The sequence below is a fragment of the Tiliqua scincoides genome, chromosome 2 (assembly GCF_035046505.1).
Source record: "Tiliqua scincoides isolate rTilSci1 chromosome 2, rTilSci1.hap2, whole genome shotgun sequence".
NCBI lineage: Eukaryota > Metazoa > Chordata > Lepidosauria > Squamata > Scincidae > Tiliqua > Tiliqua scincoides.
In genome coordinates, this window is record NC_089822.1 from 228,870,346 (window position 1) to 230,023,778 (window position 1,153,433).

A 1,153,433-nucleotide genomic window follows, 5' to 3' on the forward strand; every position below is an offset into this window, starting at 1 on the left:
CTGAAATCCTGGCTTAGTCACAGGAATAACTGGATGATTTCAGACAAGACACAACCCTGAAGATTAAATTGGGTTGGGGCTGTAAGCTGAGTGGAACAGATCATGCTTGCCATGCAAAAGGCTCTGGGTTCGCTCCTTGGTGTCTCCAAGGAGACTAGGGCCCCAGGGTCCTTTACTGTGGTACAAAACCCAGGCATGGTTGCACACTGCAGGTTTCCTGCTGCAGATGGAAAGAGGTGTGGCATGTTCAGCAGCAGCTCTCAGAGGTTCCACAGGTGCTAGTAAGTTGTGGCAGGGGAAAGGGGGAGGAGAGACTGGGCCAGAGGGGAGGATATTGGCAACAAATGTGCATACTAAATCTTATCCCACTTCCTTTTTGGCCCACCCCACTTTCTTTCTCTCTTATGCCAAGCATGGTTCCAAGGATACCCGTAGGCTGTCAGGAGGATTATTTATTTGGTTGGCAACCTTCAGTCTCAAAAGACTATGGTATAAGCCTACAGCACTCGGTATTCCCAGGTGGTCTCCCATCCAAGTACTAACCAGGCCTGACCCTGCTTAGCTTCCGAGATCAGACAAGATCAGGCATGTGCAGGGTAACGATTTATTTATTTTTATTTATACAGGTATTTCTATACCGCCTTTCTTTGGTCATCAGATTTCTCCTCAGACTTTAATCCAAGGCAGTTTACAAAGGCAGGGTGTTCTAAACCCCCGTAGGGATTTTTACAATTGAATAGTTCTAGGCTTTCATAGAACTCCTCGTTCCAGTCTGGCCTCTCTCTGGCCCTTCGCCTCCCATGCTCTATTTGATGGTAACTCCTCTCTGCCACCAAGGGTCAGCTCATCGGTATATCAGCGTGTCGTCAGTTCTCGGGTACTTCCGGTTGTTTCAAACTGGCAGCCTCAGATCTTCAGGCATACAAGGCAGCAGCTCTACCAACTGAGCCAGACCTCCTGCTTTATGCAGAGATAAGTAAAATATTTTTGCTCCTCCACTTCCTGCGACCCTTTCCTTCACTTTGTTTAAATCCTCCTTCCACTCTCAGCCCTGCCCTCCCCTGAGAATGCCATCAGCGGAGCTGCAGCTGGCATCTCAGGGAATCCCAAACTTGGTGATGACATCATCATCAAGTGTAGCATCAGGCAGCTGCATCTCTAGCTCTTCACAGCCTCAGGAGGTTCTGAAGGGTGCCACAGTTTACCAATGTGGACTTAGAATTGATGTATGGGTTCATCCATGCTTATTGATTCATGTGTCTTTCCTTGCCCTCCCTTTGTTCCTAGCAACACTCAGAAGCAGATGCATGTAGAGAGGCCTTGTTTCTCTGATAAACTGTTGATTAGAAGGCAAATTGTTTAGGGTTGGAGGAGAGAAGTTAGTGGTTCCTGGATGTGTTCTCTAGAATGCTTCCACCGGCCATGCCAGAATAATGCCTCCTGTCTGATATGATATAAAGGCATCTCCCCATATCCATGTGTCTCATATCAGCTGTTTCGCATCTACGGTTCTCAAATCTCCCCAGTCGTGCTTATCATTCACCTCTCTTCATTTTCAAATGTTTTACCAAAGGCGGTATTTTCTTCTTGGTGCTTTAGAACAGGAAGCAAACAGCAAGAACCTACACTCATAGCTGTTAGAGCACTGGTTCCCAACTTGTGGTCTGTGGACCACAGATGGTCTGTGAGACCCTGAGAAGTGGTCTGCAAGGTCTCAGGGGAAAAAAAATCACCTTTGATCACTTCCAGTGTCTCACTGAGCAAGCAATCTCTTATTCACCGCCAAAGAGGGCAGAGAACTGATTGCCCATAGCCACTGAAGTGTCAGTGGGTTGTCCTTTCTCTGTCCTTTTTAATAGTCCATGGGAGGGGGGCACTTGGGAGACAGACCGCCAGAGAGGGTGGAGGCCAGACCACCCACAGCCACATGTGGTCCATGATAATTCCAATTTTTTCCACAGTGGTCCGCAAGCTCCTAAAGATTAGGAACCATTGTGTTAGATGAATGCTACAGCAAGCGATAGTGAGAATGCTAGCAGGAAGTGGATAACAGAGGACTTCCTGTTAGCATTCTCACTATCATCTCCTGTAGCATTCCTGTGGCAGCTACGAGTCTAGGGCTGAGTTCTTTTTTTTAGGAAGGAGGATTGGTGGAAGTGATGTTTCCAGCAGCTACTAGCATGCTCCCAGCGTGGTTAATTTAAAAACGACAAAATGACATCCCCTCATTGAAATTAATTGTATGGAGGTTGCTATGTTGTAATCATACTCTTCGCACACTTTGGAGGTTGCCATGTTCCTGACAGGTTCCTCCATTTGTTTTAATAGAAAATAGGCGGAAGTGATGTCCGCCTGGTGATGGCCATCTTTTCTAGCTCTGAGCTCACCTGGAGAAATTCCAGCATGCCTAGCATGCTAGAACCTAAAAAAGAGCATGATCAGAGTGTGCTGGAAGCTCAAAAAGCAAACAAAAACAGCTCTCTGGAGAGCTTTTAGTGCTTCTAGTGCTAGAAGCTAAAAAAAGAACACAGTCAAGTTTCTCCCTGAAAGGAAGAAAATGCTGCCTTTTGTGAAGCATTTGCAAATGAAGAGAGGTGAGTCATGAGTGTGAATTTGAGTAGCGTGCCTGCTATCCATGGTTTTGGTTATCCACAATAGCAGCAGAAACCTATCCCCCATGGATATGGGGAGATGCCTGTACAGGCTTAACGATTCCTCCATCTTCATGCAAAAGGCTACAGCAGTTCAGTCTGACTCCATTCCATTTTTTGAAACAGCCAAATTAGTTGTTGTTGATTATTAATAGATTCTCTGAAGATGCTTAGGATTCTCATTGTTGTCCTCAACTAGGGGCCCAATCCTATCCAACTTTCCAGCACTGGTGCTGCTGCAATGCTACAGTGACAACCACCCCACCAAAAGATGCAGTGACACCCCATTGGCACTGCTGCACCGGCCCTGGAAAATTGGCTAGAATTGGGCCCTACATCTGTCCTCAATCAGTTTTTCATTTCATATTAAAAGGAGTATTCATATTTTGTTCTTTTTTTTCTCTTATGTGCTGTGGTTATTTCAAAAATTGACTCTGTAAAAATAATTAATTCCAAACGACTGATTACACAATGTTTAATAGCTTTCAATTGCAAATAAAATTACCTCAATTTGGGAAATGTTGTCATTGTATGTTATTAAATCTTCCTGCTTCTGGGTCATCCTCCAAGCACCAGGATGCTGGGAAGTTTCCCTCCATTGATTCAGACAGGTTGCCCAGTTTCTGTTCAATTGGCTATTCCGACGAAGGAGAGAATTACCTTCCTATTGATATAAATCATAAAAATTGCCCATTGAGAATCATTAAATGGAAAATGCATAGTCCTTGTCAAGCATTTTATTTTGCTGGAAGGCAAAAATCTGTACATAATGCTTAGAAATAATAATGGCAATTATTTGCAAGATAATAGCATGACCTCTAGTGTTCACAAAAAAGTAGGCTCACAAAAAAGTAGGGCTACATAAGAATGGAGAGTGCAGACCGTAGCTAGAGCCAAGATACAAACATTTTCTTAGCAGAGCACCATTTCTATAAGATATTGTCCCCACGATTCAGTGGGCTTTTCATTAGGTACATTAACCCGTTTTTGCTCGGCCCACAGGTGTACCCACATTTGGTCCCTGTTAGGAATATGCAGCATTGGGCAGTAATGGCTTAATATGCCACATGACTTGCATCGCCTCCACACAGGCCCATTCTTGCACCAGTGGCTGATTCCCAGGCATCATGCGCTAAGGTAGGTGCCTTTTGCTAAGCTGCATAGAAATAATCCGGGTCCTTGGGGGTGGTGCCATAAGTACTTCAGGTGCTGCAATGTGCTGTGTAAGTGGCCCCCTTCCACTCGTTGTTGGAGCCATTCTGGGCAGTGACAGCAACCCGTGCATGCACATTGCCGTCACTGCCCAGAATGGCTCTGATTTGCGAGTGGGAGGGGCCACTTACACAGCATGTGGTGGCTGCAGTACTTACCTCGCCTGTTACTTTTAATTTAACTCCAGTTTTTAGCAAGAGCTAAACTTGAGACTGGAACAGACTTGTCTCATGCCATGAAATTGCCAAAATAAGTTCTTGAAATGCCTGGTCCCATGACCCTATATCAGATTACAACACAGTAAATGTATAATGTTCTAGTTCTTTAGCATTAGTTAAATTATCCTTATTACAGACATTTAAGTAGGTAGAGTAATGTTTAAATTTAATTAAACAGCTGAGGCTGGGGAGAAGCCAGGGGTTCCATGTCAGATTAAAGCAACCTCCTGTGCAAATGGTTTCTCATAAATCCAAGTCCTCTGTATAAATAGCAACATGTTAATTACTCACAGTTCATATCTTGTGATTTCTCCCCCTTGGGATGCGTATTAGACTCAGTAGGAGGCAGTGAATTTAGGATCATCTTTTAATTTAACAAAATTTCATGTGACTAGTAATCAAACATGCCAGAATTGTTTGCTTTGCTGTCTCTTCGGCAATATTCAATGAACCTTTTTCATATAAAACAAGACGAAGCGTTATCTAAAAGCTGGTGCAAATTCTTGCACATCAAGACAACACTGGATTTGGAAAGGAATGCATTTGCATAATAAATGCCTATTGAGGGCAAGCCAAGCAGCTCTTCTTAGGTTGAGATAATGGATTTATTTCATTGTACTTTGAAAAAATTTTTTTCTTTTTGTTCCATTATGATTTTCTGTATGTTGTTGGAGAGAAAAATAGCATGTGGGCCCACTCTATAGCAAAGAGTCAATAAGCAAAGAGTTCTAGAATTCTTTCTCAGTTCATCAATCCTCACAACATGTTTGTAAAACAGGTTAAACTGAGAGACAGTCATTTGGCTAAGATCATTTGAAGCGCATCATGGATGCAGGACCTTATTAACCCATGGCTTGGCCCCTAGGCTTTCACAGGTATTTTGGGCCCCTCTGATACTTCAATCTTTCATCCCACTACAGCTGACAGCCTGACCCTGGTACAGTAGATGCTAGACCACAGTACGTAGCCCTATATCCATTTTGAGGGTCTATTCCTATTTTGAACTTTATTCACATTAAAAAAAAATAATACTTTTATTATGTGAGCAGAACTCTTCAGGAAAGCACATTTTGGGGGTATAATTGTTCAATATTGTAATATTTTGAAGTGCATAAAATTTTTTATTATTTATTTAAAAATATATTTCATGGACAATTGTTTTAATATAAGAGAAAATTTGCTTCATTACAATAAGGAAGAAGTTAATTATCTTATTAATAGAGGTTATATAAGAGTGCTTCAGCAAAAACAAAAATAAAAAATGGTGGGCCCCTAGTCCCGGGGGGGGGGGAAATGGACCCCTAGGCTTCAGCCTAGTCAACCTTATGAATGGTTGGGTGTGTGCTATGTCAAAATCTATCTCCTGCCATTTTTCTCCACTTGCTCCCTCCACAGTTTTTCATGCTACAACACCTCTGGCAAAAGGAGAGTAGAAAATTCTTGGTTACCTTGGCATTTCAAGTGAAGGACATATCTTTGGAGAAATACGTATATTTCTGTTTTTCTCCCAGCCATTATTGCCATGACCACTGACTGTAGGGAGAGAACAAGTGGAGAGCGCCAGTCAGCCATGCCTCCACACACTGAACCATTCTCTGACTATGACCATGGGGGGCAGTTCCTATCCATGCCTGAGACCCCTGGCCAGGAATGAGTGAGGCACCCCCACCATCTTGGGGGGGCATCCAGGACTGTATTGTCTAAACTGGTTCTTTATACACTGTGCCCTGATACTGAACCTGCATTTCACCCATGTTTCAAATTATGCACTGAACATTAATGAACAAAGGAATATATGAAAAAGCTGAGGCCCGATCCACCACCGGCGCACACTGTCGCAAACATGCCATAAGGCACGTTTGTGGCCGTCAGCACCGGTGGCGCGCTGGAGCTAGCCCAGTGCTGGCCAGTGCTGGGCTAGAATTGGTGGAGCACCAGAGCTCTGCCGCTCAGCGGTTGCGCGGACTGCCAGGCAGTAGAGAGGTAGGCGGGGGCATGGGGGGAGGTGGGGAGGAAGCATGCCTGGGGTGGGAGGGAGGCAGGGCGTGGAGAGCTTTGCTCCACCAGATTCTGAGCCTCCATGTCAGACTGCCTGCCACAGAGGCTGACACAGAGCCTGTCACAGAGGCTCTTTAATCTATGCCAACTTTTGGGTTGCCATAGAATTGAGTAGCCCCACTGTAGTCCCCTTCTTCTGAGGAGGCCCTGGTAGCTGCCTGGGGCGCACTGGATGCAGTGGCAGCCATTTTTGGTGCGGCTGCGTACCAGGCAGCTAGAATTGGGCTGTGAGAAGTTTGTTCTCAGTCCTTCTGAAATTGATGAAGCTCAGTGTAAAAATTTAGAATCAGAAGTGGTGAAATAGAAACTGGTTTTGATAAGAGAAATAAACTTGAATTATGCTGGTATTTTCTAAGATATATTGTTTAGTGAGATAGAAAGCAATAGAAATAAAATAAATGTAGGTTCAAGATTATGACAGTGTGTTATGATGACATACTATTGAGGAGTTCAGTGTTGTCCGACTGTCCAAATTTATTGCATTTCTCCTTCATTGCATTATAGGGTTTTTTTCCCCCTAAGAGTCACCCTAAAAAGGAGTTTCTTAACATTGTAGTCTACATACTTTTTTTTAAGCCCAGCTAATAAAAACTCTCTTTGTTTACTCGCAGAGCCAGCCATAAGACAATCTATCCAGTTTCATTGTATTGGGCTCCACACTTTATAGGGCCCTGCGCTGGGGTGGCAAGCTGATCACCTGCTGCTGGCATTGGGATCTCACTGTTCAAGAGGCCAGTGTGGCAAGTGGAACATCTGTTCCTGTGGGCCTGCCCACCTACTTCTGTCTATTTAGCCCGAAATGGGTCTCCTGGAAGAAATTGGCAGTGACATCATCATGTCATCATGACAAAAATAATGAGGAAAAGGCTCCCCTTTAAACATGATAGATGCAAAGAGAGCTTATCCTTTGAACATGATGACCGGCCTAGACAACAGCCACTGCTGAAAACAGGGTGCTGGTCTTCTTATGCTCTTATGGTTCTGTCCATAAGGTTATGGTTTTGTCTTATGTTCTTAGTCAATCAGAACAATTTCTGGAAAACAACCCCATGTACTTATATATTTGCAGCAACTTTCAAAAGGTACTTTTCTCAGCTGCATCTGCAGATGTCTGGGATCAGAGCTTGATGGATGGGCATCTACTCCATATATGATTTACTACATGCAAATATGTGCTCTGACACAGAGCTACAACCTCATTTCCTATTTAGCCCTGACCTTTCCTTAACCCTTCACAAGTGTGGAAGAAAGATGTAATTTTTAGGGCCAAAAGTGAGTGTGAATGAGACAGCTGAATTATCTAGATGCCCATTATTTATTTTGCCATTGTTTCTCCCCACTGTTCTTGGCTAAGGAAACTCCCAGGGAATGAGAGTGGAAGTAAAACTACAGGGAGGAATTGAACAACCTTCTTTAACTGTCTACCAAATTTGCTCTAAGCAGGTCTTTCTGAGACAGCAAAACTTTTGTACAATTCAGTGGTTAAATGATTTGGCTGATACAGCTGCTACATGGTTCCCAAAGGGCTTCAACCAATTGGAATATTTAAATTTAAAAAAAACCAAAACAGATTGCAAATTGTGATTTAATAAGTGTCAGCTGGCTAATGCCTTTCCTGTAACACATGTTTTTCTATATGGAAAGGGTTACAGAAGTGGTTCTTACTGAGGATACTGAAGATGTCATGAATTTCATTTTAAGGGCCATCTTACAGGGATCACATTAAGGTGATTTACATGCCACTATCCATGTGAAACAAATGTTTTATGCGGTGAAGCATCATGGGCTGAACATTTTTTCGTATTGAACTCCTTGGTTTTGCTGCCTGACCGCTAATAGTTGTGAGCTGCAACAGGTCTTACTAGCTCTTATTTATTTAATATTTCCTAATAATGAATATTATGTTGCTAGAGTAGGAGCCACTAAACTGAGCAGAAGAACAGAGGCGTAGAGCTGATCTATACATTCAGTGAAGATAATGTTGTACAGTCCTCCTCAACAAGGCAAATAACTAATGCCACAGTTTAGTACTTTCCCATGTCAAAAAGTTCTAGATATTAGCATATAAGGGAGAAATGTTCTACCTAGGAATGGGACTTCAAAGCGGTTCTCCTTCCCTGCTGAGAACTTGCATCCGTATTTCTGTAGTTTACGGTTCAATCCTATTTGGGATTGGGCTGGCACACACAGGAGTTTATGACAGTGAAACAATTTCACTGTTGTAAAATGGTTTGTAGCAATCATTTTGAGCAACCGATGCCAGTGCGGGAGACTAGCACTGGACTAGCACTGGACTAGTACATGTAAGGGTGATGGTGGCAAGGGTGGAATGAGGTGGGGAGGGTGAGGAACAGGGGTTGTCCCAGGTGGGATGAAGGATGGGGAGGGAGGCAGACCAGAGATGGTATCAGCAGCATTCATATATGCCAATATCCTATTCCAGTCTGTCTCCCTTACCACCACATTTACACCTTCAGACTTAAGTCTGATAAACAGCAGATGGAGATCTGAGGAGACCCATGGCATCAGCGGAGGCTTTCCCCAGGGTAAGTGGACAAAATTCACTTTCTGAATGCCCCTCTTTCACAGATACAGTGCATGCTCCATTGCTGTAGTGGGGAGATCTGGGTAGTATTGGACTGCTTAGGAGTGTCATTAATCCCTTGCAAAATCTGAGGTAGCTGCAGCTGGCTGAGTTTCATTTACAAATAGGCCGAAGGGCTGCAGCAGGAGAGAAATTGTTCAGATGGAAATATTAGAACATTAAATCCAAAAGATGCATTTTGTGTTGAAATTTACATTTCTTTACTAGCCCCCACTAAATAGTTGCAAAAAAAACACACAACACTGATGAATGTGGAAGCCTTTCAGATGATACATTTCAATGTATGTGTATATGTGCCCTTCCTTTTTTTCCTATTTTGTTCCCCATTCGTGCCTCTAATTGCAACTGCACAGTAAAAATTAGGGAGAAAATGAGTGAAATAAATAAGTACCTTGCAAGATACCCTGATTTAAATTGTTGATTTAAATTGTTGTCAAGCAAACCCATTAGGATACTCAGGCAGGGTTCATCTCCAGAGCAGGAATGATCTATATCAACAACATGGATGTTCACAATCCTCCTGAAAATTCTTACAAGCTTTATGAATCTTTTTTTATTCTCCACAAAATTTCTCTGATATTTTGCTCATACATGAACCTTCACATCTATCTCATTTACGCGAAATTCTATCCCAACTTTAGGAATTGTGAAGCATCACCAGGAAAGGTCACGACTTTTCTCAAAACTCTTTAAGCTTTCTTCAAAATCCCTCTGATAATTCACACGTGTGGGATCCTCCAGTTCATTTGAACAATAAATTCAGTGGCAACTCTCTGTTTCAGGGCATATCTGAACTGTTCTAGGAGGAGGGGGAAGTTATGAATGAATATTATTAGCCAAAATTTCTTTTTAATCGTAAGGAGCTAACAGTGGAGTTGAAAAACAACAACACAAAAACCCCTTACTTTCCATTACAAGATTTTTATTAGTGCAGCAGACTGTGTGCTTGTTACACTTCCCATGAGGACATGGGAAGAAAAATTCTACAGTACAAATGTTTCTTTCTTGGCTCCTCGGATCTATGTATGAAAGGGTAAACCTAATCTCAGACTGTAGCACTGTTCATGAATAACTGATAAGAACATGAAGAAGAAGGCTCAGATATGAAAGAACATGCAAACCAAACATGCTAGTTTGACTTTTTTCGTACAGAAAATAAGTAAATAAAAACCTGTTTATTGGCACACCTTTTGAATGTGGATTAGTTTCATATTTCACAACAATTTTATATCACATGTGAGTCAATTAAATGCCCAAAAGAACAGTCCAAGTGGTTTTATAAAAAGGTATTTGCTTTTTTTTTTTTTTTTTTTTTAACATACCAAGGCAACTCCTTCATTGATGATCAGGTGGCTATATGATCATTGTCAGCAGGGTGCTGTTCATTCAGAAGCAAGAATCCTGATCTGCCTCCCCCTCCGCCCTTTTCTAGTTTTTGTCATGAATAGCCTGCGTTTCATTGAGAGCCGAACGTGTGCCTGTGTAACGTGCAGATGATCATTCTGATGAGGAAGTTAATAATTCAACTAAGAATCAAATAATCATGAGGACAGAGCTGAAAAAGAGTTGCATCAAGATGACAACCCTTTTGAAGTTGCACTTTGCTCAGTGGGAGAGTGTCACTTTTTGATCTCTTTGATAAGTTCAGTCTATTAAACATGAACAAATCCATTCAGCATTGTGAATTCTGCACTCGGTGTCACTTTCCACATCTCAGGAGATAGTCTTTTTTAAAAACATTTTTATTGCACTATATTTGGGGGGGACGGGGACGAGCAATTATTTCTATTAGCTTCTTCACATGCCAACAAATCTTGGATCACAAACCTCTTCGTGAATAGCAAAGACACAGAGTTAGCGCAACTGTCATGAATAAGTAACAAAAGGAAAAAACAATGTATGAATTATTGAATCTTTCTCACTCAAAGCCTTCAAATGAAGACATCTTTTGATTAAGCAATTGTGAATACAAAAACAAAGCTCCAAACCTCCCCCAAATTTGGCTTGGTGGTTTGCTTTGAAATACCACATATTACAAGAATGGGAAATTGTCCCATAACATACTAATTGAACCATGAAACCACAGGACATTTAGGCCTCCTTTCGGTTAGGCATCTAATTAGGGTAGATTTCCTTTATGGATACTGGAAACTGGAAATGGAGAAAAGAGGTTTTTTTCAGATTTGGCTCCAAGTGTCATTCAGAAAATTTGTTACACACCAGGGAAGGAAGGGTTAGCAAGAGTATGAACATTTGTGACAAGTGAGGAGGGATTACTAGAAATGTGATAAATCAGTTACCCTCTCTAGCACAAGCTGTACTCAGGACCAATAGGTACATCACTTGACTGCTCTTTTTCACATCGTCTCCTATTTGACGGAATCTTTGCTGTTGCTGCTCTACTCCATTTCCTCTTTCTCCTGATTGTTTGCTCTGCCTCTTTCTTTTCATCCATTCCACCATCTCCCTCAGCATACCCATCCCAGGCCAAATTTCAGAATGCAGCTTGTTCCGTCTCTTGAGAAGTACCAGCGCTGAACCAAAATTCAAAATGAATGGAATTTTGTGGCGTCTGCAGATTAAAGACATCTTCACAGCGTCATTCATTTTAGGCCTGAATGGCGATAGCAGCTCTGAAAATGAGTAACTGAAGACCTGAGGAATGATGGGTTTGCCATTAAACTTTGCATATTCTGTAGAAGACGTTCTGAACTGCACCGTCAACTGGTGTTCAGTCTATTAAGAATTTACATATAGATATATAAAGATGGATCATTATTCAAAACACTTCCAGGTTGTGCGCTTGCCCTAGCCAAGATCTGTCAGTTCCATCTTAGTCTTCATTTTTCAAATCCAGGAATATTTACTTCTGCCTGCAGGCTGTCAAAACAGAAGAGGGGGAAAAGCAGCCAATGCTACTGGTCTTCGATAATTTCCCTTTATTTTTTTTTTTCTAAAACTCACCTAAGTGTTTGAATGCCAATGAATCATCTTGATGGTATGTCGCCTTGGGACACAAGAGGATGGCTAGACGATGCTTTAGCAGGCAACCAGAGGAGATGGCAGTTTGATGCCACGCTAGACTTTTTTACTATAAAATTCCATTAGGAGAGATGTTGTGACATTTATATTTAATATACGCTCAGTGAACTGTTCTGGCAATGGTGAATGGAGGGTGGTGAAGGAAATTAGCACATTGACAATTGCATGCCAAGGCTTCAGTATAAATGTAAGTCCTTGGAGGAGGGAGGCAGCTTTGTCACACTTTCATCAGATGTAATTGAATGTCTACAGAGGTGGTAATTACAAATACCAGCCAGAAAGCAGAGGCTCATTTGTCTTTGTTTATCATCAGCATGGTGGGTATTGATCATTACGAGAGCATTAAATATCATCAGAGAAGAAGGAGGACGTTGAATTAATAAGGCTTGACAAGTGCTGAGAAAGGCCCCTCACCTCCATGCCAGATGTGGTGATGAAGGAGCAGTAAATGAAAAGATTCTCTGGCTCCCTAATCTTAAAGATTGGTGAAGCAGTAGCAAGTACAAGGAGTGGTTTGTTCTATTTCTGCTGGTTATAGTATAACTGAAGTACATCAATTGTTATCATGGTCTAACAGCTTAATACCAAGGGTTAGGTGTGGCAGTTTCTAGATAACATCATGGGAATAAGAATGTTTCACAGTGGTACATGGATCAGTTGCCCATGCTTTGTGACACTGTGTACATTTCCACGAGCGTGGCATACGGCTTCTGGCAAAATTATTTTTTTTTCTGCATAGTGATGATGCTAGGGCAACATTCTGGAATAACCAGAACCACAGAACAGCTGCAGGCAAAGAGTCAGTTACATAAAAAGACAGATCCAGCCCCTGAGTTCTGGAGTTCCAACAGGGAGACAGCCCTTTCTGAAACCCTGGGGTGCTGCTGCCAGTCAGCTGAAACCATCCTGAGCTACAGAGATAAATGCTCTGTTCAGTTTTCATGTTCTCTGCCACGCTCTTCCAAAGAGCTTCTGCTGCTGCACTTGTAATCAAGCAAGGCTCTTCCTATGAGGCACAGAAGGGACTCAGTCCTGAACTTGTAGCGCCGGCCTTCTGCGGGCACTGAGTGTTGCAAACATGCTGCAAGGTGGGGTGGTGGAGGGAGGGGCAGTGGAGCTCTGCTCCACCAAATCCAGTATCCCACGTCAGGCCTTCTGGCTCGACACAGAGCCTCTTAACTCTGCACCGGCAAAATAGCTGGTGCAGACTTGAGTAGTCCCATTGCAGGGCCTGTGTCTTGCCCTGAGGGAAGGGAATGAATGTCCCCTTCCCCTGAGGAGACTCCAGAGGCTGCCCAAAGCTCATATGATGCTGCAGCAACCATTTTGGTGCAGCTGCTCGTCTGGGCACTGGACAACTCAGGATTGGGCTTCCCTTTAGTTGCATTAATATCATTAGCCCACATGCAGCTGCAAATCACATCTCAGGCTGGTTCTCAAGATGTTATCCATCCTGTCCAGCTGATTCCTTCATATTCCCACATTCCTCCACTCTTGCCAGTGGCTTCTGGTCACCCATTGAAGGCAAGACCCATGCTGATCCTGCTTAGCTTTTCAGGCAAAGTTACAGCTCAACTGCTAGACTATACCTTCTGCCCACAGATATTCAAGAGGCAATTGACTGCCTCTTGCATATCTGTGGGGGTGTGAGGGGTTGGCCAGAGCAGGCAGTGGCCAAGAATTCACACTCATCAAAAGCTTACTTAATTTGACTGGCCTCTGAACCCTCAGAACTGGTGGCTGTGGTAATACCCAGTGTAGTATCAAATAGAGGGGGGCATCATGAAGGTCTTAGCGCATAGTTCTGCCCAACTTGGGGCTGGACATATCTGCTCTCTTTCTGTGCCTAAGCCTGTCATTCCTGGAGGGGGCAAATCACTGAGTTTCTTCAGAAGTCTGGCCACTACCTTACACTGCCTTACAGCGTGTTTGCAACAGTGCGCTCAGGCAAAAAGTCGGAGCACCAAGCTCAGGATCGGACTCTAAATCTACAGGGACAGAATACCCTCTTCCTAAGTCTTTTTGATTAACTAGATTCTTTTGATTAACTGGATTGACCAGATTTATCCATAAGTTTAAAAGGAGTTACTATCGCAGCGGAAGAGACATCACTGTGCATCGTATATTTCATTTAATCTTGTTTAACATTCTGCATTTGTTCTGCAAAAGAAAGAGAAACTTTTTAGTGGATGCTTTCAAAATGCGTAATGTGATAATTGATCAGAGACCATTGTGTTCCTGGGAACTGGAGCAAAATGAGATCTGCAAATAGCTATTCAGAATACTTGGCGGCAGCGTCTCAGAGGCACCTCGAGACGATTTTATGCAGTTGGTGGGGATGATCGTGTCTTTTAGGCTACAAATGACTAATGCTGGCATGAGCATATGCCACCTTCCTCCCTGTCCAGTGCAGGGGCTTCCCCAACCCATGGAGGGCAGTTGCATACCATTTCTGGTTAGGCTAGAAGTTGTTGCAGTGATGCATATGGGTATTGAAGGAGGGCAGTGGGAGTGGGAGAGGCTCATTGAGCAGGCAGAACAGATGGTGGGATTTAAAAGCCCACCACCAGCCGATGATGAAAGTGGGTGAGGGCCTGAGTGACGCCAGAAGCATCAGCAGCCTGGAGGCAGCGCTTCAGGAGGCAGACCAGGCTGGCCAGAAAAAGCACTGAGGGAGTCCTTCTAACCCCCTCCCTTCTCCTGGACTGCAGCCTCCTGGAGGATTTCTGCCTGCCACATAGCACAAGGGATGCCAGCAACCCCCTCTCCCACAGCAGCCTTCAGGCAGCCAGGAGCTCAGGGTTTTCCTTACCCTCTTCTGCCTCTTCCCAGGCATCACATCTTCCCAAATCAAAATTTCATATCATAGAAAAAAGGAGACACTCAGAGATTGCAGATTGACCCAAGGAAGCTGCACTAGTAGTTAGCATGCTCACTCTCTTCCTGCTGCCCTCTTTCCCTGATTGGACATGAAGCTGATTGGGGAAAAGCTGTGGTAGAATGTATCCACTCACCAGTCCAGGCCAGACAGCGGGGGCCATCTGGGCAAAAAATCCCTCCCAGGAAAACACTGAAACTCAAGTGTTCCTATCAAAATCACTCTCACAGTAGTACCTGCAGAGGAAGAAGATGTGACAATCCACTGTATGTACCTGGAACCAGGCAGATCAAGGGTTAATATATGAACAATTTTCTTTAAAATATTAACCAAAAGGATTAAACAAACTTGAAAAGGAACAAGGGAAATTGAGACAATATGGGATGCTAAGGGTTAATGGATAAACTGCTATTGGGTGAAATTATTTCTAATGGTCAGCAGATGGCGCTCCAGCTACCAAGAGGGTGGGATTTCAGCCCAGAGCTATATGTATAGCACTTAAGAATGTTCAAAGTACTACATATACACTATCTTGTAATTCTAACAACAACTCTATAAGGCAGACCAATATTACCCTCATATTACTGAATTAGAAGGTAGGTTGTGACCACCTAAAAAAGTACATGGCAGACAAACACTAACATAATTTTCTACAGGTAAAAACTACTCTTGGGTAGAAAAAAGGCTAGCTAAAAATTCTGTACTATATTCAAATTTTGCATGCTATGCTCAGCATTAATCTTCCACTTCCTTTAACTCTGCCTTTGTCTCTTTTCTTTTTCATAACTTGCTTTAAATAATGAAATGCCACCTGCGTGATTCATAGTTGCCAATTAATTTGCACCAAAGGCGCAATCCTAACCAACTTTCCAGCAATGACACAGCTGTGCCAATATGGCGTGCACTGCATCCTGCAGTGGGAGGCAGTCAAGAGGGCCTCCTCAAGGTAAGGGCATGTTTGTTACCTTAACTTGGGCCTGCATTGTGGCTAGGTCAGTGCTGGAATTGTGGTTGGAATTGCACCCTAAGAAACTATTTTACATTTCAGTCCTGGAGGAGAGGCCAAATTTGACATTATTTATTAACATAATTTGAAGAATTTCTTATTGATTCTGGATCTTGCCTGTGATTTCTACTTCTGGAACAGTTTGTTTTTGTTAACATATCTGGGCACCAGAAAGAAGGTTCTAACTTTCTGTAAACATTTTTTGGCCCAAAAGGTTTACAGAACCTGGCGTAAAATATGTTGTCGCATATAAACTAAATGATATCACCTTATAGCCAAACTGATGGTTTAAATCTGGGCCACTTTACAAACTTGCATGGAGTGGATTGCCAGGTGATTCATGCCAATCTGAATCTCATATTATTATTAATAATAATAATACAGGTATTTATATACCGCCTTTCTTGGTCGTCAGATTTCTCCTCAGGCTTTATTCAAGGCAGTTTACAAAGACAGGCTGTTCTAAATCCCCGTAGGGATTTTTACAATTGAAAGTTTCTATCTTTCAAGAACCACATTTCAGATGGATCTTTCTGATCTGGTATCACATTCTGGCCTCCAGTTTCCTCCCACGCAAGCTGACAAGCAGCTCCTTCATCTCTCACATGGAGGGCAGCCAAGACGCTGCTTCACTCACACCAAAGAGCAGGGGGAATAACTCGGCTCGGCTTGTCAGCTGCTTCAAGGTCTCGCCATTCACCGTGCCGGTGGCCTCGAACTGGCAACCTGTGGATGTTACCTTCAGGCAAACGGAGTCTCTACCCTTTAGACCAGACCTCCTGCAATAATTTAGATAATTTTATATGGGATACATGTGGATGAAGAGAGCAGGATGGCACCATGGGTTAGCCAGGTTGGGTGCTGGTCAAGAGTGGCATTGGAATGGGGCAGATACCAGGGCAGGGAGCAGGTTGTATCAAGACCAGGAAGGGGCAGTATCAGCAGCAGCAGGTCCACCAAGATCCGATTCCCCTGCTCCCCATAGATCCACCTACCTGGGTCCACCAGAAAATTGCTGTTGCAGCTCCAAGTAGACCCATCAAGGCAGCAGAAATGTTTCCTTATCTGGAGGAGGTTTATCAGACTATCTTCCCCATGCAGAATGCAACTCTGATGGAGCGAGGAGATTTGGATAGCATTAAGCTGACACTTTCCCACTGAGGTTTTGCATTGACTAAGTTTGACATCAGTGGGTTATTGCAAACCCAAATGCTGGTGCCCATGAGGGAAGGGCAGTCCCAAGAAATCTACCAGGATTTGAAAATGCATTCAAATGAAAAATGCATGACAGCAGTACTGTATACCACAGCAATACAGGCAACATTAAAAGCTGGTAAGTATATTACATACAACCCAAGGGCCATAGTGCCAAATCTCTTTTAATGCCAATAGATGGGGGGGGGGGAGACTCCTCTCTCTCTCTCTCTCTCTCTCTCTCTCTCTCTCTCTCTCTGTGGTACGCTAAGTTTTCTTCAAAGTTAATATTATCCGCACTGAACATTATCTGCATCTCACTGACTCTGAGTCACTGTGGCATGGGGTGATGGTCTAATGTTACTTCTCTGTACCGAGAAATAACATTTGACAAGAATTAAGCATCAGTCCAAAATAACAAACAGTAACATTTAGAGTTAATGTAGCCACAAGTCATTTTAAACCAAAATGACAGTGACGCACTCGTACAGCCACAACCCACGCTTAAAAGCTTGCAATAGGATGGCAATTTATTTGTGTCACTGCAGAGACTAGGTTAAGATTTGCTAATGGCTTTTTTTGTTGCGGTTGCTTCCACTGTTGTCTGCTAGGGCTGTTTGGGCTGTCTTCTTGATTTAGAGCAGTGGTTTTCAAACTTCCTACCCTCGGGGCACCCTTTCCATATTGAATGGCCTTGCAGAGGAGCTTCAATACATCGGCATGGGAAGAACCCGTCCATGTCACGGAGGCTTCTGCTGCAGTCCATTTGTGCTGGTGCAGATGCCAATCACTTGTTTTGTCTGAACCCTGAGGATGTCCCCTGAGTCATTCATTTTCTGGCTCACCATGATTGAGTTTTGCAGGCAAAACATTGTAATGGCAGGCAAATAATGTTGCAGAGAATGCGAGTCCATCATAAATGCTCTTCTCTCTGGTGGTGTCCTGATAAGTTTCTAATCACACCCTCCTGAGTTTCCCAGAGGTAACTTGTTTTTTGTGAAAACTGGAAATGTCTGTTAAAAGTCTATCACAAGTGACCTCCCCAAGCCTCAGAAAAAAGGTCGGACCATGGAACCTTCATGGAGCCTGAGGACCAACCTTGGGAGTAGACTCACTAAACACAATTGAACTTACTTCTGAGTAGAAATAGACTGGGTCTGATCCAGCAAGCACTGGCATAACTGGGGGGGGCAGGGGGTAAATACCCAGGGGAGCCTCCCAGCTAGGGGCACTGCTGTGACCTTCCTGTCACCTGTTTTGGGGATTTTGATGTTGTTCTTTTTCTTAAGGTTCCTGTATAGAGCCTTAGAGACAGGGCCTCTGAGAGGAATTTTATCAGGGGTACAACATTTCTTTTGAGACCCTTCCCAAAGGGGAAGGGGAGAAGATGAAAAAGAGCAGAGGAGGGTGGTGACAAGGGTGAGGAGCCAAAACAGAGCAGGGGGAGGATGGCAACAGCTGGAAAGATCTTTGGAGCCCAGGTTTACTGGGCTTTGCAATGCAGACCCCAGGTCTACTTGCCCACACAGTATCAGCAGTTAGATACAGTGACATGGAAAACCCAACACACTCCTAAGTCTCTCTAAATTCTTTTAAATATAGAAGATCATTGCAGAAAGTTAGCATCATTGTATTAAGGTTCACACCAGAATGGAAAGTGTCCTGTTTGCACCAAAACATACTTCTGCAGCAGCTGTAGCCCTGCAGCTGTGTCTCTGAGCTCTTATACACTACTTCATGGCAAGCAGATCTACACACCAGAGAGCTATTGTAGCAGACCACTTTCCTCCCAGATTTGACACTGTGTTAAGGAGAGTCTTGTTTGCATTCCTTGGCCCAGCATGTGTGGATTTTGATAGTAGCAGCAGCAGTAGCTGTGCACCCAGCATCCCATGCGAGCAATTGAGATAGGAAAATGTAAGATCCCAAGAAATTTCTGGGGCCCCTTCTTTGTCTCTTGGGCCCCCTTTTTGACTCTGGGCCTGGGTACAAATTACCCCCTTTACCCCACTCTCATATGCCCTTGCTTAGAGGGCCTTCTGAGGCCTCTGGAAAGTCCAAGGTGATAGAGGTGATGTTTTTAGGTCTTCGGGAGGCCTTGGAATGTCTACTGGGGGCTGGGGAGGCTGCGCTCAGCCTCTCTGGCCCTCAGAAGACCTAAAATCCTTCACAGGAGTGATACTTTAAGGCCTTGGGGGGGACAGCATTTTGCAATCTTGGCTCCGGGCAGCACAGGGGCCAGGATTGCAATTGCTAATAAGACTCTTCTTTTGTGTTTCTTTTTACCCTTGTAGCTTATCTTCACAAGCTTAATTAGGTTGAGGCATTTAGGTTTTTGAAAGTTTTGCTATGGATAAGGAAAAAAACAGCAAAGCTGAATACAGAAGTAAAAATATGCAGTTTGAAAGAAGTGAAGATAGTGTGTGCAACACACACACACACACACACACACACACACACACACACACACACACACACACACACATTTTCCAGAAAGGTGGCCTATTTAACATCAGTCAGCAATAAGAGAAGGGCTGACAAAATCTGCAGCAGGTACCATATTTTAATTATAATTCCAGCCCACAGTGGGGTTCAAGTTGCAAATGTACTCCTTCATGAAATAAACATCTGCTTCTGGTCAGCATGTTGGGAGGTTGTTAGTTTTGCTTCTATAATATAAATGTTTAATCAGATGAGATAAAAGGGAAAAATGCTCAAAAGAGGTTGGGGAGGAAGTTAAAATGCCAGAGGCTTCGGGAGAGTTGGGTTAGATTTGACAAACATGAGCGCTATTTATAGAGAGGTAACACAACAGTATAATGGACTTTCAAGGCAAGGAGGCCGTCCAGGTCTTAAGTTGAAAGCTTATGAATATACAGGAGGTTTCGTACAACACATTTTGGTGCTGTGTGCCTGAATGGCTTACAATACATCTGTTGGTTTTTCAGACTTGATCTTCTCCGTTTGAAACACCAGTCTGAAAAACCACGGAGTCTTTGCAGAGATGAATTGGCATATATGTCAGAATCAGAATAAGGCTGAAATCCTATGCACATGTCCTTGGGAGTAATTCCCACTGAATACAATGGGGCTTACTTCAGACTAGATGTGCTTGGGACTGCATTCGCAGTGTATTATTTTAAACATCAGCATTAGAAAAAATAATAAGTGCAAGACCAGTACAGTACCAAATTATTTCAGCCTTCAAATATCTTTAAAACAGTATAACATTCACAGAGAGAGAGAGATACACACAGATACACACATTTGTGCATTTATCTATATCTATATTTAACCTTCCCCCTCAGAGAGAGAGAGCTTTTGTTTTTCTGCAAGTGCAAGAGACAACAGTTTTGTTTACCAACCTCTTGCAAATGCAAACTCTGTATTCTGTACAGTTCAATCATCATTGGCATCCTTCAGTCTCGGGAGACTATGGTATCGCGCTCTGAAAAGTGGTTCTGGAACAGCATCTAGTGTGGCTGAAGAGGCCAATTCAGGAGTGACAATCCCTTCCACACCGGAAGCAAGTGCAGTCTGTCCCTGGTCTGTCTCCCTGGCTATGGGCCTTCCTTCTTTGCCTCTTTGCCTCAGTGTGTTGGGCAAGTGCCTCTTCAAACTGGGAGAGGCCATTCTGCACAGCCTGCCTCCAAGCAGGATGCTCAGAGGCCAAGGTTTCCCACCTGTTGAGGTCCACTCCTAAGGCCTTCAGATCCCTCTTGCAGATGTCCTTGTATCGCAGCTGTAGTCTACCTGTAGGGCGCTTTCCTTGCACGAGTTCTCCATAGAGGAGATCCTTTGGGATCCAGCCATCATCTTTTCTCACAACATGACCGAGCTAATGCAGGCGTCTCTGTTTCAGCAGTGCATACATGCTAGGGATTCCAGCTCGTTCCAGGACTGTGTTGTTTGGGACTTTGTCCTGCCAGGTGATGCCGAGGATGCGTCGGAGGACAGCTGCATCATCGGCAAAGAGGAAGTCAAGCAGACATTTCAGCTGGACTTTGGATTCTGTACAGTTCAATAACAATGAAATTGTGGAGGGACCATTGCTCTTACTTCATTGTCAACTGAGCAGTAGAACAGATATATTCATTCATCCGGATGCAGGTTGGTTTTTGAATTCTTAGGGAAACTGTGTGTGCTTGGGAACCCTTAGTATCATCCTACTTCATTTTTAACCAGTTTGTGGCCTCTCTTCCACCTTATAAAATCAGTGGTTAAGGGAGCCACCACAAAAGATAGGGAGCCTGGTTATCCCTTTTCTAATTCAAACGCTGGTGAACACTGTTCCCTGTAAGCTGCGTGCGGTTACAGTGGTTTCCAACCTTCAGGAGCCCACAGACCACTGGGACAAACATGGGAAATGTCGTGGACCACGTGCAACCCACCCACCCACTCCCAGCTCACAAAAAAATACAATGAAATTTGGTAGTCCTTGGGGGAGTGCTCAGTGAAATGCTGAAAGAGCCAGTTGCAGCAGTGGGCAGTTCATTCTGTGCCTAACGGTCCATTCTTGGTGGTCCATGGCAGGGTGACTAGATACAATGCAGGACAGAGTGCCTTTAACCACTGTTTAGAAGAGGATATTTTGGCAGGTGCAGCTTGACATGGAAGCATTTTAAATAGCTACACCTGCCCAAATCCCCTCTTTTCTATACACTGGTTAAAGGCATAGGCACTTTGTCCTCCATTGTATCTGGTCACCCTGGTCCATGGGGTGTGCTCACCCTGCAAGATATTGGAAGTGATTATAGGTAATCATATCTTTTTCTGAGACCTTGCGGACCACTTCACAGGGTCTTGCGGACCACCTGTGATTCACTGACCACAGGTTGGGAATCACTGCTGTAATAGAAGCCTCACATAGCTGAAAGATGTTTCTGTGCACCTACATGATCCATGATTCATTCTATAATCTCTCTCTTCCCATGGAACCTGCAGGCAGGAAGCCAGGCAGGCAGATTGCTGATATAAGTGATGCTTGGAAGCCAATGGGTGCAGATCACTGACAGAAGCCACTAGAAGCTTCATTTGTATCTCCCCTCCCCTCCCCTGTTGTTGTATCGACCACTGCAATGAAAGCAGGCAGGTGTTCATGCTTGCAGACAGAGGTGATACTATCTGGTGGGGTTCAATCTCCAAAAGGATATTGTTGGAAATAGAACACTGTACCTTGCTTGTACAGAGAAGAACAAGGGTGCAAAGAAAGGCTACCAAAATGATCAGGGGCTTTTTAGTTTGCGGGAAAGAGGGGGACGAGGAAGGTGGAGTGGGGAAGAATATAGAGATTTATGAAGACAGAGGTTTATAGGAATATGTATATCTATAAAATGGCAATTACTAAGAAAGGCTAAGGAAAAGAAAAGCCTTTTCTTAGCCTTTCATTGTACAAAGAAAAGCTGAAGCTGTCACTATTCACAGCTCCAATCCTACTGCTGGCATAAAGCCACAGATATTCTTTTCTCACAGTTGTGGTCTACATGATACTGAAGCACATCTCTTTCCTGCACCACTCAGTAACATGAGAAGTCCTAGCCCATGTTTATAGAGCTTGTGTAAGGAACCCATGGTGTAGTTTCATCCCATCCCAAGTGAAGCAGTGAACAGATGTTGCATGGCTCCTCTCACATGCCTCTATGCATCTCTTGCTACCTTCATAACTTGGGAAGAAGCTGTGCTGCAGCACTTCCCATTTAAGGGTCCTGATGTTGGCACCCCATTCTTGTGAAGGCTCACAGGCTTTAGGAGGAGAAAGTTAGGAAGCATTTAAATGAATGTAGTTAGCAACAATTTTTTAAAAAAACCATATCGTCATCCTGTTCCGAGTATCAAACTGGCCAGGTACAAAGAAATGTTTAGAGAGAGAGCGAGAACAAAGTTCATGGGAGAAAGCTCTGCTTGACATCTACCTGTTATTATTAAGGATCCAGTCAGAGGAGACACTACACAAGCTGCATCTATAGGGACATGCTATAAGGCAACATTTTACCTTGTGCCAGAACACTGGGTTATTTTCTTAAATAAAAAAACAGAGCATCTGTGATTTGTTATTTACAGTTCGGCTTGGTGAAATCAATTACCAAGAAAGAATTTAATTAAGACAGGTTAGCACTTCATCTAAGGCACTAAATCTGTGACATGTAATTTCAGTTTGCTAAGCAGTCTGATGCTAATGACTGTTTGACATCTGTTCAATGAAACTGGGCCGTTAATTCTGGTGCCAGTTTACTAAGTAATTTTTGTTTTCTGGTTCACAAAGGAAAGTACTTCTGTGTACCATAAGGTGAAGAATAACAATGACATAATCTGGCATTTTCTTTCCATCTATGCCAGTTGTTGTGTTTGTTATTCGAGGCGGTGAAAAGGATCTTTAGAAAGGAATATTTAAAATGATCACAAATCCTTCCATGTGTTCAAAAGTATCAGCTGGCTGATTCGTTGTTTGGACCAACAAAATGTGTTGGTTTCTCTCCCCCCCCCCCCCACAACTGAGGAAAAAAAACTGATTATAAATTAACTGCCTGCAATAAAGGAAGATTTGTTTTCCAAAATGACCCTCATGAAGATATTTTGTAATTGTTTTGTATAAAACTAAACACTCTGAAAAGTGTTCCTCTGGTGTGAGAGACTTCACTGCAACCTTTTGCTTATGCAATTCTAAAATTGTTCTTCTTAAATGGTACACTAAACCCCAGCCCCACCCCATCTTACTGATCTTGAAAAAAATCTGTGGATTTCTCTGAATATTCACACAGATATTGCACAACGGTTTTCTTCCAGGAATGCTTTGGGGAAAATCTGACAGAAACAGTGGTGTCACTGATGGGTATGGATGTATGGACTGCACTGGGTGACACATGGGGGGGGGTTGACACCACTACTGACCAAAGTTGTGAAATCATGGAATTTTTGAATAATACCATCATACAGGTTGAGTGTCGGTATCCACGAGGATTCCGTTCCCTGAACCCATGTGGATGCCAAAAATTGCATTAAAGGAAATCCATCTTAAAAACAATGTCCCTTTGCTCAAAATTTTAAACACAGCCTTGCTGACCTTTGTAATGCAGGACAGAGGCATTAACGGACAATCACTCAATCAGCCTCTCTCCAGTCACTTAGAAAGGCTTCACTCCCAAGCAGTGACCTACTTCCCTTTACTGGGAGTGCAGCGCAGGGAAAGAATGCAGAGGAGGTGAAAATCACTTCCACTTTGCATTCTTTAACATACTCAGATGGAAGGGAAGGGTCACTTGTCTCAGAATGAAACTGTTCTAAGTGCCTGGAGAGAGAGAGAGAGAGAGAGAGACTTAGTGATTATCTGCCAGCTGCCCTCTTCCATATTAAAGAGGCAATTAATAATCACCATTTTTCCTGTAATGTAAAGGGTCCTTCTCATCGCATTGAGATAAAACCAAAGGTGAAAAAATGGATAATTGGGTTATACCTGTATATCATTCAGTGCAGAATTTCATGCAGATTGCAATGAACCTGGATTTAAATACAGTGGTACCTCGCATAACGAATGCCTCGCGCACTGAAAAACTCGCAGAATGAAAGCGTTTTGTGAAGTTTGGTAACTCGCACAACGAATTTTTATGACCCGTGCTTCGCAAGACAAATTTTGTTTTGTTTTGTTTTGGTTTGTTTTAAGGGGAGGATCTTCATGTCAGTTTATGATCCCGTCCACCCTAGTAAGGGGAGGATCTTCATGTCAGTTTATGTAAGTAAGTCCCATTGTGCTTGCTCCCAGGAAAGTGTGCACAGGATTACAGCCTTCAAGCTCCCCACTCAGCATCCCCCCCCCTGTTTTTGAAATCCTCAGTACAGTATGTATGCCTTTAAAGAGCACTTAATAAACACTTTGTAAACCAAATTTGACTTTGTTCTGACTTTTCTTGCCCATAGGAACACATTATTTAAATTTCAATGCATTCCTATGGGAAAACGTGCTTCGTAAAACGAAAAACTTGCATAACGAAAGGACTCGCGGAACGAATTAATTTCGTTATGCGAGGCACCACTGTATCTGTATTCTCTCAAAAGTTATGGCCAAATTACCAGAAAAGGAAAACAACTGCCTTACATAAAGTGGATTTTCTTAACTCAAAACTAACCAATGAGACTGATTGTTTTGAGAGCCACTGTTATTCTGACACAGCAGAGGACCACAGCAGTGGTAGTAAGCTCTCATTTCCATGCGTCAGACCAAATATTAATACTCATTTCTGTGTGTCGGAGCTAATTCAATTGTGTGAGTGCCATCAAATTAGCCACTAATTTTTTTGTTGGGTACTGATTGTTGGGTGACCTATACTGTTAAATAAATAAATTAGGGCGCAATCCTAACCCCTTATATCAGTGCTTTCCAGCACTGGCATAGCAGTGCCAATGGGACGTGTGCTGCATCCTGCAATTGGGTGGCACTCATGGAGGCCTGCTCAAAGTAAGGGAATGTTTGTTCCCTTACCTCAGAGCTGCATTGCCAGAGCTGGAAAGCACTGACTTAAGGGGTTAGGATTGTACCCTTAATTAAATAAAGTTAATGGGGGTTATACCAACCCTTGTGATGCTATTGTATTCAAGTTGTTCATATGATATTGTAGTTTATTCTATATGGTCTGGTACAGGAGGAGTCCATCATTGTGGTGATGCAATGAGTTCTCGCACTGGGTGACCTTAGTGATGCCTCTGGGCAGAAACTCTAACATATACCTGTTTGTCACCATCACTTCCTCTCTATTCCACTTTTGTTTCCTTTAGAGCCAATTATGCACTGATCTCGTTTTGACTACTGCATCATTTAAATAATCGAATTGCATGCATATTTTCCTCCCCAACACATGATGAGACTTCTTGAACAGTCATTGACTCCAGGAGCTAAGACTCAGACTACGTAAACTGAATGTGGGATAGGCAATTAGAAGGGGTAGTTACAGGGTAGCCCTAGTCCCAGGTTAAGCCACACTGATGCAAATGTGACTTTTGGAATTTTAGCAGGAATGGGACCTTCTGACACTAAACAAATAGTGAAATTCTATGACCTAGATTGAGACTTCTCACTCTGTCCACTTATTATGTAATTTTAGCCACCAAAATAAAACATAACAAAACTTGAGGTTTTCCACAATGGCTGCTAGCCAGTGAGATCTGCCATTTGGAGAAGTTTTTAATATTATTTTAGGGAAACCATGCTCCGCTGGATCCTGAACTCCGTTTTGGGCCGGAAGACTTGACAAAGAGGCAAAAGAGACAGCGCTGATGTGAGGAGACCCATTACCAGAGCCAGGGCTTTCCTTGGGGGAAGGAAGATGAAGTCCCCTTCTCCCAGGCAGACTCCTGGTGGCTTTCTGGCACCCGCTGGATACAGTAGAAGCCACTTTAGCACAGCTGTTCCAGCGAGCGCCAGGAAGCATGGGATTGGTCTATTAGTCAGACGTACTGAGTTAGGGCATGGCTGTCTGTTTTGGGGGGGGGATACACCTGTGTCCCAGTTCCACTAGGGGGACATATATGCATGTATAACTAGCTTGATGAATGTTGCACACTCATCCTCAACCCCTGTGTGCAGTTCCTTTCTCCTCCAACTCTGGAGGATGCTTGTGCAGAGTCCTGTTACTCCAGCCCCAACAGGGCCCACATACACAGTCAGGTTGGAATCTAGGTTCTTATCTTTCCTTTTAAATAACCTTGTGATTTCCTCTTTTATAGTTATATATTTGTTCCAGTAAAAGAAAGCAACTCTTCTCTTCTTGTTACCTTCTACAGCCAAGTGCTTATTGAATTTTCTTCTTCTTTTTTTTTTGTTGGCCTTCTCAAGTTCATTGCTGTGAAGAGCAAATTAAATCTAGCAACTTCAGTGACTTTCCTCTTGGTTTTTTCCCCCTGAGTTCTGATTACAAAAGGTTTGTGGGAAAAGGAAAAAAAAAAGCTTCAACATTATATAAAAGGATCGATTTGACTTTTGTGTATTATATGACTGTAGACTCAAAAGTTATCTCAAGCTTATGTAAGTATTTAGACTTTGGAGGAAAACCAGAAATGAAACTTCAAGATATTCTGTTTATAGTGCAAGAACTTACCAGTGGCAATTATGTGAAAAGCCCACCTTCCGGGCTGATTTGGAATGTGCATGTTTGTTTACAATTAAGCTCAGATGGAAAGTGTGGCTTGAGGTGCATTTGTCACTAGCTAAAGACTTGTTATGTTTATTAAATCTAAAGAGCTGGTTCATACATGACATCTGTAGAAGTTTTGGAGATACGAAACTAACAAGCCTACCCTACTGAGATCAAAATCTGTGACAAAGTGGTGCTGTAAGTCACCAGAGGTCTCACACTGCAGATGTTGGCAGTGGGAATATATGATTTACTCTCAGCACCGTCCTGGTAGTTGGTGAGAGAAAGGAGCTACCAGCCTGATCTTTATTGTGCTTCCGTCATACTGAGGATGGCTAAAACACTGGAACTGCCAGCTTCTTAGTAACACTAACAACCCAATCCTATTGGGGCCGTTGCCCCGTGGTACAGTGGTGCTAAAATGGCTGCCACTGTAGCCTGCAGGGCCAGAGAAGCAGCTGGAGGACTTCTTGGAGTTACAGAACATCAGTTCCCCTTACCCTGTGTTGGACCCTGGCAGCCCCTATGGGTCTACTCAGAGCTGCACCAGCTATTTAGTTGGCATAGAACCAAGGAGAACCATGTCAGGCTCCAAAGCCAGGGGAGGGGGGAATAGGATTTGGCAGCAGCCAAGGCTGCCGTCCCTGCCCCCTCCCAGGCCTAAACCGCCCCCTGGCCCATCTTCCCCCGTCCAGTTCTGTCCCCTCCCCACCTTTCAGTCACCCTCCCCTGTTCAGGAACACCTCTCTGCTGCATGGTGGGGAATTTTCCACTGATGGGCTTCCAACCACCAACTCAAAGGCCTAGTACCAACTGCTGCTGGCCTCCCCACTTGCCCCTTTCCCCTCCTGGCTGTCACAACATGACTTGTAGCACATATGCTATAGCCATTGCCAGAAAAGTGCGTGAGCTGCCGGCACTGCCCAGCATTAGGATTGGGCTGTAAGGCCCCATAGGATTTCATTTACTCCAATAAACTTTCTGATTATGTGTTCTTGATACTTTCACAGCTACTTTCACCAGGTCTCTTGAGGGTTTGTTCACCAGCTTGCCTCCAGATTGGCAGGCACATGATTTCATCCGAACCAAACCAAGGATGTAGCACCACAAATCCGAAATAGCAATAGAATCAACCAGGTACAGAAATCAGAATGATTTCTGATTCAGCAGTAGCTGGTGCAAGGTAAGACAGGTGTCAAAACCAGTGCATGAGCAGGTGACTGGGTGACTAGCAGGCAGCAGAAGCAGTGGGTGAAGGCAGTAAGCAGACCGGGGGGGGGCACACCAACCTATCCACTGTCTTCCACCAATCTGTCCCCCAGGCAGCCCCTTCACCAAGCCTCACCAGTGGGCAACCCTAGTTACTTCTGCATCTGCAAAACCAGTTCAAAATGTAACATGTGAATTGGCACTGAACTTTAATTTTTCCTCTTCTCCCATAATCTGGGGAAATTTGGCTTTTCCATACATTCTGCATGTATCTATTATGCAGCCCTGTGCATTTATTTCAATGGGACTTACTTCCAAGTAAGTGTGGATTGACTTGCAGCGAGAGGCAATGTATTTATTTTTATTTCAGTATCCATATACCACATTTCTCTGTGGTTTAGACAGCATTCAAAGCAGCTTACAAGGGCAGGCTAGTTTCAACCACCATTTTTCAATGGGGTTTTTACAAATGTATTCTGTGAATCAGTTATCAGTTGCCTTCACAGTGTGGTTATCTCCTCCGGCTATGTGCCATAAAGCTTCAGTAGGCAATAGTAAATCAAGCCTGGACTGGTCCTCAAATTTGTTGTGTTGTGAGCTGTGCGGCTGCATGGCTTAAAGGGAACACTGCTTATGGGTTCAGGAAGACTTTCAAGCTGTGCACCTGTTCCTGCAAAGGGAGTGCAGTCTCATTCAGGATACATCAGCATGCTGATGGGACATCCCACTCCAAATCTGTGGATGACCTTTCTCGGTGGTTTCATGTAGATGTTAAACAGCATGGGGGACATGCAGAGCCTTGCACACTCCACATGTTACCAATCAGAGTGCCAAACCAGGAACCATCCAGCACCACCTTCAGGGATCTGTTGGAACCACTTCAAAATAATGCCTCCAAGCCCCAACTCAGCAAACCAACCCAGAAGGACACCATGAACATAAGAACAGCCCCACTGGATCAGGCCATAGGCCCATCTAGTCCAGCTTCCTGTATCTCACAGCGGCCCACCAAATTCCCCCGGGCGCCCACCAGATAACAAGAGACCTCATCCTGGTGCCCTCCCTTGCATCTGGCATTCTGACATAGCCCATTTCTAAAATCAGGAGGTTGCGCATACACATCATGGCTTGTACCCCATAATGAATTTTTCCTCCAGAAACTTGTCCAATCCCCTTTTAAAGGCATCTAGGCTAGACGCCATCACCACATCCTGTGGCAAGGAGTTCCACAGACCGACCACACGCTGAGTAAAGAAATATTTTCTTTTGTCTGTCCTAACCCGCCCTACACTCAATTTTAGTGGATGTCCCCTGGTTCTGGTATTATGTGAGAGTGTAAAGAGCATCTCCCTATCCACTCTGTCCATCCCCTGCATAATTTTGTATGTCTCAATCATGTCCCCCCTCAGGCGTCTCTTTTCTAGGCTGAAGAGGCCCAGACGCCATAGCCTTTCCTCATAAGGAAGGTGCCCCAGCCCCGTAATCAACTTAGTCGCTTTCTTTTGCACCTTTTCCATTTCCAATGGTCAATGGTGTTGAAGTCACAATGACGTCCAGCAGAACCAACAGGGATGAAGTCCTCATTCTTCATCCCTGGCAGAGGTCATCCACCAAGGCTGCCTCTGTCTCAAAGCCTAGTCTGAAGCTGGACTGAAAGGGATCCAGATAATCGGTGTCCCACAGCACCTCTGGATATAGCCTACATCAAGCAAAACTAGTTTGAAATTTCAATTTGGTTTTGGAATGCAAAATATTGAAAACCACATAGAAACAGAAAGGAGACAATGGCAATCTGAAAATGCTGTTGTCAGTTTATAGCCTGTGTTGGTGTAAGCAGTTCCCCCGGTGGATATACTTAGTTTACTGTGCAATCAAATAATGCTTTAACCATGTGAATTGGACTCCTTAGATTGCTCTTAACTCAGTGTGGCAGACTGTCAAAGTGTAAGCAAGGTCTAAAGATGATTTGGGTATGTGAAACCTCCTCTTGCTCAGTACTAATTCAGGTCATATTTTATCAACAACAACTCCAGTCCCTTACATCTTTAGCAGTATTTTGCAATTGGATGTGGTATAATTTCTTGCTTAAGAAAGGTGATATAAAGGAAGGAGATTTGAAGGAAGAAGATAATAAAATATTTAGATTCTACCAATGTTTATACTAAGCCAAAAGATTCTACACAACTCCTTTCATATATTTTGTGTTCAGAGGATAACAGTTTTAATTCGTTTCTCTTAAGATGTGTTGGCTTCCGTGCGCCTTGACCGCCATCATGGTTACCACTATCTCCACAGTTCTTTTCGTGCCAATCTTCTACCTGTGAGGGTAGAAGCTAGTAAGTGGGTAACTTACTTTACAGCTAGTAAGTGGGTAAAAAAAAAAAGCCTGATCCCCTTTAGCATGTGCTGCTAGCACAGTTGCTAGCAAAATCAGAGGCATGTGGCTAAACAACTACACGTGTATTGGGACTAACACGTACTACAACTACAGCACTTGAGTAACGCATCCAAATAAGTAAAGCAATCCAAATATTTACTTCTTGTTTGAGTAAGGCCCAAATCCTAACCAACTTTCCAGCACTGGCATAGCGGTGCCAATGGGGCGTGTGCTGCATCCTGCAGTTGGGTGGCACTCATGGAGGCCTCCTCAAAGTCAGGGAATGTTTGTTCCCTTATCTTGGAGCTTCATTGCCTTTATGTCTGTTCTGAAAAATGGGTTAGGATTGCACCCTAAGGATCTCCAAACCCCAACCTGGGGGCCACATCCATCCTGAAGAAGGATTTGATCCAGTCCGTGGCACATGATGGAGAAGCTTAACTGAAGCTTAAGTTGGCAGCAGCAATTTGCTTATGGGTCAGGTATGCAGAGATTTGCACCAACAGAATCCCTGCTGGCACAGAGCCTTCTGGGGCTATGTTTGGGGGAAGCCTCTTCAGCAGAAGCATCTCTCTGTGACCTCACTGGTTACACAGCATTTCAGGAGGTTGCTGTGGCTGGAATGCTCTGGCCAGCAGCAATCTGCTGATGGGCCAGGAATGTAGAGCCTTGTGTGGAGAGATGCTCCCGCCAAAGAGGTTTCCCTTGAAGGCTTGTGCCAGCAGGAATTCTCTTGCAAAGAGAGCTCAGCTGTGTGTGTGTGTGTGTGTGTGTGTGTGTGTGTGTGTGAGAGAGAGAGAGAGAGAGAGAGAGAGAGAGAGAGAGAGAGAGAGAGAGGCAAATAGCAAGAGTAACTTCTGCCTCATTCTCAACTCCCCAAATTATAACACACCCTTTGGAAACCTGAGAGAAGGAGTTCCAGATACATTCAATAACCTGAGCAGACTGCTGGCCAATCAGTTCCATCTATCCAACACATACTGAAAGCATGTTTTATCTTTACAAATTAATTTATATCGTATTTCTCCCAACTTTACTCATTACTCAGTTGTTCTCCAACTCTTTATCCCTCCAACTCATTAATTCTCTCCACTCCCTCCAAATAATTTCCGCTATGTTTTTCCAAAAAATATTGATTTTCTACCATATTTCTCTTTTCAAAAATCATTCTCTCCAAATTAATTTCCTTTTCAAAATCCATTCTTCCCTCTTCCTATGCAAATCAGTTTTGCCCTCTGCTTCCCCCAATCCTTTTACAAAATCAATTCCCCCCTCTTTCGTCTCTAATGTATCTATTATTTATTTATTTATTTATTTATTTATTTATTTATTTATTTATTTAAATAAATTTATGTATTTATTTTTTGGTCCTTAGCACCATGTCAGATATATGAAATGGCCTTCGTACCAAAAAGTTTGGAGACCCCTGTGTTTGACCAACTTCTTGGAACACGTATGGATCTTCACAGAACTTGAATGTGAACTTTAAGTTTTAAAAATGTAGTCCTTTTTGCATCAGATACGGTTGACTATAGATCATAACTCAAGTGGCTCACTTGACTTCAACATTCAAGCAACTCAGGCTGTTGCAACTTCGTGAAACAGGCAAGTTTGTCTGCACCTGAATGAAAGTACTGGGTCTGGCTGTGTGTGGCATAGCACAGCTGTCAACATGGTTCTGAAGCACATTTACAAGGTGGGATTCTATTTCCTATCAAATTCACAGGCAATAGATATGGCTGTGTAGAGCTAGAAAGTACAAGAAGGTTTGAACTTGATTGGAATTACTGTAAGCCTCCAATATGTTTGACGTATTTAGAGCATCTCTAGGAATCCTTGTACTAGCACAGGGGTGTCCAAACTTTTTGGCAGGAGGGCCACATCATCTCTCTGACACTGTGTTGGGGGCCGGGGAAAAAAGAATTAATTTACATTTCAAATTTGAATAAATTTACATACATTAATATATTAGAGATGGAACTTCTATGACTGAGTGAAGGTCTTGCAATAGCTCAAGGTCTACAAAAGGCCTTGCACAAATCAAGGCCGGTCTTTCCTTTGCTGCCACTGCTGCATCACAAATGTGGAACAGCAAGTAGTGGAGGAAGCCCTCATCCCTCAGCTCATGTGAAAGGTTGAACAGTCACCCTCATGCTGAGAGCACTTGCGTCGGGCAAGCATGGGCTCCAGAAAGTCTCCAGAGGGCCAGAGTCTCATTGGAGACTGGGGGCTTCCCACGGACTGCATTGGGAGTCCCTGAGGGCCGCAAGTGGCCCCCAGGCCGGGGTTTGGGCACCCCTGTACTAGAACATAAATGTTAACCAATAGAAGAACGTGCGAAAGTTTTAACAACTTCCCTCCACCCTATGCAGGGATTGCACCAGGGGTTGGCCAAGGACCCATGTCCATTAGGAAGCCTACCTTGCCAGGTTCATCCCTGAATCCTTAGACACCTCAGTGGCAACAGTTGTGTTCAATGACCCATCAGACGGTGGGTGAGGATGCTGCAGAATTTCTAATGCAGGGGTATGAACCATGGTCTCCAACCTGACACAGAGACATACCCAGTTCCCACACAACTGAGAACACTTTCTAGAAGGTAGATTATATGGAAAACTGTGGAAGTTACTTTCAGGTAAGGAGGAGGACCAAGGTTTCAGTCCAATCATCTTCCAGAAAGACTATTTCATCATAGAGCCAATGGTACCTATAGCTCATATTTATCCATTTCATAGCACCTAGCTAGCCTGGATTTGTGGATCAGGCCACCAACAAACGAGAAAATTTTGGCATGGCTCTTTTGGAATCTATAATTGTAGCAGTTCCACACTAATCAGGCAGTAAATGAATTTCTCTCAAACAAAAAAGAGAGATTTCAGTACATTCAGAAAACCTGCAAAAGGGATGAGGTTGCCATATTACCTGGATCAGTGAATTTTTCATAGATTTTAAGCATCCCACCTCATGCCTGTTTTGCCTGTTAGCTGGCCCAGGCTGTTAGCTTTCATTAAAAATAAGAAAGAACTGTTTCCAGCTGATCTAGAAGTCGAGATGTTGACAAAAACACGCAGGCATTATTCCGTGCAATCATTCAGTGAGACAAGTCTGCTTCTACCTTACCCATTGTTCTTGCCAGTGAGAGAAGACAAAGCTGGAATTGACATGTAAGGGAAGCAGTGATAATGTGATTTCTTTCCCGCTCACAAATGGTGAGAGCTGGGAAAATTACAGTCACACTTGAGTTGTTTCAGAGTGGAATGTGCTGGTTCCTTTATGAAGCTATTGAGTTTCTCCCCCCTTCTTCCCATGGGGAGACTACGAGAGCTTCCCATGCAATACAGTGAAGAAATCCAGGAGTTTAGCATAGCTGTGATCAGACAGCAGTGTGTCCCGTCACCAAACCCCCTCCCACAAAGCAGCAGCGAAGGCAGGAGTTATGCTCTTTACAATTCTGGTCTTTTTCATTTTTAAAAAAGCAATGATGAAGACGATGATGATTGTCAATTTTTAAACATTTTGAAGTCTAATGAAAAGTCACAAGGTTTCTGCATGCAATTGAGTGTCCTGGGAATAGGAGTGGTCACTTTCAACAGAAACTTAAAACGTGCTCTGTGGGGTTGATTTTTGGTTGGATATTTAAACCAGACTCTGCTCTACTTCTACATATTAACAATGTACCATGTTTCAGGACTGCCATTAGGCCCTCTTTTTTTTTTAGCCACAGCCTTTGCATCCTGTAACATGGGCAAAAGTGGACTATACCGGCCTTGGCTTTGCAGGGTCAATTTTAAAATAGTTAATAACTAGATAAAAACACGTTTTAAATATGTAATAAATAACACCTGACTCAAAAAGAGCATGAGCATCTCCTGTCTTAGAGCCAAATCCTGGGCTCGAAGCGCCGGCTTACTGACAGCACGCACCATTGCAAATGTGCCATAAGGCCTAATGCTGGGCCAGTGCCCATGCTAGCCCAGTGCTGGCCAGCTGTGGGTTATTGCCAGGCGGGTGCCCAACCACCACCGCTTGGTGGTTGCATGGACTGCTGAGCTGCAGTAAAGTATGCAGGAGTGGGGGGCGGCGGCGGTGAGGAGGCATTCCAGGGAGGGGGCAGGCAGGTGGAGGGTGGAGAAAGGGTGGGGGGGGAGGCGTGTTGGGGAGGCGGGAGGTGGGGAGAGAGTGGGAGGGAGGTATGTCAGGGGGAGGGAGCAGGGAGGGAGGGAGGTGGGTCCAGTGGAGCTCTGTCCCACCGGATCCAGAGCATTCGTGTGGGGCTTGGTGCCCTACATGAACACTCTCCCCTCACCACTGACCTTTTGGTTGGCAGTGAATCGAATAGCCCCATTGCAGGGCTACTTCCCTTACCTGGGAGTAGGGGATGAAAGTCCCCTTCTCCCAAGGTGCCACCCACAGCTGCCACGGGCACACTGGATGTGGTAGCAGCCGTTTTCAGTGCTGCTGCAGCTGTGTGCCATGGAGCTCAGGATTGGGCTGTCAGTTGTTACCTTGGACAGGTAGGAAGTTAGAATACTGTTGCCCAATTATAGCTGTTTTGAAGCCTGTACCAGCCCCCTGCCTCTGGGTATACAAGGACCTGCTCCAGCAATATCACTGGCACACGTCTGTATGGACCCAGGTTGGGGGAACCAAGTTCAGGAAGAAGGTTAGGTTTTGACATGCACCACTGCAATTGAAACTTCCCTTTCCTGGTCCCAATTCACCTTCCTTCTTGCTCTTGTCTCAGCCCATTCTGCCTGCTTCCACCTGGTACCCTCCTATGTCTTGTGCGAACTTACCAGTGCTGGTGGCTATCCATTGTCCATTGGCACATGGAGCTGGCAGCTCTCCACATGTGCTCCGGGATGTTGCATTTTACCACAGCTGAAAAGCACCTTACTCCACTCATTCTGGAGATGTTAGGTGCCAATAGGATCAGACCATTAGTAGAGGTGGGTGGAAAATGTAATAATGAAATAAAAGCACATAACACTGCTTTCCGAACTTCTCATTTTTGTAGAAATAAAATAAAAAGTGAAATAAAATCTGCAAAAAAATAAAATTTTATTTTGTTTTTATTTATTATTTGGAGGGTGCATGGGTAATCACTTTGGCTGCATCTGCTGACACTATACCACCTATATAACCTACCTAGTATACTCTTAAAGTGATTATAATTTAAAATGTAAGTTTTGGATAAAAACATATAACACTGCTTTCTGCACTCCTAACTTTGAAAGACACCAAAATCCGCAAAAAAATAAAACTGTTTTCACCCACCCTCTAGCCATTATTTATCCATTGATAATTCAGCTACTTATTCTCGTACACTGCCTTGAAGCTAACGCAAAAGCCAGGGTAGAAATGCCATCAGAAATACATGCAAACAGCACATGTTACACGTAGTGGTGTGCAAGAAAAGTCTAATGGATCATTCCTTTGCTGCAAAGCAGCATTAAATGGGAGCAACAGGAAGTGAAAATGCAACAATGATTCTTAACCCCCATCCCCATCTCAGTTTGCATCACTAGTAAATCATTTGCATCATATGCAAAGTAGACCACCCAGATTTTGTGAACTGGAATATGGCAACTCAAAAAGGGGGCTCGAAAGTGCAAGTGGAATGTGACACTGCCTTGTGTGGTATAATGGTGCTGTGGCACCATGTTACACAATGCCGACATTGACATGCAGCTCATCAGAAGCTGCTGTACAAGTGCCAGGCCTCCTTAGTTATTTTCCAATTGATTTGATTTCCTCAATAGCAGTAAGTGTACGGCGGCCTAACAAGTGGTAATTAATATATTCAAGACACTTGCTTTTGTGACAGACTATGGCGAGAGTGACAGCAAGAGAGGAAGAAACAGAGCAAAATTGGTTGCTGGAAGAAATGATTTCCATTTAAAGTAACTCACAGCTCTTCAGCTCTTGATTTGCACATTAAGTGACGGTGAAGGAGCTATTTTCCGGGGCAGAAATGCAACTGTAACTGGGAGAAAAAATACACTGTAAATCACAAATCATTAATTATATTCAGAAAAATACCAGAGACCTCCACTTGGCTGATTATCAATTTGAGGGAGTAGTATGCTTACATTTGCATTTTGAAGAGGGAAGCTGACATGAAGCACACGCTCTGGGATCAGCACATTCCTTCTCATTTGCAGTGGCCATTCATGTTGAGTCAAATCCATGTATAAAAAAATCCATGCATAAAAAGGTTGGACCTCTCTCTATATAGACAAATTGGGTGCAAATGTCCAAGAATGTCAATGAGCAGGACGCATTTGGTGGGACACAGTTGTCTGGGGCACAAGGGCCCTATCACCAATCTACACAGTATGCTAAATACTTCATCATCTAATTTGGGGGTGTACTTCCTATTTCAAACAGCAGCTGGATGAGGCTCCAGCCTGAATCCATGACCCATGTCATGGAGGGTGTTCCGCTCTATGGCACATTCACACTAAAATACTACCCCTTGCCACCATTATGTAGGTGGGGGTGCCTTTGCCCTGTCCTTCTTCACACAAAGCAGGGTGGGAGAATTACAACACCTGATTGGATGTTACTGTGGCTGGGCGATGGGCTTTGGTCAGCAGGCCGCCCAGCTCACCTCCTTTGGCTTAGTGTGCTTCCAGCCTTTCAATGAACCTGCCCACCCACTCACCCACTGTTTGAAGTAATCTGAAACCAGAGAGTTGCCGTCTGGAGCTGGGTAGGAATATTTTGGCTCTCAAAACATTAATTAATTGGATTATAGTGAGAAGTTTCATTGGACTATGGTGAGAAGTTTCTTCACCTTCCCCAGACTCTTCTCAGGGTATGGTGCAATTCAGCCAGGCCAATCACATCTGGCAGGTATGGTGTGAGACAAGGAGTAGGGGTAGGGATTTGGTGTGCACACTGAGGTAATCAATAATCCAAGGGGAAACCAGAACTTACCTCCAGGGGCTGTCTGGCTCAGGGGTGCTGGCTGGTGAGCCCTCAGTCTTGAGTTGCAAATTCAGTCTCAAACGCTACCTGGCTTGGGATGGACAGTGTAGTTCAGGTGTGTCAATCCCATTGGGTTGGCACAGAGAAGCTGCATGAGGAGAAAGATCTGTAGTTTCAAGTCATGGTAGGAATGCCCAAGAGGGGGAATGAACAGTGGTATGCTCTATTCGCAAGTTAGGTGCCCATACTAAAGGGGAGAAAAGAGTGTATGGAGATAGGACCTGCTGCAGAGTTTGCAGTGATTGGCCGATTGGCATTAATTTCAACAAATATGGTCCAGTTTTAACTCAAAACTTTGTCTTATGTATTGTTTGGGGTGGGTGCATGGGCAAATCACCCCACTCAGCTATGGGTCACTGATGATGTCATCTGCTACTGTAGATTTTTGGGGATCCCAACAGTGGAAGCAGAACAATTTCAGCAGGAAACTAAACTAAATATTAAAATTTAAATGTTTAAACATTTAAATATCCTCTATCTCAGCAGATGGGCCCTTGCGTAGCTAGCATTTGAAAATGAAAGCCGCCACCCCCATAACTAGATGTGTCTTGTTTGGCCTAAGTGGAAATATTAGTATTATACTTTGACAGCTTTTTATTCCTTCACTTAGTATGTTACTGTCAGAGCTGTGTGACTCCTATTACATGAATCGATAGGAAAAGGAACACAGGAGAGAGCATGGCAGATTTTCAATAGATTGTAAGAAAGCAATATTGAAGTCTTCATTTGCACTGTAGCAGTTGTACATCCTACCATGAGAATTGCTGCAACAGCAGGTTAGATTAGCAGTGTTCTGTGCATTGCTCATGTGGCAAGAGCCAAGAGTTTCTGTTTGACCAGCTGTCTCTGGTCAGTGGTGAAGAGATCTAATAAGAGTTTAAAGACCCTGTGTTATTCAGGTGAGGTGGACAAACAGTATTCTGTTTGCACAAGCCCAAGATGTTCAATCAGAACAAAAATCTGAACTCTTCCTCCAATCCTCTTGAAATTTAGCAACACATAATGAGGACATCATCTCCACCACCCCTCCATATATGGTGGAAAACCATGGAGAAATTAGGATATTTGGCAGTTTAAAATCCTACCTGAATCTGGAGGGTTTCCCTCCACCCACACAAATTGTGCCTTTTTTCATCAAGGATAATTCTGTAGCCTTGTGACTTATGTTCCTGAAATTATTTTCAAAAAGATGCTTATTTAAAGGTGTTTATTCTTTTGTTGTTTTGAAGAAAATTCATCAAGTAGGTTTTTTTATTTTTTAGTAAATTATTTTAAATAGCCGGCAGGAGGTATGTAGAAATATTTCTGGTGGCGTATGTCTGTGGAGAGAAGAGGGGTGAGGAGGTCTTAAAGGTGGGGATAGGATCAGGAATGCTCCAGAGCCATCAGATCCATGTCCTCCTCTCTGCCCCAGGTCCTCCCAGAGACACGCCCAATCCTCTCACTGCCTTCCCATTCTTTATACCACCCCACTGTCAACTCAGCTCTCATGGTCCACTAGCAGAACTTAACAGATAGGACTGTGTGTGTGTGTATATACTTAGGTGTACCATGAGCCAATTGCACAAACATAGTTGGCTTCTCTTGTGTATGTGCATACTACACAAGTCCAAGAGCACCCACAGTAACATTTTCAGAAAAAAAAAACGAGGTGGCAACAAAAGGAGGAGCAAAAAGGAACACCAAGCAATGTTAGCATGGCAGGCAGCTACCTCATTTACAAGTAAGCAAAATAACTGGCCTGAAGGTGATATATGGTTTACAAATGTTTTCAAACCCACTCCAAAAGGCCTTTTTTTGTATTGGGAAGCACTAACGCATACCTCCACAGTTACTTAGACCAGGCAATTTTCCTTATGATCTAGTTCTGAATTTGCTATGCAGAAGAATAGAGGGTGTGAAGCATGGAAAGGTTGAAAACTCACAATCTTTACTCCAGGCTGAGGGCCAAGAATGCTCTTTCATTTTCATCCATCTAGGGAGGGGGGAGATAGGTTTGCCAGAGGAGTGATGGCAGCAGGAACTGCTGTTTCTGTAGAATGACTGCTTGGATATTTACTATAGTCATAGGTACTATAGTAATGTAAATGTACCTATAGTACCTATAGTAAATGTACCTATGGTCATAGGTACATTTTAGGGAACTGCTGAGCCTTGTAGAAATGCACCAGGCTGGCATTCATCAGGTGTATCTCTCACAACTGATTGGGAAAGCTTCATTCATTAATTGAATTTCTGTTTGGATGCATCTGCCCTCAACCCAAATTCAAGCTAAAAGACAAAGGCAAACTGTGGGTATATGGAACCTAATTTGGAAAGGAAGCATAATATACAAGATTGCACCAATTCTTTACTGATTAAATGGCCTGAAAATTAACATGACCACCATCATTTCCAATTTTCCTTGCTTTTTGGAGTTTTAGGGGGAAACGTAAACACCTTGACACTGAAAGCAAATCTGTTTTTTTAAAAAAGTGTAAATTACTGAGGTTGTAAAATTATTGATGGAAAATGGTACATTTTGTGGAGTTACTTTGGAAGTTATTGTGGTGTATTGCAAATGTGTCTTAATTACCTTCAGGCTGATTCCTTCCTTCGTGTTTCTTTTCAGTTTGTAGCCTTTTGAAGCTAATAATCTACCAGGACAAAGGCAGCCCATCTTGTATTGTGATCTGCTAGGTGCTTGGCTACTACCCTTTTTTTCAGCCCAGTCAGGCATCAAAAACATGAGGGGCTACCAAAAATGCCTTGTGGGCTATGTTCAACTTGATGGGTCATACATTGTGCTGGCCTGTTGTATGAACAGCTAAAATTATTATTTTTTTTTACTGGAGCTCTTTCTACATTGCTTATGAATGGAAAGGGAGTACTTACTAGTTGATTGCATCTTTGGTTCTCCTTACCTGCAGACGGTTGCCAAATCTGAGCTTGATCACCCTGAAAACATATAATCTACCTTTATTAGCCACACATTTAACTGTGTGAAGGTACAGGTTGATTTTATTTGCATTCATATATGCTTTGACTTCTCAGCTATGATCAGGATGCAGTCTGAGAAATAGGAAGAATAATAGCAACAACAATAGAGTAAGGAGATTCCTGATTTGGGGGCTGGAGAATACATTTCTTGAACTCCAGATCATGAGTTGTGTCATGTCAATTACATGTTTAAAAAAAAAACAACTTTCATTATTCCTGAAAGGTAATGAACATTTTAGATTTTTATCTCGACAACTGTCTGTGTTATTTATAGCATTTATGTAACTATCATTTCAATCTACATTAAATTGCACAGAGGGTTTTGATGGCAGCAGTTGTGATCAAGCTTTTGGATACAATAGTTTTGACTACTTTTTAGTTACAGTGTAAGCTGTTTCTGCTCAAAGTTGCATATACACAACAGAATGTGGGCTGGGCAAAAATGGGTTAAGTGCTAGCCAAATAGATCCTAGTAAGAGAATGTAGTATGCCAACCTATGAAAGTGATTGCATCACTTTGTGCACTTTGTGGACAGATCCAGTGACTGCCAAGGTACATTTGTGCAGCCTGTTGGGCTCTTGTTTAGGAAATGGGTACATCAGAATCAGCTTACCCAAGGACTCCATGACATTCTGTCCTTGGGTGTATTCCAGAGGGAAGCTTTTTGTTTTCATTTAAGCATGCACAAGTGACAAATAATTTCACCATCCGGATGCAATGGCTCCGCTTTGGCTGTAGAATTTTTATTTGTTCATTAGAGGGACAATCGAGGCAGCTTACACAATAAAAACAGGCAGATTATTTTCAAACAAGTCACCTCCACAGCATACAATTTGGATTAATTAAATCCAAAGCAGAAACCAAAGGAAGGCAAAACATTTTTTTTGAAGAGCAGGTTTTTTTTTTTTTAAATAATGAACAGGCAGTGAAAAGAAGAAGTAAAACATACATTAAAACAGCAGATGGAGCAACAAAAAGGGAACAGATATAAAAAGCAATTTAAGGTCAGAGAGAACAAGCTGGGTGCCTAAGGAAAGTATAAAAAGATATCAGGTACATTTGCCTAGATGGGAAATTTCATCATTTGGATGCCGTCACAAACAAAGACTGTAAACTATCTCTGGAAACCATCTGCCTAACCTTGAAAGGAAGACCTTAACTGGCATGCAGGTTCATATGGAATGGAGGTTGCTCATGTTCAAGGACATCAAAGCTGAGCTACTTGGGAGATTTAAAGAATGACATGTAAAGGGACACCATTGGCTCCATTCCCTATTTGTCACTCTTCAAGACCATTGACACCAGAGTAGTATTTTATGCACCCTTCTAGGTCTGGCCTTAGGAGCCCAATTGGAAACATTATTTTGCAGGACCCCAGGTTCACAGCCAAGGTCTGTGAAATCTTATGGCACAATCCTAACCAGGTCTACTCAGAAATAAGTCCTATTTTGTTCAATAGGGCTTCCTCTCAAGAAAGTGTGAACATAAGAACAGCCCCACTGGGTCAGGCCATAGGCCCATCTAGTCCAGCTTCCTGTATCTCACAGCGACCCACCAAATGCCCCAAGGAGCACACCATATAACAAGAGACCTGCATCCTGGTGCCCTCCCTTGCATCTGGCATTCTGACATAACCCATTTCTAAAATCAGGAGGTTGCACATACACATCATGGCTTGTACCCTGTAATGGATTTTTCCTCCAGAAACTTGTCCAATCCCTTTTTAAAGGCGTCCAGACCAGTCGCCATCATCACATCCTGTGGCAAAGAGTTCCACAGACCAACCACACGCTGACTAAAGAAATATTTTCTTTTGTCTGTTCTAACTCTCCCAACACTCAATTTTAGTGGATGTCCCCTGGTTCTGGTGTTATGTGAGAGTGTAAAGAGCATCTCCCTATCCACTCTGTCCATCCCCTGCATAATTTTTGTATGTCTCAATCATGTCCCTCCTCAGGCATCTCTTTTCTAGGCTAAAGAGGCCCAAATGCCGTAGCCTTTCATCATAAGGAAGGTGCCCCAGCCCCGTAATCATCTTAGTCGCTCTCTTTTGCACCTTTTCCATTTCCACTATGTCTTTTTTGAGATGCGGCGACCAGAACTGGACACAATACTCCAGGTGTGGCCTTACCATAGATTTGTACAACGGCATTATAATATTAGCTGTTTTGTTCTCCATACCTTTCCTAATGACCCCAAGCATAGAATTGGCCTTCTTCACTGCCGCCGCACATTGGGCCGACACTTTCATCTACCTGTCCACGACCACCCCAAGATCTCTCTCCTGATCTGTCACAGACAGCTCAGAACCCATCAGCCTATATCTAAAGTTTTGATTTTTTGCCCCAATGTGCATGACTTTACACTTACTGACATTGAAACGCATCTGCCATTTTGTTGCCCATTCTGCCAGTCTGGAGAGATCCTTCTGCAGCTCCTCACAATCACTTCTGGTTAGGATTGCAGCCTCAGAGATATAAATAAAATTTATTATAGACTGTATATCTCTGTGGTAGAATGGAAAGCAATCAAAATTTGTTTGTCAGTTTGTCTTTGAAAAGTAAATAGGTACAAAAACACTTGTTTCAGTGATTGTGAAATGATTTATTAAAAGTATTTTATTTTATTCTTTAGGAAAAAAATTCAAAAGGTAAGTGAACAGCATTGTTGGGAACAAATGATCTTGTTTCTTTCTAAAAATAATTTAACATTTACAAATTATAAATATATCATATTATTATTTCCTTTTATTATAGAAAAGTTGCTTTCCTGCTTTTTTCTCTGCAAAGCCTTTTTAAAATTTTATTTAAATTTAAACTCCTGCTAATTTCAAATTCAACTGACATAATTGCCAAATTGTTCAAAGGCTGCTGAATTGTTAATTAAATTAAAAATTAAAATCATTGCTGTCCTCAATAAAGCCTGCAATGTGGTGTTAGGCGTCCATTGCAATGTGTTGTTGTGTGTATTTGACAAGCCTAGGTTACCCTAGCGTGGGACCCCCTCCAACTAGGAGCAAATTGATCCAATTGGCCTAAAGCTGGCCCTGCACCCTTTCACTGAGTAGCTCTGTCAGATGGATGCTCTGGTTCTGGAGATCATGATCTAGTGCAGAGGTGTCCAAATTTTTTGGCAGGAGAGCCATTTCATCTCTCTGACACTGTGTTGGGGGCTGGGGAAAAAAAGTCAATTTACATTTCAAATTTGAATAAATTTACATAAATGAATACATTAGAGATGGAACTTATATGAATAAATGAAGGTATTGCAATAGCTCATGGCCTATAAAAGCAAGGCCGGCCTTTCCTTTGCTGCCACTACTGCATCACAGATGTGAAACAGCAAGCAGTGGAGGGAGCCCTTGTCCCACAGCTCACCCAAGAGGTCGAACAGTTGGCCATCATGCTGAGAGCAGTTGCATCAGGCCAGCATGGGCTCCAGCAAGTCTCCAGAGGACTAGAGCTCTTTGGAGACTAGGGCTCTCAGCGGGCCAGACTGGGAATCCTCGAGAACCGCAAGTGGCCCTAGGGCCGGGGTTTGGTCACCTCTGATCTAGTGGAAGTGCTTGAGGACCAACCCATTTAGTCCGTCCTCTCTCATGAGAATATTTGTGCTTGAACCAATGAGCTCTTATATCACTATTGCGGCTCAGAGCAATTTCCAAGAGAAGGGACCCTGACATTATATTACAGAACTGGAGAGTGTCGGAGAGCTGTCTGAAATAACCTAAGTAAAAAGTTCTGTTTCCTAAAGTAAAACTGACATCAAGAAATAGAGTGAAACACCATATTAGCACACTCCAATCTTCAATTACCACAGACGTTGTTTCGAACACACTGGCTCCTTGTACCTGTGCATTCCAATTGAGCAGCTTGACACAACCATAATTGCTATGACCTCTCCATTGTTAAAGTGAGGTGCCGACATCTGTACACAGTGAACAGCTGGTGGGTGCATCTGCTTAGCAATTAAATAGCTGGCCCTGCCCAAGGACTAATGCCAAAACTTTGAGTAAGAAGCAGGGTTGATCAAATGTTAATTGCAGTCACACTGCTCCCTGCTCTGTAACTGCCTTGAGTTTTTTAGCTTTTTCAGAAGCTGCTGTTTGATGAGTGACTTAGGGGATATAATTTTTCTGGACAACCAAATTGTGCATTATTCATACACAAGTATCCAACCAAAAAACACATACTGAATGCTACGCTTGATAATGTGTTCCAGACATAATCCAGCCTAGTTACAAGCTTTTAGTAGGGTAGACAATTGAGCCAAAGGTTGTATCATGTGTGCTTACAACACATATGGAATGGGTTTTTTTGGAGGAAAAAAAATTGACAAATATTCTACAAAGAAAGCTGCTTTGAATTATTCCAACTGGTGCCCACGACACACTTTTTATCCATTCATCCATCAGGCCAGCTGCCATGAAGAATAAGCCACAGGCTCTCAGCCTGATGCTTGGTTTCAGAATTTGCTCATCCACAAACTGGGATGCAGTTGGTGCATCCCTTGAATCAACACAAAGACCTTAGCCATGCTTATGCCAGCCTGAACATTGCCAAAACCCAGATTGTTCAGAAGGGACACTAAACCCACAAAGTGTTAAAGGTTGGACAATGTACAGGCGTACCCCAGTATCCGTGGATCTGGCATCCATGGTTTCAGATATCCACAGTTCCACAGATACCAGGGGACCACTTTAAAAACATTGGGGAAGTACAGAAAAAAAAAATGAAAATAGCTTTGCCTATCTGTAGGCAACCTTCAGTCTCGAAAGACTATGGTATCGCACTCTGAAAGGTGGTTCTGGAACATCGTCTAATGTGGCTGAAAAGGCCAATTCGGGAGTGACAATCCCTTCCACAACGGGAGCAAGTGCAGTCTGTCCCTGGTCTGTCTCCCTAGCTATGGGCCTTCCTTCTTTGCCTCTTAGCCTCAGACTATTGGCCAAGTGTCTCTTCAAACTGGGAAAGGCCATGCTGCACAGCCTGCCTCCAAGCGGGCCGCTCAGAGGCCAGGGTTTCCCACCTGTTGAGGTCTACTCCTAAGGCTATCAGTGTGCAGCAAAACCACTATGTTTTGAGTGCTCCAAGCAGTCTTCTGAGCTGCTTGCAGCCTCTTCCTGGTTGCATGGAGGCTCCTCCTTTCATCCAAGGTCACTTGAGAATGCATAGCAATGCATTTCAGCTTCTCTATTTACTTTCCTTACATTTTTAAAATGGTTCTTCAGTATCTACAGATTCACTGTATAGGAGGAGGGTCCTGGAACAGAAACCCCAATGTTACAGGTTTACGCCTGCATTTCATAAATCAATGAAATTTAATCGGCATGTCACATGTCAACTCGCATCACAGCCGAACAGAAGTTTCCATGGTGATTTAAGTACATATAATCAAGTACATATGACTTATAAAAACTGACGCCTCAGTCTATGGGCCACAAGTGAAAATTCCATTTCTGTTTCCTGCATCTTCCTCTTATTTTGACTAAATATATTTGCTAAGATTTGCTTTCCAGAGACATGTTGTGGCTGACAACACCTAGTGATTAATTAGAATGAGTAAAGAACAAGTGATCAGAAAAACTCTGTGGGATGAACCCATGTTACACTACATTCAAATGGGCAGGAGGTCTGGTCTAGAGGGTAGAGCCTCCATTTGCCTGAAGATTAACATCCACAAGGTCGGCAGTTCGAGGCCACCGGCACCGTGCGACCTTGAAGCAGCTGGCAAGCTGCAGCTGAGCTGTTCCATCTGCTCGGAGCGTGGGAGGATGGAGGCCAGAATGTTAAACCAGATCGGAGCGTAACATCTTGAATGTGGTGGTTCTTGAAAGAGAGAACCTTCTTTCAATTTGTAAAAATCCCTGCGTGGATTTAATAAGCCTGCCTGTGTAAACCGCCTTGAATAAAGTCTTGAATAAAGACCAAGAAAGGCGGTATATAAATACTGTATATTATTATTATTATTATTATTATTATTATTATTATTATATTCAAATGGCTGTGTGCATACTAGACCATCAGAATGACTTATATAAGCTGGGAAAAAAATCTGAACTAAAAAGTTTCCTTTCTAAAAAGTATACAGGAAAAGCATTGTGTATTCCTCAGAAGGATATTATATGATTTACAACATTTCACCAGCACTTGAATAGAATCCACAATCATATGTGCTCATGGAGTTCTCATGGATAGTTACGGCAAATATAACTTCAGTGCAGAGAGTGCTTTTCCCAAAACTCAGCATTTGTAATATTTTTTTTCTTGTAAAAATAGAACATTTATTTTAAACATTTGTGGCCACTTTTCCAAGCCTCCAAGTGGCTTATACCTGCAAAAACAACAGCACCAAACAGAAATCAGTGCCAGAAATTAAAATATTGCGATCTAGCCGTACTAGCCTCTACACATACAATTTGATGTGTGGGTGTTTTTATGCAGATGTTATTTAAATGAAAGGATATAAAAGCACTAGCCTTCCAGCACCATCCAATGCATGTGCACTGATGTCCTGAATGCCTGAAAAGGACTATGGTGGATCTCTCTGTGCTGGACTGACAACCTGATCCAAACCTGCAGATGAGACAGTGCAGGCCCTCAGCACCTGTTCACAAGTGTCACAAGTGTGCCATAAGGGTATGTTTACACCGACTTGGGAGTCAGCTGGCACAGAGTCAGCTGGCACAGCGTCAGCTCGCCTGGGCTGGATCCAGCACCTGCACCAGCCAGAGGAGGTACGTTTGTGCCAGCCAGAACAGGGGGGTGGAAGAGGGTGGAAAACATTCAGGGGATTGGAATGGGCTGTTCTGGGCCAGGGGAAGACGGAGTGGGGTTGGGTCAGGCCTGGGAGACAGCTGGATCAGTAGCAGCAGTGCACACTATAGCCTCATCACCAGGCAGCCTTACACAGTCTGGGGCTTGACAAGGGGGTAAGTGGAAAAATCCCCTTACCCCAAGGTGACCTCCAGCAGCTTCCCAACCTGCTTCGATACAGCACAGGCCACTGCACCCTGGCTGTACTGGAAGAGGTTAGGATTGCGCCCTGAGACAGTGGTAGCAGCTCATCCTCCTCTTCACAACAACAGTATATAACATGGCAGCCCTAGTCATGCAGTTTGACAGGCATAATGTTTTAATTCATCTATGAATAAATATGTATTCTTCTCTGGGGAGATATAAAAGGTCAGTTGCACTGTGTCCCTAAATGGATGGTCATGGTGACAGAGGATGTTTGGAAAGCTGAGGGTTGAGAAGCTGTGAGCTGCGGCAGCTGAAGGAAGGAGACAGTGGAGAGTGGCCTGCAAAGTGGGAATGTGAAGAAGAGGAAAGTTCTTGAAAGAGAAATGCAGGGAGATTTGTTGGCTTGAACACTGTATGTGACTAAAGAAAAAGCATCTTGTATGGACATCTGTCATCCTCCAAATTTCAAGGAATAATGCCTTGCAGGCAGGTCTAGAGAAGCCGAACTGTCCCAAATGAGCTGCACATTTGGTGGCCAAAATACACAGTCAGGATTCCCATTCAGAATTCCACATCCCGAATTTCAATGTTTGAATGAGCGCAAAATCATGTTCCATTTTTGAATGAGAACATCCACAGTTGCATTTTGAATTAGCATATGACTTTGATGTCACTGCAGGAGGTGCTGCCCTTTTCCCTGCTGATTTCTTTTGTATTATTTAGGACCCAATCCAAAAGCGCTCTTGGGCCGACTTTTGCGCCAGAAGAAGAGTGTTGCAAAAGTTGTGTAAAGTACTTTCAGACCAGCATAAGAGGAGATAAGCCAGTGCACAGATATGTGCCAGCCTCCCCGCTGGCCCCGGGCAGGGTAAGTTTGTTCTGGCTGAGATTGGCCAGCGTGGGGGACTGGCGTTGCATGGGGATGGCAGGGAGGAGCCAGAAAGAAGGTGTTTTGGGACAGGGGGAGGCCAGGCGGTGGGTGTTCCTGGGGCGGATGGGTGGGGAGTGGTAGGCGGGGCCAGGATCCAGCACTTATGCTGGATCCTAGCCCTATTCCCAAGCAGCCTGGGAGAGTCCCAGGCTGCTCGGATTAGTGCCACTGATTTAGGGGTTGCTGCGGCTGTCCCTGGGGTAAAGGAAAAAGTTTCTCCATGTCTTGGGCCAAGCCTCAGACTGCCCCAAACTTGCGCTTGATATAGTACAGGCCTGCCTGTTCCAGTGCAAGATAGGATTGAACTGCCCATTACTTTTTAGAGCAGTGGTTTTCAACTTTTTTTTCATCTTGTGGCACACTGACAAGGCACTAAAATTGTCAAGGCACACCATCAGGTAATTGACAAGGCACACCATGCTGCCAGTGGGGGGCTCACATCCCCATTGGCCCTACTAATAAATGATCTTCCCCCAAATTGCTGTGGCACACCTGTGGACCACTCACGGCACACTAGTGTGCCACAGCACAGTGGTTGAAAATGGCAGTTTTAGAGCATAGAAAAGACAAGACTACCCAAGATGGAGGCTTACCTTGACTATATTTCTTTCTTAAGTTAGGAACAGCTGCTGAGGAGAAAGTAAATAGAAGTACAGCCTAGAAGCTGAAATGCAGTTTATAGAAGTGGGACAGATGGAGAGATTGTGGGCTTTTTCTTAAGTCAGTGCAGTCATGGGAAATTTGTTGTGTTGATACCAGGTTGTGTTTATATTGGAAAACCTCTGTTCTGCCCATATGAAGGCATTTGCCTTCTAAAGGTTGTTGTAACTGTACCATTTAGATAGAGGCTACAATGCAAGGTGTGCTCATCTGGAAGGAAGCCCCATTAAACAAGTGAGGCTTAATTTGAAGGAAGCATACAGAAGATTGGGCTGTAAATTGGACCTGAAAATGTTTGCTAGGAAATGAGCTGGATGAAGTTTACATCATGGATTACATTAATGGATTTTTCCTCCAGAAACTTGTCCAATCCCCTTTTAAAGGCGACCAGGCTAGACGCCATCACCACATCCTGTGGCAAGGAGTTCCACAGACCAACCACACGCTGACTAAAGAAATATTTTCTTTTGTCTGTCCTAACCCGCCCAACACTCAATTTTAGTGGATGTTCCCTGGTTCTGGTATTATGTGACAGTGTAAAGAGCATCTCCCTATCCACACTGTCCATCCCCTGCATAATTTTGTATGTCTCAATCATGTCCCCCCTCAGGCGTCTCTTTTTTAGGCTGAAGAAGCCCAAACGCCGTAGCCTTTCCTCATAAGGAAGGTGCCCCAGCCCCGTAATCATCTTAGTCGCTCTCTTTTACACCTTTTCCATTTCCACCATGTCTTTTTTGAGATGCGGCGACCAGAACTGGACACAATACTCCAGGTGTGGCCTTACCATAGATTTGTACAACAGCATTATAATACTAGCTGTTTTGTTCTCAGTACCCTTCCTAATGATCCCAAGCATAGAATTGGCCTGTCCACATCATTAGGTGGTTCAAGAACTGAGCCATTGCTGTGTACCTGGTCATGAAACAAAGATTTGTAAAGTGATATCTAAAGCAAACCCTGACAGAAGATGATGAACAGTTTGCTGATTGGTAGCCTGTTAGCAAAAAGGAAATTATGCACAAAAAACAGAGGCCATAAATTTGCTGTAATCACAGAAAGAACAAAAAACAGCCTGGGATAGTACAAAGAGAGAACTATTACAGATGATTTCAGTGTTTCTCAAACTGTGGGTCAGGACCCACTAGGTAGGTAAATTTCAGGTAGGTCCCCTTTTATTTCAATGTGTATTTTATTTTTAATATATTAGACTTGATGCTACCATAGTATGTGACTTACTTTGGGGAAATGTGTCAGATCTGTACTTTTAACAGGTTACTATGTATATGCTTTTAACAATGATAGTCAATGGGGCTTACTCCCAGGTAAGTGTGGATAGAATTGCAGCCTTCGGGATGTTTGAGGATTTTTTTTAAACAAATCAGCAACTGCTGGGAGGGTTAGGAGCATTCTTCTTTATTTTAAACAATTTTTTAAACTTATTCTAAACTATTAATTTACTTAAGGCACAATCCTAACCAGGTCTACTCAGAAGTAAGTCCTATTTTGTTCAATGGGGCTTACTCTCAGGAAAGTGTGGTTAGGATTACAGTCTTACTAACTTAACTAATTAATTAGATTTGATTTTGTTGTATGGGGGGATGTTAAAAATTTTCATCTTTGATGATGCCACTTCCGGCCATGACATCACTTCCAAGTCAATGACATCACCTCTGGTGAGTCCTGACAGATTGTCATTCAAAAAAGTGGTCAAAGTGCTAAAAAGTTTGAGAAGCACTGGCCTATGTACTTGGGACAATCTACTCAGATAGTATAGGTTTTTTTTTCCTTCTAATCCAGACAATCACAAAGTCCAGGTTTGGTGGTTTGAGGTTTATAGAAACATGTCTAGCATAATGGATTATTCACCAGAAGTTTCTAATATAGCAGTTCCTTCCAGAAACTGTCCTATGCCATTTACAGGGTGTGATTTGTGAGTGACCATGATTGCATTCTTTCAGTCTGCATCTGGAAAGAAGAGAATCTGAAATCTTACTCTTGTATTTTTTTTTTCACACAGGCAAGTTGGAACAGGCTTGGGAAAGATTTACCCAGGACTACAGGGATTTGACCACCGCAGCACCATTTGCTTTGCCACAATACCACTTACTTTGCTTTCATAGCCACTTGGAGATGGATGTTGATTCATGGAGATGCCAGGCCAGTCCTGTAGGGCTGGCAACCCAAAGAGTGCAGTCTCTACCATCAGGGTATTCAGACAGGTCCAACAAACCACTCCCCTTTTACCACTCCAGGGCAATGTGTAAAAGGAGAGCAGTCGGATGCTACTCTGTCAGCATCCTGGCAATGCTGAGGAGGGGTGTCCAGCATTTGGAAGAATTCTTCTCTTTGCACCTGTGAATGAACTTTCCTGAAGGAGTCTCTGAAGAAGTCCACTTGCAAGTTGCAAATGACTGGAGAAGGCAGCAGTGGAGTGACAGACTCACCCAGGTGCATCACATGGCACTGCCCCATCCAAGGTGAATGTTGTGGAGCAGTGTTTCTCAAACTGTGGGTTGGGACCCACTAGGTGGGTTCCGAGCCAACTCCAGGTAGGTCCCCATTTATTTTTTAATATATCAGACTTGATACTACCCTTGTACGTGACTGCATTTGGGGAAATGTTACTGATCTGTACTTTTAACAGGCTACTCTGTATATGCTTTTAATAATGATAGTAAATGGGATTTATGCCTGGGTAAGTGTGAGTAGGATTGCAGCCTAGAATTGTTAAACATTTTCCCAGTGTGGTCCATAATTCAGTACAGTCTTACTGCCAGTAGGGTCTTATGGGTTTCAAATGGAGATCTTTCTCAGTTCTACCTAGAGATGGCAGGTATTGAATCTGGGACATTCCTTTGTGCACAGCATGACCCCCTGCCACTGAGAAACTTCCCCTCCCCATATTTACCCTGATATTCTTCCATAAGCAGAGCTGTGGCCCGTGGTGATGATCAACGTATTGATGATGTATTCTTGAACATGAAAGGGCTATTGTAGTGCATTATGTGGGCTTTTCCCCTGGGGGCTGGGGATAAGAATAGGCCCTCAGTTTGGCTGTACTTGTCGTAAGAGGCGACTAAACAGCCACCGGCTAGATGGGACTCGTCAGCCTGGGAAGGCAGCTCATCTGAGAGAAGGAAAACTCTGATCCCAAACCTCCACTGTCTTGTGGTTACAGCCAGTTATGGAAAAGGCTTCAGGAGTCAACCTCGAGGCAAAATCCGAAGCCGGAGTCCCTGAGGCAGTTCGTGGCTGAACACAGTCACGTTCTGGCAACTCCTGCGACGCCGCTGGAACCAACCGTATTGGCTTCTGCCTTTCCATTGGACTATTTCAGCGACGTGGAGAGGGGGGATTTGCTGCATGGGTATCAGCCTATCCTCCATACCTACTTTACCCAGGCTTCGCGCACTGGAGAGGACACTCTGTTCCAGAGCCACCATTCAGAGCGTGACACCATGGTCTTCCGAGACTGAAGGATGCCAACATGTGGGCTTGAAAGCCTAGTAAAGATACAGTAACCAAATTCAGAATCTTTGAGAAATGTAATTCTTTGTTGTGGGAGCTCAGGTAAGAGTTGCCCACAAGGCAGAATTATCTGCCTGCTGTCTTTTCAAACTACAGGTTTTATCAGTAGGAGAAGTGGCCCCTGGTGGAAGCTTTCATTATGTGAATCTATAAAGCTTCAGGAATCCCTTCTGGGGAATGCAGATCATTGCGGCTAAAACCTGCAAATAGTAGAATGTGGATTAATTAGATATCAGTTCCTATGTAGTATGGTATTTTTAAAATGAAAGCAAAAGACACCGAGCTGCAACTTAACAAAGTTAACCATAACCAAGCATCACTGAAATCAATCAGAGAAGTTAGTCATGTCCCATTTATTTAAATAGGATGCACAGGACAAGTTGATTTAAGTCTACTCATAGGTAAGCCCCACTGAGTTCATTGGTGACTTAAGGCCCAATCCTATCCAATTTTCCAGTGTGGTGCAGTTGTGCCAGTTGGATGTGTGCTGCACCCTGTGGTAGAGGGACAGTCACTGGGGCCTTCTCAAGGTATGGGAACATGTGTTCCCTTACCACGGGGCAGCACTATGGCAACACCGGAGCTAGAACATTGAGCTAGAGCCCAATCCTAACCTCTTTAGTGCTGGTGGTACAAGCATACTGCTGGTGCTGGGTGTTGTAAACATGCCGTAAAGCATGGTTAAGACATCCTCTGTGTAGGTACTGCCAGCGAGAGCCCAGTGCCAGGCGGATGCCACCTGGAGCATGGGAAGAGCTCCAAGGCAGTAAGGTTTGTTGGGGTGCGGGGGTGGCATTCTGGGGTGGGAAGAGGGTGGGGAAAGGGCTGGAAGGGGGGAGGAACTGGGGCAGGAGGAGCCCTGCTCCGCTGGATCCAATGTTCCATGTCGGGCTGAAAAGCCTGACTTGGAGCTCCTCCAGTCTGCACTGGAAAATAACTGGTGCAGACTGGAGGAGATCTGTTGTGAGGCTTCCTGCCTTATGAATGTCCCTTTCCCCTGAGGAGACTTTGGCAGCTGCCATGGAACTCATAGGATGCAGCACTAACCATTTTGGTGCTGCTGCTCCTCTGGGCACAAGGTAGCTTAGAATTGGGCTGCCACTCCCAGAGAAGTGTGTATACGGTTGCACCCTTGGTCATGATCAGATTTCTTTGGATACACTCCATTGTTTACTGGCTGACATTCTGACTCTCAGATTTTCCCCCCTTCTATGGCTAATGATTGCTTCAGTAGTCCTTAATTCTTCAAGGCTGTTACCCGGCACTCAATTCTGTGATTTAGACAAACACCAGAATTCTCTTCATCCTCTGCCAAATGCAAGTTTAATTCACCAGTTGAGTTTCCTACAAAGTTATGTCACACCCAAACCAATACAACCTTCCACAGCTAACAAATGCAGTAGCTCTCATGTCAGCTGTCCCTGAGAGACAACAAACCCCAGCTTTCCTATACTGCTCTGGGCCAGGATATCTTAGAGACCGCCTACTCCCGTACAATCCGGCTCGTCCTCTCAGGTCATCAGAGAAGGCCTTTTTGCAAGTGCCGCCACCCAAGGAGGTCCGGGGGGTGGCTGCAAGAAATAGGGCCTTCTCGGTAGTGGCACCAACATTATGGAACTCCCTTCCCCTTGACTTGAGAATGGCTCCCTCTCTTGAGAGTTTTCGGCGAGGCCTGAAAACACTGTTGTTTAAACAAGCCTTCTGATTTCTGGCCTTCTTAACTTTTTTATACATCTTTTAGTTTTACAGGCTTGATTCCTCGGTGATCTGCTCTTTTACTCTTTTAATCTGACTACTGTTTTTATGGCCTCTGTAGTGTGTTTTTAAATGTTTTTATCTGCTTGTATTAATGTTTTTAAAATCTGTTTTTTTAATATGTTGTTAGCCGCCCTGGGTCCCGTTAGGGAGAAGGCAGGATAAAAATAAAGTTTTATTATTATTATTATTTATTATTCCAACCTGAAAGGAATTCTTGCTGAACACATTGCACCCACCTCCAGAGCTTTCCAAGGCACTAGCTTGTTTGCTCAGGGACCTCTCGTAATATCTGCTGTCTGAAGCTGCCGGAGATAGATTGATCTGGATCTCATCCAAAACTGCTGGAACAGTCCTATGTCTCTTCAGTCTGTCCTCTCTCAGGCTGAGCAAGGATATCATATAAGGCATTTCCTGATTTTTACTATCTGGCAAAGAAGTGCATGCACTATCTGCATGCACAGTGGCTTTTAATAATACATTATATCAAGACAAATTAGGGAACAATAATTACATCAGTATTTTTGTAGGTGCCATAGCTTTGAAAGTCTTAAGTGTAGGTAGGCGTGTCTGCTCTTTCCTTCCTTTTAAATCACGCATTTATTATGGGGTTTGGGTTTTTTAAAGAGTGTTTCCTTGGAATCCTGATCGCCCAATTAAAAAGGTGATCGGAGTTTGTTTGGCCTGGCCAGGACACGAGAGTCCCTCCCCAAGGGGGAGGGGAAGGGGGCTGGGTCTGGCAGCTACGGCGGACCTTTTAAAAGGGCACAAGACCTAGCCCTCTTCTTCCTTTGTACGTGGGCACCGTGGGAATACCCACCTGCCCTAGAGGCAATCTGAGTTTAACTGGTCGCCGTTTGGGGCCGGGTAGGAATTTTTTGCTGCCTGCCAAGATTGGCCGAAGGGCAGGCAGTTTTTTCGCCTACCCCAGACTGTTATGGGCCAGGGGGTTACAACCCCCCTCCGTTTGCAAGCTGCCATTGGTCACTTTAAGAGGGCAGGTGGTGCGGGTTAGGAGGCATGAATGGGACTTTGGCATGCACCTTCAGGCGGCATAGGCAGGGCGGAACCCTATTTCAGTCCTCAGGGGCTCGGCGGCATGAGGACATAGACAGGGCCCTGGCCAGGACCACAGGGCACACCTCAGAGGCTCAGCGGCTCAAGGTGGCGCAGTCCGTGGTCTGGCTGCCTTCCCCTTAAGGGATAGACATGGATGAGACGCACCACCCAGCAGCGGGGCGCGACTTGGAGTCGGGTGCATGCCCGCCTGGGGGCATAGGTTTCTGGTACCGCCCAGAGGTCCCTCCCCGCACCACAGGGGCTTTCGCTGCCTCGGATGCTACAGGTCTCAGCCTCTGCTTCTCTTGCTAATGTGAAATAAAGTGGCCCTTTGTCCCATATCTGTTGTCTCGAGTGTTCATTGGACATTGCGGAAACAAATTATTACATATTCCACCAGGGAATAAAACTTTCCCCTTTATAGCCTACTGGCACTTTTTCAAATCAGTTGCATTATCCTAGAGATGTGTTTTTCAGGTAAGGGAATTGTACAATAAGGAACAATATAATACATTATAATGACATTTTCATCAGTGCTAAATATCGACAGGAATTGATGCAATACCTTTTGTAGGCTGCACTTGTGTGACAGTTAAAATTATTCGTAACTGGAGGAACTTCTGTATGGAATTAATTTTTTGGCAATCCCTTCCCAGCCTGTTTTCTTTCAAGTATAATGTCTCTAGACTAATAAATATAATAAGCATTATTTAGCATGCTTTTCCTTTTTGTTTTTGGCTAGTACCATGGCAAACTTAAAATCACTGTGTCGTGTAATGTTAGTTACTCATTATGGAGGAAGGCTGGTTAGATGAGTACCAGATGGTGGCTATATTAAGATACCTCTTGATATTTAAATCTAAATGTGCATTAAAAAGGGCATGTTTTCATGTTCAAGGAGAGCAGCACAGTGAGGGAAACCAGACAGAAATGCTGAATTAGACTGATATACATTGGAAATCAGACATTGGAAATTAGACATTCACCACGTTTGCATTCAGTCATCCCGAAAAAGCCGCACAATAGAGTTTCCATTGGACAAAATTTAGGTATGAAACTTATCTTTGCAGGGCATAGTGATAACAAAGCAGAACTGGGGTGGAGGCTTGGAAAGAATAATCCTAAAGGGATACTTTTCAACAAATGTCATCAGAAACCACTTACAGAGCATTCTCAGCTCAGACTCCCATAAAGATTCCTTTCCTTTCTTGTAGCAACTTGCCATTGCTTAGTGGCAGGTTTGTTTCTAAATGGGCTGTACATTTTATTTGGTACAGGGCACAGGGCTATGATACAATAGCAACTTCCAGAGGATGTGCCAGACTCATGTACACAGCTGACTTTCTTAGCATACTGCATCACTTGGGACTTCAAAAGCAGCGTTCAGAGAAGGCACAATCCCTATAGTCCTATGAAAGAAAAGGATGCTCTTTTTATCCTTCTTCAAAAATATTCAATACTGGGTAACACTGGAAGCAAAACACAAAATTGCATACATTCCTATTCTGGTGGAGGAAGATGGTTGCCCCCTCCATGCCCCAGATTGTTCAATGCGGCACCCTCACTTATCTTCAGTTGGCCATAACTGCAGCATTCTTAACAGCCCTACCCTGAGCTTCCCAGCGCCCTCTGGAGCAGGGGTGCAAAAGCAGCCACTGCTATATCCAGTGGGCACCGAGAAGCAGCCGGAGGTCTCCTCAGGGGAGGTTTTGCCCCCTTTTGTCCAGGGAAAGTCTCAAGCCCTGCAATGGGGCTTCTCAAGTCCCCAAACATTTGTGGTTCTATCATAGGATTACTTGCAGCCCAATCCTAACTAACACCACTACTGATGAAGCTATGTCAATGGAGAACATGCTGCATTCTAAGAGGGAGCAGTCACTGCGGTCTCCTTCTGGTCAGGGAACTTTAGTTTCCTTACTCTGTGGCAAACCTCCACTGCCTGAATGGGTTTCCTCAGATTATACAGAACCAAGGAAAATAAGAGAGAGGGAAGGGAGAGGGCATGAGGATAAGATTCTGGCACATTCCAGTGCCTCTGGGATTCACCCTTTCTTCCCCCATTCTTCCTCCCACCTGCTCCTCTCCCTACTCAGTTTTTTCCACAGCCCACCCTCTGCACCTGCTCACCTGTGCTCCCATGGGTGACAGGTACCCACAGTGAGTCTCCATTGTCTGTGGTGAAAGTTTCAAAATTGACACCAGCAGTGAGAACAATGATCACCTTACTGCTATTTAAAACAGTGGAACAGAGGTTCCACTGTCATAACACTTAGTTTGGATTGGGCCCATAGTGTAACTGGGGAACTTCTGGCCAGTGCTGGCAGCTGTCATTTCCCCCAGGGCAAAATTACATTTCAATTAATTTGTTTCAATTCAATTACATTTCAATTAAATTTCAAACAGGGCAAAATTACATCATCTGTGAGTGAAAGAAACAATGACAACTAGACACCAGGAGGAGCACTCTTCAGAGGTGAGGTAAAATATGCCCAATTCCACCATGAATGTTGCCTCTTCACTCCCAAAAATTGACAGATATTTAACCTCCCTTTTACCCTGCTCCCACAAATTTTGAAACAAAAGTTTTCACCTGAGAACTTTCACCTCAGCCCTAAGGTTGCTTCTAAGATCAGACCTAGGAGATGGCATCTCCTGCTTCTCTCATTCTGCAGTGACCCTCATCCTGGCTTCAAGCATCAGCTCAATGAATTGACCTTTGCTTTTCATTACCTACATGCTAGAAGGATGTGCCAAGAAATGTCCTGTCAGTATCATCAGCCCTTGAGCTGGTGGGACTACAGTGAAAGACTTACAGAATGGTACAGTGGTCTGGGAGTTGGACTTAAACCTTGTTAGATCCAGGTTCAAATCCCTGCTCACTTCCTGAGTGACCTTGGACCAATCATTACCTCTCTGTCTCACCTATCTCAGGGGGTTTGTTGTGAAGACAAAAGGAGGGGAGAAACTATGAACATGAAACTATGAACATAAAAAAATGAAAATAGATAAAAGGGAAATGGTGCTTTCTGCAAACCAGTAGTTTGAGCTTAATATATGCAGTAAACATTTATAAACACATATAATCTCTTATTACAAACCTCTCCCTGCATATAATGAATGGTGGGACTCATGGCCACAGCCTCCAGCTGCCATGTGTTAGGCATTTGTGAGCAAGTGGGCATACCTCCATACACACACCAGTGGTACCCTGATCTGATCATAGAACCACTGAGTGTGTAATCACTGGGCATCCTGTGGGACCAGTGGGTGCATGGGCATCAAGGTTCATGGCAAGTGGACCCTGCTCCCCCTCCTCGCATTCAGTAAATGTGGGGAACATGAGCACATTCTCTTACAGCTGATCAAGAACTCTGCTAGGCCTCTTTACACAAATAACACAAAGTCCCATTTGTTCTAAGACCTTGATGGTCATCCTATGATACAGATTATGTTCATTAAAGCTTTAGGGAAACCAGAAACAGAAGCTTTAAGGAAACCAGAAACCAGAAACAGGTTCAGGTAAGAAAGAAGCAACTTATTACATTTTGCTTCCTCCTAAAGTGCTTTCTAAAAAAGAGTATTGATTCTTGTGCTGAGATCAGCAAGCTAAAAGCATTTGACTTCATCTTCAAACATTTCACTTTTCAACACATCCAAATCTGTTCAAACATTTCAGTTTATTCTCACTATGCTTTTTGTACAGTTTTCAAATGAGATTTCCTGCTTAGTACAGATGAATCAAGTGTCAGTGCCTAACATCAGCTGAACTTCTACAGATGCAAAATGTTGCCCATTTAGTATGGTACGAACTCAAAACTGCTATCAATTGCATCTCCATTTTTGTGTCAGGACAAATGGCAAGAGGAAACTTCCCATGACCCAACCTTCCTCTCCTGTATGGAGTGCTAACTTCTCCCATGGATCTTCCCTGTACTTATGCAGTGGGCTGTGGCTATCCAGTCCACTTGATGGTTTATAAATACTAGGTAGACCAGGTGCATCAACTTGGAATTATGCTTCTTCAGGTAATGAAGAGCCAGAACAGGGGGAGTGGTGAACAGAGATAAGACTGACCAAGTGGCTAAGAAGTGCAAAGGGGGCAAGTAAGGGACTTGATGGTAGCAGAGCACCAGTGGCGTCGCTACTGATGTGCGGGGGGTGCGGGCCGCACCGGGTGACGCACACAGGGGGGTGACGCGCTAAAATCGCAGTGGTTAGTAATAACCCCATCATGTTATATACTGTTGGATGTGGAATTCCTAGTAGAATGCAATGCAAAAAACCAGAGTGAAATATCTCCTTTTTTCTCAAAAGATATTGGCAAAAAAACAGAAAACAAAAAATGCATGGAACCCAATGGAAAGTGAAACTGAGCCATATTGCATGTTTACTTGCAAGTAGGCAAACATACCTTAGTCCATCAGAAAGGGCAGGCTGAGAGGAATCCAACGACACCAGAGTGGTCCTGATCCAGTGAATGCAGTCTCCAAAAAATACCCAAGAAGGAAGTCCCTCCTTCCAAGCTGGTGAATGTATTGAGCCCTATGGAAAGCAAAACTAAGCCACATGGTCATGTTTACTCACAAGTAAGCAAACATGCCTTGGCTCCTGGGCAGGTCAGGCAAAGGGAAATGTTAGGCCACCAGAATGGTCCTGATTTGATGCAACTGGCGCTCAACAAATGCTCCAGAAGGCAGCCCCCCCCCCATAAAAAGAATGAAATAGAGGCTTGACAGGGTAAGGTGAATTTTTTCTGTTTTAGGCTGCAATCCTATCCACACTTTCCTCAGAGTAAGCCCCTATGACTATAATGGGACTTACTTCTGAGTAGACAGGTGTAGGATTGGGCTCTCAGACTTGTAAAGTCATGTGGGTCCTGATAGTGATATGCTTGAAATATAAGAACTTAAATTGAACTGGGTACTAGGTAGGGATGCAAATCTTACTGATTCTTTTTTTTTGGGGGGGGGGTGTTACTGCAGGCAGGCTGTAGAGAAAATTCACTTGGTGGAATAGGACTGGCTTCCCCTTATTTAGTTATTTGTTTTATTTATAATTATTTATTTTAATTTGCTTTATGATGGGTCCTGGACAGATTGTCATTCTGAAAAGTGGGTCCCAGTGCTAAACGTTTGAAAGCTGCTCCAATAAGGTGTTAATAAGTTGACACCCTGGGGGCAGGTGACACCACTAGTGACCAAAATCACTAAAACCACTGTTTGTAAAAATAATACCATCATGTTATATATCAATCAATGTGCAATTTCATGCAGAATGCAATGAAACAAACTGTGATGAAATATATTTATTCTATCAAAAGGTACAGCCAAAAAACCAGTGGGGGCAGGGAGATAGGCAGGGAGATGGGGGCAGGGAGATGGGCAGGGAGATCACCACACCCACCACCTGGAGTATTGCTCTGCCCACTGCATGGGTGTGACGCACTGGTCTCCTGCACCGGGTGACATGAACCCTAGTGCACCATGGCACTGGCGCCATGATATAACTCACCTAGTCAATTAGATAGACAAATGGTCCTACTGTGAGGGCAAGTAAGGTCATAGATTTCATGTGCCATTGAAGACCAGCAAACTGAGAATTGACTCATGAGTCAGAAGTACTTTCTGGTGGCTTTTACTGTGAGGGCAAGGTAGGGTGCAGATTTCCTGTTCTTTAATGGCACATAAAATCTGCAACCTACCTTGTCCTCACAGTAAAAGTCACCAGAAAGTTCTTCTGTGCAAGCCCCATTGAGGAAAAGCAGGAACACTGTCTTCTTGAGCTGTGTCTACACATTTTAATGAGAACTTCCCAGTAGATTGTACCCTGTGGATTGTTCACATTTGATTTGCATTTTTGTCCTCAGGCACCAGTATGTCTTGGGCTAGACCTATAATCACAGTGTGAAAGCTATCATTTCATGGAGTATCTAGTATTAGCATCAAATTACTGCCAAATTTTTGACTGGCTGTTGCTTTTTCACTTGATCATAATGAACGCTGATCCAAATGACTCCCCTCCACATTGTTGTCATCCTATTCACAGGCCTGGCGAGGGCCATCATTTTGATATGAGATGCAACAGGGAAGAACCCCACATCATGGTGTACGAAGGTCGCCCAGAAAGTAATGCACCACATTTTATTTCTTCAACAATTATTTATTGAACACAATGAAACTTACACACAAGAAAGAATGATGTTTCTTCTACACTCCCTATTTTTCCACGTAATCTCCATCCAGTTCTATGGCCTTCCTCCAGTGAGACACAAGGGCATGTATGCCCTGTCAGTACCACTCCTTGTTCTAGTCACGAAGCCATTTCTGCACTGTGCGAATCACCTCTTCGTCATCCTCAAAATGTCTTCCGCGAATGGCATCCTTTAATGGCCCAAACTTGTGGAAGTCTGAGGGAGCTAGGTAGGGTGGATGGGGTAACACAGTCCAACCCTGTCTAGTGATGTGTTCCGAAGTCCTCAAACTTGTGTGAGGCCGAGCTTTATCATGTTGAATCAAACATTCACCTGGGTTGTTATGGCCCCGAAGTCGCTGGAAGCGCTTCTTGAGTTTGGTTAATGTCTTCACATAAGCTTCGGAATTAATGGTGCTGCCTCTTGGCATCACATCAATGAGTATGACGCCCTCACAGTCCCAAAACACAGTGATCATGACCTTACCGGCGGAAGCAGTTGCTTTGAATTTTTTCTTCTGTGGAAATTGAGGATGACGCCATTCCATCAACTGTCGTTTTGTTTCGGGCTCAAAATGGTGAACCCAGGTTTCATCACCTGTCACAATCCTGGACAAGAACGCTTCCCCCTCATCTTCAAAACGTTTCAGCAACTCAGAAGAAATGTTTTTTTCTGAGAGATTTGTGGTCCACCATAAGACAGCACGAAACCCATCGTGCACACACTTTTGAGTAATCAAGAGCACGGATGATTGCATCCACACTTCCTTTGCTGATTGACAGCTTCAGCGCCAACTGCCTAGTCATTATGCGTCAGTCCTCGCGAATGAGCACATCAGCAAGCTGCGTCTTGTCAGGTGTGACAGCCGTGGATGGCCGCCCCAAACACTGCAAATCTTGGAGCTCTGCCGAACCGCCTTCTAATGGCCTCACCCTCTATGCCCAGCAACTAACCATACTTCTGTCGACTGCAGATTCTTCATAAACTGTACACAAACGTTTGTGAATGTTCCCAACAGTTTCTTTCTCCGCAGTGAGAAATTCAGTGACGACACGCTGCTTGTAACGTACATCACTTACAGACGCCATTTCGAAACACTGCTGCAGCTAAGCTATCTGTCTGAAGAAACCAAAAATTTGTGTGCGCACTCCTGAAAATTCAAATAATGTATATCTAAAGTTTCGCATTCATACCATTACTGTAGGCTAAGAAAAAAAATGTGGTGCATTACTTTCTGGGCGACCCTCGTAGCATTGTTTCCCAGTACATTGTAAAGAATACACACGCACAGAAAGAGAGAGACAGTAGTCTTGTTGGGATGTTGCCCAGGTCCTTGGCCAGGTCCCTCAAATAACTGCTGCCACAGAAAATATGAAAACCCAAAGTCTCGCCAATGCAGCAACAAAACAATTTGCAGTAAGGCCTCCACCTCCTGCAAATTCTTTTGAGATTTGCTCCATCCACATTTTGTCCCTGCTTGCCCCTCTAAATTTTCCTGGATTCCTTCCCACAATGACTTGTGGTTTTCTGGAAGTACAGTTTAAGACCGCGGGGAAGCCTCAGAACACTTCCTCAGTTGGTCTCATAGTCGCATGAGGCTCCGTTGGGGTGTGACGGGCGGGTGGCATCATGTGGGAGGGGTGCCATTGCAGGCCTTTGCCTTGGGTGCTGGGTTGGTTGAGTCTGTTACTATTTAATACCCAATATTTAGAAACAATTTTTCTCCAGGTGTCTAAGAAGAGGACCGAGTATCTGTATTAATCTCTCTTTATTTTGTCTTGTATTGGAGAGCAACAACTATCAAAGAAACACGAGACTCGAATGAATGAAAGGCCACAAATTGCAAACATCACTTCTCTATGCTTGATGCCATGTGCATCAACACTAAACTATATATCATGGTTAATCTATTACTTCCTGCCACTGAGTGCCATTAAGCTAAGCAGCCAAGCTCAGCTTCACAGCAGAACGGAGTTATACCGCTGAATTATTTTCTGCTTTAGCAGTCATGCTTTTGCCTCTTTGTTGGACACAAGCAAAAATGAGATGCAGGTACTGGATTTTCTTTTTGAAAATGCTGCAAAGTAATATTCAAAAGCCTAAAGAATTTTAAAATGAGGTTCGCATTCACTGTCACTTTCATTAAACATCAGGAAAGCTTTCACATGAATTCTAAATTGAGCCTTTTTTTTTTTTTTGTGAAACTCAATAAATAAACAGAAATTTGGTAGAAATCATTATGGTGCCCATAAACAACGATCCAGTTGATGTTAAGGGCCCTAATAGGACTTAGGTGCAAGTAATGAATTTAAATGTATTCGTTTTCAATTTCAAATCTTGCATAATGCAGTATTCACTACCATGAAAAAAATTAATAGAGCTGAGAACTTGGCAATATATTTATTGCTAAAGAGGGTAAATATTATGGTGCCCCTATTAACATCTGCATGAACTCATTATTTTCCTGCTCTCAGATAATTAAGGAATGACTGGAGTAAGACGCATACTGAAAATTAGAGAACGTCAGGGAATTAGCAGCCATGGGATGTTTGGATTAGAGATCATGTAAAATATGCAGAATAAGAAATGAGAATTATCTCTATTGAGGAAGCTTTAGGAATGGAAGAAATTATCCTGTTGCAATTCAGTTGCACAGCCAGGCTGACACCGGTGGTCATCCTAACCCTGCCATTGCTGCAATCACATCTTTGCCACGGATGTCTTCAGAAATGTGTCTACGGGAGTTTTTGATGTGATACAAAAATTGCTCCATTATCAACTCATTTCTGTGACTGGGTGGAGAATCAAAGAAAGCTTCTTTGTAAAGAAAATGTATGTGCAGGCTTGGAGATGTGAACTAAATAATGATGTCCTTGAAATGAATTATAAAAACCGCCCTCCTCTCTCTCTCTCTCTCTCTCTCTCTCTCCCTCTCTCTCACTCACCCTGTTTCATTTTCTCAAGATCCTGAAGAATTCACTTACAATGTTATCGATCAGAGACACTGAGAACACTTACTGAACAAAAGCATTTGTACTTTCTTCCTTTCACTTTTTAATTGCCTCTTTTAGTATTTTGAAGTCAGGTTAGGCCAGTAGTTCTCACACATTTAGCACCGGGACCCACTTTTTAGAATGAGAAACTGTCAGGACCCACTGGAAGTGATATCATGACTAGAAGTGACATCATCAAGCAGGAAAAATTTTTAACAATCCTAGGCTGCAATCCTACCCACACTTGCCTAGGAGTAAGTTTCATTTACTTTCATTGTTAAATGAATATACATATGTATTGGCAACCTTCAGTCTCGAAAGACTATGGTATCGCGCTCTGAAAGGTGGTTCTGGCACAGCGTCTAGTGTGGCTGAAAAGGCCAATCCGGGAGTGACAATCCCTTCCACACCGGGAGCAAGTGCAGTCTGTCCCTGGTCTGTCTCCCTGGCTATGGGCCTTCCTTCTTTGCCTCTTAGCCTCAGACTGTTGGCAAAGTGTCTCTTCAAACTGGGAAAGGCCATGCTGCACAGCCTGCCTCCAAGCGGGCCGCTCAGAGGCCAGGGTTTCCCACTTGTTGAGGTCCATCCCTAAGGCCTTCAGATCCCTCTTGCAGATGTCCTTGTATCGCAGCTGTGGTCTACCTGTAGGGCGCTTTCCTTGCACGAGTTCTCCATAGAGGAGATCCTTTGGGATCCGGCCATCATCCATTCTCACGACATGACCAAGCCAACGCAGGCGTCTCTGTTTCAGCAGTGAATACATGCTAGGGATTCCAGCACGTTCCAGGACTGTGTTGTTTGGAACTTTGTCCTGCCAGGTGATGCCGAGGATGCGTCGGAGGCAGCGCATGTGGAAAGCGCTCAGTTTCCTCTCCTGTTGTGGGCGAAGAGTCCATGACTCGCTGCAGTACAGAAGTGTACTCAGGACGCAAGCTCTGTAGACCTGGATCTTGGTATGTTCCGTCAGCTTCTTGTTGGACCAGACTCTCTTTGTGAGTCTGGAAAACGTGGTAGCTGCTTTACCGATGCGCCTGTTTAGCTCGGCATCGAGAGAATGAGTGTCGGAGATCGTTGAGCCAAGGTACACAAAGTCATGGACAACCTCCAGTTCATGCTCAGAGATTGTAATGCAGGGAGGTGAGTCCACATCCTGAACCATGACCTGTGTTTTCTTCAGGCTGATTGTCAGTCCAAAATCTTGGCAGGCCTTGCTAAAACGATCCATGAGCTGCTGGAGATCTTTGGCAGAGTGGGTAGTGACAGCTGCATCGTCGGCAAAGAGGAAGTCACGCAGACATTTCAGCTGGACTTTGGATTTTGCTCTCAGTCTGGAGAGGTTGAAGAGCTTTCCGTCTGATCTGGTCCGGAGATAGATGCCTTCTGTTGCAGTTCCAAAGGCCTGCTTCAGCAGGACAGCGAAGAAAATCCCAAACAAGGTTGGTGCAAGAACACAGCCCTGCTTCACTCCGCTTCGGATGTCAAAAGGGTCTGATGTGGAGCCATCGAAGACAACAGTGCCCTTCATGTCCTTGTGGAAAGATCTGATGATGCTGAGGAGCCTGGGTGGACATCCAATCTTGGGGAGAATCTTGAAGAGGCCGTCTCTGCTGACCAGGTCGAAAGCCTTTGTGAGATCTATGAAGGCTATAAAGAGTGGCTGTCGTTGTTCCCTGCATTTCTCCTGCAGTTGTCTAAGGGAGAATACCATATCAGTGGTGGACCTGTTGGCTCGGAATCCACACTGCGATTCTGGATAGACGCTCTCTGCAAGTACCTGGAGCCTCTTTAGTACAACTCGGGCAAACAGCTTTCCTACAACGCTAAGGAGAGAGATGCCGCAGTAGTTGTTGCAGTCACCCCTGTCACCTTTGTTCTTGTACAGCGTGATGATGTTTGCATCCCTCATGTCTTGAGGTACTCCACCTTCTCTCCAGCAGAGACAGGGGATTTCATGCAGCTCAGTGACGATGATCTCTTTGCAGCATTTTAGGACTTCAGCAGGGATGCTGTCTTTTCCAGGTGCCTTGCCAAAGGCAAGGGAGTCCAGGGCCACGTGAAGTTCTTCTAGGGTTGGTTCACTGTCAAGCTCTTCCAGCACAGGCAGGCACTCAATGTTGTTCAGTGCTTCTTCGGTGACTACATTTTCTCTGGAATATAGCTCAGAGTAGTGCTGCACCCAGCGTTCCATCTGCTGCGCCCGATCCTGGATGACCTCGCCTGTGGCAGACTTCAGAGGGGCAATTTTCTTCTGTGTTGGACCTAGGGCCTGCTTGATACCATCATACATCCCCTTGATGTTGCCCGTGTCAGCTGCTATCTGTATCTTGGAACAGAGCTGGAGCCAGTAGTCGTTAGCACATCTCCTGGCAGTCTGTTGGACTTTGCTGCGAGCAGTTCGGAGGACCTGCAGGTTGCGCTCACTGGGACAGACCTTGTATGCTGCTTGAGCTCTCCTCTTTTCCTCAATGACTGGTGTCAACTCCTCAGAGTGGGCTTCAAACCAGTCTGCCGCCTTGTTGGTCTTCTTGCCGAATATGGACAAGGCGGTGTTGTAAACGGTATTCTTGAAATGTTCCCATCTGTTGGATGCGTTTGCGTCGGCCGGGCCTGGAAGAGATTCCTCAAGCGCTTGTGCAAATTCCTCCACTTTTCTCTGATCCCGGGTCTTGCTGGTATCAATGCGAGGTCTTCCTTCCTTTTTCATGTGATACAGTCGCTTTGTTTGCAGTTTCACTCTGCTGCACACCAGGGAGTGGTCAGTGTCGCAGGCAGCACCATGATAACTGCGTGTGATCTTGATGCTGGGAAGGCTGGAGCGTCTGGTGAGGATCAGGTCGAGCTGGTGCCAGTGCTTTGATCTTGGATGTCTCCAAGAGACTCTATGTTGGGGCTTATGTTGGGGCTATGTTGGAATATACATAGTAGCTTGTTAAAAGTACAGGTCTGTAACATTTCCCCAAATGCAGTCACATGCCATGGTAGCATCAAGCCTAATATATTAAAAATAAAATATTGAAATTGAATGGGGATCCACCCAAAATTGGCTCACGACCCACCTAGTGGGTCCCGACCCACAGTTTGAGAAACACTGGGCTAGGCAATTCAGAACAAACTATGTCAGGCTGCTGGGTGGTGGTGGTTCTGGAGCAAAACTTTACATTGAGTCTCCCATGATGCCCCCTGCCCACCCCTGATGGTGTATTGCAGCAGTTCCCAAACTCACTGCTGTCACAGTGCCCTGAGATCACAGCACCCTGTCTGTGCAGTGGCACCATGCTGAATCGTGCAGGAACTCGCAAGATCTCATGCAATTCTCAGAAGAGTTCAAGAAATTCAAGATAGTGGTGCCCAAGAGAGCCTGTAAGAAGAGGTCACCAGGGACATCCCAGCAGTGACCCTGTGAGTGCGCACATTTTGGGAACCGCCAGCATATTGGATGCTCCCAATTCAGAGGTGGAACTGGCCTGGTGTGCCCTCTGTTGGGTGTCAACTCTCAGCAAGTGTCTAACCTTGCCAATCTCGGATGCTGCCTCTGAAAACTTTGTTAGGGTCTTCAGAATTCAACCTCTATACAACTGCTGTGACAAGAATCTCCCAATAAACAGAAAGATCTTTTTTTGGATTTCAGGTAGGCCTGAGTAAGATGTGGAGCACTTTTAGCGCACCATTTCACATTCTGTTTTCCACAGCAAGTGTATCCTCACTACAAAAGAGCTGGTCTGTAAGTAGGCTGACAGCACAGGGCAACAAATTCTAAGGAAAAAGTCCAGATGCCCTGGAAGCTGCAATGGGCCATGCATTACCTAACAGCCTGTTCCTATCCTCCATCACTCCACAGCATATAGCACCAGTGGGTGGGGGGGAGGCAAACAAATGGCCTGGGAGACATAAGTTAAAAGATTTTTTTTCTTACCTCCCAATAGGCCGCCTGGTTGCTGATGAGTCTCCTTGAACTCACAGCAGCTATTTTGCTGGTGTAAGTTCGAGGAGTGGCAGAGGGCGTGTTGGGCCAGGAAAACGGGGATAGAATCCTGGCAGGCAATGCCACAACTGAGATCAATCACCTCCCAGCCTCAAAATGCCTCCTATTGTAAGTGGCCCATCGGATTGGGCCTTTAGACCTAGAAGATTGCTGAAACAGGAAGTAAAAGTTGGCGAGTATCCACCATAATATCTAATCATGGCCTCAATTCTACCTCATATTTACTGTTCCCATATCAAAGCACTGGGGGATTTGTCAGGCAAATCGACTTTGATGGGCTATCAGCAGAATAAGGAACACCGGATGCTGCGCCAGTGATTTCAATACTTCTCAATGGCAGGCGCAGGCACACCCCATTTAGCCAGCGATTCATATGCCACATTGCTCAGTCCCCAATGGTTCCACCTTTCAAGTACAGCATTGATCTTTTCCACCATCCAGTGACATATACAAACAAGCAGTAAACGACTGCACCTATTATTCTGCAAACTGTAATATGCTTTGTATTTCTTTGGGGGGCTTCCTAATGTTTTGGCATCATAAGAGGATTGCATGTGTCCTCCCCCCGAAAAGTTTGTCATACAAGGCAAGGCAAAATAAAGTTGGGGAAGGGCAGGGAGGGAAAATGAAATTGTAGATAAAATACTTGAAACTAGATTGAGTTTTACAAGGGAAATCTCATCATACAGCCATTTTCGGAGTGCAGGTCTCTTTTATATTGCCTCTTTTATAGCATTGTTTTATGTTTAATCAACATCCCCCTGCCACATGCTGGAGAAATTCAATTCCTTTTTCGGTAGGGAAAATAGACCCTTACTGATTTTCATTACGTTTACACCATTGTGTCCTGAGCATGGACACCTTCTTACTGGTTTCTGTGCTGACAATTGTTGATGGATGGAGAAGCTGTGGTGAGACCGATCACCACCCAGCAGGTTATTACATCTCCCTGTTTCTTTTCTTCTAAAGATGTGACGGTTCACATATTGCTATCCTGACGGGCATTGCCAGAAGCATTTATATGCCAGAAGATGACTGAGCTTTTTCGATTTGTTTTTTTTAAATTAATAACACATTTTGATCATTTTAGAGAAATGGCATGAAAAGCCTCCTTTAATGCTATAATATAGATACTACAAAACCCTTTGATGAGAAGGGGAGACTACCATTTTTCACATATGTGGTAATATAAGGGTTAAGGGAAGTGGCAACCTGGTGGTGATCGCAGCAACAGTGTTTCTCGGTTCGCACTGCTGCCTAAGTAAAAAAAAAAAATGGGTGTGTGTGTGTGTGTGTGTGTGTGTGTGTGTGTGTTGGACTTGCTGCGATGGCTGGAGATGCTGAAAACCCAGGTTCAAGCCACTGCCACAAACAGGTAAGTCTGAAAATCCCTTTTTCTTACTTAGGCAGCATCAGCAGGAACCTGGAAGTGCTGTTGCTGCCATCACTACCAAGTTGCCACCCTAACTGGTAGGCCCCACAACAATATAGTGGTTCCCTTACTTAGGAAAAAATGGTTGGGAGCCACTGGTATAGGTGAATACAGGTCTAGCCTATTTGTACATGATTTTTTATACACGGATTTGACTCAACACGAATGGCCACTGCAAATGAGAAGGAATGTGCTGATCCCTGGAGAAGGGGAAAATGCATCCCTTTAAAATCAGTTTAAAAAACTGAACAGTCCTTTAACAACAGTCTCTTTAATGAGAGAGAGAGAGACAGCAGCTGGCTGACAATCCATCAATCCTTCTCTCTCCAGCGGACCCCTCTCTTCCCCCTGAGTACTTCGCATTGGTGAAGGGAGGGGCTGAGTGAAGTGCTTGGAGGACGACTGATTGATGGATTGTCTTCTTAATGACTCTCATCTTACATCACAAAGGCCATAAGACTGTTTTTAAATCACCGGAGCAAAGAAACTTCATTTTTTAAATTGATTTGCTGTAGTGTGTTTTTTGCCATCCATGTGAGTGCTTGAAATGGAACCCACACAAATAATCAGGCTCAACCTGTATAGTGGGAGCATCCTAAGAAATAGATGTCTGCAATGATTGCACCTAGTTCAGTTCTCAGAGTCATTGTAAATGTGCAGGCGTGCATGGGATACATTCAGCTCTGCAAAATGCTCGTGGGGGCAGTTGTTTGAATGCACCCCAGTGTTAAAAATTGAACTCAGATGGGTGCAGGTCAACCTGTTCACCTAGACATGTCCCTTTTCACTCAGGGTCACTGTTTTAAATTTCAGTGTGGGTGAAGTAAGAGATTTCATGGAAGGCAAGACAAAATTAAATGCACAAACCAATACCAATGGAACATGTGCTGCATAGGGTGGGAAGACAGTCGCAGAGGTATCCTCAGGGTAAGGAAACTTTTGTTCCCTTGCCATGGAGAAAGCCTTTGTCTCTGTCCTGCACCAGCTAATTCACTGGGGCAGAACCAAGCAGTATAATGGTGGCAAAAAGGGAGAGAATCCAGTGAGAGCTCCTGATTCCACCCCCTTCCTACCCTCTTCCACCTTACCCATTGCTCCTCTCCCATGTCCCTCCCACTCCCACCACCTGCCCCCACCACCACTTACCAATGGATGGACCCTTTGCCACAGATCAGTGCATTCAGTTGCAAGTGATGGTGCTTATGGCCTCACTGCACTTGCTGGCGGAAGTGACTTTCTGCTAGCATCCTCCTCCTTCCTTCCATCCACCAGTGGAATGCATGTTCTGCCTGCAGCAGGCAAGATAGAATAGGACTGTAAGTCTCCTTATCCCCTAGAGGGATTTTGTGTTGCTTTTGAAAAGTAAGTTTTGAAAACTAAGGAAATCTTTCAAAGGAATAGAATAATACATCCTATGCCCTAAATCCAGGTCTGTCTGACAAAGAGCACCACACGTTTCATATTCTTTCCACTGCCCTGAATATTGATTTAATTGCCTTTGACAGAGAACTAGCCAGCCCAAGAATAGGGGAACAAACGTGCTATTTTCAAATGATTCAGTGAGTCATTTTTTAAAAAGGTATCAACATCTATGTTACTATAAATTGCATTGTGCTATGACCAGAGACCAATCTATGATATTTGGTGATTAATGGTGAAAGCTGTGATCAATCTAATTTGAAACCGTTCTTCTAGTCAAAAGCTTTGGAAGAGAGGGGTGACATAGGCAGAATACATGGAGGAATTGAGGCACCAAGGGGAAGAAGGGGGGCAGGTTCCTGCAACAGACCTCAGCTCACCAGGGAGGGAGGGAGGGAGGAAGGGGCAAGTTCAGAGGGGTCTGGCAAATCCTTTATAAGGCAGGAGCAGGCCAGGGATGAAAGTCAGCGGTGGCAAAGAGGCTGGCTGGTGAGCAAGCTGACTGGCCTGTGAGCTTGCAAGGAGCCACAGGCAGGGAGAAGGATAAGGATGAAGCAACGTCCTTCCTCCATAACCTGAGACTATTGCTCTGGACCTGCTAAAGGAGAGCCGCCTCTATTGCCTGGCCACAGCGACCTCTGGTAGACCTCATTGAGCCTGACACCCCTGGGACTGGACAGCAGAGGTCAGAATGGGAGGCTTTGGAAGGGAAAGTGGATTTAAATCCCCTTTCCTTTCTGTGATCCTCCCACCCCACAATGGCTCCCCTTGGACCTGCGCTAGCTTTTTTGCTGACACAAGTCCAAAGAAAGAAAAGGGTGTGGATGCTGCTGCCAGAAGGGATAGGAAATGGTGTGTGCCATCACCATTGGATCTGCCCCCTTCCACAGCCTCCCCACCTCATCCCTCCCTCTCCCATCCTTTCACCCCCTTCCCATCTCTGTTCTGCCCTCCCCCACTTTTCCCATCTCCCCCACCTTCCCCACTGGCTTATCTGCTCCAGCAGATGGCTGGTGATTCAGCAACACCGGCAGATAGGTAGGAAGATTCCAGCCTTCCCACCAGTGCACTACTTAGCACATTGCTGAAGCGCACTTTATGGCTGCTTTACAGCACCATATGCGAATGCAAATGTCCACCAGAGGGCGAGTCCAAAGGATTGGGCTGCCCATGCACCAGGCCATGGCTATGAATGATTACAGTTACAGTTTAATACGAGGGCTATTCAGAAAGTAACCTCCAGTTGGCTTTTAAAAAAAAAAAATGAAAGAAAACAATTTTATAGTGGACTAAAGTTATATACCATTCCAGCACTATGTAGCTCATAATCTGCATCTGAATTGAGGCAACTGTATCCTGGGACAAGCTTCTGTATCCCCTCATCAAGAACGTGGATGAACATGCACTTCCTCTTTCCTCTCTCCCACAGAGACTAATGGCAATGGGAGCCAGCCAGGGAATGAAGGGTGGAAGGGGTAGAACCGCTCCTGGTCACCAGCTGCAGTCACCCCCAGCACCTGGGAAGCTGCGGAAAGCAGGATGGGTCACAATGTTAGGGATAGTGCATGTATGTGCACAAGGACCCTAGTTCAGATTTTGCCTCAGGGGCCAACACAACTTTCCCACATCCTCACTTGCATGGGTTGTTCAGCCCCAATACAGAGATTCACAAATGCAGTACTGAAACCTGGGAGGGGAAGGAGAGAGAGTTCTGGATTGGATAGAACAACTGGCAATCATCCGTCACTTGGCTGCAGATCACACAGAAACACATCTGGTAGATAAATGAATGCACCTCAGAGTATGAATAAGCTCTTGTTTTCAAGGCTGTACAAGATTACTGTCACATTACTATTTTTTGTTTCTTTAATGTTCATCATGTTTCAATAAAAATGTCATTTTCAAGAGACAGCTAAGATAACATGGACAAATCAGTTGTCTGCCTACTGGGAAGAATAACAGCAACAGAAAACCAAGGCCATAATGTCAGCATTAGATGTTCCCTTGTACTTCTTCCCTTACCGATTGATAGAAGAAAGGAAACTGCCATTTTCTGAAAAAAAAACTTGTCTATAAGAAAGAGCTTTTTATTAAGAGCTTCAAGAATATTCTGTGATGTGTGCTTCATCAGCGAGTCTCACCCACTGTTACAGCAAACACTTACAAATGTTTTTTCTGCAGAGTGGCACACTGAAGGCCAGTTCACACTTTTACAACACCATCATGTTTGCTATAAAATGGTCATGTTAAACAGATGTGCAGCACTATGCTACTTCAGAGCAGCATAAGAACAGCCCCACTAGATCAGGCCATAGGCCCATCTAGTCCAACTTCCAGCGGCCCACCAATTGCCCTGGGGAGCACACCAGATAACAAGAAACCTGCATCCTGGTGCCCTCCCTTGCATCTGGCATTCTGACATAGCCCATTTCTAAAATCAGGAGGTTGCACATACGCATCATGGCTTGTAAACCGTAATGGATTTTTCCTCCATAAATTTGATTCATGGTTCTGCAGTGATTCCCAACCTTTTTTCACTTGCATACCCCTTGGCAGCCCATTTCCATAAATTGTACTCCTCATATTAGCAAAATGTTTGTAATTAATATGAATAATATAAGCCCTCATTTCCTTTATATGAAAACCCACATTTCATGTATTCATCTCAGAATTTTCTCTTTTTATCCATATGAAGAAGTGAAGACTATGCCTTTTCACTGTTTTGCACCAGAAGTGTCCTGCGAAATTCTTGGTGATTGATCGCTTTCCACATTATGTTTCAGCTTTTTTTACTGTGCAGGTTTTCAATCACTGATTCATACACGAATTGATGACAAAAAACTAGCTATTGGTGGGGCTTTCGCAGCCAACTAGCTACCTCCCTTCATGCCTTGCTGGCCTTGCAAGGCATTCTGGAGCACTACCTGCCTTTTTCTGACATTGTTCAATTCTTTTTCAAGTACCCCTAAAGGTCCTGTCAAGTGCCCCTGGGTGTACATTTACCTCAGGTTGGGAACCACTGTTCTACTGGTATGTTGTTTACAGTGCACTTACTCTGATAGTGTTTACAAAAAGGTAGTGAAGACCAGAGTTTAAAAAGTTAATGAATAAAAATGTATCTTATGAACTTTCACTATAAATGAGTTGACTGCTGACTTTTGTAGATGTCCAGTTGTCTTATTACTGGAAGTTGTGACTTGGATGGATCCAGTGGTCTTGTAAAGTTGCAGAGAAGTACTACTGTTGTTGCACACAGGTCTTTGCTGATTCATAATGAATTAACAAGCCCTCCCCTCCCTCTTTGATTTATAATGAATTCTTGGGTGTCTCAGCTAAGCTGTTGAAGTCCAGGGAGTAGTATTTGCTTTTCCCTGACAAGGCTGGAAATCTGACAGTACAGATAGCAATGGACCATAAACAAAGAATCACGGAAACCTTGAAATGCTGGCAAGCACTTAAGCTCGGCTTGCTGTGTGAATATAAATTGGTAGCTTTGAGACAGCATTATCTCTGCCAATATTTTGATGTTTCATTTCCTAATTAGCCAGCAGGGCTACAGAGGACATTTTGCTGCAATGGACATGAAAAAGAAAAAGGTAAAGGTGGAAAGGTGTTTTCTCATTGTAAGCAATCATGAGGCCAAAAGGCTCTCTTCAGGTACATTCAAAGACTTTTTCTTTCTAATTACTGGTAACAAAAAGGCAACATTATTATGAATAAATAGTGAAAAACACTTCATTATTACTGACTCCTGAAAGACCCATAAAATCAGATTTATTTTGTGTCTCTGGATGGTAGCCTCATTCCCTTTTTTCCTCTGGTCTGTTCTCCTATCATCCCCCAGCTCATTTCTCCTGGTCTCAAGTACATCTTTCATTCCACCCTACTTTTCCCCCTCAGTCCCTCATTGCCTTAAGAAACCATTAGAGGCATTCAGTCTCATTTTTCTCCCTGTGGCAAACAAGAGGGGGTGTGAAGGCTGTGTTGAAGTTATGAGGTGAGAAGACAAAAAGAAGCAACAGAGATCAGGGAGAACGTAGAAAGGATTTTGCAAGGTCCTCCGGTGTGTATGTGAGATAGAAGTCAATGTGCTTTCGTTGGTTCTGTTGCACTTTGGTCTGGAAAGAATGATGAGAATGATATAGCAATCCCTGATCAGTACGCCTGAGATTTGACAAAAGAGCTAACATTCCTTAATGGTCTAGCATGACTCTTTACAGCTGCAGACCTCCACAGCTCCGTGTCCGGAGTAAAGCTCCGCGATAGCGCCCCCCACAGGCTATCACTGTGCCCCCATGCAGAAATCCATCCCCCCTACTCACCAGAGGCTCAGGGAGCCTCACATGACCTTCTCCCACATTGGGGAAACCTCTCTGAGGTTCCCTGACGCTATAAACTGTGGTTCCGGCAAACAGGAAGCACAGTTTCCACCCCCGTTGGGAGCCTCAGAGAGGCTTCCATGGGGTCCTAGTGGCTGGCGCCTGGGGCATTTGCCCCAGGGAAGTCTATGGGAGGTATGCAACTGACTCTTTAATAATGTGATACTTCCCTATAAGAATAGGGGGTTTCATGGGGGCTTTGTAAGACCTTGTGTGTCCTTTCCCTGTGAGGAAGGACTGCAATGAGAGCAAAAAGTGACTAAGGGCCTGACCCTGAACGGTGCACACCAGTTCACTGCTGGTGTGCAATGTCACAGATGTGCTGTAAGGCATGCTTGCAAGCCCTTACCCTGGGCCCAGTGCCAGAGCTAACCCAGTATGAGCTCGCTCCAGTGCTGGGCCCACGTACCACCACCTGGCAGTTGCCTGGACCACCTGGCAGTGGAGAGGAAAGTGCAGGTGTGGGAGAAGGCAGGGAGGAGGTGTTCCGGGGCAGGGGGAGGCAGGGGGAGGCAGGGGAAAGGCAGGTGGTGGGCGAGGAGGAGGCATGGTGGGGGTGGGGGAGGGACCCAATGGAATTCAGCTCCACTGGATCCTGATCTCCATCTTGTGCCACACAGCCCAACATGGGACTCTTGGATTCTGCAGAGGGTCGAAAGCTGCCACAGAATCAAGTAACCCCATTGCAGGGCTACTTTAAGAACATAAGAATAGCCCCGCTGGGTCAGGCCAAGGGCCATCTAGTCCAGCTTCCTGTATCTCACAGCGGCCCACCAAATGCCTCAGGGAGCTCACAAGACAACAGACACAACCTGTGGCCTGGTGCCCTCCCCTGCAACTGGCAAGCAGAGGCAGCCTGCCTCTAAAACCAAGAGTTTGCACATACCGTAACCCGTAATGAACTTCTCCTCCAGAAATTTGTCCAATCCCCTCTTAAAGGCATCCAGGCCAGATGCCATAACTACCTCTTGTGGCAAAGAGTTCCACAAACTAATTACACACTGGGTAAAGAAATATTTTCTTCTGTCTGTTCTAACTCTACCAACACTCAACTTTCATGGATGTCCCTTGGTTCTGGAGTTTTGTGAGAGGGAAAAGAGTGTCTATCTACTCTGCCAATCCCCTGTATGATTTTGTATGTCTCAATCATGTCCCCCCCCCCCCCAGGTGCCTCTTTTCTAGACTGAACAGGCCCAAACGCTGTAGCCTTTCCTCATAGGGAAGGTGCCCCAGCCCAGTAATCATTTTGATTGCTCTCTTCTGCACCTTTTCCATCTCCACTATATCCTTTTTGAGATGTGGCGACCAGAACTGGACACAATACTCCAGATGTGGCCTTACCATTGATTTGTACAACGGCATTACAATATTAGCTGTCTTATTCGCAATGCCTTTCCTAATGATCCCAAGCATGGAATTAGCCCTCTTCACTGCTGCCGCACATTGGGTCGACACTTTCATCTAGCTGACCACAAGGACCCCAAGATCTCTCTCCTGATCTGTCACAGGCAGCTCAGAACCCATTAGCCTACATGTAAAGTTTTGATTTTTTGCCCCAATGTGCATGACTTTTCACTTACTTACACTGAAACATATCTGCCATTTTGCTGCACAGTCACCTAGTTTGGAGAAATCCTTCTGGAGCTCTTCACAATCTCTTCTGGTCTTCACCACTCAGAAAAGTTTGGTGTCATCTGCAGACTTAGCCACCTTGCTGCTTAGCCCTGCCTCCAAGTCATTTATGAACAGGTTGAAAAGCACCGGTCCCAGGACAGATCCTTGGGACACACCTCTTTTCACCACTCTCCATTGTGAAAACTGCCCATTGACACCCAATCTCTGCTTCACTGTTACCCTGCAGATGCCCAATCTCATCTGATCTCGGAAGCTAAGCAGTGTCAGGCGTGGTTAGTACTTGGGTGGGAGACCGCCTGGGAATACCAGGTGCTGTAGGCTTATACCATAGTCTTTTGAGACTGAAAGTTGCCAACCATTCTGCTTCCTGGACCTCAACCAGTTCCTAATCCAGGAGAGGACCTGCCCTCTAATTCCCTGACTGTTGAGCTTTCTCAGCAGCCTTTGGTAAGGGATCATGTCAAACGCCTTCTGAAAGTCCAGATATATAATGTCCACGGGTTCTCCTGCATCCACATGCCTGTTGATTTTTTCAAAGAAAAGGTTTGTGAGGCAAGACTTACCCTTACAGAAGCCATGCTGATTCTCTCTTGGCAAGACTTGTTTGTCTATGTGTTTTGAGATTTTATCTTTGATGAGGCATTCCACCATCTTACTGGAACAGACGTTAGGCTGACTGGCCTATAACTTCCCGGGTCCCCCCTCCTTCCCTTTTTAAAGATCGGCGTGACATTTGCTATCCTCCAGTCTTCTGGCACCGTGACCATTTTGAGGGACAAGTTGCATATTTTAGTCAAGAGATCAGCAACTTCATTCTTCAATTCCTTAATAACTCTTGAGTGGATGCCGTCTGGGCCTGATGACTTATTGATCTTTAATTTGTCAATGAGGTCCGAAACATCTTCTCTTTTCAGACCTCATTGACAAATTAAAAATCAATAAGTCACCGGGCCCTTTCCTTATTCAGAGGAAGCGGATGAAAGTCTCCTTCTCCCCAGGAGAACTTATGAAACATATCTGCCATTGTCAAACATAACTTGTCAAACTTGTCAGTGGCTGCCCAGGGTGTGTTGGATGCCAAAGCCACCATTTTGGTGCTGCGGTTACCCTGCCCTTTGGGCAATTTAGGATTGGGCTGTTATCCTCTCCACTCAGTTTGAGAGAGAATGAGAGACTGAAATGGAAACAGAGTGAGAGATCTAGCAGTATATTTCAGGAGGAAAGAGAGGCTATCTAGAGATCTGTTGTAACCTATTGTTATTTGTAGGAATGATCTGCTACTTACTTTCCTCTACACAACCTGTTCAATTTATATATTATTCAATAAAGCAAGTATTACAATGACACTATAAACCTCCACTGATCTCCCCTCCAAAGGAATCCAGCCAGCACTGCCCTGGAACTTCTCCCTGCTTGGGGAATTGGGTGCAACAACAACTGCATGTCAAAACAGTTAGAAATGAAGTAGCCATCAAAAAGGTGAAAGTCTGTCTTCCAGCCCGATTCTATTGTGGATTAGAATTCCGGGTGAAGGCATTTACGACAGCGGAACAGAATTCCACTGTTGTAAAAAGGCCACCTGCAGTGAAAGGAGCCACTTAGGGAGCAAAATGGGACCAGCACAAGTCCATATTGCCACATGCCAGAAGATCAGGTCCAGGAAGATAGGATACACCCCGTGCTGTCACTGCCAATCCCACCCACCTCACTTCCATTGCCGCCCTCCCCTGTCCCCTTACACCCCTTCCCACCCTTCCACTACCCCTGTGCTGGACTTATCTGCTCCAGTGGAGCCCCTTGCATGCCAGCACCAGCAGCCTTCCCCCCAGAGCTGTTAGTATGCACACTGTTGCAAAGTGCTTTACAGTACTTTGTGACAATAAGCAGCAGTGGAGCAAATGCTTCACCAGTGCAAGTTGAGGATAGAGTCGGACCATAAGTCTTATATATTTTCAGTTAAGCAAAACTCAACCTATTTAGGGCCCAATCGTATGCAGTGCATGGCGGCTCACCGCTGGTGCACACTGTCGCAAACTTGTCATAAGGCATGTATGTGGTTCTCAGCGCTGGTGGAGCACCAGTGCTAGCCCAGCGCTGGCTGGTGCTGGGCTAGCACCAGTGGAGCTCTGCTGCTCAGCGGTTGTGCAGACTGCCAGACAGGGGAGAGATAGATGGGGGCATGGGGGGAGGCGGGGAGGAGGTGTTCTGGGGCAGGGGAGGAGAAGGGAGAGCGGGGAGAGGGCAGGGAGAAAGCATGCCAGGGGAGGGAGCGGGGCAGGAGGGACATGGAGGAGGGACATGCCCGATATGGAGACTCTAAATTCTATGCCCACCCTTGGATCGCTGTAGAATCATTGCGAGGCTACTTGCCTTACCTGGGGGAAGGAGATGAATGTCCCCTTCTCCTGAGGAGGCAGTAGCGGCTGCCTGGGGCACGCTGGATGCAGCAGCAGCCATCTTCGGTGCTGCTGCAGCCCCAAACGCCAGGCAGTTCAGCATTGGGCTGCCCAACAATCTGAATTTTTTTTTTAACGTCCAGCTCTCTGTGATTTAACTGCCACCAGCAGTTACCCCTTTACACCATTTGATTGCCTCTCTTCCCTCGGCAGCTGTCAGAGTTACAAATGCAGCAGAGTTTGATTGTGAGAACAATATGTGCTGAAGGGAAGCAAAGAGCAGAAGAAAGCACCTTGCAATTAAACATTTTAACAGACATTTTCAAAGGTGTTTTTGATGGCATATAAAATTAATGTTACTATCGGAGCACGTTGGAGAGCTCAGATTATACAGTACCTATCACTTTTGCAAGGATAAAAATAATACCCTGTGATGTTTTAAACTAACATCTATTTTAACTTTTCTCTTGCATGGATTTGCATACCCTGTTATTTCTTTATTCAATGTCTACCTTTTTTATTAACTTTCTTTAATGTTTTTTTCTATAAGAGTTGTTTACTCATTCAAGATAAACTCAGCAACGATACTTAAATTCAGCAGTGGAAAGCTTTCCTGAGGACCTGAAGTAGCATAGCTAGAGGGGTGCAAAACTGTAAGTAAGTGCAGGCTCCCAGCCGCAAGTGTAAGCACCCCCTCCCACTTGCCCTCAGAGCCATTCAGGCAGCAACTTGCACTGAGGGCAATGAGGGTGAGTGGATGGGGCTCCAAGGGCGAATGGGAGGGGCTACTTATGGTCAGGAGCCTGCATTTACTTACAGTTTTGCACCCCTCTAGGTAAGCATCTGGGGCCTGTTCACAAACTCCTCAGCTGAATGACCATAGCTTAAGAATTGTCACATCATGGGCAGGGAGAGCCAACACATGTGCTCAGAACCACTCTGTTAACCCATTTTTGCCCAGCCCACAGGTGTACACAATTGATCCCTATTGTGTATAAGCAACGTTGGACAGAATTAAGGTACTGTATGGACAAGGTGTTCCATGTCTGGTTGCACACAGATTTAATAACCACGATCTCTCCCCCCCCCATTTAATGTATTGCACAAATTCATGGGTGTATACATGTAAGAATTTTCTCCGCATTATCTTCACTTATCTCTTTTTAATTTCCCCACATACTTCAGTAACCTATACATCTCCACCTTTCTACAGATGTGATATGGGACCACATATTTGCAAGATGACTCTTTGCAAAAACCATCAATGCAAGTTGTCATGATGAAGCTGACAGCCGCCCAGGAGTTGGAAGAAATGACATTGACAGTGGAGCAAGGGTCTCATGCTTGCTGCCAGCTCTGATCACTATAAGCTGCAATGTTTGACGTAGAAGCCGTCATCTTGCTGCTATGGTATCGATATGCCATTTACATCTTATTTCTGTTGGCTGGTGTAATGCAACCTTGTGGATAGCTGACCTCTTGGGACACAACACAAATCAGGCAGATACGTTTTTGGGCTGGTCAAGGGTGAATCAAGTAAAGAAGAAGTGTGCATGGACAGAGGTTTGTTAAGAACATAAGCATGAGCATGAGCATCTGGTGGGCCACTGTGAGGTACAGGAAGCTGGATAAGATGGGCCATTGGCCTAATCCAGCTGGGTTCTTCTCATGTTCTTAACAAACCTCTGTCCATGCACACTTCTTCTCTACTTGATCCACCTAATCCTGGTGCTCTCCCTTGTACCTGCCATTCTGAACTGGCCTACTACTAAAACCAGGAGATTGCACATACCGATCACGGCTTGTAACCTGTGATGGACTTTTCCTCAATAAATTTTTCCAATTCCCTTTTATAGGCATCTAGTCCAGATGCCATCACTACATCCTGTGGCAAGGAGTTCCACAAACTAATTACACTCTGGGTAAATAAATATTTGCTTTGTCTGTCCTAACTCTCCCAATACTCAATTTTAGTGGCTGTCCCCTGGTTCTGGTGTTGTGTGAGAGGGAAAAGAGCTGTATCCTGTATCCACTCTATCCATCCCCTGCATAATTTTGTTTGACTCAAGATGACAGTGTGGTAATTTGGCTTCCTCTGCTGCAAAACTGCCAACTGTACAACTGCCAAGTCTTTTTGAAGGTTTTTTTTTTTTTTGTTAATTATTTTGAAGCATCTTTATATATTTCAACCAGGATAGTCCACAATGCAGTTTACATAGTCAAATTTACTCTATCTTTCTTGGTCATGTATCACAAGATTGAGTTCATAAGCATGCCAAGAGAGTGATGTTACAATGACCCTGAAAGTATTTGAACAGAATACTTAGAGGAACTCCCAGCACAGGAAGGAGGGCTAGCATGACAGAGGCTGCCATTTTTTAATTTATTATTTTTTTATTTTTAAACACATAAACACACATACAAAAACACATGCATACAAACATTAGGGTTGCAGGATACCATATACCAATTAATTAATAATTCATTCTGCCAGTAATTTCATATATCTACAACTTACACTAATACAAATTTACTACTAAATACTTATCATAAATCTAATTATAAACAAATCTACCAAACCACTCATATATTACATATCCATTACTTTCTAAACTTTACTTTCTACCTTCATATCATTTCCCCATCTATAAATTCCAAAACCATATCAAACAAATTTAAATCTAATTCTTCAAAATTAATTCATCAAAATTCATCTAAATCTAATTCATAAAAATTAACCTACAAAAAACAAATCTTAAACTCTTTTATTAATACAACTTATTCTAATACAGATTACTACTAAATACTTATCATAAATCTAATTATAAACAAAATCTACCAAACCACTCATATATTACATATCCATTACTTTATAAACTTAACTTTCTACCTTCATATCATTTCCCCATTTATAAATTCCAAAACAATATCAAACTAATTTAAACCTAATTCATCAAAATTAACCAAAAAGAATGCCTAAATATATTTTTCTTCTCTCAAATCAAATATTACACCTCTACCAACTCATTTCATAATCTTGAATAGCAATTCAAATCTTGCAAATCTAAGCTGATTTTTTCTCTCTTTTCCATCTTTTTTCCTGATAAACTTCATAAGAATGTCTCTTAAGGGTTGATGCTTTGATGTACATCCTCTTCTTCGTCTTCTTATTCCTGCCAATAAATCCAGATCCTGGCAGGTCATCTCCTTCTCTTGGTCAATCTCTTGGTCAACTATGCTTGTTGGTTGACTTGTATCTTCCCCATTCTGGTCCAATACCTTTTGGGTACTTATCTTCCAGTCTGCCCCATCTTTCAGTATCTCCATTAAATTTGTCATTTCAACTTGTTGATCATTATTCTTCATTGTTGTAGCTTTAACTTCCATTTCATTAAGCTTATTTATCTGTTGGCTTAGGGTTTCCACACTAATTTGGATTTGTAAAATTTGGATCACTTGTTGTCGACTCATATCAAGCAAATATTCCAGCTTTTGTTGTAATAGATTTTCCCAATTTGTTCCTGATGAGTCCATGATTTTTCCCTTACAGTTTTCTTTTAGTCCACTAGATATCCTGGGCAATCTCTTTGCTATGGAATGCAAACATTTTATTTCCCACAAACGCTGACCAAACAATGTTCAACTCACCACTCGGTGATAAGAAATCCTTCCGCGCTCAAATAATCCAGAATCCAACATCCAATAAAATTTATATCTCATACAGGGTTGCAGATTTGTAAACTTGTATTGATAAAGTTATGCTCCATGTAGTGCCAAAAACTCAAATGTCTCTTCTCAGATTTAAAAATCAACGGTGAGGTGGAGGAATCCTCCCCTCTTCTCCTTCCCCCCCCCCCCGAAGTCAGTTGTTTAAAGTCGGGATTTGCATAACACAAACAGCACTTACTTTGTTCTTCCAAGTATCTTCTTTCAATAGATGGTATCTGTTTCAGTAGATGGTATCTCCACAGGGGTTTGCAGTTAGTCATGATTTCACGCTCCCCCACTGCCTTGAGAGGCCAACTCCTGAGAAGCAAGCTCCCAGCTGGGCTCCAACCTACTCAGGTATCACCGTCAGGATGACTAAACTTCTCCTGGCAAAGTCATCGGATCTTCTGGACCTGCAGAATAGAGGTGAGAAACAGGCTGAAATCCGGAGCCCCGGAGATCGGGCCTGTTCAGTTCACTGCATCATCCCGCCCCAGGGGCTGCCATTCTAACCCTCCTGCCATGCCATGATGTACCATTGCTATGCTGTTTCACAGACATTGTGGTGAATTAAAATGGCAGAGATGGCCCTCTTATGGTCATGTCTGACCTCCATGCTTCCCACCGCCTGGGGGAGGGCAGGTGGAGAGCAGAAGGCGGGACTGGGATCTGGCATGAATGTCGGATCCCAACCCCCGTTCCCAGGGAGTTCGGAGCGACTTCAAGCCAGTCTACTCTCCTTGGACTTGTGTCACCTCAGGAGGTGGCACAAGTCCGAGGAGACCCATAGGGACCAGTGGTCCTTGCCTCTGGCTATGGAGGAGGATACCATAGTGGCAAAGTTTTCCCTTGCCTCTGACTGAGCCGCTTTGGGCCCCTATCCTGTGCTGGATACAGCGCAAGCTTCTTGGCTTGCCTGTTCCAGCACAATGAAGGATTATGCCCTTAGTGTACCTAGTTGTAAACTCTAACAGCAGCCATCAGCATTTGGCAAGTGGACAACTAGAAACAATAAATCTAGATTTAATTTTTAAAAAACAGATAAACAGCTCTCCAGGGCTGAACTCTACAAGAAAGGCAAATTGTAATTTGGTGTTTATTGGGTAATTTTCCCATTAGGCATTGCTTCCATACCCCTATTTTATGCATTAAAACAAAATGCTTCAGTATTCAGGATAAATTGCAACACAGAGGCACTCACAATTACAGATCCCATTTTTTTTAAAGAAGAACTGGGGAGAGGCTTCATTTGTACAGAAAATTCACTATCTTAAATACTTTCATTTCCCTTCAAAGGACTTAACTCCATAAAGAAACCATCATTTTTTGGATTCTTGGTCAAATACATTTCAGATCTATTGCTGACTTCATTTTCATTTGGCTTCTATATAGAAATCTATTTTCTTGTCACATGATTCATTCTCACTTTAAGTTGTGCCATCAAAGAGCATTTCAGCCCATATTAGCAAAATAAGCACCAAGCTCTATACTGCTGAAATAGCAAAGATATTTTAATAACTGCACAGGCTCATAGAATTGTAAGGCTGGATAGACAGCATCACTCAGGTCACTTATAGTGCAACCCTACTCATGTCTACACAGCAGTTAGTAGCCATTGCACCCTGTTGGCCTGAAGAGGGGATGCTGCCCATCAGTTGGAGAGTGGAGTGATGGTTGAGTCATGTGCTGTTGCCCACTCCTAGCTGCAGCCAGACCCAGCTGTCAGGTGAGAGTAGGGTGCAGGGATGGTACCAGACCAGCCCCTTAAAGGAGCACAGGGGAAAGGCAAAGACAGGAGATGATAGAGAGGAAGGAAGCTGGAAGAGAAAGAAGAGAGAAGGAGGTGGAACAGCTAGGAGAGACAAAGTTGGAAGTGAGGAGGGAAACGGTACAAGGAGGAGGATGGAGGAGAATAAACTGGTGGGTGGTACCAGGAAGCCCCCAGAGGGACTTGCAAGATCAAGAACCCTTGCCCAGTGTCCCTGGAGACCATATCCTGAGTTGGCCTCAGGCTGGAGGGCCTCCATCAGATGGTCAAGCTGGGGAGAGGAGCAGCCCAATTGTGAGCTGCCCATTACGCCAGGACTGCCACAAACCTGAAACAGTTGCTACGGCATCCTGTGCACAAGAGGGCAGCCACCAGCGGCTCCTCAGGGGAAGGGGACTTTTGTCCCCTTCCACCAGGTAAGGCAAGTAGCCCCACAATGAGGCTGCTCAATTCTACAGCAATCCTTCAGTTGCCATAGAATCAAGAGCCTCTGTGTCAGGCCGGCAGCCTGACACAGTGGCTCTGGATGGGGAGGAGTTCCCGCCTTCCTCCCACCCTGCTCCCTCCCGTAGCACACCTCCTCCCTGCCCTTTCCCCACCCTCCACTCGCCTGCCCTTACGGCATGTTTGTGACACTCAGTACCGGCAGTGGACTGGCACTAAGAGCTCAGGATTGGGCTCTGAGTCAATGGCCTTGAGTCAATCAGAGAGAAGCACTTCAAGGGGGACTGAGAAAGCCTTTTTTGTGACCATAAGAGGCGACATATCTTGACTGTAACAAACCCCTCTGTGTCAGTTCTTCATTTCCCATAGTTTTCCAGAACCCCCAGGCATCAAATTGGCAGGAGGAGGTGGAGGCAACATGACAGTCCTATTCAACTCAGTGGAACTTATTCATAAGTGTGTATAGAATTATAGTTTTAACCAAGGGTATCAGTGCACACGTAGTGTGTTTTAAGTAAGGAAAACCTGAAAGAAAAGTGTGAGTTTGGATATGTCTAACATTAAGTAAAGCATCCCCATTATGAAATAATATTTTGACCACTGCAAAGAAAACATGTAGATCTTGGCCACAATCCAACATAGACCCAGGTCTCCTTATTTTAATGAGCTTCAGAATGCTTAACAGTATGTATGATTGTGGCATTAAAACAGAACACTAAAACTTTCTATCAAGTATTTAAAATATACATTTGAAAGACCAGAGAAATTAAATAGGACCTACCTGATCAAGAAGAAGCCCTCTGGAATAATCTTCAACATGCACACCACCACCGTTGACAAGATCCTCTCTCCAGGAATAGAGGCATTCAGGTCTTTTTTCAAGCAAACCTCAAGTTCCAGAATTCAACCGCTCTGAGTCTGCTGGATCACATGTTGGACCTCAAACATACATGTGTATCTCATTTCATTCACCTGAATGATTGCACTCCAGTCTACACATTCCCAAGTTTCCCCATGAAACTCTCCTCAACCTTGTCTTAATTGGAGGAAACTATAATCCTTTTGGAGTATGAAGGATACATAAGGTTTGGTGCGAGAGGCAGAGAAAAATTTGTTGCATGTATTCAGTAAACATACAACCACCAGGGTAAAAGTGGTGGGAAGTTCATTTGTCCAAAAAGTATGGAGAAAACTATGGCTCACATCTTTCATATTACTGGCAATACACACCTAGTGCTTCTGGATGTCAAACATCAGAGCTAGCACCAAATGGCAGAACCATTGGAACATTTGCAGAGGTCTATAGCTCCTGAAGGGTCCTCTCCAATCTCTTCTAACCCATCATTGCTGCTGTGGGATTTGTGGCAGCCTAGAAGTTGATTTAGGAACATCTAGAACAGAGGTTCTCAAACTGGGGTGTCACAACGCCCCAGCCTGAGGACCTCTGCCTTTGTCCCTTCAAGGGGCAGGGACGGAGGAATGCAGCAACGCGATCACCAGGATCGCACCGCTACAAGGGATTCAAGGGGCTTTGTTTTACTTACAGGATGCTGCAGCAGCCTCCTTGGAAACAGCAACCTTCAGGAAAGCTTCGCAGGGCACCCCAAACCTCGGAGAATGTAAAAATAACAATCACAACCCACTTCTGGTTTCATGATCACAAACCAGAAGTGGGGTCATGATAATTATTTGTACATTCCCTGAGGCTTGAGTAGCCGGAGGCTTCCCGGGAGGATGCTGCTGCATCCTGTAACTAAAACAAAGCCCTTTGTGCCCTTGGCAGCATCATGATCCTGGGGATCCTGTTGCTGCATTCCCCCCCTCCCTGCAAGAACTTACTACAGCTCCCAAACTCCCGGAGACTTTGAAAACCACAGCTCTACATGGTTGGCAACCTTCAGTCTTGAAAGACTATGGTATAAGCTTATAGCACCTGGTATTCCTAGGCGGTCTCCCATCCAAGTACTAACCAGTCCTGACTCTGCTTAGCTTCCAAGATCAGACAAGATCAGGTATGCGCAGGGTAACAGTTGACTCTAAGTTTTCTTAACTCTATGGGCAACTCAGCTATAAGCACATGGTGACCAATAACTAGGCCTTGTTAGTGCACATAGGGGCAAGTCCTGAACAAAACTGTATGTGGAGTTGAATTATGGAGACTTTAAGTGTTCTACTGATACCTACCGATACTAGTGATTCCAGTTACAATACTCTGTTTTGCTAGCATGCTCACGATAATTTATGGGTTGCGCATACAAGAGTTTATGTGAGAATTTGTGGGATTAATTCATAGTGTTTTCCTGTTTCCCCTTGCTTTCATAAACAAACATGAATAATGATACTTCAAAAAAGACCTTAGTGCATACGTGCATGACATAAGTACAATAATTTGATGTAGAATATCATTAGTTATCATATAGATGTCAGTGCAATAAAGTCTTGGAAACAGTGTTCCTAAAATTAGATTATCATTAAATTTTCTATTAACAAAGATCCTCAATATTTATCACATTATGACATTCGTGTTGGTAATTCTCATACTAAATTAGGGATGCGCATGGAGGACACTGAATATTTAATGCTGATTACTGTCATCATACACTGTTATCAATCAACAAAACAAAAGCAAACACAGGATAATTAGCTGTCCATCTAAAATAAGAGCATAGTGCAAGAGTGGTGTAAACGCAGCACTTTCGTTCTTAGGTCTATAGATAAAAAGGTCTGTAGATAAAAGAAAGGAGAATAACAATGACTAAGGATGCAGCTATGGCTCATTCTTCTATAAGATCTTTCCACATGATCATTTTTTAAAAAATTCAATAAATGCACATTTCTTCTGCAGGAAAAGGCTTTTCTCCAAAACTCAGATTATAATTTTTGCCTTGGTTGGGAATGACTAGTGGATCTTACACATGCAAAAATAAAAGGTCTTTGCCCAGACAGCCTCACCGTCAAAATTTAGATTTTAAATCTGTACTCATCTCCTGCTCCATTCTGAGGCAAGAGATCCTCTCTTGAATCCAAAAAGTTCTTTAGACTGCAGTCCTATGCCCTCTTGGTTGAACTTGCTGGAATTCATTTCTGCATACACTTGCTTGGGATCAGGCTGCCAGATTTGTTTTTCTTGAAGGAAAGATCTCTATGGCACATAGCAAACCACCTTTAAAACTGAGAGTGAAAAAAAGACAGCTTTATATTACAGTACGAAACATAGTAGTTCAAACAAAATAAATCAATAATTAAACAGGATGAAAACAAGCATGGTTTTTGGGAGTTCTTTCTATCATAGCTCCTAAAAAATCTCCAGTGAATGCCCATTTAACTTATTTGTCAAAGACCTCCTTGAGTAGGCTCCTTCAGTGATATGATTCATACCATAGAATGATGGTTGCATCATCAATGGTGTGATGATTCATAAACAATGTAATGATGAAAAGTGTGATGCTTTGAATAAGAGGTTCCCAAACCTTTTCGCACTGGCACCCACTTTTGAAATAACACTATCGGGACCCATCAAGCTTTACAAGACTTTATAAAAAATCTAGAAAGAAATAGGTTTATTTATTTATACATAATAATACCCAGAAAAAGATGCTCCAATAATTATCTCCTTTTATTTACAAATGCTTGTAAACTGCAGGAACTGTTTGCTGGATAGTTAGCAGCTATCTGATTTTTGAAAAGCGACAGGGCTTGATACAATTAGTTATCTGATCCTTCCATCACCTGTGTTTTTACCGGAGGCTCTGCTTGGCTGTTATGGGGCCCACCAAAAATCAGGACACGACCCACAGTTTGGGAGCTACTGCTTTGAATCATGGCTCCTATCCAGTATCGCTGACCAATACCCATCCAAACCTTTCCTGAAGACCTCTAAGGAAGGAGATTCTACTGCCTCACTGGGCAAATACTGTATACTATAGCCAATATCTTATGATACAGAAAATATCACTGCTACTGCTTACAATACAGAGGGTTCCCACCCTGCCAATGAGCTATCCAATTAAAATGTTGCTGAGCTAGGGATGTTCTTACAGCAGAGCTGTTAGGAAAAGAAATACATGTGACTCCACTAAAATCATCAGCACCAACTGCAACTATAAAGCATTCAAATGAAATGCCATGCTCTGCATAGTGATGTAATATATGCTGCAGTGGCCATCTGCAAACCTGAGATAACTGGACATGCCTATGCATTTTTCCCCCTTCTCTCTTCCAATTCATTTAGTAATAGATGGCTTAGGGCATCTGGGAGCAGGAAGCACACCTCAATCATTGTGTGCCTGCTAAAGGAACAGGGCACCAAGGAAGGTTCATACTGAATTGCTCCTTCCCAGACACTGGGGCAACAGAATCAAACTAATGGTATAAGCAGGAAATCAAACTTTTTAATAGTGCACTGCTAGCAGTAAACATGGATTTTCGTTGCAAAGGTTTTGTGATTACAATGCAGAGCGTCAATCATGCAGAAACATAGTAGCTTTAAAATTCTGTTATAGCTAGGCAAGGTGCTTGACTGTCCAGCTACTCATGCTTCAACAGATTAGATCTTGCTCAATCTTACTTGTCTACGCTCCCCCCTCCCCACCAATGCAGCTGCTCCAAAACAGCTTCAACTGAATCCTGGGGGGGGGGGGGTCCCAATGGTAAGCCTCTGAGGAAGTAGTGTAGTTAGAGGGGGTGGAAAGCACTAAGTTGTGCAGGAGCCTGGAGGAGCTCCCCTCTCTCTCCCCTTTGGAGCCATTCCCAGTGGTGAGAGCAAAGCAGAGGTGAACAGTGAACAGAGGTGAACGGCCCCTTGCGCTGTGCATTCAGGCACCTGCACAACTTAGTGCTTTCTACTCCCTCTAGCTACACACTGCCTCAGAGGCGTGTGTGGATTTACTCAGATCAGAACCAGCAAAACAGATTCACATGCTGATCCAAGGTTGTGGGATCAGGTCCAGGAAGGGGGGTTGAATCCAGCTGTATCTGCCCCCTTCCCAGACCTAACCTGCTCTACTTCCTGTTCCTGACACCACCTGGTTCTGCCCTCCCCCACCTCTCCTGCCAGGTTACCTGACTCAGTGAGTCAGCAGTAGTTCTGCCAGCAAATTAGCCCATTAGGATTGGGCTGCAAGTTCACTCAAGGGAGAAAAATGTATATTTTGGGCTACCTACCAGCTACATTTTTCAGTGGAAGTTGTACGCCCATAGAAGTTTGCAAATCAACCAGGAAACAAACTCATTTGCAGCCCAGATGGTGCAGATAAGGCTCCCTGTTACAAGGACTTTTGATGGAAAAAAAATGTGCATAGTTACATCTTTATGGTAAAAGACCCATCTAACTTAAAGCATTTATCAAACAGATCCTTCCAAAAAAAAAAAACCTTTTGCTGCTCAAACGAGGCACATTTCATTGTGGATGGTATTATTTTCATTGCAGACATCCTTGTCAAATGTAAGCACAACATGTAAGCCAAAGTTACGACCCGATCCTCCCTAAGTGCTCCTGCGCCAATGCTGGCATGGCTTCTGCTGTATCCTGTGGGAGAATTTAGCAGGCAGAAAGTCTCCACAGGTATAGAGACATTTGTCCCTTTGCACTGGGGAAAGCCCAAGCCACTTCTAGGAGGCCACAAGACTCACCACAAAGAATGCCAGACTGACTGACTTCAAGAATGACCATGTTATATTGACAATGGTGAATGCAAGTCTGATTCTACTGACTAAGATACAACGTCTCTGAATAGGGAGATACAAAGGAAAACCAAAAAAGTAATGTGTGTGTCTGTATTATTCAAATATGACCATGCATTTTGAGTGTGGATAACATTGGCCAACAAGTTGGATGACCTACGCTGGGAAATGAAAGGTGAAGAAAGGATTGGAAGTGCATCTGTGGATTTTTCTGGATTTCTTGGCAACATTTGACACAAGCAACAAATATCTTCCTGGACCAGGACTAGGGACATGTGGTGGCCTGAGTTCTTTCTGGATGCTTTCTGCTGCTTCATGCTATTTCTGTGTTCCAAAACTCCATCTACTTTATGGAGAAGGAGCTTCTCTGTTCCAGAACCTCCGTCTAGTTTAACAACTAACAGCCCAATCTTAACTTGCGTTGGAACAGGCAGGCCAATGGGCCTGTGCTGTATCCAGCACAAGTTTTGGGCTGTCTCTTAGGCAAGGGCAAACCTTTCCCCTTAACCTGGGGAGAGCCGCAGCAGCCCCAAAGGGTCTGCATGGATCTGCACCACCTAAAGAGGTGGCGCAAATCCAAGCAGCCCAGGACTACCCTGGGCCACCCAGGATTGGGGCTACCTCCTGCTCCCCACCCCCAGAAACTCCTGCTGCCCACCCTCCCTCACCCCAAAACACCTCCCGCTCATCTCCTCCCTGCTCTCCCCATGCCCCCCAGACCCCTGCACCAGCCAAACTCTGTCCAGGGCTGATATCGGCGTGGGGCGGTCAGTGCATGATTGTGCACTGGCCTATCTCCCTGAAAAGAGGCACAAAAGTGCTTTACGGCACTTGCACCAGCTGGAGGGGGTTCAGGATTGCACCCTAAATGAAACAACAATAAAAAGGGAATCCAGAAGTTTGGGCTGGGATGTCACTGGTAGGCTGACAACACACAGCTCTATCAATGTCCGGAGAAATCTGTGAAGGTTCTGAATCTGAGTCTGGCATCAGTTTTGTTGATTATGGCAATGCTGGTGCTACATGGCTGGGTACCCTAGGACAAAGCCTTGCACTGGGCTCCACATGACACACCACCCCCTGAGACTTCAGGGGTTACATGGGCAGATGGACGCAACCCTCAGCTGGTGTCCAACCTGCTCCTGCTCTGTGGGCATTGCAATTATTTTTTTTCTGGAGATAAGCTGATAGAAAAAACAGCATTCTGTCCTCTGGGCATCTGATGAACTTGCCATACAAATCTCCAGGAATACAACCTGCAACATGAGGTCTGTCAGGAATCCAGATTACTAGGAAGGAGAGGAAATCAGCCCATCTGCCTCCCTATGAATGGAGAAACAGAAGCAGATGTGGGAGGGCTATTTAAGGAAGAGGAAGGGACAGGAAGGAGTGGAGCTTACCATTAGCCCCAGGAAATATAAACACCTGAGCTAGGCCAATGTGGAAAAGAGTCTCCAACTGGAGGGTATTCAGGCTCCTGTTCTTTGGGAGGCTCCTGAGGCTGGCCCAGTGACAGGAAGAGCAGTCCAGGAGGAGGACACACCAGTTGGAATACAAACCCCTCACCTAGGACAATTGTTGAGGCCTTGAAGGGCAGGATTGGCTTGGAAGAGCAGCGGAAGACAAGGAGCCCTAAAAAGCTCCTGGGGACCTTGACTTACCTGGGGACCCAGGGCCCCCATCAGTGGAACATAAAAGGTTCAGTTTTAATGTTTAAACCATGCATGGTCACCTCCCTGCTTTTCTTTCTAAGGTGACCCAGAAGGTCAGGACTCATGCACCTTTAATATCTGTGAAGGTTTAGCATGGGCATTTTGTTATTCAGTCAGGCATGAGAAAAACTATGCCTACTGAAACTCATTCTTCTACACAACTCTTAAAGGTACAGGATACACAAACAAAAACTAGTGGTGTTGAAGCAACTGCTGTGACCCACCATCAAAGATCAGGTGTCATAAACTGTGAACAGTTGCAGAAACAGACAGCTGAACTAGGTCATTCCCTTTCTGCCCTCCGTCTTCCTTACCTGCTTGGTAAATGCAGTACTGCACATTTAATTCTCTGTAATCCTTCAATGAGCTCCACTTCAACTGCCGGACTTGTCACAAAAGCATCTGTGCCCTGCCAAAGAAATGTTGGCAGCACCAACAATCACAGTCTGGACAACACACAGGAGTTCTGAACACCTGGAATCCGACGGGGCATCTCACCTAAGAAAGGCAAATGGTTTTGCTTCCAAGAGCTTGACTTCATCAGATCAATGGATTTTGTTCCTCTGAATTGAGGATTAGTATTGCTTGCATAGCTCCAGCTCTCATGGAGGGAGAGATTTGCTGAGCAGTTAATCAAATGAACCTGGCAAAGAAACCCTTTCCTACTTTGCATTTTGATCTGCAGGAGCAGTGTAGCTCATGATGTTCCCTTGTCATTCTGGTGAATGGGTCAGATTCATCAAGAAACTCGCTCACTGAAGCCTGTGGGTGCTTTGCCTGCCTCTCCCTTTCCCTCTCCGCCCTCCCCTGGGGTTGTAAATCTCTTTGTGACTGGTGTAGGTCTTTGGAATAAAAAAATGCCAATTAAAACAGAGAGGTGCACAAGTGCTGTTTGCTCCAAGATTTGATTAAAGGGATTCCTACAAAAATGAATCAAAGTTCTGTTTGTTGCTGCTGCTTATTTTTGCTGGCGTTTTTGGTCCTTGAAATACAACTTCTTCCTCAAAGAGCACTTTGGGGAATAGGGATTCTGCTAGCACTCAAGCCTTCTCTTTTAGACACACTTTATTTACACTTTATTTGTATTGGGTTTTCGAGTGCAGTATTGCAAAATATACTAGCGGTAAAATTCCCATTAAAAGAGAAGCGGGCACACCTGATACAGCCTGCGATTGCCAAATTGCATAATTATTATTCATGCTGCCTTTTAAGATGACACTTTATGTTTTTTTAGGGGAACATTCAGAAGAATTAGGACAGAAACAAACTTCAAGTTGACAAATGCAATTGCGTTTCTCCGAATGATTTGTCGCCCCTTCTGATGTCTTTTAGCATCTTCTGGCTTGAACTCCCCCCACCCCCCGTATTTAAAGTAGAATTCTGATCTCACACCTTTGTAACCAGAGAGTTACTTAAATAACTTCTGAAGTGAGCTGTCAAGATAGCTCAATCAGTCATTGTGCATGCTTGTATTAAATCCACACTGGCAGAAAGTGCATGATTTGTTCTGTACAAATCATGTTTTTTTTCTCCCCTATTCTTTTCTTCCAAAGAGAAGTTTTCCTTAGAGCGAATCACATGTTGCTTATTATAAGGTTGTAGAAGAAATTTTCCCCCACCCAGATTTCTCACTAGAGTTACCTGATCCCTTTGGAGTATGATTCATGTACTAGCAATCCACTATTCTGTCATTTTATTATTATTTTTTAATTTGTTAAACAAATTGTGCCTGAGATTGACATTTCACACACAAAGCTGTGTTCAGATGTTAATTTCTACAGATGTTCATGACTAGGAGATGCCTTTTAAGTTTTTAAAGTGAAAAACAAAATGAGTCTGTTCACCAAACCACCTTGCTTTTCCTACTCAAAACAAAGATTGCTTTCCATTATTTGAATCTGCAAGAGCCATAACATGGGCCGAGCTGCTCCATTGTTGGAGGTTAAAGCATGCCATTTAGGTCATTGCCTTGCCTGAAAAGTCTCTGGAACAGCCAGCACCATGGAAAGTGTTGGGAAGTAGACGAGCAAACACTGCAATTCAGGGATTTTCCTGTAATCACACTTGTTGCCCCATTCTAGGTGGTGCTGCCATCCATGGAATCTACTTTACTCGTTTCTGGACTGCCACCGCAGATGCCATGGATGCCCAGCACACAGTGGTGGAGAGGAGAAGGCCCGCTGACCTCAGTAAGTCAGTGGGAACAATGATGAGGGGGGCAGATTGGGATGGAACAAGGGAAGGGCTGGAGCATGTCAGAGGTGGGAGGGAGTGGTACCCTACTTGGGCAACTTGCATCAGATGCTCTTCCCTTCAGAGCAAGCCAACACATCCCCTTTCTCTATATGGACTTGCAGCAGCTAAAGAGCTCTGAAAAGCTGGCACAGCTCTGAAGAGACCCATTGGCGACTGGGTCCCTTTCCGTTCCCTCCCCCATCCTAAACTTCCCAATCCCTCCCACTACAGCATGCAGTACAGCTTGTTTAGGTGTGGCTGCATGCTATGGTGGGGAAAAGCATAGGGTGGGGCCCTTAGTAAGTTAATCAATGCATGTGTAGGGGTGGCTTGCCTGAACCACCCATCCATATGATTACAAGGAAAGCTTCAAACTCTCCCTCTACAAGATAGACCAGAGCCATATGTGCTCTGTCAGCTTGCATGTCATTTAATTCATCGCATCAGTGTTGGACAATAAAATATTCCCAAACTAGGTTTATGTTTATGTTCCTTTATGTTAAGGAAGGGATAGAATCCAGCAAAGTAGAGATTGAAGGTGGGTCCGACTCCACCGTAGAATCTCTGTGGGTTAAATTACCAGGCTTGTGCAGCGATGTAATACTGGGGGCGTGCTATCGTCCTCCAGACCAGAAATCGGATGGGGACCTTGAAATGAGGAAACAGATCAGGGAGGTGACAAGGAGGGACAGGGTTGTAATCATGGGGGACTTCAATTATCCTCATATTGACTGGGTCAATTTGTGTTCTGGTCACGATAAGGAAACCGGATTTCTTGACGTGCTAAATGACTGTAGCTTAGATCAGCTAGTCACGGAGCCCACCAGAGGACAGGTGACTCTGGATTTAATTTTGTGCGGTACGCAGGACCCGGTTAGAGATGTAAACATTACTGAGCCATTGGGGAACAGTGATCATGCTGCGATCCATTTTGACGTGCACGTTGGGGGAAGAATACCAGGCAAATCTCTAACAAAAACCCTTGACTTCCGACGGGCGGACTTCCCTCAAATGAGGAGGCTGGTTAGAAGGAGGTTGAAAGGGAGGGTAAAAAGAGTCCAATCTCTCCAGAGTGCATGGAGGCTGCTTAAAACAACAGTAATAGAGGCCCAGCAGAGGTGTATACCGCAAAGAAAGAAGGGTTCCACTAAATCCAGGAGGGTGCCCGCATGGATAACCAGCCAACTTAGAGAGGCTGTGAAGGGCAAGGAAGCTTCCTTCCATAAATGGAAGTCTTGCCCTAATGAGGAGAATAAAAAGGAACATAAACTGTGGCAAAAGAAATGTAAGAAGGTGATATGGGAGACCAAGCGAGACTATGAGGAACGCATGGCCAGCAGCATTAAGGGGAACAATAAAAGCTTCTTCAAATATGTTAGAAGCAGGAAACCCGCCAGAGAAGCGGTTGGCCCTCTGGATGGTGAGGGAGGGAAAGGGGAGATAAAAGGAGACTTAGAGATGGGAGAGAAATTAAATGAGTTCTTTGCATCTGTCTTCACGGCAGAAGACCTCGGGCAGATACCGCTGCCCGAACGGCCCCTCCTGACCGAGGAGTTAAGTCAGATAGAGGTTAAAAGAGAAGATGTTTCAGACCTCATTGATAAATTAAAGATCAATAAGTCACCGGGCCCTGATGACATCCACCCAAGGGTTATTAAGGAATTGAAGAATGAAGTTGCAGATCTCTTGACTAAGGTATGCAACTTGTCCCTCAAAACGGCCATGGTGCCAGAAGATTGGAGGATAGCAAATGTCACGCCTATTTTTAAAAAGGGAAAGAGGGGGGACCCGGGAAACTATAGGCCGGTCAGCCTAACATCCATACCGGGTAAGATGGTGGAATGCCTCATCAAAGATAGGATCTCAAAACACATAGACAAACAGGCCTTGCTGAGGGAGAGTCAGCATGGCTTCTGTAAGGGTAAGTCTTGCCTCACGAACCTTATAGAATTCTTTGAAAAGGTCAACAGGCATGTGGATGCGGGAGAACCCGTGGACATTATATATCTGGACTTTCAGAAGGCGTTTGACACGGTCCCTCACCAAAGGCTACTGAAAAAACTCCACAGTCAGGGAATTAGAGGACAGGTCCTCTCGTGGATTGAGAACTGGTTGGAGGCCAGGAAGCAGAGAGTGGGTGTCAATGGGCAATTTTCACAATGGAGAGAGGTGAAAAGCGGTGTGCCCCAAGGATCTGTCCTGGGACCGGTGCTTTTCAACCTCTTCATAAATGACCTGGAGACAGGGTTGAGCAGTGAAGTGGCTAAGTTTGCAGACGACACCAAACTTTTCTGAGTGGTAAAGACCAGAAGTGATTGTGAGGAGCTCCAGAAGGATCTCTCCAGACTGGCAGAATGGGCAGCAAAATGGCAGATGCGCTTCAATGTCAGTAAGTGTAAAGTCATGCACATTGGGGCAAAAAATCAAAACTTTAGATATAGGCTGATGGGTTCTGAGCTGTCTGTGACAGATCAGGAGTGAGATCTTGGGGTGGTGGTGGACAGGTCGATGAAAGTGTCGACCCAATGTGCGGCGGCAGTGAAGAAGGCCAATTCTATGCTTGGGATCATTAGGAAGGGTATTGAGAACAAAATGGCTAGTATTATAATGCCGTTGTACAAATCGATGGTAAGGCCACACCTGGAGTATTGTGTCCAGTTCTGGTCGCCGCATCTCAAAAAAGACATAGTGGAAATGGAAAAGGTGCAAAAGAGAGTGACTAAGATGATTACGGGGCTGGGGCACCTTACCTTATGAGGAAAGGCTACGGCGTTTGGGCCTCTTCAGCCTAGAAAAGAGACGCTTGAGGGGGGACATGATTGAGACATACAAAATTATGCAGGGGATGGACAGAATGGATAGGGAGATGCTCTTTACACTCTCACATAATACCAGAACCAGGGGACATCCACTAAAATTGAGTGTTGGGCGGGTTAGGACAGACAAAAGAAAATATTTCTTTACTCAGAGTGTGGTCGGTCTGTGGAACTCCTTGCCACAGGATGTGGTGCTGGCATCTAGCCTAGACGCCTTTAAAAGGGGATTGGATGAGTTTCTGGAGGAAAAATCCATTATGGGGTACAAGCCATGATGAGTATGCGCAACCTCCTGATTTTAGGAATGGGTTAAGTCAGAATGCCAGATGTAGGGGAGGGCACCAGGATGAGGTCTCTTGTTATCTGGTGTGCTCCTTGGGCATTTGGTGGGCCACTGTGAGATACAGGAAGCTGGACTAGATGGGCCTATGGCCTGATCCAGTGGGGCTGTTCTTATGTTCTTATGTTCTTATGTTCTTATGTTCTAGGTCCTTGTCAGTCTGAACTTAGCAGGGATGTGCTGGGTCAAAGTGCTGAGTCTTGAGTCTCTGCCCCTTTTCTCAAGTCACCCATGAGCCATATACAAGCCTTTTCACTTTCAGGGTAAAACCCCCGAGTCCCGAGTCAGTGACCAAATTTCTGACACAAGTGACTTGAGTCTGTACGAGTCGCAAAAAAAATGCTTGTTTTCATGACTGAGTCAACCGAGCTGTGGCTCATCCCTGGAACCCAGGTGCAGTAATTCACATGTTCCATTCATCTAGGTAAAATCTCTGTGCAAGCGTTGTTGATCTGTGAAAACGAACCAAGATACAGTCATACACATAGAAATACATTCCCAGGTATAGACAGCTATACCCAGGTACTGTGACTCTCTGCCTGGGTACAGCATATGTGTGAGCAGCCTTACTATCACATTTAACATGGGAGAATCTCATAAATGTTTTACCATGCAATGCCTGATTTCTGCAAATTTCTCCCACCTTGGTGTACGTTGGACATCCGTATAGAGCACCAGAATCATAAATGGTCATGATCTGACAAGGGAAGATGTAGTGGCCTTGCTTAAGCTAAGCAAGGCTAGATCTTAGCAGTGCCTGGAAGAAAGGCTGCCATGAAATCCTATGGGCACCACATTGAATTGCATTTTAGAAGGAAGGCAGGTCATCAGGGTAATATCTAAACCAAATCATCCATGTAGTGGGCATGTGTGGAGAGGCCTCAACTGTTCCTCCAGCATGTCAAGTCTCTTGCTGGCCTGGGGAAGATGTGAATTTGCTTCTAAAACTGGGTCTCAACTGGATCTAAAATGTGAGGTAGGACTCTGTGTTAAGACAAGAGCTCTGCCCATTCTCTTAAGCAGACATCCTGTTGAAGACAATGGCAAACCTCCCCTGAATTTTAATGGTGATTTATACCCCAAATGTTTTACCATGCATTCATCATCCATTGATCTATACATCAGCATAAAGACAACACAGGAGCAAAGCCTTGTAGCAGAACTCTTTAACTACCAAACTAATGCCCAAAGAATTTATGGAACAGTTAATTACATTCTGTCCAGTGCTCACTCGTTTGAGATCTAAGAAACACCCTCAGTCCGTGACAACATATATATCAACAGTGATTTACCACTACACTACTTTGCACAGAAATAACTGTGTAAGATGGGGTAGCATAAAATGCTGCACTTACAGCCCATGTCCGAGCATCATGACTCTGGCTTTGTCCAAACCTCAAATACTCCTCAGCAATGTTGCTAACACTGCTCCCATACACAGGCACACGTCTTCCAATATATGTGCACACACATAGACAATCTTGGGTCCAAGTTCACCTGACCCAGAATCAAACTCAGTTGGGAAATTTACAGCATACATCAACCATGTATGGCCTTTGGGGGATCATTGATTGGATAGCAGAGCAAACAACTTCAAAATGCCTCTGGTTAGGCTAACAGTAACCAGGAGCCAGTTTTTCAAAAGGAGGTTGATTTGGTTAAGGAATATAAGAGAACATGAAAAAGGCATGTTTGCTTATAAGACCAGTTCCAAAGGGGCTTAAGTGGTTGTGGATGAAAGAATATATGTAAATACATTTCCATTTGAACAGGCATGGCTTCAGTGAAGGAGGGACAGTGAGAGTTAGAGCACAATCCTATGCTTGTCTACACAGAAATAAGTCTCATTTTCTTCAATGAGGCTTACTCTCAGGAAAGTGTGCATAGGATTGCAGCCTCAGACTGTCCTCTTGGCTGAATTTCCTCTACTAGCAGTGACCCAATGCGAGAGAAAAAGAGGATTCGTAGGAGGTTTAAAAACAGGTACTGAGGAATGGAGGGTTTGAGAAGAGATGAGGAGTAGTTATGAGGACTAGTGAAGGGGGGAATAAATGCTCTATGCTCAGTCTGTTGGGGATGACTTTCTGTGAAGCGAGACCAATCTTTATGACTTTGGATTCCAGAGGAAAAAGGAAAAATGCAACCAAAAGGTGCCCTTTGGTGGGCAAGGAATGTCACTTCTCTGGAAATGGGAGTGGATACCAAGACAAGAAGCTATTCTGCAAAGGAAAGACCTTACAAAAAATGGGCAGGGTGGAAGTCTCTATGGAGGGACAGACTAACAAAATGGAAAGTGTGGACATCTTCAGTGGGGAAAAAAATTAATAATAGAATAATAAAATATGTGAGACAAAAAAAAAAAAAAGGGAGAGGCAGCTGTAGAATCCACACCACTCCGCAAAACATTCCCTAATGACCCAATCTCAGCAGGAGACAAGTAAGGTGCATTTCATACAGCATTTAACAGCTTGCATCACTGCAAAGGGGCACACCCGGCTGGGAGGCGGTGGCAGATGGACCTTTCAGAAACAAGGCACCTACTGCAGTGGTCCACCCATCTAGCCACACCCACCCACACTCTATGCCCTTTGCTTCATTTTGGGCAGCAGAGCTATCAATATTCTGCTATCCCCGTCCCTCTGCAACTGTCTGCCTTATGCTATGAAGGCAGAGAAGAGAGGGCTGATGACCACAGATGAGCATCCCCTCCTTGGAGCCAAAGGTGTCACAGAGTGAGGATGCTGCAGACTGTGACAGCAGAGAGGTCCTCCCCCATAGAGCCCTGCCCTGAGGCCAGTTGAGGTAAGGAACAACTAGGATGAAAAGAAGGGATCCCTCTCTGCTGACAGACAATAAGGGTGAGCCAGCCAAAAGTTTTATTGCACCGTATCCATGAGAGAGAGTAGACTCTGAAAGAGAGGCAAACAAGTGGGGTTGTCAACCATCTCCTCCCAGCCAGATCATTGTGCCATTGCAAATTATCCAACAGACAGCCAAGTAACAGATGTCAGTGAGGTCAGTGAGCTGCACCAGTTGATTCACTGACTATCTTGCACATCCACTGGGGCCCAAGTGGAACAAGTAACAGCCCAATCCTATGCATGCCTACTCAGACATAAGTCCCATTGTGTTCAATGGGGCTTTCTCCCATGTAAGTGAGGATAGGATTGCAGCCTAAGGACCCAATCCTATCCAAATTTCCAGCACCGGTGCAACTGAAATGCAGCCCCGAGGTAAGGGAACAAATGTACCCATACCTTGAGGAGGCCTCTGGACCTCCCCACCACAAGATGCAGTGCATGCCCCACTGGAACTCTGTGACTGCCTCCCCACCACAGGATGCAGTACATGCCCCACTGGCATGGCTACACCAGTCCTAGAAAATTGGATAGGATTGGGCAGGCAGGCTGTATGATTCCCCTAAAGCAGTAGTTCTCAAACTTTTTAGGCCAGGACCCTGCATTTGGAAAGTTCTGCACTTTTCACAGGCTACTACCATGTTAAATGCAGGCACGTACCATGTTAGCATCAAATCTAATATACTAAAAATAAAATATTGAAATGAATGGGGACTCACATGAAATTGGCTCGTGACCCACCTAGTGGGTCCCAACCCACAGTTTGATAAACAGTGCCCTAAAGTTCACATGGTGTCTTCACCTGTGATCTTCCATTTTGGTTTGTGTTTCATTAATGAGGAATCATGAACGATTTCACTGGCTACTTTTCTGATTAGAAAAGCTGCATCTTATGACTTTCCTTATCAGGAAGAAGCTGTAGAAGGAATTGTTAGGTATGGTGTTGCAATCACTTGAGACGATATATTCAGAGACGCCTTGGGATGCCCTAGAGCTGAATATAGGGATTTGTTTAGCTGAAAGCCCCTTTGCCCCATCAACACCCAATATTATGACAATCCTATCCACTTCCTATCCAGTTCTAACCAATACTGACCTTTTGCAAAATCGATAGTTGCTGTCAACATTTCTGTGCATCTTGAGGTTACATTCTTTCCTGCTGATTTGCAGGCACAATTGACAGGTTGCTGTCCTCTAGGGAGAAAGAAAATCACTTGAGGCAATAGGATTAAAACCTTACTGAAAAGATAACACTTACAAAATGAAACCCTCTTCTTTGCTAACAGAGTGAAACAAAGATCATAAACAGAAAGAAATTACACGAAAGCAGCAAGAGATATGCAACTGAAAGCAAATATTATGCACTGGCATCGCTAGGGGGGTGCGGGGGGTGCGGGCCGCACTGGGTGATACGCCCTGAGGGGAGGACGCGCTAACTTTGCGGCATTAGGAGCTACCGCATCCTGCCATACACCGTTGCATGTGGAATTCCCAGCGGAGTGCAATGCAAAAACTGGAATTGAAATCGCCCCTTTCATTCAAAAGGTATGGCCAAAAAACCAGAAGGAAAAAATGAATGGATCCCTATGGAAAGTGAAAGTGAGCCATATCGTGTGTTTACTTGTGAGTAGGCATACTTGCCATAGTCCATTGGAACGGGCAGGCAGAGAGGAATCCAACAACACCAGAATGGTCCCGATCCAATGAATGCAGCCCCCAAAAACACCTGAGAAGGAGGTCCCATCCCAGTCTATTGAGCTGGAAATGAAGCCACGTGGCTGTGTTTACTCGTGAGTAGGTGAACTTGCCTTAGTCCATTGGAAAGGGCAGGCAGAGAGGATGTCAGAATGGTCCTGATCCAATGAATGCAGCCCAAAAAAAACCTGAGAAGGAAGTCCCTCCCTCCCTCCTGCAATCTATTGAGCTCTATTGGAAAGCAAACTCAGCCATATGGTCGTGAACTCGTGAGTAGGCAGACGTGCCTTGGCTGGTGGTCAGGCCAGGCAAAGGGGAATGTGAGGACACCAAAATGGTCCCGATCTGATGGAGCTGAAGTGCAACAGAAGGCAGCCTCCCCCCCTCCACTAAAAAGGATAAAAAAGAGGCTTGAGCTGGTAAGGGGAAGTTTTCTATTTTTGCACTTGCAAAGCCAGGAGGGTCTTTGTCTTGATATGCCTGAAATAGAAGAACTTTAAACTGGGCACTGGGGAGGGCTGAAGAGCTCATTGATTCTTTTGGGGGGGCTGTTATTGCAGGCAGACTACAGAGTAAGCTCCATTGACCACTATGGGACTTACTTCAGAGTAGACATGCATAGGATTGGGCTCACAGGCTGCAATCCTACCCACACTTTCCGAGAGTAAGCCCCATTGACCACAATAGGACTTACTTCAGAGTAGATTCACTTGGTGGAACAGGACTGGCTCCCCCTTATTTAATTATTTCTTTTATTTTAATTTAATTATTTATAATTATTTATTTTAATTTGCTTGATGATGTCACTGCTGGCCATGACATCACTTCCAATGGGTCCTGGAGAGATTGTCATTCTAAAAAGTGGGTTCCAGTGCTAAAAGTTTGAAAAGTGCTGCAATAAGGTGTTGGTAAATTGACATGGGTTAGGGGTTTGTGTGTGTGTGTGTGTGTGTGACTCTACAAGTTTTCAAAATCACTAAAATCAGAGTTTGGAGGAAAAATCCCATCATGTTATATATCAATCAATGCGTAATTTCATACAAAATGCTATGAAACAAGCCACATTGAAATATCTGTGTTCTAACAAAAGGTACAGCCAAAAAACCAGTGGGGCGGGGCAATGGCACATAACCACGCCCACCACCTGGGGTGTTGCCCCGCCCACTGCATGGGGTGATGCGCATGCCTCCTGCACCGGGTGATGCGAATCCTAGTAACACCACTGATATAATGCAAGATTTATTTTCTCTTTCTTGTTTGGGATCATTAGAAAAGGTATTGAGAACAGAACGGCTAATATTATAATGCCGTTGTACAAATCAATGGTAAGGCCACACCTGGAGTATTGTGTCCAGTTCTGGTCACCACATCTCAAAAAGGACGTAGTGGAAATGGAAAAAGTGCAAAAGAGAGCGACTAAGATGATTACTGGGCTGGGGCACCTTCCTTATGAGGAAAGGCTACGGCGTTTGGGCCTCTTCAGCCTAGAAAAGAGACGCTAGAGGGGGGACATGATTGAGACATACAAAATTTTGCATGGGAAGGATAAAGTGGATAGAGAGATGCTCTTTACGCTCTCACATAACAGCAGAACCAGGGAACATCCACTAAAATTGAGTGCTGGGACGGTTAGGACAGAGAAAAGAAAATATTTCTTTACTCAGCGTGTGGTCGGTCTGTGGAACTCCTTGCCTCAGGATGTGGTGACAGCATCTGGCCCGGATGCCTTTAAAAGGGGATTGGACAAGTTTCTGGAGGAAAAATCCATTACGGGTTACAAGCCATGATGTGAATGTGCAACCTCCTGATTTTAGAAATGGGCTATGTCAGAATGCCAGATGCAAGGGAGCGCACCAGGATGCAGGTCTCTTGTTATCTGGTGTGCTCCCTGGGGCATTTGGTGGGCAATATGAGATACAGGAAGCTGGACTAGATAGGTCTATGGCCTGATCCAGTGGGGCTGTTCTTATGTTCTTATGAAAATGCAGTTCTTTGCTGGAAAAGCTCTCACACCAAATCAAAGACAGGGCCAGTTTGGTATGGTATGTCTTATTGGTTCCACACACCTTGCTGAGAGTGCACATCACCTCCTAGTGTGCTAGCCCACTGAGTCATAATCATGAGTGATTCTTCCAAATGATTCAGAGGTAAGGAAGTCCAATCACAAAGCAACTCTGTATTTGCCAGTTCTATGTGCTACTGTGATTTTTACAGCAGCTCCTGATGGGCTAGATCCTCAGAGGGCTAGTGTGAGGATGTGGGACACTGGTCTATGCCATCTGGTGCTACCCTTCTGTCTATGCTACAAGTCATGTGTCAGTCTATTACTTGGTGATGTTACAAAAACTCTGAAGTCTGCATAGGAGTGCAGCCTTTCCCCAAAGGAACTGGGGGGGGGGGGAGAGGAAAACTATTACACTCTTTTCCTCTGAGCTTCCCAAAGTTACCTTTTCTGTTCAGCCAGTGAAGCTGTTCAGAAGGAGAAGGTTAACAGACAGATTTACAAATGTGAAACAGGAACATTATCCCTTGGTGTCAATATCTGGATTGTAAGGTCCTAAACCTATTTTCACTTTTCTTTGCAAACTAGCATATAGATGGCAATAAATCAATCACCATCACTATCACCATCACCTACTACTACTACTATAGCAGGGGCCTCCTAACTGGTCTATGGGCCAGATCTGGTGTGCCAGCATAATCAGCTCGGGCATTCTGTGGTGGTGGCAAAGCCTTGCCATTCCACCCCTCAGCCTCCTTTCTTTGTCCCCAATCTTTGCAGAGCCTTGCACCAGGCAGCTGTGACCCCTGGTAATCGAGGTGCAGAGCCTTCTGGGGAGATGTACAGCAGGAGCGGCTCTCCAGCATAAGACCTTGAATCCACGCTGCATGCAAGCTGATTATGCGGGCACACTGCAGGCCACATTTGGAGACCACTGATTTATAGGAACGTTATCTATGAAACCTAAGTTCCATTTTACCCTGTCGAACTTATGCCCCAATCTTATCCCCCACCAGTTTATGCGATGCAATGTAAATAACAACAGGTTTTATCAAGCAAGAGAAGAATGTTTAAAAGCTGCAGTTCCCCAGTACAGTTTGCTCACCTGGAAATGTAATAGGTTTCTTGGAATCCAAAAATTTTCTAACTGTTGCAAAAAAAAAAAAAAAAAAAAAAAAGCAGGGTGGGAGGAAGCTATTTAAACAGCAATCTGGGGGCCATCAGTGCATGACACATTGTTGAAAGAAGGGTGCACACCTGAGAGTATGGTGCCATGCAAATCAGCATCTTGTTAGTAGGTGAAATTCCCCAACAGAAAGATGGCACACTGGAAAAAATGAAAAAATGACAGAAAAATCATTTGAAAGCTTTCCATGCTCTCTGGCACACCTCGTGTCGTGGTAGGTTTTCTTGTTTGCTCATGCACACTTTTGAAGTGAAGCTGTCAAGGCTGTCAAACTGCGAGAGTCGGGTGGTGGGTAAACTTTTTTAATGCTTGGTGGAGCGTACAATTGGAATTAAACAATGTGAATGTATTCTGTTCTGGGGTTGTGTAAACAGACATGCACAGACCATTTTTTTGGAAAAAAAATTAATTCAGTCATTTCCAATAAAATTTGTTTGTAGGCAAGATAATAAAATGTAATGATTATTAAGCACATAAATGATGCTAATCCCCAGGAATCTCTCATAAATATGGAAAGCATATGGAAAGCTTGTAAAGCTATAGACTGTGGCCACAATTAGGCCCCCTTGATCGAGGATGTGAAGGTAGTAATTATTCAAGGGCTAGCATGAGTATTTAGGGTCAACCCTGATTTAAAAGCTGCAAATTAAATTGAACACAGTCGTAGTATTGGCTTAAATTAAAAGGGCATTCTTTGACCCAGCTACTGAGTCCTAGACTATGGTCTTGATCTAGAGGCAGTTATGCACACTTTCATTTATTCATTTATTACAGTATTTGTATACCGACTTTCTCATAGACTTGTAGTGGAGTCTCGTAGGCTCAAGACAGTTTACATTGGCAGGCTGAGCATACATCCTGTTTTTCAAATGGGTTTTTTACAAGTGTTATGCTATGAGAAAAACTCATAGGACCCTCCATTTCTCCAGATGTTTCCCTTTCATGGTTCAATTGTCTTCCTGACTGCACAGCTCTTATATTTACCAAGCTTCTACAGGCAGCTGCAAAACACACCTCAGACTGGTTCTCAAGAAGTCTATCCATTTCTTGCCATTTGACTCCTTCTCACTCCATCTCTTGCTAGCCGCTTCCAACCACCCATCCAAGGTGAGACCCAAGCTGATCCTGCATAGGTTTTTCAGACAAGGCGACAGCTCAACCTCCTACTGAATGCAATGAAGGTTTAGTTTTCACTGGGGTGGCTTACCTGAGTTTGTGCTACATCAGTTCAGATGGCATGTGACATGTGGTGATAACTGTTTGGATAGTGTACACAGAGAAAAATTCCAAACTTTTATACATGTAAAAAAGAATGATAAGAAGGTTAGCTTAGAATTATTCTCCCCTATCTTGTTTTTGTAGGAGAAGCATTTAATCTGCAAAGTGAAGTGGTTCAGCTCAGTGAGCATGTATTCACAACTTCAAGGAGAACAGAACCTTTTTTTCCCCTTTCACCCCTGCACCCACCAAATAAGAGACACCAGGCTGAGGTTTGGGTTGAAAGAGGGCCACTGTATTGAATAAAATACAACAACGCAGCAGACAGAGCAGCTGGACTGCTTAGCCCACAGGACAAACCATGCGGGCCTAGCCAGACCAGTCAATGGGGTTTGCCAGCTTGCCCCATTGAGCTGGTCAGGCATCATGTGAGCAGTTCTGATTAACCCCCTGACCTTGCTTCCCTGGATGGACACCAAATTGCCCTACCTACCCCAGCCCCGCATGCATCACGTTCAACTGACCAATTAACTAGGGGTTCCTAATAAACTCCATCCCAAAATGGCAATCTGGGGTAGACGAAAAAACTGCAAGCCACGGCCAATCAGGGTGGCAGCAAAAAATTCCTAACTGGCCCTGTAATAGCAACCAGCTAATGGTCTGTGCTAAGGGAGGGAAGAAGGGGTTGCTGCAGTTCCCGGACTGAGCCCAAGCAGGTGAATTCATCCATATGAACTCAGTACCCGCCACAGTAGACGACGTGGTCCAGTGGGAGCTCTGCTCCTCCATCTGGCTGCAAAAGGTGGGGCAGCGCAATGTTCTGTTAGCGCACATGGCACTAACAGCATTTTTTTTCTGCTCCTTTTAGTGCAGTCATACCTTATTGGGAGTGCCCAGAGGCCTCTTCCCCAGCAACCCACTCTATTGGCCTTTGTGGGCCTCAGAATCATCTGCAGAAGCAATGGGAAGTGACTTCCAGTTTGCAGACCCAACTTTCAGTTTGAGTGGAAGTCACTTCTGGTTGCTTCTGCAGGCCACTCTGAGGCTCGCAAAGGCCAGTAGAGTGGGTTGTCAGCCCAGCATAACCTGGAAGAGGCCTGTGAGCCTTCCCATCAAGATACGAATACACTAAAAAGAGCATCACATCACAACCCACTGGGGAGGATGAGGTGGTTGTGCACTGAAAAGTTTGGGAACTGCTGGGCTATATGTGTACAGGACCTATGTTTCCATTCTGCTCAATACTCAGAGATTGAGGGCTGGGTCAGCAGATGTACAAATTTGAGGGGCAAGGTTCACCATCATAGTGCTCTGCCGGTGAAACCAGGTTTGCGCTGACAGAGAGTAAGAGATTGCTGTCAATGTTGTTATTCTGTCTTGGACTATGTACTGCTACTACATCATTTTGCAGACTTTACTACCTATGTTGTTCTGCAATGCCCTCCCTTTGATTGATGTTTGGGCTACAACCCCCTTTCATTCCCAGAACACTTTCATCCTTCTGAACACTTTAAAAAATACTTTGTTTTCCTTGTTCTGGGTCAGACTTCATACCCTCATGTAAACTCTGTCCGAGCACTCAGTAAACCAGCAATTTTCTCTCTCAGTTTTGTTTAACTTCTCCCAGATGCATATACCTACAAATGCCCCATCCAGACCCCCTTGTATGTGCAATGCAAGTTACTCATATGGTCAACTGGATGCAAATATCAAATGGCAAAAATATGGCAGCAAAATGTATATAAAGTTTTCTCATTACATTTTGGGATCTGTTCAACTCACCTTTGGCACACCTCCTTCCCTTTGCAATCTTTGACTAGAAGCATTTATTGTGTGTACAATAGAAACTGTAGCATATTATGGCTTCTTATAACATTGTGTTTGCGCTGTCAAAAGAATTAATAGATTTTCTAACAGAGAACACATGTCAGCTGCCTGCAACAACCTCTCTCAGTTCTAAACAGTTACAAGAGAAGGACTGAAAAATGGGGTTACAAATTCTAGAATCTGAGCTGAAACAAATAGGGCTTGTTACATAAAAACGATGTCTCTAAATGAAAATTCACTCCTGTCCAGAATTTGTCCTGCTTTTAATTCACTCTGAGAACTTTGACTTCAGTGAATTGATTTGTTTCAAATACTTAAACTTTGATTAATTCAATGAAAACATAAGTGGAAGTTTGACTTCATTAAAGAGTCAAAGAGCACCACTGAGTCAAGAAGGATCTTTTTAACCTAGTAGCAGTACTGGCACAAATGTCAGATCCAGACCACAGTTTGAGCTAATGGGTGCTTTCTGAGTTCAGCCGCTGAAGTTCATGAATTTATGTAAATAAACTCAAAGAGCTCCAGTTCAATCACAATTCAGAGGTTATTTAATATCTAACAAGACAGTTAAAATGTGCCTGAGGGGGGGACATGATTGAGATTTACAAAATTATGCAGGGGATGGACAGAATGGATAGAGGGATGTTCTTTTCCCTTTACACATAACACCAGACTAAAGGGACATCTAAGGGGACATGATAAGGGGGCATCTATAATTAATTGTCAGGGTTAGAACAGACAAAAGAAAATACGGGTTGAGCCTCATTATTTGCATGGGTTCGTTCCAAACACTCACGTAGATGGCAAAAAACGCACTATAGCAAATCAATTTAAAAAACAAAGTTTCTTTGCTCCAGTGATTTAAAAACAGCCTTGCTGGCCTTTGTGATGTAAGATAAGAGTCATTAAGAAGACAATCCATCAATCAGTCCTCCTCCAAGCACTTAAAAAGGCGCTTCACTCAGCCCCTCCCTTCACCAACGCAAAGTGACTACCTTTCTTTCACGTGCTCAGGGGGAAGGGAGGGGTCACTGAAGAGAGAAGGATTGATGTATTGTCAGCCAGTTGTGCTCTCTCTCTCTCTCTCTCTCTCTCTCTCTCTCATTAAGGAGGCTATTTTTAAAGGACTGTTCTGTTTTTTAAACTGATTTAAAAGGGACGCATTTTTCCCCTGCTCCAGGGATCAGCACATTCCTTCTCATTTGCAGGGGCCATTGGTGTTGAGTCAAATCTGTGTATAAAAAATCCATGTATAACAAGGCTGGACCTGTATTTCTTTACCCAGTGTGTAATTAGTTTGTGGAACATCTTGTCACAGGATGTGGTGATGGTGTCTGGCCTAGGTGCCTTTAAAATCTGTCCAAATTTCTAGAAGACAGGTCCATCACAAGTTACAAACAATGATGGGCAAGTGCAACCATCTGGTGGGCCTCAATGAGATGCAGGAAGTTGGACTAGATGGGCCTTCAGCCTAATCCAGTAGGACTCTTCTTATGTTCTTATGTTAGATCACCTGGTTCTGTTGGTTATTCTGTAAAATAATGTTCCAGTACTGCTTGGTAAACTGGGGCAGAGGGCAGGTTTTTAAATGGCATATTCTGGATAATAGGGCTGATATCATGAGCAGTCCAAAGTAAGCACCGATCTGAGGGCCCATGCCCTCCCCTGCTCTCCCAAGGACCTGGGACTTCTATGTGTCGTCCCCCCCTTTGCAATGGCAACAGTGGTGTGAGCTTGTGCACCATCTGTGAATGCATCTGCACTTGAGTGGGAAGGAGAATAAGGACCTGACATGAGTCACAAATCACATGGCATCTCCTCCTTTTTGTACACTCTCCAGCAACCAATTAGGTTTCTCCCAGGACTTAGCATAGCTATCTAGAAGAACTTTGGTTGGTGGAGTTTTGCAGGTGCTAGATCTTTGTTTCCACTCTGGAAGGGAGGAGTCAGCACTGAAGTTGCTGCAGGCTCCACCAGGAGTGGCAGCAGGTCCTCTCCATTGCTGCCATCTGAGGGTGCAAGGGGAAAAACCAGTGCCACTTTTCAGCCACATCCTGGGGTCATCATGTCACTACTGTTCCTGCGTGCTACACCCGCATCCTGGAATGGCTCCATTTCAGAGCCAAATGGACCCTGGGGAGGGCAGGTGTGCCCAGTTGATGGGAGCAAGCACCTCCCTCCTACAGAGAGTTTGGAAACCACCCAGAGCACCATGGATAAGGGGACGCCACCGCAACTGTTTGTCGCCCCAGTGTATCTGTGCCTGGTGCCCCCTTTAAGTGGCACCCAGGCCCTTCATGCCTATCACTAGATATGCCACTGGCTATCCACTACTAAGGCATAGTAGCATGCTATGATAGATGCCAGCAAGCTAGGACCCCGAACAGTTCTGGACCTCCTATATTTGCCCAGTTGACTTTTCTTATTACTGCGTCTCGTGTTTGAGAGTGAAATCCTGTGACTGAATACAGATTTGTATGTAAGGCTAAGGACGCAATCCTAACCAACTTTCTAGCACTGGCATAGCTGTGCCAGTGGGGCATATGCTGCACCCTGCGGTTGGGGGACAGTCATGGAAGCCTCCTCAAGGTAAGGCAATGTTTGTTCCCTTCCCTTGTAGTTGCATTGCCCTTATGTCAGTGCTGGAAAGTTGGTTAGGATTGCGGCCTAAATCTATTCAAATACTGTGCTATATGCATGAACAAGGAATGCTAGCACATAATGTACCTTAGCTCTAAAGTAGAGAGTTTATGCGGGGTGTGTGTGTGTGTGTGTGTGTGTGTGTGTGTGTGTGTGTGTGTTTTAAAACAACCCTTAAAACAAGCATAGGAAACTATCTTGAAACATTTGGAAGGGTCCTGGGCCCTTTTAAGAAGAGGCAAAGAGGAACTAGTGAAGGTGGTTCTCCTTGAAGGGGTTTCCAAAAGAATAAATCCATGGAGTTAATGGGATTAGCACCTGTACAGCTGAAGGCAAACATGAGTCGTGCTAAGTATAATTTCAGTGGCAACCAAGAACTGGGAAGCAACGCTCAAGAGATAATACCTAGGGAAATGTGAATTAATAAACCTTGCTAGTGAGGTTTAATAAACAGTAAATCCTATTCTGGTAGAGATGTTTTGGAAGGGATGAAATTAGCAAACTCCCTGCACAGGGTTTTTTTCATTTCATTTATGATATGTTGCCTGGTGCCTGCAAAAGTGTATATTTGTGCTGAAGACAAGGCGAATAAAAGATAAAAATGATGGGCTGCTTTGTCTTTGTCTTTGTTTTTTTTTCCTCCCCTGGAAGTTACATCCAAGCAGAAATTTCATTCTCCTCCTCTCTCTTAAGCTGACATGAATGCAGGAAGATAGAATTTTTTAGAAAGGCAAAGATGTGAGGGGCATTTTTTCTCTTTTTTTGAGACTTGTATGCAACTGACAGCCCAATGCTGACTAAATCCTTCTCCCACCAATGTAACTGTGCCAATGGAGCACACACTGTATTCTTTGAGGGTGGGGGAGGGAGTCCAAGAGGCCTTCTCAAGGTAATGGAAAGTTCAACCTTGCCCCCTTTCCTGCCCTGCTCTTCCCCCTTCCTGCCCCATTCTGCTCACTTCCCATCCCCACACCACCAGCACTGGGGCATCCTGTAAGGCTGCTGTCACTGTACAGCAGAAGAAACCATTCTGTTGCCATGACAAGCTAATAAGGGACCACTGGAGTTACAAGGAAGGTGCTGAAGAATTCTTCCTAGAGCCCTATGGGTTATTATAACAGGACTAAACCATTACCCATTATATAGGAGGGAATTTTGGCAGGTGCAGCTCAACACGGAAGGGTTTAAAAAACTGCACCTGCTAAAATTCCTCTTCTATGCAATGGTTAAAGGACTAGGCACTCTGTCCTCCATTGTATCTAGTCACCCTGGCAGTGTCACATCTGCCAAGGCTCTGGGAGGGAGAGATGAAAGAAGGCTTTGGAAGGCAGGGAAAACTATGGAAGAAGGGGCAGGCCAAGAGGGGTAAGAGAAGGAGACACTGCCAAGATGCTGGGAGAGACCAGTTATCATACAGGCCACCCTTTCAGCAGCACTACTTCTGATGAGGCATCACTTCGCAGACCACCTCCACTGCTGAGTTGCAAAGTGATGCTGTGACCATGATCACCATCATAACAAGACACTTCGGATATGGTGCGATCATCAACCATCAGATGAAGAATAAATCCAAAAACACAGACTACAACGGCTTGGCCACGTCTGCAAAATGAACACCAGTCGGCTGCTATAGAAGCTCCTCTGGTGTAAGCGACCTCACTACTGGAGGGTTTAATGGGCAGAACCAAAGAAAACATGGATCAAACACATTGAGGAAGATCTAAGGTACCAGTGATTGACCATTGACAAGGCTAGAAACCTAGCCAACAATTGCAAAGAGTGCAAGCTTGTCACGAATGACACACAGATCCCGGCGTCGCCTATAGCAGCGTATTGGTTGAGAGGACAACCTGTTCCCCAAGCACCAGCCAAAGAAGAAGGAAGGTGCTGCTGAAAGGGCAACCTGTGTGATAATTGGGCTCTCCCATATCTTGAAAATATGATCAAGATTTGCCTATTTTCTCTTCTGTCATTTGCCTTGAACAAGTTTCTATATTTAAAAAAGTGCTTATTCCTGGCCATCATCTACTTAACAACATCACTTCCTGCTTAATGATGTCACTTCTGGTCCTCAGCAGGTACCATAAAAGCTCTTGGGCCTGCTATATGAAATGGTTTAAGGCATCCTCCTATGTTGGGTGTAAGGGCAGGATCCCTGAAGCCACACGGTTTCTAGAGTCATGAGAATGTAGGTTCTCTCTCTCTCTCTCTCTCTCTCTCTCTCTCTCTCTCTCTCTCTCTCTCTCTCTCTCTTGATCTCACTCTTGCTCTCACACTCTTTTAAATCAAACATAGCTTTGTTGTAAAGGACATGACCAGTGTGAAGTTGTGTGTCATCAACATAGATTCTGTGCATATGAGAATGTAGCCCATGTGTTGGGTCGAAATCATGTCAGCAATAGGCTCAGAAACCCTGCCTCTCATTATAGCAGCAGTTCCCTAACTGCAGCTCTGTGGCCCACCAGTGGGCCATGATCCAATTTTTAGTGGGTTTTGAAACTGAAAAGGCAGATTAGACTATGTGCATTAAGGGTTAAACAACCTGCTTCTGGCGTGCGGGGAGAGCACTGCTGCCCAATTACCATTATAGTACCAGAGCAAAGGCTTTAACATCTGATGCAGTGAAACTTTTTTTTAGATGAGTCCGATGCTAAAATGTTTGGGAACCATTGTGCTACAGCCATAGTGGAGCTACCTGAGCACTGAGGCTTCATATCACTGAGGTTCTTGCTGCAATCCAGCTTATGTACCCCCTCAGTTATCTCTGGGAAAAGACGCAAGGCTTGAGATCGCTCTTCGTTTTGCCTTGATTGACACTAATGTTGGCAACTCTTCTCCACGGGTGTTTCCCCCCACAGAATAAACACCAGCCTTATATGAAAAGGAGTTTAGTATTTGAGCACATGTCTCCACTGAGAGAGAGAGAGAGAGAGAGAGAGAGACTATTACTCTTTTAATCAGCTTATTGCCTTAGATTACTTTGTGGTTGCTTCTACTAGGGAAGCACAACCGAAAAGAATCAATTTAATACAGCCAATGAAATGTAAGGTTGAGAGGAGGTTTCTTTCCAGAAGGAGGGAAGTTTTTAATGGAATTCCTTTAAAAAAAATGTGTCAGACGTTTTTAACATACACCAACAGAATTGCTAGAGGAGGTTATTCATAAAGCCAAATGAAACTTAAACTGTGGCAAGAATATCCAGATAATAGGGGGAGCATTCAGAATAAATTTAACTGTCAGGGAAAATGACAAGACTACTTCTATCACAAGGAAGCACAATGTTCAGGTAATTAAGGGCACTTTTACCCAGCCAAAAACAGCTTCTGCAAAAATGCCTGTTTATCGTAAGAACACGTGGTGAGATCCAAAATTACTCCATAGCTGTGCCAACTTCATTGCTTCCATAGATAGACAGTGGGGCAATATACCTATTGAGTTTAGTGAATAGCCAGCAGCCAACTATTCTTTACGGTCATCACTGACTCCCCTTCTCTCCCAGTATTAAGGCAGAGGGACTACTTGCTCCTAGGTTCCCTGCAGCTGGAAAAGCGAAGGGGGAGATTCCTCTGCCTCCACATTGAAGCTTTGGCAGAAGCGGTGGGGAAAGACAGAAAATCCTCTTTTCTTTTGAATTCTCATTGAACTGCAGAGAACTTGGGAGAATCCTTTCCTGCTGGGTTTTTGCAGAACGCAGAAGCAGCTTGTGCTTTCTTCAAAGGCCCAGTGGGCAGACAAAGAACTACCCTTTCCCTCCCCTTATGCCAAAGCAAATAAACATGCCTGACTTCCTTCCTAAAGTTTTCTGCATGTCCTGGAAAACCTGTTTTGGGGGAGGAAGATCCTTACGCTGGATGGATAAGGTCGTGCAGCAGGTTTTGCTAGATGAGTGACTGGGGTTGTCTGGTTGGATGGATCCAATAACATGAGGCTTTTCAGGTGAGGCCTGGTGATGTCACAAGACTGGCAAAACTTGAAAAATGGAGGGGAAAAGAATCTAGTACCAGGAACCAAAGGGGTGGGGGCCCAGTGGTCAAGGGACAGGGCCCCAAAGTGGCCCCCAAATGGTCTGAGATTGCCACCCTAGTGGCTTGGAGATGGGGGCATCTTTGCCCAGTCCTTCCCTAACACAAGTCAAGGCCACATTTATTGTGCATGGACCAGATAGAGATGGGGCTTAATTAGCACATAGGCATCAAAGCCTCCACCTCCAACATTGCATGTCTGGGTGGCATCATGTCCCCAGCCCACCCACCAGTTGGGATGGTCTGAGATTAGCTGGTTATCCGAAGAGACTGGGTAGTAATTTTTTGCCTTGTGCCTGTTTATGGGCAATCACTGTGGATGGGGAGTTTTTCACCTACCTCAGACTGTCCTTAGGGTGTGGTGTTTAGGCAGGGCAGCCATGATTTGTAGTGATGACAGGGATCAGAAACAGGGATTTTGTGCACATTCTGAGGTAAGCAAGAATCAGCAAGAGATATAGAATTGATCTGTAGAGACTTTTTGATTTGGGGATGCAAGCTGGTGACTCCCTCAGCCGAGAATTCTGAAGTCTTTCTCAAAGGCTGTCTGACGTGGGATAGGCAGAGCAATTTGGTTTGTCTCAACCCCCTTTCCACTGGTGGATGTGGAAAAGCTGAGGAAGTGGTGACTCAGTGACTGGCACCTGGATAGAGGTGACAGCTGCCAGGCCTGCACAACCCAGCAAGCTGAGGGCCATCCACCCACTCAGGCTGTGATCTGCCAAGCATCTAATCCCATGTTCTCCTCCCATTTTGTAGTCCTAAACAGGCAGCAAAATGATCAGGGAGGAGTTGTCAGGCAGGCAATTGGCAGGATACAATGCCTGAATGGCAGACTAAATTCAGCTTCATAGCCTCAGAATTGTGCAGGCTTGCTGTGTCCTATATATGCCTGAGATGCGGCCTCCATTCTAGGGTTGGAAATCTTTTGTCCCAAAAACCATCATGCTCACCATGATCCATGGCTACAAATTAAGCCAAGTAATTCTGGATTAATCATAATTAGCAAAAGAAGGGTAATTTTAAGGAGACTTTGCTGCATGAAAGCAGTTCCTTTTTTTTCCTTTTGAAATCATCTCTCTGAGCGCTGTGCGTTGACAATTGATGTGCTGACCATGAATGACCAATGACTTCTTGAAACTTGAAAATAAAAGGCATTTATATTTTATGCCAATCTCTCCGTGCTTTCATAACCTAAGCACACTTGCCAAGAGGCCTGGCGGCAGCAGCAGCCACCCATATAGGCAACCCGCGTTGAGAACAAATGTCACTCTATTAATATAAAGTTCCCAAGTGACAAATGCAAGTGCATCAGCAAAATGTGTAACAAATGCTGTAAAGGATGGGGTCAGTGCTTTTGACACCACCACATAAAAGAGATGGGATGTAACTTTGGCTGTGGTCCTCGACAGCTGCATGCGGAAAGCCAATGCGGAAAGCTGCAAAGGGAAAGCCAATCTTCATTCACAATGCAGTTTGCCAGTTCAGCCATGGAACGTAGCTCCAGTAGAAACTTCAATGAGACCTTCAGTGAAATGTGAAGCTCCCCCCCCCCCACTTGTAAGCACATAGCGGTCTAGATTGAGACCTCAGCTTGTATCCTTGACAAGCTTGTTTACCTAGGATTTAGACTCAGAGTGATACAGGTATAATGCAACAGATAACACATTGGGAGAAAGGAAGAGAGATAACATTTACAGCAGCTACATAAATGTGCAATTTTCATCAGTCACAAGATGCGAGCCTGGCAGTCAACAAAGATGGATGAGAACAAAAGACCAGTACAAGACAACTTGGGTCTCTTTTTTTCCTCATTTGCAACTGGTTTAATCACAGCTTTATTGACTAGTGTCACTTTTTAAGTTTATAAGAATCTTATCTTGATTTTTTTGTGTACTGCATTTAAAACAGGTGATGCCTGGTTTGCGTGTAAACGGGAAAACGTGAAACAAGATCAGCAAATTGTTGAGACCAGGGATGCCTGCCTGCCTGCCTGCCTGCCTTCCTTCCTTCCGGGTGATGGAGACTTCTTTATTCATTTTTAACATCAACTAGAGTCAAGCTCTTCATGGGAAGATTTGGGAATACAGCCAATAAACATAGCCAGGCAAAACTCAGCTTTTAGGCTTTACAAATTCATACTGTTCCACTGACTCAAATCCTTTCCATGACCAGTTCTGCATTGATCACCAAATATAGAACAATTATAAAGAGTCACATGGCAGTTTGAACAACAATTGTGTGAATCCAGGCATAGTGGGAATGAGAGAGGCCTCCTGACTCCCAGTGTCAGTTGAACACAGCAGAACATGGAGCAGCATGGAGTGTGGGAGTGAAAGTCTAATTTTGCCGCTTGCAAATAGCAGAATATTATGACCCTGACTGGACCCCAAATCTGCTGCCACAACTAGGTCAGTGTCTGGGCAAAAGAAGACAATTTTGCTGCTAAAAAAGAAACAGCAAGAACAGGGCTTCCTTTTCTTCACTTAAGAACATAAGAACATAAGAACAGCCCCACTGGATCAGGCCATAGGCCCATCTAGTCCAGCTTCTTATATCTCACAGTGGCCCACCAAATGCCCCAGGGAGCACACCAGATAACAAGAGACCTGCATCCTGGTGCCCTCCCTTGCAACTGGCATTTTGACGTAGCCCATTTCTAAAATCAGGAGGTTGCAAATACCCATTACGACTTGTACCCCGTAATGGATTTTTCCTCCAGAAACTTGTCCAATCCCCTTTTAAAGGGATGCAGGCCAGATGCCATCACCACATGCTGTGGCAAGGAGTTCCACAGACCAATTACATGCTGAGTAAAGAAATATTTTCTCTTGTCTGTCCTAACTCTCCCAACACTCAATTTTAGTGGATGTTCCCTGGTTCTGCTGTTGTGTAAGAGGGTAAAGAGCATCTCTCTATCCACTCCATCCTTCCCATGCATAATTTTGTATGTCTCAATCATGTCCCCCCTCAGGCGCCTCTTTTCTAGGCTGAAGAGGCCCAAACGCTGTAGCCTTTCCTCATAAGGAAGGTGCCCCAGCCCAATAATCATCTTAGGCGCTCTCTTTTGCACCTTTTCCATTTCCACTATGTCCTTTTTGAGATGTGGCAACCAGAACTGGATGCAATACTCCAGGTGTGGCCTTACCATTGATTTGTACAACAGCATTATAATATTAGCAGTTTTGTTCTCAATACCTTTTCTAATGATTGCAAGCATAGAATTGGCCTTCTTTACTGCTGCCGCACATTGGGTCCACCCCCCCCCACCATGATCTCTCTCCTGATCTGTCACATACAGCTCAGAATCCATCAGCCTATATGTGAAGTTTTGATTTTTTGCCCCAATGTGCATGACTTTACACTTACTTACATTGAAATGCACCTGCCATTTTGCTGCCCATTCTGCCAGTTTGGAGAGAACCTTCTGGAGCTCTTCACAATCACTTCTGGTCTTCACCACTTGGAAAAGTTTGGTGTCATCTACAAACTTAGCCACCTCACTGCTCAATCCTGTCTCCAGGTCATTTATGAAGAGGTTGAAAAGCACCGGTCCCAGGACAGATCCTTGGGGCATACCGCTTTCACCTCTCTCCATTGTGAAAATTGCCCATTGACACCCACTCTCTGTTTCCCGGTCTTCAACCAGGTCTCAATCTAGGAGAGGATCTGTCCTCTAATTCCCTGACTGTGGAGTTTTTTCAGTAGCCTTTGGTGAGGGATCATGTTGGATGCCTTCTGAAAGTCCAGATATATAATATCCATGGATTCTCCCACATCCGCATGCCTGTTGACCTTTTCAAAGAATTCTATAAGGTTCTTGAGGCAAGACTTGCCCTTACAGAAGCCATGCTGATTCTCCCTCAGCAAGGCTTGTTCATCTTTTTTTCTGATGACTTTTCTAATGTCAATAGAAAGGAAATGATGAATTAAGAAGATTTCTCTGAACTTCATAGGACATTTTAGTGTAATTTTATCACACCCCTATTATTGGCATTGTCCCCAAAGAGCCTGAAGAAATTGTTTAGAAGCTTTCATATGGAAGAAGCCAGAGGGGCATTCATAGACATGGAGGAACAGTGGGGTAGAAATCTGTTACATAGATAAATACATGCGTATGTACCTAGAGTCAGCAGCATAGCTATACCATCTGGCACTCAGAGGCACAGAGGTTTTAACACCTTCCCTCTTGAAGGCACTTCCAGTTTTTAGCAAAAAACTAGTGGAAGTACCATTCTAAGTCCCCCAGCAGACTTTCTGAAGCCTTCTGAAGGTCGGGAAAGCAGCTCACAGCCTCCCCAGGTCTTAGAAGGCCTCCAAAAGCACCCCCTGACACCCCCCAGGCCTGGCACCCAGGGCAATTGACCTACCACCCTCCTAAGCTATGCCACTGCATAGAGTGGGAAATGTACCATGGACTAATGGCCCAATCCTAACAGGGCTATGCATGGTCTTATGGCAGTTGCAGAAGGGCCTCTGGCAGCGCGCAAAGCTATATGCTGCTGGAGCATCAGCAGGGAGGCCACAGCAGCCTTCCAAGCTGCAGTGGCTCTGGACTGGCCCCCAAATCCATGTAAGTCAGCAGGGGAGGCAGAATGGGGCAGTGATGGAGGATCAGAGCAAGTCCAGTCATATAAAAAAGCCAGAACATACCTTTGTTTCAGAAAAAGAAACTTCTTTTTGAGTAGGTCAGCTTTAATGTAAAGTTTCAGTGAATAAATGCCTAAAGAAAACAGCAAGCGGCAGTTTTTGTAGCTTGGAGTAGGCGGTCGTACTCATACTACTTCTGAACAACTTGGTTTGGATGAGATCCCAGAGATAACTTGGAAAACATTTTAAGCATTTAGGGCCTTTCTTGAAGAAGCAGACCCAGCCTGAGCTAAAATGGTGCCTGAAGTGGCATGCAAATTCTGCCCCCCAAAACATGCACATGCAATAGCGTGTGCCCATCACCAACACTGCCACCAACATGGCCTCCACTCTTGCTCACCACCCTGCCGAGGAAAGCACCAGTTAAGCAAGGAGAGGGAAACCCAGGTCCATGAGGAGGTTGTGCCATGACAAGCTGCCCTGTACCTCCCCTTGCTCTCTCCCTTTCTTGCACACCTTCAGCCCCATAGTGTCCCTTTGTCCCTCCTTCTCCCTCTTGCTGTGTCTCTTCTTCTTGTCCTTTCCCTCCTTGCCCACACTCCATGGACTCCCTCTGCATCCCTTCTTTGCCTACCCCAACCCCTTCTGGTTGCAATCCAATCCACACTTACCTGGGGAAAAGCCTCATTGACTATAATGAGACTTACATCTGAGTAGACATGCATAGGATTGAACTCACTGTCACTCTTCTAGTCTTTGTAATGAGAACTGTAGCTCCAGTTCTTTCCCCCTTGTTTCTGTCTCCATTCTCCCTCCTCACCAATCCAACTCTCTGTGTCTCTCATTCTCACTTGTTCTTTCCACCTCTCCTTACTTCCCTGCCTCTCATGGTCTCTCCTTTTCATCTCTCTCCTCGGGCTTCTGTCTCTCCCTCTTCCCCCCCCCCTGCCTGCCCTGTCCTTAAATCTTCCCACTCCACCAGCTGTTTCCACTCCCTTAGAGTGCCTGCAGCTACCTTGTGGATTATTTCCTGATCTACAGCATCACCCAGCAATGACATCATCACTGGGCATGTGTCCTGCAACCTACATCTGACCCAATCATTGTGCAGCGCCAGTCGCGGCAGGCGGCCACATCACCCCACCTCTTCATCGCTATTCATCTTTGTCACAGTTTATGGTTGCTATCACTGCCTTAACATGGTATAAATGTGTTTTAGTTTGTGTGATATGTGGTAGCAGCTGAATGATGAGATAGAACTACATTAGAAAATAAAGATTAACAAATGGCTGCCTAGAATGTTGATCATCTTTACGGTGCAGGAAAGGCGTTCTTTTATAAATTTGCAACCCAATAGACCAGGGGTGCCCAAACCCCGGCCCGGGGGCCACTTGCGGCCCTCGAGGCCTCTCAATGCGGCCCTCAGGGAGCCCCCAGTCTCCAATGAGCCTCTGGCCCTCTGGAAATTTGTTGAAGCCCGCACTGACCCAACGCAAATTCTCTCAGCGTGAGGGTGACTGTTTGACCTCTTGTGTGAGCTGTGGGATGAGAGCTCCCTCCACTGCTTCTCTTTCACATCTGTGATGCAGCAGTGGCAGCAAAGGAAAGGCCAGCCTTGCTTTGTGCAAGGCCTTTTATAGACCTTGAGCTGTTGCAAGACCTTCATTCATTCATATAAGTTCATCTTTAATATATTCATTTATGTAAACTTATGTAAATTTATACAGATTTTAAATGTAAATTAATTCTTCCCCCCCCCGGCCCCCGACACAGTGTCAGAGAGCTGATGTGGCCCTCCTGCCAAAAACTTTGGACACCCCTGCAATAGACTGTTGGGAAGGCAGTAAAACAATGGTTCTAAATGTGTTATCTTGGTAGATGTCATAAAATATTTTCACTGTGTTTCTTATCTGGGATGTGAAAAATCAAATATTCAGTTGACAAAAAAAAAAAAGCTAACACATTGGCAGAACATCTAGGAGAGAAATATGTGATTTTACTTAATAGCATTTTCTCTCACTATTGCATCTAGGCACCGCCTTTGATGCAGGCTAGCAGAAGCCAACCATTCATGTTAAAGCAGATCATTTAAACAGAGCAATATGTTTGCGCTTAGAACATTTCAAAAGCATTTCACAAACAAGACTTATAAGAAGGCATTTTGGGCTATCAGTTCAAATGTATGTTTGAAAAGCGTTTATGTACTTAGCATGTCCAAAAGCCAGTTAAAATCCATGTCTGCTCAGAAGCAGCCTGTGTCTGCAAGCTGCACGCAGGCAAACTGGCTGTTTTAAGAATGTAGTGAATCAGTTTAAAACAATATGTTTATGCTAAAGGTGTTTATGGCTTAAAGGTTCAATTAAACAAATTATTAGCTTAAAACTTCATATGCTTGGCAGCTATAGAGAGAATAAAATGAATCTCATTTTGTCACTCTGCTTCCAGCAGATCTGCAAATTGCATGCATTCCTTCAGAGGAATGTCTCTCTAGCAGGGTGTCACATTCTTTCTTAGACATTCCTCTGAAGGAATCAGGGAACAAAAATAAATTCCCACTTGCTCTTTTATAGGGACAAAATTAAGGAAAAAGCACCCAAGTAATTTAATCAGTATAAACAAATGGTAATAAACTAAATGCTGTGAGTGTATATAGCTAAATAAGAAATAAGAAAGTTATGCTTAAAGCATTAACCCCCTTTAAAGAAGTCTGAAATTAGCAGTTTCGCTAAGATGGTACAAGAGACCTTCCGAGTCATAAAACAAGTCATAAAACAAATTGACACGCTATTAGATAAAGGGCTTCAAAGGAATTAAAGAGTCTGAAATTACCTGCTATCAGGCTAAGTGCCAAATTGATAGATGCAGCTAGGCTGGACAGAGTGGGTTTTGTTACACTTGCAAAGTAAGATGCCTGCTTTTACAGATAGAGAGAAAGATCTTCTGAACAGAAGATCTGCTGAATTTAAGAATAAGAATAAGAGCAATTTAAGGTCTAAATAAGCTTTCCTTAAAAACCCAAAATGCGCAATCAGAAGGTCTCATGTCAGAAAAAGTTTGTGTAGGCATTCAGCAAAAGTAACAACATATTGTTAAGGAAATGATGCCTGAAGTCTTCAAAGGTGTGAAATAACAAAAGACCCTTAGCAAACCATCAAATGAGAATGAGACTGCTGTTATACCAATTAAGTAAGAATGATAGATTAGGGTAGACAGAACAGAAGCAGAATCTTCTAAAAAAAATATTTTAAGCCTGAATAAAAAGTCAGTGATTAGTAACAGGCTCCCTAGAACCAAGATAAGGACTTAGAGAGCTGTTTTGGAGCTGTTTATGTAAAGGTAGCATGGAAGTGTCAAAGGAATACTATGTTTGCATGCATTCTTTAATATTTTAATAGTTATTGCTTTAGATGTTAGTAGCAATATTAGTAGCATCAGAAGTGAATTCTGGCTGTTAAAATTAGTTGAATTAAAATACAGAAAGGAGAAAGCTATTAAGTTTTACTTAAAAAGCCAACTCTAATTAGCAGGCTGTCTCAACCTGCTTTCCTGAAGACTCCAAGTCTTTCAGAATTTATTGCATCTCACAGATAAGGACTCTGTAGACTCAGATAAACTAAGAAAGTACAAATAAAGATAAGGAGCAACAGACGTTTAACGACTTTCCCTGGCGCCAAGAGTATTTTTAATGAGAGAATAGTCAATTTTGTATGACAGGACAAGATATGAAACTTGGTAGGAGACAAATCAGCTTGACAGGAACCAATTAGCAGGGGCATCTGGACAGTATCAAAGAGGCCCAAATGGACAAACATTCCAGAGAGACACAGTCTGCATTCTAAAATTAACAGAGAAACAAGGATTTAGAAATTACTTAAAAACCTTGTTTTTTAAGCAAAATTTAGACTGTTTGGCATCAAATTAATGCTAACAATCTAAAGAGGACTATGGAGAACCTAAAATTAAGTTGTTTAGAGGCTTAAATTAAGAAATAGAGAATAATTCAAATTTAAGCTTTGAATAAATGGGTCAACAGTGCCACCTACAGGTAGTTGGAAACAGTGTTTTTCTGGAAATATGTACTTTCCATATATGGCACAACCAATCAGATGCTGAAACCTGTGGCCAATCATAAGAGAAGCCTCATTTCTGATGTCACCCACTCTTAGCCAATGGTAGTGAGACTTTTCAGACAAAGAAACCAGGACTATATAAGCTGAAACACACATTGAAAGTTGCTATTCTCTGGAGACACTGAGAGTTACACAGCTCTCTGTGCGCCTCATTTTGAACAACAAGAGAAGCCCATTGCTGGCAATGAATAAAGCTTGCAGATGATTGCCATTCTTGCTTACCGAGTCAGTTTTGAGTTTGTTTTCAACTTTGCTTTTAAAGTTCAATTTGAGTTAGTTTGAAGTTTGCTGCGGACACAACATTACACCTCACAACACCTTTGCTAACGTTATATTTATGGGTTTATCTCTGTAATTTTCATATAAAATGAAGGTGAGCCCTTCTTCCCAATCCAGTTAGGGGCCATATGTAAATGGAAGCATTGCATATATCCCTAACTTGCACAGTCATCTCTGACAGTTCTTACAATGGACCTCAATCAAAGAATGTGTGATAGCCCCCAGCAGTCCTTTTGGGAGGGAAAGGATTTACAGCATGTCCCCTTTCGCTCCTCGGACTTAACATCAACTAAGGAAGTAGCATAGGTCCAAGAAAACCCTTACCCTTGTATAAGTCTTCTGACCCACTATAGGTCTCTTTGGAGCTGCACTAGCAATTTCACTAGTGCTAAGGAGAAGAGAAAGGGAAGGCAACTGCTGAAGGGAATAGGATCTGGTACTGTGTGGAATAGGATCCACACATACACCCCAGTTTCCCCACCCCTATTATGCCCCCTCCCCATCCCCACTGCTCCGGTAGGTGTAGGCAGCTCTGGTGACAGTCTTAGAATGCTATCATTTTGAGTGGCAACACTCCCTAAATGGCCGCTGATGGAATGCTGCATGCTTCAACAGCAGCCATTTTGCATCAGTGCTTGTTACAAAGGGCCCTGCATGCCAGCCCAGTCCTCAATAGGATTGGGCCGTAGGGTTGTCAAATGAACTGGAGAATAAATGGCTGCATGAGTTTGTGTGTCTTGGTTCAAAAAGGTATCACCAAGATTACAGGCAGTAATTTGTGTGAAAGACTTAAAATAGTAGGAGGATAAAGCTCTTGTGAGAATGTGTTGTGATTGTTTCTATGGCACTGCGAAAAGTCAGTGCACTTCCTGGATGAACCTGCAGACTGTGGATTTGAGAACAGAGACTTATGGTCATGTTGATTATTAAGTCTGCCAATAATTTTAGCACAGTGGTCTATTTGAGCAAAATCGCAAATTTCAACTCAACTTCCATTGGACCAATGTTGGCAGGAGTTCAGTTATTTTCTGCCTTATATATATATTTCCGTATGCTTCCCAATATTTTATTTCCACGACCGTTTTATTGCCAAATCACTAGATTTCATGAGATCTTCCCATAATTTGTCATAGTCACTTCTCCGCTTGAGGGTACTGCTGCTTTCTCTTTAAAGCAATAAGGGTAACAGCTGGGGAGGGCTCTCTTCTGCTCTTATAAAAGCCAGAAACATTTTATCTGGATAAGAAAATCCATACTGCAAACAGTTCAGGAGACAGACTTATGGAGATAAGACTTTTTGAGTTGCATTAATTCTTCTGAGAAGGGATTTCAAGAACCACTTTATATTTATCATCTGAGTTATGAACAGATATTCTTATCCAAAGCATCTTCTTATCCAAAGCATCTCAGATGGAACAGATTACACTGACGCGGGACAGCTACTGATAATTTAGCATCCTATGTGTACAAATTGGCAAAAGATAGACAGCTCCATTCCAAACTATGCCTCTCCCCAGAATGTTAACTACCAAAAGCCAAAAAGGTAATAGCATGCCAAACTAAATGAATTTTATTGGGTATGCACTGAGTCATGTCCAGCCTGTGCACATGGGTAGAACCAAACCTTTGAGCAATTGGCACACAGTTGACCACAATGGAGCATTGGTATTTGGCAGAGAGACAGCGATAAAGGTGCAACATAGCGTTACAATTCAGTGCCACTGGACCCCCGATTGGAATACTTAGGCAAGTTGTATCTGAACAGCCTGCAAATCCAAAGACTTTCTTTCTATCCCCCAGGTGTGTTAGTACCAATACCAACCAGTATCTCTTCTCTCTCTCTCTCTCTCCTCACTCCCCTCCACATAGGCCCCAGAAGTACTCAGTGATCTCCCTTTATCAATACCCACAATTGGACTTTTAATGTTGCACCAACAGGTCATTCTCAGACACACCACACTAGGTAGAAGGCAGATGCACAGTTTGAGGGAGGTCCAGACTTGGGTCCAGACATTCTATAAGAACTTTTGCCATAGATTAAAGTAGAGTCTGTTGTGGGATTAGCTCATCCCAGACCATCCTTTTCTTCAGAGATGGTTCTTGATGGAGCCCAGAAGAGGTGGCAATGTCCCGTTGTGTCCCTTTGTGCCCATAGGAAGGGCATGACCGGGTGCTTCTTTATAGCTCAGAAGACTTGTATATTATTATCATTTTGCACTGAATTATTAATGAAGTTGGTGAGGGGGTGCCAGGGACATTTTTTGCAAAAACACCTGGTCCAGTTTATTGCAAGCCTAGGAAGTTTCCAGGATTTTCTGGCATTGTTTCCAAGTCTGAGTAGGATGGCAGAGCAAGGTGCAGCCACTCAGGGAATTTTCCAAAGAGATTTTTCCAGTCAGCAATGAGAAGGGAGGTTACTCCAACAATATCAACCCAAGGGAAAGCAACACACATCTGACCTGGGTCACACTCACCTGGCATGCACCCAGCACCACATACACAGGTATGCCTACATGTTAGGCTTAAAGATATTGGTAATTTCAGGTCTTCTTTGCCCATGTCCCTCAGTCCCAGTCCAGCTTTGTGTCATTGAAGGGATAGGGGTGGCAAATACTCAGAACCGGGAAAGAGATCTGAAACAGAATTCCTCTAATATTCTTTTTCCACATACAGTATACAGGCCCAGCCTTGTTATACATGGATTTTTTATGCATGGATTTGACTCAACAGGAATGGCCCCTGCAAATGAGAAGGAATGTGCTGAACCCTGGAGAAGGGGAAAAATGCACCCCTTTAAAATCAGTTTAAAAAACTGAACAGTCCTTTAACAATAGCCTCCTTAATGAGAGAGGAGGGGGCAGCTGGCTGACAATCCATCAGTCCTTCTCTCTCCAGCAGACCCCTCCCTTCCCCCTGAGCACATGAAAGAAAGGTGATCACTTTGCATTGGTGAAGGGAGGGACTGAGTGAAGCACTTGGAGGATTGTCTTTTTAATAACTCTTATCTTACATCACAAAGGTCAGCAAGCCTGTTTTTAAATCACCTGAGCAAAGAAACTTTGTTTTTCAAATTGAAGTGCATTTTTTTACCATCTACCTGAGAGCTTGGAAGGGAACCCACGAATAATGAGGCTCAACCTGTATAGAAAAAAATACAGGAAGAGAAATGCCTCCTCTTAGAGAGTACCATAGTTGGATTGAGTGTGATTGCATTCCTGCAATGTGCATAATGGCCAGCAGCAGGAATTAATGTAATCAAGCCTTCATGTTATCATGTCATGTTGGCAACCTTCCGTCTCGAGAGACTATGGTATCGCACTCTGAATGGTGGTTCTGGAACAGCGTCTAGTGTGGCTGAAAAGGCCTTGTTTATTAGCAAAATTGAGTTATGCACTCCCCTCTTGTTGTCTTCCTGATTCAAATCACAGTTCCATGAAACCACTATTGGCCCACTGGGGGGAAAAAAAGCACAGGTACCTGTGTGGTGCTCAGTTTTTCCCCAGTGTAACTGATAGCAATGTAAAAAGAATGAAATTTAGATCAGGGAAATGATGTGCATGTGGGGGGTGGGGGTGTTAAGCACTACCTCTCAGCACCACTGGTCCAGTAAAATCAGTTCTTCCTGTACTGGTAAATTTAAAAAGTTGAGAAATTCAATCACAGAGTTCCCACACCACCACTGTTTTGGTCATTATTCACAGATATTTTAGTTGAGTCTGCACTTAAATTTCACAATGTCTCTGAGATTATGCAATGTTCCAGGGCCGCAGGGTAACAATTTCTAGAGCTGAGTTATGTCTCCCAACCACTTAGAGTTTATTCAAACCCTCCAGCACTCTGTGATACAGTTCTCTTATGCTAATGAACTACTTCTTGATGCAGATATGAGATCACTTGTCTGAAGGTGTCTCCACATCTAACTTTTTCTCCATGCAGAAAGCTGGCATATGAGTAAAAACAAAGGCATCTTTGCCCATGTATTAAAGGAAGGGCTGATCATGACTATGTACCCCAGTTTAGAATCTTTTAAATGTGCTTCCAAAATATGCGAGCTAGGTTTTCCAGAGTTGGACCCAGAAGAGAACTTTAGTCTAGTTCTTGCTTTGAAGGAGAGGTGATTATTGTGAGCTCCAGAATTCTTCTCCAACTCAGAAATCTCATTGTGCAAGGCCCTTTATTGCAAAATGGAACACACCATTCAGTGTGGTTGGATTGCCCCTGCAAGTGACGAGCAGCCACAGTCATGCATCAGCAGCCCATTGATGATCCCTAGTGCCAATAAATCAGTGCAAAGAGCCGAACACAGGTGGGTGCGTATGAGGCAGAAAGGACAAGGAACAGGGTGGAGACCAGGGTGGGGAGGGAACTGATTGAAGCTGGGAAGGGACCATATCAGCAGCAGTGGTGCCACCTATCCTATCCTCCTTCCTGGCCTTGAATCACCTTCTCAGGTCTACTCAGACATGTGCCAACTATACAGCTGGTGTAGGTTTAAGTCTACCTAGCTAGACAATGATGGCTGATCCCTGGGCAAGAAAACGTCTGTTCCCTTATAGCAGTGGTTTTCAAACTCGTGGACTGCTTTCACTTTCACAGCTGCCGGGAGCTCTGCAGAAGGTCGTGCCAGGCTCCCTGCACCCCGAGGGGGGGCTGCAGGAGGCTTGGGTCAGCGTAACCAAGCCCCTGCAGCCCCTTGAGCAGTGCGATCCTGGGGATCGTGCCGCTGCCTCCTCCCTGCCTCCAGGCTGTCCCCGCCCCTTAAGGGGGCAGAGGCCAGGGCCCACAGGCTGGGGCATCGCAACGCCCCAGTCTGAAAAACCCTGCCTTATAGGGAAGAGACCTTGAGGACTGTCGCCCACTGAAGGGTGCAGCACACGATCATTATACAGCTCTTTTTCTTTGTGAGGATTTCTTCTTTCTCTTTACTTCTACATAGAACCACTGATGTTTAAGGCCTAGTTGTCTGATTTATTGTTGTATATATTGCCCTTCATTTTATTTTGCATTCCCTTTCCCAGTTATCCTACTCTTATCCCCACAATAAAAGGTATGTACTGTATTGTTGTACCTTCAAGTTTGCCTACCTCCTCATAAGAAGAGCCCCCACTGGATCAGGCCAAAGGTCCATTTAGCCCAGCTCTCTGTATCTCACAGTGGCCCACCAGATGCCTCAGGGAGCACACAAGACAACAAGAGACCTGCATCCTGGTGCCACTCTCTTGCAACTGGCATTCTGAGGTAGCCTAAAACCTACTTTAAAAACCAGGAGATTGCACATACCCACCACAGTTTGTAACCTATGATTTCCTATTCTATAAATCTGTCCAGTGCCCAATTAAAGGCATCTAGGCAAGACACCATCACCACATCCTGTGGCAAGGAGTTCCACAGACTAATTACATGCACAGACTCTTTTTATGCCATTCCATTTGCTGCACCACTAGCCATGGCAGTTGATACTTGGATATACTGTATATTTCCCCCTTGTGCATATGGTACATGATTTTAAAGCATCCCTGCAAACACTAAACAACTTACCAGGGTAAGAACAATGTAATAGTATCCATCCAGTCCAGTGAAAAGCATGGAATAGTGATCATGAAATGTCACTACTGTGTTTTCTGGCACACCCAGTAAAACTATAATCCTTCAGTTCCACCTTCAGGATGAACCAAATATTTCTGAGAAATGAGAGATACTTTGAGCTTTGATCCAGTACACATTCTAGTTACAGGTGAAAACCAAAATGACTCAGGTTTTCTTCTATCTTCTGTCTCTTTTACCCAGCACCCCCCAATAAAGACACAGGCACGGGCATATGGTACAAAGGGCCACTTTATTAACTATTTAATTACACCATAAATTGTAACAGGGCCTAACAACTAGGTCGTGCGGGTTCTACATGGGGGAAACGGAGCTGCCCGTCTACCTCCCCCTATAGCAATTTGGGTGGGCACACCCGACTCTGGGCAGCATCAGTACAATCCTGCCGCCCCCTTCATTCTCACCCCGTAGGGTCAGGGTGGCAGGCTAGCTCAGGCCACCTGAGTGAACCCACGATGCGCCTTTGCCACCAGGCTGAGGTTTGTCCAGCCTGTGACACCCAGCTGGGAATGCCAGCGTGACCAAGCATGGAGTCCACCTGGCCCTTGCCACCCTGTGATGTACACCAAGATGATCCTTACCTACACAAAACCCGCACAATACCTGCCACATGGGGGGTCAGCCTAGCACCTGGCCCCTCCGCCCCACATGGAAAACAGGCCCTGTTGCAAATCAGTATGAAAAAAATCATCATTACCCACCACCGAAAGGTGTACTCCATCACTTCTGAACAACTGTGGTGCATCAAAAGTGATGCCCGTATGAGGGGAAACATTACCGCCCAATTGAAAAACAACCCATCTCAGATAAGAATTTACTGTCTTCCTAGCCAGTTCAATCTTGTTAACATCAATGGCACTAACGCCAGACCCTACAAGGCAGGAGGTCAGACTGTAAGACGACCATCCCACTAAATTTTGAGTAATGTGGAGAATATCACTGCAGGCCAGGAGCCTCAAGGACAAAGTCGTACTCTGGCCCAGGTCATTCTCCCCCAACTGTATAACAATAACATGAGGCGGGGCATGTGCGTACATGAACTCATAAAAGGCAGGGAGAAGCTGATCCCACAGCCTGCCCCTCCCAGCAACCCCGCACACTCTGGTCGCTGAACCAAGTTGCAACTGTGTGCCAAAACTGGAGGCAGCCCTCTTCCGTGCCCAGAAAATGATGGAGTGTCCACAGATAAGAACCCAAACTGTCCCTGCCCAGGAACCTGTGGACAAGGAGAACAAGGAATCACTATTCAACCTGCAATTACTTAAACCGTATGGCAAGTGCCATCTGTAAAGCACCTGGCAACGCCAGTGCAAAGGAGCACCCAACCGCAATCACAGGCCAAGCCCAGAAATTTTTGTGGTATCCATTACACTGCTCGCCCCTACCACCAGGGGAGGGGGGAAATGGCCAATGCCAAATCCTTCACTGCTCATCAGATTCGCTGACATAGTATTTAAACGCGCAAGAGCAAAAACGGTCAATCTTCTTAAAGTCACGGGCCAGCAGGCCGATATCAGCAGCTGCCGATGCAGCCCCAATCATGAATGAATGCAGGCTGTAGTCATCCACCCGGAACTCAAGGTCCACCACTTCCCTAAGGAAAAGAACCCTAAACTCGAAAAATATAACAGGTGAGGCATCAGCATGGCAGAACAAAGCACCGTGAACTTCAAGACGTACAGCCGAACAGGACCAAAGAGTCCTAACAGGGCACAAAGCCAGGGTTTCAGTCTGGCCAACTACACCTTGAAACTCCACCCCCTGCAGATCAGTTTCGAACAGTGGAAGGTGATAATGACCGTTCCAGCCATGATAACTACGTCATGCCATTATAAGGCCCTCCCAGATTCATCACCCGCTGAGGCACATAAAACCTCACTTGGGCGGAAGGCACCAAAACATAATAATGCTGCTGGTTCTGAACATCAAGGACTCATAAAGAGTCGAACACAGCACCTCAAACAATTAACAACCTAACCAAAATCCTGGGGATAATGGGCTTATGCCGGTCAGGCTTGGGGGGGGGGGGCATGCACTTTCCAGACCCTCAATCATCTTGCATACCATAAACTCCGTAATAGCATCAGCAAAACCTGAAGCCTTGGCACCAAATTGCCAATGCCACCAAGTACACTGATAAAGACCTACAAAATAAATTGATCACATGCAGGTAGAAGAGAAACCATATAAGGTATTCTGGCTAAATAGGCCAGACCTGGGGAAAGGCCAGACCTGCCCGAAAGGCCTCCAATTCCCTTGTCTTCCTATGTTAGCACTGCTAGCTGTTAGCACTGCTGTTAGCACTGCTGGGTTGTAGGCACGAGCGCAGACCGAATTACATGTTGCACTCTGCAGCCAAGGGTCCAAAGCCAAAATGGCATTGGGTCAAGGTCCCGCCGTGCCCATGGCGGCAGCTGACAAAATACTCCACCTGAAAATGAGATAGGGCGACGGCTATGCCTTTGTCAAGACCCGGTATGTGCTTAGCCAAAAGAAGGTGTTATTTGTAATACAGTATAACAAAACCCCTGCTAATTGGTTAAGAGGCACTTTTTCAAGTGGGTGCTCCTTTTTTTAGCAGGGGGAGAGTAACTGACCCACCTCACCCCAGCACTGTCTGTTCTAGTGGCTGTCTGCTGGTATTCATTTGCATCTTTTTAGATTGTGAGCCCTTTTGGGACAGGGAGCCATTTAGTTATTTGATTTTTCTCTGTAAACCGCTTTGTGAACTTCTAGTTGAAAAGCGGTATATAAATACTGTTAATAATAATAACCCTGACCAGCCTCATTACCGACGTGGTCTGCTATGTGCGCTGCTAAATACACCGGAAGACGACACCTGAACAATGGGCAACAATGGGAACAGGAAACTCAGCCCCTTAAAATTTGGTTTTGTTTTTTTTTAAATACTGCCAGGGCGAGGTGACCACCTAAAGGCAGAGCCACATCCCCATAAGCCACTCATGGATGCTCACCTGACCCAATCGTGGCTACCTGAGAAAAAGGTATTGGCAGGACATTGGCATAAGGGGCAAGGTCCCAAGGGGCACCAGATACTGGGGAAAACCCCCGTAAATAGAAGAGCAGCCACTACAGATTGCCCTACCTGGGCTGCTGCCACCCCTGGGGATATCCCCGGCTGCTGCCACAAGCCTGGCGAATACGGGAATGGGGGGGGCAGGTGGCACCTGTGAAAAGCCCCAACCTGGCCAATAGGGCATTGGTGCTGAAAGTGCTACAGCTGGGGCACTCACTCCCTCCCTGTCATCCCAAACTCCAGACCAAGCTGAGCTATCTATCTGCCCATTCGCACCCGCTGGAGCTGGAGGCATTGACACTGCCTGGGAAGATGCCACCTGTGGCTGCTGCTGTTCATCAGGGTCCCACGCAGGTGCTTGAACAACCGGCGGTCTGGCTGGAGCCTGTCGCTCCTTAGGCTTCTCCAGTGGTTACTCTGGAAGAGAGGATTTGCATGAGGTTTGCCCCACATCCCTTCCTGGAAGACCTCCCTGGGGAGGGGAGCACCTGACGTACTGCCACCGTCACCCAAACCAGCGTTGCGCATTGCACTCTCCTTCTCAAAAGCTTCTACCTGTGCAACCAGAGCCCGCAGCTCAGCTGTATTATCTCAACAAAAAACCTGGGGTGGTGGTGGTGGCAACTGCGAGCCACCTATCACCCCTCCAATATATTTCTATTAGAAATTATATATATATATATATATAGTATCTTTCAGAGCCCAATCCTATGCATGTCTACTCAGAAGTCAGTCCCATTGTAGAAGTAAGTCCCATTATAGTCAATGGGGCCTACTCCCAGGAAAGTGAGACAGGATTGTAGCCTTATTTATTTATTTATTTGTTTATTATGACCTTCTTATTATTTAACAATCATTAATTAACAACAATTGTAAATTTTTTATTTTTATTAATAGCCAAAGAAGGGGGGAGGGTCAAGCGGGGGGGGGGGGGTTTGCAGTGAGTACTGCTCAACAGTTGCTTCCTAAAGCACTAAGCCCCAGCTGAGTCACCCCAGGCTCCACTCAGGGCACAATTCCAACCAGGTCTACTCAGAAGTAAGCCCCGTTCTATTCAATGGGGTTTACTCCCAGGAAGCGTGGCTAGGACTGCTTCAGTTGGCTCTGCTCCAAACAGCCCCCACCGCTTCAGCCAGCAGCAAACACTGCCTGCCACTGACTCTCCACTAAGGTGGGAGGCGGGAAGAACAAGTGTGGGTTTGCGCAGTCTGAACAAAAAGGGGAGAATGCCCACAGCCACCTTCAGCAGCAGGCAGGAGGACAAGCAGGAGCTGCACACACACGGGCCCCGCAGTCTAACCCAGCCAGCAGGGAGCTCAGGCGGTACACTCCAGCGGCCGCCAACCAAGGCGCAGCCACAAGCAGCAGGCTCACCACTCCAGCCGGTGGCGGAGCCTGGGTCTCACGCCCACACAGCCCCCGCATGCCTTACAGGCAGCACGGTGCCCCGCCGTCACCCTAACCACCCAGCAGGAAGCTCAGCAGGAGGCTCAGCCACCACCCCTCGCCTGGCGCTGCCGGTCACCCGAATTGGCTGGGGGGGAGGGCAGGACACTGCAGGCAGCACCAGCCCAGTTCCGCCAGTAGCCACAGTTAAGCAGCCGCTGAGCCCGCGAGCAAGGCACTCAGTCCCCGCTCACCACCCACTAAGCACACCAACCCCCAACCCAAACAGGTGGCACAGGAGCTCAAGCCACCCGCACACAGCCAAGGGGAGCGCAGAGTCACCCCTGCTTGAAAGCAGGCGGGGGGAACCCCCCAGCCGCACTAAGCAGCCTCCACCGGGCACAACCACCTGATGCTGCTCACTGCCCTCCAGGTGGAACCCCTAAAGGGCAGGTGGATAGGCAAGGCTCCCACGGCTGAGCTCAGAGGCCACCCCACGTGGCCTTCTGTCGGGGAGCAGTGCGCAGAGGTCCTCCCTGGATCGCTGCCTGGTCCCGACTGGGCGGGCTTTCCCATGCAGCCGCATGTGGCCCAAATCCATTGAGCCCCCAGCCAATAGGCTGCAAGGGCTGGCCCCTCCTGTGTCTCGGGGGCAGGGCAAACGCCGGTGGCGTGTTAATTCGCGTGCCACCGGAATTCTCTGCTTTTTTTTTTTCTTTACCTTTCTACAGGCATCTCCCTTTCACAAGAACATCAACAGTCTCTGAGTTATGGAACCTAAGGGAACACACACACACACACACACACACACACACACACACACACACACACACACACACACACAGAGAGAGAGAGAGAGAGAGAGAGAGAGAGAGAGAGAGAACATGTATAGTGACAGAGGCAAGCATGATGTAGTGGGAATAGATAAGCATAGGATTGGACTTTAAAACTTGATTGAAGACAAATTTCATTGGTCCATTTTTCAAAAGAGACCTGCAGCCGCTCAGCTTGTTATTTGTAAATCTTCAACCTTATTGTAAAGATTAAGATGCAGCCTGACATTTTATTTTTGATGTTGTCATTGCATGAATGTTCCTCATGAGACATTTCCAGCTTGTCTACAGAACCAGGATTTGTCTCTGCGTGAGAAATCTTCACTCCCTTTTAAAAAGAGGTGGTTTGCTACTCAGAGACGGTTCACCAAACCCTACGAAAACTTAATTCTATTTTGCCATTCGCTGGACCTCTTCTGCCAGTGTTATTCAACCCTCTGGGATTTCAGTTACTCTTGTGTAGAGAAATTTCCACAGCAGTGTCTGCCAGTTGACCAGAAACTTATGCGCATCATTGACTAGAAGTTTAGGGGAAACTTCCATATGACTTACTACCCGATCAATGGCTATGAATCTGGTTCATCCCGATTGCTTGAATGGTCTTCACATGATGCTTCTAATTATGTGGTCTAGCTCACAGCCATGCAGTCACAGTTGTGAATTGATTTTTCTGAGCAGAAAATGCCCTTGCTTGTTTCTGAAGGTGAAAAAAGCTACTTTTACAGTTCCTCCTTGCTTGATGAGAAGAAAATAGACACGTTTCTGTGGTAACTAGCACTAAAAAAATCCCAAAACACCCAAAAATATTTTTTAGATACTCTGGGTAAGTGGAATTGTAATGTTCCTACTACTCTCTCGCTATATTTTTTCTCCCCCATTTTTCTCCTTTATTATTTTGCATGCATAATTTGTTATGATTTATCATGGTAATATTTTTATTCTTTAATACAGGTTAAAAATGTACATAGTACTGTATGGTCTTCTGAATCAATCTGGAAAGCTTTTGAACGCAAAATAAACTCTATCCTCAATTATATGATTTATGGAGAATGGGGTAGAAAGAGGGCAGCAATGGGGCTGGGGTGGGAAGATCAGACCCAGGAGGGGGCAGGAACAGTGGCACTGGTGTGTGCCTCATCTTATCCCCCCTCCGAGTCCTGGTCCTCAGACACAGGTCAATGTGGACATGGACCAGTGATTTAGCTGGAGTGGCTCTGAGTAGACCTGTTGTGCAGGCTGGAACTCACTCCAGGGAAAGAGGATGAATGTCTTCTTACCTTGAAGAGGCTTTTCACCTGCTAAATTCCCACCACGGGGTGCAGTGCAAGCCGTGCTGGTGCACCGTGGGGGAATTTACACTGGATTGAGCTGTAGGAGAAATTCAAGAATGGGACTTCTACTATATGGACCAAAACCACAAACATCTATGGCTGTTATGTATAGTTGCTAAGAGCATAGGATTATGTGGCTTCCTCTAGCAACTAGGAGCACAGTCCTAACCCCTTATGTCAGTGCTTTCCAGTCCAGTCCATGTCCAATGGGACATGTGCAGCATCCTGCAGTTGGGTGGCACTCACGGAGGCCTCCTCAAAGTAAGGGAATGTTTGTTCCCTTACCTCAGAGCTGCATTGCCCTTATGTCGGTGCTGGAAAGCACCGACATAAGGGGTTAGGATTGCGCACTAGGTTGCACAGATGCTGCCTGAATTTTACATTAGGCTAGGTATTAACTAGGAATGGTCCAGCTCACAGCCAGTGCTCTCTGGCTTAGAATGAACACAAATTGGAAAAAGGCTGTTATTCCCTACTGCATTACTAGATTGTTCAAATTGATCATGTTATACAATTCAAGAATATAGTTCAGCTCTCTTAGAGGATAGAAAAATCACCCATGATTATTTCCCATTTTTCCTGGTCTAGTGTTATCTGCTGCTATTTTTGAGCAATGCTTTCACACTTTTCACTCAAATGACTGCACAGGATAAATGTGTTGCCCACAACATCATTTTTTCAGACTCATCATCTTAATCAAGGGAAAATAAAATACACTAATGATGCCCTGTAAAAGCCAAGAAACTCAAGAACAATTTTGAAATTATTTGATTATTTGACACACTCTTTTGTTAAAATTCCATATGACTTACAAGCTAGTTTTTCAATGAGTTGGCTATGCTGTAAAGGTGATCTTGCTACGTACCATGAAAGCAACTTTCTGTGGCATGCCCATTTTTGGAAAGCATACCTGATTCAGTGCTTTACCATTCTATTGCTGGAGCACACAGTTGTGAAGAGCAAAATTGTATCCCCTCTTTTGTGTACATGGCACTGTCCCAGATCTATGTTTACCAGGCATGCTTTTAAGAAGCGCTTAACACGCACGTGGGGAAACTCAATTGCATGTGCAGGGACTGAGGGCAATGGCCAATGGTGCACCTCAGTGGAATGGCATTAAATGAGAAGGGAGGCAAGGTTAAAAGTGCAACAATAGGCAACTTTGATTGTGGGGATAAAAATACAATAACTGGAAGGAGAGTAAAAAGTAAAATGCAATACAATGCCCATAGCAATCAGTCATATAACTAGGCCCAAAACATCAGTGATGTCTAGGTAGAAGGAAACAGAGAAAGGGAATCCTTATAAGGCAGTGGTTCCCAAACTGTGAGCCATAGTTCCCCGCAGAGCCATAGAAAACAGTCAGGGGAACAGTGGAATCTTTGCAAAAACCTGCCGCTCTATACAAAGTATAGGACTGTAGCCTTAACGGGGAGCCTCAGCCAATGTCTCAGTAGGTCAAGGGAGCTGCCAGTTGAAAACATTTGGGAACTACTGCTTATAAGGGAAAAGGGGATGCATACCAGGGCTGATGAAGGAGGGGAGAAAGGAAAGGAGTAAGATGTAAGGAAATCAGGAGGGTTATCTAAGAGACATAGGGGAAGAAGAACCAGAGGTTCTTGGCAGTAGCATAGCTATGGGGACGGCATGGTAAGTATTGCAGGTGCCGTAACATGCTGCGTAACTAGCCTCAGTGCATTGCCGCCACTGCCCAGCTCAGACAGCAAGTGGGATGGGCTGGTCACATGGTGTGCTATGATGCCTGTGGTGCCAGCATGCTGCCCCCCCCCGTAACTATGCTACTGGTTCTTGAATTGATTTCTCAAAAACCAGTGGGTTGGTCAAGTATTAGGATGTGGAAGAGGGGTTCATAGTGGAAAAATCTGGTGCAGTGGGAGACTTGGACTGGGAAGACCTCCGTTCAAATTCCTGCTCAGCAAATGCTATTCATTTTTTTTTTAATGTATTAGAAGCAAAATGCTTTCATGCTGAATGACAATTTAAAAATACCAATTAAAATGAGGAGACATCTCAGATGTTGGAGACTGTGAAATAGATTTGGGGGGGAGCAAACTTTTCAAAAGTTTTATCTGTTCTTTCCTTATCCTGGGTAATGCACTTGTCACAGCTGGCTGTTCTTTTAACCCTTTCTTGTATATCAAATAATTGCTGTCCAGCAGCTGTAGCAGAGCTCCCCCTCAGCAGCTGTCAACAGGCAATTGTCATTTTTTCTTCCACATAATGCTCTTGATGTGGCATCACTTGAGACATGAGGTAGAAGAAAAATGGAAGCTCTGCACAGCGACTGCTGCCACCCCATGTCAAAAATGACTTTGAAAGAAAAAAAGGTTGACAGAATCACCAGTCACCGCAACTGTGCTACCCAATATGTGAAGACACATCCACATCTTTCCCTACTTTCACTGCTCTCTCAGTTGGCCCAATTTCCCCCCCACCGCTCCCAAATGTCATCTCATTCCGTTTTGAGTGAAAGTTTCATTAGTCCTAATTAAAACAATAAAGCAACAATAGTAAAGATTAAAAAGTAAGGGAATGAAGAGGTGTCACTAGAGTTTGTGTCAAGAGCTCAATGAGTCAAACCCCCCCCCCCCATGATGGACCTCCTCTTGTACCACACCATACAGAATAAATTATAATATCTTATGCATAGCCTTAATGCAGTGGCATCACTAGGATCAGTGTCACCCCCATTAACTTTATTTTAGTATTCATAACAGTACAGGTCACTTTAACAAATCAGTAGCCAACAAGAAACCAGTGGCCAAATTGATGACACTCACACCACTGAATAAAAGTTCTAGTATTCGCTCTGAGACATAGAAATAAGAGCTGACTCATACTAACACCTTATTGGTTGCCAGTAACAGACCTGCCCTCGAGGCGCCCCAGGACAAAGGTTCGCAGTGCTGGCCCCCCACCCCGTGCGATGCTGCCCCCATACTTACCTAGTGCAGTGAGACTTGTGCGACTCCAGAACCAACTGGAGAAACCTGAGGCTTTCCTGTGGTCTTAAACTGTACTTTTGGAAAACCAGAAGTACAGTTTCCAATTGTGTCAGGAGCCTCAGAAGGCTTCCCATATGGTCCTAGAGTCACTTGAGGACATTTGCCCTGTTTGCCCAGCACTAAGTCCACTGCAGTTGGTTCCTGGCTATGTCATAACAACACCTCATTGGCTCTTGGAATAATCAGTTTCATTGATCAGTTTTGAGTTATGAAAATTCACTTTTTGCTACATAATGCAATTGTGATTCCTGTTTCTGGTTATTTGTCTATACTTTTCATAGAATACAGATATTTCAACATGGTTTGTTTCATTGCATTCAGCATTAAATTACTCATCGAATGATATATAACGTGATGGTATTATTCAGAAAACCAAGATTTTACCTTTTTGACCAGTAGTGGTGACACACACACACACACACACACACACACACACACAACCTGAGTCTGTCACCTGGTGTGGTCCACAGCCCCTGCCTTGAGCCAGCCTACAGCCCATGATGCAAGTTATAGGTTCTTTAAAGGATTGGGGGAAAGGCGTATGCCAGGTTCAAAGTTGAAGTGCAGAGATCTTTTTTTTTAAGCATACTAGTTTTAAGCATACTATGGGCACATAGACATAGAAATGTCTGTGTGACTTCCTCTTTGCCGATGATGCAGCTGTCACCACCCACTCTGCCAAAGATCTCCAGCAGCTCATGGATCATTTTAGCAAGGCCTGCCAAGATTTTGGACTGACGATCAGCCTGAAGAAAACACAGGTCATGGTTCAGGATGTGGACTCACCTCCCTGCATTACAATCTCTGCACACGAACTGGAGGTAGTCCATGACTCTGTGTACCTTGGCTCAACGATCTCCGACACTCTTTCTCTCGATACCGAGCTAAACAAGTGCATCGGTAAAGCAGCTACCACGTTTTCCAGACTCACAAAGAGAGTCTGGTCCAACAAGAAGCTGACAGAACATACCAAGATCCAGGTCTACAGAGCTTGCGTCCTGAGTACACTTCTGTACTGCAGCGAGTCATGGACTCTTCGCTCACAACAGGAGAGGAAACTGAACGCTTTCCACATGCGCTGCCTCTGATGCATTCTCGGCATCACCTGGCAGGACAAAGTTCCAAACAACACGGTCCTGGAACGTGCTGAAATCCCTAGCATGTATGCACTGCTGAAACAGAGACGCCTGCGTTGGCTCGGTCATGTCGTGAGAATGGATGATGGCCAGATCCCAAAGGATCTCCTCTATGGAGAACTCTTGCAAGGAAAGCACCCTACAGGTAGACCACAGCTGCGATACAAGGACATCTGCAAGAGGGATCTGAAGGCCTTAGGAGTGGACCTCAACAAGTGGGAAACCCTGGCCTCTGAGCGGCCTGCTTGGAGGCAGGCTGTGCAGCATGGCCTTTCCCAGTTTGAAGAGACACTTGGCCAACAGTCTGAGGCAAAGAGGCAAAGAAGGAAGGTCCATAGCCAGGGAGCCAGACCAGGCACAGACTGCACTTGCTCCCAGTGTGGAAGGGATTGTCACTCCCGAATTGGCCTTTTCAGCCACACTAGACGCTGTTCCAGAACCACCTTTCAGAGTCTTTCAAGACTGAAGGTTGCCAACAGGATAATGGAGAGTGAGCTGCATGCTATGGTGGTGGGGGGCAACCAAAAGGCCAACAAGAGGGTATTACATTTTTTTTTTACTTACCATAGATACTCCACCTATAAAGCAAGAAATTTCTGCCAATAAATCAAGTTTAGATCATCTCCCCTGACTGGGGGGGGGGGGGTCAGGCAAGTTGAGGCAAGTCAAGAGGAAGCAAGAGGACAATGCAGAGATAATTAGAGGGCAATCAATCTCCATGGAGATGAGGCTGCAAGTTGCAGCCAAAGTTAACCTTTTCACTGCTCATGAAAAAAAAAAACAAGCCAGGACAAGGCTTCCATTTAAAACAAGCAAGCCTCATTCTCTTTGGCAGACCTTTCTGCACCCTTGTTCCATTTTGCAAATGTTTGACAGAGGTCTGTTTTTTTAAACACCAGGATGTAGTCCTCCTTTCCATTTGAAACGAAGTCCCAGGCTACAATTCAGTGCACCATTCCTTAAGAATAACACCAATGGAAACCAGTGGGTCTACTTCTAAGTAAATTGGGTTGCAACTATGTGTAGCTGCACTTGATCATGCCCATTCCTTGTTGCTTGTCTCTCTACTGTGAACTGAATTGTACACTCCCAGTTATGTGTTGTATGTTTTATGTTATATGCAGAGTCTCTGGTTTAACACACCAGGCATCTTAAAGAAGGATTTCATTAATGGTTCTACTGGCATGTTGTTTAGAGTGCACTTACTCTGATAGTGTTTACAGAAGAGCAGAATTTAAAAAGTTAATGAATAAAAATGTATCTTATGATCTTTTACTATATTTTTAATAGAAATTGTACAGTTCTTAGGCAACAATTATTGGTAGGTTATTTTTCAGGATCTGGCCTTGGGTAAAATCAGACAAAACTGTAGTCTAACAACCCCCCCCCCCCCCCGCTCAGAACCTGCCCTCGATTTATCTGTGAGATCATGCGTGAGATCTAGGATTTGTCTCAGTAGGCCACCTGCTTGGCAATGGGTCTCCTTAGACCTACATCTGCTGTTTTCCTGAAGAAAGTCCAAGAAAAGGAAGGGGGTAGCTCCAAGTAGAGAAAGGGGGATAGCATCTGGCATACACAACTACTACTAAGCCCTCTCCTCCCAGATAGGCATGTATAGGATTGCAGCCTTCAAGAGATGTTTTGAAAAAGAAATACCCTGATTCACTGAGTCAAATGGGAGGTCCCAAAATGCACATGAAAGTGGTGAGGCCTCCCCTATTCATTTTTGCAAGAGCTTTTCCATTAACTTCAATGACAGGCACAATTAGAGCCATTTAATTTAATGTTATTTGGGTGATTTTGCCCAGTTGGGCTTCAAGCCTTGGGGGTTCTTCACTGTAGTGGGGAACAAGATGTCCACAGCAACAGTTGACACCTCTCATGGAGGTAATCCTCCGTTCAGAGGCCAGTGCAGCAAGCAGAGCTCTCATGGGCCCTCCCATCCACTGCTGTTTCTGATTGCCCCCCTCTGGAAGCAGCTCCGCCCCACTGCTGCTTCTGATTGCCCTGAAATCAGACCAGGCTGGAAGTAGCTCCCACCCGCCACTGCTTCCGAATGGCCCAAAATTGGGCCACTCTGGAAGCAGTAGACACCATGCTCAGACTGCTTGCTGTCACTCATTGCTGGTAAGCCAGAGGGCACAAGGAGCATGCAGAGTTTGGCCCCACACCGCCTAAGTGGTGCGCTGAGCACAATTCCATTGTGCACATGTCCTGAAACTGAAGTGAATGCAGAAACCTACATATGGGAAGGCTGCATGCTTAGCACAGCTTCTACGGATCTTTGCATTGAAACCCATTCTTGCCCAGCCCCTGTGGCACTTGATTATCATGCAGGCCCAACATAAGAGCTCAGCGTCCTGTGTCCAAGTTATTTCCTAAGTTTAGCAACATTGTCCTGGTGTCTGATTTCCACGTGAACGTGATTTGTGTCGTTTCTATGGGACAACAGCCTCCACTCTCAGTTTGAAACTTTACAGCATTCTATCTGCCTTTCACCCAAATAACAAAAGGGGAGGAGTCAAAGTATCTTTGTTAACTCTCTTTTATATCTCTGTCCATGAAACCATAGAAGGTCTTCAACTTCTTCCTTGAGGTTCTTGGAAGTTCTGTGAATGCTTTGTATTGGTTGAGAGGGACAAGGTCTGCACCATCTGTAACCAATGAAGCCAAATACAAGTCTGCTCTCAAGTCCACTCTCTGTTACTATACCAAAGGCTTAACAGTTCCAGCAAACAGCAAAAACAAGATGCTTCTCAAGCCCTGGAAGATTCATACGTGGCTGGTGAACTCCGTCTGGTTCAGCAGGTCAGTTGTACAGTCTTGAGACAGAGAACATGTCTTCTCTTCTTCTAGGAGTTCAACCTGGTTCGTTCCCCATCCAAGCATGATCTGGAGGTGAGATGACTCAAGTGTAACCGACTGACAGTAGAGCAAATCATCCTTGTTGGATTCATCAGGCCTGGAGCAACCACCCCGAATATTTCCAGCAACACAGAGTTAAAAACAGTTGTAATTTGTGGATGTGAGTCAGACTAATGTCTGTGTTTATGGGAAACTGAATTGTTGGATTTTCCAAATGCAGCAATCACAATTAAAGTAACTTTTTTTTCCCCTTGATGCATTCATTTGCTGCAGGCTTTAACCACAAATACCTAAATAAATGCCATGATTAGAGACTATCAGTATTGTACTGTTACAATTGCTGTGTAAGTACCAAATAGATTGCAGAGCGATTACCTTGTGCCTTTTTAATCAAATAAAAAATATCAGGCAGAGAGGTTGGATGATGTGGGATGCAGCAGGAAGCAGGCTGCAGGCAGAGCTCAGGGTTCCCCTTTTGCCACTAGAGGGCATCATGGCCCAGCAAATAATAGAAAGTAGCTTTGCAAGGACCCATCCCTCCCAGTAGCAGAATCTGCAGCTTTGCTTCATTTAAAACAGGGGGAGAAATCCATGTTTTTCAACATTCCACAGATGAAAATAGGAAGACTTTTGACTATGTGCAATGTTCCTGTTCTCAGGTGAGGGATCACTGCCAGGCACTGGCTTGCTATTAACACATCATTAAAGGTTCCTCTTGACTTGTTATATGCTATGTTCAGTCACTTGTATGTAGCCTGTCTGCACAAATTTAGAAGCAAAGAGGCTGCTTGTACTTTTGGTTAAAGATACACTGCAGAAATACTAATGTCATATATAATATATTATCACCCCTTCAAAATAAACCTCCTCAGCTGCAGATGTGAACTGAAAGGGTGAGATGCCATGATGACTATATACAAACTCCAGGTATCTAGGGGCAGTCCACGTATCTAGAGGCAGTCGTAAATAGCATTTATGAAACATGAAATTGAGCTCTTTAAGCAGTAAAACATATCCTGCTAAATAAAGATATAGGCTAACTCTCAATGCCGGATGCAAGGGAGCGGCAACAGGATAAGGGTATCTTGTTGTTTTGAGTGTTCCCTGAAGCATTTGGTGGGCCACTGCGAGATACAGGAAGCTGGACTAGATGGGCCCTTGGCCTGATCCAGCAGGGCTCTTCTTCTTACAGTGCATGCCATATTATATCTTAATGTTCATGTGCATGCATTTAGGGGCAAGTTGCTGCCACACTTGCTTAGTTTGTGTATATGGACTTACACATGTACTGAAATGAGGTAGCATTCCCAGAGGGGGACGTAGCACTAGGTTTAGCAGATGCTTCAACGTAGCATGGAGGTGGCAGCTCCTCCTTGCCTTCAGAGCCATTCTGGGCAGCAAGAGCAATGCAGACTTAACAATACTGACTACGAAGTAAGACCCATTGATTTCATTCAAACTTACTTCTGAGTAACCATTCATAGAACTGAATGGACTGAAAGCGCTATATGAATAGTAAATATTTTCCTGTACTTCTGTCTACCCCCTTGTGTTTCCTGTCCTTTCCAGAGTACATTTTCAGATTATTGTTTCCTGCCTGAGCCTTTTGAAATATGGAACTGTTCAAAACAGGAGTAGTACTATGGCCAGGATACACAACCTTGTGAGCTCCATTTCTAGTAGTCGGTACTGGTAGGTCCATGTACTGATTCATGTCTCCCCTGACCCCTCAGGGTCAGCCCAAGGGTGCAGATCCATATCACATGGCATGGGATAGGACATCATGTCCCCAGCTGTGACTCTTAAGCAGCCCCAAGCACTGGCAGTCCTGGAGGAAGTCAAAGCAATAGGTACCTTCAGGCACCAGGATGCCCATGTAAAGCCTTACCCTTGGCTTCCTATCCATTTGGGAAGGTGAGAGCAAAGTGAAGGAGACACTTCCGCTTTGCTTTTGCAGCCGCAACTGGCTCGGAGGCTGAGGAGGAGGGGGCACTTTACACGGGCATCCTAGCACCTGAAGAAACTTAGTACTTTGTCCCCCTCCAAGAACTTCAGTGGCCTGGTCAATGTGCCCCCCCCCCCCGAAACGCCAGTGATCCCAAGTTATAGTTAACCATCTCATGTTGGACATATATGCATGCATATTTTTAAGAAGTGACTGTTTACCTCCAGTTATCTCTTCCCTATATGTGCACTAAATTCATAAAAATCATACATATAGGGGAGAAATAATTGGAGATAAACATTCACTTCTTAAAAATATGCATGCATATACATGTCCAACATGACAGAATTGTACAATAAATGTCCAACAATTAGATGGTTAAAGGCAATCTATTCCTGTTTGTCTCTTGCTTTTTATATATGTGTCTCAGTTTTCTCCCTCTAATGTATCCCCTCGGTTGGCAAATGGCTTCTGGTGCTCTTAATGGCTCTGTACATGAAAAGTGAGGCACAGTATTACTCATCTACCATTTATACCAAATTTTTATCCCATTTTATTGAGCAACTTGAAGACACAACATCATAAACAGATGGTGATGACGATTTAAAAAAAAAATCTGCAGAGAAGTGCACTCTCTAATTCGTCCAGGGTAAAATAAAATTTTATAATGTTAGCCTATCAGCTATATTTCATGTTTAACTGAAATGCTCACAAATAAATCCGAGGTCATATTTATGGATGTATTTATTTCAGTAATGTCAAAGGCACCAGTCATTGTGGCACCAGACCAAAGAGACAGGCCACATGAAAGAAGCACTGATGTACAATGCATCTCAGAGAAGGGAGAGGAAAAAGGAGATAGGAGATATTATAAGCTTTTCTTTGTTCTCCACGCTCTGACTGACTGTGTAATTTGCAAGTCTCTCTTGGTCAGGAGCTGTTAACCTTGGATATTTTCATGTGGCAAAAATGCAGGACAGCCCTAGAACTAATTTCATGCCACACATATTTTGAAGTCATGCAGAAATACAGTAATCAGGGGATAGATGGGCGAGTGCTATCATTCCATTGTGCCCGGCTCTTGCTTTCGTGGCTATGTGTCTAGATACGTCTCTGCAAAACTTGGATTATGAATTTCAAACTTTAGGTGACAAGTAGACATTGAAAATTTGAATCAATAGGCATAGAACAAGCATTTCTTCAGTTCAATGTAGTCGGGGGTTTTTGGTGCACTTTTGTGGTCGAAGCCCTTATTTTCATAGCCATCACTAATTGTATTTGGTGGCACATCAAAGTGCAAGTAAGTGGAAATAGGATAGGCCTTCAGACTCATTTACTATTTAGAGTACTATTATTCACTATAAGTATTCAGAGCACTCAGTTGGATTGCGCTGCATAGTGAGAGTGGCACAAGGAGGTGAGAATCAGCTGTTAAAGCTCTCCTAAATTTGACAAAGGTGGGCTGTTGAGCTGATGGAAGCTAAACATTCTAGGTTGTCATTTTGAAGGAGGCTGTAATGCATATGCACTTAATATTTTAAAGAGTAAACCTGGGAAAGCTAATGTATTGAAGAGATTTACTCAGCCATTCCCATGGGTTGTATTGGTCATATATTGGGGCAGAACAATTCAATAAGCTTTTATTTCAAATTTTGCAGTTAACAACAAAACAGAAAAACCCCTTTCCTTCTGGAATCAAGGAGCATCGTTTATTATTCATCCTCTGCTTTCAGATATATCTGGAAGCGGAGGATGAACAATTATATATATAGTTCCACTATCTCTTGCCTACTTAGCTGATCCAAAACTGCTGAGTTGTATCCATTGACTTCAATCAAAGCAGGTAAGCTCATCTCTGATGAATACCCTCATCCCCCAGCCCCCATTTTTTGTATGTCTTCTCACCCATTTGCCCCCCCCAGCCCAATGTAACCCTCAAAGCTATGCAGATACATTTCTGAGGCGCACTGTTTAAAGCACTCCAAAAAGACATGTTGGAATATGGATATACTGCCTTCATGCCTGGAACCAACTTCAGACAATTGCTCTTAGTCAGCCCTCCAGCTGGAACTGGAATTCAGCTGTCCATTGGGCACCCTTCATCCATTAAGCAGGTGAGAGACTGCCTAGGGATATCAGGAGATCATAATACCTAGTTATTATTATTATAATCTTTCCAATCAAGTATATCTGTGACAACATCAAATCTAGCTCCCATATACAGCTGGGGAGGTGTGTTTTGCCAAGTCTGCCACTAGAACCCATTAAGCAGAGATGTCACTAGGGTTTGCATCACCCAGTGCAAGGGCTCATTGCATCATCGCAATGATGGACCTCCACCCATACCAAACCATACAGAATAAATTGCAGTATCATACACACAGTCTAAAGGCAGTGGCATCACTAGGGTTAGTGCCACCCCATTAACTTTATTTATTAAAAAAAATTTAAAATATAACTATACAGGTCACCCAACAAATCAGTTACCAACAAAAAAACCAGTGGCCACCTTGATGACACACAACTGAATAAGAGTTCTAGTATTAGCTCTGAGGAATGGAATTGAGAGCTGACTCATGGAACCTTATTGGTTCCATGCTGTGTCATAACAACCTCTTTGGTTCCTGTAAAAATTAGACTCTTTGGTTAGGTTTGCATAAAAGAAATCCACTTTTTGTTACATAAGGCATTTGTGTTTTCCTTTTCTGGTTAATTGGCCATAACCTTTGATAGAATACAAATAATTCAACACTATTTGGTTCATTACATTTGGCATTAAAGTACCTATTGAATGATACATAACATGATGGTAGTATTCATAGATACAAATTTTTCAAAAAGGTTTCCAAAATTTTGGCCACTAGTGGTGTCACCCCCCTGAGAGTGTTACCCAGCAGTCTGCACCCCCACACCCTCCCCCAGTAAATGCAGAAGGTCAGAATTCCAGGAACAAAATAGCTTAGCAGTGGAGACAGTATCTTAGCGAGATGCATAAGAAAATGTTCTGGTGTTTTTGTTTTTTTTTGTAATTGTTGAGCCACTCTGCAAGCCCTTGAGCTTACCTAGCATTGACATTCTGTTGGAATCAGTTTCCATTCCTCTTAATTAGCTACCCAGCTCCACCTGCTAGGTAAGTAAAGAAAAACAGTCACTTTTCTGCTTTTTCTTTCAAGGTCTGCTCTACCACCCTCTACCACCACTACCACCACTCCCATTTGTTGGTTAACCTCTTTTGGTTTTTAATAAACTGTTCATATTTTTATGTTTTTGCCTGCCTAGTCCTTCTGGTCTAACTAATGAGTGCTGCCATCATGCCACGGTGAAAAGATGGATCATAATTTCCAAATTGTCTTATAATTACAAAAGATTTCAGGAAAAAAAGTTTTTAAAAGAATCATTCACAGACCAACCCTAACCTGTGATGGATAACAGGCAGCCCAGCTGGCTGGCCCCATATCCAGCATGGGGGTTAGAGCTGGCTGCAGTGCAAGCTGGGGCAAGGGAAATTGATTCCCCTTACTCTCAGTAATGCAGCAGCAGCCTGATTGAGGCTACTCAGATCTGTGCCACCTAAAAAGGTGACACAGATCCGAGCAGCCCAGCACTGGTCTGGACTTCCAGGAAGGAGGGTTAGGATCCAGCCTAAGTGCCAGATCCTGGCACCACCACGCCTTCCACGCCCAGCCTGCCCATGGAACCATCCCCTGCCCACCTTCCCCCTACCCTGGAATGTCCCACTTCTGCCCTCCCCGCACCCTCCCCAGACCCCTGCGCCAGCCTGACTCAGCCAGCACAGACTCTCTAGTCTGGTTCTTGCTCCAACACAGTGAGACTGGCTTGTGCTGGTCCTTGCACCGTGCTTCCCTGACTCTCAAGGAGGTGCAAACATGTCTTATGCATGTTTGTGACACTCCTGGGCTGGGACAAGGGACTTGCACTGGCCCAAGGGCAACCCAGGATTGCACCCTAAGAAATTTAAAGGTAGAATATATTCTCTATCATCTCTTCAGTACGATCAGATCTTCATGCCCCAAATGTGACTCTTTTAGAACAGGGTCAATAAATATGAACCAGATTTTTGCCGGGGCTGGAACACTTCCCACAAACATTCTTCACTTTTGGGTGCACATGACTCAGCCTGGCAGGAGCAAGATGCCATCTGATCAAGAGTTTGCAGAAGTTTTATCTCAAGGTCTCAACTTGAATAGCATAAGGAATGTTCAACCGCATCCAATCCCATATCCTTGCTGCTACTGCTCTTTCACAGTCTCCAACAGCCCAATCCTAGGCATATCTACTTAGAAGTAAATCCCATTGATTTCAGCTGGGCCTGAAGTCCCGGGAAAGTGTGCATAGGATTGCCGCCTCAATGATCAGAGACTAAGGATGAGAGGCAAGTAGAAATGACTGCTCAACTCACAAACAGACTAAACTATCAGATTGATATCTGAAGCACAGCAAAGATTCACATTCACTAGCAACATGTCAGTACCTTATCCTTGACCATAAGTGCAGCTACCCATATCTTTTGATATAGATGCCCTCTAACAAATAGCATGCATAAAAAGAGAAGCTTTTTCTCTACTATCCATCAGTCCCTACAGGATGTGGGGGGGGGGGGGAGGTGCAGACCACACAAGGTGATACCAGTAGTGGCCAAAATTTTGGAAAACTTTTGGAAAATTTGTATTTATCACATATATAATACCATAAATCGTTGGAAAGGTCATTTCATTCAGAATGTAGTGAAACAAACCATGTTGAATTATCTGTATTCTATCAAACATTATGGTCAATTAACCAGAAAAAGAAAACACAACTGCCTTATGTAACATAATGTAGATTTCTTTAACTCAAAACTGATCAAAGAGACTGATTGTTCCTAGAGCCAATGAGGTGTTATTATGACACAGCAGGAAACCAATAAGATGTTAGTATGAGTCAGCTCTCATTTCCATGTATCTGAGCAAATATGAGATCTTTAATTCAGTTCTGTGAGTGTCATCAAGTTGGCCACTGGTTTTTTGTTGATTACTGGTTGGTTTGGTGACTTGTACTGTTCTATTTTAAAATTAAAAAATAAAATAAAGTTAATGGGGGTGGCACCAACCCTGGTGATGCCACTGCCTTTAGACTGTGTGTATGATATTGTAATTTATTCTGTATGGTCTTCTATGGGAAGAGATCCATCATGGGGGTGATGCAAACCCTAGTTGAACCTCTCAGCAAGAGGCAGAATTGAGGTAAAGGTAGTGGAGGGGTAACTTTGAGTCTGCCTTCTTCTTGCCTTTCTCAGCAAGAAGGAAGCAGGAGCAGTCAGAGTGATCTGGTTTTGATCATGCTCTGTGCAGTTTCTGCTTACAACAGCACTGCCTACACTGATTGCTGGAAGCAGAGTGGCCTGCTGCTGCCCTCATTGTCTTTTCTCTGGGGATAGGACAAGACAGATAGGACAAGATAGGGACTATACCTGTGTACACTAGGCCCAAAGTCATCTGCGCCACAAACCATGACCTGATACTAGCTGTCCCTTCAAAAAGAACATTTGAAGCACGCAAGTTTCTTCTTGTTCATCCAGTCTTCTCGTTGCCTCTCTTTAGGTTATTATCACTTATTATTATGAATGTGTTAATGTGCTCTCCAAGATCTGATGAAAGATGTGTGTGCCCAACGCTCACTATTGGAAGCCAGACCAAGGAAGAACAATGAGACAGAAACGACACACAGAAAAACATGAAAATGGTGAAAGCGGCAAAACCTGATTCACAGACCACAGCCTATAATAATCCAAATTACTGACTGCAAACAGATGGAAGGGTACATTACAGAAGGTTAATAGCAGATATTTCTGGACAATATCTGTAGCAGGGAGGCTCTGTCACATGCTGTAAAGGGAAAAACAACCAATCCCAACTCAGTGCTAGCTCATGGTTTTAAATCCCAGAATTCTCTACTGCAGCGGTTCCCAAATTGTAAGTCCGAGACCCACCAGTGGATTGTGACCCAATTTTTGGTCAGTTGTAAAACTGACAGGGCAGATTGTGCTATGTGCATCAAGGGTTGAACAAGCTACTACTTGGGGGAGCACTGCTGCCCAATCACCACCATAGCCAGACCCCTTGGCATTTATAAATCAGGCATCGGCCTCTAAGGTCTTTAAAAGGTTTGAGGACCACTGCTCTGCTGGGTTTCTGTGCATATGGATAAGGAAACTCCTCCCATTATTAGTTCCATCTTTCTTGGGAAACTTTACTGAAGAACATTGCAAATGTTCCCAGGCCATATGTGGCCGTTAGATCTTTTGCCACATTTCACCTTTCCAAATGGTTTATCATAAAATTAGAATTAAAAATAAAACCAAAAGAGAAAGGGCAAATAATAACAGCAGATAATTGAGCTCTCTAAACCAAAGCCGTCAAATAAAGAGAAACTTAAAGCACAATCCTTTTGAAGGTCTATTCAGAAGAAAGATCAGCTGTGTTGAATGGGGCTGACTCCCAGGAAAGTGCTGCTCCCCAGCAGCCTGAAATACCCAGCAGGCTAAAGGTTTACTGAACTTCAACTTCCTGCTGGAGTGCAGTAGGGAAGGTGTTATCTGAATAGTAATATATGAGGTTGCCTTATACTGAGCCAGACCATTAACACATCTAGTATTGTCAGAGCCAGCTACAGGTTTTTAGAGAGGTTTGGCAAATTGCTCTCCATGTACTTTCTCCTGCTTGGGTGGCATCAGAGATAAGTAGCTCCACCACCACTACATGAAGGCTACAGGGACATAGGTAGTCTCTAGGACAGTGTTCTTCAAACTGTGGGTCATGACCCCAATGGGGTCACAAAACCTCATTTGGGGGGGTTGCAGCAACCTTTCAAAGTCTACTCCAATAATAGTACTGCCTTCTCAAAACTGAGTTCTTGATATAATCCTGCACAGCCACCTCTTGTTGTCTTGCCCTGCTGCATCTAAAGCTGCCCCTGCTCAGGCTACTATCTCACAGGGTTGTTGGGAAGACTCAATAGGTAGGGGAAAACAGGGTGGGAGTGGGTGGTGACAGGAATGGGCAGATTGTGTCCCAGGAAGGGGAAAGGATCCCCATTATCATTATCTAGCTATTTATTTACTGAGGTTGTGGCAAGAAAAAATTGAAGACCACTCCTCTGGGAAAAGTAGTGGACCCTTCTGTGGTCCTTGGCAGCTGCCCAACAGTATCAATTCCCGACACCAGTCCTTAGGATGACTGACAGTGAATGGTGTCAGCTCTTGAAACTTTCAGACCTTTCTCAGCCCTTCCTGGGGATACCAGGGATCAGATTCTGGATACAAAACTGGAACACAACCACAGTCCTTTAACCCATTCTTAGACCTCCTGGAAAAGAAAGTTCCAAAGTCTGGAGAGGCAATGGAGAAGACACTATCACATGTTCCTGTCACCTGAACTTCAGGGGGGTGGCAACAAACACAAAAGGGTCTTCCAAGCAATTTCAGAGTCTAGTTAGGGTTGTGTTGGGGAAAGCAATCCTATAGCAATCTTGATCCTAAGCAGCATGTTAAATTTGGCACAACTCCATTGTCTCTACAGGATGTTCATTTCCTTTCAGTTACCTGAGTTCAAGTATAACCCGGCTGCTTTGCCAAATTCTCATTCCAAGCTTTACCTAGAAAACATCTGCCTATTTTTAACTAATTAGTTCCCCTGGCTTAAATCCGGCTCCCTCTAGCACCCTACAAAATTGTTATTGACCCTTAGCGCTAACAGGAAGGTAACCAGTAGATAGCTTTCCTGAGGGGCTTCAGGGTCCGTCCTCCCATTTCTCAAAGCAACCGTTCTCCTGGGTACAGCAGCGCCCCTTCAGCTAGCCACCACCAGCAGTCTCCAGCCATCTCCATTGAAGCTATCCTCAATCGTCTGTTTGCCCATCCATCCATCAGTCAACCATTCAGTCTGCAGGTCCATTAGTCAGTCCACAGGTTGGTTGGTCAGTTGATTTATCCTCTCTCCTTCCTCCAACCTTTCCTCCTTCTGCTACCCACAAGCTCGCCTTTCTCCAGGTGCTGCTTCTTAACCCTGAAGGCTCTTTTGCCTTCCAGTGGCTGCAGCTGTGCAGCATCCTCACTGCATTCCAAGGCCCTGCTGTTAACCCCATGCTTCCCAGACTGTCTGGGCAAGGGGCCACTGTTGACACCACACTCTACCTCCTTAAGGGATCTTGTGCTTTTCTACTACACTGGCGGTATGTCAGAAATGGGTAGATGTTGTTGCTATTTTGTATCAAACTGAAAAAGTTCAATAAAAATGTTAAAAACTGGGGAAGAAAGTAAATAAGCTGCTGCCTGTGAACTCACAATCTGCATGGAAACATGAAACAAAAAGAAAGGCTATTTAGAGGGAAAGGAAAATAAGTTGCTAGATTAAGTTGAAAAGAACTTTGATGTGAATTAAAGGAGAGGAAAGTCTACAAGAGCTAACTTGAAGGTAAAGAAAGGAAGGAAAAAAAGGATCAAATAGAGCGGCATATGGAAGGAATACAGGTTGGGAGCTTTCCAGCCACGGAACTCTGCAGCCCTGCACCTGGGGCAAAGCTCTGCGATGGCCCCCCCACCGGCTATCGCCGCCCCCCCATGCAGAAATCCACCCTCCCTACTCACCAGAGGCTCACAGAGCCTCACGCGGCCTCCAGCTGCATCGGGAAAACCTCTGTGAGGTTCCCCAATGCTTTCCACGCCCGTCGGGAGCCTCAGAGAGGCTTCCACAGGGTCCTAGCGGCTGACATCTGGGGCTTTTGCCCCAGGGAAGTCTATGGGAGGTACACAACTGGAGTTTTCATGTACAGGTGTTTTGCATAGCCATAACCCATGTGGGCAAGACAGCGCATCAATTTCTATAGCAGTGGTGGTAACAAGAACATGATGTTGAATTTTCACACTGTAGGGAATTTATGTCCACTTGGTTCTTTTCAATGGTTACAAGGTATCTGATGAAATACTACCTCTTGTATCTTTCTGCTGATTACCAGTAATGTTGTTTCATAAGTGATAATAAACCAAGCTGAACCTGACAATCTGAGGTGATTATTATTAATAACTGAAGAACCCAATTACCAGCCAACCTCTCCTGGGGGAAAATTCCTTTTAAATCCATAATATGGCCATCAATTACACCCTGAGCATCCAAGCAAAATCTGGCAGTGGGCTTCATGAGACATATTAGCAGTCCATGCTGTATTCCATTCATAAAATATTGTTTTCTACCATGGCCAGTCACAGGTTCAAACTACATGTTGCATTGAATTCTGGGTTGTTTTCCCCCTAAATGGGGGAAAAAATGAAAAGAAGATACAGTAGGGAGAGAAAGAAGGTTGCATGGCGGGAGGGTAGAGTGCTGTATCTTTTCTCTTTAAGCTGTCTCAAAATCATCTCTGTCAGACCAATCCTAACCTGTGCAGGCAGAGCTAACTGCATGGGCCGTGCTATATACAGCACAGGTTAGGAGGTGTAAGGGGATATTTTCCCAATCAGCCTGTGTTGACCCACAGCCTGCCCTATGGGGCTTTTCAGATTTGTGCCAGCTATATAGCGGGAGCAAATCTGGGAAGCCCAGTGTAACACCAGGAGGGCCAGGAGGGGACAGTAATGATATGGCAGGAAAAGTCTCTGCTGCCCTCCTCCCAGACCTGCCTTCCCATTCTGCCCCTCCATTCTACCTTCCCCCACTCAGAAACACCCTGTCTCCATCACTCTCCCCTCCACCAGTCCATGCAATTTTACCTGCATTGTCCGGCCAAATGCCTGGATGCAGTGTCGATGGGGTGGCGCAGGCCTCTCCACCAGCACAGCCTCCTCTCCGGGTGCCACAAATGTGCTTTACAGCATGTTCACAACACCTTTGGCTGGTGCTGCAGCCACTGGGCCAGCCAAAAACACAGTTAGGATTGTGATCTGAGTTGCTTTTCTCTTCATAGGAAAAAAATTACTGGACCTCTATATTTTCTCCGGAGAGGAGGAAAGCAACTTGGGGACAGCTGATTGCTGGCAGGCAAAGAATGGTTGGCAACCTTCAGTCTTGAAAGACTATGGTATAAGCCTACAGCACCTGGTATTCCCAGGTGGTCTCCCATCCAAGTACTAACCAGGCCTGACGCTGCTTAGCTTGCAAGATCAGACAAGATCAGGCATGTGCAAGATAACAGTTGCTGCAGGCAAAGAATGAAGCACTTTTCCTCACCTGCCTTTCCCCTGCTCATACAGTTTCCAGAGGCTGCTTCAATTTTTTTAAAGCTTTAGAAAGTCATACAGAACTCTGTGAGATGTAAAGTTTGATGGAAAGATGGGGGGCTGCTGGCTTTTCTTAGAAAGCATTGTTTTTTAAAATTCTTTTATTGTAGCAGAGTTACTTTTTCCAAGGACAAATATGGCCCTATTAGGATGGAATGTGCACAAAGCAAATTTTGGTTACCCATCTCAATTTCACTACATCATGTGGAATACACACATACGTACACACATACATATATGCATATATTTTAATTAGATTGTCCATACAATACACTCTGTATTCTTGAATTGAGAGTAGAGAGTCGTTTGGAGAAAAGTATCATGTAATTTGAAGCTTTAAGACAGCTTGAAGGATGCAATCTCCATTTAAAGGTTGAGCACACACAGGTCTGTATTTGCAAGCAATATCCATCTTATGAAGGAGCAATCAGCCACAATTAAAGAGATGTTTAATGCAATAGCTTTCTGTAAGAAGTAAGAAAATCCATGCCAACCATGATCAAAATGATCAGCAGATCATAAAGCACCCCAGCACACATCACAGCCCCTACCTGCTACATAGCACAGACGGAAGGTCTAATGACAGCCTCTTGGATTCCGTTATCTCACGGTGTGAGTTGACAACTGCGATTCCTGGTTAGATACGATAATATGCAATTGGAGATATGATACATATGATAATATGCAAAATTTCATTGAAATCCAAAGATGCCCTTCTCTATAAGCCAAGAAGCCATATTATTAGTGGATCACTGAGTAGAGCCTTTGGATTTGGAATGAAAGGCTGAGGCTCAGGTTAAATTAACCCATTGCTTTAAACTAAGGAAAAGATTTCTTTATCATGCGGACATTGCCAGTTATACCCAGAGATCCACATCTTGAAGACTAACAGCCAACTCCCGTCCCCTTCCACTCCATAGCATGCAGTGCTGCTGATGGAATGCACAGTGCAGAGTAGGGGGGGAGGGGAAGGAACCAACCAGACAGCCTGGGAGAGGTAAGTAAATATATTTTAGACTGACCTCTCTTAGGCCACCTGGCAGTCAATGAGTTTCCACAGACCCATGTTGGCTCTTCTGCTGGTGGAAGCCCAAGGAGGGTGATGGGGCAGTTCCTGACTGGGAAACAAGGATAGGATCTGGCATGCAATGCTACTCTAAAGATCGTCCCTCTCCCACCCCAGAACAGCTCCTGCTTCCTCCCCCGAACTGCCTTGATCTTTCCATGATCCGTCCCCACTGCCACCTTTCCTGCTACTGTGCAGCTTGTGGTTGTCTGGCCATTTGTGCTGGCAGCCTAAGAATCCCAATTGGTGGTGCATCTTTCATGCTGCCATAACTGGACTTACAGCAGCAGATCATGAGATCTGCTACTATAGGTCCATGATAGGACTGGGCCATTTATGACTATAATTATACATGCTTTGGAAGGGCTTTCCAATGAAGGGCTTTTCCAGTGAAAGCCCTCCCTTTGGAAGGGCTTTCCAGTAACATGCTGGCTAGTTTGGCCATGGTATCTTGCTCCCACACACCAGGGTGAAGATGCACGACACACCATGGTTGTGCTCAGCTGAAAGGTGTGACTTGTAATATCACTATAGATTGGATGTGCAGCATGAAGCTCCATGTCCCACTAGCCCCACACCGGCAACCTCATGTTCTCTTCCGATAAGGCTGTATCAGTGTCACAAAACAGCATTTCAGAGAGATTAGATAATGTTTCAAAATGGCACCTGTACAGTGAAGGCTAATTGGGAATAAACTGTGAAGATTAAAACCTGGTTGAACTACACACAGCTTACAACTGGCAAACACCTACTTATTTGCAAAGTCCCCCACTTGTTATTGGCTGAGATTTTGTAGTGAAATGTGTTCAAATATCCTACTGTTCAGGACAAATATGCCAGGGATATAATTTTAAAGAAATCATTGTCCTCTTACATCTCTTTGGGTGGCAGAGCTCATGCTTTGGGGGCTGAAGCAGGTTCATTCTGTCTCATCCCCAAGTAGGGCTGAGAAAAACCTTTGCTGGAGAGTCAGATCCACTTAGCAGACTGAGGGCCCAATCCTATCCAATTTTCCAGTGCTGGTGCAACCATGGCGATGAGGCAAGTGCTGCATCCTGTGGTGGAGATGCAGTCACAAAGGGGTCCCCAAGGTCACTGGGCACTTGTTCCCTTACCTTGGGGCTGCATTGCGGCTACACCGATGCTGAAAAGTCTGAGGCTGCAATCCTAACCACACTTTCAGGAAAGCCCCATTGAACAAAATAGAACTTACTTCTGAGTAGACCTGGTTAGGATTGTGCCCTGAGCTAGACAGACCAACTACCTGAATAAGAGCACAGCAGTTTCCTCTGTTTGGATCACAAATTTGTGCAGGCCATTTAATAACCCTCCAATCTGGTTTTATTATTGCTGCTCAGGGCTGTTCACTTCAATTATACAGAGTGCATCATTTAAATCTGACCTTCTTTATGCACTGACATTTGGACTTTGGGGGGGGGGGAAGTCTTTTCTTTTTTAAAGTCACCTCTGCAAAGGCAAGCACGAAAAACTTAATTTTCAAATCCAAATAAGATAAGGTGCCAAGTTGCCAACACAGTTATCTAATTTGTTGACACAGGGATTGCAGGCAAAATTCTGATTTAGTCTCATACACCAGCCCTTGTTTGCCATCTGATCACAACTTTCTCTACAGCAACCTCAGGAGCAGAGAAAATTGCTTTGTATTCTTCCAAAGGCTGTCCTGATAATTTGGAGTGTTACAGTGCATTGTGTCTTGGATGCCACATGGGCTTCACTTCACGCCTCCATTGCAAGGATGCTATATTTTCCCATTCCTTAGATATATTTTAACCTTGTTTTAAAGAAATGCATGCAGTCTTTCTGGCAGGTCCAAATGAATGGTGTTCAGGAAGACATGGTAATGAAGGAGATATTGAGTGTCTTTCTGGTCTTATTTACACCTTTGAAGAAGCAGCAGAAATTTACTGAAGGAAAAAAAAATCCATTCATTTTCATTACAACAGAAGAGAAAATCTGCCTAGCATGTTTCCCAAGCATGAAACAGAATTATTAAAGTAGCCATCCAGGCATTCTTTCTCCTTGAGCATCCTATGCGTCTTGTGCCGAAAGTTTCTCTAGCGAAGTACCAATTTCTCCATGTTTATGAACTGAAAACAGGGCTCCCTTGTTATTTTCCTAAAATCCCACCCATTTATCAACACCCCTCTCTTTTTAGACACTGGCACCTTAAAAGCATTTCCAAATTAACAGCCCAGTCCTACCTACCTTTAACACTGGCTGAACATGTTTTCGGCTGGTGCTGGCTGCTGCAAAAGTGCCATAAAGTGCTTTCCAGTAGTGCAGGGAGCTAGTATGCTGAGGGAAGCTGATGCTTTCCAGTGCACATTGACAGAGTGATGGAGGCTTGCCAGAGCAGGTAGGCCCTGCGCAGGGACAGAGTGGGGCAGGGGACAGAGTGGGGCAGGGATAGGGCAGGAAGGGGGTCGATCAAGATGGGAAGGGTGGACTGGGAAAAAGATGGGTTAGGGATAGGCAGATTGGGACCTGGAGGGGGCAGGTTCAGTAGCGACAGTGTGTGCCATATCCAAACCCCTTCCCAGGCCTGATTCACCTGCATGCAGCAACTTGCGCCAGCAATGTCATTGGCTCCGGTTTGAACTGCCCCATAGCAGTTGCTGGAGCTTAGCCTGGGGCAAGGGAACAAATGTCCCTTTCCCCCAAGGAGTCCTCCAGGAGCCGAAAATCCTCCACAGGATGTAGTGTTGCCCACAACAGTGCTGCTCCATCACTGCACAGGGATTGAGGGCCCAATCCTGTCCAATTTTCCAGTGCCGGTGCTGCTGTGCCAATGGAGCATGCACTGCTTCCTTTGTTGGGGAAGCAGTCACAGAGGCCTCCTCAAGGTATGGGAACATTTGTTCCCTTACCTCAGAGCAGCATTGTGGCTATACCAGTGCTGGAAAGCTGGATAGGGTTGGACCCTAAGTTAGGATTGGGCTGCCCATGTCAAAGAAAAATTGCTTCAGAGACTATTTGCTCATAAAGTAAGTGGCAGACAGAAATGCATATCCAGAGAAGCACTCCTGAACTGAAAGGTATTAATTTGCGGAAGATGAGTCCAAGTAGTTATTTTCTAGTGTTTTGAAGGAAGCACGTACTGTTTTTTCCTCAGCATTATATTATTTTGACCCTGTGGCAAATTTTTGTATTTCAATAGAATGCATGTTGTATTTTTCTGCTGTGGAGAGAAGATTTGTTGTAATGCATAAATCAAAAAATATAGGTTTGAAAGCATCCGGAAAGCATCTTTCAAATTAAGAAAAGACAGAGAGGGAGTAATAAACCAGAGTCGTGCTGAATGAATGGTTTGGTTGAGAGCACACAGTCAAGTGATTAGGGCAGCCCCAGGGGCCACCTTGATCTGAAGCAGAATGCCTTATACCTGGAGCATCCTACAATCATAATATCAGGACCAACCAAAAAGTCATCTAGCTAGACCTTACCCACCACACCTATGTAGCAGCCAGCAATGGCTCAGCCTAAGATGTCCATGCCAGATCATCATGCCCCCTTCCACAATTAGAGAGTGCCCCTGCTATTAGTAACCAGTCAAAATCATATTCAGATGAGGCTTCCTCTGGGCAGGAGAAGGAAGGTCAGATCCCAGTGGATTCCTCAGCCTTGACAGGAAGTCATAGCCCTGATGAGCCAGATCCAACTCCCCAGCAGAACCAGATACTCAGGGGATCTAGCACTGCCCAGCCAAGCTTGTTCCACATGCAACATCCTTCCATCACCTCCCCCCAGGAGTTACAGGAAAGCCAAACATGAGCTGAGCTCATTTTCAGGTAGGCCTTTGCTGGTGCAACATCTTCCTTTGGGGGTGGACACGGACCTCTGCCACTTCATGCAGCAGTTCTCCCAAAACGGCCACCAATGGAGCACTCCACATGTTTCAGCGGCCATTTTGTGACGGCTAATTTCTGTTCCACTGTCGCAAATGCTTCCATGAGATAGCCCCATCCCGCATAGGATTGTCCTATAACTAGATTTTCTCTACAGTAAATTGGTCATGGCTCCTGTTACTGAATATCTAGCCATATAAAATCTGAATTCATATTTTATTTTTGTCATATCCAAGGAAACCCTTGAAGTAAATAATTTTCATAAGCACAGTAAATTTGTTTGGCTAACCCTAAATACATCATTTTCATGTCTTTTGAAGTTTGTTCAGTAGCATAGGGTACCCTAAGGCACCGTTGCATCAATGAGGAAAAAGTAAGCAAACAGAAATAAGAGATTTCCCTAAATCTAAGTAGTAGCAAGCAAGTTTACACAAACAGAGAAGCAAATACACTTTTCTAAATTGGTAACTAATACATAATGTAGTAGTTTAATTGACCGGTGTTTCATTGACTGATAGCATTGATCTGTATCAAATGTTATCTATTGTAACGAAGGCCACAAATATAGAGAGGACTGGTATGCTGCTAAGTAAGGTTTTGTTGCATTCCAATTTGGCTAAATGAGACAGTTGTTGACTGGTTACATTCCGTTGAAACAACATGGCTTTCATTTGTTTCTCGAGCAATGTGCTTCTCACTTTCCCTTGGAATAATATGACAATTGGAGTCCACAGACAAACAATAAATGTTGCTCGATCTGCAGATAATTATGACTAATTTTGTCATTAATGTGTAATATTTCCTTTTGTGGGTGGGGAATAAAACAGTACGGAGAAGAAGCTTCCCAATTATATATTATTAAGAAAGCAAAAGAAATTATATCAAGATTTAAAGACCCTCTGCAAACACACAAGACACACACGCACAGGCGCAATTTTACCAAAACCACACAGCACTTGCAATTCCTGTAAGTTTTCTTTCCCATTACTCTTGATGAGCTAGATACTTGGGAAGAAAAGGAAGAGCTCTCGTTTATAATTAGCCTGCCTGTCCTGCCTGATTAGTTCATTCAGCTTGAATAGCCCTGCATCTCGATGTCCTGAAAAAGACAATGTGTCAACTAGCAGAGACAAAAACACACTTGAGAAAAGAAAAACTTTACTGGGCCCAAAAACATTGTAGGAAAGCTTCTATATCATACTTGCTGCAGTATCTATATCATAACGTGCTACAAGATGAGGTCATGAAAAGAATTGTCCCCTTGACCCCAAGGTATTATGCATGGTAGCCAGAAGGGGGCGGCGGCACAGTAAGTATTACAGACTCTGCAGCACACTGTGTAAGCAGCCACTCCCCATCAACATTGGAGCCATTGGGATAGCAATGGCAACCTGCAGATGTGGGCTGATTGGTTCGGCGAGCACTGACATACCTAGAAGGGGGCCAATGGGGCAAAGCCCTGAGCACCGACCCTCCAGGGGCACTGCCTCAAGCCTCCCCCTGCACCACCCGCCCACCTACCAGCTATTTCCTTTAAAGGGAGAGAAGCTGGCAGCTCCGCCAGCTTCTGTCCCTTTAAGAAAACCTCCTCCCAATGGAGGAGGGGCATCCAGGAGTGCTCCTGGAGAGGCAGCAAGAAGCTGCCTCTCTGGCAGTGACTTAGTGCTGAACTGGGCTGCGCCCCCACCTCCTCCACATCCAGCTTTATAGGAGGAGAGGGCAGGGGCACCCTAGAGCATCAGTGCAACTCATGTCCCTCTGGCCCGGGCACCTTGCCCTCTCGCTGCCTCAGGAGGCCTCTGGAAACAGCAAGATTGGTGGCCTAGAGCAGGGGTGCCCAAACCCCAGCCCTGGGGCCACTTGTGGCCCTCGAGGACACCCAATCCGGCCCTCTGAGAGTCCCCAGTCTCCAATGAGCTCTGGTCCTCCAGAGACTTGCTGGAGCCTGCGCTGGCCTGACGTAGCTGCTCTCAGTGTGACAGCCAACTGTTTGGCCTCCACTGCTTGCTGTTTCATGCCTGTGATGCAGCAGTGGAAGCAAAGGAAAGGCCAGTCCTGCTTTGTGCAAGGCATTTAACAGACCCTGAGCTATTGCATGACCTTCATTCATTCATATAAGTTCCATCTGTAATGCATTCATTTATGTAAATTTATTCAAATTTGAAATGTAAATTAACTTTTTTCCCTGGCCCCCGACACATTGTCAGAGAGATGATGTGCCCTCCTGCCAAGAAGTTTGGACACCCCTAGCCTAGAGCGTCAGTGCTGATGCTCTGGCCTGGAAGCCTCTCCCTCTCACTGCCTCTGGAGAAGCCTCCGGAGGCAGCAAGAGTGCCTCCTAGAGTGTCAGCGCAACTCCTGTAGCACTGACGCTCTGGGCTTCCCTGGCCCCAACGGAGGCTTCTGCGCCGCTTGTAAGCGGTGCAGGGGTCTCCTTTGGAGCAGCCCCAGACAGGCGGGCTTCCAGCAGCCCCAAAACACTCCAATGGAGAACTCTGTGCCGCTTACATGTATTGGCAACCTTCAGTCTCGAAAGACTATGGTATCGCACTCTGAAAGGTGGTTCTGGCACAGCGTCTAGTGTGGCTGAAAAGGCCAATCCGGGAGTGACAATCCCTTCCACACCGGGAGCAAGTGCAGTCTGTCCCTGGTCTGTCTCCCTGGCTATGGGCCTTCCTTCTTTGCCTCTTAGCCTCAGACTGTTGGCAAAGTGTCTCTTCAAACTGGGAAAGGCCATGCTGCACAGCCTGCCTCCAAGCGGGCCGCTCAGAGGCCAGGGTTTCCCACTTGTTGAGGTCCATCCCTAAGGCCTTCAGATCCCTCTTGCAGATGTCCTTGTATCGCAGCTGTGGTCTACCTGTAGGGCGCTTTCCTTGCACGAGTTCTCCATAGAGGAGATCCTTTGGAATCCGGCCATCATCCATTCTCACGACATGACCAAGCCAACGCAGGCGTCTCTGTTTCAGCAGTGAATACATGCTAGGGATTCCAGCACGTTCCAGGACTGTGTTGTTTGGAACTTTGTCCTGCCAGGTGATGCCGAGGATGCGTCGGAGGCAGCGCATGTGGAAAGCGCTCAGTTTCCTCTCCTGTTGTGAGCGAAGAGTCCATGACTCGCTGCAGTACAGAAGTGTACTCAGGACGCAAGCTCTGTAGACCTGGATCTTGGTATGTTCCGTCAGCTTCTTGTTGGACCAGACTCTCTTTGTGAGTCTGGAAAACGTGGTAGCTGCTTTACCGATGCGCTTGTTTAGCTCGGTATCGAGAGAATGAGTGTCGGAGATCGTTGAGCCAAGGTACACAAAGTCATGGACAACCTCCAGTTCATGCTCAGAGATTGTAATGCAGGGAGGTGAGTCCACATCCTGAACCATGACCTGTGTTTTCTTCAGGCTGATTGTCAGTCCAAAATCTTGGCAGGCCTTGCTAAAATGATCCATGAGCTGCTGGAGATCTTTGGCAGAGTGGGTAGTGACAGCTGCATCGTCGGCAAAGAGGAAGTCACGCAGACATTTCAGCTGGACTTTGGATTTTGCTCTCAGTCTGGAGAGGTTGAAGAGCTTTCCGTCTGATCTGGTCCGGAGATAGATGCCTTCTGTTGCAGTTCCAAAGGCCTGCTTCAGCAGGACAGCAAAGAAAATCCCAAACAAGGTTGGTGCAAGAACACAGCCCTGCTTCACTCCGCTTCGGATGTCAAAAGGGTCAACGCCTGCTAGAGTTTTGCTGTCATCACGATCTCTGTGTCAGCAACACGTTCTTCAACACAAAGCCCCAACATAGAGTCTCTTGGAGACATCCAAGATCAAAGCACTGGCACCAGCTCGACCTGATCCTCACCAGACACTCCAGCCTTCCCAGCATCAAGATCACACGCAGTTATCATGGTGCTGCCTGCGACACTGACCACTCCCTGGTGTGCAGCAGAGTGAAACTGCAAACAAAGCGACTGTATCACACGAAAAAGGAAGGAAGACCTCGCATTGATACCAGCAAGACCCGGGATCAGAGAAAAGTGGAGGAATTTGCACAAGCGCTTGAGGAATCTCTTCCAGGCCCGGCCGACGCAAACGCATCCAACAGATGGGAACCTTTCAAGAATACCGTTTACAACACCGCCTTGTCCATATTCGGCAAGAAGACCAACAAGGCGGCAGACTGGTTTGAAGCCCACTCTGAGGAGTTGACACCAGTCATTGAGGAAAAGAGGAGAGCTCAAGCAGCATACAAGGCCTGTCCCAGTGAGCGCAACCTGCAGGTCCTCCGAACTGCTCGCAGCAAAGTCCAATAGACTGCCAGGAGATGTGCTAACGACTACTGGCTCCAGCTCTGTTCCGAGATACAGATAGCAGCTGACACGGGCAACATCAAGGGGATGTATGATGGTATCAAGCAGGCCGTAGGTCCAACACAGAAGAAAATTGCCCCTCTGAAGTCTGCCACAGGCGAGGTCATCCAGGATCAGGCGCAGCAGATGGAACGCTGGGTGCAGCACTACTCTGAGCTATATTCCAGAGAAAATGTAGTCACTGAAGAAGCACTGAACAACATTGAGTGCCTGCCTGTGCTGGAAGAGCTTGACAGTGAACCAACCCTAGAAGAACTTCACGTGGCCCTGGACTCCCTTGCCTTTGGCAAGGCACCTGGAAAAGACAGCATCCCTGCTGAAGTCCTAAAATGCTGCAAAGAGATCATCGTCACTGAGCTGCATGAAATCCTCTGTCTCTGCTGGAGAGAAGGTGGAGTACCTCAAGACATGAGGGATGCAAACATCATCACGCTGTACAAGAACAAAGGTGACAGGGGTGACTGCAACAACTACCGCGGCATCTCTCTCCTTAGCGTTGTAGGAAAGCTGTCTGCCCGAGTTGTACTAAAGAGGCTCCAGGTACTTGCAGAGAGCGTCTATCCAGAATCGCAGTGTGGATTCCGAGCCAACAGGTCCACCACTGATATGGTATTCTCCCTTAGACAACTGCAGGAGAAATGCAGGGAACAACGACAGCCACTCTTTATAGCCTTCATAGATCTCACAAAGGCTTTCGACCTGGTCAGCAGAGATGGCCTCTTCAAGATTCTCCCCAAGATTGGATGTCCACCCAGGCTCCTCAGCATCATCAGATCTTTCCACAAGGACATGAAGGGCACTGTTGTCTTCGATGGCCGCTTACAAGCGGCGCAGAAAGCTCCATCAGAACCTTGGCTACCTCCTTCATTCCCCCTTTTTTCCAAAGGGGGAACAGAGGAGGTAGCCGCATGAAAGTAATTGCATTGATATGACATCACCGCAATTACTTTCGGATCACAGGTGGGGGGCGGAAACGGGGGGCTGCCCGGGTCATGAGTGGGGGGCAAGGGTTGTGGGGGGGCAGGAACCTGGGGGTTGCCCCGGGCGCTGGGACCCCTAGTTACGCCACTGTCGGCGAGTGCCTGCGCGTTGCCATCACTGCTCCAAATTGCTCTGGTGGTGAGGGGGAGGGGCTGCTTACATGGCACATTACATCTGGTACACTACTGCACACAAGCAATACAGTTAGCTACGGAGGCTACAGCTATGCTGAATGTAGGCATACATAGCAATCCCCTTTGCAAACTCTCCACATGTGTGCTCTAAGCACCATAGACTCTCACTTTTCCTGATTGCTCTGGACTTAAAGGAGGTGGGAGAAGGAATGGACACATGTCCCATTCTATTATTGTTCCGTGGGCTTCCTTTGGGCCACATTCCATTCCACCTATTCTCTGGTTTAATTTAGAGAACTTCTAGAATTGCTTTAAAATCATCATACACAGAACTACTATTCAGTCTCACCCCTTATGCACTCAGTGATTATGTGGGGTGGGAGCTCGCCATTCCTCCCACACTGATGCACTAGCTAGCCATGCCCCCTTGGTGACTGAGTATTCAGGGTCTGGCCTTTGAAGACCAGGTCCAAATGTATGCATGCCCCTTGCATTGTGGCTAACAAGACCATCAGTGGGGGGAGGGGGGTGGAATGTGACTACCAGTTCTCTCCCATTCTGCCCCACAACATGTTCACAGGTAACATCTGAAGAGGAATACATTTTGTCATTTTTTTTTCACTCAGTTTCCTCAGTAGCTGTGTCCTTGACTTGTACAAGACAATGTCCAATTCGTACAGTATGATTTTCAAAGGTATTGGCAGTGAGCACAAACACAGAACCCAGTATAAATCTCACTTCCCACCTGTGGACATCAGGCAGGGCAAGGGGTGAGGTCACCAGGCATAATTCTGCTCAACCACCACCAAAGCTCTTTTTTGACATTTGTTCTAAGTCAGAGGAATGTCCTTTCAACTGAGTTACTCATAGCAATTGAGGCAATCCTGTGAGAGAGTTGCATGGATAGTACTGAAAGCTGGCAAAGTGATGACTTGGTACTCCAGATAGATCTCTTACTGAAGCAACTATTTGCTCATACTGTAGGTGACAGCAGCTATTGATACATGAGCTGGATTCAGTTCCAGAAGTAAAGCTGTAGTGACTAGATCCCTGTATAATCCAGTTTGCCAAGTGAACTCCTGTGGCACTAGGGAAAGGAAAATGTTGGGCCCTATTACACTTGCTGCCATCAAATAGGAAGGAAATAATATTTGAGGTGCAGTGATTTGTCTCCAAACACACAGGGAGTACAGTCTAGGGACAATGGGTTGTGGTGCCTGACAAGAAGTATGAGAAAACTAGTGATAACACACATCCTAAAACCCTACTTCTACATTCAGCTTTTGTTGGGAACCTGAGGCTCAACCCAGGAAACTTTCAGATCTCCTTCCTAGATCTCCTCTCTTAACACTACCCAATTGAAAAAAGGAGTATAACCTGACACACACACACAAGAGCTCAGACATTTCCGGTCCAGAAGGTCATGTGATACCAGAGGGCAAAGCCAGTGTAACTCTCTGATTAAAAAAAAAAGGCTCTCAGATATACTACAGATATGTTCAGACTGAACAATGTATTGTTTGGAGGGGACAGATGGTCTCTCTGTATTGCCAGAGAACTGATTTCCAGCTGGCCTGCCCTTCTATTGTATCTGGGTCTGGCTGCTGCTGTCTCCCTCACTTTGGAACTTGCCAGAACATATGCTCAAGCATTTGACCCTCTTTGTCTAAATTATATAAAGTATTTGCACTTTCCTCAAACAGCAAACAAGAACCCTATAGAACAAGACCAACCACACTACGAGTGTAGCATTTTGGTGCTACTTGAGGAGCAGCTTGAGATGCTGCGTTGGTGTGGCAAAGAAGCCATGGCAAGAATTAGACAACAGACACAGGTTTCAGAGAGGTTGAAAGTGCTGGAAGCAGGAGCAAGAATGAAATCAAGGGAGAAGTGAAGTCTCCCAGCTCCTGACCCAGCTTTATTAAGTCTCAAAACACATGATATAAGGTTACATAATAGGGAAATTTCCATAAGGATGCTAAGATTCAAACTGGCTGCCTACTAGCTAGTTCTAGCTTAACCACAAACACATTCCTAGATATGATTCTCCTTCATAACATTCTGCTGCTCACAGGCACAGAGTTCAGTGACCCAACATATTTTCAAGGTTGGTTGAGCGTGCTCAACTGCGCAGGCGTGCCTGACTGTCCTTGATGCCTAATATGCTAAGACATCTTAAACCTTAGTGCCTGTGCATATAAATACCACATAGGAGCAAGCATGGGGCCAAGCTGCGCCCAATACCGTCCCCTCTCCACCAGACTTCTCCCTGTTTCTCCCCCTTCCAGCCCAGTTCTGCCCTCCCACCCACCTCTGTGCTGACTTTCCTGTAGGGCTCAATGGGAGGTCACAGGTGCACAGACCAAGCCACTAACCACTTACAGCTTTAGCCAGGTGACACTGAATGACGTACCACCTTTTGTGCCAGCCATAAAGCATGCTGAGCCATTGGAACGCCAATTCCAGTAGGATTGGGATGTGTGTGTGTGTACGACTAGTGACAAGCAGTAGTTGCTTAGCCTGAAAGAGTTTTCAGGGCTTCACAGTTATCAGACTATTCCAGATTTACTGATTATGAAAATCAGACTTTGAAATTCTTGAATCATACAAAGATGTTCACCAACAAGCATCTTCTAAGAGTACGAAATTGAGTCTAGCAGTCCTTATGCCAAGCAACCTTGGGAAATTATGATTAGAAGCAAAAACGCTAGAAACAGGAGGGAAAAAAAACATGACAAAGTAAAAAGGAAGAATTTGTACTCATCTCAAGAGATCAGTGAAGGATGTTGAAAGGGCGAAAAAAGTGTGCTAGTAAGAGGTGTTTGAGAACACTGTTAGGGCGCAATCCTAACCTGCCCTGGAGCAGGCAGGCCAGCGGGCCTGGGCTGCATCCAAGGCAGGATTGGGGCTGCAAGTGGCTCAGCCCGGGGCAAGGGGAATCACTTCCCCTTACCCTGGGTAAAGCCGCAGCAGCCCCAATGGGACTACCCAGAGCTGCGCCACCTCAAGAGGAGCCAGATCCTGGCCCCACCTCCCACTCACCACCTGCCCCTGGGAACACCCACCACCCACCCTTCCCCAAAATGCCTCCTCCCTGCCTCCTCCCCACCCTTCCCATGCCCCCCCCCAGACCCCTGCATCGGCCATGCTCAGCCAACCCAACTTACCTGCCTCATGGAGCCCACATCAGGATGGGGAAGCCGGCACATGACTCCACTTAGGTCATCGCAAAAATGCTTTATGGCACTTTCGCGACAGCCTTGGGCCGGCTCAAGGGACATGCGCTTGCCCAAGGCCCGGTTTGGATTGTGCCCTTAGTTATTTTACTCAGAAGTAATCCCATTGTTTTCAGTAAGACTTAAGCTGTAATTCTATCTTATTCACTGGAGACAAGCACATCTAGTGATAGCGGATCAATTTAGATGTTAAGCAGCCTTGCTTACACAAGATAGAATTTTAAAATAAAGATGTGAATCTCAGTATTGCACCTTTTGATTGGGATGGATGTCCACATGTATAGAATAGCAGATAATACTATCCGGGGGGTAGTCAAGGAAGAGGGAAGGTCTAGGATGTTATCAGCAGGAATGGTCAAATGCTGCCTTTGAAACTTTTTTTCAAAAGAAACTTAAGGCCTAATCCTATTTGGATTCTGTACCAGTGCCACATAGTTGCCAACATGGTATACATCATGGCAATGCCACACCAACAGTGCACAGACACAGCAAGGGCCAAACACCTAGCCTGTCCTGGCAAAGCATATTCCTTCCCTGTAACGCCCCCAGCATCCATGGAAACACCACAAAACACCTCAAACCCATCTTATCTGTCTCTCAGCCTGTGGCATGCTTGTGTGTGTGTGTGGTGCACTTGGGGCATCTCCCCAGGGTCAGGGTGGTGCCTGTTTCTGTGATACTCATTCTTAGTGGCTGGCAGGGGGATGTCACTGCACCTGCCCCCATCTCCTGCCAAGTTCACCTTGGCTACGCTTCTGACTGCCAGCGTTTGGGCTGATTGGATGCAATGTTTGGCTCCTTGCATATCACACCAGTGACTCAAGACTGTCAAATGGATAATGTGCCAACTTCATGGTGATGACACATGGAGATCGCACCAATTATGTGTGATGTCATGGTGATGCCCTGCCAAATGTCATGATGTTGTCTTACTGCTAAAAGTAACAACTCCTTGGATAATAGGATGTGTTGGTGTCTCCCAGAGATGGGCAAATCCAACGTGACTTGACTTGAGTCACGTCATGAGTCTCCACCCCCTTTGTCTCGAAAACGAATCCTAATGAGAGGGTCTTCCAAGTTTCTCAGAGCATTTTGGGGACTCTAAAAGACTTGAGTCACGAGTCTTTTCCATTAAAAAATCAGCCGCAGCTCCACAGGAAAAAAAAAACAAACCTGCTGCTGGGGTGTGTGAGTGTGCTGGAATTTTCATTTAATATTTCCCTGATGTTCCCATCCCATCTGTAAACAAAGTGGGAAAGGGTGGGACATCTCATGGGACATCCATGAGGGCGTGGATAGAGGCAGCAAGGGGGAGGAGGGTCACGTGCAGCAGTTGGGAGGCTTATCAGTATGACCAGCTCTACTCAGAAGTAGTCCAATTGCGACTGGTCATTCAATGAGCCTGCTGGAGCCATGCCATGAGTTTCTCCTGGATATCTAGGAACTGCCTCCCCCCTGCCTTCTCTCCTCACTCATCCAGGGGAAAAAACCTTCACCCAATAATCATCAGTTCCTTCAGAGATAGCCCGCTCCTGTTTCCCAACTGCCTCCTGCTTGATGCAAAACCAAAACATTAACATTTCCCTGTCTCCTGGCTGGAATTTCCCTGCTGTTCACCCAGTCTGAATGGTGGCCCTACAAGGTCTTTAACACTGCGAAAAAGTAAGCCACCACACCCAGACAGACTCCAGTCTGTATGAATGGGAATTCAGTGCCAAGTCAGGGGCCTCAGACTTGAGTCAGTGCCAGAGTTGCTGACACACCTGACTTGACTTGAGTGTACACAAGTCAGCAAAAAACACATGTTTTTGCAACTCAGGCTTGAGTCACCTGACTTCCCATCCCTGGTGTCTCCATGGATGCTAGGGGTGTTTCTGGGAAGGGCTGAGCCGGTACTGCTTTGCCAGGACAGGCTTGACATTTAGGCCTGTTGCATCATGTCAGTGCATCATCAGTGTGGCATTGCCAGGAAATGCTTAGGATATGGCAGATACTATGCCAGCATCTGTGCAACTTTGCTGCAGCATCCAAATAGGGCCATCCTATACCTTTCTTAATTAGTTGGATCATTTTTAATCTGATTTTTCCATTTGTATGCATTTGTTTTAAACTGTTGAAACTCTCTCCAAGAGTTTGGGAAGAAATGAGCTAAGGCTTTAAATGAAGTGTAACAAATTTGAAACTAGGAATAAGTAACAGGAGACGAAGTAACCCTTATGAAGAAAATTAAAGTTCATTGCTTTTTTTGGTTGGAGCATATTTTTATTTATTTATTTTTCACATTTTTTATACTACCCTTCCTCCAAGGAGCATAGGGCAAAGTACGTGGCATCTTCAGTCTAGAAAGGAGATGCCTGAGGGGGGACATGATTGAGGCATACAAAATTATGCATGGGAAGGATAAAGTGGATAGAGGGATGCTCTTTACACTCTCACATAACACCAGAACCAGGGGACATCCACTAAAATTGAGTGTTGGGAGGGTTAGGACAGACAAAAAAAAAATTTCTTTACTCGGAGTGTGGTTGGTCTGTGGAACTCTTTGCCACAGGATGTGGTGATGGCATCTGGCCTGGACGCCTTTAAAAGGGGATTGGACAAGTTTCTGGAGAAAAAATCTATGGGTTACAAGCCATGATGTGTATGTGCAGCCTCCTAATTTTAGAAATGGGCTATGTCAGAATGCCAGTGCAAGGGAGGGCACCAGGATGCAGGTCTCTTGTTATCAGGTGTGCTCCCTGGGGCATTTGGTGGGGCCGCTGTGAGATACAGGAAGCTGGACTAGATGGGCCTATGGCCTGATCCAGTGGGGCTGTTCTTATGTTCCCTTAGTAAGTGTGCAAACTCCTCCTCCTCCACTGGCATTCTCAAATAGTGAAGCTTCTCTTCAGAATTCAAAGCCACGTTGGCTTCTTTGAAGATGAACTGCTGAAGGTGAGGAATGATCCTTAGTATATATATTTTTTCCACCCGTTGGTCAAAACTGGTGTAAACGAAGTATAAACTATCAGGGTGTAAACTATCAAGGTATAAACAAGCATGCTACTATCAGCATATCAGGTGATTTGTAAGAGTGACAGACAGGGTGGCCTATGGCTTCTTCTTGATCATAAACAATAACAAACCTGAGAAACCATTCTATAGGTGTTTCTGCACCTTCTACTAGGTGTGTTATTGGATCAGGGCTGCCCTCCATGGTGCCCTTGAGTTTGGGGGGGGGGGGACAACAAGGCTGGAAGTTATTCCTTTGGAAACAGTTCATGGAGTTTGATTGTATTGTATCTTTGTGCATTGCATAAACATAAATAAGTGAAAAAACCCAGTGTGTACAATTGAATAGGCAAATCTATCTGTATACACTGATGATCTAGCAAATTGTAAATTTTGTTTGCGTCAGCCCAATCCTATCCTAGGTCTATGGCAGTGGATCTCGTCTCTATGCCAGTTCATAAGGCATGTTGCCATTGGGTGCTCCAGTGCCACTGGCACAAACAATTGGAGGTTCCATGGGCCTGCCAATGGCTGCCTTCCCCCTCCCCTGCAACAACTTACCTCAGTTCACAAACTCCCTGAGAGTTTGAGAACCACCGCCTTAGAGGAAGGTGACACACTTATGCCTCACAGTGCATCAGTCTTCCCTTCCATTAAATGGTTCTTATTTAATATGATCTTGATAAGAAGGTGCAGTCATGACTCGCCCCTTCGAAGGCAAAGTCCTGGCTGACCCTCTGGAATGTCTGCTAAGGCAACAAGATGGAGTTAGGAGAAACTGTGCATGTTTGGAAAGGGAAGTCATTGGCAACAAAGGGTTAAAGAGAAGGACAAAATAAAAGAAAGAGAACAAGCAGGGAAGCAAACCAACCGCAGCTCAAGACGGTGCCCAAGACTGTGTTGAACCAGGATTACAGGCAAAGAGTGAAACCTTTGGTGGGCCATAAAATGCTGTGTTTTATTGTGGTGGGAGAACATGTCTCTTCTACCACATGGTTTCTCTCAATCAACACTGCAAGTGCTTGAAGGGAGCTCATTTAAATTACCCAGGCGGCCTGGGGCTAGTCTCAATATCTCTCACTGAAGTGGTAAAGCACAGCATGGCAATAAAGATGTTTTGGACTCCAGCTCTCTGTGCTGTGTCTGAGGCAAAACACAATGGCAGCCACCATTAACAGAAGGCAACCCCCATAGGCAACAGCCATTTCTTCTCTATAATATCCCAGGCACCCTGAACCCATTGCGTTGTGGGAAAGTAAAATTGCAGCCAAGAGGAAGAACTGTGCAGAGGACTTCTGCTGCTCACTGGACGAGCATATGCCCCAGCCCCCATATGCTGAATGAGTAATGAAAGGGACTCTAAAAATGAAGCCCATTTTTACCCTTTCCTTGCACATCACTTTGTTTCAGAACAAATGGAAAGCAATCCAAAAGGGTCCCATTCGGTGCATTTTCTACTGATACTCAAAGAGGAATGCAGCCCTCATGGATATCAGCAATCTACTCTGTTGATAGTTTCAATTACCAGTTATATGCTGTGAAGGGTTGTTACTTAGCCCCGTATTTCTGTAAAGTTATTGACAGATGGACAGCTGCAGAAAAATTCAGCAGGAGGAAAAAAGCCGCCCTTTATTTGAGTGGTGCTGACCTTGGTGCTGAAAAAAGGAAGACAGGCAAAACAACTTGCTTTTAAATAGGTTACATTCATCTAACCGTGCTGCATATTTCCGAGTCACTATAGGGAACTTCAAAATTAACATTTTAAGAGATGAATCAGGTCATCGACATAGCCAGAAATCCTTGTCCTTTAGCAAATACTGGAAAATGGTTAAATCAGGGGTAAGTTCATACGTGTGGGCAGGAGGTGTGGACTGATTGTGGAGCTACTGGTACTGCCTGAGCAGTACCAGCTAAGTACCAGTACCAGTAACAGCAGTACCAGTACAGCTAAGCAGGAGAATCTATGGCTGTGTTTTTTGTTGGGAGATAGAATGCCAGGCTGTGACAAGCTGCAGTAGTCATTGTGGTAGAACGGAGTTGCTGTGGAACTGATTAGCCACAGAGAGAGAGAAGCCTGGCAGTGCATGAGAGGGTCAGCCTGCAAAGAACGGAGAAAAATCTTGAGGACCTGACCAGTCTTGATGTATGATTGCCCACTGAAGCTCGATGGCCAGAGGAGATAACCATACTGCGAAGACAACACCTGGTGACTGAGGATTCTGTGATTCACAGAATACATCTGTAAAAAACCCACTGAAAAATGGTGGTTTAGACTAGCCTGCCCATTTAAATGCCTTGAATGCTATCTAAACAACTGAGAAAGGTGGTATATAAATAAATACATACGTACATACAGATTTTGGTTTTGTTCCAGTTTGGTGCTTTGTGAGTAACAAAACAACCACATACTGCCAAAATTATGCATATGCTTTTTTTGACCGTATTTTTTTTTGAAGATGATTTAAACGTAAGCAATTGTTGGCATTTATATGATTTACAATGTCCTATTGTGTACATTCCCTCTGCATTAATTTTCAGCATAAATTCATCACCTAAAATAAATAAAACCCAATTAAAACAATATGAATCATGTTAACGAAAAGCCAGTGACAAGACTGCCTGAAGAAATGTAGTTTACACACACAAATTATTTTTGCAGAAAACCATGGTTGTAATAGCTGGCCCATAAGCACTTGAAATGCTATTGATTTCAGTGGGAGGGACTTAGCCTGTGCTTAGCTTTCCTATTGATCAGTGGAACTTAAAAATACTCAGCTGACATTTGATCATGCTTCATAATTTTTATTTTTCTTTCTAAATTAAAGTTGTATTGCACTTGAAGATTAAACTTTTCAACAATGGTTCCCATCTAAGAATATGTTTTCAACTGGGTTTCAAAGGAGCATACAAGTTAACACAAAGAAGTGAATCTCAGGGACAGTGTCAGAAATGATGTAACAATTGATTAGTAATCAGAGCCCACAACCTAAGCATTCTTGCTCACAAACATTACCTTCATATGTTTCAGATTGGATCTCTTGTTTAATTGTCAGATGTCTGCATCCATCTCAAGCTGTTTGTCAGCCAGGCAGACGTTTCTTAAGAAAATCCACAAATACACAGAAAAAAAATATTAATGAGCTCAAACAAAGAGATGTTTGATTGATAGTGGCATCAACTCCCTCTCAGAAGACAGCATAATCAAGAAATACTTTGAAATAATGTATGTCACTCAACCCTTAGAGTACTGTTGCTTCTTACAAAACTAATTTACTTGGTACATAAGCCACCAAAGTAACATGAAATAGGCCTGGGCTGGTTAGAATTTCCTGATTAATGTGGTTGTTTTTTCTTTCTTAATGAAAGAAATGCTTCCTTGATAGAGTTCTATGGTGGGTTTATTCATTGGCCATTATGCCATCACTCAGAATGGTTGCATGTGGAGGGGTGCTTAGTTTGCTTCTAGTTATAAAGGAAGGCTCAGTTTACAGAAAAAGAAGTTTATTCTCCCTCTATTTTATTTTATTTTTTTCACATTTTTACACCAACCATCTTCCAAGAAGCTCAGGGTGGTGTTCATGGTTCATTTTCTCCTCTGGTTCATGGTTTGTCCCCTTCTCTACAGCACACAGAGGCATCACGGGACACCAAAGTTTGGAAACCGCTGTTTACCAACCACTGTAGAATATAGATATCATTGGGATCTAATAACTCAGTGGGACTTACTTCTGAGTATTCAGGCATAGGATTATGATGTTTGTCTCATTGAACTTAATGGGACCTGAATTAGAACTTAGTCTCATTGATTTCAGCAGAAATTTGTCATGATAACTCAGTAGTTCTCACACATTTAGCACTGGGCCCACTTTTTAGAATGAAAATCTGTCAGGACCCACTGGAAGTGATGTCATGACCGGAAGTGACATCATCAAGCAGGAAAAATTCTAACAATCCTAGGCTGCAATCCTACCTATACTTATCCACACTTACCCAGGAGTAAATCCCATTTACTATCATTGTCAAAAGAATATACATAGTAGCTTGTTAAAAGTACAGGTCTGTAACATTTCCCCAAATGCAGTCCATGCCATGGTAGCATCAAGTCTAATATATTAAAAATAAAATATTGAAATGAATAAGGACCCACCTGAAATTGGCTTGCAACCCACGTAGTGGGTCCCAACCCACAGTTTGAGAAACACTGTGATAGCTGATTTTTTTAAAAAAAATCTATGCTGTTTTATACATTTCAAAAAGACTGAAAAACAAAACTGCAGACATAAACTACAATAAAAGATGTAATCTAAACTGCCTAAAATTTATCAAGCTAGGTACCAAAGACAGCTTTCCAAAATTGGAAAGGTGACTCTGTCCCTGATCACCACTTGAACAGTGGAGGTACCCAAAGAAGAATATATCAAAAAATGAGCAAGCTCATGTGAAACCAAAAGAGTCTTTATAAACCCAACCTGTATAGGATTCTGAAGATTTAAACAGGCATGTTGAATTGTTTTTAGAAACAGAAAGCCTGCTGTCCTATACACACTTACCTGGGAGTAAGTCCTATTGAACTTAATGGGTCTTACTTTAAAGCAATGTGCATAATTTGTGCTGTCAGTGAAGCAGTTGGAAAATAGATGTGATGTATTCTGACCAACCAATCCTGGTCAGTCATCTAACTGTTGTGTTTGAAGGTAGTTCCATGTATGACACAGTCAGAATCCTAACATGCGTGTTAGAAGGTTGTAGTAACCGTGGCTACGTGGCTATGTATTTCTGTCTAACTATATCTGTTGGCTGTTTCTGGACCCTAGATTCTGGTTAGCTTTAGATTCTGGTAAGGTTCTGGCTATAAGTTTAGAAGGCAATTCACGCTTCCTTAATTTAGTAAAGTGCCAAATGAACTGGTCACAGATGAAGTCATTTTGGAGTAAATAAGGAAGTCAGTAATAAAGTTGATTGAGCCCCTCCACACATCTACTATGATTCTAGATGGCACCACTGAAATGTGCCACTGTAAAGAGGGGTGTTTAAGCCCCTTTTAGCCCCCTACCATCTGCCACAATGCCTGCTTGGCCTGGATATCACATACAAAAGTTTCATTTTGACATATTTCTGCCCTTTCCCATTGTTGCACATTTTTGATGATCTGCATTCGGTGAATATTAATGAACTAAATTATCTCTGAACACTTCCAACTGTGCTAAAACTACAGGAACCAAACATGCCTCATTAGACTCCCATTGAGCAGAAACGTTAAAGTGGCTTTTCTTTTAATTTTAATTAAAATAAATTGGATAGACTTTTGTTTTAAAAAAGTCAAAATTGCTTAAAGCTCACATCCTTTGAAGTTAGAAGCTAAGTAACTCTTGTAAATGGGGTGCTCAACGACATATGTAAGGGCGCATACAATGGTACTGAAACATGCATGTTTAAGGGACCTTTGACTATTGGTTCATAGCACATCCCAGTGGAAGTTGGCATTCACAAAAGGGAGTCAAATATAGGCACAAACACAATCTTATTCATTAGGGAAGGGATAACTTTACAATAGAATGGAGAAGTAAAAATAAATTATAAATACACAATTATTCTACAACAATTCAGGTGTAGATAATTAAGCCAATACTGGGTGCAAATGCTATCTGATTCAGCACATCTAGACTTAAGAGGACAGAGGAGGAGGAGATAGAAGTGAGTCAGATTCAACGAACAAAAAGAATGGGAAAAGCTGTGAGACATCGCGTGGGGAGGGAAGAGGGGGGCAGTTAGGATGTTCAGATGTACAGCAGGCTCTAGAGCAGTGGTTCTCCACAATGAGTTGCAACACAATGCTCACTGTCACACCACAAAGCATTACTGGGAGCCATCAGAGGTCACTTCTAGGTCACACCAGGCACATGACCCATTCCGTTAGCTTCTGCAGGCCCCAGAATGCCTTGGGGAAGCAAATCAGAAGTTGCAGGAGCACATCAAAGTTGTGGACTCAAACTGGAAGTTGCTTCTGTTCACTTCCATAAGGCATTCTGGTGTCTGTGAAAGCCAATGGAGTGGGTCACGAGCCCAGCACAACCTGATAATGTTTTGCAGTGCTACAGGAAGCATTGTGTTGTGACCCACCACAAGTAGGATTGCAGCCCACTGATGGGTTGCAACCACAGTTTGAGAAACACAGCTTAATAGAAGAAGTCAAAGCCTAAGTACAGGGGTAGCCAGGACTCAAGCTGAGGCATATGACTTGATTCATGATAATATAGGACCAAATTCTGAGATGGCAGATAAGACCCCTAATGAACCCATCAATGCTTCCCTGAGTATGCTGGGGTTGTCTTCCCCTGCTGTATAGCACACATGACCAGCGTATCCATACCTATGAAGTGGCCCAAAAATTAAAATCAAAGGGCGCTAGTTCTTGATCTTGCTGAATCTGTTAAGGACCCTACACCGGAAATGGTCCTGGAGGAAGGATTCCAGACTTCTGTCGAAATAGGTTGCAAAATAGATTTGAGCAAAAAGTAAAGTTTCTAGGGCAGGGGTTTCCGTAGACTTTACATATAGATTTATGGAGAGGCTAGTCATAGGAAAAACACACAATAATCCATACCACCAATGGGTTGCATATTGGAAAAAGAAGATAAAAAGGGTTTAATACCATTTATGCTGAGCTGGAGTTGGGGTTGTGGAGTCCCATGGAGCTTGGCCAGAGATTTCAGTCAGGAAGCTGAATTTGCATGAGTTCTCAGCTGAAAAGGCAGAGCCATCCAAAGGAACGGGTAAAAAGGTCCAAAAGGGGGGAAACAATAAAGGAAGCCTTGGTAGAGCAGCTGCATGCTGTTCCAAAAAAGTTGGGAAGACTAATACAAAATTTTGTAGATTTCAGTAGACCAATAATACCCTCAAGACAAAGGAATACAAAAAGATGCTGAGGCTGGAAAATCCAGGGTGACCAAGATAAGGGCATTTCAGGCCTGATCAAAAGGTTTGATAGATGGGCGATTTCTTAAAACTACACAGGTTTGACCAAAAAAAAAAAAAAAAAAGTGGTTTCTATTCAGAGGCTTGCCAATAGCTAAAATGTGCTCTCAGACTGCTGGTGCAAAAACACAAGTGATTGAATTAAAGGCCAGGTTCTCTGAGGATTTCCTATGCTTAATTGGATTACAGGTGGAGACACACTTTCAGGGGGGAAAAAACAGGATATTTGCATTGCAGATATGCCCTGTATATTGCATTAACAGATATCCTCCCAGGGTCTCTGTTTTAGGCACTTCTAGCTTCCAGGCTTGACAAAGCTTCAGTTTAAGTGGATTGGATCCATGCCCAGAGGCAATTCACATGTAGAAAAGGGGTTCTGTGCTTAGAGAGGATAATATATCCACAGTTTCCCAAATATGGTTTGGGCTTCCCAAATATGGAACCTCTGTTAGCTAGCTTTTCTGGTTCCTCCTACAGGGGCAGCACCATCACTCTTTCTAGATGACTGAGTTGCCTTTCTTTAATGCCCAGGGCTCCTAAAAGCTGAAAAATCTGGGGATCTAAATAAAATTCCAGTCTCACTCCTGCATCTGGCAAGGGATACATAAGAACTACAGTGTTCAACCTGAAAAAGTTGCACGCTTGCAGAAATTCTATGTGAATATTCGCTAAAAGTTTGACTCTTTTAACAAAGACCTATCTCTTTGTTTTCTTGCAGAAGCTCCAATATGCCCACCCAAAGGTTGAATCTTTACAAGCACTGATCTTGCTGGCATCCTTCAGTCTCGGAAGACTATGGTATCGCACTCTGAATAGTGTTCTGGAACAGAGTGTCCTCTCCAGTGCGCGAAGCCTGGGTAAAGTAGATTTACTGGGATAGACTGTTACCCATGCAGTAAATCCGCCCTCTCCACATCGCTGAAATGGTCCAATGGAAAGGCAGAAGCCAATACAGTTGGTTCCAGCGACGTCACAGGAGTTGCCAGAACGTGACTGTGTTCAGCCATGAACTGCCTCAGGGATTCCGGCTCCGGATTTTGCCTCGAGGTTGACTCCTGAAGCCTTTTCCATAACTGGATGTAGCCACAAGGCAGTGGAGGTTTGGGATCAGAGTTTTCCTTCTCTCAGATGAGCTGCCTTCTCAGGCTGACGAGTCCCATCTACCCGGTGGCTGTTCAGTCACCTCTTACGACAAGTACAGCCAAACTGAGGGCCTATTCTTATCCCCAGCCCTCAGGAGAAGCACTGATCACTCACTAAGGAATGAACCGAAAAGAACTTTGCAAGCCGTCAACTCACCCGCAAAGGCTCAGATTTTCAGTCTTGCACATCTTGCTCATCTTGATTCCGCTCATACACGCTTGAGCAGGGGCGTTCAATATTTCAAGCTCACTGGTTGAATGCTTGCAACATCTTTGCATCAGGTCACCCACTTCCTTCTTCCAATGGCTTTTACTTCTCCAAGAAGAATTCTTTCTCTTCCATGACTGATCATCTGTCTTCTTGTCAAGTTTCACTGGCTTTTCCTTCATGAATTGGTACTAATCCCCTCACTTCTGAAAGCACAGGTTTATTAGGAGCAGAGTGGGGAATGTTTACCAGTCGAGGTAGGAACCACAGGGCAGTCACCCATGTCACAACAGACATAGGACACAACCTAGTCAATGTGAAGCACATTGAAGTATCATTGATTTCATTGAGAGGTGTCCTGAAGTCTTTCCCATTCTGCATGTGCGTCACTCACTTGCATTGATGCCAATGGGACTTGAAAGCTATTCAGTTTGGCTGGATTGCAACCCTTGAATTCTTATTTCAGTACCGCACTGAGATTATGCAGGAAGAGTCATATTTGTATGTTTTAAGAAATAAAATCAGGTTCTGTGGTAATCACCTTATTTTCAGCAACCTTTTCTGATAAATTCCTTTCATATTTTGAATTGTTTCTTTAGGGTTTGTCGAAACCTCACAAGGCACTATGAGAATGAGAGGCAGCTGGGCAAATCATAATGAGAATTGCTTGGAACGTGCTGGCATAATGAGCCAGGTGTGAGCCTAAAGGGCAAACACATAGATAATCATGCATTTTCCATGCAGGCATTTGCAGGGACGTCCTTGCAAAAGTACAAAACCTGGGAATTGGCTCACTACAGCCCTGGAGACAGGCACTGTCATCCAAAGAGGCTATAAAAATGTTTCCATCAGTTCTACTTTTTTTTCTATTGTGTTTGGATGCTTGCAGGTACTACTCTTCAAAATGGATGAGTAGGCAGTGAGAGTCCATGTTGTTTTGCTCCCCCATGTTTGGTTCAATGACGTTTTCTAATAGGGACCTATTTATGTGCATCTGGTTAGGAGTCTGCTTCTTTACAGCAAAAGCACAAAGGTTGTCATGTAGCATGCACCGATTGGGATTGTACAGGTACATCATATCAACAAGCCAAAAACACTTCTGTAGTAAATTCAGATTTGGCCAACAACCAAGGCCACCAGACATCTCGTAATCCAGGAGGAGTAATGCCTGGAGGGCAAGAACACATTCATTTATTTTTTAGATAAAATGGACATGGCGTACTTCAGCCACATGAATCATTTCTCATACAGAGAGTTTAGTTTCCATAGTTCAGCAGAATGCCAGTTTATAACAACTCCAAATGTATTTCGCCCAATGCGATGCGTTCAGTGGTGGGAAGCAATCAGATGGTCAGCAAGAAGCAAGTAAAAATATTTTTTACTTATACTCTGGTGGGCCGCCTGGTCACCAATGGGTCTCCTTGGACATGTGCCAGCTATTTTGCTCGCATAAGTCTGAAGAGAGGAAGAAGGTGCCACTGGGCTGGGAAAGGGAGATAGGATCTAGTATGCATGACTGCCACTGGGATCTAGCCCCTCTTGACCCCACCCCACAGTTCCAACCACTCCCTGCTCCAGTCTTCCCCCAAACCAGCCATGAATCACCCTCTCCACCAATTTACCTGCACCTGTGGAGTATCTGAGTGGTTCTGGAGCAGGCATGCAGCCTCCAGCCTTTTCCAATGGCAGCTCAGTAGTGGTGCAATGGTGGTGCCATCATAAGGTGACATGGCAGTATGGAAATCAGAATTAGGTGTGATTTAAATGTATTGTCTTATGTTATGCTTTATTTTATGCCAATAAAGCTTCCTGAATCTGAATCAGAAATCAGAATTGAGGTCTTCAGCTCAGTTGTCAGCTCATGTACAAATCCACAACTTTGTGCTTTACACACAAGCAGGATGTGATTGTATTCTAAGGAATATTCTCAACCTATATCAAGCTGAATTTGTTATCTCTTTTAAAAGTCTAAGGGCGCAATCCTATCCTGCGCTGGAACAGGCAAGCCAGGAGGCTTGCGCTGTATCCATCGCAGGATAGTGGCCATAAGCAGCTCAGCCAGAGGTAAGGGGAAACATTTCCCCTTACCTCTGTGCAAGGGCTGCTGGCCCCAATGGGTTTCCTTGGACTTGCGCCACCTCCGGAGGTGGCACAAGTCTGAGGAGAGTGGAGCGGCTTGAAGCCGCTCCATTCTCCTCGGGAACCGGGGTTGGGATCCAGCATAATTGCAGGATCCCAGCCCCACCTCCCTCTCCCTACCTGCCTGCCCCCCTGGGCTGCCCACCGCCAGCCCTCCCCCACCCAGGAATGCCTGCCTCCTCCTCCCCGCCTCCCCCACACCTACCTTTCATCCTGGCGTAGGCTCATTTGAGCCGATGCAAGGCACTGGGAGGAAGCCAGTGCAGAGTCTTCCATGAGCCTCCGCAGGCCGGTGCTTTTTGGAGCACCGGCCTGGCTTCCTCCCAAGGAGGTGCAAACATCTGTGACCCTCCTGGGCCAGCCTAATAACCAGTTAGGATTGCGTCCTTAGAGAGCAAACCTAAGAATGCACTTGGCCGGCACAAGTCCCTTACACCAACCTGGGAGGGTCGCAAATGTGCCATAAAATACATTTGTGCCTCATTAGGAGAAAGCCATGGGAGGTGGGGCCATGATCCGGCAGTTATGCTGAATCCTTGCCCCGTTCCCAACAAGTGTGGAGTGGCTCCATGCTGCTCTGTTCTGCTTGGATCTGCACCACCGCTTTAGGGGATGCAGCTCTGAGTAGACACATTGAGTCTGCTATGGCTCTCCTCAATGTAAGGGAAATTTTCCCCCTGCCTCAGGCCAAGCTTCAGCCAGCCCAAAGCTTGCGATGGATATAGTTGCGTTAGCTATCCTTCTGTTGGTGCACTTAAGGATGTTAAAAGGTACCTATGCAAAGTCACTTAACACACTCCAGGGATTTCCTTCCCACAAATAGGTGTTGAATGAGCATAGAAATCTAGGATGATTGTGCTATTGCCAATCACAGCTGTGGCGAATGATCCTTTTTCCTACCTTGTGTACGGGGACAGTAGTGGAAGGCAAACTGCTATTGCTCCCCCCTCCCCCCCCCCGTCCATCATACACTCAGCAGTGAGCCTGCCCTCTACCAACTTATCTTCTTCCTTCACAGTCCCGTTAAGCAAAACAGGAAGTGTGAGGTACCCTGGGATGCATTCCACATTTCCTGATTTGCTTAAAGGGACTGCGAAGAAAGACAAAGATAAGGGTAGAGGAGGCAGGCTTGATGCCTTCTGCTTCATTGTCTAATCGTTTTTAGCATGTGGCAAGTGGATCAGAGTGGATGCATCCACAGTGGGCCACAGGGAGGTGGCTGTGAACTTTGGCTAAAAGCACTTGGTCTTTTTGCCGCTCTTCGCAACTTGCCACTGGATGCAAGCCGCCACATTTGCCTCACCCTTGGACTGCCTCTCCTTCTGTACATTTGAGCTTTGAAAATGTATGTGAGTGACTGTAACCTTTTAGACAACTAAGGACCCAATCCTATCCTAAGCAGCCTCGAGATAAGGGAACAAATGCTCCCTATTATTATATTTAATACTAGTAAATAACAGGACAGGATGGTTACTCCAAGCATATATAGAGTGATGTATAATCCTAACTGGGCCTTATGACAGTTCCACTGTCGTAAATGGACATATGACTGTGCACACAGCACACTGCTGGCAGCCATTCTGGAACTTTCGCTGCAAACAGCCAGCTTCCACTACTAGCTATCAGTGAGACTATGGGTAAGCCAGCATGGTAGGCAGGTGGGTGGATTAACTAGGCAGGAAGAAGGGAACAGGGGATTGCTATGGCAGGTGGGAGACACAGTGTGGGAAGGGGGTGGATCCTGATGTCATCAACGTGCGCCAAGATCCTTCTCCCTGACTTTTGGCTTATGCCAACAAAATGGCTGGCACAGGAGACCCATTAGGGCAGTGAAAGCTTGCCCTGAAGTAAGGAACAAATGTCCTTTTACCTTGAGGAAGACCCTTAGACTGCCTCTCCTGCAGGATGCAGTACACACTCTGTTGATGTGGTTGCCTTGATGGGAGGCTGAGTTAGGACTCTATTTTAATTCTAAAAGAGAAACACAGATGTACAAAGGAGTCCTAGAACACACTGTTCATGCAAATCAAAGAGTGGACAATGTGCTAAAAGGTTACTGTTTTGCATCAGCTTGGTATTGTCCATTTGCCTGTTTTGAAAGCGCTTGCTAAACAGCTTGAAGCCACATTAACATGCCCATTAATCATTTTCATAAGAATTGGACATGTGCCACAACTCTTGTTGCTTAGTAATCAAGCAAGTGGGTTCTCAAGCAAATGGATGGCAGAACAAGGCAAGTATTCTGGGTAGCATTCTGAGTCACACTTCCATTACGAAGAAGGACCTCTTGCATGAGAGGAATGCCCTTCTGTTGTTGGAGGGAGCTTACTTTCATAGAAGGAGCATCCAACAGTGGAAAAGGTAGTTGGGAGGCTACCTGCAAACAGACCAGTCATATTCTTTCCACCCCTGCTGATGCAGTGACACCAAAATGGCTAGCACTGAATCCTGCAAATGCAACTGTCAGTATTTCCTTACCAAGGGGTAAGCCACTACAGCACAGAGGGATTTACTGGAACCTGCACTAGCAAATTTGCTGGTGCAGGTCCATATGGGTCCATGTTGTGGATTGGGTCCGGGAAACGGGCTGGGATTTTGTGGCTGCCACTGCCACCAAACCCGGTCTCTTCCTTTTACTCATTTTTCAGGCAAATGCCTGCTCATGCTGTTGCAAACCATCAAATTTATTACTCATATACAGGGATAACCCAAATGGATTCATTGTTGCTTCATCCTACCACTGGTACCACTCCACTAACCACCCCTCTGCAGAAAACCCAGAACAAAAACAAAATGGTCACTTACCTTGCTCCTTCATGCATTATTCTTTCAACAAAACAAGAATTGCCAGCAGTTCCCACACTTTCTATTTCACTTAAAAGGACTGCAACAAAGGAGCAACATAAGTGCCTGGTTCCCTACACCCTCCCCTCGTTCCTTCTTTGCATGGCCCCTTTAAGAGGAAGGAGTGGTGGTTTTCCACATTACTGACCTTTCTTGTGCAATCCCTTCAAACTTAAATGGACCATGTGAAAAAGAAGCAAGGTGAGGGAAGCACATTGCCACTGCCTGCATGGTTTTTCAGGTGCCAGCAGTGGCAATTCTTTTCTTTACACACTCTCTTTGCTGATAGGAAGCAGATCATCCATCTGTAGCAAGCTAGAGGGAGGCAGTAGCAGAGCAAAAGGGCACTCCAAGTCTGTCACTCCCCTGCCACCCATTGCTCAATGCAAACCACATCAGGCACAATCAGGTTGGCCCTGATTCAAAAAGTTTGAATGTGCCCACAGTGATCCACTCTCTGTGAGCATCAACTGCTTGCAAAGGTTCACAAAGGTTTGAATGAAAAGAGCCTTTGTGAGATGTCCAAATATTCGCTTACAAATGTTCAAACGCTGATGGGCACAGTGGTTCTCATCCTGATTCTGGTTGGAAATGTTTGAGCAAAGGGGTTCAATGTCTTTCATTTCCCTGGTAGGATACTTGCAAAATCTCAATTCCCTGGTACAAGACAAGCACTTTTACTTTAAGTAACCAGGTATGGGTTTGACATATTTTTGTTACTTTCGGAACCCTCTATAGTCTTGCATTGTGGAATGCAAGAGTACATTCATCTTCTGGAAATGCATTTCAGAAACTGATTTCTTCTAATTTCCCTTGAGCAAAAGAATATTTATTATATTCAGTAGCAGAACAATGTCACCTCTTTTGCGAGATCACTACAACTTAAGCCCTGCAGTGCACTAGTAGCATCCAATTGGGTCTACTGCCCATGTAGAGACAGTGACAGGAGATATAATTCATTGTCCACCGGTCCCAGGGAGCAGTTTATTAACTCACCCTCTGAGAGTCTTTAATGGGGTTAATTATTTAGCTTCCTTAATTTACAAAAGATTTCTGTCTTTTGCTTGGGGCAACAGCAGTCTAAAACATCTACTGAAGAGAGCACTGGCGAAAAGTGTGTGAAGTGTTCGTTTAATCAGAAGGTAGCAAGGTTGTTTGCTGTGCTACAGGATTCTGAATGCCAGCCTCCTGCAACCTGTGGATAAGTAATATGAACTACTCATTATATCCTTTTTGAATCAGTCGTCCTTGGACCACTTTAATCCCCACTGTTAGAAGTTGAAATACAAATTCAGATTGATGCTCTCCATTTTGCGGCTTGTCACCACTGCTTTGCGGCCATGACATCAGCACGGTGGTAATTATGGGGCTGTGAGTTGGCTTGCGCCAGATGAAAATGAAACTGAGGCTTGCAGGTATCACTTGGTTCAGGTGCAGGAAGGAGTGGGCAGCTGCAATCAGTAACTGATCGTTGATAAATGGAAATCATTACAAAGAACTGAGGCTGAAATGTCAACCATGAAATGGATGCGAGCTTTTCTTTTCCCCTGGTCTCCATTAATTCAGCCGGGCCATGGAGTAACAAAGAGCAATTGCAGTGTCAGAAAATAAAGTATCATTATCTAGCTTAAGGGTGGAGAGCTGAGCATTAATACTTGCTTACTGGGAGGCAGAGACACTTATCAATGTGGGTGCTTCCTTTTGTTGAGTCACTAAGCTGCAGCTCACAAACGAGCCAGATACTCCTATCCTGAAAATATTTTATCTAAAGTCCTAATCTTATGTTCAGAGTTATCTTTCAAGTCAGTGGAGGACTTCCCCTGCCCTGAGCCCCAGGACAAAGATCTGCGATAGCGCCCCCCACAGGATGCCACCCCCATGCACAAATCTGCCTCCCCACTTACCTGGAACGCACAGAGCCTCCTGGAGCTTCCCCAATGCTTTAACCTGTGCTTCTCGCAAACCAGAAGCACAGTTTCTGACCGCATCAGGATCCTTGGATTGGCTTCTGCGTGGTCCTAGACCTAGAGTCATACAAGAGTCCATGCCTGGGGCATTTGCTCCTTTGATTTAATGGCAGGTCTGCCACTGTTTCAAGTATGCATGATTAGGACCGCAGCATTATTTTAATTTCCAGTTTATGATTCAGTTATAATTTCTACTTGCTGGTAGACTGTGCCCCCCTCTGACAACTGAGCAGTAATAGAACTGAAGATGAAAGGGAAATGCACTCTTAGGTTGCAATCCTATACAACAGTGGTTCCCAAACTTTTTCAACTGATGGCTCCTTTGACCTACTGGGACATTGGCCACAGCTCCTCATTAGGGCTAGAAACCTATACATTGTATCGGGCAGCAGGGTTTTTTTGTGAAGATTCTGTAGCTTCCCTAGCTAGTTTCCACCACAGTTCACAGTTTGGAAACCACTGCTATACATGCTTGCCAGGGAATGAGTTCCATTGAACTCAACAGGACTTGCTTGAGCCTGACCATTGAACTCAATGGGACATGTATAGGACTGTGCTGGCAGTATGTGAAAGTGTCTTTGCCCAAGATCACCACAAAAGGCCATGTGATCTGGGCCATGTTTATGTATAAAAATTGGTCTGTTTACAACTGCAGCAAGTCTTATCTGCACAAACTGCTCCCTTGTTAAGTGCAGGCACCTGAACTGGAGGAGACAACTAACCTGTCTAGATCTTCTTAGGCAACAGTACCCTGGCTCCAACCTGAGATCAACCCCTGGAAACTTGGTTAGAGGAAGGGAAGGTGCCAGAGCATGGTCTTAGAGTACATGGTAGAGCCAACTTTCTACAGCTCAGTAGTTCTAGAACTGATCAATGCTTGGACAGATGACAACCTGGGAACTTCTACCATGGAAGATCAGAGGGATATAACTGTAACAGAGACAGATAAACACATACATGAAAGCCAAGAACAATGAGTCCTGTAGAGACACAATGGCCAGGCTCCTCTGCAGTTGGATAACTTTCCCTTGCCTGTGCAACTGTGCAAATAATTCTAAATTTTAGATGATTCAATCATACCTTAGGCAGAGATGCAGCAGACTTATCTACACCAAGAGGTAGGCTGATCAGGAGAAGACCAAGTCAGAGATATAACTCTGTGGAGAAGAAAAAAAGCCAGAGTAGAGATATAACTGACAACCCTCTTTCTGCTTTGAGAACATAGCATTCATGGGAGTCGTGAATGGCTTCTTTCTCATGGCAGTGTACAGTGGATGCACAGTTTAGGAATTCATTGCCTGATGAGCGCAGTAATGCTACATCATCCCCAGCTATTTTTTTTAAAGCCGTTTGGCTTTGGCACTGCATTTTTATGTTGGATTGCCTTTTGTACCCATTGTACTCTTGATAATTGCACACATATTTTGTTAAACTCCTCATCACCTGGACCTTTTAGCTAGAAAGCATCAGACTCACCTGCAATTAGACTTGAAGATGAAAATCAAGGTTCAGGGGCCATGACAGTTTTGGATGTGGCAAAGTCATCAGTGGATGTTATTGTTAAGGGACAAAAAAAGGGTCCCTGAAGGAGGGTTTTACACCTCCTTTACATTACACAATTATCATAATGAGATGACCACATACTCCCTAGAACTGACAATTTCACTCTCCTAAGCCATAAGCCCCATTTATCCATCTAATGTATCAATCCTAATCTCCATAGTGATTATTCTATACAGCAGCTGTAGAACTCAGCTAAGTAAAGGATTCCCAGTACAAGAACTCTCACTCTAGGAGTCAAACGTAAACATCTAAGTGCTAATACATGCCAGCCCCCTCCCCGTCCTATTTTTTTCCATTCATAAAGTCAGATGTAGTTTCATATAAATGCAGGGGCAACACTTCATGGAGGGCCTTTCAGGGTACAGGGCAATAGCCCACATGTAAGTCCACTGAAGAACCTGCCTGAGATAATTCAGCCCTACAGGCAGGTGCTGCATGAGCGAGAACTAATTAGTTAATGGCCCAATCCTATAAATAGCCTAAGGCATCTCCCAATTTGCTATAAGTTCTCTAATGGCAGCACAACTATCATACCACTGTCTTAGGGCAAGTCTGATTGGCTGAACAAGAGAAGGGGGGAGTGCCCATGTGAATTTAAGAACATAAGAACATATGAACAGCCCCACTGGATCAGGCCATAGGCCCATCTAGTCCAGCTTCCTGTATCTCACAGCGGCCCACCAAATGCCCCAGGGAGCACACCAGATAACAAGAGACCTCATCCTGGTGCCCTCCCTTGCATCTGGCATTCTGACATAACCCATTTATAAAATCAGGAGGTTGCGCATACACATCATGGGTTGTACCCCATAATGGATTTTTCCTCCAGAAACATGTCCAATCCCCTTTTAAAGGCATCTAGGCTAGACGCCAGCACCACATCCTGTGGCAAGGAGTTCCACAGACCGACCACACGCTGAGTAAAGAAATATTTTCTTTCGTCTGTCCTAACCTGCCCAACACTCAATTTTAGTGGATGTCCCCTGGTTCTGGTATTATGTGAGAGTGTAAAGAGCATCTCCCTATCCACTCTGTCCATCCCCTGCATAATTTTGTATGTCTCAATCATGTCCCCCCCTCAGGCGTCTCTTTTCTAGGCTGAAGAGGCCCAAACGCCGTAGCCTTTACTCATAAGGAAGGAGCCCCAGCCCCGTAATCATCTTAGTCGCTCTCTTTTGCACCTTTTCCATTTCCACTACATCTTTTTTGAGATGCGGCAACCAGAACTGGACACAATACTCCAGGTGTGGCCTTACCATAGATTTGTACAACGGCATTATAATACTAGCCGTTTTGTTCTCAATACCCTTCCTAACGATCCCAAGCATAGAATTGGCCTTCTTCACTGCCGCCGCACATTGGGTCGACACTTTCATCGACCTGTCCACCACCACCCCAAGATCTCTCTCCTGATCTGTCACAGACAGCTCAGAACCCATCAGCCTATATCTAAAGTTTTGATTTTTTGCCCCAATGTGCATGACTTTACACTTACTGACATTGAAGCGCATCTGCCATTTTGCTGCCCATTCTGCCAGTCTGGAGAGATCCTTCTGGAGCTCCTCACAATCACTTCTGGTCTTCACCACTCGGAAAAGTTTGGTGTCGTCTGCAAACTTAGCCACTTCACTGCTCAACCCTGTCTCCAGGTCATTTATGAAGAGGTTGAAAAGCACCGGTCCCAGGACAGATCCTTGGGGCACACCGCTTTTCACCTCTCTCCATTGTGAAAATTGCCCATTGACACCCACTCTCTGCTTCCTGGCCTCCAACCAGTTCTCAATCCATGAGAGGACCTGTCCTCTAATTCCCTGACTGTGGAGTTTTTTCAGTAGCCTTTGGTGAGGGACTGTGTCAAACACCTTCTGAAAGTCCAGATATATAATGTCCATGGGTTCTCCCACATCCACATGCCTGTTGACCTTTTCAAAGAATTCTATAAGGTTCGTGAGGCAAGACTTACCCTTACAGAAGCCATGCTGACTCTCCCTCAGCAAGGCCTGTTCATCTGTGTGTTTTGAGATCCTATCTTTGATGAGGCATTCCACCATCTTACCCGGTATGGATGTTAGGCTGACCGGCCTATAGTTTCCCGGGTCCCCCCAATTTCCCTTTTTAAAAATAGGCGTGACATTTGCTATCCTCCAATCTTCTGGCACCGTGGCCGTTTTGAGGGACAAGTTGCATACTTTAGTCAAGAGATCTGCAACTTCATTCTTCAATTCCTTAATAACTCTTGGGTGGATGCCATCAGGGCCTGGTGACTTATTGATCTTTAATTTATCAATGAGGTCTGAAACATCTTCTCTTTTAACCTCTATCTGACTTAACTCCTCGGTCAGGAGGGGCCATTCGGGCAGCGGTATCTGCCCGAGGTCTTCTGCCGTGAAGACAGATGCAAAGAACTTATTTAATTTCTCTGCCATCTCTAAGTCTCCTTTTATCTCCCCTTTCCCTCCCTCACCATCCAGAGGGCCAACCGCTTCTCTGGCGGGTTTCCTGCTTCTAACATATTTGAAGCAGCTTTTATTATTCCCCTTAATGTTGCTGGCCATGCGTTCCTCATAGTCTCGCTTGGCCTCCCGTATCACCTTCTTACATTTCTTTTGCCACAGTTTATGTTCCTTTTTATTCTCCTCATTAGGGCAAGACTTCCATTTATGGAAGGAAGCTTCCTTGCCCTTGACAGCCTCTCTAACTTGGCTGGTTAGCCATGCGGGCACCCTCCTGGATTTATTGACCCAGTCAATATGAGGATAATTGAAGTCCCCCATGATTACAACCCTGTCCCTCCTTGTCACCTCCCTGATCTGTTTCCTCATTTCAAGGTCCCCATCCAATTTCTGGTCTGGAGGACGATAGCATGCCCCCAGTATTACATCGCTGCACAAGCCTGGTAATTTAACCCACAGAGATTCTACGGTGGAGTCGGACCCACCTTCAATCTCTACTTTGCTGGATTCTATCCCTTCCTTAACATAAAGGGCCACCCCACCTCCAACACGCCCCTGCCTGTCCCTCCTGTAGAGTTTATAGCCCAGGATTGCGGTATCCCACTGATTCTCCACATTCCACCAGGTTTCCGTTATGCCCACTATGTCAATATTTTCCCTTGTCACCAGACATTCCAGTTCTCCCACCTTTGCTCGTAGACTTCAGGCATTCGCATAAAAGCATTTGTACACAGAATGCCCTAGGATGGGCTGCTTATTCGCTCCTTTATGTGGAATTTATGTGGCCATTCCTCTTCCATGCTAATGAGGCCAAGAACAAGCCAGGGAAGATGGCAATATTTCCTCCTCTTCCACCCTCTTAGGGGTGGAAGAGAACGGAATTGTCCCAAGGAGACAGGAGCCAACCTGATAAGTCAAGGGTGAGGTGGGAGGCATTTGCATCACTGGGAATCAATGTACAAGGGGCTCTACTCAGAAATAAGTCCCATTATAGTCAATGACACTTACTCCCAGGAGAATGTGAATAGGATTGCAGCCTGGCAGCCCAATCCTGAGATCTTCAGCACCAGCGATACAAGAGCGCTGTCGGGGTTGGGTGCCGTAAAGTGTCCAATGAGAAACTGGTCTAATTCCTTTTGGCTTATATAAAAATGAAGAAACATGATATATGAGATGTGAATTAGCTAGCTAACGCCAACAAGGACTTAGTGTTTTTCTCAAGCCATACAATTGATACAAACCTCAAGAAGAATGTCTCCAAGTACTCAAACACCAACAATGACACTTGACAAAGTGTTCAACAATGGACAATAGAAAGCAAATCCTTCTCTGGCTTTGATGTCATGCTACCTCTCTGTGCAATGCTTTTAACACTAATCATTTTTCATCCATGTTGAGAATCCTTCAGATTTCTAATCCAGATAGAACCATGTTTGCCTTAGTATAATATTGAATTCTCACTTGTCAAAGCAGATGTCAGATGACCTTCTACAGTGATCTCCCATGACACATTTACTCGAACACTTAAGTTTGCACGTACATTCACAAACACACACACACACACACACACACACACACTTTTCTTTCTACAGATAACATAAGACAGAAACATCATTTATTATCTCTAAAATGACATGCTCTTAAATTATTCACACACCAGCGCACAAACCAGGCATCTTGTGCCCATCTATCATTTTTGTTTATATGTGTCTGTCATCAGTATCTTGTTTCTTATGTGACTTATATTTAATAATTTTTTTTAAAAAAATTCCAAATAAGCTAAATTATTAGCAGTGACATGCTTCACAAATCCATGCTTCACAATCCTATTGGGCTGCCTTACTGGTGGAACTAGCATTCCAGCAGCATTAACTGCCTTAACTGGGCTGGGGCACCTTCCTTATGAGGAAAGGCTACTGCGTTTGGGCCTCTTCAGCCTAGAAAAGAGACGCTTGAGGGGGGACATGATTGAGACATTCAAAATTATGCAGGGAATGGACAGAGTGGATAGGGAGATGCTCTTTACACTCTCACATAACACCAGAACCAGGGGACAGCCACTTAAATGGAGTGTTGGGAGAGTCAGGACAGACAAAAGAAAATATTTCTTTACTCAGCGTGTGATCGGTCTGTGGAACTCCTTGCCACAGGATGTGGTGATGGCATCTGGTCTAGATGCCTTTAAAAGGGGATTGGACCAGTTTCTAGAGGAAAAATCCATAACAGATTATAAGCCATGATGTGTATGTGTATGTGTATCCTGATTTTAGAAATGGGCTATGTCAGAATTCCAGATGAGGGGGGGGGGGCACCAGGATGCAGGTCTCTTGTTATCAGGGGGCCACTGAGAGATACAGGACACTAGACTAGATGGGCCTATGGCCTGATCCAGCGGGCCATATGTTCTTATGTCATTCATAGAACACATTCTGGCAGCACACTGAGTTGTGTGCTGCTGGAGTGCTTCCAAGAGGACCAGAGCGCTCCCCAATGTGCCAGTCGAAATGCAAAGGCCCACTGATCAAGGTAAGCCAGCAGGGGAGGCAGGATGAGGCAGGGAAAGGCAGGAGAAGGTTGGACAGGGGCAGGAAGTGGGAGGAATGGTAAGATGATGGGGGGTGGCAACGGGGTGAATCAGGTCCAATAGTGGTGCAGGTTCAGTGGTGGTGGTGGTCCACTGAAACCAAGCCCCCTTCCCAGACTTGATCCCCAACCCATGTCCACATGGACTTGTGCCAGCAAATCTGAGTAGGCCCAACAGAACCTCAGAGGCTTTCCCCTGGGTAAGGGAACAAATGTTCCTGCACCCGCACAACCCACAAGGAAGGTGCAGGAAAAGTTACTGCAGCAGTGAGAAGGAATCAACTGGGGGTGTGGGTTCAAACCCCATGAAGGTGTGGTACCCGGTTATCCCCTTCATGGGGTTTGAACCCCATGTACCACCTGCCCTCCTAAGCTACCCTCCTGATCCTCCTTAGCTACTGAACTATTGTTTGACATGTTTCTGTACACATGTATGTAGTGGTGAGTACATGGCAGGTGAGCATAACCCAAACCAGTTGCATGACATTTTGCATGGGCTGATTGTGTGGAAGCATCAGGTCCACAGGCCTTACAGAAAAAACCAAAGTTTGGTTCATCAGAGCAAGCCCCCTGGCCAGGGATAGATGGAGGAGGGGGAACTGGCTATGTGAGTTTTAAGCAAGCAGTTCATTCTCCCCTATTCCCCCTGCCAATTGGGTTGCTGTTCAGGGAGGCAGAGTGAGCATGCTAATTAGTCAGAGGGTTGCAGGAACTGCCCATATGAAACTGGTCAATCAGGTTTGATTGACCTGCTTGCTCCACCCAGGTAAGCAAGTGGGTGGGAGAAGTGAAGCCACACAGTGAGTGGGGTGGGGTGGGATAGGGAGGAAAGGAAGGAAACCTGCAGTGGGGATGGGTAAGTGTTAGGAGTCCTGTGTACATGCACATTAGGCCTGATAAACAAAGGGCACCATCCTAACCCACTTTCCAGCACCGACATAAGGGCTATGCAACTCTGAGGTAAGGGAACAAACATTCCCTTACTTTGAGGAGGCCTCCATGAGTGCCACCCAACTGCAGGATGCAGCACATGTCCCATTGTCACAGCTATTCCAGTGCTGGAAAGTTGGTTAGGATTTGGGCCAAAGTGTCTGAGGGCCAGTGCAATTTGATGTTAACTCTATGTGATCAAGGTAATTGGTCTGGGCAGGAGGTCTGGTCTAGAGGGTTGAGCCTCCATTTGCCTGAAGATAACATGCAAAGGTCGCCAGTTCGAGGCCACCGGCACCGTGCGACCTTGAAGCAGCCGACAAGCTGAGCCAAGCTGTTCCATCTGCTCTGAGCGTGGGAGGATGGAGGCCAGAATGTGCGGCCAGATCAAGAAAGAAACTCCTGAATGTTGTGGTTTCTTGAAAGATAGAAACCTTCTTTCAAATTGTAAAAATCCCTACGGGGATTTAAAAATTGCCTGCCTATGTAAACCGCCTTGAATAAAGTCTAAGGAGAAATCTGAGGACCAAGAAAGGCGGTATAGAAATACCTGTATTATTATTATTATTATTATTATTATACAAACACCTTTATCCATTATCAGTATTTTTCCACAGGGGATAAGGGTATTTTCTATTGTATCCTGACCTATTTGTCCTAAGGACCTATGGTGTCAGATCCAGAAAGACTCATTACTCAACTAATTTCTGTTCCAAGATCGAGCTTTCTGCTACAGTCACATGATGCTTCAACATTTCTTCTCAGCATAATAATTTGATTTTGAGGACCATCATAACGTTTGGGGCCAGCACTGAAATTAAGACTATGCAATCTCCGTCTTCGAAATTAATCTGGAGGAGAGAACGCAGACCTAGACAAGAATGCATATTGACCATATATATTAATGTAATGAAGTTCTCTGAGGAAGGCTTTTGCTCCTTCGTCTGTCTATAAAAAGGGGTAAAATTATGCAAACGTCATAAATAATTTGGAGATATTCACTGTGTGCTGTGGCAATAATCAGAAGTCACTGCCACTAATATATCTCACAATGTTCTCAGAACCATGAGGATGGAGCTTAACTACACAAATCAGATGCTTCGCAATCCCATTAACATTTTATAGTGCAGATATAAAGTCTTCCCCAGTAGTGAAATGTATATTATCTGTATGTTTTCTTGCAGTTGTCATGGGCAGAGACATGTTGTAACCCTAAAAGATTACTTCATTAACTTATGAGCAATGAGCTCCTTCCTCTAAATAGATTGCTGCCTTCAGCAAGTCTTTTTCTTCCTTTTTCCCAAAGCAAAAGATTGCTTCAAGAGGAAGGCACACTCTTCTAGTTTCCTTAGACCAGTAGTTCCCAAACTTTTTAGAAGAGGCCCCTTCCTGATTTATAAATGCCACGGGGTGTGGCTATAATGGTGATTGGGCTGTAGTGCTCCCCCCCCCAAAGTAGCAGTTTGTTTAAGCCTTGATGTGCATAGTCTAATCTGCCCTGTCAGTTTTGCAAACCACCAGAAATTGGGTCACAACCCACTGTTGGGTCTTGGACCCACAGTTTGGGAACCGTTACCTTAGACCAGGGGTGCTCAATAGGTGGATCGCGATCTACCAGTAGATCGCGAGGCAAAATGAGTAGATCGCAGAGTGCCGACCCCCCCTTCAGGTGCCTCTGGGAGGAAACGCCGGGAGTAAGACCCATTGTACTCAATGGGGCTTACTCCCAGGTAAGTGTGGTAGGATTGCAGCCTCACAGCCTAATCCTAGGCATGTCTACTCAGGAGTAAGTCCTGTTATACTCAGTGGGGCTCAAGGTACACCAACATACATTGTACACATAAATGTTATATGTTATGATGGCGCAAACATTGTAAAAAAAAACTCTGGTAGATCTCCGGGCCTTGCTGGGTTTCAAAGTAGCTCTCGAGCCAAAAAAGTGTGAGCACCCCTGCCTTAGACCATATTCAAAGGGTCAAGCTGGGATCACAATTCAGTCAAATGGTTCTGATACAAAAAAAGATACAGGTTCCTTGTAACTTGTGGGACATTTTGACAAGAACATCAGTTGTAACAGAGATGCATAATCTCATAAGACAGTGTTCTTCAACCTGTGGGTCGGGACTCCAATGGGGTCAAGAAGCCTCATTTTGGTGGTTGCGGCAACCTTTCAAAGCCTGGGCCAGAGAGGGCTTGAATCCAATCCAATAATGGCACTGTCTAATAAAAGCTTAGTTGTTGATGTAATCCTGCACAGCATCTTCTTGCTATCTTTCCCCACAGCTCCTAAGGTTGATGACCACTGCCATAAGAAATCAGCACATAAAATGTACACCAAGTGAAAAGACCAGCTCTGCTCTACGCAATGTAGAAATGTCAAGCCAGCCCTATTCAGGCTGCTATTTCAAGGGTTGTTGTGAAGACACAAGAGATAGGGGAAAATGGGGCAGGTGGGGCAGGGGGATGGGTGGTGATGGGGGTGGCATTGGCAATGAGTCCCCAGTCTCATACTGTATGTATGTATGTATGTATGTATGTATGTATGTATGTATGTATGTATGTATGTATGTATACTCCCTGGGGGCTGGGGGATAAGAATAGGCCCTCGGTTTGGCTGTACTTCTCGTAAGAGGCAACTAAACAGCCACCGGGTAGGTGGGACTCGTCAGCCTGGGAAGGCAGCTCATCTGAGAGAAGGAAAACTCTGATCCCAAACCTTCACTGCCTTGTGGCTACATCCAGTTATGGAAAAGGCTTCAGGAGTCAACCTCGAGGCAAAATCCGGAGCCGGAGTCCCTGAGGCAGTTCATGGCTGAACACAGTCACGTTCTGGCAACTCCTGCGACGCCGCTGGAACCAACCGTATTGGCCTCTGCCTTTCCATTGGACCATTTCAGCGACATGGAGAGGGGGGATTTGCTGCATGGGAAACAGTCTATCCTCCATATCTACTTTACGCAGGCTTCACACACTGGAGAGGACACTCTGTTCCAGAACCACCATTCAGAGCACAATACCATAGTCTTCTGAGACTGAAAGATGCCAACATGTATGTATGTATGTATGTATGTATGTATGTATGTATGTATGTATGTATGTATGTATGCATGCATGCATGCATACATATAATGGGGCTGTGGCCCAAAAAAGTTGAAGACCACTGCCATAATAAACTACCACATAAAATATAGACTCTGTACTAAAATTCATATTTTTTTAAAAAAGAAAACAGAAATATACCAGTGCCAGGTTGCTGGAGTTCCAAGGTAGGGCTCTAAGGTGAAGTTTTGCATGATGTTGTTGCTGTCTTGCTGTCCCCTGTGAGTGCATTAGGTACTACTGCTGACACCAGCTTACTATCCTACTATTCTCCACAATCCTAATATTGCATGTTACCTGGTGAAGTATTTTCTTCCCTGACGCCTTTAAAGACTTTAGTAAGAAAGAAATTAATATATTGTACATACAAAGCTATTCACAACCGATAAAACTATTTGGGCCATTGTGAAGCCATTTGTGGCTTTTCTGAATTGAGCCCAGCTACCGCGTGGCCATTTTGAATCCCGTGGTCACCATTTTGAATATTGTGGTGGCCATTATTAAAGCGATCTGCGGCCTTTCTGATGCTCATAGGCAACCGCAGAATGCCAAGTGCAAGGGAGTGGCAAAAGGAAGCAGGTATCTTGTGTGCCTCCTGGGGCATCTGGTGGGCCACTGTGAGATACAGGAGGCTGGAGTAGATGGGCCTTTGGCCTCATCCAATGGGGCTTTTCTTATGTTCTTATCCAGGCCATTCTGAAGGCATTCTGAAGGCATCCACGGCCATTCTGAACTATCTTCATCATTCTGAAGATATTCGTGCCAATTTGTTTTCCCCCCTAACCCCATTGATTCCTTAGGATCAATGATTTGGTATGTGCAGATTTGATATCTGCTGGGTTTTCCAGGAACCTAACCCTGGCAGATATCGAGAATTGTCTTTATTATTCTATTCTGCAAACACCTACCCCACTTGAGCCTAATTTGGGACTTTCCTATTTTTTTTTTTTAAGAATAAAATATCATAGTAAAGGGTATGAACATCGGCATTTCATGAACTGTGTTTGCTGACCTGGACATAAACCATATTTAACAAACATATCAATCCCAAATATTCAAATATATGCACATCCTAATGTCATAATACTACAAACTTAACAGATTAATTAATTTACATTAAGTGGCTTTGACATTTTTCAGTGGGGAGTGTTTTTTGTTTTTTTTAAACTTGCATATTATCATACTGATTTGCACAGATGTATATCTCCTGCTGAGAACAATGCTACACCTAATTTGTTCCACCAAATTAGACCAATTAAAAATAACTCAACAAAACCGAATCGCTCAACAAAACTGAATCTTCAATTGCATCTGTGTCTAGAAGACGAAGCAGGGTACATGAAGTCATTGCCTTCATTGTTTTGACCTCTAAAGCTCTATTATGGAAGAATTTTCAGCTATAGGTTGCTTCATAAACTATTTATGAGAATGCTGTGTTATTTGTTCATTATATAGCATGACTAGTCTCTTGAATCACATTGTACCTTTTTTGTGTGCCCTCCTATAGGGTGACCTACACTTTGCATTCAGGTGCAATCTGTTATTCTTGTCACACATTGCCCACAGACATTGGACAAATGTTCAAGAAAATGTATAGGTGAATGGAAGAACCAGTTTTATATCTACTACAAGAGCACTTCAAGGACCAGTTTAAAGTCCTACAGGGTCTCACTGCAGGAATATAGCATTGTGGATAGACAGCCTATGCTCCATGAAGAATGTCCTAAATGCAAGATCTCCACATTTAATGAAGATAACAGTTCCTGGCTCATATGACAAGGCATGGCTATCATGGCATATTAAACAGTGACACTTTTCCTGAAGGAAATATATTCCTTCAGAATATTCTGAAGCAAATATATGATAAGGAAATACATTCCTGCACACAGGTAATATAAAATATCAATAAAGATAAATTATGCAGTTCATTGCAATATCTAAGAATAAAGTGATACAATCCATTCATCAAAAATACTTGCATTTTCTATGTAATTAAACCTCTAGAATCCGATCTGCCAATTCTGACTGCTGAATTCATTTCTGCCAATTAAATTAGTAACCCTCATGTCGCTAATTACCAGGATTTTACAGAGAATGAACATTTCTAATTAGTTTTGTATTGCACATGCTACAAATTCACAGTCAAATTCTTTGTGATGAATAGTGAACAGCTGCTACTGATAATATTGAGATATTGATTTTCTTTCTTTTTAATTTCAGCAGGCAATTTCAGCTGGTTGAAAGTGCTAAGATGGAATTATGAGGTCATCACTTGGACAGAAAAACTCCACCAGGGCGTTTTACTTTGCACCAGGAAAAATGTAAAAACAAAAATTCTGGAAGTTCTTTCCTTCACAAAAAGCATTGTGCTCACAAGGAAACCCCTCTGTGATTGCAACTCTCCTTCCGTGAACAGAACAGTTGCTGACCATGGAGCAAAAGATTAAGATGGAAAGTACTGTTACAGAACAAGGGAGTAGGAGTGTGGCTGTAATCCTATCCATACTTTCCTAAGAGTAAGCTCCATTGACTATAATAGGACTTACTTCTGAGTAGACAAGCATAGTGTTGGGCTTGATCAGCACTGTGGTCCCAGCACCAGTGCTGGGTGTCACAAAAGTGCCATAAGACAATTTGTGCCACCCAACAAGTAAGCAGTGCCAGCAGGGAGACCTGCACCACCCTGTCAATGCTGCAAGCAGAGTCCTGGCCACCAATGGAGCTAAGCTAAGTGCTAAACGGCATAGGGACATGGAGAGAGTGGTGGGAGGGTGGGGTGAGGCATTTCCGCGCAGGAGGAGGGCAAAGAGAGGAGGAACGGGGAGAGGGAGAAGCCTAGGATGGAGATAGGACTAGTGGATGTCTCCTTAGCCAAATCCTATTCCCCATGTCAAGCTCATAAGCCCAGCACAGGGTTTCTCAAATCTGCACCAGAGAAATAGCTGGCATAGACTTGAAAAGCCCCATTGAGCCAGCTGGGGCTTTACATGAGATAAGGGGACAAAAGAACATAAGAAGAGCTCTGCTGGATCAGGCCAAAGGTCCATCTAGTCCCGCTTCCTGTATCTCATAGTGGTCCACCAAAAGCTTCAGGGTGCACACAAGCCGCCAAAAGCTGTAGCCTTTCCTCGTAAGGGAGGTGCCTCAGCTCAGTAATCATTTTGGTTGCTCTCTTCTGCACCTTTTCCATTTCCACTATATCCTTTTTGTGATGTGGCAACCAGAACTGGAGACAGTACTCCAGGTATGGCCTTACCATTGATTTGTACAACGACATTATATTAGCTGTCTCAATCGCAATTCCTTTGTCAATAGGAATGTCCCCTTCGTCTGAGGAGACCCCTGACCTGCTTGGATCCAGCACAGGATGCAGCAGTAGCCATTTAGAGCTGCTACACTTCTGCTGGTTAGGATTGGGCTGTAAATTATTGTAAGTTCAGGAGGTATGTACATAAAACATAAATACATATCACATTTTTCAATAACTGTATTTAGACCATGTATTGGAACCGTGGAAGATCTGCTGAGGAGGTAGAATGTGGTGTCTGCAGTGGCCCCTTTAAGAGTTAAGGCCTAGCCTTTCAGCAAAGGGTGTGCTGCACAGCTGCAGCCACTAGAGGCAATGAGATCCTAAGGATATAAGGAGCACCTGAGGCAGGAAGTGGGTGTGGGTTGGAGAAGGAGTGCAGGTTGGAGAGGAGGCTGACTTGGCTTATTGACTTTGATACTCTGACTGATTTGACTGACTTACCTGGAATCTGACCTCGGACTATGACTCGGCTTATTGACTTTGGACTTTGACTTGGATACTCTTCCTTGTGGACTGACCTTCTGGCTAATTGACTAACAGTCTGACTAACAGACTACTCAAACAGGCTGCAGAGAGCTGAGGTGTGCTGCTGTACCTGGAAGGATTGCTGCCTTAGGAACTGGGAGGAGGGGTCCCTGCAGTTTAAACAGGCAAACTACCCTGGTGGTGGAGTCTAACAGTACTGCCGTAGAAAACTGGGGTCAATGCTGGGGAATAAAATGGGAGCTAATTAGCTTAGAGTGGGCATAAGTTCCCTAAGTGAGGCTTGGATTGAGAATCTGGCAGAACAGACCACAACTTAGTGTGGCCCCAAAGTTTGAGCAGGACTTTGGGAACCACTGGAATAGGCTCAACAGAGGCTTATGAGAATTTAATGTGTGTGAGTGCTGCTCGTGGTGTGAAGGAATCATGTGGCAAAATTTCAGTTTGAAGACTATATAGTAGAGTTGAGCAATAAACTATGGGGATATTTGAAAACCCAAATGTAACCTTTCCCCTGGGGGCTGGGGATAAGAATAGGCCCTCAGTTTGGCTGTACTTGTCGTAAGAGGCGACTAAACAGCCACCGGGTAGATGGGACTCGTCAGCCTGGGAAGGCAGCTCATCTGAGAGAAGGAAAACTCTGATCCCAAACCTCCACTGCCTTGTGGCTACATCCAGTTATGGAAAAGGCTTCAGGAGTCAACCTCAAGGCAAAATCCGGAGCCAGAGTCCCTGAGGCAGTTCATGGCTGAACACAGTCACGTTCTGGCAACTCCTGCGATGCCGCTGGAACCAATCGTATTGGCCTCTGCCTTTCCATTGGACAATTTCAGCGACGTGGAGAGGGGGGGATTTGCTGCAGGGGTAATAGCCTATCCTCCATACCTACTTTACCCAGGTTTCGCACACTGGAGAGGCAGCCATTTCCCGTTTCTTTTTCACCTGCGGAAATGGTTATGTTCCGGCTGCTCTGGAGGCGTTTAAGGGAAAGGTTCTTTCCCAGGTTCTTTATGGTTCTCCTGTCTGGTATAAGGTTATTAACCAATCACTAGAACGCATCCAAGCCTCCTTTTTACGGAAGATTTTGGGCTTACCCAGGTGCGTTCCCTACTCGGTCCTGTGTCTCGAGGTGGGGTTAATTCGACTAAGGACTACTGTATGGTTAAGACTTTTGAAATTTTGGTTTAGGATTTTATTTAACCCCACCTCTTCTGATCTAATGCAACAATTATTATCGGATCCAGTTCTGCCTATTGAGATCACTGATCTTCTAACTAAAATTAAGTCAATAGGGCTGGACACTGAAGAGTTAGGTATGATTGGTTGTGATGCAGCTTACAGAATTGTCAAAGGAAGAATTCTAGATATTGAACAACAAGAGCTGTTTAGTGCCGCCAGAACCACATGTTCTCCACTCCATCTTCATATTCCAGTCAGTTTTGGGAAACCGGCCTCCTTCTTTTACCACCTGATATGCCCACAGGCCCGGAGAGCGTTTACACTGGCAAGGTGTAACGCTCTTCCATCAGCCTTGTTAATGGGCAGGTTCAGCGGTATCCCCTACTTAGAGAGGAAATGCAAGTGTGGTAGGGATTGCGTTGAGACTTTAATGCATACCTTTTTTTATTGCCCGCTACATGTTGTGTCATGCAAGAAATTTCTAGGTCCATTGTTAGCTAGGATGCAGGGCTGTGAGGATTCAACTATGCTTCAGTCTCTCCTTTCCACTCCTGATCCTGAGACTCTGGATAATGTTGCTTCCTTTTTATCTGGGGTAATAGCCAGGCAGAGCCCTGGGACTCTGGGCAGTGACTGATGTTTTTGCTTATGTTGTGTTGTCTTTGTACATTCCTGTCTTGTTCTGTTCTTTCTCTGTATTTTATGCCAATAAAGGTCTTACTGAACTGAACACTGGAGAGGACACTCTGTTCCAGAGCCACCATTCAGAGCGTGACACCATGGTCTTCTGAGACTGAAGGATGCCAACAAATGTAACCATTCAGTGTGACCATAAGTCTGAGAATTTCAGACTTGGATGACCCGGGGGGGGGGGGTTGTAACACATTGTACCTGGGCCCAGAGTCAATAAAGGGACCTGGGAGCCAAAAGAGTTGGGTAGATTGGGCCTTGGAGGAATAACAATAGCAATATACAAAAACAACAACCACCAGTATTTATTTACCACCTTTTTTGGTCATTAGCGTCCACAGTCATTAAAGTCCTTTGACTTTAATACAAGGCGGTTCGCATAGGCAGGCTTTCTCTAAACCAGGGGTCTCTAAACTTTTCAGCTGCGTGAAAAGCTGTGTGAAGGGCCTCCCTGTGGGGGGAGGGCCCGCCTGGCCTTTCTGAGGGGGACCCCCTTGTGGAGGCCTCAAAACAGTTCACCAGAAGAAGGGGGGGTTGTGTCACCTGGTTCCCCCTCTTTGGGTTGGCAGCATTTGCCAGTCAGGAGCAGGGGCTGCTAGCAGCAGATCCTCCTGCCTGCTCTTCTGACGCCCCACTGCCTTGTCATCCCTGGCCTCCAGGTTTATGTAGGGCAAACCCCTCCCCTTTGGCCCCTCCCCTTCCCTCACAGGGATGGTACAAAAAGGGCCTGTCTCTGGGCCTGCCCTCCCCTGGGATTACCACAACTCCTCTCCTTCCTCTCCCTGTTTCCCTCCCACCTCCTCTCACCTGGAGCTGCCAGGGTTGTTCCTGAGAGGGCTGGGAAGGCTGCTGCCTCTGCTCTGGTCCCTGCCTTTGGGGGATGGGCTGGCCCTGGGGTCCGGTAGCTCTTCAGACAACGTCAGGAGGCCCAGTTGTGGGCCCCCAATGTCATAGCCAGGTGTCCTGTCTGGCAAGGCAGGTCCCAGCTGGCTGGGCGAGGGAGGGCTCCCCTTTTTCCTTGAGGTGGGGGAGGGGCGGCTGCTCAGCAGCCGAATGCCCTGCGTCCTGTCTCCCCCCTCCCTCCTCCAAGGCAGAGGGAGAAGTGGGGGGTTCATGGTTCAGGGCACCATGTTCCTCTGCTGTACTTTGCTGCCTACAGGAGTGCCCAGGCAGCGTATGGGGAGGTGGCCCCATGCTCCACCGGCTTCCTCCCTGATCCTCTGACCCAGAAGTCCTCTCCCTGGGTAAGTTGGGGACCTGTGGGAGGAGGGGAACCCCGACAGGCTGCATCAAATATCTGGCATAGTGTTGAGGGTTGGAAAAAAAAATTGAATATAAAATTTAAATAAATACATTAGAGATGGAACTTGGAATGAATGAATGAATTCAAATGTCCAGGATTTCTCCAAGCACCAACACAATCCAAGAAATAAAGCATACACTTAAATGGACCCCCATTCCCTCACCCTACAAGCACAACTTTGGTTGTGTTTAGTCAACTGGGTCAGAGGCTCTCATGGGATCAAAGGCTGGCTGTGGGCGGGATAGAGGCTCTCCATGGGCCGCATCTGGCCCCTGGGCCGGGGTTTGGAGACCCTTGCTCTAAATCCCAGAGGGGATTTTTACAATAGCAGAGAAGATCTACTCTTTCCAAAGCAACATTCCAAATGGATCTTTCCCAATCTGGTGTAACTTCTGGCCTGGGCTGCCTCCCACGGAAACAGCTCCTTTTCTACCCCTAAAGGGCAACCTAGACAGCTTCTTTGCTTCACCAAAGAGCAGATGGAACAGCTCAGCTCATCAGTCGTTTCTCAAGATCTCACTGCTCACAGAAGCTTCTGGTGATCTTGAACTCGCAACCATATCTTCAGGCATTAATGGCAGCTCTACCCTCTAAACCGGACCTGCTGCCAAATATCTAAAAGAGACGGGAAAGGGCCCAAAAGTAATTTAGTACCCCTGATAAAATATTTCTCAAGGCTTTGCCTTAAACGCATGATGAAGAAAAATGTTCTGCTAATGACAGGCTACAACTGCAGTTGTCAAAATGCAAGGATGTCACTATGTTTTCTTTGTTTTTGCTGAGCTGAAACATGAATAGCATTGGCAACAATAGTATCACTACCAGACCTAAAAAAAAAAAAAACCCCTAGCAGCCTCCTTTGGACATTTGTCAAGTTTACCTAGGAATCAGAAATGGGTATAACTGTACTGGGTCCACAGAATCAAGCATGAATTCTGGATCCTTCTGAGGTTTACTGACATTGCTGAATGGAGATAAACCTTAAGAAACTGTTCTATGAATAACACAGAAGGGTCAATACCAGTTGCCAGCCATAGCTCAAAGTGACAAATATTGATGAATGATCTGACCATTTTATTTGCTTCTTCAGGTTCTGACAACAACCCTAATATCCTTCGACTACCCCATCTGGTCAGCCTGGTTATCTGCTGGTGGTGAAATGAAATTATCACAACTCACAGCCCAATTCTATCCACACTTTCCTGGGAGTAAGCCCCATTGACTCTAATGGGACTTACTTCTGAGTGGACATGCATAGGTTTGGGCTGTTAGGCTCCAATGCTTATACACACTGCGTGGGATTAATTCCCACAGTGGGACTTCTGAGTAGACATGCCATGGAGTGTGTGTTCAGAAAAGGTTTCTGTTGTGTTGTTGTCTGAGTTTTTAAACACATATTACTTGTATTTGGCACATTTTTACATGACTTGCTTTAAGAATTCTTTGGGTGTGAAATTACAGGGCATAAGCACAAACTGAACAAAAGGAAAATATAGCTTGCTTAGTCACCAGTCATCTAGCTAATGCGTTCATTCCCACAATTCCAGAATGCCTCATGCAATGGAGCCACTGCCAAGATGGTTCAACAGGCTTTCTTAGAACGGGTGCTCTCTGTGCCAGTCAGAAATGCATGGCTGATGGTCCTGACAACCAATCGGGTAACTCCAAAATTCCTCAGTTGTTCTGCCTCATAAGGCTGTCCTGTAATGAAACCTAGAGTACATAATGGATCATGGTGGTCTTTCTTTTCTTTTATCCTGTTTACTCCCAGATCTAAACAGTAAAACCAAAGCCCTAAGGTGATCTGCCCACATTTTCCTTATCATGTTAACCTTGGGAGGGATCAACTGGGGTTTTAATGCTTCGTTTGAAGAGTCTTAGTAGTGTGAAATGGAAAGCCCTAGGGATGGACTCTCCTTATATGCTCTGAGAAGGAGCCTGGAGCTATTGAAATCACCAAAGCCCTTAACCTCCTCTACTTCATTTATAAAATGAAGGTAGTTCTCTGCCTGCCTCAGTCATGCCTGTGAAGTGCTTTATACTTAGAGGATGAAGGTTGCGGGGGAAAAAAATGGACCATTCTATAACTGTTTGTTCAGATCAGCACAATGTGTCATTCTGCCATTTCATTCCGTTCGTACAGTTTGAAAGGACTGAATTAAAAAATAACTGGTAATGCATGCCTGAGTTCCCAGCATAATTTGGATCTCCCTGGATCTTTGAAAGGCAAATCACTCAAAAAAGCAAATGCACTACTCCTCACATTAGCAAAGGTAATTTGAAAGCACAATAGTTCAGTATAGAGAAGAAAGTGAGACAAAATAGAATGTCATTTCCTGTTTGTAGGTATCTAGGTGTTTCCAGGGAGTTCAAAACTTGAGCCAGGAATTTCATGGTTGGCAGCTGAGACATGGGGCACAATCCTAACCCACTTTCCAGCACTGGCATAGCTGTGCCAGTGGGGCATGTGCTGCATCCTGCAGCTGGCCGGCAGTCACAGAGGCCTCATCACAGTAAGTGAATATTTGTTCCCTGACCTTGGAGTTGCATTGTCCTTATGTCAGTGCTGGAAAGTGGGTTAGGATTGCAACCTTGGTGGTTATTTGAGGTTGTGTGTGTATGTCTATCTGCATGTATAGACAATCATGCATGTATGTCTGTAGGTAGGTAGGTAGATATACACACATGTATATGCTTTTAAACCTCAGAGTCCTTTTTGGGAATAGGAAATGCAAAATCCGCCCCTGAGATTGTTGGATAGTAGTGTTCAGATTTACCTCTCAGTCTTCCCTCCCCCATCAAAAAACACCCTACCCAAGAATGCCCTCCTGCCACCCTCTCCTGTCCCCTGTGCCAGCTTGCCTCGGCTGGCACAAACTTACCCTCCCCCGGCCTGGATCCAGTGCAAGGAGGCTGGCACAGATCCTTGTGCCAGCCCAACCTGCTCATAAGGATGTCATGCATTATGGCACATTCATGACACTTCTAGGCCAGTGGAAGAGACTTGCACCGGCCAAAATACAGGTAAGAATTGCACTCTGAGTTTTCTAGTTTGTGGGAGATCATACTACACAACAGATCACGGATCATTCTAGTTCTCACATCCTTTCTCATTTAATACCAGTGATGAGAATCTGCATCGATAGCAGTGGTTCCCAAACTTTCCCTGGTCATACCACCCTTCTTCCATGGTGCCATGTCGTGGCGGCACTGGATCGCAGGAAGACAAGCTGGCTGCCAGCACTGCCCCAAGATTGTGCATGACCTCTCAAGTATCATGTGATCTTGGCTTTGCCAAGATTGCAGTGCCCAGAAGAGTGAGGAAAAAGCCACCAGGGACATCCTACAGTGACCCTGTGAGTTCACTAGCAGCCTGAGGCATCACCACAAACAGTTTGAGAACGATTGATCTATTGTATCATGTAGTATAATATATCATTTGAATATTTTACTTTAAAAAGAAAAAGAAAAACGAAAAGATGTCTGGAATTTATATACTTCCTATTAAAGGAACCTACTTAAGAGAAAAAAAGAGATTTTTAAATAATCTTACTGCCTGGGGAGGGTTTTTGTTTTTTTTTTACCTGTGTACCAGGTTGGAATTAATAAATCATTATAGCTAGTTCATTTTCAATCTTTCCAGCAGATTAGCTGCTTGTCTGAGCTCCTGAAATGGGAATGATGAAACTCTGAAGAGATTAAGCTACTTCCTGATTAGCTCATTTGTTCTGGTTGACCATGATTTAACAAGAACTCACCACTCAGATCAGTGCTGCAGCCTTTCTTTATAGGTAATGTGGCTCTGTATTTTCACACCTGATGTCAGGGAGAATACAACACATATGCTGAGCTGGTGCTCTCTGATTTTGGATGAAACCATTTAAAAAAAACAAAAACTATGATTTTATAGCTTATTAAAACTCAAGTGACAGAAATATCTCTTATGGAAATGGGGACACCAGAGGATTGGTGCAGATAAGTTCTTGTGAAAAAATTTAGAGGTTTTATTTGATCTGGGAGAAATGATTTGTCCAAAAGTCATCACTTTTGAAATCGGGCAGAGGTACTCTAGTCCAAAGTGACTGAATTTCAGCTGGAGAAAAGTGCAACAATGAATGCACACAACCACGGTCACTATAAAGTTACTATTCTGTGTCATATTCCCATGAGGATGTTTTCCCAGATTTTCTTGGATATTTTCCTCCGAGGACAGAATTAGCCTATAGTTGTTTGAACTCACGTATACATGGTTGGAGTATTCCTTTAGAACTGAATGATTCCCCCTTGGTGTTTCCAATAAAAACGACACTGAATAGAATTAAAACTGAATTTTCAAACAATCCAAAATTACCTTTCTGCTGGAAAGGTGCTGTCGCCAATGGCACTCATTCAATTACAGCTGATTGTGTTTAAGGACCATTGAAAGTAATAGGACTATTTTGCTGCAAGTTACAACCAACTTTAGCCCACTTTGATTTCAATGACAAGTAAGCCTTCCCAACAGTTTAACAGCACAAGTGTATGCACGACTACTGAGAAGTAAGCTCCAGTAGGTGCAATGAGGCTTATGAACAGGTGTAGAGAATCTTATGGGAAATGGAAAAGATTTAAGCATATTTTCCACTGAAAACAAATTGTTGTTGTTGATGCTGCTGCCGCTATTTTGCTTAATCTCAGCCCAGCTGATGGTTGCTGGTGTTTTCGAAGTACCAAGTCCTTCCCAAGGACCTAGAATATTTACATTGCAATCCTACCATGCTGTTTAATCAACGTGGCCATTCCTGCACCGGCTCCGAGTGTCACAAACTGTAAATACTTGTGAGCCAGCTTGACCAATGAGGAGGTCTGCACCATCTTAGCAGCACTGGATCCGATCCTCATTCTGGCCAGCAGAGGTCAGGAAGGGGGCATGGGGAGGGTGGCTGGAGAGCAGTTTGGAGGTGGGGAAGGGGAGATGGGGGATGGCAGAACATGGAAGGATTGGGGCCTGGAGGGGCAGGGTTGGCAGAGGCCTGATCGGCCATATCCTAACTCTCCATCCTGGGCAGGGTAGCCCTCAGAGGCTTCCTGGATTTGTCCCTGCTGTATGGCTGGCATGGATCTGAGAAGCCCCATGGGGTGGCTGGGGCTTTACTTAGGGTAAGAGGATATATATCCCCTTACCCCAAGGAGACCTCCAGCTGCCTCCTAAGCTGCATTGATGCAGTGCAGGCCATGCATCCTGGCTGTGCCAGTGAAGATTGGGTTATTTATTTAAAAAAAATTAAAATAATAAAATAAATCTAGTTATTTATTTAAAAAAAAATGCAGTTCCAAGCTGCTTTTTGCAACTCGGTGCTACACAACCCACCAAAAATTGGGTTGCGACGCACAGTTTAGGAGGTGCTGTGCTAATCTTTTTCTTGATCACTGAAAAAGAATGAGAGGACAAACAGGGTAGTGACAACTCGCGTCTTGCTCCGTCACTGTTGCCACAAGCAATTGTGGCAGCAGTGCTGGGGGGGGGGGGACACATACATTTTTGTCTCCTGTGTTGAAATAATATTTGGGGGGAAAAAATGAAACCTTTTTCCTAGCCAGGACATTATTTATGCTATGTAAATTATTTCATATACTTGCCACTTTATTCTATATCCCCCAGTAACAGTTAATGAGGTATACTGACAGTATGTGCCACAGGCAGAAATAGCTTTAAAAAATCTCATATGCTGACAGTAATTAATTTATAGTAAATTGTAACTGGGACTGTGTGAGCGTCTTTGCCTGACAAGTAGCAATTTGGGTCAGAGATATAAAAATGGACCTTCTGGAATGGGAACAATGCTGAAGGCAGCGTTTTTCTTGCTTCACCTGGGAGTCATGTCTTTTTCTTACCCTCTGGGCATCTCTGGTATGGTGAGCCTTGGCCCTGCCTGCTCCCTGACTATGGCAGAAATCCTTGGGCTGTAATTTTATATTCCACAGCTTAGTGTATTTGGAGAAAAAGATTAATCTTTGAATGCAGTCGGTTGAACTAGCTTGTCTCCATATACCTTCCAGTCCTAATGTTCTATAATTCCATTTGTGATCTAAAACAGTAGATGCAAACATATGCTCACAAGGTCCCTAAATTTCCCTCAGTGCTAAGAGGGAGATAACTTGGTGTTTTGCTGAGCAATGTCCTGTTTTGGCCAATCTTGAAAACAAATCTAGTTTTACAAAAACTTGGTTTGATCTATTAGGTAATTTACCACTAATCATTGATTCGTTGGGACTTTAATGCCAAGGTAGAACAAGCTTAATCTGATATGTGTCATTTTGTTTACAGAGAAACTATCGGATTTATAGAAATGAAGACTTTTATACTATTCTGTGACAAGGAATTAAATCTGCTTATCTTGGTTTCACAAACAAGTTCCCAACAGTTCGTTGCATTAAAAAAGAGAGAGAGAGAGAGAGAGAGAGAGAGACATGGGTTCCTTAAGGTGTCACTACTGACACTCTTAACTTATTTAGGCTGGAGGGGCTTTAATTCCTCTTCTCCTGTATCCATGACAGCTGAGGGCCCTGAAATGCCCATGTCTTGACAGCCAGTAGGCTTCCCACTCAAGGCAGCGGCAACAGTAATTGCAGCTGGAACTATCAGGCATTTTATTTTCCTTTGCCTGCTGAATGTGGTTTGTGTACACATATGCCTCTGTCTGTTTGTATTGTGAGCTCAGCACAGACACATGTGCATACACACATTCATGCATGCACACACATGGATGTTGTCAGTTTTCTTTTGCTGAATGCATATTTTGTACATAACAAGCTTTCTCTTGCTTAATGCTTCTTCTGTATACCAATAAATCCTTCATTTACTAACAGGTACAATAGTCAGGCTCTCCTTGAACTTGCAGTCCTGGAAAAGCCAGCTTCTAGAATTCAAAACACAGATGCACACCATTTCATAGCTTATCTGTGATCTGCCCACCTATCTCCTGCACCTTAGCTATTTCAAACTGTGAGCAAGTCTGCTTGTTCAACAGGTCTGTAAGGAAGTAGCTTTGTTGCTTCACAGATACATGATTGCAGCTGTTCCCCCAGGTAAAGAGAAAAGAAGATAACGCTACCGGGTTTGTAACAATTCTCTCAAGACAATTTCTTTTTTTACCTTTTTTTTAAACCTGTGTGCTGCATTTTCTATGGAACTTCAAGGTTGTACTGAATGTAGTGTTCATTTCTTGAAATTTTTAATCTATTGCAGTAGCTGAGTAATGCATCAAAAAGACTGTGGACATCAATATGTTTTCTCTTCTACTGAGAATATTCTAGTTTTACTGTCCTAGCAATAATTAATGTTTGACCACTGGTTTGGCATTGGTGTTCTTAATACTTTAAAAAAAAATAATAATAATGCAATGTATTTTAAAAATTCTTTTTGTGTAATGTACAGAACAAAAACTGGATCACCAAAGGCTTTTATAACTACAGGATTATCTTTTTTCACTTTATTTTGTTTCAACCATTAAATCACCAACCTTCCTTTTCACAGGAGAGATCTTTTGTCTGATTGATGCTTCTTACTTTCTGTTAAAAGAAAGACGCAGCTGACAGTTGCACTTCTTACAACCTTTTGTTATGCTGAGGTGTGAGTGGAAAGGTCTTTCTGTCATGTTTCTGTAATCAGCAGAGGCTACAGGCTTTCTGTCTGTTCCATGGCATTTCACTAAAATTTATGGCTTCACCTATCCAAACCCCTCCTCAGACATGAAGTTCACTGCATGACCATTAGTCTGTTAACAACTTTTAGGCTGTAATCCTATACATAGTATGTACTTACCTGCAAATAAGTCCCATTGCTCAGTTTAACTAGAACCCAGTTCAACTAGAATTGCACTGCTATGCTACATCATAGAGAGCTGTCGTATTCCCTCCATCCACTGTGCACCCAATTTGTCTTAGGGTGCAATCCTAACCCCTTATGTCAGTACTTTCCAGCACTGGCACAGTGGTGCTAGTGGGGCATGTGCTGCATCCTGCAGTTGGGTGTCACTCACGGAGTTCTCCTCAAAGTAAGGGATTGTTTGTTCCCTTACCTCAGAGCTGCATTGCCCTTATGTCAGTGCTTTTTAGCACTGACATAAGGGGTTAGGATTGTGCCCTTAGTCTTCCTGCAGCAACTAATTCCAGTGTGAGTAGTGGTTCCACTGGTACAAATGGGAGCTTTCCATCCAGCGGAAACAGGAGAGGGGGGATACGGATAATTACGACAGCAGGGGAAATAGTTACAACCTGCATTCCCCTATGTCACAATGCAATCCCAATCCAGACTAGCCTCTTCGTGACTGCTAGTTACAGAGGAAAATACTCTGATCCTTAGTCTACCTACTACCTGTTTCCAAACAAGAGCTCTTTTTCTCCCTATTTGTTTTTCCATGGGTATTTTCCATGACTAAACTTGTTATCTGTCTGCAGAATGATCCCAGTGCTCAGGATAAAAGGCCTAGATCTAAGTCAGGGGTTTCCAAACTTTTTGGCCAGAGGGCTGCATCAAATATCTGGCACGGTGTTGAGGGCTGGAAAAAAAAATTATTTTGAATATAAAATTTGAACAAATACACTAGAGATGGAACTTAGATGAATGAATAAATGGATGGGCTTAAATTTCCAGGATTTCTCCAGGCACCAACACACACCACAGAAATAAAGCACATACTCAGATGGACTCCCATTCTGCCATCTCCGAAGCAGCTTACTTAAATATACAGGAGTAAATATCTCAGAACCAGCACATCACAGAACCAATACCTATCTGGAGGATTGGGGAGGCCTCCCTGGCCCTCAGAAAGCCTTCTGAGGCCTTCAGAGGGCACAAAAAGTTACTTCTGATTTTTGAGGAAAACTCAAAATGTTTTTCGGCCTTTAAAAGGTGTTCTGAGGGCCAGAGAAGCTGCGTGTTGTCTCCCTGGTCCTCAGAACACCTTCCAGGAGTTTGGTCAAGTGGGCCAGAGGCCCACAGGGAACCAGAGATTGGCTGCAGGCCTTTTGCGGTGAGACACATCTGGCTCCTGGGCTGGTGTTTGGAGACCTCTGATCTAAATAATCAAGATTAGAAACTGATTTCTATTTGCAAGTATTTATTCATTTAGCTTGCATGTTCTGACTTATTCTAAAAAACCAGTGCAATGCAGATACGTATGTAGTGAGTGCCTGGGCCTGTGGTCTTGAGATACCCTGACAACACATTTCACTGCCAAAAACTTCACACAAGTGAAGCCAAAGCTTCACACAAGTAGATAATATGAGCCATTACTAGATAATGTCCAGTGCTAGATTAGGATAATGCACATGATCTCTATTCATTTCCAAAATGAGGTTATCACTGGATTATTAGGTTGCTAAAAGGCAGAAAACCAAGAGTGCCTTGAATTTATTTCAAATATGTATAGATGCTCAATTATTTAATCATTTTTTTCCAAGTGCAGTTCTCTTGAAGCTGATATTAAATGGGGAAAAAACACTACAGAAAGAAATCAAAGGGTAGATGATGAGAATGAATGATTGTTTCTCACCAGTCCACTCAGAGAGCCAGATTAAAGAGCTGGAAGTTTTATTGTTAGCTACAGTTCCATTGGATCCTATCCAGGTTATTCAAAGAAGGATAGTAGTGTTGTAATACATGGAGATTGGAGATACAGTATGAGAGATAGTAATAAACTTTTCATGATCTTGTAAAAAGGGTTAGTACCTTTTGGGTAGAGGTGAGCAAGCTAGCTGATGTTTACATCAAATCAATCTGGGAATGATTCAAACGTTTTGCAAAAAGTAAGGATGATGGGAATTCTGATCATTTACCAACAGCTCACCTCTAACTAAATTCCCTCTGCCTATGCAAATGTGCCAACTGACCATGCACAGCATCCTGTGGAGCAGTGGCATACAAATGGAGGACCGGGGCTCCCAGACCCCCGGTGCCAAGCTGCAGAGGAGGTGACAGAGTCCGCCTCCCAATAAAATCTTGGTATTTCTGAATAATACCACCATGTTATACATCATTTGATGTGTAATTCCATGCAGAATGCAATGAAACAAACTGCGTTGAAATATCTCTATACTATCTAAAGTTATAGCAAAAAAAAGCAGAAGAGGAAAATGCAACTGCCTTATGTAACAAAAAGTGAATTACATTGGGATTGTCACTGGGAATAAATAGCTTGTTGCAAGCATTTCAGAAAACCAAATATATTCTTCATAAACATACCTATGTTTTGCCTTTCTTCTATATTACAACAAAATTGTGTTTGTATGTATGATAGACCACAAGACCACTGCATATTACCTTGATAGGCATTCCTTCCCTGTTTTGGGTTATAATCTCTAATGTCCACTACATACGTGAAACCTATTATATATATGTTCAATAAAAGAAAATGTTCACTGTCTGTGCTTCTTCTCAGGCCATTATTATTTTTCATTTCATATTATTATTTTATTAATTTATATCCCGCCTTTTTGCCCCATGGGCACATAAGGCGGCCTACAACAATTAAAAATACAAGATAACAATTAAAAACAATAATTAAAACAGTTTTCAAATAATTATCATGACTGTTACTGAAAATAATTTTATCATGGGAAAGGTGCCAAAAGTTTTTGGGCCATGGGTGACATTCGTACACCACAGCTGGGGAGGGGCAGTCCCAGAGATTTCCTCCAGGTAAGGAAACATTTGGTTCCTTGCCCAGGGGTATATCACTGCTGCCCAAATGGGGCTATTCAGTCATAGAACATAAGAACAGCCCCACTGGATCAGGCCATAGGCCCATCTAGTCCAGCTTCCTGTATCTCACAGCGGCCCACCAAATGCCCCAGGGAGCACACCAGGTAACAAGAGACCTCATCCTGGTGCCCTCCCTTGCATCTGGCATTCTGACGTAGCCCATTTCTAAATGGTCATGCACCAGCAATTTTTGTGGCACAAGCCTGAGTGGACCCAGGAAGGCGAATTGTACCCAAGAAGGGGGATAGGATATTGGCAGCACTACTGTTGCCAGTACTGCCTCTTCCCAGCCTTGATTTGCACCCCTTTCTACTCCAGTCTCCACCCCATTCTGACCCCTTCCCACCCCCTCCGACTTCCCATCTGCTCCCTGAGCTACCAGGGCAAGGGCTCCTTGGCAAGCCACTTGCAAATAGCCACACACCACTTTGGGAAGCATTCTATGGCATGTTGCCTTTAGCCAGAAAGTAAACTTCACCCTTGGAACATGAATTCTGGTAGCACAGCAGCCCAATAGGATTCAGCCCCAAGTCAATCTGAAGCTCAGGAAGAGCCTGATTTGTCAGCCAACCCATATGTTGTACAGCACCTTCCCATCAATCCTTACCCCACAACAGGACTTATGTCCTTGCCTTTGATTACCTGGTCCCTAGGGCAACTGTAGGACAGGTAGCAGCAGTGACAATAGAGTGGGGGAGGAGAGTTTTTTCTTAATCCCTCCCCCTCCCTTGTCTCCCTGGTGCCAAAAGAAATCTCTGCAATTCAGAATTCTTTTCTTTATTTTTCCCCCCTTTCCTTTTTTCGGGGGGGGGGGGGGGTCCCAACTCTGCTTTTTTGTTCCAGACATAAAAGAAATCAGCAGTGAAATCAGAAAGGGACTTGCAGACTGTCCAATTGCATTTGCCAGGAAAAAAAGGAAACAAAAGGGAAAAATAGAAAGCAAAACCTCCTCCCTTCTCATGTCATTGATGCCCATTGGTGTCACTAGGGTTCAAGTTACCTGGTGCAGGAGGCCAGTGTATCATCCCATGATGGACCTCCTCCCATGCAGTGGTGATGCCCCATTGCTCTGCCCCCGGGGTTTTTTGGCAATAACTTTTGACAAAATAGAGCTATTTAAACATGGTTTGCTTCGTTGCATTCTGCAAGAAATTACACATCAAATGATATATAACATGCTGGTATTTGAAAATACCAAGATCTTAAAAATATTGGCCAGTAGTGGTGTCACCCTCTTGTATATGTCACCCAGTGTGGCCCACACACACACACACACACACACACACACCCCGTAATCCCTAGCAACACCAATGTTGCTGCTATCCATCCTGCCTCTGTCCCTGGGACAGGGTAGGTTAAGGGAAGGGACGGAAGAATTACAGTAAAACTTCTGCGACTGGAGAAAAATTCCAAAGGGTGAAAGAGCTTGTTTTAACTTTACAGTGGGCATTTCCAACCTCTAAAATTCTTTGAATTTGTGCTGCAGGAAATTTGCTGACATCTTCGCTTTTGGGAACAGACAGCTGAAGTTCACATTATTAATGGAGGTAGAATATCCAACCCTGCTTGTTTAATGTTAGCTATCACAGTAATGTCCCAATGCAAGAGGGATCGCTACAGGAGATCTCACAATTTGCTTCTGCAAGTCCTCTTATGGCATTGCAAAAGCCACAGCGCTGTTGTGCACTACCCAGCCATCAGTGCAAACAGCAAGAGGCTCTGTGAATGGAAGCACCAATGGCTCCCAAATGACCTGCCAGAGCTGGTAAGGTGGCAGAAGAGGAGGTCTGGCGAAGGATTGGGGCAGGGATCAGGCTGAACCAGGGGTAGGAGGTGGCAGGAGGGGGTGAATCTCAGCAGCAGGGCATACTGAGATCCTATCCCCCTTTCCAGACAGTTATGACAGACAAAAGAAAATATTTCTTTACCCAGTGTGTAATGAGTCTGTGAAACTCCTTGCCTCAGGAAGTAGTGATGGCATCTTGCCCCTTTAAGACAGGATTGGACACATTTCTGGAGGAAAAATCCATCATGGATTACAAGTCGTGATGGGTTTGTGCAAGCTCCTGGTTTTAGAGGCAGGCTACCTCAGAGTGCCAGATGCGAAGGAGTGGCATTTACCCCAGAATACCAGATGCAGGGGAGGGCACCAGGACGCAGGTTGTGTCTTGCTGTCTTGTGTGCTCCCTGAAGCATTTGGTGGACCACTGTGTGATACAGGAAGTTGGACTAGATGGGCCTTTGGCCTGATACAGTGTGGCTCTTCTTATGACATGAACTTGCCCCCTACGGTTCTTCAGGCTTATGCCAGCTAAACATCTGGTATGGGTCTGAGGAGATCCATTGGCGATCAGGTGGCCTATCAGAAGGTAAATAAAAGAAAAATATTTTTACTTACTTCTCCTGGGCTGTCTGGTCACTTGCCTGCCTTAGCATGCATTATATGCTCCATCAGCAGTGCTATATGCTATGAGAACTGGTGAGGGACAGGCTAGGGGCAAGTATACCAGATGCCAGATGACTATGCCGTGAAGGATTCCATCTGGAAGAGAAGAGTTCTATGAGCTGCTCAAAGAACAATTATTGTAAAAACTCATTTGTACTCTACCATAGAGCTTTGTAAGCTGCCTGGGACATTTGCTTTGGCATGGGAAAGTCAGGACAAAAATTTCTCAAAATAAATAAAATAAGTTATTCAGAAAAAGAAAAAAAGAATGAATGCCCAGGAGATTTCAGGCAAATGAAAACATATATTGAACTCCTGCAATAGATAGGTGCGAAATACTGTAAATAAAATTGAAAACCAGAAGTGGTTTCCGATCATGTTTTTTACACTTACAGAGGCTTGGGGAGACCTGTGGAGGGTCCAGGAGGCTCCTTGCCTCCCCAGAGGCTGGCACTGAGAAAGGTACGTCAAAAAAAAAAAATATCCCTGACAGCAGCACAATCCTGGGGATCACATTGCTGCCATCCCCCCTTCCCTGCAAAGTTGTTCCCTCCTCCTGAGGAGGACTTTGGTAATCACTGCTGTAGAATACAGGGCTAAAACTTTGAATGTCTCTAAAACTAATGGACTTCCCAATGGGAGGTGCAGAATGCACTACAGTGCAGAGCTGTACAAGGTCCATCCTGCAGGGCAAACATTTATTCCACAGTAAATCTCAGTGTGTTGAGTAAGGCTTTCTCTCAACGCAATGTGCACTGGATCTATGAAAACAGATCACAATGTGGGAATCCAACGCTATGGCCTCAGAATGATGGATTGTTTTCATTCCATCAGTCATCAAAGTTAACAGGACCATTTCCAGATAAATACCAGTCTTGACAAGGTGATCCAAAAGCAGAAATACTATAAAATTGATGATAAAAAAGGAATGATGCCATTTCCATCTGTTTACTGGAAGCAAACAACTGTGTAATCTGAGACAGATTGTTAACTCTCTGGAGAAAAAGACAGACATTTCCATAACAAAGGAAAAAATACAGAAGTTATTCTACAGATGATCACAGATCATTCTACAGATGATCAGTGTGCAAGGACTCAGAAAGCTCCTAATTTTTTTTACTTCATCTCCAAGAACCTCCTGAATATAAAGAACAGTCATCTTCATGTAGTATCATTTACCGTTGTTGACAATCATTTGCAAGGCAGCAAAATCAAATGGCACATGGAACCAAAAGATGGTTAGCAGAACTGAAGTAGACGTTTTTCAGGTGTAGCCTTGAGAGATGGAGAATCGTTGAGTTCTACTACTAAGGCAGAAAGATGCATTTTTAAATTCCAAGGACACTACAGCACTTTGCCAGCATTTGTCTATATGACAAAAATGAGAAAGCAGAGAGGTTGGCATTTGGCATGATTGACAATATCAATAAGTCATTTGAGGGAAGCTGTCAACCCATCTGTCCTGTGGGGTATTTAAAATAATCTGAAGCATCAGCAGAATCGATAGGTTCTTCTAGGTGTGACAAGCTTAGAAAGGTGGGAGAAAGGTGGCCATGCACAAAGTTGCCTGCTAACTGTAGAATTCGAAGTAAATGCACTGATTGAAATTCACCTGAGCAACATATATTGTCCTCAATCTGCGTATGTTCATTAAGAGACCATACAGTCAAATGAATTATCACTGCCATAGAATTTGCTCCACTCTGGCTTTCTGGGATAAACAGCAAGCTGAAGGGAAAGGGACAATGTGAGGGTTTTTACCGCACTAAATAGAATTTCATGTTTTCTTAAAATTTAAATCACACAGGGATTTTTTAATAGTGTTTGGGTTAAGAAGACTGAGGGCCCCATCCTAAGCTTCCTGGCATCCGCTGGAGCAGTGGCACCAAAATGTACTGTTGCATCCAGCAGGTGCCAGGAAGCAGCTGGAGGTCTCCTCAGCCCCACAATGGGACTTCTCAAGTCTGCGCCAGCTATTTTGCCAGCACAGACTTGAGAGACTCCGTATCAGGCCAGAAGGCCTGACACGGAGTTCTGGATCCAACAGAGCAGAGCTCTCCTTCCTAACCCCATTTTAAAGTTGCAATCCTATAAACACTTTCCTGGTAGTAAGTCCTATTGAACAGAATGGAATTTTCTTCTGAGTAGCCATGCATAGGTTTGTGCTGGAAGAATAGGAGAAATAGCCTGATCTTGGTCTTCCTGACTGCAACTCCCGCAACACATCACACCCCACCTAGCAGAAACAGGCTGGAAATTGTGGTGTTGACTTGTCTTCACTCCACAACCCCCCCCCCCATCATTCCTTGTTTTTCTTGTGCACAGTTAAACTGAGCTAAACAAACGCATTGGTAAAGCAGCTACCACATTTTCCAGACTCACAAAGAGAGTCTGGTCCAACAAGAAGCTGAACATACCAAGATCCAGGTCTACAGAGCTTGCGTCCTGAGTACACTTCTGTACTGCAGCGAGTCATGGACTCTTTGCTCACAACAGGAGAGGAAACTGAATGCTTTCCACATGCGCTGCCTCCAACGCATTCTCGGCATCACCTGGCAGGACAAAGTTCCAAACAACACAGTCCTGGAACGTGCTGGAATCCCTAGCATGTATGCACTGCTGAAACAGAGACGCCTGCGTTGGCTCGGTCATGTTGTGAGAATGGATGATGGCCGGATCCCAAAGGATCTCCTCTATGGAGAACTCGTGCAAGGAAAGCGCCCTACAGGTAGACCACAGCTGCGATACAAGGACATCTGCAAGAGGGATCTGAAGGCCTTAGGAGTGGACCTAAACAGGTGGGAAACCCTGGCCTCTGAGCGGCCCGCTTGGAGGCAGGCTGTGCAGCATGGCCTTTCCCAGTTTGAAGAGACACTTGGCCAACAGTCTGAAGCTAAGCGGCAAAGAAGGAAGGCCCATAGCCAGGGAAACAGACCAGGAACAGACTGCACTTGCTCCCAGTGTGGAAGGGATTGTCACTCCTGGATTGGCCTTTTCAGCCACATTAGACGCTGTTCCAGAACCACCTTTCAGAGCGCGATACCATAGTTTTTTGAGACTGAAGGTTGCCAACAAAGAGTTAAACTGAGAATGCGCCTAGTGTATCTACAATTTTCTTGCTTTGTGTGAATGCTGTGCATGTGCATGTGTGTGTGTATGAAGCTGTTTTTACTCATCTGTACAATTGTTTTATTTAGATTCCCCATCCTTGTTACTGCTAAATAATTATCATGATAATAAGCACTGTTACATTATCCCCTCAATCAAAGTTTGTTTGTTGTACTTTTCACCCTCATCCCCATCTCCATTCTGCTGAGTTGTGCCATTGGCCCAGGGCATAACTAAGGTAGAGCCTGAGGGGCACATGCCCCAGGTGCTACCGCAAGAGGGGTACATGACTGCTCCTCAGACACCATCCTCGTTACAGAGAAGGTGCTGGCAGCTTCATGCTCCCATTCCTTCTCCTTCCAAAGGGAGCCTCCACAGGAAAAGAAACGGGAGCATGAAGCCACTGTAGCGAGCACTCCCTCCTCAAAGGAGAACCAGAAAGTGATGTCACAACATCATGTGATCTCATGATGTCACTGCCCTGAGTGCCGGGGTGGAGTGTAACACCTCTGCATTGGCCACTATACAGGGTCCCAGCACACAAGAGAGTTCTCCCCCATGTACGCATGTTAGCACATGTTTACCAGGAAACCTCCTTTAACAATATGTTAAGTTACTGAACAAACAGTACAATTAGGAAAGGAAACAAAGAAAGAAGGCTACAGAATGGAAGTAGATTGCTTAAAAAAGGAAATAATGAAAGGTCAGAGAGAGAGAGAGAAAGTAGAGGAAGGCAGAGATGAACCAGAAAACCAAAACAATATGATCATTAGTCTAAGTCCTTGTGAAACATATGACCCAATTACAGGCATTTAAATTAATCATTAATGTTTAGTAAATGAATCTATCAATTACATTTACATTAATGTGAACACTCATTAAGCCAGCTTTTCCCCAAAGCTTTTAGTGGCTGCACTCTGACTTTCTGACTCAGGGGAAATCTTAGGGAAAAAACAGTCCTGCCTATATGAAAAATTTCCTTTGCTACCATTTCTTCCCTTGTCCATCTCTTTCCCTCCTTCTACCACATATACACATATATACTCACCCACAAACACACATATGCGCTCACATTTTTCATACAGATGACCTGGGACATTGTTGACACATCAGCTTCAAACATCTGCTTGGGACTGTGTGTCTATGGGTGCTGCTAAAAGCCTGAGCACCCGATTGCAGTCCTTTGGTTCAGCATTCACTCTCTCAGTATGCTGAGTGTATGCTGACTATGTGCAGCCTCTGGGTTTCAGAGGCAGAGTGCCAGATGCCAAGAAATGTCAACAGGATAACAGGTATCTTGTTGTCTTCAGTGCTCCCTAAGCCTCAGGCATCTGGTGGGCCACTGTGAGATGCAGGAAGTTGGACTAAATGGGGCTTCAGCCTGAGCCAGCAGGGCTTACGTTCTTAAGAACTGGGAAAACAAGAAGTACAGTATCATCTCAATCTAACTGTTGAATTTGGCAGCTGTCTTTACAAATTTACTGCAATAGTCTTCTGATAATCAGTAAAATACACCTGAGAAGACCAACATCTTCATCTTTTCCATTATTTTTAATGGGTGGGTGGGAGCTACAACCAGGGACATAAGAGTTTATTTATTGAGATGAATTATTGCCTTAGCCCAGTGGTTCTCAAACACTCTGGGAGGGTTTAAGAGCCACTAAGGGCACAATCCTAACCAACTTTCCAGCACTGGCATAGCTGTGCAAGTGGGGCATGTGCTGCATCCTGCAGTTGGGGGGCAGTCATGGAGGTCTCCTCAAGGTAACGCAATGTGTTCCCTTCTCTTGGAGTTGCATCCCCCTTATGTCAGTACTGGAAAGTTGGTTAGGATTGCGGCCTTTGCAGAGGAGTGGGGAAGGCAGCGGGGTTGGGGGGAAGGCCTCCAGAAAGTGAAAGCAGAGCGATCGCATCCTCCTCTGCAAAACCAGAAGTGGAGCGCGATTGCTCCACTTTCACTTTTAGAAGGCTGGGGAGCCCTGCAGATGCTCACGCAGGGCTCCCCACACCCCCAGGACACTGCTGCAGGGACTGGTAAGTTAATGGCACTCCCTGCAGCCCCCTGAGCGATGCGATCCTGGGGATTGCTTTACTGCCTCCTCCTGCCCCCACCCCTTAAGGAGGCAGAGCCCAGGGCACTCAGGCTGGGGCATTATGGTTCCAATAATCCACACAGCTGTAAATAGATAACATTTATTAGAGGACAGAAATAGTGTAAGACAGGCAGACATAAGTTTAGCAATTTAGAGAGAGCATACAATACACACCAATAATTAAAATAATAAAAATTAACTCCTAACACAGGCTATTACTCACCAAAGTCTCACATCAGTAAATTTCAATCCATCAGTCAGCACTGCTGTGGTCAGGGTCCACCCGTCTAGGAACAGAGTGGTCAAAGCTCAGGCCCCACAGACTAGAGAAGAACTAAGACAAGAGATGTTCCTAATAGGTGATTCTTATACTAGGTTGAGCTCAGCAGCCAATCAGAACCAGCCGAACTTTGTAGAGGCAGACGTGCACTCAAGCTACTTGCTTATGGTGATCATCCTGAAACCTGCGGCTGGAACAAATTCCCAATCAATATGTTCTTGGCCAGTCAAACCACTCTGGGAACAGAGATGAGGGGCCACTGCTCCCACATCCTCCTGAGAAGCTAACTCCTGTGGAATGCTCTAATGAGCAACTTTCTCACAGCTACGTCTGGCTAGCATAATTCCAAGCTTGCAACATGGCTTCAGGCAGAGGCCTATACTTTTGCTGTTAACCAGTTTTTGCTTTTCCCATGACATGGATGAGACATGCCTGGTCTCATCTGATCTCGGAAGCTAAGTAGGGCCAGGCCTGGTTAGTACTTGGATGGGAGACTGCCTGGGAATACCGGGTGCTGTAGGCTTATACCATAGTCTTTCGGGACTGAAGGTTGCCAACCATGGATGAGAAAGGGAGAGAGGATCCAGCATGAATGATGGCTACCAAGATGCTCTACTTCCTCCCCACCCCAAACTTTCCCTGAACTGCCCATAACCTGCCGCCACCGCCACTTACTTGCTCTGGCTTTTGCCAAGTTCGGCTGATGTGCTGAGCTGCCAGCCATTTGCACCAATGGCTCCAATGTGCTAGGCAGTGGTGTGCCATTTGTAGCGCCGGTGCAGCCTTCATAACAGCAGATCATGAGATCTGCTATAGGAAATGCCCCATAGGATAGGGTAGATACTGAGGGGGGGGGGAGGAAATAGAAGTGAAAAAATGATGAAAAAGTGGCATTTTCGAGAAGTGGGTGGGACATTTTGGACCTCCTCCCAAGTTCCAGCTTCACATTAAAATGCTCGCTTGAAAACATTCATTATAGTTACTTCTTTTGAAACAAACAATACCAAAGAATATTGTGAATCCCATTAATCTCATCAGCTAACAAAAGGGACATTTTTCCATTTTAGTGGAAGAATAGTCATGGTTATGGATATGAAAGATCATTGAAAAGCACTTGATTAGTGCTAGTGCAAAGGAAAAATGATTATGCAATTCAGTATCACTGGTATTTAACACCTAAAAACATTTTTATAATTTGTAACATGAGCTGTGTTGGAGATTTTTCACATTTTCTGGTCATATACAAGTATTTATGTTTTTGCCTATGAATCAAATGCTGGAAAAGATCTAAGAAATGTCAGGCTATGACATACCATTGAATTTCCAAATAGTACTTTGTGGATCTCTGGAAAACACCGTTTTAGAAAAGGACTTTGAACTTGTTATCTACTTTCTGTACACAGCTAAAATCAATATTGCCTCTCAGTGGAGATGCTTACTGGGGAAAAGTGACTGGTACAAGAACACATTAACAATTGCTTCTTTAATTAAACAGTTTTATTAGAGAATATCAAAAGAAAACCTCCAGAAGGATAATTTTGTTAGAAGCTGGTATTTTTTTTATTTCCCACTGGAATGATAATTTAAGAACAGGATAAAACCATAGGCTTTGTTCTCATTGAGGGTACAATATTGGATTTATATGTGGTTCATTGACCTTGTATAATGCATAATTCTATAGTAATTTTTAAAGTTGCATTCTCTTTTGAAAGCACTTACTTCTATTCTAAACACGTCCATTTCAACAACAAGAACTAAATGTTTGGTGTCATCATATTTCCCTCATAATGCTGATCTGAGTGCAGACAGAATTGGGGAAAACTCTCTGAGGAGGCTTCTATGGTGGTTAAGAAGGTTGAGCTTAACCCCCTCCCCCCCAATCCATTTTTTTTCTTCCCTGCATATGCCCCTTTTCCTGGATGGATTCCAAAACCAGAAGTACACACAACTGTGGAAAAACCATGTCAGGGTGTGGGCATTTACAATAGCAACCCTTCTTCCCACTCACTGGTTTGCATCTTCTCCTTCATTACCACTGCAGAATGTTTCGGGAACACATGTGTGTCAGGCCTGTCACAGTGGATAGTCCAGTCATGGTCCATCAAAGAATGACTTTCTCATAATCTCTTTGTGCTGTCCAGTTTTCAAGAAATGCTGCAGCAAAGGAGGTGGTGGCAGGAATGCGGAAGGGTGTCTGCAGGTTAGCACATCTGGCGGGAAAAAGAAACATGGAGGGTATTGATAGTGGGCTGATTTGGGAAGTGATAAAACTTTGACCAGGCCTGCCATCCCAAGGACCTGCCCAATAACCTTCAGGTTTCACCACCATCTAAGGCAAAGTTGGTGGGACAAGAATCTCTTTGGCTGTGGTCTTCAAGCTCTGGACTGTCTCTCCAGGGAGGCCAGGGCAGCCTGCCAATTTTTAGAATATTTGAATATCATGTGGTTCTAGTGAATCTTTAATGTAGAAAGTTGTCTCTGTAACGGGCTTGTTTTGAAGGCTGATGTTATCCTAGACAATTATATTGTACAGAATTTGCCTCTGCAGGCAAATACTGTATCCATCAGTAGACCCAGTGCTGGTCAAACAGGACAAATGCCCTGTGCACTGAGCCAGTGTGCCTCTAGGACCACATGGGAAGCTTCACAAGGCTTCCCCGGTCGGCTCTGAGGTTGCGCAAGGCTCCGTCATGCTTCAGAGGTGGGGGGATGGCTTTGTGCATAGGGAGGTGTCATCTTTCATGGAGGGGGCAGCTTAGCGGATCTTTGCCCCAGGAGCAGGGCTGAGCGGCCTGCCACTGACTGTATCTGCAGAAAGCAGGTGTAGCTATGGAGCAAATTAGCACTGGGCTGGAAGCAGGACTTCTATACACTTTCCTATTCCATCTGAAACACCAGACACTGTCCACAGTGACAGAGCAACTGATCAGGACATCATTTCAGACATTGTTTGCCCCTGGGATAAAAAATACAATCAGATAAGAAAATAGCTTCTTCTGATTTTCTCCACAAGTGCAGTCTTGCTTTTTCTTTAAAAATCACCACACAAGAATCAGATTATGGATTTCTGGTATCTTTCATTTGTACTTTTAAAAAGATCAGATCCACATGGAATTATTACTTTGAGCTAAACATTTTTTACTCTGAAAACTCTAAGCCTATACTATTACTAGCCGAAAATGTACTCTGCCAGGCCCTCTGCCACTACAAATTCACTTACAGTGCAATCCTACACATGCCTACTCAGAAGTAGGCCTCATTGTGTTTAAGGGAACTGACTTCCACGTAAGCATCAATAGGATTTCAGTCCTAATTAAGTGAAACTCTACTTACTCCAGCATAGCTTTGAAGTTTTTTCCTAACTGAATGTTCCACTTCAACAGCAAACCCACATTTTCTTTTTCTTTTTCATGTTTGCTATCTTGGCTCTTCAATATATGAAAATAAGCATTTACAAATGAATAGTTCTGTATTTCACAGGATAGCACTGGGGACTTTCAAAGCTGAATTTGAAAGTCACTGAACTTATCGGTTAATGGCAATGGGCAGCCCAATCCTGACCTGCCCGGAACCGAAGGACCTGGCGGCTCCACAAAAGGCTCTCGCCAGATCCCAAGCCTCCCGCGCTACCCCGGGAGGCTCCTCGGGGGAAGGGAACAAACGTAAGGGAAGCAGTCAGTAAGGGAAGTTTGGTCAGTAAGGGAAGCAGTCCCGCAATGGGACTACTCACTTTAGCGGCAACTGTTTGGTCGCCGCTAAAGTGAAGACGCTCATGTAGGTTGAGCAGCCCTATCCAAGCGCCCTGGATCCTGCGGAGCTCAGCTCCGCAGACCTGCCCCTTCCCCACTCCCGGAAACGCCCCCGACCACACCTCTCCCCTCCCTGGAACTCCTCCCCCATGCCCCCGGGAACACCCCCATTCCCCGTTCCACAGCCAGGCGGTCATGGAGACCGCCGAGCTGCGGAACTTGGGCACCTGCTGAGCGGTGGCTCAGCGCTGGCCAGGGCTGAGCCACCTCCGGTGGGAGCCCGGCGGTAAGCCCCGCAAACATGCCTTACAGCATGTTTGCAACTGTGGTCCGCGCTGCGGAAGCACGGTGCGGACCATAGGATTGGGCTCTTAATCTCCCCGTTGAAACCTTTCAGGGTTGTAAATAATCACATTAGGTTTACACAGCACATCTCAATGCTTTGCCTTGGTCATGTTCATGTGGAGCTATTTGTCATGAGAAGTGATAATCAGAGGGTTAGGAAGAAAAAATAGCCCTTTTCCCTTTAAGGGGACTTGGTTTGTTAGGGGAATAAGGCACAGCTGGGTTACATTCCTTTAGCTATAAGAGTTTGCTATAAGAATGGGCTCTGTGAGTCAATTGGGTGTCCTTCTCTGCTATGTGGGGTTAACTATCTGTCCTTTGGAAAGGTCTAGAAGAATTATTAAATGTTTTAAGTTATGGGTAGAATTTTTCCCTGTTAAAACTCAATTTATTTGAGCAAAGCTTTTTGTTGTATGAACTTTGGCTATTTAAAAAAATTTACCTTGTTCATAAAACTTCTTGGGTTGGGAAGAGTGCATTGGGGACATCTGAGCTGTGGTTTCTTAGTTGGTCTGTTGATTTATTTTAGTAAGACCAGTGAGAGATGTGTTTAGGCCCTGTCTCTTAGTCTATGTAGACTGGCGTGATGAGCAACTTTTCTGGATCTGCTGCTGTCACTGGGATGCCCAGGGCCAACCTGATAATGAGGCCTGGTGCAGCTGCTTTCTCATGCTGCCCTACCAGGCCTCTGCTGCCATCTCCTTTTGCTGCTGTGCCACTGCTACAGCTTCTCACCTGCTCCTCACCCTAGCACTTCCTGTCTTTTGAAAAGGTGAGACCTGGGATCTGAACAAGGAAGTGTGGAAAAACTGAGTGGCAGGCTACAGTGGAGGCACTCTAGGCCACCACCCTATTCCTCCACAATTCCTTGTTCCTGTCTGGTCTCACTCTCTGCCTTTCTAAAATGTAAGATGCATAGGAGGACCATGAAGCATGGAACTAACAGCAGGGATAATCACCTCCACAAGAGGTGAAGAAGAAGGTGAAGAAGATGAAGATGAAGTGTGAAGAAGAGATGAGAAAGCAATCTGGGATTGGCATGTGAGACTACTGCTTCCAGCATCTCTTCAAGATGGACAGAGGTGGAAAGCGATGTGTTCCAGGGATCTGTCCTGGGAATGATGCTTTTTAACTGGTACATAAATGACCTGGAGACAGGGATAAGTGGTGAGGTGGCCATGTTTGTGGATGACACTAAACTTTTCTGGGAGGTGAACATTCAGCAAAAGCAATTGTGAAGAGGTCCAGAAGGATCTCTCCAAACTGGGAGAATGGGTAGCAAAAGGGAAGATGCGTTTCAGTGTAAGTAAGTGTAAAGTAATGCACATTGGGGCAAAAAATAAAAACTTAACATAAATGCTAATAGGTTCTGAGCTGTCTGTGATGTCTCAGAAGAGACATCTTGGGGTGCTTAATGAAAGTGTCGACCCAATGTATGGTGGCAGTGAAGAAGGCCAATTCCATGCTGAGGATCATTAAAAAGGAGATTGAGAATAAAACAGCCGATATTATAATGCTGTTGTACAAATTGATGGTATGGCTACATGTGGAGTATTGTGTTCAGTTCTGGTGGCCGCATCTCAAAAAGGACATAATGGAACTAGAAAAGGTGCAGAGAAGAGCGACCAAAATGATGACTGGGCTGGGGCATCTCCCTTATGAGGAAAGGCTACAGTGTTTGAGGCTCTTCAGTATAGAAAAGAGATGCTTGAGGGGAGGGACATAAGAACATAAGTACAGCCCCACTGGATCAGGCCATAGGCCCATCTAGTCCAGCTTCCTGTATCTCACAGCGGCCCACCAAATGCCCCAAGGAACACACCAGATAACAAGAGATCTGCATCCTGGTGCCCTCCCTTGTATCTGGACATGTCCCTTGCATCTGGGACATGATTGAGACATACAAAATTATGCAGGGGATGGACAGAGTGGATAGAGAGATGTTCTTTTCCCTCTCACACAACACCAGAACTAGGAGATATTCACAAATGTCTCCTACAACCTCTCTGAGACTTTTGCAAAGTGAAGCAAGAATTAAATATTTTATGTGGGAAAAGCCACACAGTGCAATACAAGTATGCAGCCTCACTAGCCCCTTACTGGTGCTCCTTTCAGTCACCTGTATATTATCTGTTTCAGCCCTACTACACCCTTCCTCTAAATTGCAGACTGTGAGCACAGCCAACTGTTATTGCTCTTTTACGAGTGAACAAAACTCCTGGCAAAGAATAAACAGCCTTCCTATCACTCGCACTTGCCATTTATGGGCATCCAGAACCGACTAATAGAATTCCGGATGGCAGATATATCCTTTCCTTATGTTCGCTCTTGCACGCGCCATCCCTCTTCATTATTGAAGGGTATAGTAAAGCCATCATTTCTTTCATGGCTGTTGTGTTTCAGAGCAAGCGACTTCTGCTCATTAAGCTGAGAACTGAGAGAGCTTTGGGATACGTGTTGTCCAGCCTGCTTAATGGCAAAAGTGCTAACAAGACGGAGAGATACCTCCTGTCAGAGCAATGTAGCTGCAGCTGGCAAATCAATCAGGGGCCCTGTTGCTGTTATTTATAATTTATACAGAGTTGGCAGGGTGCTTGGCAGTTTGCAGGCAAGTCAGAAGGCAAGGTCCTTGACCCAGTGAACATAGGAAATAAATCTAATTTTCCCCCCATGCTCTTTATCACCCAGACGTATTGCTGGTTGTTTCAAAAGGCTTTGGGGTAAGTATAATAACATTTGGAATAATACTATGTACTATTCCCTCTAATATAATACTTGGATCGACAAGTTGCTATTAGGAGGTGAAACAGGGACACCCAAAAATAAGGTAGTGGTGTCTACATGTTGGTTTGTGCTATGCTGGCAGCACCCGTGTTCCACCAGCATAATGCGCCCTTAAGATTGGGCTGTAAGTTGCTTTCAGCATCCATAAAATTTGCAAACCAATAAATCTTATTTATTTAAAAGAATTATACCTCCCCCATCAAGAATGGGGTACCCTTATTCTGTAATTTATTTCTTTTATTTATTAATTTTTTTGTTAATTATACCCTCCTTTCCCTTGCCAAAGCAAACACCCAAGGTGGCTTAGAAAACTTTCATAGAACAACCATAGAACCATAAAAAGACCATGAAACAACTACAACATTCAATATATAAAAGCAATCAGTTTAACAAGTAATATAACAAATAATAGCATCTGTGAAAAAGCAAAAATGAACAGCAAATATTCAATATCATTCTCCCAAATAAATCAACAGGTAATTGTGAGCTTTCCGAACTTATACATGCTGAGTGTCCTCAACCTATGATATCTTGGTGTGGTACGGAAATTGCTCTGCAGGGGACAAAGAAGCTCTGCAGAGAATTATTAAGATCACGCAGCACATCATCAACCTTCATCTACCAGCTCTGGAGGACATCTTTACATCTCGCTGTCTGCAGAAGTCACATAGTATTCTGAGAGACCCCTTCCATCCGGCTCATAAGTTCTTTGAACTGTTGCCTGCGGGTAGACGATATAGAGCTATCAGAGCAGCACCACACGATTCCTGAACAGTTTTTATCCCATAGCCATAATTACATTGAATAAGGCTATATAGTTGTTACCATGCTCCTGGGCATTATGGTCTGTTATACTGTTTTTATATTATGATGCATGTTGTAAAGAATGTGTGGGTGAGTGTGTAGAGTGTGATTGTTGGAATTGTAGTACATATTTATGCTTGTATCTCAAAGGTGCATAAATTTTGTTGTGCTGTAGCACAATGACAATAAAGTTACTACTACTGAGAGCAATTGACAGCCCAATCCTAAGGGTGCGTTATGATGGTGAAACATGTGTTCTGTCTGCATAACACACTTTGTGGCTGTTGCAAGTGCAACACCACCAGAGAGTGTGGCCTGGTCACTGCCAGAAGTGGCAAACAGCCGGGTCCACATAATGACAGACACCAGATGCCTGCTGCACAGGTAAGGCTGCACAGAGGCCAGGAGAGAAGGGGGGAGAGGGTGGAATGGGGTGGTGATGGGATGGGAGGTGGGGAGAAGGGCCTGGAAAGCTAGGGGGTTTGGAAGCAGCATCACCCATGGAATCCTGACCCCCTTCCTGGGCCTGATCCACCTTCACAGATCAATGTGGACTGGAGCCAGCAATATTGCTGGCACAGCCGTGAGGGAGAGGCGAAAGAGAAGGATAAGATTGGGCTGCTAATGTACTTACAATGATATAATGTCCTTATATAATGCAAATCAATGTTACCTTGACGTGCAAACAAGAAGTGATGCATGGTCAAATTCCAAGGAGGAGGAAGCAAAAACTCCTCAAGAAGTGATTATAATGCAGTGTGAGAGAGCGCCTTCTAATTGACAAAGTGCTTAGCTAGTAACTCAGCAGGTGGCAAGAAACTGTTAGAGATGTCAACAAAATACAAATCTTGACAACATCTTATAATCAGTGTCTTACTTCATAAAACTAAAGATGTTGTTCATCCTGAAGTCCCGGCTAAATTCCAGCTGGCTGGATATATTCCACCTGATTAAATTTTCTCAGTAGTTCTATTCTTACATCCCAATTCCATGCAGCACAGCTGCTATGCTTCAGCCCCACTGCTGGTGGTAGGTGTCGTAAAAGTGCCGTGGAGCACTTTACTGCCAGTGGCAATGGCAGCACTGGTGGAAAGGCCAGCCTAGCTGGTGCTGGGCCTCATGGCTGGAAGGTGGAACTGGGTGGAGGGATGGTTGGCCAGCATGTGGATCAGGCCCATGAGGAGGCAGAGCAGTGGTGTAGCTAATAATCATGTAGCCCGGTGCCAAGCTCAAAATATTACCCCGGAAGTGATGTCACACCCAGACTTTTTTAAAAGTGAAAATTTGGAGGAACCCACTTCCTCCCCCCAGTAGCTTGCCACCTACTTGCTCTGCTGCCTCCTCCCAGTCAGTGGCACAGCTAAGATCTGCTATCTGGGGTCAAAGATTTGTAGTCCCCCCCCCCAGACAAAATCAAATTAATTAAGTAAATAAATTACTGTATTATGATACATGGAAATGAAAATTGACTCCCATTAACACGTTATTGGTTTCATGCTGTATCATGATAACATGTCATTGCAACATGTCAATAACATAATAATATATCATTGGCTCTTAGAACAATCAGTCTCATAGGACAGTTTTGAGTTAAAGAAATCCACTTTTTGTTCCATAAGGCAGTTGTGTTTTCATTTTCTGGTTAATTGGTCATAACATTTGATAGAATACAGATATTCCAATGCAGTATTTCTTTGCATTCTGCCAGTGATGTATAACATGGTGGTATTATTCATACATACCAAGATTTTCACAATTTTGGTCACTAGTGTCAAGCTCAGTTTGTTGCCCTCTTATAGCTTGCAACTGTTCGGTGCAACTGCTACCCCCTGCACCCCCTTAGCTACGCCACTGGGGCAGAGACTGCTGCAGAATCCTGTCCCCTCTCCCAAGCTGCCCAAAACAAGCCTCCTCAATTCTGTACCCACTAAATAGGAGATGCATGTTTGACAGCCCCATCCACCTTTCTCCTTAGGAAGACTGATGTTCCCTTACCCTGAGGAGACTCTGGTGGCTGCTTTGATATGGCACAAGATATGGCAGTGGCCATTTCGGCGCTGCTGTACCTCACAGCACTGCCACAGCAGAGGATTGGGCTGCCTATCTCTATAACCAAAAAACAGGGAAAGGGGTAGGAAGGAGATTCGAGCACCTTGTGTGTGAGTTTATGCCCCATGTCTAGCTCAATTATCTGGATTCACATCAATCTGGTTTCCAGCCTGGGTTTGGAATGGAAACAACTTTGGTTGCTCAAGTGGAATTCTATGGTGGGAGCTGGAGTACATCCCTGTTACTTCTGCAAGACCTCTTAGTAGCTTTCAGTACCATTGACTATTGTATTCTTCTGGAATGCTTTGTGGGGATGACAGTTGAAGGACCAGTTCTTTGGTGCACAAGTTCTTTCAGCAGAATACATTCCAACAGGTAGTGCTAGAGGACTCCTGCTCACCCCTTTACCCTTTGGCTTATTCTGTTCTGTCCCTTATGCTTTCTAAAATCTATTTGAAGCCATTGGGGAAGGTAATCTGGGAGCTGCAATGAGTGGAATGTCACCTGTATGCAGATGACACCTGGCTCCACTTCTCTTTTCCATCCTCAACTGAAGAAGCCGGGGAGATTCTGAACTTCTGCCTGGTGACAGTGTTGAACTGGATGAGAACAAACAAGCTGAAATTAAATCTGGACAAGACAGAGATGACATGATTCAGGAGTTCCTGCTGACCCAATCAAGAAATGTCAGCCTGTTCTGACATTGGCACTGCAATCCCCTCAAAGGAAACCGTTCACAGTTTGGCTGTGTACTTGAACCCAGCTCTGCTTCTGAATGGGCAAGTGAGAGCTATAACCAAGAGTGCCTTTATCCAGCTTCAGTTGCTGCACCAGATGTGCTCGGTTCTGGCTTAACCAGACCTAGCAATGGACACATATAGACTGGTGACATCTAGATTGGGTTACTGTAGCACACTGTATGCACGGCTGCCCTTGTAGACCATTCAGAAACTATAATTTGTATACACTAGAGCTGCCAGGCTGCTGGGTGACATCAGGGGTCATGGCCATGTCACATCTCTTTTATTAATGCCTTGCATTGGATTTCTGGACATTTCTGAGCATAATTCAAAATGCTGATTTGTCTTGTAAAGCCCATAGTGGCTTGGGACCCAGAAACTTGGATAGACCCAGATATGAGTCTGTCCATCCTTTGCTGCTGGTCACCTTGGGAGGCCCTGTTGCTAGTGCTGTTGCCCCTGGAGATGCAGTTGGTGGTAATGTGTGACACAATGATTTCTGTTATGTTATTCCTCCCACCTATGGCAAGCAGCCTGAGCACCTTAAACCAGACCCTAACCCTCTTCTGGCCAGCCCAGCATTACACCAGGCTGCTTAGATCTGTGCCTGAGATTTCCAAGTAGCCCTATAGGGGTGCCTCATGCGCAACGGGGTAAGTGGATAAATATTCCCTTACTCTGAGTTGCGTGGCAGCCACATCCTAACCTGTGCAGGTTTGGATTGGGCTGCCCAATAAATATGTTGTTTTATACCAAAAGTAAGCCTCTAATTAAATTTACATGTTCACTCTTCACCCACCCTTCTAAATAATGGAAGTAAGAGTAGGAGGATTTTGATTCGTGATCGGCCAACCTTTTCAATGCCCAATTTAGAACAGATTCAATTGAATCAAATCAAATCCATGGGATATTCCAGAATTAATTTGTTTTAAAGTAGACACTTTCAAAACTGTGGAGGGCTCAAAGTCCTGTCATGCTCCTGATGATATAGTCAGGATTTGGGAATGTAATGGGGTGTTGAGGCTTCCTTATTAAACCAGGCACCACTACTGACAAGGATGTGACTTGGCCTTCAACTTGGGATACTTGGACTAAGGGAACTGTATGCAGGAATTACCATCATAGGAGTTGTAGAGATTGCTTATTAACAAGGCCATGTGTTTAAATATAAAGGTTGTTATATATCCAATCAAGTCCCTTTATCTTTTTGCAACTAAGACTAAATACACAGACATGGAACAATAAATGCATATTTTCCCCCAGTGTCTTTACCCTATTGCAATTAAGCCTAAAGACATGTACATGAAACAATAACTACATATTGTTTAATATAACTACATATGTTGTGGGCATCCTTCAGTCTCGGAAGACTATGGTGTCACGCTCTGAATGGTGGTTCTGGAACAGAGTGTCTTCTCCAGTGCGCGAAGCCTGGGTAAAGTAGGTATGGAGGATAGGCTGTTACCCATGCAGCAAATCCCCCCTCTCCACGTCGCTGAAATGGTCCAATGGAAAGGCAGAGGCCAATATGGTTGGTTCCAGCGGCGTTGCAGGAGTTACCAGAACATGACTGTGTTCAGACATGAACTGCCTCAGGGACTCCGGCTCCGGATTTTGCCTCGAGGTTGACTCCTGAAGCCTTTTCCATAACTGGATGTAGCCACAAGGCAGTGGAGGTTTGGGATCAGAGTTTTCCTTCTCTCAGATGAGCTGCCTTCCCAGGCTGATGAGTCCCATCTACCCAGTGGCTGTTTAGTCACCTCTTACGACAAGTACAGCCAAACTGAGGGCCTATTCTTATCCCCAGCCCCCAGAATATATAACTACATATAATGACATAACTTCCCCTCTTCCTCTGTTGACTCCCTTGTGTCTATTTCTAGCTTGTAAGCGTCTCATAGCTGGAACCTCTTCTCTTATTTTGTAAAGTGCATTCATGGTACTATGTAAATAATGAATAATAATTCAAAGAAAGTTATTCACTGTTAAGCTGAATGACTCAAGTAGCTTTGACTAACTGAAGCCCCATTAATTTCAACCGTTTTAAAAAAATACAACCCATCGTAAATCAGCATATCTGAAGTTGCACATCTTAGATGGCCGAGATCAGTTCTCCTTTTTATCATTTATAGTTCATGAAAGCCTCCTTCACAGGATAAACGTCCTGTAGGAAGATGACAATGTTCCAGAGTCTTCCTTTCTCCTTTGAATCCCTGACACGAAAGAGTAAAAACACAACAGAATGTACACACAGGTAACACAGGACGGAAGTAGCTCCTCTGGCTTCTCACTGACCTTATCCCATTGTTGAGTATCTGTCAAAGATCATAGAAATCTCTTGTTGTCGAACAGCAGCTTGTGTCTGAAAAGCGTCCCCATGGTTTACCTTAGAAAAAGGCCACTTCCCCAGTCCTTCTTAAAGGCTTCACGGGCACTATAAATTGCTACGTATTTGTCAGAATTATGTTTTTCACACCCTTATCAGGCAAACAACTTATGCAAAGATGCTCATATTCAAGAGTCTTTTTTTTCTGAAGATGAAAGAGCATTATTGTAATACAATTTTGAAATAAGGTGGCTAGAGTCAAGGAAAACTAGAATACTAGAATGAAGAGATATAATTAAAGGTAATTATAGATGTTTTGTTTCATGTGAGGAAGATTATTGTGCTTCAGTGGAAAATAAGTCTTTGACCACAGTATGAAAAAAGGATGATTAACATATTTCGAAAGGGTAATGTTTTCATAAAATGAATAATTGTTGAAAGGCTAGTTAAATATTGCTTGTGAGACTTATTGCCATATCTTTTAATAGAGAAATGTGAAGTATTTCTCAGATCCAAGCATTCAAATACTATTTAGAGGGTTATAGATTAACTGGTAAAGAAAATGCATTTTTAAAATAACAAATAAGTCCCTTATAACCTAAAATTATGAGATTTATCGCCCAGTCTTATCCCACTCCAGCCCATAGAATGTGCTCCATCAGCATACTGTGTGCTATGAATTGGGGGGGGAGGGGTGAACCAGATATTCCAGGAGAAGTAATTAAAAATCTTCTGTAAACCACCTGGCCTCTGATGGTTCTCCTCAGACCATTGCCAGTTATTTAGCCGGAGTAAGTTTTAGGAGAGTCAAGGGGTATGTCAGGCTGGAAAAAAGGGGGGTAGGATTTTGGTATGTGCTATATCTGCTGAGATTCTCTCTTTCTCACCTCCAAACCACCGCAATTACACTGACGATGCTGGCCCCTGTGCCACCTGGGGTCAGGACCACAGAATGCCACCCCCCACTTCCTGGGACTACTGAGGACCAGAGGAGGCCGCGCATGCCTTCTGAGGCCTCCAGAAGACCTTTAAAGCTCACGTCCAGTTTTCGCCAAAAACCAGAAGTGAGAGCTGGAGAGAATGTGCACGTCTTCCTCACCCCTTCAAATGGGCAAGGAAGGTGGCGGGGACAAGGAAGGCATCACTGCCCTCTCAGGCATGGCACCTCAGGGCATTTGCCTCCCTGACCCCCTGACGCATGTACTCCCTGACAGCAGTACGTGCGAGCTCTGTGCCAACATTTTGCCATTCACTCATCTTGCTTGGTATGTTTTGATATGAGTCTTACAGTTTGATCCTTGGCTTCCCTGCCCCATTTCTTTTAGTTTGATTTGTTTATTCAGTGTCTGTTGTTTGTATTTTTTCTTGATTACCCTGCCTGGTCTCATCACAGAAGGGAGAAGGTTGGCCACACTTCCCCGATTCCTTAGTTCTTGGTATTGTTCATTTCAGCTTTTGTGTAAGGGGGTATTCCTTGGATTTTAGGAATCTGTTTTCAGTTCAAAGAAGGAAGATTTCCAAGTTGGCTTCTGTGTCTAATTTTCTGGCCTTGATGGTGGTAGCAGTTACCTTCCAAACCCCAAAATACCTCCTGGCCAAGTAGTGGGAGAGGGAAGGGGGAGAGTAAGGAATGAGAGGGCTGTCACCAACTGCTAGGCATTATGCCCTTTTCACTTTCTTGCCCACAATTTCTGTGCATACCTTTTTCCCATGAGTCCTCTGAATACAGATGCTGAAGACAAGGGAAATTTTATACTCTTGGGCTAATTCAGCAAAGGTCAGTCCTTGCTCTCTAAATATTCTATCAAATTCAAGTGCAACCAAAAACGAATCCCAGAATACCACTGTGCAAGCCGAAGATGCTTGGCTTAAAAATACTAGGAGGAGCAAGGAGTAAGTTGAAACCTCACTCCCATTAATTCAGCTCTTTATTCTTTCCAACGTAAGTGAATACTTGCCATTTACTACTCCTGTGAGGAAACATGAATGCCCTTTCACTGTACTTGAGAACTGTGGTGTGATGCAGGGGGGAAGAAAAGTCTGCCCTTTTGCTATAGGAAATGCATTTTCACAAATCAGTGGGGGGACGACGACGACAGGTTCTTGAGAGATGCATAGTTTTTCATAAATGTACATGCTTTATATGATTGTGCCTTCAATGCTGCATGGGAATGAGAGTATTAATATGTCTTTTATGCAAATGACATTTCCCCCCCTCTATGCCTCCGTGTGCTTCTCTAAACAATGTACATATCTTGATGCCCTGAAACGCTATAACAGCCAACATCCTTCCCGACCCCCCACAACCTCATTCCAGATAATTTATCTTGCACTTGTATTTCAGCATCTTGGAATGTTGACAAAAATACAAAGTGCCCAGAGCAAAAAAAGAAAAAAAGAGAGAGAGAGAAAAACCAGAGAGAGAAAAAACTCTAGCTTCTATAAGGCACTTATTTACAAGAAAGCTTCTTTATCTCTTAAAGGAATTTCTTGAAACCTCACAAACAGAGAATTATTTTATTTTTGAAGCGGCCTGTTTTTTGTTTTTTGTTTTTTGCTTCGTGGTTCGACACCTCCCGCAAAAATAGAGAAGCCTCTTAAATAGAAAATACACATTCTGGTCGTCTTGAAATAGGCAGGCTCCTTTGTTTCCCGGCCTATTCTGCAAAAGCTAACATAAACAGTTTTTAACAAAGCAGCCGAAATCAGCTGTAATTGCAGTCATTTTGATTCCATCAAAGGGATGCATCTTTATTATTTTATAGGTAGGTGATGAAACGGTGACAAAGATTAAAGAGTGCATCTCAGCAGGTAGGCCTATTATCCACGCTTTCACTTGCCTGATTACAAATGCATACAAATGACATAAACAGAAGAAATGAGTTTCTTTTATGCTAATGTTGGTCTGGCCACCTGCACATTTACTAATGTTGGATTAATTGCTCAAAGATGGATTATGACAGGCGGCAGAAAGTGAATTTCTGTCATTCTTTTTAGCCTTGATCTAGCTATGTGCTGCAGAGGGAGGTGCCCTGGTGCATCTAGAGGTGCCGTGGTGTATCCCCTGCCCATTTGAACATTTTTTTCCCTCTGTGCAAGAGACAGGTGTTCACACACCTACAACTACCTCTTTAATGGAAGACAGAAGCCCTTTTGGATATTGTTAGAGTGTACAATGAAAGTACTATGAATGCACGTGGGTGGAGGGGATACCATGGTGCAGGCCCACTCCCAACCTACACATGTTCCTGTATGGTCCAAAAGACTTTACAATGCATATATACAAAAAGAATTTTATCTGTGCTCTGGAAAATCAAAGGAAATGACCTCTGAAAGCAAGTTTGAAAACATACCTATTTTTGTGCATATTGCCCACTTTCTTGATTTAACATTCTATCTTGTTGAAAGGAAACCTCTGATGTCCAAAATCAAAATCAAAACCTCCTGCAGTCAACCTTACGAGAAATATAATTTTCATCTCTGAACATTGTATCGGAGAATAAAGAGGATAGGTTGGACATCGTTACTGTACTTTTCATTCCAGTGGTGCATGAATAATATCCTTCCACTTCTGTTATATATGCTCACTGTGGGTAATGGCTAATAATAGCCTGGGTCACTTTCTTGCTTGTAGAAACAACAAAGAATCTTGTAGTGTACAATGTACAAACACACATACACACACACACAGGGGATAGGAACACTGGTTTTCTTCTGGAGTCTAAATGGGTACATATATAGTGATACATAGGATTATAATTACAGCCGTTTATTTGCACTTTAGATTTAACATTTTCATATGTTATCAAAACTGATTTTAAAAATGCCAATTAAAAATGATTCATTGCATATTCAGAGACATTAGAGAAGGGAGTTAGGTTAGGTATAATATAATATTTTTGCCAGTCATAAGTTTCTTCATTATTTGGCCTACACTAAACCTGAAACAAAGTTTTGCACAGACCTGAAATTCAGCACGATTCCAGAATCTGAAATCCTCTTTTCCCTCTTATGAGTATCACTTTTTTGTTTCCGAAATTTAACTTTCAGTATATCTGGTACCCCCTGGGGTAGGCCTTGCCCCCACTTTGTCTCTTCCCCTTTGCACATCAGTCTGCAAGGCACATGCTCCACAGAAATCCTTCCCAAGGAAAACAAGCAACACTCCCACAACTTAGCAGGGAGTGGCTCATACCCAATGCCTCTGCCAGGCTCATGAATCTTTTTCCAGACACACTCCTTGAGCTGGTTCTCTTTCCCTGACTCTGCTGGGTGGCAGTGGGAATGGGCAGATGAAGAGAGAGAGAGAGAGAGAGAGAGAGAGAGAGAGAGAGCGAGCAAACTGGCACCCTCACTAGTACAGGCCATACCTGGAGAGAATGATCTGAAAAAAAGGAAATATATCAAATCTAGGTCATTAACAGCCCAATCCTACTGAAGGCGGAATGTGTGTTCTGTCAGCACAGGATGCCATGGAGCAGCCATACAGTGCTTCCGGCACACGAGGATGTAGAATGAAGAGCTCTCTCAATCGGTCCATCAAGTTCTCCAAAATAAGAATTTTCAGGTTATAATCTCCTTTCAGAGGCCTGGGCTATCAGTTAAGAGTGGCTGTTGAGTGGCAGGAGAGACCAACCCCTCCAGTTATAACTGAATGGGGTGTTTTTATAGCCTTTCGATAGACTCACCCATTGCCTGTAGCCCCTGGTTCATCCAATCATGGGCCAAAGCACTTCACCATGGCTTGAACTGTAGGATCCCTCCTCCCTCCTTTCCTCTAATCCAGTGTTTCTCAAACTGTGGGTCAGCACCCACTAGGTGGGTCGTGAGCCAATTTCAGGTGGTTCCCCATTCATTTCAATGTTTTATTTTTCATAAATTAGATATGATGCTACCATAGTATGTGACTGCATTTGGGGAAATGTTACGGACTTGTACTTTTAACAAGCTACCATGTATAATCTTTTAACAATGATAGTAAATGAAACTTACTCCTGGGTAAGTGTGGGTAGGATTGTAGCCTAGGATTGTGAAAAATTTTCCTGCTTGATGATGTCACTTCCGGCCATGACATCACTTCCGGTGGGTCCTGACAGATTCTCATTCTAAAAAATGGGTCCTGGTGCTAAATACGTGTGAGAACCGCTGCTCTAATTTCCTCCAATTTCCATCCTCATCCCTCCTTCCTGGCAATCCAAAACCTCCACTTCCTTCTCCAGGGTTATTCTGGGAACCCCATCTAATCTTCCTACATCCCTTCTCCCACCACTCCTCCCCATCTTCTTCTTCTTCTTCTTCTTCTTCTTCTTCTTCAATAATTTTCAATCTTTTTCATCTCATGGCACACTGACAAGGCAGTAAAATTGTCAAGGCAAGAATGGGAAAATGGACCACTTTATTAACTAATTTTTACAGATAGGGAGAAGCAGAAATCATGAGACCTACAACTCTTAATGTAGCAAAGCAACTGTAATGTGGAGGCTAGATCATATGAGAGGCACCAGAATACTGTCTGTCCCCACAGGCCTGGCATTACCACTAGACTCCATGCCAGCTTATCCCCTCAACCCCTTGAAGGGGCCAAGGCAGTCAAACTGTGTAGGACCACTCCATGACACTGAACCTTTAAGTCCAGGCCAGGGACAACCCGTCCAATCCCTTGCGCCACTGGGCCACTGAGGAGTGGAAGTGGGTTCAGTTCTGCCTTTGCTGACCTCAAGATGCACACCAATGATCAAGGATGATGCTCATGTCTTCGAACCCACACTGCCTGCAAAATTAAAATGATGAAGAGGTTTTTCAAGGCAGAGAAAAAGAACCCAACACATCAACAGTTGGGGCAGGCCACAAAAAACTGTCTAGCAACAGCCAATTCAGTGAACAGAAAAATTCCTACTTGGCCCTGAAAGGTGACCAGCTAAACTTGAACTGTTCAAAAGGTAGGTGTCAGTAACCTGCATACAGATGAATATGCAAAGAAGAAGGGAGTCCGAGCAGACTTGTTAAATGTGCCCAAGCCCCAGCCCCACTCCAGATTGCCACCAGGGGAGGATCTCACATTCCTGGGTGGGCCAAACAACCCAATCCTGGGCTTACTAGCGCAGTATCAAAGTAAGGAGCTCATTCAAAAGATGCCTCATTTCTGCTTTTTCTTCTCATGCAATGTTTTTCTTATTTTGATCACTTCTCTCTTAGCAACAAATGTGCAAATGTTTTGTTGCACATGAATAATTTTACCTAATTATGTTTGTTTTGTTGCAAGAGCTGCAGGAAGCATTTGGGAATATGAAAGGGAAAAAAATAATAGATTGGATATATATGGATTCTTCTATCAAATTAAGCAATAAATGTTGTTCTAAAGTGATTCAGTATGCTCTAATGGTTAAGTGTGAATGTGAGATTTCTGGGTTCAAATCACCCACACTATTATTTGGGCGTGACACTATCTGAGCTTCTGTCCCCATGTTTAAGACTGGACTATACTGACCTACATAGCCAACTTGCTGTGATTTCAAATCATAGGGAAGGGGTTCTAGAGCACTTGCAAGTCATGCAGAAAAACCCAAGTTCAATCCCTTACATCTTCACTTGATAGTTTAGCATGTAGCTGGGTTGCTCTTTCTGAGGCTTTTGGAGCATCACATTCAGAGTAGACCATACAGGATTGGATGAACTAATGGTTTGGCTTAGGGCACTGGTTCCCAAGTTTACCTGAGTCACAACACTCCCCACAGCATCTTCTTTTCGGCTTTAACAAGCGCTGCCATCTTGAACCTCACAAAATATAGTGAGATCTAAGATGTGACACCCAAATATCACAAGATTTTGTAAGATTCAAGATGGCAACGTCTGGGAGGTAGGATGGGCCACCAGGGACCGGTCAGCCTAACATCCATACCGGGTAAGATGGTGGAATGCCTCATCAAAGATAGGATCTCAAAACACATAGACGAACAAGCCTTGCTGAGGGAGAGTCAGCATGGCTTCTGTAAGGGTAAGTCTTGCCTCACGAACCTTATAGAATTCTTTGAAAAGGTCAACAGGCATGTGGATGCGGGAGAACCCGTGGACATTATATATCTGGACTTTCAGAAGGCATTTGACACGGTCCCTCACCAAAGGCTACTGAAAAAACTCCACAGTCAGGGAATTAGAGGACAGGTCCTCTCGTGGATTGAGAACTGGTTGGAGGCCAGGAAGCAGAGAGTAGGTGTCAATGGGCAATTTTCACAATGGAGAGAAGTGAAAAGCGGTGTGCCCCAAGGATCTGTCCTGGGACCGGTGCTTTTCAACCTCTTCATAAATGACCTGGAGACAGGGGTGAGCAGTGAGGTGGCTAAGTTTGCAGACGACACCAAACTTTTCCAAGTGGTGAAGACCAGAAGTGATTGTGAGGAGCTCCAGAAGGATCTCTCCAGACTGGCAGAATGGGCAGCAAAATGGCAGATGCACTTCAATGTAAGGAAGTGTAAAGTCAGGCACACTGGGGCAAAAAATCAAAACTTCACATATAGGCTGATGGGTTCTGAGCTGTCTGTGACAGATCAGGAGAGAGATCTTGGGGTGGTGGTGGACAGGTCGATGAAAGTGTCGACCCAATGTGCGGCAGCAGTGAAGAAGGCCAATTCTATGCTTGGGATCATTAGGAAGGGTATTGAGAACAAAACGGCTAGTATTATAATGCCGTTGTACAAATCGATGGTAAGGCCACACCTGGAGTATTGTGTCCAGTTCTGGTCGCCGCATCTCAAAAAAGACATAGTGGAAATGGAAAAGGTGCAAAAGAGAGCGACTAAGATGATTACGGGGCTGGGGCACCTTCCTTATGAGGAAAGGCTACGGCGTTTGGGCCTCTTCAGCCTAGAAAAGAGACGCTTGAGGGGGGACATGATTGAGACATACAAAATTATGCAGGGGATGGACAGAGTGGATAGGGAGATGCTCTTTACACTCTCACATAATACCAGAACCAGGGGACATCCACTAAAATTGAGTGTTGGGCGGGTTAGGACAGACAAAAGAAAATATTTCTTTACTCAGCGTGTGGTCGGTCTGTGGAACTCCTTGCCACAGGATGTGGTGCTGGCGTCTAGCCTAGACGCCTTTAAAAGGGGATTGGACAAGTTTCTGTAGGAAAAATCCATTATGGGGTACAAGCCATGATGTGTATGCGCAACCTCCTGATTTTAGACATGGGTTATGTCAGAATGCCAGATGCAAGGGAGGGCACCAGGATGAGGTCTCTTGTTATCTGGTGTGCTCCCTGGGGCATTTGGTGGGCCGCTGTGAGATACAGGAAGCTGGACTAGATGGGCCTATGGCCTGATCCAGTGGGGCTGTTCTTATGTTCTTATGTTTTTATGTCCCCTGTGAGTGTGCTGTGATGCCCTAAATCACTGTGACGCACACCTTGAGAAAACGTGACTTTGGATAAGACAGGAATATGAATTTTATACTAAAAGTATACTATGAAAGTTGCCTAGGGATAAGTGTCCTGTTCATTGCCTTTTGAAAGGACTGTTTGAGATACAGTTTGTAGGTATGTTAAGACCATAATTCTATGCAAATTTAGCTTGGAGTAACTCCCACTGAACACAGTGGAACTTGCTTTGGAGTAAAATGCATAAGCAAGCATCATCCAGGATATGCCATCATCCGGGATGTATCTTACTTTTAATTTTTCAGATTGTTTCAAACTATGGCAACACACTCCAAGAATCTGAGATTTCAGTGAACTATAACAAGCTTCAAAGTATGAATATGCTTCAGGAGAAAGAAATAGTCTAATGAAAACATTTAAAGATGATTTTGGTGATGGAAAATGTAAGTAAAATGTGGCTTGAAGTGCATGGTTTGGGAGAAGTTATAACAAGCTCCTGCACTTCAAAGCTGACCATGACTCCACTGGTATGTAGTTGTGCAATGTGGAAAAGCTGCTTTTCCTACATAGATATGGATGTGTATAACTGGTAAGTCTCACAAGTTGAGTGGTCCAGTCAGACTCTCTCTGTTGCCAGCACTGTTCTCATAGACATGCACACATGTCTGCCAATAAATGCGCAGACACGTATGCTTGGTGGGGGCAGGTTTGCCCAGCCCAGAGAGAGAGAGAGAGAGAGAGAGAGAGAGAGAGAGAGAGAGAGAGAGAGAGAGAGACTGTGCATGTTTGGAAAGTGAAGCCACATAGTCGGGTGGGAAGTAGGACATTGGTGGCTGCCTATAGCAGAGTTTCTGAACCATGTTTAGCTCATGGTCCCATTCTGAGCCTCATTTCATCATACTCCTGGCAAGTAATTTCGAGTGACCCCCCTCCCCAGAAACTTACTGTGGCCTCCTAATGATCTGGTTTTCCTGTGTGGCCCCCTAGAAGTATGGTGTGGGTCCCTGGGCAGACATAAGGCTCATGTTGAGAACCACTAGTCTAGAATATCTGGAAGAAAGTGTCTTCTACAAGGACTTGCAGTGGCTCTTTAGGTTTCAGAAAGATATCTATCCTAACTCTACTTCGAAGTGCCACAGAGTGAATCTGGGACATTTTATATGCACAGCATATGCTCTGTCACTGAGCACCTTCCCTTCCTCTAAAGGGTGCTCTCCAACCAGCAACAGCTTCATAGCTCATTTCATTAAAGACCATTTCCATGTGTGCATATTTGCTAAGATCATCTCCCTCTGTTGAAGGAAAGGGGCAGTTAAATGCATGAGAACATTGTGCTTGCTTTCCAATGCACATTGAAGTCTAGATCGGGGTGCCTGCCTTATGTTGCTAGAACCTAGATGAAGGGGCTGGAAAGAACCAAATAAATAAATAAGCATGCAACTTAGGCACAGATATTTCCGAAGTGCTATGATGAATCTTTATTTTCCACTGCAAAAGGAATGAATTAAATTGCTACAGTTTGTCTTTCTTCAGGCACTTGATGACACTACATTGTTTTGAAAAATTTGAAAATGTTGCATTGCACAACTTTGGTCTGAGCCTTAAAATTAATTATTGAACAGTTAGCATCAGTAGGACCACAATATGTGAACAGCCTGACAGACCAACTCTAAGATGTTAACCTTTTGCAGGAATACAACTTTGATAGAAAACAGCTTCCCATGGCGGTTGTGAGATTTAGTTTGGTGACAGCACTCTTCCCTTAATCGATAGGAAGAAGCAAAAAAAAATCAAATATTAATGAAGGATGGGTAGCCCGGCTTTTCTCAATGTCTGGTAAATGCTCTTTTTTACTTTCCAGCTTGGGATTTGGTATGAGGCAGTAATACAGAACTCAAAGTGGCATTTTTCATATCAATTCTGTCCTGAGGTATCCGTCTTCCCTTTTCTCTCACCCATTTCCAGGGCAGGCAGCAGGTATCATAAAGACATATTCCATCAAAATAGAGTCTGCAACAGGATGAAGAAAAAGCCCGTTGTTCCTAAAACAAGCATATTGCCTTGCCACTGAGCAGTGTATGTGTCGATATGTCCAGAGGTTTGATGGAGAATTACAAAATATTCAAATATATGCTGTTGTTGCTACTACTGCACTTTGAATATCTCTGATTTCACAGAGTCTGTCTCTCTCTCTCTCTCTCTCTCTCTCTCTCTCTCTCTCTCTCTCTCTCTCTCTCTCCTGCCCACAGATTTGTAGACTTGATGGGCGGAAGATGCACATGTGGAGCTACTTTCTCCCCTTCCCCCACCATAGCTAGAAGAAAAGGAAAGGTGGGCTCTATATAGGGCTATTCACACATTACATTGTGTGTTTTTACAAACTGTGTACTGTACAGTATACACAGATTGTTGACCTGTACCATCACACATTATGTTCAATGCATACACAGCAGTATGCTCTACCCTACGTTTGAGAGATACAGTTCCCAGGCACCACATTTAAAGTAAACACTTGTACAGTCATCCACACAAATGAATACATGTATAAAGGTACAAAGTACTATGTCAAGATCCCTTATGTATGTGCACACTGGAACACACATGGGATTTGGACTCAGGAGGCATTATTTTTATTTCTTATAATAATTTTTATTTTTATTTTCATTTTTTTATTCTTTTATTTTTATTCCTTTGATTCCATGTACACATCACAACTTCAATTGTGTTTTACAGTTGCTGCCTGTAGAGGGAGCTGGAGAGAGCGATGTTCGGATCTTTTCCTACAACAGGAGCAATGACATCATCAGTGGAAGCTCCCAGGTTTGCCTTAGAAACCTTTTCAAAAGGACCTTAGCTGAGTTCAGGCTCTGCAGGAAGCAAACTGAGATATATACCTAGGGCATCATAATTAAGTCATTATGTTGTCCAACCTGAGAGACGGTGTAGTGTGTAGCTTGTGTTACATTAAGACTGTAATGATATGCAAATATATGTGGGAGTAAGTCCTATGGAACTTACTTCTGAGTAAACAAGCATAGGCCAGCACTATAATATATCTTGATATTTATTTGGGCTATCTTTTAATCCTGTTTTTCAAATTTTGTATTCTGTTTTAAAACTACTTTAACTCACTTCAGGAAGTTGGGATGAAAGGAGCTAGATCTTTAAATAAGGTATAATAAGCTTTAAAGCAGAAATAAGTAGCAAGATAAATCACTCTGATTAAGAAACTTAAATCTTGATGTTGTTATTTTATTCCCTAAGGCTGCAGCCCTATACACACTTTCCTGGGACTAAGCCCCATTGAACTCAATAGGGCTTACTTCTGAGTAGGCATGCCTAGGTTTGTGCTATTAATGGATGTGGCTATGGAGGGTGCATGGTGTGCCCCTGCACATCAAAATTTATGAATACATTGGTCCCTGCAAATGCTTTTCTTTCCTTGCTTTCCTGCATAAAGAGTATCAAAAAGAAATGACCTTTTGCAGACCTTAGAAATCATGATGAGAGCTGGGGAGCATAAACTGTACATGTCCAATCTATTTAAGATTTGCATGTTCTAGCTATTTTTTTGCATTGTCTCAAATGATATATCTAGTATCTATAGGGCTTCTTGTGATGTGATTGGATGAGAAATAAATTGGACAATAAACAAATGAAAAGCTATAAGAAAAGGGAGATGCCTTTTTATTTCCCTTTCTCTCATTACCTCTTTCCACCAGACCAGGAATAACTGGCGAAAGGCTATATTGTGCCCTTTCTTGAAAGCATACTGTACACAGCACATTGCCATTGTAGAACCTTAAGGACATATTTATTGGTGATACTAAATTACTACTACTTGACCATGTTCAGCTTTAAATCTGAAACAATCAGTTCAAAGAAGGTTATTCCTGAAACAAAAGTTGAATAAAAGCATAAGAAATCATTGGAATATTCTCATGCATTTTTATCTGTTGAGCGTTAACCAAGAACAGCAAAATGATAAAGGATGTCTAAAACATATTGGAAGACCAATGCAAAAGTGCATTTATGCCTGTTGTACTATAGTTTTGGCAACCTTACAAGAAAAGGAATGCAAATATTTCAGGTCAAACTGTTTTTTGAAATACTCCAAGCAACAGAAAGAACATTTTATAGATTATTGGTACAGTAACCTAGAGAGGACATATTTATTGGTGATACAAAATGAAAAATCTGCCCAGGACTTTGTGCTTATTGGAAGCAAGTCTCATGGGCTAGGAAAGAATTTGAAACCTCCTTGTTGAATCAATTTGTTCAGCCTCTGGAGGTGCTTTCTTTATGAGAATTTTTTCGGCAGCTGTGCTTAGTTTTTCAGGGGCAAGTTCAGGCAAGATGCAATGAGACCCAGTTGTGCTCTTTTTCACCTTCTTCATCCTATGTGTTGAAACCTTCCACTTGGCTTTGGAAAAGTACAAATGAATCACTTCTGTTCTGCCCAGGCATGCAAAGGAGCAGCCTTTTCTAGGACTTATACCAGTTATTTCTGCTTCCCCCCTGGAAGTCCAAGAAATAGTCTATTCCTCAGTTTTGCTTGAGGAAACTAGCATTTGCAACTCATTCAATCCAAGTTCAGATAGGAAAAATTAGGGGTTTTTTTAGACATGGATTTTGTGCATTATAAGGAATGGGTCTATTTATACACTTCTCAATACTAATTTACTTGACCAGGATGCCTCATGGGTAATTCAGGCCTACCCAACTTAATTCTCCACTAGGAATTTTTGTTGTAGACCTTTATACCCTGTACTGTCCACACAAACTGCTCTCAGAGCAACTTACAGATCAATAAAACCAATAAAATATCAACACTTGTTTAAAAATGGAAGACCACAACAGAGCTGAGTACTTCTCAATAGTCCATTTTGACTCCAACTTAGCACACATTCCTCTTTCAGTGTGCTGGAAAGTTTCCTCAGAGACCTGATGAGCCTTTTCCTGCTTCAATTTCCTGTTTCTTTTTCTGTTTCTTTTGTTCAAGCATCATTCCCTGTCAACCCTTGTTGAAATTTTGATGCAGGACTCTAGAGGGAAGTGTACCATCCAGACACCCAAGATCCTTTACCTGCACAACGTGATCCTTGCAAGAGGTGTGCAATTGATTAGCAGACTATTTTTTTTTCCTGCCCTTTCCACACACATACACTTCTGTCTCTCCCAGAACATCAGAGAGGAAGGATGCAAACTGACCAAGCTCCATAATGGTGGACAGCATTGCGAGCAGCTCCCACACACTCACACACAAAAGAGGAAATCTGTAGGGTTCTGTGTTTCAAAATAGTAGGAACTTCTGATACTTCAAAAGCTGTATATGCAACTAAGAAATTGTCAGTAAAGTATTTCTTTTGAAACCTTTCTTTGCAAACCCTGGAAAAGACTATAAACTTTCTGAATGCTTGCAAAGATAAATTTAAAAATAACAAGTGGAAAATTAAGGTAAGCAAGAGAGAATTCACCAACCATTCATTTTTATACTACTTATTTGAATTTTATCGCTAATTGGTTGTCAATTGGCTGCTTTGAATGCTTGGTGGCAGAAAAGTGGGATATAACTATTTAAGCATAACTGTTAAAAAAATGAACAAATTGCGATTGTGAAAGCTGGCTAGCAAAATCCTGTTTTGAGTGTTGAAAGTTATGTGGTTACATCTTGGTCACCCAGCATTCCCTTTGAAAATGTGACTGGAGTCCTGTGTGCATTCTGTATAAATGAGTTGTGCCCACCCTCATTTAGAAATTCAATCTGTAGACATCAGGCCCATGTAGGAGACATGATATGAAGCAACAGTCTGAAAAAGGCAGCTCATTCAACAGATTGGCCTGATGTGTGTCTCATGAGTTTGCTCTCCTAACCTTATTAGTGACTAAAATAGAGCCCGTGAGCAAGGCTCCTTTCAGACTTGTTTGTTATTCATATAACTTGGTAATTAGATTATTGACATAAAATCTTTAGAGATGGTTAGAGAGCACATCAACTAAGAACTGAACAAAGAAGCAAAAAGGTCCTTCCAGTTTTAAGCTGTAGCTACAGTGTTGCAAGTCATGCACCAATTCCCTGTTTTGTGACTTGCTCTCAAACTAGGAATCTTTGCTCTAGTGATCAGTATGCACATCTTACTAAGCTCTACATGCGCCATTAAGACCTTCAGCTGGAGACTTCATACTTTGAACCTATTTAAAGAACATAATTGGAGCCACTTGTGGATTGTATTTAAGAGCATGAACTGTGAACTGGAAGTTCCCCAAAACTCAAAGCATAAACTCACTGGAAGATGCCACCGTTGAGTAGCCTAACCCTACAACAGTAGTACTGAGAAAATAATAGTGGAACCATTTTCCAGAGCAGTAGTTCTCAAACTTTTAGCACCAGGACCCACTTTTTAGAATGATAATCTGTCAGGACCCACCAGAAGTGATGTCACGACCAGAAGTGATCAAGCAGGAAAATTTTTAACTATCCTAGGCTACAATCCTACCTACACTTACCCAGGAGTAAGTCCCATTTACTATCACTGTTAAAAGCATATACATAATAGCCTGTTAAAAGTACAGATCTGTAACAATTTCCCAATGCAGTCACATACTGTGGTAACATCAAGTCTAATATATTAAAAATAAAATATTGAAATGAATGGGGACCCACCTGGAATTGCCTCGTAACTCACCTAGTGGGTCCCAACCCACAGTTTGAGAAACACTGCCCTAGGGTAAGGAGACATTAGTCTCCCTGCTTCGGGTAAAGCCCCTGCAGCCACTATGGGGTTATTTGGGCCTGCACCAGCAAAATCACTGGCGCAAATCTGAGCAGACTTGTCAGGATTTTAGGCCCAAGAGGGGTTTTATGATACAGTGGTGGCTGCTGTTTCCACCCCTGTCCTGGGCCCAATTCATTTCCTCCCCACCTTTGTATTTTAAATGTGTGTTTGCTTCATATTATTTTGTAGAAAAGAGGGATATACATTTTAAAAAAATTAATAACTTTTTGCATTGCCAGCTGTATTTATTTTATTTTAAGATGCATACTCTACCTTGGGTACAAGTAGGTCCCCAAAGCAAATAATAAAACACAAAAACCAACCAACCATTAAAATTACAAGATTACAATCAATAAAACAAAGGTATCATGTAACTGGAGGGAATTTGTTAATCTTTTAGTATCCAGGAGTCTAAAACTCAGTAAACTTGGGAGAACAAAAACATTTTCAAAGGATTTGTTAGAATAAGTCTGGCACGTATCTTTTAGGCAGAACTTGCACAGTATGGGGTGATCAGCAAAACAGCTCTATTGCTCACAGAAGATAACCTTGCTACAGAAAGTGGTGGCACCCAACTACATCCACCTGTTTTAATTAGTGGTATGTGAGATTGCTTGGAAATGACAGTTACTCAATGTGCCAGTGGTTATAAGAATATGGCTATAGCTCAGTGGGGTACACACAGGCTTTGTATGCAGAAGGTCCCAGGTTCAACCCCTGGTATCTCAGACAAGGTGAGGAAGTACCTCTGTCTGAATAACCCTGGAGAACTGCGACCAAGCAAAGTAGACAACAGCATGCAAGATGGACCAATAATCTAGGTTGTACAAGGCAGCTTTTCATGTGTGGATCTCTAGGTCATAGAGGGCTTTACTGCTATGGCTGCCTTTTAAAGTTGCTCCTCTATAAACAGGCTTTTAACCTGACCTGATGGCTCTTGTTTCTGAGTTTCCATTCCTCTATTTTACAATATCACGTATGGTTGTAACGTTTCTTGTAAGCAACTTTGAACTGTGAAAAAGTGAGGTAGAAATATTAAAAAAAAAAAATAAATGACAACAGAGATTACTTTCATCACAGTAGGATGTACAAACAGACATACTTAGCATTTCTTTTTAAAAAATTAATTCAGTATATATCACAGAGCTTAATCTGGGAAGCTGGAGTGTATACTTACACGAGGCATGTAAAGTAGTCACATTGGATAACTTAGGTACAGTGAAATAACTGAGGTACAACCTGGCCCAATGGTTCTTGCAACCAACACTACTACCATCATATCCTTATGGCCCAGTCCTATCCTTGCTGGTGAGAATGATACAGGGGTGCTGGTGCACCATCTGTTGCATCCTGTAAACCAATTGGGGATGAGGCTGGTCATGAAAGGTAATGAAAGCGAAACATGATTATGACACTGTCAACAGGACCCTATGGTACTCCTTAGTTCTATGCTAGCCCTTTTGCTGGCATAGCTCAGAAGACCCTACTGGGGACAGATCAAAGTCAGATGGGGGTTCAGGATACAGATGCCGCCTCTGCTGCTGCAATCCACCTTGTCCCATTCTGACCCACCTCCCCTATCTGCCTCAGTCTACCCCCACCACCCCCTGGCTGTCCTTGCACTGGGAGCACTGCGCAGACCTGCAGAGAAGCTGCCATGCTGGTGGACCTTGCAGTAGGCCAGGCTACTGCATGGATAGGATTGGGGGTTAAAGTGACTTTTTAAAAAGCAAATGTAGTAGATAATAACACTTTTCTTCTTATCTTCATTTTAAAATGTAGTTTGGTATATTCAAGAGTTTAATTAAAAATAACAAATTTGCACATTCCCTTGTTCTTTTATTAAGCACATTCAACATTGTTTAGCCCTCTCTTGAGGTTGCCAAAAAAGGTGAACATTTCCTTTTAAGTATTGTCACTTCTGTTGTACTCCTTAAAACAATGGCTTTTAGGAGGAAAATGATTTACAAGAGCTCTTGAAAATGAAGGTGAGGGAATTCTAACTTCTATAAAGATTTTTGGGAAACGGAACCTGCTACTTTAACAATAATATGAGAGGCAGTCTTGGGAAGACCGTCATTAACCTAAGTTTATGATATTCAAATGGTTGGGTGTTTTACTATTCAGAGAAAATGTAGCAAGATGTGTTTCTTTTATTATGTTTGCATAATACAAATTAAGCCAAAAAGAAAAAAAAATGAACTGAAGAGTATCATTCTAAGCAACTGTGGGAGTAAGAACAAAAAAGGAATTCTTACACGAGAGGGGTGCTGAGGTGCACATAGAAACAGCTACGTTTGCAAACAAGCGATTAAATATGGTTTAATTCAGGTATCCGAATACATTTCCAAATACATAAGACATTTGATAGCATTGTGTATATTCATTGCAACTACTAAGTGTTGCTTCAGAAGCGTGCCAGCAGAAGATAATCGCTTGCGTTGTTACCCTTCAGGTCTTATAATCCTATGCAGGGCTTTTTTTCTAATGGAACGCAGGGGAACGGAGTTCCGGCACCTTTTTGCAGGGGCCCCTCCCCTTCGGAGGCATTCAGGAGGGAGAGCAAAACAGAGGTATTCGCTGGGTGGGTGCTGGGGGGTGCAGGGTGGGCGGGTGCCTGGCCCCTGCCTGACCCCTGCCTGACCGCACAACAACCCCCTCCTGCCCCCATCCCCAAGCTCTCACCTGAGCCCAGCCCGCCTCCCCTCCCCCTGCACTCTGCTTCCCTGCGCAGCTTCCAAGCCGGTGGAGGGCGCGGGGGACACGCGCCGACCCGAGGAGGAGGATGGACGGACAGCCAGCCAGCCAGCCAGGGAGACGGGCTGCGGTACCCACGGAACGCCCAGGTACTGGCTTGGTGGAGGAGGAGGGGAAGGAAGCTGGCTGGTGCAGCCCCGTGCCCATCTGCAGCACGAGCCTAGGCGTGTCTACTCAGAAGTATGTCTCATTGTGCTCAATGGGGCTTGCTCCTGGGAAAAGGTGCATAGCCTTGCAGCCTGAGGGCCCAAGCCTATGCATGTCTCCTCAGAAGTCAGTTCCATTGTGTTCAATGGGGCTTACTCCCGGGAAAGTGTCATAGCCTTGCAGCCTGAGTAGACAGGCAGAGGAAGGGCTCTGAGGCTGCAGTCCTCTCCACACCTTCCTGGGAGGAAGCCCCACTGTCTCTAGTGGGACTGACTTCTGAGTAGACAGCCATAGGCTTTGGCTCTGAGGCTGCAGTCCTCTCCACACCTTCCTGGGAGGAAGCCCCACTGCCTCTAGTGGGACTGACTTCTGAGTAGACAGCCATAGGTTTTGGCTCTGAGGCTGCAGTCCTCTCCACACCTTCCTGGGAGGAAGCCCCATTGACTCTAATGGGACTGACTTCTGAGGAGACAGGCACAGGATTGGGCCCTGAGGCTACCATCCTATCCACAGTAAGCCCCATTCACTAAAGTGGACTTCTGAGTAGACATGCATAGGATTGGGCTCTTAGGCTGCAATCCTAGGCACTTTCCTGGGAGTAAGCTCCACTGACTAGAACAAGACTTACTTCAGAGTAGACATACCTAGGATTGGGCTCTTAATCCTGGCAGAGATATATATCTGCACTCATTTTCACTTGCTAAGGGCAGGTGAAAAGGGATTCTATGTGTGTACAACGTGCTGTCCAGCCTTGCCAGAGATCCTCCTCATCCTTCCCCCACAAGCATGCCCTCCACCAGCCAGCGCTTGCAGCTCCTCTCCAGCAATGCACAGCAGCTGCTCAGGGCAGCAGAGAACATACAATTGCATGCCAAGCACCTTTCCAAAGACACAGAGTATTCGGATACCTGAATTAAACCATATTTAATCGCTTGTTTGCAAACGTAGCTGTTTCTATGTGCACCTAAGGACCCATGTCGTGTAAGAATTCCTTTTTTGTTCTTACTCCCACAGTTGCTTAGAGTAATTTTACTACATGGAACTCATGTAAGCCATTTTCTGGAATCCATTTACTGCTTCCTCTCCTTGAAGTAGTGTCACACTACATACTACACGCTACAAGTGCACCTGTACAGTATTTTTCCCCATGTGTAGAAAAAGTAGATAGGGGGAAGGGGATGTGGAGACTGACAGCCTAATTCTATGCATGTCTACTCAGAAGTAAGTTCATCTTTAGGGGGGAAGCACATAAAAAATATTTTATTTCTCCAATAAAAAATGGTTTATAAATAAATAAATAAATAAATAAATAAATAAATAAATAAAACAATCTTTTTTTTTATTTATTTAACAAGTTGTGAGTTCCTGCACCTTTTCTTTTACAAAAAAAGCACTGATCCTATGTAACTACCTACAGATTGGAAAAGCCTAGAAAGCTTTTCCAAGTCCTTAAGGGAGCATCAAGCCATGTAAAAACATTGCTTTAAAGATCACTGCTCATTTTTATGACATCGCCATGAGCCTCAGGAGACAGGTAGAGTTTTATGAAGTTCAAATGGCCTTGCAACATTCACATATGCTCATGCCGTTGTTGCGGTTCTTTCAGATGTTGTGTTTATATGCACACCATCCTGCTTTTTAGTTGCACAAAATCAGCGGTTACATCTGCTAAATAATCTAATCGAACCAGATGGAAGGAACATTTGACACTGAGGTTGTGACAGTTCATTTGGAAGTGAATAGACTCTACTGTGCATGTAGCCTGCTTTGCTGAGTAGTGGGAATGGCCAGTTCTGGTGCTCCCAGACGTGTTGAAGAAAGGTATCATTATCATTTGAGAAAAGGATGTTTTCTAGGTCAATTGGCAAACAGTAATTACACATTTTCTGATCGGGCATGTCAGAAGACTTCTCAGTACTACTGAAAAGGAACTGCCCTTTTGAATAAGGAAGCAGAATATTCTGAAAGAGCTACAAGTGTGCAAGGAGTCAACTGGTTAGCAACAGCTTATCTTAGTAGTTAGCAACAGCAAATCTGCTTATCCTGTGAGATCTTTAGGGTACCCTTTCAGTGGTGAGAGGGACAGGGGACCAAAAGCCCCAGACGCAGTGTCTCTGGGCCTTACAGTGGTTGCACCATCGCACCCGCCACGCCACCTCCATCCATTGTGCCACCTCTGTCTGTCTTCTGGAGCTTTTCCAGGGGCAGGAGAAGCCCCACGCCAGCTATTAGGACCACTCAGAGAGTCTTCTGAGCTTCTCCTGCCCCTGGAATAGCTCCAGAAGGCGGGCAGAGTTGGCGCAATGGGTGGAAGAGGCAGCAGTGGTGGTGTGGCAGGTGTGATGTTGCAACCCCTGCAACGCCCACTTGCACAGCGTCTGAGGCTTCTGACGTGGTCTTAAACAGTACTTACATTTTTCCAGAAGTATTGTTTAAGACCATATTGGAAGCTTCAGAAAGCTTTCTGAGCAGTCCTGAACACCGTGAGAGGCTCCGTTGCACTGGGTAGGTATCCAGGCGGGGGGCAGTGTGATGCGGGAGGCAACATCATGGACCTGTGCCCCAGGGCACAACAGTGAACAGGTCCATAACTGGACCCACTTCCAAGTTTCATCTGCCTGTAAGATGCAGCGAGCACCCTCATTGTTGGGGTTTTGTGACCAGCTTTTGAGTTCTCAAGAGGTTCTCCATCTGTTCGACCAATGGTTTTGTTATAACTGGTATTGCTGTTTTTTTATTGTAATATCTTAATTTTTACTTATGCTGACTCCTTGGAGATAGGGTGCAACATCATTTTCTAAAACAAAACAAAAAACTGCAAGGCTAATTGCAAATAGAGAATAAAAGAGGATGTATCAATTGTTATTAAGGACACACATCTGTGCAAATGAGATTGTAGATGTATTTCCAGAGTGAAACCATCCTCCTTGGATGCCCTGAGAACTATTGTACTGACTGCACACTTGTGAATTTTACTTCAAAATCATTAGAGTAAAAATGTATTTCTTTTAAATGAAAGCTGAGATTCTCACTCATGATACACAGCACACTGTGATGTAGCAAATCCGTAAGCTGTTACTGGCTCACATCCATTCTGAACAACTGAGTTATTTTTTCTCTCGAGTGAAACCTGTTATTTTAACTGTAGTGGCTACTTGAAGAACGCAACTCACAAAAAGAACTTAAAATAGATTTACAGCTCTGTAAATCTGTCACTTCTGGAAAAAAGTATCATTGCACTCCGAGTCTGACTTGACTTTTCATTTAAATATATAACATCAATAAAGTGGACCATTTGGCACATGCCAAACTATTTCATGTATTGTCTATCAGTTCCCACCTGGTCTCATGTTGTACAACCAATGATCAAAGAGTTAAGTATACAAGTTTTAAAAGTTAAGATACATCTATAACAGAAGGGAGGATTGCTGTCTTTCCAAACTATGTATTTTTCTCCAAAAGAAACAAGTAGATCTAGTGGCAGAATCTAGTGACAGAATTATGGTTTTTTTCTTTTTCTTTCCTTTTCTCCCCTCTTTGGAGTAGATATTAACTCTGGTCTTTCAGCAACAGCCCATCAAATGCAATCATGCAATAGGATGATAATGGCTCAGATGTGACTAAAAGGACTCTCTAATACATTCTTAATGTGATTTTTCCCCCCTTTCTGTCGTGGAAGAGGTGTAGTAATAGCTGCCTCTATAGTTTTAAAGCAATTATCGTACTTTATATTTCTTGCCACAGCTTGCAGAAGAACACAATGTGCCTGAGAAAGATGCCTCAATACCAATCTTCGATATTGAAGATGTCCTGTGACTGAATTCAAATCCAGCCTTTGCAGAGTAGAAAGCCATTTGGGAACATCCTTTTCTTGACTAGCAACTGAATCAAGGATGCAACACAGGTGGACTGTTTTCTTGAAACATCTTACTGGAACTTATTAGTGAGTGCTAAAAATGAGCAAAAATGTCATGTTCCATTAAAAGCCATAATTTTTAGTATTTCTAGTAAGCTTGGTAAGCATCCTGAGAGACTGAGAGAAGGGAGTTATCACATAATTCATAGAAACACAGAATCATAGAGTTGGAAGTTACCCACAAGGCCATCTAGTCCAACCCCCCCCCTCCCAAGCAGGAAATCTTCCTAATTGTCTGTCGAAACTTTGCTTGAAGATTTCTAGTGAGGGAGAATCCACTACCTCCCTTATCAATCTGTTTCACTGCCGAACTGCCCTGACCCTCAAGAACTTCTTCCTAATGTGCAAACGGAATCTGCATTGTACCAAGCACATAATATAACCTTCTTTTTTTTGGGGGGGGGGGGGGAGGTCTCTCTAAATTGCAGCAGAGAGGGTACAAAACAGCACAAAATCATGCCATAGGCAGTCAGGAATTGCCTGTTCTTAAATAAATGCTACTGGTTTGTTTGGAAGAGAGGATATTTGTGGAGTATCTTAACAGATGTCTAAATCAAATATTTAGACCTGATCAATTATGTATCTAATATTTGCAGAGCTTTCACTAGTCTTGGTGACTTGCTGTGTAAATGGAACACTGAATTCTTCTTTCATCCTGACTGAGGAAGCAGCATCAAATTTAGGCAGTATTTGATCAGTTGTTTAGACTGATTTAGGTGGGGGGGGGGGTTCTGCCCAGAGAGCCCCTCTGGCTATTCTGATCTCTTGGGCTGGTGGCAGCAGATTCATTCTACAGACAGTTTTCCCTATTAAGCTGCATGCCCAAACAAGGGAGAAGGAAGGGAATGAGCATGCCAACCACTAGGCACTACTGCCCTAGGTCAATATGCATTTACTGGCATGCCCCTAACATATTTATTATCTTGTAGCTCTTGTAGTCCTAAAACTACCTTGTGAGTTCTTTGGCAGAGGTGAGATTGGAACAAGGGAATTCCTGATTTGTAGCTCAGTCACTTGAGATTGTTTATTCTCAGTGTGGAGAAACACTTCATTGTCATTTATGCTCAATGGACCCTAATCCTTGGTTGTGGATTTTGTCATAAATACCATTGCTTTCAAACAGGAGCCATATCTCTCACAAATATTGCTCAATAAGCATTCCTCTTATGAGAAGAACTAGGTCTAATTGCCTTTAACAGCGACTGCTAATTTGCTTTAATGAAGGCACTATGTACTTTAGCAACCTTAGATTACAGTCTTTTTTAATTTATTCCGCTGCATTGTTAGTGATAAGCACAATTATAGGACAGAATGGGTTTGTTTTTTGCTCATTTAAATCTTAGCAGTTTAATGCATCTTTTTTTTCAGTCCAGGCACAAGCAGTTTGTTGCACTGTAATTTGGCAAGGTTTGAGGCTATTATTATGTACAGCAATAACAGGAGCAATATAAGTGGATTGCTATTTTGGAGGTGGCAGTGGAGTGTGGGTAGATATACTAGCATACTGTAGGTATGTGGACTTACACTCTAATTCAGAGCTCTGCGTGATGTACTCCCATGTTCATATATAAGTTCCAGCTCTAATGCAGACAATAGGTACAGCCTTCCATATGCAATGGAGCTACATGTAGAGGTCAGTATCAGTTAAATGGGTGTCTTCAAGCCAAGCAAAAGAATGTCATTTGGATGTTTGCTATAGCGCTGAATTGATTATCCGGGAATCATGTCAATGACATATGTTATGCAGGATCGAAAGAGACCACTGACACCAAGCTAAGTTTAAGGCTTTTATTAGGAGGAATGGAACCTGAATCAATCAATGAAAAGACCTTATTTCAAATTTCCCAATTGAGATAGGACCTGAGGCAGGCAAGCACGAGGCAGGCAGCACGAGGCAGCAGGACTTGAGGCAGGCCAAGGGCTGGAGGCTTGACGAAGGTTTCCCTCTGGTTCTCAGCTCCAGCAAGAGGCTCTCTCCGGGCTCCTTCCAGCAGCTCTGTCCTCAGCTCTCCCTCAGAGCTCAGGTTCCAGCTCCTCTCTGCAGCTTGGTCTCTCCCAGCTCACTCCTCCCAGCTTCTGTTCCCTGGAGGTCTCTGCAGCTTGCTCTTCCAGCTCTTTATCTGCAGGCACTCCCCAAAGCTCCTCACAGCAACTCTTCCCTGGTGGTCTCTGCAACTTGGTCTTCCAGCTCCTTCTGCTGAGCTTCCCTGGTGGTCTCTGAGCTCTCTGCGCTGGTGCAGCCCCTTTTATAGCCTCAGTGGCTTTGCACAAGACAGCCCTCTAGCTTTCCTTCAATGGTACTGCAGCCTTTTTTGCACACACTCAAGTTCTAAAATCTCCTGCCTCAGCCCCTCCCAACTCTTAAGAGCTTGTTACACAGCAAGTGAGCCTATTGGCTCAGACAAAACTTTGTAATTATTGGCTCAGACAAACTCAGACAGACTGTCTATTGGCTTATACAAAGCACAGACTACGATCCCACCAGGCCAAGTTACAGCAGTCAACTGAGCCCAAGTTCTGCACATATCACATGATATAAGATAACCAAACCCCCCAGCCTTGCTCCAGCTTGAATTTGCCATGTATTATATGCAATGAAAGTCTGCCACTTTTTTGTGGAATGGGAAAGCATTCCAAAATATAAACCCATGCCTGGAGTCTGAAGTGCAACAATCCAGAAATCAACCTCTTCAGTGTACCACATCCAGAGATGATGGTGGAGGCAGGAGGAATATTTTTTCACCCACTGTGTTATAGTCTTGTGAAACTCCTTGCCACAGGTTATGGTGATGGCATCTGGCCTAGATGCCTTTAAAAGGGGATTGGACAGATTTCTAGAAGAAATGTTCATTACAGGTTACCAACCATGTGCAACCTCCTGGTTTTAGAAGTAGAATGCCAGGTGCCAGAATGCCAGGTGCAAGAGAGTGGCAACAGGAAGCTACCTGTGGTCTTGTGTGCTCCCTGAGGCATCTGATGGGCCACTGTAAGATACAGGAAGCTGGACTAGAAGGGCCTTTGGCCAGATCCAGCAGGATTCTTCTTATGTTCTTATGGGAAGCTGGTATAAATTACTAGTGCCCAGTAGTCCAGAAGGGTGCCCAGGGCCCAACATATTGCATATACTTGCATATATTTTTGCCTCGTATTGCGTATATTTTTTGCCTTTTTGTTGCATATATTTTTGTCCATTGTAAAGATGTTTAGCTGGTTTGGCCTTGCTGGGGGAGAGGGTGCTGAACAAAATTTCACTGGGGCCGAAATCCACTCTGGGTGGCCTTTATCACATCACCTGACTCTGTAAAAATGTGTAGATTGGGTTGTAGCTGATATGTTCCATGCATTTTGGGAGCTCCATTTTTCTTTTCTAACAAAACTTTGCTTCTTCAGAGTGATCTAGTTCCTGCCAAACTCCCCATGATGAATGCATCACCGCAGTCCATAAAGTAGATGCATCCATCAGTAGAACAAGATACAGCCAACGTCAGAGACACTCCCCACCACCAGTGTACTCAAAGCCGGATGCGTCTTAGATCTGCTGAGGTAATGGCAAAAAGCAGAAACAACTTCATGTTGAAGCCCCTTTCTTCAAATGAGAGGTGAGGTGCGCTCATTGTGTAAGATATTTATTAGACATAATTTAATTGGCTTTTAGCTTTCCTGAATGTTTGTTGAAATACAGGGCAAAAGTCCCTAGTAACTTTTAGTGGGTTACTATGGCAACAGTGAAGACTGAGCTCATTAGAATTTTTCTCATGAGGCTCACACGGGCTTGTAAAACTCAGCTGCTACTTGAGGGAAAACACTAAACAAATGGTAAAGACATATATCCTTGGCGCAAGAGCTGCGCATGTCTCCGTAAACCAAATATTTGATATTTTGGCGACTGGAAATAGATGGGCCCTAGTCTGCCTGGAGATAAAACATCTTGAAAAAACACCCACCCACCCCATTTAACAATGTGTTGTAATTCAGTTGTATTCAGGCACCGTGAATTAACTGTGCCCTGTCCCCATGTGTGCCGCCCAGCCTCCAAATCAGATCCTCTCTCTCTTTCTCTCCCCTTCAACTAGAAGAAAACCTCCTGCAAGTCTCGGTGTTTTGGAGCCTCACTGTTGAGCTAGTTGTTACTGACACTTCAGCTGAGGTCACCAAAACAATGGAAGGGAAATCAAAGGGAAGAAACAGGGAACTTGCAAGGATGGTCCGGGGTAGAACCTCCTCCCCAGAGTTAGCTCCAGCCCCCAGCATTCTGTATCAAGGAAGGCATCGTGCCGGTTCAGTAGCCACATTACAATCTTGACTGCTCAAATGCATCACTACAGCCACTAATTCACTATCCCCTGCAGCATGAGCACCATGAATCAATCATCATGAGTTTACAGAAAGGTACCACAATATTTTGGGACATGATCTGTCATTTGCGAAAGTAAAACGGTAATGACGGTAATGACAAGATGCAAAACGTTTTGTTCCGTTACCATTTTTAGGATCTGATAGGTGGCTTCCACTGCCAAAAATGCACCTATCTCACAGTGGGCCAAAAGTGAAACAAGCACCTGCTGTTACAGGGATGCTGGATCAAGCTCCCTTATGCTCTGTAGGAAAACAGAACACAAGGCTCTAGTTATCTCCCATATATCTATGTGACGCAGGAGCAAATTAGTGGCCTTTGGCCCAAATCCATATAGGGTGAGTTTTCTTGGATCCATAATTGTGAGTTCCACCTGTCTCTTCATTGTGTTACAACTTATTTCATAGGTATGGCATCATGGAGGAAAAACAGCATGTTGGAATTGGCCACTAATCATCATCTTCCTTTTACCTCCCCGTCATCATCCTGGTTTCAAACAGCAATTGCCCTAATATTTCCTGTGGTTCGCTGGTAATTTTCTCTTTATCAAAACATTAAGCCTCTTTTACAAAGAAACAAAAACTTTCCATTCCTGCTCCAAATATTCATAATTTCACTCCTTGAGAAGCATAAAAGCAGTAGTCCGTTCTCAAGGTATAGTTCATTGTTACGCAAAGCAATTAAGCTTAAGGGAATTAATTCATCTTGCAACCAAACTCATATCTTGTGAGATACAGATTGCAGAGTTTTGATCAATGGGTGCGCTGTAATTGAAAATGTGTTTTTATAGTCAAATACGTTGTGTGCTTCTAATTCCCAGGATACTTTAGTAGTTTTGATTGATGTAGAATAAAGAAAGCCAATGAACTACCATCTGCATTTAGCTCTTTGATGTATGGTATTGTTTAATTGCGCTGCCAAACATCTCTCTTTAAAAATTGTTAATTTTTTTAACTCTTTGATATAGATACAGGATGTTGAAAGAGGTAACTCTTGAATAAATGAAGCTGCCTTGTATCACATCAGACTGTTGGTCCGTCTACGTTGCAGGCAGCAGCAGCAGCTCTCTGTAATGTCACAACCACCGTTCTTATCATCCTACCTGCAGTTGCCCAGGACTGACCCTGGGACCCTCTGCATGCAAAGCTTTATCTTATCTCATATCCTAAATATTCTGAAACTGTCAGGATCATTATGCAAGCCAATGGTGTCACTGTTTGTTTTCCACTGTAGCAACTGTAGCTAACGACAGCATGGATGATATTGCCCGCTAATGCTAGTGGGTGCAAGGGAAAGGGGATCTTCTGTTCAGCACCATGATGCTTGTGGGAGGCTGATTTCTATCATCCTTAACAGCAACAGTCATATCATAAGGAAGACTCATAGCCCCATCCTGTGCAACGTCCCCCATGCTGATGCACTGGTGTCAGCATGGGCTCCTGTGCATCCTCTTGGGAACACTGGTGGGTTCCTTGAGGTAAGGGAACATTCATCCCCTTACCCCAGGGTAAGCCCTAGCTGCCTCAATGGGACAACTCATATATGCACCTGCTAGACAGCCGGCAAAGTTCACGTTACCTCGTGTTTGCATATCTGGCCTTAGAAAGAGGATAGAATATGGTGTGTGTGGCTGCTGCTGATCCCACCCCCTCCCCCCGAGCCTGATCCATCCATCTCCACCCTGTTCTGCCCACCCACCCCACCACGTTGCTCAGAGCAGCCCCTACGTGCTCCGGCATGGCATGTGCTTCATCTGGATCTGATACTGTGGCATGCAGCAGGCTTTCCCATCAGTGCCGCTAACTTCTGCGCTGTTGGAACGTGCTTCACAGCATGTTTGTGGCTGTGTGTATGGCACAGAGAGCATTCCACTGGCACAGAGGGAGGTTAGGATTGTACCATGAATCCAAATCTCTTTGCCTCCCTCGTTCCAACAAGTGATTGGCACAATCTTCCCTTTCTTCCCTTTTTCTCTCAGTTCAAAGGCTATGGTCACAGCAGCAAGTGCACAGTAGATCATTCCTTGCCTTTCTGTAGGAGAGGGTGTTTAGGTTTAGAGACTCTGCACCTCTGATTGCCAGTAGTGATGTCACAGCAGCTGGCAGTTACCTTGGCTAAGTTATCATTAGCGAAGTAAGAATTTGGCTAAGGCATCATGCTTGTAAGTCATCCAAATAGAACTAGTGCTTCATAATTTGCGCTGGTCTCCAAAGCATCACAGAGGAAGTGGAAGACTGGGTGGAGATAGGGAAGCATTTGTAGGTCATCCATTGCTTGTAACAGCCCAGGGCAAAAAGACTGTGCCCTTTGGAATTTGTTACAGATATTTTTTTTTTCTTGATTTTTTAAGGAAAAATAGTTCCCCTGATTTGCCCTTTATGGAACTCCTGAGTTTACAGCAGTTGAAATCACTATTTTCGTAATCATAAAGGTTGCATCTAAAATTAGATCCTTTCCCCCTTCTTCTTATATAAACTACCTTTATTTTTAAATTATACTGACAATTTATATTTTTTTTGTGTTATGGCTGTCTGCTTTTGTGATTTCACAGACAGAAGAATTTTTGCTGGACCATAAGTAAATATTGGTGCTTTAGTAGTAGTCGTAGTAGTTTCCTTTGCATGTACAGTCTCCAAATCCACAGTGTTACCTATGTCTGCAGACAATACCATTAAGCAATACCAAATATCAAATCAACATCTGTGGGGATGCATGCAATTTGTCCCTTGTCATTTTGAAATTCAATAATATTGTTTTAACATTTTTTTATCTAGCAGTGCTGATTTAATTACAGCTGAACTGCTTTTATATAACACACGAATTCAACTATCAGTATATCTGATTGGAACATGCTTTTTTGATAAGCATTGAATACTATTAACGGGCTGGCTGTTGTCCAAAAAAACCTCAGGCACTTGAGGGATGTTTTATAAGCGCAATATCAGCGAAAGAAGAGATGTAAGAAAGCATCAAAGCCATAAAGAGAATGCAGAAACTCACAAAGCTACAGGAAATAAAAACCCATTTAAGATGCATTCATTTGGAAGGAATCATAATAGAGAGGGAGTTGTAAAGAACAAGGTTTTAAACAAGACTAGCATTGGGGCCTGTTCATTGAACCGTGTTAAGGCCCAACACTTGTTAAACCTCCAGCTCCTGTTGTTTCTTCTTGCAGTGATCACCAAGTGAAAGAGGCTAATAGCCCAATCCTAATGGGTCTGTCTGTACTGTGATACAGCTGTGCTAAAACGTGTATCCCACATGGTCAGGGAAGCAGACAAAGGTCTTATCTTAACCTGTGTTGAACCCCAGCAACCTCTATATGTCTGCTCTGATCGGGACCAGCTCAATTGCTGGCACAGATCTGAGTAGCCCCATGTAGGGCTTTCAGGCACAGTACAGGGGATGCTGTCATCCCCATTCCCCTTCCAGACTTGAACCGCCACCCTCCCCCCCCCCGTGCCCAGTTTTGCTCCCTTCCCTCCTTCCCTCCACCCTCCCCCCAACCTGGAATGCCACCATTGGCTCCCAGGGCTCCTCCAACTGGCAGAGGCCCAGCGCCTGCCCATGCTAAGGAAGTCTAAAATTCTAGAATGTCCTGATTCTTTAAGACTTATCCTTGTAATTCCTGCTTATTTACAATAATCAAAGCAGAGGATATTGAAAGAAAGCATGCAACAGTCATATTCCCACAGCAACAGTGTGAGTGCCCTGCAGCTTCCTGGTTCCCTAGTCTTTCTAATTTCGTAGCTCTCTAGACACATTTGGATTAAACTGCTTTTCTTCTTTTTTTCCTCCCTCTAACTGAAAACTCAGAAATGCCAAACAACTTGGGGGAGATTTCTAATTGCAAATGGCTCAGTTTTGAAGGTGCATGATGCCACCAGAACAAGCATTCCGGCAGTTAACACAGTCTCTGGCTGGGATGAAAGGTGAAGTGCCAGAGCATGTGGGCTGGCTGCTGCCAGGAGAGGTGAGTGGCAGAGGATTCCAGATGCTCAGATAGGACGGGACGATACAGGGAGTAGGAGGGAGGCAGAAGGATGGAACAGGGCAAGGGTGGGCGGAATGGGAAGGAGACAGGTCAGGGAGGAGTAAGGATTGGGACTGGGAAGGGCTGGTGCCTGTGGCAGTGGCGTCCACTGAATCCAAGTCCCCTTCCCAGGCTCAATCCACCTTCATGGGTTCAAACCAGCAATATAGCTGGTGCAGGTCCAAGAGGACCCAGCACATCTGCAGGGTCCTTCCCTGTGGCAAGGGGAACAAGTGTTTTCTTACCTTGAGAAGAGGCCAAAACTCTCCACAAGATGCAGCAGGCACCGCATTGACATGGGGAGTTATGGAGGATTGGACTGGAGGAAACGTTTTTGCCCAGCAGTGGTCTGGTGATCAGCCCATTGACAAACCACTCCTTTTGGCAAACTCTCACTCCTGCTGGGCAGGGTGCATTCTTTGCCTGGTCCCACCCCCTACATGGAGCAGATGTGACCTGCAAGCACCTGATTGGTACCTGTTTGTCAGAGTGAGGCAAAGCAAGCTGGAAGTGGAATGCCGAACTACTTGCTAGCCATTCTGAAGCTGGACAGTTTCCCTCCCACTCTAGACATTAGCTGGTTGCTGTTTGCAGAACAGGCAGGGATTTTTCGCTCTTCACTTGATTGGCTTTTGGAAGGCAGGTTTGTTTGTTTATTTTGCCTATTCCAGACTGTTTTCAAAGGCAGATTTAGGCAAGTGGTCACACTAGTAGTGTGGGGCAGGGACTAGCAGTAAGTATTTGGTGTGCACCCTAAGCTGTGCAAGAGTTACTGGGGAAATAGTACCAGTCTCAAGAGGCTGTCTGGCTTGGGATGGGAGAGACCAGCCATTTTCAACCACTGTGCCGTGGCACACTGCTGTGCTGCGAGTGGTCCACAGGTGTGCCGCAGGAATTTGAGGGAAGGTCATTTATTAGTAGGACCAGTGGGGGATGTGAGCCTCCACTGGCAGCATGATGTGCCTTGTCAATTGTCAAAAACCTGATGGTGTGCCTTGACAATTTTAGTGCATTGTCAGTGTGCCATGAGATAAAAAAGGTTGAAAATTGCTGAGATAGACAATGCAGCTGTTTCAGTCCCCTTTCCGGGAGTGAGCATGAGGAAGCTGGGGTAGCATTTGGCTGCTCCAGGTCTGAGCAAATGTAATAATGTCCAAGGGGGAATGACAGGCTTCTTGCCTCCTCCAGGGTAGGTGCCCACACTTATGGGGGGGGGAAGAGCCCCTTAGAAAAGAGAAGCCCCTTATAAAGCCCCAGTCCATAGCTGGTTGATGTTTATCAGCAAAGTGGCTCATAGATACCTGGTCTCATGTCATTTGTGGGGAGTACAATATGATGTGCAGCAACTGTAAGATACTGTATGCAGTATTTACAGAATTCTGAGCTTGTCGATAGGAGTGGGCAATAGAAGAGAGCTCTTCACAGACCGATCACACTCCAAACCAGATCCAACAGGGGAACTGGAAGTATTTTCCTAGTCAGTCATTGTCCATTATGCTACAGGTAGCTTAAATTTTTTTTTCCCCTCCATGAATAATACTGGTTTATTTCTTTTCTCTTTTTGTCTCTCTTCAAATGATCCTAGGCAGAAAGCTGGATGCGTATGAGCGCTCTGCTTTTCATTCTTCCTCAAATGAGTTTGCAAGTATCATTTTCCTAAAAGGACTTTTCATTTTCCCTTTGTGTTTGCCTGCTGCTACATCTTTGCCAGTTTCACCCTCTGCTTTTGCATGCAGTAACAAGATTTTCCTTGTCTCATTTGCAAATGTTCCACTCTCGCACCCCCAGCTTTCTTAAGTCCTTTCTACGGCACCTTCCCTTTGTGCCTGTGTGGTGGAGAGTCTTGATATTCCCCACTTTGGCTGGCAATCTCTCTTCCCCAGGTTTGTCCTTTTGTTCATTTATTTTCTTCAGCAAGAGAATACAATATTCCACCTCAATGCCATTATAAAGACAGAGCTGCCTTTCTCTTCCTGCTCGTCTTTCACAGTGCTGTAGCTGGAGGTAATTCAGTAGTAGCAAGGCAGAGAAAGGAGCTTCCCTTGAAAGCTTTCTCATATTTTGTCTGTGTTTTTTTTTTTACTTGTTCCTCACCCCACCTGCAGGTTTTGACCACAGACCCAAAGGTTCAGTGGTGGTACATCCTTTGTTCAAAATTCCTCTGAAGAAGTGGGACTTTTCATGTGTGCATACAATGGGCCCTCCTTATCCATGGGCTGTTCATCTGCAGATTTGAGTATCCGCAGATGCCAAACCTGTGACTGGAGGACCTCAGAGGACCTCTCAGACACAACTGGAAGTGGACAGTGGAAACCGGTAGCGCCTTCCGGTCATGCCCAGGAAGTCTGAGGAGCCATGTGCAACTTCCAGAGGGCCATGCGCACCCCCAGGTAAGTTGTTGTGGCATTGTGTCAGTCTCCCACGCAGATCAATTATTTGCAAAATTTTGTATCTGCAGGAGGTGCTGGAATGGATCACCTCAGATACCGAGGATGGAGAACTCGTGCAAGGAAAGCACCTTACAGGTAGACCACAGCTGCGTTACAAGGACATCTGCAAGAGGGATCTGAAGGTCTTAGGAGTGGACCTCAACAGGTGGGAAACCCTGGCCTCTGAGTGTCCCACTTGGAGGCAGGCTGTGCAGCATGGCCTTTCCCAGTTTGAAGAGACACTTGGCCAACAGACTGAGGCTAAGAGGCAAAGAAGGAAGGCCCATAGCCAGGGAGACAGACCAGGGACAGACTGCACTTGCTCCCGGTGTGGAAGGGATTGTCACTCCCGAATTGGCCTTTTCAGCCACACTAGACACTGTTCCAGAACCACCTTTCAGAGCGCGATACCATAGTCTTCCGAGACTGAAGGTTGGCAACAACAACTATACTTCACTCCACAGTCAGCTTTCCATCATTGTAAGCCAGCCAGTGGTGGTGTAAAGGATCAAGTGCTGGGCTTATATTGGGAAGACTTGGGTTCAAGCTCCTGCTGAGGTCTTGTCTGCCTTCCAGAAATGTTTTTGTCTCCTGAATTAAAATACCCATTAATACCATTGAAGAACCCAGAGCCTTCAGGCAAACCATGTGCTCTACCACTGAGATAAAGCCTTTCCCCTCCACAACTTTCATTTCAGTGCATTAGGAAGATGAATAGAGATGCATCCTGTCCTGAACTTCTTAATTGCAGCCTATCTGGGAACTGTAAGCAATGTTACTTCCTCTGCTCGAGTCCTTTATCTCATGACATGCTTGCATAAAGGGAGTTTTAGAATTGCCCACATTATTATAATATTAGAGTCCATGAACAGCCTGCAGATCTGAGAAGTAAATTATTTAAGTGAAAACAGATGCTTTGTATTCCTCAGTGCATTAACCAGTAGCAAATCTGCAGCGGGAGCCACGATGAACGGAAATGTGCAGAGATGAAGGAACTCTTCAGCGGCGGCCTTGAATTTCTGCCTGTTCCTCGGAATGTTGACAGATTCTGCCTATACATCAGCATTGACATGAGGAGATTTTTACAGGCAGATTGAGGATTACTTTATCTTTGGCTTGTGGCCCAATACTGTGGCCTCAGTATATGGAGCCATGATTTCTTTTATTCATTTTTTTTAAGGTCGCTATGTGCTGCCCTCAGAAAGATTATTGGACTTTGAAGTTTCAGCTCTGGAATGCAAAGTGCTTCATTCATTCGCTGAAGAAGGCATTGCCACCTGCTGCTCCTTTGGGTACTGTGACCACTCCTCTTATCAATGGAATAATTTTGTTTCAGTGGTTTTGTTGGTTTTGCAGTCAGGCAGCTTCTGTTCTGGTCTAAGCAAGTCACAAGGGGCTTAGCGGGTTATCTATAAAATAGTAGGTGGCTTGTTTTTTGCCTAAGTCCCTAGATGCAAGAAAGGCAAATGTCACATTGCTGGAGAGTGGGCCACATCAATTGCATACCTGATACTCTGAAGTATCAGTTGGGGGACCCTGTTCCACTTATACATAATGATAGTGAACATAAGAACATAAGAACAGCCCCACTGGATCAGGCCATAGGCCCATCTAGTCCAGCTTCCTGTATCTCACAGCGGCCCACCAAATGCCCCAGGGAGCACACCAGATAACAAGAGACCTCATCCTGGTGCCCTCCCCTACATCTGGCATTCTGACTTAACCCATTCCTAAAATCAGGAGGTTGCGCATACACATCATGGCTTGTACCCCATAATGGATTTTTCCTCCAGAAACTCGTCCAATCCCCTTTTAAAGGCGTCTAGGCTAGACGCCAGCACCACATCCTGTGGCAAGGAGTTCCACAGACCGACCACACGCTGAGTAAAGAAATATTTTCTTTTGTCTGTCCTAACCCGCCCAACACTCAATTTTAGTGGATGTCCCCTGGTTCTGGTATTATGTGAGAGTGTAAAGAGCATCTCTCTATCCACTCTGTCCATCCCCTGCATAATTTTGTATGTCTCAATCATGTCCCCCCTCAGACGTCTCTTTTCTAGGCTGAAGAGGCCCAAACGCCATGGCCTTTCCTCATAAGGAAGGTGCCCCAGCCCCGTAATCATCTTAGTTGCTCTCTTTTGCACCTTTTCCATTTCCACTATGTCTTTTTTGAGATGCGGCGACCAGAACTGGACACAATACTCCAGGTGTGGCCTTACCATAGATTTGTACAACGGCATTATAATACTAGCCGTTTTGTTCTCAATACCCTTCCTAATGATCCCAAGCATAGTGCAACAGAAAGTCATGGCTGTCAGTATTGTGTATCATCAAGCCACAAACTGGGTGGCATCATAGAAATCCCAACTGTGTCACAAGAAACTGTTGATGAATTATGGTGTTGTAAGAGCTGGACAGGATCAAAAAGTCCTTCAAGTCCATGCCCTCACTAGAAGATATGACTGGCCAACCACAAGCCTGCAAAAGATCAACTACACAATCCTGATCATCAGAGCAGAGACACAGAGTATGTTAGCATATGATTACAGATTCAAGGTTCAAGCAAAGGAACCATTGCCCGTCGTTTGGAAAACAGAGAGCTGTTCCAACTGTACTGAAGCTGGACATTGCTATCTTAATGCAGAAGGTAGTTTGGGACCTACAATATGCAGTATTATGTGAAGCCACTTAGGGGGTCTGGTCAAGATCTACAATGATTCTCATTGCCATAGTCTGCATATCGTGGGGGGTTTCAGGTATGTTTTAGGTCGAAGGTCCCAATTTTCTGAATAGTCTATGTCCCTGCAAAGGGAATTGAGATACCTTAATCTGATTCCCATAGAACGTCCATGTCTTTTAACCTAGTTTCCAAGCACCTGGAAGATTTCCTTTGAAATCTGTATGCATTAAAGATTATGCAGCCCAAGAAAGTGTTAAATGAAGGGGAAAAGCACTGAATAAATGTGCATATTCAGAAATCAACAGATTCAGGACTTAAGGATCCACAGTAGGTGATCTAACAGAGATGTGGAATAATATTAGACTGATTGAGCTCAACACAAAGCAAAGATGCAAAGCAAAACAGGGTGCATTTTTTTGGATATTTTTCGCTTGTGAAACTCTGCTGTCTGCTATTTATTCCTGGATAGATGCACAGCTGAGTCTTGATGTGTGCCAGATATTTTTTTCCCCAATAAGCAGCTTTCTTGGCATGTATATCTCCAACACTATCTGCACTTGATCTTGTGCTCACAAAAATAAAGAGGCAGAAGAGAAGGCATTCTAAAATTACTGTGTTGGAACCTATGTAAGGTGTTGTTGACCTTGGTGTTGTAAAAATAATGTTGTCGGCATAACTCTTGCCAAGATCATTGGCACCACAATGTGCTTAGAAACTGCTATGTGTAGGCATAGCACAATATTTACTTCTGGCTTTACAGCAATGTGTGCTTCAAGACATGCAGAGAGGGTTAAGGCCCAGTTCTATCCTCAAAATACAATGGTGTACTAGCTCAATGACAGCTCTGCTGACAAAATACAATGCAATAAAATATACAATATATATATATACAATATATACAATAATGCAATGCAATGCAATGCAATACAAAATACAATACTGTCCTCAAAATACAATGGATGCTAGCTCAATGACAGCTCTGCTGACAAAATACAATGCTATACAATATATATATACAATAATGCAATACAAAATACAATACAATACTATCCTCAAAATACAATGGGTGCTAGCTCAATGACAGCTCTGCTGGCAGAGAAATGCATCTGGGGCTTCAGAGAAACCGGCACTAAGGATATGGAAGACACTGTGCAGGTGTCTGTATGACTTTGGCACAGTTTCCAGATAGATATGCTAGATGCATAAGAGCTGCTGCAATCTACAATAGCACACTTGTAACAATGGAAGTAGTCGGTGGTTCTGCCAGCCACTGAAGCTGAAATAGACCTCTGTAAATCTAGCGTAACCAAAAGTGACTCCAAACTCCCAGACTGCTGGTGAAAGACAATTGACATGCTGCTCAGAGATAATATCCACTAGACACTGAAAGGTGAGATCCATTGGCCAAAATGTTCCTTGCCTTGAAGCTATTCTGTCTAATTACAGTACACTTTGAAAGCAGTAAAAAAAAAGAAAGAACAATGCATGTTATTAGCTAGATACACAGTAAATATCGTTTCATCCTAACTGTTACCCTGCACATGCCCAATCTTGTCTGATCTTGGAAGCTAAGCAGGGTCAGGCCTGGTTAGTACTTGAATGGGAGACTGCCTGGGAATATTGGGTGCTGTAGGCTTGTACCATAGTCTTTTGAGACTGAAGGTTGCCAACCAAGCAGCCAGATTGAGGTGGTTGGGGCACAGCCATGATCCTTGCAGTCTGATGCTTTTGGTTCTGCTTTGTCATGGCCATAGGAACTGTCTACCAGGTTTAACCTTATATAACTGCTGACGCAATGGGTTGACATTAGTTGATTAGGGCATTGCTCAGCTTGTTTCAGTTGGAGCCTTTGATTCCTATGTAATTGTTACTAGAGAATTATATAAATTTCTAGGAATAGATCCATGATTATTCATCTGTTGTAGCATATCACAGCTTGAGGTCAAGCTGCCATCCTCAAACGATAGCTCTCAAGCATCTTCCACTGAATTTCTTGTGCGCCAACCAGATTTCTGGGCAAATTTCACTACCCAGAATTCTTGGGCAACTTGGAGGTCCCTGCTCAAACAGCATCAGAGGCACTGTGGGAACACAAAAAGAGGTTTGATAAGACTAGAAAAAATTCTCAGAATGCTTTTCAGAGATGTGAGGTGTGGGGGCGGCAGGTGAGGTGGAACTTCCCTGTCACTGTGGTAAAACACCCCAGCTGTCCTGCATTCTTACACCCGAGGAGGCTTTCCTTACACCTGCTTTCTAGGGTGTAAGGAGAGCCTCCTCAGATGTAAGCGGGTGGGACAGCTGTGATGCTTTTCCACAGACCACGATGGGACTGTTCTGCCTCATCTGCTTCTCCCCTTATTGCACGTCCCTGGTACTTTTGCGCTTCTGATTAGTTCTAGTACATATCATGGTTGCATATTTATTGGAACTTATCCCAAGAAATTCCATCTGAAAGTCTTGGGGCTGGGCTATTTTAAAGGCAGAAGTAGAAAATTGCATGTAGGTAGTAAGCAATCCAAATCAACACCCAGCAAACGGATTCAGACCCCAATTCTGCATGCACTTAAACTGCTGGTGGACACAATCCTAACCAGGTCTACTCAGAAGTAAGTTCTATTTTATTCAATGGGGCTTACTCTCAGGAAATTGTGGTTAGGATTGCAGCCTAAATCCCACAAAAACCATGAACTAGCTGTGCCTTGGGTTGTAACCTCAGAAAGATTAAGATTCCACCAATCTGAGGTCAACAATATAAGATTCAGACCCCAGTTCTACCTCCACCACCGGCACCAACTCAGCCGTTCCTGAAAGGTGGACATTACATCCAGTGGTGGTGAGGGGCCCCAAGGGCAAATGGGAGGTAAGTAAAAATTATTTCTGCTTAGCCCCATGTCAGCCCTGGGTCCACATCTTTGGTCTCCTTGAATGTACGCCACCCTTTGCGTGGTGACAGAAAAGTGGCAAGAAGGTTTAAGATGCAGGGGATAAAATTTGGCATGTGCCATTGCCATGGGATCCACCTGCTCCTGCATCCTCTCTGCCCAGTTCCTGCCCTCCCCATCTAGTTACACCCCCCAGTCCTCCCACTCCCTCCAGACAGGCCACTGCTGTGCATTTAGTGCCACTACCCATTTCCAGCAGTGGCCTGGTTGCACGCTATTCAGCCTTTTGCGGCACCTGTGCTGCGAGAACGCTCAATCATAGGATTGAGCTGACAATGATACAGCAGCAATGTAATGGATTAGTTTTTGGTTTTATCATCCAGTAGTATCATTCGCCTTGAGATTCTGACTCTAGGATACAGTTCATTACAATGTGATCCATTGGCCAGTTGATTTGGGAGTATCTAGATTTTTCATGTCCTGGAACTAAAAAGTCTTGTGAATAAAAAGCACTGTAGATTTATGGGTTGAGACCTCATGGTTCATGTTTTTTTCACTTAGCCAGATAGTATAAGTGATGATGACCATTAATGCATAATCCATGCCAAATGTAGAGGTGGTAGCTCTCAATGGCAACATAAATTGATTATGGCCCTTCTTTGGAGGTAATAAAATAAAGCAATTAACATCATTGATTTTTAATTTGGCTTGTTTATTTTCATGTGCTAGGCTCTTTCCAGTGATGTCCTGTGTCACCCAGAGAAGAAACTACCAGCCACATGTGGTTTCGTGCTTAGAATATTGAGAGAGAAAAGCAATCTCATTATGCCTTTGTGTATTTGAATTTTTTTTTTCTATTTAGTGCAGCCACAACCACTAGCCAGCATAATCGTTTCACGGTGGCAAGGAAGAACTGGAAAACACCAATACAGTCTTAGCACTTGAGATCTGAAGACATTCAGAAATACAAAGAACCTGAACTCTTTAATCTTAGGAAACTCTTTAATCTTGTGATCCTCACAACTGTGTTGGACATCTGGGTTATGCTTTTGTATTTATTTTCACAACTTGGAACCGTGATCATGATAATGAACCCATGGAATGTCATAGGAGTGTGAAAGCTGCTTTTTATAGAACCTTGTTTAGGCTACAGTCTACAGGTATGTAGTTATAGCGGCAGCAAGAGTCCAAACTCTGCTCCCTCTGAGGCATTCCATAGTCCCACCCCCTACTGTCTCCAGCTACGCTATACATATGGAAGTAGAAAGAGTTACAGTCCAATCCTAAGCTTCCCTGGTGCCCAGCAGCACAGAGGTGCTGAAATGGCTTGCGTTGTATCCTGTGGGATTAGGGTAGCTGCCAGAGATCTCCTCAGGTTAGGGAACATCAGTTCCCTTACTCTGTGTCCAGCACAGCTGGCCCCAATGGGACTACTTGGATCTGTGCCAGCCCCTGAGCTGGCACAGAGCTAAGGAGACCCATGTTGAGTTCTGTTGCTCCAAAGGGGGGATAGGATCCAGCAGCAGCCTCTATCCTGGCCTTAATGGATCTGTGCCAGCCATTGAAGGAGTCCCTTGAAGGAGAAGCCTAGGAGACCCATTTTGAGTTCCATTGCTGTGGAGGGCATATAGGATCCAGTAAGAGCCTCTATCCTGGCCCTAATTCACCCGCTGGCCCACTCTCCTTCCACCCAGTTCCACTGCTTTTCTGCCCTTCCCTCCCAGCGCCAACTGGTGCTTGCCTCTCCAACAGTGCTGGGTCTCTCACACTAGCATCAGAGTACCTTACAACATTTTACAATGCCCAGCACCAGCGGTGGGGCTGGAGCACCAATGCTGGGCAGCACAGGATTGGGCTACCCATCTGGGTGATATCTCTAGCTATGATATCATGTCCTGCCTGTGAGTATCCTGCAGGTCATTATTAGACAGCCTCGGGGCCCAATACTAACAAACTGTTGCCTGCAAAACGTAGCAGTACCAGCGCAGGCTTTGCGGCAGTTTGGGATCGTGCAGGGACAGAAAGGTAAGTAAAAGATTTTTTTACTTAGCCTATTCTGCCCCTGCATGGCCTCCAATGGGTCTACTCAGACTTACACCAGCATTTTTGCTGGTGCATGTCCAAGGAGGCTCAAGCGGGCATGTTGAGAGCAAAATGGTGTTCAGGATATCAGCAGAGAAGGCTCTACTGATACCTGCCCACCACCTACCCATGACACATTGATCCTTGCCCCATCCACCTCCCTCCCTCCCCATTCTGCCCACCCATCCCCACCATCTCTGGTGGCTTACTAACTCTGGCGCGTGCAGTGGCTTCTAGTGGCAGGACTGGGGCGCTGCTGCCTTTTGCGACAGCACACTCAAAATGGCCACAAATGGAGCACTGTACATATCGTCAGCAGCCGTTTTATGACATTGGAACACTTTTTCACTGTCATAAATGCCTCTACATGCCAGCCTGATTCTAGTTAGGATTGAGCAGCCTGTTTGTCTCCAGCAAGTCAATGCACATGTTCCTAAAAGTATCAAAGTCATTGACTGCCCCACAGCAAGTGACATTAGGTGCAGATTAAACTTCCTATATCTATGTCAAGCTAGCAGCCACTCTTTTGTGTTGCTGGGCTCTCTCTGGGCTATAGCAATACTGTTTTTTTGTCTCATTAGAGAAAAAATAATCTGTTTCTGCAAAAATCCAGTGAATCTTATTTGCAAGAACTGCAAGAGGAGTTCTTATGACTTACTGCATCAGTAGCATATGGCATATGGGGGGGGGGTGTTACACATCTAGGTAAAGGAAGAGAAATTCTGATGCAGCTAAGTAATCCCAAGTGTTTGGCATAATATATTAGATGTAATGAGCAAGTAAAAAGCCCTGCAGAAATTAAAGTAATTCATTACCTTGGTTTAGGCAACGACGCAGGTTGCACTTTAAACGCCAGCAGTGTTTATAAAGGAGACAAGATTGTCTTCAAAGAGGATTAATTCTGCCCTTTTAAGAGGTGTGGGTCTACATATTTTAAGCAGCTGATGAGACTGTTCTGCTGAAAGGGATGCTTTGCTACCACATGGCAGGAACAGACACACATACCATCTGCTCTTGAATCCTAAGAGGCATGAAGTCTTTTTTTTAAAGGGGGTTTGTTACTACTGTTGTTTTTAAGTTAGCTCTTTCCCTGAGGCCAGCCCACTCAAGAGGCAGAGTGACATAATTCTGGCATCAGAAAGTAAGGGGAATGGCTAAATGGTAGTGGGTGCCCCAAACTCAAAGCAACCAGCCACCTCCAGTAGCCTGTCTGGCTAGCTTACTGATCACCCTTACTGATCACTCTGCTACCATATGCAAGAATTGGATCACAGTGACAGTGATATTGTCTCAGTACCATTGCCTCAGCAATCCATTTTCCAGACACTTTCCTTCCCACAAAGGAATGAGGAAGAAGAGGATGATGGTGGCACAGGAGCCAGAAGAGGAGGAGGAAGTGTCCTTTGTCCACACTCTCCCCAACTTCTGCCTGCCCAGCCTGTTTGGAAGAAGGGGGTACAGAGGAAGTGGAGGAGCAAAGGGGGTGAACATGAAACGCACAAGCACTTGTGTGCTTTCAAAAAACAGGGCAACAGCTTATGGCATCACTTCAGGCATGGTCTCAGTTTGGCTCACGGCTGTATTTGCCAAACAGTGGATCTTTCAGTCTGGTTTATCTACTTTGGTCCCATCGGAATAGCTAGTTTTCTCTTTCCCTTCCCAATCAAAACACAACGTATTGACACTCAGCAACATCCGCAGATAGCAAAGCCTTGATGACAGAAAACACTGATAGACACTGGGAATGCCTGTGAGTTGAACATATACAGATACCTGGAAAGTTGTGTGTGAGGAGCTGGAGGGGGATCAATTCATAAAAAGTGGAGGAATGAAGAGCGGAGGAGTTGAGAGGCCTGCGGGACTGGAGGATTCAGGTAAATAAGGCTTTATGATACATAGATACATTCAGGAAAAAAAACACGGCTATGTTCAAACATAAAAAAACCATTTAAAAGGTAGCGCATGTGACTGATAGAAAGCACTGAATGGTTCTCTCAGGAGACATGATCATCATAACTGCATTAGCTTCTACTTCTTCAAGAATGGTGGCACTGAATGCAGAGGGGGGCATGCAAGTTCATCGTAGTCCATTTGAGTACACTGTTTTGATATTCTTTCACATGCAGTGTCCTAAAAGGCATGCTTTTGAATGCTCTTACCATATTTGGGCATCCTAGACATGGAGGGCTGTGCAGAAACCCCTGAGAAATGCTCTATAGAAACCTGCTTGGCTTCTCTTTAAAATTCACAGATGCTTTCCCTTGGGATGAACCCAGATAATTTGCTTCAAATTTTGCTTTTGAAACATTCCAGTGCCAGCCTTAATTAAAACACCTTGATTACAGATTAGGACCAATTCACACAGGCTGTCTCCTCGTACATCACCAGCCATAGTTCTGCACTGGAACGCAGCTGGCACGGGGAAACATGACTGTGCAAAGCACTTTCTTGTATAGTGTCGTCGTCCATCTGGGACCACAACTCTTTGGTCCTGTGCCTGGGCTTCCCTTGGGTTCTCGTTGGAGGGGAATGCTCAAAAGTTGGTTTTGGAGGCATATAAAAAGAAGGGAGCTGTGAATATTCCTCTTAATGTACATGTACTTGAAAATTGGGTTTTTATGCTCGGTGGAATAATGGCTATTGTATCATAAACCACTACAGTATTAGCTAGTAAGAAAGCCTGCATAGTCGCTGCCAGCAATGGTAAAAGCATCATATTGTAGTCAATGTTAGTCCCCGATATTGATGGATGGCAGGCACTTCAAGGAAAGCCCACTTTAGCAAATCTATTGCTTACTTTATGACTCCACCAAGTACAGCCTGAAATTAGACGGATGGAGGGAATGGCCTGGACTGTGTATATTTCTGCATGGAAGTAAGTGTGCTTATTGTTCACTCTGTGCAACCCTGAAAATATGATTTTGCCTTCATTTTATGTTTTGACTATATACTCGGGGATGTAATTGCATTTTTCTTTCTTTACGGCAAGCCAACCAATCAATATGAAAGTAAAAACATCTCGACAAGAAATGCCCAGAGCTGTGTGAGTGGGTTGCCTCTACAGTAAAACACTTGCAGAACCCAGCAGAAAAATCATTCCAGGCTCTCCAGAGGCTTGCCTTGTATTTGGATTGTCAGCCCCATCAGCTTGAAGTGACTGTCTACCCATCATGGGGACAATGCATTTTCGTGCACAATGAGGCGGTGCTCAGCTTTTCGAGAACATAAGAGAGGGACTATGGGCTGCATCAGACTTTCCCACTGCCCCAATCCAGCCCATTGCCTGTTGGAAAGTGAGTGTGCGCTGTACTTCTGTGCTCACCTGGCATGCCGTTCGGACTTCCCCCCATGCAGTGTTTTATACTTAAAGGGACACTGACCCTTTAAATTTAAAGCCCCATGTGAGGACAGAGCATTTCACTACCTCTTCCCTCTCTCTATCCCTGCATGGAATTTAAAGAGATGCATTCCTTTTAAACTTAAAACCCAAAGCGACAGGAGGAGATAGTCAAGAGCTCTACCCTTGCATGGGATTGAAAGTTTAAAGAGACATGTTTTCATTAAACTTTAAACCTAGTGCAAGGACAGAGTGCAGTAAGGAGGTCCAGGGCTTTTTTAGAGGGGGAGTGCACCTTTGCACAAGTGAAGGTGAAGGCAGCAGTGGTGAGTTGGGGCAGCATCAGGCCACAGACCCAATTGGGCCATCCCTGCCGTGGTACCTAGCCATAAGTCAGTTGCTTCACTAGCATGGCTCCTTGATTGAATGTTGGAGTTGGTGAGGACACCTACAGTTGAGGCCCTTCTTTTGTGCTGTTAATTGGCTTTCTTACAGCATCAGGAAGTTCCAAAGGTGTGGCTTTTGTTCACAGGGTCAAATGTGCTGTGCACATGGGGTCTGCCAAGAGTCAGACAAGGCTTCCTCCAAGTCATCCTGATAGAGAGGTGGGGGAGCAGGGGGTGACTGCTCTGATAATAAAAGGCCTAGGCCTTCCTCTAGGCCTGTGGATCTCAGGCCTCTTGCCATCAGTCCACTTCACGCCCTGGCCTGGGTCATATTTGCCTGGCAGGCACCCAGCACCATATGCATTCAACACAACCTGCGCTTCAATAAAAAGAAATAAAAATGCTCGTCAGGCAACATCAACTCTTCAAGACTTGAATAAAAGCCACTGAAATGTGTTTGGTGCTTCCTTGTCTTACCATTAACGGATGAGCAAATGCACTGTAACCAAGGCAGCAAGTTGGGAAAGGAGCATGAAATGAAAAAACTGAGAATTAATCTGCAGAGACAATAGAGATAAAACAGTCCCTAAGGTGATGCTCAGGTTCTGTTTCCTGACTGTGGGCTTGTTGACTGACTCCCAGATGATGCCAGGCACACCTGAGGCTTTTGCCTTCGTATTCATATTCCAAAGCTGCAAAATAGTACTTTCTGCATGGTCCCCATCCGATGAAAGTGGAGCTCAATAAATACTCCAAAAGGCAGCCCCCCCCAGAATAAAACAAAGGCTTGAGCTGGTAAGATGGGCACTGGGGAGGGCTGAAAATCTCACTACTTTATTTGTGTGTGTGGGGGGGGTGTTATTTCAGGCAGCAACCCCCCCCCCACCAAAGAATAAAACAGAGGCTTGAGTTGGTAAGGTGGGCATTGGGGAGGGCTGAAAATCTCACTGCTTTATTTGTGAGTGTGGGGGGGGGGTGTTATTGCGGGTTATAACCCCTCCCCCAAAGAATAAAACAGAGGCTTTTATTTGTATTTAGACTTGCAAAGCTGGGGGAGTCCTGATAGTGACATGTTTGAAACATAAGAATTTAAATTGAACTGGGCAGTGGGGAGGGCTGAAAATCTCACTGATTTTTTTTGTGGGGAGAGGTGTTATTGCAGGCAGGCTACAGAGAAAATTCACTTGGTGAAATAGGGCTGGCTTCCCCTTGTTTAATTATTTGTTTTACTTTAATTTAATTATTTATAATTATTTTATTTTATTTTGCTTGATGATGTCACTTCCAGCTGTGAATTACTTCCAGTGGGTCCCAGACAGACTGTCATTCTAAAAAGTGAGTCCCAGCTAAAGTTTGAGAACCACTGCCTTAACTTAAAACGGGCCAATGAGGCATCCTCGGGGGGGGGGAGTGAGGGGAGGGGACACCCTAGTGACCAAAATTCTGGAAATTGTGGCTTTTCGGAATAATACCATTATGTTATCTACCATTTGATGCAGAATTTCATCCATTGTTTGTGGGGAAATATTCACTGCATTTACTTTCTGGCCATTATTATTATTCATTTCATATCATGACTATTACTAGCTCCCGGTCTCACCTACCTCACAAGGTTGTTGTGAGGACAAAATAAGGGGAAGAACCATGCACACCACCCTGATCTGCTTAGAGGAAGAGTGGTATAAAAATGTGATAAATTAATTAATTATTAATTAATTTATTTATCACATTTGAATACCACTCTTAATTAATTAATTTATTAATAATTAATTAATTATATCAGGGTGACAACAATTTATGGGCCCCGGGTGTCAAGTGACCTGGCTACGCCACTGCCTTGAGCTCCAAAATTCCCTAAACTCTGCATACATTTCCCTTAACCTAGTAGCTGCTGGTACTGCTCCAGCAATGAACAAGATGTGTTGTACATAAACTCTTCTCTATGGATGTACAGATATCTCTTGTTCTGTTCTGTCCAAATGCTGCACAGTTCTTTGATTTTTATTCCATTCTTTTGCACCAAAAATCTCTGGAGATCTTTTTTCCATCACTGGGGAAAAAAAAGATCTATATTTAAATACCTATTTTTCCCACTGTTTTCATGTATTGCTTAACCAAATAGCTGGTGCCATAATTTATTGCAAATACAATTTTAAATACAGTGTATGTAGCTTCCCTAAAAAAATATGGAGTTTGTAGAATCCATGGACATCTCTGTATCTTATAAAATTGGATCACTGGGGAACAGGAGGACTCTGCAACCATGTGTTCAATTACAAATTTGGCAAGAGAAAAATACAGTAACTTCTCTAACCTTCCCTCCCTTTTTTCCCTTCCCCTGTCTCGCCCCTGCCTCCCTGGTGCCTGGTGCAAAGATGAGTGACAGCATCATTCTGAGCAACAGAAAGACAAAGGAAATAAGCTGGGAGAATGAGGGAGGGAGACAGAAACCTCCCCTTTCCTAAAACTGCAGACACCAAAACAGAAGCCAAGTGTGTCAGTAGGGGAGTGGAGTTATTCTCTAGTTCAGATTACAGATAACACAAGGACATGCATAACAGTGTGTCCCATCAACATAGTGTGTCCCATTGGCACCCCAGTTGCTCGTTAGGGGCATTTGTTTGGGAAGAAAACCTGAAGCTAATCTCAAATCTCCATTAAAGCTGTTCAAACGCATGTGCACACACACAGACAGAGCAGGCCTGGGCACACACACACATTTAGGCTTAGAGAGAAGGAAAGTCACAAACACGGGCTGCCCAATCCTGTTCAGCACTGGAGCAGTTTGGCCACAAAGCCCACGTTGTATCCAGTGCTGGAACTGAGCAGGCAGGGAGGGAAAATATGTTCCATTTCCCCGTTGCACTCCAGCCTGCCCAATAGGGCTACTTGGACCTGCCTCAGCAAAACCGCTGGTGCAAGCCCAAGAAGCCCCAGGTAGGGCTTTCCGGCCCCAGAAGGGTTAGTATATGGCAGGGGCCTCCTCTGCCAACCCTGCACCTCCTGGGCCTGAACCACCCCTCTCGCCCTCCCCCACCCAAAACACCCCCTCCCCACCTCCCATCTGCCCTCTCTCCACCCCTGCGCCACTCAGCACTGTACTTACTGTCAGGCTGGGTTCAGTCCTACCAGGATGGTGCAGACCTTCCAAATCATTCCTGTTGTGACTTCCAAATCACTGCAAATGTGCTTTATGCAGATCCAGTCATGTGGGTTGGTCCAACCAGTCTTCAATTTGTCTGACCCCTGATGCCTCCATAAGAACATAAGAAGAGCTCTGCTGGGTCTGGCTCAGGGCCCATCTAGTCCAGCTTCTTGTATCCAGCTTCCTGTATCCAGTGGCCCACCAGATGCCTCAGGGAGCACATAAGACCACAAGATACTTGCATCTCTCTGCCATTGCTTTGCATCTGGCAATCTATTTATGGTCGCACCGCAATAAAGACACCAGACTGCAGCTTGGGTTTAACTGGGCCACTTTATTAAACCCAAGTGGCCAATATTTAAAATATGAAACCTACTGAACACACCATCCCTCTCTCACCAGTCTGGGGTAAGTGAAAAATTGCCATGCACGGCCAGTTTGGATGACAGAAAAAGAAATTCCTACCTGGCTCTCCTGATGAGCAACCAGCTAATCTCAGACTGTACATTCTACATATGCACCGTGGTTTGTTACTTGTGGTGGAGTTTTTGTCCAGAAATCTATCCAATCCCCTTTTAAAGGCATCTAGGCCAGGCACCATCACCACATCCTGCGGCAAGGAGTTCCACAGATTAATTACATGCTAGCTAAAAAAAAAAAAAATTCTTTTGTCTGCTCAAGTTCCCCCCCCCCTCCACTTGATGAACTCTGGCACAAACCACAAGCACCACCCCAAACCCAGATGATCTCAAAGAGAGAGGACCCCTATTCAGATATCTGAACTGAAGAATATCTCTATAAATTGGATATTAGCCCTTACCCAGACAATCAAAATCCAGACTATTCCAAAATCCATACATTTTGGTTCAAGACTTTTTTTTTTTTAAACCTTGTAGTGTGAACATGTGTCTGTGCTCATTCCCATGTGCAGTGCAGGTACAGGCTGTAATTTCTGCTCTGTGGGGTGCATCTATTAACAGAACACTGTTGAAAAATGCCAAAGAGGCCAGCAGACACCTGAATGGGTAACAGTGAAAAGAGCAAGAGGAAGCATTTCTCATTATATTTATGCATTTCTTCCAAAATCCAGACAAATCCTAAATCCACACCCCTTCCCATCCCAAGCAGTTTGGATAAGGGATACTCAGCCTGTAATAACATAAGAACATAAGAACAGCCCCACTGGATCAGGCCATAGGCCCATCTAGTCCAGCTTCCTGTATCTCACAGCAGTTCACCAAATGCCCCAGGAAGTACACAAGATAACAAGAGACCTGCATCCTGGTGCCCTCCCTTGCATCTGGCATTCTGACATAACCCATTTCCAAAATCAGGAGGTTGCGCATACACATCATGGCTTGTATCCTGTAATGGATTTTTCCTCCAGAAACTTGTCCAATCCCCCTTTTAAAGGCGTCCAGGCCAGACGCCATCACCACATCCTGTGGCAAAGAGTTCCACAGACCAACCATACGCTGAGTAAAGAAATATTTTCTTTTGTCTGTTCTAACTCTCCCAACACTCAATTTGAGTGGATGTCCCCTGGTTCTGGTGTTATGTGAGAGTGTAAAGAGCATCTCCCTATCCACTCTGTCCATCCCCTGCATAATTTTGTATGTCTCAATCATGTCCCCCCTCAGGCGTCTCTTTTCTAGGCTGAAGAGGCCCAAACGCCGTAGCCTTTCCTCATAAGGAAGGTGCCCCAGCCCAGTAATCATCTTAGCATTCTGATCATCCAAAAATTGTTTTTATCCAAAATTCTACTTATATGTCAGAGATTGCACTGAAAATGTAAGTAGGCAGAAACAAGTTTTTTTTTTTTCTTTGTAGCGTGTCAACAGACAAATGTAAGTTTTTTGTATATGATGGAAGATTTCAGGACGGGTCAAGGTAAGCCACTAAGGCTGGTGTATCTTTCAAAGCAGCTTAGTAACAGGCAGTTAACATTTGTCACCTGACGTTCCTATTGAGCACAACGGATTTCCATGATAACATTTACCAGTTTCAAATCCCTCTACTGATCTGATTATGGTGTTTGCTTTATCTATATGGAGCTGTGCTTTCATTTTTTTTTCAACTGTTCCTGTGGGGAGGGCTTTGACTAACCAAAGGAATTCTTTGTATGTTTTATCTTTGCAATGGAAGTTTCCGTTTCGGCTCCAATGCAACCAACATGTAACGAATATCATCTTCAAATGATGAATTACAAACGTTGAAAATCCTGCCAAATGTAGTTTAGGGAATTAAGTCATAGTTATACAGAAAATAATTATATTGCTATCATGGATCATACGTAGCTCTGTGAATAATTACAATTATCCAGGCTGTTGCTGTACATCAAAGTCTGTTAGATAACGGGGAAGTTTTAATATGCTGCTGACAAGCACGTATATATTGATCCCTTCCCCCCCCCCAAGCTATCTATGATGTATCTTTCCTTATAACGGAAAAGCCTTATCAAAGTTGTGCATGGCTTGAGTTATTTTGGGGCACAGTTATTATTCATTTAAAAGGTTGAAATAAAAACTACAAGGCAAGTTATTGCAGGCTAACTGAGGCTGCAATCCTAACCACACTTTCCTGGGAGTAAGTCTGATTGCACACACTGCGACTTACTTCTGAGTAGACATGCATAGGTTTGGGCTGTAAACCGAGGAAGCTGTTTTACAGTGCTGCTCAGAATAAAGACTGGTTTGTTCAGCCTACTTCTAAGTCATTCCACTAATTTCCTTGAATGCTATGGAAAAGCTCAAAACTACATTGTCAGCCCAATCCACCATAACTCCACATGGGGCAATGCAGTGGCACCAACATTGCACCTACTGCATCGCCAAGTGTGGGAGCTTTGGCCTCCAGAGGCTTCATTGGGGCAAGGGAACATTTATATTCCTTGCATATGTCTGCATTGACCTGTGAAGGTAGATTGAGCCCAGGAAGGGAATGTGGATTCGACTGACACTTTCCTCCTCCCCACTCCATCACTGCCCCTTTCCACCGACTACCCATCCCACTTCACCCACCTTCACCACCACTTCTACCCCTATGTATACCTACAGCATGCAGCAGTGGTCAGCCCCCACACTCCAACATGTTGCCCTTTGCGATATTCAGAAAGTGAACACTTGTTCCGGTGGTGCTAAGCTGCAATAGGATTGGGGCCTATTTGTAGGTTAAAGTTTTAGGGCTGGAACTCCCACCCATAATTCCTACTGCAGTGCCACCTACTTTGGTTGAGTTTTGTGGCATTGCTGCATCATGAGTTTAATAAGGGTTCTCTCCAAATGGCTACATAGTTCAGTCCATAGTAGAATGGAGACCTGTGTCCATAAATATAACTCCTGAACACCACAAAATCACCATTTTCAGGAAGAGGCACTTTTCATTGGGTGAATAAGGATGACCATTTTAAAAATCACCACTGTGTGTCTGTATTAACCTGGTGAATTGGTCATCTGAACTCCATGAGCACGTTCCCTTGCTTCCCCCAAATTTATGATTGGGTAAGTGTGGGGGAGAAAGGGAAGTGTGGTAAAAAATTTTCCTCATCATTTCAAAGGCAGAGGCAGTCCACCCATTTGTTAAATTTGCTCAGTAGTCAATTTGCACGTTAAATGCTATCTGTGTTTCCCTGCTCTCTCAGTCTTCCACCTCCATCCAGTGATTTGTTGGAAAGGCTTCCTAAGTGTTCCCCATTCGCAGCAATGGAGGAGATAGGTGTGCAACATTTTTCAGTGCTGCTGCCTTTATTAAAGTGAGCAGAATATTCAAAACATGGAGGAACTCCATGTGTCCACCAAAGTAAAAAACAAATGAATATGTGATATAGATTGGGGTATTCAAACGGCGCACTTTTCTCTCTTTAAATTGCAGGCCTTTCTGTTTTCCAGAATGAGTTGACCACAATAGAAAGATGAGGCTTACACTGTCTTCTTAATAAACATGTAGCCTCTCACCTTTCTCTGCATATGAACTGCTAATTTAGAAGTATCCAACCTTGTTGCATTTGCAAACAGCACTTTGTTAATCTGATAGTGGGATCAAATAGACTACAATTTATCGTACTAAGGAACAGTACTGCTTACAGCATTAGGTAATGTTATATCCTCTATATTTTATTTCTGTTGGTCGGAAGGCACTTCCAGTTGCATCCGGGAAATCAGGTGAGGCCCTCCAGCGTGGATTCCGAACCCACACTGAGTCAAATCCGGGAATCCATAAAGCGCACACATGTACTTGATGGTAAGTGGCTACCTGGAGAGCAAAAGACCACAGCAGTAACAAGACTATTAGAAGGACTGCTGGCAAGAGACCAGAGATCCACAGGCTCTGGTGCAGGTTCCTGGCCACGGCAGCTGGCCTCTGATGTTTTTGTGGTTGGCAGCAGAAATGGCCAGCAGCAGCATGCTACATGTGCCACCATAAAGCACCTTTCGATAGCGGAACTCTGTCCTGCTGGTGTTAGGCAGCTCATAGCATTTCGCTGTAGGTTTGAATCTGGCAGAGCTTAAAGGAATATGATTCTTAAAAATATTTTTTTATTATTCTGTCTAGGTGTAGGAAAACCTAAGAAAAGCCCTGCTGGATCAGGCCAAAGCCCCATCTAGTCCAGCATCCTGTCTCCCACAGTGGCCCACTAGCTGCCTCTGGTGGATTAAAAAGCATTTGTTCTTCTTGCATGCTTAACAGGTATTGCTACTGTTTAGTCCCAGGAGTTTAGAAGCTTAACATAACTAGGGAACAAATTGAATCATGGCAGAAATGGCTGTAAAAAGACTTCCTTTGTATTCAAAGTACATCTGAGATCATTTACTTCCTTTATGATGGATTTATAGTCAAGCGATACAAGCAATTTATTTGTAGGAAAAGACTATTTGTATTGAAGGTGGGATTTTAAAAAGCACCCCAAGGCATAAGAATATGCATTTCTTAATTGCCCCTGATAGTGGTATTGGGAAATATACTCTGTGACAGAAATGAATTCCTGAATCAATTTTTGAAATAGTAATTTCCAGATACATCAATGGATCATATGTCTTGCAGGTAGGAACTAGGAAGGCAATAACTGGAACAATGAAAAATGTCTCAGCTTTTTTTATGCTCTTTTGCAAAATTACAGAAAGGGGTGTGCTGTGGCACACTGGAAGGCAAAATAAACCTTTACCATGTTCCTTGCGCAGCTTCCACTTTCATTCTCACAGTCCGTTTAAATAAAACTGGGAGTCCAGCACTTTCAGGTTTCCTGAACAAATTAGCTACCTATCCACAAGGTACCTTGTGGTACAACAGTTAAAAACAACAATGGAAAATGAGTTTACTGACAGCATAATCTTAGGTGCGTCTACTCAGAAGTAAGTTCCATTGTGTTAAGTGGGGCTTACTCCCAGGAAGTCTGTATAGGATTGTAGCCTAACAGCCTGATTGTATCCCCCATCATCTTCTGCCATGATGGTGCACATTCTGCTAGGGTGGGGGGGAGGCAATCAAACAGCCAGTGAGAGGTAAGTAAAACTCTGTTTTATTTCTCCCAGTAGACCACCTAAGGTTCTCCTTGGACCCACACCAGCTATTTTGCTGATGTAAGTTAGAGGAGAGGAAGATGGAGGGCCAAGCTGAAAAATCAGGGATAGGATCCAGCATACAACTTGCTGCTGAGATCCACCATTTCCAGCCTGATCCCTATCCCCAGCCTTCCCCACACCACCCATGAACTGCCACCTTACTTGGGTAGCTGGGTGCCTGGGTAAATCTGGCACATGTGTGGAGTCTCTGGCTGTTTCCACAATGGCTCCATCACACATGATGGTGGTGTGACAATTTCACAGTCACAGGGCTATTTATGACAACAGTTCAATGGGACTGCTGGCATAAAATGCCTATAGGATTGGGCCATGCACATTATTGTCACTCAGTACAAAAGGGTGCATACATTTGAGGCACAGAGGGTATGTTAATGCTTAAACAGCTAATTCATCCTTTTCACACATTTTCTAGTAAAAGTCTTTCCTGCTGTGAAACTGACTAGACATTGACCTCATAGGAAGACACAAAGCAAACACTTGAGTAATGCTTTGTTCTCTCATTCTCTGCAGAGGCATCCTTCTTTGCTTAGAAATGTAGATTTTACCTTTTTTCAAGGTTGACTGCCAGTTTCCTGAACTTTGAGAACATGGATTTGGAGCCATCAGAGATTCTGATAGCACTAATTAGGTCTGATGGCAAACTTTGCTAAGAAGACCTCCTGAGGCTTAGAAATGGATGGCAGCATACTGAAAGAATGCTCTTTCAGAAATCTAACAAGCCCCCCCCCCCCAACTGCCAAAATACATTTTCTTCCTTCTCTGTCTTCCCTCCAACTTCTTCTGGTGTCACCACTACTCCCTTCCCTGTCACAATGCATGCACCTCGTTGCTCATGCCCCACAGCTCAATGGCCATATTCTGGACCAAAGGACTGATATGCTTTCTGTTTTCCCAATCTAGGGTTTTCAATTTAATTACATTTCCAGCTCCACACTTGGGTAGGAACACAACACTCTAGCCTCTGATTCTGGGGAATGTCCAGTACGTTGCTATGCGTTTATATGTGTGCATGAAAGCGAGCAAGTGAAGGAGAAGATCACATTCACACTGCACTTCCATCATGTGTGGCCTTAGTAAATAATGCTAATGTATTACCTTGGACAGACACAACAAATAAGCATGTGAATGTTTTCCTTTCTTCATTCTAAAATGCTTTGGAAGCCTGTTAATATACGTATGACAGGGGTGTCCAAAGTTTTTGGCAGGAGGGCCACATCAACTCTCTGACACTGTGTTGGGGGCCGGGGGGGGGAATTAATTTACATTTAAAATTTGAATAAATTTACATAAGTTTACATAAATTAATATACTAGAGGTGGAACTTATATGAATAAATGAAGGTCTTGCAATAGCTCAAGGCCTATAAAAGGCCTTGCACAAAGCAAGGCTGGCCTTTTCTTTGCTGCCACTACTGCATCACAGACGTGAAACAGCAAGCGGTGGAGGGAGCCCTCATCCCACAGCTAACAAGAGAGGTCAAACAGTTGCCCTCACGCTGAGAGCAGTTGCTTTGGGCCAGTGCAGGCTCCAGCAAGTTTCCCAAGGGCCAGAGGCTCATTGGAGGCTGGGGCCTCCCTGAGGGCCGCATTGGGAGTCCTCAAGGGCTACAAGTGGCCCCAGGGCCAGGGTTTGGGCACCCTTGATATATGATCTTATACAGGTGATATTTGACTAGTATAATCCAGTGAATCACTTTCTGTGTGATCCAGTCTTGTATGAAATAGGGATCGGGCAAGAATGATCAGCCATTCTGTTCGCCTGGCTCTCTCAACTCATAAAAACAGGAAGGGGGGGGAGAGATCCACTGTTCTGCTTCGTGTGCGGATGGTAATGATGAAATCACATTTGGATTGATATTGTACCTGCAGTTTAATGTGTTCATGTGCAGTAATGTTCATGGGAAGAAACAGGCACAGTGGTAATGCAATGTAGAGAGCCTGTCTGCCCAGGCTGGCTATTCAAACATTGCTGCAGATATACAAATGAGGGTCACATCATCAAAGTGCCATAGGATGAGGTCAGGGTCCTTCTGGTGGTTAGGCATCTTTGAAAAAGCACATTGTCTCTTCTCTGCAGTGCTCTGTGCAAGCAAAATCATGAATGAAAATACTGTCAGGAGGAAAAAACAGAAATGAAAGCACACATGACAAAGGTTTCCAGTGGCTGAAATATTTGTCATGGCGAATGTGTGTGTCGTCGTTCTCCCCCGCTCCCCCCCCAACATATGGCTTTTTACTGGAATAAAATGGTATTTTCTTTTTGGTTTATTTCCAAGCTATCAGCCAAGATGTTCCTATGGTAACAGATACAATTTCATTTCCCTGATGTCTTACAGGGAAGAAATGGATTGGATTTCATCTGACATGGAACCCATCAGCCCATATCACTGGTTATTAAGCACATTCACCCAAATGATCCTGTGGCAGCAGCTACATAATTAGCTAGGGAAAACCTACCATTCTGATTTACAGATTATTTGGTGTTTGAGATCATTTCTCTTCAATACAGCACAAAGCCTATTTGGCTGTAGGTAGAGGCAGGAGAAAACAGTTTTATTTTTTCACGGATTTTGGTGTTTTCCAAAAGTTAGGAGTACAGAAAGCGGTATTATGTGTTTTTATTAAAAATTTACATTCTAATTATAAATTGTAATTGCTTTAAAAGTGTACTAGGTAGGTGATATAGGTGGTATAGTGTCAACAGATGAAACCACAGTCATTAACCATGCACCCCCATTAAAAAAATAATAAAAACCAAATAAAGCAGCTTTATTTTTACACAGATTTTGGGTTTTTGGTTTTGTTTTAGAAAAAAAAAATGAGAAGTGCAGATAGCAGTGTTATGTGTTTTTATTTCTTTATCATCATTTTCTCCCACCTCTAGCTGTGGGAAATAGTTGAGAATTTCTCACAGGCTGAAATCTTACAGACACTAACTAATGAGTAAATTCCAATGAGCTCAGAAATTGGTAACCCCTGCACTTATCCTCCTTTCCAGTCTTCTTCCTGTCTTCTTTCCTCTTGTGCACCCAAGGCCACTGTGCCAATGTAAGTTAGACAGCTATCATTGGGCTGCCTTGAACCAAACCCCTTTTTTTTCCTGAGAAAGCAGCTTTGATTCTCTTGCCTGGCTTCCCTCCCTCAAACCAACAGCCCAATTCTGTTGTACCATTATTCTACCAGAACTACCATTCCAGAGGCATAAGACGCTTTCCAGTTGCCACAAAATTTAACATGTTTGCACCACTGATCCCTTGACCTACAAACTCCCACTATCTTTGTTTGTCTCATGTGTGCCTAAATTACCAGCATGCTCATTTTTCAAAAGGTGCCCCAACAGTGCTCCACTCAATGTGCTGCTCAGAGCACTCTGGAAGGCCTGGGCTTTTCCACCTGTGTCTGCAACTGTTGCCCTAATTGCTGGAGCAGATAAACAGATAAAAGAGATGGGAGGAAGTGGAGGAAGGGCAGAACGGAGGTGGAAGGGAAGCAAAATGGGGTGTGGGAAGGCTGGGGAGGGTGGGGTGGGGAGGGGTCCTGTGAGGGGGCAGAACTGGTACCACTGGCACCACCAATATCCTAACCCCTTCCCAGGCCCAGTACCACTGTGCAGAGCAACATGTACTTATGACAGTTATTCACAATAGTTATTTACCTACCAACTTGAAGGTCCGAGTTGACTCACCCGTGCGGCAGAGGCTTACCTCCAGTAAGGTTCTCTTGCCTAGAAGAGAACTCTTGGACTGCCCCACCACCACCATAGGATACAGCAGTTGCCATTTTGGAACCACTGCATCAACAGATACCGGGGGATAGAATTGGGCTGTTAGTGGGTAACCATTACAGTTGAGTCCCAAGTATTTAAGTTTCATTTTCAGTAAGTAAAAAAAAATTCCATCAGTTGATATATCTTTGACTGCTTCCTCAGAAATGTTTATTTTTCCTCTAAGGCAGGGGTCTCCAAACCCCAGATGCAGCCCACAGCATGCAGCCCACAGCAAATGCAGCCCACAGCAAGCCTCTTTCTGGCCCGCGGCCAACCTCTTGTCCCCTGAAAGCCTCTGGCCCACTCAACTGAACATGACCAGAACTGCTGCTGGTGTCTGGAGGGTGTTCTGAGGGCCAGAGAGTTGAATGAATGAGACCATTCATTCATTTATTCACTCATCTAAGTTCTATCTCTAATTTATTTATTTAAATGTTATATTTAAATTTTTTTCCGGCCCTCCACATCACACCAGATATTTGATGTGGCCCTCTGGCCCAAAAGTTTGGAGACCCCTGCTCTAAGGTCTGGCACTGATCATTGGTCAGAGGGAGCTGCGCAAAAGAACCTTGGGAGACATTCACGTTCTTTAGTTGATATGCAGTTGTGACAAGGACAGAGAGAATGCCACAGTCACGCAGAAGCACTACAGAGAGTATTAAGGCAAATATGTAAATATCCCTACCTTCGCTCTCACTCAACTGGAAGCAAGGAATATCTCCGTCAAGAAGATATTTAAAAAGTGATGTCTCCAAGCTGACGTGCTGTAAACAACTAATTAAGGTCTTTAAATTTTAAAATGACTTGTCATTAGATGTTATATTTAGCTGAATCGTTCCCTTGGAAGGATCAAGGTTCAAGGCTAAAGAGAGAAGTGGATTACTTACTTCTACATAACACTAATGCATGTGGTAGACAGTCTCCATAACAACAGATGTCTCTAATTAAAATGCTACATTGTCTCTGATATTTAACCTTATTAAAAGAATGTCTTCAATTCTTTTCCTCCCCCCCCCCCCCGCCACATTTTACACCTAGAAGCAGTAACTGTTAATATTTAGTACGGTGATCATTTGTAATATGCTTACTCTGAACCAAAGCTAAGCACATTGTCTCTGAATCATAGAACCACAATGACTCAATCCAGTTGATCTTCTGCACTGGTGGAATGTGAGTTCCACCAGCACATGCTATCGCAGCACATGCTAAAGCAAAAGCATGAAGGCCAATGGGAAAGCTGGGCCTTTTCCATTGCTGCTGGCTGCCTCGTGGATTCCCATCAGACAAAGTAAGTCCAGCAGAGGGGCAAAGGAAGGATGGAAGGGAGGATGGGCAGGGATGGAACAGAGTGGGGGAGGGCAGCAACAGGCAGGTCGATCAGGCCCAGGAGGGGGTGGGATCAGTGGCACTGGCACACACCATATCCTATCACCCTTCTTGGGCCTGATCCACTGACATTGATCAACTTGAACTTGAGCCAGTAATGTCACTGGGGCAAGTCAAAGTTGACCAATTGTGGCTACAGGGTTTATACCAGGCAGTGGCATCCCTAGGGTTTGCGTCACCTGGTATGGGAGGCTAGGCTAGATCCATGATGGATCTCCTCCCATGCAGTGGGTGGGGCAACACCCTGGACGGTGGGTGTGGTGATGCACCATTGACCCATTCCCGACTAGTTTTTTTGCTATAATGTTTGATAGAATAGAGATATTTCAATGTGGTTTGTTTCAGTGCATTCTGCATGAAATTATGCAGCGAATGATATATAACATGATGGTATTATTCAAAAATACCAAGATTTAAAAAATTATGGCCAGTAGTGCTTCAATCCATCACCCCCACCCCCCGCCAGTGCACGTCGCCTGATAAGGTCTGCACCTCCTGCACCCCTCTAGAGACACCACTGCCCCAGGGTAAGGGGACAAACCTACAGCAGCCAAAAAATAAAATCAAATAGAAACCACAAGATACAGTGTTACCTGTGTCAGCGCTGCAGCATCAATGCACCGGGATTTAGGTAGGTATGGCTGTATATATGGTGACTTGTTCGAGATGAAGTTGGAAGATTCAAACTGGGGAAATTAATTAAAAATAAGTAAAGCTGTCAAACAGTGAACCTGGCCTGACGGCTGTACGGATGAGCGCAGCATTTGCCTGTTACATACACTGAATTTGAAGGAGAATTTTCTGAGAATCTGTCCAGGTTGCAATTATACAGACTAATATAAAGAATATGCAACAGTGTTGCAGGAAGGACATTTGACAGCCCAATCCTACCCACACTTTCCTGGGAGTAAGCCTCATTGACTCTAATAGGATTTACTTCTGAGTAGACATGCATAGGATTGGGCTGCCAGTCTCTTATCTTCACCTGGACTTTGCTCATTTTACTTTCAAGCATAAAAACTGACAATTGATTTAAAAAAAGAAGATAACTTTCTTTATTCCAGAAGGGCTCAATATTTCTCAGCAGGAGAAATATGTCCATTCTGATTGTGGCTTCTTAAAATAACATATGATTATTTTTCATTATCACAACAGCTTGATTCATCTCCTTTGTCAATATTTGTCTCCCTCTTGCTGCTGCTTATCTCCAGGGTGCAGAATCTGCTGTCCTAATCATAGGCAAAATTATGTCCTTATCATGAGACCATAACTGGTTTACAATAGAGGCTTGAGGCTCCCTCCAAGGGTATTAATAAGAATGCATATCTAAGATCTGGGGCGTTTGTACAAGCTACCTAGTGCAAGCTGCCAGTGAAAATCACAGCTTTTGCATCAGCCCTGATTCATCTTTGTGCACCTTTATGAAATGCATCCATTTTTTAAAATTGCCTGCCTGCTGCACTATGCGTTTTGGTGACTCAAGCATGGATAGCCAACTGTCAGCACCTGGCCCCTGCCAGCAATGTTTTCTGACCCAGTGGTGTAGCTAACGGGGTGCAGGGGGTAGCAAAAGCACCAGACAGCAGGCTTAGGGGGTAACAGCACACTGGGGCAACAACGCCCCTGTGTGACTTCCATCAGGCTGCTGAAGCCCTGCCGACACACAGGAGGCTGAGGCAACGGTCGCCCCCACAAAGTCTCCTGCCTGCCGAGCCAAGTGTGCCTGCCCCAGAAAACGTGGGATGGTGAGTGCTGTGGCTGGGTCCTCCCCCTCCTCAGTGGGGTCAAAGCTCAGAGACCTGCCAGTCAGCCAGCCAGGAGCCTCTCTCTGTTTCTTGCACCTCCTGCCCCACAGCAGGCTCCTCTGTCACCCCTCGCACTGCAGCCCAGCAGGTTGCTCAGCATCCCTCTCTCCTGTATGCTCTGTCCCTCACACACACACACACACACACACACACACACACACACACACACACACACCCTCTCTCTCTCACACACACAAACATACGATCTCTTCACCCCCCCCCCCACATACACACACACAGAGCCAGGGTCCTATGTGCCACCAGGACTGTAGCAGTCCAATGGAAGTCGCACGGGGGTTGTTGCACGTTCTTGCCCCTGCACATTTTTGTCCACCCCCAAGCCTTGAGCCTCCATAACCTCTCTCTCTCCCTCTCAAGTCTGGAGCATCAAAACTTCTCTCTCTCTCTCCCCCCCCCCAATCCTGGAGCCTCACAACCTGTCTCCCCCTCTAGCTTCCACAACACAAACTCTCCTCCCCCCCACACAGACACAGGCTGCCCCTTCTCTCTCTCACATACAGATGCTCTATTCCCTCCCCCCACAGACACACACACACTCATATGGTGGAGGGTGCCTTCACTCACCTCATCCAGCAGCTGAATGTAAGGGGAGGGGGGCTACAGAATTTTCTTTGCACCAGGTAGCGACTGGGTTAGCTACGCCACTGTTCTGACCTTCTACATTCCCTTTGAGTCTTCTGAAAGAACCTTTCCTGAAACTGTCTTTTAACCTGCTGGAAGTGGTGCATAAGGCCTAAAAATAGTGGAACCTATGAAGCTACCTTAACCTGAGTCTATCCACTGGTATATCCAGGTTGGTATTGCGTACACTGAGTGGCACCAACTCTCCCGCCCTAGCTGGAGATGCCAGGGATGCATGTGAAGAAGGCGCTGTATTAAGCCACAACGCCTCCCAGTGTTTTCCTGACCGAAAGCAGCCCTTGCATCCTACACTACTTTTCACCTGACCAGCAGCAACTCTCTCTTTTTTTAAAATGGAAGACTCAACCAGATGATGGGGCAATCTTTAGTTTGCCAATGATAAGAACTTCAGGTTCTTCTCCTGAGGGGCCAGGCTTTCTCCAGCCAAACTAATTCCATGGGTAGGAAAGATGGCACCATCAGGAGCTCTAAGTAGGTTTTTTGGGGATGTTTGGAATCTGGCACCCCATGATGAAGAAGAAGCTGACCATTCTTGGACTGAAGGAGAATGCAACACTACAAACTATTTCCAGTGTTTGGATGTAGTACTTACGCATTTAAGCAGGGTGCACCTTTCTCCGTTCTGAAATTTGACCTTGAATGCCTTCTCACTTTTCCTTATTTCAAAACCATTGTTGAAGTAGTGTGGAAATTCTCGTTTCAAAATCATGGCATAACGGAGACTTCAAGATTTAATACTGTAGGATTGGGTCACATTTGCAGTGTTTATGATTAATTTCACTTTAGCTTTTCTGTGTAGTTGCAAGTGCTTGGACGCAATAAGGCAGGCATCCAGTTTTTTCCCCCCCTTGATGCAGACCTGAAATGATACAATGTGAATGGTAGGTTATAACCCTTATGCCCAAGTCTTTTCTCTCCCCCCAAATTCCCTTTTACTGCTGTTTTTCCCATCTCCCAGCTGTCAGTCTTGGAAGGAACATGTCTGATTTATCACTTTCCATCTATGTCCAGACTAGATCTTGCCACCTCTTCCTTTTCATGTCTCCATATGCTCCTCTAATGGTAAAAGCTGTGTTATGACCCTCTTTCATTTAGCTCAGTGGCTCTCAGTCTTTTCCAGTGGCGAGGGTCAGTGCTTGAGAGCACAGCCATTTTCAAGTATTCAGAAAATGCAGTCTACAGTGCCTGGCTAATTGTTCAGACAGCTCAAAAAAATTTTCCCATTGAACAGTAATGCTCTCTTATTTCCTATCGTTTGGCTCTTGGCTTTGAATGGTGTGCACTAATTTCAAAATGATATCTTCTCCTTTGTGGGGAACAACCTGAAGTATAGCACAAGAATCTAAAGAGCTATTTTAAGTGAATGCAAGAGTTTGCACATGCCCAGTAGAATCTTTTAGATTTTTATTTTATTGAATTTTATTTTAATTCTCTCCATTTCTTGTTAGGCTGTGCAACATGGCCTTTCCCAGTTTCAAGAGACACTTGGCCAACAGACTGAGGCAAAGAAGGAAGGCCCATAGCCAGGGAGACAGACCAAAGACAGACTGCACTTGCTCCCAGTGCGGAAGGGATTGTCACTCCCGAATCGGCCTTTTCAGCCACACTAGACGCTGTTCCTGAACCACCATTCAGAGCGCGATACCATAGTCTTTCGAGACTGAAGGTTGCCTACAGTATTTCCACCACATCATCTTCTGAGGTATAATAAAGAAGCTTGCACTGGTGCTGTTACTCTCATTTTATAAAGATTTCTATACATAAGTATAAGAAGTGGATTTACTTTGTTCCAGTCTGTGGGTTCACCCTGACCAGCGTTCTCTATTGCCTGCCTTCCAGGTTACCTGTAATTTCAGAATTAGTATGAATGTGCTGTTTCTCTTGCTTTGAGTCTCAGCTCATGTGTGTTGGTCCTTAGAGGTTACCAATGCTCTCCAGTGCATATGCACACTGATTAGATCACAGTTCGAAAAGACAATTATCTGCTTACAGGATCACTTCAAGATTCTGTTTTGTTCTGTGATTTGTACAATGTACATATGACTACATGTACATTGATTATATCACAGTGCAAAAAAAGTCATCTTGATTCAATAGAGTGATCACATCAGGATTCCTTTCTGTGCTCTCATTTAATCAGTGCTTGTATGCATCAGTGCACATTGTATCTTTTTTCCCCTAAAGGTAACCAAACAGAAAACTTTAGCAAGTACCATGTACACTCTGATCTGAACAAAGTTCAGTGATAGCAATCTGCCACTGTTCCATTTTCTAACAGCTCAATCCTTTCTAATTCTCCCCTCCCCCAACGCTGATGCAGCCACACCATAGGGGCTGTCCCAGAGATCTCCTCTGGGTAAGGGAACATTTATTATCCAAGGATAAACTTCCAGTGCCTGAATGGGTCTCCTTTGACCTGCGCTAGCGATTCTGCTGGCAGAATTACAAGTGGACCTAGGAAAGCAGATCAAGTGTGGGAAGGGGAATAGGATATTGGTGGTGCAGCTGCTGCCCCTTCCCAGCCTCAACACAGACTCTACTCACTCCAGTCTCTGCCCCATTTTCCCCCTTCCCTACCCTGTTCCACCCATTACCCCCTCCTCCACCTCCATGCTGACTACCAGGGCTGGAGCTGTTCCTGGCTCTGCTGGTGAGTGGCTGTAAGCTGTCACCATTTGTGGCGGCAGCCTGACCATACTCTATGGCTACAATGGCCAAACCGTGGTCCATGAGCCACATGCAACTCTTTGACATATAATGATGCAGGAATTGATAGGATAGTCTCAGAGGGCCCAATCTGGTGCTCACCTTTTCTTCTTACTGCTTTGGCTGCTGAAAAACAACACGTCCATAAAGAAAACTGAAAAATGTTAGCTGTGCGCTGTTGCGTGAGAACCACTGGCACTACATGAAAAATGTGGTTGTGGCCGCAATCCTAACCAACTTTCCAGCACTGACATAAGGGTAATGCAACTCCAAGGTAAGGGAACAAACCTTCCCTTACCTTGAGGAGGCCTCCGTGACTGCCCTCCAACTGCAGGGTGCAGCACACTCTCCACTAGCACAGCTATGCCAGTGCTGGAAAGTTGCTTAGGATTGCAGCTTGTGTTAATTCAACACCAATTTTTCCAGATAACTGGGTTGTTCACTTAGCTCTTTCTCCACCTCAGTCGTTCTTTCTGATCTAGAGTAGAAGTGAACTTGCCAGATGCACAATCAAGTAGAGATACTTTGCTGTAGGAAGAATATCGACAGATTGAGGTGGAATAATTTTATGCATGGAAAGCATCACTCCCACCTTAAAGATGGAAATGAAGGGTCGCATTGGAGAATGTTATTATTGCACCGGGGAAGAAAACGACTTTGTTACTCATGGATACATCAGTTACTTTAACCATATGCATGGAGCAAACTACGTGTGATATTTCAGGTGTGTATAATTTGCATGCTAATTCTTCTTGAACTCCTTAGAATCAGACAACGGGGTGTATTTTTTTATGATGCTTTTGACAGTGCAAATCCCCTTCTATTCCACAGACCGCAGCCACAACCAGGCCCACAAAATTGCATATAATGTTTGCAGTGCCTGATGTAACAGGGAGATAATTATAGTACTCCCAGAATGTGACAGGTGTCAGGAACGAAAATGTTCTCTCTCACTTAAATTTATGGGAAGATAACATATGCACTAAAATGCAGGGCATGCGCTGGCAGAGCTAGACCCTCAATTGGTTAAACATTAGTTTCAATTAAATTTTCCTATTCTATCAAATGTCATAATGCGATCAGTCTCCATAACCTCCAGGCACATCAGTGACTATTAGATTTATAGCAAGAACACTGAGAGTTTCTCTCCTACTAACAGACTTCTGTTTTTCTGTTTAGAACCATAAATCTATGTGACATTTTCAGTGGTCCATTTTGTGCCTGTTAAGCCTCCCTAATACAAAACCCTGATCAAGTCAGTGAAGTGCCCTAGACAGAAGTTCCAGCTTGTGCATGTGGTCAGTATACCGTTCCTACCCCACAGTTGTTCAGTCCCAATTATCGATTCCACATATTGTGCTTCTTATAGTTCTTATCTTTTGCTGCATTCCACATCACTATAGCATGTCTCCAACTATCCCTAATTAGCAACTGCACCAACAGCCTTCGGTGATATCAAAAGTCCTTCAGGTAATGAGTGTTCCTCATGGAGCAATGGTGGAATGTTCAGAAGCTGGATATTCTAGTCAAAGACGTTGATGAGGTCAAGCACTGGTAGACAATTAGTCCTGGTACTTGAGTTCAAAAACATCTGATAGGCATTATTGCCTGAACTGTTAGCCCACAATTCACAGTATGTCATACTGCACTCTAGTAGTAACTGGTACACCCCATCCTGAGTACAGATAAGCAAAATAGCTGAGATTTCCCTCTCAAATCATTTTGATCATTCAAAAGTGATCCCCTTTCTTCTTCAAAATTATAACATTCAGCTGCTGCTCGGCTACTTCATTTCCTCAACCCTGTGGGTATAGGGATGTTGGGGCAGTTGTATCTATGGCCCAGACATCCTGGTTTAAAATCTGCTGAGATGTCGAGCCACAGATGCGACTGCCCAGAACATCTCTATGCCTACTTAGCTGAGGAACAAAGAAGCAGAGCAGCACTCACAGGCGAGCCCTGTCCTATAGCAATGATAATGGAATGGAATTGATCGATGCCTGAATGGCAGAATACTGGGGGGCATTATTCACTACGACCTTCCAAAAGAAAGAGTGGCGTAAATAAAAAGCTTTCGGCATATAGAAGCAAATTGTATCTAATCTCCTGTATGTTTAAAAGGTTCATGATGCTAGGGGGGAAAAAGGATCTACTGGGGGGGAAAGGGATGCGGTGGTGCAGTGGCTTAAACCAATGAGCCTGTTGACTGCAAGGTTGGCAGTTCAAATCTGCACGATGGGGTGAGCTCCATTGCTTTTCCCAGCTCCTGCCAACCTAGCAGTTCGAAAGCATGTAAAAATGCAAGTAGATAAAAAGATGCCACCTTGGTGGGAAGGTAATGGCATTCTGTGCGCTTAGGCCTCTAGCCCTGCTGGCCACATGACCTCAGAAACAGTCTATAGACAAACACCGGCTCTTTGGCTTAGAAACAGAGGTGAGCACCATCCCTAGAGTCAGACACAACTAGACTTAACACTGGGGGGAAACCTTTTCCTTTAACTATATGATCTTTAGGAATGGACCTCAACAAGTGGGAAACCCTGGCCTCTGAGCGGCCCGCTTGGAGGCAGGCTGTGCAGCATGGCCTTTCCCAGTTTGAAGAGACACTTGGCCAACAGTCTGAGGCTAAGAGGCAAAGAAGGAAGGCCCATAGCCAGGGAGACAGACCAGGGACAGACTGCACTTGCTCCCAGTGTGGAAGGGATTGTCACTCCCGGATTGGCCTTTTCAGCCACACTAGATGCTGTGCCAGAACCACCATTCAGAGCGCGATACCATAGTCTTTCGAGACTGAAGGTTGCCAACACAACACATATGACCTTTAATTTTTCTTAATGTCCAGAATACCTCTTCAGACGTTCTCATTCCTCGGCATAGTTGATATCAGCAATTGTTCATCAGTTTTACTTACCTTATCCCTCAGAAGCAAGAGCCCTTTTGTGGGTGGATTTATGTTTTATCTCCCTTCTGTCCATCTTGTAGGCACAGCACTCTTTTTGATCTCTCTGATTTTCTGTTCTGATATGGGTGTGTGGAAACACCATCTGTGAAAAACATGACACCTTCAGATCTATTGACTACAAGGTGCTATATGTCTTCTCATGGCTAATATGCAGGACACAGCAGGTGCCAATGGCTGACTGTGTTTCGTATATGATTATCTTTTTGTCTTTCAGTATAGAACCGCCCTTACAGAAAAAATTGAGAATGTCAAATAGCTTGTGAAGAGAGAAAGGTGCTGTTTAGCAGGAGAATGATCTACAGCCTGAAAGCATGCAATTTAAAAATCACAAATCTCAATACAACAAGATTATAAAAATTGTATGTTTTCTAGAATCCGTGGTTTGCTGTAGATTTTGATCACTGTATTAACCACCAAGATTATCAAATGATCGACCCAAGCCTTTTCCCTAGCCTTCAACTTTCACTCCATTCTTTCCTCACACAAATTATTTTTCACAGCCACTCTTTTCTCTCTGGCTTTGCCTAACTTGACCTGACCAACACTTGTAGAAGAATGAGGTGGTAGAATGGACTCTACCACTTCAGTACTCAAGAGCCATTCTTGATGCTCCCCACAGTGTAAGAAATGCTATTCAAATAAAGACTTGGCATATCAGAGATAAAGATTACAGCCCAGCTACTGTTCTGATTTCTCCCTCTACTAGTCTTCTAGTTGAATAAACAAAGTTTTCCAAAGTTAACAGATGGGAGGACTACAAAAGTCCAATTGTTCACCTGCAGCCTGATTGGTACAGTCCTTTCTACCACATTACTAAATTGCAGGTGCAAACCAAGTCCAAAAATCAAAGCAATCCCTTTCCAAACAGTCTCCTTACGTCCTTGAACCTTTTGCTGTCCTAACCATACTCCTCTCATTAAAGCTTCTGCAAGTCCACCCAGGCATTGTCCTTCTCATTCAAGCTCCTGTTTCCAGCACACTCAGGTTGCTATCCAATACATGCTTTCCTGGAAGCAAGCCCCACTGTACACAATGGAGCTGACTTCTGAGTAGATTTGCATAGGCTTGCACTGTCAGACACATGCCCAAGAAGAGTCTTCAAACATATGCATGCGTCAAGATGTGTCTGAAGAGACCTTTAGCTGTGGAAAGGCACATTAAGGGCACAATCTTGACACTTTCTTGGGCCAGTGCAAGTCCCTTGTGCAGACCTAGAGGTGCCACAAAAGTGCTGAAAGGTACTTTTGCACCACCTCAGGAGTCAGGAGGCCGAATCTGGTACCATTTTGTTGGGAGAGTGAGGAGTTAACGCTGGCCAAGTCAGGCCGGCATGGGGGTTTGGGGAGGGTAGGGAGAGGGTGAAACAGGGGCATATCAGGGAAGGGGAAGGTGAGCAGCAGGCTGGCCTGTGGATGGCCTGGAGCCAGGTGGGTGGGTGGAGGACTGGAGCCAGGATCCAGCACTTAAGCTGGATCCTAACCCCACACCCAAGCAACCCAGTGCAGTATCGAGCTGCTTGGATCTGCTCCACCAATATAGGTGGTGCAGATCCGAGTAGTCCCATTGGAGCTGCTACTGCATTACCCAGGGTAATTAATTAATTACCCTTGCCCCAGGCTGAGTCGAGACCAGATCCAACCCAACTTTTGTTTCCTTGCTTGGGAATAAACCTTTGTTGCCCTGCTTGGTCTACTTGAACCAATTTTGCTGGTGCACTTTGAATAGATTTGGAAAGGCGGATTGAGGCTGGTTAGGGGGATAGGACATTGGCGCTGCTGCCAATAACATCCCCTTCCCAACCTCAACACACACACACCTCCCTGTCCCAGTCCCTGTCCCCTTCCTTGCCCTGTTCCGCCCACCCCTGTCCACCTCTCCATGCCAATTTACTGTCACCTTTTGTGATAGTAAAAGCACCCTATACTGCTGGAACACAAGTTGTGGTGGTGCAGCAGGCTCATAGAATTGGGTTCTGATTCACATTCCACAATGCTCCAAGTTAGTGTTGGGAGGGGGAAAAATAGGAACATATACACACTCATACAACACAAACACACTTGCATACAAAAGATCATATTACCTATTATTGTCCACTCAGATGGAACCCTGGCAATGCAATCTGTAGATCAAGAACGAAAGGAAATGTGAATGGAGAAAGAGAAACTCCCTATACAATGTAAATGGAGAGAAACTTTCTGTGCAATAGAAATGCCAAGATGGATTGCTCCCTTTGCTGCCAAATGATCCTTTCAAGGGACTTTTCTTGCGGACTGTAAAAGCACTTTCCTACCTAAGTGAGCTGCAGAGTGTGAGGTCCAGCACTTCCGAGCAGGTTAACTCATTCTTGATAAAGATTAAACCACAGAAAGATGTTCAGCTTGAACTTCATTCAAACTTCACGTGTCCATTCAGAGAAAGTTTCCACACCACTTTGGAGCAGGATCCACCTGTAGTTTTCAGAGAATCCCCATTGTGCTAGTTATAACTGTTCAATCAACAGATGAAAGAAATTCCAAAAATAAATAAATAATAATAATCATCCTTTAATGATTCTGTCATCATTTCTTATCTCGCTCTGGACACAAATTGAACGGAAGGAAAATCAAAGTCACTCAAATTTAATCTAAATACTCAATCTTGCAACCTGCAGCAAGAGACAAATTTCTTCTTGGTTTGCCAGGAGCAGAATGACACAGGGAGGCCGGTCCTTCGCAGAGCAGCACTTCAGGGCCTTCCCCGCGTCAAAACAACCAATTGTTGTTCAGGATGTCCCACACCTAGACCAGTCACACATTTAGGGTAACATCACTTTCACCATATTCGTGAAAGGCAGAGTGATGGTCTTATCTTTCTAGCTGGTAGCAAGAAGACCAACACTATTTTGTTTTTTTAGCTTTTATTGACTTTAACTTTTAACTCGTTAAGACCACGTTGCAAGTTTGCTTTCCAGCTTAAACGCAGATTCCACTGAGGATAAAATATTTACATTTGAGGTGAGAGCTGAGCATCTCCTGTTTTCCTCCTGCCAGGCTATAGAATATGGTAGATTCGTGTAAAACAGTGGGTCTCTAACGTTTTAGCATCAGGACTCACTTTTTAGAATGACAATATGTCAGGACCCACTGGAAGTGAAAAACATTAACCTGGAAGTGATAACATTAACCTGGAAGTGATGTCATGGCTGGAAGTGCCATCATCAATTTAGGTTTCAAACCTAATCCGCAATCAGCCAAAGGTCCAATTACACAGCATGTTTGCACTGTTATTTTGCATAGCTTGGAGTCAGCCGCGGACCCCTGCAGCCCCATGCCCAGGGCAAAGCTCTGCGATGGTGCCCCCCGTGGGCTATCACCACCCCCTACTCACCAGAGGCTCATAGAGCCTCGCGCAACCTCCTCCCACGCCAGGGAAACCTCTATCAGGTTCCCCGGCGCTGTAAACCGTGCTTCTGGCAAACCGGAAGCATAGTTTCTGCCCCCGTTGGCAGTCTCAGAGAGGCTTCCGCAGGGTCATAGTGACCTGTGCCTGGGGCATTTGCCCCAGGGAAGTCTATGGCAGGCACACAACTGCTTGGAATTCAAACATGCTAGCTTGGATGTCAAAGGAGAACACAGTCTTGGATCCTTCTCCAACCATGCAGCCCTTCCCCCTTTGCAGCATCCCATCTTCCAACCTATTCAGGGCAAAGCACCATGCCTCTCTCCCACCAGGAGCTTGTCCTGCCCAGCAGCTCTATAATCTGTTATTTTCAATGGTAGTTGAGCTAGCTGCTACGTGACTCATCTGAAATTGGCTTGTGACCTACCTAGTGGGTCCCGGTCCACAGTTTAAGAAACACTGATGTAAAATATTGTGGTTTCTCTCTCTCTTTGTCTCAGACTGAGGGAATGGTGAGGGATATCATCTCTTTTGGTTTCCCAACATACAATTGTATTAGAAGATGTTGCTTTTTTCTTTATATTCCACTTTCATTCTTAAATTACTGAGGTTTGAACTATCAGTCTATAGAAAACCACATACAGTCTTAACTTGTACTTAAATGTTTGGGATAGTTCCTGGTTCTGGAATTGTTTTTGATTCAGGACATTATGGACATTATCCTTCCAAAGAAGAATCTCCTAGACTTCCTGCACCTCTTTAAGTGGCCACTTTACAGCCTCCTTAAAGATAGGGCCTTGAAAGAACCGGTTGTATGCCATAAAAGACAGCCCAACACTATCCCACATGTCTCCCCAACAAAGGGTCTCTGCAGAAGGGATATGCATTTCCCCATCAGGCAAATGTACTATCACAAGAATAATTTTATTTTTCCCACAGCCAGTCTCTCAGCTATGTTTCTGACAGCACTGCATAATATGATTGCCCAAGCGTTTTAAGCACCTATTGAACAGTGTCCATGACTCATACTTACATATATAGGATACTGAAGGGGAAAAAGGGAAAAGCACTGTCAAATGCAAGAGAAAGTGCTGAAAGCCTTATCATGTGATTGTCACATTTCATCTTGCATTTGACTTTACTATTTTCCTTTTTTTCTTATTTTCCTCCATCATTTCATGCATCTAGTGAAATCTTATAAGGAATAGTTAAAACAGCTTGCTTTGTTTAACCTGGAAAAGAGAAGACTAAGGGGAGATGTGCTAGCCAACTTCAAATGCCATCTTGACTCTCTGTGGCTCCTGAGGGCAGAACCTAAAAGACCAAGTTGAAACTACAGAGGAGCAGATTTAGGCATGAGGAAGAATTTCCTAACAGGGATTTGCAGCATGGGTAACAGCCTATCCTCCATACCTTCTTTACCCAGGCTTCGCGCACTGGAGAAGACACTCCAACTTCGCCATACGGCATCGGCACAACACGGGAAGCAGCAATTACCGGTTATAAGTCTTCACTCGATTGGCGTAAAGCGTGACACCAGGGGCTGCTTTTGACGGTGGGCAAAGAAGGAAGGCCCATAGCCAGGGAGACAGACCAGGGACAGACTGCACTTGCTCCCAGTGTGGAAGGGATTGTCACTCCCAAATTGGCATAAGAACATAAGAACATAACATAAGAACATAAGAACATAAGAACAGCCCCACTGGATCAGGCCATAGGCCCATCTAGTCCAGCTTCCTGTATCTCACAGCGGCCCACCAAATGCCCCAGGGAGCACACCAGATAACAAGAGACCTCATCCTGGTGCCCTCCCCTACATCTGGCATTCTGACTTAACCCATTTCTAAAATCAGGAGGTTGCGCATACATATCATGGCTTGTACCCCATAATGGATTTTTCCTTCAGAAACTTGTCCAATCCCCTTTTAAAGGCGTCTAGGCTAGACGCCAGCACCACATCCTGTGGCAAGGAGTTCCACAGACCAACCACACGCTGAGTAAAGAAATATTTTCTTTTGTCTGTCCTAACCCGCCCAACACTCAATTTTAGTGGATGTCCCCTGGTTCTGGTATTATGTGAGAGTGTAAAGAGCATCTCCCTATCCACTCTGTCCATTCCCTGCATAATTTTGTATGTCTCAATCATGTCCCCCCTCAAGCGTCTCTTTTCTAGGCTGAAGAGGCCCAAACGCCGTAGCCTTTCCTCATAAGGAAGGTGCCCCAGCCCCGTAATCATTTTAGTTGCTCTCTTTTGCACCTTTTCCATTTCCACTATGTCTTTTTTGAGATGCAGCGACCAGAACTGGACACAATACTCCAGGTGTGGCCTTACCATAGATTTGTACAACGGCATTATAATACTAGCCGTTTTGTTCTCAATACCCTTCCTAATGATCCCAAGCATAGAATTGGCCTTCTTTACTGCCGCCGCACATTGGGTCGACACTTTCATCGACCTGTCCACCACCACCCCAAGATCTCTCTCCTGATCTGTCACAGACAGTTCAGAACCCATCAGCCTATATCTAAAGTTTTGAATTTTTGCCCCAATGTGCATGACTTTACACTTACTGACATTGAAGCGCATCTGCCATTTTGCTGCCCATTCTGCCAGTCTGGAGAGATCCTTCTGGAGCTCCTCACAATCACTTCTGGTCTTTACCACTTGGAAAAGTTTGGTGTCGTCTGCAAACTTAGCCACTTCACTGCTCAACCCTGTCTCCAGGTCATTTATGAAGAGGTTGAAAAGCACCGGTCCCAGGACAGATCCTTGGGGCACACCGCTTTTCACCTCTCTCCATTGTGAAAATTGCCCATTGACACCCACTCTCTGCTTCCTGGCCTCCAACCAGTTCTCAATCCACGAGAGGACCTGTCCTCTAATTCCCTGATTGTGGAGTTTTTTCAGTAGCCTTTGGTGAGGGACCGTGTCAAACGCCTTCTGAAAGTCCAGATATATAATGTCCACGGGTTCTCCCGCATCCACATGCCTGTTGACCTTTTCAAAGAATTCTATAAGGTTCGTGAGGCAAGACTTACCCTTACAGAAGCCATGCTGACTCTCCCTCAGCAAGGCCTGTTCGTCTATGTGTTTTGAGATCCTATCTTTGATGAGGCATTCCACCATCTTACCCGGTGTGGCCTTTTCAGCCACACTAGACGCTGTTCCAGAACCACCATCCAGAGCGTGATACCATAGTCTTCCGAGACTGAAGGTTGCCAACAACACAGGAACAGTCTACCTTGTGCAATTGCCGGCTTTCCCTCAGTGGAGGTTTTCAAACAGAGGCTGAACAGTCACTTGTCAATGCACCAGTTGCCTGCACTGATCAAGGGGTTAGACTAGATTACCTCCAAGACCCCTTCCAACTCTAACAGTGTAATCCTATACATGTTTACTCAGAAATAAGGCTCACTGTGTTCACTGGGGCTTACTCTGTGTGTATAAACTTGCAGCTGGAGAGTTTTTTATAATCCCAAAACCTTCACAATCTTAGTGCATGTATTCTGTCTGTTATTTTCTGGAACCAGGGGCACAACAAAGGTGTCTCTACCATGCCTAGACTGGAGCAGCACGTTTGTTATTAAAAAGAACTTCAGATTATTGAGGCATCTAGCAGACAGCAGCAGTGGCTATCTGCCTCATATCTCTAAATACATCTCCACTGATATAGAAGGAGAGCCTGACACCTATAAATTTGTTGCCATTTCTGTCAGACATGCTTTCATAAGTGCTGAACATCACTCAGAAATGTGTAAAGCAAATGTAAGCCTACCAACTAGTGTGTGTGTATTTGTCTCAAGAAAATGTGCACACACTTTATAGTGCCAAGTTTATTATGCTATAATTCATGTGTATTCTGCATATCATATACACAGACACAGTTGCTTGACCAAAAATTGATTGATTAATTAATTCGTGCTCAAAATGCAAGTGCTCAAAATGTTCTCCTTTGGCATCTATACACTGCAGACATCACTATGACTGAGGGATCTGCAGATACTCACTGAGTGTGCTGGGGTGGTTCTGCACATCTCTCCAATTGCTTTCTGAATCATGCCTGGATTGAGGGGTTTAGTCCCATGCATTCTACCTTCTGCATTGCTAGAGCCCACCATTGCAGTGATGACTCTGACTTACAGATATAATGTGGTACTATATGCCATCAATTTCAGTAGATCTGACACTTGTGTCAAACCTTGTGGCCCCTAAAAAATGACTTTTCTATGGTTTGGCCTAACACAGGCCTTGTGACACATCAAGAATCAAGTTGAATTGGCCTGTCATATTTCATTTCCACTGAAGTGGGACTGGTTGGATGGGATAGACAGTGCCGGCATAACAAGAATGGTTTCGCTTGAACCACATGGAAAACTGTTTCAGGGGCAGCTACCACCCCACTTTGGTAATGACTTGGATGGGCTTCCTCTTCACATTACGTGTTTGAAACCAAGATGTGAATAACAGCACTGTTTCTCCCAAGACTTTTCTTCTGGATGTGTTTTTATGTGTTTATTTTACAACGATAGAAAGTTGAAAGTTTTTTCAATGTAACGACCTGAGTCAATTATATCACAGATGCTCTAGCAAAACCTCTAATGCCAAGCTATAAAATAAGACACTTTCCAGTAACAGCAACATCTGTCTACTTAGAGGCTCAGGTAGTTCAGTAGCATGTGCTGCTTGTGCAACTAAGTTGGCTGGTGCTCCGCTACTGCCTCTCCTCCTTCATAGGTCCACATGGACTCGCTGTCATAACGAACTGGCAAAATGCACTATGGTAGGAACCTATGTTATGGAAACCCTGCAGTTGACTTTAGGTCCCCCATGTTGCCTGTGACACTGTAACTTCTCATAAGGTGACTACCTGCTCATCTCATTACTCAAATGTTCTGAATATTCCAAGAAAGGACATCTGGTCACTAAAAAAAAGTATGCTCTCTTATGCTCTTGATATGTACTTACTATTTTTTCCCCAGGAGCTCTTACTTATGCAAGTTGTGCATAGCTGTTGCATAGATAATCAAGGCACAGACATGCCAACAAAGTTTATTACAAAACTTAGGAACTTACAACCTAAATACTATCCTTCCTTCCCTCCTTCCTTTCTTCTTATTGTTTTCACTCTCTTCACATCCTATGCCCAATCCTATGGGGGGCCTCATGGTGGTGGATCTCACAGTCTCCCACCATAAAGCTCAGGACCACATGTGCAAAAGCTGCACCCACATCTTATGCTTCATGGCCACTGGCACAAACAGCCAGAATCCCCTGGTGTGTGACAGCAGTTTGCAGATGCTGCACTGGAGCAGGTAGGTTGGCAGTGGAGGTGGTCTGGGGCAGAGAGCAGGCCAGGCAGGGATAAGGGGGGAGGGGTTCTCAGTGGCAGCAGCGCATGCCAAGATCCTATTGTTCTTTCTTCACCCTGAAATGCCCCCAAGTGTCTTTGGACTTATGCCAGCAAAATAGGTGGCGTAGGTTCAAGGAGACCCATTAAAGGCCAGGTGGCCTATGGAGAAATACATAAGAAAGTTTACTTCTCCAAGGCTATTTGGTGGCTCCTCTATAGCATGCAGCACATACTCTGTCAATGGCACTGCTTGGTCTTGGTGAGCAGGGGATAGGGTCTCCCAGCAAGCTATGTTCCACAAGTGATTGATTACAACCTATCATGCCCCTGGCCCTCAAATATGGCTCTGGCCAGCGTGCCTCACTCCATCACACTGACTACAGTTTTGCACATTACTGTCACATGGAAAACAGGCCTCTGAAGTCTCGAGCCCTCATGTTTACAAAGAAACTATGAAATGATTCTAGCATTCAGGCACACAGGTCTAGACAATTAACTGCAAATAGAATTCAAACCTTTAAACATATAATAAAGATGGGATTCTGTTTTACCTTCAGATATGGTCTTTTGCTAAAAACCCAGTTTTCTACAGTATTAAAATGTTAAGTTTATTCTTTATGAGCAGTTCTTTCAAGTCAAGCTTTCTGAACACGCTATTAGTTGACAAGTGTTTTAGGCTAAGTAAGAATTCCTTCTTTGGTAAAATTAATTACTTCTTGTACATAATTAAGTACTGTTTTGTGCTTCTATCTACAGTATTTGGGTACCCATGCATGTACTAATCAAATGTATTTATTAAGTTCCGTTTTAATTCCTTTTCTTTAATCCTTCCATATCATTATATATATTTTGCTGTTTGAGGCCCTTTATGATAGCAAAATAATTTATGTGTAATTCTAATAGCTAGTCAAGCTGTGCATGAAATAAAAATGGTATTTAAAGAAAAAGATATGAGGGGGTGTTGCTCGGTCTACAAAATTCACAGCAACACTGAAGATGAAAATATTAACATTAATAAATCTATGTATTGGAAACATAATCCTGTCTGAGATGCTGTGCTGGCAGAACGTGTGCAGGGGGAGGGCTGTGGCATTGTGGGTGGATCAGGCCTGAGAGGGGGGGTGGAATCAACTGGTGCACACTCTATCCATCTTCCTGAGACTGATCCACCAGCATGACTTACACCAGTGATTGAGTTCACACATGTCCAATTTACCCCATTGCAGCTGCTGGGGATTACCCCAGGGCAAGGGGACAAACGTCCCCGTACACTGAGAAGACCTCCAGCAAACATAATTCCCGTGCAGAATGCATTGCTGGCTATGCCAACCTCACTGCATTGCTGCGTGGGATTGTACACTGGATTGGGCTGTAAACTTCTCGAGTAGGAGGGAGATTTGAAATGCAGGAGGGGTGAGAAGGGAGAGATGGTAGCATCTGGGGAAATGAGAGAGACTGCCACCCTAGAGAGAACAGGGGGGTCAGAAAAAGGGGTGTGGATGGTGAGTGGAAGAATAGGGAAGAATTTGAAGGAACAAATTGTCCCAGTTGCAGCATGAGACACAACTGAGGGCAGAATTCACTGAACAGCAGCTTTGAGCAAAGAGTGAGCCCCAGACAGGTCATACAGCACTATACGCACTTATGGCTGATCTAGTCTCGCCCACGATCTGAAACAGCACTGCTGTTTCAGCGATGCACTTTTTTACAGAACTCCATCCAAGGCTTTGGAGCAGTTGTGACAGTTAAGAGAATTCACCTGAAAAGAACGCCTCAGGCTAATATATAACTCTCTGACTTAATCTGATGAAAGAAAGACATAAGCAAAGAGCCCTAAATTCATGTGCATACACCAGTGGCTATCCTGGCCCCGGTGCTGCCCAGGGGCCATGACCACTTGCTGCCCCCCCCACCGGTCCCACCCACTGTCTCTCTTCTGGAGGCCTTTGGAGGGCCAGAGAGGCCACATGTAGCCTCCCCGACCCTCCTAAGGCCTTGTAAGGCCCTCAAGGGGCCAAAAGACCTCACTTCCAATTTCTCAGGGAAACTGGAAGTGCCGTTTTTATGCCCTTAGAAGAACGTCTGAGAGCCAGGGAGGCCTCCCCAGAGTCTGCTGCCGCCCCCACATGTGTTCCCTCCCAGATACCAATGGGGTATCCTAGATTGGCCACCTCTACAGACCTCTACACCTCTACAGGAGGTCACTTGGAGTCAAGTTACCTCCTGGACCACTCCCAGTATGCCACTGGCACGCACTCACTTTCTGAAGGAGAGCAAGAAAGAGACATTAACATCCCAATTGTAACTTGTGTTCCGTAAGCTCTTACTGGCACTTGCAAAACACGACATGCCAGAGCTCATGGGCTGGCTAATGCCAGAAGTGGTGATTGGATGGCTGCACGCAGTAGCAGACTCCAGAAACCCAGGTAAGATTGTACAGGAGGTTGGGGGGAGGGAGTAGGGAAATGTGGAATATTAGGCATAATGTTGTTCCATTAAACAAGAGGTTGAACAAAGCCTTACTGTCATGGACAGAAGCAAGTGTTACCTCTATATAGTACTGACAAGTTTGGAGCCACACATGCTCCAAGGGAAACCAAGAAAGCAAGGAGTGCTTGATGGCAAACATCTAGATTACTGTAATGCACTCTACGTGGAGCTGCCTCTGAAGACAGCATGGAAACTGCAACTAGTGCAGAACATGGAAGCCTGTGTGGTTGCCAGGGCTCATAGGTTCGTCTCAGTCAGGCCACTGCTTCAGTGGCTACACTGAATGCCGGTTCGTTTCCGTACTGAATTCAAGGAGCTGGTTTTGACTTTAAAAGCCCTTTATTGTTCAGGACCAGGGTATTTGAGGGGCCGCCTTCGTCCATACAATCCTACCCATCCCCTCAGGTCATCTGAGCGGGCCCTTCTGACTGACCAGAAGAGGAGAGGGGGAGTGGTGGCTGGAAATAGGGCCTTCTCATTCGTGGCACCCTCTTTATGGAACTCCCTTTTCTTGGAATTAGGAACAGCTCCCTCTCTGGAAACCTTTTGCCAGGGCCTCCAGACCTTATTCATGAAGGCTTTTAACTGACACTGGGGGCTGGCATTTTTTAACAGGGATGGGCAAGTCCAGAGTGGCTTGACTCGAGTCGCTGAGTCACCCCCCCCCCACAACTTGACAAGAAAACAAGTCATAATGGGGGCATTTTCTGAGTCGCCGAGTCACCCCTTCACAATTCTAAAGGACACAAGTCAAGTTGCAAGAGGGAGAGGGTCACGTGCAGCAGCTGGGAGGCTTAGCAGTATGACCCAATCCTTTGCAGCCCTACTCAGAAGTAGTCCCACTGTAGCCGATCATTCAGTGAGGTTTCCTCCTCCCCATCAGCCATGATGGAATGCATGATCGCTATGAACTGCCTCCCCCCCCCACTTCCCCACCTCCTTTTTCCCCCTCCAGTCAATCGTAAGGCAAAAACCTCCTTGGGTTTGTTCATCTGTTCTCCCTCAGCCAATGAAAATACCAGACTGCCTATCCTGCGTCCAATGTTCATCTGATGCTTCCTTCCTATCACAGATGACCAATGAGCTTTTGTTCGCCTCCCTCCACCTGCTCAGATGCATTAAGCCTTTCCTGCCTCCTGGCTGGCACTCCCTGCCTCTTGCCCCATCTGAATGCTGGCCCCACAAAGTTTTTCACACCATGAAAACAGTAAGCAACCACCTCCAGACACAGGCAGACTTGAGTCTGCATGCGTGAGGATGAGTCCCGAGTTAGGGGGGCCCTGACTCGAGTCTTTTTCAGAGTCTTCAACACGCGTGGCTCATGAGTTGCTAAGTCACCCAAAATCACGCATTTTCGCAACTCAGCTCCAAGACACTGACTCGAGTTCCCAACCCTGCTTTTTAATGATGTATATTTTGTGATCCTGGGTGTTTGTTTAATTGTTTTAATGTTTTGTTTTTAATATATACTACATTGATTTTATGTTTCACATTATTAGCTGCCTTGAGCCCCCTTTGGTGTGGGGGAAAGGCAAGAAAGACAGACAAACACTAAAGCACTATTTTCAAGCAACCGCTTGCATACCTTATATTATTGCAGAACTTAGGGTTGAAATGCAGAATTTGAAGGGGAAGAGAGAGTCTGCTGCACAGGAGTTTAGAACGTGAAAGAAACTAGGCCAGTCTCAACGTTCTGATTCTTCTTCCATTTTCACACTTCAAACATCTTTGAAAACGGCTACAAGGTCACTGTTCATAAAGGCAACAAGCAGCCACAGCCCTTTGTCAGCAGATCAGAGTTGGGGTCAATCTGGAATCCCAGTTTGTGTGCAATCATTGAACAAGACATAGGTCGCCCTTGTCAGTTCACGGTTTGTACCCGTTTGAAATAGAAGTGGTACAGTGGTAGTGGAGACTGTGACAAGGGCAACACCCCAGGCTGACAGTGTCAGTGCAGAGTGTATGTGTGTGTGTTTGCTTTAAATGTGCATCTGCTTGAAAGGACATTTGAGCACTTAGGCTGCAATCCTAACCACACTTTCCTGAGAGTAAGCACCATTGAACAAAATAGGACTCACTTCTGAGCAGACCTGGTTAGGATTGTGCCCTCAGTCTTTACAACCTCAGCTTATACCTTTAACTGGACTAAGAGTGCAATCCTATACATGTCTACTCAGAAGTAAATCCAACTGAGTTCAGTGGAGCTTACTCCCAAGTAAGTGGGTTTAGGATTGCAGCCTCAATGCTGGTGAAGTAGAATGCAATTTTCAAAGCTTACAATGAATTTACAAAACAATGAAGGACAAAGTCGCTTGGTGTCACAGGTGCACGTATCAAGTGAGATATGCTGGGGAGGGGGTAGGATGGGGCTGTGAGTCTCCAAACATTCAGGGGTTTCTGCAGGTGAGGACCATAAACAGTTCTGAGGAAAATCATGGGGGGAAAACGGAGGAGAGACCACATTCAAGGCAGATATGCAAGTTGTTCCAGCAGAGGTGTGTGGCTAACAGGGTTTATGTAGCTTCTGAAGAGAATATAATCATCTCTTCTCTTGGGATGCATGCTTGTTTTGGTTGATTTCTCAGACACATATGCTTCTATTGGACAAGGGAATCACTCCACTGTACTCCTTGAAGCAGGAGTCCTTCGAATCCAAGGAGAGGGGCAGGGCTGCGTGGCAATGAAATAAGTACTGAAGTCAATTCTTGTACAGGGCTTTCCAAAGAAGAGGTTCACACATCTACATTCAGGGCATCCCAGACCCTGCCTCCTCCTCAGACCCACCCCCTGATGATGGGGGCTCTGTTCCTGAGATTATTACACCTGGTTTGTGTACTAATTGTGATACATACCAATCAAAGTTCCTCATACAGTGGTGAAATGGGACCCCATTAGTGAAGAGGGCCTTGCAAGTGCTTGTCAAGGAAAGAAAGTGTATTGGCCTGAGGCCCACCACGACACACATTATTGTAATACTAAGAGTACAATCCTAACCTAGGTGGGTTGCAAACATGCCTATTTCATGGGCACACAGTCCTGCCCCACTCCTTGATTCGGAGGACTCCTCAGAGGACTACAGGAGTCCTCTGTTTCTAGGAGTACAGCCTCCACTTGTACATCCAGCTGGTGCTAGTCTCAGAGACAGACTATTTACTTGGCCTTAGCGTGCTGACAAGTAGAGATTAGAGGTTTGGAACCTCTGAATGTCATAAAGGCCTCCCCATAGCTGCCCTGATCTACTGCAGATTATCTAGGTTAGTAGAAAGGAGTCAGGGCCATTTGCGTGTGTCTTGTATCCTCTTCCACGATCCCTATGAAGATTACATTCCAGTGTTATGTCCAAGGGTTTAACTTTCCATGTTTTTTATACAGAGCACAAAATGGGTGGGGTGGAGGAAATCAATTAAACTAAGCATTATGGAGTTTTTTCATGCATACATTTTTGACAAACGCTTAACATTTTATTTTGCAATAATGAGCCGTATTTCTGCATCTAAGTACATATGCTTTAATTTTTTTCTTTTTACAGAAGTAGATTTGCTGGTTTTGCAACCATTTATCTCCTCCCAAATATTTACATATAAACTATACTGTAGTTCTGTCTGCATTGTTCGCTGAGTAGAAAACGAAATCCTTTCTAAATGCAAATGATGGTTAGTTTTTGTATTGTGCATACTGATAACATATCAATTGGGGGTCAGGGGAATATTTTGAGTTTGTTTCTTTGTTTGCCTGGAAGTGAAAGCCAGGAAGAAGTGGGGAGCGCTTGGGTTGCAAGTTAGCGGAGTACTCTTTCAGCAGGATCTTTTGTGTAAGAATACTCTCAAGGTTTTTAGATCAGTGAAACTTTTTAGCATGGAAACCCACCTAAAAAAGTTTCACTTTACCAGCTGCTCAAGCTTCTGTGGCTGTAATGGTGATTGGGCAGCAGTGCTCTCTCCTTCCCAAGTAGCATGTTGTTTAACCCTTGAAGAACATAGCCTAATTTTCCCTGTCAATTTCATGAACCACCAAAAATTGGGTTCTGACCCACTGGTGGGCCACAGACCCACAGTTTGAGAACCACTGAGTCTTTAAACAGAAAAACTCTGCATGACTTCAAAGTCAAACCTACCAAATCAAAAGCCGAAATCCGATTAACAGTACAAGTCTAACCAAACAGCCCACCACAATGAAGTGGTGCTGAAATGGTCACTACTCTATCCAGCGCAGTCAGCAAGGCTGCTGGAGGTATTCCTGAAGTAAGGAACCTTTGTCCCCTTACTCCGGAGTAAGACCAGCAGCAGCTATGGAGCTACTTGATACTGCACCAGCACAATCATTAGCTCAGAAACATGCAGCCTTGTATCTGTGGCTTGGGCCCAGAAGGGGGGATAGGGATCTGGTGGGAGCCTCTGCTGCCATCCCTGCCCCTTCCAAGGACCAGTCCACCCACCCCCACCCCAACATCCATCCCATCCCTCTTTTGCTCTTTTTCCACCCTCACCCTGCTCTCGCCTGGCCCTCTACCCACCCCAGAATGCCTCCCACCGCCCGGCGGGGAATGTAGTGCAGCCTGCGCCCAGTGCCTCTCTGATTGGCGCAAAGGTGCAACACCTGCCCACACTGGCCTACTTCTCTGTCACAATGGTGTCTGCACAGGTCAACCAGCAAAGTCTTTCAATCTCTACGTATCTGAGTTCAAAGAGTTGGTGGCTACCTATAGAGCGGTTAAGAGCTTCAGACCCAGATGAGCAACTTTCCATATAGGGATCTTCCCTTCCATGAAGTCATCCAAGGAGAATCTGTTGCAGAGGGAGAAACAGCTGATGGCAACTCGAGACAGGGCCTTCTCTGTTGCAGCACCTAGCCTGTGGAATTCCCTACTGGTTGGTCTCTTCCTCAGGATCACATCTTCCTTATCAGTGTTCAGGAGAAGTGTAAAAATGATTTTGTCCTGATAAGTCTCCTGGTGATTGATTTATAGCCCTATCCTAATAACTCCCTCTGTGCCAATGCAGCCACACAAATGGGGTGCCACTACGTCCCATGGGAGAGTTTCAACCCGCAAAGGCTTCCTCAAGGTAAGGCCACATTTGTTCCTTTGCCCTGGGTTAAGCTTTCACTGCCCCACTGGGTCTAGTTGGAAGTGAACCAACTATATAGCAAACCCTGGAAGGCAGATCGAGGTAGAGAAGGGGGTAGTATATCGATCCTGCCTCCTCCCTGTCCCCATCTCATTTCTATTCCTCCCTCTCCCAGCCCCATTCTGCCTATCAATCAATCAATCAATCAATCAATCAATCAATCAATCAATCAATCAATCAATCAATCAATCAATCAACAGAATTTATATACCGCTTTTCAACTAAAAGTTCACAAAGCGGTTTACAGGGAAAAATCAAATAACTAAATGGCTCCCTGTCCCAAAAGGGCTCACAATCTAAAAAGATGCAAAATGAATACCAGCAGACAGCCACTAGAACAGACACTGCTGGGGGGAGGTGGGCCAGTTACTCTCCCCCTGCTAAAAAAAGGAGCACCCACTTGAAAAAGTGCCTCTTACCCAATTAGCAATTAGCAGGGGTAATTGCTAATTGCTATCCCCCCACCTCTTGTCCACTCTTCAACCCGGGGTTACGTACTTGCAACAAGGCTTGTTGGAGGCCACTGTTGTGTGGATCCGGCACTCACTGCTTGCAGTGGTGGCCAGGTTGGATTGTATGTCATGGTGCATTTTGTGTCCACTGAAAGGAAATTATAACTCTGTAACGCAGAATAATGTAAAGCCCTGTTAGGATTGTGCTGAAAGGCTGCAATCCAAAGCACAGTTACAAGAGAGTTAGGTTCTACTGAACATAGAGTTTTAAGCATAGGATTAGGCATAGTATAATTTCTGGTCTGGTGTTGTTGTATTGGCTTTTCATTGTGGTTTTTGCTCCTTGTCTTGTTTGGCAATTTAGTTGTTTTAATTTAATGTTGTGATGTTTTATTTGCATTGATGTATTATACTTGGTAAGCCATCTTGAGCTTTCTATTTCCTATATTTCTAAAAATATTTTAAAATTCAATTAAAATTGGACAGTGGAACACGTTTTACACTTCCATAGCCAAAGCATCTGGTGTGGCTCCTGTTCACAGTCTGCTCTTTCCTGTTGTTTCACTTCATGCAAATAACTTAACCAGCTAAGGGAGGCTGCTGAATGCATGTGATTCAAGGGGAAAAAAATAATAATGACTCCTTCTGGGGAATGTGTGGGTCGTGTTTACTGAGGCATTACTTTGTGGGTGAGAATTATCTATGGAAATGCATGGATAAATAACTCACGTAGCAGTAGCAGCTTCTTGTATGCACAAAAAGGTTTAGAGCAGAGAATCTTGGGAAAGCATAGAAACTAATATTGGATAATAGATGGCAAAATGGAGAAAATTGGCTGTAAAACATAGTTAAAAATGCAGAGAAAAATGTAAGCTAGGTATATAGTAATGCCAATGTACTCACAGTTTTCGCTTTCTCACTCCACCTTTAGCTCAAATAGTATAGTCAGTCTGTTCAACGGTTCGTGATAATATTAATATTTTATTATTAGTAATAATTTTATTATTATTATGAAATGAATGTCCACTGAATTTGGAAGCCCGTGTGAATGTGAAAATGTAAATTATATGATATTTAAATTTTAATTTTAATACATGTTTAGATAATAAATATCTAGAAAGCATTAGTGAAACACACCCATGTAGCTTAGCTCAGAATATGCACACATTCCAAAGGCACATGTGCAAATGCACAAGGCTTTTGGTGATCAATATGGGCAGCTTTAAAGGTCCTGACCACTACTGTCTCTGCTATTTCTGCCATCACCTTCCTCAAGGTATTCAGTAACTTACCTTAGGGCAAACGTTTTGGGAAGAGCAAGGTATACAGAGTATCATTTCCCTGCTAGGGTCTGATGGGATCTGTAGTCCACCTATAACCCCTGCAGGGAAAAGAAGCTTTGTTGGCACCAGGAGGCTCCTGCCATCAGCCTACTTTTTAACCTGTTCCAAGGTTAGTTACTACATACCTTGGGGTGAACCAAGAGATGTGGGTAACAGCACTGCCTTCCGCCCAATTTTGCTTGCAAGCTTTCAGGTAGGAGTGTTTGGTATTACGTGCATTAACCAAATTTTCAGTGAGAGGCTCTAACCCAGTGTTTCTCAACATTTGTCTACCACCATACCACTTCACATGGTCCACCTACTGGAAGTACCACCAGCAGTAACTGTTGATACTGGGAAGCCAGACATAAGTGAGGGCGCAATCCTATCCTGCCCTTGGAACAGGGAAGTCAGGAGGCTTGTGCTGTATCCATTGCAGGATAGTGGCCAGAAGCAGCTCAGTCAGAGGTAAAGGGAAACATTTCCCCTTACCTCTGAGTAAGGGCTGCTGGCCCTAATGGGTCTCCTCAGACTTGCGCCATCTCTTGAGATGTCACAAGCCTGAGTACAGCGGAAAACTTGAAGCCGCTCCGTTCTCCCTGGGAACAGGGGTTGGGATCCAGCATAACTGCCAGACCCCAGCCCTGCCTCCCTCTCCCTGCCCGCCCTCCCCTGGAGCCACCCTCCCTCCACCCAGGAATACCTCCCTCCCTCCACCCCACCACCAACCTTTTCCACCCAGTGGGGCTGACGCAAGCACCTGAGGGGAAGCCGGCGCAGAGACTTATGTCAGCCTCCGCAGGTTGGTGCTTCTGGAGCGCTGACCTGGCTTCCCATCCAGGAGGTGCAAATGTGCTTTACGACATGTTTGTGACCCTCCAAGGGACTTGGGCCGGCCTAACGACAAGTTAGAATTGCGCCCAAACATAAGTAAGAGCCCTAAACAGCTTTGAGAGACCGCCTTCTTCCATATAATCCAGTCCGTTCTCTAAGGTCATCAGAAGGGGCCCTGTTGGTTGTGCCGTCATTGAGAGTGGTGAAGGGAATGGCGGCCAGAAACAGGGCCTTTTCCTGGCAGGGGTTGCGGGGTCCAAACATCCTCTCAAGTATCACCAATGGTATGAATACCAGTGGTTGAGAATCACTGCTCTACATATAACTGTATATACATATTGCCAATGTTAAGGTACATGGCTAAGATTTGAGCCAAGGAAGGCTGCTGAATATTTTAGATATACATGGAAGGTTACATAGAGAAGACAAAGGCTGTCAAAGTCCCCTAGTGAGGATCTGAGTGCAGGGTGGTAATTATTTATTCATTGATGGTTATTTCTTAACCAGTACTAGGTGGTTTTAAGGCTTGATGCCATCTCTTCTGTCTGCCCAGTTTCACAGCTGTGATTGAGATGTATTAATTTGAAAAATGGGTGTGTGAATGCTTGTGTGTTAAGGAAGGAGTGGGATCACAATGGCAGACCCTTCCCTCTCACAGCATATTAAGTAAATTCTGTAAATGGAGCATACATTTATAGTGACTGTACATATGCATGTCGGAGCTGTGTGCACAGCTGTAAAAGTCAGGTTCCTTGGCTCATGCAAACATGCTTACAAGTAGGGCTTTTTTTCTAATGGAACGGGGGGGGGAAACGGAGTTCCGGCACCTTTTTGCAGGGGCCCCTCCCCTTCAGAGGCATTCCAGGAGGGGGGAGCAAACCAGAGGCATTCGCTGGGTGGGTGCTGGGGGTGCAGGGTGGGCGGGCACCTGGCCCCTGCCTGACCGCACAACAACTCCCTCCTGCCCCATCTCCAAGCTCTCGCCTGAGCCCAGCCTGCCTCCCCTCCCCCCGCGCTCTGCTTCCCCGCACAGCTTCCAAGCCAGTGGAGGACACGGGGGACACACGCCGACACCGAGGAGGAGGACGGACAGCCAGCCAGCCAGCCAGGGAGACGGGCTGTGGCACCCACGGAACGCCCAGGTACTGGCTTGGCGGAGGAGGAAGGGAAGGAAGCTGGCTGGTGCAGCCCCTGTGCCAATCTGCAGCACGAGCCTAGGCGTGTCTACTCAGAAGTATGTCTCATTGTGCTCAATGGAGCTTGTTCCTGGGAAAGGGTCCATAGCCTTGCAGCCTGACAGCCCAAGCCTATGCATGTCTACTCAGAAGTAAGTTCCATTGTGTTCAATGGGGCTTACTCCTGGGAAAGTATCATTGCCTTGCAGCCTGAGAGCCCTAGTCTATGCATGTCTACTCAGAAGTAAGTTCCATTGTGTTCAATGGGGCTTACTCCCGGGAAAGTGTCATAGCCTTGCAGCCTGAGTAGACAGGCAGAGGAGGGGCTCTGAGGCGGCAGTCCTCTCCACAACTTCCTGGGAGGAAGCCCCACTGCCTCTAGTGGGACTGACTTCTGAGTAGACAGGCACAGGAGGGGCTCTGAGGCTGCAGTCCTGTCCACACTTTCCTGGGAGGAAGCCCCACTGCCTCTAATGGGACTGACTGCTGAGGAGACAGTCACAGGATTGGGCCCTGAGGCTGCCATCCTATCCACAGTAAGCCCCATTCACTAAAGTGGACTTCTGAATAGACATGCATAGGATTGGGCTCTTAGGCTGCAATCCTAGGCACTTTCCTGGGAGTAAGCTCCATTGACTAGAACAAGACTTACTTCAGAGTAGACATACCTAGGATTGGGCTCTTAATCTTGGCAGAGATACATATCTGCACCTGTTTTCACATGCTAAGGGCAGGTGAAAAGGGATTCTATGTGTGTACAACGTGCTGTCCAGCCTTGCCAGAGATCCTCCTCATCCTTCCCCCACAAGCATGCCCTCTGCCAGCCAGCGCTTGCAGCTCCTCTCCAGCAATGCAAAGCAGCTGCTCAGGGCAGCAGAGAACATACAATTGCATGCCAAGCGCCTTCCCAAAGACACAGAGTATTCTGATACCTGAATTAAACCATATTTAATCACTTGTTTAAATAGGGCAGGAGGTCTGGTCTAGAGGGTAGAGCCTCCATTTGCCTGAAGATTAACATCCACAAGGTCGCCAGTTCGAGGCCACCGGCACCGTGCGACCTTGAAGCAGCTGGCAAGCTGCAACTGAGCTGTTCCATCTGCTCGGAGCGTGGGAGGATGGAAGCCAGAATGTTAAACCAGATCGGAGTGTAACACCTTGAATGTGGTGGTTCTTGAAAGAGAGAACCTTCTTTCAATTTGTAAAAATCCCTGCGTGGATTTAATAAGCCTGCCTGTGTAAACCGCCTTGAATAAAGTCTTGAATAAAGACCAAGAAAGGTGGTATATAAATACTGTATATTATTATATTATTATTGTTTGCAAACGTAGCTGTTTCTGTGTGCACCTAAGGACCCCTCTCATGTAAGAATTCCTTTGTTTTTACTCCCACCGTTGCTTAAGAGTAATTTTACTACATGGAACTCATGTAAGCCATTTTTTGGATTCCATTTACTGCTTCCTCTCCTCGAAGTAGTGCCACACTACATACTACATGCTACAAGTGCACCTGTACAGTATTTGCAGAAAAAGTAGCTAGGGGGAAGGGGATGTGGAGATTGACAGCCCAATCCTATGCATGTCTACTCAGAAGTAAGTTCAACTTTAGGGGGGAAGCACATAAAAATATTTTATTTCTCCAATAAAAAATGGTTTATAAATAAATAAATAAATAAATAAAAAGATTAACAAGTTGTGAGTTCCTGCACTTTTTTTTTTTTTTTTTTTTTACAAAAAAAGCACTGCCTACAAGTGTAGGTGAAAGCACTCAGTTTGTACACAGACTGAGCTCAGTCTGCAGTCTGCATGTGCAGAGGTGTGCTTGGACCTGCCACTGTGATTCTGTTCCCCACACAGTATGTGTTCACTTATTCAACTTTGATCCTCTACTACAGGCAAATGAAAGGTATGGTCATGTTTTGCTTTTTGAAATATCGTCTGCCCAGTGGTGTAGCTAGAGCTCTGCTTTGTTCCCACCACCAGGAATGGCTCTAAAGGGGAGTAGGAGAGGTTGCTTGCACAGCGCGTTCAGATGCTTGCAAAACTTAGTGCTTTGCACCCCCTCTAGCTACGCCACTGCATATGCCTTACTTTGAATCTGTTTATTTCTAAATGTTCTGCAGATGCGGGAAAGCTTATATCAGAATTTTTTTTTCTTATATTCGCTCTCTGTCTCTCTGTATGTGTGTGTGTATGTTGTGTGTGTGTTTATAAAGAGAAGATTTTTTTTCTTGTGCCCAGTGGATCTTGGAGTTGACAAAATGTAACCTGACTGTCTATACAGACTTCCTTCTCCCATTTTATGAACTTTCTGTAGGCAATGGAATAAGCTGGGCACAATTACACGTTTCGGCTGAGAAACATCTAAACTTTTGTCCTTTATTTTTCCTTCCTAAGGCCCCAGCATTAAGTTCTGTGCGACTCAAAAGTTCAAACAGCAATATGTATTCTTGTGTTCTCAGAATATCTTGCTCTGTGGTGCTAGACTGGGTAGGAAAAAAAATCATTGATCTCTCTACTCCATAATTATTAAATTCTGATTCTGAATTGTTTATATTTCAGTTCTATTCATCACATGATTTACTCCCTTGTTGCATGCACTACCTTCTAACAATGTCACCTATAAAGAATGCAGAAAGTAAGACCACATTTCTGATTGTGCTCTGGGCATCCCTTATATATGAATTGTGAGAATGATTTAATGTTCTTTTGAAGATCACCAACCCTATCTTGCTATCTTTGCAGGTATGGTGGTCTCTATAGAGGTCTGATGCTCACACAAGGTCCTCAATTCATTTCAGCAGAAGTAGCAGTTTTCAGCTTGCATGATGATCTTCCTTCTGTACTGAAGTAAATGGTGAAGCCTGCACAAACAGGTGCCCACGGTGTATGTTACATGTTAAACATAAAACATGCTCAATAAATTCACTCATAGTCAACTTCCTTGCAGTAATGTGTGGTGAGGTCCAGGCCCAGGGAAGCATAGTCACATGAACATTTTCTTTCTTTCTTTCTTTCTCTCCCTCCCTCCCTCCCTCTCTCCCTCAAGTTCAGTCTCAGTAGATCTTACCTTCCTTGAAACACATACTTTCTCTCCTCCCCCCCCCCCCCGAAAATAAATTTTAAAAAACTCACCTTCCCCCACTCAGAGCTGGGGAGAGCTCAGCAACAGGTCCCCAGAGACAGCTCAATAACTGCCTCTGCAGGTGCTTTAGAGCTGGGTCACTTCACAGGTTACCTGCTCTTTTAATGGCTTTCTCTGAACAGAACAGAGGCAGGAAGTCTGGCTGAGTGGTAGAGCTGCCACCTTTGCCTGAAGAACATTTGGCATTGCGAGTTCAAGACAAATGGAAGTATCCAAGAGCTGCAACAAGACTGCTGACAAGCTGAGGCATCCCAGCCAGTGAGTGCCCTCGGAGTTGCTGAAACCGAAGCGCTGAAGGCGAATACAGACAGAAAGATACCAGACTGAGAAGGAATCCATCTGGAATGAAGGCATTCTATGAAATAGTAGAACTTACTGTATTGTAAAAACCCCTACAGAGATCTTAAAAAGCCTGCCTGTTTAAACTGCCTTGAAAGAAAGTTGGAGGAGAAATCTGATGACCAAAGAAAGGTAGTATATAAATACTGGTATTATTCTTAGCAGTTCTGTCTGCTTTCTCCCCAGTGATTGCTGATGCAAGTGCCCTGCCTTTTCAAATTGGAAGCTAGCTACCCTGCCTGTTTTTAAGTTGGAAGCCAGCCATGATTGCAGCTCAACTGACTGAGGCAACTCTGCCTCCCCAGCAATTGCTGACACAGACACCCTGATGGTTTTTCATTGGAAGCCAGACGCGATAGTAGCAATCAGCCACTAGCTGCTTCCCTGGGTATTGTGTGTGTGTGTACACTGTGTGTCCACTGCTTAACTTACTGGCTGTGCTGGAGAAGAAAAAAGCAGCATGAAAAGGCAAGTACTTTTTATTTTTACTTGTTGGGTCTGGTGAGGCTCTGCCTCCCCTGCTTCCTTGTCATACATTCTTTTCTTTTCAGCGTATCACATTCCCAGCATGACATTCCACTGAATCCTGCTTCCACTCAGGTATGGCTTTTGCAAAATGTTCAAGTGCCCTCTCTTCCTCCTCAGTCCTTAAAATAACGGTATCAAGATTCAGTCAAATTTGGCACGCAGAGACTTTCCTGCATAGCTGTCTGTTGTGGGCAAATGCCTCCAGGCTGTCACATTTCCTTTTGAGGCTGATTACCTTCATCAGTATAATTTATCAAGTTGTCTAGATAAAATGGGGCGATAAATACTTTGGAATCTAATCTTCCAATTACGTGCAAAATATTGCTTCATTGCCTGAAGGTAGCATGCAGGTGTTTCTTCATATGGTGGAAGAGGCAATCAAAATGAATTACCTCCCTTGCCCTCTTACTACTTGCCCCATCCTTTTGTTTTGATCCCCTAGGTGATTGTTTGCTTGACCTTGGAAGTGTTTCAAAGCATAATGGATTGAATGAAAGCTTTTTGTCATTCCACCTACACTGCATAGCTTTTCAGGCTGATTGTGAGTTTGACACAGATCTGACCTCTGGCATCTTCACAACACAGAATCTGAAAGTGAAAAGCAAAATCAGAATAAAAGTATATCTTTCAGCCGGACACAGCTAGTTATCTTCTCAAAGCCTTTTCACTGGTCAGCAGGATTGCCAGGAATCATAGGAAAGGGTAAGTCTCTTGACATTATAATCACTTAAACTATGGTGAATAATAAACACCTCATGACACCTTGCAGGGTGCCGATCTGCTGGTCATCAGAGAGAAGATAACCAATTCTCTCACCCAATGAATGCATTTCTTCACTGTTTCACTTATTCAATACAGACCTGTAATTACTACTTAGACCAAATTCCCACAAACTCTGCACAGTGCACACAATTTGTGTTTTGTGTATTTGAAGACAATGCGAGTTTCTCTGTGATGACAGGAACATGGTAAGCCTCAGTTTGCCACATAAATTAATTTTATAGACAACTAGTTTTTTTCTTTTCATATAATGTGGTAGGAAATGACCATACTGTGGGCAGCTATTTTCCAACCCATCTCCACATTCATTATGTAAATAAGATTTTTCAAGTCCCCTTGCCCATGGATAGGTCCCAGTTCAGTAGGCAGCCAATTTGAACCCATTGTTAACACAAGAAGAGGAAGTGCCACAAAGAAATGGTTTGTTGGTTGACATCACAATACAGGTTAATGGGGAGGAACCATAGGTAGGGAATATGCATTGTATGACATCTCCAGGAAAAGCTAGAACATACTACTCTAATTATGCAGAGAGCTCCTGACAGTCAGTGAACCGAACTAGATGGAGCAATGTTCCAACTTCTTATAAAGGCAGTGTGATGGCCGGGGCCAGGCCCAGAACCTGCCCTCCACCTTGTATGGTCTCCCAATCCTGGAGGGCTGCCCGCTTTTTGCTTCACTGTAACAGGCAGCTTCTTACATTCATAAGCTAGTCACCTTGATGGAATTACTATAGAGGTGAGGTGCCCACTAAAAAAGTACCATTACAATAAATAAAGAAAAGTTAACCAAAATGTTTTATTGATACATTCTTGGACAATATCACAGGATTGAGTATGGAAAGAGGGGAGTTCTGCGGCAAAGATTGTTCTCACTAAATTGGCACATAAGCAGCAAGATTAACGAAATTACTTATTACAAACAGTATAAAACATACATGCTTTTTCCCTTAAAAGTCTTTTTTTTTTGTTTTTAAGTCACACTGGTCAGTCAATAGTGGGGCATCAACAAAGAAAAAAAAACCTCTTCAAGACACGTAAAAGCCATTTTCGTTCTTCCAAATACCATAAGAATTATTGAAATTATTGCAAAATAGTTATATACCTTAATGAAAAGAACAAAATAGAAACACAAATACAAATATCCAACATAAATGATTAACATGTACTGTAAAATACATTACTGGCATGCATTCCAAATATCAAGACGACCTCTGTCAAAATTCAGCAATCCTTTCAGCTGTCTCTGTTGCCATCAGAATTATGAAAGGCAGAGAATGGAAGGGTGAGTGGGGGGGGGATAAGGGGGGACACAGAGTGAGGGGCTTGCTGTATCAGCACAGTTTTTGGTCTTAAGTATCTTTTTTCTCCCTTTTGTTTTAATTAAAAAAATAACATATATGAATTGCAGTGGTACAGTAATAAATACACAAGCCATGTACATAAATTCTCTGAAATCTCAGGGACTTGTTTGTTTGTTTGAATGTGCTAATGTTGGAAATAACAGGGCTTGCATGAGATCATGCATTCAAAACCGGTGGTGAAATTCAGAAACAACATGATGGCAAAATGCAAAAATCTCTCACAAACTGTACAGAAAGTTCAAAAACTTGCAGTTTGGAAGTACATATAAAGACAAAATAGCCCCTTGAAAGTCACCATTGCCAACTGCAGTTCACCCAGGAGTAGCTGGGCCTACTCATGGGTCGGAGCTCATAGATCATACCTCCTCTCCAAAGAAAAAGGTCCAATATCACAGCCTAATGGCAGTGCCAGTGACTTAGATTAAGCCAAGAATAATTTAAGGATATTTTCATAGAGCAGCTGTTCAGAATACTTGGATCCTCCATAATAACTGCCTGACCTTTCAAGCCCTCCAGTAGTGCATATGCTGCAGTTTCAGGAACAGGCCTACACGAGGTTAGGTGACTGAATGGATGAAAAATCTCCATCCTCCCATGACTCCGTCTGATGCAGCGGACTAGATCACCAGGTTGTTATAACTGACATACTTCTTTTTTGCAGCAGGGCCTGAAAGAAAGGGTTGAGAGAAAAGCCATCACCAATACAACACGTTCTTGAAAGTTCTGTGGTGGCATCTTTATGGAGTAACAACTGGATCTGGTAACTTCTAATTGCATGGTAAGAGACCATGAGTATTTTCCAGGAGTCGCTATAGCAGTGATAAGCAAACGTCCAACAAAGTTACTAGCCCACAAGCATTTTTACTAGTCCACATGCCCTTATGTTCCTCATGTAGGACATTTGGAACACATCAGCACACACAAACACATACGCACACCCATACTTAGCCAAAATAAGTAGGCAAAGAGCTATTTACAGCCTACTATGGCAACAAGCCCCTTGCAAGACAGATGTTTTTACTGGTATTGCAACTGAACCATTAGCTCAGTCTTGCTTCGAGTTTGGACTCCAAAGTAAAGTGAGTAGCATACATTAGTTCATAATAGCATTTGTGAAATACATACATAATATTAATTTGGATTCTGGGATCAGATCAATGTCTCTTTCACATCTAAGTTTGATGTTGTTATAGTCACAGATAAAATATACCCCATGCAAATAATAATGTATAGAGAGGTCATATTTTATTTTCAAGGTGTCTGATATGCCATTTAGATTTGTTTTCTAATTATGTTTACTGACAGGCAACCCAATTCTATCCCAGGCAGCTCTGCTGGGTGCAGTAGAGCCAAAATGGCTACTGCTGCATCCAGTGGCACCGCCAGACCACCAGAGACCTCCTTGGAGGAGGGGGACTTTCATCCTCTTCCCCAAGGGAAAGTTCCAGTCACCGCAATGGGGCTTCTCAAGTCTGCACCAGCTATTTTGCCAACACAGACTTGAGAGCCTCCATGTCGGGCTTTGCAGCCCGACATGGAGGATAGGATACTGCGGAGCAGAGCTCCGCAAGTCCCACCCCCCTCCAGGACGGGTTTATCAGCCCACTCGCCCTCCCCCTGCCTCCCCCTTGCCCCAAAACTACTCACCATCAGTTGGCGCTGCAGGAGCACCAGCAGGCCCTCCATGTGGTGCTGAGGTTCAGCACCAACTGGCGCTGGCCCATCACCAGTAGCATCTCCTCTCCAGGTGCCACAGACGTGCCTTATGGCATGTTTGCAACACCAAGAGCTGGGGCTGGACCTCAGTGCCAGCGCTCAGGGAGCTCAGGATTGGGCCCTTATATCTAAGTTTCCATTCCCACCCATCTCATGTCCCCAAAAGTAAATGTATAACCATTAAAAATTGTCAAGATTTGCAGCTCTGCATATAGTGCAATGTCAATCATAGACAAATCTATTAGATTTTCGTGATTGACAAGTCATACTACCGCATGCTTTAGACAAAGATTATGAGATATCCCACTGATCAGACACATTCAGCCTGTGCTATAATTCTAGTTATTTTATAACATGGCATAGTAGAGCATATCAGCCACAAAGGCAAAATGTAAGTATTCGTCTTAAAAGAAAATATGCACTTTACAGCCCATTTTTACTGAGAAGCAAATCCCAGTGGCTTCAGTAGGGCCTTGACTCTAGTAAGCCTGTTTAGGATTATAGTGTTCCTGTGTTAAATATAAGGCAAACGTATGTATGGGACTTACATGACCTTGTGAAAACCATGAGGTACTAAGAGATTATATTACAGAATGATTGCCTGAAACTGGTTGACTGAGGCCCAAATACTAACCAACTTTCCCACATTGACACAGCTGTGGCAATGGGGCATGTGCTGCATCTTGCAGTTGGGTGGCAGTCACAGAGGCCTTCTCAAGTTAAGGGAATGTTTGTTCCCTTACCTCAAAGCTGCATTGCCTTTCCTCGCTGCTGGAAAGTTGTTTAGAATTGTGCCCTGGATGCATTGCATGGGCCACGCAGTAGGAAAAAGATCTGTATTTTGACCAGTTAGTTTCATAAAAGCGTAACATAATATGGTATGTGGGTCACACTAAAACTGCAGCAGGGGGTAGAAAAGCTTTCATTCTTTCCCACCACCTTGGTTTCGATCAAACTTGTGCCCATCCCTGTGTGCTATTTCTGGAAGGAAAACAACCTTCTTATTCCTCTTATTATTCCTCTTATCCCTCTTCTTCTTATTCCTCTTATTCTTTGGGGGAAGAATACCGGGCAAATCTCTAACAAAAACCCTTGACTTCCGATGGGCGGACTTCCCTCAAATGAGGAGGCTGGTTAGAAGGAGGTTGAAAGGGAAGGTAAAAAGAGTCCAATCTCTCCAGAGTGCATGGAGACTGCTTAAAACAACAGTAACAGAGGCCCAGCAGAAGCGTAAACTGCAAAAGAAGAAGGGCTTGACTAAGTCCAGGAGGGTGTCCGCATGGCTAACCATCCAAGTTAGAGAGGCCGTAAAGGGCAAGGAAGCTTCCTTCTGTAAATGGAAGTCTTGCCCTAATGAGGAGAATAAAAAGGAACATAAACTGTGCAAAAGAAATGTAAGAAGGTGATATGGGAGGCCAAGCAAGACTATGAGGAATGCATGGCCAGCAACATTAAGGGGAATAATAAAAGCTTCTTCAAATATGTTAGAAGCAGGAAACCCGCCAGAGAAGCAGTTGGCCTGGATGGTGGGGGAGGGAAAGGGGAGATAAAAGGAGACTTAGAGATGGCAGAGAAATTAAATGAGTTCTTTGCATCCGTCTTCACGGCAGAAGACCTCGGGCAGATACTGCTGCCCAAACGGCCCCTCCTGACCAAGGAGTTAAGTCAGATAGAGGTTGAAAGAGCAGATGTTTCAGTCCTCATCGATAAATTAAAGATCAAAAGCCCAATCCTATGCATGTCTACTCAGAAGTAAGTCCCATTACAGTCAATGGGGCTTACTCCCAGGAAAGTGTGGATAGGATTGGGCTGTAATGCTTTGGATACTAGCCAGTAAATGTTTAGAAGTGAAATGGTCCCACCTCTGCTCACACACAGCCACCTTTCCCATCAGACAAAATCAATTTGCATCACCAAGTTGGCCACCTTGGTTTTTGTCATCAGTGGCAAATTGCTCAACAAAACAGCTATTGATTATGTGAGGTATGGAACCGCGTGCACTGCCTTGATGATCACAGCACTTTATGCTCCCCTTCAGAATGTGCCTTTGTTAACTTGTGAATGTGACTCTGTCATTCACAAGGCACCAAGCATACAAACCCCACTCTGCTAGCCTTTGTTAAATCTGTTCCAACAGCGTAAACAGGTTGGATGCAGCTGACTAGAAATGTTTCTTCTGGAGCCACGCTGAAACAAGCGGCTATTATACAAACCCAAAGAGTCTGCTCTTGCCTGAGCTGAACTCATGCCCTGTGCTTTTGCAGAAGCAACTGCCAGTGGATTGTGCCTGGGGGAGGGGGACAGCTGTAACTTCTTAGGCACCTGCTGCAGCAAAATACCATCAATCCAGTCAGATAAGAACACCCCAGTAAACAGGATCAGGGAAGTCATAATAGCAGCAGTTTTGGATGTCATCGGATGTACACACCAAAGGGCCAGAATTTACACCCTGACTTCAGTTTTTGAAGCTTTCCAGTGATTGATATGACTTGAAAGGTAAAGCATATCCACTCCTGTAGCACACCTGTTTTGTTGCAATTCTGCTGAAAAGCTGCAACCCTAAATACTGCTGTGACAAGGAAAGACCTGACATGACATGGGAGTTTCACCAATGGATCACCTAATGCCTTTAGATTAAAAAAAAATGGTGGTGGGGGAAAGGTGTGAATTAGAGTTATGTGTGAAGTGTGTAAATTTCTGCACCTGCTTCTGTAGCTAAAAGCTACTTCAAGAGGTTATCTGGATCAGGGTATGGTGTGGCGGCAACACATTAACCTCATTCTCCCCTGTGCCATGGTCCACATTCAAATTGTGACAGAACTCCCACACCACATTTTGTTTGGGCTTCAATCTCTCATGCTATAGTAAAGCACAGAACATGTTCTCAATAACAATGAATGGCATTTGATAGAACATTTAGTCCACAAATGTAAGAAAACGTTGCAGATCTCAGTGGATGATATATCCCCCCACCCCAACTTCCGTTTACAACACACCTGAAAACCTGGAACTCCACCAAGAAGAACACAGCCCACCAGCTACGTATTGTGGACTACCAGGTGTTTGATAAAATTTCTGAGCCTCTGGCCATCCACAGAAATCAATGGAAAAACCTAGAATTTTAACATTGCTGTGACTGGGCAAAATCTACCCAGGAACTGGATTCCATTACTGTCCTTCCAGGGTCTTTTTGGATCCTTGTCTATGGATCCATTTGGATATCCAAAATAAGGTAGATGCATTTCTCTTCCCACTTGGCTTTTGGAGATGATCCAGGGCAGAATCACCTCTTGCTCTTGCATTGCTGACATCTTTAGTGATACTTCTAGATTAATATAGGGCAGCTTCCAATACCAAAGTTTGACTTTTTATTCACCTTGCTCTGTATTATCTGTGCCAATGGAGATCTCCAGAGTAGCACCAAGAACCACCATGTTCCCCCTCTGGCAAATCTGGTGCTTCTCCCAACTCTGGCATCATGTCAAAAGCACAGGTGCAGTTATTCTTAGATTGCACATATGATCCCACTGCCACCAGAAATGCAGGATAAGGGTCATGTTTCCACCTCTTTACCTAGCTGCCTTCACACAGTCAATCAGATTCTATATCTGAGATCTAGAGGTAAAGTTCCAAAATAAAATAGAAACAGAGTCTAAAGAAGACCTTCACTTCTTTCAGGCATCCACTTACAATGGCAGCAGCCACTGGGCACTAGAGGGAAAGATCTTTCTTGGATGTTAGCCCTTCCTAGCTGGTCAGTATCATATCTTCCATCCTAGCTGGGCTAGCATCTGCAAGGCCCTACTTGCATCTTGTTGGCTCTGGCTTCCATCTGCTCAGATTGAGCTGGAACTGGATTTCAATCTGGATCCAGGTATCTCTAGCACACTGGACAGTTCTGTGTTCAGTAAATGGGTGAATAATCACATCTAGAAAGCGCTATTATCATCAACTTAATTCAGGTCTAGCCTTTAAACACTTTCTTACTGTGTCTGGCACAAAGGCAGAGAAAGAGCAAGAACACCACCATACCACATTTGCTAAAAAAAAAAAAAGGGAAACCTAATGTTTCCTTCATGGGGAACCTAATTTGTGCTACAAGATATAATGCTATACATAGTTGTTGATATGGCTTTAAAAAGAATCATTTACAGCTTGTCTGGAATGGAGGTCAATAGGGAAACAGGAAGCCCTGTTATAGTTGGTGTGATTTGCAGTTAACTTTGGGGTAATATGATTCCTGGTGAATTTGCTTATTTGCCTGTTCTATGGAGAAAGCAAGTAAATTACAACAGTAAGGCTGCCTAATGTAGTGTTATTTATTCATTTTGCTGAGGCAGTTGTAGGACTCTCTTAATCAGATTTTTTTAAAGTGCATATTAAACTTAGAGGGTTTTTTTTATTTTGCAGGCTCCTCCAAGGAACTTCAGACACAACCAAATGTTCACAGCAGCAAAGTGATAAATGTTTTGTTTTTCTGGTTAAATGACCACCAGAACAGAAGCACGTTCAGTGATGATGTTTTATAAAGAACATAGAATTAATCAAATGCAAGCCACAGCACAGCCAAGTGCCCCTGAGGATACTGCTCTTCACAAGGATGCAAATCAAGGATGGGATTTTGAATAATTTTTACAGATATGCTGCTCTGCAGTCCTAAGAGAAAATACAAAGGCCACTATCAAGTCAATATATTCTATTAGTTCATAGAACAGAACATGAAGGATGCGGCTGTCTCTTTGCACAGAAGATGATAGCATTATTCTAAGACAATGTGTGTGTGTGTGTGTGTGTGTGTGTGTGTGTGTGTGTGTGTGTGTGTGTGTGTGTGTGTGTGTGTGTGTGTGAGAGAGAGAGAGAGAGAGCGCCAGTGAATTTGCCAGAAATGGCCATCTGTCTGGTGGATGACAAATTAAAGAGTACTCCCAGAAGCCTATGAAAATGTACTTCTTAAGCAACCCCAATGGTGAAACATGGAGTTGTGCAAGCAACCGGCAGAGCTGAGGGGAATGGCAGCCAGAAATATGGCCTTCTCTGTGATCTTTTTGTGGAATTCCATTCACCTGCAATTAAGAATGGCTCCCTCTCTGGAGACCTTCCAGACCTCGACCTTTTTTATTAGGAAAGATTGATATCATGGGCAGGCATTTTTAATGAGATGCAATTTTAATAGTTTTCTGTGATCCTGGCATTTGTTTTAGTGTTTTTATCATTTTTATGTTTACAGTTTTTAGTATTGTTTTAAATACAATTTGTATTTGTTTTTATTCTGTGAACCGCCTTGAGTGTGGAAGAAAGGTAGAGTATAAATTCTTCAAATAAAATAAAATACTTGAGCAGAAGAAGAGATGCTGGAGAATTTTTCCAGGTTAGGAACTGGAAAATCCCCCCCCCCCCCGCCACCAAGAGGAAAAATATGTTCTGTTCTCCATGCCAACTGTCCACCTCAACCTTACCAATTTTAGCTATTGTGGTGGTGGCAGGGAAAGAGTATGCGCAACCTCCTGATTGTAGAAATGGGTTATGTCAGAATGCCAGATGCAAGGGAGGGCACCAGGATGAGGTCTCTTGTTATCTGGTGTGTTCCCTGGGGCATTTGGTGGGCCGCTGTGAGATACAGGAAGCTGGACTAGATGGGCCTATGGCCTGATCCAGTGGGGCTGTTCTTATCTGGGGAAGATGGAGGGTCTTTTTCCCAGATTGGTTCTTATATTTTTGTTTTTTCAAGACTTTGGATAATTTTTGAGCTGATCTGAGGTGAGCTAAACCAGTTTGTCCATTTCTAATTAACTTTTGGTTTGAAATTTGGAAACTGCGGACTTACCTTTCCTGATGTTGCACCAGCTATTTCAAAGCTGGGGTGGTATTGCTTCCCAGCATCTCTTCCCAGCTGGCAGTCACCCTCTCTCTCCCCCCTCCCCCATGATGTAGCAGTCAAATATTTCCTGCCTTCATTCTGGGAATCATGGTAAAAACATGCTGGACATGAGCTGCCTAGATCCCCCCCACAGCCTGAGGGCGCAATCCTAACCTATTTCCCCACACTGACATAAGGGCAATGCTACTTTGAAGTAAGGGAACAAACATTGCCATATCTTGAAGAGGCCTCCATAACTGCCCTCCAACTGTAGGATGCAGCACATGCCCACTGGTATAGCTATGCCAGTGCTGGAAAGTTGGTTAGGATTGCGCCCTAAATCAGCAGTTCATAAACTGTTCCATAACCTTTTACCCTCTTAGAACGAATCACAGGGAGCCCCATGGGCACATGTACAGTCTCAGGGAGTCCCACAGAATGCATAAAATGGTGCAGCACCAAGCCCAATGCTGGATACTGGCAAAGAGCTGGAACTGGAGGGGAATGGGGGAGCCACAAACAGGGGAGGTGGAAAGAATGGACAGGCAAACCAAGAAGGGGGCATATGGTGGGAACTTATGGTGTGCTTGCAGAGTCCTGAAGGGGTCTCAGGGAGCCCAAGGGATCCTAGGAGTATACTTTGAGAAATGCTGGCCTAAATGATTCCAGTTTTAAAACCTTCAAAAGGGGTGGAAGACCTACTTTTTATCAAATATATAAAGAAAGTCAATACAATTGTTCAGAGTATGCGTGTTTTGTTTTTTTCTTTTGTAACATGTCACTGGAAAGTAGTCCCTAAGAAAAATTTGTGGATCAGTTTGTTTCACCATTTCTCTAGCAAAAGTGTTGAAAAGTCTGTCAAATCACATTTGTGCCTGTTGGATAAAACTGAGCTAATAGCCAAGAAATTAATTATGCCAACTATAAGGTACACACCTGTGTAAAAAGCTTACTCATGTCAAAAGCAGTTGATCTGAGTGCTTTTGGACCAAATTGGTCTGTTTCTTACGTAGTATTTTGGCCCTTTCTCTAGGAAGAGAGAATTCCAAGCTAATAATTAAGATTTGATTCTAGTGTTACGTTGTGTGATGGTTTTTCCTATAAATTATACCAAAGTGTAAGGAACTATGTGCCTCGTAATAGCTATCTAAGGGCCAAACCTGAACCTTCCCTGTGCCAAAAGCACATTTACAGCACCAGAAGAGTAAGGAGTGCTGGTGCAGGGTCCACAGCAGTCAGCCATTGTGTCCAGCACCAGCAGGAGGAAAATGACACCTCCAGGCATAAGTGAAACTGGTGTGGCTTTGGGGGGAGAGGGAAAAGGGTGTGACAGTTAGAGCTCTGCTCCACCATATCCTGAACTCTTTTCAGCCCAACACAGATTCTCTCAAGTCTGCATTGGTAAGATAGCCAGCAAAGACTTGAGAAACCCCATTGCAGGCTTGGGGTTTTCCCTGGAGAGAAAATGCCTGCTGGATATAGCAGTAGCTGTTTTGGCACTTGTTCTGCCAGATTCCCACTGCAAGCCTCACTTAGGGAACTTATGCCCACTCTAAGCTAATTAGCTCCCCTTTCATTCCCCAACAATGACCCCAGTTCTCTACAGCAACACTGCTAGACTCCACCACCAGGGTAGCTTGCCTGTTTAAACTGCAGGGACCCAGTCCCTAAGGCAGCAGTCCTTCCAGGTATAGCAGCACACCTCAGCTCTCTGCAGTCTGTTCCAGTAGTCCATTAGTCAGTCAGAGTATCCAGGGCAAAGTCAATAAGCCAGGTCAGTCAGTCCTAGTCCTCTCCAACCTGCACTCCTTCTACAACCCACACCCCCTTCCTGCCTCAGGTGCTCCTTATATCCCTGAGGGCCCTATTGCCTTCAAGTGGCTGCAGCTGTGCAGCACACTCTGCTGGATGCCCAGGCCTTACCCTTAAAGGGGCCACTGCTGACACCACAGCCTACCTCCTCGCCAGATCTTCTGCGATACCAATACAGCACTGCTGCTCCAGCGGGTGCTGAGAAACATAGGATTGGGCTCTAAATGCTTTTAGAAAGTGTTTGGTAGGAAACTGGTTCAGAAAAATGTTATCCCCTACCAGGATATGCAATGCAATGCAATGCAATAGTGATAGTGGTGGTGGCTGATCAGAAAGCCAGGGAGTGGTAAGTAAGTCTTTTTTTACTTTCCTCTCTGTAGGCCATCTGGTTGCCAATGGGTTTTCTAAGACCTACACCCTTTGGGGACACAGAACCATTTATTATTTCACTATGTAAACTGTTTTGTGAACTATTCTTGTTGAAAGTGGCATATAGATATTCTTATTGATGATGATATTTAGCTGAGGAGATGCAGGAGGTATGCTGGACCAGGAAAAGGCGATAGGATCTTGGACAGCACTGCTGCCACTGTGATCCACCAATGAACTGCCCCCTGCTCATGCCACTCCTCACACCAATCCTTCCCCAACCTGCCTCTACCACCACCCAACCTGCTCTGGCAGGTTTCTGGATGCTGCCATCATGTGCACAGAGCCTCCAGCCATTTGGACCAGTGGTTTTTCAGTACACAAGAGTGTACTTTTACAACACCATACTGGGACTTGCGGCTGTGGACTGCAAGACAAATGGCTATAGGCCCACAATAGGATTGGGCAGAAAGAGACTTTATTTTTATGATAATCTCATAGTGTGCAACCCCAAAATGCAGCACAACATTGGGAGCACATATACATTGAGAGAATAAGAATCTCAGGAAGAAAGGTCAAAATTGCCATTCCTAGTAGGATAAAATAAAAAAATTTCTGGATACCACCTGAAAAAATGGAAAGGAAATAAAACTGCATGAGGGGAGGAAGAGTTTCAGGTTGCTTAGCAACCATTGCCATTCATGGGAGTTAGATGAAGATGCTTTAAATTGTGGAATTGTGAATATCTGCATGCTCTCCTTGTTACTGCACCGCATTTCCCAGTTGCTCTCATTCCTGGAGAGTACCTAGGAAAAAAAAGGATGCCTCCTTTTCCACTGGCCTCCCCCCCCCCCCCCACACACACACACAAACATCTTGCAAGGAGAGAGAAGGGGTGAGGAAATTGCCACAGAGAGTTTCTGCTTCCAGGATCTTCTCAGTCTAGCCCTTTGGCAAAAATAGTAGCTATGTTGGTGGTGGTGAAGGCCAGTGCCATGTGAAAGCATGGTGGCACAGTGGTGGGGGAGCTGATGTACACTGATGCTTTATCAGGTGGTGAATTGACTCAGGCCACCCTGACAACAGGGCTGAAAGATGATGGGAAACTTCAGACAGGATTTAGAGTTTAAAAGGAATGCATTCTCATGGTGAAAATGGAAGAGGCATAGCGAGGAAGATTGCATTTTACAGTACTAATGAAAAGTCACCATCTCAGTCTTTGGCTCTAATTTCAGGAGGGTCATGTAATGACCGAGTTTGCTGAAAAACATTTCACCAAGTTTGGAAATGACCTATTTCATAGAAGTAAGTGGCTCTCCAGGTGGGTTTCTCAGTTCACTGTGATGAGCAGAGCAGCAAATGTGAGGCAGATGTTAGCAGAACAACAAGCTCTGTTCCTCAGAATGATAAGAAATAAAGTTTCACTTATAAAGAGATATTTCCAAGACTTTTTCTTTACAAGACCGACATCTTTCTTTTTCTTGGTGATCTCTGGAAACAATTTGGATTACGGAAAGCAAATGCTGTTTCAGAAAGTTGAACTTTAATATTAAGCTTTGCTTTCCGGCAGCTGGAAAAGCCAGCATTCACTTGGGGGAACTGCATTCTGACCGATGCTGCATCATACCCCTGTGATTCTTTTGGAACATTTATCATTGCCATAGTTGAAGCAGAAGCAAACGGAATGGAAGGAGCATCAACAACCTTTTATGTTGTCTGCTTGTCTTGCATGCTTAAGTACTGGACCTCCTCTTTGATTTGTGACCGTACATCAAGAATCTGGCAGTTTTAGACCCAATGATATGAAATGCTTCTATAGGACATTAAAATCCACTTAATATAGTGAACTGATCTTCACACCTTTTCAAGACTGATCTCTGAGGAAATTTCAAACCCATAAGAGTTTTTCTCCTTGCTCCTTCAGCACCACCTGATTGCTCCTAAAAACACAACACTTGTTTTATACTTCAGAAGACAGCATATTATCCATCCTTCTTTTTAAAAGCCATTACACAACCATTGTGTAATGGCGCACTGGAGAGGACACTCCAACTTCGCCATACGGCGTCGGCACAACACGGGAAGCAGCAGTTTACCGGTTATAAGTCTTTACTCGATTGGCGTAGAGCATGACGCCAGGGGCTGCTTCCGACGGTGGGAGAGATCATTGCATCTCATTGGGCAGCTACCGCCCGCCTTAAGCTGGGCAGTCCCCAGCCAGTAAGGTGTTGCCTCGCCACGGTCCGTTAACCTCATGGGGTGCGTGGGGTTTAGGGTGAAAACCGACAAGCGGATCGACAACTCTGCACCATGCAACAGAAAACAGAAAACTACTGCCCTAAAGCTGGGCACCTGGAACGTTAGGACAATGACACCTGGCTTCTCTGATGACCTGCAAGAAATAGACGACGCACGCAAAACAGCTGTCATCGACATGGAGCTGAGCAGACTGCAGATGGACATCGTCGCTCTTCAAGAGACTAGGCTGCCAGATTCCGGATCTGTCAAGGAGAGAAATTTCTCATTTTTCTGGCAGGGGAAACCACCAAATGAAACCAGGGAACATGGCGTTGGCTTTGCGGTCAGAAATACCCTGCTGAAATCCATCATCCCACCTACTGTGGGAAGTGAAAGAATTTTGTCCCTGCAGCTCCAGTCATCAGCAGGACCTATCACTCTCATCAGTGCTTATGCACCGACTCTGTCGTCTCCAGCAGAAGCCAAAGACAAATTCTATGATGACCTGGCCACCACTGTCAAGAAAATCCCTGTAAAAGAGCCATTGTTCATCCTCGGCGATTTCAATGCTAGAGTTGGTGCTGATAACAGTTCATGGCCCACTTGCTTAGGTCAGTTTGGCACTGGGAGGATGAATGAAAATGGCCAACGCCTGCTAGAGTTTTGCTGTCATCACGGTCTCTGTGTCAGCAACACGTTCTTCAACACAAAGCCCCAACATAGAGTCTCTTGGAGACATCCAAGATCAAAGCACTGGCACCAGCTCGACCTGATCCTCACCAGACGCTCCAGCCTTCCCAGCATCAAGATCACACGCAGTTATCATGGTGCTGCCTGCGACACTGACCACTCCCTGGTGTGCAGCAGAGTGAAACTGCAAACAAAGCGACTGTATCACACAAAAAAGGAAGGAAGACCTCGCATTGATACCAGCAAGACCCGGGATCAGAGAAAAGTGGAGGAATTTGCACGAGCGCTTGAGGAATCTCTTCCAGGCCCGGCCGACGCAAACGCATCCAACAGATGGGAACATTTCAAGAATACCGTTTACAACACCGCCTTGTCCATATTCGGCAAGAAGACCAACAAGGCGGCAGACTGGTTTGAAGCCCACTCTGAGGAGTTGACACCAGTCATTGAGGAAAAGAGGAGAGCTCAAGCAGCATACAAGGCCTGTCCCAGTGAGCGCAACCTGCAGGTCCTCCGAACTGCTCGCAGCAAAGTCCAACAGACTGCCAGGAGATGTGCTAACGACTACTGGCTCCAGCTCTGTTCCGAGATACAGATAGCAGCTGACACGGGCAACATCAAGGGGATGTATGATGGTATCAAGCAGGCCCTAGGTCCAACACAGAAGAAAATTGCCCCTCTGAAGTCTGCCACAGGCGAGGTCATCCAGGATCGGGCGCAGCAGATGGAACGCTGGGTGCAGCACTACTCTGAGCTATATTCCAGAGAAAATGTAGTCACCGAAGAAGCGCTGAACAACATTGAGTGCCTGCCTGTGCTGGAAGAGCTTGACAGTGAACCAACCCTAGAAGAACTTCACGTGGCCCTGGACTCCCTTGCCTTTGGCAAGGCACCTGGAAAAGACAGCATCCCTGCTGAAGTCCTAAAATGCTGCAAAGAGATCATCGCCACTGAGCTGCATGAAATCCTCTGTCTCTGCTGGAGAGAAGGTGGAGTACCTCAAGACATGAGGGATGCAAACATCATCACGCTGTACAAGAACAAAGGTGACAGGGGTGACTGCAACAACTACCGCGGCATCTCTCTCCTTAGCGTTGTAGGAAAGCTGTTTGCCCGAGTTGTACTAAAGAGGCTCCAGGTACTTGCAGAGAGCGTCTATCCAGAATCGCAGTGTGGATTCCGAGCCAACAGGTCCACCACTGATATGGTATTCTCCCTTAGACAACTGCAGGAGAAATGCAGGGAACAACGACAGCCACTCTTTATAGCCTTCATAGATCTCACAAAGGCTTTCGACCTGGTCAGCAGAGACGGCCTCTTCAAGATTCTCCCCAAGATTGGATGTCCACCCAGGCTCCTCAGCATCATCAGATCTTTCCACAAGGACATGAAGGGCACTGTTGTCTTCGATGGCTCCACATCAGACCCTTTTGACATCCGAAGCGGAGTGAAGCAGGGCTGTGTTCTTGCACCAACCTTGTTTGGGATTTTCTTCGCTGTCCTGCTGAAGCAGGCCTTTGGAACTGCAACAGAAGGCATCTATCTCCGGACCAGATCAGACGGAAAGCTCTTCAACCTCTCCAGACTGAGAGCAAAATCCAAAGTCCAGCTGAAATGTCTGCGTGACTTCCTCTTTGCTGACGATGCAGCTGTCACTACCCACTCTGCCAAAGATCTCCAGCAGCTCATGGATCGTTTTAGCAAGGTCTGCCAAGATTTTGGACTGACAATCAGCCTGAAGAAAACACAGGTCATGGTTCAGGATGTGGACTCACCTCCCTGCATTACAATCTCTGCACATGAACTGGAGGTTGTCCATGACTTTGTGTACCTTGGCTCAACAATCTCCGACACTCTTTCTCTCGATACCGAGCTAAACAAGCGCATCGGTAAAGCAGCTACCACGTTTTCCAGACTCACAAAGAGAGTCTGGTCCAACAAGAAGCTGACGGAACATACCAAGATCCAGGTCTACAGAGCTTGCGTCCTGAGTACACTTCTGTACTGCAGCGAGTCATGGACTCTTCGCTCACAACAGGAGAGGAAACTGAGCGCTTTCCACATGCGCTGCCTCCGACGCATCCTCGGCATCACCTGGCAGGACAAAGTTCCAAACAACACAGTCCTGGAACGTGCTGGAATCCCTAGCATGTATTCACTGCTGAAACAGAGACGCCTGCGTTGGCTTGGTCATGTCGTGAGAATGGATGATGGCCGGATCCCAAAGGATCTCCTCTATGGAGAACTCGTGCAAGGAAAGCGCCCTACAGGTAGACCACAGCTGCGATACAAGGACATCTGCAAGAGGGATCTGAAGGCCTTAGGGATGGACCTCAACAAGTGGGAAACCCTGGCCTCTGAGCGGCCCGCTTGGAGGCAGGCTGTGCAGCATGGCCTTTCCCAGTTTGAAGAGACACTTTGCCAACAGTCTGAGGCTAAGAGGCAAAGAAGGAAGGCCCATAGCCAGGGAGACAGACCAGGGACAGACTGCACTTGCTCCCGGTGTGGAAGGGATTGTCAGTCCCGGATTGGCCTTTTCAGCCACACTAGACGCTGTGCCAGAACCACCTTTCAGAGCGCGATACCATAGTCTTTCGAGACTGAAGGTTGCCAATACTATACACAACCATATCTAAGTTTCCCAGGTTTCCCAAGTTTTCCAGTTTCTCTGGAGTGTCCTGAATACAGAAAGTAAAGATGATATGAGGTAGTCTCCTTTTTGGTGGCCTATGCCCTTCCTTTTGGCTGGGGGCTGCCATTTTGTCCTTCCCAGAATTCTGCAGAAAAATGCTACGTCATGACATTGGACAAATCAGTCTAACAGACATTCTGGGGAAAGCGGAAAACATAAAGACTCAGGAGCGGCTTCATCCAATCCCAAAAAAATTATGCCCCACCAAATATGAAAAAGGTGAGGCACTTCATCCCAGAATTCTACTCAAATTTAGTCAAAAGATTTTGGTGGACAACTTTCTGGTTCGGTCCTAATTGAAATGGGTTTCTGAAAAGTTAACATCAAAACAATCAGAATGCTGCATAGCTTTCTGGCCAGTGCTTTCAGATAGAATGGCGTTCAGAAGTAGCATACAGGCCACAGTAGCAAGGCAGTAATTTTTAGGACAAGAATATACAAAAATATAAAAGCAGTTGTTCTGAGCTAACCATTCATTGTTAAAGCAATGCTTCATATATAAAAATAAATCGGATTTGGCAGTGAGCATGGTTCTTCATAGACAGGTACAGAGAATTTCTTGGTTAAATCATGGTTAAATCGTAAACCTGGTTAAATCTTTAACAATGAATGGTTAGCTCATTTTTAATCTGCTGATTTGTCTCAACGCGAATGGGGTGGAGGAACCAAAAGTCACACACACCTTTGCCCTGCGCTGGCATCTCGATCCATTTCTAGGCAACCCAAAACACTGCAAAAAGGCTCTGCCTTGCAAAGGGCAGGGAAATAGCCCTGGAGCCCTGGAAGAGGTTGCCCTTGCAAAGGAACAGTAACACTCCTGGAGCCCCTGAGCCAGCAAAGAGGCTGAAGAGGGGAAGGGGAGGCCGAAAATCTCTGTAGCCAGAACACGTGCAGCAAGGTGGAGCACTCTCATTCACTCAGGGGCAGGTGTGGTAGCAACAGAGGGGATTGCTTTAAAAAACCCAGGGAGTGTTTGCCAAATTCCACCCCCCCCATTGAGATGGTGCAGACAATCACCGACACAAGCAAACCCCCCCCCCCCATGGTTTATACCATAGTCTTTCGAGACTGAAGGTTGCCAACCGGTGCAGACAATCACCGACACAAGCAAGCCTTCCCACCAAGCAGAGCATGAGATATAGCCTACAATCCTCTCCACACTTTCCTGGGAGTAAGTCCCATTGACTGGACTGGGGCTTACTTCTGAGTAGAAATGCATAGGGCTGGACTCTTAAAAGATCAGCATCCAAACTGTGAAAGAAGCCAGGCAGCTGGCAACAGGGAGGGCTGAGTACGGAGCAGAGAGGATTGATAACAGCTGCCTTAGTTTCCTTCCGTCCGGAAGTGCCAGGCTGCAGTGTATTTGCGCAACTCTGGAATTTAGCACAACGCATTTTTTGTTAATAGCACCAAGTCACAGAACAGAATTAATGTGGATAAATAGGCTTCACCTGTGTGTATATCTATCTATCTATAGAGAGAGAGAGAGAGAAAGAGAGAGAAAGAAAGAATTTCCTTATTAAATTTTGCATCCTTTCTGCTTTAACATTAACTGGTTAGCTCAGAACTCTCTCTCTCTCTCTATATATATATATTCAGTATATATATATTCAGAAATATATATGAAATATATATATTTCAGTGTTAAAGCAGAAAGGATGCATGATTTAATCAGGAAATTATCTGTGCCAGTCTATGAAGAACCATGCACCATGCACCCCAGGAACTTGTGTTATATATGACTGCACCCCTGGAACTTGTGTTCTGGCAGCACAGCATCATTTCCGGATGATCGATGGTACTGCCAATATCCTATGCTGCCCACCCAGCCTCACCACTCCTCCTCAGGTCCACTTGGACTTATGCCAGCCAAAGAGGTACAGATCCAAGTGAACCCATAGAGCTACAGGGGACTTGCCCTTAAATAAGGGAACAAAAGTTCCCTTACTTTGAGAGGCCTTATGATCCCGCTCCCCCCACATTGGATGCAGTGTCTCCATGGCACAGCTGCAGTGGCACTGCTGGCAGGGGCTAGGATTGGGGCATCAATTAATCTAAGTTTCTGGGTCTTTAAACAGGGAACGGTATGCAGTAATGCTGGGATTGGAGCTCACAGGCAAATGATAGAGCAAAATAATGAACTGGGGGGAAAAATTCAAGCCTTGAAAGAGCTGCACATCTGCTTTTCAGGATAAATGTCCTGTATATGCAGTGTTGCTTTTTGGTCGAAACATACCTGGCAAGTACAGCAAATGTTTTGCACGTCCCTGTTTCTTAAGATCACTATGACAATTGAGTTTGCCCTGATCTGTTAAAAATGAGTTATTTCAGGTATTTGCCCAAGAAAATTAAACACCAGTCCTTAAATAAAGAAACAAAATCTGATTTCAGAACCTTTACAGAGCCCTTACTTAATGTTGCCCTAAATATAGCAATTCACTTAGAAGCAAATTCATTTACAATCCAATCCTATGCATGTTTGCTCAGAAGCAAGTCCCGCTGCGTTCAAACAGTCATATGCCAGTCATTGGCACATCTATGTGCTTCCTTCTTTAAAATATTTCTTGACTGAGCCATGGCTGAATGTTACTCCTGAGGCTTTTTCATTATTAGCTTTTCTAGAAATGCATATTTACTGTGTCTACTGTTGCAGAATCTCTAAGCAAACTCAGACTGCATAACGGCAGAAGTAAATTATGGAAGAACCGTGTGAGCCTTTTACCTATGGGACTGGTAAAATACTACTGTATAAAAAGTGCCAGAACCATAAGTAACAATTACAGATTTTCAACCTAACACTTTCCTTTAAGTGGCATTGCACGGAAGTTCCCAGGCTATAATATACAGCAGACAAATAACATTGGCTGTTCACCAGAGGATCTGGCATTTGCAGTACAAGTTTCATTTTAAACAAAGCATTATTTTCACAATACACTTCATAGACACAGCTATGATCCTGTTTCCTGTTTATGATCCTGTTACAGTCTGATGATCCTGTTTTCAAAAGTTGACTGTTACAAGAAATACTCTTGCTTAACAATTTCAAGTCAGTAATGTAGGTGTCCTATCAAAATATAGGATAATAAAGTGGTTGCTTTAGAGCTAACAAGACTCTAAAGATGTCAGGAAATAGCACCAAACCACCACCGAGCACCCTAACGAGAGAGACGTGAATGGTTTCATGTCTGCTTATTAGTGCAAGTGAAGTGACAGGTCTGTCTGAGAACAAAATTAGCTGAGAACAAAAAATGCATGCATGCATTCACAGCCCAAGCCTATTGAAATTCCCCCGTGCAAATGCTACGGGACCAGTAGGGCTTGCACTGTATTCCGTGGGGGAATTTTGTAGTCTGGGGGTCTCCTTGAGATACGGGGATATTTGTCCCCTTGTCCTGGGGAAAACCCCAGCCGCAACAACAGGTCTACTTGAATCTGTGCCTGCTAAATGGCTGGCAAAAGTCTGAGTAGATCCATGTCAGTGGATCTGGCCTGGTACAGGGGATACGATATGGCATGCGTAAGCGCTGCTGATCACTCCCTCTCCTGGCACCCGATCTGCCCACCCCCACCTGCTTTGTGACCATTTGTGGTTAAATGAGCATCTACGGCTATGCCACAGCCCACAGGAACATAATTCTAAGTATGGCTTCATCAGCCAGAAGTTGATATTAGAAGTAGAATTAAGGTTATTTGTGTGCCTACACATGCAACTTTCAACAGCAGTCTTTGGTTCAGTTCAAATACATTAATGTGAGTATACTTTATTTTAAAGATGCACTCACCTACTACCATGCCACTAGCATTCCTGAGTTCATCAGGAGGGGGATGGGACAGGCGGAGCACTGCTCAGCTGAATCCTGAACTATGTGTTGGGCCAGAAGGTCCAAAGCGGAATCTCTCAAGTCTGTGCTAGCAAAACAGCTTGGGCTTTCCCTAGGGGAAGGGAACAAAAGTCCCTTCCCCTGGGGAAAGTAGTCGCTTTGGCACCACTGCTCCAGCTCAGAGAAGCTCAGGATTGTGCTGTTAGATGGTGAATGTTGATCAACCACAGCTTCTCTGACAAACTGAATATTGTAGGCCTAAAGGGGAAAAAAAAGAATGCTAATATAAAATGTGAGTCAAGAATGATAACTAAGCACCTCATGGAAGGCCAATTGCCTTGCAGAGCAAGAAGGACTCTTCCAATGGGTATTTCCTGATATGAAAAAACCCATCAAGGGTTATATCCCTCAAAGTCTCTAAACATGGTGTAACTAGGCCTGGGGGAAACCAAGGAGAAAAACAGAAATCCAACACGTTGCCATAGCAACCTGAATTGCAAGAAACAATGCTGAAGCAAACATAATTTAGTCTTTTTAATGCAATTAATGGAAATAAGAGGTGTTGGGTTATACTTTGACAGAGTACAATCAGCAAACATTTCCAGATTTTTTTTTTCAAACTTTTTTTTTAAGTAATAACCACTTGGCTGCTTCTGCCCCTTCCATACTCTAAGTAGATATTGTATCATTTGTAGAAAATATACATTTTACAGTACACCATCTGAAGTATGGTAATATCTGGTTGGCTGTACAGACAGCTAATCAATGCAGTAGTAAGAGTCAGGAGATCAAGCACCCTCCTGATGGTGTCATTAATATAGACAATATATAAAAAATAATTTACAGACCACTTTGAGCTCAGAAGAGCGATCAATTTGTGCCTTGAAAAAATGTATTTCAACCAAAGGACCCATCATCATATTATAGCTGACCCAGATATGTTTGGCTTAGTATTTATAATTAAATAGATTGCTATTAAAATCAAGTAAGTGCTTCTATATTATGTCAAATCATTTTATAACCCACTTACTGTAAACTAAGTCCAAGTGTAACCTCCCCCCACTGTATACATTGAAATTTTTCTAAGGAAACACACAACTCATACATATACAGGTGGAGCCTTTTTATTTGCATGAGTTCTGTTCCCTGATCCACCTTGATTAAGAAAAAAAGTGTTGTGCTAAATGCATAGAGTTATGCAAATATGCTACAGCCTGACACTTGGGGATGGAAGGAAACTAAGGCAGAGGTTCTCAATCACCTCCCCCTCTGCTCCTTCACCTCCTCAACCCTTCCCGTTTGCCAGCTGTCCCCACTTCTTTCAAAGGTGGGATGCTGAGCTTTTAGGAGTCCAGTCCTATGCACTTCTATTCAGAAGTAAGCCCATTGTAGTCAATGGGGCTTACTCCCAGGAAAGTGTGGATCGGATTGTAGCCTAAAAGCCCAATCCTGAGGTCCGCGGCCTTTATTTAAATGCTCCTTTATTTTGTTCATATATACAATTTGGGCTGTAAGATGCAGATGTTTCTTGCTGCATTCCCTTGCCCATGGGGTTAAGATTTTGAGGATGGGGCATAAATACTATTGAATTATGTCAGGGGTAGCCAAACTGCGGTTCGTAAGCCATATGCAGCTCTTTGACATATAAAGTGCAGCTTGCGGAAATATGCTGGCTGAGCCTCTTTTTCTATCACAATTAATATAAAAAGGTAAATAAAAAATTTTCAAACTTCTTCATTATTTACTGGATATAAACTGAGAGTCCACTGGATTAAAACGTAAGTTTAATGTTCATGGTGAGTAAACAGTATGTTTAAGAATTTAAATGTTTCTTGAATGCTGTGGCTCTCAAATATCTCTGTAGAGGCTCTCAAACAGCTGAAGTTTGGCTACCCCTGTAATACGTCACTGCATATTGTTTCAATGTGCAAAATGAAACACCCATTTCAATAAAATGTTGAAGAGAACCTGTTGGATTTTGCTCTTAGTTCTTTGTGTACGACTGTAATCCAACTGCCAGTGCTCAATTCAATAAATAGAGTTTTTTGCAGTCCTAGCTCATTTTGTCTCTCTTGCTCATTTATCTCTTTAACATGTTTAGCTGCTTAAAAACAAGAACAATGCAAATTGGCAGATGTTTTCATTCCAGGAACTTGGCTAAGATATCTTTTTAATGCCTTAGTTCATGCAACACTGGACACGGTAGCAGCCCAGTCATTTATTTACAATGATGAGTAATTTGCATTGTCCCAGAGTACACATGCTTATGTACCTATATCAGACGGAATAAATATTTTTATGGTATTTTGATAGTTCCACTTTCAGTAATGGAAAGCACTTTGAGAAGTTTTTAATATAGTTTTCTGGGTCCTTATGTAACTTGCTTATTTGGGAAAGGTCACGTATCTAAGGTTCTCGGACAATGACATCACTGCAAGTACAACATCAAAGAAACTTTAGAATTGCAAATGCAACCAAGAGAGGTCTGCCACCTCCCCCCTCCTCCATGGAATCTTTAACAGCTGACTTTCAGGCAAAAATTCAACTGATGCAGTTTCTACACTCACTACATCTCTATAGTGTGAGAAGCAGCATGTAATGATTGCCCTCGTGCCCCAATTAAAAAAGAGACAAGTGATTTGGATTAAAATTGTGCCACAGTTCTATTGAACTTGACAAATTCTGCAGTAGGTCCTAGCAGACTTATCCTTACTCACCACTTTCAGTGCAGGCTCCTACCTTGGAAGAGGCAGCTCAAGTGGGTCAGCTTTCCCTACAAAAATGGGCAATGTGAAAGCTCCCACTGTGGATGGAAACAAAAATGCCAAAGTTCTGTTTCCAGATAGAGATAGTTGTAAGGATCTGAACAAAGAGTACAAAGACATTCCTGAGCGCGTAATGGTATCTGGAACATCCTGTGAGTGTGTCCTGAGTGTGCAGCTACGAATTTTCTGGCCTTAATTGAGTGTTCTTCCAAGACGGAACAAAGGCTTAATTGCACCAGGGACAAAAGCTATAACAGGGAGTAGGCAGCACCCATGCTTTGGTCATTGGTGGGAGACACAATCTGGAGAGGAGATTTGAAAAGTCTTTCCAGGTGACCTGGCCACTGAGCAGATAAGTTTAACTTAGTATTCAGAAAGAGTTGTACTTGCAAGTGAGATTATACCAAGGTGGGGAGCCCAAATTTGCTGAATTTGTCACTCTCCTCTGAGTGACAGGACCTCTGAAAGAAATTTTATCAGGGGGTACAAAAGTTTTGGGGTTTCCTTTTTGGGATACAAAGATTCCCTTGGGCCCATTTCCCTTCTCCATTGGATCATAATTTCTACATATCACAATAAATAAAACTATGTGGGCTTACCCAAAATGTGAGTGTTAATCTTCACACAATATATGCAAACATTTTCTGAGATCCCAAGAAATTTCCAGCTCCTCTCCATTGGCTCCCAGGCCTCTTTTTGACCCTGGGTCCAGATACGATCTACCCCCTGCATGCCCTATCATGGGCCCTAGTGAGTCCTATGAAAAACATAAGATTCCAGAAAATGTATTGGTCCCCTCCTTTGGTTCCTGGGCCTCCTTTTCAAATCTTGGTCCAGGTACAAATTATCTCCTGCACCCCACTCTCATGGGCCCTGATTTCTAACTAATGCAAATGCAACTTGTAACTTCTTCTAACCTGTGAGTTGTAAAATGCAACTAATACAAATGCAGCCGCCATCACCCCAATCTAAGTTGCTCTAAGGCCCATTTTGTACACTGCATATCAACAAAAGCAGGGTTACCACAGAGTGTACATTCACTAGGAAGAGAATTTAATGCAGAATGCGATGAAAGAAACTGCATTGGAATATCTGTATTCTATCAAAAGTTATGACCAGTAAACTAAAAAAATGAAAGCACAAATGCCTTATGGAACGAAACATGGATTTTCTTAACTCAGAACTGACCGATGAGCCTGATTGTTCTGAGAGCTAATTAGGTGTTATTATGATACAGCATGGAACCAATAAGGTGTTAATATGAACCAACTCTCATGAGTCAGGAGTGGGTCGTCCCCCCCCCGATTCTCACTTTTTAAAAAGCCTGGCATGACATCACTTTTGGCTGTGACATCACTTCTGGGGCATCATTTTAAGCTTGGCACCGGGCTACACAATCATTAGTTACGCCTCTGCCTGACACTCAGGTGTCCTGAAAAGCTACAGCTTTCCATACCAATAAATGGCCCTGTATTAGCATGAACCTGTTTAGAAGGGAAGCTCTGTCTCATCCCCTTCAGGGCTAATCCTGTGGAACATCTGCTGAGGAACCAAGATGGAGTGAGGGCAGATGGTGCACATTTGGAAGGAAGGTCACTGGCAACAACACAGAGCACAGGCAGAGCACATGGACACAATAACCTTTTTGTTGTTTTTTTTAAAAAGAAAACTCAATCAGCCACTGTTTCTGATTGCAATATGGGGCTGGAGGATGGCTGATTTAGGGCACAATCCTAACCAGGTCTACTCAGAAGTAAGTCCTATTTTTGTTCAGTGTGACTTACTCTCAGGAAAGTGTGGTTAGGATTGCAGCCTCAATGTGTTCCTTACTTGAGTAGGGTCCAGTGCTGCTGCTTTGGCTGTGGTGGGGAAGTACCCAGTGCTTTTATACCTGTGCTGTTGAGTGGCATGTTATGTAGTGTGGCTAGCACTGCAGTCTGCTGACATAATGGATTACAGCAGTGACTGCACCTACTCTGCACAGTGCTAAACAAATAGCCTCTGCATCATCACCTGGTTCTCATTCGCCCAAGAGTGGAGATTTGTATTCTATCTGTTTAAATGCCAAAATGTTTGCAACAATGACGTTTAAATGGTATTGCTGAAGGCCTCCTTTCCAGCATTCTCTTGAAGGTCTGAGTCTGATCTCAGAGGCACGGTGACTTAACCCAAGCCTTTTCATTCCAGATATAAGATAGGCATTATGTTAACTGGCAGTAACTATGGCAACTTTTCATTTGTGTCCTTATTGAGAAGCAAGTGAAATTTGTACATCTAGACACCCAGCTACGGTTATGTTGCATCTTGGATCTCAGAGAGTTTTTTCAGGGGACAATTGCAAGCAGAATTTCTTCCAGGTAATTGACTTGTGCTCCTTTGCCTATTGTATTATTTTCATAGTGGCAGATTTTAAAAATAAAGATGTGGGTTGCACGTAATTCAGTCATTTTTTTTATCTCATCCTCCTACACATTCTTATTATATCCTCAACCCTACCCTCTCCATCTCAGCTACATTCCAGCTAAATTAATGCACCTCACCATTCTGACAGACTTGGGTGCCAATCTTATTCCCCCCTCCCCGCTAATGTAGTGGTAGAGAAATGCTGCAATGGAGGGGGGGGGGTAGATGCAGAGGTGTCCTCCAGGCAAGGGAACAATTTTTCCTTCCCGGGGGGGGGGGGGGTAAGCCTCTGTGATGTGGGGGGTCTACTCAGATCTGCACTAGCTAAACAGCTGGTGCAGATTCGTGTGGAGCTGCATTGCAGGATCGGGTCTGGGAAGACCCTGCCACTACTGTCTCCAAACCCACCCCCTTCCCATACCTGATAAACCATCCCCCACCCTCTTGCCACCTTCTTTTGCCACCCCCCACCCCCTCTCACCTTCCTCCATCTTACTTTGATCAGTGGATGACTCCAGATCCACTGGTGTGGGCAGGAATGCTCCAACCTTCCTGCCATGATCCCTGCAGCACGCTATTCACCATGCTGCCACAGGCCCTTTTATAACTGGTGCTGACTGCTTTAACTATAGATGCCACTGTCACTAATTACATCATCATTATAGTAGTGCCAAACACTGGCATTCCCAGCAGGGAGCCAAGATGCAAGTCTTTTAGGCACCAAAATGCCAGTGTAAAGCGGCCCCTCCCCCTCACCTGCAGAGCTATTTAGAGCAATGAGAGCGAAGCTTTGCTCTGCTTTGCTCTTCCTGCTCCAAATAGCTCTGAAGGTGAGGGGGAGGGCTGCCGTAATCTGTTGTAAGCCGCCTTGAGTTCCTTTGGGGAGAAAGGCGGGGTAAAAATAAAGTTGTTGTTGTTGTTATTATTTACACCGGCATTCAGGCACCTGAAAAACTTTTTCATTTGAAGGAACCATATCACAACATACAGTATTCCTTTAAGATCTAACCTTTAAATGGGATCTTCTACAGTGGAATCACTTCAGCACCACATATGCAGGTATAGATCAACCTCCCAAATATGTACCTGGAACGCTTCTGTGATTTTGGAAAGTTGAACACATTTGGGATGAAGCAGTCCCCAATGTAGTGATAAAATGATACTTCTAGACAAATTGAATTCATAACAAATGCAGTTCTCCACCTCCTTTCCATATCCTTATACAGGCAAACTTGCTGAGAGAGCCTGAGTTCTTATCAGCCAGAATTTCTATACACTTTCCCTTTTTAATATGTTTCCCACTGATACACTACCCCCACCTCCCTAGCCCAACACTTGTAGTTCTGCTACTGCACTATTTAATTTCATACTTTAATTTAAAAAAAAAAATTAATAATAGGTTGCGATGTGTCCATGATTTGAATTATAGCTGTGGTGAGAGAAGGCCCTGAAAAGCATGTTGACCTTTGCAATTTTTCCAAGTGAGGACAGGCTCATCTCTGGGGGCACGTGAGAATTGCTTGGAGGATGTCACAACCCTAGCACTTGATACCAGGCCAATATGAAGTCAAAGGCCATAATATGAGAGATGCTTCGAGTTGTCACATAAACGAATTTTCTCGGCTGTATGTAAACAGAAAATGTTGACAGATTCCTGAAAAAGACCTTCTCATTGAAGCTCCTGTAAACATTTGCTCATCAAAGTATTAGAGCACTACTAACTGTTCATGGAGTGAAACACAGAAATACTTTCTCAATCTATCACCTGTACATAGAAGAAGAATATAGGTACCTGCATGTGCTGGCTACTTGGAAAGAAATAAGAAATATGTAAAGCACAAGAGGACTATAAACCTTTATTGTCAAATAAACGTCCTCTAGAGAAGGCGATACTGATAAAATAAGTCAGATGATGTGGCTCTGTCAAGGATGGCAAAAAATTGTAGGCAAAATTGGCATGAAGCACATACAGAATGAATAGGCTGGACTTTGTTCCAAAACCACATTTATAGTCCAATCCTCCCTCAAGCACCATTCTTCCTGCCTCCACAGGATCCTCAGTCCTCCTGCATTCCACCCTGCTTCACCATTCCCCACCCTATCTTTGTTGGTGGGCTCTCTGTGGCTGCTACACATGGATCTGCTTCAGCTTTGCAGAAGCACAGAGCTCCTCAAGCTTTCAGCGTTTCAGATGGCCATAAAGCACACCCTGCCACTGGAACACTAGTTCTGGCACTGGGAAGAGAGGGGATAGGATTGGGCTGTAGGGCTGCACTCCTATTCAGTGGTTCCCAAACTGTGAGGTGTGGCTCCAAAGGTGTGTCACAGGATGTCACCAGCATTTTCTTCTCGGGCTCTACCATCTTGGATTGTGCGATATCTCACACTATTCTCATGAGATCTTGCAGGAATACATGAGATCTCATAAGAATAGCATGGGATTTTGTACAATCTCATGCTTTTCAAGATTATGGCGACTGGGAAGAAGATGCAGTGGAAGAAGGGTGTCAGGACACTGGTAAGTTTGGAAACTGCTGCTGTACGCACTTACCTGGGAATACGTCCTAGGTACTTTGAATTTAATTAGACAGGCAGCCCAATCCTGAGCTGCCCAGAGCTACCACGGAGGCTCCTTGGGAGAAGGGGACATTTGGAAGGGAGTAAGGGAAGCAGGGAAGCAGGGAAGGGAGTAAGGGAAGCGAGTAAGGGAAGCAGCCCTGTTTGGTCGCCACTAAAGTGAAGGCACTCGTGTAGGGCAAGCAGCCCTGCCCGAGCGCCCTGGATCCTGTGGAGCTCGGCTCCATGGATCCACCTTTCCCCCACCCCCTGACAGGCCTCCCCCTCCTCAGAATGGCTCCCCCACGCCTCCAACTCCCTTTGGAGACCGCCGAGCCGTGGAACCTGGGCGTGCACCGCATGCTCACTCAGCGCCGGCTGGAGCTGAGCCAGCTCCAGTGGGAGTCCGGCGGTAAGTCCCACAAATGTGCCTTATGTCACGTTTGTGACTGTGGTCTGCACCGCGGAGGTGCGCCGCGGACCACAGGATCAGACTCTCACATCTGAGTGGACATGCATAAGATTGCACTATAAGAAAACTACTTCAGAAGAACATAAAAATGCACTGAGAGATCACATGGAGTTCCAGCAGTGTGATGTAGATAGCCTATTGTTTGTCTCCTGCACCTGGTAAAACGATGTATAATTCTTTCACAAGGTTCACATTTGCGAGAGAACCCATATTAACTAAAAGTACCATGTTAATCATTCAATCCAATTGCTTCTAAGTAAGTCCTAACTGACTTATAAAGGCTGAGTTTGAAGTAAGCAGTGTATGGAGAAATCACTTGGAAAGCCTAAGGCCCACAAAATTCTCCAGAAAGCTCTCTGGCATTAAGATCCTTGTGCTAAAACAAATGGTATAATGAATGGAAATCAGGCTTAGAACCTAGAGGGCTGAAATTTTCATTGACAGCTAAATTAATATACTACCTAATGTGAGCAGGATCACAGAGACTGGTCTCTAGGAAATGCCTTACAGATGGTAGGGGCTGATGTTGTAATCAATAATTATGTGAATTGCTAATGTAGGCAATGAGCAGCTTTCTAACAGCCCAGATGGAGAGGCATTCCGCAGCAATGTATTAGGAAATAAAGTTACTGATCCTTTAAATTCCCGGCTGGAACACATTCCATTCACTCTGCTTCAGCAGAACATGGAGGGTCATGAGGCCCAGGTTCAGCCCTTCCAAGACATATGCACCAGGTTAACTTTTTGCTCCGCCATCAGTCTTGTTGAAATCAAGGGGCTTACTTAGTGTACCTAAAATCAAGTCTTCACATTGAGTTTCTAGATACAATACATATGACAAACACACATCCACAAAGACACAATTGGGTTTCACTGAATCGAAGGTGCTCCCCTAATAAAACAGAATATTAGTACATATGTGATTCGAGATATTTTAATTCCTAGAAATGCTTGAAAATGTATAGTTCTATTGCAGAACTTAATATTATCAGCATAATAATATGCTGATACATACAGTGGCATTGCTAGGGCGTGGGTGACACCCATGGGGGTGTTAGCACCACTAACTTGCCAAAACCTTGGTATTTTCAAATAATACCATCATGTTATATATCACTTGATGTGTAATTTCATGCAGAATGCAATGAAACAAACAGTGTTGAAATATCTCTATTTAATCAAAAGTTATAGCCAAAAAACCAGCAGGGGCTGGGGCAATGGTACATCACCACGCCCACCACCTGGGGTACTGCCATGTCCACTGCATGAGAGGAGATCCATCACAGGCTGATGCGCTGGCCTCCCGCACTGGGTAACGCAAACCCTAGTCAACAGATAATTTCACTTTCTCTGAAAGGCCAATTTCCTATGAGTTAGCAACTAGCACCCACCTCCCTGATTCCATCCCTAACCTTGATAAACTGGAAGATGGTAGGGTTGACATCACCCAAAGTTAAGAAGAGCTCAACTTGGGGAAAACAGGCAAGGGACCCCAAAAAATGGGATCTCCCTTAAAACCAGACAATAGCAGAATCCAGGTAGTCCAGGAGACAAAAAAATCTGCTCCCTCTCAAGGGAACTGAGAGTAGGCAGCAAAAATACAAGAAGTTTATTAAAATGATATAAAATACATGAAAGCAATGGAAGGAGGAAATATATGGTAAACAGCATGGCTAAACCAACAAAAGAAGAAATGAGGGCACAGCAAAATTTGGAAAGATTGTTAAAAGGGGAAGCTGAAAATTCAACACACACACAGACACACAGATGTCTTTTCTGAGTTCTTTCCTACCCTATGGAATCAACACTAGTCCTGAATCCTGGTCCTTGCCACAATTCAGGCTAATGGGTATTTGTTCACAAAGCATCAGAAGTTCGAGCTGGATAAATGTGCAGAGGGCAGAGTGCATGACTCTACTTATAACCTAACCCACTTTTACTTATGGGACTGGATAGTCGGAGTCACCTGAACCATTAGCATTTCACCTCTGGTGGATCAGGTGGGCTTCACAGTCCTACGAACAGGCTCACAGACAGGTCTTTCATTTACCCATCATTTGGGGAAAACAAGGAAGGTCAGCAACAAACAACAACAGCACAACATTAATGGCTGTGGCACCTTGAAGAATTCAGCAGCCCATTCAGGATGCTTAACTCCATCATGGAGCCACTTAGGTCCAGAATAAGTGACAGAGTAGCTATAAAAGAAGGGCAAATGGTAGATAGTCACCATATTTGCTGTCCGGTTCTTAACTGTGTTAAAGTCTCATAAAGTTTGCAGTTTAATAATGACACAGCAAGTGTGAAAAGCAAGCATCTAAACCGTAGGAGTAATCAAAATTAAGCGGTGATTGCAGGGAATTAGTTGCAGGGAAAACCTTTTCAAGGTTCAAACTTCTTTGTCCCCAATCAGCAGTCCTGTACTGCATAGCAATGACAACACCCACCACTGGCGTGTAGCTTGCAGCAAACTTAGGTTTTGACTCTGGAAACAATTAAAAAGGAATTGATAAATTGCTGTATTTTCTTTGTTCTGATAAACCAGTCAGATTTGAGGGACTTAAGCTGATATTAATGAGTGGGTTCTGAGATCTAATTTGCATTTGCATTCCAGTCTGTTTAGCCACGGACTTACCAGTCATGGACAACCCCTGATACTTCAATCTCAGCTTCACATACCTGTGCTTAGACAAATCCAATCCAAGACTGGAAAGCAAACAGCTTGTTAAAAATGCTCTGCTGCAGAATCAGTGGTTTTACTTCAATGTCCTTAAAATGAAGAATCCACACCACTAACGCAGATGAAAGGAATTCATAGTATTTTTGTAGGGTTCATGACGGTTCAAGACTATTCTGATTTTTATCAAAAACTGAGAAATCAATGGATTTCTTGCCATTGATTGCATAAACAAATAGCTATGGACCAGTAAAGAGTTACAAGGATTTTAGCAAACATTTCTGCTGAAAAAATTTCAAGTGCCTAAGGACCACAGGGAAAGCAGGGCTGCGAATATCTGTCCTATTTTAAAAGTAGGGCAACCGTGTATGACACATAGGAGAGAGTGAAATAGCTGCTGGCTTGAAACTCGAGAAACTGAAGGCCTTGTGGTGCAACACTTCAGAGATACATGCAGAACTGAAGGTATTTTTATTCCTGTTTCACCTACAATAATGAGAATGCCATCAGTGTTAGACTGGATGCTCACTGCTTTTGTTCACTGCATTTAGATAATCTGGGTTCAGCAGGGAAAAAGAAAATCTCCCATCAGCTTCTCAAACAACAAAATACTGACATCTTCAAATGCCAGCAATTAGTATTAGCACCCCTCTCTCTCCCTTCTCTCTCTTTTAATCTGTATGGTTCTGTATCCACCATTTCTCTTACTGAGCAACAAAACTAGAGGTGCAGTGGTAAATTCTGAAGTGTGGGAGAACACAGTGACATTCCAGTATCCATGTTTCCCAGTATCCATGCCCCTCTAACAGCCCAATCCAACATAAATCCCTGGCGTGGCAATGCAGCAGTGCTGGCACAGACTATGCTGCATCCCACGAGGGATTTTTGGCTGCTGGAGGTCTCCTCAGGGTAAGAGGACATTTGTCTTCACTCTGCGGTAAGCCCCAGTAGCCACAATGGGTCAACTCGGACCTCTGCCAGCAATATGTGTGTTGATCTGTGCAGGTGGATCAGGCCTGAGAAGGGAGTTTTGATATGATGCATGCAGCTCACATGTCCAAGATATGGATTGCTCTGTCTTCATGTCTGAATACAAGACCTCCTTGTCAACCCTCCTGCTGAGATCAACATGTGCCCATTGACTGGGCAGTCAAGCCCTCTGTCTAGGTAAAAGAGTAGGAAGGAGTTGCCAGGTGCTTTCCAAACTAGGCAACCCCATGGTATCATCAAACTTATATAAGTTCCTGCATACAACTGGAGAGATGTGTTTTGCTAGGTCATTATTGGAACTAGCTGGTTCACAGAAGGCACACCTACCTACCCCCAGTAAGGGCTGAAGGCAGTGACATATCTAGGGTGTGGCAAGTGGGGATATCTGCCCTGGGCACCACTTGAAGAGGGGCGCTGGGCGTAGACTTACCCATATTCTACCGATGGTGCATTTCTGCACCACCGCCAATGGTGCATTTTTGCGCCAGTTTCTGGGGACCTCCAAAAAGAAGGTAAATGCCTGCAGAAAAAAATTCAAGTGTTCCCAAATACCTGAAACAGAGGTGTGCAACACTAGCAGGAAAGGGAATAATTTTTTGCTGTACTATCCAGGGTGCTAACTTATAGATCCTTTTCTAAATTATAGTCAGAACTGACTTCACCCATGAAAATCATGAAAACAGAACATGGTTTTACTGAGCACACAAATTCACTTGGTGGGACAGGGCTGGCTTCACACCCCATGATCTCCCCTTCTCTGTTTGGACGGGGGAGCAATTTTAGACCTTGTCATGGGTGGTATTTTCCCTAGATATGCCACTGGTTGAAGGCCAGCATTTCTAGGACAATGTAAGCAGTTCGCAACAGAGACAGTTTTTCCTAGCTAGATACATTTCAGAATTTATTATTATTATTGTTGGCTCTTTCCATTCAAACCCAGTCAACTAAACTTCCCCCACAGCAATACCTTGAAGTCTGTATTCTTTTCTCTACTGGTTCAATTCTATGGGCAGACTCACTGCGGAAATTCACAATCCGGCAGCAGAACATGCATTACAGCATCACAAATGTCATTCTGATGCAGTGTGTTGCCACCCACTTCTGGGCCACTACCAGTGAGCAGCACCTTGTGCGCAGCAGTGGCCAAAAGAGGATCCACTGGTCTGGGTGCTTTGGTACGGGGCATTCTGTGGGCAGGAGGAAGGCATTCCTGGACAGACCAGGGGAAGGGTGGGATGCATGTCAGAGAGAGAAGGGGTGTATCCCACTATGAGCAATGTGCGCTGGGAAGCTATCCCCTCTGGAGCCTCCCAACATGCCCCTTTTCTCTTCTCAAACACACACCCACTATACAGGATAAGGAAGGAATCACTTAAGGATAAGGGAAGATATTTTCCCTTGCCTCTTTCAAGCCTCCCAATTGTTCCCCCCACCATAGCATACAGCACTGGGAGTATAGGACTGGGCCTGCAAACAGCTACCTGGCTTCCCCTGCTGGACATTATTAGTTAACTCATCCAGTTTTGTCAGGCGCTCTCTTTGTAGCAATTCAGTCACATTCAGGACCTTTTTACCACCCTGATTTCTGTATCTCTCTCCACCCCGTTCCCCAATGTGTTTAATTCCTCTTTCTTTATGTTTTTAGTAAAATTTTTATATCCTTATTACTTGCCTGCTTAGTCTATATCTCCCAGTGATTAAATGGCTTGTCATATTTGATCGCTCACGGCTGCTACTATGAGTGGCTTTTCTCAGATGTCCTCCCACCTGTTTTTCCCCATTTAGGATGTTGGCAATGGATATCTACCCATTGTCATCCTCCATTCAGCCACTGCCCCAGTAAATCAATGACACAGAATACCAGAAGGGAGTGCACTGAGACCTAATCCATAGGCACTATTCCCTTTGGTCAGTCTCTGACTACCCTAACAGATGACCACTGTTCCAAACTGAAATGAACTCCACAACTCTGTCCAAATTATGCTTTAAGAAACTGGCAAAAATTCAAAATTATAATTACAATAACAAAGTGCTGAAGAATTAACTCATTGCTAGCAATCACTTAGCACCTTAAGCCATTTCTGCACTAATTAAGAATGATTCACACAACATCCCCTTTGGCTATTTCTACCTTTACTTTTTTCAGCCATTCAGATGTTTCTGATGAATGAGTCAACTAGAACTTTATTCTGCTGTAAAATGTACAAGAATGTAAAGAGATGCTTAATAACATTTTTTAAATACTGCAGCTTTACCATTAGTGTTCCAAGCTTTTCTCTCAAAAATGAAAAATACAGACTGATTAGTCCATAACAAAACCAACCAATACATTTTGACACACAATGCAATCATAATTTTTTTCTAGTAGAAACGACTCCAAAATAATTTTTGACACTATTTTCCAACACAAGCATGTGCATTATCTGCTACAAATAAACATTTGTGAACTACATTGTCAAAACATTTATTTCATTAGTACCAGGGTTACTGACATATAAAGGTGATATTTTTCTTCCAAAACCTTGGCCAACTTCTGGTTGATTACAGGCAATATTTAGAGGTGAGAGAAAACAGTCCGTCCCGTCCCCCCCCCCCCGCATATTTCAGTGTTTTCCAAAGTCAGAAGTGTAGAAAGCAGTGTTATGTATTTTTATTCAAAATTTACATTATATTTCTAAATTATTATCACTTTAAATTGTACTGGGTAAATGACATAGGGACCAATCCTATCCAATTTTCCAGTGCCAGTGTAGCTGTGCCAGTGGGGCAGGCACTACATCCTGTGGTGGGGAGGCAGTGACAGACGCCTCCTCAAGATATGGGAACATTTGTTCCCTTACCTCAGGGCTGCATTATGGTTACACCATTACTCGAAAGTTGGATAGGATTGGGCCCAGAGATGGTACAGTGTCTGCAGATGCAGCATAGTCATTATCAATGCACATCTCTATTAATAATAAATAAAAATGAAATAAAACAAGCTTTTTACAGGTTTGGGGTTTTTTGTTGTTGTTTTACAAAAATAAGAAGTGCAGAAAGTGGTATCATGTGCTTTTATTTTGTTGGCACATTTTTCTCCCACCTCTAGTAATATATCATTTTACTGGAAAACCACATTTTCCATTGCACAATCAAGGACACTGGGTTTTCCTCACCATTGTATTTAGACTTGCTTTAATTATGAGAATGTCAAAGTCCTCTAAAGTCTTAAAGGAGCAGATTAAGGCCTGCTCTCCAATGTATGGTAATCACCCTAAACCCAGGTTCTCTCCTTCGAAACACTTTCTGGCAACCAGCTCACGAATGCATTCAGAAAAATCCCATACCCAAATGTATACGAGATAAAAGATTTGAGACCTGGATACTGGGTAGACAAGGAGGCACAATAATTTGTATGAAGAATCTCCCATTACATAGATCCATGGACTTCTATGTTCTTCCGTGTGTTTACATTTCATTCTAGGCTTCTCATTTGCATAGTAGTTCCTTATTACATGGCACATTGAGTAACAAAGTGGGAACAACTTTTGGTTTCATTACCATCTTACTCCCTTAAAGCCAATGTACCATTTAACATTTAACATTTAACTTGCTATGCTAGATGAATATACATTTATATATATATATTTATTTAAAACGAAGCAGTATAAAGTTAGATCTTTGTCTTACCTTCTAAGAAAGCAGGCAAAAGCTATACTGTAGGTGGAATAGTGTACCAAGTAACAGATTTTTGTACACTCTTTCTTACAGGAGGTATACAGTCTACAGGAAAAGTAAATATATTGGTATGTATAATACAAAAGTTTAAATAGACCATGTTAGTTATTTGACTGAAGAGCTAGTTGTAGTCATAATATAGAGATGGTGGAATATGTCAGTGTTCAAATTATCCTGTGAACTATGGACAAACCAGATCACAAAAGGTTCAGGTACCTCTGAGCAAAGGAGAAGGTGCCCATACATCAGAGGGAGTGCTGAATAAACTCTAGAGAGATCTAGAACTGTTTGTTCTAGGTAAAGAGTCCATCCAGCCTCCTTCATCAATGAGCAATGCCATCAGCCCATGAGTCTTCTTCATTGTTCCATCCCCCCTGCACTTTGTGAGTTTGGCTGACCTTATATGCAGCTCCCCACACAGTCTTAAAAGATGGAGTAGGCAACAACATGCCAATGATGTTAGGAACCAATACAAATGTACAAACAAAAGTTAATAGCACAGCACAGCAGCATTTGTACAGCGGTGTCTACTTCATTGTCTGAAGCAGAATATGGGATGTTATCATTCCATGCATACGTCACTCACAATCCACTGATGCGATTCCACAGCCAATGTAACTGTTAACCCCCACCCTCCACACACCTTAAACAAAGAGTAACAGGGTTTCATTCCTCAGGGTTGGTTATTAGAGAGATCGAGAGATCAAGAGAGATGCACAGCAGATTTCAAATTTTGTTTTCTTTACTCTGCACTACTGATAAGAGTCAGGTTTCTTGGAAATTCATGGTAAAGCAAGAAATAAGGGAAAATTCCAAATGAATCAGGCATCTGATAAGCATGTGAGGCACTACTTTTTTTTCTTTTTACTATTGGAATACCAGCAATGGTTGTCAACGAGGCAACTCCTCAAGATGACAGTAAGAGCCAGGGACTTGTTGACATGAACAAGTGTTCCATTTCACACACTGCATTTCCACCAACATATTGTTTGCTAAGCATGTCAGTCATACATCATACTGTGTGTGTGTATGCCACATGTGTGTGTGTGTGTGTGTGTGAGAGAGAGAGAGAGAGAGAGAGAAAGAAAGAAAGAAAGAAAGAAAGAAAGAAAGAAAGAAAGAAAGAAAGAAAGAAAGAAAGAAAGAACCATTATCAGGCCAATTTTTAAAATTCTCATCCACAGTTTTACTGTGACGTCTCAGATTAGATGCATGCATCCAGGACAGGTCTAATAGTGGTTCCAGTTACAGGGATCATATCCCCCTCTAACTAAACATTAATTCAAATGCAGGCAGCTACAGCATGGGATGGGTTTGGGCATCATTTTCAATGCTTGTGATTTCTATTAGGACATCTAGTTCACCATGCGTAGAAGACAGAATATTGAGCTAAACATGCTGTTGGTGTCATATAGCAGGGCAGTTTTTATATACTACATATGTGAGAAGGTATCTCCGCTGAAAACATATTAAAAATAACAATAATGAGTAGTCCTTGATATGAACTCCGTTTTTTCTCCTGATGATGATAATAGGTACAAATACCTTGTAGTGCTTTGTAGCAGTGAATTTCCTTAAGTGATAGGAAACTGGTTTGGCCCCTGTGAAGTAAAGCATATGTAAAACAAAACAAACTGCCTACCCGGTAATACTCAAATGTATTTGAGGCATGTAGGCAGAACAATCAAAGGAAATGACTATCAAAGGAAGTGTAGGCCTAAGGTTACTTTCATGTTTATAGAGGAAGGACCCCATAAGAACAGAAAAAGATCACAAAAAGCTGCTTCAAAGTTCATTGGTCTGAATAAGCGATATTTGGCTTATACAGTCACCCACATTTCAGAAACTGGGAGGACTAGTACGTCCTAGCTCATTTGTGACTCATACAAACCTGAAATGGGAGAAGCAGGGATGACTTACCTTAGGGTAAATACCTACTGGGATTCACCTGGCACTTAGGAGGGCTTATGATGTTGCACCTCGTATTATTCTGGCATGATAATTTACATGCAAATTGTAAACAAATCTATGACTATGTGATGCTTTAACTGGGATGTCTACTCACCATTTTTTCCACACATGTATGTGCATGCTTTAGAAAGCATGCTGGGAGGCCTATCCATGGCTTATCCAGAGATAAGTCGTAATCCATCGGTGTAAGCTCTAGAACGATGGCGCAAAAGTTGCTCCATCATTCTGTGGGCCATGGCTGTGAGGGTGAACAGCCAGAGACCATGTGTGAGTGACAGCAGCCCATTGAACCTCCTCTGCCTGTGTTGCTACCAGTAAGTCAGCGGAGTGGGGGGGAACATGGGAGAATTGTGGGCTTCTTACTTATGTCTCCCGAACTGTTCGATCCTCCCCCATTCTGCCCCCCACTGACTTACCAGTGGCAGCATAGGATGGGGAAGGTTCGGTTGGCCACTGTGCATGGCCTCTGGCCATTTGCCCTGGCAACTGTGACTCACCAAACAACAGAGAGACTTCCATGCTGTCATTCTGGGACTTACACTGATGGATCGCAAAACCTACCAGTGTAAGCCCTGGATAGGATTGGGCAGTCAAAAAAGCAAACCTCTAACACATAACTACTGTGATTGCTATCTCCTATTGCAACTGCATTTTACAAAGGTGTTTATCTAGTTAAGCAATTAAGGGCGCAAACCAAACCTGCACTGGAGCAGGCAAGCCAGGAAGCTTGTGCTGCATCCAACGCAGGTTTGTTGGCTGCAGCGGCTCAGCAAGAGGCAAAGGGAAGCTCTTCCCCTTACCCCTGGGTAAGGGTTGCTCGCCCCAATGGGTCTCCTCGGACCTGCACCACCTCTGGAGGTGGCACAAGTCCAAGGAAAGCGGAGCAGCTTGAAGCCGCTCAGTTCTCCACAGGGACGGGGGTTGGAATCTGGCATAACTGCCGGGTCCCAGCCCCGCCCCTGGCTCCCCGCGCACCTGTCCCCAGGGCCGCCCATTGCCTGCCCTCCCCCTGCCCAGAAACACCCCCCTCCCACCTCCTCCCTGCCCCCCATGCCTACCGTAGCCACTTGTGTTGGCGCTGGTGCGCTGACACAAGCAGCAGCAAGGAAGCCGCCACGGAGGCTTCTGCCGACCTCTGCGCTTCGGCGCATCTGGATGCGCTGATGCGGCTTCCGCCCACAGAGGCGCAAACGTGCTTTACAGCACGTTTGCGACCCTCCCCAAGGACTTATGACAGCCTATGTGTCGGTTAGGATTGCGCCCTATGGCCACAATCCTAACCAATTTTCCAGCATCGAGGTAAGGGTAATGCAACTCCAAGGTAAGGATACAAACATATACCTTGAGGAGTCCTCTGTGACTGCCCCCTAACTGCAGGATGCAGCACATGCCCCACTGGCACAGCTATGCCAGTGCTTGAAAGTTGGTTAGGATTGCACCCTAAATGTACTGAGTATAATTCTCTAAATTAAGCTATGTATGTTTTGGAATCATTTATTTGGCCCAGTGTTGACACCGGCTTTCAAGCACATCAGAAAGGAGAACAGGCACTTAGTGCTTACTCAGATGAAAACATGATGAGATATTTTGTCAGATACTTTGAAATTCAGCCAGTGAAAAGAAGGAGAGAAGAATGAATAATTTCAAGGAAGAACAAGGCTGTGCCCCCACCAGGTCTCGTCATCATAATGGGCTACTGGAAAATACTTTTTTTTTCTCAGCACAAACACATATGGAAAACACTGTTAATGCAAACATGTAATAGCAAAGCAAAGCTGTTCAATGAGGAAAGCATGCATATATCAAATGCTAACTGCAATGCTGATTAGCAGGATTGTTAACATTGTGAAAAGACTGGAAAACCTTTATTTGAATGCATTCCCATCAGCCTACACTACCTTTGCATTCCTTTGGGTGATGGGCTCCCATGGCTCATGCCATATATCAAGACTTGCTAAACCCATTAGGTATGGGGTGCAGGTAGTGAACATTTTCCACTGTCCTTGCATCAACTGCAACACTTCCACTGTTGAGTTGATTCTACCTTTACCCCATCTCTGTAAGGTGTTCAGCACCAAACAACTTAAATGAATGGAATATTATTATTTAGGGAGCATAACATTCAAGTCAATTTTAAATGGATTAGTTACCCTTTAAACTGATTTGACCTGGTTAATCTACCTCTTTTGGTGCATGTGCACCTCTAGTCTCATTCAGCCATAGCTTATTGCAGCAGTAAAATACTTTATCTCCATACTGGTCAATGCTAAGTCAGAGGATACCCTGAATGAGCAGTTTTAGCAATAGGCCCACTTTCTTTTGAACTGCAAAGCCTATGGAAGGAGGCTCACTTGACAAGGATTTGAGCCCAGATCAGTTGAATTTTTACAAGCCCTGAAATTCAATTTGATGGGCTCACAGGATTGGGCAAGAGGTTAGAACTGGATCTTTTATAATGTTTTCAAAAATTAAAACTATCCATCAGAGCCAGTAGTTCAACTCATCCACCAATTCATCTTTTTTGTCACATCTTTGGCAGAAGGACACTAACATGCCAAGAGGTAGAAGGTGCCTGAGAGGTCCATCTTGCTTGAGATGGAAGAGCAGCCAGAAATCTGCAAGGCTAGAAAACATCACAAAAGGCTCTGTTGTCTAGGCTTAAAAAGATATAGCACATTCAGCAGGTTTCCCCCCTCCTCCCCAGCAGGTTACATAGGCTATCGGGTACAGCTCTAGTTTATGCTCAGTGATGCTAAAGGGAGACAAGGTTGCTAGCTCTCCACTCAGTGGTGCAGCTACACGGGGGGCAGAAAGTACTGCAGGCATCACAACATGCCATGTAAGCGGCCCCTCCCGCTTGCCGTCAGAGCCATTCCGGGCAGCAACAGCAAAACACAGTGTTGCCTTCACTGCCTGGAATGGTTCCAACAGAGGATGGGGGGCCGCTTACACACTATGCCACTGTCTCCACGAGCAACTCACTGACATGGGTTAAAACTACCTCCTCCGCACTAGCATTAGCTCATGCAATTTTCAGTGAAGTTGCCCATTTAATCTCAGTTATTGGTGTATCCCTCTTTCCTACCCATCTACAATCATTCTTTCCTGATGAAGTTACTGCTAGAGTAAGCTACTACTGTTTTTAGATTTTAGGTTTGAATGGCCGACCAAAGATGGATTAGTCCAAAAGAGGATTATCTTGTATATGTTACCTTACAATTACAGATGCTTTATTAGAAGCCCGTAAGCTTCATTAGAAGCTGTGGTTGTTTATCTGTTTTTTAATCAATTGGGAAATCTGCATACAATAACAACATTTTTTATCTTGCGCTCTTGGCAGTACAAGAGCAAAGGCTCTCAGTAACTGACTTCCTTGGTTTTGGTCAAGAAACAGCTCAATGTTTGGAGGTACATGAATCTTCTGCAGGCTGTTCAGAATATATTTCATTACAGAAAATAGTTTCACCATTAAAATTAATCTTAAAATTAAATACTGAAACAAATTGTGAAGCACCATCATCCCACAAAACATCTGACAGTACACCTTTGTAAACCAAATTATGTATCTTAAGGTTTAGTGTTTAAATAAAGGATACAAGTAATCAATCTCTGTTCTCATGTAAGACACACTGAAATGGTCTGGGGCTATGCCAGAACAGTTCTTGGCATTCTCCATCATAGGCCTGTTTCACGGGCTTCAACTAGCTCTAAAGTGACCCTCAATCATAGTGCTGTTTTTTTTAACCATTTGATTCAACATATTGTTTAGCCTTCAAATGGCATGCAGCATTGGGTTTTTAAAACTATCATCTCCATTGGAAATTAAGGTCAAGAAGGATAAAAAGAGAGTGAACCAATCTCCCTGCTTTTGTACTGTGACATCATAATTCAGAATCATGCCATGCACTTACTACTTTTGTTCCACATGAAAATAAGCAAAACACAAATAACCCTTGCTAACAGAGCAGAAGGAAATGTCTGCAGGGAAGGATTTAGAAGTATTATATGCATGCAAGAAAGTTTGCATAGTTATGTAAGATCATTTCCTTTCAACACGGTGTATGAAAAGGTTCATTAACTTTAGCAGTTACAATAGCAATTGTCTACAACAGAGTTGATCAAATTGGCTCTTGGAGATTTTCATCAAGAAAGAGAAGGTGGGGGGAGATGATCTGAAGAATATGTTTAACCTATGGGACAGTAAATAAGAATGTCCTCCTCAGGAAACATGAGAGATAACTCTCAATGCAGTCACAGCAGAAGCAAGGGAAACCATCCTGACTAGGTCTCAGTGACCTGCAGTTGAAAGTTGAACATCTGGTGCAGTTTTCTGATCTTGTTTTTCAGCTTGACCAATTTAGACTAATTCTAAAAACAGGCAATATGTAGCTGCTGATGCAATTGCCAAGAAACTATTACGATCTTTTAATCTGATCTTTTTACCAAATGTAAAAATATATCTAGAAAGGCCATGGTTGGAAAGAAACCATATTATAATGATAGTGTCTATTCAAGTCAAGATGTACACTAAAGAACTTTATAGTTTGATAGCCATATTAACTTGACCTTCAGCCCAATCCTAGCTAACTTTCCAGTGATAATGCAGTCATGCCAGGGGGAAGGCAGAGACACGATCACCAGTAACGTGCCACTGCCAGTGATAAAAGGGAGGCTTTGTACATACTAGAGACAGCTTCCTGGGGGGTGTGCGGAGCCCAAGGATGCCTCCACAGGGCTCCCCAAGCCTCAGACCATCTTAAAATAGCAATCGCAATCCACTTTCGGTTTGCAACCTGAAAATCGGAACAGGTTCACAATTGCTATTTTTAGATATTCTGAGGCTTGTGGATCCCTTCGGAGGTGTCCTCAGGCTACCCACACTCCCCAGGAGGCTGGCACTGCCCCTGGTAAATATAAAAAAGCCCCTTTTGTCCCTGGCAGCAGCACGATCCTCATGATCACATTGCTCCCTTCACCATTTCCTCACCCCTTATGGGGGGGGGAGGAGGGGCAGACACAGGTTTTCCCTGCCTAGGGCTGGATCTGCTGCATCGGCTCTGGAAAGTTGATTAGGATTGGGCTGTTTGTTGTGATCAGTATTGTCATGATTTTGATCATTTTAATTAACACTATATTGGTTTTTGTTATCCTAGTTGGCTGGAAGACTTCACTGACTACAAGACAAAACCCACATGCATTGTTCCCTTCTCAATGGCATTGTCAACAAACAATGGAATACGTGAGAAGGCTGTCAATGGAGTTTAAAGACGCTCCTTTAATAAAGACAATCATGATCATCTACTAAAAAAAAAAATCCTAATACAGTTTGCATCAAATTTGCATTTGTGCATAGCATTTAAGTTAGCAGGAGTCCTCTGGTTTATGATTAGATCTGTCAATCAAAAATTTTAGTCAATCATCTGACTGTTAATCAATTCATATAAATAAATTTGCAATATAACTTCCTTTTTGAGAATATTGAAGGAATAGTATTCTTTCTCTTGAGTACAAGTTATTTTACAATTCAAGAAAGACCTACTGCCACTCATGATAGAACAAAAGGTTCGTAAGATTACTTTTAATGAGCCTGGAATTCTGGAAAATGCAAAATTCCAATCACACACCAGAGCTGGAATGGCTTAAAAAAACAAAACAAAATCAAATCCCATCAATCTTCTGTGGTCACTAATTTCAAGTAACTACTGTCATCTCCCTGCGATTCCACTGTTGGCAGATAGTGAGTTCATCTTGAAACACAAAACACTGGCAATTTTTGGATTTCAGTCAAAAGCAAATATCTTTGGGATTGTCTTTCCACAAATCTGGCAAGGTCTCAGCAGGATTGTGCAGGGCATGCATCCTCAGGTCTTGTTTCACTGATAATCAGGCAGAAAATGTTCAATCTCTGATTAGAGCTCTAGTTGGCTTACATTGCAAACCTATGCATCTACACAAAAGTAAGCCCCACTGAGTTCAGTGGGCCTTACAGTCCAATTCTATCCACACTTTCCTGGGAGTCAGTCCTATTGACTCTAATGGGATTTACTTCTGGGTAGACATGCATAGGATTGGGCTGTCACTCTCTGTTCAGTGTGTATATTATTATTATTAACAGTGTTTATTGTGTATAGGATTGTGTTCTTCATCAATTGATTATATTGACTAAAGCATGCTTCCCTGATATAATAGTTAATTATATAAGTCTCCATTATGAACATCAAGGGTGCGGGTAAGCCAATACAGGAAAGAAAAATGTACGAAGGTTTCAAAATAAGGCTCAGAGACAACCTCCCACCAAGCACTCACAGAGAAAGCCACATTCAGGACTACTTACTGTTTGGGTCTACATTTTCACAAAGTTCTGTTTTTGCTTCCCCATTGGGTCTGTCGCTAGTTTTGTGTGAAAGTCGTGATGACATGGTTGCTGCTGTCACTACTGCCTTGAAGCTACGTTTCCGCTTTTGGACATTTAGCTCAGGATGGAAGATGATGATGTACACTTTCGGCATGTAAAGCATCCCCAGGGCCACTGAAGCACTTAAGTTCATTGATATAGTAAGTGTGGTTGTTTGTACGTAGACCTAGGAAACACAATACAGAAGGACACTATTACAAATAAAATGGTGGAAAAGTATGCAAACCACTAAAAAAAAAAATAAAGTCAGTTATCTTATTTGCTACAAGCTAGATAGGATGTGCTCCCAGCTCTGAATTTTTGCATCTATGTGATAAGTTTTCAGGAAAAAAAATAGCTTGCAAAACTTTTAGGCCAGTCTAAAAGAAGTCCAATACTATGCATGTTTTCTCAGAAATTTCTCTTCTGAGCTCAAGGAGGTAATTGTGCATAGGTTTACTCCTAGCTAAGAATGCATAGGAGTGCAGACTCATGCACAGGAGTTGAATCAATGGTCAACACTATGAATTCTGACAGTGTTTAGCATTTTTGAGACAGGAGGCAGAGATGATGCCTGGATTTGTCTGGTGTTATGTGGTCTCAGGCCAGCAAACGACTTACATCCTTAGTTCAGGTTCTAGAAAACATGATGAATGACTCTTGTTTTGTTTCAGAATTGTCTCAGTTTTCTAGGTGAACATTTGGAAACAATCTGTTTTCAGGATGTTCTCTCCTTGCTGATAGTGCTCTCCTAGTGTTTTTTAGTTTGGTTTTCACTGTTATTATCAAAAGTACAACAATTTTTGTTTAATTGTTAAACAGCTCTCAACATTGCATCTATTTTTTGTTCAAACTCCAAAAATGCCAGGAGGAAATGTCAGGAAGTTTCTCCACCTTGAAAGCAATGGAACTGCACTCTCTGAGATGGGCTTACCAAACTTGTAAGCCAAACTTTAGAGCCATCTTCACTTATTACCCACTAGGTGTTTCTTACATGTGGGGAATGGGTAAGAGTGGTAGAGAACAATTATGCTTGCCAATGACGCATGAGTGAAGTCATGCTCTCCCTGTTCACAGGATTTGTCTGCAATAACAAATGCTGATCACAGGGACACACCTTCCTCTGAATTCTGCTCCTGGAACATTCTAGGCTCTCTTCCGGCAGACAAGCACTGATCACAGCAAGAAGGGTCCTTAATGCACAATCATTGCTGGGTTTATCAGCACAATTGCCTTGCTCCTTCACACCCATCTCCACCCCAGAGGTGACAATGTGTGAAGAGAAACCAGGTAGAATTCCTGTACTGTATATAGTTAACTTTCCAGAGGTATCTGGATGGTCATTATTGCTCCACCAGACAGTTGCAATGGTGCCAATGGTGGGGGATAGGACTGGGTAGTAAGTACTATTCAGTTGAATATTTCTGTGAAGTCCTGCTTAGCATTGTGATGTTAATCAATTCCTACTTTAATTGCAGACGAAAAGTTGCCCCTCAGTTATTCCATGGGGTTGAGAACAAAGGGCATACTACCACCATTCTGCTTGCAAAGATCTATCAGGCAAATAGTATAGCTCAATATTATAAGGAAGAAACATAAAAATTGATTTTCTTGAAATATAAAGCCAAATGTTGGCGGACACTTTGTATTTGATCATGAACTCCGAGTACCTCTACTGAAAGATAATTAGGTTCTTTTACAAAATTATCACAAGTGCTTGGTTTTCCAAATTGAACTATACTGACAGTATTTTATATGCTTTGCTGACATTATGCTGTGGTTTCAGTCCTTTGCCCAAACATTACCATTCTGTGTTGAAGATCATATGTACATATGAAGTTACATTATACAGTTAGTTAGCATCTAGTGTATTTGTATTTGATCATGAACTCCGAGTACCTCTACTGAAAGACGATTAGGTTCTTTTACAAAATTATCACAAGTGCATGGTTTTCCAAATTGAACTATACTGACAGTATTTTATATGCTTTGCTGACATTATTCTGTGGTTTCAGTCCTTTGCCCAAACATTACCATTCTGTGTTGAAGATCATATGTACATATGAAGTTACATTATACAGTTAGTTAGCATCTAGTGTAGTACTGTCTACTACAGTACTCTCCAAAACAGCTAACAGCAACTCTCCAAAATTTCAAACAGAAGTCATTCCCACCACTGCTGCTTCAGATCCTTTTCATTTGAGAAAGGATCTGAGCTATGGCATCCTTTGGTTGGCAAAAATATCAATGACACTCATTTGCATATTATCACATTTGCACATTTGCACTGTGGCTTGCCTGCCTGTTATCATCTGCATTCATCTATTGGCAGTGTTATCAGTACTGCCAATAGCCTCTTAGACATTTTTCTAAAAATACTTCATTATCTATGACCCAACTAGAGTTGAAGGAAATTTGCCCATTGCTATGGAGAATGTGTCATAGCAACTCCAAAATGAATTTGTTTCCAGAGTGGTGGTCCAGTTCTTTCTTTTCCCCAAAACTCTGTTATCCTAAATATGATCATCATGCTTCCCCCATTGCCCTTTGTTTCTTCAAATTGGTTTTTTTTTTGGGGGGGGGGGGGCGTGCATGATTACTATACCTAACTCTTACATCGCCCACTGGAGGGTTTAATAAGATTTTAATTTTTAAAATAATTATCTGTTATATGTACCAAGCAATAACTACAAAATGACTATTATTAAATGTAAACTACAATAGATGGATACTATTTCATAACAAAAGATACCATGTGAAAAATCTACAAATCTAGATTGTAGATGTAAAAAAAAAAATACAACCAAAATACTTCTGTCTCTTTGAGTGCCTTGCTCACATGCATAATGTACTGTGGGATCAATTTCTTAAAACATTTCCAAATCTTAATCTGCTTCACCTTTCAAAAAGTTGTGTCAAACTGAAATCAGGAACGTATCAAACTTTGCTGAAGTACATTAGCAACAATAACACCCTACGGATATCATTCAGATGCAAAGGTACCTAGGTTTGATCGTTTACTTTACATAAAATATTTCAATTTGAATTTCTATGTGTGCCACAATCTCGCCTTCTCCATGCAAATGATAGAAAATTACCTTAAAATGCTGCAAATAGCCTTACAAGTGCAGCTATATTAACTCAAAACTTTGTATAGTACATATGGTACCAAACAGACACTTTTTATGGTGAAGTGTTTGTTATATCATTAAACTAGTCATGGATCAGGTCCTCATGGGTGGCATTATGAAATGCCAAATAGCTGAGATATGTATTCTATTCAAGTAGTCCAACAATTTCACAATGGAAACCAGGACAGGAAATGGAGATCTCATTAACCTGCAGAGTGATAAATACTTTACTGCAGGGTCAAACATGACAATTGTCTCCATCTAAGAATAAATTATTTTATGCGCTAAAAAGTATAATTTAGCAGATTGTTCTTATGACTCTTGTCATCTTGTCTGAGATGTTCTGTGTGTCTCTAATAGCTTGAAATACAGAAATTACACTCTCTTTATGGGGTTTTTGGTACTGCTTTGTATCAGGTTTGTGATATTGTATACAGATTAGGGTTCCAGGGCTTCTCAGGCATATCTGATGCTTTTGCCAACTATACTCAAGGAAGCTTGATTACTAGCAAGCAATACAGAGAACGTTGTGTTCTGTAGGTGTCTGGTCAAGGGCCCAATCCTACGCAGTGCACACTGGCTCACTGATGCTGTGCACTATCGCAAACGTGCAATAGGGCACATTTGCGAAGGTTAGCACTGGCCCAGCACCAGAGCTGGCCCAGTGCTGGTTGAAGGTTGGCAATCCACTGCCAGGTGCTCTGAGAAAAACGCCTGGCAGTAGAGAGGCAAGGGCATTGGGGGAGGTGGGAAGGAGGTGTTCCGGGGTAGGTGGAGGGTGGGAGGAAGGCGTGGTGGAGGGAGGGAGCGAGGCAGGAGGGAGTGGGACCAGAGCTTAGCTCCACTGGATCCAGAGCCTGTGTTGGGCCTCATGGTGCAACATGAGGCATGTTGATTCTGCGCTGGCTCAATACACCCCTGCTGACTGGGAGTCACTTTTCAAGTGGGTGCTCCTCTTTTCGTATTTAGCAGGGGGGAGTAACTGGCGCTCCTCACCCCAGCAGCGTCTTTTCTAGTGACTGTCTGCTGGTGCTCTGTTGCATCTTTTTAGATTGTGAGCCCTTTTGGGACAGGGAGCCAATAGTTATTTGATTTTTCTCTGTAAACCGCTTTGTGAACTTTTGTTGAAAAGTAGTCTATAAATACGAATACTAATAATAAAAATAATAGCCACTGCAGAATTAAGTAGCCCCATTGGGCTACTTCGCCCAATGTCCCCTTCGCCCGAGAAGTTGGCGAGGACTGCCTGGTGCGGTCAAAATGCCGCTGCAGCCCCGCGAGCTGGGCAGCTCAGGACTGGGCTTTTAGTTATCTGACAAATGTCAAGTATATACCAGATTGGAAGATGACTTCTCAGCAGTCTTTGCAACAGCCCCTTTTCACATGTTTATTCTTTTTCATATTTCTAGTTACTGACTTGTTTGCTTTAATATGTTACTATCACCCAACCCCTTTCCCAGTGCAACAGTGCTTGTAAATGACCTAGCATAGATACTCAAGCGGCAGAAAGAGATGGTTAAGTCCTCATGTGGTAGAATGGGATGTACCACTTCAGAGTGCAGATGGAGGTGACATTATTGAATTCTCCCTATTAAAAAAAAAAAAAGTAGTCCCCCTACAAGTAGAAACTAGCACAGCAAGGATTGAACCAGACTAGACTAGAATGTGTAGGTGTTTAACTTGCAGGATGCCTTTTTACACACACACAAAGAGAGAGAGAGAGAAAGAGAGAGAGAGAGAGATGCACACCTCTGAGTATGTTCTCCTGCTCTAAAATCACGCAGATTGCAACTGAATTAACTACACGGTAAGACATTTCTCACCAATTGGGGTAGTACTTTAGTACTTCGTACAGTTGTGCACAATGAAATATGAGTACACGGGTATTTTGAGCTACGCAGCAGTCAGTCCCACTGGAGGCCTAATCCTATCCAACATTTCAGTGTTGATGCAGCCATGTCAATTTTGTTCCATTACCTTATTGCATTGCAGCTGCACTGGTCCTAGAATTGGATAGGATTGGGTCCTAAGCTTACTGACTCCTGATCAAATGAGATAAAACTTAGCAAATAGTAACTTAGTAAAAACTTTCTAAAGTTTTTTTTTGTATAAAAAAGTTTGTAAAGTAAAACTTAGTAAAAACTTTGTAAAATAACTTTACAAAATTAGCAAATAATTTTGAATCGTGAAATATTGTAGAAATTGTAAATTTAAAAATCACAAGGATACCCATTGCAAATATGCTTGTGACTACAACTGCAGTGAGCACTAGCAAGCCATTTGAGATGCTCAATTAACAGCCCAGTCCTACTGGGCTTTAGTGGTGGCAGAATAAGTGTCTTGCCAGCATCAACTACCTTGTGGCAGTTGTGCAAAACACCCCAATAGCTTTTCTGCATGTGCTGAATGATCCTCCCTGACCAGTGGGGGAGGTGGGTTGGGAGAGGCATTACAGGGGTCAGGGGAAGGCAGAATAAGGCAAGGAAGAGTGGGGCAAAGGTGGAACAGGGAGGTGATGGGTGGGGGGGGGTCAACTCTGGGAAAGGGGTAGGTTTGGCAGTGACAGCATCTTATCCTCCTTCCCAGAACCATTGCCACGGCCTAGGTCCATGTGATTTAATTAGCAGAGGTCTGAGCAGACCACTCTATACTGCAGAGGTTTACCCCTGGGTAAGGGACAAATGCACACCAGGGAAAAGGAAAGAAGGTGATTTGCAAGTGCTGTTGGTTCATGATTTCTGAACTTTCCATCATCTGTGAAATGTGAGTAAATTCAATGGAAAGTTCAGAAATAGTGTTGGGAGCGTACGTGATGAACCTGTTGCTAAGATACTAGACTATCACAAGTTTTGTGCAGGGTGGATGCCCAAAAACCTCACAGACAGTCACAAAAGCTGCATATGGGGTCTGCGTTGACATTATTTGACGAAGGCATTCAAAAGCTTGTGCCACGCTATGACAAGTGCCTCAGTTTGGGTGGTGATGATGTAGAGACATAGTGTTGTATAGTATATAACTTTTGTGCCTAACAGAATTGTTTCCTTCATTCTTTTTTTTTTTAAAAAAACACCTACCAGAGGTTACTTTCTGAATAACCCTCATATACACGTGTTTAGGACCAGGACACCCAGCTGAACAACAAAGGAAACATTTTATTAATGATATAAATCAGACATCGTTTCAGCAACGGCTTAGAGCTTTTTCCAGTTTTACTACTTGCATTTCCATGTAGCACAAGGTGCATCCCAAGGGAGCCTGCCATCACTGTCTACATGAAATAGCATAATGTCGTTAGCAAAAACTGTATCATTTCTGTTGCACGTGATTGTGTAGCAACAGATGGAGAATACAGGCTCACCTCCATGCTTAGGCAACCCTGTCATGTTTCATCCATATGTTTTAAAACTGTTTTGAACTTGTTTCATCCTGACACCAGAGGCAATGCAAAGCAGAATGGAAATGGATGCTTAAGAATTGGAAGGGGGGGACACAGACACATTCAAATGATGTGTGGAGCAAAATTCCCATCATCTAGCATGTTCTAATATCAAGCCTCTGCTATTTTGAACTTGTCATCTACCAGCTCTCTAATTATACCCTTGATGAAGAACGGTACACTCCTTCTATCTGGGATAGTCATCCTCTTCCACAGCTTCGGGAGCAGCTTCGCGCAGCTTCAGGAGGAACGCACATGGAGCGGCGAGGGAGGAAGGGGGGGACACCTGCCTAGCCAGCCAGATCAGCCGAATCAACCCTGGCGATCAGATGGGGCAGCCAGATCGCCCTCACATCCAGCTCTCTAATCTATAAAATGCTGTCCACATTTATGACAGCATTCAGACATAGGAATACCTGAATAGTTAAGGGGTGTGTCACCTACATAGGTCAAACACTGATATCAGTGGTTCCAAACTGTGGGTTGGGACCCAATGGTGGGTTGTGACCTGATTTTTGGTGGGTGATGGAAAGAACAGAAAATTAATTTCCATAAGCCTTAAGGCTATTGAAAAATCAGATACTATAGCTGCTAATGACCCTGAAAGAGCTCAGTTCCTGAGGTTCAAGATAACTGCTGACTGCTCTGCAAAGAGCTGAGCTCCGGCAGTTTACAAGCATGTGTAACTATAGGAAGATAAATGTCTGAGGGTCTTTTCTGGTTAATATTACTCATAAATGAATGAATGAATGAATGAATGAATGAATGAATGAATGATCTTCCTTTTTAAAAGTCTGGTAAACCTAGGTGAGTCCTAATAGAGCGTCATTTTTGAAAGGGGGTCCTGGTAGTAAAAGATTTGGGAATCACTGACTTAGGGCCCAATCGTATCCAATTTTCCAGTGCCACTGCAGCCATGCTAATGGGCATGCACTGCATCCTGTGGTGAGGAGGCAATCACAGAGGTCTCCTTAAGAAATGGGAATATTTATTGCCTTACTTTGGGGCTGCATTGCAGCTGCACCAATGCTGGAAAATTGGATATGATTGGGCCCTTACATGGTTAAGAGGAACTGGGTTAAAAGCATGGTACTCAGTGTGTGGTTGGTCTGTGGAACTCCTTGCCACAGGATGTGGTGACGGCATCTGGCCTGGATGCCTTTAAAAGGGGATTGGACAAGTTTCTGGAGGAAAAATCCATTACGGGTTACAAGCCATGATGTGTATGTGCAACCTCCTGATTTTAGAAATGGGCTATGTCAGAAGGCCAGGTGCAAGGGAGGGCACCAGAATGAGGTCTCTTGTTATCTGGTGTGCTCCCTGGGGCATTTGGTGGGCCGCTGTGAGATACAGGAGGTTGGACTAGAAGGGCCTATGGCCTGATCCAGTGGGGCTGTTCTTATGTTCTTATGGTACTTATAATGAGCCTAGAATCCTTAATCTTCATCTATAGTTTTTTTGTTATGAAACTGTTATGGCATCAAGCAAGGAGTTAGCTCCCAACATTTTTAGGCAATCTTTAGAGGTCCTTCTGATTTGTAGTGACAAGATGTTATCTTGCTGCGGAGGCTGCTTTTCTTTCACCTCCTCTGCTACAGCTGGGACCTGATTTTCTTCCCTAGTTCTATGGCCGATTCTTTCAGCTGGCCCAAAGAAATTACCCTTTATGAGATGCCTTATGTCTGCCACTGTATGGGCAAAGCCAATAGTGCAGGCTTCTTGCCACGGAACCATCACCTGTCTGAGAAAAATTTGATGGAAAAGACAAACTTGATTGGACTTGAATGTCTTGTAGCGAGTTTTTAATGTTATAGTAGCATCTTGGGATGAACCCAAAGAAAACAAAAGTGGCTCCTCCGCTGTTGCTGTAAAGTATAAGGAATACTTCAGTAGACAGAATAAGACAGGTCCCAACATCTGGACTGGATGGGTAGAGACTGCCAGTGAGTGCAGAGGTTGTCTGGATGGCGAGGGAGAGACCAGGCAGCTCACGCGCACCACACAAATTGTCCGAAGGGAGCAGGAATGAGAAGGTATAATGGGGAATCTTTATCTATATGGGGAGGGTTGAGAACAGGAAGGGGTGGAAGTCTGAGCCATGGGGATAAAAGCTGGCCAGCCCATGATGAAGGGGCTGGTCCTCCTGTCCTGAAAGTACCAAGGACCGGGAACCTACAGGACCACCAGCCAAGGCCGAGACCCAGAGTCTCAGTGACAAACACAAGGGAGCCCTCTGGAGGAGGAGTGCACATGCTGCAACTTCCTCCCCAGGGAAGCTTCTGAGGCCTTGCCCAACACCCCACAACAGGGTGCAATCTCCAGAGTCCAGGAACAGCAAGGGCAGCCAACCAGCACCCAGGGGAATGGTTCCCTCTTTCCTGAACTGCCTGATTAGGAGGTCCAGGTCCGCCATCTCCCGCTTTGGCTCCTACATCTTACTTTTTGGGGAGTGGGGGGTGGGAATACGTTATAATTGTTGAATTACAAAGTTCTGAACTGAGAATCAGGCAGTGCAACTGATACCATGACACTTATATGGAATCTTAGATTACCTGTTTGCTTGCCTTGTGGTTTTGCACAGCAACAGTTGCCTTTTTGTTTCTTTGGGGCACTAATCTGCAACTAGCATGGATCTCCTTTGCAGTTCCAACCTAAATGCATTCCTGTTGGCCAGTCAGGGTGACAACAGATAACAATTAGCCACATTTGCAGAATTTATTTGTAACACAGAATTTAGTGTTTTCAAGTACAGTTTGGATTTTTCCCACTGCATTTATGCCACACCTCCTTTCTGCCATCTACTGACAGTTTTTTGAAATTGCAATTGAATTGCAAAGTAATGCTATGCTGATTGCTCTGTCTACAATGCAGCTTGCTAGGCTTTCCAGTTACTAATGATGACACCCAGGGGACATTTGATAAAGAATAGGCCCTCAGTTTGGCTGTACTTGTCGTAAGAGGCGACTAAACAGCCTTGGGACTCGTTAGCCTGGGAAGGCAGCTCATCTGAGAGAAGGAAAAGTCTCATCCCAAACCTCCACTGCCTTGGAAAAGGCTTCAGGAGTCAACCTCAAGGCACAATCCAGAGTCAGAGTCCCTGAGGCAGTTCATGGCTGAACACAGTCACGCGCTGGCAACTCCTGAGACGCTGCTGGAACCAACCGTACTGGCTTCTGCCTTTCCATTGGACCATTTCAGCGATGTGGAGAGGGGGAATTTGCTGCATGGGTAACAGTCTATCCTCCATATCTACCTTACCCAGGCTTCGCGCACTGAAGAGATCACTCTGTTCCAGAACCACTATTCAGAGCACGATACCATAGTCTTCCCAGACTGAAGGATGCCAACAACAACAACAGTAGTTATGATGATTGCAGCTATTACTGTACTAAATAACAAGGCATGCAAATAGCCTTTCTGAAGTTTCCATGGGAATGTCAGAGTATCATTTGCACCATCTGATTGTCAATTCAGTGCTTTGTAATTAAACAAAAGGTGATATTCTCCGGAGGGACAAGAAAATGATGGGAAGTTATTTTTCACCACATTAACACTTGGTAATATTGCATGTTGGACGTCAGGCATACTGATTTGCTATTGAGCCAAAGGAAGCCTCATGCAGGGATTGCATTAACAAGCCAAGTTAATACATGATTAAAAAGTATAATAGAGTTGGCTAAGTCAGGACTACATGAAGGGTAAGAAACTACGGATAATTTTCACAGTCTGGTCTTATACAGGCTAAAGAGGATGATTTTTGTCAGAGACGGTTGTACCACTGAGTGATAAGGCAGTACACGAGAACAAAATGTTTTCTGTTGCTATTCAATTTCAAATGATCTTATTCATGTCTATACAAGTTCATGGAAAGGATCTCTATGAAGTCATGAAACTCTTCCATTTTTTTCTTATCTGATTTGTCCATTTCTGTAACATTTCTGTAACAATTACCATAGATACTCGCCTATAAGTTGATCTCACAGATAAGTCAAGGGCAGGTTTTTGAGCCAAGAATCACTGAATTTTCTATGACCCTCAGATAAGTCGGGGATTAAACTTAGGGGGGTGTCTGACTATAGTTTTGTCTGATTTTACCCAAGGCAGATCTTGAAAGATAACCTACCAGTTATTGTTACCTAAGAACTGTACAGTCTCTAATTTATTAAAAATATAGTAAATGATCATAAGATACATTTTATTCATTAACTTTTTAAATTCTTATCTTCACAACTTTTTTTGTAGATGTTGTCAGAGTAAGTGCACTATAAACAACATACCAGTAAAACCGTTAATCAAATTCTTCTTTAAGGTGCCTTGCGTGTTAAGGCAGAGGCTCTACATATAACATACAACTTATAACACATAACTGGGAGTGTGCAATTCAGTTCACAGCAGAGAGACAATCAACAAGGAATGGCTGTGAGCAGTGCAGTTGCACAAAGTTGCAACCCTACTTACTCAAAGTAGATCCATTGCTTTCCACAATGGAAAAGCAAGTGTTATTCTCAAGTAATGGTGCACTGAATTGCTGCCTGGGACTTTGTTTCAGATGGAAATGAGGATTTGTGACTGTGTGTGTGTGTGTGTGTGTGTGTGTGTGTGTGTGTGCTGTGACTTACCAGGAATTGTTTTGAGGAACAGCAAAAAGAAGAAAAAAGGAGGCATTTTACCTTCTTCTCCAAACTGGGAGTTGAAGGAGGCTCTGTGAAGAGTAAGTGCTGCACTTCTAGAGCGGCAACCCTCATACAGACTACAATTCCCATAAGTGCCTTCACTTCTCTTTCTGTTTGGAGAAGAAGCTAAAAGGACTGCCTTGAATACCATAATTATTAGTAAAAATTCTCCTTTTTCCTTCACCTGTGTCCTGTTTCTCAGCCCAGTTCCACCCCCTTCCACTTCAGCAGACAGCCGCTAAGCTTCCAGAAGCTGCTGCCTTATTCACTGTATTGACCCGTGTAAAAGTCAACTTAGATTGTCAGGCTCAATTTTTAGGCATAAATCTTTTGACTTATAGTTGAGTATATAGGTAGTTTCAATGAGGGTGTCACTTCCATGTTTCCTGCATATAACTTTGTTGTTTTCCAACTAACCCCTGTTGAATTTGCAGGCATTTTTCAATTCTGCCAAATTTCAGACACACAACACTACAAAAATCCAATTTATGGGTCATTAAAAAGGAAAGTTGACATCTAAACTAATGTTAAATAAAAATAAAAAAGTGAAATAGTGTGATGTTGGATCCAGGATCGAGCCAAGGTGCTGACAGCCAGGGATCAAATGGTGGGATTCCAGTCTCCTTCAGGATAGGTATCCATATCTTGGGGTGGGGAGGTGGAGCTCCTTAGTTAGAACCTCTGCTTAATAATTGTTGTCAGTTCTTGTTGTCAATTAAATTGTTGTCAATGAAGCAGCCCATTCTTCCAAAGATGCTGGTCTTACAGCATTTGTAGGGTGTATCTAGGCAAAGCTGGTCATTCATAGTAAGTGGTGGCCATTCGCTGCTCAGTCCCTGCCCCTTATGTGAGATCAGGGGTTCATGTCATTACCTAATTGGTGCTTGGAATTCCCAGGGAGGTTCAAGCCCTCCCCCCCCCCTTTTTGGTAGGAATTTTTTGCTCTTGTATAATTGATTGCTGGTGAGGAATTTTCTAATCTCCCCAGTCTGTTTTTGTAGGTGGGTTTGTTAGCGAATTGGTCACTCTGGCAGAAATTAGGATTAGGGGTTTGAGATGAGATGAGCAAAGAGTCACTGGGAAAGCAATGCCAATCTCAAGATGCTGTCAGGCTCTGGGTTGCAGGCTATGGCCTCATGGGCATAAGTTGGGAAGTTGACTCCACTATTCCAAACTGACCCCCCCCCAAAAAAAAAAAAATTCTCCACCCACTGAATGTTAAATATTCTGCTAAAATGATAACAGATCCTCTGAAAGCACAGATTTACAACTCAAGCCTATGCATGTCTACTCAAAAATCCCATTTTGTTCAATGACACATACACCTATTAAAGTGTGTATAGGATTGCAACCTTAGACTCAGGCAGCCCAAACCTAGGCAGCACTGATCTAGTGGAACTACTCCGCCCACGCGGGACCCAGTGCTGGGAAGGACCAGGCTTGCAGTCTCCTCGGGGTAAGAGGACATTTGTCCCTTTACCTCATGTAAAGCCCCATGTTGCTCAATGGGGCTACTCAGATCTGCAACTGGTGCAAGTTTGAGATGCCCCATGTCAGGCTTTCAGGCCCAGGAAGGGGAATAGGTTTTGGTGTCAAACAGAATGAAGTGGGTTCTGCTTATAGAGCTTTAGGATTTGCCCTGACACAAATGCACACCCTGACAATACTGGAGTTTTAACTTCTTCCTACTTGCACTGAGAAAGACTATTCAATGTTTGAATCTACATATTAAGCTAAACCAGTGGTTCCCAAACTGGTGGGTCACAACCCACTAGGGCAACCGGAAGCAGGGCATTTCCCCTTAAGGGTAGTGGCCCTGCTCTGAAGGCAGCAATGGTGCTGTAGCAATTGCAATGCTGCTGCTGCCAAGGGGCTTTTTTACTTACCAAGGGGGCAGACCTGGCTTCCTGCAGGGTCCTGGAGGCTCGCAGCCCTCTCTGATTTCCTCTACGGCTGCTATAAAAAAGCCCTTATCTCCGATCTAAGGGTACTTCTGGTTTTCGGGGGAAACAGGAAGTAGGTTTAGATCAGACTTTTTATAGCAGCTGTTTCCACGGTTGAAAGTGAAATGTTGGGACTAGATCCTATAATGTATCAGTTCTCAAACTTTTTAGAAGTGGGACCCACTTTTTAGAATGACAATCTGTCAGGACCCACTGGAAGTGATGTCATGGCCGGAAGTGCATCAAGCAGGAAAATTTTTAACAAACCTAGGCTGCAATCCTATGCACACTTACCCAGGAGTAAGCCCAGTTGACTATCATTGTTAAAAACATACACATGCCTGTTAAAAGTACAGATCTGTAACATTTCCCCAAATGTAGTCACGTACCATGGTAGCATCAAGTCTAATATATTGAAAATAAAATATTGAAATGAATGGGGACCCACCTGAAATTGGCTCGTGAGCCACCTAGTGGGTCCTGACCCACAGTCTGAGAAACATTGCTTAATGTGTTTTAATCTGTGCCTTAAAGACTCAAGCAACATGTTAAATTATGTTTTAAACTCATTCAGTCATTAAAGCCTTAGTACACTTCAGATTTGTTAGCATCTTGTTATGCTGGGGAGGCCCCCACATTTTTATTAACATTTATGCCCTGTGTGGTTCAGGTAGCTGAAATGCACATTCCCTTGAGCTGCTGACAATTTTAAGGTAGGCTTTCTGGGAAGATTTGTAAGCGCACCATGAAATATGGCCTAAGACAAAAGAAAGATGAGTGTTTGGTGATAGGACCCCCTTCAGGATTTACACAGATTGCTGATTGGTATTGATTTCAATAAATGCAGCTGAGTTTAAATTCAAACCTTGTGTCATGTGCTATTGGGGGGGGGGGTAACATGGGCAAGATTACTTTGAATTTTGCAATTTAGAATCCCTCTCATTATTTTTTTTTCCTGTTGCAGATTGTCTGCAGTTATGGACAGCAAAGCAAAGGGGGCATGCTTTAAACTTGTTCTTTCAAATGAGTTCTTTTGCAGTTGTAGAATATTGCCAGAATAAACCAGCCATGAGATCGGAAGGTGCCCCTGGTCCTGGTATAATCATACCAAGAGGACACTTCGCAATCAATAAACCAAGCTAATACAGACTGCTCTTTTCATCCATTAAAGACTTTAGCATGAAATGTATTAACCATCATATTTGATAAATTTCATTGGGCAATGCAGAAACAGGAGATGCATTTAGGGTTGAGGTAATTAATTAGCTGTCAAATGGACCTAAGCAGGACTAAAAGGTGATGAAGGCAGACAACCATTTTTTCTACACTAAAATTGAAATTCCCTCTCTCATGAATATGAATGAATTTTCTGTCTGGAAAACTGTGTCTATCACAAGACTTCTTATGGAGGATTTTAAAACATCTAACAAGGAGTCATCTAACAATAGCCTAGGGCTATTTCAGCAATTATGCAGAGCAGATACCTGTTTGTCTATTTCTGACAGAATAAAAAGGGTTTGATAAAAGTTTATAAGTGAATTAGTGCTCTATTAATTCATGAACTGATATCTTTGTATCCTATGACTCCCCATGGTGAAACTTCTCTAGTGTGCTACAAAACCTGCAAGGTTTTTCATGCATTGTAAAGGATCTTTAAAAAGGAATCTATGGCTACAATTCGATCCACACTTTCCTGGGAGTAAATCCCATTGAATACAATCAAACTTAGTTCTGAGTAGACAAGCATAAGAACATAAACATAAGAACATAAGAACAGCCCCACTGGATCAGGCCATAGGCCCATCTAGTCCAGCTTCCTGTATCTCACAGCGGCCCACCAAATGCCCCAGGGAGCACACCAGATAACAAGAGACCTCATTCTGGTGCCCTCCCTTGCATCTGGCATTCTGACATAGCACATTTCTAAAATCAGGAGGTTGCACATACACATCATGGCTTGTAACCCGTAATGGATTTTTCCTCCAGAAACTTGTCCAATCCCCTTTTAAAGGCGTCCAGGCCAGACGCCATCACCACACCCCGTAGCAAGGAGTTCCACAGACCAACCACACACTGAGTAAAGAAATATTTTCTTTTGTCTGTTCTAACTCTCCCAACACTCAATTTTAGTGGATGTCCCCTGGTTCTGGTGTTATGTGAGAGTGTAAAGAGCATCTCTCTATCCACTCTGTCCATCCCCTGCATAATTTTGAATGTCTCAATCATGTCCCCCCTCAGACACCTCTTTTCTAGGCTGAAGAGGCCCAAACGCCGTAGCCTTTCCTCATAAGGAAGGTGCCCCAGTCCAGTAATCATCTTAGTCGCTCTCTTTTGCACCTTTTCCATTTCCACTATGTCTTTTTTGAGACGTGGCAACCAGAACTGGACACAATACACCAGGTGTGGCCTTACCATCGATTTGTAAAACGGCATTATAATATTAGCCGTTTTGTTCTCAATACCTTTCCCAGTTTGAAGAGACACTTGGCCAACAGTCTGAGGCAAAGAGGCAAAGAAGGAAGGCCCATAGCCAGGGAGACAGACCAGGGACAGACTGCACTTGCTCCCAGTGTGGAAGGGACTCCCGAATCGGCCTTTTCAGCCACACTAGATGCTGTTCCAGAACCACCTTTCAGAGCGCGATACCATAGTCTTTCGAGACTGAAGGTTGCCAACATGATTTGGTGAGGTCCCACTCCCACTCTATAAGGTGAGACAAGACTTACCCTTACAGAAGCCATGCTAATTCTTTGATGAGGCATTCCACCATCTTATTGGATGGTATTATTATTATCTTACCCGGTATAGATGTTAGGCTGACTGGCCTATAGTTTCCCGGGTCCCCCCTCTTTCCCTTTTTAAAGATAGGCGTGACATTTGCTATCCTCCAATCTTCTGGCACCATGGTCGTTTTGAGGGACAAGTTGCATATTTTTGTTAAGAGATCAGCAACTTCATTCTTCAATTCCTTAATAACTCTTGGGTGGATGCCATCAGGTCCCGGTGACTTATTGATCTTTAATTTATCAATGAGGTCTGAAACATCTTCTCTTTCAACCTCTGTCTGACTTAATTCCTCAGTCAGGAGGGTCCTTTTGGGCAGCAGTATCTGCCCGAGGTCTTCTGCCGTGAAGACAGATGCAAAGAACTCATTTAATTTCTCTACCATCTCTAAGTCTCCTTTTATCTCCCCTTTCCCTCCCTCACCATCCAGAGGGCCAACCGCTTCTCTGGCAGGTTTCCTGCTTCTAACATATTTGAAGAAGCTTTTATTATTCCCCTTAATGTTGCTGGCCATGCGTTCCTCATAGTCTCGCTTGGCCTCCCGTATCACCTTCTTACATTTCTTTTGCCACAGTTTATATTCCTTTTTATTCTCCTCATTAGGGCAAGACTTCCATTTACAGAAGGAAGCTTCCTTGCCCTTTACAGCCTCTCTAACTTGGCTGGTTAGCCATGCGGGCACCCTCCTGGACTTAGTGGAGCCCTTCTTCCTTTGCGGTATACACTTCTGCTGGGCCTCTATTACTGTTGTTTTAAGCAGCCTCCATGCACTCTGGAGAGACTGGACTCTTTTTACCTTCCCTTTCAACCTCCTTCTAACCAGCCTCCTCATTTGAGGGAAGTCCGCCTGTCAGAAGTCAAGGGTTTTTGTGGGAGATTTGCCCAGTATAAAATTGCATAAAATTGTGCTGTAGGTTCTGGCACAGCTGAGCAGTTTTGACATTTCCAAGTATATTTTTGCATAGATGAAGTGAGAACTATGAGATCACTATTATGGCCTGGTTCACATATATGAAGGCTCTCATGTAATCACGGCAGATCTGCCATCAGTATTTCAATGAATGCAGCCTTCTGAAACTGGTTTAAAAAAAAAAAAAGCGACAATTGTAATGGAAACAGGGGACTTAAATATAAACCAAGCAATTATTCATGTGAATTTGTCCTTTCAAAAGGCAAATGAAGGAAGGCATCTGAAAATTTTAATTGAATTTAAACTGAAGTTTAAACAACAGTAATCACAACAGATTTCCACTCAAATTACTGTGTTACATCAAACTATATTTCCTGTCTGACCAAAATAGCAGCAGAAAAAATTGCCCAGGACTGGAAATCTGGCTAATCTTGTCATTTCTTGCGATTTTGTAGGGGATCCAAGAGTTGTATCTAAGAGTTGAAGTGGGAAAATATTCCAAAATCAAACATGATATCAGATTGTATGAAAACATATTTGCTATATGGGATATCAGCTCTAGTTCCACAGGCCAGTCCTAGTCAGTCTGTGGGCCCAATCCTATCCAGTTTTCCAGATCTGATGCAGCTGCAATCCAAGTGTGGAGGCCTCTGAGCTAAGAGAATAACAATTCATTTACCTTTAAGAGGAATCTATGACTGCCCCTCCCCCCCACTGAAGGATGCATACCCTACTGCATCTTCGAAGGAAAGTTGGATAGGATTGGCCCTGTGATACAATCTACATACATTGTAAATGGATAAAAGTTGGCTCATATCGGGTCAGACCATTGGTCTATCTAAAATTCTATTGTCTGCTGTGATTGGCAAAGGTTTTTCAAGGCCTATGACAGGGCTCTCTGCACAGTTTAGGATATCTGCAATCAACTGGAGATGTCAGGGATTGAACTTTGGACTTCACATCAAACATGCTGTAGTCCCTAATCCTATTTTATGATGGCTGCAAGGCGTTTGGGTAATTGTGACTTCTGAGAACTCTTTTTTTACCATTTCAAAACTGGTTTTAATGGACCTATATCCCTTCTATTTCGCTATAATTCCAACAGTTGTATGTACAGTACAAGAAAAAGAATTTACATTCTCTGCAAATCAACAGGAAGATCTCTGTGCCATCTTTGCCACTTCAGGCAACATGAAAGCAGCAAGGTTTGTGGGGAAAGAATTTACCCAATATCCTTTTACACCTGTGAAATTTCCCTTGCCGGAATTGCTGTTTTTATTTCCAGTGAAGACCTTATTCCTGCCTTGGAATCCCCTAGCACCAGACATGCCACAGCACAATAGTCATAAACGTGGGAAGGAAACAATGAGGACTGCAATACTGCCAAAAAGCTCCTCAACTGCCTCTTTCGTGCTTGATATGAATGACTCCTGGTTCAGAGCTTATACTTAGAAGAGCTTAGCAAACCCAAAATATACTCTATTGTTATGTATGTTATGGGTGTTCTGCTGTTTCAATATGCTCTCAACAGCAAGAGACTGGATACCAAAATAGAAAATTGGGGTCATACTGTGAAAGATTGCCACCTGCAGAGGCCAAATGCAAAGAAAGATAGCACTGCAGTAACAGGTCCTCCAGGACTAATTTTCCACTTCCAGCAAGGAAGGAACTACGTATTTATCCAGGTGCGTCAAGCGCTGTAGCCAACCGAAATCTCCCTGTCTTAAATCAGAATATCTGGCAGATGGCTTGGGTGTCTTGGCTCCAAAGCTTTTGTGGGGGGGGGGGGGGGAACTAACTGTAAACACAAAGTACAGACAATATTCTGAAAATAACTGAAGCTAAATATTTACGCAACCTGTTCCATGATAATTAGTGACAAAGAAATTCCCCTAGACTCAATTTGGAAAACAATTGATTTTTTCCTCGGCTTTCAAAGAAAATTCTCTAGTAAAGACTTGGTCTTTCCAATCTTTTTTTTTTTTTTTAACAAGAGCTCAGGAAGCAAAAACACACAAACTACATGCAATCCTCCCTGGCTGTCAAGTTCCACTAAGTAAATGAACCTTATCAGAAGGGTTTACCCAGGGTAGCAGGCTGGCACCTCGTGTCCACCTCTGTCCAATTGCTGCCTCTGCAATTTTTTTTAAAGGAAAAAAGCCCATGCCCCTCAAACACTTTCTTCGGTGCAAAAGGCATAGGACTACTAGGTTTATTTAAAGGTACTTGGAGAATGAAGAAGCTCCTTCATTCCCGCAATCCCTGCAAATAAAATCAAATGTCCCAGATGTTTGCATTTAAAGAAATTGCATGAAGAGCAGGATAAGGAGGTGGAAGACTTATTTTCCACACACTTTTATCTAGCAGAAAGTGGATAATTGCGGCTTGCTTGGGCTGGAGGATGATAGTAGCAGATTCAGGGTAAAAGGTGCCCCAAATCCACAACCACCTTGGCCCACTATAACCCACCACTGATGGGTGGGGAGAGTTTAGCTTGCAGTGGAAGGTAAACTCCATTATGAACCAAGCCTAAATTTAGAAGGATCTCGTTCATGATGTTTACAGCCTGGGGAAAATGTTCAGAACATGAACACCCCCCCCCCATTCTGAATTTGGTTATCGCAAGAAATAGTTTCTTATGGAATTTGTGTTACTAATGGAAAGGTCTTGAACTGTACTAAATGTCAGTGGCACAAGATCAAGATGAGACAAAAGAACCTCATTAGTTAACTAAATTAGTTTCCTCAAAGAGGCTCACGGAGCTACCAGTTCACTTTTTAAAAAAAAGATTCTGGGGTGGTCTGTGAGCTGTTACTTTTTTCTGATCTACAAGCCTGAGCAACTTGGAGGTAAGGCATTGAAAAAATGTCATACGGATAACTTTAGCACTGTATTTTCTAAGCGTTTTTTTCATCTTTTGTTTAAAACATCAGCTTGAGGACTCAATGACAATTAATGTGTTGTTAATATATGGTATGTTTAACCAGAAGGTATGGAAGTGATGGGAAAGGCCATGCACATGAGAGCAGGGAGAAGTAGGGATGTATGTTGTCCAATACTGATCAAGCTTTGCAATGGAATCTGTATTACTTTCAAACCAATTAATGTGGATATTTAAGTAACCTTTGGGTAATTGGAGCATTTACTCTATTTTTATTAGCTTCCAAAACTAAACTTGGCTGTCTTGAGCTGGATATAATTTTGTTATGCTTGCTTTTGTGTCTTCAAGCAGATGACTGCAGGGACGCTTTCCAACATTTGTTTCATTTTTCACATCTACAACTGTGCTATTAAATTGACTGACACACAGTCTTAGCATTTTACGGTATTCAGTGCCAGACTTCAGCTACTGTCATAAATCATATTTCTTCACACCTATTGCATTTCATTCATTCTATCCATAGTCAAAGATTAGAGTTCAAATGAAATAGATTTTTTTCTTTCCCCCAATGCATAGACACATGTTCAAAACCCACTATATTAGCAGTTTTTTTTAAAAGTATGCTGAACAATTCAACAACTACAAATATTTTTAAAAAATATTAAAGTGCAAGTTGACGCTCACTAAAGCTATAGTAATTGCTTTAGTGTACCCGGAATATTTTTAGATCTGTTCCTCAACAGGAACATCCATTGAGGTTAAGCCATAAGAAAATCAACTGCAAAATTATGTTCCCTTCTTTCTCAAAGCAAATAAATTGCTGAGGTTAATAGTCTTACTTCTTCTTGAAATGCTAGTTGTCATGGAAAGAACCTGCTATTTAACATACCACTTTGCCCCTTCTGCGCTCTACAATGGTACTATGTTTTGATGACAACTGATGGATTACATCAAAGTATGCAACCACTGAGCTACCATGTGACCACATTACATTTAAAGCAGCAATCCTAACCACACTTTCCTTGGTTTTGTTCAATGGAGTAAGCTCCATTGAACAAAATAGGACTTACATCTGAGTAGACCTGGTTAGGATTGTGCCCTAAGTAACCTAATCAGCGGTTCCCCAGCTTATCTTTGATGCAACAATGACCACTTCTGGATGAAAAATTGTAGTAAAAGCTGAATGCATTTCAAAAATTACTACTAGTACCCATCAGTCATTAGCTGGAAGGCAGAGGCAGAGGTGATAACCATTTATGAAAACCACATGCACGCAAATGGGATTACATTTTATTTTTCCAATCAGAATTATTACTTCAGAAGCTTCTGTGTATAGCCAAACTGCACAGAGACAATGGTGGTGTCTGCAGCAACTGGCCATAGGCAAATAAGTGGCTTGACAAGAAAAGGCTAAAATCTCTACATCAAAAGAAACAGGCAACCACCACAAAAGAACCTGCAGACAGATTGTGAGATGGTTGGGCTTTTTGGGATTCACTGTCTCACTTGCAGCCTCTATCCCCTCATTACATTTCATCAGTATGGACAAATGAGATAACAGCTCACAACAGGACATGTGTAATGCAGGTGTTTTTTGTCAAGTGGCAGGTCACAACTGACAGCTCAGCTTGACAATCGACAGCAGCTCATAAATTCACACACTGCTGGCATAACAATGAAAAGGCTGAGAATAAAGCAGATATTTACTGCTGCTTCAGATTGTCAGTGCTGAAAAATATTACCCAAATCATTCCATAGCCTAGAAAAACACAACATGTGGGGAAAAACAAGAAGTTTCCCCCTCCCCTTTTTGGCACCCTGATCAATTAGTTGTTCTGCATCTCAGATCTTAATTAGACAGTTGTGGGTACAATTGTAACCCACTTTCCAGCATCGACATAAGGGCAATGTAGCTCCAAGGTAAGGGAACAAACATTCCCAAACTTTGAGGAGGCCTCCATGAGTGCCACCCAACTGCAGGATGCAGCACACGTCCCATTAGCACTGCTATGCCTGTGCTGGAAAGTTGGTTAGGATTTGGTCCTCAGTGGAGAAAGAGGATTTACACTGCTCTATACTGATTACCAATCAGGCATGATTGACTATTTTTAATATATTCTTTTTCATATTCTATTACAGTAACACTTGATAATACATCCCCAGAACCAAAATAGGTTTATCAATGAATACAATTACAGCTCAATCTTATCTGCATAATACACTAGCAGATCTTGCGATCCACCATCACATTGTATGGACCAGCGGTTGGCATAGTAGGTTGGTGGTGGGAGCAGATCAGGGCGGGAATCAGGTTGGGGCAGGTTGAAGGCAGGTTAGGAACGGATACTGGCAGAAGCATTGTCTATGGAATCTGGAACACCCGTCCCAGGCCTAACAGGTTCATGCCAGTAAAAGAGCTGGCATAGATCTGAGGAGGCCCACAGAGGACCAGGTCCACAGAGGGGGAGGTAAATAAACATTTTATTTACTTACTTGCACAATTTTCTCAAACCCTGAATTGTGGGACTTCCAGTTTTATTTACTGACACAGAGCTATTGAAGCGGTTTCTTCCTTCCCATGGTTCCTTTAAATAAAATCAAATGTCCACCACTTCTGGATTTGGGAAAACTGTACAAGGAACATGGTAAGGGCTCTTTTTTTTCCTTTTCTCCAGAGCACTGGTGGTGGTTGGTGGTGGTTGGCAACCTTCAGTCTCAAAAGGCTATGGTCTAAGCCTACAGCACCCAGTATTCCCAGGCAGTCTCCCATCCAAGTACTAACCAGGCCTGACCCTGCTTTGCTTCCGAGATCAGACGAGATCAGGAATGTGCAGGGTAACAGTTGCTGTCTGTGGCAGAGAATACAGTGGCATCAGGCGGCGTGCCAGGTTGTGTCGCCCCTGTTGACAGCCTGTGAAATTTCGCATCACCAATATAAAGTTTATTGGATAGACAACGGAAAATATTTTTTGCTGTAACCTTTTTTGCAATGTGTGTATATTTACAACACATAGAAAAAGTGTGACTACTAATAAATGTAAATGAAAACATACTATAGATTATGTTTTTCATACTTTATATATTCTAAGGAAAGTTGACCACCAAATCATAGAAGGTTTAGGGTCAGTTCTACTTATATAACATGCCTCCACCTGATTTGGAAGATTCACTCCTTTCCTGCATCACATCCCTTCCTGAAGGTTCCCTAAGCTCAACACAGACTTTTGACGAAGATTTATGGAGCTCCTGTTGAGAAGAGGGGGCAGAGAAATTCTACTGCCTGCTCTTTCTTCCACTCACTGCCCAATCCTAGCTAAATCCCCCTTGCCGATGCAGCCACTCAAATGGAGCAAATGCTGTATCCTGCAGGTGGGGCAATCCTGGAGGCCTCTTGAAGCAAGGGAATATTTATTGCCTTACCTCAGGATAAGCCTCCATTTCCCCAGTAGGTCTACTCAGACTTGCGCCAGCTCTTTTGCTGGTGCAGCTCCCAGGCTGGAAAGGGGGATAGGATTTTGGAGGTGATGCTGCCACTGATAATCACCCATTTCAACCCTTGACACATCCCCACTCTACTCCCTTCCTGCCGCTTTTTGCCCACCTGCTGTTTCCAGCAATGGCCCAGTCGCACACTGCTGGAAGGGCTGCTGCGCCTCTGGAATGTGAATTCCGATGACACAGCAGCCTGATAGGATTGGGCCCACAAGCATTTAACTATGGTTTGGATTTGGAAATTAAGCCATAAATCTACATGGATTTGGCCATTAGAATGCAATAGTATTTAAAATAAACTTGTACATAAACACTTCAGTGGCTGTTTAGAATTATATTGTGCTGGTTATGATTAAGAGCCCAATTCTATCCATCTTTCTGGTGCCAATGCACCCTTAATGCAGCTCCAAGGTAAGCGAATAAATGTCCCCTTACCTTGAAAAGGCCTCCACGACTACCCCCTCACCGCACAGCTCAGTGCACACCCTGCTGGCAAAGCTACAATAGCACTTGAGGGTTGGATAGCACTTGGCCCTAAGGCAGCAAAGGAGAAATACTGCGTTCTTCTCTGTGCACGTTCCTAATGTTTTGAAAAAAATATTATTTTAGGAGGTGCACATAGTATTATGAAGAAAAAAAGCAAAAGAGAGAAAATTCTGGCAAAGACGATGAACTAACAGCAAGAATTAGTTCTTGCTGGCAGGTTCTTTGTTGCAGGAAACTTTACTGAAAAGTTAAGAACTTTTAGAATAGGTATGGGTAAAATATGTCTTTTGCTAAAGACATATTTGCTAAATATGTCTTGATAATTGAGATCAGATGAAGATCTGGCTCTTTCCAAGCATAGTAATGAATGCATCACAACAATGAAAGCTAGGAAGTTCCACTGGGTTTTTTTTAATGACAGACTCCTATTTTAAGCTGCTAAAAAATGCCGGTAAGAAAGCAATAGATTCATTAACTGGGACAATTACTGTGGGCCATATATCCTTCTCAAAGACATCCAACACATTTTATTGGCTTGAACCAAGGAACATGTGGGGTTTTTATATCAGTACTGTCATTTCTCATATCTGTGAGTTCTTCAAAACAAATTCTAAGACATTTCCAAAATAGGACATGAAGGGCTCTGGAAGAAATTCTGGGAATATGCAAATCTATTCCGTGGAAAAAAAAATGAAAATATTTTCTCACATGCAAAATAACACCCTTTTTATTTGATGGTTGGCTCCCTCTGGGTGCTAATTCCATCCATTATTCCTTTGGCAGCATTTTAGTCTGAATCTAATTCACTAAATTACTTCAGCCATCCAATTTGTGTTGATACTAATGTATCAAATGAAACTGTGACCATGGAAACCGTTCAATCTCCCATAATTCATAAACTGAAATAGGCCTGCATTTTAGCATATAAAAGTCTTGCCTCTCTTTGACAAGCAGATGGGCACTTATAATGAAACTAAATTGGGATTTGGTAATCTTGAAATACAAGTTGATTTAACTTTGTTAGGAGAAATGGCTCACTATAGATCCTGGCACCCAAATTCAGCCCTTGTATGAGAGTTGGAGGAATACAACATAGAAGTACGGGGAGAAAAGAGTAGTTTATTTTAGTCAGAAATTGTTTTCACAAAGGCACATCAAACTTTCTTCCCTACTACCTGACTCATTGATCATTCATTACAAGACAAGATATGTAGTTTGAAATTTTGAAAATGTGCTCAACTAGATGTTATATACCTTTACCCCATATGATGGTCCTGATCCTGGTCGCACATACCGCTTACAAGAAAAATAACATTCACTGGCTCCAATGAAAGCATTAAAAATAAAGAAATAAACTGCACACAGGGTACAAACAAATTGTGATGACAGCACATATGTTCCAATGAATATTTATGGATGTTTACATGATACACTGTTGAATATTCAAGAGTGGGCACTATGCAGCTTTTCTTTTATCTACTACCAGTGAACAAAAAGAAAAGTACAAGTGGTGCCTCAGTATCTGCGGAGTATCCGTTCTTGGACACCCACAGCTATTGAAAACTGTGGATAAAGAAATCTGTGGTTCCCGCCCCTTTAAACCCTCCAAAAGTGACTGGAGCTCTGCTCCGGTTGCCTCCGAAGGCTTTCTGAAGCCCGCAGAGCTTCAGAATGGCCCTGTAGTGCTAAAACATGCAACTTCATTTCCCTCAGGAAACAGGTTTTAAAGTCTTTTAAGGTATTCTGAGGTTGAGGGAAGCCCTCCTTTGGAAGTTTCAGGATGGGCCAAGTCAGACTCAATGTGGGTCTGGGGGACTAGGGTTGAGCCAGATCTGCAGATATAAAATCTGAGGATAAACAGACTCACCCTGTACTGAGATAATAAACCTTTATCTACATTAGGAAGCATTTTGCACATTTTTATATTTAAGGATAGTTTTGAGGGTAGTTATTCTGGGCTAATATTCCTTAATTCACTTATAATTTATTGAATTTGAACTTATTAAAACTAACTTAAACCAACTTAACTTCAAATTTAACTAACTTAAAACTAACTTCTTAAAACTTCACACTTTCTACCATTAAGGCTCTGTCTGAACTAGACAGAGAAGTAACCAGAAAAGTCCGAGGTAGCATGAGGGATGCACATTTTCCAGAAGGATTTGATTCATAATTTTTATTTTATTTTTTCCAGACGTTTTGTGGAGTGGTGTTCCATTGTTGGAAGCTTACTCTGTGACTGGAGGGAGTATTCCACTTGTGCAGGGGATCCGTCACAAAGGGAGTCCGTCACAAAGAGAGCTTTGTGACAAGAGATCCCTTGCTTTACAGGGATCTGAGCAATGTCTAGAGTTATTTATTTTTACATATTTAGAAAATGAGTGCTCTGAAATGCCGTGATTGTAGAGATGAATGAAGCTAGATTTTCAACCAAGAGTTAACTGGATCTTTCAAGCCTTTTTGGATAATTCTTGGAAAGCCTGAGACTTTTTTCTAAGAATGTTTTCCCTCCAGAAATAGCACTGTGTAGATTAGTAGAGAAGAGTTTCAAGGTCAAAGAATTACCATTTATTCCTTGTTGGTGGAACTGGATAAATTCCTTTATCTAAATACAAAACAAAAGTAGTATGTTGTGTAGTCTATGGGTGGAACTCCTAATACATACAATATTTAAAACACATGCATACCACACACACACACACACACACACACACACACTAAAAATTTGAATTATTGAAACTTCCTGAATGATTCAAAGACAAAAATAAACCAAACACCTTCTCAAATAAAAACTTTCTGAAGGTTTTTAATGTTAAGCAGCTGTTTAATGCAAAGGTGCTTTACTTGAAGGTTGCCTTGCCCACGTCACATTTCATAGCAACTGTGTGTTCAATATCGGCCCTCCATTCTCAGGAGAATATCTAGGCACATGGCCAGGAGACAGATTTATTTTCTTCCAAACAAGTCCAGTTTGCTCACTTTCAAGTCAGATTGAATTTGTTCCTTGTAACTTCTGTTCTAGCCTGCCTCCACTGACAATGCAGCTCACCTCCCAAAGGGGACTGAGTTGAAGCGCAGGCCATTGATTGCAACAAATGAATTTTTAAAGGACTAGGCTTTCTAATTCTTATCCAGAGTCATTATCAGCTTTCATTTTCCACCACTGAAGGAAGCTAATGAATCATATTGATTTAACAAGTACTTGTGTAGCAAAACATTTGATCTTTTCACTTAAAGCTGTCACATTCATACCAGGCCAGGTAATACTAGTGATACATTATTTAAAAGCCTCCAAATCTTTGATATCACACTCCACCCTTTGTATTCTTCTTTCCAAGTCTGCATTCTTATTTCTCTCAGTTCTATTCTGTTACCAAGTGCAGACTCATATCTCCGGCTGAGTTTCCAAAGCCCATCCATCACTACTACTGTAACATGTGGGCAATGTAATATGCATTACATTGACTTTACTTGGATTCACCCAGGGCCACTGAGAGGAATTTTATCAGGGGGCGCAAAGTTTCTTTTGGGCCCCTTTGCAAAGGGGGGAGGGGTGAAACAGAGTGGGGGAGGGTGGTGACGGGAGAGCAGAATGGGGATGGGGGGCAAAACAGGATGGGGGATGTTGGAAACAGCTGGATAAGTCTTTGGAGCCCAGGTCTACCCACCCAGGTGGCATTGGCAGCTAGATACAGTAACATGGAAAACCAGACACACTCCTAAGTCTCTCTAAAATCTTTTAAATATAGAAAATCATGCAGAAAATTAGCATCATCATATTGAGGCTCACACTAGAATGGAAAGTGTCCTTTCCATGCCCCAAAATGTCCTTCTGTAGTCCCACAGGTGTGTTCCTGAACTCCTAGATGCTTCTTCATACTAAGCAGATCACAAACCAAAGAGCTACTGCAGCAGGCCAGTTGCCTCCCAGATTTGACACTGTGTTAAGCAGCATCATGTATGCATTCCCTGACCCAGCATATATGGCTTGCCAGTAGCTGCAGCTGCACGCTTGTGGTAGTGTCCCCAGCATCCCATGCAAGCAAGTCTGAGTAGATAAGAAAAAGTAAGATCCCAGGAAATTTCTGGGCCCCCTCCTTTGGCTCCTGGGCCCCCTTTTTGACCCTGGGCCCGGGTACAAATCACCCCCTTTACCCCCCTCTCCTAGGCCCTGGATTCACCCATTTTGCATGTTATGTTTTGTTTTCTAGTACAAAATAAATTAAGAATTACTATTTTTATTAGCAACATTTATGAAGGTGATTCTTTCCCAGCCACCACTCCCACTTTAGTATGGGAGAACAAGGACAATTTCAATAGGCATGTAGTATTCTCAACAGGTAGTGATGACCAGATTCCCTCCATTCTGCCTGTAATTGTCCCAATTTTTCACTATCCCTTGGGCTGCAATCTGTTTGAATTCTTACAAGAGTTGTGGATTTTGAAATGTTGAAAATAGATAACGAATAATAAATTAAAAAATAATTTAAAAACAAAACCAAAAACACATAGTATTTAATACACTTAAACATAAAAAATAAAACCTCTGCACTATTAATATTAATTAACATTATTTTTTCATTTTTTAGAAAAAAAGAATTAATTTACACTTCAAATTTGAATAAATTTACATAAATGAATATATTAGAGATGGAACATATGAATGAAGGTCTTACAATAGCTCAAGGTCTATAAAAGGTCTTGCACAAAGCAAGGACAGCCTTTCTTTTGCTGCCGCTGCTACAAAGATGTAATGCACATTGCAGATGTGAAACAGCAAGCAATGGAGGGAGCCTTTATCCCACAGCTCACCACGCTGAGAGCAGTTGCGTAGGCCAGCATGGACTCCAGCAAGTCTCCGGAGGGCCAGAGGCTCACTGGAGACGGGGGGCTCCCTGAGGGCCAGATTGGGAGTCCTGGAGGGCCGCAAGTGGCCCCAGGGCCAGGATTTGGGCACCCCTGGCATAGGTAAACAGCGAAGAGTGGGAGAAAGGATCTCAATTTAGTACCTTTCACAAGGATACTATTTTTCTTTCCTCTTTCTCTGAGGATAAAATGTTTGTTTACTTTCTACCAAGCAAACTTTTAATGAGGTGCCTTCAGAACGGGAAGAAAGTGCACTTGCTTGTCAAAACAAAATCCACAAGGATTCTACATGTTTAGCTTCATTTTTCTCCTTATAGTGCTTAGAATTCTTAAGCTATTATGACCATGAGTGGGACCAGGGATGGACTGTTATGGGCTTCCATTCCCATTCACAATCTGTGAACTGGAAGGGAGGAACTGACAAGCTGATAGCTGATAAAGAAAATGTACAGTATTGAGCCCTATGGAAACCACATGTGCATTACTTGTGAGTGAACATGCCTTAGTACACTTCAAAGGGCAGGCCAAGGGGAATGTAACACCACCGCAATAGTCCCAATCCAATAAATGTGGAGCTCAACAAACTCTCCAGAAGGCGGGCCCCCCACCATAGTAAAAAGAATAAAAACAGAGGCTTGACAGTTGCTAAAGTGAAACTCTTCATTCATCTCATAAAACTAGGTGGATCCCAATGGAGTGTAATTATAAAAAGTGGATCCTGGTGCTAAAAAGTTTGGGAACCATTGGTCTAGCCACAATGTTCATATTAAAGGCTTGCGTGCCCTAGGAAAATTATATTTCCCAAGGGCACCCTATGACATCTGCCATAGTTTCATTACTGTTGTGGAGTTCCAGGTGCAAAGCCTCTTTTTATGGAAACTGGGGGTAGGATACAGAAAACTGGGGGTTTGCAATGCTCACATAAATCTAATCATGCTTCAGAGAATGACATCAGAGTATGACTGATTTCATAATTCAGACCTGGGCTCAGAAAAAAAGCTAAGCTGTTTTCCAGTGGTTTGGGGAAATAGTTTGGTTTGCTGTGCCCAATTCCAAATCAATGCTATGGGAGAGTTAGTAAGGGTGCTTAAGTTAGAAGCTTTTTGTCTCTGTCAAGGCAAGCAGCTATTTCTTCCCCTCATCTCCCTTCACTCTTTTTAAGCTCTTCCAGTGTAGCCATGCAAGGACAAACTTTTCCAGGCTGCAAATTGCTTCATATACCTTGGCTGCCTCCTCATAACCCTACAGCACAGCACGTTTCATGGTGAGGAATTAGCTGCTCATTGCACATGGGGTGATGATGGCTGCAGGGCAGGACAAGAAACAATAACAATCTCTTTCCTCAAGATGTGAGCAGCTAAGCATCAGTAAATGGATATGGAACCTGTCCCTTGCTGGAAAGTTCAATAGATCAAGAACACAACATTTACTGCAGATTTTGCAATAAATTTGCAAATGTTAGACTTGTTCAAGGTTGTTTCTGAAGTTCGAGACTGGATATCAGCATGGGAAAAGGATCTGGGTTATGCAGTATAAGTAAAGTAAAACCCTGATAGATCTGGCCACAGGCCCATCCAACAACCAAACACGTGCCTCAGGAAAGCCCATAAGAGAAAGGCATTTCTCCCTCTGCTGCTCCCCTACAACTGGTATTCAGAGTATTCAGACTGCCACTGGATCTGGAGGTAAACCTGGGAGTGTACATGAATCACACATTGTGTCCTATCATGTCCTGTTCCTGGAGCAACTTATTTCAAAAATAGCACCTTAATCAAGCAATTAATTTGCTGTGAGGTGTCAGGCAAGGACTCCAAGTTCAACAGATATGTGGAATTCCTCTCTCAAATAATTCATAGTTCTTTTGATGGTTTATGGGGATTTTCCATCTTCCCCTCAATATCATGGCATGTTTACCATAATTGCCATCCTGGACTTGACATCATCTCTAAGCAACTTGAAGATGGGACATGACAAGAAGCTGTTTTCCTTTATATCATGACAATTGGCAGAGGCAATGTGGTACGTCTACTGTAACTTTCAGACCCTTCAGCTGAAACCGTACATGACGTGCACTTGTGCGTACGTTTTTCCGAACATATTTTGCACATGAAAATCAACCACAGACTTAACCTGCAAATTTTAATTGGAGGCTTGGAGAGGAGGCAGCTTAACCCTTTTCACTGCAGCAGCATTTCTGGCAAAATCATCCCCATCCAAGGTACTTTTGTCTCCATGGTGAAAAGGTCACCAATAGACAAGGTGATAATTTTGAGTGAAATAACAACCGGGAAGGAAGGTTTAAGTAAAATTTAAGACTCTCCCTCCCCCACATTGTTTACCAATCCTTGGTTGAAGATGGCAGCCACCCATGGTTGCTTTCTGTTTAATATAAAATACTGGGGGAGAGAGGAAATGTGTCTTAAGTATATTTGAGCTTGACCCAGTGCATTACAGCCCAGTCCTGAGCTGCCGGGTGCACAGGGCTGCAGCAAAACTGAAAATGCCTGAAGGTCTGCATAGAATTAAGAACCTCCATGTTGGGTGGCCAGCCTGATACAGAGGCTCTGGATCCGGTATAGCAAAACTCCACAGGTCCAGCCTCCCTCCTGCCCCGCTCCCTCCCCCCGGCACGCCTCTGCCTCCTCTACCCCAGAACACCCTCTCTCCGCCTCCCCCACCCCAGAATGCCTCCTCCCCGCCTACCCCCACGCCCCATGTACCTCTCCGCTGCTTGGCGGTCCACGTGACTACTGAGCACTTGAGCCCCGGTGCTAGCCCAGCACCGGCCAGTGCTAGGTACTGCAAATGTACCTTATGGCACATTTATGGTGAGCCAGCACACACTGCGTAGGATTGGGCTCAACATCTTCAATAGGCCTGGTTTGTGTTCAAACATGTCAAAGGCAAGCTTTCCAAATCACACAGAATTGTCCCCCTTAGTCAGTGGAAATGAAAATAAGTATTATTATTAGGCCTATATTCAGCTAATGACAAAACAAACATTCTTTCAAGATAAATGAACAGCAGGGGTAGACAGTATGTCACACATAAGTCACGCTCATAAAGAACCTATTGATTAATTTTAAAGTATAAAGTACACCTTTTCCTTCTCATGCAATTCAGGATGGCTTTCAATAATCAAACGATTACAGAAAGAAGCTTAAACACAGCACAACCAGCGGCAATAGCAACAGCCACTAAAACACTCGTTATAAAGGTTAAGGAAAACAGGAAGAAATAATGAATTAGGAAAGATTGTCCTCCTTTTGGTGGAAAGTGTTACCGCCTTTCTGTGACATCCCGACATTGCATGAGAATGATTGGCAAAATCCCGCTACCATCAGCTTCCATTTCTCCTGCCATTACATCACATGATAAAGTAGAAGAGATTTCCTGGCAATGCAAAGTTCCTCCCCTCAAGGACAGCATAAAACCTGCCTCTTTAATGTGGGTGGCTGTCCAAGAAGCAGAAGCAAATCAAGAGCCCCTGATTAATCATGGCCTCTAATTAATTGTACCCTTGATTCTGAACATTTCAGAAACAAAAGCAAGCAAAAGGAGTTTCTTCCCATTAATGGAAAGTGACTGTGTGTGTGAAACACCACAGTCTTTGGGACCAGCAATATTTTCTATCATTTATATTGTGAACTGAGAAGGACATAGGGAGAAATAGAATACCCTATATCAGATACAAACACACTAAGCTTCTCTCCAAAGCATTAATGTCTTTCCTTAGAGTTTATGTGGATTTTATTTTTATTATTTAGGAATTTGCAAATGTTCCAAGTCACTGTCCAGAGAACGTATAGCATTTCACAGTCATCTTGATGCAATCTTGATGCATTTAAGCAGATCATGTTGTTCCCAGTAGGGGTTTAACAGTGAGAAAAACTTGTCAGTGGAAGGAAATAAAGAGGAGGCCTGGTCTTTTCAAAGACATCTGGTCTTTGAAGAAGGCTGCAACTTCTGAATAGGAATAGCATGCTAGGTATTCGAGAGTTATGCAAAAGAAGTATTTGCACCTCAGCTTGTTGCAGAAACAGCATCTCAATGGCTACCTGACAGTCTCCTGCAGTGCAATCTTATGCATGTGTATTCAGAAGTAAATTCATGGGACTAACTCCCTCATAGCATTTGTAGGTTTGATGTCTTCTCCAACAGTGGCATCTTCTTCAACAATAATTGGAAGGTGTGGCTACTACATTTTTAACTAGTCTCATAAAAGGTCTAATCATACTTTTATGTCCATTATACAACTGTTAAATTTTTATACCCATTTAATTTTGGGACATCATATTTGTAGCCCAGCCTCTTTTTGGCATTCACCGTATTTGTGTTGTGTTTTTGCAGTGTTCTCTCTGAGACCAAATACCCCATAATTAACAAATGTATACTGTTCTAAGACTTTCACTACTATTCTCTGAAAGACTGCTGCTCAGGAAATTCAGATCCAGGTCTACACCAAGTACTACTGATAACATAACGAGGAGTGATAGCCCCAACTTCCAAACACACAATAACATTGGGGATGTCTGGCCTGAGTCTATACTCCTTGACAACATAAATTACATAAGAACATAAAAAGAACCCTGCTGGCTCAGGTCAAGGGTCCATCTAGTCCAGCTTCCTGTATCCCACAGTGGCTTACAGGATGCTTCTGTTAGCATTTAAGACAACAAGATACTTATATCTTGTTGCCACTCCCCTGCATCTGGCATTCAGGCTACCTAGAAAGCCTAGAGGTTGCATACAGTCATCATAATTTGTAATGTGTGATGGAGTTTTCCTCTATAAATCTGTCCAATCCACTTTTAAAACCATCTAGACCAGGTGCAATCACTGCATCCTGTGGCAAGGGGTTCCATGGATTAATTATGCACGGAGTAAAGTGATAAATAAAGCCCTCTTTTGTGTTCCAAAATAAGAATGGTGAGCACGCAGCATCAAGGTCAGCAATTTCATTTCTTCTCTGCTGCTGCCATATGATTTTAACACTTATCTTGGTTTTGCTTTCCCAATATATTTGTCTTCAGAGGCCGAAATAGTGAAGGAACCATTTTTCTTTTTCCTTAAATATTTCTCAAATCAAGCCCTGCTCAAGTGTTCAGTGAGAGACTTGAGGAACAGCTGCATAGCTTTTTTGGAACTGAATAACGTCATTTATGGTTTTCTTTCTGCTCCTGGTTGAGCTTAAAATCAGTAGCTATGCTTTACAAAAAAAAATAATGTTATTACGTATGTTCCAACAACACTCAACGGATTTTGGGTCCAATCCTATACAGTGTGTGCCTGCTCACTGCCGGTGTGCATTATTCCTAGAGCTGGTGGAGCACCGGTGCTAGCCCAGCACTGGAGCTCCGCTGCTTGGCGGTTGCACGGACTGCCAAGCAGCAAAAAAGTAGGTGGAGGTGTGGGGGGAGGCAGGAAAGAGGCATTCCGGAGAGGGGGAAGGTGGGCAGAGGGCAGAGAGGAGGTGTGCCAGGGGAGGGAGAGGCGCGGTAGGAAGGTAGGACCAGTGGAGCGGATCCTGAGCCTCCGTTTTGGGCCGCCGGTCCAACATGGAGGCTCAAAATTCTACGCCAACCCTCGGGTCGACGTAGAATTGTGGGGCTATTCAGCTTACCCAGGGGAAGGGAATGAAAGTTCCCTTCTCCCAAGGAGCTACCAGTGCTGCCTGCAAAGTGCACAGGATGCAGCGGAAGCCATTTTCGGCACCACTGCAGCCCTGGGCACTGGGAGTGGCCTGGGACTGGCTATGATCATCCCATAGTACAAAACGTTGGTTATGTGTTTGTATCATTCAGCTTTCAGTGCTATGCCATGTTCCACAGCGATTCTTTGCAGGACAAAAAGTATTAACTATTTAAAGAAAGGAGCAAAAAGGAAAACCACAATCTCCTAACAGCAATTATCCAAGCAAATATATATTTGTACTCAAATACACATTAATTTTAGATCTTCTGTGAACCAAAAATTACTATGGGGTTTTGGCCTCCAGAGCCCTTGTCGGGGCAAGGGAATATTTGTTTGCTGGTGCAAGTCTGCATGGTCCACAAAGGCAGATCGAGCCTGAGAAGGGGACTTGAATTTGGTGGATGCTGCTGCAACCAACCAACCCCCCTTCCTGATCCCAGTCCACCCTCCTCTTTACCCCCAACGGCTCCTCATTCCACTTCTCTCCCACCCCATGTGTAGTCCTATCTGGGATGGTTAGGATCATACCCACAGTTACTTAATTCCGAGTAAGCATGCATAGGTAAGCACTCAAGTATTTGTTTATATCAAACACTATATATATATATATATATATATATATATATATATATATATATATATAGTGAGAGAGAGAGAGAGAGAGAGAGAGAGAGAGAGAGAGAGAGAGGCTGAAATGGGCGACATGTTTAAACAAAGTATAATAATAAAGTATAATAAGTTTTGTAGTAGAAACAAATGTCAAGAGAAGAAAACATTCTAATGAAGAAATTTACAGTAGGCGTTTTTGTTGTATAGTCTTAGTGGGATATGCCTGATGGGGGTGTCACAATGAACTCCTGCACTTTAAAATTTACCACAACACCACTGGTGTTGTGTGTTCCCCAAATATAGGTTCAAGTTCATTATACTGTTGGTCTTTGCAGACTTGTAAATGCACTCTCTTTGAGGGTTTAACTTTATTTTTAATTCACTTTATTTGTTTATTCATTTTGTTGTACTGACAGGAACGAGCAAGTGGAATAATCACAAAGAGGAAAAAAACATTAAAAAGATTCCTTACTTTCTGTATAAAACATGAAAGCACCAGACTTCAAAAAATTCTTTAGTGACTGCAGACCAACCTCCAGAAGCACAAACTTTAAAAAAGCAATTTCTGAAAAGAAATGAATACTTTAAGATGCAGTTTCACATAAATGTAATATGAATATTGAAACTTCTTTGTGAAGAGATTGCTTTTAATAACTGAAAATTCCACAAAGTGTTCTGTTAATTATGCCTAAACATTTATCTGTATATTTTTAGCAGAGATATAGGAGGTAACAGCAGTATGTACTTGTCATATCGTCCAAATGGAACATGGTGGCGTGTTCTTCATTGAAAATGAACATTCAGCTTCCAAAGTATTTATATGAGGAAGGATTATGGCTTTGGGATCTTTCTGTTCAATATTTTAAATTAGATGCATACCTTAGAAGAACAACATATTTATAAGAACAAATGTTGAGGAGGATTTCAGTGAAACAAATACAATGATGCAGGTCAATGTCAAACATAGATTCTTCTACTGTTTCAGAAATCACAGTCTATTAAATTATGTCCTCCTAAGGAGAAAATAATTAGTTGAATTAGCTCCAGCTTTAACCCAAATATCTCAGCAGTGTGAATCTAAATATGCATGTTAATGTTAATAACATTTATCTGCATTTTCATTTCTAACATGCCAAAATGGACCAAATCACTGACAAAGCTGTCTTTCAGTGCCCCCTCCCCTTTTCAGAAAAGGGCAAAGGCAGGATAAATGGATTAAATAGAGTGATAGACATTTGAAGATTCCTTATAAACAGAACAGATGCACTGATGGTCAACTGGGTGCTTTATGAGTGCTTAACTGTATTACTGTGGAAAGCTAGCAGTTTGAAACTAGCAGTTTGGCTGCAAGAGTATTTTTGGAGTCCCTCCATGCATTACATTTTAGAGGCAGACTTAAGATGATTTACGTTTCCATCTGAAAATGTAAAGCTTGAATATGAGAAATCCACATTTGTCATACAAGTCTTGCATGTCAGGAAGTTGTGATTGGTTGCAGCTCCCAGTTGAGCATTCCCTTGATGGCAAAACCCTTCCTGCTTTGAAATGGTCCTTAAATGTTAGTTCCAACTGATGCAATGTCACACATTGCACAGCAACAGTCTACATTTCGCCACCAAATGTATATTCAGCAGGGAATTGCACTGGAAAGGGGCCATAGCTTAATGGCAGAGCACATGCTTTGCATACAAAAAGTCTCAAGTTTAATCCCTCAGTTGTCTAGGTGGATCTGGGAAAGAACCACAGAAAATGTAGATCACTGCCATAAGCTGAGACAAAACTGAGGTACATGAACTGACAGCCTGATTTGGTATAAGGCAGTGCTTCTCAAACTTTTTAACACTGGGACCCACCAGATAGGAGGTCTGGTCTAGAGGACAGAGCCTCCGTTAGCCCGAAGATAACATCTGAAGGTCACCAGTTTGAGGCCACCGGCAGCTCTGTGAATGGTGAGATCTTGAAGCAGCTGACAAGCTGAGCTGAGTTATTCTACCTGCTCTTTGGTGTGAAAGAAGAAGCGCCTTGGCTGCCCTTCAAGTGAGAAATTTAGGGCCCAATCCTATCCAATTTTCCAGTGCTGGTGGGGTGTGTGCTGCATCTTTTGGTGGGGAATCAGTCACACAGGCCTCCGCAAGGTAAGGGAACATTTGTTCCCTTACATCGGGGTTGCATTTCAGCTGCACCAGTGCTGGAAAGTTGGATAGGATTGGGCCCTCTGTTGCTGCTTGTCAGCCAGTGTGGGAGGCAACTGGGGGCCAGAAGGGATACCAGACCGTGAAAGATCCATCTGAAATGTGTGGTTCTTGAAATACAGAACTTTTCTGTTATTATAAAAATGCCCTCGTGGGTTTATAGATAGCCTGCCTATGTGAACCATCTTGAATGAAGTCAGAGGAGTAATCTGATGACCAGAAAGGCAGTATATAAATACCATTCTTATTCTTATTATTATTCTTATTAATAATAAGAATAATTATTAATTCTTATTAATATATATATATGTATGTATGTATATGTATGTATGTATATATATATATATGTACTATATACACCTATATATATATATATATATATATATATATATATATATATATATGTATGTATGTATACATACATATACATACAGGGATTGTCACTCCCGAATCGGCCTTTTCAGCCACACTAGACGCTGTTCCAGAACCACCTTTCAGAGTGTGATACCATAGTCTTTCGAGACTGAAGGTTGCCAACAACATATATATATTATTGTTATTGTCGTTGTTAATAAGAAGAAGAAGAAGAAGAAGAAGAAGAAGAAGAAAAACAATCTATTGTCATCCACTAAAAAAAGATCTAGGAAGAAAAAAACATTAATAATAATTAATAAATTATTAATGATTGGGGTGTCATGTCCTATTAATGTTTGGGGATGGAGGATGCTAGACGCTTTACTTATAGTATGTGTGGGTAGACATTTGCTAGACCCTCCCTAGGAATGGAATTCAAGAACAGTTCTCCCAAACCTTAACAGTCATGCCAGGGTACCCAGAAGGTTCAACTGGAGAGCAACTTCCAGACAAGACGAAAGGCTGAAACTTGGTTCACATGATTTTCATATGCATGCATGCCAATTACTAGAGAAAATATGAACATTTTAATTTGGGGGTATGAAGATTACTTCCTACCACAAGTGTTAGTATACCAGCTATTGATTTTCTTCTGTAAACCAGGCAAGGATAATTGCAAAGTTTTTTTTTTAATGTTTTAAAAATCAGCTCATGACCCACTGGTGGGTCCCAACCCACAGTTTGGGAAACAATGGTATAAGGCAGCATCTTGAAGAACTGATACACACAATTCTTCCCCCCCCCATTCCAACCTCATTTTCTTAAATGTTTTTTTACTCTACTTCAATGGCAGGTAAAATTATTGATATACATTTTATGCATTTCTTTTCAATCCCATCTTAATATTGACTTTGGGGCTCTTTGTGCACATTGACTTTCTTACCATTTATTTTCTAATGAGCACTAAGTACTATATTATCTAGAAAACATATTTGGAATGAACTCAGAGTTTCAGGGGAATTAAACCGAGGGGGTGGGGAGGACGACACTCTCCTGAACTCTTATTCTAAGATGAAAATTAAAAGTGAATATTTGTAACATATTGAAATATTGAGTTACATTTTTCACCACCATTTCCCCAGCAAGATGAAATGAGGACAACTGGATTTGCTTGAAGGGGAAAAAAAACCTCAAAATATATTCTTTTGATTGTTTGGTAGATGCTGCATCCCAATCCCCCTGAACATGACTAACTCCCATGTTTGAAGTTCAGTACCAGAATGGCTTGTTCACAATTGCATTTCACCCATATGTGCTGGCGCTAGCTATCGCAAACATTCCATAAAGCATGTTTGCGACAAGCTGCGAGTAGGAAGTCCCAGCTGGAAAGCCTGCAATGTCCCGCCAGCACTGAAACTAGCCCAGTGGCCACCAGGGCAGGTAAGTGCTGTGCCGGGTGGCGGCAGGAGGGTGGAATCGAGGCAGGGAAGGGAAATAGAAGGGCAATATATAGGGCAACATGAAACGCCTTTTGATTTTGTGCTTTCATACTGTCAAGCCCAGCTTTAATAAAAAATGTTACACAAATAACAAGCACAGACTACTACCTTCATAGCAACATACTGTTGCTCATAAACAAGTGCTCAGGCACCATTTGGCACATCAAATATTCATTAAACATATTCCACTGTACAAGCACACACCCTTGCTATTTCAAACACTGATGCAGGAGAGACTGCAGTTCACACATGTGTGCTGCATCACTGCCACCCACACGGATGCTGCTGAGGCAGGGAGAGTGGGCAGTGACCGCACAATGTAGCAATTTGGCAGCAGCAACTGCTCTCACACTCACTTCCTTATGTAGCCTCTTCACCCCACACTAGAACACACACAAGCTCAGCCCACTGCATTTGCCACTATCAGCCACAGAATAAAAAGAAAATGCTTGTGATCAGCTTAACTTGCCACTGAAGTTTGCCAAGCTCTACTGCCCTGGCCTTTTGAATGCACCAGAATGTTTGAGATCAGAAGTTGGCAGCATGGTTCCATCCACCTTGGCACTGCTAAACCACTCTGCAGAATGCTTCATTCATAATTCTGTTAGTAGAGCAATACTGAGATACCAGGCAGCCAATGAGTCTGCTCTAAAATGCCTTATAGCCTTCAGTGCTGCCAGTTGTAAGGATTCTTCTCCTTCCTGTGCGGCTCATGACTTAAAGGAAGATCTCCCAGGTGTTGACACAGAAATCACACTCGATAAGCAATCAAACGAATAACACAGAATTCACAGGGATTTATCACAAATTGTCCTATGTAGTGTATTACACACTCTGATAAAATATAGAGAGGAAGTATTGAAAATGTCTGAAAATCTTCCATGATTATTTCATAGTTCACAGTTTTAGAGTTGACATATTCATGAGGATGTTAAATAATAGCTAGAGATATATAATATAATGCATAAACACAAAAGCCTTTAATAATCCCTGGCTTTCATTTAGTTTACTATATTATTCCATTTACACTTGACATATTAAAAAGTGGGGTACAATGATTGAAGCCTTTGGGGATTTACACACACACACTGGCATGGATATGCTTGCAGGAGGAGGCGGCAACAGATCGTTTTGAATGATATATTGTCATTTTGAGTAACAGATCAGCACAGACCACCCCAATAACTCCACAGAATTGTAATAATGCACAGTCAAGAGCCTACCGTTTTGGAGTAAAAGCCTGGATCCAAGAAACTACATGAGTAAGTCCAGTGGAATTACTGACGTCTTCGTTTTGAGTGGCAGTTCCCAAAGAACTATATTCCTCAGCAGTGGAGAAACGAAGCCTCTTAGCATCTGGGGCTGGGCCACACATTGATGTGGCATCGTCACCCCCTGCATAACCATGTGCCTATGCACTACATGTCCCTGCTTCCATTGGAAAGTGAAGGAGGACAGGTGGACCCAACTCACGGCACTTGCCGCCCTTAGTGACAAGCACTGCACCCGCCTGCCTGGCCATGCACTGCTACCCTCCCTAACACCTCCCACAGTCTACCTATGGACCATGGCCCCCAGGCCACTCCATTTGTCCACTTCTGTTGCTTAGTTCCAACAGAGATTTGCCATGCAGCATGAGATGGACAGCTGTTTTTCAAAGCAATACAAGTCCACTCTAGCTTGCATGGACTTTTCATAGAATGTCACACAATTCTTTCAATACAACTCGAACTAAGATCTGACCAGTAATAAGTAAAACCATGACATGTGGCTTCCATTACTAGCAGAGGGAATTAATTATGGGATTCCAAACAGTGGAATGCAGTACTCAGAGAGGTTTCCTCTACATAAGAACTACAAAAAAAAATTGTAGTATACCTTCACATAATCCATTAGGAAAGCAAGGTCCCAAGAAAAGCATTAAGCCTCCACTGGGTTCTTGGCATTTTAGTTCAGCAATGCACACACTGACAAATGTTTCACTGGAAGATTTTGGATACTGATATTTATGAATTTATAACTGCCATTGCAACTTCCATATTCAAGCATTTGTGGGTGGTATGCAGCAATGTCCAAGAGAAACATGAATTACTCTTAAAGAGTCAATCAATACTGACATTACAACAAAAGGCAAATAAGCTCATTCTGCAAAGTACAAAGGAAAGTACACCAGGGTGCAATCCTATACACACTTTCCTAAGAGTAAGTCCCATTCAGTGGCGTAGCAAGTGAGGGGCAGGAGGGCGGTCCGCCCTTTGAACCAGCCTTGGGGGGTGACACCATAAGTGACCAAAATCACTAAAATTGTGTTTTTAGGAATAATACCATCATGTTATATACCATTCAATGCAGAATTTACAGCAGAATGGAAAAAAGAGTGAAATATCTTCATTCTATCAAAAGTTATGGTCAAAAAACCAGAAAACAAAAATACATAGAACCCTGTGGAAAGTGAAACTGTGTCATGCATTTAATCATGAATAGGTGAACTTGCCTCAGTACATCGGGAAGGGCAAGCTGAGAAGAATCCAACGACACCAAAATGGTCCCATTGAACCATCCGATGAACGCAACCCCCAGAAAACACCCAAGAAGGAAGTCCTCTCCCTCCAAGCTGACAAACGTATTGAGCCCTAAGGAAAGTGAAACTAAGCCACATGGACACATTTACTCACACGTAAGCAAACGTGCCTTGGTTCGTGGTCAGGTCAGGCAAAGAGGAATGTGAGGCCACCAGAATGGTCCTGATCTGATTAAAGTGGATGTTAGCAAGTGCTCCAGAAGGCAGCTCCCTACCCACAAAAAGAAGAAAACAAGAGGCTTGAGCTGGTAACGTGAATTTTTTCTGTTTTAGACTTATAAAACTAGGTGGGTCCTGATAGTGATATGGTTTAAATGTAAGAACTTAAATTAAATTGGATACTGGGTAGGGCTGAAAAACGGACCAATGAGACATCCTGGGGGGGGGGGGAGCGACTGACAACCTACTGAACAGAATTGTGGAAATTGTGGCTTTTAAGAATAATACCATCATGTTATACACCATGTGATGCAGAATTTCATCCATTGCTTATGGGGAAATATTCACTGTATTTATTTTCTGGCCATTATTATTCATTTTATGTCATGACTATTACTATCTCTCAGTCTCACCTGGCTTACAGGGCTGTTGTGAGGGCAAAATAAGGGGAGGAACCATGCACACCACCCTGGGCTCCTTAGAGAAAGGATGGCATAATAATGTAAAATTCAATCAATCAATCAATTATGTCATAAGGGGGTGACAAAAATTTATGGGCTCTGGGTGTCAAATGATTTAGCTACACCACCGGGCCCATTGAACACAATAGGGCTTACATCTGAGCAGACATACATAGGACTGTCCTGTCAATGTAGATTGGATGTGCCTGTATATTATAGTGTTTTTGTTGTCATTTTTGTTGTCAACCTGATTTCATGCAATCCAAGATGGCAGCATCTGAGAGAGCCAGGAAGAAGAGGCCACCATGAAAGAAGGGCACTGTGACATGGTACGTTTGGAAACTGCTACCTTGTGTGGTACGTTGTGTACCTTGTGTGGTACGTTTGGGAACTGCTACCTTGTGTGCAGACGCCCTGAGGGCATCCCTCAGGGACGCAGCGGAAGCGGCGCATGCCCCTGAGGGACGTTGGAGGGGACGCGCACCGCTTCCCGGCCCCCATGGAGCCTTCCGCTCAGCTTACAAGCTGCGCGGAGGTTTCCACTGCAGTGGTCTGGGGCTGCTCCCAGTGGGGCCACTGGGAGCAGCCCCAGACCACTCCCATGGAGACCCCCACGGCGCAGAAGGCTCTGTGAGGGCCTCAGCTGCCTCCTCCATTTCCCCTTGTTTTCAAAGGGGGAACGGAGGAGGCAGCTGCGTGGAAGTAATTGCAGTGATGATGACATCACTGCAATTACTTCTGGGTCACATGCACAGGGGGTGGAGAAGGGGGGCAAAACGGGGTGGGGGCGGAATTCTGGGGGTTGCCCCGGGAGCGGGGACCCCCAGGAACGCCACTAATCCTGACTTCTAAAAAAAGTCTTTTTTAAAAAAATGTCTCCAGAACAGAAGGCAGGCAGATTCAGCAACAAATGCATTTAAGGGCTTCACATCTTCAGCTGGTTAGGACACAGGAAATGATAGGACCATAGAGTTGACTCTATAATTGGGACATGAAAGCAAAGTTTTGTCTAGAGACAACTAATTCAGCATCTGCATTCTTTATACCTCTCCCACTGTGAAAGAGTGCTCACAAACAAGATCAATGTTAAGAGCTAACACCTTTCAGATAATAATGATTGCTCATAAACCTTTAGAAATGTTTAAATATATTCTAGGTAGACTTTGTTGCTAGATGCACCGAGATTCTCTTATACTGGATACCAGCAGCCCAATCCACTACAACTCCTAGCGCGGCGATACAGCAGTGTCAACATGGTGTTCGCTGAATCCTGTAAGGGGGTTTTGATCTTGGGAGTCCTCTTCAGGGTAAGTGAAAAATTTTCTCTTGCCCCAGGATAAGCCCCTGTGGTCTCATGGGTCAACTCGGATCTAGACCAACGATATCACTGGTGCACCCATGCCTTGACCCATGAAGGCAGATCAGTCCTGGAAAGGGGATCAAGATTTGACAGGCACTACTGCCACCAAACCCAGTCCCTTCTCGGGAATGATCCTCACCCCCACTCTCTTCCTCACCCCCACCACCACCCTGTTCCACAGAGGCCTCACACAGAGCACTCAAAGAGTGGCTTAACGTTATGTTCACGCTTTGGAATGAGCTTGATCATAGGTTAAAAATAAATACAATCGTACATAATTGAAGGCTGGCCAGACAAGATTTCAGCAGCTCTTGTTACCACTTTTGCATGTCACATAAAATCCAATACTGCTCAATACAATTTCATTATTTCAATAAACAGCCACAAAGGAAGGGATAGCTTGAAATGGATATGCAATAACCAAAGCCCTCCAAAAAGCATCTGTGCTCAACAAAGCACTTGATCTCCCACGCCATGACTACCTCACCACCTAACCATATGATTTTCTGTAATGGATGATGTAAAAATGTATAATTGAAGAAGCAAATCAGCACCAAGGAGAGCCTCTCCTGGTCTCATTGCCCCAGACTGGTGCCCTCCACCAGTTTGCTTGTAAAATTCTATCTTAAAGGAATACTTTCAGGAATAACTTGTCTGCCCAGGGACCCCTGATTCTTGCAGATGATTTGGAAACATTTTCTAGGATCTTGCTCAGTAATGTGACATGATGGGTCTGTCTGTTGAGTCCTCTGACTGACAGCACAGCCTAGAAATACACTCAAACTCTCCGGCATCTCAACATTGTAGGGAAAGATAATGGTAGTGAATAAACTGTCTTTTAGAAGAGCTTCCCTTGATGACTGATCTCACTGCATTGTGTCTTGCAGTGCTTAATACCATAGTCATAGTTCAACTAGTATAGCATTAATTTCCCATGCGTTGCAGATGAGATCTCATATCCTCATCACAGATTACTGTTATACCAAAAACTCTACTTTACAGAGAAGAGCATAAAACATGTATGCAGATGACAAAACAAGACAATTATATTTTAAACTGTTTCTTATACAGACGTACAAGAGAGGGAGTGATTGTGGCTTTACAGCACATGTCTAACCCAATGAAATACAGACATGTGTGATCATCACTCATTTCAGTTAGGCTTATTGATTCAAGCTGTGCTTTGCTTTGCTTGACCTTACAGGAACCGTTCATGCTCTTTTCAAGAGCCAGTTTGTATTGATTCCAGCATAAATCTATAGTGTCTATAATTGGTCTAACACTTTTTGGAGGTTGCTTTGTCTCTGATCAAGGTATCCACAGAGCCAGCAAGAATGCAGAATAGTTTTGTTGTCAGAGCCAATTATACAGCAGCATTACCACCCGCATTTCATTTGTACAGAAGCCGCTGTCCAAATGTTGAGGTTAACAAGCCATGTTTAACAAGCCCTAGTGTGTTAGGGACGTCACGTAGCATGAAATCCTCATGGCAGTAAAGGAATGTTTTGATCACTTGTTGCAACTCACAGGTCAATTGCAACTAGGCCACTCTCAGACGAAGAAAGGCAACATTCTATAGCAGCTCGTGAGTAATGAGAGGAATTCCTTGAAATGAGATGCTGTACTAATTGCTGGTAAATGGTGCCATAAACACAACCATTTTCTTTCAAAAGTGCAGAAACATCAGTGGAATAACTGAGTAAACAGCAGTCAAAAAGACTGCCTGTGTCCAGTTTCCAAAATTTCCATTACAGGTTGACAGCCCAATCCTGAGCTGCCCGGGGCGTGCAGCTTTGGCAGCAACAAAAACAGCTGCCGCCGGATCCAGTGCGCCCCGGGCTACCGCGGGTGGCACCTGGGGAGAAGGGGACTTTTGTCCCCTTCTCCTGGGTAAGGGAAGCAACACTGCAGTGGGGCTACTCATATTACCACCAACCAAAAGGTCAGCTGTAAAGTAAAGGCACTCGTGTAGGACGTGGAGCCCTCCACAAGCACCTTGGATCCTGCAGAGCTGTTCCTCCCTCCCCCTGGCACGCCTCCCGCCCACCCTCTCTCTGCCTCTCTATCATGCCTCCTCCCCATCCTCCGCCTGCCTCCCCCCTCCCTGGAACGCCCCCTCCCCGCCCACCATTCCGCAGCTCGCCAGTCCGTGTGACCATCGAGCAGCGGAGGATGGGCACCCACCCAGTGCTAGCCCAATGCTGGCCAGTGCTGGGCTACCACGGGCGCTGGCCCGGGGGTAAGCCTTGCACATGTGCCTTACGGCATGTTTGCGACAGTGAGCACTGGTGGGAAGCAGGAGCGCTGAGCTCAGGATTAGGCTCTGAGTCTCGTTGTTCGTGAGAGTTTCATTCCCAGAACTCACACAGATGGCAAAAATCGCATTAAAGCAAATACACTTAAAAAACAATGTCCCTTGACTAGATGATTTAAAAACAGCCTTGCTTACCTTTGTGATATAAGACAGAGTCATTAGGCAGACAATCCACCACTCAGTCTCTCTCCATGCCCTTAGAAAGGCTTCACTCCAAGCCAGCGACCCCTCCCTTCACCAACGCAAAGTGATTATCTTTCTTTCACATGCTCAGGGGAAAGGAAGGGGTTGCTTGCCTTGGAGTGAAGCTGTTCTAAGTGCCTGGAGAGAAAATGATTGATGGATTGTTAGCCGGCTGCCCTCTCTTGTATTAATGAAGTTATTTTTAAATGAGTTTTTTCCTTTAATTGAAAGGGCCCTTCTCATCGCATTGAGATAAAACTGCAGGTAAAAAAATCTGGTTATACCTATATTTGCCATCATGTTTTTGTAGCCGCTTGACCCATCTCTGATTTTGATGGATGGATCCACACCAATTCTACTAGATTCTGAGATGCACACTTAGAGGGCCAATTTATGTCATTTTATGAAGTATAAAATGGAATATCACATTTCCCTGAGACACGGTTCCAATGTTTGCAAGTGAAAAATATCTAGTGTCAAAGGCAGGGCCACCACATAATGCAATGCCTCACACTGATAGAATTTTAAAATTGAATTATCTGAAACTTATGCCTCCAAATGACATAATATTTTGAATGAGCAGCAAATGATTGATGACATTTGTAAGTTTGAAATTGGAAAGGGAGTTGCTCTTGCCAGGACTTGTGTCCACACAGGGATAGCTCTATATACAACTTATGTAAAAGGTTAGGGAGATCTAGAATCACAGCAGGACTGTATGCTTTCGTGACCAACAGTTTTAGAACAGGGCAACTCATGTGGCAGCTACAGCCTGCTCCCAGGGTCCCTGGAACAATAGTGAATGTAAGCGCAAGCAATTGGCTCGTACAATGAGGGTGAGGACAAGGATCCCACACATCATGGATCATTGCTTTTGCTTCTGCCCTGGTAGCAAGATGAATGGATACTTCTTCCTCCTCCCAAGCAACTGGTCAATTGCTTGCTCTCCCACCCCTTTGTATTATTGCAGCGGACCCTGGGAGCAAGCCAGGGCAAGGTGGCAGCAGCTCCCAAACTTTGTATCAGGGGCTGAAGGAACGGCAAAGAACAGTTCACTTAAGTTTATATATAGAAGAAATAAATTATTCTAGAACACCTAAAAGCCAGGCTTCCCAAAGTGTGGGCTGCAACCCCATGTCTGGTGGGTTGCGATCAAGGCCCTCCCACCTGCACTTACTTCTGAATGGCTCCAAATCAGAGCCATTCCTGAAGCATTAGGAGGCCCCAGAATTAAAAAAACCAAAAAAAAACAACCATGTGCCTTTAAAAAACCTGAAAACATTAATGGTCACTCATACAGTTTTGGCTCCATTCTGTCCTATTAGACAAGGGAGTTACATTGTTATGAGGTCATACTCTTGAGTTTGCGCTGCTTAATGATGGGGATACATTTGCCAATCCCCGCTGTTATGTGACTAGGTTGCCTTTGTTGTGCAAACAGACATTCCATGCCAGAACGTAGCTGGCTCCACAGGCTACTGGAGATAGATATATGCGGTCTGTTGTTACATGGAAGGTTGTTAAACGGCACACGCCTCCGAATGCTTTATAAGGGCAAAAAATGTCACTTCTGCTTTCCTTCAGGAAACTGGAAGTTGTGTTTTTTTGCACTCCGGGACCATTCTGAAGCCCACAGAGGAGGATGCATAAGCGGATGCATGCGGCCTCTGCGGGTTTCAGAAAGCCCTCTGGAGGTGACTGGAGCGCAGTCTCCCGAGGGCTTAAAGGGGCCAAAACTGTGAATTTCATTATACACACTCGCCATATACTTCCCCCTTCTATGAGTGGGTGTAGTATTCAAGAAGGATTCAGCATGATCCTCCCTCCCAGTAGGTTTTCTCTTTTTTAGTCAGAACAGACAGATCAGACGGAAAGCTCTTCAACCTCTCCAGACTGAGAGCAAAGTCCAAAGTCCAGCTGAAATGTCTGCGTGACTTCCTCTTTGCCAACGATGCAGCTATCACTACCCACTCTGCCAAAGATCTCCAGCAGCTCATGGATCGTTTTAGCAAGGCCTGCCAAGATTTTGGACTGACAATCAGCCTGAAGAAAACACAGGTCATGGTTCAGGATGTGGACTCACCTCCCTGCATTACAATCTCTGCACATGAACTGGAGGTTGTTCATGACTTTGTGTACCTTGGCTCAACGATCTCCGACACTCTTTCTCTCGATATCGAGCTAAACAAACGCATCGGTAAAGCAGCTACCACGTTTTCCAGACTCACAAAGAGAGTCTGGTCCAACAAGAAGCTAACGGAACATACCAAGATCCAGGTCTACAGAGCTTGCATCCTGAGTACACTTCTGTACTGCAGCGAGTCATGGACTCTTCACTCACAACAGGAGAGGAAACTGAATGCTTTCCACATGCGCTGCCTCCGACGTATTCTCGGCATCACCTGGCAGGACAAAGTTCCAAACAACACAGTCCTGGAACGTGCTGGAATCCCTAGCATGTATGCACTACTGAAACAGAGACGCCTGCATTGGCTCGGTCATGTCGTGAGAATGGATGATGGCCGGATCCCAAAGGATCTCCTCTATGGAGAACTCATGCAAGGAAAGCACCCTACAGGTAGACCACAGCTGCGATACAAGGACATCTGCAAGAGGGATCTGAAGGCCTTAGGAGTGGACCTCAACAAGTGGGAAACCCTGGCCTCTGAGCGGCCTGCTTGGAGGCAGGCTGTGCAACATGGCCTTTCCCAGTTTGAAGAGACACTTGGCCAACAGTCTGAGGCTAAGAGGCAAAGAAGGAAGGCCCATAGCCAGGGAGACAGGCCAGGGACAGACTGCACTTGCTCCCAATGTGGAAGGGATTGTCACTCCCTAATCGGCCTTTTCAGTCACACCAGACGCTGTTCCAGAACCACCTTTCAGAGCGCGATACCATAGTCTTTCGAGACTGAAGGTTGCCAACTACTAGTCAGAACAGATTGGCAATCAGAAGTGTTCCACAGGCCATGGCAAGCATCCTGCCCCATACTCTTCAGCTACAGAATTCCTCTGTATTCCCTCTGCAGCAATATTCTCTTTTCTTATTTTGTTCTCAGTGCCTCTATGAGTTTCTGTCACACCAGAGAATACCAAGAAAGTGGGGTAGAGAATGTTGAACAAACTCATAGTGTAATATATTGAATACATTATTTGTAATGAGAATCTAGCAGGGGGGTCCAATCCAGCAGTGGCAGGTGGCCAATCTGGTTCACTCTTTTCAGCAATAACCTGGAGATTTACCACCAGCTATTTATTCAGCCAATTTTGCTACCACGCTGCAAATTTTGTAATGAAACTATTTATTCCAAATTACATGGGTTAAAGTAGAAAACAATATAGTTGGATATCGATGTTTTAATTGATCACAGCAGTCAAGTATTATTGCTGATTTTTATCTGCATCGAATCCAAATCATGCTGGCTCTGAAAAAATAGCTTTAAAAAAAATCATCTGAGTGACACCTTTGTATGGATCAGTATACTGAGCCTTCCTGCTTCCCTGAATCCAGAAATGCTGTATTATATATTTTAAATAACAAAGGCAGCAGTATTTTAAACACTTAACATTTAACACACGCTGTTCACATTAATAGGTTTGAGCTACATTTTGGAGTTTGAGAAATGCCTTTCTGGTATATGCATTGTTCATGCTCAGGAATTCTTGGTTCTCAGCATTTCCTTGATCTCTTTTGCTATGAATTTGAGAAATATGAGCTCGCACACAAAAACTATCTTTGACTGACGCAAAGTTTACACCCTGTAATCAAAATGGTTTAGCTATGAGCTGCCTCTTGTGCTGAAAAATGACAATTTAAGTGATGTTAATTGTGCTGAAAAAGGTACTGCTGCAACACTGAAATTGATGCATCAGTTGATTCTTATTGACTGTTCAGTGCTCTATCAAATACTTGAAGAAAAAACAACATTGTATATTGTTGGACCCGTAAGAAACAGCTATCTAGTACAGCTCAAAGCTGTAATCATGTTATATAAGTGACTTGATTTTCACTTACCTTTTCAGCTGCTTGGGAAGTGCAAAAAAATATTGGAATGAAGGCAAGCCATACTATACAAGTAGTGTACATAGTGAATCCAATGGGTTTGGCTTCATTAAAATTCTCTGGGACACCCCGAGTCTTGATGGCATACACAGTACATGTTACCATTAGGAGAATGCTATAGCCCAAGGAACATATGATTTGTAGATCCGTAATGTCACATTTGAGAACTCCTCTGGCTTGATCTGGTTCCACAGGTTTACGTTCGTCATAATCTACAATACTGTTGGGTGGATCAACTGCAAACCAAATGAAAACCCCAAGAAGCTGTACTGATATCAAACTTGAAGTGATTGCCAGCTGTGACGTTGGGCTAATAAGCCTGGGTGCTGTCACTGATTTTTTGCCCTGTTCAAATATACGGTAGATACGGTTTGTTTTAGTCAACAGAGCAGCATAACTGATGCACATTCCCAGTCCCAGGAAGATACGCCGGAAAGAACACACTGCCACATCAGGCTTGGCAATCATTAAGAAAGTGATGATGTAACACAGAAATATTCCTGTCAATAAAACGTAGCTGAGCTCCCTTCCAGAAGCCCTCACAATGGGCGTGTCGTTGTATCGGATGAATGTTGCCATTACAAAAATGGTGGCAATTATTCCAAGCATGGCCAAGAAGACTGGGATGACAGCCCACGGGGAATGCCATTCAAGCTTCACAATCGGGATCGGGCTGCATCCTGTGCGATTCTCATTGGGCCGCTGATTGTAGGAACAGAGCTGACAGCTCTCTTCATCAAACTGGTACTGGTATCCATCACACAGCTCGCAGTGCCAACAACATTTCATTCCTTTCATAACCTTCTTTCTTTCTCCTGGTTTACAGGGAAGACTGCAGACAGAAGTAGGGATTTTCTTCACTCCTTTGCCCCATTGCATTTCATCTATCTATGAGTAAAAAACAAGTAAAGTAAGTAGGGATAGGTTATCTGAATGCAATGATCAAACCATGCTAGAAGACTTGAGAGTTTATTGATGGAGACAAATGAATATGTGCAGAGCTTGTATCCTGGAAACTGTTTCAGCTAAAATTATGTATGGAGAGAGAAATTTTTTTCTTCCAAGTGTAATTGAGGTTTTTTTTTTTTTAATAAACTGAAGCAGTGATAATCAAAAGAAAAAAGAGAGAACTTGCAGGAAAAAAGCATAACAAAATGTTAAAAGAGATTTAAAAATAGTCTATTTACCTTGTTCTTTTTTTTTTACTATGGAAATAGTTTTATATACCTACTTAAATACATGTGTAGTGCCATTATGCCCAATTTACTGACAGTTAACATGCTGTTTAGCTAGATTAACACATTAAAACTGAGGAACAACAGTACACGCCGAAAGAAATGCAACCATTTTATTCAGTATTATTTTTGTCCAGCAACTGTGGAGAGAATAATATGATACACAGTGATTGTCCACAGATCCCAATGAAAACATGAATCTTTGTTGCTCCTTCCACTGTTACCATACCAGTACAGATACAACAGAGGTCTGCAATATATCCTACACATTAAAAATGTGTAGAATGTGACCCTGGAATGTCATTTATTTGACAAATATTTTATAGATATTAAATTTCCATATTCAAAGGAGTATTTGCTATACCACCAATGTATAACCCATTGAATATCAATGCCATCTGCAAGCAGTTTGCAGCACTACTGGGACAAAATTATGGCATGTTCTTTCTCTCATCTAATTAGAATAGTCTTCATTATAATTGTATCATTTACCTCCAAAAGTTACTGTCTTGTTACTTCCGGCAAGAAAAGTAATTATGAAAAAATGGCCTGTTAGATAAACAATTGAGGGCACAATCCTATCCAACTTTCCAGTGCTGGTGCAACCATACCAATGGGGCATGCGCTGCATCCTGTGGTGGGGAGCCAATCATAGAGGGCTCCTCAAGGTAAGAGAACATTTGTTCCCTTACCTCGAAGCTGCATTCTGGCTGCATCGGAGCTGGAAAGTTGGATAGGATTGGGCCCTGAGTCTGGCAGAGTGAGACTGGGGAATCAGATAGAGACACGGGTACTAAAATAAAGAAAAAAAATTGTTTAAGTCCTTTAAAAAATGTACTTGGTATCATCTTTTAAAATTCTGGAGAAGAGCCAAAGTTCATTGACAGAACATAGCCTAGGATATTCAAAATCCTAGGCTAAGTCCTTATCATATCCATAACCCAATGCTAACCTGCGTTGGAATAAGCAGGCCACAGTGGCGCAGGTTAGGTGTAGGCTGGACGTCACCTCAGAGTAAGGAGATATTTTTCCCTTTACCACTGTCAAGCCCCAGCCACCCCTATGGAGCCACTAAGATCTGTGCCAGCTATTTGGTTGGAAACCTTCAGTCTCGAAAGACTATGGTATAAGCCTACAGCACCCAGGATTCCCAGGCGGTCTCCCATCCAAGTACTAACCAGGCCTGACCTTGCTTAGCTTCTGAGATCAGATGAGATCTGGCATGTGCATTTAGCTAGTGCAAATCTGAGCAGCCCATGTAGGGCTGCTCAGGCCAGGGACAAAGGTTAGGATTTGACCTAACTGCCAATTCCCACCACTATCCCAGGCCTGATCCACCTCTCATTCTACCCTAAAATGCCCCCTCCCCAACCCTGGAACACCCTCCCGCCACACTCTCCCACACACCCCGCACCACCTGTCCCAAAACAACCTACCAGGTCTCTGTGCTGGCCTAGCCAACTCCTGAGTCAGCACAAACTTGCTTTTCGGCATATTTGCAACACTCAGGAGCTATTAAACCGAACATAGGTTCCAGTAGCAAGGCCAGGAAAGTCAGAAAACCCAAACTGCTAACTTTCAAAGAAAATGATATTGGGCTAGACAGACCATTCGACTGACTATAAGACAGTTTCATATGTTAAATATGACAGCTTAAACATATTTCTCTATTTTTGTGTGTCACTGCTGTAATTCCTAAAGTTCCAGTTAATTATGCTAAATATGTATACTAAATGATAAGACATAATTCCTGAACAGCTAACATAGATTTAAGTCAGAAAGAGAGTTCTGTTAACACAGGCAATTTTCGTTTGTCACTTCATATTACTATACAGCTTTTGAAGTAAGGCACACAAATATACCCTGGTTTCTCCTTTCAATGTAAATCCAAATCTCTCTTTTTTAAAAACAAAACAGCAAGATTTATTCATTGTTGATAAGATTCTTTATGACCCAAGTGAAGTGGAGCTGTAAAAGAACAATATGTAGGATTCTACACTGTATGAATTCAGTTGTGATAGTGGTGTAACAATCACATACATGAACACTGATATTTTAATTATTACAGGTCCAACCTTGTTATACACTGATTTTTTTTATACACAGATTTGACTCAACATGAATGTCCACTGCAAATGAGAAGGAATGTGCTGATCCCTGGAGAAGGGGAAAAATGCATCCCTTAAAAATCATAGTTTTAAAAAAACTTTTCTTTTCTTTTGTAGAGAAACAGTCATGCAAACAATTGCAGGTATAACCTAATTATCCAAGGATTTTTCACCAGTGGAAAAATCCACATATTTTTATATCTTAACACAATGAGAAGAGCCCTTTAAATTAAAGGAAAACAATCGTTTAACAATAGCCTTGTTAATGTGAGAGAGGGCAGCCAGCTGAATCCATCAATCATTCTTTAGGCAGAACAGCTTCACTCCGAGCCAGCAACCCTTCCCTTCCCCCTGAGCACATGAAAGAAAGATAATAACTTTGCATTGGTGAAGGGGTTGCTGGCCTTTCTAAGTGCCTGGAGAGACACTGATTGATGGATTGTCTGCCTAATGCCTCGGTCTTACATCACAAAGGTCAGCAAGGCTGTTTTTAAATTGCCCAGCAAAGGGACATCGTTTTTTTAATTTGTGAGGGGTGCCCCATGAAGGGGGTCTCTGGGGGTCGCCTGGCAGGGTGCCAAGGGTTGGCTGGTTGGTCTGTTGGGGTCCCCTGGGCGGGTGAGTCCACCTCTTCTCCCTGCAGGAGAAGCCTCAGACTAAGCCAGGGGAAGGGGGTTCATGACACCCTTGCCCTCCTCCCTAGAGGCAGGACCTGAGGCCCTTGGTCTTCAGGAAGGGGTTCCAGCTCCAGCCTCCTGCCTTCCCTCTCCAGAACTGCCTGTCATCACAGGCTTCCCTGCTTTTATCCTCCCCAGCCACACCCTCTGCTCCTCCTCTTCCTCCATCTCAAGGCTAAAAGGGTCCCTGACCCTAGCCTGCTTCCCTCCTCTCTGGTGATTAATGGTGATCCTGCCCTGCTCACTGCTCCAGTCAGGTGAGCTCTGGGGGGGGATTGTCTTTCCCACTCAGCCGCCCTGCGTCTTGGTTTTGATTGGAAAGAGTCCAATCTCTCCAGAGTGCATGGAGGCTGCTTAAAACAACAGTAATAGAGGCCCAGCAGAGGTGTATACCGCAAAGAAAGAAGGGTTCCACTAAATCCAGGAGAGTGCCCGCATGGCTAACCAGCCAAGTTAGAGAGGCTGTGAAGGGCAAGGAAGCTTCCTTCCGTAAATGGAAGTCTTGCCCTAATGAGGAGAATAAAAAAGGAACATAAACTGTGGCAAAAGAAATGTAAGAAGGTGATAGGGGAGGCCAAGCGAGACTATGAGGAACGCATGGCCAGCAACATTAAGGGGAATAATAAAAGCTTCTTCAAATATGTTAGAAGCAGGAAACCCGCCAGAGAAGCGGTTGGCCCTCTGGATGGTGAGGGAGGGAAAGGGGAGATAAAAGGAGACTTAGAGATGGCAGAGAAATTAAATGAGTTCTTTGCATCTGTCTTCACGGCAGAAGACCTCGGGCAGATACCGCTGCCCGAACGGCCCCTCCTAACCGAGGAGTTAAGTCAGATAGAGGTTAAAAGAGAAGATGTTTCAGACCTCATTGATAAATTAAAGATCAATAAGTCACCGGGCCCTGATGGCATACACCCAAGGGTTATTAAGGAATTGAAGAATGAAGTTGCAGATCTCTTGACTAAGATATGCAACTTGTCCCTCAAAACAGCCACGGTACCAGAAGATTGGAGGATAGCAAATGTCACGCCTATTTTTAAAAAGGGAAAGAGGGGGGACCCGGGAAACTATAGGCCGGTCAGCCTAACATCCATACCGGGTAAGATGGTGGAATGCCTCATCAAAGATAGGATCTCAAAACACATAGACGAACAGGCCTTGCTGAGGGAGAGTCAGCATGGCTTCTGTAAGGGTAAGTCTTGCCTCACGAACCTTATAGAATTCTTTGAAAAGGTCAACAGGCATGTGGATGCGGGAGAACCCGTGGACATTATATATCTGGACTTTCAGAAGGCATTTGACACGGTCCCTCACCAAAGGCTACTGAAAAAACTCCACAGTCAGGGAATTAGAGGACAGGTCCTCTCGTGGATTGAGAACTGGTTGGAGGCCAGGAAGCAGAGAGTGGGTGTCAATGGGCAATTTTCACAATGGAGAGAGGTGAAAAGCGGTGTGCCCCAAGGATCTGTCCTGGGACCGGTGCTTTTCAACCTCTTCATAAATGACCTGGAGACAGGGTTGAGCAGTGAAGTGGCTAAGTTTGCAGACGACACCAAACTTTTCCGAGTGGTAAAGACCAGAAGTGATTGTGAGGAGCTCCAGAAGGATCTCTCCAGACTGGCAGAATGGGCAGCAAAATGGCAGATGCGCTTCAATGTCAGTAAGTGTAAAGTCATGCACATTGGGGCAAAAAATCAAAACTTTAGATATAGGCTGATGGGTTCTGAGCTGTCTGTGACAGATCAGGAGAGAGATCTTGGGGTGGTGGTGGACAGGTCGATGAAAGTGTCGACCCAATGTGCGGCGGCAGTGAAGAAGGCCAATTCTATGCTTGGGATCATTAGGAAGGGTATTGAGAACAAAACGGCTAATATTATAATGCCGTTGTACAAATCGATGGTAAGGCCACACCTGGAGTATTGTGTCCAGTTCTGGTCGCCGCATCTCAAAAAAGACATAGTGGAAATGGAAAAGGTGCAAAAGAGAGCGACTAAGATGATTATGGGGCTGGGGCACCTTCCTTATGAGGAAAGGCTACGGCGTTTGGGCCTCTTCAGCCTAGAAAAGAGACGCTTGAGGGGGGACATGATTGAGACATACAAAATTATGCAGGGGATGGACAGAGTGGATAGGGAGATGCTCTTTACACTCTCACATAATACCAGAACCAGGGGACATCCACTAAAATTGAGTGTTGGGCGGGTTAGGACAGACAAAAGAAAATATTTCTTTACTCAGCGCGTGGTCGGTCTGTGGAACTCCTTGCCACAGGATGTGGTGCTGGCGTCTACCCTAGACGCCTTTAAAAGGGGATTGGACGAGTTTCTGGAGGAAAAATCCATTATGGGGTACAAGCCATGATGTGTATGCGCAACCTCCTGATTTTAGGAATGGGTTAAGTCAGAATGCCAGATGTAGGGGAGAGCACCAGGACGAGGTCTCTTGTTATCTGGTGTGCTCCCTGGGGCATTTGGTGGGCCGCTGTGAGATACAGGAAGCTGGACTAGATGGGCCTATGGCCTGATCCAGTGGGGCTGTTCTTATGTTCTTATGTCTTGCCTGGTCAGCTGGCAAGGCAGCGGTGACTCTGTGGCCAGGTGGTTCTGTCCCTGGCCCACAGCCAGGTAAGGCAGGGGTCAGACAAGGGCTTGACCCCTGACATAAGAACAGCCCCACTGGATCATTGTTTTGCTTTAATGCAATTTTTGCCATCCACATGAGTTCTGGGAACGGAAACTTCATGAATAATAAGACTCAACCTGTATTATTAAAGTGGTGTTAATCCAGAATGAACTCAGCAACCAAACAAATGTCTTGACAAGGTGAAATGCTTCCAAAAATGCATCTGTTTTTGGGAGGAGACACACACACATTTCTATGATGTTACACCAAGGAAGGATTCCTCTAAATAAGACCAAACTGTTAATATTCTAGCAGAATAACATTTACATAACAAAATGCATTAAGGCCCAAGTCCTAACCGACTTTCCAGCACTGTGCCAATGGGGCATGTGTTACATCCTGCAGTTGGGTGGCATTCACAGAGGCCTTCTCAAGGTAAGGGAATGTTTGTTCCCTTACCATGAAGCTGCATTGCCCTTACCCCAGTGCTGGAAAGTTGGTTAGGATTTGGGCCTAAATGCATTTTGTTATGTAAATGTTATCTTGCTAGAGTCATGTTGTGCTATTCTCAATACATTACAAATGGGTGGGGTTACACAAACTAGATCTCAGTGACCTCTTATCAGGGCCTGTGGTGGAACCGCAGTGATCCTCAGGAGAACGAAACCCCTTGCAAAATATAAGATATACCTATGACCATACTGACAATTAGAAATCAAGTGCTGACAAATGGCATTACATGTGACTCCTGTTGTGAAAGAGCATTAAAAAAAAGTCAGCAAAAATCTACCGCTCCCAATATCTCATCTCTAGCTGTAGCAGTCACTGATGTTTTCCTTACATGAAAGCACACTTGCTTTGCCAAAGGAACATTGCTGTAATATCCCTCTTGCTTTATATTCAACAATTCCACGCAATGTTTAATTAAAATAAAAATCACTAAGGAAATAATTACGTGGGGGTTAATTAACACACCATGCCTGAAAATAACCATTTCCCCTTATGTAGCTACAATTGTTCCCTGTAGCTGTTTAATAACAGCTACACCATGATTTCCATGGATATACTGGAAACAAGAGTTGAGGATTGTTCTAAGATTTATTGTTATCTTGCAGATTGGTTCCCAACTCCAGTTACTAAGTCAGCAGTTCAAACAGTTTTGGTATATTTAGCCTCACAGATAGCAATATTTGCATGACATAACTCCTCAGGCTTATCCATTTAAGTCTTGTAATTAGTTTCTAAATCCTGTGCTTCAGAATGATAATGGTTTGAAGCTAAGTATATGTCAATAATATGCAGTCAATACAAACTACAGCAATGTACAAACTCAAATTTGTCAAAGTATGAAAAAAAAAAATTAATTCCCCAGTCAAAGGCTCAACACTGAATTGGCAAGTCCCTGATCTGTAGTGACTATGAATGCAATACAATGACCATGGTATCATCTAATGACATGGAGAGCATTGGGATGGTCATTCTCACAACTAGAAGGACCTCTGTTGATCTGCCAACTTGCTAACAAGTCTCCCGGTGATATTGTTACTACATGAGAAAACATATATGATCCAGTGCTTGATCTTGGATGAGCCACATGGTTTGCATCACTGAGAACAAGGAAGGTAAGATGTTAGCTTGTCCCAGCTGTGTCCACCTGCTGTCAGTTCAGAACCAACATGGTGGTCTATCACAGGGCTCTCCAAACCCTCGCCCATCAGCCAGATCTGGGACTTGGAAAAAGCCCTCCCCCTTGTAAGCAGTGCTTACCGTTATACTGCATTGTCATGTTTCTTTCAAGCTGATCTGGGCAAAGGGATGCTCTGGGAAGTCACATCTGCCCAAATATCCTGATGCACAGCCTTCTGGCACACTGAGCAAGAGATGTGACTATCCAGAGTGTACCTGTGTCCAGATCGGCCTGAAAGAACAGTTAGCACTGATCGGGACAGGGAGGGCTGTTTCAGGACAAACCAGAGACCGCCGGTCTATCATCACCCTGTCTCCCTCTCAGGAGACAAATCCCACTATGTCCTTTAGCAAATGCGATGAATAGAATGGGACACAGTACTCCAGATGTGGCCTTACCGTAAATTATTATTTTTATTATTAACAGTATTTATATACTGCTTTTCAACAAAAAGTTCACAAAGCGGTTTACAGAAAAAAAATCAAATAACTAATGGCTCCTTGTCCCAAAAGGGCTCACAATCTTAAAAAAATGCAACACCAGCAAACAGCCACTAGAAAAGACACTGCTGGGGTGAGGTGGGCCAGTTATTTGTACAATTTTGTACAAATTTGTACAATGGCATAATAACATTGGCCATCTTATTTTCAATTCATACTGTAATGATCCAGAGCACAGAATTTGCCTTCTTCACAGCCACTTCACAGACCACTCCATGCCTGATCTATGTGGTGCCTGATGTGTAACAGGAAGTCATGTGATATTAGCAGCAACAACAAAGCAATACTCCAATAGAATCATGTAAGATGCTACACTATGATTCTGTGCATGACTTGAGGGAAAAAGTAACAGAAGTCAATCAAAACTCAAGTGGATAGTGATGTGTTAAGAAGCAACAATCCTTTGTGACAATATATTGTGAGTGGGCCCTCAATATCCACAAATTCAGAAACTGCTGATTTGATCATCTATGGGTTCCAAATCCATGGATTTTGGCCCACCTGGACCCTCCAAATCTGACTGGAGCTGTACTCCAGTTGGATCCAGAAGGTGATCTGAGGAACAGGGAGACCATGTGCAGCCTTCCTGACCCTCAGAATCTCCATTTTGGGCAAAACCCTGCAACTTCCAGTTTCTCAGGAAACTGGAAGTGACATTTTTATGCCCTTTCAAAGCATTCTGAGGCCTGGGGAAACCGTGCAGGATTCAGAGGGTTTGGGGTTGCCATTTCCATGGATTTGAACATCCACAGATTTTGGTATCCATGGAGGTTCTGGGAACAGAACCGCTGCGGAACCCCCTATATACCTGAAAAGTTGCATTCATTTTTATTTGGTTTTAGTGTTTAGCCCAGGTAAGGGTCTTCCTGTTTAGCTTGGTTTTCTTGCTCTGCCTTGCTTCAAATCAGAAATCTCAATCTGTTTCCCTTTCATATTGCAGTCACAGTGGTAAGCAAGGTGACACTTTAACAAATGTTTCTTGAACCACAGAAATCAGAGATAATACCTGAAATGATCACTGCTGGTTCCCGTTGGAACATGTTTGCTGAGATAAAATGGCTTCTAGAACTCCTTTGGACATCACTATTATATTCTCAAAGGACTATTGATTATACCACTAAAAAGCCTGATCATGAATTCTACAGCTGCCTGCTGGATTTTCTCTCTCAGCAGTTTGTCTATTTTGAATGTTTCTAAAAGAACATTTTATCTCTCCTGAGTTCTTAAGATACTTTAATGCTATAGCTAGTTTTTAAACCTGCACATCTTTCCCTCCTGAGTGGACCAATACATTACACTGACTGTCACTCACTTCTCCTGCACTGCAGATTTAACGAAAACTAATTTTTCTTCCTGTTTCTTGCAAGCCAGTCTGAGAATTCTGTTGCCAACAGTGCTCTCATACACATGCACATGTGTCTAACACCACACATGTAACCATACAGAGTCTTGGACCAGGATTGACCGACTGAGAATTAAACCAAATTGGAAGAATTTATAACAAGAGACCACAGTGCACTGTATGGTTAATTGCAGACTGTGAACTGGATAGCAAAGCAAACCACCTCTGGTTGGCATCCTTCAGTCCCATCTACCCGGTGGCTGTTTAGTTGCCTCTTATGACAAGTACAGCCAAACTGAGGGCCTATACTTATCCCCAGCCCCCAGGGGATAAACCACCTCTAAGTGCCTCTAATTAAGCTAACAGTAACAGTGAGACAGAATTTTCCAAAAGAATATGGATATTTTCCAAAAGAATATAAATTAAGTCTGCAGTCCAAACCGGCAGTTACGTCAGGGCAAGTCTCTTGAGTCGGTCCAGGAGTGTCACAAAAGTGCCATAAAGTCAGACTGGGCTCCATGGCTTTGTATCCTGAGGGAAAGGTAAAAGGCAGCAAAAAAGATATCTCTTCCTGGGCAGGGAAATTAGTTCCTCTGGAGGTGAGGTTGCCTAATGAGGCAAGATACTCTCCAAGTGGAACAATCTCATGACATTGTGGAAGTCTCTACCAGAGAGAGAAACTACCAAAATGGGTAGTGCGGATGCTTTCAGTGAGGAAGAAAATGCCAAAATTCTAGTCCAGGAGCAGGAGAGGCATATAAAGACATTCCTGGGTGAATAATGGGATCTGGAGCATCTCCTGGGTGAGCAGGCAGGAGTGACCTGGGCTTGATTGAGTTATGGTGTGTCCTTCAAGGAAGGCACAAAGACTTAATTGCACCCCAATTGGAGAGGTACCTGAGATAAAAAAGACATGGCAGATTATAGCTGCACCCATGCCTAGGCCACTGGTGGGAGAGCCATCTAGGAGAAGGAGGCTGAAAGTGGCCGGCAAGTGGGTAGCTAAGTTTCATTTATTGTTGGCATCCTTCAGTCTTGGAAGACTATGGTGTCACGCTCTGAATGGTGGTTCTGGAACAGTGTCCTCTCCAGTGTGTGAAGCCTGGGTAAAGCAGGTATGGAGGATAGGCTGTTACCCATGCAACAAATCCCCCCTCTCCACGTCGCTGAAATGGTCCAATGGAAAGGCAGAGGCCAATACGGTTGGTTCCAGCAGCATCTCAGGAGTTGTCAGCGCGTGACTGTGTTCAGCCATGAACTGCCTCAGGGACTCTGGCTCCGGATTTTGCCTCGAGGTTAACTCCTGAAGCCTAAGAACATAAGAACAGTCCCACTGGATCAGGCCATAGGCCCATCTAGTCCAGCTTCCTGTATCTCACAGCGGCCCACCAAATGCCCCAGGGAGCACACCAGATAGCCTTTTCCATAACTGGATGTAGCCACAAGGCAGTGGAGGTTTGGGATCAGAGTTTTCCTTCTCTCAGATGAGCTGCCTTCTCAGGCTGACGAGTCCCATCTACCCGGTGGCTGTTCAGTCACCTCTTACGACAAGTACAGCCAAACTGAGGGCCTATTCTTATCCCCAGCCCCCAGGGGAAAGTTTCATTTATTATAAAGAACATAAGAAGCGCTCTGCTGGATCAGGCCATAGGCCCATCTAGTCCAGCTTCCTGTATCTCACAGCGGCTTACCAAATGCTTCAGGGAGAACACAAGACAACAAGACATAACCTGCGTCTTGGTGGCCTCCCCTGCATCTGGCATTCTGAAGTAGCCCACTTCTAAAATCAGGAGCCTGCAAGTCTTATTTTGGAAGACTTGAGCTTGCAAATAAGATTATGCCAAAGTGGGAAGCCTGAATTTGCACAAATTTATAGGACGGTGACACACAGAAGTCCTATAGCACTACAGCATTCCATTTTGATCAATTGCCCTTTATTAGCATTACCTTGATGAGAGTGAGCTGTGCCTCCTGGGAGAGAAGTTTTCACTGACTCTTAGGAATGTCTTCTTAGGAACCAAGATGTAGTTAGGAGAGACTGCACATTTCGGAAAGTGAGGACATTGGCAGCAACACTCATTATGATGGTGTTATTCAAGACAGTTGCTGCAAGGCAGGCCAGCCAATGTCCTGACCTCCACGGGAACTACCCTGTATCATCCACCTGTTACTTTGTACCTCAGTCCGAACTGCCATATTTCTTTACTGTTGGATTTGCAGGCCAGGGATGGCTAAAATACCTTCGATTATATATGCAAGTCAACTTTAATGACTACAAAAACATTACTGTACATAGAATGAATATTCTGAACCTACTTCCAAGGATTCCCTTCAATAGACTTGAGCAGGGTTTTTCAAACTGGAGTGTTGCGACACCTCAGCCTGTGGGTCCTGGCCTCTGCCCCCTTAAGGGGTGGGGGCAGCCTGGAGGCAGGGAGGAGGCAGCGGCGCAATCCCCAGGATCGCGCTGCTCAGGGGGCTGCAGGGGCTTGGGTGCACTTACCCAAGCCTCCTGCAGCCTCCCAGGGGTACGGGGATCCCAGTGCGATCTTCAGCAGGACTCCCCGCAGCAGTGAAAGTGAAAGCGGAGCAATCGCACTGGGCTCCCCGCACCCCCAGGAGGCTGCAGGATGCTTGGGTAAGCGCACTGCGCACTGCCCCCTGCCGCCGCTGCCTGCCCCCTCCCCCCGCAAGCACTTACAGTGGCTCAAACTCTCCATGAGAGTTTGAAAACCACTGGACTAGAGAATGTAGGGGTATTTCCTGTGTTATCAATTGAAGTATTGCACACAATATAAATCATTTTCTAGGAGATAAAAGAGTAATAAATAGCTGAAATGCATTTGTTTTCCATAGAGTGAATATACATGAAGAAATGCTAACTAGCATTAGAAATGCTAATAAACGAGGAAATGCTTACATGCAAGAACAATTTAAATGGATTGTGTATAGACAACTTAAGGGTCCTTCAGATGAACTGCTCCATATATATATTCAATGCGGTGTCACCTCTCCCTGTCCCGCGATCTGTGTGCAGAGCCAGCCTTAGGAACTGTGGGGCCAATTCAAATTATTGTTTTGCAGGGCCGTGGAGTGCAGACATCACCCCCTCCCTGCTACATGGCCCCTCTACTCATGATGACAAGCACCGTGACACACAGAAATAGATTGTGGTGACACAACAAAGTCATTGCGGCACTGCCAACTGCTTCTGGAGTGCCCTGATTTCTAATCAATCAGACGTGGGGGGGGGGGGCAACAGATGCAGAGCTCTCCTCACAGTGCCAGCTTTGTGATGCCACTGCATGAAGGTGTGCAAACTGAAGTGCAAGTTGCCTGCTGTGGGTGATCCAGTCTCCATCTGCCCTAGCACAGGGCCCAATTGGCCCATTTGGTCTGACCCTGTCTGTGTATACAGCAGCATATCAGCAAAAGTTGTCCATACATGTAGGTACCGTGGCCAATTGTCCACTGAAAATATGGATGTAAGAAGGTGAGGCCAAGAAGGATGACAGAACAACATAACTTCAAGGGTAGCTGGGTTACTGGCAAACAGACTGGCATAAATGCAACAAAAGCATTTCAACATTTATTTCCATTGCATGGAGTTCTGGCACTAAAAAGGGCACTTTTCGTAGCAACCCTAAAAACGGAACATGTAAATCCACACACTTAAAGGTGAATTTCACCGTGCAACTTATTATTATGTCTGCGGAGAGAAGTGCAGGCTCTTTCCTGGATTTTGATTGGGTGAGGGCGGTGGCAATGCTGTTTGTGACAGGAAACTGTATGCTTTTATGTAGCTGCTACTTGCGTGGTTGCCGGTCACTTGTTTTCAACCTAGTCGTTGCATAGAAGGCTACTCACTTCAGGTTCCCTCGGATTTGCATACTGATGAATGTCTTAGAACACTGAACAATACCACTTCAGCCCACCTGGAAAATCCGCCACACACTCATACGGAAGCTCAGTTGATGCATTAGCTGAAAAGCTCTGCTTCCAAGCTGTGTTTGTTTTCCCCAGGAGCTGACCCAGAGGGGCAGAATCAGCTGAAGCCCTGCATGAGGAAAGATATGCATTTTCTCCATAGTTTATTATATTTTGCTTTCTTTTTCATTCTGTTTTGAAACTGACTTGGTTCAAAAATGCCAGCATCTTGTTCAAAGCTAGCAGAATGGAGTGAAGTGAGAGGATGAGATCATGAGTATAAAGGCTATGAGTATATGGAATTCAGAAAAAATAAGAGGGGCTTATAAGGAAAGAGCAGGAAACTATGCTAAACAAATATAAGAGGGCCATTTGCCAGGACTGCCAAATGCCACAGCTTATTACTCTTATTACTTGAGACACAGGGTGGCAAAGGAAAGCAGAGCTGCTGGTTCTTAACATAAATTCCTGCCTTCCATAACTGGCATCCCTTTGCCAGCAGTGGACACTTTCATATACCCATTCATATACAGTAACAACAATGCATGCATTGACATACAATGCACATACTTCACTTCCCAATTCTTCCCTAAATGCCAGCTGCTTGGGACTGCAGATATAAAGCAAAAGTCACTCTCACTTCTGACAATGGCAAGGGGGAACAACAACTGCTAGGTCTAGGAGGTTGCATCTCTCCATCCTTCTTTCCTGGAGAACAAGCAGATGAAGGGAACATGCTGGTGTTCTCTCTGCCAGAAAAAAAACTCCAGGGGTCTTGGGCCTGGAGTAGCCTATGGACCATGCATAGGAATAAGGGTACCAGTTGTTTGAAGTAGTGCGGTTAATGTGTGCTAAGCCACCGTTTAAAAGAGTAGTTGGGTCTAAATCATAAAAGTAAATACAGTGTTCTAGGGAGATCCTTGTACATTTCTTATCCAAGATCTTTTTTTTGTGCTAACAGCATGGTTCAGAATTAGGTCATCGTGGCATATCTTTAGCCAACTGAGGGCGCAATCCTAACCCCTTATGTCAGTGCTTTCCAGCACTGGCGTAGTGGTGCCAATGGGACGTGTGCTGCAACCTGCAGTTGGGTGTCACTCATGGAGTCCTCCTCAAAGAAAGGGAATGTTTGTTCCCTTACCTCAGAGCTTCATAGCCCTTATGCCAGTGCTTTCCAGCACTGACATAATAAGGGCTTAGGATTGCGCCCTGATAAAGATATGCACATTTCCAAGGAACAACTCACAGGGTTAACCACGAGGCTGACTGACATGGCCATTTCAAGCAGTGTATTGGTGGGGGGGGGGGGGGTTGGAAACTAACAAGAGGTGCTGTGTGCCCCATGTGTGCCCACCACCCACTTCAGCCCACTAAATCTTTTCAGTTGGCTTTCTGATTCTTTTCCTGCTCTCTGAGAGCAAGCAGGAAGAGGCTTGGGGCAGCAGCAGCCCACCTTGTCCTCCAGCACTGCTGAATGAAAAGGGGGGGAGGGAAAGCTGCCTCTGTTGCCTCCTCCCTTTAGGAAAGCAGCTGGATAGGCAGAGTAAGTCAATCAGGAGACCACAACCACCCCTGCCCCTTACCTTGAGCTTCAGAGTTTTCTCCTTCCTTTGCACTGCTCTGTTTGAAATAAACAAGATGAGCACAGCATGCTGAGAGCTTCCACCACAGTCTGCTTAGCTTACTTCTTTCAAATAAAATGTAGAGAACAGAGGTGGCTCTGGAGGTCAAGGAAAGGGGGCATCCCAAGCAGCTGGATGGCGGGGGGAGGAGGAGGAGGAAGTACAGCAGCAATCCTGGAGCCTGTCCTCTTGCCTGGAGGGCAGGGAAGCAACAGTGGGGTGCATTTTTGAAGGGGTAGCAAATCTTCTTAAACCTCTTCTGAAATTAATCACCAATTTTGAATACAACAGCAGCTGCTTTGTAGCTTAAACCAGTTATGTCAGACTAAAGTTACGTTTGGGATTGAAAGGCTTACATGGTACCAGTTCTTGCAGAATCAGCATCAGCAACACCACATATACAGCCTCACAACAACATCTCAAAACCCTTCCTGCTCACCACTTGCATACAGAAAAAACTGTGCCCTGAGTTGTCACCCTGAGGAAAACAAATAATTAGGAGCTACAGCTGATCTACTAGCCCTAGTTGAAAAGCCAAATCCAACATTGCTTCTCCTGAAATGTTCACAGTGGAAACAAACACAAATGTTTCAAGTCCAACATGCATAGACCAAATAGTTCTTCCATGCAAATTAAAAGAACTCCAAGACCCTTTCTTGCACTTTGGGGGGGAGAGGGAACAAACAAATCTCAACCATTCATGGACTTTCAGACTAGATTTAGCAACAGAAAACTTTACAGCAGAACAATGACTGAACAGGTCATAATCTCAATTCCATTTTCTGTTAGTGTTTTCTCCCCCCCCCCTTTTCAATCGAAGCAAAGGCTACAGGTCAACATCAAGCTAGTTTTTCCTTACAAGCACAAGGCTACATGTTGCAAAATATCCAGCCTACATTCAGAATCTCACAACCCTCTTTGGAACACATTGCTTTCTTTCATATCCCATGGTAGTAGAGAGGGAAAAATCAAGGATAGACCTGCTTTAAAGACTCACCCAGTGAGCTATCAATGTGGACTTCCAACCTTTGAGAAGGAACACTGAATTTTCATGCTTTTGCTTGTATAACTATGTAACCACAGAGGATACTTGTGCAGTGACCTTGGATAGAGCATACATTTTATCACTATCTATTTATAATTAGGTTCGCCTTGAAAGTATAATTTCTTTCATTAAAGGCCACGCTGCAAGCTTTATGGAAAGAGAAAAAGAGCAACATTTCTCAGCTTTATCTAAATTCAATTTGATTTACATTGTAATCTCTACCTACTTAAGAAAGAAGTGAAAAAACTAATGTGCATTCAATGCTGTTTTGGTAAATGTGATCCAGAACCATCCCATCAAATTAAGCTGGAGATGATTAAAAGCTGGCAGCAAGGAGATGATTAAAAAGGCCAGCCAGGATTTCTCATCCACTCTGGCACTAAGGTAAGACAAAAGGCTGTACCTGGGCCTTTAACAGCATTTCAATAATTAATCCACAATTTTACTGTGCGCATCCATGCAAATTTCCAATAATAAGCCTTTTCTAGGAAATTGAAGAAGCAGCACTTTTCTGACAGCACAGCAGGCTAAAAATGTGCTGGACTTGAATGTAGAATGAATTGCTCTCCGAGCTCATCAGGGACATTATAAGAAGTGCTTGTTGCATTCAGACTGCCCTGAGTGGTTACAGTTGATGGGAACTTAGGGCACATCAGAAAGCAAACAAATGAACAATAGGGAAAGCGGGGGGGGGGGAGAAGGACCCCAGTCCACTCAAATTTATCCTTTCCATCACTGGTGTGACTGTTATTGGCAGTTGTGCATTCAGTTGCATCCATTGCAGCACATGAGTACCGGCTTTTCATCATGTCACTGCTGCTAGCAATGTCTTTAAAAAATAGGCAACCAAGTAGTCAAAAGAACCTTCTCCATCCCTAGTTACCCTCTCCTCCTTCACTAAAATAAGAGTTTTCAATTTGCTTGTTTTGTGAAAGGCCTGGAAGGACCTTGCAGGACAGAGATGAGCGCAAGCTGGACAAGGATTTCTGACTATTCCTGTTTATGCTTGCAGACCACTGAAGAGTCACTGAAAATTTAATAAAAATGCATGCTCAGGCTGAAATCATATGCATACTTACCTGGGAGTAAGTCCCATTGAGCTCAATGTCATTTACTTCTGAGTAGACATGCATAGGATAAGACTCGCAGCTGCTCCTGGATTCCCAGGTGGCGGCTGTGGCTAGGGGGGCCTTCGCTCAGCTTCGGCTGGTGCGCCAGCTGCGGCCGTACTTGGATCGTGCAGACCTGGCCACGGTGATCCATGCCTCAGTGACATCGAGATTAGATTACTGTAACGCACTCTATGTGGGGCTGCCCTTGAAGACGGTTCGGAAACTGCAACTAGTGCAGAATGCGGCGGCCCGTGTGGTTACTGGAGGTAGGCGGTTCGACCCTGTCAGTCCGCTTCTCCAGCGGCTGCACTGGCTGCCCATTTGTTTCCGGGCCCAATTCAAGATGCTGGTACTGACCTTTAAAGCCCTATACTGCTCTGGACCAGGGTATCTTAGAGATCACCTGCTCCCGTACAATCCGGCTCGCCTTCTCAGGTCATCAGAGAAGGCCTTTTTACAAGTGCCGCCGCCTAGGGAGGTACGTGGGGCGGCTGCAAGAAATAGGGCCTTCTCAATAGTGGCACCAACGCTATGGAACTCCCTTCCCCTTGACTTAAGAATGGCTCCCTCTCTTGAGACCTTTCGGCAAGGCCTGAAGACCCTTCTGTTTAAACAGGCCTTCTGAGTTCTTGGCCTTTTAACATCTTTTTAACATCTTTTAATATTTTTTTTTACAGGCCTGATTCTTTTATGACTTGCTGCTGCTCTATGCTCTTTTTACCTATTTTTACTCTGACTGCTGTTTTTAGTATGTGTTAATATGTTTTTATTTGTTTTTAAATTGTTTTTAATATGTTGTAAGCCGCCTTGAGTCCCTTTGGGGAGAAAGGCGGGGTAGAAATAAAGTTGTTATTATTATTATTATTATTATTATTATTATTATTATTATTATTATTATTATTATTATTATTATTATTGTGCTACATGATCATTGTTGAGGCAAGCTGGGGGAGAGGAAGTTGCACAAAACCATCTGGCATGTCATGTGGTGGTCATGCTGCCCTGAGATGCATACAGAGATGGTCTCTACTGTGTTGACTGTGCCATAGTTTCAAACAAATATGGATGGAATCCTGTCTGAATCCTAGGTTCCAGAACACACCTGACATTAAAAACATTATTGGCCACTACAGGCTGAATTTTCTTAGGCCTAAGAAATAAGTAAGTTAACATTAGAGTTTTTTTTTGTTCGTTTTTAAAGTGAAAAACATATTGAGGGTGACAATAAAATGAGTCAAAACCTGGAAAACTGGATAGGATTGGGCCCTTAATTTAAGAAACAGCTTACAGTTTTTTGGTAAGCAGCCAACATAAGGAACTACAGGGAGAAAATCATGGCTTGAGACACCACCACCCCATGTTTCATGGGTTTTTCTTTTTTGGCATGATATAGTTTGACACAGAGTGCTGTGAACCTCAGTGAAATACAGCTGGTGAAATGAAAGCTGGCACCTTTGATGGATGAGAACACACTCCCTAATGAGGAATTCACTCAATCATAATGACAACAGGTCACAGTAGTTGGCTTTTACTGACCACTACACTGCAACTTAAGGATGTGGGGGGAGCTTTCATCTACACAGCATAAATCATTTGTTATTAGAGAGGGACATGGAGAGATTTCGTTTTTTGTCTTCAAAGCTGCCACACATGTCAAGGTACAAAAACAGTCATCACCAGGGCTGATCCCAGTGGAATTCATGCACTCTTGGAAGTAACTAGAAGAACGGTTTTGTGTTTTTCTTACAAACTGCTTATTGGGGCTGCCCAACAATGGTCAGAACTCAACTTGAAAATAAAAAGTACTACAATCTTATGATTACAACTGTATATACACTGATCTTCCAACAAGTTCACAAAGTTGTTTATATAAGAAAACGAATGAATGAATGAATGAATGAATGAATGAATGAATGAATGATGGTTCCCCACCCCCAAAAGGAGTCACCAACTAACAGAGTGGCAGATGGAAATGGTCATGGGAAAGGACCCTCTGCTGGGGTGATCAGGCAGAGTTGCTTTCCCACTGCTAATTATAAAAAGAGCACCACTTTCAAGCATGCCCCTTTGCCCAGTTAGCAAGGGCAAAAGTTTATACACACTGTTTGAATTCATGCACTTGAAATTTAAACTGCCAGGCAAGTGAGTGATCAGAACAGTCTTTGCCACAATTGCTTAAGGCACGTTTGTGACCCTCCTGGGCCGGCGCAAGGGACTTGTGTTGGCCCATGGCCGCTTCAGGATAGCGCCCTTAAGTAGTTAACTAGCAACAAAAGTAGCTTAACGATGTCGCTTGAATTACCTTTCATAAAGAAGTTGTAATTATAATCCATATAACTGAAAAAATTAGTTTATCTAGTAGATTGATTACATAATTACTATCCATCACTCTTCCATCATCATGTAAGAGCAAGGTGAAGGAAAACAATGTAACCAAAGTTCTTAAGAATGGAGTGTAATAAACATAAAAACACAGACATTTTAGCAACAATGTGCATGGCTAATGCAGAAAATATAGTGAGCACTGAAAAATAATAAAATTCCCATCATTATGAAAGGCAGCTGATCTGTGGATGAAAGACATACATATAGAAGCATCTGAGAGGTGGGATAGGATGCCCTCCTCTCATACATCTCATTCTCATACATCTGCCCTGTAAGGTGGTCCAAGCATTACAAATAGTTCAGTAATAAATCCTAGAATACTTTTTTTCTAGGGACTAGGGGACCAGGCAGTGGTGGAGACATAAGTAAAATAGTTTCTTACTTATATCCCCTGCCAATCTATGGTCCACAATGGGCCTACTTAAATCTATGCCAGATGAAAAATCCTAGAATACTTTTATAAGGCAGGTCAATATTAACAGTGTCAGCGGTCATCTTAAAGTCTTTTAAGGAGTGTATAATGTGATGAGACTTGACATGCAGCTCATTTGGCAACTCTGCCCAACCCATTTGCTGTTTAACTTGTAGTAGACAGTGAGCAATATCTAACCTCCCTTAGAGTATCTCAGTGTTACTCTAAAGCATCCCTGTATACTCTTAATTTAAAGTCATGTTGTCCCGTCCATCCCATGATGTCCCTGAAAAACCAAATAAATGGGTTCCAATCAGTGGTGTTCCTTGCAACTGTGGCAATGGAGACACACTTCCAGGGGTGCCCTCCCCACTTGGAGGTGTGGTTCCTGCACCACTGCCTCCCCTGGAGATGTTGTGAGGGCTGGAGAGACCCTAGAGATGTTGTGAGGGCTGGAGAGGCTGCACAACCCTCAGAAGTCCTTCAAAGTCTTCTGGAGCCCAGAAGTGAAAAATTTTGGCTTCCAGAAGTCCTTCTAAGGCCTTCTGGAGGTCAAAAATTGTCACTTCTGGCAGGCCCTCAGAACACCTCCAGGGGGAGGCAGCGGGTGCGGAGGCGCATATGAATGACACCCCTACTCATCTGTCCCTACTGGTTCCAAAGTTCAAATAAAATATAATGTCCACACATTACAAAGGGTAAATTTGACAAGATGACACAGCTAAAACCACAGCTTTTCTTATCCTTGCAGAACTGAATGTGTTCGCATGAGGAAGTCAAGAGCAGGCAATGTTCACGTTACAGTCATCCATCAATCTTCCTTTGACAATGCGAGTTGGCACACAGAAAATTAGGTTTTGCTTATTGAACTTTAATTACATTTTGTTTGGAGACATTCACATTCACACTTCACCCATGTTTTGCAGCTCAAGTACTAAGAGGGGGAGGGAACAGGAGACTCATCATTACAGAACAACACTAAAAACCAATTATACCAACACATTGAATATATTTGCTTTAAGAGTTGCAGTTTCACCTTCAATATGACAATCACAAATATCAGACGTACTTGCTTGTGGCAATTTTAAAATAGGGGGGAAAACATGGTAAGGGTATGCAAGTGTCACTTGACATTGCATTAATAATCAATATATAACAATAATAAGTAAAATAATAGATTTATGCTGGGATCTAGTGCAGATATCAGAATATTGCATGAGATAGCCTGGGCACATCTTCAAATATCCTAGGATTATACAGTGCTACCCAATCCTGATGAGATATTAATATGTGGACAGGAAAATTCATTCTTACAGTGCCTTCACCATGAGGATCAAAGTTCCAGTCTCCCATTATTGTCACATCAGCCACCTTCATTAAATCTGCTTCTCTTTTGATTTTGCCCTTTAGGGCAACTCCATTAGAAGAGAGAAGAAAACCTGGACAAACAATATCACAGTGTCTTTCTCAAAGTTAAATCTTTAGTGACTTATAGTCATGGGAGATTTTCTGTTATTATCCCTGACTGCTCAAATCATTGCATTTCCTCCAATTATTAGGCTTTCTAGGTTTTGAACATAATTTAATATCCTTTTTTAGTTTATACTTTTTTGCTCTAGTCCTCTTTAAATTGCTTTGGATCAATTGCCATGCCTACCAAATGCAGTTTGGTGCTTTAGCGCAAGAGATTTTTAATGCAATGGGGGCAGAGGGAGTCATGTACACCTCTAGGCTTCGTTTCTCCTTTAAAAGCTATCTCAAATCCCTAAACTGTTTTTGCAGGGGAATTCAAACCACCATGGGATGTGGGGGCAGACATGTCACTAGGGTTTGCATCACCTGGTGCCAAGAGCTCATTGCGGTATCCCCATGATGGATCTCCTCCCATACCAGACTATGCAAAATAAATTACGATATCATATACACAACTTAAATGCAGTGGCATCCCTAGGTTTGGTGTCACCCCCGTTAACTTTATTTATGTATATTAGAACAGAACAGGTCACCCCAAAAAATCAGTCACCAACAAAAACCAATGGCTAACTTGATGACACTCACACAACTGAATAAGAGTTCTAGTATTAACTCTGATACATGGAAATGAGAGCCGACTCATACTGACACCTTATTGGTTCCCTGCTTTGTTACAAGAACACCTCATTGGATCTCAGAACAATCAGCCTCACTGGTCAATTTTGAGTCAAAGAAACTCAGTTTTTGTTACTAAAGGCAGTTGTGTTTTCCTTTTCTGGTTATTTGGCCATATGATATAATACAAATAAATATGTGTGGCTTGTTTCATTACATTCTGCATGAAATTCTGTACTGAATGAAATATAACGTGATGGTATTATTCAAAAATACAAACACTTCACAATTTTGGCTATTAGTATAACACACACACCCAGAGTGTACCACCCACCCCCTGCACTTCCCTAGCGATGCCACTGTGTGGAGGAGTGACTGTATGTGGGGTTGCATCTGAGAGTCTGAAATTGGTGTCTGAGAGTCTGAAATTGAAGTCAGCAGACATCTCAATAGTAGCTCCAATCTGGAATTAGAGTTACTATGAGATTGGCAGAGCAGCTCTATGGCTGTCTACTAAGAAGTAAGTCCTATTGAATTAAATGGGACTTGCTTCCAGGAAAGTATGTATAGGATTGCAACCACAGTCAAGCTTTAGAAGGAGACATGGTGACTAGATGTCCTCGTTTTCAGGACATGTCCTCTTTTTCAGTATCATTCCTGGAAAATAACGTAAATGTCCTCCATTTCCCTGTGAGCGGCCGCTGCAGGCAGTGCATAGCCTTCTTGTAATTAATAAATTACATGTAATAAATTATTTGCAATATTTAAATTTAATAATAAGTAATATAGTGTTTCAATTAACCACATGAAATCAATATAAAAGTGTTTTTAGCTTTCATTCTGTCATGTCCTACCTTTTTCTTGGGTGCACTACATTCAGCAGTGCCTTGATCCCTTTTGCAGTTATAAGGATCACCCTGGATGGAAAGGACAATGTTTTCTGATTCAAACTTATTTAAATGAATTTAAATGATGAGCTCTAGCCCAGAGCCAGAGGGGGGAGGGTGAGAAGTTGATCACTTTGAGGTTTTACTTCGGGTGTGAAAGCCTCTAAAACATGCACTATTAATCACACACTCAACTCTTCGAGGAAAAGAAAATAACAGCTGTAATTAAACTGTAATGTTAATCTGATACCGTAAGAGTAAGTGGTATCTTGACCTCATCTTATCCTCATAGGTCTTGGATGTTTTAAGTGCCTTAATGTGGATCACAATCTCCTGTTCAGAAGATTCCTTGTGGCTTCCTACTGTTCAGCCTGTTGCAGCTGACTTTATAATCCTGTCTGCTGAAAGTAACTACAAGCGAAGAGCTTGACTCAGCAACCCTTGGCTATGCATGCCTGGGCAAGAATCATTTCCGATCCCAGTGCTGCATCCTTCACTCTCAGACGGTTCTGCTGACACAGACCTTTTCCATGCCCACCATTGGGGCTCCTACTCAAAGGCAAGCTGGAGGAGTTGCCTGCAAAACAATGTGTAGTCCTGCCTGCTAATTCAATACATATTTGCTTACGTTGGTTCTTAATTTGTGTCTCCAGAGGGATAATGCCACTTTTAATTGAAAAAAGAGGTCTAGTCTACTTACTTTCAGGTAATGGAGGGGAAGAAAATTTTGCTTCTTGCAAGTGTTAAAAATTCAGACCTTGCATTTTCTGGCCCACACACAAAAATGCTCTCCATCTCTAAAGAAGCATCCACAAAGTTCAGAGTGTTGAAGGAAAAATATGAGAGCAGTGTGGGCTCCCTGCTGGCACCATCTCTCTCTGTCAGGCATTGCTTCACAGTCCCCTGCACATGGTGCTCAGGGCATTTCAACAGCATCTCTGCCTTGCTTTAAATGCAAAGGCTCTTTGAATGCTCACATGACACTTAGTCAATTCACACTTTTTACTGCTTGGAGGCGGGGTCATAGACATTTAGGCTGCAATGCTGCACACACTCCTCAGGTAGTTAGTCCTACTGAGGCCAGTGGGACCAACTTCATAGTCAACATGCATAAGATAGCACTTTTAAAGAGACAATACAAGGTGGAGCAAAATTCCGACATTCTGGATTCCTGCAAGGGCCCTTGTGGGTCATATAGCCCAATCCCTCTCCTTGATGGAAGAAATCAGGAACAAACAAATCCCCAACAAACGCCCAGACCTCAGGCTTCCCAGAGTCTGTCCAGACCTCCAGCAGTGCGGGGTGGGGGGGGGAATGCAGCTCATTCCAGGTAATTTAGGGTCCAATCCTAAACAGTAGCAGTGCCGGCACTGAGCTCCAGCACTGTTGCTGGGTGTCACAAATGTGTCGTAAGGCATGCCTGCAGCACCCGGAGAGGAGGAGCTGCTGGCACCGGGCCAGCGCCAGTCAGCGCTGAGCCTCAGCACCGTTAGGAAAGCTGGCCGGCACTCCAGCGGAGCCAGTCAGTGGTAGGTAGTATCAGGGCAGAGAGGAGGCAGGGAGTGGATGGAACGGGATGGGGGAGGGAAGAGTGAAGGGAGGAATCAGGGCAGGATGTGGGTGGGAACAACAGAGCTCTGGTCTGCTGGAACCCAAACTCTGTGTCAGGCTAGGAGGCTCAACAAGGAATCTCTCAAGTCTGCACCGGCAAGATATGAGACTTCTGGCAGCCTTGGTGGTGCCGCTGGATGCAGCGGTAGCCGTTTTGGTGCTGCTGCCCCCACTGGAGCTGCTGGCTTTAGGATTGGGCTGTTATTCCTTTACTTTTCCTTCTGATGTTTAACTAAAATCTACCCTCCTCTCATCTAAATCCATCAGAATTAGTCCTGCCCTCTTGACCAGCAGAGAACAAGTATTTCTTCTCTTCTATGGGGCAGCCTTTCATGTCCCAATCCCCCTCTACCACTTCATCTTTTCTTCTCAGACTACACAAACCCAGTTCCTTCAACCTTTCCTTATAGTACTTGTTTTGCAGAGCTGAATATCTTCATTGGCCTTCTCTGAGAACCTGTTCCAATTTCTCCACATACAATGTAAAGTGTAGTGCTGAGAATTGGTCACAAGACTTTTATAAGTCACTGGACACCATCACCGAAGTATATGTTTTGCATTACCTTATAAAGGGCACAATCCTAAGTTGAGCTGGAACAGGCAAGCCAGGAGGCTTGTGCTGTATCCAGCACAGGATTGTGGCCAGCAGCGGCTTAGCCAGAGGCAAGGGGAACCTTTCCCCCTTACTCCTGGGTAAGGGCTGCTGGTACCTATGGCTCTTCTCAGACTTGCACCACATCTTGAGGTGGCACAAGTCCAAAGAGAGCAGAGTGGCTTGAAACTTCTCCATTCTCCACGGGGACGAAGGTTGGGATCCGGCATAACTGTCAGATCCCAGCCCCGCCTCCTGCTCCCTGTCCACCCCTGGGGCCGCCCATCACCCTCCCTCCCCCAACCCAGGAACGCCTCCCTCCCTCCTCCTCCCCGACCCCCCACGCCTACCTTGGGGGGAGCTGGGGAGCTGTAGGGAAGCTGGTGTGGAGGCTTCCATCAGCCTCCGCAGGCCGGTGCTTCATGAAGTGCCGGCCTGGCTTCCTCCCGAGGAGGCACAAATGCGCTTTATAGCACGTTTGTAACCCTTCCAGGCTGGCCCAAGGGACTTGGGCCGGCATAGGGCGCAGTTAGGATTGCGCCCTTATTTATTTATTACTGTATTTATATACTGCCTTTCGCAAAGACTTTTAGACTTGATTCTCATAGGATGAAGGCAATTCACATAGGGAGGCTGACCATAAATCCCATTTTTTAAATGAGATTTTTACAAGTTTTACTATGAGAAAAACTCATATAATCCTTCATTTCTCCAGGTGTTTCCTTTCATGGTACAGTCATTGCCCTGGTTGCACAGCTCTTGCGCTTCCCAAGCTTCCACAGGCAGCTGCAAAACATACCTCAAGCTGGTTCTCAGGATGTTAACTATCTCTTGCCAATCTACATTCCTTTGCCTCTAGCCAGGAGCTTCCAGTTATCCACCAAGGTGAGACCTGAACTGATCCTGCTGGTTTATAATGTTTTTCTTAACATCCACTTTTTTTTTTTAATAAGCTCCCACATATTTTATTTTTCTAATACTTTCACTGCAAAGCTGCAAGCTTGGGATTGGAAAGATTCCTACCCAGGCATGCCATATAGCAAATATCTTAGTAAAATGTCTTTGAATTTTGTGTTCCTGTTGATGTTTTATAAATCTACATTTAAAGATAAAGGTAGAACAATGTTCAGTTGCCAATAGCTGATTCATTTGTGCTTATGCCATGAGTGCACATTATAATGAAGTTGTACTTCATGATCTAAGAACACAATAACTGTGAAGAATGACTTTTCACATCCTTAGATCTGAAATAGCCTCATAGATCAATGTGTCATGAGACCTGTGGAGTCCAAGCACAGTCTGAGAAGAGCCATGAAACACCCCTTCAGCAGCCAGTTTGAACAAATGGAAAAATAAGCCTAGTGATGACATTAACTTGCTCTGTCCCCAGTGCCAGCTTTTCTGCTCCAAGCATCAGTGTCAGCTACTGATGCTGAAAGTCTGCTTTGCTGTCACCGAGTTTGATATGAACACCACAACTGGGGAGACTTCTGGCCCCAGTGGTCTCAGCAAAGAACAATAATATTTAGCCGATAGAAGTTACAAATCATAGGATTATAAAGCACAATCCTGCAGTGGCACAGTTGCTTCCATGTTGCCTGGCAGGACTTGGCTGTGTTTCTCAAACAGCAGTTCCTATGCATTTGGCAAAGCTTATTAGCTCACCAGCAGACGTTTGCTAAATAAGACTCTCATGGGCTGGTGATCATTTGGAAGTCCATTTATCATGGTCAAAAGAAATAGAAGATTCAGGAACAGAGCCACAAATGATAGAAACAGGAGTTAAGCAATGATCAACCACGAATGAACAGGAGAAAATTGACATGGGCATTCCATCCTTTCAGGTTCTTTTCTCCAAGTTATTTTTTTTTTGGGGGGGGGGGGTATTTTGTGACATGGAAGAGGAATATTAACCCTAGTTCTGCTGCTGGTCCACACTTAGCAGCTCTCTCTAAACTGATCATTAAGTTACTTCTCTGCTCTTTCATTTGCACAAGGGAATCATGAACATGACTGGAGCTCAGGCTCCAGTCAATAAGAGATGACAGTCCTGACCCAATCACTCCAGATTCAGATATGCCAAAATGAGAGGAGCAAAAAAGGAAGTGTGACAGATACATGTACAATTTGAGTGCATTCATGTGACAACAAAAAACACAGTTTGTGCCATCACATGGGAACAATGAAAAAAAAATACTCTGGTTAGTGCTTGCATATTCCCCCTCAGCCCTGACCATCTTATTCAAATTATTATTTTTCAGCCTCATTAATCCTTTGCCATCTTTCAGATTTTTGTTACAGGCCTGCTTAACTAGCTTCATTTCAAATTTGGACTTCCACTCTAACAAGGATCACATCCGTTCAATCTGCACAAAACCATGGAACGTGTTTGCTTGTTTTGCGTATGGGACTCTAGAACACAACTGGAACTGGAACATACTTCCAGTATATCAGTGGTGGTTATACTCAAGAAAAAAAGTGAAAGTACGTTTTGTGAGGATGAGTGAGTGGCAGTCTAGGGAAGGCAGCAAACTGGTGAGGGACACTTTGCACGCAGGTTCATCAGCTCATCTGGTCTACCACATCCTTGTTGCCTTCCCAGCTACTATCCCACGCTCCAAGAAAGGCAATCAAAAGAAGGATGGGGGTGCAATGCACAGCTCTTCCTCCTTCTCTTTCACAAGCAGCAGAGCTGGAAGAAGAAGCCACTGTCATCTCTGAGCTGCTGTCACCTCTGATACTTCCTTTAAATTTATTTATTTAATAAATAAATTATTGGGGAGAATTCTGGGATTGAAGAGCTTCTGCTCCTAGGATCTTTCACACCTAGGTCAGAAAAAAAAATTGCAGGTGCGGGTAGGTGGTGATGGAGCATGTGCCAGACAATAGAATTTGATGCCACTTTGGGTCCTTGATTGGCTTGAACTGAGACTTTTTTATTGTTACATAACAAGTCCCCCAGATATTGTGTAGTTGTGGTGTCACACTCACCTCCCCACCCATGTTAGCTACTTCTGAACTAAGCTGCAGATGGGACCAATTCCATTATACTGAACTCACTGATCCCTGTTTCCCAGCTTCCTCCACAAAGGAAAGAAGGAGGAGAATGAAGTCTGGTGACCATTTCACTTGGGTACAACTGTGTCTATCAGAGACCTTTTACTCAAAACTTGCTACTTCTTAGACTTCTGCTTCTACTTGCTGTTCTCTCTTGTGTGAACCTTTGTTGGAAACTCCTCTCTGAACAGACTTTCTGCTCACACTCTTACTCTTCTGCTTCTTTGGCTTGGTGTTCTTGAGCCTGAGTTTTATACCATTGTCGTAGATAGCCAGCTTTGTTTTCTTCCTGAACCTGAACTCTCACCATACCTCACCCTGCCCAATTTCATCCCTGGCTGTAACCCTTCTAAGAGCCCAAATCAAATGACCCTGTGCCAGCATGCAGTGTTTCAAACGTGCTATAAAGCACACCTCTGGCCGGTCCGACGCTGGCTCAGCAGAAGATGAGGATTGCCTCCTGGAGCTCTGGGCAAGTGCCCAGGTAATGGTAAGCTGGGGTGGGAAGAGGTGTTCCAGAGTAGTGGGCGAGAGGGGGGCAGAGATGGCAACATGCCCTGCCACCATATCCTAATCCCTCTTCCTGCCCCGGTGACCTGACACGGATCTCTTCGAATCTGTGCCCGCTCAACAGATTCCCCAAGTAGCCCCAGTGTTGGATCCTTTCCCCAAGTAGCCCCAGTGTTGCTTCCCACCCCCATAAGATGCAGCAGTAACCATTCTGGTGTCACTGCAGCAGTGGCAAGCACAGGTTTGGGCTGAAAGACTCTGGAACTACCTAGCCTGGGCTGACCCATGATCTGGGGTTACTGAATCCATTGACACATGGCTCGAAACTCCTGCCACAAAATCTTAACCACCCCATCAGCCCCCCTAGATATTTACAAGATACACAATTCTGACTACCTTTGTAATATGTTTTACCATGTAATATTTGTTTATGCCACTAAGTACCTTACAAAATGAATTTTGAAGTAAGAATTTTCGGGGATAGCTGCTGAGCCATAAGCTGTTCAATAAGCTTTTGTTGTGCTCTCAGCAGGATTCATTTTAAAGTGCTACTTTTTGCAATTTAGCACCTTCCCTCTTTCACAACGCACCACGGCATAAATGGTGTTTACTGTATTTGCATTGCTCAGCCACGGAGAAAGCAAAATCTATAATACACCAATTATTTATATAATCATCTCACATTATAGGTTTGGAATTTCCTCTCGTCGGCTAAATCTGCAGCCACCCAATACTGCTTCCTACAGCTTTCTGGAAATGAAAGGTAACAATGAAAGGATTGGGATTAGAAGCCAAGGAACTCTCAGAAATGGCTGATTTATCAGTGTTCCTATAGAACAGGGGTGCTCAAACTTTCAACTTTAGGGATGCTGGACCTTTAACAAGTGTATAGAAGAGAGAATTTCAGCAGGTGCAGCTTGGCATCTGCGGGATGACAAGTTGCACCTGCTGCAATTCTCTCTTCTATACACTTGTTAAAGGTCCAGCATCCCTAAAGTTGAAAGTTTGAGCACCCCTGCTATAGAAAACCAACTCTATGGAAATCCGTGGTAAAACTCTCAGTGGAATGGGCATGTCAACATTTTTTGGCAATGGGGAAGTTGAAATACAAAATGGTTTTATGCTATGCTACTATGTTGTATATCTGTGAAGTATATCAGAAAGATGTTCAGTAATACATCGATCCTAAAATACTGATTGCCAGTGTAGATTGCTACTTTTCATCTCACTTCAAACTGCAACTGCATAGCAAAATTTCCATTCCATTGATCTGAATTCTAGATAAGCATGGAAATTTCCTTTTTTCCACATCCTGATTAATTCCATGGGTTCTCCCCATCTCGAGTTCCATTCTTGCCAGTTTAAAGAGATTACTTAAGATTAATTCTGGAAATTTGCAGCAACAACAGTTTGCTCCAGTTTTCACTTCATGTGCATTGATAAAATACTGGGGGGAGGGGAGAATACTGATAGGAGCTTTCATTATGATTGCCGTGGTGCAGACCTACTGTCTCCTGACACAGCAGAGGCTGGATTTGGCCTCTGCAGGTCAGTGTGCCTCTATGTGCCTGCGCAGGTTACTCCCAGGCAGGCACAAACATGCTTTACAACATATCTGCAACCTCCCGGGCTGGTGCAAGGGATTTGTGCAAGCCCAGGGCACAGTTTGGATTGGGCCCCAAGGGGCCAATCTTATCCAGTTTTCCAGTGCTGGTGCAGCCGTGCCAATGGGGCATGAGCTGCATCCTGTGGTGGGAGGGGCAGTCACAGAGGCCCCCTCAAGGTATGGGACCATTTGTTCTGTTATCTTGGGGTCGCATTGTGGCTGCACCGGTGCTGGAAAGTTGGATACGATTGGGCCCTAAGTTCAACAGATGGGTAAGCTACCATCTTGCAGCTTAATCTACCTCACAGGATTGTTGTACCTTTTTCAATATTAAGATAACTGTATAATTTTCTCTGCTGCTCTTTCTCCTTTTTTCACCAGGTCAGTATATCCCCCAGAGACTTGACAAAATCCACATTGCAGCATCTTTCAGAAATCTTCTAAGATTTCTCGTTTGCAAACTTCCCCCTCCCTACTCCTGGGGCAAAGGTCCGCATAACCGCCCCCCCACAAGATGCCGCCCCCTGTGCATGAAGCCACACATGACAGAACTTTGCACGACCATAGGACTGACTAGAAAAGCATTCTAACACTTCCCTACAATCTTAAACTGCACTTCCGGAAAACTGGAAATGCAGTTTCCAACTGTGTCAGGAGCTTCACTGAGGCTTTCCGTGCAGTTCCAGAGTACTGCGGGCTCAGCGCCCGGGGCATTTGCCCCGTTTGCCAAGTGCTAGGTTCGCTGCTGATATTTCTACTATTTTATGTTTGTAGAGACGTACTCTCTGTGTGTGTGCATGCGTGCAAGCGCATGTGTGTGTGAGAGAGAAAATTTTTAGTCAAACATATCCAGAACACAAGTTTGAAAATAACAAGTGCAGAAATGCATGAGAACTGTACATTTCTGTTTTTGTTTTTTTGGAAAAGCACATCTGTTTCAATTGGGTACACAAGAAATGTCCTCATGCATTCATTACCTTCTCCAGTCTTCCTCAGCTGGATGGAGAAATGTAACAAGTCAAAGCAGAAATCGCAGCACGTGAAACTTCCAGTCAACTGCCCTTTAAAATACACTGCAGACATATGATTCAGTGAAAACTATAGACAAGCAGCTGGGCGTTCTGCATACCAGTAGTCTTAAAAAAATAATAATCTCTTTCATTTAGCTCAGGGAGATTTGGGTTTACAAGGAAAGATGAAGAAAGAAAGAAGACATTCTTCTGGACATGAGAAATGAAGGACTATAACTAGAGCTGAAATGATTAGCATTCACAGTTCTCCTCTGCAAATAATTCATTTACTATTTTCTGTTTGAAACCAGTAGACAGCCACTAAAGCTAATATGGTACCTTTGACAACACATCCCTTTTTTCTTTTTTATCTAAAAAAGAAAGATAGAATACTTTTATCCCCCCAGGGCTCTATCCATATTAATATGCAAATTTAAGCAGATATAAATAATGTTTCAACCAACACTTACAAGACTGACTAAGAAATACTAATAAATCATATGAGTTGTGTTTAATTAATTAATTAAACAAATGCAGACACCACAATTTACAGATAGCTTAGGAATTACATAGATCCAGAAAGTGATGAAATAGGAAACACAAAATCAACAATCACAAAAAAATAGTTATAAAATGCTCAGCAAAATGGTCATCTATTTGTCAAAAATCTGTGAGCAGAAAATTTCACTGAGTACATTTATTGCTTTTAATTATTTGTTAATCCGGCTATTCAGTGCATAGCACCTTCTTTGCACGAAGTTAAACTTAATTATGCTACATAACATTTACGACCAAATCCAGTGGTGGGAACCTCAGTGCGGCACAACTGTTTCCACAAACAAAAGCTTTTGGATTGTGTTCCCTTAAACAGCATGTCCCTCCCATATCACATGGCACACTTTTGAACATAAAGGGACTTCCAAAAGCAGATTGTGACTTGGCAAAGGAAACAAATCTCTTTGTTTAAAGGAGACAAACCCCCAAGTATGCTGAAGCTCTTGGCCTTACCTGAGATAGCTCTTTGGATCCTGCCAGGTAACTTTCATAACACTTACCAACAGATTGGTCTGAGCATAAGCAGATACAGTAGATGTTGGTGCACACATTTGCATAATCACCACAGAGGAGCAGAAACCCATTTTCAATTTCTATTGTGGGATAACTGCAGCATATTCATGGCACACTTTTCATTGTCAGTCACTTAGAAATCAAAAGTATACTTCTGATGCACACAAAAATGAAGACCGTTCACTCTTTTATTCTACTTTCTCAGGGGAAAAACAACAACAAAACCAAAAAAAACATAGACAATCAAACCATCAGTCATGCTAATTTGTTTTGTGATCTGAGGCATCAATGTGTGAGAATCCTGACTACTGAAAAAAAAGTTTATTCCCCTGCCATTGAACAATAAAGTGCAATAAACAGCATAATCTCAAAAGAATGCAGCACCTATTCAAAGCCATGTAATAATACGTTAGACAAAGAACACAATCCAAAGCTGTATATATATGCCAACAGATTGCAGAAAATGTCCTTCCCATGAGATGATCTTACAGAAGTTAAAAACACACTGCAAAAAGAAAATGCAACACACTGAGTGTGAATGGAAAAGGAAATGAGGAAGACATACCACATACACACACCAATTGGCAGTTTCATTCCACAGCCCGCATTCATGCTGAACTGTCAGATTTTTTTTCCTTGATTGGAACAATCTCTTGATTCAGGCAATGATGTATCAACATCTGTAGAAATATTTCCCAACTCATAAATTATGTTCTAATCAAGCTAAATTCTTTACTTCATTAGTTAGGCTGTAAGTACCATTTGGACTGATATTGTGTGATCTTTATGTAGCTGATTTGCTACTGATACTTTGATCAAGCAATTCCCCTATCGTAATTTATTTACTCGTTTTGTGCCCACATCACAAATCAAACACAAACCAGCAGCAGCCACCTCTTCATAAAAGTTCTGTTCTTTTATGAATCGAGCAAGGCCTGTAAAATCCAATCAGCAATAAAACTTTTAACCCTGCATGCACAAGGTCCAATCTGCCCTGTTGGTTTTGTGAACCACCAAAAATTGGGTCAAACTGTTCGGTTTGAGAACTGCTGGCCTACTTCATCAGATGTATCAACAGAATAAAGAAGTTAGAGGGCCTATACATGGAGGTTGATGGGCAGTGGAGGAATAAACACAGTCTGAAACAATATCACATTTGCAAAATGGCTACTCTTCTGGAATTTATCTATTAGGCATGCTTAGAAACCTTACAAATAAAGAAAACAGTTGAAAAGGATTCATTTCACTCTTTCTCAACCTGCTTGGTTATCCTAAAAGAACACAGAAAAAGTGGATCAATAGTGTCATGCCAGGAAGCACCTTTTCCAGGCTTAATATTGAGCTGTAAGAAGTAATTGGATTATAATGGGAATACTATTGCTGCAAAGGAAACAACCTGGGGGAAATGTAAAAATAAAAATGTGAAAAAGAACAGGTTGAAAGTAGAAATGTGAGCACAAACAAACAAAAATCTTAATTATCTTATCTCAGTGGTTCTGACACATTTAGAACCGGGACCCACTTTTTAGAATGAGAATCTGTCAGGACCCGCTGGAAGTGATGTCATGACCAGAAGTGACATCATCAAGCAGGAAAATTTTTTAACAATCTTAGGCTGCAGTCTTACCCAGGATTCAGCCCCATTTACTATCATTGTTAAAAGAATATACAGAGTGGCTTGTTAAAATACAGGTCTGTAACATTTCCCCAAATGCAGTCACATTCCATGGTAGCATCATGTCTAATATATTAAAAATAAAATATTGAAATGAATGGGGACCCATCTGAAATTGGTTCATGACCCACCTAGTGGGTCCCAACCCACAGTTTGAGAAACACTGTCTTATCTAATTAAAACTAAAATTCTACATCTGATATTTCCCAACCATGGATGGCTATGACTATGCACCTATCATGTCATATATATTTTAAAAATCATAAGGCTGTAAGTGGTAGAAATATGAAAACTTTTCCATATCAGAAAATAAGGAAATCAGACTTTATTAGTGGGGGGGGGGGGGAAGGGAAATATCAGACAACTATATTCCAGTAAGGTTTGCCTGGAGACCTCCTCTGTCACCATTATTCACATTTTAATTAACCTAAGCCTAACAAGAATTAAAAAGGGGCAATAGATGTATTGTCAACTGAAAAGCAAGATATTAATATAAAAAGAAGCCCACATTAATGGGGAAGGCAGAAGATGTTGGACTGTCTTATCACAACATAATGAAATAAATAGATCTGCAAACTTGAAGCCAATACAAGATGAACTAAAGCCTTGGATCTGGTCTAACAACATGTGGTACATATCTAGGTTCCAGTAAGGCTAACCAGTTCCTGGAACAGCTCCCAAATGTAACGGAAACTGCACTGATGAAAGTCCAAATTCTACTGAGCACCTAAATAGCACAGCAGCCGTAATGAGCAGCCAAGTCCTTCAAAATCAGCAAGGATTGCAGGAGCCAGTGTGGTAGCTTAGAGCTTGGCATGCTAGTTTCTTTGGATAATTTCAAGCTGCTTACTTTTCAGCTGGAGGCTAATAGGTACTGAGGGTTAGCTTTGGATGCTTGGAGAAGTGCTGAGGCTGTTTATTCTACATTGTCACCGTATAATCTTATATCTATCAGAAGTAAGCTCTGCTGAATTCAATTATTAACAGTATTTATATACCGCTTTTCAACTAAAAGTTCACAAAGTGGTTTACAGAGAAAAATCAAATAACTAAATGGCTCCCTGTCCCAAAAGGGCTCACAATCTAAAAAGATGCAAATGAATACCAGCAGACAGCCACTAGAACAGACAGTGCTGGCGTGAAGTGGGCCAGTTACTCTCCCCCTGCTAAAAAAGGAGCACCCACTAGAAAAAGTGCCTCTTACCCAATTAGCAGGGGTAATTGGACTTACTCCCAGGTAAGTGTGTATAGAACTGTAGCCTTAGTTAAGGAAAGCAAGCTCTAGGTTCAAAGAAAACAATTCAGTGTTAAATTCTGTTCTTCCTGCTGAGTGATCATCTTCAATCTCTGGCCAAGCTGAAGCAAGATCCCACCTTCGTGGCACATCTGCATTAGAATCACTGATCTGAATACTTGAAATCTGGAATCCTTGCAGTACCATAGACTAGTCATCCAAACTTTTGCCTTCTTTATAAGGGAGAAGAAACATATTCATTGTCCATGGATACTGCCATGTTATATATTATAAAGTTGGAAGGATGCCTGCTTTCATGCTTCTCCTTCCCCTATGAAAAGGTGGAAGCTTCTCACGACCCACCAGTTTGTGAACCACTGTTATAAGGAATGAAAAAGAAAGTATTCAAATATGGCCTTTGCTTTCATCAGTGATGGGTCAGTTATCTTTAATTTTGTGGGGGCCATAATAATAAAGCATCCCAACAAAGGATATCAAAAATGTATCATAACAAATGATATTTAAAATATGGTAAAACAATGGTCAAAATTTAAATATAGACAAAGATAAGGTATCAAAAATCAAATTTATTGTGTAATAAATAGACACTGAAAAAATGCCAACAGTACTTCAGAGCTTCCAAAGCAACATTCACTACTTCTAGTTGGTTTTTCTGTCAGTACTAGTAAGCCAAATTTCTGCAGATTTAGAGCCCAATCCTATGCATGTCTACTCAGAAGTAAGTCACATTAGAGTCAATGGAGCTTACTCCCAGTTACATGTGGATAGGATTGTGGCGACTATCAATTGTCTCAATCTCCCAAGAACCGAGAGATAAACTCTGCCTGTGATCTTCAGATATAAGGCAATTAAACAAATAAGGTACCATATCTTCAGTGACATGATCTCTGCAAATAAAATAATGCAAGGGGCAGTATTGCAAGGGGCATTATTATAACAATAAAATGATTGATGACATCTGCCAAGTCCACTGCAAAATAACAGCATTCTTCAAAGAAAATTTGCAAAGGTCAAGAAGGCACAACTCACATAATTGATAAAAATTGGAAATAACACACATCGATGTGTTATTGATAACATATGCCTAAAATAACCATGTAATTGAATTTAAATTCCCTCTAGTAAATATCCGGTCTGGTTTGTAGTGAAACACATAGCCACCAATAATTTGGCCAAGTTTCCTCAGTCCAAAAAGAGAGGGATTTAATTCTTAGGTAAAACAAATCTTCAGTAACTTGTCCCTTATAACAAAATGAACATCAAGTCAGTCATTAAACTCTGAAGTACCTTCCTTGCAATGCACAGAATACTTGATTCATCTCATTCATTTGCACATGTACCAACATTCTCTCCCACATCCATTTGCTCTGTATTCTCACCTCAGCCAAATTCCGCCTGGGATAGCAAGCAGCTCAAGAGAGTCATTTCTCAACATGCGCAGTTCTATATTAAGAAACATGTACATCTCAACACAATGACCTGCCTAGAATTTCAATCTGACAACTAAAGCGACATATTGGCAGAATAATTCTGCAGAACCCTGCCTACTCTAAGACAACGTTCTCTTGCAGACACAGTTAACTGCATAAGAAAAAACAAAACCCAAAACTGGGATGATTTGCTGTCACACATCACCACTATATTCTCTCTTTCTCCCGCCCTCTCAATATTGCCTTACATAACGCTCCAGATTCTTCACAGCATCAGCTCAGTGAAATTCGGATTAAATTTCAGACAATAATATTACTACCTTAAACAGTGTTATCATCTAATTATGTTAGATGTGTGATTTGTACAATTTGGCAATCATGATGTGGTCTGCAAATGAGTAAACAGCTGGAGAGGTTTCTGATACTAGGATTAGTCAGGGAGGCAACAGGGAACAAACCATCTTCAATTTAGCATATGGGATAATCAGAAGGGCTGTAAGAGAGTGTTAAATGATTAGTGTGTATTAGAAAGCAACCCTATGTTGCTTCAAACATATTATGAAGAAAGAAGAAGCAATTTTTCCTTAATCTGAAAGCATCATGCTATCCAGAGGAATGAAAGGACAACATTTCATCATAATATTTTGTAACTAGATACTGATCAATGTATTTCAGATATATCACCAGCTAACAGCCTATTCATACCTAAATTTTAGTGTGGTGATGCAGTGGCACCAGTGCAGCTCCTGCTGTATCCCACAGGGGATTTTTGGCTGCTAGGGTCTCCATGCATTAAGGGAACATTTGTCCCCTTGCCCTGGGGATGAACTCCAGCAACTGCTATGGGTCAACTTGGACCTGTGATATCACTGGCGCAAGCCGGAGTTGAATTGTGGAGGTGAATCAGGCTCAGAAAGGGGTTAGGATATGGCATGCACCAGTGCCACCAATACTCTTCCCCTCCTGGGCCCAATTAATCAATCACCATGCCATAGCACCACACCAGCCAGCACACACCAGCCCGCGAAAGAGCAGGCGGGTGCCCCAAGCGTTGTGCAACTGTTCAGAGTGTACAAAAAGTAATTGCAGTGACATCAGCATGTCACCACAATTATTTCCAGGTCAGGGGGTGGCATTTAAAGGGATGGCCCTGGGGTGGGTGGACACTTAGGAATGGTGCTGTTCCTCCCCCAATAGCCCAATCCTGAACTTCCTGGAGCGTGGGACTGCTGCAGCACCAAAATGGCTACCGCAGCATCCAATGTGCAACTGGGCAGCCCATGGTCACTCCTCTGGGGAAGGGGACTTTCATCCCCTTCCCCTGGGAAATGGAAGTAGCCCTGCAGTGGGGCTAATAGTAATAATAATAATAATAATAATAATAATAATAATAATAATAATAATAGTAATAATAACAACAACAACTTTATTTTTACCCCGCCTTTCTCCCCGAAGGGACTCAAGGCGGCTTACAACATATTAAAAACAATTTAAAAACAAATAAAAACATTAACACATCATAAAAAACAGCAGTCAGAGTAAAAAGAAATAGGTAAAAAGAGCATAGAGCAGCAGCAAGTCATAAAAGAATCAGGCCTGTAAAAAATATTAAAAGATGTTAAAAAGATGTTAAAAGGCCAAGAACTCAGAAGGCCTGTTTAAACAGAAGGGTCTTCAGGCCTTGCCGAAAGGTCTCAAGAGAGGGAGCCATTCTTAAGGCTACTCAATTCTGCAGCAGCTCTTGAGCCAACATAGAATCAGAGAGTCCCGTGTCAGGTCACGCGGACCAACCTAGGGCACAGGATCCAGTGCAGCTCAGCTCCACTGGTCCCACCCTCCTCTCACCCCGCTCACTCCCCCAGCTGCACCTCCTTCTTACCCTCTTCTCACCTCTCCCCACCCCGGAACACCTCCTCCCTGCCTCCCCCACATCCCCACTCAACCCTCCATCACCCGGCAGTCCGAGTGACTGCAGGGCAGCAAACCTCTGGCCTCCCACCAGCACTGTCCCAGCGCAGGTTTGTGCTGGGCCACCTCTGGTGCTAACCCTCGCAAATGTGGTATATGGCATGTTTGCGATGATGCACACCGGTGATAAGCCAGTACACTGAGCTCAGGATTGGGGTCTAAGTCCCATTATCAGTTAGCATCATTTCACTAAACTGTTTTAGAACATAAGAACTGCCCCACTGGATCAGGCTATAGGGCCATCTAGTTCAGCTTCCTGTATCTCACAGTGGCCCACCAAATGTCCCAGGAAGCACTCAATTAAATTAAATTAACATTTAATGCACATGCAGCTTCCAACAGGGATTTTTTATAATTGAGGCCCTTGTCTCCTGACTGACAGGGTACGCTATGCAAAATAAAGAAAAGGAGTTTATAGCAGTAGTACGTATCAGTTCAGCCATAACAGACCTCATTAGCATACAACTGTGAATGCAGCAAAGTACAGAGCAAAATGAACTCACATGGAGCTGCAGATCATCGGTCCACTGGCCAATCAAACGGTAGCCTGGAGTGCTGGTGTTTGTTGATTGGTACTGAAAAATGTCATAACGTCCTGGAGCATCACCATTCTTGTTAAACATCACTGGAGTGCCAGCACTGCCTGAAGGAGAGAGTGAAGCAAAAAGAAAGAGAAGGCCAAAACTTAACGATACTTATTTTGTTAGGGCAGCTAAAGGGTTTTACAATGAGGACTACAAGACCCACCACCAAAGGATTTTAAATGGACACATACACACAAGCATAGCTTTATTCTTTTGTTCTTTTTTCAATTGGAATGGTCGTGCAGTTTCTCCTGACCCCCCAAAGCTTCCTGGCTGAAGGGGAAATTTAAAGAAATCTATAACAATCTTGCTTCCATTCTAGTCTCACACGTGGCAGGATGCATGGATTGCTCCCTTCTGCCACACAAGAGAATTCTTCTGTGAAAACTAGCTCTGTGAATGGAACTTCTAAAGGTTTTTTTTCCCCTCCAGAAAACATTCCATCTGCTTCAGAGTGATACTGCTGTCAATAGTTGGCCCCGGTCTAGTGAGTCTTGACTAGCATACAGAAATAGCTTCCTCCTCCAGAATATGTTCTTATTCCAGTAATCAGTGCAGTTAAAGGATGAAAAACAACATAGAAAACTGGAAGAAACTGTTCCTAATTTGTGGTCTTCTTCCCTTAAACTCTTTAATTCCAATCCCTTCTCTGAAAAGAAGAAAAACAGAAGAATCAAAAGGTCAAACTTGGGGTCCTTTCTTTGTTGGTGGCTAGATGAAATGAATTTTATTTAGCCGCTCCACAGATCTGGCAGGCTATTCATAGATATCTACTATGAGAGCCCTAGAGAACAAGAGACCTTCAGGCATAGTGATTAAAAAGAGCAGTGTGCTTCTCTTGTAGCAACAACTTTACTGGACTACCAATAGAAAATTAGTCATGACTAAGCACCATTGAAATCAATGAGAAGTGTTAGTTCTGACTAATTAATTAATTAAATTAAGCCCATTAATTTCAGTGGGACATATGTCTTACCAATGGGTGGGCCAGCCCAGGTTCCACTGCAAATAGTTTAAGGGGCACAAATTGCATGTTCAGGTGTCTTCCAGATATTTACAAACATGACTGAGACCCAAAGCTGGGCCTACTACAGAACTCTGAAGTGAGGCCTCCCCACTTATCAAAATCATCCTAGTGATTGAGTACTGTGGTATGTTTCCTAGTCTATGTGTAGTGTATGTGAACACAGCTGCGAGCAGGAATAGCAGAATTCGTAAATGCGAAAAACCATAAGGGTTATGTTTCCCAGAATTCTTAGCATCAGTGACTCACAGCAACATACAGTATATTGACACTGGAACCTCCTACAATAGTGCTAAGGTTGAGACCTGTCCGCTGCTCCAGTGACACAAGGAAGCAGACAATGATTGGGAGGGGGGGAGGGAATCACATCAAAGCTCTTGTTGACGGAATAGATTCAATTAGAATGAATTCCAGGCTCCAGAAAAATCTGGGTCAGGTCCAAATTGGAAGAGGAAGGGAGAGTAGGAATCTAGTATCTGATCTTCTCCATTTCATACTCGGTCCCAGCTCTGATTTTATGTCAGCAAATAAGTTGTACAGGTTTTGAAGGCACGAACTTGGCATGCTAAGGTCTGTAACATTTAGTTAAGAGAGGTGCTGTGGAAAGCTTCAACTTTGCTAATTTTTATAACTAAACATACACAGATCAGTGGGGCTGAAAATAATTTCAAATCAATCTCTTACAGTTGCAAACCTGTGCACTTAATACACAGAGGAAACAGCATAATTATACAGCAGTCAGTTCAAAAATACATTCAAACATAAATAAATCTTAACGCAGCGGGCCCCTGGTATCCACCGGGTATTCTGGGACTCCCCGCGGATACAAAAAAAGAGGATGCTCAATTCCCTATAAAATTACATAGAATTTTAAAATGGTGGGCTTAAAGACCCAGAGGTGGCCTTCCTGAGTGATGGGCTGATTGGCTGCTTCTGTGCTGAAGCATTTCTGGGCTAGAGGGAACTTCTGGGTGAAGTGCTGCAAGAGACAGATAGGGAAGCATGGTGAGCCAGAGCCTGCAGTCGCATATAGTGAGCTTCAGAGGGCAGTGCTGGCAGCCAGGAAAAAGGAAGGAGGGAGTGAGAGGAATTTTTAAAATATCTGTGACCTGCAGTTGGTTAAATCCATGGATGCAAAGTCCACGGAGACAGCGAGCCCACGGTATTCAAACATCAAGTAGTCTGTGTTGAACCAATAACCCAGCACTTTTTCCCATCATGGTTAAGTAATTCCAAGGTAATTCACCTGATGATATCAGCTGAATTTAAGTGTGCAGGCAGTTACATAGTGAAGTGGTTGTGAGATTGCTCCATCAATCGCCTATTCCTAACTCATTCATTACATATTCACCTTCTTGCACACCAAAAACTACTTGCATGGTTTACTGCAGTGGTTCTCAAACTTTGAGGGAGCATTTCTCCCTCAGTAAGTTCTTGCAGGGGAGGGGCTAGGGCAGGATCGTGTTGCTAAGGGGGAGCGAGGGGGGTGCTTTGCACTTACCTTTTACAATGCAGGGATTCAGCAGGCTGCAGGAGGTGTGGTGAGCCCTGCGCAGGCCTCCGCAGTGCTCCCCAACACTTGGAACCTGCAATCAAAGCAGGCACATCCTGCAAAATGAAAGTGCTTTGCACTCGCTTTGATTGCAGGTTCCAAGCGTCGGGGAGCGTGCGGAGGCCTGCGCAGGGCTCACCGCACCTCCTGCAGCCTGCTGAAGCCCTGTATTGTAAAAAGTAATTGGAAAGCACCCCCCTCGCCCCCCTTAGTGATGCGATCTTCAGAGCGACCATCTTCAGAGGCAGCCCCCTGTAGAGTGTGTTGCAGTAGTCCAATCTGGATGTCACTAGGGCATGGATCACTGTGGCAAGGTCTGAATGACTCAGGTATGGTCGCAGCTGGTGAATCAGCCGAAGCTGAGCAAAGGCTCCCCTGGTCACAGCTACCACCTGGGAATCCAGGAGCATATTGATGGCACCCTACCCCAAACCTCCGGATGACCTCTCCCAGTGGCTTCATGTAGATGTTAAACAGCATGGGGGACATAATGGAGCCTTGCGGCACCCCACACCTAAGAGGCCAGGATGCCGAACAAGCATCTCCCAGCATCACCTTCTGGGATCTGTCAGCCAGGAAGGAGCGGAACTGCTGCAGGACAGTGCCTGCAAGCCCCAACTCAGCCAACCGACCCAGAAGGACACCATGGTTGATGGCGTTGAAGGCCGCTGAGAGGTCCTGCAGGACTAACTGGAACACACTCCCCGTCTGTTCCCCAGCGCAGGTCATCCACAAAGGCAGTCTTTGTCCCAAACCCCGGCCTGAAGCCAGATACTGGATTATCTGGATACTGAAAAGTATCCAGATAATCAGCTTCATCTAAGACCCTCTGGAGCTGGGATGCCACCGCCCACTCAATCACCTTGCCCAGAAATGGAATATTAGAGACTAGCTGGAAGTTGTTCAAGTTAGTAAGATCCAGGGAGGGCATCTTCAGGAGGGGGTTAACCACCGCCTGCTTCAAGGTCAGTGGCAGTACTCCCTCCCTCAAAGAAGAATTCACCAACCTCCCTGTCCATTCAGCCAGTCCCCGTCCCCCCCCCGGCAGATCTAATTAGCCTTAAAGGACAAGGGTCGAGCAGGCAAAAAGATGGTCTCACACTCCAGAGAATCCTGTCCACATCCTCAGGTTCTAGAAGCTGGAAAGAATCCCACAAGATAGGATAGACAGATGCCCCAGGGACATCACTAGATACTGCTAATGTGGCATCTAAGTCATGCTGGATCTGATCGACTTTGTCTGCGAAGTGCTTAGTGAACTCGTCATAGCGAGCCTCCATGTGCTCCTCCCCATCAGTAGGGGGAGCGAGATGAAGTAGATCACGAACCACACGGAAGAGCTCAGCTGGACGGTTCTCCGTGGATGTGATGGCGGCAGAAAAGTATGATCTTTTAGCTGCTGCTGCCACCCTAGAATAGGCTCTGAGATGGACACTGGCCTCTATGCGGTCAGACTCAGTACAAGTCTTTTGCCACCGCACTCTAGACATCTGCCCTGCCACTTCATTGTTCACAGGTCCTCAGAAAACCAAGGAGCTGTTCTTACTCTGCGGTTGGGCAGAGGCCGTTCAGGAGCGATCTCATCTGGGGCTCTGGTCATCTCCCCTTTCCAGAGATCAACTAGGACGGCAGGCGAGTCGCCAGCTCTGGTAACAGGAAAGTCCCCCAGAGCCCTCAGGAATCCATCTGGATCCATCAACCTCTGGGGGCAGACCAAACAATGCGGCCCCCTGCTGCTGCAAAGGCAAGAGGCTTCAGTAAGTCTAAATTCCACCAGGAAATGAACTGCCAATGACAAAGGAGTGATCTTAATCTTCTCCACAACCATATCACCATCAACCTGCCCAGCAGTAAACACCAGGTCCAGCATGTGCCCCGCATCATGTGTTGGGACAGATATTCTCTGAGACAGACCCATGGTTGCTATGGTGGCCATAAAGTCCTGAGCCTCAGCCATCCTGGGAGCCTCGGCATGGATGTTTAAGTCCCCCAGCACTAATAGGCAAGGGCACTCCAACACCACGCTCGAGATCACTCCAGTCAGCTCAGGCAGGGGGACTGCTGGGCAGCACAGCGAGCAGTACACCAACAGAATCCCTATTCTGTCTCGCCCCTCCCACATGACACGAAGGCACTCAAACCCTGTGGACCACTGGACAGGGTACTTAGTAAGATGGATGGTATCACGATAGACCATCGCAACCCCACCTTCCCATCCCTGTAAGTCGTGGCTGCTGCAGTACCTGGAAACCTGGGGGACAGAGCTGGGATAGGCCTACACCTCCCATCTCATCCCGCCAGGTCTCCAAGGTGCATGCCAGGTCAGCACCCTTAAATCCTGGATGAGGCAGGCCTTGTTATTTACTGACCTGGCATTCAAAAGAAGCAGTTGCAGACTCAGGGGATCATTGCCTAGAGTGCCAAGGGTCCAAGGGATGGAGGAATGACCAGAAAGAGGGACAGACTGTCTATGACTGACCATCGTTCTCCTGGAATGGCCTGACCTTCATTGCCATATCTTCCGTAACCTGCCACTCTATTAATGGTGGCTGCAATCCAACCCCTCAACTCCCTTGAGATGTCAAATACATTACCCTTCAGCAGGATTGACCCATAAACCACACAACCTCGACCACACAGTCCACTCGGCATTCAGTCACTCTCACTTCACTATTAAATTATTACTACATACAACACCCCCTCTCACTGAACTCTCTCGCCCCCTGTCCCCTTTTCACAGAGCCAGAGGTCCCCACCTTCTCCCCTGTCTCCCTCTCACGGAGCCAGAGGTCCCCACCTTCTCCTCTGTCTCCCTCTCACGGAGCCAGAGGTCCCCACCTTCTCCTCGGTCTCCCTCTCACGGAGTTGGAGGTTTCCACCTTCTCCCTGTCCCCCTCTCACCAAGACAGAGGATACCAGCTTCCCCTTGAGTTCCTTAATCCAAGACCAAAGGTTAACACTCCTGAATCACAACCAAAACTCGCTCACATGACACCTCCTCAACCACCCATTCACAATCCTGCATTCAGTCTCACACAAACCCTAATGCTGACACAATGCCTCCTAAGCCCTCCCAGATGTCCAATCATTAAACAGCACAGCACTGCATAAAAGGAGATGGTATAGAGCTGGGATCCAAAAATGATGAGCCGCTCAGCAACAAGGGCCACAGCAAACAGTCGTACAGCCTCCTGATCCACTGTCTTGTTCCATTAGTGAACAGCCACGAGCAAAGAGCCCTTTGGCTGATGTGCCTGAAGACGTGGGGAGGAGGAGGAGGAAGAGGAGAAAAGGCAGTGGAGTCCAGCAGCTGGCCCCACAGGTGTTCCACTCCTTCTCCTTGTCCTTCTGCAGCCTTCCCTTCCAGCTGTTCACTGAGTGGAGGCTGTACCCTCCCCACTCGCTCCTCCCTCCACTGCCCAGGCAATATAAACAACAATAAAATATAAAATAACAATATACAGAAAAAAGATTAAAACTATATATCATTTGCCCAATATCAGGTCACTTCAACAGCATTCCCCCTTGCCAACGTAAGATCTTCCTCCATACATAATGAAGGGTACTGTATACACTGCATTGCATGTGAGGTGGTTTGTTCTTCTCCACATTCACACAAGATATCTTCTATGGGAAAACCCCATTTTCTCAAATTGTTCTTTAATCTTCCTACCCCAGCATGCAATCTGTTTAAAGGTCTCCATACAGGCCACGGTTGTTCTTAGCCAGGCGGTGGGCAGGCATATGTTTGTGCCCATTCACTCGGCAGCTCCTTACTCGTTTTCCATAATTCCAGAGCAGTCTGTGATGACTGGTTGTTGGGGGGGGGGGTGCAGTCCAAAAGAAGCTATTCCTTGACCTTAATCTCAACTGTGGAAGTTGATGGCCATATAGTGGATGTGTTTCTAAGGACGTCACTTTAACCCACTCTTTCTGCACCACACTTTCCTGATTAATTGGGGGGGGGGGAACCTGCTAGAGAATACCTTCCTTTTCCTTTTTTTTTCTGTTGCCTAAAGATAACTAAGAAGACTAAAAAGCTAGAAGCTAGAAGAGGTAGACTAGGAGAATGCTAAGAGGAAGCTTCTTGCAGGCTTCTTGTGTGCTTACCCACTCTGCTAGCCATTGTACAAATATGTACATATATGTACAAATAGTACAAATATGATGTACAAATATGTACAATTGTACAAATATGATGTACAAAAACTGGCCTGCAGCAGGCACCATGAATTCCTATCCAGCCTGCTGTATGAAATGAGTTTGACATCCCTGGTCTAGCTCACAGTTATTGACTTTGGCTAGCAAGAATTCTTCGAGTTCTCAGACAGACTTCGCTTATTTGTTTGTTTTTAAGAGAAAACCTCTGGCAGACTTTCACCTGTAAAGCTCCTATCAATACGAGTACACAAGTTTGTCCACAATGCCTTCTGCTTCACAGAAGGAGGGAAGGGAAGGGGACCAGGGAAACTATAGGCTGGTCAGCCTAACATGTAATCCAGGTAAGATGGTGAAATGCATCATCAAAGATAGAATCTCAAAACACACAGATGAGCAAGCCTTGCTGAGGGAGAATCAGCATGGCTTCTGTAAGGGTAAGTCTTGCCTCACAAACCTTTTAGAATTCTTTGAAAAGGTCAACAGGCATGTGGATGCGGGAGAACCCGTGGACATATCTGGACTTTCAGAAGGCGTTTGACACGGTCCCTCACAAAAGGCTACTGAAAAAACTCCACAGTCAGGGAATTAGAGGGCAGATCCTCTCATGGATTGAGACCTGGTTGAAGACCAGGAAACAGAGAGTGGGTGTCAATGGGCAATTTTCACAATGGAGAGAGGTGAAAAGCGGTGTGCCCAAGGATCTGTTCTGGGACCAGTGCTCTTCAACCTGTTCATAAATGACCTGGAGACAGGGGTGAGCAGTGAGGTGGCTAAGTTTGCAGACAACACCAAACTTTTCCGAGTGGTGAAGACCAGAAGTGATTGTGAGGACCAGAAGGATCTCTCCAAACTGGCAGAATGGGTAGCAAAATGGCAGATGCGTTTCAATGTAAGTAAGTGTAAAGTCATGCACATTGAGGCAAAAAATCAAAACTTCACATATAGGCTAATGGGTTCTGAGCTGTCTGTGACAGATCAGGAGAGGGATCTTGGGTGGAGAGGGTGGTGGTGGACAGCTCAATGAAAGTGTCAGCCAAATGTGCAGCGGCATTAAAGAAGGCCAATTCTATGCTTGGGATAATTAGAGAAGGTTCTGAGAACAAAACAGCTAATATTATAATGCCGTTGTACAAATCGATGGTAAGGCCACACCTGGAGTATTGTGTCCAGTTCTGGTCACCACATCTCAAAAAGGACATAGTGGAAATGGAAAAGGTGCAAAAGAGAGCAACTAAAATGATTACTGGTCTGGGACACCTTCCTTATGAGGAAAGGCTGCAGCATTTGGGCCTCTTCAGCCTGGAAAAGAGACGCCTGAGGGGGGACATGATTGAGACATACAAAATTATGCAGGGGATGGACAGAGTGGATAGAGAGATGCTCTCACACAACACCAGAACCAGGGGATATCCACTAAAATTGAGTGTTGGGAGTGTTAGAACAGACAAAAGAAAATATTTCTTTACTCGGTGTGTAGTTGGTCTGTGGAACTCCTTGCCACAGCATGTGGTGACAGCATCTGGCCTAGATGCCTTTAAAAGGGGATTGGACAAGTTTCTGGAGGAAAAATCCATTACGGGTTACAAGCCATAATGGGTATGTGCAACCTCCTGATTTTAGAAATGGGCTATGTCAGAATGTCAGATGCAAGGGAGGGCACCAGGATGCAGGTCTCTTGTTGTCTTGTGTGTTCCCTGAGGCATTTGGTGGGCTACTGTGAGATACAGCAATCTGGATTACATGGGCCTGATCCAGTGGGCCTGATGGCCTGATCCAGTGGGGCTGTTCTTATGTCAATATTTGTAACAGATTGCCCCAATCCATTTTTCTAAACCAGATTCTGGTCCATAACATCTATAATGTCATAGACTTAAGTCTATGACTGAAAAAACAAAAACAAAACACATGGGACAATGAGAAAATCTGGTTATTTATGACATTTTACCATACTGAGAAGATCCCTGGTAGAAAAAAATCTTTATAGCAACAGGAATATTATGAGAGAAAAATATCCACTGGCTGGTTGTTTCCAGTTACACATCCTATACATTTGTTTCAACAAAGCAGTCCACACTTGTGGAAATCCTAATCACAGTTACTTGGAAGTAAGTTCCCTTCACAACACTAACATCCATTTCTCATAGAAGGTATCTCAAGACTGGAGAAGAGTACGGTAGTTATTGAGATCATTCACTCAAACCAAATCTTGGGGGTGGTCAATGATTATGCACTCACCATTGAAGTTAACGTTACGGATGTACTTCAGCAACTTCTTGCCCCCTGCATGCTCCATCTCGGGACAGACACCAGCATAATCGACACACAGGTCCTTGTTCATTTGATGGAGTGCATGAGCCATGGCATAAACAGCATCAATCACAAACTGCACTTTGCCCTCCTGTTCATACGGGGAGTCTTTCTTAATTCGCTCCTGTCCTGCACATTTAAACAAACATCCACACAAAGACAAGGAAGTTAGTGATGGATAGAATGATGTTTTCACTGCAACAGACTAACAAGGCTACCACTCTGGAAATCCTTTTCAAGGGACACTGATGAAATTGTCAGAGAGAGAGAGAGAAAGTGCACATGCAAAATATTTTGAAGAGGATTGTTTTTGGCTTCAATGTATGAAGCTCCCTTATTGTAAGTCAGAGAATTTCAAGAAGCACTGATGAAATCAACCGGGGGGGGGGGTGGAGTGGATGGAGAAAGAAAATATAATGAAGAGGATTTTTGCTTTCAGCATATAAATGGCCTTATACTGGTCAGACTTTCTAAGAACTAGCTCACCTAGCCAGTACAGATATGCATCACTTAACGACGCATTTAGCCAGCAAAGAAGGAGGTAAGGAAGTGAGTTCAGCGACATCACTGCCATATATGCAGTCGGTCATTGGTCAGAATGTCACTGTGCAGCATATACTTGTACTATCTAACTCTGCTTGACAATGACTATGATACCTGAGAACTTTTTATCTGTAGATTTTGGTACTGAACCTGGCATGTGGTTTACCAAGTTAAGCAATTGCCTGAAGGGCACTAAATTCTACTGTCCACCTTTTCCTTGCATGTGGTGGAGAGGCAGGCAGTATGCATGCTGCTACCACCTACTTCTCTTCCTCCTTTCCTGCAGCAAAACAGGAGAGGATACTGGGAGTGCAACCTCCCTGCTCTTATCATCCGCCCCTCCCCAGGCTGTTTAGAAGAAACAGCAAAGAAGGAAAAGAAGTGGTAGAGGGACTTTTCACGAACATAACTGTGATTGAACACAGAATCACAGCAGTGATCATCTCCTCATCCAGCTCTACAGCTATGATCTTCAGCTGCACTGCTGGAGGAGGAAAGTCACACTCCTATCTTCCACTTGCTTGCTCTCTATGGAAATCTCATGAGAAGAGGGTACAGTGACAGCAAGCGGCCGGCCAGCCGGCCATGGGAGGTTGCAGACAAGAGTGGGACACCCCTGCCAGTTTGTCCTCTTCCCCAGCCAGCTGCTTGAAACAGATGCTTACCTGGCCTCATGAGCGGGCCACCCTTATACCTTTCAAATTACTGACATAGAATTTAGTACACAGGAAATGATATTTGTCTCAATGGGAATAAATTTTTTTAAAAAAATAAATGCACAGTTGCTATTCTGAAGTCTGACAGTGTGCTCGCCTCTCAAATCCCAGACTCTATCTGCAAGACACAGCCAGATTGAACAAGGAAAGAGTAATTTCTGATGCAAAAGTGAAGGGTGCTCCAGAGAATTAAGTTAATCAACCTACTCCAACCCAAGGAAGCATGGTGTGCATGCAATTCAGGAGACATTCCTTTTGTCTCCTCCAGAAGGGATGAAAGAGTTCATCTGAATTCATAGAATGTCACTGAAATGTTGAATTAGCATTGCAGAAAACTTAGTCCGTTTTTCTCAACTTCTACTGCTATAAGAGTTCCTGCTGTTTCCAGCCCCTATGGAGGAAGAAGATGCCAGTTCTTTGTAACAGTTTTGTTGCTTTTAAATCTCATTACTGCATGATAAAATGAAAGAAAGTATAACATACACTCATGCATACAGCTTGTTCCAGTAACTACAGTGTATCGGTTAAGAGTTGGGGAAGGTTAAAAAAAACAACACACAGAACTTATTTTCTCCATGTATTACTATTAACAGTATTTATGTAGTCATATACTTGGCAATATTACCATATGGAAAAAAGGGGGGAATGAAAAAAAAAATGCTAGTTTGAACAGACCAATTACGTGAGAATAACTTCATATTATTCCCCTAATTATGGCTAGCCTTATGCAACGCTGGCATGATCACAGAAATTGATGTGACTAGCTCTGTGAAAGCAGATAAACTTTTTTCTCATGATAGCCCAACTGTATAACCTGGTTAAGAAAATAGGTGCCACTTGTAGTGATCATTAGTGATGTATAAATGGCTTTCATTCAGGTTCAGGGAAAAAAAAATCCCATCTCCAACTCCCTAATTGCATTCCAATACTTTTGTAGATCCTATTGCATCCCACATATTATTGGGGACTCACTGCTTTCCCTCACATATCAGCTTACCCACAAGCGTCTAACCACTTGCAACCCAATCCTATCCAACTTTCCAGCACCAGTACAAGTGCAGTGCAGTCCCAGGGTAAGGTAACAAGTGTTCCCAAACTGTAAGAAGGCCTCTGTGGACTGCACCCCCAACACAGGAAGCAGGGCTTTCCCCCACAGGTACAGCAGCACCGGCACTGGAAAATTGGATAGGATTGGGCTATAAGCCACTAACCTTCCAGCAATGTCAGCCAGGGAATGGAGAGACATCCTTCTGTGTCTTCCCCAATAGCTGTGTGCCAAACAAGAAGTACTGTGAATTACAGGTTTTTTCCAGGGCAACCAAATAGGCCACTAGTGCTGGGATTCGGAAACTACCATGTCCAGCATTCGTTGCACCCAGCACCAACTATTTTAGTATGCCAGGCATTAATTCTCCTGCTGCTGCTGCCCAACCAGAAGGATATCAGAGTGATGTGGGGTAAAAGACTTGAGGGAGGACTTGGAGGTAAGCATTGCATAGTTAGTTGGATGAGGGGGAAGCCAGAACGTAGGGAGAGTTTTATGTTTCTTTCCAGATTGAACTCATGCTGGATATTTGGAGTATAATACCAGTCTGTCATTGTAAGTGAGCATGACTCTATCCACTGGACTGGACTTCCAGGCTGTGTTCAGTAGTATCACCATCTCTTAGATCACTTGAGTTCAGATCCCTGCTTACTGACACTGCTTACTGATCACTGACAGCACAATCTTATACATGTTTAACTCAGAAGTATATCTTTCTAATGGTATTTCTAATGGTATTCACTTACATGCTCACTTACTCTCAAGCAAGAGTGCAAATGTGTAGTCAGAGTGTTCCTAGAAAAGTATATATATGCAACCATCCTTCTGCCCTCCCCCTCAATAAAAAAAATCAAAATGATTTAGGTTGACCGATTCAGCGATTGTCATCGCTGGATCTTAAATTAGGAATTAGATTCAACTGGATTTTGATGCTGATCTCCTTCAATTGTTACTCTCTTAATTGATGGTTGTACAATTTGGTCATATCGCCTTGGGAAAATTCTAGTGGGATACAAATAAGTAAAATAAAATAAATCAAAAAAGAATTGCTTATTAATAAAACAAGAATTGGAAAACTGTTCTAACATAATTAAAAAGAATTTGGGGAAAAATATCTTTCGGGCTACTCTGGGAAGCTTGTTTTGGAGTGTGCTCTGGGACAGAGAAAGCAAGTACCTGAGGCCCAACCCTATCCAATTTTCCAGCTCCAATTTTCCTATCCAATTTTCCTATCCAGTTTTCCACATTGTGGGTGTAGCCACAATGCAGCCCAAAGTAAGGGAACAAATGTTCCCAGACCTTAAGGTATGGTGACTGCCTCTCCACCTCAGATGCAGGGCACACCCCACTGGTACAACTGCACCAGCATTGGGATTTATTTATTTTTATTTAGCTTATGGCATATAATACATGGACTTATATATCAATTAGACTAGATCAAATGTCAATGTCCGGTTTGTCCAGCCATTCAAGGACAGAGTTACCTTCATTGAAAAAGTAATACCATGGGCCAGTATATGCTCTCAGGTTGCAGCCAGACACAATGTGGTATATGGTTTGGCGGGAGAGCCCACAATCACACCGTGGGGTAGATACTAGCCCCCATTTAAACATTGAGTCCTTACTAACACCATGTAGGGTACAGATCCTGTTCAAAGTTTTCCAGTGCTTGTGAGGTAAGTCGAAACCTGGCACCTTAAGTGTAGGATCATCTATATAACTACTCATTTCTGGGCGTCTGACTGCCCATTTAGCTTTCCATTGGGCATTGATGTTAAAATTGTTGTGCAGACGTTGGGCGAGTGCCAGAGAAGGCTTCTTGGATTTGAGCCTACCGATTAATAGATGAGGAAGATCAGCACGTGCTGGTAGAAGTGGATTGTTGGTGATTTTTCTGTATTCTTTCACTAAAGCCTTTTGTCTCCGTAGGGCTGATGGTGCAATGCTGCTCAAAAAGGGGAGCCAACAGACAGGAGTGGGGCTTATACAGTCGCTTATGATCCTCATGGTTTCATTTAATCTGGCATCAATCTTGCTAGTATGACAGCTGTTAAGCCATACTGGAGCGCAGTATTCTGCTGCGGAGTAGATCAATCCTAATGCTGATGTTCTGAGAGTAGTGGCTGAAGCTCCCCATCTTGTTGCTATTAATTTCTGGAGTATGTTGTTCTTGGTATTGATTTTTGCAGACATGTTCTCGAAGTGTGACTTATAAGAGACAGTCTGGTCGAAAGTTACTCCAAGATATTTTGTATGAGGATTGTAAGGGAGTAGGTTGTTATTTAGATAGACCTTCAGGGCTGAATTAGTTAATTTATTGTTAAGGTGGAAGCATGTAGTCACCATTTTGCTGATACTGGGTATTAACCTCCAGTCAGCAAAATATTTTCCCAGGATCTTGAGGTCTTCTGAGAGGAGGCCATCGAGCACTTCCATGTTTTTTCCCTGCACTGCTAGAGCCAAGTCATTGGCATATCCAAATTTACATGCCCTTGTTACTGGCAAGTCTAAGATGTACAGGTTAAATAGTGTGGGTGCCATTACAGAGCCTTGTGGGAGGCCGTTGTTTAGCCTTCTTACCTTACTTACATTGTCCCCCATTATGATCTGGAAAGATCTGTCAGGTAGCAAGAATATTGTTGACTAATCACTGGGAAATTGAATAGGATTGTTGACTAATCACTAGGAAATTGAATAGGATTGGGCCAAATGCATTTTGGTCAGCAAAATGCACACATGATCTCAAAGATGTTGTTGGATGCTGTAGCAGATCTGTAAGGCTGTGATGGACAGACACCCAGTTCTCTCTTCCTCCATCTTGCAAAAGACTGTCATGAATTGGGAAGAATCTGAACTGGTCGAAGAGTAACCTTGCTGCCAACCCCTTAAATAAGCTAACAAAACTTCTAGTGATTTCAAGTGAGCATCCCTGTCTCCCAGTTCTTCTGATGCAATGCTTATTTTATTCCAAAGCTAATGTTAAGCTTGCCAGTCTGGACAGCTACCAACCAGGAAAAATGGCATTATTTTTCTAAGTGATTTTCATAAGTCCAGTGGCGTCACTAAGATTCGCGTCACCTGGTGCGGGAGGCCTGTGCGCCACCTCATGTAGTGGGCGGGGCAACACCCCAGGTGGGCATGGTGATGTACCATCACCCCGCCCCCACCGGTTTTTTGGCTGTATCTTTTGTTATAACACAGATATTTCAATGTGGTTTGTTTCATTGCATTCTGCATTAAAGTATGCATTGATTGATATATGACATGATGGTCTTATTCCTCCAAATTCCGATTTTAATGATTTTGAAAACTTGTAGAGTCACACACACACACACGCACGCACACACACACACACCCATGTCAACTTACTAACACCTTATTGCAGCAGTTCTCAAACTTTTAGCACTGGGACCCACTTTTTAGAATGGCAATCTGTCCAGGACCCATTGGAAGTGATGTCATGACTAGAAGTGACATCATCAAGTAAATTCAAATAAATAATTATAAATAATTAAAATAAAATAATTAAACAAGAGGGAGCCAGTCCTGTTCCACCAAGTGAATCTACTCTGAAGTAAGTCCTATTGTGGTCAATGGGGCTTACTCTCAGGAAAGTGTGGGCAGGATTGCAGCCTGTGAGCCCAAGCCTATGCATGTCTACTCTGAAGTAAATTCCATAGTGGTCAATGGAGCTTACTCTGTAGTCTGCCTGCAATGACAACCCCCCCAAAAAGAATCAGTGAACTCTTCAGCCCTCCCAGTGCCCAGTTTAAAGTTCTTGTATTTCAGGCACATCAAGATAAAGACCCACCTGGCTACACAAGTGCAAAATAGAAAACTTTCCCCTTACCATTCAAGCCTCTTTTTTGTTCTTTTTTTTGGGGGGGAGGCTGCCTTCTGGAGCAGCTCCATTGAATCAGGACCCTTCTGGTGTCCTCACATTCCCCTTTGCCTGACCTCACCACCAGCCAAAGCACGCCTGCCTACTCGTGAGTAAACACAACTGTGAAGCAGCTTTGCTTTCCATAGGGCTCCATAGAGGGAGGCAGCTGGGAGGGAGGAACCTCCTTCTCTGGTGTTTTTGGGGGCTGCACTCATTGGATGAGGACCATTCTGACATCCTTGGAGCCTCTCAGCCTGCCTCTACTAAGGTACTCATGAGTAAATGCAGCCACGTGGCTTCCTTTCGGGCTCAGGCTCGCAGCTGGGAGGGGTGAGCTTCTTGGGTGATTTTGGGGGGCTGCATTCATTCAATTGGAACCATTCTGATGTTGTTGGAATCCTCTCAGCCTGCCCTTTCCAACTGACTAAGGCAAGCACGCCTACTCACGCGATACGGCTCACTTTCACTTTCCATCGGGCTCCATGCATTTTTTCCTTGCCATGCATGGTTTTTTGGCCATAATATTTGAACGGAAGGAGCTATTTTAATTCTGTTTCTTGCATTGCACTCTGCTGGCCATTCCGCATCCAACATTGTATAGCATGACATGGTAGCTCCTAACCCTGCAATGTTAGCGCGTGCTCTTCCAGGGCGCGTCACCCCCTGGCGCGTCACCCAGTGTGGCCTGCACCCCTCTAGTGACGCCAGTGCATAAGTCTACTGATGCTACACAATATAATCGACAAAATCTGAATATCAGCTACCACCCAAATATTTTGCAATTAAACCAGCAATGTCATCATTTATTGAAGAAAACAAAATTGAACTAATATATTCAAGGTAAATATTATGCCAGGTGAATACAACCCCGCAGACAAGTTTAACACCTGATGCATGAGTTAATACATGCTGAAATCCATGATGGGAGCAAGCATATTTAAGTCTCCCTTGCCCTCATACATTCACTCCAATTCTACCTTTTATCTACACATAGGGTTCTGTGCGATATCCTCCAAATGATCCACATTTGCAGACCTCAGTATAGGTGCTCTGATTAAGACATTTCCTGGACTAAAGCTTGATTAGAATTCACAACAGGACTAGGCATGATTAATTCCTCTCAACTAATCCAAGAGGGTGACAAATGGTTTGAGCTTTAATAATTTGCCAACTGTCTTTTTATCATTATCATGCTACTCCACAGTCATTGATTAAAGAGTATATGACATTCTAGGCACTAACATTACAGTAGATTCAAAACTGCCTTCAACTTAAGAGCCAGACCCAAATATATAATTCAAGAGAAAGGCACACCAAGGTCCAGGGAGACAAAGTCTGGAATTTAAAATGAATACAGCAGTTATTAAACAGCATTTATTAATCATATTACATGAGAGCATACATCACAAATGAAAAGAAAGAGGAGCTCTAGTGTCGCACAGCTGTCAGAAAGCTTAATTAAGTCTCCCTAAACGTGCATGCACAGGCATTTGTTAGAACAGGTACATTAGTGGAAAGCATTCAAACTAGAATTATTAAGCATAGAGAAGATCAGAGCTTGGTAAAGAAAAAAAAATATCAGCATTACTTCTAGAAAATTCATAGGTCAGTCCTATGCATTTGCAGTCCCAATGCAGCAGCAGCTATGCTGGCAATAGGTGTTGAAAAAGCCCCATAAAGCGTTTTTTCAGCACCCAGACAGTAAGCAGTGTCAGTGCTGAGTCCTCAACTACAGCTGCCAAGGAAGGTAAGAGCTCTCCCGCAGGGAGAGGCGGGAAATGGTGTAAGAGAGCGGATAAGCCCCGGGAGAGGGTGGGATTGGCAGAAGAGACCTCCACCGTATCCTATTCCCCTCCCAATCCTCTTTCCCTGACATGGGGCTTCTCAGACTGGCATAGATCCAGATAGCCCCATTGGGCAGGCTGGGGTTCCCTTACTCTGAGGAGACCCTTAGTATGCTCCAATCCAGTGCTGGATACAGAATGGACCGTGAGGTCCCACTGTACCAGCACTGGATTGGATTGGGCTGTCATTGACTTTTTTGACTTCTTTGACGATATCAACAAATATATAGATGACTTCGTAGATCTTAGACTTTCCAAAACCTTTTGAGTCTCAAAGATCTGTAAAGGGACAGGGGCTACTTAATATTCATAAGTGGCCTGGGGTTGGGATGAGCTATGAAGTGGTCATATCTGCATATACCAAATTATTCTGGATCCCAAGCCAATCATGAAAAACTCCAAAGATCTCTCCTCATTGAAAGAATGGCTTACAAATAAAAGGCAGATGGTAAGATATTCAAAGTATATAAATACAAACTGATGCACACTATGGCAGCTCAATCTTAAGTTAAAATACATATGGATAAGTTCTGCACTGGGTGCAACTATCTAGGAATCAGATGTTAGTGATAATTCACTGAAACTGTGACCTATGTGCAGCAATGGGGAAAAGTGTAATGGTAACATTTACATTAGAAATTATGTATCTGTTTGGCTGCCATTCCTTGTTGTGTACAAGGGTTTCAGGCTGGGTAATATGGAAAAGGCCCTTACTTTCTGCTGTAATACAGCAATTGACTGTCTCTTTCACTATGCTAACTATGACAGAGTAGTGAAATTCAATCAGTCTAGACATTCTAAATTTCTGCTTCGCAACTACACAATAAAACAATTTATACTTTATTCTTCTGTCCTGTGCATTGTGGGATGCATTTATGAGGGTAATTTTGTCAGTAATGAAATTCAATGGAATATCAGGCAGCTATGAAAGCAAACTATATCAATGCATCTGCCTATATGAAGAACGAACCTGAAAAAAGCCCTTCCACATTGCACCATGTAGAGAGTCTCATGTGAAGCACAGTGCTATCTAGAGGAATCTGCACCATTCAATAGATCAGTGTTTCTCAACCAGTGGTACTCGTACCACTGGTGGTACATGAGGTGGTGATTGGTGGTACTTGTGAGAACTCAGATCCTGACTGCCTGGCAACAAAACCAGCAATGCAGCATAACAAATGGTGGTTCAACAGGCAGAGTTCCAGCATGCACTTTTTGCACATTCAGAAAAAGCCCTCCCATCTGCCCTGAGCTTCTTATTGGCATTTGTCATGTTGCATTTGGTCTCCCAATCTAGAAACAACTGGCGGTGACATCATCACCAGTTACTTCTGGTGATACTTCCAATAGATGGCCGTGTGAAGCGGTACAGTGGGACACAAATGTTGAAAAACGCTGCAATAGATGAATGGCTTAGAAAGTTAGAAGGGGTGGTGCATGGTTCTAGAAAGCCAGCAAGTGACTTGCTGATTGGTTGGAAAGCAGCAAAGTTAGAGGTTGGGGAAGTGGAGTTGGTTCTCCCTATGAATTCACTAGGGAACCAATGAAATAGATTATCTGGGGATGAAATAAACACAATTTTAACAAATTAATACAACAATGACTGAAGCTTCCAGCAACTAAACCAAATAAAATAACAAAAACAAAACAATTTCTACCACATGCCTAAGGGCACAATCCTAACCCACTTTCCAGCACTGACATAAGGGCAGTGCAGCTCAGAGGTAAGGAAACAATTATTCTCTTACTTTGAGGAGGCCTCCATGAGTGCCACCCAATTGCAGGATGCAGCATATATCGCATTGGCACAGCTATGCCAGTGCTGGAATGTTGGTTAGGATTTGGGCCTAAGACGTTCAGAGATAGTGAATTTAGATAAAGGAATTGTAGGTCAGGGAACCAACAGACACTTGGCTGCAGACACTGAGAGACCTGACTGCCTTATTAAGCCACTTCTGCCCAACCTTGCGTATACACAACAGGAACCAAATGTGTACACCTGTGGACGGGGCAAAAATGGCTTATGAACCTCTTCTTTATTGTGCAAACAGACACTTGCTGCACAGGCTACTGGAGACTTGATTGCCTCATTAAGAGCCTTTTGTTATGCTTTGACCACTGTCTTATATGCGATCTGTCAGTAGTCAGAAAGTCATTAAGCGACACACACCTGTATAATTTCATGATATGTTTTACAATACATTTCATATCAGATTTAGCTTCTCTACTATATAATAAGCTCCTTGTTCACATTTATGCATAATCCTGTTGCGCCTCACCACCAGTGGAGCACAAATCTCAGCAAGAAAAGAATTTGGTAACATCTCTAATTTGAACATACAGAACATCCAAATGCCCCTACAGGATGGCGAGGCTTTCTTGGATCCTTGTCTGCTATTTCAACAGATGAGAGCAGAACACAAATCCTGAATGACGAACTGTAAGAAAGTGCCAGGGAGAAAAATGCATCGAAGGGCAGCAGAATGAAATACAGAGCTTTCTGTTCTGCCAGGATGCTCTCCCTGTCTTTTAAATCACAGATCTGCTTTATTTTTTCCCCCTGGTTAAAGGTACAGTTCTAGTCATGTACTGGCATTGTTCCTGTTCTTTTACAGCAGGTCATAGCTCAAGCTTAACCAAAAGTTACAGCTTTAAAAAAAAAAAAAATCTTGTCTCATGATGATTCTCCTAAATGTTTGATGACACTTAGCATTCATGTCCTGTGTTATGACAAAATGGAACCAAAGAGTGCTTTGGAATTCCAGCTAGAATGAGTCAGCTCTTGACAGATGAATGCACTTGATATAGAACTTGAGACATTGTTCAAAACGACCAAGTGTGCTTTGTGCCACCCTATATGGGAACATTTATGTCTTTTTCATGAGAAAATGACGTGATTTCTGCACCTGATCTTAAATTATATTCTTTTTGTTTCTCCTTTTCTAATCTTCTCCTGCTCACTTCTGTCCATTCTGGTTTTACCTTGAATATATTAGTTCAATTTTGTTTTCTTCAATAAATGATGACATTGCTGGTTTAATTGCAAAATATTTGGGTGGTAGCTGATATGCAGATTTTGTCGATTATATTGTGTAGCATCAGTAGACTTATGCACTGGCGTCACTAGAGGGGTGCGGGCCACACTGGGTGACGCGCCAGGGGGTGACGCGCCCTGGAAGAGGATGCGCTAACATCGCAGGGTTAGGAGCTACCATGTCATGCTATACACTGTTGGATGCGGAATGGCCAGCAGAGTGCAATGCAAGAAACAGAGCAACTACCTCTAAGCATAGCTAATGGATTGCCTACAGTTTATAATGAGCTCTTTAATGCTCCCTGTCAACCTGGAGAGAGGTATCAATTGGTGTGCCACAGGGATCTGTTTGGGCCCTGTGCTGTAAAGGGTTTTTAAAAAATGAATAATCTGAATGAGAGGGTAGAGAGAATGCTTAGCAGTAGCAGTTGTAGCAGTTGCCTGAGCAACTGAGCAGAAAATTAGTCTGGGAGTCTGAACCTGCTCCCTTCCTGGTCCCAATCTGCCTTCCTCCTGCCCCACATTGCTGCCCTGTCTTTTTGGTACTTAAAAAAAAAAGGTATCAAATTAAGGGCGCAATCCTACCCTGCGCTGGAACAGGCAAGCCAATAGGCTTGCAGTGTAGCCAGCACAGGATAGAGGCCCAAGGCGGCTCAGCCAGAGAGAAGGGAAAACTTTTCCCCTTACCCCTGGGTAAGGTGCCCTTGCCCCAATGGTTCTCCTCAAACTTGAGCCACCTCCTGAGGTGGCACAAGTCCGAGGAGAATGGAGCAGCTTCAAGTCACTCTGATCTCCCCAGGGGTTGGGATCCGGCATAATGGCCGGATCCCAGCCCCACCTCCTGCTCCCCACCCACCTCCGGGGCTTCCCACTGCTCGCCCTAGCCCCACCCAGGAACACCTCCCTCCCGCCTCCTCCTCGCCCACCCTAGAGGCTTGTGTCAGCCCAGCAAGGGTGATGCAAGCCTTGGCAAGGAAGCCAGTGCGGAGGCTTGTGTCAGCCTTCACAGACCAGTGCTCCTCTGAGCGCCGGCCCAGCTTCCTCCTGAGGAGGCGCAAACATGCCCAAGGGCACTTCAGGGTTGCGCCCTAAATGTAACACTTTCATATGTAAAAGAATCAGTGAGGCCAAGGTAATAAAATTTTTTGATACATTTTAACAGAAGTACACATAGCTACATCACTTTGATTCTAATGCTGGCATAGTAATATGGGAATTTCTCTGAAATGGCAGATTATCATAACCATAAGGGAGGGGGGGTTTAGAGTCAAAATGGATATTTCAAGCATGGTTAAATTTTGGAAGTATCGGCCTTGGCAATATCATCACTGGAGGTTTAGACATATTTTCACAGCTGTTTAACCCTAAAAAGATTTATTTTCCAAAACAAAAATCACACAGATCATTAGTATATTATAGTCAAATGCATTTGGAGAATGACTGTCAAATTCCTTTCTGGCAAGTTCATCTATGGTTGATTGCCATCCCCATTTCTCACACTATTCCAAAATCTTTATAGCAGTATTTTTTGTTACCTGGCACTGCAACTAAATGGAGGCAGGAATGTATACCCATAAAGAGCTCAAGTGAATTTCTACATTAGAATTTCTCCTCTTTCTGTTAGTAGATTTTCATTTGTGCCATGTCCTTTGTTGGCATCCTTTATATACCTACCATATACAGTTCTCTAGCAGGAGTTAATCCAAGATAATTTTGTCTCATTCAATGAGTATGACACTGGATAGAAAAAAAGACCAATGCTGTACCAATACAGTATCTGTAGCATCACTCTGAGATAGCTGTGGAGAATCTAATGGGCGCAGCCCAGAATGAGTTGTCCCCCAACAATATAAATCACCCACCCTGAAGGACTGACAAAATATGACCCCAACCCTAGTATGGGTGATAGTGCTGTGAGGGACTGACTGTGGCATTGTCAGGTCTGTGTTCACACTGTGGTTAGAACTTATGAATAGTTTCAGTAAAACAGGAAATGCTCAGTAAGAAGTGAAAGTAAAAGCTCTGAAATACAGTCTTTGGATTGATAACTCTCTGACTCATTTCAACAGTTATATTGTAACTACTTAAGCCAAAGCTGTCTGTGCCCAGCAAGAAGCTGTGATACTGAAATGTAATGATGATTTCAAACAGCAGTAACCAAATAGGCCATTTACTTCCTCTTCCAGGGACACGGTGAACTCTGGTTTTTTTTTCTCTTTCTAAAGCTGGCCTCCTGTGTACTTTGGAGGTGCGTGTTGAGTTCTTGAACGCAGCGCCTACCCTCAGCGTTCCAATTCCCTGAGAACTCACAGCACAGGAACACTGAAGCCACATTCAATATACACAGCACTACGCTACCTCAACACACACCTGTTGTGATCACACACTCATCTGACTCCTTCATTCAAGAGAAGCTGTCACAGAGAGTCCCAGGACAAATTGCATTGCTTATTGCACAAGCTGTTTGAACAGAAAATAAATGTCAATACTTGAAAAAGTACATCTGAATTTATTTATTTTTTTGCCTTTAGTGATGGAATGAAAATCTGAGGAGAAAAGAATGGAAATCCGAAGAAATAGCATGAAGTTTGAACAGAATGAAAACAGAGAAATTCGTCCCTACTGAGATATGCAAAGTTAAGTACTGTGAGGCGGGCAGGAGGAGGACCCAAGGAGATCTGCTCCGCAGAATCCTTGGTGCTCGTGGAGGCTGCGTGCCTTACATGAGCGTCTTTTCTTTATTGGCGCCCAAAGGACACCACTAAACAGTGTAGCCCCACTGCAGGGCTGCCTCCCTTACCCGGGGGCAGGGGACAAACGTCTGGTAGCGTGGGAGGCACTGGATGCGGGGGTGCCCCGGGCAGCTCAGGATTGGGCTGCCTCTTAGGATTGGGCTGTGAGACTCCAAAATAGGCATTGCTAAACACCTGGCAGTCCACAAATATATGGGGCTGATTTTGGCTTCCTCTGCTACAAATTGGATATCACTTAACCAGCTCTGCACATTTCAGGGCATATCCTTAAACCTTGATCAAATTCCAGAGGGGCATATCCAACTTTCCAGTGCTGATGCAGCTGTAGTGCAGCTGTAAGGTAAGGGAACAAACATTTCCTTACCTTTACAAAGCCTTCATGACTGCCTACCCTCACCAAAGGATGCAGCACACACTGCATTCCATCTGCGCTGGAAAGTTGGATAAGATTGGGCCCTTAGTCTTGTACCAGCAAACATGTAATCTTAAGATGCCACAAGCCTTTGTTGCTTTTACCAAAATTCAAGAAAATGTGCTTGATTTCAGTATGATGATTCTTAAGAGGATGATGATGCTAAGGCAAGAGTATGGATTTAGTAAGAATAACAGCAATTCAACAATGGAATAAATTATCTAGGGCAGTGGTTCCTAAACTGTGGGTTGCGACCCATCATTGAGCGTGTAAACTGGGCCATTCCCCCTTAAGTGGAGTGGCTCAGTAATAGAGTCCCTGCGGTGCTTAAGGGTCCTAGCAATATTTGAGTGTTCCTGGGGGGTTGCTGAAGCGTCCACGAAGGTCCTGGAGGCTCACAGCCCCCCTCGAAGCCCCTTCCACCTGGCTGCACAGAGCTCTGGTTGCCGAATGGATCTCACTCACACAAACTGGAAGTGAGCTCCGTTTGGCAACTGGAGCACTGTGTAGCCACGCAGAGGGAGCTGTGAGGATCCAGGACCCTCGTGGACACTTCAGGAGTCCCCCAGGTACACTCAAATATTGCTGGGAACCTGTGGCACTGCAATCGCTGTGGTGCTATTAGGGCTTCCCCCATTGCTCCTGCCCCACCCCGCCCCACCCCGCCCCTCCAAGTACTTATGAGGTTCCCTGCTCCCTGGTAGGAGTTTGGAAACTTCTGATCTAGGAGGCTATGAGCTGTCTCTTGCTTGAGGTCTTCAAGCCAAAGCTGGACAACCATATTTTGAGATGTTACAGCTCTGGATTTCCTGCATCAAACAGGGAGTGGGGCTCAAATGCCTAGAAGACCCCCTCCAACTCTGTAATTTCAAATCAAAAGGCAAGATACACAGTGTATCAAAGTATTATTTTAAATTAGATGTTTTGTGTGCTGGAATAAACTGTTCATTTTGAAAAGTTTGGAATTGACAATGGATGGCTTGATGGACAAGTAAATAGGGGAAACTCAGCCTCTGGGTGAAAAAAATGTGTATTTATATACAGATGTATTTGTTTAATACTTTAAAGTTCTGCAGGAAAAATAGGAACTTCAATAATTCTGTAAAGTTCTATCCAGAAAATGCTGCCTTTAATGTTGTCATTCAGAGAGCACACACTGGGCCAAAAGCTACCCTCAGGCATGTACATGTAACTCCTACTGTGCTTAACAAGGGTTGTGCATATTTATCAAAGAGAAGCAGTTGACCCTTCGCAACTCTTTCTGCCATTTTCTGTGAAAGACCAACATCTATCAGTTTTGAAGGTTAATGGACTATTCCAAAAATCAGGAAAGCCTCTAGGATTCTCTTCAAATGCTCAAAGTACAGAGAACAACTTATAACGAGTTATAGAAGGTTACTTAGATTCCCCTCCCATAATGTGTGTCTAGTAAGAAAAATGATACACAACGTGCAGTGACCTGTAAAACAAAATAAAATAAAGGGGGGAAAGCAGAAACAGCATATTCAGTGGCTTGAGAGTGAGTTGAGAATGGGAAAGTCTCCAGTTCAGACTTTGCTTCAGTCATGACAACTTAGGGCCCAAGCCTATTCAATTTTCCAGCACCAATGTAGCCGCAATGCCTCCCAAAGGTAAGGGAACAAATGTCCCCATACCTTAAGGAGGCCTCTATGACTGTATCCCCACTACAGGATGCAGTGCATGCCCCATTGACACGGCTGCACTAGCACTGGAAAACTGGATAGGATTGGGCTCTTAGGCAGGTTGTTTTCTCTTGCCATCTGTACCATGGAGTTCATAATATATAGATCAGTGGTTCTCAAATCTTTACCCACTTATTAGAATGAAAATCTGTCTGGGACCCACTGGAAGTGAAGTCATGGCTGGAAGTGGCATCATCAAGCAAACTAAAATAAATAATTATAGATAATTAAAGTAAAACAATTAAATAAGGGGAAGGCAGTCCTGTTCTACCATGTGAATTTTCTCTGTTCCCTGCCTGTAATTTCCCCCCCCCCCCAAAGAAAAATCACTAAGATTTGCAGCCCTATCCAGTGCCCAGTTCAATTTAAGTTCATATACAGTATTTAAACCATATAACTAACAGGACCTACCTAGCTTTACAAGTCTAAAAAGGGAAAAAAAATTCACCTTACCATCTCAAGCCTCTATTTTATCATTGGGGGGGGGGTTGCCTTCTGGAACATTTGTGGAGCTCCACTCATCAGATTGGGACCTGTCTGGTGGCCTTGCATTCCACTTTGCCTTACGTGACTACAAGCCAAGGCATGTTTACTGAATAAACACAAATGTGTAACATAGGCTGCAATCCTAACTATACTTTCCTGAGAGTAAGCCCCATTGAACAAAATAGGACTTACTTCTGAGTAGACCTGGTTAGGATTGTGCCCTTAGTTTCGCTTTCCATAGGGCTCAATACATTCGTCAGCTTGGAGGGACAGTTTTTCTCTGGTGTTTTTGGGGGGCTGCGTTCATCGGATTGGAACCATTCTGGTGTTGTTGGATTCCTCTCAGCCTGCCCTTTCCAATGAACCATGGCAAGTTTGCTACTCGCATGTAAATGTGTGATATGGCTCAGTTTCACTTTTCGCAGGGCTCCATGCTTTTGCCTTCTCAGCTAAGGCTTCACAACCAAGCAGCAATTGCAACCCACCAAGCAGGTCATGACCCACAGTTTGAAACCCTGATATAGACAATCAATTTATAAGATGATTAAAACAGCCTAAAGGTGTACAGTTGGGAGGACCATACCTTTCTGTGCATCCTAAGAGGATCGGTGCATCCTAAGGTCCAGATGATGTCCAGGTCAGGGATCATATACCATTCATTTGCAGAGGTGCCACCATGGGTCAGCTGGGTCAGGCACCAGTGGGAGGCCCATGCTACAACTTAGAAATGGTGGTAGTGGTAGTGTCCACTGTACCACCAGGGGATAGGGTGTCACAAGGGCCCTTAAGCAGGGTGGAAAGGAGGGGTAAAAATCTCTTAAATAAATAAATGAGAGCCCAGTACAAGGTTTTGTCCCAGAGTCCCCAGCAACCCAGAATAACTTTACTGGCAAAAATGTTATATATGAATGCAGTAAATAAAGAAATCCACATTGGGCCTACAGTGGCCCAGTGCAAAACTGTTTGTTCGATTTAAAATTTGTCATTTCCACCGAGCACTCCATGTTGTGCCATTTTAAAGCACCTGGGCGGAGTTGGTCTTCTCGTTTTGCCCTGTCTTCTCTTGCTGCTCCAGTGTCAATCACAGGCATTCCCAAAGAAGCCAAGAGGCTGACTGCAGTGTACACAGGAGAGTTGGGCACTTAATGCCTTATAAGATTTGTATGCTGGACACGTTTCTGCTGAATCTCTACAGAAAACATACAAAACAGTCTTTACAAAACAGTGGCCATTTACACCTTGTCTTCTCCCGAGTAGCTCATTCTATATACCATTATCTAAGTTGCGCCTCCAGGCCAATTACTTGATCAGATAATTAGAAAAGCTCTTGTAGTCACCTACAAACTGACAAGATGACATTTAGGGTTATGTCACCCTGATATCACTTCATTATGTCTTGTTGAGCACAAGGCAGGCAACATTTAAGATTGTATTTAATGAGGTAAAACTGCTATGCTTATAGCCAAATGTTGGATTTTTCTTGTTTTAATAGCCATGCCATACTGCAGAAGCATGCTTCATTAAAGCTAGTTTGTCTGCTGGTACATTCAAAACAGGGAGATGTATTCAGTGTACTTGAAAATGCTGCTTGTGCTTGGATATCTTTGCAAAGGGGATACAGCACAGACAGTATTATGTAAAATAGTAAATATTTTATTTGTTCACTTGTGCACAAAGCGGAAGAATCAGTCCATTGAAAGTTTGCAGAGGAAAGGACTTTTGGATGCTCTTGTTCTATTTTCTCCTTCCGAAAAAAACTGCAAATGGGTGGAAGAGCAGAGAGAAGTTGTGAAAACGGTCCAAGGTGCAAGACATTCTGTTTCTCCTTTCAAATATAGCAATGGGGGCCAAATGAGGTAATGTATGGCCATGTGCATCTTTCCCCACCCTTTCTTAAAAAGATACAAGGCACCAGTAGGTGGGTAAACCAAGGCACAACTATATTGAATAAGAATGTGCATTCTTTCGGGGGTCACTAAAAAAGTGAAGCAATTAAAGCCCTTTTTTTTCCTTCCTTGCTAAAATATGTGCAGCTCTAACAACACAATGCTATGCTTGTATACTCAGAAGGAACCTCTATTATGATCAGTGGGGCTTACAGGTCATGCCTCATTATTCACTGATTTGGTATTCACTGATTTGACTCATCACTGATCCTGGGATTTCCTTGTTTCCTGGTAACAAGGAAAAAAAAGCACCAAAATCCAATTTCCTACCTTCGCGTTGTTCAATAATTATAATTTCATTAGATTCCATTATTCACTCTACATAGTGACTGAATTCAGGGCCTAGGAAAGGGGGGTAAAGGGAGCAATTTGTTCCTGGGCCCAGAAAGGGGGCCCAGGAACCAAAGGAGGGGGCCCAGAAATTTCCTGGGATTTTACATTTTCCAATCTCATCCAGACTCTTCCCATGCAGAATGCTGGGGGCATTACTGTGGGCACACGGCAGAAAAGCAACTGGGAGAAATTATGAATGGAAACACGGATGGAAGGAAAAAGGGTTCAGAACTCCTTCTCCTGCTGCAGCAGCATTTTCACTCAGATTCAACATCCCAAGACTTTTGGTAACAAAACAGATCAGGGAAAAGATACACTCTACTGCGTGGTCTGCCTAGTTTTTGCCTCAGGCAAGTGGAAATGGAGAATAAAGCAATGGCGGCATCAGGGACAGTTGTCTGGAGATGGCGTACAGGGGGTGTGTGTCAGTATGTGAGAGACAAATACATTCATATGACAAAACACTGTCCACATTGATTTGCAGCTATCACAAGCTGTGAAAGACCATCCAGGGATTTTGTTACTGCATTCCAATCTCTGCACTATACCATGGTGGACTCTACGTTCTTTAGTTTTGCTCAGCATGTAAGTCAGGTTCAGACAACTAAAACCCTGTTCGGTTGTTCAATCAGTTTCTATGGGGAGACAAATGCATGAGGGCTCCTCCAGACTGTGCTGATGTGCTGTTGTTTCCTACAGACACATGCCGCTCAGATGGGCAGGGCTAAGAACACACATCATCAGAACACTTGGTGCAAGTTCCCTTGGCTTATCTTCCCATCTGTTAGTGCTCTTCCATCCAGCACTGTGCTTGTACCATCAGACAATATCTCTAGATGGAAGCACTGGTCCACAGAATGTTTTCCCCAATTCCATCAGTTTCTTCTTATATTTCCAACATCATCCAAAACTTTGTCTCTTAAGGTGACTGAGGGCGCAATCCTAACCTGTGCCAGTAGAGCCAAGCCACAGTGGCCTGCACTGTATCCAACATAGGTTGGGAGGCTGCTGGAAGTCATAAGAACATAAGAACAGCCCCACTGGATCAGGCCATAGGCCCATCTAGTCCAGCTTCCTGTATCTCACAGCGGCCCACCAAATGCCCAAGGGAGCACACCAGATAACAAAAGACCTCATCCTGGTGCCCTCCCTTGCATTGGCATTCTGACATAGCCCATTTCTAAAATCAGGAGGTTGGGCATACACATCATGGCTTGTACCCCATAATGGATTTTTCCTCCAGAAACTTGTCCAATCCCCTTTTAAAGGCGTCTAGCCTAGACGCCAGCACCACATCCTGTGGCAAGGAGTTCCACAGACCGACCACGCGCTGAGTAAATAAATATTTTCTTTTGTCTGTCCTAACCCGCCCAACACTCAATTTTAGTGGATGTCCCCTGGTTCTGGTATTATGTGAGAGTGTAAAGAGCATCTCCCTATCCACTCTGTCCATTCCCTGCATAATTTTGTATGTCTCAATCATGTCCCCCCTCAAGCGTCTCTTTTCTAGGTTGAAGAGGCCCAAACGCCGTAGCCTTTCCTCATAAGGAAGGTGCCCCAGCCCCGTAATCATCTTAGTCGCTCTCTTTTGCACCTTTTCCATTTCCACTATGTCTTTTTTGAGATGCGGCGACCAGAACTGGACACAATACTCCAGGTATGGCCTTACCATCGATTTGTACAACGGCATTATAATACTAGCCGTTTTGTTCTCAATACCCTTCCTAATGATCCCAAGCATAGAATTGGCCTTCTTCACTGCCGCCGCACATTGGGTCGACACTTTCATCGACCTGTCCACCACCACCCCAAGATCTCTCTCCTGATCTGTCACAGACAGCTCAGAACCCATCAGCCTATATCTAAAGTTTTGATTTTTTGCCCCAACGTGCATGACTTTACACTTACTGACATTGAAGCGCATCTGCCATTTTGCTGCCCATTCTGCCAGTCTGGAGAGATCCTTCTGGAGCTCCTCACAATCACTTCTGGTCTTTACCACTCGGAAAAGTTTGGTGTCGTCTGCAAACTTAGCCACTTCACTGCTCAACCCTGTCTCCAGGTCATTTATGAAGAGGTTGAAAAGCACTGGTCCCAGGACAGATCCTTGGGGCACACCGCTTTTCACCTCTCTCCATTGTGAAAATTGCCCATTGACACCCACTCTCTGCTTCCTGGCCTCCAACCAGTTCTCAATCCACGAGAGGACCTGTCCTCTAATTCCCTGACTGTGGAGTTTTTTCAGTAGCCTTTGGTGAGGGACCGTGTCAAACGCCTTCTGAAAGTCCAGATATATAACGTCCACGGGTTCTCCCGCATCCACATGCCTGTTGACCTTTTCAAAGAATTCTATAAGGTTCGTGAGGCAAGACTTACCCTTACAGAAGCCATGCTGACTCTCCCTCAGCAAGGCCTGTTCGTCTATGTGTTTTGAGATCCTATCTTTGATGAGGCATTCCACCATCTTACCCGGTATGGATGGTAGGCTGACCGGCCTATAGTTTCCCGGGTCCCCCCTCTTTCCCTTTTTAAAAATAGGCGTGACATTTGCTATCCTCCAATCTTCTGGCACCGTGGCCGTTTTGAGGGACAAGTTGCATACCTTAGTCAAGAGATCTGCAACTTCATTCTTCAATTCCTTAATAACCCTTGAGTGGATGCCATCAGGGCCCGGTGACTTATTGATCTTTAATTTATCAATGAGGTCTGAAACATCTTCTCTTTTAACCTCTATCTGACTTAACTCCTCGGTCAGGAGGGGCCGTTCGGGCAGCGGTATCTGCCCGAGGTCTTCTGCCGTGAAGACAGATGCAAAGAACTCATTTACTTTCTCTGCCATTTCTAAGTCTCCTTTTATCTCCCCTTTCCCTCCCTCACCATCCAGAGGGCCAACCGCTTCTCTGGCGGGTTTCCTGCTTCTAACATATTTGAAGAAGCTTTTATTATTCCCCTTAATGTTGCTGGCCATGCGTTCCTCATAGTCTTTCTTGGCCTCCAGTATCACCTTCTTACATTTCTTTTGCCACAGTTTATGTTCCTTTTTATTCTCTTCATTAGGGCAAGACTTCCATTTACGGAAGGAAGCTTCCTTGCCCTTCACAGCCTCTCTAACTTGGCTGGTTATCCATGCAGGCACCCTCCTGGATTTAGTGGAACCCTTCTTTCTTTGCGGTATACACCTCTGCTGGGCCTCTATTACTGTTGTTTTAAGCAGCCTCCATGCACTCTGGAGAGATTGGACTCTTTTTACCTTCCCTTTCAACCTCCTTCTAACCAGCCTCCTCATTTGAGGGAAGTCCGCCCGTCGGAAGTCAAGGGTTTTTGTTAGAGATTTGCCTGGTATTCTTCCCCCAATGTGCACGTCAAAACGGATCGCAGCATGATCACTGTTCCCCAATGGCTCAGTAACGTTTACATCTCTAACCAGGTCCTGCGTACCGCACAAAATTAAATCCAGAGTCACCTGTCCTCTGGTGGCCTCCGTGACTAGCTGATCTAAGCCACAGTCATTTAGCACGTCAAGAAATCCGGTTTCCTTATCGTGACCAGAACACAAATTGACCCAGTCAATATGAGGATAATTGAAGTCCCCCATGATTACAACCCTGTCCCTCCTTGTCACCTCCCTGATCTGTTTCCTCATTTCAAGGTCCCCATCCAATTTCTGGTCTGGAGGACGATAGCACGCCCCCAGTATTACATCGCTGCACAAGCCTGGTAATTTAACCCACAGAGATTCTACGGTGGAGTCGGACCCACCTTCAATCTCTACTTTGCTGGATTCTATCCCTTCCTTAACATAAAGGGCCACCCCACCTCCAACACGCCCCTGCCTGTCCCTCCTGTAGAGTTTATAGCCCGGGATTGCGGTATCCCACTGATTCTCCGCATTCCACCAGGTTTCTGTTATGCCCACTATGTCAATATTTTCCCTTGTCACCAGACATTCCAGTTCTCCCACCTTTGCTCGTAGACTTCGGGCATTCGCATAAAAGCATTTATACACGGAATGCCCCAGGATGGGCTGCTTATTTGCTCCTTTGTCCCCGCATCCTCTCATTGTGCCAAACCGTCTATCACATCCCATCACCCTACCTTTCCCAATTTCTTCTCCTACCCTGCCTTTGTCTTGTTGTTCTCTAACCTCCCAATCCTCATCCCATAGGGATGAGGAGTCCCGAACCGGATGCCCCTCGGCTCCTGTCGGCCTTCCCCCAGGGATCAGTTTAAAAGCTGCTCTGCCACCTTTTTAATGTTATGCGCCAGCAGTCTGGTTTCATTCTGGTTCAAATGGAGCCCGTCCCTCTTGTACAGGCCCCGCTTGTCCCAAAACGTTCCCCAGTGCCTAACAAATCTAAACCCCTCCTCCCTACACCACCGTCTCATCCACGCATTGAGACCCCTGATCTCTGCCTGCCTAGCTGGCCCTGCGCGTGGAACAGGTAGCACTTCAGAGAACGCTACCTTTGAGGTCCTGGCTTTCAGCTTCCTGCCTAAAAGCCTAAATTTGGCCTCCAGGACCTCCCAGCTACACTTGCCCACGTCGTTGGTGCCGACATGCACCACAGCCACTACCTCTCCCCCAGCACTGTCTACTAGCCTGTCTAGACAAGAAGTGATGTCCGCAACCTTCGCACCAGGCAGGCAAGTCACCATACGGTCCTCACATCCGTCGCAAACCCCCCTCTCTATGTTTCTAATAATCGAATCCCCCACTACAAGAAGCCCCCGACCCCCCTCCCGCCGAGGAGTATCCCGAGTGCGCTCGGATACGGGCCCATCCCGTGGAGAAGGGGTCCCCCCTAGGGGATTGTTTCCCTCCTCTCCAGGATGACATCCTCCAGTCCCGAGACTTCCCACCCGGGCAGCCGAGGAGCTGCACGCCTGAGGTTGGGACGAAGCCTGATCGTCCCCGGAAGTCTCCCCACAGTCCTCCTTGGGGGAAGGGGATATTTTACCCCTTACCCCTATTGAGCCCCGGCCTGCCTATGGGACTACTTGGATCTGCACCAGCAGCCTAGGACATGTAATCATGTGTAATCCAATCCATGTAAACTCATGTAATCCAAGCAGCACACATAAGGATGCCAGGCCAGGGAGCGGGGTTTAGGATCATACAGGTGTACATGGATCAGATTACACAGAATTACATGTCCCTGCTTGGTCTTCTCCAGTCCACCCTCCCCCTGCCCAGAAATGTTGCTCCCCACCCCCTGGAATGCCCTCCTGCCACCCCCTTCTAACCTCTGCACTGTCCAGCACAAAGCTACCTTCTCCAGCTGGTGCAGCTGCAGGATTTGGCCTGAATGAGCTAGCACAGGCCTCCACGCCAGCCCAGCCAACTCCCAAGTCAGTGCAAACATGCTTTATTGCATGTTTGCTACACTCAGGAGCCAGCTTGGGGACCTGCACGCAGTGGTGTCACTAGGATTCATGTCACCCAGTGCGGGAGACCTGCGTGTCAGCCCATGCAGTGGGCGGGGCAAGACCCCAGGTGGTGGGCATGGTGGTGTACCATTGCCCCGCCCCCACTGGTTTTTTGGCAGTACCTTTTGACAGAACACAGATATTTCAATGTGGTTTGTTGCATCGCATTCTGCATGAAATTATGCATTGATTGATATATAACATGATGGTATTATTCCTACAAACTCGGATTTCAGTGATTTTGAAAACTTGTAGATTCACACATACACACCCCGTGTCAACTTACTAACACCTTACTGCAGCAATTCTCAAACTTTTAGCACCGGGACCCACTTTTTAGAATGACAATCTGTCCAGGACCCATTGGAGGTGATGCCATGGCCAGAAGTGACATCAGCAAGCAAATTAAAATAAATAATTATAAATAATTAAATTAAAATAAAAGAAATAATTAAATAAGGGGGAGCCTTATTTCCCCCTAAATAAGAGGGAAAAAACTCCACAATCAGGGAATTAGAGGACAGGTCCTCTTGTGGATTGAGAACTGGTTGGAGGCCAGGAAGCAGAGAGTGGGTGTCAATGGGCAATTTTCACAATGGAGAGAGGTGAAAAGCGGTGTGCCCCAAGGATCTGTCCTGGGACCGGTGCTTTTCAACCTCTTCATAAATGACCTGGAGACAGGGTTGAGCAGTGAAGTGGCTAAGTTTGCAGACGACACCAAACTTTTCCGAGTGGTAAAGACCAGAAGTGAATGTGAGGAGCTCCAGAAGGATCTCTCCAGACTGGCAGAATGGGCAGCAAAATGGCAGATGCGCTTCAATGTCAGTAAGTGTAAAGTCATGCACATTGGGGCAAAAAATCAAAACTTTAGATATAGGCTGATGGGTTCTGAGCTGTCTGTGACAGATCAGGAGAGATCTTGGGGTGGTGGTGGACAGGTCGATGAAAGTGTTGACCCAATGTGCAGCGGCAGTGAAGAAGGCCAATTCTATGCTTGGGATCATTAGGAAGGGTATTGAGAACAAAACGGCTAGTATTATAATGCCGTTGTACAAATCGATGGTAAGGCCACACCTGGAGTATTGTGTCCAGTTCTGGTCGCCGCATCTCAAAAAAGACATAGTGGAAATGGAAAAGGTGCAAAAGAGAGCGACTAAGATGATTACGGGGCTGGGGCACCTTCCTTATGAGGAAAGGCTACGGCGTTTGGGCCTCTTCAGCCTAGAAAAGAGACGCTTGAGGGGGGACATGATTGAGACATACAAAATTATGCAGGGAATGGACAGAGTGGATAGGGAGAAGCTCTTTACACTCTCACATAATACCAGAACCAGGGGACATCCACTAAAATTGAGTGTTGGGCGGGTTAGGACAGACAAAAGAAAATATTTCTTTACTCAGCGTGTGGTCGGTCTGTGGAACTCCTTGCCACAGGATGAGGTGCTGGCGTCTAGCCTAGACGCCTTTAAAAGGGGATTGGACAAGTTTCTGGAGGAAAAATCCATTATGGGGTACAAGCCATGATGTGTATGCGCAACCTCCTGATTTTAGATGCAGCACATGCCCTATTGGCACAGCTCTGCCAGTGCTAGAAAGTTGGTTAGGACTGCACCCATAGTGGTCTACACTGTGGCAAGGTGGGCTTTCACGAGTACATATCACCTATTCTTCTGCACTTGCTTCTATTTCCCATTTTCTTCAAAGCACAATTCAAAGATCATTTGGCTTAATCTGAAGAGCTTCTACCTTACCCCAAGTACAATCTTCTCTTAGCAGGGGTGAACATATCACAGCAGTTGTGATTTGCATTGGTTTCAGATTATCTTCTAGTCATGGTTAAAGATCCTAGTGATTAACTACAGAGATGAAAATAATTCACCATATCTTTCAGAAAGCCATCATCTGCATGAGTTTTATTGTTTATCAACATCACAACACTTCAGAGCAGATTAAAAGTCTTTTAATTATTCCTTTCACGGACCAAGGAGAAATGTGAAAATATGCAAACCCCAATAGCTCACCAACACCTATGGATATGCAAGTCCGCCACAACTTGAATCTAAGCTCTTTTAAAATGTCTTTTGGTGGCCATGTTAAACTTCTAAATAATGTGACAAGATTATGATGAGACTTCTTAAGATGGCTTTCAGCCCAATCCTACTTACTGGTAGCACTGGTGGAATGTGTGTTCCACCGGCACTGGCTGACCCAGAAGCACTGTAAAGCACTTTGCAGCAATGCAAGCAGCCAGCACACCAGCGGGAAGGCCAGAGCCTTCCTGAATGCACCAGTGGTTGTCGGGGGGCCCACTGGAACAGGTAAGCCCAGTGCAGGGAATGGAACAGGATGGAGGGAGGGTGGAACAGGGAGGAGTTAGGGGCAAGGGATGGGTGGATCAAGCATGGCATGTGCCAAATCCAAACACTCTTCCTAGGCCTGATCTGCCCACATGGGTCAAAGCGGAATTGAGACAGTGAACTCATTGGTACAAGTCTAAATTGACCTACAGCAACTCCTGGGGCTTACCCTGAGGCAAGGGGACAAATGTTCTCTTACCCCAAGGATACCTTCAGTGGCCAAAAATACTTTGCCACAAAGATACTTCCAGCAGAAGTTGCAATGGTGTTGTTGCACCGCCGCGTGGGGATTTAGGTTGGATTTGGCTACCCATTTGGATTTTTATTATTATTTAATAATTTGTCATTTTTCAATTGCTTTGCACTTCAATTCCTGGGGTTGTTGTGGGACAGGAATTTAAATCAATTGGTAACACAATTGGTAACAAGATTTTAAAGATATATGATATCTATTGCAACCAGATTGTCTCTGATCCCTTTGGAAATTTGCAGTGAGATAACAGATAACAGATTCAGACCTCAGAGCTGTCAATGGCCCTGTTATCAGTTACAATTTCCACTATACAGCTCGCAGTGACAGGTGCTTTGCTCTCCATATCATGATGAACATCACCCATTAAGGAGCAATCCAGACTTGCCAGCCCAGGAGTGGTGCAAATGTGTTGAGAGGCACATTTGTGCCTCCTTGAGAGTTGGCTGGGCTGGCACAAAGCTCTGGGGGAGCCTCCACGCTGCTCCCAGTGTCTGCATTTGGCATAAGGAGTGAGCCTTGCGTCAACCTCGGGCGATGCAAGGCTCTGGGGAGGGTTGGGAAGAGGTAGGAGGGAGGTGTTCTGGGGCAGGGGGGAGGGCAGTCCTGGGATAAGGTAGGAGGGGAGCAGAAGACTGGGCTGGGATCTGGCTGTTATGCTGGATCCTAGCCCCATACCAGAACAGCGCAGAGCGACTTCAAGTCACTCTGCTTTCCTCAGACTTGTGCCACCTCAGGGGATCCATAGGGGCTGCAGTGGCTTACCCAGGGGTAAGGGGAAGAGTTTCCCTTTACTTTCGGCTGAGCCACTTTGGAGCCCCATCCTGCGCTGGATACAGTGCAAGCCTCCTGGCTTGCCTGTTCCAGGGCAAGATATAACTGCTCTGAAAAACAGTTTACTCATTCGCAGAGTAATAATTCTGGGATTGTTCTACACTTACTTAAGATTCATTCTCTAAAAGAACATTCATATCAATAAACGTGAATGCACAGTGATTTGCAAACAACAAATATCAAAGGGGTGTAGACAATATCCAAATGGGTTTACTTGCCATGTAATTGAATATCTGTAGATTTTAGTTTGCAGCAGGCACCAATCTGCACAAAATGTGTTTATTTTCTGCTTATCTGGGTATAAGCTTAGCACTTTAACTTACTGAAGCTAAACTTCAGCTCAATTGAATGGATTTGGTACTTTATGGGGTTATTCATAAGAACATAAGAACAGCCCCACTGGATCAGGCCATAGGCCCATCTAGTCCAGCTTCCTGTATCTCACAGCGGCCCACCAAATGCCCCAGGGAGCACACCTGATAACAAGAGACCTGCATCCTGGTGCCCTCCCTTGCATCTGGCATTCTGACATAGCCCATTTCTAAAATCAGGAGGTTGCACATACACATCATGGCTTGTAACCCATAATGGATTTTTCTTCCAGAAACTTGTCCAATCCCCTTTTAAAGCCATCCAGGCCAGATGCCGTCACCACATCCTGCAGCAAGGAGTTCCACAGACCAACCACACACTGAGTAAAGAAATATTTTCTTTTGTCTGTTCTAACTCTCCCAACACTCAATTTTAGTGGATGTCCCCTGGTTCTGGTGTTGTGTGAGAGTGTAAAGAGCATCTCTCTATCCATTCTGTCCGTCCCCTGCATAATTTTGTATGTCTCAATCGTGTCCCCCCTCAGGCGCCTCTTTTCTAGGCTGAAGAGGCCCAAACGCTGTAGCCTTTCCTCATAAGGAAGGTGCCCCAGCCCCATAATTATCTTAGTCGCTCTCTTTTGCACCTTTTCCATTTCCACTATGTCCTTTTTGAGATGCGGCGACCAGAACTGGACACAATACTCCAGGTGTGGCCTTACCATCGATTTGTACGACGGTATTATCATATTAGCCGTTTTGTTCTCAATACCTTTTCTAATGACCCCAAGCATAGAACTGGCCTTCTTTACTGCCGCCGCACATTGGGTCGACACTTTCATCGACCTGTCCACCACCACCCCAAGATCTCTCCTGATCTGTCACAGACAGCTCAGAACCCATCAGCCTATATCTAAAGTTTTGATTTTTTGCTCCAATGTGCATGACTTTACACTTACTTACATTGAAACACATCTGCCATTTTGCTGCCCATTCTGCCAGTTTGGAGAGATCCTTCTGGAGCTCCTCACAATCACTTCTGGTCTTCACTACTCAGAGAATTTTGGTGTCGTCTGCAAACTTTGCCACCTCAATTCTCACCCCTGCCTCCAGGTCATTTACAAAGAGGTTGAAAAGCACCGGTCCCAGGACAGATCCTTGGGACACACTGCTTTTCACCTCTCTCCATTGTGAAAATTGCCCATTGACACCCACTCTCTGTTTCCTGGTCTTCAACCAGGTCTCAATCCATGAGAGGACCTGCCCTCTAATTCCCTAACTGTGGAGTTTTTATGAATATAGTAGGGTTTGCCATTTGAGTTCCAAAGCAATAAATGATTTTCTGCTGGAGAATCCTATGCCCAAAATACAAAGTAATGCAGAGATCAGGGATCTAGCTGCAGCAACGTATAGATGCATGCAGCAAAGTACAAACACTTACAAGTTCACATATGCAGCATGTGAAGTGGCTGAGACTATGGCTGCAATCCTATACAACATCTTTGAGAGCAGGCCTCCCTGAATGGAACAGAGCATTCTTCTGGGTCGATGTACATTGGATTGCAACATACAGCATATTCATTTAGGAAATGATAGGCTGTCAACCTTCAGAATGACTAGAGGCAAGTACCAAATCTTCCTGTCTTCATATAACTTTTGCAGATAGCATCACAAATAAAATGTCAAAAAGTACAGTGTCTCCAAAGATAGACATCTATATATGGGTGTGTGTCCCTTAATGACTTTCTGCCTAAGGACAGACTGCATATATGCCAGTGGTCAAAGCACAATAAAGATGCTCTTAATGAGGCAAGCTGTCTGCAGTAACTTGTGTTTACACAACAAAGGCACTAGATTGGGTTGAATGTTTGCTTAATGACCTAACTGCATAACAATGGGGATCCAATAAGTGCCCCCTTCATTAAGAGAGGCACACTTGTGTATAAAAATGAATGCCCTGTCTGATTCATCAACGCCCAGCCTAAACCCCTGGACCCAGAAACATGAAATTTGGGGAATATATTCCTATCATAAGGATTTTTAGAAATTTGACCCCTAAGGGGATGAAAGGAGTAAAATGTGTTTCAGGGATTCCTCAATATTTCTTAGGCCCAATGTAATATCATCTTGGTTTTTGCTTACAAAGGTTACCCATACAAATACCGTATTTTTCGCTCCATAAGACACACTTCCCCCCCCCAAAAGTGGCGGGAAAAGTGTGTGCGTCTTATGGAGCGAATACTATGGCGCGTGGCGCAGCGAGGAGACCAGAGATGGTAGGAAGCCGGGCGGGCGGAGGAGCTGCTGGCCAGGTAGGCGCCTGGGCGCACTTCGGCAGGGACAGAGCCGCGTCCTGGGCACGTCTACTCGGAAGTAAGCCCCGTTCTCGTCAGCGGGGCTTACTCCCGGGTAAGCGCAGCTGGGATCGTGGCCTCCGGGAGAGGAGTGCGCCTCCCTCAGCTGCCACTGGGGAGGAAGCGGCTCCAGGCGGCGCTCAGGGTCCTCTCCAGCGCCCCCAGCTGCAGCCCTGCCCACACTGTCCCAGGAGCACCTTTCTTCCGAGGAGACACGCCAAGGTGCAGACTGGGCTCTCAGTCGGGCAACGGCCGGTCCCCCAGGGGTGGCAGCTCACATGTCTCGGCGGGGACAGAGCCGCGTTCTGGGCACGTTTACTCGGAAGTAAGCCCCGTTCTCGTCAGCGGGGCTTACTCCCGGGTAAGCGCGGCTGGGATCGTGGCCTCCACTGTCGCAGTGGGAGCGGAGTGCGCCTCCCTCAGCTGCCACTGGGGAGGAAGCAGCTCCAGGCTGCGCTCAGGGTCCTCTCCAGTGCCTCCAGCTGCATGCCTGCCCACACTGTCCCGGGAGCACCTTTCGTCCGAGGAGACCCGCCAAGGTGCGGACTGGGCTCTCAGTCGGGCACCAGCCAGTCCTCCGGGGGTGGCGGCTCGCGTGTCTCCGTCCCGACCCCGGCTTGGTGCGCCCAGCCAGGCTCCTGTTTGTTGCTCGCAAGGCGTTGAGCTGCGGGAGCATGAGGAGGCGATGCCGCCTCCATGGCTGCCCCCGTTCCGCTCGCTCGTGCGCTTCTCTGGGCCGGGCTTGTTGCAGAGCGCTAGGGCGGGGCTGTGCTCTGAGGAAGGTGTGCGCCCGCTCGGGTTGCTGCTGTCGGGAAAGCGCTTCCTTCCCTGGGAGCTGCGTGGAGCTGGAGGGCAAGCCGCGATCTTCCTGCCCTGCTCCGGCTGCGGGTGCGGCTGGCGGGGTGGAAAGCCGCTTCCAGAACCAGCCGACCCAGCAGAAGGTCCGCCTCCGCTGGCATCAGAACAGGCAGGCCTCTCGCTGCGCTGCACTCGTTGCCTGCGCGCTTTCTGGTTCAAATTTCCCTTGCTTGCGCCCTCCCACGCGCTCTCCGCACACCCAGTTTGCGACACGTGTGTGGGTGTGTGTGGGGAGGGGTGGATGGCAGCAGCCTCTGGGGGGTTGGCCGCCCCCTCCCCGACTGTCCTGGGATCCCTTGTTCTCCCGTGCAGAGCCCTTCTGGCGCTCGGGGGCCATGGCCTAAAAGCTCGAGCCTGTGCACAGCTACTCAGAAGTAAGTCCCCTTGTGTGAAACAGGACCTACTCCCTGGTGTAGGATTGCAGCCTGACAGCCCAATCCTCAGCAGGTCTACTCAAAAGGAAATCCCATTATGTTCAGTGGGGCTTGCTCCCAGGAAAGTGTGCATGCGAGCAGCTCACTACTCTTTGAGATGAACTTGAAAGAGGTTGGAATCCTATCCACGCTGACCTGGGAGTAAGTCCCATTGACTATAATGGGACTTATGCTTGAGTTGATAGGCATAATATTGGGCTGAATCCGTTAGGTGTTGTGTAGCTGGACCCTAGCAGTGTTGACAGTGACATTCCTAAACTGTGGGGGGGGGGGGATAAACAGTGTGACACTGTTGGGGGGATAAACTAGGTGGGGGGATAAACAGTGTGACACTGCATTTCTTGGTGTGGCATCAAGTCTGTGGATCACACAGACTTTAATAATAATAATAACTGTAGAGCCGGAGATCTGGAGCCTTCTCTGTTGTTCAATGGTCCCGATCCACAGGCCAACCGATGGTGTCATTCTAAGCACAGGAGCTGGTTGGCAAGGCTGCAATCCTGTGCACGCTTTCCTGAGAGTAAACCCCATTGAAGTTGGGCTTCTGACAAGCAGAGGATTGTGCTCAAAGGCTTCAGGGATCTCTGGGGAACTGACTTGCGAGTAGACACTGCTTGGGATCTGACTGAGAGCCGAAGCAGCTGACAGAAGGAAATTGTGAAAAAGCCTACTCGGGAGAAAGGGGGAGAGTCGGTGAAATCAGTGGCAGGTCTTTGTCCAGCCTGTTGTCTGACCTAAGCACTATTACTCCAAAGTAAACCCTCTCCCAAATTCAATAGACTTTACTAGCCCCCCCCCCCTCAAAAGGGTGCATAGGATCACACCCTAATGTTGGATGCCTGAAACACTTACTAGGGAGTAAGCCCCACTGAACACAGTGGAATTTACTCCTGAGTAAACATTCCTATAGGATTGCAACACAGAGTGTGTGATGGCAGCGGTCTTACAGCCCAATCCTACGTATGTCTACTCAGAAGCAGGCCCCACTATAGTCAACAGGAATTACAATAGGTGAGTGTGGCTAGGATTGCAGGATGGCGCAAGACGCGATCCTAAGAATGCTTACTCGGAAGTAAATCTGAAAGACTGGGATAGGACTTCACTGCTAGTAAGTGTACGTGGGAGAGGAGCCTTCGTTGGGAAGCACTTTCCATGGAAGGGGGGGAGACAGACTTACTTCCAAGTATAGGTGTCGAGGGCACAGTTGCCAGATGCTAACTCAGACCTTGCTTGGAACTAAGGCCCTGGTCCTAAACACATTGTCTCGGTTTCTTTGCATGGAATTTACCTCCATGTAAATTTGCTTCCAATGAGGTTTTCTGTTGAAGGAGGAAGCTCTTCAGGCACTACAGCAGCAATCCTCACTTCGTGCAGGATTGGGGACACGTTGTGGAAGCCGCTTCTGAATGTGATCGCCTCATCCCAAACTGGGATAAACCGTGAGACTGTCCAGAACTCAAGGAGGGTGGCTCAGGAGGGGCCTCTGCAGAATCTGAACTCAGATCCCTGTTTTGAAACGGAGCCCTGTCCCTCCTGCAAGAAAGAACCAAGGGGATTATCCTTCTAGTGGCTTGCGGATGCTCTTTCACGGGGCGGGGACAATGTGATATCCCACTTGGCTGAAGTGATCAAGGCTGCGGTCTTGGGGGTCCCGGTGCTTGGGGGCCAGTCCCACGAACCCACTGAGAAGTGGATGTTCCTGAGAGTGTCCTACACACGCAGAAGCCCAGGCACACGTCAGAACAGCACAAGTCTATGCATGTCTACTCAGAAGTAAGCCCCGTTGTGTTTAATGGGCTTTACTCCTAGGAAGGTTGTGTATAGGACTGCAGCAAAAAAGTTAAAGCAAATGTTTAGTGCTCAATGGTAAACATTGAAGAAATGATACTGACAGTTCCTTCATTTCTTGCAGAAAAATACTACAGTACCTCATTCTATCAGTGCAAGGATGATAAAGCAGAAAAGGCTAGCATATAAAATTCCTTTTAAACTAGAGGTAGTAAAATATGTTAAGGAGCATGGAAACAGAGCAGCGGAGAGACATTTTGGGCCTCCTCCAACTGAAAAAATGATTAGAGAGTGGAAGAAACAGGAGGATCAGCTGCAAAAAGCAGATAAAAGTACCAGTAAGCACACTTTCCGTGGGCATGCTGCAAAGTGGCCACAGTTGGAGGTGGACATGAAAGAATGGATCATACGTCACCGGAATAATGGCTTCTCTGTCTCGACAAAAATGATCATATTTGAAGCGAAACGCATTTCTACAGAGAAAGGCACTCAGGATTTTACAGGATCACCATCATGGTGCTACAGATTTATGAGGCGATGTGGTCTTGCTATGCGGACCAAAACTAGAATTGCGCAAAAAATGCCAAAAGAATATGAATCTAAGATTCTGTCCTTTCATAAATTTGTTATTGATGCTAGGAAGAAAAATGGCTTTGAAATTGGCCAGACTGGGAATATGGATGAAGTCCCGCTAACCTTTGATGTGCCATCTAATAGGACTGTAGATCTGAAGGGTGCCAAAACCATCACTGTGAAAACTTCAGGGCATGAGAAGACCCATTACACAGCTAAGTTGTCCTGCTGTGCCGATGGCACCAAATTGCCACCCATGTTGATTTTCAAAAGGAAAACATTTCCAAAAGAAGTGATTCCGCGAGGAGTTGTTGGACATGTACATGAGAAAGGATGGATGGATGAAAATGGAATGAGAATATGGGTTGAAAAGGTGTGGTCCAAACGTCCTGGATGACTTCTGAAAAAACGTGCCTTATTAGTGCTTGACCAGTTTAGAGCACATATTAGCGAACCAACAAAAAAATGCTTCAAAGAAGTGAAGACTCATTTAGCTGTAATTCCTGGAGGTCTTACCAGCCAGTTGCAACCTCTTGATGTTTCCATCAACAAGCCATTTAAGGTCTTAATGAGAGAAGAGTGGAACAAATGGATGGCTGCTGGTAATCATGATCTGACATCTACTGGAGAAATGAAGAGGCCCACCATCACTCAAGTTTGTGAATGGGTGAAAACATCATGGGACTTAGTAAAGGAGGAGATCGTTGTACAGTCATTCAAAAAATGTGGCATTAGCAATGCCTTAGATGGAAGTGAAGACTGTATCTTATATGAAGACAGCGAAGAAAGTGATGTCAGTGATTGTGAGCAAATGAGCTTCATAAATTCTGACTCTAGCCATGATGAGTTCTTGGGGTTTCCAGAAAACTAGAGTACTCAGACCTAGAGTACTCTCTCCATTTGTTAATGACAGTGATAATAGTTCTTAATGCCACTGTTGACTGCTGTTCACTTTACATGGTTCAAATGTTATTCTGTTATAATTTATTAAATATTTATTACACTATTTGGTTCAGAATATTTTTTTCCCTGTTTTCCTCCTCTAAAAACTAGGTGCGTCTTATGGTCAGGTGCGTCTTATGGTGCGAAAAATACGGTAATTAAAAACATAATTCAGGATTTTGTTTCAACAGGAATTCAGGAATAATTCAGGAATCAACACCTAAAGCGGCAAATCTAAATTTGGGGGTGAATTATAGAACCCTTCCTAATACTTAAGCCTGGCTGACCCCCCCCCCCCCCACCCTGTGCTACAGCCTGAGAGAGGCCTGTGGCCTACATGGCAACTGAGGTCAGGCTGGCCCTTTTAACTTAACCCTTTTTAAATCGGTATGGCAAGGGGTAGTAACAATGAAATAACAGAAAAATAGCAGTCATTTTAGTGTTTACTCTGTACAATAAAAAGAAGTGTATTTCTGGGTCAGTGCAAAGTTCTGCTATCCCAAGATTTTGACGAGCCTTTCTCCTGAACACTTGTGCTATCATCAGCCCTTGCTCTGCTTATTATTTTGTTCCAGTGAGAGGAGAGTCAGGCACTGGCTCAAGAGTTGTGTGGCACAGTCTACCTTCCCTCACGGGAGGCATCATTCTGCTTATCTCTGTGTTCCAGTAGCGAAGCACAGGTATCACACTAGTTCTAAAAAAAGGGCCAATCAAAAAGTAGAATGACACGCACCTTAGTATGACTGAGAGAGCAATCCTATCTTCTTCTTCAGTCGGTGCAGCCCTGCTATGCTGGCCAAAGATGTCATGAATGTGCCTTAAGACATATTTGTGACACCTTGGGAGTAAGTAGCACTAACAGAGTGGCCTGTGACACCCAGCCAATGCTGCATCTGGACATGCACCTGCTAGAGCAAGGAGGTGATGATCAGTGTAGGGGCATGGGAAAGGTGACAGAGAAGCAGATTTTCTGGGCAGGGAAAGGGCAGATAAACAGGCAGATCAGTCCTGGGAGGGCGCAGGATCAGTGTTCTCCTTCACTGTGTCCAATCCCCCTTCGTGACTTTATACCAGGCTTCCCAGTTTCACCAGCTATATAGCTGGCATGCATCCAAGAAGCCACCTAGGGCAGGCTGGTGTGTTACTCGGGTACAAAGAAGAAAATCCCCTTAGCTGGAGACTTCTAGTTGCTTCCTAACTTGTGCTGGATACAGTGCAGGCCATGCTGCCTGGCTGTATAGGTGCAGGTTTGGATCGGGCTGTGAAGATCTTGCTACAAGACATGGAAACCAAAACTCATATCAGCAGGAATAGAGCTGTCTGCTATTGTCAAAATATTCTAAATGACCACAGAAGATCTGTTCTAGATAGTCTTTCCCCAGTGACTATTGGTATGTCACTGATACAGCGGCTCCATCTAAACGTTCTACATTGCTTAGTTTCCAGTTGCTTACATTTACAATTGTATAACAGAACTTCTTAAATTAACTTTAGTAGACTTGGTGCATACACAATCTGCTCTTGCTTTAGCTTTCAACTCCTTCACCACCACATAAGCAATGCACACCAGTGACCCTATTCATTGCAACATCAGGTGATTTTCAAGCATGTAATCATATGCACAATCAAATCAATAGCCTGACTGAGGAGTGCTTGTCAGCTCCCATTTCAAGAGCTCTCTGTCCTGCTAGTTCTTATCATGTTCATGTCACCACTGCTATGCATGAGCAACCCTGCCAGAGTTTTAAGTGAGGAGCATGCACAATTAAGCAACTTCTCCATTAGGAACAGTTTTGCATGTGTGTGTGTGTGTGTGTGTGTGTGAACAATACCCTCATATAAACAATGTAATCATGAAAGTGTAATGGGAGTTATGTACAATCCAGAGTCGAAACACAGAGAACAGGCACTCTTTTCCACTGTGGTGGTTTTCTGACATTTTTTTAAAAAGACTACAAGAATAGAAGGAAAACTCCAATTAATCAGATATGTAATTACTGCATAATAGTTTAAGCAGAACTTACATGTTCTAATTCAACAGTGCTACTGTCTTTTTTTTTAAATTCTTACTCCCAAAACGGCTGATATTTAATTTAATATATATGCTGCTTTTTCCACAATTTTTCCAATATTTTCTCCAAACTATTGTTTTAATGTAAATATTTTTGGAGTGGGTGAAGGAAAATGACAAATAGCAAGAGCAACACATACATTAAACTTTTAATTATATTGCGAACGATTCATTATCATTAAAAAAATGTTTTAAGTGTTGTAGACAGAGGAATCAAAGTGGAAAACACAAATAGCAACCGTCTATAGGATTAGAACAGCTAGCCTGTAGTTTAACAGGCAATTACTTAAACCTCTGTGCTGTAACTCCTGACCTGAAGATAGAGGGTCAAAACTAAAAGGGGAAGGTAGAACATAGGTAGAACATCTTAACTCACAGGGAAATGTACTAATCTTCTTAAATCAGCACAAAAGATAAAGGTAGGGTGAAATCACCATCCAGGATTAAATTGCTTAAAAGGTCTGAGGAACCTTGTAAACATTGTAATTCTATCAAGATAGCTGAGACTGATTTAAGACACCTCCCTGACTACCTCTTTGCAACTCTTTGGCATCAGTGGAAGGAGCAGTAGGCTTTAAAATGCTTTCCTAGTTTCGGATGTGGCCATTTCTGCAGAACTACTTGAGAAACATTATTCATTTTCTCTGTTGGAATGTTATTGACTTCTCTTGCATACTACGGAAGTAAACAGAGCTTTCATGAAGGTGAATTCAAGTGCACTAGATATCACACATCCCTGTCAAAGTTACATACAAAGGCTCTCTCGTAAGGTTAAGTATACATTAGAATATTGTAATGCCTTAAATTAAAACCTTTACCCTGGGGACTGGGGGATAAGAATAGGCCCTCAGTTTGGCTGTACTTGTCATAAGAGGCGACTAAACAGCCACCGGGTAGATGGGACTCGTCAGCCTGGGAAGGCAGCTCATCTGACAGAAGGAAAACTCTGATCCCAAACCTCCACTGCTTTGTGGCTACATCCAGTTATGGAAAAGGCTTCAGGAGTCAACCTCGAGGCAAAATCCAGAGCCGGAGTCCCTGAGGCAGTTCATGGCTGAACACAGTCACGTTCTGGCAACTCTTGAGACGCTGCTGGAACCAACCGTACTGGCTTCTGCCTTTCAATTGGACCATTTCAGCGACGTGAAGAGGGGGAATTTGCTGCATGGATAACAGTCTATCTTCCATATCTACCTTACCCAAGCTTTGTGCACTGGAGTGGACACTGTTCCGGAACCACTATTCAGAGTGCGATACCATAGTCTTCTGGGAATGAAGGATGCCAACTAGGTATATTAAAGCCCCACATCAGTATGTCTGATGTGACTTACTGAAATGCTTACATATGTCCTGATCAATGTGAGTGGGATCCACGAATTATAGGAAAGGGCCCAAGTTTCTCTAGACACAAGGGGAGGGACCAAGACTGGATGCGCTCTGTGAATGTGCACAGAAACTAACATGGGGCTCATCTGAAGGATAATAAACCAAACTAGTTCAGGATTCAAGCCTGATGCATGTAAACCAAATCAAAGTTATAATTATTTTTCACAATAGCAATACTCAAGGGCATTGTGAACTTTTAAATCTCAGTGGTCATCAAAAACCATATATTGATATAGTAAACAGAGATCCAAGAAGTGCTATTCACATTGGTTGCAACCACTAATAAAACAACACATGCAATTTTCATTAGCACAAGTCCAAGTAACAAGGTTATGGAAAACCCAATATGTAACTTCAATACTTATTGAAGCTTATTTTATTCTGCTTTATGTCTTGTTGGTGTTTTTAACTTTGATATTGTGGCTTTATCTGACTAGATTCCATTTTGCTGAGAGCTTTAGGAAGCAACTGAACAAATGAACATGTGCTAGTACATATTGTACAGGCACATGCTCCTCAAATTGCGATACTATAAAATCACTACGCAAAGTCTTTCTGACCCACAAATATTTTCATTTTAGGGCTGAAAAAAGCACAACCAGTGCCTAGACCAGCATTTATAAAGACATTCCTCTTCTATATAATAAATAAAATAAAATAAATATATAAAGAAAACATTCAAAATGAGACCTCTCTCTCTCTCTCTCTAGCACAAAATCATTGAAACATGTCAGTTACTTCAGGATGGACAGGCAGAAATAGAGTACTTTTTTTTGCCCATTTCTTTTTTCCGGCAAGATTTATGCCTCTCTGTTTCAATTCTCTAAGCCTATGAAAATTCACGGTCTCAAATGTGAAAATTCTCTTTCTCTCTCTCCCCAATCTGTCTCCAACAGCTTCCTTGCCACCGCTATACAGAAAATTTCAATGTAGGCCACGTATAGCATCATGAGAAGGACAAAGAGAATGAAATTACCAGTGCATTTACGATCTGTGTCTTCCTTTTTTGACCCACTAATCGTTAACTTGCAATTGAAGTTTTCTTCCCAGTACTCTGCAAACCATACATTTCTTCTGTTGTTCTCCAACGTGCGTGAAGCAAAGTAGGTGTCAAATCCTAAAAGAGAGAGAGTTATTTTTTTTAAGTGATTATACAAGATGTATTTTTTTGGATGACCATGGTCTAATGTAAGAGGGGATATAGTGTTCATGTAGATCAGCCCAGTTGTGTGGAGGGAAAGGGTAGTATCAGAATGAAAAGCTATTCAAGACCTCTCACTACAAACTGCCCGTGTTTGGGGAAGGAGCCTAGAAGCCAAGGCAATCACATCTTGGGCGGGGGGGGGGCGGAGATTCCTTGGAGTCGTCAGGAATCAGCTCTCCAAAAGGACACTTACAGCGCAGTCCTATCTTGCACTGTAACAGGCAGGCCAGGAGGCCTGCGCTATATCTAGCGCAAGACAGGGCACAAAGTGGCTCAGCCGGAGGTAAAGGAAAACTCCTCCCTTTACCCCGGGTAAGCCACTGCAGCCCCAATGGGTCTCCTTGGACTTGCGCCACCTCTGGAGGTGGCATAAGTCAGAGGAGAGCAGCGCCGCTTGCAGCCACTCCACGCTACTCAGGAACAGGGGATAGGATCCAGCATATCTGCCAGGTTCCAGCCCCGCCTCCTGCTCCCCACCCGGGACCACCCTCCATCTGCCTTCCCCTGCCTCCCTCTCACCCTCCCCAGAGCCTTGTGTTGGCCGAGCTCTGCCGATGCAACGCTCCCCAGTGATATTGGCACAGAGGCTGGATTCAACCTCCTTGGGCCAGCACACATCCCTACGCCAGCCCAACCAACTCCCAAGGCCAGACCCTCCTGGGCAGGCACAAGGGACATACGCTAGCCCAAGGGTACCTTAGGATTGCGCCCTTAGGAAAATCATGTAAGCTATGGATGAGGCAGGGTTGATTTCATGAGTAGCTAGTGAGAGGGCATGGAGGAAAAGACTGAAGGAAGTTTGCTTGTTGAAGCTAAATCACACAACAGTGCTTGGGCCACAAACAATATATGGGAACTGCAGTGGTGAGGAGCTCCCCTAACAGAGGGAAAAATGGGCCAAGTACAACAGCCATCAGCCGTGCTTCCTTAAAGTTATACCTATAGCAATCATGTAAATTCAAGTTATTTGAAATGTAACTTCTATTGACACCAAAATATAGTAGTTGTATGTTGTGTATTTATCAAACATACTTGACCAGAAAACTACTAAGCCATGCACTGGACTATACAAGTTAAGCATATTGGAAACCCCATTAATTACAGTGGTTAAGAACTATATATACCTGCAGCTATTATATACCAATTGATCCACCAAGGTCAGCACTATCTGATTTAACAATTGTTCTCAAGGTCTTAGGAAGATGTTTTGTTCAGTCCTGCTGCCTTCTGACAGCAGTTGAGACCTGGATCTTATTCAAAGCACGTTTTCTATCACTGAGTATGGCCCTTTACCTTTAAACACAAACCTAATTCTTCCACTGAAGTCAATGGGATTAAAAAAACTCTTCAAGTTGGCATAAATTATGACCAAACTTTGTATTGCAAGTTATGTACTTAAACTAGAGTAAAACACAGTGGATCTTAAAATGCATAACTCTGGCTGGATTGTGGCAGGAAGAAGAAAAGGCGAGGGCAATTGAATATAATTTAAAAAAATTAAAGATAGCCACTTAGAATTTTGCAGGGCTGTCAGCCTGCAAATTAACTTCCAAACTCCAGAAGTGGGAAATTTGAGTACATCTACTGTATATTCCAATGTAGCCTGCAAGTAGCATGCATTGTAGGTTTGAAATCATTGAAATGATTTTCAAATCTAGAATGCCAGCCCCCCATCAATGTCTGTGGACAAGGATGTCCTTTGCATAAAGCAGGGGACAGGCCTGGCACCTGATAGGTGCATGAAGCAGGCAAGGGGCAGGGCCATAGTAGCACAGCTCATGATCAGTCTCCATCCCTGGCATTCTGATGGTAAATGAGCTTTTATAAAGCTGCACTGTGCTCTCTCCAGGCCTACCCCATCTTGCAGTAGCCTGGAATAAGAAATGATGGAGCACAGAACTTTTGAGTTACTAAGGCCCAAATCCTAACCCACTTTCCAGCACTGGTACAGCTGTGCCAATGGGACGTGTGCTGCATTCTGCAGTTGGGGGCACTTATGGAGGCCTCCTCAAGGTAAGGGAAAGTTTGTTTCCTTACCTAGGAGCTGCATTGCCCTTATGTCGGTGCTGGAAAGTGGGTTAGGATTGTGCCCTAAGAAGGCTTCAGCATTTTGAGCCCCCTTTTTAGAAAGCACACTTTTTAGAGTGCTAGCTGAGAAGATAATTCTGGTCTGGTCCTTGCAAAGACAGATGCATTACTCCCAGGAAAGTGTGGATAGGATTCAGCTGCCAGGCAGCTGCCTGTCTGATGAGCACAGGCCTAAGTACAGTCTGGGAGGGTCTCAGTGGTGCAAGTTGGAGTAGATGTGAAATAGCAAGCATGGCAGGAGTCTACAGGAGCCTTCCCTTCTCCCAGGAGAGGAGGCTCAGGTCCCAGAAGGTGACCAGGCTGTGTGGGTGGAAGCAGGAAAGCAGGAGGGATCAGCCAAGGCAAGGAGAATATGAGAGGGCCACGAATGAGAAAGGGCTGGCAACTAGCTGAGAGAGAGACTAGAAGGAAGCTCCAGAACTCTGTGAGACTAAAGAAGGCCCTGAGGCTCAGGAGGAATACAGTGCTGTAAACCCCCTCCCTGCCTCCATTCTGAGGCCAAGGCAGAAGATGACAGCCCTGAGGAGACATGCCATATGGGCATGACCTGGGAGGCCTTACATAGGCTGCTCTGCTTATATGGGTGGGGACCCCTAGTGATGAGCAGAGGCCCAACCTTCCCTTCTTGGTGCACCCAATGCAGAAAAAAAAAAAAATTGTAGCCAAAAACATAAGCAAATAGATTTTATGGGAGGAGTGTCTGAATTTTTTTTTTTTTTGGCAGATTTTGTAATTTGGAAAAAAAAAATGATAAAGGCAGAAAGTGGTGTAATGTGTTTTTATTCTAAGTTCTCAATCAAAGTTCTCATTTTATTAATTTTAATTGCTTTAAAACTATTAGGTAGGTGACATAGTGTGAGTAGATGCAGCCACTATATTATTTCTAGCTGGAAAAGTACAGGTCCAGCCTTGTTATACACTGATTTTTTTATACCCGGATTTGACTCAACACGAATGGCCCCTGCAAATGGCCCCTGCAAATGTGCTGATCCCTGGAGAAGGGGAAAAATGCATCCCTTAAAATCACAGTTTTAAAACATGCTCTTTACTGTTGTAGAGAGACAGTCATGCAAGTGATTACAGGTATAACCCAAGTATCCACAGATTTTTCTATATCAAAGCTGATGAGAAGGGTCCTTTAAATTAAGGAAAACAGTCCTTTAATAATGCCAGAGAGGGCAGCAGGCTGACAATCCACCAATCATTCTCTCTGCAGGCTCCACTCCTCCATTCCCCCTGAGCACATGAAAGAAGGCTAAATGGCAGCGATTATCACCTTCTCCATTATTTCCCCCTTGCTGGGGCTCCTGGTGAAGGGAGGGATTGCTGCCTCCTAGTGAAGCCTAAGCTCCTGAAGAGAGACTGATTGACTCTGTGTGCATTACAAAGGTCATCAAGGCTGTTTTTAAATCAACAGAGCAAAGAAACTTTGTTTCTTAAATTGATTTGCTATAGTGCATTTTATGCCATCCAGGTGAGTTCTTGGAACAGAACCCTCACGAATAATCACACAACCACAATTAACCTTTATTAGGCATAGAACGTAACAGTTGCCTGAGCAGCTTATACAAGATTAAATAAGATTTCCCTCCGTTTTACGTTTGGTTAAAATCTCATATAAAAAATCTGCTATTGGTTTTACTATTTTTTCATTTGTAATATCTGTAGTTTCAATTCATCATGACAGTTGGAAAGATTGGCAAAAAACAGGTCCAAATGCATGGATCTAGACTTCTTGTAAAGCGGGCAATGGAGCACTATGTGGGTCAGAGACTCCCTGTATCCCAACTCACAGGGACATGTCAATCGCAGTTGCGTGGTTTTATTAAATTTCAGATCCAGTTCCCGAGAAAGGAACACATTACATCTGGCAAGCGTGAAAGCATAGCGAAGTAAAGGATTATCTAAATTATATAAAAATCTAGAACACTGGCCAGGAGGGGGGAAAAAATCTGAAAAAAACAAAGGTGAGTGGGTTTTGTTTGCTTCAGCAAGGAGTGCCTGGTATTCAATATCTCTCAATCTAGAAATAATGAACTTTCTAGCCCACATCAAGAAATCATTACCCACCAGGTCCACCGGTGAACCAATCGATCGTAGCTTGCTAAAAAGGCGAATATAGCCCAAGTAAGTCCAAGAATCAGAAAGCAAGTCCTCAATCAGTGAGTTATTCCCCCTGTTAAAACAGATACTTAACCAAAAACTAATAAATCTGCACCAGGCTATACATTCAAGTCTTTGTAGTCCTGCTGCTAAGCAAAGTGCGGTGTAAGGGACACAATGGGGTAAACCAAAAATCTTATAAAGAAAAATTGAGAGTACTCTTACCATTTCCTTATTGAAAGCGGCAATCCAGATTGGTATCCCACAAAATAATTAGGCCACGACTTTGGCTTTGAAGATATGCAGGGCTGCAGGAATATAGGAATTTCCCCTTGCGTAAAAAAAACGTAAGATACCCTGTAGGGATAATCTGGCAGATTTGAGAGCGGCTATGCGCTGTGGAACCCAGGATAGACTATGATGGAAGGTCAGGTCCAAATACTTAAAGGTTTTGACCTGTTGAATAGCCTTGCCGTAGAAGACCCATGAGCGCTGTTTCCATCGCTTTTCAAAGACTAAAATTTTAGATTTCGAGTAGTTTAGCTGTAGAGCATTGTCTGAGAAATATTGCATACATCTAGAGATCAAACACCTTAGCCCAACTCGTGTATGCGAGAGTAACGCCACATCATCAGCATAAAGTAAAAGGAAAATGGGGTGTTGATGAGTCTTGGACAGTGGGATTATGTCTCTGACAAAAAAGGGGCAAGGTCATTAATGAATAGATTAAATAAAGAGGAGGCAAGGACACAGCCTTGCTTAACCCCCTTGTTAGCTGGAAAAGGATCTGTTAGATCACCCTCAGAGTTCACCCTGACCTGGCATGAGGTGTTTGAATAAAGCTTCCTAATTAAGAAGAGTAACCAGGGATCAATGTTTAATTTATCAAGTTTGGACCACAACAAGTCTCTTTTAATGGAATCGAAAGCCGCCTTTAGATCTAAGAAGGCTACGTACAATTTGGAGTGTGCTTTATCCAGATATTTTTCAGCTAAGTGGGCTAGGACTAAACAATGGTCTAACCCAGATTTGCCAGCTCGAAAGCCTGCTTGCTCATCCCCAAGGATGTCATTATCTGTCATTCAAGAGGTCAATCTGGTCAATAAAAGAGAGCCATATAGTTTCCCAGGTAGGGAAAGGAGGCTTATAGGGAGATAATCTGAAGGTAAATTCCTATCCCCTTTTTTGAAAATTGGCACAATCAGTGACTGTGTCCATTCTGATGGCATAAGGCCCATTTTATTGATCCAATTGAATAATTTGACTAAATGACAAGCCCACCACTGAGGTGCTGCTTTGATAATCTCTGATGGAATATAATCAGGCCCAGCGGCTTTACTGCTCTTTAGTTGGCCAATAAGGGCCAACACTTCCTCTTTAGAGTCTGGGGGCCATGGGGGCCCAGCTGGTCTAATAGATGGATCAAAAAACAGGGACCTGTAATGCTCCACCTAGGTAGGAGCCTCTATTGAAGGTCCCACATACCCTGGCCGAGAGTGGCCTGATATGATTTCCTAGAATATCTTAGAATTATTAGAAAGCACTGCTCTCTGCAGGCGGCGCCAGTTAGTTTGCACTGCATTATGGGAGCAGGCTTTAATTTCATTGGCTAATCATTGTTTAATGGAGAAATAAGCTGGGGGCAGTTTGGCAATACCCTTGCTTCTATATTCACAATATATTTCCCGGAGTTGCATTTTGAGCTTTCTACACAAATCAGTAAAAGACCGGGAATGATTATTACCCTTAGCTCCTAGAGAAGAGGGGCAATTTTGTCCAAAAGAAAGCAGCAATGAGTTTACAAGGTCCTCAAACTCAACCACAGGTGAGTCAGAAGTGACCAGTTCATGGTGATTCGAACTCCCAAGGTATTTACTATCCTCAGCCACCTTGGCTTGAAATAAAATTTTAGTCTTGTCCCAAATTATTTTAGTTGAACTGTACGGGACTTTACGTGAACGAGGGTCAAGGTGCAACAAACCTAAGTTAGGATTTAGATTTAAAATGCAATTTAACGGCAGATGATCACTTAGGAAAGGGGGTCCCACATTGAATCCCATAACATTTGGCAGCAAAAGTAGTGATACAAGGATATAATCAATCACACTGGCCCCCTGTGGGGCAAGAAAAGTAAACTCGCCCTTGTTATCCAGGTTGGCCAGTCCATTCAGCCAAGTCAAGCCATAAGTCACACAAAAATTAGCTAAAAGGCATCCAGAGGAATTAATAATCAGATCTTTAGAAACATGTCTAATCAGGCAACTTTCAGGTAAATTTGTTACATCATCAACCTGCTTAAAGATTTCATTACTAGAACCCACGTGAGCATTCCAGTCACCTGCCAATAGGTGCTGAACATCAGGGTGTTTGGTCTCAAATCGCCTAATAATAGTGTTTAAGTAATCCCATTGGCGAGCCCTCAAATCAGCAGAAGGAGTGTGTGGAATATAAATGTTGGCTACACATAAATTTCTAGGGGTGTTCTTAACCCTTACAATTTGAATCATACAAAAGCTATCAGTCATGTAAATAAGGTCGATACAAATGGCTGAAGTATACAAGATTACAAGCCCCCCCCCCCACAGGTCTACCCCTCACGAATAATGAGACTCAACCTGTAATCTGTTTAATTTCTGGAAAATACTTTAAACACCCAAGTGTGGTGTTTTGTGTTTTATTCAGATAACACCAAAATGCGGGTGTTTTATGTGTTTTAACAAAAACAAACTTATGGGTCCCATATTGGTCTCATTTTACAGAACACAAGGAAAGTAAGTGGAAGTTAGCAAGCAACAGTTTTATTCCCACTCAGGCTACAGTGTTTTGAGGGGTGACATGACAAACACTACAGCCTATTACCCTTCCTATCATCCCCTTTATTATCCGATATATTTGTTCATTTATCTGAAGTTGAGGAGTTGAAGAGTATATTAGAGTATTGGCAACCTTCAGTCTCGAAAGACTATGGTATCGCGCTCTGAAAGGTGGTTCTGGCACAGCATCTAGTGTGGCTGAAAAGGCCAATCCGGGAGTGACAATCCCTTCCACACCGGGAGCAAGTGCAGTCTGTCCCTGGTCTGTCTCCCTGGCTATGGGCCTTCCTTCTTTGCCTCTTTGCCTCAGACTGCTGGCAAAGTGTCTCTTCAAACTGGGAAAGGCCATGCTGCACAGCCTGCCTCCAAGCGGGCCGCTCAGAGGCCAGGGTTTCCCACTTGTTGAGGTCCATCCCTAAGAGATCCCTCTTGCAGATGTCCTTGTATTGCAGCTGTGGTCTACCTGTAGGGCGCTTTCCTTGCACGAGTTCTCCATAGAGGAGATTCCTTAGGATCCGGCCATCATCCATTCTCACGACATGACCGAGCCAACGCAGGCATCTCTGTTTCAGCAGTGCATACATGCTAGGGATTCCAGCATGTTCCAGGACTGTGTTGTTAGGAACTTTGTCCTGCCAGGTGATGCCGAAAATGCGCTGGAGGCAGCGCATGTGGAAAGTGTTCAGTTTCCTCTCCTGTCGTGAGGAAGAGTCCATGACTCGCTGCAGTACAGAAGTGTACTCAGGATGCAAGCTCTGTAGACCTGGATCTTGGTATGTTCTGTCAGCTTCTTGTTGGACCAGACTCTCTTTGTGAGTCTGGAAAACATGGTAGCTGCTTTACCGATGCATTTGTTTAGCTCAGTATCAAGAGAAGGAGTTGAAGCAGTATCAGGAAAATACTAAGAGGCCCTTGTAAATAAGAGGAATCGCAAATCAACAGACATATCTAGCTAAATATTAGCCTGATGTCAGAATAGCTGACCTTTATGGCAGCAAAAAATAAAGCTTGCATGAGACCAGGCTACGCAAACAAGAAGGGATCAGGATGTCAGCAATGGGTCAAAGGCCCAGACAGCAGTCTCTGCTCGGGTCATGCTACACTGACAGATACTAATGGGGCTTCAAGCAGCATGAAGAGCAGTGACTACCACTGATCATAGTGCTCTCAACACTAGTCATGCATTACAGCAGCCATTTTCAACCACTGTGCCGTGGCACACTAGTGTGCCTCGAGTGGTCCACAGGTGTGCCACAAGGATTTGGGGGAAGATCATTTATTAGTAGGGCCAATGGGGATGTGAGCCCCCCACTGGCAGTATGGTGTGCCTTGTCGGTTGCCAAAAACCTGATGGTGTGCCTTGACAATTTTAGTGCCTTGTCAGTGTGCCACGAGATGAAAAAGGTTGAAAATCACTGCATTACAGGATTAGACACTTCTTGTCAAACACAGTAATATGGTTTGTTGCAGGTATCATTTTAGCTGGCCTTGAAATGAAACTCTGATCCAGTATTTCTCTTTTCTGCCCTTCCACATACAAAATAATCAGAGGTACTTATGGTAGATTCGTTAAACCCATATTTTGTGCCTAAAATATGTGACTCATGGTAGACCTCAGAGTGCCATCTGGACTGAAAATGGCTCAATGCATGTTTTGCTAGCAAGTCAAATAATTGATCACAAACTGGAAAATTCTATTGTTGATTCTGCAAATTAAGAAAACGCTGAGGATTTCAGGGATACCATTTTAATTTACACTGATAGGAAATGCATCAGAGATGACCTTTCTTTCTGTTAACAAATGGTTTTATTTCATTGGATTGCAGTTTTCTCATGCCACCCTTCAATACTGGATCTTGGGTGACATGCAGATGTACGTAACAACCAGCATATCATGGGAATCAACTAACATGCTTTCTCTGGATCAGCTCTGCAAATTAGCCATCCCTAAATCAAGTAGCATTGCTGATCATCACTGGAAACTGGAGAAATCCAAGGCGACCGCATAAACCACTAAAGCAGCGTTTGCTCTCCCTACGTGTCACATATGTAATTTGTGATATTTCAGGCTTTAGTTTAGTTTAACTAGATAAGGGCTGGAGCAATTGGGTCCACTATCCAATGTTGCCTCTGACTCACCACTGCCACCTTCACCAAGGAAGTCACCCACAACCCCTCCAAAAAAGCTCCTTACCTCTGTATGCATCCTCACATGGATGAGAAAACATCCCTTTCAACTTTAAATGGTGCTCGAGAATGGAACAAGGGTTGGAGGCAGCAAAGTGCTCCTTCTTTGTGCAGGGCTTAAAGTTCAAAGGGACACATTCCCTTTAACTAATAAACCTGTGTAAACACAGAGCACAGGGAGAGAAGCTGATGATCCAGTCCTAGCTCGCTTTGAGTCTCTCCCTGCTTGCCCAATGTGGTTTGAGAGCACTGGAGGCTGAAGGGTGGTGGTGGCAGAAAGGAGAAAGGCACCCCAAATCCACCTGCCTCCCCCTACCATCTGCCATTGACACAAGCCACTTCAGGTAACTTCCTGGCTCAGCTGACCATGGACTAGACCAGAGGTGTCAAACTTGTTTCATACTGAGGGCCAAACAGCATTCATGATGCCTGCTGAGGGCCAGAAGTAATGTCATTAGGCAGGAAGTGATGTCATTAAACAGGTCATAACCAAAAATAAGCACTTTTTCTCACTTAGGAACTCATTAGCTGCAAATGACAGAAGAAAAAATACACACATCTTAATAATATTTCAAGATTTGGGAGAGCCCAATTTTCATGTGGGCTGCCCATACAGCAGTAATACTTCAGCACTGCTCAGCAGCTAAGAGCCTGAGGGCTGGATAAAAAGCTTCCGCATCTGGACCCCCCGGGCCTTATGTTTAATACCCCTGGACTAGACAATAGGTTCTTCCTCAGAACTAAACTGCGGTGAGATTAAATCCCTTTTTCCAGTTGCTCTTTGTTTTCCTACAGCTTGGCTGGTTTTTAGATGGAAATCATTGTTAAATAATGCTGAGGTTATGGTTCGGCTCTGATAGTTACTTCACTTGCCAGACGCATTCTTCTCAAAATTGGAACGTCCTCAAATGTCAGCAGAAGGCTTTTCTCCGTGTATTTGTACTTGGATCCAAAATGATAGCAGAACCATGACAAATGTTCAGCGCATGATATCCCTCAAATTTTTTCAGCACCAATAAATACAAAACATTATAATTAGCATCTCATTACTTGTTTAACTATGCAAACTAGCTATATCATTATGACTCAATTGCTTCCTTCTAGCATTAAGATACATATAATATTAAAATATATATTATTGCTCAGGAAATACTACACCCTTCTGCAAAGCCACAAGTTACATGTGGATGCAAAACATTTTGAATCACAGTCTTGCAAGCATAAGGTAAGTTCACACAAGGACTTCCCTCCGATGAGCAAATGTGGGGAGTGCGATGAGACCTTTAAAACGACAGTATTCCCAGAGCAGTACAATCCTGTGTTTCATTGCTAATGTTAAAATGTTTGAATTTAGAAAGAAGCTTCAGTTCAAGACAAGTTTCCAAGGTGAGTGAAACCCACCTATAGTTTCACTCATCATAATCCCAAATGCACATGTAAAGGGGCTCAGAACAGAAATGGATCAGAAATAGGCTGCTGAACAGAAACATTTGCTGTTCTCTACCTAGGACTCTTTTTCCAATATATTCAGCAATATTTAGGACAGAACCTTTGTGCATAAGGGATAGAAAAAGAGACAGATCATCCTTCTCCTTAGTGGCGTAGCTAAGAGGATGCAGGGGGTAGCAATTGCACCAGGCATAAAGCTTTAGGGGGGCAACAAGCTGAGCTTGACACTAGTGACCAAAATCATGAAAATCTTGGTATGTATGAATACAATCATGTTATATATCATTGGAAAGGTAATTTAATGCAGAGTGCAATGAAACAAACTGCACTGGAATATTTGTATTCTATCGAAAGCTATGACCAATTGACCAGAAAATGAAAACAGGACTGTCTTTTGGAACAAAAAATGGATTTGCTTCACTGCAAACCGACCTATGAGACTGATTGTTCTGAGTGCCAATGAGATGTTATCATGATACATCATGGAACCAATAAAGTTTTATTTATTTACTTAATTAAATTTGATTTTATCATGCAGGGGGACTACAAAATCTTCTTTGACTCCAGGTAGCAGATAGATGCCTTAGCTATGCCACTGACTGGAGGGAGACAGCAGAGCAAGTGGATGGTGAGCTGCTGGGGGAACGAGGTGGGTTCCTCCCAATTTTCATTTTTTAAAAAGCCAGAGTGTGATGTCACTTCCGGTTGTGACAGCACTTCCAGGGCAACATTTTGAGCTTGGCACCGGGCAACACGATCATTATTAACAGTATTTATATATCGCTTTTCAACAAAAGTTCACAAAGCGGTTTACGGAGAAAAATCAAATAAGTAATGGCTCCCTGTCCCAAAAGGGCTCAATCTAAAAGATGCAAAACACCAGGAGACAGCCACTAGAAAAGACACTGCTGGACGTAGGAGGGCCAGTTACTCTCCCCCTGCTAAATAAAAGAGAAGCACCCACTTGAAAACCACCATCATTAGCTACACCACTGCTTCTCCTCATTCTTTTCCAGGCTTCTAACCAACCTATATGGTAGCATTCTTTTGGAAACCCTAGATTACAGTCTTTTCTTTCAGCATAAGGCATGCAAACTAGAAGAAGAGATGACAATATATTTTGTAGAGCAATATCTTCTGGAGAAAGGCTATATGAGCTTTCTAGCTAGGCACTCCTAGTGCTCAGAATGCTCAGAATTTAGCCATTGCATGACTTCAACATTCCTAAAACCACCACTAGAATATAATTTATGCTATTTATGGTACACAGTACCAAAAAAAGCAAGGGTAATGTCAAGATGGATTTCATGCAACAAAGAGCAAGGTGACTTGCTAATGGAGCTGCACCTTGCACAGTATCCAAAATAAAGCATTTTATTTACAATTATTTTCGACACTGTCCCAGGACTTCACCATGGTTGGTAAACACAGTATAGTATCCTCACATGATCTTGTGACTTGCTAAGGTCAACTACTCTGAAACTAGTGAGCAGCTTAGTTTGCCAGTTAATAGAATTAATAATTTTTATATTCTGCTTTACAACAACAACAACAACAACAACAGTTCACAAAGTAGTTCACCCAGCAAAATGATTATGAGTCCTTCTGGGGCAGACAGTCTTACAGCCCATTCCTATGCTGGCTCTGCCAGCAGGACGAACACACTGTACTGTCACAGTGCACAGTCACAAATGTGCTGTAAAGTATGTTGCACCAGTATGGAAGCCTATCTTGCTGGTGGAAAGACCTGTGCCGGACTCCCACTGCTAATTGGGGGCACTGCTCTCAGAGCTGGTAAGCACACCACAGGAGGGCAGGGGGAAGGTGGAACGGGGCAGGAGGGGTAATAACAGGGTGGGGAGGAGGGCGAATCAGGCCCGGGAGGGGGGCAGGGATAGCAGAGGAGGCCTCCGCCAAATCCTATTCCCCCTCCTGAGCCTGAAAGCCTGACACGGGGCTGCTTGGACATGCATCAGCAATTACGCTGGCAGAGATCTGAGGAGCTTCACAGAGGCTGCTGGAGCTTTACCCATGGTAAGGGGATAAAGGTCCCCTTACCTCGAGGAGACCTTCAGCAGCTCACTGAATACAGGGGAGGCTGTACTGGCCCTGCTGCACCATAGTGCAGAAATTTGGCTAGGACTGGACTCTTAAATACACACGCACATGAGAAACAGAGAGAGAGAGAGAGAGAGAGAGAGAGAGAGAGAGAGAGCGCACTGTAGCAAACTCATTGGAAAAGATGCTCTGTGAGGATGAATGGGGGTAGTTGCTCTCCCCCTGTTAAAAGAACTCATCACTGGAAGGTGCTTTTAGCAGGGGTGCCTGCTAACTGTGAAATTTTGGAGATTTATGGCATTGTTGTGATATCTGTTTATCTAAAAATACATTATTCATGGGGACAAGAAGCAGTCAGTTAGATAATGCTAGTCTTTAATCAGGCCTTGAAGTCTTCCAAGCCTCCCTGTTGAGACCAACTGCAAAAAACTCAGTCTGATGGACCTTTTCACTGGCTGCATTTCAATAGCCTGCATGTTTATCTTCAGGCCAAATGCAAGCAGGTTGGGTTTACCATACTACTGTATAGCTAGAAGTTAATGCCCCCAAAAAATTAATATGTGAGATTTCAGAGACAGGACAAAACTTCCTTCACTGAATAAAACAGCAGCATTGATTTAAGCCAAGCACTCTAGCTATCAGTCCAATCAAAGAAGCACCTCTGACTAGGAACTAAACAAAAACCCTGAGATGTCTCTTGCTTCATTCCATCCTGCACAATGCCATTTGTTACAGAATGTTTTTTATCAGGGTGTTTCACAGGTCTTGGAGTGACAAAAGGCTGAGTCATTGCCTCCAGTACTAGGCAATTTGCTTCAAACTGCATTTCACCTAATTTGAATATCTAAGCATTGGGGGGAGAGAATTTCTTATTTATTTGCATTCCATGGGAGCAGATAGTATCAATCCCATAAGTAATTCAGCAGTAAAGTAAAATAATTTTCTCAGCTACAATCATATCAAATAAACCCAAGTTTCTTTCACCTAAGGCAGGGTTTTCAGGTAGACTTTGTAGTCAGAACAGTTTCCCTGTATGTGGGGGAGGGGAGAAAACACCTGGGCATGTGATGAGTGTCAATAAAGTTAATGATGTTGAATGAGAAATGCATCCTAAATGCAATTGATATAAATTAAAGGAAAGTGCATGTTTAAACATTTGGACTTATGTCCCAATCCAATAAGTGTTCTGCTCCAGTAATAAAGCGAGGTCATTTTCTCCTCTGTGGTTGCTGTTGCACAAGTGGAGGAAATCACAGCAACAGCTAAAACAGCTTGTTGCAAGACAAATGAGGCAAAGACAGATAGATCTTCTATATGAAATTCTCAACAGAGGATCAGCCAGCAGAATATTGGCAATCCTTTGCTGAGACAAAGTGGAACCAGCATTAAGAGGGACATCACTGCCAGCACCAATTCCCTCTGCAGCCTCCTTTTCCAGAAAGCTTTACAAGTAGATACTTTCCAACAGGACTGGATACCCAGTGACATCATAAGCAGGGTGCAGGGGGTGTTGGCCACACCAGGTGACGCGCACTGGGTGTGTGTGTGTGTGTGTGACACCACTACTGGCCAAAATTGTAAAAATTGTGATCTTCAGGTATAATACTGTCATGTTATATATTATTCGCTGTGTAATTTCATGCAGGATGCAATGAAACAAGCTGCATTAAAATATCTCTATTCTATCAAAAGTTATAGCCAAAAAACAAGTGGGGGCACGGTGACGATGTGTGCCACACCCACCGCCCGGGGCGTTGCCATGCCCACTGCATGGGAGGACATCTATCATGGGGGCAACGTGCTGGCCTCCTGCACTGGGTGACACAAATCCTGGTGACTCTACTGCGGATACTTGTGTGCTAATGGGCTACTCCAAATAGCTTGTGAAACTTTCTCTTGATTCTGGAAGGAGATATGTTGCCTTGCGCTGGCAGTAGGACACTGTATTTAGTAGCTAAAGCATGGCAGTTTGTATTGTTACTGGAACTAAGGTGAACACTCTTTGAAGAACTTTTCCACTCAAAAGTGGGAGCACCGGGAGGGGGACAGAATTATTTTGTGAGACCACACCCATTTTTCATCACTTCATTTATGGGTCCATGTGCCTATGTTAATGGCTCACCCACGTTTATATGATCACACACACCAAACGGCGATCTGCAAACAAATCTTTCCCATAGTAACCATAGTAGTAAAAGCTGCCTTGAGCTTTTGGGAAGGTGGGGGTACAAATGTTTTAAATAATTACAATAAAAATAGTAAGACCAATAAGGTTACTGTTAATTTAAGTTCCTACATTAGTGCTCAGTGTTCACATGAGGTTACTGCAACCAATTTTACATGAGGTTGCCTTTGAATGTTACTTGGAATCTGAAATTCAACTACTATACTGTCGACCAGAAAACTAGTGGGATGCAATCTCTCTCTCTCTCTCTCTCTCACACACACACACACACACACACACACACACACACATATACACACACAGAGACAGAGAGAGAGAGAGAGAGAGAGAGAGAGAGAGAGAGAGAGAGAGAAACACATACCCTTTGAATATTCTTAATAATTAGCTTCTGATTCATTTTCAAGCAGAAATAAAAAGTTCTGATAACATGACTTAAAGCTTTATGCTGCTTGAGATTCAGGTATCTGCAGTTCCCGCATGAACATGCCCAGTTATTAAAACCATAAACTGAAGGTTGTTGTCCAGTGCTCTTGTTGTCAGAGATTAGGCAAGTGGCTGGGGAAAGGATTTTGTCAGCTGGGGTACAGTGTGTAAGGATGCCAGAGAGGAGCAGAGTTGCATCCAGCCTTAGAATGGAGATGAGGCATCACCCTTCAGCAGTGTCAGCCTGACTGTCAGGTTTTGGGCTGACGAGAGGCAGTGTAGCCACAGTGGTGTAGCTAGTGAGGGGCGGGGGCACTCCGCCCCGGGTACCAGCCTAGGGTGTGTGTGACACAACAAGTGACCGAACATCGCAGAGTTTATGAATAATCCCATCATGCTATATACCGTTGGATGTGGAATTTCCAGCAGAATTCAATGGAAAAATCCGGGGTAAAATATCTCCTTTCCATCAAAAGTTATGGCCAAAAAACTGGAAATAAAAAATGCATTGAGCCCTATGGAAAGTGAAACCGAGCCATATCGCACGTTTACTTGTGAGTAGGCGAACCTGCTTTAGTTTATCAGAAAGGGCAAGCTGAGAAGAATTCATTGACACCAGAATGGTTCCTATCTATTGAAAGCAGACTCCCAAAAAGGTGGTCCCTCCTTCCAAGCAGACGAATGTATTGAGCCCTATGGAAAGCAAAAGTAAGCCACACAGTCGTGTTTACTCACGAGTAAGCAAACGTGTCTTGGCCCCTGGTCAAGTCAGGTATAGGGGAATGCAAGGCTAGCTGCATGGTCCTAATCTGATGAAAGTGGAGCTCCACAAATGCTCAAGGCAGCACCCCCCAAAGAATAAAACAGGCTTCAGCTGGTAAGGTCCATTTTATTTGTTTTTAGACTTGTAAAGCCAGGTGGGTCCTGATAGTGATATGCTTGAAATTTAAGAACTTACACTGAACTGGGCAGGGCTGAAAATCTCACTGATATTTTTGGTGGGGGGCGTGTTCTTGCAGGCCGGCTACAGAGAAAATTCACTTGGTGAAACAGGGCTGACTTCCCTTATTTGCTTTTCTTTAATTTATTTATAATTATTTTATTTTGCTTCATGATGTCACTTCCAGCCATGACATCACTTCCAGTGGGTCCTGGACAGATTGTCATTCTAAAAAGTGGGTCCCAGTGTTAAAAGTTTGAGAACCACAGCCTTAACACAAAACAGGCCAATGAGGCATCCTGGGGAGGGCAGGTGACACCCTAGTGACCAAAATTCTGGAAATCATGGCTTTTAGGAATAATACCATCATGTTATTATGTTATTTAGGAATAATACCATCATGAAGCCATTTGATCCATTGCTTGTGGGGAAATATTCACTGCATTCATTTTCTGTCCATTATTATTCATTTCATGTCATGACTACTACTATCAGTCTCACCTACCTCACAGGGTTGTTGTGAGGACAAAATAAAGGGAGGGACCATGTACATCACCCTGAGCTGCGTACAGGAAGGGTGGTATAAAAATGTGAATGAATGAAAAAATAATTAATATAATTAATTAATTATGACATATGGAGTGACAAAAATTTATGGGCCCCGGATGTCAAATGACCTAGTTACATCACTGTGTAGCCATGCTATTTTTAAACTGGTTTCGTTCCAAACCAATCCTCTTTTTGTCTATCTCAGCATCTGTTGATTTTGTCAGGGGGTACTTTGCAGCCTGGAGAACTAGTAGCTGGGGGGACGATAGAGGGAGAAAGGCACTGCAGCCAATGTGATTGCCGACCTTGAACTTTGTGTGTTTCTAGGGCTCCATGAACGAGGTTCAGCTACCCTAGCACTCTGTGTTTTATACACATTGAGGTGTGGGGTCTTGGGGGCCCAGGGAATATGTTTGGAACTACTGGTCTGCATCAAAGCAGTTGCAGTTAATGGGGTTTGATTTCCCCCTCCAAAATCTTGGTTTTTAGGTTGCTTTGCGTGATTGCTGTCTGACATCATGGCTTATACACATGGCTGTAGGAATAAACTCTTCTGGTTCAGTACCTGGCTTACACTGAATGAATGAATGAATGAATGAATATGAACAAATATTTCCAGGTTTCAGTGGGGATATATCTTTCTGCCTTATCTATTTCTCCATAGCTCCAGTTGGCTGTTGCTATCTTTACCATAATAAAAAATTCAAAATGACTTTCCCTTTATCATGAAGAATATCAATAACACTGGCAGAGAATAAATTAGACCATTTGATATTACCTATGTGTAAAAATATTCATGTAGTGAAATCATCAGGGTATAAGGAGGTCTGGTCTAGAGCAGGGGTGTCCAAAGTTTTTGGCAGGAGGGCCACATCAGCTCTCTGACACTGTGTCGGGGGCTGGGGCAAAAAAAGAATCACTTTACATTTAAAATTTGAATAAATTTACATAAGTTTACATACATGAATATATTAAAGATGAACTTATATGAATAAATGAAGGTCTTGCAATAGCTCAAGGCCTATAAAAGGCCTTGCACAAAGCAAGGCTGGCCTTTCCTTTGCTGCCGCTGCTGCATCACAGATGCGAAACAGCAAGCAGTGGAGGGAGCTCTCATCCCACAGCTCACACGAGAGGTCAAACAGTCGCCCTCACGCTGAGAGAAGTTGCGCTGGGCCAGTGTGGGCCTCAACAAATCTCAGGAGGGCCAGAGGCTCATTGGAGACTGGGGGCTCCCTGAGGGCCGCATTGAGAGGCCTTGAGGGCCGCAAGTGGCCCCCGGGCCGGGGTTTGGGCACCCCTGGTCTAGAGGGAAGAGCCTCTGTTAGCCCGAACATAACATCAGAAGGTCACCAGTTCGAGGACACCGGCAGCTCCCTGAACGGCTGAGAATGGTGAGACCTTGAAGCAGCTCACAAGCCCAGCTGAGTGATTCCACCTGCTCCTGCACCTGCAGATGCGTGTGGCCTCTGGGAACCAAATGCCTCTGGGAACTAAGTGCCAGGTAAACAGAGAGTTCAGCAGCAGGGCGAGGGGACCAGGGCCCCATACATTGCCCTTCCTCTTTCCTTGAGAAGAGGGCTGCTAACCAGTGTAGGGTTTTTAAAAGTACCCCTAAATAAAACAACAACAACAACAACAAAGCTATGCAGTCAGACAGCCAGCAGCAGGGTGGAGGCTATCCAGTGTTCTGCATCGAGTGCCACATGTATGATTATATGCCTCTGGAGCATAAGTCATGGGTGTGTCCTTGGTGCAAGGAGCTCCAGGGTCTCAGGGAACGTGTCTGCTCCCTTGAAGCCTTGGTGGCCGACCTGGAGAAGCGCAGGCAGGCAGAGGAGGACCGTGGGGAGACTTCTGGGGACGATCAGGCTTCGTCCCAACCTCAGGCGTGCAGCTCCTCAGCTGCCCGGGTGGAAAGTCTCGGGGCTGGAGGATGTCATCCTGGAGAGGAGGGAAACAATCCCCTAGGGGGGACCCCTTCTCCAGGGGATGGGCCCGTATCCGAACGCACTCGGGATACTCCTTGGTGGGAGGGGGGTCGGGGGCTTCTTGTAGTGGGGGATTCGATTATTAGAAAGATAGAGAGGGGGGTTTGCGATGGATGTGAGGACCGCATGATGACTTGCCTGCCTGGTGCGAAGGTTGTGGACATCACTTCTTGTCTAGACAGGCTGGTAGACAGTGCTGGGGGAGAGGTAGCGGTTGTGGTGCATGTCGGCACCAATGACGTGGGCAAGTGTAGCTGGGAGGTCCTGGAGGCCAAATTTAGGCTTTTAGGCAGGAAGCTGAAAGCCAGGACCTCAAAGGTAGCATTCTCTGAAGTGCTACCTGTTCCACGCGCAGGACCAGCTAGGCAGGCGGAGATCAGGGGTCTCAATGCATGGATGAGACGGTGGTGTAGGGAGGAGGGGTTTAGATTCGTTAGGCACTGGGGAACGTTTTGGGACAATCGGGGCCTGTACAAGAGGGACGGGCTCCACTTGAACCAGAATGGAACCAGACTGCTGGCGCATAACATTTAAAAGGTGGCAGAGCAGCTTTTAAACTGAACCCTAGGGGAAGGCCAACAGGAGCCGAGGGGCATCCAGTTCGGGACTCCTCATTCCTATGGGATGAGGATGGGGAGGTTAGAGAACAACAAGACAAAGGCAGAGTAGGAGAAGAAATTGGGAAAGGTAGCGTGATGGGATGTGATAGACGGATTGGCACAATGAGAGGATGCGGGGACAAAGGAGCGAATAAGCAGCCCATCCTGGGGCATTCCGTGTACAAATGCTTTTATGCGAATGCCCAAAGTCTACGAGCAAAGGTCGGAGAACTGGAATGTCTGGTGACAAGTGAAAACATTGACATAGTGGGCATAACGGAAACCTGGTGGAATGCGGAGAATCAGTGGGATACCGCAATCCCGGGCTATAAACTCTACAGGAGGGACAGGCAGGGGTGTGTTGGAGGTGGGGTTGCCGTTTATGTTAAGGAAGGGATAGAATCCAGCAAAGTAGAGATTGAAGGTGGGTCCGACTCCACCGTAGAATCTCTGTGGGTTAAATTACCAGGCTTGTGCAGTGATGTAATACTGGGGGTGTGCTATCGTCCTCCAGACCAGAAATCGGATGGGGACCTTGAAATGAGGAAACAGATCAGGGAGGTGACAAGGAGGGACAGGGTTGTAATCATGGGGGACTTCAATTATCCTCATATTGACTGGGTCAATTTGTGTTCTGGTCACGATAAGGAAACCGGATTTCTTGACGTGCTAAATGACTGTGGCTTAGAGCAGCTAGTCACGGAGCACACCAGAGGGCAGGTGACTCTGGATTTAATATTGTGCGGTACGCAGGACCTGGTTAGAGATGTAAATGTTACTGAGCCATTGGGGAACAGTGATCATGCTGTGATCCGTTTTGACATGCACTTGGGGGAAGAATACCAGGCAAATCTCTAACAAAAACCCTTGACTTCCGATGGGCAGACTTCCCTCAAATGAGGAGGCTGGTTAGAAGGAGGTTGAAAGGGAAGGTAAAAAGAGTCCAATCTCTCCAGAGTGCATGGAGGCTGCTTAAAACAACAGTAATAGAGGCCCAGCAGAGGTGTATACCGCAAAGAAAGAAGGGTTCCACTAAATCCAGGAGGGTGTCCACATGGATAACCAGCCAACTTAGAGAGGCTGTGAAGGGCAAGGAAGCTTCCTTCCGTAAATGGAAGTCTTGCCCTAATGAGGAGAATAAAAAGGAACATAAACTGTGGCAAAAGAAATGTAAGAAGGTGATACGGGAGGCCAAGCGAGACTATGAGGAACGCATGGCCAGCAACATTAAGGGGAATAATAAAAGCTTCTTCAAATATGTTAGAAGCAGGAAACCCGCCAGAGAAGCGGTTGGCCCTCTGGATGGTGAGGGAGGGAAAGGGGAGATAAAAGGAGACTTAGAGATGGCAGAGAAATTAAATGAGTTCTTTGCATCTGTCTTCACGGCAGAAGACCTTGGGCAGATACCGCTGCCCGAACGGCCCCTCCTAACCGAGGAGTTAAGTCAGATAGAGGTTAAAAGAGAAGATGTTTCAGACTTCATTGATAAATTAAAGATCAATAAGTCACCGGGCCCTGATGGCATCCACCCAAGAGTTATTAAGGAATTGAAGAATGAAGTTGCAGATCTCTTGACTAAGGTATGCAACTTGTCCATCAAAACGGCCACGGTGCCAGAAGATTGGAGGATAGCAAATGTCACACCTATCTTTAAAAAGGGAAAGAGGGGGGACCCGGGAAACTAGGCCGGTCAGCCTACCATCCATACCGGGTAAGATGGTGGAATGCCTCATCAAAGATAGGATCTCAAAACACATAGACGAACAGGCCTTGCTGAGGGAGAGTCAGCATGGCTTCTGTAAGGGTAAGTCTTGCCTCACAAATCTTTTAGAATTCTTTGAAAAGGTCCACAGGCATGTGGATGTGGGAGAACCCGTGGACATTATATATCTGGACTTTCAGAAGGCGTTTGACATGGTGCCTCACCAAAGGCTACTGAAAAAATACCACAGTCAGGGAATTAGAGGACAGGTCCTCTCATGGATTGAGAACTGGTTGGAGGCCAGGAAGCAGAGAGTGGGTGTCAATGGACAATTTTCACAATGGAGAGAGGTGAAAAGCGGTGTGCCCCAAGGATCTGTCCTGGGACCGGTGCTTTTCAACCTCTTCATAAATGACCTGGAGACAGGGTTGAGCAGTGAGGTGGCAAAGTTTGCAGATGACACCAAACTTTTCCGAGTGGTGAAGACCAGAAGTGATTGTGAGGAGCTCCAGAAAGATCTCTCCAGACTGGCAGAATGGGCAGCAAAATGGCAGATGCACTTCAATGTCAGTAAGTGTAAAGTCATGCACATTGGGGCAAAAAATCAAAACTTCACATATAGGCTGATGGGTTCTGAGCTGTCTGTGACAGATCAGGAGAGAGATCTTGGGGTGGTGGTAGACAGGTTGATGAAAGTGTCAACCCAATGTGCGGCGGCAGTGAAGAAGGCCAATTCTATGCTTGGCATCATTAGGAAGGGTATTGAGAACAAAACGGCTAATATTATAATGCCGTTGTACAAATCTATGGTAAGGCCACACCTGGAGTATTGTGTCCAGTTCTGGTCGCCACATCTCAAAAAAGACATAATGGAAATGGAAAAGGTGCAAAAGAGAGTGACTAAGATGATTACGGGGCTAGGGCACCTTCCTTATGAGGAAAGGCTACAGCGTTTGGGTCTCTTCAGCCTAGAAAAGAGACGCCTGAGGGGAGACATGATTGAGACATACAAAATTATGCAGGGGATGGACAGAGTGGATAGGGAGATGCTCTTTACACTCTCACATAACACCAGAACCAGGGGACATCCACTAAAATTGAGTGTTGGGCAGGTTAGGACAGACAAAAGAAAATATTTCTTTACTCAGCGTGTGTTCGGTCTGTGGAACTCCTTGCCACAGGATGTGGTGCTGGCGTCTAGCCTAGACACCTTTAAAAGGGGATTGGACAAGTTTCTGGAGGAAAAATCCATTACGGGGTACAAGCCATGATGTGTATGCACAACCTCCTGATTTTAGAAATGGGTTATGGGCACCAGGATGAGGTCTCTTGTTATCTGGTGTGCTCCCTGGGGCATTTGGTGGGCCGCTGTGAGATACAGGAAGCTGGACTAGATGGGCCTATGGCCTGATCCAGTGGGACTGTTCTTATGTTCTTATGCTCTTGGTGTGAGCAAGAAGCGTCTTGGCTGCCCTCCATGTGAGAGATGGAGCTGCTTGTCAGCCTGCATGGGAGAACTGGAGGCCAGAAGTGAGACCAAACCAGGAAGATCCATTCTGAAATGTTGTTGGTTCTTGAAAGAGAGAACCTCTATGATTATAAAAATCCCCTTGAGGAATATAGCAACGCCTACCTATGTAAACCGCCTTGAATAAAGTCAGAGGAGTAATCCGATGACCAGAAAGGCGGTATATAAATACCTAGTTATCATTATTATTATTATTATTATTATTATTATTATTATAAATAAATTTGTTTTCATTAGGAGAATGTCAGGATAGCTATTTATATCCTTTCAGAGAGCAGCATAGCTGCACATTGCTGTAATATGCTCTAATCCTCTAATAGATGCTTCAGTAGAATACTAGTATTTAATGTAGTGCATATTCACACAGCCTGGTCTGTACAGCTGTAGGGGGTTTATTATTTATATGATTTTTACCCTGCCTTTCAGTTTTATAAAAGTCTGCAATGACTTGCAATACAATAATTAAAGAGAATTAAAGCAGTCTTAAAAGTACAAAATACGAAAATAGTGGAACAGTTTTAAAATAACAAAATATGCAGATTGTAGCATTTTCAGAGTTAAAAAGTAAAAACAAATAAACAAATAAAAACTAGGTAAATACAAAGGTTTTGCCCAATATCTTAAAAAAAATTACATTTGGTACGGCAGAACAATACACCTACACATGGAAATAAGACTATTGAAATAAGACTAAATATGACTATTTGGACATACTGAGGTCAATGATATTCTAAGGCAGTGGTTGCCAAACTCGCAACTGCTATCCTTCAAAAAAGCAGTTCCCGTTCAGACAGGAGTTTACTGTTTCACCTTCTCACTGCATTCATTCCCAGTAGATCTAGGCACCAGGACGCTCTGGGCAGTTGTGTCTGTTGCCCAGCATCCCAGAAGGCTATGCAATAGGATGTTCAGGCAGACACAACAGCCCAGAGTGCCCTGGTACCCAGATCTACTGGGAACAAATGTGACACAGAAGTGGAACAGTAAGTTCTGCTCACAGAGCAGAGGGCTTTCCCAAAACCCCGAATCTGGCCCCTGGGCCAGGGTTTGGAAAGCCCTGTCCTAAGGCAATGTCACTCCCGAATCGGCCTTTTCAGCCACTCTGGACGCTGTTCCAGAACCACCATTCAGAGCGCGATACCATAGTCTTTCGAGATTGAAGGTTGCCAACACATAACACATTAAGGCAATGTTTATGTTTTGACATGATAAAGTCAAAATCAAGCTGATTTTTTTTCAATAGACATTGGCTTAATCTTGTGAATGCTCCAATGTGACCAGATCATGATTTAGCATATCCTAGGAAAATGGTCAAATGTGGTTGTAATCAGTACTTGGCATGTCACAAAATAATATGCACAAGATCTTAATTTCTTCCCTTAATTAATATTTTTTAAAAATCTATCATTCTGCATTTTTTTAAAGATTTCCAGTGATTGTACCCAAGTGTGTCATGCCTTGTTTGGAACATGACCCTTAAGAAACTTATGTGATTACTTATGAAGTGAAAATTGCAAACCCTGAGTTGTGCTCTAGCTTGGATTTTAATATGATTTTATCCAGTGCTTTTTTTGTGAAAAAAAAGGTGCAGGAACTCACAACTTGTTAATCTTTTATTTATTTATTTATAAACCATTTTATATTGGAGAAATAAAATATTTTTATGTGCTTCCCCCCTAAAGATGAACTTACTTCTGAGTAGATATGCATAGGATTGGGCTGTCAATCTCCACTTCCCCTTCCCCCTAGCTACTTTTTCTACACATGGGGAAGAATACTGTACAGGTGCACTTGTAGCATGTAGTATGTAGTGTGGCACTACTTCGAGGAGAGGAAGCAGTGAATGGATTCCGAAAAATGGCTTACATGAGTTCCATGTAGTAAAATTACTATAAGCAACTGTGGGAGTAAGAACAAAAAAGGAATTCTTACATGAAAGGGGTCCTTAGGTGCACACAGAAACAGCTACTTTTGCAAACAAGCGATTAAATATGGTTTAATTCAGGTATCAGAATACTCAGTGTCTTTGGGAAGGCGCTTGGCATGCAATTGTATGTTCTCTGCTGCCCTGAGCAGCTGCTTTGCATTGCTGGAGAGGAGCTGCAAATGCTGGCTGGAGGGCATGCTTGTGGGGGAAGGATGAGGAAGATCTCTGGCAAGGCTGGACAGCATGTTGTACACACGTAGAATCCCTTTTCACCTGCCCTTAGCATGTGAAAACGGGTGCAGATATATATCTCTGCCAGGATTAAGAGCCCAATCCTAGGTATGTCTACTCTGAAGTAAGTCTCGTTCTAGTCAATGGAGCTTACTCCCAGGAAAGTGCCTAGGATTGCAGCCTAAGAGCCCAATCCTATGCATGTCTGCTCAGAAGTCCACTTTAGTGAATGGGGCTTACTGTGGATAGGATGGCAGCCTTAGAGTCCAATCCTGTGCCTGTCTACTCTGCCTCTGTTTTGCTCCCCCCCCTCTTGGAATGCCTCCGAAGGGGAGGGGCCCCTGCAAAAAGGTGCCGGAATTCCATCCCCCCGCGTTCCATTAGAAAAAATGCCCTGATTTTATCCATTTCTCTTTCTCACCCACCTACCCACCCACTCATTTATGCAGCTGCTACAAGAAAACCTCTCACTATTCCTTGTTCCTTCCCTTGGTGCCTAGAATGCCAATACAGCAGCGGTTCCAGGTGCCAGGAGTCCTACAACACACAGATGGGAACAAAGAAGAAACATGAGATAGGAATGAAAGACCCCTTGACCTCACTTGATCTCTGATGCCATGGGCACAGAAACCACCAGGGCCAAGCAAATTCTCACTGCTGCCATTACTATTGCCACTGCCATGAAACAAAAGCTGCCACAATTACCAAATAATGGGCTTTGGAAGCTTTGAATTGGTAGAATACCAAATTCAATCAATTCAAAAATGTTTGAAGTGTAATCCTAAATGACACATATGCATACCAAAGCATTACAGTAGTCTAGCTACTGTGGTCTGGAGGTTGAGCCATTGTCTTGCCTGAAAAAACTAAGCAGGGATCATCTCAGATTTCACCTTGGATGGGAGACTGGAAGCTGCTAGTGAGAGATGAAGGAATGTGGAGCTGTGCAGTCAGGATGATGATTATCGAGGGCTCTATGAGTTTCTCTCATAGAGTCACACTTGTAAAAACCCCATTAAAAGGGGAGAGGGTTATGGCCAGCCTACCTACGTAGGCTGATTCTGCATGACTTGCTTTGATTCTACATGACTCAAGTCTACAAGCCTTCATGACAGGCAGTATATAAATACTATAATAATTTTATTTTTTAAGGAACAGTTAGAAGGCACCAGAAGGCAACGTATAACCACTCAGGTTTTTCACTCATCCACAATCTCGTGAATCCCCATATGTTGTTCCACTACTTTTATATTCTGGCATCAAAGAAAGTACTCCCACACTCCAGCTGTGCAGACAGAGTGGGAGAGGGAGAATGAAAATCCATATGCATACAGGCCCTCAGGGGGAGCTCTTTGCAGTCTTTTTCTCTGGCAGTGCTTTCTATTTTCACACTTCACTGTCATTCCAATTACTACCAATAGCTCAGATTAGAGATTCACAACTCTTGTCAATTTAGTAGTCAACCGCCCCCTCCACACACACCATCCCCCAGCCACTCCACCCCCAAACACTCTTAGGGCACAATCCTGACTATGCCCTGAGTTGACACAAGTCCCTTGCGCTAGCCTAAGACACTTGTGAAAGTGCCGTAAAATCTTTTCTGTAAAGCACGACATGAGCCCCATTTGGCTGGCCTACAAGCTGAGTCCATGCCAGCTGAGTGCAGGAAGGAGACATTTCGGGGCGGAGGAGGGTAGGGGTAAGTGGGGAGCGGGCCAGTCCAGAATGAGGCCAGGAACCCCATTCCCGGGCAGCCTGGGGCAGCTTGGATCTGCGCCACTTCTTAAGGTGGCACAGATCCAAGTAGCTCTATTGGGGCTGCTGCAGCGTGACACAGGGTAAAGAGAAGTGATTCCCTTTGCCCTGGGCTGCACTGCTTTTGGCCCCTACCCTGCCTTGGATGCGGAGCAGGCCCATCAGCCTGCCTGCTCCAGGGCAGGTTAAGATAGGGCTGTTAATTAAGGTTCCGGTTTTTGCTAATTCACATACTTTTATGGTGGCCAGTGTCATATATTGCTTAAGCTGAACTTCAAGCTAAGAATGCTCATTCATACAGCTCATTGCCGTATCTGCCTCACATGGTGATGGTGAGGATAAAAAGGGGAAACCAGCACTGGAGTAATGAAAAGATGATAGATATATATAAATAAAGAAACAAGTTACAGGATACAGGAAGCTGGACTAGATTGGCCTATATATAGCAAAAGAATTTCATCTTGATTCAGAAAAAAACCAATACACCAAAGTACCAGTTCCCAAGTGTAAAAGTAAATAACGTCAAAAAAGACGTTGATCTCATTTTGAATGCTGATCAAGTAATGGCTAATAATATTTTTCCAAGCAAAATAAATGGATTAGCATTGTCTTGGACTTTGTCATTCCAAAAATGGGTTTATAGACACCACTGAGAGATAATTTTGTTATCGGTTTGTCTTCCTTCCCCAACTTTCATTAGGTTCATCGGTTTTACATGCTGCTATATTCCTAAGTTTATTTAAGTAATTCATGATTGTAAGTAGATCAGCACTTTTCTAGCATTTCCTAATCTCTAATCATGCAGCAAGGAGTGAGTGAATTACAAACAGAGATGATGACCAAATTCTCCTTGGCCAAGCTTGGAAATTAATTTCAGGGTTTTGTTAACGTGTGCCTCCAAAGAGAAGTAAAATTCAAAAGCCCCCTGGTTTCTGGTCAACTCAGATTAAAACTGAGTGGAGAAGAATTACCCATTTCCACCCTCATTTAATGTAAATGATCTCTGTTGCTCCATTACATTATAAAAAGGAACAAATGGGAGGTGCTGGAAAATGTCATATGAGACCAACCCAAGGCTCGTGTGCCACTAGTGGCACTCGGACATTTTCTAAGTGGCATGCGCAAAATGGTTGGCAACCTTCAGTCTCGAAAGACTATGGTATAAGCCTACAGCACCCGGTATTCCCAGGTGGTCTCCCATCCAAGTACTAACCAGGCCTGACCCTGCAGTCACCATATATTTTTGAAAAACATTTAAATTACAAAGAACGCACCACAACAGTTTATAGCTTGCTTAATTTCCTTGCTACTCCTTACCCAGCATGCTCCCAAATTTCTAATGCTGCAAGTTTTAATGCACTGGGGGGGGCACTGCTTAATTTGGAGAACGGGGAGAAAATCAGGAAAATAATGACAGACAGGATAGAAAGTCAGTATGGTGGAAGTTAGTGAGCTGCATTCCGCTAACTGGTAGGTCACTTGCATATCCAAGAAGGTCAGATAGATGGAGCACTGAAAAGGACAGGGATGGGCTGTAGAAGGCATCGGCCAAGTAGGGCAGTGCAAAGATGACTGATGAGATCAGCAAAACTCAGGAGGCCCAGCAGGTGGAGTTATCATCTTTGGGAAAATCATCTGCAAAGAGATCCTGGCTAAGATCATCTTTGAGGACAAGAAGTTTGGAAAGCAGAGGGGGAGATGGACTGTGCAGAATGAACGCACATTATTTGGACCTCAAAACAAGTGAAAGATAATTACCTGAAATTGAATGAAGAAATAAAAAAAGATCTGATAAAATGGAAAGAATGACAACTTTCATTGGTGGAAAGAGTTGCTGCAGTGAAAATGAATGTTTTGTCTAAAATAATTTTTCTTTTTCAAACAATCCCAGTAATTTTGAAGCAGGATATATTTAAAGAAATTAATCAAATTATCTCAAAATTTATATGGCAAGGAAAGAAGCCAAGAATTAAAATGAAGGTTTTGCAAGATGTGAAATTAAGAGGAGGTATGGGACTCCCTGATTGGTTTTATATTACAAGGCAGTGGCACTATCTTGGATTAAAGAGTGGATTACACTAGAGGATCAAAGAATTCTTAAATTGGAAGGACATGATCTTGAATGGGGATGGCATGCATTTGTCTGGTATGGAAAAGCGAATGAATATAAGTGATTTAGTACCCATATATTAAGGAAATCCTTATTATGGATCTGGATTAAAATACAAATACAAATACAATTTGTACAAATACAAATACAAAGTATGGGAAAATCCCCCGATGGGTGGTGCCATTGGAAGCATATACCCGACCAAGTGTATTAGAGACAACAAAAATGATTAGATATGAAAATTTCGTGAAGATGGGAAATTAAAGACAAAAGAAGAATTGTCAAGGCAAGGTGTGGAGATGGACTGGTGGACTCCCCTCCAATTAGATTCAAGATTTGGGAGAGATAAACAAGAAGGTTTCTATATGGAACAGACGCCATTTGATGGACTAATGCTAGAAACAAAAGAAAAATATATCAAAAAATGTATATGTTCTTACTGAACTTTGAGATGCAAGAAGAAACAGTAAAACAATGTATGATAAAATGGGGGCAAAATAAAGGCCATAATATCACAATAGATCAATGGGAACAGATCTGGAAGCATAATATAAAACTTACTAGAGCAACAATTTCAAAGAAAATGTATATAAAATATTTTATAGATGGTACATGACCCCCCAAAAATTGGTAAAAATGAAACAGAATATATCAAATAGTTGTAAATGTGTGGAAGGAACGTTTTATCATATGTGGTGGACATGTAAAAAAAATGCAAATTTATTGGAGGATGGTAAGAAATCTAATACAAGAGATTGTTGGATTTACTATTCCGTTGAAACCTGAATTATTTTTGCTCAATATTATTTTAGATGTTATAGATAAAGAAAACGATCTGTATCTAGTTATTATGATTTTAACTGTGGCAAGGATTTAATATGCTAGATATTGGAAGGACTTTAAAATACCAATGAAAGATGAATTAACAGAGAAAATAATGAATGTGGCAGAAATGGGCAGACTGTTAGAAATTTTGGACCAACAACGAAAACCGACACAAATGGAGCAATGGAAACCCTTTTATGCTTGGTTGAAAATGAAGTTTTAGAAATATATGACAGGGCATTTAGATGATTGCATTATATATATGCATTATATTTGATATGATATGATAGACGAATGACAAATGAAAAATGATATTAAGTAAATTTAGAAGAGGAAATTGATTAGGAGATATGTAATGATTTATTAATTTTAGTGATATATAATAATGAGATATGATTTCCTGCACCCTTTTTTTGTGCAGTGAAGTGTGTTATGTTTTTTGTGTTATGTATGTTTGTTTATATTTGTTTTTGGAAAATAATAAAAAAAATTTGAAAAAAAAAAAAACAAGCCCTGCTGGGCCAGACAAAAGGTCCATGCTGACCATCTTTTTGGCCTCACCAGCAGTCAGCCAGGTGTCTTTGTAAAGCAACAAATAGGCTACGGCACTCCTGTGTTTCTTGCTCTGTACCTTCTGGCACTAGAAGGTATATTGCCCTTGAACTTGGGGGCTCTATTTAGCTCAGTGGTTCCCAACCTTTTGGAGCTCGTGGACCACTCAGGCAAAAATTGGACTGCAGGCGGCTCTGGTTTCCACCCTCTCTGGCAGTCTGTCTCGTAAGCGTTCCTCCACAGACTATCAAAAACAATGAAGAATGAACCAATGCCCTGCCACACCTGACACTTCAGTAACTGTGGGCAGTCCTTTCTCTGCCCTCTTTGCTGGTCTTTAGGAGATTGCTTGCTCAACAAGACACTGAAAGTGGTCAAAGGTGATTTTTTTTTTTCCTGAGACCTCGTGGACCACTTCTAAGGGTCTCGCGGATCACCTGTGGTCCATGGACCACAGGTTGGGAACCAGTGATTTCGCTATTGGTAATCACTAAAAATGTCATTTAGATGGAGTGGCACATTCAAGATTCTTTACATAAAAAGTGGCATGTGGCATGCTATGGGTTGGCCACCCCTGATCCCGGTCAAAAATCCCACATACAACAAGGTTTTTTTTTCTCCCCACTCATCATATTTTAGGGGATTCAGCTCCTTAAACAGCTTGTAGGGACGTAACCTGCAAAAGTTTCTCCTTCAGCTGCTTCTGATGAACATTTTAAGGGATGCCACCTGAAAAAGGTGAGTGAAAATATCTTTCTCCTTCCCCAGTTTTCCGGAGGGGGGGGGGAATCCATGAAAGACAATTTATTTTTTTCATCTTGGATTCATCCAGTTTGGGAGACTATTTCCAATTTGGGCGGAAGAATAACTGTTCCTTTCAAGTGTTTCCAATTAGAGCCAACAACAATTGCTATCTGGTCATTTCCCCAATAATTTGTGTTATAGAAATAGTATAATTCTGGAACAGGGCCCCCCAAAATGTAGATTTTCCCTTGGACTGCCACAGCTCCAAGCAATATTATTGGAACATTGGGAGGTACCTCAATCAGACCAGAACTGGATCATCTAGCTCAGTATTTCTTGATGTTCACTCACAATGATTCCAAGAGAGGAGTTTTTCTTAGTCCTACTTAGAGTTGACAGAGATTGAACCTGGAACCTTCTGCATACAAGCATGTGCTCTTCCACTGAGCTGCAACCATTTTGCTAATTGAACATACAACAGGTCTCAGTTTCTGAGGAGCCAAATACCATGTCATTAACCAGGCAGCCCAACCCTAACCTGTAGGCTGCCCCGCATCCAGAACAGGGTGGTTCAGCCCCGGGCAAGGGGAATTCCTGTGTAACCTATTCTGAATGGGATAGCACAGTCCCTGAAAGACCAAGTTTGCAATCTGGGGGGAGGGGGTGCTGACCTTTCACCTAGATGACCAGATGATGGCTATGACCAGGATTGTCTTTGGAAAGTCCCAAATTGTATCTAGCGTGACCCTTTCTTCAGAGGCCAGACCTGGGCAGCGTTAACACATGACCTAGCCTTTCTGAGGCTACTTCTGAAGAGTGTCTGAAACTTCAGTTGGTATAGGAAGCAATTGCATGATTTGTGGGTAGGGCCCATACTCAGGAGCATATACCATCCACTTTGTACCAGCTACATTGTTTGCCAGGAAGTTTCTAGGCTCAATTCATGGTGTTTGTTATAACCTTTAAAACTCTCAATGGTCTGGAACCAGGATCTCTGAGAGACAGTCTCTTGCCATATAAATCTGCCTTGCCTCTTCACTTAAGTTTGTTGGGGTGGGGGAAGGGGTGAAGCGATATCAACAGGGCCTTTCAGTCATTGTTTCCAGACTGTAGAATTCTCTCCCCCTTGAAGTCCACTTGGACCAAGTTGGGGAGCAGGTAGGGCTTACAGTGCAATGGTGGAGACAATCCTTACTTTCCTCTGCAAGGTTTGGAGGAAGTCTAGGCTTCATTGATCAAACTCCCTTGAGGATAGTAGCTCATGGCAAGGGTGCCAAGCAAAACTGCAACCCTGTAAAGAGAGTTGTTACACAGGGTAACCCAACTAGTGCACCTTTTTGCATGGAGAAGGAACAACTGTATATCTCCCTGCTATATACTATGTACCATGGGTGCTTTGTATGGAAGCCAACGTACTACTCTGATGCAGCATTTCATCAATTTTTTGAGGAAGGGGGAATAGTAAAATGATCTTGGCTTCTGCATTCTATATGAAATCTGCTCATCACATGTAACAGAAGGAGCATCACAGACATATAACTGCTCCTCCATCACCCAAAGAGGTGAGTGTGTGAAGGGCCCTCAGGATGAGACAAATTCTAGATAGGACAAAAATAATGCATCCAATTATAAAATGAAACTGCTGACCTACTTTATTGCACTTCTGCATAGAGGGCTGTATATCTCATTCACAGGCAAGTTGGCTTGTGCCTGTATGTAACAAATTGACCCAATTTCATCTGAAGATTTTTCTACCAGTTGTTTTATTTCACCTCTGCTCTTTTGAGAGTAACTAAAATAGCATTATAGCCACGAACAGTAATCAAAGTAAAAACCTTTCTTATGTGGCTAAGAGTATTGATTTAATAAGCAGCTAGGACTGACCTCTGATTAATTTGATGGAAGGACTCTTAGATCATTTTCCCCTTATTTGTTCAGCACTCAAGCCAAAGCAGATTTATTTCTTGATCTTAAGTCTGAAAGGAAAACATTAATAAAAGGATAACTAAGGAAAATCTATTTTAAAGTATTCTCCCCAGCACATCCCCCCTCAATTTTTATTCTCTTGTCTGAACAGTACACTCCATATTTTTTATAGAACTATTAAGATACGTTACAGAAGCTCTCTAGACCTCCATGGCCAATAAAAGAGAAAATGCTGCTACTGAGTGATTTTAATAACTTACTGGCATGGTGTCATAAAAAATGGTTTAGGGTTGTAAAAAATGGGGATAAAAGGTATTCTCGAGCAGAATGGCAGAAAAATATTCTTGTTGACACTATGCAATGGGCACTTACTTCTGATTTACTCTGGCTGATGTGCTGTAGTAAAGGAAAACAGAGATGTGGAAAGGATGAATCCAGGCTTGCAGAACATCCTTTATGCAAGCAGCTATACATGTTAACCATCGTAACGTGCACTAATATGATCCTGGGATGATATAATCCCAGCCCCAATCTATGCAATATAAATGGTTAAGTGCATTTATAGCAGAATGCATCAGTGTTTAGAATCTGAAGAGGAACACATAATGACATCGACAATTCTGCTGCCCAAGTCCCATCAGTTTTAGATAAACATGCACCCCATTGTAGCTTTCTAAAAACAAGCAACAAGAGGACTATCACAAAAGGTAAGAACTTTGGGGGCCCTCTGTCCCACAAATGCTTGGAGGAAACTACCATGGGTCATCTATGTTGACAACAGTCAAACATTGACAGGTTCCATACCATCATCATACTAACCATGCTGGTCTAACCATGCAATCTTAACTCCAAACTATTTCCAGCCTCTCCTGGCTTTTATTAACCAAACCCTGGTTTCCCGGCCTTCCCACATTCCACTATGGCAGTGCTGAAACGCTCCCATTTGTTGTGATAATATTCAGACTCATCAAGGGACATCTGGCAAGGCAAGGCAAAGCTAAAGATGCTCTTCACACACTGCTTTGTCTCCATCATGAACTGAGGGTGGTTTTAGTTCAGGCATTTTAATAGCTCAATGACGAGCTATTAAATAACAGACCAAGATAAATATTATTTCCCAATATTATTTCTATTGCAAAAAAGTTTGCAAAACTGAACAAAAAAAATAGCATCACTGAAAGCTAGGCAATATAGCAAACCGGGCCCAATGCCTGTTTTAGCAAAGTACCAATCACAGAAATACAGCTCCGAACACTCATGTTCCAGACATGAAGGGTTCAATCCTATCCAACTTTCCAGTGCCAATACAGCTGCACAGCAGCCCCAAGGTAAGAAAACAAATGTTCCTTTATCTTGAGAAGGCCTCTCTGACTGCCCACCACCACCACAAGATGCTGCATATGCCCCATTGGCATGGCCGCATCACTAGAAAGTTGGATAGGATTGGGTCTGAAATGTCAAAGGAATAAGGAAAGACTGTGTTAATCATAGTTTCACAAGAGTTCCCCCCCCCCCCGGGTGATTGAGAATATCACCATACTGGTGACTTCCTGGTTTCAGTTCCTTCTGCAGGGGTATATGCTTTTATAGAGCTTTTTGGTGATAATGGATCATGAATCTTCCCTTGCAGACTTCTTGATTCTTTTTTGGATGTGACTCTGTATATATTTTCATGAAGACAGAACTCCAAGAGATGTGGGTCCGGAAGCTGCACCCCTGCACATCAACTGCTAATTCCAAGAACAAATGGATCAAGAGATGGTTTGCATGTGTGACAGGAGATCAATGCTGCCATGAATTAACATTAAACACAATGCTTTACAATGAAAGAAGTTCTCACATTCAAGACTAGAACCAGAAGAGCCAGTATGGTTGAAGCGTTAGGCTTGAATTGGGAAGGCCTGAGCTCAAATCCCTTCCAGGGAACTCAGTATGTTATATTGGAAGAGCTGCTTTCTTTCAGCTGTTTGTGAGGATACAATGGGAGGAAAATTACCCCCCAAAAAAATTTATGGAGAAAGGGTGGGATCTCAATAAAACAGGCAGACATATACACACCATGGAGATATTGCTGTGGTGAGCACTGTTCTCATTGCAGACATAACATATAGAATTACTTTCCATGTGTATTGTAATCAGGGCCTAGGGGGGGTAAAGGGGGTAATTTGTACCCAGGCCCAGGGTCCAAAGGGGGGCCCAGGAGCCAAAGGAGGGGGCCCAGAAATTTCCTGGGATGTTATGTTTTCCTGTCTACTCAGACTTGTTGCCTGCACGGGATGCTGGGGACACTACTGATGCCACATGGGTTGGTAAACCTGGGCTCCAAAGACTTTTCCAGCTGTCTTTACCCTCTACCTACTCTGTTTTGCCCCTCCCTGCCCCTATTCTGCTTGCCTGTCACCACCCTCCCTGGCTCTGTTCCACCCCTGTTTCACTCCCTCTTTGCAAAGGGGCCCAAACGAAACTTTGTACCCCCTGATAAAATTCCTCTCAGAGGCCCTGATTGTAATCATCATGTAATGAACCTCCATAAAGGCCAAAAACACCCACTGGAAACATGATTGCAGTGATCCAGGTGACTCTGCTGCATGCTACTGACAGGGATAAGATCCTTTGCCAGAGGAAGGCTGATTTTGGTGGCCCTGGCTTATCAAATGATCAGCATATAGGAGTCAGCTATCCTTCTCCCCCTTGCTTTTTTTAGTCAAAGAAAAACAAAAGAAATGGCATACTGAGGGTGTCAAGCCTCACACAATCATGGGCAATTTATGTTGTCTCTTCCAAAGGCTAGTTACAGTAGGGAAATTGACTGATTTTCTTTTTCTTTCTTTCTTTTTGACAAATGGTCATGAAGTGCTTCTGTGGTTATATCACACTAGTCTGAGTTGGGAAGTCAAGAAGACAGCAGGGGGAGAGTAACTGGCCCACCTTACCCCAGCAGTGTCTTTTCTAGTGGCTGCTGGTGTTGCATCTTTTTAGATTGTGAGCCCTTTTGGGACAGGGAGCCTAGTTATTTTATTTTCTCTGTAAACCGCTTTGTGAACTTTTTGTTGAAAAGTGGTATATAAATACTGTTGTTGTTCAGCTTTGAACTTTGATTTGACCACTATTGTAATACAGCTTGTTCAATCAATCAATCAATCAAAACCGTTATTGGCATAAAATAACAACAGCATCAGATCAAAAGGAAATTTCTGTCAAGGTTTAACAGACATAACCATCAGTAAAATTATCAGTTCTCGTACATCTCCACAACAAACTGCAGAAAATTTGCCACCTTCACAAGACCAATCATTAAGGAGGTACTGCACTTTAACAGAATCAGGATATTCTCTCTTATTAGCCTGAATTTGTTTCAGATATTTGGAACTGATAGTGAAATAAATGGGGCAATTAAAAAATTATATGAGAAATGTTTTCCATACACCCCTGATTACACTGACAACACCTGGCTGAATAATGGATCTTACAATATCTCCCAAACAAAATTTTGGATGGCATCACATTAAACCTAGCCAAAGAAAAGGTATGTCATTCCTTTGCATTTTTCAGGAACAGTCTGTTTATTATTGGCAATTCCACTGTTTTACTGCTTTTGACATGCACTGTATTTTATGGATGCCTTTCTATTGTGTTGTTGTGTCGCCTTGGGTGCCATCTGAACAGTAGAAAGGCGGGGTAAAAACATGCTTTAAATCTTAAACAAGTCAAGCCTTCCCTGTGGCATTCTCTCCTTTATTCACTGTATTTACTAATAAGGTTATACTCATTAAGCAAGCAGCAATCTCCAGGTAGTCATAACGCTGAATGCATTTGTGTGAGAACTGAGAATACACTTCCTTTATTGTTGACATGGCAACATTTGAGCTGAATTAAAAAGCAATTTGAAAGAAAATTGTTACCTTAATGCAGCATTTTCCCCCTCCTTTCCACTGGAACAGCAATTAAATAGTACAAACTGAAGATCTGTGCCAGCGGGTATTGTGAATTGCATTCATGTAAAGCTAATACATAAGCGGGAACAATGGTGGCAATTCATGCAGTGACTGTATTGGATTTTATACAATTGGTTGTGGCTGTATGGAAAAGTAATTTCTCTCTCTTTTGGAGGCAGCCACATCTACTTTCAGTCTTATTTTCAACATCTCTGCAGATAATGACCTAAGGAACATTTTCTGAAATCTTGCTTGTTTGTGTGTACTGTATCTCTTTCCGACCAGCCTTTTTCAGTCTGTACACGTTATAATTTATTTTTAAAGTCTCTTTGATGGAAGGATAGAACCCTAGTCCTCCTTCATTAAAAATAAGTACAATATATAATTACAGCTCTTATCTCCACTACATACAGGGCTCAAATTACTGGCTTCGTACTGATGTGAATTCCAGTTATTATGAATCCTGAAATGCAAGAAAAATTGTTGGAAAGTACAAGAAAAAAAGGGGGAACAGTAAAGACTAGGACTAAGGCAAAATGCTCCCTTCAACTTCACCAGCCTCTTCACAATTGGAAAACATCTTGGCAGCGTGATTCCTGCTCTCGCTCTGATTTGGCTTCATGACAGTGTCATGCAGCCAATGAGATGTGGCAACATGTTGTTGTCTGCAGCCCAGAGTGAAAAAGGGAGCAGTGAACTGCCATTTTACAAGTACAAAGCACTGAAGAAAAATGGTCCTGACAGCAGAATGAACTGTGACTGCTAACATTCCCAGGACCACAGAAATAGGTGGAGACAGCAGCTGAAGAAATGGGGATGATGTGATGAAACGTGTGTAGGTGTGGCCTCTGGTTTTGCCTGGCACCAACCTCTTCACAACCCTTTTGCACCTAGTCCTGACTCTTTTGGTGGTCATTTTGCCACAGCAACCACCATTCCTTAGAATTCTTTTGGTGCTCACAAGACTGGGGACTCCTGACCTAGATAATCCTCAAAGTTCATTAAGGGTATCATTCTGCTTGTGTATCATAAGCTGAATTAGTGTCCAATTGAGCCAATCAGCTCTGACTGTCCTAAAAGTAGCCCAATATAAACTCCGGTGCCTCCGTTTGAAATCAGTGCTGGGTTTTATTTCTTAAATAATTTCCTGTCACTAACTACAAATGCATGTAAACAAAATCTTTTGGCTCACTTTACATACCAAAATATTCAATTGTCTTTTTAAATTCCTCTTTTAAAAGGTTGCATAATTACCTTCTGTATAATATGGCTAAGATGTATTCATGAATAACACAGTTTCATGCAAACATTAGTCATCAGGACGTGTGTGTGTGTATAAAAAGAAGACTTATATATTGCAAATACCCTCTAGAGTATATGCATGAAGTGTATAAGGATTTTTGTTGTTTTGTTACTCAGTCCATTGTTACTAAAAGCACAGTTTGGTTCAGCGGTTATTCTTTTTTTTGTTTTGTTTCATTTCATTACTCATAAGAACAGCCCTGCTGGATCAGGCCATAGGCCCATCTAGTCCAGCTTCCTGTATCTCACAGAGGCCCACCAAATGCCCCAGGGAGCACACCAGATAACAAGAGACCTGCATCCTGGTGCCCCCCCTTGCATCTGACTTAACCCATTTCTAAAATCTCATTCATTGGTTTTTAATGTCATGACAACCATTTCATGCACTTTTCTCCATTTCCTTTGCTTTGACTGTTATTGCCTGTGGCTGTAGTGGGTAGCAGACGTCCCAGTACAGCTGCCACCACAAGGCCACCAGTTTATTGTCACAATGCGCTATATGCATTGTCGACATAAAGTTTACTTTTTGGGGAACAAAATAAAGCTGTCCCTCTCACTTTTTTTTTTTTTTAAAAAAAGCTCTCTCTTAAAAAAAAAATACCATGGTTGCTCAGAAAGGGTTTACCCAGTCAAGGTGAAAAGCGAAAAACTGGCTCAATAAGAAAAGATTTCCATTTCATGGAGGGCATACACATGTAAAAAAAAAATAAAGTCACCCTTTATGCTTTACTTTACCTGTGAACCTCTACCTTGTGAACATCTATCTGTTAACTTCACCTGTGCACCTCTCTCTTTCTACTGTTCTATGAGCAGTGTCATGAAGAAAATGGCATCAAATGGGACTTTACCTCAGGATGTATGTCAGAGGCTGCTTTTATCTTTTTGAAAGTGCTGCCACCTTAAGATAAATATGGGAAACTCACCGGAGGGATTCTTTAAACCTTTTTGGGCATCAATAGCCACATATTCAATGGATAAACTAGGAAAGAGAGATGGTATGCTCCACCCCCTTACCCTTCACACACTCACTGAATGCCTAAACAAAGCTCCATCATGTACAGCTGTATTCATAGAGGATTCTGTCTGTCCCTTCATGAACTTGTAAAGTCAAAATTCCAGATTGTGAATATAGCTGTATGTGAGGGGTCCTTGTTGACACCTTCAATGAAAAACAGTTTAGTTTTTTCTTTTTTTAAAAGCCTGCCACTGTGATGACACCACCCCCAAGTGTAGTCATTCAACATGTGGCCATTAATGACCAAAAGGGGTTTGAGGCTATCTTTTTATATGACCTGTACGCTTTCCACATGTAAGGATATTTAGATGTGGGGTATTCACAAACCTTTGTACATTTTTGAGGCAGTACAGTCACATAAAAGATGATTTTAATGCTTCCTTTGCACATCTGAATTCATTCTACAACTGTGATCCTCTAAAATTAAGGCAAGCAGATCAATTTTCCCTTTAGCAGGGAAATCTTGGCTACACAGGAAGTGACAGTACCGCCTGCAGAAGAGTGTTTTCAAGCCAACATTACAACAAAAGCTCAGCAGATACAGTAATGGTCTTGAAAAGAACAAACAATTTCCATTTTCTATTAAATCAATAGGAAGAGCTATATCAGATAAAATGAGGCACTAGTCTGAGTATAATAAATATCAAACACCTGCTGGCAATTTGTACTAAACTGTCTCTGTACAAGTGGCAGTACAAAGAGATTTTAAAGTGGACATGCAGTTTGAACCATTCTTTAAATTTTGTTATGACAGGCAGTTAAAAAATGATCATATTGCAAATAAGTGGCTAGCATTCAATTTCTTACCCTGTGACTACCAAGAAACCCAGGGACTTGGAAGGACAGCATAATGTCCCTTCCTTTGTTGTTTGCTACCAGCATATGCCCATTTGCGGTACATTGTCGCTGAGCACGCTCAAAACATGTGCAATCAAATCTTGCTTCATTATGTGACAAAATAGCTATCACCATGTGACCCAATTTCTTCAATCTGAGCAAAGAATTGGCCTTCCATCAAATCAGAAAAGCAGTTCATTTAGCCCAATGCGGTTATTTCCAAATTACTTTCAGCACTCAGAAATGTCTTCTCCCCTTGTATTCTATAGGGTTTACATGCCGGAAAATGTGTTTAGGATTTCAGCCTTGTGGTTCTGATATTCAAGATATTGGAAATGCCAAGAAAGGAACTGAGGACCTTATGTAGGGATGCATCTGAAATTCTCATCTGAGTTTCTCTCCAGATTGTGGATTCCGAAATGGCCTGGTGATGTTTCTAGTGCACAGGAACCCTTAATTATTCTATTTTTGTTTGTTCATACATTTGTATAAAGTTGGACATGCACAGTTTTTCACAGTTTCTTCCTTCATTTCTTCTCCCTGCCACAACATTTTCAATGCCCATCTCTGTCCATAGACAATTTGAATGTGAAGATTTGTGCTTGTTCCGTGGTGTTTTACTAAGGAGCAGGAGCACATGTGTGCTTCAGTAAAACGCTCCAGGTGACAAAATGAGTGTAACATCTGGTACAAAGCCCAGCAATAATCTTCCATCCATGTGTGCCTGTCAGCGATCTTCTGTGTGTCTCCCAACCTCTGGGAGCTGCCTGCATCCCACTGAGCTGTTCCCATGAGAAGCGAAAAGAAGCTGAACGGAAACCAAGGACCTCAACGGCACCTGCTCAAGGTTACGAGAATGGGGCAATAAGAAGTGTCCACTACCCCCAGGCTGTGTTTATTTTTCATGTGTATTAATTTACCTGCACCCTAAAGATGGGAGCATCATTTGCTGGCATCGGCTGGCCACTGTCCTTGCCCATGTCTTAATAAGATGTCTCCTAATGATCAGAACTCATGCAATAGCCGTATTTACAATAATACATTTATCATTTGCTGTCAATCTATTTCTTGTCAATTAGCACAGATTAACCAATAAATGAGCACCTAGCCTCTGTAATCTCACAATAGTTTAGTTTGTGCATTCTGCTGTGTTGCTCTGCAAGCTCACCTGATAACACTTGTAAATTTTGCTTTGTTCTATATGCCTTGTTCTAGACTTGAGAAAAAAAATAAAGTGCCTTTGCATCCTGACTCTGGACTGAGCATATTTCTTCCTCTGAAACCAAAAAGAACACCCTACCCTGCAGCTAGAGGCGCCCGGTTGAAACAACAGGCAAGAAAACTATTATCAGCTCAACTCCACAGTTGCAAAACCACATAGTTTCAGATTGCCAACTCTTCAGGATTGCCTTTGAGTCTCCTGGAATCAGCATTATCTCCAGGTGACCACTGAAAACAATTCTAATTATTTAAACAGTCTTTTTGGCTTTGTGACATTACATCATGTTGGTGGTGTGGGAATATCCAGGAATACTGTAGCTTCAATCAGAGTTAGCTGATTGAATCAGAGTTAGCTGCCCTATGTAACAGGCAGCTCAATCCTACAGGCATTGCCCATGCTTCACCCAATGCAGCTCAAGAGGCAGCTGGAGATCTCCTTGGGGTAAGGGGATTTATTTTCCCTTAACCCAAGTAAAGCCCCACCATTCCTATGGGGCTTCTTGGATCCATGCCAACTTGGATCCATGCTGGTGCAAATCCAGAAACCCTGATGTAATGCTGGGTGGGCCAGGTGGGGGATTAGGATACATGGCCTGCTCTGCTGACCCCTCCCTCCTCCTGGGCACGATCTGTCCCCTGCTCAACCTTGTCTCACTCAAAACACCCCTCCCTGTCACCAGAATGCCACCCTCTCACCGCCCAATGCAATCTTACCTGTGCCGGTGCTGCTGGCTCACAAGTAGCCACAAATGTGCTTTATGGCACATCTGTGACAGTTGGAACCGGTGCAGAAATGGCTGCGTAGGGATAGCTCAAGCGTCAGTTAGGATTATGCTGTTAACTAATCATTTGCATCTGCACTACCTATTCCACGCAGGGATGTCACTTCTGTCTGGACACTCCAAATTCTAACACGTAGCAAGCCCATCAGTTCTTTCTTGCTCAGACAGTACCAACAATTTGAAATGTTGGCAGCTATCTCTGTTTCCAGATATATCTTCTTCTTCTTTTTTTTTTTTTTTTTTGTCTGTCTGGGAATTAAATTCTAATTCAAATTAAGCAAATGAGTGTTATTTGCCTGCCTTTATCTGCACATCAAGCATGACACCTGTTTCTTTCTAGCCATGCATAGTTTATGTCCTTAATTTGCTGAGACAAATTTCCCAAGAAAGACCTCATTTTCCTCTGGTGGTGAATGTGCTCAACCAGTTTTGTTAAAAAAAATGCACATTCTTTTGACATAGCTTTGTTAACACAACAGGATCAAGGGCTTTCAACATGTATTCCTGCTATTTTCTAAGAAGTTACAACATGGAGAGAACAAGCCCTATGTCCATTTGCTCTTCCATACAGTGCTTCACAAAAACACAGTAAATGTGGATTAATTGAAATAGTACAATTAGAATATCCACCATTTCATACACTACACTACACATACACCAATCCTTCCAATTTTATGTTGTTTTAGCAATTTTGTTTTCCCTCTTGTTTTCCACATGCTGGAAAGTATATGGTTGGAAGCATACGTCATCTCTGACAGATAAAAGAATGACTTACTACCAATGCACAACCCTCTGTGGTTTAAGAGCAGAGAAGTGCTGACTGAGCAAGCTTTGCCCAATTCTTCACATGCTGACATGTTTTAGACAGTGCTGTGGAGCCCCCAAGAATAATGCTTAAGGAGAAGAGAGATTGAAGCACTGATGGCGAACCTATGATATGCATGTCAAAGGAGACACGCCACTAAGTTTTGGGTGACACACCAGCCTTCACCAACACCCAACAATAACCAAGTTTGCTTCACTCATATTACACTGTTGTACTTATTTGACGTTTCCTTATATAATACATACCATCACACATGACTGGATTGTATTTTTTCTTTTAACGATTTTGTAAAGAATTGTTTATCTTTTGTTTGGGAGGGGGAGTGACATGCCAGCAGAGTCAAGGCAAGCATTTTCCAAATTTTAGACACATTGAGCACAAAAGGTTCACCACTACTGGATTAAAGGAGTCCAGGTGCTTTGCTGAAAATGGCAGGGGTCCACATGGATGAAAAAGCACCTCTGAATCTGTAATGCAAAAGTTCCTAAGACTTAAGAAAAATTGGCATGATGCCATATAAGGTCTCGGAACCATTGATGCAGAAATGTGAGAAATATGTGCTTACAGATGTATCAGACATAAGCGCAGGAAGCTGGGATTGGCTATGGCTGCTTAGTGAGTGTGCAATCTGGGTATGTGTCACCCCCTCCATTCCACCTCTCCTGCCAACTTAGGGTCCAATCCTATTCAACTTTCCAACTCCAGTGCAGCAGCAATGCAGTCCCGAGGTAAGGGAACAAATGTGCCCATACCTTGAGGAGGCCTCTGTGACTGCCCCCCTCCCAATGCAGGATGCAGCGCACATCCCATTGGTACAGTAGCACTGGCCCTGGAAAACTGGATAGGATTGGGCCCTTACTTGGGTTGGCAGGCCAGCCTGAGGTGTTGTCATGCAGGGGGCCACTGCAGTCCCCCTGCCAGTGGTCTGGCAGCATGTGACTTTATACACTGCCCTTTTGCAACTGCTGTAAGGCAGTCTGATGGCGGAACACTTGTTCTACCAGGAAATAGGCCTTTTAGAATCAGGCCATAGGTTACTCAATCATAGTAAGCTATTTTCACATATTTTCAGATGCATAAAAGTCCAAGGGAAAAAGTTCAGACTTTGACAGCTGAGATGGTCTTGTTTGTTAACTTTCCAGTCCTGATTCTTTCTTTCTTTCTTTCTTTCTTTCTTTCTTTCTTTCTTTCTTTCTTTCTTTCTTTCTTTCGATCGATACATGGGAAGTATTTAGCGACATAGTCCAATCTCCTGTTCTGAATCACACTGCATTCAAAGTTCTTTTGAAGCAAGGATCACTACATGTTGCTACTCTAAATAGATGCCTGGATTTCTAAAATAACTCACCACGTTTTCGTGGTTCTCCGCTTCCCAGGTGAATATAGCGAACCAACCAACATTTGCAAGAGCTGCCCCCAAGATTCACACATTTAAATTTCACTGTCTTTAATAAGCAAACACCTGCTGCCCCTCACATTTCCCAACAGGTGTGTACTTGATTTAAAAATGTACATTCATTTGTGTAGGGGAAAAAAATCCTGACATTTCAGTGACCCATTCTGGAGTGACTCAGATTTCCGCCTTCTTAAAAATCATCCTCAACAGACCTACATGTATGCTATGAAAGTGAGATGCTGGAAATTCTCTCTCTCTCTCTCCCTCTGTGTGTGTGTTTGTGCGTGTGGGAGGGAGGGAGGGAGGGAGGGAGAGAGAGCGCAGCCTTTGATTTAAACGAGGCCTGGAATTCTCTACCCTTGATTCAAACACTGCACAGGAATATAAAAAATAATTTATCACTTGTGAGGAGGAAAAGCAACTGTAAAATGACGATGGCAAAATGATAAAGAGAACACAAGGAGCAGCTTTTGAATTTCCCGTTTAGAAATCAAATGAAAAAGCTGTTTCTAAATCATGTTTAGCCAGATTGATCAGAGCATGCATTAAGTTTTATAAGGGCTTCTTTCTACCTTTTCATTCAGATTAACATCACTCAGAAATGAGGCAGTGGAGAGTAAAAGGTGCAATTAGCCTCAGGTGAGAGAAAACCATGATGGATAATAAAACCTGCACACAGCATTATAGTAACTCTTAACATTGTATTTGTTATTCAGCCTTACATCCCAAACCATGCAGCAATACCTGTGGTTGCCAGCAAGCATGTATGTGGACTATCTAGGATGGAGGAGTACCTCTCTGACCCCACCCCCACAAAAAGCAGCTTTAGGTGCTGGTAAACCCGAATTTGAGCCACAAGTAGAAGCCCTGACTAGAGTGTGATGTTCCTGATACATTTGGTTTGCCAACCATGCCCTCCTCATTGCGGTACACACATTGTGCGTCCATGCAAAATGCCTTGGCTGACCTACTAACCTGGAACAAAACAGGTAGGCATGGGGTGATCTTAAAGCCTGGCCTCTGCCAAAACCCTTGCAGCTGCATTCTTTTTAACTTTATTATAATAAGGATCTGATCCACATCTAGTTGCTGCAAGTCTTAATCCTATCCCCTCACTGATGCAGCAGTGCTGAAATGGCTACTGCTGCATCCTGCGGAGGGGAGCAGTTGTGGATGTCTGTACCAGTTGAAGTTTCTAAACACAGTAATGAACAAGGCTATTCTTCTATTTCTGTTTATAAGGTATTTAAAAATAGAACAAGGACAGGGAAGGCCGAGATAAGGTGCTGATGGGGCAGAGAGAGGGCAGAATGGGGAGATGATGGGGGTGGGCAGGTTGGACCTGGGAAAGGGGCAGGTTCAACGGCAGTGGTGACCACCAAATTGTATTCTCTTTCCCAGGCCCAATCCCTTGGCACAGGTCCATGCAGATTTGCACCAGCAATTTCACTGGCACAGGTTCAAGTATACCCCACATCCCTGAGTCACAGAGGTTTAACCCTAGGTAAAGGAACAGATGTTGCTTTACGCAGCAGGGAAGACTTCCACAACTGCCCCCCCTCTGCAGGATGCAGCAGTAGCCATTTCAGAACTGCTGCATCAGTGGGGGGATAGGATTGGGTTCTAAGACATGCAGCAACTAGATGTGGATCAGATCCTTATTATAAGAAAGTTTTTTTTAAAAAAGAAAAATCCTCTGCTTGGGAGCACAGATGGATCCAGCTTTGTCTGTGGATGTCGATATGACAGCCATGATCCACAGTGCATTTGCACAGCTGCTGGTGATGCACCAGCCATGCTCATTCCCATCTCAAGCAGGCCAGGCCACAACTACTCATGCTTTAATTACCATTAGGTTAGACTACAGTTATGTGGGACTGCCTCTGAAGGCAGCATAGCAACTCTGAAGGCAGTTGACATGGGGCTGCCTCTGAAGACCATTTAGAAACTTCAGCTGATACAGAATGCATCTGCATAGTTTTGACAAAGGCCAGGCTTTAAGATCATACCATGCCTCTGCTATTCTCCCAGCACTGGTTGCCAGTTTGTTTCCAGACATAATTCAAATGCTAATTATCATCTTTAAAGCCTTATAGACTGATCCTAAGGAGGGCCTGCACTGGAGGAACACATAGCGACAGCGCAAGGTCCAGGCGTTGGATCCTTCTAGCTGGTGCCGTCAGTCAGTGGGAGGCCTGCCAAAGCAGGTAAGTCCAGCATAGGGGCAGGGGAGGGCAGGAAGGACTTGGACAGGATGGGAGAGAGGGAAGAACAGCTCCCCCCAAAAAACCCACGGGATGCAGCATAGCCAGCACTGATGCTGCTGTATTGCCATGCAAGGATTTATATTGGATTGGAGTACCCAATGGCTTAGGAATAGGACACTTTTAAGATTCATCTTCTTTCTCCCCCTGTCCAGCTAAGCAAGTTCTTTTAGAGGCAGTCTTAAGCCTTCTGCAGCCATTTGAAGCTTTGCAAGTGTTGACTTGTGAGGTCTTCTCAGTGGTTTTCCCTGAATTAGGGAAGGTCCTTTCCCCAGAATTAGTCAATCCCTTCCTTATTCATTTACTGCTACCAGTAGAAGGTCTGGTTTTTTCATCAGGCCTTTGTAGATTTGAAAGTTTGAATTAAAACGTTTTGCTTTGTAAAAAAATAATAATAAGTTACATTGTATATATTTCCAAATACAAAACAAGAACCATATATTACATATTTACTTAATTTTTTGTTGAACAAACTGGATTTCTGTGGTTGGTTCTTTAGGAAACAAAGTGTGAGTATATAAAAGACCATAAAAACATGGCATGAAACTGAACCCAGATGCATTAATGAAAATTAACCCTCCAATTAAATTCCAAACCAAATCATACTAAATAATTTCAATTTTATACCTAGCCTATTGGCATAATCTGTAGATTAGACAGCTAGTGCCCCCAGGAATTGTATAACTAAGTAGGAAGAGTATGGCTACGAAGTAACATGAACATTTAGAGTATAATCTCAATGGACTCTTTTGCACTTAAAATGAATAATTCCAAGTTGCTTTTAAGAAGACAAACAAAAGACTGTACATGCAAAACGATATGTTACTTGACAGAGGAAATTTGTTTTGATTACAAAAAATTGTTTGAGCCTCATTCTTAAGAAGAACTGGGGAAAAAAGCCTGTGATCCAAATAAGCTATGGAAATTCAAGTGGTAGAATTGCATGCGAATATTCATTTACATTTTTATTGGAACAGCTTTCATGGCAAAAGAGGCAAGCCACACTTCATTTTTAAAAAGGTTGTAATATACGTAATTTCCTGGGAGTAAGCCCAATTGAATAGAAGGGGACTAACTTCTGAGCAGGCATGCATAGAATTGTACTGTAACACAATGTTTTGGTAGATGGAGAGGGAGAGATTACCATTCCTATTCTGCTGGGTAGAAATAGCATACAATGTCCATTTAAGCAACAATAGGTGGGATGTGCAATTCCAGCTTCCAGGGGCAATGGAATGTAGCAAAAAGGTGTTCTTTTAGCCAGGGAAGGTAGCTTCTTCAAGGGTGAGAGCAGCTACCAAGGTAAGGGGCTTCACAAAAGGCTTTTTGACTGTAGGACAGATTTTGGAAAGTGGAGAGACTTCCCAACCATGAGTCAGTCTGACAAAGCAGGAAGCTTTGATGGAGTCTCAGTATATGGGGAAAAGATCTTCAAAATGTACAGCAGGATGGGCACCTTGGCAGATCACAGGATTAAGAAATCACTCAGCAGTATGGACACCTCCACAAGGAAAAAACCCTAAAATAGAGGAGGTTTCTACTGGAAAGAAATCCTAAAAACATAGCACAAATATCTCCACTGGAAAATATGGTGACATAAAATGGAGGAGGCTTAAGGAGCAAATAAGGTCCCATTCATCTTTCCTGTTTGGAATACCATACTAGAGGAAAATCTGACACTGTTTAAAAATACTTTTAATGTAAAGGACACACTAAACCAAGTGTCACCCACCTCCAAAGCTTCCATCTACCCATACCACTTTCCCCCTTCCCAGGGATCTATGGCATGGTAAAGATTTCCAAAATCCCAAGATGTGGACTTATACAGCACTCCCCTAGTATGTTCTTAGAGAACAAGGTTTGATTTATTCTTACTATATATCAAGACAGATGTCCACCTTTTTCTGAAAGATCTAGCAATTCAGAAATGGAGGTGGTAGGGTCATCTATGAAAATGAATGCATCTTATTCATATACCATAATTAGATGTTATGTTCAATACCTGCAAATTGTACTCTGTTGCTATGTGTTTTCTGCCATAAAACAAAAGTTAATGGTTCAAGGATAAGGTTGAAGAGAAATGAATGGAGCATGAAATCTTTGTCTCATTCCTTGTTGCAAGTGTACAAGGCCAGACAAAATGCTGTTAGAAACCACGAAAGAGATGCATATCTATCTATCTATCTATCTATCTATCTATCTATCTATCATTGCTCTGGATGCCACAGGGAATAAAAAGATTACTTTTTATCAGTAATATAACATCAGACAATATCATATATGTGATATCATGCAATCATACGCAACTGAAACATCACCACTACTCTCTAATAGGCATGTACAGGAATGTGCACCAAGACAACTTTAGTTCCTTATGAGGAAAAAAAGTCCAGTCTCCTACTTGGGTCTGACCATGGGGAGTTTTGGCTAACCTGGACTCTATCTCAGCATCTTGCATGTGCTCCAATTGACTCGGGAAACGAATCCTTTCATACAACTGAATCAAGAGTTGTAACAGCTAAAGGATTCTAAGTAACATGTTAAACATTTTTGAAATGAATTGTTTGGATTTCTGGATACTCAGAACAAAATGAAAAAATAGCACAGTATCAGATGTCACACCTCTTCCCCCCCACAGAGAAATACCAACTACTGTGTGAGGAAGAGGGGAAAAAGCAGCCGGAAACTATTACCTTCCACATTACTTTTGCATTCCACTAATATGTAATCCTGTAAACCATCTTGGGCACGTCCCAATGGGGAAGAGAAAGGTGGAATATACCTATTTTAAATAAATATTGATACTGATCATGGAAACCAGGCGAACAAGTCCATTAAAAAATCCATTGGTACACACCTTTCCACAGGTGACAATGGGGGGAAATCCCAGATGTGCAAATGGAATTCTGAGCCACTGCATTGAAGTTTATATATGGAAAGGATTGGCTTGCCAAGTCTCCCCACCCCACCCTTGCAGCAACACAAAGATAAATCTGGATGTTATAATCTTCTATGACTTTAACTGAGCAAACTGGAAGAGGCTGCAAGCAGAAAAGAAAAGTTGCAATACTTCCAACAAGTTAAAAAGGAAGAAAGAAACTATATTAACTTGATAATGTGATCTTGCTGCAGTAAAATTGCATTTCCTAGGCTCCTGAGAGCTGCATATTAAACAGTAATACTTCCCTTCGGCAAGTGGCTTCCTGAGATTACCGAAATTCTCCCCAAAGCCTTCTTTTTAACTTTATAATTTTAAGCACTGGGTTGCTTCAAAAATGTCATGGTGAGTACAAAACTTGGGAATAGACCCCTGGAAGGTTACAGGATTACCAAACTTCCCCATCTCAAATGACCGTTCCTCACTGTGGCTAACCCAGTATTTGACTGTGCATGGTTCTTTATGATGAACTAACAAACTGGATCAAGATGGGAGGGGGAATGCAAAAGAATACAAACAGTACACAATGCCTGGCACTGAAATCAAAGCTCATTAAAGGAGAGCAGTTTTTTTCAGGCATGTAGATCCACTTTCCATGTGGCTTGCTTTGAACCCGGACACAGACAAATGTAGGGAGCTTACGGCATAATAACAATCTACTAATACCGGCAAGAAGAAACAACACTAAGTGAAGAGGCATCAAAACAGAGCTCAGCTTTTTTACAGGGAGTTTTCAAGATGATGAAGTCATTATATGATTCTGGACAGTTTCAAGACTGTATCAGATGCTCAGGTAACAGCGGCATTAATTTAAAAAAAATAAATTAACTGGTCATACAGTGTAGAGAAAGATGTATTCCTATTGTGTTTGCAAGCCCATCCATTTTAACAGCCTGTTTACTGAGAGAAAGAGAACCCTGCCAATTTTCACCTATATCTGTTCCTCTAAAATACGTGAGATGCCTGCAGGAGACAGAAGCGCAAATCAAAATGTTACCTGAGGTTTTGACATAGACATAAATAGGATTATGTTGTATATGCAGGCGCTCATCAGGTCAACAAGCTGTCAATTCCTAGCAAAGTTAGCCTGAGATATAAAGTGAAAACATCCAACACAGTGTGAAAGCTGCCCTTTCATCTACTAATCTGTACCCTTTCTTCACAGATAGGTGGAGACGCAGACCATTTGTGACAAAGTCAGCTTCTCCCTCCTGGGTCCCCTGGACACATCAGACTGAAGGAAGGGTTAAAAACCATATGATTCCTCCTCCTCCTCCTCCTGGTCAGAAGCACAGCCCATTCCCCATCCAAGTTGTTCCCTCCCTAGCATCCTGCCCCTTCTGCCCTGAACATAGTTCTGCATTCCATACATGTGATGCTCCATGCTCGTCACTTCAGGATCCTGTCCTATGAAGGCTCAAGGCAAGGCAATTAAAATACTGAGTGGCTCTTCCTACAATGATGGATGGATGTGAACTGCATGTCTGCTTCCACTGACCTAGGAACAACCTGACCCACAGAAGGAGGAGGAAGAAGACAATTATTGTAGTTTAAGCCATGTCCTTGCTGTTACAGAAAGAAAGCAAGAAAGAAAGCAAGAAAGAAAGCCCATGCATTTAATAACGCATGCATTTCTACTATCAGTATCTTCTGGCACCTTCTTCTTGCCCTCACTTTGCGATAACTAGGTATCCTTTACAAACACATCATACAGAAGCAAGGACAATGATAAGATAGAAAAGAATAGTAAGAACGAGATTAACTTTGGCTCTTGATGTCAATAGCCTCTGCTGATAAAGACATGGAGAAAATTGTTTTGTAAAGGTCAATCAGAGAATTTCAGGAGAGAAAAGCCAGTGGAAGACAAGTGATCCCTTTACTGCAGCTGTGAAGCTGATCTCTTTTGGAAGTGTGCTATAGTCAGAAGATGAGCATTCACCAGAGGCAAGATTTTCCTATTTCCACAGATACTGTGGCATATTTTCTAGATATAATACTGAACTCTAGATCTGAGCATCCATAGTATGTTGCCAACACAGGAGTACTGGCCAACAAAAATAAATTACCTAAGTATAGATAATCACTCAGATGTTTGCAGAGTTTTTAAAATTCACCAGCAGACCAAACACCAAAAAAGAAAGCATTCCAGCTGACCACAAATGTACATCTCATTTCCTTCCACAAAATGAGAACACTCCATTTGCAGCCTCAGTACCAACTCTTAACAACTCGTAAGACAGAGCAGAGTGCAACAAACAGAGGTCTAATATGAAAACATTAGAAGAACCTTCTATATTTTAACCCTTAACCTCACAAACTACAAGATAAAAAGAAAGAAAGCTTTGTGAAACTTGGAGGAAAGCTGTCAGGTCCAGCAGCTTTTCTGCATTTCCAGGATCAGATTGGACATATGGAGAAAACAACCTCCTTCTGAAAGTGTGGAGACTGGACAAGGCATGAGTTGCCCTTAAACTAAGGGCCTAATCCTATCCAACTTTCCAGTACCAATGCAGCTGCAATGCAGTTCCAAGGAAAGGGAACAAATGTGACTGCCCTACCACAGGATGCAGTGCATACCCCACTGGCACAGCTGCATTGGTGCTGGAAAGTTGGTTAGGATTGGGCCATAAGAGAGATAAAGGGAGCACCTGCAGAGAGAGACCTCAAACTGCACAGACACACTGGAAAGGGGGCAGTCCTCTCAATGCATTACAGAGGTGTCTGAGCTGGCTGTAAGGTCAGAAGATACATGCCACTCCTTGCAAATGTTTTCAAGGGTCATAAGATGTCTCACTAGTGTTCTCTCCAAACTACTACCCAGTCACTCTTTCTGCTCCTCCACAACAGGATGTTGAAGCAAAAACAGCTCTCTCAGCTTTCTCATGAACTGGTCCAGTTCGCTGCAATTTTTACACAGGTAGCAACATCTCTGACGTGCTCATCAAATTACCCTCACACCACAAATAATATGCCAGACATAGGCTTGGAATTGAACTGGGCCACTTGTGCAGCAGGGTGCTAACTAAACCCAAAAGGCCATGCAGGAAGCTATGTTGGGAAACAGTACTGTCTATATCCCCCAGATGTAAATATGCATAGCATCCAACTCCAGGCGAAGCTCAACAAAGACTGAGTGAGCCTATGGTTGAGATAGCTGGATGGCACAGGTCAGCAGGCCAAGTCTTGCATTGGCCTGGAGCACATTCCAATCAAGGAGCTTGCCAGCCAGCCTCAAGCATCATTGGAGCAGACCTGGTTTACCCCTTGCTTATTTCAGATGAACACTGTAAGTTTATGCCTACCTACCTCATCTGCAGGACACCTGCCAACTGACAAAGTAATTAATACAACCCTAAACCATACCCAACTTCAGTCAGGGGTACGTGAAGAAAACCTCAACCTATTCAGCTCAACCTAATCAGGTTGAGAGCAAATAATTCCTACCCAACCTTCAAAGAGTAGCCAGCTGATCTCAGACTAAATGAAGGGCAGGCAGAGGATGCCATCAGGGGTGCAAATGAGCTGGCCAGGATGCATGCATCCTGTCCAGCCCCTTGTTGTCCTGCCACTGGAACTCTAACTGCCCAATTCAGGTTGAAAGTTTGTGCTTGACTCTACAAGGAGGGGACGGGGCAAATTTGTTGGTGCAGGTTTCCCGCATCCAAAAAATATCATCAGCTGAGATGCTCAAGCACTTCCTGACAGGAAGAGGAAAAGCAAGATACTAATTTTTAAATAAATGACATACATGATTTCTGAGTAACCCTTTTCCACAACTTCTGAGATCAGCCAATGAGATCCTGTCAAGAATAACTTTTCATCTGTATCTTACATTATCAGCCATGAGTAGCAGGGTCTTTCCCTTGAAACTCTGAGTTCCCATCTCTGGTACATAAGAACATAAGAACAGCCCCACTGGATCAGGCCATAGGCCCATCTAGTCCAGCTTCCTGTATCTCACAGCAGCCCACCAAATGCCCCAGGGAGCACACCAGATAACAAGAGACCTCATCCTGGTGCCCTCCCTTGCATCTTGCATTCTGACATAACCCATTTCTAAAATCAGGAGGTTGCGCATACACATCATGGCTTGTACCCCATAATGGATTTTTCTTCCAGAAACCTGTCCAATCCCCTTTTAAAGGCATCCAGGCTAGATGCCAGCACCACATCCTGTGGCAAGGAGTTCCACAGACCGACCACACACTGAGTAAAGAAATATTTTCTTTTGTCTGTCCTAACCCAACCAACACTCAATTTTAGTGGATGTCCCCTGGTTCTGGTGTTATGTGAGAGTGTAAAGAGCACCTCTCTATCCACTCTGTCCAACCCCTGCATAATTTTGTATATCTCAATCAAGTCCCTCCTCAGGCGTCTCTTTTCTAGGCTGAAGAGGCCCAAACACCGTAGCCTTTCCTCATAAGGAAGGTGCCCCAGCCCCGTAATCATCTTAGTCGCTCTCTTTTGCACCTTTTCCATTTCCACTATGTCTTTTTTGAGATGCGGTGACCAGAACCGGACAGTTCCTTTCTCTTCTTTCCCTACATTCTTTTGGAAGCAACTGAAGCCATTTTAGTTTTGCTGAATTTTTGGTAACTAAGAGCCCAATCCTGTGGTCCATGCAGCGCCTCTGCGATGCGGACTGCAGTTGCAAACGTGTCATAAGGCTTACTGCCAGGCTCCTGCCTGAGCTGGCATGCAGCAGACGCCCGAGTTCCACGGCTCGGCAGTGACCGCCAGGCGGTGGAACGGGAGATGGGGGTATGTCCAGGGGCATGGGGGAGGAGTGGCCAGGGGTGGGGGAGAGGCGGATCCGCGGAGCTGAGCTCTGCAGGATCCAGGGCGCTCGGGCAGGACTGCTTGCCCTACACGAGCGCCTTCACTTTAGCAGCGACCGAACAGTCACCGCTAAAGTGAGTAGCCCAATTGCGGGGCTGCTTCCTTTACTCAAGGGAAGGGGACAAACAGCGTGGGAGGTACTGGATCCGGCGGGAGCCCTCTGTGGAGCTGCCGGGTTCTGCAGCTCCAGGCAGCTCAGGATTGGGCTACCCGCCATTTTAGAAGTATATTGCATTACTCTTCATGTGTTTGTTTCAATTTGTTTAATTGGTGCAAATTTCTTGACGTTTGCATTTTTTGCTGGATATTTATGATTTTCATGGTTTGAAAGTTCTACTTTATAAATTGCCTTGAAACCCATAGTTATACGTGTGCTTGTGCTTGTATGCAGTAGCATAGATGGGCAAGCAAAACGGTAAGCACTGGAGGCACTGTAATGCGTCATGAGAGCGGCTCCTCCCTCTCGCCATCAGAGCCATTAAGGGCAGCGATGGCAATGTACAGGAGATGCCATTGGGTTCGGCAAGCACCTGCATGTTGCTGTCACTGCCTGGAATGGCTCCAGTGGTGAGTGGGAGGGGCTGCTTACATGGCACATTGCGGTGCTTGCAGTCATTGCCATTTTGCCCCTTCTAGCTGTGCTACTGCTTGTATGTACACATACACATGCACATATACCATAGGCACAACTGTTTAATCCGTTTTTCTCCCTCTTGAGAGAAAGGAACAAGCTTTCCCTAGTACATTTTAAAGCATTCAGAAAATCTGCAGAACTGATTTGAGCAGAGCTTGCAGCAGGGTCGAGGAGGGCAGCAATACTGATGTCGGAACAGCCCCATTACACTTTAAATGTTTCATCTGCCTGCCACCTCAGTTGAAACTCCAGTGTATGCGTACTGACTAAAATCAAACACTGACCTTTTAGAATACCACAGACGTGTCACCCCTTCAGTTCAAACTAGATTTAATAACACTTCAAGCACTGCCATTTTCTTGTCATTGTTGGGATGCCAAAAGATTAGCCTGACTAAGCCATCTTTATGCGTATATAATACATCTTTATATCTACATAGAGGGGGTACCACTCTGACTGGCAAATTAAGGATGACGGCAATAGCGGTCATGACAGTTGTTTAAAGACTTTCTGACAGATAATTTTTCAAGGGTTTTAGTGCCTAAATTTTGTCTGCATATAAGAAAAAGTTGTTACATTGTTCAAGATAAAGGATACATATGATTAGGCAGATGAAGGTATGCATTATCCTTAATGCCACATTCAAGTCCTTATGATAGCTTTTCATATTTTATGTTATTTTGGCATAGTTTCTTTCTTTCCTCCTTCATCAAGTCAGCAGGGATGCAAGGAAAATCTGCAAGAAAGTCCTTTTCACATTAGAGAAGAGCTCAAAGAAAAGTTCATGTCCCAAGGATTTCCCTCAAATTTTTTTCAAAAGTTCTACACCAATGCACTTCCTTGGGGATTAGGTCACATCCCTGCAGAACTGCTTTTCTGACAGGTATTTTAAGTTCCAGAAGAGTACATCATGCTCATAGTTCCAAATCTTGAAGTAAAGCAATTCCAGTTCCAAGAAGTTGTACTTGCATCAGCTGCAGACATTTCATATTCCCTTTCTGGCTTCATTCATTTTGCAAATACTTCTCACAGAATAAGAGAGTTATCAACCTCTATTTGCCTATGTTGGCCCTTCTGATCATTACTAGAAAAATGAGGGTATCTGACTCTAGCTAATTAGCTGAACAATCTTGCTGATACACTGTCTTCCTTCCGAGGAAAACCACAATGTTAGAAAATTTATGGTGCAGAAAAGAAAAAGAAGAGACCATGGGAGTGTTTCACACGTCCATCTGTGTGTATCAGAGACCTTCCCTTCCTTCCTCCACCACCAACAGAAATAGCAGCAGCAAAGTTTTGTAACTGTTTTACAAAGTTTTTGTCTCAAACTCAGGAGTCCAGGGAGTAACCAAGGCTCTGTTCAAATTTGGAATGTTGAACTACAGGGATCAGTTAAGGACCTGGGAAGTGATTACATGGTCTAAGTGACAAGTATGGATTTCCTTGCCTATGGATCGGTGGCCTCTTGCCAGCAGTCCTGTAAATAACCACATTACTGGTCTGGCCCTTTGCTCTCCAGGCAGGTACCTAGTACCAAGTACACATGGTGCAGCTTGTCTCCTGCACATTGTGAATTAAAGAAAAGAAACAGAAATAAAATATTGACCATGTAACAGCCACCCCTGATGGTCTGGTCCAACTGTGGGAAGCAGGAGGTGGCAGAAATATATCTCCCCTCTTTAGTCTTGAGCAGAGATCTGTAAGGTTGTAAGTCCTTGCCTCAAAGGATGCCCATAATGCTAACCTCTTTTGAAAGGCAATAATTGTGATCCTCCCCCCCCAGTTCTTTTCCAATTTGGATTTTAATTTGAGCCAGAGAAGGAGCCAAGTCCTCTACCCACCCAAGAGTCTCCAACCTCCCAGGTGCCTTTCCTTGTCATTGTCTTGTGGGAAGTTCAATTGACTGCAAGTTTAGCGACTGTCTCTGTATTTACTTTGACTGCTGTGTGGTGTGTGAGTGAATGAAAGTTTTTTCTGCTTTCTGTACTATTTGTTGGAGACCTAACATCTGCCCAAATCTATGAGAATAGCCCTTACACCACAAACAGGTGAAGTGCTTTCTAGGCTCACTCCTTGTCTGTAGCCCACAGTTTAGGCTACACTGAGCCACTCCCAGTCACACCCCTTTGCGGTGATCTGAATTGCCTGAACCCATTTCTTCTCTGCCATCCTTCACTTCAATACCCCTTTCCTTCCCCTTTCTGCACCCCTAAACTTTGCCTTTCCTCTTCCAGGTGAAGCCCTCTTCAGTGAAGCCCAGATAACCTGCCTATGTCCCTTCTCCTCCCATGCTTCTTCCCTCTTCACTGTGTTTCTTCCTCTCTCTTCCTGATAACCACTTTCTCAAGGGTTCCATTGCTGTACGACTGTTAAATGTAGATGCTCCCTGTGTAGAGTGTGTATGGATTTCATGCACCTTCACCCTTGTCTTTGTTTTTCTTCCTTTGCTTCCTCTATTATATAGTGGTCCCTTCTTATCTCGTTGGCAACCTTCAGTCTTGAAAGACTATGGTATAAGCCTACAGCACCGGGTATTCACAGGCGGTCTCCCATCCAAGTACTAACCAGGCCTGACCCTGCTTAGCTTCCGAGATCAGCCAAGATCGGGCACGTGCAGGGCAACAGTATGGGCTCAACATCCATGGATTTGAATATCTGTGGATACCAAACCTGAGGCTGGAGGGCCTCAGACGACCTCTGGAACATGACCAAAAGTGGCTTCCGCTCACATCCAGGGGGTGTTTTGAGACGCAATGAGGTTGCATTAGGCCTCCCCATGCCCCAGAAAGCCTCCCGGATGCAACCAGAAGACACTTCCAGCTCACACCAGCTACTCCCAGTTGCATCTGGATGCCTTCTGAAGAGGCTGGGAAGCTGCGCACAACCTCCAGAGGGCCAGGTGTGTCTCCCAGATATGGCATTATGACTTCAAGCCCCCCCCCCATGGATTCAATTGGATTTTGGTACCCTGGGGGGACCTGGAACAATTCCCCCATGGATACCGAGGGCCCACTGCACAGTTGCACCCATTCACCATTATACTGGGAACCTGTACATGATTGTTGTCCTCCCTGTGTATGCATGTAACTTGTGTTTTAAAACACACCACTGTTAACAAAGCCCAGCCAGGTCCATCATCTGATGCTGTCCCTGACTCATTGCAATAGTCCCTTCTGCAACCTGCAAGCACATGCAAACCCCTCCCAAAACAACCTCACAGAACAATTTCCACCACTTTTTTATTTGTCTGAATAAGCCGTGGAACAGCTGTCTGGAGAAAATGCAATCCTGTTTTATTGATTTTTGTTGGTTAAACATGAGTACTTTTATTGCTTATCAATACAAAACAGCTCTGATTAAACACCTCTTAAATGCAACCTTTAATAAAGTGATTATTATATAAGCACACACTCCTTGTCTCTTGCAAATCAGAACTGACTTTATCCTTCACTGTAATTACATCAAACAAGACCAGACTATATTAAGACTGATGTAAGCTGGCAGAATTTAATTCACATAATCTGCAGTCAACCCTTTGGGACAATGGCAAAATATATATTGTCCAAATTTGTTTTTTGGAGACCCAGTTTACATCAATGGTGTTACAGGAGGACAGGGTGGGGAAGGCTCCTTCCATGGGGAGAGAAAAACTACCCCTTCCAAAATTTGGCACTGTACTATTTGCAGACAGATGTGACTGCAATCATAGCTGTTGAATTGCAAACAATCTTGTAAATCTTGTGAACCAAACAAGATTTACAACTATGCACAGTGAATTAATGCATGGAAACGGATCAGGATCATGTCTACTTTCTTTCACCTGTGCACTTGCTGGCTGTTCTGCACAGAGCTTATGTGCACAGAAACTGTAAAACTTGATCTGGAAAATGCAAGGTTCAAATTCTGTATGCAGAATATAGGCTTTGTGTACATAAGAACATAAGCCCTGCTGGATTAGGCCAAAGGCCCATCTAGTCCAGCTTCCTGTATCCCACAGTGGCCCACCAAATACTTCAGGGAGCACACAAGACAACAGACACAACCTGTGTCCTGGTGCCCTTCCCTGCATCGAGCAATCAGAGACAGCCTGCCTCTAAAACCAAAAGCTTGCACGTACTTACTATGACTTGTAACCCATGATGAACTTTTCCTCCAGAAATTTGTCCAATCCCCTCTTAAAGGCATCTAGGCAAGATGCCATCACTATTTCCTGTGACAAAGAGTTCCACAGACTAATTACACGCTGGGTAAAGAAATATTTTCTTGTGTCTGTCCTAACTTTCCCAACACTCAATTTTAGCGGATGTCCCCTGGTTCTGGTGTTATGTGAGAGGGTAAAGAGCATCTCTCTATCCACTCTGTCCATCCCCTGCATAATTTGTATGTCACAATCATGTCCCACCTCAGGTACCTCTTTTCTAGACTGAAAAGCCCCAAAGGCTGTAGAGGAGCTCATCAACATAAAGTAGTTGGGCTAAGGCTAATCGTCACAATCGTCATTGTTCCCCTTGAGCATTTCATTCACCCAACTGCACAGGACCAGAGTTTGCTCCTCGTGCCACCAACATGGAGGTCAGATTGAACAGAGGTCCTGGAAGGTTAAACTGGAAGGCTGCAATTCAGTCAAGCGTCCCGTTTTCCACAGGTATAAAAGGTGATGATGTACTGTGAGTCACAATTTCACCTACTCTGCTACTTCTCTGATCTCATCACCCACCCTAATGCTGTGGAGCATGATGTCCTTCTTGATTCAACAAGTTGGAAGTGTTGGTAACAGAATATGAGAAGAACTAGGACAGAAGAAGATAAGGAGGGAAAGTCAGGAGTGCATTTTCTTTCACAGCTTTTGGGTTGCTGGAAAACCATCTGGCCTCTCTTGAAACCCTTCCAAGCCTACATTGCTCTCTTCATCATCCAACTCTCCAGTAACAGCCCCCCTCCCCAGTACTGCCACTGCTCATGTACTGAGTGCTTCCAACAAGTGGAGCAGAAATAACTCAAGCCCAAGCTGAATGGGTACTACAGCACTTCAATGAATTTTTCCCCCCTCTATGTTTGGCACTAAAAAAGTTCAAAGAGAGGCTTAAAACTAAAGTATTATGCAGAATAGAAGTCTGCTACTCACTATCATTAAGTTCATTTTTTGAGTGATCTTCTGTGCAGGCACACAACCTACCCAAAAATCCCTTCTGTGGGTTCCTGTTCAAATGCTAGATGGTCTGCAATGTTCTTCAAAGAAACTGAAGGAGAGGATCAATCTTCCTGCCCTCAAAAAAGCACTGTTGGGGAGGGGGGCGTCTGATAAGTTTGCTTCGCCCTAAAAGTCTGCCAAACCTGACATACGCCCAACTCACCCTCTCTCCATGTTCCCCGAACACAGGGTGATAACAGCTGAAGAAAACACTATCTTACATATAATGGTTGACAGATTTCCCATTGGAAATAAACTGTTACAAGTAGTTTGATAACTCGCCATAATCTCACTGCCGCCACACATGGGATAGGTACATCACCAAGTATAGCTTTCTAACACCTTTGTAAGAATTTGATGACTTATGAAAAAAAGAGGTACACAAGTGCATTCATCTTAACTGTGATATGGTCTCCTTGGTATTCTAATTTTTCCTTTTATGGTGTCAGCAGAGGAGGTCAAAAATATAACACTTTTAACAATAAAATGTTATTCTCACATTATCAGCAACAGACACCTTCGGAGAAAAAGATTCAAGTTCCCCTCAGTTTTGCTGAAAATCTTCTCTAGGGAGGTTCAACCTATTTTCCTCAAATTTTTACTTCTACTTGACGACACTGACTAGCATTTGGTTTACACCTGGACTAGCATGCGTGACATCTGTGCCTTGTTTATTTTACACTATTCTCAGCTCACAATAGTTAAACAAAACCAGTAAATTAAAAAGAACCTTAATATAGGCCAGCAAATCAAACACTTCAAAACCAGACTATGCTCTAACATCAGATTGCTTGTTTTGCAATGTTCATCATGGGGATGCAGACCTTGGACAACAACCATTGTTCTGAACATGGTCAGGCATGTAATCCATTCAGGAAGGGGTTCTACCTGTAGAAGGGAGGGCAGAAAACATTCCTGCCTGAAACACTGAAGAGCTGCTGTCATTCAGTGTCAACAATACTGAACCAGCTGGACCATTGATCTGACTCAGTATAAGCCGGCTTACGATGGTTACTTCCTATAGCCGAGTAACCAAACTATATTTAAGATGAAGCAGTCATGACAGCTACCTAAGCTTGTTTCCTAAAGTGGCTTTAGGGACATGGTCTCTTGAGGACCATGTGCAGCAGCAAACTTTGCTGAATGTTTTCATATAAGCCTTTCCGCCACTCTTGTCTTTTTAAGGCCCATAAGACAACTTCGGTCCTTTACCTCACTTAAAAAAATTCTCACTGCCAAGAAGATGCTCATGAGGTCATCTGCTGTCCACTTGTGCAACTTCTCCTATACCTAATGCAGCTCATACCTCCTGACTTCAGTTTAGGATCACAGAGCCCAATCCTAACTAAATCCCTCCATACTGATGTAGCCATGTTAATGTGGCACGTTCTGTATCCTGTGGGGAGCCAGTCACCGAGGTCTCCTCAAAGTAACCTTAACACCCCAATGGATGTCCTTGGATCTGCATCAGCTGTCTTGCCACAATTGTGAATACTACAACTGTGCTCAAACAGCAATCTTTTTAGATTAAAAAAAGGAACCCAACAATTTATATTAAAAACCTTCTCATGATTCCTAGTAGATATTTTAGAAAGAGAGTGACTAAGATGATTACGGGGCTGGGGCACCTTCCTTATGAGGAAAGGCTACGGCGTTTGGGCCTCTTCAGCCTAGAAAAGAGACGCCTGAGGGGGGACATGATTGAGACATACAAAATTATGCAGGGGATGGACAGAGTGGATAGGGAGATGCTCTTTACACTCTCACATAACACCAGAACCAGGGGACATCCACTAAAATTGAGTGTTGGGCGGGTTAGGACAGACAAAAGAAAATATTTCTTTACTCAGTGTGTGGTCGGTCTGTGGAACTCCTTGCCACAGGATGTGGTGATGGCGTCTAGCCTGGACGCCTTTAAAAGGGGATTGGACAAGTTTCTGGAGGAAAAATCCATTATGGGGTACAAGCCATGATGTGTATGCGCAACCTCCTGATTTTAGAAATGGGTTATGTCAGAATGCCAGATGCAAGGGAGGGCACCAGGATGAGGTCTCTTGTTATCTGGTGTGCTCCCTGGGACATTTGGTGGGCTGCTGTGAGATACAGGAAGCTGGACTAGATGGGCCTATGGCCTGATCCAGTGGGGCTGTTCTTATGTTCTTATGTTTTTCTCCCAACTTTTTTGTATACACAACTGCACTGTGAGTCCTTTGGGAGCAGTCTATGCTGGGAGACAACAAAGATGACATCAAAATGTCTCTTCTCCTTTCAATTTGATGTATAATCTAATGATAAGGTAGAAAACATGGCAGTCTAGTTTATTAATCTGTAAAGCTTTCGTGATAAGGGGTAAAAGAGAAAAAAGTGGTTAACTGTCTTACCAAACAAACTGCCTTACGTAAATGTGATTGACATCCTCTGATTAACACACTGTGACCCAAGAGCTTATCACAGCACACTGTCAAATAAGAATCCATGGTTGGCCTAGAATAAGGCAGCACAGCAGAACTGATGCTGGATCTTCTCCATTCAAGCAGTTACAAAAGATATGAAGTCTACATGAAAAGGTGAACAAGATTTAGGGGATATTAGCTTCCATACAGAACAAGATTCCAGATTGTCTGTCAGCATTTGTATACACAGGTAGGAACATACAGCCCTCTTCTAGATCAACAAAATCATCTTCTAGAATTATATCCACTGCAAACTACCAACCATGCAATGAAGGTGGACAGAATGACAGCTGAAAATGGACAATTAGCCTGAGTTACATGTGAATGCCAGTCTGACACTGCCAAACTGTATCGGCTCTTTCTGGAAGCATAAACCTCTGAACTGGATCTAGACTTCATGCTGTTCAAGTTACCAAGACTGCAAAGGTTCCTTTGGATAAGGATATGGTTGCTACTTGCCTTCCCTGAGATAAGCCTCTGGGCGCTGTAGATGCAGCTCTTACCAGCTGTAGAGAACTTCAAAGAAGTTTGGCAAAATCTACCTACAGAATGGCTGTGGTCTTCAGAATGCCCCCTTGCTGAGGTATCCCCCACAAAAAGGCATGTGACACTGAAGTTGGAGGGGGAAAAAGTCTCCCCACCCTGGCCACGTGGAAGAGGAGCAAAAAAATCCCTACCCAGCCCCAAACGGCAGCAAGTTACTCTCGGACTGTGGCCTACTGGTTGTGTGGGTGGATTCTGGTGCAGCCAATTGAAAAGAAGCTGCTGGAGGCCTTGGCACGGCAACATACTGCCTGGGCTGGCACTGCCTGGGCTGGCCTCCTTCCAGTCTGCCTGGCATGTCATCCAGGAGGGTGGAAACTCTCGCAGTGGAGCCTCCTCTCACGGAAACATTCTCCCTGAACGTACTCTAAATGTTTTCAAGATTTCCTATTTGATTAAAGCCCTTGTCTTTATTTTATTTGGTATAAGGATGAGTCCAGCAAAAACTTGCTGATGGGCATTGGGGTGGCACTATGGCCTGGTACAGCCTGCTGAATGAAGGGGCAGAAGCAGGAACCCATTCCTATGATTACCTTCTAAATCTGATCACCACCAGCTCATCATTTGGCCAAGCTGGGCCAATGCAAGCCTCACCAAGGAAGCTGGTGCGGAGGCTTGTGTCAGCCTTCGCAGGCCGGAGCACCTCTGCGCCTTACGGCACATTTGCAGCCCTCCTGGGCCGGCGCAAGAGACTTGCGCCGGCCCAAGGGGGCTTCTCAATTGCGCCCTTAGGTTAATTAGCATTATTGCAACACAGACTTAGTAAAAAGGAATGCAAATATGGGATCTTTGCTTGAATGAAGGAAGATGCTGGATTTCATTTTAATGTGTGAAACATGTCTGCCAGAGTCTTTGGAGGCACAGCCTAATATAAAGCCACAAGCAACAGAGTACATTTTCCCTTTATACAACATCTTCTTTACCCAAGAATTTGAATTCCAATCAGCAAACTTTATCATTCTAGAAGAATGTATAAGCATCTTTAAAAATATAAATAAACAATGAAATGTGGCTTAACAATAGAATTTATATGACAACTTCTGTATTTGGCAGAAGATCAAGCCAGGGCCACTCACAGCCCAAAGAGTAAAGGGGCAGGAGGTCTGGTCTAGAGGGTAGAGCCTCCATTTGCCTGAAGATTAACATCCACAAGGTCGCCAGTTCGAGGCCACCGGCACCGTGCGACCTTGAAGCAGCTGACAAGCTGCAGCTGAGCTGTTCCATCTGCTCGGAGCGTGGGAGGATGGAGGCCAGAATGTTAAACCAGATCGGAATGTAACACCTTGAATGTAGTGGTTCTTGAAAGAAAGAACCTTCTTTCAATTTGTAAAAATCCCTGCGTGGATTTAATAAGCCTGCCTATGTAAACCACCTTGAATAAAGTCTTGAATAAAGACCAAGAAAGGCGGTATATAAATACTGTATATTATTATATTTATATTATATATTTTTACAAATATCGTAGAGTTGTACACATTGCCCCAAACCCTATAAAAACAGATCCCTCCAAACAGTGGTGTTGCTAAGAAGGGCCAGGGGGCAATTGCCCTGGGCTCCACACTGCCAAGGGGTGCCATTTAACGCAGATCACCACCCCCCCATCACCCCAAGTTTCAAAGTTCCGGGAGCTCTTCTGAGTCACGGGAAGGCCAAGTGCAGCCTCCCTGTGATTCAGAATGCCTGCCAGAGTCTTTAAGCAGGGACGCCGGTTTTTGCCAAAACCAGAAGTCCCTGTTTCCCCAGCCCAGAGAGGAAGTGGAAACATGAAGGGGAATGCTAAGCTAGAACACTGGGGAGAGGGAGGAGCAGAAGATGACACATTGATAAGAGTACTTGGCATGGAGTCAGGAGGTCTTTGGCCATCCCTGGTCACTGCACTGCTTTCTCCTTGCCCATCTAGTTACTGCTTTAAATAGGCTGGGCCCAGAGTGCTTGGAGACCAAGCTGTATTAAAGAAATGGCTGGGTTGGCAAAGAGAAGGAGACAAAGAAGTGCTAGCATGTGCAGATGTTGGAATGATGATGGTGGCAACAGATCTACTGTCATTTCCGGTGGCAGGCCAACCCTGCATTCATCTTCCAAAGGAGAGGATGTTATCCATACTTTATTGAAAGATCAGAAAATGTAGTCAGCATAAGAAAGAAGATGGAACTGATGGTTTTAAAAATTAGGTGCAGGAACTACAGAGGCTCATCTGTGCTGGTTAACGTACATGGAATATCTAAGCAGCACAGAAACAGGAAAGGAAGAACAAATAAAGCTAGGATGATCAGCAAATTCTTCCTAAGAAAGAATTTGAGTAGATCTCATTTTCTTTTCCTCTTTTAGCAACTGTTTTGGGGCCCAATCCTATCCAATTTTCCAGTGCTGGTACAGCCGTGCCAATGGGCATGCCATGTGTCCTGTGATGGGGAGGCAGTCACAGTGGTCTCCTCAAGGTAAGGGAACATTTGTTCCCTTATCTCAGGGCTGCATTGTGGCTGCACCAGTGCTCAAAAGTTGGATAGGATTGGGCCCTCAGTTACCTGAGCATCTTTTGGCATAAGGCTTATTCTTGCTTTAAAAAAATTAAATCTAAAATTGTCTTTTGTTTCTTAGGATGTGTGTGTGTTTGGGAGTGCATTTAATTTCAAGGCAGCTGCTGGAAACAAGAATTCCCAGGGGCAATAAGGTATTTGTGCATAGAACTGCTAGTATACACATGCTAATAATATAGCCCAGGAGAAAACTTCCAGAAAATAGAAGTATCATTTTCTGAACCCTTGCAGTGCAAATTCCCCTAGTTACAAAGCCAAAGCCAGTGGGTGCTTACCTATCACTAATGAAGAGGATTTAAAGAAAAATATAATCAGATGCAGGCCTGACCATCCCCAAGATAGAATACGTCAAATCTTGGCTATTAGTGAAGATCAGTAACCTTTGAGATGTTCTATGTATTACTCTATATATCCACCGTCCCAGATGTAATTTTCTGTCTTAGGCATCAGCCCTTACGTCAGCCCTGATCAGGAGGAACTATGCTTTTTGTTCCACTCAGTTTCAAATGCTGACAATCCTGACGCAACCCACATCAACTCAGAATTTACACACTGGAATGACAAAATCATTAATGGTTCTCTGCAATGAAAAAATAGGAAATGGAGTAAAATTTTGTGTGTGTGTGTGTGTGTGTGTGTGTGTGTGTGTGTGTGTGTGTGTGTGTGTGTGTACACACAGTCTTCTGCTTACTCAAGTTTTTCAACTAAATAACCAGCATGGGTGTCCTACTTTCAAGACTCCCAGCAGGGTTAAACTCATTTGCATGCTCAGTTCCCAGTGGGGCCCACTCTGGCAACATTCTGGCTCTCTCCCATGTGGGTTGCTTCTAGAGAGCATTTTTACATGCACACTTCCCCAGGGGAGCTGGATATCACTTGCATACTATGTGAATAAGCTGCTGGGAGCACCAGTGTGAGAGGAAGAGTCTAGATTTCCAAACTGGTGGGGAAGCAACTATGCAAACAGCAAACAGCAATAGCCATGTCAGTAAAGCAATAAACAAAGGAGAGTATAGCACAACAAGATGTGCCAAACACAGATGATTGGTTCAGCTTATAGCTTTCTCCTTCCTTTTGCACATTATAATGTTGAGTTTTGAATATTTACTTTTACTTTTATAGTTGTGTTGGTCTGATGAAAAGTCAGGGAATAAATTCTATAAGTAATTCATTACATTAATTAACACACTTTGGGCCCAATCCTGTCCAACTTTCCAGCAGCAGTGCAGCCCGGCATTAAAGGAACAAACGTATTTTGAGAAGGCCTCCGTGACTACCCCTCCACCACAGGATTCAGGGCATGCCCCACTGGCATGGCTGCATTGGCACTGGAAAGTTGGATAGGATTGGGCCCTTTTATATCAAGTTCAATGTGCCTGAAACATCAGAAAGTTTTTGTGTAGTTCATGCTACTTCAGTTTGTTTCTGCCAAATAGAGGTGATTCAGGGTGCTGTCTGCAAGCCTCTAAAGTTCCTCTAAAATGCTGACAAATTTCCAGCTGTGGAAATAACAGGCTTTCATATCAGCAGCAATACACAGCTAGGAAGATGCTTTTGCTCAAAGTGGGTTGCATTGATGTTATGCTTCTGAAACACACAAGATAGGATATATGTTTCCATCAAGTCAAGTTCATTGTTGCTGTGCGCATAAAGCATCAGCAAGGAGGAAGGAAAATTAAATGACACCAAAGAAACAACTTAAGTAAACTCCTTACCTTCTATTGTAGCACGCTTTGGCAAAATGGTAATGGCTCCTTCAGCAACATCTTCATGTTGCAGTATGGGACCCATTTTGGAGCCCCAGGTGTCTGAAGCCACCCACAGAAAATGGTCAACTTGATCAGCCCTCTTTGCTGCTGCAAGGATTTGCCTGTAGAAAGAAATATTTAATTCATACACATATAAAGGGAAAAGGGGAAAAGGGGGGTACTTAGTCACTTGGGAACAATAGCAAGCAGAGAAAGGTTGTTTAATGAGCTGGAACAATGCAACCACATGACTGGAAGTTCAGAGAAGTAAAATCTCTACATCATCAGGATGCTTTCAGACTTGCCTTCCATTGTCTCTTGGCTTTGTAAGTTGGCCTCGAACAATCAGCAGTGCAAATTGGTATAGTTGCAAAGCAGTCATGTCATTTTTTAAAAAATCAACACTGGTTTTGAACTCTTCTCACTGTTCAGCATTGCTGTCACATGGGATGTTTAAAAATACAGTCCTCAATAATTCAAAATCAGCAGTAGCTAAATGCATACTTTGTTACTAATGATTTCTAAGCAGCTATATTGATACTATCTATGATCATTGTTATACTGGGAGCGCAATCCTAAGTCACTTGTGCTGGCCTGGTAGGGTTGCAAACGTGCTGTAAAGCAGGTTTGTGCCTACTCCTGAATCAGCTGGGGTAGCAGCAGACACACACTGGTCCATGAAGGCTGCATTCAGCCTCTGCTGCGCTGCCAGAGCTTAAGTTCGCATCAGCCGAGCTCGGCCGGTGTGGGAGTCTGGGGGGCAAATGGGGAGGGCAGGGCAGGGAGGAGGCGGGAAGGAGGCATTCTGCTGACAGCGGGTGGCGGGCTGGTCCATGAGTGGGTGGAGGGAGGGGCCAGGACCCAGCACTTGTGCCAGGTGCTGATCCCATTCCCGAGCAGTACGGCGCAGCTCCAGGCTGCTTGGATCTGCACCACCTCTTGAGGTGGCACAGATCTGAGTAGACCCATTGGGGCTGCAGCAGCTCTCCCTGAGGTAAGGGGAAGTGTTTCGCCTTGCCCGAGGCTGAGCTGCTTACAACCCAAAACTTGTGCTGGATATGGGGCAGGCCTACCGGCCTCTCTGTTCCAGTATAAGTTAGGATAGCATAGTGGGTCTCCCAACACTGCACTTGGAGTATAGTTTGGAAACTAGGCTAGTACTTACCATATGTCTTCCTACAAACAAAACAAGACTATTTCTGAAGCAATTTACCTTCATTAGACACCAGATTCTCCTCATTCTACCCCCACAGTAATTTCAGTGCTAATCACTTCAATCGAAGATGTAGTATTAGAGACAGACACCACCACAATCTTATTCAAAAACTCGTGAGCAGTTTTTATGATCAGTTTACATTACTTTACTTTACAACCAAATCATGTAACTACACACTCCAATCTCCATTAAGAATAACTTTTTAAAAATTAGGTTTAACTTCACTGCAGGGCCTAGGAGAGGGGGATAAAGGGGGTAATTTGTACCTGGGCCCAGGGTCAAAAGGGGAGCCCAGGAGCCAAAGGAGGGGGCCCAGAAATTTCCTGAGATTAAGATTTTCCTATCTATTTGCTGCCCGCATGAGATGCTGAGGACACTACTGATGCCACATGGGTTAATAGACCAGGGCTCCAAAGACTTTTCCAGCTTCTCCCTTCTCCCTACCTTCTCCCCCACCCTGTTTTGCCCCTCCCTGCCCCTATTCTGCTCACCTGTCACCACCCTCCCCTGCTCTGTTTCACCCCTCCCCCCTTTGCAAAGGGGCCCAAAAGAAACTTTGTACCCCCTGATAAATTCCTCTCAAAGGCCCTGCTTCACTGTTGTCTCCATCAACTATCCATACTTCCCTTCTACAGCATTGCAAAGCTAGACCTTATTAAAATCTCAAGGATTGCTTACTGTGGTCACCTAGAAATTGCTGTACTCCCCAAAGATTCCAGGCCAATCCTGAAGGCATGGCCAGCCCCATCCATGAAGTGAGGTAGTTTGCATTGAGAGGGGGGTTGCGGGGAGCAACTAAACAGAATGCCTTTCACTCTGAGCCTATCCCTGTCTCCCTCCAGCCCGCCACAGATGGAGCCATTTCAGACCATTTTGCTACCCCTTACTTCACTCCTTCCTTCTGCGGTATCTTTTAACCAAACAGGAAGAGCAAGACATACTGGGAGCACTGCCATTGTGTTCCACACTTCCTGATTTGTTTTAAAAGGACTGTGTGAGGAAGGAGCAAAGTAATGGGGTAGATAGCCAGCTCACTGTCTTCCTTGTGGTCCCCCGTCCCCCCAACGGGGCATGCTGAGGCATTTACACTGACTTCAAGTAACACATGGGCTTGGCCCAGGCTTGTCTGGAGGGCTGGAAACTATAGAAGTGAGTCCTTTTTCCCCCCTAGAGTACCCCACCTTTAATCTCAACAGAACAAGATATTTGACTTCCTGCCCTTTTCTGTACCCCACCTAATGCTTGAGATTCTTTGAGTCAGAACTTGTTTCCTCACTTTAACCCAGGCAATGCTTTTGTCATATAATTGTCATTGAAGTTTCATATTTAATTCATAAACCATCCTGTATCTTTCAGACTTTAGCCTTCAAGCAGGGCCAGCTGCCTAGACTACCTGATATCAAATTTATTGGGCAAAGTCATTTGTGCACTGGATTCCACTGCTGTTCTGAGGTGTGTTCTGATCCCTTTCTGTTGCCACTTCTGTTAGCTCTCCTTTCACTTTCATGTCTCTCCCCCTCTAAGAGATTTATCCAGACTGATTCAGTTTTTTCCCCACTTTTCTTTCCCACTCAGCACTGATAGCCTAGAATACCTCTTCTCTCTCCCTTTCTCTAAATTCCTCTTGAGAGAGAAAAAAATCCCTTTTCATTATTTTGCAGTGTAAAGGAACCAGCACACACCACCATGGATCTTAAGAAAGAACTACAGAGTGACCCCAAACATAGAAATTGCTCCTTTTATTAGGTTCCTCCTGCAAGCTAGAAATGGTGAAGAATGAGAATTCTATAATCACTCTACAGAATCAATGCATACAGATTTATGAAGATAGCCGAATCCTACCTTGCACCGGAACAGGCAGGCTGTGTGGCCAGTGCTAGGTAGGTGCCGGCTGGAACACAAGGAATTTTTTTAATCCCTTATCCTGTGTTGCATGCCAGCCACCCCCATGGGGCTACTCAGATATGCACCAGTGAATTTGCTCATGCAAATCTGAGCAGCCTATGTAAAGCCGACTGGGCTGGGAGTGGGGGTTAGGTTAGGGGAGTGCAGACTAAAGTGCCGTAGCTGATCGCGCCCCCCTCCCAGGCCTGATATGCGTCCTGGTCTGCCCATCCAACCCTCTCACCACTCTTCCAACCTTCCATGTAGCCTGCCTTAGCCAGCACTTATTTACCCAAATGGGGCCTGGATTTGGCACAGAGTGGCATGTGTTCTTGTGCTGGCCCACCCTGCTCCAGAGTAGTCACAAATGTGCTTCACAGCATGTTCGCGACACTCCTGGGTTGGCACAAGGGACTTGCACTGGCGAACTGAGCACTCTGTATTGCCCTCTAAATTTCATACCAGGGCAAACATAGCAAAAGAAGCCCTCTGTACTTCTTAGGGCTCAGTCCTATCCAACTTTCCATCACCGATGCAGCTGCAATGCAACCCTGAGGTAAGGGAACAAATATTCCTTTATCTTGAGGAGGCCTCCTTGACTGTCCCCCCACTGCAGGATGCAGTGCACACCTTGTTGGAATGGCTTCATCAGTGCTGGAAAGCTGGACAGGATAGGGCCCTGAGTGATTAGCTAAGTATGGGTAAGGCTGCATTAAAAAAAAAAAAAAAAAACCTCTCAGTTATTAGATAAGCAATGGATATCCATTGTATTGCAATCCATAAGATAAGCAAGGGATTTTAATTTCCTAAATCATACAGATTTAAAAAATCATACAGAAATCAAAAATCACATATTCACAGTATCAGGTAAGCGTTTGTAACAAGAGGTTTCTGAATGAATGATTCGTTGCTCAAGATACTGTGGAATTAACCCATTTTTGCCCAGCGCACAGGCATGCGAATTTGATCCCTGCCTTGTACATGCAACATTGGGCAAAAATGGTTTGAGCTAACTTCTCAGAAGAAGGAAGTACAACAGCCTAGAATGTTGTGTAGTAGGCCAGCACCATAAGCAACAGCAATAAGGAAAAAATAAGATCTCATAAGCAATAGCTAGGCACTTGGTCCAATACCAAATAAGAAAAAAAAAATGGTAAGAGCGTATACACCTATATGGGAAAAGGCTTTCGTAGAATAAATAACAGTAATGTTAAGTCTCATTTCAGTGTCATAAATGGGGAAAATTCTCCATCCTGTTAGGATCTGAAAGAACATGTGAAATATCAATTCAGAAAATCCTACCCTCACAAAAATTATATAGCGACATTTGCATGCTTTCTTCTCGTTCTTTGACTGAACTAGAGCTGTGTTGAGGTCTGAAACCTTAGAAATCCCTCAGGTCTTGTGCACAGGAGAAAAGTTACAGGCACTGTACCTGATGTAGCCTGTTGATGTTTAATTCTGATGTGCTCCATGTATCTAAGTGGCAGGTGATACTAAGTGCAAACCCTGCGCACCTGAGTTTGGGCGTGGCCTTATGTATAAAGTAGGCCTGCAAACAAACGCTCCTGGGGCATAGGGATTGAGGAGCCAGACGTGTGTTGCTGGCTGCTTGACCAGCGTTGCTGTCTGCTTATGTTGCTGTAAATATCTCCTGTAAATATACCTTGGTGGTGGAACCCAGCCTTCTGTTTGGAGTGGTTATTTGCAACTATCGTGCCTCCTGTGGGACAGTCTTGATCATCAGCTTCAAGTTTCTGCTGCGCGGCCGTTTATATTGCTCTGCTGGAAACTCCTACACTTCACAACAAGTTGTTGCTAGATTTTTAAGAATTGCAAATTCTGTGTGAAATTCAGAAGATTGCAAACACAGTGCTCCACATCCACCCACCCACCACCTATTATGAATTCCACAAACTTGCTTGTGATACTTTTGGATTTATTTTATTATTATACATTTAAAACTGTTTAGGGCAGTGGTTCCCAAACTGTGAGCTGGGGTTCCCAGGGTAGCCACACAAACCAGCCAGGGGAGCCTCAGAATCTTTGTGAAAAACTCACCACCCTATATAATGTATAGGATTGTAGCCTGAACAGGGAGCCATGGCCAGTGGCCCAGCAGATCAAAGGAGTCACCAAACATTCCAAAAACGTTTGGAAACCAGTGGTTTAGGGGGAACAAAGTGCAACAAAAAGAAGATGCCAGAGTTTTCCTGATGGGAATAACACAACCTAAGCTGATTGGTAGAAACGGAACAACGCAACAGGAATGCTGAGGTTCTCTTATCAACTATTGTGAAGGACTTAATGCAATTAATCACAAACCTACTTGCATCATTTTCACAGCCTGGCTACAAATGGCATCAATGATAGCTCAATGAGCCAAAACATTGCAAGTAGCCCTGCTGGACTCCTTGTGTTTGTATTATGGCATTCCATCCACTAGTCATTATGATGTAACTACCCTTCATCGATCCATGCACTGACTCATTGCTAAATAGGCACCGCTGACAATATAAAAGGCATACTAGCAGAGTGACAGCCATTCTTTCCCCTTTTGAGTTGCAGTTCTAAAGTGGGAACTCAAGAAACATTTTTTGAAAGAATGGGGGGTGGGGGGACACATGCTGCTTTGAAAACTGAGCTAATATCACTGCTTCAGGCATCCACACCATGTTTACTAGCCTAGCAATGCAGGTGTGCAAAGGTCCAGGCCAAGGAGAACATGGATGCAGTGAACTGAAAAATCTGAATATGCATCAGATGTTGATTCCTGATGAACTCTTCCATGAAGAAATGACCTTGGACTCTGGAGAATGAGGTCAGGGATGTTACCAAAAGTGACTTTATTCTGGAATTATCAGGCCTTCCATTCTTTTCTTTTTTTTAATATCAAACTCTCCTAATGCAATATGCTGACAATACGTAGAAGAGTCGTCATCTCTTGTTTGTACTCTGCATTTCTTCAATCTATTTGGTTCTTTGTTTACTCACTGATCTTGTCTGATCTCAGAAGCTAAGCAGGGTCAGGCCTGGTTAGTACTTGGATGGGAGACCGCCTGGGAATACCGGGTGCTGTAGGCCTATACCATAGTCTTTCGAGACTGAAGGTTGCCAACCATTTATTGGAACAAAGAGAGCATCCTGCGATTATTAGTTATTGCAACAGCATCAAAGAGTACCACAAAGAATAAAACAACGGATAAAATTTACAAGGTAATTTTTGGGTTTTTATGTATAGCTTAAAAATTTATTTCTGTTCTCCACAGAAGTAAGAAAGACTTTGCTGGATCTGGCCAAAAGCCCATCTAGTTCCAAATCCTGTTTCCCACTGTGACCAACCAGATGCCTCTGGGAAGCCCATAAGCAGCACACAGATATACCTCTCTCATTCCCATTGCTCCCTGCAGCTAGGATTAGAAGACACTGCCTCTAGTACATAGCCATCGTGACTAGCTGAACCATAAACACATCAAACAACCTGGACAAACAAAAAACAGGAATCTGGAAAGGTTATACACCCTAGTGTTTACTGTGGCAGTAATTCCTTATCAGAAGACTATTATTACATAGCAAGGGCCTACATCTAAAGCTTTGAACCAATACTTCAAATCAAATATGCATTTCCTCCCCTTTGTGGGTCTTGGTCATAAGTATGCCTCGTATCTGTCCCTTCTCACACCCAGTTTCCTTTCTGCTTAAGAAAGACTGCTTAAGAAAGACTCCTTCCCCTGACCTTCTTCTTCTTCCCACTTCTCTCTAGCTATGCTGACATAATTAAAAAAAAAAAAACATACATAATTTCAATCATTTTTGCACCATCCCAAATCCTGAGAAATTATTCTGTTCTACACTTTCTACACTAATACTCCTGGGTTTTGTCTTGCCAGGCCTTTACTAATCTTGAAATTACTCAGTAAAGCTTTTGAAGCCTTCTAAGTCAGTTTCTTGATCAGCTCTCATCTGGGTTAAAATCAAATTACTGCAGCAGGGTCTCCAAGCAAGATTATATTTATCTATCACATGGTCAAGCTTAACACAAAAGAAGGTATAGGTGTGTTATGTGTAAAACTTGGACTCCGTCTGAGGAGGACCTGAGGGAAAACTGCTGCAGGAGAGGAGGCTGCAGTACCAGTGGAGGGAAGGTAGAGGCTGCTGTGTGCAGAGGCCTATAAAAGGGGCTGCACACATGAGAGCTGGATAGACCACCAGGGAAGAGCTGCAGCGAGAAGCCTTGGAGAGCAAGCTCTGTGAAGGAAGAAAGACCACCAGGGAAGCTCTGCAAAGAAGGAGCTGGAACAGAAAGCTGCAGGGAGACCACCAGGGAAGAACTGCTGAGCTGAGGAGAGAGAGCTGCAGCAAGGAGCCCCTGGGAGAACCTGAGAGAGAGCCAGGGAGGAACCACCCAGCCCCTTTGCCTCAAGTCCTGCTGCTTCCTGCCTGCCCAGTGCCTGCCTCCGGTCCTCACTCAACTGGGGAAGATTTGGAACAAGTTTATTTGGTTTGGTGTGGTTCAGGTTCCATTCCTCATAATAAAAGCCTTTAAACCTGCATTGGTTTCAGTGGTCTCTGACAATCCTGCATAACAGGTGAAATCACAAAACTGAACAAGTGTTGGTGACCAGAGGCTGTTTTCAGTCTGTAATGAAGTTGTCAAATACATATTCTTGCCAACCTATTAAAATTTTAAAAGACTGGAGCTCCTGCCCCAACTTACAAGTACCCACTCTCATCATTGTCCTTGACAGCTCAATTTTATGCTTCCCCCCCACCACCACTGCAGTGACACCAAATTGGCAAACACTGTTTCCATGAGGTGGGGAGTGGGCCAGGAGGCTTCAATGAGGAACATAACCTCATTGAAGCTTACCCCCACATAAGCTTCCTGACCGACAATGGGTATCCTTGAACCTGCACTGGCAAGTTTGAATCTTTTAGAATTCTTTGAAAAGGTCAACAGGCATGTGGATGTGGGAGAACCCGTGGACATTATATATCTGGACTTTCAGAAGGTATTCGACATGGTCCCTCACCAAAGGCTACTGAAAAAACTCCACAGTCAGGGAATTAGAGGGCAGGCCCTATCATGGATTGGGAACTGGGTAAAGACCAGAAAATAGAGAGTGGGTGTCAATGGACAATTTTCACAATGGAGAGAGGTGAAAAGCGGTGTGCCCAAGGATCTGTCCTGGGACCGGTGCTTTTCAACCTCTTCATAAATGACCTGGTTGAGCAGCAAGGTGGCTATGTTTGCAGATGACACCAAACTTTTCCGAGTGGTGAAGACCAGAAGTGATTGTGAGGAGCTCCAGAAGGATCTCTCCAAACTTGCAGAATGGGCAGCAAAGTGGGAGATGCGTTTCAATGTAAGTGTAAAGCAATGCACATTGGGGCAAAAAATCAAAACTTCAAATATAGGCTAAGTCTGAGGAGAGAAGGGTGGGGAGGCTTCCTTTGGATGGGATAAGATCAGTTGTGGGCTGCCTGTGACAAATGTTTTGCTCCTGCAGCCTCCCTGTCGCCTGTAATGTCCCCCTCCCTGCTTCTGTATTGCCCTTTTGCCATGCCTCCCACCTCTCCCTTCATCCTACCTGCTCAAGCAAGCAGGGAGTTCCTGGATGGCAGAGGTAGGATGGCGCAGGCCTTCCTACTGGCACTTCAAGCAGCATGAGGACTTGTGTGCCGTTGCAGCACCTTTCACGACCATCAGAGGAGCCTTGCTGCCATTGGGCAATGAGGGAAAGCCTGGGCCCTCAATCTCTGATCAAAAGAAAACTAAAGGACCACCAGGTGTTTCAATTTCTGCAAACATTCAAGTCATATCAGGGCTGTCTCCAGGTTTGAAAGGGTCCTCAAGAAGTCCCCTCATGAGTTCCAGTCTACATGTTCCAACCCTCCTAAGTTCAGGAGGAGGTTTTCTGGGCAGCAATTCCCCCCTCCCCATAATGTGTCCACTGTAGGAAAAACGGCGGCTGACATTTTCCACAGAATATCTAAGAGTGACATTAGATTGAGTGCATTACTGTGGGGAAAAACAGATGTTGCCCAAGAACCTCTAGGTTGTCCAAGGTTGAGTGCAAGCAGTTAATAGTGAGCCCTGACGACAACGGCAGCCGCCCAAGGGCAATGCATGCTGAAGTCAGGGTTGGATTTTTCCTATGTGAGTATTAACTACAAAACAATTGAGTTGCCTGATATATTACAATGTTTTAAGACACAAAGAAAAATACTTAAAATACAGTTCCTTTGTTTGCTGTTTGAGCCTCATACCTTCTTCAAGGTGTGCTTGCAAGATCTTAAATCTGAATTGTCAAATAGCTCAGATTTAGTAAAGTCTGCTGTGATGAATTTGCAGAGCTTCCAGTTTTGCTGCCTTGATCTTGCACCTCAGGTTTTGCAAGGCTTACTGACTGAACACCGGTGCTGCAAAATGACAGCATTTTGCATTATAGCTCACTCCTTTGCAATGACTTCCAAAGGAACAGAACTTTTTTGCAGAGTGCAAGGAAATTAGCTTACAGAGAAAACAACTTCAGTTATGAAGTGCCAGCAATTTGCCTCAAAATAAGCATTTGTGCAGGGTGTAAATACTATTAATCTTGGAAGCAGCTGATCTGTGATGGAGATTGCACCAACCAACCTATTAAAGAACTATCAGCACAATTCTAACGTGCTGGAACAGGCAGGCCAGCGGGCCTGTGCTTTATCCAGCACAAGTTTGGGGCTGGCTGAGACTCGGCCCGAGGCAAGGGGAAATAATTCTCCTTACACTGGGTAGAATTGCAGCAGCCCCAATGGGTTTACTTGGATCTGCACCACATAAATCAGTGGTGCAAATCAAATAGCTCATAGCTGCCCCGGGCTGCCCGGGAATGGGGCTAGGATCCAGCAGAAGTGCCGGATCATGGCCCTGCCTTCTGCTCCCCACCTGGTTGCCCATAGGCCTGCGTCAGCCCAAGGGTCCTTTGGGACTGCACCCTATAGAGTGCAATTTAAGAGGGATTGCATGATCGTACAGTTTCCTATATGAAATAAAAAATAAAACCATGCTCTGGCAGCTAGATGCTGTGGCGACAAGTTCTCTATTTAGTATCCTCTGAGACGTTGTTTTGTATGTGAAAAGAATTTTTCATGGGAAGAGAATTCAACCATGCAGTTCCTCTCCTACAACATAAAATGGAACAGTCCCAACTTTTCTATGATTTTTGTTTAATCTGAGAAACTAAGCTAGTAGTCTGGGCTACTCATACAGTAGATGATAATGACATGACAGAATTCTGAGGTGAAGGACTGTACAGGTTGAGTATCCCTTATCCCGACTGCTTGGGACGAGGTGGTGTCTGGGTTTCAGATTCGTCTGGATTTCAAAATAACTGCATAAATATAATGAGAAGTATTTGTTCTTGTTTTTTTTCACTGTTCCCCATCTGGGTGTCTACTGCTCTTTGAAATTTTTTTCAACAATGCTTGTACAGGTGCACACCACAGAGTAGAGAACAGAAATTACAGCCTGTACTTGCACTGCAGGTGGGACTTAGCATAAGACCTTCACATGCTCACACTACATTTAAAAAAAAAAAAAAAAAGCCTTGGGCAAAAATGTTTGGATTCTGGAATATTCCAGATTTCAGATATCCAGATAAGGGGTTGTCCAGATGTCCAGAAGGGGTACCTGTACCACTTCCCACACAATTTGAGGGTCACATTTCCGCATGTTCATTTGCATTAAAGAAAACACTAATAAACCTCTACGTACATTCAATACTAGCATGGTAAGTGCTAGCTCAGATATAGTCTTTCCCTCTGGGATGCTAATTCAAGACAACATTAAAAGAAAATAGCACCTGAAAGAAAATAGCATCTGCCACCTACAATATGAAGTGACACAGTCCAGTCTAGCACCTCAGTTTTCCACCCAGTTCTGTTGCACACATACAGCAGGCCTGAGAGTCTGTAAATACACAATACTCAGGTAACACCATTGGATAGAAGCCACCCAAATATGGTTCTGTGACTAGTTACAGTTGTGCATCCCTGTACTATTTAGATATAAGCACTCTTGTATTTTGTAAATGTCTACTTGACCTAATCCATAAAGTCATTACATGAAAATGAATTAATTCCCCCAGTCATCCTTACTTTATATCCTCATCGTTGGCAAAGACAATGATAGCCCTGGCTCTGGGTGTATCTAGAAGCTGCTTGATAATTTTATCAAATTCGTAGGTCCTGTCTTTGCGCTCCTGTGGGATTTTCAATGACTGGGCAATGCAGAGACCACCACCTGTTAATAGAAAGAAAGACAAGATGCTAAAATCTGCAGATTAAAACAAGGAAGAAAACTGGAAAAAATAGTGGTTAGAAGGGAGGACTAGAAGAAAAAGTGAGAAATGAAGGCCTAATTTGCCCAGGGTGGTACAGTGGATTTGGTGTTGGATATGAGTGTGGGATCCAAATCCCCAATCTGCCATGAAGATCTTTGGCTGTTCATGTGTAAATTACAAGTCTACCTCATTACAGGACAACATAGCCTAGCCCTAGCTGATTGCTGTGAAAATTGATGTCAAGCATTTTAGTCTGTCTTGAAAACTGAAAAGTGCAGTTTAAATTTCTAGGCAGGGGCAAACAAATAAAGAGACATTCTGCAAATAAAACTCCATATCTGAATCCAGAATTAGTTTTCTGATCCTCATCCAGTTTCAGCCCTAAACAGGGGGTCTTCTCCAAATCTAAAGCTTCCTCGAGTATGGAAGCCTGTTGGGTGTTTTTTTTTGTTTGTTTTTTTAAATAGATTTATAATAAATGTTGTTTTTAATAAACACAATAATTATCCCATTCTGATAAATGCTTTCATTTAGTTTCAATCTTGCTCCTGCTGAATTAAAACAGTCACTTAAAAGTGTGTTTAAAAATATATTAACATCTGGTTTGTAGGAAAAATTTAAGAAGGGGGACCTAATCAGGCAGCTTGCCCCAGGCCCAATGCCAGCTCTCAGCATCCCTGGTGGCAACTCCTACAAAAAAAGTGTCCCTATATGCCCTTTGGATTATGAGCAGCAATAAATTGTTATTATTATGAATCCCTAACTATGAACTCTCTCTCTCTCTCTCTCTCTCTCTCTCTCTCTCTCTCTCATCTCATCTCACTGTTACAAATCAAGGCTAGGCTTGATCTCAAGACACTGAAGTGAAATTGGATATATGCTTTAAAAAAACAAAAAAAACTTCTGCGATTTCCCCAAGTTTTCCACTGAAAACACAGCTTAACATTTGTTACAGCTCCTTTCCAAAAACCTGTTCCTTCTGTGAGATGATACTATCGGATACCTCTTGCAACTTTCCCCCGTTTTTGTCCTTTTTTATTCAAGGGTGCACAAACCCTGGCCCAGGGGCCATTTGCAGCCCTCAGCGACTCCCAATCCAGCCTGTGGGGAGCCCCCAGTCAGTTGTGGACCTACTATAAGGTCTGTTGGGGCAAAAGCCCCTGGCACAAGGTGCTAAGACCCCGCAGAAGCTTCTCTGAGGCTCCCGATGGGGGCAGAAATTGTGCTTTCGGTTTAAAGCATCGGGGAACCTCACAGAGGTTTCTCCGACGCAGGTGAAGGTTGCGCGAGGCTCCGTGAGCCACAGGTGAGTGGGGGGGGGCAGATTTCTGCACAGGTAGCAGCGGTAGCCCACGGGGGGGACACCATTGCAGACCTTTGCCCCGGGCATGGGGCTGTGGAGGTCCGCTGCTGCCCCCAGTCTCTAATCAGTCTCTGGTACTCCGGAGACTTGCTGGATGCCGCACTGGCCCAACACAACTGCTCTCATTGTGAGGGTGACTGTTTGACCTTTTGCGTGAGCTGCAGGCCAAGGACTCCCTCCACTGCTTGCTTGTCCAAGGCCTCTTAAAGGCCTTGAGCTACTGCAAGATCTTCATTCATTCATTTAACTTCCATCTCTAATATATTCATTTATATAAATTTATTTAAATTTGAAATGTAAATTAAACCTTTTTTCCCCTTGACACAGTGTCAGAGAGATGATGTGGTCCTCCTGCCAAAAAGTTTAGACACCCTTGATCTAGTTCTATATCAGACCCTGATTTAAAGGCATGTCTGGCCATTGCAGACAGCAAACATTTAGGCATCAGCCTCCATTTTATTAATAGCCAAACAAAGATGTGGGACACATCCATGTCTTCCTGGTGAGCCTTTGATCAACAGGGATATTAAAGCATCAGAGTGTTCCATGAAGGAGAAGGGATGAAAACCTATTTCCCCAAACTATATTGTGAAAATTGCCTGACTTTATAGTTACTGCTTTTTCCCTATGGCCCAAGTCTTTCTGGCAGAGAAGACTCAATTGCTTCTGAATAGCCCTAGTCATTTTAATTCCCAGCACTATCTGTCCCAGGCTGTACTCACAGGTAGCACATAACTACTAAAACATTTAGCCTAAAATCTCTCCAGAGAATATGCTGCCAGATCCAACATAACTAGAGTGGGATATTCCTCCCACAATCATTTTGGAACAGGAGAAGATTCTATTGAATGTTGTCAGGGATTCCAAAACCGTGTCAACAGCAGTCATTGCAGAGAGGAAAATGCAGAAATAGCATCTTGTCTGATGAGAAAAATAGAGAAACTTCTATTGCCAATCAAAGTGTTTAACTGGCATTCTATTCATTTTTAAATATGTGTACTTCCAGATAATATGGATAGGATGGGCACCCGTGTTGATCCAAGTTGTAAATATTGGAACCTTTATAAAACATTCCCATCCATAACATGCACGTGGTATAAAGAGCAGCCCTATTGGATATAATGATCAAATCATGGATTCTGTTCTCCACAACGTTCAATCAAGACACCAAGTAGCTCTGAAGTAGGAAATGAAGGAAAGAATCCAGTGTCAGTAATGTTAAGCGTTGCTGTGCTGGACCAACTGAACATCCATCTAATTGAGCACCCAGTTTCTAATCGTGGCCAATCATATTGGTCTGGGAAGCCATAACAAGTCATGAAGAGAAAGAACCACAGCTTCCCTGTGGATGTTTAAGCATTCACCGGTAATCAGAAATATATTGCCTCTGAACATGAAGGTCCCACAGACCTGTCATAACTAATAAGCCAGCAAGAAACCTCTCCAGCATGAATTTGTCTGATCCCCTTTTAAAGTCACCAAAGCTGTTGGCCATAACTATGAAAGGCTGCAGAAACCCAAGCTTCCATTTTGCAGTGACTAGATGTTATGGAGATGTATCTGTCAGGAGTCAAGCCCTTGTCCGACCCCTGCCTTACCTGGCTGCAGACCAAGGGCAGACCTGCCTGGCCACAGAGCCACCACCAGCTGACCAGGTAAGATGCAGGGCAGCTGGCTGGGAGAGACTGCCCCCCCAGAGCTCAGCTGACCAGAACAGTGAGCAGGGCTGGGTCACCATTAACCACCAAAGAGGAGGGAAGCAGGCTAGGGTCAGGGCCCCTTTAAGCCTAGAGAGGCTTAAAGGAAGAGGAAGGGGAAGAGCTGAGGGTGTGGCTGGGGAGGATAAAAGCAGGGAGGCCTGTGATGACAGGCAGTTCTGGAGAGGGAAGGCAGGAGGCTGGAGCTCTTGCCTCAAGACCAAGGGCCTCAGGTCCTGCCTCCAGGGAGGAGGACAAGGGTATCCTGAACCCCTTTCCCTGGCTTGGTCTGAGGCTTCCCCTGCAAGGAACCCCTGGGAAGTGGAAACCCCACCCAGGGGTCCCAAGAGACCATCCAGCTGACCCTCGGCACCCCGCTGGGTGACTCCCAGAGACCCCCCTTTGGGGGCACCCCTCACAGCATCTTTAGATGGGCTTACAGCAAAGCAGAAAATAAAAGTTAATACCTCTCCTTGCACTCTGTGGTAGCAAATCTTACTTGCAAATCTTACAGATCCTTCGCTGGCTGCTACCTAATTTACAGTATAAGTCTTTGAATGTTTACTGAGAAGTACGTTTCACTGTATTCAATGGAGCTTACTCCTAGGAAAAGCATGAGTAAGATTGCAGCAGTCCCGGAAAGGGCCACACTTTGCATTTATCAGAGTAATTTGCCTCTCAGTTTAATCTAGAAAGGCTTCTCTTAATACAGCTGAGATTGGACACTGGAATATTGTCCCACAAACTATCACAAGTAGAATCACCAGCCTGAGTGGAAGTTAAAACATCAACCAACTGCAGTGAGAGTGCTGCATACACTGTAATTTGGAAAAGGATACATGCTCCTTGATGGAAAAATACTATAGTTAAATACACTGCAGATACATGCAGGTAGTTTAAATCTGATAAATAGTTACCGCTGACTAGTTCCAGTGGTAAGCTTGCTTACAACTTGTAGAAAAGGGCAATATAAAGTGTTCCATAGTGTCCAAGGGCCATAGGGAATGAATATTAACTTCTAACTACTGTTAGAACTACCACAACTATTGTGTCTGTTTCAAAGCAGTTACACAGAAGCCAGTTCTATGGAGTTTCAAAATTCATGCTATGGATATGATCTTTTTTGGTTGCCTGATAGCTGCACAGTTGGCCCTTCTCTAACCTTCCTCAACAGTGTCAGTTTCCAGATTGTACGTACAAGGAAACCAATACTGGTGGTTTATCCTCCAGCAGGTGTCACTGTTGCACATGGTTTATCTCATTATCATAAAGTTGAAGATAGCTGGAGATCAGACAAGCGGAAAAAAAGGACAGGCCAATAACTAAGAAGCCCTACTAGAACAGATAGCAATAAAAAAGCACACCAAAAGTGCACACAGAAATGTATCTGTCTCTGTTTTCATGTATGCCAGGGGTGCCCAAACCCTGGCCCTGGGGCCATTTGCGGCCCTCGAGGCCTCTCAATGCGGCCCTCAGGGAGTCCCCAGTCTCCAATGAGACCCTCCAATGAGGGTCTCTGGCCCTCTGGAGATTTGTTGGAGCCCACACTGGCCCGATGCAACTGCTCTCAGCGTGAGTGCGACTGTTTGACCTCTCACATTAGCTATGGGATAAGGGCTCCCTCCACTGCTTGTTGTTTCACGTCTGTGATGCAGTAGCGGCAGCAAAGCAAAGGCCGACCTTGCTTTGTGCAAGGCCTTTTATAGGCCTTGAGCTATTGCAAGACCTTCATTCATTAATATAAGTTCATCTTTAATATATTCATTTATGTAAACTTATTTATTTATTTATTCAAATTTTAAATGTGAATTAATTCTTTTTTCCTCCGGCCCCCGACACAGTGTCAGAGAAATGATGTGGCCCATCTGCCAAAAACTTTGGACATCCCTGATGTATGCAGTCAGCCACAAAAGCACAATGCAAATGAATTCTGAAAATGTCACTGGAGTCTAATTCAAGCATATACCGACTGGGTACATGTGCACTGATCTACTGATTTGATGTCTTGATTTTGAAGAATCCTTCCACTTCTTTCTCAGAGTTTCACCACATGAATCTGATCAGATTTACTGAAGTAGTGGGAAAAGGTCTCTAGTAAATATATTAATAGCTGATTCCAGAATTCAGACAATCCACAAGCAGTTGCTGGTGTCAAGAAGCAGAAAAACAAGTACCTTTGTACTTACTCTCAAGGGTTTCTAACAGCCCAATTTTAGGCATGTCTACTCAGAAGTAAGTTCCATTATAGCAAATAAGGTTTACTCCCAGGTAAGTGGGAGAGGATTGCAGCCTAAGAGAGCTTAAACCAGTGAGTTCCACAATAAATTGCTTTGAAACCTGGAACCTGCATCTCTTAAAGACCTCATGGTCATAGGCTATTCAAGTCAGAAATGGATAAGGTTATGAATTCTGACAAGAGTAACATCCAAGACTGTGAGTTTAACCCACATTAGCATAATATGTTAGCTTAACAGTTACCTGCCAAAAACCAGATTGTAGAACAGGAGAGGCAGGGGGTTTAGCTCACATTAGCATAATATATTATGCTATGTATCATATTACACTGGTCTTCGTGGGACTGGTGTGTGCCAGATCCTAACCCCATTCCCTGCCCCCTTCCCTTTCTCTTACTCACTGTCCCTGACATGCACCAGCAAAATAGACATGCACCAGCACATCAGAGGAGAGTCATTGGGGAAGTGGAGGTTTCCCCTGAGGTAAGGGAATGAAAGTAAGTTCCTTTACCTGAAGGAGGCCTCTGAAGTGCACCCCCTCCCCACAACCAAAGTGCACTCGATTGGCAGAAGCTAAGTTAGGATTAGACTATATCATGACAGTGTCTTCATTTCAGAATTTACACTACACTGTTGAAAACAGGTCAGAGCAAACTCAAGATAAAAAAAAAAGACAGGGAATCTGTTTTATGCTGTTACCCTGCACATCCCTGATCTTGTCTGATCTTGGAAGCTAAGCAGGGTCAGGCCTGGTTAGTACTTGGATGGGAGACCACTTGGGAATACCAGGTGCTGTAGGCTTATACCATAGTCTTTCGAGACTGAAGGTTGCCAACCATGTTTAATCTGCAACAACAGTTATTTATCTCATGAGATTTTTTTTTGTGAAAATGAATAATATAAAGACCTCTAGAATCAGACTCTAAATGAGATTGCATATACATTTTTTTAAAAAAGAAAAAATATGAATACAACATGCATTTGAAATATAATTTATTTTTTGAAGAGAATTTCTATGCGGAATGAGAAGCAACATCTCTTTGAAACGCAGCCCATATGGATTGTTTGTACCAAATTATTTTAAATTGATCTTTTTTTTACCCCCACAGCAAACTTAATCTTAACCAAAATTAAACAGAACCCACAGAGTGTAAATTGGCAGAGAAACTAAAAATGTCTAGCACAGATGAGTTAATTAAGAACTTTATTCTATTAAAGTTGTCACTGTAATTTTTGGTGCATTTTTAATGCAGTTCCCCAGTGCATTTTATCACCTCAAAGACTTGCTTTTATTATGACAGTTAAATCAAGGTTCTTTAATATACCAAAATCAAGGCAGTCACTGGAAGATTAAATCACTTGCTAAGAATGGTATAAAAGATAATTATGGATAGAAAAGATAGAATAGTTTTTTTCCCCCTTGATGGGTTGATTCTGATCTAAAAATAGGGAATTACAAAACCTCAAAACGTTAATTCTGTAGTGCCCCATGGTTATGAATCTCAATAGTTTTTTGTTGTTTTTTTTTGTTTTTTGGGGGGGGCAAGGTTTCTTTTCTTTGTAAAGTTCACAATGGTAAATTATTCTATATGATGGAGTTCTGAACACTTGTTCTAAACAGAAGTATTACTCTCTGAGTTGGAAGGGAATGGAGTTTGAGCCCCATTACAAGATGGCAAAGATGGAGTCATTCTGATCCAGGACCAGCTTTGGAAGTAAATAAAGGCTAGTGGAAGGACGAGGAGGTGATTTTTGCCTCTCCTTGTCTTTGGAATGTGACTCAGAGTCACATTGGGATGTGCTACACCTCATGTTATATCTACATTCCAGAACGGAAAGCTTTAGATCCAGCAAGAGGAGTTAATAACATTCACATCTTTCTGGATCAGAGGGTAGAACAATAATAACTAGAATGGAGCCAGAGGGGCACCTGTCCTGGGAGCGACACTGAGTGGGGACACATGACTGCCCCCAGTTCTAATTACAGAGGAGTTGCTGGCAGCTTCACATGTCCTGTTCCTTCTTCTGTGGAGTCTGGGAGCCTCTACAGGAGAAGGAATGGGGTGCACAAAGCCATTGTAGCATCCACCCCCTCATCCAGTGAGAACCTGGAAGTGATGTCACAATGTCTGCCTGTCCTCCAGTGAGAACCTGGAAGTAATGTCACATGACATTGTGACATCACTGCCCCAACTGCCGGGGCAGTGTGTTACGGCTCTACCAGAGGGAATCACAGAAGCCATTCTGCCTCACACAACTTGAAAACCTGATGTTTTAGAAAGTGAAGTACAATTATTTTCTGCCAAAAGTCAGCAAGGAACCCAGAAGTTGGTAAACAGAAACATGGCTGAGGACAGGCCCCCCTCACTTAGGCTCTCCAAGCCTTGTCCTTTTGCTTTAGATCATTGCACACCCTGCAGTTTTAGTTATGGTTTCTTTCAAAGCTCAAACCAGGGCTACAATTTAGTACCATTCCAAAGATGCGGAACAGTCAATCATTCACATTGCTCCAGCATAAATCCAAGCACTCTAAACTGAGAGCTGCAAAAGCGCAGAGTCGCATGGGGGACACATTAATGGGGGGACTTGTTTGGTAAACTGAGGTTCATGTAATGGTTATTGCCCTGTATAGTAAAGTGTGTCCACAATGAATGCTTTTTCACAAAAAAACTTGAGACATATGTGACTTTTTAATTATATTGCTTTAAATGAAACAGTAATAAAACAGCAATTCTATAGCAAAGAGATCTTTTTATGAAAAGTTAGGTTATCTGCAAAAAGGGGGTGGAAAGAAAGAGAGAGGCCCAGTTGTTTGCCCATCATGTTTGTGTGCATGTAGGCAGTGGGCATCTATATGCTTGCCCATTTCTGATCTGTAGTCATTTGCTTGCTACCTAGAATTACTGGCTGCAACACTGCTCTCAAATGATACTTTCCAACACTGATTTGGCTCCATTGCTCAAAGCAATTTCCTGCAGGCTCCGCATGCCCAGGAGAGTGTTATGCTCTGTGACATTGTTTTATTTTTCTGAACTGCCTCTTGGAATGCCACACTGTAATTTAAGAGGTTGTTCAATGCTGTGCCACTCTCACAAGGATTTCTCTCCAACCCCAGTATGAATGCTACTGCCTCTAGACACTGAAGCATTTTACAAGTTGCAAGCACAAAGTCTTTTGGGGAGAGGGGTGGTTGCAGGAGACTCGCGAGATCGAAGAGCTTTCTTGATTTATTTACTTTTTTCATGGAGAGATGCATAACATTTTACCTTCTTTCAGATGACTGTGCAGCCTTCGTGGCAAGCAAAAGACACTACCAAACAACAAGGAATTTAATGAGCAATAAAGGCATAATGACTAGTACATGGTTAGCCCTTGCAGGTACTGCAGGAAGCCAGCTTGAATATTCTCCTCACTGCAATAGAACAGTGACTTAACAGCACAGCATGGACTTGGATGTAGAAAGCAGCAGATTTCAGTGGGAAGGGGATTGATACATTGACTTATAAAGGTTAAAAAAAAAAGGTAATTTCCTGTCCTCTTATAGCTCCATAGGATGCTGGACTTTAGGACAAGAGTTAATAAACCTATTCTAGGTGCCTTTATATTCTTCCATTATATAGCCAGATCTACCTTTCTAGAACCTCAATGCCTGCCAGTAGTTCTTCCAATTTGGAATCTGAAAGGCACAGCAATTTAGAAAACCTCCTTATTCATTTGAAATCCCACATCTTTATCTTGAAATGCAAATGAGATGTGTTGATAGTTTGACCAGACTTTCAGACACTGCAGGCAAACCCTGAACGTATAGTTTAGTCCAGGGATTCCCAAACTATGGGTCGGGACCCACTGCTGGAGTGCGGTCTGATTTTGGGTGGGTTCCATAGCGGCTGAGCAGAGCCTCCAGTGAAGGTGATGGAAGGATCAGATAACTAATTGCCTCAAACCATGAGGCTTTTCAAAAATCCAGTATCTGCTAATTACCCTGCAAAGAACTCCTAAGGTTTGCAAGCATGTGTAAATAAAGGAAGATAAATGTTGGGGCATCTTCATTATTATGTGTAAATAAATAAAAATATATTTTCTTCTAGATTTTTTGTTTAAGTCTTGTAAACCTTAGGTGGGTCCTGATAGAGTATGAATTTAAGAAGTGGGTCCCAGTGCTAGAAAGTTCAGGAACCCTTGGTTTAGTCACATGTACGGGGATGTTTCTGGTTAAACAATAGCTGTGGCAACTGAGGGGCCAGGTCACAACTGGGACTGCATCACATGTGAGCTTTTCTACTGTGCTGTGGTCCTGAAGAAGATTGAGGCCCCCAAATGCAAGGTTCCACTTGTACCAATGGAAACTTTCCTTCCAGTTCCAAATAGCTTTGGAGACAGAATTTTCATCTGAACTGCAGCTCTAGGAAAAGGATTAAATACCACCTTATCTGCTCAGCATAGCCCTATTTCAGATTGCTGCTCATGGCTGCTATGTAACCCACAAAGTAACCACATACACATTGGAGGTGGAATGGAGATCAGTGGTTCCCAAAGTGGGGGTACCATCCTTGGGGTGTGGTGGCCTGGGGTAAACAAGGAGGCAAGGGAGCTAAGCAAGGGGCATTGAAGATAATGGGCTTATGGCACCATGCTGGCAAATGACACTCCAAGTTTCTGCCTCTACCAAGCACTGGCATCGCTAGCGGGGGTGTGGGAGGTGCGGGCCGCACCAGGTGATGCGCCCTGGGGGAGGACACGCTAACTTCACGGCTTTAGGAGCTACCCCGTCATGCCATACACCATTGGATGCGGAATGTCTAGTGGAGTGCAATGCAACAAACAGAATCGAATTAGCTCCTTTCGTTCAAAAGTTATGGCCAAAACACCGGAAGGAAAAAATGCATGGAGCACTATGGAAAGTGAAAGTGAGCTGTATCGCGCGTTTACTCGCTAGTAGGCGTTCTTGCCATAGTCCATCGGAAAGGGCAGGCTGAGAGGAATCCAATGACACCAAAATGGTCCCAATCCAATGAATGCAGCCCCCAAAAACACAAAAAGGAATAGGTCCCTGCCTCCCTCCCAGCTCCCCCCCCAGCTGCCCAGCAGGAAACAAAGCCACGTGGCTGTGTTTACTCACGAGTAGGCAAACTTGCCCTAGTCCATCAGAAAGGGCAGGTAGAAAGGACTCCAAAGACGTCAGAATGGTCCTGATCCAATGAATGCAGCCCCCAAAAAGCCTGAGAAGGAAGTCCCTCCTTCCCTCCTGCAGACAATTGAGCTCTATGGAAAGCAAACTCAGCCAGCTGGTCGTGTTTACTCACGAATAGGCAGATGTGCCTTGCGTTTTGGTCAGACCAGGCAAAGTGGTATGTGAGGCCACCAGAAGGGTCCTGATCCAATGGAACTGAAGCTCAACATATGTTCCAGAAGGCAGCCCCCCTCCCCAACTAAAAAGTACAGAAAAAGAGGCTTGAATGGTAAGGGGAAAGTTTTCTATTTTGCACTTGCAAAGCCAGGTGGGTCTTTGTCTTGATATGCCTGAAATAGAAGAACTTTAAACTGGGCACTGGGGAAAGCTGGAAATCTCACTGATTCTTTTTGGGGGCTTGTTATCACAGGCAGAATACAGAGTAAGCTCCATTGACCACTATGGGACTTACTTCTGAGTAGACTTCTGTTAATAATAATTAATAATAATTAATAGACATGCATAGGCTTGGGCTCACAGGCTGCAATCCTACCCACACTTTCCTGAAAGTAAGCCCCGTTGACCACTATGGGACTTACTTCAGAGTAGACATGCATAGGCTTGGGCTCACAGGCTGCAATCCTACTACACTTTCCTGAGAGTAAACCCCATTGACCACAATAGGACTTACTTCAGAGTAGATTCACTTGGTGGAACAGGACTGGCTCCCCCTTAATTATTTCTTTTATTTTAATTTAATTATTTGTAATTATTTATTTTAATTTGCTTGATGATGTCACTTCTGGCCATGACATCACTTCCAATGGGTCCTGGACAGATTGTCATTCTAAAAAGTGGGTCCCAGTGCTAAAAGTTTGAGAACCGCTGCAATAAGGTGTTAGTAAGTCGACACAGGGTGTGTGTGTGGCTCTATAAGTTTTCAAAATCACTAAAATCAGAGTATGGAGGAATAATCCCATCATGTTATATCTATCAATCAATGCGTAATTTCATGCAAAATGCAATGAACAAACCACATTGAAATATCTGTGTTCTAACAAAGCCAAAAAAACCAGTGGGGGCAGGGTGATGGTATATCACCACACCCACGAGCTGGAGTGTTGCCCCGCTCACTGCATGGGGTGACGCACAGGCCTCCTGCACCAGGTGACACAAATCCTAGTGATGCCACTGCTACAAAGTGCTGAAATTAAGCACTGTTATTATTCTTCGTAAATATGTCACTATAGTTCTATTCAGAGCAATATATCATGTTGTAACTGCATGTGTTTTTGTCTCTTTGTCATTAAACAGAAAGGGCAGAAGCAGAAAAATCAAAGAAATGTAGACAATATAATTCAGAACATCTGAAGTATGGACTTATACCTGCATCAACAAACCAGCAGGTGCCCATGTGGCTAATATGCAAAAAGGTCTTCTCTAATGAGGCAATGAAGTCTTCCAAACTAATTGGACATTTGAAATATCTGAACAAAGCAACAAGAACTTAACATTTTAAAAGTACAAGGAACTTAGAGACAGCTTTGTGTCGGGACCCGTGAGAGATACAGGATCATCACTGCCCAAGTGCCTTGCATTTGTACATCTCGATGAATCACAGCTGTGTAACAGTGCATGCTTACTCAGAAGTAGGTTGCATTAAGTTCAATGGGACTTACTCCCAGGTAAGTGTGGGTAGGATTGCAGCCTAACAGCCCAATCCTATGCTGCCCAGAGTGCAGGGCTGCTGTGATGCTGAAAATGGCTGCCACAGCATCCTGAGCGCTAACTGGGCACCGCTGGCGGCACCTCGGGAGAAGGGAACTTTTGTCCCCTTCCCCCAGGTAAGGCAAGTAGCACTTATTCATGAGACCAATCAAAATGTCTACTTTGATAGGTGAGGTGGCAAGTTAGCATGCAGTGTTTTGTACCCCACTTCTATCCACCACCTCCCCTGGGCTACCACTTGACTGGCTGCCCGCTCCACCCAGCCATATGTACTTATCTATGAGTGAGCAAAGAGGATGCTGAGGGTTTGGGGTTGGCTTACCTCCACCTCGGAGGGAGTCACCACTGCTGCATCTGCTGCTTCCTTTAAACTGGGCAGATGGGGAGGAGAATGCGCAGAAGCAAAAAGGTTCCATTCCCAGGATTCTCCCTGCTCAGCTTGTTTCAAGGAAGCAAAGATGGCAGAGGAGGCAAAGCAAGGAGATGTGGATGCACTGTGATGGGTGGTACGCAGGTGAATTTCATGCTGCTTCAGGCACTGGATGAGCTCAGGGGGGCTGGCTAAAGTTATAACTACATGATGCCAATCATGAGCTGAACCAAGATAAGAACAAATATTTTCAACAAGTTTTCTTTCATCAGGGTTGCGAGGCTGTTTTATGGGCTAGACCAAATATCCTAGTCATTTCAAAGGCAGGGTGAGCTATCAAGTAGCAGCTGATCCTGAGTCATTCTTCACTTTCTCCATTTTTAAAGGTGATAAACAACCACAGGAGTCTGAAAACTTCATTCACTTGAATGCGTCATCACCATAAAAAATACTTTTTGGTTTTTTTTTTACACATAGTCCATTCAGCATATGAGTAAGAGTCTGATTCCTTTCCTTCTGACCCAGATTCTGCATGTTATTTGGTCCATCTTAAATGATTAATTTTTAAAAACCTGGTGGAGCATTTGAGCATCGTCCCGTGTCCAAGCATTGACAAATCCACTCACCAAACGCATGGTGGTGAGGGCATCCTTAGTCTTCTGGCGAGGTTAATCCCCCTCCCCAGTATCTGCCAAGAGCCAAGTATCAGCACAATAGCTGCCTTCTCCCACTCTTCTACTAGCACCTCTCAGCTGCACAAGCTGCACCTTGAACCCCCACCTCTTTCAGTCTATTTGGACTGGAACAGGCAGGCACACACATGCAATGTAATGGAGCAGCAGTTGGTATGTCCAGAACTTCTCCAGCACCTCCAGACTCTAGGAAGAGGCTCACTTTTCATTCTAAGTAAAAGGATTGGCAAAGGTTGCAGCCATGCAGATAAATAATCAGTTCAGCTTACACGTTTATTTTGAACCAGCATTTATTATCCATGCAAATAAGCAGCAGATCTTATGTCAGGTGAGCATATGTTTGGAAGCAAAAATGTAATGCAACACAAGGAGATGAATCACTGCAAGTGAAGTTGAAAACGCACATCTGTTCTATATCTGAGAGAATATTCTCTAATGATACATAAGTACGGGTTGAAAATGAGACTGCAGTGGACAAATGAGCCTCTTTCGATTTTAAAATCTTGGTTGCATTATTGCATTTAACAGAATTGTAAGAGTGAAGCAAATTGCAGGCAGACGGATAAATTTATCACAACATTGTCAACACTACAAAGAAGAGCATGAAAAATCCAGACCTCCAGGCAACTAAATTACCACCATTTTCCACCATTAAATGGCTATAACAACCTTTGTGATAGTTGGTTTCTTCCTTCTCTTGCTAACAAATATCACAGCAGTTATTCTGTTTGCAACACACACCACAAGCCACCTGTTTACAGGGAAATCAGTCTTCCCTTTCCCTTCTCTGCACACACATGTGAGGCAATTCCTGGCTAGGTGCTTTCATCAGCTTTCCCTCTGCCTGCAGTACAGAACAGGGAGAGATTGGGGCGAGGAGGAGGGCAGATTGGGAATAGGAGGGGGGCTGGTTTAGCACCCAATCAGGAGAGAGAATTTCAGCAGGTGCAGCTTGTCATCTGTGAGATGACAAGCTGCACCTGCTGAAATTCCCCTCTTCTGTACAATTGCTAAAGGTCCAGAATCCCTGAAGTTGAAAGTTTGCCCATCCCTATTTTAGTGGATACACTGCAATGGTGTGGGTGTGCTCTTCCTTAAAGTTTATTTTTAATACCTATTGGTGCTACTACATTCTTGTGCTGGGATTGCTGTCAACATCATTTCTGGTTTGATCCAGCTGCAAATTCACAACACTAAAACCCTGACACTAAGAAATGGATTTGCATAGTGACAAAACTGCTAGCACAAACACCAGATTAATTGCTTCAGTACAGGCTGGTACAGGGGGCAAGAGAAGGGTGTTCTTTTAATCCATCTAACACACATCTGAAACAAAAAGTGCAAAACAAAATTAAAATGGTCGAGAAAGGCTTCTGCAGAAGAGACTCTTCTTCCTTAATTCCACAACATCACGCTGAAGAGAGAACTTTCTTTTAAAAGCTGAAACTCATGAGGTCAGCATGGCTTCAGATAGCTAAATTGCAGTAGGAACAGACAATCATAGATGCTAAACCCCTTTAGGTTCCCATGAGGGAATAAAACTGGATCTGGGAGGTTCATAATTTCCCAAATGAACCACCAAATGAGATATATTACAAAAAGGTCTCTTTGAGCTTAACTTTGCCAAGTTACACCCTGGAAATCATTATCTGCCAACAGTAAGAGTGTGCATGTGTAAGTCTGAAACTGACCTAATGAAGGTATTGGAACAGGCCACACTTGGGCTCTGATCCTGACAAAATGATACCTCTTGGCCCTTGTCCCCCCACCGAGTAAACATACAAGGCAAAGTGTTTGGGTTAAAAGTGAGTCACGTTTATTGGAATTAATGCAAATCTTCCGGGTACTGTAAACTCTGTGGTGGGTCCTTTATCCATATGCTCTCCCCTCCCCTTTCATGTTGGTATTTACATTAGAGACACAGCATGCAGTGTCTGTCCCCCTTTCACTGACACAATTCCCACACTGACTCGAAGCTACAGACCATCTGATGATCTGCAGCTTCTCTATGTCAACCCCAACAGAGCTGAGGAAGCTAAATCACACTCCAAGCCAAATAGCCTTTGAGGTAGACTTTGCAACCCAAGTCTAAATAGTCACCAATCAGCATCCTTGAACCAGATTATCTCTGGAGATTGGTTCTCATTTCTCCTCCAGTTCTTGCTTGCACACCAAAACCCATTCCTACTCTCTGTCCCTCAAAGGGGTGAATCCAGTGTTTATGTTTGGGGGTGGGGGCAAGAACACTAAACTCCAGAGTCCAGGTCAACCAGATGAATAGACCTGGCCTCCCAGTTGAACTTTGACCTATACAGCCAAGGTTTGCTAGCCAGGTAGACCTGGGCTCCCACCTGGACTTGGAGTCCAGATCTATAGACCTCCATGGTCAAGGTTTGCTGAGCAGATAGACCTGGGCTCCCATGTAGACTTGGAGCCCAGATCTGCCAGCCTTTGTGGTCAAGGTTTGATGAGCAGGTAGACCTGGGCTCCCACCTGGACTTGGAGCCCAGATCTACCTGCCAAGTAGACCTGGGCTCCCGGTTATGCTTGAGCTGCTCTTCATAAGAGTTGGTGCTCTTCCCGCTGACATGACAGTTTGGGGGGGGGGCACATACCCAAAGCTCCCCTTGGTCCACCCCTCTTCTCTCACTATACCTGTCAGCTAAGACCAACCTATCACCATACCCTTTGAATGTAATTACACTCCTTGAACCTAAGAAGAGCCCTGCTGTTTCAGGTAAGGCCCATCTATCCAGCTTCCTGTCTCTCACAGTGGCCCACCATATGTCCCTGTGAGACTGTCTGGAGTAGGTGGAAAAAACTTCTCACCAACAGCCAATCAGGCGAGAGGCAAATAATATCTACCCAGCTCCTGCCAGCTGGCCTCAGATTATCCCATTGTGTAGGTGGGGTTGCTGCAAGATTGGAAGCAGACAGAACCCAGAGGGGGATAGCCAGACTGCCTGTTGACCAGGGCTGTCCCTAAACTGTAGCAACACCCAATCAGGTGCTCCAAGCAAGGGATGGCTGAGGCAAAGATACCTCTGCTTCATAATGATGGAAGAGGGTCAGTATTCTGAAAACACACAAAGTAGCATATCTAGAGGGGGAGCAAAATGGTAAGTATTGCAGGTGCCCTAACATGCATGTAAGAGGCCCCTCCCACTCACCATTGGAGCCACTCTGAGCAGCAATGGCACTACCCAGAATGGCTCTAATAGTGGGTGGATGGGACCACGTACATGCACATTACAACACCTGCAATACTTATTGTTTCCCCCCCCCAAGGTACACTACTGAACACACAACTACTCTGCTTTTAGATCTGCTCAGTTTAGGAATTCTCAATGGTGATTTTGAGCATTGTCAGACGCAGAACAAAAAGGCACAGCATTTCACACAACCTGCAGAGGATGATGGGAAGATCCATAGCTCACTTGCTTCCTTTTATATCATTCTAAATTCAGTGCCCCAGCACCTCTAGTTAAAGGATCTTCGGGAGCAAAACCGCTTTAAATGTGGAACCTGCTGTGTAAAAGCTACTGGGAAGGCATTATGAAGTGGAAAAGTGACCCATTACTAGGATAACATGCAGGTAATCAATTTTATCCTCACTGACAACACAGTGAGCAATCCAAACTGTGCAGCAGTCCCTGTGCCAGTGGAAGGTGCAATCAGCAAGCAAGCAGCACTGGCGGAGTGGCTTACACCACCCCACCAGTGCGGCATTCAGAGGCTCAGTGGTTGGCAGAGATAAGTATATCACAGAGCTGTGCAGGGCTGGGAGAGGGTGTTTTGGAAGTGGAGGCATTTCTGGGTGGGGCAGGGTAGAACAGGGGGCAGAGGAGGGGTGGGATTGGTAGAGTCCTCCTCTACTATATCCTAATCCCCCCCCCCCGCTCCTGGCCCAGCTAGTGTTACACTGGGCTGCTTGGTCTTCCACTAGCTATATAACTGGTAGAGACCTGATTACCCTCATAGGGCTGGCTGAGTCCTTACTTGAGGTAAGAGAAAAAATTCCCCTTACCCTGAACAGACCTCCAGCCACCTCCTAACATGTGCTGGATATAGTGCAGGCCATGCAGCCTATGCCAGTGTAGGTTAGGATTCGGTTGACATTAAAATTTGTTCTACGGCCAGAAGTGGAAGGAGTATTCTAATATGTCTAGAAGTGTTTGTTTTTAGTGAGTAAGATAGGATTACAGCATAAGACTCAACACAATGGGCTAAGTAAGGTAAATAACACCATTTTAAAACACCTCTACCCATGTCCCAAACATTGTAGCGTAGGGTTATTTAATAAACTGGAAGAAGCAGAAAGAAATTTTGCCATTTTCTTTTTAATTCCTCCTCCAACTTCCAAGACGGTATTGGTGTTCAATTTTATATTTAAAAAAATTAAAAAAAACAAACACCATAATGGTTTCAGAGATAAGCTCTTTCAAATAGCCTATTACACAATTGTTCTTGCTGTCTCAAGGGAATAAATTGTTCTTGCTGTCTCTAAGATCTCTAAGATCTGTCTCTAAGAGAAAGATTCTTGCTTTCTCTAGGGACTGATCACATATGAAAAGTATCATGTTTGAAATATTAGTAGGTTGACTAAGACAATAAACCAGGATAATCACATCTAGATGAAGATGGTATGTGATTTAAAGGAAATATACGTGTCCTTGAATATTTTGAACTAAATCTCAGGGATACAGAATGAAGGATCAACAATGTAACAAGAAAGCCAACAGTTCCAGGAACAGATGAAAGAGAAATGCCTGTCTCAATCCAGGGTACATCAATAAATATTCCAATTGCCTATTTTTTTTCCTGGAGGGCTCATATGTTTCAATCAAGAGACACAGCTTCAACAATGCTCTGCCAATTGGGTTGAGATGTTCACAGCTTCACATATTTCCATGCTATTTGGATGCAACACACACACACACACACACACCGCACAGAGCAAAAATTGTTGTTACTCATTTCAGCTGCGTAGGGTGTCTCAGCTTTGAAACAGAACACAGGCTTTGTAAGTCAGCTTTTCAAAGCCAGTTCCGTTTCAAAGCCATGATTACAACTGATCACAAAAGAGAATTCTTTCATCGAAATATCTTTCTTGTGTAGGAATCTGGATTCACTGAAACTCAATGATTTCCCGACCACTCCAGTTGTAGCTGGCATACTCATCTATCACCGCTCACCGTACCTTCATAGCCTAAGTATGGCAAATACAAGAGTGGGGGGGGGGGGAGGGAGGGATTGATAGATTTAAGATTGCAACAAAATTTCACAAGCCTGAACTTAAACTCAAAAATATGGTATAAGAACTGAGATTTTCCTACTGCTTTACTTGTCAACAGTTCAACAATTTCGTTGGACTACACTGTTCTTATTTCAAAAAAGAAACAACATTTCTCTTATGGATGTTCAAAAGATGAACATTATTTTTCCCCAGCATAAACTATTACTGTTGCAATTTTGTGAATGGATAAGCCAAGGCTCTTTAGCACCACCAAATTCCAACAGGACAATGTCAAAGTTAAGGAAACAACTAATTTCAAAAGGGCTCAGAGGAGGTCAGGACACAGCTTGCTGCTGTGGAGAAGGAGACACATGATAATGTAATTGAGGACAGAGGCAAGAAAGGACACACTGTAGTAGTGAGTTCAACAGGTTCTGCAGAATCTTACTGGCATTTAATCAGGATATTCAGGTTCTGTAGAGCTGAGTTGCAGAAACATAAAATCTCAGTCTGACCAAATACCCAGAATGTAGTCATTTTATGTGTTGAAGTATTATAGCCTATGACTCAGAATCCCTGCTTTCAAAGAAAAGCAGGACTCGTCCCAAAACCTTGAGGGGCTACCATGTCCTATCTGGGGGCAACAGGAAATTTCTCATGCCTGCCAGATCAAACACCTTCAAGCTTAAGGAAACATGTGTTCCACTGCTGGACATTGCGGAAAAGCGGTCATTACATACCTACTGCAATGCGTTGAGTAACACACCACCAGAATAACAATGGGAAGGCCAGAGCCTTCCCGCCCACATTGTTGGCTCTCCCACTACCTGTAGAACAGGTACACAGGAACAGTGGGGGAGGCAGGAGGGGTGGGGAGAGAGGAATGGGGGCAGGAAGAGGGTCGAACCGGGCTATGCTGTGCTTAGCTAATATGCCCCCAATGGCTCCTGCTTAGAACAGGACATGAAGCAACTCTGCCCAACCATTCCTCACCAGTCCAGCATCTCAGAATCCTTTGCAGCACTTGTCATATTGCAAGAATGATAAAAGAAAAGATCTCCCTGCGGAGATCTAAACACGGTTCTAAACACCAGGCATAACCATGACTATTTTGAAGAAAGATGCAGTGGGGAGTATTTGTGAAGATGAATCCCAGATCACATTGGTTTTATTTTAATGCAGACGTAATTTAAAGCATGGAGATTATTTTCATTTCTAAGGATTAATTCCAAGTAACATTGAAAAAAGGACAGGGCATCTGTACAAAAGACAATAATCTCTAAAGAAAGAGGATTTTAAGTCACAAGTTTTTGTTTCTTTATATGCATGATTTTTGGAAGAAGGGACTACAAAATTGAACACATCATTGGTAAGGCCTATCCCTAGCTATTAGGGATTAGGGTGATGTGGGGAGCAGATTATCCTACAGCTGTTTGCTAAACCATGTATACATTTTGCTCTGAAACATCTGCTGCTGCCAGCCAAGTTCAGAATCATCAATATACTGCACAGAAGTATGGCAGGCACATGTCATGTGAGGCATATTGCTTCCTTGCCCTCTGTCCTAACACAACATGCTGCAACAGTTTCCTAGATCAAACAAGGGTAAGGAATCAAATGTTGGTAATCAACAATTGCAGCAGCAAATGTGTACCAAATTCCATGAGATCCTCAAACAAAGATCGACTAACTTTCTTGTGAATAGTCATAGGGCTGTTCTAAACTGAAATAATGCTGCAAAGCATAGTTTAATCTGCACATGAACCATTGCTTCCAGAAGAGGGGATAGCATTTAGTGGACCCAGAGCCTACTTCTCTGTCCTCAATATAAGGGAGATCTGCAAGACAAGAGAGAACTGTTCTGCCTCCTCTCCATGCCCCTCACACGCTGAGAAGTGACAAGGCCCAGGAGGGCCTATTGGGTTTCCTGCAATAGACTCCCATCCCAAGGACCCTGATCCAATGGGGGGACAGGACAGTAAAGGACTCTTTCTTGCCCAATTCCTGGGCTTCCGTCAGAGCCTTCCAATCCAGCAAGGAAAATATAATACAATGGGTCCTTCTCACCCATGGGTTTGGTACCTGCAGATTTGACATAACACGGGTGCCAACCCTGCATCTGATGGACCTCAAGGACCTTTCAGATGTGACCAGAAGTGCTTTCTAAAGGCCCACAGAGGTTGCTTCTGGTCGTGTCCGGGAGGTCTTTTTAGGGCTTTTTCACAGAATTATCAGCACAAATTGGTATCTGCTGAGGGTCTGGGAATGGATCCTATATGGATACCGAGGGCCGACTGTACACACTTCTCACCAACTTGCACTAAGATCCAAAACTCATATCAATGAAATTTAGGACTGCTAGGTCTTTTTTCCATAGTTCTAAAAAAAATTGCCTCTATTTTACACAACTGATTTTGAACACTGACAAAAATAACACACACACACACCCTTTTAAAATATAATCTTTGGACAGTAAAATAAATACTTCTCAGATATTTACCATTTGCAAGAGGATTTTGTAAATTGTATGCAAAAAAATCAGCATGTAGGCAAGATAACAAATTTTACCCACTTTGAACTTCTCCTTTGCTCACTTTCTCAGCAGAAAATGAGCTTTAAGTAAGAATATTTGATGGATTAAAACAAACTGTTCTGTTATTTTGTCTACCATAAATGCACTTAGTTCGATGCTTCCTGTGTTATTTGACTGGCTATAAAAGCAATATCCATTTCTGGTCATCCTTTTTGTGTAGCAGAGGATACTTCAGTAAAAAGGTGAGAAGCTTTGAGGGCATTTCACCTATATAGTGACTATTCCCCACAGGCTTTATAATGAGCAGAAGAATCGTGTTATATCCAAGGCTTCTTCCTGCCAAGCAAGCATAGGCACAATGTGACATATTCCAGCAAACCCCTTCTCAGCTGAAATTCAAACTAATGCCTTTAAAAATGGGAAAAAATACAGCAAGTTAGTGGGAAGGACAATGTTTCTAGGATTAAACAACACTTTTTCCACAATCTATCCTGCTTTACGGATAGAATGTTCTCGTGAATTTAATGTAGCACACTGTCACCTTGAGAAAGCACAAAAAAGAGAAATGCCTTCTCTCTGTTCATTCACAAATCCTTTCCTTTTAAAAAAAAGTCACTGGATGTTAGAATCTACCGCCTCCCTGGAAACAATATGTAATGGGAATATGCTTCAGAATGTTTATTTCCCTTAAGACAAATTGGGGTTTTTCAAAAATTTGTTTTTAAGACTGTGGTTTACATGATTCACCACAGAGAAATAAAACAGTGTATTAGAGGAAATAATCCTGCAAGGTTTCAGTATCATATTCTTAATGCCACGTGATAAGGCAGACAACATGTTTTTAAAGCCTTGTCAAATCTAACTTTTCAAAGCACATCCCAATATCTTGGTATGAGTTTACTTGAAAATTATGAAGGTTGTGCTTCATGATAGCATTCAAAGTAAGAAGAGCACAAGCTGCTTAAAGTCTCTCTTACAAGTACACTGACAGGGCTGGAAATATACTTTGGAAAGATCAACAGGATCATTGTTCATGCACAATCCCTAATGCTGCTGCCATTTGTGCTGCTTCAATAAGGGTAAGTCGGCAGATCAAATGCAGCCCTCTTTCAAGCCAGCTCTTTCCAACTCAAGCATCCTAATTCCATTTGGACTGAAGGAGGTTACCAAGTTTCAGGGTTACAATTCTGCTGTCAGCGGCAGTGGTATTTATCAGTGATAAAAAGAATTAGTCTCAAGCTGTAGATACTTTTTCAATAAAAAATTTCCAACACGGACAAAATGAGAAGACTTTTTTCCTGGTTTTGTTCCCATTCCAGAATGGCACACAGTGTAGAGTAAAAGAAAGGGAGAGAAGGGACATGCCAGAAAACAGCCATAGGAAGAGGCCATTGGAGCCCAATCCTATGCATGTCTACTCAGAATTCTTATTATAGTCAATGGGGTCTTACTCCCAGGAAAGTGGGGATAGGATTGCAGCCTTCCAGTGGGATGAATTGTTCTTCCACACTAAACATAAGAGAGCCACCATTTTCTTTAAATGCCACTTTAACTGGTTTGCAGCAGTACTTCTGCTACTTGAAGCTAACAGAGTCACAAATTCACTCACTGAAATGTTCATGGTGAGCTCCTGCCTAGGTCTAACAGAGTTCCTAGGTCTGACGAGCACTATAATCTCCTGCCTTTCTCCTAAGCTTGGCGCTGGGGCTCAGGGTGTGCAATTGTCACTGTAGTCATGTGATGCTTAGGGACTGTTCTCCAAAAAAATGTAGCATGACATGGATGGTCTTGCACCAGACTCTCAAGCATGGAACGGCAAGTCAATTGGGGGGTCACTCCTGACTTCATGCCACACTTTGGAGGTGTTCCACCTCCAAAGCTCATAATGATGGCAGCAATAAGACCCTGTCCCTCTGGGGCAGCAGTCTGGCAAGCACACATTTTGATTGGCAATCACTGCTAGCCACTCCGATGGCAAGTGGGAGGGGCTGCTTACACAGTGTGTTGCAGTGCCTACAATACTGACTGTTGTGCTTCCCCTGTAGCAGTGCTACTGGGCTAAACTGAAAAGGCAAGATGGAACAAAGTTTTGCTTAATGACACGGCACCAGATTGCAGAACGAGGAACAGAGAGGTGCCCGAGAACATGGACAGCAATTGTTAGGATAGACAACACTAGTGTGGTATGTAGATTTTCAGACCAATGCAATAGACTCAGTATATATAACACTATAAAGTATTATTTTAGTACACTAACAAGGTGCTAGTTTTGACTTTCAAGGCCCTTTACAGCTTGAATCCTGGGTGTTTGAGGGACCACCTCCCTCCATAGAACCTGACTCATCCTCTGATCTAATCAGAAGGGGCTCATTTAACTATGTCACCATTGATGTAGGTGAGGAGGATGGTAGCAAGAAATAGGGCTTTCTTGGTGGTGGTGCTTGGATCGTAAAACTCCCTCCCCTTGGAGGGGAGCTAAGAACTGCTCCTTCCTTAGAGACTTTTTGGTGGGGCCTTAAGTCCTTTTTGATCAGGATGGCTTTGATGGCTGTCATAATGGACTGGTGTTTTAATTATATGCAATTTTTAGGTGTTTTTATGCAATCCACAGGAATTTTTGTTTTTGTTTTAATTGTTCTAATTGTTTTAATGTTTTATTATTATTATTATATTTTTTTGTTTTTTATTATTATCTTTTTTAAAGCCACCTTGGGTGCCCTTACCAGGAGAAAGACAGGGTAGAAATTCTTTAAATAAGTAAATATTGCCACTCCATCAGCAGAGCAGGCCTCTGCCGATCCCAGCACCTCTTGGGCCTGTTCCAATTCCATTCTGCCCTGTCATACCCCAAAACATCCTCACAACTCTGGAACACTGTCTCACCACCCTCTCCCAGCCCCTGAGCCACTTGGCATCTTACTGCTTGTGCTGGCACCCCAGGGTCTGGATGCAGCATTGGTGGGGCTGTTCAAGACTCCCCGCTGATGTTGCTTACTCACACAGTGTTGTGTATGTGCTTTACGGCATGTCTGTGACCCCTTCAGCCAGCGCAGCAGTCACTGTGCCAGCTGAGGATGAAGATAAGATTGCGCTGTTAGAGGACCAAACCTGTGACCTTCTACATGCAAGACTCTATCGATGAACTACAGCCAACCCGCATATTCCTTGCATGAATGACTTGGATAGATTCAGACTAACAACTGAATTGGTGAAAATAGAACAAGTTCATCTCAAATCAAATTTGGTTGGGGCAGACCCTGGACTGAAATCCGGGAGAATCATCCAACTCAGTTTAAGGCAATTTCTGGATCCTCACACTGTGACTTGATATACATTATTCTTTGTATGCTGGGCAGGGTGCCAATATTTTGAATCTCCCTGCTCTCCAAATGGGAACAGGGCCATTGCGACACTGCTGTTGCTACCGAAACAACATCAACTGCCAACCTCTGAGGGAATGTTTCATTCACTCTTTTTAAGAGGAATGGATGAAAATATTCCAGCATATACAGCCAATCTTGGAAAAGCAGTCCTGCACTTTGTCCTGCTGATGCAATTTCCCTCATGCAATGACGAAAACAGTTTCTTTGCCTTGCAAACAGGAATGTTTTACCATCCTTTCTTGATTCCTACTTTGACACAAACATCTGTCCATTAACGGAATGGCTTTTGCACATCAAACTACTGAAAATGAAGTACTGATGAAATGGACTCGCTCCTAGGAGTTGAGACATCACTTAGGCAGAGCTATGTGTGAAATTCAGTAGACTGGGAAGGATGAGATATGGCACACTAGATAATGCAGAAAACAAAACACAGCATGTATGATGAAGGAAGAAAGGAATCCAATTTGGGGGTGAGGGGGAGGTAATTTTACAGGTCTGAGTCTGTTAGAGGCTCACAATCTCAACACAGTTCATACTCTATAGGAGCAATTTCAAGAATGATGGCTGTTACCCTGATTCACAAAAGTATCTTTGCCTGTGAAGATGTAAACGCTCCAGAAGAATTTTAAATCTTCCTTTATTCTGAGTCTCAGGCTTCATAATCATTTTGTGCTAATCTCAATTTTGTCCTAGCATGCCTATTTTACTCCTAATCATCTTCAGCTCTGTTTTTTTTTTCCCCCAAGTTGAGCTCCTTTCCCTTTCCATGCTACCAAAGCTCCTCCCCTGCAGATGAACTATAGGAAGAGCTGACAGTCCTGGCAATTCTATCAACTGAACAACAAAAGGAAAAACAAATTCTGCCTGACAATAGTTTAGAAAAGAGAGTGAAACTGTGCATACAGCAGTAAATCCTCCAAGAGACATGACTAATAATTATCGCAATCCAGCATAATAAAGACTTTTAAAATGATCATCAGCTCAACCACTATGTGCAAGGAAAGGATTACAAATGTGACAGCATGTTGCCCATTCTGGAAGATGCCAACAAGCAGTAGTGATGTCTTTAATGTTTTAATCATTAGGTTTGTATTTTTTTTCTTAATCAATAGAATTACCCAGTCACCCTCCCATCCCCACCCCGACTAGCTAAATGTGAAATGGACATTTAGATAAACATCTGTGAGTGAAATACAGAAAAGAATTGTTGGTGTGCTGCATTAGTTTGTGCCTCCACGATCCCCCGGCCATGTTTGAAGTGAAGCAAGCCACTGCTGTGTCTCCCTTTATGCATGTGCAACCACTTACCATTGTCACTGCCTCTTCTCCCCATTACTAAGATCATCTTTAAAAGCACAAAGAAGAAAGCAGAAGAAGTGGGTAGGGTTGAGGAGAATGAGTGCTGGAGCATCTCCCATAAATTTTCTCCAATGTTCTTCCTGCTTTGCTTTTCCAAGGAGATCATTCCAGTGTTTATTGAGAACACAACCAGGCATTATGCCCACCATGACAATATGATCAAAAACAGCATCTCTGTGATGATCCCTGCCCTGAAGTACATTCTCCACTTGACAGGATGGTATTATTGTAGTCCCTTGTGTCAGGGGTATCCTTGTGTTTTGCTACACACGATAGTGTCACTGTGTATGCTGGGTAGGGTGCCAATATTTTGAATCTCCTTGCTCTCCAAATGAGAACAGGGCCATCGCTCTACTGCTGTTTTTAAAATATAGAAACCACTTCTTGGCAAGACCTTCAGAGCACGGTAAAATACAACAACACACCAGAAAAAGAGCAGTGTATAGAACAGAGTTAGATAAAAGGCTTCACAGTAGCCGTGTGCGATAGATTGGGCTGAGACAGACTGCTTTGCCCATACACTAAACAGCAGGGAGGTTCATAGCTAATAAAAAAATTTTAAACTGTGCTTCTCATTAAGTCAACTGTCCTGCCTATTGCACCATGTTGCACAAACTGGCAAATAACAGGCATCCCAATCCTGAGCTGCCCGGGATGCCCAGGCTCGGCGGCACTGAGAACAGCTGCTGCTGGATCCTGCACGCCCCGGGCTACCACGGGAGGTGCCTCGGGAGAAGGGGACTTTCATCCCCTTCTCCCAGGTAAGGTAAGCAGGTCCGCAATGGTAAAGGTGGTCGTGTAGGGCGTGGAGCCTTCCACGAGCGCCTTGGGACCCCACTCCCTCCCTCCCCTGGCACGCTTCCAGCCCACCCCCCTCCCCGCGTCACACCTCCACGTCACGCCTCATCCCCGCCCTCTCTCCGCCCCTCGCCGGCCTCCCCCCTCCCTGGAACGCCTCCTCCCCGCCCCTGTCCCCGACCCCACTCACCGTGCTGCGGCTCGGCAGTCTGGGAGACTGCCGAGCCGCAGAGGCTGGGCAACTGCCTGGCACTGGGCTAGCAGGGGCAGGAGCCCGGCAGTGAGGCTCGCAAACGTGCCTTACAGCACATTTGTGACAGTGCTCGGCGGCATGGAGCCATGCCGCCGAGCACAGGACTGGGCTCTTAGGCTGCAATCCCAGCCACATTTTCCTGAGAGTAAGCCCCATTGAACAAAATAGGACTTACTTCTGAGTAGACCTGGTTAGAATTGTGCCCCACTGTATTGGTCATCCAGGCTACATTTGGATTTAATACATGTCCCTTCCTATCATGCACAAAACATTGAAATATCCAAAAAAAACATCCATCTGGCTTGGATTATCAATCTTATGTTTGATTCCTCATGATAAAGGAGTCACACTCTCACTGTATGTGCATGTCCCAGCATCTTTCTCCTGGAAGAGTTTGGGTGTCTTTCAAAATCATGAACCACCACCTCCGGTGTAGTTCTGGAAAGTTTCTTGAACTCTCTATAAAGAGGGGAAGGGCAGGAATGAGTGGGCAGTGACAGGGATGAGAGTGGGTAGATTGGATCCCAGAAGAGGGGTGGGATCGCGCTGGATCCCCAGTCTAATATTTTATTTATTTTGGAAGGGGGGGGGGGGTTATGACATGAAAAAAGTTGAAGTTCACTTCTTTTAAAATTTCTTTTAAGAAATTTATACCCCACCTTTCCCATTCCGAAGCAAATGCCCAAGGCAGTTTACAAAGCTTTACAGTCAAGTACATGGTATCACAAGTAAAAACAAGGCAGTAGAACATTAATTGTAACATTACATGGTGAAAAACAAGTATCAAAACAGAGCAAAGTTTAAGGGAAAAAGAAAAAAGAAACTCACTGAGCCAGTGGGGAACAGATAAGACCTGGGAGACCGTCAAGTCACAGTAGTATGACAGAGGTGCAGAGGACAATTATCCGCTCAGCAGTCAAATGCCAGACAAAACAGGTACGTTTTGAGCCCTCACCAAAAACCCATGAGAGAGAGAGAGCAGTTCTCAGTTCCCCCAGGGGGGTATTCTACAGCTGTGGTGCCACCACAGAGAAGGCTTGCCTCCAAGCTGCCACCCCTCTCACTTGGGATAAAGGTGGAACTTGTAGAAGAGCCCCTTCAGCTGACCGGAGAGGGCATGCTGGAATTTATGGAAGGCGGTGATATTTCAGGTAGCCTGGATCCAGGTCATGAAGGGCCTTAAAGGTTAGTACCAGGGATTTGAAAACCCAGCATGGCTTGACTCGAGTCTAGTCGCTGAGTCACCGCCCCCATGACTTGACAAAGAATCATAATGGGGGCATTTTCTGAGGCTCCGAGTCAATCTTTACTTACACTAAAGAACTTGTGTCAAGTGCCCCCCTTTAAAAAGTAGAAAAAACAGGGCTGCTGCCAGGGAGTCTATGTGTGTGTCAGAGTTCTCTTTACTTCCAGAAACTGCTGCCACCTGATTTTCCAGGGAGAACTGAGAGTCCAGAACTCCCAAGCTGCACATCTGTTTTTGTAAGGAGAGTGCAACCCACATGGAGCTGGCCAAACCTGCCCACCGTGATATAACTGGAGGCAAAAACCAAATATGGTCTTGATGGCATACAAAACAATTAGTGAATTTTTCTGTTGTGCAGAAGAGCTTCTGCCAAAGAGGAGCAAAAAGGAGATTAATTTAGTTTACATATGCAGCCTAATAGCTTTTTTTTCACTCTACCTCATACTCTTCCTTATCCATTTCCTCCAGAAGCACTTTGGATGAAGCAAGGGAATATCTGTAGTACCTCATTTGGAGCTGCCAAATCCAATAAATTCTTTTGCAAGTTGCAGTGGTAAGCTTCTCTCTGAAACCCCAACAGATTCTTCTCTGCAAGTTTGCATAAGTTCCACTGGGAAGACTTCAATGGAACCCGCCCATCCCTGTGTCTGTTACAGTCTAGTCTATCTTCCATAAATCAGAAAGAATGTGAACAAATGCAGCCATGCTAAAGACACTCAGAAATAAGTTTAAACAAGCCATTTCCCTGTGCAGACAGCTTTCTTTTAGCTGCACCTGCACAATACAAGAGCCATCGAGAATAAGCTATCAGTTACATGTTGATTCAGAATGACTCCAGAATACAGCCCCAAAGATGACAATGACAAAACATGTCCAACAAAACAATCACTTAATCTGTGCAAATTGTTGCTAACAGCATGTTATACCAACTTGTTATTAACCTTGATTCTCCCTACGTCTCCTTCCCTGATTCTCAGTGAGTCATACTACCTATGAAAAAGAGAAGGAATAACTTCAGTAAGCTGATGCAGTGAAAATATAATAAGCCTGAATCCTCCCCCCGCCCCCAAGAATCTGACCTTGAAAATGTTGAGTATCTATATTTGATCCTTGTTGCTCACATTACTGCTGTGTTGAAGACTATATGCAACCTTAAAATCTAAAATAAAAAGTTTAAACTAACATTATTAATTGCCTTTTACAGTTGTTTTTTTCTACGTCTAACTTCAGAAATTGTCAGTCCCTCAGCTTTGACAGCCCCATTAGTTCTAAAGCATGGCTAGCAAAGTGAATGTATAATGGATTCTGCAATGGGGCTTCTCAAATCTGTGCTGGATATTTTTGCTGGCGCAGACTTGAGAAACTCTGTGTTGGGCCTTCCAGCCTGACACAGAGCTCAGGATCCGGCAAAACAGAACTTTGCTGATCCTATCCGCTCCCATCCTGGTTCCTTCCACAGCCCTCTTTCCACCCACCCCAACCTCCCAGAGGCCTCACCGCTGCCCAGCAGTCACACTTGCCCCCAGGGGGAGCACATCCTCTTTCTGCTGGCACTGGGCTCTGTGCCTGTGCTCCTTACTCCCTGGGTGCTGTAAATGTGCTTTATGGCTAGAGCTCCGGACTGGTGCTTAGGAAGCTCAGGACTGGGCCCTAAGACAGATACAACACCAGCAGCAGCCACTGGAAATGCTGGTAAGCTGAATGAATAGGGACAGTTGTGCTCACCTTCTTTGCATATAGCAGTGGCAGTATTAAAGGGGCTGTTATCCCAGGCTGTAGGGACGAACAGAGTTTTCAGGTAGGGATGTTGTCATAATAGAAGCAGCCATATACTAGAATACTGATAATTCATTTTAACTTTTGATATGTTACAAATGATCCTCATGCCTTTGATTAAAATGAGGGAACATTTCCCAACCCATATTCCTCAATATGGAAAATTCTGGAGGTCTCACAAAACGAGCACTACAGGAAATCATAACAACAAAACTAAAAAGATAAAAATAAACTGTTTTTGTATCCTGGCCAACGCAATTTCTTTTGTGACTTTCAGTTACCTTTTTTGTACACTGTTAACAGACTTGGCAGAACCCATGCTCTCCACCTTTATTTATCATTTCAAGACAATTTATGAGGTTACAAAAATCTGGCTGTGGTCAGTATATTTGTGCAGCAAGTCAGCATGTAGAAATGTGATCAGCAGAGCTAAACCAGTCTCACCAATCCACATCTCAGACAAAAATTATTAGCTATTCAGGAAGCAATGAGAAATTGTGGAATGGAGGTGGTAAGATTACATGAAATGTCAAGCTACCCCACAAACAAACAAGACATGAAAGCAATTTATTACAAATGTCCCTAAAATTTGTTCAGATGCTTGATATAGTTTAAAACTGAAATATAATTATACCACACTCCAAGAGTTTGATTCATGGGAATAGCAACCCTGTCCATATACTACCCTGATAAACCAGAATCCTGACATCTGGTTCTCAAATTGCGATCACTCCCCTCCTCCCTGCAATTTCCCCTGTTTTCCTTTAGTTTACTGTATTATTATTATTATTATTATTATTATTATTATTATTATTATTTTCCCCTGGGGGCTGGGGATAAGAATAGGCCCTCAGTTTGGCTGTACTTGTCGTAAGAGGCAACTAAACAGCCACCGGGTAGATGGGACTCGTCAGCCTGGGAAGGCAGCTCATCTGAGAGAAGGAAAACTCTGATCCCAAACCTCCACTGCCTTGTGGCTACATCCAGTTATGGAAAAGGCTTCAGGAGTCAACCTCCAGGCAAAATCCGGAGCCGGAGTCCCTGAGGCAGTTCATGGCTGAACACAGTCACGTTCTGGCAACTCCTGGGACGCCACTGGAACCAACCGTATTGGCTTCTGCCTTTCCATTGGACCATTTCAGCGATGTGGAGAGGGGGAATTTGCTGCATGGGTAACAGCCTATCCTCCATACCTACTTTACCCAGGCTTCGCACACTGGAGAGGACACTCTGTTCCAGAACCAGCATTCAGAGCATGATACCATAGTCTTCCGAGACTGAAGGATGCCAACAAGAAAGACTGTATTATTGGACATGTTGGTCTTTTTTTTCTTTCTTTCTTTCTTTTTTTTTTTACTCCCAGCAGGTTCTGTGCCATTCAGCTGTTGGGATATACTTTGCAAGCAGCCTTTGTTCTTTGTCTGAGTGAAACTGTAATACTAGTGAGAAAGAGTGCACATGGCACATGGGGATTATGTCACTGCCTTCCTCACCCCTTAAAGGGTAAGAGGCTGAGGCTCTCTGGCTGGGGTGTTGCTTTGCTCCACCAGATCCAGAGCCTCTGTTTCGGGCTGGCCGCCCGACACGAAGGCTCTTGATTTTATTCTGACCTTTGGGTCGCTGTAGAATTGAGTAGCCCCATCACAGGGCTACTCTTTTTACCCAGGGGAAGGGGACAAAAGTCCCCTTCTCCCAAGGAGCAGCCAACTCCAGACAGCTGTGTGTGTGCTGGATGCAGTGGCGGCCATTTTCGGTGCCGCTGCAGCCCCGCACGCCTGGCAGCTCAGGATTGGGCTGTAAGGCACTTCCAGATATGTGAAATTTGGCATATACAAAATTGAAAAGATATTTATAAACTTCTCCTGAGAAAATTGAAAAAAGCATTATTCTCTAAAATAATTAAGGACATTCAGAAAGCTTACATTTGCAAGCACACAGTCAAACAACATTGATTTGGGAATTAGTTTACACTTAGCTACTCATCCCAGGTTATCAGTGGAACAGGAACATCCACATTCCACCACCAAACAGGTCAATTTGCATATGGAATAGAATATTGAGCTGAGAAGGTTCTGTTGCCACTTGATACACTTCAATCAGATTATGATTTGAAGGGAGAATATTCTCTGAAGCTTTCTAGGAACCTGAAGTTACACTTACAGAATGCATGCTTTATTTACTAGGACAGTGTGTACACAACTGTATATATTACACACATTTAGGTACCAATATCATTTGCTTACTTCAATATATGACCTACAGACCTTAAATCTGGTGTAGAAGTAGTCCCACCATGGAACTAATAAACTTGTGTCTTCTTGACTATACAACCTAAGACTATAGGTGGGGACTTGCATGGTGTGTGTGGCCCTTTAAGCCGAGTATGAAGGAGCATTGAATGGTACAGGTGATTTTCTCCTTCCTACTCGGCTTAAAGGGTTGCTATCTTCTATTTGTTTGGAAATCTTCTTCATTTTACTTTCATTTTTGGAGTTGCTGCTGAGCAGTTTGAAGTGAGGAAGAATTGGCTAAGGCCTGTTTTGGAGAGATTAAAGAGTGGCATTGTTTTGTATGCCCTGAACAGTTTGGCTTGGATGAATTCATGGGAGGTGGAATCCCTAAAAGAGTGCCATTCCCTCAAGGAAGGCAATGGGCATATGTCTTTGGCGTCTCTGTCTTTCTTTTACATCTGTGCCAAGCTAAGGAACTAACAATGGACTTGGACTGAAAGAACAACTGTAGGCATGGGTGAGCATTTCATTAATGAGTTTCACTCTGCTCTGGGTCCCTACAGTGTGAAATCGGGGAGGAAGAAAAGGAAGTTACAATTACTTCTCCGTGCTACTAATTTGCTAGACACAGCAAACAAGATGAAGGGGAGAAGGGTTTTTAAATCATGTGAGCCCATACTTGTAGTGAGAAGCAGGACAGGCAGGTACAAGTGAATCATCTGAGTGATAACTAGGCCCTAGACACCCTCACAACTCCAAAATGGATTCATTTGGAGTTGAAATCATCATCTGAAAATGGGATTTCTAGTTCTAGCAAAATGTTATTATACCTCCTAGTCATAAAATGTACTTGCAACCCTAGCTCCTGTGCCACTGGGGGGAAAATGCTGCCCCCCCCAATGTATTCTTAGGCCTAAAAATGTCACTCCCAGCTTTTGGTAAAAATTGGAAATGACATTTTTAGGCCTACCAAGAGCCAAAGAGGCTGTGTGTGGCCTCACCGGCCCCCAGCAGGCCTTCTGTTGCTTCAGGAAGATCTAAAACCTCACTTCCAGTTTCCAGAAGTGAGATTTTTAGGCTTTACTCCCACAGGTATGCCAGTGATATTTTGATGTAATTTCAAGAATGCCAGGTGCAAGGGAGGGCACCAGGAAACAGGTGTCTTAGAAAGAAACATAAGCTTCTTATGGGCCACTGCGAGATACAGAAAGCTGAACTAGATGGGCCTTTGGCCTGATCCAGCAGGGCTCTTCTTATATTCTTATGCTGAGCAACATCCACTCAGAAAGGGCTGACCTACAAGAGACAGTTGATACACATAGTGCTTCCAGAATAAAAATAAAAAGATTAAGCAAAGCTGCATAGCATCCAGTGAAAGATCTTTTCTACTTAGGACCCAAAAAATAACAGGGTCTTAATTGTTAAGGAGTAATATCTGAAGCAAGGGCTTCATGAAACCGTCATCAGCTTTGGGGTATTAGTCACATTCAAATCCAAGCTACTGAGAATACAGATGCTTTATACTGAGAAAGCTTCTCAGTGTTGACATGAACACTATTTTCTTTTAAACAACAATAAGAAATGAAGACAGATTACAACAGAAGTTTAAGGGAGTGGAGTGGAAACAGTCTTATGGCCTTCATGTGGACGGAAAGACCTCTTTAGCCCTTGTGTACTATCCAGCTGAGCTAATCCTCAATGGAAAGTTTCTGGTTGACTTTGCAAAGATTAAAACTCTGCCCAAAGTCATGTGCTGCTTGACAAAGTGATTTACAATATGAATAACTATGTTACCAGTCTTGAGGCTCCTGGTCCATCAGGAGTAACAGTGACTATAGATGCTTTTCACCAACTCCCTCACTTTTCTGAACAAATTACTGTAAAGCAGTGGAACTCAAGACTTTAGCACGGGGACCCACTTTTTAGAATGATAATCTGTCAGGACCCACCGGAAGTTATGTCCTGACTGGAAGTGACATCAAGTGACATCATCACCAGAAACTGGAAGGGGACCTAGAAATGAGGAAACAGATCAGGGAGGTGACAAGGAGGGACAGAGTTGTAATCACGGGGGACTTCATTTATCCTCACATCGACTGGGTCAATTTGTGTTCTGGTCACGAAAAGGAGACTGGATTCCTTGACATACTAAATGACTGTGCCTTAGAGCAGCTAGTCATGGAGCCCACCAGAGGACAGGTGACTCTGGATTTAATATTGTGCGATACTCAGGACCTGGTTAGAGATGTCAATGTTACTGAGCCATTGGGGAACAGTGACCATGCTGCAATCCATTTCGACATGCACGTTGGGAGAAGAATACCGGGCAAATCTCTCACAAAACCCGTGACTTCCGACAAGTGGACTTCCCTCAGATGAGGAGGCTGGTTAGAAGGAGGTTGAAAGGGAAAGTAAAATTTGTAAACAATTTGGTAAAGCTAGTTTGTAAGTAAAAAGAGTCCAATTTCTACAGAGTGCATGGAGGTTGCTCAAATCAACAGTAATAGAGGCCCAGCGGAAGTGTATACCGCAAAGAAAGAAGGGCTCGACTAAGTCCAGGAGGGTGCCCTCATGGCTAACCAGCCAAGTTAGAGAGGCCATAAAGGGCAAGGAAGCTTCTTTCCATAAATGGTCACTTCTAGGTGCCCAGGCCTTGACTGGGAACACTAGCAAGGCTTAGAAGATGTGCCCAATTAGAGGATATGAATAGGATACAGTGATCTTCAGACGCTTCTAGCAAGCAGCGGAAATATACCCGAGCAGCCTGCTATGGCAGCCTGTTGACACTCAAAGAGGACCGGAGGATCAAAAAGGGCTTGTGGTCACCACTAACTTCTTCAGATGCAATGCTGTTCCATGATTTCCTGTTACAGGATACCATGCCAGGCTAAGCTTGCACATGCACACATTTACCAGAACATTATGGAAGTGCACCATTAGGAAGCCTCCATAAGGCTTTGGCCCACTTACCCCCCTGCAAAGCTGCTTGTTCATTCAGAGACTGTACCTAGGACAGAATGTGGCCCTGTAAGGCTAAACTGGGCTCTTGCAGCAGCATTCATTTCTGTTAATACCTATGTTGCCACTGCAACAGCTCCAAGGCTGAGGATGCAATTAGCCTGCCTCCTGCATTAATACAGTGCCAACAACATAATGGCCAGAAACAATACTGCAGCTCTTTAGTCCAGGCAATCTGAAGAACCTCTGCCTGGCTGGCCCCACACAGCAATCGTTCCAGGCTTTGTTTCTCAGGTCACATCACTCTTTGCAGCAACAGCACAGACTTGCTTTGCCTGGCCTTGCACAGCTTTGCCTCACACAGCCTTTACTGGTCCTTCTTGCTACTGGACTTCTGACTGACCCTGATTGATTCTTCTTTTCTAGCTCTTGTGGTCTGGACCTATGCAAACCAATGCTCAACTGCAACCCTATCTTTGACTATGCCTGATGCTTCTGACCTCTTCATCTGTCTGCTCCACAGTCAGGTGCAGCCCAGCATGCAGAACCTTGTTCCAACATGTGTGGTGCAATGGCGTAGATAAGAAGGTGCAAGGGGTAGAAAATGCACCAGGCAACAAGCTTTGGGGGCTACAACCTGTGCTTGACACTAGTGGCCATAATTGTGAAGACCTTGCTATTTTCAAATAATACCATCACGTTATAGACTTTTCAGTGCGGAATTTAATGCAGAATGCAATTAAACAAATTGTATCAAAAATATCTACTCTGTCAAAAGTATAGCCAAATAACCAGAAAATAAAAGCACAACTGCATTAGGTAAAAAACCCTGGATTTTCTTAACTCAAAACTGACCAGTGAGACTGATTCTTAGAGCCAATTAGGTGGTATTATGATACAGCAGGGAACCAATAAAGTGTTAATATGGGGGTAACCTGGGGGGGTGTGGGACAGAAAGTGATTGCTGGGGGAGGAGACAGATTTTGTCCCATTTTCACTTGTTTTAAATCCTGGGCGTGACGTTGCGTCAGGATTTTGAGCTCAGCACCAGGCTACACGATCATTAGCTACACCACTGGTGCGGTGGGCTGTTGCAAGCAACTTACAGCAGTGCTCTCTGCAATTTTTCTGCCCCAAGAGTGCAATGAGCCCAAGAAACAATTTGGCATGCTAGTTTTTGACCTAACAATTCCCTAAACCAGGGGTAGGCAAACCTCAGCCTTGCGCCATTTCCAGCCCATGGGGCCCCCATCCGGCCCTGGGGTGCCCCCCTCGAAAGGGCAGTCAGCCCAATGGAGTCCCCAGCCCTGCTCTGACCCAACACACCAGCTCTGGGCACAGCCCTCTCCCTGTTCCCTTGAACTTCGCGTTTGCAAAGCTCCACAGGCAGCAGAGGAAAGACTGGTCTTGCATTTGTGCAAGGCCTTTTATACGGTTGAAATAATGTGACGCTTGCAGGTCTCACGTGAGTTCAACCTTATAAAAGGCCTTGCGCCCACGCAAGACCAGCATTTCCATGCTGCTTGCATGTGCAACCACATGCAGCAAAGTCCTGGGAGTTCCCGTCGCTGCCTCACACCCTGTGTATCTGGGTGAACGGAAGCGCACAAACAGCTTGGGTGAGATACCCAACAAGGCCGCCGCCACCGCCTCCGCCTCCTCCACAGCCCGGGCAAGCTCTGCAGCGCTTGGCAAGATTCCAAGCAAGACCTCCTCCTTCTTCACAGCCTGGGCAAGCTCCCTGGCAAGGACGCCACCGCCACCTCCTCATCCATTTTGGCTGCCACCACAGGGTCACCACCTTGCCACCTCCACATTTTCATGGTCTCTGCCTCTCTACAGTTTTGCAGCCTCAGCATCTTCACGGCCTCAGTAAACTCAGCGAGTTTCTGCCTAGAAATTATTTTTGTGCTCTTCTTTGTGGGGTGGCCAGCATGGCTTCATTCTGGGTCTCCCTTTCCTGAATTTTTCCACCCTTGGCAAAAGATGTGTGCATCCCCTCTAGGTTGGTATGTGTTTTGCCTGAATTATAGTTCTCATGTGTATTATAAATAAGTTCAGTAAAATTCATTCATTCCTATAAATTCTGTCACTAATGTATTCATTTATGTAAATTTATTCTAATTTGAAATGTAAATTAATTCTTTTTTCCCCAGCCCCCTACACCTTGACAGAGAGATGATGTGGCCCTCCTGCCAAAATGTTTGCCTGGCCCTGCCCTAAACAATTTGGACACTGTTATGTATGCAAGTTATAAAGGATCGAAATCCTGCATAACCAATTGGCCCAGTCTTATGGTTGGCTAATCAGGTGGTGGATCGAAATCCTACTATCTGATTGGCCCTCTAGATTAGCCTGCCAATCAGGTGGTCTGAGATTGTTTCAATAGCACCAATCATGGGGAATGTGGGCAGAGCTAAGGGGTATCAAGCAAGGGGTGTTTGCCTTGTGTATTCATTGCCAGGGTCTGTTCTGAAGGTGGAATAAATGTGTTGAGCCGTTCTCTCTGGGCCTTCATTTATTCACATGAACCCATTATTCAACAGGCACCTTATGCTCAGTTGGGATTTCTACGAGTGACCAAGAACATCCTTTTAGGAATCCACCTGCATCTCGGTTTCAAAGATCAGAATGCTGTCATAACCAGGGTTTCTTTCTTTTGAGCCACGGCACAATCAGAGCCTGATTAACATAGTAGCAAAAGTACCATAAGCCGCAGGCCCTGCATTTTCAAGGGCCCCACACTAAACGTATCTAGGGAAGCTGTATTTGGTGAAATTGGCATCTCAAGATCTGGGAACCGTTACATGTTGGCAGAGCTGCATGCTGAATTTTACGTAATAATTTCAGATGTCATAAACAATGATAAAAATAATTTCATTCAAATGTAAATTCACTGTAACGGGGAAGGCAGTAATGGCGCCCCTTCATAACATAGCCTACAGGCCCCAGACTAGCTTAATCTGGCCCTGGGCACAATTCCACTGGAGATTCACTGAAGCCAAAGCTGGAATATTTCATACAGCAATACCTTGCACTTTCATCTGTTTAGGGACCAGACTATAGATGAAAGTCAAAAAATGGATGACAGTCAAAACATAGCCTTATTGAGCTTGCAAATTTATTTTGGCTGATGAAAAATGTAAATAACTATATAACACATGCAAATGCTTGCGAAACCTAAATAAACAGAAATAAAAGAAAAACAAATAGAACATCGAATGTCAGGGAAGGTTGGATGAAATTGTACATAAAAGGAAAGCATGTTGATGAAATTTGAAATGCAGTTATAATTGAAAACAGTTGAAAGAGCAAAGTGATGAAAGTCAAGTGGATGAAAGTCAAGTTATTGCTTTATCCTGCCTACCTCCCCACAGTCTTCAGGATAGTGTGGTTTACTAATTCATACCATTGCTCCAGAGGCTAAATTCAGCCTCTGATTCTCCCAGCGAAGCCAGATTCACTGGCAACATTGCTGCCTATGCTACCATAACAGCTCCCAGGTAGAGGAAGATTATGTAGGCATAGTGGTAAGACATATGTTGGCAACCTTCAGTCTCGAAAGACTATGGTATCGCGCTCTGAAAGGTGGTTCTGGGACAGTGTCTAGTGTGGCTGAAAAGGCCAATTCGGGAGTGACAATCCCTTCCACACTGGGAGCAAGTGCAGTCTGTCCCTGGTCTGTCTCCCTGGCTATGGGCCTCCCTTCTTTGCCTCAGACTGTTGGCCAAGTGTCTCTTCAAACTGGGAAAGGCCATGCTGCACAGCCTGCCTCCAAGCGGGCCGCTCAGAGGCCAGGGTTTCCCACTTGTTGAGGTCCACTCCTAAGGCCTTCAGATCCCTCTTGCAGATGTCCTTGTATCGCAATGGAATCGCAATTGTATCGCCTTGTAACGCAATGGTAAGACAATGGAATCAACAAGTGAGACACTTCCCCATCTGAATCGCAATCGCAATCGCCTTGTATCACAATGGTAAGACAATGGAATCAACAAGTGAGACACTTCCCCATCTGGCCACACTGTATCCCAAATGGTCTGAGAAGCCTCTTTCACCATCTGAAACTGCTGCAAACAGGAATGATCCAAGACAGCCTACAATCAGGGGTCTCTTTCATATGAGCTTCCATACCCAACACAACCCTTAGTCAGCCTCTGCTGACTTTCACCTACTCTGCAGGGGTCTGAGCCCGCTGCATTGACTTTCACTTTGTTCCATTTGCCATACATTGAACTGAGTCTAGAATTTTTTGCCCCTGTTTGGCTTCAACTTCTGGGGTGAAGTAGTGACAGACTGCAGATTAGCAATTGGTGCTTGCTCAACATGTGGGAGGCAGTTATGAGCAACAAGTTCTTGAACGGCTGAGCCACCAGCAGGTCAGCAGAGTCTGACTGAAACCACCATGGCTCCCACCTGCACAACATTCATCAGTGTGAGCCTTTATTCTTCCATTATTTATCTGTAAAAGATGAAACACAAGCGCACGCTCTGGTGGCTGGGACTTTTAAGGTTGCTTAGTTCCTTTTATAAAAAGGAGATTCAGTAAAATAGCTGCCAGAAATGAACATCACACAAATGCAAAAATAGTTGCATTTTGGGAAAACAAAATCAAAACTAACTAAACAGACAGCTTTTTGCATGGATCAAAGCCAAAGACTCTCTGCAAACACAAAAAGACATACTTTATTTTTGAAAAGAATTTTATTTGTTTTGTTTATCCTACATGGATGAAGGAAATGGTGTTTTCTTATTTGTTTACAATAAGTATCCAGGGGCTTGGGAACTGATTAAGAAGATCGCTCCCATTACAGCTCTTCACAGAACTGAAATCAAAAACTTGGATTCTCTCAAAGATACTTTTTGAACTAGATGTCAGGGGAAAATCTTCAGTAGTACTTTCCATTATTTAATTCTCTGTGTTGGGGTTTATATTGTGAGAAGAAAAGTAAATTGTGAATATTTTAGTAGTTCCATGCTGCATTTCGTTTTTATTACTTTCTAGGTTTTAAGATTTTGCCTGGAAGCTTTGGTTGTTTTAGGTTTTTTGTTTTTTTTTAAAAAGAAAACCTAGTTTCTTTTCTTTTGTGGGGGGGGGGAAGCTGATTATTTTTCATATCTCCTATAGTACTTATGTACTATACGCTACCATGTACTTATATGTGGTATATATATATAAGTACATACCATATATATATATATATATATATATATATATATATATATATATATATATATATATATATATGGTATGTATATAAAAATATATAAGGTACCATGTAATGGTAATACCATTATACCAGTAATAATACACTACCATGTACTTATCTGCATCACCCTTACCCACTGGTAACATCTCAAGAGGACAGGACTAAACAGTTCAGTTTCCTTTGGATGAGAGACAATGGGAGAATTATGGCATCTTTGAGACACTCACAAGTATGCAAAAGTAGCACAGCCAGAGTTCTAAAGCAGGCAAGACAAGCACTAATCCTGCATCAGATTATAGCATTGCCTCTTGCAGTAATCCTGCATGCTTGTATTTGTTCTTCAAGTATTATTTATGCATTTTTCATATTTATAAATTGTCCTGCAAACAAGAAGCTCAGGGCAGCTTACATAGTTCCTCCTCGTCTTAATCTTACAAACACCTTATGAAATAGAAGGAACAGTGACTGTCCCACTGCCGTCTAGTAGGTTTCACAGTGGAGTGGGAATCTGAATCCAGGGTTTCCTAGTATAAATCTGACACTCTAAACCAGGGGTGTCCAAAGTTTTTAGCAGGAGGGCCACATCATCTCTCTGTGTTGGGGGCCGGGGGGGGGGGAAGAAATAATTTACACTTTTAATTTGAATAAATTTACATATATTTACATAAATGAATATATTAAAGATGAACTTATATGAATGAATGAAGGTCTTGCAATTGCTCAAGGCCTATAAAAGGCCTTGGACAAAGCAAGGCTGGCCTTTCCTTTGCTGCCACTACTGCATCACAGATGTGAAACAGCAAGCAGTGGAGGGAGCCCTCATCCCACAGCTCACGCGAGAGGTCAAACAGTTGCTCTCACACTGAGAGCAGTTGCGTCCGGCCAGTGCGGGCTCCAACAAATCTCCGGAGGGCCAGAGACTCATTGGAGATTGGGGACTCCCTGAGGGCCGCATTGAGAGGCCTCGAGGGCCATAAGTGGCCCGAGGGCCGGGGTTTGGGCACTGCTGCTCTAAACCACTGCACTGAACTGGTTCCTGTGCTATCATGGGTTCACTGTGAATGATACTTTCCCCATCTGACCGGTTCCACACTTTAAGGGTTCAATCCTATTGGCACGCTGCACTAATGGAACTTGAGTTTTGGCAGCCCAGCAAGCTTATGATAAGGTGATGTGCTATTCCGTGCACAATGGCCACGGCCATGTGCCAGAGACACCAGGAAAAGTCAGTCACACAGGTGATTCAGCCCAGGAGGTGGGCAGGGGAGAAGTGTGGGTGGAACAGGGCAGGGAGAGAACATAAGAACAGCCCCAATGGATCAGGCCATAGGCCCATCTAGTCCAGCTTACTGTATCTCACAGCAGCTCCACCAAATGCCCCAGGGAGCACACCTGATAACAAGAGACCTGCATCCTGGTGCCCTCCCTTGAATCTGGCATTCTGATACATAGCCCATTTCTAAAATCAGGAGGCTGTACATGCACATCATGGCTTGTAACCCATAATGATTTTTCCTCCAGAAACTTGTCCAATCCCCTTTTAAAGGCATCCAGGCCAGACACCATCACCACATGCTGTGGCAAGGAGTTCCACAGACCAACCACACGCTGAGTAAAGAAATATTTCCTTTTGTCTGTCCTAATCCTCCCAACACTCAATTTTAGTGGATGTCCCCTGGTTCTGGTGTTATGTGAGAGTGTAAAGAGCATCACTCTATCCACTCTGTCCATCCCCTGCATAATTTTGTATGTCTCAATCATGCCCCCCCTCAGGCATCTCTTTTCTAGGCTGAAGAGACTCAAACGCCTTTCCTCATAAGGAAGGTGCCCCAGCCCCGTAATCATCTTAGTCACTCTCTTTGCACCTTTTCCATTTCCACTATGTCTTTTTTGAGATGCGGTGACCAGAGCTGGACACAATACTCCAGGTGTGGCCTTACCATAGATTTGTACAACAGCATTATAATATTAGCCATTTTGTTCTCAATACCTTTTCTAATGATCCCAAGCATAGAATTGGCCGTTTCACTGCCGCCGCACATTGGGTCGACACTTTCATTGACCTGTCCACCACCACCCCAAGATCTCACCCCTGATCTGTCACAGACAGCTCAGAACCCATCAGCCTATATGTGAAGTTTTGATTTTTTGCCCCAATGTGCATGACTTTACACTTACTTACATTGAAGCACATCTACCATTTTGCTTCCCATCCTGCCAGTTTGGAGAGATCCTTTTGGAGCTCCTCACAATCACTTCTGGTCTTCACCACTCGGAAAAGTTTGGTGTCATCTGCAAACTTAGCCACCTCACTGCTCACCCCTGTCTCCAGGTCATTTATGAAGAGGTTGAAAAGCATCAGTCCCAGGACAGATCCTTGGGGCACACCGCTTTTCACCTCTCTCCATTGTGAAAATTGCCCAATGACACCCACTCTCTGTTTCCTGGTCTTCAACCAGGTCTCAATCCAGGAGAGGACTTGCCCTCTAATTCCCTGACTGTGGAGTTTTTTCAGTAGCCTTTGGTGAGCGACCATGTTGAACACCTTCTGAAAGTCCAGATATATAATGTTCACGGGTTCTCCCGCATCCACATGCCTGTTGACCTTTTCAAAGAATTCTAAAAGATTTGTGAGGCAAGACTTACCCTTACAGAAGCCATGCTGATTCTCCCTCAGCAAGGCTTGTTCGTCTATGTGTTTTGAGATTCTATCTTTGATGAGGCATTCCACCATCTTACCCGGTATTGATGTTAGGCTGACCGGCCTATAGTTTCCTGGGTCCCCCCTCTTTCCCTTTTTAAAGATTGGTATGACATTTGCTATGCTCCAATCCTCTGGCACCGTGGCCGTTTTGAGGGACAAGTTGCATATTTTAGTCAAGAAAATATGAGAGAGGACGACCTGGGACGTCCTGAGTGGGGATGGGGCATCAAGGGCTTCCTGGGTTCACTTCTGCCAGCAAAATTATTGATGCAAGTCTGAGTACATCCATTTGGGAAATTGAGCGTTACTCCAGGCAAGGGAACCAATGTTCTCTTACTCAGAGGAGATGTCCACCCCCACCCCGCAGGATGCAGTGCATGCTCCAGTGGCACAGTTCATCAGCAATGGGGGAGGGGGGTTAGATAGAATTGGCAGACATGCAGAATCATCATCCCCCTCAGTGAGGATCACATGTGAGGGAATGGTTCAGATAGCCATCCTTTTACACTTACAGCAAATAGTACTTTGAATGTTGTATCAGCAGCAACATATAAAGGACAGGTGAACTTCTCCCCATGCAATCAGAGGTGCTCACCTGAAATGAAAAGGAGGAACCGGAATGTGCACATGCCCTAAATGTTTGCATCTTTAAATGTGTGTCATTAGTCAGAGAGTGAAAGTAATGTCTGAATGAGTTCATTGCATATTAAATATCTTGAGGTATTAATTTTTGTTCTGTTTATTCTTCTGTTGGTTGAAATCATCAACCAATGATTGTTGGTCTGAGGATCAGGATGTGTTAATTTAGATAACATTTTTTTAAAATATCCAATGGCATACACATCTCTATACCTGATAAGGGACAAAACTATTTTTACCAGTTGGCAAACTGATAAAGTGATACAGATAAAGAAGCTCTCCTTCTTTCACTGTTGTCTTCTGTGTGGATTCAGTGATAAAGGAGAAGAAGAAAAGATATGCAGTATGAATAGACACGCTGTACTATGTGTTTCCCCTGCAAACAATATGGATGACCTAATGGCTTAATGTGTCAATTGTTCCTTTACAGCTGCAGCCACAGTGTGACCCCTATCAGATAGTGTGACCCCTATCAGAATTTGGGAGGAAGGACAGAAAAAAAAAAGACTAGGAATGGTTTGTTAGAGCTTGAATTTGAGCTCTGTCTGAAGAGACAGATGGAGCCACAAAAAAGCTGAGGTTTCAGTGTAAGTGGAACAGCATGGTGTCCATACTATTATCTTGTATATCAGCCTGATGTCAGCTGTGCTACTTGCTTGAGAAGCCTGCTTGCTTCCAGGGATGGGCTGCGACCGGATGACTCGGACACGAGTCATGAAAACACACGTTTTTCACAACTCTACCAACTTAAGTCATGCACTTCAAAAAGTTTGGCATTGACTTAGGACTCAGGGGTTTTACCCTAAAAATGAAAAGACTTGAATGACTCAAGTCAAGGTTCACTTTTGTGTGTGCTTGCAATTCTGTTTTGTGTGTGCTTGCTTTTTTTCCTGTTGCTTCTGGGGCTTGACTCGCTTTTAAAAAAAACTCAGACTTGAGTCAAAAGGACTAGTTGCGATGTTTGCCATTATGACTCATGGGCAACTCAAGTCACAGGGGTGGAGATTCGGGACTTGACTCCAGTCTCGATGCTGGGCCTCTGGCACATCCCTGCTTGCTTCTATCATGATCTGCATGTATATTTATGAACAAACAGATATGATAAAGACTCTCTCTGTCTCTAGTTCTCTATTATCCAAAGGAAACTCAGTCCTGCAGTATTGCTGCTCCTGAACTTTTCAATATTTCTGGTGACCTCTATGCAAATGAGCAACTGAGATCAAACTGTATTTGCCTATCCTAATTTGAGGGGGAAGCGTATGTTTTCAAAAGCCACAACTGCTTCATTTTGAGGGGGGGAAAAAAGGCAGACCACAGTTTGTTGCAAATGACATGTGGGAAGTGGGAAATATCTTTCCCCTCCCTACAAAAGGGGAGGGTGATTGAGAAAATTGAGCCCAGCACTCATTGCCATTTACCCCTGCACCCTCCAATAAAGACACCTGGCTGAGGTTTGGATTGAACTAGGGCCACTATTTAAAACAAGCAGGCAAAAAACACAGCAGGGCTAGATGGGGAAAAGGGGGCTAGCCCTCCCAATGTGCAAGGTCCTAAAACTTGGGGACCTAGCCATCTACTTCCCCCAGGACTCAAGGGTGAACCAAGTGACTTGGGCTGTTGTAAGTCAAACGCCTGAGTACAGCCTGTCAACAACACCCCCAAAAGGGCAGGGCAGCTGGCCTGCAGGGCAAACCATGTGAGTGTAGCCAGACTAGTCAAGGGGGTTTGCCAGTCTGCCTCTTTAAGCCGGATAGGCATCATTGAGTGGTTCTGACTCACCCCCTGACTTTGCTGCCCTGGATGGACACCAAGTTGCCCTACCTACCCCACCCCATACATATCATGCCAAGTGACCAGTTAAAGGGGCAAACCTAACCAAGCCCTTCCCAAAGACAGCAGTCCAGGGTAGGTGAAAAAACTGCCACCGCGGCCAATCAAGGTAGGAAAAAATTCCTACTCAGCCCTGTAAAAGCGACCAGCTAAGCTCAAACAGAGCCAAGGGAGGGCAGGTGAGGTCGCAGCAGCTCCCGGACTGAGCTCAAGCAAGCAGAATTTGCCCATGCAGGCTCAGTCCCCACCTCAGCAGACAGTGTGGGCAGCATGCCCCTCAGCCTGCCTGCAAGAGGCAGGGCGGGGCAATGAGCTGCTAGCACACAAGGTGCTAGCAGGCTTAATCCTCATTGTGAGAAAACAGGATTGTTGCTGTGGATTGGGCCACTGTGTTGACTGGGTATGAAGGAGTCCAACAAGAGGAGTCAGTTCTTCGTGGAATCTCTCTGGAACACTTCATGGCAGCACAGGAATTTGAATCATCATCAACCAATCTGATCCTCATGATTTTGCTTCAGTTACATTTTTGAAAACATTATCCCCTGATTTAGGGGAGCTCATTATGACATCATTGGAACAGGTCTTTCAAAACCTTTATTCAGTATTTTATTGCCTTCATCAATTAATCTCTTCAATAACACAAACTAGTCTGAAGGGAAAAAAAGCAACAGGCACTTATGTCTTCAGAATCTCACCGACTTCTTTTCATTCTTCCTGGAAGCTTAATAATTGCTATGAAAGCAGTCTCATCTGTCTAGCACTCTGAGAACTCCTGGGAATTTGCTTTATGTTCCAGTGCTTTTAAATCACTGTCTATAAGGAACATGGAAAATGCCTGCAGCTTAGCAGGATTACTTCTAGCACATTAAAGTGTAAAAATGCTGGGCTGATTCTATTGGCAAGAGCACACAGTGCCTACACAGCTATGAACTGGCCAATACTTTCAAGTCATTCCTTCAAAGAGAGGTTATATTCTAAAACCAATGTTATCAAATAGTTTTATATTCTAGTTTGGCTTTACACAGAGTGAATCAATAAAAAGCCCCCCAAAAAACCCAAACCAAATTTACTAATTGGTAAATAATATGGAATGATTTTAGCTTATGTCTTTGGAGATATTACAAATAATCAGTAAAGCACTATTTTGACTCTGGTGAGAGATGTACAGCTCCATAGAAACAAACTACTCACAATCATAAGGACAACTTACAAGCATCAAGAACTTTTCCCAATTGGATTCCAAGTAATGGGTACATTTTAATAACCATAAAACAGAAGAGTGACACAAGAAATAAATGTGTTCAAGTAGGCAGCCAGTTACAAGATCATAGCTCTACACAAAAGGCTGGAAGCCCAACCCTTTCTTTGGTCAAAACCTGGCAACCAGTTAAAAATTCATCTCCCTGTTGAGTGGCCGTTGTCATAAGGTCTAAAGCTGTGACCAGTATCCATTTCTGAATGTGTATTCTAAGAGCAAACATGAGGAACAAAATAAATAAAAATGGCAAGGTAAACAATGTTACAAAATTGTGCAACACTGTTGCTATAAAATCTTGTTCCTTATTTGCTAATTACAAGTTCCAGCTGACTTCCAAGCTAAATGTAGTTTGGCCAGTTCTCATATTCAATCCTACTCATCTAAAAAGCATGGAACAGAAATTCTTATTTTGGCCAAGTGACTAGTACCACCAGAGATGGGATATCATATATCAAAATGCTGTGTATATGACACATTTCAAATTGTTTCATAGCCCTCAGCCCAATGAAGCAGCCAGTCACTAAGGCTAGTTGTCCAAGCACTTGAAATGTTTGACCCAAAACTGTCCTGAAGAATGAAGCATGTGCCCCATTGGTACTGCTGCATCAGCGCGGGGGGGGGGGGGAGAGATAGACAAGGTTGGACTGCCTGTATCTAAAATTATGGGGAAAAGGAATTTGGTTGCATGCAGAAAGACACAAGAACTTCTGCATGAAGTTTGACATGACACAAGAACTTTATTCATGTCTGCTGATGACAGTGCAGCACTGTGGAATATTCTACTAGAGGAAAAAGAGGATTGAGATTATGACAACAGATACCTGAAAAGAAGTCAGAAAAGACACCAATCTCTATACATTTCCAATGATAAATATTTTCCATTTTTATCCCACTTTTCACAGGTAGCCCTAAGGCAGCTTTTTTTTTTAGTTTACAATAAAATGAGATTTTAATATAAAAACAGAAATGGAGGCAGAAGGAAGCAAATGGTGCCATTCTGGACAGGCCTCCAAGGTGACTGCTCCATCCTGCTTTATGCCAGGGCTAGGTTCTGAGTATGAATAGAGGCTGCTCCTTTCTCTGCTGAACAGAAGAGACCTCCTCCTGCTTACAAAGAGCTTTATGTGGCTTCTTCTGCTCACAGACAGCTTTACATGATTACACCAGAATCCTACGGAGCTTTGGAACACATTCTCTGTGCTATTACCACCTTACAGGAAACACGTCTACTGCTTGTCTAAATGGTCATGCTGGAAGACAGGACAAGAGGATGCTTCACCTGTTCTGCTATACCTGGGTGCAGTTGTGCCTCTCTATGAGTTGGGGTTAAGGACCAAAACTACACATTAAAGGGGAATTTCGCCTCCCATAAGAAATAATGTAAATAGGGATTAATGGGGACAAATGTACACCCATGACCAACATTGAAGAAACAATGCAGTAAAGTTGTATAATGAAGCACGCAGTCCTGAAAATGTACAAACCCTGCCCCATATCTATTCACAATAATCCAGCACCAACATCCATTTTGAACCAGTAATTCTCACACTGAAGTTTACATCAACAACAGCATGTTTTAAAAAATGAAATAGATGACCCAAAACAATATTGCTAGTAAGAATGCTAAATCATGGTTTGCTGAAAGGCACTCTGCACATTACACGAGTGCTTCTCACACCTCACTGTTTCAAACAAACTTATTTGAGCTCTACCCTTAATAAGAATCCTTCTCCTACACTTACTACAGTACTGCAAATAAAATCACAAAATTAAAGCCTGGTCCCCAAAGTAACCCTTTTCATCAACATGATTTATTTTCCTGCCCCTTTAACAGCTTGGAGGATGTGGGGAGAAAAATGAATTCAGGAATATCAATGGCTTGGCTTAAGTGTGGGGAATGTTTACATTTGGTTTCTCAAAAAGTTGAGGACTAAAATGTGGGGAAATATTAACAGGAAGACATAATGGGGACTCCTGTGCACATCTCTATGTGAGTAACTGCACTCGGGTTCATTTTCAAAGTCACCCAGTGGCTGGAACCCTTAAAAATCCTGAGGACATAGCATAGATCAGCTACACTTGGAGAGCTTGTACAGGTTGGCCCTTGGTATCCACTCCTGGACCTCCCATGGATACTGAAACCCATGGATAATTGAGTCTGCAGGTGGGCCATTAGAAGACCTCCAGACATGACTGAAAATACCTTCTGGTTGTGTCCAGAGGTGTTCTGAGGCCCAGAGGTAAGGTGGGGCCTTCCAGTGCTAGATCTGACACCCAAGCTGGGTCAAATCTGCGGGTACTGAACTCTATCCATGCCTCTTTGTTGGCCTCAAACTTTTATCCAGTTTTGGGTAACTTTGATTTTTTTCCTTTTCTTTTTTTGCATTTGATGCTGTTAATAATCTCAGTATCTCTTCCCTAATCTCGTTATATTATTCACTGTCTAACATGTTCATTCCTTTCTTCTCACCAACTCACTTAGGCTTTACTGTCCCTGGTACCGCTGTCCCAACTGACAGCAGTCCAGGGGTCACCATGCCCAATTTAGGTTTTTAGTAGGCCAGGTACTTAAGGGGTCTAAATCTCAGTTTAAGTGTCAAGCCTACAGTTCTTGGTTATAGTTCTTCCATCCCTTGAAATCTCAAGGGGGCCCAATGTATCTGAAGATAGCAAGACACAGTTTTTAGCCAATTAAACCAAATTACTGAGTTCCAAATCTTGGTAGGACTGCCACCACCCTGAATAAACCAGTAGCTCAGGGACTCTGAAGCCCTTAGAGTTCCTGGGGCTCCCTCCAACTCAGACCCTGACCTCAAGGCTCTGGACTGTAACTTAAGACTTTTCTTAGTAGCTCAACCAACAAATAGCTCCCAAGCTACCTGTAGGGCCAGGCAGGCACCCATGATGGCAAACTCAGCCTAAGAAACGGGCAGCACCTATGACTCACTGCCCAAGGGAAGCACACCACACACTCTGAGGGTCCTTTTTTATCCTCTTATGTTAATTACACCTTCACCATGATGCAGGATGATCTGAACCAGGTCCAACTAGGGTGCAGGATGGTCCAAAACTTTTAGAAGGGCTGGTTAACAGGCTGCTGTCACTGCTCTTACCCCTCCCAACCAGAACTATACAGCTGCAGGGAATCTTCCTTGATTAATGCATTCTTGAGCTAGCAAGAAGTGCTCCGTTCTGTGATTGGCTACTTGCTTCCCCTGGCCACTAAGAAGCAGATAACAAACACTTCCTTTCTTAAGCTAATTACCTCTTTTCTCATCAGCTGTAAAGAAGCAGTTGCAACTCTCAATATGGATTCAAACTTGGACCTATATTTTACCTGTTCATGATACACACATTTCTCCACTGCTTTACTTCTTCCTTAGAACTGCTCTCTCTCTCTCTCTCCCCTCCCTTTTTCCTAGGGTTTTTTTTCCTTTAAGGTTTACCATCATCCCAATGCATATTCCTCCCCCTTTATTTGGCAAGACCAATACTGCTGTTTCTGTTTTTCTCTTCCATGATACTTAAGAGTCTGACATCTCTCTCAGTCCCCAAGATTACATTCTTCCCCCAGAGTAAATTGTGTGTTTCCAGATACAACTCATGGAGGCTCTGTCAATACTGATTTTTACTCACTGTCTGAACATTTGATCACAGGCTATGAAATGTCAAGAAGGTAATTAGTTCTTACATGTGAAGTTTGAGCTACTCTGGAGTCGTTCTCTTGAGGATGTTCTAAATATGGATCTTCTATATCTGACTGTGTCATTGTCATACATTTTGCCTCCAAATACTTAGGATTCTATCTTTTTTTGATCCATTTTCTTTCCCCCCTCCCATTCTTTCTTCACTGTGACTTTGTTATTTGCATAGCTGAAGTTGTCTGCTGGGCTTTCTACTAGATTAATTCCCTGCTGATGTTCTTGTCTCTAACCCAGCACATAATGAAATTCCACCAATAAGCAATCTCGGAGACAGCTTCGTTAGCTATGATCATTCCTCTTTCAATATATATTTTAAAATGAGGAAATCTTCATGATCAATTTTTTTCTAAGCAGAGGAAAATAAAGTCTGTCCTTTTCTATATGATTATTATTTTATTATGCAAAAGAAAAAGAAAAAGCATATCAGAGAGCTACATCCATTCTGGTACTGCAGCAAAACTATCTGCCAGGCTGCCCTCTCCCCCGAGTCCCAGTCAGAAGAAATTATAAATAGCTGGAAATGCTGTTACTGCTACTACTACTGTTATGATAGAGGTATTCCTTGCTGTAAACCAAACACTACAAATTACTTTCATGATGGTAGGCTTTTGTACTCAGAGGGATATAGCCCAGTTCTTAAATGGAATTCAGAGCAAAACGCAACTTTTTGAGAACCTGAGCTTCATTCTAAGAGGACACATCACTCAGGGCCCATGAGAGGGGGGTAAAGGGGGTAATTTGTACCTGGACCCAGGGTCAAAAAAGGGGCCCAGAAGCCAAAGAAGGGGACCCTGAAATTTCGTGGGATCATATTTTCCTATCTCATTTGCCCACATGGGATGCTGGGTGCATAGCTGCTGTTGCTAACTGAAAGCCATATGCGCTGGGCCTAGGAATGCATACACACCACGCCACAGTGTCATATCTGGGAGTAAAGTGGCCTGCTGCAGTAGCTCTTTAGCATGTAGATCCACTTGCCATGAAGGAGTGTATAGGAGCTCAGGGACACAGCCTCAAGACTACAGCTGCTGCAGAAGCAAGTTTTGGTACGCACAGGACACTTTCCATTCTAGTGTGAGCCTAAATACAATGATACTAATTTCTGCAATGATTTTCTATATTTAAAAGATTTTAGAGAGATTTAGGAGAGCATTTGTTTTTCTGTATTACCGCATCTAGTTGCCAGTGCTGCATGGGCAGGTAGACCTGGGCTCTGCATTGGGAAGCCCAGTAGACCTGGGCTCCAAAGACTTTTCAGATGTCACTGGCCACCTCTGCCCTGTTTTGCCCCCTCCCCACCCCTGTTCTGCCCACCCTTGTCACCACCCTTCCCCGCTCTGTTTGGGAAGGGGTCCAAAAGAAACTGATAAAATTACTCTTGGAGACCCAGACACCACTAACTCCTCCGACTAGCTCAAGATTGTCTCACACATTACACTTTGCAAACCCAGATTTGGCAATTGCATGTCTACTTGTCAAGAAACAACACATCTTTATGACTGGAAATGTATCTTGTTTTTGGTGTACACTAATAACTTTTCTCTTGTGGTTATATTTCCAGAAACAATATGCATTTTGCTTATTCTGCTTACAGGAGGCTTCTGAGTGCCTACGGGTCTGCAACATGCATCACCCCAGTAAGGTAGAAATCCTTATAATCCAAATAATATATTCAGTGACTTCACCTTTTTGTTCTGAAAAGCAGATCATCCTACTAGGAATGTAAGAAAGACACAGCTACACTTGCTTCAAAGCATACAGCCGACATGACATATAACTAACTCCTCACGTAATTTTATAAGCCAAAGTTTACAAGTAGGCTATTCAAGTTGCTGGCTCCACTCATGAAACACAGGTAAGTAAACGGAGTCTAAAAATCAACACTGATCTTTGATTTAAAAAATAATCTGAACATCTTAACCTGCAAGATAATGTTACACAACATGGAAGCTTCAATTCTTTTAAATTAGTTGTTAATAGATCAGTCAACAGCCCGATCCTGTCATGGGTTCAGGGTCACTGAAGTAGAGTCAGCTGCAGCCTGTGGGCCACCTGGGGACCAGGCTGCCTGGGAAAAGTAAGCAACGGAAAAGCTATGCTCTTTTGCTGGCATAGCTTTGAAAAACCTTCTGGGAGTGTATCAGGCCCAGGATAGGGGCATAGGAATCCGTGGGCACAATCCTCTGCAGTTCTGTTCTGAAGTCCTATTGAGTTCAGTGGGACTTACTCCCAGGAAAGTGTGGTTAGGATTGCAGCCAGTGTACACTGCTCTGCCATGATCTGCCTCATTCCTTCCCCAATCCATCCCATCCCAACCAGATGCCCATCCTGATCCACCCCCACTGCCAGCAGTAGCAAGCCCGGAAACTGACCGTGGCAAGCCCCGAAATTGTGCAATTTTGCTTAGATAGGCAGGCTATAAATAAATAATCAAATTAAAACAAATACTTAGAAATAATTAAATTAAAACAAAACAAATAATTAAATAATTAGCCTGGACTGAGATTCAAAGCTTCCCTCTATGTTTAATGCTGTCGCATTAAAACTCCAGAGTGATGAGGAGAGAAAATGAAGCTTCACTGTGGGGAGGGGCAGAGGAATCTGTAAAAGACAACCACCTTTCCAATCAAGCAGTGGTTCCAAACCTGTTAGCACTGGGACCTACTTTTAAAAATTACACACCATCAGGACCCACCTAGCTTTACAAGACGAAAGAAGAAGAAAAGTCTTACCAGCTCAAGCCTCTGTTTACTGTACTATGGTGGGGATGCTGCCTTCTGGAGCACTTGTTGAGCTCCTTGTACATAGCATTGGGACCATTGTGGTAGCCTTACACTTCCCTTAGTCTGATTTTCCACAAAGCCAAGGCATGGCTGCTTACTCTTGAGTAAACATGTGGCTAGTTTCGCTCTCCATAGGGCTCAATACATTTGTCAGCTTGGAGGGAGAGACTTCCTTCTCAGGTATTGTAGGGGGGGCTGTGCTCATTGAATTGAGACCATTCTGGTGGTGTCAGATTTCTCTTGGCCTGCCCACCACAATGGACTAAGCCACTAATGGACTAATGGACTCATGAGTAAACACACAATGTGGCTCAGTTTCACTTTCCATAGGGCTCCATGCATTTTGCTTGTCTGCTATCAGCCTATCAGTTGCAGCTTCATGACCCACCCACAATCAGTCATGACCCACCACATGGGTAGTTACCCATAGTTTGAGAAACCCTGACCCAGTCTGTTCCTCAGGAAAAAAAATCTCATAATGGACTACGTGATTTGTCCTATGCACAAAGACTGTATGCTCCAGTAGTCATAGCACCTGTAACAAGGGCAGCGTTCTAGGTGGGTGGAAAGACGAAGAATGTCCCTATTCCATTCATGCAATGTGTAATACTGGGGGAAAACCAATGCCTGATCCAGCCCAAAGAAAACAGTCACCTTTCTTACATAATTAGAGATATAGTATAGCCTCATTAGTGAATGGTTCAAGCAGCTTCCTCATGAGGAAGCCATGGTGTAGGCTTCCTCATGAGGAAGCTGCTTGATTGAACCATTCACTCAAGAGGCTATGCCGTGTCTCCAAAACTAGACGTGATAAGGCAAAACAGATACCATTTTTGGAATCAGCACCCCGAATATACCCAGGAATTGGTGTAACATTTAAGGAAGCAACAAAATGTGTATTGGCCTGTGTTATCCAAGGGCTGTGATGGGATATTTACTTTGACTACACCTATCTGCTACAAACAGGAAAGTAGAAAAAAAAATATATTCATATTTGAATAAGCTTCTTTGGCTTCATTCTCCCTCTTCTGAAAAAACAGCAAACTTGATTCCTTTGCTCTTTGGAAGCTTTCAGGAGATTTTTTTTACTCTTCTTTTTTTCTTATGAAGAAGCTGAAGAAAAACAGAAAGACCAACAATGTCCTCAGCCTCCACATAGGAAAAGCAAAAGCTCTATCAGCACTGTTCTGCTATAAACCACTGGGCAATGTAGCCCAAAACCAATGTTTTCTACCTCTGGTCTGCTTTTCAGGGACTAGGAGAGGAAAAAAAATACATATCAGATGTCCATAGTCCCCAAGAAGAAAGCAAGGAAAAACACTGTGCGCTATCTATTGTGGAAAGTTGCACACACAAGTTTTCTCCCAATAGCTCACTATATTTTTTCCTTACACTGGAAAAACATACAGCAACTATAACAAGCTAGTTTTTAAAAATCCCACCAAGAATAACTACTGAAGCCTGTGTTTCATTTCTAGTGTATCTGGACCTGTTCAAGTCCTCACAGAGATGGTACAGACCCAATCACCAACAATCTGAGGTTCCGCTGTTGCCTCAGTTCTCTCAGATGGCCTGTCTCACACCATGATTGCAATGACATAATAATGGGACAGATCACTTAAATTAATGATCACCCTGCAAGAACAATTAGCCCTCACTATGGGAATAAATCTGCTAAAGCTGGATCTCAGATATAGTAGCAGGAGATGAAAAGAGTATTTTGTAGTGGTAGAATGGAGTGTACTTTGGTGGGGAATGCGATGGGAGGGATAAGCCTTCCCAGCACGGGGTATCTATTTAGACCTGTGCTGGTGAAATTGCTGGTGCACGTGGACCCATCCCACTGGATCGGGTCCAGGAAGGGGGTTAAGATTCAGCAGCCACCACTGCTGAACTCACCCCCTTCCTATACCAGCCCATCCCCAGCCCCTGTCACGACCCTGTTCCACCCTCCCCCTACCCTATTCCATGCCCCCTGCCACTTTACCTTGGCTGGTGGCTTCTTCTGGCTCCTCCAGAGCATTTGGGAACACTCTGGCCTTCCTGATGGTGCTCCAGCAACACACAAGTTGATATACTGCCAGAACACCTTTCACGGCTGGCGCTGACTACTTTACAGCTGTTAGCAGCAATGGAATGCACATTCCACTGGTGCCTGGCCCCACTAGGATTGGGCCATAAGTGAAAAGTTTCTACAATGAATAGAAACTTTTTTCTATATATAATAATTCACAAGTGGATGCAGTGAAAACAAACTGCTGGATTCAATGTCCTCTTAATGGTATCACTTTATTTGATTGGAGCAAGAAAAGGAAAACAATGCCACATCAAAGAGTTCTTCAGTACAACAGCATTATTTGAAAAAACCTCAAGAGGCACTGAACTAATAAAATTTTTGCAGAGCACTCAGAAGTGTTAATTGCTTTTTAGTGTGCATTATGGAATGCTAGCACAATAGGCTATCACACAGTGAGGAACCCAATAATGACTCCTTTTTAAGTACTTGTTGTGGAGATTTTTTCCTCTCTGAAAGATGTTTGTTTTACCTGGCTTCCTCAATGACAGTTTGAATATTGCCTTCTTTGAGATAGTTTGCCTATTAAGCATTAAACCCCTCAAGTTTTCAAGTAGCAAGGGGTTATTTGATGAAAATCACTCTGGATTTGAGAAGCAGTTGAGCATCACCTTTTCCCCCCTCTATAAGTAAACCTGGGCAAACTAAAAAGCTTGAGGGTTAATCATCAAGTGTTTAATTTCACCTGTAACATTTCATGAAAAACTCCACTAAGCATGTGCAAAAAACCTTTTGGACATTTTTTTCAGCTTCATCTCACAATCTTAAATAGCAAGTGTCCATGGAAAGAAAATCCCACTTCAATTAAATTCCACCAGGTACTAAATGCACATTGGTTTGCTGAATACAATTCACTCTTTGCTAAATAAAAAGGCAGCAACCTTTCTCATGCATGTATGTGTTTCTTACACAGCTATATGGAATCATGGAATGTGTAGTTCTAAACCAGGGGTGCTCACACTTTTTTGGCTCGAGAGCTACTTTGAAACCCAGCAAGGCCCAGAGATCTACCAGGGGGGAAGGAAGCATCTGACAGACACCCCCTTTAATGTATGGAGCCCCTGCTGGAGTCTAGTCAGTTTTGTCGGTTTTGTTGCTGCATGCCTGAAGAGCAGCTAAAATGTCAGTTTCAGTGTCAGTTTAGTGTTAGCTAAATATGTCAGTTTCGTCTAGTCACTAGACGAAACTGACATATTAACAGTTTGGAGAGACAGGGCTCCGCTATCTACTCATTTTGCCTCGCGATCTACCGGTAGATCGCGATCCACCTATTGAGCACCCCTGTTCTAAACAGTATGGGTATCTGTTTTGCTAATGAGAAACACTGTAGCAAGTATTCAGAGGCCAATGGAACAAGGGTAGCATTAACAGGACACCATGCGTTAACAAGGGTAGCATTAACAGGACACCATGATCAGGCAGGTAAGTATGCCAAAACTCTTTATACTAGAAAAGGGTTAAGCTGCATTTCTTTAGTGTCTTTGTAGTTCAAGATTATCCAGCTAGGTCTGGCAAAGAACCCTGGCAATCCATGCCACCAGTCAGAGTAGATAATGTTGACGGCCCAATCCTACAAGTGTGTGGTGCCACCAGAACGAATATATCAGAGGCACAAAATGTGACTTCCGGAAAGTGCAGACTAGCTGCTTTTGGGAGTGGACGCCCACTGCCAAAGGTAAGAGCATGTAAGGGATGGGAGGAAGGCAGGGTGAGTGGAACAGAGTGGGGGGGGGTAGACAGAAAAGGGTAGCAACAAGGTAGGGAGGAGGGTGAATCAGGACTGGGAAAGAGGAAGTGATTCTCCTTGCCTAGGGCTCCACTGCTTTCTGCCCCAACACTGCCTTGGATGCAGGGCAGGCCCTCTGGCCGGCCTGCTCCAGGGCAGGTTAGGATTGGGCTGTCACTCATCTATTCCTTCAGGCAAAATGCTTACCTTTTTCTGGGAGGGGGGAGTGGTCATGCCATTCCAGCCCTGGAACAGATCTTTTTCATCCTACCACTTTTGATCCTACCACGCAATTCAGAGAAGGCTATTATGGCTTTCGGATAATGTGGTTTTACCAAGGGCGACTACACTGTGCAGAATCACAGCAGGGAGATATTGGCTCTCCATTCTTCCCATGGTTTCTGCCATATTCCCTGGCCTGTACAGGTAAATTTCACTTAAATATAAAAAGGAGGGTATTGGATTCTGGGGATAAGGAATAAGTTGGAGGATTGGAGTAGACAAATTTGGATTTGCTTTGGAAATAAGTCAAACTACTTTATGATTTTTCAGGAAAATAGGTCAGCTAATTTCTGAAACAATTCAACACAAGCAGGAACCAGCTCACTGATACCTACTCATTTTGCATTTCTCAATGGGAAAAAAACCACAATTTCTTCAGACTACAGGTGGAGCCTATTTATATGAGTGAGTTCCATTCCGTGACCCAAATTAACAAAAACCGTGTTGTGTTAAATTTCATAGAGTTAAGCAAATAAGCTGCAGCCTGACACTTGGGGCTGAAAGGAAACTAAGGCAGCTGTTATCAATCCCTTCCCCTCTGTTCCTTCGCCTCCCCCTCCTCCTCTCAGTACTCAGCCCTCCCGCTGCCAGCTGTCCCCACTTCTTTCACAGGTAGGATGCTGAGCTTTTAAGAGTCCAGTCCTATGCATTTCTACTCAGAAGTAAGCCCCACTGTAGTCAATGGGCCTTACTCCCAGAAAAGTGTGGAGAGGATTATAGCCTAAATCTCATGCTTTGCTTGCTGGGAAGACTTGCTTGTTGGGCAATTTTGTTTCCAAAGGCTGGAGCGAGAGCCTTCAGCATCTCGGTTTGAAGGGGGGGGGGAATTGGGAAACACTCCCTGGGAAAGCAATCCTCTCAGTTGCTACCGCACGTGTGTGTGTGTGTGTGTGTGTGTGTGTGTGTGTGTGTGTGTGTGTGTGTGTGAGAGAGAGAGAGAGAGAGAGCTCCACCTTGCTGCACGTGCTCTGGCTACAGAGGTTTTCTGCCCCCCTTCCCCTCTTCATCCTCCTTGCTGGCTCAGGGGCTCCAGGAGTGTTACTGTTCCTTCCCAAGGGGAATCTCTTCTATGGCTCCAGGGCTATTTCCCTGCCTGGTTGGGGTGGAGCCTTTTTGCAGTGTTTTAGGCTGCCTTGAAATGGAGCAGACCAGCACAGGGCAAAGGAGGCAAAGTTGTTTGGACTTTCAGTTCCCCCCCCCCCTTTTGCATTGAGTCAAATCCGCAGATAAAAAATCCATGGATAAATAGGTTGCACCTGTATATAGTATTAAGGTTAAAGGGCTGGCATGTGTGACAAATGTACTTACAGTTAGAATTTCCAACCATTGTTCCATGCTCTCCAGACCTTTACATATACTAACGGTACAGGGACTGAATCAATGATAACCATAGAGTGCAAGATTTGGCTGTGGACTTTGTTGCTATTCTGCTTTCCTATCATCATTCACCTATTGCCAATATTGGAAGTTTTGACTATAGGTGTAGGGTTGAGCTGCATGTTTGCTTTGGAATTGTTTGCCTCTAGTTATGAAATATCCAGACCTCATGCAGTGGCATCACTAGGGGGTGGGGGGGGGTGCAGGCCACACCAGGTGATGCACCAACTATGCAGCCAGGCTTCTCCACGCCTCCACAGGGCACTGAGAAGGTGCCTCCCCAGCCCAGGCACAGAGGGACTGGCTGGCTGTTGCCATCCCCTGCTTTTCTGAAGCTCACATCGCCGCCCTGCCAGGCAGGATGGCCCCCTCCACCAGGCACCGTCTGCAAATTCATGCCTCGAAGGAAAATGAGCATCTAACAAGCCAACGCTGCCTAGCAGGGGTCGGAGGCGCAGCAGGGCAAGCCTTTGGTTGGCTGCACCATGCCTCCCCTCCCTCTGCAAACGGGAGAGGCTGGTCCAGTGACGTAGCTAGAGGGGGGCAAAGCACTAGGTTTTGCAGGGAGCCTCCACGTGGCATGCAGGTAGCTCCCTAGAGCCCAATCCTCTGCATGTCTACTCAGGAGTAAGTCACATTACAGTCAATGGGGATAACTCCCAGGAAAGTGTGGAAGGGCTGCTGTCCCTTTAAAAACAAAGCCTGCTTCCTGCACACCCAGTGAGTTGCCTGTTTGGAAAGGAGGGCTCAGTTCTGCCTTTGTCCCCTGTGTTTTTTTTTTTTGGGGGGGGGGGGTTGGAACTACCCATTTTCTGGGTGGCTAGACTGAGCCTGGGTGGCTGGAGGTGCCCCAACTCCAGGCTGCACTGAGAAGCCCAGAGAGAGGACAAAGACAGTGATGATGGGAAGGTGAGGATTTCCTCCCCCCCCCCATCATAGAGGGGTGCAAAAAAGTCTGTTGACCAAAAAAGGCAACCACTAGAAATTTGAAATAACCTCTGCAAAAGTAGGAGGTGCAGATCCCATATGGCTTACCAACTGCACAAAGATGGGAGCAAAGGTCTGAGCTGGTTGTAGCCCTGATGCTCTCTGTGTCTGGGACAGGAGACACAGCCCACAGCAAATTTGCCTCATCCTTGGGCTTCTCCCCTTTCCTCCCTCAGCCTGTATTATTGCCTTCTCCAGCATTTTCTACATTTTAAAACTTCCTTTTCTCTCCCCCCCCCCTTCTTTCCCTCCCCAGACAGACAGAACAAAACAAACAAACAAGGGGGGGATATCTCAAGAGTCAGAAGCTGGAGAAGGGCAGAAGCCTGGTAATGCCTGCCTCTCTGTAATATTGCATCCCAGCAGGATCAGTGTCAGGGCAGTACCACAAGGGTTACAATGCAATTCTATGCATGCTTACTTAGGAGTCAGCCTCAATGTATTCAACTAAACTTACTCCCAAGTAAGGGTGTGTGGGATTGCAGTCTCCTCCTTTGACTGAAACTGAGCACTGGATGTTGTTATACTGTATATCACAGAGCAGCATTTGCACAATTGAATATGCACTATAACGGGACTTACTTCTGAGTAGACAGGCCCAGGATTGGGCTCTCAGACTTGTAAAGCCAGGTGGGTCCTGATAGTGATATGCTTCAAATACAAGAACTTACATTGAACTGGGTACTGGGTAGGGGTGAAAATCTTACTGATTTTTTTTTTTTTTTGGGGGGGGGGGGGAGGTGTTATTGCAGGCAGCCTACAGAGAAAATTCACTTGGCGGAACAGGGCTGGCTTCCCCTTATTTAATTATTTGTTTTACTTTAGTTTAACTATTTATAATTATTTATTTTAATTTGTTTTATGATGGGTCCTGGACAGATTGTCATTCTGAAAAGTGGGTCCCAGTGCTAAAAGTTTAAGAACTGCTCCAATAAGGTGTTAGGAAGTTGACACCCTGGGGGGAGGTGACACCACTAGTGACCAAAATCACTAAAATCACAGTTTGTAAAAACAATACCATTGTGTTATATATGAATCAATGTGTAATTTCATGCGGAATGCAGTGAAACAAACTACGCGGAAATATCTTTATTCTGTCAAAAGGTACAGTCAAAAAATCAGTGGGGGCAGGGCGAGGGTAGATCACCATGCCCACCACCTGCTGTGTTGCCCCACCCACTGCATGGGGGTGATGTGCTGGCCTCCCGCACCAGGTGACGTGAACCCTAGTGACGCCACTGGCCTCACTAGACTCAAGCATCTGATGGTGCAGAATGGGGTGGGACTAATTCTAAGAACATCCGTGATGCATCTGCTTGGATGTAGGGATTGTGCATTGTTGCTCATACATATTCATGGTTTATTTAAAAAAAAATGACTAACAGTCCACATCTTAAACTTACTGGTCATCATCACGACATAAAGTAAGTCTCAAATGATGCTCCGTTAGCATGCAACACAGCACAATTCCGGCAGTGCTGGTGGGAAGGCTTGCGCCTCCATACATCCCCGTCATCACATCTCTTGCCGATCACCAGCGGAGGTACGTCAGCAGGAGAGGCAGAAGGGATGGTGGGAGGGCAAAACAGAGTTGGGGAGGGGTCAGGGGTGGATGGGTTGAGCCTGGGAGGGGGGCAGGATTAGCAGTGGTGGTTCTGCTGCTATCTTAACCCTCTTCCCGGGCCTGATCCTGCAGCATGGGTCAATGCAGACTTGCAACAGCAAAATAGCTGTCACAGGTCTGAATAGACAAGACTGCACTGCATACCCCTGGTTAAAGCAACAATTGTTCCCTTACCTAGAGGAGACCTCCGCAACTGCCCCCACACCATAGGATGCAGCAGTAACAATTTGCATCAACAAACATTAATAATAATAAAATAATAACTTTGTTTTTACCCCGCCTTTCTCCCCGAAGGGACTCAAGGCGGCTTACAACAGGTTAAAACAGATTAAAAACATAATTTAAAAACAAATAAAAGCATATTAACATATATCATAAAAACAGACTATAAAAACATTAGAAAGAATAAGTCTTTTTGTTAGCTATACACCAGGCAAGGTGCTGACATGAGTCATCTCACATTAAATACAATCATGAAGAAATCAGCCACACCCCACCAACAAGTACATGCAGTAAAACAGTAAACATTCAGTAAAACTGGAACTTATTGATCTGCAACATTTGTTTATTTCAACTGAATTCTTAGTGGGAGTTCAGTATGGGATGCTGCCATGGAGGGTCTTGGTTCTTCCACCCTCCATAAAAAGGCAACATAAAATCTAAAAAATGGTGAATAGATTCACAAACAGGAAAAAAGATACTTTCACAACAATCAAATTGAACATCAAAATATGACATGTTAAAAATGAGAAAGCAATTGCTTAGCAACTATCCAAGTAGATGAGAAATGCCAACCAAGTAAATTTAATTAGCTAATAAATGTGTTTAGACACTTTGTCTAGACATTCTGTTTTCTTGATATATAACTGGCTTTAAAGAAACACAATGTGTGCTTTTCAGCTCGGCTTGTCAAGAAGCTCCAGCTTGTAACCAATGTCAGCGTGAATGTGTGTGTGTGTGTGTTTCCCTTCAGAAAGAAAAGTAATCAAAGCTTCATTATTTACTACATAATTAGAACTCAAGAATTCAAGTGCTGAATTGTCATTCCTTGTTACCATCTTGCTTACCTTCAGGGGCATTTGTAAAGGTTCAAATGCACACCAGAAAAGAAAAAAAAGAGTCCTAATCACATTTACTCAGAAGTAAGACCCACTGAGTCCTATGGGATTTCTCAGTCTTGTAAATAGCTCTGACTGCTTGTGACAAACAACAATAATCTTGGAGCAACCAGAAAAAAGTTAGTTTTAATCTCTTAGAAAGCTAGTTCCTAATTAAACTAGCAATACATTCAGGCGATCAGGCTAGATCAGGGCTTCTCAAACTAGGGCATCGCGATGCCCCAGCCTGAGGACCTGGTCTCTGCCCCTTAAGGGGTAAGGAAAGGCAGCAACCTGATCCCCATGATCACGTCACTAAGGGGGCTGCAGGGACTGGCATTTGCTTACCAGTCCCTGCAGCAGCCTCCCGGGGGTGCGGGCAGCCCTGTGCGACTGTTCGCAGGGCGCCCCGAAGCTTAGAAAGTGAAAAAGGAGCAATTGCGCTCCACTTCCAGTTTTGCAGAGGCAGGGCGCAATCACTCCACTTTCACTTTCTAAGCTTTGGGGAGCCCTGCGAACAGTCGCACAGGGCTGCCCGCACCCCCGGGAGGCTGCTGCAGGGATTGGTAAGCAAACACCAGTCCCTGCAGCCCACTTAGCGATATGATCCTGGGGATCACGTCACTGCCATCCCCCCACTGTCTTGCCCGCTCCCAAGCAATAACTTACTGCAGTCCTCAAACTCCCGGAGAGTTTCAGAACCGCAGGGCTAGGTGTGTTTGAAAAGGAGGGAAGATTTTTAATTTCTGAAACGCTTATGGTTAGACTTTGGTGGTGCATGCTTGTCTCACACCAGCCATTCTTGTCCATCCAGTACTCCCATGTCAACTGGGGCAGAAGTGTGAAAATTCTAGCACCTGACTGACTATTTATTGTAAGGGGGTGGGAGTCACCAGGCATTCAGTGTCCTCAGTCTGGTCCTCACTTCAGTCTGGTCCTGGAGTTCTGACTCCTACCCATCCCTTCCTGGGTACAGTCTGAAATTAGCTGGTTGTGCTTTCAGGGAGCCAGGTAGAGCTTTTTGCTGTTAGTCTGGTTGGCTGTTTTTTGACCTACCCCAGACTGACCATTGGTGGCTTGGCTCTTTATTAGTTATTTCAATTCCTACTATTCATAAGAGCAGAAGAAGAGAAGAAGAGATCAGGGCCAAGTTCCATCCAATTCAACTTCCTGTATCTCACAGTGGCCCACCAGATGCCTCAGGGAGCACACAAGGCAATAGGTTATCTGCTTCCTGTTGCCTGTTCCTGTTATCTTGCATCTGGCATTCTGAGGTAGCCAACCTCTAAAACCAGCAGATAATCATTTTAATTCTCTTTTGGTCACTTTAGGCAGGTGTCTTGCAGGCAATAGCAGTGGAAATGTGGAAGATTCCTCCGAGGAGACAGTGTGTGGTGTCAACAGTGGCCCCTTGTGTTGACAGGTCTGGGAAGTAGCACCAGAACTTTTGCTTGCAATGAGTGTGATTTACAGCTGTAACCTATTAGGGATAATGAAGCTTTGAAGGTGTCAGAGAGTGTGGGGGTAGAAGAAAGGGAGAAGCAGGCAGGCCTGCTACAGTGCAGGTACCAGAGATTGTTGGGGACTGTTGTGTGGCTGATGAACTACAAGATGGTGGAGAACCAAGGTGCAGCAGCTGGAGATCCTGCTAACTGAAGGAAGGGAGAGGAAGGAGAACCCCTGAAGCTTGAACAGGCAAGCCAAGCAGTGATTGCCTTCACAGAGGTGACGGGGTTCACCAATAACATATAGTTATTGCTATTTGGGGGATAAGGGAAGCTAAGTAGCCTTAGCTTTTATAAGGTTATAAGGATATAAGGTTTCTAAAGTTTGGAAAGGGAGCTTGATGGGACAGCATGGGAGTTATACATTGGCTGGTTAGAATGCACTCTAAGGTAAGGAAAGTCAGTGGATAAGCCAATACTGACCGTAGGATGTTTTCTGGCTTGGTGAGGCTGGCTGGTGAGCATTCTGGCTTGGATTAGGAAGGGCAATCTCAAGTGCTTTCTAGCTGTGGGAATCTGCACAGTCCAGGTGCCTCAACTCTTTGGGGTTGACTGTGAAAAGCTCAAACCATCCTTAGATAGATCAATGCTTGGAGTGAGAGTAGTTTCACCCATTAATCTGGGGAGTCCATGCTCTCTCACCACTTCCTCCTGGCAGATACTCACATGTGGGGGGGGGGAGAATTTGGTCTTCTCCTGGCTGCAATTGTGTGACTTATTAATGGCCTAGCTTAAATCCATGCCTCTGTCATGCATGATAATTTGTGGTGTGCTCAGGCAAATGACTTTACTCTCAGCTTTCTTCTTTCTCTTTGTCTTCTTCTAAGATTTCATCTTATGTCCCTGTTCACCTGAATTTCCTTGCAGTTATATCCAATGGCTTGTAAGAACATTTTTGCCAATTAACAAAGAAAATGCACAGGGACTTCCAGGCATCCTATTTACTCTAGGAAACTGCATTGTGGTTAGGGAATTGGCAATCACTGCCCTATGTTCCATAGAATAGCCATAATTGGCTCTGCGATGCCCTATGGAACAGATAACGTTTTTTATTTCACTCTAGAAACCCTAATCTCACACAAAGACCTGCAATTTTCCAAACATTTTTAGTTCATGATATTACTGAAGAGTGGAACACTTCTCTTTTCAAAATGTTGAAGCCTTGACTCTCCTCTGTTGAAGGACTTTGGAAAGGTCAGTGATTTGATGTGCTCTCTGAAAGTGGTTCACATCCTAAGCACCCTGCCTGTCTGTATAGCAGAAAGGGACTCTAGTGGCACCAGCACAGAATATTCACACCTATGACAATAACCTGAGGTTCTCCCAAGGGCACAGTTTGTCATTTTTATGAGGCAAAGGAGAAGAAAACAGAAGCAACAGGCCAAGATCAATTATCACCACCTACAGCTGCTGCTGCTCCTTAACTGATTTTTTTTTTTCTTTAAGCTGGGAACAGGACTACTAATATGTAGGAAAAAAATTATTCTAAGCCCAAGATGGGTACAGTACCTCTGATAGGGAAGGAAAAGTTAGGATATAAATATTTTAAGTCAATAAATACATTTCTAGTTTTGCGTTAAGAGTGGTAAATGAGAAGTTGGAGTTTTCTTTGTTCAGACATAAGAAGAGCCCTGCTGGATCAGGCCAAAGGCCCATCTAGTCCAGTTTCCCACCAAATGTCCCAGGGAGCACACAAGACAACAGGGTTGAGAAATATGGCTTACACTGATTCCTGCCAAGACAGCAGGAACCAAACTCATCTCCTGTTCCTGTTCATTCTTGATCATTGTCACTGCTTTGCTTATTTGAACAGTTCCACCCTCACCTGCAGTTTGCTTTGATATTCCATATACTGGACAATACACACAAAAATTATTCTCTCTCTCTCCACTTATCTCAGGAACATGCAATGAAATGCTTGGCCACTGATTCAAGGTCTAGAATATTCTTATTTATATTGCATACTGTCTAACACTTCTGGAACCCCTTGCCACAAGATATGAAGATCACAAGTTTGGATAACTTTACAAAAGGATTGGACGTGTATGTTCATGTCAGTTATCCTTTTAGGTAAAAATAGAACTCCAGCGTTCTGAGGCAGTATCCTGCCATAAGGGATCCCACCATACGGTAGGGATAAAAATATCAGCAAATGGCTTTCACCATGATGTTTTGCTTCCTGAGGAATCTGTCTAGCCATTGCATCTGTTATTTCTGTCTCTCCTCTTGCAACACAGCCTCAAGGTGGTTTACAAGCACTAAAGCAGAAAAAAACAAGCCAATGAGAAAGAGCAGCAAATTAAAAAGCAGCTGATAACACAATAACACCTGTAGTCAAAAGCAAAGGCAGTCAAGTTGCTCAATGTTCATCCCAGATTTGTTCAGAAATTAACCAAGTCATTGCTGCCACCAACTGGAAAAGAATTCTGGTAACTTGCTGAGCCCATCTGAGGTGGTTTGGAGAAATTCTACCCCTCTCATTTGACCAGCTCTACAACTTGCCCTTATCCATCTTGGCATTGGGAAAGTGGAAAAACAGCAGTCATTTGGGGAGGTTTTTTTTTCCCCTATCTCCCTGCCCCGTTGCAGCTCCAGCATGCTCCAGGATGCAAGAAGAGCAGGAGCAGTCATGCCAATTGGGAACTGAAAGCAGCAATGTCTCTTCCCATCCCCTCCTTTCTCTGCTGTTACACTGATGCAGAGCAGCTCACAGTAAAGAAGCAAATAGTGTTTGGGATTTGGTCCCAATAATAAGAATAGTAATAAGAATAAGAGCTATTCCAGAGGAAATTCTAGTGAAAAACCTCCCTCCTCTCCAGACAGACTCTGCTGCAGACAGGTAAGGAGAGGCTAAGTGGTGAGGTCTCTGCGGAGTTGCTGTTGCATGTGGGGCTGCTCTGGCCTCACTGCCAGCATTCTGACTCCACACGCTTTCAGAAGGCCATTTGCAACAGCCAGAAAGCACACTTCACCACTAGTTCTGGCAATGGGGGAGGGGGTAGGATTGGGCCATTAGTCATACTGGAAGAAAACAATCCGTATCTCATTTAGTCATTAGATCCTGACCATGCGTGCAGCCAGTTCCAGTAAGCATTCCTGTCCCCTTTAGTGGTTCATCATTGTCTTCTCTGAAATAGCCGAAGAAAGCAAAAAAAACACGGATATCCTAAAGAAAAGAAACTCTTACCTCTATAAGTCTGATTTGGGGCTGTGGTTGCCTCTTTACTTTCATCATGAGAGATGAAAAATTTAATTGAATGATGGATTATCTTTGCCAGCATGGTGACATAGAGGATCAACATATATCCTTTGTAGCAGCTGGTGTAGAAATTGCCAGTGTCAGTCAAAAGAATTATGAAATGGCTGGTGCTACACATTGTAGACCAGGTATGTACAATTCATTCTGTGAAAGCCAGTCCCAGCGAAGAATGTAGGCAATGTGTAGTACAGTGGGTCCTCCTCCCAGTCACATGTCAAGTACAACTGGCTTCTTTGTTCCACTGAAACATCTATTAACCTAATTGCCTCAATAAAGATCGCAGAAGTGAAACAAGGCCCAGATTATCCCAAAAGGTAGCCATGGAGCAAAATAATAGAAGCGAGTCAGAATTGTCAGCTTAGAGTATATAGGAGGTGTTGATATATTCTAAAAACCAGTTAATTAAAAATGGTATTAAGTATGAAGATTATGGAAATTAGGGGGAAGAACAAAACTCATTTAGGGAATTACGTGTAGAATGAAAACTAAGGAGAATTAAATGTGGAAGGAAGTGGTGTCCTAGTAATGTGTGGAGACAGGCAGCTTCAGTGGCTGATGAGAGCTGCCTGTCAAATAAGAGTAGGTTGTACTGTGGGCATTTGCTTGGCCCTGCTACTCCATAAACAGAGCTTTTAAAAGGGAAGGAAGTGAGTCTTCAGGGAGCCGAGAGGACTAGCACAATATTTTCCACAGAGCTATCCACCCACCTTCTTATCATGGGAGGACAGCTTTTGACAGCTTACACCTGCTGTTTTCAGACTCTCTGGGAGTTTGGAAACTGCAGTACGTCCTTGGAGGGGAGGGAGGCAGTGGGGGGTGGGGAGAAGGCAGCAACGTGATCCCCAGGATCGTATCGCTAAGGGGGGCTGCAGGGACTGGGATGTACTGACCAGCCCCTGCAGCAGTCTTCCTGGGGTGCGGGGAGCCCTGCAGATGCTTCCCCAGCTTCCAGAAAGTGTAAGCGGAGCAATCGCACTCTACTTCCAGTTTTGCGGAGGTGGAGCACTATCGCTCCACTTTCACTTTTGAAGACATGGGGAGCCCTGCAGATGCTCACGAAGGGTTCCCCCAAGGAGGCTGCTGCATGGACTGGTGAGAGCATCCCAGTCCCTGCAGCCCCCTAAGTGATGCAATTCTGGGGATTGCATTACTGCCTTCCCCCTGCCCCTTACAGGGCAGAGGCCGGGGCCTTCAGGCTGGGGCATTGCGACACCCCAATTTGAATACTACTGGCTTACACTATCAGCAAGTACAATTGAATCAGTTAAGCCATTTCTGCCCACTGTTGTATAAACGCAACAGGGATCAAATGTGTACACCTGTGGGCTGGGCAGAAATTGGTTAATTTTAAAAAATGGGCCAAAAATGATCTTAAGTAGTTGATCTGATTTTTTTTTTTACAGTTAAAGTTCAAAGATGGATCTTTTCAAAACTAGCTAGTGTCACTGTCACTGGTTGTGTCCCCTAATAAACAAATAACAAAGAGGTTTCACATGATTTCTTCTCCAAGAAACAATAAGTTCAGGATTCATTCCAGATTTCCATGAGATTGCCATTCAGACTTTTCATGGTTAATAGGTCAGAGTACCAGCAGAGAGCCTCGTGCAACCTCCGCCCACGTCAGGGAAGCCTCTCTGAGGTTCTCCAACGCTATAAACTGTGCTTCTGGGAAACCAGAAGCACAGTTTCTGCCCCCATCGGGAGCCTCAGAAAGGCTTCTGCGGGGTCCTAGCGGCTGGCGCCTAGGGCTTTTGCTCCATACAAGTCTATGGCAGGTATGCAACTACAGAGTACTCCCTCATTCGTTCTTCCATTCCTTCTTCACAGCATGAAAGACAAGATGATCAGAAGACAGTAGAATGCTATCTCTTGGAACACAACTCAAGCGTATATTGCTTGCTTCTGGGATTACTATATAAAGCAAAAAGAAATGACCACAAGTACCAAAACAACATAAACTCCTGAATCTCATACAGAACAGTCTTGGATCCCAGAGGTCCAAAATCCATTTGAGATCCTGAAATTCATGCTGCATGTACCTTCAGTCGCAAATATTTGGAGAAAGAGTAATGTTTACTTTTAAAAAATATTCACCATACATTCTTGTCCTTCCAGGAGAACAGTCTTAACATATGAGACGACTTCTTTCTTGTCATAAGACAATGCAAATCATAAGATAGTGATTTTTTTTTGCCATCAGCAGAAAAAGCTCCCTGCCCTCTAGGCCAGAACTGGTCCTGCATTGAATAAAGAGAAGAGGGCTTATTGAAGCCTTAGCTGCTTAGAGGGACAAAGCTGAATTTGAGTACATCACCAGGCTAGATTGTCAATACAGATTGCCTTAACATAAGGAAAGCGCTGCCTTGGAGGAGGCATTACTGGAGTATACTTGCTTCAAGCCTTCAGTTCACATGCAGAAGTACCAGGAGGTTTCATGCCAGGGGGAGTAGGAAGTAACTTATGTCAGAATCAGGCAAGAACTATTACTTCATATATCAGTCACAGAAGGTACAGAGGCAGAGAGCAAGAAATTCACAGTGCAGTAAGGGCAAGGGCCTGAAGACTAGCAGCCTGGTCAATTGGTCTGTTTTCCAGGCAGAAGCTGGGACTCTCATTCACCCTTTCCCTTCCTAATCCTTACACTAGGGCAGAACTATCGCTGATGCATAACATGAGAGCATAATGGGTCCTAATGTGCCCCTGGTCTGAGGGTCTTAACCATTTTGGTGAAATCCAATTCCCCTGGTACAGTCATGATAGACAAAGTTGTATTTTCCACTATAACTTCTTTACATTCAAATCTACTGAACCCAACTTGATTAATTCAACTATCCAGAAAAATCAAACATTCAAAAAGAAGAAAAAAGGCCCTCCTATGAGAACATTTATAAATAACTCATACAATAATTCCAAAGTAATCAAAGTATTGCAAACTATCTACCCAGCAAATGGATGTGACATAGACTTGCAATTCAATTATTTGTAAGGTTCTGGTGCATAAATACATTGCAACATTTGCAAGAACAGATGCCAGCTCTGCCATCATGAGATCATGCATAAATGTAAGAAAGCTGGCATTTAAATTTCCAAGAATGTTCACAAGTAGATGACAACTTGAAAGCATTTGTTTTACTAGATGGACAACTTATTACTTATTCTTAGTTAAAACTGCAAAAAAAAAAAAAAAAAAAGGATCAGTTTATTGTAGGAAACAGCAGGAATCCCCATTCCATTTTTGCAATCATTCTATCAATTGTCGCTGGTCCAATAACTGCTCCGCCCAATCTTCTGATTTAATTTGGAGAATTTACAAAATAGAATGTCAGTTTTGGTGCTTGTGGAGTTGACTATAGCTTTCACTTTCTATCTTTGTTCCCCATACTGATCACCCAATCACACAAGCACACATGTGCAATGATTACCCATTTCTGCCCAGCCCAAAGGTGTACACATTTGATGCCTGTTACATATATGCAACATTGGGCAGAAATGATTTAGCACAATGAGGAAAATTGACACAACTTTATGAGCATATCAGGAAAAAAGTAAAGATGGCCTGAGCAAACTATCACAAACTGCATATATATAGTGGTGCACGTACGCTGGAAATGCAGAACATCCGTTCTGCTCAGCAAACAAATTCAGCTAAGCTGCAATGCCCCAAAATCTGGGGAGAAATTCAGGAGGAGGGAACTCCATCAACATCCCGTAAAATTGTGATTGATCACAAAGAGTATTTATTAACACATTAATTCTATGGATTGTCAATTGGATGCTAATTGGAAATGTTCTCAATCACACTGAAGCATTGCTACAGAAGACATTGCTGGAAACCAACTGAAAACAGCCACCAAACCTTTTTTGCCAATATTTGCTGCAGAGATTTAGAGTCAGTTGTGAATTTCCTTGGGGACCGGCAATAATCCTGCAGTCCTCTTTCATGGTCATGTGTGTCTACTCAGAGGTAAGTACCATTGTATTCAATTGGGTTTACTCCCAAAAAAGTGAGAGTAACTCTCTTGCCAGATAAACAGAGAAATTATCTTTTTCTTCAATGTATGAATTAGCTCTGATGTTTCCCTCCAGTGGCCTGCGCTTTCTTAAGGGAACAGGTACCTCACTATTAAAACATTATTAAGTGTTAAAAATAGGGTTGAATCTACAGTTTTTGTCCATAAGACATCTCCCAACTTGCTCTTACAAAATGGACATTCCTCCCAAAGAACATCCTAAGTGAGGGTGAAATCATGCTACTATGCTCTGCATGTGTCTGTGCTTTCCTCTCTTAAATTAGCTGCACTAGAGAGATGCACGCAACCCATTTCACTAAGACTGAACTCCCAAATAGAGTGTGGTCTCCATGTTTCAATGGGGTATGCATAATCTCAGTTGCAAGAGCTGGTGATGTGGGGAACACAGCCCATCCTCCTCTCCTCAAGAGAAAGAAGAGATTGATTCAGTTTCCCTGCTTGGATGTCGCCACCCAAAAAATGTCCAAAATCACTGAACTGCTCTAAGGCATATCTTGCTGGCAGTAATTTGACTAGGATTATTTTATAGTTATTAAATATCCCAATATCTCACATTTTCTAAAATACCTTAATAGTTCTTTAATCATTTAATTTATTTTAAAAACAAAGATGTACATGTATTTTAAAATGTTTTTGCAGGCAACTTTACTCAAACACAACAGACCTTATCTTTGTACAGGGTTCAAAACCTTCAGTAAAGACAAATAAATATTTGTCTTTCAATTTTTCATTATTTTTTTTAAAAGGACTGCTTGCCATAGCCAACATTTGGGCACATTTATTTCCCAGCACCACCTGTTTAGTTTGCAATCACAGTTGGCACTTCCGGAAAAGTGACTCCATCAACTGCCCAATATGTGTATTAGGAGGTGGAAGAACATTTTATATCATATTAGAAAGAGAGAAAGGTGGTGCTATATATAAATGTCTAACAATAAGTAATACAATACAAAATGATGGCTTCTGTATGATGCTACAGCCCATCTCTGCTCCTTTTGGTGGCAAATGATTTGGCTCTTAAGGTTTATTGTATTGTCACTGAAGTTTTGTTAAATGTACAGTCACCCACAGCAAGAGAGAATTTGAATATTTCAAGCCACTGCCAGAGAGACATTCCTCCTTGCCTCCCTCCTTGACACTAAGAGAAAGCAGCAAACATGCTCTTGTTCATCTCTGAGAGGCAGACTACTGGCTCTGGATCCCGACCTCTATTGACCCATTAGAGAGACGTAAAGCCAGGAATCACCACGGCCAATATATGCAACATGAACTTGAATGATACTCACTTATAATTGGGTGGCACCAGTTTTTTGGAACAGATCAAGGGGTAGAATAAGCATAAAGCTTATTTTGGTACAACTTTGAGACAATAACACCGTACTTACCACTTCAGGCAACTCTGCATGATTCAGAAGTAATTTGATAGCAGAGAGTTCAACTCTTTGGTCTCTGTTTAAAAAGGTTTTCACGCAATTTCTGTGTCATGTTCTAAGGGCAGTTGATTTTTTCTCCTTTGAGGCATTCCCCCCGAACCTTCCAACATGTATATTTTTTATTCCACCAGCTTCCAATAAGCAAAATGACAGTCAAGCCTCATTCAAACAATGTCACATCACTCAAGTAAGTGGTCAAGACTTGGACTTAACAGAATGGTTTCTTGGTTAACCTTTACATAAAATAACTAGTTCACTGAGTCTGTGGTGAGCCAAGCAATTCAATTCATCCAGACTGGCAATATACCCTCTGTCCTGTGGGAACTACTGTAGACCCAAAGCCAAATGATCCTCTCCCATTTTTAACAGCACAGTCCTATTTTGTACTAACTTGACATGCTAAATAATTGCTACTATTACGATGCTGCAGTTTCAAAAGAAGATGCACATGGGATTTTATCCCCCATCCATTAAATCAACATTCATTAAGGAGGAAAAAAACAACAACTTTAAATTGTTGGGAGAAGTGCAATTGTTGGGAGGAGCAGACCAGGGCAGGAGGTCTGGTCTAGAGGGTAGAGCCTCCGTTAGCCTAAAGATAACATCAGAAGGTCGCCAGTTCAAGGACACCGGCAGCTCCCTGAAGGCTGAGAATGGTGAGACCTTGAAGCAGCTGACAAGCCCAGCTGAGTGATGCCACCTGCTCTTGGTGTGAGCAAGAAACTCTTGCTGCCCTCCATGTGAGAGATGGAGCTGCTTGTCAGCCTGCGTGGGAGAACTGGAGGCCAGAAGTGAGACCAAACCAGGAAGATCCACTCTGAAATGTTGTTGGTTCTTGAAAGAGAGAACCTATATGATTAAAAAAAATCCCCTTGAGGGATTTAGAAATGCCTGCCTATGTAAACCACCTTGAATAAAGTCAGAGGAGTAATCCGATGACCAGAAAGGCGGTATATAAATACCTAGTTATTGTTTGTTATTGTTATTATTTAAATCTTTGCTACTAGGTTCTGATAACCAACAATACACATAGCACACATTGTGGTAAGCTCTACGGTCAGACAAGGGCAGATAAAAACATGCAAATACCACGTTCAAAAACATGCAACCTCATTCACAATTCTCATGACAACATTTCAATGGAGAACACAGAATGATCCAGAAATTACTATTGTTCTTTTAGGTACTGTCAGCACCAGTAACTTTAAAAAATGTAACCCCCCCAAAAAATTATCCATGGTTTACTATACCACCTGAGAAAATGTACAGCCCAATCTGCCTCAATACCGCATGTGCCAATACAGCAGCACGGCACAGCTTCTGCTGCATCCCAAGGGAGATTTCTGGCTGCTGGAGGTGTCCGGTTGGGGTAAGGAGACATTTGTTCCCTTGCCCCAGTGTAAGCTCCAAAAGCTGCAATGGGTCAACTCAGACCTGCAGCAGTAATGTTACTAGTGCAAGCCTGCACTGATCCATGCAAGTGAATTAGGCCTGGGAAGGGGGTCAGGATTCAGCATTTGCCAACACCGCTGAACCCACCCCCTCCCACGCTTGATCTGCCCTTCTCCCTGCCCTATCACTGCCCCATTACGCCCATGCCCACCCTTTTCAACCTTGTCTGAGCCTCCTTCTAACCCCTAGGTGGACTTATCTGCTCTAGTGGCCTCCCAATGCCCACCACCATACATGGCAAGGCTACAGCTTTCCTGCCAGTGTGGCAGCCGGCGCCAGCAGAACACCCTTTCCACTGCCACTTCCTTTGAATAGGATTGGGCCATAAGTCAATGATGTCATTGTATTGTGGAAAGAAAACTTTGGCAATTATATTTTTAGTGAGGGTTTCAACAGTTCTGACTTAATATGCAATTGAAAAAGAATACTGTATTAATTAGAACACTCCTAAGTTAATGTTGCGGTATATAAAAAGCACTAATATAAATGACTACAGTGCTTAATGATTAAAGAGAAAATATATATAATTTGTAACTTGCATATGTAACTGTATGTAAATGATTCCGGTCATTAACATTTGATTCCCCACTACACACTATATTTAACCCAGGAGAGAAATAAGTACAGTTCATTAGAATGTACTCAACCAGGAAAGAATCACTCAATATAGTAAAAAAACAAAAAACTACAGATGTATAAATTATGTCTCTTGTTAGAGGCTTAGCTTTCAGAATACCAAGTTTCAGCCCTCTGGTTTCATTTGTGCTGGTTCTTAGGTTTTAAACACAGTGGCACTCTCTGTGGAGATATTTGTTTTAATTACAGTGGCCAAGGGACCACTTCAATATGTTCACTTTTTTTAACCATATGATTGATAGATGGATGTGGTGTGTTGATGAAGTTGAAAAGAGATAGCAGCCTTCCCCAGTGGTGTAGCTGAGGGAGTGCAAGGGGTAGCAGTTGCACCGGGCAACAAGTTTTAGGGAGGCAACAAGCTGAGCTTGACACTAATGGCAAAATTGTGAAAAAAATTGGTATGTACAAATAAACCATCATATTATATATCATTGGAAAGGTAATTTAATGCGGAATGCAATGAAACAAACGACATTGGAATGTCTATATTATATCAAAAGTTATGGCCAATTAACCAGAAAATGAAAACACAACTGCTTTATGGAACGGAAGGTAGATTTTCTTAACTCAAAACTGACCTATGAGACTGATTGTTCTGAGAGTCAATGAGATGTTATTATAAGGAACCAGTAAGGTGTTAATATGAGTCAGCTCTCATTTCCATGTGTCATAATACAGTTAGCCTGCTAACTGAGTAAAAAGGCACTTTTTCAAGTGGTGCTCTTCTTATAGCAGGGGGAGAATAACTGTCCCTCTTCACCCCAGCAAAGTGTCTCTAACCAATAAGGGGCAAACTTTTTATTTACATAATTAAATTTGACTTTGTCATGGAGGGCCACAAAATCTTCTTTGACCCCAAGTAGCAGATAGATGCCTTAGCTATGCCACTGACTGGAGGGCAGTGGCAGAGCAAGTGGGTGGCAAGCTTCTGGGGAGGGGAGGAGGCAGATTTCCCCCCAATTTTCACTTTTTAAAAAGCCCGGTTGTGACATCACTTCCGGGGCGTCATATTGAGTTCAGCACCGTGCTACACTATCATTAACTACGCCACTGGCCTGTCCTCCCTTTTTGTCCAATCTAAGAGTGCTTGACATTATATTCTGTGTAAATTCGAAAGACCCACCAAATAAAGAAGCAGTACTTAAGACTGTGGACAGTCCGCAAGTATAAGATCATTAGGTGCTATCGCTTAGAAATCTAACAAAAGATGCCTAAAGTAGACACTAATTGAAAGCAACATTAATGAGCTGTTTTTTAATTCATGTTGTGAAAGTGAGTAGAACTAAACTAATATAAAACTCTTCCCACCAGTTTGAGAATCTGAGAGGTCACAACTTTTTCATCTGTACGTTGTTTAATTGCTTTCAGAGGAATATATAGCATTGGGATGAAGTTGAGATAAAAGAATAAGGAATTCTAGATAACTTTGCCAAGGAATTTGCCACAGTCATGGCTGGCCCAGCCACAGAGTGATTGATATGGCCTCAGGATGGATGGCAGAGTCAGGATGTCCTTTACCCAAAATCTGTTGCAGCCTCCCTCCAGACTGCCACAAATTCAGGCCATATTGAGTGCTCCTAAATACGTTTGAGAATCGGATCATCCACTTCCCTACCCATGCTCTATCTTCATTTGGGGGTTAAAGGAAATGCATCCCTTTAAACCTTCAGCACTGCATGAGAAAGCAGTGCTCTGCTACCTACTATCTTTGCTCCAAATGCATACAGTACAGGCATGCACCCATATCTACATGGATTCTGTTCCAGAACATAGTTAAGTGAAACCGCCGATACAGGTGAACGCCCTCCCATCCTCCACTCCCCTCACCTCCAGGGAGTCTTCCGAGTCCAGCAGAGGCCACACACATCCATCTGTGGCCTCTACTGGGCTCAGACTGACTCTCAGAATCAAAAACACATAATTTCTGCTTTTGTCAAAAAACTGGAAGTGGCTTTTTAATGCCTCATAAGAGTCAGTCTGAGCCCGGCAGAGGCTGTGGACAGATGTGTTGTTCTGTTGGGTTCAGAAGAACTTGGGGGGGGGGGGTGGAGACACAATCTGCAGGTAAGTGAATCCACGAATATGGGATCTGCAGATATGGGTCCCCCATATTTAAATTTTAAATAGATTTTTCTTTTAAACCCTGTGAGAAGACAGAGCACAGTGAGGAGGTAAGGAGCTCCCCTAAAAAGGCAACAACATTGGGTAGTTAGCCCATTTGAGCCAGCCCTGGTAGGAAGAAAGAGAAAAGGTCCCAGCAGTTCCAGATCACTTCTCCCTGCCCACCTGGTTCTTGGAAGGCACCAAAGAGAAGCAATTTGTTGCTACAGCAGCTTTTCTCCCCTTTCTTCCCAGTGCGGCTGGAAGGATCACTGTGCTCCAGATTACATTTTTCTGCCAACTTGCGCTTACAAAGAACTAAGTAGGCAGGGACAGGTGGTTTGGAGCCTACCCCCTTTCCTTTAGTTTAACATAGCATGCAGATTCCTGCTCTACACCACTTCTGTTTAGTATGAACAGAAGTGGTGTAGGCTGGGAACCCAGACTGCACCAGTTCCATTCATATTAAAAGAAGCAGTGTGAAGCAGAGATCCTGCACACCACCCCTGCTAAGTAAAGGGAATGGGGATTGGGGCATGCCCAGTCATTTTCAGCCATCCCCCCCCCCCCCGATTCATGGTAATCTGCATGCATATACAAATGTAAATACACAGAGGTGGCATTAGGGGGCATTGAGGTGGTGCATGGACATGTTGCCCCATGTGTCAATAGGAGGTGTCCAGAGGAGGCCACAGTTCTAGTATTCAAATATCCAAATAAAGGATCTGCTCCAAATCAGCATTGTGGGGACAAAGCATTTACCACCAAATATCACAGTCCCAATCCAGTTTTCCTATATGCCTCGGGGTTTAAAGACACACACACACAATTTACATATTTATATAGTGATAGAGATTTTAGAGGGTTAACCTAACTTCAGATGAGAAAAATAACTGAAATAGGAGCCAAGAAAAGACTGGTGTTTCTCTTGAAAACGGGATAGCCATTATGTCAAAGTGACCTGCACAAAGAGAACATGCACGTCATAACTTTCCCAAAAGGAAAATTCCAGGGTCTTGTGTAACAAAGTTGTAGGCTAAGAACTTTGCCTTAGAAGGGTAAAATGACTTTCTAGTTAGGGCTGGAACCATGCACCACTGTCACAGTATGCCAAATAAGGAGATGGAAGTGACATGCAGTGTCACATGGGTGTCTTGTTTGTTTCACAGTTTAAATATGAGGTTCTGGGTGTGGTTCTCTGAGAAACCCAGAAAGAAGCAGGGGGTAAATGTCTGTATCCAAACTGAACATTAAACTGTAAATAGCTGTAAATAAAGCCTCCAAAACGCTTTTAAAGGGTCTGTGACTGTTTGGCATTGCGTCAGTGGCAAGAATCCGAAATCTTTCCATCGATAGTAACCACAGAAATTTTAAACTTGCCAGTCTGACTGCTGAAATGTCCATGTTATTTATAGTCTATACAAGAAGGAAAACACATCACACATTTTAAAAAAACCTCCCTACTTGGTTTAATGAGAAACTATTCTTACTAGTCAAAGGCAACCAAGGTACTATTTACAACTTGATGTCTCTTTCTAAGATTGCCATATTACATACCTACAGGGTGCCCCAACAAATCCACAGATTCAGTACCTGCGGATTTGAAAACCTGTGGGTTCTGAGCCCATGGGGTGGGTGACCTAAAGCCCTCTGAACCTGCCCAGAGCTGTTCTCCTGTCAGGTACAGAGGCCCTTCGGAGAGCTGGGAACTCAGCATGTAGCCTCCCCAACCTTCAGAAGGCTTTGTAAGGCCTCCAGAAGACCAAAAATCACAACTTCTGTGGCCTCAGAAGAACAGCTCCGGTCAGGTTCAGAAGGTTTGAGCCCCCCAAAACACGCTGATTTCATTATCTGTAGTTTCCTTATCTGCGGAGGTTCCTGTAACAGAACCTCCAAGAATAATGACGGCTGCCCTGTATTTACAGTGTATACACCCAATCCAACCAAAGCTAGTCAGGTCTAGTTCTACTGAATGCAATGCAAATTTGCTCATCACAGTTAATGCATTCCACCAGTCTTAACCACAACTTAAACTCAGTTGGGGTAGTCTTACTTCACAGACTCACTCAACTCTTTTTAACCATTGAGCCAGCAATTAAGCTTGGTGCAGCGCAATCCTAACCCCCAGGTCAGGCCAGCACAACTCACCTGTACTGACCCTGGGATGTCACAGGAGCCAGGACTGCGTCAACTCAGGAGCTGGGAAGACCAGCGCAAGAAGTCAGACCCGGCGGGGTATGTTTGCATTGGCAGAGCTCAACTGACACAGGGGTCTGAGGTGGGGCGTGGGGAGGGAGGGAGGGAGGCATTCCGGGGTGGGGGAGGGCAGGCAGCAGGTGGGGAGTGGGAGGCAGGACCAGGATCTGGCAGTTATACCAAATCCTGACCCCATTCCCAAACGGCACGGAGCAGCCTCTGGCTGCTTTGGTCTACTTGGATTTGTGCTACCTCCTGAGGTGGCTCAGATTCCAGTAGACCCATTGGGGCCAGTGCAGTGTGACATGGGGTAAGGGGAGAGTTTCCCTCTTGCCTGGACCCAAAATTGTGCTGGATGCAGTGCAGGCCTGCTGGCCGGCCTGCCTGCTTCAGCGCAAGTTAGGATTGTGCCTTTGGTTGATCATTTAGATATGACATAATCTTTAAGAACTGTATGCCTTATTAAACTCATTCATAATCCCAAATTCTGCTTTCAAGAATTAAAGCATTTCCTAATTTATTAATTCTATGGACTGCACTACGCCATTGAAAATTCTATCTCCTGCCACGTAGGAAGATCTAAACTAACTTGAAGTAGCTATAATAAAAGTCATTTTGTGAAGAATTAAGACTCTGAAAGGACAAGTCAAAGTATTTTGATTCTGGAAACACATCTTGAGAAGTACAGAAAGAATAATGTTCTTCACTTACAGTCACAAGACTTGTGAACTTAGTACTTGGCATTCATTCTGGGAAATTACCTGAAATTCTGGCTAGGTTATTTGGCACAGATTTCAGAGTGAGGATACTAAGCATTTTATCATCTCTGAGAATACTCCCTGAATGCCAACAGAAACCAAGTATTGGAGAGAAATGAGGGACTGTCACCCAGCCAGGAACTCCTCTTTGTTTGGGCAAATTATTTGTGAATTGCACCAGTTCCGAAACAAGAGTCATTTCCCCTGGGTAATAAGTAACATCCCTAATATTGTTAGAGTGCTTGAGAGGTTTTCAAAGCACTTCCCATACACTCAGTAAACCTTACAGCAACTTGTAAGATAATCATTTTCTACATACTGCCAATGGGAGGAGGCAGCACTGAGAGCATGTTTAAGTCTACCTAATGGACCTGTGGCAGAAATGAGATTTGTACTACAAACATTTTAGATCATAGCTTATGCTCTTAGTCACTTTGCTACACTAATCTTAGCTTTAAAAACAAATGAACATGGTAGACACCCACTACGCTGAGTTGTTGAAATGCAAGGACTGACCACAAGGATCATCTTGTCATCACTTTTTTATTTTTTTTTTTTCAACGAAGTTTATTTATTTATTACAGATACAGGTAAGGAAAATAGGTTAGACTTAGGGCTGGGACTACACAGGTTACACATGAGGGTATTGGCTATCGATTACAACATACATTAGTCCAAAAAAAATATTTGATAATGTCTAAAAACAAAATTATTCATCAATACAAAAATTATCATATTTGTTAATCTACTGATTAATAATTTAACTAAACAATCAATATTTTTTTATCTAAAATTATCTATCCAATCATAAAAAGGCTTCAAATTTTACTTATACACTATTCTTGCCACTAAGGTACTATTTAAAATAAAATATTTCTTATCTGATTCTTAATTTCTGATGTTGCATTTAAGAGGAATGTTTCCAGTTTGAATGGCAATACACACTTCAATATCTCTTGTAACAGTTTATATATCATTTTCCAATATTTCTTTGCATTTTTGCATATCCACCACATATAATAAAAAGTTCCCTCAATTCTTTAGTTATCCAACATTTGTTTGATGACCCAGGATACATTTTTACTATTTTCTCTGGAATTAAATACCATCTATAAAACATTTTAAATAATTTCTCTTTTAAAAAATAACCCTTTTAGTTATCTTAATACCACTTTAATTATTGCAATGTTTGTGTTCCAAGTTTGTTTTCATTTACATCTGCTTTGATGTGATATAATTAATGGAATACTCTTCACTTCTAAAGAGAATTCAGTCCATTAATATCTACAAAAAAAAAAAAATTCTGCTTCAGCCACTTTCACATTCTGTCTTCGTACTTTCTTTGTTCTCTGTCTTGTTGGTGTTTTCCTTCTTGCTCCTCCCACTGCTCCTTCCACTTCCTCTTTTTCTTCTTAAATCTCTTGTATTTCTTGATCCCTCTCTTCTTTTTTTCTTCATTCTGTTCTTTTTGGATTTAATCCAAAAATTCTTCCTCTTCTTGAAATGACGTGCTCTCTGAAAGTTCCCTGTTTTTTCTTCCTTAAAATTCTTAATTCTGATAATAACAGTTGCTTTTTCCATCTCCTGTCTCATTTCAAAAATCTCCACTTCTTTAGTTTCATCCGACATTTGATCCATTCTTTTTTCTTGTCTGTTATTTGTAATCTGTTCCTGCATGCTTGTCAGGAAGGAGTTTATTTGCTTCATTTGTTCAGATAATTTTCTGACCTGTTGCTTCATTTCACTTCTGAAATCCCACAACAAATCCATTAATAAGGACTGGCTTTTACTAACATCCTTTAAATTTTTGAATGCCATTCTTATCAATATCAAATCAAGCCAATATACCTCTGGCTGTAAAAAACAGAGATAAAATTGTCCAACTAAAAAAAAAATCAACCAACTCTCATTATCTTGTTTTACCTTCTTGTAAGGCTAATTTCCAATTTTTATATCCAAAAGGGGTAAGTCAATATTCTACTTCCAGTCAATAACAATGTCAAATCAGTCAAACAATTAAAGAGTCATCCAAGTCTTAATATCTTGCATCCCTTCTTGTCCAAGGTAATCCTTAATTTTTAATATCCAAAAGGGGTGGATCAGTAAATCAGGTCAATTTAGTATGCCTTTAAATGACCAGGCCTGAATCAAGCCTTCTTGCTAGGAAAGCGAAAGTAAAAGTTATTTCAGCCATTAAAAGTTAGTTATTTATTTCTTTTCCATGCATACAATTTCAGCAGGGTGATCTTTCAACTTCCCTTATTTCTTGTCTTATCTCTCACCTTTTCTTCCAGTCACCCTTATTACAAAAAAGAAAAAAATACTCCAGCAAGGGTTTCTTTAAATCCAGGTTTGCTCTTTTCCCCTCTGGTTGGCTACCAGCCAACGTAAATAATCCAAGTTATCTTTCCCTCCTTCCAACCTCTTGATTGCAGTTCTTTTTATAGCCTTTTAATGAACTGGTTACTCACAGTTTAAAGCTTTTTTCACTGTCATGTTGTATCTAGGCCGTGGGGGGCGGGGTACCAAGCTATCCGAATCTGTCTTCTCCGAATCTTCTCTGAAGATGACGTCCAGTATACGATGTGATCCAGCATAGAGCAATATCTGGGGGTTTCCTCTGCGACTGTTGTCCCTAGAGATCCCCCGAGTTCAAGCTCTCAGCCTTCATGTCTTCTTCTTAGTCAATGAAGAGTCCCTCATTGCTGAGTTCCTCTGGAAACACATCTATTTAGCAGTTCCCCCCAGAGTCCTCTGAGGTTCCCTGCTACTGCACTAACTCCACACCCCCTCCACCGTCATTGCATATTTTTATCTATGGCAATGATTCTCAAACTGGTGGGTTGCAACCCACCAGTTTGTGTAATGCTTCCCCTATCCCTTTAAAGGGATCCTCAGGATCGTATCCCTAAAGGGGGCAAAGGAGGGTGCTTTCACTTACTTGGAATCAGTGAGGGCTGCTGGAGGTGAGGGGAGCCCAGCACAGCCCTCTGCAGGACTCCCCAAGGAATCTTGAAATCTTGCAACAGAGCGATCACAAAGCACTTCCTGTTTGCAGGAGGTGCATTGCAAATGCTCTGTTTCAAAATTCCAAGCCTTAGGGAGCCCTGTGGAGGGCTGCGCTCGGCTCCCCGCACCTCCTGCAGCCTCACGGAGTCCAAGTAAGTGAAAGCACCCTCCCTTGACCCCCCTTAGGGACACAATCCCCAGGATCACTTCCCTGCCCTTGCTCCTCCCCTGCAAAGACTTACTGAGGGAGTAAAGCTCCTTCAAAGTTTGAGAACCACTGATCTATGGCATTGATTCTCAAAATTTTAAGTCTCTGAAGCAATTTACATTCCTAAAAGGAATTGCAAGGATACCAGCTGGCACATGTGCTGAGTTTCAGGTTGCCCAGAGCACCGGTGCATGAGCAGAGTGACGCAAAGGCAATACCTTTGGGATGAGGATGGGGAGGTTAGAAAACAACAAGACAAAGGCAGAGTAGGAGAAGAAATTGGGAAAGGTAGCGTGATGGGATGTGATAGACGGTTTGGCACAATGAGAGGATGCGGGGACAAAGGAGCGAATAAGCAGCCCGTCCTGGGGCTTTCCGTGTACAAATGCTTTTATGCGAATGCCCGAAGTCTACAAGCAAAGGTGGGAGAACTGGAATGTCTGGTGACAAGGGAAAACATTGACATAGTGGGCATAACGGAAACCTGGTGGAAAGCGGAGAATCAGTGGGATACCGCAATCCCGGGCTATAAACTCTACAGGAGGGACAGGCAGGGGCGTGTTGGAGGTGGGGTGGCCGTTTATGTTAAGGAAGGGATAGAATCCAGCAAAGTAGAGATTGAAGGTGGGTCCGACTCCACCGTAGAATCTCTGTGGGTTAAATTACCAGGCTTGTGCAGCGATGTAATACTGGGGGTGTGCTATTGTCCTCCAGACCAGAAATCGGATGGGGACCTTGAAATGAGGAAACAGATCAGGGAGGTGACAAGGAGGGACAGGGTTGTAATCATGGGGGACTTCAATTATCCTCATATTGACTGGGTCAATTTGTGTTCTGGTCACGATAAGGAGATCGGATTTCTTGATGTGCTAAATGACTGTGGCTTAGAGCAGCTAGTCACGGAGCCCACCAGAGGGCAGGTGACCCTGGATTTAATATTGTGCGGTACGCAGCACCTGGTTAGAGATGTAAATGTTACTGAGCCATTGGGGAACAGTGATCATGCTGTGATCCGTTTTGACATGCACGTTGGGGGAAGAATACCAGGCAAATCTCTAACAAAAACCCTTGACTTCCGGCGAGCAGACTTCCCTCAAATGAGGAGGCTGGTTAGAAGGAGGTTGAAAGGGAGGGTAAAAAGAGTCCAATCACTCCAGAGTGCATGGAGGCTGCTTAAAACAACAGTAATAGAGGCCCAGCAGAGGTGTATACCGCAAAGAAAGAAGGGTTCCACTAAATCCAGGAGGGTGCCCGCATGGATAACCAGCCAAGTTAGAGAGGCTGTGAAGGGCAAGGAAGCTTCCTTCCATAAATGGAAGTCTTGCCCTAATGAGGAGAATAAAAAGGAACATAAACTGTGGCAAAAGAAATGTAAGAAGGTGATACGGGAGGCCAAGCGAGACTATGAGGAACGCATGGCCAGCAACATTAAGGGGAATAATAAAGGCTTCTTCAAATATGTTAGAAGCAGGAAACCCATCAGAGAAGCGGTTGGCCCTCTGGATGGTGAGGGAGGGAAAAGGGAGATAAAAGGAGACTTAGAGATGGCAGAGAAATTAAATGAGTTCTTTGCATCTGTCTTCACGGCAGAAGACCTCGGGCAGATACTGCTGCCTGAACGGCCCCTCCTAACCAAGGAGTTACGTCAGATAGAGGTTAAAAGAGAAGATGTTTCAGACCTCATTGATAAATTAAAGATCAATAAGTTACCGGGCCCTGATGGCATCCACCCAAGAGTTATTAAGGAATTGAAGAATGAAGTTGCAGATCTCTTGACTAAGGTATGCAACTTGTCCCTCAAAATGGCCACGGTGCCAGAAGATTGGAGGATAGCAAATGTCATGCCTATCTTTAAAAAGGGAAAGAGGGGGGACCCGGGAAACTATAGGCCGGTCAGCCTAACATCCATACCGGGTAAGATGGTGGAATGCCTCATCAAAGATAGGATCTCAAAACACATAGACGAACAGGCCTTGCTGAGGGAGAGTCAGCATGGCTTCTGTAAGGGTAAGTCTTGCCTCACAAACCTTATAGAATTCTTTGAAAAGGTCAACAGGCATGTGGATGTGGGAGAACCCGTGGACATTATCTGCCTGGACTTTCAGAAGGCATTCGACACGGTCCCTCACCAAAGGCTATTGAAAAAACTCCACAGTCAGGGAATTAGAGGACAGGTCCTCTCATGGATTGAGAACTGGTTGGAGGCCAGGAAGCAGAGAGTGGGTGTCAATGGGTGTCAATTTTCACAATGGAGAGAGGTGAAAAGCGGTGTGCCCCAAGGATCTGTCCTGGGACCGGTGCTTTTCAACCTCTTCATAAATGACCTGGAGACAGGGTTGAGCAGTGAGATGGCTAAGTTTGCAGACGACACCAAACTTTTCCGAGTGGTGAAGACCAGAAGTGATTGTGAGGAGCTCCAAAAAGATCTCTCCAGACTGGCAGAATGGGCAGCAAAATGGCAGATGCGCTTCAATGTCAGTAAGTGTAAAGTCATGCACATTGGGGCAAAAAATCAAAACTTTAGATATAGGCTGATGGGTTCTGAGCTGTCTGTGACAGATCAGGAGAGAGATCTTGGGGTGGTGGTGGACAGGTCGATGAAAGTGTTGACCCAATGTGCGGCGGCAGTGAAGAAGGCCAATTCTATGCTTGGGATCATTAGGAAGGGTATTGAGAACAAAACGGCTAATATTATAATGCCGTTATACAAATCTATGGTGAGGCCACACCTGGAGTATTGTGTCCAGTTCTGGTCGCCACATCTCAAAAAAGACATAGTGGAAATGGAAAAGGTGCAAAAGAGAGCGACTAAGATGATTACGGGGCTGGGGCACTTTCCTTATGAGGAAAGGCTACGGCGTTTGGGCCTCTTCAGCCTAGAAAAGAGACGCCTGAGGGGGGACATGATTGAGACATACAAAATTATGCAGGGGTTAGACAGAGTGGATAGGGAGATGCTCTTTACACTCTCACATAATACCAGAACCAGGGGACTTCCACTAAAATTGAGTGTTGGGCGGGTTAGGACAGACAAAAGAAAATATTTCTTTACTCAGCGTGTGGTCAGTCTGTGGAACTCCTTGCCACAGGATGTGGTGCTGGTGTCTAGCCTAGACGCCTTTAAAAGGGAATTGGACACATTTCTGGAGGAAAAATCCATTACGGGGTACAAGCCATGATGTGTATGCGTAACCTCCTGATTTTAGAAATGGGTTATGTCAGAATGCCAGATGCAAGGGAGGGCGCCAGGATGCAGGTCTCTTGTTATCTGGTGTGCTCCCTGGGGCATTTGGTGGGCCGCTGTGAGATACAGGAAGCTGGACTAGATGGGCCTATGGCCTGATCCAGTGGGGCTGTTCTTATGTTCTTTTGTTCTTACCTTATATCTGTGAAAAGTCAGAACAGTAGGGGAATGACGAAGGATAACCATGAACAGGGCAGGCTGGAAGGACAGATTAGCAAATCAAGTAGGGTGCAGATGATGACCACGTGGTGTACTCGTGGAGCTCCTTAAGCCCCTAGGAGCACACTTTGAGAAACGGTGCTGTTTGACCTTGCAAATCATCAATGGGAATGTTCTGAAGTAGCATGGAGATTACAAAGTGAGAGTTGAAGATTAATGTTACAATGAGTTACTATATAGACCGGATTTGCCAAAGTAGTTATTCTGCTTCTCAACTCTGTGATTCGGTTTCAGAGCCGAACAAAACTCTGGTCAGTTTTGCTTTCAGAGATAACACAGGTCTACACACATTTTGCTTGCTTAAACGCTACACCAATTCCTGGGTATATTTGGGGTGCTGTTTCCAAAAATGGCATCCGTTTTGCCCTATCGCGTCTAGTTTTGGAGACACGGCATAGCCTCTTTAGTGAATGGTTCAAGCAGCTTCCTCATGAGGAAGCCTACACCTTGGCTTCCTCATGAGGAAGCTGCTTGAACCATTCACTAATTAGGCTATGCGGTTTCTCCAAAACTAGATGTGATAGGGCAAAACGGATACCATTTTTGGAATCGGCACCCCAAATTCATATCAAACCACCATAAATTTTGGGAGGAACTTTTCTGACCCTCAATTTTGTAGGCCTGTGTAAGTAAGGACATCTGTCCTCTTACCTTGGTGCAAGGCTCAGCAGCCACAATGGGTCAGCTCAGGTCAACAATGTGCTGGCGCAAGTCCGCATTGATCCATGCAGGGGATCAGGCCTGGGAATGGGTTTGGGACTCAGTGTGCACTGCCACACCTGCATCCCCCTGATGCAGATCCCTCAGTCAGATCTGTCCTCCTCCCCACCACAATTACTGTCCTGTTCCACCCACCCCTCTTCTGTTTTACCCATCCCTGCCCTGCTCAAACCCCTCCCTCCCCCTGCATGGGCTTACCTGCTCTGGTGGGCCTCCCAATGTCTACCAGCATGCACAGGAAGGTTTCGGCCTTCCTAGAAGCATACCAGCAGCTTGTGCTCCCACAAAGTCCTTTATGGTGCTTTGTCGTAGTCAGCACTGGCAAACACATGATCCACTATGCTTCCTTTCAAGAGGATTGGGCCATTATTCAATAAAACAATTGTTTTTACCTCTGTTTTTAGGTTTCACATTTGAAAATGCACTTGTCCCAAAAGTGATATCCAGAGAGATACTGCACCATTCTCTTTCCATTTCTGATATCTCTGAAGGACCAGACAGAACAAAGTCAGAATAAAAGCTATAATTGAGAAAATGTTCACTTTTAAGGGAATGCAAAATTGGTCAATTGTAGCCAAATTACATCCCAGACACTAGAAAAGAGGACAAAGACTGAAAGTTTGAACCTATGCAGCTATTTTGTGGAGCCCACACTTTTTCAGTTTTTCAGATTATAAGAGTAGTGCAAAGCTAAGTAAAGGATAAATTGGTTGCCTAATTTGAATGGCAGCAGTTGGATCTTTCATGAGAGACTGACTAATGTCCATGCCTAGTAATTACAACAGTGGAAAAACAAACAAACAAGATATTTGAAAGCCATCAATTATGTAGTTAATTCTTACATAGTTTTGTATATAGCCCTTCCTTGCCCAGAATTTTAATATAATATTACAGTTGGAAGGGATCTTGAAGTACATGTAACAGGTAGCATCCTTGACAGGTAGTCATCTAGTATCTGTTTAGAAACCTTCAACAGGGGATTTTTCACAACTGCATGATATAGTTTCAGAGCTGGACAGCTGGTACAGTTAAGAAATTCTTCCTTTCCAACCAAAACTACCTTCCTATACTTTTAACTTATTGGTTCCAAGTCCTGCCCTCAGGAGCCTGACTTTGCATGATGATCCTTCTCCATAGTCCTCTCTTTTCCAAGCTAAGCTTATCAAGGTCATTTAATTGTTCCTCATAGGGTTTCCAGAATCCTCTGGTTCATGTTAGGGTTGGCCTTGGACCAAGGACCCGTGCTCATTAGAGCTCCTATCAGATCAGGCCAACCACCAAAATCTCAGTATTGGTGGTAGTGCTAACTGCTAACTGGGTAAGGGGTACTCTTTCAAGTGGGTGTTCCTCTTTTTAGCAAGGGGAGTGTAACTGGCCCGCTTCACCCCAGCAGTGTCTTTTCTAGTAGCTATCTGCTGGTGTTCTTTTGCATCTTTTTAAGACTGTGAGCCCCTTTGGGACAGGGAGTCATTCGTTATTTGATTTTTCTCTGTAAACCACTTTGTGAACTTTTTTTGTTGAAAAGCGGTATGTAAATACTGTTACTAATAACAACAACAACAACAATGTATCATTATGGGGGTAGGCAGAGGGTGTCATGATGGACATAGTGCAGGCCTTTCCAGCCAAAGCTTCCAGCCATCCGGCACCAGCACAGGTTCATGTTCATAATATTTGTGTAGATTTAGACCAAATCATAATAATACATTAATAGTTCAGAAGCTAACCATAAGAATGACACCATCATCAGCCGGCCCAAGTTTCAGACAACAAAAGTGGTTCAGTCATGCCAATAACTGTATGAGTTGTATAATAGTAGAAGAGATACTTCAGAATAATTATAGCTGCAGCTCCCATACAAAGAGACTTCTTCTTTACAGAGAACCCTGTGTGAGGCCTCCCTTTGGGGGGGGCCGCCTGGCCTTTCTGAGGTGGACCCCCTTGTGGAGGCCTGCGTCCCGTATCCCCCCTCCCTCCTCCAAGGCGGAGGGAGAAACGGGGGGGGTTCGGCAAGCAGTGTTCCTCTGCTGCGCTTTGCCGCCCACAGGAGTGCCCAGGCAGTGTATGGGGAGGTGGCCCCATGTTCCACCGGCTTCCTCCCTGATCTTCTGGCCCAGAAGTCTTCTCCCTGGGTAAGTTGGGGACCTGTGGGAGGAGGGGAACCCCAACACCATGCTCTCAGAATTACTAACTTCCTTGTGTACATCTGACATTGTATCACTCATTCTAACAGTTATTTGCATAAGCAGAGCACATGGGAAATGAAATCCAAACCGTTCTGAGTCATGTTGACATAACAGTCATGAATCCAAAAGATGGATCAGAGTTTGCTTCAGTTGGTGGCCTGGCAGTGATGAGAGTTTTATTCAGTCCTGTGGATGGAAGAAAATGGTTGCTTCGAAGCATGGACAGAAGTTCAGCACTAACATTCTCCAGGGAACATTAACAGCATCTGATGGCTGATGCTTATCTGATGCATGAACAATACATTTCTTTTCCCAATGCTGCCTCTGATGTACTAAACTCTCCACACCTACAATGACATCTTCTGAATTAGCTCTGGCTGGATTATGTTGATCCAACAGTAGGAGGTGTATTCAAAGCAGGAAAAATGCACTTGAGGAGCAGTAGTAGGCAAAGGATTTGGTTTAGTTCCTCAACACCCATGGGACAACTGGTGTGGTACCACACTGGTCCAACACACACATTCACAGGACCTGTGAAAAGGTTCAGGGAAAGTGGAGAATGAGGAGGTTAGAGACCAATGTTAGGCTCCTGCCTAGCAGCTAAAGCTAGATTTTGCAGGGATTTGTGTTTCTTCTGGTTTTTAGAGATATTAACCTATGCTTGTGAATAGCTTCTGAAATTGCTGGTTGGTTGTATAATGAAGTAAATAACCACTATATACATCCAGAGGTGGATGTCAATAACATGGTATTTTCTTCATTTTATTTCAAGTGTTATGAAGTGCTCTGAAGGAGTTTCTTTGTTTTTCCTAAGGTTAAATGCCATCCAAAGATCCTGCTTAACACGTTAGTATGCCATTAACACACCCTTAAGGAATAGGAAGCTGTAAAGGCATTAACAAAGGAAGATGATTACAATGTGAATTTATATTTGTCAGTATACTTATCTTGGTTGCTCCTAAAATAACCTTCATCACCATGTATTCAATACTGCACTTAAAATGTCACTACACCTGACTTCTACAAACCTCTGTCATGTTCCATGTTGGTTCCATACATGGCTAAGCATTATGCTGTTGCTACATAATAGCACAGTCTGATATCTAAAAAGCTATAATTTGTCTTCAATGTGGAGAATATGATTTAAAAAAAAATAAACACCTGTTTTGCAATACGTGATAGTGCAGCCAGCTAGAAGATTCTTTGCATTATAATCCACACTTGCATCTTGTTCTTACTACCATATATTAAAATTCCAAAATGTTTTAGTTAATGCCAAGTAAATCTGCATCTAGACAACCAGGGGAAATGCATGCAAATACCAGTGTCTCTTGAAACGTCAACATCTTAAAATGCTTTTCGCATCTTCCTTCTCAAATACTGTTATTCAAAGCGTAGCATCATCACTGCTGCCATTCTTACATGGATTATGTTGAAGATTCTTTTAATGGCTCAATGACAGTTTTTGGGAATCAGTGATCAGACAGATGCTCTTCGACTTATGGATAATACAGACAGACTGCAAAGACGCAGTGGCTGCTGCCTCCCTTGACTAGTTAAACAATCTGCTAACTCAGAACAAAAACTTCACATGGCTGTTTGAAATAATCACGCATTTTCCCTATGATCTATTTTGGATCAAAATCTAATGAGAAGCTTGGTGGTCCAACCGCATCAAGACAAATGTAGCTGAAAACCATGGAAAATGTTTAAGTGTTGCACATAGTTTAATGCATTTGTTCTGTCTGGTACACTTTGGTGTGAATGAGAATATACATCAATAAAGGAGTATTTTCTTCTCATTTAAAAAATAGCTCAAGGATTCATCCAGCCCAGTGGTGTCTAGTCTTTTAGCACATGTCCCACAAGTCACAACCAAAGTATGCATTAGTACTATTCTAGCGTGAGCTAGATACAACAGCTGTAGTTCTGAACCAACCTCCTGCCGACTTCGAGAAGGAAATTGCAGGAAACCCATTAACAGGGCAATATATGTGCCTGCAATGTTCTCCCTTCTTTCCTAAAATCATCCAAGAAAAACAACAGAGTTTCGTGGCATCTTTAAGTCTGCTATCTGGAGTATATGATGCTTCATTTGATTCATGCAGCATAGAAGACTTTCAAAAATTGGATCACAAAGAAACTACACTACTTTTTTAAAAAGCAAAAACATATACCCCAGGCCTGCAAACTAGCAACATAAATATGTACCCCAGACCTGCAATCTAGCAATTCATGAAACACAGTTAAAGACCATTGACTGTTGTCTCTGTTGAAAAGGTAATTGCCACATAGGAGCTCACAGCAAAATGGGTGAGGGTGAAGAACATATCAGCTTGATTGAGAAGTAAACTGCACATGAAGTTCAAAGCGTTATCAGTCCCAACTGTACATTTACTATTTCTTTAGTTAATAGTTGCTGAATCAGGTCCCTTGTGGATTAACGGTGATTCGATTGCTGTTTACTCCATTAAAAAGTTCTCATTTTATCACTAAGTAAATAGCAGTTGGACTCATAGGTTCGGAACTGCAATAGGGGACAGACTTAAAGTTGCCCTAAGGCCACATTCCCAATCCATGGTCGCTCATCAGATCTAATACTTTAATATCCTAAATGATTGATCACAAAATCATAAAAGCAGCGAAATAGAAATTCTTTAAAATATATGAGAAAGAGGTGTCTGACAGTGTAATCCTATGCATGTCTACATAGAAGTAAGTTCCATTGTGTTCAATTGGGCTCACTCTCAGGAAAGTGCCTATAGGATTCTAGCCTGAATTGGAAGGCTGCCTAACAATTGGCTATCAAAGTTTTGAAGGGAGTGAATTGCAAGAAGTAATCAGAAAAAGTGCTGACAAACTAAACATATTTCTCCATCATATTAGAAGAAGTGTGTTTGAAGAGGTGAGAACAGTGTGTGTGTAGGGGAGGGAGGTGATAATTAGTCAACAGTCTACATTGTACCAAGTCACCTGAACCAGATGGCAGTACCCAAGAGTTATTTTAAAAGTCATAAGTGATATTGTGCAACAAAAAAATGTAACTCTTTAAAATCAGCCTCCACAGCAGATGACTGTAATGTGGCCAACATAAGGGAATGTTTGGGCGGGGGGGGGGGGGGGATTCATGTAAGCCAATTCAAGTGTGAATACCAATATTACAATCCCTTATCTTTTTTGGGAGCCCCATGCCCCTGAACCATGTTCATTTTTCCCCCCAACCTCTTCCTCTTTTCCATTATAGCCATTTTGTCATACTGCGTACATGACTGTGTGCATGTGTGTGTGATATAAAGGTACCAATAAGAGCAATATATTTAAGATCTGTTCATAATTGACTAAAGGTACTGAGTAGCAGGAGATAAATCCTCTCTATCAGGCACATTCCATACCCATTTCCTAAATCTACTAATGGAAGACTAGATTTTTCTTACCTTCTCAAATGTTCTATAATACTGGACAAGCATCTTTAATCTATAATACTGGACATGCATTCAACTGACATAGGTCCCAATCCTATCCCATTTTCCAGTGTTCATGCAGATGTGCCAATGGGGCATGCACTGCATACTGTGGTGGGAAGGCAGTCACAGAGGCCTACTTAAGTTATGGGAACATTTGTTCCCTTACCTCAGATTTGCATTGCAGCTGCACTGGTGCTAGAAAGTTGGATAGGATTGGGCCCATACTCTACTATGGCAATGCAGATTCTGTATATTTATGTCAGTAGTTTTCAAATTGTGTTCCAAGGAACCTTGAGATTTTTTACAAATTTGCTATGAGTTCTGCATTAAGGAGATAACCAATGACAGATAACCAATGACATGTTTATTTGGAAAACACTTTTGCCCACAAATACCAGTCCACTCCTTTAATTTTTTGCGATAGCACCTGTTTTTGGGAGACTTTTTGTTCATGCAAACTATGATGAAAGCTATTTAGATCTGCCTGGACAGCCTAGAATGTCCCTGAATCTTCTGCAAGCACACTAATATTTCATGACCAGTATGTACAGGTTCCTCATTCCACTCATCAATATGGAAATGATTCAAAAGAGATAAAAGTTTGAAAACCCTTATCTCAAATATTAAGATGAGGGCGTATCTTCAAACACATTTGGGTAGCCCTTGAACATTAAGTATCAAAAGCCTGTACATATTTAGGTTCCTAAACACACTGTGTTTAAAAAAAAGATAGGTTCAATCTTGGATTGGTTTGATGACTTCTCACAGCTAATACATTTTGATCCCTCAAAGCTGAGGACAAGAAGATTCTTTCCTCATTGGCCCAACCGATTAAAAAAATCGCTTGAAAGACATAAGAATTTTGTCTCACACAAGCTTGTATCTAAGGAATTGCTAGCTTCAGAAGAAGTTCTGGCTGTGAAGAGATAAGGATTCAATATGTTAAAACTCTGCTTTGTGCCATCTCACTATAGTAGAGGATTTTAACAGTGGGGCACCAAAAGCTTGATACAATTTTACTGTTATATCTTTCTCCAGCAGAGTATTAATGTGAGTCAGCTCAAAGACCCATGAGTGCTTTGTTTCTGAAAACCTCTGGGTAAGTTAAGAAGAGGAGCATGAGGAAGCCATAAAAGAGAAATGATAAAAGTATCAAACAACTTATAAAAATAATTCTTGTTCAGGAAAAAAAATGGCTACCAATTGTGCATTGTACTGTTCCTTACCTACCTGACTCTCTGGAGATTTGCATAAAAGATTCCGCGCCTTTTTCTCCATAATTTCCTTCAGAAGCCAATGTGGAGACATAATTCCACCCCAAAGCTTTCACGATGTCCACCATTGCCTGGGCTTGAAATGAATCTGGAGGAACCACTCGTGAGAAGAAGTCATAGCGCCTGTCGTCACTTAATTCCGGTGCAGTTGAAGCATAACTGATTTGGGGTATCTATAGGGAAAAGAACAGTTACTTGGAGTTATAAATGGATAAACTCGGTGCACACCTGACACACACACACACACACACACACCACAATTAGCTAGAGCTCTAATACAATTAGCCTTCCCAATGCCCATCTGTTACTTTCTATCTCCATCAGTGCCTAAGTGAAAGTCAATGAAGCCATCTTTCAAATGACTTTCATTATGTGAATACTAATTGGCCAATTAAAGTATTAGCAGTACTGCCCCAAAAACTTTCATGAAAGGTAAGTTAACATGCCTGGGATTAATGGCATGCAAGCCCTCAGTAAGTGTACTCCCATGCCAATTTTTTGATGTGCAAATTGTCACCAGCATTAAAGCATTTGTGAGATGTTTAATTACTTGAGATTTGCTACCAGCAATCAGCTCTAGACCCTAACTATTGCACCCTTAATTTTTCCAAGTGTGGAACAACTCTGTTTTGGTTCCAACAAGCCTTGCCTGTTTATCAGTAATTCCAGTTAACAGACCATCATTATATCAAGCCTATGTCAACGTCCCATAGATTGTGGCCATCACTAGTTCAGCTGAACAGGACAAACATGGAACAATGTAGATCACTGAGACCCAAAGCACTGGATGCTCTGGTCAGTCCATTTCTCTGAATAGCACTAGCTACACCTGTTCAAGTTTAGCTCAGTTCATTACAAAATATTATCACACTAACATCCTGTCTGCTTCCATTCAATGATCCCAGAAACCCCAGGTTTATCTTCTTAATTTTATATCAGTTTTTATATGAACAATTTTATATCAGTAATCTTTTCTTAACCATATTATAGTTAACAACTAGTGATTGTGAGAAGAAGAATCTCAATCCCATTGCTACAGGATTATTTAAAATAAAAAAATAAGCTCCAGGGCTGCTTGGATCTGTGCCACTTGTTGAGGTGGGGCAAGTAGCCTATTGGGGCTGCTGCGGGTTTTGCCAGGGTAAGGGGAAGTAATTTCCCTTGCCCCGGGCTGAGCTGCATTTGGCCCCAACCTTGTGTTGGATATGGAGCAGGCCAGCTGGCCTCCCCGTGCCAGTGCAGGTTCGGATTAGGTTGTTAATCTGCTTTTATTAAAAGAGTATTTAAAATATATGAATCTTAAAAGAATTTCTGTAAAATTATGTATCGGGGTAATCATTCCTGCAAGAAAAGAAAACTGTATTCTCTGTCTACTGATTGTAGTTGGACATACCAAACATGCAAAGGTTTTTTCACGTACTTAGTGGAACTGCTCTGAGGTTAAGATATTTTGTAATGCTATTTAGTCACATTGAAGAGATATGCTGGGCTATTATCGACCTTTGCATCCTTCTGTTGTATTGTTAGGATGCATGGATAACTTTGTGAGAAAAGAGCATAAACTACTGCTTTGTAACATATAATCCACAGTGAGAATTTTAACTCACCAAGGCATGGATGCAGCCTCAGCCTCTGTTTTCTTGGCTGTAGCATAACTGATATGCTAGGTTTCCAAAATTACAACATAAAAACAACTTTGGGAAACACAAACCCTATTTCTAGATTGTTTTTCCCCCAAAACTGGATTCAGCTTCTTCATTACTGGAATACAATAATATTGGCTATTCATGCCAGCTGAGATTTAGATGGCAATCATGTGAGGATCTGTGCAAAATAGACAATTTATGTTCTCAGTATGTTTATTGCTTTCTTCTATTTATTTGATATATGTTGTTTATAAAGAAACTGTAAACGACAAATTCATTTTATTTGTCTCTCACTGTATTTCTTTGTATTCTTAATACAAGGCTAATTTAAAAAAACCAGTTTAGCTCTGCAGACATAAAGGATAATCTCTTTCTTTTTAGAAGTATTAAATGTCACAGTTATGTATGGACCTATAGCCCTGAACCTATAGCATGGACCTACAGCCATATTTAATGATGCATAACAACTGCCTATTGCTCATTGAATCTTATTCTGTTTACTAACAGAATTCTATTGTGTTAACTATCTGAGTTAACAAACCTGATCCAGTTATTTTTTTGCCCAGAAGTCCTGAAAGGCCAATGAGGATACCACATCGAAAGAACTTGCTGAGTCCGGTCCCTGATGTAATCTCAATTTAGTGTTGCTGTAAATTATTCACCAAAAATAAATGCTCAAACTTTCAGCCAAGATTACAGAATGAGTTCTACACGCTAAGAGAAATCCACCCCTCATTACCTCTTTCATTCTTTCTTGCATTTTTGCTCAGGCTTGCACTTTTAGAATGTATTGTACAGTTTGACAGGCCCATGTCAAGTCCGTAAGACTCTCAGGCTGGAAACTAAAATACGACAGGGTCTCGCTCTCCAACTACCAAGCTTTGTGTGGAGATCTGAAAAGAGCCATCTTTAACTCAGATTTCTCATTTCAGGTTCTGAATAAAATAGAGATATTCTCAGATATTAAATATCTGAGGATAAATAGAGATATTATCAGTCACTCATTATTTGATCTACATACCTCACACTACAATTGCAAAAACAAACACCAAACACAGGAGTAGGCAAAGCATGCAGTCACCCTACATAAAGTTACTATACTAAATGTCTGCTAGCATAACTTTCTTTTTTCCCTATGCTGCTAGGAAGAAATGGCAAAGTAGACTCCAATTTTTTACACAGACACATGATCCATATATTTTTTTTTAATTTCTATACCGCCTTTCTTGGTCCTCAGTTTTCTCCTTGGACTTTATTCAAGGCGGTTTACATAGGCAGGCAGTTTAAATCCCCTTAGGGATTTTTACAATTTGAAAGACGGTTTCTATCTTTCAAGAAACCACAACATTCAGGTGTTTCTTTCTTGATCTGGTTTCACATTCTGGCCTCCATCCTCCCATGCTCAGAGCAAATGGAATAGCTCAGCTCAGCTTGTCAGCTGCTTCAAGGTCGCATGGTGCCGGTGGCCTCGAACTGGCGACCTTCGGATGTTATCTTCAGGCAATGGAGGCTCAACCCTCTAGACCAGACCTCCTGCCCCTCCTGTATCAATATTCAGATTGATACAAAGCAGAAATGGCTAAAACCACGACCACAGGCCAGTTCCGGTGTGTGGAAAAGCTGTCCGAGTGCAGCATGGCACCTTCCGTTCAACGCAGCAGCCTCCAATCTTTCCAACCATTTTTCTCAGAAAGTTGCACTGGCCAGTTGCTTCTCCTGCCCATTGCCCCAGCAGGCTCTGCACTCCAATTTCCAGGCAGAAGCGGCTGCCCGGAGCAACTTTCAGAGAAGGTCAGCTGAAAAGAAAGGAGGCTGCAGTGTGGAATGGAAAGCACTGCACTGGGATGACTTTTCAAGCATGTAGTGGTTCACGGTTTGGAGACCACTGATATAAAACAACAGTTTAGATATTCCTTTGCTTATGCTGTTTCTGTATAAACTTCAGAAGCGGCATACGGGTTACAACTACATTGGCACTACAACACTTTGAGCACATGAATGAGTCTTCTTTTTTGCTATCAGATGATACAGGACTCTTAGCTGATCATCATTTTGAAAGATACCAGTCCCTGGCAATCTCTTTTAAAGATCCAGTTGTAAAAGCACAGCTTACAACTGTCACTGAGACAAACAGCCCTGGGCCATGCTGAGCTCTACGAACAAAGAGCTGTCCCCTCAAGAAAAATGACCACCAACCAGGTTGACTCGACACAGAACACTACCTTATGCCATCTCAGGTTTGCTGCCTCTGTACTACAAAAAAACCCACACTCTTACAATGCTCCTTGTGCACTGCCGTCAAACCCAGAAGTGTGGGTCTTCCAGTTTTAGTGACAGTGAGAATGCATGTGAATACATGTGTAAAGAGCACCAGAAGTCTTGAAGTTTTGGCTTTAGCAACACTGAACTAAGAGCATGGTAAGGAGGGGAATGATCTGCTTGAGTGGGGAGGAAGCAGATCATTGCAGCTTAACATCAGCAGCTTCATTCATTCATTCCACCTTTATTGGCATAAACAATCCATCAGGTAAACAAAATTAAAACATTCAAGGTTGCAACCAGTCATTGATCAGGCATAGAAATACAGAGGAATTTATACCTTGACAGTACTGCAAATAAATATTTTGCAACATTTGATGAGCAGCACTCATTTCTCCCATCTAGCAAGTACCGGACCAAGTCCATATCCGAACCATGAAAGTTTCCCAGAAATGGGAATAGAAATCAATGGCGTAAATCAATATAGTGGGTACCGTACAATAATACATGGGTCAAGGGACTCTTTTGAGATCAGATCACAAGAACATGACTGGGGACGCTCCGATGGTCTATTAAATCTTGCTCTCAGCACGTTTGTAGGTAAGATATTAAACCTACCCAGCGTAAAGGCTCTACGAATCTGAGGTGAACACATGAACAATAAATAGCTTGAACCCAAATCAGAGGGCCATGATAGACCAAAATACAGAGGCGAACAAGACTTACGGGCTACAGCTTGCAAATTCTGTTTCTCTTTATCGAATTTATCAGGTCCAAATAAGATTGTAAGCAGCAGACATGGATAATCCTCCTATCAGGTCAGGTGATAAACCTATCAACTGGAGTCTTTTGTGAAATAAAGTTAGACCAGGAGAAAAAGAAACAACAGCAAGAATATTGGTAAGCATGATGTTCCGATTTGCCTCAAAGCTCTATCTTTCCTTTCCTCCAGACTCCAGGGTGGCGGTTGAGGGCCTGGAGTGCTGTCTGGAAGCAGTGAGGATCTGGATGGGGGCTAATAAGCTGAAATTAAATCCGGATAAGACAGAGGCTCTCCTGGTTCGGAAATCCTCGATGCAGGTACTGGACTATCGGCTTGCTCTGAATGGGGTTGCACTCCCTCTGAAGGAGCAGGTTCGCAGCTTGGGGGTCCACCTGGATTCGCAGCTGCTCCTGGATTCCCAGGTGGCGGCTGTGGCTAGGGGAGCCTTCGCTCAGCTTCGGCTGGTGCGCCAGCTGCGGCCGTACTTGGATCGTGCAGACCTGGCCACGGTGATCCATGCCACGGTGACATCGAGGTTAGATTATTGTAACGCGCTTTATGTGGGGCTGCCCCTGAAGACGGTTCGGAAACTGCAATTAGTGCAGAATGCGGCGGCCAGTGTGGTCACTGGAGCTAGGCGGTTTGACTCTGTCAGCCCGCTTCTCTGGGGGCTGCGTTGGCTGCCCATTCGTTTCCGGGCCCAATTCAAGGTGCTGGTTTTGACCTTTAAAGCCCTATACTGCTCTGGGCCAGGGTATCTCAGAGATCGCCTTCTTCCGTACAATCCGGCTCGTCCTCTTAAGTCATCAGAGAAGGCCTTTTTACAAGTGCCGCCGCCTAAGGAGGTACGTGGGGCGGCGGCAAGAAATAGGGCCTTCTCAGTAGTGGCACCAACATTATGGAATTCCCTTCCCCTTGACTTGAGAATGGCTCCCTCTCTTAAGACCTTTCGGCGAGGCCTGAAGACATTTTTGTTTAAAGAAGCCTTCTGAGTGCATGGCCTTTTTAAACATCTTTTCTGTATCTTTTTAGTATTTTTACAGGCCTGATTCCTCTGATTTGCTACGTTTTGGTCTTTTTAGCTGACTTTTTATCTGACTATGGTTTTTATGGGTATATGTTAATGTGTTTTTAATATGTTTTTATTTGTGGTTAAATTATGTTTTTAATCTGTTTTTAATATGTTGTGAGCCGCCCTGGGTCCCTTTGGGGAGAAGGGCGGCATATAAATAAAGTTTAATAATAATAAATTAAAAAAAAAGCTGACCCTTAGCCAAAATCTCAAGAATCTCAGCCAGGCCAGTGTTTCAATTTTATGCAGACCAGCTTTGAGGAAAAATGCTGCGTAACGGATGCAATGAGGTATCGCAAAGATCTTATAGAGCAATCTGGATTGAACACGTTCTACTAGAATAGAAATGGCAGGAATCCAGATAGGGGTACCAAACAGCAATCGTGCCAGAACCTTGGACTTAAAGATCTGCACCGCTGCTGGGATATAAGAATTGCCCCAGGTGTAAAAAAAACCACAAACTGGCTTGAACTAATAAATTGCTTGAACTAATAGCAGCCTGACGATGAAGTGACCAAGTATGCCTATACATCAGCAGCTTGTGATGGCAGAGGATTAGAGGGAGGTTGTAGCAGTGACAGCAGCCTCAAGGGTGAACGGCACCATGAATCTGCTGCCCCCTTTGAACCCTCACAATCTTCTGCTGATGCAGCCCACATCAGCTGTTCTCATGGATGGGCTGGCCCTGCGCCCAACCCTGCAGCTCCAGCAACATGCAAATAAAAAAATCCATTCAAATGCACACCACAACCACACGGAGCTTATGAACTGTGCAGCACACTTTCCTTAACTCACAGTGCCACACACCAGGATGACCTTCACTTGGTGGGCAAACCATCTGTACAATTGTGCCCTGCTTTTAGCACACGCTCCGTTGCAAAGAAAGTCATGAGAGCAAAAGTGAACCAGGGTCAGCATGACCCAGGGAGTAAAAAATTGATGTTTTCGGAACAATTTCCATCAGGTCCATTTGATGTGTTGTAAACACATCCAGTTTGATCCTTACTATATTTTTCACATCTAGCATTATAAAATAACCTTGAATTATGACACATACTCAACAATATACACAACTACTTTATAAATTAAAGGAAATCACAAAGAACAAATGGGGACTTGTCTTGAAAGCCCTACTATATTGGGTTATCTTAAAAATATTATATAAAAGTGAGGTTACATATCATATATCAGCTTAAGTTGGCGTAATTAAACTTAACCATATTTATCACCCATTTCCATTCATTGGCATCCTTCAGTCTTGGGAGACTATGGTATCACGCTCTGAAAAGTGGTTCTAGAACAGTGTCTAGTGTGGCTGAAAAGGCCGATTCAGGAGTGACAATCCCTTCCACACTGGGAGCAAATGTAGTCTGTCCCTGGTGTGTCTTCCCTGGCTACGGGTCTTCCTTCTTTGCCTCAGTCTGTTGGGCAAGTGTCTCTTCAAACTGGGAGAGGCCATGCTGCACAGACTGCCTCCAAGCGGGACGCTCAGAGGCCAAGGTTTCCCACCTGTTGAGGTCCACTCTTAAGGCCTTCAGATTCCTCTTGCAGATGTCCTTGTATCGCAGCTGTGGTCTACCTGTAGGGCACTTTCCCTGCACAAGTTCTCCATAGAGGAGATCCTTTAGGATCCGGCCATCGCCCATTCTCACGACATGACCGAGCCAACGCAGGAGTCTCTGTTTCAGCAGTGCATACATGCTAGGGATTCCAGCTCATTCCAGGACTGTGGAACTTTGTCCTGCCTGGTGATACCGAGGATGTGTCGGAGACAGCGCATAGTGGAAAGTGTTCAGTTTCCTCTCCTGTTGTGAGGAGACTTCCACTGAAGTACTTAAATAGATTTTTGCCTCCAGGACACATTCACCTCCTCAAAAGGAAGACCCATTGAACTCATTAGGACTTATTTCTGGTTCTGTTACTAAAATTTCCAGATCTTTCTTAATTTAAAAAAAACAAAACTGGCACCACCCCTAGTACAAAATATGTATAAAAATAAGACCTAGCTCCTTTACAAATAGAGACAAAATACTATTGCCTTAATTGCATAATGGCACACACAGAAACTCTTAACCAGTTTTTATAGCAATGTTAAAATGTCCTGAAATGCCTTTAAAGCAAGTTATTCTTATTAAAAGAATCATCTCAGAAAATACTACTAAAGAATAGAGCCATCTTTCCACTTAATATAAGAATATAAGAAGAGCACCACTGGATCAGGCCAAAGGCCCATATCATCCAACTTCCTATATCTCACAGCGGCCCACCAAATGCCCCAAGGAGCACACAAGACAACTGACACAACCTGGATCCTGGTGCCCTCCCCTGCATCTGACAGAGGCATCCTGCCTCTAAAACCAAGATCTTGCACATACCTACTATGACTCGTAACCCGTAATGAACTTTTCCTCCAGAAATTTGTCCAATCCCCTCTTAAAGGCATCCAGGCAAGATGCCATCACTACTTCTTGTGGCAAAGAGTTTCACAAACTAATCACACGCTGGGTAAAGAAATATTTTCTTCGGTCTGTTCTAACTCTCCCAACACTCAACTTTTGTAGATGTCCCCCAGTTCTGGTGTTATGCAAGAGGGAAAAGAGCATCTCACTATGCACTCTCTGTCCATCCCCTGCATGATTTTGTACGACTCAATCATGTCCTCCCTCAGGCACTTCTTTTCTAGACTGAAAAGGCCCAAACGCTGTTGCCTTTCCTCATAAGGAAGGAGCCCCAGCCCAGTTATAATTTTGGTTGCTCTCTTTTGCACCTTTTCCATCTCCACTATATCCTTTTTGAGATATGGCAACCAGAACTGGATGCAATTCTCCAGGTGTGGCCTTACCTTCGATTTGTACAATGGCATTATAATATTAGCCATTTTGTTCTCAATACCTTTTCTAATGATCCCAAGCATAGAATTGGCCTTCTTTACTGCCACCGCACATTGGGTCAACACTTTCATCGAGCTGTCCACAAGCACCCCAAGATCTCTCTCCTGCTTTGTCACAGACTGCTCAGAACCCATTAGCCTAGTGTTTGCTTCCAAATTGGAATCCTGTGTGTTTTTGTCTGCTAGACTAAAGAGATCTCCATAAAATAGTGACCTCTGAGGCTTTACTGGTTCTGATTTTGTAATCTCTTTTGATTGTTTTGTGTGATGTTTTATGTGACGTTTTGACATTAAGGGTCCAATCCTATGCCCATCTGGCACAGCACAATACAGTGGCACCGAAACAGCCACTGCTGTATCCTGCGGGGCCAGAAAAGTAGCCGGAGGTCTCCTTGGGGTAAGGGAGCATTGGTTCCCTTACCCTGTGTCATGACTAGGCAGACTGTATGGGTCTACTCAGATCTGCACCAGTAAAATCACGGGTGTAGATCTGAGTAGCCCATGTCTGGCTTTCAGATGTGGAGGGGGGATAGGATCCAGCAGCAGCCTCTACTGCTGTCCCCACCCCTTTCCTGACCTGATCCACTTCCCACTCCTCCTGCCCAGTTTTACCCCTCCACAGCTTCTCTCCACCCTCCCCTGCCCCAAAACACCTTCCTGCCGACTGGTGGGGACACTTACCACTGAGCGCTCCTCTTCTGCATTGGCCCAGTGCCTACTAGCGCCGGCCTCCCTGCTGCATCAATCATTGCCCACCAGCAATGAAGTACCTAATGGCACTTTTACAATGTTGCCAGGGCAGTGTGCAGACCACCTCTGCTGCCCCATCAGGCTGCCCGGCTGAAATTCACAAAATCACTAAATTGAGAAGAATTTCCCTGGAGGTCTTTCAAATATTTAAATAATATTTAAATTTCAATCATTTAAAAACTGCAAAAAGTTAGATGCTCTTCAAAACCTTCCTGCCAAATATGGAGAACTTGACCATGTTTCAGCAATACTGACAATTAATGTCCTGCTATTTTAAAATATCTGCATGAAAAATGTGGGGGGTAGGGCTGTTAAAATATTCTTTCCTCTGGGTTTGATCCTGCAGCAAACCCACATTTATAGCATCAGGCCCTGCTGCCATGAGAATGACAGGGATGTCAACAAAAATTCAGCCTTGCCATGGCTTTGCTGCAGGATTAAAGTAGAAAGAGAAGAGAGGCTGACAAGGAGACAGAATTTGATTAAGCAGAGGGGGAAAATGTATCTTAGCTCATTCATATTTTTAAAAAGGACTCAAAAAGCCATAAGCCATAAATCCCTTATATAAGCTGTGTAGGACTGGTATATGTAACAGTGTCACAGCATGAGTGTTCAGTCTTAGAAAAGGTATTCTTCCCAAGCAAGCATTTTCCTCTGGGTCAAAATGTGCTATATTAAAATGTGCAATTTGGCCTTGCGAGGGTGTCTGTTCAAAATTAAATAGCAACAGGGCTAACGACTAGGATTGGGACCATGATACACAGGGAAGAAGTAATTAACTCTGTGCTGCCTTACTAACAAAAATTTCCCTGCCCCAAGCTATTAGACTTAAACCCCAATCCCATGGGCCATTGCTGCAGCGGTACATGAGTACTGCCAGCTTTGGGTGTTGCAAAGGTGCCACAAAGCACATTTTCGGTACCCAGCAAGAAGGGAGAGTTGGTACTGGGCCTCAGCACCAGGTGGATGCTGCGGAGGAGACATTGATGGTAAGTATCACTGCCGGGCAACAATGAGGCTTCCTGGGCAGATGTGGGAAGGTGGGGGGAGGGTGGAACTGGGCATGGGGTGGGCAGGGGAGAGGAAGATCAGGCCAGGGATGGAGGGGCAGAGATGGCAGCAGCCTATGCCACTGAATTCTATTCCCCCCTCCCTGGCCAGGCAGCCTGACATGGGCCTGCTCAAGTCTGCACCCACTCAACAGTTACCTGGGGTAAGGCAGCAAATGTTCCTTTTCCCCAAGGAAACCACCCAGTGGCTGCCCCAGCTGCATGATCTACAGCAGTGGCCATTTTGAAACCCCTGTAGCTTACAGTGCTGGGGCAGAGAGGATTGGGCTGCCCGAAGGCAAGTACCTATTTGGTATGGGGAGGGCAAATTTGGATTTGTTTCAGTTATATGCAGAGCAACTTTCTGGTGTTTTGAAAAATAGCTTGGTGTATTGTCAAGATGATCTAACACTAACTATGGTCAGCTCACCTAACTCTAACAGCCCATTAATTAGCCTGTCAAAGCTCCCTCCTCAGAGATTTTTGAGGGGTGGTCATATGCTTGAAAGGAAACTGTACGCATGAGACACTTCTTTTCGGGATACGATGGGGGGCATGCAACCATGGTGAAACAACTGATATCCAGTTGGAAAGTGAGATGAGGGTGGGTGGGTTAGGCCCAAAGATGGAAGCAGGATTGGCAGTGCTGGCACACCCTGCAGCCTAACCCAGGCCCAATTCGCCTGCACAGATCAACTTGGACTTTCACCAGTGATATCACTGCCACAGGCTTGAGTTGACTCACAGAAACTGCTGGGGCTTAGCATGGAGCAAGGGGAAAACACTGTTGGATCTCCAGCAGCCCAAAATCCCTTGTGAGATACAGTGGTAGCCATGCTTGCATCTCTGCCCCGCCACACGGGGATTTAGGTAAGATTGGTCTGCTAGTTCAAAGCAGAAGCTATCATCAAACTGTCTTGGATATGATAGTGGTGCTCATTAGTCAGCATTCCAAGCTTAGTGCCGCTGCCTAAGGAGGTACGTGGGGCGGCGGCAAGAAATAGGGCCTTCTCAGTAGTGGCACCAACGTTGTGGAACTCCCTTCCCCTTGACGTGAGAATGGCTCCCTCTCTTGAGACCTTTCGGCGAGGCCTGAAGACCTCGTTGTTTAACCAAGCCTTCTGACGTTATGGCCTTTTTAACATCTTTTATATATCTTTTAGTTGCTTTTTTACAGGCCCGATTCCTCTGTTTTATGCTCTTTTATTCTGACTCTTCTGATTACTGTTTTTATGGGTTCTGCTAATGTGTTTTTTAATATGTTTTTATCTGTTTGTGAAATTATGTTTTAATCTGTTTTATACGTTGTTAGCCGCCCTGGGTCCCTCTGGGGAGAAGGGCGGGATAAAAATAAAGTTTTATTATTATTATTATTATTATTATTATTATTATTATTATTATTATTATTATTATTATTATTAATTGCAAATGGAGAAAAAGGTAAGGCTCAAAACTGCCTGCAAAGTGAGTTTCACAGAGATAGAGATGATTATAGTAGGAAGGTAGCCTACTTTGTGAAAGTGAAAGTGTGTTCACTTTCACAAAGTGAAAGGTGTTCACTTTGTTTAACTGACAGATCAAGTTTACTAAAGAAGCAGGACCCTAGCTGCATGTATCATTGCTGAGTTTACCAATGCATTCTTCAAACTTTGAGGACATTGAGCACGAAGTAAACCTCATTTGAAGGAAATGCATCCTTCAGTGATTAATTACAGTCTTTTCATTTTTACATAGCATCGTCATTTATACATTATATTTTTTGTACAGAATTCTGTTCTTCAGATCTGTTAAAAACAACATCAACAACACACACCACCACTTTTTTCCTGCTCTGTTTCTTTTAAAGTCAGGGTTCACAAAACATGAATGACAGAGCGTATTTCATTACAGACACATGAATAACATTCCTGTATTGGGGGGATAAACTTAAGTTAAAAAAAATGAAAAACAGATGTTTTCCATAGTATACTAACAGGAAGATTGATTTGAGGCAGACTCCATACACATTTACCAGAGAGATCTATGCTTGGCGCAGAATTTACAACCTGTCTCAGTACATAGAGAAGAATATTGGGTAAATCTCCTTTCCTCTCCATATTTGGATATAATCAGCTCAAAGTGCAAACAAATTCAACGACTAAGGGCAATATATTTTACTGAGCATCAAATATTGTCTTTGTTATCAAACTCCTCACTCCACACTAAACATGGCTGTAATTCTCTATCCCCCCAGTTGTTGATGCACTTGTTAGTGTGTCTGTCTCTTTCTTTTTTGGGGGGTTGGGTGGGTGGGAAGGATTTGAGTAAGGGAATAAGGCAGTGGTTCTCAAACTGGGGCATCGTAATGGCCCAGCCTGAGCGCCCTGGGCCCTGCGCCCTTAAGGGGTGGGGGAAAGGCAGCGACACGATCCCCAGGATTGCACTGCTGCAGGTGCAGAGAGGGCTTTCCCTAGCACACCTTACCTGCTACCAGGGTCTGGAGGGTCTGGGGAGCCCCGTGGGGGGCTCTGTAGGGCTCTCTGCAGCTTGGAAACATTGAAAAACATGATCACGACCCACTTCCAGATTGTGAACACAAAACTGGAAGTGTGTTACGATCAAACTCAGGGAGAGTTTGAGCCACTGTAAGTCTTGGTGGGGGCGGGGGAAGGCAGCGCGATCCTGGGGATCATGTTGCTGCCTTCCCCCTGAGAGTTTGAGAACTGCTGGAAGAAGGTTTTGACACAAAAATTTTATTTTCCAAACACAAGGTAAGAGATTATAGCTAAAAAGAAAAGATGCCATTAAAAATATACACAGCTATAGAAACAGGACAAGGACAACATAATGTTCCATAGTTAATGCAAAAAGTACTTTTCACACTAAGTGATCGAACAAGTGAGGTCTGCAGGTTGGCAAACAACATTCCAGTTCTTTGAATGAATGTACTAATGAATCACATTAGTATGTTCAAAATATTCACTTATTGAAAAATTTCTATCCTGCCTTTCCTTCCACAAGACACCCAAAGATACCCAAGACATCTGACACAAAGATATAAATACAGTAAAATTATAATTAAAACAATGCAATAACTGTAAAATACAGATGTGTGCACCACTTAATGGGGATATGTTCTCCTATCTGTGTTGTTAGGCGATAGGTTATTAAGTGAACATTCAGTTCACATAATACCTTGTTGTATAAACAGACAATCCCTGCCAGACACTAGCTGGCTGCATAGGCTACTGGAGATAGACTGCCTCTTCTTTGCATTATGAGCCTCTCTGTTGTGCAAACAGACACTCTATTGCAGGCTATGGGAGACGCAATTGCCTTATTAGGAGCATCTGTACTGTGCTTTGACCACCATCATATATGCAGTCTTTCATTAAGTGAATGGTTGTTAAGCAGCGCACGCCTGTAGTACAGTAAAAACAGTGCATACAGAGCAATAAACCACACACCAAAAAAAGAAAATAAAAAAGCAGCATAAATAGTAATAGAAGAGAGTCCAAAGAAAGGAAGGAGAAACCTATAACAGAAAAGCCAAATGGGGGGGAGTTTCCAGACTCCACTGGAAGGCTAACATGCAGGGCCTATACTGCAACTCAAAAGGGAAGGAATTCCATAATTGTGGTGCAACCATAGATAAGGCCAGTAACATTCCCAGAGGTGGGGCACAGTGCTTTTGCAGGTGCCTCAATGTGCTTTGTAAGCAGCCCCTCCCTCATGCCTTCAGAGCCATTCCGGGCACCGAGAGCAAAGCTGAAAGGATACCCCCACTTTGCTCTTACTGCCCGGAATGACTCCCAGGGGGAGAGGCCGCTTACATGGCATGTTGAAGCACCTGCAAAACTTAGCGCTGTGCCTCTCCTCTGGGAACACTACTGGAGAAGATCCCACCCTTGTTGCTGCCAATCTTGCCTCGGTAAAGGCTAGCAGATGTAGGAGGGCCCCCTCACATTACCTCAAGGGGTGAGCTTGTACATACAGAAGGAAAAGGTCCTTCAGATACCTTGGACCCAAAATACAAATATACACATTCCAGTGCACCTGGGCCTTTTGCTGTGAGGAAGAGCTCTGCGGAGCTTTTGTAATGCTATATGCTGGCAGAACACATGTTCAGTCAGTGCAGGCCCTAGTTAGGATTGGGCTGTTAGTGTTGAAAAGTTCAAAATTATATATATTCTTTTTTTGAAAATGGCCCTGCATTGATCAGATCTGAAAATACAAGTTGAAATGCAGATTGGTTTGTTTGTTTGTTTGTTTGTTTGTTTTCTTTAAGCGTTCAGGAATTTAGAGTCGTGGGCACAATATAGAATAAAACCCAGTTGCTCTGTTGTGGGAATTGAAAATATGAGACAGCCTGCAACAGAAAGGAGACAACCAAACTGCTTACTGTGACATCCGTCTTATGGCCTGCTGACCAGTTTTCCTCACCAGAGTAATCTCACTCTAATTACATCTTTCATTGTTCTGTCCTGTTGCTTTTTTTGCTCCCCCACTTCTTCCACTTCTCTTCCTGCGTCTATAGCCGCAGACATTAAGAGTAATATAAATGCAATGTCTAATGCGGTATTACTTCAAAATTGCTAAGTAAACTTTGCTAGTCATCTATTTTGCTACCCAAGCAAAATTTAATAAAAGGAGATCAACCCAAAACTTCTTCCCCAACGACAGTTGTTTGAAAACTTTCTGCAAAATAAAAAAGGCAATTTCTTTAGGGATCATGTGCGATTAAGATAATGCATGAATGTACCTGTTGAGATATTAATGAGCTCCCACTGGGGTATTATTAAGTGCACAGTTTGCTGCAATTTCACTTTCAACCTCCTATTAAGTTTTATTGATATGGGTTCCAGATAAGGGGGGGAATGCCTCAGAATACAGATTCACAACCTTTTGAACCAGAGCTATGTGGAGACACTGAGCTCAGCACCAGCTTCCTCCAACCACAACACACCTCGCATGAAGAATGAGAAGAAGGGAGGCATCTACACTTGGCCACAGAACAACTCAAGGTGACTGATGAATGATTAGCAGCTCGGAATTCGATTAGGTCTTCAGTTGCACTCATGTAGAAACCTTCTGTCAAGGTTTAAAGATGGGTTCTCCCAGCTGTTGCTTCTTCCCCATTTACCTCACTAATTGCATTAACAAAAAGCTCTGTCATTCTGTGAGTGGTAGATAATCATATTCAGGCTTGAATTAAAAACTGTGTGAAGTTTAGAAACTGCTTTGCTCTTTAGGACTGAAGCACATCCCCCCCCCCCATTCATACATCATCTATTAGCAAGAAAAGGGAAGCCAAAATAGTCTCAGATCACTCATGGGATGCAACCAGGCTACCAGCATGTGGTCTCAAACTAAGGGCTCTGGCAGAAGAGCTGGGGAGCTTAATCTCTGTGATGCTGACAGCTCAAAGGCATAGGGCGTGACAGACCTAAGCCTTGCTACTCCACTGCACCTCCCCCTTTACCCCCAACATTAGTCAAAAGAGAACTTGCAGCCAAACAGCCCAGGAAGAATCACATGACACAAGGACCCAATAGACCCTGATCTTCCTGATCAGAACTTGTCTCTGCTGGAAACAATGCCACCTGCAGAACACTAGGATAATGTCCTGGCCCATTGGGCAGATGGTGCAGAAGCTACTTGTCTTAGTCCACTCCTATGCATGTATACTCAGAAGTAAGTCCCATTATAGTCAATGGGACTTACTCCCAGGAAAGTGTGGTTAGGATGGCAGCTTGAGACCTTTAATTTGTCCTGTTTGACCTGTGGGAGTGTGTTTCTACCTGGCTTCCTTCTCTCTCTCTTCTCTCTCTCTAACCCTGCCCGTCATCCAGACCTCTTTCCATGACCTCTGACCAGCTGCATGGAGTCCACCATGCCATAAACTCTCGCACACCTGTGAAAAGGGAATAGCTTTAGGATTCTCTGTTCCAAAGTCCAGGACCTTATATTGATATTATTGACAGAGAGGCATGTGCTTGTAAAATATTTTTCTTTGTGATCTTTTTATGGCCTCTGCTCCTGTTTAGTGTTACCTATAGCAGCAAACTAGCAGGGATTGGTTAGGAACAGTCATAAAAAAAGTAAATTGGAGCTACCCAACAAAAAGAACCCTCTTGTCAGACAACCTCTTAGAGAGAGGACACTTTTTTTCCCCCCAAAAGCGTTAAGCTGTTTACAGTTCACATATTCTCCCCTCACTTTGCCCGCCCATGTTTGCCAATTACTAAAGCTATTTGTGTTCAAACAGGATCCTGTTTGCTCACATCACAGCTCCTCTTCTGTGTTATCTTTGCAGTGAATTTCTAATGACAAATTAGCAGGTTCTCCTGATGGTCCAAGTGGGAAATGTAGAGAGGCTTTATATATATATGGGACAAGTTTGCATATGTAAACAAGAACAAACAATGAGCTGCAGAGTGGTAAGAATCATAAATATTTTCAGCAGCAAACAAAGCTAAGAACATAAGCCAGCCAAATTACTGACAGGAAAGCTGTAAACCAGGCTTGACTTTGTAATTCAAGCCCTGTTCCTTTAAGTAGATAAATAATCTTCATGAGCAAGGTCAGTAGGCGATGGCGCCATTTTTATTCCTGGCCTTAGGCATTTCAACAACACATTCTTCATTTCACAGCTTCATAAAGAGCAACATTATGAACAGTCTCAGGCTTTCAACATCTTCATTACCCCCTCCCCCGACAGAGACCAAAAAGCCAGTTCTCCTGTTCAGCAACACTTTCTCCATGCAAAGTAGCAAGTTGCTCTGTAGTTCATAGGACTTGCATTATGTTAACGTTTTAAAGCCCAGATGACTTACAGTATAATCTCTAGCTGATGGTATGTGTGAATTGTTATACAAGCTTTCAAGATAATAATTTAAAAATCCATCAGAATGATGGATGGAATTATTTATAATGGGATGTATCTGGGGCACACTCTCTCTTTTGCATATATCGAAAGTAGCTTATTGGGTGTTGTGCAGCGCAATCCTATCCTGCACTGGAACAGGCAGGCCAGGATAGGGACCCCAAGAGGGTCCCAAAGTGGCTCAGCTGGAGGCAAGTAGAAACTCTTTCCCTTACCCCCGGGTAAGCCACCACAGCCCCAATGGGTCTCCTCGGACTTGCGCCACCTCCAGAGGTGGCATAAGTTCAAGGAGAGTGGAGCCGCTCCATGCCACTCAGGAGTGGGGACTAGGATCCAGCACATCTGCTGGGTTCCAGCCCCACTTTCCACTCCCTGCACAATCTACAGAACCACTAACAGAAAAATGTGAAGCAGTTTCTAAAGGAACGTTTTCAATCATCAATGTAAGCTATCTTCACTGAAAGAAGTTATTTGAAAAAGGAACATCTTAAGCTATAAGAAGAAAGCAGTGCTTGCCTATATACAGGTGTGCCTTTTTATCTGTAGATTCTTGTTTCACCTCACTTTGGGTCCCAAACCTGCAGATCTACTCTACCTGCTGTCCTCTGACTGTGACCAAAGCAGTCCTCCAGTCACATTTGGAGGTTTTTCTGAGGGCTGGGGAGGCCATATGTTGCCTCCCTAACCCTCAGGAGGTCTCTGAGAGGCCGAAAATTGGCACTTCTGGTTTTGGACCAAAAACAAGAAGTGCCGGTTTTCGGCCTTCTGGAGGCCTCGTGAGGGTTGGGGAGGCTATACACGACCTCTCTGGCACCCAGAAGGACCTCCAAATGTGACTGGAGCACAGCTCCAGTTGCGATCAGAGGGTAGGTGCCACAATCTGTAGATCTGCAGATCCCCTGCAGATGTGAGGCACCACCTATATATTATCTTATAATAGGTTGATTGCATGACCAATTCACTGTGGCTTTGCAGAGAATACACTGGATTAAGGGTGACCTCACAAAATTTGTAGAACATTGCAAAAATGATGACTAGGCAGACACATTTTGTCTGAAAGAAGTCTCATGCAAGGCAAATTGACATATTTGAGAGAAGGGCAGGGAAAAAACTAGAAAAACAGTGGAATGCAACAGCCTGGTAATGATGCCATCAGGGATTCTTGGTAAACAAGTGAATGAGGGATGGAAACTCCCGAGTAAATTGCTACAGCAGAAGACCTCCATGTGTATTCATACCACAGCTGATATTTTAGGTCTTAGGTTCTTCGTCTTAGGTTCAGCCTTCCATTCTCAGCAACATTCTGGCTTCTGGTGGAAATACAGTGGTACGTGCCAAAAAAATAATGAGTTGATACAGTATAACAGCAGCACAAGTGTAGCAGGGGGCATGAAGCCTGCCAGCATAGAATAGGGCTCTCTAAATCCTAGAGGTCACTTAAGTGTTTATGCACAATCTGAACATGTGTCTGCCATCTGACATCGTGTCAACCTGTCAGCATCCTAATGCATCCCTAGGAGCATCTTGGTTGCAAGTTACACTAATCAGGCCACATTTTCAAATAGCTTCATGGTCCTGACATGGATAATGTTCATATGTTTTGTTCTGCACATCAGATGCTCATTATTTGCAGCATTCCATTAAAAGTCATCATCTGCTACCACAGCAGCCTTACGAGCCCCCAAAAAGATCCTGCTATTAAACCTTAACAAGACAGGTTTCATACTGAAGACATCTTGGAATAGATAAATGAGCTATAGAAACCATAAGCATGAATGATTTTGATTTATGAGCCATGTACACGTCCATGATTTAGAATGGAAGAAACTAACAGAGAATAGGCTTCAGTTGTTCTGAATACATGGGACAAAGGTGCAGAGCTGATGTAGCATACAGAAGCTAAAAGGATTGTGCTCTGAATCAGAACTTATTTGGTTTGAATCTCACCACTACTACAAACTCAGTAAGGGCCAAATCCTTCATCCCCTGCCAATGCAGCCACACCAAAAAGGTGTGCATTGTATCCAGTGTGTGTGTGGGAAGGGGGGCTGAATAGGAAGGCTTCAGAGGAGATAGAGGTATTATTTTCCCTTACTCCTTCATAAGACTCTTGGTCATTAGCTGGCACAGGTCTGACAGGGGCAGACAGTCTGGGAAGAGAAAGGATTGGATCAGGTCCTGGTGCTAAAAGTTTGAGAACCACTGCGCTACTTAGGGGTGACTGATCCACTCTTTCTTTCATTGCCATGTACAAGTCTCTCTCCCCCTCCCCCGCCCCAACGCTTCAGGATTTCTCTAATGCAGCCATTTTCAACCAGTGTGCTGCGACACACTAGCGTGCTGTGAACAGTTCACAGGTGTGCCACAGGAATTTGGAAAAGTGTCATTTATTAGTAGGGCAATTGGGGTGTGTGAGTCCCACACCAGCAGCATGGTGTGCCTTGTCAATTGTCAAAAAAACTGATGGTGTGCCTTGAGAATTTCAGTACTATGTCCATGTGCCGTGAGACAAAAAAGGTTAAAAATCACTGTTCTAATGTTTTCAGAGTCCCACTAGATCCATCCATGAAGAAAAGATACATTTTCCCTAGTAAGGGCATCATAGAAAAGAGTATCTTGAATATCTGGTCAATTCTTCTAGGATGGCTTCACTAACACCAACAGCTCTGGTTTTCAATTGTAACACACTTGCAAATGTTCCCAAATTATTCCATAGAACAGCAGATTAACTTTATCCTAGACGTTCCCACAGTGCACAGTGTATTGTAGACCTGGTCTAAAAAACAGACTCACCTAACAAGAAACAGATAATTCATGTGATATTGGGATCCATTTACTTCCATCATTTGAGACTTCCTCAATGTTCTGCATCAGGAAACCACCTCAACTCCCCCATGACACATTCTCATATTTAAAAAGTTGCGCAGCATTTGTACTGTTCAAATCAAATCTCATATAATCCATTGAGGTTCTGTTCTTGGATTCCTTAAATACTGGAGACCAGCTTAGGCTAACGTACCTTGCACTATAGAAAGTACCAGTGTTCAGTGTTAAAATATCAGTCCTTATCTCCTGAATGAGACCCCCTGAATCAGTTCCAAGACTTCTGATGACTTTTTCTGCTTACTGTAAGAACCCTACAGACCAAGGTTGCAAGTTTTCCCAGGAGTAAGCCCCACTGCAGTCAATGGAATTTACTCCCAAGTAATTGTGAACAGGATTGTACTGTAAGTTTGTTTATAAAGTTTGCTTTTTTTACCTTCTCCATATAAAATTGCAATGTGCTTTTCTTTCTCCCTAGCAAATGGAAAAAGGAATAAAACTACGTATTATGAAACCATATTATTTGCAATTTAAAATTGGATCATGAGCTGGCTGGCACTGTAGGTTTTCACAGTGTTTTATCTGAGCTGATTATTGAAGGTTGTAAAATTGTTTTTAGGGAGGTATGTGGCTTGTTGACCCACATGTAGCTTACTTATATATGCAGGGTTGTTTTTTTCCGTAAACACTATCTCTACAAGAATCTTCTGTAAATTGACTGAAATCATTTTTTTTTTAAATTCTCCAATAGGCTATAATTAATGAATATATAAATTGTTCCTCCCATTGTGTCCTAAAATTATCCTACTCTGTAGTTTAAAAAAAACAAAAAACTTGGATTTTGTTCAACAGACACTGCAAACTTATTAAAGCGTAACATCTATTTGCCTGAAAGGTTAATTGAAACAATAAGAAACACACACACATAGAAAATTATCAAATGCCAAAAGAATAGCACTTGTAAGTTAATGAAGGAGTTGAGAAAATGCACACAGAGATCCTAAAAGACAGCTGAAATTAAATCTGAAATTTTAATATCTGGAATATCCTGAATAATTTTTCCTGGTCTCAAAACAAGCACAATTTTGAATGAAGAAATATCATAATACTGAAAAAGTAGTTAAGATTTATATAGTACGTTTTGTGTCTTCAGACTGATTCACAGATATAAATTTTACAGTGCTGTCATCCCCATATTATAGATGGGGGTTGCGACTAAAAGAATAGTGACTTTTTGGAGGCCAGCTATCAAAAACACTGAATCCATTGCTCGGTCTACAGCTCACATTTAACCACTACGCTGTATCCGCTTCTGTTATTCTTTCCTTTCTACTCTGTTAGAAGAAGTCAAATGTTGAACTCCGGCAACAAGAAGAAACAGAAATTGAATTGCCTGACCTGTCAAAGATGATGGCAGATGAGCAGAATATGCTGTAGCTGTAGCTGAATTAATTGAAAGGCTGACTCTAAAAGTTGAATGCAATCAATTAATGACCATAGACCTGACAGCAGAAATACATGGCAGGCTTTGCCCCACCGCACATGCCACACTTTCATATCAGAGATGGCTGATTAATGCAGACAGCATTTCCCAAAATTTATGGAATATAAGGGATCACTCGATGCCACACAAAGCAGAATTGCAAAAACTCTGCTTTCTCCAAGTCCTGCTATTTCATTTCCCTTCAGAGCAATGCAATGGCTGAGGAACATGAAAGCTGGAGGAGAGGCATGCGTTTTTGACACTTGTGTAAAGTTGTCTTATGGCACAATCCAAAGCTCTCAATGGGCTGGCGTAAGTCCCTTATGCCAGCCCAGGAGTGTTGCAAACATGCCACAAGGCACATCTGTGATGACTCAAGAGCCACATAGGCCATGGGAGGACACTTGCCAGCCTCCCAGCACCAGATCCCAGCTGGAACTGGTGAGCTTGTGCTGGACAGCCTAGGGAGGCTGGTGCAGGGGTTTGGGGAGGGTGGAATGGAGGCATTTGTGGGTGCGGGAGGGAGGTAGAACAGTAGGTCCAATCGTCTGGGGCAGGAGGTCTGGTCTAGAGGGTAGAGCCTCCGAGTGCCTGAAGATAACATCCACAAGGTCGCCAGTTCGAGGCCACCGGCACCGTGCGACCTTGAAGCAGCTGACAAGCTGAAGCCGAGCGATTCCATCTGCTCTGAGCGTGGGAGGATGGAGGCCAGAATGTGAAGCCAGATCAGAGTGAAACACCTGGACTGTTGTGGTTCTTGAAAGATAGAACCTCCTTTCAATTGTAAAAATCCCTACGGGGATTTAATCAGCCTGCCTATGTAAACCGCCTTGAATAAAGTCATGAATAAAGACCAAGAAAGGCAGTATATAAATACCTGTTATTATTATTATTATTATTATTATTATTATTATTATTATTATTATTATTATTATTATTATTATTATTAATTGTCTGGAATTCTTGATAGTCCGGCATCAAACGTTTCCAGGAGCATTCCTGGCTCTGGAGCATGAAGAGCACGCCAAACAAAACAGTTGCCTGATGCAGGGGGGGCATGCCCCAACCTCCCCTCACACACACACACACACACACACACACACACACCCCTCAGACAGTCTGAGAGCTCCATCCTAGGCGTGTCTACTCAGAAGTAAGTCCCATGATAGTCAATGGGGCTTACTCCCAGGTAAATGTGGATAGGATTGGGGCCTCAGTCAGTCAGGCACAGCTTCCTCCCACCTGCCTGCCCCAGTCCTTGTCCTCCCCCAGCCACTGTGAGCCAGCGAGCGGGCTGGCTGCTTTTCCACAGCCTCCTCTCCACCCCCCACGAGGAAGCTGCAGGACTCGAGCTCTGCCTCCAAACAAAATGTGGCACATTTTTTATTTCTCACTTTAAGAAAAGTGGGTATGAATTCAAAACCCAGAAGTGACATCACTTTCGGGGCATCGTTTTGTGCTCTGCACCGGGCAACAGGATCGTTAGCTACGCCACTGGGCCCATCTCATATGAGAGAAGGTAGTCCTTCCAGTTAGAGGTGTACCACCCCTGCAGCAAAACACGGTGCATGCACTGGGCGCCATTGGAGGGGATGCCAGAGCATATATTCCAACTGCTTCCCCATCAGGAAGCAGTCGGAGCAGAAGCGCTCTGTCGGCAGCTGGTCAGATTAAATCACCCTGTCAGCTGCTGAGTGTGCGCTCGGGCTCCAACTGTGTGTGCGAGCATGCCAATGACATCATGACACTGTGTGGTGTCATGACGTTAGGCATTGCCCTGGGCACCAGAAGTGCTGGGCATGCCACTGCTTCCAGTATCCTGATCCCAAGTCATAAAAGGCTCTAAAAGGTCAAAACCAACACTCGTAATTGTACCTGGACCAAACATGCAGCCAGTGCATCCACAGGAGCAGTGGTCCAACTCAGGGCCCAACTCTCAGTTAGGCTGGCACAAACACGTTTGCACCTCCTCGTGTGTCAGCTGGGCCAGTGCAGGGACGGGTGCCAGCCCACGGAGGCTGCATCTAGCCTCCGCGCCGACCTGGGGAGGGAAGGTTGCAACCACCGAGATCGACTGATGCAAGGGACTGGGGATGGTGAGAAGGTGGGAGGGAGGCATGCCAGGATGGGGGGAGAGAAGGCAGAGGGCGGGAGATGGGGCCGGGACCCAGCAGTTATGCCAAATCCCAACCCCTGTTCCTGGGGAATTCGGAATGGCTTCAAGCCACTCCACTCTCCCCAGACTTGTGCCACCTCAAGAGGTGGCACAAGTCTGAGGAGACCCATAGATGCAAGGGTGGCTTATCCAGACGTAAGGGGAAAAGTTTCTCCTTACCTCTGGCTGAGCTGCTTTGGGCACCTCTCCTGTGCTAGATACAGCGCAAGCATCTTGGCTTGCCAGTTCCAGTGTGGAATAAGATTGCACCCTACAATACTATTTTGCATTTTTCTTTACTCAATTCCAAAACATCATGATACTGATATTAATTGTATTAAAAGAAGTTCCATTACAAAAAAATAAGTCCCTTTGACTTATTTACTTGCAGGTAAATGTAAATATGTATAGGATTGCAGGTTAAATGTGCTATACAATCAACTCTGTAAACCATCTGGAGTACCTGGATTTTCTCCCAGGTTGTTAAGCATCTAAAGCAGGGGTGTCCAAAGTTTTTGGCAGGAGAGCCAAATCATCTCTCTGACACTGTGTCAGGGGCTGGGGGGGGGGGGAAGAATTAATTTACATTTAAAATATGAATAAATTTACATACATTTACATAAATGAATATATTAAAGATGAACTTATATGAACGAATGAAGGTCTTGCAATAGCTCAATGCCTATAAAAGGCCTTGCACAAAGCAAGGCTGGCCTTTCCTTTGCTGCCGCTGCTGCATCACAGATGTGAAAGAGCAAGCAGTGGAGGGAGCTCTCATCCCACAGCTCACACAAGAGGTCAAACAGTTGCCCTTACGCTGAGAGAGTTGCGTTGGGCCAGTGCAGGCTTCAACAAATCTCCAGAGGGCCAGAGGCTCAGTGGAGACTGGGGGCTCCCTGAGGGCCACATTGAGAGGCCTTGAGGGCCGCAAGTAGCCCCCAGGCCGGGGTTTGGGCACCCCTGATCTAAAGTTTCAACTAATCTCTGTGCTCTCTTTTTCCTGGTTATGAAAGCCCCTTACCATCAATGCCACCTAGTGGAAATTTCAAACAGTTTAACACCACCCACCCACACACCCACACACACACACAATCAACTTCCTAGTAGCTTAAGTAAGCAGCTGTTGTAGGCTATTAAATACTCTCTACATTGATCATTCATTCTTCTCTGGTATACATGTCTACTCAGAAGTATGACCCATGGAATTCAAGATACTTACTCCCAGGTAAGTACGCATAGGATTGATCAAAAATCAGGTCACGATCCATCAGTGGGTCCTAACCCACAGCTTGAGAACCACTGCAAGCAGTTCAACAGGAACTCCTACTATATTCTCAGAAATACAGCAAGCACTGTAACCTTGCCATTTGTTCAGGTTACTGATTTTGCTCCCCCCTCCCACACACGCCCCAAAAGTCATGAAGTGCAGAGCTTCAAGATGTTACATACCTCTATAACAAGCAACCAACAGGAAAATTAGGACTGTGCAATGGCAGTCTCCTTTATATAAACACTATGTGAAGTCTTCTCATCTGCTTTACAGAGTCATTATATGTGTAAACCAGGGAGTGAGTCAAGCTATTTTTTTCTTCTTTCACTCCCACCTCTCTACATTTCCCCTAATTATATTGCTTGGGGTGCAGTATCTTTAGATACTTACACACTGATGTTCGAGGCACAGCAGTGACAGTTCACTGGCAGGTCTACTTAAGTGGCAAGGACATTATTATTAATTATCCAATACAGCTGTCAGTCTGAGGGAGGGAGCTAGGATGTCTGGCAAGTATGATCCATTACCACTGAGCTATAAATAAGAACAATCTGAGCAGCTTTTAAAGAGTTTTCTTTTTTTTTGTTAAAGTGTCACTTTTATTGTACCATGTGGGGGGCCGGGAAGGTGAAGGTCTATCTTAAGACATGAAGGGCAATGTCACAATTGGTCTGAACTTTCTTGATGAGCTACCCAATGAACAGTTTGTCATTTTGGTTATTCTTATTCTACATGTCACTGCAGATGGCTGTCAGCTATTTCTCTCCTGCTTAGGAAAGCCCTTATTTTCATAACAGCTATTTTATAAAAAACAAATATAAAAGGTGGTCTCCTTGCAAATCTGCATAAATATAAAAAGAGGTAAAATCCACTCTCTGTTGACTGCATTTTATCAGTCAAGCTGGTAGCTATTTAACCTGGGTTTCCCCATGCTGGAGAAGGCAACCAAGTGAATCCATGTCTGGTCTATCCCCTGAAAATGATAAGTCTTGGATGTTTCTGTGGAAACCTTTTGATGACATTTAATGAATTGTCCTGCAAACTTAAGAATCCAGTTAAATATCCTTTCTTATTGCATTTCTTGCATGTTGCTTCTCCTGGAGAACATAGTTTATAGGCGCCTTATAGTAAGAATTTAAATTCCAGAAGCACTGATTGTTGCAAATGGGTGGAAATAATTGGCATTTACATTGATGTTTTCCGGCTAATAGTCTTGTGCTACTCTGCATACTCCTCTACTTTTTCTGAGATAGTGGAGAACGATTTCCCCCCCAAAAGAGCACTTTCACTGTCTGGTTAATTTCAATTGCTTTTTCCAACAGAACCTCTGTTTTAAGGGCAGTCTCTTGGATTCTTGGATTAATTATCTCTATAAGTTGCCTTCTGAAAATCTCATTTGCAAAAGTTAGAGAATGCACGTTACGCTCTATTAACTCCATTCATTATTTGATTTTTTCTATAAACCGCTTTGTGAACTTTTCATTGGAAAGCAGCATATAAATACTGTTTATTATTATTATTATTATTATTATTATTATTATTATTATTATTATTATTATTATTATTAACATTTCATGAAACCCAAGTTGTAAACTGGTGTTGAGCAATTGATACAAGTCTCAGCCTAAGACCTAAGTATCAACTAGGTATCTGCGCAGTATGTGTGATGTTCCTAAAAGCGCCATTTTTTGCAGATCTGATGGTGTTATTTCTATAAGCTGCAGTTGTTTTAAGTAGTTCGCAAAACTTTCTGAGATTGTTCCGAGTGCCCTGATGATAACGGGGACCACTTTGAAATGTTTTGTCCACAGTTGCATAACTCAATGGCCAGGTCTCAGTATTTTGTCATTCTTTCTAGCTCTTTTTCATCAACCCCAAATTTCCATGATTCTTTTTTGAAAACCATGGACTGATGGATTTCATGATTTCTCAATTTTCTATGGTTGTCCAAGTTTTGCATTTAGGGTGTTCCATTGGCATTGCAGCAGCCAGTCCTGGTTCCTCAACAGGAACAGGAAATGCACTCTGTGGCCTATTTATCAACAGATGCTCTAGAAATGATGGTACAGGCTGAAACTTCATATTCGAGAGGGTTCCATTCCCAGAACTCATGTGGATGGCAACAATCACATTAAAGCAAATCCATTTAAAAAACGATGACCCTTTGCTAGGCAATTTAAGAACAGCCTTGCTGACCTTTGTGATGCAAGAATGAGTAATTAAGCAGACAATCCATCAATCAGTCTCTCTCCAGGTGCTAAGAAAGGCTTCACTTTGAGCCAGTGACTGCTCCATTCACCCTGATAGCAGAAAAGAATGTAAAGTGATTATCATTCTTTCATGTGCTCAAGGGGAAGGGAAGGGTTGCTTGCCTTGGAGTGAAGCAATTCTAAGTGCCTGGAGAGAGAATGATTGATGGATTGTCAGCCAGCTGCTCCCTCTTGCATTAATGAGGTTATTATTAAATGACTTGTTTAATTTAAAAGATTCTTCTCATTATGTTGAGATAAAACTGCTAGTGAAAAATTCGTGAATAATTAGGTTATACCTGTAGTTTGTTTCAAGTGTTTGCAAACCCGCAAAGTCCAATGACTGATCACCAAATCATTTTATAGTATGCAATGCTAAACATCAGCATGCTGATGTCTTATTTTCAATCTCTTTCTTTAAAGCATTCTCTCCCTTCTCTTTCCCCTCTGTTCTCTCTCTTTCTTTTGGCCCTTTACTTCAAGGACTCTTTAGAGACAAACTTCTGAAAAACCAACTGTAAAAGGATTACCACAACTATCAGCATACAACGTAGGTGAAATGATCAAGACAAATTAGGATACAAATTAGGATTAGGATTACAAATTAGGATACAAAAGTCAGTATTTCTGGTTGCATCTTTAGCTCACGTGATCATCTAATAGTAAAATCAGGATGCCTCAAAAATATGCCAACATTCAATATGAACCTCTCCAGGATCTGTTTTGTGCCTGCCATGTTAATTAGTTTTTAAATATCCTTTTAATCTGAAGAAATTACATTCTGTCCTGTGTTTCCACAAGGGAGCAAAAAAGAACGAAAGGGGAGAAGTGACTGATAAGCAGAATGATATTCTTGTAGGCTACATGAATATTAATGTAGCAATCCAAACTAATTTCACCAATTATTACTGTTACTATACCTCTCTTATGAAATGTAAACTGTGTACAGTTAACTGAGTAATGGTAAGAACATCATTTTTAGGAACTGCTGGTACCAACTATGACCACAGTTCCATAAGCAGTAAGAAAAAGCCATAGTGGACTCTTTGGTGCTAGAGCAAGGATAGCATTTTCTGGGCTAGGAAGCAGATAACAAGATGGGTCAATTTGGGGGCAAGCCACATAAGCATGATTTGAATTACAGTCTGAGCTTTGAGAATTCCTTCCCTTTTCTGCATCACAACCACATGCAAGCTTACGTGGCATAATCATGTGCTGATTATGAAAGAAATAGGGTTTGCCATATATCAGGCAAGTTGGATGTGAGTAATTTGAGCTGAAGTTGCTTTACTCAGATCCCAGTCCTATTCATCATCATCCGTCCTTCCCAACCTGTCCCCCCGCCAATGCAGCAGCACCATAAATGGGAGGCAGTGCAAAGGTATCCTTTGGGTAAGAGAACAATCATTCCCTTACCTGGGCATAAATTTCAATTAAACAGCTAGCAGAGGTCCATGTGGACCTGCAATGTGAGATTGGGTCTGGGAAAGGGGTTAGGATTCTGTGACCAACACTGCTGCCAAACCTGGGGCTTCCTGGATCCAATCCACCCATCCCCTGTCCCTGTTGACGCCCATTCTGCCCTCCCCTGTCACCTTACCCCCATCGTCACTGTCTTTGTAATGACTAGAGCAATATGCCCCACTGCTGATAAGTTTGGGAATGAGGGTTAGGTAGGAAAGACAAAGGAGGGGGGGAAGTGATTGGGAGGAAGAGGGAGAAAAAGCCAGGGAACATGCATAGGAGACTCCAGGACCTGGTGGAGACTCATAAACTAGCCCAATCCTAATCTGTGCTGGAACAGGCAGGCCAACTGGTCAGTGCTGTATCCAGCACAGGTTAGGAGGTCACTGTGGCACAATTCAGAGTAAGAGGATATTTATTCCCTTACCCCATGTCACACGCCAGCCACTACTCAGGCTAGTGTGTATTGGGGCTACTCAGCTCTGTGTCAGCAAAACTGGGCTGGGCTGGGCTGAACCAGGCCAGGCCCGGAAGGGGGTTGGTGCCAGGATCCAGCACTTAGGCTGAATTCTAACCCTGGCAGTCCGACCTAGCATTAGGCTGCTTGGATTTGCCCCACCTCTCTAGGTGGCAGAGATCCGAGTAGCCCTATTTGGGCCACTGCTGTGTGACACAGGTAAGGGGAAGTGATTCCCTGTGCCCCAGGCTGCATCACAGCCAACCCCAACTCTGCGCTGCATACAGCACATGCCAACCTGTTCCAGTGCATGATAGGATTGGACTATAAGTCACATTTCCCTAGAATCTAAATCTCAGTAAATCACAGTACATATGCAGATATTCTTGGGGATAGGGAAAAACTGTTTCAACCTCAAACATTTTTCAAAGATGTTGAGAAATATAAACTATTTATTCATGAACTCAAAAAGCCGTATTAGTTTCTGCTCTAGGTTGTTTTTCTTTTTTCCGAAAAGCATTTGATCTACTAAACATATTTTCACATATGGAGCTACTGATTGATTCGACTTCACGTGCAAAGCCCAAATGGTCTTTCATTATTCATGCAGCAATATGTTTCTGCATTTTCTTTCAGGGTTTTCCCCCTAACAAATGGTGGTTATAAGGTTTGAATTTACGAAAATGAGAGAAATCAAACCGTTTCACAGGAAAAGCTATGAAAACATCCACTGCTTTGCTATCAAAAATACAGCAAGAGAAGGTTGTGAATGATAGTGCCACCCTGACTACAAACTCAGGACAGGGTTTTGAGACCACCCATATACCCATATGATAATTGTAGAAATGAAAAGACCTTTGGTTTAAGAAAAGAGATACTTATGAATTCACTCATGCATCAGAAAGCAGGTTAACTGGCCATTAGGGGAACCTCCTTAACTTCTATGCCATGTAAGCAATAAAAATGTTCTACCCCCTCTCATATTGTGCTTGCTTACTACTTAGCCTCAATGTACCCACGCTTTCCCTTGGTCCCTCAGTGTCAATCTTCCACTGAACACTGGGCAACAACACTATTGCTCAAGACACTACAAGGGTTCTGCCCAACTATCTGCATGCTAACCCATTGCTTTCTCTATAGGGTTTCATTTGGGTTAGGTTAGAGCAGTGTTTCTCAAATTGTGGGTCGGGACCCACTAGGTGGGTCGCGAGCCAAGTTCAGTTGGGTTCCCATTCATTTCAATATTTTATTTTTAATATATCAGACTTGATGCTCCCATGGTATGTGACCACATTTGGGGAAATGTTACAGACCTGTACTTTTAAAAAGCTATTATGTATATTATCTTAATGATAGTAAACGCAACTTATACTACTATGTATATTCTCTTAACAATGATAGTAAACGGAACATACACCTGGGTAAGTGTGGGTAGGATTCCAGCCTAGGATTGTTAAAAATCTTCCTGCTTGATGTTGTCACTTCCAGTCATGACATCATTTCCGGTGGGTTCTGACAGATTCTCATTCTAAAAAGTGGCTCCCGGTGCTAAATGTGTGAGAACCACTGGGTTAGAGAGAACAGCCACTGTGGATTGCATATACAAGGCTGATAGATGAAGAGTGGAGAGACAGGCATTTATCAGGACTTTCTCTCTTTCTCACACACATGAGTGCGCGCACACACACACACACACACAGAGATGAAGAAAGAAGTTGTATTCTTTGCAACAGGTTAACTCCATTTTAAAATGAATTAAAGATATAGGTTCTAGACAGTACCAGCAAAGTAAGCCTGATACTTCTGTTAACAGCCTGAATAATTACTCTGCTAGGACTAGTTTAGATAAGAGAAGCATAACATTTGACTCTGGTGCTGAAGATAAATGCTGCTTGAAATTCACTCTCAGAATTAATAGTACAGGTGGCCCTCATATCTGTGGATCCCATATCTGTGGATTCAGTTATTTGTAGATTGGGGGGCACATGCCCTCCCGTACGCCCATTAACATTGCTAAGAAGCTATCATGCTGACAGCATGAATGCTGGATAAAACTATCTGTAACTCTAAACAGGAAGCAGAAGTTAACTGCTAGTCAGAGCTAGTTTCAGCCATCATTTGAGAGGTGCAGTGGCTCAGAGGTTACTGGACTGTTGGCTGGAAGGTCAGCAGCCCAGGAGTTTGAGATCCTGGTGCTGTGGAACAGGGTGAGTTCCTGTTAGTTGCCTCAGCTCCTGTCCACCTTCCCGAAAGCGGAAGATGTCTTCGGACAATGCTGGCTCCTTCGGCTTGGAAACGGAGATGAGCACCGCCCCGTAGAGTCAGACATGATTGTGCTGGGAAATCTTTAACTTTTTTCATCCATCATTCAGGCTTTTGGCAGCCTGCTTTGTAGCGTTATAAGCTTAATTGCTTATAGCAACCTCTTTAAACAAGAAAACTTTGCCCAGCAAACTCCTTTAACTAGGTTAATGGGTGTGGGGATGCACAGTGAGGTACGGAGGGCTTCTATTTTTACAGCATCCCCCATATCCATGGTTTCCATATCCATGGTGGGCTGTGGAATAGATTCCCCACAAATACGGGGGTACACCTCATTTGCAAATTCATAGAATTTCATCCTGCACCTGCACATACATTATGCAAGAGGTTCATTGTCAAAATTAAGAATACAAAACTTTAAAACCATGCACCTCTAAAATGCCAATACCACCCCATCTTCTCCACTATCAGAAAATGTCACAACTACCCAGCAGGAGGAGCACCTACTGTGAGACATCCCAAACACGTTCAGTAGCAATCTGGTCAGCTCCTCTTTTTTCTCATCACCCAGAGGAAAAGGCGGAGTGACACCGGCCAGCAGGCTGGACACCAAGGAAGAGAAAAAGAAGCAGCAGTAGTGCATGGCCTGGCATCGTTGCTGCTGGTTCTTGAGATAGGATTGGCTCGCGATGGGCATCACCTTGCCATCAAAGAGGGGCAAAGAGGAAGGGCAAATGGGTGAGCGGAGGAACAAGTCATCGCTAACTTTTCATAGTACACACGCTGAGGACATTTAGACTACAAAAAACTGGTCAGCCCCTGTGAGAAATAGAAAGGATATTGAACTACATGGGCCTTTGCTCCTGAATCTACTGCTAATCATTTTCATGGGACAGGTAGTTTTTCCAAAAGTATTTGAAGGTTGCAAGTGAAGTCGCATCCCAGAGGGGTTCCAGGAGACAGTATTGACATTATTCTATTTTTCCCCCCATCAGATAGTAGCTAAAACACCAATTAGGAGATCTCCCTCTTCCTGTATTTGTTCTCTGACATCCCCATCTCCCCCATCCCAGGCATCACTGATAAAGGAGAAGGGCCATTAGAGTCATCACTTGAAAAATTCATGAAACCTTCAGTTCCTGAATTTAATTAGATGGATGGGTTTAAGGAGTATAGATGCACACTTATGATTGTTGATTATGAGTGTTTCAAAATTATGACTCATTGATCACTTAGATTGCTGGCTACAGCTTTCTAGTTTTTGCCAGATTACATATTTATTTAAATCATTTTTCTCTTTATCTGCTCCTCCTTTCAGGCTTCCCATTATTGCAATTACTGCATTTTATGCCTATCACATAGCCTCCATCCAGTAAGCCTTCACATCCATAATTCAGAACAAAGTTCCTTCTTTATTACAAAGTACTAGCAGCCAAGCATTTGTTAGTGCAGAAATAAATGTATCACCAGATAGCCCAGTTTACTTGAAATGGAGCGTTTCCAGTTTTCCTTGTGAATAGTGGAATAAATCTCTCCCCCTTTCCTCTCTTCCGTAGGAAAACAGAGTTGAAAGCTCAGTTTCATTTGCAACTGCCTCCATTTATGCCAAATGAATGGTAAAAAGGACAGAATTACACACAACTCCCAAAAGCTTGAGTGCAAGACTGGGATAGATCACAATTACAGTGATTGGAGCAAATTAGAGTGCATGAAAGGGTCCGGCACAGAAGAGGGTTTCCAGAATCTGCATGATGTGCCTTCATGAATAAGTCAATCTCTGTAGACCACTAAAGCAACTGGTCCCCTACAGGGAGTTATTCAAGTTGATGCACAACGTGGGGATGAAAGATGTGCACGATTCCTTTCATGGGCCAGTGATGGGGTTGTTCATTGCTCAAACCACTACCTTTTATTTAGATTCCTTTAAGAAGAAAGAAAAGAACATACAAGCAAGTTTATGGTATAATCTTCCACAGTGCATGTGCCAATACAGTGCGTGCTGCACCATTGGTAGCCATTGTGAAAGTGCTGCAAAGCACTTTGTGATGGCATAGCAGCTGTAGGTAGAAAAAACAGGATGAGCTGAAGAAGGTAAGATCCACTGCTGAGCAGTGCAAAGGCAGAATGGAGCAGGAGGGGGAGGGATGGAATGGAAGGGTGGCAATGGGGCAGGGGTAGGCAAATTGGGCCCAAGAGTAGGCAGGACTGGTAGTAGCTGTGCACCTTGTATTCTACTCCCCTTCCCAGGCCCGATCTCTCAACACAGTTCTACTCAGATTTGTGCCAGCTGTTTAGCTTACATAGGGCACAATCCTATGCAGGTCTGCTCAGAAATAAATTGTGTTCAATGGGACTTACTCCCAAGAAAGTCTGGTTAGGATTGCAGCCATAGATCTGAGTAAACCTATTGTGCAGGTTGGAGATTACCTTGAATAAAGGGGACAAATGTCCCCTTGCCTCGAGAAGCCCACCAGCCTTCCAACTTCTCCCAACTTCCTCCATAAGATGCAGCATGCCCCGTGCTGGGTAAGCTGCATCGGCACAGGGAGGTGCATAGGATTTTGCCGTTAATGAGAAGAACAAATAGTATACAGTACATGCAATAATATAGGATATTCTGGGAAGATATATTTAAGGATTTCCTCCTGTGTAAATATTTAATGAGAATTAATACTGAGAAATGGCTTCACGAATTTTGCTCTCATATTTTAGAGAGCTTAAAAAAATTTAAATATCTAAGTATAGACAGGAATCCAAAGCTTGTACAAAGATCTATCAAAAAGATGAAGCACAACCAACCCACGTTCCTTCTTTTCCATTTATTTAGACTACAATCTATATTTTTCTTGCTTACATTACTCTGCAAAGCTAGATGCACACTGACGTAATCACATAATTGCTTTACTGCTCCCCCCCCCTCCAGTGGAACATCTATCTAGAGGACTACTAGTAGTATATTGTTATAGCTATATTTAAAGATGTTTGCTTCAGGTAAGATAGGATTACAGCCTAAGCCTTATTGAATACAATGGGCTTACTTGTGAGTGAGGTAACACAATTTTCAAACACCTCTAGCTATATTGCTATTCCTGTTTACATGTATTCCACTTTTTTCCCCACCATGTATTCCATTGTTGAATTTGTGCTCTTAGAACCCAAACAGAAGCCTGTAATCAGATCTCCCAACTTCTTCAAAAAGAGAATTCTTTAAAGCAGCTGCAGGGGTTCTGGTTTTGATCTCTGCAGCTCTGACACAGTTGGGTGCTTCATCCCTCCCACTGTGCATTTTCCTAATGTAAGTTTCACCCTTTGACCTGTTGTCAGGTCTGCAGTGCAAAAAACTACAGGTACCTCTCTCTCTCTCTCTCTCTCACGCACACGCACACGCACACACAGAGGGGAACTGGCAGCAGCTAGGGGTGGGCAAGGAGGTGAAATCTGAGAAAATACATGGGATTTTAACTATACCCAGCACCACAGCTCAGACCAAAATGGAAGCTCCTCACAGCTACTGATTTCTGTGTCTGGGGTGCCTGCACACTGTTTTCACTGCATGGAAAACCTCATGGGGCAAGCATTCTGATGGCAAGCAGCAGGGAGTTCCAGCTGGGAGGCAGGAAAGGGTTAATGCGAGCAGGAGCAGGGAGGCGAGACTGGGCTCTCTTTTCCCATCTCTGATAGAAAGGAAAGAACGAATGATCATTGGACAAAGGATGGGTTTTCCCATATTTCCATAGGCAGAGGGAGGGCAGGAAGAGGAGCAACTCTCATTCAATGAATGGCTAGAGTGGGACTACTTCTGAGTAGAGCTGCAAGGATCAGGTCTTCCTGGTATGCCTTGCAGCTGCTGTTCGTGACCCTCCTCCTTCCTCTTGCAGCTTCTGTCCCAGCTCTCATGCTGTCTCTTCCATCCTTCCTGACCTCTTTACAGATGGGTGGGAATAACAGGGGACTGTTCAAAGAGAACTCCAACACACAGAGAGAGAGAGAGAGAGAGAGAGAGAGAGAGAGAGAGAGAGAGACCCTAGCAACAGCCCCTTTTTTTCCACTTTTTAAAGGAGGGGCGACTAGAGTCACTAAAGGGTGACTTGGTGACTCAGAAAGTGCCCCCAATATGATTCTTTTTCAAGTCAAGTCATGGGGGCCAGTGACTCGGCGACTTGACTCGACACTGCTTCTTATCTATATGTTTGTGTAAGCCCTGAAATGCCTTTCAGAAAAGATTTCAGCTTTATGACAACAATCTTCATTAGCATTAACCATAATTTTGGACAGTTCATATCTTCTGTTCCAAGTTCCGTCTTACTCCCCCCCCCACACACACGATGTGTTTCTGTTCTCTCTTCAATCTGGAGCAAATATCCATCTATTCAGTTTTTACTATTTATTTTTTAAATAAAAATAATGCTTTCCCTGCCACTCTTTGCTAGGCCCAAGGTAGCTATTACAATCCTCCATTTGCATTTGCTTTTCTTTCAAGTTTGCCCATTCCTACTTATTTTGTGCCCTTTTACAAGGACATCTTCCCATGTCGCCTACCCCCTCCCACTTTCAAAATTCACAAATTTAATAAAGTGTTCACGTCTGGCTGTGCACAAATCTGTTTGCCAAGATAGTTTGACTTTTGAAACGGAACAGATTAAGAGCGCAATCCTATTATGGGCCTGGGCTGACACAAGCTGTAAAGCACTTTTGCACCACCAGGAAAGGAGAGGGGCCGATGCAGGACCTGCTCAGCTGGTGAGCCTGCATCGTCGTGGAAGTCTGAAGGGGCATGGGGAGGGTGGGACAGCAATGTTTCAGGGCAGTGGGGCCAGGATCTGGCACTTAGGCTGGATCCTTTCCCCGTTCCAGTGTAGCCCAAATCTATGCCACTTCTTTAGGCGGTGCAGATCCGAATAGACCCTTTTGGGCTGCTGCAACATTACCCAGGATAAGGGGAAGCGATTCCCCTTGCCCCGGGCCAAGCCGCTTTGGGCCCCAACCGGGAGGCTAGGATTGGGTTGCCTGTCATTGTATGTACTAATGCAGTTAAGCCATGTCTGCCCAATGTAGTATAAACACAATACAATACAATAAACACAATAGGGACCAAATGTGTACACCTGCAGCACAGGCAAAAATGGGATAGCATTCAGTCCATAAGATCAGGCTGCCATTTAACAAGAATGTCATTCCTTAATAATGCAAGCCTATGCATGTCTGTTCAGAAGTATATCCCATGGCAGGGTTTCCTGAGGTGATGCCTTAGGGCAATGGTTCTCAAACTTTTTAGCACTGTAACCCACCTTTTAGAATGACAATCTGTTCAGGACCCACCAGAAGCAATGTCATTAATCTGGAAGTGATGTCATGGCAAGAAGTGACACCATCAAGCAGGAAATGGCGTCATTGTGATGCTAGAGCCTGCTGCTTTCCTGAGAATGCAACCGTAAGTTGGGTTATAGCAAAGTGAATCAAAAAGCAAAAGAAATCTATTTACAACCTTGCCACAAGCACAATGACCACACAGCCCTCCCCCTTCCCAGTATCCCATCTTCCCGTATTTTCAATGGCAGCTGCGCTAGGTGCTATGTGATCCACCTGAAATGGGCTTGCAGCCCACCTAGGGGGTCCAGACCCACAAACACTGCCTTAGGAAGTCACAGTGCACTCACAGGGGCACCATGGGATGTCGCTAGTAGCCCCTTCTCAGTGACGTAGCTGCGGGGGGCCAGGGGGGCGGGTACTACCCTTGGGGGGTGTAACACACGGTAGCCCTTGCCCCCAAACTGTAGCCCATATGTACAAGCCTGCACTGCTAAAGCATAGCAACACACAATGGCAAAAGCTGCTTAGCTTTAATAAAGAATCATTTTTGCGAGTCTGACTGAAAGAAGCTGGCTGAAGCTGGGGCTTGGGGCCTCAGCTCAGGGTGTTTACACTTCGAAATGTAGATAGCAGGTACCAGTTTCAGGCAACTGCTGGAGAGATGTGCTCATGTCTCGGCAAAGGTTAAAAGACATTCACTGATAGTATTCACTAGCTTTGTAACTTTTATACTTTTAGAGCAAAAGCACACATATGTAATATGGACACCAAGTGACCCTTGATACCAAACTATACCCAAAGTAAAAGGGTCACAAAAGTTATATAAAATTAAGCCATAGAAACCAAATTGCTTGGTTTTAGTAAAGTTTTTAAAAACCTCAATAATAAAAGGACAAGAAGCCTTAGTTTTGCAAAGAGACCCCACAACTGCTTAGTGACTATACTAGCCCATAGGAAAAGAATGCAGACAAGATAAGCAGATAGTGCCTTCTCTTTTAATGATGTTACCTGTCAAACAATCTGTATAATTGGCTTGAATTATGTTAGTGTTGTTCATCATTGGATAAATGGTATTATAGTGCACGCTGCTGGGATTTAGAAACTTTTGTGCTTTTCTAAATTTTAAGGTGAAACCCCACCTATATGTAAATCATGCCCACCTATTTTCCATCTCTAATGCAAATTGTACCTTATTTGTAACCTATTAGGTGTTTGCCCCATCTCTGATGTAAAATTGCAGCCGATGCAATATCTAGATTTTAAGAAAAAGGACTGGGAAAATTTTTATAAATGTTCAAATCTCCATTAGCAATCACCATGCTTTGAGACAAGAGTCCCATGGACCCATTGCTTGTAATGAAATAAAGAGCCTGCAAACCTTCACTCCTAGTACCGAGTCTTCTTGATTGACCTTGCAGTATAGTATTGGCAACCTTCAGTCTCGAAAGACTATGGTATCGCGCTCTGAAAGGTGGTTCTGGCACAGCGTCTAGTGTGGATGAAAAGGCCAATCCGGGAGTGACAATCCCTTCCACACCGGGAGCAAGTGCAGTCTGTCCCTGGTCTGTCTCCCTGGCTATGGGCCTTCCTTCTTTGCCTCTTAGCCTCAGACTGTTGGCCAAGTGTCTCTTCAAACTGGGAAAGGCCATGCTGCACAGCCTGCCTCCAAGCGGGCCGCTCAGAGGCCAGGGTTTCCCACTTGTTGAGGTCCATCCCTAAGGCCTTCAGATCCCTCTTGCAGATGTCCTTGTATCGCAACTGTGGTCTACCTGTAGGGCGCTTTCCTTGCACGAGTTCTCCATAGAGGAGATCCTTTGGGATCCGGCCATCACCCATTCTCACGACATGACCGAGCCAACGCAGGCGTCTCTGTTTCAGCAGTGAATACATGCTAGGGATTCCAGCACGTTCCAGGACTGTGTTGTTAGGAACTTTGTCCTGCCAGGTGATGCCGAGGATGCGTTGGAGGCAGCGCATGTGGAAAGCGCTCAGTTTCCTCTCCTGTTGTGAGCGAAGAGTCCATGACTCGCTGCAGTACAGAAGTGTACTCAGGATGCAAGCTCTGTAGACCTGGATCTTGGTATGTTCCGTCAGCTTCTTGTTGGACCAGACTCTCTTTGTGAGTCTGGAAAACGTGGTAGCTGCTTTACCAATGCGCTTGTTTAGCTCGGTATCGAGAGAAAGAGTGTCAGAGATCGTTGAGCCAAGGTACACAAAGTCATGGACAACCTCCAGTTCATGCTCAGAGATTGTAATGCAGGGAGGTGAGTCCACATCCTGAACCATGACCTGTGTTTTCTTCAGGCTGATTGTCAGTCCAAAATCTTGGCAGGCCTTGCTAAAACGATCCATGAGCTGCTGGAGATCTTTGGCAGAGTGAGTAGTGACAGCTGCATCGTCAGCAAAGAGGAAGTCACGCAGACATTTCAGCTGGACTTTGGATTTTGCTCTCAGTCTGGAGAGGTTGAAGAGCTTTCCATCTGATCTGGTCCGGAGATAGATGCCTTCTGTTGCAGTTCCAAAGGCCTGCTTCAGCAGGACAGCGAAGAAAATCCCAAACAAGGTTGGTGCAAGAACACAGCCCTGCTTCACTCCGCTTCGGATGTCAAAAGGGTCTGATGTGGAGCCATCGAAGACAACAGTGCCCTTCATGTCCTTGTGGAAAGATCTGATGATGCTGAGGAGCCTGGGTGGACATCCGATCTTGGGGAGAATCTTGAAGAGGCCGTCTCTGCTGACCAGGTCGAAAGCCTTTGTGAGATCTATGAAGGCTATAAAGAGTGGCTGTCGTTGTTCCCTGCATTTCTCCTGCAGTTGTCTAAGGGAGAATACCATATCAGTGGTGGACCTGTTGGCTCGGAATCCACACTGCGATTCTGGATAGATGCTCTTTGCAAGTACCTGGAGCCTCTTTAGTGCAACTCGGGCAAACAGCTTTCCTACAACGCTAAGGAGAGAGATGCCGCGGTAGTTGTTGCAGTCACCCCTGTCGCCTTTGTTCTTGTACAGCGTGATGATGTTTGCATCCCTCATGTCTTGAGGTACTCCACCTTCTCTCCAGCAGAGACAGAGGATTTCATGCAGCTCAGTGACGATGATCTCTTTGCAGCATTTTAGGACTTCAGCAGGGATGCTGTCTTTTCCAGGTGCCTTGCCAAAGGCAAGGGAGTCCAGGGCCACGTGAAGTTCTTCTAGGGTTGGTTCACTGTCAAACTCTTCCAGCACAGGCAGGCACTCAATGTTGTTCAGTGCTTCTTCGGTGACTACATTTTCTCTGGAATATAGCTCAGAGTAGTGCTGCACCCAGCGTTCCATCTGCTGCGTCCGATCCTGGATGACCTCACCTGTGGCAGACTTCAGAGGGGCAATTTTCCTCTGTGTTGGACCTAGGGCCTGCTTGATACCGTCATACATCCCCTTGATGTTGCCCGTGTCAGCTGCTATCTGTATCTCGGAACAGAGCTGGAGCCAGTAGTCGTTAGCACATCTCCTGGCAGTCTGTTGGACTTTGCTGCGAGCAGTTCGGAGGACCTGCAGGTTGTGCTCACTGGGACAGGCCTTGTATGCTGCTTGAGCTCTCCTCTTTTCCTCAATGACTGGTGTCAACTCCTCAGAGTGGGTTTCAAACCAGTCTGCCGCCTTGTTGGTCTTCTTGCCGAATATGGACAAGGTGGTGTTGTAAACGGTATTCTTGAAATGTTCCCATCTGTTGGATGCGTTTGCGTCGGCCGGGCCTGGAAGAGATTCCTCAAGTGCTTGTGCAAATTCCTCCACTTTTCTCTGATCCCGGGTCTTGCTGGTATCAATGCGAGGTCTTCCTTCCTTTTTCGTGTGATACAGTCGCTTTGTTTGCAGTTTCACTCTGCTGCACACCAGGGAGTGGTCAGTGTCGCAAGCAGCACCATGATAACTGTGTGTGATCTTGATGCTGTGAAGGCTGGAGCGTCTGGTGAGGATCAGGTCGAGCTGGTGCCAGTGCTTTGATCTTGGATGTCTCCAAGAGACTCTATGTTGGGGCTTTGTGTTGAAGAACGTGTTGCTGACACAGAGACCGTGATGACAGCAAAACTCTAGCAGGCGTTGGCCATTTTCGTTCATTCTCCCAGTGCCAAACTGACCTAAGCAAGTGGGCCATGAACGGTGGGCCATCAGCACCAACTCTAGCATTGAAATCGCCGAGGATGAACAATGACTCTTTTACAAGGATTTTCTTGACAGTGGTGGCCAGGTCATCATAGAATTTGTCTTTGGCTTCTGCTGGAGACGACAGAGTCGGTGCATAAGCGCTGATGAGAGTGACAGGTCCTGCTGATGACTGGAGCTGCAGGGACAAAATTCTTTCACTTCCCACAGTAGGTGGGATGATGGATTTAAGCAGGGTATTTCTGACCGCAAAGCCAACGCCATGTTCCCTGGTTTTGTTTGGTGGTTTTCCCTGCCAGAAAAATGAGAAATTTCTCTCCTTGACAGATCCGGAATCTGGCAGCCTAGTCTCTTGAAGGGCGACGATGTCCATCTGCAGTCTGCTCAGCTCCATGTCGATGACAGCTGTTTTGCCTGCGTCGTCTATTTCTTGCAGGTCATCAGAGAAGCCAGGTGTCATTGTCCTAACGTTCCAGGTGCCCAGCTTTAGGGCAGTAGTTTTCTGTTTTCTGTTGCATGGTGCAGAGTTGTCGATCTGCTTGTCGGTTTTCACCCTAAACCCCACGCACCCCATGAGGTTAACGGACCGTGGCGAGGCAACACCTTACTGGCTGGGGACTGCCCAGCTTAAGGCGGGCGGTAGCTGCCCAATGAGATGCAATGATCTCTCCCACCGTCGGAAGCAGCCCCTGGCGTCATGCTCTACGCCAATCGAGCAAAGACTTATAACCGGTAAACTGCTGCTTCCCGTGTTGTGCCGACGCCGTATGGCGAAGTTGGAGTGTCCTCTCCAGTGCGCGAAGCCTGGGTAAAGAAGGTATGGAGGATAGGCTGTTACCCACGCAGCAAATCCCCCCTCTCCACGTCGCTGGAATGGTCCAATGGAAAGGCAGAAGCCAATACGGTTGGTTCCAGCGGCGTCGCAGGAGTTGCCAGAATGCGACTGTGTTCAGCCATGAACTGGGGGGGGGGGGAGGCAGTATAGCAAGTGGGTGGTGAGCTGCTGGGGGGAGGAGGTGGGTTCCTCCCAATTTTCACTTTTTAAAAAATCCAGTTGTGACATCACTTCTGGGGCAACATTTTGAGCTTGGCACTGGGTTACACAATCATTAGCTATGCTACTGAGTGAATTAATTAATTAATTAAACAATATAATTAAACAATAATTAATTAATTAAGTCATATGGGGTGACAAAAATTTATGGACCCCGATTGTCAAATGACCTAGCTACACCTCTGCCCCTTCTATCTGTTCCCCGGGTGTCACCATCTTGGATCTCATGATATTTCATGAGATCAAGGATGGTTGCGCCCTTCTGAGCAAGGACCCTGGTAGGTTTGGGAACTTACTGTCTACATGGAGAAAGATGGTGAGGGCTAGGGCTGTGAATCAGCTTAAGTAGTACTGCTGCTTAAGGGACTCGTGGATCAGCCTGTCAGGAAACATTGTCAGGATCAAGTTGTCAGTGGAAACACTGCCAAAAGCTGCCTCAGCTAACTTATTCTGCATTTTATCAGGAACTAGTGGGCTTTTAGTTAACCATCACAACAGAAAAAATAACTTTTTGCTCTTCAGATCATAAGCTGCAAGCAAGCAATCATTTATTCCAGTTAGAAAAAAAAAAAAAATACTAGATTTCATGAGTTCTGCCAAAGGGCATAAAGAGAATCCTATTTCATGGTCAGATCTGATTCATCATAAATTAATTGGTCAAAGGTAGCATCTCCTGTCTGATAGCAAATGTTACCATATTGTGTAGCATTACTAGCACTATCAGCTAGAGGAGCAAATAAGATTAGCAAGGGTGCCTGAAATGGCTTCCAGTTCAGGATTAGAAGTGACAGTGAGATGATAGCATGAATTGTAGTGCTGGCCATGTGAAAACATGGTAGTTAAGAGTTGAATACTGAACATAAATCATGCTATAATCAAATCACAGTCAAATTGACAAGGCCATATCAGTAAAGGTGTATTTAACTTTTTATGTTGTCCTGTAAAATCTATTACCTAGAGGGCTTATGCCCACTGTAGACTAATTAGCCTCCCTTCCTTCCCCAACAATGGCCCTAGAACAGTGGTTCTCAAACTTTTAGCACAAGGACCCACTTTTTAGAATGAGAATCTGTCAGGACCCACCGGAAATGATGTCATGACCAGAGGGGACATCATCACACAGGAAAATTTTTAACAATCCTAGGCTGCAATCCTACCCACATTTACCCAGGAGTTAAGTCCTATTTACTATCATTGTTAAACACATATACAAGTAGCCTGTTAGAAGTACAAATGTGTAACATTTCCCCAAAGGCAGTCACATACCAGGCTAGCATCAAGCCTAATATATTAAAAATAAAATATTGAAATGAATGTGGACCCACCTGAAGTTGGTTCACAACCCAGTTTGAGAAACACTGCCCTAGAAAATACCACTGGACCCCACCACCAGGGTGGCTTGCCTGTTAGAACTGCAGAGGTCCTCCTTCTTCCCTGACCCTGTCAGCAGCTTCTCCAGTCACAGCAGCACCATATCTTTCAGCAGCTCCTGGGCAGGGCAGCCACACACAAATCACTAGCAGCCTCCATTCAGTTTGCCAGTCAGCCACTCTCCCCTCCACACCCTCTGGCAGTGATCTCTCTCCTTTATACTCAAGGCCTTCATTTTCCCTACTTTAATAAAAGGCATAAAAATGTCACTTCCAGTTTCCTGAGGGAAACCAGAAGTAGCATTTTTTCAGCTCTAAGAGCCATTCTGAAGCCTGCAGAAAGCCCTCCAGACGGGACCTGAGCATAGCTCTGGTCCCCTTTGGAGGGCTCAGGCTCAATGCAAATCCAGTGGACCCACATTGAACCAGATCTGTGGATGTAAAATCCGTGGATAAACAGGCTCCACCTGTACTTATAACTCCAACAGCTCTCTTTTTCTTCTTCAGACATCCATTGGCTAGCCACAATTTTTTTCCCTTTGTTCTCTGTGGAACAAAGTTGGGCATTCTTCTTTAATTACTTTAACTTTATCAAATTCTGTTGTTAGAACCATTAATAATAAACAGGTGAATAATCTCAAACTCAAATGATAAAATTTTCATGAGGTTCTGAAATGACAGCTACATTTCATACCTATGTAAAAACTTACATAAACAGTCCTAATTTATCTGTGCATTATCTGAACATTTTGGCTAATCCCGCAGGACTTCTGGATTAAAAAGAAATGTATTAAAGGAATTTTTATTCTTGCTCAGCCTGATGCAAATGTTTCATAAAAGGAACTTCTGGCAAAATTGTACCTCCTGAAGTATGCAGGGCAGACGGGATGAGAAGCCTCTTTCCACTTTAAAATCTATGCAATACGCTAATTCACTGTAAGACGGCATAACTTATACACTCAGGAATCATTTTACAAGACACTGAACTATTCTCAACTACCAAATATAATATATATTCAATGTATTTTTAAGGCCCTTACTGTATGAGTGGAATACTGATGCACTCTTTAAGGCAGTGATTTTCAACTACTGGTATTTGAAGGCAGCAAACTGGTATTTATTTATTCATTTATACAGGTATTTATATATTGCCTTTCTTTGGCTGTCAGATTTCTCCTCAAACTTTAAGCCAAGGCAGATTACACAGAGGCAGGCTGTTCTAAACCCCCGTTGGGATTTTTTACAAATGAATAGTTCAAGTCTTTCATAGAACTCCTCGTTTCAGCTGGATTCTTTCCTGGTCTGGCCTCTCTCTGGCCCTTCGCCTCCCACACTCCACTTGACGGCAACTCCTCTCCGCTACCGAGGGTCAGCTCATCAGTATATCAGCGTGTCGTCAGTTCTCGGGTACTTCCAGTTGTTTCAAACTGGCAGCCTCAGATCTTCAGGCATACAAGGCGGCAGCTCTACCAACTGAGCCAGACCTCCTGTGTGGTCTGCTGTGATGTGATGTGATGCTGTGAATGGTCCACAGGTGTGCTGCGGGAGTATGGGAGAGGCTCATTTATTAGTAGGGCTATTGGGAGATGTAAGCCCCCACTGGCAGTGCAGTGTGCCTTGTCAATTGACAAAAAACAGATGGTGCACCCTGAAAATTTTAGGAACTTGTCAGTGTGCTGTGAATTGAAAAAGGTTGAAAATTGCTGCCTTAAGAAGAGCAAAGTTATTTTACACTGTATAATACTGAACCATTTAAAAATCAGAACTAACTTCACTGTCTCTTCATGGCCCTACACAAGCTTGCCAGGAACACACAGAAGTAAGGTGGTGGGAACTAGAAACACTACTTTCCTCACTCATGTTGCCTTACCTATGGAATATCTTTCCTCTGATTTCCTATCATTTTCCCGCCTACGTTTATTTATTTATTTTATTTATTAGATTTGTAATCCGCCTTTCTCCCCAAAGAGCACTCAAGGCAGCTTGCTTTAGAAAAAAAAAAATCTAAGGAAATTGAGGGTGCAATGCTGAAAAGCCGACCCTTGCGCTGGCTCACCAGTGTCATCAAAGTGCTGTAAAGTACTTTTGTGCCACCAGAAGAGGAGGGAGGCTGGCACAAGCCCCACTGCTATAAAAAGTGTAGCTGGCATAAAAATAACCCTGCGTTGGCCTAGCTTGGCCAGTACGGGGGTCTGGGGGCGTGGGGAGAGTGTGAGGAGGGTGTGTGGCATGCAGGCCCATAGGTGGGTGGCAGCTGAGGGGGCGGGGCCAGGATCAGGCACTTATGCTGGATCCTTTCCCCAGTTCCATCCAGCCCAGGGCAGCTTCAGGCTGCTTGGATCTCCACCACTTCTTTAGGTGGTGTAGATCCAAATAGCCCCACTGGGACTGCTGTAGCTTTGCCCACGGTAAGGGGAAGCGATTCCCTGGCCTGCCTGCTCCAGGGCAGGTTAGGACTGGGCTCCCATCACACTGAATGCTGCCATGGGATTTTGAGAGGCCTCCCTGGAAGAGGCTGTACCATTTAAAAATAGCCTATGACTTTTCATATGCACCAATTATGTGATATCATCCATATATTACTGCTAATAATCAACACATTTATCATGATATTTACATACATATAAAGATATTATGGATGACCAAAAATACATTGGGAACAGCAGATCAATCCAGCAGACGTATCTCATTACCATGGATTATTAAATCACACAATAAAAAGGTTTACAGGTGTTTACATTTCACATATTGGAGACATTGACAGAACCTAGCAGAGCAAATCAAAGTGCAAAGTGAAAGTGAAGAAGCCACAAGAAAGACCGAACAGACCAGAGTGAAAAATAAAACCAGAAGAAGATGACCAAAACCAAAGAAAAACGTATTAAGACCCATCCCTATGGAACTCATGTCTACCAGTGTTTAGGAAGCTTTCATTACTGCTGCACATTGACCACACCTCCCATGATCTTTTATTGCTCTTTATTTTACCTAGATAAACAACCTTTTGCTAGTTCACCCATCATAGTCATCACATTTCAATTTTACAACACAAATAGTGTGTGTTTATTGGGAAGAAAAATGGTTACAACCTATAGCAAATATGTGTGCACTCACAAAAGAAAAAAAGACATAATGTATTGGCAACCTTCAGTCTCAAAAGACTATGGTATCGCGCTCTGAAAGGTGGTTCTGGCACAGCGTCTAGTGTGGCTGAAAAGGCCAATCCAGTAGTGACAATCCCTTCCACACCGGGAGCAAGTGCAGTCTGTCCCTGGTCTGTCTCCCTGGCTATGGGCCTTCCTTCTTTGCCTCTTAGCCTCAGACTGTTGGCAAAGTGTCTCTTCAAACTGGGAAAGGCCATGCTGCACAGCCTGCCTCCAAGCGGGCCGCTCAGAGGCCAGGGTTTCCCACTTGTGAAAAGACTTGTGAAAAGACAGAAAAAAGACAATCCCTTGCTAAAAGCAAAGACTTGGAAGGGTAAGTAACTCTGATGGAAGACTTCAGGAAATGAATGAGAAGAGCCCTCTGCTGGTCTACCACTCAGCACACTTAAGCAACTGTCCTTTTCAAGGACTGCACTATGCACAGGGCAAACTGAATGAGGCCATCTGAATGCTACTTTACAGTTGAAATGCCATATGCTCAATTTGCCACTCCATTCACATGATGCAAAATCAGGGGGGCATTTTGACCATTTTCAGGAGGAGGAAAGTGAGGATGAAAAGGGCGTAAAATGCGAGTGGAGAACTTACAGGAAGAAATGATCCTTTGGATAGCTGGTGGTCGCTATTTTCATTTTCCAAGGTATTCCCTGTCTTTGTGTTTTTTTTCCACCACTCTATTACTAATATGTATAAAGGTCCAAACTTTTTATACACTGATTTTTTTATTCATGGATTAGACTCAACACTGATGGCAACTGCAGATAAGAAGAACCCTGACAAATCCAGTTCTAAAAACCACTTTTCTAGGGAGTCAGACTATTAGAACTGCTATTTTGCAGCTCACTCAGAGAAAAGTGATCCCTTCCTTTCACCCTCCTTTGCTGAACAATGGAATGCAAAAGTAATTAATCATAAGCCAAGGTGAAGGCAGAAGTCACTTTTCTCAGAGCAGGCTGCAAACTAGCAGTTCTGATTGACTGCCTGACTGACTCATGTTTGTTTGGTCTTGTTTCAACTGCTTTAATTTGACACATTTTTGGAATTTGCAGGGAGTCCCAGAACCAAACCCCTATGACAGGCAGACACTATGCCTGCCTATGACCATAGGCAGACACTATGGTCACACCTGTATACTGGTTTTCAACAGAAAAATTAAAAGTGGTTTGCATTAGCAACAAAGTTAGTTCCCTGTCTCAAAAGGGGCTCACAAACTAAAAAAAGCAACAGAATAAATGCCAGCAAATAGGCGCTAGAGAAGATGCCAAAGTTGCCCTCCCCTTGCTAAATAGAGGGGAACATAAAAAATGCTTCTTTTCCCAATTGCTATCAACAGACATGCAGTTAACAATGTCTCTCATATTTGTCAATATGTTTGTACTATCATTGCAACATGAATTTGCCCAATAACAAGATCGAAGGACCCAGTAGGAGTTCATGAGCAGTGCCTTCTAGCCCTGCACCTCTCCAAAATGTTTCTTTGCAGGTCTGCCAAATGTGTTTAAAATTGGCACCATCCTTTTTGCACCTCTAATGGCATGAGCATCTCCATACAGCTTCCGAATCTTATCAGGGGTATTAACGCCAAACTACAAGTTGAAAATATTTTCTTTGGTTCATGTAAAACACTCATGTGTGTTTAGGAAGCCACATCAACACCATTCATTAAATGGTTTGTGCAAGTGGGGGGTGATTTCCATTTATCTCCCCTTAACCCAGCAGCCCTCTATGCTTCATACAGTCCTATTCTAGAAAGTTTCCCAACTGCCAGGATAGACATTGGGGAGGAGTGGGAAGAAAAACAGGGTTGCTGGGCTGAGAATAGGATGGGGAAGTGAGACTGCAATCCTATAACCACTTACCCAGAAACAATGCCCACTGAACTCACTTACTTCTGAGTAGACCCACATAGACTTGTGCTGTTAGCTTCCAATAGCTCCTGTTTTCGTTGTTGTTTTGATGCAACCTATTCTATACCTTGTTGTTCTGTCTTCCAAACTTTTGCTCCAATTCACATTCAACTACCACCCATAGGTCTGCAACTATTAGTAATGCCATCCAAAATATTGTTTTCTACTAAGCAATGCTAATCCTCTGTTTTTAATGCTTCTTTGTGTAATCATGTAAGTAATTCTAGACACACTGTAATTTGCAATGACATTATGAATACTTGTTTGCATCACTGTTATCCGTTTTTTTGTGGAATTTCTGTGTTAAAACTAAAAGATGATCTGAGGCAACCTCTACATTTTGTCTGCCACTATCCTGCCTAAGCATGAAAGTTGCAGCACTGCAACCATTTCTTCTTATCTTGTTGAATCTTCAAGTTCTAGCAATCAAAATTACAGCCTACTAATTCTGCAATTACCTTAGATACTGCAGTGAAAAAAAGAGAACCAGTGGAATTTTGAAAGCAAAATTTCCTTCCTGTATTCTCCTTGAATCAAAACTTTGAACATGAAGAAGGAGATGCAACAATGGTCAAGAAGTCTGCAAAAGCGAAGACCATGAATATAGATGAGCCTTGTGAGAGGCAAAGTATTCCACTGCTGAAGGTTTTCACCAATGGCGATGATAATGGTGGTAATTTGTCCTGTCTTGACATGAAAATGGTACTTCAAAAAATAAAATAATAAAAACTTAAAGCATTGGTTCTTGAAACAAACAGAAAGAAAAAAAACAAAACCTCTTTGAACATATGCCCTGTATTAATAAAATGAGAATGAAAGGAGCCACTTCACTGAATGTGCACAATCAACTTGTAACCGTGAAACAATTTATAGAGTGTGGGGGGGGGGGTATAACTGGAATAAAACAATAGGTGCCATTTCATTAGAAAGAGACTCAAGCACTGCCTTTTTTCCATCGTGAGACATAATTTTGTTTCAAAGGCAGTTTGACTAGACTGCAGCTGTTGGAAAGAAAATCCAATACACTGAACAGCCTAACACCATGACAACGCATCTTATTTTCAGGGTTTTAAAAGGACAGTTGGATTTCTGAAAGATAACACACTAAAGATGCTTAAACATCTAATAAAACTGATATGATTGCCCACCCACACTCAATTCAAACAACTCAAACACCAAATGGGGTCTCGACAACATCACAGGTAGTTGGCTGCTCAAGGCTGCAATCTGAAGCACATCCAAAGGGCCTTGCTTCTGAGTAAAGAAAGGCAGGATTTCCCGGCATATACAGGGAAACAAATGTAGAGAAACCAGGTATGCTTTGGTTTATCTTTTTATGGTGAATTTGCAATACAATCAAAATAAAGGGCTTATTACTTACTAGATTTGCTGCACTAAAACAGATTTAGCATAATTTAATTATACCTAGTAGAACCAATGAGTGAGTTACAAGCCCAGCTACGAGGTGAGTTATCTCTGGTCACAGATAGATACAGGCGACACCCTGTACTCATCAGCCAATCCTGCAGCTGCCTCATCTAGCCTTCATTTCCCCCCTTAACATCTTCTCACTTGTTCTGCTGTTCCATGGCTTGAAAAAGTGGGACCGAAAAAGAAAACTAGAACAGGAACCACCCCACATTTACTTTTCTTGGCTTCCGTCTTCAATTCTGGTCTATGGCATTATTTCAAAACAGAACAAGGAGGAGAAGCTGGTAATCTGGGCAAGGGGGAGGTGAGAAGCAGAGGTGATCCTGAACTGGGAAGAACCCAAGTCAGCCTTGTTCTCTTCCCCTCCTTGCTTGCTCACTCACAGAGATGGCAGGGGCCAACCACTGCTGATTTCTCTTTCTTGCTTATAGAGGAGAAGGAGGAGGTGGTCGTGATGGAGGTGGAAAGGGAGGCAGGTGAGCTATAACACCTGGTGAGCCATACCCATCACATCTTTAGGAACAGGGATGGCAGCATCTGTGAAAGACAGGCAACTTTAAGTGCCATTTCCCCTTGGGCCAGGCCTAGTGATTTATATCATGTTTCATAGTGTAATGCCAGACAAAATGTTCATTGAGTTTGGCTTAATTGCTGAAAGCAGGCCAAATCTGAATGCTGATATGATTGGTCATGTAATGAAAACATCTGTGCACCAGGCTGTTAGCCCAGCCTAGGGGGACCTTTTTTGGGTTGTAACCGCCCCCCCATTGCATAGTTTCTCTAGGATTCTTAAAAAGTCTAACCAACCTATTCATGTTGCTAGACCGGCTTGGACCACACTTCGTTTTGTCCAGAACTGGTTCCTAGTTATCAAAAAATGTGTTTGTGGAACACACATGTTCTGACACTTCCTCATTCCCAGGGGCTGCTGGTGAGTTGGAGTGTAGTCCAAACTGCACCACACATACTTATACATGATGAAGCCAGGGCACACAGGGATACACTGGGCACACATTGCATGTGCCATAAGCACACACATCCGGAATCTTGTAGGGCTGGGCTGGACATATAGTATCATCAACATTAGTCAATTTACATGCTCAACTGCAACGGAACGGAAAACTCAAACAAAGAAAGGCATCATACATTAGAACACAGGAGTACAATAGTAATGACTTTGTACTCCTCTGTAATCAGGTAGATCACTTTGAAAGTTCTTTCAGAGATACCTTTCAGAACGTTTAATTTAAGAATGGATACATATAATTCTGCCTCAGAGAAATGCATAGCACACAGTTCTAGAGCCTTTCTTTCTTATCAAAGGAGCTAAATGGCTTGCTTTTTCTCTGACATTACATTTTTATGTATCACAAGGCACTGATGTGCTTCTTAGAACATAACATCGTTAGTAAATAACCCTTGCCAACAGCAACATTTTTTGGCTGAGGACCAGAGTTGCCACCAACACTTTACCAAAAGCAAGTATTGGTGAATGTGGATGCTGCCTCGGGCAAACATTTGAAGAACTGTAAGAGACATCAAATGTGCTTTGGTAAGACTAATGACATTCCTCAGAGGTCTGCCCATCTAAATAAGAATTGTAAGGGGAAAACCCAAACAACAGCTCAGGATCAAAATCCTGTTCATATAATTACAGTTCAGTTCAGGGTGTTTTGCCTGATAAATTCTGGTCCTTTGTGAGAGGAGAGGTACAAAAATTTATTCTAAAAAGGAGAGCAGGTTTAGTGCTGGCACCATAAGTCACAGAGTTCAGACAGATACCAGACTTATGGTGGCATTTTTAGATTTGTTTTGTACTGTGGACAAAAGATCTTTGAAGTGGGTCAAAAGACCCACATGCACACAGGAGAAGAGAGAGACAGGACAGGATTCTAGTTCCACTGGTCCCCTGTGCACCACAATGATAGCACCTAGGACATGCCCCACCAATTGCTAGAACATTTGGGCCTTCCTGCTGCCACAAAATCCTGCTGCACTAACCAGTCCTGGTAAGTTTGCACATTTTGTCACATATTTGATTTTTTTTTCCAAAGGGCTTTATTTGGAAGGTCACACAAATATGCTGAAGACAGTATGCTCACACAAGTTTGTAAACCAATGGTAATGCAAGGGATCTTCTCTGTCCTGTCCTCCCTGCTGTAGCCCCTGTCCCCAGCAGCAATTCCTGGGTTTTGGAGAGTCCTCCGGTATGAGATGTGGTGTGGCAGACTACAAAGGGAGGCAGGAATCCCTGGAAGGTCCTTAGGATCATACACAAAGGGTACAGTCCTAACCCACTTTCCAACAATGACATAAGGGCAATGCAGCTCCGAGGTAAGAGAGCAAGCATTCCCTTACTTTGAGGAGGCCTCTGCGAGTGATACCCAACTGCAGGATGCAGCACACGTCCCACTGGCACAGCTATGTCAGTACAGGAAAGTGGTTTAGGATTTGGGCCAAAGTCCATTCACCATTGGTCATGCATCACCAGTTCATCCAAGTCATGGACCAATGGTGGTTCATCATTAGTCCATCCAAGTCCATCTGAGTCAGTATCACCAACATAAGAACATAAGAACAGCCCCACTGGATCAGGCCATAGGCCCATCTAGTCCAGCTTCCTGTATCTCACAGCGGCCCACCAACAACAGATGGTTGTTGAAACTGGCAACATTTCCAGAGTTTCAGAAAGGAATTTCTCTCTGCTGTACCTGGAGATGCCAGGGGTTGAACGTGGGACCTTCTGCCAGCACCGCACATGTTCTACCACTGAACCACAGTCCGTCCCCAGGAGTGGGAGCTCTTCTTATGTGAGGTGGTGCCGCCACTCAGGACTGCAGGATTCTTCTCTCACCCTACAGTCCCCTGCAGGACATTCTACACCACTCTCTCAGATCTCTTGGAGTGGCCTCTTGGGGCACATGAGGAAGGGGCAAGACGCAGTGGGGAGGATTGGCAAAGAAGATTCCTGCTGTAGCTTGATTATGCTTGTTCTAGTCTGGGTATAAACTCACTGTGGTGAGAGAATTTCAGGACACTTGGAATGAAATGGCAATGCAGTCCTTGAAAACTCTACAAAAAAGAAAAATAAAAAATTTATGCTTCTCACCTTATACCCCTCACAGCTCTATTTTGCTCTGTTGTATTAGTTGAAGAATAAGAGCTCTAGTCTCTGCTTAAGAGAGAGAGAGAAAGGGAGAGAGAGAGAGAGAGAGAGAGAGAGAGAGAGAGCGCGCTCTCTTGCTCCTGGCTCCATATTAAAAATTAAATTCACATAAATATCTTTCACAGCTAAGAGAGTTAATTAGATTGCATCCATTTAGTTTCCAAATCATTAAATAAATTTTGTGCATTGATTTACAGATTACAGGTTGAGCATTCAGCAACATCCTCTCTTCCTGTGCTCTAGTTTTCACTCCAAAAATGGTTTTCTTCTTGAAAATCAATAACGACTTTTGTAAAGCAAGAAATATTAAGAGTTTCAAAGGCCAAGCTTTAGAACGCTTAAATTTTTAAATACTTGTGGTGAATGCTACTAGAAAACCATAGAGACTGAAGAAGCTGAGATTTTGCTTCTCAGCAATGGCAGAAAAAAAGGAGCAGTACATCAGCTATTCACATTTGTGTATGCTGTCTGCACACCTAGGACTCAGACATAAAATCTATTACATCAAACTAAATCTAGAGGGACAGCGGGATTACGTGGGGGAGTGGTAACAATTCAGTCACTCAAGATCTATCATACTGTGCAGCTGCCAACTAAGAGCAGATTGCAACAAGATTCTGTCACAGGCAAGGTTCTCAGCTGTGCAGGCAGCCTGCAGACCTGGCACCTCCATTTTGAAGTGACCTACAGCCCAATCTTAACTAAAACTCCCCGTTGATGAGACAGTCAAACCAAAGAAGCTGCTTCCTATGCAGGGGCAATTCCAGGGGCCTCCTCGAGGTAAAGGATCTTTCATTCCCCTACCCTGGGGCAAGCCTATACTGCCCCAATGGACCTTCTCAGATCTGTGGCAGCTATTTTGCACACTGATGCTGCCACACTCCCCAGCCATCCCCTGCCCTGCTCAGAAATTCTCCTGTTCCTTTCCCTCCCTGCCCCGTTCCTCCCACTGCCATGTTACCTGTGGCACTGCATGTAACAAGCTGTGGCAGTGGGCCTCTGTCACCACAACTGCTTGCCCATGCTGCTGTATTGTCATTTATGACAGTTTTACCACTGGGACCACTGTTCTGTGGGACCACTGTTCTGCTATTGTAAAGCCCAGTTAGGATTGGACTGTTAGTCTATATCAGGGCTCTCCAAACCCTGGCCTGTTTGGAGTTTGGAAAAAGCCCTCCCCCTGTGAGCGGCACTCACCATTCTTCTGCATCACCACTTCTCTTTCATGCCAATCTGTGCACAGGGACGCTCTGAGCAGTTGCATCTGCCCAGAGATCCTGCTGCACAACCTGCTGGGATGCTTTGCAATAGAAGTAACTGCCCAGAGCATCCCTATGCACAGATTGGCACAGGGAAGAGAGAAGCAGCGACGCGGAAGAATGTTATGCACCACTTGAGATGGGGAGAACTTTTCCGGAAAGTTTGGAGACCACTGGTCTATAGACTAGTTCACATCTGTGTAGCATCTGAACAGCAATGCGTGTCCATCAGAACTGTAGATTGCTGGCACGAAGATTCTATACATAGCTGGGCCACTGCTAAGGCACAGAATAGACCACAGAGGTGCAATCATGGATGAAAGTTTTAATAGGAGACCAATGAATTTGCTGAATCCCTGCTGAAGCATTTATAAAACACTGGGGGCCAATCCTATCCAACTTTCCACTACCAATGCAGCCGCAATGCAGTCTTAAGGTACGGTAATAAATGTTCCCTTACCATGAGGAGGCCTCTGTGATTGTCCTCTCCCACAGCAGGATGCAGCACACATCCTGTTGGCATGGTTGTATTGGTGCTGGAAAATTGGTTAGGATTGGGCCCTGAGTTTCATAAAGGTGAGGAACCTCAAGGTATCAACATGCACCACCACCACCACGTCCTTCACATACCCCCACTGACATGCTTGAATGTATTCTTGAGATAATGACACAGAATTATTGGTTTGATATTAAACTTGATTAAGCAGCTTTATTGAGAACAAAGAAAGAAAGACATTGATTCCCCCCCTTTTTAACAAATCTGGCAAATTCTCAGAAAAAGAGGGATTGTAGCTCTCTGCAGATGAGCCTGGACTCAGAACATGTGGCATTCAAACTGGTAAAGAGAAATTGTAGCTATGTCCTACCTACATGCAGCTCCTCCACCCCTTTTACTGTTGTTTCGAAATCCAATATTAAAGACTTTCCATTGCAGCTACATCAAAGCATCCCAGATCCCACTTCCAGATGGCAACAGAGCTTTTCATGCCATTTGAAGGGGTATTCTAGCCTCAAGTTTCAGTGTGGGTTGCTTGTGCTCAAAATGATTTTGAAGGCTCCCAGGGGTCTCTGAAGTGCCAGTGTTTACTATATAAACTCCTGTAATGGGATTGGAGGAGCCAAGGTTATCTTGAAATAAGAAAGTAAGTAAGAAAGCTTCTTGAAGTAAGAAAGCTGTGGTGAGTTCTTAACTAAAGATAATCAGATTACCTTACAGCTATTCCTCCATTTTTATATGCAATATTAGTTAGGCAATATATAATTTTTATATAATAATAAAATTGGCTTGCATTATGCAGTCATGGAAGTTTGACTGGCCATCATTTACTGGCCAATAGTTTCCAAACTAGTGTTTACGTTGCAAATGGGAAGTTGAGATCCAGTGTGGGAGTTGGACTTAGACCTGGAAGATCCAGGTTCACATCCCTACTCAGTGATGAAGCTTCCTGGGTGAGCTTGGGTCAGTCATTATCTCTCAGTCTCACCAACTCACAGGGTTGTTGTGAGGAGAAAAGAAGGGAAGGAACCATGTACACCAACTGTGCTCCTTAGAGGAAGAGTAGTATTAAAATGTGAAAATAAATAAAATATATAAAGTTTATACACTCTATACAGATGAATTAGCCCCTGCGACTACGCTGTGGTGCCCTGGCATGTTGGGAGAGACAGGTAAGTCATAAAAGTTCATAGAACGCACATCCTAATTGCATGGCAGGGTGACGGAATGACTAACATCCAAGGCAATTTCTAGAAGATGGAGTATTAAAGTAATTGCACAGTAGGAGATTAAGAAATTAACCTCTGCTAATGTTTAATTTGGGGCTTCCTCTGTTAGAAGCTTGAGACTAGCTAGTGTTACTAACAGCAAGATTCCTTCCTTGCTCAGTCAAGACTTACCACCTGCTTTGAACCCACACGCAATGAGAAAGATGTCTTTAGCTCTTTGCTGCACATTCAACAGCAGGAGATCAGACGCCCCTGTTTTGGATCAGATCTACTTTTTCAATGGCATCTAACAGAACATGGGTTTAAATGGAAAGTACTTTTGCTTCAATAAGGCAACATATACTGTCTCTCACTCTAATGAAAGGGAAAGAGCTAATCCTGCTGTTAATAAAGGTTTGAAGTCTAGTGAAGAATGAAATCAGAAGTGATGCCTTTCATTCCTGCACAGTCTTGTGATCAGGCATATATGAATGAAAAGCCTTATACAGACTGTTCACTTAGAACTAAATCAATTTGCTTTCACCTACCCCAAGGCACTAGTTTGTTTGTTTTATAAAGAGTGCCACCTAGCATGAAATCTACATTGCGGAAATACACAGGCTTACAAGGGTTATGTATCTATGACAGCTAGAGCTGATTTTCCTAACTATGCATATTATATAGGCCATGCTATTATTTATGGTCTGGTTGTTCACACATATACATTGAGGTTCTAGCAATGAATCAAAAGATTTAGACACAGAGTCATATGTCTAACTTGGCTTTGTGGGTGTGCTATCACAGATCTGATGCTACTAGAGAATTTTTCTATCAATTCACACACAGTGACTTTCAATGGAGCCACACATGCAGTTGCCAGTTTTCAAGATTTGGACTCAGATCTGGCATGCAGACAGAATTCTCACTTGACCTCAGACACAATGCTTTTCAATGCAACCGCTTGGGTGCCAGCCATTCAAAGGTACAAGTAACCAAGCGCAGAAAAATTGAGCAGTGTATATGCATCAACTAGCCTTGGTGGGATGGGATAAATACGAGCTCCAAGAATTAATGTCTTTCTGATACAGAGTTCAAAGAACCCTCTTGAAAGGGATGCAATGGGCCAATGGGTGAAACATTGTGCATGAACAGAATCCTACACCAATTAGAAGCTCTTTACATGGAAACAATTTAATTCATCAGTTTTAATTTGCATAATCAGCAAAAATCCTTACATGGAATCTCAGCAATAATCAATTCCATATAAAGAACTTAGAATCAAAGAGCAAGGCATTTCTGACAGTTAGATGTTTGGCTATGACCCCTCTGCCTTTTACGAGTCTTCAAAAGCAGATTCTAGAATGGCTCTCTTTTATAGTTCCTATGTGCCAGCAAACATAGATATATTCTCAATGCCTATGCCAACTACTCCTATGAAGCAACGTACATGGATTCATGGAGATACATGGATAAGTCTGACCTCTCTAGGCATTTTCAAATTTTATTTTCCCATGTCTTTTTTTGACATTTTTATGGATAACTGAGATGAGAAGCTTGCATGCATCTACCTAAATTAAAAATTTAAAAAAAGAAGAAAGTATCATTAATATTAGGTTTGTCTCTCTTACAGAATTCATTAGCAAGTGTTCCTTCTAAAATGGTGGACAAAAAAAACTTTTAGGGTCATTTGTAGTCAAAATTGTAAAAAAGAAACTTGAGGAAGAAAATTGAACATTTGTATAGGAAATACAAAGCTGATCCTCAAGCAAGGTTGCCCCCCCCACACACACACACAACTACTTGTGCTGCCTTAAGCCATTCCATTCTACACTAAGATATAGTACGGGCTACACTGCAGGATATATTGGTCAGTGTACTGTTGCAACACACATCTTTTCCATCAGTGCCAACCTTATATGAAAAGAAGATGTCTTTGTATTCTTGTTTATAATTCAGTATCCTGCAAACGGTGCACACAAGACTGCAGAGGTGCTGAGACCACCATCGGCTTGGACAATTGGCACCTATTTGCATAGAGAAAGCTTATTTTCTCTAGTTATTACAAACCGTTAACACCACTTACAAGCCCTGTGTTTATCACTCAGTAATGGGAGACTTTGACATTTCCTTAAAGTATAATTTCCTTTGAGGTTTCTTTTACTCCTCTCCCTTTTATTATGACAGGTATGTCAAGAGTCCAATGTTACTGATGCTGTAGTAGTTTTCTCTTTTCTATAACCCTGAAGTCCTATGTACAGTATATTTAAAGCAGCATCACAAAGCTTGTTGCAGGGAAAGGGGAGGACAGTCAGAGAAAACCATATTATTTTGCAGTAGCGTTTCACAATCTTATTTTTAAACGTATTTGCTCAGTTCAATTTTGAAACATTTCTACTCTGCCTTTTGGACCAGGGAACCCCAAAGCAGCTTACTATCATTAAAAATAGCTATTTCAAAGCAACAGTAACATCCACAAGCAAGATACACTGAAACCATTTTGGATTATAAAGCTGGCTAAAACACATAGGCAAGGAGTGAGGGAGCCATGCAGGTGTTCCATAGTTTGGGTAGCCCAGCCACACAATACTCGTCTACTGTACTTTTGATACAGGGCAGGAGACCTTAGCAGAGAATGCAGGAAATTGACTCCTCTGAGCATTATAGTTAGAACAAAGCTAGAGAACAAATTCGATGAGGAAATGTTGAGGGGACTTCGTATGTTTAGCATGGAGAGAAAGAACGCTGAGAAGATCTTCTCAGCCTTCTAAGAATATAATAGTGGTCTTCAAATACCTCAAGGGCTGTCATATGGAAAAAGAAACAAATTTCTTCTTAACTGCCTCTGAGAGAATAACTAGATTCAATGGGTACACTCTGCAAGAGAAAAGATTCTGATTGGATATCAGGAAGAAGATCTTGACATAAAGGCAGTTCAGCAGTGGGACAGAATGCCAAGGGAGGTGGTAAATTCTCCCTCACTAGAGATCTTCAAGCAGAGGCTCAACAAGCACCTGGTGGAGATGCTCCAGGACACAGGTGGCCAACCTTTCAAATTTAGGGCACAATTTTAACAGTTGTGTAGAGGAGAGAATTTCAGCAGGTGCAGCTTGTGAAATGATAAGTTGCACCTGCTGAAATTTCCCCCACTACACAATTGTTAAAAGTCCAGCAGCCCTAAAATTGAAAGGTTGGCCAGCCCTGCTCTAGGAGGATTTCCTGTACAGGCCAGGGGTAGGGATAGATAAGCGCATAGGCCCCTTCCATGGTTTTAGGATTCTAACAAAAAATGTACCATGTCATAGCAAATTTTAAGCCCCCCTTATAGAAGCTAAATGGCAACAGGATGGATCTGAGCAGTGGAAACAAGAAGAAGGAAGCAGGATATCCTCAGTCAGTTTGTCAGTCTCTACCCAGTTGCTAAAAGCAAACAAGGAAGGAGTGAGGTGAACTCCCTAAAGAATTCAGAGTTCCACAGCTCCAAATTAACCGCACCATATTGACACCCAATATGGTTCAGATACTGGGGGAATGGAGCCCAAATAGTTGCTGTAACACACATTTCAGTGCAGTGGTATTCCCAGGGGTGGGCAAAACGCTATATTTTTCAGGCACTGAACACCCGTGTAAAGCGACGCCTCCTCCTTGCCTTCAGAGCCATTCATAGTTGCGAAAGCAAAGTGGAGGCATCTCCTCTGCTTTGTTTTCTCAGTCATGAATGGCTCTGAAGGTGAGAGGGAGGAGTTGCTTTACACAGGTATTCAGGTGCCTAAAAAACATAGCGTTCTGCCCGTCGCTGGAAAGCCATTGATTCAGCGTTGTATATGCATGTAATATTGAGAGGTAATTTTTTTTTCTAACAAACATACATGTTTAGTAGAGCAGAGGAGAATTAGTCCAGTTATTGTAAATGTGAGGCCAAAAGGCAACAACTTACTTTTCCAGATGGACTAGGAGGTACACAGATACTAGGAGGTACACAGGAGGTATACACTTTAGCACAGGGGTGCCCAAACCCAGGCCCAGGGGCCACTTGCAGCCCTCGGAGACTCCCAATCTGGCCCGTGGGGAGCCCCCAGTCTCCAATGAGCCTCTGGCAACTTGCTGGAGCCCATGCTGGCCTGACGCAACTGCTCTCAGCATGAGGGCAACTGTTTGACATCTTGCATGAGCTGTGGGATGAGGGCTCCCTCCACTGCTTGCTGTTTTACATCTGTGATGCAGCGACTGCAGTGAAGGAAAGGCCAGCCTTGCTTTGTGCAAGGTCTTTTATAGGCCTTGAGCTATTGCAAGACCTTCATTCATTCACAGAAGTTTCATCTCTAATGTATTCATTTATTTAAATTTATTCAAATTTTAAATGTAAATTAATTCTTTTTTCCCCAGCCCTGGACACAGTATTAGAGACATGAGGTGGAGCTCCTCCCAAAACATTTGGATGACCCTGCTTTAGCATATGGACTAGGTGGTACACAAATACTCATGGGTTGAAAGCCAAAACAAAAGATTCCAAAGAAACCACCAGGGCCTAATGCTGTCATCGGAGAAACACTCTCCCAATTTAATATGTGTAATTCTATATTTGTGTACATGTCAATCTCTCCAAACCAAACAATAGAAAGACACTGAATAAATTAAAGAGCCATGCTGCTTGGCATTTTTCTCTTCCAGAGCAAATCAGAATGAAGGCAGGTCAAACCCTACATATCTCCTTTCCCATTTGCAACTAAATTATAGATGGTAGTCAAGGCTGCTATAGGAATATTAATAACTAATTGGATTATTTTGAATTGATTTTGAAATACAGAATATTGTTTTCTTCTGCATTCCAAGAAGGCTGCAAGAATCCAGTTAAATCCAAAATGGTCATAATTCATTTCCACTAAACACACACACACACACACACACACCCCAATTCTCTCCTTGTTAGCTGGCAGTGGTGAATTCCATTACCCTTTCCATTCATTTCATAATTCCATTTCAATTCTGCTACAACTACTTGGCTCATCAGTACTCAGAGCCTTCAAATTTGACAGCAGCACAGCCTAGCTGCCAACACCCATTCTTGCACGTTTGCAAGTTTAAAACCTCAATTGGTCTTCCTGGTAGCTGAAGGCAGAAGCCAATTCATTTAGACAGTTGTCTTTACACAAGGGCAACTCCTTGCTCTGCTTTATAAGCTGCTTTTCAGAATCCACCTGGTACTTTGAGATGAAGAAGTTCTTTTTTCACTTCTTAGAAGAGATAAACATAACATGCAATTGTCTTCCTAAAACAATAATACACCCAATGAATAAATACTTTGAAATGTACTTTCTAAAGCCTTCACTCATGTGAGTTTACAGACACAGACATTGTAAACCCTTTCCCCAAATTATAAACCCAGACAACTGCAATTGATAGCACATTCACTTTCATTCGCTGAGTTAGAATCACCTTTCCTAAATATACATTAAAGAAGTCCAGCTTCTTGCCATTCGGATGTTCCAGACACAGGGAGCTCCAAGTATGCCAAGTTGTTAAATAGTATAATCTGACATTTGAGTCTCAGAGTGCTGCTATCTATAGGTCAATATTTACAACTACAGATGAGTAGTTGTAACTCCACCCCTACCACCCCATGTGGAGAAGGGATAAAGGTTATACAATCAGATCAAAAAGAAAAAAGTGAAATTTCTCTGTAATTATTTAGAGGCCATTTATCCTCATGAATATGCCTCATATGATAGTTAAATGTATGAACCTTGAGAAATGTATGGTTCATGGTCAGTGGTCAATATTTCTTGACATTTCATCTTTGAGATACATTTACACAAATAATTGACCACAGAAAAATAGAAATCAAAGAAAGTACAGTGAAAGTACAGTGAGATGTGAGCCACTACTACGCACACAACCAATCATCCAAACTAGGCAGAAAGGGGAGGGGGAGGAAAGCCTCCATGCAGTGGTGTAACTAGTGAGGGGCAGGGGGGCAGTCCGCCCCAGGTATCAGCCTTGGAGGGGTGACATCACAAATGACCAACATCGCTAACAGCGCAAAGGTTAGGAATCACCCAATCAAGCTATATACCGTTGGATGTGGAATTTCTAGCTGAATGCAATGAAAAAAAACTAGAGTGAAATATCTCCTTACCATCAAAAGTTATGGCCCAAAACCTGGAAAACAAAAAATGCATGGAGCCCTATGGAAAGTGAAACCGAGCCGTATTGTGTGTTTACTCTGGAGTAGGCGAACATGCCTTAGTCCGTCGGAAAGCACAGGTGGAGAGGAATCCCAACAACACCAGAATGGCTCCTATCAAATGAAAGCAGCCCCCCAAAAATACCCAAGAAGGAAGTCCCTCCCTCCAAGTAGACCAATGTATTGAGCCTTATGGAAAGTGAAAGTAAGCGACATGGTCATGTTTACTTGCAAGTAAGCAAACATGGCTTGGCTCCTGGCCATGTTAGGCAAAGGGGAATGCAAGGCTAGCTGCATGGTCCCAATCTGATGAAAGTGGAGCTCAACAAATGCTCTAGAAGGCAGCCCCCCCCCCCCAAAAAAAATAATAAAATAGAGGCTTGAGCTGATAAGGTGAATTTTTACTTGATTTTAGATTTGCAAAGCCACATGGGTCCTGATAGTAATATGCTTGAAGTATAAGAACTTACACTGAACTGGGCACTGGGGAAGGCTGAAAATCTCACTGATATTTTTTGGGGGGAGGTGTTATTGCAGGCAGGCTACAGAGAAAATTCACTTGGTGGAACAGCTTCCCCTTATTTAATTATTTGTTTTTCTTTAATTTAATTTATAATTATTATTTTACTTTGCTTGATGATGTCACTTCCAGCCATGGCATCACTTCCGGTGAGTCCCAGACAGATTGTCATTCTAAAAAGTGGGTCCCAGTGCTAAAAGTTTGAGAATCACTTAACTGAAAACAGGATAATGAGACATCCTCGTGGGGGGGGGGGGTGACACCCTAGTGACCAAAATTGTGGAAATTGTGGCTTTTAGGAATAATACCATCATGTATATACCATTTGATGCAGAATTTCATCCATTGCTTGTGGGGAAATATTCACTGCATTTATTTCCTGGCCATTATTATTCATTTCATGTCATGATTATTACTATCTCTCAGTCTCACCTACCTCACAGGGTTGTTGTGTGGACAAAATAAGGGGAGGAACCACATACACCACCCTGGGACGCTTAGAGGAAGGGTGATATAAAAGTGTGAATTAATTAATTATGTCGTATGGGGTGACAAAAATTTATGGGCCCCAGGTGTCAAATGACCTAGCTACACCAGTTCCTCCATAGTTTTAAAATCAAGCCTAACCCCCCATCCTTAATGTTGTAGTATATGATATAGAAATCCTAGATTATTTCTTCATCCCCAAGTCTTATCGCAATGAGGATTTCAGTCCTGTCATACTAGAGAGTAAACACTGTCCATGAGCTTACTTAATGGATATTCTCACATCTTCTCTAAGGCATTCCCCACCTGTTTTTATTTTGTTTTGGACTCTAGAAATCTGCTGGAAGCTATAAAACAGCAGATTTACAAAATCTTCCAGTATTTCAGATGTCAACATAAAAGGACCAACTTTTTTCTGATATATGCCAGGGGTGTCCAAAGTTTTTGGTAGGAGGGCCACATCAGCTCTCTGACGCTGTGTCGGGGGCCGGGGAAAAATTTACATAAATTTACATAAGTTTACATAAATGAATGTATTAAAGATGAACTTATATGAACGAATGAAGGTCTTGCAATAGCTCAGTGCCTATAAAAGGCCTTGCACAAAGCAAGGCCAGCCTTTCCTTTGCTGCCGCTGCTGCATCACAGATGTGAAAGAGCAAGCAGTGGAGGGAGCTCTCATCCCACAGCTCACACGAGAGGTCAAACAGTCGCCTTCACGCTGAGAGAAGCTGCGTTGGGCCAGTGCAGGCTTCAACAAATCTCTAGAGGGCCAGAGGCTCATTGGAGACTGGGGCTCCCTGAGGACCGCATTGAGAGGCCTTGAGGACTGCAAGTGGTCCTAGGGCCAGGGTTTGGGCACCCCTGATATATGCCATAAAATGTTGTACTTTGTTTAAGCCAGATGTTGAAAGATTATCTGAATAGTTGATTTTTAAAGAAGATGTTGGGTAGCAAGTATGGTAAAAGTAGGAGAGATTTTTTGTCAGCCAAAATAGAAATCCTGATGACAAGACTTGAGTGTGCAGTAGTACTTTGTCCCATGAAAGGTTTCATTTGCTGAATAGAGCTCAGGGGCCGAACACATGCTTTGCATACAGAAAGACCAAGAGTCAATCCTTGACATTTCCAGTAGGGATGGAAAGCACTGCTGCCCGACATCCTGGAAAGTCACTGCTGGTTAGCGGAAATGATACTGAGCTAGTGGAATGACTCAGCATAATGAAGTTTTCACGTCCTGAGACTGAAGACCATCTACAACAGGAATGTCAAACAAAAGGCCTGTGGACCAGATGCAGCCTGTGGAAGCTCTTTATCCAGTCTTCAGGCTCTCCTAGCAACACTGTCGGCTGCTGAGGTGTCACTGCTAAAAGGGCAGCTTGCATGATAATTGGGCTCTCCCATATCTTGCAATTTGATCAAGATTTGCATATTTTTCTTCTTTCACATGCAGCCAATGAGTTCTAGGTGAGAAAAATGTGCTTATTTCTGACCATGACCTACTTAATGATATCACTTCCTGCTTAATGACATCATTTCCAGCCTTCAGCAGGCATCACGAATGCTATTTGGCCCTCTGTATTAAACTAATTTGACTCCCCTGCTCTACATGATCATGTTATCCATATTCCAATCAGCACTATCATGAGTCTGCCTGAAGCCATCACCATATGGTAGAGTTTTCAATCCCATGTGAGCAGCAAAGTCTGTGCCAGAAAGGACGTAATGGAATGAAATAACTGATTTATTTTATACAGGTATTTTATACATTAAAGCCTTTCTTTGGTCATCAGATTTCTCCTCAGACTTTAATCCAAGGCGGTTTACATAGGCAGGCTGTTCTAAACCCCCGTAGGGATTTTTACAATAGTTCTAGTCTTTCATAGAACTCCTCGTTCCAGCTGGATTCCTTCCCGGTCTGGCTTCTCTCTAGCCCTTCGAGGCCATGAATGAACTCTATTGCACAGGAAAACTGAAGATTGTAAACAAGGTTTGAGAAATGACTACTTTTTCCTTTGTCTGTGTCTGCTCCTAGGACCCCGTCATGGACTAACATAAGAAGCCGCCATAGAACATTGGCTCAGCTTTGTTTACACTGTGTTGCAGTGACTCTCCAGGATGTTATACACGGATTTTATACCAGACCATGATAGAATCTGGGACATTTCAAATGAGTGACAACCCTTTTCCGTGTGTATGCATACATCCTTACGTTTTGAAGATTTACCTTTCAGCACGTAAAGACAACCCCCCCCCCAAACAAGATTGCTCTTGACAAAAAAAAAAACCCAAAACAAAAAACCCAAATCAATTAATACCACCACCACCATGGGCAGCCCAATCCTGTCCTGCGCTGGAACAGGCAAGCCAGCTGAAACAGGCAGGCTGGTGGCTCGCCACAGTGCATACTTACCTTCTTCCATCGCTGCTGGGGCTGCATTCAGCCTCTGGAAGCCAGCACAACTCCCCTGCACCTGCCTCCCAACTTGCATGGCAGAGCAGAACTGTCTTACAGCACTTTTGCTACACTGGGACTTGCACTGGCCTTGGGCACTCTTTGGATTGCACCCTAAGACAACCAAGTAAGCAGCATGAATACGTCAAAATGATATGGAGAAACAGAGAGAAAAGGAAAGAAACAAATCCACCCAACTTTAAAATCTAGCAAGTTAACCAAAACAGACAAACACAGAAAAACTAATAGTGAGGGGTCCAAACATGTGAGAAGGAAGAATGAACAAGGTGCAACTTATGATGTTCCCGAGAAACTTTTGCAGAAGGAACTGATGAAACAGGAGCGTATAGTTTTCTGTGTGGGCTGAAGTGTGTGGATTTTGTGGTCCCTGTTGCTATGATATAATACAGTGGCACTCAAAGTCGCGATCACTGTGCACCAGGAATGCGTTCCCCAGAGCTCACAGCTCTTCTTGTCTCCAGATAGGGACAATGCAACACTTTGGCCAGTCATGTCTATGGTAGAATGCCCCAGTAGGTATTGCGACTAGATTTTGGTGAAGACACGACTGGTCAGAGCATTGCATCATTCCAAACTGGGGACAAGATCTGCGGGGCTCCAGAACTGTGAGTGCCAATCACAGGAGGGAAGGATTCGCCAAACTCCAGTTCCGGCCCTTGGGCCAGGGTTCGACCAGGGTGCCTCTGCATCACCGCACAGCAGTGGCATAGCTAATAATCGTGTAACCCAGCGCCAAGCTCAAAATGTTGCCTCGGAAGTGATGTCACAACCAGAAGTGATGTCACACCCAGGCTTTTTAAAAAGTGAAAGTTGGGAGGAACCTACCTCCTCCCCCCAGCAGCTCACCACCCACTTGCTCTGCTGCCTCCCCCCCAGTCAGTGGCATAGCTAAGACATCTATCTGCAACCAAGAAGATTTTGTAGCCCCCCTTGCATGAAAAAAATCTAATTTAATTAAGTAAATAAATTCACATTTCAGGCTACAGTATATTCCATGGTGAAGAGTTAATATATTCGACAGGGAAAGATTACCTCTTAGATTAACTCAGAAACAATTTTTTCCCAGGAAATATCACATTTTCTTCAGGCATTTGTTTATGAGACAATATATTTAAATGCATATACCCAATAGCTATTTCTAAACCCCAAACAGCATGCTTTAAAAAAAATAACGGATATAGCTTTTTCCAATTTGCTTCCTAATGCATTGACTCCTCTTTTTTATTGTCCAGACACATTAGGTTCGCTTCTATTAATAAACTGATGCGTGACTTTTCTTGCCAACTGTAAATATATCCCTTTTAGAATGCAGATGTCCCTTGAATTTTGAAAATGATTTTCTAATGGCTATATGGGGGCTAATTAACTGCTCCTTTGCAGAGATAATGGGGTTTGCAATGAGAACACTGGTATTACCTTTCACGAGACCTCTGTAAATGGAAAATGTCCAATAATTTATAGTGTTATATGCTTGCCCATTATGCCCAAAATTACAAGAGAAAAATTTACCCCAAATTACCACATTCTTTAATGTTTGATTATATTTTGTCTTAAAAATAGATCACAGTTACCTGAAACAGATATGATATGCCTAGTTCCATTTAATGAAGGAAAGACAACTATTAAAACTTGAAAATGTTTTTCCTGGACACAGAACAGGTGAAAAAGCTGGACAAGAAATACCCATAAACTTAAACAATTTAAGAAGTTTGATTTAAAGGGTGCCATTAAAACCTTTAATGGGTAGAAATCTACGCACTTTTTAGTTTGGATTAAAACTTTGGTTTCTTATTTCCCAACCAAGAGTTCTCCATTAAAGTATTTGGAGTAAATAGGGTGGTGGTGGAAAGAGCTTTCACATGCAGGTCACACAGGGCTGCATCCAGTAGTGCTCCAGCCAGGACAGAAGAATACCAGCAAACCAAACCGACTCCTGCCATGCTGCTACATAGATTAGTTCAATTGATCCCAAAACTGTGGGTCTGGGACCCACCAGTGGGTTGTGACCCACTTTTTGATAGTTTGCAAGACTGACAGGGAAACAAGCTGCTACTTTTGAGTGGGAAGCACTGCTGCCCAGTCATTATTATAGCCACAGCCCTTGGCATTTATAAATCAAGAAGCAGCCACTAGAGCCTCTAAAAAATTTGTAAACTACTGGATTAATTCATCCCACATAGGGCATTAAATTATGCTTCCAAAACATGCTAATCCAGCATCATTTCGGTTTACAAACTGCAGGTAGGTAAGTGCAGAGTGCGTTGATGAATTCTTGAAAGAGTTATTCTTGAAGTCCTTAACCTCTTATATTCTTTATTCAACGTGTCATTAGTCTATAGTACCTCTTGCCACATGATGTGGTGATGACATCTGGCCTGGATGTCTTTAAAAGGGGATTGGACAAATTTCTGGAAGGAAAATCCATCACGGGTTACAAGCCATGATGTGTATGTGCAACCTCCTGCTTTTACAAGTAGGCTACCTCAAAATGCCAGATGCAAGGGAGGATACATGTATCTTGTTGTAATGTGTGCTCTCTGAGGCATATGGTGGCCCAATGTGAGATACAGGAAGTTGGACTAGATGGGGCTTTGGCCTGATCCAGCTGGAGCTCTTCTTATGTTCTTATTCCACTTACTGAATATGTGCCTGAGAGTGATCTTCAGGTAAGAATATAATGCTGCTGTTCCTTCAGTCTCCACCTGGCTTGTAATTTTTTTTAAAGAGACAGTACATATTTTTGGGATATAAGGAATTTTCAATGTAATTTTGAGTATATGTTATTTTAGCTTTATGCACTAACTGTGGAATGCAAGACAAGAGGCAGTTGTATATGTATTGTTGTAAGCTTGCATAAATATATTCATAAGAACTGTATAAAAAATGCTTTAGCTTCAAATTAATGATGGGTGAGCTCCCCTATCAGCTCACTTCTAATTTGCTTGATTTTCCTGAGCTTTCACCTCTTGTGAAATTGTTGGTATGTTCCTGGAGTTCATCATGTTGACGCACCCGGGAAGAGTTCTGTAGCAGGCATCAGCACTGATCCCTCTTTTTCTAAAGGGTTTCCTTGCAAAAGGTAGCAGTGGTGGCAGTAGCAGAGCTAAAGGGGGGGGGCCAGCGTGGTAAGTATTGCAGACTCCAAAACATACTATGTAAGCGGCCCCTCCCACTCAAGAGCCATTCTGGGCAGCAACAGTGTTGCCATCACTGCCCAGAATGGCTCGGACAGTGAGTGGGAGGAGCTGTTTACATAGCTCGTTGCGGCACTCACAAAATTTACCATGTCAGTTCCCCTGCAGCTACGCTTTCCACATGCGCTGCCTCCGACACATTCTTGGCATCACCCGGCAGGACAAAGTTCCAAACAACGCAGTCCTTGAACGTGCTGGAATCCCTAGCACGTATTCACTGCTGAAACAGAGACGCCTGCGTTGGCTCGGTCATGTCGTGAGAATGGATGATGGCCAGATCCCAAAGGATCTCCTCTATGGAGAACTCATGCAAGGAAAGCACCCTACAGGTAGACCACAGCTGAGATACAAGGACATCTGCAAGAGGGATCTGAAGGCCTTAGGAGTGGACCTCAACAGGTGGGAAACCCTGGCCTCTGAGCGGCCCGCTTGGAGGCAGGCTGTGCAGCATGGCCTTTCCCAGTTTGAAGAGACACTTGGCCACCAGTCTGAGGCTAAGAGGCAAAGAAGGAAGGCCCATAGCCAGGGAGACAGACCAGGGACAGACTGCACTTGCTCCCGGTGTGGAAGGGATTGTCACTCCCGAATTGGCCTTTTCAGCCACACTAGACACTGTTCCAGAACCACCTTTCAGAGCGCGATACCATAGTCTTTCGAGACTGAAGGTTGGCAACAACAAAAAGGCCTGGATGCTCATCTGGAAGATCCTTTGTTCCTGGAAAGCCTGGGAAAATGGTGCTCCAAAGATCTTCAAGCTCAGTTCAGGCCTTAGAGGTGAGGATTCTACTGCTGCCACAAACTCACTCTACTAGTAAACCTCCCTTTCTTCACAAGAGGGGATGGTCTGGGAAAGAGGAGGACTGACTGGGCAAGCCTATCTAGCAACACTGGAGGCCTATGCTAGGATGAGCCCATTATGAGTCAGTCCTGAATTTGAAAAATCATTTGGGCTCAGTTCCTAAGTTCACATTTTCAAGACTGGAAGACTTTGTTGCTGAATCCACCTGCTATGCTGAAGTTCATTCCACCCTAACTTCAGATTCTTCTGGCCGTCTTGTCTTTTCATTGCCATATAACTTTTAAACATAGACTTCTTTTCCCTTTTAAAAAAAAGAAGGAAGTTCTGTTCTCAGAGGATAAGCATCCATATTAGTTAATCTAAGCAATTCCTTTTGTGAAGAAAAAGCTTTTTAAACTGTCTGCTGATGCAGGGTTTTCCCCCTTCTCTCAAACTACAGATAATTCAAAAGAGACAATTCTCAGTTAGAGAGCTTTTCCCCTAATTAAAAGTAACAATGTTTGCAAATGTGCTCAGCAAACATCCAAGTAAGGTGTCTTAAGGGATCTTCCTCTTTATCAAAAAGCATTCACTTCTGAGTTTGTCTTAGTTGCAGCAACTTAACACACAAAACTATACATCAGTGAAGATATGTAAACAAACCTGAAAACCTCCACATTTCATCTCAGAAGAAAATACAGTGCAGTTAAAAAGATATTTGTCTGCAATTTTCGGTATGGATACGTATTCCTCTGGAGAATTATCATTCTGCCTTCATCATGCTTTCCTTGAAGCCAATAATATTACCAATTATTAGGCCCACATTAAGTAACTAAGAGCCCGATCCTGTGGTCTGTGGGATGCCTCCGTGCTGTGGACCACAGTCGCAAACGTGCCGTAAGGCATGTTTGCGGGGCTTACCACCGGGCTCCTGCCAGAGCTAGTTCAGTGCCGGCCGGAGCTGGGCTGGCACGCGGCATGCTTCTGGGTTCCGTGGCTCGGTGGTCTCCCAGACTGCCGGGCTGCGGAACGGGAGGTGGGGGAGTGGCCGGTGGCATGGGGGAGGCGTTCCGGGGAGGGGGGAGGCATGGAAAGGGGGGAGGCATGGCTGGGGGTGTGGGGGAGGCACGTTAGGGGAAGGAGGTAAGGGAACCAACATCCCCTTACCTTGAGGCAGCCACCACTACAGGATGCAGCACACACCCTGCTAGTTTTGCCGCACTGGTGCTGGAGAGTTGGATAGGAAAGGCCCTACATGAGTTCAAGATAGGGAGGTGAAACATGAACTGTGGAAGACCTGATCTGTCTCCTAACCACTACCCTATACTAGGTTTGTATTATGCCAAGTGAGATGGTAAGCTGAAGTGGTAGAATTTTGAACTGTTTTGAATGGAGCAGTATTTTTGAAACTTTTCCCACATAAACATACATACTGTGTGGAGTAACTCAGAAAAATTAGGACAGATCTGTGCTAAACCTTTCCTGCAGTATGCTCATTTATTACATGTAGTGAGTTGTAGTGAGTATATAGCAAATAAGATTCCACACCTATCATGGAAAAGTTCAGAATTCTAACATCTCACCCCGTATAATGGTAGATTGAATCTGATGAGACAATTCTGAAAGATGAGGAACCAAATACCAGTTGGTTCCAGCCAAGCTAATAAAACTAGCTAATGGTGGAGTCTTGGGAAAGTTTCCATGGAACTGTTAGCAACAATTGATCAAATGAAATCTCCATTTGCAGAGGTGGTATACTGAATATCAGATACTGGAAAAACGACAGGGGAGAACTTTTGTCTACACACCAGTTTCTGACAGTCATCTGACTAGACAAAGTTGGAAAAAAATGCTCAGATTTGATTGTGCTTTGAGATCTGATCCAGCAGGACTTTTCTCAGACTCCTAATACTCATGCTGAGAACTGTCTTTTATTCCAGACTAGAAACCTGTGGTTCTGTTCTCACAATCATTCGTACTGATTAAAAGAATATCCGTCATGAAGATTCAAGCAAAGTATGGGGGGGGGGGAATCTATGTGCACTATTCTTTAAGGGGGTTGAAGTACATCCTGAAACAAAAAGTAAACATTAAACAAATTGGAAAAACAGTCTCCAGTTGGAAGAGACCTTATGATTCCAAAGAATGCTAGTCCAGTTTTTCTCCTCTTACAGTGCTGTTCCTTTAATATTCCATTTTCTAGGAATCACCTTGAATGTTAGTCATTCCATCACTCCTGTCCATGCTAACAGGATAAGCAATGTATGAGAATTTTATGGTCTACCGGTTGCTCCCAACATGCCAGGGCACCACAACCTAATCACAGTGGGTGGTTCATCTGCACCAACCTCCCATGTCCAATATAGACACTAGTTTAAACTAGGAACTCTTGGCTCATAAAGGATGGTCAGTCAAACATCCATGACTGCAGAGTGCAAGCTACCTTTATTATTTTTAAAAATACTTCAGTAAAAATATTTCTGTAATGTTGAACTAATATTGCATACAAAAATGGAGGAATAGGCTGTGATCTCTAGTTAAGCACTCACGACAGTGTTAGGTATTTCAGGATATCCCCAGCTCCTTCAATCCTATTATGGGAGTTTATTAACTCTGGTACTTCAGAAACCCCTGGGAGCCTACAAAGTCATTCTGAGCACAAGCAACTAACACAGGAAGTGCAAATTAAATATTAGCAGAGGTTAATACAATGTGGGGGTTCTGCATGACTCACAAGAGCCTCAAGCTGTTTTATTGCCCTTCCAGACACCAGCAAATCCTCTAATTGCTTTCCAACTCATTTAAAAATCTTACACTATTCCATACTTATAACACTACGCGGAATACAGATTTATTTTTTTATTTTATTTTTGCTACAGGTGTAGATGGTTCAACATTATTTCAAGTCCAGATCTGCACATCCTGCTGCAGAGAAGAAGTACATCAGAAAAGAAAAGAAAAAAAAGATACCACTATGAAGAAACCAAACAGTATAACTTCATTGGGTTACACTGCTTCCCAACATCATATATATGCTTTAAAGATTAGACACAGATCTTTTGGCCATTGTCTGTAGCCCTTTGCAGGTACTTGAATAGAGGTGCCTCTCATGCAATCCTGGCAACCCCAAGAAAAGAAGGTTCAAATGATCTCACAGCTGCATCGAACTCTATGCACAGGAAAGAGATTACTGGCTGATGCGTATTTTTTTTTACGATGATAAAACTGGTTTGCTAAAAAACCTACAAAGCAATACAAAAAAAAAAATATAGACATATAATCAATAAAGGCAACAATTAAAAAAAAACAGTTTAAAATGGAATACCTTGAAGGACTGACACAAAATTGACTTAACCAAAATTTAACAAGCAAGTCAGTACCAGAAGTTCTTTTGATACAAAACAAAGCAGAAACATTACTTGTGCACCAAATTTTCCCTGAAAAGTCCTCCTTTCCGAAGGTTGAATATTGTGTATTCTGTAGATGTGTGGTGTTTACTCAGATACCTTTTTGAATATATCCCAATTATTTGATGTCTGAATTTGATACCCAACAGTTCTTATTTGACAATGTTTCAAAGTTAATATTCAGTGGTACCTAATTTTGACAGTATTGACAGCTGACAATCCACTGCATAACACACTGGCTTTCAAAATCACAGGTGGGAAAATCCTCTTCCATTTCTCCAGCTGCCAAGGACATGCTGTTTGCCATACAGCCCTTGTATATTGCAGAGGTTTTACGCTAAGTTCACAACTTGCAATATTAAGCTCCATTTCCACCCATTGTGGGCAGAGGCTGAACTCAAAACACACCAAACATTCAACAACTTGTGAATTCCAGGGTAAGATCCACAGTGGTCCACAGGTCCAGGAGGTTTCAAGAGTCATCCTTAACGAAAATATCCCAATAATGCTCAGCATTTCCCTTGAAGATTTTATGTTTAAATAAATTGGTAACAGTGACAGTATTCGATGGTTACTGGAGATGCACGAGTATTTAATTTTGTGATATAAATGCAAAGGAGCCTCATCATGGAGGGTTGTCACCAATGCAGGGTAGGTGCTCACAGAATGCCTGGTACAGCCTGCACTGGCTGGCCTGCCCATTTTCTGGCAGTTATTAAACCATGTTTGCATACTCTGAGATGTTGGCATCCTCCAAGTACTCTTCCTACTTTCTACTATACAAGTTATCTGCATCTGTGTTACAATGTTTTCAAGCTTCCAGGGATGATCTGATCCTTCTGACTGGAAAGATATCATGAAGACAGAATGAAAGTCACTGGAGTCAAGACAAAGCTCAGACAACCAAGATAATAATCCTAAAGGAGAAGAGCAAGGAAGTGATGCATGTTATGGAGCAGGAAAGGAAGGGGGGGTGTTCTGCTTGAACTGAGTAAAAATTGTTCAGTGGTCCAAAATACCTAACCTGTCATTGGTTTTATTTTCATATTTCATATTTATTTTCATATTCCTCCTCATACATAGCTAAACGTGCCTTCCACAAATTTAAATTCATATTTATTCTTGCAACAAAGGCATTGAGAAAGAAGAATTAAATGTTTCCTTGCCATTTAGAAACTATGATGGTTTCTGGAGATGTTATCAACCTTCTATGTTTTGCTGAACTAGTTTTTTGTTTTTGGTGTCCAGGTGGCTTTTTTCCAATATAGCAAAAAGCATTCAATCACAACTCTAGACAGCTCAATGGCCATTAATCCATGTGTCTGAAATAAATCCTCCATCTCATTCCAGGTATGATGTCTTTCATTCAAGTCCCTTATTGACTATCATTTTATTACTGTGCCATTAATTTTACCTGGATCATTAATATAGAGAGATTTTGCACCTTACTGCCAGTGTTTGGAGATTAGATGTTTGAAGAATGGTCTAACTGACTCTAACACAAGAAAGAAAACCAGGGTTAAGCTGTCCTTTCTCTTTTTCTTGACCTCATGTTTGTACATTTCTGTTTTTCCTCTATGTCAGTGGTTTTCAAACTTCTTGAGAGTTTTACTTCTCAGGTAAGTCTTTGCAGGGGAGGAGGCAAGGGCAGCAAAGCAATCTCCAGGATCGCATTATTAGTGGGTGGAAGGAGGGTGCTTTTACTTACAGATGACTGCAGTACATTGCAGGAGGTACAGATTGTCCCAAGCAGCCCTCCACAGGGCTCCCTGATGCTTAGAACATTAAACACAAAGAGGAAGTGCTTTGCAATCACTTATTTTCAATGTTCAAAGCATCAGGGAGCCCTGCAAGGGCTGTGTGGGGCTTCTCACACCTCCTGCAGTATACTGCTGCCATCTGTAAGTAAAAGCACCCCCCTTCTACCACTGTTAGCGACATGATCCTGGGAACTGCTTCACTGCCCTCATCCCTCCCTTAAAGGGACTAGGGAGCTTTACACGAGCTGGTGGGTCACAACCCACCAGTTTGAGTACCAGTGCTCTCAGTTGTTTTTCTTTCTTTACTTTGTTGAGCATCTGGTATATATAGGTGTGCACCATTTAACGACTGGGATATATTCTCAGATTCCCTGTTATGTGATTAGGTCATTAAGTGAACTTTCAGCCTAATCTGGTGCCTTTGTTGTGTAAACAGACACTCCCTGCCAGACACTCTCTGGCTGAGCAGGCTACTGGAGGCTGATTGCCTCTTCTTTGCATTAAGAGCCTCTTAAACAGTGTGTAAACAGACACTCTGCTGCAGGCTATGGGAGACCTGACTGCCTTGTTAAGAGCCTCTTTGTTGAGCTTTGACCACCATTGTATATGCGGTCTGTCCTTAAGTAGAAGGTTGTTAAGCAGCAGACACCTGTACTTTTTATATTATTTCCCCTGCCACAACATATTACAGTTGTAGAATCATCTTTAGATTTTTTTAAGGCTATACTCTGGACACAACTGCATAAACTGAAGCCAATGGCTAGTCCACATTCGTTGCAGTCATCATTTGATAACATAACATTGGGTAATCTTGTCTGAGAATATATAGCTCAAAATTGGGAAGGGACAACATTTGGGAAAAATTGCAGGAGGATGAAGACATTGTGGGAAACATTTCATAAAAGAACTTGTATGCAGCAGCGTTGGTTATTTTTCCTTTATATTTTTGCCTCAGACTGAAATTTTCCTGGCAGCTGCTGGTAGCCCTATTCTTTTCTCCCAGAATACCCAAATAAAGCATCAATCTCAGGGGGAAGACACTGAACCAATAGCAATCACCATTTTCTGTGGATGCATCCATTTCCCCCTGAATTTGGGGAAATTACAATTACATTACAAAAGCCACATCTCCCCCCTGCTACTGCCTCCGAACTATTTCAAATTAGAAAAGCAAAGCTGGAGTGAGTCAGAAATGCTCTAGGTGTGACTTCATCCAATTTTTGGTAGGAAATTAGTTTACATAAGGTTGCCACAAAATTCTGTCTCAACCACTGTGCATGTAATATTTTGAGAGTTTTGCTGGGGAAGAATATCACCTGGATCATGATGAATTAAAAATCTGTGGTCAATTCCTTAGATCAGTGGTTCCCAAACTGGAGGGTCACGACCCACCAACCTGAGAAGCATGTAGCTCTGGTCCCTTAAGAGGTGAGGGGGGAAGGCAGCAACCCCAGGATTACGCTGCTGCAAGTGGCAGGGTTTTTTTTTTTCCAAACTTACCATCTGGAGTGCCATCTTCCAGGGAGTGCAGAGACCCTTGTAGATACCTCTGCAGGGCTCCCCAAGCCTCTGTAACAGTGAAAAAACTCAACTGAAAGCCACTTCCAGTTTTTGATCAAGAACAGGAAGTGGTTTTCAGTCAATTTTTGTTTACTATTACAGAGTCTTGGAGAGCCCTGCAGAGGAGTTTGCAGGGCTCCCTGCACCCCTGGAAGCTGGCACTGCAGCTGGTAAGTGGGAAACCCCCCTCCCCCTAGCAGCAGTCTGAACCTGGGGATCATGTTGCTGCTTTCCCCCTCCCCTGCACACACTTACAGTGCTCCCTTGTTGAAGTTTGGGAAGCACTGCCTTAAATCACAAGAGGCTTGGTCTACCATGTACATCAGTGTTCTCATGCTTTGCCAAATCCTAAGAGTTCACATAAACGCAGAATCCAATCTGGAGTTTGAATCTGTGTACAGATAAGTGGACTTTGCAGGACTATCCATCACGACTGCGAAGGAGAGCCAAAATGGTACAATTCATAGATCTTACTGGGACAAAGTCATGTATATTATTCACTGAAGCAAGCCATATACAGTACCTATTTCTGGAGACCTGTATGTGACTCATCAGAATTATCCTGCATCGTTCAGAATTAGAAGGCATGGAAAGCAACTAGAAGACAAACTGGAATACAACCGAAAATTCAAAAAGCACTAAATTCCTGGCTCATCACAGGATTACACTTATTTTAAGAGTAGACGACAAGACTTTAGAATTCAACTCCCTTCCCGCATGTCCAGGATTTGGCTCAAATACTGGGGTCCTGCAATTTCCAAATCCCAATTCAAACAATGTGGCATTCTAAAACTTGCTGTGCTTTGCATGATTAACCTAATTACAAGTCACGCTTACATGAGCAAGCATTGCATCTTCTTGTACTCTATACTTATATAGGCTAACTCACTTGCCATAGCAAGGCATCATACATGCATCCATGTTCCATAATATTTTGCTAAAATATTCATGTTATAAACCACTAACATCAAAGTTTCAGAAACCATTCCATTTTTTTACCCAGATTTAGCATGCAAGTATAATTGACATTGACAATTAGTGACATTGTTTGCACTTGACCCTTGTAAATGTCCTGAGCAGTGAAAATGGCCTCCCAGTTCATTTGCAAGTCATATCCTTTTCATACAATACTTGAAATCAACACAGTGCTCCATGCTTACTTGATTTCCCATGCTTTGTTTTAATGGTTTGCAGTGACCAAGTATCTGGCATTACAAAAACTGCACTGGACCTGCCACTGCTGCAAAGTTCTAATATCAATTTGAGTCCCTTACTTTCGAGGAAAAGAATGTAAGAAAAACCTCATTCTGGCTTCTCCCAACTCTGGGAGCATGCCCATCTTAGTCAAGCATTCCAAGTCTTAATCTAGATTTTGGCCCTTTTCTGGCTGGAGATAAGGTTTACAGCTAAAATACTACTCCTGTTGGGAGGATAAGTGATGCTAATGTTATTCCACATGGACCCCCTCCCTGTTCGATTATAAGAGGCAAATACATCTTGAAAAAGCAGTTCTTTATAGTCATGAAGTATATGTCATTAATATAAGCAGTTTACTGAAAGAATGAAAGAACAAAATATCTACAAATAAGCCCAGTTGGAATAATGGAGGTCCTGGCATGAAAGCCAATAGCAGCCTTTTTTGGAAAGAATTGTCACAAGATAAGAAACAAAATCACTTATGCCTTTCTGCCTTCTTAATTGAATCCATTCAGAGTGATGCTAACTGCTATTTTTCTTCCTACTATAATTAGGAATTTTTTTTTAAAGTTACTTTGTGATCCTCAAGATTATTCTGAAAAATGTGACCACAATTGTGCTCAGAAGGCAGCCATGAGACATAAAGGTAGACATTAGGACTAGCATGTGGCTCTGATAAAGGATCCTCTCCCAACCAGTCTAACAGGTCAATAGGAAAATAGCACAACTCTCTGCTCAGTGGTGTTGCTAGGTGGTGCAGGCCGCACTGGGTGACGCACACATGGGGGGTGATGCACACCCACCACTTGGTTGTTGCCCTGCCCACTGCATGGGGGTTGACCTGCCTGCATCCTGCACCAGGTGACACGAACCCTAGTGTCTCTGCTTACAGTTTTCACATTCTAAGGTCAGTTGTGGGTGCTGTACTTTAAAGATGAAACGGGTTCAGGAGAGTGACACAAAGATAGTCAGATATCTGATGAGGAAAGCTTAAAAGAACAGAGCACAGGCCATCCCTTGGTATTCACAGGGGTTCCATTTCCAGAACCCCTATGGATGTCAAAATCTGTAGAGAATTGAATCTGTGGATTTTGGGCCTCTGAAAACTTCTGAGCTCTAAGTCACCTTCAGAAGTTTTCCTAGGCCCACAAAGGCCGTGCATGTCCGCCCACGGTCACTGTAGGCCTCAGAATGCTCATTCAGAGAAAAAAAAATCTCAACTTCAATTTTCTTGTGGAAACCGGAAGTGTCATTTATATTCTGAGGGCCAGGGAAGCCTCTCAACTATTAGCTTTTAATTCCATTTTAAAATCTCAATTAAGAGAGAGACAAAACAAAACTGAAACTGAATATATGAAAATCAAACATGCCTAGAAAAAAGCAAATAAAAACAGCAAACAAGAGAAAAATATTTGCATGAAATGCACAGCCTAATGTGCACATTTATGCTGTGTGAAAACGACAGTCATTGAAAATAAATGAAAGTGACACATGGAGGTTTGACATATATGAGATCAGAACATGTTACACAACAGCTATGGCCAGCTTTCCTGAAGAATCAGTAGCATTGCCTCACAGTATTCATTTCATTAACCTATCTTTAGTTTAACAAGGCATGATTACATTCTTACAAAAATTAAAAAACGAAGAGTGAGCTTGCTAATCATGCTCTTAATTCATTCGACATTAATATATTGGTATACAATTTGTTCTTGCCAACAAAAAAAATCTCCACAAATACTTAGATAAAAACATTCCTTTTACCCCCTAATCAAATGTAGAAATTGCTAATTAAAGGCTTTTAGATTTCTAAAGGGTAATGGATATGTCATATGAAGAACAGGACTACAAAGATAAAAGTAGATGAGTCCTAGAGAGTGATGAATTCCTCTAAACAGAAAAGAGACAAGCAGAAAGAGCATGAGATAATGTCTTTGCCAGTATGCTGCCTCCTCTAGATGCAACTGGATAGGGCAAATAGTTTTATATGTCCACTGTGGATGGGGATTTCACTTAATAACTACAGGGATTGTTTACCCATCAAAACAGCAGAATGCATTGCAGCACAGCAGGGATGGGAACTCGTCAGTGACTCAGACTCAAGTTGCAAAAATGCACTTTTTTGGTGACTTGTTGACTCGTGAGTCGCATACATGAAAGACTCTGAAAAACACTTGAGTCAGGGGCCTCCTGACTTGGCAGACTTGTGTCTGCCTGTGTCTGGGTGTGCTTACTTACTGTTTTCATGGCGTGAAAAACCTAATGGGGCCAACATTCAGACTGGGCAAGCAGCAGGGAGTTCTAGCCATAAGGCAGGGAAGGGTTAATGTTTTCCTCTTGCAACGACTAGGAGGGGGGAGGCAGGAGTGGGTCTCTAAAAAGAAGGAAGGAACAGATGACCATTGGACACAGGAGGAGGAGCCCAAAGGGGTTCTTGCCATATAATTGGCTAGATAAGCCCAGGGAGGGGGAGGGAAGCATTTGTAGTGATCACACTTGCCAACCGCATGGCATGGCTGCTGTAAGCTCTGTTGCTACTTAAGGCAGAGGAAGCCTTATTGAATGACTGGCTGCAGTGGGACTACATCTGAGCAGAGCTGCAAAGGTTCGGGTCGTCCTGGTAAGCCTTGCAGCTGCTGCACATGACTCTCCTCCCTCTTGCCACTTCTGTCACTGCTCTCTTGCAGTCCCTCCCACCCTCTTTACAAATGGAGTGGGGCAGCAGGGGAGTCTTTAAAGTGAACTCTCTCTCTCTTTCTCACACACACACGCACACACACACACACACACACAGAGAGAGAGAGAGAGAGAGAGAGAGAGAGAGAGAGAGATTGGCAGCAGCCCCATTTTTCCCCACAGTGGGCTTTTTAAAAGGGGGGACTCAAGTCAAGTCTTTTAGAGTTGCGAAAGGGTGATTCAGCAACTCAGAAAGTGCTCCCATTATGATTCCATGACCCCATTTTGAGTTGCGTTGCAGGGGGTGGCGATTCTAGACTCGACTCCAACCCCGCTGGATTTTCCCATCCCTGCAGCAGTTTATTAAATATGTACCTGTGAATATCTATGACTTTGTCTTTTACCACATTAAACACCAATGTTATTAACATGATACAACAAGAACCAGTTCATCCTTTGTGGAAACCAATTCTTATTAGTGGATAATCCCCAGAGTTGACAAAGTTATTAAGATAAATACATATTGTGTAGCAAACAGGAATTAAGATGTTGCCTGCTGGCCCTACCCATGAGTTCTGTGAGTTAAGATAATATATTTGGACAGAAGCCTGCACACATTGACTTCAGTGTGAGTAGGTTCGGATGATACAACCTGCACCCCGCAAAAGATGGAGTGCACAACTCATGTGTACATTAACTTGAGCATGTAGGTTGTTGTCAATGTCTTCATTTTTCAAAACATGCACACCCTCTCATAACTCCATGATGGTTCCTTGGCTGACAGTCTAAAGCAGGGGTGCCCAAATCCTGGCCCGCTGCAGGTCCCTGGTTGCCCGCTGCGGGTCCCTGGTTGCCCGCTGCGGGTCCCCCATCTCCAGTGGGCACTCAGCCCTCACCCCAGCCCACACTGGCCTGCTGCGCGAGCTCCGTGCCTTGTTTTCTCTCGCTGCCGCTGAGCTCAGTGGCAGCAAAGGAAAGACAAGCCCAGCACGTGCGCAGAGCCTTTTATAGTGGGAAGGTAACGTGAGACTTGCAGGTCTCATGTTACTTCCCACTATAAAAGACTCTGCGCACTTGCCGGCTGGTCTCTCCCTGCCTTGCCCATGGGCTGGGCTCCGCTCCGCTGGGCTCGGCTCCCTTCCCCTCCCCTCCTGCAACCTGAGCCAGGGGAGTGCAGGAGAGAGAGAGAGAGAGAGAGAGATCCCGCAGGAGGGAGGGGAGCCCAGCCCAGCCTGCAGCACATGTCTCTGAGGGAGGGCTGGTTGGCTGACCAGCCAGCCAGGAAGGCAGGCAGGCAGGCAGGCAGCAGCACCAGCACATGCCGCCCTAGCTAGCGAGGAAGGGCGGTTAGGTGGGTAGGCAGGTAGGCATGCAGCTGGGCAAGCAGGCAGACAGCCCAAGCAAATGAGGGAGAGAAGGAGGGAGGGCAAGGGGGCAGGTGAGCAGGTGGGTGTATGTGTGTGAAAGTGCGGAACATCCTCCTCCATTTGTGCGTGTGTGAATGGGATCATAAACTGGCATGAAGATCCCCCTTATTAGGGTGAATGGGATCATAAACTGGCATGAAGATCCCCCCTTATTAGGGTGAATGGAATCATAAACTGGCATGAAGATTCCCCCTCCCCCCATAAGGGTGAATGGAATCATAAACTGGATTGAATTCATTCATTCATTTTCCATCTCTAATATATTCATTTATGTAAATTTATTCAAATTTGAAATGTAAATTAATTCTTTTTTTTCCGGCCCCCTACACAGTATCAGAGAGATGTTGTGGACCTCCTGCCCAAAACCTTGAGCACCCCTGGTCTAAAGAGTCAACCAGGACTTTGCTCTGGAGAGAGAGAGGCAGAGCTTCCTCTAATCAAGATCATGCTGACAAATGGGCATTGATCAAAAGGAGAAGCTGTAGCCCGGCAGTGCATCCGTGAGCCACCTTCCCCTACAGTTTTGTCAATTCCCACTCTGCACCTTGATATGGTCCCATTTGCATCTCATTTATTTGAATAATAAATTACGCCTAGCTGTGACCAGGCCCCCTGGACAGTCTTTTCAGCCTCCTTCTCTAGAAAGCTTCTTATACCAACAACCTAAGCATGGGTGCAGCCCACACCATGGCATACTTTTTGTCCCTTCAGGAACTAACAACTTACTCAAGCCCAGGAAACTCCTGACTACCCACGAGATGTTCCAGATACCATTTTTCAGTCAGGAATGTCTATATATTCTTTGTACAAAGTCCTATAACTATCCCTGCTCTGGGAGCGGAATTTGTTTTCTTCCTGACTGAAGGCAACTGTGCTGTCCATTACATTTCAAATTTGGAGGTCTCTTCTTCTAGCAGAGATTTCTACTCTGTTTTAGTTGAGGTTTTTCTCACTTGAAGAGCCTCTTGCTCAGTAGCTGCCCTCACCCAAAAGACAGAAAACAGTGACTGAATGAGGCTGGGCTGATCTGGATTTCCTCTTCAGTCAGCCAGTAGAAGAAGATATTTAGTAGGAAGCTTTGAAATACGCACACGTGAAAGTGGAGTTTGAGTGTGTCTTTCCAAAGGCTTGATTGTGCCCTAATTGGAGAAGTTCCTGAAGGACAAACTGCATGGCTGAATGAGCACTTGACCCAGGTTGTCTGGTCATTGATGGGAGAGGATTCTTGGCATACATATCTGAAAAGAGTGCCCAGGTAGCCTGACCTGTGGGCAGTTGGAATTTTGTTTATTATGCAGCAGGACTTGTGCTTGCAGCAAAATTCTATCACAATGGGGTGGCACCCAATTTGCAAGACCTTGGAGGAAAGGAGACACACAGATTCCCACAGCTCTACAGCCTTCCCTCCCCTTCATGGTCCTTAATTAGCATGACCTCACCTAAGAGTTCAGCCTGACTTCACCCCTTGTAGAATGAAGTCCTTCCTAGTTCTCTGGAATGCCAGCCAGAAACCAAAATGGAGTTAGGTTAGACTATGCACATGTTGGGACAAAGAGGACATTTTCAGCACTGTGCACAGATGAAATGTCTGTTCAGTGTGGATATGAGCTGGCAAATCTGAAGTGTAAAGGCTAAGAATAGCACAAACCCAAGTTCTGACCTCGCTTCTGCCATGAACTTGTACTGTAGCCTTAGACAAGACCTCAGCCTCTCATTGGCTATATGGGAATGGCAGCAATGATCTAGCTTACAAGGTAATTGCAAGAATTACCAAGCTGATCTATGTGAAGTGCTTTGAAAATTCAAAACGTGCCCAAGCTGATCTATGTGAAGTGCTTTGAAAATTCAAAAGGTGCCCAGTAAATGCCAAGGATTATTGGTCTTAAGGGAATTTATTGTTCTAAGCCTCTCTGCAAGGAAACCTCTCACATTTTTTTTTTAATGCCAGCCTAACAGAGAAATCAAGTTTGGTTAAGATAGAGATCTGTCTAGGAAATGTGTCTCATGTGGTTTGCACCCATATGACAGAGAAGTACCCCACATGACACTAAACCAAACACATGATGCTAAATATAAAAACCATCAATTGACCTGACAAGATGGCCTCTGAAACTGTAATAACTGGGAACTGAAACTGTTTTCTTTCCAACAAAGCTTTTTTATTCAGAGACAAAACTGCTTAACTCCACTAACAAGTGGAGTTTCTCTCATCTGCCTGATTGAATTTTGCAGTGTTTAAACCCAAAGGGTTAGCCAGTAGCTAGCTGCGGACCTCCGCAGCCCTGCGCCCAGGGCAAAGCACCGCAATGGTGTCCCCCTGCAAAGAAATCCGCCCCCCTACTCACAAGAGGCTCACAGAGCCTTACACGACCTCCACCCACGTCGAGAAACCTATCTGAAGTTCCTCAACACCAGGAGTGTCCAAACTTTTTGGCAGGAGGGCCATATCATGTCTCTGACACTGTGTCAGGGGCCAGGAAAAAAAGAATTAATTTACATTTCAAATTTGAATAAATTTACATAAATGAATATATTAGAGATGGAACTTTTATGAATCAATGTCTTGCAATGGCTCAAGGCCTATAAAAGACCTTTCACAAAGCAAGGCCAGCCTTTCCTTTGCTGCCACTGCTACATCGCAGATGTGAAACAGCAAGCAGTGGAGGGAGCCCTTGTCCTACATCTCACGCAAGAGGTTGAACAGTTGACCATCATGCTGAGAGCAATGGCATCAAGCCAGCGCGGGCTCCAGCAAGTCTCTGTAGGGCCAGAAGCTCATTGGAGACTGGGAGCTCCCCAAGGGCCGGATTGGGAGTCCTCGAGGGCCACAAGTGGCCCCAGGGCTGGGGTTTGGGCACCCTGCTCAACAGTATAAACTGTACTTCTGGGAAACCGGAAGCACAGTTTCTGCCCCTGTCAGGAGCCTCAAAGAGGCTTCCACGGAGTCCTAGCGGCTGGCGCCTGGGGCTTTTGCCCCATAGAAGTCTATGGCAGATACGCAACTGCCAGTAGCTTTGTCTAAATCTTGTTTCCAACACAGTGTAAAATTCTGGAAGGTTCACTTACAGATAACTTCCTTTCATTCAAAGTATGCACAATGTATCTCACAGAACATACCATCTCATTCCTCCTTCCCTCTCTAGCAAGCCTTCTTCTGTCACCCACCCATTTTATCCTAGTATGTATGACAATTCTTCTGTCTTTCAACCTCCCTTTAAACCTCTATTTCTGGAATTAAAAAGTATTGTCTAATTCAAGAATCAGCATGAGACTTTAACACTTGATTCAGTCTCATTTTCACTTGCCAATATACCCTGGCATTGAGTTGCAGTGTTGGGAAAACCCAGCAGGGCTTGACTCAAGTCCCTCCCCCCCCCCCATGATTTGACTTGAAAAATTCCTAACGGGGGCACCTTTTAGCGACTCTAATGGACTCAAGTCCAGTTGCCCCCCCCTTTAAAAGGCCACTGTGGAAAAATCAGGGCTGCTGCCGGGGTGGGGGGGGGAGAGAGTCAGAGTTGCCTTTACCCACTTCCCTGTTGTCCCTGCCCATCTGCAAAGAGAGCAGGAGGGGTGGGAGGGACTGTGAAAAGCCAGAACAAAAGTGGCAAGAGGGAGGAAGGTCACAAGCAGTAGCTGCGAGGCTTACCAGGACAACCTAATCCTTGCAGCTCTATGGAGAAGCAGTCCCTCTTCAGTCGGTCATTCAGTGAGGGTCCCCCGCATTCCTATGAAGCCTCACCTCTCTCCCTGGGCTGAGTCACCCCTTTTAAAAGACAGCCATGGGGAAAACAGGGCTGCTGCCAGGCAGAGTGTGTGTGTGTGTGTGTGTGTGTGTGTGTGTGTGAATGAATGAATGAATTCTCTTTAGCTACTCCCCTGCTACCCCTTCCTATCTGTAAACAGGGCAGGAGGGACTGAGTGAGAGCTGGGACAGAAGCTGAGAGAGGGAGGGAGGAGAGTCACAAGCAGCAGCCGGGAAGCTTACCAGGATGACCCAATCCTTGCAGTTCTACCCAGAAGTAGACCTTCTGCAGCCATTCATTCAATGAAGCTTCCCCCTCCCCTGCTCCTCCTCCTGCCCTTCCTCAGCCAATGGAAATATGAGAATGCTCATCCTTTGTTCAATGATCACTCATTCCTCCCTTCCTATCAGAGATGGGAAAGAGAGCTCAGCTCCACCTCCCCGCTCCTGCTTACATTAACCCTTTCCTGCCTCCCAGCTGGAACTTCCTGCTGCTCATCAGGATGCTTGTCCTATGCAGTTTTCCACGTGGCAAAAACATTAAGCAGGGGACACGGGCAGACTCGAGTCAGCACATGTGAGGATGACTGCCTAGTCGGGGGGGGGGCCTGACCTGAGTCTTTTTCAGAGTCTTCCATGTGTGCGACTCACCAGTTGCCAAGTACCCCAAAATCACACGTTTTTGTGACTCGTGTTCCCAACACTGTTGACTTGTATGTCCTTGCAGTCAGTTGTTTCTTAGGGTTCCTCTAGCAAGGGCAGAAACATTGGCTATCTGTATCATTCATTAAGTATGCACAATTCCTGTATACTCAAAGACTAATAAATTATCCAGGCTACGTATATTAAGGTCGAAAGCAGTGGTTCCCAAAAGTTTTAGCAGTGGGACCAATTTTTAAAAACACACTATTGGAAACCTAGCCTTACAAGACTAAAACAAAAGTTTAAATTTACCAGTTGCTGAAGCCTCTGTTTTTATCCATTTTACAGGTGAGGGACACCTTCTGGAGCATTTGCTGAACTCCACATTCATTGAATTAGGACCATTCTGGTGGCCTTGCCTTCAATAAGAGCCAAAGCACAGTTGCCTACTGTTTTGCCAAATTCCCAGTCCAAGCTTCACCCAGAGAACCTATGCCCACTTTAAGGTAATTAGCTCCCCTTTGTTCCCCAACAGTGGCCCTAGTTTTGCACTGCAGGACCCCATCGCCAGGGTAGCTCACCTGTTCAACCTGCAGAGGTCCTCCTTCCTTCTCTCTCCTGACAGCAGCTTCTCCAGCCACTACAGCAACACCTTGGCCCTCAGCAGGTTTTGGGCGTGGCAGCCACTCACCAACCTCCAGTGCCTCCAGAGTCCATTCACCCATCTGTCCTTTAGTCAATTAGTCCTTCAGCAATTAGTTCCTCTGTCCATTAATCCAGTTTCCTTCCTTCAAGCTTTCCTCCTTCTACTACCCACGCCCCTTTTCCTTTCTGCAGATGCTGCTTTTAACCCGAGAGCCTTTCTGCCTTCAAGTGGCTGCAGCTGTGCCGCACACTCACCACAATCTAAGGCCCTGGTGTTAACCCCATGATTGCCTGCCAGAGCAAGGGGCCACTGTTGACACCACACCCTATCTCCTCAAGGGATCTTGCATATTTCCATTATACCTACTTGTGAGTAAATTATTCTGTATGTTCTGCGTATTTTTAGATTGTTAGTCCTTTTAGGACAGGGAGCAATTTAATTTTTTTTATTTTTTCTGTAAACTGCTTTGTGAACTTCTTTGCTGAAAACAGTGTAGAAATACTGATGTAAAATAATGATGCACACATGTGATTCATTTTCACTTTCCATAAAACTCACTACATTTTTCTTGTCAGCTTGGAAGACCTTCCAAAAAAATTTTTGGAACCTGCGTTCATTGAATCAGGACCATTTTGACGTAAACATGCATGAGTGGCTCAGTTTCACTTTCAGTTTCACTTGGTTCAGTACATTTTTCTTGCCAGCTCTCAGCTTCGCAGTTTCACAACACACCAGCAATCAGCTTGTGACCCACTTGGGGGGGGGCATGACCAACAGTTTAGGAAACAGTGGTCTAAAGTGTGTTTTTCTCTACCCCTAGCCCCATCCAAACATGGTCAGACTTCCATCTAGCAGTAAGGATTTAATAAGCATGATGGAGCATAAGAATTGTGGCTGTGTCTGAGCATTGCACATTAAGCTCAACAAAGAGATGCAAAGTTAATGTGGGAAATACAAGCAGCCCTCTCAAACAGCTTTTCACAACATTTTTCTTTCTTTCTAAGAAACTGCATAGAGTAAAAGTGTAGAACATAGTCAAAATTTGGCATAGACACTTTGGGCCAGATAAAAGTTCCCTCATGGGCTAAGGGGGGCTGGGGGATAAGAATAGGCCCTCAGTTTGGCTGTACTTGTCATAAGAGGCAACTAAACAGCCACCGGGTTGATGGGACTCGTTAGCCTGGGAAGGCAGCTCATCTGAGAGAAGGAAAACTCTGATCCCAAACCTCCACTGCCTTGTGGCTACATCCAGTTATGGAAAAGGCTTCAGGAGTCAACCTCGAGGCAAAATCCGGAGCTGGAGTCCCTGAGGCAGTTCATGGCTGAACACAGTCACGTTCTGGCAACTCCTGCGACGTCGCTGGAACCAACCGTATTGGCTTCTGCCTTTCCATTGGATCATTTCAGCAACGTGGAGAGGGGGGATTTGCTGCGTGGGTAACAGTCTAGCCTCCATATCTACTTGACCCAGGCTTCATGCACTGGAGAGGACACTCTGTTCCAGAACCACCATTCAGAGCATGATACCATAGTCTTCCGAGACTGAAGGATGCCAACATGATGCCAACATGGGCTAAGACTGAATGTCAGGCAGCCCCTATTTAAATCACATCATAAATTTTTTCATGAGATGTGTCCTATCAATAGTGAAGGGCGCAACCCTAACCAACTTTCCAGCACTGAAATAGCTGTGCACTGCAGCAACTGTTACCCTGCACATGCCCGATCTTGTTTGATCTTGGAAGCTAAGCAGGGTCAGGCCTGGTTACTACTTGGATGGGAGACCACCTGGGAATACCGGGTGCTGTAGGCTTATACCATAGTCTTTCGAGACTGAAGGTTGCCAACCAAATGGCATGCACTGCATCCTGCAGTGTGGAGGCAGTCAAGGAGGTTTCATCAAGGTAAGGGCATGTTTGTTACCTTACCCTGGGGCTGCATTGCGGCTACATCGTTGCTGGAAAGTTGGTTAGGATTGTGCCCGAAGTTGTGCAAAACCAAAATAGATTTTTCCAAAGTACATCACTACAGGGATATATGTAAGTCAATCTCAAGTTACTTCATTTGTATATGCTGTTTGTTCAAGAAAATAAGCTCCATCAAAAGAAGCGATTCCCTTTGAAAATGCAGGGTTAAACCAAAAGTCTACTCAAATTTCAAAACAAGTTTCTTCTTCATTTAATATATAAGTTTTCTGTTTCCAAATTTCCAAAATGACCAGACTCAAAATAGCAAGAGCCTTCCAAAAATGGCCTAATTTCATGTCATAGTGCTAACAAATTAGGGCCCAATCCTATCCTATTTTTCCAGTGCCGGTGCAGCCATGCCAATTGAACACACATTGCATCCTGTAGCAGTGCAATGCTGCTCTGGGAGGCACCCAAGGCTTAGGCCTTGTTGCCTGAGGGAGTGCAGAAAGCAGAAGCACTGAAGGGACTTTGGGAGAAGGAACTGAAGTAGCAAGAAGTCAGAGCAAATGAATCAGACAGCAGACTGGTTTCAAATGTAGATGCCGGGGAAGAAGCCAGAAGTGGAACGGAGTGAGAGCAAGAGAGATTCCGCTCTCTGGCCAGCCTCCTCAAGCCTTTATTGACTCTCAAAACACATGAAGCAATACTGATAAGCTACTACGTAGTTACAACTAGCTGGGGCTCTAGCTAACCACAAAACACATTCCTAGATAATGACCACTTAACATCCTGTTATTCACATAACTGGGCTCAGACTCAGCATATTTCAAGGCTGGCAGAGTGTGCTCCGCGCACAGATGCAGGCGTGCCCGCTGTCGTCATTACCAAATACTAAAGCTAAGCCCAGCGCCTGTGCACTAATTACAACAGCATCCTTTGGTGGGGAGGCTGTCACAGAGACCTCCTCAAGGTATGGAACATTTGTTCCCTTACCTGGGGTGTCAGGTCAGCAGGGGAGGATAGCCCTTGCTTTCCCGATAGCAGAGTGGCTCGGGAGCATAGGAAGACAGCACAAGAAGCAGGCGATCCCAAACAAAGCCAAAGAAGCAGACACAGGCTTGTTTGTTGCAGAAGCATGTATTGGTAAAAGGAGTAGACAGAATAGTCAGTCAGTCAAACGGTTCAGAAGTCAGGGACACAGCAGGTCACAATGACGAGAAGGCAGTCCAAATCAGTACACAAACCAGCAGCATGGCACCCAGAAACTCCACCACAACAACCCATGCCTTGATGTCTGTGCTTACCCCACATATACCGGGGCCAGTCAATCAGAGTAGGGCGACCTCATAGTCACAAGACAGTCTTGTGACCCACTCTGATTGGCTGTCCAGTGGTGCACTGCACCACTCCACCATAGCCTATGTGACTCTGCACACATCTTCCCAGAGTCATGCGACTCCCACCTGCAACAGGTGCAGCTGATTGCATCAGCAGTGCTGCCTTGCTGATTGCTTCACACCAGGCCCAGATATCAGGACCTCCTACCACATCCTGGCTATCAACAATCTCAAGCCCGGAATGCCAAAAACCTGACATGGGGCTCCAATCGCGGTTGTACCAGTGCTGGAAAGTTGGAAAGAACTGGGCCCTTAGAGCCCAGTCCTGAGCTCGATGGTGCGCACTGTCGCAAACGTGTCATAAGGCACGTTTGTGAGCTCCAACACTGGGCAAAAGCCCACGCTAGCCCAGCACTGGCTGGCGCTGCATTAGCACCAGGCGGGCGCCCGGCCTCCATCGCTCACACAAACTGCCAAGGATCCTTTCATGCTACAGGTCTCTAGAAAGACCACAGTTTCAATCATCTTGCTGTCAACAAACACTGTCACTTTTCTTTTACTTGAAAATGATTGCTGAATTCCAAAATTCATAAACAATGTAAACCTCCCCATTTTTTTAATCATCAAAACTTCAGAACAAAACTCTACATCTGTGCAATGTAAAATGAAACTTATGCTAAAAATCAATGATATTTATTACAAGGTTTGAAAATCTATCCCCAAGAATTACACAAGTAGATGGATAATCAATCTGTTCTATATGTTGGATATATTTCCTCGAGAAGTTCCTGGCCTTGTAGGTTTCAGGCAGTGACACATGAGCTGAACACTACTTATAGTTCTACTAAGCAAATAAATGTGCAACTCTTTATCATCAATATGGATGTCTGTTGTGCACAACATTCAGGGGGGAAAAAGATGTTCATTAATCAGCTTCTATTTCGAGAATCAGCACAGGCATAAAGACTGCATTTGTTTTTGTTGTCTAAAGTTCTTCATGGCTGAAAGGAAAAAAGAAACACAACAACCTTATATGCATTTTAGGATCTTGCACCAATAGTCTCTTGGTTTTAGCTTTATATTCTAGAAAGTTCTTCATACGATGACCTAATTTTACCTTCACAGATCTTTTATTTCTATCTCTCAAGGCTAAACACCATATGCTTTTTGCTACATGCAAAGTGCTGTGTCTTCCAATGACATTAATTTTAATCCAGTACTACATAAAAGAGAAGCTCTTTGGTTAAGGCTTGCTATTCATAACTTCAGTGCAATGAAGGAAAGCCTTGTACCAACAGCGAGCTTATAACATCCAACAACAAGCTTTTTGACAAGGCTGTTAGAACAAATGTTGCACCTCCATGACTCATCCCCATTAGTTTTCTTGTGTTCTGCCTCTTGAGATCCTATGATAGGAGAAATCACTTACAAGATTACAAGGAGAACCACTAATGGACATTTTGACAGTTTTTGTGTGGTATTTACTGGCTGGTCCCTGCCACATTCAGCAATAGGTTTTGATGGACCTACAACTGTACCTGCTGTAATAGAAAAAAGCAGAACCTCTGTGTTTAAGCTTTCAACTCACAGCCCAATCCTGAGCTGCCCAGCACCCAGAGGGGCAGTGGTGCCAAAATGGCAACTGCTGAATCCTGAGCACACTGGGCAGATGTTGATGGTTCCTCAGGTGAGTGTTCTGCCAGATTCCAAGGTTAAACACTACCTAGTGAATTATGTCCACTCCACTTTATGCTAATTAGCTCCCCTTTCGTTCCCCAACAATGGCCCCAGTTCTCTACAGCAGCACTGCTAGACTCCACTACCAGGGTAGCTTGCCTGTTTAAACTGCAGGGACCCACTTCCTAAGGCAGCAGTCCTTCCAGGTATAGCAGCACACCTCAGCTCTCTAGCTCTCCGCAGCTAGAGATCGCCCCACTCTCCCTTTCCTTGACCTGGGGCACCCTGCAGGCACTCGCGCAGGGCTCCCCGCACACAGGGACGGCTGCTGCAGGGACTAGAGGGTGCACCCCAGTCCCTGCAGCCCTGTCAGAAGGGAAAGCGGAGCGATCATGCCCCGCTTCCGGTTTTGCGGAGCGGTGCGCGATCACTTCGCTTTCCCTTTTCCTGACCTGGGGAGCCCTGCTGAAGGTTGCGCAGGGCTCCCTGCACCCCCAGGAGGCTGCAGGAGGCTTGGGCAAGTGCACCCAAGTCTCCTTCCTCCTGGCTGCCCCTGCCCCTTAAGGGGGCAGAGGCCAGGACCCACAGGCTGGGGCGCTGCGAAGCCCCAGTTTGAATACCACTGCACTAAAATATCAGAGAAGCATATCAGTTAAATTACCAGAAGCTATATTATGTTAAATCAATAGTACACTAATATTAGCTCAGCAGCAGAAATAGCTGGCTAACATTGGTTATGGAATCTCTGGAAATCTTCAAGCAGCATCTCTCAAGTTTGTTTTATTGTGACCTGCTTTGGGGCAGATTCCTGGCTGGTTTAAAAGGACCTACCATGTCCCTTTCAGTTCTGCAAAACTATGATAGTCAGAGTGGACATAATTCCTCCCCCCCCCCCCCAAAAAAAAAAATGTCTTACACCATTTACAACAAAACACCTCAAGGCAGGAAAACCTTTCATCACAAGAAGGCAACTAGAAGCCAGTAGTCTTGCTGTCTCATAAGACTAGATCACCCAACAATATACAACGCCTTCAGAACTGACCAAATGCAATGGGTAGCCCAATCCTAAGCTTCCCAGCACATGAAGGAACTGTGGCACCAAAATGGCAGCCACTGTATCCCGTGGGTGCTGGGAAGCTGCTGGAGATCTCCTTGGGGGAAGATGACTTTTGTCTCCTTCCTGAGGAAAGCCCCATGCCCCTCAATGGGGCTTCTCATGTCTGCACTGGCTATTTTGCCGGTGCAGACTTAAGAAGCCCTGTGTCAAGCTTTGCAGCCTGACATGCAAATTCTCACCCCCCTCCCAGGCCAGTTCCTCTCCCTGTCCAGGAACACCTTGTCCCACTCCGAAAGCCTGCACTGCCACCTGGAACTCTTACCTTGCTCTGGGTGGTGTCCATCTGGCGCTAGCCTGGCACCAGTGCTCCCTACTCAGAGGGTGCCATAAACATGCTTGACGGCACATTTACAACACCCGGCAACAGCGCTGGAGCTCAGTGCCGGTGCTAGGACCCTATATTATTGGGCCTAAATGGACTTGATGGCCCTTGACACTGAATTATTGAGATCTCAGACTACTAGAATAATTCATAATTTCCCAAGGATTTTACTAGTAGAGCAAAAGGTGAGGTTTGCTTAGAATTCACCTGACAGCCCAATTTATGAAAGTTACAAAATCAGTTTATTGATTGTAACTGTCAATCAGTTTATTGACAAAATCAATAAAGTTATTCATGCTTCAGGCCCATTTCAGTGATTGGAGTAGTTACCATGTGTAGTTTGGCCCTAGGCTTGCTAGAGGCCCTGTGGTTTTGCTTTGCTTTTTTTATAATCATTTGTGCACATGGTGTACATGTCACAAAATATGGCAAGAATATGATGGAGGTGGGGTGGGCAGAGATACTTTAGTACTTTCCTCTCACCTTGTTCCCATTCTGTGTGTGTTCACGTGCTAGTGCATGTACACACACATCAGTGTGCTATCTTTACTGGTAAGCACACCTTCAACTGAAAGACAAAAGAAGTCGTCGTCCACCCCCCAACAGTGTGCAGGGCATGGGGCACAATTTGGATGCGAACTACAACTACTAAAGCCTCCTCCCCGTTCCAGCACGGCCACCTTTCATCCCTCCCCCATATGGTATTTATAAAAGAATGTAAAAACTCACTGGGCAGTAGTATATATTTAGTGCAATATTTTGTTTGATCCCCAGCCATGGCTTCAGTACCATTCAATTTAAGTGATAGTTAAATATTACTAGCTTTCTTTGGAATGGGCCAAATCTTCCCTGCACCTTAAAACCTGTTGTTAATATTTCCTGATGCAGAATAAGAACCTGTGCTCAAACATGCAAGTGTTTTAGGTTTGTCCTGCTTTTTCTACCCACCCACCCCCTGCTTTTATTTTGTGCATTTCCCTCTCTATTTATATTTCTCCTCCTCTGGGAAAATCTGGTGCCTACTGCCAATTAAGCTGTTCCATATTTCCCCAGGGAAATTCAGCTGATTTCTTACATTGACAGTAAATGCCCGATGGCTGGCAGCACCTTCAGAGATTGTGTTACAGCCAAGAATTTCACTTAGACCAGCTTGGGAGGGTTTTAGCAATATTTTTGCATTCAAACAAAGGTGGTCTTTTGGCGATAAGTGCAGCAAAGAAGGTCAAAGTTATATACAGTATTACTACAGGTGTGTGTGTGTGTGTGTGTGTGTGTGTGTGTGTGTGTTTTAAATTGGCATTCTTGGAGGATAAACAGAATTGAAAACATCCCTGAGAATAGATTTTTAAAAAAATTATAACCAGCTTTGTGTTGCTCATTTGACTGTCTGGCAACCTTCCGCAATACAAATAGTATTGTGATTCTAACTTTCTGATCATATTTCTCCCTTTTCAACTATACATTTTTTCTGAGCAAGAAAGGAGAATAATGTACAATTTGGACAATTACCCAAACGCCCCCCCCCACTTTATTTTTACATTTAAAAGCCATTGAATCGGAGTTTGAATTTTATAGAATCAGACAGATGAAATGAACAGTCATAGAATGACCTTCTGAAAAGAGACAGGATAATTTGGTCACATGGGTATCAATCTACAGCATCCAAACCATGACATAGACACAAACAAGCAAAGTAAGGCCTACCACAAGAGATACAAACCTGAACATGGTTCAGATAGCAAGCTACAAGGGAAGGTAAGAAGGTTTTTAATTGCAAGTACTGTATTGGATAGAACAGGGATAAAAAATGTACATTTTCAGAAATTGTTTCTGACCAGCAGGTTTTGGAACATAAAAATTTTCATTATTTCCATACAGGTATAACCTAATTATCCACAGATTTGGCACCCTGGTTTTATCTCAATGCAATGAGAAGGGCCCTTTAAATTAAAGGATAAATTTCCCTTTACTCAGCCTCACTTACCATTGTAATGCAGGAGAGCAGCAGAAGGCAGGCAGGCAGGCAGGCAGGCAGGCAATCAATCAAACTCTCCTGGGGCTTAGAACAGCTTAGTTTCAGTTCACTCCAAGGCAAGCGACCCCGCCCTTCCTCCTGGAGCATGCACAAAAAAATGCAAAGCGGAAGTGATTATCACCTCCGCTTTGCATTCTTTTGTGTGCTTCTGGGGGACGGAAGTGAACTGAAATTAAGCTGTTGATTGATTGATTGATTGATTGATTGATTGATTGATTGATTGATTGATTGATTGATTGATTACCTGCCTGCTTCCACTCTCCCACATTACAATGGTAAGCGAGGCTATTTTTAAACTGCTGAGAAAAGAGACTTTATTTTCTTGTATTGATTTCATTTAACACAATTTTTGGCAATTGCAGGGGTTCTGCTGGGAACAGAACCCTGCAGATCCTGAGACACAACCGCTTCTTCTATAAATGTATACGATGTTGTATTTATTTAGTGTACTTTTGAATACTAGCCTTCACTGTGCTTTCAGGGAGATTACAAAAGAAAAAAATACACAAAATTGCCATAAAAAAACACAACATGATAGAATATTTAAAAAGTAGCAGACAAGTCAACATTTAAACGCCTGGGAGAATAAAGGAAGCATTCACCAGGTGCTGAAAACATAACAGTACACCAGCTAGGATGATACTCCAACCAACTACTTTTCATCCTGGATTGTGGGAAACATAAGGGCACACATCTTTCTCCCTTCCCACCCAGCATACTGGCAGGCTGCTACCTAACTGTGAAAGGGGTGCAGTTTTTCTGCATGTTCTCCCATGCAGTTCAGGAGAAATGAAACCAACACCCTTCCTCCATGCTGGTAGAGAAGGACTGGCTTTCTGTATTATCACCACTGGTTCAATCTGGGTACCACCAGTTCCCTGAAAGGAGGCCCAGGTCCTCTCTCCAGTTATAAACCACCTAGCTTACTTCAGATGTTTCAAGTATAACATTATAATCTTAAAAAGAAAGACACACACACACCACTTAGGTTTTCAGAAGCTGTTCCAGAGAAATCCAGGTTCCACAGACGTTTATCTAAGAGCGCCTCAATGGGAAGGGCCAGAAATGGCAGACAAGCTTCCCTGAGACTCCGTTTGCCCTCCACTTCCAATCTTCCTCTGCAGTGTGAAGCCACTGGAAGAAAGGGTTCTTGAATGCATTTAGTTTTAGTGTCAATATGTACAGGTCCCAATGAATGGCTCAATTCTTGCATGAACAGATAGCGGCCTGGAACTTGCACCAGAATCCTTTGAAATGTACAGAAATCAGTAAAAGTGCAAATGCGGAAAGAGATTTAGTAGAGGAGAAGTATGAAGACTATTGATATTATGTCAATATTATTACAGTGAAATCTTTCTTCTATATTGGTTTGTTCGTCTCTAGAGGGAGGAAAAATGGTTTCAGGAGCCAGAAAGGACCATGGGCCATTATTTGGCCATTTCTCATACTGACTAATACAAAGATTAGTTATAACACTAAATGGAGAGAGAAGTCAGAATTTTAAAACACTTAAGGCCATCTAAAATATATTCATATTAAAGAATAAAAAAGAGAGCAAAATGAGTACAGATTTGGGATTCTACTCTTGAGTATACCTGGCAACTAAATTGATATGAACGTCTTTAACATTAAATCATCCAGAGTAATAGATTGCATGATGTTAACATTGTGTGTGCAGTGCTTTTTAAACATTAGTGCTCACTAAATTGGAGCCAAATTTGTGGTCCTCAATTTGGTATTGAAGTATGCATGTTCTACAGGTAAGAACCTTTTCACTGAATGGCTTAGCAAGCTGGACAAACATTGAAAACTGCATGTCTGCTGCTGTTTTTTATTCACATCCTGGACAGTAATCACAGCTTAGACAGAATTGTACAAAAGCCTCAAACAGATTTTAAACCTCCAGGGATCGGTACAATCCCAGAGCTCTTGGCACTGCTCAAGAAAGTAGAAGGTGAGTTGTACAATTCCTGGCTGAGATAAAGCTTCTACTTCTGTACTCTTGTTACAGACTGCCCCCCCATGCAACATGGGCCATCTCTGCCAATACTGTCTATGTGCTCCTGATGTGTATAGCATTGCACAAAACCTTCTTTCCCAGCTATCCCCTTCACTCCTCCTCCTCCCACTCTGTGGATCTGAAGATGGAAACAGGGTGGAACAGGAAAGTGAGTAGGAGAGAAATGTGGTGGATTAGGAGTCTGTAGAGCCCACCACTTTCCTTTCCTGCTAGTTCCACCTTCCTTTCCCTATTTTTAAAAAGGGAAAGAGGGGGGACCCGGGAAACTATAGGCCGGTCAGCCTAACATCCATACCGGGTAAGATGGTGGAATGCCTCATCAAAGATAGGATCTCAAAACACATAGACGAACAGGCCTTGCTGAGGGAGAGTCAGCATGGCTTCTGTAAGGGTAAGTCTTGCCTCACAAACCTTATAGAATTCTTTGAAAAGGTCAACAGGCATGTGGATGCGGGAGAACCCGTGGACATTATATATCTGGACTTTCAGAAGGCGTTTGACACGGTCCCTCACCAAAGGCTACTGAAAAAACTCCACAGTCAGGGAATTAGAGGACAGGTCCTCTCGTGGATTGAGAACTGGTTGGAGGCCAGGAAGCAGAGAGTGGGTGTCAATGGGCAATTTTCACAATGGAGAGAGGTGAAAAGCGGTGTGCCCCAAGGATCTGTCCTGGGACCGGTGCTTGGATCTCTCACAGCGGCCCACCAAATGCCCCAGGGAGCACACCAGATAACAAAAGACCTCATCTTGGTGCCCTCCCTTGCATCTGGCATTCTGACATAACCCATTTCTAAAATCAGGAGGTTGCGCATACACATCATGGCTTGTACCCCATAATGGATTTTTCCTCCAGAAACTTGTCCAATCCCCTTTTAAAGGCGTCTAGGCTAGATGCCAGCACCACATCCTGTGGCAAGGAGTTCCACAGACCGACCACAGACCGACCACACGCTGAGTAAAGAATGGATCATATTATTATGATCCAGGTATTTCTGAAGATAAATTCTTGGTCTATGTTTATTTTATTTTATTTTTTTTAAAAACTCACTATGTCTAGAGATCCCTAGAGTAGGGCAAAATGAGGGCAACTGCCAGAGAACCCATGCTTTGATGGCTCCTACTTCACCCTGCTGCCACTTAGATTCTCTCCTCAGTGTCCTGAAAGAAGGTCCAGAGAAATAAGATGGCGCAACCCATATCTTCTGCTTGCACTGCTGCTCCAAGCAAACCATCACACACATTAGTGAAGCTGAAGGAGGTCACATTGGGCCACTGCAGTCCTGCTCCAATCACTGTACTGGAACAGGGTCACCGCCTACCTACTGCCCCATTACTGCTGCCTCCTTCATTGACCACATGCTTCTTCTAAACTGGTTGGTTGAGAGAATTCTGGGAGCAGAACAGGGCATCAGCTTTCACTTCCAGCATTCTCTAGTCTAGCCCAACCTGTTCTTAAGTAATGGCAGGCACCAGGAATGGTTATAACCACGGGAGCTTGGCAGACATCTCCTGACACACATGACTAAGCAGGGGTGAGGCAGGAAGCTTGGGTACAACTTCAGGTGCTATACTGAATTTGGGCCAGATCCTGCAAACCCCCCTCCCCCAATTACCCTTGCTGTGTTCCTTTGTGTTAAAAAGTATTTGGGCTTGAATTACTAAGGAAAAAAGTTCCCAGTAAGAAATAATATGCCTGAAGTAGTCTAACATCAAATTCCATGTGGACTAGTGAAAAAAAACAAATTGAACCATATGTTACGATCTGGGTGGCTGAGAATAGAAGGCAGTCTAAATGAAAAGTAACCAATTCAGAATGAAAAAAGGTCCTGCCACTGGAATAGTGACCTACCCAGACAGGCAGATTTAGGGGAGAACCAAGAAATGGTTTTGAGATATATTCCAGTGTCTTGGAATCTTTCTGAACCTTTCACCCCAAACAGTTCTCATTTCAAAGTGGCTATCTACAGTAAAGATGCCTGCAAAATCAGTTGACAACATTCTGTGGAAATTGCAAGGAGGCTTCAAAAGCCATGTAGAGAGTGCTGAAAGAATCATTAGGTGATCTTATGAGCATAGCAGAACAGACTGCTTCATCTTTTGAGATACAGATTGATCTGCAACGTAATGAGCTCTTTCCTTAATTACCAGCATTCCACTGTAATGTGCAACTGCAAGTATAAATACCATCTTAAGCAGTATGCAATCGAACATGACAATGAGATGCAAGTGAGCTGTTCAGAGAATACAGCCAGCTCTATGTGCTTCATGCACAAAAGCGCAAGGCAGGGGTATCAGAGAAAGCTGTCTGGGAATTAAAACATGAGAAATGCACAAACCAAGTCATGCTTTAAAATGTGCAAGGCAATAATATTCATTCATTACAGGTTGAGCAGAGAGGCACTGGAAGGGCAGCACAGCATAGTCCCAATTTGATTGTACTGCCAAAAGAAATCATCATATTGTGGAAGTGTCTTCATGGCATTCAATTTGAATGTGCTTATTTCTATACAGGGTCAAACTCTGTAAGGGTGGGAAGGTAACAGAAATTAGCTCTACGCAGTGCCAATTGGCTAATGCCCAAAATGTCATCAAGAAACTTCCTCTCGATCCTGTTGATTTTGCACGTACACACACAAATGGCCTTTTAAAGAAATAAGGTAACAGAGTAAATATGAATACTCATGAGGCTTTATTTTTTTTTTTAATGAACAAAGAGGCAAGCCTGCTTGAAGTACAGGAGGACTGATAGCTCAGCCAACATTCAAAGAATCACAGAATCATAATAATCAGAGTTGGAAGCAACATTCAAGATCAATAGGTCCAACTCTCTGCCAATGCAGGCTGATCACCAAGGCTGACTTTAGGGCAATTTGACCAAATTGGGCCACGCACTGGAGAGGCAAGCGGAGCACCTGCAGCTGGCACCTCACTCTGTAGTTGATGCTCTGGCATGGAATCTTCTATGCCAAGGTGTCACAAGAGTGTGGTTAGCAGAACATTACTCCTGGATGGTCCTCCCTCCTGCCTATCCCTGGGTCCAACTGGCTTGGTGGTGATGCCACTGCCAGGTACCTTGCTGCCATAGCTAATCCTGGAGAGCGGGGGGGGCATAGGGTGGGAGGTGCAAACATGTTTTGCATGGCCCCACAGATCTAAGGCAGGCCCTGCTGACCATAACTGCAATATCCCCAATATATGGCTACCCAGCCTCTTAAAGACTCTCAACAATGGTAAGTCTACCATTTTCCAAGGCAGTCTATGTCACCTGCAGAATGCTTCATGCTATCTGGAAGTTCTTCCTAACATTTAATCAAAATCTCCCTTACTGTAATTTAAACCCATTTATTCTGGTCCTACCCTCTGTAACAATCAAAAACAAATCAGCTCATCTTCCACAAGACAGACCCCCAAATATTCATAGACAATTTTATCATATCCCCTCTTAACCATCTCTTCTCCAATCTAGACATGCCCAACGCCTTCAGCCTACCTTCACAGGACATGGTCTCCAGCCCCCTCATTATCTTACGACCCAATCTTATCATTGAGCTGTACTGCCAGAACACATGGCAAACATGAGTTGCCCACAGAAAAAACATGCATGTTCTTAAGTCTCCAATGATCAACATTCTTCCAAGGCTAGTATTGATACCCAGCTGCAATTCACCTAATAGAATTTGATTCTCTCTCTTCTCTGATATGAAGAAATCAGCATTTCATCATAATGCATGTTAGCACCCCTGCCTGTGCATGCATAAACTCTACTGAAGTTACAACACAAAGTTTCAGACACAGAGAGAATGTAAAAATATGCTCTGTACTATAAAATATTTTCTACCAGTATAACTCACCTTGAAAGTCTTTCTGATAATTAAGGGCTATCTTTCTAAAGAAGGCCTGTATTCAGTCATGTTCATTTAAGAGGACGTCACTGATTATCTAAAAATGAAAAAATATCTTATCTGTGTAACAGCCCAATCCTGCTCGGAGTATGGGGCTGCCGCAGCGCCAAAAATGGCTGCTGTAGGATCCTAAGCGCTAACCAGGCAGTGCCAATGGCACCTGGGGAGAAGGGAACTTTTGTCCCTTTGTGAGAGTGTGTATGTTTCTAATCCCTTACAGTTGACAAAGACCCTCCTGGCTTTGCAAGTGCAAAATAGAAAACTTTCCCCTTACCAGTTCAAGCCTCTTTTTTGTCCTTTTTAGTGGGCGGGGGGGGGGGGAGAGGATGCCTTCTGGAGCATTCGTTGCACTCCAGCTCCATCGGATCGGGACCTCTCTGGTGTCCTCACTTTCCTCTTTGCTTGGCCTGACCACCAGGCAAGGCACGCCTGCCTACTCGTGAGTAAACGCAACCGTGAGGCTGCTTTGCTTTCCATAGGGATCAACAGACTCGCAGCTGGGAAGGAGGGACCTCCTCAGGTGCTTTTGGGGGCTGCATTCTGATCATTCTGAATGATCAGGACCATTCTGACGTTGCTGAAATCCTCTCTGCCTGACCTTTCCAACGGACTAAGGCAAGTTCACCTACTTGCGAGTAAACACGGCCACGTGGGTTCGTTTCGGGCTCAATAGACTGCAGCTGGGAGGGGGAACCTCCTTCTTGGGTGTTTTTTGGGGGGCTACATTCATTGGATCGGGACCATTCAGGTGTCACTGGATTCCTCTCAACCTGCCCTTTCTGATGGACTATGGCAAGTATGCCTACTCATGAGTAAACGCGCAATACAGCTCACTTTCACTTTCCATAGGAATCCATGCATTTTTTCTTTCCGGTTTTTTGGCCATAACTTTTGAAGGAAAGGGGCTATTTCACTTTTGTTTTCTTTGCATTGCATTGCACTCCTCTGGACATTCTGCATCCAGTGGTGTATGGCAAGACAGAGTAGCTCCTAATGCTGCGATTTCAGCGTGTCACCCACCCAGGGCACGTCACCCCCCGGCACATCACCCGGTGCGGCCCGCACCCCCCTAGCGATGCCACTGCACAGGTTACAAGCCATGATGCGGATGTGCAACCTCCTAGTTTTAGAAGTAGTCTACCTCAGAAGGCCAAGTGCAAGAGAGTGGCAACAGGATGCAGGTATCTTGTCTTGTGTGCACCCTGAGGCTTCTGGTGAGCCACTGTGAGATATAGGAAGCTGGACTAGATGGGCTTTTGGCCTGATCCAGCAGGGCTCTTCTAATGTTCTTTTGATCAAGGATATGCTAGCAGGATATGTAACAGAATTATAGGCACAGATTTCCAGATACCATTGTAAAAAAGCAGGAATAGCAATCATATAACCAGTGAGGTGTACATATAGTAAATAAATATAAGGAGCACAGAAGCAAAAGATATGAACTTTCCACAGGTCACTTCCAGGCTATACACAAGACTTAAGCCTGCAACATCTGCACTACATACAAGCTAAACGAGAGCTTCAGTTTTTAAATGGAAGGTCAGCGCTGAATAAGGGAAAAGAAGTAAAATTGCAGTGGCTTGTTTCAAAATGCAGTAGCTGTACCATGCTAAAAAAATTGATCAGAAAAAGCAATACTGACAAGAAGGAGAGCCCCCTTTTCATCTTTTATGGAAAGGGGTCCTTGGTTCTGGTGATCTTTCAGAGTATACACAAAAAAGGACTTAGGGCGCAATCCTAACCAACTTTCCAGCGCTGGCATAGCTGTGCCAGCAGAGCATGTGCTGCATCCTGCAGTTGGGGGGTAGTCCTGGAGGCTTCCTCAAGGTAAGGTGATATTTGATCCCTTACCTCAGAGCTGCATTTTCCTTACCTCAGTGCTGGAAAGTTGGTTAGGATTGCACCCTTAATTGTTCACTTCTTTCAAAGTGTCATATGTGTCATTAAAGGAGATGATCCACATAGCAAATTGCTGTGGTCTTGGAAAAAAAAGATGTGGTGGCGATTGTGCTATACATTGTTTGGTATGAAAAGCAAATTTTTCTTTTTAGTACTTGTGTGTTTGACAGGAAACACCACTCTACCCCAAAATGGCAGTTTTCAAGCTGAAAACTGGAAAATCACAGTGGTGGCATTCCCTGGGTGGGGGAAATGGTAAGTTTTGCAGACACCTCAATGTGCCTTATAAGTAGCCCTTCCCCCTTGCCTCCAAAGCCATTCTGCGTGGTGAGAGCAATGCAGAGGTGTCACTTCTGCATTGCCTTCACCTCTTGGAATGGCTTCGGAAACAAGGGGAAGGGGCCGCTGAGGCGCCTGCAAAACTTTCTGTTTTGCCCACCCTCTCTGGGAACACCACTAATTCAATACATCATTGATATAAATGAAACTGAATAAAGCCATAATACTGTGCTGAGCACTGAACAATTCAGTAAGTTAAAGAGGAAAATTCCTATATGTTTTATAATGAATAAAAAGGAAACTGGTTTTGGGAAGTACATTGATAATTGTTACCCTTTTACCAAATACCCTCTTAACTAAGCCTTCTACATTTGTGAGGTCCAGTCCTTATGGGTAGGTGTACAATTGCACTTCCAGTGGCAACAGTCCTTGCAGCATGCTTGTCACATGGGCTGGAATCCACTGAGAACCTAGGCTAAACTATTTGTGCAGGATTGTTTTCTTTTTTTCTTTTTTTTTACTACTAGCAGATTAAACGGAGGAACAAAATGTTCAGTTTTCACTGAGCTCGATTCCTTTGTATTGTACAGCATGTACAGAAGAAGACACAGGCCAAGCTTTCATGCATGTCTTTTGATATATGCAAATCTGCCTGGATTGGTACACTTTCAAGAAGACTGGCTGCGCTGAAAAAAATAATGTCTCTCTATCAAGGGGATTCCTCAGGTACACAAATCCCCTCCATCTGACGTTAATCGGTGCTGCAGTGGACTTAGGCCTCAGTATAATAATAGATTCCCATTGAATTGTACATTTGCCACAGCTGCTGGCCTTCAGGGAGTCAGGTTTACCATCCCCATAAAACCAGGATAAAGCTGCAGCTGCAACTCTCAGACTATTTGGTGAGGAAGCCCATCTGCTGTGATTGACAGGATAACTACATCCGTATGCATATATTATGGGGACTAAGGACCCAATCCTATCCAATTTTCCACTGCCGGTGCAGCTGGGCGTGCACTGCACCCTGTGGAGACGAGGCAGTCACAGAGGCCTCCTCAAGGTATGTTCCCTTACCTTGGGGCTGCTTTGAGGTTGCACCGGTGCTGGAAAGTTGGATAGCTTTCAAGTCTTCATGTCTTGTCTGCCCAACTTTCCAATGCGGATGCAACTGCAATACAGCCCCAAGGTAAGGGAATATTTGTTCTCTCCTTAACTTGAAGAGGCTGCCGTGACTGCCCTCCTGCCCCCGATGCAAGATGCATTGCATGCCCCACTGGCATGGTTGCATCAGTGCTTGAAAGTTGGATAGGATTGGGCCCAAATAAAAGAATTCATCCAAAATAGCTGCTCTAATTCCATCAATGTCATTACCCCCTGCGGTGCATGGCATAGACACCAGGGACACAAAGTTATGACTCCATCCTGAATGCCCAAGTGTTAGACCTGGTTCTAAACAAAAGTCAAGGAAAGGTGCCAGGCTATTTCCATTTAGTGGATTAAAATAGCAGTGAGTCACATAATAAGGCTACACAGGCATTCTAAAACTGGGCATGCTGTACCTCACTAGAGGGGAACTGCGGCTGCCCCAGCCCCACCCAAACGGACTCCATAGCCATGTTCCCTGTTCTTTTCATGTTGGGTGTAACATAGAACCCACATAAGGCTGCAGTTCTATACACACTTTCTTGAAAGTAAGTCACGTTGCTATCAGTGGGATTTACTTCTCAGTAGACATGCCTAGGATTGTGCAGTAAAGCACCAGAACTGAAATGTATCCTTTATTAAGACTTCAGGATTTTAAAAAAGCCTCCAACTCCCATTTATTTAAGTGAGAAAGCTTCTGAGATTAAGGGCGCAATCCTAACCCCTTATGTCAGTGCTTTCTGCCACTGACATAAGGGCAATGCAGCTCTGATGTAAGGGAACAAATATTCCCTTACCTTGAGGAGGCCTCCGTGAGTGACATCCAGCTGCAGGATGCAGCACACGTCCCATTGGCACCACTATGCCAGTGCTGGAAAGTACTGACATAAGGGGTTAGGACTGCGCCCTAACACACATTTCCCAATTGAACTCATGTCTATGATTGGTGAGTTTGTTATGACTGAGGCATGATTTCAACCTTTGATGGCATAATTGCTGCCTCCTAACTGCCCCCCCACAGCATTTTCTATAGACCATACCCCTGACCTAATAGGTTCCCTTCCGCGTTGAACTGATACCAAAATATTGCCTTATCCTCTACAAATGCACCAACCTGCCTCTACTTACCAGTGCGTCTCTCACTAAATTATAACAAGTGTTACTTTGCCAAATTTAAATTGCCTGGGTTACATTGACTTTGTTTCTTCTACTTTTCTGCTAGCCTTGTGGGTTTGCACCACAAGTGGAAAAGGAGAACAAGTGCTGGAAATGATTTTGGTGTCCCATTAAACCTTGTTTTGACAGCTATTCAAGACAGTGTAGCCTCTCCCTGCCAACATCAATAGACCTTTCCATTCATACTTGATATTAACAGGAATACCATGCCATTACTCTGCTGCATGCCATCTTGATGAGTGCAGAAATCCTTCTGTCTTCTTGAGCCAAGAGCAGACTAGCCACTCAACTGCATATATCTTAAAGCCCTCAAATCAGAGCTACTTATCCTTGCTTGCTGAATATGTGGGATATTTATTACAAATCAGGACCAATTCATTTTTATTTTACTCAGTAAGTCCAAGTTTTTGAATTATTGCCTCATTTGCAAAGCTCAGAGGCATTATGATGAAATGTCATCTTGAGCAAGAGAGGCTTTTTTCAGTGGATGAGCTAGAAATACATGATTTGATAGAACGCTGATTTCAGTGGCCTTGCTGGAGAAGTAAATGCAATGCATCATCTTGATTGATGGTGGGCTAAAGCCACTTAATCTTGTTTATGGACCATTGTCCTCATGGCACTTGAGCTAATCAAACATTGCACATTTTCTTAATCGCTCAATTGGAATATTTAAATCATACACACTTTCCTCCAACCTCCTCAAAGAACAGTCATTACAAAATGAAGAGTGTCGTTAAAGCAGTTCCAATTGACACAATTATAATTTATGCATAACACAAGTTTGTGGCAGACAAGACATGAAGACTTGACAAAACTGCACATGTGCAAAGCACACAAGTACACTGAACCCAGCTCAGGCCTTTGTTTCTTGCTGAGATTTGATGAGTGATTTGATTCTATCCCTTGTGGACACAGTACCTGCTTGACAAGGGATTACTGCACCGCACAGTTGCATCCTCAACTGTGTTTAACTCATGGAGAGAGAAGATAAGGATGCTGCATTAGGTGTCTGGGGAACGGCAAAGTCTGTGAGTATCTCCCATATTCCCTCTTCTGGCTGCCCTTTTATGGAACATAGGAGAAAGAGCTACAGGAGCCATGCATAGGCTCAGTTATAACCTGGTGTACAGACCAAGGGCTAGAGATCAGGCTCTGTTATGCTCTGTGGAGATCCCTCTGCAAAAAGGCACAGTGCTTGTAGAGGCCTGCTTTTAGCCCGCTGTTTATTGAAATTCATCTGATTCTAATGAAGATGTCTCTGTAATAACTGAAAAAAAAAAAATCACCACCACTTTTCACATTTGAATGAATTCTGAGAAAGGTTTATACCATGAACCACATCTCTATCCCTTTCCCTCTCATGGTGATTTCCCCCACTGTCAGAACTTATATTGTTAGCTCCTTGAGTCAGGAACATGCCTATCTTTTTCCTGATGCATAAAGGATCTCAACCACACTCCAGTGGTATTCATACATTACCTGCATGCATCAGGACTGACCTATCAACAAGGCCAAAATTAAGGCACCTACTTCTATCTCCCTCCTCACCCCACTGATCCTTCTGCCCCTGCTCCCTGGAAAAGAAAAAGAAGAGAAGCTCAAAATGGAAGTATGGAGGGAAGGACAGCGATGGCCTAGAACAGCCGATCTCAATGAGAGCCACGAGGGCTGAGGGAATGGGAGGCAATGGAAGTCTGAGGCATCTGGTGGGCCGCTATGAGATACAGGAAGCTGGACTAGATGGGGCTTTGGCCTGATCCAGCAGGACTCTTCTTATATTCTGAAGGCTCTCAGAGTGCCCAGGCATATTTGAAAGGGGGGGGGGGAGACTGAAAACAATAAATGATTTTATGTTTGTTTATGTTGCATCCTTGTCTGACAGGGGAGCCCTGTAACCGAAGAAGAGCTCCTAAGGGGACCCAGGAAAAGGTTGAGAATGGCTGGCCTAGACTGCTAGGAGGAGTGGAAGGTGGCAGATCACCAGGTGTAAGGGGGGGGCAACATTTGGCACACCACCTCAGGCACCAGAGGGTCTTGGGCCAGCCCTGGCATGTATACATTTGGGTGTCAATTAATTTGGGCATTATAAAAACTGTGACTGTTGTATCAAAGTACAGCAGCCATGGAAACATGCCTCAGTGCCTCACCTCTGCACTGCCAATGTACCAGGGGTGAGCTTCTTTTTGCAGCTAGGAAATCTGAGTGCTTTCATGTGTGAACTTCAGCCTGCCTATACAAAACATTCCAGTAGCATACAAACCTGCTTTGGGTTTTTAGAAAAGTGGTATAAAGATCCTTTAAATAAATAATACAATGATGCTACACAACAGTTGAAAGCAAGGTACAAGCCATGTTGTATGAATCTGAACCTTTGTTTTCTAGTTATTTTGGAAGGTTGTGCAATATATAAAGGTCCTTAAATTCTTAACAGGCTAGATGGCACCACAATGGCTCTCTCATGCTTTATAGCAATAGAGGATTTTCTGGCAAGTGCCAATAGCTTCTAATCAGCTCAACTTGTATCAGGTTCTTATTCATCTCCCCAAAGCAGCATCATTTGTAAGCAGGTGAAATGCTTTCATCAAAAAGAATTGTCTCTGGGAAACTTCCATCCTCTCTTTTCAAGGAGATTTAAGAAAGGATTCTACAAGAAAAAGATTTTCTTCTGATTTTTTTTAAGGACAAAAGACATTCAGTATCACCATTGTAAATATTCATCTTCCCTTTGTAGCAATAGCAATTATCATGTGTCCAAATGCATTATCGATCACCTGATAACTAATGCATGTTCCATCAGCTGAGGTTTCATTTATTTTCCACTAATCTTTGCCATTCTCCATCTGTGTATCCACCACTTATACCTGCAGCCTCTGTTCTTTTGAACTATTCTTTTCTAAGCCTATATATATGTATACCCCTTTCCTGCCAGTCGCTCCCCATTTCTTGTGCCTGTCTACCTGCTTTGTTTTTCTAAATTTTTTGAATAGCCAGGATCCAAAGAGCAACTTCTGAAAATTCATGAGACTTGACATTTCTCCTCCTTTGACCAGTAGACCCCCTATACAATGTCATACAAACTGCTTCTCTTGGTTTCAGTGTTTAACCATGAGGCCTGAAGCATGTTTTTAGTCCCCCCCAAGCAAAATTCAAAGATTTTATAGGCATGTGAAATGAGGTGCACATTTCTTTGGATCCTGGCCAAAAAATTATTGCCAGTAAAAACTGATTAGATGGCTAAATACTCGTCACATTAGACCTTGAATCATTTTCAGTACAAAATGACAGGAATTCAAGGAAGACAACCCCAAACACGTGAAGTTACACTATAAATCACTTGCATCTGAAGTTTTCTCCATCACCCTGGCTGGACCAACTGCTATTCAGCTCTGCCTTCATTTGAACTCTCATGCAGTGCTCATAGCACTTTAGACAACTTCCTCTCCTCTTCTCCATTGTCCTTTTTATATTATGTGTCAGGGTCCAGAGAAGGGCCACTAACAACTGCATGCGGATTTACGGCAGTAGTGCCTAGTGTAGCATGCTCCTTTCCATTCCCCTTCCCCTTGTTTGGACACGCAGCTTACCAGGTTAAAAAAAAAAAAAGCCTTAGTAGTTTGAATCTGCTACCACTGGCCCAGGAGATAAGGATAGCCAGAGGGGCTCCATAGACAGAATCACTACCACCCCTAAAGAATATTGAACCTCATAGCCCTCATTCTCACAATAGCACGTGAAGAGATGTGAAAATCCAATGGATTTTCCCAAAGAGGCAACTCAGTGCTTGTAAAAGGTTTATTCAAAGTCTAATAAAGAAACGGGATAATAAAATCAAATGAAGAACAAAAGTAAGAAGCATTGACTTTGGCAAAACAGGTTGAGTAAACCTATAAATCAGTGAAAATAATAGAGCCCCAGCATGCTCAGTGCACTACTCAGATCTTTGCCATAGCTGGCAAAACTCACTGCATGCCATTTTATCAAACTGGTGCACTGGCAGAAGGATGGCTTACAAATGTAGCAAATAAATACCAAGACTGTGAATCAGAAGCCAAACCGTGAACAAAAAGGAATCCTTAGACAAACTAATCCTAGTGCACTCAAGGCTTAGCCTGATTTAACTTGAATGTTGTTCACACAATACACACACAGAAGTCAACTTAGAGGTCATGTCCCATAATCTCAGATGTATAGGAGCTTGGCTGTAAATACTCAGAAGTGAAAGCATTCCACATGTTCTTAGAAACCCTGGTCTTAGCACTGAAGACGGGCTGGCTCTGAAATTTCTTTCAAATTCAGTCCTGCACACTAGCTCACATTCAGCTCACATTCAGCACTACATATTTCCTTCAAGTGGAAACAATCCCCAAATAAGCATGCTCTGGATTGCAGTCTCTCTTTCTTTCAATGTCAAGACAAAATTGGAACCTTTTCCATTCCATTCACACCCACTCCACATATTCAGAGAGCATGAAGATTAGAAATAAAATATAATCAACTGGAAAGTAGATATATTAATATTTATTTAGCCTTTTATATTTTGTACGCGGACAGAATTTAATGTTGGCCTGAAGTGCTCATTGGGGTACTTTTTCCCCACTTAATCCTTTTTCAAAGTCCTAATTTGAAATTCATTTGAATGTGTTTGTGCACCTTTAGACCAAGCTCATTCAAGCATTTATACCCCCTCTAATGAATTGTAAGACATCAGTGGATACACAGCCCAAAGTCCCTGACTTTGGTAGGACATATATTAGCACTGATTTATAAATTCAATAGTCAGGTTAATTGGCATGCATAGAGTCAAGGGACCTTTGTTAAACTAGGACATTTGATGATGGCTGTTTGAGTGGATGTGCATTGAGAAAAGCCCTTCCTATTTTAATGTCAGGAAATTAGAAATATTTTAATGCATCCTCCTTGCGAGCATCTATCAAAGCTTACGAAGGAGGTCAGTATTTAAAACATGTTATTTTAAAATTCTCTCCTGCCATTTGCTTTGCAGCTCACAATTTCATTGAAAGGTTCTCCATACTATAAAACCAAACCAATGATCAACAAATTCCAGTATTCAAAGAAAATAAGCATAGATATATTCATAGCATAGAAGCACAGATAGTTGCAATGGCACAATATGTGCAGGAAAGTTGTTCAGACCAGCAGTACCATCAGTACTTCCATGTAACAAGAATTAACCCAGTGTGGTTTAGTGGTGAGTGTGTTATATAGGACTAAGAGCCTAATCCTAACAAGCTGTAACACCGGCACTGACTTCCAGTGACTTACAGTACCCTCAGGATCAGGAGCACCGGGGCTGGGCCAGCACCAGTCAGCACTGGGCCCAGCACCGGGAGAAGGACATTGTGCAGTCGTCCGGGGGTAAGTGGGACCACCAGATGGTAGTGGGTCCTTATGGGGCGGGGAGAGGTGTTCCAGGGTGGGTGGGGCAGAGGGAGGAACCAGCTGGGAGGGGTGTGTGACCAGCAGAGGCCTCCTCTGCCAGATCCTATCCTACATGTCAGGTTCCAAAGCCCAACACAGCTGTTCTCAAGTCTGCACTGGCAAAATAGCTGGAGTAGACTTGAGAAGCCCCATTGCAAGGCCTGGGGCTTTCCTCGGGGAAAGGGGATGAAAGTCCCCTTTCCCTGAGAAGATCTCTTGTGGCTTCCCCATGTCTGCAGGATACAGTAGTCACCATTTTGGTGCTGCTATTCTCCAGTCAATGGGAATCAGTGTTAGGAGTCCTGCAGCCCAATTCTATGCATATCTACTCAGAAGTAAGTCACATTGACTTCAATAGGACTTACTCCCATATAAGTGTGCACAGTATTGTAACACTGGATTTTAATCCTCAGCCACAAAGCCCACAGGGTATCTGAGCTAGTCACTGTCTCTCAGGACCCAACCCTATCCAACTTTCCAGTGCCAATGCAGCCATGCCTACGGGGTGCATGTTGTATTCGGTGGTAGGGGGGAAGTCATGGAGGCCTCCTTGAGGTAAGGAAATGTTTCTTCCCCTACCTCAGGACTGCATTGCAGTTGCATTGGTGATGGAAAGTAACTGCCCATCCTGACAGAATGCAGCCTCTGCCCTGTTGGTACAAATGCATCGGTGCTGGAAAGTTGGTGAGGACTGGGCTGAAAATGTATTTAGCGCTATATTTGAACAAAAATCAGTTATCTGAAAATAATTATGGAATTCTGACAAGGAAAACATTACCCCAACTGAACACATTAATATGTCTAGATAGATCATTCTTGAGAAGAACAGCAATAAAAGTGACAATACTACTACAGTTTAATTTTCTGTCTCAATGGTTACCCATAAAAGTAAAAGATAAAAAATCTTAAGAAAACAGAAGCTGATTTCAGATTAAAAATGGAATTAAGCTGCAGAGAAGTAATGAGCTAGTAATGCAGGAGGGGAAAGAGACCATTAGATTGGGGGACTGGACTATTCTTATGCTAGCTATTTATTGAGCTTGAATTTCAGACCCAGATGAAAATACCATTAGAACTGGCCAAGTGATAACCCCATCATTTTACTAGCTCTGTTATGGAGTAATTAGCAGGTTCGGACCAAGTATGGGAATCATTCAGGTACAGTAACTCATAATCCATCAGGGATATGGGCTAAGTACAACAAATGGTTGACTCCAGCATGTGCACCATGAGGTCCCTGTAATGTTTGATGTGGATTTTAGCCCCTCTGGACAGTTAGGAGGATTTGAGCAATTGAAGGATTGTGGCATATAATTCACATATCAAAGAATGCATTTTAACCTATGGCATAACTGAGGTGGTTTCAGTATTTACAATAAGTACCTAATTACTTTAAGGCCAGAAGATTTTTACTCAAGAGACACACAGACCAATCGTATGCTGCACCAAAAATAGCTTCCTCAGCATCCTGTGTGCTAACTGGGCAGCACTGGCAGTACCTTGGGAGAAGGGGACTTTTGTCCCCTTCCCCCAGGTAAGGCCAGTAGCCACACAATGGGGCTACTCGATTCGGCGGCAACCCGTGGGCTGCCGTAGAATTGAGAGCCTCCATGTCAAGCCTGCGGACCGACACAGAGGCTCTGAATGTGGCAGACCTCAGCTCTGCTCGTCCCGCCCTTCTCCCTCCCCTGGCATGCCTCATCCCCTACTAAAAAAAACTGTATCAAGATAGCAATTAGATGATGCGTGACTCTGCTAAAAATACTTTAAAAAGAAAGGCTTACAGCCCAATATGCTTGAAAAGTGGAATAGTAATGGGGATATTTCATCATATGTAAATATCATCTAAGAGCCCAATCCTGGGCTCTGTGCTGCGGCTCCGTGCCACTGGAGACTGTTGTAAATGTGCCATAAGGCACGTTTGTGAGCCTCATCACCGGGCTCCTGCTTGTGCTAGCCCAGCGCTGGCTGGTGCTGGGCTAGTGCGGGGCGGTTGCCCAGTCTTCGCGGCTCAGTGGTTTCACGGACCACTGAGCCGTGGCATGGTAAGCAGGGGCGGGGACGAGGGTGGGGAGGAGGTGTTCCAAGGAGAGGGGAGGCCGGTGGGGGGCAGAGAGAGGGCGGGGGAGGCATGACGCGGAGGCGTGATGCAGGGAGGGGGGCAGGCGGGAGGCATGCTCGGGGGAGGGAGGGAGATGGGTCCGTGGAGCTCTACTCCACAGGATCCAAGGCGTTCGTGGATGGCTCAGCGCTCTACACAACCTTTTGGTCAGCAGTAAAGTGAGTAGCCCCATTGCGGGGCTGCTTACCTTACCCGGGAGAAGGGGGGAAAAGTCCCCTTCTCCGGAGGCGCCTTCTGCGGTAGCCCGGGGCATGCAAGATCCGGCCACAGCCATTCTCTGTGCCGCCAAGGCTGGGCGCCCCAGGCAGCTCAGGATTGGGCTGCCCACTGGCACAACAGTAATGGATAGAGAATTAAAAAAGATTTCAGTATCATATTGTATCATATCAAGATATAGTATCACATCATATAGTGTCATATTGGATCCAGAATGTTTTTTTAATTGAACTGTGCCAAGGGTGATATTAAAGAAATGTGGTATATAATCCACATATTTTTAAAAAATCATTTTAACCTATGGCATAACCGAACTGGTTTCAATATTTACGATAACATATTGTATTAGTGGCAGCAACTACATTAGCGTCAGCAAAGATGTTTTATGCAAAACACTGGAGACTGAATTCTGTACCAACAGTAGAAGAAGAAGAATGTAGAAGAATGAAGGCCAAATCTTATACAACTTTTTAGCACTGGTATAGCCATGCCAGTGGGGGGTGCGCTGCATCCTGTGGTAGGAGGATAGTTATGGAGGCCTCCACAAGGTAAGGGAATGTTTGTCCCCTTGCCTTGGGGCTGCACTGCAGCTGTACTGAGCTGGAAAGTTGGATAGGATTGGGCTCTCAGACAATATACGTACTATGATATGGCTAAACAGGCAGCATATAATATGAAGGACAGAAGATAATTCTTTGAAAAATTGTTTCTTTTCATGAGATATTGAGACAAAAATGATATGAGTATTAATGCATGTCACATATATAAGCTTATATAAAATAATGATAATTTATCTTTTTATCCTTTTCCCATCTCTGCTGAAAAAGTGAGATTAGACTTAATTCTTGTCTCCCTGATTGCATGTGTAAGACTTTGTTTTTATCTTTAGGTAATATAAATCTCATATCTTGACTGGATTTATAAAATCTTGGTTCAATCTTTAGACAATTTAAATCTTGCACCTTTATAGGATTCTTGGTTTTTTTGTCCATCTTTAAAGCAACTTACCTCTCTATTTTGGCTGAATACTGTATGTAAAAGTTTATGTATAGTGTCAATATCTTGTGTATTGGATGAACTTATCAGATTCTGGTCATAACTAATTCTTACACTTTGATTAAACAATCACAACTGGGTCCACAAATTAGAATGAATTTTAAAGGTTCTATATTTTACCACTAAGAATTATCATTATTATAATATTTTAGAGATTGTTTTATTTTCATAATAAGTATGTATTAAGAAAAGTCATTAACCATTCCACACCAAGGCTTTGGACATGTTACACCATTCCCCCTCTGTATTCAGATGGAGATTACAGTAGAGATCCTTCATGCGTTCATGATCTCAAACATGAAGTATTTTGTCAACTGTAAGGGACTAGAAACATAGACACACTCACATATCACACACATTTTAGTCTGGCTTTCTTTTCTCTTTCCTTCATGTCTCATCTCTTAGTGAGAGATAAATCTGAAGGCACCACCTACCCCACCTTGCTTTACAACACTGGTAACGCTACGGCGGTGCGGGCCACACCGGGTGACGCGCTGGGGAGGTGACGTGCTCTGGGGGAGGATGCGCTAACCGCAATGTTAGGAGCTACCCCATCATGCCATACACCGTTGGATGTGGAATGGCCAGTGGAGTGCAATGCAAAAAACAGAACTGAAATAGCCCCTTTGCTTCAAAAGTTATGGCCAAAAAACTGGAAGGAAAAAATGCATGGAGCCCTATGGAAAGTAAAAGTGAGCCGTATCACGCGTTTACTTGTGAGTAGGCGTACTTACCATAGTCCTTCGGAAAGGGCAGGCTGAGAGGAATACAACGACACCACAATGGTCCCAATCCAATGAAAGCAGCCCCCCAAAAACACCCCTCCCAGCTGCGAGTCTGAGCCCGAAACGAAGTCACGTGGTCGTGTTTACTCGCAAGTATGTGGACTTGCCTTAGTCAAGGCAGGCTGAGAGGCAGGCTGAGAGGACTATAAAGAGGTCGGAATAGTCCTGATCCAATGAATACAGCCCGCAAAAACACGGAGAAGGAGGTCCCCCCTCCCAGCTGCAAGTCTATGAAGCCCTTTGGAAAGTGAAGCAGCCTCATGTCGTGTTTACTCGCGAGTAGGCAGACGTGCCTTGGCTGGTGGTCAGGCCAGGCAAAGGGGAATGTGAGGACACCAGAATAGTCCCGATCCAATGGAAATGGAGTGCAGCAAATGTCCAGAGGCAGCCTCCCCCCCCCCCCCCACTAAAAAGGACAAAAAAATGGCTTGGACTGGTAAGGGGCATGTTTTCTATTTTGCACTTGCGAAGCCAGGAGGGTCTTTATCTGGATATGCCTGAAACAGTAGAACTTTAAGCTGGGCACTGGGGAGGGTTGGAAATCTCACTGATTCTTTTTTTGGGGGGGTGGGGTGTTATTGCAGGCAGACTACAGAGTAAGCTCCATTGACCACGATGGGACTTACTTCTGAGTAGACATGCATAGGATTGGGCTCACAGGCTGCAATTCTACCCACACTTTCCTGAAAGTAAGCCCCATCGACCACAATAGGACTTACTTCAGAGTAAATTCACTTGGGGGAACAGGACTGGCTCCCCCTTATTTAATTATTTATTTTATTTTAATTTAATTATTTATAATTATTTATTTTAATTTGCTTGATGATGTCACTTCTGGCCATGACATCACTTCCAATGGGTCCTGGACAGATTGTCATTCTAAAAAGTGGGTCCCAGTGCTAAAAGTTTGAGAACTGCTGCAATAAGGTGTTAGTAAGTTGGCATGGGGGTTTGTGTGTGTGTGAGGAAACTGAACGCTTTCCACATGCGCTGTCTCCGACGCATTCTCGGCATCACCTGGCAGGACAAAGTTCCTAACAACACAGTCCTGGAACGTGCTGGAATCCCTAGCATGTATGCACTGCTGAAACAGATACGCCTGCGTTGGCTCGGTCATGTTGTGAGAATGGATGATGGCCGGATCCCAAAGGATCTCCTCTATGGAGAACTCGTGCAAGGAAAGCGCCCTACAGGTAGACCACAGCTGCGATACAAGGACATCTGCAAGAGGGATCTGAAGGCCTTAGGAGTGGACCTCAACTAGTGGGAAACCCTGGCCTCTGAGCGGCCCGCTTGGAGGCAGGCTGTGCAACATGGCCTTTCCCAGTTTGAAGAGACACTTGGCCAACAGTCTGAGGCTAAGAGGCAAAGAAGGAAGGCCCATAGCCAGGGAGACAGACCAGGGACAGACTGCACTTGCTCCCAGTGTGGAAGGGATTGTCACTCCCGAATCGGCCTTTTCAGCCACACTAGACGCTGTTCCAGAACCACCATTCAGAGCGCGATACCATAGTCTTTCGAGACTGAAGGTTGGCAACATGAATGTTCAATTGTACCTTTCAGCGGTTTTATTTTTAGCCAATTCCCACTAAATGGAAAATGCTGTGCAATACAGTGGCAGGGTGGTTGGGGACAGTTTATTAGTTATGGAGATGAAGGGCCCTTTTATTGAATAAATAACCTTGAGAAGCTTGAAATATTAGCTCTGCTGCTAAAGTGACTAGAATCTGTTCTGGGAGCTTTGCTGCACATATCCAACAACTCGAGCTCCTTGACATCACTGGGGAAAATTTCAAGAATGCTATCCTGTGCAGTTGGTATCAGAATACTCAGCTTGCAAAATTAACTGGCAATTGTGATTAACCCTAGAAATTATAGGCGTTTATGCATTGCCTTGTGGCTTGTGTATACAATGCCATCTGTGTGTACAACAGCAGAGCTGGCCCAAGGCCTCCCAGTGCCCAAGGTGGCATTGCAAATGCTGCCCCCCTTACCTAATGATGTGCCAGCCTCTGCTCCTTCCGTTCTCCAGTGTCCTAGCTCAGCACTCCCTCCCTTTTCCAATCCAGGGAGTGGAAAGACAAAGAGGAGAAGTGGAGGCAAGCACATGGACCCAGATGGGTTCCCCTGATCTGCTGCCTGAGGTGACTGCTTTAGGACACAATCCTAACCAGGTCTACGCAGAAGTAAGTCCTATTTTGTTCAGTGGGGCTTACTCTCAGGAAAGTGTGGTTAGGATTGCAGCCTAAGGCACACAAGACAAGATACCTGCATCCTGTTGCCACTCCCTTGCACCTGGCCTTCTAAGGTAGACTACTTCTAAAACCGGGAGGTTGCACGTACCCATCATGGTACATCATCATGCCCACCACCTGGGGCGCTGCCCCGCCCACTACATGGGGTGACGCGCAGGCCTCCCACACCGGGTGACTCAAATCCTAGTGACGCCACTGCTTTACAGCACTTCTAGGCTTTCCAAAATAGTCCTATAATCTTATATATTGCAGATTTTTTTCTTCTTCTAATCATTGGTATCCTGTCCACAGATAAGTCAGGTTCCTTATGGGACACATGCCTGATAACACTTGCAAGCCAGAAATTTACACCTTTCCAAATTACAGGAGATCACCAACCTTCCTTTGAACCCAATCCTGTCCTCCCTTCCCCCCCCCCACGCTGGTGCAGCTGCACTGAAAAGCCACATACTGTATCCAGTGGAGGTGGGAGTGGATCGAGAGGCTTCAGAGGGGAAAAGAGATTTAAATCCCCTTACCCTTCCATCATCTTCTCATTCTGCAATGGGTCTTGTTGGACTTGTGCCAGCTCTTTCTCTGGTGCAAGTCTGAAGGGACAAGTGGGCAGGGAGGCTGTGAAAAGGGATTTGTTGTGTGCCCTCTTTGCTGGATCAACTCTTCCCCTAGCCTCTCCCCTGTTTCCCCTCCCTCAGTCCCATTTTGCCCCCCTCCATGCACCCATCACTGCCTTACCTACTCTGGTGGGTTGAGCCATGTCCAGCGACAGACAGAAAGCACTGCCACCTCTTGTGGCAGCATTCCCAAAATGGCCGCAGAAGGAACGCTGTGTGCTCCATCAATAGCCATTTTATAACAAAGTAACTCAGTTCCACTGTCATAAACCCCTCCACGTGACAGCCAAGTCCAGAATAGGACTGGGCTATTTAATGCCTGGATGGATGCATAGGATTCTGTTCATAAAAAAAGCTATTTTAAACAAGACAGACTAAGGCATATCCCAAGTGGTTCAGATAAGAGCAAGATAGTTCTTGCATCTGTGCTATTCATAAAAGTGAAGTGGCTCTCTTAAGTTCTGGCCCTGAGACTACCGCAGCTGAAGCCCACTGATAAAACATAACCATCAAGTGATAGATGGATCCTTATTGCATCCATTCAATGTGCTCTCAGCATATCTTCTTTGAAGACTGTAGAGCTCTGGAAGAAGCCACACCTTCGGTACAGAGTCCTGCTCAGCACCTGGAAGAGACAGTTTGTATCCTTTAGGGAACACATGCAACCCAAGGCTTGCCAGTTGTTGCAGCCTCTTATAGAACTACAGAGGGCATCTCAGGCAAATTACTCAGAAATACAGTGCTAAAATACTAGTGTACAGATTAAATCAAAGAATCTCATTCCTTCATTCTCTGCTTGTGCCTAAGTAGGCAGTCCAGGGAGGAAGCGACAAACGTGCACCTCTGAAAGCAGCAACCGAGTGCAGTTCTTCCACACTTGCTCCCAACCTCAAAAAGAGCTTTGTACACTGCAACTGATGTTTCTGGATTTTGCATTAGCATTTAAGAATAGCAGTCCCCTCTGGTACTTTTAATAAAATGCCCAACTGGAGCCAGATGTCTGTGATACGCTTCAAGACTTTGAGACAGTGCCTGCAATATGCCCATTGAAAGTGGAATATATTTGGAAAACTGCAAGATGTGCAGCCTTGATGGATTCAGAGAATTAATGCAGGAGAAAGGGCTGAGTACATGCAGAGTGATTCACTAGAACAATTACAAATGTCAATAGAAATTGGCAAATTTGGGGAAAAGAGGGAGAACGAGAGGTGCGACGGGCTGCTGGGTTCATTTGTCAGCTTATTCCAAGACAGATAGGTCAACTGCAGCCTGTTGTCATTCCATTCAAGTCCTGTGGTGTAGACGGGTGAATGACACCAGTAACTACCTTCTCTGCCATCTGCCAATGCAGCTTGTTGAATCAAACAAGGGAAAGAGACACATTCCTCATTAGATGCACACAGATCACGCGCCCATGAACGACTTTATATCATCATTTAGTAGAGTCACATAGCTAAACACTGATAAAAGGGCAGGTGTCATTAGAAGGGGAATCGCTGCAGATCTGCCAAATCATGCACATTTATTTATGCCATATGCAAGACAGAAAACTTATTGTAAAGATCAATGGTTCTTATTGTCGAGTAAACAGTAACGGTAACAATTACTTTGTTCATGATGGTGATGCTTTTAGGGAAAGATTTGTATTAAGTGGCCACTGAGGGGCCCCAACATGCAAAAAATCAATAGCTGAAGTTTTCTCCATTTCTTCATGTATACCCAGCCATACACAGTATGACTATATCAGGGACCATGTGAACCAGCCTGACAACTCCTACAGTTCGGTGGTTGTCATCAAGCTCAAGCAATGTGTCTCACTGAATCAGAGGTGAGAGATCAAACATCACAGACAGAGCTGTCACGTTGATATATTACTATATTTTTATCCGGCTTCTCCAACAAAAATTGTCTTGCAAATTTGCTCACATCAATTAAAAGAAAAGACATGTGTATTTATACAGACAAACCCCTCTGCCCTTTCTGTGTTATTTTTGATTGAATTTCTATCCCACTTTTCTCCAAGGAATTTCAAATGGTATACTGTACTAGGTTCTCCCCCCATTTCATTCACACATCAACCCTACACAGGGTGACCAGATACAATGGAAGACAGAGTGCCTCCACCTTTAACCATTGCCTATGAGTCAGTCATCTCTCAATAAGGTTCATGGCTATGTGGAAACGTGAACTCCATTCTTCTCAGACTGAACTCTGGTCCTCTAACCTCTACACCATGCTGGCTCTATATACCCTCTCTGATTCAGGAAGAAGTACCCGAAACATAGTACTGTTCAGTGGAGGAAGTTCAGTTAGGGACCAATCCTATGGTGGGCCAGCACCAGCACTGAGTTCCAACGCAGGTGCTGAGTATCGCAAATGTAAGGTACATCCATGACACCCAGAGAGGAGAGAGCGTCAGCACTGGCCCAGCACCAGATGGACACTGCCCAGAGCACAGTAAACTGGGATAGAACCAGCTTAGCCCTGCTGCACTGAATCCTATCCTCCATGTCGGGCTGAAAAGTCCAAGATGGAGGCTCTCAAGACTGTGCTGGTAAAAGTCTCACAGACTTGAGAAGCCCCATTGATGGGCCTGGGGCTTTCCCCAGGGGAATGGGACAAAAATCTCTTCCCCTGATGAGACTTCTGGCAGCCCCAGTTGTGCTACTGGATGCAGTGGTAGCCATTTTGGCGCTGCTGCACCCAGTGGGGGCATCGAAGATAAGACTGGGCTGTTATTCAGCTGCAGATCACTGCAGCTGCAGATCATTCATATATATATGAATCCCTCTCAAGGGTTCACCTCTGCCAAGTACTGGATATGTATACAACAACTGAAGAATGTATAGGAAAAAAGATTGAGAAGAAAGCACCAAACCACCTGCCATTTGTACTCAATTTTCAGGATGCAGCATGCCAGGTTTTCTCCAGGAATAAACTCAATTTATGACACATACAACAAGGAGAGCTATACAAACAACTTCTGTTGCTGCCATTCAATTTGTGAAGTAAGTAATCATACTTGATTTATGAAAGCAGATGCTTCTCAATGAAATAAGCCATGTCAGTACAACACACTTTAAACTTAGGGCACCCACTAGTGATATGGTGAAAAACATTCTTTCCCCTAATTGTAACTTCTACACTGCCTCATTGTTATCTACAAAAGTAACAAAATACCCCATTCTTTTCTGCAATCCACAAGGCTTTGTTCTAGGAAAACATAAGAATTTAAATTTGATTCATGATGCAATGCCAGCTCTCCAAAACAGCTATTACTCTTCAAGTTCCCAGGCTTGTAGGTCTTATCAGGGAGGTCTGATGTTCTGTCTACCACTTTGAGTGTAGCCAGTGGTGTCACTAGGGTTTGCATCACCCGGCACAGGATACCAGCGGGTCACCCCCCCCCCCATGCAGTGGGCAGGGCAACACTCCAGCTGGTAGGCATGGTGATGTACCATCACTCCGCCCCCACTGGTTTTTTGGCTGTACCATTTGATAGAACAAAGACATTCTGCATGAAATTACACATCGACTGATATATAACATGCTAGTATTATTCTTCCAAATTACAATTTTAGTGATTTTGGTCACTAGTGGTGTCACCCCTCCCAAGGGTGTCAACTTATTAACACCTTATTGCAGCAATTCTCAAACATTTAGCAGTGGGGCCCACTTTTTAGAATGACAGTCTGTCCAAGACCCACCAGAAGTGATGTCATGGTGGAAGTGACATCATCAGGCAAATTAAAATAAATCAGTATAAATAATTAAAGTAAAACAAATAATTAAATAAGCAGAAGCCAGCCCTGTTCCACCAAGTGAATTTCCTCTGTGGCCTGCCTCCAATACCCCCCCCTCCAAAACCAGTTAGGATTTCTGCCCTACCCAGTGCCCAGTTCAATTTAAGAACTTCTGTTTAAACCAGATCACTGTCAGGATCCAGCTGGCATTGCAAGTCTCAAAAAGGTTCACTTTATCAACTGAAGCCTCTGTTTTGATCCTTTTTAGTGTGTGTGGGGGGCTACCTTCTGGAGCACTTGTTGAGCTCCAGGTGCAAAGGATCATGACCATTCTGGTAGCCTTGCACACTGTCACCTGATCTTCCATACCAGCCAAGGCACACTTGCTTACTCACGAGTAACCGCAACCGTGAGGTTTAGTTTCGCTTTCCATAGGGCTCAATACATTCGTCTGCTTGGAGGGAGGTGTCTCCTTCTCGGGTGTTTTTTTGGGGCTACATTCATTGAATCAGGACCATTCTGGTGTCATTGGATTCCTCTCAGCCTGCCCTTTCTGAAGGACTAAGGCAAGTTCGCCTACTCATGAGTAAACGCGTGATACAGCTCACTTTCACTTTTCATAGGGATCCAAGCATTTTTTGTTCTCCAGTTTTTTGGCCATAACTTTTAATAGAAAAGAGATATTTCGCCCGGGTTTTTTTGCATTGCATTTCGCTCGGAATTCCGCATCCAATGGAACATAACACGATGGTATTACTCCTAACCACCACGATTTTAGCGTGTCACCCCCAGTGTGCGTCACCCCCCCGTGCGCGTCACCTGGTGGGGCCTGCAGCCCCCGCACCCCCCTAGTGATGCCACTGAGTCTAGCAGTACCTGGAGCTAAATAAGGCTACAAAAGTGGCAAACCCAAATACTGTCTTCACAGGCCAAAAGGGGCTAAAAGTGAACCAGCCCTGCATTTAATCCTAAAGATGTCATTGACTTTAATCTCAAAATTCATGCAGTTAGTGGAGGGAGCTGGAACAAATTTTGGTAACATTCATAACAAGTGGCACCTCTGGCTACCTCTCAGTTGCAGAGCACTCGTCTGTGACCTTCATTGCAAAGCTGTGCACAACTTTTCCAGATATGTGTTATCTTTTCAGAGAACTGTGTCTTTAACAGGTGCATGACAGACAGACACTCCATCAGTACAGTTTTTGCCAGCAAGTAGATAGAAGGGTGGGGGGAAAAAAACCCTACTATTTCCCAGGTTTCTATTGCCACATCAGGAAAAGCTCTTGCTCTGGTTTTCTGCTGCTTTAAAAGGTTTGAAGCAATCCTTCAAGCAAACCCTGACCCTGGGGCCACTTGCGGCCCTCAAGGCCTCTCAATGCCTCAGTAGCCCTCAGGGAGCACCCAGTCTCCAATGAGCTTCTGGCCGAAGATTTGTTGGAGCCCACACTGCCCCGACGCAACTGCTCTCAGCATGAGAGCGACTTTTGACCTTTCATGTGAGCTGTGGGATGAGGGCTCCCTCCATTGCTTCTTGTTTCACATCTGTGATGCAGTAGCGGCAGCAAAGGAGAGGCCAGCCTTGCTTTGTGCGAGGCCTTGAGCTATTGCAAAACCATTCATTCGTATAAGTTCATCTTTAATATATTCATTTATGTAAACTTATGTAAATTTATTCAAATTTTAAATGTAAATTAATTCTTTTTTTCCTCCAGCCCCCAACACAGTGTCAGAGAGACTATGTGGCCCTCCCGCCAAAAACTTTGGACACCCTTGCTCTTCAAAAACAGCAACAGCTGTCATCTTACTTGCATAGGAGCCTCAGTGTTTAGGCAAGTTAGTGAAAAAAGAAAATATATATGTTCTACATTATTTTATTCAATCACAAGTGTCATTTGAGCAAGATTGGCATTAGGACTCATAGATGCCTATTGCTGCTTGGAAGCAGACCCTTTACCTGTGCCTTTAAGAGCCATTTGATCTGCAGGAACTTGGATGTTAAACAGTTCATGGTACAGTGATAAGCATGATCACCGCTACTACTATAAATTCAGTGACTTTGAAGGCAAGCTTTGGGCAGGTGTAAAAGGCTTGAGCTAATTTGCTATAGTTCCAACTGAAGTGCAGACAAATCAGGACTTGCTGTGAATTTTTCTCCTGTAGTTTAATAATAATAATAATAATAATAATAATAATAATAATAATAATAATAATAATAATAATAATAATAATAATTGTTGGCATCCTTCAGTCTCGGAAGACTATGGTATCGCACTCTGAATAGTGTTCTGGAACAGAGTGTCCTCTCCAGTGCACGAAGCCTGGGTAAAGTAGGTATGGAGGATAGGCTGTTACCCATGCAGCAAATCCCCTCTCTCCACGTCGCTGAAATGGTCCAATGGAAAGGCAGAGGCCAATACGGTTGGTTCCAGCGGCGTTGCAGGAGTTGCCAGAACGTGACTGTGTTCAGCCATGAACTGCCTCAGGGACTCCGGCTCCGGATTTTGCCTCGAGGTTGACTCCTGAAGCCTTTACCATAACTGGCTGTAGCCACAAGGCAGTGGAGGTTTGGGATCAGAGTTTTCCTTCTCTCAGATGAGCTACCTTCCCAGGCTAATGAGTCCCATCTACCCGGTGGCTGTTCAGTCGCCTCTTATGACAAGTACAGCCAAACTGAGGGCCTATTCTTATTCCCAGTCAATGTGCTCATCTTGGAAAATTGATTGATCAGCCACATTCCTAGAAGTGTGCACCATATGGGAACAGATTTCTGCAGTAGTTGGCTGCCTGCTGCAAGCTTGGCCAACCATACCCCACAAATGATGTGAGACAAGATCATTTGGAGTAATATTGGGCCAAATTTATTAATTTAACATTATTTAATTCTATATATCACCCTACAGAGGATTTTATCTCTGCAACTATTCCACCCTTTAGTGCAGGCAACAACCTTGCATCTCCCTTGACTATCAACACCTGTACTCCAACCCGAGGTTGCTTTCCAAGGATCCCAGCTCTTCAGTTTCAACTGCTAGAAAGGGGATGAAATCTACCACCTATCCCAAGCCAAACAGCCTTTGAGATGGGTAAAGTGTGAGGAGTCACCAGCCTGCATTGTCAAATCAGACAGCCTCTCAAGTTCTAATAACCTTCTAGTTTCTCCAAGACTCTTGCTCACCTCAGGGTGCACACCAAAAAGCCCTATTCCCTGTCCCTCACTACACCTACAGACTGTGGCTACTCTGATTAAATCACCACACCTTAAGAACTGTTTGGGGTAGGCAAATAAAAACTTCCTGCCAATGGCAAAGCAGATAAAAAGTTTTTTTCAAAACCCCAAAAGGCAGTCAACTAGTCCCAGACTATTCTAATGGGTGAGTGGAATGGGGTTGAGCAGTCTCCTAGATGCAGAATGCTAGGGACAATCTTCTAGCAGCAATGGCTGGCTAAGTCCCACCCCCATAGGCAACCAATAGACTGTTGAGTATTCCCAGCTTTCCGCATTCAGGGATAGAGTGGGGCAAATAATGCTCCTGCCTTAATGCTCTGGGCAATTTCTGCTTTCTTGTTCTAGTGTCTGTATGGAACAGAGGAAAGGTGAAGATCCCCAAGCCTTTGAATCAGCTATGCATGGGCATAGCAATTCACCATAGGCAAGTTGGGTGACAAGTATACATTGGAGCTACATTGGTTTAGCTCCACTATTTGCCTAACCTGAGGGGGATGTCAACATTTATATACAGTCATTGCTATAAGGAAACAGAACTAGCAACATGTTCTAGTTGCTAGAACATGTACTCTGTATGGAAGGCTTGATAGACAGTTCCCTTCAAACAAGTGACAAAAGACAGTTCCTAGCCAGAGCATTGTACAATGTCAATGTTTCCCTTAAAACAGATACCATCTGACTTGCTCTTTTTGAACAGTGGTTTAGAGTTGCCAACTGACAAGCAAAAATGGTTTGGCTTGCTCAACTGCCTCTACTTAACCTTCAGAAATCAGAAGTGGGATCTTTCCATGGCATGGCATTATTACCTGCATGTGCTTGTAGATAACAGCAGACAAAGGCCTTGTAGTGGAGACCAGTGGAAAAACTTTGAAAAGGCATATCATACATGCTGAAATGAGATGTTTGAGCATCTCAGCTATGGGGGAAAAATAGATTTGCCTTTAAGCAAACTGCTCAAGAGTTTCTTTTTCAGTATCTGTCAGAGATTTTAGGTTTAAAAATAGTGCTATGCTTTGTCACATATTAAGGTGAAGAGTTTCTAAATGCAGCATGTCTCAGCTAATTTATACAAGAGCTCTGAGGACTTGAGTTGAAGAATACTTCTTAACACTGAGTTTAAAAAGGGTTCCCTGTTTGGGGACACCTTTTGGCCTCCCATAAAGAGAATCCCTTGTTCTGGTGATCTATCAGGCTGGGCACAAAACCTCCTTGGAAAAGTACCAACTTTCACTTTAAAGGAGGAAATAGGCAGGGTGATCCCTCCCCTTTTCTTGGCAAGTGGTTTTCACCAAAAGGGTTAGGGATGCATATTGTGCAGTTGATTCATTTTCTTTGAGGTGACAACTGCAGTTGCAACAAACAAAAAGTCAGTAGCAAAGAGATCCACTTCCTTCCCCTTGGCGAGTAATTTGTCAAGAGGGAAGGAGGCAAGTTGGACAGAAGCTGTCCATGGTGCTGTTTCAATGGTAGTTGCCGCTTTAAAAAGGAGTGATCTACTGCAGCCCTGAAAAAGCAATTTTCATGATGAAAACTGAACCCTCGCCAATGTAGCACTGGTTCATCTCAGGATCAATCTTTGGTTTATAGTTTTAAGAAAATGAAATTGCTTGATTGCTACAGGATCAAACTTTCTGTAATGGAGGAATTACAGATGCAATAAAAAGACAAGAAGGCCATTAACTTTAGATTAATGGGTGAGACAATATGGGTACAGCTCCCTTTGCCTTAGCTACATATGAGAATTCTATGGACCATGAATGTCCATGCCTTGGATTGATCCCCATACATGGGCTCCCATTTGTGACTACAAGAAAAAATATCTATGAAAATACAGTGCTCTTTCCTTTTCCAAAACTGGTAATAGGAAAGTTATACATCTATACACAGATCACATTTCTGGGAACATGACCTACAGATCCTACCTACCAAGTGTACCACTTTGCATTGCTCAACCCACTGAACTAGAGCTATAGCTTGCACATATCTGTCATGTGGCACTAGCAGCTTCTAGGTTGGATAGTAACTTCTCTTTGATTCCATCGTTAATCAGCTTGTGTATATATTGAGCCAGGAAATGCAAGCTGTATGGTCTTCTAGTTGGTGTATTGGTGATGGCATTGGGGTATTTGGACAATCCTGCCCCCCCCCCCAGCATAAGAGATAAACTGTGCAAGTATATTATACCAGGACAGACTCACAATATTATTCTACTGACCCTTCACTACTAACATCTTGGTTCATATTTTTGCCTCTTAATGAAGTATCTCATGAAAAAAAGCTAGAATCACTTCTGGCTATAATTATTGGACCCCAGGCAACTACAGGAAGCTATGATTCAAGATGCCCTTCCAGTCTTTTTCTCTTCTGTGCTTTCCTACAGGCGAATGCCTTTGCTCAGTCATCCTCACGGCATTGAGGTGCCTGGCCTTTAAAAAAAAAAAAAAACAAGAGGAAGAACTTAAAGGGACTTCCTTGCTCATACAAAAATGCATTGAAGTATTATTCTACCCATGTGTAATATGTTGGGGCAATTGTTTCCAAAGGGATAGTTAAAAGAGGGGCCTCAAGAAAAGCTTTTTGTCACTGCTTTGAGGACAGGCCACCACCTGGAGCCTTCTTTTGATATGATGCTCCTTCAAGAGGCAAACACATCAGCCAACGTTATTCAAATCTGTGTTGGAACATTCAGAGAACTGAATATGAGTTTACATGAGCAGAACACAAGATTCTAACGTCAAGGGCGTTGGTAGGTGGCAATGAGGAAGGCAGTTGTTTTTAACCAAATTCAAAGACTCTTTGGTTCCCATCATAGCAGCCTCAAATCACTTCATTGCAAAATGTTTCTGGATATCTTGATCAATTAAGAAAAAAATGACTTATTAATCTTATGCACTGGGTATTACAAGTGGCAATTTAAATGCGAACTTAGGCTGGAGGAAAAAGGTGATAGAACAAAGTGGAAATGAATTTTACCTTGCTGTTCATCAACATCATTCAATTCATTTTGCTCTAATTAGCAAGCTGATACCATAAATTGTATCCTGCCAGATGTAAGATTATGCATTGAAGTTGTGAGGCCCATGTGCTTCACACAGAGAATATTGAATGTTTCAGGTTATGCACACCTAATCTCATCCCTTGAGATTAAGAGCCAGTCTGGACCATACTCTTTTTATTTATTCAAAGCAGTTATGGTCTGCCTATAGTAGGGCAGCTTACAACTGATAGAAATGCATAATTAAAACAAAGCAATGGCAGAGATGTGCTCAAGTCAGTGAGCTCAAATCACGAGTCGAGTTGCAAGTCACCAACCTGGTGACTGAGCTCGAGAGTCATAGCACACACCCATTGCGACACAAGAACATTTTAAGTCTTTAGAGTCACAAGTTAAGCCTTCCTCCTCCTCTCAACTGCCCCCAGCCCCTGCCTCCATACCAACCTACCCTCCCACCATGTCTGTGGCTGCTGTCCTTCTGAGTGTCGGCTTCCAGATCACTCAAAAAAATTTCGGTACAACATAGAAGCGGCAAAGAAAAAAAGAGTAAGCAAGAACACTCTCTCTCTCTCTCTCTCTCTCTCTCTCTGTAAAAATACAGGGAGTTTGGGGCCCAATCCTATCCAACTTTCCAGCACCAGTGCAACTGCAAAGCCCTGAGGTAAGAGATCAAATGTTCCCATACCCTGAGGAGGCCTCTGTGACTGCCTCCCCAACACAGGAAACAGTGCATATCCCATTTGCACAGCAGCACCAGTACTTGGAAATTGGATAAGATTGGGCCCCATCAATAGGAGTCCATAGTCATTCTTCAAGTCATGGATCCTGAGTCATGTCAGAGTCAGTGATGGCCAAAACTCGACTTGAGTCATCAAGAAAGAGCCACTTAGTGTGACTTGAATCAAGTCACCCCACGTTAAGTACCCATCTCTGAGCAATAAGGAAACAAAGGCATGCAATAAAAAGGCAATTTTTAAAAATCACAACATAAAACAGTAATGCTGCCCAACCCACAACCTACCTGAAAGGCACTTTCCATGACTCTGAGAGAACCACATGCAAAGTGGCACATTTTTTAAACCCCTACACTACCATTAAAGCACCAGTGAAACAAAAAGCATACTCATAAGGCATACGATTTTGCTTAGCTTATGTTCCTTGAAGCTTTAATTAAATTTATAGCACTCTTAATGTGCAAAATGCTCTAATCTATATCTTATTAGAAAGTGTTTTGAATTGCAATGATGCAATCAAGGAAGTCATTATTGTCACCATTTTAAAGTTTATGACCAATAACAGCTCAAGATATTTCAGTTCATTCAGAACTTAGGACTGGTTCCTACAAGACTTTTTGTCTTTGAGTGTGACCAGCCTAGTACAAAACACAATGCTACATATATGAGTTTTTAAAACAAGTGATGAGTGTACATGCTAGTACAGTTCACACTTGATGTGCAGCTCCTGTATGCTTTGTGCTTGAATGTGTCATGAACAAAAAGCCTGGTAGATATAGGCCATGAGTAGAAATTTGATTCTTGTCTCTGCTACAAATATTATCCACCTAAACTTGACTGGATGTAGAAGCCTTAGCATTGCTGTATATATAGACAGAAGGAATCAAGCAGAATGACCACCTAAGATCAATAAGACCCTAAACACTTTAGTTCCAGTGAAAGTGACCCTGTTCAACCCCCCCCCCCCCCAAAAAAAACCCTACAATTTCCCACTACAAGAATAGGTCTAGATGAGCTTCTCAAGTAAGCTTGTGTAAAATCTTTGCACTGGAGGTTGTCATCATGGTTAGTATCTGTGCTAGTACATGCTGGTTATCATCTGTTCTGGCAGATATATTGTATTTTGTATATTCTTGAATAGAAGATAATTTTCCTCTTCAAGGAAGAAGATGGGTTTTCAGACACTGGTGACTCTTTCCTCTCTTGTTATGAAGTTGAGCTGTGATCTTGTCACTATAGGTCTGGCACAGTTTCTTCATGTTTATCCGTTACAATGCAGGGTGAAACTGAAGCTAGAGCTTTTAACATAAGAACATAAGAACAGCCCCACTGGATCAGGCCATAGGCCCATCTAGTCCAGCTTCCTGTATCTCACAGCGGCCCACCAAATGCCCCAGGGAGCATGCCAGATAACAAGAGACCTCATCCTGGTGCCCTCCCCTACATCTGGCATTCTGAATTAACCCATTCCTAAAATCAGGAGGTTGCGCATACACATCATGACTTGTACCCCATAATGGATTTTTCCTCCAGAAACTTGTCCAATCCCCTTTTAAAGGCGTCTAGGCTAGACGCCAGCACCACATCCTGTGGCAAGGAGTTCCACAGACCGACCACATGCTGAGTAAAGAAATATTTTCTTTTGTCTGTCCTAACCCGCCAACACTCAATTTTAGTGGATGTCCCCTGGTTCTGGTATTATGTGAGAGTGTCAAGAGCATCTCCCTATCCACTCTGTCCATTCCCTGCATAATTTTGTATGTCTCAATCATGTCCCCCCTCAAGCGTCTCTTTTCTAGGCTGAAGAGGCCCAAACGCCGTAGCCTTTCCTCATAAGGAAGGTGCCCCAGCCCCGTAATCATCTTAGTCGCTCTCTTTTGCACCTTTTCCATTTCCACTATGTCTTTTTTGAGATGGGGCGACACAATACTCCAGGTGTGGCCTTACCATAGATTTGTACAACGGCATTATAATACTAACTGTTTTGTTCTCAATACCCTTCCTAATGATCCCAAGCATAGAATTGGCCTTCTTCACTGCCGCCGCACATTGGGTCGACACTTTCACGACCTGTCCACCACCACCCCAAGATCTCTCTCCTGATCTGTCACAGACAGCTCAGAACCCATCAACCTATATCTAAAGTTTTGATTTTTTGCCCCAATGTGCATGACTTTACACTTACTGACATTGAAGCGCATCTGCCATTTTGCTGCCCATTCTGCCAGTCTGGAGAGATCCTTCTGGAGCTCCTCACAATCACTTCTGGTCTTTAACACTCGGAAAAGTTTGGTGTCGTCTGCAAACTTAGCCACCTCACTGCTCAACCCTGTCTCCAGGTCATTTATGAAGAGGTTGACAAGCACCGGTCCCAGGACAGATCCTTGGGGCACACCACTTTTCACCTCTCTCCATTGTGAAAATTGCCCATTGACACCCACTCTCTGCTTCCTGGCCTCCAACCAGTTCTCAATCCACGAGAGGACCTGTCCTCTAATTCCCTGACTGTGGAGTTTTTTCAGTAGTCTTTGGTGAGGCACCGTGTCAAATGCCTTCTGAAAGTCCAGATATATAATGTCCACGGGTTCTCCCGCATCCACATGCCTGTTGACCTTTTCAAAGAATTCTATAAGGTTCGTGAGGCAAGACTTACCCTTACAGAAGCCATGCTGACTCTCCCTCAGCAAGGCCTGTTCGTCTACGTGTTTTGAGATCCTATCCTTGATGAGGCATTCCACCATCTTACCCGGTATGGATGTTAGGCTGACCGGCCTATAGTTTCCCGGGTCCCCCCTCTTTCCCTTTTTAAAAATAGGCGTGACATTTGCTATCCTCCAATCTTCTGGCACCGTGGCCGTTTTGAGGGACAAGTTGCATACCTTAGTCAAGAGATCTGCAACTTCATTCTTCAATTCCTTAATAACCCTTGGGTGGATGCCATCAGGGCCCGGTGACTTATTGATCTTTAATTTATCAATGAGGTCTGAAACATCTTCTCTTTTAACCTCTATCTGACTTAACTCCTCGGTTAGGAGGGGCCGTTCGGGCAGCGGTATTTGCCCGAGGTCTTCTGCCGTGAAGACAGATGCAAAGAACTCATTTAATTTCTCTGCCATCTCTAAGTCTCCTTTTATCTCCCCTTTCCCTCCCTCACCATCCAGAGGGCCAACCGCTTCTCTGGCGGGTTTCCTGCTTCTAACATATTTGAAGAAGCTTTTATTATTCCCCTTAATGTTGCTGGTCATGCGTTCCTCATAGTCTCTCTTGGCCTCCCATATCACCTTCTTACATTTCTTTTGCCACAGTTTATGTTCCTTTTTAATCTCCTCATTAGGGCAAGACTTCCATTTACGGAAGGAAGCTTCCTTGCCCTTCACAGCCTCTCTAACTTGGCTGGTTAGCCATGCGGGCACCCTCCTGGATTTAGTGGAACCCTTCTATCTTTGCGGTATACACCTCTGCTGGGCCTCTATTACTGTTGTTTTAAGCAGCCTCCATGCACCCTGGAGAGATTGGACTCTTTTTACCCTCCCTTTCAACCTCCTTCTAACCAGCCTCCTCATTTGAGGGAAGTCCGCCCGTCGGAAGTCAAGGGTTTTTGTTAGAGATTTTTCCCATGATAGAGGCTCAGTGATGGGAATGCGTTGAATTTTCCTGCAATCATGCAGTGGTTAAAGACACTGAAACTCTCCCTCCTCCCTCACGGCAGGGTTGTAATCCCACTGTGCTATCTCAGAAGATTACTTTCTTTTCTTACAAGTGGCATATCATAGAACCTTAACATCTGCCCTGCAGACTTGTGTCCTCCTCAGTCTTTTTCCCATTCTGCTTAGCAATTATATACATAGGAAATAAAAGAGAGGAAATGTAATGCAGAAATTAGATCTAGATGTAGAGAAAGGGTAAAGCAGAAGATTTTGTTCTATTGCAAAGTCTTGAAATGGGAATTAAAAACAGCTATGACTGTATGCAGACCAAATTTTAGTCCTGACAAATAATTCAGGCTCCCCAAGCACGCCTCTTCACACTGCAGGGAAATGGATGCTAATGATATCAAAACACTTTTCACAGTCTTAAAAAAAAAAGATTTTTGGCTGAATTACTGCTGCAGACTTTAGTTGCTTCATTGAACTTCCTGGAAAATCTATGCATGCTTTGAAGGGAAAAGCCAGAAACAACAGCAGTGTAAAAATGCCAGGTCTTTCATTCTTCCTTGCATAATTCACTGCATGGCACATATGCTGCAGCCAGTGTAAATGTTGTGCACAGATAGGTCCGCCAACTTCAGGCGGCAGATGAAAGGATATCAGGGCTCTCTTGCTTCCCTGCTGACTGGATGAAATTACTGAAATCTAACTGCTTAGAAGTTTGACTAAGGTAGTAGCTGTGCTGTCCATCCCTAAATTGAATGGGTCTGATTCTGGGTCACCTGCAGTTCAATATTGAGGGACTGGGATGCTTTCTATAGCCAGTGGCATCACTAGGGTTTGCATCACCTGGTATGGGAGGCCAGTGTATCAATCCCATGATGAACCTGCTCCTATGCAGTTAGCGTGGCAATGCCCCAGGCAGTGGGCATGGTAGCGCACCATCACCCCACCCCCATGGGATATTTGGCTGTATATATATTTGGATATTTGGTTTGATAGAATAGAGCTATTTCAACGCGGTTTGTTTCATTGCATTCCACATGAAATTACGCATCACATAATATAAAATATGATGGTATTATTCAAGATTACCAAGATTTTAAAAATTTTGGCCAGTAGTGGTGTCACCCCCCCCGTGCATGTAATCCGGTGTGCCCTGAACCCCCTGCTACCCCCTTGCAACGCCACTGTCTGTAGCTCTTTGCGAGTGTGTGTCGTGTATTGTTTTTATGCAGTCGTTATAATAAGGTAAGTAAGCATCAAGATCCCCATGTTTGCAGCTGGGCAGTTGAGGCTGAGTCACTTGCTCAAAGCTACCTCCAGAGTTCAAGGCAGAGGCAAGATTCAAATCAGGCCACAATGCTGCATGAGTTATCTGGCTACAGAAAGGAGCTGCAAAAAAGGTTAAAGGAGCAAGAGCAATCTGGTCAGGAAAGACGAGAACAGGGGTGTCAAACATAAGGCCCAGGGGCCGGATGCAGCCCGCGGAAGCCTTTTATCTGGCCCTCAGGCGCTGAGTAGTGCTGAGGTGTTACTGCTGAAAGGGCAGCCCACATGAAAGGGACTGGGAAGGGACATGGGAGGCAGGGAGGCTGCGGGAGGAGGTGAATCCAACAGTGATGATGCACACCTGATCCAATCCCCTCTGCTAGCAGCCTTCCTGTCCCTTTCTTTCCTCGGACTTACACCAGTAATTTGGTGAAGGTCTGAGGAGAACCATTGTGGAGTGGGAGGCTTACAGAGGGGAATCTTTCCCTTCCAAAGCCTCCGACTCTGCCCCCCCCCCCGCTGTATACAGCACATGCCTTTTCAGCACAGCTGCACCAGTGAGGAGGGAAGGGCTGAAACCAATGTAATGATGTGGTATTCCTGGGAAATTCTGAGGGAAGCCTGCCACACTTTTGCCACTTCTTTATCGGAGGGTGGAAAAGGAGAAAAGAAGCTAAATGCTTGTTGCCTGCACTGCCACCCCAGTAAGGCACCCCAAATCTCCTGTTTGTTGAACCAACCCCAACATTTCCCCCTATTGGGGAAGATGAACTTTGCCTCCTTTCCAAATTTGAGCCAGTCAGTTAGAACTGGCCCAAAACGCCTCCCCTCAGTTTCACCATCACATTTGCAGGCTGCAAAATGGGGGGAATTTCAGCAATTTTCAGGGATGGAACTGAAACATCTTTATCTCAGATGGCCTAGTATAATCTCCAGGGGATCACCGGAAAATAAAAAGGCAACTACTTAGAGGAGCTCTGCTGCTGTGAAACGGGCTGTCACTCAGGCCAGGCCCTAGTGACGTGGGTCTACTTGGGAGCAGGGGTCTACTTGGGAGTAGGGGAGCATATTGCCCAGATCCGGCCCCCAGGCAGAAGGTCTCCCTGGGAGTAGGACCCAGGCCGGTCACATGGCTGGAAGGGGTGTGGCTGACCAGGCTCATAGGGAGTCCAGCAGCCATACGGAGAGGTTGTTCCTTCCTGGTGGTGGGGAAAGGCCTGTCCCTGGCCTGGAAGAGGCTCTCAGAACCCCTGGGGAGAATGGTCCTACTCATCAGGGACAACCCGCCCCAGACAGGGCATAAGGGCCGCTTCCCCCCAGCCGCTGGAGGCTCCTCAGTCCCTGGACTTGAGAGGACTGAGAGCTAGCCCTTGAGAAGCACCCAGAGTGACAGCTGCTCTCCAGCCAGCCACCAAGCAATCGCTCTCAGCACTACCTCGCTTCAGCACCGACCAGGAGCTTCTCCCAGAATACTCCTAGTGGGGTCCCTGCAGACAACCCCACTGCCAGCAGGACCTGAAAGACAGCAAATCCCAGCATCTGTGAGGTGGAACAGGTGTGGATCTTGGTGAATGGACATTGCACTGGCTCCTGTGATGTAACAGAGGCCAGATGTAAAGAGCCTAACAAGAATACACCATTGATGCAGACCACTTCCTAAGCTTCTGTGACTTCTTCTGGAATGAGGTAAGTCCAGGCACCCCCAATTCTCCCTGGCAGTAACTCCTCCTCCCAAGCCCAACACATAGTGGTCCGCTATGGACATGACACTGGCCAAAGAAGTACCACAACAACAACAACAAAGAATGATGAGAAGGATTTTGTCCCAACTCTCCCATAATTCAAGCTGAATGTCTTCCATTTCCAACTCAGCCTTAGGGCACAATCCTATCCAGCTTTCCAGTACTGATGCAGCCGCAGTGCAGCCCTGAGGTAAGAAAACAAATGGTGTTCCCTTAACTTGAAGAGGCCTCAGTGACTCCCCTCCCCCCAATCACAGGATCCAGTGTATGCATGGCTGCATCAGTGCTGGAAAATTGGATAGAACTAGACCATATCCCACAAACCATGACGCTAAGAACCAAAACATAGCAGATTTTATTTTTTGTCAAATGCATTTGAAAAGGTATGGATTCACAATAAGAGTCTTCTCTAGTATGAGTCACTGTGCCAATTTCTCCTCCATATGAAGCAGTTCTTCCTGGACCCCTTCCAGTGGTGACTGTGAAACAAGGAAACATTATCCAGCATTTGGAAAATTTGCCCACAATGGAAGGAACTGAGTACTATCTGCTCTCGAGCAGGAGTGTCAAACATAAGTCCTGTGGACTGGATATGGCCCTCTGAAGCAGTTTATCTGGCCCATATAGGCTCTCCCATATCTTGAAAATATGATTGAGATTTGCATATTTTCTGTCATTTGCAGCCAGAGTTCCTACTTGAGAACAAATTGCTTGTTACTGGGCATAATCTTCTTAATGACATCACTTCCTTCTTCATGATGTCACTTCCGGCCCTCAGAAGGTGCCACAAATGCCATTTGGTCCACTGTATGAAATGAGTTTGACTCCCCTGCGCTAGATGGTCTTAAGACCAAGGGGCTGGGCAAAGAAATGACAACTCATTGTCCTTAGTGGCCTTCTGAATGGCATTTTCAAACACTACAGACTACAGCAGCCATAGTCAACCACTATGCTATGGCACACTGGTGAGCTGTGATTGGTCCACAGGTGTGCCACAGGAATTTGCAACAAGTTCATTTATTAGTAGGGCCAATAGGGGATGTGGAGCATGGCATGCCTTGTCAATTGTCAAAAACCTGATGGTGTGCCTTTGCAATTTTAGTGCCTTGTCAGTGTACCATGAGATGAAAAAGGCTGAAAACTGCTGAACTAGAACATATTGTTCCTCCTCTAATAGTATTTCAGACAGAAAATTTCCAAGTATACTTGCCGTCTATAATTCATGTCTTAATATAAGATGCAAATATTGGCCTCAGAATGACCTCGGAATGACACAGCACAAGACGACTCAAAGCTCAAGAGACAAACTTAGCTGAGCTGTTGACAAGGATTTTAAACTGGAATGTGGGAAACACTGATAGAAGGTCTCTGTTCAGACAGAAAGCTCTCTGGGTGGAATGACTAAGTCACTATCTCGTATAGCCTAATGCAACTCACAGGGATGGGGGAAGGATCAGTGTGATAAGAACTGCAGAGCATTTTTTACACAGAGAAGCGATATAGAAATGTTTAATTATGTAAGGATACATTTATCTAGGGTGAGCCTGAATGCCTATGCACCTGTGTGCTGCATCTTGGGATGTGTGGTTTCATGGGAAATGTAGTACCCAATAACAAAGCAAGTTTAAAGACCTCCACACCCATACGCAAATTCAAGGGCTAGCCCCTCACTGACCCTCTTTCCATCACACGCACAGGCAACATCTCTGTGAGTGCAACAAAGTGGATTTCATTCATTCATCATCACACAGGTGCAGTTGCCAGCTAACCAGGGAAAAAATGGTATTTTTTCTGACTCTTGGGCTGATCACCAGATAGCAAAGGCTGGCATGGTTATTCCCCTCAGCCATTTTTAGGATCTGCACACCTTAGGAAAATGCACAATAGTGCACAGCACTGAATTGCCAAACAAGCTGAGCTTTGCCTCCAGGCTAGTTAAAAGTCAGTGTGCTCTATTCATGCATTTCATTTCTAGGTCCCACCTGAGTCTCTGGTTTTAAGTGCTGATCATCCTACATACAAGTCCTGGCCTTCTCAGAAATTTCTAGGCACCACTATGCATTAATGATGCAACTGATATCTAAAGGGCTCTGGTGGTCCTGGATGTAGAGTCCAGGTCACATGACTGAAACCTGGCTATACATACACATAGATGGATGCCAGTTGTGTGCTAACTTCTGTTATAGTGAATTACTGGAGTCTGTGATAACAAGACCGATGTCCTATCTCTTCCCCCAAAACCACTGAATATCCCTTGCAAAACATATTGCACACTAATGCAATCATATTGTTAGATGTGATGCAGGAATCCTCAGGGGCAGAAACGAGAACTCAAAGATTCCTTCCTCTACCTGCTGTTGTTGTTTTTTAAAGCAGAGATGATCAAAGGATGATGCACTGATGAAACTAAAGTGGAGGGAAGAAGGAGGAGAGCATGAGACAAAGAATAATTATGTGACAGAAGCAGGAAATCTAGTGCTCTTTACACAATGCAGTCAGTGTTCTTACACTCTAGGACAAACCTACCCTAATATAACTTTGGCATCCCAGTCCTAGGCTGCCTTTGCGCTGCGCTGTTCAGAGGCACCAAAATGGCCACTGCTGTATCCTGCAGGTAGCTGCTGAAGACTCTTTCGGTTAAGGGAAAATTGGTTCCCTTACCTTGTGTAGAACTCCACTGGTCCTGATGGGTCTACTGGATCTTCTGAACTGTCACTGAACTGAGGAGACCTGTGTCAAGCTCTGCAGCTCAGGAGGGGGGACAGGATTTGGATGCAACTTCTGTCACTGTCCCTGCCCCCCTCCCAGCCTGATCTGCCCTCCAGCTCCCCCTCCCTGTGCCCAGTTTTGCCCCTCCTCTCACTCCCCCTGCCCAGAGAGGTTTCCCCGCTGCCTGGCAGGGACTCTTACGGCTTTGTGGTGCCGCCAGCTGTCCATCCAGCACAGAGGCCCAGCACTTACAGGCGCAGGCTTTCCGCCGGCATTGGATGTCTCCCGCAGGTGGCAAAGTGCCTTATACCTTAACCCCAGTGCCGAGTACAGCACCGGCACTGGGGAGGTTAGGATTGGGCCCTAAGTACAGCTAAATTCTATTTCAGCCAAAATTTGGTAGCAGCACTATATCCTGCACTGTAACAGTAAATATTTAACACACCATCTGATTTCTTCCACGATGGCGGTTTTGTTTGTGATCTGTATCCAGTCAGTCCTACCAAGAACATTTGTCTCAGACACATCTGCAGTTGAATCTCAGGAACAAAAGCAATTTATAATTTAGAAATGTTTGCAATTCAAAGACTGATTTCTGACAGATTTCTCAAGGCATTAGGTTCACTGATCTAGGGTACTTGACACCTGCAAGTCACATGAGATCTATTACTCCCTTTGCTGATCTCTCCCATTCCAAGTGAGAAGCGGGGGCTCCCCAGTACTTCTGAAAGTATTGAAGCCAAGGGGTACATATCTGGGAATCTTTGGCTTCTAATGTAGCACACTGAAGGCTGACAATTTCATCCTTGCAAATGAATCCTTTAACAAGGCAAGTCCAGGAACCTACCAATTGATATCAAGTCAGTTATGTTGGATGTTGGAAGTTTCTTATTCTTAGTGTGGGCAGTTTATCTCCTGCCTGTCGCTTTCAGTTCATTCCTTCATCAGAGCCAGGCACTGGCAGAAAGGCTGCCTAATTTAAGTTGCTGCATCATTCCTCAGTGCAGTAGTCTGCTTCCTAAGGGACAATGTGGCCCCCTCATACTTTCATTGCTACATAACTGCACCTACAAAGCCTGCTTGCTTTCAATCACACAATGCCTTAGGATGCCTTCTGCACCTTCACTGGTCTCTCTCTATTGAACAGAATGCTTTCCAAATGGTTTTAATTACGTGCTTTGTATCTCTCCAATATTATGAGAAAATTCTTATCCCCAGGGCACTTCTCTGTTGCCATGCATTGTGATTAATTTGCATATTGTTATAAATAGAAATAATAAAATCTGATATTACGATACAATGCATTTGGTGACATGGATCAATGGCTCCAAGCAAAACAGATACTAATTTTGCAAAAATGAAAACACAAAATGTGGCATGTACAAGCTTATCTTATCACCCACCCCAAATATAATCAATACTGCTTTCAGGAAAATTAATATCTTTCATTTTCTTTCCAGAGGACATGCTTTCATTGTTGACAACTTTGTATTCTTCTGCTTATACCAATGCCATCAGTGGATTCCTAATTTATCCAAGGGAGAGAGGGGGAAGACATGTAGGCTAGAAAGGAAAAGTAATATTCCCAAGCCTTGGAATTCCCTGAGTTGCCTGCAAAAGTGGAAAGTAACTACTAGATCACAAAGAAAGACCACAAAGGAGAAAAGGCAGAAACATACAAACTGTGAAGGTTTTTACAGCAGCAGACACAGCAACTCTGACTAGACAGACAACCAGATGAGCCACTAGTCAGCAGTTTGAAAAGCTTCATGTCACAGTGGGGAACCTGCCTCCCCTTTTCCTAGCTAGTAGCCTCTTGAAAGAGTCAACTACATTGAAAGAGTCCAACATTGGTGGAAACCATACTGTCAACTAGTCTCCATAGTCTTGAAGATCTCTAGTTCCTGCATAGGAGCTCAGTAGTTCAGCATTCAATGACTCACAGCAGAATGTGTGATTAACTTTACTGAGAAGTATTCATATGAAAGTTTTACCAAGATGGTCCATTTACACAGGCAACTCACAACTTTAGGTTGCAATCATCTAATCATAAATATGCATGTGTATGAGTCAGCCCAAATGGTAGCTGGAAGGTGAACTTTAGGTCACACTCACTAACTATCCATAAAATGACTCTTAGCCTTTGTCTTATTGCATCCAGTCCTCAGTGGTTCCTGGACCAAAGTAAATGGGACTCAATCCCAATGGGACTCAATGGGACATGCTTATAAGGGGAGACTGAACTTTTCCTCTATCCAAAATGCATCTGTAGTAAACAATGCTGGCTTTTTTAAGATAATGATTCCATTACTCATTTACCCAGAGTATGCTAATGTGTCTCCACTGTTACCAGCAACTGTGAAGCAGGGAAGCAGGTTGGTTGTGTTCCTGCATACTTCTTTTTATTTGTTAGATACTTTATTGAATGAAAGTAGAAATAAGATTTTTTTTTTAAAAAAAAAAATACACAATCTACTTAACATATTCACTTTATATGAGATGAAGCCATATCTCTCTACTTCTCTTGTTCCCCTAAGATGAATGGTTCCCAGACTGTGAGCGGAAACAAGACAGGGGAGCTGTGGAATTCTCACTAAAAACCTGCCACCCTATACAATACAGAGGATTGTAGCTGTAATGGGGAGCCTTGGTCAATGGCCCAGTAGATCATGGGAGCTGCCAGTTGAAAAAGTTTGGAAACACTGCCCTAAGACTGATATTCTGTGCCATACTGCCTCTGAACTCTTAGATGGTATATAACCATCATGACTAATTGTTATTGATCAACTTCCCCTCTGTGAACTTGCCTCCTTCCCATTGAAGCTAGTGGCCATTCCCACATCTTGCAGGAGTGAGTCCCATAGGTGAATTATGTGATGTGTAAAGATATGCTGTCTGCCTGCCTCCTACCAATCAATAAATCCAATGTGGTGCTCTTTACATACACCAAAAACAACATTAGGGACCTTTCAGCACAAGTCTCTAAAGTTGCAGCACAGCTCACACAGTTCCTCCAAAGTTAGTTTCCACTGTGTTTACTGGAGCTTTTTCCCAGCTTAAGTGTACTGCACTGCAACTTCCATTTATACACCTACAGCTTTTCTTTCTACCCTCCCATTCCATCTACCTGTCCCTCATTCACTGCCAAATGCCCATACTTTGAGAGTGGTGCTCGATATCGTCTCTGGCCTTGTCAATCTCTTGTCAATAAAAAAAAAAATGGGGTGGAGAGTGGGAATGACAAGAGATATGAATTGTATAGTAAAAGGACATAAAACTCAAAAGCTAGTGATACACGGTTTATCTGAAATATCCATAGTAAGTAAAGAAAAAAAATTGACAGGGGCTTCTAGACTTGATAGGCACATGGGATTCAAAAACAGGCCCTGGGTTCCGCTTGTATGTGTCTACTTATTACCCTAAGAATCTGCTTCAAAATGAAGAAACTTGTTATATCTGCCTTTGTGCCACTTTGTTATGTAAGATCCACAATGCTGGAGACATAATAGGTATTATTTCATGACTACATGTGGAATGAGATGCCTCAGTAGGCTGTGGTCACCTGATTTTGTTATGTTTTCTTTATGGAAAAGCCGGAAGCAAATGCTGCTTAACTTGGGCTCTCTCATCTTTTTAAAATGATGCCTCTCAACATGACGTGAAGTCAGGGAGGAGCTCTCGCACTCCTAGAGGCCATGCCCTCCATCGCCATACCATTTAGGGAAGAAAGGCACTTTGAGCAGGAACACATGCACAGTTCCAGACAATTAGATCTCATTTATACCATAACAACTCCATGCAGAGGAGGGGCAAGTTGACATCTGAGCCCTTGAAGGACCATCTTTTGTTGGGGCTTGAGCTTTGTGGTATGTACCCAGAAGCTGACTTTCCATTTAGAGAAAAAGAGGGGGGGGAAATGACAGGCACCAACTGGCTCTACAAGGCCCAATATTATCCTCAAGATATGACACTGTATCTCCACATACGCTAGTGCAATGACAGCCCCGCTAATGTAGGAGCCCCCCTGCCAACAGATGCACCATAGACGCTAGCGCAAATTATCCTTGTTTTTCAGGCTGGTGCCATTTCCACATGGAGCTGAACACTGTCCTCTGCAGAGTTCCACTAAACCCCACCCCAGCCTCCAAGGAGAAAGAAAGGTTCTGTTCCAAGCCACTCTGTCCATGCCCCCTACAGGGCACCACTGCATGTACACTCTGGTGGCACCACTCTCCATCACAAACACCATCCGTTTTTTAAGTCAGAGAACAGTTGAGACGATGTTGTCAAGTTCCCCCTCTCTCTGTTCCCCCTTGATCCCCACAAAGACACTGTGCAGATCCCAAGGAAAACCTGCAGCCTGCCTGAAGTGACTGGTGTGAGCCCAGCTGCTGCTCAGTGAGGGTGCTGACCTACTCGTGCCTCCACAGGCTTACAAACTACATGGCAGACAGTGAATCTACTGATGCAGCCAGGCCTCACTGGTACCTGTTACTCAGCTGACTGTTGGGTAATTTGCAATGGCACAATAGCCCTACTAGGAGGAGATGGTTGGCAACCCCACCTGTTTGTTTCTCCTTCAGGTGCTGCTCTGTCACCGATACAATTGAATAAAACCTTTGGTTGGATTTCCCTTGTTGTCTCTTTGTTAATACAAGAATCCTTTCTTCTCAACCAAGCAGGGTGGGACTTTGCAGGAACAGAGATCACTCTGTTCTCAGGGTCCGCAGCATCCGCACACTTTGGGCTTCCAGGGGGAGGAATGAGCCCCTGTTCTCTGCTGCCATGGTAGATTGTAGGCAGTGGCAAGAGGACAGGGGGAAGCATACTGACAGCATACTGACAATGCATCAAAGAGAATAGGGTGTGAGGGGGTGTGGCTAACTGAGCAAGCCACTGAAGTAGGTGCACCCCCTGTCACATTCCAGCCAAGTGATTGCCCTGTGCTGTGCTCCCTCTGACAGGTTCATGTGCTACAACCTGTTGGGCCTCAGCTGGGCCTGTTTGTGGTGATGCAAGGTATTAAATGCCAAATGGGGTGCTCTTTGCCTATGTCCTTCTGTGGTTGGGTGATTAGTGAGCAGGTCTGTGGAGTGACCAATGTGGGTTCCAGACCCACTTCCCTCTCTTCTTTCTTCCCTGACATGAGTGTTTCTGGCCAGTCATGCAAAAGGTGAGCATCTAGCTGGGAGGGGTGAATCCCATGGCCGACCTTTCTCCCAGCATGTGCCTTTGTGCTGCGAACCACCAGCACATATTTTGCCTGTGCTGTTGAGCCTCCCATTGAGACTTGTTCCAGTGCCTCTCCGTGAGCCATCTTTCTACCTGTACACTGCTCTGCTCAAAAGGTATTCCTTGAATGAATGTGTTATACGGGCATGATGAGAGGACTTGAACCTCTCTTGAGTTGAGGGTTGAATGAGGGTATTCCTTGAATGAATGTGTTATACGGGCAGGATGAGAGGACTTGAACCCTGGGTGCAGGGGTCCCTGGGAATTTTTTTATGTTTGCCCCTTTACTGCTGATGCCACTGGGACTCTTGTGGGGCAGAAGGGGTGCTGTGGTATCCTTGTGTCGTGTTGTGTGTAGTGTCCTTGGGGCATCGCCCTGTGCCTGTGGCTATGTAATTCAAACCTAGTGGCTGGCAGGGAAACGGTATTCCCCATGCCCAGCACCTGCCTCTCAATGGCCCTGCAACAGCCCCATACCCTGCTCAGCTCACCCTGGCTATACTTTTCTGGCTGCCAGTGCTGGATTGATTGGATGCAGCGATTGGCTCCGTGGACTTCAAACCAATGACACATGGATGTCACACAGATGACTTCAGGGCAATGTATGTGCTGGTGTCAGGATGCCGCTCTATGGATAACAGGTTGTGTTGCTGTTTCCATGAAGACTTGCTTTGTCGGGACAGGCTTGGCATTTGCCCTTGTTGGGCCAGTGTTGGTGCAGCATTGGTGAGGCATTGCCAGGACAAGCTTAGGATAGAATGGCTGTTACCTTGGCACCAGTGCAATGTCAGTGCAACATCTAAATAAGATTGGGCTGTAAGAGAGGTTATTTCAGGCTGCCTTAAGTTTGCAAACTCTGCTTCTTCCTCCCTGGACTGAACATGAGAGGAACACAGAGAGGAAGCCATCACTAAAGGTGTCAGTAATGTGATGGCTCTTTTTAATGTTGGCAAGGTGATGGTAATGCCCAGAGAGTGGCCTGTGGTTTTGGCACCGAGAAACAAAGCCACTGATGCCAGGAAGGAGAAGATGGCCATTAATTCTCCCTGTCTGGGATGGGGCTTGAATAGAAGCAATGGATTGACAAAGCTCCAGCATTAGATGTGTCAAAGCATTCTGTAAAATTCCTCCTAGGACTGCAGTTCAGCAAAGTAATCTGGCTGCAGAGGGAAGCAGCTATGAACCCTTTTCTATTTAGGAGGGTCTCCCTTCCACTAAAAGGACGCAGAGGCATCTGCCTGGCTGCTTGCAATCTACATGCATGGCAGATCCAGCTCTGGCGATATGAGCTTCTCCATTGTTGAGCCCCTTTCCAACAGCCCACTCTGGGAGGATCTCCTTGTTCACATATTAAAAGGGGTGGATAATGCTGCAAAAAAGTAAAATAAAACAATCCATATCCTCTAGGGAAGGAAGGGAGCTAAGCAAGCCCCACCTCCACAAGGAAAGGACATTCCATCCCTGCCCATTGGTTCGCAGTGCACGGCGGTCGTTTCCCAAGACACCTGGCCCTCTGGAGCTGGAAGGCAGCACGCGAAAGAAGCAACAGGCAAGTCTGTCTGGAGAGATCCCTGGCGCTGGAGAAGTCAGCAAGCCCTCTGCAAAGGCCGGGCCACCACCAAGAAGAAAAGGGCGGCTTTCTCTGCCCAGCATTCAGACAAGTGTCCCCGACATCCCCGCCCGAAGGCGGGGGGAGCATCCAGCGCAGAGCGGGGCTGCTGGGATCCGAGCCCTGCAGGGGCTGTGGCGGGGGCCTGGCGCCGGAGGAGGAGGACTGGGGAGAGCTCGCCGGCGCAAGAGCTACAAGTGGCTGCGCAGCCGCCCTGCGCTCGGCCCTCTTCCCCGTTCCCCACCGGTTCTCTCGCCCCGGCCCTGCCTCTTCCATCCACCCTTCTCGGGTTCGGCACGACCGGGCTTCTCCGGGGGCTGGCGGAGCCCCGGCAGAGACCTGGCCGCTTGGTGCAGATCCCAGAGCTGGGAAGCCAGTCGGGGGCGGGGGGAGCTGCCCCTCAGTCCGCTTCGGGGCCCCCTGGGAAATCAGGACGCCTGCCCCCCTCGAAGCGCTGCTCCGGTGGGGAGAGCCTTTCCCGAACCCCGGCTCGTGCCTCTCCTGCGCGGACGGCGCCACGGCCGGGGGATGGTGAGTGCCTGCGAAAGGGGGCGGCGGGAGCTTCAGCCCAGACCCTGGAGCTTGCGACGCCGCATCCCAGCTGCTGACACAGACCCAGGAAGGCCCGCGCCGGGAGCAGGACTCGGAAGTCCGCCTGCCTGGTTCCAAGGCACCCAAAGGGAAAGGCGGTTTGGGGACGGGGCGAGCAGAAAGACCGCGTCCAGCGCCACGGAACAGCGCACCGACAGCACACGCACACGCGAGCGCCCCAGAGCTCCCTCCAGCCCCGGAGTCCCGCTCCCTCCGTCAGGCCACTCGTCGGAACATGCAAAGCCTCGCTCTGCGCCCGCCTTGATGCTCCCCCTGAAATGGGCAAGGCTCCAGGCTGGAGAAACTGACCCGGAGCGGAGCCGAGCCGGGGTCTCTGGGGCGAGGGATGCATTTCCAGGGGCAGGTCACCCGCTGGGACTTGCTTTCTGACCACACACACTCGGTGAGTCGGAATTTCCGTGGGAGCAGGCAGAGTCCGGCACCGAAAGTTTCTCCAGCACGCGCGAGCCGACCCGGGTTAAGCGCCGCACTTTCACACGCACACGCGTCTTGCAAGTGATCTGCGGAGGGCGGAGGCGACTCCCTGCCCGCGGGGCTCCCACGCCAACCCGAAGCAACTAGTACACAGTCCTCCCGCAGACCCCCCGCCCGCCCGCCCGCCTCTCGCCCCGCAGCATTTCGCCGCGAGGCAAACCCCCCACTTCAATCCCGCTCGTGCCCCCCTTCACACGAACGGGATCGTCAGTCCAGGCGCTCTCCAGGCACCGAGAGCAGCGCCCAGAAAGCCGGAACGCTCCTCCCGGCGAAGCGGAGCTGGGCAGGAGGGCAGCTCTGCTGCAAGTGGGGGACCCCGGAGCAGGGGCGGGACACGGGGGCTCTTATGCAACTCCGCGCTCTCCAGCGCTCCGAAGCGCCTCTCCCGGGCGCCTGGCCCGGCTGCCAACCACCTGCTGCCGGGGCCCTACCTGGAAGAGGCGGAGGATGTTGGCGACCATGATGGAGACGGAGCTGCCCGAGGCGCCGATGACCCCCACCACCTTCTCGGGCTTGACGAAGACGGGCGGCTCGCCGTTGGTGCAGCGCACGTCGGAGGTGTCCTTCTGGATGAGCGCCTGCACGAAGGTGAGCGACTGCTCCAGCGCGTAGGTGTCCCGCGAGCAGGTGTCCAGGATGCGGGCGCCCAGCGTGACGTTGGGCAGGAGCTCGGGGTCGCTGTTGATCTGGTCCAGGGCGTAGAGCATGGCCTCCAGGCGGTGGATGCCGTTCTCCTTCTTGATGTCCCCGCAGGGCTCGCCGGCGCCGGGGCCCTTGGCGTGCACGGGGAAGAGGCCGCCCAGGGTGAGGTCGCCCTCCAGGCGGATGGAGTGCGGCGCGTACATCTCCTGGCCCTGCGCCAGCGCCGACAGCAGGAACTCCAGCAGGCACCAGGGCAACTTCAGCAGCGGCAGCGGCCGCCGCCGCCACCACCCGCGCCCCGGCCCCGGCAGCATCCTCGCCGGCGGGAGCACGAGGAGGAGCAGGAGAGAGCGGGAGGATTCCCCGAGCGGGGGCGGGAGGCAGGTCCGGCCGGCCGGCCGGCTCCTCGGGCACCCGCTGCGCCGCCGCCGACCCACGAGAGCCTGCCTGCCTGCCTGCCTGCCTGCCTGCCGGCCGCGCTGCGCTCCTCCGGCGCTCGGCACTGGGCGAGGGAGGCTGGGCGGCCGCTTTAAGGGCTCGGTCGGCGCCTCTCCGCCTCCCGCGCGCGCTCTGCCCACCTCCTCCGCTCGCCTCGCCGCGGCTCGGCTCTCCTCTCCCCGCGCGTCATTACGCAGCCGGGCGGCGGCCGGGCGAGGCGAGGAAACGGCGCAGCCTCGCCCGCACCGGCACCAGCGAGCCTCGGGCGGGCAGCGTCTCTTTTCGGGCGCGATCCCCGCCCGCCGCCTGCCTCTCCGCGGCTTCTCCCAGGAAAGCCGGTCCGTCCCCCACCTGTTCCCCTCTGCTCGGGGATCCCCGGGCTGCGCTGGGAGAGCCCGGCGCCCGAGTGGGTCTCAAAGCGCTTCGCTGTCTTTGGACGGAGACCAGACCTCTGGGGCACCGGACCTCACCTTTCCCGCCTTGGCAGCGTCCAGTCCCAGCTGCTGCCCATTCCATAGATTTCTCTTCCCAGACGTGAATGTTGCTGTCACAGTGGTAAGCCCCCCCACCCGGGCGGAGACCCTGGCCAATCTCTGCTCCCTCCTAAGAAGTCTGGCTAGAGCCTGGCGAGTGACTGCTGAGTTCAAAACACGGCACAGCATCTCTCAGGCAGGGGGCGGCTCTGCCCCAGAGAGGACCTGGCTGCCACCTTTTCATTTCCCAATCCTTTCTCATGCCAGTTGGGCCCCATCCTACGGATGCTCCCCAGGCACAGATTTAGGCTTTTGTCAGCTTTGGAGAGAGGGGCCTGGACAGAGAGAGGGGGGGGTCTCAGTTCCATTTCATGCTGACTCAAGACTAAATCCCACTATTTCCAGGGGGCCTCTTCCTAGGTCAGTCTGGAAAGGGCTGCAACCTTGCAGCACAGTGCAATGTTTACTCCCCACCTGAACTGACTCCCAAATTCCTACTGTGTTCATGGCTGCATACTCCTAGGTGAAGATACATGAGAATGAATAAGGCTGCACCCTGAATGTATTCATTGGGCAGCCCAATTCTCACCTGGACTGGCACAGCCAGGCTGTATGACCTGTGCTGTATCCAGTGCAGGTAAGGAGGCAACTGGAAGTTCTCCCAGGCTATTTTTGCCTCTACCCCAAGCAATGCCCAGCCTGCGCTATGGGGTGTCTTGAATCTCTCCACCAGCTATATAACTGGTGAAAGTCCAAGCAGCCCAGTGTGACACCTGGAGGTCTAGGAGGGCGGTTAGGATATGGCAAAGGAGGCCATTGCCAATCCCACCCCCTCCTAGGCCTCATCCCTCCTGCCACCTAGAAACACCCCTTCCCACCTCTGAAACAACCTCCTGCCACTCTCTCCCAACCCCTGCACCACTCAGCCCTAAATCACTTCAGCCAGCAGCTCTGTGAGGGGTGGCACAGGCCTCCCCACTGGTGCTGCTTACCCATGCAGTGTTGCAAATGTGCTTTACAGCACATTTGTGACACCTCTGGCCAGCATAGGGACAACTGCGCCGGTGGAGGCATGAAATAGGATTGCGCTCTGAATTAGATGTTATGTGCCAGAAGCCTGTGCCAAGCTAAGGTAACAAATGCTGACTAATTCCTGAAAACAAATACGGAATGTTCACTCAAGCACCAGTTGACTAAAGAATGTTTTGCACTTTGCAGATGTAAAACCACAGCCTCATTAATGGCATCAATAAATATTATCTTTCCTATGATGTGGTGGGTTGATGAAAGGCCTCTAAGCAGTTAGAGGAATAATACTAATGTAGAACGGGAAATGTGTCATTCTGAATTCCTTCTCAGCTGTATCTGAGGTTTGCAGTTCGCGGGGTGGAAGAAAGGAAGGATGGCACAGATATGGATGAACACAGTACTGTATGATAGCAGCTCATCCAACTATACCTTCTTCAGTTTATAAAATGCAACATGCTTCCCTTGCAGCTGGATCACATATTTTGCTAGCAATGTCTCCATTTCTAGATTCTAAAGAAGCCAAGTATTGGCATGGATGATACAATGCTAATGAGACTGCACAGAGTACAGATGTAAGCAGCCTCTGTGTGTGTGTGTGTGTGTGTGTGTGTGTGTGTGTGTGTGTGTGTACTTGCACGCATGCAACAGGGACAGTTTCAGCTGTGCACGTGTGTGCATGCAGGGGTGTTGACCAGCTGCACTGGTTCAGGGCAGAGGTATTTGAGACACTGCAAGTAAACAGTGTGTTAATTACAAAAATGACAGATGCCAGAGCTCCACCTACTTGCAAGTCACATCTAACCTAGACATTCATTAAGAACATAAGAACAGCCCCACTGGATCAGGCCATAGGCCCATCTAGTCCAGCCTCCTGCATCTCATAGCGGCCCACCAAATGCCCCAGGGAGCACACCAGACAACAAGAGACCTCATCCTGGTGCCCTCCCTTGCATCTGGCATTCCGACATAGCCCATCTCTTCCAAAAGAAGCAACAGGCAAGTCTGTCTGGAGAGATCCCTGGCGCTGGAGAAGTCATGAGATCTCAACCCATAATTCCCTGATTGTGGAGTTTTTTCATTCCCTAATAGGTGTGTGTGGTTACCTGTGTCATGAGGTAAAAGCACTCTGCACATGCCCAGGGCCATGCTTCCATCTATTTTTACTGTCATTGTTAAGATCAGCAGGCACAGGCATCTGGAAAGGAGCAGCTCATCATTTCTTTACTCAGCGTGTGGTTGGTCATCTGCTTATCCCCCAGCAGGCTTTGCTGAAGACAGGAGATATGAGATAGGAAGAGCTGGAGAAGGGGATTGGGCTTCACGCCCCCCCTCATGTGGAACTCCTTGCCACAGGATGTGGTGATGGCATCTGGCCTGGACGCCTTTAAAAGGGGATTGGACAAGTTTCTGGAGGAAAAATCCATCACGGGTTATAAGCCATGACATGTATGTGCAACCTCCTGATTTTAGAGATGGGCTGCCTAGCTGCAGCACTCTGGCCAACTTTCGTTGACCTGTCCACCACCACCCCAAGATCTCTCTCCTGATCTGTCACAGACAGCTCAGACAGCTCAGAACCCATCAGCCTATATCTAAAGTTTTGATTTTTTGCCCCAATGTGCAGAAATATTTTTTTTTTGTCTGTTCTAACTCTCCCAACACTCAATTTTATTGGATGTCCCCTGGTTCTGGTGTTATGTGAGAGTGTAAAGAGCATCTCCCTATCCACTCTGTCCATTCCCTGCATAATTTTGTATGTCTCAATCATGTCCCCTGTCAGGCGTCTCTTTTCTAGGCTGAAGAAGCCCAAACGCCGTAGCCTTTCCTCATAAGGAAGGTGCCCCAGCCCCGTAATCATCTTAGTCGCTCTCTTTTGCACTTTCTCCATTTCCACTATGTCCTTTTTGAGATGCGGTGACCAGAACTGGACACAATACACCAGGTGTGGCCTTACCATCGATTTGTACAACGGCATTATAATATTAGCCGTTTTGTTCTCTATACCTTTTCTAATGATCCCAAGCATAGAATTGGCCTTCTTCACTGCCGCTGCACACTGGGTCGACACTTTCATCGACCTGTCCACCACCCCCCCAAGTAGCCTTTGGTTGCTTCTTTAGCATGGTGCCTTCCAGCTCCAGAGGGCCAAGGTGTCTTGGGAAATGCCGTGTACTGCTAACAAGCCCCCAAGGAAGAGGAGATCTGTGTGGGAGAGGAATCTACATGGGTGAAGGTCAAGAGCAGGAAAATCAGAAGATACATGAAACCCTGAACCTACACAGCTGCTTCCAGCATCTTTTAGTGACCAGAGCTTCTGAAGATCGTGATGGGTCACACCGTCAGCTGATTGAACCAGCCTGCAGGGAAGACTCAATCCTACAAGAGACAGAGGAGAACAAAGGTGGTGCTTGGTTTCCCTGCCAAGAGCTGTGGAAGCTGCTGTGTGCCAATTTAATACTTGCCCACAAGATGCGTGGTCTTCCAGATTCACGATGTGACAGAAAGACTGCCAAAGTAGGTCAAGCCCACAGATCATTATCCTTTCTGCCTTATTCATGAGGGAACAAATTACATGGCTGCAGTTATGAGCAGGTCATTTCTGACTGTGAGTCTTTCGGTAGGAAGGTGAAAGCTCTTGGGACCCAGGTGGGACTCAAAAGCTGGTTTACTTGGGATAATTTGCAAGGCTTATGTACAACTGTAGGAAATAAGCAGAACAAGCTTGAACTTCTAGTATGTGAAGTTCTAGTCTGTTTGACTCAATTAGTAAAACTGAACTGTGGCGGGATGAATCTCATGGTAGGAAGGTAGGAAGGGAAGGATATCACTTGTTCAAAAAGAAGAGATGTGATAGAAGGGCAGGAGGTTAGCATTGTGTGGGCTGGATCCTTTTGGCACCCAATGCCACTGTAATGAGTGTTCTGGCAGTAGAAGGTGCTTCCTGTTCGTTGCAAAAGGTGACCCACTGGAGCATGTGGCCTTGCTGCTCCCACATGCGGTGAGAGGCCGGCTCTGTCTGAACAATGGATGTCTGCCAGCACTTGTAAGTTGGTGCAAGGGTGGGAGGGAGGCAGTGAATGGGTGGAATGGACAGAGAGGGGATTGGACAGGCAGGGTGGTTGGAATGGGACAGTGATGAGGAAGGGGGGAAGGCAGGACTAGGAAGGGGAGGTTTTAGCAGCAGCAGTGCGTGCCCGAACCTAACCTCCTTCCTGGCCTTGATCCCCGACCCCCTGTGATATCACAGGTGCAGGTTTGAGTAGATCCAGTGGCCCAGAATGGGCTTATCCTGGGGCAAGGGAACAAATGTTCCCTAAACCTGAGGAGACATTCTGAAACCAAAACTCCCTCCCCCCCCCCCCCAGGATATAGCAGGTGCCACATTGGTGCCACTGCATTGCTACATGAGGAGTTGTGGTTGATTGGGCTGTTAGTGGCCTTCTGCTCAGAAATCCAACAGAATGGACAGGGTGGCCCTGTGGAGAGCATCTGAGTAAAAGTTAGAGGGAAAAGAAAACAACAACAACATTGTGATCAAGGTTTAAGGAAAAAGAAATGAGACCATCAGACCAAGGAGAGGATGATGCTTTCCTTAAGAAACTTACAGCTCAATCCTATGCCAGCTCCTGCCAATGGGACAGACACACACATGGCTGAAACATGCTGTAAAGCATGTTGCGAGGAAATGGAGGCCAGTGCTGCCGGCAGAGAGCAGTGCCCGCCAAATGGGGTAAGTCCAATGTGGGAAGGTGGGGAGAGGGAAGAACAGGGGTCAGGAGGAATTGTTTTGGGGTCCCGGAGGATGGGCAGGTGGGTGGTTCAAGCCCAGGAAAGGGGGGGATGGTGGAATAGGCCTCTGCAGCATCCTAACTCCTCTCTTGGGCCTGAAAGTGCCTCATGGGGCTTCTCGGTTATATGCTACTGACTGACCTGGCATGGCTCTAAGAAGATCTATAGAGACTGCTGGGGCTTGATACGGGATAAAGGAACAAACATAACAAAGGGAACCAAATGATAACTTGTGTCAATTGAGGGAGAGTTAGTGCAAAGGGGGAATGGTCTTCTGCAGTGACTGACTGTGGGCATCTCTTTTGTGACTGTCTTTTCATGTATATTTGCTACCTAAAGTGCTTTGTGAACTTCTTTGTGAAAAACTATCATCATCGTCATTGTCCCTTCATTGGGCTGTCTCCAAGGGCTCTAAGATCCTACTCAGCAGTAGACAGAGTTGAAAACATTCAAAGGCAAACAGGAATGTACAGTTATATTGCCTCTGGTCTCATACATAAACACAGTCAGTGTTGTCTGTGGTTCTTCATCTCAGGCTAGCAGAGGGCCCAGGTTGGCATACCCCGATATCAAGGTCTCCTGATGTCCTGGCTGGAATCAAGAGATGGACTCATCCCAAACACTACTCATGACGCAATCCTGTCCTGCACTGGAACAGGCAAGCCAAGAGGCTTGTGCTGTATCCAGTGCAGGACAGGGGCCATAAGGCAAGGGGAAACATTTCCCCTTACCTCCAGGTAAGGGCCGCTGGCCCCATGGGTCTCTTCAGAATTGCGCCACCTCTTGAAGTGGCACAAGTCCAAGGAGAGTGGAATGGCTTGAAGCCGCTCCATTCTCCCCAGGAACAAGGGTTGGGATCTGGCATAACTGCTGGATCCCAACCTCGCCTCCTGCTCCCCACCCACCTGCCCTCAGGGCCACCCACTGCTCGCTTAACCCCCACCCAGGAATGCCTCCCTCCTGCCTCCTCCCTGCCTCCCCCTGCCTACCTTTGCTCCTTGCATCGGCCCAGTCGGGCTGACACAACCCGTGTAGAGGAAGCCAGTGTGGAGTCTTGCAGAGGCCTCTGCAGACTGCTGCTTCTCTGAGCGCTGGCCCGGCTTCCTCCTGAGCAGGCGCAAACGTGCCTTATGGCGAGGGACTTGCACTGGCCCAAGTCAAGGGCTGGATTGCGCCCTAAATGTCGGAAGAAAGTCCATCCTCAGAGACCTTGGAGATGGTGGACTGGAGGTTCTGTTAGTCCTTCTCTGCACCAGTCTCTGCCCTTCCCCATTACTAAAATTACACATCCAATGCCTACAATATTTGTAAAAGATCAGCTGCAGCATGGATTACAAACACAACCCCCCTGAACCTGCATATGACAAACCTGATGCAAGAGTCACTGTGCTGAACTGCAGAGGAGTTTTAAAAAAACACAAAAAATAAAATAGGTCAGCTCAAGCCAGTGTCAACAAATGTTGACTTGCCATCTGTGCACTCCTTCGCTCTTGCTGTTCTGGAGTGTAGTACAAATTAAACTCCCTTCCCTGCACATCCAAGAGAAAGGCAGAAAGAGCAAGGGGGAAAGCAGGTCTACCCAAGCCCATTACAGCTGATAATACTGTCAATTGGAATATCTCTCTCCTAGCCAAATAAGGCTGCAAAGCCACCTTTCCTCTCTTTCTTACTCTCAGAGCACAGTGCTTTGAAAGACGACTACAGGCATGTGGAGCGAGATAATGACACTGCAGTTGAACAAACTCTGCCATACAGCTCGGGCTGGTGCGTTCAAAAATAGCACATGACAAAAGCATGGATCCGTGAGATGACAATTCGAATGTTGATCGTGCAGCACCTACACTCCCGCTGCCATCTCTGGAATGGATGCGATGTTTTAAAACATGTCGCTGCTCAGCCAGACCAAAGCCCAAGGCCTCTTCCCCTACACTGCAGAGTCAGGCCATGTTTTCTATCCCCTGGCTAAAAACAGAGTTGCTCTAGCTGGATTTTTCTGATGTCTTCATGGCATTTGCTCGAAGAAGAAAAGGAAAGAAAGTGGACCGAAATCGCAGGGCAAAGGGAGCAGCGGTCTGTGCTGATCACAAAGCAGGTGCATTCAGAGACATCACACTGTCGGGCCAGAGACACTCGGAGCTTAGCTGGAAGGCAACAGACAGGCTGCTTCTGTGATGTCTGAAAGTACTGCAGAGTTGCCTAGGAATAGGGTGGCCGTTTTTGCAGTCTCTCCCAATAGAGAGGTAACGTGCTAGAAGAGGAGAGGCACAAAAGGAAGGGCCTAATTAGAGAATGTAGGAGGTGGAGAAACCTAGCAAATATATGGGAGTTTGGAAATAATACTATAAGGCTTCATTTATTGACGTCCTTTTCAGAGCATGTTTCAGAGTGGCAAATTGATTCCAAGGGTCTGTGAAAAGGGAAGAACCCGGTTTGTACTCCCATGCAGGGCGCAGAACAGACCTGGCAATGCTCTTGGGGAATTGTTAATCTTGAATGTGTGCAAGATTATCATCACAACTGAAAGTTAACAAATAACATTGTCAGTCACATTTGTTCCAATTTTAAAGAAGCTGTTCTCCATCCTGAATCGTTGGGAGTATATAGTCAAGATGCAGATTTTTGACCTCTTAATGCTGTTGATCCAACCCTATCTGGGGAGCTGAGCTTAACAGATGTTTGATTACATGAAACTGATAAAGCTCAGAGCTGGCAGCACATGTGAAACAGACCCAAACGTGGAAGTCATAGTTGCAGTTACTTTGAATTAATTGAACATGCATTACAAGGATATCATCTAATGTGTGCATCAAACGCCATAGAAAATGATGCTACTGTAATATTACCTTGGTGAGCAAAAAGAATGTGCTCAAGGCTAATAAACCTTTTCTGTCCATTGATGGTACAGAAAAGGGAGGTACCATGCAGACCATTAGCTGTAGCAGAAAACACAGTGGAGGGCACATGTACCTTTGTTCATACAGTATTATTTTATTCTATGATGTCAGTGAGAGAACTATAAAATAACTCCTCAGGGCAGGCAGCAGGCTTAGATCAAAGTACTGATCCCAGAGCCTGATGAATCACAGAGAACTCCTCTCTTCTCTACCCAAATTAATCTGATGGTGACTGAGAAGGAAAGTAGATTAAACAAAAAAGGTAAGAGCTATGACTTCTGGCTTCTACTGGAATAGAAGAAAAAGATCCCATCATTTTTGATGTCTTATGTTAGGTAGGGTGACCAGAAAAAAATGGGGCTTCAGCGGCCTTAATAACTAGATCAGTGTTTCTCAAACTGTAGGTCACGAGCCAATTTCAGGTGGGTTCCCATTCATTATGTTATTTTTATTATGTTATTTTTAATACATCTGTCTTGATGCTACCATGGTGTGTGACTGCTTTTGGGGAACTGTTACAGACCTGTACTTTTAACAAGCTACTATGTGTATTCTTTCAACAATGATAGTCAATGGAACTTCCTCCTGGATAAGTGTGAGTAGGATTGCATCCTAGGATAGTTAAAAATGTTCCTGCTTGATGGTGTCACTTCCAGTCATGACATCACTTCTGGGGGTTCTGACAGATTCTCATTCTAAAAAGTGGGTCCTGGTGCTAAATGTGTGAGGAACACTGAACTAGGTAGAAGAAAGAAGGGAAAAATGGCAGCAGGCACCAGTGTTTATATCATAGTGCTATTGTAGGAGAAAAGCACTTGATGTTAAGAAAGAAAGAAAGAAAGAAAGAAAGAAAGAAAGAAAGAAAGAAAGAAAGAAAGAAAGAAAGAACTATAACTAACGGATTAATGGACTGAGGAAGTAATGGCTGATGAACTACTAGACCTGCTGAGGACCAGGGTGTTGCTGGAGAAGCTGCTGGCAGGAGAGGGGAGGAAGGAGGACCTTAGCAGGTTGAACAGGTGTGAGCTACCCTGGTGGTGGGGTGCTGCAGTGCAGAACTGAGGCCATTGTTGGGAAATGAAGAGGAGCTAATTAGCTTAAAGAGGGCACAAGTTCTCCAAGTGAAGCTTGGACCAGGAATTTGGCAAAATAGTAGGTCTCTGGCTTTGTCTTGGGTAAGATTCCCAGAGGCAACACTTGATAAGTGAGTTTCCTCCAGTGGACGATGGATGGACTGACTCACTCACTCACTCCTACCCACCAAACTCTCCCTTCCTCAGGTGCTGCTTTTATTCCTTAATAACCTGGCTGCCTCTAGTGGCTGCAGCTGTGCAGCATACCCACTGCTAGTTAGAGCCCTGGGATTAACCCTGTGCTTGCCTGCCAGAGCAAGGGGCCACTGTTGACACCGCACCCTGTCTCCTTGAGAGATCTTGCGCATTTCCATTACACCTGCCTCCTGATATCATGTGACTGATTCCACTGACTGGGAATTTCCTATGCTTTGTGTTGTCAGGCACTGTTCTGTCTCCTGCCTGTCACTTCCAGTTCATTTCTCCAGATGTTCACCACTGATCAAACTTTTGACTGGGTAACTGACTTGAATTCCTGCTGCATCATGGCAAAAGGTCCTCTCATGCCTTCATGACTAAGGACCCAATCCTATCCAACTTTTCAATAGCGGTGCAGGTGCAACCTCAATGCAGCCTGGAGGTAAGGGAACAAACAGCAATGTAATGTAAACAAGACTGTTTGGCATGTTGCTATAAACAGGAATCAGAGCAGCGGATAGTATAAGGCTGAAATCCTATGAATACTAATCTGAGAGGGAGTTCTATTAAACTCAATGAGACTTCTGAGTAGATGTGCATAGTACAGTGTACTACAACTGTAGTACAGTGCATTTCATTGGATGGATTGAAGGATTCAAGCAAAACAGATTGTGATTTTCCAAAAATGAAAATACAGGCTGTGGCATGTGCAGGTTGATATTCCTAGCCCTGTGCCATCCCAACATAAATAAGGGCACGATCCTAACGCACCCTTGGGCCGGTGCAAGTCCCTTGATCCAGCCGGATCCTAGCCCCCATTCCCAAGCAGCGCAAAGCAGCTGCAAGCCACTCTGCTCTCCTTGGACATGTCACCTCCTGAGGTGGCACATGTCTGAGGAGACCCATTGAGGCTGTGGTGGCTTACCTGGGTGTAAGGGCTACAGTTCACCCTTACCTCTGGCTGAGCCACTTAGGGCCCCCATCTTGCGCTGGATACAGTGCAGGCCTCCTGGTTTGACTGTTCCAGTGGAAGATAGGATTTCGCTGTAACACGATTGTCAGAAAAATTAGTATCTTTCAAACGCAAAAATGAATCCTTTCCTCATGCCTGCCAAGGCACAACGACCAAAGTTGAAGGTTCTCAGGCCTACCCAGCTGCAGCACTCTGGTCAACATATGTAGAACTTTAGAGATCAAAAAAGGAGTGAATGTGCCAACCCACACAGACAGAACCAGATAGAGTAATACCAGGAGGGCAGGAAAGGCTTTATTGGCTAGATGTAGCTGGAAATGAGGAGTGTGCCAACTTGGGCATCAAGGGATGAGCAATGCCAGATATCAAAGCAAGTCCCCTCCAGAACATTTCCCCTGTATGCTCAGAGAGAAGGAATAATCTGGAGAGTGTGGGGGTTCAGTTAGACAGCAGATTCCAAATGAACTGCTCTAGATTAACCCAAAACAAGCAGTTCTAAAAATATATGTCCATCCGTCCATCCCCCCCATTCTGGGAAAGAAAGTCTCAAATTGATGGTGGTATGGTAGGGGATCACTACTGAAAAGGATTTTGAATGAGCAGCTTCAGCAAAAGCAAGGCAAGCCCCCCTAAACTCCCGCAACCTGACAAAAAGCAATCTAATACGCTCAGAGTATATGAGGGTATAAAGAAGAAGGGATAAAATCAGACTACGATAAAATGTAAATTATCTGAGTTCTTTCTGATTTGGGAGAAGCCCGTCTCCTGCTTTCCTGCTGAGACATAGCAAGCAATGGCTGAATGAAGACACTACAGTATGTGCTGACAGTGTGAGTTATAGTTCTGCACATCCCTCCCCTTGTAACTTTGCAATTAGAGACTTCTCCAAGAAGCTCTATCAGATTCCTGGACATGACAACTGAGTTCAAGACTGGAGATTTTGCTATGTTGGCTGTTACCTTCTTCTCTCTTGCCAGCTTTCTAGCTGCCACGCTGGCTCCAGAAGCTGAAGCCAAAAGGCACAGAGGAGGCCTAAATTGATAAATGGATTGCTGCTCACTAGGACTCACTTGTGCCTATTGTGCTCAGTTTGAGATGAATACTGAACTAAACAAAATGGGCCCAATTTTTCCCATTTTCCCATTCATCCCAAACCACACAGTGGCAACGTGAGGTCAGAGCTCATACTGCCACCACTAATGTCTTTGTCGGAAAGAACAATCCCAACTGCTGGCAAAAGTGTACTTTTTGAATCTCGCCCCCCCCACCCCCGTGATAGCATGTCTGAGACTTAGTGCAGTTCAACACAGTCATTCAAAAGGGTACATTCCTAATTTCAAGACACAAATAATTTTATATGATTTTCCTTTGTATGTGTTGCTCATCTTGATGACCATCTCTCCCGACTCTCCAACTCTTTCATGCATACACATTAAGAAACACTATATTAATGATACAAAAAGAATTAGCTGAGTAAGATCATGTATTGCAGAAGACGGCTGTAAGAATGAGGCAGGAATGGGGCCTACACACTTGCATAGAGAGAAACACTACAGAGATAACCTAAGAATGGTGTGTAAATTATACTGATGAGGCCAAACAGGCCTCATTCAATTTCCAGAGGCACACCATTCCTTTACATACTCAAAATTATGTACATACAGGTTGAGTCTCATTATTTGCAAGGGTTCCATTCCCAGAACTCATGTGGATGACAAAAATTGCATAAAAGCAAATCCATTTTAAAAACAATGTCCCTTTGCTGGGCGATTTAAAAACAGCCTTTGTGATGTAAGACAGAGGCATTAGGCAGACAATCCATCAATCAGTCTCTCTTTAGGCGCTTAAGAAAGGCTTCACTCTGAGCCAGGGATCCCTTCCTTCATCAAAGCAAAGTGATTATCTTTTTTCACATGCTCAGGGGGAAAGAAGGGGTTACTTGCCTGGGAGTGAAGCTGTTCTAACTGCTTGGAGAGAGAATGATTGATGGATTGACGGCTGCCCTATTTCACATTAAATTTTTTCCTTTAACTTAAAGTGCCCTTCTCATCCCATTGAGATAAAACGGCAGGTAAAAAAATATGTGGATAATTAGGTTATACCTGTAGAAACCAATTCTAGGTCATATCTCTGTCACACTCCAGTGTGACCAAAATTGGGAACTCGGATGGAACTACTAGGATGGAATAAGACCAATGTGGATTCTCAAAAAGTCCTGGAGCAAAGTAAATGGGCTGCAATCTCAAAGTACACTTTGGGAGAGAAGAACTTGCCCCCTATCCCAGAAGGCAGACTGTTTGTATTTCTGCACACATATGAATATAATTAACACATTTTACGGCATTCAAATATATAGGGTTGTTGGTTTAGAACTGAATCTTTACCATCTCCATGCAATCCTTGGAGTTGAGGGAAGCAGGAAGTATCTGAGAAGGTATTTCCCATTTATTTTCTGTATCCTCAGTGTGGGTGACACTCCTTGGCACATTTCAGGTCACACTTGGTTTCTTTTCCATTTCATTTCTAAACCACTGGTAGTGGTGAGTGAATTCCCTCACATCCTTTCAGCTCTTGAGGAGTCTTGGAGTGAGATTCACTCCTAGATCCCGCTTTAGTGTCCTAGAGAAAATCAAGACTCTTAACAGCCCACTCCTAACCAACTTTGCAGGGCTGATGGAACCCTGGAAAGGAAACACCATTTCCTTACCTTGAGGAGGCATCCATAACTGCCCAATACCACCACAAGATGCAGTGCATGCCCCATTGACATGGCTGCATAGATGCTGGAAAGTTTGTTAGGACTGGGTTGCAAATGTGCTCTGAATTAAAGGAGTTTAATAAACAGTTTTAAAATGACACTAAATGATAGAAAGAGAACAAAAAGAAGAGAACCAGGCTCATGCAAAAATGAAGCAATTGCAAAGGCAACAAGGTGGAAGGGGGCTTGGGTCAAAGGTTGGCACAGAAGTCAAAAGGCAAAATGAAAATACTGACAGCTCAGTTCTGTCCTCCTCTTTGTCATGGTACTGCATGCTATGGTGGTGGTGGTGTGGGTGACCTGACAGGCAAATGGAAGGTTAGTAAAAAACAATAGTACTTACCTCCATATAAATCCTTAGGCTGCCTATGGCAATCCTTATATACACCACCCATTTTGATGGCATATATCCAAGGAGAGAAAAGGGGCAGAAAGGTTTGTGGGGATAAGATCCAGCATGCATGACCTCCACTGGATCCACCCATCCCTTCCCCTCTCTGTCCCAGGGTTCCTTTCCCCCCATGCCCCATTCCTCCCCCTCCCCACCCATGATCCACTTCCGCCAATGATTTACTGGGATCTGGGAGGGCGCTTGCCGTTTTCAGCAGTGGCCCGGTAGCATAAGAACATAAGAATAGCCCCACTGGATCAGGCCATAGGGCCATCTAGTCCAGCTTCCTGTATCTCACAGCGGCCCACCAAAGGCCCCAGGGAGCACACCTGATAACAAGAGATCTCATCCTGGTGCCCTCCCTTGCATCTGGCATTCTGACATAACCCATTTCTAAAATCAGGAGGTTGCACATACGCATCATGGCTTGTAACCCATAATGGATTTTTCCTCCAGAAACTTGTCCAATACCCTTTTAAAGGCGCCCAGGCCAGATGCCGTCACCACATCCTGCGGCAAGGAGTTCCACAGACCAACCACACACTGAGTAAAGAAATATTTTATTTTGTCTGTCCTAACTCATTTTGTGATGGTGCAAGTCAGGCTGTGCTGCTGGAATAAGAATTCTAGCTGCGCAGCCTGATAATAGCATTGGGCTGAAACTGTGTAATCATGTGTGATTACTCAGAGTAAGCGCCATGGTGTTAATGTCATTAGACTCCCAGCTAATCCAGGATCTTGGGCCTGCACCCACACTTGGCCAGATGCCTCAGATGCTCTTGATGTTGGCCCAGAGCAAATGAGAACAGTGGATTGCAAGACCCTGCCTTCTATAACCTACAAGCAAACAATCAGATTTAACCTGTTGGGTTGCGTACTAGGAAAAGCGTCAGCTGAACTCTTGATATTTGCAGAGTCAGGTAGAGATCATGGCTGAACAAGTTGGATAAATGTCCAATTTCTGATCAGCTGGAGAAGATGGAAGGCAACAACAATGGAGCAGTAATAGCTGCTGCCTTGAGCTGACTCAGGAACCTCTTCAGGATTCTGAAGTCCATACAAGGGCCTCCAGGAAGGTTCAAAACAGGTGAAGAAGTAGGCAAAGAATGGGGGCAAATAAAGGATATTCACCACAAGTGCATGAGAAGATTGCAATGTTATGAAATAAACTTTGTTTCTCAAATACTGATTAATCCTTCAGCATTTGTTCCTAAAGATATTGAAGTATGATATAGGATTCCTCTTGCCAGTACCAGTGTCCTTGGCACATTGATCATAATCTAATCATGATTAGATTTCTTAATCATAATCATAATAATATTTCTTTTCTCTCCTAAATAAGTCTTTGGAAAGTGTAAACATTGATGAGTGGGATTTAACTTGCAGTGACCTGAAGAAAGAGGGGAACAGAGTGGGGTGGGTGGGAGGAAGTAATCTGCTTAATGTTGATGAACAGCCTATTCATGCCTATTGCAAAGAGCAATTCTTGAGAAGAGCCACTTATGAATCACTCTCAGTTACGGCAAGAACAAGCAAAACAGCAGCAACAATTTATCAGTAATTTGGAAGACCTGTAAGATAATTCATAAGAACATAAGAACAGCCCCAGTGGATCAGGCCATAGGCCCATCTAGTCCAGCTTCCTGTATCTCACAGCAGCCCACCAAATGCCCCAGGGAGCACACCAGATAACAAGAGACCTGCATCCTGGTGCCCTCCCTTGCATCTGACATAGCCCATTTCTAAAATCAGGAGCCCATTTCTAAAATCAGTATATTCAGTATATTTTTCCCACATTGCAAGTAGTGGGCAGAGCTTGGGGTTGAGATGGAGCAATTAGTTGAGATGGAACTTATTCAAGTTGATAGCTTCACCACTCCCCTATCTACTCCCACTCTATCACCTCATCCAGTGTTGTAGTCCGAGATTTGCTTCTTTTGCTTCACTTGCTATCTCTTTAAAAGCTGTCAGACAGGGAGGACTGGGGAGCATGGCTCAAAATCAGCATGTGAGCTGTAAGGAAAGTTCACACAGTACAACTCAAATGCAAGCAATGCACACTGGAAGCAGCTTCTGGATTTTTGGCAATGAGATAACAGGCTTATGATGTGAGATTCATCATAAATTAGTACTAGGCCCATAGCCACCATGTATGTGTCAACTTATTGCCTTAAGAACCTGCATTCAAATCAGCAGATTTATTATCTCTGCTTTCATACCATCATATTATGTAAGATCCACAATGCTGGAGACATAGCAGTTATTATGTCATGATGACATGGATGAAGCAGAAAACTGGAGGATGAGGGCCCAATCCTATGTGATTTTCCAGTGCTGGTGCAGCTGTGCCAATGGGGCATGCACTGCATCCTGTGGTGGGGCGACAGTCACAGAGGCCTCCTTAAGGTATGGGAACATTTATTCCCTTACCTTGGGGCTGCATTGCAGCTGCACTGGTGCTGGAAAATTGGATAGGATTGGGCCCTGAGATTCCTCAGGAAAAGTAGGTTGTGGTAGCTTGATGAAGAAGAAGAAGATGATGATGATGACGATTTTGAACTTGTGGAAAAGCAAACACTGCTTAACTAGGTCTTCCTCACTTTCGCCCTAGCCCCCTTGCCATGAACCAAAATAAATCTCATGTCACCATCACCCTTGAAACTCTGAATTAGGAACATAAACCAGTGGGTTTGGAACTAGGAACTTAAACCTAGTGGGCAAACCACTAGCGTTTGCATCACTTGATGCTGGAGGCCAGCATGTCACCCCATGATGGATCTCCTCCCATGCAGTGGGTACCGCAATGAGCCGGCTGGTGGGCTTGGGGATATACCATTGTCCCGCCCCACTGGTTTTTTGGCTATACTTTTTGATAGAACACAGATATTTCAACACAATTTTTTCATCACATTCTGCTATAAATTATGCATTGAATGGTATATAACGTGGTAGCATTATTCCTACAAATCATAGTTTTAGCTGTTTTGGTCACTAATGGTGTCACCTGCACCAGATGTCACTTTACTAACACCTTATTGGTTCCATGCTGTATCATAATAATATCTCATTGGTTCTGTGAACAATCAGTCTCATTGGTCCATTCTGAATTAAGAAAATGTACTTTTTTGTTACACAAAACAGTTGCATTTTTATTTTCTGTTTTTTTGGTCATAATTTTTGATAGAAACATATTATTCCTACAAACCACAATTTTAGTGATTTTGGTCACTAGTGCACACCACCCCCCTGTGTGTGTTGCCTGGTGCGGCCTGCACCCCCCAGCAAGGCCACTGACATAAACTGAGTTCTTCCTCATCCTCACCCATGACATATCATATGTACTTAACAGATCACACAGGAGAGAAAGGAGTCAGCTTCTCTGCCATTCTGAGGACCCAATCCTATCCAACTTTCCAGCTCCGATGTAGCCACAGTGCAGCCCTGTGGTAAGGGTACACATGTTCCTATACCTTGAGAAGGCCCTAGTGACTGCCCCTCCACCACAGGATGCAGTGCACACCCCATTGGTGCAACTGCACTGACAATGGAAAATTGGACAGGATTGGCCCTTGAGACTACTATTCCACTCAAACTATAAATCTAATAGGATGACCATTGTCCCTGCTGGGGTGTGCTATGATCCTCTGTGCTGTAGGGATATGAACAAGCTGTCTTTCCAGTGAGAGAGAGCAAAAGTTACAGGCAAACAGTCCCCATCAATCAGAGAGAAAGTCCCAGCTAGATGTCTCAGAGAAGCCACAGCTCTCTTAACATTGACCAGTAGATGCTAAGGCCCAGTTACAAAGATTGCAGGTGTATGGATTGTGGAATGAGTGACAGAGCCATTGTTGCCAGAAAGAAGGGGAGGGGGGGCTGAAATAAATCCACCTTGATGGGGAGAATAGAAGCAGTGCCTTTTCAAACTTTCAGGATAGTGGATACAGTCAAAGTGGCAGGGAAAACATCTGGCTAGAAATGCAGTTCAGCAAAGGAGTCCAGATGCCCAGGGATGGCATCTTACTGCTCTCCATTAAGGGTTGTCAAGGAATTACTGTAAATAAATCTGCCCCCCCCCCCCCGCTAGCGAGGGAGCTGCTGTGGCTGCTGCTGGTTTTCTCACTCCCTCGCTCCATCTGCGATGGTTGGTGAGCAGTGCTGGGCGCCTCCGGAGGCATCTCACACTCTGGAGCTGGAAGCACCACATTGAAAGAGAATGAGAGGCAGGGTGGGGTGGGGAAGGAGGGAGATGCCTGCAGAAACCAGGAGGCCGGTTGAGCCCGCAGGTGCCTGCTTTCCTGCCTTGCAGCAAGCAAGGAAGGACGGGGTCCCAGGGACCGGTCCACCTGCTTCACCCTCGCCACGCGTGACCAGCAGGCACCTCGATCCCCCTTCTTCTCTCCCCTTCAGCCCTCGCAAGGCGATGCTTCTTGGATTCAAGCCCTGCAGAGACCGGCGGCCTGGCGCCAGAAGCAGGACGGGGGATCCAGGACGGGCAGCGCCTCGGGAGCCCGATGGGCGGCCCCCAACTCGACGGCGCAGGACCTACAAGTGGCTGCGCCTCCGCGCCTCGCCCCAGCCAGCCAGCCCCGCTCTGGGCAGCGACCCTGCGCTCTCCTCCTCCTTCGCTCGCTCTCGCCTCCCCCACCCTCCTCGGATTCGGAGCGGATGCCGTTCGCAGACGAGCCTCGACACGACCGGGCTTCTCCGGAGGGGCTGGCGGGGCCCAGCAGAGACTTTGGAGACAAGATCAGACTTTGGAAACAAGGGGGGGGGGAGAAACCCCCCTGGAGCCTTTCTCAGCAGTGCTGCCCTCCTGTCCGCTTTGGGGCCCCCTCCAAGTTCAAGGCTGGAAATCAAGACGTCTTCCCCCGCTCAAAGCGCTGCTCTGGTGCGGAGAGCCTCCCCCTTCCAGGCCTTTCCTGAACCCCGGCCCGTGCCTCTCTCCTGCGCGGATGGCGCCGGAATGGAGAGCACTTTCCCCGCGTTTTCGCACCCCGGGGACGGTGGGAGGGAAGCGGTAGCGCAGCTCGCTAGTCTGCCTGGTTCAGCAGCACCCGGAGGGAAAGCCGATTGGGGGAGGGGGAGAAGCTGAGCCCAGGGAGGAGGTATGGAAAGGTTAACACAGTAGCGAAATAAAGCAGCACATTCACACACACACACACACACCCTTCCTGCACTGACACTGGACTGGACTGCACAAGTGGACAAGCCTCCGAAGTGGACAAGGCTCAAGGCTGGAGAAACTGACCAAGCGCTCCGGCACTCCGTTACCGTCTCACAACTCCTCCGCATCCGCTTTCCACGCTACCCGTCCGGATGGAGAAAAAGAAGGGGGCAAGCACTGCCGGCCCAGCAGCTACACCAGAATCCCTGGCAGGACGTCTCTCCTCCTCCTCCCTTTCAACACAGCCCTTTCCACGAACGGGAGAGAAAACACGGAGACCAGAAGGGAAATAAAGGGAACAGGCAAGCTGCGGGTGAATGGATGGTACTCTCCGGAAAGTTTCTCCAGCACGCACAAGCCGACCCGGGTTAAGCGCCGCACTTTCACACGCACACGCGTCTTGCAAGTGATCTGCGGAGGGCGGAGGCGACTCCCTGCCCGCGGGGCTCCCACGCCAACCCGAAGCAACTAGTACACAGTCCTCCCGCAGACCCCCCGCCCGCCCGCCCGCCTCTCGCCCCGCAGCATTTCGCCGCGAGGCAAACCCCCCACTTCAATCCCGCTCGTGCCCCCCTTCACACGAACGGGATCGTCAGTCCAGGCGCTCTCCAGGCACCGAGAGCAGCGCCCAGAAAGCCGGAACGCTCCTCCCGGCGTAGCGGAGCTGGGCAGGAGGGCAGCTCTGCAGCAAGTGGGGGACCCCGGAGCAGGGGCGGGACACGGGGGCTCTTATGCAACTCCGCGCTCTCCAGCGCTCCGAAGCGCCTCTCCCGGGCGCCTGGCCCGGCTGCCAACCACCTGCTGCCGGGGCCCTACCTGGAAGAGGCGGAGGATGTTGGCGACCATGATGGAGACGGAGCTGCCCGAGGCGCCGATGACCCCCACCACCTTCTCGGGCTTGACGAAGACGGGCGGCTCGCCGTTGGTGCAGCGCACGTCGGAGGTGTCCTTCTGGATGAGCGCCTGCACGAAGGTGAGCGACTGCTCCAGCGCGTAGGTGTCCCGCGAGCAGGTGTCCAGGATGCGGGCGCCCAGCGTGACGTTGGGCAGGAGCTCGGGGTCGCTGTTGATCTGGTCCAGGGCGTAGAGCATGGCCTCCAGGCGGTGGATGCCGTTCTCCTTCTTGATGTCCCCGCAGGGCTCGCCGGCGCCGGGGCCCTTGGCGTGCACGGGGAAGAGGCCGCCCAGGGTGAGGTCGCCCTCCAGGCGGATGGAGTGCGGCGCGTACATCTCCTGGCCCTGCGCCAGCGCCGACAGCAGGAACTCCAGCAGGCACCAGGGCAACTTCAGCAGCGGCAGCGGCCGCCGCCGCCACCACCCGCGCCCCGGCCCCGGCAGCATTCTCGCCGGCGGGAGCACGAGGAGGAGCAGGAGAGAGCGGGAGGATTCCCCGAGCGGGGGCGGGAGGCAGGTCCGGCCGGCCGGCTCCTCGGGCACCCGCTGCGCCGCCGCCGACCCACGAGAGCCTGCCTGCCTGCCCGCCGCGCTGCGCTCCTCCGGCGCTCGGCACTGGGCGAGGGAGGCTGGGCGGCCGCTTTAAGGGCTCGGTCGGCGCCTCTCCGCCTCCTGCGCGCGCTCTGCCCACCTCCTCCGCTCGCCTCGCCGCGGCTCGGCTCTCCTCTCCCCGCGCGTCATTACGCAGCCGGGCGGCGGCCAGGCGAGGCGAGCGGAGGAGCCCGGCGGGCTGGAAGCAGCGTCTCTCTTCGGGCGCGATCCCCGCCCGCCACCTGCCTCTCCGCGGCTTCTCCCAGGAAAGCCGGTCCATCCTCCACCTGTTACCAGGAATAACAGGGATTCCCCCTAGGCCCGGCGCGCGACTTTTGAGCTCAAACCGCTTTCCGTGTCTACCCCGATCCCGTCACCTGTTCCTTCTGCAGAGTGACTCTCTTGAAGTGGCTCCATGAAATGCATTGTGCTTCTAGAAAGGGCAGCAGAGATCTTGTTAGCGGCGCCGGAATACCATCCTATGTTCGGACGATTGGATTTAATTTTGTGCGGTACGCAGGACCTGGTTAGAGATGTAAACGTTACTGAGCCATTGGGGAACAGTGATCATGCTGCGATCCGTTTTGACGTGCACGTTGGGGGAAGAATACCAGGCAAATCTCTAACAAAAACCCTTGACTTCCGACGGGCGGACTTCCCTCAAATGAGGAGGCTGGTTAGAAGGAGGTTGAAAGGGAGGGTAAAAAGAGTCCAGTCTCTCCAGAGTGCATGGAGGCTGCTTAAAACAACAGTAATAGAGGCCCAGCAGAGGTGTATACCGCAAAGAAAGAAGGGTTCCACTAAATCCAGGAGGGTGCCCGCATGGCTAACCAGCCAAGTTAGAGAGGCTGTGAAGGGCAAGGAAGCTTCCTTCCGTAAATGGAAGTCTTGCCCTAATGAAGAGAATAAAAAGGAACATAAACTGTGGCAAAAGAAATGTAAGAAGGTGATAGGGGAGGCCAAGCGAGACTATGAGGAACGCATGGCCAGCAACATTAAGGGGAATAATAAAAGCTTCTTCAAATATGTTAGAAGCAGGAAACCCGCCAGAGAAGCGGTTGGCCCTCTGGATGGTGAGGGAGGGAAAGGGGAGATAAAAGGAGACTTAGAGATGGCAGAGAAATTAAATGAGTTCTTTGCATCTGTCTTCACGGCAGAAGACCTCGGGCAGATACCGCTGCCCGAACGGCCCCTCCTAACCGAGGAGTTAAGTCAGATAGAGGTTAAAAGAGAAGATGTTTTAGACCTCATTGATAAATTAAAGATCAATAAGTCACCGGGCCCTGATGGCATACACCCAAGGGTTATTAAGGAATTGAAGAATGAAGTTGCAGATCTCTTGACTAAGGTATGCAACTTGTCCCTCAAAACGGCCATGGTGCCAGAAGATTGGAGGATAGCAAATGTCACGCCTATTTTTAAAAAGGGAAAGAGGGGGGACCCGGGAAACTATAGGCCGGTCAGCCTAACATCCATACCGGGTAAGATGGTGGAATGCCTCATCAAAGATAGGATCTCAAAACACATAGACGGACAGGCCTTGCTGAGGGAGAGTCAGCATGGCTTCTGTAAGGGTAAGTCTTGCCTCACAAACCTTATAGAATTCTTTGAAAAGGTCAACAGGCATGTGGATGCGGGAGAACCCGTGGACATTATATATCTGGACTTTCAGAAGGCGTTTGACACGGTCCCTCACCAAAGGCTACTGAAAAAACTCCACAGTCAGGGAATTAGAGGACAGGTCCTCTCCTGGATTGAGAACTGGTTGGAGGCCAGGAAGCAGAGAGTGGGTGTCAATGGGCAATTTTCACAATGGAGAGAGGTGAAAAGCGGTGTGCCCCAAGGATCTGTCCTGGGACCGGTGCTTTTCAACCTCTTCATAAATGACCTGGAGACAGGATTGAGCAGTGAAGTGGCTAAGTTTGCAGATGACACCAAACTTTTCCGAGTGGTAAAGACCAGAAGTGCTTGTGAGGAGCTCCAGAAGGATCTCTCCAGACTGGCAGAATGGGCAGCAAAATGGCAGATGCGCTTCAATGTCAGTAAGTGTAAAGTCATGCACATTGGGGCAAAAAATCAAAACTTTAGATATAGGCTGATGGGTTCTGAGCTGTCTGTGACAGATCAGGAGAGAGATCTTGGGGTGGTGGTGGACAGGTCGATGAAAGTGTCGACCCAATGTGCGGCGGCAGTGAAGAAGGCCAATTCTATGCTTGGGATCATTAGGAAGGGTATTGAGAACAAAACGGTTAGTATTATAATGCCGTTGTACAAATCTATGGTAAGGCCACACCTGGAGTATTGTGTCCAGCTCTGGTCGCCGCATCTCAAAAAAGACATAGTGGAAATGGAAAAGGTGCAAAAGAGAGCGACTAAGATGATTACGGGGCTGGGGCACCTTCCTTATGAGGAAAGGCTACGGCGTTTGGGCCTCTTCAGCCTAGAAAAGAGACGCTTGAGGGGGGACATGATTGAGACATACAAAATTATGCAGGGGATGGACAGAGTGGATAGGGAGATGCTCTTTACACTCTCACATAATACCAGAACCAGGGGACATCCACTAAAATTGAGTGTTGGGCGGGTTAGGACAGACAAAAGAAAATATTTCTTTACTCAGCGCGTGGTCGGTCTGTGGAACTCCTTGCCACAGGATGTGGTGCTGGCGTCTAGCCTAGACGCCTTTAAAAGGGGATTGGATGAGTTTCTGGAGGAAAAATCCATTATGGGGTACAAGCCATGATGTGTATGCGCAACCTCCTGATTTTAGGAATGGGTTAAGTCAGAATGCCAGATGTAGGGGAGAGCACCAGGATGAGGTCTCTTGTTATCTGGTGTGCTCCCTGGGGCATTTGGTGGGCCGCTGTGAGATACAGGAAGCTGGACTAGATGGGCCTATGGCCTGATCCAGTGGGGCTGTTCTTATGTTCTTATGTTCTTATGATTGGCTGATGTTTCTCAATGGGAGCTAAAGACTGCAGGTGGCTTCCTGGGATTCTCTCCAGGTTTGAGAATGACCTGCTCAGCAGAATTTGGAAAAGTGTCACTCCCATCTAGCTTGGATTAAGTGGCAGTGAAACTGTTCTGGAGTCACTCTGCCTTTCCGTTTGAGAGGGGAACCTGGGAGAAGACCTTCTCCTACGTTGGAGAAGGAGCTTTGGGCATCTGCTACAGGGCTTGTAGAATGGCTGCCTACTATGAGGAGTCGGCTGGTTTCCAACATGTGCTGCTTGTGCTGTTATAAGCAAACCAAAGACGGTAACAGCCCAAGCCTCTGCATGACTACTCAAAAGTAAGTCTCATTTTAGTCAATGGGGCTTATTCCCAGTTAAGTGTGGATAGGATTGCAGCCTCAACCTGCAGTCCTATCCACACTTAACTAGGAGTAAGCCGCATTGATTCCAGTGTGACTTATTTCTGAGTAGACATGCATAGGGCCCAACCCTATCCAATTTTCCAGCACTGATGTAGCTGTGCCAGTGTGGCATGCACTGCACTCTATGGTGGTGGGACAGTCACCGAAGGAGTTGTTCCCTTACTGCAGGGTTTCATTGCAGCACTGAAAAGTTGGGTAGGTTTGGGCCCTTAGTCCCCAATGCTCTCTTATTCAAAGGGTACTGACCCCTATGGTACTATTACTAGTTTCCTATTACTCCATGAAGAGAAGAGTACATAACATACAGTATTAATAACAAATCCAGAAATACAAAGTAAGCATCCAGTATATCAACAGGTTCTGAACTCATAGATTAAAACTAACAGAAAACAAGTTCATCTGAACAGGTTCATTCACTGTGTCCATTGCTTGACAATAATATGAAGAAACAGCTACCTTGTGGGATGCAGATGAAAGGATCAGGAGACTTCGCAGGAAAACATCCCCTTCTGTAACAGCTTGAGCTGTGGGCTGGTTCCCACATGCTGGTACATAAATAGATTGAATGGTGCTGCTAATGTGTCAGTAATTCATGTGTTGGTCCATCTAGCTCATATGTTTTTCATCTGCTCCCTAGGGTTGTGGCAGGAGCCTTTCCAAGCCCTGCATGGAGATGTTTACCTTCCATACAGAAGGTATGGAAGGGCCTTCTGCAGGCAAATCCAGCATGTCTTCTGCTTCATCAGAACAAAACCTACAGCCCCACCTCCAAATCACTGTGGGGCTTCCTTTTAGGTAAGCATGCTTAGGACTGCAGGATGCTTGACTTGCATGTGTGACAGATCGAACAGAACCCTGTCACCTGGAATCATAGGAACTCACTGCCAGAAGATGTTGTTATGGTCACTAGGAGACTTTAAAGGGGATTAAACAAATTCATGAAGGACACCAATCATGGTCATGGTCTCGGCTACTGGCCGAGATGGCTGTATTCTACCCCCAAGACTGAGGCTGTGTGTTTGTCAAGGCAGTGTGTTTGTCGTCATCCATTTTTTGACAATTGACAAGGCACACCATAGTGCTGCTGGGGGGCAGGCTCACATCTCCAAATGGCCCTACTAGTAAATGATCTTCCCCCAACTTCCTGTGGCACGTCTGTAGACCATTTGCAGCACACCAGTGTGCTGCAGCACACTGGTTGAAAATCACTGATGCAGCAAAATGAAGGAATAGAGAATACATGTATGTGTGGACTAGCTATGTATGTACCTCCTGCAGTGGCTAGGTGAAGACCCAGTTCTCCTGTGGGGAAACAGGAGAGGGACAGCCAGTCATTTTACATAGCCATCATACCTGTTGCTAGAGCATTGACTTCTCTGGATGCCCAACACACCATTCACATCAAATGTTCACATGCTGAAATAAAACATCATCAAAAATGAGTGTTAAGATTGTAGAATTTGAACTGGCACCTTAAAAAGCTTTTTTGGAGTTTCCATGTGAAATTTATTGTTGGGAAATTCTCTACAAGTACTGTGTTGTGTAAACGAATTGAAGCCAATGGTCAGTTATCAGCAGGCCATTCCTTCGAAACCCATCTTCTCTCATCTGACAGCATAGGATAAACCTCTAATTCCATATACTCTATATGAAGAAGCAAAGTGGAAAAGCCAGGTAAAGTGGCCAGGAGGAAGTAGCCCTCCCTGCAGAGGCAGTCCTGGGCTTTTCCCCAGCCAGGGCTACCTCAGCCTTTGCTGTCCCCTCCACCCTAGCTCAGAAGTAATTGCGGTGACATCATTGTCAGCGCAATTACTTCCCTGTGGCTGCCTCCTCCATTCCCTTTGAAAAAAAAGGGAAAGAAAGGAGGCAGCTCAGGCTATGATAGAGCCTTTTGTGTCATTTCTAAGCAGCATGAAAGGCTCCATGAGAGTGTTTTGGGGTCACTGGAAGAGCTCCCAGGAGAGAGGATGCACTCACCTCCTGGACACCACTTCCACTGGCCCCAAAGCACTCTGATGGAGCCTTTTGTGCCACTTAGAAGTGGCACAAAAGGCTCCGTTGCAGCCAGAGAAGCAGTGCACATCTCCTCCGAAATCAGAGGAGGCACAAGCCACTTTCCGCCACATCTGAGGGCTGCCCTCCTCTCCTTCCTTTTTTTTAAAGGGGAGGAGAGTAGAGCAGCCTCAGATGCAACTGGGAATCAGGCTGAAGCACAGAAGCACAGCCACTTCAGCATGGTTCCCTGCTGATCAGAGGGGCACCCCTCCCCTCCTTAAAAGAAAGGGGAGGGGAGGCGGGTAGCCTTCATAGTGGCATGGAATTGAGCTGACAGTGGCTGTGCCCCTGCAACCACTCTCAGTGTGGGTCTCGGTGCATGGGGGGGGGGGAGAGGGGATTGCAGTCCAAGCACAGTGCCTGGGGCGTCCCCCATGCACCCCTCTGGGCATGACACTGCCTCACTGTCTAGTTTTTAAAAAAATGAACATGTGATTTAATACTATATTGTCCTTTTCTTAGTGATTAGGAGTCCAATCCTATGCATGTGTACTCAGAAGTAAGTTCCATTATAGTCAGTGGAGCTTACTCCCACATAAGTGTATATAGGATTGCAGCCTCTGGGCCAGCAAAAGGGAATTGCGCTGGCCCATTCCTGGATTGCACCCTTCAATAGTTATTTTCACAAATTAACAGAGACCTTTTTGGTACACTTACTGCCCAGGTAGTAAATGGATTAATCTTATGATGTTGAAACAGCACAGTAACAGAACTTGGGGGCTAGTTCTGATCACATGTAAAGAGGCTCCAATCTTATGCGCACTGCCCAGTGGCAGTGCGTGTCCTGTGCTTGTACTGACTGCCCTAAAGCAGTCAGCACCAGTTGTAAAAGGCACTCCAAAAAGTCCACCACTTGGCCTGCTGCTGGCAGCGCCTGTGAGAAGGCCTGCACCTTCTTGCCTGCTTCAGCACTTCTCCTGCTGCTTGCTATAGCAGGGAAGTCGGCAGGAGAGGCAGGATGGGTGGGGGAGGGTAGAATGGGGGTGAAATGGGGTGGTGGGAGGGTAGCAGTGGGACGGGGATGGGAAGATCAGGCCCAGGAGGGGGGTGGGATTGGTGGTGCCAGTGCCACAGATACTCTGTCCCCCTTCCTGGACCTGATCCCATTGTGTGGGTTCATGTGGACCTGTGCCAGCTATTTATCTAGCACAGGTCTACATAGACCACCACCACACTGTGGAGGCTTACCCCCGGGTATAGTTTCCTTACCCAGAGGGGAGATCCACAACTGTTCCCTCCCCCCATAGGATGCAGCGGTTGCCATTTTTCTGCTGCTGCATCAATGTGGGGAGGGAGGGAGATGGACAGTATTGAACCACAAAAGCAAGCTTTCTGCAAAAGCAAGCAAGAATGGCTGCTCCCATTCTTTGGTAGCTTTCAGATTGACATCAGAGGCCCAGGCTCATATGAAAAGGATACAGATGTATACAAATTACACAAATCTGTGTCATGCACTGCAGGTAGAGTTGACACCATCATTTTACCTACAACATTCTAAGCAACTGTGGAGCTTCACTTTCAGATGAAACAGCTAAGGAATGTTGAGACAAGACCCAAGCATAACAAGACTAGCAAAGTTTCTGTTCTAGATTTCACTCAAATCAAACACTGAAGCAAATGTGGAGGCATCCCCTCAGAAGAAATGCTTTGAGAGCAGCCAAAACACTTTTGATAAGTTGAGCAAAATTTGTTGTGCATTTCTACAGGCAAAATGCAGACAGTTCACTTCCCTGGAGAGGATAATTCTGATCTGTCAGAAACTACATATGTTCTCCCTGTGAATGAATTAGCAGGGGAAAACATTCCATATCTCTGACAAGAACAATCTGTGTTCCAATTAACCCAAGTTTCACAGCAACACAAATTACATCTCTGACACCTGGGCCATGTCAAATGCAGTGAATATTTGGACATAAATTTCTATATTGAAAATGACAAAATGTTTCTTTATTACTAAATTGGAGGCCACCAGGGCACATGAAAAAATAAATAATTTTGGAGAACTGACAGGATTCTCCACAATTAGTTTCCCAGCGTGAATCCCCATGTTTTAGTTCTGATGTGGTAGAAGACAAAGAGGTGTGTTGGATTTGCTGTATTTAGTGCACTGGGCTGTAGAAAAGACAGAGCATTTCAGATCAGGCATATTGATCTTTCTAGATTCAGCCAAATTTCATCCCATAACATTAAGATTTCACAGCAGAAGTAGGTTAGCAGATGCAGCTGATCAAATTATAAGTGGTTCTAGCTGATTAACTCTTGATTGAGTTTTTCAAAGTACCCAAAGGGTTTTAAGCACATCAGCCATTAATCTGAAACACATATTTAGTGGGAAACTTGTGTCCAAATTTGCTCAAGCAATCTAATTCTTTTGGAGACAAAAAATGGACACCAGGTCACTCTAATAAAAATGCTTGATGCTTTAGGTCAGAGTGTCCCAACTTTTTGGTAGGAGGGCCACATCATCTCTCTGACATTGTAGAGAAAACACTGGCCAGGAAAAAAAATTAATTTACATTTAAAATTTGAATTAATTTATATAAATTTACATAAATATGTTAGAGATGGAACTTATATGAATGAATGAAGGCCTTGCAATAGCTCAAGGTCTATAAAAGGCTTTGCACAAAGCAAGGCTGGCCTTTCCTTCACTGCAGTCGCTGCATCACAGACGTGAAACAGCAAGCAGCGGTGGGAGCCCTCATCTCACAGCTCATGTGAGAGGTCAAGTTGCCATCACACTGAGAGCAGTTGCATTGGGCCGGCATGGGCTCCAGCAAATCTCCAGAGGGCCAGAGTCTCATAGGAAACTGGGGGCTCCCTGCGGACTGGATTGGGAGTCCCCGAGGGCCACAAGTGGCCCCTGAGCCAGGGTTTGGGCACTCCTGCTTAAGATCATAACCTTTGGTGCACTATAAACTTTGTCAAGAGATGTGGCTTTAGATATACAAGATATATCAGATATAAATTTGAATGTAGTTGTATTGTGTGTCAGCATTAACTTAGAATGTGAAAACATAGGAAGATCCTAGCTAAATCAGACCAGTCTCCAATAATAATAGTGGATATAGGGTTTTCTCTGGCACCACTGTATGTGGTGGAAGCATTTGATATTCTGAGACAGCCTTTCAGTGACAATAGAGTACAATGCGATGGATAATAACTGTTGATAGTAACTGCGATGGATAATAACTGTTGATAGACTTATCCTCTATAGGAGCTAGATCTAGGCACCATTTCCTAGGGCTTCTTATGCTAGGGCTGCTGCAGAGTTAAAGACACATCAATTGATAAATAGAGGATGAGATGGAAGGGGGGGGGAGAGAGAGAGATCTGGCTGTTGTCACCCCACCCACTATTCAGATTTGGAGGAAAGGATGGACAGTGAGAAAAGGAGTTAGGTCTGGCTGTTAGTGATGACATGAACTCCAATCGGAAGCAAACCAAACCTAGGCTCCAATTACTAGGATCTGGTTTTCATTATCATGAAGCTTATCTATATTATTATATAAGTTTTACCCCACCTTTCTGTCACCCAATGGGCACCCAAGGTGGCTGTTGGAGTTAATGCTGTTGTCGGGAAAAGGAGTACAGTCCTGGCAGAAGTTTGCATCCATTGCTACCATAGGCTGCCGAGATCAGATAGAGTGGGGCCTTCTGAAGGAAAAAACACCCAGGAGAGCATGGAACCACCAGATGTTCTTATTAAAAATCTACAGTATTGCCTGCAGGTTGAAGATATGTGACAATTCAATGGATAATTATCCATTGAATTATCAATGAATGGACTAGCAGACAAAGAGTCAAAGTGTAGCTGGTGTATTAAATAAGGCAAAGGGAGTTAAACAATATGGGGGAAATAAAGGTGGGTAGAAAAAGTACAAGCTGGAGGAGGAGGAGCCAACAGTGGATGAACAGACATGTCTCCAGGGGCTCCTGGGAGACAGTTTGTTTTTCCCCAAATACTGCAGGTGTGAAGAGGACCTGAAGATCTTTGTTAGGAGAGACAAGATCTTCATTGATGCAGGTATCTGGGAAACTGAAAGCCCGACGGGTGGGGGGGGGCTTTCTTCTCAGAGAAATCCAACCGTTTGTGACAGTATTGGGGGAGGTGCAGTGATCTGCAATCAAGCTGCTGGCTCCATGCTGAGATGCCATATGGAGAAAAAAAAAGTGTGAAGTGTAAAGTTTAAGTTGGAAATTTAAGATAATTAAGTGTTAATATTGTCCCTGGCTTTGATTGATTGATTTGGCTAAAAGCCCTGGATATACTGGAGGCGTTGATGAGAGACTTTTTAAGGAGGTTGAAAGTGCTCTTTTTCTCTGTCGTGGAATAAATTGATGGTGGATTATAATTACAACTATAACTTGGTGTGGACTAAAATCCAGAATTATTCTTGGACATAATTGGATATAAATATAATTCTCATTAGATTTGAAAGAGCTTTGTTTTCTCTGCACCACAGAAGTGAGACTGTTTTCTTTCATTTTGTTTTTCTCTCCGTTAACCGCATTGAACTGTTATCTGCAAGAGGTATGTAAGGAATGCGGATGGCAGAGTAGTAATGACATGGTGGAAGTAAGGAGAATAATACATTGTGGACATCTAGTGGACTAGAGAGAAATTGCAAAATGGATTCTGTCCCAGAAATGTGGATACAGAAAATGTTGATTAATACAGAGAAATTGCTTGTTATGGAGCGACAACAACTGAGTTGGTCCTTGCAGATTCAAGCCAGTCTGGAGACTCTTTCCCAACAGATAGATGTGTGTAAGGAACAATTGTGAAGAAATAAGCAGAAGATAAACAAGGGAGTGAAAAAGCGGACAAGGAGGAAAATCAACAGGATGATCAACAGGACGAAGAAGAGGAGCTGATGGAGATCAAGAAAGATATGATGGACAGAGTAACAGGAGTGCACAAATCACAAAATTTGTTGGAACAAGAAGGAGAAAATATATCCCAGTTAACTGGAAGAATGAACACACCCTATATAAGTAAGTGTGGATCTATCAGATTCTGTTATAGAGATAAATTATTAAAGATATTACAGGAGAAAAAATGGAAAGAAAGAAAAAGAACCCTGAGGGTAATCTGAGGGTTAAAGAAAATTGGAGGATTTATTCAGCTAATAACAATGGCCCAAATTTATTTGAAGAAAAAAAACGTATGAAATTGATAAATATGAATTAGAATGTATTAAAAAATAATATAGCTGGAAATGTAAATGTGTGGAAGAATCGTTTTATATGTGGTTATTATGTCAAAGAAAAAATGTGTAATTAGATTGGAGAATTAGATTGGAGTTGAAATAGCTGAGGTGATAATTTTGGTAATTAGATTATTTTGTTTTAATATTAATGAGCAATTGAAGTTAGTTGATGCTTGTTAGAAAGTGAATTTTTAGAAAATATAGTATAGGACATTAGGGAAAATTTATTGTATATTATATAAATAAATGAATAAATCAATAAGAGGTAGAAATAGATGAGTAAGTAGATTAGGAGATATAGTATGATTAATTAGTAATGGTATATGTCATTTAGCACTCCTAAATGTATGTTATATGTTCGTATGTCTGTGTGTATTAACAAACAAACAAACAAACAAATAAATAAAAAGGACAAGCCAGCTGATAGGAAATGCCTGAGCTTGGCTGGAAAGTGCCACAAAAACGTTTTCCACAAATAGATGCAGTATGTAACCAGTAACACCCAGCAGGTAAAGATGGGATTCTACTCAAAGCTCTCAGCCCATAGACCCCTTCCCTTTCCCCAATATGTTGCTGTGTCGATCCATTTTTGCCCAGCCCACAGGTGTACACATTTGGTCCCTGTTGCATATATGCAATGTTGTACAGAAATGGGTTAAACCAGGGAAGTTTGCATGCTGACTGCAGTCAGTTAGCAACTAGTAATATACAGTAATTCCTAAACACAAGTTACCTTCAATGTTCTTAGATTAAGCTACTTACATTGCTCAAGAAAGCCTGACTCTTGCACTTGTGGATGAGTTAGTGGGCACTCTTCTCTGAATTCCCAATTAATGGGTCACTTGGGCAATAGCTAGAGAACAGCAAAGACTCCTTGTGGGCTGGCGCTTATATAACTGTTTGATATCATCAAGTGACCTGACTGGAGGAGTGGAATCCACCTGGGTTACTCTGTTATGTGAAAATCCCCTTTTCCCTTCCAAGTTGTGTTTTTATATCTAGTTATGTATTTTGGACTAAAATGCAGGCTTAAAACTTCTCTTTCAGGCCACAAAAGGAGTCAAATCATAAGCTCACTCATTTCTCATGTTGTTTGTCAGTCTGGGAAAACTCATTTTCTCTAGAGACACTGGAAATGTCTTTATTGTTTAAGTCAATCACTGAATATGCAAACACCTTAAAGGAGGAGGACTTTGGCAGCAAAGTCTATCACCTATTGTTAACTAAATCACAGCCATTAAGCCACCTCCAGACTCCAAAATCCAGTAGCAATAGGAAGTAAGCTACTCCCCCTCCCCCAGAGTCAGGCTTTGCTGATAGCTGATTTCTGGACCTTTTCACCTTTTCTTTACATACTCCACGTGTACTGAGCATGCGCATCTAGACCAGCACTACGACACATCCGGGTCATTCTAGGTCAGACACAACCCCTTAAGAGTAAGCTGAGAGCACATGTCGCTCTCTTTCTGACTGCCCTCCTGCGGGAGTGGTCCTACACGGGACTCTTCCCCCAACTGCCCCCTCCCCGGACAAGTAAATATATCTTGCGTCTAAACTCCCTCCCTTCTTCCCTATCTATTCCTCCCTTCTCCCCCATCTTTAGTCAGCAACTGGGTTTAGCAGATTAAGGAACCCATAAAATACTTCCCTACACCCTATCCGTTTCTGATTCCTTTTCGGATGCACCCAAATACACAGCACATGCAGCCACCACTAGCTAGGTACACTATACACAAGTACTAGAAATCTATACTTATCAATTCTCCATGTGTATTATGTTTACCTTTGTGTGTTTTTGCAATAAAAATATAATCCTTTGATTGAAAGTTACCTTTCTCCCAGTCTCCTCATTAAGCTAGGCAAGGGATCTCTTTGCTTTACGCTGTCTTGTTATCCAGCCTATGGTCCCAAAAGTTTCCAAAAGGTTAATATACTAATTCCCCTAAACAAAACAGCCTTTTTGGTAACAACTCCATCCCATCCCTTAAACCTAAATAGATAGGTTTGCTACCCAATGGGCAAGGCAACTATTGCTGCTAAGCAGAATAGCTGCTCCAGGCAGGATGGTGAACCACGAATCCATATTCAGTGCTTGGCTGTGGAATAATGGCATTTCCAAACAAAGAACAAGGATGCCACAGCAGGATTCCTCTGCAACTCAGTGGCTGCTGACCCTGAACAGGAACTCCTAGTGAGTTGAAAGAATACAAAACTACAGAAAAGTAGGCAAAAAAGTATAAGAAAAAGCCAGGGCTTTCATCCCAGCCACAAACTATCCTAATTCAAACTGCGCTACTATCACATTAGGCATGTTTACTTAAGTCTTTGGGTATGCCTAATGAGGTTTTGGTTTAATTCTTTGAACAGCAGCTAATATAAAAAAATTTTTAAGCCCAAAGCCACTGGAACTTATTGTGCAGTCCTTTTGAGTTTGTGTGTGTGTGTGTGTGTGTGTATGTGTGTGTGTATGTGTGTGTGTGTGTGTAAATGTATATTCTGCATTGCACTAGAATAGTCATTAGTTCCCATTTTCATGTCAAAATTTGAATGTCTATAATGAAGAACATGTTGTCAGAAGGCTAAGCAAATGTCAGGAAGACAGAAATGTTTCTCAGCTTCTCAGCCTAGTCTTGGACAGTAACTGTAGCTACAAAAAGCTGCACAGAAGCCTACAGTGGCTGATTTTTAGGACCCTGGGGAACTGTGCAGTCTCTTGGTTAGTTCACATGGCACAGCTCAAGGAGAGGGAATTGTAAAATACCTGTGCTTGTCTGATTGCCTGAGCTAAAGTTTAGCTTTAAATAAGAATCAGCCTTTGGGGGCTTTAGCACCTGTCTGTCCAGTGCTCAGGACTTGGATAAAAAACTGACAACATTTCAATGTACTTGAAAGTCTGCAGGGAACAGAGGCATTTTCCAATGGTAAGGAAAGCAAAACTAAACTAAAATGTGTGTGTTGGGCTCAGCTTTCCAGTAGGCAAGGACAGATGCACAATCCTTGCTACTACTTGAAATTCTCTCCATCAATTAAGGTGCATAAAGTGGGGCAGGACTCCCCTCAGCTCAGCCTTCTGCCCCAATTAGGTTTGCTTCTTTTAAGTACTAGAATCCTGACAAATATATACATACTACTTTTCAGCTTTCAAGCTAATGTCAAAGTACCTTTGCCATTATGGGGCACATGGCACATTTTCTGTTTGGGGAGGGAAATGCTACTGTTCAGTTTCCAGACTTCTTTAGAAATCAGTGCCTTTGGCTATACATGAACAACATTTCAGACTTGTAGATAACAAACTCGTTCAAATGATAATTATGCATCTGACGGGCCCCATGATAAAAGACAGGCACACTCACAGAGCACATCCTGGCCCCTCCCTATTTTAAAAGCAAGTTTAAACAGTGTCTCAAACTGTTCAAATAGCCACTCCCACAACTGTTCAAATAGCCACTCCCACAAAAATGCCCAAATTCCCCTGGACATGGGAAGGAACCAGGACATGTGCCAATCTTGAGATAAATGCCCTTTATTGTGTGGGACCAGTCAGATCAGTAAGTATCATCAGAACTGGTCCAGCATGGAAATGTTGTGTCATGACTCAGATGGTGACCAATGGTGAAGACAGATACAGAGTTTGTAGGGGCAGGCATATAAGTAGTTTTATTATATTCAGTACTGTATAGTGAAATCTTTTTTCCCCCCTGGGGCCAGGTTCTGAAAAATAATTTTCTATAGGTCAGCAGAAAATTGATTGTATGTAGTGCTGATTGGCTAGCACCCATGACATCATCAAGATTATGCTGCAATGAAGTTAGGTATGTGAACATAAAAATGTATACACACACGGGAGGGGGAGGAGAGTTTAAAAAGATAGGCAGTACATTTAATGTATGGAAGACGGTACAAGATCCTAGTCAACTGGGTAAAAATGTAGGTTTGTCATGCAATTTGCATGCAGGAGGCTAGGACTACATTGTCAGCAAACAACCACAATGACTTATCGTAAATATTACATCTGTAATCACTTTTCATTTTCACTCTCCTATTCTTTCATTTTTTATACCTACTTCTGTGCTGAACAACATCTTAGCCAGCACAGTTGCAGTTTTTAAATAACTGAACATTCCCTTTATTGCTCCTGGATTCCAAGGATGGTCCCTGCACATTTTTTGTTTTTCTTACAATGATAGTCCCTTCTTTCCTGTGAGTTATTCTATACAATAATATTGGTAATTTTACAACTGTAATTGTAAAACAATTTCCAAACAGTGTGCCAGGGCACATTAGTGTGTCATGAGAGAACTGCAAAAATGTACTGCAGAAAAGAAATACAGAAAACAGTGAAAAGTTTTTGTGCTTCCCAAATATCCACTGAAGAGGCTGCAGGGTGCAATTCTGCCTGACTCATTACACTGCACTAGCCCCCTTCCAGTAGCCTTCATTGAGTAATTCTGTTGTGCCGTTGCAATGGAATTGATTGAATGATCCAATCACATCTATTGGAGAGGCACAGAAGAACTACCTGCTCATGGAGGCTGTCAGTTGTGTGTCTGCATAAATCACTAGTACATGCTTGCATCGTTCCAGTCAGGATGCACAGCCAGATCAGCGACTCGGGAGGAAACATCGGATATAGAGTCAAAGGTAACCTCAGTAATAGTGGCAGTGTCTAGCACACCATCAGGTGGGCAGAGGCACTGTGGAAGCCACAATAGTGTAGCTAGTGAGTGGTGGGGGTGTCCACCCTAGATACTAGACTTGGGGGGGGTGACACCACAAGTTACAAAAATCACTAACGTTGTGGTGGTTAGGAATAATACCATCATGTCATATACCATTGGATGTGGAATTTACAGCAGAATGCAATGGAAAAAACAGGAGTGAAATATCTCCTTTCTAACAAAAGTTATGGCTGAAAAACCAGAAAACAAAAAATGTATGGGGCCCTATGGAAAGAGCCATATTGTGTGTTTACTCATGAGTAGGCAAACCTGCCTTAGTTCATTGGAAAGGGCAGGCTGAGAGGAATCCAACAACACCAGAATGGTCCTGATCCAATTAACGCAGCCCCCAAAAACACCTGAGAAGGCAGTCCCTTCCTCCAAGCTGATGAATGTATTAAGCCCTATGGAAAGCAAAAGCCTTTATTCCAGTGTTTCTCAAACTGTGGGTCAGGACCCACTAGGTAGGTTGCGAGCCAATTTCAGGTGGGTTCCCATTCATTTCAGTACTTTATTTTTAATATATTAGACTTGATGCTACTGTTGTATTGATAGCCAAACCGGTAGCAACCATCAAAACAGTGTAACAGAGAAGGGGGGGGGGAAGAGAAAGAAAGAAGAAGACAGGGAAAGCATGACCTTAGGGGAAAGCTTAAAAATTAACTGCTCTGCTAAATTAACTGCTCTGCTAAAATGTCAAGGTAGTCCTATCAGTTGGCAATGTTTCTTGGCAAACTAACAAAGCGTCTAGCTAGCTAACCACAAGACACCTGCAAGAGAGGCCCCACAGGTGTTCAATGTTTACATTAACACAAGAGAAAAGTATGCTGATAAGATAAAAGGTACCAGGCAAAACACATTGTATCATCTCTTTTAATGATGTTAGTAAGAAGACCTGTCAAATTAATTTTAATTGGATTGCATGATGGGAATATGAACAGGCACTGAGTACCTTTTATGGAAACCTGTAACCTGAAACACACCTATCAGGTGTCTCTAATGTTATCTATAGCCTATTGGGAGTTTGCCCCATCTATGATGTGAAATTTCAGCCAATGGGAAGTCTAGATTTTAGGACAAAGGACTGAAATGTATAAAAGTATCCCACGCCTCTGAAGCATGCCTTCTGGATTTGAGCTGAGTCTCCCAGAGACATGCCTTGCTGAAACAATAAACAGCCTTCATAATCTTCCACCTTTCAGTGTCTTGCTTATTTGGTCTCAGTGGCACTGGACAGACCCATCCCTGTCTACCAACTGGTGCTGCCCTTTTGGGCAGGGCACGACAGTATGTGACTGCATTTGGGGAAATTTTACAGACCTATACTTTTAACAAGCTACTATGTATATTTGTTTAATAATGATAGTGAATAGGACTTACTCCTGAATAAATGTGGGTAGGATTGCAGCCTAGGATAGTTAAAAATTTTCCTGCTGGATGATGTCATTTCCAGTCATGACATCACTTTGGATGGGTCCTGACAGATTCTCACTCTAAAAAGTGGGTCCCGGTGTTAAATGTGTGAGAACCACTGGTTTACTCACAAATAAGCAACTGTGCCTTGGCTCATGGTCAGGTCAGGCAAAAGGGAGTGTGAGGCCACCAGAATGTCCCAATCTGATGGAGCACAACAAATACTCCAGAGAGCAGCCCTTCCATAAAAAGAATAAGACAGAGGCTTGAGAGTGTAAGGTGAATGTTTTCTCTTTTAGGCTTGTAAAGCCAGGTGGGTCCTTATATTGATATGCTTGAAATATAAGAACTTAAATTGAACTGGGCACTGGGTGGGGCTGAAAATCTCACTGATTTTTTGTGTGTGGAGGTGTTATTGCAGGCAGGCTACAGAGAAAATTCACTTGGTGGATCAGGACTGGCTTCCCCTTAGTTATTTGTTTTCCTTTAACTTAATTACTTGTAAGTATTTATTTTAATCTGCTTAATGATGTCACTTCCATCCATGATATCACTTGAAAAATTAATTATGTCATATGGGGTGACAAAAATTTAGGGGCCCCAGGTGTCAAATGACCTAGCAATGTCACTGGGAAGCCACAATGCAGGGTGTTGCTCAATAGGCCCCAGCAACCTGGCACTGTCAGACTCCTCTGCTCCCAATGACCTCCCTTTCCAAATGTGCACAGATTCTCCTGACTTCCTTCTTGGTTCCTTGGCTGACATTCCAGCTAGTCAACCCAGGGGCACCATTCTGGCTACATTTTTTTTCCTGAAATCCAAAGCCTTGCAACCTGGACTAGCTTCATAGAAGGATGTAGTACCCCAGTCTAGCTAGCAGACTAAGGCTAAATAATATATATTCTTCCCACTCCACCTCTATCAACTCATCTTGTCCTTCTTAAGTACCTGTTTTAAACTCCCTGCTAATCTTCTGCTTCCCACCTGTTGAGTCATCTTGATGGAGAAAATTCAGTCCAGCTTGACACACACACTCTCTCCCCCCCTTCATTTAACCCATGCCTGTTCAAACAGAACCGTTCTCAATTATCCTTCATTCACAACTATTAATGCTTATGCAACTGATATCCAACCTGTAGGGCCGGCTGCTGGACTCCAACTACCTTTTCTCCTCCTCCTCCCCATGTCTTCAGGTACATCAGCCTGGGCAGTGGAGGGAGGAATTAGTGGAGAGGGAACAGCCTCCACGCAGTGGAACAGCTGGAAGAGAAGGCTTCAGAAGGACAAGGACAAGGACAGGTGTTCCACAACACCTGTGGGGCCGGCTGCTGGACTTCAACTGCCTTTTCTCTTCCCCATGTCTTCAGGTACATCAACCTCTGGCGCAAGCCAAAGGGCTCTTTGCCCATGGATCAAGACAGTGGATCAGACAGCTGTATGTTATGGCTTTTGTTGCTGAGCAGCTGGTGTCCTCTGTCTTGGTGAGAGAGGGACAGAGGAGAAGGTGGAAACCTCCAACTCTGTAAGAGGAAGACAGAGGAGAAGGTGGGGACCTCTGGCTCCATGAGAAGGGGACAGGGGGCAAAAGAGTTCAGTGAGAGGGGGTATTGTATGTAGTAATAATAGTGAAGTGAGAGTAACTGAATGCCAAGTGGAGTGTGTGGTCGAGGTTGTGTGGTTTATGGGTTAACCCTGCTGAAGGGTAATGTGTTTGACATCTCAAGTGAGTTGGGGGGTGGAAGTGCAGCCACCATTAATAGAGTGAGTGGATTTTTTTAAAATTTTTATTTTAAATTTGGGTTCCAAGTTTTATTGTGTTCTATTGTTTTTTAAATGTTTTATTTTTGTACATATTTATACATTTTATGTTTTTATATTATTTCTTTTGTAAGCTGCCTTGAGTGCCCTTTACTGGGATAGAAAGGCAGGATATAAATTCTATAAATAAATAAATAATAAATATTCTTGTAGAAAAGTACTCTCTCATAGTTACTGTTAACCTAGTTAGAGTCACTTTGAAGTTGGCTATCCAATCAACAGCTCCAAAATAGCCATTCACTGTGGTCTGGCCTCTCCCATTCCCCCAGTTCGGTTTTAATTATTGGCTGGGCAAACCAACAACACCACTATAGAGAGCTGACATGTAGATAGCATGTGGAATGTCTGTGTTTGAGTGAGAAATAGAAAAAAACTGAGGGTCCAGTCCTATCCAAATTTCCAGTGCTGATGCAGCTGTGCCAAAGGAGTGTGTGCTGCATCCTGCATGGGGGTGCAGACATGGTGGTCTCCTCAAAGTTTCTTCCCTTATCGCAGAGCTTCATTGCAGCTGCATTGGTGCTGGAAAGTTGGATAGGATTGGACCCTGAGAGTAGCAGGGTAAGGGAGAGACATTGAAAAAAGTGATACCCAGACCTCAATTTATTTTTATGTCTTCAGTCTTTGTTAACACACACAAGTTTCTAACACCTCTGGACACACACAAAAATTTTCTTTCCTTCTTTTTTCATCTTCATGATTTTTCAGGTTTGCAAACAAGCAATAAGGTGCCCACAGTTTTGGCTCTGCTTCCCTGACCCCTTCCCTTTCTGTTTGTATATACTTTTAGCATTGCTCATCATTGTTTTGACACAATTGGGACAAGGTGTCAAGTTAAGTAGAGGGCTGGGATAGTGGCATAAACAGAGCTGTTCAGGTCTGGTGGAAATGGAGAAGGGACGTGACCAGAAATGTCACTGACAATTTCTTAACTGTTCAACTGACTGCTGCCCACCTGAGACCCACTGAGGCTGAAACATATCTGCATCTTGACCTATTACAGTCAAACTCAAACTTCTGAATCTCATTTACTATTCCTCTCATCCACGTGATTACAACCCATTCAGCTGTTGCTCAAATGAATGTGAGTCTTCCTCACTGCTTATTATCATACACACGTGCACACAAATACAGTTAATTTGTTCATGTTGACTGTTGTCTTTCCATGCCTTCTTGTCAAACCTTTTCACAGAAAGCAGAAAGAGTTGGTTCCCCACTTTATGCTGTGACCAACTGAGAAGTTTTCTTTTGCCAGCCCCATTTAAATGAAAGGAAGTTGCAGATGGTCATGCTCTTGAATGTGCCCATTCATGTCAAGAGGAAGAGAATTTCCCAGTGGCATTTGACAGTGGAAAGTGAATCAACTGCAGCCTTCAGCCATGCGGTGAGATGAGTATTCCCATGCCTTTAACCTAGCTATATTTCAGAGTAGCTGCAGGTCTGCAGCAGCTAGGGCTGATACCAACAGCCTCAACCAGTTTCATAGCCCAATTTGCAGGTGGCAACAGGTTGGGGAGGGAGCCTCTTTGGCATTTTTGTGAGGGGCCTTTGAAATTCTTTAAAAGGTTCAGAATGAGGACAGTTTACTGGCTTACTGTTGGTGGTAAGTATGTCCTCCTTAAAAAAAAAACACCCTAGGGAAGCCACAGCTTATGTTGTGCTTTGGTCACTGGCACTTATGACATCAGTCCTAGAAGCATTGCAAGTCTTCCCTGAGCACAGATCCATCCAACCATCATTTTATCATCAGTATTTATATACAACTTTTCACCAAAATTTCACAAAGCTGTTTACAAACAAAGTCACATAAATAAATGCCATCCCCTAATCTACCCTCTCCTGGGCCCAATCCACCCATTTCCTGCCCCAAATGCTTCCCATTCTGCCTCCCTCTCCATTTTCCACCCCACTCAACCCTCTCCCATGTTCTTCCACCCCCTGTGCCAGGCTTACCTGCTTTGGAGGGCCTCCCAGCATCCACTGGAAGGCTCTGGAATTCCTACTGGCTGCTTTATGGCACCCTGCGCAGGTGGAACACACATTCTGTCAGCAGTAGCCTTCCATAGGATTGGGCCGCTACTGGGTTTGAAGCAGAGGAGAAACTTGAATTGGGAAAGTTCTGAAAAAGGTCATAACTTTTGGTCTGTCACTCACTTCCTTTTCTCTCTTTCATTGCTGGCCCCTTTGCTTTCACAGCTAACCAAAATCTGGCTCCTGTATCTATAAACATTGTGAGGTGGTTAGTGTCAACTGGTCATATTAATCAGACCATGCAATGTGACATTGTAATCTATTACAGTCAGGGCTTTTTTTGTAATAGAATGCACCTTTTTTTATGCAATCCCCTGCAGGAAAAAATGAATAGAGCCCTATGGAAAGTGAAAGTGAGCTGTAGCGCACGTTTACTCGTGAGTAGGTGTACTTGCCATAGTCCATCAGAAAGGAGGCCGAGAGGAATCCAACGACACCAGAATGGCCCCAATCCAATGAATGCAGCCTCCCAAAAACACCGGAGAAGGTCCCATCCCTCCCAGCTGTGAGCCTGAGCCAGAAAGGAAGCCACGTGGCCGCGTTTACTCGCTAGTAGTCCATCGGAAAGGGCAGCTGAGAGGACTCCAAGGACGTCAGAATGGTCCTGATCCAATGAATGCAGCCCCCAAAAACACAAAAGGGAGAAGGAGGTCCCTGCCTTCCTCCCAGCTGCAGTCTATTGAGCCATATGGAAAGCAAGCAGCCTCACGTCGCGTTTACTAGTGAGTAGGTAGACGTGCCTTGGCTGTTGGTCAGGCCAGGCAAAGGAGAATGTGAGGACACCAGAATGCTCCGGATCCCATGGAGCTGAAGATACTCCAGAAGGCAGCCTCCTCCCCCCCCCCCCCACTAAAAAGGACAAAAAAAGAGGCTCCAGGTGGCGAGGGGAAAGTTTTCTATTTTGCACTTACAAAGCCAGGAAGGTCTTTATCTTGATCTGCCTGAAATAGAAGAACTTTAAACTGGGCACAGGGGAGGATTGGAAATCTCACTGATTCTTTTTTTTTGGGGGGGGGGGGTTATTGCAGGCAGGCTACAGAGTAAGCTCCATTGATCACTATGGGACTTACTTCAGAGTAGACATGCATAGGATTGGGCTCACAGGCTACAATCCTACCCACACTTTCCTGAGAGTAAGCCCCATTGACCACAGTAGGACTTAGAGTAGATTCACTTGGTGGAACAGGACTGGCTCCCCCTTATTTAATTCTTTCTTTTAATTTAATTATTTATAATTATTTATTTTAGTTTTTGTTTGAGGATGTCACTTCTGGCCATGACATCACTTCCAGTGAGTCCTGGACAGATTGTCATTCTAAAAAGTGGGTCCCAGTGTGTATTGGAATCTTGGTAGATCAGGAAAGGAGGTAGGCTGTGGTGTCAGCAGTGGCCCCTTTAAGGTAAGGCCTGGGCTTCCAGAGAGTGTGCTGCACAGCTGCAGCCACTTGAAGGCAATAGGGCCCTCAGGGATATAAGGAGGACCTGAGGCAGGAAGGGTTTGTGGGCAGCAGAAGGAGGAAAGCTTGAGGCAGGGGAGACGGGATTAATGGACTAAGGAATTGATGGCTAATGGACTGATTGGTGAATGGACTTTGGAGACTGCTGGAACAGACTGCTGGAGACACTGGAGTTTGGTGTGTGGCTGCTGTGCCTAAGACCTGCTGAGGACCAAGGGTCTGCTGTAGTGGTGGGAGGCTGCTGGCAGGAGGACCTCTGCAGGTTGAACAGGAGAGCTACCCTGGAGGTGGGGTCCAGCAGGACTGCAGGGCAGAACCAGGGTCATTTGTTGGGGGAAAGAAGGGGAGCTAATTTGCTTAAAGTGGGCATAATTCTACAGGCAGAGCTTGGCCTTGGAATCTGGCAAAACATGGTGCTAAAAGTTTGAGAACTGCTGCCATAAGTTATTAGTAAGTTGACACAGGGGTGTGTGAGACTCTACAAGTTTTCAAAATCACTAAAATCAGAATTTGGAGGAACAATACTATCATGGTTTATATCAATCTATGTGTAATTTCATGCAGAATGCAATGAAACAAACCACATTGAAATATCTGTGTTCTAACAAAAGGTACAGCCAATAAATCAGTGGGGGCAGGGCGATGGTACTTCACCACGCCCACCACCTGGGGTGTTGCCCCGCCCATTGCATGGGGTGATGCACAGGCCTCCCGCACCGGGTGATGCAAATCCTAGTGACACCACTGGGGTGTTGATTCCAAAAATGGCATCAGTTTTCCCCTATCATTTCTAGTTTTGGAAATATGGCATAGTCTCGTTAGTGAATGGTTCAAGGAGCTTCCTCATGAGGAAGCCTATGCTTTGGCTGTTTTTGGAATCAGCAACCCAAATGCATAAAAAAACCACCATAAATTTTGATAAAATGTTTTTCTGACCCTCAGTTTTGCAAGTCTTTGATATAGATTAAAGATTGTCCTGAACTATTTTTTGCCATTGGCAAAGAGTGGTTAACTTGATAACTGTAGGCACAGTGTATTTTAGTGCATTTTACATTAGAACAGTGTTTCTCAAACTGTGGGTCGGGACCCACTAGACGCTGTGCCAGAACCACCATTCAGAGCGCGATACCATAGTCTTTCGAGACTGAAGGTTGCTAACAAAGGGTCAGGACCCACTAGGTGGGTCATGAGCCAATTTCAGGTAGGTCCCCATTCATTTCAATATTTTATTTTTAATATATATGTATTCAATAGTGTTGAATGCCTTTTTGTTATCCTCTCTGTACGTGTTAATCACTTGTTGTCTAGTTGTATCTTATTACCTATTTCTCCAATAAAAAATTGTTTAAAAATAAATTAAATAAATAAAAGATTAACAAGTTGTTAGTTCCTGCACCTTTTCTTTTTTTACAAAAACGCACTGATTATAGTGGTACAGTTTGATACTATCAGTGCATAATGACAGCAGTGACACATTTTTGACACACTGCTGACTTTTCAAGGGAGAAAAAACCAGAAAATGTGAGTGAGGGCAAAAAATATTCCAGAATATTCCAGAGAATAATATATTATCATTTTCAGTTCTGTTAGGGTGCACACGTTTTAATATTCTAAGATCAAACCCTTTAGTTTAAGAGAGGAGCTAAGTGCTTATAAATTCACTCACGCATTCACAACCATGGCCATTTTTATAAGATGGTAAAGGTATTTGTCTTAACTTCTGCATTATATAAGCAGTAAATGTGTTCTTCAGTGTCACAGATGGCATCTATATATATACCAGGCATGTCCAACAGGTAGATTGCGATTTACCTGTAGATCGCAGAGGGGTCAGAGGTAGATCACCAGCCCCACTTGGTTCCATCTCTCTAGCAGCTCGCCCCATCGCTAGGAGAGAGCTCGTGCTGGCAGGTCGTCTGCCGAGGGCTTGCCGTCTGCCGCGGGCTTGCCGCCGCTGCTGATCCTTTGCCTGTCTTTTTTCCCTGCCAGTGGGAATCTTGCCTGCGAGTGTATTGGAGGCGCTTGTTTTCATGCCAATAGTTTGTGGGTACCCCAGGGGGCTGCTGCCCATGCCCCGTGACGAGATGCCACAGGCCAGGCGTCATACCTGGTTTCCTGCCTCTCAGAATCACCCATTCCTGCCCCCGCCCCAACACCCCTTAGAAGTGTGTTATATACCGGGTAATATCCATTCACTCGGGCTTTAACTGAATACACTTACTGTATTAGTTGTGTCATGTGCTGGCCGTTGGTCGCTTTATAGTTCGCTTTCATTAAACGTTTTCGGGCAGACAACAACAAAGTGTCAAGAATTTGGTGATTTTGGCCGGCTTTTCCAATTTTGTTCTAACTTGCCTATGCCTTGCCTTCAAATTGGTTCAAACCACTGTGACTTTTGCTTGCCTCTGCAGTTTTATTTTGCCTAGGCTTTGCGTTAATTCTATACCGTGTGTAGAATTTGTTAAATCGTGTGTGGTGGTATTTGAACTTGTTTGGCGGTATTTGATTTTATCTGGTTTGCTGGACAGATGTTTGAGTTTTTTTTATGATTGTTTGGTGGTATTTGATTATTGGTGCCAGTATGATGAATTCTTATTTTTACTTTTAGAACTGCATGTGTGGTTTTGGCATCTCCAGTCCTTGTATTGCACATCATCCAGAGGTCTTCAGTTCCTGTTGATCTTTAATACTTTGGGACAGTGACAGTTTTGGACCAGATTCAGCCAGTGTTTATACTAACATAGCAGATTTGGCCTTCTTACATCCAGTCACCCCAGTATAACGATGATGAGTGTTCCAAAGAAGAGCAAAACCTACCACTTTCATGATGAATGGGAAATGGACTACTTCTTCATCATGGTGAAAGTGTTGTTGTCTAACTTGTAATGCCCCAGTATCCTTGCCCAAAAAGGGTAATTGGGAACGTCATTATAAGGCTCTGCATAGCAATGTTTGACGCTGATTTTCCACCCAAAAGTGAAATTCGTAAACTGAAGCTCAAAGAACTTAAATCGAAATTGGCTACTCAGCAACAGTTGATGACGAAGCCATGGTCACATTCGGTCAATGCAACCATAGCATCCTTCAAGGTCAGCAACCTGATCGCAAAAAATGCAAACCTTTCACTGAAGGGGAATTTGTAAAAGATTGTTTTCTTGAAGCAGCTGACAATCTTTTTGAAGGATTTAAAAATAAGAAAGAGATCATAGCTGCTATTCAAGATGTACAATTGTCAAGAAACATCATCGTGTGGCGAACAGAAAAGATGTGTGGAGACACAACTGAACAATTGTTGGAGGCTGTTTCAAATTGTGTTGCTTTCTCACTCCAACTGGATGAATCTACAGACATAAGAGACATAGCCCAGTTACTAGTCTTTATCCTGATGGTTTTTGAAGACTTCAGTGTTAAAGAACTACTTGGAATGATTTCTTTAAAAGGGAGTATTACTGGTCAGGAAATATTCAGTTCTTTCCATTCTCTTGTGACAAAGTGTAATCTTCCATTGCATAGACTTGTTTCCAGCACTACTGATGGAGCAAGAGCAATGACAGGTGAGGCTAACGGTTTCATAGCCTTCTGTAGACAGCATGATGACTTCCTAGATTTCTTTTCTTACCACTGCATCATTCACCAGCAAGTTTTGGCAAGCAAGAGACTCAATACAAAGACTGTCATGGACATCACTTTCAAAATTGTAAATTCAGTTTGTGGAAGATCACTTCAAAGATGGCTTTTCAATCTTACTCTTGATGAAGGCGCAGTGGAAATCATTTTGCACACAGATGTAAGGTGGCTAAGTAGGCACAAATTTCTGCAAAGATTTCGTGATTTGCTGAATGAAATAATAAATTTTTTGAAGGAGAGGGGAGATGACCAAGCAGAGATGGAAGATGAGGAGTGGTTATGTGATCTGGCATTTCTCACTGACTTTACAGGCGAATTAAGTGATATGAACCTTGAACTACAAGGTAAAAACAAATGCATTGGCGAGATGATGAGTACAGTTTCATCCTACAACAGCAAATTTGAGCTAATGATGACTGACCTTGCAAACACTTTTGATCATTTTCCTAAAAGGACCATCTGGGACAATATCCAAATTTTGTTTTTCGGAACGAGAAGTATGTGACAGAAATCTGTTCTGGTCTCCAGGAATTCGAAAATAGATTCTGTGACTTCCAAAAAATTGGAACAGTTGTGGAGTACTTGTCATACCCATTCAAAGTAGATGTGGACATTAAAGAAACTGCAGCTGCTATCAGTAAAAATTACTCATTGAACAAGCCATCTCTTGAAAACGAAATATTAACCCTTAAAAATGACATTTTTCTCAAGACCCGTGCTGAGCAAGGATCGTTTTGGAAGCTAGTGCCTAGAGACAAATTTCCCAACTTGAGAAGATGCAGTGAAACTGTACACTCCTGTTTCAATTCAACTTATTTGTGTGAATCTGCATTTTCCCATCTGAAAATGACAAAGAGTACACAACATTCCAACATGACAGATGAACATCTCCAGGATTCCCTGAGACTGGCCCTCACGCAATATTCACCCAACTTCAAAAAGCTGGTGGATGAAATGCAGGCTCAGATGTCTCACTAATGAGCAAGAGCAAAATATTAAAGATTGTGCAAGATCAGCCTAGATCAATACTGGACCTAAATTTAACACAAATTACTCAATAAAAGTTAAAGAAAGTTATTACTCAATAAAACTTTAAGACAAAATGTACTTTCCCTTTCCCCTCGCTGTTTTTACTGGATATTCGTCTCTCTGTTCTGTTTTTGCTTAATTTGCTTAACAGCTGATCACATCCAAGTAAATGACAAAAGGTTCATTAAAAATGGAGGGGGGGAATCCTCCAACTGGGGATAGCTGGCACAGACTTGAGTAACCTCATTTTGGGGCCTAGGGCCTTGCTTGGGGGAAGGAGAAGAAAGTCCCCTTCCCCCTGAGGAGATCTCAGGCAACCTTCCTGGCTCTGCTGGATATAGCATTAGCCATTTTAGTGCCACTGCTTTCGGTAGAGTGGGGAGGATAGGAATTGGGTTGCTCAGCTGTAATCATATCTTACTCACGGGAAACAAGTACCTCTACAAATAAGTAATTAAAAAGTGCAGTAAACAGTAACATGTTTTTGGCAACCTTCAGTCTCGAAAGACTACGGTATCGCGCTCTGCAAGGTGGTTCTGGCACAGCGTCTAGTGTGGCTGAAAAGGCCAATCCGGGAGTGACAATCCCTTCCACACCGGGAACAAGTGCAGTCTGTCCCTGGTCTGTCTCCCTGGCTATGGGCCTTCCTTCTTTGCCTCTTTGCCTCAGACTGTTGGCAAAGTGTCTCTTCAAGCTGGGAAAGGCCATGCTGCACAGCCTGCCTCCAAGCGGGCCGCTCAGAGGCCAGGGTTTCCCGCCTGTTGAGGTCCACTCCTAAGGCCTTCAGATCCCTCTTGCAGATGACCTTGTATCGCAGCTGTGGTCTATCTGTAGAGCGCTTTCCTTGCACGAGTTCTCCATAGATGAGATCCTTTGGGATCCGGCCATCATCCATTCTCACGACATGACCGAGCCAACGCAGGCGTCTCTGTTTCAGCAGTGCATACATGCTAGGGATTCCAGCACATTCCAGGACTGTGTTGTTTGGAACTTTGTCCTGCCAGGTGAGGCAGCACATGTGGAAAGCGTTCAGTTTCCTCTCCTGTTGTGAATGAAGAGTCCATGACTCGCTGCAGTACAGAAGTGTACTCAGGACGCAAGCTCTGTAGACCTGGATCTTGGTATGTTCCATCAGCTTCTTGTTGAACCAGACTCTCTTTGTGAGTCTGGAAAACGTGGTAGCTGCTTTACCGATGCGTTTGTTTAGCGCGGTATCGAGAGAAAGAGTGTCGATATCGAGAGAAAGAGAGAAAGGTATCGAGCCATCAAAGACAACAGTGCCCTTCATGTCCTTGTGGAAGGATCTGATGATGCTGAGGAGCCTGGGTGAACATCCAATCTTGGGGAGAATCTTGAAGAGGCCATCCCTGCTGACCAGGTCGAAGGCCTTCGTGAGATCTATGAAGGCTATAAAGAGTGGCTGTCGTTCCCTGCATTTCTCCTGCAGTTGTCTAAGGGAGAATACCATATCAGTGGTGGACCTGTTGGCTCGGAATCCGCACTGCGATTCTGGATAAACACTCTCTGCAAGTACCTGGAGCCTCTTTAGTGCAACTCGGGCAAACAACTTTCCTACAACGCTAAGGAGAGAGATGCCACGGTAGTTGTTGCAGTCACCCCTGTCGCCTTTGTTCTTGTACAGCGTGATGATGTTTGCATCCCTCATGTCTTGAGGTACTCCACCTTCTCTCCAGCAGAGACAGAGGATTTCATGCAGCTCAGTGACGATGATCTCTTTGCAGCACTTTAGGACTTCAGCAGGGATGCTGACTTTTCCAGGTGCCTTGCCAAAGGCAAGGGAGTCCAGGGCCACGTGAAGTTCTTCTAGGGTTGGTTCACTGTCAAGCTCCTCCAGCACAGGCAGGCACTCAATGTTGTTCAATGCTTCTTCAGTGACTACATTTTCTCTGGAATATAGCTCAGAGTAGTGCTGCACCCAGCGTTCCATCTGCTGCATCTGATCCTGGATAACCTCGCCTGTGGCAGACTTCAGAGGGGCAATTTTCTTCTGCGTTGGACCTAGGGCCTGCTTGATACCGTCATACATCCCCTTGATGTTGCCCGTGTCAGCTGCTATCTGTATCTGGGAGCAGAGCTGGAGCCAGTAGTCGTTAGCACATCTCCTGGCAATCTGCTGGACTTTGCTGCAAGCAGCTCGGAGGACCTGCAGGTTGCGCTCACTGGGACAGTCCTTGTATGCTGCTTGAGCTCTCCTCTTTTTCTCAATGACTGGTGTCAACTCCTCAGAGTGGGCTTCAAACCAGTCTGCCGCCTTGTTGGTCTTCTTGCTGAATATGGACAAGGCAGTGTTGTAAATGGCATTCTTGAAATGTTCCCATCTGTTGGATGCATTTGTGTCGGCCAGGCCTGGAAGAGATTCCTCAAGTGCTTGTGCAAATTCCTCCACTTTTCTCTGATCCCGGGTCTTGCTGGTATCAATGCGAGGTCTTCCTTCCTTTCTCGTGTGGTACAGTCACTTTGTTTGCAGTTTCACTCTGTTGCACACCAGGGAGTGGTCGGTGTCACAGGCAGCACCCTGATAACTGCGTGTGATCTTCATGCTGGGAAGTCTGGAGCGTCTGGTGAGAATCAGGTCGAGCTGGTGCCAGTGCTTTGATCTTGGGTGTATCCAAGAGACTCTATGTTGGGGCTTTGTGTTGAAGAACGTGTTGCTGACACAGAGACCGTGATGACAACAAAACTCTAGCAGGCGTTGGCCATTTTCGTTCATCTTCCCAGTGCCGAACTGACCTAAGCAAGTGGGCCACGAACTGTTATCAGCACCAACTCTAGCACTGAAATCGCCGAGGATGAACAATGGCTCTTTTACGGGGATCTTCTTGATAGCGGTGGCCAAGTCATCATAGAATTTGTCTTTGGCTTCTGCTGGAGACGACAGAGTCGGTGCATAAGCACTGATGAGAGTGACAGGTCCTGCTGATGACTGGAGCTGCAGGGACAAAATTCTTTCACTTCCCACAGTAGGTGGGATGATGGATTTCAGCAGGGTATTTCTGACCGCAAAGCCAACACCATGTTCCCTGGTTTCGTTTGGTGGTTTTCCCTGCCAGAAAAATGAGAAATTTCTCTCCTTGACAGATCCGGAATCTGGCAGCCTCGTCTCTTGAAGGGCGACAATGTCCATCTGCAGTCTGCTCAGCTCCATGTCGATGACAGCTGTTTTGCATGCGTTGTCTATTTCTTGCAGGTCATCAGAGAAGCCAGGTGTCATTGTCCTTACGTTCCAGGTGTCCAACTTTAGGGCAGGAGTTTTCTGTTTTCTATTGCATGGTGCAGAGTTGTCGATCCGCTTGTCGGTTTTCACCCTAAACCCCACGCACCCTGTGAGGTTAATGGACCGTGGCGAGGCAACAACTTACTGGCTGGGGACTGCCCAGCTTAAGGTGGGCGGTAGTTGCCCAATGAGATGCAATGATCTCTCCCACCGTTGGAAGCAGCCCCTGGCGTAACGCTCTACACCAGTCGAGTGAAGACTTATAACCGGTAACTGCTGCTTCCCGTGTTGTGCCGACGCTGTATGGTGAAGTTGGAGTGTCCTCTCCAGTGCGCGAAGCCTGGGTAAAGAAGGTATGGAGGATAGGCTGTTACCCATGCAGCAAATCCCCCCCTCCACGTCGCTGGAATGGTCCAATGGAAAGGCAGAGCCCAATACGGTTGGTTCCAGCGGTGTCGCAGGAGTTGCCAGAGCGTGACTGTGTACAGCCACGAACTGCCTCAGGGACTCCGGCTCCTGATTTTGCCTCGAGGTTGACTCCTGAAGCCTTTTCCACAACTGGATGTAGCCACAAGGCAGTGGAGGTTTGGGATCAGAGTTTTCCTTCTCTTAGATGAGCTGCCTTTCCAGGCTGACGAGGCTCATCTACCCGTTTGTCTCACCACTGCTCCCTCTTCAATTTCCTGGTCAAGAGAGGGTTTGTGGGTATCAGGAAACAGTAACAGCAACAAGAAAAATGCTGGAAGTTTTTATGTAAATTAGATGGTGGGCAAACGCTTGCCTTTTAAATGTCTCACAATTTGCAAATCACAGCTTCTGCTCCAACTTTAGGATATTCTGTCATGAGACAATAGCAGGAAATTATTAGCTTGGCATGAAAATACATCTGTCAGGAACTCCTGAGAATGCCAATTGGACATTGCTAAGGTATGAAAGGCAATCTGTCAGGTTCTCTTGGGAACAACTGCTGTTTTCTGCTGTGTTAATGTTGAGTCAAAGGTTTATTTGCAAAGATTCCGAGTTCAAGAAGGGTTAGAAGAAACGTCCAGGCATTTCAATACTGTCAAGTACTTGTATTTTTTACTTTTAAAAAAGGGGGTGAACAACTTTCACCTTGCAAAGTGCTCTGTTGCATAACCATTAGCTGATTTGCCAAGGAAATTGTTACATTGGTTTTGTACTTGTCTGTTCCTTTTGCATGATTACAGACATGTCATGTTTAAAAAGTAAGACATTCTCTTACCTGACTAGAGAAATTTAGAAAAATTACAATAGAAAACACCTGAAGCCATTGATAATATCTGCTGGATAGAGAGAAGGTGAGCATGTATGGAAACTTTTGGGGGTGGGGAAATTATAGTGGGAAGCCAACTGGAAACCAAAGAAACAAAGGAAAGGGCTTGGCAGAGGTCTTCACTCCCATCATAAAAAAGTCAATTGCCCAGCTCACACCTTGAAAAACAAATCTCTTATGAAGCATAAATTCCACACTTACCAAGGGTACTACATGTCTAGCCAGCCTCCACCAACATCTATAGAAAGAAAAGTTCCACCATGAGTGGAAGTGTACAATAGTAGAGAATAGGTTCATTCCGACTGTATTCTTAGGGAACTGAACCAAGGGATAGTGGCCTAAAGATGAAAGCTGAAGTTTAGCAGCAGTTTAAATATTTTTAAAACCAGAAGATTATTTCAAAATGTGATGAACCTGAATGCTAGGTCTAGTAGGTTTGGCACTGAATTTATAAATGCTAATAAAGGTTGAATGAATGAATGAATGAATATAGAAATGGGAGATCAATGTTCAGCTGGATCAATGTTCAACTGGAAGCTGCATCCTGTAAGACTGTGATTCTCAAACTCTCAGGGAGTTTGAGAACCGCAGTAAATGCCTGCATGGAAGCAGGGAAGGTGGTGGGGGCAGGGGAAGGCAGCAACAAGATCCCCAAGATTGCATCACTAAGGGGGCTGCATGGACTGGTATGAACTTACCAGTTCTTGCAGCAGCCTCCTGGGGGTGTGGGGAGCGCTGTGCAATCCTCCATAAGGGCTCCCAGAGCCTTAGAAAGTGAAAACTGAGCAATCGCGCCCCGTCTCCACAAAACCGGAAGTGGAGTGCGATCGCTTCACTTTCACTTTTTGAAGGCTGGGGAGCCCTGACGAGGGTCGCACAGGGCTCCCTGCATCCCCGGGAGGCTGCTGCAGGGACTGGTAAGTAAATGCCAGTCCCTGCAGCTCCCTTAGTGATGCGATTCTGGGATCGCAACACTGCCTCCTCCCTGCCCCCACCCCTTAAGGGGAAAGAGCGCTGGGCCTTCAGGCTGGGGTGTCACAACACCCCAGTTTGAAAAGCCCTGCAGTAGGATAAAGAGGCTGATCTACTATCACTATAGAAAGTAGTAGTGACACAGAACTAAGACAAAGGATCTTCCAGCAGGTGATTCTGAAAGCAGACTTGAGCTCAACAGCCAATTAGAAATAGGAACCAGCTGAACTTTCTAGGGGTGGATGTGCAATCAAGCCACTTGCTAATGGTGTGTCACCCCCCTCCCAACCTGAAACCTGCAGCTGGAACAGATTCATAATCAAGGTATCCTCGCCAAGCAGCCACTCTGGGAACTGCTATCTCTTAAAGAGAGGACTGGCCATTCCCACATCTCTTCAAGAAGTTAGCTTCTCTGGAATGCTCTAATGAGCAACTTTCTCAGCTGCATCTGGTTAACATGGCTCCAGGCAGAGGCCTTTATGCTGCTGTTTCCCAATTTTTGCCTTTTCTGTGACAGGATGTGAAGTTACTGCTGAGTAAAAGCAATGTGTACAGCACTGAAATGTCAGAATCTTGATGATTTGGGCTGGGCACAATTAAAAATGCATGGCACAGTTTAAGGTCATCTTTTATTCTACACTAATGGATGAGGTACAAGTAATTAATTTGTTGGATGAAGTCAATGGTAGGTCTTGAGCCAGGGCTCCTGCTTATCTGGCACTGAGTAAAGAATGAATTTTTGTTATCTGACGCCAGGAAAAAAAGGCTGTGATTCTTACACCATAAGGTTTTACAGGCTCTCTTTCTAAAAGGAGAGCAAATATATAGCTCCTGGAGTCAGAAAACATAGCAAATCATCTCTGAGGAGCAATGATTAGCCAAACCTCTTGTTGGTGGCTTGGATTTAATATAACTACATGATGCAAATACTCAATTGCTGTCAGGTACTGAAGGCCAGCTTAAAATCTGCAGGAACTGTATAGCTACTGCTGTTACACAACACTTTCGATATCTACACAATATCTGATACACAATTTTTCAACACTTGGGTATCCTAGGGTGCAATCCTAATCAACTTTCCAGCACTGGCATAGCTGTGCCAGTGGGGTATGTGCTGCTTCCTGCCTTTGGGGGGGGGGTGCAATCATGGAGGCCCCCTCAAGGTAAGGTAGTGGGGGATTCGATTATTAGAAACATAGAGAGAGGGGGTTGCGACGGATGTGAGGACCGCATGGTGACTTGCCTGCCTGGTGCGAAGGTTGCGGACATCACTTCTTGTCTAGACAGGCTAGTAGACAGTGCTGGGGGAGAGGTAGCGGCTGTGGTGCATGTCGGCACCAACTCCGTGGGCAAGTGTAGCTGGGAGGTCCTGGAGGCCAAATTTAGGCTTTTAGGCAGGAAGCTGAAAGCCAGGACCTCAAAGGTAGCGTTCTCTGAAGTGCTACCTGTTCCACGCGCAGGGCCAGCTAGGCAGGCGGAGATCAGGGGTCTCAATGCGTTGATGAGACAGTGGCGTAGGGAGGAGGGGTTTAGATTCGTTAGGCACTGGGGAACTTTTTGGGACAAGCGGGGCCTGTACAAGAGGGACGGGCTCCACTTGAACCAGAATGGAACCAGACTGCTGGCTCATAACATTAAAAAGGTGGCAGAGCAGCTTTTAAACTGATCCCTGGGGGCAGGCCGACAGGAGCCGAGGGGCATCCGGTTCGGGACTCCTCATCCCTATGGGATGAGGATGGGGAGGTTAGAGAACAACAAGACAAAGGCAGAGTAGGAGAAGAAATTGGGAAAGGTAGTGTGATGGGATGTGATAGACGGTTTGGCACAATGAGAGGATGCGGGGACAAAGGAGCGAATAAGCAGCACAACCTGGGGCATTCCGTGTACAAATGCTTTTATGCGAATGCCCAAAGTCTATGAGCAAAGGTGGGAGAACTGGAATGTCTGGTGACAAGGGAAAACATTGACATAGTGGGCATAACGGAAACCTGGTGGAATGCGGAGAATCAGTGGGATACCGCAATCCCGGGCTATAAACTCTACAGGAGGGACAGGCAGGGGCGTGTTGGAGGTGGGTTGGCCGTTTATGTTAAGGAAGGGATAGAATCCAGCAAAGTAGAGATTGAAGGTGGGTCCGACTCCACCGTAGAATCTCTGTGGGTTAAATTACCAGGCTTGTGCAGCGATGTAATACTGGGGGCATGCTATCGTCCTCCAGACCAGAAATCTGATGGGGACCTTGAAATGAGGAAACAGATCAGGGAGGTGACAAGGAGGGACAGGGTTGTAATCATGGGGGACTTCAATTATCCTCATATTGACTGGGTCAATTTGTGTTCTGGTCACGATAAGGAAACCGGATTTCTTGACGTGCTAAATGACTGTGGGTTAGAGCAGCTAGTCACAGAGCACACCAGAGGACAGGTGACTCTGGATTTAATATTGTGCGGTACGCAGGACCTGGTTAGAGATGTCAATGTTACTGAGCCATTGGGGAACAGTGATCATGCTGCGATCCGTTTTGACGTGCACGTTGGGGGAAGAATACCAGGCAAATCTCTAACAAAAACCCTTGACTTCCGACGGGCGGACTTCCCTCAAATGAGGAGGCTGGTTAGAAGGAGGTTGAAAGGGAGGGTAAAAAGAGTCCAGTCTCTCCAGAATGCATGGAGACTGCTTAAAACAACAGTAATAGAGGCCCAGCAAAGGTGTATATCGCAAAGAAAGAAGGGTTCCACTAAATCCAGGAGGGTGCCCGCATGGCTAACCAGCCAAGTTAGAGAAGCTGTGAAGGGCAAGGAAGCTTCCTTCCATAAATGGAAGTCTTGCCCTAATGAGGAGAATAAAAAGGAACATAAACTGTGGCAAAAGAAATGTAAGAAGGTGATACTGGAGGCCAAGCGAGACTATGAGGAATGCATGGCCAGCAACATTAAGGGGAATAATAAAAGCTTCTTCAAATATGTTAGAAGCAGGAAACCCGCCAGAGAAGCGGTTCGTCCTCTGGATGGTGAGGGAGGGAAAGGGGAGATAAAAGGAGACTTAGAGATGGCAGAGAAATTAAATGAGTTCTTTGCATCTGTCTTCACGGCAGAAGACCTTGGGCAGATACCGCTGCCCGAACGGCCACTCCTGACCGAGGAGTTAAGTCAGATAGAGGTTAAAAGAGAAGATGTTTCAGACTTCATTGATAAATTAAAGATCAATAAGTCACCGAGCCCTGATGGCATCCACCCAAGAGTTATTAAGGAATTGAAGAATGAAGTTGCAGATCTCTTGACTAAGGTATGCAACTTGTCCCTCAAAACGGCCATGGTGCCAGAAGATTGGAGGATAGCAAATGTCACGCCTATTTTTAAAAAGGGAAAGAGGGGGGACCCGGGAAACTATAGGCCGGTCAGCCTAACATCCATACCAGGTAAGATGGTGGAATGCCTCATCAAAGATAGGATCTCAAAACACATAGACAAACAGGCTTTGCTGAGGGAGAGTCAGCATGGCTTCTGTAAGGGTAAGTCTTGCCTCACGAACCTTATAGAATTATTTGAAAAGGTCAACAGGCATGTGGATGCGGGAGAACCCGTGGACATCATATATCTGGAGTTTCAGAAGGCGTTTGACACGGTCCCTCACCAAAGGCTACTGAAAAAACTCCACAGTCAGGGAATTAGAGGACAGGTCCTCTCGTGGATTGAGAACTGGTTGGAGGCCAGGAAGCAGAGAGTGGGTGTCAATGGGCAATTTTCACAATGGAGAGAGGTGAAAAGCGGTGTGCCCCAAGGATCTGTCCTGGGACCGGTGCTTTTCAACCTCTTCATAAATGACCTGGAGACAGGGTTGAGCAGTGAAGTGGCTAAGTTTGCAGACAACACCAAACTTTTCCGAGTGGTGAAGACCAGAAGTGATTGTGAGGAGCTCCAGAACGATCTCTCCAGACTGGCAGAATGGGCAGCAAAATGGCAGATGCGCTTCAATGCCAGTAAGTGTAAAGTCATGCACATTGGGGCAAAAAATCAAAACTTTAGATATAGGTTGATGGGTTCTGAGCTGTCTGTGACAGATCAGGAGAGAGATCTTGGGGTGGTGTTGGACAGGTCGATGAAAGTGTCGACCCAATGTGCGGCGGCAGTGAAGAAGGCCAATTCTATGCTTGGGATCATTAGGAAGGGTATTGAGAACAAAATGGCTAGTATTATAATGCCGTTGTACAAATCTATGGTAAGGCCACACCTGGAGTATTGTGTCCAGTTCTGGTCGCCGCATCTCAAAAAAGACATAGTGGAAATGGAAAAGGTGCAAAAGAGAGCGACTAAGATGATTACGGGGCTGGGGTACCTTCCTTATGAGGAAAGGCTGCGGTGTTTGGGCCTCTTCAGCCTAGAAAAGAGATGCCTGAGGGGGGACATGATTGAGACATACAAAATTATGCAGGGGATGGACAGAGTGGATAGGGAGATGCTCTTTACACTCTCACATAATACCAGAACCAGGGGACATCCACTCAAATTGAGTGTTGGGCGGGTTAGGACAGACAAAAGAAAATATTTCTTTACTCAGCGTGTGGTCGGTCTGTGGAACTCCTTGCCACAGGATGTGGTGCTGGCGTCTAGCCTAGACGCCTTTAAAAGGGGATTGGACAAGTTTCTGGAGGAAAAATCCATTATGGGGTACAAGCCATGATGTGTATGCGCAACCTCCTGATTTTAGAAATGGGTTATGTCAGAATGCCAGATGCAAGGGAGGGCACCAGGATGAGGTCTCTTGTTATCTGGTGTGCTCCCTGGGGCATTTGGTGGGCCGCTGTGAGATACAGGAAGCTGGACTAGATGGGCCTATGGCCTGATTCAGTGGGGCTGTTCTTATGTTCTTATGTTAGGTAATGTTTGTTCCCTTACGTCGGAGTTACACTGCCCTTACCTCAGTACTGGAAAGTTGGTTAGGATTGTGCCCCTACTCTCTTGGTTATCCAGACTAGCAATTTTCAATCTTTCCATCTCATGGCACTGTGACAAGGCAATAAACTTGACAAGGCACACCATCAGTTTTTTGACAATGAACAAAGCACATCACACTGCTGGCAGTTTTGTTTTTTGATTGTTACTTTTTATAAAACATCAAACAACAGCAACATATAGAGGCAGGTTGTTTGCTCCAGCAATGCTCTTAATAAACACTGCAACACAGCTGCTTTTCACATTTGTCTTCCTTACCTCTGCTTGATGCACTTGAATCTAGTCAACTTTTATTTTCTTGGTTATTGACTTTTCTGTAATCAATCTGTTTTCTTCTCCAGTGCTAATCCTGTCCTACTCTGCTCCTTACTGGATGTGTATGTACACACCCTGGGTATCCTCTCTCTGTCTTTGCTATTGGTGTTTTCCTGCCTTTTTTTACTTGTGTTTTCTGAATGGAAGCAACCAGAATGCCTTCACACCAGAAGCCTATGCGTGTCTACTCAGAAGTAAGTTCCATAGTGTTCAGTTGGATGTACTCCTAGGAAAGTGTGTCTAGGATTGCAGCTACCATTACCTTCAGTCTATTGCACGTTTCTGTATTATTATCTGCTTTTCATATGTATCACATGTAAAAGTTTTTTTTTTTACTTTTAAACATCAGTTTTTGAAATGTTCCTTTTATTCCCACCCATTTAATGTTTTTTTCCTCCCCCCAGCTTTATGTAACCTACTTTGGAGTACCATTAATGCCAATTTTTCTTTACTTGTAATGAACTTGAAGACTTTTTTCCTTATCATTAGTGACAGGCAAACCCACCTGGACTCAATTCAATAAGAAAGCTATTTTTCAAAGTTGGACAATAGCTTAGTTATTTCTGAGTAAATTTCTTTTCCCTGTTCATATCTTTTATAGATGTCTCTATGGACATAATGTGTAGTTATGAATATGGGGCTTTATGTTCCAACTCCGTCTCAGTAACCTTTCTTTCTCTTTGACAAAAACCCAATCCACACACTCCACAGTAATGCACTGAGATGTCAGAATTCTAGGCTGTTCTACCTCCAACTGCAGGTGGGGAGTAATGTTTTAGAATTTTTCCCATTCAAGAACACCCCTTCACTTCATACAGTAAAAGAGCACACTGGGGGAAAGGTATAGAATAGAGCTCCCCCTGATTTGCTGGTTTACTACATGTTTGCACAGAATTCAAAAATATGACTCCTCTCCTCATGGTCTGAAATGGAGCAGTCTATAATTCTACCACCTCAGCTTACCACTTCACTGTGCAACATGTGTAGATTGGTTCAAAGTCTCTTACAGTTCAGACCAGCTGCAGTTTTCAGACCATCACTTCCCATGGCAACCAACTCTCTCCCTTGCCAACTGCACCTCTCTCTCCCCACTTCCTCACTGTCCAGGATTTCAACTGCTTTTTTTTTTTTTGCATTCTATCCCAATGGGACACTTGTTGCTCATGCACCACCTTTGAGGGTTTTTGTCTCTCTTTTTGAAACAAAACCATATTTTTTCTGCATACTTGGGGAATTCCTTGAGGATGCAGAAAACTTGTCTTTGACTGTCCAGCAGGCCATGAAGTTTGAGGAGGAAAAAGTAGTAGAACCTGAAACAAAGTATGGTGGCACTTTCCCAACAGCAAAGTATATTTCATAGGAACTTTATGGCACTATTTGGAACTTTTGAGCATGGGAGAGAAGAGGGGAGGGTCAACAACACCTTCCTTAAGGCAGATGATTTTGTGGATTTAGCTGCAGGAGTACAGAAGGGAGAGAAATATATCTTTCTCCTCTTACCCTGGCAGCAAGAGGGCAGAGAAAAACTAACAGTTCCATCTCTTCCTCCTTCTTGCTTCTAGAGCAGTGATTCATTATTTTATGGCACACTGAGAAGGCACTGAAATTGTAAAGGCATATCATTGGTTTTTTGACAACTGACAAGGCACACTGCACAACCAGTCAAGGGTTCATATCCTCCAATGGCCCTACTGATACATGACCTTCCCCCAAACTCCTGCAGCACAACAGCACACTATTTGCTGCAGCACAATGGTTGAAAATAGCTGTGCTAGAGCCACAGCAGCAGCAAGGGAAGGGGATTGGTGAGAGGGAGGTCAAAGGCAAGCAGTGGGTGAGTAGGAGCAAGGAGTATTTTCTGGCATGGATTAAAATCTATACAAGAACTTCAGGGATGATATGTGAGGTGAGCATTAGCAGAGGTTCATATTCTGAACCAAGCTCAGTGGCATCTCTACATTTGACTGATACATAACCAGGTAGCAAGGGACATTGCAGAGAGGTACGCATAGGTACCAGGCTGTTTTGCACCTTAGACAATTAAAAAAAAGTATAGAAATTTTTCATAAGACTTTTATATTAATTAATTATTAAATAATAATTAGTAATTAATTTTAATTATATATAATTAATTATATTCCACAGTACTGTTATGGTAATCTTAATTTTTTTAAACATAAATTGTCAGTTTCATATTTTATATGGGTTAAAAAACTAATCTGTATAAAACTGTGATCCTCAAAGGTCAGTACTATCACTGGTGCACCTAGAGGGGGGCAAAAGGGGCAAATGCCCTGAGCGCCGATCCTCCAGGGGTGCTGCCCCGAGCCTCCCCCCCAGGAGGGCACCCAAGAGCGCTGCAGAGAGGCAGCTTGCTGCCTCTCCGACAGTGCCTCGGCACTGACTGAGCCACCCCCTCCCCTCCTCCTTTATAGAAGGATAGGAGACAGGTGCCCTAGAGAGTCACTGATGCTCTAGGGTGCCCATCTCCTCTCCTCCTATAAAGGAGGAGGGGTGGGGGCGGCCCAGTCGGCACCGACGCACTGCCTGAGAGGCAACTTCTTGCTGCCTCCCAGGAGTGTTCCTGGGCGCCCCTGCTCCGCCTCTGAGGGCGTCCCTCAGAGGCAAAGCGGAAGCGGTGTGCACCTCCTCCAATTTCGGAGGAGATGCGTGCTGCTTCCTAGGTTCCAGAGGAGCCTTCCGCACTGCTTGAGAGCAGTGCGGAGGTCTACTTTGGAGCAGTCTGGGGTTGCTGGAAGCCCACCTGTCTGAGGCGCCGCTTCCAGCAGCTCCAGACCATCTGGATTTCAGCGCTAGCCTGTTCCTGAATGCCAGATGCAAGGGAGTGGCATCAAGATATCATATTCTCTGACTGTTCCTGAGGCATCTGGTGGGCCACTGTGAGATATACTGGACTAGATGAAGATCTTTTGTTCTTATGTTCTTATAACTGCCATATCTTTCTTCTCCCTTTCCAACTGCATTATTACACAGGAATTATGCAAGATACACAATTGTCTTTCCTCACTCAAGAGTCTAAAGAAGTGAATTTATAATTTACTCGCTCCCTCTTTTGGTAGCAAATCAGGGGTTTTGTTTTGTTTTCCCTTCATTGATTTAATTTTTCCTCCTATCACTGAAAATCTTCAAGTTCAGTGTGGTTCTTTGTAAAAGAATTTTTTTCCCCATGACAATTTCTACCCAGGCTTCCTGGCTGAGAGACCTCTGTGACATCTTTATATGACACAAGACACCTCCAAGTGTACTCCACTGGGTTTGCAATCAATGATCATTATGGTCCTCATCTAATAAAGGCAATGCTGATGGGAAGAAATGAAGCCATCCTGCTAAGGTATGAAATTTGTCAGAGGATCTGTAGGCATTTCAAAGTCAATTCTTACTTCTAAAACCATTCTTGCTATAACCCAGTTTGAATAATGCCACTTTTTTTAATGGATTATCTGCACAGATGACACGATTAGGTCCCTCAGTATTCATCTTGTAAGAAGTTTTTCAACCTTCCCTTGCACACTCGCAATTCATGTCCCTCTCAAAGTCACATCAATACATGTCCCATCACTTTGAAAGCTGTCCAGGCCTTTAAAAGGAAGATATCAATCAATTATGCAGGAGCAAGAGAAACTTTAAAATGGTTCCTTTGAGAGCTCAGATATTTCAAATCGGCAGATACATTAGACAAGTGCTTGAACCAAATAATCAAACACATCACCATCCAAGGAGGACAAGTTTTTTTTTTCTTTTTTACCTAGAATGTTTCATTGGCACTGTACTGAATGAAGCTGAATATGGGGTATTTATATTGAACAAGTGAAACCATGTTCTGCTTTCTGTTCTTTTCTTCAGCCTACCATTCCCATCCACAGTTTGTTTAAAGCAGAAGAATTGGATATAAACCAATTAAATTATGATATCTAATTAGGCTGCACTGGGCAATACTCTAGTTATTGGATTTTGTGAATTATATTCTAAATCCAATAATATTCAACCTCATTGTGTTCTCCTATATATTATGGGAAAGTGAAGTTCCTGTTTGTACACTCTGAATCTTTGGGCTCGTTTAGATTCACATACACTGTACCCACTAACCTCACATAAGGCACCAAAGCTAATCCAAAACCTTCTAAAAGACCTGGATGACATGCTGAGAGAGAGAGAGAGAGAGAGAGAGAGAGAGAGAGAGAGAGTTTCTCTCTCTTCACATTAGTCCAGTGGTTCCCAAACATTTTCAACTGGTAGCTCCTTTGACCTACTGGGCCACTGGCTGCAACTCCCCATTAGGGCTACTATCCTATAGTTTGGGAACTAATGCATTAGCCCTTTCATCCTGGCTGGAGAGAATGGGATATCACTTCCTCCAAACTCTGATGGCTTTCTCTATTTTAAATATTCTAAAAGGTCACTGTATAAAAAATTAATCTGCTAACAATACCCATTTTAAAGACAATACTTTAACCAAGAAGGAAGGGGTTTTTTATTTTATTTTACTTTATTTTTTGTCAAATCTGGGATCTGAGCTTTAAGATGAACTCATATCACTGTACACAAAGGGCTTTTTAAAGGGAAATTACTATTGTCACACAACATGCAGAAAGGAATAGCCAAATTTCTGGTGTCACTTCAATGAAAGCCCATTTTCTTCATCTGCAAGCCCTAAAAGACATGGGCTGCTACGCTGCAAAGTGGTTGCTGAATCCATTGGCCTTCAATAGGATTTCAGCAGCCTTACTGTGTGAAGAAGTGCAGCTCAAAGTTTTTATCTGACTGGTAACACAAGTCATGCTTCAATATCATTATTACCCATGCTAAATGTTCCCTTTTTCAAACAAAACATACTGAAAGGATGCTCAAACAATCTGAAGCTCTCCAGTTACAATATACATTGTGAAAGGGAAAACAAAAATTAACAGCAAACTGAAACACAGCATTTCCCTGTGGTCCCTGCAGTGAATGAGACACATAAATCTTTATTATGAAGCATCATTTCCTAGAAACATTTGATATGAATGTTGTTAGTCACTAGTTTAAAACAGATCCTCAAGGGCGGAAAAAAAAGTCAAACAAATTTGTATGTAGAAATTGCACTTGTCTGATAAGCGTTCTAGAAACATGAGCCATTGACAGGTCCTAAGGTTAACATTAAATGGTCATGTTTTATCTTTGGATTAAATGTTCAAAAATCACTTCTGAACCCAAGAGAATGATTGAGTAAACCACTTGAACTGCAGCAGTTTCAATGAGAGTACACTATTGTAAGTGTTTTCTGAAACATCTTTTAGAATTGCTTGAAAATTACCCTGATGGGTCCTGATTTATGTGTTTATTCCTTTTTTTTTAATGTGGAAAGCCAATTAGAGCAGAGTGTCAAAATGAGTCAGACAATTCACTCGAACAGTTGTTCTCAAACAGTTGGTCATGAACTACCCGTGGGTCATGACCAAATTATTGGTGGATTGTGAAACTGACAAACTGATAGCTGATAAGGAAATTGTATCAAGTCCTATGGAAACCAAAATTGAACAGCACATGTATATTTACTCATAAGTAGGGGAGAATGAACCTCAGTGATCATGGGCCCCCTGTTCTCTGTTGCCACAATATATGTTGGGCAGTGGCAAGGGGATGGGGGTTAGCAGTGGCTGTGGGTGGTCATGTGTGGCCTCTGTGGACCTCAAGAGATCTTCTGGAGGTGAGAAGAGCCCAGCTTCCATCACTTCCAGAGGAGGCGTGCAGGGGTGGGCTGCAGACCAGATCCATGGATACCTGAAACTATGGATATGGGAACCTGTATTACCATTATGTGGTCTGTCAAGAAGTGTTGCCCCCCCTTCAAGGGCAATTGTGCTGAAGAGGAGCTGGGGCATTTTCTTAACATTGGCTTGGCTTAAGATGACTTTGGCTGGAGCCACATCCAAAAATATTTTGGGTCTGTAAGTATTCTAAACTAAGCAGTGCTGCTGAAATGGCAGTCCACATAATTGCACTTTTCTATACCTTGAAATATGATCAAGATTTGCATATTTTATCTTCTGTCATTTGCAGCTGAGTTCCTAGGTGGAAACAAAGAGTTTTTTCTAGTCATCATTACCTGCTTAAGTCAATTCTGCCCAATGTTGCATATACGCAACAGGGATCAAATGTGTACACCTGTGAGCTGGGCAGAAAATTGGATTATTAATGATATGACTATCAGCCCTCAGCAGATGTCATGAATGCTATTCAGCCTGTTGAATGAAACAAGTTTGACACTCCTGCTCTCGCCCTTTTTCTTCCACTCCACACTTTTTCTTCCACTCTACTCCCCTCTTCCTTTTTGAATCCTGGGAGTAGGAGAGGTAGCTGCTGGCATACTGCCTGTCGTGCTGCTTCATGTACCAGGAGGCCTTGTGTCAGGTATGAAAAAGTGCATTTCTGTGTTGCCTAGGTGATGTGGTGATGCTCCCTGTCTACCACTCATTAAAGTGTGGAAAATGAAGCTGCTGCAGCATTGAAAGACAAAGAGAAGGGATATCTTCTCTTCCCATGTCATGCTTGCACAGTTTCCATTTTGGTATCGCACAGTAAGAGAAGGTGTACAACTCCATTGTGCCAAGGTGGCTAATGCTTCCATTCTTTTGATGCTGCATTCTGAGGATAGGCAATGCATTATAGGGCCACTGGGAGACCCACCTGGTTGCTGAGCCAATCTGATTGCTTGTGCAACACAATGTCATCTTCACAATATGATTCCTGGTTGAACAGGATCACAGACTAAAGAAGATAAAATCCTAGAGGAGGGGGTGGAGGTATTTACCTTTTGACCTTCAAAAGTTCAAGAGGGGCAGTTCAGCTCAGCTTTAGAAATAACATATCAATATATTAAATATAACAAAGAAGAATCTTGTAGCACCAAATGGAGTAATTAATTTCAACATGATCTACAATCCACTTCCTCAAATCTATGTATCATATTCATGCATCTGATGGAGTGGACTATGGTTCACCAAAGCATACGTGAAAATAATTTGATTAGTATTTAAATTGCTGCCAGATTTGTTTTGTTTTGTTTTGGTTTGGTTCTTTTGCTGCAACAGTCTAACACTGCTACCCATCTGGAAGTGAATGTATTAAAAATGCATACAGTATATCAAAATGTTGACAAGGAAGTGGCTTGCATATGATCATATAATGAGTCCCTCTGTACTGTCAGCGTACCAAGATATATGTGTGGGGGGAGTGTATGTGCTAGGAGTCTCTCTCTCTCTCTCTCTCGCTCTCTCTCTGTGCGTGCATGCGTGCGTGCGTGCAAGTGAGAGAGAATTGGTCTTGGGAAACTGGACGGTGGAAAGGCAGTGTGAGGGCATGGGTAGACCATGAACTATCAGGGCAGATCTCACGACTCCCCTTTTTGCTCCCTCCCTCTCTTTTGGCAGGCTGAGGCAAGGCTTTTTATGACTTCTCCTGAAAGGTGGCAGCCTGTGTGGCCTCTCATGGCTTGCAGAACTGGATGTCCCCTCCCCACCAATCACAGCATTTCCTGTGCTGCAGAAAAGTCTTTTAGAAAAGTGAGAGTTGATAGGTAGGTAGCAGCCCACTTCATCACACATCAAAGGCTGGAAAAGGAGGTCATTTGGTTGAAGGCAAACCAACAAAGGGGTAACCCAGTGTTATTCAAACTGTGAGGCGCAACTCTTTAGGGCAACACCAGGAACTGAAAGGGGAGGCACGGGATGTCCTCTCCCAGTGATACAGTCACACCCCTAGGCAGAATACGAGCCCATCTGCACTTTTTTTTAAAGCAGAAGAAATGGGAGTTACTCAGCTGCGAGAGTGGCTGCTGCCGCCCCGCTCTCTTCCGAGCATGCTCGGCTTGCAGTCCTTAACCCTCGCTGATCCTTGTCTGGTTGGTTCCTAGTTCCCAGCCTGGGATTGCTTCTCATCAAAGGGAAATCTCTCTTTTCAACCCACTCCCTCTTACCCCTTTCGATCTCCAAACCTTCCCGCTTCCCCCCCTCCTCAAATAAAACGCTTCCTATTTTACCAGTCATCAGGACTCTTAAAGTTGCTTCCATGCAGTTGGCAAAGGGGGGAGGGGAAAGACAAGCACACAGTTTACTTGGCCAGGAGCAGAAAAAGGCTACCGTTTTTAAAGTGATTTATTAATCTTATTGTTTGACTGAAGAGGAAAGGCTGTATTTTTAAAGTGATGAGCCTTGCTATTTGAAGGGAATACTTATCAGCCATTGATGAAGTGACTGCCAGCCCAATCCTATCCACACTTTCCTGGGAGTAAGCCCTATTGACTCTAATGGGATTTACTTTTGAGTAGACATGCATAGGCTTGAGCTGTACATCTCGTAGTATAGGAGACAAATCAGTTTCCTAACTAAACCCTTATCAGCTCTGATATATTTTCATGGTCTATTTTTGTTTTCCCCACCAGCTGCTGGAAAAATTTAATTTCATTAAATTAATAAAGGGTTCAATCCTATCCAAGGAGAATGGGAGAAATGACTACTTGGATTGGGATCCACAGGGGTGTGTGTGTGTAATGTTGGTCAGACTGGTTGTTCACAAAGTTCATTTGATAAAACAATTCTATTGGTATGCTTACAAAGTTTAAAAAAATGAGTCCTCCTGGACCAGACAAAATCTACCTACTCCAGCATCCTGTCTCCAACAGTGATCAGCAGCTGGTCATTTTATAAAGCATGTATATTGCTGTGTATTAATAATACATTTTTAAGATCTGCATTTAATTAATGATATGATTAATATAATTAATATTAATATAGTTAATATATATTAACTATATTATATATATATATATTATATATTATATATATATATTATATATTAACTATATATTAATATATTATATTATATATTATATATATTATTATATTAATATATATAATATTATTATATATTATATATTATATATATATTATATTATATATTATATATATATATTAACTATATATTTAATATATCCCCTGGGGGCTGGGGATAAGACTAGGCCCTCAGTTTGGCTGTACTTGTCGTAAGAGGCGACTAAACAGCCACCGGGTAGATGGGGCTCGTCAGCCTGGGAAGGCAGCTCATCTGGGAGAAGGAAAACTCTGATCCCAAACCTCCACTGCCTTGTGGCTACATCCAGTTAAGGAAAAGGCTTCAGGAGTCAACCTCGAGGCAAAATCAGGAGCTGGAGTCCCTGAGGCAGTTCATGGCTGAACACAGTCACGTTCTGGCAACTCCTGCGACGCCGCTGGAACCAACCGTATTGGCTTTTGCCTTTCCATTGGACCATTTCAGTGACGTGGAGAGGGGGGATTTGCTGCATGGGTAACAGCCTATCCTCCATACCTACTTTTCCCAGGCTTCGCGTACTGGAGAGGACACTGTTCCAGAGCCACCATTCAGAGCGCGATACCATAGTCTTCCGAGACTAAAGGATGCCAACAGCTATATTTAATATTATATTATAATAAATATATTATAATATTATATTTAATATAGTTAATATTTCTGGCCACTTTCTGTTTAATGATGTCACTTCCAGCCCGCAGGAACATGATGGGGAGTCATGGCCAACAGCCACAGGGGTCAAGGGAGCCACTGGCTGGAAAAGTTTGAGTACCACTGGGGTAACCTAAACTTACCTATCAATCACCTGTAAAAATAACCTCTTGGTGTATCTTCTGTCTTCAGTAACAACAAATTGATCTCTCTCTCTCTCTCAGCCTTTTCTTCTGTCCATACAAAAGTGGAAGGAATTAGCCATTCCATTAATGTCTAGAGGACAAGGAGAAAAAAAAAATAACAGTCACTTCATTAAAATCTGTGAGATAGATTTCCAATTGTCTCAATGGAAATTAATTATTTTTATAATGGATGTATATAATTGTGCAGAGATTACATCAGGGATGAGTGAGCCTTTATAATTAAAGGTCTGAAAGGCCTCATTTGTAAACTATTATTTTCAAGGGGTTCTAAGCCTGAAATGAAGTTCATGCCAGGAGAAAAGCATATATACAAACTCTTATCTAAAAGAAAATTTCTTCCATAGACTGCATGCATTTTCCAAGTTTATGGTCAAATTCCAAATATCAAATATTTGGTTTTCTTGGATCTCCTAATATGAGCATGTAGTTTAATAGACATGGAAAAATTATTGGAAGTGAGCCCATTTTTCTAACAGTTGCACTTATGAGCCTGGCAGCCCAATCCTGAGCTGCCTGGTGTGGGGAGCTGCCATGGCGCCAAAAATGGATGCCATGGTATCCAACACACATGAGACAGCCTCCAGTGGCTCCTCAGGGGAAGAAGATTTTCATCCCCTTCCCCACATAAGGGAAGTAGCCCCACAATGGGGCTACTCGATTCTACAGTGAAGCCTGACATAGAGCTCAGGATCCAGTGGAGATCAGCTCTGCTGGTCCCGCTCTTCTCCTGCCCTGTTCTCTCCTCCACCATGCCTCCTCCCTGTCCTCTGCCGACCCTCCCCCTGCCCCAGAATGCCTCCCCAGCTCACGCTGGGCTAGCTATGGCACTGGGCCTGCAGTAATGGTCGCAGATGTGCCTTACAGAAAGTTTGCGACAGTGCGTGCTGGCGGAAAGCCAGCCAGCAGAGCTCTGGATTGGGACCTGAATTACTTTAACAAATGCTAAGCCAATACCCATTGGAGATCACCAGGAAACCCAAGTTCTTGCATTTCTATTCTTGCTGTGCAAAAGAGAGAATTTTAACAGTTGCAGCATGGTAAGGTGACAAACAACACCAAAATACCCCATTCTTCTGAGCTGCTAAAGGTAGAAAAGGGTTGCCAGCCTTTGCATTTGGTTTTCTTATATATACCCTTGATTGCCTTGGTAGGTGATCAGTGCTGTGAGATTAATAAGGGAAGCCTGTGATCCTGTTCATTCTTGTCAATTTCATATGTACAGTTGGAAGATATGACCAAGATTCTTGGAGAGGTCAAACTAGCACTAGCTCTGAACCTACAGTACAAAGTTAATAATGTCTACTCAGAAGTAAGCTTCATTGACTTCAATGGAATTTACTCCCAAGCCTGTGTATTTTGGGTTGAAGCTGTAGTCTAATTGGTGCTGACTTATCTAGTGGTGAAGATGGTAGTAAATACTTTCTTGCTAGAAAGTATAGTCTCAGTGATCTTTAGGGGGGGGGGGATAATCACATGATCTACCTGATTTTATCAACTATCAACCCATGTGAAATTTACCATTATTAGGCAAAGTGTTTGAATGCATGGTGGTTTGTGACATGAGGCTTATGTGACCATTTCTGAATTCCCGACCCCCTCTTCTCCAAGGATTACCTTTGGACTCAGCAAATAAAGAATGAAATCATCTTACTGCTTTCTTATGCAAGTATGAATTCCTTTTGTTGCAGTGGGAAAAATAACTCCATCAGCTAAAGATATGGAACTGATGTACTTTTCCTACTTGCCAGAAACACAGAGTTCTGAAGATGCTAATTGCAAAAAAAACCCCTCCCTGTTCTTCTAACAATGCAGTTTTGCCCTACAGTTTAAAACACCCGATAGGTTCTTAATGTCTTCAGTGCACATTGATGAATTATTAATCAACTCTCCTCCAGAAAATATTTACACTTGCTTTCATAAAAAGCGTTGCTTTGGAGCTTAAGCTTCCTCAGACAGAGAGGCAAACCCTGATAGATCATGAACATTCAATGAACAAAATTGCTATTTAAATGTTGAAGAGGGATGTAACTTTTTGTTTTCTGACCTTTCTTGGGCTGCAGTCCTGTCCGTACTTTCTTGTAGTTGTAATGTAGGGCCTGGACAAGGGGAATGGACAGGCACCAGAGACCATGGCCAGCAACAATCCAACAATTCAACATATCTGGGTGGGAAGACCATGGTTGTGTTAAAAGATTAAAATCCATGCAGTTAAAAAATTCCAATATGTTGTTCTGTAACTTTTTCAGAAATTCATCAGAGAAATGATTCTGGATCGTGTCCTACACACAATCCTATTGATATGTGCAGAACTCAGTTGAGCAGGGCTCAGTCAGTTGACTGCTGTAACTTGGCCTGGTGGGATCGTAGCCTGTGCTTTGCATGAGCCAATAGACAGTTTGTCTGAGTTTGTCTGAGCCAATAGTTACAAAGTTTTGTCTGAGCCAATAGGCTCACTGCTGCTGAGTAAAGTGAACTATGTATAACCTTGTAACAAGCTCTTAAGAGTTGGGAGGAGCTGAAGCAGGAGATTTTATTGCCGAGTGCAAAGAACTTGAGTGCCGTGTGCAAAAAAGGCTGCAGTACCATTGGAGGAAAAGTACCATTGGAGGAAAGCTAGAGGCCTACCTGCAAATTAGAGTTGTGTGCAGAGCCACTGGGACTATAAAAGGGGCTGCACCAGCACAGAGACCACCAGGAGAGAGCTGCTGTGAGGAGCTTTGGAAAGTGAGCTCTACAGAGAGAGAGAGAGAGAGACCGCCAGGGAAGAGAAGCTTCGAAGAGCAAGCTGGGAGAGACCAAGCTACAGGGAGGAGCTGAAACCTGAGCTCTGAGGGAGAACTGCTAGAAGGAGCCCCTGGGAGAGCCTCTGAGAACCAGAGAAGGGAAAAACCACCCAGCCTTTGCCCAGCTTGCCTCAAGTCCTGCTGCCTTGAGCCTGCCTGCCTGCCTCAGTTCCTGCCTCAATTTGGGTGACTTAGGGTGCAATCCTAACCCCTTATGTCAGTGCTTCCCAGCACTGACATAAGGGCAATGCAGCTCTGAGGTAAGGGAACAAACTTTCCCTTACTTTGAGGAGGCTTCCAAGAGTGACACCCAACCGCAGGATGCAGCACATGTCCCATTGATACCACTATGCCAGTGCTGGAAAGCACTGACATAAGGGTTTAGGATTGTGCCCTTAATTAACTTAAACAATTGGGTGATTTAACAAGGGTGACTTAAACAAGGCTCTTTATGACTCGGTTCAGGTTCCATTCCTCTGAATAAAGAGTTTTTAGCCTGAATTGGTGTCAGTGGTCTTTCTCCTGATCCCTGCATAACACTATACACATGTCCTATATAGGATTGTTTCCCTGATGAATTTCTGAAAAAAATACAGAACAAAACATTGGACTTTTTTAACCGCATGGATTTTAATCTTTTAACACAACCAGACTCTTCCTACTTGGATATGTTGAATTGGTACGAATACAATTTATTTTACAAGCAAATTAATCAATTTCTGCCCAGCCCACATTTAGTACCTGTTGCATATATGCAACTTTGGGCAGAAATGGCTTAAACAGACTAGCCAGTTCCAATGCTCTAACTGCCTTCCCTAAATCTTCCACTTTCCCTTCCTGAGGTAATGAATCCTTCTCCTTATCAGCTCTCCTCAACCGTTCTCTTATCTGCCTTCTCAACTGTTCCCCTCAGCTGTGCTCTCTCCACACTCTCTCCTCAACTGTCCTTTCTTAACTGCCCTTTCCTCAACTGTTCTCTCTTAATGGCTCTCCTCAACTGCTCCCCTCAACTGTGCTCTCTCCACACTCTCTCCTCAACTGTTCTCTCTTAATGACTCTCCTCAACTGCTATTCAGCAACTGCCCTCTCTCAAGGGCTCCCCTCAACTGTCACAGTGATTGACAGGTCACGGCTACAGTGTACCACTGCTACAGGGAGGGAGACCCAGGACAGAAACTCAGTTACTGTTACAGTGAAATTTAACTTAACTTACAGGAACCACAACAGAGGCGTGCCCCATTTTGGAACACAATTTCTGAGTAGACATGCATAGGATGGCATTGTGAGTCTGAGGCTGCAATCCTACTCACATTAAGCTGGGAGTAAGACCCATTAACTATTATGGGACTTACTTCTGAGTAGACATGCATAGTATTGGGGTCTTGGTAATGATAATACTGTAATAAACACTAGAGTTTTGCTTCTGCCTCTCAATTCTTTTCCCATGCCACCCTTTCCCTTCAGGTTTCTTGCATGTGACTCATTTGTCTAAGCTTTTGTATCCCTCTGGCCATCTTTTGTCTCAACACCTCAGTTCTCAGCATCCCTAGTACTTCTGCACCTGCCTCTGTCAACAGCAACACAGATTTTCCTTTTCCTGTCTGAGGATCCAATCCTAGCCAAATTTTCAGCACTCATGCAGCCACAATGCAGCCTCGAGGTAAGGGAACAAATGTTCTCTCACCATGAGGAGACTCTATGCTGCCCCCCACTGCAGGCTACACTGTACACCCCACTGGCATGGGTGCATTGGCTCTGGAAAATTAGATAGAATTGGGCCCTCAGTGAAATATTCAATTCAAAACTTTCACAACTTCCAAAAAAATTGTATTGATGGCAGTATTCTATTTGCTGGTAACTCCTGGGTTACCAAATACAAATGGGGACAGAAAGTCTATACCATTAACCATTGTATAGAAGTGGGAATTTTGGTAGGCGCAGCTCAGCATGGAAGGGTTTAAAAAGCTGTACCTGCCCAAATTCCCTCTTCTATACAGTGGTTAAAGATAGAGGCACTTTGATACCCCGACGTAACTCTCCCTTTAGTAGTTGGAGCTTTTTATGAACAATGGGTTCTATAACATCACAGAAGTTCAGCTATTGCAAGTTGCTCTCTCTGTTTACGATCCATGTCTAAATTTGCTACAGAGATATGTCACACAGTTCTAGACCACTCACCTAGCAGTACAAAAACTTTCAAGGGTCTTCTTAAAGACCTCAAGTGTCAGTACACATAACATTGCTGAAATGTCAGTGAAAATCATTTATATGTTATATTTCAAAAAAGTATATCCCTCAGCTTCTATCTTCATTACATGGCTCTCAATTCGGTTAACAATAACTTTAGATAAAAGCAATCCTGATCATTTATGTATTTTAGATATCCTGCCTTTTAAAAAAAATTAAAATTAAAAAATGCCCAAGGCAACAATAAAATAATGTAAAATATGATATTAAAAATACTAAAAACAAAACTGCAGCAGATTCCAAAACATGCCCGCCCGAAAAGGGTTTTCAACTAGTAGTTGAACATCAAGATGGAAGGTGTTTGCATGATCTCACATGTCAGGGAGATACGCAGATTGGATACAGAACCATCTTCACATTTCATCGTGAACTGCGTCTCTGAGAACAAAAAACAAACAAACAAAAAAAGACAAACAAGAGGGTGATCTTATCAGGCCAAGGATACAGTCCTATACACAGTTTCCTAGGCTTAGGGCCTAATCCTATCCAACTTTCCAGTGGCAATGCAGCTGCGATGCAGTTTCAAAGTAAAGCAACAAATGTTCCTTTTCCATGAAGAGGCCTCTGTGACTGCCTGCCTGCACACGATGCAGCACACACCTTTTTAGCATGGCTGCATGGGCACTGAAAACTTTGAGAGGATTGGATCTTACATTCTACTGACTGTAAGAGGTCTTACTTTTCATGCACAGGATTGTACTGTGTGTTACTGGAGACTCTTCTAGCAGGGGACTGGATTAGAAAGCCTTGAAGGTTCCTTCCAGCTCTATTTCTACACCTACCAAGTGACATCTAAACGGAATGAATGGGGCAAATTGATGGGATGGCAGAAGGATGCACCAGTTAGGAGCTTAGCAATTCCTTACAAAAGCTGGTCTAGCAAAGAATTAAAGGGGCTGTAAAAGAAATAAGCGATGCTTCTCTAATCCAAGCCTTAGAGAGAGTATGGCACCACTAATGTGGCTGCAATGCTGCGGAAACTCTGGATTGATGGGGTGGTAAAGATTTCACTACCTCTCATAAGCCTACAAACATCTCTCTTTGGTTTCTGGCTTACTCGCAATGGCAATAGAAGGTCTGTAGCTAGACCAAGTGTTTATCAGCTGCCTAAGGCAGTGAGGACTCAACCTCGGCTAACACAGTGCAACCCATGAACCCTGTTCTCAATTCCACTGGAGATTCGCTTTATTAAAAACACACAAAGCATTCTGTGCAAACCTTTCCCCCTGTTCAGCTCCTGGGTCACTGTCTTTTCCTACAGGGATGAGCTGAGCAAGCTGCTTTGTTTCATATCCAATTTAAAAATTCCAAGGAAAGCATATCTCTACTAATCAGATCAGGAACCCTGGCCTACCAGTGGTGACCCCATTTCTCAAGGCAGGGCAACTGAAGGAGTCCTCCCCAGGCTCAGTATCTTCACTTCTGAAATGATTTCAAAGAGCAAGTACTGTGAATTAGGAAGCCAGAAAGGGGCAGCTCAGACTACGCTCCCCAACCTGAGAGGGAGACTCCCTTCCTGCTAGCACAAAACCACTATCAGCAATGCAGTGGGTGAAATCTTGCCCTAATTTGTAGGTAAGAGGAGAGCACAGTTATTATATGGAGGATGGAAGCAGGGGCAGAGACACAAAACGCTGCAGTGACTGCCTGGAGTAGTGGCATCATGATGTTACTTCCAGATTCTCCCCAGAGGAGAGGATGCTCACTGTGGTGGCTTCATGCCCCTCTTCTCCATGCCCCTCTTCTTCTCTTCTGGGGAGAACTTGGAAGTTACTGTTTTGCACCACTTACAAACACTGCTTGCAACGCAGTGAAAGAACTTTCAGGTTCTTTCTGGAGGAGGGCGCTCACTTGAAGGGGAATCTCCACAGTCTATGAAGCTGCCAGCTCCTCCTCTGCAACTAAGATGGAGCCTGGAGGGCAATCATGTGCCTTCCTTGGCTTAGCGCCTGGGGCAAATGCCCCTCAGTCTCCGCCCTAGTTATGGCTCTAGGCAGGGGAATGAGGGTATTCCATGCATTGATTGCTTATGAATGTTAAAGGTCTGAAAAAGGGCTCCTGTTTGCTGAAAACTATATAATCAAGATAACGTACTAAGTATCCTTCTACTTCCTATCAACCTCCAAATATCCCTCTTTAACTTCCTTTCAACTGTCAGTGCGAGAAGGCTACCAACTGACTTAAGTGGGTGTCCTTTTTGCCTATAATTTCCGCTCCCTTCGAGATGATTGGGATTTTGGTAACATTTAGTGAGTCAATTGCAGAGCAAAACCTTCGGATGCCTCATTTTTCCTTTTAATGTTCAACTCTTTGTCATAGTATTTGAAAGTACCTTTCAAAATAAAAGTGCATTGCAGGCTAAACACTTAGTGGACCCTCAGATATTAACGATTCGGCATTGCAAGTGATAACCTTGTAATTTCTTTAGAAACCCTTCACATTCAGGTTGCCTGCACTTGAGATCTATTTTCTCTTTGGTAAGGAGTAAAAAAAAAAAAAAAACTTTTCAAAAGAACCTATGATTTGCCCTTATAATTTTCCCCGCTTTGCTTAGAATACTTCATTAATCTAATTAGGAGAATGAAATAGATCAGAAATTATTTTCAATCACTTCAAGCAAAAGGGCAATATCTCTACATTAAGAAATTCTAAGTGGGAGGGAAAAAGGTATCTTTATAGGTTATTCAAGCAGAAGTGGTCTGAAGAGAAACTTGAAGAGAAAAATCACCTCTAAGCTAATTCTACAGCTGAACAAAAGATTCATCAATGCTTTTCCCATCAAGAACAGCAGGAACAGCTGATTTAATGTGTTTGGACAGGTAATACCTTTTCGAAACCCTATCATGCCTTAGAGCATGAGTCCAAACAGGTGATTTATTCTGAAATGAAATGCAGATGGTCTCCTTTTCAGATGTGCAACACATTTCATTCCTTAGGTCCAGGGGTTGTTACCATTATTCAAAATATTTTTAAAGTAGGTGTACTAGGCCTACTCAAGCACAAAATATTGCAGTATCTATCCCTGAAAGTTTGTGCTTTTCAAAACTTCCTCCATCAAGGATTATTCCATCCCTTCCCAACAAAGTCCTTCCATCGCCCCTGCCCTCTTCCATTCCTGGTCTGAAACTCTTCCTGCCCTCCCCCTCTCTGCTGACAAAAGGCATCTGCCATCAACTTAACAGCACCATACCTCTTGTCATTTGTGGCAGTGGCCCAGAAGTGTGTGACAGTAGCCTGGCTTTCATACCATTATAAGGGGCTTTGTGCTGCCAGAATATGAGCTATTTTCTTTGCACAGATCCTATAAATCAAGTGGCATGTAGCCTTCTAGGTCCTTTTTGGTGGCCTCAAAGCCCTGCTGCAGCCCCCCCCCTCCACTGTCTTCTCCCTCTTTAGTGGATATTTGGTCTCCCTGCTGTACCGTTCCAGCTTCTCCTTTGGAGAAGGAGAAGCTGGAATGGCATGGCAGGGAGATCAATAAGCCTCACTGCACCTACTGCCACCTCCTTTGATTGAGCCTGCTGAATGACTTCAGCGGCTCACAATGCAGAAGTAATTGGTGGTGATGTCATCATGTCACTGCCAATCACTTCCAGGTCTGCACAGTCAGGGGTTATGCTAGGGTTGGACTGCCCTGCTATAAATCAAACCCAAAGACCTGCATTTCCAGTTTTTGAAGAAATCATGCCAGGAAAAATGTAAGGCGGTGAGTGATCCCACTTTCAGTTTGCTTTTAGTAGGTGGAAAGTGGATTAGTGAGGGTTACATCTGTGGCAGGCTGGTTGGAAGCCATGTCAGTGGCAGATCTGAGGTAAAGGGTACCCTGAACCCCCTGCCCCTTGCCACTGGTGCAACCTGCATTACCTCACTTAATGGGAGGGCCACCCCTGCATAGGTGTACTCACAGTAACATTGTGAGCCTGTGTATGTCTTCAAAATTAGACAGCAAATATCTTCTTAAGTTTAACCTGGACCCAGTGCTGGATTTAGACTTGGTGAGGCCCTATGCTATAAAAAGCTTGAAGGTCCCTTGTTAAAAAATTAGAGACCCTTTGTTAAAGAATTACACCAAAATTTGCTGCACAAACCATTAAAAAGGTCTACATTTATAAATAAAATTCTGAATATTTTTTCAGGCCCCTGCAAATTCTGAGGTGCTAAGTTGGAACTTGTTTAGCTTATGCCTGAATCTAGCACTGCCAGGACCCATCAGAGGTCTTTCCCATCAAAAGTTTTTAAGACTTTTCGGAGGTTACAGTCAATGTTTAGCTGCTAAGTGGTATTATTAGGAACACATCTTGCCTGTTCTTAACCCATTTCTGCCCAGCCCACAGATGTACACATTTGATCCCTTTTGCGCATATGCAATGCTGGGCAGAAATAGTTTAAAGAATTGCACTGGTTTCGTTTGTTTCTGGTACAGTTTAAAGTGATAGTTCTGACCTTTAAAGCCCTATAAATGACGTGGGACCAGGGTTCCTGATTACTGAGCTTCTTCTGAGGCCTTGCTCACTTTCTGAAGTGACAGGTAAAAGAGACGGGGCCTTTTCAGTGATGGTGTCCCCATCCCTGGAATACCTGCCCTTTGCCTACCTATCATGCTGATGGTTTTTAGAAACAGTTGAAAATAAGGCATTTCTGTTTGGGTTTTAATGGAGTTTGATGTGTGCTGCTGCACTGGATTTGTGGACTACTTTCTTCTGTTAATTCAAGGAAATGGGTCTACAAGTTTGCACAGCAGTTTAAGATAAGAAGTTAATTTCACCTGTAGAACCTCTACTGTCCTTTGACAGCTTCACAGCAATGGTGGAGAATAATGAAAGGCACTCCAAAGAAGGGAGAGGCTTTAATATGGCATTACACAGGTGTTATGCAGGATTGAAAGAGACCACTGACACCAAAGTAAGTTTAGGGCTTTTATTAGGAGGAATAGAACCTGAACCAAATAAAAATGACTTTGTTTCAAATTCCCCCAATTGAGAGGACCTGAGGCAGGCAGGTAGGCACTAGGCAGGCATGAGGCAGCAGGACTTGAGGCAGGCCAAGGGCTGGAGGCTTGATGGAAGTACCCTCTGGTTCTCAGCTCCGGCAAGGGGCACTCTCTCCCAGAACTCCTTACAGCAGCTCTCTCAGCTCTCCTGCAGTGCTCAGGGTTCAGCTCCTCTCTGCAGCTCTATTCCTGGTGGTCTCTCCAGCTTGCTCTTCCAGCTCCTTCTCTGCAGAGCTTCCCTGGTGGTCCTCCAGCTATTTGCTTGTGCAGCCCCTTTTATAGGCCTCAGTTCTTCTGCACACAGCAGCCTCTACCTTTCCTCTACTGGTACTGCAGCCTTCTCTCTGCAGCAGTTTTCCATTTGGTCCTCCTCAGACAAACTCAGACTGACTGTCTATTGGCTCATGAAAGGCACAGGCTACGATCCCCTCAGGTCAATTTACAGCAGTCAACTGAGCCCAAGTTCTGCACATATCAGAGGGATCACCCTTTTCTCCTTTTTTGTGTGTACAGTGTATAGGTTCTCCTTTTTATTGGTGTTGTTGATTTATATTAAAAAAGCAGAGTCCACTTTTTCACAGGCATGACAGAGATTTCAGCTCTTTGCCCCCTACTGCACAAGTAAAGTCTCAAATAACTGTGTCCTTACAACCCATTCACATAGGTGCTAGACTTACAATTTCATCCACCCACTGAGTCCTGGCTGTCCCTCAACTCCAACCAATGCATGCAATTAGCACCAAGTGTGATCGTAATTATTAGTGACGTGAACACTTCTTTCCAAAGCATTGGACTATACCTATCAATAACATCAGTGGCTCACTAATAAGCCTGGCTCTTTTCCAGATTTCAGCTTTCCAGAAGCTAGATAGGGATTTTAAATCCTGTTGTGGTTGTCCATGAGAGAGAGAGAATTCTACATCTTGCCATTAAGGCTCTAATCAAATTAAGATTAAATTAAGGCAATTTGCACTGGCTATTACCATTCAAAAAGCGGAAGGATTAAAAATAAGCCATCGTATTTGGGGCACTTTCACAGAGAGATTATTGTAGTGATTGGAAGCCATTCTGTGCTCCTGATCCCTTTAGTCCCAACATTTGCATGGCCAGTTTTCAGAATACAGAGAGAATTTTCAAGCCCAAGAAAAAAATTCTGCCTTTCTATGAAATATCTCTCAGATTTCAGGTTTAGAGATACATAGCAGAAGCTTGGGGAAATGCACTCTGGAGATACCCGCAAAAAAATCTAAGGTCAACAAAGCTTGCAGTTCCAGTAATCAAAATAACTGTTTCATGCCTTCTTGTGTTTAAATGTAGCAGAAGTTACTTATGTATAGCTAAAAACAACTGGTGCTTAAACTGATATTTGGTTAAACTGACATTCTATCCCAGCCATGTAGCTGACCAGTGCACTTTCTCCAGGGCTTCATTCCGACTGCCGAAAAAAGCTGTGGAGGCAAGCAGGTTCTCCTACCTGCCCCTGAAGCCTTTCTCAGTGCAGTCAATTGCTTGGAGCTAAGCTGGCTGTTTCTTCAGAAGTATCTGGTTTTGTTCCAGACAACTGCAGCTCAACTGTGAGTGGGGGGGGGGAGCAGGACCAAAGCGACAGGATTGTTACCCATGGAAGAGTGCCTTCTGGGGTCCTGTGACCCCCTCCATCAGCTAAGCAACTGTTCTATCCTCATTTTCAATTTACAATAAAGACCTCAAATGTTGATGAATACATACCAAAACAATATAAACACAGAATGAGCAATCATGACTGGTGATCAGAATGAGGTTCACAGTTTCTGTGAATCAATGAATGTTCCAAATGTACTCTGAAGGAGGCAGAATTCTAGTCCTAGAAGGCTGAGGTCCTGCACAGTCCTATGCACGTGCACTCAGAAGTACCGTAGACACTTGCCTAGAAGGCAATCTCACAGATAAGGCGAGGGCAGGTTTTCAGCCAAAATCATGGAATGTTACGACCCTTGGATAAGTCAGGGCTAAAACTTAGGGAAAGGTGCTTGTGAGGACCTTGCCCTGCAGCCTGATTGCAAGGGGGAAAGAATCTGAGCTACAACACTATTTTTGAAGACATTAACAAGGTGCTTATGTAGTACTGTGTGCCACCAAAGCAACAGATTGAACATTGCACTGAATTGCTAAGAAAAAAAAATCCAGGTGTGAAACTGTAGAAAAGCATCTGTAGTTTTAAAAACCATCCAAAACAAATATAGCACCAATATAAAGCAACATAAACAGCTTACCTCAGCACCACACCCTGCTTCAATTGCTGCCAGACAATTTTTTAAACTTTTCACTGTCATTTTAAGAGGCATTCCTGGATTTGAAGAAACCTGTTCAGAAAACTCTACAATGAAGCTCTGGCGCATGTAACCAAAGCTGCCTATTTGTAAGCTCTGCAATCATTCAAATGTTCCTCAGAGACAGACTTCACAGACTCTCTGCAGGCACTAATAAAGCTCCTCTAGGCTGCCATGAACAGCCCTGACCGACCTGCAGCTGAGGTGTCAATTTACTCTTGATTTATTGGTAGATATTTCTCATCTTATAAGTTAGTATCTATGGTAAGTTCCATTAGCTTGGGGGCTTACTCCCAGTTAAGTGTGCATATGATTGCAGCCTATTAACTGGTTTATAAACTGCAAAAAAGCTCTTTTCTTTCTGGTGCTACAGGAAGATTCCTGAACATACTCCAACCAGCCAAACTTTTAAACTGAAGAAGAGTAGAACTTCTAACGGTAGCTGCAGGCATGCTTCTTTCTACTTCTCCGCCTTTCATTTACAAGTTCTGCACCTGTTACAAGTGAAGACAAAAGCATAGGATACATGTGCATCACATTAAAGACTATACAGGTTTTATGAACCTAATATAACAGGCCATTCAAAATACAGGTAGCTCTTGACTCATTCTGGTTCTATTTTGGACATTTGTCTGGAAGTCAGCACTGACATAAGTTAAAACAGTGCTATCTTGCCTTTGGAAAAGCGCAAGACTGGCTGAACTGCACCTGCATGAAAGTGCTGTCCATGTTTGAAGCCTGATGAATCTGTCCTTGTTGGGTTGTTTCTATGTTGAACATCCATAAATCAGGGATTACCTGTAACTTGCTACCTGTAAATTACAGCCGTAGAATTACTTCAGTATTACTTAAACTATGATGGAACATCTGACTGTCTCACACACACAAAAAAGCTCTTACACTGGATCAAAATTATCATTTAAGAAAAGAAAAACAGATTCTGTTTGGTCTGTGAATAATTTATCCATTTTACTAATTTGGCTGCATGCCACAGTTTATTGAATCATTCTAATGGGCAGAGCCTTATCAGATTAACATTTAGTAGGGGCCAGAATCATTGACGTTATCAACATGGTCTCTATTAACTGATAATTGCACTAACTCACTGAATATTTAATATAGCCAAGCAAGATCACCTCTGCTTTTAAGATTCAATCTGCCACAATGTGGGGATTAAACTGACTGCAGGCCACCTGCACAAGACAATTTTCCACCTAGATATTTTACAGATATTTTACAAATATATATTTATATTCATTTGTTTGTTATAACACTGGTATACTACTTTCCCACAAAGTTCAATACAGTCCCCCCTCAAAAAATCACACCCATAAATTATAAAGAACAACAAAGAGCCAATCCTAACCAATTTTCCCACACTGACATAAGGGCAATGCAACTTCGAGATAAAGGAACAAACATAGCCATACCTTGAGGAGGCCTCCATAACTGCCCCCCAACTGCAGAATGCAGCACATGCCCCACTGGCATAGCTATGCCAGCGCTGGAAAGTTGGTTGGGATTGTGATAAAACTACAACAGATTTATGGTTATAACAAGGCAGTCATGGAAAGTTAAATCTACGCATCAAACCAAACTAGACATATGTCTAGTTGCACAGTGTCACCAGATAAGGCAATTAGTTTTCTTTCTATACTGCAAGGGGGGCACTGTAAAATATGACAAAACTGTGAGGGGGGGTAAAGGGAGTGTTAATACTTTGTGTTGTCAAGCTTTTGATTCCAACTGTACCCCCTACCATCTGTTATTTTTAGGTTTAAAAAACTCTTCAATTAAAAACCAATTGATTTTTTTTCTTAACCTAAAAATAATGTGGCAGTGACCTGCAACTGGGATCACAACTGCAGTGGAAGCAAAAATACTAGCAATTCCTTACCCTGCCACTGGAATTGCACCACGTCTTTGCTGTTTGGAAGGGCAGGAATTGCACCCTAACTCAACTGGGGAATTTGTGTGTTAGACCCACATCAGCTTTAATGTTTATCAGACTATGAATGTTTTCCTGTGTTCATGTCTTCCTAAACTGAACGCGTAATCTACAATCTTAGAGTTAATGTTCATCGTGAGAAAAAGGGCTTTTTCAAATGGTGTCCATGCAGTGCCAGATCCATACAGACTCTCAGGCAGAATTGGGAAAACCCATCGTGGCTTGAGTCAAGTCGAGTTGCCGAGTCACCGCCCCCACTACTCAACATGAAAAAGAGTCATAACGGGCGCTTTCTGAGTCTCTGAGTCACCCTTTAGTGACTCTAATGGACTTGAGTCGAGTCACTCCCCCCTTTAAAAAGCCCCCCTTTCAAAAGTGGGAAAAATGGAGCTACTGCCAGGGAGTGTGTGTGTCAGAGCTCTCTTTTAACACTCCACTACTGTCCCCGCCCATCTGTAAAGAGGGCAGGAGGGGTGGGAAGGACGGTGAGAAAGCTGGAACAGAAGTGGCGAGAGGGAGGAGGGTCATAAGCAGCAGCTGGGAGGTTTACCAGGATGACTTGATCCTTGGCAGCCCTACTCACAAGTATTCCCACTTTAGCCATTCAGTCAAAGAGGGTTACTCCTCCTCCTGCACTCCCTCAACCAATGGAAATGAGAATGCCTGTCCTTAGTCCAGTGATTAGCTATTCCTTCCTTCCTATCAGAGATGAGAGAAGAGAGCCCAGTTCCACCTCCTGATCGCATTATCCCTTTCCTGCCTCCTGGCTGGAACTCCCTGTTGCTCGTCAGAATGCTTGCCCCACGAGGTTTTCCATGTGGCAAAAACAGTATGCAGGCACCCCTAGACACAGGCAAATTTGAGTGAGCATGCATGGGGATGAGTACCGAGTCAGGGGGGCCATGACTCAAGTATGTATCAGAGTCTTCCATACCTGCGAATCACAAGTTGCCAAGTCAGCAAACATCACACATTTTTGTGACTCAAGTCTAGCACTCCCCAACACTGCTCTCAGGCAAGTGGTTAGTCAGTGATATAGCAGATTGAGCAGCTGAGCTGGCAGCTACTATATTCAGGATGCAATCCTAACCAATTTTCCAGCACCGAGGTACGGGCAATGCAACTCTGAGGTAAGGGAACAAACATTCCCTTACCTTAAGGCCTCCATGACTGCTCCCCAGCTGCAGGATGCAGCACATGCCCCACTGGAACAGCTATGCCAGTGCTAGAAATTTGGATAGGACTGCACCCTTATTTACCTATAATGCAAAGCCCCAGCCATGGTATCACTGGATGCAGTGATGGGATTCTGCTCAAGAATGCTCCAGGCTACTGCTACTATTAAGGTAAGGTCTCACACAAAAGTGTGTCGGAATCCTTCCTTGGCAGTGGCAGTAGTGGTAGTGGCATTGAGCAGTTCTTGGTGACTGTAGGGTTCCACCCCTGGAGGGCTTGGGGCAGGCTTGTTCTAGCCCCAGGGATGCCCCAGATTGGCTTGAGGGGGAGGGGGTTCCAACACCCTTGTCCTCCTCCCTAGCAGAGCTGCCAAACCTGGCTTAGGAGCAGGAGCTGTTCACCTCACAGCTCCCTGCTTCACACTGACCACCTCTCATCCCTGCCTTCCCTGTTTTATGGAACAAGGCCCAACATGAGGCAATGCTTGAAATTTCTGGAAATCTTGTTAATATCTCAACAGTCAATTGGATTTTGATACTAATTTCTCTGATACTCCAGGTCAATGCCAAAAGGTTGACGGCCCTACTGATGGTCCTAGGCGCCAGTGTACCACTGACTGGCTCCTGTCACCAGTATTGTGTATGTGAGTTGATCCTGTAAATTGAATTAGATGTTTGAATGTTTACTTTATAGGATTTTTTTTTGGGGGGGTGACCACATCAATAGTAGTTTTCTCTTGTGTGTAATCCCTGTTTCAGTTTGATGGCTAAGCAGCCATCATTTGCACTTATGACTGACTATTTTGATGTCTGCTCTGCCATGGGATATTTATCAGAATCTTGGTTGACAAAAATGTCACTCTAGAAAGAAAATGACATTTGCTGGCCAAGAGTTAAGCAAATTGAGCCATAGTGACTGGTAAGTTAACTTCACTATTATATCAATATTATGAATTTAATGGTCCGTAAATCAAGAAATGTTTGAATGACCAGTTAGTGTAACCACATAATGTTGGGCAGCCCAATCCTGAGCTGCCGGGGGCACCCAGCCTTGGCAGGACTGAGAACAGCTGCCACTGGATCCTGTATGTCCTGGACTACCGTGGGCGGCACCTCAGAACTTTCATCCCCTTCTCCTGGGTAAGGGAAGCAGCCCCGCAATGGGGCTACTCACTTTACTGCCAACCAAAAGATCGGTGGTAAAGAAAAGGCATTTGTGTAGGGCATCAAGCCCTGCACGAATGCCTTGGATCCAGTGAAGCGGAGCTCCATGGACCCACCTCCCTCCCTCCCTCCCCATAGCATGCCTCCTGCCAGCCCCCTCCCCACCCCCGCCTCCCCATCAAGCCTCACCCGCCTTCTCTCCGCCCCCTGCTGGCCTCCCGCCTCCTTCCTGCCACCCCTCCCCGTCCCCGCTTACCGTGCCACAGCTCAGCGGTCCGTGAGACCACCGAGCCGCGGAGGCTGGGCGCCCACCCCACACTAGCTCAGCGCTAGCTCAGTACTGGCCGGCGCTGGGCTAGCACGTTTGCAACACGTTTGTTGCACGTTTGCAACAGTGCACGTGAAGCCTTACGGCACATTTGCAACAGTGTGCAGCGGCACAAAACCATGGCACCAAATCCAGGATTGGGCTCTGAGTCTGTGTAAAATTCTAGCTTCTGTGCTGAGTATCCAAATTTATTAGGCAACAACTTTGAATGCCATAAAATGTACAAACTGCTATGATAGCTATTCTCGTCTTTCCTTCATTACTGTAATTTATGTCTTGGAAATGAAAATTTTAAACTACCATAGAAACACTTACTTTATGAATCCAGATATAGAATAAATAAACTCTAATGTCCTTTGATCTATAGATTTTGTGTCTGTTGTTCCAAGTGGGAATTAAAAGAAGACATTTAAAATAACTTAAGCTTTGAATATGTCCGTGACTAATTCGTCATAAAGAAAAGTAAATAAATACTTTTGGGGTGAGTTTATATTTTGGAAATGGACTTCATTCTTCATTGTAATACAATAGTAAAGGTAGTTCTTTTGAAACAGAGAAAATTACCAACAGTTACTACATTTTGAAACGCTGTAGTCTTAATGCAACATATTTTAGTCTTATCTACTAAACAAAATCCCTTTGATCATGAGTAAAAGTGCTAGTTATGGTTAGAAATAAAATGCACTGGAAAAAAATAAATGCCTACAAAATATACAGGATTTTATTTCCTTCTGCTTAAAAAAACTAAAATAAAAAATAGAATTCTTATAATCAGAGCTTGAACTCTTGAGTCAGGAACAGGAAATGGTGTAGTGTGGAAATAAAAGATACTGTGCCCTTGAGGCCTATGGGGTCAGATGTTGGTCTGTAGGTAATGTTATCACATATGCTCTGGAGACAACATGAATCACATATTTACATGTGTCGTCAAACATGCGTGTCTAAGAATCTTGTAGCTTATGGTCATGATGTGTCCACAGACTGTAGCCATAAAAGTACAAGGAGTGACTAGGAATAGGAAGTGACTCAGAGTTTACCCAGTTACAAACAAGAAATGTACTGTGAAAAACTGCTATATTGACTAAATGCAATTATATCAAATAGTAAAAGAACCAGCATACAACTACAGATTAAACAAAAATGGTTATTAAGTATACTGTTGAAACATCTCCCAGATTAAATAAGAGATTCTTGGCAAACAAAGCAATTAACACAAGGAGGATGTTTCTTATTCTTGAAGCCAGAGATGAAATAAATATGGATTAGAGAAGTTGTTGGAAGTCACACACACACATGCACACACACGCCTCTGGGCAGCTCAATCCTAAAGTGCCTGGCATATGGGGCTGCTGCAGCACCAAAAATGGCTGCTGCAGTATCCTAAGTGCACCAGGCAGCCACTGCCGGCTCCTTGGGAGAAGGGAATGTTCATCCCCTTCCCCCAGGTAAGGAAAGTACCCCTGCAATGGAGCTACTTAATTCTGCGGTAGCCCATGGCAGCTTCTCCCAACACAGAGCCCAAGATCCAGTGGAGTTGAGTTCCACCAGTCCCGCCCTCCTCCCTCACTGCACCCTCCCCGGCAGCCTCCTCCCTGCCCTCCCCCACCTCCCCTGTCCCAGAATACCTCCTCCCTGCCTCCCCCACACCCCCACCTACTTGTTTGCCGCCCACCTACCTCTCTGGTGGTTCTGATGACTGCTGAGTGGTGGAGCACCGACTTTCCATCAGCACTAGCTGGTGCTGGGCTAGCTCCAGTGCTGGGTCAATGCTAAGGGCTCGCAAGTGTGCTTTATGGAATGTTTGTGATGGTGAGCGCCAGCGGTGAGCCGGCATGCACTGTTTAGGATTGGGCTCTACATTCCCTACTCATTCTCTCTCAAACTCTCTCACTGTTGGGAAAGGGGGAGCATCAAGTGCTCAATAGACCTAATTACCTAATAGACAATTACATGTTCACAAAGATAACAGCTCTTTTTTTTACCTACCCCAGTCTCTAATCCAAGGGGGCATCAAAATATACCATAAACCATGCTTGAGGAAGGGGACTGCCACTTAACTGAAAGAGGAACCCCAATTATGTTCACCTATAATCCTATAAGTCGGTCTCACAGGTAAGTCGAGGGCAGGTTTTGAACAAAAGATCATGGCATTTTCTATGACCCACAGATAAGTTGGGGGCTAAACTTAGGGGAGTGTCTGACTATGGTTTTGTCTGATTTTGCCTGAGGTCAGATCCTGAAGAATAACCTAGCAGTAATTGTTACCTAAGAACTGTACAGTCTCTAATTCATTAAAAAATATAGTAAAACATTTTATTCATGAACTTTTTAAATTTTGGTCTTCACAACCTTTTTGTAAACACCGTCAGAGTAAGTGCCTGTCAACAATATACCAGTAGCACCATTAATCAAATCCTTCCTGGTGTGTTAAGCCAGAGGCTCTACATATAACATACAACTTATAACACATAACTGGGAGTGTGCAATTCAATTCACAGCAGAGAGACAAGCAACAAGAAATGGCTGTGAGCAGTGCAGCTGCACGTAGTTGCAGCCTTCTTTACTCAGAAGTAAACCCATTGCTTCCCATGGGTGTTATTCTTAAGTAATGGTGCACTGAATTATAGTCTTGGACTCTGTTTCAGATGGAAATGAGGATTGCATCCTAGTGTTTTAAAAACCAGACCCCTAAACTTAAGGGGGTGTGAAATTCTTTGCAAATCACTTGCCATGAATGTTCTGAGATATCAACAAAAAGATAGAATACATTTTTCCCTCTTCTCCAAACTGGAAGGGAGTTGCTGGTGCTTATGGGAGTTGTAAGCTTTGTGGGGAGTACAGTGCTGCACTTCCATAGCAGCAGCCCTCATACAGACTACAATTCCCATAAGCACCTTCACTTCTCTTCCTGTTTGGAGAAGAAGCTAAAAGGTCTGTATCTGAATACTGTACCATAATTACCAGTAAAGTTTCTCCTCTTTCTCCACACCCTGTGTCCTGCTTCTCAGCCCAATCCCACCCCCCTCTTCTCCAGCCAGCTGCTAAGGTTCCCAGAAGCTTCTGCTCCTGTCACTTTATTGCCTCGTGTTTAAGTCGACCCAAACTTTCAGGAATAAAATTTTTGACTGATACATGAGTAGATGTGGTGACTCTTTTAGAGCATTGGTTTATGAGCTCACTCTGACCTCAGGTAACTATCAATCCAGTTGCTCAGCTTTGAGGTAAAACACTGTAATCAGCATCTGGTGCTACTTTTGGCAGAAGGACATACAGTTTCCAAGGGCCATGTGAGTGTCAGTTACCAGAGAGGATAGGGCCCTCTTTTCTCAAGGACGCACAAATTCATTTTGAAGAACAGGGAGGGTTAGGCTTTCCTGCTAACACAGACCAGGCTTCCCATGACAAAGTGAAAGAAGCTTAAGTTTGGTTCAAGGGATCCAGCAGCACATCTGTATTGCATTCAATTTTTTTATCCCCCTTCCCCATTATTATATTATTAGCCACATGATAAACATTATTTATTGTTGCTTTATTGCAGAAAATGTGTTTTTACCCTGCAAAAATAAGTAATCTTATGGAACTCCTTGCCACAGGATGTGGTGATGACACCTAGCCTAGATGTTTTCCTTTAAAAGAGGATTGAGCAGATTGCCCAAGAAAAAGTCCATCACAGGTTACAAGCCATGCAACCTCCTGGTGGCAACAAAATACAGGTATCTTGTTTGATCATTAAAAAAGGTATTGAGAACAAGACAGCTAATATAATGCCTTTGTACAAATAGATGGTAAGGCCGCACCTGGAGTATTATGTCCAGTTCTGGTCGCCACATCTCAAAAATGGAAAAAGCACAGAAGAGAGCAATCAAAATGATTACTGGGCTGGGCCACCTCCCTTTTGAGGAAAGGCTGCAGTATTTGGGGCTCTTCAGTCTAGAAAAGAGTCACCTGAGCAGGGAGACGATTGGGACATACAAAATTATGCAGGGGATGGAAAGAGTTGATAGAGAGACGCTCTTTTCCCACTCAGATAACACCAGAAGCAGGGGACATCCACTAAAATTGAATGTTGAGAGAATTAGGACAGACAAAAGAAAATATTTCTTTACTCAGCGTGTGGTTGGTCTGTGGAATTCCTTGCCACCGCAAGTGGTGATGGCATCTTGCCTAGATGCCTTTAAGAGGGGATTGGATAAATTTCTGGATGAAAAGTCCATTATGGGTTACAAGTCATGATAGGTATGTGCAAGCTCCCGATTTTACAAATAGGCTACCTTAGAATGCCAAATGCAGGGGAGGACACCAAGACACAGGTTGTGTCTTGCTGTCTTGTGTGCTACCTGAAGCATTTGGTGGGCCACTGTGCGATACAGGAAGCTGGACTAGATGGGCCTTGGCCTGATCCAGTGGGGCTCTTCTTATGTTGTTATGTTCTTATTGTTGTTTTGTGAGAACCTGAGGCATCTGTTGGGCCACATTGAGATACAGGAAGCTGGACTAGATGGGCCTTTGGTCTGATCCAGCAAGGCTCTTATTATGTTCCTGTATCTTTACCTTGTCTCTTCTCTTTCTCATATGCCATTCCTCTGAGTTATACCATTGGCAACTGCATTCAGGCCCTGTTTACATAATAGTTTCTCCCCCCCCTCCCCCATGTGTATATTAAAAGAAGGCCTGGTAACAGTGTTGCCTATTTGCAATTTAATCTTGAACATATCCAAGAGCAGTTCTTGAGTCTTGCCATTCCCTGAAAAGTTTTTTTCCACACAACAGAAGCCTGAGATGGTCTCCTCAGTCACCTTTGTCAAGTTGGTTTCTTTGTGCCAGAGCCACACACACATCCTCTGTAAAGGAGCACTGTAAAGGAAAAAATAAAATAAAATTTTGTGCAGGGTTTGAATAATGAATGTAACAGATGCCATATAAGTGCCAGTGAAAGACAGATGCCTGTGAGTTTTGCTGAGTGTTTCACATTAACATACAGTAAATAGACATGGTGTACTTGTATACCCACCTATCTTTTGAAAATAGACTACGTTAAATTAAATTTAGACCCACTAATGCATAAAGTACAATTAGATCTCAGCAAATGGGAACAATTAAAATTTGCGCCATTGGGTAAAGCAGCGTAATTGCTAACGGGCTGAATCTGTTCCTCAGGATATTATGTATACTTAATGCTTTTACTGTACCTATAAATTTCACTACTCCTTAATGCTAACTGAGACTGGTTTGGTTATTTTGCGGTGTTTATTTTTAATGAAAATATGATCTTTGCAGCATTTGCGGTAGTTATCCTAAAGGATGCAATACTGCTCAAAGTTTATGAGAAGAAACAAATATATATTTTTAAAAGCCCCCTAAAGCTTTAATTGGGGTTATATTACTTTCTACATGAGTTACAGATACAGAAATTACCTCCAGTTTACAACATTGGGGATCTGCTGTTCCCTTAGGCCTTCAATATGTGATAACGCAATAGAACCATTTTTACGAGATGGAGATATAAAATGATAAACCCAAAAGGCTGGTCTAATTTCAGTATGTATCTACTAAGGTTCTGGCACACAAGTAAAGACCAGTTTCTCAGGGGGTTCAACTACCATGAAAATTAAGCTATGATTTTTCTAAGGGATTTGCAAACACCTTCCTCACAGAAAACTATTTTTCCTGCACTAGAAATTCCTTCGCCTAGTGGTTCTCAAATTTTTAAGCACTGGGACACACTTTTTAGAATGACAATCTGTCTGGAACCCACCATAAGTGATGTCATTAACCTGGTAGTGAGATCATGACTGGAAATTGCATCATCAAGCAGGAAGTGTTGTCATTGTGACACCAGAGCCTGCTGCTTTCTTGAGAATGCAGCTATAAGTTTGGTTATTTCTCAGCCATTTTCCAACAGCAAAGTGAATAAGAAAAAAGTCTATTTGCAGCCTTGATAGAAGAAAAATAACCACATAGCTGTTCTGCTTTCCAGCATCCCATCTTCATGTATTTTCAGTGGTGGCTGCACTAGGTGCTACATAACCAACCTGAAATTGGCTTGTGACAGATCTAGTGGGTCCCGACCCACAGATTACTGTCGACATTTGTGAGAGGCAGGAATGAGAGGCAGAAACTTAGGAGGATAAAGTAGAAAGCAAGTTTTTCTACTTTGTTTAAATTAACCCTATACTTAACCCAAGTTAAACTTAATCCAAGTTAGAAAATAATCTAAAGGTTCAGTAAATTGGGACACAGGATCAAGTTGAGAGCAATAAATAAATAGATAAATAAAGGTCCACACTTAATAAAAGCAGGAGGTTTAATTTAGATAGGAAGCTAGAGCCCAAACTAAACAAAGAAGAGGGTAATAGGGGGAGAAAGTACACTTGGTGTCTGTTTTATAAACAGGGCACAACAGGATTTAAATGTTTAGTGTGTAAGTTCTGCCAAGCCCAAAAAACTCTTAAACCAGTGCAGTTTAAACTCAAATAAAAAGCAGCTTGAGGTTAAAAAACAGTCCAGCCTAAGAGAACTGAATTAGGAGGGTAAGAACCTAGGAAGGGCCAGTTCCCACCCAGCCAGGGCAATTTAGCTTAGCATAGTCATAAATTTAGCAATTTAGCATAGTCATTGTCCTTTAGGAGGTGATAAGAGCCCCATTAGGCAAATCCAAGCACCCCATTCAGGAGCCTGCAGAGTAGATTAGGCTCATCAGCAGTTTTTTGTCTTCCTGATCTTTTGTAATCTTACCTGGGAAGACCAGCCCCCCCCCCTGCAATTAACAAGGAGGGAGGGAGGAGGAGCCAGCTAGGGGGTATAAAGCTAGTGCCTGCCACCGCATGAGCCTCTCTGCAGAAGCACGCGTGGCCTCTGGGAAACCCAGTGCCTTGGGAACAAAGTGCCAGGTAAGGCATCGCGAGTTTAGCCTTGGTGCGAGTTCAGCAGCAGGGCACGGAAGCCTGGGCCCCAGACACTGCCGTTCTCTTCCCTTGAGAAGAAGGCAGCAAACCAGTGAAGGGTTTTTAAGTACCCCCAAACAAACAAATAAACAAACAAAAACTATGCAGTCACACAGCCAGCAGCAGGTGGGGACTCTCCAGTGTTTTGCATCGAGTGCCACATGTATGACTATATGCCTTTGGGGCATGTCATGGGTGTGTCCTTGGTGCAAGGCGCTCCAGGGACTCAGGGGACACGTCCGCTCCCTTGAAGCCTTGGTGGCTGACCTGGAAAAGCAGAGGCAGGCAGAGAAGGACCGTGGGGAGACTTCCGGGGACGATCAGGCTTCGTCCCAACCTCAGGCGTGCAGCTGCTCAGCTGCCTGGGTGGGAAGTCTCGGGGCTGGAGGACGTCATCCTGGAGAGGAGGGAAATAATCCCCTAGGGGGGACCCCTTCTCCAGGGGATGGGCCCTTATCCAAATGCACTCAGGATACTCCTCGGCAGGAGGAGGGTCTGGGGCTTCTTGTAGTGGGGGATTCGATTATTAGAAACATAGAGAGGGGGGTTTGCGATGGATGTGAGGACCGCATGGCGACTTACCTGCCTGGTGCAAAGGTTGCAGCATCACTTCTCATCTAGACAGGCTGGTAGATAGTGCTGGGGAGGAGGTAGCAGTTGTGGTGCATGTCAGCACCAACGACGTGGGCAAGTGTAGCCAGGAGGTCCTGGAGCCCAAATTTAGGCCATTAGGTAGGGAGCTGAAAGCCAGGACCTCAAGGGTAGTGTTCTCTGAAGCGCTACCTGTTCCATGCGCAGGGCCAGACGGAGATCAGGGGTCTCAATGTGTGGATGAGACTGGGGTGTAGGAAGGAGGGGTTTAGATTCAGGCACTGGGGAACGTTTTGGGACAAGCGGGGCCTGTACAAGAGGGACGGGCTTCACTTGAACCAGAATAGAACCAGACTGCTGGCGCATAACATTAAAAAGGTGGCAGAGCAGCTTTTAAACTGATCCCTGGGGGAAGGCTGACAGGAGCCGAGGAGCATCCAGTTTGGAACTCCTCATCCCTATGGGACGAGGACAGGCAGGTTAGAGAACAGCAAGGACAGGATGTGGTGACGGTATCTGGCCTGGATGCCTTTAAAAGGGAATTGGACAAGTTTCTGGAGGAAAAATCCATTATGGGTTACAAGCCATGATGTGTATGTGCAACCTGATTTTAGAAATGGGCTATGTCAGAATGCCAGATGCAAGGGAGGGCACCAGGATGAGGTCTCTTGTTATCTGGTGTGCTCTCTGGGACATTTGGTGGGCCGCTGTGAGATACAGGAAGCTGGACTAGATGGGCCTATGGCCTGACCCAGTGGGGCTGTTCTTATGTAATTTTGACATTTGCGTTTAATTTTGTCTTAAGAGAAATTCTGTGACAAATACACAGAGTCACATGCATATACTTCAAAATGTTTCACTAGCCTTACCAAAAGGCTTTGGCTTTGTGAAATCTCCCTCATTTCACCTAAGGGAAAAGCACCAATTTTACACTGAATTTTATTGTTTTATTATGACATCATTTCATTTATCAAAAGAACATAAGAAATGCCTAGAACATACAGATGAAGGTAGAGCTACGTTATTTCCATACAGAATAAATATATAGGGAGATTTTGTAAATAGGGTGAATGTATGTGCAATTTAGAAGTACAGTCATAAATCCTGCTTTGGGACACATTCTTCTTTGATGAGATTTGGAGCTGTTGGATTTTGACTAGGGATATGCAAACATCCAAGGGCAGATATAGATGAGGGAAGCAGACAAGTAAAGAGACTGTTTGCAAGGTGTGGAGGACTAATCTGAGCTCACCACCTGAGTTGGTCACATGGATGTGCTGGCTCTGCACTCCAAGCACATGTTCAAAGGGGCTCCTTGAAATTACTTCCCGACAGTTTTTCAGCTTAATTTCCTGTTGCCACTTATTTTCATTTATTGTTATATTAGCAGCATCTGTAGAGGGACAGTTCAGATAAATTGTCCCCAACATGCAGTAAGGTGAAGATTCCCAGCGTTTCAAGAAGAGTTTGCATGCTCAAGATGCATGCACAGTGCCCATGTGATAAAATGAGCCTGTTTGCTAAGTATCCTCCATACGTGTTCAATGATACAACATGTTATAACCAAAAACAAATACTTTTCTTGCTCCTGAACCTAGCCTTCCCTTCCCTTTTTGTGCTTTCTCTGAGGTCAAACTATGCTGAATTGACCAATTTCTTCTCCTGAACTCAGGAATTCTGAAATTATTATAGCTATCTTTTGCACCTCATGGAAATATGACTAACAAGAATCTTTGGGAGAAACCATGATTGTTGGAGTTACATTAATCCTAGATTGGAATGAGATGTTTCTTCCTTTTGTCTTATTCTTAGACTTGCTGTTACTGAGTTTGGATTGGTGGTCTTCCTTCAAAGCCTCCTCTCTCCCCTTCTTTTCCTGAAGCCTGCTCAAGTCCCCACAACTCTCATGAATCACTCCACTCTTTTTGCCCTCTTCCACTTGAGACCTCTTAAGTTGATTTAATAACAGCCCAAACTTAACCCGCACTGGAACAGGCAGGCCAGCTGGCCTGCCTCATATACAGCACAAGTTGGAGTAAGGGGAATTAACTTCCCTTACCCTATGTCACACCACAGCCAGGCACTATGGAGCTATTTGGATTTGTGTCCGTGCAATTGCTGACACAAATCTGCCTGGATTGGGCTGACCCGGTCAGGGATGGAGGCTGGATCTGGCCTATGTGCTGGAGTCCTGTACCACCTCCCTCCCTGTGCTATCCTGCCCTCCTCCTGCCCTCCCCCCACCTGAAACCCCTGTTACACCTTTCTCCATCCTCTACAAACCCCCACTCACCCTTGGCCAGCACAGCCTTACTGAATCCAGGTGGCGCAGGGCCTGGATCCAGCCTTGCTGAGCCACTGCACGTCTGTGCGCTGGTTCAGCCTCCTCCCACATTGTTGCAGATGTGCCTTATGTCGTGTTTGTAGCCTTCCTGAGCTGGTGCAAGGGATTTGTGTTGGCTCAAGGGCAAGCCAGGATTGCGATGTAGGGAATATGGTGAGCAAACAGGCACCATGCATAACGCTCTAAACTGGAGTACTAATGCAGTTGGCTGCCTCTTAATGCAGGCATCTCACTTAAAGGCGATATGATATTTCTGTGTCAACACGATGTGAATAATTTGTATTGAATAATTACAAAGGTGTCAGCATGAGCTGACAGACTGCCACCCTGCCAAGCTGTCCCTTTAAACTAAAATATTTACTCCCCTCTCTCATTGCTCCCAGATGTCCCTGAAGCAATGAACCTTGACCTTTTAGGTATGTGGAAAACCAGTGCTGCAGAAACAGATGTTGCCTGCAGGAGGCATTATATGTGACAATTTATACATGCCAATTTGTACATTTTACAAGCATTTGCACTGCTGTATCCAGAGGCTGCAGTAGTAAATTTGCAGTTAACAAGATTGAATTGTAATTACCAAACCTGCATGATTTGATGTGAGTAATATTCTGAAAGCTATCCATATTTTCTGTACCCTGCTCAAGGGAAAACAAATAATGAAACAAACAAACAAAGGCCTCCGCCTCTCTAGGACACAGGCACTTATTTTCGATCTGCATTATAATGAGGCTATCCAGGATATAGGCTACACATTCCGACTAACCAATTCTCAGCCAAGTGCATATGGAAGATTTAAATTGAATGTAAGAAATGTTTTACTCAGCACTACAGACAGACTTTAGTGACTCTTAAAGACAGATCTTTAAGAGTAGTACCGGGTAGATGGGACTCGTCAGCCTAGGAAGGCAGCTCATCTAAGAGAAGGAAACTCTGACCTCAAACCTCCACTGCCTTGTGGCTACATCCAGTTCTGGAAAAGGCTTCAGGAGTCAACCTCGAGGCAAAATCAGGAGCCGGAGTCCCTTAGGCAGTTCATGGCTGAACACAGTCACGTTCTGGCAACTCCTGCGACGCCGCTGGAACCAACCGTATTGGCTTCTGCCTTTCCATTGGACCATTCCAGCGACGTGGAGAGGGGGGATTTGCTGCATGGGTAACAGCCTATCCTCCATACCTTCTTTACCCAGGCTTCGCGCACTGGAGAGGACACTCCAACTTCGCCATACGGCGTCGGCACAACACGGGAAGCAGCAGTTTACCGGTTATAAGTCTTTGCTCGATTGGCGTAGAGCATGACGCCAGGGGCTGCTTCCGACGGTGGGAGAGATCATTGCATCTCATTGGGCAGCTACCGCCCGCCTTAAGCTGGGCAGTCCCCAGCCAGTAAGGTGTTGCCTCGCCACGGTCCGTTAACCTCATGGGGTGCGTGGGGTTTAGGGTGAAAACCGACAAGCGGATCGACAACTCTGCACCATGCAACAGAAAACAGAAAACTACTGCCCTAAAGCTGGGCACCTGGAACGTTAGGACAATGACACCTGGCTTCTCTGATGACCTGCAAGAAATAGACGACGCACGCAAAACAGCTGTCATCGACATGGAGCTGAGCAGACTGCAGATGGACATCGTCGCCCTTCAAGAGACTAGGCTGCCAGATTCCGGATCTGTCAAGGAGAGAAATTTCTCATTTTTCTGGCAGGGAAAACCACCAAACGAAACCAGGGAACATGGCGTTGGCTTTGCGGTCAGAAATACCCTGCTGAAATCCATCATCCCACCTACTGTGGGAAGTGAAAGAATTTTGTCCCTGCAGCTCCAGTCATCAGCAGGACCTATCACTCTCATCAGTGCTTATGCACCGACTCTGTCGTCTCCAGCAGAAGCCAAAGACAAATTCTATGATGACCTGGCCACCACTGTCAAGAAAATCCCTGTAAAAGAGCCATTGTTCATCCTCGGCGATTTCAATGCTAGAGTTGGTGCTGATAACAGTTCATGGCCCACTTGCTTAGGTCAGTTTGGCACTGGGAGGATGAACGAAAATGGCCAACGCCTGCTAGAGTTTTGCTGTCATCACGGTCTCTGTGTCAGCAACACGTTCTTCAACACAAAGCCCCAACATAGAGTCTCTTGGAGACATCCAAGATCAAAGCACTGGCACCAGCTCGACCTGATCCTCACCAGACGCTCCAGCCTTCCCAGCATCAAGATCACACGCAGTTATCATGGTGCTGCCTGCGACACTGACCACTCCCTGGTATGCAGCAGAGTGAAACTGCAAACAAAGCGACTGTATCACACGAAAAAGGAAGGAAGACCTCGCATTGATACCAGCAAGACCCGGGATCAGAGAAAAGTGGAGGAATTTGCACAAGCGCTTGAGGAATCTCTTCCAGGCCCGGCCGACGCAAACGCATCCAACAGATGGGAACATTTCAAGAATACCGTTTACAAAACCGCCTTGTCCATATTCGGCAAGAAGACCAACAAGGCGGCAGACTGGTTTGAAGCCCACTCTGAGGAGTTGACACCAGTCATTGAGGAAAAGAGGAGAGCTCAAGCAGCATACAAGGCCTGTCCCAGTGAGCACAACCTGCAGGTCCTCCGAACTGCTCGCAGCAAAGTCCAACAGACTGCCAGGAGATGTGCTAATGACTACTGGCTCCAGCTCTGTTCCGAGATACAGATAGCAGCTGACACGGGCAACATCAAGGGGATGTATGATGGTATCAAGCAGGCCCTAGGTCCAACACAGAAGAAAATTGCCCCTCTGAAGTCTGCCACAGGCGAGGTCATCCAGGATCGGGCGCAGCAGATGGAACGCTGGGTGCAGCACTACTCTGAGCTATATTCCAGAGAAAATGTAGTCACCGAAGAAGCACTGAACAACATTGAGTGCCTGCCTGTGCTGGAAGAGCTTGACAGTGAACCAACCCTAGAAGAACTTCACGTGGCCCTGGACTCCCTTGCCTTTGGCAAGGCACCTGGAAAAGACAGCATCCCTGCTGAAGTCCTAAAATGCTGCAAAGAGATCATCGTCACTGAGCTGCATGAAATCCTCTGTCTCTGCTGGAGAGAAGGTGGAGTACCTCAAGACATGAGGGATGCAAACATCATCACGCTGTACAAGAACAAAGGTGACAGGGGTGACTGCAACAACTACCGCAGCATCTCTCTCCTTAGCGTTGTAGGAAAGCTGTTTGCCCGAGTTGTACTAAAGAGGCTCCAGGTACTTGCAGAGAGCGTCTATCCAGAATCGCAGTGTGGATTCCGAGCCAACAGGTCCACCACTGATATGGTATTCTCCCTTAGACAACTGCAGGAGAAATGCAGGGAACAACGACAGCCACTCTTTATAGCCTTCATAGATCTCACAAAGGCTTTCGACCTGGTCAGCAGAGACGGCCTCTTCAAGATTCTCCCCAAGACTGGATGTCCACCCAGGCTCCTCAGCATCATCAGATCCTTCCACAAGGACATGAAGGGCACTGTTGTCTTTGATGGCTCCACATCAGACCCTTTTGACATCCGAAGCGGAGTGAAGCAGGGCTGTGTTCTTGCACCAACCTTGTTTGGGATTTTCTTCGCTGTCCTGCTGAAGCAGGCCTTTGGAACTGCAACAGAAGGCATCTATCTCCGGACCAGATCAGACGGAAAGCTCTTCAACCTCTCCAGACTGAGAGCAAAATCCAAAGTCCAGCTGAAATGTCTGCGTGACTTCCTCTTTGCCGACGATGCAGCTGTCACTACCCACTCTGCCAAAGATCTCCAGCAGCTCATGGATCGTTTTAGCAAGGCCTGCCAAGATTTTGGACTGACAATCAGCCTGAAGAAAACACAGGTCATGGTTCAGGATGTGGACTCACCTCCCTGCATTACAATCTCTGAGCATGAACTGGAGGTTGTCCATGACTTTGTGTACCTTGGCTCAACGATCTCCGACACTCATTCTCTCGATACCGAGCTAAACAAGCGCATCGGTAAAGCAGCTACCACGCTTTCCAGACTCACAAAGAGAGTCTGGTCCAACAAGAAGCTGACGGAACATACCAAGATCCAGGTCTACAGAGCTTGCGTCCTGAGTACACTTCTGTACTGCAGCGAGTCATGGACTCTTCGCTCACAACAGGAGAGGAAATTGAGCGCTTTCCACATGCGCTGCCTCCGACGCATCCTCGGCATCACCTGGCAGGACAAAGTTCCAAACAACACAGTCCTGGAACGAGCTGGAATCCCTAGCATGTATTCACTGCTGAAACAGAGACGCCTGCGTTGGCTTGGTCATGTCGTGAGAATGGATGATGGCCGGATCCCAAAGGATCTCCTCTATGGAGAACTCGTGCAAGGAAAGCGCCCTACAGGTAGACCACAGCTGCGATACAAGGACATCTGCAAGAGGGATCTGAAGGCCTTAGGGATGGACCTCAACAAGTGGGAAACCCTGGCCTCTGAGCGGCCCGCTTGGAGGCAGGCTGTGCAGCATGGCCTTTCCCAGTTTGAAGAGACACTTTGCCAACAGTCTGAGGCTAAGAGGCAAAGAAGGAAGGCCCATAGCCAGGGAGACAGACCAGGGACAGACTGCACTTGCTCCCGGTGTGGAAGGGATTGTCACTCCCGGATTGGCCTTTTCAGCCACACTAGACGCTGTGCCAGAACTACCTTTCAGAGCGCGATACCATAGTCTTTCGAGACTGAAGGCTGCCAATACAAAGACAGATCCTTAGCTTACTAGTTCAAATATTTTGTAACTTTGATGACTGTAGAACTGATATTTGATGTGGTCATTTTTTTTCTTTCAGTAGACAGCAATATCTTGTGTATACGTTGTGGTAGTGCAAGTGGTGTCACTAGGGGTGTGCAGGCCACACTGGGTGATGTTGCACGGGGGGGGGGCAGAGTGACTGGCCAAAATTTTTTAAAACTTGGTACTTTTGAATAATACCATCATATTATATATCATTCAATGTATAATTTCATGCAGAATGCAATGAAACAAGCTGCATTAAAATACTTCCGTTCTATCAAAAATTATAGCCAAAAAGCCAGAGCAATGGCACTTCACCATATCGATCACTCAGGATGTCGCTCTACCCACTGCTTGGGAGGAGGTCCGTAATGGGGGTGACTGGGTGATGCAAACACTAGTGATGCCACTGAGTGGTACTGAGTAGCTCCTTGCTGGCATATACATGTTTAGATAATCTAATGCTGGGAAATTTGGCGGGCAGCCCAATCCTAAGCTGTCTCCTAACAGCAGGACGGGCACACGTGCTGTCAGAAACATGATGTAAAGCAAATTGCGACTGTGTGAAAGTCACAGCCACTACTGGCCTGTGCTGGCAGGCCTCCACTGCAGGTACTGGAGCAGTGCTCAACACTGAGCAGCAAGAAGATGGGGGGGGGAGGTAGAATGGGATAGGTAGTGCAAGGGGAGAGTGCAGGCCCAGGAGGGGGTGGCCACCGCCGTATCGTAACTGCCATCTCAGGCCTGAAAGCCCTGCACAGTGCTACAGCCAGCAACTGAGCTGGTACAGCTCCAAATAGGCCCATAAAGACTGCTGGAGCTTGACATGGGGTAAGGGAACAAATGTACCCTTACCTTCAAGAGATCTTCTGCTGCCTTTCTGCCCCTGTAGGATATAGCAGCAGCCATTTTGGCACCACTATTGTCACCTGGGCAGCCTGGTTAGTATTGGGCTGTAGGTTGTCAACGTAAAGCAAGGTTACAATTGCAAAGCCCTTACTTGGAGATGGACAGTGTGTCTTCAAATTCCAGTCGAGAAATAATCAACTCATTTCATAGTTGTTTGTTAGATCTGAATCTAATTAAGCAGGGTTTTGAATTGGATCCTGCGAACTCCATGAGTGATGAGAATAGTTCCCTCCCCCCCAAAAAAAAACCCCTGATCTGTAACAATGATTAGAGAAAGCCAGGAATCAAACAGACATGCTGTGCTGACAAAAGTAAGGCTATATACTTCTAATGGCCCAAAATTACAGCCACAAAATATGAGGTTGATTGGGATCCACTTTCATCTTCTGCTACAGACTTTGTTCACTCAAGTGTTCACAGTTTAAGCAATTTCTGCTCAGTGTTGCATGTATGCAACAGGGGTCAAAAGTGTACACCTGTGGGCTGGGCAGAAATGGGTTAAATGAAGATTCTAGAGTGACCATTGCATATTTCTGCTCTGGACACTTAGTGCATTCAGTCTCAAACTAGCCAGCCACAATTTACCTTTGCCAAGTATGACTAGAACATTCTCTCCCGCACCCCACCCCACTATACACAGTGGCATTCCTTAAACTGTAGCAAAAGAAATAACTATTCCATTCATCAGACCTCAGTAATAATTCATGTCCTTTGAGTTATGTTGCAGTTAGGATGTCTGTTATCCCAGCCTTATATCTGCTGGTAAATAACAATTCACTTAATTACAAAAATAAATCAGCTGAATGGCATGTGAAAGTGATGAAAAAGTTTAATATAGAAATACAGACCATGATCATATGTAACATTTGGCCAACATTTTTTCTTTCTTTCCCAATTTGGTGATTCACAGGCCTGAAGGTTTGGAAAATCATTTTGCAGAAAGGCAAAAAAGCTGTGCAGAGTCACTCTCCCTCCTTAAAAAGGAGGGAGGGTTAAAAAGGAGGGAGGGTCGTCTTCGTCCCCCAGTTCATTTCGTATTGTCAGTCTCAGGAAATACAGCTTTTGGACTTGGGTACATTGTACATTTTATACATCAATGAGATTTGGGCAAGTGGATCTTGTAATTCATTTTAGTAGAAAACATTTTTTATTAAAAGATATTATTAATTTTTATTTCCCTTAGTCAGGCACCTTCTTCCTATGCTTTGATAGCACTGATCTATAAAATTCAAAAAATGAAAACACAGCTCAAAGGTGCAATTATTTTTATCTGAAAGTCTAATAATGGATCATGGTTTCATCTGACCTTGGATTTGAACTGCAGCTTCTTTTGTGGGATGTGAAAGTCTTGTTTGCTCCAGTGGCACTTTGTGTGTGTGTGTGTGTGTGTGAGAGAGAGAGAGAGAGAGAGAGAGAGAATACATATCTTAATATTGTGATGATATGAAAGCCTGCTGTATGAATGAGCCTCAGAAAACTTCAGAGGAGGATGGAGTGAAAGAAGTGTTAGGAAAGGAGTCTCTAATACGCTAGCCTACCACTCTCCTCTCCTTCACACTTCCTTTTACACTTCATCGTTTTCTTTTTTTAATCCAGGAAGTGGGGGAGGGTAGGAGTAGCAGTGGATGTGAGAGGCTGTTGCATCACCAAGTGAGGGTGGGGCAGCATTTGCCATGCCACTTCAGGTGCCTGGAGATCTTGGACCTGCCTTAGCAAGAAAATAGAGGAGGGACAAACAATATCTAGTTGGAGCTCAGCAAAAACTCTCTGAGGTTAAAGATATGAATAAGTTTGACATTCATTTCCCAAACCTCAAGCTTTCCGGCTTGAGTCTAGCATCTTGTAATGATATCAAACCTGTGCTTTTAACACAGTCAATACAATTATGCGTTTTTGCACACAGCTGTGACTTTGGCGCATATTACCTTTCGGTTTTTCCACTTTCCAATATTGCAAACTTCTGCTAGAGTTAATGCATCTTGATAGGCTGATTATGGGGAGAACAGCCACAACCTTGCTGGCCTAAAGCAAGACATTAATTATCAACTGCTTTCAGTGTGAAGTCTTCCAGAAGCACAGAACTCTTTATAATTTATGTAGTGTCATCAGTTTATGTGGTGTTCTGCAAAATTAAATATAACAGGTCAGTGTTTTAAAAGCATATAGTCTCACCAGAGGACAACAGCACTAAGCGGGAAGAATGGCACAAATCAAACCCTGGATGTTAGAACCAGGACCCATTAATTATATGCATAAAAAGGATCCTCTTTTCATCTTTACCAAATAAAGCATCATCATTTTGATTCCACAGTGCATTTCTCTACATAAAAACTGTGGCGTGCTTAACACGCTTAACATGCCACGGCCTTATTGACCTGACTCCCTGTTCATGTGCAGGGCAGAGGCAGGAAAACTAAGGCAGCCAATTGACTGAGGGCCTTCTGGGGGGAGATGACTGAGGGGACCATTACTTACCCTCTGTTGCATTTCGGATCTTCGACCCCTCTGTCATACTTAGGATCTTCGACCTGCCCTCCTGTGTGGCATTAAATTCAAGACCAGCTGGTTGCTCTTCGGGGAACCAGGTAGGAATCTTTTGCTGCCAGCCAAAATTGGCATCAGGTTGGCAGTTTTTTCACCTATCCCAGATTTGTGTCAACAAGCAGGGTTAAAGTTAGGGTTGGGAGTTAAGATTGGTTGCTTTAGGCAAGTGCCATGTGGGTTTAGGCCGTTTTCAGATCTTTGCTGTCCATCCTGAGGCAGTAAGGTAAAGGTTCCGCTCACATGTTGCTTGCCTGGCTAGGAGAGGCAAGCCAGCAAGCCCATTCTTTGCCCAGGCAAAGAAGGCTGTGGGATTTACCCAGCAGCTGTTTGGCGCTAGTCGACTGCCTTGATCCCTATCTTGGGGGTCAGCCAAGATAAGCAGATCTGGCCCATGGCTGGGCCTAAGCTTTGAGTCAGATAGCACACCCCCTGTTAGCCAGGGGGAGGCAGACAGCCAGGACCGTTTCCCCCAATTTACAACACGCATGACCAGGTGTAGAATTGGGCCCTGCTGCAGTTTTGTATTTTCCCTTAATAAAGTGGCCCAAGTTTAAATCCAAAGCTTCTGCCTCTCATCTTCTTTTCGGGAGCGCAAGGGTAAATAAAGAATGTGCAGACTCACTGTTATCTACCCTATCGAGAACTGCTTCATCTTGATTCAGTTTGTTGAACTGAAAATAGCATGTCATCAGTGATCGTCCATCCGTCCGTCCGTCCGTCTAGTGTTTGTGTCCTCGTCAAATCTGTCCTGGTCCCTGAATCCTGGACATTCATGGCTGTTATTTTTTTTTTCTTTTCCCTGTGTCCCAGTCATTTGTATCCCACAATAACATGGCAAAAAACAAACTATAATTGGGCAACAAACCCCATACTATATATCCTAAGCATCTTATCCCTAGCCTTAATCCTCCTAACCCCTGCTAACTGGGTAAGAGGCACTTTTTCAAGTGGGTGCTCCTCTTTTTAACAGGGGGAGAGTAACTGGCCCACCTGACCCCAGCAGTGTCTTTTCTAGTGGCTGTCTGCTGGTGTTCTTTTGCATCTTTTTAGATTGTGAGCCCTTTTGGGACAGGGAGCCAATAGTTATTTGATTTTTCTCTGTAAACTGCTTTGTGAACTTTTAGTTGAAAAGCGGTATATAAATACTGCTAATAATAATGATAATAATACTTTTGCATTTTAAAAACAAAACAGTACATCTGATACAACTATAAATTGGGACTCAAATGTCTGGGACACAAAAAGAACGGATGCAGATGTTCAATTCCAGGATGCATTTGACTGGGATGCAGTTGTCCAGGACACAGTGGTCTGGTCACTTATCTGTCTATGCCACTTGACTGCCTTGGCATTATCAGTGTTGCAGTATCACATTTTTCTCAACATAAAGGCAGGGAGATGCTGCTGAACTGCTGCTTTTTGAGGCTCTTTCATGCTGGCCCTTAGTTTTGCTGTTCACTTCTTATTGCTAATGAGCACACCACATCTCTCCTTTTGCCATAGTCTGTAACCTTGGGGGTCAGTTGCAACTCAGAACTTTCTCTATAGACTGTCATTAATCAGGCTGTTAAGCTTCATGTGGCTTTGGCACAAACGTGTGAAGGTCTTGATATTTCCATGTAAGCCCTTGGCACATTCTTTCTATTATTCTAACTATATATGAAATATATATAAAACATATATATATATATATATATATATATATATATATATATATATATATATATATATATATATATATATATATATTTAGCCTGCCTTGCTCTTCTCCTTCCCTTTATGTCATTTACTGAGAATCTTAAGAGGGCTCATTCTGTCTGACAATATCAACTTCTTCAAAGAAATTCCATTTCTTTTCTTCTGCATGCAGAAGCAAGGACTCCTCATTTCTCATGTTAAAGAATGCAAGCACGGAGAACCAGGGGCATGCCACAGTCTTTTGAAAGGGCAGTTCTTTCTGTCTGTGAGTCAACCACATTGGCAGGTGAGGTGATTGATCTTCAGCTGTAGCCTGAGGAGATGTTGACTAACTGGGGGTGGCATAGCTCTTTATGTCAATGTGAGTATAGAATCCAACAAACTAGAAAACCCAGGGCTAACAAACTTCTCTTCAGAATTGGTGTGGCTGGAAATACAAGGCTCTCAAAATAATAATGCACTGCTGGGGACATGCTATCACCTCCCTGACCAAAATGATGAGGACGATTGTGACTTCAGGGAAGCAGCTGAAGGGGAAGGTGTTATATTAATGGGTGAGTGGGTGACTTTAATTACCCACACATAGTTCATGTTAAGATCATAGCATGGGGAGCCCGATCCTAACTGAAGTCACCTGCACCTATGCAGCAGCATGGGTGTGGGCTCTACTGCATCCTGCAGGGGAATTTTGGTTCTGGAGGTTTCCACTAGGCAAGGGAACATTTGTCACCTTGCCCTGGGGTAAGCCCCAGCAGCCACAATGGATCATGCTGGATCTGTGCCAACTCTATCACTGGCACAAGTCCGTGTTGGCGGATCAGCCTTGGAAGGGGGAATACGATAAAACATGTACCAGCACCACTGATTCAACTGCCCTACTGGGCCAGATGATACATGGTACAGAGAGACTGAATAGAGATAAGTTTTTCTTTGTCTCTCACATCTGAGAACTAGGAGACATCCAATGAAACTGATTGATTAGAGATTTAGGATGGAGATTAGGAGAAACTTCTTCACTACCACATTATTAGTTTGTGGAATTCATTGCTGCAGGTATGGTAATGGCCACTAGCTGGGATGACTTTAAACGAGGATTAGATAAATTCATGGAGGCCAAGTCTGTCAATGTCTACAAGTCATTATGGCTATATGTCACCAGCAGCAATACATCCAGCAGCAATACCAGTTGCAAGAAAGCCAAGGTGGGATGCATTCTCTCCTGCTTGTGAATTTGGCGCTATGGTAGGTCACTGGGGGAAACAGAATGTTGGCGTAGATCGGCCTAGATTAGTGTTTCTCAACCAGTGGTACGGGTACCACTAGTGGTACTTGAGGTGGTGTCTGGTGATACTCACAGGAGCCCTGGACACCTGTTGCCCAGCAGCGAGACCAGGAGTGCAACAAACAGTGGTAGGAGGTTCCAGAGCATGCTTTTCCACTCTTGAGAAAGCCCTCCTGTTCATCCTGAGCCTCTTAACTGGTTTTTGTTGCATTGCATCTGGCCTCCCAACCAAGAAGTAATTGGTAATGATGTCATTGCCAGTTACTTCTGGTGGTACCAGTAGCGAACCCACCCAGCCCCATGCCCAGGGCAAAGGTCCACAAAGCAACCCCCCATGTGAAGCTGTCCCCCCACTCACCTGGAGCAAAACGGAGCCTCATGTGGCTCCAAGATCAACCAGAGAAGCTCTCCTAAGAGTTCCCCTAAGGCAAACTGGGAGCACAGTTTCCGACTGGTCAGGAGTCTCCATGAAGCTTCCCACACGGTCCTAAAGGCCTATGGACTCAGTGCCCAGGGAATTTGCCCCATTCACAAAGTGATGTAAACATCGTCACGCTGTACAAGAACAAAGGCGTCAGGGGTGACTGCAATAACTACCGCGGCATCTCTCTCCTTAGCATTGTAGGAAAGCTGTTTGCCCGAGTTGCACTGAAGAGTCTCCAGGCACCTGCAGAGAGCGTCTATCCAGAATCGCAGTGCAGATTCCGAGCCAGCAGGTCCACCACCGATATGGTATTTTCCCTTAGACAGCTGCAGGAGAAATGCAAAGTACAACGACAGCCACTCTTTATAGCCTTCATAGATAAGGTTTTCGACCTGGTCAGTAGGGACGGCCTCTTCAAGATTCTCCCCAAGATCGGATGTCCACCCAGGCTCCTCAGCATCATCAAGTCCTTCCATGAGGACATGAAGGGCACTGTAGTCTTTGACGGCTCAACATCAGACCCCTTTGACATCCAAAGCGGAGTGAAGCAGGGCTGTGTTCTTCTGCCAACCTTGTTTGGGATTTTCTTCACTGTCCTGCTGAAGCATGCCTTTGGAACTGCAACAGAAGGCATCTATCTCCGGACCAGATCAGACAGAAAGCTCTTCAATCTCTCCAGACTGAGAGCAAAATCCAAAGTCCAGCTGAAATGTCTGTGTGACTTCCTCTTTGCTGACGATGCAGCTGTCACTGCCCACTCTGCCAAAGATCCCCAGCAGCTCATGAACTGTTTTAGCAAGGCCTGCCAAGACTTTGGACTGACGATCAGCCTGAAGAAAACACAGGTCATGGTTCAGGGTGTGGACTCACCTCCCTGCATTATAATCTCTGTGCATGAACTGGAGGTTGTCCATGACTTTGTGTACCTTGGCTCAACGATCTCCGACACTCTTTCTCTCAATACCGAGCTAAACAGACGCATCGGCAAAGCAGCTATCATGTTTTCCAGACTCGCAAAGAGAGTCTGGTCCAACAAGAAGCTGATGGAACATACCAAGTTCCAGGTCTACAGAGCTTGCGTCCTGAGTACACTTCTGTACTGCAGCGAGTCATGGACTCTTCACTCACAACAGGAAAAGAAGCTGAACACTTTCCACACGCGCTGCCTCCGACGTATCCTCAGTATCACCTGACAGGACAAAGTTCCAAACAACACAGTCCTGGAATGAGCTGGAATCCCCAGCGTGTATACACTGCTGAAACATAGATGCCTGCGTTGGCTTGGTCATGTCATGAGAATGGATGATGGCCAGATCCCAAAGAATCTCCTCTATGGAGAACTCGTGCAAGGAAAGCGCCCTACAGGTAGACCACAGCTGCGATACAAGGACATCTGCAAGAGGGATCTGAAGGCCTTAGGAGTGGACCTCAACAGGTGGGAAACCCTGGCCTCTGAGCGGCCCACTTGGAGGCAGGCTGTGCAGCATGGCCTTTCCCAGTTTGAAGAGACACTTGGCCAACAGACTGAGGCAAAGAAGGAAGGCCCATAGCCAGGGAGGCAGACCAGGGACAGACTGCACTTGCTCCCGGTGTGGAAGGGATTGTCACTCCCGGATTGGCCTTTTCAGCCACACTAGACGCTGTGCCAGAACCACTTTTCAGAGTGCGGTACTGTAGTCTTTCGAGACTGAAGGTTGCCGACACAAGGTCTGCTGCTGGGTGGTACTTTGAAAAGGTGGACCATGTAAAGTCATATGGTGAAAGGCAAACATTGAGAAACACTGGCCTAGATAATCCAGCGGGTTTCTCTTATGTTCTTATGTTAACATAACACTTGTTCAGAGACAGTGCAGGCCTGAAGTTCTTTATGATAAGTTGTAATAATTACGAGTGTACTATCAAGTCCCAATGTTGCTGCTGAGACTAATGGTCTGTTGATTGTGGCATCTTTTTCCTGGTGTATCATTTCAATATGGCTCAGCAAAGACGTTAGGGTCTCTGTCCATCTTCAGACACTGTAGAAAGGAGATGAGATAACTGTGCAGCAGAGCAGAACATGGGGGAGGCCGGTAGCTTGGGGGGAAAAGCATGTGCTTTGCGTGGAGAAAGTTCCTTGGCATCTCCAAAGAAGATTGGGAAAGACCCTTGTTTGAAAGCCTGGAAAACTGGTGCCAGAGGAGAAAATATCGAGCTAGATGGATGAAGGGTCTGACTCAGCCATAAGGCAGCTTCCCATGGATGGATATTTCTACTTTTATAGCAATAAGTCCTTATTTGTAAATGTCACCATATTTTAATTCTCAACTCAAAAAAGCATCTTAAAACTACAGTGGGAAATCTCTCCATCCCCTTTTTCTGTGTTTTCCTACTTATGCAAAAAAATAAAAAAAAAATGGCAATGCAACAGCAAGAAGAATAGGGGAGTTTCAATAAAAGCCAAACACCATGGAACAGATAGATCTAGCCAACTGTGCAGATAATTGAGGCATGTGATGCCATAGGTTCAGTGCTTCTGACACAACTGTTTTACTCTGAAGAGGATCATTAATGAAAAACAATTTCAGAATGCAATATTTATTTTATATTGTACAATTTTATTTTATTTTTTACAATTCAATACAGCACTGCAGTGTGCAATATTTATTTGATATTGTATCTAGTTCAAGCAGAACACCAGATTCCTGTCTGTTTATGGATTTGTCATTACAAATATATATGGGAATTTTTCATTCTCAATATCCTCCTGATGCCATTATGACCCGCCTCTGTTATGTCACATGTGCACATACAATCCCCTCCATAATAAACTAAGAAGACCCTTACCTCCACACCTCTCTCCCTCCTTGCACAATTCTTTTCCAAAACTATAGATCCCCCTATATTATTTAAAGGGAAGAAATGGTGCGGTGGAGAAGTGGCAGATTTGAGGCAGAGAAGCAGATCAATGAGGTTCTGTCCATGGTGGGCTAGAGAGAGATGATGGCAGATCTGGGGTGATAGAAGTTACGCTGAGTCTACTGCTCCTCCACCGCTTGACTTGCATTGCATCATCTCCTTCATGGATGGACCAGTCCTATCCCCAAGGTATGCTACTAAGGGCTCAATCCTATCCAATTTTCCAATGCCGATGCAGCCGTGCCGATGGGGCGTGAGCTGCATCCTGTAGTGGAGGGGCAATCACAGTGGTCGCCTCAAGGTAGAACGTTTGTTCCCTTACTTCAGGGCTCCATTGCAACTACACCAGTACTGGAAATTTGGATAGGGTTGGGCCCTTAGAGGGGAGAGGCTGTCGTGCAGTGGTACTGTGCTTTGCATGCAGAAAGGCTCAATTTCAGTCTCTGGCATCTCCCAATAGAGCGGGATGGAGGGGAAGGAAATCTATTTCCAGCCTGAAACCTTGGAAAAGCACTGCTAGTGCCAATGGTCAGGTTCAGTATAATGCAGCTTCTGATATCAGGGTGTTATTACCTGGTTCACAGTAATGTGTGCATCTTGAATGCTGTCAACTGGTCACACGTTCCCCTATGGTTCACGCTTTTGTATTCAGTGCTCAACCCAGGACTTCCAAGGTATATGCATGAGTTCCATTTGTCACAGACAAGCCGTTAGTCACTGAAATGCTGCAACAGTAATGATTGTGAAATGTATTGCCTGACTAACACACACAAGTTGTTGTTTGGGAGTTACTGATGGAGAGTGCTAATGAAACCTAGTTTTGCTTTCCTCACTTTCAGAGTGAAAATCCAAAGTGGTGGTCTCCCAGAAAAAAGAAGAATAAATGTGATTGCATAACTACAGCTGGAATTGTGCAAGTGCTTGCTTTGATGTTCATGAATGGTAATCTTCTATTAAGATTAAAAGAGTCCGGGTATCTGTGTTAAGTGCAATTAATTGGTTATTTTGTGCCTCTAGGAATGCAATCCTAGCTGGCACTTAGGCCAGCTCAAAGGACTTGTGCTGACTTCCCAGTGCTGTGTTCATGCCACCTCAGGAGTCAGGGAGGCCGACACAAGGATGTGCGCTGTGCCCCCCCCCCCACAAGATTCTGCCAGGCAAGGATAAGTTTGTGTCAGCCTGGGGAGGCCAGTGTGGGGGTTGTGGAGGATGGGATGAGGGCAGGGGGAGGGAGGGTGGCCAGCAGGTCAGTGGGCGGACTGGGCCCAGGAGGGGGATGAGACCAGTCTCCAGCACTTAGGCCAGATCCTAACCCCCCTCCCACCGGCTGCTTGGATTTGTGCAGCGATTTCACTGGCATAGATCCGAGAAACCCCAATGGGGTGGCTACTGCATGACACAGGGTGAGGAGAAAATAATTCCCTTGCTTGGAATTGCACGGCAGCTACCTCCTACCCTGAGTTTGATACAGCATGGGCCTGCTGGCCTGCCTATTCCAGTGCAGGTTAGGATTGGGCTATAGGTCTTTTACTAATTTTACAGGACAACTGAAAAATATGATTTAAAATATATTAAGAACTCAGCAGTACGATATTTACTGAGAACTGCTAGAATAACCTAAGTTACAATATTATGCATATCTTTCCAGGTAGGAATTTTTTGCTGTCAGTCAGGTTGTTAGCCTGACAGCTTTTTTGCCTACTCCAGACTGGTGTTGAACAGTGTGAATCACAGTTAGTGGTTTTTCCTTTCTTGCATTACATACAACTTTGGGCAGCTGTTGCACGGGGTCAGGTAGGCAGGACTCCAGTTTCTTCAGTGTCCATTCTGAAGTAATCAAGGTCAAGGCAGCATGGCCTTTCCCAGTTTGAAGAGACACTTGGCCAACAGTCTGAGACAAAGAGGCAAAGAAGGAAGGCCCATAGCCAGGGAGACAGACCAGGGACAGACTGCACCTGCTCCCGGTGTGGAAGGGATTGTCACTCCCGAATCGGCCTTTTCAGCCACATTAGACACTGTTCGAGAACCACCTTTCAGAGCGCGATACCATAGTCTTTTGAGACTGAAGGTTGCCAACTTGAGGGCCTAGGAGAGGGGAGTAAAGGGGATAATTTGTACCCGGGCCCAAGGTCAGGAAGGGGGCCTAGGAGCCAAAGGAGGGGGCCCAGAAATTTTCTGGGATCTTACTTTCTCCCATCTTACTGCCCACACGGGATGCTGGAGGCAATACCATGGGCACATGGCGGCGACTACTGTCACAAACCATACACACCAGGCCCAGGATTGCATACATTCCTTAACAATGTCACATCCGGGAGGAAACCGACCTGCTGCAGTAGCTATTTGGTTTGTGGATTTGCTAATCATGAAGGAGTGTATAGGAGCTCAGCAACACAGCTGCAGGACTGTAGCTACTGCAGAAGTCAGTTTTAATGTACAAGGACACTTTCCATTCTAGTGATGGCCTAAATACAATGATAGTAATCTCCTGCAATGATTTTTTATATCTGAAATATTTGAGAGAGACTTGGGTTTTCCATATTACTGTATCTAGCTGCCAATGCCAGGCAGGCAGACCTGAGCTCTGCATTGGGAAGACTGGTAGACCTTTAATCCAAAGAGTATTCCAGCTGTTGCCACTTTGCCCCTGCCTGTTTTGCCCCCATTGCCACCCCTTCACTCTGTTTCACCCCTCCCTCTTTGGGAAGGGGCTCAAAAGAAACTCTGTACCCCCAATAAAATTCATCTCAGAGGCCCTGGGTGTCTATGCTGTCTAGCTGTCTCAACACTTTGGGTTTGACCCTGATACACTCCCCTGGTCTCCAACTGAGTGTAGCCTTGAGTCAGATGTTATGCCTATTTGTTTACCTGGGGGAGGTAGATAGTTAGCACAGTTTCCCTGGCCTTAGATTCCCCGCATACTTGAGTCTGAAGTCAGATTTTCCCTGCTATTGTTCAGTTCAATAAAGTGGCCCACTTTACCCAAGCCTTTGTCTTACATACTTATTGCGGGGTGCACGGGTAATAAATTTTACTTGCTATTTGCAAAAAAAGTATGTTGCATATAATGTTTTTGTGCTACATTCACTTTCTAATTTATTAAAGGTGGCAAAGAAATTCTAATTGATCGCTTCCAAATTCATAGTTGTTTTTTTTCTCTCCTGTCACTGCCTATCTCATTTGTATACCATCTTCCTTGCAAGGAGCTGAAAAAGCCATACATCACATGCAGTTATCCTACCTGATTGTCAAAGAGGTAGGTTAGGTTGAGGGATAGAAAGCTCCTCAAGACAAAGAGCCCAGTCCTAACAACCACCCCCCCCCATTCAGCTGCACCAATGTAACACATGCTGCACCCTATGGTGGGGGGCAGTCACAAAGTTCTTTTCATGGTAATGGAACTTTTGTTCCCTCTGTTTCCTCTGCTGCCTGAATGGGTCTCCTCTGATCTGCGACAGCCATGTTGCTGGTACAGAACCAAGGGCAGTAAGGGAGAGGGAAGAGGAGAGGGAAAGGGGATAGGATCTCACTGTACGCTGGTGCTGCCAGGATCCACCCCCTCTCCATTCTGTCTCCTGTGTTCCCTCTTTCCGTCCAGACACTTTCCCATTCCTCTCTCTTCCTGCCCCATTCCTTCCATTGCCCACCCCTGCACCAGGTTATGTGTGTTCCTATGGGTAACTGGTAGTAGATGGCAGGCCACCAACATTACCGCCATTTCCAGCAGCAGTTCCAAAATGGCCATCAGCCATTTTGAAACATTATGGCCATTTATGTTAGCAGAACCTCTGGTCTGCTGTTGTACATGTTAGTTTGGGTTGGGCTGTCAGTCTCCAGATTAGGAGCCCAATCCTATGCATGTCTACTCAGAAAAAAGTTCACCTATAGTCAATGGGGCTTACTCCCAGGTAAGTGTGGATGGGGCTGGAGCTGTGCTGGAGCACAATGGCAGAACTACACAAGCATGCCAATATCTCCAGGGGTACTATTCTGAAGATTACCAATATTAACTTGTAAAAAACAGTGTCTCCATTTGACAAATGTTGTTCTACCAAGCCAGACTTGGTAGACAGACCAAGTTCTACTCCTCCTTTCAACAAATAACAAATAAAGATGATTGTACAAGAAAGGAGCTACAAAAGAAAACCAGGTACAAGCACTGCAATTTGAAATCCTGAAGAAAAAAAATCAATTCACTGGACTGGAAGCCAACAGAGATTAAAAAGTTGTTTTTTTTACTGGAAAAAGTAACAAGCATTCTGAAGGTTGTTGGACTACCTTACATTAAATTATTATTTCAGGACTAGAATCCTGGTACTGGTTGCCTAGAAACTAACATTGGAGAGAAAAAATAAAAAAGGTGGACTCATAGGTTGCAAACAAAGAAGAGATGCCATATGACCAAAACTCCTGAAGAGTCAGGTTAGCAGCCAAAGTGAAATATTTCTAACAGTTCCATCTACTTCCAGCCTGTGCAGCTGATCATGAAAGATACTATGTTCCATCTTATTATAAACAGCACAGAGGTCCAGGAACATCAACAAAGCCACAGTCCAGTGGCATAGCTAATGATTGTGTAGCCCAGTGCTAAGTTCAAAATGATGCTCTGGAAGTGACATCATGCCCGGGCTTTTTAAAAGTGACAATGGGGAAAAATTCGCCTCCTTCTCCTAGCAGCTCACAACCTACTTGCTCTTCCACCTTCCCCCCAGCCAGTGGGGTAGCTAAGGCATCTGCTACTGGGGGTCAAAGAAGATTTTGTAGGCCTCCTTCACAACAAAATCAAATTTAATTAAATAAGAGCACAATCCTGAGAGATACTTGGGCCAACGCGAGTCTATTGCACCGGTCCGGGAGTGTCGCCAAAGTGCTGTAAAGCACTTTTGTGCCACTCACAGGGGAGATAGGCCAGTGCATGGATGTCTCCTTTCAGACATTACATCAAATGTGCCAACATTGGGGTGCAGCTTGCAAACATGACAGGGGTGAACTAGGCCAACAGTTGCTGTCCCAATATGCCTTGCATGCATTAACTGTAGTTGGGAAGGGACTGTATGAATAATCCTTACTACAATCCCTTGCATACTGCAGAATATTCTGGGCATAGCCGGGTGGTTTAGGGTGCACACTGAGATCACAAAGAACCTCAATTAGGAGAATTTTAGGAATTCCAGGAACTTTGAAAGCAACTGGAACACAGGACTAGGACTGGAATACAGCAATGTGGTCATCAAATGTGGATCTTCTTGAAGACAACTGGAGTTTGGCATCACATCAATGTCATTCACACTGCAGAACATTCTCAAAGCTGGTATCATTTTGAGCATCAAAAACTATACTGTGCCCAGTTTTCTAACCTGAAAGAGTTGCCTAGGGACTATAGTTTTTTATCCTTTTTTTTTTTTTTTGACAGGAATTAGGTCAGTTTAATTAGCTTAAAATTCACTGAACAACCACCTCTCTGCTAATTACTTTTGAGTATATACATAATTCATTTAACAGAAGGAAAAGAGAGTTCATATAGCATAAAGTACTTGTTGTACGCCTTAAGAGAGTCAGTCTGCAAATACAGTAATATGCAAGTGTTGCACTGGCAAGACAAACATTATTAATGTTAATCTGGGTAAAAATGACCACAGGGTAAAATCAGCCTTATAAATTTGGTTGTGTTAACATTATCCATAATTTTCCTGCTATAGTAATCTATATAGCACAACAATACTTTATTTGCCATCACAATTCTTCTTCCTTATAAGTGTTTTCAACTGTGTTCCGAATAAAACATCTATATTACTCATTTATTCACTTGAGGTAATTAAACATCAACTTAGGGAGCAATCCTATCCTGCGCTGGAACAGGCAAGCCAAGACGTTTGTGCTGTACCCAGTGCAGGATAGGGGCCCAAAGCGGCTTAGACAGAGGCAAGGGGAAACTTTTCCCCTTACCTGCAGGTAAGGCGCCTTTGCCCCTATGACTCTCCATGGACTTTCACCACCTCCTGAGGTGGCATAAGTCTGAGGAGAACGGAGTGGCTTGAAGCCGCACCAAACTCCCCAGGAACAGGGTTCAGCATAAGCGCTGGATCCCACCCCACCTCTGCTCCCCACTCGCCCGCCCCCAGAGTGGAGCCACAAATGGGCTCAGTGACTGTTCAGTGGTAAGGAAGGTTGCTCCACTAGAGAAGAGGGCAACTGCAGTTACGGGAGGCTTTCTGAATAGGTAAAGCCTCTCAAAAAGGAAAGTGTGGATGCCTTCAATGTGGAAGAAAATGCCAGAATGCTGCTTCCAGGGCAGAGGTGGTTATAGGAGTCTGAGCAAAGAGTGCAAAGATATTCTTGGCTGAATAATGGTGGCTGAAATGTATCCTGGGTGTGCAGCCTTGCTTTCCTGAGTTTGGCTGAATTAAGGTATGTCCTTCCAGGAGGGCACAAAGGCTAATTGCACCCCAATTGGAGAAGTTCCTGAAGGAACAAAAGGCCTGGAAAGTGTGAGCAGATCACATGCTTAGGTCACTGATGGAAGAGACTTTCCAAAGGAGCTTGGAAAGACTGTCCAGATGGACTGGGCAGTTATGCTAATTTTTTTGTTCAGGAAGACTTGTTCTTGCAAATGAGATTATGCCAAGGTAGTAGCTTGAGTCTGCAAGACCCTAAAAGGAGGGTGATATTACTTCCTTCTGTTCTGATCAATGCTCCTTATTGAGCATGATCTTGACTTGAGGGAGCCATGCCTCATGCCCTTTAGGACAAAATCCTGGCTGACTTTCTGGAATGTCTGCTGAGAACCAAAATAGAGTTAGGAAAGTCCTTGCAGGTTTGGAAACTAAGGTAATCCGAAACAGGCTAGTTTAGACCAGTGGTGTCCAAAGTTTTTGGCAGGAGGGCCACATCATCCCTCAGACACTGTATCAGGGGCCGGGGGAAAAAAAGAATTTACATTTAAAATTTGAATAAATTTACATAAGTTTACATAAATGAATACATTAAAGATGAACTTATATGAATGAATGAAGGTCTTGAAATAGTTCAAGGCCTATAAAAGGCCTTGCACAAAGCAAGGCTGGCCTTTCCTTTGCTGCTGCTACTGCATCACAGATGTAAAACAGTAAGCAGTGGAGGAAGCCCTCATCCCACAGCTCATGCAAGAGGTTGACCTCACGCTAAGACCAGTTGCATCGGGCCAGTGTGGGCTCCAACAAATCTCCGGAGGGCCAGAGGCTCATTGGAGACAGGGGGCTCCCTGAGGGCTGCATTGAGAGGCCTTGAGGGCTGCAAGTGGTCCTAGGGCCGGGGTTTGGGCACCCCTGGTTTAGACAATTGCCAGTTTAGGCAGTTTAGGGTTGCTCAATCATGTCGAAGGGAGAACTTCAAGTGCTTGCCCTGGCATGTTATATATGACCAGCTTACAACATTTTAAAAAAGAAATATATTAAAATACAATAATTTAAAAATACATATAAAACAGACTCAAACCAAATGATAACCAAGCTAAATTTGACTAAATTGCAGGGAATTTGCTTAAAAGAAGGGAAACAGAGAAACACATAAATACAAGTGGGGGGTGAAAATGAACAAAACACTTGCTGGAACAAACGGTTTTTACCAGACAATGAAAAATGACTGTAGTTTAGTGTAGAGAAGCTTGGAGGAAGTATCCTGCAGTTGCTAGGTGACCAAATTGTGTTCTTTTCTACAGGATCTGAAAGAAATGTCTGGGCAGGCTTGGTGAAATGGCCCCATTAAACCATAGGGCAGGCATGTCTCTGTGCTCATTAGGGAGACAAGATGTAAAGGAAGATGGAACTCCTGTGCCTTAAGCATTCAACACAAGAGAGAAGTCATTATGATTTAGCTTGTCATGCAGGAACACAACAGGTTGTACCTGTTCAAAATTCTTTCCTCAACAGTGCCTGGACGTCCTTCATGCAGGGTTGTCCTGCCCACTGTATGAGCTGAGTAGGAGCAATAGTTAAACAGCAGTGAAAATAAAATACTTGCTCTTTTTTAGAGCAATGAACAGCTTGGCGGTGCAGCCCAATCTTATAGCCCAATCCGATGCATGTCTACTCAGAATGATGGACACCAGGTGACTGGCATTGCTGGCAAGACTGTGCAGCGTCTGGAAGGAGGAGTGGGTGGAACAAGGTGGGTGGTGGGTGGAATGTGGAAGTGATGGAGGCAGGGAGGAGGATGGATTGGGCCTGGCAAGGGGACAGGTTTGGTGGTGGCATACCTGCCAAATACTATGTCCCTTTCTGGGCCTGATACACCTTCACCAATCAGCATGGACTAGTGCCAGCGATATTGCTGGTACAGATCTGAGTTGGCCCATAGCAGCAGTGGGGGCTTAGCCAGGTGAGGAGAAAAAATGTTCCCTTCCTTGAGAAGTCCTCAACAGGCAAAAACTCCCCTGCATGATACAGTGGACACCACATTGGTGCCACTGCATCACTGCATATGGAATTATGATGAATTGGGCTGTTGAACACATTCTTTTTCATAATCCTATTTATTCAAGAGAAACACATTTGTGAGGCCCCAAATATGATCTGATGTAACCCTAGCTTGCCTACCTTTATAAAACACGCCATTTGTTGTACCGGGCAACTGCGAGATATGTGATAATGGACCATTAAGCCTGATAATACTAGCCCCTATGTGCAGGCAGCATTTTTGTCAAATAAAACTCACTGGTTTCAGATGTCTCATTTCCACAAAGCATGCATCAGCTCATGTCATCCTTTTTTGATGCATGTAGCAGCTTTAGAATGTTTGTAGTAAAAAAAAAAAATCAAATATACAGCAATGACAGCTTCATACAAAATATCGTAATGCTTTGCATGCCTTCAGTAAAGAAATTGGTTTTAATGTCTGCTACTGCTTTCGAGGCAAGACAGCAATAGGTTGTTAAGCTTTCAGCCCAGCTGTCTTTCCTTTGATGAAAGTCGAGGCAGGAGGAATATTTACCTGAATATCACATCTCAGGCTTGCTAGCAGAGGAGTCTGATTTGGGTATATAAACATGATCAAAAAGAGTTTGGAAAAAAACCATAAATGAAAGCGTCAATAATCCACTACCCCATCCTAATTGCTAGAATAAAGTGCATACATATTTTTAAAAATGGCCTCTGGAACATTAATAGTTGTATACAAGGACATCTGCAAGAGGGATCTGAAGGCCTTAGGGATGGACCTCAACAAGTGGGAAACCCTGGCCTCTGAGCGGCCCGCTTGGAGGCAGGCTGTGCAGCATGGCCTTTCCCAGTTTGAAGAGACACTTTGCCAACAGTCTGAGGCTAAGAGGCAAAGAAGGAAGGCCCATAGCCAGGGAAACAGACCAGGGACAGACTGCACTTGCTCCCGGTGTGGAAGGGATTGTCACTCCCGGATTGGCCTTTTCAGCCACACTAGACGCTGTGCCAGAACCACCTTTCAGAGCGCGATACCATAGTCTTTCAAGACTGAAGGTTGCCGATACAATACAATATGCACATACACATAATTATACTGAGTAGGACAATTACACATGCCCTGATAAGAATAATAGGTGGGTAAATTAAAGCAGAGGTTCTCAACATGGAATTGTTGGCAGAATGTACTTTGAGGGACAGGAATTCAAGGTCCCAGGACCAAATGTGGCTACTTGAAATCCCACAAATCCAACTTGTGAGGTCATGAGGTGGCATGAATCTATGACAGAAGTGGTGAGGATAGACTATTAGAAACAAGCTAGAACAGTATTTCTCACACATTTAGTACCAGGACCCACTTTTTAGAATGAGAATCTGTCAGGACCCACCGGAAGTGATGTCATGACCGGAAGTGACATCATCAAGCAGGAAAATTTTTAACAATCCTAGGCTGCAATCCTACCCACACTTATCCAGGAGTAAGTTCCATTGATTATCATTGTTAAAAGCATATTCATAGTAGCCTGTTCAAAGTATTTATTATTATTATTATTTATTGATTTATATCCCGCCTTTTTGCCCCATGGGCACACAAGGCAGCCTACAACAATTAAAAATAAAAAATTAACAATTAAAAACAATAATTAAAACAATTTTCAAATAATTAAACATCTAAAACAAACCCCGTGGATTCTAATATAAAAGGAGAAAGACAGCCAGCCAGCCAGCCTGTCAACAGTTAAAAGCTTTTTGAAATAAAAAGTACAAGTCTGTAACATTTCCCCAAATGCTGTCACATGCCATGGTAACATCAAGTCTAATAAATAAAAATAAAATATTGAAATGAATGGGGACCCACCTGAAATGGGCTCATGACCCACCTAGTGGGTCCTGACCCACACTTTGAGAAACACTGAACTAGAAGATGTCTCTCGTCACCAGTGGATGGCTCAGGATCAATTGTTTTGAGTGCTACAGGAGGTACACCTGTTGGCAACCTTCAGTCTCGAAAGACTATGGTATCGCGCTCCAAATGGTGGTTCTGGAATGAGTTACCTGATACTACGGTAGGAGCTGATTCCAGTAAAGTGTTGTATCAGCCACAGCTGAATCCAAATTAACCTTTTACACAGCAGCACTGTATGCTTGATCCAGGGCAAATGCTGGCTGAGTCTTTTCTTTGTGAGTAAACCACAGAGACACAATGCTTGTGTCCAATGGACAGGAGGGCACTGTGCCTCCTGGTCTGGGTCACTGCTTTGATTTGATCCTGCAGTCTTGAGGAAGATTTTAGAGGGTCTGGAGCTCAAGTGTGTGACAAAATCATCCAAGCCACTAGTATCCCAAATAATGGCCCTCCTGGTGGACCTTACTGGTCTTGGGAGATCTTTGGGTTCAGTGTCTCCTTGAACTCTCAGATGGTGCTAGGGCTGGCTCCAGGGCGCAGGACAATCTCCACCCGTTTGCCACCTTCCCCAGCCTGCCACTGAAGAAGCCATTTCAGTCTGTCTCATGGATGGGCCACCCTGATAGAAGTTACCAGTGTTGTTCTTCATCAGACCTAGGTGGACTCTGGCAGGCTCTTCCAAGATTTCCTGACTGCCTAGAAGATGCCAAGAACTCCGAAAGTCATCTGTAGTCTTTCTACCAGCCTCAGATGGAATGGCAGACACCTAGGGAAAGCAGGTCCTCCTGGTTCCTTTAGAAGATGATAGCATTCAGGGAGCCCCCTACAGTAGTTTATGTGCTGAAGTATAAACGAGAGCAGAGGTTCTCCAGCTAATAGCAGAAGATTGTCATTTGTCTGAGGCTAGGGAGGGTGGCTGCATGGCAACACTGGAGTAATACAACTCTTGCACTGGATATCTTGAAATGCTGGGCAGCTACAGTGTTTCTAAAAATATTCCCTTGCATTCTTCTCTGAAGCTAACAGTAACATATCCATCTGTGTACACCGTTCCCCTAAAATCCCCTAATACAGAGCTCCACAGACAATGCCTTTTTGACTAGAAGCATTTCAGCGCACATTGACACAAATCTGCATTATTTATTCGGCCTCTGTTTCTGAAATGATGGTGCGCATGTGATTAAGAAGACATGCCTCTTGTGTCTGGGACATGCAAATCCTGCATAGTAGGATCTGTTCATTCATTGATTAGTATCTGCTAAAACCACTGTGATGTCAGCAGGTCTGAATGGATCGGCTTAAAGCAGCACAACGATGCCCCCTTCTGAAGAAACAGATAAATGACACATCTGCTATGCATTCCTTTTCTTGGATGGATGTGCAGACGTCTTAAGATGACAGCAAGCGTGCATTCGTTATTTACTGTTTCTGCCTCTTGTTGTAAGGTTTTATGTCATGCTTGGACAAAATCCTATGCCAGAACATGGGTATATTTTAATGAGGGATGGGTATTTCATCTTCCTTTCATCTCCACACCTGTTCTACATTTTTAGATGGAAGAGGATCAGATAATATTTTGTACTGTTTCTTTTGCATAAGCAGGTGAATCTGTACTGCAAACGAGATCTCCAAAATCCACATTCCAGTTTTCTTATTCAAGCTATATCCAGTCTTTAGTACTCTGGTAAAAGTAATTACATGTGCTTTAAATAAAAGGCACATAATGCATCAGTGTAAAAGGATGACCATATGTTGAGTACCTGGAAATGGATTTCAGGATTTCATTAAAAGAACAAAACTCGTCATCACAGCTTCCCTGAAGGAACTTTGGAAAATGAAGCTTTTGTGTATTGCAGCAGATATCTACTCAGACCTGCACCTGCTAAATCGCTGGCACAAGTCCAAGTGGATCCATGTTGATGGATCAGGCCCAGAAAGGGGTTAGGATATGGCCTGCACCAGTGTTGCTGATCCCACCCCCTCCTGGAACCCGATCCACCCACCCAGATGAATTGAAGATGGATGGGCCAATTTATGCAGAGAGAGAGAGAGAGAGAGAGAGGTGACAAGTTGTAGTTTGGAACAAAAAAGATGCAGGGAGTGTGAGAATGTTGAACTAACTGAAGCCTGGAGGATCTGGTAGGTGCTGCGACCCTCTCTGAGAATATGATGTGGCTAATGCTGCTGCTGCCTCATAAGGATATTTGCTCTGTGCCTCCCCTTATGTTCCACTCGTGTATTTGTAAATAAAGCAAATATTAGGAGGATGCATTTTCTCCTCCAAAGGCAATCTCAGTTTGATTGCCTTTGGAGGAGAGCTTGTGTCTCTGTAATATTTGCTTTATTGTACTGTGCTGCCCTGGAACGTCTCACCATTCAGAGAGTGGGGAGCCTGTCACAATATCTGATTTAATAACCGCATGCAGAAAGATCACCACAGACCTGCTCAACATGGAGGTGAGCATAGGTCGAGTGAGGCATTTCAGCTTCTCCTGCCCCCTTAGATTGTGCACTCCTCCCGCAAAACTATTCCATTGTGCCTACACAGCGATCTGTCCAAGAGCAACCACCTGATCAGTGTAAACAACTGTATCTTACTTAGACAAACATCCCTGCCAGCGCTACAATCACACAGGAAAGAACAGAAACATTTCACTTCTAAAAAGCTCTGGCTGAGAGCATAATAATTGCACCGCCTCTGTTATCACAGCGCAGTGCCAAAAATAAACCCACAATTCATCTTTGGAAGCACAAAAGGAAGAAAGTCTTCTGCATATTATCATATCCCAGTCAGCCCTGGATCACTGTTATGAAAATGTGTGTGATGACCTTTTACTGCTCTGCCACTGATTCCAATGAAGCATAGCTGAGAATAATACTTTTGAAGGCATTTTCTACTGGCAGTCGGTTTGGAAAGGGTTGTGTTATACAGAAGGTATTGCCAGATGTATTTATAGATCAGGGCCGATATTTCATGAGCTTCTGGGCAGGAGTCTACATGTGGATTCACACTACTGGTTTTCACCCTCCCTCTGTTTTGCAAGACAACTTCTTTTCAGTCACTTCATGGCCTGCAACCCCCTTGAGACTTAGGTGACACATGTTCAGGCAGCCAAGTGTGAGAGGTATGAAGTTTTCAAAAATTAAAACAATGGGACAAATGTGGGCTTGCATTTTCCACACATTTTGTCAGTGGCAGGACATGAACCATGTCAACATCTCATTTAAAAAATAAATAAAAACACCCACAAAGGTGTGTCAACCAAGTAGCTGGTAAGAAAATATTTCAGAACTTAAGAAACTTATCTGGGCAACTTCCTTTTTGGGTTGCTGCTGCTTCTGCTGTAAACATTTGTTAAGAGTTTTCCAGTCAGTATAAGGCCTGGAAAGCCATAATTTCTAGTAGGTCTATGACCATCACAAACTACTGTGTTGACAAATGTGGTGTGACCAAAAAAATGTGCACTTTGTCAGAACTCCAAACTTGGTATACACTAAGGGTTCCTATCAAGTTCAGATTAAGAAAGAGAGGTTAGTGAGTTACTGAGTAGTCACCAAGTCTCTGTAGTCACTGAGTTCAGTGGGTCTTACTCCAAGGTAAGTAGTAGTTGGAAATTAGTTCTGGAAATATTACAAGGGGGCTTACAAGGAGCTGCACCCTGTTATCTACTTCAGCAAGAAGCTGACGGAGAGGAAGTCCAACTGCTGCATCTCAGAGAAGGAATGATTTACTGTTATGTATGCCATGGAAAAACTTACTTTGGGGGCAGAGGTTCACGCTTCGCGCTGACCATGCCCCACTCCAGTGGTCCAGACCACTAAGGACACCAACCATATACTTGCCAAATGTAGTCTCGCTGTCCAAGACTATGACTACAGGATTTGCCACATTGCTGGAAAGGACAACATTGTTGCTGATACCCTCTCCCATGAGGGTTTCCCAGTCTGGAAATCTTAAGTCCTAAGAGAATGAGGATCTATATGGCAATGGTCTGCAGACTACACGGGGACGGAGTGGCTGCTTCATGATGTGAATGAGCCCATTTGCTTTGAGCAGGTGGATTTGGACCTGAGTGAAGGAGAAGGGAACAGATACCTGCCACCTCCCCCCACTTCATGGACACTGTTGTGGAGTGTAGGAGTTTCCAGTAGAGCAATATAAATGGCTGCGCAGCAAAAACATGAAGCCAGTGTTCAAGGCTGTCCCACAGGAGGCACGATAGTTGCAAATAACCACTCCAAACAGAAGGCTGGGTTCCACCACCAAGGTATATTTACAGCAACGCTGGTCAAACAGCCAGCAACACACGTCTGGCTCCTCAATCCCTACGCCCCGGGAGTGTTTGTTTGCAGGCCTACTTTATACATAAGGCCACGCCCAAACTCAGGTGCGCAGGGTTTGCACTTAGCATCACCTGCCACTTAGATACATGGAGCACATCAGAATTAAACACCAACAGGCTACATCAGGTACAGTGCCTGTAACTTTTCTCCGGTGCACAAGACCTGAGGGATTTCTAAGGTTTCAGACCTCAGCAACACAGATGGAGACAGCCTCCTTACCAGCCCCTTCCCTTGCATGACTTTTTAATCAAAGCAGGAAATGTAGGGCACTCTCCTAGCACACACTGCCTTGCCTGCTTTGTGTAAAGAGCCCATGCAGAAGCCATCTGTGGAGCATAGCAATCTGGTTGCTTCATCTTCCTGGTGCTTTAAACCAGCCCAGAGTTGGAAGGAAAAATATCTTTCTTTTCCCCACATGGACTCCTTAGAGAAAGGAGGAAATGTAGAGTGCTCTGGGGGTGGCTCCAGTATGCTTCACATTTCCTGCTTTGACTCAAGAGTCCACAGGAAAGAAGGAGCCAAGTAAGGGCAGATGGAGGAGCTGGTGGGGGCAGTTGAGCCAAGTGCTGTTGCTGAAATCAATGAGATTTACTTCCAAGTAAACATAGGGACATGTGGTGTGGGTGTGACAGGTGAGGCAGAACCACCCCATCGTAGTACATGATAAAGCACCGCAGCTGCCCTGCCTGCTTACACCTGAGGAGGCTCTTCTTACACCTGAGAAAGGTGGTGTGAGGAGAGCCTCCTCAGGTGTAAGCAGGCAGAGCAGCTGTTGTGCTTTATCATGGACTATGGTTCTACCTCTCCTGCCACACCTGCACTGCACGTCCCTGAGTAAACATGCATAGGATCATCCATAAAAGCACTTTGGGGTCCGAATTTGAGGTTAACACCTACTCTCCTAAAGGAACCATTGGTGTGTATGGCTGAAACCAAAACCTATGAGTGGCAGGAAACAGAAAGTTCCAAATCTGACCAGAAATGTACTCATTTGTTTAATCCTATTCAGTGAGATTACTAGCAAGACATTGAGATGAGAATACATTCAATGAGAATTGGCGGAGGCCAAGAACCAAAGCAAAATGATGAGGGCAGCCTCAGCTTCCACACACCATTAGCCATTTTAAAATGTCAGCAAAATACTATGGTGCCAAGCTTGCAGGAGATTATATATCAGATGCAGCATGCTGTTGCATGGTGTCTACCTACTCATCTCCGACTCACCGTGATTAGCATGTGGTGCAGGGGCTTGTGTCTTTGCCACTGCCAGAGAACAGCCCTCGAGGTAGAATGCCTGCTTTGCACACTGAGGTAGAGCCACATTTTTATTTCAGAGCTATACTTTCAGATCTTGACCTTCACCAGGATCCTTCATAGCATCCCATTTGAACAGGATTAGCACAGTGGTGCATTTATGAGATTATACTCATTCTGATTGTATCGAGAGTCTCCTGCTCCTTCCGTAGACAGCCATAGGTTTTGGCTGCAGTCACAGACACAAACGCAAAATGCCTTTCAAGAATTAGGTTTCCACCTCTTTAATCCCACTGCTTGATTGCTGAACTACTCCATGGTGGTACAATCAATCGAAGCTTCATCTAAATGTTAATTGTAACACCTTTGTCTTCTCTTTATGATAAGCTAGTGGAAGGCATTATGACAACAAACACTTAAGACGATTTTAAAATATCAGGGAAATTAAATGCAAGTACAAATGTTTGGGGAGGAGAGAAATAATTTCCGTTCACAAACACCTTAACCAAACATTGAGTTAAGTCCACATTGAGAGTGGCAAAACAAATAGAAGGAAACAAATAAGGAGAATAGAGAAATATGCTGCCTCACAAGAGTATAACTTCAACCAGTTGGATCAGCCGAGATCCAAAGAGCTACGAAGACCGTTCTATGAAGCAAAGGAGACTTGAAACCTGTTTGTTTCTATCCAAGGGCAACCTCCTGTACCCAGTGGCATAACTAATGATTGTGTAGCCATGTGCCGAGCTCAAAATGATGCCCTGGAAGTGACATCATGCCCAAGGTTTTAAAAAAGTGAAAATGGGGGAAAATCTGCCTCCTCCCCCAGCAGCTTGCCACCCACTTGCTCTGCCACATCCCCCCAGACTTCCCCACCTCATAGTAACACGCTATTGGTTCCCTGCTGTATCATAATAACACCTAACTGACTCTTAAAACAGTCTCATTGGTCAGTTTTGATTTAAGAAAATCCAATTGTTGTTACATAATGCAGTTGTGCTTTTATTTTCAGGTTGACTATAACTTTTGATAGAACAGAGATACTGGCCTTGCACTGGCCTGGGAGTGCACCTCTGGCAGAGTCAGGTGGGTCAGCGCAATGAGAGCAGGGGGTGGCAGTCCTGTGGGCAAGCTGTGGGAGAGTGGAGGACAGGGCCAGGATCCGGCATTTATGCTGGATCCTAACCTCATTCCCGGCCAGTTCGGAGCAGCTCCAAGCTGCTTGGATCTGTGCCACCTCTTTAGGTGGTGCAGATCTGAGTAGAGTCATTGGGGCTGCAGTGGCTCTCTCCAGGGTAAAGGGAAACAATTCCCCTTGTCCTGGGCTTAGCCACCTTTAGTCCCAGACTTACACTGGATATGTGGCAGGCCTGCTGGCCTCCCCATTTTAGTGCAAGTGAGGGTTGCACTGACAGTGGACCAAGCACAGTTGTATGCAGGAAGATATGCTGATCTAGCAATTCATTTGGAGATGTATCAGCAGATCACAAAAATAGGGACAATTCCATTCTTTGGTTGCTGCCATTGCTGCCATTTTTTAAGAGGTTTTCAGCCAACAAAGACCCTGGAGGGCCAAATTCTCTAGCAGGGCTATGGACATCAAACTGTTGCATTGGGAGAAAGTGCATCTAGCTGCAAATATGCAACAGAAAAGCTACCACAGAGAGGTCTAGCTGGTCAGCTGGCATTCCCATGTCTTGTTAAGGTTGCTGCCCTTTTAATCAACAATAAGACAACTTTTTAAAGAAAAATTTTAAATTAAAAAACTGTCCTGACATAGATGCTTTTCAGCTTTCCATTCTTCAGCTCTGAAGTTGAATTTACATTATTTATACACAGACATCTGTGTTCTTTTTCTATTGTGATTTTTTCCCCCCTGATATCTGTGCTGGTGTATTTTTCTCCCTGTTCCAAAGCAACAAGACTAGCCTGCCATATCATAATCAGGGAACAGTAGGAGGTTTCAGCTACTCCCTCAAAAGTGGAACACCAAGTCCTTGGAATGGAAAGATTCTAAACATTTGCACAAGGGAAGAGCAGCTCTGTGCTTTCCTTATTGCACATGTGCATTCCTTATTGCACATGATGCATAGGGAGAGCACCAGGATGAGGTCTCTTGTTATCTGGTGTGCTCCCTGGGGCATTTGGTGGGCCGCTGTGAGATACAGGAAGCTGGACTAGATGGGCCTATGGCCTGATCCAGTGGGGCTGTTCTTATGTTCTTATGTTCTTATGTTCATTTGAGGACATATTCAAACGTACTGGTGGAATGAGTCATCGATATTGATATTTTGCTAAAACCAGGTTTATTCATAGTTATTTATTGAATAACTGTGGCAAATATTAAGGTGGCAAATATTGAGGGTCATGGAAAATCTTAAATATGAAGGGACACGTTTACAAGAATTCCAGTCCTGCTTGTATTACACCTTTTGAGGAAAATATAGCATAACTATTTAATCAATCCCAATATCAATAGGTGCTTTCCTATATTTGAAAACCATCTGCACATCAAACCCAAACCTCCACAAGAAATTCACAAAAGCATTTTTATTAAAATGGGTGATACAGGTTGACTCGCACAAACCTGTGGGCAATTCAACTAGAAAAAGCAAGACATGTTTGTTCAATAACACTTACCAGGGTCACTAACGGTGTGTGTTTGTCAAAGAGGAGTACGTGGTTTTCCAAATGATTTAAGTGATGGGCAGCCCAATCCTATGCTGCCCCAGAGGAGCAGCAGCACCGAAATGGCTGCCACTGCATCCTATGAGCATGGAGGCAGACGCCAGAGCCTCCCTGGGGTAAGAGAACAAATGTTCCCTTGCACTGAGTAATGCAGTTGCAGCCCCAATGGATCTCCTTGGAGCTGTGCCTGCTGTTGAGCAGGCACAGAGTCAAGCAAGCCCATGTCATGCTTTCTGGGTTGGGAGGGAGCACAGGATACAGTGGCAGAGGCTGCCCTCCCCCCACCCCAAAATTCCTTGCCACTGGGCAGCAGTGATACTCACTGCTGGTTGCTCCTCAGTGACATCTTCCTGGCACTGAGGCCCAGTGGTGGTACTCCTTACTCCCCGAATACCATAAATGTGCTTTATAGCACATTTGCACCATCCAGAGCTGGCAGTAAGTGTGTACCATTGGTGGTAAAGCCCATAGGATTGGGCCCTTAGAGATCCCATGGCTGGGACAATTTTCTGATGCATAGAAATATTTTATAATACAGTTAGTAGGCAGAGATTTGCATACAGAACTAATTGAAACATACATTGCAGTAAGACTTCACAATAACTGTATGAAGCCATCTCCAAACATTTTGTGGTCTTAACACAGATTGTCTTGTGGGGACATAAAATCAAATTGCTCCAGGTATACCCTGATCTTCTTGGAGGTGAAGCAAGAAACTAGTAAAACACACAAAAAATGATGGAATTGGCAATATGATCTATGACTCGCCTGCCTTGGGCCATTCTTGTTGCTCTTCCCATTCCTATTCTTCCCATTCCACCATCTTTGTGCCCTCAATTGGACTTGTACAGATTATAGACTTCAGGGAGCTAACTTGAGTTGAAAGATGACCATTGGATTCCAGTGTGATGAATGGACACTAAAAGTGATGTCATCAGCAAAACAGTAATACTGAGTCATCTGATGACTGGTTACATCCCATTTTCTGCATTCCAGAAAATGGTTCTGTCCTCTACAATATTTTGTAGAGTGCATATAATGCACAGATTGTTTGGTGTGCGCACATGTGTGTGTGAGTGTTTTAACAGAAACATGGTATAACACATTAATGTTACTTGATGAGGTGGAGTTAAAAACTTCCCCACTGTTTTAATGCACATCAGAATGCATAGAGGGAAAATTATTCTAGGTCTGTTTAAAGTAGAAATTAAATGCTCAGCCATCTGAGCTCTCACTTGGTTTTCAGCCCTGAAGGCTAGGAAACAACAGGCACGACAAGAAACGTGCTTTACAACCAATGTTTTGAGCTACTGAATTCCTCTAGCTGCTAAAGAACTGCACCCACTCTTCCAAATGTTGCATAATGTATCTATTTGTGTAATGTAACTACTAGGTAGATTATAACTGCTGGATTTATTTAAGGTTGCAAAAAAATGTTTTACAGATGTTTTCAATGTAGGTGTTGCATTGACATTGACATTGAGGGGGGGGGAAGTGGGATCACAATGGCAAGACTTGCCCTCCACACGTTCATCACAGTGTATGTACCACAGCCTATATGAGTACACATAGGTCCAAGGTTGGCTTGATTGTTAGGGCGTCTCGGCAAACTCTTCTCCAGGGGCTCTCTCCTACCATGATGGGCCCCAAGACAATCACCTCGCCATCACACGAATATTGTGGGCACAGAGGTGATCTCAAAGAAGGCCAGGGGCCCTCTGCAGCTGGCAACAAAGCCAACCCCTGATGCCAGCCCCTACATAGGGTCCTGTGAACACTGTCCCAGAACATGGAAAAAGAAGGGGGTATAAATTTGTGCATAAGGGAACCTATGAACATTCAGGTATGTGGACATAACTGCAGAAGCGCACTGAAGTCGCTGCAATGATTTTGTGGAGAACAAAGCCCACTGCTGTGAACCTGCTGCCCCTTTAACAACAAACCCCTCTCCTTTTAGAAAATCTGCAGAGTTCTGAGGTTTCAAACAGTGAGGAAGTGTATAGTAATAACAGTGCCCTCTTTGCTGCCCGAACCATCTTCCTGCTCTTCCTTCTTTCCTGCATGTTGTTGCCATATTCTAATCATTCCCCACAGTGGATAGAAGAGATGGGCAGGTAAGATCCTTTTTCAGGTGTTTAGAGGGGGAGAGCTGAATGTAAAAAGGATGAGGAATGGCAGGTTCAAGTCTCCCTGCTTCTCTCATTACTCATTTAAAATGTGCCTATGCACTTCCACACCTCCTTAACAGTCAGATATCTTGGTTGCTTGTGTGCATAATACTTGAATGAACATTGCCATGTTGCAGCACATATGTTTGTACGCATGTTGGCATCCTGCAATGTGCCTATGTGCATGCAAGCATCTCAAGTGCTTGCAAGCACTTAGGCACATAGGCATGTTGCAGATGTGCCAAGGGACATGTGGAGGGCAGAACCCTGTCCATGTTCATTCACTGCAAGGAGGAGAGACTGAATGTGTAAAGATGGCTCAAGTGCCAATCCTATGTCCCTGTCCCTGCTTTCTTCCCTTCCCCCTGATCTGACCAGTGACTCTTCCTGTCCTTGTCCTCCCCCTCGACAATATGCCCCCTGCACCAACATACCAACGCTGGTTCAGTCTGATGGTCGTAGCCACTTTGGGGTGGCAGCTTGGAACGCCCTGCTGGCGGGGCACTGCATGCAGTGCTGCAAAGCCATTTATGACTGTGGGACTCTTCCCCTCCATGATAGGGCTGTAAAAGAACTACTAAACAGTCTTCAAATGATCAGTCTACAGCACTAAGGGCACAATCTTAACCAACTTTCCAGCAGTGTAGTAAGGGCAATGCAGCTCTGAGGTAAGGGAACAAATATTCCCTTACCTTGAGGAGGCCTCTGTGACTGCCACCCAACTGCAAGATGCAGCACATGCCCCATTGGCACAGCTGTGTCAGTGTGGAAAAGTTGGTTAGGAATTGGGCCTAAGTTTATAAAAATGTGATGTTGTATTGCAAAAACACCATGGATTGCAGAAATGACCCCCAACGTTAGAAAACATGAACATGTGAACTGCTCTAAGATAAAAGGAAAGATAAAGAATCATGAAAACTTTGTTCTTACAAAGCAGCTCTACGCCCCCCCCCAAAGACACAAAAAATAAAACATAAATCCTTTATCTGCACAGCAATAAATGTTTTATGAGCTTCTGTGTGATAAAGAGAAAAGTGAGAAAAATGATTCACAACCACCATTTTTGAACATAGGGATGATCTTCCTGAGTAACGGCAAAATTCTGTCACTTACAACACTCCATCTCCAACAATGGTCACCCAATATCCTTGGAAAGATAGTACCGGAATCCACCCCTTTGTTTCCCCTACCCTCCTCCCTCCCTGACCCTCTGAACCTTCCTTCCTCACCTACAACCTGCTCTCACCCCTGATTTACTGGGGTTAGGCAGCCTGGACTCCATGTCAGTGGATACATGGAGCTGTCTATGCTTTGCACTGGCAGCTCTGAATGACTCAGCAGTGGTATGATGTTCAGGCCATCACAAGGCCTTTTATGCAAGTTTCTCACTCTGGGATCCACCCTCTCCCTTCCCCTTGCTCTGCCCCTCTTTACCTTGCAGCTCCCCCAAACTTCCCCTTCCTCACCCCTGACATGCCCCCATTCCCAACTTTGATTTAATAGAAGGTCAATAGGATTGGGCCATATCTTGCAAGCCATATAAAGGAATGTTTAATTATAAATTGTCACAGTATAATCTGTTTTAAAAAGTCCTCTATCTGTTAGTGCCATATTTCATCTTTGTGAATTTTCTGCCAATTAATTTCATTTGATGACAGACATTTTTAGTCGGGCTACCTTATAGTGACGGGAGGTAAGCAGAGTGTTAGCACTATTAATAGGCTAGAAATTCTGCTAAACAAATGGAGACTTGGAAATATGTCAGTTGTGTGAAAATTCAAGCAGTGTTCTTTTTATGGTTCTCTGACAGCAACCATACATTCATTGAGGTTTCCTGTCTCCTAGCATGAAGAGAAGCAAAATATTAGATGAAACAGAATGGCAAGAAATTCAGGAGAAAAGGAAACCAAAAATGTCTTTTTAAAAACCTTAATGGCACACTCTCAGGAATCCTGTAAAATCCAAATAATTGCAACCCTTCATGATTAACATGCTTTCTACAGCTTCTGCTATAATAATTATGCAACTTAATTTTGTTTGTTAAATAGATAAACAGCAATGTAATGTTATGCAAATGTGAACTTTAGATTTTTTTAAGAAATGTTAAGAGTATACAATTCCCTGGCTCAGTTTTAATGACGGAAAAAGCTTGAGGCATCTTTATTGCTTCCTTTAACTACACAACAGAGTCAAAGGCCTCCGAGGTTATAAAAACTAAAATAAAGAAAAAGAGAAGTGAGCAAAGGCACTCCTGTCTTGGGGCTCCAAATGGCAACACTTAAATAATAAAAGAGCGACTAAAAATGAAATGTGAAGGACGAATAAAACAACCATGCGCTGAACAATCAGAATAATGAAGAGTCATGCAAGGAATTAACTTGAAAACACAAGTTCATTCCAATATTGTATCATGGCCTGAATAATAAAGGCTGCCCATGTCTGCAACTGTGTTGTTATGTAACCATTATGAAGGCTGAGACTCTAAGAGTGAACTGAAATGTGCATTTTGATAGAGTGGCACTTTATATACATAACTACACTCTAAGACACAGTTCACACATGCATGTTCATCCCTTTTGCATGCCTGCAAAAGCGACCACAGATTTCAGGCTAGATTTTTCCTCAGCGGTCCCAATGGGTCTACTTGGATCTGAGCCACCTCAGGAGGTGGTGCAGATTCGAGCAGAGGAGAGTGGCCTGGAGCTGCTTCACGCTTCCCAGGAAATGGGGCTAGGATCTGGCACAACTGCCATGTCCTGGCCCTGCCTCCGGCTCCCTGCCTGCCCTCCCCGGGAACACCTGCCACCTGCCCTCCCCCACCCCAGAACACCTTCCTCTTGTCTCCGCTCCACCCTCCCCATGCTCCTCCAGACCCCTACGTCGACTGAGCTTGGCTGATGCAATCTTACTGTGCTGGGCAGGGATCTGGTAGGGGAGGCCAGCACAATTCCTTGCGACATGTTATGCCTTATGGCATGTTTGCAACACCTCCAGGTCAGCGCAAGTGACTTGTGCTGGCCTAACCCGGGGGTTAGGATTGCGCCCTTCTTTCTTTAATAATAATAATAATAATAATAATAATAATAATAATAATAAAACTTTATTTCTATCCCGCCCTTCTCCCCAAATGGACCCATGTTTCTTTATTTTATTACAGTATTTATATACAGCCTTTCTCATAGACTCAAGGCAGATTACATAGGCAGGCTGACCACAAACCCTTTTTTTTCAAAGTCTCATAGAATTCTCATAGAAAGCCTCATAGAACCTTCCACTTCTCCAGATGTGTCCCTTCTTACAGGCCAATCCTGTGCTGCCCGAAGCTCTCGGACCCGGCGGCTCCACAGAGGGCTACCACTGGATCCTGCGCCTTCCGCGCTACCGTGGGAGGATCCTCAGGAGAAGGGGACATTCGTCCCCTTCCCCCAAGTAAGAGAAGCACTAAGATTATAGACTGTATAATGTTAATCGAAGCAAGATGTTAGCAATATGATATTGCATGAAAAAGCATTACATTTAACAACCCCCCCCCCACGTAGGCAGATTTTTTTTGGCAATGTTTCCCAGCCTCCATTTATTGTTTTGACTGTTTGCGGTTAGAAGGAAGAGGACTAGAGCTATTCATAATGTTATGGCAGAAAGGACTACAATATTTTTAAATCCTACACATGGCCAGCTATGACACTGCTGAGATACATAAGGCTTTTCCATTCAATCAAAGAGTTCATGACTCAGAACCAAACAATGCTGTTTGTTAGCGAAGACCTTGGAAAAGTCCACAGCAAATTCAGGTGCGCCAAAAATATCGTTTGAACAGTTTCTATGGCCTTACAGAGAGTCCTTCACAATGAAACATGTTGACTTGCGATGATTCCAAATTCTGCTCCAGCTGGAATCTGTCTAGAGAAGGAATCAGGACTCCCCTGAATTTCAGTGTAACTTGGATAATTGTTAACATTGTTTCTGGAATGGAATACTGCACAGTCGGTGACACTTGCCATTTGTTTAATTCATTTGCAGATCTCCACCTTTGCATTACTGATGCACACTGCGTTGATAAAACACTGTGCAAAAGTAGTTGCTTGAGTAGTAACTCTTTGACAAGTCTGCAGTGGCATCACTAGGGTATGCATCACCCGCTGCAGGAGGCCAGCATGTCACCCCCATGATGGACCTCCTCCCATGCAGCAGGATGGGCAACACCGTGGGTGGTGGACATGGTGGTGTACCATCGCTCCACCTCTGCTGTTTTTTTGGCTATACTTTTTGATCGAACACAGATATTTAAACATGGTTTTTTTCATTGCATTTTGCTGTAAATTATGCATTGAATGGTATATAAAATGATGCTATTATTCCTAAAAATCATTTTTAGCTATTTTGGCCACTTGTGGTGTCAACCCCCCCTACCCCGTGCACATCACCCAGTGCAGTTCGCACCCCCTAGTGATGTCACCGCAAGTCTGTAACTCATGGCCCAATTCTAAGAGATGCTGAAGCATGCTGCCAGATTGCCACTGCAAATGCCACAGAGAACCCTGAAGAAATTGCTTTCCTTTTCCCCTCTGTAGTGGAAATGTGGAAGATTTCCCTTGAGGAGATAAGATATGATGTTAGCAGTGGCCCTTTGTGTTGACAGTAGGGGTAAAACTTTGGCTTGTAATGGGTGTGGCCCACAGCTGCAACCTAGTAGGGATAATGAGGACCTTGAGAATAGTATTGGCAACCTTCAACCTCGAAAGACTATGGTATCGCGCTCTGAAAGGTGGTTCTGGCACAGCGTCTAGTGTGGCTGAAAAGGCCAATCCGGGAGTGACAATCCCTTCCACACCGGGAGCAAGTGCAGTCTGTCCCTGGTCTGTCTCCCTGGCTATGGGCCTTCCTTCTTTGCCTCTTAGCCTCAGACTGTTGGCAAAGTGTCTCTTCAAACTGGGAAAGGCCATGCTGCACAGCCTGCCTCCAAGCGGGCCGCTCAGAGGCCAGGGTTTCCCGCCTGTTGAGGTCCATCCCTAAGGCCTTCAGATCCCTCTTGCAGATGTCCTTGTATCGCAGCTGTGGTCTACCTGTAGGGCGCTTTCCTTGCACGAGTTCTCCATATATTAAAGGTGAAGGAATCACTACCAGAGGGTGTGGAAGCAGAAAGGTCTGACTGGGATGTGTTTGTTTTGCCAGGAGCTTCTGAGAGCTAAGATGTTGCTGCTGTGGCTTGAGAAGTTGCTGAACGGAGCAGGGAGGACCTATGCAGTTTGAACAGGCAAGCTACCCTGGTGGTGGGGTCCAGTGGTGTTTTCTGCAGAACTAAGTCTATTTTGGGGGGAAGAATTAGTTTGAAGTTGACATAAGGTCTAGAGAAAGGTTTTAATGGGACAGCCTCCCCCACCAGGGCATGCAGTACAGGGTGTTTTGGCAGGGCTGCATGCTGTGACACAGAAAAGGATAAGATTGGGATATCAGACAAAGACCCTATTCTTATGCAGGTCAGTTGTAGAACTGTCACATGAGCACCATCTTCCCCACCCCAAAACTTATTCACAGAGAATTGTTTTTATGTTTCTTATTTTGCATGACTAGAGTAGAACTGAGGATATTGGGGGCTGTTTAGTATGTACAAAGCATCTGAAGGGAAACAATCCTGGATACAGTATTATGTAGCCTGGAGCCTGTTTATCTACAGATTTTTCATCTATGGATCTACTCAATGTGAGTCCCCTAGACCTGTATTGAGCCAGACTAGGCTCCACCTGAGCCCTCCAATGGGGACTGGAGCTGTACTCAGATCCCCTCTGGAGAGCTTTCTGAAGGCCACAGAGGCAGCGTGGGTCCACCTGCTGCCTCTGTGGGCTTCAGAATGTCCCAGAGAGGCAAAAAAGCCACTTCTGGTTTCCTGAGGGAAACCACATGCTGTGGTGCTCTGGAAACCATAAGTGATTTTTTCCCTATATTAAGCATTCTGAGCCCAGGGAAGTCGTCGGTCTCGGAATGCCTTATATGGTGAAAATGTCACTTCCAGTTTCCCTTGGGAAACCAGAAGTGGTGTTTTTTTTTTTTGCCTCTCCAGGACATTCTGAGGCCCCCAGAGGCAGTGGGCTGATGCGTGCTGCCTCTGTCACCTTCAGAAAGCCCTCCAGAGGGGATCAGAGCACAGCTCTGGTCTCCATTGGAGGAAGAAAGGGGTGGAACATTGCAGATTTGATTATCCATGATTCTTGGTATCAGCAAAGCACCACCTGTATTGAAAATAGTGTACAGCTTACAGTGCAAGCCTATGCATGTCTACTCAGAACTAAATCCCATTGCATTCAGTGGTGCTCTCCCAGGTAAGTGTGCAGAGGATTGCAACCCTAAGCTCCTTCCCCGAGTGCAGTGACAAGTCACAATTTACCTTCATTCCAGTTGAACTCAGATTCTCATCCCAGAATATCATTTGTGACCAAATGTCTGTTAGGATCTAATTACTGCTTACCATTCCAGATTGTGATTTTCACAAACAAAATAATTCTATCAGCATGTGGGAGCAACAAGTAATATTCCTTTGATTGTTGTGTAGTAGACAGAACTGCAATAGGTAGCTGTTTTCTTTTTCTAAGCCCTCCATAATAAGCTTCTTCTACACACCTGGGGATACAGGAACACTTTCAGCATCCCACTTGCCCCTATCCCCTAACTTCCGGGTACACTGATTTGACCAAATGATTTCTGGGCTGGAGCACCTCCCTCATGAGGAAAGACTACAGGGTTTGGGGCTCTTCAGTCTAGGAAAAAAGATGCTGAGGGGGCATGACTGAGTCATAGAAAATTATACAGAGAATGGATAGAGGGATGTTTTTCCCCTCTCACACAACACAGAACCAGGGGATATCCACTAAAATTGAATTGTTGGGGTCCCCCCCTACACCCGGGCTCCTACCTTACCTTAAGAGAAGGCTCCAGGGCCAGGCAACAGGAGGTGGGAGAAGCCAGCAGGGAAGGGTGAGCTGATGGCAACACAGGGGAAGAAGGGAGGCCTTTAAGCCCAGGAAAGGGTAGCTCCCAGGGAACCGCCCTTTATGCCTCCCCTGAGGGGAAGGGGAGGGGCTGTGGGGAGGGTAGCTGGCCTTACAAAAGGTGAGAGGCCAGTAGTGCTGGGGCTAGCCAGAAGCTGGGACATGGGTGGCTGTGCAGCCAACAGCCCCTGCCCAGAACCCAGGCAGAAACGGCTCAGCCAGGGGGCCTGGGTATAGTAAACCCCTTTCCCTTAGCCAGGGCCTTCCCAGGGCTCCCTTAAAGGCCCAGTCAGGCTGAGCAGAGGCCCTGCCCTAAGAGCCTTGCAGCTCCCTTCAAGGGCTAGCCAGGCTGAGCAGAAGCCCTGTTCCAAGAGCCTCACATGAATGTTGGGAGAGTTCAGACAGGCAAAAGAAACATTCCTTTATCCAGTATGTAATTAGTCTGTGGAACTCCTTACCGCAAGATGTGATGATGGCACCTAGCCTAGATGCCTTTTAAGAGAGGATTGGACAGAGTTCTGGAGGAAAGCTCCATCATGGGTTACACAATGTGTATGTGCAACCTGTGAGTGTTGGAAGTAGGCTACCTCAGAACGCCAGTTGCAAGGGAGTGGGTGGTCTCTTGTGTGCTCCCTGAGGCATCTGGTGGGCCACTGGTGGGATACAGGAAGCTGGACTAGATGGGCCTTTTGGCCTGATCCAGAAGGGCTCTTCCTGTGTTCTTAAAAAAGGTAAAAGAAGCACACATAGGAAGTAGGTTTCCTGATTTTGGAAACTCCAGACTAGAATTCTGGTTCAATTTTTCCTCCCACATTTATTCCTTACCATTGCAACATGAAGGGCTTCAACACAAACATTTTTTTTCCTTTTGGGATTGTGTCAAGATTTTGCTTTCCTCCCTTAATAATATCTGAAAGACTGCAGTTACACCCATGAGCCCAAAAATCCATGCATATCCACCTAAAGAACTGAGTGCAGTTTTCACGAGGAGGAGGAACAAGAGGAATCTTGAGTTGAACCATACTAACTTATGAAGCTCTAGGTTGAATGCGGCAAGATATAAGCTAATACAGTGGCAAGTGAGGGTTCTAAATGGTTGCAGTGCCAAACATAGTGCCATCTTTAAGGCGTGCGCCGATATAATCTGCAAAAGAGTGGCAAAGTCTATATCTATTCTCTGATCAATGACCACACTCACTTCAACTCTGTCTTGGAATTTTTCCATTTAATCCTGTCCTCCATTCAAGGACTACAAGATTTTCTGTGTGGGCCTAGACCAAATCTGATTTAGTTCTGGAAAACAGCTTTGGAAAAGGGTTCAAAGATCCATAGGGTCCAAAGGATCTTAGATTTAAAGATCCCTTGACCAGGACCAATACTCTTATCAAAGTTCCCTGAAACTGCTGTCAAGTTGAATTCTACCTTAAGCCATTTCTGCTCGATGTTGCATATACACAACAGGGACCAAAGGTGTACAACTGTGGGCTGGGCAAAAATGGGTTAAAAATGCTTTCAGGGGAGGGGTTGGGGTTCAGTGACACATACTATGCCTATAGAAGGTTCCAGGCTCAATCTCTGGCATATTCTGGTATTGCTGAGAAAGACTCTTTCTGAAAAACCCTTGAGAGAAACTGCCAGTCAGTGTGGTGCTATTGATGCAGATGGAACAATGGACTGACTCCAAATATATCAGCTTCATATGTTCAACATATGTTCATATATTCAAAAATAACAAGAATCAAGAATGACTCATAAAATGAGGAGTAGTAGTATCCTTAAGTTATTCTCCCAGGGCAGGTATGTTATCCTTTACTGTACTTGACTTGTTGGATTGGTCCAGGTTGTGATCATCTTGCTGGAAGCATGGGGTCTTTTGTGTTCATAAAATATATTCTACCAAAGGTGTTTACAAGTTTAGGAAGAAAAAGAATCAGACTGAAATGGGTATGGAAATATATGTCAAGTGTTTAAATTTGGTAGGGGGATTATTTTTTGGGGGGAAAAGACAGTGCAGAAAAGAAGCTAAATGGTTTAGCACATAGTTCTACCAGGGACACAGTTTCCAGGATCCATGACTGCTGTATGGTTTTCAGAAAAAACCGACAACAGTAGCAAATACTAGAAAGGTATCTCTTTTTCTTTTCTTTTTTTACACTGTTATTTGGGAAACATTTGGGGGATTCACTAGAATATTCAAGACTCATATCTACTAGTGGATAATTAGTGAACAGGGAAAATAGGGAAAATTCATCAAGTAAATTATTCGTGGCAAATTATTCATTCAGCTCTATTCCCACTTCATTAGCAATGCAGATCGATAAACTCGAGGAAAACATTGGCTTTGTATGAATATTCAGCCTGTGTTCTTCCTGGTTATCTGATGAGAAGGATAATATATGGTCAGATATTTGCTGACATTTTAATTGCCATCATAGTAAAGCTACAGTGCTGTACTGGAAAGTGAGTAAATGAGATATCCTCGAAAGTCAGTTATTGCTAACTACTGTGGATTCCTTGCTGTACATTTAGAACATATAAATTGCAATTAATAAATAAAATCTCTCCAAAGCATAAGCAAGATTAATTTGTGCAGTACTCGCAAAAAAGAAAATCTGGTGAGGTCAATAGGACTGTTGGATGGGCTGAGCTGTTGGAAAGGATGGTCAATGAGAAGGGCAAGCACGCAGCTATATCACCAAAGTTAGTACTGCTGCTTTAGAAATGCAAACTAACAGGTTTTAGCCAAAGTAAAGTAACCCCTCCTACCTTCTGGTCTTTGGCCAGCCTGGTCAAACTATGTTTTTTGACATCTTTGCCTATGATGCCTGTACTAAGGGTTTTTCTTAGCCAAAGTAACACCATCCTAACATCAGCTCACTGTCTCTGCATTTGGTCTTAAAGATGTTGTCGGCTAGAAGCTGCAAGCTACCTCTCACCCAGTGTCTTTGTCCTAGAGATAACGGGGCCTCAGGAGCTAGTCTGCACAAAAATACCTCAGAGCAAGGGTGACCTGCGTCAAAGTGCCTGCTGTTTCCTTTATCTCTTCAGTACAGTCCAGCTCACTGACAAAGGGTGGAGGGGTAGGCCAGTGGGAATGTTGCTGGAGCCTTGTCATCTTTGCTTTGCTAGCCATGCCTATAGGCTAAATTATGTATAAAAGCTGGCTGCATCCAGTTTACACTCTGCACATGATCTGAGGAATCTCCTCCTTTTGACTTGCTTTGGTACCAGCAATAAAGAGCTGTTCTCTGCCACACCTTCCTTCTGAGTGTTTGTTTGGATACTGGCACACCGGGAATGAATCTCACACTGCCTGGGGGTCAGAGGCATCACCTATCTTGTACAGGAACTTGGGAATCCATCTGCCATTTTTTCTAATAGAGAATAGATTGCTTGGAATTTTAATAAAACATGACATTTCTCTCACAGCTTTCTGACTATGCAAATCACTTTGCATGCATTACATTGTTGTCCTTACAACAACCCTGCAATGTAGGTTTTAATTATCCCATAGTGCAATTGGAACTGAGAGAGGTTTGCCCCAGATCACTTAGTAAGTCCATGGCAAAAGCAAGTTTCAAAGCTGGGAAGTCTTGATTCACAGCTTTGTCTTTTATTACACTACATTTTTAGGATAGTGGCATGTTCCATGAGAAGAACAACATCTGCATCTGAATCAAAGCTGGCATATTGCTGTAGCATCCATAGGGATTTTTTAAAAATGCCTTAAAATATCTCGTATAGTCATAGCCACAAAAGACGGAACTGGAGAGCCAGCACTGCAAAGAAGACATACCACTGATGATGCCAGACAGTAATGGACTTCCCCATGCCCATGCCCCAGGGCACCCCCTGCAGGTTGCCGTTGCCCTCCAGTGCGCAAATCCATTACACTTACCTTGTGCACGGTGCCTCACCCAACTCCAGGACTTATTGGGGAAGCCTCCTGAAGGTTCCCTGATGCTTTAAACTGTGCTTCTGGTTTGCCATGCTTCTGGTTTGCCATCATGGTTCCCTGATGCTTTAAACTGTGCTTCTAATCCCATTGGGTGCCTCAGAGAGGCTTCCCTGGGGTCCTAAAGGTGTGTGAAGCTCCGTGCCCAGGGCATTTGCCCCAACAGGTGTACTGGAGGTCTGCCACTGATGCCAGATTCCCCCCAATTTTTTCCCATTGAGTCATCCTTTTTCAGTAGTTCAAGAGGAGAAGGAAAAGAAATTAGACCTGTGTGCTGCAGTAGCTCAGTGTCCATGAGAGCACAAAACACTTCTGTGGCCATCTCTAATTCTAATTCTGTATGCGTTATGGGTCCAATTTACTAGAAGGCTGTAACCTTAAGCATGACTTATTAACAGAGACAAGGAAGCAGCAGAAGAGAGCCTTGTTCTCAGAATGGCTTGCCTTGGCCCTTGATGTCAATGATGAAAATCCAGGTTCAAATCCCCATTCAGACATGAAGCTTCCTGGGTGACACTAGGTTAGTCACCATCTCTCAGCCTCATCTACATCAAAAAGTTGTTGTGAGATATACAAGTTGTGTACACACTGTATTTACACATTATGTTCAAATAATAGTTTTTGGGAGAAAAGACATGAAAAGTCCTTGCTTAAACAATCTTCGCGCTCCCCCATCCTTAAATTGCTGTCTCTTTGGAGCAATCATATTTAATGAGAAAGCCTCAAATGTGAAACAGCCCAGAATGAAATGGAGATGTTCTAGAGCTAAAATATTTAATCCCCTCTTTTTTCAGATATGCTCCCTCTGCCCATCATAGCAAATTAACTCAGAATTGTCAATAATTATAATCAAGGTTTTTGGTGAATTCTGCTTAGTGTCATATTCAAGAATATTCCGAATTCATAAGCACCGTGCTCCATGCTGGGAAGCAGATGCTAAAAAGACCTCCTTTCTAAACTGCCAGAACATAGAAATATTCATGCAACATTGATGAATTCTGAAACGTGCTGACAGCAAATTCTCTCAGGGAACTCTTCACAGAGACTCTACAAAGGGATTACTAGTAGAAGTCATTCAGTAGCGTATTTTTCACATTCGCAATGTGGAGCAGTGCAGATTCTTGGAAAATTAGAAGGGGAAAAAAGGCATTGAGCACCTGAGGTTTTTTTTTTAAAACTGAGAATTATCAATTGTCTGTAAGGTATAAAGAGAAGCATGAAATCTTGTTGATTCACCATTAGTTCTCCTTACTAATTTCTTGCTTTCAACTATGAACATGACCATCTCCCTCCCTCTCCCCTTCCTCATCTATCATTGAGCATTGTTCATTCATACCTACCCAGGTATTATCTTTAGGGAAGGCAGCTGCTTGACTCAATAGGAGAAGATCATGAACTTGGAACAGGGTAAGGGCTTTCTGGAAGCAATGCGAAGTTACCGGTGCATGGCAGTACCCAGCCTCTTTTCAATTTCTAAAGAAATTCAGTGGTTCTTAAAAGAACCTGAAGATTTTATAGTGCTGTCCATGTGTAAAATGAAGGCTGCCTGCTTGTAAATTGAGTTCTTCTCAAATAAACCTCTACACACTGTGTTGGCAACCTTCAGTCTCGAAAGACTATGGTATCGTGCTCTGAATGGTGGTTCTGGAACAGCATCTAGTGTGGCTGAAAAGGCCAATTCGGGAGTGACAATCCCTTCCACACTGGGAGCAAGTGCAGTCTGTCCTTGGTCTGTCTCCCTGGCTATGGGCCTTCCTTCTTTGCCTCTTTGCCTCAGACTGTTGGCCAAGTGTCTCTTCAAACTGGGAAAGGCCATGCTGCACAGCCTGCCTCCAAGCGGGCTGCTCAGAGGCCAGGGTTTCCAACCTGTTGAGGTTCACTCCCAAGGCCTTCAAATCCCTCTTGCAGATGTCCTTATATCGCAGCTGTGGTCTACCTGTAGGGCGCTTTCCTTGCATAAGTTCTCCATAGAGGAGATCCTTTGGGATCCGGCCATCATCCATTCTCATGACATGACCGAGCCAACGCAGGCATCTCTGTTTCAGCAGTGCATACATGGTAGGGATTCCAGCACGTTCCAGGACTGTGTTGTTTGGAACTTTGTCCTGCCAGGTGATGCCGAGGATGCGTTGGAGGCAGTGCATGTGGAAAGCGTTCAGTTTCCTACAAGAACAAAGACGACGGGTGACTGCAACAACTACCGTGGCATCTCTCTCCTTAGTGTTGTAGGAAAGTTGTTTGCCCGAGTTGCACTAAACAGGCTCCAGGTACTTGCAGAGAGCATTTATCCAGAATCACAGTGTGGATTCTGAGCCAACAGGTCCACCACTCATATGGTATTCTCCCTTAGACAACTGCAGGAAAAATGCAGGGAACAACGACAGCCACTCTTTATAGCCTTCACAGATCTCATGAAGGCTTTCGACCTGAACCTCTACACAGTCATGCTGATAAGCGAAGTAACTACAGACCAATCAGAACCAGAATCCTCTTTTCTCTTGGAGGAGGAGGAGGAGGATCCAGTGGAGTAGTCTTTCTGTTTATTCCTCCTGTTCTAGGCTTGCGCAATTTGTTACTCACTGAGCCAAATGCAGTTCACCAACTAGGTACGCATACACTCCCAACATTTTGGAAATGAAAGTAGGGACGTTCTAGGATGAGGTACAGCCCAATCTATTGGGGGGCAGAGTCAATACATGTGCCATAAGGAGAAAGAAGTTGCTATCACACTGAAATCAAATCAGGAAACATTAGATAAGATGAACCAAGCTGTAGTATACAAGTAGTGATGGGATGAATTCTCCATTGAGAATGAGTTTTGAGGAAACTCAGCATATGAATACTCCCAGTTCAGAAACTCTCATGTATTTTTGAGTTGGATCCAGGAGCTCTGAATCATTTCAGAGGTCCACCTTGAAATGGGAGACAGGAGATCTGTTGCTGGCACTTTAGAAAACAACAGCGTAATCCTGCATACTAGGTTCATTTGGAAGTAAGTCCCACTGTATTCAATTGGACTGACTCTCAGGTAAGTGTGTGTATAGTTTTGCAGTCCAAGCCTTTAATACATAATTCTCTATTTTCTTTTATTTTAAATATAGCATGATTTATAAGTTTATACAGTCCCAACAAAATCTGATGGTTCCTGAAAACAACAAAACAGAATGTTTAATAGAGAGCATTAACTATCATCCATTGCAGTTCCTCTGTGCACAACATCAGAAATGAAAGCAGTACAATTATTAAATAAATACGAATACTGGTTTGTACAGAAGACAAGGTTTGTATTTATAAACTCAGAACACACGGGCAGCCCGATCCACATGGGCCTCAGCGCTGGCACTATAGCCCCAATGTCAGGTGGGAGGCCTCTGTCACCCCATCAACATTGCAGTGGGGACCCCAGCTGCCTTTGGAGTTCAGGTAAGAACCGAGCAGCACAGGGGGTGTGGGAAGGGTGGTGGGAGGGCAAGGGTGTTTCTGTGTGAAGAGGACAGGCCTGGAAATGGGGTGCGACTGGTGGAGGCCTCTGCCACTGAATTATGTTTTCCATGTTGGGCTGCTTGAGTCTTTGCCAGTGAAATAGATAGCAGAGACTTGATAAGCCCCATTGAGCAGGCTGGGGCTTTACTTGGGGTAAGGAGACAAATTTCCCTTTTCCCTGAGGAAACCTCCAGCCAGTGGCGTCACTAGGGTTCATGTCACCAGGTGTGGGATGCCAGTGCGTCACCCCCCCCATGCAGTGGGTAGGGCAATACTGCCCTGGTGGTGATGGTGGTGGTGGCGGGCATGGTGATGTACCATCACTCTGCCCCCACTGGTTTTTTGGCTGTACCATTTGATAGAACAAAGATAGAACACATTCTGCATGAAATTATGCATTGATATATAACATGCTGGTATTATCCCTCCAAACTGTGATTTTAGTGATTTTGATCACTAGTGGTGTCACCCCCCCCCCCCCAGGATATCAACTGACTAACACCTTATTGCAGCAGTTCTCAAACTTTTAGCACTGGGACCCACTTTTTAGAATGATAATCTGTCCAAGACTCACCAGAAGTGATGTCATGGTGGAAGTGACATCTTCAGGCAAATTAAAATGCTGGTCCAGCCCTGGTCTACCAAGTGAATTTCCTCTGTAGCCTGCCTGCAATAACAGCGCCCTCCAAAATCAGTAAGGTTTTCAGCCCTACCCAGTGCCCAGTTCAGTTTAAGAATTTCTGTTTAAACCTGATCACTGTCAGGATCCAACTGGCCTTGCAAGTCTAAAAAAAGTTCACCTTATCAGCTGAAACCTCTGTTTTGATCCTTTTTAGTGTGGGGGGGGCTACCTTCTGGAGCACTTGTTTAGCTGCAGGTGCATAGGATCAGGACCATTCTGGTAGCCTTGCACTCTTCCACACCAGCCAGGGCATGTTTGGTTACTCGCGAGTAAACTCCACTGTGAGGCTTAGTTTCGCTTTCCATAGGGTTCAATACATTCGTCTGCTTGGAGGGAGGGACTTCCTTCTCAGGTGTTTTTGGGAGCTGCCTTCATTGGATCAGGACCAATCTGGTTTCATTGGATTCCTCTCAGCCTGCCCTTTCTGACAGACTAAGGCATTTTTGCCTATTCGTGAGTAAAGGTGCAATATGGCTCACTTTCACTTTCCATAGGGATTCATGCATTTTTTGTTCTCCGATTTGTTGGCCATAACTTTTGATAGAAAGGAGATATTTCACTCTGGTTTTTTGCATTGCATTTTGCTCAAAATTCTGCACCCAATGGTATATAATATGATGGGGTTACTCCTAAACACCACAATTTTAGCACGGCACCCCCCAGTGCACGTCACCCCCCCGTGCACGTCACCTGGTGCGGCCCGCACCCCCTAGCAATGCCACTGCCACCAGCCTGCTCAAATCCAGCACAGGATCTGGTGGTAGCTGTTTGGAGCTGCCACTCCTGTGCTGGATAGGAGAGAGGGAGAGAGAAGTTGACTGGTGGCATATATTGAGGGGGCTGAATGAATGACCATGGATGAAGTTTGGTATTTATTTTCGGAAGGGGGAAGGAAGGAATGTGGTATCTAGCCAGTGAAATACCATAGCAGGAAAGCACGAGACAGTATTTAGAGAGCTACTTTCCGTACCTTAGTGCCCATCCCAATGAGAATGTGGCATTCCATTATGAAACATTGCACTGTAGAAATTGTGTATTTTTGTAGTATCTTTGTTAGCCCCCCTTCAGTATAAGCATAAATTCTTTTTTTAATGGCCTCTGCCTGAGACCCTCCAGAAATGCCAATCATCATAGTGGACAATAAAGGGCTAGAATCTGGCTCTGTACACGTAGCAAAGGAGAAACTTCATATGTTCAAAAACCTACTTGCGGTGTGAGCACTGGCTCTTTGTGATGCAACAGAGTTTGGATGTGGGTGAGGGGCAAGTGGGTCATGCCTTTTTGCAAGGGTGGATTAGATTAATTTTTCCCCATTACAACTCTCCAATGAGGCATTGAGACTAGAAGGAAAAATTGCACCTCGTTCTCTCTGCTGCTTCTGATTCCCTAGGGAATCTTAGGCTTCTGTTTCTGTTTTTCTGCTTCTCAGGGGAAAGTAACACATCCAGCACACTGAGGCTGAGAAGATGAACGTTTCCAAAGAAACTGAGGTGGTAAATATTATTACTATGCCACTGGCCTCATTTAAACTCCCAGAAAGGCAAGACAGAAATGATTTTTTTTCACAGTTTTCCAGTGATGCTGTTCCTGTACTATAATTGCTGGTGCATTTTTTCACTACAGTGCCTCCCCCCCAATTTTGTCAGATAAAATCTTTTCTGACTTGCGTTGTAAAAGAGCATCTGTCCCCACTCCTGTTCCCATAGCAGTAAGAGGTGTATTATTTGCTTAAAACACAAGAAAGTCTTTTTTTTTTTTTTTGATACATACTATGGCAAAGAGGTGTGTTTAAGCAAATTATGCTGCTGTCGCTACAATTTGCAGCCAAAGTAGCAAGCTTCCTTTTATACTAGTATAACTAAAATTAATGTATTTCAGGATAAAGCCATCTTGCTATGACTGAGCAGCTAATAATGTCCCAGAAACATCAGAAATGATGCCACACTCTTTTTTCATTCCACCAGAGATCAACGAAACCTGGGAACCTGCCTACAAAAAGACAAAATGGTCTTGAATCTGGAAGCTGTTATGTACAAGGACTACACAAGGCTTAGTACTGGGACAGCATGTAGACAAAGCAAATTGAAATGTATTGTGTACTAATGGAAAAGGCAGGTTCAGAAAGCCTTGAGTTGAGACTAGTTACATGAGCGAGAGAGAGAGAGAGCAGAACTGAAGAAAACCATTTCACTACAGTAATCCGTGCTAGCCTGCATTATCTCCTCAAATGTCTGAACAGGGCCCAATCCTATCCAATTTTATAGCATTGGTGCAAACACAATGCAGCCCCAGGGTAATCTTGAGGGGGCATCCATGACTGCTTCCACCATAGGATGCAGTGCATGCCCCATTGGCATGGCTGCACCGGCACTGGAAAATTGGATAGATTGGGCCCTCAGATAGACCAATAACCAGAGACTTACACTTGTTGGACTTTGTTTTTAAGAGTTGTGGTTGTTATTTCTCCAGTGCCAGTGTTTCTGTCTTGGTTTGAGTTCTTAAAAGGAGCCTAGTGAGTGCTCCTGTTCACATATATTCAATAAAATGTAACAAGAGTACTGATCTGAACCCTTCCGAAACATTAGTCATAAGCATCTGCAATTGGTTAACAATGATCTATTGCATTATTTATTTTTCATATATCTCCTCCCTCCAAGGAGCTCAGGGTGGTGCACATGGTTTTCCCCCCGCTCCTGACCTCACAGCAACACTGTGAGGTAGGTGAGGCTGAGAGAGAGTGTGATGGTCCCAAGGTCACCTAGGAAGCTTCATGGCTGAGTGGGAATTTAAACCTTGATCTTCCAGGTCAAACTCCTAAACTACTATGCCATCTTGGTGTTTACATCTATAAAACCTATCTGCCACAATTCAAAAATGCAGAATGAACAGTACATGGCAATGCTAAGCACTCTGGACAGAATGTCTTGATGCATACAGCTTTTTTGAAATGATATGTCTACAGAATTCCATTAAAAAATATAACTGCACTGCCTGAGTAACATCAAGGAATATATTTTTTTTCCACCATACTACATATTTGCTCAAACAGTATCATCATGAAGTTCCTATTTTCCTTTCAAGAACCCTTTTATACACCTCAGTTCTCTATTTTCTTTTCTTGCAACTTTAACCCAGTTCTCCTCAAATGGCCTATGTGGCAATATTGGATGAGATCCCCTTTCACTGTTATGGCTGCACATTGCACAGTGTGGCCAGTTATCTGAAGAAGAGTGCGGTGCTGAGATGAATAAAGTCTGGTTGGGGGCCAGAAGCTAGTGTCCAAGCTAGTTCTCAACCAGAAGCTGGAGGAAGATGGCTAACAGTGCCTTGGCAGCAAATGTTAGAGGCCCAAACCAAAATCCATCCTCCTGTGTGTTGCCCTAGACTGGGATGTCATTTTACACCAAACAGCAATGTTCCATTCTGTCTGTTAGGTAAATAAAGCGATTGGCTTTCTTGTAGGCTTTGGCATGACCTGGCTGTTGATGGATGCTGGATGCATCTGGCTGGATGCTAATGGGTGACTGGGTACAGCAATAAAGCCTTTGTTCCAGACAGCTGGAGAGCATGTTCTGTCATAGACACCTGCTTGGGGAGAGGCTTGAAATAATTTTGCCTCAGAATTCTGAAGTAACAGGTGTGGGAGTTGAATCCGAAGCAGTGCAAGTGAAAGAAAGCTCATAGAAAGAGATGTTTTCTCCCTACGAAGTGAATCACGTCCCAAACCCTGTTCCTGAGTATTGGGAGTCCTCAGGAAAAAGGTAATGTGCAGTGCAAAGGGCTTCCAGGGGAGGGGCAATCTGACAAAATTGGGAGAATGCACCATTTGTCAGTGAAGTTCATACTCACTATCCAAGTGTACTCAACTTTGCAGCCATGCCAGCAGAGTGTGTGCTGCATCCTGTGGTGGTGGTGGTGGGGGGGGGGTGGCAGTCACGGAGGCCTCCTCAAGGAAAAGAAATGCTTTTTGCCTTCGCTCAGGGCTGCAGTGTAGTTGCATCCATGCAAGAAAGTTGGATAGGATTGGGCCCTAAATCTCCCAGTCCTTCTAAGAACCATCCTTCCTGATATGAAGGCCAACTGGTGTACCTTCTCTCTTCCTATCTCCCCTGGCATTCAATGATGATGTCACTGTCAAGCAACTTGGGGAGAATGATTGCTGCTTCTGGGCATTTCTAGCCCCAGCACGATGCTGTGGGTCTGCATGGCATCTCAATTATGAAGACATTTCCAGTGCTTCTCCCTTTGCTTGAAGGAAATGTATTTAAGAAGAGCTGCATTAAATAACTTACTACTGCTCAGGAAGGGAGATCATGACATTTTTTTTTTTCTCAATGAGGCTATTTATAGAGACAGGTCAAATTATAAACAATGTAAATCTGCCTTTACAGGTTCTTTTATGGCTTAATGTGTTCTCACTCATTCCTCACTTATTATTCAACTCCATTTTCATCATATGTCCTTGATTTTCATAAAACCGCTCTTTGTTCTCATTATTTTATTCATTGCTTGTCAAGACCATCCTCTCTCCTGTTTTCCCTGAACCCACTTCCTGTCAAAATGTTTTCTTGCAAAGAAGGGGGGGGGGAGAGGATTGTTTCATCACTAGCTAGAAGGGAGTCATGAAGGAAAAACCAAAGCGTTTACTGAATTTTTGTAGGCAAACCGTATCAGTTGAAATGTGACTAAGGGCCCGATCCAGACCATGCACTGTCCAAATGTGCCGTAAAGCACATTTGCAGGCATTACCGCCAGCCAAGCATTGGAGCTACCCCAGTGCAAGCCTGTGCTGGGACAGCGCCAGTTGGAAGCTGGCGATCCACTACCAGGCACTCTGTGCAAAGTGCATGATGGCAGAGAGGTAAGTTGGGGCATGGGGGGAGGCAGGGAGGAAGCGTTTATTGAAGTGGGGGGAAGGCACAGTGGGGGGAGTGGGGCGGGGGGGTACCAGTGGAACTCAGCTCCAGCAGATCCAGAGCCCTGTATTGGGCCATGCGGTCCAGCACATGGCTTCTTGATTCTATGCTGGCTAAAGAGCCACTGCAGAGTCGAGTAGCTCCATTGCAGGTCTACTTCCCTTACTTGGGGGGAGCGGACGAATGTCCCCTTCTCCCAAGGAGCCACTGGTGGCTGCCCAGTGTGCACAGGATACTGTGGCAGCCATTTTTTATACTACATCAGCCCTGCGTGCCGAGCAGCTCAGGATTGGGCTGTAATTGGGCCAAGAAGACATGATGCTAATAATGTCATTTGGGTCTCTGTGTTGTTGTTTATGTAAATGCCTGGTGCAGAAGGCCCAATTTGGATTGGGACCATACTAGGAACAAAGTTTCCTAATGCTATGGTCCTGTTCTAGATTGGGAGTTTGTGTCCTGCACCTCTTCTTTACACTGTAATAAAATACAGCGCCAGATAACATGATTACTGCCATGTCTGGCTCTGACATACTAAAGACAGCCTAAATAGCAGCATGCAGGGCTTTTTTTTAATGGAACGCACCAGAACGGCGTTCCGGCACCTTTTTTTCCCCTCCTCTCTGCCCCCACCTTTTATCCCCTGCCTGCACCACCCCGCTCTGCACTGCTGGCTAGGGAGGGATTTGAACCTCCAACCTTGTGCTCCACAGCCCAGCACTCTCTCCATTGGGCTATAGGAAAGCCTATTGTCAAAGTGTTCAGAACTAATATATAAGGTCTTCAGCCCAGCTGGTGGCTATCAGTGCCTCAAGTATTAGTTCCAAACACTTTGAGCCTAAGAGCTCTGGTGGCTCAGTGGTTAAACTGTAGGTTTTTGACCTTTTTTTTTTTTTTTTTTTTTTAAGTTCCAGTTAGGACTTAACCCACAGTTAAGCTCCTGGAGTGAGCCCCCTGCTGGAGGCTGTGGGTTAAGTCCTACCTGGGACTTAAAAAAAAAAAAGTTCAAAAAAGAGCCTGCCTGGGACTGAACTTTGAGGAGTTTTGCAGCCTCAACTGGCCCCCCTTTTGGCAACTAGCAACCAACCTTTATATTTTGCAGCCATGGAGCACCTTCCCACCTAAAAAAAAAAAAATTATTCCTCAGTGGGATTTGAACCCCTAGCCTCTGGCTCCACAGACCTACAGTTTAACCACTGAGCCACCAGAGCTCTTAGGCTCAAAGTGTTTGGAACTAACACTTGAGGCACTGATGGCCACCAGCTGGGCTCAAGACCTTATATATTTGTTCTGAACACTTTAACTACTGTATATGCTTTCCTATAGCCCAATGGAGAGAGTTTCCTATAGCCCAATGGAGCTCCTCCTCACCTAAAAAAAAAGGGGTGTTTCACTCCAGCTGTGGCAGGAGTGCTTTTGCTATCAGGGAGCTCACACCGGATGTGTGTGTGTGTGTGTGTGTGTGTGTGTGTGTGCGCGCGCGTGCGCGCATGTATAAAAAATGGTTTAAAAATAAATAAATAAAAAGTTGTGAGTTCCTGCACCTATTTTTTTTTTTTTTTACAAAAAAAGCACTGGCAGCATGTATTGTCATAAGTCAACATGAATAGTTGTGGTCCCTACTACTATGTGTTGGACAAGCACATATACATATTGTGTACTAAATGAGAGCAAAAAATATCCAGTATTACCTGTTGCCAGGGTTTTTAGATGGAGATCATCCACTCAACTTGGATTTCCTGAATTACACTTTTCCTGAGTATTTTTATCTTTGTATACACTGTGCTCAAAGCTACCTAACAGCATTTCAGTAGGACGTGACAATGCCACATGTTATTTCTGTTGGCCAACTTCTCCCTCTTCAAACAATCTAGAACAAGAAAATGCAGAAAACCTTGACAGTATTACAAGCTCCAGTTTTTGTATTTTTGCAATGCATTGAGCTACATTTAGGGCCCAATCCTATCCAACTTTCCAGCTCTGGTATAGCCATAATGTAGCTCCATGGTAAGGGAACACATGTTCCCATACTTTAAGAAGGTCCCAGTTACTGCCCATCTACCCCAGGATGCAGCGCACACCCCACTGGCACAACTGCACCAGCAATGGAAAATTGGATAGGATTGGACCCTTAGTCTGTAATCCTGTACATGTTTACTTGAGAGTAAGCCCACTTAATGCACTGGGACATGTCTTACTAGACATGCCTAGGATTGCACTGTTAAAGTGGTTTTTTTGATATTATCTGGGTTTGATTTTATTCTGAATGTACATATTTCCTCCCAATTTTCAGAAATATATTGTATTGCACTTGTGACTGTCAAACTTTAACATCATGTGTGTTCAGGCTGGGGGAGGGCAGGAATGTGTGTGTGAGTGTGAGAGAGAGAGAGAGAGAGAGAGAGATCAGGTGCAATGAGCAGAGACACAGACATACAGGCTAACAGAACGTGAGCAGGAAGAATGGAGCTAGAATTAGGATTTTGGGGTGACACAGGGGAGATGGAAGGGGCTAGGGTTTGTATTATGCAGGAGACAAAAAGTGACGGAACAGTGGTGTGACTAATGCATCTGGCATCCAGGGGCACACAATTTTTTTTAACTATAATTTTATTTTAAAACACCAGAAATTAACAAGTACAAACTCAGAAAGTTAGAAATAGAAATAAAAATAAAAACAAATATTGAAAGTTGTGTGGCAAGTGTGGAGTTCTGAATCGACATTTCTTTGGTCTTCTACAAAATCAAATAACATATTACGTATCATATCTTAAACAGTCTATTGGTTATGTCTAAAATACATTTTATCTACAGAAAAAGTATATCTATATATCAATTATCTACTCATCAAATCCATAATTCATTAGACCCATTTTTCCCCTCATGTGCAGGAAGTTCATGAATGGTTTCCAATTGCTGATATAAGTCTTTACTGACTTCTCTTAAAGAAAAATCATAAGTTTGTCCATTTCAGCAAAATCCAGTATCTTTACTCACCATTCTTCAACTGAAGGTATCTCTGGAACCTTTTAATACTTAGCATACAATATTCTTTCTGCCATTATCATATATAGAAATATAGTTTCGAAATCTTTCTGAATCCAATCGAGTATTCCCAACAAAGAAGCTTCTGATTTCATTTGCAAATTTACCTTAAGTATCAGTTGCATTTGCTGGTATATCAAAGTCCAATATCAGCAACTGTTACCCTGCACATGCCCGATCTCGTCTGATCTCGTAAGCTAAGCAGGGTTAGGCCTGGTTAGTACTTGGATGGGAGACCGCCTGGGAATATCAGGTGCTGTAGGCTTATACCATAGACTTTTGAGACTGAAGGTTGCCAACCATCATCAAAGTCCAATATTTTTTCACTTTGGTACAAATCCACCACATATGATAAAACAGGGGCACACTTGTTGTTTACAGGGCCCAACATGAGGCCTGACACAAATTTTTAACACCTCCCTCCCCAAGGTGCTAGAGTCTTCTGGTCTTATCTGGAAGGTGATCTGATGTCCAGGGAGGAGTGCTGCCTCTGGAGTGTTATGAAGGGCTTGGCTTCCCACTGGAGAACTGGCACCCTGCACATAGCCCAGAGGTCTGGAATTTGGGTCCCTGTACCCCCAGGCCCCCCCTTAGCTATGTTCGCGTGACTAAAAAAGCACTAGAAGAGGACATGGCCCATGGATCCATTGCTTAGTGGTAGAGCACATACTATGTGCATTTGATGGGCCCTGAATTCAATCCTTGGTATTTCCAGGGTAGGGAATTACTTTGTTTGAAACCTTCTAAAGACACAGCCAGTCAGTGTAGCCATTGAGACAAATAGACCAATTGTCTGAGTCAGTTGAAGACAGTTTCATATGGTCTGCTTATTCATTGGGAGGGGGGAATAGGTGTTTATGCATACATAAGCATCTGTCAGTCCTAATCTTGGCTTCAGACCTCTAGCTCAGTTAACCCTATTTGTTCCCCTCTTTCTTTTGGCTTGGCCCCATCCTTTAATCATGTATCAAATTATTTTTATACATTAATCAATCCATTACATAGGCGAGCCTTTATGTTAGCTCGTTTTAACATCTTCCCCTCGGCAGTTCATTCTGGCCGTTTTTTTAACATTCCACAGGAGAAAAGGCTCTGTCTCTTTTGTCATGAGTCACCTGATTTTTTGTTTCATATACTCTTTTTTTGTCCAGTTCATCTTGACATTCGTAATCATTATTTAAATTCTTGGATTTCTCCTGACCTAACCCCTTCTGATATTACCCTCTCTAGGTTCATGAGTGATGTTTGTGACTCTTTAACCACAGCTGTTGCTGGTTATTTATCTGAGATTCTTAAAATAACGTTGTCAGAATTTAAATAATTCTGGTATCTTGTTTTTAAGTTGTTGGGTCGGTATGCAAGTTGTTGCGACAATTGTAAAATATGTCTTAATTGTGTTGTGTTGATATGCCAATAAAGGTTTCAGACAGACAGACCTCTAGCTCAGTGGTATTTTGTACCTGCTGTTTCATAGCAGGTAAGGGGTCAAATTTATGCAGAAAGGAATAAGGAGAACTGAGAAATGGTATTATAGAATAGTCTGGCTCCCAGCAAAGCCTTCCAAGACATTTTTGCGGAAAAGTAGAAAAGGCTGTGATGAAATATTCTTCAGCTCTGATAGACACAGCATTGTCTATAGACACAGCTGATTGCCTGTTTCCAGTGCTGGCTGCTGCACTTTCTTTATTTGCTCTAGTCCTAAGGAGAAGAAGTAGCAGTTGAGTGCAATCTCTTCCCTGCATTTCCACCATGGACTCTTACCATGCACAACTGATGCACTTGTTCCTCAGCTGTGATAACAACAGTGTAGCTCCTTTTACCAGGGACATTGATGTCTGCTCCTCTGAATCCCAACTTTGGCCTTTGTGCCACTGTTGGGGACACTGATCCAATCTTGGGAGAGGGACAGTATCCTCTTCCTCTGCATATCCTCACTGGCATACCTGGCTATTTTTACGCCTGGCTGTTTTTATGTGATGTGATGATGTCACTGCAATTACAGTGCGTCCCGTTCCGGAAACTGCAGTGGATACCAAAATCAGTGGATACTAGGGTCTACCTTTAAATACTTTGTAACAAGGTATTGGGCAGGAGGTCTGGTCTAGAGGGTTGAGCCTCCATTTGCCTGAAGATAACATCCGAAGGTCGCCAGTTTGAGGCCACCGGCACTATGAATGGTGAGACCTTGAAGCAGCTGACAAGCTGAGCCAAGTTATTCCACCTGCTCTTTGGAAGGAGCTGCTTGTCAGCCTGTGTGGGAGGAGGCCAGAAAGTGATAACAGACCACAAAAGTTCCATCTGAACTGTTGTGTGGTTCTTGAAAGATAGAACCTTTCTTTAATTGTAAAAATCCCTACGGGGATTTAAACAGCCTGCCTATGTAAACCGCCTTGAATTAAAGTCTGAGGAGAAATCTGATGACCAAGAAAGGCAGTATATAAATACCTGTATTTATTATTATTATTATTATTATTATTATTATTATTATTATTATTATTATTATTATTATAGACGCAATTATTATTATAGACGCAATACTGCATTCAGCCACTAAATGGGGTGAATAATGGAATCTAATGAAATTATTCAATTAGATTCCATAATTCAACCCATCTAGGGGATGAATGAGGAATAGTGTTTATATAATACATTCTGGGGTAACAACGGAGGAGCAAAAAACCCAGAAGTGGATCTTTAAAGCTATCTTTAAACCCAAGAAGCTTGCAACGGGTGCAGTTTAACAGTGGGAAGGTAGAAAATGAGATTTTGGTGCTTTTTTCTTCTTGTTACAAGATATTTAAAGGTGGACCCTGGAATCAGTGGTGAATCAAATCAGTGGATACTGAGGTTCCACCTGTACTTCCAGTTGTGCACCACTATGAGTGCTTGCCTACTTTTTCGCTTTGAAAATAAAAGTGAAAGAAGTGGATAGCTGCTCAGAGCAGTGTGCAATGGCTCCGAGTGGATGTGAGGGCATGTAGGAGACCCTTTATCAGCGAACATCATTTCTATTCACCCCAGCATTCCTATTCAACCCAGTGTCCTTTCCAGTGCCTCTTTTCTGGTATCTCGTCTGCAGTTTTGTTTCTTTTATGTTTGTGAGCCCTTTTGGTATAGGGAACCATGTTTTCATTCACTTTCATTTTGCTGTGAGAACTTTTGCTTGTTAAAGAGAGGGATATGTATTTTTAATCATTTTGAAGAAACAGGATTCAAAGGTAAGTTTGTAAACAGAATGTCAGGTTAAAGATTAAAACCAAGCTGGCAGAATTGGTGGGAAATGGACACATTGTATGGGTCTTATGACTGACAGGTTATGCTAAGGGAGAGAGAAGACAGAGTTTTGTCTGTCACAGATGACTACAGTAATGTACACCAGTTACTCAGTAACGACAAACTGTGGAGACTTGAGTATGCTAGGACTATCTAGATCAGTGATGGGGATGAACCCATGACATGTGTTTCAAAGGTGACATGACATAACGCTTTGAGTGACACACCAGCATTCAACCAATGGCGGTGCAAAGAACCCTTCTTTGCGACAATTGGGACCTCACAGTCTGTGGAAGGCAATCAGCTGAGGAGGAGCCCCCTTCCTCCTCCTCCTGCAGGAGGAAGGGTGAGGTGGACAAAGCCCCTGCCAATGCAGCCATTTCTTTTGTGCAGACCGTGAGAAGTTCTGATTGGCACAAAAAAGCATGCTGATCAGGACTTTTCATCACAGTCTGCAGAAAGCAATCGGCTAAGGGGAGGAGGGAGGGATGGGTATCCCTACAGCTAATTTTGTGCAGACTGTGATGAGAGAGGTAGGTTGTAGTTGTTGCTAGGATTTGTGAGGCAGTGTTCAAGAGGAAGAAGACACAAAGATCAAGAAAGGAACTTGTGGCTGGTGCAGCGCAATCCTAACTTGCACTGGAACAGGCAGGCCAGCGGGCCTGTACTGTATCCAGCACAAGGTTTGGGTGCTTAGTGTCTCAGCCCGGGGCAAGAGAAAACACTTCCCCTTATGGCAGGGAGAGTCACTGCAGCTCCAATGGGGCTACTTGAATCTGTGCCACCCAAATCGATGGCACAAATCTGAGCAGCTTGGGGCTGGTCCAGGCTACCCCAGGAATTGGGTTAGGATCCAGCATGCCCACTGCCTACCTTGAAACACCTCCCTCCCACCTCCTCCCCACCCTCCCCAGACCCCTGCGTTGGCCAAGCTTGGCTGACGCAAACTCACCTTCCCGGGGCCCACAACAGTGCAATAAGGCCGGTGCAAGTCTCTTGCACTGGCCTAACTGCCTCCAGAGTGGCATGAAAGTGCTTTACGGCACTATCGTGACACCCCTGGGCCTGTGCAAGGGACTTGCACTGGCCTAACTGGATTGTGCCTGTAATCACTTAAAATATTAGGGGAGAGAACTTAAGGAATCTTCCCCAGAAGCCACTTCTGAGCCAAGAGTCAAAGTGTAACTTGTCCGGACATTCACCTTTAATTTGAAAGAGACCTGTGCACTTAAAGCTCTTCCAGGTTAGTGAGGACTCAGGGCCAAATGCATGAATGCGAGCTATTTTGGCTAACAGGATATCAGGATGGAGCCAATGGGCAGGGTTCCATTCACCTCTTTCACATTCAGTCAATGCTCTAGAGGCAATGCGTGTGTAATGTTAATACCAAGATAGAATTGTTCATACAATTCTATTTCATTTTGAAAGAATTTATTGAAGATTGGTTAAAAATGCTTAGCGAAATGGGGTATTTAAATCATACTGGTGAAAACCCAGTGAGTTTTGAATGAAGACATTTTAAAGAAAGCAAAGGAAATGGAATGGGAGACTGTAAATCGCTTTCATCCTCTCATATATATAACTTATGCTTCCTCTCTGCTCTAGAGATGTGCTGTGTTGTATATGTTTTTCTTTCAAATACTATTCAAAAACATTAGCCCTTGGCAATGGAATAGGTATGAGTTATATTTTGTGGTAAAAGAAGGAAAAAGATAGTAGCTTATAAAATTGATTTGGTCAGCTCAGGTACTGCAGTAAGAAATAGGATCCTCAACACAATGGACCATATTAGGTGACATACAATTTTTTTCAGAGCACGAAAGTTTATTACCTCAGAAGATTCATGTACCAACTTAGAGTATACTTGATTTAACAGTTTTCCCCCCTCTCAGTTCTTACAGGTATATTATAGGACTTCAGCAGATATATTCAGAACAAAACTAAAGACCACAATTCTAAGTCCATTGATTTAATGCCGGTGAATTATACTTGGTGAATTATACTGTACAATCCACCGTACTTGGATCGTGCAGACCTGGCCACGGTGATCCATGCTACGGTGACATCGAGGTTAGATTATTGTAATGCGCTTTATGTGGGGCTGCCCCTGAAGACGGTTCGGAAACTGCAATTAGTGCAGAATGCGGCGGCCCGTGTGGTCACTGGAGCTAGGCGGTTTGACTCTGTCAGCCTGCTTCTCCGGGGGCTACATTGGCTGCCCATTCGTTTCCGGGCCCAATTCAAGGTGCTGGTTTTGACCTTTAAAGCCCTATACTGCTCTGGGCCAGGTTATCTTAGAGATCGCCTACTCCCGTACACTCCGGCTCGTCCTCTCAGGTCATCAGAGAAGGCCTTTTTACAAGTGCCGCCGCCTAAGGAGGTACGTGGGGCGGTGGCAAGAAATAGGGCCTTCTCAGTAGTGGCACCAATGTTGTGGAACTCCCTTCCCCTTGACTTGAGAATGGCTCCCTCTCTTGAGTCCTTTCGGCGAGGCCTGAAGACCTTGTTGTTTAACCAAGCCTTCTGATGTTATGGCCTTTTTAACATCTTTTATATATCTTTTAGTTGCTTTTTTACAGGCCCGATTCCTCTAAGAACTGCTGTTTTATGCTCTTTTATTGTGACTCTTCTGACTACTGTTTTTATGGGTTCTGCTAATGTGTTTTTTAATATGTTTTTATCTGTGAAATTATGTTTTAATTTGTTTTATATGTTGTTAGCCGCCCTGGGTCCCTTTTTGGGAGAAGGGCAGGATAAAAATAAAGTTTTATTATTATTATTATTATTATTATTATTATTATTATTATTATTATTATTATTATTAATGCCTACCTCTGTGTTGGATTACAGACATGTTTTAAAATGATAAACCTCACAAGCTGTTTCAGTAATAATAATATTACTTGCATTAATAATTATTAATGTTGCATGGAACAGCCAGAATTCTACAAATGTATCTCTGTGATTCTCAGGATCTTGGCTAGATCCCAAATCACAGACGATAACCAGCTCAGCACAGGCTGTGATGTTGTAGTGGTAGTAGTAATAGTAATAATAAAATTGCTGAATGTAAAAAGTCCTCACAGTATAAAGAAGACAGGCCATTCCTAAGTAGTCTTACAATCTAACATAAAAAATAAAAGTACAAAATAATTGAAAATTGGATAGGAATGCCAGAATTAAAATGTTAACATCTGAGTCATATGCTAGCTCAGTGATTCCCAAACTCTTGTCCCTTTAAGACAGTTTTAAGAACCTTCAGAGGACCCATAGGTAATGCCACCCATCACTTCTGGGTTCACCCTGCCACTGCTGCCACCAACTACAGAGCAGTAAGAAGCACCATAGAAACCCCTTTCTTACCACCCTGTAGTTGGCAGCAGTGGGAAGAAACTGGAAGTGATATGCACTGTCGCCTATGGGTCTCGGCTGGTCACCACCCCCCTTAAGGGGAGAGGATTTTTGAAATGTGGTATCTGGTGGATCATGACTCCTCTGGTTGGGAACCACTGAACTAATGACATATGCAGTTTGAAACTTTTTTGAAAAGCAGAGAAGATAATCACTTGATTGTTTGATTTTTTTAATGCTTTGGCAGGCATCCTTTTGTATGCAGGCACCAACAGAAAGGCTCTAGCCTTCTTACTGTGTTACTAGAAGGCACACTGTCACAAATTGCTCTACAGCACTTTTGTGACAGCATGCACCGGCAGAGCACTGCAAAAAACTCTGCTGTGATAACCTTCACTAAAATCTGGGGGGGAGGGGAATTTGTTATAGAAAGGCAAGGTCTTGTGAACATGGAGGAAAATTTCATGATGAAAAGAATACTTGGATGTAAGAGTCAAGGGGGAACAATAATTTAGTTGGGTGCCATTAGGCACTGCCAGTAAGACAGCATTAAAACCAAAAATTGAAGTGGTGCTGAAATGACAGACTCGACCTTTTGTGATAGCTCCCTTAGCTACTGCGTTCTGAAAGCTACATGGAGACCATGATTTAGCTAAAATTGGTTGGAATGGTGAGGGTGGGTGGGTGGATAAGGTTGTGGGTTTTATGAACAACCACGTTACCTTCTCCTCTCCCCTAATCTGAGCACTAGGCTGAAGAGCGAACTCCAGAATCTGGAACCCACGACAAATTCAGAAAGCTGAAGAACCTTCTGCAATGCAATGTTCAGAAGCAATATGACTCTGAGTACCAGTTGCTAGGCAACAACAGCAGGAGAGCACTCTTACCTTATCATGGCTTCTCAGAGGCATCTGGGAGAGCACTGTGAGAAGGAGGATGCTAGACTAGATGGACCTCTGGTCTGATTCAGCAGGGCTCTTCTTACATACTCACCTATCTTGGAGATCCAGGTACTTTTTTAATGAATGCATTTTAAAAGCCCAATTAGGCAACTACAGTTTCCATCTCCGAACGGAGCTGCAGATTTGTAACTTCCCTTTTCATGTGAAGGTGTTTTTCACTGCAGCATGTTGGGAATTGAGGGAAAAGAAAAACTAGATTGAAAGTTTGACTCCGAGATCTTGAGCCAGCTCTAATTTCAAAGGGTGAATGTTGTTTGGAATTTGTTTGCGATGCAGTCAGCAGAGACTTGCATGCGCAATATATTGTGCTGGAAAGAAGCAAGTGCTCTGATCTAGTCACAAGAGGAGAATTTTGATTTTTTAAAGCAAGACTTGTGTGTTCATTATTGCTGGTGGCTTTCATGTGCTGGCTGATCCTCCTCTGCCCACCCCTTCTGCTGAGATTGCACAGTGGTACAGTTTAATTAACTGTTGTTAATAAAGAACATCAGACTTTGTGACTTTTTCAATCCAAAATGCACTTGTTGGGCCTGTCAATTATTAAATATTCGGCATTCGGCTTCCAAAAGGGGGGTGAGAACCCTTAGTGAAAAATCCCAGAGGGGCACCTGAAACTTGACAAGCTTTTCAAGGAAGAGTTTTCCTTTAGCTGCTACTGTAACTTTTTCTTTCAGGTGGACTAGAATCTGACCAACAATAACATATTTTTCACTTAAGTTGACTGTACTGTGATAGAATCTCGCTTTATGTTAGCTTGTCTTTCCCTGCTAAAAGCAATGCTGAATCGACACTTGCCAATTTCCAACAGTCAAGCATGCAAGATGCCAGGCAGGGACATGCAGTGAGCTCCAGGACAGGGAAGGCAACACACACACACACTCTCCCCACTTAAGCTCCCCACTTAAATACACTGTCTCTTGTCCCCCCCCCCCGGAAATAAAAAAATAAAGCTCAGTCTCTGCGCACACTCTCCCCCTCCCCCAATAAATTTAAAAACAAAACTCTCCTCTTTTTCCCCCACCCAGAGCTGGAGAGAGCACAGGGCTCCTAAAGCAACTAAAAAATGGCTGCTTCTGTTGCTTTTAGACAAAGAGCTGGTCCATTGCAGAGGCTCCCAGCTTTTCTTCATATTTTTTTCGCAGAAGAGAAGCAACTCTTCCTGCTGCCTCCCCAGAGTTTAATGATGCAAATTTCTGGCTTTGATTGGCTAGCCAGCCGCTCTGCTTCTCCCCCCCCCCCATGAAGCTAGCTATGAACATAGCTTAACCTGCTGGAGTCTTCCTAATGGCTCCCCATAGACCAGGGGTGCCCAAACCCTGGCCCGGGGGCCATTTGCGGCCCTCAGGGACCCCCAATCTGGCCCTCAGGGAGCCCCCAGTCTCCAATGAACCTCTGGCCCTCCGGAGACTTGATGGAGCCTGCACTAGTCCGATGCAACTGCACTCAGCACGAGGGCCAACTGCTTGGCCTCTCATGTGAGCTGTGAGCTGAGGGCTCCCTCCTTTGCTTGCTGTTTTATGTCTGTGAAGCAGGAGTGGCAGCAAAGAAAAGGCCAGCCTTGCTTTGCACAAGGCCTTTTACAGGCCTTGAGCTATCATGAGACCTTCATTCATCCATATAAGGTCCATCTCTAATATATTAAAATTTATGTAAATTGATTCAAATTTTAAATGTAAATTAATTTTTTTTTTCTGGCCACCGACACATTGTCACAGAGATGATGTGGCCCTCCTGTCAAAACATTTTGGACACCCCTGCCAGAGATGGATGACACAAGTGTTGTCATTTTTATTTCTGGGCAAATGGAAACAGTTCTTCCTGATGTCCCTCTTGTCCGGTGTTTAAGTGCATAGATGTTTCTACCTGTTTTGTCCTTGCAAGCCACCATAGCAAATAGTATGATTGGCAGCTTTCCTTATTCCTTCTGTGCGTGTGTGTGTGTGCGTGTGTGTGTGGCAACTTCAGAAAGGGAAAAGGTATGTTCTTTCAACTTGTTAGGGTCCTTTATTTTTCTTGCTGGGTTAGGTAAGACTCTGTCTTCCTTGCCTACCCTGACTGCACATCACTGATGCCAGGAGCATTGGAGTATGTGTCTAACTATCAGATGTGGAGCTGAATACACTCGCAGCTTGGAGGGGGAACCTCCTTCTCGGGTGTTTTTTGGAGGCTGCACTCATTGGATCAGGATCATTCTGATGTCCCTGGAGTCCTCTCAGCCTGCCCTTTCCGACGGACTAAGGAAAGTGTGCCTACTCACGAGTAAACGCGGCCATGTAGTTTTGCTTGCTTTCCATAGGGCTGAATAGGGACCTCCTTCTCTGGTTTTTTCTGGGGGTTGCATTTACTGAATCGGGACCATTCAGGTGTCGTTGGATTCCACTCAGCCTGCCCTTTCCGATGCACTAAGCCATTTCAGCTACTCGCGAGTAAACGCACGATACAGCTCCCTTTCACTTTCCATAGGGCTCCGTGCATTTTTTCCTTCCTGTTTTTTGGCCATAACCTTTGAAGGAAATGAGCTATCTCAACGGGGTTTTTTGCATTGTGTTCCACTGGCCATTCTGCATCCATCGGTGTATGGCATGACTCAGTAGCCCCTAATGGTGCGATTTTAGCGCATCACCCCCAAGGCGTATCACACACACACCCGTGTGTCACCTGGTGCGGCCTGCACCCCCTGCATCTCCCTAGCGATGCCACTGGCTCTATGGGAAGGGAAAGGAAGCCAAGTGGCCACATTTACTCGCGAGTAGGCGACCTTGCCTTGCTCTGTTGAAAAGGGCAGGCTGAGAGGACTCCAACTCAGAATGGTCCTGATCCAATGAATGCAGCCCCCATAAACACGCGAGGAGGAGGTCCCTCGCTCCCAGCTGCGAGTGTATGGAGCCCTATGGGAAGCGAAGCAGCCTCACGGTCGCGTTTACTCACGAGTAGGCAGATGTGCCTTGGCTGGTGCTCAGGCCAGGCAAAGGGGAATGTGAGGACACCAGAATGGTCCCAATCCGATGGGACTGGAGCACAACAAAAGCCCCAGAAGGCAGCCTTCCCCCCCACTAGAAAGGACCAACAAAGAGGCTTGAACTGGTAAGGGGAAAGTTTTCTATTTTGCACTTGCAATGTTTCCCTCACAGTCCAATCCTACCCACGCTTTCCTGGGAGTAAGTCCCATTGACTCTAATGGAACTTACTTCTGAGTAGACAGGCATAGGATTGGGCTCTCAGACTTGTAAACCAGGTAGGTCTTTCTATTGATGTGCTTGAAATAGAAAGACTTTAAACTGGGCACTGGGGAGGGCTGAAGATCTCACTGATTCTTGGGGGGGGGGGTTATTGCAGGCAGACTACAGAGAAAACGCACTTGGTGGAACAGGGCTGGCTCCCCCTTATTTAACCCCCAAAGTATGTGTATGTTTAGTGTTTGTTTATTGTGTTGTGTTATGTTTTTGTTTTGTTTTTTTCTTTAAAAAAATGACAAATCTGCTGGCAAAATGCATGTTCTGCCTGCAGGAGTGCTCTGCGATGGCAAGGGTGATTAGGCCACCAGCACACATGGCTGGCAGCAGTGCCAATGAGCCAATGGAGGAAATAACCATGACCAGCACCAGTAAGTTGACAGTGGGGGGAATGGGGTGGGGAGGAGGAGGAATGGGGGAGTTTCTGGGCAGGTAGGAGTTGGGAAGAAGGTTGAAGGGAGGGGTGGATCCTGGTTGCACCAGCGTATGCCAGAATCCTATCCCTTTTCCCCAGTTTCCTCTTCCTTCCTCTCCTAGGTTCTGCTCCAGCAAAATAGCTGGGGCAGATCTGAGGAAACCCATTGGAGTAGCAGAGGCTTTCCCCAGGGTAAGGTAAAATTGTTCACTTACTTTGAGGAATCCTATGAGACTTCTCACCTGCAGGATGCACACATGCTCCATCGCGTGGCTGCTTTGGTGGGGGAGAATTTAGTTAGGATTGGGCTGTCCCTATCCAATCTTACTTACACAAACATACACCCAGAATGGCCAGTCCTGATGTCACACAGTCTTTCAGGCAAGGCATGTGCCTGTTGCCTTATTCTCTTGCCCAGTCATCTCCAATAAACTGCTCTTTTCAGTTCCCTTTTCACTCTTTTCGCTGACCCTTGTTTTCTTTCTCCTTGCATCACTCTCTCCTCTCCTTGGAGGTTATCAATCTGCAAATCCAATTTTATCTCTTCCTCCTTTCTTAGATAGTTCAATGCTCCTCCAACTTGAGTGGTAATCACTTATTGCGTTATCCTCTCTTGTCTCTGGTTTGTCTTGAGACCGCAGTGTTATGCTACAATTGATGCTCATGCTGCATTAATATACAATACAATACAATAATACCTTTATTGGCATATAAAATTTCAACAATCTGCATTTATATCAGGAGCTGGTCAAGCCAGACTATGTGTCACTCAGATTCAAAGGGTTGCCAAGGAGAGCCAGATTAAAATGTGTGTCAGGAAAAAAAATAATATATTTCTTGAAATATAGGATGTAAATAAAAGTAAATAAAAATGTTAGTGTGTTAGATTAGAATGGTTCCATATACAGGTCATGAATTTGCAAGAAATCTTACTAAAAGTATCCCATCAGGTTGTTGTGGATTCTCGACTTCCGGTTGAGTCACGGAGCTCTGAACAGGCCCTGGTGAGAACGGGGCTAACGGGAACTTCTGCTTTCTTTGGTTGGAGGGCATTTAAAAGCCCACCGACGTCCTCCCCCAGGTAGGGGAAGGGCTGGGGACACCTGAGACCCGAGGGGGGTGTGCGTTTGGCGATAGAGGAGCTCTGAATAGGGGTTTCTCTATCTGCTTTGAACTCCCCCCCAGTGAAGGCTTCGCTAAAATCGCAGCAGGAGTTACCTGGGTCAAGAAATTTGGCTTAAGATCCTCGCTGACTCAGCCTCTTGATTTATATGTGAAAAAAAATTGGCAAAAAAGAAACAGCGTTTGAACCGGAGATTTAATGGTGATAAGGAGGCTTTGGGAAGGAGACGACAAATGCGAGATCTGAGGAGGAGGAGGAACGAAGAAAAGACATCAAGCTGATTGGTCAGTAAGGAATGAAAATATCGTGAGATTGTAGCCTGGAAGTGAGATTTCGCCATTGAGAGAAGGTCATATAGCAACAGGAAGTGGAGGAGCAGCCATTTTAAGAGGGTCAGAAGATTGGGAGGAAATATTTGAGTGGACATTTTGAAAGAGGTCAAGAGAAGACAGGAAGTGAAGAAGTGGACATTTTGTGAAGAGTACTACAAAGACGTCGCGTCCGCCATTTTGACTAAGGGAAAACTTAATGTCAATATTAAGTTGACTATACAGCATTATAGAAAGTGGGAAATACTGAGTTTTGATAGGGAAACGCTTGCTACATGTCGTATGACTTTAGAGAGAGACAAAGAGCACTTACCTGGAGCGGCTCGAAAATGGCAAAAAAGGGAGATAAAGATCTGCAAATGGCAATGGAAAGTTTAGAGAAGAAACTTAATGACTCTATGAAAGAAATGTGTACCAAAATAACAGAAAATCTGGAGAAAATGATGGACGGAATGAAAGGATTGATAGGAGACCTCAAAAATGAAGTGATACAAGTTAAAGTTGAGTTGAAGACAGTAAATCAAAAAGTACAAGATATGGAAAAGAAAACACAAGAAGTAGAGGGAAAGATTGACAGAGTGACTAAGAGATACTAAGAGATTTGAAGATTATATGCTGAAATTGGAATGTTATGCTATGGAGACCCATCTAAGGCTGAGAGGTATGCCAGAGAATTTAATGGAAGATACAAAAGAAGATAGAAAAGAAGTGATTAGAATCTTGGCAGAATTTATAGATTTACAACCTGAGGAAATGGAATATCAATGTGACATGGTGTACCGAATAAATTCCCAGTATGCCCGCCAAAAGAACCTGCCTAGGGATATAATAGTGCAATTAATAACAAAGAGAACTAAAGAAGAAATATTGAGAAAGCACTATAGGGACCCTTTGAAGGTAAAAGGGGTAGAAATTGGGATCATGAAAGAACTACCAAGGAAAGTGGTGCAAGATAGGAAAAAATACAGAAAATTGACAGACAAGTTGAGAGGTAAAGGCGTAAGATATAGATGGGAAATTCCACAAGGATTAAGTTTTTATTTGAAGGGTGCACGGATTACAATTAAAACAGTTAGGGAGATGGAAGATTTTTTGGTGAATAATAAAGAAGATTTGGACTAAAAAAGAAATAAAGTTTAATTTTATATCAACGATGGAATACAAACTAATTTCTTGGAATGTGAATGGACTAAATTCACCACAGCGACGAAAATTAATTTTTCATTGGATACAAAATATTATTTACTTGCAAGAAATACATATTTGTAAAAAGGATTATAAACTTTTGAAAAATAAGAATTTGTGGGAAGAATTCATCTCAGCAACAAATAAAAAAAAAAGAGGAATTTTGATGTATTTAAAGAAAGAGCTAGAACCAAAATTAATTTTTAATGATGTAGAAGGAAGATATTTGGCAATAGAAGTTATGTTGAACTACAAAAAGACATTATTAGTTGGAGAATATGCACCAAATGGAGCTAAGGATGGCTTTTTTGGAGCGTTAAAATTGGATCTGGGTCAGATCTATTATGAACAAACAATATTGATGGGAGATTTAAATGGAGTTGTGGATTTTGAATTAGACAGGAAGACTAAAAGTAAACGAAAGGAAGGCAAACTACCAGTATCTTTTTTTGAATTGATAGAGCAAGAAAACTTGGAAGACATATGGAGGAAATTAAATCAAGGAGTGCGAGATTATACATTTTATTCGGCAAGGCATGAATCTTTTTCGAGAATAGATGTGATCTGGATGTCTAAAGAGTTAACCTTAATAACTAAGAGTGTAGATATACTGCCTAAGCAGAATTCTGATCATAATCCAATGATATGGAAGGCAGCAACAAAGGCTAGAAAGAAGATATGGAGAATTAACGAAGACTTATTAACAAAGCAGAAAAATGTTGAATATTTACAGACTGAGACCAAACACTTCATTCAAGCTAATATAGACAATGATGTAGAAATTAGGAAGGTTTGGGATGCATATAAGGCTGTGATAAGAGGAAACTTAATAAGTTTAAATAGTTGGGGGGAAAAAGAAAAAGAATTTAAGTATAAAGACATTCAGGAGAAAATTAAGCAAAAAGAAAATGATTTAAAGAGCAGGCCAGGGAAAAAGTCTATATTAAGAGAAATAAAGATTCTATAAGAACAACTAAATGCATTAGCATTAAAAGAAATGGAATGGAATTTGAAAAGACTCCAACAAAAATCTTTTGAAGGAGGAAATAAACCAGGGAATTTTTTGGCATGGCAATTGAAGAAAAGAAAAGAGAAAAAAATTGTTACAAAGATCTGTCAAGATGGTAAAGATATAGTGGATCATCATGGAATAAAAAGATAGTTTTATAAATATTATGCCAGATTATATGGAAAGCAAAAAATAGACAAGGTGGCAATTGAGACATATTTGTCAAAGCTAGATGTGCCAAAGATAAAGGAAGAAATTAAAGACAGATTAAACGATAAGATTACACAAATGGAGATATTGAAAGCCATACAAGATACCAAGCTGGGAAAAGCTCCCGGCCCAGATGGCCTAACGACAAAATTCTATAAAGCTTTAAAATTAGACCTGGTGGTCATGTTAGAGAGTCTCCTGAACGAGATTTTAAAAAAGGGATTTATTCCAGACACATGGAGAGAAGCAAATATTTCTTTGATACCAAAAGAGGCACAAGACTTAACAAATGTCAAGAACTATAGACCTATCTCACTTTTAAACAATGATTATAAGCTTTTTGCAAAGATAATGGCGGAAAGGTTGAAGGAAACGTTAAGTGAGCTGATATCGGAAGAACAAGCAGGTTTTTTGCCAAATAGGCAAATAAAAGATAATTTGCGAATGGTGATAGAGGCTGTAGAATTTTATGACAAGCACCCAGAGAAAGAAGTTGCCTTTTTTTTTGTTGATGCTGAAAAAGCATTTGACAATCTGAATTGGGACTTCCTGTTGGAATTAATTGACAAGATGGGTTTGGGCGAGAACTTTGCAAAGGCAATTAAGGCAATATATAGTGACCAGAGAGCCTCGTTGACTATAAACTCTGATAACACAGAAAAATTTAAGGTTGAAAAAGGTACAAGACAAGGGTGCCCTCTGTCTCCATTGCTTTTTATAATGGTGTTAGAAATTTTATTTTTACAGGTCAAAGAGGACTCTGAAATCTCAGGTTTGAAATGTAGAGGTTTTTCATATAAATATAGAGCCTTTGCAGATGATGTGTTGTTTATAATAGAGAACCCAATGAAATCACTGTCAAATCTGTTAGTAAAAATAAAGGAATTTGGAGATTTAGCAGGCTTTTATGTAAATAAATCAAAGTCCAAGATTCTATGTAAAAATGTCAGTAAAGATAAACAAAAAGATATAGAAAACCTGATCGAATGTGAAGTAGTGCAAAGAACGAAATATTTAGGGGTGGAGTTAACAATGAAGAATATAGATTTGTATAAAAATAATTATGAAAAACTGTGGAAACAAATCGACAAGGATATGTTAAGATGGAATAAGTTGAATTTATCATTACTAGGTAGAATCTCTGTGATTAAGATGAACGTGCTACCAAGAATCCTGTTCTTTTTACAAACAATACCGATAATTAGAGACTTCAAAATGTTTGAGCATTGGCAGAGGAAGCTTTGGAATTGTGTGTGGGCAGGAAAAAAACCGAGAATTAAGATGAAGGTGTTGTGTGATGCTAAAGAACGAGGAGGATTTCAACTGCCAAATTTTAGGTTGTATTATGAAGCAGTTTGTTTGTAATGGCTTAGTGAATGGTTAAATCTAAAAAACAGAAAACTTTCTTCTTTAGAAGGTCATGACAAGATTTTTGGGTGGCATGCATATTTGATGTATGGGAAAAAACAAATGGATGGACACTTCATGCATCATTTCATAAGAAGGAGTATTTACATGGTCTGGGAAAAATATAAAAAATGCCTGGGAGAAAAAAAGCCGCTATGGATTGTTCCAGCAGAAGTTATAAAACCGACATCAACCTCTCAAGGAGAAGATTGGTTACAGTACAAAGATATTTTGGACATGGAGGGAGGGAAGGTGGAATTAAAGAAAAAGGACGATTTAACTTTTAGGTATGACTGGTTTGGGTACAGACAGATTAAAGACCTATTTGATGCAGATAAGAGAACTGTTGGTTTTAGGGGAAAAAATTCTGAACTAGAAGAGATACTGCTGGGAGAAAAGAAAAAGCAAATTTCAAAGATCTACAGACTGATAAATGAATGGTACACTGCAGATGAACTTGTAAAAGTACAAATGGTGAAGTGGTCAGTGAATGTAAATAAAGAAATAATGATGACATCTTGGGAGCATCTCTGGAAGAAATCATTAAAGATCTCGATATGCAATAATATAAATGAAAATTGCTATAAGATGATGTACAGGTGGTATTTAACTCCAAAAAAACTAGCAAATATGAATAATAAGTTATCTAACAAATGTTGGAAATGTGAGTATGAGGGGTCTTTCTACCATATGTGGTGGACTTGTAAAAAAGCAAAGCATTTCTGGTCAGAGATATTTATAGAGATCACGAAGGTATTAAGATACACAATTTATAAGAGTCCGGAATTGTTCTTGCTAGGTTTAAATTTAGAGGTAATAGCAGTCAATGATAGAACTTTATTATGGTATATGGTGACAGCAGCAAGGATGATATATGCGAAGTATTGGAAGCAAGAAAAAGTGCCTGATATAGACGAATGGCTACAAAAGATGATATATATGATGGAAATGGATAAAATTACGAGAAGTTTAAATGATGAAATGCTAGAGAAATTTCATTTGGAATGGTATAAATTTGAAGCCTACTTGGAGAAAAATTGGAAGGTCAAGGGTTCATTAATGTTATTAGAATGTTAATAAGAACTATACAATGAACAAAAGTTTATCTTGGTAAAAAAATAAAATGATAAATGGTTAAAATGTTGTGGGAAGTCTGGGGTGGGGAGGGAGGGGGGAGTGGAAATGAAATTTATATTGAAGTAAAGAAAAATATGTAGAAATGTAAGGAGTGAATTGAAACTTGATGTTTTGGATCTACTATAGATATAATGTATTGTGAAAATTTCAATAAAATGTATATACAAAAAAAAAGGTTGTTGTGGATTCTCAACTGTGCATGGATCATCTCTTCAGTTGGGCTGGTAACAAGAAACCTGTGAAAGATCACTGACACCTTGAGATTACAGTTTCCCAACACTGAACCTCTACACACAGAATGAAAGTCTCTCCAAAAGGTCAATGTGCATTCCTCATACCTTTGAAAATGGAAATCCCCAAATCAATTCCAAACATGTCAGAATTTCTTAGCCTTCCTCGATCATATTATCTGGTTCATGCACACACATGCACTCAAACATATCCATCTAGTAATTATTCGAAATCAAAAATCCAAACTGACTTTTGACATGGGTAAAACTCTTCTCCTTTTATCAGAACAATAGAATCAGAAGTCATCAAATTGTTTGGCAGGAGATTTAAACGGAAGGACATCACACAATGCATAATTTACAGAATTGACTTGCACAAGATGTGGTGGTGGCCAGGGATGGCTCAGACGGCTTTTAAAAGGATTTGTTCAAATCACGGAGGACAACTCTGTCACTGACTACTAGTTATGATGGCTCTGGGTTCAGTGGCAGTGTGCCTGTCAATACCCTTGTAGGAAAGCAATAACGGGAGAGGAACGTGCATTCATCTTCTGCTTATGGGCTTCCATAGCAACAGTCAGGCTCAGTGGCATAGCTAATGATCGTGTAGTCCTGTGCCAAGCTCAAAATGTTGTGCGGAGGTGATGTCACAACTGGAAGTGACATCACACCCAGGCTTCTTAAAAAGTGAAAACTGGGAGGAACCCACCTTCAGCCCCCAGCAGCTCACCACCCACTTGCTCTGCTGCTTCCCCTCAGTGGCATAGCTAAGTCAGTGGCATAGCTAAGGCATCTGTCTGCTACCCAGGTCAAAGAACATTTTGTAGCCTCCCCCTGCATGATAAAATAAAATTTAATTAAGTACGTAAGTAAAAAGGTATTTGTTCCATGCTGTATCATAATAACATCTCATTGGCACTCAGAACAATCAGTCTCATAGGTCACTTTGGAGTTAATAATAAAAATAATAATACAGGTATTTATATACCGCCTTTCTTGGTCTTTATTCAAGACTTTATTCAAGACGGTTTACATAGGCAGGCTAATTTAAATCCCTGTAGGGATTTTTACAATTGAAAGAAGGCTCTATCTTTCAAGAGCCACAACAATTCAGATGTTTCATTCTGATCTGGCCTGCATCCTGGCCTCCATCCTCCCACGCTCAGAGCAGATGGAATAACTCGGCTTCAGCTTGTCAGCTGCTTCAAGGTCGCATGGTGCCGGTGGCCTCGAACTGGCGACCTTGTGGATGTTATCTTCAGGCAAATGGAGGCTCTACCCTCTAGACCAGACCTCCTGCCCAAGTTAAGCAAATCCACTTTTTGTTACACAAGACAGTTGTGTTTTCATTAATTGGCCATAACTTTTGAAAGAATACAGATATTCCAGTGCAGTTGGTTTTATTGCACTCTGCATTAAATTACCTTTCCAAAGATATATAACATGATTGTAATAGTCTTACAAACCAAAATTTTCACAATTTTGATCACTAGTGTCAAGCTCAGCTTGTTGCTCCCCTAAAGCTTGATGCCCCGTGCAATTGCTACCCCTGTGGGAAACAGAATGCTTGGTTAGATGGAACTTTGGCCTGGTCCAACCAAGTTTGTCTTATCTTCTCATATATCCAAAACTCAGAGAATTTTGGGCTCCCCTTCATGCTTCCTATGGGAGAATCCATAGAAGACCAAGGAACAAAATGATGTTCCAAACTGGGACAAAAGCAGCTGGATTATGGAGGAGCTTCAACACCAGTGTGGTTCTGATCCCAATTAGGCCCCCTTATGCAGTAATTTAATTAGAAAGGACACTTTCCCCATTCCCTGCAGCAGTTTTTCTCCATTTTTAGTGTGCATGTATGTGCACAGACCCTTTAATATTTAAGACAAAAGAGAAAAACTTGGGCCAAACAAATGGGTCTGTGGTAATGTGTTATTTGTTCCTTAGTCATCTGAAAATTCAAGCAACTTTGAACTCAACCATTCTCTAGGAATAAAAATGTTTCACTCCCATGCCCCCCATTAAAGACACTGAAGCTGTATTCCTAACCACACTTTCCTGAGAGTAAGCCCCATTGAACAAAATAGGCCTTACTTCTGAGTAGACCTGGTTAGGCTTGTGCCCTGAGTTCTCTCAAGTCTCATGTCCTCTCAAGGCTTGTTTTCCTGACAAAGTTCTGGAAAAATCCCAGAACAAAACATTGGATTTTTAACAGCATGAATTTTAATCCTTTGATACAATCATGATCTTCTTACCCAGATATGATAAATTATTGGATTATTGCTGGTCATGAAAACCTAAGCATGTACACAGAGTTCTGTTGGTAGAATGGGCCACTTTATTAACTTTATTAACAAACAAACTTCAGCAGAGTTCTTAACTCCTCCCAAATTGTGCGGCTTCTAATCAGGGGAGATGGAGCTACCCGTCTACCGTGTATGCGCAACCTCCTGATTCTAGAAATGGGCTATATCAGAATGCCAGATGCAAGGGAGGGCACCAGGATGCAGGTCTCTTGTTATCTGGTGTGCTCCCTGGGGCATTTGGTGGGCTGCTGTAAGATACAAGAAGCTGGACTAGATGGCCTGATCCAGCAGGGCTGTTATGTTCTTACCTCCCATGTAGGGATACACCTGATTCCAGGCTGTGACAGGTCTGTCGTACCTCTCACTGTCAACCCCTCAAGGGGTTGGGGAAGCTAGGTAACACTAGCCCCATGGGACAAGTACTATGTGTGCCTTTGCATACCCAGCCAGAGGGTTAGCCAGCCCACGTCACCAGGTGCAGTTGGAGGGCTGCTCCTAGCCAGCTACCTGCTGAAGGGTTGTTGGGTGGGGAATCACTGTTGAAGTCCAACTGAGCAGGCTGACTCGGCGTTGCCTTGTGGCCTGGCTCCTCCTCAGCCAATTGGCTGGGAGCAGCCCTCCAACTGCACCTGGTGTAGGGGTGGGACTAAAATCAGCAGCACAATATTGTATGCCACTGGTGTTTTTGTATACGTAAACAGTGATTTTTAGTGTATGCTACTTTCCCCATAAATGCATAATTTTTTCATTACTTTCATTTTCTTCAGGCTAGCTAACTCAAATAATTACCATGAAATACATTATAAGTTGTCCTCTGTTTAATTACAAAGAGAAACAGAACCATAGCAATTAACCTTTCTGTGTGGAAGCAGAAAGAGGTTATGTGGCTGAAGAGTTCACCAGTAATTACAAGCAGCAGAACGTCTGCGGCAATTGGGCTGCATGCTTTTGAGTGTAGCTTAAAAAACACCAATTTGTTTGTCACCCTGCTGATTTTATTGTTCCGTGAAATACTTACTCCTCAAAGGTTGCAATCTATGATGGAGTTCCTTAAATGCTTCAAGTCACTGCAACATGGTAGTTAGATGGTCTGGTTCCAACGGCAGAATTGAATGAATTGTGCCCTGGATCACTGTGAAAGTAACCTATATTTTTATCATATTTTCATCTGTCCAAAGCAGTGATTTTCAACCTTTTTCATCTCATGGCACACTAACAAGGTACTAAAATTGTCAAGGCACACCATCAGTTTTTGGACAACTGACAAGGCACACCTTGCTGTTGGTGGGGGGGGGGGTCATATCCCCAATAGTTCTATTAATAAATGACCCTCCACCAAACTCCCATGGCTCACCAGGGGACCATTTGCGGCACACTAGTGTGCCACGGCACAGTGGTTGAAAATGGCTGGGCTAAAGGAAGCATTGTACCTGGACATAGTTCTGTTCAGGCACTCCAGCTATTGGCTAAATTCACAGTTGCAGTGGAAAAAATGGTGCAATAGTGCAAATGTTTATATATACAGTATTTATAAGTTTAAGGGTGCAGTCCTAATCCCTTATTCCAGCACTGTCATAAGGGCAATGCAGCTCCTAGGTAAGGGAACAAGCATTCCTTTACTTTGAGGTGGCCTCTGTGAGTGACACCCAACTGCAGGGTGCAGCACACGTCCTATTGGCACAGCTATGCCAGTGCTGGAAAGCACTGACATAAGGGGTTTGGATTGCGTCCTAAATGTTGTTGTCCCGTCGTTGTGTCCAACTCTTTGTGACCCCATGGACCACAACACGCTAGGCCTCCCTGTCTACCACTAACTTCCAAAAAACCCTTCATAGAAAACCCTAGATAACAGAAAACTTCATAGAAAACGCTATGGACTTGAATATATTTAAATACTGTGAATTTAACGACTCACTCCTACCTATGTGTGGCAATGCAGCAGTGGTGGCGCAGCCTCTGCTGTATCCCACAAGAGCATGGGTGTCCAAACATTTTGGCAGGTGGGCCACATCATCTCTCTGACACTGTCGGGGACTGGGAAAAAAGAATTAATCTACATTTAAAATTTGACTAAGTTTACATAAATGGATTTATTAGAGATGGAACTTATATGAATGAATGAAAGTCTTGCAGTATAGTATTGGCAACCTTCAGTCTCGAAAGACTATGGTATCGAGCTCTGAAAGGTGGTTCTGGCACAGCGTCTAGTGTGGCTGAAAAGGCCAATCTGGGAGTGACAATCCCTTCCACACCGGGAACAAGTGCAGTCTGTCCCTGGTCTGTCTCCCTGGCTATGGGCCTTCCTTCTCTGCCTCTTTGCCTCAGACTGCTGGCAAAGTGTCTCTTCAAACTGGGAAAGGCCATGCTGTACAGCCTGCCTCCAAGCGGACCGCTCAGAGGCCAGGGTTTCCCACTTGTTGAGGTCCATCCCTAAGGCCTTCAGATCCCTCTTGCAGATGTCCTTGTATCGCAGCTGTGGTCTACCTGTAGGGCGCTTTCCTTGCACGAGTTCTCCATAGAGGAGATCCTTTGGGATCCGGCCATTATCCATTCTCACAACATGACCGAGCCAATGCAGGCGTCTCTGTTTCAGCAGTGCATACATGCTAGGGATTCCAGCACGTTCCAGGACTGTGTTGTTAGGAACTTTGTCCTGCCAGATGATGCCGAGAATGCGCCGTAGGCAGCCCATGTGGAAAGTGTTCAGTTTCCTCTCCTGTTGTGAGCGGAGAGTCCATGGCTCGCTGCAGTACAGAAGTGTACTCAGGACGCAAGCTCTGTAGACCTGGATCTTGGTATGTTCTGTCAGCTTCTTGTTGGACCAGACTCTCTTTGTGAGTCTGGAAAACGTGGTAGCTGCTTTACCGATGCGTTTGTTTAGCTCTGTATCGAGAGAAAGAGTGTCGGAGATCGTTGAGCCAAGGTACACAAAGTCATGGACAACCTCCAGTTCATGCGCAGAGATTGTAATGCAGGGAGGTGAGTCCACATCCTGAACCATGACCTGTGTTTTCTTTAGGCTGATTGTCAGTCCAAAATCTTGGCAGGCCTTGCTAAAACGATCCATGAGCTGCTGGAGATCTCTGGCAGAGTGGGTAGTGACAGCTGCATCGTCGGCAAAGAGGAAGTCACGCAGACATTTCAGCTGGACTTTGGATTTTGCTCTCAGTCTGGAGAGGTTGAAGAGCTTTCCATCTGATCTGGTCCGGAGATAGATGCCTTCTGTTGCAGTTCCAAAGGCCTGCTTCAGCAGGACAGCGAAGAAAATCCCAAACAAGGTTGGTGCAAGAACACAGCCCTGCTTCACGCCGCTTCGGATGTCAAAGGGGTCTGATGTGGAGCCATCAGTGCCCTTCATGTCCTTGTGGAAGGATCTGATGATGCTGAGGAGCCTGGGTGGACATCCGATCTTGGGGAGAATCTTGAAGATGCCATCCCTGCTGACCAGGTTGAAAGCCTTCGTGAGATCTATGAAGGCTATAAAGAGTGGCTGTCGTTGTTCTTTGCATTTCTCCTGCAGTTGTCTAAGGGAGAATACCATATCAGTGGTGGCCCTGCTGGCTCGGAATCCGCACTGTGATTCTGGATAAATGCTCTCTGCAAGTACCTGGAGCCTCTTTAGTGCAACTCGGGCAAACAACTTTCCTACAACGCTAAGGAGAGAGATGCCATGGTAGTTGTTGCAGTCACCACTGTCACCTTTGTTCTTGTACAGCGTGATGATGTTTGCATCCCTCATGTCTTGAGGTACTCCACCTTCTCTCCAGCAGAGACCGAGGATTTCATGCAGCTCAGTGACGATGATCTCTTTGCAGCACTTTAGGACTTCAGCAGGGATGCTGTCTTTTCCAGGTGCCTTGCCAAAGGCAAGGGAGTCCAGGGCCACGTGAAGTTCTTCTAGGGTTATTTCACTGTCAAGCTCCTCCAGCAAAGGCAGGCACTCAATGTTGTTCAGCGCTTCTTCGGTGACTACATTTTCTCTGGAATATAGCTCAGAGTAGTGCTGCACCCAGCATTGTAGCTCAAGGCCTATTATTATTATTATACTTTATTTTTACCCCGCCTTTCTCCCCGAAGGGACTCAAGGTGGCTATAAAAGGCTTTTCACAAAACAAGGCCAGCCTTTCCTTTGCAGCCACTGCTGCATCACAAATGTGAAACAGCAAGTAGCAGAGGGAGCCCTCATCCCCCAGCTCAGGTGAAAGGTGAACAGTCGTCCTCATGCTAAAAGCAGTTGCGTTGGGCCAGCATGGGCTCCAGCAAGTCTCTGGAGGGCCAGAGGCTCATTGGAGACTAGGGGCTCCCTGCGGGCCTGATTGGGAGCCCCTGAGGGCCGCAAGTGGCCCCTGGGCCGGGGTTTGGGCACCCTTGCAGAAGAGAGTGTTGGCTGCTAGAGGTCTCCTCAGTAAGGGGAAGTATGTCCCCTTGCCCCAGGGCAAGCCCCAACAGCTGCTATGGGTCAATTTGAATTTGCACTTGCTTGGTTAATTAAAAAATATTATTGTTATATTATCTATCTATCTATCTATCTATCTATCTATCTATCTATCTATCTATCTATCTATCTATCTATCTATCTAAATTCATAGCCCAGCTGAGGCCACTCATCAGCTAATTCTCTGCACTGATTCCATCTGAGTCCCAAATCTTCAAGACCAGATCAATCCCCAAATTCACCCTGCACACCTCACTGCAGCCATTAATAGGGGAGGAACCAGTTGCCTCCTGTTGTGTCACTGTATCCGTTCCTCTTCAGCCCACCTGTCTTTCTGCCACTGCAGTCAGCATCACCAATGCCCCACTGGCCTGGGAAGATGGCTAGGCCACAAACATTCTCCTCCTCTCTTGCTCTCAGTGCATATGTCAAATGTCCTCAACTCTCTGTTCCCAGTGACAGAATGAGGCATGAAACGGGAAGAGCAGCTCTAACCACTGGCTGCCCACGCACCGCCCCACCAGCACTCTCTCCAATCAACACTATCCATTCTCCCACCTTACCTCACTCACGGGGATGGGACAAAGACTCTCTCCCTGCCATGATTTGCTCAGGGAATGGGTGGTGTACTGCGCATTTATTCAGCATTGCAAATTTTTATTTCAAATGAGACCATCTCTGTTTCTTTTTTTCATTCAGCCTTTTAACCATATGTTATCAGCTGTAATTACAGTTCAGTCCCTACAATTAAAACAGATAACACCTACTTGCTAATGCAGGCAAAGAAAAGTAATTTCCTCTGTCATCGTTTCAAAACATTTGCGCAAGCTGTTGTGACAAACAATATACACATGCAACTGTATTCGGTGCCAAGGAACAAAATGCAGTGGAAGCCTGGATCAAGGGATCCCAGAGAAACAGCTGGGCATCTTTACCTAATTCCCTAAAAAATACCAACCATATTATGACAAAGAGATGCACATGCCACATAATCCACCCAGACCAGTCTCCCCATGCATCATTGCCAAAGTGATTGTGGAGGTGTCGATGCTCTGATATCAGCTAAGTACTCGCACTCCCTGGAGCTGAAAGCTGAGTTACTATGTGCTTTATCTCATATATAGTTCCCTGCATGCCCAGCTTGTCTTTCTGGCAACAACTGAAGGATATTCCTGTCAATACACCCCTGGGAAATGCAATTGGTTGAGATTCCCTGGTGTCTATTTATTTGTTTTTCAATGCTATGCTACAATTGATGTGAGAGACCCTTCATTAGGGTCTCCTGCAGGTTCCATTTTGCCATTTTCTGCCTGTTGGAGTGGAACTCTTGAAAGGGCAGTGGAACACTTTCCTCCTCTGCTCATTCCCAGCTGACATCCCTCTCCTCTGAAACAGTACTGGTGCAGAAGATTCGCGACGGATGCAAGTTAAAGAGCCTTCTCCGGGCACGAGTGTTACACTCAGGGCTGTAGAACAGCATTTGAGAAAAATATTGCTTGATTCACTACGCATCTCTTTGCACTATAAGGTAGGTGAGTTCAAATTCTGAACAAGATCATTTTGAGTTTCGGCAACATTAGTACTCTGAATTCTGAATTAGTACTCTGAATCTTAGACCTTGGTTTCTAAGAGGAAACCTCAGACCTGAGCAAAATTCCCCCCATTTGGCCACCCATATTCATAGCTGGCAAAATTGGGGACACATTTTGGCATTGTGAGGGGCAGCTCCTCCATTCAGCAGCCACCATTTGGGAATTGCCATTTTATTTCCCGGAAGCCCCCTCGGAAGACAGTGTTGTTCTGAGGGTGACTTCCAGGAAACAAAGATGGTGGCCACCAACTGGCAGCCTCCAGAAGGAGTACCAGAACCATTGCTGCCGCTGTTGCTGCAACAGGCAACAGCAAAAGGGCTATGCTTTTCAACCACTACCATGTCCCAAAATGTATGCAAAAGCAATCTTTAGATACCATTAGGCTCAGCATTAGACTTAGGAATGTCACATCACTTGGCCTGGAAGATCTTTCTACTAATCCGAAATTGGAGGGGCAGGCTGGCTGTGGATGTTCAGAAATTGAGATACTGCACTCTACATGTGCTTGAGAACCAGTCATCTTGTGTATTTATGGGGAGCTTAAGTTTTCTGATAAACATAAAATAAAACTGTCTAGTTTTATCATATGCAAAGTAGGTTAGGCAAAGAAATAAGCTGCATTTATACATCATCAGGTTTTGGAAATATGTGGTGCCTGGGAACCAGGCCACAGATGTTTGCCAACAAACAGAGCTACAGCAGTGACAGAGAAGGACTCTCACCCATCTGGGCAATGATGGCCAACTGCTGTATTACCAGCCTCTTCTCCTTCTTCTGTCAGTGCCATTTTACCATTCCCAGATGCTGTGGCTCCTGATGCTTTGTCAGTGGGGCAATTGTGGACTTGGCCCCTGTCAATACACCCCTGGGAAATGCAATTAGTTGAGATCCCCTGGTGTCTATTGATTTGTTTTTCAATACTATGTTACAATTGATGTGAGAAGGGCACAGGACTGCAAAATGCCACACCCTGAGAGGAGACTTACCTTTGCTACGGAGCTTCATATCATATCTGTTAACCCTCCAAAAGCCTTCTGGGGCTCTGGAGGTCTGTTAAACACTACTTCTGGTTTTCTGATGAAAACTGGAAGTATTGTTTAACAGCCCCCCAGAGGCTCCAGAAGGCTTTTGGAGGGTTAGCAGAAGGCTTTTGGAGGGTTAGCAGAAGGCTTTTGGAGGGCCTCCCCAGCTCTTGGAAGGGCCCCAGAGGGCAGGTGGAGGCAGCAGCGGTGGCATAATTGGTGCAGCGGTGGCACAGCATTGCTGCCCCCACAGGCCCGACAGGCATAGCGCCCCAGTGCTTTTGCCCCCCTGATCCTTCCAGGACCACCATGCAGTGGGGTGGGACATCTGGGATTTATGAAACAGTGCCAGGAGAAGAGCAGGATGGTCCACTCATGTTGCTGTTCCTCACTGCCTCCTGGTAAGCCAGTTGGGGCTTCCGGGTCCAATGGTGAGGCATAATGAAAGGTGGTGGAGCAGGCAACAGTCATGGACTTTTTTCCCCCCAGAGAAGAAATTTAACAATCTGCGGATGACTCAGCTCTGGGACAGCACCTCGGAAGAACGGAAGGCAGGATTACAGAGTAGGTTGATGGCAGGGGATAGAGTGAGCCTTGCCAACACACTCATGTTAGACCTGCAACCATGGAGAAAATTTTGAAAATTTGATAACAGCTGAAAAGGGTTATGGTGAGATTCATGATTGAATTTCAAGGAGGGGAAGTAATTCAGAAAAGACATGGAGGTGAGAGGGGTGTTTTAGGTTCTGTGCATTGCCTATATATTTCCCTGTGTGGTGTTTCTCCTAAGCTTCAGGACAAGATTTAATCAAGAAAATAGCACAAGGAGAATGGAAGCAATGCTCCCCTGATCTAATTCAGCCCCATCTCCCTCACCAGATGAGATAGTATTGTTCACAAATTATAAACCTCATAAAAATATGAATGAATGAATGAATGATCTAGGACTGAGTGCTAGTGTGTATAAATGATATAACAAAGAATTGGGCCTTTACTGAATTCAAAGGACTTGTGCTCAGGAATATAGCTCCAAGGCTACAATCCTGGGAGTAAGCCTCACTGAATACAATGGAATTTACTTTTGAGTAGACATGATTGGATTGCTCTTTAAGAAAACAAAAATTAAAATAGTATTTCTTTTTAACTTCATATTGAACTTCACGTTCAAGACAGATTAGCCTTTCAGAGACATTTTCTTTTCCATTATAAGATCCCATCATCTTTTGTTTTATTTGTTCTACCATGCAAAATGTGTTTTGTACTCAAGTTGGATTGCTATGCACATCCCAGAGTTCCCAGAGTGAGGCAGAGAGACTTAACTGCATACTAAAAGCAGATGGCTATCAAGTGTGCCCCACAATGCATGCTGGCAGGAAACTTGAGAAAGACAATATATTTTGACAGTTTGCACAAATTTATACCCTAAGGAATTCAGGAAGAATTGACTGTCTGTGTCTTTACAACAGAAACAATTTATCTGTGTGAAAAGGTGCTGTGAGCTGAAATCCCATTAGGCTGCAGTGCATGCATCGTTTAGGTGGGAACAGTAAGTTTTCCATTTAATTGTCCCTGTATTATCTTTTATTAATACGATCTCTTTCTCATTTTTGGAGTGCTTCCAAGACAGAGGGAGTTCTCGTATATGCCTCTACTCTTCAACTAGGCAGGAGAGCTTAACATTTGCCAATAGGGTGATTCTCTTAACAGAAAGTGTGTGTTGCATGGTAAAGCCGATGTCATGGTTGTGATCGATTGACACAAGAAGGTGTTCTTTTATGATGTGTTCATGAGGTCAACAGGGAGGGGTGTATGGATTTTGTCGCCTCAACAACATGAGCATGTTTTGCATCCCATGAGATAAAAAGCAAAGCATGGGGTGGGGGGGAGGGACAAAGTGGAGCAATGGTGAATGGAGAAAAGGCAAAGGCTGCATGCTTATGCATGCTTACTTGAGAGTAAATCCCATTGAACTCAACAAGACTTACATCTGAGTACTGTGAATGTCCCTCTTCCCCACTGCTCTGATTCCAGTTGGCATCTGCTGAAGCTTCTTTTCCAGTTAAAAAAAAAAAAAAAAAAGACAATGAGGCTGACATTTGGCCCTGAGAACCATTCAGCATAAACTGGATGATAGCTGATAGCAATATTTTTGAATAAAGCTCTGCAGAGGTTTGCTCCTGAGGTCAAAAGGTCATAAGCCTAGGTCATACATTTCCGAGGTGGTGATCCAATGCCTGCAGCAGAGGACGAGTTAGACATTCTAGCCAATCAGGATGATGGGAAGGTTCCGTATACGTCAGGGGTGTCCAACTGGTTTCATACAGCAGACTGAATATGAAACTCATTATTCCTGCTGAGGATCAAAAGTGATGTCATTATCAGGAAATGATGTCATTATACAGGTCATGACCAGAAATAAGTACTTTTTTCTCATTTGAACTCCTTGGTTGCAAATGTCAGAAAAGAAAATATGCAAATCTTGATCATGTTTTCAAGATAAGGGAGAGCCCAATTATCATGCCTGCTGCTCTTTCAACAGTGAAAGTTCAGCAAAGCTCAGCAGCTGATGGTGGTTCTGGGAGAGGTCAAGGGCCAAATAAAGAGCTTCCGCAAGCCACAATCCTACCCCCGGGCCTTATGTTCTAACACCCCTGATATGTGTTCTTAGCTGTGATATCTGAAGAATTACCTTAGAATGGGGGGGGGGGGAGAGCATTATTGCATTCCTAGCCTTAGGGTTAATATGCAAGATGGCAGATTATATGAAGCGAATATGAAGATTCCATTTGCTCCAAACATAATCTTTCTCAGTGAATGCAGTTAGTACTTTTAGCTTTCAGTTAATAAGTTGCAAATAAACAAGTGATAATCAAATGAAAAGCAATGTGCATGAATTTGTGAGTTGATCCTGAATGCCCACTCATTCTTCAACTAATTCTTCATGAATATGGACATTATTTTTCATTATTCCAATAAGACAAAATATCCCCTAGTATGTTGATTTCAAGGAGCATATTCTGTTGCATACATTGTTATAATCTTAATCATTGGTATCATATTGTTAACTCTATCATCATTTAGGTTCTTACAGCACAAGCCTATGCATGTCTACTCAGAAGTAAGTTCCATTATAGGCAGTTGGTCTTACTCCCAGGTAAGTGTGGATAGCACTGCAGCCTCAGTATATTTTGGGTTATGAATTGATATCATTAGGAATTTTGAGACCTACGTATACACTAGGGCCTGACAGAATCAGATTCACCAAAGTTGTGCTTAATGGAGCCTTCTAGGCACATTAACATGATGGTGGGAGGCTGGTGGTAGAAAAGCTGTGTCCTTGTCACTTCAGATATGTTATCATTAAGCATTAAACTTTCTTCTGATAAACATTAAAGACAACTCCACAGGGTGTGTAATGAAGCTTGGGAGTAAATTTGAGCGCCTTTGTGCCCTGTCCAACAATGTCTCCATGTGTACATTAAGGATTGCATGCTAAACTAACAACCAACACAGTCAGAAAAAATGACTCATTTATTTTTCGATTCAAAAATTATGCTGAGTGAAGCAGCCTGGGATTTATTCTTGTTTCTGCCATCATTTGGTTCCTTTTCACAAAGGGCTTTGAAATGCTGATCAGAAAACAATGCAGAGGTGGTTGGCTACATAAAGTAGCACTGTGAGTGCCAAGAGCAGCCTCTAACTAACTATGCCAGAGTACCATGGATTCTAGCACACTGTATCTATGCCCTCACCATCATAATTGCTCCACGTCCCTTGTCAGCCCACAGGATGTGAAAATTTAAGATAGGACTTGAAGGAAGAAGAAAAGGAAGAAATACAGAAAAAAGAAAATAAACTCTCTAGCTCTGCAAACTTTTTATTTTTTACAATAGGAAGTGCCTAGAAGTGTCTCTCCACCTGAAAAGTATTGTCAAGGAGAGTCATAATGCATCATCCAGTGTATGACTTTTCCAGTTAGATTTTCGGAAACCATGAACAGGGCATGGAAGCACACCTCTTCTGTTGCTGCTTCCCACCAACTGAGAGTCAAACTGTCTTGGAACTTGGAGATAATATAAAGCTATCATGATCAGTAGCTGTTAATAGACTTGGCCATCATGACTTTGCCTAATCACCTTTAATGCCATCTAAGCTAGTGGCTATAATCATGTGGTAGCACGTTCCATAGACTAATTGTGTGCTGTGCAAATAAGTACAGGTGGAGCCTGTTTATCTGCAGATTATACATCTGCAGATCTGGCTCAGTGTGACCCTGGACCCACACTGAGTCAGACTTGGCTCCACCTGAGCCCTCTGAAGAGGACTAGGGTTGTGCTCTGGTCCCCTCTGGCGGGCTTTTGGAAGCCTGCAAAGGCAGTGCACATCCACCTGCTGCCTCTTTGGGCTTCAGAATTGCCCAGGGAGGTGAAAAAATGCCACTTCCACTTTCCCAAGGGAAACTGGAAGTGACATTTTTTGCCTTTTAAGACCTTCTAAGGCCTGGAGAAGCCCCTGGAAGGCTGATGGGTGCCACCATCTTGGATCTCATGAAATCTCGTAAGATTCAAGATGGCTGAATCCAAATCTCATGTATGATCCAATATGGTGGCACTTTGCTGAGCTGGAAAGAAGAGGCTAGGAGGCGTTGTGACCCAAATAAGTTTGGGAACCACTGATTAGGTCAATTGGTTGATCAAAGGGTGTGAGGCAGATAATCTTGCCATGCTGCCTCCTAAACAATAACCTTGCATAGGTGTTTCATTCCTTCCTTCCCTTCCCTCAAACCTTTCTGCAGTACTGTAAATTTGTGCAGGTGTCTAAGTAGTCACAATAGTTGAAAGTGCAGAAGTGAGATGAGGTCAGAGTTATGTGTAGATTTTCAGTTATTGCTTTCAAGAAGACCACATGATTTGCACTTATGAAATCCTTTGTAATTGGTTTCATTCCAGCTTTGCTGCATTAAACACATTTGTGGTACTCCGAGAAGCATCATCAGAATGTAAGTGCAGACTTGGAAATGAATTGGAATATGGTCCTCTGTCATCTTTCTCCTACTGAACCACTTTACTGATGAGGGCAGCAGGAGAACCATCAGAAAGATGAGATGTATGACATAAGAGTATTTATTTGGGGAGCCTGAAACCTTTCAGGTGAAACCCACATTCCTGTTTCTGTGGGGAGGGGGAGGAGCGGCACTTTTAAAATCACACATTTTTTTTTCAGCCCTGTTCCCTTGACAAGGCTGGTAAAACATTTCAGATTACCCTTCATTAGCTCTGTTGAATATTTTCTGGAGTGGTAGTGCAGGATGCTGATTTTGTATCATCTTGTTCTCTGCACACAGCTGAAAATCACTTTCAGCCAACTTATTTGTTCTGAGCCTGCCAAATATACATTAGAATCAAATGTCTGCTGCTGTGAAAATGGCAAGGGCTTTTATCACGTTCATTACAAGAGCTAGGGATGGAAGAACTGAATGAGCGTCATAGCAAAATGAAGCAGCACTTTTCGTGCAGCAAATCTAGTTTTACTGTGTGTATAAAGACCCTGTTTCCAGTCTACATTTGATAGACTGTAAGAACAGACCCTACAATTCTATGCATAATTGAGAACCAGGTGTGTAGTTGAGGAGGAGTGGGGGGGGGGGGGAAGCCAGGTTGGTCTTAGGCGCTGTTAGGCCCAATTGCAAATTGTATTTTTTTATGGGGCCCCAGGTTCAGAGCCAAGGTCTGCAGAATCTTTGAGATATAAAGTTTCAATAAATAAAGTCTATTTATTATAGACTTCATATCACTATGGTAGAATAGAAAACAAACAAAATGTGTGCTTAAAAAGTGCATGTGAGTTAATGGGCCAAATGGATATAAGCACATTTTAACGTCAAATGGCATGCATCTAAGCCTACAAGTAAACAAACAAAATGTGTAGATTACCTTTGAAAAGCAAATAGTTACAAAACCATTTTAGTGACTGTGAAATGATTTAGTAAAAATATTAATTTTATTTGTTTTGTTTAGAAAAAAATGCAAAATATAAGTGAACAGCATTGTCGGGAACAAATTAAAATCAATGCAGTTCTCTATAAAACCAGTACTGTGGTGCTAGGTATCTGTTGCAATGTGTTGTGGTGTGCATTTGAGAAAACTAAGTTCTTCCTATCTGTCTTCTCCTTTATTTTCCATCTCTCTAGCTTTTTCTCCTCTTTGGCTCCATCTGCCCTCTCCTTTCTCTCCACCCCACCTTACCCCTGGGGTGTGGGCCTGGTCCAGCCATGTCCTCCAGCAGTCAGCTGCTGCTTTTCTAGTCATTTGTCAGGCACCAGGGAGTGGGAGGCAGATGATGCCCCTTGCTGTTGCTCTGCTGACTTGGTAATTGGTGGGCTGCTTGAACCACTGCCCAGCTAATCAGCAGGGCTATGCCCTCTCCCCCTGGATGCACCTCAGAAGGGCTAATGCCAGAGACTTTTCCCCTCTAAATTAAAAACACTTTTGTGCTGTAGTGTTTCAGTAAGACCATGTCCATAAAGCCATGAGGCACAGTGGGTAACTCTTATCCTAGTTGCTCATCCTACTCTACCTTATATGGTTCTTGTGGAGATCAAAGAGGGTAAATATGAATGCTTGCTTTCAAGAGGAGCAGCAGCAACAATAATATTGCGCGGATACCTAGTTGATACTTAGGTCTCAGGCTGAGACTTGTATCAATTGCTCAAACACCAGTTTACAACTGTGATTCATGTAATTTGGATATAACAACAATAACAATAGACAGATCACGCAATAAACGAGACATAACAGTTGTTGAGAAGAAAGAAAAACAAATCAAAATAACTGATGCAGCAAAATACAGAAGCAGACCAGAGTAATCCCAGTGGTGATTGGTGCTCTCTGTGCAATTCCAAAACACCTTGAAGAGCACCTGAACAGCATAGGGGGCCACAGAAATTGCCATCCACCAACTAAAAAAACCCATTTTTACTGGGAACAGCTTACATTTTGCAACAGTATTTATGACATCAAAATATGATAAAAGTCAGGCGTCCCAGTTCTTTGGGAAGAACTTGATGTCTGAATAAAACAAACCAGTTGATAACACCTGTCTGTGCAAAATCAGTAATAATAATAATAATAATAATAATAATAATAATAATAATAATAATAATAATAATAGCAACAAATTTTCTTGACCACAGTGATGGTGGAATGGTTTGTTTTCTGATGAGGACACATGCAGAATGCAAAAAGATTCATTTTATATTCATAAGTCAAGCAAGATGGAGCATAACTGGGTATTTCCCATCTGATTGCTTCATTGGCATCATAGTCCAGACAGTACGATCCATCATATTTCCTGCTCTCTTCTGAGGTATGTGTCCAGCAGACAAAACCAAAGCTCGTTCCTGCGACAGCAAGCATGTGACATGTTTCTACTGAAATCAAACTTTAATTATTTGATGCAGCCATTATGGAGGTTTGGCTGCAACAAGCTTGGCTGCGAAACCCTCCACTAAATTATCACAGTGGAGGCCTCGAAAATGGCCTCTAGTGACGCTGTGAATGTTCTGGTTTTCCCCCTGCAACTTTGACAGAAAAGATGCATTAAAATAAATAAATCCTGCCGGAATTTTCTGAGGGAAAAATTGCAATCTATTGCTTAGCTGATACAGTATTATTTGAATGTTGTGTTTTATTTGTGCTCAATACTTCATATTACAATTATTACTACTGAATGTTTATATATTGCTTTTCAACAAAGCAAGCTCTCACAGTTACCTACACAGTAACATAAATTAAACGAGGAGAGCCTGTTCCAAAAGGGCTCACAATCTAAACACACACTACTAAATTGCCACTATGCTGCGGTGAATTGGGTGCAATCCTGTAAACACTTTCCTAGCAGTATGTTCCAATGACCACAATGAAACTGACTTCTGAGTCGACATGCACAGGCCTCCACCACTTAAAAGGCACTCTTTTACCCAGTCATAAGGGTCATGCTGCCTCTATAGAATCCTGATACACAGCTGTTGAAATCTAGATCAATACAGCACCTTTGATTTCCATTGTCAAAGTGTTTGACAAAATAGGACATGACATAAATACATATCAGTTGTCATCACTCAAGCTCAAAATGTCCAACTCCAAACTAGTGCCAATGACTTCACTTTCCAAAACATGCACAGTCTCACCTAACTCCATCTTGGTTCTATATAGCTTTACTGTTTACTTGTTTATTCCCAGATGTAGCACAAGAATCTTACCTTCTTGACCACCCCTACCTTTCCCCAATCAGCTGCCTGAAATGATTGCCTCAGTTGGCCTCATGGTTGGGCCAGCCCTGTGGTGGATGGCGGAGTGCTCTCTTTGGGATAGTTTTCTTCCTGGCATGTCAGTAATAGGATGGTGCTGGTACATCTTATAAACAATACCTGCAATTTCATGAACCATGCATACACTGCTTTTCCATGTTCACATGCGGTCGAAGGAAGAGCTCTACTAGTGCCCTGGTGGGAGGTAAAGGAACAGTTTCTTGTTCCCAGGAGGGATTTGAACATATATAACTCCTGAAATATCAGGAGGTTTCTATATCTTAGCAAGAAAAATTAATGCCTGGGGGACATGCTGAGGCATACATGATTCTCATCTGTCATTGGGAGATTAATGGCATAGTCTTTATTGACTACAAAATGAATGAAAAACTGAAGAAGGGCACTTATGCTTGAAAACTATTGCCATGCATCTATCATACAACTGACAAAGAAAATTGATTAGACCTACTATACAGCTTAAAGCAAGTTGAAATTGCACAATCTGTGTCCTTCCAAACTTAATGCAGACCACCAGTATTTTTGGGCAGACCACCACTGTCTTGATAAACCTCTTGGTTTTGCTGCCTGCCTGGGATTGGAAAAGAAAAAGGGGTGTGTGTGTGTGTGTGTGTGTGTGTGTGTGTGTGTGTGTGTGTGTGTGTGTGTGTGTGTGTCAGAAACAAGCCTGCATTTGGCTCGGGAGATCACAAGTTGTGCAGGCCTGTCTTGAAATAAAGCTTAAATATTAAATGGAACATGACTCTTTTTCCAAAACTTTGCTGCATAAACATTGTTACAAGTCTGATGACTGTTTCCATTAATATTACCCAGGGTCTAAAGATACCCAGCTGTGTCCATTGCAAATATCCAGTTGCCACTCCTTCATCCATCCATTACCCAAAGCTGTTTGAGAGATGAAAATAAATACTTCAATTAAAGTTTCATTTATTTTTATTTGCTCTTGCTATTATCTCCCAGAAGGTGTAAAGATAAAGACAATGTGACAGGAAGATTGAAAAGAGCATTGCGCATTCTTGAGCAGGCAAATAATATCATGCTCTCTTTCTCCATATTTCCTGTACCGGTTTTCATTCTGACTTGTATCAATAATTCACATTGGCTTTTGCAGCGTGTACATTCATTAACATAAATTTGAAAAGTTGTTTGCACATGAAGATAAGAAAAGTTTAATAAACTGGAGTTCGTCATTGTTTATATCTTCTAGGGAATGTCCTTTATTAACACTCACCCTGGTTGGATAGGTGAGTGAGCCATAAATGGAAATTAATGAAAAAAAATCTTGACTAAAATATAGCTTCAAATAATCACATTTGAAAAAGATTCATCTTGTTGCCTTCTGAATAAGAATGGTTTACATGTGTAGTTTAGAAATGCTTGAATGTTCCTTGGCTCAGTGCAGAACCAGCGTGGCATTTATGAGTTTTCTCAGTAAGCATTTGGAAAGAGCTCATGTGTTCTCTCTCTTATATTGCAGGAAGTGGCTTTCTGACACCTCCAGGGGGTGTTCTGAGAGACCGCGCACTCCTTTCTGGGCCTCAGAAAGCCTACCAGATGTGACTGGATGGTGCTTCCAGTCACATTTGGGAGGTCAGATGGGGCTCTCCACTGTGGGTTTGGAACCCACGGTGAATCAAGTCCATGGATTCAGAACTTGTGGATAAAAAGGGCCCACCAGGATATGCAGGCACACCTGATGTGACTTGTGTCAGAGGTGGATGGCGGGGGCGAGGTGGTAACAGATTCAAGGTGCCCTTCACCCTGAGTCTGCTGCCACCTTCTTCCATCACACGTCTACTACAGCACACTACAAAAGCCTCTTATGGCATTTCATTGAGCAACTTTTGCAAGCCAGAAAGTGCAGGACTTCCAGTTTTATGTAAAGAGACAACATGGTTGCACGAGACTGGCAGCCTTATGGGGGATTTGGGCAGAAATCCCATGTTGTCTGGGATATGTTTGCCTTTCCCAGACAACATGGCCTAAGGTAAGGTGGATTCATTTTATATGAGTCACCTGCAGCTGTTTCCTTCACATGTGATATTCTACAATGTTCTCTGTTTGCAGCACACTGTCATTTGCACTTAAGCCCTCTGACAATGGGTAGAGAGGGCCATTATTGTGACTTAATTTTACATGGTAGCTGGACCATCATCTGAGACCAGCAATATCAGGCACCCTCTAAAGGGCCCACCTCTGATCCCTGAGACCACTTTCATGCCTATAGACTTGGTGTGGTGACAGCAGAGCAAATTTCTCAGGTACCACTCATGTAGAAGCAGCTGCATCACTAGGGGGTGTGAGGGGTGGAGGCCACACCAGGTGACTTGCATGGGGGTGACAAAATTTTTAAAACCTTGGTATTTTCTAATAATATTATCATGCTATTTATCATTCAACGTGTAATTTCATGCAGAATGCAATGAAACAAGCTGTGTTGAAATACCTGTATCAAAAGTTGTGGCCAAATAACCAGTGGGGCAGAGCGCGTGTTGCCCCGTCCACTGCATCGGAGGAAGTCCATCATGGGGGTGATGCACTAGCCTCCTGCACCAGGTGACGCAAACTGCTGGGGGCCCATAGAGGAGAGAGTGCTGGGCACTCCCTGAAGCCTAGGACCAGCCCTGGGGATTGGGTAGAATTTTATGAGCTTATAATTCATTTGGAGCCTGTGATTCTATATTCAGAGCTTGTGAAGAATGCAAGATTACCTTACTATAATTATTTTTATAATGATAATATAATTACACATAGAGCTCACCACTAGTCCTTGGATTCTGCTGCCACAACCAGAGACTTTGCATGCCTGTATCCATGTGCTTCATGGGTAGCGGCAATCAACATTGTGCACATTCTACAAGCCAAACTTGAAATGATGATAAAGAGAACAACATATCCACAGTGAGTGGGAAGCAAAGTTTAATGAACCAGAATTAAAAACAACACATATGCAAGCAGTTCATGGAGATTCTCCTCCTTCAGTGTACATTAGGAGAACTCACTGTGAGGTCCTGTCGTGTTTTCTTTTACAAAGATGAAAGTGGAAGTTCTTCTTTGTAGTATCATTCTGGGATGCATGTAGGAGAATTGTCTGTTGCTTTAATTGCAAACGACAGACAGTGAGCAATTTACTTGAAGGTAAGTTTAAATGTCAGAAACCTTCAGCTTGCTAGCGGCATCAGTGCCCTGCCTCCCCATAGCACAAAAAGCAACATCACAGATTCGTTTTAAATCAGGAAGGCCGATGCTTTATTGGGGAGGGTTTGCAACCTGCAGCACTTACCCCCTGGAAAGTACTTTGTCTGGATAAATATTCAGAGCAATCAGTAGTAATGGTAACGGAGAACATCCTCCAATACAGCAATGGGGAATGATCTGAATCAGTCTCATTTCTGTATTTATTGACATACTAATATTTTTGTCCTGCCTTAATCCAGAGGCTCGGAAGGGTGTCCTTCCACCCACTTTGATCTCATTTTTTCCACACAGCAACCCTGTGGGAAGTTAGTTTGAGAACCTGTGACTTTACTCCTACCTACAGTACCATTTTTAGCTTTGTGGGACAATGCAAAGATTATGGAAATTCCAAAGGAGAGAATTCTTGTGGCTTAGAAAAAAAGATCCCCTTCCCTGAGACCAAACTAGAATTTTAATTCCTAATTGAATTTACACATTTTAATTGCTGTTCATGGATTTATTGGTATCTATCTTCTGCAAAAGCATATAGGCATGAAGCTGTGTTCATATAGGTACGGAGTTTGAGGATAATCTATCATAATGTGTACCTGCAGGGTATTGACAGAGGTAAATGGATGGTATGGTTAACTCCATCTGCATAAAAGCAGGGGAAGAACTACCCATGATCTAAACAGAATGGAAGCACACATCCTACAGGTGATTTGAACAGTTTATGGGGATCTCTTTCCACATTCAACACTGCCCTCTGCAGACAAGCACTGAAAGTAGAGGCAATATGACCAGAGACTATGAAGGTATAGAGCAGGGGTGATAAATATAAGGCCTGCGGAACTCTTTATCCAGCCCCTGTGATAATTTTGCTCTCCCAGCACCACCAGTGGCACCGCTAGGGGGGTGCGGGGAATGCGGGCCGCACCGGGTGACATGCCCTGCGGGGGTGATGCGCTAAAATCATGCCGTTAGGGGCTACCGCATCATGCCATACACTGTTGAATACGGAATGGCCAGCGGAACACAATGCAAAAAACCCCATTGAGATAGCTCTTTCAAAAGTTATGGCCAAAAAACTGGAAGGAAAAAATGCATGGAGCCCTATGGAAAGTGAAAAAGAGCCGTATCGCGCGTTTACTCACGAGTAGGCATACTTGCAATAGTCCATCAGAAAGGGCAGGCTAAGAGGAATTCAACGACATCACAATGGTCCCGATCCAGTAAATGCAGCCCCCAAGAAACACCGGAGAAGGAGGTCCCTATTCAACCCTGTGGAAAGCAAGCGAAACCATGTGGCCGTGTTTACTTGTGAGTAGGCACACTTGCCTTAGTCCCTCGGAAAGGGCAGGCTGAGAGGACTCCAAAGATGTCAGAATGGTCCTGATCCAATGAGTGCAGCCCCCCAAAAACACCCGAGAAGGAGGTTCCCCCTACCAGCTGCGAGTGTGTTCAACTCTATGGGAAGGGAAAGGAAGCCACGTGGCCGCGTTTACTCTTGAGTAGGCGACCTTGCCTTGCTCCATTGAAAAGGGCAGGCTGAGAGGACTCCAACTCAGAATGGTCCTGATCCAATAAATGCAGCCCCAAAAACACCCGAGGAGGAGGTCCCTCCCCCCCAGCTGTGACTGTATGGAGCCCTATGGGAAGCAAAGCAGCCTCACGGTCGTGTTTACTCACAAGTAGGCAGACATGCTTTGGCTGGTAGTCAGGCCAGGCAAAGGGGAATGTGAGGACACCAGAGTGGTCCCGATCCAATGGAACTGGAGCACAACAAAAGCCCCAGAAGGCAGCCTCCCCCCCACTAGAAAGGACCAGCAAAGAGGCTTGAACTGGTAAGGGGAAAGTTTTCTATTTTGCACTTGCAATGTTTCCCTCACAGCCCAATCTACCCACACTTTCCTGGGAGTAAGCCCCATTGACGCTAATGGAACTTACTTCTGAGTAGACAGGCATAGGATTGGGCTCTCAGACTTGTAAAGCCAGGTAGGTCTTTCTATTGATGTGCCTGAAATAGAAGGACTTTAAACTGGGCACTGGGGAGGGCTGAAGATCTCACTGATTCTTTGGGGGGGGGGGTTATTGCAGGCAGACTACAGAGAAAACGCACTTGGTGGAACAGGGCTGGCTCCTTATTTAATTATTTCTTTCATTTTAATTTAACTATAATTATTTATTTTAATTTGCTTGATGATGTCACTTCTGGCCATGACATCACTTCCAGTGGGTGCTGGACAGACTGTCATTCTAAAAAGTGGGTCCAGGTGCTAAAAGTATGAGAACTGCTGCACTAAGGTGTTAGTAAGTTGACACGGGTGTATGTGTGACTCTACAAGTTTTCAAAATCACTAAAATCAGAGTTTGGAGGAATAATACCATCATGTTATACATCAATCAATGCATAAATTCATGCAGAATGCAATGAAACAAACCACATTGAAAGATCTGTGTTCTATCAAAAGGTACAGCCAAAAAACCAGTGGGGCAAGGTAATGATACATCACCATGCCCACCACCTCGGGTGTTGCCCTGCCCACTGCATGGGGTGACGCGCAGTCCTCCCATACCGGGTGATGCAAATCCTAGTGACGCCACTGAGCACCACCGTCAGCTGCTTTCAGCTTCTGAACTCCAAAGTGATGCCTTGGCAGAAGTGGCCCTGCTGAAAGGGTGAGCCACATAATTGGGCTCCTCTATATCTTGAAAATATGATCAAGACCTGCATAGTTTCTTTTCTGTCATTTGCAGCTAAATGAGTTCCTAAATGAAAAAGTGCTCATTTCTGCTCATCGCCTGCTTAATGACCTCAGTTCTTATTTAATAACTTCACTTTGGGACCTGAACAGACACCATAAATGCTGTTTCGCCAGCTGTATGAAATGAGTTTGACACCCCAGGTGTAGAGGGTGTGCATGCATTTAATGTGCTTCATGGACTTGATAGCATCCAAAGAGGGTCCATGTTTCCCCTGTGGAAGAAAAAGAACCTGAAAGACAAGAGGGTTACGTATCTGCTTTCAGCATGCCCCAGTCTACTCCAGATTGCAAGATCAGCTAGTAAGAGGAAGAACACGCAGAACAGAAACAACACATGACTGAGAATTGCACATACGGTCTCCTACATTCCAAAAACTAGGTAACTGCTAAAACTGAATGAAATTAAATAACCATCATCCTAGAAGGAATCCTTTGGCCATTACAGGGGCAACCATCTTATTGGCCTTAGTCAGGTTCTCTGCAAGTCTCTTCAAAACTCTTCCATTTGGACATTTATTATTTCTTCCATGCATTTCTTTGGATGCTAAGTAAAGTCACCACATCTTTCCAGTGAAAACATGCTTGCTTTAAATATGATTCAGCTTGAGGTGAACCTGAGAAGTGCCAGTAATGAAAGCTTAGTAGGACTTCTGGTTTAGCCAGAAAGATCCCTTTCCTCCAGATTTTCTCAGAAGAGTGGTTAAGGTTAATTTCAGACTTCTGCCGTGTCCCACTCATTTATTACATGGCCTCACCCCTTGACTAACAACCCAATCCTGATCTGCCTGGTGCGTGGGGCTGTTGTGGTGCTGAAAATGGTTGCCACAGCATCCTGAAAACAACTGGGCAGTTGCCACTGGCTCCTTGGGGGAAGGGGACATTTGTCCCTTTCCCCTGAGTAAGGGAAGTAGCCCCGAGATGGAGCTATTCAATACAGCAGTTCTGGAGCTGCCGCAGAATCAGAGAGTTCCGTGGCAGAATGCATAGCCTGACATGAAGCTCAGGATCCAGTGGATGTGAGCTCCACTGGTCCTGTCCTCCTGCCACCCCACTCCCTCCCCCCAGCACGCTTCCTCCCTGCCCTCTTCTCACCCTTTCCCCACCTCCTCCCACCCCAGAATGTCTCTTCCCCACCTCCCCCCATGCTCCCACCTACCTCTCCAACGCCTGGTAGTTTGGGCAACTGCCAAGCGCAAAGCACTAGCTTTCCACCTGTGCTAGCCCAGTACGAGCTTGTGCTAGGCTAGCTCCAGTGCTGGGCTACCACAAAGTCCCACAAATGCAGCTTGCAGCACGTTTGTGACAGTGCATGCTGGCGATAAGCCAGAGTGCAGAGCTCAGGATTGGGCTCTGAATTTTCCCAAATTTTTCAAGAGTTGGCAGTTTTGCGACATCATCAGGTCCCACCTCTAAAATCTCAGGTGTTTGGATCAAGGATGGGAAAACCAGTGCAGCTTGACTCAAGTCAAGATGTGGAGTCACTGCCCTCTGTGACTTGACTTGAAAAAGAGTCCTAACAGGGGCACTTTCCAAGTCTCCAAGTCACCCTTTAGTGACTCTAAAAGAGTCAAGTTTCCCCTCCCCTTTAAAAAGCCCACTGTGGCAAAAACGGGGCTGCTGCCAAGAAGTGTGTGTGTGTGTGTGTCAGAGTTTTCTTTGAACACTCTCCTAATGCCAGGAGGGATAGCAGGGAGTTCGAGAAAGCCGGGACAGAAGCGGCAAGAGGGAGGAGGGTCACACACAGCAGCTGGGAGGCTGACCAGAACGACCCGATTCTTTGCAGCCCTACTAAGAAGTAGTCCAATTTAACCAGTCATTCAATGAGGGTTTCTGCTCCCCACCAGTTGTGGTGGAAAGCATGATCACTATGAACTGTCTTTCCTGCTTTCTTTCCCTTCCCAGCGAATTGTAAAGCAAGAACCTCCTTGGGCTCCTCCTGCTGCCCTCCCTCAGTCAATGAAAATATCAGAATGCCCATCCTTTGTCCTACGATCATCCATTCCTTCCTTCCTATCAGAAACGGGAAAAGAGAGCCCAGTCCTGCCTCTGCCCTCCCGCTCACATTAACGATTTCCTGCCTCCTGGCTGCAGTTTCCCTGCTGCTCGCCCATCATAATGCTGGCTCCATGAGGTTTTTCACACAGCAAACAGTAAGCAAGCACCCCCAGACACAGGCAGACTCGAGTCAGCATGCGTGGAGACAAGTGCCGAATCAGGGGGGCACTGACTTGAGTCTTTTTCAGAGTCTTCCACGTGTGTGACTCATGAGTCACCAAGTCACTCAAAATCATACATTTTTGCGACTTGAGCCTGAGTCCCTGATTTGAAGTTGTCAACCCTGGTTTGGATACATCCAACCTAGCAATGCTAATGTTCAAGGCAACAGTTAGATTTAGTTTGGCTCAAAAAGATTGCATGAACTACCTTATTAGGGTATGAACCAACACAGGCATTATACAAAATTAACAGTGCTACATAAACAGAATATCTGGCACTCTTCTACAGGACCACACTAAAGGATGAGAATGCTCTAGGTCAGGGGTCTCCAAACCCCGGCAGATGCGGCCCGCAGCAAGCCTCTTTCTGGCCCGGGCCAACCTCTTGTCCCCTGAAAGCCTCAGCCCACTCAACTGAACATGACCAGAACTGTGCTCTGATTGTGTCTGGAGGGTGTTCTGAGGGCCAGAGAGTTTGAATGAATGAGCCCATTCATTCATTTATTCACTCGTCTAAGTTCCATCTCTAATTTATTTATTTAAATTTTATATTTAAATTTTTTTTCCGGCCCTCCACACCATGCCAGGTATTTGATGCGGCCCTCTGGTCACAAAGTTTGGAGACCCCTGCTCTAGGTCCTAGAGTCTAGCAGGTTGCAGAGTCAAGTGCCTTCCTGTTGACTTTCAAAAATGAGTGCAACACAATGATTTGCACTAAGCAAGCTTTGGAAAGCTAAAGCTTTACCCTTGCTGCTGATGTTATATTATTGCTGAATTTTATTGGGTTAGCATTGTATTTTGTCAAGTTTTACCTTTTATTATTTTCAGAGTTTTATGGCTATATTATTGTTATTAGCCACTCTGAGTGTGGGAAGTGTAGAGTTATAAATCATTGAACAAACAAATTAGGAAATAGATGCCTAACTGCAGAGTAATTTGTTGAAAATAGATTTTTTTTTCACAGAGACTGTACTTCTCTGCTTGGGATTGTTTATAATTCCAAAGTCTCCCCATCTAGTGAAGGCTACTTTTTATAGTATGTTTTGTAGTGAAGTGGAAATGCACATCACAGGAATTATGAAAGATAATACACACCTATAAGGAGGAAAGGTGCCTTCCTTATGCCACTTCACTTCGAATTCTGGATAAGAACATTGCACATGCATAGTTGTGGAGAAATTGGTCCAAGTTCTGCAACAAGATTCCAAATAGCTGCTGCGGAAAAAACAACAACAGCAGTTTTGCCCCAGGCATTTCACCGCCAGGCCAGTGACATCAAATGGAAGAGACATAGCCAGGCATTTGCACATTAGCAAGAATCCAGCTTTTTGAATGTGGAACTCTGTGGATAAAACCACTTGTGCAGTATGTGCAACAGCACAGTGGAGAGCTTTTTGGTCTCCAGCCATTTGAGAAATTCTGCTCTTGAAAAAAACAACCACCAAAAACCACATATCTTCCTTTGCTCATCAGTGTCTCAAACATGTGATATTGCACATTTCCAAGCCAAACAACTGAGACGGGAAGGATTCCACACATCTATCCTGAGCAGCAATTGGGAAAGGTCCAAACAGAAGGCTTTTGTTTCACTGATGAGAAGGGCAAACATGGGAAAGAAGCCATTCTTCCACCCCAATACTGTCATAAAAAATTTTTTTTTACGGGTCCACAGTTATGCAGCTCACGTCTTCCTAGACCATTTACTAGGTCCTTCTTTTGGTTTCTTAAATAACTGTTTTTATTCTTCTTACATTACCCAAAGGCAAGAATAATTTTATTCCATTGTTCTATGGTTGAAAACGGAATTTTAAAAAGTCTAATGAAAATATTGCTAAGTATTCTTCCAATGCTTCCTCCTCCCCCCCCCCCCCCAGTAGCTCAGGCAACACATTCTTTTCAGATTCAGATAGTAGCATTCTGTGTCACAGTATGTTGTCTTTCTTAAGTTCCTCACCAAAGTGTTGTGCTTTGTAAACTGGATAACCATCTGCTCTTTCTGTAGTCCGATTAGTCCCAGTTTCATGTTGGGAGATGCAAAGCTCTGAAACTTGTGAATTATGCATATGCTCTGTAAATGCAAAACAAAAAGACAATTTGCATGCTTACAAGAATTTTTATGTCTCAGAGTGTCTTGGAAAAATACTCAGGCATAATATTATTTACTGACGTTGGCTATGGAGTCCTACAGATGGGTTAGGCAGAAATGGTCGAGGATGATCTTCCAGTTCCAGGAAACCAGGAGAAGCCATTGCATGTAACTGGAAAGCCAAGAGGAAGGAAGGGCCTAGAGGAGAATTGCAAGTGAAGAGAAATTTTTGAGTGATTTCTATGTGATGGCAGCTATTTTGCAATATACACAATGTGGTCGTTTTTATTTGTATGCAAACAGATTTTCAAACATTTGCAACAGTGTGGAAAGAAATCTGCTGAACTAGCTGACCTGGAGAGCTGGAACGCTTGTGGTTAAGGTGGGTCTCAGCAAGTAACTGGGTTCTGGCAGGTTAGTGAGGGAAAGACTGAGTGTGCCTGTTTCCCCATGAGGGGTTGAGGGTGTTTGCTTACCCCCAGAGGTGGAGTCACTTGGCTTGGCCCCACTTCCATGATTCTGAAAGGCTGGGGGCTTGTTGCAGAGTAGTGTCCTCAACAGGGTGGGGGAGGGGTTTGGTCATCTCCAGTCAGCTCTTCTCTCTCCATAAGTTGTCAGGGTCCAATGCAGATGACTAGCAGAAGGTCGGAGCAAGGAGAGGCTCCCTGAGGTAGTCACCCACTCCTTCCGACTCCCTCCTGTCACCACCGGCATTTGAAACTGGTAGCCATGACACTAAGCCCTGCCTGTTCTGGGTCATCACACAGGCCAGCTGCAGACCTCCCTTTAGATGAATTGGGTAAATGCCCTGGGTATGGAACTCGTGTGACCCCAGGACCATGCAGGAAGCCTTAATGAGGCTTCCAACATAGGTGGAAACTATGTTTCTGGTTTTCCGGAAGCACAGTTTAAGACCACGGGGAAGCCTCAGACAGCTTCTCCCATTGGTCCTGGAGTCATGTGGTGTTCCATGTCAGTCCAGGTGAGTGGGGGGGGGGGCTTCACACAGGAGGGGCGACTTCATGGAGCTTGGCCTCAGGGCACCTCGAGGGGAGGTTCAGGCCTGCCCTGGGCTGCCTTGAACTCTCACAATTCCTTGGGTAGCCCAGCTGGCCATGCTAGCCTCTACAGCAGCCCTGGAGCAGCTGCCTGCTGTGGCCCAGCACAACCATACTTACCCATAGGCAAGCAAGAATCAGACGGAAAATGAGATCCAGTCTCAAGAGGCTATCTGGTAGACTAGTGATCGTTCAAGCTTGAATTGTGATATCTTCCTTAAAGGCTGTCTAGATAAGGGTAGTAGCAGTGGTGTAGCTAAGGAGGTGCAGGGTGTAGCAAATGCACCGGGCTAGAGCTACTGGAAGGGCAACATCATTGGCTAGAGGGCAATATCAGGGCAATTACACCCATGCGTGAGTTACCTTGGGCTGCTGCGGCCCTGCCAGGCACATTGCCCAGCAGCCAAGTATAAGTCGCATGCTCATGAGGCAACAGGCTATACTGTTGCCCCCCCCCAGCGGCCTTCAGCAGCTGGGAGGGAGTGGGGAGGTCCCTAGGTTGCCCTTGGGCAGCCCTTGCTCCATGTTTGGGCAAAAAGGAGAGGTGAGGGAACGCGCTGCCTATCTGTACTTGGCGGAGCCTGGAAGGGGGTCGAGGCAGCGACAGCAGACACTGAGCAGAGAAAGTTTGTAGCTCTGCTCTGCTGCATCTGAGACCTCGGCGGGGCTGTGGGAGGTCTTCATGGGGCGCCTCAGTGCAGGGGGGACGCCGCAGCCCCCCACTGAGAACCAATGGCTGCCTGCAGGCGCTGAGGCAAGGGAGCTTCCCCAGTGGGGCTGCCAATCACCTCTGCTATTGAAAACTATTGTTTTCCCATCAGTGGCAGCAGCTGGACGGCGTCGCTGCCACCTCCTCCTCCTGTTCAGCCTCAGAGCACAATCCTATGCATGTCTACTTGTGTTCATTGTGTTCAATGGGGCTCACTCCCAGGAAAGTGTGGAGAGGACTGCAGCCTCAGTCAGGCAGGCAGGAAGGCAGGCAGGCACAACCTCCTCCTGCTTGCCCGCCCCAAGTCCTCCTGCCCCCAGCCACTGCAAGCAAGCAAGCCTTCCTTTCACTCGCTCACACAGAGCCAATCCTAGGCACGTCTACTCAGAAGTAAGTCCCATTATAGTCAATGGGGTTTATTCCCAGGTAAGTGCAGATATGACTGGAGCCTCAGTCAGTCAGGCGGGGCTTCCTCCCACCTGACTGCCCTGAGTTCTCCTTCCCCTGCTCTCCCCCTCCCAGTCCAATGTGTCTGGTGGGGCTGCAGCAGCCCAGTGTAAGACCTCAGAGGGAACAGAGGTGGGGAGCGACCTTTTTCTTTGGAGAAGTGGCAGCAGCTTGGGGGTGAGTAGGAGGGAGCTGGTGCTGGGGGAGGTCGCAAGTAGCTTGGCCGATGTGGCAGATTTTTTAATTTTCAGTTTTAAAAAACAGTAGCTGTGAAATCCAAACCCGGAAGTGACATTACTTCCAGGGTGTCATCTTGAGCTCTGTACTGGGCAAAAAGATCACTAGCTATGCCTCTGGGTAGGAGGAACAGTCCAGCTGCTTTGACCCTTTTCCAATGATTGGCTGTGGTTGCTGAAAGGATAGTTGCAACCTGGATAGTTTTGCCCAAGGGCATCCAGGCAAATTAGCTGTCTCCTCCAGAGTAGGTGTCTGTAATTGGAGGAGTGGAGTATCCTAGACAGGACCTTTGGCAGTCATTTTTTATTTCATGTTAATCAATACATTTGACACAATTTTATTCCAAAGCCATCTTGTCCCATGTCTCTCTGGTGGGTACTTCAGCAAAGGCTGCATTTTTTTCTGATAGATACCTGAGCCATAGCTATTCAAAGTAGAGATTTCATTTCTTTGTTTGCACCATTCATGGATAACTTTGTAGGTTAAGAGATGATCATACTTTTTTCATAGGAGTTCATTGATGATCATTGACATCTCCGTGTAATTGGATATAGCCATAAAAAATTCAGTGTACTTGCTTCTGTTCCTGCCACCATTAGATTGGTCCATTAACTTTTCTATTCCTTCTGTGAAAGATGTTATCTCAATCCTTTATTTCCCCCTATAAAAAAACTATTTAATAACACAATGGGAGATAATACACCACTTTGGAATGGAAATTGATTTCAGAGAATGTGATAATAAAGATTACACTGGATAAACTGTGCAACCTGGGATTTTGCTCTCTCTGAGAGTCAAGGATATGAGAAATCAGAATCCTTAGAGGAATTTGCTATTTGCTGGACACACACACACTTTGCTAGACAGTGAGCATATATTATTAATGGGTGAGTTCATCTTTCTTACTTTTCACTACCATCTTTTTCTAAAAGAGATTAGGTATGCTTATCAGCATGAATGCTTAGCAGAAGTACAGCAAACTTCTAAATCCAAATGAAACCAAAATGAATTTGCTGCTGTTTTTCTGCAGCATGTTACCTAATGATGGGAGAGCCCAAAAGTTATCTTTATGTATTTGTCTGTATTTATTTTAAAAATGGATATATTGTACTTTAGCAGAGGGCAGAGGACGGTGGATCAGGCCCAGTTTGGCGCAGCAGCAGCACCCACCAAATTCTAACCCCCTTCCTGGGTCCCATCTACCCAACTGATTCGCACCAGCAATAGCACTGGCTCAGGTCTGAGTTGATCCATGGTGGCAGCAGGGGCATACCCCAGGGGAAGGGAACAAACACGCAAAAATTCCCCCACGAGATACAGTTGGCACTGCTGGATTGCAATGCAGGGAGTTAGGTAGGATTGGGCTTTCTCTATGTGTGTGCAGGTGAGTGAGTGAGTACTTCAAGTGGTGTTCCTCTTATACTTAGCAGGGGTAGAGTAACTGTCCCTTTTCACTCCAGCACTGTCTTTTCTAGTGGCAGTTTGCTGGTGTTCCTTCTACGACTTTTAGATTATGAGCCCTTTTGGGACAGGAAGCCACTTGATTTGATTTTGTCTATAAACTGTCTATAAACTGCTTTGTAAACTTTTTTGTTGAAAAGTGGTAGATAAATACTTCTTTTATTCACATCACAATGACAACACAGCTGATAATGATCATATACACACAAAATGATACACATTTATCAGCTGGTAAATCCTCATCCACATGGACATCTGCCTGACATCTAGGTGTAGATGAAGGACGGACAATGTGCCAATTATGGCGGTTTTCTGTAATTCAACTGGTGTTATTGCCAGGGCATCCAGTTCACATAAGAACATAAGAGCAAGCCCAGTGGATCAGGCCATAGGCCCATCTAGTCCAGCGGCCCACCAAATGCCCCAGGGAGCACACCAGATAAGAAACCTGCATCCTGGTGTCCTCCCTTGCATCTGGCACCCTGACCCAGAAGGAGACGCTACCTGACTAAGAGCTACCTGACCCATACCTACGGGAGAAGGGGACTGCCAGGACTCTGCTGGAGGACACAGAAGAGGACTGCCAGGACCCTGCTGGAGGAGACACTCTGCTGGGGAGGACACTAAGTACATAAGTACATAAGAACAGCCCCACTGGATCAGGCCATAGGCCCATCTAGTCCAGCTTCCTGTATCTCACAGCGGCCCACCAAATGCCCCAGGGAGCACACCAGATAACAAGAGACCTCATCCTGGTGCCCTCCCTTGCATCTGGCATTCCGACATAACCCATTTCTAAAATCAGGAGGTTGCGCATACACATCATGGCTTGTACCTCGTAATGGATTTTTCCTCCAGAAACTTGTCCAATCCCCTTTTAAAGACGTCCAGGCTAGATGCCATCACCACATCCTGTGGCAAGGAGTTCCACAGACCAACCACACGCTGTGTAAAGAAATATTTTCTTTTGTCTGTTCTAACTCTCCCAACACTCCATTTTAGTGGATGTCCCCTGGTTCTGGTGTTATGTGAGAGTAAAGAGCATCTTCCTATCCACTCTGTCCATCCCTTGCATAATTTTGTATGTCTCAATCATGTCCCCCCTCAGGCATCTCTTTTCTAGACTGAAGAGGCCCAAACACCGTAGCCTTTCCTCATAAGGAAGGTGCCCCAGCCCCTTAATCATCTTAGTCGCTCTCTTTTGCACCTTTTCCATTTCCACTATGTCTTTTTTGAGATGCGGCGACTACAACTGGACACAATACTCCAGGTGTGGCCTTACCATAGATTTGTACAACGGCATTATAATATTAGCCGTTTTGTTCTCAATACCCTTCCTAATGATCCCAAGCATAGAATTGGCCTTCTTCACTGCCGCCGCACATTGGATCGACACTTCCATCGACCTGTCCACCACCACCCCAAGATCTCTCTCCTGATCTGTCACAGACAGCTCAGAACCCATCAGCCTATATCTAAAGTTTTGATTTTTTGCCCCAATGTGCATGTCTTTACACTTACTGACAATGAAGCGCATCTGCCAGCTGGAGAGGAGGGACTCTGCTGCAGAAGACTGGACTGGGAAGACTGGACTGTGCTTTGGAGACTGGATTGGACTTGGACTGGAGGCTTCAGACCTTTACCCACTGAGTTAAGTGGAGTTTTGGGGAGAGAAAGCTTCTGGACAAGAGGACTTGCAGGGAGTGTCTGTGTTTGTACATAGCAATAAATTTTGTTAATTGCTCAACTGATAAGGAGTTCTGCAGTTCTTTGCACACCACAGCTGTTCTTTTTGGAAAAGAAGGGTGTTAATTAGCCAAAAAGTGGGCATTAGAAGGGAGTTAGAATATTTGGATGGGACAAACTGGTGTACTTGGCAGGATTGCAAGACAGCGGTCATTATAGAGAGGTGGTCAACTTTGGAGGTTCTACTGTAATTCGCAGTGTATTTGCAGGACAGAAGCATGACTCTGGGATGGCTCAGATGATACTTTTCACTCCTGAACCCTTCCAATTTGAACTGCCCCTTGACAATACTGCTAGGCTTACCTTAAAGGTTTAGCAACATGTACAGAGGGGCGACGGGCTGCCCAATTCTAAACTGTACTGGTGAAGCATTGCCACAGGGCCTCCTCTGTTTCCAGAAGAGCTTAGGAGCAAACCGGAGGTCTACTTGGGGTAAGGGATATTTTTCCCCTTACCCCAAGTAATGCCACAGCCTCCCCAATGGGGCTTCTTGGATTTGCACCAACTATTTAGCTGGCACAAATCCGAGCAGTCCTGTGTAGTGTTCAGGGCCTGGGAGGGAGAGAGGTTTCAGCGAAGGCCTGCTCCATTGATCCTGCCCCCTTCCAGAACCTGATATGCTTTTGTTCCACCCTTCCTTCACCCAGAAACACCCTTTCTGCCTTTGTTCCACTCTCCAATTACCCCGTCTCCCAGCCCAATCTTCGCCATTGGCCATACATCTGGATGCTGCATCAGTGCGGCTGTGAAGGTTTCACCACTAGCACTTCTTACTCTCCAGGTTCTGCAAATGTGCTTTACAGCATGTTTGCAACATCCTCAGCCTGTGCAGGGCTGCTGCGCCAGCTTAATGTGAGGTTTGGATTGTGCTGGCAGATGAACAGCTCTCCCATATGATTACAGGAGGAATCCAGGAACTGAGATCAGGAGCGAGGATGCATGAGCACAAGCACACAGTTGTGTATGGCTGGTTTAAAGATAGAGGATAAAAATGAATTAGCTCCACTATGATTGTCCCAAGCAGGATGAAGGTCTGATGTCTGCCTGGATTTGGAGGGGCTGCCACATCAGTGTCTTAGGGCAGCAGTTCTCAAATGACCCAGTGGGTCATGATCTAATTTTTTGTGGTTCACAAAACTGACAAGGCAGATTAGGATATGTGCCTCAACAGTTAAACAAGCTGCCACTTAGAAAAGGGGAGCAGTCCTGCCCATCACCATTATAGCCACATCCCTTGGCCTTTATAGATCAGATAGAAGCCTCCAGGGCCTCTAAAAAGTTTGGGAACCATTGTTTTAGGGGTACAGATGGAAGAGAAATGTCTCTTTAGCAGAGAAGAAATGAATATAGCACATCACAAAAAGTCTAATTCTACTTAACAAAGAAGAAAAGGCAAGCCTCTGTGCTCGAATAATTAAATACTGTTAAGATCAATTAAGCATTTAGGGAAGCTCAGTTATAGCTTTCTCCCCAACTTACCAATGCTTTGCTTTTCTTCCTTCATCAATACAACAATTCAAGGTAATGAGAACTTTGAAGGCAAATTGGAGCTGGAGCAAACAAATAAATTGAGACAAAGATGACTTGGCAGTCGCGTTAACTGGCGTTAATTGTTGTATTACAGCAACAGACCCAATGTGTAGTAGCCATAAGCAATCTGGGGGAAATTGGTCCATATACTTCATGCTCTCCCCACTCCTCAAAATGTTTTCCTTCTCCAAACATCAATAACAATTTTGCTGAACATTACCATCATTATTCTTCTGCCAAGTCCCATCACATTTTTCAGCCTCTTAGGTGCAGTCTCAAGAATTATTGATCCAATGAATCACCTTGACTTGGGTGCTGGTCATTGTTGAGGCATTCCTGGCAAAAGCTGGATGCTAGTCAGGCATCAGGTAAATAGATTTGTTTCCACTGTGCACTCCATGGATGGGGAAGGAACAAAACATACAAACAGTAAGTGTCATTTCTCTGACAGGAAATCAAATTTGCTTGTCATGGTGGTAGCAACTGTACTCTGCTGCTCTGCTCTAAGAAGAAAGAATAACACTTAAATATTCCAGGATCATCATTTCATTCCATTCAAATGTGCAAATACAGCAATACAGGAAATTGTGTAATTTACTGTAGCTTCAGGATGGGCAGACTTGATGCTTTCAGTAGTGATATTGTTCCCCCCAGAACTCTGAGACCTGCCAACATGAAATAGTGACTAGGGGAAGTGAAGACACTAACAAAATTGTAGCATGTGCAATAATTTACATATAGAGCTTGATTCTATCCTTCCCATTCACCCCCTGCTGGCGCAGCTGCGCCACAAAGGAGCTGCTGTATCCAGTGAGGGGGACAGTTCAGCTTCAAGGGGGAAAGAAGATCTAAATCCCCTTACCCCTCCATAAGCCTTCCTCTACTCAAGAATTTCCTTGAACCTGTGCCAGCTATTTAGCAAGTACAAGCCGGAAGAGAGAAAGGGGACAGGGAGAATGCTGTCAGAGGAGATAGGCTCCAGAACACACCATCGCCACAGGATCCACCACCTTCCACAGCCTCCTCACTCCCCATTCCTTCCTCAACCAGTTTTGCCTTCTCCCTGCACCCATCACTTTGCTACCTGCTCCAGCAGCCACTGTAGGGTCTGGTGACATTCAAGGAGAACTGCTGCCTCTTGTGGCAGTGCTCCCAAAATGTCTGTTTGCTGCTGGCAGCCATTTTATGACAGCATAACCCTGTACCACTGTGACAAACACTTCTGCAGTGCAACCTGATCCTGAATTGTTAGGATCAGGAGGTCTGGTCTAGAGGGTAGAGCCTCCATTTGCCTGAAGATAACATCCACAAGGTCGCCAGTTCGAGGCCACCAGCACCGTGCGACCTTGAATCAGCTGACAAGCTGAGCTGAGCTATTCCATCTGCTCTGAGCGTGGGAGGATGGAGGCCAGAATGTGAAGCCAGATCAGAAAGAAACATCTGAATGTTGTGGTTCTTGAAAGATAGAACCTTCTTTCAATTGTAAAAATCCCTACAGGGATTTAAATTGCCTGCCTATGTAAACCACCTTGAATAAAGTCTTGAATAAAGACCAAGAAAGGCGGTATATAAATACCTGTATTATTATTATTTATTTATTATTAATTGTTGTTGTTGTTAAAGATGATGATAAGGCAGGTGGAAGAGGAATGCTGCAAGTCCATCATACAGTCGAGAAAGAAAAAGGAGACCTTGAAGTATATATAAAGGATAGCCCAGAGGTTATTCTTACTTAAATGGTTATCCTAACTTAAAATGGTTAACAGTGAGAAATTATTAAATACCAACAAAACAAAGCAGGCTTATAAGAAAGAACAAATAAAGACCCAAGAAGAAAAGTCACTACATGGACAATATTTGTGAGACATTACTGGAAAAACAAACCTCACCAAGACCTGGCAGTGGCTCAAAAAGTCAACTTGAAGAAAAAAACAAAGGCTGCCCAAAAACAGGCTTTAAGAACAAATGCAATAAAAGCAAAAGTAGAAAAAATAACAACAAAGAGCAAGTGTTGTATCTGTAAAGAAACAGATGAAACTGTGGACCGCCTAATTAGATGCAGTAAAAAGATCACACAAATGGACTACAAACAAAGGCATGACAAGGTAGCAACAATGATACACTGGAACATCTGTACAAAATACAAGCTACTTGCAGCCAAAAAACAGGTGGGACCACATAATTGAAAAAGTCCTTTTAAATAAGATGCCAAAATGTTATGGGATTTCCAGCTACACTGACAAACATCTATTGCACAATACACCAGACATATCTGTACTCAAGAAGAAAGAAAAACCAAGTCAAAATCATGGATAGAGCAATACCAGGTGATAGCAGAGCAGAAGAAAAAGAACTGGAAAAAAACAACAAAATACAAAGATTTACAAGTAGAAATTGAAATGATGTGGCAGAAGAAGACCAAAGTGATTCCAGTGGTGATTGGCGCACTCAATGCTATTCCAAAACACCTTGAAGAGCACCAGAACAGCATAGGGACCACAGAAATTGCCATCCATCAACTACAAAAAGCAGCTTTACTGGGAACAGCTTACATCTTGTGACAATATTTATAACAGCAAAATAGGATAAAAACCAGGCATCTCAGGTCCTTAGGAAGGACTCGAGGTCTGGATAATACAAACCAGTCAATAACATCTACCTGACTGTGTGAAAATCTCAATATTATTAATATTATTACCTGACTCGTGAATTTTGGAGAAAGAACAGGAGAAAGTATCCAAATACCGCAACCTGTGCATAGAATTGACACGTATCTGGATGAAGCATGTAAAAGTGCTGCCGATAGTAATTGGTGCACTAGCAACAATATCAATTTAAAGAGTACTTTGGACAACAAGGCAAAGGCAGAGTAGGAGAAGAAATTGGGAATGGTAGCATGATGGGATGCGATAGACAGTTTGGCAGAATGAGGGATAAGCAGCATATCCTGGGGCATTCCATGTACAAATACTTTTATGCAATTGCCTGAAGGCTCTGAGCAAAGATGGGAGAACTGGAATGTCTAGTGACTAGTGAAAACATTGTCATAGTGAACATAATGGAAACCTGGTGGAATGCAGAGAACCAGTGGGATACCGCAATCCTGGGCTATAAACTCTACAGGAGAGACAGGGAGGGGCATGTTGGAGGTGGGGTAGCCGTTAAGGAGGGGATAGAATCCAGAAAAGTAGAGATTGAAGGTGGGTTCGACTCCACCATAGAATCTCTATGGGTTAAATTATCAGGCCTGAGGAGCGATGTAATACTGGGGGCGGACTATCATCCTCCAGACCAGTAACCAGAAGTGGACCTTGAAATGAGGAAACAGATCAGGGAGGTGATTAGGAGGGACAGGGTTGTAATCATGGGGGACTTCAATTATCCTCATATTGACTGGGTCAATTTGTATTGTGGTCATGAAAAGGGGAGCGGATTCCTGAACATGCTAAATGACTGCACCGTAGAGCAGCTAGTCATGGAGCCCACCAGAGGACAGGTGACTCTGGATTTAATATTGTGTGGTACACAGGACCTGGTTAGAGATGTCAATGTTACTGAGCCGTTGGGGAACAGTGATCATGCTGCAATCCATTTTGACATGCATGTCGGGGGGAGAGCACCAGGCAAATCTCTCACAAAAACCCTTGACTTCCGACAGGCAGATTTCCCTCAAATGAGGAGGCTGGTTAGAAGGAGGCTGAAAGGGAAGGTAAAGAGTCCAATCTCTCCAGAGTGCATGGAGGCTGCTTAAAACAACAGTAACAGAGGCCCAGTGGAAGTGTATACCGCAAAGGAAGGGGCTCGACTAAATCCAGGAGGGTGCCCGCATGGCTAACCAGCCAAGTTAGAGAGGCCATAAAGGGCAAGGAAGCTTCCTTCCGTAAATGGAAGTCTTGCCCTAATGAGGAGAATAAAAAGGAACATAAACTGTGGCAAAAGAAATGTAAAACGGTGATATGGGAGGCCAAGAGAGACTATGAGGAACACATGGCCAGCAACATTAAGGGGAATAATAAAAGCTTCTTCAAATATGTTAGAAGCAGGAAACCTGCCAGAGAAGTGGTTGGCCCTCTGGATGGTGAGGGAGGGAAAGGGGAGATAAAAGGAGACTTAGAGATGGCAGAGAAATTAAATGAGTTCTTTGCATCTGACTTCACGGCAGAAGACCTCGGGCAGATACCGCTGCCTGAACGGCCCCTCCGGACCAAGGATTTAAGTCAAAAGAGAAGATGTTTCAGACCTAATTGATAAGTTAAAGATCAATAAGTTACTGGGCCCTGATGGCATTCACCCAAGAGTTATTAAGGAATTGAAGAATGAAGTTGCTGAGCTCTTGACTAAAATATGCAACTTGTCCCTCAAAATGGCCACGGTGCCAGAGGATTGGAGGATAGCAAATGTCATACCAATCTTTAAAAAGGGAAGGAAGGGGGACCCAGGAAACTATAGGCTGGTCAGCCTAACATCTATACCGGGTAAGATGGTGGAATGCCTCATCAAAGATAGAATCTCAAACCACATAGACGAACAAGCCTTGCTGAGGGAGAATCAGCATGGCTTCTGTAAGGGTAAGTCTTGCCTCACAAACCTTTTAGAATTCTTTGAAAAGATCAACAGGCATGTGGATGCGGGAGAACCAGTGGACATTATATATCTGGACTTTCAGAAGGTGTTTGACACGGTCCCTCACCAAAGGCTGCCGAAAAAACTCCACAGTCAGGGAATTAGAGGGCAGGTCCTCTCATGAATTGAGAACTGGTTGAAGACCAGGAAACAGAGAGTGGGTGTCAATGGGCAATTTTCACAATGGAGAGAGGTGAAAAGCGGTGTGCCCCAAGGATCTGTCCTGGGACCGGTGCTTGTCAACCTCTTCATAAATGACCTGGAGACAGGGGTGAGCAGTGAGGTGGCTAAGTTTGCAGACGACACCAAACTTTTCCGAGTGGTGAAGACCAGAAGTGATTGTGAGTAGCTCCAGATGGATCTCTCCAGACTGACAGAATGGACAGCAAAATGGCAGATGTGTTTCAATGTAAGTAAGTGTAAAGTCATGCACATTGGGGCAAAAAAATCAAAACTTCACATATACGCTGATGGGTTTTGATCTGTCTGTGACAGATCAGGAGAGAGATCTTGGGGTGGTGGTGGACAGGTTGATGAAAGTATCGACCCAATGTGCAGCGGCAGTGAAGAAAGCCAATTCTATGCTTGGATCATTAGAAAAGGTATTGAGAACAAAATGGCTAATACTATAATGCTATTGCACAAATCGATGGTAAGGCCACACCTGGAGTATTGCGTCCAGTTCTGGCCGCCACATCTCAAAAAAGACATAGTGGAAATGGAAAAGGTGCAAAAGAGAGCGACTAAGATGATTACGGGGCTGGGGCACCTTCCTTATAAGGAAAGGCTAAGGTGTTTGGGCCTCTTCAGCCTAGAAAAGAGGCGCCTGAGGGGGGACGTGATTGAGACATACAAAATTATGCAGGGGATGGACAGAGTGGATAGGGAGATGCTCTTTACTCGCTCACATAGCACCAGAACCAGGGGACAGCCACTAAAATGGAGTGTTGGGAGAGTTAGAACAGACAAAAGAAAATATTTCTTTACTCAGCATGTGGTTGGTCTGTGGAACTCCTTGCCACAGGATGTGGTGATGGCGTCTAGCCTGGACGCCTTTAAAAGGGGATTGGACAAGTTTCTGGAGGAAAAATCCATTACGAGGTACAAGCCATGATGTGTATGCGCAACCTCCTGATTTTAGAAATGGGTTATGTCGGAATGCCAGATGCAAGGGAGGGCACCAGGATGAGGTCTCTTGTTATCTGGTGTGCTCCCTGGGGCATTTGGTGGGCCGCTGTGAGATACAGGAAGCTGGACTAGATGGGCCTATGGCCTGATCCAGTGGGGCTGTTCTTATGTACTTATGTACTTAGTGTCCTCCCCAGCAGAGTGTCTCCTCCAGCAGGGTCCTGGCAGTCCTCTTCTGTGTCCTCCAGCAGAGTCCTGGCAGTCCCCTTCTCCCGTAGGTATGGGTCAGGTAGCTCTTAGTCAGGTAGCGTCTCCTTCTGGGTCAGGGTAGCTCTGTCTCCTTCTGAAGCTGCCTTTTATCCTTGGATGTCTTATAATCCAAAATGCAGCTCACCTGTGAGCTACCTTGTTAGCCCCTTGTTAAGTCCAAATTAGACTCAGGTGAGCCATCTCTTCAGTCCATGTCACTTCAAAGTCCCATCAAGGTCAAATCAAGCTCAGGTGTCCATCAGAGTCTCTATTGGTCTTGATTGTTTACAGCTGTGGAGCCATCCCTGCCCTTCCCAGAGCTGTCAACCAGCTGTCAAAACATGGAATCACTGTCAACACCACATCATCCACCTGATGATCTTCTGATCTTCCATTACACTGCCTCCTTAAGTTGACCTAATTTTCACAGTATGGACAGACACTGCATATACACTATGGGAGACCAAGCTCTCTATATTGACCACCTCCGTAAGTTGTATCTTGACCACTTCGACCATTGCACAGAGTATTAATTTACCCTCCGTAAGTTGCCCACTGAACGTGATACTGTGAGCCTGTGTTTTGTCTGGTTTGTCCCATATTGTAAAAGCAAGAAGCCATCTGACAATCCCTCCCCTACGCCTGTTAGTGTGTGTGCGAAAGGGTTTTTATAGGTGGGCACATTGCACATAGCCAACAGATATGCGCCAGCTGCTGATTGTACCTGGACATGTACCAAGTTGTGAGGGACATGAGGTTACTTGTACATAGTGAAGCCACTGTCCTTTCACTTTAGTTCCCATCACCAGTGCATTACTTTACACTTATATTGAAACACAACTATTCTCCCAGTTTGAAGAGATCCTTCTGGAGCACTTCACAATTCCTTCTGGTCTTCTCAACTCAGAAAAGTTTAGTGTCATCCACAAACTTGTCCACCTCCCTACTTATCCCTGTTTCCAGGTCATTTATGAAGATGTTGAAAAGCACCAGTCCGAGGACAGATCCTTGAGGCACTTCACTTTCCACCTCTCTCCACTTTTTTTGTCAATTGCCCATTGACAACCACTCTCTGTTTCCTGGTCTTCAACCAGTCCCCAATCCATGAGAGGACCTGTCCTCTTATTCCCTGACTGTGGAGTTTTCTCAACAGCTTTTAGTGAGGGACCATACCAAACACCTTCTTGCATTTAGTGAATCCGAGGAGACCCAGTGGAGGCCAGGCAGCCTAAGTAAAAAAGTGTTTTTGTTTTTTAGCTGTTGGGGCTATATAACATGCTACATGCTATGGGCTGGCAAGGGATAGCATTGGTCTGCCTGTCTGCTATGAAACCAAGTTTTTTTTTAACTTACATTTTTTTTAAGCTTATGAATTTTCAGGGTTTTTTTTAAAACACTGATTGTGGGCTGTTTATTCTCTGTCTCTTGATATAGATATAAATGATATAAATATAAGCATTGCAAGAGGATCAATTCTCATTGATATTTGCAATAAAACTTTTTAAAAATCCAATCTAAATAGTAACTTGGCCTTGCATTCGTTGTCCTGGGAGCTAAACGTGATAATATTTAAATACCTTTTTTCCGTATGTTGACCACCTCCCTATGTTGACTAATTCCTCCAGTCCCTTGGGTGGTCAACTTAAAGAGGTTCTACTGCATTTTTACAAGGAGTACAAGCATCACCTAGAAGCTACAGAGTTTTTTTTTTACTTTGTTCATAATAAATGCTCACAAAAAACTAAGTAGGTCCAGTTAGGCCAGACGACTGTCAAGTATGGGAAGGGACACACTTGAGGGGCTGCACAGTCAGACATAACTAAGGAAGTTGATAACCAAACACTCGAGACTTTGATTGCATTCTTCAACTCATTCATCTTCCAGCGTAACTAAAGGTCAATGCACCAGAGCAACCACATGGCAGTCTACAGCCCTTGCCAGCATATTTTGAAGTGCAAGTCCATGATAAAGAAGAAAAGCGAGCTGATATTCCCTGGTGCATGCTTCATTGATGAAAGCTACTAAATTCCACATGGAATGTGGTACATGAAGACTACAATAGACAAACAACATCACTTATCCTGCCATGGCACTGGTATGAAACGACACATAATTGTCTTCTCACTTGTCACACTCGGAAACAGTTTCATAGCTATTTCGATTGGCAAGATATTGGGTGCAATATTTCACTGTTGAAAGATGTTGGTGTTAGTCATTATTGTGTGTGATACAAAGAACATTTCGTGCTATCTCAAATTCTGAGAAGCAGCTCAAATAGCCCAAGGACTCAACTCTCATATCCTTGCACCAGAAATGGGGGGGGGAGAGTAGATGGCTATTACGTATAGTTGGCAACCTTCAGTCTCGAAAGACTATGGTATCGCGCTCTGAAAGGTGGTTCTGGCACAGCATCTAGTGTGGCTGAAAAGGCCGATTCGGGAGTGACAATCCCTTCCACACTGGGAGCAAGTACAGTCTGTCCCTGTTCTGTCTCCCTGGCTATGGGCCTTCCTTCTTTGCCTCTTAGCCTCAGACTGTTGGCCAAGTGTCTCTTCAAACTGGGAAAGGCCATGCTGCACAGCCTGCCTCCAAGCGGGCCGCTCAGAGGCCAGGGTTTCCCACTTGTTGAGGTCCACTCCTAAGGCCTTCAGATCCCTCTTGCAGATGTCCTTGTATTGCAGCTGTGGTCTACCTGTAGGGCGCTTTCCTTGCACGAGTTCTCCATAGAGGAGATCCTTTGGGATCCGGCCATCATCCATTCTCACAACATGACTGAGCCAACGCAGGCGTCTCTGTTTCAGCAGTGCATACATGCTAGGGATTCCAGCACGTTCCAGGATTGTGTTGTTTGGAACTTTGTCCTGCCAGGTGATGCCGAGAATGCGCTGGAGGCAGCGCATGTGGAAAGCGTTCAGTTTCCTCTCCTGTTGTGAGCGGAGAGTCCATGACTCGCTGCAGTACAGAAGTGTACTCAGGACGCAAGCTCTGTAGACCTGGATCTTGGTATGTTCCGTCAGCTTCTTGTTGGACCAGACTCTCTTTGTGAGTCTGGAAAACGTGGTAGCTGCTTTACCGATGCGTTTGTTTAGCTTGGTATCGAGAGAAAGAGTGTCGGAGATCGTTGAGCCAAGGTACACAAAGTCATGGACAACCTCCAGTTCATGTGCAGAGATTGTAATGCAGGGAGGTGAGTCCACATCCTGAACCATGACCTGTGTTTTCTTCAGGCTGATTGTCAGTCCAAAATCTTGGCAGGCCTTGCTAAAACGATCCATGAGCTGCTGGAGATCTTTGGCAGAGTGGGTAGTGATAGTGCATCGTCGGCAAAGAGGAAGTCACGCAGACATTTCAGCTGGACTTTGGACTATGCTCTCAGTCTGGAGAGGTTGAAGAGCTTTCCATTACGTATTACATATTACGTATACAGAAAGAGATTAGTGGCAAGTTGCCTGTGACACAAAAGATGCTGCAAGGCTAGATGGCCTGGCTGTATTGAGTAGTAAGATCCCCAACCTGGTTCCGTCTTTGTCTCTTTGAAAATTCCCTCAAGTGAGAATATGTGGTTCGGATTACATATGCTCTCCCTCTCCCTCTCTCTCTCACACCCACACAGAAGTTGTATGAGAATAGCTTGTGTTCACACTCTTGAAGCCAACTGATTTTATTTTTTGATGTATTTTTATTCTGATTATATGGTGTCTTGGGAAAGACAAGATCAAAATCCCTTAATCCATATAGCCACATGAAGCTGCCTTCTGCTGTCTGACCATTTGTTCATCTAATTGGCTTATTGTCTACACTGACTGTTCTCCAGGAGTCTCCAGTAGGCCAGACAGGAGTCTTTCCCAACTTACGTAGAGATTCTTCATCTGCATGCCTTCTGTATCCAAAGTGTGTGCTCAACTAATGAACTGCCCCCCCCCCATAGCTCACTTTGTTGACTTCTTGAAGGTAGGGGGTATACACAAATACAGGATAACAAAGCACTGAAAAATGGAAAAGATTGCAACAAGTGTAAATTATCTGCACAATACAAATTAATCACAGTAATCACAATAATAATTCACATTGTAAATGGGTGCAACAAAATTGCAGAGTGATTACAAAAAAATGCTTGAATAGTTCAAAATCTTGTGAGACTTCAAAATTCAGACTGATAAAAAATTGAAACACAACACACCAGGTGTAACTGCAGTTGAGAAGTAAAAAGTGATGCTTATTAATGTCGCCATGCCAGGAGCCAATCAAATTGAGAAGGTTCAGTAGTGCTTGGAGAAGGGGGGGAAATACAATGTGGTATTCTCGAGACTCACAGAATAAGGATAGGTAATCTTGGTCCTTCCTGACCTGTGGATCTGTGACCTCTTGCCATCGTTCCTGAAAATAACCATGTTAGAGCCCAATCCTATGCATACCTACTCAGAAGTAAGTTCCATTATAGTCAATGGGGCTTACTCCCAGGTAAGAGTGAATTGAATTGCAGCCTTAATGGTTTTTGGGCTCTTGCACCTAGCACCAATGACCCATGTGCAGGCGCCTGCCTTAAATTAAAAGGAAACAGAGATAAAATACTGACCATATAACAACCCGGTAGCACTTTTGTTTGTTCACAATGTATTGATGTGGAGATTTTCATTTTGGCCAGGTATATGACTTGGTTTTCTCTAAAAAATCTGTCCTTTTGGGGGGCAGCCTTAACAAATTGGTGAGCTTGTGAAAACAGCACATCTTGTTTGGTTGGTTTTTTAAGGTCATGTCTGTAACACCCTGAAATCAGCAAGGAATTACTTCAGTTGAACTTGCTTTCTAGATGAGCAGCAATGGTAAACTGTTTTAAAAAAAATGCTGCAGCCCTAATCACAATTTACTTGAGAGTAAACGCCATTAAAAAAAAAATGAGGTTTCCTTCTGAGTCAACTTGCACAGGATCAGGCAAGAAGAGACCTGCAGTAGCTTAAAAGACTGAGGTTTACTGTTGCAAGGAGAAAGTTGGGCAGAAATGTGATAATAAATAAGAGCCTTTGGAGCTCACACCTGAGCACTCTATACATAGCTGAAGGCATTCACGTCCCTTGCACTGATAGCTGTGTTAAAAGCTGCTTCCCCTAGGAAAGGCACCGTTGTGCTCATGGCTCAAGGTACTTCTTGCTAGCAGAATGTTTGAAAACAACAACAAATATGGCAACTAGGGACAACATATGTCCTTCAGTGTGTCCTGCTCCTTATAACTGCTCTCTGGCTATGTGTTTCAGTTTCATTGTAGGATCTCTATTTCTGTCTCCCCACCCCCCATCAAATGCTTGAATTTCAAACCTGTGCATATTTACGTGCAAGTCATGTCACAGTCATGCCAATGGGGCCGACTCCCAGATCAGGGTGCTGAAGATGGAATACTTAATCTCTTTTTTCCTCAGGCTCTGTCATGGAACAAACTGAATTCATAACATGTCGAAGACGCAAGTTTCCTTTACCATGAGGAAAGGAGTAGAGCAGTGTTTCTCAAACTGTGGAACCCACTAGGTGGGTCCCCATTCATTTCAATATTTTATTCTTAATATATTAGACATATATTAGACATGATGCTACCATTGTATGTGACTGCATTTGGGGAAATATTACAGACCTGTACTTTTAACAACCTCTCTGTATATTCTTTTAACAATGATAGTAAACGGGACTTACTCCTGGGTAAGTGTGGGTAGGATTACAGACTAGGATGGTTAAAATTTTTCCTGCTTGATGATGTCACTTCCAGTCATGACATCACTTCCAGTGTGTCCTGACAAATTCTCATTCCAAAAAGTGTGTCCCATGCTAAATGTGTGAGAACCACTGGAGTAGAGAAAAGGATGAAGGGCCAGTCTGAACATTTGGATCTTGTAGGAGCACCTAGCCCATGGGCTAGCTCAGCAGGAGGGGGATCAGCCAGGGTGTGCCTTGATCTCCTACTTGGAGAGGCAGGTCCCCGGTCCTTCCCAGCTACAGCGTCATGGTCAGGGACCATTTGAATGGGCTCTGGTGGTGTGGAGCCTGGTGGAACTCAGAAGGATGAATGGGGATGGGTTTGCTGCACCCGCCTTACTCCTTAGTTGAGGCAGTTGTGTGTGCTTTCAAGACTCAATAAATCATGGTTTACAGCTGTGCATGAACAAAGCTACTTTCCTAGCATATAATTCATCAAATACACTAAATGTTTCTAGTAGCAATTCCTGCATTGCCTCTGTAGTGTTACTGAAACGCCAGCATAGCATCATGTTTTATGAAGTTGCATGAGCACTGGCACTGGCACATGCTTTTGTGACTGTACTGCTGGTACAGCAATTACAGCTAGCTTATGAACATAAGAACACCACCTTCATGTGGCCTGGAACCTTCAGGTCTCAAAGCGTATTGAATCTTGCCCCTGCCTTAAGGCCAGGCATAGACAAAACCCTGCTTAGAGGCCTCCTGGTGAAAGGCATCAGGACTTTCTCTGCTGTGGCCCCTGGCTGTTGCACAAGCTGCTGCATGAGGTATAGCAGTGTTTTTATCCATGTTAATTGTTAGAAAAAAAATATTGCTAATTAAAAAACTAGCATTTGCTTTTATAACGGTCATATATTTTAAGATTATTAACTGTATTAATTGATGCTGTTTTAGTGTGTTTTAATATGATGTGTTAATTTATTTCTGTTTTGTATTGTTTGCAATGTATGTTTAATGTCATACTCATGACTGTTAAATATTTATATGCATATTTTTAAAAAATTCTTGGAAGCCACCTTGAACTCAGGTGGGTACAAATATTTCGGTAACTTGATGCTAATTAACAAAATAAATTAAACATTAACATCTCTTACAAGAACAGAGCACACAATTTGGCGCAAACGTGGTTTAACTCTTTGGTATCCAACAAAAGGAAAAGAAAACATATCTGGTGATTGAAAGTGATTCTCACTGTGTGTCAGAAAAGATAATTTCCACAAGGTTGCCAGTTGCCTTATAACGTAGAAAGATTAAACTGTCTTAATAATTACAAGCATCTGTTTCTCACCACATGAGGTCTATATCAGATGTGTGAATAACAACTAAAGCTCCAATAAGCTTAGATTTTTTATCGTCCTTTTAAAATATTAATAAAAAGGAAGAGCAATAAAAAGGAGATATTTAGAATCCAAAGAAGAGTAGAACAAAGAAGAGGAGATTCACAAACAAAGAAGCAATCTGAGGTGATAGGACGGTGAGGATAGCATTGCATTCTGGTGAGGAATTCAGCAGTGTCATACTCCATGGAAAAGGCATTTGCCCAGGAAATTATTCATGGAAGCAAAGCTATGTGAAGATTCACTATTTGTCAAACTCCGGACTCCAGCATGTCAACTCAAGTGTCACTGTTATGCTTATTTGTACGGCTTGGAGAACTGGGGATTGCTTAAGATTCTGGGAGAGCTTCCAAACTTAGGTTATGACTTACAAAACTTTGAGGAGCACTGAAATTTCCTATCCAGTGGAAATTCTTTAGAGTGGAGATTTGCAACACAATCCTGACTTGCACTGGAGCAGGCAGGCCAGCGGGCTTGTTCAGTATCCAGCGCAAGTTTCAGGCAGCCAGAGGCACTCCAACTGCACCTTTGAATTGCGCTCTTAATCACATTGCTGGGGGTGAATGCATCCAAGAATGTTTACCAAACTTCTATGTGTACCAGTCTTGCAATCTTCTATGTCGTCCCCCCCCCAAATCTTGTCAAATGAGCTCTGGCTCCAGTTAGGGCCCAGTCCTATCTGCACACTAGGGTGGCAGAATGCACATTCTGCCAGCAGAGCATGCATTGTGGCTGTCACATGGGGAAAGACCAAAGACACCTACCACCTCAAGTAAAGCTGTGCAGGAGCCAGAAGGGAGACAGGAGCAGGGTGAATGGGCAGGGGGTGGGTGGAATGGGATGGTGACGGAACTGGAGAGGAGGGTGGACCAGGCCCAGGAAGGGGGCAAGATTGGTGGCAATGGCATCTGCCAAATTTTGACCCCCCTTCATGCACTTGAACCACCCTCATGTATCATGAGGCCTCATGTATATTGCTGGCACAGATCCGAGTAGACCTATCAGGCCAGCATGGATCTTTTCCTGGAGCAAGGGAACAAATGTGCCATAACTCCCCCTTGGCATGTGGCAGACACCATGTTGACACTACTGCATTGCCATGCAGGGAGTTAACAGTGGATTGGGCAGTAAGGCTTTTAGACCTCGATCTGAACAGAGAGTGTCCAGTGTCAGACACTCCATCTGAACAGTTGGAGTGTCAAAGAGCTTGATGTTTCACCAAAAAAAACAACTAGGAAGTATGTTTGCCAAGTGCACAAATCGTATTTAGTGCTTGAGTTTGTGTCCAATGTATTCTGCTGGTATATTTGTAAATTAATGTATTTTATAGACACTGTATGTCTCCAGTGCTCCTGTATAACTAGAAAACATTTTGTCATTGACCTCCCCTTTAAATACCATATTATAAGAATGGAGTAGAACCACCACCCCCTTTTATATGTAATAGTTTTCTTTATGAGAACTATGGGAAATAACACTACAGTTGATTTGTGTAGCTGAAGAACTTACATATTATACAAGTAACTATATTATTGGTAAACAAAGAACTACACACTCATATGCTGAAGCTGGATAGCTGAGAACATATGTTCTTCATTGTGGTGGAGATCTTCTGGGAACCATAGGTATGAGACAGGGATGCGCAAGTACTTCCACGTGTGGGTCGAACGGGGGTTGGGAGGTCATGTACACTCCAGGCAAACTCTCGCAACAGCTCCAAACTTTGCTGATTTGAATGTGCAAAAGGTCTGGGAGTGTTCACAAAAGCTTGACCCCATTGTAACAGTCAAAATGGCCCAAATGCAGCACATCAGCTGCTGTGGGGAGAGCCATCTCCTGATTTTGCTTCCCTCCAAACAAAGTACTCCCCTTTGAGGTAGATATGGGTGATTACAAGACCCCAAAAGTATATTTCCCACTGGAGACTGGGACTGATAATCCCAACTCAAGAATGCCCAATGGAAAACAGATGCTATTCTCATCACTGCCAAGGGGAAAGCCCTGTCATGTACACATCTGTTTTCCACTGGAAACTCTGAGATAGGTAGTGCCAAACCCCACCAGGAATGGCTGCATTGGAAGTGGCAGCCTCTACCTTTGCCATTCACAAAAGTTATCCATTTGCTTGTGAGGGGGCAAGGGGAAGAATGGAGTAGAAGCAGTAGTGAACAATTTACATTTGAACTTTTTGAGTGGTCAATCTGATTGCCCACAAAAACTCCAGAGAGCAGGCTTGTGTTTGTTCTGTGCACAGACATTGTGGACCAAAGTATTTGCTCGATCAAGCACCCCTAATTGGACGTTCATGACAGGTCAACTACGTAAGATGGACTGTACATGGACAGTCCATGGCAACCAGGACAAAAATAATGCTAGCAAGTCCAACTGCTCAAGGAACACAATTTCAACTCTGTCACTCTTCCCCACTTAAGTTGATTCTGAGATGATGAGCACTACCATAGTCATTTGAAAACAGCTGTTTCTATTGCCTGCTTTTTATTAAGGCTTACATAGCAGCTGACGTTATCAAACCATTGCTCTTGCTGGCCCCCAACACTCCTCAGAATTCTTTTGTTTTTCAGGCCTGCGCCATTGCCACAGGCGGCTGAACGCTGTCCTCTGCAGAGTTCCACTGCAGCCCTCCTGTTTTGCCAAATCCCCATTCCAAGCTTCGCCTAGAGAACCTGTGCCCACTTTAAGCCAATTAATTCTCCCAGCTTAACCACAGCCAGCTCTAGCAAACACTACCACTGTAACCCAGCATCAGTTAAAAAGGTGGTCTGTGGGTCTGCAGGGCCCCTCCCCCAGTTGCTGAGGCAACAGTCCTTCTAGGTGCAGTAGCACCCACTCAGCTCTCCACCACCTAGCAATCTCAGTCCAGGCAATCAGTTCATTAATCAGTTGGGTAGTCAGTTAATCCACAAGTCAGTCCACCAGTTCGCCATGCATCCACCAGTCTGCTGGGCAAGTTGCCAGTTAATCAGTCCAAAAGTCCAGTAAGTTATAAGCCAGTCCATTAACAAAGCTGTGAGTCAGTCCATGAGTTAACAGGCCAGTTAGCTAAAAACTCCGTCCATTTAGCCAGCAAGCCATTGCCATCTCTCCAACTATAACCCACCAACTCTCCCTGCTTCAGGTGCTGCTTATATCCCTTAAAACCTTGTGGCCTCTAGTGGCTGCAGCTGTGCAGCACACTCCCTGCTGAAAGCCCAGGCTTTGACCCCATGTCTCCCAGATTCATCAGAGCAAAGGGCCACTGCTCTTTCCAAGCCACTATGCTCTCACCCTCCAAAGTGCATCACTGCATGTACACTCTATGGCACCATTCTTCTCACAAACATGAGTATCCATTTCAAGCCAGAGAACAGGTCTGACATGTTGTTGTTGAGTTCATCCTCCCTTTCACCTTGATTCCCACAGGCAAAGACACAGCAGACCCCAAGGGAATCTTACAGCCTGTCTGAAATGACTAGTGTGGGCCCAGCTGCTGCTTGATGAGGTGGCTGACCTAGTTGTTCCAGTCATGCCCCGTGTGGGTTTATAAACTCCATGGGGGTGGGTGGATTGGGCCCTGGAGGGGGTGGGATTGGTGGCAGCCCCAAATTCTGTATCCTATTCTCTTTTGTGGGAAGGGGATTAGAAGCCTCCAAGTTCATGCACAGATCCCCCTTGTAGTGAGCCTTGTGACTCTGCAGTCAAAGGAACAATATTGGCCTATCACGTTCAAGCATCCCTAATATAAACAATGATTTCTGCAAGCTGTCCAGTAACTGTGTTGCAGCCTTCTCCTGAATTCAGTGGCACTTGTAAACAGAAGATGGCAGGTTACAAATGAACCACTGGATAAGCCATGGCTGGAAGAAATCATGTAGCTGAGGAGCTAGCTGAGAACCTTGGATAGGTCTGCTAATTGGAACCCCTGCTAATTGGGTAAGAGGCACTTTTTCAAGTGGGTGCTCCTTTTTTAGCAGGGGGTGAGTAACTGGCCCTCCTCACCCCAGCAGTATCTGTTCTGGTGGCTGTCTGCTGGTGTTCTTTTGCATCTTTTTAGATTGTGAGCCCTTTTGGGACAGGGAGCCATTTAGTTATTTGATTTTTCTCTGTAAACCGCTTTGTGAACTTTTAGTTGAAAAGCGGTATATAAATACTGTTAATAATAATAATAGGTCTCCAAGTTTGTTGCACCTGATGTTCAAACATCTTGCTACTTTCATTGCAGGAACTGGGGTGATACCACATGGGGAAAGGGGAGCAGGATCCACAACACTGTGGCTGCTTATTAGCTCTTCTGTGCATGAAGCCCTTGGATACTTCATAAGCTAATGTCACTTCTTAGTATATGCAATAGAGGGGATTGCCTTTGGTTTGCATGTTATTGGATAATTTGTCAGTTCTGGCATGTTTGGCACAGAATAAAGTAAAGAACACCTAGCAGAAAAAGACAAAAGAAAGAATCTGACTCACTTTTCTTTCCTTGTATTGTTCTTTATGCAGAAGCGACATTTAAATGAAATGCTTCTGGTACAATGCTCTCAGTGCTTTATTAAACATGTGTGTGCGCCCACAAGCAACGCTACAATATTGTTCAATGTCGGTGTGTGTTCACATTTTCTCTGCCACATTTTCTTTGATGGCATTTTGCAACATGATGCTGCATTTTGTTTTTTAACATGGGCCAAAAGTATGCTGCTAGACATTTCAGAATGGCCAGCCTTTCTATCATTAAAACAAGAGTATCCCCTGCATCCCATTAATACTTCCATTAGGTCCATTAGTGGGAGCTTTGTCTCTTGACAGACGTTATGTATCCTAATTGCCTAAAATGAAGCTCTAGGTAAAATGAAAACACTATGAAAGTTTATAAGACCTTTAGCCACTGGGTCATTTCTTAAAACAGCAGCAACAATACTCTATGAATGATACCTTTACTGACGGGCAGCCCAATCCTAACCCAGTGGCGTAGCTAAGGGAGTACAGGGGGTAGCAAATGTGGCTGGGAGGGCAACAATGTGGCTGGGGGTGCAGTCAATCGGACCGCTGCAGCCCTGCCAGGCATTCAAACTCATGTCTCCATGTCAGCATGGAGGCTGGATTTGGCCTCCGTGGGCCAGTGCATGGATGTGCACAGGTCTAGCCAATTCACAGGTTGCCGCAAATGTGCCTTATGGCACTTTTGTAACCCTACTGGGCCAGCACAAGTATCTTGTGCAGGCCTAGTGCAATCCTAGGATTGGGCTCTAAGGACCCAATGCTAAGCACACACTATGCTGGTGGAATGCATGTTCCACCAGCATAGCGTGCTTTTCAGCTGTTGCAAATGTGACTCCACTTGAGAATGTGGCCTGGCTGCTGCAGAAGTGGCAAATGGCTGGGTCCATGCAGCAATGGAGGCTGGGCACTCATCATGTCAGGTAAGGCTGCACAGGGCCTGGGAGGGATGCAGTGAGGGGGTGGAAAAGGGTTGGGTGGACGGAACAAGGTGAGGATGGAAGCAGAGAGGAGGATGGATTGGGCCCAGGAATGTGGCAGGTTTGGGAGCAGTGGCCCCACCGAATCCTGACCTCCTTCACAGACCTGATCCACATTCAGGGTCAATGCAGACTTGCGCCCGCAATATTGCTGTCTTAGAGGCTTACACAGGGGCAAAGGAAAAAATTTCCCTTCTCCCTAGGAAGTCTCTTGAGGTCAAAGCTCCCACAGAGATTTCAGTGGATACTGCACTGACAACGCTATCTTGCTGTGTGGGTGGGTTGCAGTGGATTGGGCTGAAAGGCACTTCTAAGTCCGTTATTTGCTTTGTTCAAGACCTGGCCTTCAACACATTTTTCCAAGGTTCTGGTCAAACTAACTGCTGATAATTGGTATAGACTGTTTCATGCATAAATGTTTGCAATTGTTCCAGAATACTCAGGTGACTTCCATATGAATGTTTTTGCCATCAAAAATCACTCATATGCATCATAAATATGCATGGCACTGATATTGAGTCAGACCAGTGGTCCATCTAACCAGGACTGTGGGTGCTGGCTGGGCAAAGAGTCTTGGGCAGGGTACTTTTCCAGCCTAACCTAAAGATAGGTAGGACATTCTGCATGCAAAGGGCAGCCCAATCCTAACCTGTGCTGGAAAAAGTAGGCAGACTGGCCTGTGCTGTATCAAGGCAGGTTGGAGCACAATTCAGAGTAAGGGGGCTTATGTCTCCTTACCCTAAATAATGCCCTAGACACCACAACGAAGCTACTTGGATCTGCGCCAGCTAAATTGCTGGCACAGATCCAAGCAGCTTGATGTAATGCTAGGTTGCTTGGGAGGAGACCCCTTAGTGCTGGAGGCCACTCCCACTCCATCTCCCAGGCCCAGTCTGCCGTTGACCCTCCCCCACCCTGAAATGCCCAGTTCTGGTCTTGTGCTGCCCAAAGAACGCTCTGGATTGCACTTGCAGTTTTGCTACCACAGAGCTACTGTCCCTCCCCTTAGTACATACACATGCACACCTAATAATACTCACACGTACACACACTTTCATTGTTTAGTATCTTAGTAGTAATTATTGAGCACATCATATGATCAGCTTGCCAGTACAGTCCCACTGCATTGAATAAGAGAATTAAGCCCACGCTTCATCTCTTCCATTGATCTCCATGGGCTTTCCACATTCATAATTTTGGCTGGATTGTGCTTTAACACTGTGCACAGGCAGCATGGCCTTTGGATTTTCCGAACTGTTTCACATATCGCAGTATCTCTCCTGAAAACAGTGCCAGTGAGTAGGCCGTGGGAATAAACTCATTCATTCCAATCTCACATTCAGTGTATTTTTGGCAAAGTTCTATGCACAGCCCTTTTAGATATAATGCTACAAATGTCAGCTAGAACTCAGTGCTCCAGGGACAGGGGCAATCAGAAAACAAGTAGTGGGTGGTTTCACAGTCATTAAAACCACTAGCCTAGGGAGTTGAGAATAGGCCCTGTAGTGGGAGCACTGGAGGTTGGAAGCCAATTACACACTCAGATACCATACATTGTCAGAAAATTATATTCCACAGCTTGGCACCCATGTCTGCCTAGCAATTTCTACATGCACATTGGACCAAAGATGTCAGGGTCGTTGCTGATCCATGTGGAGGTGAAAATAGAATTGAATTGATGCTGCCAGAAACACAACTATGTCCTGACAACCTATTAATGGAATTATGTGGAAGTGATGAAACTATATTTCTTTTTTGGTCCAATTACTTTAAAAAAAAAAAAAAAAAAAGCCACTTAGTGCATTAAGGCCGAAGAATGTTATGTGTTGAAGAACAGGTCATTTAAAGTGCCATTTGGTTGTCCTAAAACTGACTTCATTTTCAAGATTTCTGAAGCTATTTCCACACCAAACAGAATTGCCACCTTTTTTACTGGCAGAGGTCCTGTGCTTTTAACAGAGGCATGACAGGTAGAAATTCTACAGGTTCTGCATTGCTCAACATGAAATCAGAGGAAAGGCTTCAAAGAAATGCACTGAAGCCAGGCTACAAAAAGGAGATAATCATACCATTAATGCAGTACTGGGAGTAGTTCACATTGAAGTCAGTGAGACTTGCTTCTGATGCATAAGACCAGACTGCATGATCCTTTAAAAGCCAGCATATATGACGGGAGTGAAGCTGAATTGCTAATCTTGTTATTTGATGAAAGTGTTCCCTTTGGGGATGAATGCTTCCAGGTCACTTGGTGCAGATTGGTGGGCCCTTGCCATAATTGCGGCATTTTGCATGCATTTACTCACACCACTGCCTAAGCGTGAACCTGGCAATCATGAAGAGGGCAGAGTGTTCAATTCCCAAGCAAAATACTTCAATTTCTGATTGACAGCTGGCTGATTCACTGCTTGGCTACTTGATTGCTGGCACAATCATTCACTGGTTCTCTTACTACTGTTGTAGGAGGAAGGCAGAAGGATGTATCTTTACAAAGAAACTGATGAGCCCCCTCCCCAGTTCATAGTATTAGTTCATAGTATGTATTTTGCATGGAGAACATCCCAAGTATTTCCAGTTAAAAGAATCTCATGTAGCAAAACTTAGGAAGCCCTTTTCTTGAGACCCAGGGGAGTGCTGTCTGTCAAAGTAGACAGGGCTGGATTTGATGAACCTCCGAATTAGCTCAGTAAAAGATGAGTTCATATGACTTCCATTATGCCCACAATGGTAAAATACTCTCCTGTATCCTTTTATATTGTTAAAAAGGAAGATTTTCAGTGGGTTCTGTTTTTTTCATACCACATGAAAGAAACTGCCATTGCCCAAACCCTGCCTTCTGCAAGCATATGTAGTTTTTGCCACCCATGCATTAAGGTATGGGGACCATGATGCACAGGCTTCTAATGATGTGTATGAGAGATCTTGACCATGGGCTCATGGTGCACACATACTGTGTTTTGGCACTTAGGTTGGAATGAGAGACCTGAGTCACAAGTCCATTACACAAGTTTTTTGGGGGGTGGGGGTGGGGAGATTAATTAATAGAATTATAGAGTCATAGAGTTGGAAGGAATCCATTTAGTTCAATCCCCTGCCTCTAGCAGGAAATCACCCTACAGTATCTCCAGGGTGTGCCTGTCAAGCCTCTACTTGAAGATCTCCAGTGAGAAAGAATCCACCACCTCGCTCAGCAATCTGTTCCACTGCTGAACTGCCCTTACCTTCAAGGACATCTTCCTTGAATATTAAAGGTGGGGTACTAGCAAATAAGTAAAAAACAGAACAAAACAGAGCAATCGAAAAATGCATTTGAAACTAACTGTGCAATGGTTACGGATATTTCCCTCTTGTCAGTACTACTGTGGGAAGAATGTACAGAGGAGAAAGAAATGCTGAGAGTTGCTATTCAGCATGGAGAAAGAGTATGCAAGTGTGCTTTGGTCATGCAAGGGGGAGTTGAAGAAGGCAGTGAGAACTTTGTGTACTGAAATTGACTGGTGTCTTCTATAAAGAGAGACTGAGGCAGAAAAGAAAGACAGGAAGAAATAGAAATGAGGGGGAATAAGGGATCTTGCCAACGCTCCATTCTTTCCTGGCACCATCCCTGGGTAAAAAGAGATGCATCAACCCCCCCCCCCCCCCCCAAAAAAAAAAAAAAATTAGAAAAGTACTATAAAGCAGTTTCTAGTAGGAAAATTGGCAACTATCCATGTAACATAATGAAAGCTGATCTGAATATGAAGGCTTTGTTTACACTTTGCCATCCCAATGCTCAAAAATCACATATTTTTATTGTGAAAGGGATACTCAGGGAATTTGCAAAGGAAGACTTTAGTCAAGTTGAAATGATTACTTTTTACTTAAAAGTAAAATGAATCTTACTTTACAAAAAAGTAAAATGATTTAAAAATGAATCTTTTTACTGAGGTCATATTTGAGTGTTTATTTGACAAACACTTAAATTGGAATTATAATAATATGCTAAAATTTCATATGCCCTGTTGATTAATTTTTCTAGCACATTCAGTCCAAAGCACACACAATGTATGGTCTGCTTATTCACTAGTTCTGGGGAAAAAAAAGAGAGGCTCTGCCTAATAAAATAAAGTGTTTTAAGTCAGAGTTAATTGTACCAAACTCTTCATGTATTACTCTTCTATTTCAGAGTTCAAGATGTTAATCCCTTTTTTTGAGTGAAATGAACCAACAGTGCATTCGATATGGCATAACCTTTTAAAGGAAGCTTTCCGATGGCCCCAGGTGTGGCTAGGTGCTTGACCCCCACGAAAGGTCAAAGACAATGGAACACCTACCATAGATACTCACCTATAGTACGTGAAATTTTTGCCAAGTAATCAAGCTCCAATTCTCACTTTGCCTGATCTCTGGGTCAATCAGAGAGCAGAGCCTTTCAATTCTGAACAGTTTCCTTTCTCAAGGGGCAGGCAGGCAGGCGCCAAGTTTCTCAAGCAGCAGGCAGGCACCAGGCAGGTAGGCAGGCAGGGCAGATACCGTTTCTACAGCAACTGGGAAATTCCAGCCAAAGTTAACCTTTTAATCTCCTTCCTTCTGCTGTAGCCTGGTTCTGGTTCTGCTTGGCAAATGCTTGCAAAGCAGGTCTGTTTCTTGAAACACCAGCATGGGAATCCTCCTTTCCATCTGAAGCAGGTTACAATTCAATGCACCCTTACTTCAGAATAACACCCATGGAAAGCAGTGGGTCTACTTCTCAGTAAAAAAAGCTGCAAATATATGCAGCTGAATCTCTCTGCTGTGAATTGAATTGCACACTCCCAGTTATGTGTTCTGGGTTGTATGTTGTACGTGGAGCTTCTGGCTTAACACACCAGACACCTTAAAGGTGGATTTGATTCCTGGTTCTCCTGCAGTGGTTCCCAACCTTTTTCACTTGCATATCCCTTGGCAGCCCATTTCCATAAATTGTACCCTTCATATTAGCAAAATGTTTGTAATTAATAATACAAGCCCTCATCTCCTCTCTATGAAAGCCCAGACTTCATGTATTTATCACAGTGTTTTCTCTTTTTATCTGTTTGAAGAACAGAAGCATCTGCCTTTGCATTGTTTTGCACCAGAAGTGTGCTGAGAAATTCTGGGTGACTGATCACTTTCCATATTATGTTTCAGCTTTTTTCCTGTGCTGGTTTTCAATCACTGGTTCATACATGAACTGATGATCAAAAACTAGCTATTGATGGGGCTTTCACAGCCAACTAGCTACCTCCGTTCCTGCCTTGCTGGTCCTTGCAAGGCATTCTGGAGCATGACCTGCCTTTTTCTACCATTATTCCATTCTTTTTCAAGTACCCCTAAAGGTCCTGTTGAGTGTCCCTGGGAGTACATGAGTGGTTTGGGAACCACTGTTTTACTGGTGTGTTGTTTACAGTGCATTTACTCTGATAGTGCTTACAAAAAGGTGATGAAGACCAGAATTTAAAAAGAATAAAAATGTATCTTATGATCTTTTACTATATTTTTTAATAAATTAGAGACTACAGTTCTTAGGTAACAATTAGTGGTGGGTTATTTTTCAGGATCTGGCCTCGAGTAAAATCAGACAAAACTATAGTCAGGCACCCCCCTAAGTTTAACTCCCAACTTATCCGAGGGTTATAGAAAATTCCATGATTGTTGGTTCAAAACCTGCCCTCAACTTATCTGTGGGATCGACTTATAGGCAAGTAGCTACGGCAATTTCCATTTCTGCCTTTGAAACGTCTGCTGATAATGGGAACATTCTGCTTCTTCTCAAATGAAGTGTGGCCTAGAAGTTTCACTTCTGCAACATTAACATACAGAGAAAGAAACTTTTCCATCTCTGTGTGTTTCAGTTACGTATGAAGGGAAGAAAGAAAACTGACTCCCTAGTTTATGTAATCAGATTCAGTTATCAGATTCTATGTAAAGGGGTGCTGCATGATCAGTGTCTTGCCCAGTCCAGTGTTTGGCCTGACTTGGGGGGTCAGCAGCCCAGATGATGACCAGTGGAGTCAGCAGACAGCTGTAGGGTGCACAAAACATGTTGGGAATGTGTTTTTACATTGTTTTTTTGTATTCTTTTAGGTTATTGTTGAAAGTCGCCTTGGATACCTTTGGAGAGAAAGGTGGGATATAAATTAATTAATTTATTTATTTTAAAAATTAATTATTTTTTTTTTAAAAAGACACCACTCACCACATGAAGTGACCCCTTTACCCTGCCTCATGAACAGGATGGCGGTTGAGTGTGGGGTGAGGCCATGACCCAGCACTTGTGGCAGATCCTGACCCCATTCCTAGACAGCCTGGGGCTACGCTGGACTGCTTGGATCTACACCACCTCTTGAGGTAGCATAGACCTGAGTAGATTCATTGGAGCTGCAGCAGCTCTCCTTAGGGTAAGGGGAATTGATTCCCCTTGCCTCAGGCTAAGTCGCTTTCATCCCCAAATTCATGCTGGATATGGGGCAGACCTGCCGGCCTCCCTGTTCCATCGCATGTTAGGATTGCACTGCCCGAATATTATGCATTATCTTTGTGGCTCTGAATGATATCTATCCAGATTGTTGCTGGTCGTGCAACTCTAAAAGGTTTACAAGGGCATGATCATAATGGCCACCCCATTGTGCCTTTCTCCAGTATTGGGTATTCGGTGATACATGAGTTCTGAACATGAAAGTCCTAGTCACCTGTCATGGCTAATAACATTTCAAAGATCTGTTCAAAGATATGGGTTATGTCAGAATGCCAGATGCAAGGGAGGGCACCAGGATGCAGGTCTCTTGTTATCTAGTGTGCTCCTTGGGGCATTTGGTGGGCATTTGGTGGACAGGAAGCTGGACTAGATGGGCATATGGCCTGATCCAGTGGGGCTGTTCTTATGTTTTTATGTTCTAAATGAATTTGTGCATTGTTTCTTAGGAGCCACCTGTAGCCATCTCATCAAGGATAAGCTCACGTGTCCCTTAGGGAGGTACTGGGTTTTGAGTCAGGGTGGAAACACCCATCTCAAGGTCAGGCTATTGTCTGATACTCTCCAGCATTTGCAACATTTGCACTGTAGTATTTGCTGTTCACTACAATCTGTCCTCTCTTTGCCTTCTGCATATCTTAAGCTTCCCTCTGTATTTAGCTATCAATAAAGTGGCCCCTTTTCACCCATATAATTGTCTCACATGGTTTTTGGGGAGTGCATGGGCAGACAGTAAGTAGCTGCTTACCCAAGATTCTTCTTGTCCAAAAAACATAAAGAAAAACTGGTAATTAGCTGCTCAAAGAGAGTTGGAAGAAATTGCCTCCTGTGAACTCAAAGGAGAGATTTTCATTATGATGCTCATAGTGGCAGAGATTGACACTCGTAAACCAGGAAGTATATCAGAAATAGTAGCCAGAAATGGATTTTGCCCTGCTAGCTACCTTCGATGTTTAATTGGAGCAAATAATTCTATTGAACAAAATATAGTTATTATCCCAAAGTTCATCATGCTCCAGTGAGATCAAAGAACACTGGGTTGCCACTCTTTGTCCCAGGGGTAAAATAATCCCCATAATTACACTATATTATCTAACCACTGTTGCACATACATGCTGTCTCTAATGATTACTGAGTTCCTTCATAGATAATTTGAATACATAAAATAAGCTGTTTCCAAGACTTTTTGGTACAGTCAGTGGTAACTACTTTGCCTGATAAAGAATGTGTAGCAGCAGGATGGGATGTGTACTTTGCAGTAAATGAAATGCTATGTTATTTGTGGCTGTTATGACACCTACTTTACTCATAAGCTTTTAACTAGGGGGATTGAAAAGCAGTGATTTTTTTTTTTAAATGGCTATCATATTAATGTATGAGTTTTGCGACAAGTGCTACATTGCTGTGAAAAAAAAAATGCCCAATTCGTTTTACCTTAATAACAAAATTAGGGTGCAATCTTCACTTGCCCTTGGGCTGATGCAAGTTCCTCCCGCTGGCCCGGAGGTGTCGCAAAAATGTCATAAGCCATTTTCATGCTACCTCAAGAGTTGGGAGGTCGGTACACATCTCTGCATCGGCCTCCAGAGGCTGACACTGGCACCATTGTGCCAGAGGAAGGGTGACTTCACACCAGCCGTATCAGGCTGGAGCTGGGGTCTGGGGAGGGCAGGCAGTGGGTGGGCCCATGGATGGCCCAGTGCTGAAGGCATGGTGGAACCAGAATCTGGCACTTAGGCTGGGTCCTAAGCCCACTTCCAGGCAACCCAGCACAGTGCCAGGCTGCTCGGATCTGTGCCACCTCTTTAGGTCTGAGCAGCCCCATTGGGCTGCTGCCACGTTACCCAGGGTTCTCCTTGCCCCAGGCTGAGCCACAGCCAACCTCAACCCCAAGCTGGCCTGTGTGTTCCAGTGCGAGTTAGGATTGGGCTGCCGACAAGAATAGGCCCTCAGTTTGGCTGTACTTGTCGTAAGAGGCGACTAAACAGCCACCGGGTAGATGGGCCTCGTCAGCCTGGGAAGGCAGCTCATCTGAGAGAAGGAAAACTCTGATCCCAAACCTCCACTGCCTTGTGGCTACAACCAGTTATGGAAGAGGCTTCAGGAGTCAACCTCAAGGCAAAATCCGGAGCCGGAGTCCCTGAGGCAGTTCGCGGCTGAACACAGTCAAGTTCTGGCAACTCCTACGACGCCGCTGGAACCAACCGTACTGGCTTCTGCCTTTCCATTGGACCGTTTCAGCAACGTGGAGAGGGAGGATTTTCTGCATGGGTAACAGTCTATCCTCCATATCTACTTTACCCAGGCTTCGCGCACTGGAGAGGACACTCTGTTCCAGAACCACCATTCAGAGCGTGATACCATAGTCGTCCGAGACTGAAGGATGCCAACATACAAAATGAGCGTGTCAAAAACCCTTAGCCTCACAGGAAAAGTACAGGGGATAAACTGCAAGTTTTCAAGCATTTATTTCTTGGGGTGGGGTGGTAATAATCTATTAGCAAAAAAAGGTCTTTAAGTAAACATTAACAGTGCAATCCTATCCCTCACCACTATACTGAATGCCGCTGTGCCAACGGAGTGTTGAGTTGGGTTGAGTGGCCTACACTGTATCCAGGGCAAGTTCAGAGCAAACTGAGGTCTCCTCAGGGTAAGGAAACATTTGTTCTCTTACCCCGTGTAACACTCCACCTTGCCCAATGGATCTACTTGGATCTGCGCCAGGTAAATCACTAGCACAAATCCAAGTGCCTGGCATTCAGGGCCAGGGAAGGCGTTAAGATATGTTGGAGGCCTCCGATGCCCATCCATCCTCCCTCCAAGCCTGAACCACCTCCTTTCCTGCCCAGAAACACCCCTCCCTGCCTTCATTTCATCCTTTCCAAGCCCTTGTGCTGCTTGGTATAGCACTTACCTCTGCTGGCAGCTGCAGTATGGGGTACAGAACTGGCGGGATAGCACAAACTTTTCCACTGGCACAGCTTACACAAGTGTGATCGAAAAGTGCTTTGCTGCACTTTTACTATGGCTAGCACCAGCACTGGCAAAGAACAGGATTGCACTGCAAGGCAGATTAGTCCTTTCAGTAGTTAGTTTATTCTTGTACTTATATTCCAGGTTGTCTTTTTAAGGGTAAAAAGAACCTTTTAAAAAACTTATTTTACTGCTTTGCCTTCCATCAGCACTGAATTGCCTGATTAGTGGCACAGTCCTATTACCCCTGCACCACCTTAAATAAAGACACCAGACTTCAGTTTGGATTTAAATGGGCCACTTTCTTAACTTAACAATTTAATCTGCAGTAGGGCAAGCCGCCAACCAACTACTAAACTAATGTGCAGGGCACTAAGCTGGGGAAATGGACCTAGCTGTCTACCTCCCCTTGGTTCTCATAGAGCATACCAACAGACTCAAGGCAGCGCTCTGTCCTTGACAGAGCTATTCTATCATTGATACCCCTGTGGGAGCAAGCCAGTCAGATAAGCATGCTTGTGGGGGAGGATCCCACACTGCCTAAGAGTCCAGTAATGGGGTTAAGCTGCCCACCTTGCAGCCAGCCAGGCATCACAAGACCAGGCAGGGGTGCCCCACTACCTTAGTTGGATACTGAGATTTTACTCCTGACTACCAGGCCCTGCACATAACCTGGCAAGCGACCAAAGGAACTTTGTCATATACTAAATTGATCCAATTGTTCCCTAACTGCCGCCACACCCTCGCCAGTCTGGGGTAGGCAAAAAAACTGTCAACCTCCGCCAGTCTGGTTGATCGCAAAAAATTTCTACCCAGTCCTCAATGAGCAGCCAGCTAATCTCAGACTGGCTGAAGGGTGGGCGGGAGGGGTTGCCGGTTAGAGCGAACTGAACCCAGCTGGGAGCATACACACCTGACTGGTGCTCAGGTTCCGCCTCCCCAGGGCTTCCCGGCCAATTGACAGCTAAGGCGGAGCCTGGCTTCACGAGGCTGGGTGGGGAAAGCAGAGCAGAGCTCTGCCCCCCCCCCCCAGGCAGCCGGCCAATCAAAAGCCCAGCAACAGTTTGGAATAGCCCAGTCATGAACAGATACATACAACTCTTGTTTGTATAGGCAAGTGCTTCCAAGTGTTTTTCAGGGTGCTCAGACATGCCAAAGATCTTTTGTAAATTAGATCAGTGTCACGAATTGCCTAGGCTTTTATAAATCTGCCCCAAAATTATGGAAGGAGGATGGTTGGATTACTCTGCAGATCTCACAGCAATGGAGGGAGTCTTCTCCACATGGATGAAAAATCCCTTTTTCTACACTTGCAGCACACATACCCAAAAGGAGAAGAGAAACGGAAATGTAAAGATCATTGCAAAGCCTTTTCCCCATGTTCTGTTCCCTTTTTTGTGAGCAGAAGGAATGTGTGATTTTTGTTATTGAATTTAACAGCAGGAAATAAACACAGCTATGTAAAGTTAACGTCTTGTGTAGGTCACCAACAGCATAAATACCTGGGTCTATTTATGAAAGATAAGACATGTTTGCATGAAGAACATCTACCTCAAGGCTTGACAGAAATGGAACAAAAAATACTTGACAAGCCAGAGGTGGGGGGGGGGAGGGAAGGAAAATTCACTTAATCTCACTTTTCTTGAGATAACAATACCTACCTGCATAATTTTGGTTAGGGAATAAATCTCTTTAAAGAAGGTCTGTTTGCAAGTGATTACAGTATGTTACATTGCCTGGGATTACAAAAGACAACTGAGTTCCCATAGTGATAGGTACCTGTTTTTAAAAGACACAGAGAGAAGGAGTCACAAGCCCACTTTACATAAATAGCAGATGGGCAATAATACTGATTTTGTGTTGTACCAGCAAGTGAAACTTCACAGTATTGAATTTTCCTCTTAAACTCACATTCTCTTTAGTTTTCGATATACTGGGGACTATTGTATGGAAGGACATCTTGGCTACCATCCTATACACCAGGGCTTTTCAAACTGGGGCATCATGACACCCCAGCCTGCAGGCCCTGGCCCCTGCCCCCATAAGGGGCAGAGGCAGCCTGGAGGCAGAGAGGAGGCAGCGGCGTGATCCCCAGGATCGTGCCCCTCAGTGGGGCTTCAGGGGCTTGGGTACACATACCCAAGCCCCTGCAGCCTTCCGGGGGTGTGGGGAGCCCGGCACGACCTGGAGCAGGGCTCCCCGCAGCAGTGAAAGTGGATGCGGAGTGATCGTGCTCCACTTCGGAGGTGGGGTGCGATCCCTCTGCATCCACTTTCACTGCTGTGGGGAGCCCTAATGCAGGTGGCGCCGGGGTCCCCGCACCCCCGGGTGGCTGCAGGGGGTGCCTTCCCCCTGCCTTTCCCCACCCCTGCTGCCTCCCGCCTCCTGCCCACGCAAGAACTTAGTGGCTCTCAAACTCTCCCAGAGAGTTTGAGAACCACTGCTATACACATTTCCTAAGAGTAAGCACTATTGAACACAAGGGGACCTACTTCTGAGAAGACATGCATAGGACTGTGTTATCAATTATGCCATCTTTTCCTATTTCCCTTACCCCGCAACCTGAACTATTATGCAGAGGCATAACTAGGGTGGAGTCTGAGGGACATCTGCCTCGGGCACTATGCTAGTGGGGGGCACATGACTGCCCGTCAGTCTCTACTCTAGTTATGGAGAAGGCACGGGCAGCTTTGTGTCCCTGTTCCTTCTCCTTCAAAGAGAAGCCCCCACAGGAGAAGAAATGGGGGTGCGAAGCTGCCACAGTGAGCACTTCCTCCTCCAGGGAGAATCTGAAAGTGACATCACAATGTCACATGATGTAGCGACATCACTGTCCCAGGCACCGAAGCAGTACATTAATGCCTTTGCTATTCTGTACAGAAACAGGCTCACTACTAAATCTGTAAGAACTAAGCCACAGGCATAGAGAAATGATGTTTTGACTTGAAATATGCCGAACAATAAAATAGGTGTTCCAGAAGCAGTTCTGATCCAATGAAAAGCGGTAACACAATTTCCTTAGATTTTAGTTAGAAAGCTGATTTCACATGCATTGAAAGCCACAATCCATAAATTATTATATGTTCTCTAAGACTTGTCTTCTCAACCAGTTTTTTTAAACAAGGCCATAAATCTGGTAGTCTCTGTTCAACAATCTGTATCATATTTAATCGTTACAATGTACGGAGGGGGAAAAAAAAAAACAATTGACAAGTGCAGCTTCTATTAGTAGATGCTACATCTGCAAAAATTCTCCCTTCCATATTACGATTAAAGGTCATTGGATCTTATTCATTATAGAAATTTACAATGTACACAAACAGAATATTTGGAAAAGGTGGAACTAGAAGTCTGTAGAAATGGGAGATATACCTAGTACTACTAGTTTAGATGCTTTTTAGGGGATTAGACATTATCATGGAGAAAAGCTCCTTCAATGCCTATTGTGCTGATGGAGAAATGGAACGTTCAATATCAGAAGAAACATATTTCTGAATGTCATAATATGGAGCATATAGTAGCAGGGAATGGCAGTTTCCTTTATATCCTGTTTTTGACCTTCCTGGTGGCTTCCTGATCTGCTTGGTGGAAACAGAATGCTGGCCTAATAGCCTTTGGATCTGACCTATCACAACTCTTGAGGTTTCCCACTTTAGCTCCTAGTCATGTTGGGAAAAGTACAGCTTTCCTTTTCTTAGAATGAGAACTTGAATATGAAGAAACGTAACACACGTGATTTTTCTTTTTCTGCTGTTTCTGTGTTTAAATTAAATTGCTGAAGCAATTTAAATTCTAAGACATATATTTGTGTGTCAAACAGTGACAGATTTGCTGAGCCTTCCTTAAGCACCAGATTGTGGGTGAGTTTAAATGCAGGTTCTTGATACGACAGAGAGATAATTGTGATATTGAATGCATGCATGCTGATTTATTGTTATATCTGTCTGCGACAGAACCTCTTTTAGATTTTAATTAATCCCACTTAGCATTTAAGTGTCCTATATATCTGCCAACATGGGTTTAATTCCTACTTGGTGTTTATTATCAAGATAATTGCGCTTATTACTTAAGCGTAGTGCCTTTCTGGCACCCAGCCTGGATGCAGAATTTTATCTTCATTGTATAGGCAAAAGGAGTTGGATTAATTTCAGGGAAAGCAGATGTTTTGCCAATTAGGAGGAACTTCATAAAATTTTTAATCATAAAAAATAAGTTTGCACCCTGTGCACATTCTAAGAATGAATATTAACAGAGGGACAAAAAAAACCACCAGCCCTCCCAGGGTGACCCTGAACATTCTCTTTTACATATTTAATAGGCAAGACTGGATGGCGAACTGGATCAGACCACTTCAGATCAATTGGAGAGGGCTCCCCACATAAAAACATCCTTCATGTAATAAATTAGAATTTCCAGGAGAAGATGTGTTATTCCTTTTCTCTCTAGCATGTTACTTATTACAAATGAGGAATGTTATTATTTTTCATATAATAACATTCATCTATCATTCAAAAATAGGACTCCCACATCCGTAGTCTGAAGTAGTACGGTTCAGGATACCACCCCCTCATACTCCCTCATACCCCCTCTATATTGGCCGGCTAAGAACAGGTTCTTTTCTTAGACAGTTCAGCCCATTTGCAGCAAGTGGAGTGGACAGAAAGCCAGGCCCCCTTTTTTGGCCTGCAGAAATCAACAGTCATCTGATTCTTCCCTTCCTAGAACTGTCAAAACTGGATTTATTTCTGAGCAGATTGCTTAGGACTGTGCTGTTAGATATACATAGAATCACACCATAGTCATTCGAGACTGAGCAAATACTGCAGTTGTGCAGAGATCTCTATCTGTTGTCCCAGAAATAAAGTGCTTCTGTAAAATGGTATTTAGATGTAGATAAAAGTAAAAATCACTTCTTGCCTGGAACATTAAATACCCCTGTTGCTCCCACATCTTTCGCACTGGCTGCCCCCAGCACCAACCCACTTGCCCTAGCGTACAGTGGCCTCACCACCGACCAGGATATGTGGCCACCAGTGACTGTGTTGGCAGCCTTGTTGCACTTGCTGGCAGCGTTGGCAAGCATGACAATGTCAAGTGATGTGCCAGGAGCCTGCACTTCTGCTGGTGTAAAATGCATTCCGCTGATGGAAGCCAGCAGATTGAATTGGGCTATGTGTGTTGCCTGTGGTGATGTCATTACATAGGTGACAATGATTGGTTACATACTGTTACAACATCATTGCACTCACTATTTGATTCTTGACTGGCTATGAGAATAAATCAAGTAAGGACAAATAAGCCCAAATCATGACACTGCAGCAGCAGCACAGCGGATATAATGAACATATAAGCAGTTTGTTCACATGGGAAAAAAGATGAGCTAAGGAGTTTTTCAGGGTGTTTAACTCCTGGCAACATCCTTATCTCCAAATTCATAATTGAAACTCTCTGAGTATGAGTGTGCATACCCAGACATATACTGCAAAGTTTAATTTTAAAAGGTACGGTATAATTCTGCAAAATCTACTAAACAATGGAACATAATGTCAATTTTTCTTCCAGTTACATGATTCAATTCCCTTTTGACCAAAGAGACTGATTTCAAAGATAATGATTGATGTACTTTTTACCTTCTCTCCCTACTTCAGTCTCCCTTCATATGTCTTGAGAACCACCCCCCCCCAAAAAAAAAGAAGAAAAAGAAAATCCTATAGAAAAATATTTCATAGCAGGGTAGGAAGAAATTTGTCACAGGACTGAAACTTTGGTTGCCATTTTGTCCAGTTTTAGTTACAGAAGATTTGTCGGTTAATCCTCACTGGTCCTTGATTGTTTCTTGTTAGAGCAATGATGTAGATCTCGTAATGCATCTGATTCATAGTCCGCTTGAGGTCTTTAGCAAAGGACACAGAATATTTCATTTGAGAAAATTTCATATTGCAAAATCCATGAGCAACTCAGTATGTTAATAATTAGTTATGATATAGCTAATGAGGAATGGTGAAAATGCCTTTAGTTGAAAATAAATTAGGAGATCTTTCCCCTTCGTTTTTGGTTTTGCTGATTTTAAGATTTAAATACAAAAATTAATTGAAAGTTAACTTACAAGATACCTTTGGTTGGTTTTGGCCAATTTTCCACTCACCAAAGACCCCAATAACCTGTATATCAAGGGACCTTCTGAAAACTGTGACAACTACAGAGGGAACAACCATCTATGGTCTGTCTCATACTCTTATAAGGTCCCTTGATCCTTCACAGGTCACCTGCTGCAGGGCACCCACTGCAGGAATGATGGGTTAGGGAACTTCTTGTATGTACTGCCTTCTGTGTGCACTTCTTAAGATCCAATCCAAATAATCAGCTGTTGCATGTGGGGAACAATTTACAGAGCTTAAAGCTACAGCATGAAGCCCAGCCACACAAATGCATTTTTTTTTTCATTGCCAACTGTAAGGCACTCATAATGTGTGAACTGTTTTTGTTTTTCTTGTTGTTGTTTTCTGGAATGGAGTCTCTCTAATAGCACGGTATGGTTTAAAAATAATGTTGTGTGTATCCATTCTGCAGTAGTTTATCTTTGTGGATAGCTCTAAAATTCTTTAAGAGCACATTTTAGTATCGCAATGAATGGGTTTCATCATAGAAAAAAGCTCATCTTATCTTACACAAGATAGATTGCAAAAAAAAAATAATCTTTTCACTGAGACTCTACCTCCTTAAAATGGCTTATGTCTCAAAAATAAATTTCTACAATCATACTGGTCTTCCAGGCAACAATCTCTCCAAATAACATGCAGGCACTGAAAATAAGTTGTCAGATGAAACACATGGAGCATTTGTGTTAATGTTGCTGACTTCTCTGCGATGCAAAACTCTTTGCCTCCTCATATTTTCATAAGAACATAAGAACAGCCCTGCTGGATCAGGCCATAGGCCTATCTAGTTCAGCTTCCTATATCTCACAGTGGCCCACCAAATGCCCCAGGGAGCACGCAAGACACAAGATACCTGCATCCTGGTGCTCTCCCTTGCATCTGGCATTCTGACGTAGCCCATTTCTAAAATCAGGAGGTTGCGCATACCCATTATGGCTTGTAACCCATAATGGATTTTTCCTCCAGAAACTTGTCCAATCCCCTTTTAAAGGCGTCCAGGCCAGATGCCATCACCACATCCTGTGGCAAGGAGTTCCACAGACCAACCATACGCTGAGTAAAGAAATATTTTCTTTTGTCTGTCCTAACTCTCCCAACACTCAATTTTAGTAAATGTCCCCTGGTTCTGGTGTTGTGTGAGAGTGTAAAGAGCATCTCTCTATCCACTCTGTCTATCCCATGCATCATTCTGTATGTCTCAATCATGTCCCCCCTCAAGCGCCTCTTTTCTAGGCTGAAGAGGTCCAAACTCCATAGCCTTTCCACATAAGGAAGGTGCCCCAGTCCAGTAATTATTTTAGTTGCTCTCTTTTGAACCTTTTCCATTTCCACTATGTCCTTTTTGAGATGTGGTGACCAGAACTGGACACAATACTCCAGGTGTGGCCTTACTATCGATTTGTACAATGGCATTATAATATTAACTGTTTTATTCTCAGTACCTTTTCTAATGATCCCAAGCATAGAATTGGCCTTCTTTACTATGGTTGCACATTGGGTTCACACTTTCATCGAGCTGTTCACCATCACCCCAAGATCCCTCTCCTGATCTGTCACAGACAGCCCATTAGCTTATATATGTTTTGATTTTTTGCCCCAATGTGCATGACTTTACACTTACTTACATTGAAACGTGTCTGCCATTTTGCTGCCCATTCTGCCAGTTTGCAGAGATCCTTCTTGAACTCCTCACAATCGTTTCTGGTCTTCACCACTCAGAAAATATTGGTGTCGTCTGCAAACTTAGCCATCTCGCTGCTCAACCCTATCTCCAGGTCATTTATGAACAGGTTGAAAAGCACCAGTCCCAGGACAGATCTTTGGGGCACATCGCTTTTCACCTCTCTCCATTGTGAAAATTGTCCATTGACACCCACTCTCTGTTTCCTGGCCTTCAACCAGTTCTCAATCCATGAGAGGACCTGTCCTCTAATTCCCTGACTGTGGAGTTTTCTCAGTAGCCTTTGGTGAGGGACCATGTTGAACGCCATCTGAAAGTCCAGATATACGAGCGGGTTCTCCTGCATCCACATGCCTGTTGACCTTTTCAAAGAATTCTAAAATGTTTGTGAGACAAGTTGTACCCTTACAGAAGCCATGCTGATTCTCCCTCAGCAAGGCTTGTTCATCTATGTGTTTTGAGATTCTAATGAGGCATTCCACCATCTTACCCGGAATAGATGTTAGGCTCACCAGCCTATAGTTTCCCAGGTCCCCTTCCCTTCCCTTTTTAAAGATCGGTGTGACATTTACTATCCTCCAATCCTCTGGCACCATGGCCGTTTCAGAAGATGAGCCATATTGCCATAATGAAGACAAAAGAACGTGAACATGGTTTCTGTTCTGATTGATCCTATATTCATAGTGACCTCACAATATTAAACTGTATTAATTGGAAGGATAAAAATTGGACCACCTCAGCCCTTGCAAATATTGTGATGGAGCATGAATCCCCTTACCCCTCCATAACTCTCTGGTTCCGCAATGGGTCTCTTTAGCTGGCACAAGTCCAAGGAGGCAAAATGTATAACACACTACTGTAACACACTATTGCTCCTCTGAAAAAAGGAAACAGTTGACAAAGGAAACAGATTACACTTATCATAAGCTGTTATGGGCTTGAGCAGGCCAATTGCCTCTTTCCCAGTGTCTCTGCTTTCATTTTTAAATTTCAGCTGACACTTTTAATACCCTGCATCTCACCTGCTCTCAAGCGTACACTTTGTGACAGACTCATAAGGGCTTCCTTTAGTTATAGGTTCCTTTAGGCACATTTTCTCTTCCCTTCCCTGTGCTGGAAGTGTGACCTGTGATTTTAGCATAGCTGTGTTTGGCAGCATCTCTCTCTCTCTCCCTACAAAAGGCACAGCAAAGACAGAAGCCCCCATTCTCCAGAGCATCAGACAAGCTACAGCATATCTAGGGGGTTCCCCAAGTATATAGAAACCTCTGCTTTATTTTTAGGTGGCCTCATTTCCCTTCCTTTCCCAAATGATTGGAGTTCAACCACCTGAATTAGCACATATTAGCACATATGATTGGTCATCATGACAGTTCTCCAATTGCCCGTGCCCCATGTGAAAGCACATTACACCCACTAAGCGAATGTATGAATGTTCAAACCATGGACAGTGTGTAGAGAAAACAAACAAGTTTTATTCTGGGCATTTGTAATGGTTATAGCATTTCTCGTCTGGTTTATCCCCTTGCTTCTATCAAAGGCGGAACAGGTAGATGTGTCAGATATTAAATCTTCAATGAACATGGCAGAGAATGTGCGATAGGATGTCAAATCATGGTGTGTGATCACAGGCACAGTGAACGTTCTCTGATGGTTCTGTGTGCCTGATACTTAAAGATACCATGTTCAATGATATGGAAGTTACTTTCTGGGGAGGATAAAACATAAAAGAAACATTTCCGCTTTCTGGGTGACTGTGATAAGACTATAGCTTGGAAAATTTGAGTTCTTTTGTCTGGATATAAGTGGCAAAACCGAGAAGGCTCTATGCAAGCCATGCCAAAAGTCTGTTATGATTTAGATCCTTTAAGCCCTGTTATGGAGAACTTCCATTTTCTCCTAGAGCAGCAGAAGCTGGGAAGCATCCACTTGTGGCTAAATTATAACTATTTTCTCAGATAGATTTACACATTTTGCTATGAATACACAGTAACTTCTGAGGTATGTCACTGGTCTTATAGAAGCTTCTCTGGCTTCCCTTGAACAGCCTCACCTGTTTCTCTTTCAGAGGAACTCAAAGACTCACAGCCCAGTCTTAAGGGGCCAGTCTGCTGGCAGAACTAGCATTCTACCAGCAGAGACTGCTTTACGGTATTCGCACAAGGGTCTCCAACAGCGCATTAGGTCACATGCTGCCAGTGCACTGGGGCAGGGACCGCAGCATCCTCATGCACCGTGACAGCCTGGGATCAGCCAGCCAAGGTGCCAGGTGGATGAGGAATGGTGAGTGAGTGGTGGTTTGTGTAGCGCTCAACTACTTTGAAGTAGGAATCTCACAGAATGTGACTTATCCCCCATCAGTTCTCAGCATGCAGTGCCATCAATGGAGTGTGCATGCTATGGTGGGGTGTGTGTGTGACCAGACAGACTTGGAGAGGTAAGTGAATATATTTTATACGTACCTCTCCATATGTCACCTGGTCATCAATGGATGACTCCTTAGAACCATACAAGCTCTTCTGCTGGCATAAGTCCAAGGAAAATCAGGGGGCAGGTCTAGGATGGGAAAGAAGGATTCGGATCTGCTGTGTGCCACTGCTGCCAAAATCAATTCCTCTCCTGTCCCTGAACTGTCCTGATCCTCCCCTGAATTGCTCACAACTCACCCCCTGCCATCACCTTACCTGCTTCAGTGTGATGCACTCAGTGTGGCAGGCACTTGGAGCATCTGGCCAGAAGGCAGAGGATCACAAGATCTGCTGCTGTAGGCCTGGAATGGTTGGTTGGCAACCTTCAGTCTCGAAAGACTATGGTATAAGCCTACAGCACCCAGTATTCCCAGGCAGTCTCCCATTCAAGTACTAACCAGGCCTGACCCTGCTTAGCTTCCAATAGGGCTGGGCTATAAATCTATTGAATAAGGAAGGTTTAGCCAGTTATTTAATTTTCCCAAAGAAAGCAAGGCATCTCCTAAATGAGCTGTGTGTGCAGGGAAGAGTGTTATCTTCCCTGCAGAACCAAAGTTTGGTCTTCCCCTCTAAAGGCCTTTGGAACCTGATGCTTCCATGCCACCAGCCCACGCAACATACTATGAGACTGGCCTGGGTCATACTTTCCTGGTTTGTTCCCAGCACCATGTTCATGTGTATATAAAAATGATGTCAAGCAACATCTGTTCTTTAAATAGACCTGGACTGCTGATTTTTAAAATAATATTTTAAACCTCTACCATAAATCTCTTGTATTGAAGATGTCAAGGAGGAACCATGTTAAAATTTTGGATTCTGAATGGATATTAATTACAAGGGACAGAATTGATATTAGGCTACTGGTAAGAGTATTCTTTCATTTCAGAACATCATTTAAAAAAAAATGGCGCTGAACCGAAATGAGTTGATAAGAACTTGCCTCTGGTTTTTTCAGACTGGAAGAATTCCTCTATTCTGGTTTGCATCCATCAAGACTTTTGATACATGTCACTGTAATGTACCACATATTGCAGAGGGGAAAACAAATTGGATCCATAGGAAGTGAACCATAACTTCAGAGCTGCTGCTATTGGAGGCTTTAATATTGGGCTAGTTAGGGCATCTTTGGTTTCTGAGGCATTAAAAACCATTTCTAATTGAATAAACCTTGGGAGTAAAAATGAGATTTCTATCGATTGGACAAAGAGTGAGATCTTGGAAGCCAAATCCATTTTTACACATATATAGTTGAAAGCAACTGGAGCTGCTCCCAGCCTGCTCCATTCCTTCAGCCTCTCTCCAGTGAGCTGCAGGTTGTTCAGTATGAATCACTTCCATGCTGATTAGTGATAGCACAATAGCTAACACTTGACGGTGGCCCATAATTCAATTAGGCGGGCTGAATCCAGAGCTATATTTTATCTTAATAATACAGTACTTGGAGCTACAATTATTTCCTTTGACTCTTGAAAAAGAGCCACACATAATAAAGGCAGAAGTGGTCAAAATAAAATGAGCAGCTTTTTTCTCTTTTTTAAAAAAATGTATGATACAAAAGGCATCGAAATGATGCTCTTCATGAAGCAAAGAAAACTTATCAGCTTCCAGCAAATGTCTGGGATTGTGAAGAAGAGTCGATGATGGAAAAGCCCACACTGAGGGGTCTTTGAAAGTCCTACTTTCTGTAGGTGGTCAATGTGTCTGTGTAATGCAGCTTAAGAGTACATTTCTGCCTTACTTTTTTGACAGGAAATTGTAACCACCTGGGTATTTTTACCTGTCATTCTCTCACAGCTGACAACTCCTCGGAATGTGAACAATAACTACTGGGAATAACTTCTTATTCATATTAAATGATGTTTGAAGGTGCTGTCAATGCTGAACTTCCTTAGATGTTTCTAAGATACATAGCATAAACCAACTACATCCAGAAAACATACCCATTTTTCACCTATTACGCAAGGAAAATTGTGCTCTTCACCACTTCACTGTTGGACTTGTGTCCCATTAAATTGAATTTCAAATTTTCATTCATAGTCCATAAGCAAAACTTCCTTTTCTTTTCCACTGCAAATGAAATTGTTGAGCTCTGCTTTATTTCCTGATAATCCTTTGGAGTCCTTCCTCCAAAGGTTAGCAACTAAACAAAATAAAATAAGGCTAAGATGCAAGTGAATATTTGTTCAGACTGGGGGAGGGAGGGGCAAAATGCTCCTTGAACTCACCTCACCTGTTTCATGGTCATATTGCTTAATTCCCAAATTTATTCCCTAATTTGTAAAAGGCCCTCACAGTAATCGGTTCAAACAGAGGCAGTACAGTCTGTGAAACCCCTTTCATCCTTCAGACTTGCACCCATTAAAGAGCTGGCACAGGTCCAAGGAGACCCATTGGCAACCAATAAGCTTACCCAGAGTTAAGGGGAAATATTTCTCCTTGCCTCTCCCAAGCCAGACTATCAGCCCCTCCAATGAATACCTTTTCGGCATGGTTGCACGGCAGGTGAGAAAAATAGGACTGAGCTCTTAGAAATGTGGAAGCTCCATCTAGTAAGGAAGGCTGGTTATGACCCTGCATAAACCATTGTGAGTTTCCAAATAAAAAATATAGAAGGTTTGCAGCAAGTTTGGAAGAACTGTTTATGAAAGAACATATTCGATGTTACTTTGCAGACAGGTAGTGTATTTTGAGAGGATTTGCCGTGGTTGTCTATTGTTTCCTATCTCATAACTCCAGCATGTGGCTCTGTGTTGGTAGTAAGGTTCTGCTTGTCTAAGAATAATGTATTTTTTGGCAGTGAATCAGATATTGTGGAATTTCCTCCCAAGGGTGATTCATCAGACCAAGTTCCATTTTAGTTTTAGACAGTTCGTGAATACACCTCTCTGTCATCAAACCTGATATGACCCTTGAAGTTTGCTGTAGTTCATCACGGTTGGCACAATCCAATTGTGCCTCTGCGCTGGTAGAGCGAGTGCTCTGCCAGCGCAGACTGTTGCAAAAGTGCTGTAAAGTGTAGGAATCAGGAGTGCACAAGTTAGCAGCACTAGCAGGGAGACCTCACTGTCCCACAAACACCAGTGCAGGGCCCAGGGTGTACAAGAGCAGGTAAGCGCTGTGCTGAGCAGGGTAGGGAAAGGGCGAGGGAGGGCAGGAAGGAGATGTAACGGGGCAGGGAGGGGTGGAAATGGGTGATTGGATCCTAGGAGGAGACAGTGGTGGACCTCCCCAGCCACACACCCTGGGGTAAAGGTCCTTGATAGCATCCCCATGGGATGCTGCCCCCCCCCCGCATGCAAATCCACTCCCCCTACTTACCTGGAGCGCACAATGTCTCATGCAACTCCAGGACGCATCGGGGAAGCCTCCTGAAGTTTCCCCAATGCTTTAAACTGTGCTTTCAGCAAACTGGAAGCACGTTTCTGACCCCATCGGGAGCCTCAGAGAGGCTTCTGCAGGGTCTTAAAGGTGTGTGAGGCTCCATGCCCAGGGCATTTGCCCCATCAAATGAGTGGAAAGTCCCCCACTGAGAGGAGAGCAGGATCTGCAGTGCTGATGAATACTATATCCCATCCCACTTCCTCAGCCAGATCCACTGATGTAGGTCTACTCAGTCCTCTACCAGTGATTTATCAGGCACAGGCCCAAGTAGACTCTTTGCAGCAACTGGGGCTTTCCCTGGGGCAAGGAGCCAAATGTCCTCTTATCACAGGAAGAGCTCCAGACTGCAAAATTCTTCCATGAGATACAGTGCAAGCCACGTTAGCCCCACTGCATCGGCACTGGGAAATTTCAATAGAATTGGGCGGTGTGTTGCTGCTTCTAATTTATATTAAAAAATAATAATAATAACCTTAATATTTTGTACAAAAAGGCCCCAGAGTGAATGTTAAAAAAAATGTAGTTGTATTTGATTGTTGTTAAGATTGTTGTTAAGATGATTGTTCTATGGCATATTTTTCTTGTGCCACAGCCTGCCACTGATGTGCACACGAAATATATAACAGGTAATAGCAGCAGCTATACTTACGCTTGGAGGCAGGCTGTGCAGCATGGCCTTTCCCATTTTAAGAGATACTTGGCCAACAGTCTGAGGCAAAGAGGCAAAGAAGGAAGGCCCACAGCCAGGGAGACAGACCAGGGACAGACTGCACTTGCTCCCAGTATGGTAGGGATTGTCACTCCCGAATTGGCCTTTTCAGCCACACTAGACGCTGTTCCAGAACCACCATTCAGAGCGCGATACCATAGTCTTTCGAGACTGAAGGTTGCCAACATTATACTTACTGAGCTGGTGGCAGATATTTGGTACCCTCAAGATTATTCCCATGTAGCCTGAAAGACTCATAACCTTCCCTATAAGTACTAGTGGCACATTAACACACCAATTGTAAGTAGTGGGGTAAAACAATTTTTTTTCTGCATTTTTTCTGAATTATTTTCTGTGGTAAGTAGAGCGAAGAAACTTCTTCTCCTGCACCCTCTTCTGAGTGTTGGGGTCACCCCATGTCCTGTGCCCCATATTATGATCCCCCCCATTATGTACTGGGAGGCAAAGATTACTCTTTCTAGGGAAACTAAGGCCTTGTAGTTGTTTGTAGGGTATTCCCCCACTTTCCGACACTCTTTCTCTCGATACTGAGCTAAACAAACGCATCGGTAAAGCAGCTACCACGTTTTCCAGACTCACAAAGAGAGTCTGGTCCAACAAGAAGCTGACAGAACATACCAAGATCCAGGTCTACAGAGCTTGCGTCCTGAGTACACTTCTGTACTGCAGCGAGTCATGGACTCTCCGCTCACAACAGGAGAGGAAACTGAACGCTTTCCACATGCGCTGCCTCCGGCGCATTCTCGGCATCATCTAGCAGGACAAAGTTCCAAACAACACAGTCCTGGAACGTGCTGGAATCCCTGCGTTGGCTCGGTCATGTTGTGAGAATGGATGATGGCCGGATCCCAAAGGTTCTATGGAGAACTCGTGCAAGGAAAGCGCCCTACAGGTAGACCACAGCTGCGATACAAGGACATCTGCAAGAGGGATCTGAAGGCCTTAGGAATGGACCTCAACAAGTGGGAAACCCTGGCCTCTGAGCGGCCTGCTTGGAGGCAGGCTGTGCAGCATGGCCTGTCCCAGTTTTGAAGAGACACTTGGCCAACAGTCTGAGGCTAAGAGGCAAAGAAGGAAGGCCCATAGCCAGGGAGACAGACCAGGAACAGACTGCACTTGCTCCCGGTGTGGAAGGGATTGTCACTCCCGAATTGGCCTTTTCAGCCACACTAGATGCTGTTCCAGAACCACCTTTCAGAGCGCGATACCATAGTCTTTCGAGACTGAAGGTTGCCAATGGCTGGCTGGCTGGCTGATTCCCCCACTTTATATAATAATGAAATTGTGTCATATTTTTTGGGACTTTACTTTTTTTTTTTTAAGGGACTAGACTTTGTAATCCATTTTGATAGAAGTCCTTCAGTAACAGGTAAATATCTATAATCAGCTGTGGAACAAACTGGCACACAAATGCACCTAATTCAGGAACAGGACTAAAAATTGGCACTGAAAAACAAACTGTATCTTATTTTCTACCTGCACACATTTTGACCAATTGTGTTTCAGGAATATGGACATTTTTAATTTTTTTCTGAAGGCACTTCCCACATTTTGGAGGTCCACTGAGACTGTACTGTAAACCCACCTTTGGCAATGGTGTGGTAACACAACCCTGGTAGAGAATGGGCTAAGTAGGATCCTTCCTGTAGGAGCTGGACCAGTAACAGAGATATGAAGTACTGTATATATTTTTGCAGCACCATTCCATGCTTTGGTCTAGTTCTCATAATGCTTGGAAATTGATATGCAGGCTACTAAAGAATATATGTGATGCTGATCACATGAGACTTAGGGTTTATGGCAACCCCACATGTGGCCAGTCATATGGAACAAATGTTAATTATATTAAGATCTCTTTAGATTTGAATGGAAAGCTCTGTGCCTGGATGTCTATTTTTTTTGGAATTCTCTTTTACTCATAATAAAAAAACCTTGTGATACATAAGGAACTTTTCACAAGGTCTCTGTATAGCTTTGTTATAAAGCCAAGCAGGGTTCATGAATAAGCAAAACCCCCATGATGCCAGGGTGAGCAAATACCAGCCGATAGGATATTGCAGACATATCACTCCTGACAGGGCTAAGCAATAGGTGATGAAGATAAGTGGGCTTGGAATAAAATATGATTAATCCAGCCTTTTCCATTCTGTTTTGATTTTAAAATACACTGAGCCAACTATTCATCTTCTGTCTGGAAGGAGTAAATCAGGCAATGAAAGTGAAATATAAGTGGGGTTTGAAGGAAGTCAAACGATCACGTGTTTATAAACTGCTCATGCAGAGCAGAAAAATGGGATTAAGTAACCATTGGGAAAGGCTGCCCTATCTTAGTGACCATCAGAATTTATGAAGACAAGCACCTAGAGACAAGTAAATGATAATGCCAATAATCATCACAAGGAAACTGGCAAGGTGAGCAAAACAGCAAAGCACATTTTGATTAGTGCTGCTGCCAGGATATTATGCTACAAAAGAATTAATGTCAGTTCTGCATCCAGGGTACACTCGAGGTTTATTTTTCTTTTTGACTTGGCTACATTCTCATGTGAGAATGAGAGTCTGAGTGAGTGTTTAGAAAGCTGGGCTAAATTTAGAAGAAATCACTGCCACAGTGGGGGAAAGACTCACATAACATGCTACTTAACTGACTGGTGATTGATTGGTCTGATTTATTTAATTTTGCAGCAACCTTCTCCAAGGAGGTGCAGTGCAGTTTTAATAAAGAAAAAAAAAAACATGCTATGTTATGTTATCTGCTACATTATGTTAATCACTAACCATTGTAAATTTTACAATTAGGACTCTATGAATTCTTCCCAATCATGGGAATTTTGGAGAGAAGGAATTACTCCAGCAGTGTCTTTTCTAGTAGCTGTCTGCTGGCGTTGCATCTTTTTAGATTGTGAGCCCTTTTGGGACAGGGAGCCATTAGATATTTGATTTTTTTCTGTAAACCACTTTGTGAACTTTTTGTTGAAAAGCGGTATATAAATACTGTAGTAGTAGTAGTAGTAGTAGTAGTAGTAGTAGTAGTAGTAGTAGTAGTAGGCAACCTTCAGTCTCGAAAGACTATGGTATCGCGCTCTGAATGGTGGTTCGGGAACAGTAGCTAGTGTGGCTGAAAAGGCCGATTTGGGAGTGACAATCCCTTCCACACTGGGAGCAAGTGCAGTCTGTCCCTGGTCTGTCTTCCTGGCTATGGGCCTTCCTTCTTTGCCTCTTAGCCTCAGACTGTTGGCCAAGTGTCTCTTCAAACTGGGACAGGCCATGCTGCACAGCCTGCCTCCAAGCAGGCCGCTCAGAGGTCAGGGTTTCCCACTTGTTGAGGTCCACTCCTAAGGCCTTCAGATCCCTCTTGCAGATGTCCTTGTATCGCAGCTGTGGTCTACCTGTAGGGCGCTTTCCTTGCACGAGTTTTCCATAGAGGAGATCCTTTGGGATCCGGCCATCATCTATTCCCACGACATGACCGAGTCAATGCAGGTGTCTCTGTTCCAGCAGTGCATACATGCTAGGGATTCCAGCTCATTCCAGGACTGTGTTGTTTGGAACTTTGTCCTGCCAGGTGATGCTAATGATGCGTTGGAGGCAGCACGTGTGGAAAGCATTCAGTTTCCTCTCCTGTTGTGAGCGGAGAGTCCATGACTCACTGCAGTACAGAAGTGTACTCAGGATGAAAGCTCTGTAGACCTGAATCTTGGTATGTTCCATCAGCTTCTTGTTGGACCAGACTCTCTTTGTGAGTCTGGAAAATATGGTAGCTGCTTTACCGATGCGTTTGTTTACCTTGGTATCGAGAGAAAGAGTGTCGGAGATCGTTGAGCCAAGGTACACAAAGTCATGGACAACTTCCAGTTCATGCGCAGAGATTGTAATGCAGGGAGGTGAGTTCACATCCTGAACCATGACCTGTGTTTTCTTAAGGCTGATCATCAGTCCAAAATCTTGGCAGGCCTTGCTAAAACGATCCATGAGCTCCTGGAGATCTTTGGCAGAGTGGGTAGTGACAGCTGTATCGTCGGCAAAGAGGAAGTCACGCAGATATTTCACCTGGACTTTGAACTTTGCTCTCAGTCTGGAGAGGTTGAAGAGCTTTCTGTCTGGTCAGGTTCGGGAATAGATGTCTTCTGTTGCAGTTCCAAAGGCATGCTTCAGCAGGACAGCGAAGCAAATCCCAAACAAGGTTGGCGCAAGAACACAGCCCTGCTTCACTCCGCTTCGGATGTCAAAGGGGTCTGATGTGGAGCCATCAAAGACTACAGTGCCCTTCATGTCCTCATGGAAAGACCTGATGATGCTGAGGAGCCTGGGTGGAGATCCGATCTTGGGGAGAATCTTGAAGAAGCCGTCCCTGCTGACCAGGTCGAAAGCCTTCGTGAGATCTATGAAGGCTATAAAGAGTGGCTGTCGTTCCCTGAATTTCTCCTGCAGCTGTCTAAGGGAGAATACCATATCAGTGGTGGACCTGTTGGCTCGGAATCCACACTGCGATTCTGGATAGACGCTCTCTGCAAGTACCTGGAGCCTCTTTAGTTAAGGGCAAACAGCTTTCCTACAATGCTAAGGAGAGAGATGCTGTGGTAGTTGTTGCAGTCGACCCATCGTCTTTGTTCTTGTACAGCGTGATGATGTTTGCATCCCTCATGTCTTGAGGTACTCCACCTTCTCTCCAGCAGAGACTGAGGATTTCATGCAGCTCAGTGACGATGATCTCTTTGCAGCACTTTAGGACTTCAGCAGGGATGCTGTCTTTTCCAGGTGCCTTGCCAAAGGCAAGGGAGTCCAGGGCCACGTGAAGTTCTTCTAGGGTTGGTTCACTGTCAAGCTCCTCCAGCACAGGCAGGCACTCAATGTTGTTCAGTGCTTCTTTGGTGACTACATTTTCTCTGGAATATAGCTCAGAGTAGTGCTGCACCCAGCATTCCAACTGCTGCGCCCGATCCTGGATGACCTCGCCTGCGGCAGACTTCAGAGGGGCAATTTTCTTCTGTGTTGGACCTAGGGCCTGCTTGATACCATCATACATCCCCTTGATGTTGCCCATGTCAGCTGCTATCTGTATCTGGGATCAGAGCTGGGGCCAGTAGTAGTAGCTGTAGCCAACTACTACTAGCTCCAGCTCTAGTAGTAGTAGTAGTAGTAGTAGTAGTAGTAATATGTATAGTATATTTTATATATACCCATATATAAAATTCTACACATTTCCTACAAATGCCCTCTAATTAGAAAATAGTTCTTATGAAGTGATTGGAAGCCTAACTGAAATGAACCAGTTAGGAAACAGAATTCCAAAGAACTGGAGTCTGAAGTTGCTTTTGTCTCTTCGGTTCAAAAGATGATGTCCTATGGAGAAATGAATGTGCTGGCCACAGTTTGTGAAGAAAGGGCTGTTTTGCACATTATAAGGAGTTAAAATCAAATACTTAAGCCAATTCCTGAGTCCCAACATTGTGTATCCCAGTCTCCACCAATAGGAATCTCATGAAAGGTGTCCAGTATCTCTATTGTCCCATAGATCCCTGTTATATTCCATCCATACAAATGGTGCCCACTGTAAAGGTGGATGGTTTGTTTATGTGGCTCTGTGGAGACCAGAATTATGACAACCCTACAAGTCAGTTAGACAGAGACACAGGATACTCCTTCTGGCTGATGTGACTGCTTCAGTTAGCCTCATGAATGGGCCAGCCCTGATTTTATAGAAGCCTCTCAATTCAAAATAAGAGGGCTGCAATGGATTCTCATTGTACAGAATCTCAAAGTTGTCCGTTAATGATAAGGAAGGATATTTTAAACTTTCAGTAAGAATCCCGATCGCCCAATTGAAGGGTGATCGGAGTTTGTTTAGCCTGGCCTCGGACACAAGAGTCTCCTCCCAATGAGGGAGTGGAAGGGGGCTGGGACTGGCAGCTATGGTGGGCCTTTCAAAAGGTACAATACCCAGCCCTCTTCCTCCTTTGCACGTGGGCACCGTGGAATACCCACCCGTCCGCCCTAAAGGCAGTCTGAGTTTTACTGGTCGCCATTTGGGGCTGGGTAGGAATGTTTTGCTGCCTGCCAAGACTGGCCAATGGGCAGGCAGTTTTTTCACCTACCCCAGACTGTCATGGGCTGGGGGTTGCCCCCCCTTCAAGCTGCCATTGGTCACTTTAAGAAGGCAGGTGGTGCGGGTTAGGAGACATGAAGGGGACTTTGGGCATGCACCTTCAGGCGGCATAGGTAGGGCGGAACCCAATTTCAGTCCTCAGGGGCTCGGTGGCACGAGGACTTAGATGGGGCCCTGGCCGGGACCGCAGGGCACACCTCAGAGGCTCAGTGGCTCAAGGTGGCACAGCCCATGGTCTGGCTGCCTTCCCCTTAAGGGACAGACATGGATGAGCTGCGCCGCCCAACAACAGGGCACTACTGGGAGTCGGGTGCATGCCTGCCTGGGGGCAGAGGTGTTCTGGTACTGCCCAGAGGTCCTGCCTCTGCACTACAGGGGGCTTCGCTGCCTCGGATGCTGCAGGTCTCAACCTCCTCCTCTGTTGTAACTGCTAAATAAAGTGGCCCTTTCTCCCATACCTGTTGTCTCGAGTGTTCATTGGACAGTGTGAAAACAAAAAGCTTTCATTTTCCAAATGAAGTCATTATTTAGAGGTTTCTATGCGCAAAATGAGCCACTTTGTGGAGTCCAGGGGAATGCAAAAGCCTCCAGAGGCAAGAGAAGGATGGCACTCAGGCCGAGATGGAGTCTTGGAGGAGAAGAAAGGCTCTGTGGACTAATAACTGTGTAAAGTGAGCTAGGAGAAAAGCTGATAGGGTGAAATGAGGGAGATAAACTGCATTTTTCATGAGAGCACACCAGAAGCCAGCATTAGCTGTATACTTGCAGGCTTACTGCAATGCTGATTAATAATACATTCAGTTTCGGAAGACAAATTCTGGCCCAGCACTCTATTTCTTCCTTTTGTGCGGCAAAGGTTTTTCTTTATGGTTGCTTTACAGGACCGAGTGTTGAGGACTGGCACCAAAAAACAAATTCCAGTGGCTGAGTCTTGGCAAAAATTCTGTTGCAGTCTAGGCATTCTGTGGCCATCAGGGTCCCAACTACACTGGAACTAGCTCGGTATCCCTCCCCCCCCACACACAGGGTTTTTCTAACCACTGAAATTAGTAAACCTCTGACACATCTGAACAAGTGAGCTATGAACAAGGGATCTTCCATGGGCCTGCCTCTTCCAGAAGCTGCTGCAGTCACTGCCACAGACAGGCCAATGAAATTGGAGCAGCTGCCTGGTGATTGGATTTTTTTAAATAAATCAGTAACAACATAAAAGCACAAGTCAGAGCAAAAGAAAGCAGAGTTTCTGTTTTGCTTTTAATTATAACTAAATCAGATTTCTCTCGCTAACAGGGTGCCTTCACATACAGCACTCTAACATGGGTCAGTCTGACACTGTCATTCCTTTGAAAATAGCTACAGTCACTTCAGAGGGTAGTCATGCAGTGTGCATATTATGAGCACTGCAAGAAGTGCTGGCTCTTCCCTGCAGTCACCTAAAGTGGGTTGCATCTGCGGCAGATTGCAAGGGGACTAATGGATGGCAAATTTGGGGTGCCTTTCCCCCAAGTCTGCCACCACTGCATCCTTCCAACCTGCCATTGATCCAAGCTGCACCAATCTACTTTGCATTCACAAAAGCAAAGCAAATCATTCTTCTCCTTACCATGCTCCTTGCGCATCACAGTGAATCCCAGAAGTGCGGGACTTCCTGTTTCATTTGCAGCAACAGTGCAAGAGTTGATGTTGTATCTGTAAATTAAACCAGGAGTTCCAGTTTTCTGGATTTCACATCATCATGCAAGGGGCATGAAAAAGGGTTAATTTGTTTTGTTCATTGGTGGGGGGGGGGGCAGACCAGAGATGGCATCTGGCAGCAGTCTGGGTTGCACCACCCCAATTGCAACTGAATAAAGGGCATAAGAATAATGATCGGGGGGATCTATGGGTTTTCCCAAGTTAAGTGACAAATTTTATGATTTGCACACCAGTCTCAACTGCAGAAATCACTATGGTCCCAATCCAGAGAACATAAAACATAAGAACAACCCCACTGGATCAGGCCATAGGCCCATCTAGTCCAGCTTCCTGTATCTCACAGCGGCCCACCAAATGCCCCAGGGAGCACACCAGATAACAAGAGACCTGCATCCTGGTGCCCTCCCTTGCATTTGACATAACCCATTCCTAAAATCAGGAGGTTGCACCAACACATCATGGCTTATAACCGGTAATGGATTTTTCCTCCAGAAACTTGTCCAATCCCCTTTTAAAGGCATCCAGGCCAGATGCCGTCACCACATCATGCGACAAGGAGTTCCACAGACTGACCACACACTGAGTTAAGAAATATTTTCTTTTGTCTGCCCTAATTCTCCCAACACTCAATTTTAGTGGATGTTCCCTGGTTCTGGTGTTATGTGAGAGTGTAAAGAGCATCTCCCTATCCACTCTGTCCATCCCCTGCATAATTTTGTATGTCTCAATCATGTCCCCCCTCAGGCGTCTAGGCTGAAGAGGCCCAAATGCCGTAGCCTTTCCTCATAAGGAAGGTGCCCCAGTGCAGTAATCATCTTAGTCGCTCTCTTTTGCAACTTTTCCATTTCCACTATGTCCTTTTTGAGATGTGGCGACCAGAACTGGACACAATACTCCAGGTGTGGCCTTACCATCGATTTGTACAACAGCATTATTGTTGTTGGCAACCTTCAGTCTCGAGAGACTATGGTATCGCGCTCTGAAAGGTGGTTCAGGAACATCGTCTAGTGTGGCTGAAAAGGCCAATTCGGGAGTGACAATCCCTTCCACAACGGGAGCAAGTGCAGTCTGTCCCTGGTCTGTCTCCCTGGCTATGGGCCTTCCTTCTTTGCCTCTTAGCCTCAGACTGTTGGCCAAGTGTCTCTTCAAACTGGGAAAGGCCATGCTACACAGCCTGCCTCCAAGCGGGCCGCTCAGAGGCCAGGGTTTCCCACTTGTTGAGGTCCACTCCTAAGGCCTTCAGATCCCTCTTGCAGATGTCCTTGTATCGCAGCTGTGGTCTACCTGTAGGGCGCTTTCCTTGCACGAGTTCTCCATAGAGGAGATCCTTTGGGATCAGGCCATCATCCATTCTCACGACATGACCGAGCCAACGCAGGTGTCTCTGTTTCAGCAGTGCATACATGCTAGGGCATTATAATATTAGCCATTTTGTTCTCAATACCTTTTCTAATGATCCCAAGGATAGAATTGGCCTTCTTTACAGGCCTTCTCCCTGTCCCACACGATAACTTCCAGTCACGGTGTACTAACACCCTCCCATGAGAAAAGTCAAGAAAATACACTGCTCCTCGGTCAAAGATGGAGACAGATTCAAAGATGAAGTGTAGGTGGACGCTCTAGCCCACCACTCTCCTCTACACTTCCATTCAATCCCCTTTTTCAGGGATGTGAGTTGTGGGGGTGGCAGAACCGCCCCACTGCAGCCCAAGTCGGTGATGGCACAAGCATTCTACCTGCTTCTGCAAGTGGGCAGAACATGTGTGTGCAGTCACAGGATTTAGGCTGCACTGATTTCATAGGATTCTGATGGGGCAGTTCTCCTTAGCAGCCACCCCTGCACCACATGTCTTGCCCTGCACCACACATCTTGTCCTTTTTCCAATTCAAGAAGCAGTCGGAGCAGAGACTGGTGCATCAACAAGTAAGTGGAGGCAGCATTTGGCATCTTCACAGAAATATGGGACAGGGCTTTTGTTCCTTTGACAGCTACACAGAAGAGAAAGTTCATTCCACCTTCATCTATCATTGTAGCACTCTAATGGAACAACATGCACTTGCAAAACATCTTCTTTGGATGCCACTGAAAGGAACAAAGACCTTGGTTCAGACCAAGACTACTGACACCTATATTTAAGTGAATGTGAAAATGAATACTGGGTAGATATATTGCATGGATAAGAATTTAGGGTTGCTAAAACTGCTTAGTTTTAAGTTGCCGAATTTGAGTTTTGCACACAAACCGAAAGCTGGGTTTTTCTTTTCAAGAAAACCCTACAGATTAGTATGCACCCGGCTGCCAAATCCTATTCTAAACCACAGAGTATATCGAGTTTGGCATTAATTCCACAGGCGTGTTGCCACCAGTATTCAATCACATTGTTCAATTACATGGTAACTGAATGCTGACACCTACTGACATACAAAACCATCAGATGATAATAACACTGTTGAAAGCTGATTGATGCGCATCATACATATTATTTTATCCTCTCCTTCCCCCCCCACCCCATCCTTATTCTGCAGCATTTCGCTGGGGAAAAAATGGAATGTTATGTTAAGCCACAAAAATTGCTAAGTGAAAGCTAAACCGCTGCTGCTGGAGCAGCAATTAAACCATCAGGGTCTTCCTGATTTTCAGGTACTTCACAGTTTGTGCCCCCCAAATAAATGAAACTTTGCCTGAAACTAAATCCTTGAGTGGCTTGAAATGGCACAGCATCTTTGATGGCTATAGAATTACACCTGTGGAGGTTTTGGATGGTGATGCAAAAATATTATGTATTTTTCATCTCTTTCCTGCTGCTTCCTGAAGTCACGGAGCAAGTTACAGTACCTTATATCTTTTTATCTTCTGCTGAGAAAATAGTGACATACAAATAAACAGTGGTGCCTGTATTTCAGGACAAATAGATATATATATAAGGACACAATTCTAACCAACTTTCCAGCACCGAGGTAAAAGCAATGCAACTCAGAGGTAAGGGAACAAACATTCTCTTACCTTGTGGACACCTCCGTGACTGCCACCTAACTGCAGGATTCAGTACATGCCCCATTATCACAGCTATGCCAGTACTAGAAATTTGGTTAGGATTGTGCCCTAAATCGTATAGATCTCTGCCAGTTACGGGCTTGTCCAGCCCAAGATCCTGACTCAGCTGTTTTTAGCCACTGGGATGGCTCATGGGTACCACCCAGACTCCCTTTTTTGCCCCTCTGGATGCGCAGGTGGCTGGGAGTTGCAAGGGAGGGCACCAGGATGCAGGTCTCTTGTTGTGCTCCCTGGGGCATTTGGTGGGCTGCTGTGAGATACAGGAAGCTGGACTAGATGGGCCTATGGCCTGATCCAGTGGGGCTGTTCTTATGTTCTTATGAGTTTTCTTTGGGGCCACCGTGGCTGGCCACCCTCAGGAATACTTCTGTCTTCCCCTTCAGACCACCTCTACCTCCTTCTTTGTGGTTCCAAACTCTCTCACCCCTGTCAGTCTCAGGTTTATCATCTCCTCTTTTCTCCCTTCCTCTCTTTCTGCTCTTCCATCTCCCCTCTCTTCTGGATTCCCCTTTCATTCTGCTTTCCCCAGGCTTGATCTTAAGGCAGTGCAGCTGATTTTGCTTCCCTGGGCCCCACGGGTGACTGGGCCCCGCAGCAGAGAGTGGAGCACCCACTCCTGCAGCCAGCACCTCACTCCACAGCCAATGCAGCCAACAGACCATCTGTACGTGGACCCTCCTGCCATCCTCTGGGTCAGATTGGCTCAGAAACTCGGCCTCTTAGAAGCAGTTGGTGGTGATGCCATTCCCCTTCTCCTCACCCCATTTCTTCTATTGTCTCTGGTCTCCACATTCCCACCTCATCCACTGGCGGGCCTGGCTATGGGGCCAAGGGGGCAAAAGTCCCAGGCGCTGAGGCCAGGCAACCCGCGGAGGGGCGCTAAAGCTGCGTCCCCCTCCCACACGTGTTTCACTTTTAAAAAAACCCGGCGCTGTCTGTGCTCTGCTAAGGTCCTTTTTCTCCCTTCCCCAAGTCTCCAGCCTGCCCAAACCAAACATCACCCAGCTTTTTGCTCTTGGAACAGTACAAACCACTTCACTGGCTGATCCCCAGCCAGTCAGGAGCTGCCCTCCTTCTGCAGTCCCGCCCCCCTGCCATTCATTCTCATTCCACATGCTGCTGCTGGCTGCTCCTGACTTCCCGGGTCAGCAGAGAGCTGGGTCTACTCAGAAGTAAGTCCTATTTTGTTCAATGGGACTTACTCTCAGGAAAGTGTGGGCAGGATTGCAGCCTTTGTTGGCACAAACTGGAGGGTAGTTTAAAAGAAAACCCTCCTGATGCAAGTACTGCTTTGCTCAATTGCAAGGGTGGGCAAGAGAATTGAATTATTTAGCTTTCTTAAAAAAAACAAACTTGTTTATATATATTAATTTTCTTGTTTGTGAAGTGAGTAGTACTGCTGGCCATTAATATACACCACTCAGCCTTTATAACTTGGGGAGGAGGCAGGCAGAACTGGATTATTTAACTTAAAAATATATATATATATTTTCTAGTTTGAGAAAATGAGCAGTGGGGTCTTGCAGCCACACCTCCCTGCCAATATTTCTCTACCCAGCATGTAATTAGTCTGTGGAACTCCTTGCCACAGGAAGTGGTGATGGCATCTTGCCTGAAGGAAAAGTTTATTACAGCTTACAAGTCATAGTAGGTATGTGCAAGCTCTTGGTTTTAGAGGCAGGCTGCCTCTGATTGCCAGGTGCAGGGCACCAGGACACAGGTTGTGCTGTTGTCTTGTGTGTTCCCTGAAGCATTTGGTGGGCCATTGTGAGATAGAGGAAGCTGGATTAGATGGGCCTTTGGGCTCAAATCTTGGGGCTCTTCTTATGTTCTTAATAAGAGAAGCCACTAAACTTTCATAATCTGCTGAGAGGCAGGGAATTGGGTGTCTCTTATTACACTGTTATTCTGGGCTGCTGTTAAAAATCATATATGGAGTAAAAAATGAAGACCTGAACTTAATGAGTATTGCTGCTGATCAGGGCCTAGGAGAGGAAGATAAAGGGGGTAATTTGTACCCGGGCCCAGGGTCAGAAAGGGGGTCCAGGAACCAAAGGAGGGGGTCCAGATAGTTCTTGGGATATTATGTTTTCCAATCTCACCCAAACTCACTGCCTGCACATGATACTGGGGGCACAACCACAGGCATGAAGTGGCAACTGCTGCTACACACTATGCACACCAGACCCAGGAAGGCATCCATGACCCTCCCTAACAGAATCAAACCTGGGAGGAAACTGGCCTGCTATAGTAGCTTTTTGGCTTGTGGATTCCATAACCATGAAGGAGTGTATAGGGCAGCGATTTTCAACTTTTTCCATCTCATGGCACGCTGTTAAGGCACTAAAATTGTCAAGGCACACCATCAGGTTTTTGATAATTGCCAAGGCACACTATGCTGCCAATGGGGGGCTCACATCCCCATTGGCCCTACTAATAAATGACTTTCCCCCAAATTCCTGTGGCACACCTGTGAACCACTCACGGCACACCAATGTGCCATGGCACAGTGATTGACAATAGCTGGTATAGGGGTTCAGGGGCTAGAGCTGCTGCAGAAGTTCATTTTGGTGCACACAGCACATTGTCCATTCTATTGTAAGCCTGATGATGCTAATTTTCTGCAATGGATTTTCTATATTTCAGAGATTTTAGAGAGACTTAGAAGTGTGTCTGTTTTTTCATATTACTATATCTAGCTGCCAATACCGCATGGTCGGGTAGACCTGGGCTCTGCATCAAGAAGCCTGGCAGACCTGGGCTCCAAAGACTGTTTTGGCTTTATCAGCACCCTCCCCCAGCTTATTTGGCCCCCTGTTCTGCCTGCCTCCACCGCCCCCTCCTCCTTTGGAAAGGGGCCCAAAGAAACTTTGTACCACCTGATAAAATTCTTTTCAGAGGCCCTGCTGCTGCTGCTTTATTCTAATGCTCTAACTCCAATGCTCCTTACTGTTGTTTCACATAAACAAATCATGCATTTGCTTGCTACAGTGCTGTGTTCAGTAATATGCTCTCGTGCTGTCCTGGCCTTCACTGTTATTTAGTCTACCACTTGGGCAGCTATTTGTGGGAAACAGAGATAAAGAAAGCAGGGCTAAATTGGCCTTGCCTTAGGTTGATTCACACATGTCTCTTTTGCTGGCCTTGTGGTTTTCACCATGCCCAGAAGTCTGGGTTTGCTTGCTACAGTGGTGTAGCCTTGAAATCATTGATCAGATGTGAGATGGCTAACGCTGCTGTGTTGTGCTGCTTCTCCAATGTAGCGGTGTCTACCCTACGCTGCGTTGTGTGGGAAACAGAGATGCTAGATTGGCCTTGCCCTGGCCTGTTTCTAGTATGGCTTGTTTCTATGCTCTCTTGTGAACCACTCATACAAGTCTCTTCTGCTGGCCTTGTGGTTTTCACCATGCCCAGAAGTATTCTTGCTACAGTGGTGTAGCCTTGAAATCATGTGTCAGATGTGAGATGGCTAATGCTGCTGTGTTGTGCTGCTTCTCCAGTAGTGGTGTCTACCTTACGCTGCTTTCTGTGGGAAATAGAGATGCTAGATTGGCCTTGCCCTGGCCTGTTTCCATGCTGTCTTGTGAACCATTCACACAAATCTCTTTTGCTTTCAGTGAACTCACATGCACATGTCTGTTTTGCTGTCAGTGTCTCACTAACACTGCAAATCTGGTCTTGTGGTTTTATGCCATAAATATCTATGTTGCTCTCAGTGTGTTCAGCAGGGTTCTTCCCTATGATCTCAAGCAGTCCAGGGCTGTAAATCAAGTCTTTTGTGCAACATTACTATGCTGCTGTGCTGCTTGTCCAATGTGGTGCTGTCTATCTTAGGCAGCTGTGTGTTAGGCAGCTTTTTAAAAATCACACAGTTTTGCAAATAATAAAATTAATTAATTAAATTAATTAAATGGGGGGGGGGCGTCAAAATTTTAGTTTGTCTCGGGTGACAGATGGCTGAGGTACGCCACTGACCTCATCCTTCTCTCCTTGCCCAGGCCTCCACCTTTTCCACACTCTCCTCTCTCTCAGTCTCCTTCTTGCCGTGTGTCTCTGCGACGCCTTCTTCCTCCTTTGGTTTTGCTTACCAAGCTCCTTCCAACTTCTGTGTGTTTGCCTCATCTTGTACCTCCCACCTTGCTCTCCCAGCACTCTCCTTCCTCTGCCCTGCTGCTTCCTTTCTTTAAATCTTCTGCCTCTCTCTCTCTCCCTCCCCTCCCCGTCTCCTCCCTTCTCATCATAACCAGCCATGTTGCTGGCAAGCTCTCCCAAGACCGTGATGTCTTGCAAGGCTGAGTGAGGTACCCAGAAGCCTCTTCTCAACACAGCATGTTGCAGAGTCTCTAACAGCCACAGCTCACAGCTGGAGATGGCAGATGGAGCTGGAACCAAGAGCAAAACCCATCTTACCTCTCATGAGAATGGAAATGTTACATTCAGGAGCTGATCTCTGACTTCTTCATCTGAAACCCTGAGATTGTATAGTTGCCCTATCAAAAATCCAGTATGACACTGACTTTTAGTTTTTTTGTGCAAATATAACTGTACAAATATAAGAAGTAGATAGGTTATTTGGAGTGTGTCAAACTGGATACTGGAACTGAACTAATACTGGAGCTTACTAACAGCTATACATTTTAGCTAGCATAATCCGATGCGTGTGTCAGTGGCAAGCAAGGCTGAGTGCAATGGGGCTTACTCCACAGTGGGTGCGCCCAGGTTGTAAGCCTTACTTATGTGCTGGATTTCACAGTTTTGTTAACAAAGATGTATTGAACTCGGGAGTAAAATATTGATGCACTCCACAAGTTGATGGCATGAAACTATGAGCAGCTTCAATAACGTTTGGAAAATGTATATTTTGAAGAACATTTTTCAAATGTTCTTTGCTGGAGCCTGACATAAGGAAATGGCAGCATTGTGGAAATGCTGCAGAAAAGTGCTTTTGTGAGCTCATTAGTATACGATGAACTCAACATATAATAAGCAAGCGCACAATTCAAGTCAAGATTTAAAACTTCTCATTGCAAACAAGTGGAAAGGTTCATTCACATTTTACCTGAAGTGATTGACTAGCATATGTTTCTGCAAGACGTTTATGAGGAGGCCGCTTTTCAAACACTGCATTTACCAGTATACGCTGGTAAATTCATGGTAAAATTAGGAGATAGAAAAACTGTATTGGTCCTTTTAGCACAATCAAGCATTCTTACCAGTTGATTGTTTTTCATGTGCTGTCCAACCTTATCTGAAATTCCTGCACCAACTGACTTCCCACTAAAAACCTGTCAATATCCAGAACATATGAGAATCGATACTTGAGGACTTTTGGCACAATGTGATATCACCTTCCTTACATCCTACAGTGGAAAGGACATGCAGGTATCAGGAAAAACTGATGCTTGCAGTTCTGTGAAAGATACTTGTGGCAGGGAAATTTCATTGACAAATGTGCAGCCCTCCCCCCAGCTTATATATACTTACAGCCAATCCTACATATTTTACTTAGACATATGTATCACTGCATTCAATAGGACATAGTTCCATGCACATATTCATACTATTACAGTCTTAGGTGTTAGGAGATAAGGAGTTAGTGGGATGGTAGTTAGAGTGTTGGATGTACAACCCAATCCAACTTAACTCCCTGTGTGGTGATGCAGCTGCACCAACATGGTGCATGCTGTATGCCACAGGGGATTTTCAGCCACTGGAAGCCTCCTTGAGAAGTACATTTGTTCCCTTGTGCCTCTAGGTCCATTTGTTCCCCAGCACCAGGGAAAGACTGTGCCTGGGTCTGCTCCAGCTATATTGCTGGCACAAGTCTGCATGGACCTGGCCTGGGAGATCAAGGCTGGAAAGGGGATGGGATATCGGCATTTGCCACTGTGGTGGCTATTGCCCCTTCTCATCCGTGATCTGCTTTGATCCCTACACCATTGCCTCCCCTCTCCACCTTGTTCTTCCCCCTACCCACCTCCCTCCATGCTGACTTACCAGCACCAGTAGGCTTCTTTAATCTATTTGTGGGAGACCTGCTTCTTGCTGCTTGTGGCAGTGGGCAAGCTACACAGAATGATGTGTCACATTTTGTGACAGCTGTACAAGGGCATTATGCTCAGTCTGGCTCAAATAGGATTAGGCTGTCAGAGACCAAGTTCAAATTCTCACTCGGCCACAAAGCTCCCTGAGTGACATTGGGCCAGTTACTATCTTTCAACCTTACCCAACGTGTAATGACTATGTATGCTCCCCTTGCATGTTGAGAAGAAAGGGAAGGATAATGATGTAATTAATAAAAGAACAAAAATTTCTTTTGAAGGGTCATTTGGAAAACAGAATACTCTACATTAGCAGTTCCCAAACTGTGCATCAGGATTCACTACCGGGTCATGACCCAGTTTATGCTGGGTCACAAAACTGACAAGGTAGTCAGGCTATGTCCATAAAGGCTATGCGCATTAAGGGTTAAACGGGCTGCTACTTGGGGCGGGGGGGGGAGCACTGCTGCCTAATCACCATTATAGCCAAACCCCTAAGCATTTATAAATCAAGCCATAGCAGCCTTTATGGCTATAGCAGAACGATCCTTATCTGATGAACGTGGAGCTCAACCATCTCCCCAGAATGCAGTTCCCCTCCATAGTGAAAGGCTTGAGTAGCTGGTAAAGTGAAACCCTTTTTTTTTTTGGCTCGTAAAGCTAGGTGGATCCTGATGGAATGTCATTTTAAAAAGTGGGTCCTGGTGCTAGAAGGTTTGGAGACCACTGCTCTACATGTACAATTGCAGTGTCAAAAGCAAGCAACTGTGCAGTGTTAAAGCTCTTTTTCCAGAAATGTACAAAACGCCTCCTTGATAGAGCTCAGTCAGTAAAACTTGGGCTTTGTGGTTCTCTTGATTGTGCCTATGAAGAACATTGTGAATTATGATGGGCGCACATAGTAGGAATTGTCTGTGTTCCACCAATTCTTCACACTGGAGCCCTGGTTTCATTTTCTCTTTTGAGTACAAAGTCCTTTTGCTGTGCAGAGGGACTGAAGTCATGGCAAACTGGATGCACAAACAGATGGTTATCTGTCGTGATGGAATCAGCGCATGAATAGTTTCTCCGCTAAATATGAAAAACCAAAGACTTTAAATGAGAGTTTGGGGATTCACCTGTATAAAAAGTGGAAGAGAAATATGATGTATAGCGCCTTTATTTCCATACTAAATTAGTTACCTGTAAACAAGCAAATTCTCATTATTTCTCATAAGCTTATATATAATTTTCTATTTATTTATTTGCATTTTAATGAGTCATTAAGGTCCCATAACGCTCCTGGAGATTCCAATTAACGCTGCAGTGCCATCTTTCATCTGTGATACTTTTATCCCCTTCAGTAATAGGATAATTATATAAATAACTATTTTATGTACAAGATAGATGGCAAACGACTGTATTTTGACATTATAAACATTGAGATCTTGTACTGTGTTGGAGGAAGACGCATATATGTTGGTCCTCGATGAAACCAGTGTATTTCTTGAACCAAGAACACATGCAGCAAGTGATGATTCACCACGGTGAGAATAGAACTATTCGCTGAGGCAGTCACATGTATTACAAAACAGATAGATATGGATACCCAGGGTGACCAGATGTCATAACCACAAAAGAGGACAAGGGACCCCAAAATGTAAGACATCCAAGACAGATGCAGGACATGACAAAATGAAAGCTAAAAACATTCATATATTGATTTCATGTGGTTAATTTAAATTCTGTATTACTTATTAAATATATTACACATAATGTACTACATGGACTTTATCAATTACAAGAAGGCTATGCGCTGCCTGCAGGAGCCTGCTCACAGGGAAATGGAGGACATTTAAGTTCTTTGCCAGGATATCAGCCTGTCCTGGAAAAAGAGGATGTCTGGTCACCCTGTGGATACCTGAATGCTTGTTTCTTGTGAAAAGCAACCAAGGTGCAGTTTTCAGTAGGAAAATTCCCAAAGGGGAAAGGGTTAATAAGCCCCTCTCCCCACCAGTGTTCCTTCCAAACTGCAGTCTCATATTTTTGTCAAAACTAATGCTGTGTAGTTCTGTCTGCAGAAAAAGAAAGCAACATGCAATGTTTAGGCGACTTGCCTGTGACCGTGAAAAATTGTGAGCCCACAGCCATACCTGCAGCTGAGCTACATTTGACAAGGCATTCAATTTCACTCAATTTCATCCAGGCTGCGATGCTCTGAGCTAATCAGAGCTAGGAATGCCTCCCTCTGCCTCTGATATGCTTGCCTGCACGTTTCAATGAACAGGAAGTGGCCTGGGCTTGGAAACTCATCATGGCAAACAACAAAGGTCGCAATTTACTAAATGACTACAGTTGTGATAATAATGTCCTCATCACTTCCGCCACTATCTTCCATCATTGGCACTGCCACCACTACCATCATGCAAAGCATGAAAAGCAGCTAATGACACAAAGCCGGTTTAACATATTTCCTCTAGGAATGTCACTGCATGCACTAAGTCAAGGTGCACTAATACAGTATTCTTCCACCTTGGGGTCGGGACCCCAATGGGGTTACAAAGCCTCAGTTGTGAGGTTGCAGCATCTTGCAGGAATGAACAAGGCTGAAAACCACTGGACTAGAGCACCACCTGGTCAAGGGGGAGGCATCTGGTGTACCCCTTCAGGTACCAGGAGATTGTGTCTCAGTCCTACTCAGCTTCTTAACAATTGTGCTGAAATAGCTTTCACTAGTGCCAGGCTTTGTGGTAACTTTCTCTCTAAGAAGAAGATTTGGTTACAGTGTACAGTGCTGGGAGGGAATAATAGGGGCAGGGAGTGGACAGAGAGAGTCCCAGGAGGGGGGGAACCAATAGTGGGTCCTCAGTCTCCTACTTTATTTATTGTTGTTGTGGCATGAAAAGTGTTGAAGACCACTGCACTAATGAACATAGATCATGGAAAGGGCTGATGGGAGGACTGGGCCCAGGAGGGGGGTGGAGCTAGAATCCAGCACTTAATGCCAGATCTTAACCCCCTCCCCTGGGCAGCCTGACCTTACACTGGGCTGCTCAGATCTGCACCACCTCTTTAGGTGGTACAGATCCAAGTAGCCCCATAGGGGCAGTTGCCGTGCAACACAGGTTAAGGCAAATGCATTTCCTTTACTCTGAGTTGCACTGCAACCCGGTCCAGCCCTGCTCTGGATGCAGCGCAGGCCAGTCAACCTGCCTGCTCCAGGGCATGTTAGGATTGGGCTATAAGTCAGATATTCTGGTTCCCCATCTGGCTTATCTCAAAGTGCACACCAAATCTCTATTCCTACTTCCTGCCCTGCACTATATCTGCCAGTTGTAACCAACCTGGCTGAATTGCACCACACCCTTAGAGGATTCTAGCATAGGTGAAGAAATGCCTCACCAATCATCAATCAGGTGAGAGGCAAAAAAAAAAAATCATTTCCAGCTTCCACAGCAACCAGCTAGCCACAGATTATCTAAGTGGGTGGGTAGGTGGGCTTGTTGCAAAGCTGGAACAAACTGAGCCCAAAGGGGATGAGACAGGATGCCTGATTAGGGCGCTCCTCCAATTGCAGCAACACTATATCAGCTGCCCCTGCTCTATCACTGCCAGACCTTCAAAATGGCAACAGAGGGGTGGTATTCTCACTCCATGGCATCTCATCTTCTCCCCCCCCCCGTATTTGTCTAGCTGTTTTTCTTCCTCTTATTCATAATTATTATTGGTTTCCTGTAAGAAAAGAAATAGGACTTTTGGGACAACCCTCCCTCTTCCAGAATCTATGGTGGTAACATTAGACCCGCTTGTTTCCACCTACACTCAGAACTATAGTTTCTGAGCTGTTACGTCTGAGTCATAAATCAAAATTCTTCTAGTTCCATGGTCTGCTTCATTTTTAATATCTCATTAGCAAGGTTTTCATGGATCTGAATTGTTGCGACATTAAATAATATCCAATGGTTTCCAAAGAACCTTTCCCCCTCACTTAAGCTCATGTGCTGAATACAAATTGTTGTTAATGGCTAATTCACAATTCATGGTATCAAGTATAAATTTATTTAAACTTTGTATGTGGATGTCCTTTTGTCCTACTGCCATTTCACACTAAATTCTTCTTGCTCTCTCCGTCAGACAGATGACAAGGCTATTTTGTACCTTTGTGTTATCACAAGCATCAAGGTTATTATAAACACTGGCATATTTGAGATCTTGCTTTACTGTATTTGCAACAACAGAGAACAAGAGCAATTTAAAAGCTAATCATGCATCCCATTGGTGATATCAGCTTTGTTTAGATGTTTGGCTTTCAAGCCTCAGAAAGTGAGTGGAACAACAGATGAATAGTAAAGGAGTCACACTGACCATGGTACAACTTGGGCAGCCTGATCCAAAGAGGGTTTAAAAAAAATAATCTATTGCAGTAACAAGCAAATTTGATATTACAGTTTAAGTAGGATCTTATATGGAAGCATATCTGATCAGTTACAGCAGAGCTCTAGGTATAAATTGTTGTCCGGGAGAGAACAGGAGATAGGAGAAGGAAGTCTTTAGGAGAGAAAGAGAAAGACTCCTAAAGAGTCTTTAGGAGAGGGGGGAAAAGGGGAACAGAAGGAACTTAGGGAGATCAAAACGGGCTTCCCAGAGTATCCCACCGTGAAAGAAGTAAAGGTTTTGGGGTGTAGGGAAAGAAGAGAGAGAGGAAAATCAGAGAGATTCTGAGAAAAGAGAGAAAGGTGACTGCAATCTGGACCAGGGCAAAAGGCTATGACTGGAAAGCAGCTCTCTGTTGCCTGAACCAAAGGCTACAACAGTGGTTGGTTCACAAACTGTGGGCCCGGGACCCACCAGTGGGTCATGATGACCAAATTTTTGTTGGGTCACAAAACTGATAGGGCAAATTAGGTTATGTGTGCCAAGCGGCCACTTGGGGGGCGGGTACTGCTGCCCAGTCACCATCATAGCAACACTCCTTGGCATTTATAAATCAGGCAGCAGCCTCTTCTAGGGCCTCTAAAAAGTTTGGGAACCACTGGGCTACAGGGAAGGGCCATAAAATGGCCATAAGCAGGCCATAAAATCACTTCACCCACTTGTGATGGGGGAGCTAGTCTCTCCCATCAAACAAGCATTCTTAACCAATGTCCCAAGCCTCTGAAAGTAGGTAACTGGCATGGAGGATTCTCCTTGTTCTCAGAGGCCTTGATGGATCTAGGAAATTTACTCACTGGAGGCTTGGGGCCTCCTCAAAAATGTGGTAAAGTCACTCATACCACACAGCACTCATAGGAATAGAGAAATAAAGCCACAAACACTAAGTGTGGCTTATCAATGTGATTAAACCCAAAGCAAAGAGAGACAGAGGGAAGTTGGGGGTCTTTGGCAAGACTGCTGAAGACTAAGGTTACGGATTCATTACTGTGCGGTTTGAATGTATTGCCTTGCAGTGGCTACTGGGCAAAAAGCCAAGACCGGGGGAACTTCCTAAATAAATGGGGTCTCACAAGACAGAAAGAGGGCTATAAAGCAAGTAATCCTAGCATGTAATCAGCCAGTAGCATAATTCAGTGAGGGAAGCAGGCCAAGGAAGCCATGCTGTTTTCCTGGAGGGAACACATGCATTGAGACATCACCCACAAAGGTTAGTTGACCAGACTATGGCAGCACAAGACAACCACAGGGTTAGGCCCTTAGGCTGCAATCTTATCTACCCTTATATGTGAGTAAGCCCACTGACTTGGAGCTTGGAGCCCCATGGAGCTTACTTCTGAGTAGGCATGCCTAGGATTGGGCTCTTTAAACTCTGACTTACCCTCTCCACCACTAAGGCAATTGTAACTAGCCAACTGTCTGTGTAGTCTCCCCAGGGAGTATGCAAAAAAATCCCTCATTCTCAGCACTGTAAACGATTATAAATGAGGCAAGGGACACAGTGCATTCAAGGAACAGCATCTAAACATAACATTCTAAAAAATGGTCCTCGAGATTATGTCAAGATCACGTATATATAATGAATCAGTTGGAACCTTGAGCCTGAGCATGAAGCCTCTTTCAAGTGCACAGTTCAGCTCAGTGCATGTTCTTATTCATGACACAAAGCATCATTCTGAACATGCACTGACTGAGACAGGACTGCAGTGAACTGCCTCTTTCCTTCTGCACCCCCCTCCCCACATCACACAGATGGAATGAAGATGTGATTCTGAAAGCTCAGCACAAGGTGGGGTGAATTATTTTGTTCATACTTCAAGGGGATGGCTAACTCCAATACAGTGTTTCTTACCAGCTGAAATAGTGTTTGATCTTAAACACACAACTTTTGCACAATGGGCTCCTCCAGTTTTTCTCATGTCATAATGGAACCCTGAGAACACAGGAAATATGATTTTTTTGGTCTTGTTTTGTTCTTATATTTGTTCCTATGGCATATGATAAAAATGACAAACCAGTTGAAAACTATTTGACTATCATATCCTTTATAAAATAGGGATGAGCAATTTGGAGTTGGCAGACCGGATTGACCCTCCAAGCAACATCATCTGGTTCCAACAGCCCGAGCAAATTTTAATCAAGGAGTAATAAATCACTGCTTTACTTTTAAGGGGAGGGGGGAGCCATGAGTCTCCTTTTGCACTGTGGAAAGACAAGGAACATCTGCCTGTATTCTTGTGAAAGGAACTTTTTGGAAAGTACGATTCATTCTCAGCCTTCCAAAGGGTTTATCATTAAAGCAAAAGTGGTCTGTACCCATGACTTTTGCTTATATCAGCATTAATGTGGAGCCTGAGCATCCATAAAAAGGTTGATTTTTCTAGACTCAACTACTGACCCCAGAACAGCATGGCTGCTTGGAATGCAAAAGATGACCAGTCCCCCACCCACCCACCCATCAAAACAAAAGTTCCCAAAGTGGTTTACAGACAAAAATCAAATAACCAAATGGCTCCCTGTCCCCAAAGGGCTCACAATCTAAAAAGCTGCAGAAGAACACCAGCTCACGGCTGCTAGAAAAGACACTGTGCTGGAGTAAAAAGGGACAATTACTCTTCCCCTGCTAAACATAAGAGGAGCACTACTTGAAAAAGTGCCTGTTGCCCAGTTATTTAGGGCACAATCCTAGCCAGGTCTACTCAGAAGTAAGTCCTATTTTGTTCAATGGGTCTTACTCTCAGGAAACTGTGGTTAGGATTGCAGCCTTATTTGTATAGCACTACTGGCCTGAACAGTGCTTTACAAAAGATTAAAACTTTGTATGAGTTTAATGACATGCCCCAATGGCCTCCAGTTCCCATAGATGAAGTTATTTCATTAATCAATCAACTCAAAAGAGGCAAAGCCCCTGGCACTGATAACATCCATCCTGAATTGATTGAAAACTATGTGGATTGGTGGGCTCCATTTTTAGCCTTTTCATTTACCATAATTGATTCCACAGGATGCATTCCTGATGGCTGGGGGCAGGCTGTCATAGTCCCGATTTTCAAGAAGGGTAAGAGGGAGGACCCTGCCAGCTACCGCCCGATAAGCTTGCTGAGTATTATCAGCAAGCTTTATGCTGGCCATCTTCTAGAGAAGCTTAAATGTTGGGCTGATCAAGAAAACCTAATTGCAGAGGAACAGGCTGGTTTCAGGGAGGGCAGGGCCACAAATGGACATACTATAATCATGCAGCATCTGATGGAAAAATACTCTGGTTCCCTCTACGCAGCATTTATTGATTTAAAATTTGCTTTTGACTCTATTTCTAGAGTCAAACTGTGGGAGAAGCTGGAGGGTTTGTCCATTGATCGCAGATTATTATTTCTAATTCGTGCTTTATATTCCAACGCATCACTTAAGGTAAGATGTTCCAGGTATGGACATCTCTCAAATGCTGTTCCAACTTACAAGGGTGTAAAGCAGGGTTGTGTTCTTGCCCCCCTTTTATTTAACATCTATATAAATGGCTTGGTGGATCACCTGAGCTCTCCCATCCTCCAGCTTTAGCTAACTGTAAGATATCTGTCCTACTGGGCCCTTAATAGTTTTAGTCTTTTCTGTGAAGAAAACCAGCTGGTCATTAATTACCAGAAAACCAAGATTATATCCTTTGGCAAGAGACCTAAGTGCAGGCCCTGGAGTCAGTCTGTTGGCAGCCTTCAGTCTTGAAAGACTATAGTATCACGCTCTGAATGGTGGTTCTGGAACAGCGTCTAGTGTGGCTGAAAAGGCTGATTCAGGAGTGACAATCCCTTCCATACTGGGAGCAAGTGCAGTCTGTCCCTGGTCTGTCTCCCTGGCTATGGGCCTTCCTTCTTTGCTTCTTTGCCTCAGACTGTTGGCCAAGTGTCTCTTCAAACTGGGAAAGGCCATGCTGCACAGCCTGCCTCCGAGCGGGCCGCTCAGAGGCCAGGGTTTCCCACCTGTTGAGGTCCACTCCTAAGGCCTTCAGATTCCTCTTGCAGATGTCCTTGTATCGCAGCTGTGGTCTACCTGTAGGGCGCTTTCCTTGCACAAGTTCTCCATAGAGGAGATCCTTTGGGATCCGGCCATCATCCATTCTCACGACATGACCGAGCCAATGCAGGCATCTCTGTTTCAGCAGTGCATACATGCTAGAGATTCCAACACGTTCCAGGACTGTGTTGTTTGGAACTTTGTCCTGCCAGGTGATGCCGAGAATGCGTCGGAGGCAGCGCATGTGGAAAGTGTTCTGTTTCCTCTCCTGTTAAGATAGAGTAGGTGAGTTCCTATAAATATCTGTGTGTACTGCTGCACTCCACTGGAACTAGAACCGCTCATCACAAATCTGTGGCTGCAGCTGGCCAGAAGTATGCAAGTCTGCAAGTCTTCTTCTTCTAACACGAAGTTCTTTTGTGTTAAAGGTGGCCATTATATTCTGGCAGCAATTAGATTATATCTTGCAAAGGTCTTGCCCCAGCTTTTGTATGGAACAATTCTTGGTCCCTCCTCTTTGTCCTTTGTCTCACTTGAACGTGTCCAATCCAAATTTTAAGATCTATATTTCAAGTGTCCAGCTATGTGTCTAATAAATAATAATAACTTTATTTTTACCCCGCCTTTCTCCCGGAAGGGACTCAGGGTGGCTTACAACAGGTTAAAACAGATTAAAAACATAATTTAATAAATAAATAAAACCATTTTAACACATATCATAAAAATAGCAGTCAGATAAAAAAATAGTCAGGTAAAAAGAGCATAGAGCAGCAAATCATAAAAGAATCAGGCCCGTAAAAAATATTAAAAGATGTTGAAAAGATGTTAAAAAGGCTGAGAACTCAGAAGGCTTGTTTAAACAGAAGGGTCTTCAGGCCTCGCCGAAAAGTCTCAAGAGAGGGAGCCATTCTTAAGCCAAGGGAAAGGGAGTTCCATAGCATTGGTGCCACTACTGAGAAGGCCCTATTTCTTGCTGCCGCCCCATGTACCTCCCTAGGCGGCGGCACTTACAAAAAGGCCTTCTCTGATGACCTAAGAGGATGAGCCGGATTGTACGGGAGTAGGCGATCTCTAAGATACCCTGGCCCAGAGCAGAATAGGGCTTTAAAGGTCAAAACCAGCAACTTGAATTGGGCCCAGAAACGAATGGGCAGCCAATGCAGCCGCTGGAGAAGCGGACTGACAGAGTCAAACCGCCTACCTTCGAATGCAAGCTTACGTCTTGATTCCGACCTGTTAAAGGTCGAGGCCAGGATTGCCTTAGCATCCATTTATTTGTGACCCAATCTAAATTTTAACACCCAAGGCCTAACATCTTTGGTTTTAATTGATAATTTTCAGTCTACCTGGCTCAAGGCGGTATACATGAAGCTGAGACACTTGGGGTCTTCACCAGAGATTGTTCTGGCAATGAATTTGATTCAGGCAAGAGTGACTATAAAACAGAGACTGAGGGACATCGAACGACAAGAAGATGTCAGCAGATCTCCAGATTTTCTTGCCTCTGACGACACAAGGTATATAGCTACCCTGGCCACTTATCTTTCACTGTTAGAGCTTCCTGGGCAGAGGAGAGCTTTCTTCCTAGCTAGGTGGAGGGCTCTTCCTTCAGCATTTGTCGAGGGCTGTTTCAGAAAGATCCCCATTCTGAAAGACTGTGTCCCTGTGGTTCAGGGGAGGTTGAGACACTTGAACATGTCGTGTTCTGTTGCCCATTTTATCAGGGGATCTGAGATAAGTTTATTATTCCCCTGAGCAGAAAATTCTTGGGCTCGTCACAAACAGAAATGGCCAAGAAACTTCTTTCAGGGGCTAGTTCTCAGCTTTTAAGACCAACTGCAAGTTTCTTGGCTGCTGCTTACAAAACCCAGGAGGGTATTATTAATAATGAAAGGAAATTTTAATTGCTACTCCCTCTTATTTGTTCGTAATACTATGATGGCTATTTTATGGGGTTTTAATGTTGCATTTTAATGTTGAATGTATTTTAATGTTGAAATCTTAAATTCCGCCTGTTGTAGGGCAGTATTGTGTGTTTGTTTTCGCTGGTCTTTGACTGTAACAATAAATAGCTACCTACCTACCATCTAAAATCAACACAAGGGAAATAACCAGAGAAAGGAAAGGAAAATGGAGCCATGAATAAACTGGTGTGCCATTCCAGGACCCCCACGGACCTCCCCCCCCCATGGACACAGAAATTGTGGATATGGGGGGCACTATAAAAATAGAAGTTCCCCCTGCACCCATTATCATCATTAAGAAGCTTACCAGGGCAAAACTTGCTTGCTTAAGTAGGTTAACTTTTGCTTCCTGTTCTGTGTTAGTGCTGGTTTCATCCAGCATTCAGGCTATTGACAGCCTGCTCTGTGGTGCTATAAGCTTAAATGCTTATAGCAATCCATTTAAGCAAGAAAACATCATCCCAGTAAATGGGTGCACGGGGGGGGGGTGCATGGGAGCCCCAATCCACAGACAACTGGGCCCGATCCAGACCCATTTGCACTGGCTTAGCACCGGCATGCAGTGTTGCAAATGTGCTGTAAGGCAGTGCAAGTCCATGCTGAGCCAGCGCCGGACAGAGGACGGGCAACCATCACATGGAGCTACAGGCAAGTGCTGGGTGGTGGAGAGGTGAGTGGGGGCATTTTTGGGTGGTGGAGGGCAGGGAGAAGGCATGGCGGGGGAGGGAGTAGGGTGGGAGGAGAATGGGACTGGTGGAGATCCACTGGATCCAAAGCCCTGCATTAGGCCTCCTGGCCCAGCATGGGGCTGCTTTACACTGCGTTGGCTAAATAGCCGATGCAGCCTCATTGCAGGGCTGCTTCCTTTACTTGAGGGAAGGGGACAAATGTCAGCCATTTTGGGGCACCTGCAGCCTTGGGCCCTGAGCAGTTTAGGAGTGAGCTGTGAGTCAGCAGATATGGCATCCATGAATACAGGGGTCTGCCGGGATTTCATTACAGGCTTAGTTGAAACAGTGTAAATGGTGCTGTTAGTAATTCTCATATCTAAGTTCACACATCTCATTGAGTAGGAAAGAGGCACTCTGCATCATGTCTCTTGCATTACCCAGATCTGAATCTATGGTTTAAAAAATAAACATAAAAATGATTGAAAGCCTCAGTCAGGTGGGATTTTGCAACTCTCTTACAGAGGCTGTATTACACTCTCCAAACAAATGATGGGACATTCAAATGGAGTTTGTGAATGGCCTTTGCACGATCAACTAAATTCAGGATAAGCCTGCAATAATAGATGCAAAGCTCTTTAAATCTGTGAATACACCTCATTCTGATGAGAGTTGGCCATTTTCTGCTATTTGGATTTATCTTGAATCAGGAAAAAAATCCCTTTACACTAATTAAATGTCCCCACTAAATTTCTTCATTCCAGTGCCATTCACTTTTGACATTTTTTTCTCTAAAACCAAAGAACTCCTACTGGTAAAAAGAACTCATTTTTATGTGTAAGGCACATCACAATATGCACCATGAAATTGCCTTTATTAATGAGGGAAACTGCCAGGACACTTTCATCTTAATACAGCAGTGGATGCAGTTTGTTAATGTCTTTGCTAAGCTTTTTTTTTTTTTTTTTTTTTAACAAACTCTAACTCAATTGATCTCAATTGATTCATTCTTGACCAGGACTTAATATTCTAAAAAAGTGTTTTTCATTTTCTTAATTCATATATATTTTTTCTTAGCTTTCCAAGCTAATACCTATTCATGTGAATAGGATTGCATCTTACAGCCCAATCCTAATTTCCCTGATGAAGAAGAAATGGCACCAGTGTGGTGCCCGCTTATACCACAGATGGGTTTCAGTATATGGAGGCCTCCTCCCAGTAAGGGAACATTTGCTCCAGGTTAAGCCCTACTCAGACCTGTGCCAGCAATATCTCTGGAGCAGGTCCATGCAGATTTGGGTCAGGGGATCAAGGCAAGGAATGCCAGGGATCCTGCTCTGTTCCGCCCACCCCCTGCCTTCCTCCTGCCCCCTGGACACACTTAACTGACCAGTGAGTTTCCAGTGGCTACAGATGTGTGGATCTGGCCACTCTTTGCTTGTGGCAGTGGTCAGGCCACATGCACCAGCACATCGCCGTTTTGCAACAGCCAGAAAGCACCTAACGCTGATGAAACGTTCATTCTCGCAGTACTAGGCACCTTAAGGATTGGTCTGCAATCCTATCCACACTTTACTGGGAATTAGCTACACAAAATACAGCAGGACTTACTTCTGTAAGTGGATATGCATAGGCTCATGTTGTTAGAGATCCTCCTCTGGCCAACTATCTGAAGAAACCAAAGACTAGATAAGTTTGGAAACCAAAGACTAGAAACATTTATCATGAGGGTTTCACATATTCTTAAGATGCAGGCTTGAGGTTTTTGTACACCAGTGAAAGCACTGTGCATTGCGTTAGTAACATTGATAATCATTAAAATGTATAAGCGCTTGTTTTAAAAATAAGAAATTTTAAAAAATGGTTCCCTGTGAAAAGGGGCTCACATTCTTTACAGAGATGCAAAAGCGATACCCATAAACAGCCAGTGGAAAAGCTGCTCTGCTGGAATGAATAGGAGCAGTTGGTCTCCCCTTGTAAATATAGGAGAGTCACCCTTTAAGAGCTGTCTCAACAGGATGTATTGATAATGCAATTTCCTATTAAGGCTGCACTCCTAAGCAGGCGTCCCTGTCTGTAACTCTCATTGAAATCAATAGCTACAAGCTGCAACAATGCAACAAGTCTGACCAGTGGTTCCTTATGAAGAGTGCGCATAGCTTTGTATTGCTCCAGCATTGATGTTATAATCAGTGAATCACCCAAGTCTCATCATAATGTATGGCCAAATTGGCTATTGTTTATTGTGCCCACAACATCTGTATTCCGTTGTCAAGGTTCCATTGTGTAATCTGAGACTTTCATTCCAGAAGTCATGTAAACCCTTTCAAATATTTTTCATTACCTTCAACAGTAACAATACCAGCAAAATTACAAAAGTAGGCAATTTTGAATTTCCATTCAATTTTGTTAGCTGTAAAAATGTCACCAAATATTTCTATTTATTTCACAATACTGGAAAGCTTACTAAGATCCTGTGAGCAGCCACAGATCAAACCTGGGCTGAGAAGGCAGCTAGAAGGTTTAAAAAAATGTGGCTCTTCTGTCATGCTCAGCAGATGGATGCAGGATGATAGCTGTCAGCCTCAGGCCAGCATTAACGTATGCTTCTTTCGCTGAGCATGCTGAGAACCAGGTCCATGAGAGGTCAGGTTGGAAGGCCTGTTTAGAAGCAATGTCTGCTTGCTAAGATTTGCTCCCATCTCCCAGTACAGTGACGTACTGAAGAAAATCAGGAAGATGAAACATGAAAAATCTATCTTTAAAAAATCACTATTGTAACCAACAGATAAAGAAATGGACAAACCATCCCCTGTTGCTCCAAATTTGTGTACAAGAAAAGATGGTCCAGTTCACTTATCATCAGAAAACACTGTGATATACATTGCCAGACTGTACCACTTTACACTGCAGATAGGGATTTGCATAGCTGAGTATTTCCTTAGGGAAAAATAATCTTTGCATGTCAGAAATGAACATCATTTCAGAGAGAGAGAGCTAATATCAAACTCTTTTCCCTGACATCCATTTTTGATATGGTGGGTCGCGAACCAATTTCAGGTGAGTCCCCATTCTAGACATAGAGAGAAATGTCTAGTTGGATTGGGGTCCACAGGGGTGTGTGTGTGTAATGTTGGTCAGACTATTTGTTCACAAAGTTCATTTGATAAAACAATTCTATTGGTATGCTTACAAAGTTTTAAAAAATGAGTCCTCCTGGACCAGACAAAATCTACCTACTCCAGCATCCTGTCTCCAACAGTGATCAGCAGCTGCTCATTTATAAAGCATGCATATTGCTGTGTATTAATAATATATTTTTAAGATCTGCATTTAATTAATGATATGATGGCCGGATCACAAAGGATCTCCTCTATGAAGAACTCGTGCAGGGAAAGCGCCCTACAGGTAGACCACAGCTGCGATAAAAGGACATCTGCAAGAGGGATCTGAAGGCCTTAGGAGTGGACCTCAACAGGTGGGAAACCCTGGCCTCTGAGCGGCCCGCTTGGAGGCAGGCTGTGCAGCACAGCCTCTTCCAGTTTGAAGAGACATTTGGCCAACAGACTGAGGCAAAGAAGGAAGGCCCATAGCCAGGGAGACAGACCAGGGACAGACTGCACTTGCTCCCAGTGTGGAAGGGTTTGTCACTCCCGAATTGGCCTTTTCAGCCACACTAGATGCTGTGCCAGAACCACCATTCAGAAGGCACTACCATAGTCTTTCAAGACTGAAGGTTGCTAATTATAAAATTAGTATTAATATAGTTTATATATATTTAATATTTAATATTATATTATATTATAATAAATATAATATTATATTATATTTAATATATTTAATATAGTTAATATTTCTGGCCACTTCCTGTTTAATGATGTCACTTCCAGCCCTCAGGAACATGATGGGGAGTCAAGGCCAACAGCCACGGGGGTCAAGGGAGCCACTGGCCGGAAAAGTTTGAGTAAGACTGGTGTAAGACAAATGTATTTTTCTCACAGGGCTCAACAATACCATACCCTTTCCACCGCTACATAGCACAATCGAAATAGAACTTGACTCTTTGTCAGTTATGTTTTTCATTTCAGCTGAAACAATAGCAACAGATTGTGCTAAGCTGACTCTATTCCATGCCTGTCTGTAGTTCTGTGCCAGAGGGAACAGGAGAGGACAGAGGGTTTGGACGTGGAAGACTTTGGTTCAGATCCCTGCCTGGCCTGGAAACTCTCTGGGCAGCTACAAAGTTACCAGGTCACAACCTGGAAATTCTCCTTGTACCTGTAAATCTGTTGCTGGAGACAGGGCAGCTGTTGATATCTCTTGCCAGTTGTTCTTCTGCTCCATGCATTTCATGCCTCCTTTGCCTGATGTATGGAGTCAGGGATTGGGACAGTGGGGGGGGGGGCACATGAAAGGACTGGGACAAGACACAGGCTGTCTCTTCTGATTCAAAGGTGAATTTAGAAGTTCAGAAGGAAATCTCTAGGTTGCAAGCTGGCAATGCTGGTAGCCACAATCTTTCCAAAGTTCTGAATGCCAAATTCAGAGAACTGGCCAAATGTGATATAATTACAAATATTTGCTTTAGTTCTTCCTGTTGTACACACACTTGAACAAAGGCAAATGTTCCTGTTCCAAATAATCCTAAAATTGGAGGATTCCAGATGGAATTTAAATATTTCCTGAACAACCTTGTTTTTGTTGTTCCTGGACTGTCCAAGGCCATTTGGATCACTGGTGATGCAAGGGATGGTTGGTATCAGAAATCAGACTGGAAGGATATGCTGACTGCTTTGTAAGGCACTCTAGCTTGGAACATTCATTCCTTTTCAGATTTCAGTCCCAGCCACCTGGCATTCGCTGTTGCTGCTGCTCACAGCTTTTCTTCCTCAGTAAAGGTTCTGGCAGCCTTGGTGGATGATTTTCTTCTGGAGCTGAACAGGCAAAATATCTTTATGCGTATCTTATTGGCTGAAAAAAAATAGGAGGAGAAAGCAGAGCATTCCTCACAGGAACATCATTGGATCAAAAGGAGAGAACTAAGAGAGGAAGCTAAGCATCTCCAGTAAGGACTTAGAACTTGATATGACTTAGCAATGCAAAAGGGATCATGCATGTCACAATGTACCTGCCATTGTTTTTAGGTTACTCAAAGCTACAGTCAATTTTAGGCAAGTGGGAAGTAGGGAGGGGGGAAAGGTCATTTTAAGCTCATTGAAAAGTCCAGGCTTGATGTATCAGGACATTCATGTTTTGCTTCAGTGTAAAATTGGAAGGGTGCTTTTGCTTTCCAGTCTCCGATTTTAGCCTAACTCCTATTTGGAACTCTCAGCTTTGCAACCACAGGGTATGTTCAGAATTTGCACATTTCCATTTTAATAAATCTCCGTCAGTGCAATGACAGTGCTTTGCCTTAAGGTAGGTTTTTTGTTTTGCACCTTTGCAGTTAAGCTTTGCCGTAGTTCTGTTTGGGTTTGTTTGTTTTGTTTTGTTTTGGACAACCGCAGATGTACAGTTTAATTTAAGCTTTGAGCCAAGTTGTAAGATTGCAAGATATGTTCAGGTTCTGATCACCAGGTTGCCAAAAGAACAAGTCATTTATTTAGGCAAATTAAGATGGAACAGTCACCAAAGCTCAGGCCAATCTTCCCAAATGGCTTGTGTAAACAGAAAAAAACCCTCTACTGTCATGTGATATCACTGCCATCTACTGTCACCATATGTTATATTGGTCCACATGCTAAGTTGCACCAGGAGGTACTTGGACACATCAGTGAACCAACAGATGGACATAAGTCTACTGAGTGTATTGTGACACTCTGCACTGAAAGGTTGGTGGAAAAATAATCCATTCAAATGGGTTTTCCGCCTATCTGTTCTTAATAAACATAGATGATAATGTCCTTAATCTATCTGCTTTGATTTTTAGATGTGGTGTGACATTCAGTAGGATAACTGGATGATAAGAACCTGATCCCCAAAAGCCCACATTAAATAGGAAGAACAGCGCAAAGAAGATGAAAAACATGTCAGTCCAACGGTCAGTGAGGAATAACAAAATTTCCTTCCTTAGCCACCAAGATGAGTGACCAGAACCCAGGACACCTCTTGCCCCCACATAGTGGGTTCATGGGTTATGTGGCCTTCATGCCAACTGACACTAGGGCTGCAACCCTATACACGCTTTCCTGGAAGTAGGCCCCACTGAACAAAATGAGACTTACTTCTGCTTAGACGTGCATAGGATTGTGCTGTAAGTGGACAAAGCCTATAACTGGGAATGGGTAAGACTTCAAAATTCTGACATGCCTAGCAACTCACACAGAGAGGGGCTGGCATTTGGAAAGAAGGCAAATCATTTCCAGTTGATCTGGTTACATCATTATTCCACATGGTGGTTGGGCTCTAGGGCCTTCTTTTGACAGTAGGGAACTCTTCTGCTGAGTGTTGGCAGACTTACCCAGCCCCTTGCCTGGGGCAAAGGTCTGTAATGCTGTCCCCCTGTGAGATGCAACCGCCCCGCTCACCACAGTGAAATGGAACCTCATGCGACTCCAGCTCTGACCAGGGAAGTGTTCTGAGGCTTCCCTGTGGAAAACCGGAAGTACAGTTTCCAACCACTTTGAGAGTCTCAGTGAGGCTTCCTGCAGGTCCTAGAGGCGCACGGACTCAGCACCTGGGGCATTTACCCCATTCGCAAAGTGCTAGGTCCACTCTGCTGCTGAGTACTGACAGATTTAGCACTCTGCCCAAAAAGAGGAGGAGGGAAGCAACAAAACAGCCCTTACCTTATAAAGATGCATTTCATATCTTGCCTTTGAGACTGCCCATATGGTTTTGTGCACTGCAGGAGGACCCTATATCTGCTATCCAGACATCTGAATGAAGAAAGGAGGAGGATGCTGGCAGAATGTCAGGAGGAAGGGGTGCCTTTTTTCAAATGCTCACAGAGGTGCCATAGAGGCCAGGTGTGTCTGCTTGCATTTCATGCATTCCACTTTGTGCTTAGAGGATCACTGGAACAGGTTCTCATACTGTATGACGGATCTTTTAAAAAGTGTTTACACTGCTTAGAATCAATGGGCATATGATGCAAAGTCTAATTAAGGGCCTAATCCTGAACAGTGCATGTCAGCTCACAACTGTGAGCACGCACTGTCACAAACCTGCCGTAAAACACGTTTCCAGGAGTTACCACCAGCCTGGCACTGTAGCTGGCCTAGCACAAGCCCATGTTGGGCCAGCACTGGTTCGAGGCTGGTGGCCTGCCCCTTGGTGCTCACTCAGAGTGTCAGGTGGAGGAGAGGTGAGTGGGGGCATTGGGGAGATGTTTCAGAATGGGGGGAGGGTTGGGAGAAGGCGTAATGGGGGAGGGAGAAGGGTGGGAGGGGGCAGGACTTGCGGAGCTCAGCTCCACTGGATCCAGAGCCCTGTGCCGGGTCTTGCAGCCTGACATGAGGCTTCTTTACTCTGCACCAACTAAATAGCCGATGCGGAGTTGAGATGCCCCATTGTGGGGCCATTTCCCTTATCTGAATGTCCCCTTCTCCCAAGGAGCCACTGCCGGCTGCCCGGCGTGCTTCGGATGCTGCAGAAGCCATTTTGGCGCCATGGCAGGCAGCTCGGGATTGGCCTGCCAACCTTCATTTAGTGGTACTTCATTGGTTGCTTTCTTTCTAAAACCTTTAAAATGTCCATTATTTTAATGTTTGAAATGGTCATCAAGGCTGACAGCATAAAGAACAAGAGTTCAGGGCAGCTCAGAATGTCACATTATAATGAAGCCACTTGGAATGTTTGTGATATTTTTCTTTTATTTTACTGTAGTTGTTAGGAACTTAATTAACAGCGAAGTATGAAATGTAAGAGCCCTTGGAATATTATTTGAGACAGGCTTAAGAGCCTAGCTAGTTGAAGTCAAATCTCTTGAACCTCCCAGCAAGATGAAGATATTGTTGGTAGGTAGACTCGGGGTGCAATCCTAACCAACATTCCGGCACTGGCATAGCTGTGCCAATGGGTCATGTGCTGCATCCTGCAGTTGGGGGCCTCAGAGAGAGGCCTCAGGGGCCTCCTCAAGGTAAGGCAGTGTTTGTTCCCTTACCTCAAAGTTGCATTGCCCTTATCTGGGTGCTGGAAAGTTGGTTAGGATTGCACCCTCAGTCTCTCTAGGATTTGAACCAGAAGCCAGGGAAGCTCTTATGCTTTTACACTTCCAGATACGTTACACTTCCAGATAATCTGCAGACTCTAGGAGCCAAAGAGATTTGTTTGTGCAGAAGAACATGTCTGCACTAAGATGAACTAATTATTATGATCCATTTCTGAATATATAAGATCAGCTTCTGTTACAGTTTATTACTTTGGATAATTTGTTGCTGGCCCAGAGCTGGCCTAGCCATGAGGCCAGCTGAAACCTTCACCTGACAGTGGGTTGGGGCAGGCAGTAAACTGGGGCATTTTGTACTATGTGCACTCTCATCATCTCTCCTGACAACATATGAAACCCTAAGTGGTTTTGTTCTGACATGCCTTAGGAAGCCTTCTTCCTATGTGATTTGTTGGGCTGTCTAATGTTTTGTGCCATTGTTGTATTAGATCAAGTACGGTAGCTTCATTGGCCTTCTTGGTGTCAACTTCCTCTTCCATTTTTTGACATCCCTTAAGAAAGAAGAATGTCTGATGAATGATGATGAACCTGCAACTATTTAGCAAATACTAGATGCCTTCTGATCCAGAAGGTGGAAAAAAAAAAAAGGCATTGGCAGGAATGTTTTGATTCTGAATTTTATGTATTTATGATGGAGATTTTCGTGTGCTTGTAAAGCTTTCATAAATTTGAAGGAAGAGCAGTGTAAAAATTGAAAGAAATCTAAATAAATAAATAGGTCCATTTAGATCCCTTAAGCTATTAATATGTAAGTGCATTGCACATTAGGAAAGAGGGGGCAATGCAAGCCTTGGGGAGCAACTCCAAACAAATATGTACTGCAAGTATAGTGCTGTGTAGATAAGCTCTGTGTACATAATGTATGACATACTATGCAATGCCACAACGAATATACATTATGCAAACTGTTGCTTTTTAAGGGCAGGGCTTTTCATGACTAATGATGGCACCAGGTAATTGTGCGCGTAAGTACTGAGTGTACCATTTTATCTGACCTACTCATAGCTGTTAAATGTTCTGTGGTAAGAGATAATTTGGTTAAATTGTAAAATCTATATTCTTCAGGAAGATTTACTGCAACACAAACCCAAACACAGATAAAATAGTCATACCACAAAGATGTGACCATTATATCCATTAAGTTGCAGAACCTTGGACTAAATTAATATAATGGGTTCCACTGACTCTATTTTAGGTTTCTCTCCTCCCTTCACAATGAGAGTAAACTTTACTTTGGGCAATTAAACAAACAAGCAACCAACAAAACATGCCGAGACTTGTATTTCTTAAAAGACAAGGTGACCTGAAAGTCTTTAATTTACAGTTGACACTTTCCATGTAATATTTTGCTCCTTTAATGTGCAAAAGAAGAAAAAAGGAAAGTGTAATGCAAATATACAGGTCATCCCTTTCTATTCATGAGTTCGATACCCATGGATTTTACCATCCATGGGTTCTGAACGCGCAGGATGGCCTGACCTGAACCCTCTGAACGTAACTGGAGCTGTGCCCTGGTTGCATCCAGAGGGTGTTCTGAGGGCAGGGAGGCCGCATGCAGCTTCCTCAACCCTCAGAATGCCTGTTTTGGGCCAAAAAACACGCAACTTCTGGTTTATTAGGAGAAACTAGAAGTGTCATTTTTATGCCCTTATAAGACATTCTGAGGCCTAGGGAAGTTCTGTGCAGCTTCCCGGGGCCTCAAAATGCCTTATGGTTTAGAAACATGTCACTTATGGTTTCCCCGAGAAACCAGAAGTTGCATTGTTTGCCTGAAACAGTCATTCTGGGCATTGGGGAAGCTGCCCATGGCCTGTCAGCCCTCAGAACACCCTCCAGACACAACCCGGGCACAGCTCTGGTTGTGTTCAGAGGGTTTTTGGTGCCCTAATCTGCGGATTTGATCATCCATAGATTTCTGTATCCATAGGGATTCCAGGATCAGAACCCCCATGGTTAATGAGGGCCCACTGGGTCGGTTCTCTTAGCATATTAAGTATTAATGGATTTGACTGTGTGCGGGTTCCAAATCCATGGGATTGGACCAACCTGCACCCTTCAGATGTGGCTGGAGCTCAGCTGGATTCCCAGGCACTACTATATTATTTGGTTTGTTCACTATATTCAGGATTCTTTGAAATACAGTTAGGAGAAGGAAAGGTCTAGGAACAGAAAGGAGAAGTCTAGGAACATAATTCAAGCGGCGACATATTGGCATGCGTACAGAAATGAGTGGTGTCTGTATAAAGGTCTTTCAAGCCTGCCTCATTTGCTACCATTGGATATTCACACAGTTTACAGTATTAATAAATACTCCTATGCATGTGTATTGTACTGTAGTTGCTGCTACATTAATTTTCACAATGGGTGTTAATCCCACAGAGTTAGTGGAGAACCTAATGCGTCTTTGACCAATTTGGTTGGCTGTAGTGCAGTGACTAACAGAAGACTTGCCACTGCTGTTTTCTCATTTATCTGATTTCTCTATCAAGTTGGCTGATCTACATGCTGGGAACTGATGCCCATTTCTGCCTTGGTTGGTTATGGAGGCACATAACCTGCTGTTCCTCACCATGGTTCACCCGCCAAAACTCAATGCTTATTTCCTTCAATTATTTGCTGCTCTTTAGTCTGTTGTGTTGCATACTGGGACATCTGTTTTGCACTGCCTTGAAATAAGCTGCCAAGTAGTGAAGAATGTTATTTTATTTATTTTCCACATTTTAAAACCACCCTTCCTCCAAGGAGCTCAGGATGGTATACATAGTTCCTCCCCTCTGTTTGTCCTCACAATAACCCTGTCAGATTGGTGAGGCTGAGAGATAGTGACTGGCCCAAGGTCACCCAGGAAGCTTCATGGATGAGCAGGGATTTGAACCTGAATCTTCTCGGTCTATGCCCAACTTCCAATTCACTACACCATCCTGGTTTTCTATAGATGTTATAACACCTTGGTCATAGTCAAATAATTACTACTGATCATCCAAATGAATGGCATCAATAGGAAACTTTTAGTCTAGCATAGGAAGACCTCTGGGCCCATGAACCTCATAGTCCCAAACAATGAAGCAACGTCTCTGTGCCCCCAGAGTACTAGGGAGTTCGGAGTTTTGAAAGAAGAAAGGAGATGGCTAGACCACATACACTGAAACTTATTATTTTGGCTGAACATGAATATGCTGTATCAATGATGGCTGATTATTCTTTCCCACCCCAATTGTGTCTGCAAAGAATCATCCATAGAAGTTGATCAGGTTAGTGAGCAGGCTGCTAAATTTGGTTGAAGCCCAACTTGATCTTCATCTGTCAGTTACTATCTGCCAGCTTTGCAGATACTTCACATACAAAATGCACTCACGTCCATATTGACGAGCATCTAGACCAGAAGTGGCATTGGCAGTCTCTTGCTGCCGTTGTGTACAACAATTTCAAACTGTTTCTATTTCCAGTCACAACAGGATGCTGGCCTGTGTATGAGTGTGAGTCTGTATGTGACCACCTGCACCCTTGACCCTTGTTCCAGCTGGCTGGTGAAGGTCAATTAAAATGTCTGGTTCTGTGCCTGGTGTTGGTGGAGACCATCACTGTACTATAGGAGAACTGGCAGCTACTAATTTATTTAAAATTTGGTAAAAGTGTTCAAATGCATCCACTGTTGTTATTAGAAACACAAGAGTCAGAACATTGGAGAGCCATCTAGGTCATGACTCTGGACAAGACACTGTTGTTTGTTCAGACCTGTTCAGTGTAGCTTTCTGCACATGTGCTTTGTAAACAACTTGACCATCTGGCACTCTGGTCCTGCCTTTCAGAGTTCCTCTGATTTTAACTGACTTCTGAGTGAAGGCGACCAGTTGAGATTTCAGGCTATATCATTTGCACTGGCACCTCTTCCTGTCAGATAGTCAGAGGGTCACCACAACAACAGCATCACTCTGTATAAGAATCAAGATCTTCGGTGAAGGTTGTAGTGAGTTGGGCTTTAAACATCCAAGAGACAAAGCCCAATTCTGTGTTTAAACGGGCTTGCCTGTGACTTCCTATGGACACAAACTACACTGTTTCTGGATGAGGACTGAGGTGAGATAGAATAAAAGAGAACTCAGCATTATCCCTCATTTGTCACACACTCCTGTCCCTAGCAGCTGACAGTGTTCTTTTTCTGTACATGTTGACAAGCTCCATGCCAAACCTCAGAGCTGAAATTATATATTCAGATCGATTCAGTTGACACCAAAACTGCTGAAGTGACGAGTAAACATACAGAGTTGCCTTTGATACACTGAAGCCCAACTCCCTCCTCCTCCTCCTTTGCTAATAAATATGTGTCAAGCGCAATTGCTCCGCAAGTTAGTTGGCTTTGGGGAGGCTATTAGTGCAACCCAGTTTAAAGCGAAAGACGCCGCAAGAGGCAAATATGAAATGGAGTTTGCTGTGAATACAAAATGTTTTGGGGGCGATTCGGAGGCTCTCCAAAGGAACTGTCAATGACACTTTCATTTTCTGATATACAACACTCATCAGCATGGCAATGAATCACTTGCTTCCCTGCTCTTTTCTATTTAACCTCCTTCTCACTCTGTTCCCCGCACACCCACATAGATTTCACAGTAAGTATTTTTAAACTTGGCATTAATCACAGGTCACAACTATACTTTTTAAAATGCTCAGGGGCTTAAGGAAAAAAACAGGAGCTGCGGAGAATACACCACATACTATTGAGTGACTCTAATTAGCTTGAACTGGAAATCTGCTTAAACTGGAAATCTGCATAGAATTTCCCATGAATTATTTACAATTTTCTTATTTTGAAAAAAAAAAAAATTCCCCAAACCACTTGTCATTAGGAAAGTAGAGATCTCGTTGGCATGTTGAGATCTCTCCTTACCCCACTGTTAACATGTATTGTAGGTACCACATTAAAGAGACGAATAAGTTCTTTTTGGTGGCAACAGGGTCTTCCTAGCATGGCATCATTACCGCTAAGCAGTGCCAAGGTTGCAGCATAATTATGCCATGCTGAATAATTTAGGTCAGCCAGGTGTGCAGCATTAAACATAAAACAGAAAGTGCATGTAAGATACCATTGATGAAATGGGTACAGGTTTCATAACATTCATGCAGATATTCCATAGGTATGAATTATAACTGCATATCCTGGTGCCCAAAACTCATTTATTGAGTTCAATAGAGTTATCAGTCTGAGTAATAAGTCCAGAGAGTCATACATCCTGCAACTTCTCAGAACTTAAACATAGCCTTCTTTGATCAATCCATTTAATCCACTACTCTGTTTCCAACACTGGCCACTTGTCACTGGCCAACCAGATGCTTCTGGAAGCTTATAAGCAGGGCAAGAAGGTATGACCATCTGTTGTTCTTTGACACTAACATCTAATAGAGGAATATTCTTCTGACAAATGAAGGCTTCATGTAACTGCAATGGCTAATAGTCATCAGTAGCCCTATTTCCCATGTTATTAAGACCTAAGAGAGAAAACTAATAGAACCATTTAGTTATTTGATTTCTTCTGTAAACCACTTTACAAACTTTTTTTTGTTGAAAAGCAGTATATAAATACTGTTGATGATGATGATGCCTCAACCCTATTGGGCACTATTGCCACTAGAACGAGCATTCCAATGGAAATACACATTTTATAACACAGGAACCATGTCCACTAAAATTGAGAGTTGGGAAGGTTAGGACAGACAAAAGAAAATATTTCTTTACTCAGCGTGTGGTCGGTCTGTAGAACTCCTTGCCGCAGGATGTGGTGATGGCATCTGGCCTGGATGCCTTTAAAAGGGGATTGAACAAGTTTCTGGAGGAAAAATCCATTATGGGTTACAAGCCATGATGTGTATGTGCAACCTCCTGATTTTAAAAATGGGCTATGTCCGAGTGCCAGTGCAAGGGAGGGCACCAGGATGCCGGTCTCTTGTTATCAGGTGCGTTCCCTGGGGCATTTGGTGGGCCGCTGTGAGATACAGGAAGCTGGACTAGATGGGCCTATGGCCTGATCCAGTGGGGCTGTTCTTATGTGCTTCTGGGCCACTGCTGCAGACAGCGAAGAGGACCCTGCACGTGGTGGCAGCAGCCTCACCAGTGCTGCTAAGCCAACAGAGCAGGCAGAATGGGATGGAGGGTGGGAGGATCATAGAGGATCGGGAGGGAGGGCTAGGGGCGTTTCAAAGGTGGGGTGGTAGCACCAGGCATGAATAGCTTGCGCTGGATGCTGTTCCAGAGTTGGTGCAAGTGCAAGGAAACCTATTGGCAGTTGAGAGGCTTACCAAGGGGTAAGAGAAAATATTTTCCCTTTCCCCTCCTCCCTATGCCCACCACACCATAGCATGCAGTGCAACCTGTTTTGGCCAAGCTGTGTGCTATAGTGGGGGAAAAGCTAGGATTTGACAGTTAGTGCATATTTTAAAAGTTAGATTAGCAAGTAATTCAAAGTGCAGAATGAACAAGAGAATACCAGCAGTCCTAGAAATTAGAGGTTAGAGTTAACCAATTTAGCCTGTTGAGTCATAGTCACTGTTTAATTACTGGATGATACAACCACCTGTTTGTGAATTTGATCAGAGAACTAGCAGGAGGTGGGGGTGTTAAATCCTTTCATCTCCTTCTCTGTCTTCCCAATCAATACCTTTCCTTTAGGTGACATTTGCTTTCTGGGGGGGGGGGGGGAATATAAGGCATGGTAAAGGTATAACATACAGTTTTGTCCTGAAAAATAGCACTTTGCCATTGGGAGATCCTCTGGAATGAACCCCTTGTGTGAACTGAATGTTCTTTCCACTCCCAGAGGAGGCTTCTATTATACTGACATGAGATTCTCACCCCGTACTATATCATGCGGTCTTTGGGGAATGCCTCTTTCTGAACTTGTTTTCTACTGTAGCACTGAAGTAGGAGCAAGAGAACTGCTGTGAAGATGCACCCTTAGTTAAAAGCTTGATGAAATATCTGGGCTGCAATGTTTTGAATTTCTATTATTTTCTGTAATTCTGTGTAATTCACATGAATGTCATATTTTGGTTTACTCTTTTCAGGTTCTTCCCCTGAGTGTATTAAGGAGGAACGAGCAATGAGTTCACATACATTCCTCTTCAGCTTCAGTGTCATAGTATTGGCATCTATTCCAAGACAGAATCTGCGGAAGACAGAACCTGCCAATGCTTGCAGCCCAAGCCTACCTAGATCTCCCTGCAGGAGATATCTGGATGCTGCAGATATCCCCATCTAGGACGCCATTTTCAGCTTCCTCTGGTATACAGGAGGCCACTCCAGATACCTAGCCAGTGCACCTACAGTGCGTGCCAAAGGAGATTGCTTTGTGACTGCCATAAAGCCCCATCTGCAGGTGCAATGGTAGTTACACTGGTGGCCACAGGAGATAGAACTGGGCAGTTGATTTCATTAGTACCACTTTGTTGGTGATGTGCAGCCAGATCTGCACTGAAAATAATTGTAGTCATGCACAGAGGATGCTTTTCAACTTTGCTTATTCCCCAGCTGCTTAGAGAGAGAAATGTGGATGTGTCATCCAAGCAGAGATGCTTCAGTGGCATTTGGATGAATATACAAGAAGAGATTAAGGATACTGAAGAAATAAAACTTAATGTGGAGAGGGGAGCAAATGAAAACAAGAGGGTTACCTGGGCAAAAAAGGGGGGGTAAGATTTGATGAGCATAGTCCGGTGACGGAAAAGACAATTGGCAGACCTGAGCGTAGGGAAATTTCTCTAACTGAAATCTCAAGTATGTATTTTATGTGCTCTGATTAGAAAGAAGGGGCTACAGAATTGTTGTTCTAGTAGTGAATCAAATTATTAATTTTATGCATTAAACTATTTGCTCCTCACCATTCCATCCCTGAATGGACCGATGGAGTGGCTAACAGCAGCTTAAAAATACCACAATGCCATACGAAAAACCATAAAAATAGGAGATAATCAAATGAGACAAGAGCCAGGGAACAATCAAAATCACAGCATCCTCAACAGAAAGTCAACTGAAATGAGGTTGTTTTCATCTCTCACTTGAACTGAAGCATGTTCATGCTGAACCCCCCCCCCCCATGACTGAGCAAGCCGGGTCTTCCAGGTGGGAAGACGCAAAGAGCCACCACAGCTCCAAATAGCATCTCTTCACTCATTCGTTGTTTATGAATAGGCAAGAAAGAGGGCAGTGGGCAGGTAAGAGGCCATTTGGAGCCACCTTCCTTATCCTATAATTATCAGTAGCACTATATGAAGCCTTCCTACCCTGTGCCACTTCTATTTCCAATGAACAGAAGCATGCATGCTTACGTGCTGGGTTTCCCAGTGGAGGAAGGAGACTGCAAGGAGACTTTTCTTGGGAAGAAAAGGAAAGGGGGCAAATAGGATCCAAATAACCTCTTGTTTCCCATCTCTGCCTGCTTACTCATCCTTCTGCCTGCCCACTTGGTCACCCCAGGCCCGCTCACCTTTCACCTTCTCCCCCCCCCCACCTGTTTGCTCATCTGCCTCCCTCCCATCTATGGGGGAACATACACAGGGGTGGCATTTTATGGAGGGATTCAGGGGCACAGAGGCAAGGGCCACCACTGAAGACTCAGTGGTCAGATTCCAATGTGGTCAGTGTTGTGATTAGCATTTAAAAATGCAGGGAGGGTCCCAGCCTTTCTATTGAGGATCAATTTTTTTTTAATTGAATGTTTGGAAGCCAGCACTCTAGACAAGACTTGATTGGATGGAAGTTAAAGCACAAGGGATGTGAATGAACAATAATTTTAGCATTGACTGATTTCATTTACTGTACAGGACTTGCTGTTATCAGGATCTTACTTGCCAAAACACAAAGAAGCTCATAGGAAGCATTTGGGGATATTTAAAATTGGCTACAGTCATCAGCAACTTGTTGATAATTGCTTTTTAATACATTTGGGTGAAAGAATATGTCTTCTTATAATGAAAGGTACTGAATGAATGAATGCCAAAAGTCAGACTTCCTTTAATTCACTGAAGCAACACAGATTAAAAGTTGTCTCCTATACATCAGTAATACACATCTATAAAAATCAACCTTTTGAACCTGGGGTTGATGGGACAAAGGGCCTGCTTATATCCAAATTTCCAGTACCAATGCAGCTGCAATGCAACTCTGAGGTCAGGGAACAAACAAACACTTGCCTTGAGGAGGTCTCTATGACTGCCCCACCTCCACTGCAGGATGCAGCACACATCCTGCTGGCACAGCTGCATCAGTGCTGGAAAGTTGCATAGGACTGAGCCCTAAGACTCCTTAAAAAAAATTGAACTTCCTTTTCATTTTGTTGTTCTTATGTCTATATTAAGAAGATCATACAGCAAATGACTTGCATTTCTGTTTCCACGTTCCAGTGTTTCCAGTGGGTTCAAAAAGGAAAAAAAATACAGTTGTCAGGGTTCAGAGAGGGACACCCAGCAACTACAAGCTGATTCAGGCAATAGCATCTAGGGTTTAGTGCTCATCCCCTTCCCCTCTCTTCCCTGTTTGGACATGTAGCTTACCAGGGGAAAGCCTTGGTAGTTTGAATCTGCTGCCACCAGCCCAGATGGCCAGGCTAGCCAGAGGTGCTCCCTGGGCAGAACCCCCCTCTTAGAAGAATACTGAACCTCAAGCGTCTATATTAAAATCACTCTCATAGCAGTACCTGCAGAGCCAGGTGACAATCCATTTCTTTTCCCATGCCCTAGATAGATTGAGTAAAAATGGAAAAAGATGTTATTGAAATTTTAATAAAAGAAATAGGAAATAAAAATCAAATGCACAAGGGGAAAAGTGAGAAGATTTAACCTTGGCAAAAAGGGGGGGGGGAGTTAAATTTAATCTGTAATCATGATTGAGGGATGCAATAATATAATTGACCAGCAGATAGTGCTGAGGTACAGCAGAATCTCACACGTGTTGCAACTCAGAGCTAGCTTCCAGGGAGTTTTGAATGAGCTTATATGGCACAGAGAAGACAGACTCAAATCAACATAATTACAATTTCTGGCTAATATGATTCCTATCTTTGTACCTGGATGCCAGACGCACCACTCTCCTCTTACCTTTCCCAAGGGTACTGGTTCCTCTCTCTGTCATGAGGTTGGGCAAGTTGCCTTTTCCTTCGAGAGATTTTAAGCTGGTTGCTAGGCAGAAGACCTGAGATTGTCCAGAAGTAGTTTATTGGTAATTTAGAGTATAAAACCTAGCTGTGGGTTTACAAAGAGGAGGACAGGAGAACAGCAGGAGAAAGGAAGCTGGGGTTAGCACTCCTTTTGCTGGAAGGGGTATTATGTGGCTAATTGGCAACTCTTAGGGCCCAATCCTATCCAATTTTCCAGTGCTGGTGCAGCCATGCCAATGGGGCATGCACTGCATCCTGTGGTGGGAGAGGCAGTCACAGAGACCTCCTCAAGATATGGGAACATTTGTTCCCTGAGCTTGTGGTTGCATTGCTGCTGCACCGGTGCTGGAAAATTGGATAGGATTGGGTCCTTATTCTCCTGCTAGGTTAGCTAACCTTTCTTATTTTGGACTGTTACTGTAAATACACATACTAATGTTTATGGAGCAACTAGAGCTCCCTTAAAGACTAACTTTTTGATAATAAAATCCTTCTATTTTGAAGATTAAGTGCAACACATTTTAATTACCAAGGGAATGTACTTCAAAAGAACCTGGGTGCTTATGGTATTATAAGCAGACCACATTATGCTTCAGGGGTTAGGTGGATTAGGCTGGTGATGCGGGTTGCATCCTACCAGGGTTTGTGAATTCCCCCTAATCTCTCCCTGACCCCAAGGGTGATAATTGTGACACTCCTTATTCAGAGTTCCCTGCTGGAGCCCATGATGGATGGAGGAGAAGAAGAGAAACAGGGAACTTCCATACGCTTGGGAGTTTATCATTCTGATGGATTGACATCATCCAGCTCTCTGAATGGGGGAGTGCAGCCTGGTCACTTAGCCCAATCTCCTGGAAACTTGATCTCTACCTTTCCTCTGCATTTTACGCAGGAAACACCATGTGAATGAAGCTTCAGTAGTCAAAAAAAACTCTGAAATTTGCTAGTAAGATGGGGGGGGGGGGGACACAGGACAATATGCCACCATTATGACACAGAGAGAAAGCAGACAGAACCCCACAGAAGAACCAATACAACATACATGAAATATAGTGATTTTATGACAACAGTGTATTTTTTAAAATTTTGTACATATGCAAGCTTCCCAAAGACATTATGTCAGGATAGCATCTCTGTGGTACACTCCCAACATTTTATTTCATTTTGGAAATTGCTTTTTTGAATTTGATATTTTCTTAACACACTGCCAACAGGCTGAATTTTATAACAAGAGCCCCGTAAAAGCTTTAAAGTATGCAATTAAATGTTCATAATGTATTCATGAGTTTATTAGCAAACTATTCTTGAATCAGAGGGTAGTGTAGCAGGGAAAAAGAAACCATTTCCTTGATTAATATTTTTAATGAGAGGCATTTCTTTGCATTTTTTTGGTTCTGTTTGGTACTTTTCATGCCTCAGTTGTATCCATGAAAGTTAATCATGACTGAGCCCCACTGAAATCAATGAGATGAATTAGTTGTTACTAATGTAAGGAACATTGATTTCAGTGTGCCTGACTCCTGACTGACTTTGGATACAACCTGGTGATAATGTGTTTGATGCTGTGCGCATGTTTGACATACATGACCCCCTAAATCTGCCCACAGTGGCTTTTTGGACCATGCCTTTGAAAATCTCAGTTAACAGTTCAACTACATACTCTGTTGTGTCAGTTTAGTACCAACAAAGAAGACTAGAATTGAATGTGAGCCCAGTCCTGAACTCTTAGCACTCAAGGGCTGCCGCAGAATCAAATAGTTTCATTGCAGAGCTGCTTGTCTTACCTGGGGGAAGGGGACAAAAGCCCCCTTCCCCATAGGAACCGCTGGCAGCTGCCCTGTTGTGTGTAGGATGTTTTGGCGCTACAGCAGTCCTGGCACAATGGGCAGCTGAGGATTAGGCTGTGTGTCCCTTTACACTTGGTGTGGAAAGGTTTGCTTGCATTTGGCTGACTCTCAAGGCTGGTTCACACATGCATGGTCATTGCTTGGAATGCCCAATGGCACTTAAGTCCTGGGCCATTGATGACTTGAAGCCAAATGCATGCATTGGATTACTCCATTGAAAACACTTTGAGTTCCTTTGATATATGAGTATGTAGTTCAGACTACTAGGTAAGTTCATTCACACAACCAACTTGCCCCTTGATGTATCCAAAGATTAATGCATATGTATGAATTGGCTTCCACTGTCTGATATTTGGGGTCAGGAAGGAAACTTCCCTTTCTTCATTGTATTGGTTTGTTACTCCAGTGTTGTCAGGAATAGTGTTCTATCGTATGCAGCTTCACTCCCTGGTTTGTTTTGAAACCCAGGTTAGTGTTCTAGGTAGAGATGGGAAAATATCTTCTGTTTCTAAACCAGAAAGAAAGCTGTCTATGGGAAGGTTGATCATCTCTAGAATTTGTATAGTTCTTGCAAGTGTTCAAAGCAGTGGCATCACTAGGCTTGGTGTCACCCTGATGGACCATGTCTGCTCCAGAGCTCTGGGTATGCTCAATTTGCCTGTTCAGCCATCTGTCTCCCTCCTGTCATGTTGACCTGGTCTCATGGAGAGCAAAAGATGGAGGCAGGGCTGTTCAGAAGGCCAGGTCTACCAGCTAGGTAGACTTGGGCTCTGCCTCAGGAACCCTGGTAGATCTGAGCTCTAGCTGTGGCTGGTTCTGCAGAAACTTTGGCTTTCACGTGGCCACTGCCTTTGCAGGCTCAATCCTGGTCCTTTTCAGGGGAGTGGGGCTCAACAGACTACAAAAAGGCAGAGGCCAGGTCTGCCTGGGTTCTGGTAGACCTGGGCTCTGGAGCTTTCAGTGTCATCCTCCCTGAAGCTGTCACCAGTGTAGTCTGCACTCACTAGTGATGCCACTTGTGCAAAGCACTTCACATTTGTTTGTTTATTTACTAAATTTCTACCCCACTTTATCTCCCGGAAGGGCATTCAAAGCGGCTGTTTAAGACTGTTGCGATCTTTACAACACCGTAAATGAAATCTTGCTTCATTTTGCAGCTGAAGTTGAGAAGGAATGGCTTGCCATGTTGTGAAATTAAGGTGCAGGTAAGATTCTAACTGGGGAATTCCAGACCTGTAGGACAGTCTCTCCGCTTGATCAACTTAGGCAGTACATTCCCAGACCTGGGTTTAGCAAGGTCTAGCACTCCATTTCCACTGTCGCCGTGATGTTGCTGCAGCAAGCCTCACTAGGCTTGCTTAAGCAGCAGTGCGCCAACAAGGAATTGATGTTCAAATTCCCTACTCTTGGCAATTAATCAGGCACCCAACTCCATTGCACTTCAGTGACAGGCAGAGACACTTTTATTCTGTCTAGCTTTTAATGGTATCTGATTTTATTGTTTTACTGCCGGTTGCTGACTGAGCCTGCTTTAGTGATTTATTGTTTTATTTGTTGTACATTTCTCAGACAAAAAGAAGTGAGTTGTTTCAAAATACCTTAAACCACCTCAAAAGCCCTAGAATGAATTAGTCATATTTTAATTAATACACAATGACAGCTGTGCCTAGTGAGACTTAAGGAGAGCTGATCAGATACTTGCACAATGCTCCCCCTACCTTAAAATGTGCTTGGAAATATTGAGGCACAAACACAAATATTGAGGCTCTGGTTTAGGGAACTATCCTATCCCATCTTCTTTGAAGTGTGTACTATTGTATTAAATAGGATGTACCCCAGGAACCTGTTTATAAGTTTATAGCCTTAGCAGGATCTATTTGCTTTGTGGGTGTGTGGCATGGTATAGTTTGTTCTGTTTTCTGCTTTTGGTATGCTGAAATCTGCCATATGTGGGGGAGGTGGAGTTAACACTCAGTGCAGTAGCAGGGAACCTAGGAGGACTCTGGGGGGGGGGGAACTGCTAAATAGATGTGTTTTCCAGAGGGCTTCAGTAATGAGGAACTCTTCATTGCCAAGAAGAAGGAACAAAGGCTGAGAGCGTGAACTGGGACTATCTCTAGAACGGCAGTTTCAGAGATATCCCGATTTTGCTCTATGCTGGATCACATCGCATCCCGGTTGCCATGTTGGAGAGATTCAGATAGCTGGTGACTCCCCCCCATGGCCCACTAGATACAACATGAGAGCGAACAAAGGTTTTAAACCGTGAGTAATCAGTTCATTAAAAGGCTATAAAAGAATTGCAATCAAGAGGTTGGAAGGAGGGAAAGATAACTTTAAGATTATTTACATTGGCTTGCAGCCACCCAGAGGGGAAAACAGCGAACTCGGATTTAAAGAAGCCAATATCTAAACCAATATCTGGTTTAGACGGAACTTTTCAGACTGAAATCTTACCCAATACGTTTACAGATCATAATCCAATTTTATTAATAAATAAAAAATTAAGGAGAAATAGTTGGAAGTTAAATACAACTCATTTGAATGATCAGAAATTTTTGAATCAAGCAAAAACAGAAATGGGATTTTTTTTAAGACCAATTTTCATCCAGAAATTAAAACACAAATTGTATGGAATACGGGTAAAGCATTTTTCAGAGGACTAGCAATAAGAAATGCAGCAAAACAAAGGATTGGAAAAGAGAAGAAAACTAAAGATCTCATACAAAGATTAGAGAAAGGTGAAATGGAATTACAGAAAGAACCTACAAATCAAAGAATTCAACAAAAGATTAAGAAGATACAACATGAAATTATAATAATGCAAATGCAGGAGATGGAGAAGAAAATGAAAATGGCAAAACAAAATTTCTTTGAAAATGCAAACAAACCAGGAAGATGGTTAGCTTATAAGCTGAAAAAAGAAAGACAAAAAAACTATATTAAGACATTGAAAGATTTGACTGGAAAAGAGAAAACAGAATTAGAAGTAAAGAAAAAAATAATTGAACAATTTTATCAGCTATTATATGGGAGAAAAAAATATAGAACACCAGAAACAAATAGAATATCTGAAGAAAAATTAAAATTAAAATTTTAGCTGATCAAAAGAATCTATTGGAAAATACAATTACTATAAATGAAATAACAGAAGTGATCAAAAGGCCAAAAAATGCCAGGCCCTGACAGATTACCAGCTGAATATTATAAGAAATTTGAAGAAATATTGTTGTTGCCATTCAAAAAAGTGATTGATGATATATGGGAGACTGGAGAAATACCAATCTCATGGAAGGAAGGAACAATTACTTTGATACATAAATCAGACACGGATGAAAAAGAAAAACTATAGACCCATTTCACTTTTAAATACAGACTATAAAATTTTTGCTTCAATTTTAGCTACAAGATTAAAAAATATTAAATCAAATAATTAAAGAAGATCAAACTGGTTTTTTACCAAAAAGACAATTGAAAAACAATGTGAGAACTATAATAAATATATTGGAATTTTTTTTGAAGCGCATCCAGATAAGAAATTAGCCCTAGTGTTTTTAGACATCCAGAAAGCCTTTGACAATTTACATTGGGACTTTTATGATTAACTTCAAGAATTACGTTTTGGTTTTGGTCCAAAATTTACTAAGATGATACAAGGAATATATTTGGATCAAAAAGCAAGATAAGAGTAAATGGAGAATTGACAAGAGAGATTACAAGGAGTAAGACAAGGTTGTCCACATTCACCATTGTTGTTTATTTTGACATTAATAATATTGAATAATGTAATAAGAGAAGATGACAGGATGAAACCACTCAAAATTAAAAGTGAAGAATACAAATTACAAGCATTTGCAGATGATTTGGTATTTATCTTGAAAGATCCACTCAATTCCATAGAATTTTTGATAGAAGACTTAAAAGAATATGGGGAAGTGGCAGGTCTAAAAATAAATTACCAGAAGACCAAAATGATACTTAAAAATATAAAAGACAATGATATAGAACAATTAAAAGAATTTGGACTACAACAAACAAAGTAAAATATCTAGGAATTATAATTACCAAAAAAACAAGTACATTAATGGAAGACAACCGTTTTAAATTAATGAAAGAAATAAAAAAAGATTTGGAGAAATATAATAAATTGCAACTATCCCTAATGGGAAGAATAGCTCTATTGAAAAATATTACCAAAATGAATGTTTTTATTCCAGACTATTCCGATTATTTTGAAGAGAACTTTTTTTGAAGAAATGAATAAAATTACTACAAAATTCATCTGGCAAGGTAAAAAACTGAGAATAAGACTGAAATTACTTCAAGAGGATAAAAAAAGAGCAGGATTCGGGTTACCAGACTGGGAATTATATTATCAAGCAGCAGCCTTAAACTGCATAAAAGATTGGGGACTCATACTAAATTCCAAAATTTTAATATTAGAAACACATGATCTACAAATAGGCTGGCACGCATTCCTGTTTTATGATAAAGTCAAACAGCATGGATATTTTAGACAACACATTTTAAAAGATCTTTAATTTGGATATGGAAACAGATAAAATACAAGATATACTCTAAATTACCCAGATGGATAAAACCACTTGAAATAGCAACTAATCCGAACTGGATTAAAAAAGACCAAAATAAATCATACAGCAATCTGCTGAATATTAAAGGAGAGATCCTAAGTAAACCTGAGTTAGAAGAGAAAGGAATAAAATTGGACTGGTGAAATGAAATGCAAATAAGAACAAGATTACAAGAAGACAAAAAAATAGGTTTTTATGAAGAAGATATAAGTTTCGATAAAATATTTTTGATTGATGAGGGGAAGTATATAAAAAAATGTACAATTTTCTCCATTTTACAATATGGGGAAGTGGCAGGTCTAAAAATGGAGGATGAGACAGTTAAAGATGCACTGGTGCGCTGGGCAAAAATTTTTGGATACAATATATCAATGGATGACTGGAAACAAATTCGGAATATACATATTAAGATAACTAAAGCAGTGTCTTTTAAAGAGAATTTATATAAAATGTTTTATAGATGGTATTTAACTCCAGAGAAATTAGTAAAAATGTATTCTGAGTCATCAAATAAGTGTTGGAAATGTAAAGAGGTTGAAGGAACCTTTTATCATATGTGGTGGACATGTGAAAAAGCAAAGAAATACTGGAAAATGATACATAAATTGTCGCAAGAGATACTGAATTGTGTATTACCATTCAAACCAGAAATATTCCTCCTAAATGTGACATCAGAAATTAAAGACCAATGTAAGAAATACCCTGTTGTACATATTGCTACAGCAGCAAGAATATTGTTTGCACAAAAATGGAAATCTACAGACGTGCCAACTAGAGAAAATTTAATACAAAAAATTTATGAAATAGCAGAAATGGAAGTTTTAACAGAAAGAATGAGAGATTTAGGTAGAGTAAGAAAATATTGGAAGCCTTCTTATGACTGGATAGATAATTTTAGTTAAACAATATTGAGTGTTTAGATAAATCTAAATTTTATACTGATAAATATGATAGCTTTTGTAGTGATGATTATTGTGTGTTTTTTCAGTCGTTTGATTGCATTTTTGTTTTTGAATAATGCATGTTGTAATCTAGGGCCAATACCCTCATGTGTAACCTGTGTAGTACCAGCCCCAAGTATAATCCGTTTTCCTTACCTGTATCTGTAATAAATAAATAAAATATTTAATTTAAAAAAATGAAATCTGCCATATGTGGCAGATCTATGGTGGCTGATGTGGGGCTGATCAGCTGATGTGGTGGCTGATCATTCCTTTGGGCTTGAACTTTCAGGTGTACCATTGCATTTTTCTGAATTAAAGTTTGTAAGGTGATCCAGCTTTATGACACCACTTACATCTCACCTCCGTGAACCACATTTTAGACTTAACAAAAGGGGATGGTCAGGATGGGACACATAAGTGAATTCCACTGTGCAGGCAACCCAAAGTAATTGTAACAGAATCAAAGCCCTCACGCAATGGAAGAACAAAATGTACCTCTACCTACAAAGAATGTGGCATTGCACCTTGCTTGATCCAGGCCTTGTCCATAAAGCAGTGTGGTGAAAAGTTGCTTTTGAGAAGAACAAAGAAGCAATGGAAAGGGCTCATTATCTTCCAAATGTGCGTAGGAGACAGTGAATGCTTTTCACCAATGAACTCAATATTAAACACATCTATTCTTCGGCTTCATGCTCACTTTTATGCTCCTGTCTCCAAAAGCACCCTCTCCCCTGCCCCCAGACAGCATTTATGAGATGTTGGGCTCTTTATTAGTTTGTTCCCCTCTTGCCCAGCCTTCTGTTTTCTTATAATAGCAGAAATTGAACAGTTCACAGCTCCTGTTGTGAAGGCACATCTTTCCCACAGGTGCCTCTGCTAATTAAGCAGGGAACCCAATGCAAAGGAACTGTGTTTCCTCTTCCTGGGAGTCCCATGTCTTATATTGACCCCTCTCCCCATGTGATCATTTCTTACCTGATGATAATTTTCTGCTCCTGTTGGTTTCTTTTTCTTTCTCTGCATGCTGCAGTTTGTCGAACTTTTTATTGCCAATGTCTGTTCTACAGCATCTTCCCTCCTTGCTTTGTGTTTTTGCTCCATGTTCATCCACTAAGCTAAATGGATGCTAAATGGTTTTCGAGTCAAGGTTTTAAAACGGCAATGTCTCAAAGTTCAATCCTGGGCTCGGCCCACTGGCTCACTGCCGGCACACATTGTCACAAACATGCCGTAAGGCACATTTGCAAACCCTAGCACCAATCAATGCTGGGCTACCACTGGGCGAGCACCATAGCTCTGCTGAGCAGCAGTGAGGTAGATGGAGACATGATGGGAGGCAGGGAGGAAGCATTCTGGGGTGGGGGGAGTGGATGGAGGGCAAGAAGAGAGTGGGAGAGGCATTCCAGGGGGGAGGGAGCGGGGCAGGAGGGAGGCGGGACGGGTGGAGCTTCACTCCACCGGATCCAGAGTCTCTATGTCGAGCTCACTGCCCAACATGGAAGCTCTTGATTCTCCGCTGACCTTAGGTCAGCGGAGAATCAAGTAACCCCATTGTGGGGCTACTCACTTTACCTGGGGGAAGGAGACGAAAGTCCCCTTCTCCTGAAGAGCCACCAGCAGCTGCCTGGAGTGTACTGGATGTGGCGGCAGCCATTTTCAGCGCCGCTGCTGCCCTGTGCCCTGGGCAGCTCAGGATTGGGCTGCCCCTCTATTCCCAGCAATTTAAGAAGGAAATAAAGGGCCCGATCCTATCTAATTTTCCAGCACTGATGCAGCTGAGCCAATGGGGCATGTGCTGCATCCTGCAGTGGGGAGGTAGTCACGGAAGCCTTCTCAAGTTAAAGGAATGTTTGTTCCTTTACCTTGGGGCTGCATTGCAGCTGCATCGGTGCTAGAAGGTTGGCTAGAATTGAACCCTGTGTCTCCTTATGGTGTTCTTGAGGAAATCTGTACCTCTTCATTGCAGGATAAAACCTTTGTCCAGATTCAGCACAAGATGCGTTTCCCCACATACACTGAGATCAGCTCCACAACAGCAACTTTATTTTCTGGAAGAGTAAAGTCAGAGACAAAGAGGCATGCCCCCTGAAATTGGGGTGAAAGGATTTCTAGTAGACTTTGACTATCTCCTGCTCCTGACTGAGCCTCCCTTCCGGCTAAGTCTGATGAGAGAGAGAACTGTGTTCAGACACGTGTACTGCTGCGCAGATATCAAGCTAAGTGAATGTTGTCAGGCAGTTAATGTTATTTCATCTAACTCATCTATTTCACAAGGCTGTTATGAAGATTAATTGAATAAAAGATATGTGTTTTGCACCTTGAAGATGCCATTGGAATTTAAATTCTCTCAATTTAAGGGAATATTTGTTTATAAACTGAAGTTTAGCAATAAGTGTGTGTCAGTTAAATCTGGACTTTAAGAGCCGTTAGGATGGGGAAATTTGAGAACAGTTAAGATAGGTAAATTTGAGGGAATCCAGTAAAAGAAACAAAAACAATAAGGAGGAAAGAAAGAAAGATTGGGAGGGAATTTGTTGGCTCAAGCCACTTGCAATATTTAGTAAGTGGCCCTGAGATTTTAAAACTGTCTTCCAGTCACTGGTACACAGGGATGTCACTGGATAAGAGTAAGGGAAAGGGGCATAGCCCCTGCTGCTATATAGCAATAACATGTTCACATTCAGGGCTGAAATAAGTGTTTTCTGCTTTTTGCTTTCTGAAGAGGACCACACTTTCGGGACTGGGGACGCACTCCCACATTTTGTCATTGTTCCATGGCTAAATATGCACATTTTGGATAGAAATGTCACAGATTCCAATTTGTACTTGTGTTATGTGTTGGAAAATGGTTGGCAGAGGGAAAAAACTAGGCTATTGTCAGCTCCTGTTAAGTTCCCAGCAGCAAAGCTGAAAAAGCCTCAGCCCAGTAAACAGAGACCTAAAAGTATCCACTGGAAAAATGAAAACATTTGAAAAGACTTTGGTGGCAAACTGAGTCAAAAACACGACCTTGCAGAAATGAAGTTTCAAACTGGCCATCTGATGGTGTCAAATCTGGCCGCCAAATCCAGTGTTTTCTTGCCTAAATTAAACCTAAGTCTAAATTGAGCTGCTTGGAAAAGGGTCAGCCAGGATGAAGAGACTGGCACAGAGACCACTGATGTGTGTAAGAAAAAAGTTGGGCTGAAAGCTGATTCACTACAGGTGTGATTTTTTTTTTTTTTTGTGATAACTAAATTGCAATACATAATCTCTTTCTGCACTATTGCAGAAAATGTTTTGTGAAACAAAGAAAATGAAAAAGAAAACTCTGAAATCTGGAAAAACATGGATAATTTGCTAAGTAAATAAAGGACTGGTCTAGATGGGTGCATGGGTAACGACTGCGGCTGCATCTGCTGACATTATGACTACAATATCACCCACTTAGTACGCTTTTAAAGCAATTATAATAATTCATAATTATAATTTGCTTTAAAAGTGTACTAGATATAATTTATAAAAATGCACCCTTGTAATAAAGAAGCATAATACTGCTTTCTGCATGTTTCCTTTTTGGGGAAAAAACAAAATCTGTGAAAAAATAAAAATGTTTAAGAACACCTCTATGAATCAAATATGAATACTGATTTCAACCAGCCTTGATTTTGCCTTCTGAAGTTGGATTGTTCACTTGTTTCTGGACTGGCATAATTAACATGTGGGTGACTCTTCCATTCTGCGCAGATGCATTTCTTTGCCATTCTAAATCACTGGCATTTAAGAACCCAACCTGAATAAAGAATGAAAGCGTTTCAGTATAGATGCATCTACACAGCATTGTCTTCAGCTACAAAAAGTCTTGAGGCAAATGGGAGAGCATAAGAGCATAATTGCTACATTATGTTAATTTTACAAGTCACTGAGTGACATTGTAACTCATATCTTCCCTGGGGTGCTGTTGAAATAAATCTGCATTTGAAAATCATTCCATAGCGGCCCATATTATTACTAAATAAATATTGACTTCATAAGTGCCTCTTAAGTGAGAACCACCTCTCACATTATGTTCCTATGAGCCAGAAGTGTTCCTTCAAATCACCTCCCTGGCAAAAAAATGTGAACGCTTAGTACATGTTACTAGCTGCAAGAGACTCAGAGATATAGGTCAACAGTATTTGCCCCTTTTGTTGAACCTGTAGCACACAACAGGTACAGGCTAGGAAGGTAATATTTTCATGTCATCAATATTTGGGAATAACTTTCCATACACACCTTGATTGAATTCAGATTATCTGCTCTTTCAGATGCTTCTTAAGTGAGAACTTCCTTCATAAGAACATAAGAACAGCCCCACTGGATCAGGCCACAGGCCCATCTAGTCCAGCTTCCTGTATCTCACAGCGGCCCACCAAATGCCCCAGGGAGCACACCAGATAACAAGAGACCTCATCCTGGTGCCCTCCCCTGCATCTGGCATTCTGACATAACCCATTTCTAAAATCAGGAGGTTGCGCATACACATCATGGCTTGTACCCCATAATGGATTTTTCCTCCAGAAACTTGTCCAATCCCTTTTTAAAGGCGTCTAGGCTAGACGCCAGCACCACATCCTGTGGCAAGCAGTTCCACAGACCGATCACACGCTGAGTAAAGAAATATTTTCTTCTGTCTGTCCTAACCCGCCCAACACTCAATTTTAGTGGATGTCCCCTGGTTCTGGTATTATGTGAGAGTGTAAAGAGCATCTCCCTATCCACTCTGTCCATTCCCTGCATAATTTTGTATGTCTCAATCATGTCCCCCCTCAAGCGTCTCTTTTCTAGGCTGAAGAGGCCCAAACGCCGTAGCCTTTCCTCATAAGGAAGGTGCCCCAGCCCCGTAATCATCTTAGTCGCTCTCTTTTGCACCTTTTCCATTTCCACTATGTCTTTTTTGAGATGCAGTGACCAGAACTGGACACAATACTCCAGGTGTGGCCTTACCATCGATTTGTACAACGGCATTATAATACTAGCCGTTTTGTTCTCAATACCCTTCCTAATGATCCCAAGCATAGAATTGGCCTTCTTCACTGCCACCGCACATTGGGTCGACACTTTCATCGACCTGTTCACCACCACCCCAAGATCTCTCTCCTGATCTGTCACAGACAGCTCAGAACCCATCAGCCTATATCTAAAGTTTTGATTTTTTGCCCCAATGTGCATGACTTTACACTTACTGACATTGAAGCGCATCTGCCATTTTGTTGCCCATTCTGCCAGTCTGGAGAGATCCTTCTGGAGCTCCTCACAATCACTTCTGGTCTTCACCACTCGGAAAAGTTTGGTGTCGTCTGCAAACTTAGCCACTTCACTGCTCAACCCTGTCTCCAGGTCATTTATGAAGAGGTTGAAAAGCACCGGTCCCAGGACAGATCCTTGGGGCACACCGCTTTTCACCTCTCTCCATTGTGAAAATTGCCCATTGACACCCACTCTCTGCTTCCTGGCCTCCAACCAGTTCTCAATCCACGAGAGGACCTGTCCTCTAATTCCCTGATTGTGGAGTTTTTTCAGTAGCCTTTGGTGAGGGACCGTGTCAAACGCCTTCTGAAAGTCCAGATATATAATGTCCACGGGTTCTCCCGCATCCACATGCCTGTTGACCTTTTCAAAGAATTCTATAAGGTTCGTGAGGCAAGACTTACCCTTACAGAAGCCATGCTGACTCTCCCTCAGCAAGGCCTGTTCGTCTATGTGTTTTGAGATCCTATCTTTGATGAGGCATTCCACCATCTTACCCGGTATGGATGTTAGGCTGACCGGCCTGTAGTTTCCCGGGTCCCCCCTCTTTCCCTTTTTAAAAATAGGCGTGACATTTGCTATCCTCCAATCTTCTGGCACCGTGGCTGTTTTGAGGGACAAGTTGCATACCTTAGTCAAGAGATCTGCAACTTCATTCTTCGATTCCTTAATAACCCTTGGGTGGATGCCATCAGGGCCCGGTGACTTATTGATCTTTAATTTATCAATGAGGTCTGAAACATCTTCTCTTTTAACCTCTATCTGACTTAACTCCTCGGTTAGGAGGGGCCGTTCGGGCAGCGGTATCTGCCCGAGGTCTTCTGCCGTGAAGACAGATGCAAAGAACTCATTTAATTTCTCTGCCATCTCTAAGTCTCCTTTTATCTCCCCTTTCCCTCCCTCACCATCCAGAGGGCCAACCGCTTCTCTGGTGGGTTTCCTGCTTCTAACATATTTGAAGAAGCTTTTATTATTCCCCTTAATGTTGCTGGCCATGCGTTCCTCATAGTCTCGCTTGGCCTCCCATATCAACTTCTTACATTTCTTTTGCCACAGTTTATGTTCCTTTTTATTCTCCTCATTAGGGCAAGACTTCCATTTACGGAAGGAAGCTTCCTTGCCCTTCACAGCCTCTCTAACTTGGCTGGTTAGCCATGCGGGCACCCTCCTGGATTTAGTGGAACCCTTCTTTCTTTGCGGTATACACCTCTGCTGGGCCTCTATTACTGTTGTTTTAAGCAGCCTCCATGCACTCTGGAGAGATTGGACTCTTTTTACCCTCCCTTTCAACCTCCTTCTAACCAGCCTCCTCATTTGAGGGAAGTCTGCCCGTCGGAAGTCAAGGGTTTTTGTTAGAGATTTGCCTGGTATTCTTCCCCCAACGTGCACGTCAAAACGGATCGCAGTATGATCACTGTTCCCCAATGGCTCAGTAACGTTTACATCTCTAACCAGGTCCTGCGTACCACACAATATTAAATCCAGAGTCACCTGTCCTCTGGTGGGCTCCGTGACTAGCTGATCTAAGCCACAGTCATTTAGCACGTCAAGAAATCCGGTTTCCTTATCGTGACCAGAACACAAATTGACCCAGTCAATATGAGGATAATTGAAGTCCCCCATGATTACAACGCTGTCCCTCCTTGTCACCTCCCTGATCTGTTTCCTCATTTCAAGGTCCCCATCAGATTTCTGGTCTGGAGGACGATAGCACGCCCCCAGTATTACATTGCTGCACAAGTCTGGTAATTTAACCCACAGAGATTCTACGGTGGAGTCGGACCCACCTTCAATCTCTACTTTGCTGGATTCTATCACTTCCTTAACATAAAGGGCCACCCCACCTCCAACACGCCCCTGCCTGTCCCTCCTGTAGAGTTTATAGCCCGGGATTGCGGTATCCCACTGATTCTCCGCATTCCACCAGGTTTCAGTTATGCCCACTATGTCAATATTTTCCCTTGTCACCAGACATTCCAGTTCTCCCACCTTTGCTCGTAGACTTCGGGCATTCGCATAAAAGCATTTATACACGGAATGCCCCAGGATGGGCTGCTTATTCGCTCCTTTGTCCCCGCATCCTGTCATTGTGCCAAACCGCCTATCACATCCCATCACCCTACCTTTCCCAATTTCTTCTCCTACCCTGCCTTTGTCTTGTTGTTCTCTAACCTTTGTTAGAACCTTTGAGAACCTTTGTTGTTCTCTAACCTTTATCTTGTTGTTCTCTTCATATCAAGGGACATAGCTGTTGGGAGATTGAAGAAGAAGAAGAAGAAGCTTGTAGTGAGTCAACAAATAAAGCATCATGCACACACAGGGGAATTCCATTGGTTGTGCAGGCACCAATGGCAGGGTTCATGGCACAACTCTATAGAAGAGTGTTTCTCAATGTTTATCCTCCACCGTACCTCTTTACAAGTTCACCTATTTAAAGTTTCACCAGAAGTAACTGGTGATGATGTCATTGCCAGTTACCTCTGGGTTGGGAGACCAGATGCAACACAACAAACACCAGTAAGAGCGTCAGGATGGACTAGAGGTGTGTTTTTTTTTGAAAATTGAAAAGCATGCTTTGGAGCTCTGCAGGCCAAGCCGAGCCTTCTATCACTATTTGTTGTGCCATGTTCTTGGTTTCACTGCCAGGAAGCGGGGGTCCCACAAGTACCACCAGACACCACTGCAAGTACCACTGGTGGTACCCATACCACTGGTTGACAAACACTGCTACAGAATGGCATGAAATGAGAGGGGAACCAAGCTTAAACATGTAATAATAGATAGCTTTGGTTGTAGGGATAAGCATATCATAACTGGAAGCCCAATCTTATCCTTCCTACCCCCTCCCCCCCCCCCCCGCTGGTGCAGCCACACCGAAAAGGAGCATGCTGTATCCAGTGGAGGAAGGAGATCAGGAAGCTCCAAAGGGGAAAGGAGATTTAAAGCCTCTGAAACCCCGCCCCCCGTAAGCCTCCCGCTCTACAATGTGTCTCCTCAGACCTGCACCAGCTACAGGTCTGTGTCTCCTCAGATCGGTAGCTGGCCCAAGTCTAAGAAGACAAATTGGGCAGGGAGGCTGCTGACGGAGGGTATAGGATCTGGCACATGCCATCAACACTGGATCCACCCCCTCCTACAGCCTTCCCAATCCCAGTTTCGCCCCCACTGCCCTCGCCACCAACTCTGGCAGGCACTACAAGGTCTGGTGATGTCCAGGGAACACTGCTGCCTCTTGCAGCACCACTCCCCAAATATCCTCTGATGGAGCACTGCTCACTCCAACAGTAGCATTTTGCTCACTCCATCTTCCTCTGTCACAAAATGCTCCAATCCTGCACAGGATGGGGCTGTGGGGAGGGTAATCGAAAAGAAAAAACAATGCAATATACAGAACAATCTCTCACATGCCTAAATCCTAAACATCAGCAATTTCTAGGTAGAAGGAAAGATAAAGAGGAGAGGGTTCTGTGTCCCGGCCTGTTATAATCAAAATTCTCATAGGACAACATAGGGGCTATGGCGAGGAGGACCTTCCTTTTGTGCCTTGATGACCCATCCCCATCTCAAGATGGTTTGGGTCACATGCTGCCTTAGCATTCAGCCTTCACCATATATGTACATGTGTCTGTCTGCCATTAACAACACTGACATATAATAATCAAGGTTTGTTCATACAATCCTAAACCCTCACATATATCTTGTCAGATATGATAAATTCCTCAGGGGAATAGAAAAAGGGATATCTCATCATTGAGTTGTAAGGACAAAGAAATCAAAAGGTAGAAGAGGCATGCAGAATGACTAATAGGCACTATCTTTCCTTTCTCATCATGACAGATTGAAACAAAAGAGAGATTATCTTCTCTCTCCTAACATGTACATTGGTTCATTCAAATTTATTCCACATTTTGTTCTGGGGGGCTGATTAGCACATATCTCGCTAATGAGAATTTTAAACAATAGCAGGTATGAGTCCAACAGGCATGTTATGATTACTCTGGCAATCATTTTCATAGTCAAATGGCAAAGCTGTTATTGGTCCCCCCCCCCAAAGAATTATATTTGAACGTTGAGTTGAAAGACACCCATTGCACATTTGAGAAGGACTTCTACAATTTCTGCTCAGTTTTTGAATTCTGGGAAACCGACGGTGCAATCCAAACCTTGACTTGAGATGGCATGACTGTCCCTGCACCAACAGAGAGTGTCGCAAACATACAATAAGGTACATGTGCACCTACTCGAGAGCCACTGAGGCCCACACCAGCTTGGCAGTGTCAGATCCCAAACCTGCGCTGGCCAGCAGGGCGGCATAGGAGGTGGGCGATGATGGCACTAGGCAGCACGGAAGATGAGAGAGGGTGGCAGGAGAGAGTTTTGCAGGAAGGAGATGGAATTTCTGGGTGGGGAGTGTACAATGGGGAGGATTGGGCCCAGGAGGGGGTGGGCTCAGTGGCAGCGCACAATGCTTCCTAATCCCTGTTCCTGGGCTGGGCAGCACTACATGGGCTTCCCAAATTTATCTATGTCGCAGGCATAGATCGAAGAAGCCCCACAATGATGGATGGGACTTCACCTAGAGTAAGTGGAAAAATATCCCCTTACCCCGAGGAGACTTCCAGCCACCTCCTAAACTGCAGATGATCCAGCACAAGCCATGCAGCCTGGCTACACCAGTGCAACTTAGGACTGGGCTGTGAGATTGATATTTATGCAGCCAAAAATGTCACCTGTTCCCAGAAGAACTGTCAGATACACATTGATAGCAGTGCCAAAGGAATTGTTTTTAGCCCAGTTCAAGTACAGGTCCATCCTCCCTGTGATACACAGAAGCACCAGTAAGGAAGTGCTATCTGGCTTTCCATTTTCACCACCAGAACTGCGGCTTCCAGTCAATGTTGTGTGGGAGCCCCCTTTTCGGCCTAATGTATGCCTGCGTGGCTATTTACATACATCCTGGCAAGCCTGTAGGCAGGGCAATTTTTGCACGATGTCCAACAAGAAATAAGTGATAATGCAAAAAAGCAGTGCCATGTGACACTATTTGAAGCACAAATATGCAAGACTTTAAGTCTACAAGCTCTGTAACACATGTCTGCAAGTGGAAATACATGAACAAAAACATCTGGGTTTATTCACTGAAGTGAGTAATTGACAATACTGAAATACAAGCTGTGCAGGTGGAACCAGCTGAAATTCAAGTTGTCAGATTCGCTTGTTCAGGAAATCCGCTGCTTGGGAGCTTAGAAAATAGAATAAAAATGGCAGACTTTGCAGTTCATTTATCCTACTGCATTTTTTTCCCCAGAGGTTACGATCTAACCCAGAGTTAAATGCATGAACACTTATAGAAACCAAGGAGATTCATGGCTCAATCCTACCCACCCACTACCCACAGATGCAGCAATGCCAGTGGAATGTGCTCTGTATCCTATGGTGGGCAGGGCCGTTACAAGTCTCTCCTCATGGTAAGGGAACTTCCATTCCCTTAGCCAAATGCAAGTCTTTGCTGCCTAAATGGGTCTTCTTGGATCTGCAGCAACCATCTTTGTGGCACACAACCAGTAAGAGTATGGGGGAGGGAAGAGGAGAGGAAATGGAGATAGGATCCTGGCGCATAGTGATGCCACCAAGATCCACTTACTCCCTCTCCCAATTCTGTCTCCTGCCTGCCCCTTTCCCCACCCAGACACGTCCCTGTTCTTTCCCCTTCCTACTCCATTCCTCCCACCACCCGCCACCCGCCATGCTGGCTTACATGTGGCTCCTGGTGGTAGCAGCAGGTCACTGCTGTTTGCAGCAGTAGTTTTAAAATGGCTGCCAGTGACAAGTTACACATGCTGTCATATAGCCATTGATGACAGTGTAAGCTCTTTGTTCCACTGTTGTGAGGGTTAGTTTGGATTGACCTATCAGTGTGTTGCATCTGTGCATTGGCTTGTCTGCATCGGTTCGTGACCCAGAGTCTTCATTGTGAAACGAGTATTTTTACAGTTTTTCAATTCTGTAATTAAAATATTATGAGCAAAGAATGCCTCCTAAACTTGACTTTTAATAATAATAATAAAGCATATATTGTCTTAAGGCTTTCTGGCAACATTAAAGCTAGCAACTCCAAGATGAATTTTAAAGGTCAGACATTATTACACACCATGGCTGATGCAACCTGCTGTGAAATGATCTAACAAGCTGGCCTTGAGAAGATCAACTTGACAAGAAATTATTTTAATGTTAATAGCTTTGTAAGAATGAGTCTTGTACAATGCAGAAACACATTCCAAAAGGGGAACCATATTCATCTCCTGCAAAACAACAGTAACGTATATGGCACCATCCATCTATATGGCAGTTTACACAGTGTAAAAAGACAAATTCCTGCACAAGGGGTCTTACAATCTAGGAACAGGCACAAGTGTCAACAGTGCAAGGGAAAGCAGGAGGAAATGAGGAAACAAATATTGTTTCAATTCTGTATACTTCCAGTGCAGGTGTCAGAGACCAGAGTCTGTCCAGGTCAGACTGAGACCCACTGATGACATTTTGGGACCAAGGAACTGAGGAGCTGGGATTGTGTTGCTTTCCATGCTTGAGAAACACAACCATGCATGAGGCTTCCTCCCTGAAGCACAGGGGCAGAATGCTCAACAAAATTCTCGAGACTGCCAAGGTTTCGCTGCATTAGCAAGTTATCTCTGTTATGTAGGTCTGTACAAAGAACATGGTACCAGATTAGCAGCTGCCATTTTTCTGCTGTATTGCCCTGAATCAACACTAAATCCAAGTCTCTATGGGGAAATCAATTGCAATCTCCAGTGGGTGGTTTGGTAGAAGGTCTCTGATGCCCACACCTAAATCTAAGGATGAAGAAGTCCATGAAAACGAACAAAACAAGAAAGCCCTTTAACAACATGTACTGAAATTAATGCATATTAATTAAAATATTTATGTAAATATTTTACATAAAACAAATCTGCATCGGTTTACAAATCTGCATCGGTTTACAAATCTGCAGCAGTAAAACAAATCAACCCTTTAACAAACAATGTAATGAAACACTTTTTCTTTTAGAATCTACTGGGATTAATTTATTATATACCAACCAACCAAGTTATTTTGCCAGGGGGGAGCACATTGATAATCTGATAATCTTGACGCTTGTGTCCTAATAACTTCCTTTGTCCGTAGTCAGTTTTCAAATGTTGAACTGAAGAAACAAAACTAATCTTCCACTGCCTATACTTCTATTCCAGTGGCTCATGAATCAGTGTGGTCATGCTTAGTTGAAGTTGATCAAAGGATCACTAAAGCTCCTGATGGTAAATTAACCCCAAAAGTCAGTTGTCCTGTCAATCTTTATTTGCTTTCCTGGACAGGATAAATCAAATCCATCTCTCAGATAGGGATCTGTTTTCATATCCTTGTCTGTATCTATGTTGGCAGTAAATGCTAAAATATCCCTAAAACATTATAAATCTTGGAGGGAATACAGATATATTGATTTTTTAAAAAAACTAGTTCCTATAATCATACAGAAAACCTCTATAAGTCAAATAAATTCAGGTCCAGAGGGGAACGCTTTAATGTTGCAGAATAATTTTATTTCCCTAATCTCTGGCTATTGCTCAAATATAGAATTATAAGAAGAAAACCCAACTCACTACTATGATTTAGATCAGTCTTTTTCATAAGCTGTGCTATTTATTTATTTATCATTTGCATGTCTATGCTGTTCCCCAGCCCCAAACTGCTCATTATGATCATTAAAAAGCAGACACACACAAATGAATTCAAGTATTAGAAAGTCAATGCAAGCCAAACAATAAAGGCAACAGCATAAATCTAAAGTGTCTTTTTTTTTAAGTTTTAAATTTAAACAACCATTTAGAAGAAACAAAGACCAATGTACAACTAGGGGGGAAAATGGCATTGTGAAAAAGAAAGATCTAAACCATCTATGTTCTCCACCACAACTCAAAAGGGATATACAGGTGCAACCTATTTATCCACGGATTTTTTTATCTGCAGATTTGTCTCAAGGCAAATGAGGTGGGGGGAACTGAAAGTCACACACACCTTTGCCTCCTTTGCCCTCCCTTGCCTTTGGCAAGGCAGCCCAAAACACTGCAAAAAGGCTCCGCCTCACCCAGGCAGGGAAATAGCCCTGGAGCCATGGAAGAGATTCCCCTTTCAAAGTAACAGTAACACTCCTGGAGCCCCTGAGCCAGCAAAGAGGCTGAAGAGGGGAAGGGGGTGGAACACCTCTGTAACCAGAGCACATGCAGCAAGATAGAGCTCTCTGTCTCACTCACTCACACACAGGGACAGGTGCAGTAGCAACAGAGGGGTTTACTTTAAAAAACCTAGGGAGTGTTTGCCCAATTCCCCCTCCACAGAGATGGTGCAGGCTCTCCTGCTTCAGCTGACACAAACAAAACTGCCCAGCAAGCAAGTCTTCCCAGCAAGCCAAAGCAGGAGATTTACGCTATAATCTGATCCACACTTTCCTGTGAGTAAGCCCCATTGACTACAATGGGACTTAGTTCTGTGTTGAAACACATAGGACAGGCTCAGCATTCCACCTGTGAAAGGGGGAGGAGGGGAAGGCAAAGGAGGGGAGAAGATTGATAACAGCTGCCTTAGTTTCCTTCCAGCCCCAAGTGTCAGGCTACAGCATATTTACTTTATGGAATTTAGCACAACACATTTTTTTGTTAATCACAATGAGTCATGGAACAGAACTAAATAGGCTCCACCTGTAGTGGAAATGGATATAGTGGAAATGGAAAAGGTGCAGAAAAGAACCAGAATGATTACTGGGCTGGGGCACCTCCCTTACAAGGAATGTCTACAGTGTTGGGGGCTCTTCAATCTAGAAGAGAGGCACCTGGGGAGGACTTGATTGAGACATACACACCAGGACACAGGTTGTATCTTGTGTGCTCATTGAAGCATTTGGTGGGTGTCCCATCCAAATATTCCAGTTCCCTTCTAATGCCCACTTTTTGGCTAATTAACTCCCTCCTTTTCCAAGAACAACAGCTGTGGTGTGCAAAGAAATGAACAGAACTCCTTATCAGTTGAGCAATTAACAAGAATTTATTGCTAGGACAGACATGCCTGCAAGTCCTCTTGTCCAGAGGCTTTCCCTCCCCAAAACTCCACTTAACTCAGTGGGTAAAGGTCTGAAGCCTCCAGTCCAAGTCCAATCCAGTCTCCAAAGTACAGTACAGTCTTCCCAGTTCAGTCTTCTGCAGCAGAGTCCCTCCTCTGTGTCCTTTCCAGCAGAGTGTCTCCTTCAGTAGGGTCCTGGCAGTCCTGTCTTCTATGTCCTCCAGCAGAGTCCTGGCAGTCCCCTTCTCCCATAGGTCTAGATCAGGTAGCTCTGTCAGGTCAGGTTCCCTCTGGTTCAGGTAGCTTTGTTCCTTCTGAAGCTGCCTTTTATCCTTGTATGTCCCATTAAGTCCAAATTAGGCTCAGTTGAGCCATCTCTTCAGTCCATGTCCATTCAATGTCCCATCAAGGTCAAATGAAGCTCAGGTGTCCATCAGAGTCTCCATTGGCCTTGATTGATTACAGCTGTGGAGCCAGCCCTGCCCTTCCCAGAGCTGTCAAACAGCTGACAAAACATGGAATCACTGTCAACACCACATCATCCACCTGATGATCTTCTGATCTTCCATTACAGTGGGCCATTGTGAGATATAGGAAACTGGACTAGATGGACCTTTGACCTGAACCAGCAGGGCTGTTCTTATGTTCTTATCTACCTAAGAAGGAGCTGACTAGCTGAGCTCCCCTAGGGAGGAATTTTCATGGAGGGGGTCCCAACATAAACAAGCCCAACAAACAGGTAACCACCTACCATGCCATAGATGGAAGGTATGCAGCACATGCAGGAATGGCCAATTTCTGTGTTCTTGGAGTGGTCACTCATTTGTCTAGAATAGTGATTTTTAACTACTGTGCCGTGGCATATTGGTGTGCTGTGGATGGTCTGTAGGTGTGCCATAGGATCATTTATTAGTAGGGCAATGGGGTGTGTGTGTGAGAGCCTTCTACCAACAGCATGGTGTGCCTTGTAATGGTCAAAAAACTGATGGTGTGCCTTGACCATTTTAGTGTCTTCTCAGTATCCCATGAGATGATAAAGGTTGAAAATCACTTGTCTAGAGAGTCTAGACAATGTGCAGAGGTTTGAGAGTGTATCTTGCTGACCATATAAAATGGGTTATAGAGTTCAGGCATCCCCCTGTACCTGTGTATCACATATCGATGAATTCACTTATCCACTGTTCTCCTCCCTCCCTGTGTGTGACCATTATTTATATATTTTCTTTTACTTTGGCACCCAGCGTACCTGTCGCTTCCTTTGCAGCCTAGAATGCTGGAAGAGGAACATGAGAAGCAGTCAGCCAGAATGCTGGGAGAGAGTGGCAGCCAGAACACTAACAGGAAGCAGGGCAGTCCAATCCTGAGCTGCCCAGGGCATCCAGGCTTGGCGGCACCGAGAAGGGCTGCCGCCGGATCCTGCACCTCCCGAGCTACCATGGTAGGCGCCTCGGGAGAAGGGGACTTTTATCCCCTTGCCCTGAGTAAGGTAAGCAGCCCCACAATGGGGCTACTCACTTTACTGTAAGGTAAAGGCGCTCATGTAGGGGGCGCAGCGGTGAGGCTGGCACGCTCGGTGGCTCGAAGTGCTTGGCGGCAAGGAGTCTTCCTGCTGCCTGTTAGTGTTCTCAAACTGGGTCAGGATGCACTAGATGGGTCATGAGCCAATTCAGGTGGGTCCCTATTCATTTTAATGTGTATTTTATTTTTAATATATTAGACTTGATGCTACCGTGGTATGTGACAGCTATTGGGGAAATGTTACAGATCTGTACTCTTTACAGACTGCTTCCTATACACTTTTACTATACAATGGGGCTTACTCCCAGGTAGTCAGTGGGGTGTACTCCTGGGTAAATGTGGCTAGGATGGAAGCCTTTGGGATATTTGGGAAGTTTGTTTGGTTTTTGTTTGTTTGTTTGAACAGGTCAGCAACTGCTTGGGAAGGTTAGTAGGATTCTTCTTTATTTTAAATAATTTTTTGAACTTATTGTAAATGTTTAATTTACTTAATTGATTTGATTTCTTCGTATGGGGAGATGTTAAAAACTCCCCTCCTTGATAATGTCACTTCCAGCCATGACAGCACTTTCAGGTCAATTACTTCACTTCCCGTGGGTCCTAAGAGATTGTAATTCTAAAAAGCGGGTCCAGGTGCTAAAACGCTTGAGAACCACTGTGTTAGCTTTCTCACTGTTCCCTCCCACAGAGTTCCAAGTCTCCCAGCTATAAGTCTAGCTTCTCACTGTTTGCTTCCTTTTCCAAAGTGTTCAAAAGAAAAGGAAGGAAAATCTCCCTTCTGCAAAGCATTTGCAAATGAAGAGAGGTGACTCATGGGTGTGATGGGGGGAATTTTGGAACTGTGGATAAGTGAAACCGTGGATATGGAACCTGTGGATGCAAGGGATGTCGATATATGGTATGTATTTTAATGTTTTTATATACCGCTTTGGGTGCCTTTTGTGAAGAAAGGTGGGCTATAAATATATAAATATATATGGGAGTATGGGAAAGAAGCTAGAATGTTGGGTCTCAATGGGAGAAATCTCATTGTTCTACCCATTGTTTTTATAGGCCAAAAAGATGAGAACATGCAGAGAACCACAAAGCTGTGAAATCAGATTGAGGAAAGATCAACCCCCAAATCACCTATGAACTCACTGGATGGCCTAGAGCCAGGTATTATATGTCAGCCTAATGCATGGAATGGAGTTTTGACAAAGTTAAAACACAGATTTCTGTGCTTCTTGAAGGAGAGGTGGGCGCAATCATAACAAATAGATACATCTCCAGCCTTCTTTCAATAAATTAAATATATCTACAATTATCTGACAAGGATGCCAGCCTGCCAGTGTGATGGTGGCAGTAAGTAACAAATCAATGAGATTACTTATGCAAATGAAGATGTAGATGCTTATGAACACATTCATCATTAAACCTTTCTATACGATCTGACAAGCCAGATGAAGAGGCTTGCACGCACCTTTTCAGCGATCATTTTCTTGCTTTCAAAACATCGCAGCTGTTTAATGAGTATCAAAGAGGACCACAAAAAAATGTAAAAAGGATGGAAGCAGGCTTAAAGGTAGTTACTATTTATAGGCCAAAAAGATGGCAACACAGAGAGGAGCATAATGGGGTGAGATCAGATTGAGGAATCTGTCAAGTATGTCCCAGCTACCTAGCTATTAGCTGTAGCTACCATTTAAGTATATGGTTGGGTGGAATAAGATATGACAAGGTGTGAAGTAGGCGATGTTAATTTATGGCTAGTGTGTGGTGAGCAGTTCATCTGGCTTTGCATTTGTAGCTTGCAATGCTTATATCTGAAACGACATCTTATTTGATATGCGTAGAACGTTCAGTGTTGAATACTATATACTTATTAGAGGCAGATGAAAGGAACTTGGTTGGGTTGAGCAAGGTTGGCTGTTCATGCATCTGAACTGTGCTTAGCATGTTTCCTGCATTATGGCCACTGTCTGTATTATTAGTTTATTATGTATATACCACTTGTCAACAAAATAAAGTTCACAAAGCAGTTAACAAAAATTCCAGGGATTGTTTAAGAGTATAGTATAAATTTACTCCTGCTAACTAGGCAAAGAGACACCTTTTAAAGTGGTGTCTTCTTATATTTAGCAGGTGAGAGCAACTGTTCCTCTTCACTGAAGCATTGTGGCTATCCAGAGGCTGTCCCCATAGGTTGTCCGACCTTCAATTGATCTCTTTGGACTCATGCCAGTAATTTAGCTGGCATAAATCCAAGAAGGGTCAAGGAGGTGTCAGGAGATAGGAACTTGCATGTGCCATTGCCGCTGTGATCCTTCCACTCCTGCCCCTAAACTGCTCCTTGTCGAGCCTAGTCCCTGTCCCCAAAACTCCTATCTGTCCCCCTCTTCCAATCCAGGGAGTGGAAAGAGCAATGGAGACAAGTAAGCATTCAGAGATGGGCAACCCTACCAGTCTGATGTCTGAAGTGACCACTTGGTTTGACCTCATAGTGGGCCAGTCCTCAGGAGGAGGTGCTCAGGACCTCAGGAGGAGGTGCTGGTGGCAATGCTGGACACAGATACTGTGGCTTAAACAGTACCATTTTCCTGCTTCATTATCAGTGATGCCTTCTACAGCACTACTTCGTGCACTGCTTGACTTTCAGGGAACATATCTCTAACACTGTAAGCGGAAATCCTGTTTTTGATTTCATCTTCAAGGTATTCTTATCATTATTCCTCGGCAACTTATACATTAAATCTGCATGCTCCAGATAAGAAAAATGAACCAGGTATCCAGAACAGAGCAAGAATATTTGGAATGTATCATACAGCATAGGCTGACATATTTAAATTCCACATCATCACCACCACAACTGAGGTTCTTGCATTCAATGTGGCTTCCATTTTAGGGTAACTCATGCATTGGCCCTGCACTGTAATGAGATAATTAGAGAAATAATCACTAGCGAATATATTGTAATGTTAATATCAAAACAAAATAATGCTAATGTGCCCACACTCTCAGAAATTAAATCACAAACTTTTAATGAGATCACAGTTGGAATTACTCAAAGGAAGTGCTGCAGGGCAGGACCCACAAACTCCTTAAGTTGCATAAATAGAAATCTTGAATAAGTGGGGTTTTGTTTTTTTTGCATAATACTTAGAAGTGGAAAATTACCCGCAACTTCTATTTCATTTGCGTGGAGCACGAACTATGAACATTTATATAAGCAGAAACCTGTATCAACAAGAAAATTGTTTTATATCCAGCAGAATCAAGGATTTCAGATCACTAAAAGTTGGTGATAATTTGGTTCGCTATAGGATGCTATAGTATGTACTTCATTTGATATAAATTGGGAATAGGAGTACAGTAGACTTCTAATAATCTGGCACTTTTGGGACCTAGGCAGTGCCAGATTATTGGATATGCCCAACTACCCAGAAGCCTGTACTGGGCCAAGATGCTGCCAACCATCATTCGGGTGACCACAGCAGCTGAGAGCAATTGCCAATTCTCGACTGCCAGGATGCGAGCTTGCCACACTTTGATCTGCTGCTAGCACAGTACTCAGAGCCAGTGGCATAGCTAATGATTGTGTAGCCTGGTGTCAAGCTCAAAATGTTGCCCCAGAAGTGATGTCACCACCGGAAGTGACATCACACCCAGGCTTTTTAAAAAGTGAAAATTGGGAGGAACCCACCTCCTCCCCCCAGCAGCTCACCACCCACTTGCTCTACTGCCTCCCCCCAATCAGTGGCATAGCTAACGCATCTATCATAAGAACATCTCACTGGCACTCAGAACAATCAGTCTTATAGGTCAGTTTGGAGTTAAGCAAATCCACTTTTTGTTCCACAAGACAGTTCTGTTTTCATTTTCTGGTTAATTGGTCATAACTTTTGATACAATACAGATATTCCAGTGCAGTTTGTTTCATTGCACTCTGCATTAAATTACCTTTCCAATGATATATGACATGATGGTATTATTCATACATACCAAGATTTTCACAATTTTGGTCACTACTGTCAAGCTCAGCTTATTGCCCTCCTAAAGTTTGATGCCAAAGTTTGAGTCTGTTGTAATTTTTTTTTCTTTACAGACTTTAAAGTGCTACTCTAGTTTCTTTTGGTAGCCTGTTTTTAAATGTATATCACTCTTTATTTTTGAAAACCTGGGGGTAGCATAAGCAGCCATAATAGAACAATCAATGTACGCCTCTATGTTATTAATAAGAAATCTATTTCAACTGCAAGAGAAATAAATTCCAGACAAATCCAGACTGGTCCAGTGAAATCTGGACTAGATTTCCAGATTTGTCTGGAAAAAGTGTATCACATCAGAATCTGCAAATAGCACCCATTGTGAATAGTGAATAATGATCTCACTAGATACAGAGCATATCTATATTTCCCATAATAGAAAATTGGTATTGTTAGCTTTGACAGAGGCAGCAGTTTGAAGGGACAGAGCAGCTAGATCTAGTCTCTGCTATCCTCTTCTATGCACAATCAGTACCTATCATCGGTTTTGTTTCTGGACTGACACACAGCCCATGGTTGCATATGACAACAGCCCGGCCCTATCCTTTTCCCAGTCATAGCATGCCGCCATGTCATAAGAACATAAGACAAGCCCTGCTGGATCAGGACTAGGCCCCATCTAGTCTAGCTTTCTATATCTCACAGCGACCCACAAG

General features: G+C 44.1%; 1 protein-coding gene and 3 pseudogenes across 1 annotated transcript; 2 read left to right on the forward strand and 2 right to left on the reverse strand.

The window, feature by feature from the left end:
* Positions 1 to 364,606: 364,606 nt before the first annotated feature.
* On the reverse strand, positions 364,607 to 831,010 carry GRM7 (glutamate metabotropic receptor 7). Its single transcript, XM_066613569.1, has 10 exons — positions 830,582 to 831,010; positions 684,148 to 684,364; positions 589,991 to 590,135; positions 578,719 to 578,873; positions 511,378 to 511,518; positions 472,050 to 472,250; positions 462,997 to 463,136; positions 423,018 to 423,953; positions 372,938 to 373,184; positions 364,607 to 364,677 (listed from the first exon to the last, which is right to left on the reverse strand). Exons 1-10 carry the CDS (start codon positions 830,993 to 830,995, stop codon positions 364,607 to 364,609), a joined length of 2,667 nt encoding a protein of 888 aa, XP_066469666.1. The 5' UTR covers positions 830,996 to 831,010.
* LOC136642926 (5S ribosomal RNA) lies at positions 395,489 to 395,608 on the reverse strand (annotated as a pseudogene).
* LOC136643026 (5S ribosomal RNA) lies at positions 772,545 to 772,664 on the forward strand (annotated as a pseudogene).
* Positions 831,011 to 983,980: 152,970 nt separating the features above from the next.
* Positions 983,981 to 984,097, forward strand: LOC136643465 (5S ribosomal RNA; annotated as a pseudogene).
* Positions 984,098 to 1,153,433: the final 169,336 nt, after the last annotated feature.

What these genes read in the sequence shown, in the direction of transcription:
- GRM7 (XM_066613569.1), bottom strand. Translation starts at nt 830,995, where the DNA reads ATGTACGCGCCGCACTCCATCCGCCTGGAGGGCGACCTCACCCTGGGC. An exon ending in GCCAACGATGAGGATATAAA is followed by an intron (nt 578,874 to 589,990) that starts GTAAGGATGACT and finishes TTCTTTCTACAG; the next exon opens with GCAAATCCTTGCAGCAGCAA. An exon ending in AAAGCGTGCTACAATAGAAG is followed by an intron (nt 511,519 to 578,718) that starts GTAAGGAGTTTA and finishes TCTCTCTTTTAG; the next exon opens with GATTTGACACCTACTTTGCT.